Genomic DNA, 1153433 nt, shown 5'->3' on the forward strand with positions numbered 1-1153433 from the left:
ATACATGACTGAAGATAGTCCTCTGTGTCTTCAAGCTGTGCATGGACAACCTTGCCTATAACCTGGGCCAGGGGATTTGTAATAACAGGGACAAGAATCCTCTGCTACCTTGAGAAAGATTCAGAAGGACTGCTTCCTTTTTTCCTTTTTTTTTCTCCTCAGAAAAATGTATCTCCTTCAATAACCACCCTCTCCTTTCCTCACCAGGCATGGGAATTCAGTATCAGGCAGAGCCATCTCTAATCTCCCACGTACCTTTCAATTTTACTTGCTACCAGGGCACTAAGATTCCCCTCTCTCTGTGTGGCAGATAAAATGAGCTCAAAGTTACACTTTCAGGGATGGAGGTCAGTTCCCTGATATATCTAGACTGAAGCCTCTAATCACTTGAGATTTGTCCAAGTGAGAGCTGTGAATATGCTGCATTTCTAAAATCTGCTTATTAACATGATAACTAATCTAATGGATGCCTTCAGATGCTTGAAAGCTGAAGGCAGAAGCAAGCGTGCATACACATAAGGACAGCTTCTACATTTTTAAGCCAATTTGCTACTTGCCTAGAATTACAAAGAGGATGACAAGTTCAGATCTGCAAAGAGTTTAATGGGAGCTAACAAAGTCTAACTATGGCTGACAGGGCAGAGATGGATAATGTCTTCCCTACTGCAGATAGGATTTTACTTTGTGGTCTTAAATATTTTGAGTCTAAATTTTAAATGCTCTGTTATTCTTTACCATTTTGATGTTTGCGTACAGATTCCTGTAAGAGAGTTGCAAAAATCCATTCGGGATAATTTTTCAATCAACAGGTTAAAAGAAAGACAAAGTGCTCCCAGCTATCCTTCCAATGTATCTAGCATTTCTAACAGCAGAAAGTACATTCTAGAAAAAGCCCTGGTCTTGGTGTGGGCTCAACAAATATCTCACTCAAAACAAATTGGTGACAGGATTTTTCTGAATGAAGATCAGAACAGTCTCACCTGTTTTGGTGGAAGTACCCTTTCCAAATACAAGTCAGGACCTGCTTTTCCATTGTTCTCAGCACTGAATGGCAGTCATGCACTTGGCTTCCCAAAAGTCCTGGCCCAGGTTCGACACTGGACTGTTACCTGCATGACACATTCAATTCAGCTGGAAGGGAAGAGCAAAGATCCTTCCTAACACCAGTAACACACTCACACTTTGAAACAAACATGTGGGTTTGGTTAGTAACTCCACACCTGGAGTGGGAAGGAGGGTCCTCAGTTCCTAAGCTTTCCCAGTTTTAGATCAAATTGCTACTTCTGGGGTGGAAGTAGTGTCTTTTCTGCCCCAAGCACAGCTGTGCAGTGCCATATGAATAAACAATAGACCAAGGCAAGAGATCAGGGAAATATAACAGTGCTCTGACACCTCGAGTTTGGATTACTTACAAACTGCATCAATTCCTGGCAAGGCTGACCTAACTTGTGATCCTGAGAGCTCGATAAATTGAATTCCACAGAGTTCACCGTGTAGTGGTTTTTTGATGAAAACTTTAAAAAACAGTGTTGTTTGGTGTTTTTCCTCTCCACAGCAGTACGGTTCTGAGTGTTGCATAAGCGTCGTGACTTCTCTTTCTGCTTTGAGACAAGTTTCTTGCCGTGCTATGCACTGAGTTCTCCTTGGGTTTTTCTGTCCACCCCAGAGGATGCTGTGTTTCCATGATGTATTATTAAAGTCTGTATGTTGTTTATGAGCTACTCTGATATCCTTCAGTAGGGAGACACAATCTAAATGTAAAATAGCATTACTGTGATAAATAAGGAGAATTCAAAGCTCTGGCATCTTTATTGCGTGTATGAGATGTGCTTGAATGCTAAAGCTATCCTCTTTTGCATGTAAAACACTAATACTTTGTAGTTTCTTCCCTGAGATCTGTAAGTACAGAAACAAAGTCTGACTTCTAAATGACTAATGTTTGCAACTGCACTGCAGACCTGAGACGTTGCCTCCGCAGCCACCTGAAAATGACTGACTGCTTCATGCCAAGCAGGATGGAATGGCAAGAGGAAAGGCCTGAAGTGGAAAACTACCCTGCCCCATCAGTTGACAGGAAGCTTAAGAGGTGTTCTGTTGATTCACAGCACAAAAAATGTGAGAACTGGGGAAGACAGAGGCCCAAAACCTAGAATGCTTCACTGGCATTAGCAAGGCATCTCACGGAGCGATGGGTATAATTCCCTCCCCAAGAGAGATCTGTGGGGACTGTGTAGGAGAGCCACCAAAAGTGAGGCAGCAATGACCCCACTCTGCAGCACTCTTTTGACTTAATAGGAACAGCTGGTCAGTGAAGTGTTTGCTAGAAATTTAACAAGGCTCAAACAGTGAGAAACGCCTGCCAATAAATCAAAAGGGAGCACCGAGCTAAATGAGTTTTAATTTAAAGCCGTACCTAGGGCTGACAGATGAGAGCTCCGTGGCTCTTCTGCATTGCATTGGCACACACAGGTCTGTGGCACAGCAGCAGCTCAGGGAAGGTGTTTCTGGGGGCAGCCTGGGGTCCTGGGTTGGGTGTGTGGCCATCGTGCATCACACCAAGGGGGCTGTGGGGAGAGGCAACGGGGAAGTTCTCCCTAATGGCACAATTTCCAAGCCATTTGAACACCATGAAAGCCACCTTGGCCACAAAAGTTTTGGGCTCTGCTGTGCCCCATTGCTGCCACCAGCTTGATTCCACTGTGCCCTATCAGAGCAAGCAGCATTATCAGAAATAAGGCTGTGGCCATAGGGATAACGTTCCCCCAAATGGTAACGGGATAGCAAGGGGAGGGAAGTCAACTAAAATTTCTGTTCCCTTTCCTGAAGAAGCCCTCACAGCCCTCAGTGAAAGGCCAGCTTTCCCTGAATCCACAGAATACGCTGGGTGTGGGTGGAAGCCTCCAGAAGGTCACCTCACAGTGACCAAGGCCATCACAGGCACAGGGGGTCCATGAACCCCTCCTGCCTCACTGGGCAGTTTTCAGTCTGGCAGCAAGGGCTGGATTTCAGCCTGAGGCACTCACTGAGTGCCTTTGATCCCCCAGGGGATCAGGAGAGTCATGCCAAGGGAAACATGAGTGTTTGCTGGTTGTGCCTGCTCGTCACTCTGCCCTACCACGAGCAAAGCCGACTTATTTTCAGGAAAGTGCTCAGTCACACTCACTGTGACTTTGGAGAAAAACTTCGTGGCTGCTCATGGGCATCTTGAGCATTCACAACAGTGGCAATTCCACTGCAGACTTTGTGCCATAGCCGAGCCCATTTGACATCCATGCCTCCTCGCTTGTCTGAAGGAGGCTGGCATCTGATTTCCAGCTGTGCTGCACCATGTCACACAGTTTCTGTGACCTGGGGAAAGCTGAAACTGAAAAAAAAACAGCATTCCCTTTGCCAGGAAGCCCTGTGGTGCCATCAGTGGAAATAATCACTTTTCAGGCTGTTGGGGTAATGCAAGCAGCCAGTCAAAACAGCACGAACAAGACTGGCAAGTGGGATGTTGCTGCCTCACAGAAGGGAGAGCACAGCCAGGTGCCAAGGTGGCTGCCTGCGTGTCTCTTTGGTGCAGGGTCCTGGGGCACCCCCAGGGGCCTCTCCCTATTTAGAGAGCTTTCTAGCTCTGCAGAGGTACATGGACAGCAAGCTGTGCCTCAAAACGTCATTTGTGCTGCCCAAGGTCTTGCTTTGGACCTCACAGGGTTGCTGGATTGTTTGCTCACAGCAGATGATCCAAGGGCTGGTTGTCCCTTCATCTGGGATGTGGCATCACTGGAGAGGCACAGGAGAGAGGGAAGGTGGGAATGGCTGAAGGATGAGCTGCAAGGTGAATTTATGTGGGCTGGCCTGTCACTGAATTCTGCTTGGCTACTCTTTGCTTGAGTTGGGCATTCAGTTTGGCTGCTTTTTTTGTTTTTCCCCCAAATGAAATTAGAGATATCCAAAGCATGACATACAACAAAGGGTACCAGGGGGTATTTCTGGTCTATGAACAAACCTAAATAAATGCATCTGTATGGAAAGAATTGTGATCATTGCCTCTTATACTCATTGATGGTCTGACTGCAAGAAACTTCAACAAACTTCTTTTTTGTAACTTTTGTCAGAAGTTTCAAACAAAAGAGACTGAAAATAGTGCACAAAATTAAAAAAAACCCAAACAAAACAACAACAAACACAAAAACTCACAAACCCCACCCAAAAAAAAAAACCCAAAAAAAAAAACCCCAAACAAACAAACAAAAAAACAACAACAACAAAAACCCCAGATATACTGGTATATGTTAGCTTTTCATACACAAACTTCCATGCATGCACATGTGTGCACATATGTGCACATAAAATGGATCAGCTTAGTTCTGAAGCTTTCAAAAACAGCAGCTAAACTTTTTGAAAGCCAGAGGCAGCTGTATTCCCTTCAGAAATGATCTGGTAGGAAAATATCAAAAGCAGAATGTGCAGGCTTTTAAAGAAATGTGTAGGAGCAAAACGAGCTCATTTCTGTTTTAATCCAAATTGAATCATATGTCTTATGTCAAAGCTATAAAAAACAAGGAAGGTAAAAGAGGTAATTCATGTACTACAAACTTTTAAAAAATTTTGTGTTACATTATTTCCTTCTCTTTACACAAAAGAATGAAAAAAAAAGGTATCAATTCCTAGCAAGAAAATTTCACCTCCTTCCTACCATTAAGAAGAAACTAAGGAAACACATCCTCTTGTGGTATAGGCTGTTACAGCTCCTCAGGAATCAAAGGAAGTAGGACAGTTCCCAACAATGGAGGACACGATCCTCAGATCTTTAGTGAGTGAAAAAGCATCCTGTCTGGAACTATTCGGGAGAGGAAGGTTATCCAGAGCTAGCTAATGAAATGCTTTTGGTGCTCTGTAAAGGAGCTCGGTCGATCCCGAGCCGCGCTCTCGGGGAAGCGCGGTGTCCCCTGGCCCTTTGCCGCAGCCCTGGTGGAGCAGTGTGGGGCCAGAGGAGCTGCCCGGCTGGCAGAGCTGCCATCTGTCCCCTTGGACCCCGCTGCCATTACGTAATGGCCCAGACTCGGCCAACTGACCAGGAGGCCCTGCAGAAGGAGGGCTCCCAGATGGCAATCTGCTGCTGCCATGGATGCTGAGTGCCCTGCTCCCTCCCCAGCTCTGGGGAGCCCGGGGGAGGAACAGCATCCAGAACGGGGCTGCATGAGTGCCTGGGTACCAGGAACCTGCTGCTTCCCTCTGCTTGTTCACAGAATCCTCAGATCCTGCAGGAGCAAGAGCCGAGCCTGTTATGCAGCAAGGGCTGTGCAACAGACTCGGCTCTGAAAAATTACAGTGAGCCAGGTAGCTCTGGAAAGCACAACACAGTCTGCATGCCCATCCTGCCTGCAGGGCTCAACATGCCCAGCTGGGACAGTCAGACACCCCACAAATGAGCCTGAGACTGGGCTAGGACACAAGGAGGATAAAAGACCTAAAGGTCCCTGGGCAAGCTGAAAAGGTTCTAGTAGCCTTGGAGCCATATTCAGCTAAAAAACCTTAAGCACTGATGCAACAAAAGGATGATGTCTGGCCCAGAGAGTATCTAAAGTGTGTAAATTGGGTTCCTGTAGGACAGAGACCTCCCACTGATATTACAGACAGCTTCAGAGCACCCAAGAAGCTGAAGACTTCAGCAGGGAGCCACATCCATCCAAACAACACAGACTCCCTGCTGCCTGCTCAGTGCTTGCCTTGGTACATGGAGCAGGACCTGCCCTCTCTCCCTCCATTGCTGCAAGTCAGGGAGTGTGTGCTCATTTCTCTTGACACAGTGTGGTGGAAGGTGATGTTGTTTCAAATCACTGGTTTTTACCTCCTTCCCTTCTCAGAGCAGACTGGCATGGCTTCTGTCAGTGGGTCCCAGGCCATGATGGGGCTGCTGGACACAAGATCAGAAATTAATAAAAGAATAAAAACCCAGTAACAGTTCTTGCAACTACCTCCTCCAGCTTCTTGCTTTCTCATCCCCCTCACTCCTGGGTTCTGCAGCAATAACAGCAGCAGCAGAATTTCTGTGAACAGAATAATACTGCAGAATTCAGGTTATGTCTGGAAAATCTTTCCAGAACAGCCTGAAGTGGCCACATGATTTTAGAGAAAGTGGGAGGATGTCACTTTCACTCAAAGGCCAAGATTAATTGCTGAGCTGGATCCATTAATCCTGTCTGAGCTGCACAGGTCTAAGAATCACCTGCCTCTTCAGGGAACATTGAAATATTAGCAAACTAATACAAAAACTATCATCACCCCAAGACGTGTTCATACTATGCTAAGAAACTATTCCATGCCTTTGCACAAATTATGTTGGCCTCTTACACTACCAAAGTAGCCTTTATTTAAGAGATGTAACCAGGTTCAGAACAAACAAAAGATATTTTGGAAGATCAGAAAATCCAAAATATATTTTGGATTTTAAGATCTTTTGGATTTTATACAGAAAACTCTATAAAATCACTACCATAAAGAGAAAGATGTTTCTGTGCTGCTCTCTCTATTTATTTTCTGCATGTGAAATCAGTCAGTCATTTTGAATGCTTGATAAAATCAAGGACAATTAAACTAAATTGAGCTTTAATTTCAGACTGTGACATATGTCTATGGCTAAGTATTTCTTTCTGAAATGTCTGGAATTACTAACCAGCAGCACAAGCTAAGTTCAAATATCAGTCAAGGTGGGAAAAAGTTCTTCACTGATCAAAAAGCAGACAATAAAAGTGTTGGAATACTTTGCACTACTCTCAGAACAGGACAAGGTCAAGCAGCAATGACCCAGCTAACAAGGAGTCTCCCCTTTCTGTGCCAGAGGATAAATGAGCCCTATTGAGGACTGATCCCTCAGTATTCCTGAACAGCACCAGTGCCTGTGCTCCCAGCTTCCTGCACACCCAACATCACCTTCCTGAGCTGCATCACTGGAGATCTGTACAGAAATAATCCTTTATTGGCGAAGGCACAACTGCAACAATTGTTTTTTAATCCCAGTGTCAAATCCAACTTTCATATCTCATAATACCAAAACCATTTTTCTCTGCTTCTTGTGTCTATCGTTTCTGCCTGTTACAGGCTCTGGCTCTCCCTCTCTGAGCAACTGGTGCTTCCCTGTGAACTGACCACACAACTGGTCCTCCTGACAAAGTTTGCTCGTGTAGCAGACTTTATTGCCACCCCACATGAGCTCTGAGATCGACTCTGCTCCTGCATCTTTGATGGCAGGTCTAGGCTGGTTGTTGGCCTGGCATGAAGTGCTGTCCCTGCATGATTTTGATTATGTTCTTTCCTTTCAAATCCTCAGATGACCTCTGAGAAGAACAAAGCTTTTCCAGGCTGAGCAGATGGCTTGCAAAGGGATACTTTTTCAGGAAGGGCAGGCTGTTTTAATGACTTTTCCAAAGTTCCACCGTCCCATTGCCAACAATGTCATTTCCAGAAAGCGGATCCTGTGGCAAGACAACAAGGAAAGATGATTTTACCAGCACAGCACTATCCTCTGCCTATGTGAAGAAGTTGTAAAGACTCTTTGGACGCACAAGCAGTGATGCAGATTAGTTTTCTGTAGGCTCTAGATGGCTGAAGTCCTAGACAGGGGAGCTGAAGGGAGATGACTTGTACTTTCTGGAAAAGTCAAGTCAGTTGAGACCGAAGAGGCTAACTGAATCATTTCATTAGTGACCACATGGGTTTGGAAAAGGGTTTTGATTCCATCCAAACCTTCTCTTAATCACAGGAAGCTACAAAGTAGGATATTATACAGACTACGGAGAAAAAATTTATATCGAACTCCTTATGAAGTAGCTCATTTGTGAAAAATCCATCCAGCTCAGCCTCTAAGGCACAATGGCTGGCCTGTCAGCAAGGCACTATTCAAATCCCCTCTGTCCAGTGACAGCTCTATCACAGCAGAGGAGGTGTTAGATGTCTTACTAGAGGTTGGCAGAGCAACTTACAAAGGGAACTGTGGGTCTTACCATTTCCCTCTCAGCCCTAATGAACCCTCATGTCTAGAACAATAAAATCTCCTTTTCTCAGTGACAACTTTGAGAGAAAATTCACCTATGAAGCTGATTAAGATACAGCTTGGGTACAGTAATTCTGTAAAATTACTTTTAAAATTTACTTTATAAGGTAAAATCTATTTCCATCTACCTTTGATGCAGGCTGCTACACAGAGGCAAATGTCCTACTTTAACCTCTTACGGGGTTATCAAATCAAAAGGAAGAACAATGAGAAATTCAGCAAATCAAAGGCTTCACAAGAGGGTTCAGGGACTTCAAAAGAGCCTCTTCTCACATGCCACACTTGCATGGGAGAACAGGGGGAAGAAACAGTGTGTTCATCTCTCCGGTCAGTTTAGGACTTATTCCTGTCACTTTCTGACATAATTTTCTAATTTTATAACAAAACTTAATCTCCTTCACAGGCATGATTTATTACCAGTTCTGTTTACAGCACAGAGTGCCAAGCAAAAACCTTTGCAATAATGAAAATTAACACCTCAAACAAAACCTCTTGACAGCAGGACTCCCTTTTTTCTATTATTTATTTCTTGGAAAGATATAGAAATGCTATTTGAATTATTAGCTGCCCAAGTAAATCAGAGACCAGCATATAAATAGGATTCACTTGCAAAATGGAGGCAGAGCCAGACCCATGAAATGTGTCAAAAGGAGCTTAATTATGCCCTGTTTTTAATGAGTGACAAAACTGTGCCACGAAATCTATAACCAAGGTATCAGAGAAATTTGCGACTCAGTGAAGTTGAAACAAATATTTAATTCTGCACTATGCATAGACATGGCTGAGAAATTACCCAAAAATTTCTCTAAGAAACATCAAAGCAGTTAACTTCAATCACATTTTGCTGGGGTTGATATTCTTTTTCATTTTCAGAAAGTTTAGGGAATTAACAATGGTCTTGGCAAACATTTATTCTGACAAGTTAGTATGCAGTCCTTCTAGCTCTAACAAGTATGCTTATTCCCTGGATCTCAGTGTACACATCATTCTCTCTACCCACCAGCATTTTGGAACAGAGCCCTGTGTGTTGAGGAAGTTACAGCAATAGAAAACGCTACCCCCATATCCAGTCACATGGATGTCATGAAGCTGAATTCTTCTTTATCCAGAGGAATAGAGGAGGAACCAAGAAAAGCTGGACCAGCTCAACTGAATGTCTGTGAGCTACCTCTGATCCTGCTTGGATACCACATCCTGAACTTAGCTGATTCATCTTCCCTTCAACAGGAGCCATCACAGCCACCTTGGTTGTGACAGTCTTCCCTCCTCCAGGACATTGAAGCTCTAGTCCAAATCATGGCTACAGAAGGTCTCGCCTTTGCATCACTGTGTTTTGATTTTAGATGGTTTGCTACTCCTGGAGCAATTGATTTTTCCTCAATGCTGAGAAAAACAGAAACAGGCAGACTTTGCGAGCCACCAGAAGCTTTGGGTTCCCATTTAGGGAATGTCAGATGTGGCAGTGATTTAGGCATCACAGACATGAAGGAATGAGAGTGGGTTCCTATTTGGGGAATTACACTCTTTTAAATATAAGGTTGAGACTGGAGATTTTTTTGCAAAATCATCTTCTAATTACTCGAGGCTTTATGCACTTGCGGGTTGTTCTGGCCGTATGTCTTTGGGAAAATGCAGGGAAATAATCTGGGTTGCATGGAGGGTAGTTTTGTATTCTGTCACAGGATCATGGCTCAGCAGAGAGAAGCTGTAGGTTTTGGCATGGAAATGGCATTCCAGATAGCAACTCCTCTGACTTTTTATCCCCATTTGCAAAACAGGACAAGAACCATCTTGCAGGAGCATAATCCTATGTCAGTGAATTCCTTTGTGACCCCAGAAGGGAGGGCACTTCAGAAACACGGAATGTTATTTTAAGCATTTTTGCAAATGAATGCATTTGTGATACCAATTAAAAACCTCCAAAAGACCACCTGCTTGTAGAACTTTGAGGTGCAGTGGACATTGACAATGGGCTTCTATAGATGCCATATTTCAGATTTAATCTACATGTGCTGTATGTGCACATGAGACACTGCACAGCTGTTCACATGTTAGAAAGCAATTGTAGTATCCTGGATGATGATTTGTTGACTAGTTAATTGCTGCCACTGAACATGCTGTATGTACATTAGCTGTTCTGTTTTAATGAGAAACAGAACTCTTTAATGTTCCTCTTCTGACATTTTTTCTTTTCTAATATGCAATTAAAAATTACAAATGCAACCCTCAGAAGAGGTTGGACTAGACAGTCTCTGGAGGTGTCTTCCAATCTCAGCTATTCCGTGACTTTGTGAAAATATCTTGGAGTATTTAAACAGCATCAGGGGGAATATCATCACCTGTGTGTGAACAGATACTTGAGACACCAACATGCTGAGAGAACGAGAATGAAGTGAGTTGCTTTTATCTCACAGTGCAGCAGAAATGCCTTCATTGCAAAATGTGAACACTGAGTGCCATTTCAGATAGGCACTTGTCCCATGTAATTTGTAAATATTTCTCCTGAAAGGCAGGTATCAAAAGCCATTATCAGGCTACATTTTGGCTGGTCCCATCTTTCTGCACCTTACTCGACACCAGCACAATGAATGTGTCTCTCTGTAAAGGAATGAAAGAAAATTCCACCTTGCCATCAAAAAGAGCACAAGGCTGGGCCTTGGGCATGTGTATCCCTGGGGAAGGGTACACACACGTTGCTGCCTGACCTTGTCAGCCCGTGGACTAGTAAGACCTGTCACCACAATGGTGGTGGCACAATTTGGGGTCTGTATCTGTAAATCTAGGCTTGGTGTTCCATTTGGCATGGTTGATGCTGACATCCTGCTGCACAGAATCAAAAAACAATATCCCCCTCTCCCCTGCGGTTTCATGAGGACCACATCTACCTGAAAGTTACCTTGTTGTTGCTTACCCAGATTTTTGCTGTGCTGTAACTTTCTGTCAACACTATCACCTGTGTTTCATGGAGTTTGCTCTGGATAAACCTGAACAAAACCTTCCATTATATCTGCTAAACAAAATCTCTGGTTTGTGATACAAAAAGGCTTAGCTGGCATCCCATGGCCTAGCACAATACATGCAAGCTTGTGTTGTAGGTCACGTACAGGTCAGCCACCTGAATGTCAAAATGAATTCTGTCACTAAAGTACCTGCAGCTGGGCACAAGGGAGGTGATGTGACACTCTGATACCATTTATTTTAACGAACAACAGGCACTCTTTGAATGTGAAGTGAGTTCCATTGCCACTTAGAATCTGTCCAGGAACTTGAAAACAAGAACTTTAGCACTTCCAGTCTCTGGGCTGAAGCAATTTGCACAGAGAATTGCAAGCTATTTTCAAGGCTCATCTAACAAAGCTGAAAAAATCCTGTTTATGAAAAGTGCAGAAAAGATTTCCTGAATTCTGCCTGCTGACTGTTGTCCTGAAGAGCACATGGTGTGTGTGGATAATCTGGACATTGCATTGCCTTTGCTGATCACCATTTACCCCACAGACTAGCTGGCCAGCATCTAGCAAGCAAAGAATCCTCACATGCTTTTTGTAACACAACAAACCTGGACTTGGTAATCTGAGAGGCCCTAAAAAAAACCACTTTAATAGTTTTATGATTCTAAGGCACATCATAAGAGGTGACAACCCCTTCAGCTGTCAGTCCATTTGCTTTAGCACAGTGGAGAAGGGATAAAGGACTAGAACCACTTCACTTGGTAAATAAAGCCCTGCTGCTGTGAGGGGGGAGGAAGCCATGGTAAGAAATTACTTCTCAAGAAAAGAGCATAATTGTGAGACATTTTGTAGTTGCAATGCCTCACGGGTAGATTTGCATTTGCATACTACACACTAACCAGTCCCTTGTGCGTCATTTAAACTCTCTTCACACAGGCAATGCTCTGTCGGTTTTCATAACCCAGCTGCCTGTACAGGAATTGTTCTGTTTTCCCTCCTGAAGCTGTATGTGAAAGCAGAAACATTCTGTGCTCACAACTGGCTTTGTGGAATAGGCATTTTTGTCAAATCTCCACAAACTCAGAAAATATTTTGCCTATGGATTGAACAGGAGCTGCAGTAAATTCTGAATTTCATAATCAGTGAAAGCTGATCTTTTTCCTCCTTGAAGCTCTCATTAGCAGATGTTGCAGGCATTTGGTACCTGCCGCACACTGCTCCACAGAGACACAGGTACATGGGCTCAACTCTTTTCTCCATCAGTAGGGTGAGGAGTCCCAGTGTCACAAGCTGCTGTTCTCATTCCATTTCTGCAAGCCTCATGAGCACTCCCTGTTCCTTCACAGCTCTGGGCCAGCATGACCAAATCTTAATGAGTGTGTCTCTAATTTTCTGTGAAGCATCAAGAAACCTCAGTGGCACAAACAGATTTCAAAAGGACAACAGTTATTATATACAAGACCACAAGGCCTTAGTACTTGCACAGCCACTCTGTGTCAAGGGGTTTGTGGCTCCCATAAATTGAAGAGTTACAGGAGTTGGTAACTACAAAGCTGTAGCTGAAAGTGACCTCCTTTTGCTTCAGACCTGTGTGCCTGCACGCCTGCTACCGATGGCCTGTCAGCCCATTTCCACCAGGCAGGATGACCCAGCCATGCGCTTCAGCTCTCCCTGGAGCTAAACAGCCTCCCCTGCTCCCCTGGGACCAGCCTGCCTTCCCTGCTGATAAAATGGTGCCCTTGAGGGAAAGGAAGAGGGGTATTTTGCACCTCCTTCAGACACCTGTGCCTTTCTCCTCTAAAGCCTCCAGCCCAGGGGACTGAAGAGCATTACCAAGCTGTGCGGTCCAAAGCTGCGCAGTGGGGAAACACACACAAGCCTGTCAGTATCCACATGTCTCAGCTCACCTCCACGGGGCAATGCTCTTGCAAGGCCACGATGGAAAAAGCCAATTTGTACTTTTACAGCTACAAATGCTGGAGGAGATTGGGCTGGAAAGGAGGGTGCAACAGCAGCCTTTTCCCTAATGCAGCCACACTGCTCCCGGGGTGCCTGGGGGCTGCACCAGGCAGCTCGTCCCACACGAAGGGAGAGTCCAGCACCACTTCTAATGGGTGCAGCAGGCTCAGCAACAGGAATTCACCATCCTCATTTAGCTACATGCACTTTTGAAAAATGACTTGGCTGTGACACCAGAACCAAAGGAGGTTGTGTTTTTCTGCTTCATGTTTGTAAGAGGGAGTGAAAAGCCAGCTGTTGGTTACACCAGCTGGCACAGGCTCCTCTGAGTTTCAGGGATAAAACACACAGATTTGATGAAAGCAGCAAATGGTGAGATGCACAAAGCCAACCATGGCTGCTTCAAACTACAGCATTTGCTTGCTGTAGATTATTTTTGCAGAATAGCAGCAGGTCACTGACTCACACGGATAAGTATTACCTGGCAGCAGAATTATCATCGATTTCATACGATTGATTTCTCAGCCAAAGAGTAACATACTAAATCTTTTCTGTTAAAAGAACAAACTGCCATGGCAGGAGAAAGTAAATTATTCTGGAAGACCACAGCTTAAAGCCCAGAAAACCTTTCAGAGACGTTTTTCACCGCCTGATGGAGGAAAGAGTCTTGTTTTGCTCCTTAGTACTTTCCAAGCAGTTATTTTATGAGTCTCAAACCTCCATGTTGTCAAAACAGAATTCTTCATTAAAAAGATCCTGCATGCAAGAGTCGATCAACCGAACCAAAGGAGATTATAAGTACTAAAATATACAATGAAACAGGACTGACTGCCAAGCAAACTGACAGGGGGAAATCAAACTAAGATTGTTTTTCTATTCTTATCTTACCTCATTATAAGTCAGAGCTTTTGTTTACCCTAGAAAGAGACATGTTTTTGGTTTTGCACTCCTTCTGTGGCAGTCTGAATGCGTCCCCTTGTTCCTGCAAAGCCAGGCCTCTCAGCAGACTTGCTTTTCTCTTGGTCCACTTTATCAGAAATACTACATCACCATGTTTGTGGTCCATTTATGAGGATTCTGGAGTTCACCAGAACATTATTTGGCAAAGACAGCTCCTGGTATTTCTTCTTTTACTTCTCCAGTCCTGGAGCCTGCTCAGTTCTTCATCTGAAATTAATACATACACAGGAAAAATGTATTTTTATTGGCAGGATATGAGGTAAGAGGAAAGTGGAGCATGGCCTCACATGCCCCAACATGAGAGTCCAATTTGCCCTTGCCATGCAGTCAGGGTAGGCAGAAGGAAGCTCAAGGCCATACCCAGCTGCTGCAACAGTAAAATCTGTCACGAGGAGCTCTGTTGGCTCTGCATATGGGTTTATATAGCATGGATTTACCTAAAAAGGGCTCAGAAGTGTCTCCATGCTGCTGTGCTCTGATGCAGAGATGTGTCTCACATTCACTGTGCTACTCCCAGTAATCTGAGAGTGGGCTCATTCCCAAGGATGTAATTGTAACCCCAAGCTTTTGGAGCTCAGGAATGGCACAGCTGTTAGAAGAAAAATGTCTTAGCTGTAACTCTGCTCTTTTAGGATCTCATCACAAACACGCTGGCTCTTGGTGCTCCCTCCCTGCTGCCAGCCCTCTCTCTTGGCAGTGCACCTGAGTCTCCTGGCTCCAGGGTAGCTCCTCACCCCTCACACAAGCTCCTTCTCTTGTTCTGCTTCCCCTACTCATCAACTTCTTTTCATGTGTAAATGCCTCTTTTCTCATTGTCACTGACGTCTGCTCTGCTCTGCTCTCATCTTTCCACTGGAGTTCCCTACTCCTAGTGCCATTAATTATTCTACCTCTTCCCTTCCTCTTCTGTACACAAGATACAATCAGTCCTGGCTGCCTTTCACGCCCCTTCCTCCGCAAGACCAAACCTGTAGTGTCTGTGTGGTGTCCTCTGTATTGTCGCCTGGTCTCCAGCTGCTCCCACTGCAATGCACTGATTTTCTGGCCACAGAAACACCCAACATCCCCTTCTGCACCCACAGCAATCTATGGAAATTTGTATTCTTCCAAGCTTTTTCTGTTGAATCATCATACCTTTTTAAATGGAATTTTTTACCATTTGGATTAAAGTTTCCCATGCATTGATGATTAAATTAGTTCAGAAACTTTTGAAGTATGTTTTAATAACAAAATATCGTTCCTCCAGTGTTATGGACTTGGCATTTATACAGACCTATTTCATATGATAATGTTATCGTCTCCCCACATTAGAGAAAGTTCTGAGTAGAAGAGTTAATCAAAACTTAATTTTCTCACAGTATCATAGATGAATGCTCCTGAACCCAATTAGTATGCTTTCTGCTAGTCAAATAGACACAAAGATACTGAGGGTGGAGGAAGAAGAAAGGAGAGATGAACAGTATTTCTGATTAAATAAATTCCTATAATGGGAGTAGATTTGACTATAATTTGATTGAAAAATGTCTATTGTTTTTACATCCAATGCTAAGAGAATTGGAAATGGTTTGCACTTAAATTTGAGGTTAGGTTTCTTTGTAACGCTGAAAGAAAGTATTATTACTGTTCCCTCATCAAGTTCAGTCTTCTGTATTTTCACACTTCTGGAAAGGTTCATGCTCATGTGCTCCCCCCCACTGCTGACTCTGGATTGCAATAAACCAGATTAAAATGAGCCCTGACTGAGGGAAAACTGTTTTGTAAATGTCTCAATCAGCCTCCAACCTCAGCCCTACAGATCTCTGCAGAAGCTCAGCAGACTCTCACCAGGGAAGCAGAGAGAGTGCTAACCTATACTCCCACTGCAAACATTAACTAATTTATCCAGATGTCAGTGTAAGGAGCATGTCTTACCTTTATTTGTACATGAAATAGGGAGATGGGGTCATGGGGGAGGGAAGGGGAAAAGGGCTCCCTGCTCATACAATGAATTCTGACACAGCTGGTAGACGCTGCTTTGATTTCCCTGAGCAAGAGTGACTGACAGGGACAGTGCTGCCCTACCATCGATCCTCAAGGCTGGCATCACACAGGGATGAGCACACGGGCTCCAAGTGGAGCACTGCCCTCACAGAACACGAGTGGGGGGTCACTCACAGGGCACAGGTTTCTCTCAGCCTCACACCTGATCGCAGGACAACTGGAGAAGCAGGTAGGTGGGTGTAAGGAGGAACCCAAGCTTGGGGAACTGTGCTGGAAGCACAGAGCATAGAAACTTGACACTGAAAACAAAGGGGTACAGGTGAAATCCAGCCCCTGCAAGGTTTGTAAGCATTGGAAGCTGCAGCAGCCCCAAGGCAAAGTGAGAGCAAACCTCGTGCTGTAGCATAGACAGAAGTGGTCTGGCTGTTTAAAGCATTCAGCCAAATGTCACTCACATTCAAGTTAGCAGGACTGCTTGGATTTAGCAGCAGCTGTGTGGGGCTGGACTGCTGGCTGGGGTTAAACCATGACAGAGCACTAACGGAAAGCAATATAATCTTTTGAAAATAAATAGCTCTTGACCAACTAATTGGATATTTTTAATGACCTTATAAATTTAACTGACATTGCAAGGGTTTCAATGCTATGAAATAAAAATATTTAACACCTTGCTTACAAAATCCTAATAACACAGGGGAGTAACATAAAATGTGACACATCATACTGATTGAGAAACAATTGAGAGGAAGCACTGAAGAGACAAAAATCTGCATGAAAGATGCAAGAGGAACAAATCTGATTTCAGCTCCCTTTCTCTCTCTGCTGAGTATAGATGAATCCTAGGAAATTACCTTGCTGTGCCATCACCTTTGAGAATACTCTGAGATTGTAGGAGACAATTATGCCTTACACATTATGCAAATATAAAGTCACACCTCTTAGGCACAGAAGTGAAGAGCTGCCATGCAGAGGAGCAGGGATCCTGAAGGAGTGCTCCAGTGAAAAATCAAGGCAGCAAAAACTACACAGTGTGACGTGCTGGCTCAGGCACATCAATCCCCTTCCTTAATGCACACAGAGCCAGAGAACTGAGCAGGGGATAGAGAAGTTACCATACCTCTCCTGGTGTGCTCAAATGTCAGATCTGGTTTGGCATTCGCACTGAAGCACTGCAAAGTCAGAAATGGTTGAAAGAAGCATCACAAGAATTGTACACATAACAAGAACATAACAGCAGTGGAGGCAGGATCTTAATTAGAAAGAAATTATAAAAATCAAGATAGGCTTTTTAGCTCCTGAAAAGTGCCACCTAGACAGCTGCAGCTTGAAAATGGAAACTGCCTTATTACAATACAAGTCCAGGGGCTGATCCAAGAAGGTGGGCTACCAGCTGTAGGGTCATGCTGAATGAAAAATTGTCAGGGAAGACTACTACAGACCTCTTGCACAACTTTTCATGCAGCTCCACTTAACACTAAATAGATAAGCTACACAACATTAGCCTGTCATAGAATATGTACTTCAGGCACCAACTGGTTTCCTTCTGGTTCTATTTGCAGCAAAATCAAATTGCACTCAAAAAAGGCACAGCGGATCATGGGCACCACTGGGCTGGGGTACTCCTACCTCAGAGAAAAGCCACTGAAAAATGTGGGCCATTTTCTTGGAGGACTAAACAACAGTAGCACTGAGATGTCCTTGTACTTTGCACTGGTACCACAGTTCCACTGCAAAGGCATCAAAAGCAAATATGTCTTTAGGGAAAGTATTTTAAACCATTGACTTTATTAAAATACATAATACACGGTTTTTAGAGGAATGTACTTACATTTTCTGGAAACTCCACTGAACCCAAATTTTAATTATATATTTAACAAATGACAAAACAGTGGATGAAATCATGCTGTACACCAAAGAGTAGACAAGTTAGGGTATTGTTTTTCATCATCATCATTATTTTCCTGGCACAGACTCTTCTTTGCTTTTTAGCTTCCATCTCTTGAATATCTAGTAGCAGAGAAAGGAGGTTTATGTTTCTCACGGCATGAAACCCATCCTGTCCAAGTGGAAGTCCATTTGTTTTCACCACCTTCATTCAAACTTTTCCCCAGGAGCCTCACCTTCCAGAAAAGCAAAGGTGATTGACCTCTCTGAAAAGCTACAGGTCACAGTGCAAGATGAGTCTGACAGTCAAATGTGAACGTGGAGCTCTGTACCTTCTCAGAATCATTACTCTCAAAATATCCATTTCAAAATGAGAGTGGGGAAAAAGACACTGTCAAAATACAAGGGCCAAAACACATACATGGACTTAGTGGAATGCACATGGAAGACAGCTTGCAGTGCTGCACTCTGGAGTAAAAGGTAAATCAGAAGCCAGGTCTTGTTGAAGTACAAGACGCAAGAGCTGGGAAGGAGAAAGACAGAAATAACCTGGACACATTCTTAAAAAAATGAAACGTCCTAACCTCAAGGAGAAGGCTGTAATTATCATACACACTGCAATTGCCATGAACCGGGGAGATCAGTGACAAAGTGTATGTTACGACAATCTCACTGACAAGTATAATCTGGGGGAAATTATTCATACTGAGCAAAGAAATAATTAACTGTGTTTTTCAATGCAAGATGCACAGAGGATGCATAGGTTTTCACATCAAATTAATAAGGCTCTTTTTAAGATATCATTTTGCAACCTTGCATAGGTGATATTATATCTTTTGAATAGATAATGTGCAGAAACTATGTACAGTTGAAAAAAAGAACTTTGATGAAAGTATTTTTTCCCCTCAAGTTTTACCGTAGTATAAAAAGTAACTTATATAACTCCTTCAGTTCTCTAAAACACATATGGAATATCCCAGAAAGAGAAACCAGGAACGCCATCTAAATGATGCCGTGTGCATTTATACAACGGGTTGAAACAACCAGAGAAGCCACCACAAAGCAAAGTCGTAAAGTTTTCATATAGAAAAAAAAAGCAAGCCAGGAGTAAATTTTGTTTACAAACATGAAAACTCATTTAAACAGAAATGCATTTTAGTTATAACAAATTAATGACCTTCACTAATCAGACTACTGAATGCATGGATGACTCACACACTAAGTAAATGATAAAAAGAGCCAATTCAATCCCTGCTTGATAAATGGACAGTAAACTTTAAAATCTGCATTTGGTTTCCAATTAATCCCAGCTCAGAACAACTCCTCCCTTAGACAGCCAGACGGCAGCTTCTCAAAACTAATATTATGAACATCTGCCAGTCTGCTGCAACAAAAGCCATTAGGGCATTCATGTGCTTCTTCATTTGGTAAGAAAGAAAGTCAGCCAGAGGATGAGCACAGTGCCACAGGACAGCCAGCTCCATCTTTGAAAATGAGTGTCCTGTTCCCCGGGACACTCATCCACCGCCCCAAAATGACTTTCTGCAATTATGTAAATCAAGAGACTTCCTGTCTGATGTGGCTCTCTTCCACTGAAACTACCTTCTCCTTTACACAGGAGCTGCCTGGCATTTGTTTTGCCATTTTGTGCCTGGATGCAAGACTTCATTATCAGCACTGCTTATTACTCTTGCTTATCACAGTGATGTGTACTTTTTAGAAGTATTTACAGTGGTATCACTGTGGAGAACTAAGCCCTGTACTAGAAACAGTCTCTTTAACAGAGACCTTAATACTAAGGATTTGGTACATTTCTGATCTACAGATAACAAGGCAAAGCTAAAATCAGCCCACTATACATTTGGCATTAGGTTCAAACATGAGGAAAAAGCAAACATCCAGCACATTCCCTTGTTTCAAAGGGATGCTATTTACAAGAAGAATTCGCTTTTTTAATATTTCAACAACAAAAACCCAGCTAATTTTAAAATTAGAGTAACCTAAGGCGGCTTAGTTTTTAATCAACAGAGAACACAAACAACATTGCTGTTTGCTGTTAAACACAAATCTTAGAAATGCAGGGAAACTATGATCTGTTACACTATGGGTGACAAATCACAGCCAGTTTAATAACAACAGTAAAAAAAAACACTTCTGCTTTTTTTAAACACAGCGCCTAAAAAGTACGGCATCCCAGTATTTCCTCAGTTCCAGACTGTTGACATTATAAATTAAAGGTGAAAAGAGATCCATATATAAACAAGGCAGCTTTCCACTGATTTCATTGTACTTGGTTCTTGTCTAAACCTTTGGAAATTTAATCTTCAAATACCATAAGGTAAGGTTGAATTTATCAGTTACAAAACAACGTCCATTGTAAGTGGAATTCAGAAAAACAAAACAAAATGAAAACCAAACTCAAAAACACACACAAGTATTTAGAGCAATCCAGATCTCTGTTTTCCCAGCCTTGACACTTGCATGTCACCTTCTGGAGAACTGTACACACACGATGCTCTGAGACCAAGGCCCTATGTTATGGTACGAGGTCTTTTGGGCGGCGGGGGTGGCATGAGTTCAGTGTCAGGATCAAGGTGGTGCTTCCGAGTCTGTCCTTGGGAAGCTGCTGCACATCTGTCAATGAACTCAAACAGCATCTCCTTCGTCACTGGATTCTGGATGCTGTTGCAGACAGCTGGGAACAAAGAACACATTCTCACGTAACTAAACTGATTTGTTCTAGTCGGCACTTCAATAACTTCACCCCCTCCTGGCAAAATAACAACATACTCTGGCTCGAGTATTAAGCCTTAAACGCACGCTTTGACAAGGTGCTTGTGTCTGGAGTCACGAATCTCTGCTCTGCCCCCCAGAGAGCAAAGCAATGCCGTGGGCCTCTACTCTCATGGGAGTCTCTCTTTCTAAAACAAACTGAAGGCATACATGTGTGTAAGGCTTCCTGAAGCAACTACAAAACCAAGAACTGGCATGCTATTGAGGCAAGGAACAGCAACGAGGGCCTTGTGAGACACGGCTTTGAAACACACATCAAAGCCAAGAAGATGGAAACAAGACTGGCTTCTAATATTGAAAATGTCTGAATTATGGCAACTTATTTTTTTCACCAGTAAGTACTATAAATACCCTAAACCTGCAATGCATGGCCCTTTTTTTTTTTTTTTTTTTAACCCATATATATTCATGGGGCAGAAAGACTTGACACCAAGCAAATGGCGTGTCCAAAACACCAGACCAATATGATGGAGGAGCAGCCACGGTGCTGCGTGGTGGCCAAGGCACACATGTAGAGCCACTCTTGGGGTACTTAACACAACTCCCCAGACCACAGTTTGTAAGTCATGGTCCATGGGATTTTATGGAACAAATAAATAGGTTTATTTCACTTTAAACAAATGAAATATTTTTTTAATGCTTTCCTGTGTAATTTTGTATTTCCCTAATTAATCCTCCTGAGAGACTTAGAGGAGGAAAAAAAAGGGAAAAAAGGAGCATGAAATTAAGTGGGAATCCTACAACTATCTTGGAAGAAAGCACAAAATGATTAGAGGGTAATTGATAGCATGTAAGGGCTGGCCACAGTAAGGATGCAATTTCCATGCAAAACAATCTACTGAACCCCGAGAGTACTAAGTGTTAGGACTCCTTAAAATCTACTTGCAATGTGGCATTGTTATGAATAACAATGATTGTCAAAAACATTCCTTTCTTTCCTGCAAAACACCAGAACCAAAGGATTACTTACAATTAATAAAGCACCTTTCTAGAATTATTTTAATTATCTCACTATTTTTGGTGAAAAGATGCTTGAAGAATTGCACAGTATTTGAATTTAGCAGTTACAAAGCATTATGATTACCAGTAATTTAGGAACAGAATTCCAGTCTCTTGGCAACTGGTGTAACTCATGTAACTGGTGTATCAACTTCTGAGCACTGCCTTAACTTAATCACTCAAAAAGACCTCCTGTTTTCAATTTGAAAGGTAACAAAGTCCAAAAGCAAGATTTAGACAGATGCTTATTTTGTTGCTATTTCAACAACAGGGAAATAGCATTTTTCATCAAGAGAAAGCTAATAGAGGAGAGAGGATCTAGAGAAAGAAGTCTCAAATGATAAAAGTATGACTTTTGGAGATTTTGAAAAATTATCAAAAGTGAAAACTCAAAGCCAAAAGAAAACATTCTGTTCTGAAAGTTCCTATAGAAAATTTGAAATATATCTTAAAAATTCTTCCTGTAGCATTTAATTTTCTTTTAATTTTTAGGAAGTCTACTGTGTTTTGGAAGAAAAAAGGTCAAGAATAACAAAACTGGAGAAAATGAGAGGAGAAAAAGGACAAATACATATGCTCCTAAGAATGAAGGAAAGAAGAATATGCTATTCATATAAAAAAAAAACCCCAAAAACAAAAAGAGAGAGAGAGAGAGAAAGCTCCAGGGAAAACTAACTATTGAAACACTAAGGTGAACCAGAGAAGAAAAATTTAGGTTGTGGTCACAAAGAGATGTCATACTTGTATGACTTTTGTGGTCCATTCCTCTTTCCTGACAGGACTGCTCAGCAAGTATTTCAGCTACACTCTGTGCTGGTTCCCTAAATGTGCCAACAGATTTATCATCTCCTAGCAAAATAACCACATTGTGTTTGTTCAAGAAAATCTACTAACTGCTCAGGCAGAAATACAAGTAGAAGGGTCTAGAGAAAATCCTACATCAGCCCTAGTAATTAGCATGGTCTTAATTATGATTAAATTTAATTTTGGCACTTAACAAAAGTCAGTATCAATATATTTATTGCTACTCACCCTTGCACAGACTTCTACTCAAACTCTTACGCTTCATCTCAAAGTAAATATCATTCTTTAATTTATAATATTTGGCAAAATGTCTTTTGGTAGAGGAACATAAAAGTTTAGCAACTCTGCATATAAATACCCCCACCTTTCATTAGTTTCCCGGCTTCATTGTTTGTGTAACTATTGTTGAAACCCAAGATGACATTTTTCTCCTATTAATTTTCTAGCCCATCTGCCAAATAATGGTTTTGGCATTCTAATGGATTTTTTGTTTAACTAATTCCACTCATAATGTGCCATTTTGCATTACATCCCAGCAAGCCAACACAATGCTAGGCACTGATGTCAGCTGAAGTGATGCTATTGTAAATAAAAACTTTCTTGGCTCTGACTTGAAAGGCATGCCCTGCCATTTAAAGTCATCTTTGCACAAGTGTATGCAGTTCTGCAGAGACTTAGGCACTTGATGCTGTGTTACCTGTTAAATTCTGCAACAGAGTATTGATTTGACTGACTTTATCAAACAACCCTGCAGCTAGAGGATTCATGCTATCTAAAAACTAGTGATAAGCATTTGCAAGATGAGGCATTACTTTAATAAGTTAGGGGAGTCAGGACTCAGACCATAAATGGGAACACAGAGTGCCTTTCCTACTTGAAACAGAACAGAGGTAAAACATTAAAATTTTAGCCTGAGAAACTTCTAAAGCAAATTGTTCTACTCACCCATGGCAGTGCTGTAGGCATTTGGAAAGCTTTTGTCTATCCTCTGTCTCATGAAGACCCAGCTGTTGTTCTCAAACTTGCACTCTATAATTTTATTGTCGTACTGTTTGAGTTCTTTCGTCACCTGTATAAAAAAAATTGTTTAGGATAAACAGATTTTAATTCACAAATTTTTCTTTCTTTTAGGCATAAATAATAGAAGATCAAAAGCTGCCCTGCATTTTTCAGCAACATGCCTCCATCCTACACAAAAAATTTGCACAGAATACATCTCCATTTTACATATGCTCAGCTACTTAACATTTAAAAAATACTCTTAAAATTTGCTGTCAATATTCAGCAATTATATTATGCTAAAACATCAGCAGTGCTAACAGAGGGGGGAAAAAAGTCACTTCTGGCCCAAATGCAAATAGGTTTCCATGGGAATAAACTGCTTCCAGTTTAAGTGCTACTGCCAGCCTAAGTGCACGAAATGTATTATCCATGTTTCATCAACCTTCTTTGTTGAAGGTCTCACAGCAAAATGTCAGATTTCAATACTGGAAAAAGCTTACAAAAATAATTTCACTCTTTTCATGACTGAAGTTTTTTCTTCTTTTCTTTTTCTTCATTTATCTTTAAAAATTAAGATTGTAACTTCAAAATAATGCAGACTTTCAAATGGCATATATTCTAAATCTCCTTCAGGCCTCTCTTTATTGATTCATAGATTTGTCAGCAGCCAATATCCTGAGCTATTTGTCTTTCTATTTGGCAACGCTGTGTGGTTTGGAAATGTAGTTTATATGCATTGGACTTCGTAGTTGTTTTGGCTACTTCATCCTATGCATCCTAATCTACGATACAATGCAAAAATTTTCATGTAACCATGGTAACCTGAGAACCTAATCTAATGCTTTAACAATTTTACCCATATACTTCACTTTGTTCCAAAGAGCCTCTTCAGCAGTATGAATCTGTGTTTAACTGCTAGCTGCATTTAGTTGCTATAGTTTACCAATAAAAAGCTGTACAAGGTAATGTAACACTTTGGATTCAGGATCTTATGCATAAGCGCTCTCATAAAAGGAGGTGGTTATTGCAATTCATTAGCATAATTTTTCACCTCAGTTGTCTACTTGCTCCTGAGCAGTGACACAGGAATTTACTACTGACAGAGAGATGCAGATTTGAAAAAGGCCATAGCTGTCTCCAGACAGCTTAATAGCACATACAGTGGAAAAACCCATGACCCCCTTTTCCATTAACTCACAGATAAAGACAATTAATTAAGGAAATGGTTCTGAGCGTGGATCAAGTCCTCCTGCACTGCACAGTACAAGATTTGATAAGCAGAATCCTAACATTGTTGGTATTTGATCTGTATACTTGTGTTCACTCCTGGATAAGGAGCCCTAGGATTCTACTTGTCAAGTGAACATGGAACTTTAAGAAACTGTTGTAAAACTCACTTAAAATTAAGTCCTGTCCTGCTGCAGTACTGACAGAGTTAGAGTCAGGTTTTCATGTCACACACTATTCTTTATCCATTCTAGCACCTGCAAAGAGGTTTTTTGCCCTCAAATCATTTACTATTTAAGTGGAGTTTGCGTCTTCTGTTGACCATCAGATTGCTCAGATCAGCAATCTTTTCCTTTGCAGAATGCTCTACACAGCACTGCACTTCTTCCATCTGCACTGAAAAGCTACGACCAGTCCAGAGGTTTGACTGACACGTGTTTATGGATGCATTATGTTTCATTCAGGAAAACACAACATCCTTTTCCAGCCTACTATGGATGCATAAACCCAGGAAGAAACTCCTGGCTGTACAGTGCCTTGGGAAGGTATATTATTTTGAAAACAGCTGCCTAGTGGAAGTGGGGGCAGCAGGGGGTATGGCCACATGTCTGATTTTCTGCCAAAGCAGGGAAATATTAGAAAGATCACCTGATAGAAAAGGAAATGTATAAAATTGCAGGTAATGACTTCAACTAACCACCCACCTCATAAGGTTTTCTCATGGTTTATCATTCTTCTAGTGTTCAGATACTCAGAATAGCAATAAATTAGATGGCAGCTTTATCTGACTGTGGCAATTAAGCAATATTATTAACTATCGAGAGACTTGCTTGGCCATTCATTAGCAATCTGGAAGATGGATCTTTCCACAAAATATGAACACCTGCTAAAGCACTGACTTAAATGAATTTTCCCATTAGCAAACTGGTGATCAGAGCCTTTAATAGTTGCAAGTTGTAATAATTACTTTACAAAGGAAGAAATACAGCACCTACTATTCACAGTAATTTGTTAAGTTATCTTAATCTTACATAGGTACTTATTCTAACATAAAATAACCTTTTAGCAACTGCTGGACATTTGATTAAAAGTACACGTATTCTGAGCAAAACATACTTTCAGTATTAAAAACACTCTTCCACTATTGCATCTTAGTAGACTTCTAAAAGGGTATTGTTTATACAAAGGATTGAACAAGGCCACAGTGATTCTTGTATCTGTAATTCACACCTTACATCTACCTGTCATGCACATGCTACTTTCTGGTACTTTAGATTCAAAGTAGGACAGGGAAATCATCAGATTTAACTGTCTAGAAATTCCTTCCTTTTGGGAATTAATTCTGAGCTCCTCAGCAGAGTGTCTTCTCAATTCTCTTTTGCAGTGTGTTTATTCCTCCTTCTTCCCTTTAAATATTACAGTCCATAGCAGTATATGAATAATGCACCATCACTTCTCTTCCTGAGAGGTACTTCTAGCTTCTAGTGCTTCACAGAAGGTCAGTTAGGAATGATGGCAGTTCTCAGCCAAAATGCTTATCCTCAGTGCTGGTACAGTGCCAGTGCTTCTGCCACACTGTTGATAAAAGGCCTTGAACCAGCATTCAGCAATTTCAAGATGGAAACTCCCACCACACTAGGACTCCACGGAGCCTTCCTTAATTAAACATTTATTCCTTAGCCTATTTTCGGACAGCCAGTCAGAATTAGAATCCCAAAGGATCAAGTCTTGGACATGGGGCTGTCAGAGGTGGTGTGCACCAGAACAGTCACACTGGTCTGGGCAACAACTGTGTCCTGGGCAAGGACAAACACCAACTTATACACTTATTTCTTTCCAAGAGGAAGGAAATTTTCAGCAGCAGCAATGTTCAGCGGTCCTGCCTGTACTTGATCTAATTATCAGGAACTAACCTATTTGCCTGACAGAAGTAATTTCCAAAAACACAAAGGAGCATGCTTTGGGAAGCTGATTCACTACATTACTGCTAGTCTGCAAGGTGTGACTGGAAAAAACCGGGCTTTGAGCTACATCCCTATTTCAGCAATAGTTCATTACCAAATCAGACTGATGTAATACAAGACCACTGCCTAAGAATGTCAGATTACATGATTATATCTTCCCTATCATCATCATCTGGGCCATTCACTGGGAAGAACTTCAGTGGCATAAGTTTATTTCTTTTTCTAAGAATGAAGACCGATAAGGCTTGTGAAATCTCTCATTTTCCAGGCTCCTTCTATCCCCTATGTTCTGGAAGAAATTAAAAATATATAAAAAAACTTAAAATATCTAACCCATTTCAAATTTTCTTGCCTGGCTGAATAACAGAGTAATTTTGAGATGAGTAACATGCAGCCACAGCTTATGTTAAATTAGAGCAAAATGTGAATAAAACCCTAATATATCCAGCTGAGAAGAGAAGAACACATTTAAATTGAATGTAGTTACCTCCAGACCCATGAAGATGCCTTTACTACCTCTGCTGACTACCAGCAGCCAATGCTTTTCTGTGTCTCTCCACAAGGCACCTGACTGTCAGACTTGTCCATCATTCCACTCAAACATTAGTCTCATCACCCTTAACCCCAAAGGAGAATGAAATTCCTGTGCAAGCTCCTACTCTACATAAAAGGCACTAACAATGCCAATTTAGGTTTTAAGGTAATTAAGTTAGCATTTCAGAAAGCCTGTGTAAAATGGACAGCCTTAAACTTTACAAATGCATCTACTTTCCCCATTTTCAAGTTCTTTAGAAAGAAAAAAGGAGATAAGCCTTTAAATAAATTTTGAGACTTGGCTGAAAGAAGCCTTATGTTTCCATATGCATGTTTTTTCCAAAGCAATTGAAATTATTTCAGTTTAGTAAACAATCCCCTTTAAATAAAGTGATGCTTGTAAGCAAAATCTTAAAACATTCTATTTCAAATTCTTTTCTCTTTAAATGCTTGTTTTGCTGCACTTTCCCCCCCTATTACCAAACACAGATAGAAAAACATTCTTCAATTCACCCATTTCCATTCTTACTCCACACCCCTAGTCATCAGCCAATTTTTAATGTCCCAGAAGAAAATATCATAATAGTAGATGCAGAAAACCTTCACTTCCATGAGAGAAAAAATGAGTAAAAGCAGCTGTTGAAGTCTTACAAAATTAAAAACATCGTTATTTTCAAATAGAGAATTAAAAAGTAAAAGGAACCGTAACATAAAAGCAAGATGGATTTTAAATGCAATGGGTTTCTACTTTCTAAGAAGAATCTGCCTTTTTATAGGTAGCATGAGCAATGAAGGCATTTCCTTTTGATATGCTCAAATACACAAACTGTTTGTTTTCTTTTTTTAAACATAAGTTCCAATGCCTGGAGGCGAGAAAAGTTTAGAGCAGCTACATAAGGCCAAGAAAGTCATTCCTTCTCTTTCTGATATCATAACTACATTTTCTCCATTAGGATACACTCCTGCAGCCAAAGTGAACAAACAAGTGGAAGAGACACATCCCAAAATAAATTATCAACTGTGTGGTCATGAAGGAGAAACCTTTTGGTTGCTTCCTAGTCTCTTACTGCAGGAGAACTGCAGTCCCACACCTCCCCTAGGAGGTCACCCTGCAAAAATAAATCACATTCTTGTAAGAACTGTCCAAATCCACGACATGTGTGAGCTCCCTGTCCTGAGGGTATTGGGATATATTCAGCCACAAATAACAGTCTAGTAAATAAAACCTCTATAGCAAAACACCACATCTCAAATTCCAATTTCTGCATTAGGCTCCAATGCTGTGACTAGACACAACCGCAAAGTACGAGAGACTTTATTTCCAAACTTCTCCAGTGGTGTGCAATGTCCAAGACAAAGGGAGAATTAAGCTGCCCACTGGTATTATGACTCCACAGCAATCAGGCAGCATCTGAAGATCAGGGAGATGCAATCACAACAGTCAGGGAATAAAAAGAAGAATTGCATGGGAATTTGAGGAAACAAAGAGGGGTCAAGACTTCTGAAGGAATAGGATGGAGACAGAAAAAATAAAGCAGCACTAACAAAATAAAACAGCTTCTGATGATAGAAAGATAAACCAAACTCAAAGGAAGATCTTTTTGAAGACCCAACACTTAAAGGTGATAAACTCCAAGGACATTCATGTCAAACCAAGGCCATTGAGAGGAAATGAGGTGTGAGAAACAGGGATCCTTTGAAAGCACTTTTACATGTGATTGCTGGTGAAGTCATGAATATAAGAAATTCTAATAATTTGAGTAAGAACATCTGAGACAGTCAGTAGACATGAAGTTATTAGAGCCCCCAGCACTTACAGGGCACAGTCCAGCACCTAGCACAGATCCCAAGTTGTTCATTCAGTGCTTCTTCCTAACTCTTGGACTGTTTGTTCAGATGCTTTTGCAGAACTTTTTTTGCCCATTCACATAAAGTACCTCATGCTTTTCATAGTCAAACTTCACTAGAATAAAAAATTTACAAATTGTGTGGTTACTAAATGCTTGTTCACATAAGTTGTGTATACTGAACCACATGAATACTGTCTGCTGGAAAAAGTTAATCACTTAATCTGCTTTGCATTTTTACTCAAGTCCAAACAGATTTTGTAATGCAGCTTAATATCTATTTCTTCATACAATTCAAGAGATTATTTTATCAATCTATAGATTTCTTGCTAAACTAAACATACTGATTGTGTCTCCTTTTTAAGGAATGTTTACCCAACAAATGGTTATCAGCTTGGGTAAACACAATGCAGTTGAGATGGTTATTTAACATTAATAAAGCCTTCTAAGTGCAACTATGCTGCTTCTTTTGTACATAGGAAACAAAAATGCTCCAATTTTAAGATGTCATTCCTGAAAAAGAATATTAAGAAATATAAAATTTTAGCACTTTTGTTCACATTCATTAAACCACAATGTTAACACCAAGCACAGTAGAATCATGGGAAAAGCAAAGAAGAAAAATCATGTTTCCAAACTGCAAGAATGAGGCTTTTTAAAATTGTGGATTTCGTTTGTTTTTTTTTGTTTTTCACTTCCAGTGCCTAGCACTCTCAGTTCATTATTTAGTCTTTCTTTTTAGTATATAATATTTTCTCAAAGAATCTCTCATTCTTACATGTAGCAATTAAAAATATGGCTACTGTTTTCTGATACATATAATGGATCGGAGTCCTGGGGTTTTCCTGGCAAGTGACAGATGGAAACATCTGAAATAAAAAGTTTTCCTCTTATCAGTGATATTACAAGTTTAATGACTTTCAGTGCCAGGTGGAAATAGGTTTCTTAATGTATCCAGGAAGGTCTCCTGTACACCTGACCTTGTAACACCATTTGAACTATCTGTAAGAAAGCAATGTTTTCCTGAGCTTTGGTTTTGACTCTCAGAGGAACACCCTGGTATGTATGAGAAAGCTGGTAACTGGTAAATGCTTAGACCAAGATGTGGAAATAGACAAGTGTTTGCACAAATATTTCCTCAATGATGACTCTTCTAGACTTCTTTTTTATACTTTTATACATCTCATTTTACTCAATGGTAAAGCCACTTGCCACAGCAAACCAATAAACTCTTTGAACAATTTTGGGCATTACAGCTCAGGCATCTACATTACTCAAAGAGCAGCTGATCTTCCACCTAATTCCTGAGAAAACTCTAAAGCTTTAAGAAGTCCTATTTTCTTTTAATCATCATCAAGAATGGGACACAGAGATTAGGGTGTCCATACACATCTTGAACAGTTAAATGAAACAAAGTAATAAATGATCGTCCTCCTAGACTGACATCCCTTTCCCCTGCACTCTAATCATCACAGGTCTCTGGATTAAAGAAAAAAATCTGTACATCTCCTGTAAAAACTGAGAAACTGAAGAATTCTGTGCTGAGCTTTGTGAACTTGGCATAGTTCTGCTGTGATGAGTTCTTAAATAAAGTCTTATTGAAAAGCAGCTCATATAATTCTGACCCTCAGCACGCTGATGAAAGCACAAGAAACTCTCAAGGGAGCTGCAGAAACACCCAGGCATTAAGAGAGGCATTTGAGAGCAGCAACAGAGCTCTCAAAGCAAGTTGTCAGTGTGACCTTACTGCAGAGAGGATGTGCATTTGCTGCAAACAGAGCTTCACCTGCTCTACAGCTCATGAATTTGTAGGAAGAGGTAAAAACAATGCTCTGCAAGCACCTGGGGGTACTTTGCAGAGGCCAAAGATAGCTGATGTGCCAAAACCTTGGTTTTGGCACTTCATAAATAATTGTGCTAATAATAATAATCCCTGGAGACAGTGCTGAAACTTGAAAGTGTTTAAGTTCCAAAGAAAAACAGGGAGATGTTTTTGTAGTAGTAAAATGCCACAGCAAACTGCAGAACTGTTCAGCAGGTTATGCAAAAAACAAATAAACAACAACAACAAAAACCCACAAAAAAACCCCACAAAAAAAACAAACAAAAAAACCCCACCAAAAAAAAAAACCCAAACAAACAAACACGACCAAAAAATCCAAACCAAACCAAAACAAATCAAAAAAACAAAAAAAAACCCAAACCATCAAAAACTTTCAGTGAAGGACAAGGAATTCACAGGTTTCTGAAGAAAAACACCCCATCAGAAAGGTAAGCAACTGTACAAGGGGGAAGATAACAAGGATATACAGTGCAGTCTGATAAAAAAAGCTGAAATAATAATATAGAAATGATTCTGTGAGAAAATATTTCACTCACAGCCTGATACATTTTGAGGACTGTACCACTGTACCTCTGCTTGCCATGAGCTAGCTTGTGAAAAGCCAGTCCTAACCCTCATTCGTGCTTTGTTCACTCAGACTGCTTTTGCAAAAGGGAGCTTGCCCCAAACAGGGAGTGCTGCATAATGAGACACAAAGATCCAGGAGATGAGAGTTATACATTACTAGTAAAGAATATAGTTTGAAAACACCACTTAGCTCATTCATAAATTATTAATTCTTAAGGTTTATTATTCTCAGTTTGCAAATGGGGAAGAAAGAGATAGTTTGTGACCACACCACAGGGAAAGCATTTACCCCCCATTAGGTTCTCTAAACCCAGTCTTAATTACCCCTCAGGTACTTACACTCATGCTACCAAGAAATCTCATGACACAGGGTAGCTGAAATCTTGTTAATAATTTATCAGTAGAAACCCAAACAAGTCTTCCAGAGACAAAGCAATGCTATCACTATTTTATAATCACTTTGGCAACACTACTCCTACACCTCAAAATAAATGAGAGAACTTAGATGATTGTGTCAGAATAGGACAAGGAGTTTTTCTGACATTTGCTGCCTTTCACATGCTGGAATTCACCTCCAATAGGATGGATTTCCAGACAAATGTTTGTGCTTCTCACACATAGATTTTACAGGGTACTTTCTCATATTACTGTTTTTCATCTGTATGCAAGCTCTTGCTATTGTAGGAGCCAAAGTTAATCTTGTTTTACCTGTACTTCTTACACCATACAAGGGGTTCTGTCACTTGCTGTGACACAACCAGGGATGGGTTAGAGGGAGACTCCACAGGGATGGGCTATCAGGAGCTTCCCATTAGCCTTTCTATGGAAGGAAAAACTACTTTTACAAGCTCAGACACTATCTGATGGCTACTCATGTGGGATCCAGCTCTACAAGCTCTTAACCGTGTAAATTTTATGCCTTTGAGCAGCTTCAGAAGATCAATTAGCCTGCACTAGTGTCATCAGAATTGGGCCCTAAACATAATTCTCGTTATTTCTTATTTGGCTTCTGAAATGTTCTCTAGAAACCGTGGGTTTGTACTTTTCAGAAAGATGCCAAATCATATCAGAATACACCAAAAGAAATTTAAACTAAAATCCAAAGTATCAAGTAATTGCAAGTGAGTCTTTTAAACCCACTTTCACTCGCAACAGCACACAGCTTTCAAATTACAGCCATTAACAATCATATTCTTTTCTTCCATTTAGATCCCAAACAACCACTTGTTTTAAGTTTTTTCCCCATAAATCAAAATTCGCCACTGTGAACAACTGTGTCAACACTATAAGGAAATTTGTTTGCTGTGTTAAATTGAGCTTCAAAAGCATGAACTGAACACACGTTTGTGATCACAAGTAATGCCTCTTCTTATATCCATTCAAAGTGTTTACCTTATTACAGCTTATTATAAATGTACTGTCTAAAATGCAGCAGCATGACTGCTCCATTTCCAGGCCCTAATTTTATGATAATCATATGTAATATATTCATATGTCTACTTCACTGCCTGCCTAACAAAGCCCAAACTGGTTTCTTAGCAGATCTGCTTCCCCCATGGTTCAAATTTCTTTGCCTCAGAATGTTACTGAAAAACAACATTAAGAAAGATATAATCAAAATTTTACTTTGTATTTTGCACTATAGTAGCCAAACAAAGGAATATATCATTGGAGGCTGAATTTGGCATACTGACTTTATCAAATACTGGTATCTAAGTGGTATGTAAATTATTAAACATGCTATGCAAGCATTATTAGAAAAATGGAGGTAGAGAGCAAGATTATAAATTTATAAATGTTTTCAACATCTAGAAACCCTATTAATACTTGAAAACGTTGGGATTGTACAGAGAGAATGTGCAGATAAACTAAGACCAGAAATACCCAACTTGCCTTTAATCTCCCATATTGAATATGTTTTGGTTTTTGCAGAGAATATATTTACAAAAAATAGTAACTTTTTTCATCATAAATTTCGGAGGCAACTCCTAGTTACTCACAAATCTGACACTAGAACACAGAGAGATTTACAGAACTCATAGGAAATAGAAATTCTTTTGATCCCCATCTACTCCATTAGACTGAATGGTTTGTCATTAGCCAAGTCTCCTAAGAACCAAAGTGTAGAGCCAGAGAAGAGCGCTCAGTCTTGCTCATCATAGCTTTTACACAGTACATGTAATAGTTTTTTTGGATGAATGTCAGATCTTGAAATCAGAGAAGTCTCTTTCAGCAGAATAATGTCTTATCTTTTAATGTCATTTTCAGGTTTTGTATTTGTATTATATACTTGTGCTGGTTTTGGCTGGAGTAGCATTAACTTTCTTGACAGTGGCTGGTGTGGGACTGTGTTTTGGATTTTTGCTGAACACAATGATGATGACATGGAGACAAAGAGCCAAGGCCTCTTCTGATTTTTGTACTGCCAGGCTGGTGGGGAAGGTGGTGGGGGGAGCTTGGTTGGGAGGAGACACAGCCAGGACAAGTGACCCCAACTGACCAAGGACATTACAGATCATGGAACATCATGCTCGGTATATAAGGCAGGGGAAGAAGAAGGAAAGGGGGAAAATTTGGGATGATGACATTTGTCTTCCCAAGTCAACATGAGGTGTGATGGGCCCTGCTCTCCTGGGGATGGCTGAGCATCCACCTGCCCATGGGAAGCAGGGAATTCATTTCCTTGCTTTGCTTGTGTGCACAACTTTTGTTTCCCTATCTCATCTCATGAGTTTTCTACCTTTACCCTTCCTATTCTTTCCCAGGTTCTGATGCTGGGGGTATGAGTGAGTGAGTGAGTGAGTGAGTGAGTGAGTGAGTGAGTGAGTGAGTGAGTGGCTGAATGGGGCTTAGCTACTGGATGGACTTATACCATGACAATAATAGAGCACAAACTTTAATTTTTGTAATATATGACAAGAAAAGTAAAACCACAATGATTTTTAAAACCATGCCATTTTGAGGAGGCATTCTTACACCTAATTGTTGAGGTTGGACTTCACAACTCTACTGATTCCACCTTTATTTCTGTAAATAATGAGTTTTAATAGGATGAGTTTTAGGTGACTGTTAGAACCACTTGAGGAAGCTGATAAATGCCTTGATGGAACACTGCAATAATATACAACATAAAGCCAAGAGGAGCCAAACAACGATAACAACAACAACAACAAAAATAATCACAGCAGCGCTATGACATCAAAATAATAAAGCAAAGATGTGTTGAGAAAAAAGTTGCAAAAGTCATGTTAGGGATTTTTCTTCCTTCTAAGATTTCAATTAGAAGGAAAATAATCTTTTTTCTCCATTACAGATAATACCCCACAACAAAAAGATTAATAGCTGCTGACTTAACGCAGACTTTCAAAAATTAGCTTTGATCAAAGGAAGTGCTGTAGTGAAAGTCAACTGCCCTAACCCACTTCTCATCTCCCTTTATAGTATTGAGCTGGCATGAACTCCCTCCCCTTTCTTGAATGGTTTCCTTTAAACTTCAAAGCCTAACTGGCTTTGAGGCTTAAGACACAGAAAGCTTTTTCCTTCTTCTTCAAAAGCAATTAATGACATGATGTATAATCTGACCTACAATCTAGTATCTAAGCACACAGGTCTTCTTGATCACTGTGGGGCTACAGAATGTAGAGAAGTTAATCGTGGCTCAGTAACTGCAAGTGGTTTTAGGGTGCCTGCCAGCTGATGAGGTCAGTCTGTTGAAAGAAAGGTAAGCAAGGGCTAATCTATCAATGGCACAAATTTGTCGATAAATGAGGCTATAGAGGGATTCTCACTGCTTTACCTTTCATTGCAAGCTCCTCTTTCCTTTCCATGCTTTGTTATTAATGAGTATGTAGAGTTTGGAAGCCAGATTTCCCAGGACACCATGGTAATGGATATGGGGTGGGGCAACACAGACTGCAGTAATCACGAGGCAGAGGAATGGACAATATTCATCGACTGCCATGAGACACAACTGGCTTCAGAAGATATAATGGATTTTGCAACATCTGGTTGGAGAAATCTATAAACTTTTTGGTCTGTTTGGGCAGCAGTGTTTCCAGACAAAGACTGAATAAAGACTGTATCTGAGTTTTTGTTTTACTGTCAGCTAAAAGGGATTGCAACTTCAAATGGTGAATGCTGATAACAGGAAATAATCAATGGTTTAATAGCTGGTCCTGCCAAAGTCCTGAAAGGTAGGAAATCTGGGAAAGTCCGCTGTACATGAGCATACTTTTCACAGCTTTGTCCATACATTTTGTTATTATATGTGATATCAGTAACAAAGTAAGCGAGCAACAACATTTAGTCTTCATTCTTATTTCATGAAATGACTTCACCCACTTAGTCTGCAAAAGCTAAGGTAAGCAACGCCAAGGAAAGTCTCTTGAGTTTTCTCACCATATGATGTCTCCAAGAAAACCATTATCACAAAGATCTCTGCATGGGCCAATTCTTAAATTCCCCATAATTCTGAGCCTAATTTGAGTTCTCTACTCAAGTGCTACACTTGTGTTTGAGGTGCTGTCCTCCCCTACCTAAGGCCCAGGACAAAAACAGCTTTAGTTCCCTAACAAATACAGCTAAAAACATTTGTTTTGCTTTCCACCTGATGTAATAATATTTGAAGTAACATCATAAGCTTTCTAGAGACAGCCAGTGTCACTAAGATTGCCATCCAGGAAAAAAAAAATCCTTGAAAGCGCTTCCCTAGAAGAACAGAATTAAGAGAAAGAAAAACAAAGTAACAGCAATGGCAACTCTGTAAATCTCTTTTCCAATAATCTCAAAGGGTATTCTTACACACTTGTAATGTGTATAAGTAACTTGTATTGCTAAACTCATTTCATTAGCATGCTTTAGATAAAACAGCTGTATGTATGTAATTCTGCAGTTGAAAAGTCCAAGGTAAAAGGGAGTTGATTTGTCAGGCAAGAGTGCACACAATGGAGAAATTAATGAAAAAGCCTTGGTTTGTAGTTTCCTGCTGTAACTACTGGCACTAATTACTAATTAGTAATTAGTTAGTACAGACTTTTCCTTAAAGTTCTGAATGAAATATTAACAAGGTAGTAATTAAGTAATTCAAGGTCTGTTTGCTTTAGTGTTTGCATTAGCATTAACTTTAGTGTTGTAAATCCAAAACCTGACTCACTGATCTATAAACGTCCTTCTAAATTAATCAGAGGCACCCTTTGCTTTCCTTCCATTGAAGTTAAATTATTCTGGAACCCCTTTCTATGCATTAATGGTATCCAAAGTGTAACAGGTGGAAAGAGAAGGTAATGATGTAGTAAAATGCAGTGATTGTACCTTGCATTATTTTCTAAAAGAACAAAAACATTGTCTCTAATCCTGCTTTTGCATATTCCTTTACATTGCTTCTACTACAGACCAGCCTCCTCCCTCCATCCCAGCAAGGTTTAAAAGAAATGCTACAACATGTAGTTAATCTGCTCCTGCAACAATCACCAATCAAGCATGGCTAACCATGACCCACTAACCAAATGAAGCAGAAGCTGGGTTGCACTTGTGTGTATCACTGTTAAATACACCTGGGTAGGTTAATGTACGACTCTAATGGGGTGTTTTATTTCTTGTGTGGTGCAGCAGGAGCACGCAGGCAATGGGCAGCTCCTCAAGGCAGTGAGGACCACGGTCAGCATGAGCCACCTCTGCAAGGGGCAAGAGATTGTTTGCCTAGAGCCTCACTGCCTCCCACTTAAAGCTCCATCAGGGTCTTGGCTGACCCAGTCAGAGTCCATGGGTGACTTCTGCACAGTTGAGTGAGACAATTGGCTTCCAGTAGACACCAGGTCATTAATTCTGTTCTGAAACAATGCTGACTTCACTACTTCATGCATGAAAAATAGAGAAAAATCTCACATCATTGCCGGTACAGAATCCAGCATGGCATCTCATGAATCTTCCACTGAGAACATGCTCAAATATTTTTTATTACAACACATTAAGCTAAAATCAATAGATTCATTTACTGAAATGGATTTAGTACTTCAGTGAACCAAGGGAAAGTAACACTTTTTAAAAAGAAGTGACATTTCATTACAGCATTTGGTTGTAAACTCACTGGCAGAAATTTTTCCGTATACCAATTAAACAGTAACTCACTGAAGTTAGTAACATAAAAAGCAATATTGCATATTTACAGTTCCCTTCCCACTAAATGAAAACATCTACAGTTCTCAGCAATACAAATAAAGTCTCTGCACAACAGTTCTAACAATGCTGCCACATTTCTGATATTTTCAAATATTTCTGAACTATTTTCCCCAAAGATATAATATGCTATTGTCTCTACAATCAACCTTTTTTCGTTTTGAGAGAAGCAGAAGTGGCATTTTGAAAACTTCAATTTGCTGAAATGTAATAGCACTGAGTTCTGTTGCTCTTCACTTTCATTCTCACTTTATGCTAGAAAGATAAAACCACAGTGGCTTTACTACTGTCAAATAAAAAGTAAATGAATAATGGTTTACTGCATCACTATTAGTCAATTGAGTTTTAATATACATTTCTCTCTCAAATGTGAAACTTTACCAATACTATAATAATTCTGGAAAACTGCCAAGGAAAGGTATATGTAACCCTTGCAATAAGAACTGTAAAACCAAATTTGATTAAGAAAGAATTTAAATATCTTAGTGTAATTTACACAAGTAGAGAAACATATAAAGAATTCAAAAGGAAAGAATCTTACCTGATTTACTGTCCATGTACAGCTTCATTTTTCCCTAGGATTACTGCTTTGTAGATATCAAGGATATTTTTTGAATTGTACAGGTGCTATTTATCATTTCATTGAGTAGATCAGCATCCTTCTACTTTCACTAGTAGGAAATCTCATCTTTTTCCCTACAGGCCAGTCTTTCATGGGCATAATCTTTTTTAGTTACATCTTGTTCCTTATTTGCTAACCTTCTCTAAGAGCCACCAACTTTTTCATCAGAGCTCTAACAGACCCTAAGCTTGCAGGACTTACCTGGTTTAGAAGACTTCTATTATAGGATAGAAGTGGTGGAAAAAATGGATATCTGAAAATCAATTACCAGTAGCTCAAGTGATGGTTGAGCTACAGGACTTGTCTGTGGGAAATATTATATTGGAAATGCTAACTTCCAGTTAAAATTGCTGTACAATAAGAATGTGTTTTTACTCCAGCCTTTAATCTCATACTTAGAAAAGTCCAGAGAGAAAGGCAAGACAAGTATTTATGCCATTATATTAGTTATTTAAAATTCAGGAGCTAGTTTCTATATGTAATTCACAGAGAGAGACTGGCACCTCTACAAAGTGATTTGAAAGATTCAGTGAGGCAACCATCAGGCACTCTTCTTAGAGGATCCCAGACTCACTCTTGGATTCAACTGTTTTCCACCACCTATACAAGGAGCCTGCAGGGTCTATGGTGGCTGAAATTAGATCATGTGACCTTCTTTATAGGTATTCTAATTAGACAGGATATTATCTACAACCCCGTTTCCTTTCAAAGCTGATATCCTGCATAATTATCTCATTTGATATTTCTTCTACCTTCTGTGTTATTGTTTGCAATCCTATTCCTTTCCATTTATCTAAATTTAATCTGCATTTGCCTTTTACTAGCCCTAAACCAGCACAGTACCTCTCAATACAATAATTTTTGCCATCAACTGCTTTTTCTCCAATGTTATCAGTATCTGACATTTAAAATATTTCTCATTCATGTTATTCACTATTCATTTTACATATACTATAAAGAAAGGTCTCAGAAACAATTTCCTAGTCAAAGAATTTCCCTATTATACCATCTCTCACCCTTTGCAACTTCAACGTCTTGATTTATTCATGAGTAATTTATTTTAAAGACATTATCATCTGCATTTCACAAAGGTACTACAAGTTCAAGCTCATTTATCAAGTTCAACCTCATTTGTTCAGTTCAGATTCAAAATAATTCACCTCTAAAAAGCCTAATAAATTTAGATACTCTCTGCCTATAAACTGTACAGTAACAATTTGCTTTCTTTTCCCCCCTCAAGCCTGATCTTGGCTGATGTTCTCATTCTTTAAAACAATAAACGACTAAGAAATGGTAAAAAATGCCTAAAACATCTTTTGTTGCCCCTTTCAATTAGAATTAATTTCTAATAGGGTCTAATATTTATAATTTTACTTAGAATCTACTTTTTTATTTATTCTTTCTCTTTGACTGTTATCCATCACACTGCCTTTATTTCATTTGCCTCCACTATCAACAAAAGCCTCTAAGAGAAAATAAAAGATGAAGAACTTATTTCAAAAATCAGAACAGATTAATAAAGAACAATTATGATGACAAACATGGTATGAAATTAGTATTTTCTGATGAAAACAATAAAGAAATACAAATTTAGGACACTACTTTCTCTGAGAAGACAATTATCTACAATAAGTTTCCTAAATTGCCTAAAACTCCTAGAAACTTGAGCACACTGCCATACTGTCTGAGTATTATATTCTAGTCAAAAGAAAATGCAAATGCAATCACATTTATGGAAACTAAGCGTGGGGATGTCTACATCAAAGGAAAAAACAGTCCCTACTGCCACTCACTCAAGCATAGGAGCTGGCCCCATAAACAGCTGCTGTCATCAAGGTATCCTCAATTATTCAGAACAAATTACACTCTCTGTGTGCAGAGGCACACCCAAACCAGGTTTGACAATGCAGTTATAACAGAAGAACAGCTGCAGCAACAAATTACCATGTTCAAGAGCTTAAAATCATCATGGACAAATCATTCTCTCTGCCAGATGATTTCTGTAAAACATAAGAAAGCAAAACAAAAGATGCTGCCAACCCCAAATCACCCATGTACGGGAGCCAGAACACAAACACTGAAGCTTGTGAAATAACAATGTGACAAAGAGGACAAGGACAATAGCAAAGCACAACTTGCACTACAGCACAAGAAATCTGGCAGTTTTACAATGACCTGATCAGTTATTCCACTGTGGCAAGTATGAAGGCTCAACGCAAAACAGATGATAAATATCTGCAACATCCATGCTCATCTATTGCTAAAACAAACCTTTCACTTCCAGGATCCTTCTCAGCAGTTTTTAGTTGGTAGTGAGCAATAACTTTATGGTTCAGAAACAGAGCTTAAGCCTTTTGTTTTGCCATCTTTTCAAAGTGGAAAATAAACTGTCTATTAATATGTTATTATAATGAGACATAATCTGCATGTCCTAATGCTCACATTTATCACAGTATGTTTCCATACCACTGGGCACAGGAAAGCTACCATAAAAGCAGTCTGCTTACCACTTTGAAAATCTTGTTTTCTGTATGACTGTAACTCTCAGAGTGGTATCTGTAGGGGGTCAATGGTAAATACTTGGAAAATTACAGTAAGGTAAGAAAGCAAATGAATTCAAGAAGAACGCTGAGACCAAAAAAAAAAAAAAGAAAACTAAACTCTCATGGCACATACATTAGCTACAACTGGTTTCAAATCTCATTACTTATCAAACAAAAGGAAATGAGAAACTCCAAATCAAACATCTCTAACGTGATAAAAAACTGGTTTTTGCCTTAATCTTATGGGTAGTATGACAGAAGTACCCCAGCCAAAACAACTGAAGAAGAAAATACTAATTGCCTCAGGAATTAATTCTGGAGGCTTTTTCCAAGGGTCAGTGATGCTGCTGGAACAGGGGCTGCAGACAAGACTGTAGGGGAAGGAAGGTATGAATGTTAGACAACATGACTGTGCTGTCTATATATGCAAGTGTTGTTTCCTGAGGTATCCTGTATTGTAATGCTGTTACACACCCTCTTCCCTTACTAATGCACAACAAGCCATTTGACACATTTACAAAGTCTCTTTGCTCATTTACAGCCAACAGCTACTCACGGGCAGCTCTTCTTGCAGCCTGTTACTCCTGAGCTTTGCTACTAATCTAGCTACTGCTGCCATTTCCAATTTATTTTCTTCATTGCTATATTTCTTTTTAAATTAGCTATATGGCTCTGAACAATCTATAAACCTCTTGAGTTTTAGACACATTCCTGAGAACACCAGCTTCTCTCAGCTCCAGTTAGACTCACAAATTCTTAGATTAAGACAGAGATGCTTTATTTTCAACATATACCACATAATCCATTAAAAAAATCCATACTGTGTCATTACGGGAAAACAGCTGCAGAATGACTTCAAAGTAAAACACCCATCTTTCTTCTTCTAAATAAACATTTTAGTGAAGAAAACACAGCATGTTCTTTGAAAGAGTACCATAGGATCTCTGGAATATAATGCAATTCTACCTCTTAACGGAAAAAGGGTGCATCCTTTTGTATTTTTTGTATTATGAGAAAAACTGACACTTTCAAGGTAAATATATAACAAGAAAGATCCCAAGATACTAAGAATGGAAGTACTGAAAGCCTTGTATAATGCAAGTTGTGGTCACAGCCATCAGAAAAGATAAGAAGGAAGAACTGACAGGAATACAGTATGCTAAAATTAATTAAGGTACACTATTCAATCAGTAACAGCAGAGGTTCAGAAAGATCCAACTCTAAAATTTCCCAGTAATATATCCTTATGAATTAGTTAAATTTTACAGCAGTGACTGCTTATACTCCAAAATGTCACAGAAGCCTTCAGGTCAGAAAGGACACCCAGCCAACACCCAATCCAGCCTCCTGCTCTAGGCTGGTTAACTTCAAAGATGAGTCAGGTTACTCAGGGTCTCTTCCAGTGAAACCCTGAAAAGCTCCACAGAGGTCTTCAGAAAACCTGCTGCTGCGTCCCACCAACTTCCATGAAATTTTTTTCTTACATCCAACTGGAATTTTCCTGCTTGTCCTTCCCCAGGCACCTCTGAGAAGTCTTTTTATTCTGCCATCTCACATCAGATGATGGAGGATTGCAATGAGTGCCCCCTTAACCCCTCCCTTCTAAACAAACCCTCTTCCTTTAACCTCTCCACACAGGCCATATGCTTTTCCCTTCACCATGACCCCCACAGAGGTCACTCCAGAGGGGTGGCTCCTCATGCCCCAAGGAGCCCAGAACTGTGCACAGTTACCTCAGGTGTCTCTCAGAAGCACTTGAACGGAGAACAGGGACCTTCCTTGACCTGCTGGCAAAGTCCTGGCTAAGACAACCCAAGATGTGGTTGTCCTTTCCCAGTGCCACAGCACGTGGCTGGCTCAGCTCAGTTTGTGGCCCCTGGGACCTTGGGGGGCTGCTCTGCAGAGCTGCTGTGCAGCCACTTAAAGGCTGCAGCTCGCTCTGCTCCAATGCACAACTCCGAATTTGCTGCTACTGAACTTGTTGAGGTTCCTTTGTCAGCACTTGTTTTTCTAAGCTTTTTGAGAGATGAGGTATGATCATACTGATTTTGTATTGCTAAGATGCATTTGTAAGCCTAGGAAATGGAAGGCTTGAAAAGACTGCAATCTGTTCATTTTTACATTACTCATGAAATGCATTTGAAGGTTTTCTTTTTCTCTACACAATTAATATAGAGGTAAATAAAAACAACAAAAAATGCCCAATAATTAAGATCTACAATCAATTAACTATTATTTTAATCTTTCCAGAAGGCTTAATTCACCCCATGCTTGCCAAGAACAAACTTAAATTTATTTTCAAAAAAACACTACTAGGAGCTGAAATAACAAAAACCTGCCCACCACCCCCCAAAAAACACCCCAAAACCAAAAACTCAACAAAAAACCCCAACAAAAATCATATTCCCAAACAAAAAATCAATTATTCTATCTTTTCAGCAGCAACAAGAGAAAACTGCAGAGGTAATACTCTTAATTCTATGGACTTCTATGGAACACTGCATGCTTTACAGATAACCATTTTTTAAACTGCATTCATAGCTATAATCATGACAAAAAGCAAAATGGGGCCTGATCCATCAGAACAGAGTGAATTTATAAATTATAGCTCATTAACATTTTGCTCTTAGGGGCAGCAATTCTGACAGCATAGAAAATCACTTCTTCAGTTTTTGCAGTGCTAATGCAGATTTTATAGTTATTCTCTTTCTGTTTACATCACCAGTTCTAAGGCTGGATTTAAAAAAAAAATTTTTGCTCCTTAATGTATCTACAGAGAATAAATATGTCCACTGTATGCTGGCTTTTACAGTAATATAAATGCAAATATACAATATATTAATATTTATTTCTATTATTGGTGTCTAACATTCCCAGGCAGGACTGAGAGCTCTAATATTCCAGGATCTGTAGAACCACACAGGCAACCAGGACCTCTTGCCCTTAAGAGAAGCAAGTATGATTGAGAAAAACTGCAACAAACAATGTCAAAATGTAGAGAAAGGTAAGGAAGAAGCCAAGAGATAAAGAATTAAGCCATATGCTTTTTTTCTTTCCTAATTAATTCTCAAAATAGTGGTTCAGAAGTGCCTTTTTTCATTTCAAAATGAGCTAAATTCGCTACCTTTAACAAACATATACTTTAGGAATGAGCAGTTGGTGATTTTTTGCTAGCACCTTACATTTTCCAACTTGCAGTTTGTTCAGCAAATTCTCCCTAGCACCTCTCCCACCTTCTTTACAAGATATCAGCTGTGTGGGTACGGCAGAACCTCCCATGGATTCTGTTACCGCTCTCATGAATTCAGAATTTAGTTATTGAATATGTTCAGATTATTGTTTACGACACAAAGAAAGGCATCTTGAGCTTGGGACAGAAGATTCCAAGATGTCTAAATACTCTAGGTTCCACCAAATTCACTCCAAGTTCTACAGTGTCCTCCTGAAAACCACCTTGCTGCCAAGAATTATTAACTTTATGTTTGATGTAAAACCTTTCATCATTCCTGCCAAAGGAAAACACAGTCCACAACCCTATGCCAGGTAACTTTTCATGTATCTCAGAGAACTCTGAAGATTAAAAAAAGGATGCTGAATTTGACCCAGTACTGTGGAATGATGTGGAAACAGTGCAGAAGAAAGGAAGGAGTGGAAAAGGACAGGTTCAGACTCCAGAAGGCATTATCTCAGCATTGTGTGCACTTCCCAGTGATGGGAAGTGCACTGACCCATACAGACTTCCCATAAGACTGTACATTGTCATTGTATCAATAAACATTAGAACAAATCCTAAATTCCCACTATACTGAGAAATTTATTTTGAAATATTATCTCTCCATCAGCCCCATTTTTGTAAGTTTTGGTGCTAAAGCTGTTTCTTTGTGTTGACTTGTGCATGACACAGAACTACAGGTGGTTACCACAAAAGATAGAGCGAAAAAAACAAAGAGAAGGATTTCTTTACACAGTTTCTAGACAGCCCAATACTAGCAATTCCAATGATGCCCAGTACAGCTTCTACGAGTAGCAAGAGGATATGAAAATCCTGCTGTAACATCCCACAAGACTCTATAAAACATAAGAGCCACCCACCAGTTCTCTTGGAAGACTGTAAATAATAAGTATAGATAATTAATGTTGATTACTTTGTCCTAAAGATGCAGTTTGAACTTCAACAGAGGCAGATTATACAGTTTTATCCTCATCCTGTGTGTTTTAATTTAGAGTGACTGTGTTTAATGAAATGTAGGGACTCAGAGTACCTGGATTTATCTTCTTCTTTCACAATCACCAATTAATGTAATTATCACATTCCTTCTCAACACTGGCAAGTTATTTGTTCCTAGTGGAGGTTGGATTCAGATCTGTAGCTCTGAAAGCATTCTTCAGCTTTCAGAAAAAATTATTTCTGTCCAGGATAACCCATTTGCTATCCTATCATTACTTTCCTAGCTAAAAATAATTTTCTCCCATTTTTCTTCCCCTCACTGTCCATGTTAGCTCTGGTAATAAGAAGATGAAACAATCCTTCTCTGACACTATCTTGCTAAGCTAACGAAGGTTACAGCTATTTGTCTTTAATTTGACAGGCCCCTGTTCAACTCCGTGATGTCTCTTTCAGTTTGAAATTACTTGCCTTCAATGTGAACAACCAGAACCAAACACTTAGAAATAAATCAGCACTTCTGTTTTCTCAGGAACACCTCACTTCAAAGATTCTAGGGCTGTAGCATCTTCAAGCTGAAGACATGATTTCCCTAGGTCATATTCTATGGCATTTCACATCACATAAAACACAGTGACAGCACAAAACAGTAAGAAGGGGAGATAGAGACTACAAAACAAAATTCAGGGTATGACTTGACCATGATAAATAAGAAATTCTTTTGCTCTACTATTTGCTCTGGTAGTGAACACAAAAATCTCTGTGATTATGTATGAAAGTCCAGTAAGCAAAGCATCAAATAATTAAGACACCAACATACTCTTAGTGGCTGTCAACAGGCTCAAAGGCAAAACTTTTAAACATTTTTTGCTAAAAAGCTTTACAGACCACACTGCTACTGTGGAGATCTGTCTGAACAGCAACTGATTGTGTGGCGAAAGTTGGACTAATTCCCTCCCTACATTTGGAGTGGTCTGATGACCTGTACCCTAAACAAGGGCATCCCAAGCTTTGGGATCCCTCATTGGCACTAGAAGTCATTATCACTCAGGGAAGAAAAACATCCCTGTTTTCAGTTGAGAAATCAGCAGCTTATCCTACCTTAAAAAAATAACCTCTTAAGATCAGCAAGACCATAAATTCATTCCTGTTCCCTCTTCTTCAGGAAAGGATTGTTTGGTAAATTGTGGCCAATCATTTCAGTAATCAGCTACAGAGGTTTGACATTGCTGAAGGAGTCATGAATTATATGTCTGACCTGGTTCTCAGACACCAGTTCAGCCTGGGTGTTTGGACAAAGATAAGGCAGCTTTTTTCATGAGGTTTCAGCTCACAAGGTTTCAGCTCTTGGGAACATTACAGTAAATTATCTGAGGTGCTGAGTCATTGCCTGCAGATCTTAAAGTAAAGGTAGATGGATTTGTACCTGGAGAGTCTACAGGTTCTGATTTGATATGGTCAAAGAAATTATTTTGGGGTGATTACCTCCTGCAAAGCCTCTCTCTGGCAGAACTTTACAATGCTTTATCATGTTTTAAGTTAAAAGTGTATCTGCTGAGGGAAAATGAGGCAGTTGGACAAATAATAGCTTAGAACCAAACTACATTCCTGGAGTGTAGGTGGTCAGCTTAGCTGTCTCAGCAATCAGCAACACTGTTCTCAAGTTTAATAAAACCACAGATTAGGGCTACTGACATGCAGGTCAGAGCAGAGATCTTGATTCCTTGCTAGTCCTTGACAACAAGACTGTTGCAACTACAACAGCAAATTCTCCAGAAGCAAACTTAAAACTCAGAATCTTTCCACTGGGATCCTATCACAAAAACAAAATACTAACAACACATTATTATTTTCAAAATATTCTTTTCAATATAACTGTCCTCATATTCTATCAAATAGAACAATTCTATTTTGAACAAAGTAGCAGTTACTATGAAACTTCTAATAACTACTCTTAAAATACTAAAAATAAAACAGTAGTAATTAATCTTTATTTAAATGGTAATTTAATGTGCTAAGAAAGCCAAAAAATGAAACTAGTCATTAGCTCATAGTAAAGACTGCCAGAAGCTTCATTACTTATTAATAATGGAGAACACAATGTACTGAACCATTTCCCCTAACCCCAGAAGCTACTAGGAACTGAACTGCAAAAACTGACAATCCTAATAAATTGATTAAGCAGTATGATTTTCTTTATAGATATAATTACTGCATATAGTATAGCTAAATTTTCATTGTAATCTACATTGATCAAATCTCAAGTTTAAAAACAACGTGTCATAAAGCCCCAGTAAAATACCCTTCCATTGGGCAATTATTATGTATACTGGGACAACAGATTTAGTTACTTCTAATAAACACAAAATTTCTATGAAAAAGGTTTTGCTTTACTGGCATCCTTGTTAGCAAAAAAATACTAACAATATTTAGGGGGGAAAAAAAAGATAAAAGTAAGTTTGCCAGTTAATTCCAGCTGATGACAACACTTTATCTTCTTCATCAAGATTGTCACTTACAGAAACTTTTTCATTTCACCAAATTTCCAACAGGTGTTTAACAAATAAGAAAACCACTGGTTCTAAACCACTTAAGATCCAAAGAAAGCTGCAAATCATTGCATTGCTCCAGAGGTCTTTGAAAGAAAGCTGAAGTGACAGTAAATACTACCATTACTACTACTAACATAGCTTAAATGAGATAAGATACTGAAAGCAATCATCTATGGTGACACTGTTCTACAACACCATTGAATGGACATTAGAATTAAACAATCATTTAGAATAATTTTATTTAGAAACAAAATTATTTTTTTCAAAGTAACAAGCCTCTATTAAATTGACTCTTTCAATATAACCTTAAAGAACAATCCCCTGGGGAAAAAATGAGAAACCATTACCACAGCAGAATTTTGAAATAATTAATTGTCTCATAAACTAACTGAAACAGCCATCATTTATATATATCACTGAACTTACTCAAACTCACTAAATATTACCCTAAAACAAGAACAATCAAAAACACTGAGCAAAAGTTTAAGTGTTCTGTCATAAACTCTGTTCAAAATAGCAACATAAAAATCTTGCAAAAATCTTGCAATATGAACTAGCAGATTATTAGAAGATTTAAGTTCCAGGCAGATCCCTCTAGCCAGGGAAACTTTTTTCCCATTTCTTCTATCCATCTGCTACCAGATGCAAGATTCAAAAGCTTCAGGAGTGAATGATTCACATTTCTCTTGCAAAATGAAGTACAGATATCCAACAACCTATCAAGCACAACCACTGATACCACTGAAAGCAAGCTGAGGAGGAAGATCAGGTAATTTCAGTTAATCTTAGCAGTTCAGCTATGTCTCAGAAACATTATAAATATTAATATATATTAATGAATTATTGATATAAGTAAGAAAGACATAGAAAAATCATCCTAGAAGAGACATTACTATTTCAAACACTTTTCTCAGAATTGCCATCTACAGTCCTTCATCATCAAAGACATTGTTGCAATTATCTCTTGCACAGTTTTGGAAAGTCAAACGTGTTTGCTCTTGGAAGGGATACTTTGATAAGGAGTTTTTCTTTTTGCAAATACATATAAACTGAAACATGAATATATAAGCACTATATGACTACTATATATGAGTTTATATGTTACTATGAATGTTTCAAAGACCTGGTAACATTCCTACTTGTCCAACTGAAAGTGCACTAAAATGCACTGGAAGTACTGCTGTCTAATAATGGTCCACTTTGAGTAATAAATCTACACTGGCAGAAGACTGCAGTGGTTTGGGGCATTCCTTAATGCACACATTTGGCAAAAAATGCTGTATCTAAATAGAATACATAATACTTGGGATGTTTGCAAATGAACATGAGTGGGTAATTTATATAACAAGAGGGACCAATCTATCACACAATGTGTAAAAGCATACTTAAACTAAAAGGTTATAGATTCTGCCTTATATATATTCAAGGGCCATATGTAGTTCACTGATCTTTTAACTGATAGGATCATTAGCAACAGCATATTAAACACCTGAAGAGGTGCTGGGGGAAGAATGAAAGAAACCTGTATCAACATTTATGAAAGACCACTGTACATCTCTGGAGTACATAAACTTTTTTTTTTGCACCACCAACTCTCAGTGTGAATTATTACTCCCTTTTTCTTTTTTTGGTGTTGAAGATCTCTATAAACTTGTGGCACCATCACTCTACACCAGTTCCTCTTGTTGCCATGCAGCAAAAATCAATCTAGAATCTCAAGCAATCAGAGAGGAGCTACAATTTCAAAAGCTTTTTGTCTTTGTTAACTACATGCCATTTCCCAGTTGAAGGTAATAATAATGCACACCAATCAGCTCACCACTGCAGCATTGCTTTTAGCACCAGAAGCAAAGCAAAGCAACGGTGTGCAAGCATGCACCCATATATATATATGTATATATATCCCTATAGCTCCAAAAATAAGTTATATTTTACAGAGTAAATCTTGTGGAATTCACTTATTCAAACTTATCATTGTAATCTCCAGTAATTAAATGGAAAATAGGCTTTGTTTTTCGAATGCAGCAACTGAAATTTATTTTATTATTATGCCTATTCTGTGGCAAATGCAACATTTAGGATGAGACTACACCAGTGATATATTACCAGAAAGTCCAGTATTAACTTACTCAAATTAACTGTACATCAAGTACCATGCATGGTACCACGTATAAAGAACTACAGACTCAACAGAAAACCCTATTGTGCCTGTATCTTCAACACTATGCCATCACCTACTCTAAAAAAAAACAACAATAGAAATACAGAAGGGTAGGTAAAACAAAAAAATCAATTGGAGATACAGGTAGGATTTCGGGAGCAATTAAATAGAATAAGTTCCTGTGGTCTGGAGGACGCAAGATTGGGTAATGCGGAGGGGAAGATAAAGATCTGGAATAGAGAATGGCTGCTCATCACTTCTCTTGAGATAAGGGCTAGGTTGAACCAAAAAGAATAATTTGGCAATAGATTTAAAAGATGTAAAATAATACCTTAACTCACAATGACAATATGGCTTTGTATGTTGAAAATTTAGTGGAAAATCCCTCAAGCACACTGAGGGAGGGAAGTCCAAGTGAGTCTATTAAGCAACAGGATGCAGACACCACTTCCAGCAGAGAAGAGGCTGCATGCAAATTGCAGGAAGCTATCTGCATGCTTTGTCTTTATCCTGTTAGTGCCCTCTTTCCTCAGCATTTGCAAGTGGCCTGTCACTCAGTCCTGCAGCTGGATCCTGTACTGCATCTCTGCCTCGTGAGCAGAAGGGTCTCTCCCTGACCCAAAGTATTAGGAGGGGCAGCACTGCTGACTGCAAGCAGCAGAAAACAAATGGGGTATTCACCTCTTCTCTTTCACTTCTACCCAGGGGACTTAAACGCTTCCCAGTCATGGGGAAAACCTCCCATTTTGCTACTTCATATTCTTATAAGTGGATGGAGCAGGCAGAAACTGAGCCTCTTTTAGAACAGGAGAACAGTTAACTTCTGTAAAGCTTTTAAAGAAGCACTGGTCTGAAGAGGTATCAACAAAAGTATACAAGAAGAATTTGTTTTTGAGGAAACTTCTAGCAAGCTGTTTCATGCAAGTAACATTTTAATTGTTTGGTTATTAGCCAAACTGAATAATACACATGTAGGAACTGGGGAGATGAGTAAAAGGAAAATAGGAAGATGAAAAGCATGCATTTCTTATTTTAAAATAATTTTAATACAGTATGAAAGTTTAAGTTATAAAATGTATTTGCTAGATACAGCTTGGGAATACTGTTTAGTAACATAATTAGGGATGGCAGAGGAACACATCTGAGTTTTAGAAATTAGGTTTCATTTTGATGTAAAACAAAAACAAAGTTTTTAAAATTCTGAAGCACAAGCATATGCACATGATGGAGGGAACAATGCAGCCCAGAGTGCAGAATATGTAATAATTACAGGTATCATCGAGGACATGGGAACACTTCAGCATTCTAAAACAGATACCACATTTCCACATTGCAGTGTAATGGCTGACATGCTAATGCCTCCCTCTCTTTGTTCTAATGAAAATATCAATGACACTCATCAGAATCAGTCCATATATACTTGTAAAACATTTTTGTTTGCAAGTGACATGGCAATAACTAATTAGCAACTGGCAATTCAAAACATGAAGCTATTATAGTTCCACTGAAGAAAAAGAAACAATAAGTCATAAATGGCAAATTATTTTCCAGCAATTGTTTGAGTCTTTCATAATATATCTAATAATACTGGGAAAACAATCTGTGTTTTTTACTGCAGAGTCTTTCCTGTCAAGGATCACTTAAAGAACTACAGGGCTTCAAAAGTAGCTTTGCTTTGAAATGTCTCTGACAAGAAAACCTTCTGGTAATTAAACCGTAGTCAAAATTAATCAAAAGGTGATTGGAAATACTAAACTTCTTTGACAAGTTAAGAGTGCAGATGAAACCAAAAGCAAATCCAGAATATGGTAAACATAACCAAAGCAGCACTGTTTCCCATTTTTTTTTCCTGAAACTATATTGATAACTTGAAGTCCTGAAGTTCTCTAAATCATACAGAAGTGAAGTAATTTAAATAGCCCTCTCCCCACACCCCCTGCCCCCAGCTTATTAATCATACCTTAATTTGTGCAAAAGGTCTGTCAAAGTTTCCAACATAAAGAAGACCAACATTCTGGGTGAGTAGCCTAAAAAATGAAAAGAATCTTTTAAGATATCACTTTACATTCATAAGTTTTTTCTGCATCTGCAGTAATTGTCACCAAACCCTAGCAGGGCACCAATCTTCATCATGATAGAAGAGCTACCCTTGCAAATCTGGTTACACAATTCTGTGTGAGCTACTATAAAAAAGGAAAATGCACATTAAAGAGGGGTGCACACCAGTAATGCGTCTTTATGTTGCAAGCAGGTCTTCAACAAAATAATTTCATAGGCTTCTTTGTGATGAATGCCACTGAGTAACATGGAAGAATGGCAGGTATGTGCCTTTTCTATTTATTAGAGACCATTAGGGACAAAAAGATAGCAAGAGAAAAGAATCATAAATACACATTCAGAGAAGCAAGCCTAAGACTTAAAACAGGGCACATAAAAGTAGGCACAATAATACAAAATTATATCACTACAAGCAGAGAAACACTAGAGAATCTCTGTAATATTGCCTAATGGTTTGCTAAATAAACAGATACAGCTTGTGCATACTGTTCTTTCAAGTCTTAATAAAGTTGTTGCATACTTTACACCACCAAGGATCCAGACGGACAGTGGATAAGTTGTCTCAAATGCCTGTTCATACTTCTGGAAAAGAGTTTGATTTCTGCAGATACTATGCAAGTCAACGCGATCAGTACATAAATTCCACCTTCCAGAGGAGCATTAGGGCACTGCTGTTACAAACAGGCTGACAAGAACATCAGTGGCCAGCAAAAAGGGCAGGAAAGCAGTGTTCTGTACTGACTGCATAATTACAATGTTCCTCTTGCTAAGCAAGGGCCCAGCAATCATTCCCTCCATTTCAGAGCCTCATAAGCATTGCACTGAAATACAGGTTCTTCATAGTAATGAGAACTTTTTTGATTACAAAGCCTGGAAATAGTTTCTGTTTTGATTATAAGGGACATTGAAAACCCATCATACTCCTCAGTAGCTCCAAATTTTCATTGTTTGCCATTTTATTTTTTTTTCAATTTTACATTCCATTCCCTCTAGCAATAAGGTCTCATGCACGAATTAAATTAAATAGCCAGAAATAAGTGCAAATGTAGACCTCACTCAGCTTAAGCAATGACATTGAGGTGTCTCTTTCTTACATTATTAAGCATATATAAATATATATACATATATATACACACACACTTATAATTCATACTGAGATTTTTTTTTTAAGTAACTAAGGCCACCTGTCATTTTCAACTAATTTCTCACCATTGCCAGGCCTGTTTTTATAAACAAAAGAAAACAGAAACTTAGATAGCAGTGAATAATTTTGGGCCTACAGAATGTACATACCTTAGTAGGATCTTTATTCTTCCCAGTTCTGACAACAATATGATATATATGACCTTAAACTTGTTCACCAAGAGTGGGAATTGGTGGAACTCAGCAAAATTATAAAGTCAAAACATTCACACACATGAAACAGTTAGATAAGAAAAGGCATTGATCTATCACTCTTCAAATACCTAATTTCCATAATTAGATATGGTACATAAAAATTTCCAGTGCACTGACAGAAATACCCAAAAAAAGAAAAGATCAGTAAGGATAGGACCACATCAGCCACAGTACAGGCAGGCAAGTGGATTCCTCCCTGTCCCTATCAGTATGCCAGTCTCCATCAGGAAGACTTGTATTGTTAGGCAATGGTTTAGCAATGGTATATATAAGTCAGGATAAGCATATTGAGCTCATTTTCAGCCACAGTAAATCAAATTTATTCAAAATTCAGGTGTCTGGAACTGGAGAATCCAGTATATTGAGCTAACTTTCTCCTAGAGCGATATAGTGAAATCAGAAAATATTTAATGGTTTTCTAAATGGAAAGAAATATATGGGAAGTAATCAGCAAAGAAGGTTTTAAGAGGTTACAAAAAGAATTCAAGGTAGGACATCATATTGCAGAGAGAGGCACCTTAAAGCATCAAAGTATTCTTACAAAGAACTGCACATAACTATCATAAGACAGAAAAGATAGCCCACTAGCTGTTTTTCTAGTAAGGGACCATAAAAAAGAGAAGACATTCAGTGTGATAATTCCCATGTGGTTATTCACATTTTCTTTACCAGATAAAAATGTAGGACTATTAAAAATTGAAGTCTTTAGTATTGCTTTAGTTAGAAGTAACAAACATCCAGGAAACCTTAAGACTGGTCTTTCCAGGAGACTGCCCAGCTGTCTACACAGTTTTAAGATGCTGTCGCTGATGTATGCTCCAAATGAACTGCAAGACTTGGCTTCCTTAATAAGATTTATACTGACACAGTACAAGCTGATTACTATTCATTCATCTTTCACTGCCTCTGCTAAAAAGTAATTTACTTATAACTTTTTAGTTGTACTCACATGGCACTTCAAAAAACAATGTTAATGCAATGTTAGGAAAATGTTTAGGGAACAGAGTTATTTGTAGCTCTCCCTTCTTTAAATAAGAGGTTACATTCTGTATTTCTCTAGTTTACACATTCCTACTGAGTTCTGTAGTTCAAAATTGTATCACCAACATGTAATCAGTTTCCATTTAAGAACTCAAGAAGGTTGAAACAAGCACCCCAATATGATCATAATTTAATGTTCTGAAATATCCATGGTTTATGTCCCTAAATGGTCTGAGCAATTAAAAAAATACCAAATCTCATCACTAGTCTAAGCTCTTTGGGTCTTTCTTATAAGCATAATCTCTGTATTTCAGAGGCAGAGCTCACACACAAGAGCCTGGAGAGGCAAGCTGGCTGTGACAGGAGTCACCGCCGAGGCTCGGAGAAAGCCAAGCTAGTGCAAGAATGTTACTATCTCCTCAGCAGCCACCAGTGGCAGAACCAAAAAGCCATGTGCCATTGAGGAGAGGGGCGAGAGAGAGGAGTATGTGCCAAACTTCATCTCATCTGGAGAAACTCATCACAACCAACCTCTAAATAACACTTAGATGTACCTCCCACCAGTCAGAAAGTTCAAACTATGCATAGCTGGTTCTGGAGTTTTTCACCACAATACCAGGGTGTACTTTTAAGTATCTAAAATTAACTTTCTATTATAAACATCAGTGTATCTAAATCGATACAGATATTCTCTCCTAATACTCTCAGCTAACTACCCTTTGCTTCTATAGGCTTCTCAATGGTAATCAGGGTTGACATGTAAGCACTTATATGCCAAAGCTGTCTTTTAAATGTCACTCTATTTCTTATGTAGTTTAACAGCTGCACAGTTCTGCTCTTGAAACACTATCAGCAGTACTCAACACCAAACTCTGATAAAAGTTGGACATCACTTGTAATTTGCCAAAATCGATACCAGGCGATGAAACAGTGATGACAGTTCCACAGCACAATTATTAGCTTTGAATGTCACTTCAAATAACTACCTTAAAATTATGAGAAACAATCATCAAAAATATGAATGCTTACTGGCACTTCAACACATATTCATTTTTCTTTAAGAATATGTAGCAATATACAAAGTTGTCTAGCCTACAGACTGTCATATTTTATTTGGAGTCTCTTCCATTCAATACATTATCCATACAATTCCCATTTTTTTCTGTACACTGAAGGAACGAAACATGACTCCAAGAAACAGTAGTTCTTTAAGATGTGCTGCCCATATGTTACACAACACTCCATGCTTTCCTCTCCTATACACTCAAGTGAGCACACCTCTAACCCAATATGCCTGTTAGGGCTGCAGAATTATATTTCAATGCAAACTACATAAAAACCCCCAAACTGTCAGGACAAACCATTTCAGAGATTTGACAATATAAAATCAAGGTCTTAAAGGCCCTTCCAGTACACAGAAAATGCTGCTAAACAGTTATCACTAAATTTCCCTAGATTTGGTCTTTTCTGGGATATAAACGCACACAATGTTTTCAAAATCCAAGCTGCAGGAGCCAGGTACTGCTGTTTGTGGGGGAAGTTGACCACAAGAGTAGGCATGGTCAGGCCACGTGATCCAAAAAGTGTGGTGGCAACAGTGATGATGGCTAATGCAAATAAACACAGGACAGGACTAAGAACTTGGGTAAAAAAGAAACTTGGAGTAAGACACTGTTGGGACGGCAGGGGATGTAGAACACAAGGGATGAGAAAGGTATAAAGGAGTGAAAAATCAGCCCTGTGGGATGGAAAGCACTGGGGTAGAGCCCTGGGCTGGAGACCACAGGATTAGAGAATGGGAGCAGCATAAACTGATTTATCACAGAGTTCATCCTCCCTGAGCATAGCTGACCTTGTCTAGGGGCTGGGACATTCCCAGTACAATTGCCTCTTTCCTATTGCCTTTGGCCATGGGAAGCAGAGACACCTGTGGCTGTGGACTATATGAGGGCAGCATGTTTCAAAGAAGCCTGATCATTTCCTCTTCCCAAACACAGTCTGTTCCTGCTAACTTACTAATACATGATGACTTACATGATACTTAATACATGACACTTACTAATACAAGATGAAGGTGAATTACCCTTTCATAATTACCTAAAGGGGGAGGAAAATAACGAAACTGGAGAGGAACTTTTTACAAGGGTCTGTCGTGATAGGACATCAGGAAATGGCTTTAAACTGAAACAAGGCAGGTTTAGATTAGGTATTAGCAAGAAATTCTTTCCTACGGGAATGGTGAGACACTGGAATAGGTTGCTCAGAGAAGCAATCCATTCCTAGAAGTGTTCAAAACTAGGGTGGAAAGGGTTTTGAGCCACCTGGTCTAGTGGGTGGTGTCCCTACACATGGCAGGGGGTTAGAACTTGATGATCTTGAAGGTTCCTTTCAACCCAAACCATTCTGTGATTTCAAGATAATACTGACAAAAATTCAGGCACTGCTCACCAAGCCACCAATGCTCTAGCCACTAAGTAGTATTTTGTGAAGGCAGAAAAGCAGGTGCCAAAGAGTTCCTTCATATCTTTTTGGGAGATGTACCTTGAGGACACCACTACAGCTTGATTTGTACCCCAAATGCCCACCCCTTCAGACTCAAAATCTGCCTTGAAAATTCACTCAGGTTATCAAACAGGACCACCCAAACTAGAACCGAACACATTAACTTCTGAGGGGTTCATACACAAATCAGTTGTGAGCTTCCCTCTAGGCTACCAAGTGCTGCGGCGCAGATCATGGAAGAAGGCTTCCAGAAAGGAGGAGAGTATAAGGAGCACATGCTTCCATAAAGGAGCAGAGAAATAAAGGTGCAGGGAGGAGCCAGGAGCCGCTAGCTCTCACAGGAGCAAGTTACTGCAGATTAGCTGAACGCGGTAATTTGCTCCTGTGCGAGGCAGCAGCTCCTGCGCTTGCTCTGGTGGGTGCAAGACTGGTGACACACTGTGCAGGGACACAGACAGACCTGCAGCTCTAGCCAAGGGCACAGGGGTCAGATAGGCTTGGAAAGCAGGGAGTATGGAGTGAAAAACAGTGTGTGCAGCAAGAGAGCTGAAAAGAAGTAATTGGCACTGGAAAGGTGGAATGCATAGAAGGAAAGTGATGACCAGTGAACAAGCATATGGCTTGGTGTGCCTGGTTTCTCAGGAATAAAGCTGCCCTGCAGCAGGCAGTGGTAGGCACAGAGCTGCCCACAGCAATGCTTCAGTTACTCACTAGCCCTGGAAAACAAGAACATTCAACCTCTTCCTTACATTTCAACAAAAGCGCTCACAAAATCCCAGAACTGATAGCAATTTATCAAATAATGTCTTGCAGTATTTTATTAGGCAATCGTAAAATTTAACTTGACAAACATTATGTTTAAAGAGTAGTTCATTGCTCCACATAAGTCAAGTAGTTTGATACTTTATTTCTGTTTGTGCTTGATGGTTGCCTGTTTCACCAATCACTGGAGCACCTGACCCTGGATGAGTTTCATTCTAGGTAAGTTTGTGTTTGTTTTCAGGAGCATGGTAAATGCTATAGCGTGCCACCAAAGCTTCATTTGACATAATAATACTTCACTGTTGTTTTTTATAGCCACAAATGTATTTGAGGACATGCAAAACTAGAGAAACTTCCAAAATTCATCTTGATACTGTGCATCTTGATACTGTCTGTCTCTGCTTGTAATGGCAGCATGGGTGGAATTGACTGCTTTCTGCAAAGGAGAAGCTTCTGCTGTGGTCTGTTCTCTTATCTGAAAGAACTCTCTCCAGATCAGACAGGTTTTCTTCTGGTTTATATGAACAGTGGATTAATACCTGAAACATCCTTGGTGTCTGCCTGGAGGGATCTCGCTCTATCAGAAATTATTAAAGAGGATTTCCACTGATGAGATGATGAGATAAAGAGATTAAAATGCATTGATTACTTCCACTCTACAGTCAGCAGCAGCAAAAAGCAGCTACACTGGTGCTGGGAACTGATATAACAACTTCATCCTTCATATGCTGTGGGCAGATTTGCACTCAGCACAGAGGTTGGTAGTGAAAAGATTTCAATCCTGAGAAGATGTGTGCCAAGACCGGAATAGTTGTGAAGCAAAATGGAAAGAAAAAAATATCCTGACATTCAGATGGGTTATTGACCTTCCTGCACATCTGCATCTTTATTGCTGAGACCACCTCAGTGTACACAGCCATAGTTGATTAAGGAAAAAAATGCAATATACCCTGTTTTGAATATAAATTGGAAAGTCAGAATAAAATTTTAGAAAAAAACTCTGTGACCACATTCACAATCTAAACTCCCATATTTAAAATAGCTGTATAATGGGGATTAATATTAGTTACAAATGTTTTATGTTAAATTTTAAAATGCATCTTCTGTGTGATAAATATATACAAATACTATACTGATATGCTCTGTATGTGCTTTTAACTGTCTCTGAAAGTAACTGTGGATGCATTTGCACATTCTGGGCAGACATGACTGTTAGAAGTCCTGAACACAGATGAACAGCCCTGACAACAGAAGTGACAACTTTGTAAGTTAAGTAACTGTATTTTCAAACGCTGCTTGAATGTTCTTCATGGGTAGCTTTGAGGATAAAGGTACCTTTCACACATAATGTTATAAATTTTGTATTCAATTGTACAAAGAAATTATTCCACTATGTCATTATTGCACATGATGACCCGAGCACAAATACAGCAGAAAGGACACCATAATCATGTGATGAAGTTGATGTCTTTTACAAATACAATAAATATTTTGCCTTTATCCTGTGCTCACTTAAACTTGGAGGGGAAACTGCACTGTGCTGCAATATAATAACCATAGAAAGAGAAACAGCTTCCCAAATAGTTTCTTGAAGAATCACTTGAATTCTACTACAGTGACATTCCAATTATATTTGGCTTCTTCCTTATGATAATCATTTCCTATTGGTTTAAAGCTCTAATATGTATTATCTAGGAATATAAAAACAAGAAGAAAATCAGAAAATAATAATCAGAGAATTATGAAAAATGATGTTAGGGTCAAAAGCATTAACTTCTTATATTTAATTTTTTAAGATCATTATTTCATTAATGTAACTCACTGACTATTGTAAGAGTAACATAGTGAAAATACTGCACTAGGTATTTTAAATATATAAATATTTTTTAAAATATTGAAAACTAAATATTTAAGACCAGCAATATTTTAAAATATATCAAAGGATCCAATACAAGTTCTGAAAAAGGCTAATAACAGTGCTTGTAAATTTAAATTGGCATGCATATATGGTCTGCAAGGAACATGCATTTCATCTTTTTCTGGAGGTAGAGTCGAGAACTTGACAGTTCCACAGAAGCCTTGCATACAGAACAAGGACAATGGCAGCACACACAGGCTTCACAGGTGAGACAGAAGAGCTGTCTCCTGCTTTCCACAGTGCATTCACAAACCACCTGTCTGGGCTATGAAAATATTTTAACAGAAATTGTTACTCATCAGTCAAGCAAGAAAACTTTTTGTGGACAAATATAAGCTATTCTAGTATAATCATCATGCTAAGGAGTAGGCAAATAGACTGTATACCTGATTTAGGACATTCTTCTTCAAATAAGAGCACAAACTCAAGAAAGTTATGAGGGAACTGAAAGAGATATTATGCACTGCCACTTACAAAGTAGAAATGCAAAAATCTCTGGGTTAGAACATGAGGGGGTAAATGGTTGGGAAGGAATACATTAAAGTGCAAAAAAAGAAACCATAAAGAATTTTATGATGCTAAATTAATCTCTGCAAGAAACAACCCTGCAGAAATGTAAGTAAGCCTCTTTCATTCCATGAATTCTGAATTTGCAGAGCAGTCCAAGCCAAGTTAACAGTGACTGCAATTAACATAAAAGTGTATACCAAACAATATTCCCAGGGGAAAACGCAGTGGGTAGCACAAACTACAGACTGGAATTTAACACCCTGAGCCCTCCCACAACAGTACTACAATAGCATGTGCCATTTGTCATATTAATAAGCATGGTGCTTTCAAGCACATGCAACTCAGGCAACAATATCAATGCTATGTGCTAATTGCCCTCCGAGCTCTTATGTGTGGTACTTGAAAGGCTTCACTGCACTACCTCACTCCCCACAGTAAATCACTACCTGTCACTGACTGTTGATAATGGGAATCTTGGCAGTAACTGATCCCTGAAAGACATACTTCCATTGAACAATGTCGCCACTGTCATATACCAAATGAAATAAAAATTACATTTAAAGGGCTTGAGACTGCAAACTGACCTCATATCTGAGGTAATGGTGATTCTAGACCATCAAAAAGAATAAACTGATGAATATGAAGGTTTACCTTCAATTAGGAGGGTTGAATTTGCGCCAATTTTTGAAAAACTGTTTGGCTGTGGTGGGGGATATTTTGGTGGGGGGGGGGGGGGGATGGGAGTATTTGTACACAAATACTTTCCTAGAGTCAGGGAGATTTTTTTCAAGGCATATCTGTGCACTTATAAATAAAACCACAATATCAGATGTTTCCAAACAGCACTTCTTTTGTTTGCTGCATTTATGTCTAGTGCTGATAATATTTTAATCTTTGTCCAAAGCATGTTTGGCTTTGTTTTACAGGCAAATAACATAAAGAAGCATTTTGACTACATTTACATATAACCTATCCATAAAAAAACAGAAAGGAAAACTAAGTAGAAACAAAAAGTACCTATTAAATAATCATGCCCATTCCTCCACCAATGGAATATTACTCCCTGTAGTATAATGAGCAATTTGGCCAGGCTGGCCATAAATTATCTGGAAAATGAGGCTGCTTGCCTTTTCCTTTGGGAGGTTATTACGTAGTTCAAGAGATTTCACTATTAGAATCTATTTCTGATCATAAACATCAATTTTTCTTTCTGAATACCATCCCTTTCATCTCCCTGAAATATAGGACAGGAGTTAGGAACTATTCCCAATTTGCTGAAAGAGCTGCCTGACACTGGCTGTGATGCAACTCTGCCCAGATTTATCCATGTATCACAAAGCAAGAGCACTCACACAGCTCTGCAGTGGCCTCACTGGAACACCATAAATCCACATTCTAGTCTATGACCCCAGAGGGTCCTTTAACCTTGGCCATCTTTTAAAATATAATAGACACCACAATAAAGCAAATTCAACTACCAGAATTAAGCCAATTATTGATACCACAATGTAAAGCTTTGTATCACAAGACTTCAATAAAATACGAAGTCTCATTACAATTTTGAAGTCCAAACAAAGTAATTTTCACTGTTTCAAGAACTACTTAAGAAAAATCAATTTCTAACAACAGGTAAGATATAGAAGAAATAAATGTGGTAATGAAAAAAAATCTCAAGCATAGCCAAAGTAGAAAACTGGTAAAAAAAAAATCATGTGGAAATACAGGATCATGTGAAAACACAGGAAACAGCCAAGAAAGATAGGGAGACTGAAGAGGTTGAAAAGGTAGTGCATCTGTTTGTACCCACTAAAGAAAATAAAGGCATTTAGTCAGGAACATGGGGTTTTTTAGTCGCCAAAATAAAATCCCTGCAGAAAAGGGAGGTACTAAAAGGAAAGCTCTGGAGTTATATTGATAATCAAGATTAAATAATCACCAAATTCTGACATTTTTTAATATAGAGTGCCTGAATTTTAAAAAATCCAAGTCAATCCTACACACAGAAATAGGATATTTTCTGCAAACTTCCCAGAGCCCTACCCTCTAGCACAGCATTGTTCAGCACACCTACCTTGGCCACGCATGGCAGTGCTACTTAGGAGGTTGCACATCCCCTGCACTCACACTGTGGCTGCATCTGCCTCTCTTTTGATCATTTTAATGAAAGAGTGCTTGAAAAGTAGTGGGGGACGGAGAGGCAGCACACTGACATAATCGATTCAGACTGCCAAAAGGCATCTGTTACACTCTTATTCCATACTAATTTATTTTTAAAAGACCATAAAGCTAGGCAGTAAGTACTTTTATATGGAAGACACTTCTTACTGTTAAGGACCAAATCCTGATTGTGATTGGACAAGCAGAAAAAATGGTCAGTTTCCATCTTGGCAAATGTGACTACTCCATTTATATAACAGACTGATTAATATATTTATTAGTAATCACAAAAAGATATGGCTGCTGATGAAGCAAGTTATGAAGCAATAGCTAGCAACTTTAGCCAGATTACAAAGTCCATCACTTTGAAAGGAAGCTGATATTGTATTTAGTATCACTCATACCACCTCAGCATTACTTTCCTCTGAAGTGAACGATGTGTGCCCTTTTGTGTATGAACGAGGGAAAGGTACTTACACCATTTAACTAAGGGATGTATCATAATGTGAATGAGCCTGTCAACTAGAATTCTGTTATTTCATAACATGTAAAGGGTGACTTCAAAGCTCACTGAATTTTCTTTCGATGTGAAGTTTTGTCATTCCTTTGTTCTTGATCTTTCTAATGAAAAAAACAAAACAAAAACACCAAAAAAACCCAACAACAAAACCACACCAAAAAAACACCACAAAAAAACCCCTAACCCCCAGACTTTTGTCCTGCACAGCTATTCTTAATTGTAAGAACAGAGCTGGAAATTTGAACACTCCGCAATTGTAACAGGTTGTTACTATTGAAAAACCATGACAAAGAACTGGCAGGGAAGTTCTGATGGGGTGATCTCATCTGGCTATAATTTACCTCATTCTGCCCTTCATTTGGCAGCACAGATGCTCCAACAGTTTTCTGGTTTTCCCAGTGCCCTGCATGCCACACCAGTGGTAGCAAGATCTGGTACCCTGAGTAAAGCAGTATCCTTTCCAGAATGAAGGGCAAACCAAAGACTGACCAAGTGATCTGTATTTAATTCTCGTAATAAAAGAACAAGGAGTCATTGAATTAGTTCAATTGAGTGAGAATTCAAATATGATAAATATTTAAACACAAAGCACATAATTAAACTGGAACTCATAGATGCTGCTCTGGTGCACAGGAGAAACAGAGATTTGACAAGCATGTGCATAATAAAAACATGTAGAAGACTAAAACGTTTCCCTTAAAATAAAACCGAGAATACAAAATTTACCTGTTTATATTAACCAGAGATATATTCAGTATGAAAATTCCCATCTTCTTAAAGACCCTCCATGGGAAGAGCACCCTTAGCCATATGTATGCACACAGCCAGACCACTCCAACTGATTTCTTTTCCTTCCTGTTTTTCCACACCACTTTAATCATTTATTAAAAAGCAATATTTTATTAATTAATCATGCACAACCAGAAAAATGATTGAATTACAGTCTACAAACCATTCAGGTATGGGTTCATGGGGGACTATGCAGATTGCAATCCCAAGGTGACGCCTGTAATGAACAACGAATTGTCTGTTTGGAATATAGGATATGGACCCAGCTGCCACCCTATCCAGACCCAAGTGCCACCAGCAGAATGCTTGAACAGCCATCTGCTGCAAACAAACCTACCACCCAAAATAAGGTAGGAAGGCTGTCAGAGACCTCATGAACACTACTGAATGCTTCAAGCTCATTACTGAAACCTTTACGGATGGTGCAAGATCTAGTTCCTCTGTCAATTATAAAACTAAATCCCTCAGCATAGTCATACACAAACTTGTAAATGAAATTCCTTTACAGAAATTCTTCAGGTAGTAAGAGACATAAATGTAGTATTCCACATTCTGAAATATTAAGAAATGTAGCCTTCCTGGGTGTGACAAAATAAAGGACTATCTTGCAATATCAACTAACAACACTGTGATATTCATTATTGCATCAATAATCTACAAGACATGTGCAGGAAAGCTGCCCTGTGATTCTAGTGTGTTACCCTAAAAAAAAAAAAATTATAAATTTGTATGTTGACCCATAAGGCCCATAAGGCTCCTTTCTCTATAAGGGAAATCACTCCTCTGTATAAGAGTGTTCTGCTTCACCTCACAAGTGCCACATCCCCTTCCCCTTTATCCATTTCTCTATCTTTTCTTTATTTCTCACTCTAATGTTCAGCTGCCCCTTGGTTTTGATTTCTATAGACTTCTAAAGATGGCTATGTCCTCTCAATACATTCCACCCTTCTTTTACTTCTTACCCCAACTCCCATAATTAGAGGGGAAGTGTACTTTTATCAGAGCCACCAGGAGGGGAGTGGGAATGCACTGGGACGATGGAAGCTTGAACAATGATGCTAAGAGAAACTGAAGACAGATAGGATTAGGCACAGAACAACCCTTCTGAGATGCCTCTGCTCCACACACAGCTCCAAGGTTCACAGCTACTGTTCCAGTTTCTCCTGAGCAGCCTTGGTCTCCACTCCAGTTTAAACCTGAGGCAGCTACTAAACCCACACAGGCTCCCTCCTTCCCAGGCACTTGGCACATGGTCACATCTAAATTCATACCCTGAGAAGCCCTATGCAGCCAGACCCACCTCCCTGTGTGAGGAAGAGGACCAGGAAGCTCCATCTTAAGGAGCTGCTTCAATTTTTTGTCCAATACAACCATTTTGCAAACTCTTCATATGTATTCTTCTTTTCCAATGCCAGCTTTTTAGACTTTATTTAAAATTATTATTCAATTTTGTGACACACTCTCTAAAAACTCAAATAAGCTGAAGTCTGTGTGATAAGCAACTTGTAGAAATGTATCTTTTCTATAAACTGTGGGGAAAAAATTGAATTCTTTATTACAATTTCTGTGTTATTATTACAGAAAGAGAGCATCTTTTCATTTACTGTACCGAATGATTAATTTTTATTATGTAGGGCACAAGTGAAAGAGCAATTATGATTAAATGCAAACTGCAAAGGACAAAAAATTGATTACTTCCAGACCCTAGTTGATAACCACTGATTTAACTGGTATCAGGATGACCTGCTTTGTCTCTTCTTTCACATCTTTCTGAGAAGATTTATGTAATGTAAATTATTAAGTTATTAATTAACAAATGTACAGTAAAGCAGGGGCATTTTTTCCATTTTGCAGTCCGCCTCCAATACATAATTTTTTTACTCCAAGCAATTCTGCATGTCCTCTTGGACTATAATTTACCCTTGCTAAAAAAAGCTTGCCTAAAAAAATTAGTGCAACCTGGTTCAGTATATTTTGGTTTTCCAAGCAGAAAATCCTTATGGTGGTTTTTAAGGTACCTGCATGGATAATAAGCCTTTTAAAATAATATAGCTAACTGCAATTATCTACTGGTATTACAGAAAAAAAAATTCACAATGTTCATTATAAAAATTGTGAACTTAATAAAGGTTTGATTTAACGTAGGACAGTCTCTACGAAAAAGTAGTATGTTTTCTTAGGCTAAGCAATACAGCCAGAAAAAACAAGGATGGAGCATGCAAGTTAATCTCAAGTATGAAGAAAGACTTTGATGTATAGAAATTTGGCTATTTTTTAATATATCTATGATAAGCATAACAAAACATAAGCAACTGGCTTTCCCTATATATAGCTACATCTTCAAACCATCAAAGAGAAAAACTTATCAATTGGCATACAGGAATGAAATTTCAGCTATTTCATGGAAATTCTATGCATTTTAACCAGGGCTTTAATCACTTTGGAGTAGTTACTGCAAAAAAAAGATAATCACCTTTACTGGGAAACCAACCCTGAAGACTCACATGAAAATATGGGTGAGAGAAGTAAAGAAAAATGAATAAAACTTCAACAGGAACACAAAATTGAATCTATCTGGGAACAGTGACACAGTAATGAGAAGGCACAGAAGAGAGAAAAGGGCAGACTGGTAGAGCACATATTACTGTAATAGATGATGGGAAACCTACATTTTAACACACCCCTGCTGTCAAGTTTTCTATCAGCTAGGAAACACAAGAGCTGAGTCTCTCATATCTTCTTTTACAACCTTGTTTCTTAAAAGAAGTGCAATTTAGGAGTGGTCAAAGTTATTCTGTTTACTCAGCTACTAGACAGATCTGTGCTCTGGTTCTGTGCTCTGTCCCAGTACAGCCCCTGGGGTCAACTCTTTGTGGAAGAATTCCATTTCTTTTGGACATTCCTCTGCTACATTTTACATGCACAGATTAGTGACAATGGGACTACACTGACAGTTCCTGCAACTCTACTTTTTTTGGTCTAAATATTTAATTCCAAACTCAAAATATTGCTTTAATTTTTCACACCTGACATTTACACTGGAAGAAGTCTTATCCATGATCGATTTAAAAGGCGCAGAAAAATAATTACCTCTAAGTTGATGTGTATATGGAAACACATTCCTGAAGCAGTAAAAGAATATCAATCAGACAACATCTAATACAAATACTGCAAAAACAAGCTTCAATTGTTCCTTCAGAGAAATCTTTATCACTCTTTTTTCTGAAGTTACATTCAACACTACCTTGTTATTATGGCAGAGAAAATTTATTATCAGAGAGCAAACAGGCATTTAATTCAGATATAAATCACTCAATGCTAAGACAGAACATAATTACTGTATTTGACATTTGAAAACTAAGAGAAAGGGAAATTAAATTGTTTTCCTTAGGATTGGAATGTAAGAAGGGGTTTGGGAGAAGCTAGAGAATTCTTTTTCATTAAGTTGTTATGAAGATGACCAGGCTAAAATAGTCTGAGGGAGGCAAGACAGTGCTCACCCTTATATTTGAGACCTTGTGGAAGAAATAATCTTGCAACTCTCAACTTTCTCAAGCTTGCACGCATGGTACAAGGAGATTTTCTGCAACTGTCTCGATATCTCAGCCAGTTCTGTAAATCCAAGTTTGTCTGTACTGCAGTTGAAATGATGGTTATTCTCCTCACTATACCTTCACTTTCTCCACTTTCAAGAAACCCCACCTTTGTCTAAGTTTATCCGTGGTCTTGCCTTATATAAAAAACTGGTTAGTATCTACAGAAACTCAGAGTTATGGGGATTGGGATGTTCCTACTGTTAGTTTTGTTTACTTGTCTCAAACTTGAGTAAAAAGCTACCACAGGTACCAACAAATAAATAACAGATTACCTCAAATGAGGGTAGAGAAGGAAGCTCACTAGAATTAGGTTTCCTCCATCCTGCTTCTTCCGGCCTCTCACCTTCCCACTGCTAACATCATTCCATAACTTCTCTGTCTTTTCAGGTCCCCTTATTAATTAAACTTGAGGATAAGGCTTTGTCAAATGAAACCAAATAAAACTGCCACCAGCTTCTCTGTTGACAGAATTGCTGTTTTAGAGGTTCAGAAATCCATTAAATTTTTTAAAGTTAAAAAAAAAAGAACAATATGTGATTCTGGAGCTATTACATCATGGGAATTAACTTTAAATAATAACCAATTTTTTGTCCTTCTGTCAGAAACATCTATGTACTTTGTCTTGCAAGAAATTTATATGAAGTCAAACTCAGTGAATGAAAGTAATAATTCAATTTGAGCAATAACAGACATATGCCTTCTTAACAAGAAGACAGATCACTAAACAAGAGTACATAACTAGATAACACTGTTTAAATAATAACCTAGTAAAAAAACCACAAAAGACAAGCAACTGTGCAAGGTCTACATCTATAGCATCTTTATGCCATGCATTCCTAGACTGTTTAAAAATCTTTCTGCATTAAATTTTCATTTTAGAGGAGTCATCAGTTTCATAACTCAGCTTTCAGCAACAAATACTTTTGGACCAAATGCTGTACAAAATCCTTTGGGAAATGAATGACCCTCAGTCTATACAGGGGAAAGCAGCAGAGCAGACAGTGCCATATTATTTCAATATTAGTTCTTTTCTGCAGTCAATAGGGTTCATAGCTCTTCCTCAGGCTTGTCCAGTACACTTGTCAAGCTTTAAATAATTAGTACAGTTATACCATGCTTTAAATATGTGGGACCAATTTACTTTCACTCAAATGAAAGTGTTTTACAAGACTAAAACAACGGCCCCTCCTCTTGCCACAATCTGGACATAAGTATGCCTTTTGCCCATAGAGGCTCTCTCAAAACACAAAATTTGCCAGCCAAATAACATAAAAAAACCTTAACTTAACCTCTGAAAAAGGCAGGATATCATCTTCAGAAAACACATGGAAAATTTCTACATACTGCATGTATCTGTATATTACAAAAAAACAACTGGCATACAATACATGAAAAAAATAGTTGTGTAATAGTTTCCTCTTATTTTTAATATGAGAGCAAAACTAAAGTAAACAACAGAGAAATTATCACCATGCAGAAACCATTAATCATATCTTATTAAATGGATGAGCAAAAGAGAAAAATGACCAGCTTTCAACATTTTGTTTTGGTGACATAATTCAAATAACTGAAGCTTAATACTTCTGTTAAAGTAAGTTGTATTTATGGCCTAATTTTAGGTGGAAGAAAGCATTTCCATGCCATACCATTGCCTCTCCTAAAACCAAAAAATTATTCCACTTTATCATGATACAGAATTCACCTTTTGAAACACAATTTTCTTAACATACAAGTAATGTGTGAAGGTTTTTTAAAAAGTGAGCATTGTGCATAAACCAAGTGCAAACATCCTGCTCAGTGGGACTCCAGTAATTTCTGCTTCTCTTCTTGAATGAGACCAGAATGAACAACAATAAGTCCTGAGTCAGAACTCTGCTCAAATCATTTGAATTACAAATTAAGAAGTCAGAATGTTAATGATACTTAGTTAAGGAGAGTTAACCATGTCCATAGGAAATCTTCCCTTCTGACAGGGAGAAAATAGTTCAGATCCTTCATTAGGAGCTATCCAATTCACTTCTGAAACTGTCTTAATCTGTTCCACAAATCCAGAGATCTCCTGCAACTAAATATCCACTTTCAAGTAGAATTCTGTATTCCTGAGAAAAAAACCTAAAATCCTGAGAATTTGATATTTGATGCTTTAACATTCACCAAAAGAGTGAAGTGCTTTTACAAACATCCATGTGAAATGATGGTTTTGACATTTTCCCATTGAGAAGAAAAAAATAAAATAATCAAATTCACTATCCCATTTCACTCTTCTCAATCCAACCTTCTCTATCCTATACTTAAATTAAATATACACATTATATTTGATTTATAATCCACTGATAAATATTTGGTCACAGTCCAATTTTTAAATACTTTGTGAATAAAAGGCTTTAAATATGAAAATAGCCAAAGATTATAGCTTTGAAAATATTTACTTGTTATAAGGGGGAAAAATGCCATCTGCTGGGTACAGATGAGGACTGTCCTTTTCCTACCAACACATCATGCTGTCCTGAGAGAGTTTTCTCTCCACTTTAAATTCATTTTTCCCATCTTGAAAACTGATACAGATGCATGCATTGTTTTTGAGGGAATGTAATAGCAACTTGATTAAAATTCCATAACAAAAGCTTCTTACCATATACCTCTCAGAGGTTGGAGGGCTGACAACAGATAGGATGACTAGCAAAGGAATACTAATGTTATTAATCTTTCAAAAACATCAGAACTGTCTCTAACACCCCTCCCCACACCCCCAAATACTTTTGTATCTTCACTTATATAAACTCCACTCTTAGGTGATTTATAAGCCATGGAATACTGGTTGGTGGAGTTCAGGTGAAGAACCACTTAGTTACCTAGCTTAAAAGCATGAAACCAAGGCACTGACAACCTCCTTAATAAAGTATGAAAAATAAGTGAGAATATCCAGTTCAGAAATATATTTGTATGAAGAGGGCAAAAAATTAAAAAGATAAAAACCTGATTGAATAAAATGGATAAACTTTAAAATTAAGAAGTGTAATAAGAGGTCTAGAGTTTCCTTATGTAAACATGAAGAAGAAAACAAAAGAGTGGCTTTGATTCATAACAGACAATGGGATTCCTTTACATTTTTCCTTGTTGTTAATTTTACAATGTAAAATGTAACAGCTGTCACCTGTGTTTGCATATACACATATGCATATAGGTAAGTATATTTATAAATTAAAAATTCTGATTCATTTCCTATGAAGCTGAACCAGCTCACAATCTTGAAAATCTGGGTTTCAAAGCTAAAATAAAGGCTTATTTCTCATCTATACAATGATGCTAAAAAACATGCAGCTTCTGTCATGTATATATATCTTCTGTTTAAGATAAAAGCCTTGATTTCAGAACAGAATTCAGTAAAAAATCATGCTCGTACTTTGCACTCACTGTCATGACTGCTTTGTAAAAAGACAACAAGCATAAAAACTATGAAAATAGTTTGGCCTTTTTAAGATCCTTGGAACTTCGGCCTTTTTAAGATCCTCTAGCAAGATGACATGTTGTCAGATGGAACCAAAACTCTACTGAAAACTATTACATGCTTTTTACAAATCCCCACTGAAAGTGCAATACGTGCACATGTTCCATACACCGCAGTTCCCCTTCTGCTCCCTATTGCAGGGGGAAGTAACAACACGGATTCTCCACTACCACTGGCTCATCAGGCCCCGATTATGCAAACTGATCTCCCTCTGACAGATACATGCACCCATAACCTCACTGATTTCAATGTGCTTCTACAGCAGGACGAGCATCTTTTCCCAGGAAAAAAAAGCTATAAGCTGGGTGCTAGTTAAAAAGACAGCAAATGTGAATTACCAAATCTATGGCACATCCTAAGTCATTAAACAGATAGCAAAAATCCAATTTATTTCCTCAAAATGAAAATGTCCCTTAAAATGCTAATTTTTAAAAACTCACCCTACACATACATAGTTTTTTTAAGTCAATCATCACAACTGGAATCCCTGCAAAACCAGACATACTAGATAATTATCCTGAAAAAGGATTAAGTAGGTTTCTTTTCTAATGTCTCTGAAGTTGTAAGATAAGCACATGTACCAAGAGTTTCTCTTTGCTATCAACAAGAGAAGGTGAAACTGCTGATAATCTCCCTATATTTCAGAAGCCCACAGTTGCATGCATACCATATTGATAACACTGTTATGGCAGAAATGCAAACAATCTGCATCAGGGTCATTTATTTTGTTGACACATTTTGCTGATTCCAAACTACTTGTGAATTCAGTAAGACACAAAAAGCTGGGCTTCTAATTCCTAAACCAATTTCAAAACATTCTGATGGTATCAGAGCAAACTGAATGGTAGTCTTGGAGCTATGACTGTCATGAATTATTTTTATCTTTAATATAGTCATTATATAGTACTTATATCTGTTCTTTTATGATTTCTGAGTTTGGTGTTGTCAGAAAATTAAGTAATAAAATGCTCAGAGTAAGACCAATGAAGAGTAGAAACAGTATACAATACCTTTGTCTGTCCAGACTGTTTGCTCTACTCTACCATGGTGATAATTTCTTTTCCCTTTTAGTTTGCTTTATTCTTCTTTGAACTACACCACAGAGGGCAAGGAAGTCATCTGAGCTAAGCTTTTTTTTCCTTTTAAATGCATGTTTCATAGAATCACAGAATGGTTTGGGTTGGAAGAGACCTTCAAGATCATCAAGTTCCATTCCCTGCCACAGGCAGGGACACCTTCCACTAGACCAGGTGGCTCAAAGTCCCATCCAACCTGGTCTTGAACACCTTCAGGGATGGGGCATCCACAGCTTCTCTGGGCAACACATTCCAGTGCCTCACCACCCCCACTGCTAAGAATTTCTTCCCAATACTTAATCTAAATCTGCAATTTTTCAGTTTAAAGCCATTCCCCTTTGTCCTATCACTACCTTGTAAATGACCCCTCTCCAGGTACTGGAAGCTTTCATGTCTCTATGCTGAACAAGCCAAACTCTCAGCCTGTCTTTGTAGGAGAGGTACTCAGCCCTCTGATCATCTTCAGAGCCTCTTCTGGACTCATTCCCACAATTCTTTAATTTCAAACACCATAGAAAAACACTTATTTTTCAGATCTGTAACAATCCTGTACTAATGCTCCTTTCTGAACATAGTTTAAGATGTATAGCTCTGCAAACTCAAGAAAGACAGATAATATAATCTCATTAAGCAACAAATTAAAACCACAAACACATACCACAAAAAAAAAACAAACCCAAACCAAACAACTGAATATGAATTTGTACTGTAAACAATTAATGGAGATAAAAATATTCTGAGTTAAAGTACCATCCATGACATACTTTAAAAAATCTAGAAAATTCCCTTGTCTGAAAAAGACCAAATAGTCACTACATGCAAAAAATGCATTTCAAAGAAGCTCACACCAATTTCTAAAATTAATGTAAAGCACTTTGAACATGAAGTTCACAAATACTCGCTAATAAGTCCTATAATTTTAAAAATTTATATGCACTGGTGGAAAAAGAAACATGCTCACTACTGAGTTCCAGTAAGTTTGAGAACAGTATATCTATTTCAAGCTATAGCAAAAGGAAGATGAATATTTTTTTCAATGTAAATTAAATGGCTTTTAAATTATGTATCTTGCAAACCTTTACAGTATATAACAGAGAACAATATCAAATTCCTGTTTATAAAAACTGTATGTTATTTTACTTTGCAACTCACAGATCTTCTCCAAAAGGACAATCCCACAATTTGTAAATTAAGTATATGTACAATAAGTGCTCTTACTCTAAGTACTGTACTGAAAAATCTCTATTTACACTAAAGAAACCATAAAGAAAACAAAAAATGTTTTAAAATATGTATTAGTTTAAGTGTCTAACAGTTCCACGTTATTTGCAAAATATTTAACATCTGATCTGCAAATTATCTTAGAATAAGTCTGATTGGCAAGGACCATTGCATGTCATCTGCCTCATGCTCAGGACTGGGTCAGCTTCCAAGTTGTATCAGAGTGCTCACAGGCTCATCTAATTAACTTCTGAATGCTTCCAAAGATGGAGACTCCACAACTTGCCAGCCTACTACAGCGTTTGACTTTCATCACACTGTTTCTCCTCTTGACCTTCTACAATTTGTGTCCTTTGCCTGCCATTTTTTCAACATCAATCTCAGAGCAATGTAGCTTCATCTGATCTATCACCTGCCACTGGAGAGTAGTAAACAGCAGTAAAGTATTACACAGCCTTCTCTTATTTGGACAGAGGAAACAGTTCTCTCAGCCTTTCTTTGTATGTCATGTTCCCTAATCCCCCCACAGTCTTGGAGGCACTCCACTGAATTTGCTCCAGTGCATCAAAGTATTTCTCAATTTGGGGAGCCCAAAACAAGCCACAGTACTCCAGATGAAGTCTCACAAATGCCAAATAGAACTGAAGAATTATCTACTCCACTGCAGCCCAGCTATCACATTAATTGGCTGCCTTTACTCTAAGGGCTCACTCCTGCCCCAGTTTCAAAGTTTTGCCTTCCAGTACCCTGAGGTCCAGTTTGCCTAAGTAGTCCTTAACTTCAACTTCCCTGCACTCTGCCATGAGGTTCAGGGACCACAAAGGCCTGAGAACAGAGCTTGCCAAAGCAAAGGCTGCAGTGTGTACCCTCAGCCTTTTTGTATCTTTTCCCCTGTCCAGCGCTGCATCAGCATCACACTATTTCCTTAAGTCTTCCTCCCATTAACAAGGTACCTACAGACATCAGTGCATCAGACATTAGCTTCAACTCCAGTGTAGTTTTGGCTTTCCTGCATCTTTGTCTTTACACCCAAACACTGTTTTTATATTCTTCATGGAGGTCTGTCACTGTTTACAGATTCCATTGTTCGGGTGAGTTGACTTAGGAATTCCCCATTAAGCAAGCTGTACCTGCTTGCCATACCTGCTTGTCTTCCTGCACAGGGAAGAGTACATCCTTGTGCATTTGAGGAAGCTGTTCTGAGCCTCTCTGCAGTTCAAAGGGACCTGACGTGGGATACCACCTCTATGACACGAAAATGCCAAAGCCAACTATTCTGAAGTCCAACAGAGTTTCTTCACTGCCTGCTTCTCACTCCTCTCAGATTCCACCACCTTACAGTAGTTTAGTTGGTGGTGACATCAGCCCTCCATTTCCACATTCACAAGTAGCAAAGAATCTAAGGTACATCGACAAATAGGAATAAATATCTATCCAAATGTAAATTAGAAGATAGAAATACATGGGAGGCATGAAAATTTTGAAGATGTGGTATTTGGGAGCTTTTCTTCATCTCACTCAGGAGATAGAAATGGATCTTAACAGAGTGGATAATCATGATGATAACTGGCACAAGCAACTGGAAAGACTACTTTAAGGCAGCAGCTATTTCAAGAAAAGGGAACAGGGTACATAAAACATATGAGACTACATTTACATTCCAATTTGCTAGCATATAGATAATTTTAGGATGATATGAGGCAAAGCTTTTAAAATCTGGAGAAATGAGTAGCTGAAGTAGAATAATTATCTGACAGATGGAGATTGCCCAAGACTGCCACTTGAACATATAAAAAGATGAGACTGACTTCATTTTTGAAATACAACATTAGAAATTCCGAAAGCATCCTGAGTATTAGTTGTGGAAAGTACAAGATTTTGTTCAGTGTACCAGAGTATAAATAAAGGTTAGATTCAAAGCTTTACTTTGAAAATAGTTTTTTAAGCCTGAAGCTTTACAAGATTTTAAGTATCCTCATATAAGCAATACAGCATAGATATTTACAGCATAGCATTTTGCTAAAATGTCTGCCTACCAGTTTCCTTTGCAATGCCAATGTTGCAGCTGCACATGCACATTTCTACCATGGTGGCATTTGGGCTTCCCCTTCCTGTGCCACTGCATTGCTCTTTCTACACATTACATCCTCTTTGATCTGTTGGCACAACCATGCCCCTACATTTCCTCTTCAGAAGGTCAACTCTAGTAACAGCTGAATGCCTGAAGGTAACAGCTAATCAAATCATTCCTTTACTTTCACTTGAAACTCTCACATTTCCACAAAAAGTAAGCAATTCCAAAGCACGCATGCTTCCTTTAACAACAGTACAGCCATAAACACACTTAACACATTCAAACCAGCACTCAGACTGCTGCCATCCTCACATGGCACAGCTTTGGCTCTGTTTGCAACATCTTGTTCTTATTTGTTCCATTATCCATTTGCTGTACAACTTCATTTGCATTCTGCCTTGTAACTCCACTGTACCCAACAGCAATGCAGCCCCAACACTGACTGTGGTCATTGGAGTCATAGGGAACATGGGATTACTATTTTTATCACCAGGGTATTACTCATAAAAGTTCCTTTCTGTGATGCATGGCACATATGAGTCTGTGCTCTTTGACAATGGACATTCTGCAAACAGGTGAGAAGGCAAAGATTTCACAACCCAAACTAACAACTCCAGTATCATGTAAAAGTGGGAATGGGAAGAGAGGAAGGAGCACCAACACCCAGGCCACACAAACTATCCCATCAGTTCTGCTATCCTAGCTGATTCAATTAACTCATATGACTTTTCAGCCAATTTTTTTTTTAAGCAGAACAGTGAGAAAGACCAGCTTATAAAAAGGACAGAAACATAGCTATATGAGAGCAAATCAAGAATATCACAGCCATTTTGATCCACTTGCAGGTCTTCTTCTCCCCCAGTCCTTTTTAGTTTATAAAACAAAAAGGAAAACACCACTTCTAAAAAAAAAAAAAAAAAGAAAAAGAAAAAAAAAAGAAAAAAAAAGAAAAAAGAAGACATCCACTTGTCTGTACTCATGGTATCTATATCTGGTTGTTGATTTGTAATTTCCAGTGGATCCAAGGATATCCCCACTATCCTTGAATGTATTGTATTTTATCTTCCATTTCTTATTACTTGAAATTACGTTGTTATTATCTTGTCTAAGCTAAACAGAACTTTGCCTAAACACTGTTTGGGGTTTTCCCCAGATAGTCTACATAATAATGGATACAATAAAAAAAATTACAAACTTAGCACTAATAAATAGTTTAAATAGTTCATGTCTACTTCAAATTACTAATTTTTTTTAGAGGAGTACAACTTCAAAGATGACTAAAATCCTTGATGGTTTTTATCTAGTACTTCAGGGTACTACATAAAATTCATATTATATTGTGATTTGAAATGGTAACAAATTGACCCAGTAAGATATTAATTCAAAGCAAATAAAGCAAAAAATTTGCTTGCAATTTGATTTTAGCAGTCTGATACAGATAAAATTAAAGGGATTTTCACAGGCTAATTAAAAATCTGTAAAAGGAAGCATGGACATTTAAGAAATGCTGGTTATGGAAGCTACCAGAAATATGGTACTATGTGACATTTTCAGTTGATACTTGTGACATTTAAGTAAGACTCAGAGTTACTTTGGGGTTTTTTGGCTTTTTAAGTAATATTCATACAGCTAAACATTTTGAGAAAAAGCATCCCTACTATTTAAAAGCAGTCTTCCCTGCAATATAAGTGAGAATCTGCACACAGCAAATAAATATCCTTCACATTCTCTACTTTTAAGGTTATTTAAATTATAGATCATTGGGAAAAGCAGGTAATGTGCTTAAGACTCTTATTTTTTCATGACCATCATCATAATTTAGGAAAACACAAGGTATATGTCAGACCATTGTTCTAATAAACCTGAAATTAAAGAGAAGTGCTGGGAAGCAGGTCTGCCTTTTTAAAACACATAGTTTTAGGGCTTTTCAGTTCAACTGCTTGTTTCACAAGAGACAAACAACAAAGTACTCTCTTGTTTAGCTGATTTAATGAGTTGCAGGGGTTTTGTGTTAGAGGGTTTTGAGTTTTTTTTTTAAACTAACTACATTGATGTAATGAGAAGAGATTGAGGGAGAGCACAAGCTGAAATTCTTGCAAACACAACACAAAAAGAATTAATCTAACCATCATCCTAATGCTTGGGAAGGCTAGACTATGATAATACACAGGAGACAATTACCAAGGCTCAGCTGATAAGATGTAACTCACTAAGGTGCAATAATGCAATTTCTTTCAAATATGTGCACTGAACAGGAGTGTCAGTATTAGGTCACTGAGGTTACAGAAACCCTGCCTTTCTCTGGGATGCAATAGTATCTTCTTTCTTTATGTTTATTCTTTGTCATGCAGTCTTCATCTTTATCAGGCTTATTCTAAAAGTACTTCCCAGATTTTAAGACCAATTCTTTTTAATTCAATGACAAAACTCCCTCCAATATCAAGAGTGAAACAACTGAAGCCCAGATAAAAGCGATTGGTCATTCATCCGTAACAGGACTACATCTGGGTGAAACAGCAGCTATTTTGCAGTTAACACTTCTATTGCAAACTGATCTATGGATGGAAATGCTCAACTCAAAACACAGGGGAATTTACATAGATGGAAAATAATCACACTGACTAAAATCTGGCAAACTCCCCAGAGGTAACTCCCTTATTCAGATGAAAAATGCACAAGATTGTTTACAATTGTTCAGGATCTCAATTACATATGCTATCTAAAAGACATGTCCAACAGCTGACAGAACTCTAATCTCATGCTACTGAATAAATAATCCTCCTATATGGGTTTTTGTTCACTATTTGAGTGAGTAGGGAACTATAAATGCAAGGGCTGCGTGGTTGTAGCTTTGTGATTTGGTTCAGTTTTTAGCACTGCTGCCTGGGCTGTAAACTGTGATAAGATCACACACAACTGCAGCACAGGTTTAGTTATGTCCGTATTCAAGATTTAAAGACGAATCTATAAATGAGAACAGAGAACTTGGAAATTACAGACAATCCCTGTTCACATTTTTCAAGCTGTTATATATTTGAGATCAATATTTTAACTTGGGCTCCTTACTTGTCTGTAAGACATCAATACAAAGGCATACCTTCTATTTCTGTAAATGTTGTTTGCCTGTGTTAAAACAACATGCAACTTCTGTAAATTCTGTACCAGTACTTCAGCCACATCTGTAGTATTTTGCTGTCAAATGCTCAACAGATTCACTGGCTGAATGGCAGATCCCAGAGGGTTGTGATCAGTGCCACAGGCTCTAGTTGGAAGCCTGTCACTAGTGCTGTTCCCCAAGGTTCAGCAGTGGGCCCAGTATTGTTTAATTTACTCCTCCATGTCTTGGATGGAGGAGCAGAGGCCTCCTTACAAAGTTCTCTGATGACCCAAAGCTGGAGGAGTAGCTGATAGCCCAGAGGGCTCTGCAGCCCTTCAGAAGAACCCCAAGAGGCTGGAGAGAGGGGCAGAGAGGAACTTTCTAAAATTTGTCAAAGGGAATTGTGCACAGTACTGCATGTGGGAAGGAATAACCCCATGTGCCACTACAGGCTGAGGGCTGATCTGGAAACCACCTCTGCATAGAAGCAGACCTGGTGTTTCTGCTGGAGTACAAGCTGTCCATGAGCCAGCAGTGCCCTTGTGGCCAAGAAGGCCAATGGTATCCCAGGGTGCATTAGGAACAGCTTTGCCAGGAGGCCGGGGGAGGTGATCCTGCCCCTTTACTCTGCCCTGGTGAGGCCACATCAGGAGTGCTGTGCCCAGTTCTGGACTCCTCAGAACGAGAGAGACCTGGCACTGCTTGAGCGGGTCCAATGCAGGGCAACAAGCATGAGTGAGAGACTGGAAAGGAAAGGCTGAGGAAGCTGGGCCTGTTCAGTCTGGAGAAGAGAAGACTGAGAGGTGTCTTCAATGTCTGTAGGTATCTAAAGGGAGATATCAGAGGCTGGAGCCAGGCTTTTCCTGGTGATGCCAAGCAATAGGAAAAGAGACAATGGGCTGAAACTGATGCACAGGGAGTTCCATCTGAACAAGAGGAAGAACTTTACTGTGTGAGCGACTAAGCACTGGAATGGACTGCCCAGAGAGATTGTGGAGTCTCTTCACTGGACATATCCAGGAACCATCTGGATGCAATCCTGTGCCATGAGCTCTAGGATGACTGCTTGAGCAGGGAGGTTGGACCAGATAACCAACTCACTGTGGTCCCCTCCCAACCTTACCCATTCTGTAGTGCTGTAATTCCTTTTTGGATTACTGAAGAAGAAAATTTTCTTTACCTAAAAAGTTGAAACCAGCATCAATGCTTGCTTTTAATCTCAGTGTGGTGGGGGAAGCAGGAAGCCCTGTGTTGTCACATTAGAACTGCAGTAATGGTATGCTCAGTTCATCATATCAAACAGAATTTTAGTTAGTGCTGATAACTCAAGAACTGTCTTTATACAGTCTAAAGTTAAAGATTCTTCTTTTAAACCTCTGGGCAACAATTTCAAAACCTGTTTTATTCCAGAGTTTCTTCAAATTACTTTAGATTTTACCCAAAGTAACAACTGAAGCAGACAAACCATGAGTATTTCATTCACAGTTTGTGTTTCACTGAGCAGAAGCTACTGTTTCATAGGACAGTATTTAAGATAAATACCTCTCTCCCAAAAGTGCTAAGTTATTATTTTCTGCCCCATCCTTCATTAAATTTTATTTTTGTTGGATGAATGCATTTAGTAGCAGTCAATTGTCATGTGTGATGGAGTAAAACTTACCTGGAAGAACTGTACTTTATTTATCTGATATGAAATATCAGATTTCTAGGATTTTCTATATGCATGTGAGAGCAGCATAAACACTGATATATTTAAATATTACATTATTTACAGAGTAATTCAGGTAGTTATTTCCATAATACAAGAACTTCTCTCATTTTCACATAGCTGAAATATGATAGAACTTTTCTAAATGTTAGAAAGTTACTTCAATTCCACAATGGATCAGCCATTCTTTAATAATTTGCTGTTAACTACTATTAACTTTTTAGAAATAGATCCTTTGCTGGCTCATATTTTATAACCTTTTCATGTTCCAATCAAATAATCTAAGATGTAACATATTAAACATAACACAACAGCACTGACAGTTTGGTATCTGAAATCAGAGAAAACTAATCAACCAATACTCCTTTATTAATGGGAAATTAAAAATGTGTTGCATTTTGTTTCTGAATCACATGATGGTACTGTACATGTGTAAACTCCAGCAGAAGTCATAAGAATATTTGATAGGAAGGTTATTTTTATAAGAGTAATCAGCAGTTTTTAAAAGAACTTTTAGATAAATCTTTCATATTACATTATCCTGTGACTTAAATAAACTGCAAACAAACATAAAATGTTGTAATCAGCTGATTATCTGAAGTAAAATGAAGTATTTCTGTGTATTCTCTGAAATAGTTGTTGTCACTGAAGACACTGCATTTTCAAACACAAAAATTTGAACAGGTAATTCCAATCTCATGAAACACTGAGAACTTATCAGTTGAGTATATTTTGCATGAAAACCCCATATCCCTAAGATTCTCTCTATTCACCAAATGTTTACAGTAATGTGACATGCAGATGTCTAAAAGTTAAATGGGCCATTATTAGAACCCTGAAATATGCAAGCAATATCTGAATTAATTGTTTCATCATATTGAGTTGCCTGTGGCACCAAGAAAAAGAAAAGCTAAATGTCAGTATTTCACACTGTCAATTGAAACGAGCCCCAGATGTTAAAACACCAAGCAACCTAAAAATCATTAATTTCATTCTAACCAAAAACTTTTCTAAAGCAAGCTTAATCCCCTCCCCAGCACAACTAAACATGGAAATAACCCCTACTTAATATGTGCAGTGACTGAACTAGGCAAAGAGCAAGACCAATGTAAAGATTTTCATGTCTTCTGCCATTAAAACTCACTGGGTTTGATTAAGATTTTAATGGTTTTAAAGACAATACCAAAAAATCCAATACCAATTTTACTTGTTTACTAACAAGTAAAAATGTCAGGCTTTGTTTTTCTCTAAGAAAACAAGTACTGTTTGTCATTGTGCACAATTCTAAAGTAGAAGAAAGCTTCAGTTGTTATTGTTTTGTCTAAAATCAATGAAGAACTGTTTTAGGAATTTAAGCTAATACAGCCAGCCTACTCTCAAAAACATACTGCCAAATCCAAATGGGACTTTTTTCCAGAAATTTGAAGAAACTTAATTTAAGAATGAATAAATTCATAATATAAACATCTGCCATTGTTTTCAGTACAACACTAATTAGAACAGTTGCTTATATTTTGGATGAACAAGTTCTAGAGAATATAGAAAGGCTTAGCCCCAGGAAGTGTCAACAAATACCAGAGGACAGATTAACTGCTAAGGGACATTCACATGAGTGCTACAGATTTAAAAAGGGAAGAGATTACATACCCCTCTCCACCAATTCTTGTTATCTTTAGACGAAAATCAACTGAGTTCAGGCTGGGTGGCTTCCATTTCAAAATATCATCACATCGACCAGGCTTGTATTTCTGAAGTAAATTAAAATGCAGTTTAATTATGCTTATTGGCTTTCACTGGTTTTAAAAGTAACAATTCAGCCTTTCAGACTCTATTAGCTGTCTCTAATGAATAACAATAGTTAGTGACTGAAACAACGAATACCATTACCATGGAGGTAGTTGTGCTTCACTACTTTGCTTCTCCCTTTTAAAACTGCTTAGCACTGTAGCTCTGCCTTTGCATATAATAAAAAGCTGAGAATGGTAATAAAAATTAGCATATTTCATTATCTCTCTCTGGCTAATGGAAAATTTCAGGAAAGAAAATAAGACAGCACAGAAAGAGAAAAAAACACTCATAGGACATACAGAAAAGACAAATTTAAAGTAATCTCAACATTTTTGAACTATTTTATGAACGACATTTTTGTTATCTGTTGGCTGACAAAACATGAAAAAGGCAAAAGCCACCATACTGCCAGCTCTCAGAAAGACTCATCAGACACATGTTCTTTCATAGCAAAGCAATTTAAATTATGTAAAGATTAAAGAACATCATGATATACCAGAACATAAAAAAGAGAGCATCTCTTGCTAAAGAGAGAGAGGGTACACATTTGAACCACAAGTTGAAAGGAACAATTTCCTCTTAAATTAGAGCTTTAGTTTCTCACAGCCTCTGCTATTATTTGCTTTCATTTACTAAGATGCCATTTTGTTCATCCTCACCTATCAGTGAGAGTTAACTTGTTGACCCCTTCCTTATCAAATACCTTTCACAGCAATGGAGACAATATGAGTTAACATGAATAGGGCAAAAGTAAAAGAATAATTTGCAGATGCACAGAATGAGAAAAATTTACTTCTTTATTTATATACAGTGAGAAAATTTAAGCAATTTTATGTGAAAAATAAAACTAATCAAGAATGTCCACTATCTTTTGGTAACAGAAGAGTCATCAGCACCATACTGCACTCCTGCTGTGCAAAATATTTTCAAAATACAGACTTTAGTAATGATAAACCTAACAGTTCTAGATCTAAAATGACAAAAGCAAATTAATTTTCTGCTTTCTGATGGAAGAATGTAAAGTTACTCCTTCCAAAACAAATGCAGAGTACCTTACCTACCATTTCTTGATGAAAACATGGCCATTAATTCTTAATGATGCAAAAAGGATGGACCAACCTCTCTCAGTCACAGCACTGAAATTCTGAGGAAAAGCTACATCTGATCTATATAAAAACCTTCCTCACTAGAGCTTTTATATCCTGACTCTGACAACAGCCAACAGCACGTGCTCAGGGAAGATGAAAAGCAAGGCAATTATATATGATATTTTCTATTACTACTCCTTGAGAAACGATGCATTTTGAAGCTCAGAGACCTCCTGATGTGGACATGATTCAAATGTGATTCCTACATATTTAGTTATTTTCAGTTTCTCTGCATGAACTTAAATAGCCCCCCAGTAAGATCATGTAAACCCCCATCAGCTGTAAAAGCCCACAGCACAATCTTTCATGCACAGTCTGATTACCTTGCAGGAATAAAACCACTACCTTTTATGTTTTTTGAACAAGTTTTTGTTGTTTTTGAAGACTTGAACTTCCCAGGGATCACAGCAGAAGAGAAGCTTAACAATCAAACCCCATTGTTTCCATGCACATCATAATTTCATCTGCCTCCATATGCACAGAAATGCACTCAGCCCAGAGGCGATCATTTTATATGTACTGCTACAATTTTTTTCCACTTACATTACTCTGCATTTATCTACATAAAAGTTTATGCACTCTTTTATCACTCAGCCACCCAGTCTTGCAAGAGCTTAGTATAATTCTCCACATTTAGGACCAGCCTTGGCTGATCGATCAAGAAAACATCACTGAATGGTTCACCCAATTTTCATACTTGCTTACACGCAGTACAGGTGGCTTCCTTTCCTGGGGAGGACTGAACAATATCCCATCCCTTCAATCCTACTTTATAACCAATTAGATGTCTCTGCAAGAACCTTTTAAGTCTCACATTACTTTAGTTTCTTCAAGAAAATTTTGACAATAGGCTTTCTGAAAATCTTAAGAAAAGCCATGTGATCCTTACTTAAATGCATTTTGAACCCTTTGTTGGAGAGGCATAACCTTCCTTTCAAAAAGGTATGTAATTTTCACCAACTATATAAATCATGTTCACCCAGATGCCAACGGCTATATTCCTTATTGTTTTGATTCCAAGATACCAAGCTCACATGACTTATTTCTTCCCTGATCTTCCACAATACCTGTCCCCATCTCTGTTTTGTTGTTGTTTTTTTTTTTTTTAATTGGTATTATATTTTCTACCTTACAAGCTTAGGTACTAATGTAGATTTTTCACATAGGATCTACTATCCAATTTTTTTAAGTTCTTTTTCCTAGACTGACAAGTTACATGCTCCTAAAAGTTAGTAAGAAACCAAGTTCACAAGAGACAGGAACAATTATTCCAAGATCAGTAATGAAAAGCAATGTTTTGACACAATCTATCTGCATACCTGTAATTACACTGTGTGATCCACAATTTTGACTCAAGTTTAAAATTAACTGGCTGGCTTACTTGAAGGGAATGGGGGAGGATTTGCTCACTAAGATGGAGATATTTTCTTTACCTTGAGAACAAGCATAGTGTGAGACAAGACTCAAATAAACATTTTATTCTATTAACAAAAAAAAATCTCTAGCACACCTCAAGTTAGTCAAAGATATCTCACTTAGAAAGCAATAACAATAAATATACCCTTTTATATACTTTTGACTATTACATTTAGTTTTGACCACTGTCAAACAACAGTTTTCTCACTTCACAGCAATTTGTTGATACCAAACACCTGGTAAAGGTAACAGGTAAATTACAGCTATCTGTCAAAGCTACAAAGCCTAAGTTAAGCCATCAGAATTCAATTTACACAGCTCCTCCCTATCCTCCCCCAACTTCTGTTACTATGAAAAAGAGAAATTCACAGAAGTCTTGCTCAAAAGGAGAATTCATTCGAAGGCCATATTAATAATCCCTAAGAAAGAGATTAATTTTTAACAGGTGAGTTCCACATACATAAGACAGCACTAGTAAGTTATTGAGTTTGAATACTAAGGGCTAAATCAAATTCTTTAAATATGAGCTGAAGCCAAACAAGAATTTTGCTTGTTAAATATATGGAAACTTCACCTTAGATGAATCACTGCATACTGCAGACCTGTTCTGCATGAAGTTACTCTTTATTTTAATTCCAAACCAAAATGTGAAGCAATCTGTTTGAGATCGAACTACACCCTAGCATTTTAAATATAGCATTCATAGCAATGATATCCTCATCACCACTCCCCAACAAATATCTATGTACACGACTACTTCTAAAACATATCAGATCCCCTGTCATCTCAAATACAAGTTCATGCTTCAATCTGAAACCTGTCAACCTAGTCTAAGCACAAAAATTAGAACTCCAAAAAGGTACATTGACAAATCAGAAACTATCTCAAATAGCTTTAAAGGATTGGACGAGGTGGCCTCCTGAAGTCCCTTCCAATCTAAATGACTCTGCAAAACTGTGTCTCTCTTTGCTTGCTTATTCTTTTAGCAACCATATTGGATGCATTTTAGTTTCCAAAACCAACTAACATTCACAATAAATGCCCTGCTTGGTCCTGTTTACTATATTTCAGTTGTGATAGCGCAGCAGCTCTCCTGCATGCAAACTGGATTCCATCAATGTAACACCAAATTTGAAGTTTCCCTTCAGGACACACCTAATGTCCTTCACACCAAAGTACAGACACCAGAGGCCAAGGCAAAGCTATTCCATTGCATTGCTACCTTGCACCTATGGAGGACAAGCAAAACTGAGCTGTAAAGGTATCCTGCAGCATCCTGAACTGCTGCTTCAAAGAAATAATGGTATCAGTGCCTTCAGTTGGCTATGAACCCTGAGCTCTCCAATTTTTACATTTTTTTACACCTTTTTTACATCCACTCACCATGCACCCAACATTTCTTCTATCTTTTCAATAGTAGCAGTAGTCATTGTATGAATGCCCTATCTTCTGTGGCCATTCTCTCCTGGCAAAACCTCGTGCCCTTCTTGCTTTCATGAAGAGGATGAAGATCAGGGACAACAGACGTGTCAGAAGTAGCATCACAAATGTGACCCTACTATGAGAATCTTCAACTTCACGCAAGAAAACAATAATGACCCTAAAACTCGGGTGCACATCCAATGCCCTGGGATGAAGAATCATCACTGAAGACAGCTCAACAGAAAGCACATCCTCTGGCATCCCTCTTAGGCTGCTAAATCATTGATTTCTCACCTCAAACTCAATTCCAAAGGCTCAAGTGGGTCTAGTCAAACCACTATGAGGGTTTTGTTAGACCCTTGTTAGAACCATTTTAGCACTGCAGGGTACAGTTATGGGTTGCTGGTCATGTTGAACCTCAATCCCCTGTCCCGGCCCAGAGTACTAAGTCTGGTTCCCTGCTTCCTCCACAGATGCCCAAAGAGGGGTCCACTCTTTCCTCATCTCCCATCACATCAAGAGAAAGGCTTGCCCTGAAAGCCTCAGGTTCTGTTAGTTTAACTTTTGCTGACACATTTCTTGTCAGCTGCAGATAGCCTCACACACAGATTTGGGATTTGCCTAAAGCCATGTGTCAGCATTTGCATTCAGTGGATGGCACAGCAGAAAGCTGAAACTCTAGACAGTGGAGATACCAGAGGCCCATAAGGAGGATAAAGTTTAACTCCAAATAGCTGCTTCCACATGGGATAGATGTTTCTGCTTAGTATTTTGTAGGAGGAAGAGCGGGGTTAGTTTCTGGGACTGCATTCTGGGCAGACAGTCTGGGGTGTGGGGGGTGTTGACTCACCATGAAGACACCCACCTGGAAGGCTGAATGACTTCAGCCTGAAGTCTAGCAAAACAAATGGTTTCTCCTAGCGACTGAAAAGGAAGAGGTGGTGGGAAGATCAAGAGAGAAGTTCGTGTCTTATCAAGAAGAGGAAAAGAAGGTTTCCTTTACAAGGGTGGATTTCTCACTATCCTACGAAGTCTAACCAGCCAGCTCTACCTCCCATAACCCTTCTTAAATACCATCCTCCTGAAGTGCAAGCAGCAGCTAACACAGGCCACCTTACATTTCCCCTCCTCCGTATCTTCCCTCGCTCCTTCCAAACAACAGGAAGCCAGCAAATTACCCAGCTCTTCCTTTTCTCCTAAGTGGCACAGAGCTGCTGCTTGTCAGCTCTAATTTCTCCTCAGTAAACTGGTCAGACCTAGTCCTGCAAAGTATCTAAAGGCTGCAAAGCTGGCAGCTGCAGACAAACACTAAATTAGAAAGAAAGCTAAAATAAAGGGCATGGAAAGCTCAGGGAAGGTCTGTTTGCATTGTATGCTTGCCCAAGAGGTATGAAATGTTGAGTACCTTTGAGGAGTGACAGCAGAGCAGGTGCAAGGAGATGGGATTAACCAAGACTGGGAATCTACTGGAGTACTTTTAATCACTAAATGTAGTTGGCCACGTTAACTACGACAACTTATAATGACAACAAATCTGCTCCTCCTACAACACAAAACAGTGTTAAATGTTTTATCTGAAGAGCACTACTTAATTCTGAGGCCTCTTAATCCATAGAGCAGCTGCTAGCCTGCCCAATCTAATAGTTGGCATTCAGCTGGGTAAACATAAAGATGGAATCATTATCCAAAATGTGTTTTTATTTTCTTGCACTACAGACCCTGAATCATTTTAAAGAACCAAAAGGATTGATTACAATCAATCATTTCACGCTAGACTTTATAAAAGAAATGAGCTGAAGACACTGAAGTTGCTAGCATTGTTGACAGATTATGTGAATAAATCACAACAAAGGATCAAGAAACCACAAGATCAAAGGCAACCATTGAGTCAATTGTATATTCATAGATTTTTAAGACTGGAAACCATTACTGGGCTCATTGAGTTGGCTCTGTTGCATAAAGGACAGAAAACCTTGAACAATGTTTATATCAAGCTTCTAACTCCTATTCAAACTACAGTAGTGTCTATCTCAAGTTTATAATGCCTATTCAAAATACAAGACACCTTTATGAAAAATACCACATAACGAAGAAATCACAACATCTATCTTAGGGAAGTTACCACAGCCGTTTATTATAGCTGTGCTTAAAAATGCTTATTTCTACACTGAGTCTTGTCAATGCCTTGCTTGAGACTGAAGCCTGGCTCTCCATATAATTACTTCCCTTTTTAAGATAAAATGAGTAAGTCTGAGTCTCACTGCATGGATAATTTCCCCATTGGCTAACATACACATCATCATAGTGTAATTTCACAAAAGCCTTTAGAAGAGTAGGCAACAGAACTGAATCTACTATTCCAATATTCTTTTCATCACTTACACATACAGCAGAACACAAAGTGTATTTGTGTCCTTCTGCATTGCACTGAGAGGTATTGATAACTAGCTCAAATAATTCTTTTCAGATTCATGCCTTTAGCTGGGACTTAACACACTTACTCCTGGAAATACAGCCCACTTTTGCCTGTATTCAAGCACCATCACAAGATCAAATGATCCACCTTAGCCTACATGATTGACTTTCAGGAAAACAGGTAAGTTTGCTGAAAAGTTCAAAATATTAACGACATGACCACAAAAACATGCAAAATCCCAACACTATTATTAAAACCCTTAAAGTCTTCATGGTAATGTACTTCTTTAACTGTCACAAAAAAATAACCAAATCCAAATACAAACAAACAAACACCCAAACAAAATATAAAACAACAAAAAAAAACAAGCCAAAAGGAAAAAAAACCCCAAACACAACCAATCTAAAATCTACTAGTAAAATCTACTAGCAGTTAAACTGTGACCCTTAGCTCCTTCAAAAATTCTGCCTTCTGTCTGTTCCAGCTTCCCTTCTCAGTTCCAACTCCTTCTGTTCCTCAAAGTGCCCATACAAACAATCTACAGTCTCCCCACAATTCCCACAGACCACCACTGTAATTCCTCATGTATTCTGTTTTCTTTGCCAGGGAAAAATCTAAGCAAAAGGGAATGTGGCACCAAAAGTTTCTTGGTCATTGATGGATTAATGCTTGTTCTTGCTTTATATTGAGCAGAACACTGGGAACTGGAAGAAAGGAATGTACCAGTCTGATCATGGGCCCACTGTACTCCCTGGCTGAGGAGCAGAAAGTCCAGCTTTTCTTACTGATGCCAGAGCCAAACCGGTTATTTGAAAAAACTGCTTTGAGAGCAGCAGGATCACCCCTAACTCACATCCTCGGAGGTGAAGGCAACCAGTGCTGTACACTATGGCATTGATGGTGTTTGCTGGTGGTCACTGGTCATCAGCAAACCAGCTTCAGAGATTATTTATCCCACCCACAGAGAAAGCTACTTTGAATGTTGGTGGTCTAGGAGAGAAAGGAGAACAATGTCCAAGAGCAAATGCCTCCAGATTCAAACAACAGAGTGTGTGACTGACAGAGAAAAAGTGAATAAAATTAGTGCTTTGATCCGAAGTAGACATTGGAATAAACACCTAGAGAACACTTTCTACTTAGACTGAAGATCAGGCAGTAAGAGACAAATATTATTGTTCATTCTTGGACTAAACCATCATATTTACTTCTTATTTAAAATACATCAGAGCTGGCCAAACTGACAATCTGTCTTCACCAAATAAATTCCACATACCACAGAGGCAGAAAGAGAACTCTTAGAAAGTTGGAAGAATTCAGAGGCATCCAAGAAAATTCCATGAATGAATGCAATAGATGAAACTTTTGACAAATGCATTCCAGCAAGGGAAAGTCACATAACTTCCAATGAAAAAATGTGTTTTAAAAAAAAACTCTTCAGTGACACTAAGTGTCTCAAAGATTAACAGGATTCTTTTGTTCTTTAAAAACCAAATCAAATGTATCAAATACTGATCTTTTTCTTGCAGAAATTGACATGATTTCTGTATAAACTGTGGAAATAGTAAAGCAGGCATTTCTTTTAATAAATGTGAGTCAACTGTTCCTGTATTTGTAAAGGAAATACAGGGAGATGTGATTTGTAAGTACTCCTAAGAGTGATCAGGCTAAGAGAAACTCCTGGATAAACTGGTACTTTCCAGACATCTGTCAGTTCTGAAAGGCATTTTCATAGTTGAGACAAAACACAATAATCTAAACACAGAATGGAAAACATGTAAGAACACAAAATGGCTGCAAACTTCATACAGCTCCAAAACACAATTCAAATGCTTTCCAATTTCATGCAGTTTGCATATGTTCTACCAAACCCTCCACCAAGCACATCCTGTGTCCAACCATGGAGAGACTGCCATGATGCCCTAACTAAAAGATGACCAAAAAAAAAAAAAGCTAATTCATTTCCTTTATAAAACTCTTTTAATGAAAAGAAATTAATAAATGCTGCTTTTAATGCTTAGTGTTCTAAATTACTGATGCAAACCACCTGAACAATCAAAGAGCTGCAGTCCTACTAAACATCAGCTTTTTGCCTGCTTCAGTGATTTGACCAGAATAGACACACTGAAGTCCAACAAATATTTGATCAGCTTGAAAATAAGGCTGTTAATGAATTCCAGACATTATACAAAGTAATGTTGTCACATCATTGAAAGCAAATCTGCAACAGTAACTTTAGAGACTCAAAAAGATGGAGAAAAGACAAGCTCCTTGGCTCAACTCAAATAATATAGTGCCCATGTTTAAGCCAAAAGGATGATAGAGCCAACTCCAGAGAACAGTTTTAAATAACTCATTACTTGACAGTGAAGTCTCCATGCTGCTTTAATTCCATATAGTCAAACAAATTTGTGTTAATTCTCTCATTCCTCCACTTTAAAAATCAAAATAGGGAAAAACTAATGTCTTTTAAGATACAATCACATCTGTATTCCAGAAATTTTTCCTTTAGAAAGTTAAAGAATTAAGTAGGAATGATATTTTTTTAATGCACTAAGACTGGTTAGATGTGAATAACTGTTTTGGAACATCTGTTTGAGAAAATGTTATTGTACCACAATTTGTCTTTCCTGAAAATGTGACTTGAAGCTGTATGAAGTAGAACGAAAGCTATTATAATCAAAATTACCTATGAAGCTTAACTGTCATACCAGACCAAGAAGCAAAACATGCACCCATTTAAATACTGTTAGATTATGTTTTATACTAAGGATTTTAACGCTTGAATGCAAATCAGGTTTAGAAGGTTAACCTGTATTGAGAAATTATTTTGTTAATATGTTAATAGAAAACTGCTTTTTCCAAAAGTGCCTCTGATCCTCAAGCTAATGTAATATTTATATCGCACTTCTTTCATAATTAGTGGGCTAAACGTCTTCTCCTCTTGCACTTTAATTTAGCTTTATACCTCCAGCTTCATTAAACATCTTGTTTCATGGCTATACTAATAGCTTTTCTCAATATTCCATTAAGCAAGGAGAAAAATATGAGGACATTTTATTTATAACTAACATCATTTACATATTAATCATATTAATATCTGATAAATGTAGTTCAGATCACAGCCAAAACTCTATAGCAATCAAAACATAGCAGCCACAAAATTTTTTTCCTCCTCCCCCCAGCACATTACTAGGAGCAGAAGAAACCTATTTTTGATCATTTCTGTCCTTTCAGTAGATATAATGGTCTGCACCTAGAAACTCCAATACATGGGTTTGAAGCAAAACCAAAAAAATAAATGGCTTCAAATCATTGGCTAATGTATATGTGATCCACAATTGATCAAATGGTGTCTGATTGTAAACTCTACTTTGGCAAATTAAGGTAACTGTTGTAGAGCTACATACTTCTACCTTTATTACAAATACTCTCCTGACCACAGTGCCTACAGTCAAAAGAATTGGTGATGGTCCACGGTTGCTAGTTAAGACATTAGATTTATATTGCTATTGATTATTTTGTAATCTTATTTTTCACCATCACTAACTTCATTTATGTCTTCATTGCATATGTGCTATATAAGTCCTCTGAAAAAATAACGCAATAAAAACAACACTCAAGATACTTCAATTGATCTTTCATTGATGTATTTCATTCTATACTGCACTTTCCATCACTAAGTTAAACTGAGATGGCCTCAGCATGTAGCAACAGTGTAAACTGCCACCAGGAACTGTTTTATTTGCTTCTCCAGATGAAATTTTGTTTCAAATTCAGTTTCACAACCAATTAACAGCTTTAACCAGAAATTACTACAATGGAAAAGGCCATATCTATGTAAATTTTTCTCTGCCATACATGGTTAATTTCTACTTGTCTAGAAACACACATAAACAAGGCCAGAGCTAAGAAGCTAAATGGCTTAAAACAACTGTCCATAAACTGTTGGGAGAACCAAGATAAAACAGAACCACCTTTACTGGTTTTTCTTTGTCTCTCTTAAAGCTTATTATTCTTCTCTCTGCCCCAGCAACACCACAAATCTTTGAAAGACTCTTAGGGAGATCTTCCCTCTAACCTTCCTTTCACACGTTTACTGTGAAAAAAGCCTTGGTCACATGAAGCCAGTAATGTTGGAGAACACATCAATTTTCATTGTATAAAGTGATGTGTAGTTGCTTCACTGCATCATTTGTTTTATGAGCCTTACTGTTTATGTATCTTTACAAGTTTAAAGTGTTGTACATACCAGCCAAAACCTTCTCTCATTTCTCAAACCCTATGGTACCAATCTCTCTTCACCTTCTGTCCTTTCATTTTTACCACCTCTGTTGAAACTCAAGCTTAAGTGTAATCACCTTAAGTGTCATCACTTCAATTTACATCAGAGAAAGAAGGAAGTCAGTCTCTCAGAGGACTTCTTTCTTTTTGGCTAGTTAGTTTGTGATTAATAAGCCCCTAGAAGTCCCACAAAAACTCGGCTGGATCAGTGGAAAGTATTCAGTGCTCCAAGTCTGACAGCCATAGCATCCTGGTATAACAAAAGAATCTCCATGAACTGAGCAGCAGTGCTTTTGGCTGACTCACTACAATAACCCAATTTGGAAGCTGGGTAATTTATCAGTATTAGAGGCCACATTTGCAGAAGCTCCAACCTGTAAATTTAAGGCTTCATTAGAACATCAGTTTTGTTGACATTTTTAGTAAGCTACGATGATAATCAGTATACCAGGAATAACATTTCAGAAAATCCCCTTAGAGCCCAGGAAGATTAATGAAAACTATGAAACTTAAACAAAAAAAAGCGAAAATATATTTCAAAATACTTCTTGAGGAATGCAATCTTAAAAAAAAAAAAAAAACAAAAAAACCCCCCCTAAAAAAAAATGCAGCCTTACATCAAAAGGCAATCAGTAGGCTGGAACCTTTAGCTAGTCTGAACATAAGGAGAAATGTGCAAGTACTAAGAAACTGCAGCATGTTGGTCTCAGACACAGTCCAATTTCTCTTTATAATTCCAGTGATAAAAAGCCCCTCGAGCTGAACAGATACGACTGAAAGATGATGCGCAGGATTTTTTTCTGCATGTTGCTAAATGTATGCTACACAAAATTGTCATTAAGGGCTAGCTTATTACATCTTACAGGGCTACAAATCTCCTTGAATTAAATATTCATGAGTCTTGCTTGGAATACTGAATCCTGTGGTATTTTATAAGAAACAATAGAAACTAGCCTTTTCAACTCCATATTCTAGTATATAAATTTTAAAATTGTGAGTTTCAATCATATTAAATTCATCATTAGCCATTGACATGAAAATAGCAAATTTTCCACATATTTCACATCCTTATTTTCAAAAGGAAACATTCATACAACATGGGAGATAAGTCCCCCAAGTAGAACTCAGCATGTGCTCCACAGTGCTTTCACTTGGCAAGTAGCAAGCTGATGTGCTCAGAGATGAAAAGGAAAGTGGGGAAAAAATGTATATTGAAAAAAAAAATCAGTATGTACTTTCTCTTTCAAGTCTCCTACAAGACTAATACAACTTAAAACTGCATTTTCAGGAGACTAATTTGGATAATGAGCAGGGAAAAATCCTCATCTAAGAAGAAAAAACATACCACACCAAATGAGAGAATGAAGGGATCCTGCCCACTCTTTGTGTGAAACTAATCCTTGTAGCTCTGACTTAGGAACAAACAAGTCAGCGTCTCTGGGTAAGAACAGGTTAAGTTGAATAGGATAGCTATTTGCTGAGCACTCTAAGCAAAGGGAAAAGAAATATAGGTTGTATTTTAAGAACATTGCTCAAAAAATACAGTTACTGTGAAATTAGTTGCTATCCTTCTTGGGAAGGACATTCTTCCATTAAAAGTAGTGGTTCCAATGTAAGTTGCTAATATTGCCTTGTAATCAAACAATAGTTCCTGCCACATCAGATTTTTTGTCCCTTCTACAGAACATGACCACACAAACACCCATCAGACATGCAACGCACAATCTCTGGTTTGAATACTGGGATTGAGCAACTGCCATGAAGAACCTGTTCCAACTTCTCTGCTGCTGGCAGGGAGCATTCATTCTGTCACTGGCAGAAGGGTTAGAATCAGACTTTTTCCTCCATTCCCTTTTCTTAAATGTTTCTTCTTTAATTATACCAAACGTTTAAATGTTAATGTAGCTTTGCTTCGAGCAGGCAAGCAGCTGAAGGGCCAAAGAATTAGGGGAGGGGGTAAGTGACAATTACCATTTGCCAAAACAAATGTCATCAGCTTTAGCTGCTATTGAACAGTTTAACATTTTAACAAGGAGGAAGAGAAGGGGTAGTTAAGGACAACTTTTCTATAAACAAATATACAAGGTATTTAAAAAACAGAATTATATTTCTAAAGAAAGAGAACTGCAACTCATAGCGCCACATCACCAGCATCCATCAAGTGAATTGAATGTCTGATGTGCAGTCACTGGGAAATTCTGGGAGAAGAAAGCAGACAAACCTGAGCCAGTTCAGGAGAAGCTTCTCTCAAATCTGATTTCTCTCCCATGCATTCTTTTTCTTAATATCATAAAAAGACAACAGTCCTTTCCTTAACCTCTAGAACATAGCACACAACTGAGAATGACATAGGAAAAAAATACCATCACTGATTCAAGAAAGATTCTGTGATGATATTTGGAAGACAGTTTAAAAATCTCTTCCAACCTGCAAGATAAAGCGAGTTTATCACTTCAATATAAATGTTACTGAAATACTGAGATAATGAAGAGTATGCTAGTATGAATTCTGAGCTAATAAATTAGATCTCTGTGAAACTCAATCCTACTTGTGAAACAACTTCAATAGAATCCTTCAAAAACTTTACTAAAGCAGAATGAGTGGTACAGAGATGACAACAAAGTGAACAAGCTCACCAGTCATACTCCAGAAAGAATTAGACAGCCATGTGGAACATGGCTACATCTCTTTACACCAAGAACAGTAAGTACCATGCTCATTTTATGAGCTGTCTTGTAAAAACCTTTTCTCTTGTATAGTACATCCTCAACAGAAGGAGAACATGGCTTTCATAAAACAAAATCATTCAATAAGCTAATTGTTGAAATTAAATTCTAAAGGTGGGACAAAAAATATGAATCTTAGCAGATGGGGAGTCAGTGGTATCAGTTTTGGCAGAAAGATCTAGAAATTCAGTTCACGTGGAAATCAAAGACATTTTAGGTAAATTGAGCTATAACAATGATTGCAGTGTAAGTTGAGGGAGACTGTTGGGTGAAGCACCATTCTGCATTTACCAAAATACTAAAACAGGTGGATCAAAGTTTTACATAGACAACACTTAGGTAATAAGGCCTTTGAGCACATTTTCTCCTCAGTTGCACATGTGTATTTGTGCTTTCAAAATGTGTGAAACTGGGAAAAGCTCAGAAAAAAATGGGTTTCAAAAGTGGTAGCAGCTCAGGTCCTGACAACTCTTTATAACTGTTGCAAACAGACATATTACAGAATAATATGCTCCAAGAAGGTATTATAAAGGATCTAAAGCTTTAGACTCCCCTCGCAACTGGGGGTAAAAGAGAAAGACCATTAAAAAAACAAAACCACTCTAGGACACTAAAACCTAATTAGAGCAGAAGAGTGGTATACAAAGGGAACAACAGTCAGCTGTTCATTAGGAACAGAAGGAAAGCAATTTTGTCTAGTGGCATAAGAATACTTAATGGTGTTTAACTCCCTGCATCCCTCCTGCCCAGCACCCGTTGTACAGGAGGGAATAGGTCACACAGTGGTGTTCAACAACCAGTATTCTTCCCTAAGCCCTCCTATTCCACCACCTGGGGATCACAGCCATGTGCATTTAAGTAAGTGCAATCTTGCAGAAGAGAACTGTGAGCATGTGTGACTGCAGTCAGAAATGCAAGAGAGCAGTCAAAAGCTGCCTGCAGGTGACCACGACATTGTCCTAACAGTCACTAAAGAAACTCCCACTTCTTTCATCTCAAGAAAAAAAGGTTTTGTAATTTACCCCTAAGCCAATAACTGAATCTTAAATAGCGAGCAATATGATGACTTGAATTAAAAATTTTCTGTTATTCAAAATTCCCCTCCAGTACAAAGGAGATCTCACAGTATAAAGGCATTAGCTAGACAGATAAACATATTTTTTTTTCCTAAAACCAGCAAAGCTCTACTTTACTTCTTTAATAGTTGTAGAGTTTTTTTAGCAACCAAGATGTGTACAAGCAGAGTGGTATACCCAGTTAAAATCAAGATGGAATACCTATCCTAGGAAAAAAAGTATCATCAAAAAACCCTTGCTTACTGCATGATCAAAATTTTAGTAACTTTTTTTCCCCTCCATTTCTTTCCTGGCCAGTTACCAATAATATTCCTAAGAAATTAATTCATATATATTTGCAGTGAGATACTGCCATGTTTCAGAGGTAATGGAATAACACCCACCAAATTCAATAGAGGACAGAATCCTACTTCTTTTGAAGGCCTAGGACAACATGCAAGCAAATGTCATGGAAACAGAAGCTCTCTCCATAGTAACACCACTTGTGGCACGGCAGCTAACCACTCTAAGATGCTCCAAGACAAGGCATTAGCTTAAACCCAGTTTTCATTTAGTATTTGTTCCATTAACATTCCATATATCTATCAGCCGTAAAGATTTATTAAAAACATTAACAGTTCACAAGAATGCAGTATCAAAGTCAACCGTAAGTATAAGGGCAAATTAATTAACTGTGATAAAGCAAGTCTGAGTAACATTGTCTTTTGGGAAAAAAGCCAAGAGACTGATGGCACTGTAAAGAATAATTATATTACAGCTGGTTTCTACTACAGTCTCTGACCCTACGCAACAATTGTCAGATGTGCAATAGCATCTTACATGAAACACCCAGAAGGAGCTACAGAGTAAGACACATTAAAATAAATTTAAAATAAATTTTTAAAATATATAATTACACTTAAGCAACCCTCATTACCTGCTGTTATATAAAAAAATTAAATTTTTTATCAACCAACCCAACAACCGAAACTCTCAAAACCAGCTGAACAAAGACTCCAACCAGCATTGTAGTTGCTCTCCATGGAGATGGACCAGCTTAGTGCATAGCAATCAGAGCCATGGGAATGATTTTCAATGAAAATCTATTTGACAAATTCCGTCCAGTTTGTGAACTGTCTGTACGCAGTTCATGACTGACAAAAAAAAAAATCCTGATTAATTTTGTGGCGATGTTTGTTGGTCCATTTTCTGATCTGATGACCAGTGCAAAGTTTCACTTCCCTGCCTGTTACTAGATAGAAGGCCCATAGTACTATGTGTCCCTTCCATCCAGAAACTGAAAAGGGTCAGCAGTGCAAATGGGTACCAAAACACATTACCTCTGACATTTCTGCAAGTAAAATACCAGGACTTGCAAGCATAAAAAATAGAGTTCATCCTGCAGAATTTTTTTTTTAAATGTCACAAATAATCACAAAAATCATTCATCTGGTTGTTACTATGCAAATTATGAAAAGCTACGTGTGTTCTTTATTGGTTCAAGTACTTAATGAAATATAAAGTTTAAAATGAATCCTGTAACAATGAAAAGCATCATGACTGTACTGCTGTAATATATAAGCTGTCTGAAAATACATTAAAAATAACTTTATCAGTCTTTGTACATGGAAGTAGTCCCATGTTGTATATATATTTTAGAGAGTAGAGCTGGTTCTACTCAAAAATCAAACATATTCTTCCAAAAGCATGCTAGTGCTTAAAAAAAAAAAAGCTCTGAAGGTTTCCAAAATATAATATATCCAATATGGTTCACTACATACAAGTTTGTCTTACAGAAAAATCTGTATTACTTAAAACTGACACCTTTAAAAATATTCTGTAAATAGCAAACAAAGCAAAAATCCTTTTGGCTACTGGCCTTAGAGCCAGCTCTGTTAGAAGAGTAGGGGGAAGGAACTCCAAAAGCCGAATATTAATTTGCTTTGCTTGATGTTAGTTGATGGTAAGACTGCTCCAAAGGAATATGCTGCCTAAAAACTAGCAAACACTGACCTCTGCCAGTCTCTTCTTCAATTAAACTCACATTTTTCCTCACCATCATATGCATCAGACAACTTGCAGACAGATTTAAGTAGGAAAGTGGAATTTTATATTTTATACTTTAAGACAAAAGGAACAACCTTGAAGCTCCTATTTTGTTAACCACATAGCAAACTTCTTTTTTTACCTGTTTTGAGCTCTGAGCACTATGAGCACTAGATCCTGTGATCAACTTAGATTTGTTAAACAGCTGTTTCCAAAACTATTTAGAATTTTGCTTTATTCTTCTGGTTCCTTTTTCTAATTACAAGCAGAACAAGTCATATTATCCCTTAAAAATGGCAACATCAATTCACTGTCTGACAAGTCCCAGTGATACACATTTCAATTGCTCTCATAAGTTAAAAGTTCTCTAGAGAATCTCATGTTGCTTAAAACACGTTTTGTTTCAGTGGTTGGATGAATATACAGATGCAAGATCTCCCTGGGATGTCTAGTGATCACTGTTTGGAAACAAGCAACCTACTGTTTGTCAGTTCAAACTTGTCAAAACTTTCAGACAAGATGTAAAAAGGGTACTAACTGGTTTTTAAATAACAATTCAAAGCACACAGAACACCTGCATTTTGGAAATCTGAGAAAATTTCCAGCTAAGACTTCTAAGCATTTTTCCCTTTTGGAACCAGTAGACATGTCATAGTAGTACAGTCCCCTACTTCAATGGAAAGGGGGAATGTGGAAAAAAATGAATTTCATTTCAGAAACACAACTAGCAGCATAAAAAGAAAATAAGCTTTTGCTTTAGGAATATCTGCACTAATTTCATAGGAAACCTTCATCAGGTTTCTGATCTCTGACTTCTATAATCAAGGCATGAAGTCCAGCACTGCCCTTCTACCTCTGTACTTAATAGACCTGTATGATATAACCACATCTAAATTATTCACCATGCACCTCAGTGGAAGACAATGAAATTTTCGTAGAAGCAATTTATAACTTTCATATCAAGCTCAAGACTTTCATTTTTAATCATATTAATGGACTTGGTTCACTATTTTTGTAATATCAAAGGCTAGGCAAGCTGATGAAAGGAACAGAAAGCACAATTACAACTAAAACTATAGTTACTGTCAGTCCAAAGGAGACTGAATTATCACACAGTGTTCTGTTGTACTTCTTCAGTAGGGAACACTACTCCACAGGCACCTCTGAACCTTGCAGAGTACTGTTCTGTACAGTATCATGAACATGATTATTTTAAATGTGCAGTCACCGATATGCACAATGACCTTCAAAGATTTATCTGATAATACATGCTAGCACCTAAGAAAAATATTCTTACAATTTAAAAATTCAGTTACCCTTTGGTGATATTTATCATGTGTTTTCAAAATTGCTGTTTATAAGAACAGTGACCCAGTAAACACTCCAAATTACAAATAACAGGGTAATGTAGAATAAATCATTCTGCTTTTAAAGAAAGTGTCTTTAAATGTTTTAACTATCCAGATACCACAACACAAGTGCTGATACTCCTCTGAAAGTCATCCTGTTTCATCACATCTCGGGTACATATATAACTTTTCTGAAATGATAGGCTACTGCTTACACTAAACAGCAGGATGGAGGTCTAGACAAATATTCTGTTTATCCTGATACCACTATTTCTGTTTTACTGCTGTGCTCCTGCCTAATAAAGAATACAAATATTTTATGAAGAATTATCATGAAAACTTGAAAAGTTTGTCGGCTGTCTTGTTCTGCCACACACAAAAAATAGAACTGGGAGAAAACAATCACAACCTAGCTCTTCCAGATACTTTGCTAAATCTTTTCAGTTTGATAGAAAGAGTACAGAGGGATTATAAATTAAGTGCTCTGTTCATGGATATCTATTCTGGGATCTGAAGAAAAGAGGGTTGACAAAATACTTTCTACTGTATTGTCCAGTTTCCAAATCATTCCGATCTATCAACTTCTTCTTAGTCCTGGAGAGATTGCTGTAAATTTCAGGATGAGTCAGAACACCGCCATGAAGACAAGTGACCACTTCATTAATCTATTCAAGAGTTGAATGAAATGATTCAGTAAAGAGTTCTTACTGATTCAAATCAAAAACTCTCTTAGACTTCCTTATGCAGCTATAAAAGAGATTTTTTTTCAGAACTGATCCACAACACATATAAATCAATGTAATTTTTGGAATACAGACCTACTCATTTAAAAGGTATGTTTTGCAGAAGCTGAACCATTGTGTTGGTATTCTCACCTGAAATCTCATTTACAGTAGATATTCCTAATATTTACCTATTTACTTTAGTTAGAAAGTACATGCAACCATAGTTAGAAGCGTGACAACAAGTGTACTCCACAAGTTCCCTGACAGCTGGCTTTGAGACAAAGAAACTATGCAAAAACCATTTTTGGAATCCTTTATGATTGATGATCCTTTATTTTCCCAACCTTTAAAACAGCAGCAGGCAGAGAAAGTGGGGTATTTTCTTTTCCTAAACAACACATGCAGAGACACCACCATATTAATGTTAACTGACAATCCCAAGGATGACTAGTACACATAATGTAGGAACGATCTTTGCCACTGGCAGAATGATTAAACTGCACAACATAAGTTCAAGAACCCATTTAGATAGCACCCATAAATGCAGTTCACTGCCTGAGAAATCAGAGAATTCAGGCAGTACAGGTTATCAGCAAGCAAATGAGACAACATACCAATTAAGACCAACACTCTCCTTAGGTAATCAGACTCAAGGCACTGACATCTATTCAGGCTGACATAATAAGAAAGTCAGATTAAACAGTTCTGGCAAATAGCAAATACATTTGCATTTCAATCTGAATGTACTAGAGGACCAAGAGCAGAAAGTTAAAACAAGAAAAACTTTTGCTACACCCCAACCTTACTATATTCAGAGCTGAAAATTATTCATAAAGGGAAAGAGGGAAATGTAGATATTTTCTAAGGTGTGAGTTATCTCGGGTTTTTGGAAAGTAAGTGGAAACCATAAAAATCTGCTACATTCAAAAATCATGGTACTTGTATCTAGGAGTCTAACAATTTAATTAAATAAGGTGTAATCAATTTAATATGACCTTAATTACTGGTGTTGGGTTAGCTTTCCTTAATTTTCTAGTTTTCTGATTAAAAAAAAAATTAGAAAACAAGTCACCCCATGTGAGCAAAGACAAACCTGAATTGGTATAAAAGTTTTACTTGTATAGCCACAGAAAACTCTTCAAAGGAATATTGTGTATTGTTAATATATTCAGGTATGTTTGTAAAGCATATGAAAAAAGTGGTGTGTTTGAGATAGGAATAGCTACTTAAGAGATGAATTGCAAGGAACATTACCATGGAAATTGAATATAACAACTATTCATAGGGAGAAGACAGTTGCAAAGTTCAGTGGCATTTCAGGAGATTGACAGCAAGTTCTCTGTTAAAGGAAAACCTACAACTGCACAAAAAGTGTACACTGATGTGACAACAGCATCCCCTGACTAGCAACAGATTCAGTCAGGAACATTACTCTTACAGAAGAAATCACATTTACCAAAGAGATACTTTAAATACTTGAAAGCTTTAAGTAATGTGGATCAACACAAAAGACTGATGAAAACTATTCTCTCCAGATTCTTCTCCATTCTGCTGCAAATTCTAGAGGAAAAAAAAATCAGGTGGTCTTAGCATTTGTGTTAACAAACTGATGTCTTCTCCCAGTGACAGGATGCATAGGAACAGTTCAAATCTGTGCCAAGGAGTTTTAAAGTGGACATCAGGACATATTTCTGTACTTGAGAGGATGGTGAACCATTGAACAGGCTTCCTAGAGAGGTGGTCAATGCCCCAGAGCTGACACTGTTTAAGAGGCATTTGGTCAATGCACTTAATAACATGCTAAAATGTTTGGTCAGCCCAGGACTGGTCAGGCAGTTGGACTAGATGATCTCTGTAGGTCCCTTACAACTGAAATAGTCTGTTCCATTCTATTCCATTCCATTGCCTCCAAATCCTACATGAATCACTACAAAAATAGAAAACTAAATCCAGAAACATGTATTTGTTAGAAACAAAAATCTATGCTATTATATGAGTCTTCCTAAGCCTTTATATATCAGCTTTGGTATTGAGAGTATATTTGGTATATCTGAGTCTGCCTGAAGCCATTACTTGCTATTGCACCAGAAATACATGACAATAATTGTTACCCCATCATTGATAAACAGGATATCTGAGCTTCAGAAATGAGCCAGCAAGTGACTATGCCTATGATTAAAGATCTACACACCATTTGATAAAATATATACTGTGGAAGAAAAGGCTTTCCAATTATATAGAATTATTTATGACAAACTGGCACTGCTTAATGAAACAAATCATGGAGATATTTTATTTGGTGGTATCTTTTGGAGATATTTAATTCAGTTTTAACTTCAGTGATTTTGGAAGAACTTTCACAATGACAGAAAATAACACTGCCTATTATACAATAGGAATAGCACAAATAATTAACAGGCAACCAAGCATTTCAGATCACCACTAAGTCTGCCAAGGGAAGGGAAGGAAGATATAGTAATAACTCATGCAATGTTATTCAGTTATAAAAACCTATTCATTATTCTTTCATTTTAAAGGCTAAACTTTCCATTAGTATTCAGTATAGGGAGTTATGTGTTAAATAATTCAGCTGTTCTTTAAAATAACATTTATCTTAGAAGAACAGAGCTCAGCAGCTGCCCTTCGTCCTTCCCTCTAAAAATGCCAATTCCACACAACTGGACTTTATTCCTCATCCAAAATGAGAGCATAGAGGAGTACCAAACAGAAATCAGCCTGAGCCAACGCAAAAGTGTAACAAAGCTCAGGAGGCAAACACAAACCAGAAGATTTTAAATTGTGATACAAGTTTTCTACAAATGCTCAAAAGCTGTCCTTAAGCCTTCCTAACCGATGGCCAGTGAGTCTTCATTTAGCTGGCTAAAGTAAGAAAATAATTCCTATATCCTTTCCTGAAGCAAAGGAAAAGCAATAGTTTTAGTCAGAAAGAAAGCTGGTTATTAGGAGATTACTAGCATAAAAATTAGACAGTCTGAGATATTTAGCAAAAGTACAAATTACAAGGGAGACATGAAAAGTAATTTCACTGATGAGTGGGCAGAGGCCAAGAAGAGGCCATTTCTGAGATTTTCATTAAAAACTACAGGCTGGTAACCTGCAAGTGTTCTAAAACAAATGGAAGAAGTTTGTCGTTTTGAAGAAACATTTCAAAAAAATGGACTGAAAGCTTCCAATCTTTACACAAGCATTCTTGTGTAATCTGTAAATAAGGCATGTGGCCATCACCTTTAAACTAACTCACTCTTTGTCTGGGGCATGATCCCAGGGTGAGAACCCTGTCCATGAAGTTTCCTGCTGCTCTGTTTTATTCCTACTTAGTACTTAACTTCCAGCCCTGCTCTGCCAACCTGTTACAGGTAGAGGAAACACAAAGTTGATCAGATGGAATAGAGCTGATTTAGGCATATGGGAGTTATAGTGATAGGATCTTAAATGGATAGATAATGATGTAAGGAAAAGTGTCAGGGAGAAGCAACAGAGAAGGGAAATCAAAAGGAATGAGGAAATGGGCTGCTGGATAAAGAGAATGCATGAAAAGAAAAAGAGTGAAGGAAAGAGTACAAAGGGAAGAAGAGAAGCAATAGTAAGAAGATATTTGTCTCTTGCAATGGAGTTGCTTAGAGTAGGATATGTTAATGCAGGAATTACATAAGAACCACACATCACATCAAGCTACCTACAAAGCATTCTTAAATCATAAATGAGGAGAAAACATCCATCACGTCCCTAACTATGGTCTTCTCATGATCTGTGAAAGCTTTCACACTGAGAATGGAGGAAATCAGAAGGAGATGGGATGCCTCAGCCATAGCCTTTCAACTGTCACTGTGAAATGAAAGCCTTTGTACACCCCAAGCAATAACCAATATAAGTAATTCAAGTAACCAATTAATTAGGAATAGTAATGCTCAGTTCATTTGATCTTGCAAAATAAACTAACCTGCACAGGCAGAAAACAATCTCCTTACTCCTTAATGTTATTTCTACCATTATGAATCACAGTGCAAAATTTCTGCAATAATTTCTGCTTCAGTACAAGAACCTTGCTAGTCATAATAAGAATTTAGATAGGAATACTAAGAGAAGAAAACAAACCTTCTTACATCTAACTGAAACCCTAGATTCAGTAGTAAAACTTTTTCACAAATCCCTTTTCATTCAAGCATATCAATTTATCAAATCTGGACTAATAGAGGCACTTGATGCCAAATCTCTTCAAACCAAAGAGAAAAGTGAGAAAACCAAGAGCTCTTAGAGGCTAAAAGTATATTCACAGATCATTTTGGATATTTTGAGTTTTATTGCACATCAGAATTAAACCAAACTTCAAAACAACAAAATATCCTTTCTCCATCCATATTGACTCCCAGTATCAGTGCTGGCTGTAGCTAGTAAGGAATATATCCACACCACCTGAATAGGTCTGGATGCCTTTGTCTGAGACCAGACAACAAGAGGAGCACCGCTGAGTAAACGAGGGCAGAGGGGAAGGGAAACTTAGAAAAGGGAAACTCGGAAAGGGAAACTCAGAAAAGACTTTCAAACAGTATGAACTAATAAGCTCAACTCTCCTTGTATTATATAGTTAACTTCTGCATTCTCTTAATCTACCAAAAATACAGTAAGTGTGGGCAATTTTCCCCAAAGAATTTTCTGCCTGTACACGTTGGCATTCTGTTTATCCTCCTCTGCTGCCACTTCATTTTTCTTTGTGATTTTGCTTCAGTTCCTGTCTACATTTGTGTACATCTCAAAACACACACTGGATTTTAGGAGTTCCCAAAAGATGTTCTTGAATTTCTCTGATCTTCTAAAACTTAGCTTCATTTCTGTCTATCCTTTTTTTTTTCTGCAAGATCAATTTTGTCAACAAATATGGTTCTTAATTATCTTCTGGATATGTCGTGGTCTCTTCACTTGAGACAAACAGATTTTATAAAGGTCTCTAACCCTCACAAAAACCAAAGTTCAGGGTTTACACCCAAATCAGCAACAGGAGGTTGTTGTTTTCTTTCTGAAAAGACCTAATACATCATGCATTCAACTACAACACAAAAATTATTTCAGTTAGTATTCTCAAGGGGTCATTTATGCACTGTTACACTGTTATTCTTGTATTGTTGCCTATTTATTTATTCCCTCTGTATCACATAACAAAAAAAGCCATCTCTATCAGCTTCACCCTTTTCATTATTCAGCTTTATATGCTTCTTTTCCAAGTAACAGGTCTACAATAATATTTTTCACTCCAAATATATTACCATAGTGGAAAACCAGCACAATTACTTATACTTACTCAACTAAGAAGTCATTACACTGAGAAAACTGCATACTGCTTCATCCAGGAAAATCAGCTTAATAACAGAAGCAACAAACTTACATTCCATAAACTCAGAAACAATATTAAAATTTGAACATTAAATTAAATAAATACATTAAAGATGAATAACCTTTATAAGCCTTTACAAAAGAAAATTGGTTTAGTTGGGTTATAAATTTTTTAGTGTGCTAAGTCAGAAAACACAAGTTCTAGAAACAAAACACGTCAGATATTGATTTCCTGTAACAGTGACTAAGTGATACATTGTTCACCAAGTTCATTTCAACTAGAAAAGGTAATTTCAAATTTAGCTGCAGTAACTCTGCTTAACTTAACCTCCAATTTTCATGGAAGTGCTTCTGAGAAACTTTTACAATTGCTTTAGATTCTAACTGTATTCTAAGATATATCATCAGGATTTCTTATGAAAGTGTGAACTCTCTTTACCCTAGTAGTTCTGCTTTAAATTGGAAACAGCTATGTACTAAAAAAAAAAAAAAAAAAAAGAGAAAAAAAAAGTACATGGCCTAATTGCTTAGTTAGCTGATGTAGAACTTGAAACAGAGAGGTTTATCTTATTTCCAGATGGGAGTGTCATCACCCCTTGCTAAGATCTGAAGTATAGGAAGGGAGGAAGACCAGGAAAAATATGTTTCAACTGGAAAAGTACATACATGTACTTTTCACGAATAACTGGAATGGTAGAAATATCCATCAAATTTGAGTTAATTGAAAACAACTCCTTGCTTGATTCAGTCAACACACTGGAGGGAAGGGATGCCATCCACAAGGACCCTGACAGGCTTGACGTGGGCTTCTGCAAACATCCAAGTTCAACAAGGCCAAATGCAAGGTCCTGCACCTGGGTCAGGGCAATCTCAAGCACAAGCACAAACACAAACTGGGTGGAGAATGGGTCAAGACTTTCTCCCTGGGGAGAAAGATTTAGGGTGTTTGTGGACAAAAAAGTTCAAGAGAAGCTGGCAGTGTGCACTTGCAGCCTGGAAGGCCAATCACACCCTGGACTGCAGCACAGGAGGCAAGGGCAGCAGGGCAAGGGAGGTGATTCTGCCCCTCTGCTCTCATGAGACCCACCTGGTGTGCTGTGTCCAGCTCTGTGAGCCCCAGCATAAGAAAGACATGGACCTATTAGAACAGGCCCAGAGAAGGGCCACTGAGATGATCTCAGGGCTGGAGCACCTCTCGTACAAAGACAGGCTGATGGAGTTGGGGATGTTTAATCTGCAGAAGAGAAGGCTCCAGGGAGACCTTAGAGCAGCCTTCCAATGTCTAAGATGGGCCTACAGAAACAGATGGAGAGGGACTTTTGACAAGGGTATGTATTGACAGGATAAGAGAGAATGGCTTCAAATTGAAAGAGAATAGGTTTAGATTAGATATTTGGTAGAAATTCTTTATTATGAGGGTGGTCAGGCACTGAAACAGTTCATAGAAGCTGTGGATGCTCATCCCTGGAAGTGTTCCAGGCCAGGCTGAACAGGGTAAAATTCCCTACCCCCGACTGGAATTAGATGATCTCAACAGTCCCTTCCAATTTGAACCATCCTATGATTTACAAACTAAGAAACAAGTCAAGAAGGATGATGCCACAGCCATGATCTATGCCAATATACAGTACACACTGCAGTGTATCCACTGTATCTGATGCAACAGGAGGAGTAATAGCATGGATGAGGCCATGCTAGCTTGAGAACCACTTGCATTATTTTTTCTGGTTGTCTGCAGTACTGCTGGTAACTTCTCCCCAGGCCACTCATATGCCTTTACACTGGCAGACATGGCTCAAGAATTCATCATGCTTCATGTGCACTAAAACAACGTGAGTCACAAATTTTAATAACATTTTAATGTGTGAACATCCTTGAAAAAACAAAATAACATGAGAGCTCAAATCAGTGGTTGAAAGATTCAAGGAATGCAAGCAGTCATAGAAAATCCTTCATTATTTAACAACACACATGCATAGTACACACTCTAAAAAAGCATGAGATGATTCCTGAAGACTACCACCATTGATTAGTAAGAAATCACACATACTACAAATGAGATAGCAACTAGTCAGAAACAACACTGCAAAGTAATCCTGACCAAAACAAAGATTAGCTAGCTAGTAGATGGATGAGTGGGGAGGGAGAGCGAGAATTTTATCTGGAACTAAAGGCAGAAAAGATCCATTCTTTATGCTACTTACTCCTGTAGGCTGAAATATCAGTCCATCCACTTCATGGCTAACTTCTCTGGCAAAGTTTCCTTCCAGGAGCTGTAGAACAAACAAGAAAGAAAATCTTTTTCCATAGAGAAATGCACATCAAAGTGAGTAGTAGTGGATTATATGCTACTACTGCAATTGTTTGCCAGTAAACAGCTTATTTATGGTTTAACATTAGAGCTTGGGAAATGCCAACGTCAACAAAGTAGCAGTTTCCACAAAGAATACGCAAGGCTAGAAAATCCTTTGTCCAAAAAGAAATACTTAGAAACAAAGATGGCTCTATATACTACAAAACTAAGAAATATCAATTCTAATACAGGACACTATAGTCATATGTGGGCAAATTAAAAAATCCATTTGCCATTTTAACACACAAGTAGAACTTTAGATTGAACTTATTTCCTGAAAAATACTTCAGGGCATCATTTGAAATTCATGTTTGACAGACTTCTTAACTAGGGCATAAACCAGTAACACAGCTACATGTCTGTAAAACCAACTCTTTGAATTAATTTGTATCTTGAATACAAATATTTAATATTCTATTTAATGCTTTCAAAGCCTGTGAATTATGTATGGAGGTAAATATATCCATCTAGATGAATTTACCAGAGAAAAACCACCTAATTAAACAAACTACTGAAACCAGCCAGTCAACAGTTATGAGAATTGATTATATACTTCCATATTAAATTCTGACTTGCCTAAGGAAAAGCAAATTATCAAGGAGAACTACAACTGACAAGTAATAGCAAACATTAGGAGAATTACCAAAATATCTCTTTATTAATTTCAATTTGTTTTACTGTTGAGATGAAGAATCTGTCCTGAAGTTGTAGATACTTTTAGTAAGATTTGAAAAAACTTTGGCATAAAAGTAACCAAAAGTTGATAAAACATCGCAAATACAGAATCAGTAAATCAGTCAGTTTTAAAAGCATCATTTTGGCCTGATCTGCTAATATTGTACTATGTCCTTTCTAGAGCTCAACTTACTAACCTGCTGACCAAATTATTACTAAATTATTCTAATGATGTCAATAAAGTACAAAAGCAGCTGAGAACTAACATTTGTATCCTATTAAGGCTGCACAAGTAAAAGCAATGCAATTTTATGTCTTGTAGATCAAAAGTCTGTTGGTCAAATACTTTGAACAATAATGATTCTATATATTTTACTTAAACCTGTAACAGTTTGCACAGAATGACTGATCATTTTGCTATAAAAAGCTAGCTTTTTCTCTTACCTAGTCATTAGTCTATATTTGTGCCTACATCTCCAACAACAAAGAAAGCTTTGACTATTCAACTTTTAGATACAATTTAACTGGAAACAACACACGAAGAGAGTACTCTCAAGTAGAAAAGTATTTTAAGAGTATTTAATTCTGAGTAAGAAACTATCCAAGGAAACACAATTGCTCAGAAGAGAAAACCCATAACTGAAACTTGAAGCTGCACATTGCTGTTATAACCTGTTGCTATCTTGAAATTTACAGCTGAAGTTCACAATGTAATGTATCTGCTACCATATGACTACACAAAATAACAACAAAATAATCCCAAATTCTTTCATAAATCTATTGTTAGTATTTGTTTTTACTGGACCAATGAATGCATTGGAAAAATATTTAAACACATGTCAAAAAGTTTTTAAAATAGTGGGTTTTTTTTAATTTCTACATAAATTAAGTCTTCCACAGATCACTTGCAAGTTACTTAGCAGTTCCAAAACTGACTGGCCAGTCATCTGTAATAAGAGTATGCTTCAAACTTACAAAAATGCACAACACTGGTTTCGTTAAATTCAGGTACCAAAAAAACCTCTCACTGAATAATGTTAATATTAAGGAATAACAATATTTTAAAAACAAACAAACAAAAAACCAAGCAAACAAAAACAAAACAGAAACTTCAAACTAGTTAAGACTACTTTTTATAAACTTCTGACTAACTTACCAAAAGGCATTAACCAAACTGGCAAAGAGAGGAATCAATCACCTCTGTTTCTGCCTCTGTTTTTGAAGTTGTTAAGGAAAGTACAATTTGAGAAGACAGTTATTTCTGTGTTGGAGCTTACAGAACTGAATTATGTATTCCATCCCAAAAGAAAACTTAAGAATACAGAAATAATCTTCAAAGTTGGAATACGTGCAAAAGCAGAAAATAATTATCATGCTGTTTAGCCTGCAACACTCTCCACTCTGGTGAACATGTAGTTTTAGAAAACTACATTCAAGTACTATTACAACTTGATAAATTGAGAGGAAAATATAATTTTTTTTTTCCATTTTAGAAATACATTCTGATACTTTTCATTCATTACTTAGCCAGAATTACAAAATGTAAAGAAATCTGTCCCATCAAGCTCCCACCCAGTTTCAGAGTCAAACGTTCTGTTTGGAGGTCCACAGTGTTTTCACTAAGACAGCTCCTCCCATGTGTCAATTAGATATCAAAGACAAAAGGATTTTAAATCCAGAGCAAGTCTCAACAGATAACTACATTTCTTTGTGCTCCTAGTTATTCTGCTTTCATTCTCGTTAGATCAATTACATGTATTTGAATGATAACACTCTCTCTAGAAAGGAATTTTGACTAAAAAGGATTAGCAACTGGGGGAGGGAATGGAGGAAGCAATGTACATTTTCCCTGGCATTATTCCCATTAAATTTTTCTTGAGAATTAAACTATGTAAAAGTTGTCTGTGAACAGCAGAATACACAGACATTGAATATTGCAGAAGGTTTGGAATGACACGGAAATGAGCAGAAAAGCAATGTCTGACATACACGCAAGTATTTTTTACTCTAAAAAAGTTACATTTTTTCAGTTTATGAACTTCAAATGCAAATATCATGGTTCATCTTTTAAAAAACGTTGTTCAACATTCCACATGTTCAAATTTCTAATTAACTTGAACAGAATGGTCTTTTTTAATCGGCGCCATGATAAATGGCACACCTGCTTGACTGGGATGACTGCCATGGACCAGATAAAGTGCAATGCATCTCAATGACATTTTATAAAAGATGGGTAAATGATGCATGTGAACCAGCTCTTCTGGCATCCAATTCCACGTTGCCTCATGGCATCTATTGCCACCTGAGATCCCCTCTGTTCACTCCTTTCAGCTGCCTTCTTCCCTGTGAGCACTGCAATAAGCCATATACTCATATTACAGTTTATTATTTAAAACTTTTCCTTTCATAGTTTTCAACTAAATTTAAAATTATCCCTACATCTAATAACACTTCTCTAAGCAAAAGAACAGTATAATTGCATGGATTGAGTGGAGCTGTATGATGAGTAACAGGATTTCTCCCTGCTCCTTAACCACTGAGAAGAAGAGCAGCAAAAGAGCACTAATAACTTGCTGAAGCTGATTTTGTTAAAACACTGAACCAGTCAGCAGTTCTTCTGTGGATAATTGAAAATTCACGCTTTAGAGATCTCTCTGTACTTATGCTAACAAAGAAATCACTCTGCTCCTTCAGCAGGAAGGGGAGAAAATTTTGGTGCACACAGATTCCATGCAATGCTAGTAGGTTTTCATTAGTGTTTTGGTATTTCTGAGCCAAGACACATAATTCTGTAAGTTCACAGATATTACACTATTCATAAAATAAATAAGCCCAGCAGGTACTACTGTGCCTTTTCCTTCCCCTTACCAAAAAGAAAAAAATCTCATGCAAACACAACATAATGTGAATTATGAGGATTCTAAAACATAATGATGACTCTGAAAAGTCATACTGAGTTCCTACAAAATAATTTTACTACGGTCCTTGCACACACATCACAATTATTGATCTCCTGTGTCCAAATACAAAAATACTGCTAACCATTTTGTCTATAATTCTGATTCAAAGCTGACACTGCTGGCTATCCTCCTGAAATACTTAAGGATACAGAAAAAATCCCTTTCAACGTTATAATACAAGACAAATACACGTCCCTTTTCCTTGCTTTTTCAATTTCAGAACTGTTATATGCTTCACTTCAAGTCAAGACAGAGCAATTGTGCCTGCAGTCCCTATGGAGTTTTCCAGATCCACCTTCCACTACTGATCATCTGGACCTGCTCACTCTACAGAGAGCTGTAACAGCGAACATACTTCACTCTAAAGCATTAGTTACAAACAAACTATTAATTGAATTGCCAGTCAGCCAGAACATAAAACACCTTCATACATGGGTCTACTGTCATTCCTAACTTCACAGAGCCAGCATCTTCACCAGTTTAGGTTTCAGTCCAACTTAAAGGACCATCCCTTTCTCCAAGGATGACAGCCCTCACCATCAGCCTCAAAGAAATTCTCACAACCTGACAACTGTCGAGTTTTATAAACATGAGCTCATACATCTCTGTAGATAACCTACTACATAAATCTTCATAAATCCTGTTTTTGAATGACATCAGAAATCCCACAGAATGATTTTTATGCTAAGATCAGTTAAAATAATGCAAAAATAGTCTGGCTCAGATTCATGCCAACTATCACATTTCCCCAAAATACAGCAGTCTGTATCAGGCAATGATGGAGCTATCATCCAAGCTACTAACATTCTAAACTCCAGCTTGCCAACAGTATATTTTGAAAAGGAGGCCTCCTGGAAAAGAACTAAGCATGCACTTGGTGGGGTATAAGCTTCCTTTCAGATGATACACAGGCTGCTGTGCAATGCTTCAAAATATGATCAAATGCAGCTTAATGTCAAGTCAGGGAAGTGGTCCTCTAAGCTACAGCTGTAGCTCCTTCCTCCTCACCAGGATCTTTCCAGTTTCCCCTGTCCTGCAGCATCAAGTGTGTCTAAAAGCAGAGAAGGTATCAAGAATGGAACAGCTGCTTTCAGTCTCAAAGCAAAAAATCATCAAATAGCATGTAAGTAACTACATCATAGGGGAAAAAACTTTCATATACTATTTAAAAATTAAACCTAGACTCTCAAACTTTCCACAAATAGAAGTTGACTAGTTCACATTTTAACAGAAATAGAGCCCAACCCAAAGTGTTCACAGAAGTTTTGACTTTGTTTCACTGACTGTATTACTACAAATTCATGGTAAAACTTCAAAACAAACTTTAGTCACTCTAGGGAATTTATGGTTTTGGGAATTAAAGGGAGCGCACACCTTCTGAACTATAGATTTAAAACAGGGGGAAAAAAAACAACAACCCAAAAAAACCCCAAAAACAAACACATGAAACTCAATCCATGCAGACTTTTATCTTTTTCCCATTCAGGACACCAACAACTCATCTAACATTGTTAGTAAAGCAAGTAAAACAGCTGATCTAAACCAACCTAGTGTAAATTAACAATCTGGGGGTAGATGGGAGAGGATCAAAGCCACATCTCTGGCAGTTCCATTGCTTCCTACCCTCCCTGCTCCAAACCAGACACAATCTGCATCACCATTTCAGACTCACTTTCAGACAGCTATGAGGATGAAACCTTCTCCTCTCACGCATATTTAAGTTCCTCTTCAAGTGATATGCTCAAGTGCCAAGTAATTTATTTAGAAAGCTCTGCAATCTCAATTACAGCATGCTGTGATGGAGAACCACAATCTTCATTAAGCTGTCCAACAAAGTACTGCCTGTGCAATTAAAAAATTAATTCCTATTTCTCAGCAATTTTTTTTCTTCCTTCAACTTTTCTTCCTTGCTCCTCTTTTTAGACTCTGACGAAGACATCTCTTAGAGTTTTTGTTTTTTTTTTTTTAGAAACAAAGTTCACATTTCAAACATTTCACAAGGAAGCAAATGTAACTTTTCAGATATTTCAACGTGTCCTCAAAAGATACCCCACAGATACCATTTTTTAATCAAATGAAACCATGCCATTTAAACTAAACTGAATATTCCAGAAGAGCCACAGCAGCAAGAAAAAATGCACTCCCTGTTCTCTGTCACAGGAGTCTCTTTTCAAGGAGATCTCTGCATACTTGAGCACTTGCCAAAGTATTTGACCAGCCAATGGCTTATTACAACTGGCTGCTTGCCTCCAAGTGGCTCCTTCCAAGTAACTCTGAAGATCCTGAAATCACAGCCCATGGTCTCAGGAGTGTGACTTAACACATGGTCAAAGTAAAGATTTCTGCTTCATTGTTAACATTCGTTTCCCTCTCAAAACCACAAGTAATGTCTCATTTATATAATTTCAAGTTTTCCTCCAAATGACCTATAAAAATGTTGAAAAGCAGACTTTCAATAATTTAACATGACCCGGTTTCCCCTGCATCAGTCTCATTTCCTAATCAAAATATGATATGCTACCTTACATCAAATAAATGGGGTAAGAACAGCAACAGTTCTGCATCTGTGTATCTGCATCAGGGTAACGTCCAATTCTATGCATCCTCCTTCATTAGTCATTGTATTTAGCTATATTTATCTTACCAGCAATAAAAGGGAAGAAAGAAAATGCATCATAATAACTGAGGGTACAGTGAGAAAACCACAGCTTATACTAAATATTCTTAAGCTAATATGCTAAGAAAAAATCATGAAGTAACGAAGTATTTCCTGGCCCATGTCAATGATCTAAAATATGCATAAAGGAAAAGTAGGATCAAAAACTGTAGAAAATAAATTAAAAACTGAGCTCTGTAAGAAGTAATTGCTTAAAGAAGTTTCTTATGCTAATTAGGAACCAACACATATTGAAGATAGCTGCTACATTTTTAGTAAACCAGTGAAATTATCTACTTTGCCCTAACTGCATAAGGAACACAAAGTATAAACTTCTCACTTGCTCATTACTTAAAAAGAAATTTCATGCTTTTGGGCTGTAAAAATGTATGAAAATCCTTTAAAAAATTCATGCTCAAAACTCAAATCCTAGCTTTCACACAGCCATCCAACTCAAGATGCTAATTCTAGACAAAAACAGAGAAAAGCTGCAAACATTATTATGTCTGTATGAACACGTACATATTGAAAGCACTTGATATCAACCAGTAACCCCATAACTAAACAAAAAGAGTAAAGTAAACACCCAAGGTCCACCTGTTTAACAAAATCACCACTATTTTGAACTGTGTAATCTCTGGCAACAGCTGAATCATATGGTGATGAAAAATATACCAAATGACTGTAAAGACGCATGGGAATTTTTTCAGTTGATAAAATTTAAAAATATATACTTTTATAAAACATTATTTTATGGAAAGCCTTTCAGTTTGTTAATTTACTAGAAGCTCTGAAATCAATCATACTGAAAGACTAAAAATAACCTCTTTACCAAGTTAATCATACAGAACATTTTGGCTCAAAAGACATGAAAAACACCTAATTATGGCAATAGATTTGTTCCCTATAAGAATGAAAGCAGATAATGGCAGCATTGTGATACTGATGTTCACTAATATGATCAAGAGACTAATTATTATCCATGAATCATTTGTAGCATTCAAAACTTGATTAATGTCAGGTCAAGTTTAACATGTGATAGGTTTTATTAGTAATGCTCAGCTATCCCACAGCTTGTCAATGTACACGAGTGCCATCTGTTAGGTGTAGGAATAGCCAACAGCCACAACAAAAACACATTGGCAACAACTGGTCACTGAAGTATGTTTTAAGAATTCCATAAGGAATACCCTAATAATTTTAAACACATTAGAGCAGAATCCAGTACTAAAGACCTGCTAAAGATAGGAAACTTGTAGCCCAAAAAAAGTGACCATGCAAGACACGTTTCTCTCTTTTGAAAGGTCAATCAAAGGTGTGTTTAATAATACTGAATTCTTCACAGACTGACCAGTTTCTAGCAACAAACAAATTTTTGCTAGAGGAATATGCATAGCTTCCTCTCTACACTCCTCCATGGATGTCTAGTAAGCATTTCTGTGGAGAATACACTGCTTTACCCTTTTGAGCACCGCTCATGGCATTCAAATACATATGGTCCTAATGGCTCATCTAGCAAAACGCTGTTAAAGAATACTCAATCTGAAATTCATATTCCACAAAAAACCATTCACTGACAGCCTTTCATTTGTTTCAGTTAGCAGGAAGAAATCCTTTTGTGGAAGGGCCACTTTCTAGTATTTCCCACCACTTTGTGGAGGTCACATTTACCAGGGGTCACCTCTCCCATGTACAGCCCATTAGAGCAGGACAGGAAGTCACCTGGGCACTTCCACTGAACCTCCACAAGCTCTGCACTAGTAACAGTGAGGGCAGCAAGGCTGAAGTAACATGAAGTGGCAACAGACAGGTGCATGCACAGAGAGGAAGGAAGGTGACCTAATTCTGGGTTTGCTCTGGCAACTATGTGCTCTCCTCCATCTTCAACTAGTTAGAAACTCAGCAGGAGCATTGAAAGAAACATTTACATATCTCATCCTACAACAGCCCTCTCAGATTTATTACAGACATGTTCTCATTTGATTGCCCTCTTGCATTCCAAGTGGATGAAGCTAAAAGGCTGCAGATCTAGGCTGCCACTGGTACCTGCAGTCTGCACTTAAGCTCCAAGAATTCTGTTTCCTGCTGAAAAGTGTGATGTGCAGGGCTCCCAGACTCCTTTGTGTCAAAGTCAAACGCATAAAAGTCAAATATACTGAAGACTTAATGTTAGTCAGCAGAACACAGACCAAAAATAACATAATTCCAAGAACCAACCACAACTACTGCAGAGTGTCTTCCTTGACTATTTGCCCATATAATTTCATAGTCAGTCACTGACAAGGGCTAAACTACTCGTGACTGGTCATTAGCAGCCTAATGAATCACTCTTCATTACCTTTTAGAACAGCAATTCTGCAGAAAAGTCTTCCCTGGAGTCCATATATTTTTTCCAGGAGAGGAAGGCAATAGAAATTCCAGTTTATACTCATGTGATAGGGAATGAGCAACACCTCCAAACAATAAAGCCAAAGAGATTCAACCCTTCTCTCTGTAACTTGCTTTGTGCATGAGGCACCTCTTAGGAAAAAGCATGTTGGGATGCAGCCTTGGATGTGAAAGTCTAGGAACGACACTAGCTTGATTTCACCACCCAGCCACACAGGGAAAAAATGCTATTGTGAACAAGAGTAAAATACATGGTGAGGGTGGCAGGGAATCAAGTCTGATGGTTCCAATTTATTTTTTTTAATATCCTCTTGGTTTTGCAGCTAATTTAATTAACAGCACTCTTCAAATATGCTAATAAGACTAGTTGTATGCCATGTTTCTTAATTATTTGGAGACATCTTAGAAAAACCTAGAGCATGCTACAGTAAGAGCCCCACTGAGCCACCTCCCATGTGCTGGTTCTGAGTGAACAACTCCAAAGGTTACGCACCTAATATATTCAAAACAATACCCAAGAATAACATAAGCACTATGTGTGTTAATGCTTAATTTGACAGCACATCTGCATTCCTGAATTCAAAATAAGCATAAGGCATTTCTCACTGTCAATCTCTTCTCAAAGACACAATTGAGAAACTGACATCAATTAACTATGATGTTTTCAAATGCTTCTTTCAAATAAGAGAAATAAGTTCCTCCAAGAAACTTACAATTGACTTTTGTGATAGCTTCAAAATTAGAGAAATGTGGACTCCTTGAAGCTTTGCAGGAATGACCCTGCCAAACAGCAATATTTCATATTTATTTTTCCTGACAAAAAACCAGCAATATATTTAATGGCTTGGCCATTTCATGCACTGTGCTCTTCACAGTTCTCTGTTTCAAACTGCACGGTGAATTCATTTTCTTTCTTTTAGGCATGGGTTATGTTGCCCACATCACTCTCCCCACACTCCCACCTGGCAGAACACACCCATCTGAGATTACAGTGTCGCTGGAGCCAGAGGAGATTTAATAGGTTCCACTAGCAAATGCTTTGATCTATTTACATATAAGCTGCAATCTATGACATTCCTGAATGGATGAAAGATGCTTGGTAAAGCCTGTAATGTCTTCAACTGAGCAAGGCTCTCATTACACTGATGCTTGCAAGCTCGCTAATGCTCTGGGTTTGACCAAATACTAAATTCAATAGTTCTTCTGATGTCAGAGGAAAGAATGGCACTGGGTTGAGTACAATGGGGCTGAATGACCTTCCACTGTTATATACTTGATAAGGTGTAGCTGTTATCCAGCCCCTGTGCAAATCTGTTATCCAGCCCCTGCATAAACTGTTCCAACATAATCTGATCTCCAGTTGCTAAAATCATGGATAGGTCTGTTTTAAATAAGTCAGATAATTGAGGATTTTATTGTATTAAGCATTTCTAATAAGACTTGTCAAGAAAGATGAAACTGTATACACAACAACTGAGTCAGGTACAAAACTTATATACAAGAACATAATGTTTTCATACATTTACTGTTACAATTTCTGATTAAAACTGGGCTAATATTTTATACTGGGCCTGAAGCATTGATTTTAACACCAAAATTAAGGTTTAACTTTATATTCTGGATGTTTAAAAAAATCGGATTCTACTGCTATGCAATGGCACTCGAGGGCTTTATTTGCTACAAAGTTGAAATTAAAACTGTAAAGCCGTAATAGTAAAATGCTAAGATTTTGTAATTTATTTTAAAGATTAATTTTGTTCAAGACCTGGTTTTGGGGTTTTTCTCAATATTGAGCATATTACAAGAAAAGAAACAGCTAGCAGTGATGTCCTATAATCTTGCATAATAATAAATTGCTTTAAATTTCACCCCCATCTTTACAATTTTCTTTGTGCTTTTATTCATTTTATCCAAATTAAGTGCATGTCTCTTGAATATCATTCCAATAGGAGAAGGCTGATGGCTTCCCTGTGGAGCTGCATTGCCAGAAGGCAGTTTGGAAAGTGACAGCCTGTGAAGTGGCACAATGGACAATATTAAACAGTTGCCCCTCAATTAATGAGTGGAGTGACCCACTTAGTCACCACAGCTGAGTCTTCTAACTAATTCAGAAGATATAAAATATACAATTCAATTGTCCACACTGGCATACCAATTGATAGTTAGGTCCAAACAGATTTGCATTTCTCTGGTTTGGTAATACACCATAAAACTGAAAGAAGAAATCATTGTTAAAGACACTTTTCCCACTTCAAAAGGTATTTCCACTGTACAAAACACAGAAGAAATAATTTACAAAAATGTTAGAATGTTCAAATCTAATGTTAAAGTGTTAAAAGCTAAGCTGAATATGTACTGTCCTGATGTTTAAACTCACAGTGTACGCCAAGTAGAACATTTTATCCATACAGCTTTATTCTTCCACTAGTTTCAATGCTTTTTTTCTCTCACACGATAGTTTGACAAGTTCAGAATTTAATTACATGTTCCGTATGTGAATCATTCTACATTAATTTAATTTGAACCACTAGCATTATCTAACATGGGCCACAAGTTATGAAAATAATCGTTCACAGAAATATCCAAGACTGTTTGTTTTAACTTCAGTAGATCACTTTCTGAAAAATGTGAAATGTAACTAATGTGTGAATAATTTCTCAAACAAAAAGAAAAATACTTCTTTCCTAACCAAAACACTACTGTGCTGAAATATTATACTTGACTTTCAACATCATAAATAATAATAACCAAAAGCAAGTCACCTAATCCTCTTGTTTACTCCAGGAAACAAACAGATTCTTCTTCATGAATGGGTCTCCTTAAGTGACTCCAGCAAAGCCAGGAGGCTGAGAAGTTAGCCACAGCTGAGTCAGTGTTGCCCTAGCATGAGGGAACCCAAATCTAAGCAAGTAGCTGCTGCCTCCCTGTCCCACAGAAAGCCAAGGAACAGTCAGAGGCAGCTGGACACCCCACCAGCACTGGACCACAAAGCCTCTGCTACCCTCAACATCCCACTGACAGAAATTATGTGTATTCACACCACTGCAGTGCTGCAGCTGGCTGCAGGAAATAGCTGCAGTTCAAGCACTGAATTTCAAGTGGCAGTAACGTACATTCAGCTCAAGATCTGTAATTTAGTCACCTATTTCATCTTACCATTTACAAAGCTACCAGTTGGGCTGATTGGCTGTACTTACCTTTACAATTCATGTGGTAAAATAACTTTGAACAATCAGGCTGAAGTATTACATGCTGGGATATGAGCTGCCTAGTGAAGATTTCAAATTCCAGTATAAGGTAATGTGTCGGCAGCTTCTTATTCCCTATTTGTTTACCAAGTTCCTCAGGTCAATGATTATTTGTGTTTTCAGGAAAAAAAATGCCAAAAAGAAAATTTAAGTGAAGGTTACACCAGCAGAAAAGCATCTAAGGGTGGAATAAGGCAATACTGCTTTTACACCATTAAACTTTCCATTCTTGGGGAGATGGAACAGGACAAAGTGAGAAAGAAATGTAAGAAATAAAAACAAACAGAAACAAAATGGTAGAGGGGACATGGGTTAGAAGACAATTAAAAGGTGATTAGATGATAAATAGGCCAAAACCTTGGAATGGAACAGATGGAGTGAGGAATATGATGTAGGCCAGACATGAAGAATGGCTGCCAACTCTAGGTCTGTAAATGCAGGATTGAAAGGTGAGCTGATTAAACTACTCCTGAAGGCATAGAAAATCAAAACAAATATAAAAACAGAGGAAACAATTCTTCTTGGCAATAAAAAACCTCCAGATGGTAACATTCCCTCTCCATTGAGATGGGGAATTCAAGATCTTCAAAAAATAGAGTATTTGACACTTCTGCATCCGCCATTGTTGCCATGCAATTCTTCTGTCTTCGGTCCCATGACTGCAAAGCTTCTCCATGTGTTGTCTGTAGGCAACTTGGAGATGTAATACAGGGCCTTGTCATTTTCAGTCAGTTTTGGTTAACAGCTCTCTTGGCAGACACAGATGAGCAATGCCTGCATATTCTGCCCTTTATCAGGGCTCACTCTTTCAGGGCATGCAAATATAAGCTTACAGCTGCCTGCAAAATACATGAACATCAGCAATGTGTGCACTTAAACATTCTTCTGCATCACCAGAAGTCCACAGGCGCTTTATTTTCCAAAGCAAACCATCTCAACAGGAGCTATACCTTTATTGGTATACTCAAAACATTCCACCTCTCCTGACTACAACAAAAGCAGTTTTAAAAAGCAAAAAAAAAAAGAAATCCAAATGTCAAATAAACCAAGAGAACAAAGTAAGTCACCTGTCAGTTCACAGATTTGACTGAAAATTTTTAAAAGGATCCTAGACCATTTAATCTTCTAGCAGAGATTACCTTCCCTCTAATCCCTCTAGGACAAGCTGTCATTTTAAAACTAGATAATAGTCTAAGAACTGACAAGTCATTGACATACAGTGTGCTAACATTTGCAAAAGGTTGTTCGCTTGACCTGTACCATTGTTTAACCTTTAGCCCTTTTGTTCCATTGAGAGTGATGGGCAGAATTCTCTGTGGGATCACAGACTGCACAGAAAGGAACTTTTTTCCTACTCCTGCTAGACAGAATTTTCAAGAGACAATGGGCTTTAGTGATGGCATCCAGACTCAGACTGTCCACACAAAAAAACCTTGCAAGAGAACTGTGAATTGGTTTAAGCAAGGAAAGCCAAGAGCTGGACCATTTCCAAGAATATAATTATTTCTATGCACCTGTACTTCCTGCTGAATATAATGAAAATAAAGTCTTGCTGAAAAGCCTAAAATTCCTGTAAATACAAGGCCATGGTTCAAAGCCTAAGAGTATGAAGCATTTAAAACTCAGCTTCTTCCACTGGCTGCTGCAATCCCTACATAATGGGTGGGAGAATTTGACCATATCATCTCCTTGAATTCTGATGCAAACCAGTAAGTGCAAAGAAAGCATGATATGCAACAAAAGTGACCAGTCATGCAAGTGTAATAACAAACACCAAAAATTCAACTTTGCTCAAAAATATCTATGAGAACCTGAAAGTTACATTAAAAGGAAGTTCCCAGCTAACACTAAAATACTAATCTGTGTTTAATTGATTATAGAGGAAAAAAAAAACTTTAGTGATACTGCTTTCTTCATCAATATCAGAGTTCAACGAGGCAATATTTTAGAGACTCTGAGAATATACAACCTGCTCTCCAGTGACTGTTTGTTTCTTTTCTCTTACGACTAAAATTCAGTCTTACAAAAAATAAAATCCATCCAAACATCTTAAAATAACACTGAAGGCAATATTATAAAGACACAGCCCTTATTTCCAAAATCCAAAACTAAATCTCAAGACACAACTACAAACCCTGCCATACTTTATAACTGCACTTTAAAAGTGCATTTCATTTCACAGTAAATTGATTTCCAGATTTAAAAAAAAAAAATCAGTCAGTACCTAACTCTGGTATTAAAGTTGCAAATCCATAACTCAAAGACCATTTTCATTAGTGGATGTATTACATAACACAGCACAAAGTTTACTGCTGTTTCAAGTAATTACTTCCACTTTTTCACTGAAAATAACTAAGTCTACATGGAAAACATTCTCTTTTTTTCTGGTATAATTAAAAGTTTTAGCCACTTTTTCTGCTATTAAATATAGCAGTGAGGCTCCTGGCCTTTTGAGTAATCTTCCTATAGTCCACACAATCTAACACACATTTACTGATACATTAGTTTTAATAAAAAGAATGGAATGATGGAGGGAAGCTGTGAAAAAGAGGTCTAGAGCATTCTCTTGTGAAGTTCAAACTGCATCCCAAGAACATGTTTCAAAAATTAAAGCTTCTCAAAACAAAAATAAGATGTGATGAAGTACATTTGATTCTTTTCTTGATCCTGAGCAAACCCCAGCTACACTAAAAAAAAAAAAAAAAAAAAAAAAAAAAAAAAAAAAAAAAAGAAAAAACAACCCCAAGCAACTCCAAGACTCCAAATTATACTCTAAAAGTTTTGATGAAACCCATTCGGACAAGGTATGGGTTGTCCACTTTTTCAGTCCTGAATATGCTGCTGCAATCAGAGAGCCATCTTATCTGTGACCAAGGACTGCTACTTCCTTGATCTTTTAAAACAACAAGCCTTTGGAGGGGACTTAAGAAGCCACATCTTCTCTCAGTGAAATACACTGGGAGGAAAGTAGGGAAGAAACCCAGGCTTAAAAATATCACAGCTTTTCTGAGACCACTCAAGGGTGCAAATCTTTAAGGATCTTGTGGTGGTTTTACCCCAGCCAGCTACTAAGCACCACAAAGCTGCGCATTATAGTCAAGAAAGGAAGGATCCTGTTAGATCCTTTCTAGATATGAGAGGATCCAACTCTTCTTGGAAAAGAAAATAAGAACATCTAATTGAACATAAGGAGAAGATCTGCCTAAGCAGGTCTCACTTTTCATCCCCTTTAGGATCCATTCAGCAGCACCTCTCTCTGGAGAGGCATTGATGCATATGAAGAGATTTAGAGGATAGAAGGAATTCCTTGTCTTCCTGCAGACCTTGCTGTCATGCACATAGAGTTGGCAAACTCTCTCAAGACATTCACCACTGATGCAAGAGGAAGTCTGCTTGCTTTTTCAGCTATACTGATGAGGTATTCATCATTATGTTTGTTGCTATAGTAGCAGAGATGACTAAACAAAAATAGGATAAAGATCCTTTGGGCAAAACAATACTATTTTTAAATAGTCTTTTTTCAGAATAAGGCGATGCTTCAATAGACTGGACTACTGTTTATAGTCTATTCTGACCATACATAATGAAAAATTGACAAATTTATGATGAATATGAAAATGCAACGCTTTTTTCATTACACTAAGGAAGTGTTACAGGAATCATACTCATCAAGTTCACAGAAGTAATGAAGTGAAAAGGTATTTTGAGGTAAGTAAGAGCAACAATAATTCCTACTTTATATATTGATCTTTTGAGAAAATATTTTGTGAACAGTATTCTTTTAGCAGATATAGATTTAAAATCCATTTTGAACCAATAATTATTTCTCTTAAGTGTTTAGCAATATTGCCTTAGATAAAATTCCACATCAATACTGGTACTGCAACTTAAAACTCCTTACAGTTATCGTAAGGCATACAAACAATTCTCAAATATTGACATAAAACTTCTTGCTTATTGAGAACAATTATCAGACTTCAAGCCTCCTAAGAAGCTTTCTGTTGTAAGAGTAGTAAAAATAACATATTTCACTCCGTAAGGCTGATTTAAATGAGGACAAAAATACCCTATCATGTACATTGTACAAAAAGAAAAACGTGTAACCTTAACTCCAAAATGTAGAAGGCTTCAGAGCCTGTCATGATCGACACTTAAAACACCTACCTCAAACTAACCAAAAAAAAAATCCAAGGAAAAAATACCAAAGAAGCCATACACCAACCCCAAATATCCCAATAAATAAAAAGTGTATAGATACTCATATCTCAAAGATGCTTTTAAGGTGGTGTTAACACATTAGGGTAAAAAACTGTTGACTGAACTGCATTTGAAACACAATCATCTCACATGCAGATTGCAATGTCCTTAAAGTTTTATCTGGTACTTCAGATTTATTGATATCTTCAAAAACTGTCTTCTAAAATCCTGAGATTAAGTAACAAAAAAACCACCATTTTTCAGAACATCCCAACTGCCAGTCACTCCACAACAATTGCTGAGCATTTGGTTAGCAGAGGAACTCACTGGAAGACACAAGAACAATGCTGAGGGAAAACCTATACCTACCACTGTTGTACAGCCTCCAGTACCACAACATAAAACAACTGAAATCAAGCTTACCTTTCTGGAAGTGTAGATGTCAAAAAATGGTTTGTTTCGAACACTGAATGGTTCCTGAGCTTTGTCAATGAGACCACTTTTCATCTTTTCATGTCGTGGAAATATAATCTCTTTCTCTATACATGCAAGTCGAACATTAAAATCGCAGTCTCCAACAGGCTGTCCCTGCCAAGTTACAAAAGTCAGTATTAAAATCAAACACCAAATTATTTGAACCATGTAAGTTTTCCTAACACTATATTTAGAATACTACAGATACATAGAAGTATTATCAAGGTACTAAATTTTTCCCAAATGTGTGGTTTTTCAAGCATTTTTTCCTCAGGCTGTAAGAGGTTTAACCTAATCAAAGTTCACAGAAAGCTAGAAACCTGTAATATGCATTCAAGCATACATGAATTAAACACTTAAATACCTTTAAAGTTAAGTAAAATAATTTAAATACTCCCTAATTATGGCTTTTATATGGCAGCTATACTTCTCCACATAGCTTTCCTCTGAAATCATTTAGATCATTTTGTTCACAATACTTTTAATGACAAAGCATTTACACATTTAAGTGAACTCCTTGCTCGAATGCAGTATATTGATGCCTTGAAAGAAACATTAATTAACGTTCATTTTTCTGTCACAGAAAAAAGAAAAATAGGTGCAGTTGGAAAATGTGCCAATAAACAATGGCTACAAAAAACTGCAAGATATTTGATGGCTCAGTAACAAAAAGGCAGTAAAACCCTTCGCTAAGCCTCAGCAGCATGCCCTGACCTTTCAAGATCTGAAATAAACCAGCAGCTTTACATTGCTCTTTCTACATTTGGTGCATTGCACCAGATCAGTATGAGCATTGAAAATGCACATTTGTCAGATTAGTAACGGCTTGTAATGGAGGTCATTATATTTTGAGCATTTGATGGTGAGGAAAACACGCTATGGATATCACTAGAACAAAACAAGCAACTGTCAACTAATAAATTCTAAAGCTCATTTCAATTATAGATGTCACTTTCACAGCAATGAGACACAAAAGTCATAGATTTGCACTGCTACAAGTGTGATTAAGCACAGAAAGTTATCCACATGAGATCATCCCTCATTTTGCCACCCCTTTCACACAAGAAAATAATTTTCAAAACCCATTCCTTTCATGGCCTGCAGAGAATAAGCTCACAGAGCTTTCTCTTGCAAACAAGAATTCTTCAAAAATTGAAAGCATTGAGCAAAGGAAATTGGGAAGACATGGGACTCAAATCATCAGTGGCAGCAGTACAGCTGAGCAGAAGAACTGGCTAGCAGGTACCTCCTGTACTACAGGCAACTTGAAGGAAAAAAGCACTGCTCCAACATGCATCAGAAAAATCTGAACTAGTCAATTGGAAAGAAGGCCAAAGGAAAAATGGCAAAATTACATTCTGATGAGGCATACAAAGGTAAGAGAGCAAGTAGCATCTAAACAGGTATCTCAATTAGGAGAAAAACAGAGTGCCTGTTTTAAATAACATTAATTTAATCAGTTCTTTCCAAAGTCATATTGGCTTTCACCAAATCCTTTGACATTTCATACTCCCAAAGTGGCATTAAGCTTGTCTTATATTTTTTTGCTAGCATTAGAACCTACTAGACCTCTATCATAAGTCCTCAGCTGTTCATGGCAAGAGCTTTAAGAATTATGTATTGCTCCCATACCACATGTAACTCACAACCACTTTCTTTTAGGACTCTGCTTCAGTCTACACAAGAGCAGGCAGCACAGCCACCACCATTCTGTGGGGAACCACATCTTATACAAGGCCTGTGGCAGACACCACGGGTGAAATGTCTCCTAATCTCTGTTCACTCATCCATGCTCATGAAGAAGAAAGCTTAGCTGGCTTTTAATATTGCCTTCAGTGTTGTCCTCCGTTCAAACATGAAGGTGTTATCAGTAAAGAGCCATTCAAATGAATAGAAAATTAAGAGTATGGAAAAATCCAAGGGGCAGGAGAGTAGTTCACTCTTTATTCATTTCTCACAGAATACAGATGCACAATCTACAGATTTTAAGTGTCACAGACAAAATGTTGGAAAATCAATCTTTCCTTCCTTCTTTTTTTCCTTCCTTTCTTCCTGCCCCTATGTATAGCATACCTGGGTACTCATCTATACAGTGACTGAGCTTGCCCTGGTTTGTACATGTAATTAAAACACAGAAAACACATCTCAACCCCTGTAACAATGGACTGAAGAACTGATTGAAGAATTCTTTCCTAGGAGATGTGTATATATATATTTTTTATCACTTCAAAGAACCCCATAATTCTCTAGGTAGATTTCAGCAAGATCCAGTGCACATGCTCTCTTCCCTATAGTATCTTCTCCGCTCAGCCACATTTTATTAGTAGGTCTGAAAGAGCAAATTAACTAATTAATATTTCATACATTTGAGCTTCCAATAAGCCATTAAGCAGTTAGGTTATTTAGAAAGCTTTTTTACAATGACTCCTTCAAAAATGGTTTTGTGATTTATATTTCCATCCATAAACAGTTAAATTAAAAGCTGAAGCAACTTCATATGCACCATAAACCAGCTGAATCACTTTCTTTTCCTTAAAATATTCCTTTCACCTTTCTCGTTTACTTGGAACTAATTATTTCCTACAGTTCTGCCAATCATATATTTCTATTTTAAAGCTAGTTAAGTAGAAGGGTATATTACAACTAGGTTCCATCAAATAAAGGTCAAAGCTGGGCTGACATAAGATCACATGAGAAAGGAAAACACAGACAACGCTGCCAAGCTACTTCTTCATCAGACTAGTAAACTAAGAAGGCAAACAGTATTTCATTACGAAAGCACAGGACATTAGCAATAAGAGAACTAACACATAATTGAATTTAAATCAAGGACATACTGAATAAAAGTAATATTGTAGGAGAGTGGCTCTTCCTTTATTATTAGACATAATTACAAAAAAATGTTGCTAATATAGAACATGTTTACCCCAGACATAGCCAAAATCTTGAAGTGATAAAATCCTTAGCTTTTATCAAATAAGTAGGAGGGTAATGTAGGCTACAATAAATAATTCAGAGACCTTGACAAAATCAGGAAGAGATTATATAGTGTATAAAGCACACATTTAATAATTGTCAAAAACCAAGACATATATAGTCTAAACCCAGGCATTAAGAGCATGTTTTAGGCAATACAGATGTTTTACTAATTTAAGCGTTCAGATAATTAAGATCTTATTCCAATATGTTGGTTTTTACTTGTCTGAGAAGGATGAGGGTCACTATTGCTTGACAACATAATTACTGAAGTACATTAAATAATAATTCCTGTTCCAGATATTTTTAACCTAAAATAAGTGTGTTAGCAAAGGGTAAAACAAAATTAACAAGTAGCATGTATCTCCTACCTATGCTAGAAAGTTACACTTCCCTCTCACTGTAAATAAAATGTATCCTAAAGCAAAATATCATTTAGACAAGCCTTAAAAGAAGAGTCATCTGTTAAATCAACACCTCTTCCTCAAGCAGCTTTCTTCACCTGTTGAAACTCTGTGCATTGCACTAAGGTCACAACATGGAGTGGGCTTGCAAAATATAGTTTGGATGTTAAAACATCCCCCACACAACTTCAAAACATAAGATGAAATTTCTACTGAACTTTAAAATCCACCCAGGACTCAACATTTCTAAATTTAAACTCCAGTTATTTCAAATTAACTTCTCAACAGAAATCATATATAACAAGTCACATAAGAATCACAAAAAGAAATGGGTTTAAAAACACTGAAAAACAGGATCTGTAGCTCATTTAATATCCATTGTCTTGAGCAGATGGGGGAAGGTAATTTATTTGTTGGATGGAGATTACAAAAAAAAAAAAGAAAAAAATGCTACCACCAAAAGAAACCCACCTACCCAACAAGACCAGTCCCTCTAACAATGCTCCAAATGGGTGCCAGAAGACAGAATTTGGACAAGTGTCAGGCTGTGCTCCTGCCCTCTGCCCAGTTCACAGAGACATCAGTGTTGAAGTCAAAACCTCATGCTGCATCAGGTGAGGAACTCAAATCCCAGGTCTTTACATACAGCAGGATGGCAGGAGTGGCTGAGACAGGGATAAGAGGCTAACACAATTTCTGTTGCACACCCTGCCTCCCTCTCCACAAGGAGAAAGGTATCCCTGAGGATCTACCACCATCACCCTCCACATTTAAGTTTCCCTTCCCCTGTGCTTCTAAGGTTACTTTGTGGCCACAGCTCAGCAAATGCCATAAGCCTTACACAGAAAGTCCTTTACCTAGATGGATGCAGTGAACACACACAGGACCAAATTCCATAAAAGTACTTCATCTTTGATTTTGGTATTTATGTGGTTTTTTCCACAATGCAACTATAGTAAAAAGAAAAATAATGCCTGGGCCTCTGCACACAGCTGATAACCGGCATGGGCAGGATAAACTGAGAATATTTATTCTTTTCTTCCATGAGATATGGCTGAAGTGTATCCACCAGCAAAGCATGCTCCATTTGCTTCTCCAGAGCAGTACCTGAGACATGAATAATTCAGCACGCAGACACACATCCATGCACATCTTCACTTACTGCGCCAGAGCAGGACATATGTCACAACTGTCTTAGCTTTAATGATTTTGAGAGAAGAATAAAGAATAAGCTCAGCCTGATATTCTACCCGGTGTTTAACATTATTATTGACAATTCAAGGCACCCACAGCTGACATCTGTATTCCCAATGAAAGCCCATTATTAGTTTTCCCAACTTCTGAAGACCACAGAGTCTAATATTTTTAGTTTTATATTAATGATCTGGCACATGTTTCTTCTGACCATGGTTTTATAGAGCTGATTTTTTTGTACACATTCCTTTATACACAAACAATATAAAACTGCTGTTTGAGTTTCCAAACAAGATTATTACTACATTCAATGCCTGAAAGGCTTTTCTCATTTCCCATGAAGTTTTCTTTTTGAAGCAGAATTAAAAGTAAAGAATTAGAGAAAAGAAAAAATTTCTAGAAATACGACCCTTAAGTTCTTTATTTCTAAAAGGCAAAAGGCATTGCAATCAACAGAATCTAAAAATTCATTTTAAAATTTTGGCAGTTACCTAACTTTAAAATGTTGGGGGTTTTCTAACTTTTTTCACTCAAATATTCAAAACATGTATGACAAGGGCAAGCTATTCAGCAGTTTCAAAAGGTTTCTAAAGTTTAGCTTAGCATCAACAAGGTACAGCATGTGAAGTACTGTTTCAATTGTAATAATACAACCACTGTGCTGCAGGAAAATTATTACAATTTGTATGTTGTTGTTTTGTACAATGGAATATTGCTCTGATTTACCACAGAACAAAAATGGTTTGAAGAATCAGGCCTACTAAAAATATTGTTTGAGACATATATTAAATTATTGGTATTTCCTTAAAAAATAATCACTGAAAATAAATTTTTAAATGTGCAAAGGAAAGAAGTTAGTAGCCAACAGATAACACCACAGTCTAACAGAATATACAAATATAGCTCCATGGGGTTTTTTTATTAGTAAACATAATTTGAACAAAACAGCGAGACTGTCAAAACTGTGACTAAATAGATATGACCAAAACAGAAAAAGTAGATTGTACTACAAACCTTGCTCTCTCCTTTACTTTTCTTAGATTGCTCAAAATTTAAAATAAATTCACAATAAAAACCATAAAACTCTGTAATTGCAACTGGATGATAAATTTGCATCACCACTACAAAGATAACATATACAAAGCAGAATATTTACAATCAATTGAAATGACTGAATTATGATTGTCATCACCAACACTGGGCAATAAGAACACCGAATTATGGAAATAGGCATCTAGCACAGATTAACACATAAGCCCTCCCTTTTGAAAACAAAGCTCCAGTTAAGACACTGAAAGCTTAGTAGAGGCTATATTCAGAGAACAGACAACTCAGTCAAATTCACTGACTGCATGTACAGTGACTTCATTTAGAAATCCTTCTGAGCCCTCAAAACCAGAACTCAATAAGGGGATTTTACTGGGATGTAAATTATTTAACAAAAAGGAATCCTGTTCTGTCTAGACTGGCTGCCTTCCCTCAGGTAATTTGAGTGGATGAACTTCCTACTTCAATTACAGAAGGAAAAGTCATAGTTCTAAAAAACCCCTAATTATAAAATAGATGTGTCATTATCACCATGGGATATTTACACACAAAAAGATTGCATATGGGAATATAAGTTTTAATAATTTATTTTATACTGAATTTAGGCTATCTTCAAAGTCAAACACAGGATTTTACTGCTTCAGTTTTTTCTAATTATTTTTCCTAGTGCTTGTGTTACATGTAGTATGGAGGTATTCTTACCTTAATTGGACCACCTAGTATGTGTTGCAGTCAATATTTTCTCTTTCTACTTCTACTCTCCTCACTTTCTACCTTTCCATCTATTCACAATGACTCTTCATAGGAATAGCTGTTGCTGGGTTTTCAGACTGCTGTCTTTATGATAAGGAATTATCACTGCAGTAAATTAAAGAACTGTGGGAAAATTCCTTCATCTTAAAAACATTATTCAAGCTATTTCATACTTGAAAAGATTGTGACACTAGTGTTTTTAGAATATAAATCACTTCATGGTCTTTCAAATAAGACTGTCTAGTACAGTTAGTATGAAGTCTTGTAAAAACTAGAAATGAGGGGGGAAATAGTAGTAGCAATCAGCACTTATTCACAACGACTATCTTAGAAAAGGAACCACCTACATTGCCTAAACCATGATAGAACTAAAAATTAAGTATCAGCTTGTAACACCTGAAGACTTGCAAATATCTATCATTTCAGTACACAATCTGTCTTTAGATATCTAGTTCATTGTGTACATGGTTAGCTTATGAGTAAGAAACACTGAAAATGTAATACTTGTTACACTGAATAATACACTGAAATGTACTCTTGTTTCAAGAGAAAGTGGTATTCTATTTCTTTTAAACAAGAGAAATATTTTTAAAAGCACGGAAATACAGCATTCACATTCTCTCCTAGATCATAACAGTCAGTCAGGCTATTCAAACACGTTAGAATCATAGAATGGTGTGGGTTTGAAGGGACATTAGAGATCATCCAGTTCCATCCCTGGCCATGGGCTGGGACAGTTTTCACTAGACCAGGTGCCTCAAAGCTCCATCCAGCCTGGCCCTGAACACTTCTAGGGATGGGGTATCCACAACTTCTCTGGGCAACCTGCTCCAGTGCCTCACAAAGCTCACAGTGAAAAATTTCTTCCTGCTGTCTCATCTAAACCTGCCCACTTCCAGTTTAAATCCATTCCCCATTGTTCTGTCACTACAGGCCCTTGTGGAAAGTCCCTCTCCTCTGTTCTAGGCTCCCTTCAGGTAACTGGAAGGCTGCAATAATGCCTCCCCTAAGCCTTTTCGTTTCCAGACTGAATAATCCAAATTCTCTCCCAGTTAGGCATGAAAAAGAAAATCCTAGTGAGATCCTGCTTTCAACCTTCATAAAACCAATCCTGAAATATACAGTTATTATATTTGCTAGATCCTTCTGATTAACTTTGACTATTTCTTTTTCTTTACTTCTTTTCCCCTAGAAACAGGAAAAAGATGGGAAGAGACAGGGAGAAATCTGAAAAAAATTGAAATATTTTTACTAGATTAATTGTAAAAAAGGGGTAATTAAAACTAAGTTAGGGAAATAAAACATTACAACATTGGAACACTCTCACTGCTTCCATATGACATTTCCCCAATACTCTATTTTGCCTACAGATTTTTGTTTTGAAATATGTCAGACAAGAAAAGCCGTGTTTAAGACTTCATTCCCAGTACTTAGAAAACTGGACATGATAATGCAACTGGAAAATCTGCCCCACTGTAAAGTTTTTCACACCTTCCACTTCAGCTGTGATTACTGCCACATTTTTGAGAGATCTGAATATTTGCTTGAGACAGAAGCTGGATTTAAGTCCACTTGGCAGTACCTATGGGAATGACTGTCATAAACTGTGAACTGAATGAGACAGTTTTTCTATTTAATTGTAAGTTTCTGTAGTGTAAGAAGAAAAAAAAAATACTGCAGATAAAAAGTGGGGGGTTTTAAAGGTTTGAATCATGAGAAGCAGAAAATTGTTTAACAAAGATACTGAGAAAAGCTCTTTAAGGAAACTTCCTAAGAACAAAAATATTGGCTTTGGACTCTAAATTGTATTTCAGGTTTAAAATATCTCAGTTATTTTTATTTACAACCCAACTTAAACTTTCAGGTGTGACTTTGTATTTTTTTATAGCAAGTTTCATGGTTTGCTGAAAAAGTATCACATCAGGGTAAGCAAGTAAGAATACAGACACAAAGACACAAACACCTGAAAAAATATAAAGGATTTAGTACCATGGTAAAGCTACTCTTGGAGAGCTACTTGTCCTGTATCAATCTCCCAAGAGCAACACTGTGTCTCTTCCCCTGACAATTAGTGATAATCTGCCATTCAAAAAAGTTTCTGGTGAGACATGCTTCATGTTGAGGTATAAGAACACTTATACTCTGAGAATAAAACAGGCGTGATAAAATTTAATTAACTCCCGTTCACTTTTGTATAATACTTTATTAAGCCTTATTTTGGAAAATATGGAAAACAAACCACCTTCACTGTGATCCATAGTGCTCCCTGGGTTGGGAAAAGGAGGATAAAAATAATAGATGTAAGGGAAAAAAATAAATAAATGGGGTTTGTTGGTTTTTTTTTTCACACAATCTAACCAGCAAGTAAAACAGTCAAGCCTCAAGCTAATTACAACACTAGAGAATGCTCCTCAACAACAAGAAGCTTGTTAGATAAAAAATAAGAGCATGAAAACAGCAACTACATCCTGGTCAGCATGTACTAATTATCACTTTTCAACAACAATCTAAATTTCGCATGCATCACAGCAAAGGAGATTTTTTTTTTTAAAGGGATGCAAAAATGAAATAAAATGCTACTTTTCAGTTGCTGTGCACTTTACTGAAATACAAGGACTAACAGTGAAGCAAGCACAAGGCAGCTGTCTGAAAGTTTACCAAAGAAATAAAATTTTCAAATTGTGGTGTTCAGCTGTACAAGTCAGGTTTTTAATGACAGATGAAAGGTGATCAACAGGGAAGGGGAATAAGGCAAGAAAGACTAAAATGACAACTAGCTACAATACATCAATCCCACTTCACAGATCCAAAAGCTTCTGCAGCATCACTCCCTTACTCTATTGATTCTCCATCCTATAAGCCAACATTTGCTGCTCTTCCTATACTGTAATGCTGCCCTTTTGTAATTTCAGAATACTCAAATGCATTATCTGACCAGGCTGCCCTTGCTCTCAATAAACAGCACCATAAAAACTGGAGGAGGAAGAAAAAGCAAACTTAATGCACTTCTCCCAGACTGAATAGCAGAAAGCAAAGCAAGACAGAACTGAGTGGATGGTCTGTATTTCATTTACCTGACAGCCCTGAGCCATGAAGGAATGAGGTGATACATATTGAGAACATAACACAGCACGAGCACCAGTACAAGCATTTGGATGTTTCTTAGATAAGTATTCACAAGAAATAATCTAAAGGGTGCAAGAGCAAACATACCCATAGCACACTTACTCTCCAGAGTGCTATTAGTACTGTTAGAAACAAAAGCATTTCAAATCTGTATTTTCAGATTATACCATTTGAAAAGAATTCAGCATTGAAATTAAGGGCAGAAGGGTGACTGGCAGCCAGGTGCATTTGTAACAGAAGAGATGCAATTAAACACTTGCATCTATGAATTGTGCCCTCAAAGCTTTCACAGCACAACTTTAAGATAAGGTTAATAGGCTAATAAGTGAAAGACAGCCTGGACTGCGAGTCTTACATTGCTTTAAAATGAGATTTGCAACAGAAAAGCCAGACATGGTAATGTTTTACACGGATTGAAAACAAACACTTTTCATGCATTAATTCGATGAGCACATTAGCTGTGGGCAGGATTTAGGCCAGCATATCTGTTTACCATGACAAATTTTATCAATAGCAACAGCATTACTACACATAATGACAACCAAAGAAATCTTGATCTTGAGTCAATGCACAAAGTATTAGCAAATTTAATCAAAATTCTATCTCCTTTCTAAGCATTTAAATAATTATTCTTTTTCAAGCATTCAGTCTATTCTTACCATTGCAATCTGGTCTCACAAAAACTTGGCTGGAGTTTAAAAATTTAAAGGCCAGGGTTAGAAAAGAAAAGTTGTACTCATTTTCAGCATCTTTGCTAAGAATGCATTAATTAGATCCTACATCATGCCAGTGTTACCGTTTGTTACTTAACTAAGGAAAAAAATAGTTGCTTAAGTTTAGTGTCCATACATTTACAAGTAGCTACTGAATATTATCTAAGAAAAAGCTTCTCAAAACAAGGTTTTTCAGGAAGAGCTGTCTCCAAGATAACAGAAGAATGAAGACACATTCTTTTATGGACTGTTTCAGATGAAAAGGGATTTGGATTTGCCTGCATTTGCTTCTGGGGCTATTAATTATTCCACTGTCACCTTCCTCTGTTATATTAGAATTATCCACCAAATTATCTATCAAGTTTGAAATTGTAGCTATACAGCTGCAGTTACTATAATGATGAACTCAACCACATACAGACACAAATCAAGAAGCTGAAAAGCAACACGCACTGCAGGGATTTAGCTCTGTACTCATTAAGACTAAACACCATAAGGAGTGTTGGGTCCCATTAGCCTTTTATGTTCAGAGGAATATGAAAAATCCAGATTTCTTGTGTGTGGAGCTCACAAAGGTCGAAAGGCATGCTTATTTCACTAGGATACAGCTTTCTTTCTATGAATTTGATTTTAGCAGCTGAGATGAAAGGAGCAAGACAGCAATGTCACATTTTGAGGTGCTATTAATAACAATCAATGCCATGCTTCAGACAGAAGAAAATTACAATAAAAATCTTTTTAAATCTGAAGAATCATTTGTTTTTCTTGACATAAGCATCTCTTGCAACAAAATAGCATGTGTTACAAGCTTTTAGAAAGTAGATGTCACAGAAAGAGTAACGAAAAGAAATAGTCAAAGGGTTCCATCAGCATCCTTGAAGACAGAGTTTCGCAGCAGCTATATACAGTAAGCACCAGAATTCAATACAAAACTTATCATGGAAAGAGACAACCAAACCAACTGACATGTTTTGCTCAAGAGCTCAAGTATAGGTTTCTGCCAATCACTGAAACTCAATTTTTATGGTTTCCTTCCTCCTAAGACTTTCCTGTATAGACATCTAGAGCCAAATACACACTATGCATGTCAATCAGTCTATTCTCTTCCTTCCCTTTGTTTCTTTATAGAATGCTGCTATAGTTTATTTCTGACACACTACAGCAAAATCAGAAAGTAAATAACAATAAGCCTCACCGTTAACAACATGGATTGAAATCTGTAACAGGTGCTTATCCACTCACTTTCTCTGCATTATGAATGCAATATTTCAGAAGGAATATTCTGACAAAGCCAGAAAACTGCAATGCTTAGCTAGCAAAATAGGTGAAGCATTTGAGAACAAGCTCAGCTAAAAATATCTTAGTTTATGAGACCTGACTAAAAGATGAGGTTTGCCTGAGCAAAGGTGCTTATCAATGGGGTTTGAATGTGCATGTCCCCATCTGCAAAGCTGCATGTCCCAGAGCAGAGTAAGCGGAGTCCGGTGGAGGGTGAGCCAGGGGACATGCTGCAAATCTTGTAACTCATGATGGACAGCAATACTCCATCATTCACCTTCAAGACTCAACTGCTTTCCAGATCAAACCGCCAAATTCCAGAGCAATCTCTGTTTTGGGGAATTTTTGGAGTGAGGAGTTGTTTGTTTGGAAGGCAGGGGGGAATGTTCTGGTTTTGAACAGGACCAATCCTTCATGTAATTATTTTATTTGAAGATCTGCTAAAAGAATTAACAAGACCTAACTTACACAACTTAAATAGGAACAGACTGACTCTTTCTTGCCATTTACAAGTTATATTACGTTTACCTCTCTTGGTGATAAAATTCTGTTGATCGTTTCTTGCCAAGCCAAACATCCTTGGGTGCCCATTTTTATAATTACACTTCTAAAATTAACCTAAAAACAGCTGTGCTTTTTAATCTTTATAGTAGGGCCACTGTTAATGACTTCTTGCAGCTAAAGCCCTGCTTGTACTCATACTGATAACATTATCTTAATTCGCCCTTGACTTTAAAAAAGTATTACGTGGTAACCAGCTCCTCTTCTCATTCCCACAGCACTTAAAAAAACAAACAAAACCAAACACTGCTCAAAAGCAGACTTTTCCTAAACATCTACAATCCTCTGGAAAGCTACTGATCATTTTTTTCTGTTTGCCAAGTGGGATTCACCATGTGAAGTCTGGACACTTCACTACAAATGAGGGATTCCTCCCCTTCCACCACAAAACAAAGCTTAACCAAAATAATTATGAGTTTTGAAAAGTGTAATTTTGCTAATATATGCATATCCCAAACTGACTGACTGTACACTTCTAACATCACCTGTTTACTTCAAAGGAAATGTAACAGCAATGAAAGGCAGATTGGACTCAAAAGGAGAGCAGAGACAAGGCAAGGCATGAAGGTTAATAAACATGGAACCACAGGTGGAGCAGCATGTAAGAAAATGTAAAGAAAAAATGAGAACCCATGAGTGGGTATAGAAGACTGTTTTTCAGAAGAGTACATGGAAATCATGCTTAGGGAAAAGTCTTCATGGTAGGAGGGATCCAGGAAACTAACACCTACTTTTCAGAAAAGGCTAGAGAAAGGACATCCAGACACAGAATTAAAATGTGTTAACAAAAAACTTCTAGTCCTAATCTAACACATCTTCCCCACAAACTACTTCTTTTAAAAGCAGCTGTCCTAAGTCACAGTGTGACTATGCTTCCAAGAATACCTAAGTAATTTCTGGTGACTGGTACCATGCCTACACTTGCAATTCCCACTTACACTGAGTGACTGAGCTGAGTAGTACCTTACTCAAGACTGGAAGAGTCAGATGTAGTTTAGAAAGGCTGAAATGTCCTCTGGTTTACTAATACTGCTTTTGTCCTGTTAGGTGCACTGAAACAATAATTTTGTTTTTCCAGAAGCATTAACACCAGTGTTTTCTCCACGGGCTATTTTGACTAAATTTAACACATTGTTGTGGTTTAACTACAGTAGGTGCTAAGTCTTCCACAGCCACTCACTCCCCTGGAATAACATAGGGGGAAAGAATCAAAAGGGTGTAAGTGAGGAAACTCAGGGTTTGAGATTTAGAGAGTTTCAAAGCTATAGCAAAAGCTGCACATGCAAAAAAAAGGAAAACAAGGAAGCCATTCATCACTTCCATAAGCAGGCAGGTGTTCAGCCATCCTCAGGGCAGCAGGGCTCCATCACACGTAATGGTGACTTGGGAAGACAAACGCCACCATGACAAACACCCTTCTTCCCCAGCTTTATTGCACAGTACAACATCACACGACAAGGAATGTCCCTTTGGTCAGCTGTCCTGGCTGCGTCCCCATCCCTACTCACTGGTGCAGTAGGGTGAAACAGAAAAGGGCTTGAAGCTGTGCAAGGGCTTGAGTGCTGCTCAGCAGTAACAGAGAACATCCCTGTCTTATCAGCACTATTCCAAGCTGATTTACAAACTGATTCACAATACCATATGGACTACTGTTGCCATCTTGTTGCAAAGCTTTCATACCTTTTTGGTGATTTCTCATGGGCAGCTCCTCACAGCACTGACTCCTTCTTCTCCTCCTCCTCTGCACAGCCAACAAACTCCATCTTACATCTCCATCTCGACCAGCCAACCTACTCTTTTACAATACCCCTCCTAATTGGATCCAGCTATGGCCCATTAAGGGCAGGCTTGTTCTTCATTCTTGACAATTAGCACAGCTGTAACTCCTTAGGGGTGAGATTACCTTCACCACTACCTCTACTCTCCTACCTTCTATCTATCCACAGGCTACTATGAAGAAAACAACAACAACAAAAAAGTCTGTCAATTACTCCAGCAGGAGCCCCTTAGTGATATTCAAAACTTTAATGTATTTGAAATCTGGTCTTATAGAAAACAAGTTTCCTATTTCCAGTACTGTTTAACAGCTCTTTCTTGTGATCACAAAGATTTTATTCCTACACTCTATTCTCCTTTTCCACAACTTCTACAACATTTATTATTATTAATACATTATACATTTTCCCTATATAAAAATATATAACCCTTCTGTTGAGGACTTAGCAGAGGACCAGCTGCCCGGTTTCAAACAGAAATTTGAGAAGGAGATGACAGAGCAGCCTAACAAGTATACTGTGAAACTCTGCTAACAAACACACCTGGCTAACTCCTTCATCCCCTCTTGATTTCACTGCCTAAATAGCTCAAACATGCTCTAGAAATAGGAAATTTTCCAACAGCGTCTAGCAGACTATTTCAAATGGCCATTTTTTCTTGAGCAAGTAGAAATAAATCAACATGTATTGTAAGGCTGCTTTCAATCTAATTTCTGATGCATTGCTTGTTATCAAGATGCAAAATACTCAAATGATTTTGTATTTATTTGAAATAATTTGTATTATTTATTTATAAATTTATTATTTATTTGAAATAGTTTGTATTTATTCTGAAAATCTTACTTATATTAAAAAGATTAAAATTGAAGTAAGAATTAATAACTAATGGTAAGCAATAAAACTGAAAGTACTTACATTAAACTTAATAATGTCATATATCAAGTACCGAGGGACAACCTGTCCATTGACCTTGTCGATGATCATTTCCTTAAAAGAAAAGAGAAAGCATCGGCATTTTTTTCGTAAATACAGAAGAAGAATGTTGACACATTTATACTTAATGCTTATATATGCAAGCCGGCCACATCTTTATTACAAAAAAATTTTACAACAGGTCAAGATTATAAAAATATTATTGTTGTCTTAAAAGTCTCTCATGAAGCATTCAACAAAACACCAGGAAGCTGTGCTAGGGCTTCCCATTCTGATTTGTAACATTTATACATTAGTTTCCCCACAGCTTTCAAAACCTTGAGTGAATAACGAGTTTTTAGAAACCTCAGTAAGAACTGTGATCCTCAGCCAACCAAGCACTACTGGAAAACTTGCCCACAGTCAGAAGCACAACAGTGAGGATACAAAGAACAAGCATTCACATTCATTTTCTATGCTCAGGTTGGATCTTTTCATTTTAATTGGATCTTTTCATTTTAAAAGTGTCCTAGGCAGCAGTGAGAGCTGCAATTTGCTTGAACATTGACCATTGTTGCATTGTGACTAAACAGGATGGATCCTTCAGACAGAACCATCACAGACACTCTCTGCATCACAGGAAGTCAGCTAACACTCGATATGTACAAACAAATCAGATGAAAAATAGCCCAGGTAGGAAAAGAACATTATTGATCAACATCCAAACACAAAAGTGTTTCCTGAACTTAATGGCACATGCAAGAATACATACACCGTACATGGTGGTGTTACATCTGTAACTCAGGCTTCCTATGACAGGAATCAGGCATAGTATATAGAGTTTCATGAATCAACAAGGAAGATTGAAAATGGTAACCACCAACCCCTGGCAGATCTTGTCCAGAGACAACCATGAAATAACCACTTCTCTAAATGCAATCTATCTTCTCCCTACCTCCCTCCCCTACCTGACTCTTGGCTAATAAATTGTATCAGCTACAATTTTTTTTAATTAAAAAAAATACATTACAAGATAAAAGTAAAAATTCCAAATCTACACGAACAAGACAAAACAATTGAAAAACATGAAAACAGTTCACTGTGACATGATGAAAACAAAATCAGGAGCTCAAGAATTATTCCAAAAAAGAACATTACATCAACTCAAATTATTTTTATTTAGTTAATGTCTTGCTATTATTATGTCTTACAACCTTTTAATTTTTCTCAGAATCCATAGATTCTACAAAATAAACTCAAAAAAGTCTGATTGAATCATGTAAGATTAATTTTCAGTCTATACAACAATAACAAGATTCTTGAATCTAACCACAATTTGCTTTGAAAAATAAGCAAGCAGTTCAGTCGTAAAAACATAGATTTGGTTTAAAGCAAACATAAAGCTTGAAGCATTGAAAACCAAACTAGAACACATGAACATGTTGTTCCCAAAAACCACTGGGAAATCTAAGTTGCCTACTTAGTATTTTGGAATGTCATCCTCTGTGAACACAGCACTGAGATGGAGATTGGGATTTCAAACCATGTGCAGCATTAACATGTGTTGTGAATGACTCCCTGAGTTGACCTTACACATCATTCCACATAATTTCTTTTTTAAAATTAAAAATTAAAAAAAAACATTAATCCAATGAGTGAAAACTATTCCTCTATAATATTACAATATCTTCCCTCTAAAAATTTAGTCACAGGCACTGTCAAATAGCACATGCAACAAAGGTCTACATAGAAGTGATGTAACAAAATGCCATTCTGCTAGTGTCCAAGATTTAGGCAGGACCCTGATGAGCTCTCAAAGGAACAGCAGACAATGCTGCAATGCCTTCTTTGACAATAAATGTCATAACTAACTACAAGAACAGATGGGTACAACTCAAGAGACAGAAGGCATGATATGCAAACTTGGAAGAAGGTGTAAAGATATAATGCAAGGGGCAGGGAAAAACCCAGAATAAAAAGCCCCACCTGAAATTCCTGACAGTAATCAGGTGACACAAATAACAAAGTAACAGTGAAACAAAAGAATGACATTGTTTTTCATTAACTCTCAGCTGAACTGGCAGGTGAAACAATTTTTTGGAACACATTTAATTGAGCACATACTTAGGGTTTAAGGCCTCACTTTCTCAGTATACATATTCAGAACCTCAGCTTTGATGCAAAGCTAGCATTTGTATACAAACCCTGAAAACATTTCAATACCTGCTATTACAAGATTTTATGCCTAATTTTAAAAATCTGAATCTCTGCATATTCAGTTTAAGAAGGATTAAAAAATACAACAAAGAGGACCAAGAACTGTTTTTAAACATCCTTTGAAGTGTTTATTTTTAACTTTTTCTCTACTTCAGACATGCAAACATTTTTATTCTGTTACTGATCAAACAAGCCTTTTTCCTCATCTCCTCCCTTCTTCTATTCTTCCCCTGCCTCCTGTTCTCTTTGACATCCTGACTGAAATCCCAGCTACTAGAGCAAAAAACAATAGCACAATATGCCTTAGAAGATGAGATGACAAATTCCTGCACTGCTCATCTCCATCATGACAACAACATTCCCTGCTCCATTAGTTACGCCAATACAACTGTCATAAGGCAAAAGCTGTAAAGTGAGCATAGGAATGGTTCAGATTAGAAATGCTCTAACACATTATTTTACAGTCTGATTTCAGAATCTTCCCTGAAATTATCAGAATTGAAAAATGCACCAGGGAACAGATCCCAGAGACAACTTCAGAGAAGATGGGAAAATGTAGTATTTGAGAAATGACCACAGTTAAACTCACTCGCTCTGACCTGAGTAATAACCTGATACTACAGGACTATATTCAAGCCAATTTTTAGATAACTAAAATCTTAAACCCAAATCCACTCACATGACATGTTAATATAACGTAACATTAGCCCTAAGGCACACCTCCACCCATGCAGCTCCTTCTACAGACTCCATGCAGATTTACAGCCAGTATTGTGTTTTTCAAAACTACCTCTGCTACTGGCACTTGTCCATTAGCTGCTGGTTTAGGCATTCACTCAACCCATGGGCCTGAAGAACAAGGTCCAGTGTTCAATTAATGCAATGTAATCTGGCAACACTGTGCTGGTGTTATTCTCCTCAATCCTGTGGTGTTGCAGAGCACAGTTGTACAGTATATTAGACCTGCAACAGCGCTAAGAGCTTTTTGCTGGACAAGTACCAGAAGAACAATGCTGGACTGAGAGCTTACAGCTTTTTTTCTTGAATCACATCTCTAGAGAGTAACTTAGACTTAAAATAATCCAAAATTCAATCACAAAGCAAAGGATCCAATTTTACCAGTCACTTGCAGAATGTATTTTTTTTGTTGACATAGAGTATGGAATCAGATCTAATAATATATCTGTTTGTTTTTCCTTTTTCTCCTGTGCCTTTACTTAATCCTTTATCCATTTACCTTTAACGCAATTCTAGTCTGTTGTATTTCAGGAATGAAAACAGTTTTTGTTTCTTGCCTTTTTTCTTAAGTCTATTTTGCATAAATCTATTTTGCACCAGCTTTCACAAACTCAAAAAGTTTTAAGTTCCGCAATTTCTGAGACAGCTTACAAATAGAAAAAGTCTCTCCTGACAGAAAAACATAAATGCATCTTTATTTCATTCTCCATTTATGGAGTTCCTGGCCCTCTTAAGTCTTCAAGTGTAAACAGTATTTTGTATAAAAATAAAATAGTTTAAAAGATTGCATTAAAACTTTAAAAGTTACTCCAAGCCTAAGGATGACTCTGCATTTTCTACTAAACTGTTCCAAAGCTAAGGAGAATTCCAAGAAAGGTCCTGAAAATAGCTATTTAGCTTTTTTGCATGACAGCCAAAACATTTGAACAAAACTCTGTGCATTCCCTCAGCACTATGGATGCAAAACACTTGGCTTCTAAAGGAATAAGTCATACTAGTCACCTGGAGTTGAAATTTAAATAGCTTGAATGAGCTTTGCAGAAAACTTTCTTCCATGACAGGAGAACAATTGCAACTGAAAAGCTGGAGAGCAGCACACAGTGTTGCAGCTCTGTCATCACCCAAGATGTCACTGATCACATAAGACCTGTTTGCAAGTAATTTCAGACCAAAATGAACCACAAATGCATCTGAAATTCTCAAAGAGAACCACATGAAAGGCTTACACCAGAGGCCTTAAAGCAAGTTAATAGATCCCTGAATGCATGGAAATTGCCTTTATGAAAGTTTCATGTATACTGTCATTTTAAATAATGTTAGGGGGGTGTTCATCTTTTGTATTCTTAAAACCAGTAGTTGTTCACTACATGGCACTGATATTTCTGTTTTCTCTTTCCTTTTTTCTCATATTTTTAAGAATTGTCTAAAGCTATACCAATTGGACCACCTCAATCTATATTTTCATTTCCTGAAAGAGAGAAAGCTACTTCAAGGACAGGAAGTATGAACTACTTCAGCCTGTAATTAAAGAATTAATTTCAACAGCCCTTCAAGCACTAATTAGCAAAATATGTTAAGAGAAAAAGCCAACTTCTTCCCATGGAATTAAAAAATAAAATAAATCATGCATATATCTAGAGCAAAGGATCATTCATGGAAATTTTCATTTGGCATCAACATTAGACAAATATTCAATTACAAAGTTAAGTTCTTCTGATGCTTCAAATAATAAGCAAGTCTTATCCTCAAACCTGTTAAAGGAATTTCAATTGAGAAAAATATATTCCAGTAGCATCTTTTTATTTAACTGACCATACCAAAACAAATTTAGAAATCTGTACTATGAAAAGTATTTATCCATTGAAAGGTTTTAGTTCTGTCTCAGGGTACTTCATTCAATTAGTACATATAGCAAAATTACATGAAATGAAATTACATTTCATGTAATTTTGCTATTCACTTTATTAAAGAAATAATGTGGCAGGAAAAAAAATCACACTTAGACTGATTTTATGCCATTAAAGTGAAACACCAAAATGCACTATTAACAGTCAAACTTACAGAACAACAAATTAAGCAAAGTTATAGTTCATGCCCTGGGTACCTGAGAGAACTTCAGTCATTCTTAAGAGATTTAAACTATAAATCTGGGGAACACAACACACCAGATCAGAGACCCTCTTCCATGTCCCACAGCTACATTATGCACTTATCTCAATATCCCTGTCTTCCACCATATACATATCAGCCACCTTCACTAAAACACCTGTTTGAAATAAAGAGAATAATTAAATAAACAAATGAAAAAGCAGCCATTTCCCTCAAGAATACCTAGGACTGTACCATATGGACACTAGCAAGTCATTACTTTCTCAAGAGCCTTAGAAGTAGCAGGGGGAAAAAACAGCAATATCAGGTTTGTTATCTCAAAAGCATGGAACCTAATGCATGCCATGAAGAATAATATGTATATCATTCAGAAGCTGCCTGGCTGAAGAGGCTCCTACCAGACACGACAGCTTGTGCAACCACTTCTGAGCTGACAGCATGGCATTTCTTGCATTATGCTCTCAATTTTTCAGTGAAGCAGAGGTGGTGGAAAATATTCCATTATCTGCTTCTCTGTCCCTGAGACAGTACATCGCTCCTTGCAGTAATTATCCTCGCAGATTCAATTTATACACGCTTCACATGTAAATGTGTGCTCAGTAAGACACATCATTCACAAAAGTGACATTTCAAGTAGAATACTGACAACAACGGCCTGAGAAAGGAAAGGAAGTTAATAAAGACAATATGGCTGAAAAGTGCAATAGGCTTCAGAGGATCAATATGGAAGCTATCTCAGGTACAAAAATACTTCATCAAGCAGGAGTTACAGCAATGTAGAGTCTCCAATGCTACTGAAACATAAAATGAAACTGCATTGATCTATTAGTGTAAGAGATAGTGAAATTCTCTCCATCATGTGAAATGGGACAGTTAAGAAAGAAATAATTTCTTGTGGCTACAGTTGTGAAAAGTTTGCCGCCAATAGTCCAGCCCAGCCTCCAAATACACAAATCCATATGTTTTACAGCTTGTTTTACAACTGGCTCAAAAAGTTCATTAGCAAGTTTACATAATTTAAATTAGCATAGCAACTTATAAATGTTTTAGCCTTAAACAAATATAACTAAGCTGTTTCTAAATCATTCAAAAATTCCAATCAGCTGAAAATAAAGGCGACAGAAACAAAGACATCAATTCACAAAAGTGTATCAAAACATCATGAAAATTTTATCAAATTTTAGAGGTGTTTCCATAAGCTGTATAAAATTGACCATGTTTACTATTTCAAAATATAAAGCTGTAGCAAGAGATAAGGTCTGCAATAATTTTTTAGATTTTCATCAAGCCTTTTCTCATATTCAGAGAATGTCATCTAAATACCTTGATTTATTTCAAAGACAAACAGCTCCCCCCAGAGCAGTCACCAGTCCTATTCTGTAGGTGAGTGATTTCTTACAAAATGCAACTCCCACATTCAGCCAGTGACTGAACTTATATTCCTCCTGAAATCCTATGATTCACTGATGCAGACCTAAAAATTTGGCCCTGTTTAAGAACAAAAGCAAACAGCACTGAAACAGTTACAATAATTATACAGTATGCTCCTTACCCCATCTAGAAGAGTGTTCGTTAGATGTGTGCGAAGATCTTTACGAAACGGAAATTCCAGGTTGGATACGTGAAAAATGGAATTGTCTCTATCAATCATATAAACTTCATTCTTGCCATCAATCAGCATCATATAACTGCAAAGGCAGTGTTAAGATATTATAATTACAGGTATATCCTCAAAATCTCTATTATTTTGTTTTATATTAATTGATAAAAGCAAGAAATCATGACAGATACTATTTAAAAAACATTTTAAAAGTACTTTTTTACATTTAGAAGTTTAAACCTGTAAACTAACCAAAGGGATATCGCGGACCATATGATGCTGTTCTCAGCAATAAAAAATGGGAGAAGGAGAAGGAAGGAGGGGACATTTGGAGTTATGGTGTTTTTCTTCCCAAGTCCGCGTTGTGCATCATGAAGCCCAGCTTTCCTGGAAATGGCTAAACACATGCCTGCCAATGGGAAATAGTAAAAATTCCTTATTTTTCCTTATATTTATCTTAACCCCTGATCGTTCTCCCTTTCACCCTTCTGATTCTCTCCCCTATCCTGCTACAGGATGTGTGAGCTTAGTTGCTACAGGAGTTAAACCAGGCCACACTTTAGATATTCCTTTCACATGGACAAACACTGCAGAATTGGGCTACAATTCTTCCACTGAGTCCATGTAACAGACCTCTTAAAGCCTACAGAGAATTTTCACAGGCATTCTGTATGGAAACAAAGTTTTTGTTAAGCATACCGCTCTGCAAGCCATCTTCCTTCATAACTAGATGATCTGGGTGGTCCCTTCCAATCCAAACCATTCTATGATCCTATGATTTCTATGATTCTGTATCTTACTTCATAGAGATGCTGAGAAACAGCATGTGCTGACTTTGAAGACAGAAAAAAAATCTCATCTCAGGACAGTGAATTACTTTCATGTAGACCCATCTGTCTGGGTCTCATGGTAATATACCTGTCTTACTTAGAAACTGATCAAGTTCTGTGCTTGCAAAAGACATTAAACTGATCCAGATATGTCTCATTTTGAAAGGATTTTTTTGAGATTTTTTTAGCTGAATGGCTGAAAACTCTTCTAGTCTCCCAATTTAATAAACTATTGAAATAAAACTCTGAATGTGGTCTCCAAACAACAGAATTTATCAAAATTCTAATTACTACCAACATACGACAGAAAAAATTTGGTCAAGGATGGACTGAAAAACAGAAGTGTTCTATGAGCAGCTAATAATTGAAAACATGCAAGAAGAAAGAGATAAGCAAGGTTTTGGTGAAACTGAGTTTATAAATTAATGAGGGATTTGAGTTGGTTGGTTGGTTGAGGTTTTCTGTTTGCTTGTTTCACTCAAAAAGCTTAAGTTCATGTGCTTAATGTCAGGTTTAAAGTTTCATCCAGATGACACTACAAGCACTCATGGAGAAATCTTGTGGACTGCTGAACAGCACATTTCTGAATATTATTTCCATGTACCATGGCCATTTATATTTTAAGAAGTTAATTAAGGTATTAAGAGATAAGCACTTACACCAGAATAGAGACCACGCCTCTGGGCAACACCACAAAGGCAAAGAAAAAAGAGCAATGATTTCTCAAACACATTCTCTAGAGACACAACACAGGAACTCAACTGTCACGCACTGCACTGCCCACTGTGAACACTACTCGCTATTACAGCTGTACATTTATCACTAATTACCTCTATTGTGTGAGCATCCAAAAGATCCAATTAGTAACCAGGCCCCATTGTTTTAGATTCTGGGCAAGTACACAAGATGACATGATCCTACATCAGATGGCTCAATCCAAATGAAAACCAGACAAGTGAATAAAATAACAAAGGCAGGGCAGCAATAAGAGCAATAACATAACTGCTCATTCACCTCTGAAAACTATACATGAAGTAGAGAATCATACTTTAGCTACAAACATCACCTCTCAAAACTGTCAGTGCAATCTCTACAAACCAAGAAATTCTGACAAATAGAGGGTCATAGTGTCCATGCAGATTAATCTCACAAGCAGATAAAATATCTAGTCATAGAAATGGTAAAATCTAAAGTTTCATTAGAAGCTACTTTTCAGTCACTTCTGATCCTGAGGCAACTCCTGTTATTAATTCTAACCGGACAATATTATTAACACAATAATTCAGGAAATAGGATGAAAATTTCATTTGCAGAGTGACAGTTCTTGGCATTAGACAAACAGATCTCCAAATCACCTACCAGGGTATTAATAATTCTAATTTTTAAACTGTAAAAAACGTCAACCATCGAATAAAGTTTTCTCTTCAGAAAACAGTTATTTTTAGCATAACCAAATAAAGGCAACTGTATCAAAGGCTCATTTGCTTCCTCCTATATCCTGTATCATGCAGCCCACATCAGTTGGACCCCAAACACAAGCTGAAATAATTATTTTGTTAGGCTTCCATTTTCAGTTAAATTTGTTTTGGTGGTGGTAGGTTTTTGGGTTTTACATAATTTTTAAGCTGACATGAGCTACATTGAAAATCCAAAGTTAAAAACAGAAGTTTCTCCTTTATGTGGATGTTTAATATTTTTCGTCATTAAATTTGAAAGTGCATTTCAGGAAGATATTACTTAATGCATAAAATATGGCAAATTACTTGGTGTCCATCAATATATGGTCACTGAGATTAAGGAACAAGAGCAGAACTGCATTTCCCAGTCTCCAAATCCAACATTGTACCCACTGAAACATGTGGCTTCTGCCCTCTTTTCCCTATTATTATGATTCACAAAACTGGATTTGAAAATACTCCCCCAACACAGTACCTCACTACACATGGTGTAGTGCTTGCCAAAACATATTTACCACAAAATTGATTGCCTATGTATTCACAGAAGTTTTGCCTCAGACTTGAATTTTGTGATGTGCTTTATTTATGTTTAACTTTCTCTCAGCCAAAATGACAGCAACCATCTCAGCATTAAGCTTACATATGTTAATTTTGTGCTTTATAGGAATTTTAAAACCTTAAGAATAATATAAAAATACAACACAGCTTCCTCAAAGTTTCAGATCCTATCTTCTGAGCTTAAGTTCAACACACAAGTAATTTTCTGAAAAAAAATCTACAAGTAGCAAATGGATTAGAAATATTGTTTCAAAGGAAGCTTAAAAATTCAGCTCCTCTAGGAGCTTTCTTTGCCCTGCAGTATTTCTTTAGACAGGCTGCATCAAAGAAGATTATTCATTTCGACACAGTGCTGCCATCGCTGTTTTTTTTTAAATTTTCCTTTTTAAATATGCCTGTGTCTGTATTATCACATTAAAGAATGCAAAATATAAGAAATTCCATCATCAACTCTAAGCACGAAATACACAGCAGCTCTCCATTCCGAAGGGAGTTCATTATACAGCCTGGAATTCAGTCTTGTCCAAGTGCTGCCCTCCCACACAAATAAGCATTACCCAAATCTGAATAGCAATTAGCATCTCTAATATGCTCACTGACGCAGAGGTAACAACGAAATCCTGCTACAGATATGATTTTCAATTTCTCAATTTCCTTTTAAGATTGGCAACGTTTCAAAACCATGAGCATGTCACCACTCTGTAGATGGATCACTTAAGATGAGGCCAAGTCACACGAGTGCTTTGCATTGGACCCTGCCACTCCCTACTGGCAAGAAAGCACCAGCTTCTGGCCAGATGCATCAAACACTGAGGAAAAGGCCAGAAGAATGACTGCCCTTTATCCACTGATAGTAGGAGATCATCTATCAGTGTCACTAAGCTGCTGCAGTTCCATGCCCTGACCCGAATCCAGACTGTGCTGGATTTAGACTAAGTTTAAATTAGAAGAATTTGAAGCTGGCCTGTGGTACATGGAGCAAAAGACCCTAAATCCCAATAAATGGGGAACACTCAGCTTGCTTTCTTCCATGAATTGCTACTGGCAATGGTTGCTGCTTTACAAGATGTCTCTCCTCAAGGAGGACAAAGGCTGGATACAGGGACACTAACACAGGAACTTACAAGATGACTTAAAATATTATTTTCAATGTGTAAACAAAAGGAAACAATGTCTTTTTAATCAGTAAATTGACAGTTCTATCACAAACCACCTTCTCCAAAGATGTTGTCATTTGCATGAGTACATGGCACACCAGCCAGCAAGAGACACTGCTTTCTACATGCAACAGCTGCTGTAGAATTATGTATTCAACAGTCCAAATTCCAAATAATTTTTTTTAAAACACACACAGACCTTTGGAAGTTAGTCTGCTCTGAGTATACCAACACTTTGTATTTCTCTCACTTATTTCTAGATTAAAGCATGCCATCAACAGGCTCCACAGCATTTTAAACCAAAAAATCCCTTAGATTGTGACTGACAGTCATTTCCAATTAACAGTCTCCAGCTCCAATATTTCTCATTCATGACCTTGCATTTTCTACTGCTAAATATCCTTCCAGTTTTATTATTCTGCTCCTCAGTGAATTCAGTGGCTGATCTCCCTCATTTTTTTATCAGAACATACTTGGATTCTGTTTCAAATTACTTAATGATACAACAAAATTTATATTCAGGAGCTCTACTTGTAGTTTTTTTATGCATTTTCTTTCAAAACCATCCACTGCCATTTTCTTTCAATCTATTCTTTACCTATCTTAGAATTCTAGCAATCTTCTTAGCCTCATTTTCTGTAATAAACAGCAATTTTTCAAAGTCCAGAAGCATGAGATATGCCAGTCTTTCTAGGTCAAAACTGTAATTTTTCCCTTATATGAACTCCTACCAAAATGGCTGAACTCAGAGGAAATCCCATTCCTCATCTATACTGCAGACTGTGTTCCTCAGTCACAGTAATTCTGCATAATTATATTAACTACTGCCCTTAGGGCAATCAAATCTGTCATTTAATAAAGAGAAAACCTGCATTTTTGATCTATTTTTACCTCTCATTACAATCATAATTATTTAAATGTAAAGCAAAGCCTGAGCATGACTGATCCAAACTTAGCTTCTAAAATCAAGACTTTTTTTTCTGCTAAGTATTAAAATACTGTTACTAGGTTCTTGTTTAGTACATAAATGTACCTTGTATATCTCTTACTACACTCAGAAGCACCTGGATTTGTCACCTGTTGAAATGCTCCACCAATTCTCCACCCTCATAAGCGGGTAGAATTCAGCTTCTGGTTAACTTCCAAAATTGTAAGGTGTCTCCATGGGGTGAAATGACCAGTTCCCTGTGCCTCAAAACCGTCCTGGTTAAACTCCTGTTGTGGAGGTCAAAACACTCAGCTTGCATCAGATGTTCAAGTGTGCTCATCGTGACAACTCTGATTAGGCATCTGCAGCAGGTTCAGCAGTAACCCAGAAGTTTTCTTTAACAATCTTGTAGAGATTTTTTTTAAAATCTGAACTCTGTAACAATTTTTTTATCTTTCAGTTATTAGGAAAATAAAATGTTATTCCTCATATTTTGTCTTGCATCTTTCCTAAACAAAATAAATGCTTTCCTATATTTATGTTACAATCAAGAAAGTTGTCCTAGTTCATCTGCTACACCAATATCTAATTTCGTGAGAAGTCAGAAGGTTTCCAACAACCAGCCTCATGTTCTGAATCATTAGTTCAAGATACCACTGCCCTGACTCAATGCTAGTACAGAAAAAAAAAAACAAAACAACTTTCTTGTCTTATTGATCACCTCATATATCACAATGGAAGGGCTATGCTTTTGGTATTCATAGCATCATTTCAGGTGAAAAAGACTTTTAGGATAATTAAGTCCAAATGTAAGCTTAACACTGCCTATCTGTCCACCACCAAACCACATCCCGAAGTGTCGCATCTACATATCTTCTAAATAGCTGCAGGCATTGATGAATTGATTTTCACCAATCACGCTGCTTCTTTGAGAACAAAGAATTTCATTTCCACAAGGTTTGTTGAGGTGATATTCCAGATAATGAAGTAACCTTGTCAAGTCACCACTGTAAGTTAAGAGATACCACACAGCTTATACAGCTTTTCAGTCTCCATAATTTTTACTATTCATCAGTCTCCTCCACAGTTATCACACTCAGCATCAAAACCATATTCTTGCCTGCCACCACTCTCCTTTAAACTCTAAATGTAAGTTTCCCTTTCCATTTGTTTCCCTTGACAATGCAAGGTCCAGAGAAGTTATTCTGTGACTGTTATGGCCTTGAACGTCTTCAAAAGTGAGTGGATCTGCAGATGATATTTACTACAGAAATATTCAATATGCCCAAAACTACAGCAACAAACAAATCAAAAAAAGTTTTGATACCCAAAGGGTACCAGAGTCAGGAGAAGAGATGTGACCACACCTGTCCACCTTACAAGGTTCTAAATTAACTGTCAGCAGAAAAAGCTCATATAGCAGCTACATTTTAGGGTTCAGTGAGAGCACAGAACAGCAGCTGCGGCCAAACAAGCAAACAAACAAAACAAGACAAAACAGCAAACAAATAATTAGGTCAAATAATGAACAGGGTAGTAAAAAATACAGAAATAATGTTGCATCATTATACAACGTTATGGTATCCTCTCACCTGGGGAAGTCTATTAATAAAGGAGAAAAGGGCAACAGTAAGGACCATGGAAAAAATGTATAAGCATTGTGGAAACTACTATAATTTCTCTTAATAAAGTATTGCAGTTGAGACCAAGCTCGAACTTTAGCTTTTCCTGTTTTTATATAAATCAAAGATAAAGATGCCTTAATTAATTTAACAGATGGCAAATTCAAAAGCAGTGTAAAACTACATTTTCTATCTAAAGTATTATTAGACTGTGAAACTGCTGGTAAAATGAAGAATTTAGCTAGGTTAAAAAAGCCTATCCAGTTACAGTGTTTTTCTTGTCTGTCTTCCAGGGTTTTAATTAAGTTAGAGTGCAGTGGGGGTTTTGTTTCTTTATTTTTAGAAGGATATTAAACCTTATGGGTTAAATTTAAAGTTGTCTTGTAATCATTACTTGACTTACAGCGAAGGGTAAATTAAACTACAACTACTGCATATTGTGGAGCTCTTACAGCGCATTATGACGCGATTTGTCTGATGTAAAACAAAAGAATTGTTAACAAGCTAGAAAAGATATTACCCAGTTACCTGTAAACTAACAGATTAATTTTAAATATTAGATTATCTTTGTTTCACCCGAATTTTAAAAATGCTAAGTGCATTTCTTAATTACTGATAGGAGCACTGTTGAAAAACAACTGCATTGTATAATGTTCTGATTACTTTTTTTAAAAGGTGAAAGTTAATGGAACAAACTGTATCTCGAGTTTGACAGAACTCCTGAATTGTTTCATAATTTTTGCTGGTTTTGTTGTTGTTATTAATATTATTATCTTCATTATTTATTGCAGATATATTTTCAAGCTTGCTTGATCTTCTTTGGCTCCATACCTCTCCACAAACCTTTGTCTGAAAATGTCTTGGAGATTTAAGGAAAAATTCATGCCTGAAGCAACAGGCTACAAAAATATATATAAGAAAGAATAACTAATTAATTTAGCATTAGATGACAAGTAGTTACATTGCTTCTTTCCCAAGCAAGTGAACCATAATGTCTCTCATGGAGGGCAATAAAGGAGCAGTCATGAAAAGGGTAACACAGCTTTGAAAAAGGAGATTCCCTTAACTTGGAACTGATTTATGCCGGAGCATATTCTGGGTCAATTCCGCCTGCATCACCGGCACAAGCCACAGCAGGAACACAGCTGCCATTTGTGCTCACAGAATAGATCAGCTCCAAGAGAAAGGGATGCCCTAGATATTTATATAGTTCAACTTCACAAACCGAATGTCATTCTTCCCTGACTGAACATAAGCCGTTACGCTTCATGGACGTGTTTGTAATCCCCCCCAGGAGAACCAGCAGCACAGAATGTTCTGTTCCACTAAAAGTGGTCTGGGAGAAAGGAAAATAAATAAATAATCCAGTAATCACTGATACTTGAAACGTACTTCACTACTTGAAAAGCAGATATACATGCAGTCACACCCTTTATCTGGATCTCATTAGAACATTTTAGGACTCCAGTTGAATACTCTAAGATTAGTATTCATAGCACAAGCTACATAATAAGTTAATGCATTTTAATGGATTAACTATTTATAAATAAACAAAAGAGCTTGCTAATAAGACATTCTGCCCAAATACTCAAATAGTTACATATGAATAATCAGCTAGGTAGCATTTTTCAAAGAGCCCAGAATTGTGACCATAAAATTTTGTGTGTTGTCAAGAGGCTTCAGAACTGTGAAGTACCAGGCCTGCTTCTCCACAGAGTAGACTTCCTGCATAGTATCTCATCAGAACTGCTCCTTAAACACTCAAGGAAGGGACTCAAAACCCTTCTCTCAGAGTCATGACAGTGTTGTGAGCATATATAAATGAGAAAGCACAACCTAGAGTAAGATTGCTTTCTTTGGCCATTCAAGTCAATTTAGATCCACATGAGGGATAACGTGTTCTGTCATACCTATTTATTCATTCCTCTACATTGACTCAATGACTGTATAAGGAGTATTTCAGGAGATGAAGAAGCAACAAAGTGATACGGCTGTACCTTAGTCATAAATACACCATCATCAGACCCCCACACAAAAAACAAACACAAAATCAGTCATATTCTTATATCCAATGATTCCCTGTATTAGTCCAACAGTCTATGCTGCCTCATTTGACTTACAGTCTCCGAATGAAGAGAGACCTCTCCTGGTTCAAAATTAATAGTTAATCAAAATGAATGAGATATCTGATAATACCCCTAAGTCTGGCTATGAAAACCTGACAGCTCCTTTTCTGCTGTCAAAGTCTGCTAGCCAAAGCCTAAACATGCCCTCATTGCCTGTACAGCAGGGAAAACAAGGGAAAAGGACAACATGGCAAGAGGAGAGATAATGAGGACCTCTTGTACTAGACCTTCCTTGCTCTGAGCTAGAATATCTTTACCTAGAGACTGGGAACATGGTAAACAAACCAGAAGTGCCTTTAATCCAAACTCCATTTACAAAAGTTGTATTTTTACACTCTCAAATGAAAACTCAAGCAAACATACAATATTTATGGGTTCTAATGCTGTGAAGAACCGGCAAGTATTAGTCTTACAATCCTAAATTTACTGGCCAATACAGCTGCACAGGACAATTATTAAGGTGCAGAATGAGAAACAATTCATAGTTCCTGAATCTCCAACTCTCTAATGTCAAAACACTTCATTCCTGCCTCCCCATTCCATCTCCTCTTCCTCTCCTACCTAAATGCACAAAATAGAACCATGAATTGGGCATTTGCTTTTTAGAAAAATAAGAGGAATGCTGTAGAGTGCTTAACATCTATTAATTGTTCCTTTCAGTCATCATTAGAAAGACACTTTATACATTTTAATCCTGAACCATTTATGTGATCTTTATATACTTTTGCAGAAGCTTCTGACATTATGTTATCATTACACTCTTCAAAGTTAAACTGCAGGTTCCTAACAACTAGTAGTACTGCAGTTTATAACAGCTATTTATTTAGAGCTTTTAATCTTGACTGGAAGGGAGTAAAAGCTTTACTGCAACCATTTCAATAACTTTCACAACTTTAGTTTCCAGACAAATTATATGCTATCTCCACTTAGATATATTATTCCAAGTAAAGTCAGCGAAATAAATTCCACATGGATTGCAGCCTCATTCTCAACCAAAATTCTTCCATCTACTGAGGCAGATGTACAGAACTAGTTTAAAATGAGTGAACTTGTTTTCCCCTAAAGAATTGTTAAAATAATTATGAAGAAGGACCACAAAGGACAATGGCATGTAAACAAAAACTGCATTTTTTAACCCGATGACCTTAAAAACTTATAAAAACACGGTGTGGAGATTGTTAGACTGGACTAAGAACAGTCACTTTAATCTTTAAAGTAAGGTTCTTTAAAGGAAGGTTCCAAATCTCTTCTTTAAGTGTCACCCCATTTTGACAATTTCATAAAAATAATAATAGAAAAACCCTTACAACTACTTCTTTGAGACATTCAATGAAAATAATACAAATGTCTGAAGAATGACTGTCCTATACACACAACTGATGTGTAATTACCAGTTGAGGTTTTTGCCCATTCCTGATAGTTATATAAGCACAATTGAATCAAGCTCATTTAACTTGGAATCAAATAACTTGGGTTAAGCCCAGTCATTCACAAAACCTGTCACTCCTATAAAAAAATCCACTTGGTCCTGAAAAGTCTATTCAGCACATGCCCAACCGTGGAATATTTCTATCCTTTAAAATTTCCACCACTGAAACATGTCACAGCCACAGAGAAAGGAACACTAGCTATTGGTGCAAAACTGATTAATATTTAAGTCTATTTCTTAAGATAAGTGGGGAGAGGAAGAAGGAAAAAGAAAGGCATGGTTTAAAAGCATCCAGATGATTCTTGCGTGCATTCTTCACTCTATCCTGTGATTAGGAGGACAACATTCCTTCCTTACTCCAAGACCACAAACATGTATTAACCCTAAACATGACTCAATGACAAGACACTCAAAACACAATTTATAACAGTTCACTTTCACAGTAACTATCTGGATCAGAAGGCAAGATGCCCAGGGAGAGAGGATTCATACCTTTACTCACAAATGCTTTCTTGTGATTAACAGCCTTTAACTTCCCTGCTAACACCATTTCTGAAGATGGCTGAAAATCTCAACACCGTACATTTTTGTCCCCCTCTTCTAAATTAGGGAAGAATGCACTATCAACTTTGCAAACCTCTATTTCAGGAACTATCCAGTAATAGGAAGAAAATTTCACATCCATAAAAATCTGCTCATGTAATTTGTTCAATCTGAAAATTCATCTATGGCTTCTTTCTCATTTCCAATAGCCTCCTTCAAGTTCAGCTCCACATTAATATCTTTGCTCCCAGGAGCCAAGCTTTCCATTGCAAACCCAGGACACTCCACATCTGCTTTCATGACAATCTGGTCTCTTGTTTTTAATAATGAGTTCTCAAGTGTATAGATTTGGGATTTAATTGGATTAGTACTACTCTCCAATCTTCTCTGTCCTCCTTCATTCTCATTATTATCTCAACTTCTTCTCCTCTCTCTCAGTGATAACAGTTTTCCCATGAACCCATTCAAGTATCTTTTCTTTAAGCCTTTACAGACAGGCAACCATTTTGCCCCCTTGCTACCTAATTTTGGGCTAGTACCTTTTACCTCCTAATTTCTAAAACAAACAACCATTTGTTTCTCAATTTTATCCTATTTTTTTTAAGAGTTGTTCCTTAGCAGTGATTATTTTTTCATAATTTACTCTGGACCAAATGACTTTTGAATAATTTCTCATATTAGGAATTTGCAATTTCTCAGTTATGCATGCAAGCTTCATCGAGGAGGGAAAGAAAAATTATTAAGACATGAAAATCAGAGAGAAATTTCAACATTGTTTTGATGACATTTATAGAAAAGTTATCTTAAAATATATGGAGTAGATTTCCTTCAAGTAAGAGTCACAAATATGTTTCTGAAAGGCTGCAACTGCCAAAAAAAAAAAAAGACATTTTCTTCAATTTCTACAAAAAGATTAACTAAAAAAAACTAGGAAGCTATCACAAGCTTGATAAAATATCAACTCAATCACTATAATTATATTCTCGCTATATATATATTGATTTATTGATTGATACATTCAAGACAAATCAAACTTATTTGATCAATAAACAATCCAAAAATGCCCATCACTTTTATCATACAATTAAGTGTACATTTACTACTTTTATTTTGTATTAGGATAACAGCAAAAAAGTTAATTACTTAGGCAACAGGCCTTTCTTTTAATGTAAATGTAATTTGCCAATCAAGAAAGAAAAAACTTCACAGATGTACCTAACTATTTTGTTACAAACACAATAGACAATTAGCAGCAATTCTCAAAGAGCTGTTTTATTCTGCATCTATTTATTCACATTTAGATATCTGCAAGCTATCAAATTTGCATGAACATTTTTCAAATTTAATAGCCTTTGGCAAGAACTACCTGTTCTGCATTTTTTAAAATAGCTGCCTTAACATAATTGAACAGCCATAGTATTATGATCATATTTATTATTTTTCACTAAAACTTCATGTGTACAGATGTGAAAAATAAAAATGGTACTCACAGAAATGTAGGAAAATAACTTACTCCCCTTAATAGGTTCCATTTAGTGCAGGTCACATTTTACCACCACAAAACCTAGTCCTGTTTGATTGTATTGATTTGAATTATTCCACAGCCATTTTTAAGCTTTTTATTATTGTTAGTGGTGGCAGTCTTTCCTTCAGAACTGGTGTCTCATTACTTTACCCTGCCTGAACAGTCAGCTCCACTCATTAGAACAAGCATCTGCTACAAACAGTATTAATGAGATCCATAGGAAGGGACACAACAAGCCATTACCCACCTGGGCTAATCACTTTACAGTACAGAGCTGATAATGCAGAGTCATCCAGCAAAGCCTTGAACATGCTGTTACAATTACCTTACTCAGACAGTAACTACTATTTTAGAACAGGGCGCTGCAAAACTGGATACATTTGTAAAGATGTATTTACTTTGTAGCTATGTTAACATACAACACATATTTCATCTCAACAAAGCCAAAAGGCATTATTTTACTAGTGGGAAATTTGCCCTTTGGTTTATGAATAGATTAGCATTAAAATTATTTATAAGACACCAACAGTTTGACTACTGTTCCAATAAATATTGAGAATGTACACCAAACCAGTCAGAATAGCTGCAGAACTCAGTGACTTTTATTTAAATAATAATAATTTAAAGCAATATGATTTTAGAGGTGGTTTTCTTCAAAACAGCATGAGTTTGCATATAGCATTTACATACATCCAAGTAGCTGGTACAAAGGAAATATTTCACCAAAGAGCGTCGATGCTAAATGAACTTCACAGATCTTTTAATTTAAAGTTCATTTCTCTAAACCTAAGATACAAATACACACGTCTTTATACATTGGCATTTACAAACATGAGGGGAGAAGTATTTGTTCACACTGCGTTTTTCCCTTTGGGACAAACATACTCCAGAAGGAATGCTGGAGCAGAACCAGGAGGTGTGCCCTGCTAATACTTATGAAACAAGGGCTCTGGAAACCAGGCACAGAAAAAGCAAGACCACAGTGAAGGCTCAAACTCTACAAACCACAACAGACTAGGCTAAGCAAGGCTAAGTAAAAAGATTTTGAACTCAGAACTCCAAGAGAACGAAGGAGGATGAGTTTTACCCAAACCAAACTCACACATTTACAAAAATATGTAAGATACTACTCCAGTAAATCCCACAAGATATTTTATAGAATCACTACCAAATAATTTAACTAATCAATTTCACATTGTTAGACAACATTATTTGAGAAATAATGCCTTTTATTTAGGGAAATACTTTCTCTTTTCCTAAAATTATGGGTAGAAAAATACAACAATACCAACAAACCAAAAAAACATACACAGTTCTACCACTGGGAAAAAAAACCAAACAATGGGGAAAGGGGGAAAAAAATACCAACCACAAAAAACCAAAACCAACAGCTCTTAAAATAGAGGGCGAGAGGTTCAGCTCCAATTGGAATCTAGAATTAGCAAATGCTTTTGAAGAAAAATAAAAGTACTTAGGGAAGTCACTGGCACTGCATATCATCTAAAACTATGTATTAAAAATGCTTCAGTCATGAAACCTGTAGGAAAAACTACTGCTGAAGAAATCAAATACAGGCAGCTAACAAATAGTGACATTTAAGAAGTTTGGCTAAGTTGAGCAAATGTTATTTCAACTAAAATAAAACTGTTTTATTTCAGTGAGAAAGTATAACAGAAAGTTATTAGTTATGCATCTGTTTTTCTTTAAGTCCAACAGGGTCGACAAAAGTGCATTGCTTATAAGGAAAGAGCGAGAACAAAGCAACAAAAGGAAAAAGTATGCAAGCCTAATAATATTCTAACAGGCAAGGTCTAGACTGATGCATCTAAACCACTTTTAACAGAATAGCTTCAGAGATATTTGATGACAGGGGTTCCATCTCCAGATAATGGAAGCAGGGGATCCATAAATGGGTCTCCACTAACTGATGTCTTAATATTAAATTCAAGAAGGTCACGCCTGTCAACACAAGCATTCAGAATAACTAATGAAAATCTGTTTAATTGCATATGGAGTCTGGATCACTGGAGAACAACTAAATAATTAGAAGCATGTCCAATGTAAAAATTATCATAATTTTTCATTGTTGATTAGGATACCTATCATGCAAAGTGTCTAAATGTCCAAATAATAGTTCAGGTTTTCATCTTTAATCTCCCTTTCATATTATTTAAGGTGAATTTCATTAACATTGGATCTCTGTAGATCCATTTTCTTCTCTGAATATACCTATCAGTCTGTGTACCTTCATAATCTATTACCAGTTATTATGTTTTGAAAAAAACTAAAAGAGCTATTTAGTTCCTTCAGTTTTGTTTTTCCTCCATTCTGTTTTCCCACCAATCTAAAACTAAAAACAGAGGATAGATTGTTCAAAATACTGAAAATCTCAACAAGAAACTACATGTACACTTCCATTTCTTTCACAAAATGCAGTCTTCCAGGTACACTGCTATGCTCTGTATAATTGCTTTAGTACTCAGAACACAGGCATCCCATCCACACATTTGAGTAAGAAAATGAGATATTGCATTAAGACATCAGTTTTCCAAATTAATAACATAGGATATGACAAAGACTCTTCAGGTCAGTTTAAGCTGGCTGACTTCATTTGTTCAGGGTCAGCAGCTTTGGAATGCCCTATGCCCTGAACTGCTCTGAGAATATGCCTTGACCTCCCAATACCCCATTGCTCTAATTTCCCACCCTGAGAACACCTGCACTGCAATATCCAAGTGCTTGTGTACACAGCCAGTGTTAGTAAATCAATTATTCACACACATTTCTTAATGCTAGGACTCCATACTGACTGCAAGCTTACTTTGACTTTTCACACCATGCTCTGCCCAAGCTAATAAATCCTTGAAGCACAAACTCCACAGAAGAGAGACACTTGAAGGGTCTGGGGTTTTTTTATACAAGACAGCTTAGTTCTGGCTGAATTGTGCTGAATCCTGACTGACTCCATGTGGAGCCACTTGGCAATTCTCATAAGACATCCAATTCCCCATATTCTCCAGGATTTTCATTATCTAGGATATTCTATTATTAAAGATAACAAACCTAGCAAAATAAAGAACTCAGGAAAATCTTTCGAATATGTCCCATAAGTCCAAATAGGTTGTAGTTTGTTATTAAACAAACAATGCCTGCAATGAATGTAAGAGAACTGGTGAGGGAAGATAAAATTATTGAGTCTTTAGCTGACAAGAACTACATGTTCGAACAAAGGATCACAGGATAAATTTTAAAAAGACCCCTACAAAATTTCTGATACTACCCAGCTTCTGAAGGATCAATTAGAAGTTTTAATTTTGCTTATAAATAAAGTCCTCACCTTAGCAAACTCTCACTGTTATGTAAGATTATTCTAAGATCTCAGTGGCAAGTTGTGGCTGACAGACAGGTAAGGGTGATGGAGAATAAGGGTACCTGCCTTTAACAGTCAGTCTGTAAAACAGCTGCTAGAAAGAAACTTGGACACAAACTTCAGCAAATGTTGGGTACCAAGACAGAATAAAAATTAATCTCTGGAGCCAGTTTTGTTGCTGTGGTTTGTCCTTTGTACAAGCAAATTCACTTTCCTGAGAAAATACAAACTGTCTACTGAATTTACTGTGTTTTGCTTTTTCATTTAAAATGAACTTACCGGGTGCCGTCTGCTTTCCAGCTAACTTTGTATGGCTTCTGCTCCAAAAATTTAATATTTTGCTTGTCCATGGAAACAGGCTGTGCTCCAGGGAATCCAGTCCTAATAAAAAGAACCATGTTTATTAATGGTTCTGCAATAAATAGTCACACAAGTAAATACATTTTTCACATCAGACTCAAGTCACACCTCATGCCAGACTTGCTGCAAGGTTAACTCTGAGTTAGAACATCTTCTCCAATAAAGTATTTTGCAATAGAAGTCAAAAGCCTATCTCATAAGAAAAAAGTTATTTGCTTATGACAAAACACTAAATTATGTGGAACTTCAAAGTTTTAGCTTTGCAGAAAGAGATATTTAAATTAAAAATTACAGGCACGATAAGCACCAACATGTTAGGAAGCAGTGTGGATCACCAAATTTGGAATGGAAAAGTTCAGAATCATAGACACTAAAACCAACATTTTCATTAGCATTGGACAGAAATCCAAGTTGGCTATAAAAATGAGTATTATACCTCTATACTTAAGTGTAATACCAATGGTATAAATAAATCCACTCCTCGAGAAAGAACTAAGCTTTACACAAATAGCTGGACTAGGTTACATCTGGAATTTTAACAACAACATTTTGTTATCTCAATGGAAAAGTAATTCTAGAATCTTGTTTCTTAACATCAAAATCTGATCATTCCACTTCACACTTCAAGACTTTCACTGCCAAGTGTGTTTGAGGCTTTTTTTAAATAAACAATCCATGGTCACCTTTTTTTCTCATTTTCACAATGAGCAGTTTCATTCTGCAAAATACAACACTTATTTCTAGATAGTATAAATAAGTAGGTTCTAAATATTCTCATACCCTTCCCATCCACAGAACTGCTGACATTTTTGCTGTATTCCTCCTAATTTTGGTTGTGTTGTCACCTGGGTCACACATTTAACTGTTATTCCTTCCAAGAAAATTGCACCCTAAGTAAAAAAAAAAAATTAGCATTAAAGCCCTCATAAAATCAAATCAGTATATAGCAATACAAGATTAAGACTGTTTTCACAACACTCTAGAGCAATACTAGCTTAAACATTCCTTAAGGATTTACCCCAAATGTCAAGATACATTAGCTGAGCTTTGCCAGGAAACTCATAGGTGAGCCATATTATAAACCCAGGAACTCAATGAGTTACTTATGAGGAAAAAATATAATTAAAAAAAGGCAACAGGGATAAGGCAAAAGGAAGGGATAGCTAGTACTTAGATGCACTTAGCTAATACTCTCAAGAATGTTGGACAAACTTAACAAAAGAGAAAATATAAACAGCAGATTTGTAACAAAATATTTGTGAAAATATATATATTTTTCTTTATCAATCTAAACCAGGTTATTAGAGTGGAGCTGCTATCCTGAAAGCCCTAGAAAAGCCTATGCAGAGATCAAAAAAACCAATCTGAAAATAAAACTCTAAAATAACTTGTACATTCTAAGAAAGTTTGATGCCAATTTGAATAAAAACATATCTTGCATAACAGAACACATGAAAGCCACCAGGTCTACAAAACTACCAAATTAAAGATTTCTATGGAGATCTGAAATCAACCAGACTTAATTCAACAGAATCTCAAATAAATTTTCAATGCACACAAAGATCAACCCATGACTATTCAGCTGTTGAACCCTCCATGTGAAGACACAAGTATCTCATATCTGTTCTCTAAAACACTTGAAACCAGCTTTAACAAATCCAGCTGCATACCACTGATGAAAGGAGTAGTATTTTTCTCTTCTGCATTTCCACACATTGTGGCACTCCTGTGTTATACCCTTGAGCAAATCTAGGAACGAATTTGGCAAAAATAACATCATAAATTGGTAATAATTTTCTGCCAAAATAGTACCCTAAACTAACCCACCATAGGATAACTCAGTACTAGTGACAGCACAAGGGAAGCAAAAGGGAAAGCAGGGAAAAGCAGGACCACAGATTTCAGTACCACCTGCAGTCAGTTAAGATTGGCTCAGTCACATCACCAAATCACATTCTGGGAACAGAACATCCTAAAGAAATACACTGGTTCATAACCTTAACTACCTTGAGCTCCAGAGACTTTCTGTGTGTCACTCACCCCATACAATTTACATGGGCACCAGCCGGTGCAGCAGCACGCGGGGGAGTGGGCGAGAGAGGCAGACAGCTACTCGTGCCTGGCCAGCACATTGTCTGCATTCTGATAAGTGGTGAAGAGCACCAGGAAACAAAGGAAGATGGTTCTGCCTTGCTTCTGTGAAAAATGGCAGTGTGGAATGGCAGCAAGACTGCTAAGATTGAATTAACAAGCAGGGAACGGGAAAGATTTTCCAGAAAAGAAAAAGTAATAAACACAAAATTCATACTTGAAAGTGTTTCTTGCAGATTATCTGCTTCAAGTATAATCACTAAGGCACAGCACTATGAAAACAATGTGAATCACTTGGGTATTCGTGCTTGGCTAACTTAGCACTCCAGGTTTCATGAGGACATTCCTTGGATAAAGTGCTAAAACTGAGCCAGACGCGTGCAGTTTTCACCCTACTGTTCAGCTACCAATGCCTTTGGAAACAGGACACTGGAGACCATGGTGCAGATTCCAGAGAACTCAGATCACCAGGAGCACATTGACTCCTCAGCACTGATAATAAACCAAGAGTTTATAAGCTCTAAAGGATGCAAGGAAACTACGTGCACTGGTATCTACACTGTGCACAACCTTCACACCATCTGTACTAATCAACCTTGCCCCACTTGCCATGAATTTCTACACCCATCACTTCAGCTGAAGTGGCAATGTGGATCATCCTGTGTTGGTTCATATCCTAAACACCATCTGGAGGAGTGGGGGAGTGGGAGCAGCCCCAAACACACACCTTCCTGACCCTAGCAGCTATCACCAGGCCTCAGTGAGAGCTGTCTTCAGCTACGCAGACTTGACTGCATGCCAATATGCTCAAAGACTGCCTCCCAGAAGACAAGTAACATTCCAAAACATGTCAGGTAGAGATAACTTCTAAAGTGAAGGAAGTGAGAGACAGAGAGTTACACTTACCAGCTTAGATTTAATACCTAGAAACACAGGACCAATTCACAGTAACTGCCTCTTGGCATGTACAAGCAAAAAAGAAAACAAACTCATACTGACTGTCACTCAGTAGCAAAGGTGTTCCACTAAACATTTGGTTTTCAAAATGAAACAGGCTTCGTAGAACTGGTATTGCATGCATTTGCCTTGGTTTGTCTTTTATTTGCTTATCTTGTCCTCATCGAGGAACTCAAAACACGAGGTAGATGTAACTTCCATAAACCAGAAGTGTAACCTGTTTCAAAACCAGGTTCAAAGGAGTTAGTGTTTCACTAACAAAATGGAAGAATCTCCAGGGTCTGGTTTAGGAAAAACATAATAAATTTATTTCCACTAAACTTCCTATTAGCATTCTTATTTTTGTGACATCTCTGACTTTAGTAAGAGGGATATAGACTGGGATGGCAGTTTAAGATTCAGTGTTATCCTTCATTTTAAAAATGGGCTGGAAATAACACTGTGCACTTCAGCATAAATAAAGTTCTACACTTAATAATGGATAAGAAATTATACAAACACACACTGGTAGATAATTAGAGAAAAATACATGGAAACAGCAAGAGACCAAAAGCTGAATTAGTATTGTTCTGCCCTGTGAAAGGCAATTATGTTGAGATATATAAACAGAAGTATTAGCCTTAAGACATGTGAAATTAATTTTTCCCTATTAAGCCTTACTAGGATGGCCTCAACTAGAGGCTTGCATTCAATTACAGGCACCACAGCATCAGGAAAACATGAGTCAACATGACAGAATACAAAGAATAACAAGAAAGGTCAGTAGTAAAAAAAAAAAAAAATTACTATAAGGAAAAAGTGAGCTAATAAGCATTTAACATGGAGAAGGAAATGATACCCATATTCAAGCACATAAAATGGTGCTGCCAAACCAAAAAATAGTATTTTTCCCATACCCTTCAAGATGCCGAGAGGCAGAACAATAAGTGCAAGGGTTAAACTTTGCAAAGGAGAGTTGGTTAGGCAAAAAAACCCCATATCACTAATATTTAGAATAATTGTACTGTGATAGTTAACTAATAAATATTATCCTCATTACATCAAATCAGTTTAATTGCTTCCTTTTGTCTCACAGATGACCACAAGACACCTGCACTCAAAAGCATGAAGAAAATCATTAACAGCCACCATCTCTTCCAGATTGTTTAAGATGTCACTATTCATTTCAGAAGCACTGCATCTCACATCCCATGAAATGCAACTTAGACAGGACTAAAGAAAGAACATTCCTTAATAAACAGTAGAAGTTCCATTTGACTCATGAAAGGTTTGTAGGTTCTGGCTCAGAATTACAACTTTTTGATAATTTGCAAAATGAAATACTTTTTTCCTGAAGTGAGATTCTAAGTGTCAGGTAATAATGTTGTTTTGATGCTACAATCAATACTGCATGCACTGACAAAGTCAAAATTTGTTTGGATTTCCTGTGTGGCACCTCGGGCTGCAACAAGCAGATTTCCTGGTACCTGTCAACTTTCTTCAGATAATGACAAAGGAAACTGTAATGGCTTTATGTTCTAATGATTCTTAACACTTTCTGTAGTGTAGGAAAGAAAGGCTGTCAAGATTTTTTGACATCAAAATATGGAAGTTTTAATGAAAAATGCTGCAGTAAAGTTCTCACATCAGAGTTTCTGAAAGGGACAGCATATTAACTTCATTTCACAGGCTAGCTAGCAGCTGTTTCTGACTACTCACTGTCCTAGCAAGATGCCTGGGAGCTGTCTCCTCCTCTACTACTAAACTTTTATTCTGTCTCCACAAAGATTTGGGTCAAAATGAGAAAAATTCAGAACATTGCTATCACTACAGCTGCCTCTAGTTTTACACTGTCTACTCCAAGGCTTTTAGGAAAGAGATGAATTGTAAAGCTGGAAACATCTGCTGCAGGAAACCAACGTAATACTGAAAATGTAGCCCTTTAGACAGTAAAATAAGAACATCTGAGCAAGAGGTATTTACCTGATACTCCCCCTGTAGACCGCATATTTACAAGGAATCACAAATATCCATCTCTACTGAGTTAAGAAGCAGTCCCATCTGCCAGCCAAGAACCATGGTAAAGAATTCTGCCCGTTCCTCCTCTTCGTGTCAAAGAATGTTCCTTCAGAGCTGCAAAACTGAATTATACGAATATGCATATTAACTAGATGATTCTTTCTTTCACAAATTCTCTAACTCATAATTAACTTTTAGTTATTAATATGCTTATTCGTATAATTTAGCTTCCAGCTTTCAACAAAACTATGGTGGCAGAAAAGAAAAAGCCTGGGAAGCCAGTATCATTCCTGTTAAATAGACCAGTTGAGTTTTATACTTGATGAAAAGAGGCTGTCATTGTAATTCATCCTAACACCTCAGTTCCTAATGCATCAGAAGACACATCAAATAACTTTAAGGTTCCAGCCTCCCCAAAAATATTTCAACATCAATGTTTTACCACCAGGCTAATGGAGGAAGTTAATATACTTTTACTATGTCTTTACAGTGTGGGAAAATTTTTATTCCTGATGAGGGATAATTTGAAAGTTTTCAGAGTTCATGTTGCTTCTTCAGACTGGATTTTGCATTCCTGTCAGGCTAATATTTTCCATACTCCACCTGTAAACCTTGTTGATTGCAGTAACAACAAAATTCTTTTTTGCAACCTATTTCTATATGAGGATTTCCAAGTCTTTGCAAACAAACACACCTCAGCACACAAGTAAAATAATTCAGTGTAATGATAAAAAAATCTATTTTTGCACTCAGCAATGGCCTAGCCTACTTTATTTGCAAATAAAAAAGCAAGTCAGGAATCTGAAGAGAACTGAGTCATTAGTCTTCAGATGATATAAATATATTCTTTGTACTTGAGTATTACTGTTCCATATCATCGTAACTACAGTAACTCATTTCACCAGAATTACACAGATGTATGTCTGACCCCACAGTAAGTGATCAGCTGTATTTCTTACAAAGCCAAAACAGCTTTGAACACATTATGATCTCGAAGCTGCCTTGGGCTTTTCAAATTCATATTGCTTTTTGCTAATCCAATTTTCAATCCCACAAAATTTCCCAAAGACTATTTACCAAAATGAGCAATGAATTTTAAAATTCTGAATTTCATCCACATGACTACAAGAAACAAGAACTGTTTCCATCCAACTCTAACAACATTTCATTTCCAAAGACAGACTGATAATTAAAAAGCCTTTTACTATCTCAAAAAATTGTTATATTAGAAAATGTTTAAGTCATTTTTACAACTGGAATATTTGAGGTGTTGAATATTAAAGTTTGCAGTTCACATAGGAAATACAAAACGCTTACAATGTATCTACAACTTTTTCCACTTACAGACAATGCTTCCAGGCCCCATTTGCAAGAGCAGTGACAGATGTATAGCATGTACAATGAGGTAACTGATAGGTACGAGGTGATGAAATTATGTTTAGCAATTCGAATATTAAATTCCAAATCAAAATTACCAGTTTTAGGCGTTCTTTTCTCCTCTTGCCAAAGGAAGAGCTTGATGATCCGGCTTCTGATTCTGGGCCTCCAGTTTTACCATTATCATCATCCTCCTCTTCATCTTCATCAAAGCACCATTCTGGAAGCTCTGGTGGTGCTGGTGCATCATCTTCATCCCCATAACGACGAAATAATTCCTTCAAATAGTCACCTTTATAAATACCTGGAGGTCTGGCCTGAGCAAAAGTAGCCACCGCAGCCTCAATACTGCCAAAAAAAAAAGAAAATCACACTGGATGCTTAATTTACATGTCTTAGTCATGTCATTCTTTACCAAACATAAGAATTATTGGGACTGAGAATCAATACAAATTCTGAAGTGGTAATTGCAAAAACATTCCTTATATTTGAAAGTCCATGCTTAGATCAGTCTGGTAGCAGTTGCTCTTGCACAAGATTCTGCAAAACTTTGTAAGCACTGCACATGTTCTCAAGAAACTGCAGCTGCTTCGAGTCCTTTGCAGCTCCTAGTGGTCTGCTGATCACTGTTTTATCACTGATAAAACTTTTTTTATTGCTACAGAGAAGCAATGGGTGGCATGCAGGTAAATACCTGAGGACGCCATGAACACAAAAGAAGACCAAAGCAACACATCAACAAACTTAATGAAGAAAAATGTAAATGTTTAAATTCAAATATGGTTACATTTTTCTCCACTAAGAATTGTCTCTCCTCTCATTAGAGGTTTTGCCATCATACTGGGAAAAGTCACCCTAATCTTTTTAAATTACTTCTCTTTCCAGAAGTTTCTCATAAAAGGACTGTGGTTCAGTAGCCTTTTACTATGCACCTAATACTTAATCTTGCTCAAATAAATTGGAAGCTGGACCACAAAAAAATTAGAAATCAAAACTAACAGTCATGCATCTTTATCAGCCAAGGGGAAAACTCTCTAAAACATACAACAGTGAACACAAGGGTTTTATTGTCGCCATTTTCATAGATACGATGAAGAAATTTAACTAAAAACACAGGATATAATTCTGTCTTCATTTATCATGGCTATGAAGAGCAGTAAGGCTCCAAGAATCAACACCTTAAAATCTTACTACATAGGGGAAAGGAGAAACCACAAAAATAGAGAGATGACTCTCTTAGGCTTCTTGACAGGCACGTGTCTTAAAACTGGAACAAAAGCACATACTATACCCTGGGACTTTTTTTTTTTCAGATATTTAATTGAAAATACCTTTTTTTTTTTTTGTCTGCCTGTACAGTATGGAATGGAGCCTGAGAACTTTAAGAGGTAAATTTTCCAGAATAGACAGAAACAGTGTCTAAGAACCACTAAGGCTGATTCACTCCTCTGATCTTCATAAGAGGAGAAAACAAGTCGTTCTCCAGAGTGACACTATCACACGGTATCACTTCAGAAAATGACAGTTTACTTAAAATTAGTTACTTAGAAGGACCTTTCTTCTCCATTCAGTTTTTCTAAGACTCCTAATTTCTTTCTCACAAGACATTTTTTACTTTGCTATCTTTCTTAAATTGTTTCACATCTTCTGTAATGAATGCCACTGAAAGGACAAAACAAACCAAAAGTTATGGGGTCTGAAAAATGCTCCATTTTTTTCTGATGATATCAGAAGAACTCTATAATCTTCTGGAATAGATGGCAATGAAGGCCAAAAGAGGTAGCACAGATTTCAAATACAGAATCCTAGCTGTAAGAAACAATTTTCGAGGTTCTAGAAACACAGCAGTCTGAGAAAAATGAGTTGTTGAAAAGAGAATCAAGTAAGATTTCTGACCTCACTGGTCAAAAAGGTGAAGAGCTTTCAGGCCTTTCTCTAAACTAACTATAAAATATATAGTTTTATATCCCACTGTACACAATAAAGCAGCAACACTCCTACATCATATGCTTAAAGAATGAATATGGATGGATTTTTCCATCAGGAAGATCTTATTTCCTCATTAGCAAGAAACAGTGCCTTGTTTTAAAGAATGATGCAGCAAATTAGATTTATCTCAATACAATGCTCAGCATTAACCAGCAGCTTGCCAAAATTGTTTCTTTCACTGTGGACATTTTTTCCTACCAGGGGACATCTGGATGTTCTATGAAAATAATTTGACAGAGATGAACAAACTTGATATAATTAAATACCCATAGAAAAAAAAAAAAAAAAAAAAAAAAAAAAAAAAAGACACGGCTGTTGAGTTTTAAGGCTTTTCCCACCAAGGTCTGAAAACAGATAGGCAGCATAAAAGTAGGAGATCCAAAGAGATTCAAGTGCCTTTCCTCTTCAGAGCAAAGGATCAATTCTAAGTCTAATTATTGCATGCCACTTTAAAATTGTTTGATTAAAACTCATAGGAACAACAAGAATCAAAATATAAAGCCATTTGTGTCAGTGTCTACTTCCTAGACACAGCTAGGATCCTGCAAAGATTCAGCCACCCATAACTAAAGGTTTTTCAATCTCCATTACTCCAAAATCTTTATTCTGTTTACTAAAAGACAGAAACGACCCAGTTCTTTGCAAACAGCTTGCACATGTATGCTAAGTATAATAATTGTATGTCCAGTCATAAGAAAATCCTGCAACAGGAGCAGAATTTTCTTCACTTAAAGGACCACACATAAGAAATATCATCTGAATGTTTAATAGGCTTGTCAAAAAACATGACTTTCACAGGAAGAAGGAAATAGGGTTTTATAAATACTACAAAAAAAAAGTTATGCAAAAGTTATGTCCAACAGGATGGTACAGACATGGTTTGGGTTTGGGGTTTCTTTTAAAACTAATATTATGTAATGTATCTGTATGAAGGAGCCAACGTTCTTAAAAGATGGAAGAAATGGATGAGTCTGTACAGAAGCATGCTGTAGATTTTAGTCAAAAAAAAGCTGGAAACCAGGACTTTCTTTGCCCCCAATCCTTCAGAAGTATGTATGTTACTCTGTTGTTGCTCTAGTTAATCTCTTCAGATCTCAAAAAAGCCCAAAAACCTACACCCACACCTACATGCAAAAGATGAAAATGTATGGGAAATAATCTTTCAGGAATCTCTGAATTCTACATTCTTACTTAAAATGTGGGACATGTCATGGGAAAGAGACACAATATGATACATGCATGTGGCCTGCTAAAGGCCCACGAACAGCAGGTACAGCTGACTTTTGACCTACCAAACCTGGAATTCTTGACTGCAACAGGCTAAGCTAACAAGGGATGATACAAAAAATGTCAATATGGGCTGTTTACTCAAGATTATTAGGCAGCTATAAAACAAGCAATAGTGAATACATTAGCATAGCTGTCAGGACAATGAGTGAAATATACTGAAGAACCTTTTGGCTACATTCCAAAAATCCCCAGGAAGTACCATACAAGGTTACCTCCAGTCCATCTTCTCGACCAAAAAGGCACAGATCAAAAATCCAGTTCTATTGAAACCATGTGTACAATGGACACCTAAAAAAAGACAAGAAAAGGACATAATCACTTACAAGTGGTTTTAGCAAACATATTTAGTATCATAAGTGTGGGTTTAGATCCTTCCACCTTTATCTGTACCATTAAAAGGCTATCTCCCTTCCCATCACGGCAGTACAGACCACATAAGGCACGTAAGCCTGAAAGGCAATTTATTACATTCTTTCTGCAAATTAGCAGCAGCAAGGGTATAGGACACTTCACCACAATCAAGAGCACTAACTTAATGTGATTGAAATATGGCTAATACAGATAAGATTCACAGATCTGCTCAAATGCTTGTCAGAAGGCAATATAATCAAATTCGTTAGTTGAGCTTTCACTGGATTCAACAAGCATGACATTCATTTTATACTATCAGGCAAAATATCATATTCATATTACCTTACCTCAAAACTGAAAGGGGTGCCAATAGACTATAATTCTATCTCAAATTCATTATAACCATGCTAAGACCAGACTTCTTAATTTTGAAAATAAAAAGCACAAAAAGAAAACTACACAAGAGTATAATCATTTTGAATTACTTATCTTTTCAATGTGAAAAAAAGAATTAAGTCTTCAGCCTCTGTTTTACTGAAGTCACCCTCCAGTTAAAGGAGGAATACGCTGTCAAATGCATTGCATTTTTTTTTTCTCTCAAGGCAACAGCACCATCTAGTGATAAGCAGACCAGCCTCAAAACTTGTGCTATTAAAAATGTCATGAAGGACTCAGGCAAGATGTTGTCTCTTCCTCCTACTTATTTTAAAATCATAAATATCATTAAAGTTTCCACTAACATCAAGAGCAACTATTCTTAATATTTTTCAGTTGTAACCATAGAATCACAGAATTGTTTAGGTTGGAAAAGGCTCTTAAGTACATTGAATCCAACCATTAACCCAGCACTGCCAAGTCCACCACTAAGCCATGTCCCTAAGTGCCACATCTACATAACATGGGGACCCAACCACTTTCCTGTGCAGTTTGTTCTTCTGCTTGACAACTTCACCTTTTGGTGAAGAAATTTTTCCAAATGTCCTAAACCTCCCCATCTAACTTAAGATAATTTCCTCTTGTCCTGTCCTGGGGAAATACATCGATCCCCATCTGGTTACAAACTCCTTTCAAGCAGTTATAGAGAATGATAAGGTCACCCCCAAGTCTTCTTTTCCCCAGGCTAACCAATCCCAGATCCCTCAGCCACTCCTAATAAGACTTGTGCTCCAGACCCTTCACCAGCTCTGTTGACCTTCTCTGGACACACTCCAGAATGCCAATGCCTGAGCACCAGTGCCAAGTACCTGGGACAATCACTTCCTATTCCTACTGGACATTGGCCTTCTTGGCCACCCGGGCACACTGATGGCTCATGGTCAGTAGAAGAGCACACCCACCCAAGTCCTTCTCTTCCAGGCAGCTTTCCAGCTGCTCTTCCCCAAGCCTGCAACATTAGCTGGGGTTGTTGTGACCCAAAGTGCAACACCTGGAACACAACACCTTGAAGCAAGCCACTTAAGCTTTAATTAATTTGCTCATTTCTCTACCATAGCTGGTAAAACAAGGTTAGTAACAATTCACTTGATGCATATTCAAACAAAATGTGAATATCTATCTTATTTTACACTCCTCTACACTGAGAAGTAGAACTTGCTCAAGTGGAGAACCAAAGTACCTACAAAAAGTAGACTGATTAAAAAAAAAAAAAAAAACAACTTTAAGTGGGTAAAATAGTATGTATTAACTGTAATAGGATCAGGTTTTATGCCTGCCCCACCAAGGTTCCCTTCTTGATAAAACAAGGTAAAAATTATCATGAATTTTTTGGATTCATAATTTCTAACCATTTAAAAATACTAAAAACTGTGCAACTTGCATAGAATTAAATTAATTTTAGCTTCCTTATATAATTTATTCCTAACAATCATTTCTCCTTTGTTTTCTGCTGAAGCAAAATTTTTGTATGTCACATCCTTAAGGTTGGCAGGCACAATTCTGTCCTTCATGCTGCAAAAATAAAGTTTCCTTCCTATATTGTTCTAGATGAATTGAAAATTTTGATCACTTAGCACTCACATTTCAGTCTCTTTTCATATCTAATCGTGACACTGAGAACAAAATTGCACACAATTGCTACCACTAAGTCCTGCAGCTGTTACTGCTGCCAAGAAGGTTAAGTCAATAATTTTATACACATGACAAAGATAAGAAGCATCTCAGCATGAGACCAAATGGCTTGGAAGAGAAAGATCACACAGGGTACAGTACTATCACTGCTGTAGACCTCTTTCTCTTTTGATAAACATCCTCCACACTGGTCCCTCTGATGCTCTGTCAGAGGAAACAAGTGCCCAAAATGACAAATTTCAGTAATTAATGGAAAGGAAATGGAAAATTCCAACATTTCTCTTTTACTATGAAAGCCTAAACAACATGTTCTTCAAAAGTTTCGTCAACATACTATTTTCTCCTTGGCTCTTCCTAAATGACTTTTTTCCCCTAAAGAGATGAGACATCTAAATAATGAAAAAACATTCCACAATTCAGAGCCAAAAAGTTAGTGACTCAGCATTAAAAATGGCATTTTATAAGTTGAAATATCAACTAAATGGGTCTGCTGCTTATAGGATATCACCATGCTATCCATGCACTATTATAAATTGCTGATCATAACCACTATTTTGAGTTCTAAAATATTATTGGAGAACTAGTGGAAGAACTACAAAAGGAGATTGAAAACAAGGAACTGCTAAAAGAAAAGTAAGTGCTATCAGTCACCAACAATATCTTGCTTCTGGTGTAAGTTTTGAAATACTGTTGGTGACTGGTTCCACTCACTCCCATTTAGCAGTTCCTCATTTTTTAAACCATGTAGCTGTGTTACTGTTCAGAGAAGAACACACAGGTCTCTGTCCTGGTTTTAACTGAAACAGAGTTAATTTTCTTCACAGCGGCTGGTGTGGGGCTGTGTTTTGGATTTGTGCTGAACACAGGGTTGATAATAGAGAGATGTTTTTGTTATTGCTGGGCCAGGCTTACACTGAGCCAAGGCCTTTTCTGCTTTTCACGCTGCCATGTTGGTGAGGAAGTTAGGGGTGCCTGGGAAGCTGGGAGGAGACACAGCTGGAACAGTTGACCCAAACTGGCCAAAGGGATTCTCCACACCATAGAACATTCAGTGCATAGAGTGAGAGGAAGAAAGAGGAATGGGGGACATTCGTGATGGCATTTGTCTTCCCAAGTCACTGCTAGGTGGGATGGGAAGCAGTGAATTCATTCCTTGCTTTGCTTGTGTGCATGGCTTCTGCTTTCCCTGTGGAACTGTCTTTATCTCAATTCATGAGTTCTTTACCTTCCACTTCTCTCCTCAGCCCCACCAGTGGAGAAGTGAGGGACCAGCTGTGTGGGGCTTGGCTGCTGGCTGGAGTTAAACCACAACAGTCTCAAATTAAACTGCATTCTGTGTGCAATAAAGAAGTAAGCAAGTATCCAAAACAAAACTAGGTGAAAAAATGTGTGACCAAATGAAATCTTTCAAGCACTCAAAAAAAGAAAATTCTCAGTGGTATAGCATCCTGCAAGAAGAAGTGGTATAGCAGCAAGAACAAGAAGCAATGGCTACAAATTGAAATACAACAAATTCTATTTCAACATGAGAAAAAAAAAAGTCTGTGTAAGAACAAACACTGGAAGAGGCTACCAGAAAATGTTCTAGTCTCCAAGCTTAGAGGCTGGTCAAAAGCCAAATGGGCATAGTCCTAAGGAAGCTGCTTTAGCTGGCCCGGTTCTAAAGAAGGGCAACATGATTTCCACACGTCCCTTCCAGTAACTTCAGCTATCCTACCACTGATCTGGATGAATCCTAAACTGCATGAACACACCAGCTTCGTTTACTAAGCTCTTAGCAGCAACACCTGCACAAACAACTGTTCCAGGTACTCCTAAGTCACACACACGCTCAGACTCAAGGCTGCAAAATTATCATCCAAGAGGGTTGAGGACAACACCCATACTGACTCTAGAAACTCACCTGCAAAATAATTTCTTGTCTCTGATAGTTTGCAGATAGAGACAAACATTAATACAATTGGCAAAAATCAGAGTAAAATAGTTTTAACTAAAACTAGAAGGGATGCAAATTAAACTCAGAGCTTATTTCTCTCTGAATAAAAGAAAAGTATGCTTAGAACATTCAAACATTCACTGCAAGACAGTATACCACAGAAGAAAAGTGTAGCCTAGTATCTAGTACCAGTTTTGTGAGGCTTGCTAAAGAATCTCTGATAATCCAGTTAAAAAATATGACTTCAAGTAAACCAGACCACCAAATACATAACTTGCATTTGTATCAGCAGAAGTTACAAAACCACAGTGCAAGTATCATGTATTTCTAGACAGCTCTTGGGCCTGTGTAATTTTCTGCATTAAGTCAACAGCTGTTATCAAACTGATGGATGCAAAAACTTACTACTTTCTGTAAAAAAATAAAAGAAACATATTAGTTTTGCAGTAAAAGCAATCAAATTTATATATGCTTAAACACTGTATTGAGGAAATTCCTTTGCTTGGACTTCTAAGAATAAGAGACTGCAGTTACAAGCAAATATGAAACAAAGTAAGAATAAAAACTAATGAAGGGCATAAGATGGATATAAGATGTACCTATAAGCTCTGAAGGATTCTTATCACTGAAGTGTTCACATACACGGATAAATGTTTCTGTATTCTCAGGTGTAGGGCACTCACCATGCCTGAAAAACACAAGAACACATGGGGGAAAGGGAAAAAGAGGAAAAAAAATTAGTTTCCTCAGTGTGATCTTTTAAATTAAAAGCCAAAGAAATAATTAAAAAGTGTACACAACTTACCCTTTACATTGGAGCTTTATATATTTAATTCCCTCTTTCTCTATATCATTTCTGTCATAGAATCTAGTGGTGTTGGTCAAGTCTACCAGCAAACCCATTTTAACCTAAAAAAAAACAAAAAAAACACCCAAAAATAATTTTTTATATGTGATTCAAAGAGCCCTGCATAAATACTAAATGTCAAAAACCATAATAATTAAAAGCAACCAGAGGCTGCATTTTTAACTTTAAAAAGTTAAAAATCTACATTTCTTTGTGAAAGCTGATGTCTAAATTAGCACTAGTCATGAATTCAAAAACTTCAGTTTGCTCCAACCAATGATTCTATATAATAAAATTCTGCTAACAGCAGGAAAAACTGGTAAAGAATTACTTTAACATCCTAAAAAGACAAACATAATGGAATCAAGTGCTATTATGCAAAGCAGAACAACACTAAACACTGGCACAGCGAAAGTACCATAAGAAACATTAACTACTGAGACTTACATAGAAGTATGCTCCCACAAAAAAATAACTCGTTTTAATTTACCTATTAGAGTGCAAAACAATGCAAAACAATGAACATGTTTTCAAGTTTAAAAATTACTGAAATAAATTGAATTTTTAAAACCCTTTTATTTAAAGCTAAAATGCAAAACAACTTCAGACATTCAAACATGCTGTCAGCAGCTAAGGTGGCAGTGTCAACCACTCACACGTTAGGGTCTTCCTGAATCCAGGATGTCTTGCTCACTCTACCCTAATGTGTTACCTTGTGCATTAACTTATTTTTTTAGTGTTTGTTTTTACAGCTGGAAAACGGGTCTTTTAAAGAGCCTTGTGGAAGTTACTACATTTTGAACAAGGACAGAAAGCAGAAATTCCACTGGGTGGCACAAAACACAGTGTATCAAAGTATATTCTACTGATTCCTGTTCCAAATAAAATTTCTAACAACAAACTTACCAGTTTTATTGTGCAAAAACAGCCCACTAACACACCTGAGCAAAGAAAGTATTTCTGGTTTCCTGTCTTGTAAGTGCAAGCAATTGCTTTTGGACAAAAAACTCAATGTCATTCTTTCAGGTAGGACCAACAGACTGACAATCATTTAGTTGGGAGAATTACAAAGCAAAACACCATTTCCACACAATTCAGAAAAGGTAAAATCCAATTATAACTAGATTAGACTTCAGAAACAGCTATTTCACATGAATGTGTTGTTTAGTAGACCACTAAAGGAAAATTTCCAATTATCTACAGATAGCTCTCCAAGATATTCAAACTTCTGATGATATATGTTTGTAATACTTATATACTTTCATATTACTTTTATTTAATAAATGTTAAAGATTATCATGATGTTATGTCAACAGCATTAAAGCTTCTAAAGTAATATCCAGTTCTGAATTTCTCATTGTCAACTTTGCATATTGTATTCAGAATACTTAATTTATTCATATTACTGTGTTTTGGAGACATACAAACCACCTCACAAGGGGGTCCACCTGAAAACAATGTTACACCACCCGAAACTTCAAAGTGTCAATCGAGCTGCTAAGCATGGAGACTCACATCATCCTAGACAGTGATTAAAATTCTGTAGAAATTATACACAGGCAATTAATTCAATGATTACTTTCCCCCCTCTCCATTCCCTACAGCAATTTGCAAATGTCTCCAAGACGACTTAATTCAGGCCTGTAGGACTTTTCACTTGCTATTCTTTTCCAACTATTACAGATCATTTCAATCATATACAAATGAAGCTCATGTGAAGTGACACTGTTCCTCACACACTTCATGGAGCAGTGCAGGAAACAGGCATCGAGTGTAATTTATCCAAAGCTATAAAAGCATTTATGGCATAGACAGCATATAAGACCTGAAAGCAGCTTTCCTGCTTTACAGAAAGCCTAATCATTTGTATTCTCAATCCATAGGATTGACTGCACATAACACATTACAATTTAGAGAGTGCAAAGCACAAGAAAATTATAAAGAGAATTTTAAAGAACAGGGGGATTATACAATATATCAAAGTATACAGCTATGATTTTCAAAAAATCCATGCAAAAACCCCACCAATACCACTAGAACAAAATAAAAACCTTCCCCTCACTTCCTCACATTCCAGATATCTCCAGCTATTAATGCCTTATGCATGTGCTCTTCTGCTGCTGTGCAATAAAATGGGCTTTGCTGGTTTCCCCTGTATGACCTCAGAAATTTCTCCTTAGACACTGGAGACTGAAAACACCCTCCCCAAGGAGGGAGCATACCACAATACACTGACTTCACTCCAGTCGCAGGAATATTTTCTTGAATTTCTTATTTGAGAAAAATAATTTAGATCAGTGATTGAATGTATCTATGGAAACAATAATGTGGCTGAAAATTGGTAAGTAGTTTTCCTAACAGGAATTCTGTAACTTGAGCATACTGATTACCCAAACATTCTTTTGAGTTAACTAATGTCTTAGCTCTTTGTGACAGAAATAAATCTACCTATATAAAGCATAAACTGTACTAACCTACCTACTCAAGAAATTAAAAAATAATAATAATTCATGCTGTCACCAATTGCTCCTGCAATTCATTTCAGAGAACATTAAGATACTATGCCAATATTGGCAATCACAAGAAAAATGGGTCTGGCATGGCTAATGAAATCAGTTTCTAACATTCAGATTTTCAACAACCAGCTCAGTGAGAAAAGGAATCACACAGGAAGCTTGTTACAGATAGTTCCACCCAGACAGATGCTGTCTTAAATGCTAAACCAGTACCTTCAAAAATCTGAGGTTACATCAACATCTCTCCATTACAGAAATGCAGATGTAAAAGTTTCTGCTGAAGTCTTTTATTTGGGAGTTAAGTTATATGGACTCAAGTAATAACCAGTTATCAGAAGTAATTATTCTGCAAAATATTAGCAGTAAAAAATACACTGCAATAAAATTACAAGAACCATGCACAGTGAGCTAGTTTGACCTTGGGTGGGAAAATTCACTCTTACAGGGCTCCTCAATTTCACCTTTATTTCACTGCTGGCTTGTTGGTAAATTGCTAATCTACAAATGGAGCATCCCAGTAACCACTACACACCTTGGCAAATAAAAAGGAAATACATATTATCAAACAGCAAACACTCATCAACAACACCAGGTACCAATACAATGTAACAGATTTTACAAGAACAGAGAGTTTGAGAGAAATTCTATGTTCTGCTTGTTAATCAAAATTACCAAAATATAAGTGGGGATCCTCATGCTATTAATTTTACTATAAAATTCTAATAATCTGATGTCACTCAAGACATGAATTTGTAGCATTACAACAGAACTGACAGATGTGACTACTGGAAAGGCTACAGAGTCTCACTATGATTATTTCTTTTTGGTGGCAAATCACTAAGCAGGCAAGCATTTAGAAATTCTGAGTTAGGTTGTGAAATTCTCTGTAACTTCAAAATATACACAGAATTTTAAATTAATTAAAACATTCGTAAGATTGGTTTGGGAAAATTTCCATGGATGCCTATCAAATCCAGTCAGAGTCAAAAATAACATAATACATAAAAGAGGAACTCAAGCAGAATTTAGATGCACGTGTCAGACTGAAATATTACAGTTTATGGTTTAAACAATTTCATTAAGGATTTTTGTCCATTAAAACTATACCATGAATCTACACCAATAAAAGCTGCATCACCAAAGCCCACCCTGAATGGGCCCCCTGACTGAGGCCCTGGACTGTAAGCTGATCTGAGATAAGGTAAAAGTGACACTATTCTGGTGTGGGCTGGGGAGAAGAATACTTCCACAGGAGAATTAAGCCCAGCAGCTTTGGGGTAGGGCCATAGCCCAGGCTTATCTGCTGCCAGGTCTGCACAGACTCTCCTCCAACCAGGGAGGAGAAGGAGAGGTTTGAGTGTTTAGCCTTCGGGCAGAGGCAGTGAAAGCCCTGCACAGACTAGCTCAGCTGTGGGGACCCCCACCCCAGGAACACCACATCTACAGGACATTCACGTGAGGGACAGCAGAGGGGGTGTCAGGGCCCATCAAAGGCCCCCTGAATGGTTCCCCAGATCCTGCACCACAGCACTGCACGTGATGCAAAATGATGCAACCGACAAGGAGCCTTGCAAGGGACAGTGACAACCTTCCCCTGCCCCACCTGGGCATTCCCACCTGACCCAAACTTATATTAATCCATTGGATTCTACACTTTGTGGTGGGGGACCCTCCCCACCAAGAAGACCAGATGGAGGGGAGCAGAAAGATGTCATTGGGACCCATAGTTTCTATTTAATCTGCCCCACCCACCTCTTTTTTTCTATTTCTTTTTCTTTGTTTTTTTTTTTTTACTGTTAAATAAACCATATTCATTTTTTGGTATCAACATCTAACCTCGTTTGGTTTTAATCTTCTTTTAGGAAATATTTTGAACCTCAGGATTCTTACTGTTTTATTCACAGAGTTCTGTTTGATCCTCTGTGATTACAGTGGATCATAAAAGCACAGATGCAAGAACTCTAACAAGAAAAATCCTACCAGTTCAAGCACTGAGAACAGGCACATATGCTTCACTGATCATACTTTCTTATAGCATTACTGCACAGGCACTCCTACCACTGCTACACTGAGTGGTTCACTATCTACTTCATACCTATGCCTAAATAAGATGAATAAAATGAGGATTCCCATCTTTTAGTCACCTAATTCTTCTAATGTTTCAGGTCTGATACTGTTAAACAAATTCAGAATTAATTTAACCTCGATCAACAGCAAAAAATAATGAAAGAACCCACAGAAAAAAAAAACACCACTTGCATGATTCATCTCAGAGACACAATCAAAACAAATGGCACCAAGCTTCTTTACAAAGTTTAATAACCAATTCAACTAATTAGGTGGTAGACCTTTCTTTGCCTGGCAGGCTCAAAATCCCATTTCCCACATCTCCAGATACACCGGACTGGCCACAACACTACAGAGACCTACATGAAAGGCTGGAAAGGTCCTGTTCCCACTTTTATTGTCACAGTTGTGCTCAAGTGCAGAACATGCAAACTGAAGCACACAGATAGAAATGGGCAAAACAGAGGATGAAGAAGGGAGCCAGAACCACAAGTCTGTAGTGATGGATGCCACAAGGTTCAATAAGGCAACTGCAGAGTCCTACCACAGCAGCCCCAGCCAGTGCTACAGGCAGGGGGAGGAGTGGCTTGAGAGCTGCTGGGCAGAAAGGGCTGGTTTGACAGCTCAGTATCAGCTTATGCTCTGCTGCCCAGGTGGCCAAGAAGGCCAGTGGCACCTGGCCTGTGCCAGCAATAGTGTGGCCAGCAGGACCAGGGCAGTGACCATCTCCCTGCACTCAGCACTGGTGAGGCCACACCTCGAGTGCTGTGTCCAGTTCTGGGCCTCTCACTTTAGAAAGGACACTGAGGTGCTGGAAGGTGAACAGAGAAGAGCAACAAGGCTCATGAAGGAACAGCTAAGGGACCTGGGTTTGTTCAGTCTCAAGAATTCTAACCTGTAAGAAAACAGTTTTGGGAAATCTGTTAATTGCAGAGAAGACCTGGAAACGTAAACAAACAAAAAAAGGTTTCAGTACAGGTGTCCCAAACAAAGCTATCAACAACCTTTTCTTTAGATCTGAAAAGCAACACTTGAGTAAATATTAATAATGAGAGCAGTGTTTACAATTAGAAAATTTAACCTTACCTTCAGACTCTTTAAATAGTTGGATAACATACTCGGGTGAAATCGATTTTCTTCAGCAACCTGTTCATCATATCTTGGTCCTAACATTGTCTTCAAAGGTAAAAACTTCCCTATGAAAGATAACAAAATTTTGCAGTATTTTATATATATGTACAGTTACAACTTAGTATTTCAAACCAACCGCTTACAATGAGCAGTTTTAGACATTCACTTTCAATAATAAATAATTGCAGAAATAGTACTGTCAACAGTAAATTGGAATTTTTTTAGTTATGAGTTCTCAGAATTCATCAGTAAGTTTAAAAGTTTAAAGGAAATACAGGTCAGTTCATCTGAAACAGAGTAATCAAACATTTTAGCTAACTTTTAGTGTGATTTAAGTTGGGAGGTCAACAGCACAACAGAATCCAGAAGATTTAAACTCACTACAATGGAAAACATGAAAACAGCATTTTAAAATAACAGTTTGTCATCCAATCATGTAAACATCAGTTTTGATTACCTGCAAACATAACATACAGTAAGGATCCCTGAAAAAAAAAAATTTAGCAACACTGTATAGTCTCAAATAAGCATCTATCTTCCATGAAATAGACATTAGAAACCACAGAAGACAGACAGATGTGGAAACTATGAAGCTTTATGCAACTGGTTAGCTCAGGTTAGATATTAGTGAGCAACATGAGAAACAGCCTCACTTTTCCCCTGAGACCTTTCCAAAATTTACAGCTAAAAGGAGAGTTATTCTGTCATACAATCAACACTCACAGTAAATAAATTTTACTGTAAACAGTAATAAATTATAGTCACTTCAACTTGTTTGACATCTAGAAAAATTTCACTTTATTGCCCTTTGCCTTTTCATCCCAAGTTACACACCCTCCATTCACTCTGGTAAAGGCTGTGGAGTTGGATACCTCCCCTCCATTTTCTCAGCTCTTCAACTATCTAATTTTCTTGCTTCTTTGTGTTCCTTGTCACCTTCAACACTATCATACAGCCTCTCTCTCTCTATTAGCCCTTCCACTTTAACTTGCAATACTCCTCCGTACAGACTGGTTATGTGAATCCTTAATTTACATGATCTAAACACAAAAATCTATCATCACCCTGCTTTTTGCAAAACAATATTGTGCTTGACAGTTTTCTGACTTTCCCACTTGTCATACCCATACAACACATCTACTCATTCATTATGAAACATGAAGAATCTAACTAAGTTTACTTAACCATGGCACTCAAGAGTAGGAGCTGCACTGACAAAAGAGTCAACGGCTACAAAAGAAAAGCACCATCCTTTACAAGATGCTGGGGAAAAAGAGTGGGAAAACACAAAGTAGTCCAGTCAGCATCCCCTACAGCATTTGAATACCTACAGACAGCTGTGGAAGTGATGAATATTTCATATAGAGTTCATTTATTATGACTTTCAAAACTGAAACACAGATGTTTGGAAGTATTTAGGTGCTCAGCTTCTATAAATTCCAGTTTCTTCTTCTCTACCTGGAAAATTTGCAATTTGGTTTTTATACAGATGCTTAAAAAAAACACTTCCCCATGTGCAAACCAGCCTCTCATTCAGCATCATCAAGCTACCAAAAAATCTAAGCTTTAATTCTTTTAATTCTAAAAAGATTTCTAAACTTTTTGAGTAATATGGACAGGTATAATGGAGGCAGTAGCTACTGTCTCTTCTACAGTTTTGTCTTACATCTTGTGCTAAAGAAGTGATGCAGTAACAGCTGATTGCAACTCAACTTAAGCCTCCATGCATAAGCTTTTGAAGATTAAAAAATCATTTGCTGAATTAGGTGATCCAACAGTTACAAAGTGATACTTTACATGAACATCAAAGCATCCCAAGTCATTCAAGTACCTCGACCACATTATGACACTAATTGTAATTTCTCAATAGAATTTCCAAATTAACTTCAAAATGTTAATGGAACCCTAATGACAGATTATTACCACAGTTATGTTCTAATTTCTCAAATAGTTCTGGAAAGTGGCTACTAAAAACCATTTTCCAAATTAGTTGCCTGTCTAACAGATGGTATTTCTTTAGGCTGAAAAACAGGTAAAAATTCTAAAAATAAGAGGCCAGTATATCAGAGCACAGACATCAAGCTGATATATCTGAGAAATCAAAGAACAGTGTAAGACATCACGTTTTCTCCATATACAAGCTCTAACTTTGTCACATTTTTTATCTTCTAATCTAAGTTCTAGAACATACCAGTGCAAAAATACTCTTAATTTAGTGTGATTTTCTGTGACATGAAGCTATCAACTCAAAACATGACATACATGATTATGTATGACCGTGGTATGTTCAGATTCAGCACTGATTAAGAAGGCTAGACTGGGTAAAGTGTGAGGTTAAGGGAATAAAATTAAATGGTAAAATCCACAATTTGAAAAACAAACAAACAAACAAACAAAAACTCACAGTATCTCTACAAAGTAACAGTTTTCTGATTCAAGAGAACTATGCTGGATCAAAGCACCCACTTCACCTAGTATGTCATCACCAACACAGGCCAATAAAAGACAACTAGGAAAGAGAGTAAAACAATGACAATCCATCATCCAGACTATTCTCCCCAACTACAACAAGCCATAGCTCAGAAACTTCCTGAACCAGAAGCATTATTTTTATTTAAGGTTCTTTCTCATATGCAATATGGATGCTCTCCATAATATCCCACAGTTCTGCATGCTACATGTGTGTCCAGAACAGGATTTACTAATATGCATCAATTGAAGGAGGCTGGAAAACGCTGCTGAGACACTTCTCATGCCTTTTCTTCCATATCTTGCCAGCACTTTACACAGCAAAATTGCCAAGAGAATGGGTTTTCAGTGGTCATGAAAAGCAGATAGCTGCTGAGATGGTGCTGCCAAGGCAGCAAGGCTGAAGCAACCTGATCACTTCAGATTTAAGCATTCAGAGAAAGCTCTTTTCATCAAAATGACTGAAGTTCTACTGTGAAAATGTGCGATTCTGAGGACAAAACCAGAAAGCGGCACAAAACAACCAATATTTAAAGAAGTGAACAGGAAAATAATGGGAGACATAGGTGAATTCACGTTGTCCGGGATAAAGAGCCCTGTTAACCTGAATGAACCCAACCTCACCAACAGCAGAGCTTCAGGCCTCATTAGTACTTGTCTTGAGGTCATCTAGAAATTCCAGATGCCACAACCATGAGACAGGAGCATCACAATCAAACACTCAGTGAATGAGTCCACAGAATGTGGCTTCCACAGAAGCCACACAAAACTTGCTTAGCAACACTATTACTAATACACTATCAGATGGAAATAAAGTCGCAGACAGATGCTTAGAAATCTGATTTAAATACCAATTAAAATGAGAATGTAACATATCTGGGAGATAGTACCAACATCAATTAAACCCTAAAAATCATCTCCCATAAAACTGCTAGATGTCTTTGAATGTAGAACAGCAAAAAGGAAAGAAGACCGATGGCATACCATTACTTTTGGTAAGTTGTTCACACTAAAAAATTGAAAATCAGGTAGTGAACAAGAACACATCCTGATAAAGCACACAAAGAAATGAGCCAAGCACTTTCAGTTTTTTTACTGTGCATTAGCTTCCTGTGCATGGTTGCATGGAATGGAAAAGAATTACCTTGCAGTTCCTGAATAAACAAACACACAAGCAGTGATGGCACAGCAGATGACACACTGATGACCCTCATTGGTGCTTACTCTAGGTTGCTGTTTCTGAGAAACCATGGCTCAAAAGACAAACAAAAGCCACAACTAACAGAGATCAAGAACTTGCTGAGAAGAAAAACGCAGAATAAAGAATCATTAGTCTATTTTTGTCATGGTCAAAGGCTTAGGCTATCAAATCTCTATGATCAGATACAAAGTCATGCATGTGGCCGTGATCAGGAGAAAGAGATGATGGACATGAGCAATCCAACAACACTGTTATTTAACTGAGCTACTTATACTTCCAGAGAAGTATAAGGAACTTGACAGAAACCAGTAACCCACAAAGTGAACAACTGATGTTAAATACTGACGAATGCCAAATAATGCATATTGATGATTACTCAGGATTAAACCAACTGAGATGTCTCACCAGGTTCTAAATACAGTCATCAGTGTCTTCCATTCCATAACTAGCTGCCATCAAAAAATGTAAGATGATGTGGAAATGTGGGATAAAAAACACAGGAGTTGTAACTATGAAGCAAATCATGGCACAGTGCCAGTTTAAATAACACACTGAGTAGCACATGATGTGTTTTGAAAATGTACCTTTACATCATCACAGAGAGGGATATGAAAGGAGTGAAAACTAGAATATATTGGAGAAAAAAAAACAAAACTGGAGGCTGGAACTGCTTGCATTATAAAGAAAAGAAGAACTTCAGAAAACTGAAAAGACAGATGTTTGTTTACTTTATCTCATACCAGGCAGCAGAGGAAACATTCACCGGCAGTCAGTAGGATAGCTAACACACAATCAAAAATGTGTGTCTAGAGGGTACTGGATTCACTGCCACTACATGCCACAAGACTAGATACTGAGTAACACCCAAGACAGTGCGTTATGGGCAAGAATACCCACGCAGATAGCAACCACTGGCAAACCCTGAAATACAAGTGCAACACTGGAGTGTTACACTTTAACTCATTTTCCAGCTGAAGAACTCAGGAGCATATTGGTGACTGGAAGGCCACTGTCAGTCATCAGAGTAACAAATTGACAGAGATAAGACTTCAGAGCGTTCAGGAAAAAGAGAATCAGACATGGAAGAGGCTGCACAGAGGACTGATATCACAAAATTGGTCAGGATGGAGGGGACAGCAGAGGGTCATCTGGTCTAACCTCCCTGCTCAAAAGAGTCATTCTACAGCACATTGCACAGGACTGCATCCAGACAGCTCTTGAATATCTCCAGCAAGGGAGACTCAGCAATCTCTCAGGGCAATCTGCTCCTGTTCAGCCACTTGCACAGTAAAGAGGCTCTTTGTCATGTTCAGGTAGAACTTCCTATCCATCAGTTTCTGCCCATTGCCTCGTCCTACTGCTCGGCACCACTGAGAAGAGCCTGGTTCCATCTTCCTGACACCCCCTTTTAGATATTTATACAAATTAATGTAATCCCCTCTCCGTCACCTCTTCTCGAAGCTGAACAAGCTCAGTTCTCTTAGTTTTTCCTCCTAAGAAAAATGCTCCAAGCCTCTCATCGACTGAGTAGCTCCACTACGGCACCTCCTGCATGCCTGGCTGTCACATCTCTCACCAGATGTGACAGACAGGAGAAGTTTCAGCCCGAAACGGAACCAATGCGAAGCGAGAGCCCAGCGCTAAGGCTCCGGGGGGCAGGAGAGGGCCCGTCCCCCCGCAGCTCTGGGTAAGCCCGGGCCGAGTCCGTGTCACGGAGGGGCACCGGCTAAAGGCAGGGCGAGCCCGGCGCTGAAGGCAAAGCGCTGCTGCGGGCCGGGCTTTACGGAGAACAGCCGCCAGCGGAGTCAGGTCCGGGACTAACACCGGCCCGGAGCTCGGGCTGGAACACTGCACAGCCGCAGCCCCGGGACAAAGAGCTCCGGCCGGGACAGAGGGACAGTGCGAGAGGCCGCGGCGGCCCCCGGCGATGAGGAGCAGCGGGACGGGCGGGCAGCGAGCGCCGCAGGGGAGGGGGCCGCGCCCGCTGCCGCCCCACGGCCGGGCAGGGCCGGACTGGGCCGGGCGCTCACCTGCCACGGGCTGTCCCCTCCTGGGGCAGTGGAGCCAGCGCGGCGGGATCTTGTTGTAGGACATGGCGGGGCCCGGGCGGCCCCGGGGGGGAGGGAGGGAGGCGGGGAGGGGGCGCGGGGAGCGGGCGGCCCCGGGGCGCTCAGCGGCCCCTCGCCCGCGGCGCCTCCATTCAGACCCGGCTCCGCCTCGGCCGCCGCCGCACTCGGAGCGCCGGGAGCCGCTTCCGCTTCCGGGGCTCCGGGAGCGGGGGTGGTGCCCGGCCGGGAAGAGGGCAGCGTCAGCTGGGGCTGCTCAGCCGGGGAAGCGGGCTGGGCTGGGAGCGGAGGTGGTCACCAGGTCACAGGCTCCTCCTCTTTGTGCTGAGAGGGGCTACGGAGCTGGGCAAGGGGCTGGAGCGCAAGTTCTGTGAGAAGCGCCTGAGGGAGCTGGGGGGTTTAGCCTGGAAAAAGGAGCTTCGGGGGAACCTTATCGCTCTCTGCGACTGGCTGAGGGAGGGCTGCAGCCAGCTGGGGTTCGGCCTCCTCTCCGGCAGCCAGCAGCAGAACAAGAGAACATGACAAGAGTCATAAACTGTGCTAGGGGAGGATTAGGCTGGACACGAGAAGGAATTTCTTCACAAGGATGGTTAGGTATTGGAATGGGCTGCCCAGGGAGGTGGTGAAGTCACCCTGGAGGTGTTTGAGGAGAGACTGGACGTGGCACTTGGTGCCATGGTGTTTGGTCATAGGCTGGAGGGATCTCAGGGGGCTTTTACAGCCTAATTGATTCTGTGATTGTGAGCGAGCCCCTTTGACCGCCGCTGGACCTGAGCTGGAAGCAGCTGGGGGATCATTTGTTCAGCCACAGCAGCAGTCAGCAAAGGCTGCTGCAAATGCAGAGTTTACACAGGTCTCAGGGAGCCTGAGCAGGTGCTTCAAAGAGAATGTAATCCATGGCTACTGAAGTAGCAGGCTGCATCGGATTTGGGAAATGGTCTGAGCTGAAAATAGATGGAGGCTTGGACAGACATAATTCCTCAGCTTTTGTTTTTTGCCAGATGTTCCCTTATAGCCAGAAGCAGATGTGGAAGTAGGTGGATCCTTCTAGTGGTGCAGTTTATTCTAATCAGGATGTAACAGGCTTGCTAGTGTAGCGGAGATACCTCTGTCCTAGGCTTTCTGTTTCTTTTGTGAAAAAACACACCCAGAAAGATGGCATGCAGAGAGAAACAGAAACTTTGTTTCCATACAGAATGCCTGTGAAAATTCTCCGTGGGCTTTAAGAGGTCTGTGACTTGGACTCAGCTGAAGAATTGTAGCCCTGAAATGTGTGTCCATGTGAAAGGAATATTTAAGGGTTGGCCTGGTTTAACTCCTGTAGCAACTAAACCCACAGAGGCTGCCTATAGCAGGATGGGGGAGAGAATCAGAAGCGTGAAAGTGAGAAAGATCAGGGGTTGAAATAAATATAAGGAAAAAAAAAGAATTTATTTACTATTTCCCATTGGCAGGCAGGTGTTTAGCCATTTCCAGGAAAGATGGGCTTTGTCATTCACAACGGTGACTTGGGAAGAAAAACACCATAACTCCAAATGTCCCCTCCTTCTCCCATTTTTTATTGCTGAGAACAATGTCATCTGGTCTGGGATATCCCTTTGGTCAGTTGGGGTCAGCTGTTCGAGCTTTGTGCCCTGACAAATTCCTGTGCACCACCAGCTGCTCACTGTCAGGGCAGCATGAGAAGCAGAAAAGGTCTTGGTGCTGTGCGAGACCTATTCAGCATTAGCCAAAGCATGCCAATGTTTCCAATACTGTTTAGGTCACAAATGCAAAATGCAGCACCCTACAAGCTACCACTATGAAAATTAACTATCTCAGAGATGCCTGAAAGATAGGCTGGAAATAAATCCCCATAGACTGATGTTTATAGAGCAGGTATTTGTTTATTTCAGTGCTGGTGGTGAAGGGGATACCTCCTCCTAACTCACCCACCCTTGTCTGTGCTGTGGTATATTTATACAGTAAGGTTGTTTGGTATCACTATGTCACTACAACATCATCACATAGGTGCCAGAACTAATTTGCATAGTATGATCTCATGGTAATTAGATCATTCATTTGCACTATGCTTGCATCTCCCCAATTTGGGGGTTGTCAGGGGTCTTTGATGAAGGCTTCCAAGGTCTGCTTTGCATTTGAACTTTTCAACTTTGTCTTCGGAGAATGTGCAGTTACGCTGTTCCTTGGTCTGTCTGGTCTTAACTGGCCTAAACTCTTTGTTTTGTGGCTAATTGGCTTTCCACTTGCCAATTTTTCATTAGTACTATACTTATCCATCTCTAAAACTATCCACCTGGCAAGTTTTTTCTTCTTTTTTTTTGTCTATTCAGCATTAAGCAACTAGTTAACCATATACTAGCCATTATATTGTATAAAAGTTATGATTCAGGGTATATAAGTACCAGGTTATATGGATATATAAAAGTCGTGATTTAGGTTATATTAACATCAGGTTATATGGACATATAAAAAGTCATGATTTAGCTTATATTGATATCTTATAACTCAAGTTATATAAGCACCTTATAACTTTGATCTGTTACATAGGCATCATCAGCCAAAACCAGTTCAGATGGCTTCAGTGGAGCATTAGGAAACAACAGCAATAGATTATTTTTCTACCTAATTTTCCAGTTACTTACATTTCAGTACTTTTCTGTCTGCACTTTGTTTTGCCGTAAGCCAGGGTTGTTTCCTTTGCAAGTCAGTAGGTGCCACAGCTTGCAGAACTAACCAGAGCTGTGTGTGCAGATTTAAAAGGAAGCCCTTAGGTTCTGTGAATACATTGAAACAATGAAAATAATTTCATCCATCTAGAATTCATTGCAAACTTCACTGCACATTTTCCTCCTGCATTTTATAACTGGATTTTATTAGACATAGTTTCTTCCCTAGAATATCCTCTCATAGTAATTGAGGTATTCAGTTAGGTAGTTTGCATAGCTGAGTCATTAGGTTCTCATACTATGGCAGAAGTTTCTGAATTTTGTCTCCTAAGGCTTTTGTCACCATCAGATAGTAATCTTCTCATCCTAGCTAAAATTGAAGGTATTGCTACAGCAAAAGACTAATCATATTATTTTCCCTAACTGCTAAATGCACTTCCATTATAATGTTACCTTCTGCTGTTGAAATAATTTCCTTTACAGAACAAACAAGCAACAAGTCAGACACCAGGTGGTGCCGAAGACCAGCCAGAAAAGAAAGTGAACCAAGGGTTAGGCATGCTCAGAAAGAGTGAGAAGCAGAGAGCAACAGCAAGATACTCAGTGTCTGATTTCAGTAAATTGAGAGCAACCTGCAGTAAAGTCAGCAGTATGGCAAAATTAGGAACTAAACCATTTGGAGGGGGGAAGATTAGTACAAAAATATATCATGAATGAACAGTAATCTGTTCTCATCACCTATATTTAAGATTCTGATATGCTTTTAAACAAGTGTAAGAGCTGCAGATCAGAAATATCATGTTTTATATGTATAATATATGGTTAGAATGGGAGGGTATATTTTATTTAGCAATGCACAAGGCAAGTAATTGTTTACAGCTGATGTTATGTGCTATATGCATGTATATGGACTTTGCCACATTAGACACTTTGAACTATTTACGCAGTCATCTGGTGATGTTTGCATGTGACATCAAACACTCTTTGTGAACAGCCATGTCCTGCTTGCCTTTATACCAACAGTTAATCTGATTCTTCTGGTGTACTGGCAGAGGAATCCAAGTCCTTCGTGTCTTCCTGTGATGTTCCAAAGCTGACATGGCTGTGTCTGAACAAGGACTGTGAGGGCAGCCGTAGCAATCATTTCAAGGATTGCTTTGAGAAAACAACTGCAAGGTGTTGATAATCTATGATAATCTATTCCTCTTTACTGTATATCAATTTTATTTTATTTTAGAGGTACTTAGATGCTTGTACATTTAACTCTGGTTTCTTCTTACCAATTTTAATCTTTTTCCTGGCAGAGTAGACACTACAATAAAGTCATTTTTCCAGGATGCAGCTCATCCTCTGTGCCATGGGTATCACTGCTTTGGTTTCAGCTCAGCCATGTTTAGGGGAGCTGAGTTTTTGTTCTTTCTTGACTTTAAACCATTAAAAGAATACCACACAGGAACAAAACACATTTTAACTCTTTTTCCTAATAACATACTGAACATTTACCCAAATTGTTGCTGATGAATAACTTCACACTTTTAATGTCATAAATTATGTAACTACTTACAATATTAATGTAAGTTATCTGTTCTACAGAAATTAGTAAATTGGGTACTTTTCCTGACAGTAGAACACATGGTGTTGCCCTCTTCTATAGTGATACAGGTCAATGACCCTGTTACTCTTCTGCTTCAGTATAGCATTATTTTCCATGTGCTCATAAAGTCACAATGAATGTAACACGAAAAACATCCCTTGTGATGCTCTATGAAACAGACACTTCTGGCTCTATCTAGTAAATACATTTCTTGAAAAAAACTAAGCAAAACCCCCCAACAAACAGATTATTAGCCAAACTCAGATTGCAAAAGGATTTAATTAAGGGAAAGTAACTGTGAAAGAAGCTAACCATATTCAAACGTGATTCATATCATTTACTTTGTGGTGTAGGTGTTCGCTTGGAAAGAGACTCAATGCGATAAGCTCATAAGTACATGGAACATAGAAAAGTATGGTTTTTATTTACCTATTCAATTGATTTATTCCTTGCTTATTGGTTTTAATGTTCATGGCAAAATGACTTAGAGGTACAGTGTGCCTTTATGACTGATTTCAGCATGCATGAATCTTTTGTGGGAATGGGTGACTACTGGTGAATAAATATTTTAACTTTGTTATTGTAGATGTATTTTATTCCAATAGTACTTACATTCTAGTGGTATCATAAGGAAAAAAAACCCCTAAAAATGGTAAAATTAAAGCATAGTTTTAGATTTCAGTGGAAGTTAGTATTATGGTTGCTTGTGGTTATATTCTTTAATACATATGTAAGCTTCTAAATTTAAAAATGTATGAGTATGCACTGACTTAAAAATCAAAAGAAAATTCTAGGAACGCAACATTTTAAATTGATTCCTATTTGTTTGGTGTCAACAAATACTTAAGAACCTAACTTCTGAGACAAATTATGTTTTAAGGTTTTAAAATGAAAGTAAGACTTTAAAAAAAAAGTTATTTTATTCCTTATGTGTATACAATATGAAAAAGGGATGTTGAAACAAAGTTTCACAATATATTTGAGAAAATAAAGTGTCATTTACAGTGTTGTTTCTACAGAGAGCTTTGAGACAAAGCAACAAAATTACCAGTCTTTAGTCTTCATGACATTAGGGGGCATCACAACCTCACAGACTGAGAATTATCTAAGTTAAAGTAGTTACTTTTCCTGTCCAAAGTAAACAGGGAAAGCACAAAATAGCAAAATCAACTTCTGGAATCATTCCCTAGTGCAAGGTTATGATACAGTTCTTAATAAAATTTCAAACAGAAACAACCCAGACATTCAGTATGATATAGACTACACTCTCCTTCATCTAAGAGTACTAAAATTAACAGACTAATGGATGCTATATATGCAGCCTCCTGTCAAGTCTATTTAAATCTTGAAGCTTCCTTTCAGCTGAAGTCTCTAAGGTATCACAGTGTTAGTTCAATCAGTGGAGTGAATCTGTATATGGGCAGGGAGCACAGAGTGAGCTTGGGACTGAGCTGCTTTAAACCCAGGTCCCTGGACTGGGTATCATGCTTGGAGTAATCACCACAAGCTATCAGTCTACACCACCAAACACGTGTGTGCTGAACTGATGACATGTAAATCTCACACTGTGAGAGGGGACATTGCCAGCCTTAGACAAGACATGCAGACGTGGCAGATGATTTACTTAGTAGATTATTTACTCAGCAGATCCATCTGGGAAGAAGGTGTCTGTCCAGAGGCTCGGTGTGCTTGAAGAGGGACAACAGCTGTGACTTCATGCACTGATTTGCAGGCCTGAAAAACAAGATGCCTTGCTATTGATCCTCTGCAGCTGAAATGATGGTGTGCTTGATGTATCAGAGATAAGAAGCTGGACAACAAGCTTGTAAGCAGGATGCCTGTCATTCCTGGAAGACTAACACTGGTCTTACAGTTGACCTAGACAACTGAGCCCTTACTTGCATCAGCTCTGAAGGATGATTTTCAATGGAAATCCACACTGTAAAAAAATATCCATATGTAACATTGAGGAGTATGTGTTCTACAGCATAAAATGAATCATTATAGTAGGGTGCCTTGAGTATGGATGAAGTAATCAAACAATTAAAATGTCACGATGGAAGATGACTAGCAGTAGGGCAAAGTATGACATGATATATGAGAAACTCATCTAATTTAATTAAGTGGAAAGTATGACTCATAGCCTTTGGAGCTGGGCTGGGGAGTGACTGGATTCCACAAAGTAGAGCAATGTTCTGATGCTGCAGTTTCTAGTTTCTCTACTGCTTGAATATGGACATGTTAGTAAAAAGCTTGCCCTGACTGGAGGCTGTGGTTAAAACTAATGGAGTAACTGTGGTCCTGGTTAGTGCAGGAGGCAGACTGGGACAGAAATAGCTGTCAGAGAGTTATCACTTCTCTACAGCCTGAAATAGCAAAGAGAGTGGCAGTGTTTCAGCCTATAAACCTGCATGCACAATGATTAAGATCTGGGCTACTATACTGGCAGAAATCTTTCTCATGTGACCAGTCACACAAAGAAAAGGTTATTACCCATAGACACTCTCTCAGGCTTTCTGCATCATAATTTTGTACCTATAGATATATATGCTATGATTTTGTATGTGAATATGTAGCCTCTGAATAATAATACACGTAGGAGCTATAATAAAGTACCTGAGAAAATACATATAGACCTGATTTTATTTATAAGACCTCATTATACAAAAAATGTGTAACATACTGTACAAAAGTAAATGAAGGCCACAGTCTCTCGTTTGAGGTGCTTGAAGTCCTGAAAATACCTCAAGAAACTGGCCAAAGGCAAAAGAAAGGAATACAGACTAAAGCAAAGGGATCAGCCTGACAGTCTCAAAGGCTTTTTAAAAAGCAAATCTGAATATATATATATATATATTCAGTACAAATTAAGTTATGGTAATATATATGCATGGTTATATATATAATATATAATCAGATGCTCAAACGTTGCTCTTGTGAGGTTAGTTTCACTTTCTGTTGGTGTGCATTGTGGAACAAGCTGTACAAGAACACATGCTACTCCTTCCCAAAAAAGCCTCACTCCAAAGTAGAGAGAAGGAGGCGTATCCTACATCTGCAGCACCATTGATCTAGAGAACTTTAACAATAAACTGGCAATATCATTTTAAATACTGATGTTGAATAGGTTGTAAATTCTTGTCATCCAAGCATTTCATAGAGAAAGGGGGGAAAAAATCTTTGTTTGGAATATGTCCATGTCGTATGCTTCTTTCACATTCTTACCACTTTAGGCTTCACAGAACAATGATATTTTATGACGGACATGGTGGAATAGACTTGGCCTCAGAGAACATAGTGCCTGTGGTCCATTGCTGTTCATACAGATACAGCTACAGTCAATGCCATGTCTTTTCACTGCTAGTTTTACCTACTGCAACTAGATTAAGATTAATTTTTAAAAAACCATTTTCATCCTTATCCTCAAACTTTCACTCTATGTGGAAAATGTCCTTGTCCAAATTGGCTTTTAGGGAATTACTCAGAGAGATTAAGTTCCTCCAGAAAGAGAAGGAGGTAAGAAAATTACTCTGTACTGGTCTGAAACAAATTTCCAAGATCTCTGGGTAGTTTAAAATTTGGGGTTTGAAATCTGTACACTCTGAAGGAGTCCAGGCTGTTACTGGAAAATGTTAACTTCTTCAGAAAAGTCACTTTGTGAAGTCCTGTATCTAGCTCAGCCCTGAAGAAACAGCTTCTCAAAAATCCCCTATGGGAGAAAAATCTTCACATGTCCTTCTACTTTCTGGGAATTAGATCTGCTAAAATGATTTTAATTTTTTTTTTTTTAAATATAATTGGATGTTTTGTCAGAGATCCACTATGCCACACATTCTAGGCTTTCTAAACCTCAGTGAAAGACTCTGAATTTAGGCCTGACCTATGCATGTTCTCTAACACGAAGAATTAGAAAAACATGCCAGGATGTGTTGCTACACAACAGCAAGGAGTCATGAACAGAACTAAAAATTATTAATTAAATGTAAATTATTGAACAATGACACAGAAATGAAGATGCCCAAATGAGTATAAACAGCATGTACACAATGCTGGTCATACACAAGGTTGTGCTGTTTTCAAATAGGAAGCCTGTTTTGATTATTTGTCTCTGATTCAAAGTTTGATTACCACAGAGGGAACAGGGAGAATGAAAAGACAAGACATTTTGTCCTGAAAAACAGCCCACTTCATTATTTTCTATTCTTCTCTGTACTGCAGTTGTATCAGCTTTGAAACGGGTAGAGCTGTTGCTAGGTGATCTTCTTTATCCACTTTGTAGCTGAAATTTCAGCCCAGCTGAAAAGAGTTTTTATATCTCTAACAGCATAAAATTAAATTCTAAGGCATTAATAACTGTTTTCAACACAACCCTGCTTCTAACTATGGGCCTCTTTCCTCGGGCCAACCCAACAACCAGCACAAGCAACGCATTTTCGTAGGCTGCGGGTCAACATGATTTAAGTGGTAGCAGCTGCAAACCCTCCCTGAGCATTTCCCTTATCTCAGCTGTGTGCATCTGGCTTGGACACCCTTTCTTCTCCGCAAGGATTCCTCCCTTGTGCTGAGCAACTGTCTGTGCAGTGGGACAAGGCTGGGAATCAGTGCAGCCAAAAATAAAACAAGTCTTCCACCCTTTCTTGGCTCAGCTGGGTGGAGATCCTCGCTCTGGTTTGTTTTGTGGCTGCACAAGGAGTCTGGATAAACTCAGAGGGAAACGCAGTGGATGAAAAGGAGCTAGTGGGCATGGCTTGGGCAGGAGAGGAGCTGTTCAGGCTGCTTTAACACATGCCTGGCATCGCAGACAAATATCAAAACAGAGCCTCAGATTTTCTTAGGGTTGTGGTCTACCCAGGAAATCTGGGTCAGCTTTATGAGTTAAGCTGAATTAATTGAAGTTAGGACTGACATTATTAATCCAGATCTTGAAACAAACATGTCATTTATATTAACTGAAGAATGTGGGGGGAATTTTACTGCTGTGTGTCTTCAGATTTGTAATATAGAAAAGACAAAGTTAAACCCAGGACAGTTCCCACATAGCCAGTCAGCAAATGGGTTATATCCCCTGTTGTTCCTAATCTAGCTATGTTTTCTTCCATCTGCTACTGACACCCACTGTCACCATAAACAAGTTTGTTTTTTTTTTTTGTTTTGGGTGACAAAACCACACATACAAAAATTGGTAATTGGGGTTTTTTTGTTGTTGTTGTTTTGTTTTGTTTTTTTTTTTTTAATGGGGTGAGGGCTATAAAGGATGGTTCAATTACATTCATCGTCTGTTTAATGTCAAATATTTTCTTCTACATGACCCATAACATCCAAAACCCTGATAAGTAACTGTCTATCCAGTTTCGATAGCACTAGTCACCTTGGAGACACAGAAATTTCTGTATCAGGTGACCTGCTATGAGTAATTACCAGCCCCGCAGATCCACCCCAGCCAATCTGTGGTGGTACAAGCAACCTATCACCTGGCCTATTTATTCTTTATTCTGCCTTCTAGAGAAGAAACCTGGAGCCAAGCTTGCAGAGCTCCCTGTGGGATCGCTGATCTCTTTCTGCCCTAAGGGCATGCCACTTCTGCAGCAACTCGAAAAAACTCTTCTGCAGTGAGAACTCACTTTCAATCACACCTGCTATAGAATAGGTTGCCAAAATACAAGTATTTCAGTCTACTAGCACACTGGCTGAGCCAACACGATGTATACACAAAATACATTTGCAAATTTACTTTCTTAGAAGTTGTTCAGAACAACAGTGTAACCTAGAAAAAAGAATCCACTAACCAGGAAGGAAAGCTGGGGATGGAAAAAAGGGCTCAGTAATAGCATTCCCTGAGGGAACTGTAAAGAACTGAGAAGGGATTAAAAAAAAAAAAAAAACCTAACTCATAAAACAGTGTAACAGAGAAACCTTTTGATAGGACTCCCCAGTGTTGGCATCATCCAGCTGCCTTTTCATAGAAGTAATACATACTATTAAAGACAGGTTATCTAGCAGGCAGCAGTGACAAGTCATGCTGCTGTATGTGTATCATGCATGTGTAACACGGCGTTATGTTCAACCCAGAAAACTTTTGTTTCCCACGTATTGCGCAAATGGATATCAGCACGATACTTAATTCAAAGTCTCATTACAGATTGGCAGAGAAACAAATATAGTTCTGTCCCAGTCTTGTTTTGTCTGTTAGCCAAGCTGAACTATTTCTGAGACAAAGACTTGACCCTTATCTTGAAGCATAGCTTATAAAGTAATCGAGGACAAAGAGCAGGCACAAGTGATTTCACAACTGTAAGTGCTGATGAATGAATGCCGCAACCAAAAATTCCTACAGTGCTACGTAAATTCCAGTAGTCATCAACAAGTTACACAATTTTTCTGGTTTATATAAACACATACAGGAAACATGTTCCATGACTCCTACTTTGCTGAATGTCCCAATCAGTTGCCTCACTGTTCAGTTAAAGTGTAAGAAACAGACCCTAACATGAGGTTGGACTGAAGTCTTTGCAATCATTGCTGATGGGTATTTTACATACTAAGATTGTACATGCTTATTAAGATCTGTACAGCTGACCATTATTAAAAACTGAATTTTAACAACTTTTAAGCTTGACTTTTTACAGCTAATCTACCCAGTACAGTCCAACACTAATTTTTATTTTGAAAAAGATGTTTTATCACTTTTGTAGAATTAGTGTTTTGGTCATGACTTGCATTTTTTCAATTGTGTGTGCAGCACAGTATGAATAATCTTGTTGAAAAGGAATTGATTTGCCATTCTAAAGTATGTACATATGATTCTTGGTGAACAAAAGAAAGGAACTGCGCTGGCATATCCTGTACTCCAAACGTTCCATCCCATCCTTTTTTACCACAATTTCTTTCCAAGGTCTGTTGCGGGTAATAAACAAAACACATCCCATTGAGTTTCATAACTTCCACAAAAATCACAAAAATACATTCAGCTCTTTGTAAAGTCAGCAAAAGCCCTGTGTGAATGCATGCCAAAATGTAGGCAGGGAGACCAGAATTTCTTTTAGGAGTAGCCTTACTACAATATTTACTTAATCTTTCTATGATTAAAAAGAAAAACAATACAGTTTGCTTTGGGGACTTGCACATATTGCATCACCTCACCATGTCACGTCCTATTTGGTGTTCTACAAACCCAGCACTGGGAGCCTACGTAAGCAGCAGCTGATTGATTTGCACCTCTCTTACCAGACACATCACAGCACTCACAGTTATACTAGTCTTATTTTGCAAGTAGTTTGTAATTTTTATTTGCATTTCTTGGCCTATTGTTAAAAAAAATCAGAACCAAATAATAAGACCTAGCTCTCTCCAATTACAGATATTAATTTTTCCATAATGCCTCCTGTTTAGTATAATTATCTGCTATATACGTAGTTTCTCACTTGCCAGTGCCTGTGGTTTTGTTTTAAAGCAAGACAATTGGTGGTGGCTATTCTGGATGCAAGAAGCATTGCAGAAGACAGCAGCAAGGAATTATAGAAGAAAATGTAAGGTAATTTACTGTGACATTTTAAAGGAATGTATGACATCAAAAGAAAATAGATCAGGTAGGCAGCAGAAGCCTCGGCCAGGACCTGCAGACAGCCATTTGAAATTTGAGGCAAACAGGAATGAAAAACAACAAGGGCAGCCAGAAGAGGACCCAACTGAGCTAGTGAGGCTGGTGCCTTGCCAGTACGATAACACAGATGTAGTAAGTCATGCGGTTCCACACAAAAGATAAGTGGGATCAAAGAACAGCACCGAGAACTGATGAGGTCCAGCACAAGGTTTTTCCAGGGGAAATGGGTACAACTGGTGGCTGTCGAAAATGGTGAACAGAGCAGGGGAAGGAGGGGGTGGGGACACAGCTGTAACTTTCCAGTTCCTCTCAGCAGACAAAAGAAAGCTGATGGCAGCGGAGCAGGAGAGTTGAAAGGCTTGTAGTTGCACATCTCTTTCTTTAAAGAGGGAAACAAAACCAAACTAGATCGGTATCATCAACTATAAATGGCATGCAGGAAGAGTTCTGGAAAATGGAAAATCACAATGTTGCTCAGTGGTGAGAAACTCCCCATCCCTTCCAGCTGAGGACACGTCACTGGAAAAGTCCCAGCCTGGGAAAAAAAATCCACTGAGTAAACAAATTGCATAGGCAGTGAAAACAGAAAGTGGAGCAAAGTCAAATGATACTTTGGCTTTAAAGGAGTTTATTTTCGGGTTAGCATTTCCTTGAATGGCATCAGCTCAAGTTCAGACAAGAAAAATCTCATTAGAGTGAAAATGGTTGGTAAACTTCATTGCTGATATTAGGCCATTGAAAGAAAGCTTACTTATTAAAAATCTAGGATTTCAACCTGGGAGTTCTTGAATTTTCAGCTACTGAGTGTAGTAAAATGATCCCACTGACAAACCAGATACCCAGGATTGGGCAAGTTTGTGGATATTTTTTTCCTCTTAATTTACATGTATTTCTAGACAAAGAAGTCCTTAACTAAACCTTTCTGAACAACTCCCTGGGCATGGCTCTTTGTCTTGCAAACAAGTTCAGTGGTGAGAATTTTTCCAGCTTGTCTATAAAGAAAACAAGGGGAAAACTTCCTCGGTGGCAATCAGAAAAGAAATGCAGTATTGGATAAAATTCTAGGATCCTTACCTCTCTAACTAGCATTCATAAAAACAAAAATACAGACATGAATTATTACCCTTCTTTGATAAAAATCTACTTTCAGCAAAGGTGCTTCATAGTAATTAATCACAGCAGCGTTAACTCAAATTCTGGAAACAATTACAGTGGCAGCACTTTGTAGCTGTAATCAAGGAAAATAATCAAGTTAGTTTTCCCTTTGCTTTTCTACTCCCCCACTTAATGAGTGCTGCTGCATCCTGGCCTAAGCACATGATAGTCCAACCCTGCTAGCAAACCTATTCACATTCCCTCAGACTTGGGAAGAGGATCAATTAAGAGTTTTTCGGCAATGAGGTTGTGAATTTTTTGTTTGTTTATTGTATGGCTTCTAATGTGTATAAATAGTAGAAAGGAATCAGAACTTCAGGAAGTTTTCACATTTTGATTATCATTTTTCCTGTTTCAAGGTAAGGGTGATGTTACTGCTATCGCAACAGGGGGCACAAGGATCTTGACTGCTAAGGTGGAAGCTCAGGGCTCAAGTCTATTGATCACATCTCTCGTTTTGGAGCTTCAATAACAGAGAACAACAGTGACAAAAGCTTTCCCGAGGCACTAAGCTGAAGGGGCAAATGTGAAATTCAGTCGTGTTTCAATTCCTGCATCTGACGTAGTTACTACGTTAAGCTTTCTAAAAGAGAAGTGCCATCAGTTTTCTATGTGTGCTCTTACATGCACGGCAGGAGGTTCCAGGATGTGGCTAGGCTGGGGACAATGCCAGAAGTACAGACAATGCTCGGAAAAAAGTACTAATTGGACTAATTTATAATTTTTAAAGGAATGTTCTTTGCTCAAAGTAACTTTCAGGCAATAAAACCAGGTTGTGACAGTATTGTAAACATGATCTGCTGTTCTTTAAAAGTTGTTTTTTTCCTGAGAACACACTAGGGTTGATCAGGACAAGGTAGTGTGGCATCTGACAGCCAGAACCTGTCTTATGTTGGATGACACCTATTGCGAGAGATGTCTTTCTTAACATTATTTTCAGTTTTGGCTAACACAGTTTGCTAGAAGAGTTGATCTCACTCCTCTGGAGAGCTGTTACTAATTTGGAAGCTTTGCAACTTTTTGTCTTTTGGTAGTACAACCATGCTGTTTGGAACCATTTCAAAATAGTTGCATCTGTAGTGCTGAGAGGTTTGTTCTTGGATTCAACTCACATGCTGTTCCTCACACTGGTAACTCAGTCAAGACTTTACTCATAGGAGTAAGTACCACCTAAAAGCTGCACATTGCAGCCAAAAATTTTGTGCGTTTTAGATACAAGATACACACAAAGTTGATGTATTTACTTACTGAACATTTAATGCAGTTAAGCAACACTGGAAAAAAAGGTGAAGTTCATTCTTGCTTTGTGTGACCAGGTTTTTTCCCAGCTGTAGTAAGGTTTTATGTGGTAAGCCTTCTTTAAATAGCATGGCTATAGAAGTGGATCAGAGTCAGGAAATGGAAAACCTCATAAAGGAGAGAAGACTAAAAATGCACTGAATGAAGCAGAACCAACCATACCTTAATCAGAAAAAAAGATTCCAGTCAGACCTCACACTTGAAAAAAAAAATTATCAGACTAGGCCAATTTCTAATGGAGTGGTGGTTCTCAGAGTAGAGAAGTCATTCCCAGTCCACAAATAATTCTGCATCTGGCTTTGCTTAGTACTACGAACGTCATTATATTTTGTTAATTTTCTTCCCTGACCTTGCCCATCTTGTTACAATGAAACTTCACTTGGCAGCTGATAAGGAAAGTAACCAATTGTAACACTGAGTGACTAAGCAAGAAAATATATGCAAGCCATTTGAAGGTCCTGGAAAACCCAAACATGGTTTTACACTGCTCACCCACAGACTAAGCAAAAAGGGCTAAAAGAACTTGTAAGTTTTCACTCTCAATATCCAAAAGCTGGAAGGTGCTAGAATTAACACAGGATGTTCACAAGAAAGCCTGGACTAGGATCAAAAGGGCAGCACAGAGGGTATGGCTGCAGAAGGAGCAGCTTCACCAGAAGTGACAGAGCTGCTCACAGGGATTCCCACGGGATTTCAGGGGCAGGGCTGCCACCAGGGCTGCGCTGACACCGACGCTGGCAAGTGTCACCATTCCTGAGTAATGGAGGCTGGTATGGACAGGGGGCTGGAAACCACAGCAGCCACGGGCTTTCCAACCCATACCAACTGTGGGCCACAGAACAGGTTGACGCTGATTTGGCTGAGCCTGCCCCAGGGATGGCAAAGGCACAAGGCAGACACCAGGGAACAAAAGTCACTTCAACAAGTTCAGTTAAATCTGCCCCTCAAAAAAGCTGATGTGTTCAGAAAAATATTAAGAAAAACAAACCCAAACAGCGTAATTACTGCTTTCTTCATGCTTGCAATTCACGAGTCAGTCATTCCTTTTTCATCACATGAATGACATCACTGTCAGAAATGATTGCCTGAGGACCTAGACTGAAACCAGCTCTGCAATCACATTAAAAGGTCTCTGTGCAGATGCAGAGCTTAAATTAGCTTTCAAATTATTTTTCCAAATAAGAAATACAATAAGTGAAATACCTCAACAACAACGAATCACTAACAATTAAAAACATAAAAGTAATAACTTTATTCTACAGACTCAACAATTTTAGTAGGGAATTAGCATTGAATGAAGATGACTGCAAATGAAAGACTATCAAAACCCAAGAGTGTACTGAAACACTTTAAAGGCTTCACCTTGGCTTGTGTGAGTGAAGAGTAGCTGTACATATGTGGCTACACAAATAAGCTTGCAAGTCTTTCCTGTACATTTCAACAGTGCTCACAAATTGTGCAAGATCAACCTTTGGTGTTCGCTCTTGGCGTAAACCAAACACACTTAGCAAAACTACTGCATCTGCATAATAGACGAGTTCAAACTTTCCCAGGAATAACAAAACTATTAAAAGTGCAGCTGCTGCTGCTGCTGTGGTATTAAGCAATCTTTAGTCTTCTAGGCCCATGGGATGCAGCAGCAGTTCAGTTCTTTTTCTTCCCCCTAACTTCTGTTAGGTCTCTGGTCCCCTCCTGGAGCCACAGCTATTCCCCAGCACACAATGGCAGAGAGAGCCCTACCTGGGCACAGCCCAATTCCAGTCTCATCCCGTTGCTAGGGCTACAAGGCCACACATGAAACACTCCCCTGTGCCGGGGGAAAGACATGGCCACGCCGAGGGGCTCAAAACAGGCCAGAGACTGGCATCGTGCAAAGCAGGGTGGCACAAACATGAATGATTTTGTTATAATTCAGTATTGTCTGCATGCAGAAGCACAGGGTATCACAGTGTCCATCCCTCACCTGGCATTTCTGAGGAACTACGGTGGGGTAGCAGTTCTGCCCATCGTAAACCTGTCTGCTCCTCAACCACAGGCACAGGACTAGAGCAGTATTTCTGGCTACCTTCATTCCAGTGTTTTTATGAGCCCCTGGTCACCAAAAGCACTATTACACTTACATAAGACTATTGATCATTTTTCTGCTGAAATTTTGTTACAGGGACATCTGCGACCTAAACAGATTGCTAAGAGCATCACCGAAGAGGCTTTTTAATAAGAACATCAGCAAGCAGAGAATTCAGCTTTCAGGTCTCAGAGGAAACACTCCCTGATATAGCAAAACCACTTCTGCACACTGTGATGCATATACAAAAGCCTCAAGTTACACAAATTATTCCAAAGCAGTCATTTTATGTCAATCATACACCCACATAATGTCATCATGTACTTGTATTCCTCATGTAATTAAATATTTTCCCAACTGGAAAGAAAAAAAACCCCAAAAAAACAAAAAAGCAAACTACAAAATAACAGGATCATTTCACAGTGATGCCATTTAAACTTTTACACCGTGAAAACTGTAAAGATTAATAGAGGCAAAGCACATTTCATCTGAAAGCATTTATTTGGAACTTTGCTTATGATTAGTTCTTATCTGAATCTCAATTATCTTCCATGGACTTTATACTCTTCTCAGAAAACAAGTGTTTTTGCTATATGTATTAAACTTACTCTTATCTTAACACTGTGTCCTGTAAGAAACAGGGTGTTCAGTGAGTTTATTTGCTGTGAAAACATAGGTGAGAGAATTACTCTTCAGACTCCAAATCAACTACAAATAAGCACAGATGCCTGTAAGCATCAAGCAGGTACTCAAAAGAATTTTGACTTTGATTAAAAAAAAAAAATTAAGAGCTACTTTTAATCAAGACTCATTAGTTTCTCTTAGCCCTCAATAAATAGAAAGCGTAAGGCATGTGGAATCCAAATTCTTTAATGGAGCTGAAGCTAAAAAGCACCATCTGCCATGTACCCCGCGGTTTTCAACCGGGACTTTCTCCTTCGTCCGCCGCAAAAATCTCCCTTCGTCCGGACCAACACAGGCGATCTGGCCACTGCTGCCGGCAAGTCCCGCACGGGGAGAGCGAGCGAGGATGTGCAGGCGGGAGCCGCGGACACCGCGAGCCGCGGGGCCGCCGGAGCGGCAGCAGCGGCCCCAGGCCCCGCTGCCGGCACGGCAGCAGCGGCGGCGGGAGCAGCTACTTGCAGAGCCCCTCCAGCCGCTCCAGCGTGCCCTTCATGTCCCGGATGCGCTTGGCCAGGGCGGGCACGGGCTGCATGGCGCGGTCCAGCTCCTCGCAGCGCGCCACCAGCGCGTACATGGCGCGGATGCTGAGGTCGGCCGCCTCGCCCAGGCTCTCCACGCCGTCGCGGTAGGTCTGGATGCAGCCGACGCTGAGCGCCGTCAGCGCCTGCAGCCCGCAGTGCACGTTCCGCAGCAGCTCGTCCACCTGCGCCGCCACCTGCCCGGCCAGGGCCACCACGTCCTGCAGCGCCCCGGGGTCGATGGCGGGGATGGAGGACCCGCCGCCCCCCGCCGCAGGCTCGCCCCGCGGGGCGCCGCTCAGCCGGATCCGCCGCTCCAGGTTGTTGGCCACGAACTGGGTGAGGCGCCCCTCGCGCAGCACCGTCCCCTCCAGTTCCAGGGCGCTCGCCAGCGTCGCCCGCCGCCCCTCCGACAGCTGCCGGCCCGCCACCGCCGCCCCTCCGCCGCCGGCCAGGCTGAGCGCCTCCAGGCTCCGCTCGTCCCGCCCCCGCCCCTCCGGCGGCGCGGCGGCCGGGCCCGGCTCCTCCATGGCGAGCTACGCGTGCCCGCCCGCTGCCCCCGCCCTCCGGGGGCGCGCCGACGCCTGTTTACGTCTCCCGCGATTGGCTGAGGGGCCCGGGGAGGTGTGGCCTCGGCGGTTCGCGCGGATCCCGATTGGCCGGTGGAGCGCCGCCTGCCCGCCGCGCACTGCGAGCCCGTGACTCGGAGACCGGGGGCGGGCCTGCCCGGATTGGGCGGCCCCCAGGGGAGGCGTGGCCCCGAGTGTTTGTGTCGCTTTCGATTGGCTGGAGCGAGGGCAGAGAGGCCGCCGCTCCGCCGCGATTGGCGGGGCGCGGCGGAGAGGGGCGGTGCTGGCGCCGTCCGCGCGCGGCGGTTGGCGCGGGGGCGGAAGTGGGCGGGGCGCACCCGGGTAACAACACCGGGGAGCTGCTGGTGGCTCGCCTCACTCCCCCGCCATGTTCTCCTAGCGGCGGCTCTGGTTGCGCCACCACTTCCTCACCCCATCACAAAGCCCGGGCAGACCCTGCCCAGCAACCCGACCCGCTCGTCCCTGCTTGGGCTTGACCCCTCTCCCCGGCACAACTCTGGGTACCCACGTCCTACCATGGTTACCACCACGGCGCCGCCGCCCTTCCTGGCTCGGATCTCGGCGGGCACCGAAGACCCGCGGCGGCTGCCGCCCTCCGCCCTGCTCCAGCGCCTCCGGCGCGGGGACAGCAACTGCGAGAACCAGCCCAGCTGCTGCCTGGCGGGCCCGGGGGGCAGCGCCCGCCCCGCGCTGAAGAGGGTGCGGCGGAGGAAGGGAAAGATCCGGCCCGGCCCCGCGGGGCTCCTGCCCAGCCGCTACCAGCAGTACCAGCAGCACCGCGCCGGGCTGGGGAGACGGACGCCGCTGGGAACCGACTTGGTGACGGACGCCGCCCCGGAGGAGCCCCCTGCGCCTGCCCCCTCGAGACCCGCGCCCGGCAAACCCCTCAGGAAGGAGGTAAAGACAAGGCTGCGCAACTTGTCCTCGCTCCAGCCCGCTCCCGGTGCCGGCGAGCCGGCCGCCGGTGCTGCCTTTCCCCCGGGGCGGGGGGAGCGCCGAGCGGGGCGCCCCCTCAGAGCGGCGAGGGGGGCGCGCGCGGGGGGGCGGCAGAGTTTCCGTTACGCTCGGACGGGGCGGGGCGGGGCCGAAGGAGAGCCGCGGGCGGCGATTGGCTGCCCGGCGCCCACCAATGGGCGGCCGGCGCTGCGCCCCAGCAACAAGCCGGATTTAGCCCTGGCGCTGGCCGCGCGCCAGCCCCGCCCCGCGCTCGCGGAAGGCGGGACGTGCGCGGCGCGCAGCGCCCCATGGCGGCCGGCGGGGCTGCGCGCCCTCAGGCCGCCGCGGCGGGACGAGCTGTGGGATAAGCAAGAAGTGGCGGGGAGAAGGCTTCTCGGTGCCTTTCCCCCTGCCGAGGTGGCCCCCGGCGCTTCAGTAAGTGTCGGGGGCGGTGAGGGAGCGCGGAGGAGAGGCGTCGTGGTTGACTTGATTGTTCTTTGTCTCCGCAGTTCTTAAAAAACAAGATGGGAAAGACAGAGAAGGCGGCCGTCCCCTACGGCCAGCCCGTTCACAGCTTACACCTGTGTGAACAACCAAAGATGAACAGGCAGAAGAGTAAGTGTAACACGCCAGTGACGAAGATCGCCTCGGCGAAAAAGATAGAGAACTTTTGGCAGGATTCTGTGTCGCCAGAAATAGTTCAGAAGCAGGAAAAAAAGCCACTCAAAAACACAGAAAACTTCAGAAATGCCAAGTCCAAGAAACCTATCGCCCTAAATGAAGTGAGCCAAAAAGAAAATTACGCTGGGGCAAAGTTCAGTGACCCACCATCTCCCAGTGTCCTTCCAAAGCCTCCCAGCCACTGGGTGGGTGGCACAGCTGAACTGTCTGACCAAAACAGGGAGTTGATGGCAGTCCATTTGAAAACTCTCCTAAAAGTTCAAGCGTAGTTTCCAAGATCTCTTGAGCAATTGGCAAAGAAAACTCCATCCAGGAAACTTAAACATGCCTTGTTGCAACAAAAATTGCAAAAGACTGTCAAGTCTTATAATCACATAAAAAAAAATCCTTGTATTATATTTTTTATGGTTGTGTAAATAGTGTACATCTTGTATTATGTGTATATTCTTGTTCATACTTTGAGAGGTACATTTTAGTTTTGTTATGAAAGGATGTATTTTGCACTGCCTGATTGGTAGATGTCTTGTATATAAAATATGGACAATTTTACGTGTGTGCTTGACACATGAAGACTTGACTTGCTTTGCACAAGGTAATGAAAATTTTGGAAGGAGAGTACAGCTTTCTGATTAAGGTTCCAGATCAAATGTGAATGTTCTATTCGTGCACTACTGACAATAGTTTTACATTCTGTCTCCCAATCAAGTATAAACATGGAATTCTCATACAAATGTGAAGTTTTGCCCTCTGCTCTGGAAACTATCTGGAATTCCTGTTCATCTGCTCGTTTTTAAAATTAACTGGAATTTGACTAAAATTCCAACCCACCAATTTGAGCACTGCTGATTTCTTCAAAAATTAAAAAAACAGCCAAAAAAAACCAAGAAAAAAAAGAAGGAGCAGAGCTTTCTGCCAAAAATTCAATTGGTCACTAAAAAATTAAATAAAACAATTTGGCCTCCCCTTATACCTGTGTCTGTTTTTCTTTGAGTGTGTGTCTCTTAATTCAAGTATGTGAATTTAAATCACTTGATAGCCTTCTAGTGCATTGGTAGAAATACTTTGTCTTTCAGTTGTCTCAGGGAAAATAAGGAGATTAATCAAGCACCAAGAATTCCTTATGTTTTAAAAAAAGAGCCACCTTTGTGACAAGTCATTCTAGGATTGTTTTGTTTGTTGAAAATTGAGAGTTCAATCAAGTTGGGCAGTTAGCCAGTGAAATTCACACAGGAATGCTCCTTAAATGTTCTCATACTGTTAAATGGCTGTTAAATGAGTCAACGCGGAAAAGTAAGCAGTGACAGAAAATGAATGGAGCAAGTAGAATTTTGTATTTTTCTCCAGATTAGTCTCTTGCTCATAGCTGTGCTGGAAAACACATCCCCCTGACTTAAAATTCTTAAGGAATCGACTGTGGATTAGTCTGGCAGGCATGTGGAGGAGGTAACAGATTTGCAGTTATTTTCCTAATCTAGCGTTTAAATAAGATTAATACTAGGAAGTATGTGACATTTACATAAGACAGAAAAGCATTTTAAAGTTCTTGGATCCACCAAAAAAACCCCAAAATGCAGTCTCTGTACGCTGGTGTCCTTGGAGAGGAGCAGTAGGTAGGAAGAAAAGAGCTGCTTGTGTCCGGCTGAGGCGGCTCCGGTGCGAGCAGCATCCTCGGAGATGCAGACTGAGCAGTTAGGGGTTCATGCTGCACGTGCTGCAGCCTTGGTCCAGTGCAGCGCTGCATTCCACGTGCAGCAGTTGGCAGGACTCAGAACAGCCCTGACAGGAGCTTGGTCAGAAGCTTAGAAACAAAGGCTTTTTTGGCTTGCGTGTGGATGTTGGTTATGTAATTGTAAAATTAGGCTATTTAGCTATCGATGCTCTAAACTAAGGGTTGATGGAACATTTTTGGTTTGCCCCAAAGAATTAGAGGTTCCCTGTCTCACCAAAGAGACTGCTGGTGGTGTACTCGAGGTCAGTGTGTGGCTTCAACAACCCAGTTTCCTGCCTAATCTAAATACTCTAATTTAGTGTCCCCCATCTTCTGTTCTAAAAATGAACAAAACCCATCCTGGTCTTCTGTTTGTGGGATTTTTTTTAAACATAGACAGTATTAGGGCGAAGAAAAATACCACTGGAATCTCGCCGAGGATGACTCAAGGAGACTGTAAGTCCGAGTTTGCTATATTTGGTAAATGCTGTATTGATCTGCCGTTGTGCTTTTCTCTTTTCCCCCTTTTTTTCTTTTGCCTGAGTGTCACCCAAATGTAAAGCAAAACGCCTTAACAATTACCCATAGCTTTAGGCAGTGGTTAATTTTGTCTGGTCGCCGTGAATCTTGCTAACTAGTTTGACAAGAGGGCGTTTCCATCAGCCAGTGGGTTGGCCTTGTTTAGAAGGATGTGTCCTTTATCCCCCTGATTGTTACCTCATTGCCGACAGCCTCTTCCTTACCTTTCGGAACTTACAGAGTGAATGCTAGCTCTGATCCTGGATGAAATTTATCAAAGTCACATACCTCTTTGTTCCTGCCCTGATTTGCCAACACATCCCTTAGGGTTAAAGAATTCATTAAATGTTAATTTCCAATAGTTCTCAGCTCTTCAGTCAATTCTTTGAGAGCTGGTTGTTGAGACTTCTGAAGCGTTGGGAACTTAAAACTTCCCATAACTTGTTGGACCCTAAAGGATAAGACAACAATCTGGTCTTTCTGAACAGTAGCAAAAAGCCCGAAGCTTGTTTAGCACACGTCTGTGTCAATGATCCCGCAGAAGTGTTTGGGCACTTCATGTTTCTGTCTTCCTGGGATCTTTGGGCTGAGCCCCTTCCTGCACAATGGACAGGTTTGTCTGTTAGGCCGAAGGGCAGCACGCTCTTGAACATGACCAGCTGTAAATAAGAACGTGGCCATCATTTAGGACCCTATTCTGCACCTTACTTATTACTTTCCTGCTTTTTATCTTATGTTTCTACAATATCATAGGGTTTTTCACTCTCAAGATTTCCTTCACTTTTACAGATTCCTTATCCCAGTTTCCCGAAAAGGAGCCATTCTATTACATGAATGTACTCTTTTTTGAGTGCAGAGCCAGCAAAACATTAGTGTCATATTTGGAGGGCTTGTTTGCAGTGTAATATAAAATTACTGACACGTAAGGCGTGACCAGCCTTTAAGGAAGAAAATGAACAAAATTAGTGGATGTGTTATCAGCTAGTCATGTATTTGCTGTACAGGAATTAAATAAATAACTTATTAAATCTTCTGAGGTCATTAAGGAAACTGAACATTATCTCCTCAGATAATGGAAATCCTTTCTGTTTGAAAGTCTAGTGCAATGCTGTGCAGAACTGCAGGCAAATCTGCTGAGAATTAACTACCACCTTACTTTTAAACAGTTAAATGTTATGCATTGATGGTTCTGAAATTTAGCTCTCATGCAGGACAGAAGTATCTGTTGTTGGGTTCTCATGCGTGGCTAAGGCTCAGCCCATTAAGCAGCTTCATTAATAATGGCTGACTCAGTGCTCTAAGGCTGACATGTTTCTGCCTCCTAATGCAACAGGAGCTAGAAATTCTATGTGCATTTGAACTCTATTACACCAGGATCTCTTCAGAGATTTTGCTGAATTCTGCTGAATACTTAAGCAATTTGCATATGAGACTGTAAATTTAATTCCATCTGATTAATATTTTATCCAAGGCACGTAATTTTAAACTGTACTTTAATTATTTTCAGATTATTTTTTAAGCTTTTGCATTATAAAACATTTGACAACTGTCACACTTGAGGGTTTTTTTTCTTATTTATGCTGTTTTGAAATCAAGTACAAAGCTGTGTAGATTATATAAAGCCTGAAGATTATAGATTATGTTCCATTGTAATTTTGAAAATAAGTTTACCTTTATTTTCTACATAGAGTCATAGAATCGTAGAATGGCTTGGGTTGGAAGGAGCCTTAAAGATCACCTAGTTCCAACCCCCTTGCCATGGGCAGGGACACTCCTCTAGACCAGGTTGCTCAAGGTCCCATCCAAGCTGGCCTGAAGCACCTCCAGGGATGGGGCATCCTCAGCTTTCTCTGGATAATCTGTTCCAGTGCCTCACCACCTTTAGAGCAAAGAACTTCATCCTAATATCTAATCTAAACCTACTGTCTTTGAGTTTGAAGCCATAGCCCCTTGTCCTATATGGTCTTGTAAAAAGTCTTCTCTTCATCTTTCTTGTAGGCTCCCTTCAGGTTCTGGATGGAAAGTCTTGACACTTCCATTATGCAGTTAAAGACATTCCTTATTTTCTTCTACAACTTCTTGTGCTCTTTGAATTCTGATTTTACAATGTGTTCTTTAATTTATTTTTTTTTCATATTATATGCTTGACTGAACTTTTGAAGGGATTTTATTTTCTGTTGTAATTTCTAAGATGGTTTTCTGTTAGGAGTCTGCTCTGTGTTCTGGGTACAGTTCCCCCAAGACAGCGATTGTGCCATTCTTAAGCTCATAAAGCAAAAGGTTTTGAGGAGATTGCTGTTTGCATTAAAAATGCCATGTGCTTCTTTAATGAAGCACAGTTCTTTCATCAAGTAGGCCTTTGAACCCTTTAATTTGCCAATGTTCTTACAAGTGGTGATGGCAATGGCCATCAAAATAAAATTTACTTTGTTTTTCATTTCCTGAAACAAGACCTAGAGCTACATTTAATAAAGGGCTTAATATAGAGAGTCAGGCTTTCCTCTAGTTTCTCTCATCACCTGATTCTTGTGTCATTTACTGCCTAGACATAGCTGCACAACAAAGAATAAGGTGTGCCCTTACTTAAAATGATATATAATTTGAGATCTGTAATTTGCTTCTGTGTGTATACAGCATGAAGCTTTTGTAAATTTCATTCCTAGCATGAGGATATTCACAAATTATATGTTATCATATTTAGAATAGCAATAAGTCATTGTAGGAATTAATGAAGTCGTAAATTGATGGACCTTGTCCAAATTTTAGACATTCTTTGTCTAAAGTAATAAAAGTAATAAAAAAGGGATGATTTTTTTTTTTTTTGTGCCCCTTCTCCTGTGTACACAGAGTGAAAAGGGGAAAAAAATGGTGAGACAGGGAGAAAAAAATACCCTGAAAAACAAGGTCAGCTAAGAGATGAGAAAAGTGCTGTAGATGTCACCATTATTTAATGTTGGAAGGAAAGATACTGCAAGAAAAAATTCTCTCCTGAGGTAGCTGATGTTACTGGAAATTTAAGGAATTTTAATGGCTAGATGAAACTCAGTTTGTTTCTACTTCTTGACTGGGACCATCTGGAGAATGACCATGTGAGATGGCAGATAGTGTAACTGACTTTTTCTCTGACTGCTCAGTACCTACTGTTCATCACTAGAAATTACACCTTGGTGCAGCATTCTTAATGCGCTGCTTCAAGTGTCACCAAATGCTGCGAAAGTGCTTATTGCTCTCAGGTTTTCAGAATTTTTTAGAAGTAGCCAGGTAAAATATGTACATTACTGTATGTTAGAAGCCTACTGTGTGTTTTACAGCTGGGAATACAGGCATGCTAGAAGGGAACTAGCTGGCTTGAGGTCCCTCAGTAGGCTGTTCATTCACCCAGAAGGTGAACCACAGTGTCTGGAGGTCCAGCCAGGTTTTGCTTTTGCCAGTACATATGGTTTGTTGTGTGTGTGACCTGCAAGTCTTCCTTGTCTCACTGTATAGTATGTGAAATGCAGTTAATACAAGGTTCTGCTTAGAAATGTTTGTAGTTTGATAGGACTGGTGAGATAAATCAAGATGCACCTAGATTTCGTGTTGTACACAGTTTTATTACACCATAGTTTTAGTAATTTGCACAATAAAGATGACTATTACACTTTTCTCCACCCTTTTTTCGGTCCTTTAATACAGTGTATAATCTATACACACCACTGTCCTCTCCCCATGCCCAGCAGTGGGAGGCTGATGATAAGTCAGCAGTTTCTGTTCATTAGCTGCTGCTCTCCACTGCTGCACAAAGATGCTGCAGCCAGCAGCTGGCTGAGAGGGCCATGGACATGCACAGTAACCTCAGAGTTCCTTGAGTTTACATTTGCTTCATCTTTTGCCTCTTATTAGATCCTGGAAGAAAAAGAGAGGCCCAGTCTTTCCCAAGACAGAACATTTTCCACTAGGAGGACAGAACATGCAATTTGCAACTGATCCAGTTTTGTCTACCACCAGCCAGTCCTTCTTAACACCTCTAGTCTTCCCATCACTTTTTCCAACTGTTTTCTTTATTTTTCACTGCAGCTGTGTCTTTTTTCTTGTATTCCCTCCTAAATGCATTTAATTGTTCTCAGTTTCCCTCACTTCTAGGCAAATACATGTTCATACATGTAGTTTTTTTCACCTGAAAAATCAATTTGAGTGTGCCACATTTATTTTGCTGTGTTCTGGGTACAGTTCCTCCAAGACACTATGTGCTTTTTCCTAGAGGACAGTTAGATTTTTACAAGGGGCAATGATTCTCTTGAGATTTCTCCTGTCAACCTGATATGAATTGACTTGTCAAGCCTTGATAACCATAACATACCTCACTTGATATCCTGGAGGGCTAGAAACAGCTGATGTACTGGTCCACACAGATACCACAGAATTAATCTGTCAAACACAACTCAAACCCCCAAACAATTGGAGTTTAAGAAGACTTTCCTTAGAGATCAGAAAGTGTGAGAGGTCTGACATGGACTGGTCACTGGCAGGAGGACATACAGGAAGGTGCAAATGCAGTCTGCAGCTCTGACCTTCATGAACCAAGGCTTTTAATCTAATTTTCTAGGCTGGGTCTGCTGTTTGAGAGCCTGCCACATGTACAGCCTGCTTGTTGCATGTGTCCAAAACTCCTCAGCCTCCTGCTGTAGGACAGTGGCTGTCTGAGTGTTCAGTGGTAGTTCCATGGTTAGCCAAACATTTCTAACCCAGTTGTGTTGTAGGCAATTCAAGGAAAGAGTTTACACTGCTCCTTTGTGTTTTCTCTCATTTTGGTCAAGGGTAGTATTTCAAATTTATAACCATTGAGACTGAATTCAACAGCAGCCATGTGACTTCTTGCTGCATGTAAGTTAACTTTAATAAAGAGAAACTGGTAACACAGGTGCCATTACTTTGTCCACAGAGATAACTCTGATCAACTAACTGTGCCTGTGCACTGTTAGTTCAACTTAACTCCTATTTTCAACACTTTTAATTTTCCCTCTTTATTTTTCAGTTATGAATTTCTATTTCTTTTATTTTTCTGACTACAGTACTGTTGGGAACACATGCTGAAGCTCTGGAGAGCCATAGCTCGGCACACAAAAATGAACAAGCAATATACACCTTAAAATTTCTGTCTTTAGGAAGTGTTGGGGTAAAAAAAAGGGGTCAGGTTAGGACCCCAGTTCTGGTGAGCCCCCATCTGGATCACATATCCACCAGCCTCTGTAATGTTCTGAAACGTGCCAGCTTTGATGGCTGTATCAAAGTGTATTTCAGGGTGTTTAAAGAAGGCAGCCTTCCAAAAAACCCCAGATTTTCTGGTTTTCCCTTCACAGCCCCAGAAGCAGCACTCAGTGAGAGGGCAGCCCACGTCCCTAAATAGCCTTCAAATGAAACAGGAACTTCTACACAGGCAACACATCCTTATTTTATCCTCTCCCCGTGGCAACACTGAAGACTTAACCTGTATTGCTCTTACAATTCATTATTTCCAGTCTTCCAAACTGTTGTATGTTTATATGACTTTTAACACATATATGCCCTACTTTTCAAATACTATGGGAAAACAGTGTGAAGATGTGGCGGAAGAGTAAAAGTAATCTTGGTCAAGTCTTACAGCCTTGATCCAAATGCCATCTTAGTCACAATTTTCTTAGGAAGGGCTTTGCTCACTTTTAACACTGCTGAGATGGTGATGTGGGCAGTGCTCTTGGGACTGAGAAGGATGTGCTTTGCCTCTGGGCTTCACTGAGATACGGAAGAAGGTGAAGGAATGGGAAGCTGAGACCTGATGAGAAAGGAGCTCTGCTGACATAGAAACCAGCCTCCCTGACATTGCTTTGTAAGGAACTCTAGCACACCTCCACCTTCCTTAATTTCCGTGCCAGAAATGCAAGAGAATGCATTTTACACACAAAGTAACCACAGGCACATTCAGTAAGTTTTTGGTTCACATCCAGGGAGCATTGACACGGGGTGGACACAGAGGTGACAAGGAAAGAAAAGAATGGACAGAAATTAAAAACCCACATTACTGCTGAGAGAAAAGATGAAACTCGCCCTGTGCATACGGGATGGAAAAGAACACTGGTGTGTTTGTTCAGCAGATGGAGTTACTGCCGCAGGTGTCTTTAAAGCACAAGCATGTAGCTTTATGTGTGCTATGCTTAAGGGTCTAAGGAAGTGAGTAGTAGGGAAAACCCAGTGTCAAGGCCTCGTAGGGCATAGGCTGAGTTCCCTCTAGTGGCTTGCTTTGGCGTTCCACAGGGGTGGCCCCGAAAGGACCCATTTGGGGAGCAGTGGCTCATCCCTCATCATTACAGCCTTGCCCAGAACCCATGCTTGCATTGGGCAGCTGGAGGGTATAACCACTGAGTAATTCTTGGTGAGGGCCTAATTGCAAGTTAATTTAAAGTCAGTTATGTAAACAGATTAAATCAATCCTTCCCTGTATTTGTTTTTCATCACAGGCAGACTCAACCGCTCTATAAAATTCTCTATCTCCTTTACTCTGCTGCTTCATTGAGTTGATGTCCACTGCTAATATTTGCTGCTGCTAATACCTGCGTTAGGCAGAGGCTTTGTGAGATCACAGTGAGTCAGAATAATCTAAGTGATGTCGTCAGGCAGTTTGGAGAAAGGCTCTGCAGATGGAAAACGCAGCCAGCAGCAGCTCAGTCTGTAGTTGTGGCTCAGTGTAATGTATTTATTTGTAGAGAATAGCAGGCAGTAATTTATTAGGCAAAAATATTTTTGAATTACTGTGATACTGGTGTGTCAGAACAATGAAAGAATAGCAACCAAAAAGAATAGAAGAAAACCAACAAAAAAGTTAATGTTTTTGTTTTTGTTCAGCTTATGTTTTAACAAAAAGGCAGCTGGAGATTAGAACAAGAATTAGGCAGGAAACCTTAATTTCTAAAAGAAAACATCCGGTGCACTTTTGGCACCATGTACAAAATACACTAGAAATAGAGTCTTTTGTAAAACACAAGCTCATGATGTATTGATGACTGCATCCCTGGGGTTTTAACAATTTAGAAAAATCACATTTCCTTCTGCAAACTTATGAACTTTGGAGGAAATATCAATAAATAAAACTGTGTGATGTTGCTTTCTATCCTGTCCTTTTATCACAGGATAAACAGTGTAGAATATGTCATAATTCAAGGGCCTAAAAGTTAGATACATTTGTCTAACCCTGGCTTCAACTTAACAGTCAGCAAACAGGAAGGGACATGTATATTTCTGGCAACTATTTTTAAACCTATCAGGTTTAGAGGACATTATAAATAATTCTGTTTTTCAGAACTTCACTAGTTTATCTAGGCTGGTACACATTGTCAGTACTAACCTAGTCAGAGCATAGAAGAAATAGGTATCAAGTAATGTATTTCCAAAGAAATCTGTAAGCTATCAGAGAGTAGTGTAAAATACAACGTTTTTCCATTTTTCTTTCAAACTTCCCTTTTTAAAAAAAAATTTGTAATTATTTTGATTAATTATGGTATTTATAAATGTAAATCAGTTACAGTACTTTTCAGGCCTGATGGATTTTAACTTTAGCAGCATTTTTCAGCAGTATATTTTGTAGACTAGATGCCCATTAAGTAACAAATTAAAGATTCACTGCTACATGAATGTACAGGCAACTTCATGGCTAATGAGAGCTATTACTCAATTGGCAAAAATATTTAAGAAAAAAAGGAGGCCTTTTAAAGTTTCTTTTTTATTAAAAGCATCTTAATAGTTGAAAACAACTTATTTATGACATACCATCTCACTGAATTTAGAACCAATCAAATTGTATGCTTGGATTGTGCTCATATTTTAAAACTAACACTAGTTAAAACGTTTAACATTTCAGTTAAAAGCCTAAAAGCCATACATTTTCACAACTGAAAATTCTCCTCTACATATGATAAAACAAAAACAAACATTAGAGCTTATCAAAATGTCCCTAATACTTTTAACTGAACATACTTAATTTTGACTTTTAAAATAGAATTTCGATATGAGATACCAGATGATTGATTACTTGTCTAAATTACCTGTGCATCACCTTTCACTGTGATTAACCTAAGCCTTTTAACAATACCCCATGAAACCAACCTAACTGTTCATCTGACCCAAATGAACTCATTGCACTTCAGAGTATGGATCCTATTTCATACTCACTCAGCCTTTTTGTTGAGTTAGCTATTTTTTTTTTTTTGTTTTGATTAACAAAGCTTTTGACAGGTTTTGTAAGACTTGACAGTTTAGCCTCAGCTTTGTTCTGGAGGTTCTCATGACATCACTTTAATGTCACAGGCACCTGAACAGCATCTAGATGCAGAACATCAGAAACTGAAGTTCTCCTTCTACTCTGCTTCCTCACATGAACAGTCACTCTGATTTAATGGAAGTCTTGAAGTGTCACTGTACCAGGACAGATTTTCTCTTGATGGAAACACCAGTTCCTGAACCTGACAACCTTTCCTGGGAGTTTGACACTGATTTTTCCACATTCTTTGGCCTTTCATGTAATGACCCAGATTGTGACTTTGTCCTTGATTACCCCATTAATATACAGCATGAAAATGATCTGGAATGGAACTGAGACTGTCATCTCAGTTCTCAAGTCTCACCTGTGGAAGTGTCACCTACAATCTGACAGGCAAACCCAACAGATTATTATTACAGCACTTCTTCAGGAAAACTAAAGTATTTTTTAGCAGAAATTACATCTTAGTCATGCATCCTTGATCTGTCTTGTCAATTCTGTGAACAGTGTTCATATATATTGCTGGATCTTATATCTAGGTACCTCACAACACTGTTTTTTCATTTTTAAGAATAGTTTGTTTGCATTCAGATTTCTGACAACTCTGGATTTGTGCTACCAAATTAGTCATGTGAAGAATAAAAAATATTGCTGTGAATTATATAATCAGCAGAATAAATATAAGAAAACATTTAAAAGACAGCATTATCCATATCATCTCCTCAAAAGAAAATTATGCTGGCAAATTTTTGTGAATCTAGGCCTTTGTTCAAAGTAATTTCATAAGAACTTTTGTATATTCTACATGTAAACTGTCTACATGTCTACTGTCTACTACATTCCTGTCTAAGCACAGAATCTGGAGGAGATAAAAGCAAATGAGATATGTAACAGATGAAAATTTAAGGACATCTTGACCAGGAAGCTAAAAAAGCTTCATTAATGATTTAGTCCTTCATAATAATGGATAAAGTGCACCTCACACTGGAACATTTACCATGTGTCTGGACAGTTCTCATTCTTTAGCTTTTTAACTAAGTGTGGGTCTCCTGTCCAGAGAGCAGCACTTCTGCATTACTAAGGAGAGGACATTCAAAGTGCTAGGAGAGAATTCTGAGAAAAAGTAAGTACAAACATGCACACCAAACGAAATCAGTCACAGAAAATGTCACCATGGGTCTAAAACCTGACTCTACAGACACACTCATGCTTTTTTTTTCTATTAGTGAGTAGGCTTAGTGATGTGACTATTCAGAACAAAACTGAGCAGGTACTAAACCTGTGTTCCTGCTCAGGGCCTTACTAAAGGTCCATGTTTGCACACTAGCCATGAAGTTACTAATAATAATTTCCCCACAAACTCTACACATACCTTCATAATTTTCTTTCCCTTACATAATGTGTATCCCACTAGGGGCACTAAGGAAGCAAACATGATGGATGGTGATCACCCCATGGATAGGTGAGACCTGCCTTGTGAGAAGGATGTGTTGTTCCTATACCATCACCTCAATGATGTAATCATCCAAAGGCTTGTTTTTGCATCCCTTTGAGGCAGGAAGAAACACGTTGTGTGCTGTAGGCCATCGAATACATGGTCTCTAACCCTCCCCAGCCAAGGAGGTGGCATCAGATCTGCTGCCAGGGGAGGGCAGCAAGGATTTGTGCCTGCTTGATGGAAAGGTCTGTGCATAGCATGATGTGGTTGCAGTGCCCATGTGCCTTCCTGGCGCCTCCAGTGGCTGTGGCTCATGGTTTGTATTAAGTGAAGGAGCAGGAAGAGATGTCAAGCTGTTGTAGGAAGTGAGATGTATATTTTGAAGATATCAATGAGTTATAACAATTTCTTCTTCTCTTTCAAGGCAGGTGTGTGGCTCCAAGGTGGAGCACCTGAGGTGTTTCTCATATAAGCTGAATATCTACACCACAGGGAGAGCTGCAGGTCTATCTGCACGTTTGGAAAGTTTGGTTTGGAAAGTTCCTCTGGCACTCCAGAAAAATTGCTTTGCTAAGGCTTGCCATATTAAAGTCTAATGCAAACAGTAGCTCCCAATACCTGACCATAGGTAATGCAGGCTGGAAGGGACCTCAGGAGTCTTCTGGTCCTGCCTCCTGCTCACAGCAGGGGTGGCTGCTAGGTCAGGCCGGGTTACTCAGGGCCAGTTCTGATCATCTGAAATGGAGCCTGGCAGAGGGTTGGATGGCTGAATGCCTTCAGCCTTTCCCTGTCATACAGGATTCTCCCTGTCAGAGAGTATAAATATATCTCCACAATGCTAACAGGTTGGAAAAGCTTTAAAATCAACCTGTCCCTGTTACCTGTATATTGAGTTAAAAGGGCTGAAAGGTATAAAATGTTTAAGAATGAACAGGATTAAAAGAATAAGCAGATTAAAAAAATCACAATGGGTCTTGTGTAAAATGTTTTGATTCTTCAACTGTCATCTAAAATCAAATGGTTATTTAGTATAGTGTCCCTTGAGAGGATTTGTCCCAGATTGGTGGGAAAGCATATCCTTATGTTACAAGCAGGATGCCAAGAACACACACTGTATTCATAACTGAACTGAATGTTTATATGCATTTAAATTGCAAAAATTTGATCAGATTAAAAAAATTTAAATTGTCCATACTACATAATTAATTGGTTATATTGTTCTACAAACAGGGTGCTCAGCGGGCTTAGATAGCTCATTCTCTTTGCCAGGTAGCAAATAGCAGTTTTGCTTTAACTGTCCATAAAATCAAGTGAATACATGCTGGAACTGTGAGCTTCACATGCATGTTACCCCACAAGCAGAGCTCAGTAAAGCATCTGACCTGTCTGCACATTGTGTCTTACAATAGACAATGTTATCCAGTTTGTTTGGGATTTCTTTTCTTTATACTTTTAGAAGAATTTATATGCTCCTTTTTAAAGGGACATTCAGGAAAAGGGTGGATATAATAATGAAGATAGGTAAAATTTATAAAATAGCTGATGAGGAGAGTGAGGACACTGATGCTACAGAAATAACACAATTCAGAGATGTTCCCATTGAAATTAGCAGTAGTATACCTTAAAGAAAATATAAGAGGAGAGTTTAAAAATCTGACAATCACTTTTATGTGTGTGGTGCTGATTGAAAGTACTGGGCTGTATTATTTTCTTTGGAAAATGAAGTCTTTTATTGTAAGCATCCTTTAAAAGAAAAAGGTGATACTATAGAATCAGTACCCAGCCTGACTCCAGAAGAGACATTGCTAGGGCTGGAAATTTAATTTTGCTATTTTGAGTCACTCAAACCTTGGACTTTCTGCCAATCTGCAAAGTAATCAGGCTAGAAAATCTTATGATAGAGGCACCTGCTGCTAGGAAACCCAGATTAATATTACCAGCACATATTGAGTAGGCTACTGAACAGCCAACACATACTAATGATGCCCGGGCTGTGAAGTCAGCTGGCAGCCTCCAGACACCCCATTGTTGGTCCCCTGAGCTCTGCAGCTCCACAGCTTCCCAGTATCAGCACAGACACTTCTTGACAGAGCAACTTTACCCTTTCTTTTTACACTTACTTATTCCAAAGTAGGTCATGCCGTGCCATCTGCTGACACTTAAAACCCACAGAGGTTTTCAGATTCCCTGTGGTCTCCTGCCGTTTAACATGTATTTTTAATACCCTGTTGCTCTGCCTAGCTGCTGGATGTACTGAGACTACTAATCACAACAGCTTGTTCAATCACATAGTGCAAAGGAGTGCAGGTCTTGAGGTAATATACTAGAGGTGAGTATGGCTGACAGGGGAGGGAGCACAACAAGAAGGGCCTGGGTATTTTTGCTGATGGTGAATCCTGGGCAATAGGGCTTTCAACAAAGAGGTGCTCATGCCCACCTACTTTCTGCTTCTCCAGCAGCCTTGTTGAAAGCTTAGGAAAGCAGTCAGTCCCCAGATAGGTACATAGTGGGTTTTTTCAGGCTGCAGTTAAATTTGCTTCTCTTGTTCTCTAACTGTGGGTATGTGAATTGAAGAGTATTTCACATCCACAGTTGTCTTTAAGTTCCTTGCACAGCACTCTCAGGTCTTTGCCATGTGCCTGTTCCTTGTGAATTACCCACACGCTGTGAGGATGATTTTTTAAAAAACCCAAAAAACTAGTGCTCCTGATTTCAAGTAATGACATTCAAGTTATCCACTGGAAGATTTCTCGAAAGGCAGATGTCCACATGGGTGCAACACTGGCATGGCACACAACTCCTAACAAATATCCTTGGTATGTGGTACCGTAAGCAGCATTGGTAAGGAGAAGGGAGCTCACATACATGTAATACAAAACCTACATAAAACAGTGTACACAGACATTGGTACATGAACATTGTGCCTGAGAATGTAGGAGATGGGCTTTTGATTACAGGAACTAGCCCTGACCATCTTGCTCCTAACAGGATGTTAGTAAAGCACCCTAACAAACTGCAGCTCAGGGTCTCTGAAATGCACTTTAAAAACAAACAGCTTAATTCTAGGCAACAAGAAGCAGGCTGAGGTAGCTAAAGATCAATCTTTCTTGGGCTAGAAACAGCTAGAACACATTACCTAAGTTTGCCAGACGTCACTGGGCAATGTATGACTTCACCTCGAAATCATCTTAACCATTAGTGGAAACCAAAATGGATTGGACTAGCTTGTTCAGTAACACAGTTTGACCTCCACTATTTGCAATTGTCAGTTCTTGTTCACAGCTTTCTGGATATACTGGATGCCTTTTTTTCCTTGAATTTTAAAAATACAAAACTATATTTGTTTCATTTCACAGTGATGATTGCACAAGTTCAAAATGACCCTGAAACTCTGGCAAAGTTCTGCACATGCATTACATTGATTTGAAGAAATCCAGCTCTCATGAGTTATTTGTACAAAATTAGCAAAGTTCATAGTATTGTAAATTAGAAATATGATTATTTCAAGTAGCCTTGTAGAAAAATATATTCTTTCCTTTTTCACTTTTCTGCTTAATTTTTCCCAGAAAACTGATATCATTTCCAACAAATCTGCAAATTCATTATACCCATAAACCTCTTTTTGTCAGCAGTAAACCCAGAAGTATACATGGTGAGAGCAAACATACTCTGTGTTTTCTTATATTTGTGATACTACAAATTAAATTTTTAAAAATACTAAAAAAATCATTGTATGCTATAGTAGTTATAGCTACTGTGTTATTGCTTTGTATATTCCCACTGTGACTAGATAAAGTATGGGTTAGAATTTTTTTAAAATTAATTAGGCAAATAATTATTAATGAGCTCCCTTAAGGCTTGTTGTGTTTGTATTTGCATAATTGGTACAAATCAAGAACAAAATAATTACTCTTTTTAATGTAATTTCCCAGGGTATTGTGGAAAATGTCAACACTTATAAGTGTTTTTATTATTATGCAAAATCATACTTCTGATTTTTAAAAAATAATAACATAAAATCTTTGAGGGTAAAGGTATTTTCAATTAGACACAGTAAGCTGCTGGTTCTGTCTTAATAGCTCCTCAGTACCACTAAATCCACAACAAAGTATTTAAGAGTACTTTTTGATGTCTGACAGATGTAATTCATTTAAGATTCCTGTGGATTGCAAATATATAATAAATTTGCTGTCTATCTGCAAAATAGTGTGCTCATATGAAACAAACTAGAGGCTTTTACATACATTTTTTGAGAAGAAAATGTCCATCTATATTTAAATATAAATTTAAAATTAGAAAATTGTATATTGAATTGTTTGAGTTGAGTAGTCATCTTCTCTATGTTTAACCCAGAAATACATACTGTCTGTGAACAAACAGCTGTAATACTTCAAAGGCTTACTGTATTAAAAATAAAGAACTTAAAGAGCTGCAAAGTACATTCTTCCTCCAAGGGGAGAAAAAAGCTAGGACCTAACTGTGGTTCTGCTATTTAATTAATAGCAAAATTAAACTATTTCTAGCAGTATAGAATGTAAATAACTAGTGGCATAACTAAAGGGTCATTTTAACAACAGGAAAGATTTTTTCATTACTTTGAAAAGTTTAACACAGTCTGGATTTAATTTTTCACTCACATTTTCAAATACGAAAAATGTTATTAACCATTTTTAAACTGGGACCTGAGAGAAGTAATTAAATGCGTGGAGAATTGTGTAACAATTTTTGACTTTGTTTCAGCACCACCAGGATTTAACAGGGAAAACATTTGTTGTTGTGTGTACAGGGATGGATTAACTCTCCTTGAGAGGTAGTGGGGGGCAGTTAACACCGATGGACAAAGAGGCTGCAGTTTGTGGCCATAACACACCTACCTGTTTTCCCTGTTTGTTTTCTGTGCTGTGGTCTGTGAGCCAGCCAGCACCCACACAGTGGGAAAGCTGCAGTCCCTGCTCGTTGCAGTGCTCCTCTCCTCCCAAAGGTGAGCACCTCAGGCTTTCAAGAGGAGTTGGCAGCCCCAGAGACTTAAGGTTTCCACATCTCATCATCAGTTTTTCCTTCCACTCTGGGCTGTTAGTGTTTGTTGCCCAGTTAGTAAGTCATACTGATGCCAGAACAGTTTTGGCTTTTATATCTCTTATATATCTATTCATAGCTCTGTAGACTGTTGTTGTATATAGTTCCTAGATAGCTCCAGTACTTTTTCCTACTCTGACAGGCAGATAAGACAAAACACACTCCAGAGGCTCCAAGTCCTGAGGGGTCCAAGGCCCCTATCCTATCTTGATTCTTTATGGGAGCCAAGGTTGAAGATCTGAGCCAGATCTTTGACACATATTTTCATGTTCAAAGTTTAGTTCCTATCTAAAGGGGGGGCTACAGAAGAGGTGGAACCAAAAGGGAGCGATTATTTCATCACTTGTGCTTCTAATTGGGGATTCTTGTCAATTATGCTAATTTGTTAAACTTATAAAACTGTATTCACTCTGTGCAGAGTGTGCATTTTTCCATATCTGTCCCTCAGAGGCCTCCAATAAAGACCAGCCTTTATATTACCTCCTACACTAATATTGTCTCAAAAGTATATTGTTTTATTTATAGGTCTGTAAGGCATCAATGCTATGAAATGAAGCATTGAATTTATCTGACATTAAATAAGAAAAGCCTGCTCCTAGAGGAAGAAAGGAACTAAGCATCTAAGCTACAACCAAATATAATATAACAAATAATATAATACTTAAATAAATAAAATGAGAAAAGGCTTATATTGTCAGTAATGGACCTGATTTAGCATCAAGTGTCTTGAAGAAACACATATGTGATCAGGCTACTTTCATCACAAATCTTTTCAAACTGGGATAGCAATATGGCTGTAATGATGCTGCTACTACAGAAATTATACAAATATAACCATTGACCTATAGTATAATGTGAAATAATTACCATATCACAGATTAAAATGTATGAAAATTAATATGAATATTAATATGAAAATGTAACAGAGTAAGAAAAAAAAGAGTATAGTTGAGGCAGGATTTTTTATTGGAGGAGTGAGGATTCAAAGGCATTTTCTGCTGAGGTAAGATCTCTGATATTTGATATTTTTCTTGCTGTTACAAAAGTAAAATTTGAGTATGAAAGAGACAGCAAACAGTCAGTAAGTTTGTGTGTCAAGAGTCTTGGATATCAGTAATTTAATTCCCTGTTTACATTAGGCTGTGCATACTTCTAAGAGCCTGGTAGTAGCTGGTAAGTTTTATGTAAGTCTTCACAGAGACAAACCAAAGAAAGAAATCTAACTTTATCTAGCTCTACCTTTTTTACTAGAGCTATCTGCTCTAATTGGCAATGTTTAAGTCAGGCAATTTTTGAACTTTTCTTGGAGTTAACTAATGTTCCTTGTTGAAACAATCTCACCCCAGTTGGAAAAAAAAAAAAAAGAAAAAGGCAAAAATAGCTACAGCTAAGCCCTTGCTGCATTCTTGTGGCTTTCAGAGTGCAAATGAAAATCTGCATCAGATAGAAAAGTACTGTGTGTTAAACCAGTCTAAAACTGGCAAAGCTTATACCAGCCTCTGTGGCTAATGGTGCATGAAAGTCATTGTTTTGAAAATAACTGTGTCGGTTTAAAATATTATTGCCTGTCTCCCAGAGGATACCACCCACATAGTGGAGTCAGCAGACTGAGAACACAGATAACTCTTAAGCTGCTTCAGGATAAAATCCAGTGTTTAAAGCATAAAATGGCAAGGGGGGTGGGGGCAGCTTGAACCAAGCTTTCGGACTTTGCACTGAAACAGCTCGGAGGCAATTGTGCCTCATTGTGCCACCAGAGCTGGGGCAGGCATCTTTGGCAGGCACAAAGGGCTGGGGGCAGCAGCAAATGGCCACAGCTGCCTTCTCAGGGAGGGTGTCTGAGCTCCCAGCACATCTCTTACCCTTCTGCTACAGGCTCACAGCATTTGGGCAAATGGTGAGGCCTTACCCACTAAGTCAAATAGCTAATAAAACACACCATGTGAGGGGTTTCAGATTTAATTCTGAGTATTGTACGTGATGTAACCAGACATTAAGAGGGAACAATAAGCTCATGTTTTCTGTCTGCTCTGAATTTTTGACTTCACTGTGGTTGACTCTTAAGTGGTGGTAATGATATGTCTACAGAGAGAAGATTTCACTTTTCTGAACCCACCTACCCTGCATTTTTTCCCTTAATTAGAAATGTATAAGACGTGTAGCGGCATCCCTGATCCAGCAATGGTTAAAAGAGACAGTATGCCTCAGTGACTCAAGTTGTTTCTCTTCCTGAGTTCCTAAAAATTCTTCAGCTCTGTGTTGATATTGATACTGTGATCTAACCAAGGAAGCCCCTACCATGCTTTCTTTTTAAACACAGGATTCACTGTTGTAGCATCGTATGTCCTGATACGTACTGCCTAATAGAGGTATTTGTATTCCAGGCTGGAATGTTATCCTAGGCAGGTCAGTGTATAGCTCCTACACACAGCAGCAGCCCACTTTTGTTTTTAATACTCGCTGTGCTCTTGCTTTTAAAGCTTTGGAGTTTGGCTTGAAATCCAGGCCACCCGGAATTTAACAGCAAAACTTTCACCGAGTTCAGTGTGATCAGGATTTCAGCCTCAATGCCTAATGTTGCTAATGTGGGATGTGGTAAACTTGATCATCCAGTTTTTTATGGCCACAACAGATGTTCCTTCTTTTAGACCAATGGAAAGCTGCTGAACTTCATCCACCCTCCAAAACAAAAATACAAGCATTTGTTTACAGCCTGATTCCAGGAATATGAATTGAATTAGCAGCTGTGAGGTTTGTTCTTGTTTATTTATGAACAAATATATGCACAATTCTTGCTTTTCTCAAAGAAATGTTTTCCAGATTGCATTTTCTCTATATAGTAACAGTATTTTAAACAGTCTAATGGTCCATTATAATTTGTTTAGCACAATCAAAATATCATCATAGTATTTTTTACCTTGTTTTTAAAAAATGGACTAGTATTTTTCCTCTGTCTTAGAAAACAACATGTTATGGTTATATGTTTTTCATTTTGTAGACTTATAATTTAGATGGACTATAATACAACATTTATGTAATCATGACCCAAGGCACAACCTATAGAAAACAAAGGTACTGAATATAAATGTTTTTTTCCTCTTGAACATATTCAGTGAATTTTCAAATCAGTATAAAAGGTTAAAAGACTGATGCCTTCTCCTAAATGAGAAGAAAATACATGATAATGTAATAACTGAGACCTGAAATTTTCTAGTATAAGGAGCAAGAAAATTATGGCTAATTTGAAAGGTACCATCCCATCTCTGGGGTAAATATCCAGTGGTTCTTCCACACAAACAACAGGATAGGAACAAGAATAGGAGTGCAAAGGCTCTTTATTAAAGCAATGGAAGCCTCATTAACATGCATCTGTTTCTTATAAATAAAATAACTTTACACCTTTTCCTTTCTCCTTCCTGAACTGGACTGATTTCAGGAGTCACAGCACTATTTTTATTGTGCCAGATTAAAATTTCTTGTGGCCTTGCTTAGTCTTCAGCTTATGTGAAGATGTTTCTTTGCTTTGCTCACAACCAAGCCCCCTACTCTGCTTTAATACGTGCTGCAGCTGTGTTTATTTTTAGTTCTGTGGGCTGTCCTTGACAGTGATGCTCCCAGCAGCTCTCAGGGTAGGATTTATCAGAATGGCTGAGCTGGCTAAGCAGTTCATGCTTCCACGCATCCTTGTCCTGGCTCTTTGTGGACTTTTGCCCAATGTAACTCACTAAACCAACAGGAAATTACCTAATTTTTGGAACAAGCCCTTTTTGTGCCATTTTAGTGAATTGCATCAGCTTAGGTCCCACAAACACCCAAGGCAGCCTAGTGAGCGGCACAAATTCTTGGCTGGATGAGGGAAAATCATGATGGAGCTGTGAACTTTTGGAAGCAGAGATCTATTGTGTATCTTGCAAAACTGTTTCCAGATGAAAATTATCCATTTTTCTTTTCTAAGCATTTTTTTACTGACTGAACTACGTCATTGAAGACAACATGGTTGCTGGACCCACACAGGAGAAGTAGCAGCAGGAGCACATTCCAGGAGGTATGGAGGGAAACTCTCCACTCAACAAGTCCCTCTCAAGGAACCACATTTGCAGCTTGTACACAAAAAGTGTGCAAATTATCTGGAGTTGTGAAGTGGAACATAACAAAATAACATACCCATTATTATGTTAACTGATGTTAACGCTCATTATGATACATATTACCCCTTTTCAAACAAGCAAATTTGAACTCTTAAGCTGGTGTAAACTCTGTAATGCTTAAATTTATAAAATTATTTGCTATCTTAGTGCTGCATGCTTCACAAATCCTCACAGGAGACAAAGAACATTCCAACTGTATTCTAAAAGTTAATTTCAAGCAAATGAGACAGTGGTCACATTAGTATTCAACCCTCTGATTATCTGAGATCTCAGTTGGAAAGGAAAATCTCAAGCTGCGAGCAGATAACACAATCCCTAAAAGTAATTTAGCCGTTCCCCATGAGTGGTAAATTTTCCTGGAGGAGCCAGTGCTAACTTTGTCCCACTTTCAGATGCTGGCGTTCGTGTGCACACTCTACTCTTTCTTCAGCCCTCCAAGCAAGCAGCCAGCTTGTTTGGAGGCAGCTTCCACGGAGCAATTTGGTCTGTGGCCAAGCCTCACCACTCCTGTTAGCTGTGGCTCTGAGGCTCAGCATTCTCAGCTGTAATGCCACACACTGCTTGGGTATGTAAAGCTCTGGAGTGTCCTCAATGAATCTGTGCAGGTTCAAAAGGACCCTGGGTTTTTATTGAAGAAACACAAAACTATATAATGAACAGTAGTGCCTCAAGGAATCAGGTACTTGGGAAGAAAAAATACATGAGGGTGTTTTTTTCCCTCCTCACTAAAACTTCAAGTGGGAGCCAGCTTTTTCCATGAGTGCAAAAGAGACTGAGTTTGATGTATGCCTAGAGTGATTGTTCCTAAAGAATGCTGGTCTGGCACTATTCTCAGGAACATTCTGCCTGCTCCAAAGGGTTTCCAGCCCTAAAAATCCCTTGGCAAACAGATCTGAATTATGTGACCCTCTGCTGAGTCTGTGCCCCCTCAGCTGCTGACAAATACTTACTGCATGTATCCATAAGGATAGTTCAACATGCGTCCAGAGTTCAAACTAAGTTCAGCATGTCTTGGGGTTGATGGCTTTATTCCACTTGGAAGAATTTGGGGGTGGAAGAAAGAACCAACCATAACCATAACACTTGTCAACATACTTGTAGTATGTTTCAAGGGTAAAAATAGCTCATGACAAATGTAAGGCATGGGAGCCTGAGCTCTACTTGGAGTGACCGAGAGTCCTGTAGGGTTTGGGTGTCACTAGGAAAAGAACCTCCCCCATCTTCTGTGGAGAGGGGAATCCTGCAGTTCAGCACACCAAAGCACCTCTCCAGCTGACAGAAAAGTTGTGGAGAAAGAAGACACTGGAGAAACGAATAAAGGGAAAAAAAAAACAACCAGAATTTGTAATTTTGTTCCTGTTGACTTCAATGTTTGTCAGGTATGGGTTGGTTCAATAGGCAGGTTCCTTGCTACATAGCTTGTATCTAAAAACTCCCGACCAGCTGGCTCTCACAGGCCTGGCCTGCAGAAATCCCAGAGAAATGTAAAGATGTAACCTGAATCCAGACAGACAGGGCTCCTGGCTGGAAAAAAAATGAAGATGTTGAAGAAGACAGAGTGTTTCCAAGCCCAGAAGAGGCCCAGCACACCTGGCACTTGAATGCAATCTCTGGGTGTTGTGATGGTAACACATGTATGTAACAAGGCATGTGTTCCATCAGCATGTTGTGCCAAATAAGGTTCTTACACCCCGTGAGCAAGAGGCCAATCCACACTCAGAGTCAGATATTTGATTTATTTACAGTTCTGCAAAGAAACGCGTGCTGGGTGGCACATCCACTACCAAAACATTTCACTACTTACACATTTTAGCCAAGGCATGATTTTTCCTTGGCTACAAGTTACATAGCTCTCCCACTACTTACTGCTCTTTTTTACTGGTTAAGTGAGTCCCTCTCTTCTTGTGCTAATTAGTCCACATACTCAGTCTTTCCCTTCTTTTGAGTCAGGGGCCCATGAGTTGGTATTTACAATCTCCCTCTGCCAGAATTACATTTCACCCAGTTGGAGCTGATTTCAGCACAGTTGCTGAATTGGCTTTGTTAGTTTCTTCCTTATCGTGGAGCTCTGCCAAATGTCCTCGTGGTCTGTAAATTCTGCATTCTTTTTACCTGATATCAGTGGGACATCCTTCTTGCCAAACTTTTTTAACACCACCCTCTCCCCACCAGGTCTGAGATCACTGAAGCACACCAAGCCCTAAAGTTTAACAAGACTTTGTTAAACACTTCCAACACATAACTTATCTTTCTAATATTTTATGCTGGTTTTGGCTGGTGTGGAGTTAATTTTCTTCACAATGGCTGGCAGGGACTGTGTTTTGGATTTGTGCTGAACACAGGGTTGATAAGATAGAGATGTTTTTGTTATTGCTGGGCAGGGCTCACGCAGAGCCGAGGCCTTTTCTGATTTCTGTGCTGCCGGGCTGGTGGGGAGGCTGGGGGTGCCTGGGAGGAGACACAGCCCGGACAGGTGACCCCGAGTGACCAAGGGGACATTGCAGACCATGGAACATCCTGCTCGGTGTGTAAGGCAGGGGAAGAAGGAGGAAGGGGAGGATGTTTGCCCTGATGCCGTTTGTCTTCCCGAGTGACCGTGAGGTGTGATGGGCCCTGCTCTCCTGGGGATGGCCGAGCACCCACCTGCCCATGGGAAGCAGGGAATTCATTCCTCGCCTTGCTTGTGTGCGCGGCTTTTGCTCTCCCTGTGGAGCTGCCTTTACGTCAACCCGTGAGTCTCCTACCGCAACCTTTTCGATTCCCCCCGCGCTCCCGCGGGTGAGGGACGGAGCGAGCGCTGCGCGGCAGCACCGCCGGCACGGGCTGCGCGCGGGCCCCGAAACTCCGCGGGCTGCCCGGGGGGCCGCGCCAGGCACGCTGGGGCGGGGAGTTCCGGCTGGGCGCAGCCTGCAGGCCAGGCCGTGATTACGAACTACATTTCCCACCGAGCCTCGCGGCGAAGAGAGGCGATAAAAGGGGGCGGCAGCGCAGGTGCCGCGGTGGAGGGCAGGTGCGGGTGGCGGGTTTGGGTCAGCTGAGGAGCGGAGCTCCCGAGGCCTCATGAAGCCGCAAGAGCCGCCGCAGAGCGGCCCCGCCACGGCCGCGCTGGAGGCGCTGAAGCAGCGGGCGTGCGAGAGCGTGGATCTGAACGCTGCGCGTCTGGGCGCGCTGAGCCGCGACATCTGGAGCCGTCCCGAGCTGGCGTACGCGGAGCACCAGGCGCACGACGCCCTGACCCGCTTCTTCTGCGGCGGGGACCTGCCCGGCGCCGCCTGGGCCGTGCAGCCGCGCTACAAGCTGGGCACAGCTTTCCGCGCCGACTGGGGCTCGGCGGCCCCGCAGGACCCGCTGCGCCTCGCCTTCCTCTGCGAGTACGACGCGCTGCCCGGGCTCGGGCACGCGTGCGGCCACAACCTCATCGCCGAGGTGGGAGCCGCCGCCGCGCTGGCGCTGAAGGCCGCCCTGGAGAGCCTGGCGGAGCCCGTGGCCGTGCAGGTGGGAGCCCTGCCGGGGGAGCGGCGCTGGACGCTCCCTGACAGCCGCTGACTGTCTCTGTGCGTTTGTGCTGCAGATCACGGTGCTGGGGACGCCCGCGGAAGAGCAAGGAGGAGGCAAAATAGACCTCATCAAGGCGGGAGCCTTCGATGGCCTGGATGTGGTTTTCATGGCGCACCCCTCGCAAGAAAACGCTGCTTACCTGCCCGACGTGGCCGAGCATGAGTGAGTGCGTGGGTTCAGGTGGAAAGAGGTGGTTTGTTATTAGCTTTTTGTCCCCTTCTTGAGAGGGGAATCTGCTTTAGTAGTGGCTGAACCCGGAGCCTTGCAGATGCCCTTCAGACAAAGGTATTTGCTCTCAGCTAAGGAGCCAGGTTAGTGTTAGGGAGCGGCGCTCTGAGCCATTCTTCCAAAGTGCTGTGTTCAGCCTAGTGCTCAAATCCCTGACTGATCTGAGATAATCTTCCGTGTATCCCAAAAATCCATCTTTTGTTGTGATGTTTCTAGGTGTTTCATTAAAACATTCATGTGATTATGCCATCTGTTGAAGTAGAATTTAAAGGTACAACTGCAGGGTTTCAAGGGTCGTCATTCTGTGCTTTCCTGGATGTCAGTCATGTGGTCCTCTGTGCATTTTTAATCAGTTTGGAGGGTGTTTCATGTTTGGCTTCCTCCTTTTGAAAACAACTGGCCAGCTAAGCCTGACTGAAGTTTGAATCTGTAGTAACTTCCACACTAAATTTAGTCACGGCCATGTCGTGTGTATTAACTGTCACATCAACTTTTTGGTTTTGATCCAAAGTGGTACTTGTCTTTCCTTCATGTTTGCACCCAGTGTAAGGATGGACAACAGTCCTACCCTCACACTGCTGCCTTTTCTGCCAGCCATATAACTCTTTGAAAGGATACCTTGTCTTCTTCTGATTGTTCAGCCCTGATGTTCAGAGACAGCACTGGCTCACTTGTGCTTTGAGTCACTTGACTTGTCTTAAAGTTCACCTTGCTGGCTGTGCATCCCCAGAATTGTACACAGTACATGAGGTGCAATTGCCTTAGATCTTACTCAGCTGCTGCATGGACCATAGTGTTTCCATATCATTTTGGAGACAGCTGGCACATTTTAGACTGCCTCTTCAGTCGTTTTCAAGCAATCAACTTTTAGGCAAATGCTTGGTCTTTAAGTACATGATTTTTAAAAAAACTTTGGAGCTTCATTCTTTTCTTGCTCTGCCAGTCTGCAAGGTTATGCTGTTCTTCCTTTGGTGTTCTAAATGTCTGTTTCCACAGTGTTCCAGCAGTAGTCTGCCAGCAGGTTTTGTTCCTACGTTTTATGTCTCATCCTTCTATGTGTTGTTATGTGATTCCTGATCCCAGGGTCTTACCTTGCAGAGACTCCACTAGGAAACTCCCTCCAGTGCAAAAGCTTTTACAAGTATTACATTTGACTGCTTCAGACTAAATTCTGAATTATTTAAATAACTAATTTTCCAGTCACTTATGACTTGTACTGGGAACTGTGTTCAGATTGGTTGTGCTACTGTCCAGCTCTGATATGCTTGGTTTTACTGACCATTTTGCTTTTACCACGGCTGTTTGCAGTGGATAATTTGCTTCTGTTACTGCCAAGTTTCACGGTAAAACAGACAGGGTTAGTTTTCATCACCTGGCCAGTTCTCTGCTACATTCCTTCCTCACATTTCTAAAGAGTCTTAACTGGTTGTTGTAACCTCCTTCAAGACTTAGCCCAACTTGCCTTTCCTTTACTTTTAAGACTATATTTATAATCTTCAAGGTGTAGTTTTCAATGATAGCTTTGTCTTTTTGCTTACAATAACCTTTTGAGTTGGATACAGTAAGATTTGGAAATCTCTCTTCAGAGGTCAAGGTCTGCAATAAGATGCAAGTCCTAGATAGCCTTTAAACCTTTGAATGTGGAGGAAGCATGGAATTGAAGTGCTGAGTGAAACAACTCCAAAAGCTTGAAATACCGAGTTTGTCATATTTTATGCAATTATGAGGTTTCAAGGGTAGAAAGACAGTTTTTCTAATTTTAATTGGTCTTTGGTTGTTTGCAGGGAGTTTAAGGACTGGTGATCACTAAGTTACTAGTATTTCAGTGTCTGCAATTCTGAAAGCTGGCTTGTGCCTGAAATAAGATTAACATATTGGGATAACTGGTGGATACATGCCAAAGTTTGCTGATTCTTATTCACTTACCCTTCTCTTAATCAGCCTATTTATTGTTAGACAAAGAGGATCCACATCCTTCTGCTGGTATTCTTAAACTGGCTTAGGGTGTTATTATTCTGCAAAATCTGTTGGGTTTTTCTGAGTGTGACGTTTGTGTAGCAAAAGAAGTACAAGTAAAGGAATGCTGAAAGAACTTTTTTTTTTAATAAGAAACACATGTTCCTTCTGGAAGAGAATACTGAAGCATGACTTTTTGCTGTACTTTGCTTTCTTTCTATTATTTTGAGAATGTCCAGGGATCTTTGTGAGTTGATTTGAGGGGTTGCAGTCTAATACTTGGGATATTAATGGACAAGTTTCTTACGTTTCTTAATAACAATAAATTTTAAATAAAATTCCTAGTCTAGAGAATGAATTCTGTGATTGTCTTGGAAGATTAGTGGGGATAGAAAAAGGCAAGCTTAATTTGGATTGCAGCAGTAGTAAGAGATGTTTCCTGTTGCAACAGTACACTTCATTGTGTCCCTCTTTGCCTTCCAGAATTTAAGTGCTGGTGTTAACTTTCAGCTGTGGCACAGTTCTGAGCACAAGGGGTCACTTCAGGATAACTGGTTAAGTTGGCAAGACAGAGGGACAAGCAAATTAGGTTGGTCATGGCTGGATAAGAGACAGGTTTTGTGTCTTGGGGGTGGGAGGAACGCTTAAAGATTGTTTTTTCTATAAAGGAGTGGCTATGGAGTACAGATTGTTTTGTGTATTTTAGAAATAGTGAGACCTTATATGTAGATGTCAGTATTTAATGATTTCCTCTTTTGTAAACAGTTCTCATAAACAGTCTAAAATACTAAGTTATTTTGTCAGGCTAATATTAATGGCTGTCAGATGAAGCAAAGCCTGAATTTTTACTGGATATATTAAGGTGCAATATTTTATGACTTCTGTGAAGTTGGAGGATAGTCTTTGCACTACATTTCCTCTATGTTGCAAGCCTTTCTACCACTTTGTTAGAAGGGTGCAAGGAGAGAACATCCTTGCTGTAGCATAATAATGTGTATTTTACAATAGGCTGTGCTTTTCCATGCTTGTAAAACTTGACTTTTGTTATTTAGACATGGGTTATATATGTGACCTTACATGCTTTTGCTATCTTACATACTGTATGCAGTTTATTTGACAAGAATTAGGACACTTAATGTCCAATTTGGAATCAGAGAAAAGGAATTGTTATCATCTTAGAAGAGTCTCAGAAGAGTCAGGCAGTATAAAAAAAGTGGTGCAGAAATTTAGTTAATATGTGAAGCATGTACTCTTCAGGAAAAGGCTATATAATGATGTTACCAGTAACTCCCTTGCCTGACTGGCTCTTGGTGTCATTCAGTTCTACTGGTTTTCTAGAAATCTTTCAGTGTATTTTTGCAGTCAAAGATAGTTTATCTATGCAACAGTCTAGTGCCAGGTAAATTGTTTGGTGTTATGCTGCACAAAATTTAAATGACTTATATTTGTGGGAACAAAAGGACATTTTTCATTTCAAAGATTTTTTTTTTCAGTGAATGAGAAACAAATAAGCAATGCCTTTTATTTCCTAGTGTGACTGTGAAATACTATGGAAAAGCTTCTCATGCTGCTGCTTATCCTTGGGAAGGAGTTAATGCATTAGATGCTGCTGTTCTTGCGTACAACAATCTGTCTGTTTTAAGACAGCAGATGAAACCGACCTGGAGAGTTCATGGTGAGATCTTTCTTAAACCTAATGTCCAGCAAGTTAGAGTTTAGGCTGTTGAAGTACTAACATAGAATATCACACATTCCAAAGTATTGCACTAAAGCACTAAATTAGTATAGTCACTTCAAATATTATGAAACAGCACCACTTCATTTAAATGGTGTGTCAGCAATTTTTACAATCATGTCAGTGTCCAGAACTAACTGCTTAAAATAGGCTGGGAGATCAGATTTGAAAGGGGACTCTGATGCCCGGGTAAAGGCTAGACCAGTCTTGAAGTTGCCATTCAAAAAACAAAAAAAAAATTTGGTACATGGCCTTGAAGTCCTTAATATATGTGGATTTGCAAAGGTGTAAGATTAAATGCTTCCAAAAAGTGAAGTATTACTTATGGCATCACTTTTTGAGTAAACATTCCATTAATTAGATAGCATTTATTGGAGGGGTCTGGTGGTCTGGAATGAAATTTATTTGGTGAAATACAAAAAACAAGTGATGTCAGAAGAACATAGTTCTGGTTAGTAGCCCAATCAACTAGATGTTCACTGTATTCTAGTATTTGATATCTAGTAGGTTTTGGATTAGGAAGGCCATTTTGCAGTAAGACATGTTAACCATCAAGCTTGATTTGTCCTACTTCAACATCATGTATTTCTATCTGTACAGTGAGAAAGGTTCAAAAGGTGAGGTGAAGCTGCCCTGTAGCTCTAAACCCAGGGTTCCTTATTGCATCCAGCACAACATTTTCCAAGTTGAAATTAAGAAACTTTGCCAGTTCTACAGGACTTTTGAATGTAGAGCTGTTTATTTGGAATATTTGTTTGAGGTAAAAATCCTTCCAGAAGTTCTGAGCTGATCATCATGTGTCTTAGCTGCTTATGCACACACAAGTGTGCATTTTTGTCCAGGATATCTGGATGGAGTCCTAATCCTTTTGACTGTAGATGAAGCTGTTTGCAGTTGTGCTGTGCAGCATGCCCAAATGAATTTCAGACAGCAGGCGCAGCCTCTCTATCCTATTTCTCTGTAGAAAACAAGGCACATAATTAAGAGTTTTGGTGTCTGCACCCCATGCGTTGCAGGCTTAAGACTGAAGATGCCTAAGTTTTCTGTTGAATTTAAGCCTAAACCCCTGAATACTGCTTTCTTTGTAGTTTCTAGAGGTTACATGGGTAATGTTGGCAAAAAAATCTAAGCACCTAAACAGACCTTCTAGAGGTAATACTTCCTGAACAGCAGCAAAACTGAAATTACTGTGTTGATATAACTGCTGTCATAAACCTGGTTTTTCAAAGTGGAAATATTTAAATTACTTCTGGGAAAGAACAAGCATCCAGAGTGAGATTGAATTTTAGGAATGCTTTCTTTACAACATTGTGTAGGAGACCTTATATTGTGGACTTTCAGTATAATCAATGGCTGAATTAAGTGATCCTAAAAATAGTAGTGTTACCCCACTTACAGAAGCTGAAATAATTTCCATTGCTTGAAGTCTATAATTTCTAACCAATGTTTCATGTACTGAAACATTGTTGTCTTGAGTTCATCTGAGATTCTCATGTGATCTTTCTTCCCTAGTTATGAGTAGAGTATATGTTGCCCCCTTAAAAATGGGAATGTAGATTTTTTTTTTTCCTGCCCCAGAAGTTGCATTAAACAGGTTGTAAAAAGAATGTTTCCATCCAGAGGGGCAAATTGAGTGCTACTAATAGTGTGGAGGTGGCCTACTTGTAATTCAGGTCTGCTATCCAGCCCACATTGCAGTTGCATTGAAATATTACTGTGGACCTATTCAGACTCTCTCCAATTCCATTTACAATTGTGCTGGACAAGACAAGTGAAAACTGTTTACTCATGAAGCTACTTGTTCTGAAAAAGCTTGTTATGGGTATGTGTCATGCAAATTTGCATGAATACTTACTGCTTCCTTTCCTGTGATGTCTGTCCCTCTCATCTGAGCTGTTCCTATTGTTATGGACAAATACTGATACTGGATGAATTCAACACAGTTTTTTATTTTGACTGTATTTGAGACTAGAGATGAAGTTCATAATCTTAATGGGTTTTCTGCACCAAAAGAAATGCTTTGTTGTCTATTTGCAACAAATTAGTGCTGTCTCTTCAGGCCTCAGTGACACATACCAGTAACTTCTGCAATATTTCCATTTAAGGTAGAAGTTTCTCAGGTTTTACAAAAAACAAATCTAATTCCACATAAAAAAAAATGAGGGTAGGAGGCCAGAGAGACACCCTGTTGGAAGCAACTAGCTGTTAGTACAGTGACATCTAATGTGGAACTGGGATCTGTGATGTGTTCTTGTCGAAATATCTAAATATTTCTGTATTTTATGGAAATGCCTTTGATGCCATAATGATAAAAGCTGTAGTTAGTCACACATTTCCTCAAGGGAGCACTTTCAGCTTAAACTGCACTTGTGACTAAAGCTACATATATTATGCATTCCAACATTTCTGAAGAATTAATATGAGCAACCTAAATGAACTTTCTGTGCACTGCAATACATACATTACTCCAGTGTTGCTGAGAAACTTAATCAGTTTTCCTTCGAGCTCACAAAATAAGTTGGAAACATTCTAATTGAGAAACATTTAAAAGTTGGAATCCAAGTTATCCCTAATAGCAGTTTTTGGTTTTTTTTTTTCTTGTTGGCAAACAGATTGGTTTATGACTCCAATGCATTGAATTTTAGGGGATTAATTGGAAATTCTAGTTTGGCTTGACTCTGGAATGTAAAACAGATGTCTAAGCAAAGAATGTTGTGAAATTGTGCTGAAAGACATGTACATGTTCCACAGAATCTGACATGATGAAGAAGCTTTGTCCACATACTGCATTTTTAACATGCTTTGTATTTCAAGCTCAGCTGATATTTTGTTGTTTTTGTTTACATGCTTATAGTTCTTGACCCAGGAATTTCATGACAGGGCTGAAGATCAAACAATTGCATTTAACACTGACAACACAACTTTTCCCTTTCTGCAGGTGTAATAAAAAATGGTGGTGTGAAACCTAACATCATTCCTTCTTACACTGAGCTGGAGTTTTACTTGCGTGCTCCTTCAAGGAAAGAGCTTTCTGTTCTGACAGAGAAGGTTGAAAACTGCTTCAAATCTGCAGCAGTGGCCACAGGATGCAAGGTAAGAATATATTCATTGTCATGTGTTTGTTACACAAACCAGAACAGGAAATCAATGTTTACTTTGTCAGCATAGTGTTTAACTGAAGTAAATCTAAATTACTCTTATATTTTTTGCTGTTCTGTTGCTTTGTGTCCTGAAAGAAAGCTTTGGTTTATAAATAGAATGCCACAGAATCCTCGAGGAATCTGTGTTGGGAGAGACCTCTGGAGGTCATCTGGTCTAATTCTCCATTCAGAGCAGGACCAGTTAGAGCAGGTTGCTGAGTGCCATGTGAACTTGTGAGTACTTCCAAGGATGAAATTCTACCACCTCTCTCAAAAAGTGCTCTGCACACCTCGTGGTGAATGAGGGTGTTTCTAATGTTCATGCTGCAATGACTTGAGCAGTGACACAGGTTTCCTGCAGAGATTGCAGTGTTTCCATCTTTGGAGATACTCAAAAGCTGCCTCAATGTGGTTCTGGGAAACCAGCTCTAGGTGACCCCAATTGAGCAGGGGAACTGGACAAGATGACCTCTATAGGTACTTTCCCACATCAACCCTCTGTGATTCTGTTGTATCCAACGGGAATTTACTTTGTTGCTTCTTGTTGCATCACTTTGACATCTGAGAAGTCTGGTTCTGCCTTCTCGGTACCCTTCCCATGTGGTAACTCTAGACAGCAGAGATGCCCCGCTGACCTTCTGTTCTGCGAAGGCTCAGCAGATCGAGTTCTTTCAGCCTGTCCTTGTACATTGTGTTCTCCACCTCATCATCTTGGTGGCCTTCCCCTGGCCTAGCTCCAGTCTTGATTTGAGGAGAAACCAAATGAACACAGCAGCAGATGTGGTCTCACATGGGTTGTCTACGTCAGTAATAAAAATACTAAAACACTAATGCCACCAGTCTCAGTTGCAGATGAGTGCTACAAGTAACAGGCAGCAATGTAGTATTTTGTGCCACTGATTATAAAACACTTGGAGCTTGCATGTCTTGTGTCACCTGAGCCAGACATGTTTTCATGCAAAGCTAGGCTTGGTCATGCACTATCTGCTCTTAAATGAGTTCCATCTTGTGTGGTGGATGTTCACAATCACCTTGTGATTCGTGAGCCTGTGCATGAGTTCTAGGAGGATTTATTTGCTCTGTAATCCCTCTGGGAACTTGAGGCTAGGATGGTCTGAGGAGTGTGTAGTTTTCAAGGACCTCCTCTTGGCCCTTCAAGAGGATGTGACCTTTAGCTGTTGTTCAGTGAGCTGGAACATCCCTCAGTTTCAGTGACACTTAAAAAAATAATAGCTCCCAGACTGCATATCTGCTTCTCTTACTCTGCATCCTTGGATGCATCCTGCCTGATCCCATGTACATTAAATTTCTTTAAGTGTCCTGTAATTTCTTTTTGTTTTGCTGTGGGTGATGCTTCTGTCCTACAGATAGTGCTGCTAGCCTCAGAGACCTGGGAGGCTTGATGGCAAACCTCACCTGTAGAAACAAGCAAAACAGGTATTGGGTCTTCTGTCTGTTTTTTTCCCCATACTGTTGGTTGTTAGGTCCATTGTCTCATTATACAGCAGGCTCATGTAGCAACTGAGTGATTTTTCAATTAGCATTCTCATTTGTTTTGCTTTTAGTAAATGGAAGTGTGTCGTATCTAGGTGGTTCAAGCAATATGATTACCTTTTTGTGTGGCTAAGATAGATGGTTCTTCTTGGCTCTGTTAATTACAGGCTTATGATTAATTCAGTTGGAAAAAAGAATGTATGTGGTCATCAAAACAAAGAGGTATGGGTTATGTGAATCTTAACATGTCACTCTCATAGTCTTTTTGAGACATTTGGTGTTGTTTTCCTACTATGTCCCCTTCACTATATCTAGAAAAGAGTTTCAGAAAGTGAACTTTATGCAGAATGAAAGTTAAGACCTCTTTTGAAATTTGACATTGATAGATTTTTTCCATTTGTTTTCAAATTTCTTACCTGTATGAAGCCATTTCGTGAGTGGGGCTGTAGTTATTGGAAGCATTCTAAAGAAAGGTAACATACAGTTTGATAAAAGCCCATGTTTATTTCTATGTAGTTTAGTAGTATCTGCAGGCAAAATCATTAGACACTGTTACAGGAAATATTTATTTCCTATTTTTGGAGAAAATTTTGAAATCCTTCTTCTGGAATTTGGCTGTCTAGTGCAAACTGAACAGAACACCAGCTGTGTTTTGATGGAGGGTACTATTGGGCAGAATGTTGTATTTTTTTAAAGAAACAGCACTTACATCTGTTTTGCCTTGGGCTTGAAGTCTGGATTTGTAGGGGTTTTTTTTGGCCTTCGGATTGTTTACATTGAACTGGCTTACACTGGAGAAAAACTTAAAATAATTTGGGGTTTTTGTCTAGGTGGAAATAAAAGGTGGTGAAAATGATTACTACAATGTGCTTCCAAATAAGAGCCTGCAGAAAATTTACAAGGAGAATGGAAAGAAGCTTGGAATAGATTTTATATCAGAAGATGCTATCTTGAATGGTTTGTCAGGTAACTCCAGCTGCATTTTTCATTGTGTCTTAATCTTAGGTTGATCAATCTTCAAGTGTATAAAATAACAAATTAGAACTGTGTATAAAATAACAAATTAGAGCTAAGTTAAACACAGTTTGGTCAGAAGAAAAAGCCAAATTACAAAGCTAAAGCTCTGTAGAAGGTTTATATCTCTGGCCTGTGTTTTTGTGTTTGTTGTAGAAGCTAAGAACAGGTAAGAAAAGCCGTAAACACCTTCTTATAATAGTTCTGAAGATATTTCAAGTAATAAACAGTTTGCTTGGGGGAAGGGATGGAAAGCTAAGAGCAGTCTTTCTGAGAACATGAGGATGTGTAATGAATTGTTTCTCCTTCTGTGGCTTTAAAATACAGAATCCTGGTTTGCTATAAATAGGGATGAGACTTTGTTTTCAGGAACTTTTTTTAATAATATTGTCCAAGCTTACATATAAACAAATCTACTAGTATCTTAACAATTATTTTAGAGGGAGTTTTTTGAGAGATTTATAACTTGAAGTTTAAGTATCTCACTAACTCTAATTTAATCTTTTCATTAACAAGTAATTACATGCCTTTAATTTTAGTTCATGAGTTCAACAGATCAGTTTTCCAAAGGGTGCTCTTCAAGTAGGTGTTCACTTTTGGGTCTTGACTCAAGCAATTTAACTTTTTTGGTCTCTGAGCTATATCAGAAATGGAAATTCTTGAATGCTTTGGTGGGTTTCTTGTTATCCTTAACACTTTTTTTTTTCAGAATCTTCCTACAGGAGCTCTTTTCAAGTCTCAACTTCTGCTCATACTTTTAGCCTTCACTTCTGATCTGAACTGTATTTATGAACATTTTTACTCCATTCATGCTAAAGGTTTCACTCTTAGAAGGAAGATACTGTTCTCAGTAAAAAGTTAATTTTAATTAGTTTTGATTGTGGTATTTGTCTTCTCTATATTAAATGCAGATTATCTTTGGAGTTTGGACAAATTTGGTGTTTAGGAGCAGCTCTCCAACTTCTTTTTGTGGGTAGGGGAGACATTGTATCTAATGATATTCTTGATATCTAATGGTGATGGGATTTTTTCTGTTTCTTACTTCCCTTCCAAATTAAACAGTGGTTCATTGTCTTGTGTTTAAAAACAAATTATAACTTAAGGCAGATTTCTTCCTACTTTCTTCAGTGTAATACAAATAAGATTTACTGCTTTGCTTGTTTACCCAAAGAAGGGCGCTGAGGAACCTTAAAATGTTTACTGTAGTGCAGCTTTCTGGAGCTCTGCTAGTTGGTTCCTTCAAACCATTGCAGTAAGGAAGATCATGAATATCAGTGATTTTGCTTTTGTTCAGAGGTTTTGAAGTGAACTTTTTGCAGACACCCTGCACCAATAGGGCTTTCATATGTAAGTTATATTATATGCTCAATGTTAACCATTAACTTGCTTAAACCAAAACTCCCTGTATGGCTGTCCTGTGTCAAATGTCAAAATGTCCTTGAGCAATTGCTTTTTTATCTCATACTGCAGTAGGGTTTACTGAATTTTCTTTCCACAGCTTCTCCTCTGAATTTTTGCAGTGGGAATTCAGAAGAGATAACAAAGCACAGTCTGCAGTGCCATAGGGGTGGAACTTTGTATGCTACCCTTTTCGGGGGGGGGGTTGAGTATTTTTTGTCGTCTTTTTCAAGACCTCTATTTCTGTTTAGTTTTCATGTGGTTTTCAATGTTTTCTTTTAGGATGTCAGTTTCTTCTGTTGAAAGGGAAGGAAGATAGCTCAGTTGCTTCTCCATGTGTGTGCAGCAGAACAGTCGTTAAGAGCGGAGCGCACTCGCTGCCACCTCTGCAAGGGCATTAGTGTGGCTCTGCTCCCAGGTATCACTCTAGGCAAGGCCTCCCTGAGTACCTCAAATCACAGGCTCTGGGTATGCCCCGTGCAGCTCTGCTGCTGGGCACACAGCCAGGGGGATGTGACTTACTGTGAGACTCAGCTAGCTTGGACCAGGCGCCAGGACCCGTTTCTCCTTCTGCTGTTTGTGGAGTAGCTGTACTACAGGATATCCATAACCTCCTAAAGCAGATGGCTTAGTTACACATGTCTTAGTTGAGGCACCCACACCTGTGATAACTTAACTTAGTCAAAATACAATATTCATGGGGTTCATTGGCTTCCTGTGCACAAAACGGATAAAGAAAAATCTTAAGAAGGTCTAGTATATTTGAAAATTCCACTTTTGAATGTTGGGACTGTATATAAACGTTTCCTGGAATCTTTTGTGTTTCCCCTCTGTTCCTGTTTGTGGTAATACTGACTCCATTAAATATGCAGTGACTTGAAGAGGCTTCAGGATATATTTTTGAGAGGCTGGAACTCCAATATCTCTCTGTTGAAGATAGCATAGGATTATGTATATTGCATTGATAACTGCAATTACTTATGCTTCCAGAAAGAATCCCAATCTGGATGTGTGTAGCAAGCACACAGTTTCAGATGTTTTAGTGGAAACTGTTGGAACACCTGATGTCACAAACTTACAGCTGTTATTCCCATAAAGGGTGTAACATTTTGTCTGATAGAGGGAAGATTTAGCTGTCTCATTTTTAATAAAAGCTGCCTGGATTTTTCCTCTCCATGTTACTAGAAAATACCCAATTTAAATGTCTTCTACTCAGCAAAAATAACATGTCAACTGGTAGTACATTGAATATGGGCATAAATTTAGGAGGAATGACATGACTGAGAGCTACGATGCAGTGAAATTTCTAATGTTTCATTTGCTAAGTGGAAGTAGGGAAAAGGGCAGCACAGTCTTTGTGGCAGTTTGTGTATTGGGACATTCTAAGGCAGGTCTAGAACCCTTGGTTTAGTCTGGAGTATGCAGAACTTCTGGTTTGTCTGTCCAGATTGACCAAAGAAGGAATCAGTAGTGCGGACTACTGGAAATTAAAATAACTTATTGCTGTGCCAAGAGTTGGATTTTCTTCAAATGCATCCTGAATTTATGGGAAGAGATGTTTTTGAGCAAGCTTTGTTGTTTCCCTTATCTGTAAGCAGAATAAATAGCAAACTCTTGTCCTCATAATGTAGGCTCTGTGGACTCACTTTCAATAACTATAGGCTTCCAAGTAAAATCTGTATTTTTCCATCATTTAATTACTAAATCTTAAGGCACTAGCATTATCTTCTCTTCATAAAGTATCACAATATAGAGGCTACCTGATGTGTTAAAATTAAATTTTATACGCCATTGCTAAACAAACAAATTCTTGCGTCTCTGGCCCCAAAAAAGTTAATTGGGATCTTAGTGGGTCACCCTATTTTTCCCTGATAAAAAACAAGGCTTCCTCTGGTACCTGGATTTGACAATAACTGGTATGTTGGTTTCTCCAGCTTTGAAATGTCATGTTAACAAATAATGCTTGTTTGAGAAAAAAACAAAACCAAAACCACTTGGCATGTAGTTGTAGACTCTTGGAAGATTAATGTGAAGAATCTTCTACTTTGGGATGATATCATTCAGTAGATAAGGCTGTGAGATAGGTGCTAGATAACATACTGAAAGTGATAGGCATGAAAGAATCATCATTAAAATCTGCAGCATTGCTATCAGGTGTTTGTCTACAATGCCCTAGCATTTTGTCTGGAATTTAGTTCTGATTTTATTTCAGGAGTGCTTGTGCCATTGAGATTTCCATAACTGAGAATAATCAAAACACCTGGGGGTAAAACTAGTTACCCTCTATCTGTTTTTGTTTAAAGATAAATAGTTTCTACTTTAGAATGCTGAATATTTGCATATTGGTGAGAAGCAGAAATTGTTTGGTTTAGTTCTAAAGGGCTCTAACAGGGCAATAGCTGAAATGCTTGACACTCCCAAGGTTTGCAGCCTTCCTGTTTCTGAATTAACAGTTAACTGTCAGGAGATACTTGATTAAAATGAGCAGTAAAAGGAATAAGAACATGCTGATACATCTTCCTTGCAGTCCAGTTACTGGTCATTGATCAGAAGTGCCTGGAGAGCAGCACCTGAAGATGGCTAGTTAGGGAAAACACCTTGGTGACAGGAGATATTTGTATGGATAATGGCTCATTAGAAATGTTCTTATTTTAGTGTTTGGGGCAAAGGATACTCCATTTTAGATATGGGCTGGAGAGAATATCTACCATGCATTTTCTTACAGCATTCAAAACTGCCCAACACTTTTTCATTAAGAAAATCTCTCTGCTCCTTCTAGGTTCCACAGACTTTGGAAATGTTACATTTGTAGTCCCTGGGATTCATCCTTATTTTTATATTGGCTCTGATGCATTGAATCATACTGAGCAGTACACAGAAGCTGCAGGTGAGTGGAAGTGAAAACAGTGAACATGAATAGTAGAGCTGCAGAAAAAGCTGACAAATGTAGAATTTCTTGGTTTGTCTTTGAGGCTATATGTATGTGGGTAGGATATACTCCTCATACTAAAAGATGATAACATCCAGACAAAAGAAATTAGAAGGATTATCCATAACAGCATATTCAGAAGATTTGCTAAACATGAGCTGAAAGTAATTTTTTACTCCTAAAATACAGGAAACATAACAGTGCTAGCTTATAAAACTCCACAATTTCTGGAGAGCATAATGTGAACACTGAAATTTCCTGTTCTCAGTCTTAGTTGCTTTTATCAGTAGCAGAAAATTAAGTACTTGCAAAAGAAAAAAATGTTTTGAGGCATGGGAAAATAGATGCAAGTAGATTTTTAAGAAAAGGTTCTTGCAGCTGAAACTTAAAATCTTACTTTATAAAATATCCCTTGTTCAGTAAACAAGTGGTTTAGTATTGGTAATCTAACCTGAAATTCCTCTTTTTTTTCTGCAGGGTCACAGACTGCTCAGTTCTACGCCTTGCGCACAGCAAAAGCTTTGGCAATGACAGCACTGGATGTCATTTTCAAGCCAGGTCTGTTAGAAGAAGTCAGGGAAGACTTTAGAGAAGTGAAGCTGAAAGAAGAGGAACAAACACATCCAGTAGAATCTAAAAAAGAATCTGGTGTTGGTGAAGGAGCATGTGCATCACACTAAACTTCATTAAAACATTCTCAGTAGCATTGACTTAATGGAGATGCTGTATTTCAATCCCAATAGGGGCTGGATAAACATAGCTGAAGAAATTATGATTTTATTTAATTTGGACTTTAGGAGAAGTAAATAGTATAATTGCTTTCAAAAAATGTGAAATTTCATCTAGCTGTAATATTTGTCTTCACTATGGTGATGATTTTCATACAAAGATCTCAAATATGTTCTCTTTAATTTGCAGTGTTGAATAAATTATAGTGTTTAGATCCCTTGTCAGTGATTTTCTATGTAGAGCTATATTAAAATTCCTTATAGAGGAAGTGTGGCAGCTTTCTGTTCTAAAATAAGCACTTTTCATTTAGTGATCATATGCTGAATCTGATCTGTGAAGCTTTTATGAAATTTCTGGTCAGTTACTTTTCTTGGGACAAGAGGGAGACTTAAAAAATGAATGGAGAGAAGGGGCTATGTTTGGAAATGTACTTGGTTTTGATAATAGTAGCTTCCAGCAATGGGAGAGGATTATTTGTATAGGAATGCAATGTGTAAAGCTTGATTGTCCTGAAACACGTTGGTTTTCCTCCTAGTAAATTTTGGAGGTGTTGTGGAGAAGTCATGGATCACAAAATTAGAAAGCAGCTTAATGTTTATTTGATTAAATCAACACATTTAAACTACTTCAAGAAAAGTTCTGCTCTGAGGCAGTACAGGTGTCCACACAAGGTGTTGCATTAGCTTAACTGATCTGAAGGAGGTGTATGAATTTAGCCAAACCAGTGGAAATCTTTGTCACAAAGCTACAAGTGTGGTGCCATGAAGCAATAAATAGTTGTGTGCAAGTCCCTCTAGTAAGCTCAGAGGAGCTTGCAGTGAGCACTGCTGGCTTTTTTAACCTGTTTGTTCCTGTGTCCTAAGCAGCAGATCTGTGTTGTGTGGTTAGTCCGTTTAATCTTTGTTATTTTGCTTCCCAGGCACATTGATACTGCAGTTTTATCAAGGTTGTGTTTTGTGTGCCCAAACATGTTAGGATGTCTTTTGAGTCACTGGCTTAAGGATCTTGTGAGTACACAGAAAAGAAGTCAGTGGACAGATGGAGTGAGAAAGCAACTTATTGATTAATGTTCTCCTAAGCACAGGTTTTACTGTAAGCTTCAGAAAGGAAGGCAGGCTGTATTCCTCAGGAAGTCAGAATAACTTTCAGTAAACTTTTTCTTTTTTTACCAGTCTCTAAATGGTAAACTCTAAAACTCTGTTCAGCATTTATAGTTTATTGATTTCTATATTCACTTTAATATTACACCAGTATCCTTGCTTTCATTAGCAAACAGTTTTCACAAATGGATATGAGAAAAAGGTGAAGGTGGGAATCTGAGCTATAGATGTGTCCAGGATAGTAAGGAATACTAAATCTAACTGAAATTTGTTCTAAGGTTTGTCAGAGGAACTTTGTCCTTAACTTTTGATTTCCAGTCTGCCTTGCTGGTTCTCAGACACAATTGCAATTCATTAAGATCTACTGGGTTAACTTAGGCTAGTGCATTGATTTCCTTAGCACATGTGGCTTTTTATTTCCTCCTGCAAGAACTGCTTAACTCATTTTTTTGCTGATTTTAAGATGGAGTGTTTGGATCCCATGTAGATAGCACAGGCTGTGTTGTTATGTTTCCTACAAGCTGATGTGCATTAAAGTCTTCTCAGTTCTCTTTGTTCAGACTTCTTAGCTGCATCATATCCAAGATCAGTTAATTAAACTTCTCTGAACTAAAAGCGTGTCTTCATTTTGTTGTAATCATTGCTGGAATTAAAATGGAATTGAAGTACTGATTAAAGATGAGTTGATATTAATAAAGGAATATAATTGTGATTGTATTTTCTTGTCCTTTGCTTAATATTGGGATGCTGCATGATTTTGAGTAGCATGTTTGATTTTTTTCTTTCACTCCCCCTAGTTTGTTCTGATTATGTAAGATAGATTGAGGGTGGTTTAAGCTTTCCATTTTGGTCTGCATTTGTGAGGGTTAATGCTTTTCAAATACAGTATTTAATGTTAGTCTTTATAATCTTATGGCTGTTTTAACTGTTAAAACATGCTGGAACTGATAGAGTAAGTCAAAACGTGAGCTTGTGAGTGATCACAGAAGGATCTCTGTTAGGCTAAAGCTGGTCTAGCCTCCAGTTTGAGGTGGGAATTACCACCAACACTAGGCCAGGTGATCTTGGCTTCATTTGTTAAATCCTTGAATCCTCGTTCAGCCTCCTTTCTCAACTCCCCGTGTGAGCTAATTCCAGTTTGTCTCAGAATATTCATTCTTGAGATCCAGAACTAAAGCAATCTGGGATTTAACCTTGCAATTTTAATAGCACAGTGATACTATGTATGGGAGAATTTTAGTTCTTGTGGGAATAAAACTTTGATTTTCTGTCATTTATGCTCACAAATCACGGGTGTATGAAAATATCCAAAATGTTTTTCGAGTTACCCTAACTGCAGTCTTCCCTAAGCTGTTTGTAATTTAAGAATATTGGAATATTTGTCAGGAACAGTTTTCTCAGCAATGAATCAAAATGTGTGGGTAATGGACTGTAATGCCTGAAATTATTCTGAACTGCTGATGGCAAATGACAGCTGTGAAAGGATGAGGTGATGATGTCCAGATGTTGTGAAGAACTTAAAGCCTCTGCCAGCCTAACAAACTACTGTATTTCCTTATTTAGTATCTGTCTTAGAACCTGAGTAAAAGATACACCTCGTTTAAAGCAAAACAAAAAAAAATGAAGCATGGAATGTGATGGGTTTACTTTTTATGAAAAGATTTGAAGGAGAGAACTTGCAACCTGCTGTGTTCCTGGTGCAGAAGAGCCCAGCAGTCTTTCTTCAAACCATAAGTGGGATGCAGTTTTATGTTCTTGTGAATCTTATTTCTGTAATTGCTTCCCCCTACTGTGAGTGCTCTGTACCTGCTCCCATTGCAGTCACAAGGAGCAGGACCGTGTTCCTCTGAGGAAGAGTCATGACACATTAGCTGTTGAAGTCTCTCTAGAATCATTGAGTGATCTCATAACTTGCTAACAGCGTTCCTGAGAACAGACTTGTATTTAGAGCAAAACGTTTAAGAATAAATAATTTTGAAGTAACAAAAGAAAAAGTCATCCTACATTATTTCCTTTTTACCCCTGAGGTTTGCAATTTCCTTGTCCTGCAAGTAGCAGCCCTCCACAGAGCCTTTGTCCACCAGACTGTTTCATTGACTGCTGCTGCCACCCACATTTTGTTCTTACTAGGGAGCAAAAGTGCATTCTGCATAAGTGCTCATACCCAGACTACACTAAGCAAAAGTTGGATAAGTTTGCAGCTGGTTTAGATTCTTCTAGGCACTAATGGAAGCCAGAAGTATCTGACAAACTCACTGAGGGTTTTTCTTGAGCATTAGAACTGCATCTAATGTCATTATTTAAAATTAAAGTGAGAAGCCCAATGCTTCAGTCCTAATGAAGTCCACATGGTTGAGGACAGTGTAAGAATATGGAGCTCTTGTTTATGTTTCATAGAGGTAAAACCTTATAAAGGAAAGGCCTTATAAAATCAGGCCTTGCTCAGCTGAATTAACAGCTAGCCTCTTAAGTTCCCATGAGAAAGAATTCTAGGAATGAAAATCAGTTTGCATAACAATCTATTATTGTGAAAAAAAACGGGTTGCACCTGTGAGAAATAAAAAGCCTATCCCATGAGAATCCGTGAAGAAAATATGTAAACACCTGTGTAAAGAGAGAGTCAGCACATACACACACAAGCACCTTCTAACCAAAGAACTGAGTGGCAAGTAAGTTACTAACCAATTAGAATTAAACAGGATGACTTTGAAAACTGTGTAAAAATAGGCTGTAACATTCAAGTGGGCTTTTTGCCACTGAAACTTTGAAGTGCTGTGCCTGTTGTTATTCACTGGCTCTTGTTATAATAGCTCTAGAGTTTCAGAGAATCACAGAATGGTTTGGGTTGGAAGGGAGATTAAAAGACCATCTAGTTCTTCATGCTTCTCACTACTCCTAGAATAATACCATTTCTTGTCCTACTCTATCTTGGCCTTGAACACTCCCAGGGATGGGCTATCTGCAGCTTCTCAGTGGCAGACTGGTTTGCCTCTTTGCTGCTTTACCCAATCAGTAATCATCATCATCCTTAAAGACTACCAAAGGCTTCAGCCTCCAAAGCTAGAAGTGCTCACAGGCAGAACCTGTGTCCATCCACAACACACACAGACCTGCCTTCTGTACACAGCCTCATTCCCAGCTGGGCTTTGGGTTAATCTCAAAGAAATTGCAGAGTATCACCCAAAGCAAGGAGAGCGAGGACGGTAATGCTCACAGTTACTCTGTGAGATGGAAAGCTGGGTGTCATCACTGTGGTGATCTGGAGTTTGCATGCAGGCTTCTGATCAGAGCCCTGCTTGTGAAACTCTGGGACTCTGCAGCCCTACCAGCATAACCAGATTTAAGGATGCATTTGGTATTCATCTGGGTCAGGTCCTGCGCTCTCCGTGTATAAACTCATGGAGATCATGCTTTTGAGGGTAGAAAACACACGATGCTGTACAAATGTGAAATTTTATTGTGATTTTGAGTGTTTCTATAAATAAACAAAAGCAAACAAACTTCTCTGATTTATTGTAGAAGTGGAAAGGAGCAGAGTGTTAATGATTGGATACAAAACCTATACAGTGAAAGGTTAAAAGCCAAAAAAGTGCATATGTAAATACGTTTAATGAGGGCAGTTGCTGATAGCAAACACTGACTGTACATAACATATCCTGGAGTTATAGAATACATGTATATACACATTTATATAAGACTGAAAAGGCACTAGAGTTTCCCAAATAAAACACAAGTAAATCAATAGTGTAAATCAAAACACTGAGGTTGGGGAATCAGTTTAGAGGGTTGTGCTGGAAGGGAAATTTCGAAAAATCACATGGGAAGTTGGAAACTAGGTTCCCACTGAAAGCCAGGGAATTCAAAAGTCCAGCTCCCATTTGTATCTTCAAAATCTCCTTTAATATACTGATCAGATGCCAAATAATATATGTAGTATGAGATTAATGAGTCTATAAAGGAATGTACCACACTGCAGAAAACTACAGAACATTAAGCTTCTTATGGAGCTGAAGAGCTTACTATAAAATCTGGCACTCTTGTTCATGCTATTCTTAAATTGTAGAAATAAATGGGTTCTTGCAATACTGAGAATCTAAATACATTCCTGTGCAAGTTTGCCCAAGAAACCTATTTGTGGGGAAAATTGTCATCAGAACAAGGAATAAAGAATAGTGTAGGGTGGGCAAACCTGGTAGTCAACCTTTTATCTACTTTTTCCAGAGTGACCTTTCTACTTTCATTTGACTGAAATTTTTACAGGTTAAAAAAAAGGCATTTTTTTAATCTCTTATAAAAACTTACAGGAGAATAATAATCTATGAAGGGGATGTAGTAAAACAAAGGTACATGTGCATGTAAAAAAACTCTGTAGAAATAAGTAGTAGAACTCTTATGGGTGGGTATGTTTTTCAATGATTTTTAGCTTTCATGATTTTACTGCTTTACCTATGGAGTGTAGGCTGTGTAAGATAAGTGTAGGGAGTTTTTCAGGTCAGAATTTTAGCAGTTGTAAGAAATGCTGAGTATGTTTATGTAACATTTATTTACACAGGAAATAAAATAAACAACCAGCAGCGTTAAAGCAACTGCAATGACTGTGTCACACACCTGATGGTAGAGTGACAGAACAGGCAGGCCAGGGCAGGTGTCATGCAAGAAGATTCACTCTCCTTTTGGAGTCACAACTGCTTTGGTCTGATGCTCAGAGCAGATCCACCTGTAAAACACAAGAGTATCTGCTACTCTACTGTGCAGGCAGTAATGAATTCTGCAATTGTGTGCAAAAGCGTGTGGTATTTGAAGTCCTGTGAATGCAAACCCTCAGGTAGCTTTGTGAACACAGGTATATATAGTGTAGCAGCAGAAAAACTGAATGATCACAATTCTGAGACACCTTTGGTGCTGCTGGTGTTGTGAAGGCCCCTGATTCCATTCAACTGATTCTTGGTTTTCTGAACTATTTTATCACGTCTGTGTTACGGATTCTGCCTTTTCCATATGGAGTGTATTGACACTAATTGGCTGATCTGCAGACACTCTGTTGGAGAGTTGGGATTTAAGTCAGAGCCAAGTGCCCCCAGCTCCAGCTTGTCCCCTTGCTCTGCCTTGGAAGGCGCTGAGCCTTCTCTGAGGGCATGGTGGGCTGCAGGATGCTGGGGAACCATGCAGCATGAAAGCAGATTCCGTCAGTTGTACCTGTGTCTGCAGTGGAGCTGCTGTCTTATGGTGGAAGCTGTTTTCTTACTTCATTCCAAAGATTTTTACATGGTATGTCTTGTAAAGTCCTTGCTACTGCTTTGTCAGCTGTTGAGCACCTTTCTGTTATGCTTTTACTACAAACAGATGAACCTGGATTTTCCAGAAAGCAGTACAACTACTGCTGGCATTACAGGCTGCAACAGGTTTTCAGGTTTATACAGGCTGGCAATGCCCAGACCAAATCAGAGGAAAGAGGCTTCTCCTGAAGTAGTTTGGGGGTTTTCTTTCATAGACAACAGGTTGTCTTCATGAAATCATTTTGTAGAGAAACCCATTCCCAGGAAACTCAAGAGCAAAGCTACCAGTGACCCAAATAAGCACATCCAAGGAGAGTTCCTGTGTTTCCCAGAGGATTTGGCTGGCATTACAGGAAGTCTGGCTTTTGTTCATTCCTTGTTTAATGTACGTTTATGTACATTTAACAAAATGTATGTTTTGTTTATTCCTTGTTAAATTGCAACACATATTTTAATATCTTGGTCAAGACAGTTTGGAAATATGTCTGTGTTTTAAATACTATTAAGATAAAGCACAAGTCTGAAAGTATTGCTACACTGACCTGCCAGTGCAGTACTGCTCATTAGTCATGTATTAAGCTGTGAAAGTTGTAGCCGTCAATAACCTTGCCTAAGCATTTCCCAGTACTGGACATTTTGTGTTTGTAATTACCATTTATGACCTCATTCTGCAACCATGCAAGTATTTGCATATTCTTGTATTAATTGGTATTGAATGTGGTCAGTCTGCTGAGCTGAGAGATGCATGCACTCAGGTACTTAGAGAATTAGGATTTCAGGGACACAAAATGGATGATGCACCATATATAAGCAACTGGTAATTATAGTCACTTGTTAAAATAGTTTACAGTGGCCTGTGAGGCACAAGAAGGAACATAGCACATCTTTAAATAAGTATAAAATTTTAGATTGTATATCCTATATTTTGTTGACATGTGAAACTTCCACAATTATTTATGCCACGTGTGAGTTGCCTCTAATAAAAAAAGTTAAATTCTGGGAAAAAAAATCAATCTTCCTTCCAAATAAAACAATTCTCTATTTTCCTTCTCTTAGCCTATGAGACTGTACTTTCATTTCATGTCACAATGCTCTGTGACTACAGAAGTTAGGAATCTCTATGAAAAAATGGACCAGTATATCAAATTAAATAGAATGTATGCCCCAGGGAATATTATCCTGGAGTACTTGTCGATGGCATGGGTGTCGATGCGCATGCTGACGTATCTCTGGTTTTTCCTCCTGGCCGAGCCCCTCTCTGAGCCCAGTGCCAGCTGCACCATCATCCGGTCCTGCTTGTCCCCGTCCTCGGACATGAAGTGCCCCAGCTCGTTCACGTCCCCGTCGTTGTAGCTGCCATCCACCATCATGGGCCGGGGCTGAGGTAGGCTGCATGCACAGGCAGGCTGTGGGCACACACAAGGGCAGCAAGGGTTGGAGCTGTGTCCACACACCCACAGACACCCCTTTCCTCCTTCCGTCCCATAGAGGTGGGGAAAGGCCTGGGATTCAGGCTGCTGGGATGCAAAAGGGAGAACAAAACAGTGGAGCTGGGCAGGAGCTTTTTCCATCTCCACTTCCATGTCTGTGAGACACAGGTACAGTCAGGGCTGTCTGTGGAAAAGCTCCTTTGGTTTAGGCATGGGTACCACGGTACAAATAAAGGTTGGACCTGTGCCTTGTAGCTGAGAAAATCAGAGGAAGACATAGGGAAACCACAAGAAGGAATGAAGCCCACTCCATTTGGAGAGAAACCCCCTTAGGCTGAAATATTAGTTTAAATTTAATGTAACAAGGGCAGAGTGGAAAAACTGGGGCCACTGTATAAGTTTAGACTGTGCATAGACAAAAGTGGGGGATATCTGTCATGTCATCTGAAACCCCAAAACCACAGAATCCAACTGATTCTATCCACAGGTTTCAACCTACAGTATAAAAAATATTTCAAGGTAAAATCCTAAAACCCATCCTATCTATACAGGCAGTGGAGGAGGATGATACCTAAATTAGCCCAAAGAAAGAGCAGTGAGCTTGGGCATGGGTTGTGTGTGGCAAATCTTTATAACCCACAATGCCTCACTGCTGGTGTCTTTTTCACACATTGCATTTTCCCCAGGCAGCTGAGAGCTGCAGCTGCAAAGCTCTGAACATTTCCAGACTCCTGCCATACCTTTTCCCAGGGGCAATAAAATGACATTGGAGATAGAAGACCTCACCTTGTCGCGCAGTTTCCTCTCCTTCCGCTCTTGCACCGTTGTCAGGTAATTCACAGCCGCGTATTCCAACACCGAGAGGAAGACAAACACAAAACTGACCCACAGGTAAATGTCCACTGCTTTGATGTAGGAAACACGAGGCATGGAGGCATTCACCCCAGTGATGATCGTGGACATGGTCAGCACCGTGGTTATTCCTGGGAGTACACCAGCAGAAGAGACCATAAGATGCTTTCAAGCCAGACTCTTCATCACAAATACAGCGGTTGTTACAATTTCCTGACATCTGAATTTACCTTGTAATATTTTTTTTTCACTTTTGAGTAATGAGTTTCACTGCCTGAGGAGGGTTCAGGTAGCCCTGATTTGTAACTGGACAAATATATCTTGTTCAGTTTTCTTGTCTATTTGGTGAGCACAGCTCTAATTCTGGTCCCAGGCTGTTGCTAGTCTGGCTCCTCACCACACCACCAGCCTCCCATCCCATGGCCAGGCAGCAGCACTTTGACCCCATGCTGGCTGCACCCCATTCTAGGCTCAGGACAGCCCCTGGAGGGGTACAAGTACATAGATTTGAACTCAGTGATCCTTATGGGTCCCTTCCAACTCAAGATATTCCATGACTCTATGATTCTGAGTATCTCAGCTTCAAGTTCAACCCCTTCACATCATGGACACAAGTGAAGCTGCTGCTTTTACCTGTTTCCCCTGTGTTTTCTCTATGCTGGACTTCTCCTGGGAAGTCCTGCTTCATGAGAAGGCACAGAGTCCCCAGCTCTCACACTTGGTCTGTGCCTTCACTGGAGCAAAATCGGGGAATAATGGTGCCCCACAAGGCAGTGCTGTCCCATGTTACACCCTGGGCAAGCACAATGAGCACAAGAGCAAGGGCAGGAACCCCTGAAGTTCTGCATTACCCTGGTTCTGAGAGAGCCTCTCCATGGCCCTTTCATTTCAGGGGCTAATTATGTTACATTAGTGATTACTTTGGAAGTTGAAATTGTGTATATAAGCACAAAGGACTGAATTCACAGGAGTATCTGGGTGCTAAAAATACTGCTAAGGCAGTGCCTACATCTTCTGAAAAGCCATAGCCCACACCCTTATGCTTCCTTTAATGATGTCTTGAGGCAAAGGGTGCTGTTTCTAAATTCAGACTTGAAAAACTGCTCTATTGCCATCTATTTTGTCTCTCTGTATTCTCTCCACTGAGGAATATGATTTTAAGAATAAATAAAATCCTGAGGCGTGTTGCCTGGAATAAGAGGAAGAAAGCCTGAGCTCAGAATCTGCAAAAAAGCAAACAACACTTTGCTGAGAGCAAAGCATCCACTTTAGAAGAAGATTTATGTCCATATCACAGTTGTGCTCCTATGGTGAATCCTGTGACATATGGCTTCATCTCTCAAAAAGATGCTGCAAAAGGGGAAGCTGAATCCCTCACACTACAATGCAAACTCATTTAAAAAGTTAAACTGCATGGCACAGTTCAGCTGTGTTACCTCCACCCTCCCTCCTCTAGCAAAACTCAATAAACTGAAATTTTCTCAGGGCTGCTGATACTGATTTTCACTTTCTCACTCCCTGAAGTCTCTGAAGGATACTGACACCTTGGCTGTACATGTGCCCCGTCCCTGTTTAGAGCAATAAAAGCAGAGTGGAACGTTTGCTCTTTGATTCATTCCAGGTACATTTTGTGCAAACAGGGAAAGCAATTCTCTTGGCACGGGGAGACTCTGCACCATGTGGGGACACATTTTCTGTCCCTGGGGCACGTGTGTGTGGCATAGCTGATTTCTGTGCTTTGAGGCAGCACTGTGCATGGCACCGGGGCTTTCACCTTGATGGTCAAGGCTGTGGTAGCAGCCTTTGTCTCTTAGGACTGCTGACTACCAGATTGTTTTTACCTAACGGGACTCTGGCAGGAACTGCTCGTCGGTCGATCCAGAAGGACACCCAGGACAGCATGACCATGAGAGTGGCAGGGAAGTAGGTTTGGAGCAGGAAGAAGAAGATGTGTCGGCGTAACGTGAAGTTTATATAGAGGCGATTGTACCACCCTGTGAAACAGAGAGTGAAAAAGAGGAGTTACCCCAACGCCAGACTACCTTCAGATAGGGTGATGCAGCACCAGGGGAAAAGTGACTCATTTTCTCTTCTGAAAACACAGTTAATGGCTGCAGATCATTGCAATCTACAGAAAAAACTCCTTACTGAACCAACTATCAAAGTCAAACCATCTCTTGGGTTGATGAATTCCAGAAAATTTAACCTATGCAATCAGAGAGTTTAATTCAAGTGAAGACTTGGTGTGACTTTGAAGAAGGATTATCTTTCCAGACTACATGACCATTAAGACGGAAGTGTGTGGCAGGGACAGCCAACTTGATATAAAAGAGTGGCAGGTCTGATGGGAAACAGAGAGAACCCCCAGTGGACAATCCTCCATGGTCAAGGTCAAGAGAGACAGTTTTCACCCTTCTTCCCCCAGCTCTGGCAGGTGCTCTGGTTGCCCACCTGTGCTGCTGTAAAAGGCAAGCTTTGTGGTGGTGTGAAACTCCTGAATCAGGAACTGGGACAATGATATCCTCTCATCTGTTTTTAGGGAATCGTTCCCATTCTTCCAGTAGAGCATAAGGTCATCTTCAGTGTAGGCATCTAGGGAAGCACAGCAAATTCAGGATAGTGCACTAAGACAGTTGCTACCACCCCCATGGTACAGGGCTTACCCATAGAGCTCCCAGCTGAAAAGGTCAAATTCCCAAATGCCACCCACCTAGGTGGTGGGTATGGCTGTGGCAAGGAGTGGGCTAGCTCATGGTCATAGCCCTCAGGCCTGATTGCCTGGTACGTTTTGTTAACCCACTGTTTCTCTAATCATAGTTTCATACACATAATATGTGTGTCAAGTAACCCACTGCATCAAAACTTGAAAAATTCTTTTCTGTAAACCTAAAATCAGAAGGAAAGAAAGGCAGCCTTAGCAGAAAGAACCTGCTTGGGGTGATGAGAATAACAATCTGAGAGGAACAGTCTGAACAAACAATGGTCTGAGGCATACAGGAGAAAAAACTCTTGGAGAAAAAGATTTCTGCCTATGATATACACATGGGCATTACTTCATTTTTTTAATAAATGTGAAACATTTACTGTTAATCCTTTCAGATGTGTTTAGTAGCAGCTCTTTCCACACAGGAAGAAAAAAAATTGCATATAAACATATTAAAACAATTAAGATTGTCATTTCTTATTGCAAGCTTAAGAAAAAGAAGAAAATAACTCAAAAAAGCCAAAAGCTTAAAATGTTCCTATGTGAAACCTGGACAATTCATATGTTCATTATACTTGGAACAAAAGGCATAAGCTGGCTTTATCTCAAATAGGCAATTAATATCACTACCCCATCGTGGTTTCTACACCATGGATGAGCAGATGGTGCCCATGAAGGGCATACAGCCATTTATCCATGTGTTTGAGGGCACTTGGGCAAACAGGTGCTGCTGGAGACTGCTGACTGCAGGCAAGTGGCCCAGAGGCTTTGGGGGTGGGGTGGCAGTGGGGCAGCCTGGGCCCCACTTGGCATTCAGGGCCACTGGCAAGGCAGTGCTCACAGCTGGTTTGTAAAAACACTTGTTGCAAACACCATCTAATTCTAGTGAAAAAATACAGGCAGGGAGTTTTTCTTAGTGCTGAAGTCTGATGCCTTTGGTTAGAGCTCCCATGAATGTAGCAGCACTTCAATTATTGGTACAGTTAATTATTGATATAATTAATTATTGGTATAACACAGTTTGGGTGCCCATGGGGTGCCCTTGGCTCCCCCATACCTCCACTTTACTTACAGCTTTCAATCTCCAGGGAACATGTCTGCGTGTCCAGGGGAAAGCGACTAAAATCCATGTTGCACATTGCTGTTACTGTAACTCTAGGAGTAATAAAAATCACTCCATTAAAAACTTGTCTCTTTATGGGACTGTAAAATAGTAAAGCTGTGAGTTTGGTCTTTCATTAAACAACTACAGCCAGTACCACTCAACTGAAAATAAATTCTTTCCATTCAGCTAAAGCCATTCCACTTTAGTTAAAGCCACTTCTTCCTCTCAGCAAGCTACTGTTAAAAAAGGTGACTCGAAAGTTAGGCCATTACAAATTGCAACTAGGCGACAGAAGTATTGGAGGATAAAATGAGAAAGGGAAAAAAAAAGTGTCCTTTTTGCGGACACTTCCCCCTGACAATCAGCAAACACATCTCTGCAGACATCTGTCCTTTAAACAGATGCCTTGTACGATAAAATAATTTGCATTTATCAAAGCCATCGTAGTTGCAACTCATGAGGGGTGCAGACAATTTCCTTGCATACCGTGAATTTCCAGCTGCTCAGTGGAAACTCAGTCATCACATATGGGAATCAGCCACCAGAGGGCACAGGGCTGGAGCTGGAATGCAAGCAACCACTGAAATGCTCTGGTTCATCCATCAAAATCTCTGGCTTTGCTATAGTCTGATTATCACATTTTTAATAGCATAATTTGGTGTTTGAACCAGAAGCAACCATAAATCTCGACTCTACTGGTTTGGACTCCAGAGAAGTAAATGAAAATAAAACTATAAATTATATTGCGGAAATAATTAATAAGTTATAGAAGGGTTAGTGGTAGGGAGACATCGTACAGTGATAAAAACACAATGCAATCCCTTATATTAGTAGTCCTTCTACACGATTGGATTCTGTCATCATGGTCTTTCTTTCCTGTCTGGAATTAGCCTTTGAATGAAAGTGCTTGGCTCAGCTGGAAGTTTAGGTGCCAGTGAGGTCTATGGTGGTTTCCAAGATGGGAAAACAATGTCTGGCAGAGAACCCTAAAAAGGCAGACACCAAGGAAAAATACAATCTGCAGGCAAAGGCATTCAGCAAGGCAGTCAGGCAGTAACAACCTGTCAGGGAGCCTTTGTCCTTCCCCAGCATTCACCAAGCATTGCAACCTGCACTCGCTGCTGAATAAAACACTGAAACTCAGCCAATTTGCTATTGAAGTCTTTCACCACCACTTTGTACCGGGCAATTGTTTAAGCACAAGGCTGTGCAGGATCTGAGTTTGATGTCCTCCTGTTCCCATTTTCTTTAGATAACCATAAATGCTTGCATTGCAGGTGATTGGCAGCTAAATGAGCGTGTAGGCATGCATGCCATAGCTGAACAATATGTCATATACTTGTCCTTTTTTATTGTACTCAGGACCTGACCAAACTTTGCAAAGGCCTAAAGAATACCTGAACCTCATCTAATCTGCTGAGTGAAGAAAAAGCTCTGATAATGAGAAGGTAATGTTCAGGCTATGAATTCAAATGAACTGTAAGATAAAAATATCAAGGAACAATTCTTGTCAAACTGATGCCCCCTAGAGAATCAAGAATTTCTTTGCTTGACTTTTTTTCTAGAATCATAAAACACTTTGGCAGGCTGAGAAGTTACCCCCTCACCTTGTGGCAGGCTCAGCTTCACCTCTGCTGCTACTGACGTTCCCTAAAAGTCTCCAGAGCCTTCACAAGCAGTATATTCTGCAACTTTCTCACTAGTTAAATCTATGAGTCTTGCTGATACTGACCTCCTATTAGCCAGGTTTTCCTTCTTTTTGTCCTTCAGAATATATTATCTATCATCTGATGCTTTATTTATCTGGTATTTTGTTATTTCATTGCTGTGGAGGTGATGTTGACATTCTTGCATCAGAATATTGTAAGAAATTTCCTTTCAAATAGGTTTTTATGGGTCCTTTGGCAGTACTTGTTTTCTAACTGGATGGAGCTGCAGCCAAGTAAAACAGAAGAACATATTTTGTATTCCTTTGGATATTGACAAATTGATTGTCTGGGATAGAGTTAAATTTTTTTCACAGTAGCTATTGTGGGAATACCTCTTGGATTTGTCAAGAAAACAGTGTTAATAACACAGGGATATGTTCATCATGCTGAGCAGGGCTTCCACGGCATCAAGGCCTTTTCTGTTTCTTACACCACCCTAAAAGGGAAGAGGCTGAGGGTGCACAGGGAGTTTGGAGGGGACAGCTGACCCCAGCTGACCAAAAGGACATGCCACAGCATATGTCATCATGCTTAGCATATGAAGTGGGGGAAGAAGGAAGGGGTGGAAGTTTGGAATAAAGGCATTCATGTTCCCAAGTGACCATTACGTGTGATGCTTTTCTGGGGCTGGCTGAACACCTGCCTGCCCTTGGGAAGTGCTGAAGGAGTTTCTCCATTTGCTTTGCCTGTGCATGGGGCTTTTGCTTTACCTAATTATCTGCCTTTATCTCAGCCCACGAGATTTTTTTGTCTTTTACTGTTCCAATTCTCCCTCCCACCAGGACAGAGTGAGCCAGCAGCTACATGGGGCTTAGTTGCCAGCTGGGGTTAAATCACAACACAGATGTTCCTCACTTAGCATCTCCAAGCATGAAAGTTTTACTTACCAGAAATTTAAAAATCCCAGTTTAATAACATTCAGACTTATGTCAACTGATTAACTATTTGGAAAATAATGGAGAACGTGAGGGCTGGGACCACCCCTCAAGCCAGGGGACAAAGCAATGTTTACCAAAAATGTCTCCTGCGAGGAGCTTCCATGGACTTCACATGAAAAGGGAGCAAAAAGCAGGAAGAGCCAAACCAAGTGTTTGGCTTGCTCTAACAATACACAGGATTCACCAAGAGCTATATACCCTTGCTCTGAAGCTTGTCACTTCACGTGCTGAAGGATGTTCTGTTTTTTTGCTTATTATAAAGTGGCACTCAGTATAACTTATACTTCTTCATTATTGCTTTCAAGAATAGAAACTGCACATTTTGCTAAGCCCAGCGACTTGCTGTGTAGTGAAATGAATAACTATAGCTGCCCTGGACTTCTCTTTATTACCAGACACTGCCCTTTCATTTAGGATGCACCCTGCCTCTTCAGCAGTGCCCTGTGGGGATTGCAGCCTGCTAGCCTCTGCTGAGCCTGCTCCAAGGGACTGCCACGTCTGACTGCAGCTTCCCAACAGGGACAGGGGCTAGTCATGCTCACAAGGTGAAGAGGCAGTGGTGGAACCAACAATGCTGGCACAGAAACTGGCTTTCTGCAACAGACACTTAAATGTACAGGCACTCAGATGTCTGTGAATAGCCAGCACATTCATTCTTTTTTATGCTTTTTTTTGTATGAAGTCATGCAAAAACACAATACAGGAATCAATTAAACCACTTTCTCTTTCCACTAACAGCTTGCATTGACTGAATGCAGTTTTACCTGAGGCTATAAAGTACCTTCCCATCTGGCTGGACCCGCAGCATGACGTTGTCTGTGGTGGTGTCGTGGATGAAGGAACGCTTGGAGTGGACAAAGAACATGTCAGGGACCCAGATCTTCTTCACCAGTCTGCCATCAAACGTCATGCTTTGGTTGTTGGTGCTGGGGAAGGACAGCCTCTCATCTTTCCAGTAGTGCCTCAGGTAAAGCGTCATGGTGAAGTCCTGCAGCAAACAGGCTTCTGTCACAACTTACACCTTATCAGCACAGTAGGGATTGCTCCTCTCTGGGACAAACCATGAACTGTAAAGCACCTCTGTAAAGAGGTCACATCCACTCCCCGGGCTGCAAGGGACATCACCAGCTGCAGCTTGTTTATACATCAGGTCAGATACATTTACTGCGCTCAGCCACAACTCACTTCTCCAGCTTAAACTTAGTACACAATGAAAAACTCTGTCACTGATGTGTCTTCATTTAAAAAGCAAGTAATGATCTTGCCAAGCATCATGGCATTTTTCTATAAAGCTGCACGAGTTAAAAAGTATTGATTCTGAAAATGTAAAATCTTCTCCATTATTATTTTACTAACAGCCAAAATCGACCCTGAATTTTTTTCTTTTTTTAACCTGAGGCCATCTAGTGGTTTTCCCATGTTGATAGTATTGCAACATGACATTAGAGGAGGAACAGGGGCAGTATTCAAAAGCCATGGGAACTAATTCAAAATCATAATGTTTGATTGAAAAAAAAAAAGAAAAGGTTTGTTGTTTGGGTTTTGCATGGGAACTAATTCAAAATCATAATGTTTGATAAAAAAAAATAACAGGTTTGTTGTTTGGGTTTTGTTTGGTTTGGGGTTTGTTTTGGGGTCTGGGTTTTTTCTTTAGCTTCTAAGTCCTCAATGTTAGTTCTTCCACTTGGCTTTCAAGACCCAAAGCTTTTTAGGGGCTCTCTGGCCACCTTCACAAGCTTTCTCCTCAACCAGAACAGGTGAAATCTCAGGGTACCCATGGCTAGGCTATCAGGGTGCCAAAAGCACTGGAGTCAGGGAGTCAGCTGGAAGGGTCCACAGTTCTGGGGAAAATGCTCACCCCTGAGGTCAGATGACTGCAGATATCCCAACCCACACAAGAGCTGAAATAGCTGCAGTGAGAGAAGCCTGACATGCCACCAGTGTGTCTGCCATCCACCAGCTGTGCTGCCACATAGCCCTCTGCCTGGTTCAGGCATGGGAGGAGGTCTGGTGCAGGCTCTTTATCCCTCTCTCTGTTAATTAGGAGCACAGAGAATCTGGGGTTTCCTGCGAAACCTTCAGGGCTGTTTGATAATTTTGTTGAAAAGTCAAAACCTTTTGAAAAATATTCTGTATTGGCGAGTGATTCTTTTATCTTCTGATGCAAAACCTGAGTTACTGAGAGATTCTGTGGGTCATAGAATGTTTGGATTGGAAAAGTGCCCTTAAAGACCATCTTTAAGGGCACTTTCTTGTTACAGCCCCCCCCGACATTGGCAGGCTACCTTCCACTAAACCAAGTTGTTTAAAGCCCTCTCCAGCCTGATCTTGAATGGGATGGGGCATCCACAACTTCTCTGGGCAGTCTGTTCTAGGGCCTTGCCACACACCGAGTAAACAATTTCTTCCTTATATCTGATTAAAACCTACCCTCTTTCAGTTTAAAGCTATTTCCTCTTTTGGTCTCTGGTCCCTACCTCAGAACATGTCCAAAGTGACTACATCTGCAGCATGTAAGTGCCTTAAAACAAACACATTCATTGGTTTCCTCAGAGCTTTTAAGTGTGTTATCACTATTTAAGAAAATATAGAAACTCAAATCCTTTGAGACAGTCTTGGCAAGGTTTTATCATTTTGTCCTAGAGAAAAGAAAATTACAGATTTCTTCCTTCTGCTTCAAGGGCCATGAAATGGTAGCATGAGGTCAGTAGAAGTAATAGTTGGCAGATTCAGATTGAATGTGAATGTGCCTTTGGAGGCTGTGGAGTGTTTGTCCTTGGCAGTATTCAAACCCCAAGGACACAAACCCAGGTAGCCTGCAGAGTTTTGGTCTCCAGAGGTCCCATCTCTGACTCTTACCATGTCCACCTCAGAAATGCTGTCCAGACTTTCAACTTGGACATCCACTCCAACAGGAATTGCAGGGCCTAGGGAGTTGAAAAAATTAGGAGGTGAAAAAGCACAAACCTCGTGAGACAAAGCAGTCCTCTGACTTTACTATCTTATAGATAGAATAGATGCTCAGTCTTGAATAGAAACAACAGTAAGCCAATAGAAAGTATAAATTATTGGAATTCACAACAAAAATCTCCTTATAACAATTAAAGTCAGTAATAATACTGACCTACTAATAATTTTCTCTTTTTTGTGTGTCATCCTACATGTGTCCCTTCAAGATTTAAAAGCAGCTTTAATTGTTTTTAGCTCTAGTGCTTGGGCCCAGGACTGGAAGAGACAGATTACTGGAACAGGATCCATTCACAGAGAGACGAGTGGTGCCACAACTAAGGGATATATGGGAGATTTTCCCCCACTTTTGCTCCCCTTGCAGGCTAATAACATCCATGAAAGTTACTACTTGCATCTGATTTTCATGAGGCTCAGTGCTCAGCTGTGGAAAAGAAAGGGTGACAGGAGGGGATACATTGCAGGACACGTGCCATTGAGCCTGAGGCTCCTGTGGGGAAGGATCTAACTGTGACCCCCATGTAATAGGGATTCTGAACTTTTTTCCCTCCTCCAGGCTTTGATTAGTCTCTCATATACCTCTGGCAATTACTGTCCAGGGGAGCTGTCAAGTAAAATAATGCTCACATTTGTGAACTGCTGTGAAACTGAAATGTTTTTAAATTAATTGAACATGCTGGTATTTGGCATATTGAGCATTTAGCGATAAAATCTTCTTTCATCAGAGTATATAATGGTATCCTGGATTTGAATGACCATCTGTCAGCCAGAAAGGGTAGATAAATTACAACATTCTCTAATCCGATGGGCTGAAAGAAAGTGTGTTCTCCTTCATCCATTTCCCTGAAAGCTTCAGTTGCTATAGCACACAAAACTGTGAGCAAGCATTAACACAGTCAAAATATTTTATTTTGGGTTATAAATGAAGTAAATGTGATATGTCATTTGATTATGCACATGTATGGCCATACGAAGACAAAAACTTAGAATTTCCCACATCATCCAGGAATAAACATAAGGTGTATTTGCAGATTTCTATCAGAGGAAAGTATCACTGAGCACCAGGATTAATATATTGCCTGTTAATCACATTTCCATGCCTTTGACTATACTTTTTGCTCATCCAGAAGGCTATGTCACTGAACCTCTATTTCCCCGAGAGTGCCATGAATTCACAACACAAAAGAATAGAGATTAGAGACTGAGGAGCCAATCTGCTTCTCCACTGCTGTAAATGTTGCAGTATAAAGAAGTGACAGTGTGAAACAGTGACAAATGTGCACGTTTCATACCTCCAAAACCTGGTCTCATGCTGAAGTCATGGTCGTCTATTCGCAGCAGCTGCTCTGACTTCGTCAGGGGAGATTTGGTGATGTCAGGGCTTCGTTTCAAGATTGGGCTACCAGGAGGAGAGAAGCACAGCTGTGAGCCCTGGGCAGTGCCTGGGAGAAGTATGCGCTTGTTTCACTCCATTTACTCCTCAGAACATCCACCCCTCAGAGCATGAGCCTGTGATTGTGGCAGTGGTTGGCAGATTGTCATTAAAAACTCATTCCTGCACTCAGCACGCAGTTTGGGCACCTGTGATAATTTTAACACTGAGAAAACATTTGTTCAGTTCATTTTTGTCCCTGTAAAATTCCCTCTGCATACAGCAGTTTAGGGACAGTCATTAAAGTGTGGGCACTGGAGGAACAATATGTGTAGATAAAGTGGAGAGGGGGAGGCATTCCTGACATTGACTTATGATGGAGTGCGAGGTCAGGAATTAGGGAAACAATATATCAAATAAGCTACTGGCTGCTGCCCAGGAACAAAATGGAGACAGTCTGGGAAGCAGGCCAGGAGGCAGGCCATTCCCTAACTTGGGATAAAATTATTAGCTTCTGCCCCAGATTTCCATCAAGGATAAAAAGCAGCATTACAGGCCTGGGAGGTCTCTGAGCATTAAGGAGCCTGGGAGGGTAATTCCAGAAGCTGTTGGAGCTGCACCAAATGCTGGGCAGGGGAGGCTCTGATCCCCTTCCACATCCAAAGTGCAAGCTGCTGTTCAGTGCCCCGGTGCTGTGGCTGGGATGGTGATGGCAGCAGCTCCTTGTGCAGGGGAAGCCTTTGCTGCCCTCAGAGCCAGCTGCAGGCCAGCCACTTGGGTGGCAGGAGGGCTCAAAAAAAGGAGGAAAGGTTTTGCTGGCTCTTGATTTTCGAAAAGATGGCACACTCAGAGAGGCACTCATCTGAATATACACAAGACAAGTAAGAAGTAGATTAAAGGAAAACAGGCTGACAAAGAAACTTGATGTAGGAAAAGTTCCTGAGATAAAGTTTCTCATAAATGAGACTGTTTAGCCATGCCGGACTTCTCAAAGACTTGTTGAAAGTTGTACAAGAAGCCAACACATCAATCTCCTCACAGAGGCCAGTGGTGTTGTCAGCAACTCCTCTTTCAAATCCTTTATCTGGACTTCAAGGCATCTTAGAAAGATGCTTAGTCTAAGTTCAATATTTTCTAGGAGGCTTGGGTTGCCTACTTCCATCAGTGAGTTCTAGCTAATTATCCCTAATTATCCCTCAGGCACTTTAGAAGCTGGCCCCTGCTTTTGCTTGAGGTTTAGTTCAGCCTCTGAAAGACCTGTGGGTGTACATTAGGGAAGGTTTATGCCTGTCCAAGGCAGAGGCCAGTGGCAAAGCAAACATTGGAGAGCAGGTTTGACTGTGCCAGTGGCAATGGGAACAACAAGTGGCATGATGGAGAGCCCATGGAAAGGCTCTTGGAGGGAAGGAATCCAGAAGGGACTCTTGGAGGGAAGGCGCCCACTGACACAGCATGGCAGCACAAACTGCGCATCAGCACCACACAAAGCCTGAGGGGATGTGGCAAATGGCCGTGGCCTCACCCCTCAGCCCCATGAGGGTGTCAGGCAGGGGGGCTTCCTCTGGGGCCCGCTGGTGGCATGGCTAACACCTAAAGACAGCTGGCTTGTCCCCTTGTCCCCCGCCCCCTTCCCACGGGCCTGGGCCAGCAGGGCCTCCTGAGGGCTTTGCTTACCTGCCCTGCTTGTGCGCCTCGCCGTGGGCTTCCCGTCGCTGCCGCTGCGGCCGGCTGCGTGGAGACAATGGAAAGGGAGAGCTGAGACAGGTGGACACGGGCAGGCGGGAGAGGATGGCAGGAGGAGGCAGCGGATCCCTGCAGCTTTACCTTCTGTCACATGTGAGAAACGGTGCTTGCCTTTTTTGCACCCTTTCACCAAAGGCTGGTGTCAGGCTGGGCATGGCAGAGGGTGGGGAGGGTAAGGGATGTTCGGGCTCACGGCAGGCACAGGGCAAAAGGAGGGGAGCCATGACTTTTGAAAGGTGGGATGCCTCTGTTTTTGACTGTCTGGCAAAGTCCCCAGGCAGGCAGCTCAGATCCCACCATTCCAGCTTTGGCTGGCAACACCAGGGGATTCGGAGACAGGCATGCCATGGGGCCTCTGGTGATGGAGGCACAGCCATTACACCTGCAGAGCACAGTATGTTCACAAGAGGAAAAAATTTTCTAATTATTTTGGAGTGGGGGAAAAAACAAAAAAACAGTGAAAATTGTTTCTGGCTTCATACCATCTCCCATCTGGCTGTCAAGAAAGGTCTTCTCAGGTTTTCGGCCAATATTTTATTTAATCATTAAAGGCAAGAATATTGTTTTTGGCCACATAAGTCTAGCTTGAGCAAAAGTAACATTTTAAACATTTAACAGTTCTAAGTCATCTTTAACTAAAAGAAAAAAAAATAGCTTCTCTCTGTAATAAACACAAATTCAAATCAACTCCACGAATGAGGCTTTTTGCCCATTAGCATATATTTCCAATCCCTCTGTAGAGACTTACAGTGGCAAAGCTCTTTTTGCAGTAATGGTTGACAGCGCCTGAGTACCATTGTCCCTTTGGTGTGTGGTGGAGGAACCCTAGGCCTGCAGGACAGTTCCTTTCTGGGCTGGGAACTTTCCAAAAGTATGGGACGGAAATTCCTCCTGCTGCTGCCACAGAGAAGCTGACAACCAGGTCAGGAGTGGGGACATGGGGCTGTAGCATTGACTCACCCTGAAGTGAAGCACTGGATGAGTAGGATTTTTTTTCCCAGAATCCTCTGTCCTTCCCAGAGGAATTCTAGGAATAAGTGCACAGGTAGACAAGTGTTTGGGGGAGCCTTTGGGCCATGCAGCACCACTGCTTGGACCTGGGCATCACAAAGCAAAACACTTGCAAATGCAAAATGCACTTTCTGGAGCCTTCTGCCTTCTGAGACACTCTGATATGTCTCACTGCTGCCTGCTTCTCATCTGCTGGCTGTCAGGAAGTAATTTCTTGTGTTTTGGGGATAAGCAGATTCTGGCAACAAGCTGACCGATTTACATGACTTTAAGTGCCCTAGTAAACTCTTGGCTGTTCAGGAATAATGCTGGTATTTGAACAGGGATGAAGCAGGCCATATTCTTGCAATTTCTAATTTTCATTTCCCTTGTAGGTCTTATCTAATGCTTCAGTGGCACTGTCCCTGTTCTGCTTGTCAAGCGAGACTTCCAGGCATGGTCATCAAGGATTCATGGCCAACTCATCCCCATCCTCTGCACTCAGCAACCATGGGTGCTTCCTTTTATTTCCTCCAGGTATTCCTCTCTCTCCTCTAAAATTGCCTGTCACAGACAAGCATAAAATGTCCCCCATGGTCAGTCCACTGCAGAGTACTGTGTTCATTTGAGCTTTGAGGTTTGGGTGTTTTGTTTCTTTTTATCTGTTACACAGTTACTCCAATTTGAAGCCCCATTTCTTTCTACTCAATAAATATCTTTTCTGCTCTGGTTCCTGGGTAGTCCACTGCTGGCTCAGTGATCAATGGCAGCTCCATCATGGGACCCCATTACCCTGCCTGTCTGGGCTGTGAATCGATGGAAAGCTGCTGTGGCTTCTGCTGTTTCTGGGTGTTTGCAGTCGCCAGCCCCAGCCAGGAGATCCAGCATTGTGCACAGATTGCTCACTGGCTGTGAGTGTCCCTCCTGCTTTCACTGGGGTGACAGACTCCTTAAAAATAACAGACATTCCTGAAGTAAATATATTGAACAATGAACAACCCTTTTTCTCCCCCACACAATGTTAATATTTATCTCCTAGCAGCTACAATGCCAAAAGGCATTTCATGTCCCATGAAGCTCATAGAGATGCTTAGTGAAAAAGCAACAACTGGAGCAGAGTGGCATTTACTCACAGTGTTCCCTGTGCATTGCTAGAGTAGCTCTTGGGCCCTTGATGGCAGCTGGGGTGATGTAAGCTCTTCAAAGTCATTGTTATTGCCCCAGATCTACCTGCTGCTTCAAGGGATCTTGAGATGCCTCTGCCTCAAAGTCTGAGGCTTGCTGGGGCTCAGAGGCAATGATGTGGCTGAAGTGTAGGATAGCTGGGGAAGAAAATCAGCCAACCCAGATTTTCATCACTACTGCTACAGACACAAGGCAAAAGGCAGTTACCCTTCTTGTATTTAAAAGCATGATATTTCCTCTTTCTCTAATAGCCATTCCAACACAACAAGAAGTGTTGCAGGGTTAGGGCTAGCAGTGTCTGATTTTCAGAAGAAACAGTCCAACCCTGACATCTAAAGGTCCCAGCAGGCATTTCCAAATGCCCAACTTCATAGGACATGTGCCAGAGGAATGTCAGGTCCACTTTTACAATATGCATCAGAAATCCCACAGTGTTCTTTATCTTGGAAATAAGAACTTTTGGAAACAACCAAAACAAATGTGCAAGAGGTCATTACCCATCATAGCATTTTAGTTTGCAATTACTTCTGCAACATACATTTCCCACCTATAATCCCACAGATCAGCCAATCCACAGACTTCCTTACCACTGAAGCAAGGCAACGGGGGATACGTAGCTTGTTGAACCAGTTTCCAGCAGGAATTCTAATTAGAAAGTAAAGAAAGTGATGCAAGTGCCTGCCAGCCATGCAATGGCACTTGGCTCTGGGTCCCCATCCCTGTGTGAGCAGGGGTGGAGAGCTTGTGCTGTGCCTCCCATCCTGCACCTGCTGTGCTTCACAGACCTCATGCCATGGTGGGCAGGGGAGTGCCAGCACCCATATTCTGCTTGGTCTTCCCATGAAATTACGTCTGGACAAGGCAGGAGAGGGGAGCAGAGGCAGCACAAGTCCCTGAAGGGAACAAAGTCTTGGCAGGATGGACATGGGATTGACAAAGTAGTATTGGTACTATAGAGATCTGTGAGAAGTGTAAAAATCATATTAAATGCCTACATATTTGAGTAGGCTTTGATCTCCCTATTTTATGACCGGTTAGTGACTGGGGTTCATACAACATCAGCATCCTGCTAAAGGCCAAAACCAGACTGGAATGCTGGGTTAGGGAATGAGGGAGAAGGAAAAAGGAGCTGGGGATTGTAGGCACAAACATACATGAGGTTCCTGCGGGGAAAAAGTAGGGCAGAGACAAAGGGAGCTGGGATCTGCAACAGTGTCTATGCTTTGGGCGAGACTGGATGGGCAGTCTCACTGAGAAAAGAGGCTGGATGGACAGAGGTGGGGAGGGAAGGGAAACACTGGGTAATGCCAGAAGATATCAGAAGGAGCAGAGAAGAGGGGTGGCATCAGACTCAACAGTGCCTCATCATTTTGTGGGATGACTCCTGGGGCACAGAGAGCCTGGACAGTCCTTCATGAGTAGTGGTGTCCCCTCACCACAGAGTGCTGCTGGACAAAGATAATGTCCAGCTCCTGGAGTCATGTGAGCCTTGCTGGGCTAAAGAACTTCCCAGCATGTGTCCCAAAGGAAGAAAAGAGTGTTTGGAAGGGAGAGCTCACAGAAAGGTCCTCCAGAGAATGCCTTATGACTTGCAAATGAATTGGGAAAATTTCTCAGCAAGCAGGAGATGCTGGTGAATAGGTGGTGCAGCATGTCCAGGTGAAGACTGAGAGGTTGTCCAGAGCCCAGGGAAGAGCTTTGCAGGGGGAGGAAAAGTGAGGTAGCTGAACGGGAAGAAAACCCACCCAGCACCTGAGGGAGGACAGAGCAAACTTGAAATAGGAGGAAGCTGCTTTTACCTGGCGACATGCACTTCACCAGCTATATATGCTATTGTAATATATATTGTTAAATATATTAAAAGAAAGGTGAAAATAGCTCTATTTTTGATATTTACATTATGAAGTCTGAGAAACTGGGATTCAGAGATCTTCTACCATTTTTTTTTTTTTGAGTGATACAGAAAATTTAATGAGAGCCCCATTTTAATCCATTATTACTTGAATACTGGTCAGTCTCAGAATCCAAAATATGCAGGAGACATATACACACACCCTTTAAAAGCTGCACTTTTTTGCTCTTTGCCTAGACATAAACATTGACTAAAGAAAAAAAGGGAACATACATACACATATTGATAACTCCTCGAAATGTTGTGCCACCTGAGGTCTTGACACTGTACTTGATATTGCAAAAATGGAAGTGCCTCTATGCTGCAGCAATTGCATCCAGTGCATCGGTGTTTGTTGAGTTTTGTGTTACATATGTTGGAAGGAAGAGTTGGAGGAAGCAGAAGGAGGAGGCAGGCATGGTGCCAGGACTCAGCCAAGTAAAAACAAGAAACAGATGAAGGGAAGAGGAGAATTAACGGAGCAATGCAGAACGTGCTGAAAGGTTTCATGTCTGACCCAGTCTCAGAAGAAAAGTTGACTTGCAAGCACAGTGTAGATCAGGGAAGGGCATTTTAAGGAGTATTTAGCTAGTTGGAGGTATTTAAGTCAACAGAGGCTGATGGCATTTTCCCAGGAGCACTGGGAGAACCAGCTGCTACAGACTCTGAGCTGTAAGCCACCACCTCCAAGGACTCCTCAGAGATGGGTGATGCACCTGGGAGAGCATGAGGGTGAAAACAATACCCAGTTTTAAGAAGGGTACAAAAGAAGGAAGTTGGAACTTTGAGATCCAATAATAAATTGTGACAAACTCAAGGGATCCATTGGTTTGCCCCTCCCCCAGGGAATAATGAGATTATAAAGATCAGTCAATGTGAATCTTTGCAATAATTGACGTCAAACCAGTCTAATGTCCTGTCTGACGGTGTAACTGGCTGCCTTAGTGTAAGCAGGTGGAAAAGTAGATGTGAGTGAGGCTTTTAACATTTCATTACTAAACAAGGGAAATAGGGTCGAGATGAAACTGTGACTTTGAACATGTCTGAACTACTGTGGTTAATGTGACGCCATTAATTTGCTGCTGAGAGACACTAAACAACATTTCACAGATTTCATCCTGGAAATAGCTGGTCAATGTTTTCAATAATAGGACAGATGACAACTGTAAAACTCAGGCATGAGGGCATGCTTGAAAGAGAAACAGGCATTTGTGGATCTAGGGTCACAATTCAAAGCAGCCACAATCTGTTGGAGAAAAGGTCTGATGTCAATATGACGAAGTGCAATAAAAGATAATACTAAGAATGGCATGGAATATGAAGAAATAAATGTATAAATGATGAATGGGGAATAATTAGGCAAAAAAAAAAAAAAGAATTGTAATAGAATAGAACAGAAAAAGAGGAATTGTAACAACTCTGCTGTTGGGGCAAAGTTAAGAAATATTCATCTTGGCACAGGACCAGAGATAGATTTAAAGTAAATGGATTGAACAGTAACAAGTCAACAGGCTTTTACTCAGAAGAAAGCTAAGTAAGAAACTGTTGAATTAATTGTCATTGGTGACACAGGACTGGAAGGCAACAGCTTTCCAGTTCTTTGGAACTCTAAAAAGCTACTGACTGTTCCACTGGACTAATTAGCTACAAAGAAAGCAAAACCCACCAAAACTAGACACCAGATAAATACAGTATGTATTGAAGAAGAGTTTTCTTCAAGGATATTATGCTCTTTAGAATTATGGAGACATTAAATTCAGAAAAGACCTTTAAAATCATCAAGTCTAGCCTGGGACCACCACCATGTTCACCATTAAACCATGTCCTCAAATGCCATATCCATGTTTTTTGAAAATTTCCAGAGATGGTGACTCCACCACTTCCCTGGGAAACTTGTTTCAATGCTTCACAACCCTTTCCATGAAAATATCTTTCCTAATATATAATCTTAACCTCTCCTGGTGCAACTTGAGGCCATTTCTTCTTGTCCTGTCTCTCGTTACCTCAGAGAAGAGATTGGCGCTCACCTCACTACAACCTCCTTTCAGGCAGTTGTTGTAAAGAAATGGCCTTCTCTAAAAAGTTAGTGGCCTTGTATACAAGAGTAACCAAGATCACACATTGTACCTGAGATTCCAAAAGACTATTGACAGGTTCTTCACATAAAGAAATCAGAAGTCAGAAAGAAGTTCCCCATTTGAATGGTTACAAAACGAGAAACAGAGGAATTATGGAGAGTTTTTACCATGAAGAAAGTTTCCCAGTGTAGTTCCGTGATCCACCTCTGATAGGATCATTAGCTTTATAATTATTTTGGATAAAAGAGTAATTACTGGAAACAATATTTACAGAGGATATGTAACTATTCAAAGTAGGTGGGTGGAAAATTGCAGCAGATTCTCATGACTTCAGAAAAAATCAGTGCTAGCAAATTCAGAAAAGCGTACATTGATTTCTACTTTGTATTTTTTTTTTTCCATTTTGCTTTCAGAAATTATGTTAAAATAGTGATGGCCTCTGCTGTTACTGCTAAGGAAGTGTCATTGTGGTATTTCTTGGTAAACATCAGCTTAATGATGCACAGTGCCCAAGAGGACAAACAATAGGAATTACTGGGAACAGAGAAGCAAACCAGACAGAAGGCATTTCAATGCTGTTAGCAACACCAAGGCATGCCCACATGTTACATATCCAATGTCCATAGCTAGAAAAAATAGCAGAGTAAGAGGAGAGATCTTGGAGGTGGAGAAGCCTTCCAGGCAGCCTGAGCAGGGCACTCAGAGTGGGAAAGGAGAAGTTGGCCAAGTGATAATGGTGCAAGCATATGAATTCAGGAGTAGCTTGGTGCAGGTGGGCAGGAATCTGTCACTCAAGACTTTCCACAATGCATAGCAAGGACAAGAAATTTGAAAGAAAGTACATAAGCATGGCATCACACTGTGAAATTCACTCTGAAATCTGTGAGTGCTTTCACAGAAGTGAGTTTGGAAGGTGACTGAGCATATTCTAGAAGAAAAAACATCACTACTTCACTATATGTGAACTCAACCCTGCAATGAGAAAATCAATTTATATGCACTCAGGAGGGAAGAAATTACCTTGCAACATCTTCAGATTGGTTTGGGGTTGATTTTTTTTTTTTTTGGCTAAGCTTCACACAACCTGTTATATCTCCTCACAACAGCTTATAAAACACTTCTTCTGGTGGGCCAGAAGAAAACATGAAGCTGCTGATCCTGAGCAAGTTGCAATGTTACCTGGAGCTTCTGTCATTAAGGGCCAAGTAAGGCTGCAGAGTGCTTGGGTATATGATCATAGCTACAGAAGTGCCAGTAGAGGCTGTTCTGCCACAAATGAAACAAATAAAGTTAGGAAGCTGTGTGGCACATAGACTCGAGGTAAATTCTAGAAGGGATGAAAGGAGGCTGGTGATAATGATGAAAGTAGAGAATAGAGTTTTCAAAGCATCATCACTTGCTATGAGAAGCAGAGGGGGGACACTTCTGGCAGGTCCAAAAAAAGGTGCCATGCATGATTAAAATTTCTTGAAAGAACGACAGGGGTGAAAAGGCAAATGACAGAAATGGCAAAGCACTAACAAAAAATAAGCTAATGTATAACAAGACAAAGAAGAGGAGCATGGTTGGAGGGAAGAAAAGGGTTTGAAGTAAGCCACAAAGTAATATGAAATGAAAAGCAACAGGGTAAATCTTGGCAGATCTGCGTGACAGGGCAAGGGATGTGGCTAGGGAAAAAATGAGGTAGGTGAAACACAGGGCAGAGAAAGGGACAAAAAAAAAGAGAAACAGCTTATTGAAGAAGAGGAGAAACCTTGAATGAGGGAAAGAAAAGGAGTAAAGGAGATGAAGAGAAAAGGAGGAAAGGGGAAGGCAAGTTACTGGGGAGATGGAGAGATACCACTTGCACTGGCCTGAAGTCCACACTGGCCTCTTGCTCTCCTGAGACTCAGTACTGCTGGAGCAAGTGGTGTCCAGACACAGCTCAAACTGATCCCAGAAAGCAATGCCTTGGGAGCTGCAGGCTCACTGGCTCTGGCTCACCACTGATAATGTGGCAATGCCTTCAACAGGCATTTTACAGTCTTACCATGCACTCCACATGTCTGATCTAAAGACAGCTTGCACTAGCAAGATTTGTTTATGCAAATGGGTTACTATTTGGAGATAAGAATGAGGCAAAATTACTGGTTAGGGAATGGTAGGGACATGACTAACAACATGAAGTGAGTCCCTTAGGTAAGGTTAAACAAACATGATCTCTAGATCTTTTACAGTGGAATCTCTTCTGTTGAGAGCTGTTTGTCTGAAAGGTGGTTTTAATGCTGTTCAGGGAGATTTTAGTGTTAAAAGAGATTTTTTTCCCCCCAGCAGTTAGCTCTGGCAGAACAACATGGCTCAGCTCCAGGATAGTCCTTTTCCTATCGCTCATCCTCTCTAGTAGATTCTGCAAGTCTAATTAGCAACACAGGCTTTGGCCCTTTTGTTGGCACAACGATGTTTTGACTTTTAGTGAGCTTCTGCATCATTCTAGTGACCCCCCCAGAGCTTGGTGGCTTTCCAAGAGCCTGAGCAGTTGGGAAAACAGCAAACAGCTCTCTTGCCAGTGCTCCGGAACTCAGCTCCTTTCTGTAGGAGTTTTGGCACTCTGAACCCAACAGGCAGAAAAAGCCTTGCAATCTCTGCAGGTTTTGCAGATGGCTGACTGCAAACTGTGAACGGGTCTGCAAGGTGAGAAAGCTTTTATTTTTATATTGCTGCTCTTTGAAGTGAAATTCCTTTGAGGTGATTTGTCCTGGAGATTAGCAAAAATAAGTAGTTGAGTCTTTGACTGGCACACAGACATTTTTACAGTGAATTACAATATTTGAAGGCTCTGTAGTAAGTTCCATGCAATAAAGCTATCTACTATGTTGCTTTCACTGTGACTGTTTGCATACTTTGACCTAGACTGATTTGCCATTTTCTTGTCACACTATGTCCTAAACCCTCAGCAGCTTTATTTAAGGAATTATTTGGGATCTTTTCAAAATTCATGCAAACCCAGTCCTTATAAGACTGTGGTGTATGCATGAACTCTCATGGGCAAAACTTCTCCTGTCTGCTCACTCTGCTTCACAGTTCTCATGCCTCATGCTAGAATGGGGTACCTGCAGTGACAAAAATTGTGACAGAGAAGATGTCTGACCCTGCAGCTCCCCATACATTCCATTCACCATATCTCTAGAATGTGAAAGGTGTGGATGTGAGCTCAGCTGGATCTGAGCAGGTGGAAATACAAGTCCTGGAGCTGAAAACTGCAGATCCAGTGGTGAGTTTTAATTTGAAAGCAGAGTTCAGTGCAAGTGAGTCTCCTTGGGAAAAACTGACACACCATCCAAAGAAACAAGCTAAAAGCCTATGTATTCCTCCAGCAGCTGCACCATGACAATCAGGAGCAAAGCTGGACACGTCTGTCAGGGACAGCAGGAAGCTGGCAACCCACCCCATGTGGCAGGTCTTTACAGCAGGTGCCTCTGCCGTGTGCCAACACCGGTGGCTGGCACTGAGCCCTGGCACTAGGGCAAGAGGATGATCTTGTTGTTCTGTAGAGATTCTGGGGGTTAGGGAGGTCATGGGTGCAAATCAAGCCATCCTGAGCATCCTGTGATGGTGTGGAGACAGTCTTTTCCACATCAAATAGATTTTCCCATCAATCTCCACTGAGGTCTGTGTCTTTCTTCAGAAAGAAAAGGCTACAGTGGAGGGATGGATTTCCATCCTGGTTCTTACCACAAGCCTTATGGAGCAAGAGATAAGAGTGTTCAGAGGGGAGCAAAGAGGTCAATTACTCTAACTTCTCCTCCTGCATACAGGCTGTCCAGAGCTGGGTGTTGAAGGGAGGGGGAAACAGAGTCAAATCCAAAATGTTCAGGAACAATGTTCTCTGCAAGTTTTTCTGATGTGATATACCATCCTCTGTTACCCCAGAGGTTGTTACTATCCTCTGAATCCTTTTGGATCCAGGGTCTAACTCTGTGATGGAAAAAGGCATGGACCTTGATTGAAGTGCCAAGGAGCAATGCCTACTTCAAAACTATTTTATATAACCAGCATCTTAACTTCTAAGAGACCATCCCATGAGAGCGAAGAGGCTTGGCTGGACCTCTGAGATGAGGTGTTCTGCCATACACAGATGCCTGGTAGTGTTGGACAGGAATGATCTTCCACTGGGAGATCCTGACAGCAGTCCCAGAAGGTCAGGGGGATTACCTCTGCATACAGAAACTGCTGGAGGGCCGTACAAATACTGTACCTATTCCTGATGTCAATCCTGAAAAAGCAGTGAAGGGACAGAGGAAAACAGCAAAATGGCTGGGTCAAAACTTGGAAAACATTCCACATTGAGAAATGCAAGAAGCTATAATCTCCTAAATGTATGTAAGCGGAGATGAATGGAGGCTTGGTCCTCCTGCAAATATCTCGATGGAGAGATGACAAGATAGCACAGAACAGGAGCAAATAGATGGAAGCCAGAGTTAAAAAATACTCGCAATCCCATTCTGAATTAGATGTTGAAGGTTAGGGTTTTGGTACAGAAGGGTTTGTTGTTTGTGCTTAGGAGGAAATCCTAAGGTCCTATGGTCATCCTATGGATGGCCATAATAATGTTTTTTTTACTTTACATGGGTGTCTCACAGGCTGTGCCATCACAGGGCAAAGTGGGCACTGTGCTGGGCACCACACTGCTGGTGGACAGCCAACCCTACAGCCACAGGCCAGCTTTGTTCCCTTCTCCCCATCAGCTCTCCTCAACATCATTGTGCCATACTGAGGAAAAAATAGGCCAGAAATGTCCTCCCAGGCCAGTGTGGGCATGCTGGGAGGGCAGTGGAGCCAATCCTCCAGAGCTACACCACCTCAGGGCTTTCTGATGGGCTTACCCTGGAACAATTACACCTCATGTGCAAAGTATAGGTGAAGAGGCAGCTCCCACATTTACTGAATAGGTATTTCTTTTCCATTTTCACACATTTTTAACACTTTTCTGCTTTGATTTGTTATATTGTCACTTCATTGCACTGACACTCTTAAACATTTAGTGCATATAGAACTTTCCTTAAAGATGACAAGCAAGAAAATGGCTGTGTGTGCACATTCCTCTCGTCTGGATGCTTCCCAGCTCACACCGTGGTACCTTGCTTTTCACCCTCTTCATTTGCTACAGCCAACACATCACCTCTGCTGTCATTGTCATGAAGCCTCAACAAAAAAAAAAGGGATTTTGTGCTTGTCTTGTACCCACACCGCCTCTGGTAATGCATCCCGTGGGGACTGGTTGTGAAGAGAGCACTGCATCCATTTTGCCAGTTTTACCTCCAAGGAGGTGGTGTCACTGCTAAAGCCACGTCCTACATATAAAATGTTCATGGATGCCCAAGTACCAACCAGGACACTGCAGCCACTCTGTAAGGCACCCCTCACCTGCTGCAAGGGGCTGTAGGAAAAGAAGCACTTTCCATCCCTTCTACCTTTCTGCTGATTTTTCTGAAGGCTAATAAGAGTGGTTTGAATTCCTCAGGATTGTGACATTCCTGCATTTCCATCCCTATACACTTTACAGTACTGATGATGATATGGAGTCTTTACAGAACAGCACTATAGTAAAGCAGAGACAACATAGCTTCTGTCTGTCACAAGCAACAGTACACAGCATTTAAACAAAATTAAATGTGTCACCTATAGTCTTACATTAAAAGAAAAAAATTCCTCCAGGTGTAACTTGTTTTGTGCCTGAGCATAAAAATCCTCACTCAAAATTCCAAATATTTCCCAAATAGAACATAAATAATCAGAACTCAGTTGTAGCAAAAACACTTCCTCAATTCAAATCCTCCTAAAATGGCTGTCTACAAGATAGTGAGAGCAAAATATCACACTCTTTTTGTAAGAGAGAGATAGAGAGACAAAGAATAGACAATGTTTTAAATAATTTCAGCATATTAATACTATATACTGAATGCTCTTTCTGTTTCTTCTGATAACTGACCATTGCCTTGCTGAGACTTTATTTTTTTCCTTTTAAAAGGTCTATAAAACAAATTATATGGGAACAAAAAACCAAATTCTGAATGTTTTCATCTGAGATCTAAAGTCCATCTAATCTTTAGTGAATGAAACAATTCTCATGGACCTAAATTTAATTTTCACTTTCATGTAAATATTCTATCACATTTTAACTACAGTAAATATAAATGCCTCTTTTTTTTGTACCCTTTCAAACTTTGAGACACTTCAGAAACCTATTTTTTAAGGAAGCAGTGATTTTGACTGTAGAAAAATGCACTAAAACTTACTCATTGGCAAAAGAAATGACAGAAAATATTTTTGCCTGAGAGATCACAGTCTGCAAATGCAAGCTCAAATTATCTGTTAGTCATTTTATCATCACCCAAAACATTACATTTATCCAAACTGTGGCTACTTGAATAAAAAAACATGAGACTCACCTGCCTTTTTTGTATACTTCATGTATTTCTTTTCCTTGTCGGTGGGTTCTGCATTCAGTGGATAAAATCCATCCCCACAGCAGGAGGAAGATGCTAAAATGCATTTTATGGACTGTCAACATGTTACCTGAAGGTCCTGTATCCAGAAATAGTCCATACAAGAAAAAGAAAATCTAAATGTAGATCCTGTTTCTCTTTTTAAGACATTATCGGTCTGATCGTTATTGGAAGGATGTTTACTCATACAAAAAATCATCCTGCAGTATTTAATCTGGACAGTGGGGAAAGCAATTTCCACTAAACCTATAAATCCTTCTACGTCAGATGGCAGGGATTTTCTAGCACTGTTGAATTCACGTATTCTCAGACAACAATTATTTTTAGTCCAAACAGGCTATTTTATTAATTGGTTTAAATTGAACCCTGTTCAAATACCTGTGGCACATATCTATATTTCTACCTTGTTAAATGAAGTAGTGCATTTGTTCAGGTAGATATCATTGGTGATTCTTTAATCACAAACTTATCTACATGGCACTAATGTTTGTTACAAGCATTGCAATAAATTGAAAAGTATTAATAAACATATATGAATTTACAGGGAAAAAAAATTATTTGGATCTACAAGCAGCATTTGATCCTGTGTTTTCATATACATTACTTTAGTATCCAGTGGTGCTGTGGCCAGAGGGGTTGGTGCTTTCACAACTTGTGCTCTGCTGAGCACCATGTCTGGAAAATATCTAGTGCTCAGAGGAACAGGGAAGGACAGAATGGGAGAGATGGCTGTGCCCTCTGCACAGGGATGTTGGAGCTATCCTGCTGAAATTGAGCAGCAAAGACCCACCAGAGCTGCAGGAGAACATGGGGGCCTGGTATGTCAGGTCTCATGTGGCTGGCAAGATCCTCACCTGTGGTAAAGAAAATAAAATGGTGTGGGCAGAAATAGGACTGGTTGATCCAGCCCCACTGCCCATCACTTTGGAGCTCACCCCCTCTCTCACAACCCTGACCTCCGTGTTCACGCTCCTTCTCCTCTGTGCCTCTCCCCAAGGCCTCACAGCTCTGATTCCTGCTTGTGCCTTCTCATGGAGACCTCACCTTCGTCCTGCTGACACCACCAGCCTTGTCCCACTCCTTTGCTGACAAGGCTCTTCTTCCTCTGTTACCTGTTCCTTTCACCCATGGATTTCTATTTCAGAGCAGTTTGTCAGGTCGCCCATCTCTTTCTACAACCCCTGGGGAGCAGATCTCTACCTGGCCTAAGCTGCTGTGGTTTCACTGACTTTGGTGAGCATTTACACTGCCTTGGGATCCATGAAAGGCACTAACATTTCATTCAATCAACAAAGATTCAACTTCATGATTTGTGGGGATAAAACATTTTTTATACAAATTCACTCAGGCTTCAAGAGATGGGCAATCAGTCACCAGCAGTTTGTTGTGATGATTGATCCATGCTACTGTTCAACAAGTTGTGCTCATTTAACTTTGAAAATCGCCTGCATTCCATTTACATTGGTTCACGTATTCTTCTCAAGGAGAATAAAACGCACCTTAATAACTGTTATTTTCACTGGTGGGCGTGTTAGATATACTCTTCCCAGTCTCAATAACCCGTATAAATGTATTTTTGATTTATATGTATTTCAAACATACTAGTCCCTTTCTTAGGGGGACAATGGGGATTGACAAGCAATGGATAGCTATGACTTCAATTAGCTGGAGGTGTCTTGGTACACGTGAGAGGAGGGAAACAATTATTCTCTCACTAACAGACAGAATTTGCTAAAGGAATATATCAAGAAGGCCAAAAAACATGTTTAATTTCCCTATTTTGGATTGTTGTTCAAAGAAAAGTTAAAATATGAGCAATTCATGGAAAAATTCTGGAACAAATCATCAGACAACTTCTAAATTCCTTAAAGAAAATGTCTAGATGAAGAATAGATGTGGGGTCTTGAAGAATAAACATGTGGAAGAAACTTCTTTCCCAGACAGGCCAACAGGCTTCAGAGCAGGGGGAGAAGCAGCAGATTTAGATAAGCTTTCAACACCATCTCACACAGCACTCCCATAAGCAAGACAGAGAAGCATGGTCTGGCTGAAATGTCTGCAGGACTGATGCAAAACATTTGCAAGTTTTGGCTCAGTTTATCTTGCTGTACCTCAAGAGCAGCCATCCATGACTTGCTCCTGGCCTGCAAGATGTAACAAAATATGTTTTGCAAATTACCTGCAAGGAAGCTGCAAACCACCTGGGGGGCAACCCTGGAGGGCTGGAAAGGGTAGGAATGGCACAGTGTATGCCCCCAGGTGTGTAAAGTCACTTCAAACAGAAAAATACTCTGCTCCAAATGGCCATGAGATACAGAAGAAAAAGGTAACTGAAAGATTAGTAAGGGGAAAATGAGGTAAAAATGAGGTTAGATACTAGATTTGATACTAGGAATATTTTCTAACAATAGGGACAGGGAAGTAGATTACATGGAAAGAGTTTCCAACTGACATAATTAGAAACAATTAAGACAGCTGTACTGGTCTTGTCTTAGGACCAAAGGTTAGCCTACCTTACTTCCCAAGGTCCCCTCCAGGACTATTTCTTTCTGGTTTTCCCAGAGGAAAAATGATGGAAAGTTTCCATATCAGAATTAGAAAAAAAATGTGAAAATTCAAACATCCAGGAACAAGAAGAGAGATGGCCAGGTATTTGAAAAAGAAAACAAAAAAATTGAACAAAAGAACTTTCAAAAAGTTTGTCCTCCAGTTTTGCTTAATATTGATCTTGAGCAGATGGACAATTGATTTTGCCTGCTTTCTCCACGAGAATTTCTAAATATTAAAGATGCAGCACTATTTTCATTCCATAGGTAAAACCCTCTGGATACCAAATATGAAAAGATTGAATAATTTGCAGTGAACACTATTTTTAACAAGTTCATCTGTTTCTACATTTTGTGGGCTACCTGTGAGCTGATTGCAGTCTCCTCAAATGACTTTACTATTTATCTTATCAGCTGTTAGATTTGGTGGGAACATCCCAGAGATATGCATCAAAATATTTGCATTTTGATTTATTATTTAGTTTTATTTGATTTGGTAATCCCTTGGCTTTTTTTTTCTTGTTGACCCATCAAATGAGTGTTCAAAAATATAAAATCTAACACACACTCTGCTTTCCAGTACCCAATAAGTACTAACTTTTCACCTGCATTTGATGCTTACAAGATCTCAGAGCAAATTTTGAAATGGAAAACAAAAAAATGTTGACTTTCCTAACTTTAACACCAGTTCTATGGATAAGAGACAGCCATTTGAATGTGAAGTGATTGTGTCAAATCCCTCAAAGCCAGACAGCAGCTGATCCAAGAATAGACCAAGAAGTGGGGATGGACTGTAGCCATGAAGTCAACTGAGCAATGTTGAGTTTTGCAGTAGGAAAGGCCAGCTATTTCTTTTTTATAGCAGAAGCCATCTTTCCTGGAATGCTTTTGTGCTTGAAGCCAGACACCAGGCTTATTTGGGTTAGAGCAGGAGCTGAAGGCAACTGATAATTCACAACAAAAATAAAAAAGCATGTCAGACAGATTAAATAAATGATCCTGAACAAGAAAGGTGAAAGAAATCAGAGTTCTTGAGTAAGTAACAATGAATAAGGTTTGAAGTTGGAGGGCAGTCCCCAGCAGCTGCCCTCACTTAGAGCAGCTTGATCTCCCCTCAGGAATGCCACCCCCAGCTCCTGCTCAGCTCAGTCCTGCTCAGCTCCTGCCAGCTGGTGATGCTTTCCTGGCTCGAGGATTTTACCACTTTGATCACTATGTTCCTCAGAGGAGTTCAACAGGGTCTTGGGTTTCTGCTTAGTTACTGAGGCATAGAAATGCAGGTTTCCCAGACCCTTCAGGACTTTAATCCTGAATTTCCTGGATTTTCATTAACAAAACATGATAAGAAATGTCACAAAAACAAACTTTTCATTCAATTTGGTGCAAGAAAATTATTATAATTTGTTAAATATACACTTTTTCCATTTGATTCCAGAAGAATAAACTATTTATCCAGTTCTGTTTATAACCTATCCATCTCCAAAATGAGAACAGAAGAAGTCAGAAGAATAAATTGAGACACATTGTTTTGCCTTTGAGTCAACAATATACTGAGATGCTGAACTTGTCAGGAGCAGAAATCCTGTCTGGAGAACAGTCACATAAACCACCAGACACTACAGGAACCCAGGAATACTTTCAGAGCATTCGGGGCAAGGCACAATGCCATGAAAGTGTCTGGCACAACAATAACTCCAGTCAAATCATAACCCAGCCTTCTCTTATCTAACTAATTACCCAAAGCTTCAAAAAGTGCAGCAACACACAGCACACTCTGTGTAAATATTCTTGGAACTATAGTTAAGTTATAGCAGACACACATTAAAGAGCATTTAGATGTTCTAACCTCTTCCCAGCAGGCGTCTGCCTTTAAGAGCTATTGATGGACAACTGTGTCACTGTATCTCTGTTGTGATTTATGTTTGAGGGAGCTGGAGGAGCACAAGAGCTCCTGTGTAACAGATTGAGTGCTGTTTGGCTTTTGGAAAGTTATTTTCCTGCTGCAGCTCTGTTTCTTTCAGAAATGGTACTCTGTGCTTCAGGAGACAATGGTCAGAGAATAGTTTTTTACTTCTTTAGTGTCTTCTATCATGGGTGTTGTAAGACACTTAAAAAATCTGGCTCAATATGAAGTTAGTGGGGTTTCCGCATCCATTACTTGTGTCCTGTTTAAGAAGAATACTTCCATTCTTTGTCATATTCACAGGAGATCCATGTCATTTGTGTAAGCTGAAATGTCAGCTGGATCCCACACGTTTGTTGGGTTACAGAACCATATCCAAGGAGGATGCTGGTACAGACGAGGATGCAGAATTCGATCAACCTAGGGATAAGTGGCATTTCCACAGAGTTTCACTATGGTGGTGTCAGCAGAGCTGGTGGCTATTCCTAGCATTCCTAGCTCTCATAGCTCTGCTCTTTGTGTGTCTCGAAATCAAACTCCCCAGGAAGTTGAGAGGATGAGAGAAGTGTGGAAATATGTATTTACACTGGAATGGTTAAAACTAAAGAAGCCCACAGAGAAAGGGAAAGAAGACAGTGCTTCTTCTGCAGGCACGAGGCAAATACATCCTTTTCCAGGCTGTAGCTAGATGTGCTGTGATTGTGGAGAGCAGAGGTCAGGAGCTACTGGCCAGAACAGGGCAGAGAAAATGTTCAAACAGGAAGATTTTAGTGTGCAGTGTTAAAGATCATTATATGATTTGGCATAGGTGTGCACCAGGATGGGAATCACGTCACTTTATACTGGCCAAGGCTTTCACCGCAAATAGCCTTTGCACTTTGTTATCACATTTTTTTTCATGCCCCTGCTCCTCTCTGGTGTCTCTTGCACCCCTTGCTTAACATCACATCAGAGCAGATTCACATGCTTTCTGTGGCAAACCCTGGAACTTCTCCAAGCAGCGATGAAGACATCAGTGGACCTGAAGAAATCATAAACACTAATGAATAATTAGATTTCTGTGCAACTTGAATGTAAGGAGGAGCAAGTGCCAGTGAACCCATGACCCCAAGCCTTCTTATCGCAGAATAAAAATCAGATAGAGACAAGGCAGCGTACATGGGCCTCTAAGCCGCTATAAATCCCTAAATGGATTGTGCACTGCATGAAAGAAAAGGGAAATAGGCCAAGCCTGCACTGAGCAGAAACCTGAATGGCTACAGCAAACAATGTGCCTGAGTGAATTGCACTGCTCGGGGGCTAATGCACCGAGCTGCTGTTCCGAGCTGCTGAGATGAATAGCAATGCCACAACACCCCAGCGAGGCATGTCTTTAGTACCACTCTCCTTTCATTAGAGCTCTTCCCTCAGGGATGTCTTCCTCCACGAAATGTGTCTTTGCTCCCTATGGAAGCAAGGGCAACCCCGACATTGGTGAGAGAGAGAGAATGATGCATCGGACTCCAGCTTATCAGAAGGCTAATTAATTACTTTATTATACTATACTATATACACTGCATCTAAACTGAATCTGCCACGCACTCACTCTGCTCACAACAGCACAGCACTGCACTCATCTCCTGATTCTCCCTTGACTGTCCCGAGACAGTCCAACACACACACGCTCTCCTGGCCCTAACAGGCCAAGGAAACAAAACACCTCACTTCACAACAATCTCCATACTGCATTCCACTTTGGCACAACACAGGCACAGCAAGTGATAAGAATTGTGTTTTCCCTTTCTCTGATGTTCAGAGAATGTGAAACCCAGAAATATTCCTGGGAAGACTTGCGCCTTGCTTTTCTCTATGAAGAGAATGTGGCAACAGCTCCCCGCATGATGTGTCTCTGTGCCTGTGGAGACACATTTGAGTTTGCAAGTGCCTCTCCGTGGCCCTGCACTCTGAGAGATTATGCACGTTGCGTGCTGAGCTGTGTCCTTTTGTTTCTGCCCCTCCTGCAATTCCCCGGAGCTGCCTTAGCTGGATTAGGCGGCTTTGTGTTCTTGGCCATGGGGAACCTGACCTTTTGCATGGAGGTTCTGCTACTAAAACTGAAGAAAAAATACAAAAAGAGGAGTATAAGATAAATGAGAGATAAAAGACGCTTTTAGAAGTATACTTGGCTGTTAGCAGTTTAACAGGGTTGAATTAAAATATTGAAACTACATACATGCCTAGTGCAGCCTGGTGTAAAGGATTTTTGCCTGCTACTAGCAGAAATACTAGAGGGGGCAGACTTGGGATACTACAGACGTCAAAGTTTCCCCTGATGCTCCCCAATATGTCCTAATCCCCACAGGACACAGCGCTCATTTACTAGGAAGGACTGCTCCCTTAAAGGAAATTCTGTTGGAAGATTCAGAACTAAAAGATTTGAAAGCATGGATAGAAGACTGGGTCGAAGTTATACCCTGGACATTGTAGACAGAGACTAATTTCTCTCCAGCTACTAGATTCTGATCCTTAGTCCCTCTATCCAGCCCCTACCATTCTGCTTTTTCTGCAACAAGTACATTTCTTACAATACAATGCTAGTTTAAAAAGGGTTTCCCAGCTTCCTCTACTGTTCTCACAGCTCATCTGCAGCACCCCACAGGGAATTTCATCATCAACATGCTAAGGGCCTCTGCCTATCAACGAAGAAATTGTTCCAAATGTTTTTCAAAAAACAGCGACAAAATGGAAGAAGAGAGGTGATGAGTCTGAAATTCTTACAAACACTGAGATTTCAGCAGGGCCATCTCAAGGCAAAAGCTGACATGGGTATGAGTAACATCTACTGAGCTGTCAATAGCAATTCAGCAAAGGCAGCAGTGCTTAATAAGAGAGTTGTTCTGCCAATATTCAGAGGAGATTAAAGGAACAACTGGACTAATTACAGCCCTCAGCCTGACAAAATATTGGAAAGGCTGATATGGCACTCAATAAATGAAGAGTTAGTAATTTGATTAATGTCAATTAGCATGGCTTTAAAGAAAAATAGATCTTTCCAAGTTAATCCTTTTTTGATTAATTTAAAATGTGTTTGCCAGAGGAAATGGAGCTGTGTGATGTGCTTCTGTAAGGCGTTTAATATTGCACCACATGGCATTTTTATTAAGGAACTGCTACAATACAGTACCAAGAAAAAATAAGAAAAATATAAAAATATTTTCAAACTGGATAAACTCCCACATACTGAATATGACTGCAAATGGCAAGTCTTCACCAGGTAATACAATTATGTCCCCAAAGATGCTGGTTCTTTATCCTATGTTGTTCTTGACAAAAAGCAGGAATTAACCACAGACTGCTTCCTGAATAAGCATGCAATGGCATGAAGCAGACCAAAAATTAAGGATCACTGACAAGGAATAAATGGAATATTATAGGGAAAGGCCCAGGAGCTAGAGGCATTTGAACACAGCTTACTACAGAACTGTCCTCTTTGTAGATACTAGACTGTATAAAGTCAAGAATGTAGCTCATAATTTTAGGATAAGGAGGGCACCAAAAAATTCTGGGCACCAATGGAGAGTTAAAAAAGGATATTAAATAAATAGCATGGACAAAAATTGCTAGCTTTAGCACTTAAAAAAATGAATATTTTAAGAGTATGAAGCCTGAAGATTATATTTCCTCTTTATGTGTTGATGCAAACTGGGCAAGTCTCGAAAGTGAGTTCTCCTCTATCCATCAAGCTAAAGATTTATTAAAATAGCTTTATTAATTTTGTTACAAGATCCAGTGCTTGGAAGACCACAGAACAAAATCTGAAACAGATTTTTTCTTTTTACAATAGTAATGAAGTTTGTTTCACTCTGCATGTATTTATTGACTGAAGATAAAATAATTTTCTGAAGGATTTGGACTAGTTCTCAGACAGGGATCAATCTGGAGAAGTCCAATACTAGGACCATAACAAAGAGATTATTAGATCATCAAATATTGAGTGAGCCAGGCCGAGAACCATCAACTATTGGCACCAGAAAAGTGATAAATTTAAACAGGGCTTTTTAAACTCAAATATGTTTTTATGTGACAACCTTTGCTGAATTTGGCAGTGAAGTAACTTCAGAGGGCAGGATGTTGTAACAGTGAAGTTTTAAAAAATTGGCCAAAAAGACTTTCCTAAACAAATAATAGGCTATAACAGTTTGTATTTTTTTTAAATAAAGACAAAAAAGTCAATCAATCTGCCTTGATAGACGTAATCTGAGGCACAGATTGATTGTCTTTTAGCTCCTTCTTGGAGTCACCCCCTTTCATGGGTGTCCATCTGGTGGACCTACCTGCCAGTGCCAAATGGTGTCTGGCCATTGCACACAGGACTGACACCATTCATTTGTGGCTGCAGAGGCAATGATGTGGTCAATGTCAGCAGGTCTCACCTTTCTATCTTGTTTCATTCTGATGGAGCCTTGTATGTGGAATGCCCATGGGCAACCCATCCCAATGGCTTCCTACATATTTCCCCTTACTGGAGCCACTGCAACCTTTTAGTTTTGGCACAAAGAAACCCAATAACTTTTGTTTTCCTCTGTGAATATGCTGCAGAATCTCCAGCTCTGTCAATTCGGCAATATTTCAGTTTTTCACTAACACTGGATCATGACTGCAGATTGGGGCAACCCTAACAACAACATTCCTTGAATTTCTGTGTGGAAAAAACATTAGCTGGCATTTGGATATACTGAAGCTCTGTGAATTATACATGGTCATTTGGAAAATTACTGGTTGGGTCCTTTTCTTCTGCTACTCATCTTCATCACTGTAACAACGATGCCTCAAAGCAGCAATAAAAACCAACCTGAGGTCCACTGAAACACACCAGGAAGAGAACAACAAACAGGAACCATAAATCTGTCACATGAAATTCTGGCTTCAGTGGCAATCTCTAAAAGCTGCTAGGTGGTTATCACAAATAAACCTGCCTGACACAGCTTCACCAGCTTGGCTGGTGCTGTTCACTGCCTCTGGATCTCAAACTCCTGCAGTCCTTCCAGGTCTTCACATCTGTGGTGAAACAGGAATGCCTCCACAGACATTTCTTACAGTGTCTCCCTTTAGCCTGTTACCCACAAGCATAACCCCACTAATGCTCATATTAGCATATTTACAAAGATGAACTAGAGTTATTTCAGACCATTTTCCCAACCAGTGAATTCCCGTCAAAAATTTTAGTATGGGATACAGCTACTATTTGCACATTCAAAAATTTTTATTGTAATTGAAACAATTGACTTTTTTATTGTCTTCCAGGATCTCAATGTAGCAAAATACTGATTTGCTCAATTCGTCTTACTGTTGTTGTCAGTGTCTTTATAGAAATAGTGGGCTGAAATGCTTTGTGTTTCTTCACCAGATTAGCTTCTGCCTCTTGTCTGCAGATACCATATGGTGTAATATGGGAAGAGACAAGACTATAATTAGTAGACCATTAGTCTGATTGCAATATTTAACAGAAAGAAGATGCTATTAAGAGTTCTTGTTCTGCAGACATTGACTGCAAGTGTACAGGAATCCACAGAAGATTGTGTAGCATAGAAATCACTGCCACTGGCAAAGAACCAAGCTTCTATGTAAAGATTCTTTAGTGTCAGAGCATCCTGCTTATCCCTCTGCAGAATGAGGGAGTTCATGACTTTTAATCCTGTGATTTCTCAGGCTGCATGGTCAGTAACAACTGTTATTTGTCAAGTCTTAGTGACATAATAGATTTATGTTTCGAATAGAGCTTTTATTAATTTTGGTCTTCATATAATTTAAAATCTTTCATTGGAATACTTGCCATGTTCCTTTTGCAGCACAAATTATCATTGGTGTCTTGAGATGTAATTGAAAGTTTTGATAGGTTCTTTTCAGATAAAGTCATAAAACAATTTTGGTTCATTGGATGTGAAACCATCAGCCTTGGTTTCTGGTTTCTTGCTATAGCAAGAAATTGTCTGGGATCCAGATTTATTATTAGCGCAACCACTGTCTGGAGATGATGTATTTATTCCATGCCATGGGTTTTATTTTTCCTTTTAGTTTGCAAGAATATTTGAATTTAGTGTTTATTGTTCAGTATGAACTGAGCCTTAAGAAGAAGTCCTGATGTTAATGTTTCTTTTTGGATCACCATGCACTACTGAACAGGCCTATTTTCCTGTACAATCTGCTAAAAAGTTTTGCTGGTACTTCAACCTGAGAGATCCAACTAGACCAGCCTCCTCAGGATCCTGTACAGTTGAATTTTTCACACCTCCAAGGGTGAAGTTTCCATAGCCTCCCTAAACAGCTTTCTCCTTGTATCTTGCTGCAACTTGTCACTATTGCCACTTGCCTTCTGCCGAGCACCGCTGAGAACAGAAAGCACCTCACAGCATACCTCACAGAAAGCAGATCAGCCAGGTCAGCCCCCAGCCTGCACCCACGCACAGGGTTATCCTTCTCTATGTGCAGGACCCTGCATTTACCTTGGATGGATTTCAGAAGGTTCTTCTCTGCTCATCCCTCTAAACTGTTGGGGTCCTTCTGAAGGGCTGCACAGCCCTTTGGGGTTTCGGCCACTCCTCCAGCTTTGTGTCATCAGTGAACTTGCTGAGGGGGCCTCTGCACCTCCATCCAAGTCATTGATGAACAAGCTAACCCTAAGCAGGGTCAGAGATGTCTTGACCTGCTGTGAAGCAGAAGTTGCATGGGAAAAACAGAGTGCAAGATATTGAAAATAAGGTGTGCAGTGTTGGGCTTGTAACATGTTGGGTGAACTGTGCTACAGAAAAAAAACAACTCTTTTATTTTTTAACCTTTCCACATCATTTCACTATGGTTTCATCTTTCCCCCTTCCAAACCAGGTCAGTGACAATTGTATGAATCCATGCATGTACTACTAAAGCCATCACGTGTGGAGGCCATTGAAAAGAGTCACTGAAGTATATGAGCAAGCACAAGGCACATCACATGGGGGACTGAGGCACAAAAGGTCTATCAGAAAGGTCTCAGCAGCTCACTGAGGTGGAATAGATGGAAGAGGCAGTCTTTAACTTACATGGTTTTATTTCCAGATAAAATAGAGAAAACTGGATGTACACTTTGTTGCATGCACGCTAGCAGGTGGCAGAGTTTAAAAAGTATTAGATAGACCATAGAAGAGGAAAGCCTTGTAAAAAACACAAACATAATTAATACAGTTTTTGCTATGATCATTTTAGTTTCTCATATTATTGATTTCTGCACATATTTTTTCTTCCACACATTTATCCTCTTTAGCCTCTCACAGCCAGCACATTCCCTAGTTCAACCTTTTGCTCACATTCCGTGGCACATCCAAGCCAGAGTAAGCAGAATTGAGCAAGTTGCAGCAGTGGCAGGATGGCACGGCCCTGAGCAGCTGCCTGTCCCCAGGACTTTTGTCCACATCAGGACTGCCCCACTTCTGCCACTAGTGCCACTTGCTTGTGTCCCACCTGGGGACTGACCTGGGGGATGAGGCAGGATGGGGGTGGGCCTTTCACCCAGCTCTGCACAGACAGATCAAATCCTGGAATGGCAGCCAGGGGAACAGAATCACCTGCAATTTTTCTTTCTATTGGAGCACAGAGACATGAATGTTAAGGAAAAAAAAGGAGGAAATTTTGCTGTCATTCACTCTATTTTTTCATGTGTTTTTTCCATCTGGAATACCAAGTTGGTATTTTTTCTTTGCCAGAGCCTCAAACACTGCAATAGGCAGCTGCATTAGGAAGCTACACAAACCAAGACTAGGTCTCTGCCTCTTGGAGCGTAACGTGGGCAGTGGGGCTGGCAGGGACATGGGAAGCAGTGGGGACAGGGTGACAATCAGGTGGGCAGTGGCTGAGGCTGTGGTGCTGAGTGCTGGGGCACAAAAACATGCAGCAGCGGTGCAGGCAGCAGCAGTGCAGTGCAGGCAGCAGCAGTGCAGGCAGGCAGCATCGGTGCAGGCAGGCTTCCACCTGCTGGCCACAAGCAGTTCCACAGCCGCTTGTCCGAGTCTCTGTCCCACCCCAGCAGATGGGGACCTCGCAGGAGTGACCACACTGTGAAGCCCCGGAGCTAGGGTGGGTCAGCGAGGAGGTCTTTGTCCTGGAGTTTGGTGTATCAGGGAGTTTACCCCAGCGTGAAAGAGACTATAAACGGGTATTGTGTATTGTGTATGTGAAAGGAAATGCATCTTCCTGATTGCCTCTGGGGTGAGGCAGAGGATTGGAAAAGGATGCTCACTGCCCAGGGTGGGGGAAGTGTGAAATAAGACTCAGACTGCCACAGTCCACACTACCACTTTGGGTGGTAAAACTCACCGAAAGATGCAAAAAAAACCCCAAAATAAAATATATCAACCCCTTCTTCCTCACTCCCTCTTCAAAAGGCAGCTATGGAAAGCTGCCTAGCATTAATGGCTTTGGTTTAAATGGCAGTTTTTCTTTCCTTCATTGAACTCTCAGGCACCAGAAAATGGGCTCTGATTTCTTAGGCTAAATCCTTCCGACTCCCTCTCTGGCAACTGTGAATTTGTTGTCAGAGGTTTGATACTAATAGCATTTGAATGGTTTATGTTTAAAGGAAAATAATGTCATTACCTCAGAGAGAAATACAGAGCTAATAGAAGGGGAGATAGTGGTTTGAGATGCTCTGGGCAAGGACCCAAAAAGCAGACTATTAGCATGGGTAGTAGCAAGTTTATGGCTTTGCAACACAGCATGCTGGTGTCAGCCCAGAAACAGTCCAGGAAAATCAGGAATCTTCTCCAGAAATTCAGTCTGTGGTATGAAGGCGAACAATGGATGACGTTTGTGCTAAGCATGTAAAGCATAACATGTATGGGAACACAACCTGCCCTTTCCATGATTGTTATCAGTGGTCAGTGCTGGGTGTCCTCTGCTACCACCCAGAGTTGAGCTCTGAGAATGCTGTTTCTCCAACATAAAAAAAAAAAAACCCCACAAAAAACCCCCCAAAAAACAAAAACAAAACAACCAAAAAAAAACCAAAAAAAACCCCAACAAACAAACAAACACAAAAAAACCCCAAAAACAACAACAACAAAAAAGAAACAATCTTCCCCTCTACAATAAAATATTTCTTTTCAAGTTTTTTCCTTTAAGACTTCTTTCTTTTAAAATTGCAAAACTCAAGATTATGTTGAGATTTCTAAAAAAGGTTGTCTGGGGTTTTTTTGTCTTTTTCTAGTGCTGGGGGTTGTTATTAATCTGTACATGCTTTTTGCACATGGTTTCTGTAGCTCCTTATGAGAGCTTATCTCCCCATTTGACACTAAAGACATTGTCCAGTGTGCCAGAGCCAAAAAAGCCATTAAATATCTTCAGACTGGCATCCCTTTAACAGTAACTTCTTTCATAGCCCAGACAAAGTATTAGAAAACATTCAGCATTTTTGAGAGATGATTAAGATGATCTGATGGGGCTGTTTCATCTCTGATGTCAATAATTTGATGTTTTCATCTTGTTGCTCACTTTGTATTGGTGTCACAAATTTTCTCTTGGCTATAAATGTGGCCTGTAATTTCCACCATAGCATATGCAGAGTTGTCCATGAGTAAAACATAGCTGGATTTTGCTTTGTGCTGAGAAGCATAAAGGGACATTATTGGTAAAAAACAGCGTGTGAAAAAGGCTCAGAGAGGGGCTGTTGGCCACTTTATCTGCTCACAATTAGTACCCAAGGCAGGTTGCTGGGAATCCTCCTTTGCACACCCAGGTACCTTCAGCTGACAGACCTTTGGTTGTTAGGGACTCTGGCCATGTATTCCCTGGGCAGAAGCCCCATGGCATTTCTTTCACCCCTCTGATCTGCCACAGCGTGCAGTTTAAGCTGCAGAGCAGTTTGGGGGTGCTGCTGGCTGGGCTGTTGCACTGGAAGTACAGCTGGTGGTGCCCCTGTCCTCCCATCCTCAGGAGAAGGGGAGATGGCCTCAGGGGCAGCATCATCCTCCCAGACATGAGAACAGGGCTCCTCCAGGTCCCCTTAACACCAGTGTACATAAATGGCAAAATCTCTAAGGAGCTGTTTAAACAGAAACCTGCAGAGTTCAGCCTCGCTCACGCGCACCTCGCTCCGGCCGCACTGCTCGGCTGCAGATTCAATCACCTGCTGCGCCTCTTTTGAAGTGTCTGCCTGTGACGGTATCTCTGCCACCAGCCTTTCTCCCTGTTTGAAGTCCTTTGCCTGCACAGAGCTTACTTTGTTCTCTCACTTCTTACAGATTTAATCTGCTTTCCGCAGCTTGGCATCACTGCGGGAACGCAAGGTGAAACGGAAAAGAGATGAAAGAAAACCCCAGGATCTGAGAGATCCCATTTCACCTGCTGAGCATCCCTGCTGCTCAGGAGATATGGGTCTCCTTTGCCTTCTCCTGTTCATGTGTCATAAGCTGTGGAGCTTCTCCTGCTTTATGCACATTTATTTTGTGTAAATCAGTGTTCCATAAAAGATAAGATGCTCAAGTAAAATGGGATAATTCTTGCTTTAAGACATTATTGTAAAATACCTCAGAACATCAGTAAATTAGTAGGAAGATTCTTATCAGATAATGAATAAAACTAGATGTAGTAAAAAAACAGACCTCACAAATACAAATTACCTTCCTGCATGTGAAGCAGTTTTATTGCATCCATGTCCTTAGGTCACTTAGACAATAGGGATTTTGCTTTTTAACTGGTAATTATTGACACTATTTATTAGTATTCCAGGGGATTTAGCTTTTCAGTGAGTTTAGCTTTTGGTCCCATGACTTTGGCAGAATATCCCAGACCCTCTGCTGGGCTGGGTGCCAGCACCTCTGCAAGTTCCCTCTGCAAGGGTGACGCTGGTACAGCTTGGAGAGAAGGTGACACCTGTGGAGTAGCCTGGGAGCCAGCACCTAAGGAGTCATCTCAGGGAATATCTTAAGGGAGGGAGAGGAAAATCCATGAGGCAGTGGAGTGCCTTGCTTCCTTGCAAGTGGAAATAAAGGTCCCAGGAGCCTTGAGGGTGATGTCTCTGTGTGTGCATCCAGCACAGCGTGGGCTGCCTGCATCGGGGCAGCTGCACAGTCCCCTGCCAAAAGCCCTGCTGCCTGAGCTGCTTTTGACCTCCTGCTTTTCACAGCCCATCTCACAGCCCCGTGCAGCTGCACCCCTGCTCCTTGCACCTTCCCAGGGAGACTCCTCTGGCACAAACCCATCGGACACCCCAGACCCCCGTGGCTGAGGTCAGGGGGTTGGCACAATCCCTCCAGCTGTGAGAGCCTTGGTGTGCCCCCATACATCTTCTGCATCCCCGGGGCACAAGGTCCACACAGTGCCTTTCTCCTGCCTCACACCACCTCCCCTGCCACATCTGCATCACCAGGCCGTGGTGTAACATATTGTACTCTTTAGGAAACAAGCTCAGCTCTCCTGGAATTAGAATCTGAGTGATGCTGGCTGAATCATAACCTTTAAAAAATAGCAGGGTTTGGGTTTTGTTGTCTATTTTTCCCACAGAGGAACAAAGCCGGATTTAAAGGTCTGCTGTGGGTGGATGATTGCAACCCTTGATCCCCAGCCAGAAGCATTACATTACATAAAGAGTTCTTTTCTTCATTAAGAATTAATCTGTGCTAACCAACTGTCAGCTGCTGGTAACGACCCTTTATTAACATGCTGCCCTTTCTGGACTAGGGGCATTTAACTGACTTATTACATTAGATGTAATATGAAAATGCACTTATCCATATCCCAGGCATTCACGTGGTCCAGCTTTGCTCCTGTCTGCCCACGGGTGTGCTGGTGCAGGGGAGCGAGGGCAGCCGGGCAGGGCAGGGCAGGGCAGGGCCTCAGGCACCCTCCTGCCTCCCTGCTGCCTGGCTGCAGGGTGTAACCTCAGCTCACCAGCAGTCCAGCTGATAAAAGAGATCTGCCTGTAAAAAGTCCTGCTTTTGGATTATACTTGGGGGCACTATTTGCCTCCATGGCAGGAAACAAAGTTTGCAGCAATGCTGTAGGCATGGAAATGCCCTTCCATGCATTTATGGAATTAATGAGATCATTGATGGTCAGGTCATTGGTTTATTCTGCCTGGTGGGAGTTTTTAAGATGTGCAAAATAATTCCCTTCTGGGCTGACAGGTAATCTTAACAGGTGTTATGGAAATGTCGGGACGGCTGTTCATGAGAGTTACCACCTCTCTGCAGTATAATTAAACATTTAATGAAATAGATTAAAAACATATACACAAAAAAAAAACCCAAAACCCAAGCAAACAAAAAAAACCCAACCAATAAAAAAGCAGAATTCTAATCTCAAATCACGCTACTCTTCTGCAGAAGGAAATGGTGGATGCAAGCAGGGCTTGTACAGCTTGATGGTAATAGGACAAGGGGAAACAGCTTTAAATGGAGAGATGGTAGGTTTAGATTAGACATTAGGAAGAAATTCTTTGCTGTGATGCTGGTGAGATACTGGAGCAGGTTGCCCAGAGAAATTGTGGATGCCCCAGCCCTGTAGATGTTCAAGGCCAGGCTGGAGGGAACTTGAGTGACCTGGTCTAGTTGAAGGTGTCCCTGCCCATGGCAGAGCAGTTGGAACAAGATGGTCTTTAAGATCCCTTCCAACCAAACCATTCTGTGATTGAAGTAAGGCTGTTGTGAGGTTTTTCTGTAAACAAACTGGGGAACTCTGAGGATGATCTCAAAGACGAAGTGGAGGCCTCTTAGTCCTGGGAAGTGAAGACCAGATATGTATCTGCACAAATTTAGGTACATAAACTGTAAGTAAACTTTACTTCATACCCACAGGGCTTAACATACCCAACAAGGGAGATTCAGCTGGGTTACCAATGAGCACTTCCTAATTTTAAGGCTGGTTAACCACTGGTAGAAGCTCCCTGGGGAGGCTGTGGCATTGCAGGTTTTTAAGAGCAGTCTGCACAAGCATCTGCCAGAAATGGTTTAAATGTGGCCAATGATGCCTTCAGGCACAGGAGCCTCGGCTGCCTGGCTCCCCCCAGCCCTGTTTGGCCTGAGTGTGGTGGCAGCACTTGGCAAGGCAGCCTTGTCCTGGTGGGGACATGCCCCAGGACTATCATTCCTTGGCCAAAAAGCTGTTGGTGCTGGAGCTGTGTTGAGCCTCTCTGTGCTGTGCCTGAGACCTGGCACACACTGAGCTCTGGTGCCAAGGGTGTGTGCTCTACCCAATCACTCAAGGAACCCAGCTCAGCAGCCTCACCCTCCTTGTTCTTCCTGATCATTGACAAACATTTTTCAGCCTCTTTCTCTCTTCAGCTTGTTTCTGGGTGACTCCTGATCTCCTGTGCCTTAGGGGGAGCAGAAACAAGGATCAGAGTAGACACCAGGAGACAGATGTAGGAGTGTCTGCTTGGCAGCAAGTGCACATGAAGCCTTTGACTCCATGAGCTGCTCTACAGACAGCAGAAGGTGGGAGGCTAGGCTGGGAGATGGGTGAGGTGCTTGGGGTGTTGAGGGACCTCCAGGTTCATGGAGGCAGCTGGGAAGTAACACCAGGGCAGTTTAACACCACAGTGCTGAGTCTAGGCAGCCTGGAGGCTCATGAGATATTAACATTGAGGTATTCTGCTCCACACAGGCTGAGCCAGGGCCCAGACACATGCCTCGGACTGGCCAGGAAGCTTTGGGGCAGCCTCCATCCTGGAAAGCAACTGTGAGCATTTTATAGTTTAGGTGGCAGCTTAGCAGCGTGGGATAGAGTGATTGAAGAATGAAACTCTGGGTCTAAGGCTCATCCTGGATGGCTGCTCCAGTCCTGGGTGCACTGGTGGTCCTCCTGTGGGCTGCCTCCTGGACCTACACCCACCATCCAGCCAGGCCATGACTCCTCTCACCACTGTGTGTTGCGCATCCACACAGCTTTGATTGAGACCTGAAGTGAAAGTAAGACTAGGACTTCTTTCTGAGGCTGCTTCCTCCTCTGTGAAATAAAAAAATAAATAATTTTTGTAATTTTTCAAAGGCTGTTTTACCTCTTCCAGATTAAATTGCTTCAACTAATTGGATTCACATAGTAAGGAAACCTTACAGAGTTTGTATTTGTGAATCAGCCTCAATGGTTCCTTCCCTTGGCAGAGCACCAGCAAAAAGATTTTGCACTGGTGCTGTTAGTCACTTATTTTCGTGACTTTTGTCACCAGCTGAGAAGTGGGAAGAATACTGACATTCTGTAATATTTACGTCAGCTGCCAGAGAACTGAGGAGGAGAAAGGATAAACGTTACAGCTGTGACTAAAGAAAAGCTGGAGGACTGAGGAGCAGCTAATGGCTTGGCAAAATACTGCCTTTGACACAGTCACAAAAATAATTATTTTCATTTGCGGGGGGAGGACTTTTTTCCTCTTCTTGTGTCTTTCCCTACTTTTGCTTCTTTTTAAAGGAATCCATGTTCTGCTAAGCACTGCACAGCTGCATCTGCAGGAGGGTGGCTAAGAGAAGGGGAGAGCCTTTCCATGGGAGACTGAGCATGGGGAAGGGGATGCTGATGGGCAGCATTGTTCCTGGGCAGCATCACTGCTGGTACCATCACCACCAGACAGCTCCAGGCATTCCTGGACAGGTTAATGAGGTGCAGAACCACACACACAGAGCTCCTGCCCCAGCCTTACTCTGTGTGAGCAGTGGTGAAGGCTCATGGCAGCTCAGCAAGCACCATTTCCATTTAGCAGCTCAGCTCAAAATTGAATTGCATCTTCTCAGTCATTTAGGGCACACAGTGCCCAAGAGCCTGGGACAGATCATTTGACCCCAGATAATCAGCAGGCCTCCCATTTCAATCCTTTCATTTGATTTCTGTTCATACACCAGCACTTCTCCAAAACAAAGGAACCCTTCGAAGCAAGAGCTCCTCCTCCTCTTCCTCTCCTACGTCACCACTGGGATGAAAGGAAGGTCTGATGTGGCAGGAATCTGACAGGAAGGTCCTGCAAACAGACACCACCTTTTCAGACTGAGCACCAACCTCCCTCATGGATGGAACACAGAGAGAGCTCCCACCTCAGCCTCGGAGAGAAGAGGAGGAGAGGAGAGGAGAGGAGAGGAGAGGAGAGGAGAGGAGAGGAGAGGAGAGGAGAGGAGAGGAGAGGAGAGGAGAGGAGAGGAGAGGAGAGGAGAGGAGAGGAGAGGAGAGGAGAGGAGAGGAGAGGAGAGGAGAGGAGAGGAGAGGAGAGGAGAGGAGAGGAGAGGAGAGGAGAGGAGAGGAGAGGAGAGGAGAGGAGAGGAGAGGAGAGGAGAGGAGAGGAGAGGAGAGGAGAGGAGAGGAGAGGAGAGGAGAGGAGAGGAGAGGAGAGGAGAGGAGAGGAGAGGAGAGGAGAGGAGAGGAGAGGAGAGGAGAGGAGAGGAGAGGAGAGGAGAGGAGAGGAGAGGAGAGGAGAAGAGAAGAGAAGAGAAGAGAAGAGAAGAGAAGAGAAGAGAAGAGAAGAGAAGAGAAGAGAAGAGAAGAGAAGAGAAGAGAAGAGAAGAGAAGAGAAGAGAAGAGAAGAGAAGAGAAGAAAAAATTCTTTCAGTGTGCCACCTTGGGAGCACCTCAGAGACCTTTGGGGCAAGGGGACAGTGACCCCATAAAGAAAGTATCTCATAGAGGCACAGCACTTGGACCAAGCCCCGAGGAAACGACCTTTGTCACCTTCCCCAGGGTGGCAGTTTGCATCCATGGTGCCATCATGGATGGGGGCTGTGGTTAGGGTGATGACTGCCCAGGTGGTTAGTGCCTCCAGGTCTGGCCAAGCAGGAGTTTCCTTTTCTTTCTCTTCAGAGAGTCTTACAAAGTCCCCCCAGCACCACACCAGAGCACCCAGCAATATGTGTTAAATGTCAAGGCCTCTATCTGGTGCAAATGATCGGATCTTTCTCCTGGGCAGCTCCTTGCAGAACATCTTGTGTCCCTGCCCAGCAGGTGAAGAACTCTGCCTTTCCTGTTTTGTGGAACAGCAGCTCTCCTGAACCTCTAGATGCAAAATGAGCAGTATTTTCACTTGGAGGCTGCTGCAATTACAGTCTGTGCAGAGCACTGAAGGTCTCTTCCCATTTGTACCAATAACAAAGTGGTCATTATGCACCTTAATAAGAAAGGTTTAAAATTTCATGGGTGAAATTAATTTGGGCCCTATTAAAAATCCAGATAAAATGGAAAGAGCCAGGAGGCTAGAGAGTTTTACAGCTCTAATGTTCTGTCCCGTTCCCCAAAATATATTTGTTCAAGTAATTCAAACTGTCGTTACAATTAACTTGTCCTTTCATTTCCTGCTCTGAATTCCCTCTAAGCTAAACACACAATTTTCTTCTATAAATCTGCATGACAAGTAGAGCAGTAAAATCTTTCCTTCTCATTTATATGCATTTTGCATGGCTTCAGTTGCCAGGCATTTCTCCTAAGCTAATTTCTATGGTTGCTAGTGCACAAATACATACACAGGGACCCCTAAAAGACTTGTGGAAGAAGTCAAATTTGGACAACTGGCCAAAAAGAGTCTTCAGAATTTTCTCAAAGGGAGGAAATATTAAAAATCTGGTGTCAAATTATCTGTTAAGGGCTTTGCTTCTTGCTCTGGGGGAGTGGGCAGTGCAGGACTGTCTGATCCTTGGCTGCTTGCAAAGGGAGGGCTGGGGCACACATTCCATGCCATGCAGTCCCCATCTCTTCAGTGCTGCAGGAGGAGCCAAGAGGTGGGGGCACACCTGAGAGCTGGGCACATCCCTCTGTCTTGGTATGGAGGGGACTTTGCCTGTGGCTGCCACGGGCACGTGGCTCCTGTGTGAAACCCTGGCCAAGGACCAGCTGATAACACACATGGCCAGAACTGAGCACAATCTTCTAGCCAAAATGGCTACACCACCTGCAGCACACCACCTCTCATGACTGCCTATGGCTGCTGGGGTCCCACCCCTTCTGGCAGAGGATTGTTGCCACATTTCTCTTCACAGAGAAAAGCAAGGCGCAATTCTTCCCAAGGGTTTCTGAGATTCATTCTCTGAACTTCAGAGAAAGGGAAAACACAATGCTTATCACTTGCTGTGCCTGTGTTGTGCCGAAGTAGAATGCAATATGGAGATTGTTTATCCAAAGTGAGGATATTTTTTTCCCTTGGCCTATCAGGGCCAGGAGTGTGTGTTGGATTGTCAGCTGACAGTCACGAGAATCAGACATGAGTGCAGTCTGTGCAGTTGTGTGCAGAGTGAGTGCGTGGCAGAGTCAGTTTAGATGCAATGTATGTAGTATAATAAAGTAATTAATCAGCCTTCTGATAAGCTGGAGTCAGATGCATCATTCTCTTCCTTTGTCTGGGGCACCCTTGCTTTGATATAGGACAACATATTTTGCCCAAATCAAGGAGTGCCACATGATGATGTGTGATTCCCAGGCACTGAGTGCCTTGGGAAATTTGGTTCCCCTCACCCTTGCCTCCACAGCAGGTCCTGCTCACCCAGGTAGTCACTCCTGTCCTTCCACAAGAGCTGGATGCAGAGAGTGGCACCTTTTCCATGCTTGTGCGCATTTTCCCTTCTCTCTCATCTGAAATGATAATTCCTCTGACCAGGGAAGTAATGACCCTGATACATTATTTCAAATGTCATTTGTGCAAAGAAATTAATCAGCTTAACGTGAGACTGGATTACATTTTAATTTTAATAGTGCTAAATTCTTGCTGTTTTTTAAATAAATTTTCCTGCTCTTTTACATTTCAGTTAGGCTGTACCTAGCTGTAATCTCTCCACTGTGGAAATCTGACAGACAATAACCATTATTCAGTGGTTCAGGCATCAGCCTCAGCCATGCACATTTATTTTAGTTCCATAAGTCTGCATTAGGGATAATAGCTGAGATCTGGCAACTGGGACCTTGGAACAGTTTTATCTTCCATTGGGAAGTGTCGAGACAATGTTTTCAAAGGCACAAAGCGGGAATTAAATGACAAGTTCTCATTTGTAGTCAGATGGAGATTGAGATACATATCTGCCACTTGCTCTTTTAAAAATGCGCCATTAACTGTAAAGCAATTATTAAATTTTCTTCAGTTGTGGGTTGCAGTTTTCACAAAAGGTCTCCATAGCTTATAACTGTGATTAACAGCTCCATTTCTCAAAGAGCTTTGCATACTTCAAAGTACTCACATGCTTCCACTACAGTTCTTCCACTTTTTGAAATGTTTTTTTACTTGAAATCAATTACAAATGAGGTGTTTATTCAAATCCTTTGCCACTGGGTATCAGCTTATAGGTAACAGGTTTTCAAACAGAATTAAAATCACATTTTAAAGTTCACACCAAGAAATTGACTCTTTTCCACCCTTTCCATCTGTTATTTTATTACCAGGTCTGATTACAGCAATCAGCACAGTGGATAGGACCCACTGAACAAGTTTAGCATCAGCATTGCTTGTATCCTTCTCAACACCTCCTTTTTCAGAAAAATAATGTAAGAGAACCCGTATTTTTTCCAATATCTCATTTCTTGGCCCTTGACTGACAAAAACAACCTTTATTCCATTCAACACAGTAAGTTTTCTGGGCATAATAAATAGTAATTTACATACAATATATTACAATTTCACATATGGACACTATTTAACATGGGTATACATCCCAGTGTCTTCCTTTGTTATACATTACGCTTGCACACACATTATACATATGTGCACATGTCTATATAGTTACTTTTTCTCAAATACATGATTTGGTTAGAAATACAATGGAGCCAGACCTAGAATGAGCAGAGCTGACATTTTCTCTCTTTGCAATTGGACCAAGTTGTCCAGAGAAGGCATTTTCATCAGTGACCTCAATTTGCCCAAATCTCCTGTGCACTTCTGAAAATCCTCTCCTTCAGTAGGTTCATTGTCCATCTGCTCAGTGCTTCAGAGAATTGGGTTCTAGCCATCAAACAGCATTCAGAGCCCAGCTCCAGGCACTCTCTCTCAAAACACTGGTTTTGGGATCTGGCAACTGGAAGTTAGACAATGCTCATGGAGTCCCTTGTAATCCAGAGGAAATCAAAGGTGAAATACATTGTCAATTCCACACTTCAAATATCTGTTCTAACTTCATGCCTAGCCACTGCCCTCTGAATAAACAGAAAAATACAATTCATAATGCTGACTGAAGGAGAAGACTTGGCTTCATTTGCATCTATTCTTTTAATTTGCTGTTTCAATTAATAATGAGCTTAAGTAATGCCTAAGATAGAGGAGAGGTTTTTTTTTTTTATTTAGTAGAAAAATACCCTCCTGATGGTTTCATAGGCTGACAAAAGCAGACATCAATTTCCATCAGTTATGTACGCATACAAATAAAATAACAGTAAGGTATCCTCTCCAAAAGATGACTATTAGACATTAAAACTACTGGGAATGCTAGTACAAAGACAGGACCTAAAGGACATTTTGCCATCACATAACTTCTAAGGGAACAGGAGGTGTAGTAAAAAGAAATGGCAAAGTAAAGCACCAGGACTTCCTGGGTTTTGCATGCCAGGAGGCATTATTCATCGACAGTGCTCACTTTTGGGCTGTTTGTCTACACTTATCCCTGGTTTGATATCATTGTAATGCAGGGGAGTTGTAACAGCATCATAAGACAGGAGAGATAGCTGCTCCCTTCCAGCTGGACTGGTTCAGAGGATGCATTTGAAGAACTCACTGGTAACTAATACAAAATTGGATTGCCACTGGGTGACCTGCTCAGAAATCACAGGCATGCCCCACACACGTGCTACCCAAGCCTGCTGAGCCCCTCGGCACCTTGTGAGGTAGGTGAATCCTAGTGCTCCTCACTTTCTAGATGGAGGAGCTGAGGCACTGCGAGGTCAAATGGCACGTGCCATGGGTAATGCCAAAAGCCTGGCCAAACAGGGGGGCACAGGAACCAAGTTTCTCACTCCCTGAACTCTCTGGTGGCTTCATGGTGTAGCTGCGCTGCCTTTCCCCAGCAAAGCTCCCTGCTGCCAGCTGGGACATTGGCTCCTGTTTTACGCTCAAAACAACTAATGCAGAAGAATGCACTGTTATGGCCAGGCTTTAGCCTCTCAAAAGATGAGTGGTCTATTTCTTTAATACTTTTGTGTCTTTCTTGTAGTGATCTCCACCTGTCAACATGAGAAGTATCCAGGTTTCAGCTCCATGAGCAATGAGTGGTAAATGCACTTTCCTGGTGGCTCAGGAGACGAGTAGCAGGCTAGGCAATCCTGCCCCTCAGACACTGTCATTCCTCTTTTTGCCAGCAATTTCAGGGCTGTGGTTTCTTACTTTTATGACCATACAGAACTCCATTCATGTCAGTTATTAACATGGCTGATTAAAGGGCAACATAGCCGTTCATTTTAGCTTCTCTCATCAATTTTATTTCCACAAAATCGGTGCCGTCATCAGTTTTACTTAGGCAGTAATATTTATGAGGCACAAGGGAAAACCTGGATACTGTTGACAGCGAAGAGTTGACATTTCTCTGCTACTTTCTACATCCCCTGAAATTTAGGATTTAAGAATTCCTGCTATGTAAGCAGAAAATTTCATGTGCTGACAAATAATTATGGTTACATCAGTATTTTTGTTTGCTTTTTCTTTATTCTAACCTCAGTCCTGGCTCTTCACACTTCAAGCTCTGCCCCCACTGCTCAGCTTCAGCTTGGTAAACAAGTGTTTTGATGTACATAATCTCCATAACAGCCAAAAAGTCATGGTATTTTCTTAAAATAAGGAGCACACAAACCTGAGCATCACTGTCTTGTTGCTATCATGTTTCTACATTCGGGTTTTGCTGTCAGTGTTGTTAGCAGAGGAAAGGGAGATATCATAGGATAGGAAAAGGACTGCCAAGCACATAAGCATGTTACAATGCTGTGCAGCAGCTTCAAAGGACTTACATCGACCTTAGACCCACAGTATTATCCTTGGCCATTTAATCTCTGACATGCCTCTGTTTCTGCAGAGAGGTTCTGGCAGACATGTATCCCTTTTGATCCCAAATGCCTGAACACAAGGGCATCGTGTTGACTGGGAGAGGCACATTGGGATATGCAGTTTGTCTGTGGGCTGCACTTTGTAATCTAGAAAAAAACCCTGCTGACTCAAACATACCACCTGTGCTCTGTAACCAGCCCAGCTGATCCTGGCCAGCCAGCTGTCCTAATGCTACTGATGAAGGTCCTGTCCAGACAGAAAGCAGAATCTGTACCCTTAAAGGAGGTGTTCTTCACAAAACAATGGAAAAAGCTCATGTTTACATACCAAAGAAAAAACAAAATAATTTTCTCAAAAGTAAAGGGAGAAGCACTGTCCAGACCTCCCCACACAAGTTTCATTTATTTAATTCCTTACAGCTCACATGAGCATTGTCTTTGGTTGTCCATTGCACAGCAGGCACTACCAGTGTGGTCAGCCCCAAACGAGCATCCAGCACCTTTTGGCTGTATGCTGAACACGTATTTTCAAGTATGAGAAATGGCATGTGTCATAAAGCACACGGGAGCAGGGGTGTGGGCTGGAAACCAAGCAGCACAGCAAGCTCCTCCATGAGGCCTGCACATGGAATTGCCTCCTGGGGGATGTGTCCTCCCATTTACACTTCAAAGAAGCAATACAATAATCAGGTTTCTAGCTTTGCGTCCAGATTAGACAAAAAAAAGTACCAACAAAAGAGTAGACATCTTCTGATTCAGAAGTGCCAGCATGCTTAGCTAAAGACAGACCAATATATCAAATTAAAAAATATATAGGTGCCTGGGAATATTAACCTTGAATATTTATCAATTGCATGAGTGTTCTGGATGATGCGCAAGCCCACGTGGCCCTTCAGGCCTCTCTTCCTTGATGAATTAGATTCATTGCTCATAGCTAAATGCACAACCATCTTTTCTGGTTTTTCCTCTTCTGGTACCATCTGGTTTCTTGTATACCCTGCCAGGCTGTTGGCATCAGATTCACTGTAGTTTCCATCCAGCATCATAGTTTTCGAGTGAGGTATTCCACACGAACATGAAAACTAGAGACATAAACAAGAAATATAGCTGAATATTGGAAACACTTGTAAGCAACCAAAATTATGCCTTTCTCTTAACAGACAGCTTGTAAACAGTTGAGTTCAAAATTTTGATTGAGATATTTTAAGTTTCTCTTTGAACAAAAATATCTTATTTTCTTTTGCATGTTTTCAAAAGGAAGAAACAGGATTTATCTCCACTGCTTGGACAAACAGCTTCAGAAAATATTAGAAAAATGTTTTAGCAGACATATAGTCTAAGCAAAATGTTTTCTTAGGTAGCTGTTGTTCAGCCTTACTGTCTTGAGATTCCTTATTATTCATTCTTTCAGTTTATAAATATTCATGGACAAGATGCAGTTTAATCTGTGGAAATGGCTTATCCAGTACATGTTACAGGAAAAAAAAGGCCAAGTTCTGGTTTTACAGATACACATGCTTTCTTTATAAATCTGATTTTAAACCAAGCAGAGGGCCAGCTAAAAGCATAATGTCAAATCCCAGCTCAGTTGGAGCTAATAACAAAGCTTGTATTGACTTCAACACCACCAGCATGCATCCCACAAGTCTAAAAAAATCCAATGCATACAGATAGAATTTTGAATAGGAAATGCAGTCTTTGACCATTCAAAACCTTCAGTTTTCCTGTCCTAGCAATACGGATTATGTATTTACATGCAATGAAAATGGACTCAAAACATCCTTTCTGTTAAGTGTTCCTGTCTCTGATTTCTCACAGGCCAATTTCCTTACCCAATAATACTCCACCAACTTTGATGCATGGGTTTTCCAAGAACTTGTTTTCAAGGATATGTTCAGCTAAAACAAATGTATATATCTGAATAGATGTATATGTAAAAATTTATATACAATCAATATGTAATATTCAGGATGCCAATGGAAAACCCTGCAGTCAAAGTTTTCCTTCAAATTATTTAAACAAGAGATCACATTGCTTATTGAAAACCTTAAAAACAACCTAAGGATTGTTTTCTGTGTTCTTGGCATAACCAAAAGATTTGGTATCAGCAGGTTATGTTCAGAAAAACATGCCAAGTTAGTAGCCTTCTTACTTTACTTTTTTTGATCACTCCATGAGTACAACTGAATATCAATTGAGTTTTAAGACATATTTTATTCTAAGCAGGCATACTTTGAAAAACCCACAGCCCCAAACTAACAAAACCAAACCAAAACAGAACAAAACCAGAGTGCAGCTCCCGAAAAAGGACTGCTGTGATTTAACTGGAGCTGACAAATAAGCATCATACAGTTGCTCACTCAACCCACCTTCCCCACTGAACTCCGGAGGGTTGTGGAGAAGAATCAAATGTAAAACTTGTAGATTGAGATAAGAGTAGTTCAATAACTGAAATGTGTTCTATGGTGGGGAATATCCCTTTGGCTCATTTGGTCACCTGTCCTGGTCATGTTCCCTCCCAACTTTTTTATTTACCTCCTCACTGGCAGAGCATGAGACACAAATACATCCTTGACTCAGGATAAACACAATTTAGCAACAACATCAGTGTGTTACAATATTATTCTCACAATGAATTCAAAACACAGCACTGTACCAGCTACTGAAAAGAAACTAACTCTATGGCAGCCCAAACCAGAATAATGCCAAACAACAAAAAAAAACACAGGGGAGAATTACACATCAGGCTCTTTATCATGAACTGACAGGTCCAGGCGATGGTGGCTGCATGCGAGGGACAGCAGCTACAATAAAAGCTCATTGCTGCAGGACTCAGCAGAGAAAGCAATTCTGCAGATCTACTGTCAGCCCCCAGGTCCAATTAGAGTTCCCATGGCTTCATGCACATTTGATGACAAGAGAGCCTGACGTGTTAGAAACCCACCTCCACAGAGCCTAAAATTACTCTCAACCTCGCATGGACACGTACACACAGAGGTGCATACAGGTAATTTCATCCGGCAGGACTTTTAGCCTGTGTCTGCAATAATAATTCAAAGACTGTCAAAGAGCCTCCTTGGACATGGGAATGCAGCTGACAGTACCATTAAAGTGTCAGAAAGGTCTCTGGCCTCTCTCAGCCCAGCAAGCACTGAAAAGTTCCCAGGTATGGGCTGGGAATAAGCATGGGGCCACAGACCTTTTGCCACAGGCATTTCCCAGCAGCTCCTGTGATCTTCAGGGGGAGATGGTTTAGTTTTAGATGCTGCATGTCTTTGTCCCTGGCACATTTACTTTCTTACTGTAGACATAACATAGAGCTCTCTTCTGGCAGCCTTACATGTTCATACTAAAACTTTTGGGGTCTTTCATAGGAGAGCAGCATTGGCTGACAAGATCTACAGTTACTGTGAGAAATGTCTCAAATAATGCTTCTTCTTCAAATAATACTATTTATTATCTCTGTTCCCATTTCCCCTACTGAAGAATAATGTGGTCACATGTTGAAGACTGGGTACAATATTTTCCCTTGTGGAGTATAAAGGCATTTGCTGAATATAGAATTCAATGCACAAGACTCAATAAAGGTCAGATTTATGATATAAATAACAAGCTACACCATCACTGGATGTGGCAAAACATTCCAGAAAAATTAGCAGCAAATTAACAAACCCTCTTAAGTCCATTTCATCCATCCAGTAGAGTTAAAAATAAAGAAGATTTTTCATCTTAAAAAAAATATAAAAAGGTTTGTTCTAGGCAAGTCAAACTTAGCAAGGATATTTCTTGTTACTTCCCATGACCTGCCAAGACACCATATTCTTTGGATATGGGATGCCTGAGGAGGGCTGGCTAAAATGCCACAGACCACTGCTCACATGCAGCAAGTCAGACTCACTGGAGTCACTGTGCTTGCACAGAGCATCTCTGCCTTGGGTTGCAGAGAACTGCTGGGCCCCAGGGAGGGCCTAGGAGGGCCGTAGATAAATTAAGATACTCAGAAGCTGCTCAAGCAGCTTTCCAGAATCATAATGCTGTTGAGAAGGCCTTGAAGACGGGTAAAATTTCACCCCAGAAGTCTGGTAAATTTATCCAACTGTTTTTTTTAATTTATCTAATTACATTTTTTACAGTGTGCCAACTGAGAAAGGTGCTGGGCTGTTATGGGGCTTGTGCTGTTCTTCAAGAAAGTCATAGGGAGAAAAGGAAGGGAAAGAGAAGGACATGCAAAGCCAAAAGAGTTGTTCATAGAGGGAAATAGCTTAAATTGTATTAAAGATGACGTCTGCATTGGCATTTCCAACAAGGTTATACAAATTTCTCCAGGAGTCAAAGATAGTAGGTTACGTATTACCAGTAGACTACTGTGGTGAGTTCCCAGCAGGAAGAAAGAAACTGTAAAATATGGTGGTGTCCTGGGTGTATAGAAAAAACTGAGCACAAAGAAATGAAAAAAACTGAAAAACTGTGACCAAAAAAACCAGTGACTGAAAAAATTTAGTTCCAATCCTTAGTGCTCAAAAGGCAATGGTGTTTTGTTAAGCACAAAGAAGGGCTTAGAGGTCTGTAAGACACCTCAGGCAGGAAAGGACTTCAGGGCATCTCCAGTCCTATGTCCTGCTCATAGCAGGGCCAATATGGTCAGGAGGTATCAGGTCTTGAAACACTCCAGGGATGCAGGATAAGACCTTTTATAGCACATTAAGAAGTACAAACACAGACTGACTGTTGTTTGTGCTGGGTGATGGGGAACACCTCCACTATTACATCTGTTAAATCCAGTTTCCAGAATAATGCTGCCTATAGAGGAAGGAAACTAATTCGCACCAAATAAGACCTTTAGTTTATTAAACAAGAATTGTGGCAGCTGCAGTGAAGTATCAGATTTTATACTTTCCCCTCCTGCCATTCCCTCACATTTCCAGGTTGCACTCTTTCCCAGTTCAGATCACACTCTCTACTCTGATGTTTCTACGAAGATCCATAAGATCCAATCCTGTTTTTCTGTGTTAGCAATTCAGCCTGAGGTGAAGTGGTCTAAACAGACCCAATTACACACATGGTTGTCAATGTTTTCCCATTAACAGACAGTCAATAGAAAGACCAGATCAGCTGTAAGGGAAAAAAAAAATGAATAAGTGGATGACAAAAGTGTTTCTCACCCTCTCCCGCAGCTTCCTCTCCTTCCGCTCTTGCACCGTTGTCAGGTAATTCACAGCTGCGTATTCCAGCACCGAGAGGAAGACAAACACAAAACTGACCCACAGGTAAATGTCCACTGCTTTGATGTAGGAAACACGAGGCATGGAGGCATTCACCCCAGTGATGATCGTGGACATGGTCAGCACAGTGGTTATCCCTGGAAAGAACCAAGAGAAAGAAATGTTATTGATTGATACAGTCCATAAGGGATTTTGTCTCTACAAAAACAGAAATTATGGCCTACATGATGCTCTGAAAGATATTCAGTATGAGACAAATATGTGTAAAGTGTCTCTTCTGCTAATGCAGAATTGTTCCCCTGCCTACATTTTTGTGCTCACAATGGGTTGAATTTTGAGGAGCAATGAAGCAGTCAACATTTTGCATTTAAGAAACAGCATTTAACTCCCTTCTTAAACTGCAGGGTTTAAACACAATGCTATTAAAACATATTTTTACACACCTAATCCTAAGATCAGGTCTGCTAAGACTAGTGGTGACAAGGACTCTTGTTTTCTAGCTGTACCATTCTGTGTTGCAGCTTCATTTTTAAGACCACACCACTCTCTGTCCTGAGCTACATGTAAGTGAGGAAGATTGCTAAATGATGAAGGACTTAAAGTGCAAGTTATTCATTGTATTAATCACCAGATAAAACCATCATTTGCTTGCACAATGTCTTCAACCATCAAAAGGAACAGTTCCCTTTCCTGCCAAAGCCTTCACATTCAAAGCTTTTCACTCAGCCATGGCTTGTTGCAGTGGTTCTCACCCAAAGAAACCCTGGCAGGAACTGCTCGTCGGTCGATCCAGAAGGACACCCAGGACAGCATGACCATGAGAGTGGCAGGGAAGTAGGTTTGGAGCAGGAAGAAGAAGATGTGTCGGCGTAACGTGAAGTTTATATAGAGGCGATTGTACCAGCCTTTGAGAGAGGAGGAAAGCCAGAATCAGGGAGAACAGCCTGGACAGCAGGCACAGAGAGACAAGACCTTTCTTTGGTTCTTTTATTTCTAAGACTAGTAAAACAAGAAACTGAGTTTTCAAACAGACTGTGGAGACTATACTTCAATGACATCATCCCAAGACCCCCCTCAAAAGCAGTGAATACAGTATTAACTGTATTAACATACATTATTAACATGTATTAACATACATGTATGACATTAGAAAAGCTCAATACCTGTGCTACTGTAGAAAGCCAGTCTTGATGTGGTGTGGAATTTTTGTATCAAAAACTGAGACAAAGAAATTTTTTCATCAGTTTTCAGAGATTCATTTCCATTTTTCCAATACAGCATCAGGTCTTCATCAGTGTAAGCATCTTAGGGAAAGAAGAAATACAATGTGATGAGACTTTAGCTTAGCGGTTCAATAAAAGTTAATACATCCAGTCTTTGGCATGAACTAATGCCACAAATAAGTTTGCCAACAACAAAGGAGCTCAAAAGATCTTGTCATATAATATACCATGACAACAACAAAACTCTGGATTCAAGAAAACAAATCCTCTTTTTACTTTGCATTAATGACAGTTAGAATGGTACTCTTCTGAACATCACAGACTAAAAAGAGATAATAGCTCAGGAAATAATCATGGGTAAAACACCTTAATTTAGAGGAAGGAGGAAGTGTGGACACTTCAAACTATCTTAGAATGATAAAAGCAAAAGGGACAGATGAGAAGCAAAAGAAATATGTTAAAACTATAAATGAAAAACCTATTGTTCACTAAGTAACAGGGATGGGAAATGAGAAGAGGGTTATCAAGATCATCAGGGACAGGAGCACACGGCTTAGGGACAGGAGGTTGGGGAAACAGGGCTTGTTCAGCTGGGAGAAGAGCAGTCTGTGGTGGGGTCCAGCTGCTGCACTGCTGACCCTTGTGGAGAAGGTGGCAGAAGCCTTTTCGCAGATGGCCTGACAAAATGGAGAATGAAAAGACAAGAGGCAAAGGCTGCAAGTCTCAGCAAAGGATTGTTCTCAAGCAGATAAAAGGAAACATTTTCAGGATCAGAGCTGTCAAATATTTGAGCTGTTGCACGTTGTGGAACCTGAATTACCTTGCTCAAAACCCAAATGGACACAGCTCCAAGCAGCCCATCATTAAGAACTCCCTGCTCTCAAAGGGTATTGGAGCACCTGACCTCAAGGTCAGTGAAAATTATCCTCTGATTCTGTTTTTTGCAGAGGAAAATTCAGATAAATAACTGGGAGGACCTCAAAACAACCAGATATTAGTGTTGCCATACACTGGAGAAAATCTACAAAAAAATTCTACTGTTCACATTGCTTTCTCCACCAAAGAAGCTGAGCCCAGATCACAGTGTTTGTAGATCAGGATTATGTCATAGGATGTTTGTCTTGCAGCACAAGGACTAGATATGCAATAATGCTGAGTCAACAGGACTCTTAGTAACTCTGATAAATTATTATTTCAGGCTCTAAAATAGACAGTATTCTGCAACGTGTTCAGTGAAATGTTTGTGCAGCCAGCCATAGAGAACATCTAACTAGAAACACGGATCAAACGTACAGCTTTCCAGCTCCAGAGAACATGTCTGAGAGTCCAGGGGGAAGTGGCTGAAGTCCATGTTGCACATTGCTGTCACTGTGACCCTAGAAATCAAAAATGAGAAAAGCTGGTTTCTATGAGGAGCAATCGAGAGAATATTATCACAGATAATTCTGCAGCTTTTCAGCCAGAAATATTGCATCATGTCTGCAAAAAAATCCACAGGAAAATGCCTATTTATTCTACATGTTCAAGCTAGATGGATTATACACAGAAACTCCAAAAATGCAATTTCAATATCAAGGAACTAAAGCTCTATTTTGGATGTTACTGTTATACTAATGTCAGTAGAGATATTACCACTGTGTTTTATATCCAACTATTTGTCTACAAGACTGCAATGTAAAGCAACTTCAAGACTTACATTTGAATATTCCCTTAGGTGCAGTTTAATTAAAGTTTCCATATTTTCCTCACTGCTCAGTTTCCTCCAAAGTCACCCCCAAAATGACCCAAGCCTGAGGAATATGACCATCTTTATTGCAAGCAAAAAAATTCCTTCAGTGCATATATTATTAAGGCAAAAGCAGTTTCCTACATCTCGGTAAACCCTTTTAATGTGAGGGGTGTTTTTCTGTGGCAGGGGTTGTAAAATGGGTGCAGGGGTTGTAAAATGAGTGCAGCTGGTTTTCAGCAAGAGAGATTTGGTTAAGTTCTTATCTTAGCTAAAAAGCTGCAGCAATCACAGCTCCAGTTTTTAAACTAGTCCAGTTGTGCACAATGTTACATAAGAAATTTTCCAGTGGGTCAGTGAACTTTCTCTTGCAGACGGATTTGCAGTGGAGCTCCCGATTTAGGAGGGGCAAATCAGCTGTGACTCATCGTTTCAGAGACCAACATACGTTGGTTGTGACCATTTTCTAGATGCATTGCAGATGTTGATAAAGGACTTTTCCTCTGTTCCAGGGATTGTGATCCAAATCCTACCCTGACCTACACGCTCATCATCCCTGGAAGGTACATGCTGTTCATTTTGACTACAAACTACAGCAAAATCTCACCATATGAGCAAAATTTAAAGAAGGTTTTGGGGATGTGCTCCAGAAGGTATGGAGCACATCCCCAATGATGGCCTCCCCTAACTGTGTGTAGCATTTAAGCATTGTATAACTCAGTCTTATTAAATTGTGTTATTTTCTTTCTCCAGCATCACCTGTACTGTGGCACAACCTGTGGTCAATAACAGTTTGTTAGTCAGGGGCAGAGCAGAACCTTGGCTCATCAGTATGATATTCCTCAATTAGAGTGCAGGTGGTTTTGAAAGCCCAAGGCCAAAACAAGAATGAAATGTTCCCCAGTGCACTGCCAACCCCATGCAGACATCTCAAGATATCTGAGGACATTCCCAGCACCACTGGACACCCATGCTTTTTCAGCTGGATACTGTTCTGAGTGTTCTAAACACCACCAGGCCCAAATGCCATGGAGATTTTCTTTCTCCTTGGATTTTACGTATCAAATTATCAATTTAACAATTGTGCAATCGGCTGTGGTTAACTCACAGGCTTCTCTCTTGTGGGTAACATCAGAAAGTCACATCACCTCCTCAACAGACCACAGAAGCAAACTTAATAGAAAACCTTTCAAAGTTTTTGAAAATCATTTTACCATAGCTAAAGCAAATAAGTTCCAGAAAGATCCTAGAACAGAAATCCTTAGCTACAAAATATTTAAAGGTCACTGTAAACACAGAAAATGTTTTCTGTCCTGGGGAAATTTCCATTTTTTTGGGCTCTTGAGCTTTTCTCCTCTGGCAGTGTGTTTTTCTCTGCTTCTCTTTTTTTCATTTTTCTGAAGGAAATTAAATCTGCTGGGAAGCTGATGTGAGCAGTCATAAAGGTGGGCTGGTTAGAAGGGGAAACTACTGAGCAAAAAACTGTCAGATGAAAAATATGGACAGAGAAAGGCTTGCCATCTTGGGAACAAGACAAATCCTTGAGAAGCACAGCTGGTCTCTTTGACATGCAGATAGGGTACCTAGAAACTGGAGACATCCTGAAATACCATCAATAACTGCCAAAAAAAGGTGCTTTAACAAGCATTTTATTGTAAGAAAAGGTGGGAAATTATCTTGAAAATAAAAAAGGGTCTGAGAGAACAGAAAACATCATTATCTATTGGCCGTTACAGGTGAAAAATGAAAATTACCAGCATCTATTGCCTCTTCAAAGTGGTGGCATCCTGCACCCTCTTAACTCTCTGGGTATAAGGATGCCATAATTTGTATCCAAAATGAAGCCGTCCTCTGAGACCTTTCCATGCAGCACACACTTTTGTGCTCCTTATAAGGTTGAATTCAGCGCATGAACTTTCTACCAGCTCTTGGACTCCACCAAGGACTCCTGGCTGACTCCACACCCTGTGACTCAGAGCATCTCTGAAATGAGACACTGTTGTCTCACTGGTCCCCTCTGAGCCCACTTTGGAGGCTGTTTCAGTTTGTCCTTCCATCTGTTGGATGATCTGGATCACTTGATGGTGGTATCACTTGATACCACTTCTGTGCACCCACACAAGCAACCTGTCCCAAGTGTACCTGAGGGCATATTGTGGATGAGCTGCTCCACCAATATAAAGTAACCTGTAACAGGAAATACCCTAGTTCATAATTGGCTGTTGACACATGATTGGTAGATGCTAGATTACTGATTGCTGACAGCAATTTGCAATAGAGTGATATGGATATACAGTCACTTTATTAATCATGGGTGTAGTTGCCAGTGGTGATTTTGGGGTAGTTTGCTTGCTAGAGGTGATTTTTGTGGTATTTTTGATAATCTGTAAAAAGGTAGAGAAGTTTAGAGGATTAAGCCTCCATGTCCTTGTGCATTACAGAATCCTGGAAACCCACAGTCACGATCCGTGTACACCCGCAGGATGGATAACCCTCCAGGTCATGACAGGCATCCCTCAGGATTCTTCCAGCCAACAAATCTACTAGAAAACCAGGATGCCTTTAATATTGCCATTTCAGCTTCAAGAAACCTAAACATTTACATCAACAGGAAAGCAGAACAACTGAAAAAAATTCTAGACAAACAAGAAGGAAAATAGGATAATTATAGAGGTCACCATCTGGTATTTCAGCAGCTTCCAGTTTAATCACACACTGACCCTGGGATGAACATTGCTGCTTGACTAAGCCCTCCACTGACTGCAAAGAGTTGGGGGCATGCTTCCCCAGGAGGAGATTACCCTGTTACTGCCCACAGCATGGTTTCTCAGAGTTTCCTGCAAAGCATTTTGTACTGGACACACTTTTTTGTCCCTGTTAATCTGAAAACAGGGCTCTGCATCAGCAGTGAGAGTAGCAGGATTGGCAGTAGCAATCCTGATGATCACCAAAGTCAAGCCTAGAGCAAAACTGGGAGCAAAGCCCCGGGGATGCTCAGGGGAAGCAGGGCTGCTCTGTTACCTCATGCTGTAGAGGACATGCCCATCGGGGAACACTCGCAGCATGATGTTGTCCGTGGTGGTGTCATGAATGAAGGACCTCTTGGAATGCACAAAGAAGACATCAGGCACCCAGATCTTCTTCACCAGCCTGCCATCAAAGGTCATGCTCTTGTTGTTGGTGCTGGGAAACGAGAGACGCTCATCCTTCCAGTAGTGCCTTAAGTACAAGGTCATAGTGAAATCCTTCAAAATAGGGAAGAGAACAATAAAGGAAGAGAGTTCTGTCAGTGCTGCGCTCTACAACTAGGGCACACCAGAAAGAAAACTCACTCCCACCTGATAGATGAGATCTCTCCACTCTCAACTCCTGATTCTTTCCTAGGTCAATGTTCTCTGTCAGTAGATTTTCCCAACAAAATAATTTCAACCAAAACAAAGCATAGCCTAATAATGACTTTATTACAGTACCCAGTAATGTTCAGTCCCAAACAGGATATAAACATGCCCCAAGAGAAGCAACGCTATGCAGAAATGATTCTTCAATTCTGGCAAAATTATCTTAGAGGACTATGGTAGCAGTATGATGATCAAGAGGAAAACCTGAAAGTTAGTTCAATGGTCAGGCTAAACACTAAGCAATTTATCCCCAAAAGTACTAAACCAGGACACAGTGACAACCAGTTACCCTAACTCTCTGCTTCAAAGGGCTGTCTCACAACAGCCATGCATTTCCAGTAGGTTTTTCATTAATTTGTCAGAGAAGGCTCTGGTGCCAGACCTCACCTTGCTGCCCAGCACAGACCTCTCTGACCATGGCAGAGACTGGCCAGGGGGACACTTCTGCTCACCCACCTGCAAGTCCCCACCTTATCAGACTGGTCCCAGGCTCCCTCACTGCTTATCCCAGGGATGCTGCCAGCTCCTGTTCCCTACTGGACACTGGCCACCTTCCCCTTACATCTACAGTCCCAAAGAAACACTTCCAGCAACTACTGCCACTGGCAGAGCTTAGGTTGCATCCCAGCTAGAAGAATCAGCCTCGGGGGCTGGACATCAAGCTCATCAGTTTGACTAGAGCTGGGAAAAAGGGAACCAAGGAAGAGGCACAACTTCTGGTTTCTTAGGAGTCAGTGCAAGTTATGGTAGAAGTCAGAAAAGGAATAAAGAAGAACCTGGCAATTTAGGGTTTCCAGTTGCCTGGCCATGACATGAGATAGAGGGACATGGGGCTGCAGGAGAGGAGGACCATTCTCATGTTCAACTCCAGCCAGCACCTCAGTACAACACAGACACTTGCTCATTCCTCTCTCCCACCACCTCCAGCCAATCTTATGGGGAGTAGACTTAGAAGAAGCTGTGTTGAGATAAAAACAGTTTAGAAATTGAAATAAATAGTAATAAGAAGAATAATGAAAGGAAGATGAAAAGATATAGAGAGGCAAAACTCCAGAGAAACAAGCGATGCACAATGTAGTTGCTGACAGATGCCCAGCATGTCCTCCAGCAGTGATCCACCCCTCCCAGCCAACTCCCCACATTTATACACTGGGCAAGATGTTCTGTAGTGTGGAATATCCCTTTGGCCAGTTCAGGTCAGCTGTCCTGGCCGTGCTCCCTCCTGGCTTCTTGTGCCCCTCCTCAGGAGCAGAGCAGGAGACACTGGAAAGTCCTTGACTCAGGGTAAGCACTGCTGAGCCACAACAAAAGCACTGTGTTATCAGTATCATTCTCAGACTAAATCCAAAACATAGCACTGTACCAGCTACTAAGAAGAAAATTGGCTCTATCCAGGCAAAACCAGGACAGCCAGGCAGCCTGAGGCTGTGGCTGCAAAATGCCTCTGGGCAGCTCCATCATCAGAGCACAGGGGAACGGGGACCAGGCAGGCACCCTCAGCATTGCTTACAACCACTGTAGAGGAGGGAGAAGAGACTGTCTGAAGGCACAACACAAGAGGGAACTTACTGCTTTCCACCCCTCTCCCTGTCCTAAAAGACTGGAGCTTCTCATCTTTCACCTTCAGCCCCTTTCTGTCTCCAAAGAGCCAACACAGCGGCCCCTGCAATGGCCAACTCTTCTCTCTCTCCAGCGGCCAACACGGTGCACCAAATGCTGCCAACACAAAGTGGCAGCTGACAACACCTTCTAAGTATGAAATCCAGCTTAAGGAGGCTTTGCCATGACATGATTCAAAAGAGGCAGTGTGCTGACTGCTTGTTCCTTTCTAACCAGCACACACACTATTTACAAGCAAGAAAAGGGGTTTATTTCAGCACCAACAAATAGGAAAGTCCCTCGGAAAACAAGGTTTTACAGCAAATTGGGAGAATGATAGTACATGCCAGAGGCACAGCCAATGAGTCTACACAAGCACCTCAATTTTGGCAGCCTATTTCATGTTTGTTCCAAGCTCCAGGCAGCCTCAAGAGCATGTCCTGCTACTGCACACAGCAGCAGCCCATCCACACCAACCAGACAGGCACCAGTTTTAAACCCACATGCCTTTAAACAGCCCCTGGCTGCTCTCACTGTCATGCACAGCCTTGCAGATACAGTGGGTTGGGGCTGGTGATGCTTCAGTCTGGTCTTTCTTTGGGGCACCAGGTACCTCCTCAAGCAGTGACAGGTAAGGCCTGCCCAGCCCAGGGCACCTGATTTTCAAGGCCACTTCAGAGCAGCTTGAAACAAGCCCTGCCTGCAGCTCTGCCCTGCCTGCAATGAGGAGCCAAGGAGGGCACCCTGCTGCAGGCACAGCCAGCCCCAGTCTCCTGGCCATGCAGAGAGCTTGCTGCCCACTCTCCTCCCTGCAAACACCCAAGCTGGGACAGTCTGTTGGAAGAACACACCAACATAACTCAACTGGGAGAACATTGTTCCACCCCAAATATATGTCAGCAACTGCTGCAGAAAAGTACTTGTCATGAGCTGGGAAAATAGGAGCTATTGACAGCCAAGGGAGAGAACTGACCTCCAGGACTTCTGACAGGCAAGATTTTCATTGCATCCTGACAGAAAGCACTGTGAGTTATTTACTTGCACTAATTAGGCCTCTTTATGCTCTAACATTGTCTTGATATATTAGAGCCCCAGCTCTTCTCCTGGCAGCCATTCCCCTCCCACACACCTCACTGCATGCATAGCCCCAAACCCTCTCTTTCAATATCCAGGCAGGCAAGCTGCGTGGTTTTAATCACAGAACATAGAATATTTTGTGTTGGAAAAGACCTTTAAAGGTCATCTAAACCACCACCTCCAAAATGGCATGAAGATGTAATTGCACCATATTAAAAAACACTCAATCTAAAACTCTTCCTTTGTCTTTATGTTTTGTCTAGACCACAAAAGGTGCACAAGAACAGGGAGGAAAAGGCAGAAAGAGGAAGGACCTCAGAAGCTTCCTCTTTTCCTCTATGTTCCCCTTTCCACTTCTCTTTCAAGTGTTTTTATTCCATTTCCTACAATTAAAAATAAATAAAAAACCCATGAAACAACCCCAAACCAAACAGTAAAACGTGTGTGACACTCATGTGAATTGAATGGTTCCCTAAGGAAGAAAACTCCTGCAGCAAGCACAGCTATATTTTACCATATAGCTTCAAACCTTCATATGCAGCTGCTTATATTTTTAGTTGTGATAGATCTTTCACAGCACTGATTACTCTCCCATTCAAGGTCCCTTTTCTCTTCACGCTTTTCATCTTTATGTGGAGGTAGAGAGGTAAGACTTTGATCATCTGGTTTTATCAAGTCTTTGGTTCTGATTATCACCCTTTTTGAATTTCGGAGATGCTGCTATTTCTGTCATCTGACCAGTGATTACAAGCCCACAGGTTTCAAGTCAGAAGGTCCTTTTATGACTAGAATTAACTGAAGCTTAGAAGAGGATTACGTACCATGTCAACCTCAGAAATACTGTCCAAGCTTTCAACTTGCACATCCACCCCAACAGGAATCGCAGGGCCTGAAAGAGAATGAGATTTAGATATGTAAATAAATGTTCTTTCATATCATCTGCATTTAATTAGCACTCCTAAGGTGACATGCAAACATTTCTGAGCTTATGTTGTACATTTCTGTCAATGGTTCTTCAGGAAGGGGCTGGGGAATGAGTTAGTGAATAACCATGTAAGGGCCCTTTTGAAACACTGAATTATCTTCCCCTTGGCATATGCTGCAATGTTGACACTTTGCCAGGTAGTCCAGAGCTTGGATGAAACATTTGCCTATGTTTTTAAGAACTGAGCCATCCCATCTTAAATTGTAGGCCTTTATGAACAAATTTAGCCCCAAGGACAGGGGACTGAGATGAAGACATGGCAAGCAATGAGCTCTTCCTGGGAGGTTTCCCCTTTTTTATCAATCACATTAATCTCTCAAGAGCCCATCACCACCTTGATTCATATTACTCACCACTGATACTGCTAGTTTTCCACAGTAGTTTTAAAACCAGCAATCAGAGAGCTCACAAAGAGCAAATAAGCAGAAAACATCCCATAATAAATGCACACTCCTCTCTTACTAGAAACCCTGTATCAAAAATTCACTGCAGACTGCTGCTCATTAATGACCAGGACCTGCTCAAGATCCCCATAGCGTGCCTTCATGCAACTTTTCCCAAATTCTGCTGATAAGTGCCTACTGAGACAAGCACAGCAAGCATGACCCAGCAGGAACAGCTGGGGAGCAGCCCAGGTGGATCCAGTGTTGCCTGGTGCTCCCAGTGTGTGGCACTGGGACTCACAGGGCTCACACTGATGACCCTGTGCCTCCAGCCCGGGCACTGTCAGTGAGACACACCATGCCAAAGGAAGCAGAAGCTCTGCAGACATGCCTGAGACTTGTCCAGCAGAATTTAATTTTCTAAGGACCACAGTGGGCCTCCTGAAGATTTGCAAAGACTTTTAGCTCCTAGATTTTGAACCTGATTAGCAGTCAGATAATATGTGAGGTGCACCACAATCCCTTTGTGGACTCAGACCCATGTTTGCAGTGCCACAAACAGCAGGACCTGCTGTGTGCATGCATTTAGCTGGAGCAGCATCTTTCTTGAGACCACATCAAAGCTCTGAATACACCACAAGTCTAACCAGAGAGCAGAAATGTTGCTGAGAGAGCAGCAAGCTGCTGTCCATCGTGCTCCTGTACCTGCAGCAGCATGTACACACTCCCACACATCCTCAGGGCTTTTCAACACAGGTTATGTTTGCCTCTGCTGGAGGAGAAAGAGGCAGCACCTCAGCCTCAGCAGGGAAAGGCTGATGCCCATGCCCATGAGACAAGCTGTGACCAGCCCCAGTGCAGGTTTGCCAGGGCTTTGATAAGCCAGCCTCATCTGATTACAGCAGAGCACACTGATGGTGGCACTGTCCCCTTCCCACGTGCACAGCTCCAGCTTGTTTTGCCCATGGTGTTTGTCAGCAGCAGTGCTGGGAGCAGGCACCTTGAACAAGCCCTGTGGAGCAGGACCAGGCTCCTCAGAACCACCAATTCCAGTTTAAGTGGCTGTTGCTCCCAGCAGTGAAGCTCAAACATGGCTAAAACAGCACTTTGAGGCGACTCCCAGATCTTACAAACACCTACAGGTCACATTCAGACACACTGCATACTTAAAAAAAATTGCAAGCAATCATTTGCAATGGATAGAAAGAATTTTTCTGTGAATTTCTCTTGCTCAGTAAAACATGATTTGGTTTGTTGGTACCTAACAAGGTAGCAAAAAGCACTGTATCTGTGGTGACGAGAGACACTTTGATGTGCAGTACAATCAACAGAGGAGCAGCTCAAGCTGAGGGCTGTGTGCCCAGCACATGCCCCCCACAACTTCCAGACTGCAGAGACTGCATTCTCTGTGTATGAATCCTTAATTTAGCCTTGATTTAGGAAATCAACCCCCACACAAAGTCTGTTTACTGTGATTTCTATGCTTCACTGAGCACTAATCACAGATTTAAAAAAACCCAAAAAACAACAGCAAACAACTAAAACCCAAACCCATAAACATAAGAACACTGGCAAACTGATATCTGTCCCACTCTCCTATTCCTTCCCTCTCTGCCCTTGAAAATAAAATACCATGTTCTTTTCTTTGTTCATGTTCCTGCATCAAACACTCAATAACCAGCAGTTATCTCATTGCAAGGACAAAGCCTAAGGTTCAGTCTGGAGCTGACACAAGCTTTATTAAATCCAAAATAAAGGGTGTTCCACGTTAAACTGTATGGTCTGGAAAGTTCTTGAGAGAAGAGGTCCAAAGCTGGATAAGATGTCTTTTCTCCAGTTATTCACAAATTTCTGGGATGATAAAAGAGTTATTGTAATAGAAAGAGGGAGAAATTATTTGAACATTGGACTCAAATGTTTAGTGCTTAATACAAAAATGTAAATATGAGTCTGTAAAACCAATTTATCAGCAGAAATATTTACTCTTGGGCAAACTCCTACTACAATCAGCAGAAGTAATCACTGCTTTTTCCTTCTCCCTGCTCCTCACTCAGCACCTGAGGCTGAGGCAATGAGAGAGCACAGAAAAGCAAATGAGGATTCGCTGAGACACAAAGACACTTTGGAGGATGTTTAGACAAGAAATGGACTGAGCAGGGAAGGGTGTGTGAAAGGACAGTGCAAAAGTTGCTTGTGAGGTAGCAACAGGAACCAAACGACCACCAAGTCCTGCTCTTGGCAATGAGCATAAGTGATAATGATAATTGCATATTCACTCTGCCATCACTCTACAAAACATCAAGCAAGTTAAGATGCAGTTTTGTAGAGGTACCTGACGCAAACAACATTGAAGTGCCTGCAGCTTCTGAAGCAAAGCAGAAGCCCTGTCTAGAAATGACCTCTTTAAACCACAGAAACAAACCCTGGGTTTCCTTGAAGGTCATGTTGGCTGCAGCACATGCCATTGAATTAAATGGCTGTTGATCACCCAGAGAGAAATGTCAGGAGAGCTTTGATCTCACTAACCCATGGAGTCAATTAGGAACTGCTAGCCTTTTAATCCTGTCCCTCTGGCAACTGAACAGTTGAACGACAGAGAACTCAGGGTGTTTGACCAAATTCCTCATCAAATGCCACTAGGGATGAGCAAAAAGAAAAAAACCCTCTGTATTGAGAGGGAGCAGAGTATGGTGAGGGTGTGAATGTGAGAGAACAAGAACAGATCAGATGGTATATGACAAACTGAACTGGTAGACAGAACAATTAACTTTGGTTACAGCATTAGATGCAAAAAAGACCTCATCAACCAGGCTTTCTTTGTCATAAACAATATTTTATCAATATTCACATTTTCTTCAGAAAGAGGAAATAAAGAAGGATCATCCTAGAGAATTATAAGCAACAAAAGAATTGAACACGTTAACACTGGAGAGAACTCAAAGCTCAGGCTCCTCTCTAGGATGCTCACTGCTGGACAGAAAGAGAAATGGATCCATGTGAAAGCTGGGGATACAGCTGATAAAAGGAAGCAGTGCTGCTTTGCTCAGAGCCTGCAATCCAGCAGAGTTTTTCAGATCACACTTTAGAGTCTCTGAAAAGTATCTGCCAAATTAATGGAATTTTGGGTTGGTTCTGACACAAAGAAGACTCTGTGGCTTGTTTCATACTGCAAAAACTCCAGTTTGAGTACCAAACTCTGCCCCAGATTGAATGGGATGTCTGGCCTTGGATTAACCTCTCCAGGGAACCCAGGAGGCTTCCACAAGTCCCATGCAGGAATGACTTCAGAAGGAGTCCAACATTAAAGCCTGTTACATCCCAGTGTGTCTCCACACCAAAAACCACCACCCAGTGAGCAGCATGAAAGCTCAAAGTGTGAGTCAGTCCCCAGTCAGAACTGGGCACAAGCGTGGTTTTTATTTCTGAGCACTGGAGCAGACTTTGGAAGAGAGGGAAGAGTGTGCTGCCATGATGCCTGGAGTCAGTTTCCCACTCCACCTCTGAGACTAAAGCTTTGTGACATCTCTTTAATTTCTCTCTTTGGCAGTGCTTTCAAAGGCTTGTTGTTTCTCTCTGAGACAATGTCCACTCATCTTTGCAGGAGGGAGGCAGATGAAGGCCTCGAGATAAAAACATGTAGAAATGAGTGGGTTTGAGTTTTCTTCACTGACAGGTATCTCGTGCACACCCAGAGAGACTGCAAACCACTGTGGGACCTCTTAGGTGTGAGCAGCTCCCAGGCAGGCAGCACCAGGACATGCTCATCACCCTCCTCATGACTGCAGGGCTTCGTCCCTCTGCGTCTCACTCATCAGCAGAGAAGCAAGCTCTATTCCAGCCCTTGTCACTAACACTCAGTGCAGTGCTCGTGCTTTATTCACCCCACTCTTCATCCACCCTGGCAAAAGCACTGCCCAGAAAGGGCAGCAAGGACCAGCTGACGTTAGGCTACTCGGCTGTGAGCAAATATAATAAAAGTAAAGCATTAGGCTGGTCCTCAATAAAGAAGATACGGCTATTTTAAGTATCAACTAAAGCTGCTTATTCACAGGCTCGCTGTAAAATATGAGATGTCATAAATGAAATGCTCAAAATGGGTGTTTAAGGAAGGCAGCAAAACAAACATTTACATAATCTTTAAATATTAATAATAGTAAATAATACCTGAACATCTGCTACCTAGAACAAGGTCACTGACATGGAGATAACTCCCTAAGGGTCAAAAACCCTGCAGTCTCTTTTAGCTTATGGATGCTCTTTGACCATCATCAAAGCAAAAAACTTTGTCATTGCCTCTGTACCCTATTGCCTGTCTCTAATGGGCTGAGGGCAGGCAAGAGAGCCGTGCTTACTGGGCTGTGAATAACACAACTTACACAACATTTGTTTGCTCACTTGCTCTTTACAAAGATACTTTTTCTTGAAAAACCCTTCACCTTTCTCTAACATTGGGATTTTTTCCATTTCACCTTGCACCACCCCAGCCTGCTCTGCCCAGTGGTCACAGCTGTGTTGGGCTGGCAGCTTGCTGGCTGTCCTCTGCAGACCACCAAGTGTCACTGTGGCCACCATAAAACACCTCATACTCCGTCCCCTCTTTAGCTAAAGGTGGAATTGTAGGCTGGGCCACCAAACTTGGGAACCATCAACAGCACTGGGTTTCTTTTAGTCTTAGGGCCACTCACCATTTACTTATAGTATTGTTTTAATCCAGAAGTGAGGTGCCTTTCCCACCTGCAAGGTAATATCACAGGCCCGATGCAATGCCATAGAGCTGGAATCTCAATTAGACCAGAGAGGGTCTTAGGACAGTGACCAGTTACAGTCACGTGTATCCCACAGGCTCCTCTTCTCCACTTCAGCAGTACAAAAGCCTTTTTATCCTCCCCAGGTCAGACCACATCAGTTTGACTGGCACTGCCACAGCCAGAAGCTGGAAGGACTCATGGTGCATGGCAAATCACTGTGACTGCCTGACGAATAATATCACAGACAAAACTATGAGGATCACCTCTTGCCAGACTTTTGCTCCCTTTCCTTTATGTTTGCTAAAAATACACTGTGCAATTCTGCAGCTGAGCAAGAACCTGTAGCACCTGCTTTCTCTGTGCTTTATCTCAGGGCTTTCCAAGGCTGCAGCCTCAACAAAGCTGTGTCCATGCTTTGCTCCTCATCACATGCAATGTCACTACAACTTTGCTAATACCACACCTTTGTCCCAAGAATCTCTGCAAGTTAAGGAGGTCTTAAGCAAAAATTTTAAAAACGCATAATGTTTCTCCTTTATAAAAAAAGGAATCTTCTCAGCAAAGGCTCTTAGGGTATTTCTCAGTTTTATAAATGTTATTCCAAATTTTGGCTCTAGAATGATCTTGATGCCGTGATAGGAGGTAGCATGGGAAAACAAGGCAAAAGAGAGATTAAAATGCAGTTCCCATTAACACTAGAAGAGTGTCTGTGTAATTACATGTGTCTGTTTGGTGTGACCTGTGCTCAAATGTGTTCTTCGAGGACCCTGCAACACTGATGAAAATAGTTTAATTCAGATCTGTTTCCAGAAATATTCTGTATTCCAGAAATACTGTGCAGTGGGTCCACTGGGTGCCAAACCATCAGCACAACAGAACAAACCCTGCAGCTTTCCCCCAAAACAGGCATGATGCCCAGACATACATCCAGTTAGGGGGCAACAAGTTAAAAAATCACCATGGCTCCCCAGCTGTCTCCAACTCAGTCAAGGTAGGGAGTCCAAATGTCCTCCCAGAGAAGCTCTATCATCCCACCCATCAGAACAGCAGGTCTTTTGTCCAGAGGACAGATCAGATGCAGAGGACAGATCAGAATGTTCAGTTTGTCTGTATGAGGAACTCAAAAGTCAACAGCCAAGCTCCAAAAATTGAGGTTGGCTTAAAAAAAAAGAAAAAAAAGAAAAAAAAAAAGGATCAGAAAACCTAAGACAGCATCCTCTAATCTTATAGTAATCTTATAGCAGGGGAGGGCATACCTGGGATTTAAGGAGGCATGTGCACTTTGGTGAATTTACACTTTTACAGCTGATTCATAAAGAATCCCAGTGCCTCCAGAGCCAGCTCCCAGACCTCATCCCTGAGCCCCAGCTGCACCCAGGGCTCAGTGTGTTCCCACCAGCCCCAAGGAGATCTGCCTATGCTCCACCCAGAGGGCAATTTAAGGCAAACTCTTCAACCCTAGAAGTAGCAGACCAAGTTAACGCTGATTAGAAAAAGGTTACCTCCAATATTGAGGTTGGACTACAACTTGCTGGTAAATAACATTGCAGGAGCAGGAAACACTGGTTATGACAGGTTTTGAACTCTGGAGTTTGAAAATAGATCTATAAATTGTGAGCAGGGCTCAGCACTGTGCTCTCAGAACAGCATACCTGCACTGAGGGGCAAGAAACATCTTTTGAGCCACACCAGGAAAGGGCAGGTCTGAGAAGCTCTGTTCTATGGACCAGGTGCAAAGGGCACAACACTGTGTCCCACTGGGCAGGGTGAGGTAGCCCTTCACCCTAAATGGCATTAGTCACTCAGTGCAAACTACAGAAAACTCTGCCCTTAGCTCTGGAAGGATTTGATTATTGATGTAATCAGAAGAGGGATTGCCATACTGGTATTCCAGCAGGCTTTGTTCAGGTACCCTCTTATCTCTGCAGCAGTGAGTCTAGAAAGGTCAGGCAAGCACATTCCTGTAACTGGGTGTGACCAAAGGCAGAAGTGAAGTTGACAGAGGTCTCCCCTCCCACTCTTTTATTTGCTTATAAGAGTTTGAGACAAGATATTTTTCTGGGCAAAAGTATTCCCCTTTCTCCTAGTAATGGTGGGCTGCGATTCACCCAATGAGTTCTTTACTTTCAGTTTAATCACATCAGCTGAAAAGCTCATTGCAACTTCACAACCATAGGTGAATATTAAAACCTGCAACTTGTTCCTCTTCTCAACAGAGTGAAACACTTACTGGGAGGGTCCATCCTGAACTCTGGGCAGTGCCAGCCAAAAACAGAGCCAACTGCAGCAGCAGGAAGGAATGTAGGAAATGTACAGAACACAGAGGGCAAGGAGGATGAGCATGAGGCCTCTCTGAACTGGCACCAAGCCTTTTCCCTTCACACTGATGCATCTAGACAGAGGTTTGTTTGCTTGGTTTTTAATTACATTGTTAATTGGATAATTAGATTGATCTTAATTAGATTAGAACGGAATAAAGAGAAACATTTTATGCTCACCTCCAAAGGCCGGCCGCATGGTGAAGTCGTGTTCGTCGACTCTGAGAAGCTGCTCTGTCTTTCCTTTCCAGGCTTTGGTCAAGTCACGATTCCTCTTCAAGATGTGACTGCAAAAGACAGCAATAGCATTGCTCCAATGTCTCTGTGCCCAAGTGCCACAACTGCCAGCCCAGTTTCAGAGCCGCGGGAGCAGCAGCTTTGCAGGCACAGTCCCAGGGACTGTGGGGAGACTGCCAGCACCAAAACATAGACACAGAGCTGCCTTTCCACAGCATCAACTCAGACCTTTGTGCCCCACAGGCAGCCCTGCTTCCTCTGACCCCTCCAAGGACATGTTTCTCCCTCTGCCCCAGACACCCCGGCTCCCAGGGGGGCACAGAGCACAGCATCTCTCAGGAGAGCTGGATGCAGTGAATGCCGCAGCAGTGGAAGCAGCTGGGTGCCCCACGTTACCTGGCTGGGATTTGGCCAGGTACCAAGGCAACATTGTCATGAAAAAGCTCTTTTCAGTGCTGGTCACGCAATGTCATACACTACTTGGAAACTGCCCCGTTAACTTCACCAATTAATTGCCAGCCATTTGTGTGGACAGAGGGTCTTCTGGCTTTCAGCAACAACAAAACCACCCCCTCCTCCCCACAACAGCAGGAAGAGAGGAGTTTTATCTAATGAAGCCTTCAGTCCCTCACTTTTCTGAACATTAAGGTAGGAAAATTTCTAACTTTTTACTTGAGATATTGTATGATAACAGTGGAACAAGGATGACAACAAACCCCTGAGAAATGTGCAAGGTAGTCAGTAAAATCCCATAAGGGGATAACTAACCAGCAGACAAACAAATTGCATGCACTTCTGGAAGAAAATCCAGATCAGCATCCCTGATTGTTCTGCAGTGGTGTGAGTGGAAGATTTGGAACATTAAGGTTCCTCAATCCCTTTGCTCTGGACATAAGAGCTGACAATGTTGTAAGTACTGCTGCAATTAGTTTGTGGTTTCCAGTAACTTATTAAAAATAATTATGATAAATACAAAGAACTTTATATAAAAAGTTGAGGTTCCTTTTCCTGTATGGAAAAAATATGACTGAAAATAAAGAACAAAAATCTTGGAGGAAAAATAGAGACTACTTAGGCTTAAAGTCTTGGTCAAGAATTCAGAACCCACAAAACAATCACCCCATTCATAAATGTGGGTATAGAAAGGGATGTTCTTAGCCTCATTAAAATATTAAGCACAATAAGTATGAGCCAAAGTGAGCATAAATCACAAATCAGAAATCAGAAGTATAATTTCCCATCAGAGCACTCAGATCAAGAAAGAAATGATGAAACCTAAAGGGTGTTGGTAGCTGCTGCTAACATCAATAACCCAGTTCCTTACTACAAGGAGATGAAAAGGAAGCAACAGAATTTAAAAATACTTGTATCAAATAGCTGTTTTGAAGGAATATAACCCCTTGTACCCCAGGGGACATGGTACTTAGGAAGAGTTGGATCTCCCTCAGGTTATTTTGGGCTCCTGTTTCGCTTGGGATGCCAGAGCTTCTCTCCCTGCTGGCTCTGAGAAAGAGCCAGCTGGAGCAAGCGCCCTCCCGACAAGGCTGCACTATGGTTACCTAAAAGCAGGGGTGTAAAACCAAGCACAACCATTAATGGGAATGGTTGGAGGCAAAAGCTTGCCTTTTAACTGCTTGCTGCAGGGGGGAAGCTTTGTTTTGCTGCAAAGTTAGGGCTGCTGCCAAAGCACTCCACTTCACCATCCGCTGCACGGCCTCTGTGCCCGAATAGCTGGAGGTGTGGAAAAGGGATCTTCCTGTGTCTGCTTGACTTTAATTATTAGGGAAAAGCCAAAGTACCGGGGAATGTTCAATCAAGTATCTTTCCTCAATGAAGGGGGTAAAAAAATCTAATAAAAAATCCAATAAAACATTGGATTGTATTGTACAAGAATTAGTATGGAAAAACCTGGCAGTATTATCTTGTAAATCAATGGCTCAGCCTCACTGAAATGCTACATTTTGATCAATTATTTAAAAATCATCAAACAGTAAAGAGCACACAGGAGAGCTGCTGAAAGCAGTCTGTGGCTGCAGAGGTTTAGAGGGCTGGCTGGGGACACGGATACTGTCTTCGGAAGAAAAGAGATTTTTTAGGCACATTCTGAGCCAGGGGTTGCATGTAATAACCATCATTTAATCATCAGTTCGTGCCCAATCCTTCAGGTATTATGACGGCCAATTCAGATTTTACAGAAAGAGCTCTGACAGTTCCTTTTTAATCAATTTAATCCATTTACAGTGTTTTTGTATTGAAATATTTTTAATGACAGGAAGTCTACACAGCCTTTAAAATTTATTACTACTTTTGTCTGTTTAATCCAACTCTAGACCAAGTTTGTTAGAAAAAAAATTCTTTATAATAGCATTTGACATCAGCTGTCATCATTTGACATCTTCTGCCCCTCTCTGGCAGTACCCCATGCCAGCCCCACTGCTGTTTGGCATAGGGAGCATCTCATTACCTGCAGCAAAGGTGACACCAGCTGCCAGTGCTCATGTGGAGCTGCAGGGTGCTCTGAACGCTGCTGCCCACAGGGTGCCTTTACTGACAATCTGATCACCAGTATCTCATAAATCCTCCCTGATGTACTTATGGTCTTTAGCATTTCTGATTATAGATTTGTCAGGGTTTCTTTCAGCTTTATGCATTCTCTGCAATTCACCACTATTCATTTAAATCCATCCATCTCCCTTTGTCTTTTTTTGCCATGTTTTTCATATATAATTTTATTGCAGTTTATATTTCATTCAAGGGGCATAAATTTGAAAAATCTGACTTCTGTGAAGAATTGTTTCTGTTTAAAGAGGAGAGAAGGGGTGACAGATAGCTCATTGAGATTCTGTAAAGGCTTCTGTATTATTGCCCTAGTTTTTAAAATCTATTTTCCTTTTCAGTCACTTTTACTCAAAATTGTCTCAATTGCACAAAACAGATGCTTTTTCTATTGCCCAATATATCAAAGAGAATTAATTCTTGATGGCATGAGAAATTACAGATAACAGATCATCAGGATTCACAAAAGAGCAGGTGTCTATGCAGACATTCAGACCTTTCCAGAGCAAAAAGCAAAATGAAGAACTTTCAGATTGGAAACAGTCCTCGTGCTGTAGGGCACGAGGCAATGGCTAAGTGGTGAGCCTGAGAGAAACGTGGTCTCCATCCTGAGCATGGCACAGCTGTTGGCAGCCAGAGTCTGGCAAGTTTCTGCACCTTCCCCTGGAGAATTCAGGATGGATTTTCATCACAAGATGGTCCCATGATCATGGGGCCATGGTTCCAATTACATATTGGGATGCAGAGAAGTATTTCTACATTTTAAGTGAAAATCTTACAACTCTTCAACATATTCCCTGTGGGGGAAGAAATCCCAAAATGCATGAGGTGAAGGCATCATTCACTTTGTGTAGCAGCCACAGCAAGCTGGAGGAGATGCACACCCAGCACCAGCACCAAGGAAGGTACAAGGCCTCCTGTTTTTCTAACCAGCAAAGCAAGTGTCTGCTGCAACACAAAACCCTAGAAGCTAAACTGAAAAGAGAAGGTACAAGAACAGTTTATGACTGCCATAAGGATTAGCTCACTCCTAGATGAGAATCCCTTATTTATTATCACCACTGTGTTATGTACGTATCTTTAATCGTAATATGCATGGATCATATGGGATCAGATATGGTTAGAGAAATTTCTGACAAACTGGGAACATCAAGATCCTCGATTTTGGTGAAGTCTCTTTCCAATGCCTGTCAGGGCCACCAATTCAAGTGCTTCAGGAGCCCCAGCTGCCCAGGAAGGCCTGGCATCTCCACAAGACAGATCTGTCTTGGGTTGGGTGACCACACCAGTCTCTATTGCTTCCAGAGTCTCAGGGAAGAGGTACGCTGTTGCCCTACCTCTGGATGTAACATGCTTCACACTTACTCATCTGTGGGTTTATGCTGGGAGCAGGAAGGAAAGGAAAGTGGCTTTCCTTGCCAGATTTCTAGAAAAACTAAATCTGACTCTGGAAAAGGATGAACACAAACTCAAAGGGTATGCACAATCACTGCTGTCTTATTGTCTCCCTGGGTTTTTTTTCGCATTGTTCTTTGGCCCCGGCTGATGATGCAATGTTGGGAAAAGGATTTCAGTAGACATCAAACCCTGCATCAGCAGTGCCCTGGACTCAAGCCCCAGGCTAGCCATACACCTGTAAAAAAGACTATCACATTTCAATCACTGAATCACTAACAAACTCCAAATTTCTTGAGAAACCGCCCATAGAGCAAAGAGGATCTGTGAGGGCTGGGAGGTACCGCAGACTAGAGGATGTGTCTGTAGTATCCAGCTGAAAAATGGGGAAAAAATGCAGCTCCACAAGGCAACAGAGGGAAGTCGCTGCCAGCAGCAGCAGTTTCAGCAGGGATCACCAGACTGCTGGCTCCAGTGGAATTCTGTTTGGAAAAAGTTTGTGTGCTGAGCCTTGTGCTGCTGTGTCCTGGTGACTGCCTGCTGCTTCTGGGTCCCAACCTAAAGCTGGCATGTAGCATGCCCTGAAAATGGCATCTCTAATGAGATTCTCCAAAGGATTGACCACTTCCAAAAACCTTGGCAAGAAGTCTTTAGCTAAGAATAGGCCAAAACCACTTCTCTATCAAAGGCAGATTTTCTGCTGTTGAAGCATGAGGCTTCACATGGCTGGTAGGAGAGAGGAACAGGCAGACTCAGAGTAGGGTGGGCACAGGTCACTGGAAACATGGCATTCACTGGCCCAACAGAGATGGTAAATGTCTCCTGAGTTCTCAATTTATGCTGAGCAATAAACATTACCAGAAGCATTATCAGCAATTTTTATAGAGCAGTAAATATTTTAAAAATCACTAATTTTCAGAGTTTCTTTTTGCCTTTTGGAAATTCTGTCCAGCTGGATAATCTAGCAGGATTGCCAGCATTTGTTTACCATTTCTTAGAGGCAGCCACTGCTGAACTACTGAAAAGTACCTAAAACCATCTCAAAAACTCAGTGCTGGACATTCCAGCAGCACTTGCTTGGCACTTGGGATAAGGCTGATGCTCTGAGGAAGATGCAAGCACAGCTACATACACTGTACAGCCAGTACTACCCTCAGCAAGTCTGCCCTGCCCTGGCAGCACGAGCCCAAACTGTGTACACAGCTCTCTGGAAAATCCCAGCTATCAACATAGCAACACAGACCCTCTGACGCACACACCTTTCCACATTTACACTGCTTCCTTCAGCACCAGGCTGTTCTTCCTCTGTGCAAATTTATTCTCTGGTGTGCAGGTAAGGCTGGGGCAAACATGCCCTGCCCAGCAGTCACCCAGGTGACTCCAACAAAACATTTTGCTTCGCAATTCATTCATCACTTGAATTCTCCAAAGAAAATGAAGTGCAAAAATTTTTAACCAACAGTGCTGTTACAGTTCTAGAGCCCTTGGCTTCATGCAACATTTGTACGTCTTGCACATCAGCAAGAACACCCTCAAGTTCATAGAAACAAGTACTACTGATATCCTTCAGTTTCTCAGTCTAAGTGGCAGGGACTTGTACACCATGGAAAATGTGAAAAACTACTATCAAAGTATAAAGGCAGGAGCTGCTACTTGATGGGCACACACCAATTTCCTACGCAAAGCCTGGGCTCTCCAGAGCATACCATGAGGCAGTCTCGGGCAGCAGTCAGGGCAGTGATGCACACAGGCAGTTCTTTCTTTATCTTATACCTCAATCTGTAGGAGCAGAGATGTGTTACCAGTGAGGGGGAATGCAGGAGTAAGAGAAAATTAAATGCAAGGCAGTTTCTAATCAAGCAAGGATTATCCATTCAGCATGCTGAGCAAGGCAACTACTCATGGGAAAAAAAATAGTGTTACAATGTATTAACACAAACAACCAGGAGTAATTAAGGATGCACAGGCAATTTAACCTGGCAGTTCCTAATTTGGCTTCCTAACCTGACTTTCCCCATATTCCTTTCCCACGTAAGCATAGGCTCAACAGGTTCTCCACAGAATGGTGGCAGAGAGCTGTCCCAGAGTCTGCAGGATCAGCCACCCCAAGTGCCCAGAGCTCCCTGGGGAAGGACCTCTGCACCCTCTGTGCAATGTCCGAGTAAGAAACTGCAGCACTGAAGGAGTTCTGCACCTGCACAACCCTAGAGATATTCTTGAAGTCCATATAAAGATCTTTACATCAGGCTGATTTATCACCTTAGTGGACAAAAAACATCAAACTTACCAACTGTAGACTCCCCAATATAGGAATAAATTTTCTTTAATAAGAAAAGTTTACTGTAAAATTTACTCTGTTTCTTATGGTAAGTCAGCAAGAGAAATACTAAGCAGAAAATATGATGAAATAATTTAAAAGATCATTATTTTAATTTCTCTTACATGATTAGGAAACTCATTTGACAATCCCTAAACCCGATTTTATAAAATTTTTAATAACTACATTGCATAGGAATTGTACGTATGTGTGTGTATATATATATATGGCATATAGTTCCTCAGATCCTACCTCGATGGAAAATTGTTCATTTAAATCATTACTCCACAGAATATTAAATAGTATTGTTATTCTTTGTAGTGTATTTATAAAAATAATTTTAGCAGTGCTTTGACTTCGACTCTGTTACAACTCACAAAAATATCGGCACTGTAGAACTTTTCTCCAAGTTCAAATAAAGCACAAAACTTTTAAAGCAGGGAAATTTTTACTTCAGGGCAAATTGATATTTAAAGAAGGGTTTACACTATTTTATTACTTCAAAGTACGTGATCTTTACTACACAGAAAGGTTTGCAAGGAAGCGCTACTGTTCAATCCCCCACATTCCTCAGAATATAGACATTGGAGTATTTTCAGAGTTCAATGAAACATCTCGTTCAATAACTGAGATTCTGTCAACTTCAGTGGTAAAACTTCAGTTGACTATAAGATTTCAAGATGAGGCCCTGGCTGTTTCAGCTTTTTAACATTTACGTCACTAAAAACATATGCCACTGTATTTTTTCAATAAGTAGTGTAAATCTGATAGCATATTATGTTTTCTTTGCTTTCAATTTATCATGTTTCTTTTCAAAACATTCAAGTAACAACACTCCCTATAAGAGTGTTGAGTGATAAACCAAAAAGTCCACAGAAATAAATGAAAATTTGGAAGTTTACAGCCATAGTGAAACCATTTAATAAGATGGATTAACCCAATTTTATTTTTGAGCCCTTCAAACAATGAATAGTCTTGTAAGATATAACTGCCACTGGATGACATAACCACAAAAAAGGATAACATACTTTGGACTGTCTGGCAGGTTTGGAAGATTATCTTTTCTAATGTAAACCTCTAGACAAATCTCAGCAGCGGTAAATCTAATAAAGTTTTACTAAGACCTTTAACTCATTCTTGTGCTTTCACTTAAAATACTTTTTTTACGCTTCCATGTATTTATTAAAAAATACTTTAAATTTTACAATCTCTGGGTTTAATTTGTTATCAATTACCACAATGTGTGCTAACCAACATCCCCGTCTCAAATTGTCAGAGCATAATGGGCAATTCCAAGTGAACCTAAGTAACACGGACACTGCAGCAAGCAGGTGAATAACCTGCCCCGAAGCAGTGCTGAAACATTAAACAGTATGCACATCTGACCATCTCTGTTAACTGCAACTCCCTGAATTCCCTCAGAAATTTGCATGTATGGCTAAGAATAATTTTGCCAAAGCAGTGAACTTCTCTGCAAAACCTGCCTCCCTCACAGTTAATGAAGGTTAGCCATAGAATTGTCCACTTACCCATACAACTAATTATACTACCAGAGACTGTTATAAAAACATTATCTGTAAAGCTGTTTGCACACACAAGATACATGAAGACATTGACAGAGTAGGTTTTTATACCCCTGTAGTAATGTATTTATAGGAAAAGATACAGACAGGGTTTAGCAACCCTTACCTTGCCCTCTGCACATCCACGTGGGATGACCACCTCCTCCTCCTGTGCTTTCTGCTTTCCACGAGAAGAACTAAGCAGAAGATCAGTAAAAGCAGTTTTGTGAAATAAGGCATCTTGCTGGAAATGGGAGCCGGGCACGCTGCACTCCAGTGACCTCCTGCAGTACAAGTCCCCCCGGGCTTAAACATTGAATCAACTCTAATTCCGTCGCGTCGCCCTGGCCGGCGAGCAGCGGCAGGAACGCTGCGCTCCCGGCGCGATGCATTCGACAGGCTCCCGGCAGCTTCGCACTCAGCGCTTGTCCCTCATCACCGCTTCATGATTGGCCATTACCCTCCAAGTTTGCCTCGCTGCACATCGCCACTGGGTCCTAAAGGATACGTGCTAAAGCCATTATATAAAAACCCGCAGTTCTGCACGCCGGCTTTTTGCTCAATCCCCTAATCTCGGTGCTATCCTCCTGCCAGACTGTAAAGCCAGGCTGTCCCTTTTCATTAGGCTCTCTACATTTTTTGATCTGCTGTACGGCATCTTTTTCAACTGGTAACTGCTTGTGCCACGTTTCAGACATGTATCCCATTGTAAAATGTACGTCTTTTAATGGACTTAGGGCAGTTGAGGATTTGTCTGACTCTTTATGTTGTTGAAGACTGAATATGAGCTACTTCCTCTGGAAAAGCTGACTTTATTTACTGTTAATCAAAAGGAAAATTAAAGCAGTAACTCCAAATTCACACAGACAATTGTCTTTACATAAACCAAGTCACCATTAATTTTTTTCTCCAAAAGGTATTTGCATAGTCAGGCATTTTAACTTTTATCAAAGGAGATTGTAACTAAAATTAAAAGCAGCTATTTCTTTAACCCTAATGACAAGGCTGTTTCCAAAATCCATTCTAGGCTTGTTTCCTCACAGCCCAGCCACAGGTCAATGCTGATTTAGCCTCTCCGTGCAGCACCGGGCTGTGTAACAACAGCCAGTGAGTGGTACAGGGGCAGAAGCCTGCCTGGCACAGCAGGGACTCTGCAGGACAAGAAAAGCACATTCAGAGCAGAAACTCCAGAGGAGCAAGCGACTCAAAACCCAGCAGAACGTGTTGAGGGTCAGACCTCCTCCAGAACCCTCCTGTGTGAGCCCACGTTTGCAGTACTTGAACAGGGATTCAAGCACTACATTAACAAGGAGACACAAGGCTTCTATCTTAGAGGCTACAGGATCTGAACAGGTTTTTTAGCCTGTTGGTGTGGGTTTGGGGTGAGGGGGAGGCACTTATATATTGGTTTTTGCTTGGTTTTATTTAATTTCTAATGAAATAAGAAAAATGAGGTAAAATATGTTAATTAATATATTGACGTCAAATTGGTCTGCAGCAGAAAGTTTAACTGCTGAACAAATACATACTTTTTTTTGTCTGAACTTCTTACAAAAGTTATTTTTTCACCTTTTTTCCATTATACCTGCAAACAAGATTATCAACAATATAGAGAAATACTCAAGATTTTGGAGGTTTTCTAAATTTACACATCTCCCTTAGACACAAAATGGGTTTTCCTTATTTTAGAAGTTGTTAGAGCTACTTTAATGTTGCAATACAGTAATATACACTATAGTTGATAAAATTTAGGAAAGCTCTAGCTAGCTTGATAAATACTTGCTGAAAAACAGGATGAGATTCTCCTTAAGTCAGTGTATTATGTTTGACAGCAACAAAATGAAAGCTAGCTAAACTTCCTTCTCTTTGAAATAAACATGCTGAACAGTAATTTGAACAATAATACAAGAGGAAAATTATCCCACTTCTTCTACTTCAGTATTTACATAGTCAAAGACAAAATTTCTCAAAACCCTAACAACTGTAGGTCTACTGCTTGTATATGCCTTTTCACAGTATTTATGAATATTACCAGGGATGTATAATAAGTAGATCTCTGGGTACAAAATACTGATTTTAGGTTAAAAAAAAAAAAAAGAACACATTGAAAAAACTCCGGGGGAAAAAAAACAAAAACAACAACACAAAGGAAAAAAAATCAACCAACCAACCAACCAACCAACCAACCGAAACCCCCTTACCAAAACCCAACCAACCAAAAAACCCTCAGGCACACAAGAAACAAACTGCTATGTGGAACTTGAAACATATCCAAAGACTGGCTTGAAACTTTATTACTAGCAGGATTGTAATAAATACTTCTGTTAAGCATGTTCATATATATGAGGATTTAAGTATAATAAGGTTGGAATTTTCTTCAGTAAATAAAACCACATACAAAACATTCAGTTCAACACATTATGTATATTTCTGGTATAATTAAAAGACAACAGCTCTGGGTAAATAATTATATTACATATTTATAACTATTGCAAGAATAGACATGTTTTGCATAATTTTCAAATTTTAAAAACAAGATATACAGTTTAAGAAGAGGACATTCAAATCTTTCAAAAAGACTACCCAATCCTTCTTCCAAAAAATAAAAATCAAAATAATGCAAGTTGTTTTCTGGCACCTACTTTTCTCCCACAATTCTTTCCCCCTTCCACATACACAAAGCAGCATCACAACCAATTTGTATGTGTTTCTCCTCTGGAAATGTGTCATGGCAAATAAAAGTGGTCACAAAACTGTATTCCCTCTAAATTAGGAGTTCACCAGACACAAACACATAGCAGTGTTTCATTTCATAATTTCCTCTTCAATGTCAAATCTTATACTAACTTAGATGGGCTATTTATGTGAGCATTTATACCCCATAAAAAACTGAATCAACCATTTTTAAAAAATTGCCTTTTACTAGTTCATAAATTATTCAAATTTAGTTCCATCCCACATGCCTTAATGTTACTATTCCACTGCACTGTTTCTCCAAGTATCTAGTGGGCAGTCAATTAAAACTCATAGCTTACAGGTCCAGCTTTGCTTTTCCTACAAGTAATGTATCTGTAGGTACATTAACATTCATAAGGATTTAAGCGTAAATACAAAAAGTAACTTTTGTAAACAGTTCTCATGTCATAGCCAATACAGAATGTTCAGTGAAGCATTCCAGTCACTGCTGTTAGGACAAACAACCTTATAACTCAAACACGTACTCGTTAGCCAAACATATCCTACGGAATATGAGAGCTGCCAGCGCAAAGGTCAGCAGGACAATGAGCACGGTGGAGCCCGTGTGGTTGGTGTTGCCTCTGGGCTGCTGGGCCCGGTTGAAGTCGGCTGAAGCTGGGGCGCGTCGCTGGCTCTGCTGCTGCGCGCGGCGCTGCCGAGGACTCAGCGAGGTGCTGCTGCTGGACACAGCTGGAGCATGTTCCTGGCCAGCCGCTGCACTGCTAGGCTGAGCTTCAGACTGAAAGAGAAAGGTTGAGAGCTGTCAGACAATGCAGCACGTAAGGTTAGCAAGAGATAAAACCATAAGGACTCAAATGTGTTCTTCAGATAACTGTTAATGCATGTCACTAATAATTACAGGATTGTTATAGCTGGTTGTTTTTGTCCATACGCTATCCTGAGCAGAAGTATACTTCAAGCTGAAAATCAGCAGTTTTATAGATAAGAGAAGGCTGAAGGAAGTCTGCCAAACCGTGTTTGTGTTAGAGATTTCAAATATCTTCATCTAGGATTTGTTTTAACTCTTTGCTGCTCAAGGAATCTTTAACAATACTCTGGACAGTTATATCTCTGAGGATTTGCAATGTCACGTATACTGAAGGGGAAACAAGATGGGGAAGCCAAAAGAAGGATGGAGAGAAGTCCAAGAACTGTAATTAAGCAATTAAGCTGCAGTGCTTCCTGTGGACAGCTGGATCCAGAAGTCTGTTCTCATCACCACCACCACCACCACCGAAAAAACAAAAATCCTAGCCACAAACCATCTGATCCCAGCAGGAGTCCCGAGCACAGCACGTGTGCAGGCACTTACCTATTGCCCTCTACTGGTCAAACTCGGTCTGACATTACAAGTACTAAAAAACACACTTTGGCAAATGATGTTCTGCTCATAAGAATTTTATGCTGAAGAAAACAAGTTTCAATCTTATGAACTAGAAAATATGATACCTGATCTCCCACCAGACTAATCCTGCTTGCAATATTAAAAAGCTCAAACTTACAACATTTAATACTAAAAATAGTGATACAGCACAGTCATTAGAAATAAGTGTTTTGACGAGGTTCAGTTTAAAATGTTTAAAAAAAAGAAGCTCTGAGAAAAAATGCAGGTTTTAAAAAATTTTAAGTCTCATTTTCAGTCCTCAGAAAACAAGGTTTTCTGGTATTCCTACTTAAACAAATTTGTAGCTATCTTCCAGAGTTAGCTTCCTCCCCCTTTCCTTCTAAAAGATTATCATTACAGCAGGTAAAACTAGAATTTTGGACATTTTAGATTTGTTTCCAAAGCCTTGTAATGCACACAATATCCATAACCTTAAGCACCACTTCAGCCATCGACTATACCCATAAAAGATAACCTTTCCACGTGAACGAATAGGGAATGCTCTCAACCTCCTCTCAGATTTGACAATCCACAAGACAGTGAATAACACTTGGTGTTGTGACTCTTCTGTGTGTGGTCAAAGAATTCAAAATTTCCACCTACTTAGTGATTTGTCTCACCATGGGAAGAGGCTTTCCATTCCTACCTCCCCATCATGAGTATTTCCCACTATTTATCACTGGCAAGGAAGTACTGATGCAATTACTCACCACATTTGACAACTTGCCTGTTTACACAGCCATCTTGCCTAAATAAGCAAAGCAACTTGGGTAGCTTCAAAGAAAAATGTGTTTAAAAGATACATTTTATCAGCAGAGACAGCCAAGAACATCACAAGTAACCTGGCATGATTTCCAGTACACTGCAGAAGAAAGTAATTCTGCTTCTCACTTGAAAGCTCCTTGTGCCAAGGAAAATAAAGATTTGGGGAAGCCAAGTCTTTGAAAAGTGAAGTTCCTAGATTCATCTACATTCCCATCATCCAAAAGGTGAAGAGGGAGAGAAGTGAATTCAGGACAGAAGAACTACCAATTCAGTAAGCAATGGTTTTCTTCTTCAAACAGTTTTTAAAGATATAAAGAAGTCTAGAAATATTCCTAATCCTTCATCTTACTAACAAAAGTAACTAGCACTGGCTGTCATACATATCTTCTCAATACTGCAAAACTTAAATTTAAAAATAAATTTTTAAATTTTTTGCTTTTAGACTAACACAACACCTCACATAACACAATTTCTATTGTTTCTGCCAAATAATGGTTTCTGCCAAACCATACTGGAAATGTGGATGAGGGTGTCACAGACTAAAAATATAAATATTCAATAATAGTTACATTATAGCCGCCTTTAGCATCTGATCTTTACAGACACTTAATACACACATGTCAGATTATTACATACTACTTATATGTCACATTTTTTCTGAAGCTTCTGAAACTGTTCGCACTGACAGAAAACTTTGCTCCAAAAACATCTGAACAATTATTTGATGAATAAGCTATTTCAGTAAAATATACTTATATTAGAACTAACAAAAACTTGTACTGTCTAAAAAAATTCAAGTAAGGAAATTTATATCAGTTTAAAAAATGGTAGAATTCATTGCATCCTTTGTATCTCCAGGCCATTTTTTAAACATTTTTTTATCAGAATACTAGAAGGATATTAATCATCTTAGAAGGAATGTTTTACAAATACAGCAAACTCAGGAACTCAGAACCATACAAATCCTACGGGTTACTGAAGCCTCTCTCACTTATACTAATGGCCTGGGGAGAGATGCAGAAATCAGGATAGGTGAAATACTTGTTTGTCTGCACAACTTCCAACTGCAGAAACATCGAGGTTTAACACAGCATGGCTTAATGGCTAATATGAAATATGTCTGTTTTTTAATGAAAGTTGGGCCAAGTACTCTCAATTGTCAAGACATTTAAAATGGTTGCTATAGTATTGCAGAACTAAGACATCACTTAACAGAGATAAAGGGTAACATTTTTTATCAATGTATCATTCAGAACTTATGATTAAAGGTAAGGCTTTTATAAATCTCATGCATCAGAACACAGCCTCATTTTCTGACAGAAACCTCCTTGATCAGCTCAAGAGTAGCTGGCCTCAGTTACACTGTTTATTCTATCACTCCTCATAATGCTTCATCTAGTCACTACTACCAGTGCAGGTCACTACTACAGGATATTGCTAATAACAGAGGTACTGAGGCTTAATGTATTCCCATGTTATCAGAAAACAACTTAACTACAGTTTTTACCTTGTTACTTAATAAAGCTCACCAAGCATCAACTTTATTCGTTAGCTGTAAGCCCCAAGATGGGGCATCATTCCATATCAATATATCAACCGTATTTCTACAGATTTGGTAGAAATACAGAAATTCAGACACCCATAATCCACTCGGATTTAGTCTAATCAGGGGGAAGACAGAAATGCAGCCTACCAGCCTTTGCTGCTGAGTAAACTGCACTGCTCTCCAGCCTCCACTAATGAGTCCCACTGTGATCAGAGTTCTGGTACCAAAATGTAGGTGACCACTGGACCCAAGCCCCACCTAAGTATCTATAATATATTCCTTCAAAAACATTGTTTTGCTCAGATGTGGAAGGATCTCACCTTAATACTAAGGGCAATTATTTTTATCAAGCCAGCTTTCAGCAGCAGTACCTTGCTTGCACTTTGAATACTCAAGCAAGAATAACATACCATTACTTTGCCCTGAGTAGACATCAACAGCTACTACAAATAAAATAAAGAACTGTCAGACGTAGTCTGGTCAGAGATGTTCTCTGTACGGGGCTCAGACTCCTCACAAGTACTATGCTGCATAATGCCTTAGGTAGCCTATTGTTTTACTTTTATTAATGCTAAAGACTGTTCTCTGCAGCTCTGTATCCTTTTAGACAAGTTGCTGTGGCAGCATTTTCCACTGCATTATTCCTTTCCTTGTTCCCATGCTGTTATACTCATTGCCTTGCACTTGGCAAACCTCAAAAGTGCTGGGACAGGTTCTCTTGGGAAGCAGGTCTCACTGGCATGAGAATCAACCCCCTCCCCTCCTTCAAAAATCAGCTGTTTAAAGGCTGAATGAACGTTCTCTAATACAGGTACATAAAATTTAACAGCCACTGTGCAACATCTGCACCAGTGTTGCACACCCCAGTTGTTACTAACAGGATGGTGAATGGAAACAACCACTGCTGGTCTGGCAAAAAGACAAGAGAAACTGAAGAGGAAGGGAAGTGACCTGAAAGATGTGGTCAAGCAGGGAAAGCTCAGAAGTCAAAAGCCCAGGGTCAAGTCTGAGTGTACTTTCCCCACAGCACAAACACATCCATGCAGCAATTACACAGCAGGTATTTTCTAAGGGCAAGAATCTGTAACACTGAAGTACTGAGTAACACAATGACAGCCGAAACATAAACAAACGGTTTCAAACTGAGTTTTGAAACCTGAAAAACATACACTTAATAGAAATACTGTAAGACTTGGTTCTTCTTTAGTCAGTGAGGCTATAGCCCTTTCCCCAGGTGAAAGACAACAGAAGGGAGAGCTAATTAAAAATATCTCTTTTTCAGATGGAAGGAAAAATTCTCTCTTCAGGAATAAGGCCCTGCGTGAAACAAAGAAATGGACACAAAGTGATGCTATGCCAGAGACCCATTTCAGAGTGCTCTTCACACAAGAATTAAGTTAGCCCTGTCCCAGAAAGGACATTACTGTGTTCACAAATATTGTGCCATTAACACATTTCAAAAATCTCTGGTCTTTCTAGAAACTTAAAGGTAAAAAATTATGGAACAGACAACTGTAGCTGGAAAGAACAAACTCGACCATGAAGCAGTCCCATAGTAAAACACAGTCTACAGATTCCTTCACCTTCACCTAGAGGTGACCCTTTCCTTAGCACCTATTTATCTATTGTGTCTTTCATGAAGACTGGTTACAACTGCTCTAGGAGCAGAAGAAATGTAACACTCCATTGAAGGAGTGTAGGGGGATGCCCCCAATGAGAGAGGGGCAAACTAGCCTTTGTCCCCCAAAAAAGGAAGGAAGCCCAGAAGCTTTTCCCAATGATCAGGTGAAAAGCCACCTTATAGGGCCCCAGAGACTTCACTAAAACCATGGGGTCACCTAATTGGATGGAAGCCAAAAGGTCCCGCCTGGGCCATAAGGTAGAAAAAGAGAGAACAAAGAAACCACGAGGCTTTTGTGAACGTGTTTCTACCAGGCTCAGACCTCTGTACCTGGATTGGATTTTCTGTTTATTGTTTTTCCTTTTATTAAACCTTTCTGTTTCTAACACTGCAGCAGAAGCCATCCTGCTCATTATTTGCCTCCCAAGGTAATAGCTAAGCTATCCTTGGGGTATTAGGTTCCCTTTTAAGGGCTCATAAAACCCTGGCCCGACAAAACAGAACCTAATACTCCATTTTTTCTGCATGATTACTTTTAGTATTCACCTCTGTATTGTCTAGAAAGACAAAAGGTCCCATGGCTTCAGAGTGAGACATATTAATCTACTATATCAGAAGGCATTACACAAGTTAATATAAGAATTCGGCACTTGTCTGCAAAGAGTAAACCCAGCAAATTTTCTGGAATAGCTTTAATCAAGTACACATTTGTAGAGTAAGTGGCAAACATTTTATCCACAAAGAGAGAATAATATGTTTTGGTGTTGCCCACATGTAACACAACTTAATAAGGCAGAATGAGGTCTTTACACAACAAGAACTCAATAAACAGATTTTACACATGCAAGAAACCCAGCGGAGTAGAAAATATCTGAGGTTTGCACGAGTACTCTCTCACACCTCTAAGCAGATCAAGGCCCAGAGTGCCCTACTTTGAAACGATTTCTATTACCTTTCACATGAATAAGAACACAAAAATAGCAAGCTCAAATTCCTTAAAACAGTCTTTCCTGTTATACATTTCCTTCTTCCACTGTGTGGCTGTTTTACACTACTGAATGGCTCTAGATAATTCCTAACACTCAAAATGTGACAGCTCAGAAACACAGGTCTTGGTTCAAACAAAAACTAACAACCCTGAATATTAGTTCAATTTCCTAAAACATGAACCCACTTACCATTTACAGTTAATCACATATATGAAAATTTTTACATGTATTTATACACTTATATGTTTAAAGGTTTCATTTCCCATAGGGATGAACTTCTGAAAATTAAATTAATCATTAATGATTAAATCAGTATAATTGATAAAACTAGTTTTCTTTAAAATGTGACTCATTTTAAAAAAGTCTCTCTCCCTAAGAAAATGCCAGCAATGCCTTGGTGTGTCAGATCTTTCTACTATATTAGCCAGGATTTGTAATAAGAAGAATATAATAAAATGGTTTATTAAATCCTGAACAATCTGGAAGAATCCTTACTGTGAGGGGAAAAAGTTTGCTATTAGCATGTTTATATTTCTACATAGCTTGAAAACATGTTGCAAAAACACAACAGATGTTATTGGACATGTTGTAGGATTTTTAACCAATCTGCAGCCCCATCCTCTCTAAAAAAGGCAGCTTAGCTGGGATTTGCCTGCAATTTAGCAGTGAATTTAGATTGCATTTGCAACAGTTGTAACAGCAGCTGCCTTGGCCCACCACCAGACCTCAGTCACTTCTGAAACCTTTATGTAAGCCCTACACCTAGCAGTATTAAAATGTAAGTGTCATATTTCAAATGGTAAGAATATTTTAGACTTACTTAAGAGGTTATAAAACCCAAGAAGACAGTATTGATTAATATTTAAAAGCTACAGGTTAGCACTGAAACATTTTTTGCATCTGGCTAAGAATTCTGTAGAAAAAACATGCAGATGGTAAATTGCTTCAGACACCATAAAGTTTTAATGAACACTTAACGTAATTAAAGGAAACACTGGGAAGAAGAACTGCTAAAAGAACATTATTTCTTGTTTTAAGAGAAGAAAGCAAAAGCATAGGTTGCTATTTCTAAAAATTATTCAGCATACTATTTACTAACAGATTTTATATAAAAGTATGCAGGAGTTCCAGCATAAATATGTGAACTACATACTTAATCAGCGCTCCAATCAGCTTAAGAGGAGCAATTTCATATTCAGGTGATGCCCAATAAAGCTCAGAGATGGACCCTACCGTTGCACTTGCTGGATCTGGGAAGGCTCTAGCTGCACCATCCTGCTGGGGCTCACGTGAAGCAGCAGAGTGGGTCAGTCCTGACGTGTTTGAGGGTCCAGCATCAGATCTCCTGGATGAATTGACCTCTGCCTACAAGAAGCACACATGTACACTTCACAGACACGATCAAAATTGCTCCAAAATGATTTGGCTTATTTTGGAAGGTGTATTTCATTGTAGAGAATATGAGGCTTAACAAAATGTAATCACCAGGTGTGCCAGTAGCATTTCAGTGACACAGCAACAAGTTTAAGAAATTTTCATTCTTTAAAAATAAGACTGCAAATGTGCAAACAACGGTTTAAAAACCAATTTTGTTTGCACACAACAAATATAACGTTCAAAAAAAACACAGATGTAGAGAGCAAAAAATTAAATTCTTTAGAAGATGCAAGACATTATGCCAGAATAACACAATTTTTAAAACTTTTGTTTTGCATGTCCTTAAGAAAATGCTGGATTACTGTTGATACAAGTGAAACAGCACAGTCTGTTCCCCCACAGGACCAAGGAGCCTCTTGTGAGTGCCAGTGTAATCTGGCTATACTGGTTTCAGTACCAAAGCTGCCTCAGAGACAGAGTGGGCATATATGCATAACACTACACTGGGTAGCATATTCATACGAGTGTCCAGCATTTAAATTTCAGCACAGTAAAACAAAAAATTCAAGTCTTGCAATACTGCTTTCATACACATTTACAAAATGTGTACTACACATTATTTCCCAGAATTTAGGTTTCACGCTTAGGAAATCTGAGACAAGAGATCAGTAGGGACATGTAGAAGAACACAAACCCCAGTATATATGCCAGCAGTAATCTCTTGAGAATGGAAGGACACACCATCATAGTGCTGAACTGAAATACTTCTAAAATTTACACATGTCAAAAAAACCAGTTGTGACCAGATCAATTTTTATCAGTAAGCAAGTCACCTCCCAAGTCATATGTCTAGATCCCAACTTATTACAAAGACAACAACTTCAAATCTAGTGGCTATCTTCAAATGCAGACATAGGTAGTGGTGGTAGTAGTAGCAAAAAATACAAACAGTGTATTAGAAAACAACCAGTTACAGTGATAACAAACTGGTAAGATCACAGTATAATAGTCTTTAATGATACTATTTAGTGTGAGGAAATTAAGTTCTTTGGTTTTTTATATGTATTACCTCAAGAGAGTCCAAAAAATATGTCATCAAAACAACCTGGAGATGGATTTAACATTTAAACACTTAGAATCTGCTGAGAACACTGCTTTCTCTTTGCACTTAACTATTATGAACTGTAATATTAGACAGGAAAAGTTATGATTCAAATATGGATCACCAATAAAGCAACACAGAATTATGAAACATTTAGACTGGAATGGAACTCTAGATGTCCCTCGTCCAACTCTCTCTAGAGCCATGTCCAGACAAGTTTTGAGCATCTCCAAAGCTGGGGGTTCCAGAGTCTCTCTGGGCAGTCTGCTCCAGCATTTGAGAACATGTGGGGTGAATCTTTCTTTCCTGTATCCAATCCTAAGTCCCCCAGAACCTGTGAGTACAGATTTTCATACTCTTGCTTATTTCAAGATGAGCATATTTCATCTTTACTGTTCATCTCTACAAAGCGCTACCAAATGTGCATTTGATTTACTTCCGTTTATTAAAGTACTAAGTCTAGTATCTAGACTGAAGTCAGGCTAACTTTCAGAAGATGACCAACATATTTAAACATAATATGAGGCTGAGCAGAGAATGAATTTTACTGCAAAATATGCCTTGTGATGGCAACATGAAGGTAAACCATACTGTTTTACAGTGATAGATATGCTATTACTAATTTATTTTTCTTTTTCCTCTTTTAAGCAAAATGGAATTTCTGTTATATAACACCTGAAATGCAGAAAACTATTTGGAAGTCAATATAAAACTGATACAAAATATAATTTACTATTAAACTGACAGGAACAAAAGTGGATGCTCACAGAAGTAGGAAAACCGTAATGAAGAGTTGGGGTTTTTTCCCCCTCCTGAATTTCATATTCCTATCTCAATACCACTTTTTAAAAAGTTGCCATAGTGTTTAAAGCTGGTAAGAAACACAATAACTGCGGGATCATCTACACTTAGGTAGGACACCTCTTATTTAAGGATGAAGCTAATGGAGAGGTTGCTAGTATGTTTGCTATACAAACTATACAATCAACACTCAATCAGCAATCTGATGTTAAATCGTATCCCATAAATTGACATGAAATGTATCCATATGATTAAAAACTTCTTTATCTTCTGCTAGTAATTAATACTATTAGTTTATTACAAACACATCCATTGAAGACCTCCGCCTAACAACAAACAGACAAGAAAGTCAAGCAAAGCAGAGAAGCAGGAAACTTAATAAACCCCAACCCCTAAAATTTGATTTGAGAAGGGAAGAAAGGTGCAACCAGACGACAGAACTGATTTACCTTATTTAAAAAAAAAAACAAACAAAAAAACCCAAACAAAACAAAACAAAAATCACAATAGATTGTAAAAGGCTGTAGAAACCTAAGGCTTTTGTTCATTTCTTTTCCTGACAAGTGTTTCTTCTTTGGAGGTGGTGGCAAGCATATAGATACATGAAAAGCACTTGTATTCTTTAAAGACTGTTATCTCTAAGCCTTTAATTTTAAAACTGAAATGGTATGAAATATAAGTTATGTATTCTTTCTCACAAAAGAAAACACCAAACAAAAATTCTGGTATTTTTAGAATTTCTTTGAAGTTTAGCAGTTCTTTAGTAAAAATCAACCCTACAACTTTAAATCCTTATATACTGTCAGAAAGCAGGAAAAGGCAATCTACTGTTCCTCCAAGTAGCTCAGCTTTAAAACTCTGCCCCTGTTTTTCTCATCTTTGTAAAATATTTGGAGATGTTTTTATGGTAAGTGTTATGGCACAGGAATATGCACGTCCAGCAAAACTGGCAGGAATGCTCAGAAGACAATGTTTACTTTCCTGGCACACACAAAAAAGTAAGAAGTAGCCTTAAGGACACTATTATAAGAACATGGGTGATAAAAGGGGACATATTGGCAGCCCTGACCTTGGTGAGGATCTGTTCTGCACTAATGCCACATTGTCATAATATAACTGTAGTTCCCTGCTCTCATACACAGTAGTCTTCCTTAGTGGCTGATTTAAGAGTTTAGTGGAAAACCCAGTGAAAAACAACACTGTGCATGCAAGACATGCAATTCTCTAAGGAATGTATTTGTCTAAACAAACCTTGCTTTCACTGAAACACAAGCTAGAGAACACATTTTTCGGTCACAGCAACTTCCACACCAGAGTTCAACTTTCAGTATCTTCAGATAGTAGCAGAGTAGTTCAAAAGAATTTGCAACCATTTTTCAGTAGTAATATGTTTTATTCCTTCCATAAGCCAAAAGGAAAAAAAACTACAAAGGTAAAAAATTTAGGTTAGCTTTGCCCAAACTTTCATCACACTTTTATGATAAAACTAATTCTGGAGAATTTAATCAAGTTATTAGTGTCGGAAAATGTGGAACTAAAAGCAACATAGGCAGTTTTTACCACAGTGGTCACCACTAAAATTAAAACTAATAAATCAATGCTTGAGATGCACGACTTATTAACTGGCAAATTTCAAGAGATCCATTCTTATTTTCTCTTTCAGACTATACTGAGAAAACAGGCTTCCACATAGCAATTGATGAAGGTTTTCTGAAATGATGAATGTTTCCGTGATTTACAAGTTTTTCCTCATTCTTTTCTTTTCTAATTCTATACAAGAGAGATAAAAGTTTAAACAGTGACTTTACCTTAAAGCTAATTTGTCTGGCAAGTTCTTTAGCCTCCTTGTCTGCCTGGCTTGACACGCTTCCAGATGTCAGTGGTAAGAGGGCTGTCTTCATAGATGTGCCACACATTTCACAACAGAAGTCTTGTGACCTGCCCACAAAAGACATAGCTCAGAATAGCACGTTCTCAGTGTTCCTGTGTGCTTGTTTAATAAACTCTTAGCAGAACAATCCACAGAAAGACAAGTGGTGGCAAGGCCAGTAGCTTAGAAGTACTTCCCCCTGCTTCAAATCATACTATCTTGAAAAAATATGTAGAGAATTATCTATATTACTAACACAAATTCTCCCATGTCATTTAAGAAAGTATTATCAACTGACTTAAATATCACTATTATTTATACTTTATTAATAATTTCTTACAATTAAAATATTTATATCTGCAGGAAATAAAAACTATAAATTATAAAGATTTAACTATTATTACAAATGTTATACTGGACCCAGGAGCTTGCACCTCCAACCCAGGAATTTCAGCTTCTTGAAGAACATAACCCTCCCACATCATCTCTCTACAGGGCACACAGCAAGTGGCTCTCCAGGCCAGTGAGGAACCACAGAGACTTGACAGCACAGTATCAAGACCAACCTACCCCACTGACTCACTCCTGTTACTGAATGCTACTGAAAAGAGCCTGGCTGTACTTTTTTTACAACTTCTTTCAGATAATTGTACACATGGATACGATCACCTGAACCTTCTCTTCTCCAGGCTGAACACTCCCAGCTCTTTTTCTATCTCCATGGATAAAACATGTTCCAGCCCCTCAATCACCTTTGTGGCACTTCACTGAAGTCACTCCAGGACGTCCTTATCTTTCTTGTACTCTGACCTGGCCACAGCCCCGCCTGAACCCAGCACTGCTCATGTCCCACCAGTGCTGAGTACTGAAGTAGGATCACTCCCCTTGACCTGCTGGCAACGCTCCTCCTCGTGCAACCCAGGACACCATCAGCCTTCTTTGCTGCAAGGGCACCCTGCTGCCTCATGATCAGCATGGTGACCACCAGAATCTTCCCTTTGAGCTCCCTGCTGGTCAGCTGTTATTCCTCTCCAGGGGCAGAACTTTTCTCTGACATTCCTCCAGCCCATTGAGGCTCCTCTGGATGGCAGTACAACTTTCTGGTGTATCAGCCACTCCTCCCAGCTTTGTATCACCAGCAAACTTGCTGAGGGTGCACCTTGTCGCATTATCCAGGTCGTTAATGACACTGAATAGCACTGGCCCCAGTACTGGCACCAGGAATACACCAATAGTGACCAGCCTGCAGCTGGATTTTGTGTTGCTTATCACAATCCTTTGAGCCAGGCAGCTCAGCCAGTTCTTAATCTACCTTACGGTCGCCAACCACCTAGGCTGTACTTCATGACTGAGGATAAGGGAAAGGACGCCAAAAGCGTTGCTGAAGTCCCTATAAACAACACCCACTGCCTTCCCTTTATCCACTAAGCTAACAATTTCATCATAGTGACAAACCTGATCTTAAGTTAACTTCCTAAAGATCATTTAGAAGAAGTTGCCTCAGAACTCTGAACTAATTTCATTATTACTTAAAGACAATTATACATCATTATTTTGGTTGTTTTCTTACCCACTTACTATCAATTCCATCATATTCACTTTCTCTCCATGCTGCAATTTAGTACTGTATCACAATGTTAATTACATCTCCAAGTCTGAATTTCAGACAAACCTCTAATATGACCACACAATGCTGGAAGGAACGGAGTGCTCTCAAAATATTTTGTTTGACTGCAAATTCCAAGTTTGCACAATAGTCCGAGAAAGAAGTGCCTACACATACAAGGCATCAAACTTGTTTTATTTGGAATAGGTAAGATAAAGACTGAAGATAATAGACTGAAATAGCTTATTTTCTACTCAAAGCATTACCCTAAAAGTGAGTGAATGTAAATGTACTTACAACAACAAACTTAACACTTACTTCTTTGCAAGAGCTCTTCTTTCTTCTGGTGTGTAATCTAGAGATCCTATTGCTCCTTCGCCTTTGGTTGGCATAAATCCAATGATGGCTAGTAAAGCTGTTCTTACTGAAACAGGAAAACAGAGATATAAACAAGGCGGCAGAAACAACAGTTATGTAATCTCATTCCACGCTTGGAAAAGCTGCATTTCTGACTGCAAAATTTCATTCTGCCAAGTCTGAATTTCCTACAAGCAACACTGGTTTGGGTTTTTTTTTTTGTATACTGCAAGACTTTCTTAACTCTGTTTTAACATTAGGTTGTAAACAAAGAAAAGGCCAACAGCCAACAAAGAAAAAAATCAATTGTCACAAAAATGTTGCATTAAGGTGAGTGTTCCAGACTTCAAAAATTATGAAAAAAGGTAAAGCAGAACTAACATATAAAAAGGTGGTCAAGGGAAGAAGGGGAGAAGGGGGAGAGGAAATAGATAAGAAGGTTCACAGGGAATTATTTTTTTTGCATCTCTTTTCTATTAGACATGAACTCTGCAATTTAGTGCACACATGCTCAGAGTTTTTCTTTTTTGCAAAGTATTGAAGAATTTGTTCCTTTTATGTCATCATAATAGGGGAAGGAGCTCACTTTAAATATTAACAACTGCTTGTAACAGAATTGTCATCTGAAGCATCTCTTTTGACAGCACCTGGACAGTATCTGGACTTTGTTTTACAGAAGTAATGAAATTCAATAATTCACACCACTTTGCTAATAGATTTGGTAAATAAATATCACATCAAAATAAGTATCACAGAAAAGAGACAGCATATATACGACTACCTAGAAACACAGTAATTTCTACTCTTTAAAAAAACATTAGAGACTTAACAAAAGTTGAAGAGTGGTCTGCTAGAAAACTCCTAAAATTGTACTAACATATTTTAAAAGTGAAACTGATATAGAAATATTTGATACACTGTACTCAGCAAAACTAAAATTACTTGAACATAAGCATATTGCCTTGGATGAACTGTGCCAGCTGTAATAAAAGTATTTTTAAAAATAAAGGTAAAAGAAGATTCAGTTATTCTGAACTCAGACCACATTATCTTCCTCTTGAGTGCTCAGAACCACATCACTAGAATTGAAAACTCACTTCTATTATTATTCAAGCTGGCTTAGTGATCATGCAAGAACAGGGTAAAGTAACAGGATTTATTTTCATAAGAAAAATTTTAAACAAAACACACAAAGAATATTCTAAGTAGTCTGAGAATTCTTAACGCTTACGTATCCAAGTAAAGAAGAGCTTACCCTCACTGCTCAGCTTCTCAGCCCTGGCATTTACTTAGTATGATTTTTAAATCATTAAGTTTCACTCTTTTATGACCTTACATTTGACAAATTCTCCCATAATTTTACACCCTCAAAATCTGTCTCCTCTTCCACTATAAACGTTCTTCATAAAATTTTTTTTTAGTTTAAAGAACAAGTTGTTTGAGGGGGGGGTCACATTTATCAAGGAATTGTTACTTACTACTCCATGAAGGCTGCCATGTTTCAGGATGATGCCCTGAGATGCTTAAACAAATTTTCTTCCCCACTTCAAACCTGCCATTTGCCTTCAAAGGAAGAAGGAGGATACAATAAAGCATGCCACAAGTTAACTCTTGAGTTTTTGTAAAAGTCATAAAAATAATGAACAAAAGAATTCCATACACAAACAATATGTGGCAATTATACTACTGCCAGCATCACAGATGTGGCATTCAGCTTGCTGGAAACAGAACTGTGTCATCTGAGTCTATTAATGCACAAAGAAAAGGTTCTATGAAACTATGCACAAAGGAAGGCCTTTGCCTCGAACCACAGGTCTGCCTTCCTACATCTGAGCAATGTATTCAACAGAAACCAAGAGGGCCCAGTGCTCTCCAGTGGGGAGAACAGAAGGCTAGACAATCACATCAGCAATGTGACTGCTCCCAGAGGAAAGAACTTCCCAATTATTAGGCATAAAGCTTCATGCAATTAAGAGACTACCAAAATAATCTTGGAAGACTTTGGATCTTAAATTATACTACATGTGCCACCTTTCTTACAAAAATAACATTATGTTAAATGACAAGAATCTCTCTCTCTCTACCTGTGACAAAATTGGTAACAATAAAAGACAAAATTAGTAAGCATGCTTACTTACCGTCAGCAAAATAATGCTGGGTGGTTTCATGGGATATTCAGGTGGTAGCACTATTCGCCCATGATAAATCCCTCCATCAAAATCTGAATCTGGAGGGCCTCTAACAGTGAAGTGCCATTCAAAAAGATTATCCTAAAATGCCCCCATCGATGGAAGAAGGGGGGGTGGAGGGGAAAAAAAAGTGTTCATCACAGAAATAGACAACTTGATGTAATTTTCTTGAACAAGGACAGGCTGAAGAAACAGTACACAGGCAGAAGTTTTAAGAAGCCAAAATCAAGTAAAGAGTTAAGAAAATGCAGCACTAAGGACAAAGCAATGTAGGCTTCTGGTAATTTTCTTGTGCAGTAATTCAACAAAACCCTCAAATTCATTATCCAAATTCTTTATGCTAGCTGTATAAATTATTACAAGAGTTTTACTACCCAACAGATGGAAAACTGAGTCAATAAAGAGTAAGATACAAAATCTTTAGATCTTCGCCTCATTGAACAAAAATTTCTGGAGAACCAAGGGGAGACCTACACCAAGAAAGAACACTAATGACAGCCTTCCCAAAGCTCCTTCCATGCCCCAGTCAGCACAGGGATTTGACTCACACCCCAGAGAACTCCTGTTCTCCCTCCTCCACTAACAATTTTGAAGCAGGTACTGAGCCTTATTGCACAACTTTGAAATCCAGAGTTTTATCACCATTGGACATATAAATAACTTCTCTTTGAACATTATTTTTTGGGGTTTTGAGCTGGGATTTGTGTATCAGAACTTGTGCTGCCAAAACTTCCTATATATTTACAAGCAGAACAATTCCTACTGTTGGGACAGAAGCCCAAATGAGGCTTGCTGTCAGTGAATGAAATCCCTCAGCTAATGCTAAACACTGGTATTACAGCACTGGGACAGCCCACTTAGTAGCAATTTTTCAAATCTAGGAGGCAACTGTCAAGATTTCCAGCATTTCCTTTCATCTGCCACCATTCTCTTCCCAGAGAGACACTGTTCTAATCCAGAAATAAGATCTTCATGTAGGTTACAAATAACAGCAAGAATTAAACCTCTAGTTTTACCACAGGAAGGAGAAGCAAGCTACAGATAAAAACCAGCAGACAATAAGGAATATTTTATAGTACCTAGGAACATGCATTATTATTGTGAGCATGTTAAGTGTGTTACGCGTTTCTGCAAACAGTTAAAAATCAAACCTCCCAACTGAATACCACAGAACACTGCTTTTTTAAATTAACCCACTGAAGTCTGAAGAGATATCTGTTTAAGCTTCTAACCACTAGAACTTCATTGCCCTCTCCGCCCAAAAACTTAACCAGGTGTTTAAACAAGAAGTTACTCCTTAAGTGAAATCCTCTCTCCTACAATGCATCCAGAATTGTACACATTTGTGTTTTTCACAGGTTTTCTTAAATGCAAAACAGCAATCCTTAGAGATCACATTAGGTTGAGTGTTTCAACTCAAGAACTGAGCCAGATGTCAGGTTTGGGTACAAAAAGCTTGATTTAAATATTAAGTATTTCCATAGTCTTTGGAAACACACCCATGCTATAAAACCACTCAGGTGCCATGCAAAACTGTTATTAAGTACTTTCACCAATACCCTGAACTACAAGACCGTTGAAATTGAATTCTGCTGCTGATTTCCATCATAGGGGGAAAAAATTGGTTTGCTATAATTTAAATATTTATATTTTAAATATATATGCATTTTAGAGAAGTATATATTAATTAAGAGTATATATGAATAAAACTGCCTAATTACAAGCTCTTGCAAACATATAGAGAAACAAACCTCCAAAGGCTGTGCATGATAATGATCTGTAGGATCCTTCAGTTCTGCAGCCTCTTTCATCAAACGCTTGACAGCTGAAAAAAAAAGAAAGCATAGGACATGAAAATGAAGAAAATAACTTAATATGCATTGCATAGAAAAATACATAAAACATTTCTTGAAGAACTCTTTTCAGCTAACTAATCTTCTCCAGCAGATTCCAGCTTCATAATTCAAGACACTATAAAATTACTTATGATGAAAAAACCTTAAATGGGTTATACAAGCATAAAGTTATGAAAAATACATGCATGGTCACACAGTTTCTCAACACTGAACACTGGGACTAAAGTAGTTTTGTATTAGTAATTGCACCAGATGGGAGGAAAAACATACATATCATTGACGGGTTTCAGACTACAAGATTTACAAGGCTAACAACCCCAATATCTTACAATACAGAACATCATGTGCATCTCTTAACAGCTGCTGAAAAGCTTTATCCTGACACCTCCCATGACAATTAGACGACCACTGCTTTAATTAAGGGAGATCACAGTCATACTTGAGAGAAATCAACACATCAGCACCAGTAAGAGGAGATGAAGTTTGATATAAGATTTGAAAACACATATGCCCAGCCTGAAAAATTTACCCAGGGCCTCTGCAGTTGGAACCTGCAGTGTGAACACCCAGGTATTCTTCTGTCATAGCTTCAGGATACTCATTAGTAACCTTCTTCAACTTCCCACTTGAGAAATACCAGCATAATCTGTATTTTCTGCATCTGCATCTCCTTCTTGTGCCCTCTTTTGCAAGCTCTGTTACATCACTTATACTTCAGGTGCCCTCATGTGCACCATACATTAATAAAAACTCTGACCTCCCCACAGAGGAATTTCCATTCCAATCTACTGTGAAAAGTTCTTTTTCTCCTTCACACTTTTGGACAGCTATAAACAATGGCTCAAAGTTTGAGAATTTCACTTCTTACAACCCAAACACAAAACCAATTACATGGAAATCTGCTGCTGCCATTTACTTCAGTTATGCTGTTGCCACAGGGAGGTATCAATTAAACACCCTAGAGACCCCACCACGCCATGGCACAGCCAGCAGCATTCAGGCTCTGCTGAGTAACCGTTTGTCTCTTTCATCTTCATTAAGGTTTACCAGTTCATTAGAGAGGAATATAAAAAATTCTGTCTGGACCAGAAAAGGCTTTGGACCCAGCATTGCTTCACAGCCAACAAGGCTGGACACTTGCCTTTAGAAGAAGAGTGGCACACACCAGGATGAGCTAATTCAGGAGTGAACACTCCATGAAGCAAAAAGATGACCATGAGAAAACTGAGAATGTATGTAACAAAACCTAATAAAGACAGAGCAGTCATGGACAAGGCAGACAACTGTTACTGAGATTTCCCAGCTCAGAGACCTGACAGAAAAGAAATACATTCCCCCAGAACAGCAGCATGTGGTCACCCTGTTCACTGAAGGAAAGCTACTAGAGCATAATATTCCACTCTTGGGGCATGAAACATAGCATATTTTAATTCAGCTCTTGTATATCATAGAGATAATTTGCTTATAAGAAGTTTTCAGTATTAAGCAACCCAGGACATCTTAAAAATCTATCAGGTGACCTAACTTCAGCCTTCCAATACCTGAAGAGAGCCTACAAGAAAGATGGGAGAGGGACTTTTATAAGAGCATGTAGCAACAACACAAGGAATGGCTTCAAACTGAAAGAGAGTAGATTTCGATTGCATATTAGGAAGAATTTCTTTCCTGTGAGGATGGTAAGGTGTTGGAACAAGTTATCCACTGAAGTTGTGGATGCCCCATCCTTGGAGTGTTCCAGGCCAGGCTGGATGGAGCTCTGACCAACTTGGTCTAGTGAAAGGTGTACCTGCCCATAGCATGGGAGTTAGAAGTAGGTAATTTTTATGGTGCCTTCCAACCCAAGCCTTTCTATTATTCCATTTTTCTAAGCAGCACATGTGTATGCAGAAAGGCTGACGTCTGGGGTTGATCAGCCTGAAGAAAAGGCTCTGAGGAGACTTTACTGTGACCTTTCAATACCTAGAAGATGCTAATAAGAAAGAAGTAACTTTTTACCAAAGCCTGTAGTGACAAGACAAGAGGGAATGGCTTTAAACTCAAAGAGAGTAGGTTTAAATTGGACACATGGAAGGAATTCTCTGCAGTGAGGGCAATGAGACACCAGAACAAGTTGCTCAGAGAAGTTGTGAAGGCCCCTTCTCTGGAAGCATTGAAGGTCAAGTTGGACAGAGCTTTCAGCTGTGGTCTAGCAGAAGGTGTCCCTGCCTGAGAAAGGGAAGCTGAACTAGATGATCTTTAAAGATCCCTGCCAACCCAAACCATTTTGTGCTTCCCCTCCCACACTGCTGAAAAATACCAACTGAGAGGCTGCAACGAAAAGCCTGGAGAGGGAAAGGTTCATTCTGAGAATGTGTGATCCAGTGAAGAAAGCACAAAATTTGTCTCTTCTTTAAGCACTGCTGCAGTATCCATGAAACAGATTTTCCTTTTGCTACCAAAAACTGCAGTGGAAGAAACAAGCATAATTCACATAGTCTGCCTGCAGTAAGTCATGGTATTTCAACCCACTTAAGTCATACTGAGTCACTGAGTAAACATTTGGCAATGGCAATTCTGAAAAATCAGAAAGGTTTGGACCCATTTGAAATAAAGAATCACAGACTGTCAATAAAGCCAGAGTATTGTTAATACAGCCAAAAAAAAAAAAAAGTCAAGACACTGAATTTGTCTAAGACAGGTTTTAGAGACAAAGTAAGTTATTTTTTAATGTGACATAACCATCAGTGTGAAAAATAACCACACTTTCACAGACACACCCAATAAACACTCCATCAATATTCATCAAAATTAAATCCTGAGGAAATTAAGTTTCTGGACTAGAGATTACAGGAGAGTTCCCACCAAGCAGGAGGTATGGGAGCTCTCTACTGATCTATGGAGGAAAGACAGAATACCACAGGTCAGAGGTTCTGCCTGACAATCTGCCTCCTGTGTCACACTGAACAAAATTTTCTGAAAAGAAAAATAATATGGATATTAAAAGTCTAAGAATCAAGTTTAAAGCCACCAGCTTGCTTTAGGATTGAATGGTGGTGGAATAACAATAAATGAGCAAAATGTGTACAACAAATGCATACGTCATTCATAGATTCATTTCTGCCAAAAAACCATGTCCAGTCAAATTCCACTTTCATCATTCTTTACTTCAAGCTACCCTCAAACTTCAGTTCATACAACTGCTTCTTTTGAATATATCTGCAAGTCACATTCAAGTACTCCGGCTATGTGCCCAACCAGGCAAGTCTGTACCTAGTGGCTGCGGAAACCTTCTGGACACAGAAAATGCAAGTGATCAGTCTTTGTAAATGTCAGTGTAACTGCTTGAAGGGATAACAGGATTTGAACATTGGTCATGTTTTCTTAGTAAATCATTATGTCTTTTCTTAAAAAAAAAAAGTGGTTCTGCATGACAGTATCTTCCTCAAACGTACAGCAACCTTTTCATTTTGAAATTAATTCTCAAACTTCAGTTCGAAATTTCAGTTCCACTGTTTGAAAAAGAAAGTACATAATGAAGAGATAAATAATGGAATCCAGAATAGTTGGCATGAAGCTAGAGATTTCTCAATCTTTCAAGTTGACTTATCTAAGCTGGGAAAAGAAGAATAAAACAACCTGACAGCTTTTACTGCTTTGGCAAATGTTTCCTATCTTTTTATTTATGGCTGCTATTATTTTTTTCACTCTAAGCAAGATTTAGAGGTCTACTCAGAAGAAATACAAAAGAAGTAGTAACTTTTTCCCTATGGCTCTGCTAACCAAAACAGCACAAGTTAAGGATGCAATTTATTTACTGAATACAGGTTTTCCAATGAAAGTAAAACTCCCATAAAACACTTCATCTCAGAGAAACTTTTATAACTACTCAATCCACTTAAGTGATTAGTAAAACACAAGTCATCTTTGTTATGTGTTTTTCTATTAATGAGGCTACTACCTACAATTAGGAAAAATATTACACAACAATAATATAAAAAATTGCAAAAAAATTAAATCACATAAACGGTTTGAGACAAGCATCAAGGCCCTTCAATTACATGAATGTGTCATGGATGACATTTCGGGAGGATCTTCTTCAATCCAGCTGGCTTTGTTTTCTTCCCCCCTCCACTCTACACCTGACATTAATCCAAGAGTGCCTGACCCACAGCTGGTGTAACCACCAAGTGACTTCAGAGGTCACAGTGCAGAGCGTCACCTGCTGAATCACCAGTCCCCACAGCAGCCCAAAGCCCTGGGAACCTAAACTGCATTGGCATTTTAAAGAAAATCTCATTTACTAAAGGTAATGTTTAAATGTCTTGTAAGGGAAAAAATAACAGTGAATCACACTCTCACGCAGTTCCACTGCACATCATTAAAAAAACCCATCAGGATTAAGTTTATGTGTAAAGTACCCAGGATTTCTCAGAAAATGACAGCACTTGAGGAACTTTGACGTTTTAAGTAAAAAAAAAAATCCCATTTTAAGTGATGTGGTCCCTGACGCATGTAAGAACATATTTAAAACAAAGAGTCACAGTAGCTCATTGCTATGGAAAATGGTATTTTTTCAATGGTATTTTTCTGCTGTACTCTCTAGAGAATTAAATCTAAACATACAGCAACTCTAACAGGTTCACAGCAACCTGCACAGTGCCACTAGGACTTGTGTGTCACCTTGTGGATGTGATTCTCCTGGACAGCTTAGAACCTGTGAATGATGTGTGATCATTTGTGAACTAAAAATAATAGAAATAAATCCAAAACACAGCACTGAAACAGCTACTAGGAAAAAAATTAACTCCATCCCAGCCAAGGCCAGGACATTCCTCTGGCAGTTCCTTTGACTTCTGCTACAAAACAAACGTAAACACCATTTGCCAAGAAACAGGTCAGCTGTTTTCCATCCTTACAGTCTCAGATACATCCCTTCTCAATAAGCCTTCTGAATAGGAGCTTTACATCTTCACAGCCTCATGTACATTCTTTCACATGATCAACAAGCCTCCTGTACTCATATAAAGTATTAACAACTATTAAAAAAGCACAAAAACTTTTCATTAGTCTTGTCTTGCTTTCCTCTCACCCTCAGAAACAGCCAACCTTTAGTCTTCATTTCCCTCAGGGCAGCAGGAAGTACAGTACTCTTCTTGTAGTTGCAATTGAAAACAACTGCTCAGTCAACCCAAAGGGAGGTAAAACTTACAAAATCCAAAGTGCTTGTAGAACACGCTAAGATCAAACAATGAATAAATTTTAAACATCTGTTCAACACTTTATTTTTAAGCAATCTATCCTTATTTCATACATGGAAGGTACTAAGCAGCACAACAGCTACTGGCTATTTCCCATTAGCTCTGTTTAGTTAACAAAGAACTGACGCATGCTTCCTGGCATGGATCACTTACTTGTACAAAAAATGCAGTGGAGAAAGAAGTACCGTTTGTAGGAAAAACAGCAACCATATTGAAGATGACAGCTAAGAGGATCACAATCTCAGCATTGTTATGTTCCCTGTGCTTTCTAGATCCCAAAGCAGTGCCCCTGGGCAACAAATGCAGGACAGCATACCATGCCTCCCTCCACGTGCTGTACCTAGGCCTCCAGTGCCCTCACTAATCAAATTCTTGATGAGGCGGTCTGCTGAAAGCAAAACAAACTCTGCCACGCAAAAAACTAAAAAGCATGACTGTTTGTGGGCACTGTGTGAGGCACTGTAAGTAGTTGTTCATAATTCTTCAAGGGTCTGTGCTAATGCCCACTCAGACGCCTGGTCACAGCCTACACAAAAGCGAGACATTGTCACTACAAGAGCAGTGACTACAAGATTTGGTGTCTGATCTTACAGCAGGCTAAGAGCCACAGCTCTTGGGGGGGGAAAAAAGTAAAGAGATTATTCCAAATAGCTGTCTTAAAAATTTCAGAAAATAGGGATGGATGTTCCTGAGGCATGAAGAGGATGAAGCCTGTACTTTAGTCAGCTGAGCTTTAATATTGATGGGAGAGGTTTATCAGCCATGTGGTAGCATGCTGATATACATTGACTAATCCATTTTGAAATCCTAAGACAGAAAATAGCTTGCCCTTTTATAACTGCCAAAAATACACAGAAAAATATGAAGCAACAGCTTACAAAGCTTTTGCCTTATTGAAGTGATAAAAAGAAACCTAAAGCGTGGAGTGTGAAATTTCATCCCTTCCAAAATTAATGGTCTTTTTGGGAAGAAATAAAAAGGAAACTCAAGTTCACAGGCAGTGTGAGGAGAAAGCATGAGGTGAATGCCCCCATGGCTCCCTGCTCTCCCAGAGGTAAGTGACAGGAGCTGCCTGGCCATCCCAGACAGGCACTGGCCACAGGCTGTACCTCTGGCAAACCCAGACGGGCCAGAGCTGCGCTGCCTCTCATCCACAGAGACGTGGTGTGCAGGGGAACAAGCTGCTTTGTGTCGTGCAGAGTTACCACCTTTCAGATACCTTGGGATGAAGTAACTGGCTGTAGAAATATGGAAAAGGAAGAAGATTAACACGTTGCCCAGGAGCAATCAGCAGCAGGACAAAGATGTGTGGTAATATTGCTCTTTTGTGGTCTGCTTGAGAGCACACGAAGCACAGCAATGGAGAACCTAACTGATCCCCACTCATCAGTCTGGTCTAGCCCATTCACAGAAGAGGGATCCAGGGATTAACCACAGATGAACTTCAGCTCCATCACAACTCTATAGCAGAATTTGGCTTAAAAAAAACATCAGTAAAAGCAGATGTTTCTTTTAACGATATTTTCCTATTTAAAATGTATTTTCATCTACAACATTACATTAAAGCAAGTTATACTAAAAGGGTTAGTAGGATTTGCCCTTTTAAAAACTACTGAGCAGAAAAAGTCATTGTTTGCATTTTGCTCAAGTCTAAAAGCAGATTTCAACAGTAGAAGCCTCTTGTACAGGTACAAAACGATTACTTTTTCCACTCTGTCTCAAGATAGCATGTTCCAAATCCCTAAAGCTGACCTAAAGGTTAGCAGCTTGGTTCTTCTTCTATTAAAGGCAAAGCAACAACAGGAACAAGGACAGATACCTGCTCTAAAGCCCCAGAGGGCTCAGTTACCAAAGTAGTCCCTTCAGTCCACAGATGACACAACCCCTTGAAACAGAAAACATGGTGGACTTCTTTTTATGTATTTTAGTGCCTTTACGTTAATTGAAATTACTTTAATATTAGAATATTCTACAGTTCCATTGTTAGCCTTCAGTCGAATGGCAAGAGTGAGATACCACCACTAAAGTGCACAGGTAACTGGAACAAGATAGGAATTTGTAAAACATACACAGAAATATTAAGTAATTGCATATGTTCATCTACCTGGTTAGCAAATAAAGTGCCAGACTAAAGCAGTGGCTATGCATAATTATTGTCAACTCATTTTAATGTGCAACTGTTAAAGAAACTATTTATTGAAAATATTTGTTTATATTTATTCAACACCTTTTTGCCCATCTGTTCAGTGAATGATTTCACACATATTGACTATTGAACTCAATGTTTTAAATCATCACAGAAATCTTAAAAGTTATTTATATAATTTACAAACTTTTTCTACCTATTTGGAAAGAAGCATTTTAATAAATTAATATGTAACCAAACACGTTTAATTTGGAGAAAGAATATTAAGCCATTGTATGAATTATTTATCTTTGTCCCATGAAATTCATTTTGCTATGGAACAGCTGGTTCCAGCTGGTTTTCAACACCAACAGGTGCTGAAAATCAATTCCAGTAAAAAGTAATTTTCTCTTTAGTATAGGAGAAACAAGTAACAACAAAGGGGAAGAACATTTCAACAAACAAATTAAGCCACAAATATTTGTCTTCTCCACCCAGATCCCAGGTGCTCGTCATACAGCACACCACCACTGTTTCCCATGACGTGGCGAACCACAACCAGGGAGCATGTTTGTGTGGCCTTGTAAATTCACATATGCCACATATTTTTTTGTTTAGGGAGATATGCACACATCCTGCATATCTCCCTAAACAAAAAAAAAAATAATTCCTTGCTGATATTTTAAATGACAACAAGTACATAATTTGCTTCTTATCTTTCAGTTATGCAACTTGGGTGTGAGGCTAAGTGACATAATTTAACAATAGCCACATCATCCGCGTGAGGTATGTTTGTAAACAAGCGTGTCACTGACATTTGTAAGGTACAAATCATCATAACATTCAGTTTCTCCCCACCTCTCATGCTGGTAAGAGGACGGTATGATTAAAAAATAAAGCTGCTATTCATCGCAATAACACGAAGCTGAAAATGCGTATTTCTCACCACCTGGTTAGGGGAAAGCAGGGGCAGGACAGCAGCTCTCACACAAACCCTCCCGGCCCTTAGAAGCTGGGCAGAGGCTTTGCCCCTGCTGTGCCAGCAGCTCCCGGGAGGCGAAGCCCTGGCACAGCCGGTCACAGGCCGCTGCTCCAACACAGCCATGCGGGGACACACGGCCTGGCCACCGCCTGCTTCCCAGGAACCAAAACCTTCCCTTCCAGCGCTGCTTTCTCCGTATCTCTTGAGGCATCTCTCCCACTTCAAGGATTCAAAAGAAAGCCCAGGTATTATAGGCATGAATTTTAACATGCAGACATGCCAAACCAAACATGAGAACAAACACAGACACTCAAGTAAACAGAGCCTGCACAGCAACAGTTCTGCAAAACAAACTGACGCCACGCAGGCCAAGTTACCCCTGGCAAGCCGTCCCCTCACACGCACCCGTTCAGAGAGCAGGCGATGCCCAGGGGAGCAGGGCTCGGCCACCGGACTACACGTTCAAAGGTACGTTTGCACCAAAATGCGTGGTGGGCACACAGACACGTACACAGACCTGGCGGTCAGGGTCTTTTCAACCGAATTACAGCTCGCAGGGAGGTATCACCGCCATCGCACTGCGAAGGCGAACCGAACCCGGCCGGCCTCCGCCTGAACGCCGGCACCGCCCCGGCGCAGGGATCCCACCGCCGCGGCCCCGGCCCTCCTCCCCGCCGCAGCCCCGGCCCCCGAGCCCTCCGCGGCAGCCCCGAGGCGCGGAAAGGCGCGGCCGCCGCCTACCCGGGCTCTTGAGGTTGTACCGGGCCTCCATGGCAGCGGGCACCGCTCGCTCCCTCCGCGGCGGCTCCGGCGGCGGGGGCAGGGCGCGGAGGAGGAAGGCCGGCCCCGGCGCAGCCCGCCTCGCCTCGGGACACTCCCCTGACGTGGCAGCGGCGGCGACAGCCCCGCCGTGACCGCGGGGGAGGCACCTGCCGCGCCGGCACCGCCCCGGAACGGCGGCCGCGGGGGGACGCGCTGGCTGCGCCCCTGGGAGCGGCCCTTGCCCGCGCCGAGCGCTGTGGGGCGAGGCGCCTCCCGGCCCCGGGGGTGCGAAAACTGGGGGCTTGCAAAAGGGGCTTCCAGGAACCCACAGACCCAACACGCTCCTGCCCAACAGACTTCATTGTAAGACTCAGTAGCGTCATGTTTGTTGGCTTTCAGGATCATGAAAGACTGAGATGGCGTCATATGTCAGTGATTATTATTTTAGGCAAGCATTACCAGCAAGAGCTTGACTTGATTGCCACCTTTTCCATACCACAGTGACAGATACATCTCAACTCTTCCTCTTCCACCTGGTTATAGGTGTAATACACTTGGGATAGAACTTTTAAGAACATATAGCTAAGAGAATATCTAAATTAAAGGGATCAGAATCTCAGCAGTCTGTTTCCTTTTGTTTCAATACAAGCTGTAAATAAGAAGCAACCTCTTACATACTTGCCTTCAGCATAAATTTGAAGCTCATATCTAGCTCATATTGTCCTTAATTTAATCTGTGAAATGAGTTGTTCTTTATTTCATCTTACTTTTATATTCTTCATAATCCTCTTTTACAAATTAAATTTTTGTTGTTGGTCTTAGCTCTCTTTTCCCACAGCAATGGCAAACAGCTGTAAATAAAAACATTTGAGTAGGTACTTATTTTTCACCCATCTTATTCTCTCTCAGTATTACAAAACATCATGTTAGTGTTTCCTTTCCTGTTCTGTTGCACACTCGTGTGGTAACAGCAGTAAGTAAAGAAAACAACTTTACTCCTCCTGAACAGCTAACAAAATTTTCAGAGGGGCAAAGTGATTGTCCTTTTTACAGGACAAAGCACTATGGATAATATAAAGGTCATTAATGTGTAGAGATGGGAAAAGGTGACATCAGACCTTGGAGTTCCCTCTTACAACAAAAACACTCTAGATACATTAAATGGCCAACAACTCCTAGCATTTCTAGCTAGGAATGGTTGATCTGACCACTTCAGATAGTGAGCTGCAGGCACTGGCTGTCGAGTTCACAAACTATTTTGGTCATAAGTATCTTTCCTTGTCTTCCAGAGCCACCTTGCTGTGCAGATGGAGAAGGGCATTGGGACAATCTGTCACGAAACTGTGCCCTTCCCAAAGCAGGAGAGAGGTATTCTCCATTCAGAAATTTGGATTTCCATGTAAAAATTCTGGAATATATTTTGGTTGAAGATAATTTTTGAAGTTGTATTATACCATGAATAGTATAAAGTGGTGGTTATTATGAACTACTTAAGCACGATGTGGAGTTCAGCTCTGCCTTCTGGGCTCTGGCCTTTGACCCTTGGATGTGCTTACAGTGTCATTTTATATCGTTCAAGGAGGAAACACCTGCAGTTCATGTGAAACCTGGGCTTTCAGCTAAAAAAAGATATATAGTCACTCTAACTGCATGAGAGCTAAGCACTATTGAAAATGAGCTGAATAAACTCAAAGAAAGAGAAATACCCTGAAAGAAGCTGCACATTTTCCCCATTTAAGTAAGCTACAAAGTGGCCTGGCTGGGAGCTGGGGGAATTGCCATGAGGTGTTGTGCAGAGCTAGCAGTACAAAACTGCTTTAATTTTCAGATGTACTGTTAGTTAAATGTCAGGGCTGCAGGAGGTGAATGCTGCCAGATGAAATGAATGCTGCTGATTCCTGCAAGGTAGTCAGCATACAGTTAGAGACCTGGGGATTAATTCCCAACCCCACATCTCAGCAGCTGCTTGGGGCACATGAGCAGCTGGCACTGCGGACTCTTGCACAGTCAGTGTTGCCAGTCCAGAAGCAGCAGCCTCCCTCCTCTTCCTGCCTCTGGTTAAAAATACCCTTTGGATTTTTCATCTGCCTTTTGTTTAGACTTTTGCAGGAAGAAGCCATTTTGTACTAGAACTTGTGGGGTTTTAAAACCAAACACCAAATATAGTAGCAAAATTGCAGTCAAATCCTACATGCTGGCAGCACTTCATGTAGCTTGTGTATCCTGTCATATGATCTAACTTGGTGAAAAAATAAACATGCTCAGCTGAAGCACATAGAAACTGAAAGTTTGCCTGAACATTGCTGCAACAAAGATTTTGTTATTTAGTGCCACACTGAATCTGTGCTGAAGGTTTTTACTTATGTTTATGTGTACTTTTTTCTCTAGTTATCTTTGGATGGCAGCTCTAATAAATCCACCTAGCTTCAGAGCAAAGTAGCATATAGGCTCTTTTGGTGCAAAAAAAATTTTAGAAAATTAATGACAATCATAAGGTTTGATAAAATGAATAATTTTTCAATTGAAGGTGTTTCTACTGTGAAAGAAGGGCCAAATCAGAATAAACATATGGGCAAAATTCTGCTGAACACTTGCAAACTATGTATACAGATTTCTGAGCTGATTCCTGAGGCTCACTTTATAGCTTATTGAGAGAACTGGGGGCTCCTCTTGCCTGGAATAGATATTAGCTGTAACAAATAGATGTTAGCTGTAAAAAATCATTTGTTAAAAGTTCCTGTATTTTTCAGTTACCTGCAAAGGGAGATTAAGCTAAGTGCTCTGTGTTCTAGACTACCCTGGTTAGGTGTTTTTATACGTATGTATACATAGGTATTTTTATATGTATGCATGTATAGCTGCATCTGATATACATCGCTCTCTATTTCTCTGAGAGAAATGTATCCCGCATTTCCCCTCAGTTTAGAAGAATTACAAGCATTTCAGTCAATATAGCCTCTTATTTTTAATAGTAAGATTCTTGAAGAACTCACTTTAAAGGTCCAAGAAGGGAGCTTAACCAGTAGGAATGGGAATCCCAAAGGTCAGCATGCAGAGTTGGGGGGATGCACACTAGGAAGCATCCAGCAGGAGCCCACAAAGAAGGAGTTACTCCCAAAACCTCCTCTTTCTCTGGGAGGCAGAACACCTGACACAGAGGTTCAGTTTTTGCACAAAGGTCTGATGCATCAGTGTATGTTCTTACAAATCCCAGGGGATTATGCTAGGTAATGTGACACTGAACTACTGTTTATTTCTCTGTGCAGGTCATAGAATTGTATGAGATGAGTGTACAAATATGTTAGGTGATTATCTAAAGTCAGTTCAGAGTGGGGTTTGTGTGCTTTGTAGGCTGTCTCATAAATTCAGCTACGAGTTAGTTATTCTACAGAAGGTTTGAGATCACAGAAGCTTATGATAATACAATAGTTCTTTGTACAGAGCAATCACACCCTGCTTTTACGAATTCACAAAATGTAGAAGGGTTTGCCTCATTTATAATGCTAGCCTTTCAATACAGACAGTTGGCTGCAGAATTAAACTCTTAATGGAATTAAGGAATCTAATATTCATATGCCTAGATTGTCAGTGGGAACAGATATTACTTACTTGCAAAATAAATCATCATGGTATTCATTGTGACTAATACAGTCTCAGCTTTTAAAATCCTCTGTGTGAATTCAGACCCGGTAAATCTGGATTCAACAAGTGCACCTCCTCCTCATCAATAAAAACAAGCATGGCATTGTGTAACCAATGCCCTATAGCAATTGCACAGATGGATGGTGCCTCTCAAGAAAGCAATTACTGTCTGTTCTTCAAGCTTAGTTCTAAGGCAACCATCTCACAAAATGGGGGCTTTGCCAGCTTTTAATTAGCATTATTTCAGAAATGAAGAAAGATAGTAGGGAAAGAAGTTACCAGATTGCTTTAATTGATGAAGCAAGCGAGTGCCCAATCTGGACCATTGGTGCAGAGTTAGTGTGAACTAACAAGATGTTTCACAATGTGAAGTCAAAATAAAGGTACATATGTTTCACCTTTTCCTTACTCCCTGAAGAATGAGGAGAATCATGCCAACCAGTTGACTCACAGACTTCTGGCATCATTGCTGTAATAGTTCAGATGATTTCTTGGTTCACAAGACATGTGCAAAGACCCAAGTCAAAGCTGAATCTGTGTCCAAGTGACAGCTGTTCACGACTCTGAACCTCCCTGATTGAGTTACTCTATCCTTAGCAGATACAGATAATGGCAGAAATTTTCTCTGGTGCATTCTTCACCATGCAAATTTCAGAGCATACTAGATAGCTGGAGGCAGTTGCAAACTACCAAAATTTAAAAATATTTTGCTCCAATGCCACTATTACAGGAGAAAAGGCTGGGCATGGCCTTTGACCCATGCAACCGGTTTTTCATTATCTCTTTAGGGCTTCAGGCCCCAGATTTTCTTGTCACTTTTTCTATATGTGAGTTCCTCTGCATGCCCCTTCATTTTAACTTACTCCCATAAGCTTCCTTTTGGGAAGGGAGCACCTGTTCTCACAATTACATATCAGGCAGAGGCAAAGCAGTCAAGGTTATGTCTGTTGGACTGCCATCAAGTAGTCCTTCCACCCCATCCATTCCAAAACTGTTACTCACCACTTTACTGTGCACTTGCATGTTCCTGCTTGCATACAGCTCTGACTGACTCAGCAATAAAGGATTGATGAGCAGGCATTTTATTTAAAGCTCCTCATAAAGCGTTTACCGATTGGTGTAAGCTTACTGTGTCATTAACCAAGATATATTGAGTTACCAGCTGTCTTCACTGGCCCCTTGCAGATATCTGGGACACACAGGAGTGTCTCAGATGGTTAGTGGAAATCTGGGGCTTGATTCAGTTGCACACACAGAAGCATCTGATGCTGTCTGAGGTATCCTCAGGTATGCCAGCTATCCATACAGAGCAGAAAGGTGTGGGATACTGGTGCCATTCTGAACAAAGCAGCAGCATGAGGCCAGGTGAAGTTCCTAGAGTGCCTTCAATGACATAAGGCATCCATATGGACACTTAGACTAAAGCCCTAATCACAACAGTTGGGAGAGCCCAGAGAGTGGCTCTGCTGACCAAACATGCCTACCCTCTGGCAAATTGCGTTGCTGTCTGGGCTCCAGCTGACTGTACTGACCTGATCTCCACTGCCTGGTACCAGGTCACTCTCCTCTCCATTTTCTGCTGCTTGGGCCCCACAGCCCAGCCCTGGTAGGGCTCAATCCAAGAACCTTGCTTTGGCACTCTTAGAGAAAACTGCACAGCAGAGCCACAGAGGGTAAGACAGACCCAGAGACGGAGGTAGGGCTATTGACACATGCTCCAGAGAAAAGGCAGCACTGTTAAAAATGCTGGAAGGAAAAGGCAGAGAGTCAAAAGATGGCAGTGTGGTGACACTTGAGCCAGAGAATACTCATCTGTTGTCTCGCATGGGGACATGAGCATGTTAATGCCTAGTCTAGTAGCTTGCTAGTCATAGCTACCTATATTAACCAATAAATTATTACTTTACTCTGGTAAATTGTCTGTATCTGCTTGCAGGCTATTTTTTTGCCTTGCTGAGAGGTGTCTAGCAAGGTGACTCATGAGGATACAGACTCACAGGAGATGCAGGCTGCAGAGGCTACTGTTACTCTGAAGGAGAAATAACAAAAGCTAAAAGAATTGTGCAGTCTGGTGTTGTCATAACTATTCAAATTACAGATTTATAGCTTGGATTTTTAAGGGGACTATTAATGGTAGCAATATAAAAGGGGAGGTGTGGTATTCACATGCCCTCTGAACAGAGAGAAGCCGTGAGAGAAGCAGAGAAAAGAATGATCAAAACAATTCTTATCTCATTTGCTGCTCCTGTGTTTGTGCACATGTGGAATGTGTTGGGAAGGTTGTTTACCTGAAGGAATTTGGTAATTGGATTCTGGTGGAGATTGTTTATGTTAGTTAGACTGTCAGGTCCAAGGTGTGTGGACTATCAGTTGGCAGACAGTCACAAGTTTTAGTAGTTAGTAATAAGTATTCTTTAGTATTCCTTGTAGTATAGTTAGAGTATAGTATAATGTAATATAATGTAGTTTTAATAAAGCGAGTGTTCAGCATTCTGAAGCCTTGGAGTCAGATGCCAATCATTCCCAGATGTTGGGGTCACTTGGAATTACTACAGGGAGGGAAGAAGGAAAAAACTTCCATGCTAACGAACTTTTAGGAATGCATTTAGTTCATGGGAGCTGAAGTTTTTATGGAAGAGGGTGTACTGAGTAAAGCAGAAAGGCATTTATAATCTGTTAAGAGCATAATAAATTTAAAGCCAATAATCAAGTTTCTTCATAACTGACTTTATGAAGAATACAAAATTTAAATGACAACTGCTGCTTTATAGACAGAAAATGTGGAATTGAAATGTGAAATTACTGAAGGAACAGAGCTGGATACACTGCTGAGCAAGGGGAATGGGAATGGTGGTAGTGAGTTAATTTGTATGCTCTGCTGCAAAACTTGCATTCAGCACTTAGGATATGAGACCAAGACAGCATGATGGCATACTGACAATCCAAAGAAATTGAAGCAGCTGCAAAGGGAGTATTGAAAGAGAAGCAATTTGTGGATCAGACCATTTGGCTCACCAGAGGACAATTCAGTCATTGAAAAGGGCATTGCAGAGAAACAGCGTGTGGTTCCACTTCTCAGCACAGGTTTTGGAGACAGAGATGGTCCCAGGACCTTTAGGTCTGGCACTACTGGATTCCCAAAAGGCATACCTGTTCTCTTTGCATATGGCCTTGCAAAAGGAGTTGAAACAGGTTACACTTCCCACAGCCCAGATGGCTCTCATTATCAAAGTAGCCCCAAACCCAGATGTGGATGTGCATAAGCAAAGGGAGAATTCAATCCACAGCTGACTGAACCTCAGAACAAGTCAAAGTTAAATGATAGTGCTGGATGGTGGGGCTTCTACAAACCCCACAAGTGCTGCTGAAAGGTTTTAAGTTTATTTCTGGGGCATCCATCACTCCATCCAATTATGCAGTTTTATCAGCAGCATCAAAAGGAGCTCCAGCTACAGAAGAGAGCTTGCAGCACTAGTTTTGAAGGAGTCTGAAAGCAGTACTGGCTCCCAAATTGTTGGATGATTGTTTTATCTGGATAACAGAAAGCTGAGGAAGGACTAGGGCAGTATTTATCCAGGAAGCATGCACTAGGTATGTGACATGGGTTTTGTGTGGGAAAGAGTGAGGAGGCAGTTTTTTGAGGACCAAGAATTTGCAGTGACGCATGGATTGAACTGGCTGAGTGGGCACCTACCTGACACAGAAATGCCTAAATGCAAACACGAGTTCATCTGGGTCAGAAACTTGCAGTGCTGATGAGAGAGTTAAGTCTATAGCATTCCCTGATGCTAGCACACTCAAGGAATTGACACATCATGACTTACAAACATTTTCCCTGACAAGCAGAGGTTCCTCTTGGATGTAGTCAGGCTCTTTGCTCTCCCTGTGCTGCTCTTCTGCTTTAGAATTCTTTTTGATTTCCAGTGTCAATGCATTCATATGGTTTATACTTCTATTTGTACTCACACTATGCTTCAGTTTAGCACAGTTCAGAATGGCTTTTAGTTTGCACTGAATGGAGATAAAAACACACAGGGTAAATCCTGCTATAATAGGAAAGGCAGCTTTGATACTGTCCTGTTGCTTCCTGACAACTACTTGGACCTTTGAGGACCATGTGGTGTAACAGACCTCACCCACACTACCTCCCCTCTTGTGATAAACCCATTACCTTTCCTTGGTCTACATTTTCATGGAACCACAGAATCAATTCAGTTGGAAAAGACCTCTGGGATCATCAAGTCCAACTTTTGACTAAACACCACCAGGTCACTTAGACCATGGCGCTAAGTCTTTCCTTAAATACCTCCAGGGATGCCTATTCCAATGTTTGATCACTCCATTACCTCCCTGAACAGCCAATTTCAATATTTAATCACCCTTTCTGTGAAGAAATTCTTCCGAATAGCCATTCTGAACATTTTGTGTAAGGCAGCTTGAATACACTGAAATGTTCTGTACTTTTTTCTCGCCTCTTATGTTTGCACTCATCCATGTGTCTAATCCCAATGCTTCTCGATTTAGGCTAGTGCATATTAGTTGCTTGTTTGTTTTTGTGGTTTTGGTGTGGGTTGTTTTTTTTTGTTGTTGTTTTTGGTTGGTTTTTTTTTTTTTTTTAAGAAAGGACATCAATGGGCTTTTTTCTCTTTTTCTTCTGCTATTCAGCAATCCTGAAATAATAATCCCTCCTACTTGTAGCAGGTCCAGGTATTCATGGGAATATTCAGTAGAGTATCTTCTCTGACTAGTCTCATGAAAATCTTTTATCTTATCAAAGATACGTTAGTTTAGTCCAAGAGACATTGTGATAAACTGCTGCACTAGGGGTTTTTGTCCTGGATATATTTGTATCTTTTTTAAAATGTTAAAATAAGTTCTGGACATGATTAAGAAATGTTTAAAATCTGACTGCGAACATAAACTGTAACTTCAATATGAATACATATTTTATGGCATGCATACAAACCAGGATTACTTAAATATGTCAAGTCTTTTTAGGGATGTTAATAGCATGTAATGGATTTTTACAATTTAGATTTTTTTTATACTCAGTATTTTTTCAGTAGGTTTTAGCTCCAGACCTAGCCTGTGGCTCATAATGCCTACAAGCCAAAGGGAATAGGCTGGCAGGAATCAAGAAGACTGGGTGTCAGACCTGGTTACAGCAAAATGTGAAATTCAGAGATAGCAAACTGAGAAAGGTAACACAGATACCAGGGAGAAAACAAATTAAAAGCAGCAATCTGCTAGTGTAATTTTTAAATGTAGCTATTTGAAGATATGTGCATGAGCTAATATGCAAATATTAATACAGTGAGAAATCAAGTGGGATGTCAACCATATGCCACCATATAAGAGGAGCCCAAAAGAACTTCCCAACCAAGCTTATTTCTGATTTTCCACACAGCTGAAATTAGAGAATTTGATGTGTTTATCTGTAATTGAGTAAATTTATATGCAGCTATTGATAAACATTTAGAATCTGAGTAAGAAATTTTGGTGTTAATATATCTGTCCATCTAACAGGACAAATCTGCAGCATAAAAATCATGACACGATGTCATGTACACCATCAGTTCAAAAATAGGAAAACCTCAGTGTTCAGTTTAAGAAAAAAAAATCTACAATTACTATTGCAAATGACAACACAATAAATATGTCACTAAAGCAAACAGTTGCTACTGTATACAATTATGAGTTATTTTCCCCGATTTCTCCACTTATTCTGATGATGCATATAAAGATGGAAGGAGTTCATAGGTCAACATTTCTTTTAAAAATTGCTGCAGTACATTCACAGAATGAGCTCCCTTAGTATCAAACCATCAGGAGTGCAATTTCACATTCAAGAAACCACCGAAGTTTTGTTTTAGTGGGAAAAAAACCCAACCTGTTCTATCATGAAACATGAGAGGTCAAATGATCCATTTGAATTATGATTTATCAGAGTAGTTTGCTCCTGTCAATTACACTTCCATGCTAATGCACAGCATGTGGGTAATCACCAGATTTTAGAAACATATTCCAGCACTGTAACATTTTAAATAGCCATATACATAGCATGTATACATGCACCAATGCATGCTCAAAGGTGCATTTGAACTCTTCAGAGAACCCTTCACACACTCTGAGCTGCTGCCTGTTGAATTACTTACAGGGATTGCCTCAACTATAACAAGTTATTGGAACCAATATTTTATAGTTATCTAGCTCCTGACTTTAAAATGTCTGTGGGATACTAAATTGGTTTGGGTTTATTGTAAACCAGTGTTTTAAAAAGACATAGCTTGTTCATTAATGGTCCCTACCATTTCTAGTCAACTTCAATGATAAATGAGAAATGGAGACTCAGAGATCAGAGGTACTTTAGAAATACTGGACTATTTGGAAAAGTAATTACTTCTTCCACAATTTCTAATTTCAGAAAAGGTATATCAGCACTGCCTTAAGTGGCTCTTGTAGCACATGGGGTATTTAATTTCTTTAAAATAAAAACTAGAATCTCAATAAAAAATTAAAATAATTTTTTTAAAGTAAAAGCAAGTTTTAAAATGTATTTGTAAAAAGAACCTTGCATGCCTCACTCAGTGTTCAATCACTTCAGCGAGAACATTAGAAAATTATTATTCAAAAGTAAATGTGAAATACCAACCTGAAAATACCAAAGATAAACACTAAAACTAATGAATTTTAACATTCTTTAAATGTTATATTTGAAACATAAGTAATCTGATGAAAATTACATTTACTTTGATAATATCGAATCAGAAGTTTTATGTTGGCTAAAATCACCTGCACTAAATTATGCTAGACAGTCTGTTCCAAATTCCAGATGGGACTACAAGAGGCAACTTCACTGTCAAATAAGTTGATGGTCTCTAATACAAGGGCATGCATGGCTACATAGAACTCAGGCCAAATACATGGAAACTACATTTAGTTATGACTCATACCATAGCCACTATGATGAGATAATTTACACATAAAAACAACAACAAAAAATCTGGCCCAGCCTAGTAGGTGTTCTTAGTCTCACATACCCACCTACACCTGGTGGGGCGAAGGGAGGACAGAGGTTGTGACCCAATGGGGGATCTCAACAAAATGAAAGACAAACACATGGCCAGAAATTATGGCAGCCCTTCAATGAAAGTCCTGTGGACTGGAAAGCTGCCAAAAGGTGTCTCTTAGCTATCACTGCTTTGGTGAACTCTGAAAACAGCTTTGCATTACTTTAACTGAGGGGCTAGTCAGAATTGCCCTCAACTACGATGATGGGTGATGACAGGGTGATGACAGTACCAAAAGGAATCTGAACTCTGTGTTTTTGAAACACTGATTTTACTACAGCTGCTATCACTGTTCTTCACACCAGCACTAGGATCAGTGATTTTCACTATTTTCAGTATTTCTTACCTTCCCAAGCCTCTAGAACTGCATTATCACACAACTCCTGACAAAGCCATTGGTTCTATCTTCCTGCCCGCCCCCAGAGCTATTTTGACAAGGGGCAGATCAGCTGTGAATAAGGTACATTTCCCCTTACCTGTTTCTGGTGTACAGCAAGCTGCCTCCCATTCTGGTCAAGTTCTTCTCACTCCCAAAAGCTGCCAACAAAACCATTAGACAGCGCATGCATTTGGTAAAAATTAGAGTTTCCCTTCCATCTAGAAATTATAATTTTGTATCACTAATTAAACAAAAACACTGAATACAGAACATGGAAAGTAAGTGTTACTTCTTTTTAGGTTTGAGAGTCCTCTGCTGTCCTGGCTGATCCTGTGGTAAATCTGCCCATGTTCAATATTAAAATAAAAAGGTGATGTACGCTGATTATTACAGCAGGTAGACTGTCCAGTCCTCGTTTTAATGGTCTCATCTTGATTTCAACCACAGATGTACCCCTGATAGAGGGAATCAGAACCCAGTGCTCACACCTTTGTGACTTATCAGTACATCAGAATGCCAGGGTGGAAATACATACAGATTCTTCATTGCACCAAGTGTACACGTGCAGGCTCTCGACACAAACTTAGCAATGTAAATCCAGCTGTACAGATACAACATACTCTTCTGAAGCCTTATAAAAATACCAGTGCAACATAGAGCCATTTTACAAAACAATCATCTTTATAGAAAGATATTTTAGTGGTATATGCTGAGGTAAATAATAAAACCAGACCCAAGAGAGGGCATGACCAGTGTTAAGGAGAACTCTGGATGAAATTTGGCCAAAAGCCTGTTTTATAAAAGCTAATATTTACCTACCAGTTACGATCCCTGGTAAGGTGCTTATTGCTGTAATACTTCAATATTAATCTTCAGTTTACAAATTGAAAAATATATGAAATTAGATTTGTATGAATGTTAGGTATTAGCTGTCACAAATTTAAAAAGGCATTGTACCAAGTTTTCTTAATTGTTTACTAACCAATTTGATTGTAGCAGCTAAATAAACTACAGCATACATTTCACCTGACACCATGCATCAAAATCACCATAAAAACTAAGTTTATCAAAGTCCAAGTCCACAAGGAAAACATGAAAAAGTGCAAATTATGTACCCAGTATTTCTGTCACAGCTGTTTTTTCTTAATATGGCATGAAAAAGTTTTACAGCATATATTAAGAAAATTCTTACAAGTGCTCACCTCAATGTTTATATATACAACATTTTGCTCAAAGTGCTCACTATATGAAAAAAACTGATCGGATAAAAATATTTAAACAGTGCTTTCTGAACGTTCAGGGAAAATTCATATAATACATCAGTCCCATTTGTTTTCCTCTTCACTCAGTGCAATGAGATGCAGAAGTCACATCAACTTCATGAAAACTTTGCTTGCCACATTGCCAGAAAACCTCAGTTACAGTGGCATTCTTGGTGTCCCATTGGGAGTGGGTCTTTTATTTTTTTGCAGGTGGCTTTGATGTTTTCGAGATCTTACTACTTTCATTCTTACTTCAAATACTTCTTGTATGGCTTTTCGAAAACAATGGAAATTGTAGTCTATTAATCCTACAGAGACAGAAATGTTTTACATATTAATAAAGACATTCATATAAATAAGGTAATGAAAACATTGCTTATATTCTAGTTTAGTGAAATACCATACTCTCTGTCTGGAGGTCATACTCAGTGAACTGTCCAGGAATTTTTTCTGTGCTAAGCAAAAGGACATTTGAGAAGTACAAATAATTCAGTAAGCATTACAGCTTGATACAACATCTGCTCCTATATATACTTGTACATTTTAAGAGAAGTCAAAGTTCATTGGCAGATAACAGATCCTTAATTTAATAAAGAGCTGTGAAGAAGTGCTCAGTATACTAGAAGAAAAACTGAAATCTTTCATAAAATATGGTGCCACTTTGGAAATCTGCTTTACAGAATAACTGCAATAAAAATAAGTACCATCTGTTAATCAAGAAATGTTCATTTTTTGACAATACATAAACTTTGAAATGGATACTTGATAGAACTATTACCAAATCTCAGCCAGCTCTATTTCATCTTACACTGTAATTAAAAAGAAACACAATAAAAATGCTGTTAGATTAGATACTTACATAATAGGCAGATAACATTACCATGTTAGTGGGCTGAATGTAATCCCACAGAAAAGCTGTAAAGCCATATTGGTAGTCAATTGGAAAAATTACTGAGTACTACAATTCTGTAATACCACAATATAATTTTAAAATTTTGGTACTGAGCTCATGACCTCATTTAGTATTAATACTATAAGCTTTCTTAACTCATATACTGCAGCATTTTCCACTTCAGTTTCCCTGACAGGACATGCATATTTTTAAGTGGTTTAAATTCACCATGTTACACTTTGATTTTTTTCCCCAGATATTATTTTCTGTCTCCCTAGAGTTCAGACAAAATATTACTTGGAATTCATGAGGCACAAAAAGCTCATCTCCATTATAATACCAGAACCATACTGCAGAAGAGTGAAGGCTACCAAGTGTCCCAACTATGCAGAAACAATAACCTCACACAGTTACAGACAAACCCTAATGGATGTTTATTTAACATGGTGTCTTTCTGAAACAGTGCTGTTAGTAAGTATGCAGAATTAAGACTTTTTATGCTTTTCACAGAAAGCAACTGTATCCAACGTTCATAGGCAATAAAGGTGGTAGGAGTATAGAAGAGACATTTGACCAGTTTAAGTTCTATCAAAAGCTCACAAGGTTGTCAAACAGCCCAGCAGACATGGCACAAGTGCTGTGTTCACAAACACACCAACACTGACTGGTGAAATTACTATCACAACATGGGGCACACGAGCCCAGATGACAGCTTGCTCTTCCACTGCTGAGTTTTGGTCTCAAGGCATGCTACAAAGACCAGCAACTCAGTGAACATCACAGTAGTGGGCAGAGAGGTCATGAACTAAGGGTTCAGTATTGACTTTGACCACGGTCATAAAGATGACAGAAATTTTATGCATTTTAACTGCAAAATATTAAAGCACTCCTAAATAGGACTAAGTCCTAAATATGCAATTTTTCAAAAGCCTCCTTTCAGATTATAAGCAAGAAAATTCTATCAGTCACTTTCAAAATTTTTCCCTTGGTTATGGCAGGCAAGCAGTTCCAAATGTGCATGCTGGTGTCAACAGGTACAAATCTGTGCCAGTCAAGATAAACTAACAGTCTACAGTTGCAGGTGGAAATTTTACTGCATTGGATGTAAACTTTCAAATGTTTTCATATCAGAAATTTGTCAAATACATTTATGATTTCATCCCATCTTAATGCCTGCACAAGTACTTTCATCCCTTTAAAAATGTTATGTAAGCTTTATCAAGCTGTACTTACCTCAATATTTATGATACAGTTAGAAACTGTTATCAGCTAATGACAACCTCAGTTATTCATTAACTCACTAATATAAGGGAAAATTAATGCAGTACTAGAAAAGGGGAAAATACCTTTTCTCTCAAAGCTCTCTTCTCTGACAAAACAAACAAGAGCGAGGAATTTTGTCACCTCTTTTAAATACAGGACAGTTGTATTATTCAGTTTTATGATTGCCATTGATTCTTTGTCATAAGGAGTTCCAGTGCCATCATCTTTAAGCCTAAAGAGCAGTATTCAAACAAACAAACAAGAAAAGATAAGAAACCAGATTAGCTGATAAAAGTACTGCTACACTGGCTCTCAATCTCAAACTTTATGAAATCTTCATTTTCATCTTTCGGGGAGACTCTTCTTCAAACTACACACTAGTAAACTAAGAAGAAAAAGAGATTAAATTGTTTATCACATCACACACCAACCCTCAGATCTGGGGCTAGAAATCAGATTGTTTGATAGCCAAGTGCCTGAACTGGAAACTTATTTTTTCCTCAGTAATTCACCACCCATTTACTACAAGGCTGCTTTTCTTTTAATCAGTGCTTTATATAATGACTTATCATAAACATGTGAAACAGTAGGTCTGTACTGATAACTCCAAACCCAGTAACCTTGCTTGAGTGGTAGCAGCTGACTGATAGTATAAGACATCATGAGACTTTCCTCATGAGATGTTGGCTTTTGCAACATCATGTTATGAAAAGAGATTTCTCATTCACAGATGCTGTGTCATGATGATCTCTGTATTATGCTTTTGTACATTGTAATATTGTAATTTTATCCTCATTCTGGAATGCACACACAGATATTGTTAAATGGATAGTTATCACCAACCTCCCAGAACAATTAGTCTCAATAATATATTAAAGTGGCAAGTTCCACAGATGCTCCAGGAACAGAGGACAAAAAATTAATTGTAGTATCGTCTTTAGTCTGTAGCTAAAAAATGGCAAGCAGATTTCTGGTGATAAATGCTAAATGGCTACACAAGCACAGTGGCAGAATGATATTTTGTAAATAAAGAGCCCCACAAGTGGTGTTGTACAGATAATTATTAAATGCACACTCTTTTGAACTACACAGCAGAATCTTTCTCTTTTCAAAAATCAGCATCCTTTATTTTATACCTCTGTAAAACAAGTTCTTATACGGTTACTGAAGTGATGACTCCAAAATCTGAAACACATGGTAGAATATACAAACTTCAGAGATTTTAGGTTAAGAATTCAACGGTTTATTGTTCCAGTGCTTATTGCACATGTGCACCAGGACTCTCCCTTGTACCTCCTCCAAGAGTGCAAGAAGTCTGTCAGTGGGTACAAATGCAAAGCTAGCCCAGCCTCTAAGCATGTTGTGCATTGGCCTCCAAGTGCAAGCATCTTAGTGCACTAATTGTTAATGGGTGCCTGCCTTTCCCAGGAATGGCTAGCATTACATTTGGCCAAGGGCCAAGCCACTGAACACATAACTTGCAGGGAGATGTACATGCCAGCCCAGGAGATTTCCACTTGCTAATGTGCAAGAAGGGGAAATTGAAAAAAAAACTCAGATGGGTTTGAAAGGTCATGTAGGGAATAGAGGACAAACAGAAAACTGAACTGAGAGTGAAATAACTCGCTGAGGCTCTTAGAGGCCACTGGCTCTTAAATAAAAGTAAATATGGCCCCACTTCTTTGTAAAACAGGAGGCATCCTTCTGTTGATTTCATCCATAGGGAACAAAAAGGTGATGTTTCCTTTTATTTTAGGTTGGTTTCTTCTGACTTCTTCCTCCAAATAAAATTATTAGCATAGAAGGGGGAAGATGCTCACAAAAGAGACTGAACAGGGAACAATTCTTGTTGCTGGGAAGGATCAGTCCCTCAGAAGCCAGCCATTTTCTCCTCCCCTGTCCTGGCAAATTACCCATTCTCATTATTATTTATACCCACATCACTAGAATTTTGAGGCTATTCAGATTCTCAGTACACAGCTTTATGGAAAACATTCACAATTTACTTACCCATATATACAAGAAATGTCAATCACAACATCTATCATATCACAGCAGAGCTCGTAAGTTTGCATATCCACTGGAGTGCTGTCTGTTGCAATATAGATCTTACTGACTACATCAAATAAAAATGCTTTTTCAATCCCAGAATTCTATTCAAGAGAAGAAAAAAAGAAAAATAAAGTGGAATCCATGTTTTCAAATTAACCCCAAGCTTTTCTGTTCCCTTACTTTCCTCTTATACAAAAAGTCTAGGCTAAAGAAATTAAATTTCAATCAAGCTCATTTTGAAAGAATTATACATACAGCACTGTTGTATTTGTAGCAAACCATAATGCTCACAAACCTTCCAACATTTTCTGCCTCTGAGCAGATATAATGCCAAGTGACACTCCCAAACTGCTCCACCTGGAGAGATTTCTTTTCAGTGGAAAATGAGGGAGGGCAAGAGGGGAGCAGAAAAAATCTTCCAAGTTCAAGATTTTGGTATTTCAATGGTAGCAACAGACATAAAAGAAAGCTGTAATCTAAAGTTGTTCTAAGTGGGGATATGAGAAGATAGAAACAAGGGAAAGAATACGCTGACGGACAAAGAAGACAGTATTGCTCAGGAACTGAGCTCAGGAAATTAAGAAATTCTTTCATTGCACTCTGTAGCTGTTCTACTGTCTGGTTCTGTAGAACATCTTCTAGCATCACAGGAGAGAGACCAGCATTGTGATGGTGCCTTCAGGTTTCATGCAGCACTGGAAGTTAAAGCCATGTTTAAAGTGCTAAGGCATGCTAAAATGATGCCAGCTGTGTTCCTGTGATCCTGCCAAGCTGATTAAGACGCTCTCCATACTGGAGATGTCTCGTATTCACAGCCCTGAGAAGCTAGCCAGGAATGCTAGCTCTTACTCTTTGTGTAGATAAGGTAAACTGCCATAAACCTCTGCTTCCTGGAAAAAAAAAAAGTACTTTTTAACTGAAAACAGCAGCCTTGCTGGCTGATGTCAAAGGATTACACCTGCTCAGCTGTCCCAGCATGAAAAAAGGGCCATTTCCCAGTATTGCTAAAGCACAAGCTATAAAATACTCTTCAGTATCAATCTATACGGGAAGACAAGCAATTTTCTCCATCCAACTGAACTGTCTCCAGATATGGGATTCCCATTTTAACATGGTTTGGGACTGCTGTCACAGTAGTTCTGTAACCACCAAAAACCACACTGAAAATCCCTAACAAGTTTTAATAGTTTCAGCTTCTTTTGTACAGTTACAGAACTTTTCCATTTTTTCTTCCTTCCTTTCTAAGTCAACTATTTAACACATAGTTGAGTAACTAAAGTGACTCTGCTACTTTCCATATTTCCTGAAATAGGCAGAAAATTTCCAACACTAGATATGCTATTGAACAGTGGACAGCAGTATTTTGGGCATTTTCTTCTTAAAGAGGCATCATTCTTCCATCACTGCACACAGAGCTATGGCTGCAAACATCCATTAGTAATAACAGAGTATAGAGGTGAGTTTCTTGTGTTTCATAATAGAAAAGACTCTCTGAGTGGCCTATTTCAGTAAGTCAGTAATAAAAAAATATTAAAAACACAGTATACACTGGATACCTTAGGTGAACAGGCTGAAGCACAGAATGTACAAGGAGAGTCTCAGAAAAATGGCTTTGTTCAACCTGAAGAAGAGAAAACTCATTGCTATCTACAAATACCTAATGTAAGGGTTCAGAGAAGCCAGAGGCAGAGCCAAGCTCTTCTCAGAACTGCAATGTTGAAGGACAAAAGCCAAAAGGCACAGGCTGGAATTCTGACTTGATACAAGAAAAAAAAATTAACAGAAGAGTGGTGAAAGATTGGGAACATGCTGACCTGAGCGTTTGTAGCATTTCTACCCTTCCAAATGCTCAAAGCTGAAGTGGACCCAGCCATAACCAACTTGCTGTAACTGGCCTGACTCTGAACAGCAGCTGAATCTCTAAAGGTCCCTTTCAGCCTACAGGGTTCTATGAGTCTATGTTCTTTGAGCACAAAGAACAAAAATGTATGCATATTTAGCCTGGTTGTTCTGGCCACATATGGGAGTTCTGCAATTTTATTTTAAAAATAGTAATTCTGACTATTGAACTCACACAGTTCAACAGATGCTGTCAAATAAGATTAATTCCAAGGCCCTTTTGAAATATCATGTAAGTACATAGCTGTAGTTCATTGCCAAAATTGTATTTGAAAATACAAGTCATTTCAGAAAGAAGAAGCTGAAACTTGAGCCCTGCAGTGCCATTCATGAGAAGTCAATTACAAAGTTTTGTATTACAAAAAGAAAGACATAGCAACAATTTCATCTGTACAGGTAAGATGCACTTTAAATTATTAAGATGCCAGTGACAATATAATAACATTTAACAATGAGAAATTATTTTTTCATCTCAGAGCTCCAGGTGCTGCAGCCTGCCTGTACTTGCAGTGACAGTTCAGAAAGTTTTCTGGATGTTTGCCATGAACGTCTTGAGACATTTTGCCATGCCAGCAGTTACATCTGCTGGTTAAGGACAGAAATTGGTCTCTTAATATGCTTGTTTTCAATTGCAACTGACCTATTGTGGTAGGACCTGCTGAGAAACTACACGTATTTGCTTCTTTAGAACTTTGTATGGTGACAGAAATCTCTGTGAAAGAGTAGAATGGACTGCCAGGAGTAGTAATCACTAAATTTACCTCCATGCCTTCAAATATTTCATTTGTCAGGGTTTTTAGTACAACTGTAACCGAAAAGTCAAAGGATTTCCCAGAATTTTTGTGTGGAAACTACTCAACACTCCACCCTCCACCTGCTACCCCTAGCCCACAAAAGAACCCAAACAGAAATGGCAGAAACAATAATAAAAAGCCATAAAAAACCAGGAAAAGGTGGATTAAAAGTACTATTCAAAGAGACATTACATCATGAATGCTTGGGGAAAATTACAATAAGAAATCAACTGTTTCTGCTACTGGAGCTGGTGGGTTCCTTACTAAATGAAAGGCTGCCATTGATTAAATAAGAGCAGGGTATGAATAAACACAGTTCTCTCTGACACAACCCTACAGTCTGCAGAGAAGATGCAACATGTGCTAAAGGCACTCTGAATTGATGTAAGAATATTCCATGGTTAATCTGAACCAAGAGAGTCATTGTGAAAAATCTGCAATGAATATATGAGATTTTATTTTGGATAGGTAAAAACCATGAGGTACTTGAAATTCAAACCATGTCTCTCAACTATATGGGGTGTGATGATGTAGGAGACAGTTTCTATTCCTTAAATAGAATGGGTTCAGTAAAAGTGTAGTATTCCTCCAATTCCCAGGATAGGTAAGCAGGCCTATCTTTTTCTGTCTTTCATGTATGAAAATAAGCCAGAATTTGTCCCTAAAAAGCAACTCTCAAAAGAATTTAAGAGGATATTGCCAGTCACATCCAGTTAGTAATGAATTTTGGGCAATTATTTAAACAAGCCTTACATCACACAGCAGATTTCATGAATTAATTTTTATCACCACATTTGAATTTACAGATTACAAAATTTAAATCATTAAATAATCAAAACTGTACATAGTTTTGTTTTTACTATAATAATTGTTTGTCTTAATACATACTTTTTAATATCCCTCAAAAGAAACCAAACAACCCTCAAATGAAAACACACTTTCCCATGTCACACAACTTGATTGGTTAAGGCCACGGTAATTAAGAAACAGGCATCCTTCTACATGAAGCTGGTGTGTTAGTCAGATAAGATTAATGCGGATTTTTAGTGCCAGTTATTTAATGACTTACAAGCTGTTACATTAAAGAATGCTGAAGCAGTATTATCACACTGATGGTTCCTCAAACATGCTCACACACTGTGGCGTTATAAACTTGGGAAAAAACCTGCTGTGAACTTAAGAGTGATCGCAGATCTATTTCTGTAATCGTCAGCTTTTTGTGTTGGAAGTCTCCGTGGCATAAATGAAAGCACTTCCTCGTGAATGCTGCTGCAAACTCAAAAGTAGAACACGAATACACCCACGCCCTGATATGCAGCACATTGGCTTCCTGAGGTAAGGCGTGACCAAAATCCATGCCAAAATTTGTTGTTACTAAGCTGCCAAGGTAAAGAGGCACCCCCTAACTAATTATATGAGGGAGAACGATGTTTAATCTTCCTGTGGTTGCAAATAATCATTCTGAGTCTCTCTGTCTACAGACAGAAGATACTTGTAAAAACAGCAAGCATGCTGAGGACACGGTGATGCAGCTACACATGGCCTTAGGTCATTTAGAAATTGGAGCAAAGAAACAGTCTGAGACTTTTGCCATACTGAACAGAGGAAATAGCACACCTCCCTCACTTTTCTGGACATCCCAGAATGTATTGTATATTGTAGGTGTGACTGGAGATGGGTGTTCCAGACACACAAGCAATTGTCATCATTCATTCAGGAAGCTGCCTGTGCTCAATTCATGTGCAGATTCTGGACAAACCCTTCACCAACTCCAAACAGTGAGGAGACTCCATACAGATCTGATTCACAAAGAGTGACTGCAGTGACTCTGGCACAGGGAAGACTATTATTCAGCCAGCTTTCTCTGTAAGACTGTGTGCCAAAACCACTATCTAATTGCTCTAGAATTGTTGTCATCATTTCTTCATTACCTTTCTCTCGTGGAGTTTTGAGACTACATGATAATAGCTGGTATACAGTCCAGCTGTTTTGGAAGAAATGGATCTTTGTAGCAAACTATTCCTTATGAAACAGTATAAATGTGCTGTTTAATAGTAAGAGAATAAGTTTTGGAATGACCGTCCTCTATTCCTAGCTTTCCCTGTCACATCCAACTTTTATCTCTCTCCATTTTCACACTGAGAAGCCATGAAGTCTAATTTTACAAGCTGTTGAATGATATTAAATAATTTCTTATGTCAAAATCACAAGAAGACACAACAAAGTATCTTGCTTGGAAATTGAAGCTTCAGAAATTAGTACTAGATGCTAAGCACAGAATTAGAATATTGTGAGAAAGGGTACAGTTTTCAGAGGCACAATGACCTGATATAATGACCACTAAAATAGGGAGTTTCCCCTTTTCACAAACTACTCACTGTACTCCCCTTCACTCACTGCCCCATGTTTCCATCTCTTACCTTGTGTCAGAGCAAGAGCATCTTGGACTCCTCTGTCACCTGCTTTTAACTAAATTAAACAGTGCATAAGTGCATGGTATAGTAACCCCATGAGGAAACAAGTGAGTGTCAGAGCCAGTACAAAGGCAAGGAAGGGATCAGACATACAGGAAGAGTGGAGCAAGCAACCTCTTCCATAGTGGTAACAAACCACTAGACATACAAAACTCCATAACTGGCCTTCAGAGTAACTATGGAAGCAGTGAAAGTTGTGGTGGACTCTATGTCTAAAACTTTCATGACATAAGAAGATCTTAAGCTCAGTAAACTTTCTGATACAAAGTAAAATTAATTTTGGGAAGCACTACAGATACAGCTCCCCATGTGAGGTCAGACTAGATTATGTTCCTTTAAATATTTATTCATACAAGGTTTAAGTGCAACTTCAACACATACATGCAGCACAGACTTTTGCAACATTCAGACTGATGTTATGAGCAGAAAAGTGATGGCAGCTAACCCTTTTTATGTGACTCAGGAAATACTGGGAGTATCTCAGCAGCTCATCAATGCTGTATAATAGACACGAAGGTGATGCCAAGCTGCATGGAGGTGCATTTCAACTAAGTTCTGATAATTTCTCTGAGAGTTCATATTGCTCGTCATCTCTAAGAAGGCAGTGAACAGAGTGTCTGAACATGCATGTTGGACACAGCCAGATCTACAGACAAAGGACATAGTAAGTACTTACTGAAATAAAGATGTTAAGCAGGTTTTCCAGTGTTGGGAGCTGTGGAATCAGTTTCTGTACCACTTTGCTAAATGCTTCAAATATAGAATGATCATATATGCTTGTCAGATAAAAGCTGGAAAAAAATGTCACCACATTTTCCTTTTAGCCACATACTGTGAACATGATGTACCTTTCATAATATGAGTGAAATAAAATATTGTCAGACAGTAAGTGCCTACACTAATGCAATTACCTCCTGTGATCAAAAGTCATGATATGATTGAAACACAGGACTTATTCTCTATATTTAAAAAAACCCAGCCTAGACAGTGAAACCTAGAACTCAATGTACAACTTTTTAATGCATTCCCACGCTGGTATTCTTACAAAAATATTTATCACATTTCAGGAGAGGAGTATTGCTGAGTATGCCTATTGTGATCTACTTTTTGGACCCATTTATCAGTGCAGTGATGCAGTTGAGTAGTTAAGAGCTCTAAAGAGCTGGCATGTTCATGGAGCAGGCCTCTCTTTTTAATATATTTGTACTTGGCTTTAAAGTGCTAAGAAAGCCATGACAACTTGATGTCCTCTGGTTGCCAGCCCGCGAAGTCCACTACTTGTCAGCATTTGCTATAGTAACCCATTTTACCAGAAGACACAAGGCAAAGATACAGCACAGGTCTTCCCAAGCAGCTCCAAGCAGGCTGCAGCAGTGAGGATGAGTGACTGGGAGGGGACCATGTGGCAGAGCTTTCAAAGAAGGCAAAAGTGATGTGGTTGCATGTACACTCCGTGGCCTGGAACTCTACTGGTTGTTGTCACTGCCCAAGCCAACTTATTTCAAGACAGCAACTGCAGCAAAACCTGATCTGGCATGTTTGTCATCTGTTATTAAGCAGCTCTCCATCTTTCCCTTCAAGACAGCAATCAGAAATAGGATACTTTGGCTCAGGTCAAATGCAGTATCTCTGATTATCCCTTTCCTTCACATATCAAAAGCATGTTGCTTGCTACTTCAAGAGGACAGAAAATGGTAATTGTCCTCTTTAGCATTATCTGCACGGCAACTTTTCTCACCTGAGGTGAATCTTCTCCAAGCCAGCATCTGCAAGGTCATCATTTGCCCTCTGGTGAATATCCCTCTGTGTTTCAATCTTATGGTCATCAGATAAACCATCCACTTTATGGATAAAGATTTCAAAGTTGATATCTGGATTCACTTTATAGGCTCTGGTCACAGTAAGATGTAGCCGAGCTAATGCTTCCATATAATCATCCTAATAAAGGAAAAAGAAGAGCCACAACATAGGAAAGTATTAAAAAAAATAAAAATATATATATTATATTTTATGATACTTAGTTTTAAATAGTACTACAGCTCAAAGCAGCTTGATTTTTAAAATGTTTTATAAGTAGAAGCCTGAACCTACCAATCTCATGCTGTCAGCACGTAGGAATCTAAGCAAGAACCTTGAGATGTTAAAACAAATTAGTTAACTTCCAAACACACTGCAGAGAGAGATTAAAGATAGCCAAGCTGCTCTTCAAGTTTTAATGACTTCTTTTAATGTGTGTTTGTGATGTAGATAATTTATTTGCTTTAGAAAAGCCCGGTGCTTTCCAACCCATTTGGAATAGCTTAAAGCCCCTTTTTTTACCTGAGAATCAATAACAAATATCAGTGCTCCAGTGCCTCTGAAAATCATCTCATAATCAAACGTAGGGTCAAAGAAATCAATTTGCCCAGGAAAATCCCATATCTGAAAGTTGACAAAGGAGCTGTTGGAAACATCCTCTCTGCAGATCTTGTTTGTGCTCTCCAAGAAAAGAGTCTCATTCGGCGACATTTTGTGAAAGACAACTTTCTGAATGGAACTCTTTCCACTTCTTCTCAATCCCATGAGCAGGATTCTTGGCTTAACTTCAGTACTGAAGGGATCATTGAAATCCAAAACTGAATAAAATCACACAAGAAGAAAAGGAATATACTATGGCAATATAATTAGTAACTGCCAGATAACATGCATTTGATATTTATTTCAATGAATTTTTATATTAATTTATGCAAATGTTACCAATGTTTAAGCTTAGAGAGCAGTGCTACAGGCATTTTGACTTGAATTATTTGCCCCTTAGAAAATCAGAAAATCTATCAGAAAATCTACTTCTCACCTCCAAGACAGAAACTGCAGAAGGTTTGACTGCTCTGTTTGTATGTGAAAAATCTGTTATCTCACATAGACATCTTTAAATATTAATTTTACTCTAATTGACATTATGCCACATATATTCTCCTTTAAAAGAGTATCATCTGATAACAAACACCCTTTCCAGCAGACAGCTACATCACAATGATGGAAGAACAGAGTAAGACTCTGTTAAGTACCTCTGCATTATCTTTCTACCTGAGAGCTTCCTTTCTCTAAAATCAATTCACCAATAAATAAATTAATAAATGAAATCACACATGCAAGGACCTACAGGAAGAGTTCAACTCCGCAGGCACACAGTGCTTACAGTACTGAGCTCATGAGGAGTCCTTTCTAAGGTGCTTAGGATTTCACCTGCTGCTCAGCAATTTGTGTTACAATCTGTAAAGGTTTGTTATTCAATGAATAAGATTACAGCATATCATCTGCCTATTTGCAAAACAAAGGCCTGGGAACACACGGGTTTCATTGTGTTACCTATCCCAGTTTGAAAGTGGCACTACTTTTTCTGGTGCTGATGCAGTTATATCAGTATTAAGTAGTTCCAGCAGTAAACTATGCTGTTACATCTGTAAGGACACGAATGTATAGCTATCCATTCTGGTAGGCACAGCAACTCTAGCTTCAGGTTATCTCTAATTAAAACACCTAAACTGCTGCATCTAGTTGGCCTATAACTTTGAAATGTCCTTTGGTGCTGAGGTGAAATGGCACTGCCCTTGTATGTAAAAAGCTTCAAAACACCTCTGTGACTCTGCAGTGTCAAACACAAGCAGCACCAAAAAATGAGTTGCAGTGCTAAATCCACAGAGTACAACTCAGAGTACACAGAGGTCTGGTTTAAAATACTGATCACACAACAGGCTAAACATACTATGTAGTGATGTTTGGTAGACCTTCCCCTATCCACTGCACCACAAACTATTCAGATCATACTTAGCACATTCATAGCACAACATAATTGCATTTCTTTTTCTTTTTTTCTGCTGGGATAAGTTTTGAATTGCAAAACTTACCTGGTACACATTTATTTACATGCATCATTCTTGAATATGCCCTGCATATGTGGTCAGCTTTACTCCCAAAATATGAAAATCCAAAACAAGAAACCTCAGTAACAATTTGAACGTGCCAATTTATTACACAGTCTTATCAGCCAAAAAAAAAGACGGAAAGCTTAAAGGAATTATTTGCCTAGGAGCATGTTTTGCACCCAGGGGTGGTGACCCCATCTTGCATTTTCTTGTGTGCCTGAAGCCTCATTTACAGCTTTCTGAAACAAAGGAGCATGGTATGTCTGCCAGGAGGGTACAGAACTTTGTCCACGTCTGTTTATGCCTCCCAAATTTGAGTGACAGAGAAGCAGGTCTTCTCAAACTGAAGGGATTGCAGTGTTAGCATAAAGCATCTCCTGGCACCATCTACTGGCTTGTGAGAGGTTGTGCCACTCAGTGCAGGTCCGTGTCACCAGTGACTGACAGAAGTTTTCAACTCATTATCGGAGGGATCCTGTCCATTTCAAATACAACTGAAAGACCATGGCAGGCACTACCACTTACTGTGTTCTTGTCAATTATCACACATGAGCACTGCCAGGCAGGAGCAGGTGCACAAAGGAAACGTTTTCAGGCAGAACAGGGGTAGGTAACTCTGTAAGAATATCATCCAATAAACACAGCAGTGGCCACTGCTGCTGATCTACACACAACAAAGTTACGAAGTAAGAAACTGACTTCAACGTGCTCCTCTACTCTTCCCATCAACTTGAACAGAGGTACTACTTCCTGGGAGAAACGTGTCTACAATACTTCACACCTCCAAAAGAATAATAAACATCTGCTCTAAGATGATGTAAAGATATTTAATGTTTTGGGGATATAGTCTTGTCAATAAATGAAACCAAATAAGCAAGATTTAATGGTGTATCCTTCATCTCACTCTGTTTTTTGCCATCAGAAGAGAAAATAATTTATTCAAAGCTTTATGAAGACTTTATAAAAGAATGTAAAGAACATTCTTCAAGTTGAGGCTTTATTGCATGTTTCAAATAAATCCTCCTATTTGCTCTGTATGCAACTGAAATTACGAAGTCTCATCTACCATGGATTTGTACTTTGTGTCCCCTTCCTCTTCCCACCACAATAACACCAACTTCCTCCTGTATGTCTTATGACATCTCCTCCAAATAATAGATATGACATGCTGTGGCTGATCTGGAGCTCAGCACATTTCAGTTGGCTACAGTGTGTTCACCCGTCTGCCAGCTGCTGCCACAGTGAACACACAAAACTGCTCACTTGTCCCTCTGAGGTCACTTCATTTAGCTTTCTCCTGTCTTCTGAATGCCAGTTTTCCTCAAACTTGTGGGAACTTAATAACCATTGAGACATCTTTTGTTCAGAGTTTGTTGAAGGTGGACAGCAGTTTCCAAGATTGTGACCATTGATGAGACAACCAGAGGACAAGCTACATACCTAACTCCCTTTTCTTTGAGAAACAACCTAAAAAACCACATATACCTGAAGAAATAGTTTAAATAATTTGGGAGTCTTTACATTGCGGTATTAAATTATTCCAGGCTGTTAGATTTTTACTGATTGTAATGCTTAATAGCAGGAAATTGCTTTCTATTAAAGCCATACTAAAAAAAATACAGTTGCAACTGCAAATAGAATTAGCAATGAGAAGAATGGAGACCAGCTCTTCTGCTAGTAAGACTGTTACTTAGCTTTTGAAATCCTGCCAGTTCAAAGACAGGGAAATGTAAGAGTATCATCCAAACCTGATGAGATAGCAAGGCTTCTACAGCACTTCCCTCTCAGAGACAGTTAAGAGATTACCTTATATGTAAAGGAATTGGACGATGCATTGCCTGCCCACATTCCTCTGCAGGAGTACATGACAACTCCTTTTTTAATTTGCCACAGAAATGCCAGTAGATGTATCACTGCAACTTCCCAGACTAGGTTACTGAGTGAGATCATAATATGCCCAAGAGAAACACTAAACTCTTCTCTGTTCTATAACGGGAAAGATAATTTTCCCTATTGTGAGATGCCACACATTTCTTGCTTCATTCACTTTTGCAAAGAGTAAAATGCCAGTCTCTAATGCATATCAACAGCTCCCTTCATGTTTCAACTTTTCTAAACAGTCATGAAGAACAGGAGCCATCCTGGTTAGAAGCCATTTGAAGAATTCACAAATTTAACTCAACAAACCTAAAAGCACTTTCCCCCAGAAAAGCACTCAATTCCTTACAAAACTTCTGTTAACCGCAGCTGTGTCCTTGCCTATGGAGTGCATTTTGCATGCATTGCAACATGCAGAAGAGCACAGCTCCGAGGAGTTGAGAACCGCACGTAGCAGTCCCGACCTGTCTCACCAGTACACAATGAATACTTTAGTATCTCCTTTATGCTATTGGATATATAGAGATAACTAAAACAGTTTTTGAAGCCCATCCTGAATTCCACATCAGTTGCAATTAATTGCCAAAGAAGGTGACTACCCATGCTCTGCGGGCGTATGGGATGGGGATGCCACGTTCTGCACATCCCACCAGCTTTCAAACATCCAAATAAAACATCACAGCTCATCTGTTCAAGTAACATAAAGCCAAAAGGAATTCTTTTGACCATGTTACCATCTGCAACGTAACAAGCCTCTGAGTCTAGTTTTGAACTAATACAGCTAATGATGATTTTTTCCCCCCACTAATTCAGTTATATGAAGTTTTAACCATTTCTGTGTTAAGGAGAGGTAGCAGTCCCAAACTTTCTACTCTTACCTTCAAACCCATTATTCCTGTAGTATTTCCAATACTGCTGTGACTGTGGTATTTGCAACACTTTGGACTGCTGTCAAGACAATGCCCTTACAAAACACTAAACATCTTCAATGCTAACAGATGGCCTGAGACTAAAAAGTTAACAGAAAAAGCTTGTATGCAATGAAGAAGGGTGGTGTTCAGCTACTGTGGGTTCATAGACATTGCAGAAATGCCTGGTGGAAAGAAATTCTTGTGGCTACAGAAAAGACTCAGAAGTGTCTTCTCCAGAAGACCAGGTTCCACGCTGCCACAAGTGCAGCACTATGCAGGAGTATGTTGTAAAGCCACTTCCTTGGACACCCTGCAGAGGTCTTTCCTGCTTCTAAACACTTTTAAATTGCATCTATAAAAAATATGACTAGGCTTTATGTAAATTTAAGTGTTTTGAGGTCTCTGAATATGACCCTAAGTGTAAACAAAGGACAAGAGCCATGGTTTCAGCACTGAAGCTGGAGACACAAACGCAGTATAGGGTGAATGACCAATGTGAAGTTCTGAAATCATCTGCATACTTCCAAGAAGACATTATGCTTTTGCTTTTAAGTCTGGCTTCTCTCCTCAACAGCCATGCATTGAAGCTGTTCTTCTTATACTGCCCTTTTCATTCTTTCTTTGTAGAAAAGTGGAGGCAGTGACACTGAATTTTGGACTACTTGCTGTACAGAGCCAGGAAGAGAGGACAAAAAAAGGGGTAAGCCCCCTGCCCTGCAGCCCAGTGTAATACAAAACACAGACCCAAATCCCAGCCCCCTCCATTTCAGATGTTGTCTGCCTCTTCCTCTGGAGAATTCAAAATGAAACAGAAAACCAGGGAATCTGGACAGTTAAAATAGATTTTGTTTTAATCCTGTGTAAAATAGTCCCTGCATGGACTGTCCTCTTTTGCTATCCAGGATGTAAAGGCTCCTGTCTGTTAAGTACAATATTCTGTTACTGTAAAGAAGCAACTGCAATTTTTAGCAGCCTAACAAGTTCCTACTCAAAAATATCCAAATGAATTTGTCTGAAGACAGTATATGGGTTACTTCTCTACAGAAAATACTAAGTTAGTGCAGCACTAAAGAATCACATTAAAATGTATTCTCTTTGCATAAAAATGAAGGCAATTCTTTAGCAGGTTCAAGTAAAACTTTATTTAATCTCAGTTATAGCGCTTACAGTCAACATTCCTATAGCTTTTAACCATGAAGGCTTATACTCAAAGCACTGACCTTCCTCCATTCCCCAAAATTACATTAGTCAATGCAGCACCTCTCATGGCAGCCTGGAGGACTGGGCCTTTAAGGAGAAGGGTTCCACACACTAATATCGAAGCAGACTTAAAACATGTGGTCTTTTATTATCCTCTCATAAAAAAGCACTTCTTTTTTTATCCTGTGATACTGACAGTTCTCCAAGATCCTTTGTGAAATATGTCTCAGAAGAATGAATTCAGGCTCTGAATGAACGCAACAGGCTCTGAGCTGGCATTTCCTTTTTCTACTGAATGAGACTGCTTTTCCTGGTAAGCCCGTCCTTCTCAGCATCACCATCCATACTGACACGGACATGCAGTGAGTAAGGCGGCTCCTCACAAGCACAGACAGACGGACATTTAGCAGAGCCTGCCACTGTGGGACTGACACTCGCAGCTGCGGAGCAGCCCCGGACACAGAGCTGCGTGTGGCCGCTGCCTTTTATAGCGTGACACCCAACACCCCACCCCTGGCACACTCGGGTCACATCATCAAGCTGTGGCCTCTAATAACTAATAACTCTCACCCCAGATTTGGAGAATACTGATGAGAAATTTTACACACACACACACACACACACACTTTGCCTGCACTCCCTTTGCCTCCTCCCTCTTTCCCAACGCTTCCTGCTACCTGTCAGCCTTGCCCTGCTCCTTCCTCAGAGCTCCCTGCCCCTCTGACCCACCGAGCACGCTGTCCCCGTCCCGGCCCTTCCCATGGCCACCTCCGCAGCATCCTCGCTCCGCCCGGCCTCCCAGCGCCCACCCCGTCCCCAGCTGGGCCTGCCCTCCCTCTGGACGCCTCGTCTTTCCCCGCACCCCTGCCCCTGGCTCCCCTCGTGCCCCAAACCCCGCGGGGAGCCTCGCCTCCTCCCTGACCCACATCCGCGGGCCGCCAAACCTCACCTCCTGGCGGCGGCCCTGCGTCCCCCGCCACCGTCCCGGCCTCACCCCAGCCCCCGCCCCGCCTCACTCCACACCCGCACCCGCTGCCGGCCGCTGCTCCGCAGCCCTCTCCGAGCCCGGAGCTGCCCCTCGGCTCCCCGGGAGCAGCCCCAGCCCCCGCAGCCCCGCGGCCGCCGCCCCGCCGCTCCCCGCCGCCCCCGGTGCCGCTGCGGCCGCCGCGAGCGGCACTCACACGCCTCATCGCCGCCGCTCTCCGCGTCGCCGTCCGAGAAGGACTCGGCCCCGTCGGCGTAGCCCGCCAAGCCCACGATCTCCTCCTCCTCTTCCTCCTCCTCGTCCCCCTCTTCCTCCTCCGGCAGCTTCCTCGGCACCTGGCTCATGCCGGCCGCGCTCCTGGCGGGGCTCCGCGGCCCCTCTGCCTGCGGCAGGCTCGGGGCGCGGGGGGCGCAGGTCCCGCGCTGGCGCCGCGCCCGCCGCCGCTCCCCTCCTTCCCCCCGCACGGCGCTGGCGGAGCGCGGCGCAGCTGCCGGCGGGGCGGGCGGGGAGGCGGCGTGACCCGCGTCACCTGACGCGCCCGGTCACGGGCCGCCAGGGCCTCCGCGCTCGCCCGGGCCCGCTCCCAAGCCCGGCCGTGTCGCTGGCAGCCCGGCGCCGGAGGGCATAGCCGGGCGCCGCGGGCTCACCGGCGGGTCCGAGCGGCACCGCCGCTCGCCCCGGCCCTGCTGTCCCGAGAGACGCCCGTGGGAGCGGTGCACACGCGAGGCGCTGCCCCTGGCGTGCGGGGCGCCGCGGTGGGCGAGCGGGGTGGCCAGGTGTGCCCGGCAGCGGCACCGAGATGGCACCTGGCGTTTCTATTACGAGCATCCCTGCTCAGAATCCTTACAGTCACAGAATCAAATAGGTTGGAGACGACCTCTGGTATCATCGAGTCCAACCTGTGACTGAACACCACCACGTCAACTACACCGTGGCACTAAGTGCCACTCCAGTCTTTCCTTAAGCACCCCCGGTGACTCCACCACCTCCCTGGACGGCCCATTCTGAATCTAATCATCGTCTCTGTGAAGAATTTCTGCCTAATGTAGAACCTAAATTTCCCCTGAGGCAGGTGAAGTCTTATGTGCTCTCCTCCTGTAGCTGGTTGCCAGGGAGAAGAGCCTGACCCCTATCTGGCTACAACTCCAGTTTGAGGAGAGTGGTAAGGTTTCCTCAGCCTCCTCTTCTTGATCGTGTCCTGCAACTTCATCCTGCACAAACCCCGACGTGGGCAGGACCAGTGTGTGCTTGGTGCTGCTCAGCTCACCCATCTGCCAAGCACTGCCTGCTGCCCTGCCCCATGCTCCTTCCATGCCGACTGTCATCACATGGGCAAGCCCAAAAAGTTAAGCTCAGCATTGATGGTGGGAGGTAATGTATTTGCAGTATGGGTTAGAGAGATTATTTTAGAAATAATTAACTTGATTAATAAGGAACACTGAGAGACATAGTAGTGAAATCTCTGAAGAAGTTGAGATTTTATGCCCCTCACAGACCAAGGTGCCCTCATCTCCCTGCCATTGCTTCCACCAGGCCTGCTCTGCAAGTACAGAGCTCCTGCCTCTCACCCAGGCTCCTTCTCAGGAGTTTCCAGTGCTGCTCTTCTTATCTTGTACCAGTCTAAGCTGCAGAGTGTGTGTGTTAGTCCCCAGCTGTCATCCCATGCTGCCCACTGTGGTAACTGGCAGCTGAATTCCTGATTCTCCAGCACCAAATTTTCCTCTGCTTCTGTTTCTTCTTTTTTACTTCTTCCTATCCTGTTCTCCCTCCTTGCATTCAGTATATTGATTAGACTTCTGTTTGGAGTCTCTACTTTTTTCCTGCAGCTGATTATTTTTCTGACCTCTGTGCTGCGTAACAATCTTCTTATCACCAGGCACCCAGGTTGCACTAACCCACTGGAGATAAAGGAGGTACACATCTGTTCAGAGGTGGGAGAAATCCCCCTTGCCTATTAATATACAAATTTATTGAAAGGCCTGCCTTTATTCTCAACTTATCAACCTGCCTGCAAGTTTTGCTTGAACAGATTAACAATGTACTAGAAGATTATGGGAAACCTTTCAAGGTTAAATCCTGTAAAAGGAATTAGGACTTAGGTTTGGAGCAGGATTTTTTTACCACTCGTGTTTTCAGCATTGTGTCTTGGGACAGCTCTGACAGGCATTAGTCTGCTGAAAACTGATGGAAAGAGGAAGAGAGTTTCCAGGTGTGAAATGAAGGACCATCCGTCTCACACACCAGCTGATCACTTCTGTGCACAAAGGGCTGTTAGGTTTCAAGGCTAGCTTTGGATGGGGGGTCTTGCCTAGAAATGTCTGTATTAGGTTTCTTCTATACACAGAGTTATGAAACATGACCAATGAGAGAGTGAATAATTTGGATATATTAAAATACAAAATCAGGGTGTAGAAACTCAAAAAAGAGGACTGGTTGCAATGCAGCTCTTCCCACAGCCTTCCCACAACTGACATCAGTGACCTGATCACAGCTTCAGGTTCAAAGCCACATAGACTCCAGGCCCATTGCCAGATAGGTTTTTAGAGCAGGGCTGAAGCATTTCTGCCAATCCCTTGTCAATATAATCTGTTGTGGACTCTACGCAAGCCTCAGGACTTGCTCCTCCTCTGTCCCTTTGCCACCAGATTGTTTTCAGTTCCCTTTGCCTTTTTCTTCTTTTCCTTTTGTCGGGTCACTTGACTTTGAAGCTGGGTGCACATAATGAAACAGTGCCCAGCCTTCAGTCACAGGACTTGCAGTAAGGGCAGAGGTAAATATGAGGTTGTGTCTTTGCATATATGACAAGTACAGTGATAGATGTGACTGGACTTTGTCCATGGAGAGCTGCAGTTCATAGACATTATATCCCTTCTGTGTGATTCATTTCTCTCCACACTAGGGAAAAAAAATCCAAAAGAATACAAAACCAACTGTCTGCATCAGAAAAGGTTAATTTTACTTAAACACAGGGAATTGTCCCACTGACATCCACACAATCAGGGAACCTATCTGCACCTAGGTTTGCAGGATCACGATAGGGTCTCATCCTGTTTCTGCTACAGAGTGAAAATTTCCATGAAATTTCACGATGTCACATTGGTGACAGACCTGTGCTAAGAAAAGTTTTTTCTACAATGTGCTAGCATCTTGTTTCTCAGTTGTAATGATCAAATATAAAATAGTTCTGCCAACTTTTACATATATGGAACTTATTTAACATACAGGTTAACTGTTACTCACAAAACTACTTCTATTCCTACATTAGAATTTTGCACAGTATCAAATGAAATAAAATTCACATGAAGTAAGCCTATCCTGAATATGGAAATAAGCAAACAAAATCATAGTGTGAAGAATCACAGTGTGCTTTTATGTGTTTTAGCAACCACACTTTAACTTAAATAATGACACCAGGCTTCAGATTAATGCTGTAGTTTTGACAAAGCCTTGCTGAGATCAGGGACGCATCAGAATAAATCCAGTCAGTCAGTCAGTCAGTCAGTCAGTTAGTCTTTCCTGGGGAGCACCAAAGGTTTTGATGTGAACCTCTGGTATGACTTGTCACAGAATGATGACTTACCATAGTAATTGTTTAGTGGAAAAGGCATAAGTGGAATAATCTGAAAAACATTCAAAAGGATATATTAATGACATAACTAGGAAGTGCCTGTGATACTTCAGTGTTTAGTTTGTTTAGGGCATCAGTTCATTTAGGGCATTTTGAGAATGCCTTCAAGCTAGAGAAACAACCTTTGAAAACGATGTGCCTGTGAGATCAAGCATTGTATGAGGAACAGCTGCTCGTTTTCTGTTTTCTCCTTCTTCTCCCAATCCCACTTTTATCACTGTACTCAGCCTACTCATACAAACTCCTTTCTGCTCTGCCGGTGTCTACAGATGGTCCTGTCCAACTTGCTCCCTACCAGTTTGTGAATTACTGACATTCACCCATAATTGCCGACACAAACACATGACTTGGGTGAGCAGAAGGTCCCAGTGATATTGTGATAGCTGGAGGGGAGGGTGAGGCATTAAGCAGGCACAATCACCTTTCAAGGTGTTCCTCTCTGTCCTTTAGTTCAGACTTCAAAGCCTGCTGACGGAAAGGGCATCTGGACTCCCTGAAACTGGGGAAATTTTATTGTGTCCAATTCCAGGCTCCTCGATACAAGAGGGACATGTAGCTGCTGTGGGTCCAGTGGAGGGCAGCAAGGGTGATTGGGAGACTGAAGCATCTCTCTTATGAGGAAAGGCAGAGAGAGCTAAGCCTGGTTGCTGAAGATGTGGCTGAGGGGAGACCTCATTACTGTGTGTAAATATCCAAGGGGAGGTTACCAAGAATATGAAGACACACTCTTCTTGGTGGTCTCAACATGGACATGAGGCAACAGGCAGAAACTAATGCATGGGAAGCTCCACCTGAACATAAGGAAGAACTTATTTACTGTGTGGATGACCATGCACAGGAACAGATTTCCCAGAGAGATTGTGGAAGTTCCCTCACTGGAGGGACAAGAGCTGTGTGGACTCAATGTTGTTCCACGTGCTTTAGGACGACTCTGGTTAACCAGGGAGGCTGGACCAGGTGACCACTGTGGTCCCTTCCAACCTGGCCCACTCTGACTCTGTGGTTTTGTAGCGCTTCTGCTCCCACGCAAATTATTATCAGCTTCCATAACTAAGCTACAAAGGAGCTGCGGTCCAGGAGAGGGTCCAGCCCGCGTGGGGCCTTGCTCCGGCCGGAGCCCCGTGTCCCCGCCCGGGGCCCGGGGCTCGTCCCGCGGGGCGGAGGCGGCCCGGCTCTGTGGGCGCTGCCCGCCCGCCCTCTGCGGCCGCTCGGTGTCGCCCTCGCAGCGGCCACGGCGGCGGCGGCGCCTCCCCCGGGGCAGCCCCGGCCCGCGGGAGGGGCAGTGCCAGCCGGGCCCGGCCGGAGCGGCGCCGGGGGCAGCGCAGGTGAGCGCGGCGCCGGCCCGCGCCCCCGCCGCGGCTGCGTGTGGCGGCGGCGGGCCGGGCGAGCGCGGAGGGGCGGCGGGGCCCGGGCGGGGCGGGGGCGCACAGGTGATGGCGGAGGTGGCCGGGCTGTGGCGGGGCTGCAGCTCGGGACGAGCGCGGCCAAGGCAGTGCCCCGGACCGGAGTCGTGAAAGTGTTCCCGTGTTCCAGTCCGGGGAGGGACCCCCCCCGGGCAGACGCGGACCCTCCGGGATGTCGCGCAGGTACAGGAGCCTGTGTCGGCGTAGGGGTTCGATTGCAGGTTTGGGGGTGAAAATGAGGAGTCTTAACGCTCTTGTTCCAACTTTTAAGGCCGCGTCTGATGAGAAATGGAAATCTGGCTCAAAGTCATCCTTCCTGTTGTTGACATCACCTGAAAACTCCGCTGGAAATATTTCCACTAGTTTGCTGCAAACATCGCCCCCCCCGAGATCGCAACACCCTGTGAGTACACACACGGGGTAGAGCTCTGATTGTGGAAATCCGTGGCTACGGGATGTAATTGTTCTGCAGTGTTCTTTTTATTGCAAGCATTAATAAAGAGCTTATCGTGCCCTGGGGTGTTGTGTGTATTACAGCATAGGCTGTAGACAGTGCTCTGTTTTTTTAAAAAGGCATAACCAGTATCTTCATATTTTTATAATCATATGTGAAACGATTACTTGGGTTTGTGCTTGTTATTTCTGCAATGCACATGACCAAAAGGACATGTTGTCTGCTACTGAGCACATATTGTTCACAGGGAAAAAAACATTGGGAGAGTTAGAAAGTAGCTTGCTGGTGGGTGGATCACTGAATCTTTGCCCCATGAGTTGTTTAAATGAACTTAGTATGTCTTACCAATATTAAAGGAGTAATTGGGAAGATCAGTAAGTCTGCCTCTGTCCAAAGGCAGAAAAATTTCAGCATGTTTTAACTCTTATGCAGCATTAGCTATGGATCAGATCTCCTGGTAGGACTGCTTGAGTCTATGGTTTACTCTGAGGAGAATGTTATTTACTTTCTTTCAAGGTGATATGTCAAGCTGCAGTGCTAGTTTTATATGACTTATTTTGGCAGGCTCAAGTTTCAAGTATTGTGTAATCTTCATTCTCCAGATAGTTGGAAAACAAAGTGTTTCTGGAGATGTGTGGTTACATGTAAAATCTGCAGTTGCATTGCAGACCACAAGACATGGTGTAGTGACTCTCCTTTGGAACTTCATAACAATTTCTGAGCAGAAAATGCTCAAAAATGGTTAAACACACTGCATGTAGCAAAACCTGCAGTTGGATGACTACATAAAGTATTTACATACCTGGAATGTAGATGATGTATGCCTGTTTATCCATGAGGACCTATCTGCAAGGATAAGTAGCAGTAGTAATGTCACTGATGTTTTCCCTGTTTTTTTTTTTTTGTTTGGTTTTTGTGTGTGTGTGTTTGGTTTTGGTTTTTTGTTAAAATAAACTAATAAAATTAAAAAAGGGGTTTTGAGTATTCAGTATTCAGTTGGGAAGTTTTCACTTTTTTCCCTGCTCCTTAGTATTTACCCAGACAGTGCTGCCAACCTCATAGAGGAGACTGGCTTTGAACACGAGAAAAGAAATAGCCAGTAAATGATTGGTAAAAATAAAGTGAAAACCTCCTGATCATGCAGGTACTTTCCTTCAAGATTTTTTCACAGAGGTCTTTTCTTTTTTGAGGAACAGAAATAGTGAGAAGTTGTCTGCACTAATGGGGCTCCCATGTTGGCTGATGTGATGTAGTTGCAGCACCAGGCTTAGCATCCTGCCCTGTCACAGGTGGCACGTTCCAGAGTTCGGATTATCAAATTTACCATGTTCCTGGACTAGGTGAGATGAATGATACCTGAGTAAATGAGGTGCTTGTAGGGTGTGGTGATGAGCAATTGAGCCTCAAGCTGCATTTCTCCATATGTCTTTAGCTTCACCTCTGTTTGACTTTGCCAGTGAGTCGTTTTGTAATGTAAAAGAAAAAGACCTTACTGTCCCTTACTCACTAAATCTCTATAACAGGATGAACAGTGCTTATTGGTTTGGATAGGTGGTGTACCAAAGAACATTTTTAAAGCACTTTCAGGTCCTTAAATTAGTTATACTGACAACTATATTTATTCTCATTAGTTTCAGATGTGCACTTTCTCTTTTTCCCTCAACAGTTAGGACTTTGGATGAATGCAGAGAACTTACAGTTGTATCTTTTTTTAGAGATATATCAGTACAACACATCCCTGTGGAAATATTTTATTTAAAATCACAAATGAGGTGCCATATTTTATTGGCAAGATTGATCTAGGGAGATATTTGTCAAAGACATAAATTGATTGTAATTACTTTGGGAAAATAAAAAATTTGAAATAAGTATTTTTAGTTACTTTTATTTATTCAGTAATTAATTATGTGACTTCCTTAAAAATGATCCAGCCAAAAATAGAAGGTGCAGAACTGCACTTCAGAAAGACCTTAATTCATAACAGCAAGAAATTTTCTTCCCTGCCTCCTATCCAGCTATTTTGATCCCAAAAGTCTCCAGAATAGTTTCTGAAGTACTATACTAGAAATATTCTTGCATACCATTGCTAACTTGTCAACCCTTTAGGAAAAGCTTAGTTACTTCTCACTTGGCTACTCCACTCCCTGTTGGCAGGTGCTGGTGAAAAACAGTTCATGGACAGCAGTTTTGAGAATAATGAAATCCTGAAATACACCATGTCTTGCTGTGACCTGTCACTGAATTATGTGTACTGGTCTCTTTCTAAACTTTTCCCACTCCTTTTGTTTGTGTTTGGTTTATCTCATGCTGCCATTCAGAAGACTTGGATTTGTGAAGGCAGGTGTTCCAAATTTAGGAAGAGTCAGAATAAATGTGTGGAGTCCCTGCTTATTTGTTGTATAGCTTTCAAACACATGAATGCTGGGATGTTCCCTGTGCCTGGGATGTTCTTTGTGTATTGCTTCCTTTGGCAGGTTGTGCATGACACAGTGATGCTTTGTATTCAAAGTGCTGCCGGTTTGGCCAGACAGGTGTTTTTCTTGTTTTCTGGAAAATACTGAGGTTGAGTTGGAGATGTGAAGGTTTTGAGAGTGAAGCAGGAAGGGTACTGTTGGTATGCAGTAGTTTGATACCAAGGTCAAGAATGCTATCAAAAAAACCAACGATGAAATGAATGTCAATTTAGTTCACATTTTTAGAGGTGTGTGATAAATGAAGCATTAAGGCTGCACAGGACTTTGAGGCTAAAAGCAATCTAGTTTATTACCACTAATAGTTAGTTGGGCGTATCCTGTTGCTATAAATCAATCCCCATTGGATGGCCTAATGGATACAGTACAACAGCATTATCCAGATGTGGAGAGGTTGTCTTGGTAGCCTCAGTCATGCACTTCTGATGCAATATTGAATGCATAGGTGGCTCATGAAATATAAAGCAGGACTGTAGATTGCTGGCTTGCTCTCGCACTGTTTTACTTTTGATCCTTTGGCAGTGATCCTGCTATGTGTGAGATAAAATTAAAGGTGATTGGAATGAACAGGAAGATGCTTTCTTGCAGCCAGCACTGGTGTCTTCCTGCTGTCTCCTCTGTGTCTCTCTCCTTCCCAGTCCCCACAGCCAGTGCTGGTCCTCCAAACCCTAGGTGCATCTCAGCCAAGCTACAGCCATGAGGGGGTATCCGGCTGTGATTAGGGATGGGATTTGGGCACATCTGTGGCAAGTGGTGGATGGAAGTATCTGGTGTGGAAGCCAGCCAGATGGAGCATACTGGGGCTACAGCATAGCTGGGGTGTGATGTGCTGAGCGTAGGTACCCTAGTGGGACTGCCATAACCCTGAAGAAAAATTTATATTCTCCTGTGCCAAAAAAGCCTAGGCTTTTTAATTTTATGTCATGATCAAAACCATTTTTGGAGTACTCTTCAAATCATTAAATCACACCTCCTTCAAATCCTGGGTTTAAACAAGCTTCTTCTAACAGCCTGTCCCTTACACTCTCTCTCATGGTTTGCCACCTTCCCCACCTGAGCACCATCCACTTTGTCAAGTGAACCACTGAAGATAAGGTTTTGTGTGCGTGTCTTGGCATGCTGTTGGACAAAAGCATTTTCATTTGCATTATGGAAAATGCATTTGGAATTGATGGAAATGAGTTCCTTAAGGGCGTGCATCTATCTTCATTGTGCCTGCATTGCAGTGGGATAATTTCCTTTTCCAGTTTAAGATGCCAATTGCTTTAAGCCAGTCAGGAATATTTTCTATTGGTTTTAGCAGCATCTGCAATGTGACATCTTAGGAAGATCTGTTGCTAGGTCTATTTATATTGTGCCAATACACTTCTGAGTTAAAGTGCCCTAAATTGTCTTGGTTGGGTCAGTCACTGAGGAAAAGTGCCAGCCTTATAAAATAAGAAAGCACTGTGAATGTATGGCAATTATGTATGAGCTTAATAGTTGAGTAACTTTTTAATAGTGGTCACAGTGAATCATTTTAGGTATGATTTGCTTGTGTTCAGAGTTTGATATCTGTCTGTGCAACAGATGCAGAAATTGCAGCTGGTTCAGAGTCTTGGGCAGGATGTGATCTTTTCACTGTATCATTACTGTTGCAAATAATAATAATAACTGCCTGGCAGATCTGTTGCTTAACTCAGTGTTTTAGTATTTTGTAAAGCTTACATATGAGTAATTTTCCTTTATTTTCTGTCTGAGCACTTTCGGGATTTATCTATGTCTGGCTGAAGTCTTTCAAGAGGATTGTGGGATGGAGGGAAGGGGGCTGTCTTTCTTCTGGCTGTGGAATTATCTGCCTGACATCTATGGTTTTTCATTGATGTTGTTGTTCTAGTTTGAATCCAGATTTTAAAAGTGCAGCACTTTCTTATCAGTTTGTTTTTTCCAGACTTTGCAGCTGCTCCCGCATTCTTGCAAGTATGTGTTATTTTTTTTTTCACAGCTTCTGTGTAAAATCCAGCCATACTCCTTCCATGTGCTCTTTTTTATTATTATTTTTAAGTTTAATGGTAGGTTTTATTGTTTATTTTTAAGCTTATGGGGTAAATATTGTTATGAATGGCAGACTCAGGTGTGGAGTAAGCTTAAACATGAATTTGAAGTATAGTATTTTATTAATGAACAGTCAGCTACCAAGTTGGATTCTCTTCTTTCCCTGTAATACTTCACTTAACCAGTTTGGAGAAGCCAGGGTTTAAGAAATCCTGACCTGGCATTCACTGGGTGAGTCTGTCATCCATTTCACTTTCCCCGGTGTCTTGACAGACAAGTGCTGCTGTAAGTGAGCAGCTTCATTAGCAGCATGCCTCATAAAGCAGAACTGGATTTGGGGATGAATGAGGACATCTCAGTAAAGAGAGGGTGTTGACATTGACTGTTTTAGTTGCTGCTAGCCTCAAAATAAGCAGGATCAAAGTGAATTTATTTAAATTCTAATAATATAAAGAATTTTCAAAAACTCACCAAGTGGAATAGATGCTTTTGACATAGTTGGAAAAACAGTGCCTAACATTAGCAGCTTCTCTGAGTGACCATTTTTACAAATTATGCTTTGGTTGAAGGCAGTGAGAGGTGGGTATCTCTTGCTGACTAGGACAGGACTGTCTGTCTGGGGAGATTTCTTTCAGACCCTCCATCTCTGTGGCCATGAGCTGAGCAAGTCCCATGGCTGCAGGAATGATGAGCCTGGTTTGGAGGTGTGGGTGAATGGTGTCATGGCCAGTCTGGCCAGTCCTCATCTCTAAGGTGGCTATGTTTCATTTGCAGGGAGAGATGACATATATTCTCTTTAATGCCTTTCACTCTTGTAGGGTATCCATATCAGTGACTCTGTCAAGCTGAGGAGGGAACATGAGTGAACGGGAAACAGCCTGAAAAAATCAGAGAAGAAAGACAACAAATGAGAAACATAGCTTGAAAGTTGCTATTTGATAAAAAGACCTATTTCTTTTCACTTGCTTTGAGCTTGAAATGTGCTGGTTTAATCTGATCTCTTCTAGTATTTTTCCAACCTGATTTTCTTCTACTTAATTTTCCTACCTTTGATTGTCTTGTGTTCTCCTTTCTTGAAACTTTTCTAGTTTTGCTAGACCTTTCTAAAGAGGAGAAGGCCAGACTTAAAACTTCTAAGATGCATTTGAGTTTCTTAGATGATTGAATAAAGGTGGGTTTGGTTGTATTCTCTGCAGTAATAATTTCTTAGCATCCTTTCTGCTTTTTAACTGTGCTGATGCTGTCATAAGAACTGTCTGCTGGCAATCCAGGATTTCATTCCTGAATCATCCCAAGGATATGATGCATATGAAGTTGAGGTGTTTTTCCCCAGCACAAATACCAGACTGTGTTTAATGGTATTAAAATCTACCAGCCATTTTTGACAGTTGTAATCTTTCCCTGTCCCCTTGTGATTCATTAGTGGGTATAATGAACACAATATATGCTTAATGCAGATGGCTGTGGGCTGCAGGCTTAGTGTCCCTCTCTTGGGAAGACTGACCTTGTACTGTTTATTTCCTGTCTCACTGGGTCTCTATACAGATGAGGACTTTTCCTGTTATAAAAACTAGGCAGTCATGAGATAATATTGGGACTTTTTTTGGTTTGTTTTTTCTTTTGTTGGTGGGTTGGTTTTTTTTGTTGTTGTTGTTTTTTTCTTTTAAGCAGCCTTCTTTCCTTTGGAGGGAATCTTTGGGTATTGGACGTGAGTTATTGGGGAATAACTTCACATCAGTGTAAGTGTGGTAACAGGCTACATGTACACTCACCACAAATGTGAAGTAGCTTAATTTAAACATCTGTCTTGTGTCCAAACAATCAACATTCAGCTCCATCTAATCTACATTGCAATCACATTCCAGCTTGCTTAATAAAATTTTAAGTTTCAGTATTCAATATTGTCCAATATTTCAGTATTGGGATTTGGTTTTGGTTAAAGACAGCCCTGCGTGTATTGCAGTAACTCACTTTGCTTCTCACTCTTCCTACTTGTCAGAACAGGTTGACTATTTCTATATTTAGCTCTGCTTTGTTTATTCATCCTTTCTCAATAAGAATTTTGCACTTTGTTTACCTAGAAGCAAGATGTGTCCCAATGGGAAAGTGAATGGTAGAATTAAAAGAGTGGTATGAATACTTGCACTAAGTAGCATGCCATATCAATAAATCAAAGCAGAATTTGCAGGTATAAGCTCTGGTCCTTGGCTGAGTCTCTTAACTGAAAAAACCTAATATTTTAAGAAATTGTTCCCAGATTCATAGTCTCCATACAAGAGTATTTTAGGTCAAAAAAACCAAACCCAATTTTTTTTCCGCCTCCTTTTTGTTCCCCTTATCTTTGCCTAACCAACACATGGTTGAGAAGTTTAAAAGCAAACTTCTGGGTTCCATATTCTTTCAGAGAATTTAGCCTTTCATGTCTGTAACTGCAGACATACAAATGAGGAGGATGTTGCTGCTTCATTTACTAGAGCTGTGCCAGTTTTTCTTCTTTTTGTTTGTAATCCTGAAAGTAGGATACGTGGTATGGAAGACAGAAACATTCAAAACCAAGCATACAGAACTTGGATACGTGTATTTACAGCTTTTAAGACTGACTTTTTTGAAAAGTTGTAATAATATGAATTTGCTTACATATCATATGTGGGTTTGTACATGCAGCAAATGTCTGCATATACTCACATGGGGTGAACTAGTTTTGGAGAGCAGACACACCAAGAAAACAGGTAAGGGTGCATTCAGAAGAACTGAGCACAGCACTTGAAATAAAAAAGAACAAACCAACATTTTAAAGGTTTATTTGTTCTCCTCACAATTTGAATTTCAGACTCTCGCCTTGTCTAGGCTGAAATAAGTGTTGAGCTATTCAGGAGGCTGTGGTGTAAAACTAGTTTTGTCTGGGACCCATTCTCAGTCTTTCCCAGACATGGAATAAAGAGTGTCAGTGAAATTGAGAACTTGCTCTGTTTCAGTCCTGTGTAACTCTCATGGAACACACGGATACTCTGCCTTGGTAGAAAAAGCACTAAATGTGCTTTTCAAGTAAGCTAAGCCAGGAAAGGTTATCAGAGGAGAATGACACTATGATGGAATTTCTCAGGACATTAGTAAATATGTGCTACAGTGTTTCACACCAAGATGAAGGATTTTTCTGTCATTCTAGGGAACTGTATACTTGTCATCTTTCCCAAAGTACTGAGATTTGGAAGGCATTAACTATATAGGCAGTGTCTTAGTTTGATGGTTATTAATAAAGTCACATTGTAAATTTTAATATAGCAGCAAGTATCTGTTGTATGTCTGTCCTTTTTGCCTGTCAAAAGCAAATTGACCTTCAATTAATCAGTGGTCATTACTAAAATTTTGAGAATGAGTATCCACTCTTCTGCAAACAAAAGTTTTTCGTGGTTTGTATATGTTAAGCTTAGCTCAAAATAGATATGGTGTTTCAGGGAAAACGGAGTCAGGCAAAAGTGCAATGCAAAAGTTAGCAGATTTTAACAAGTACCATTTAAAAATCATTTCAGTTACACTCTGCAAGTGGGATTTTTACCCTTGCTTAATTAGGGATCAAGAATAAAGTGATACTGAAATAATGACTGTTTTAAAAATTCCTATGATTTGTACTCAAATGGCCCACAGAGAGGTAGTTATCAACAAATTGTGTATAGCAAAATTATAATTAATTTACTGTATTATATCTTGGAAGGGTAGAACTGAAAAACAAAACCTTCAACTAGTTTTTGCATTATTAGGTAGTTTAGAGATGGATGCTTATTATCCTGGTTTTTTAAAGTTGAATTTTATGTCATATTTTGTGTCAGTAATACTGGATCAAAACCTAATTTCCCTGCTTCTGTGGCTGATCTCATTCAGTTCGATGACTGTTTATGTGAATAAGACTCAAAGAATGTGGCTTTGTATGAAAAATATCCTCCCAGAGGGAGTTGTAGTAGGCTCACACTTAATATAAAGGGAAAAAATACAGAAATGGATGTTTATGTTTCCTTGTCTTGTTGTACAATGATTTTCAGTGAAGTTTCATATTCCTTGAAATTAAATCTGTAGCCAAGATAATATGATATTGGACAATTTTTGTAATTCAGCATGCAGGTCTGTGCTGTTGAAACAAAAGGCTGAGTGTTTTTAGGTGCAGATAGCCTGACTAAAATAACGTGTTGCCAAAGAAGTTGCAGTGCATTTTCGATAATGTTGAGCAGGGAGATAATTGTGAACTCTGCATGGTGTGTTACAGTCATGGGAGTAGTTAACAAGATAAAGAAAATCTCAGCTTTCTCTCTGTTTACAAAACTGGCCTTTCTGGAGGGACTGGAAAACAAGAATACAAATATATAATCTGCTTGTATTCTCTTTTTACCCCTCCTTTTTGCCTCCCTGTGTTGAGCCAAAAATAAATGGAAAGACTAACTGTAAGAAAACAGCACTAGAGTCAGTCCTCTTCCTTAGTTTTCTCTCTGTCCTCTATACCCCCTGGGAGCTGGAGGTTGTGGCAGCTGCAGCTCCCCTGGTTAGGTGTGATTCAGTCCTGTAGTGCCGAGAGCAGAACTCCTCTGTTAACTCCTCCTTGCTCTCACTGCAGTACCTGCAAATCCAGAGATGGAGCAGCACGGCTCAGGGGTGAAGTTTGATCCTGTCTGCTCTGAAACACCTATGTGTGTTTCTACCATATTAGGCCATTCCTGTGATTGTAAGGTAATGAAGATGTCCTTGACTTTTTTACCAATTCGATTTCCTGTTTTCTCTTCTTTTTGTGCCATTTCTAAAAGCTCTGCATTGTTCCCCATTGTTCCCCAATTTCATCTTCCCCCCTCTTTTGTCCTAGTACTTTCGTATCATTGATTAGAGAATAATCTGATTTTCCTTTATCTATTCCTCATCCCCTATAAATCTCCTGTTATTTTGCTAGTTGTGCTCTTAACAGTGGCTAATAAGTGCTCAGTCAACACTTTGAACCCAGAGGAGATATGAATAGAGCAAAAGGTTTTTAACAATCTTTTAAGAAAGAATTTGTGAGAGAATGAAAAAGGATGTGTCCCTCTTCCATACCCTTCCAGGCCATCTTTATAGATCAGATTGATGGTTGTCACACATCTTCTCAGGCTTTTTAAAAGCTTTATGTTCAGGATTTTCTTCCTCATCCTATCTTCTAGCCTTTACCTGTCTCAATTTGCAATCTTATTTTTTCTGCTTTCACTTCAACTGTAGTATTGTTTTGGATCTTGGGGCATGTTTTTCCATCTCTGACTGCTTTCAACTCGCTTTGTTCCAGCATCAGTAGCTTATGGGCTTTTCTGGTTGTGCTTCTAGCTTTGCTAGGCTTCCTGTCCTTATCAGTGTGCTGTTTTTTTGATAACAACGGCTAACTGTGTTCCTTGGTAGGAGTGATGGTTAAGGAATATCTATTTCTATCTTACTGGATGGGAACTGCCATCTCCTTGAGATTTTTATTGTGTTTTTCCTGTATGTTTTAAAAGTGAAAATGGAATCCCTTTCAAAAGGGTGTCCTCAAATATAAGAGGCAGAGGGGTGCTGAGCTTCATAAGGATAGGGAAGGAGATGGCCATGAGGAAAATCCTGCCTGTTTCTGGAAAGATGATCCAGGAATATGATGTCCCTCTAGCATGATCCTCCTCTTCTCTGTTTCTCTGTCATGAGGTTTAGGATTTTTTTGCTTCTTATTTCTCTTTAGGACCTGGGCAGCCTTTGTGGGCAGATAATATAAAATGTTCTCCATGTCTTAACACAATCTTGTATGACCTGGCCTCTTGTAAATTATGAAGGAGACTCAGATATGCTGAGATTTCAAAGTATTCATTAATTATAAAGCAGATACACTGACCTGCGTGATCCTTTTCAGTACTCAAAAGAGACCAAAGCATCTATTTTGACTGCAGACAAAAAACCTAAGGAGACTGAGATGGATGTAACAAATAGCATCATCCTCCATGGTTCCTATTAGTGGCTGACCAAGGAGGTGCTTGTACTAAGGGATCCTGACTTTACCAAGGTGCTGTGGGTAAGCCCATGTAGTAACACATTTCCAGGTTTTCCTTTCTTTCAGGCTGTGGGAAATATCCACAAGCATTAAGAGGTTGAGTGTCTTTAAAGCCAGTTTCAGTTCCCAGAGAGATGGCTTCCACTGCAGGACTGCTCCTTTGGGTTCCTGCAGTGCCTGTGAGCACAGAGGGGAAAGGAGAGGGGTCAGGGGGCAGTGGCGGAGGGGGAGTGGGGGTCATCTATGTTCACTTTGCACTCTCAGCTCTCCGTACCTGACACAAGTACAAATATTTCTGGATTATGAACCTGTGACTTCTTGTGTGCAGCCATGAGGGTAGAGTTTTCCCTGGGAGTTGAGGTTCTGTCCTACAGGAGGAGAAGCAAGGAAATGCAGTCTCTGTAGCATAGTTTCTTGAAACGCCTAAAATTATATTAGTGGTGATCATTTTAATCTGTACAAAGAGCCTGCTGGTGTGGGAGATTTTTATTTTACCTGGCTGGGTATTGTATTTCAGTGCAGTAGATGGCATGTATGACAAGTGCCCTTTGGTAAGAGAGCAAACAGCAAGAAATACACCCCAAACCCCTGGTGTTTTCTTCGGCCTTTTGTAACATCAAAGCACCCTTGTGCAATGTTCATTTCAGTCACCTGATGCAGGAGCCAAGGTTTTGTGATAGCTGCTTTCTTCTGTTGTTCCTGTGTTAGTACAGCTGGCAAGATTCTCAAGATACAGGGAAGAGCAATGTGATATTCAAGGTGAGATGTGTTAATTGAGCTATAGCCTGAGCTGAGAGAGATTAACTTCAGTTACTTGTCCTGGAAGTATTTTGTGTTGATGCATAGCTTTTTAAAATGAACTGAGATCCTAGTTTGCAATATAAGTAGGATAGGATGGAAACAGGGTTTTGTTTATTTTAGGTTTGATGAGGAGGCATTCCTCATGAGTCAAATGCTGAGTTGAGACTACTGCTCTGCATGGCTTGCACAGAACAAATGAAGGAGGACATTTTGGGAACTGGGCTGTTCAGTTGGGTTGGAACAAAAGAGCCCTGAGGTAGGGGAGTCACTTTTGTTTTGTGACTGAGATTTCCACCAGTGAATTTCTGCATGGAGTGGGGAAGAGTCTTCTGTAGAACTTCCAAAGAATTTAGCAAGTAATAAAGATAGCACAGAGGGTGCCCACAACCCACTGAGAGATCCTTCAACTCCATGCCTGCCAATGGTCTGGGCAGGAGGATCACAATGTCCATTGTTTTCTTTGCATGACCTGTTTAGAGATTACTCACAAACATCACCTATACAGATACAGCTGTGAAGGGCAACTTGACCTTGTTGTATTACAACTCTATGGGGGAATTTAGATTACTTTTTGCAGTTACTGTTACTTGCAGTTACTACTTCTTATAGTAGCCTTCCTTCCAGAATAACTTAGGGAAAGTCTGTGTGGTATCAAACTCTGTCTCCGACTATTGATAATGGTGAGTGCATTAAACATCAAAGTCTTATTTCAGTGGAGAATCAAGTCCCTAGTCTGGTCCCCCAAGTCCAGAGCCTGCTTTATCAGTATGGCATATCCCTTTGGCCAGTTCAGGTCAGGTGTCCTGGCCATGCTGCCTCCTGGCTTCTTGTGCCCCTTGTCACTGGCAGAGCAGGAGACACTACTGGAAAGTCCTTGACTCAGGGTAAGCACTGCTGAGCCACAAATAAAACATCAGTGTGTTATCAACATCGTTCTTATACTAAATCCAAAACACAGTACTGAACCAGCTACTAAGAAAATTGGCTCTATCCCAACTAAGAGCAGGACAAGGAGAAGGTGTAACTAGAGTGGGCAGGGTGTGAAATGGACTGGAGCAGCTGAAGGGTTTTTGCAGATACTTCTTCAAACCAATGTTATTCACATGTTGTCAGGACTGTCTTCAGACTGTGTTTGCATAAACTAAACTTATTCCTGGATTCTCATGTTGTAGTGTCTGAGTCAGCAAATGTGTCCTACTACTATATTCAGCCCAGTATGTTTTAATGAAACAAAGGTCTTGTACCAAAACTGCTGCTGTCATTATTGTGCAGTCTGTCCCAGCACATGGCTTTTCTCAAATGTAACTCTCTTTCTTCCCCCAAAATCTACAATTGTGAAAGTCTTACTGGCCTGCTACCACATGTCTTCAAAGAACCCAAGGGGCATTTTTAATGAGAATTGCTTTAGGATTCCTGGCTTGATTTATGAGGTAAAGAAAAAAATAATCACAGAAACATTGTCCTCTTACCTCTTGAAATTTTTTTTCTGCAACTTTATGGTGATAACAACTTAACTTTTTGCAAATGGAATAACCAAATGTTTACTTGTTTTTCCCTTGGAAATATAGACTGCTTAAATGCATGACAGTTTGAGAGAAAGGGAAGTGGAATGGTAAAGGACTAGAGGTCTTTGTTCTAAACTGTGGAATAGATAAACATTCAGGGCCTCAGCATTGGATGTTTGCTGAAAACTTTTCCTGTAACTTGTCTTTGAGAAATAAAGCTGAATTTTTTTTTAGCAGTTTGCTGTACTGTTCTAAGGAGGTTTTTGTAACTTGTACAAAGTGAGACAAACATGGCAGCAGGTCTTCGTTTTTAGTTTCCTTTCATCAGCCCACCAGTGTTAATGTATGCACTCCTCTCTTTCTTTTGAACAAGACTATGTGACAGCCACAGAAATAAAGCAAGTACAATCATTCTTCACTGTTTATATTTATGCATTCATAATCATAATTCATAAGCATGTTCACAGGTATAGAAATCCAGCCCATGCTGAGGTCACCAGCTACAACAGGTGCCCTAAGTCTTATCGGCATCTTCACTGCCTTTCAGAAAGTGCCAAACCTGTTCTCATTTATGCTGCACTCAGCCACTAGACGTAATTTCTCACTATTCAGTAACACCTCCCTCTCCTTTCCCCCAACTCTAAAAAAAAAAAAAAAAAAAAAAGGTTGACTCCCAGCATTCCTCTCATGTCTTACATATATGTGTGAAAGTCTGTGGCAAGAAGCTGACTCTGTTCCTCACCACTAGCCAATCCTCTTCTGCTGCTTTATGTTTGTGTCTTCTAGCACTCATTCCTGTAGTTCAGGTGCTGGAAGAGGTGTGTACCGTGGTTTTAAACACCCTTCGGTGTGTGTCCTGTGGATCATTAGCATAGGCAAGTGGTATGAGAGAACACAGAGGCAAGGGGTACTGCTGGATATTTGGTTTGGGATTTCCGTGGCTTTTATTTAAAAAGGAAATTAAACATGAAAAACCGTAAGAAGAGAAGAGGTGGTGTAAACCTTAAAGACATCATCGAGTATTTGCTGCTGTGTGGGAGACATGGACTGTGTGGTGCACGGGACAAGCAGTGACTGGGCAAGGCTCTGGAGAGGTAAGAGTGCACTTTTGTGTGGAAGCCATGACCTGGAACCCAAGAGCAGGCTCACATCATCGGGAGAAACGCTTGACTAATTCTGGCAGTTCCTGCTCTCTCCATGATTTGCTTTGCAGCTTTAGTGTTACATTAACTCCTCCTTGGTGTTACATTAATCCAGGGCAAACAAGTTCCTTAGGTTTCTTGTTGCACTCCCAAACAAACACATTCATCAAAACTAGGATAACTTTCTGCACATACCTTGCTTTTACTGCGTTCTTTTGCATGCATTGACTCTGCATACAAGTCTGAAAAAATATGTGTTTCATGATTTTTGTTTCCTTGTTTTAATACCTATCTCTGTAAGTACTATATTGAGGGGTTAAATCTCCAGGGAAGTTGTTTATTAAATCCAAGGAATGAAATAATAACATAAACAATGTTATTATTATTGTTATTATCATTATTACTACTATTTTGTCCATTGTATGGTCCAGAGCAGAACTGTGTCTGAAAATGCAGAGAAAGCATTCTTTGAGAGGAGACTGGCACTCTGTTGCAAAGGTTGCCCAGATGCCAGGTCCAGTACTCGAATAAGACATTTCTTGCCCATATTGGTTCTGCTGACTTTGTTTCAATCTCTTAATTGGTTTTTATAAGCTTTGAATCAGAGCAAGGAAGAGTAATGTTCTTCTCATAAAAATGGTAGTAAAACCTCCTGCCACTTCTGAAGTGAATTTCTGTGTGTCCTCATCCCAGCAGGTCTGTCAGCAAACTAACATGGAGTCTAGCAAGAAGGAAACTTCTCAAATAGAACTTTTCCCAACCAGATGAAAATACAAATCTGTTGTTCTCAATCTCCAAACCTGGTTGATATAAGAACTCAGATGCCTTGTAAGAGAACAGCTACGAGACTGTTGATGCAAAATTGCAAGTATTGTTCTTGTGTGTAAACAGTTTGTCAATATTACTGGAGGTACTAAAACAGAAAAAGTAAAGAGAAAACTGTACTCACCAAGGGAATAGTCCTGCTCTGCTTGATGCTTCTGACAGAAGTTGTGCTGTGTAGGACAGGAACAGGATCGATTTCAGATTCTCCATTTCTTTACCCTCTGCTGCTTCCTGCTGAACTACGTTTTTTCCCCCCAGTAGCCTGAAACACATTCCAGAAATGTCTGTGTGAGGTAGAAGAGTAAGAGTGCCAAGGCTACTGATGAATAAGAGACTTTGTGATCAATCTTGTAAAATTGGACCTTTTCATTCAGAGAATAGTTCTCAATTACTGAGTCTTTTGTTGCCTTCTTTTGAATTGCCAGGGAGAGGAGGAGATGTTAAGTGTTGTCCTGCAACACTTCCCTCTAGCGTACCTGAATTACCAGAGGGGTGAATTGCTTTGACGGGGAGGGGGATGGGTGGGGGAAAATGCGGAGGAAGTTGACTCAGTTTGTTAAATCTGAAGATGCAGCAGTCGTATTACCTCATTTCTGAAACTTCACAGTTTTGGGATATTTAAATTTACATTGGAAGTTTGATTTTTAACTTGCTGATCCAATCTGAGAGATGATGATGAAAACTTACAGTTTTAAAATCACCACTTTTTAAACAGATATTCAGGTTTTACTGACAGCCAGTTCCTTGGAACAAATTTTTTTCTATTCAAAACTGTTTTTCAACAATATTGTTATTCTAAGATTTGGTTTATTTGTTGATTCTTCAGCTTGGAGCTCCCTACAAGGAGAATGTGGTTTGCATGTATATTTTAACCAGGCTATGTCAGAATCCCATACACAGATTTTTTTCCTGCGTAGGGTTTTCCTGTAGTAAGAGCTGGAGAGCTATGGCAGTTTCTATCTTAACAGGGTGGCATGCAGTGTGTGGTTGGGGCTGCAGCAGCTGTGTCCCAGGAGTGCACCTTGGTGGAGTTAACCTTCATGGGTTAACTTCAATGGTAGTATCTGATTGCTAATAGGCAATAGTAATATGTAAACTTAGATGTGTGAGCTGTCTCTTCAAGAAGGGGCACTTGGTGCAATGGAGGAGCTGCCTTCTAGTTTGACAGGAGTCCTTGCTTGTGAAAGCTTGCAGTTAGCAGAATTGAGTCTCACAGACCTGTCTCCAAACCCTTAGTTCTTCATTAGGTCTGACAGGGTATCATACACATGTCTTTGAAATTAATCCATTCTTTGAAATTCCTGTGATGCTTTTTAACTTAAACACCTTGAGAGAGAGAGAAGTGTCTTTAAAACAGTTCCATATTTTTCCCTTTAATTATTGTAGGAGCTCCTGTTGTCTCCATTTGCAGTGTTTCCTTCTCTCCCATCAAGTTGAAGTGGGCAGCTCTGCTGCAGCAAACACTGTAGCATCCTTTCAGCATTGCTGCCAGAGCCAACAGTTTCCAGCTTCAAGGGAGCTGCTCTGTCTCCACAGATCCTTCCAGCTTTTTGTGTTGGCTGCTGCATTGGCTTGGCAGCAGCTCTTGTCTGGGAGAGCTTTTTAGAGACTTCAGTGCTTATTTTTGTATGGAAATCTTCTGGACAAAATGTCTAACTCAGGAGGTAGGCAGCTGCTTTCCACACTGCACCAAGTTCTGTGTTTCACTTCTTTATTGTGTACAAGGGGTTTGGCTGGCAAAACTGTGCTCCCTCTCTGTGCTGCTTGTTCTTCTGAACAGTTGCAGCAGCCGCCATCCCTTCAGATCTCAGGGGGAGACCTCGGAATGCTGTGGCAAACATCCAGATCTTTTCAATGCTGGGGGAATGCCCTGGCACGGTGCTTGTTGAGGAGCACTGCAAGATAGCCAGATGGGGCTACTTCCCTCCATCACCAGGCAAGAAAGGAGAGAAACCAGAAGTGGGTACAAGTTTCAAGAGCAAGGCAGCCTTTTCTCCCTGTGCCTGTGAGGGAGGCACCCTGACAGCCCATGCCACCAGCTGTGCCTGATGCAGAGCTGCACTGATGGCTCTTCCCTTCTCCCTGCAGTATGAAGATGTCAGATGGGCTCTCTGCTCTCTCCCTGAGGGTTTTGTTGTGGCAGGGCACCCCAAGAACACAGTCCTTCTGAAGAGCTTCCCACATTTGCAGGGATAGAGCAGGCCTGCCAGACTCACACACCACAGATGAGTGAGTAGTATATGATGAACTTGCTCTTGATTTCTAATGTGAAACCTTGCTCACTGATGTAGGGGGAAAAGACAAGCACGTGCCTCTTTTAAAAATGCTTTCTGTGACCAGTTTTGTCCTCCACCCTGCAAAAAACGGTATTAAGAGCATAATTAATTTTTAAGGGAATGAGTCCTGTCATAGACCAACATTGCTTTTGCCCACCTAAGAAAATTCACTGTGGAGTCTGTTCTTCTAGCTGGGTAGCTCAGCACTGGCCTCATGGGAAGCACATAGATAGACCCCTACAGAAAAGAGAGCTGTAGACATATGGTTCCCTGCAAGTGTGCTGAGATACTCTTTTCTCTTGGGCCAGCAGATGACAGTCTCCCCTCCCAGCAAAGGGACTTCATCATTCTTTAACATTTCTGTGAAAGTGAGGTTCTATTCTTCAGGCAAGATGGCAAAGCTGATATCCTCAGTTTTCCTTAGACATTTCCTAGGTTTTTTTATGGACTCTTATGACTTAAATCAGTAACTTCTATAATACTGAATATTGTGAAATTGTAGTGTGCACTTGTCCAAGAGGATTTGTGGCTGTATATTACACTTTCTCCAGAATGGTGTGGAGAGGAGGAATTCTCTGTCCATTCTGAAGATTTGGGTGTTTTGTTTTGTAAACCAAAAAACTAGGTTGTTGCCTAGTGTTGTTGCTGCAGATCTCTAAGATGTAGTGTCCAGGACTGAACATGTTTTGCAGGATGTTTGCTCTCTCATTGCTACCCTACTCTCTCTAACCCCAGCTTGCCACTTCCTCCTTCATTTAATGAAGACAGAGGGTTCTTTATTGTATGATAGCCAAAATGTAATGTGATAGTGTTGCAGGAGAGCTGGTGGAATGGTACCAGGTGTTTGGTGCTTTCTGTTTCAGGGAGATCTGCAGCTGTAAGAATGGCTTCTGTCTTACTCGGTCCTTATGCAGGAAGGGAAGGCAGGTTGGGAATACTTTGTGGTGTGGCACCATCTGTGCAGCCACAAGCCTTTTTTGGGGCTGCAAGTTGGTGTGGATGGTATTTCTCACAACATGTGAAAACCTCTGAGTTGGCAAACCAAATAGATGTGAAAACCCATACAGAATCTGCAAAAGATGCAATTTTAGATCACATTTTTTCCTGAGGGAACTTTGGGCAGTCTGTTCTTGTATAAAGGCATCAGGATTGTTTTGTCCCTGGACAAAGGAGAAGCAGCTGAGGTTTCCTTATAGAATGTGCATTTAGTTAGCTGGTTCTGAACATCTGTAGATATTCCTGCTGTATCTGTTTTACCTTCTGTTGTGCTTTAAGAGAACCAGCACATACTACAACATCGTTTTTCCTGATGAGCATATGAATAAAGCAGGACTGATAAATTGTTGTTTCAGAAATGCTTCTTGAAAGGCACATACAATATTTTGTGGACAAATTCAATAACTAGAACATGTTTTCTTCATTTTTCAACATATGTCTCAGGAAACATGTTATCCTGTGTGTTATCCCACGAACACATTGTTCTTTGGAAGTACTGTTGACTGTGCTTATTAATGCATAGTGAAAATCTCTTACAAAGAGAACTTGCATAGCCTGTATGGAAAAGTAGCTTAATTCTCCTGTCTTTAAAGATTACTTTCGCTTTGGAGCTTCTCTCCCAACAACAGGTTTAAAATAAGACACTTATTTATAAGTTGTCTTGCACAATTAAGTCTCAAAATTAGTTAATAGCCGAAGCAGCCTCCTGTTCTCTCACAGAAGGATGTGTAACTTTTTCTTCTAGCTAAATTGTATATAAAAATTTTAAAAAGGCTTCTTGTAAATATTCCTTTGCAGAAGGAGTGTTCAACCCGCCACTGGATCAAATTATATTCCCATATGAAAACATCCTTTGACCCACTAGTATCTTGTATTTTTTCTGGCAAGTAGAAAACATGCAACATAAGCCCTGAAACCGGATTCATACTACAGTCATTGTACAAATTAATTTATTTTAGAAGTGGCAAAGTCTTTCCATATTCTCCCAGTATATATGCTGATTAATATTTTCTAATCTCATTCATACCACATAATAGTTGGGTTTGGAATGGGATGCCTGGAGGTCTATGGAAGATGCACACTTCATATGCTGGAACAGTGCTTTAAAAACCTGAAGGAAACTAAATCAGGTCCTCATACAGCCTGCTTTCCTGATTGAAGATGAAACTACTTTTGGCTCAGTAGCTTTCAATTGTACTGCTGATCTCCCAACAGTAGTACACTGCTATTGATTTCATCTTGAGTAATCATTTCACAGCTGCCCTTACATCATTGCCATGTTTTTGTCCTTCGCCCTTGACAGAGCTTTTGAGCAATGAGCATCTGGTGAAGGTGATGACAATGATGAAAATGTAACCATTCAGAAAAAAAAGCAGCCAAGGACGTTTGCACCAAGAGGTTTGTGTTGGGTACTCAGCTTCATAGGTGAAGCAGTAAAATCTTGTCAGGAGGTCATTCATTTTGAGAGTAATTGGACAGGGCATTGCAAGTTTTTATGTTGTGTTATGAAGAGTGGTCATGCTGGTCAAAATTTCAAGCTAGTAAAAGGTCATCTCTTGATTTTTCTTTTAAAAAGAGATCAGCCAGGTCTGCAGCCTATCCTGTGTGTTTCTTTACCCACTGTATGCTGACATCATTTGGATCTAGCTGCTGCTGGAATAAAAGACCATTTTGCCACCTGTGTTCACCAGCTACTCTAAGCAGAGAAGAAAGAAATACTTTGAATCCATCTGTTAAGATGGACTAACTGCCAGGTTAGAAGGGCTGCTTGGACCCATGTAGGCATGTGAGAACTAAGTAATTGTAATAGTTTACTTTCTTTTACAGCCCCTCAAGGCAAGTGTTTGTGATTATTTGCTGTAAGATACAAATCAGAAGCAATATGTACATTAGGATTTGGGAACTATCACATTACCGTAGTGTAAGAGGAGAAAAAAGAACCTGGGTAAATTTCCTCATGCTAAGGAACACCTATTATCTGCAGAACAGATATCATGAACTATTTTTAAAAGATACCTCTTGAAAGCAAATTTCAAGAATTGTTGAATTTCTCTTTTTAGTTGGTGGATCAGAGAGCCATTACCCTCTTGTACAGCTTTTGTTCTAGTATCCTGCATAGTCATTTTGCTGAGCAGTGGAAGGCACAGAAGGAAGGAGGGTCACTGCATGCTATGAAACCTCTCCTGCAGCCCTGCATTAATAGATTCCTTTTTTCTGGCCTGTGTAATATCTGTCAGCTGCCCCTCGTGCCATGTTTGCACAAGAATCATTCCTGCAGTGTACTTGGCCCCAGTTTGTGCTGTGGCTGAATTAGATCAAGCCAAACCAATATATAACACTTTTTTCTCCTGGTTAGATTGACCCTGGGGGTAAACCTGTTCTCTGGGGCTATGTCTGGTTTTATATATGTGCTGGGTCAAGGTATTAACTGTTAGTCAAAGTTACTGGCTTGTTCACGGTTCATTAAAAATAAAGCAGACAAGCTACCACTGAATCGACTGCTCCAAAGCTGTGTTAATGTTTTCCTTCCTGACACAGGTGGGGACCTGACCTCTTTCCTCTTACCAGTGGTTTTGTATGCAAGAAGCTTGTCTTTAAAATCTCACTTGTCAGTAAAAACAGCTGTGTTATGAAATACATAAGCTCATCTCATCAGTAAAGGAAAATACTCTTTTGCCCTGTAACACAGTACAGAACAGGGCAATGTGGAAGTGCAGTCCCTCTGCCTGACAGAAATATGTAAGTCAACTCTGAAACTGTAACTGATGTAATTTACTGACCCTGAGTTGCCTTTCTCACCTTCGGAGCATGTCCCCTAGGCAGTTTGGGAACTGCCCAGTGCCTTAAAGGACACCTGGGATGCTTTGTGTTCCCAAGCAGTGCAGCTGCTTTTGTGGATGCAGTGAGAACTGTACTCCAGTTTCAGAACTCCTTTTACCCTGTGGGGTAACAGCAGTTTTTGGTGCTGAGCACCTATAGCTGTGAGATACTTCCAGCCTTGCCTCTTCACTCCTATTCAGAAGTGGTGGTAGCACTCTATAACTCAGCTGGTGGGTTGGGGGGATGCCTTATGGAGGTTGCATTTGCTCTGTAACTCCTCTGTCCAGAGCGTCACAGCTCCTTGTGACTGCTGTGCTCTGCTTTTGTCACAGTGGTCCTCGCTGTGCCAGAAAGCATCCAAATGAGACCTTCCACCCTTCTTTGGCTTCCTCAGGGTAGATGAATTGCACCCTTGAGAGCAGTAATAAATGTGAGTTTGAATATTGCTTTTTAACTTTTATCTTCCTTTCTCAGTGTTTTGATTAAGGCAAATTAAAAATTAATCACATAGCAGCCTGTATTCTAAGGTCATACAAGTTAGCAATTTGAATTCATTGAGTATGATGGCGACATAAAGATAAAATGAGAGGTCTCAGGGGGTCTTACAATACTAATTCTTTAGAGATGAGCAAAATAGCAGACTGAGATTTGCTAGATTCAGAGGGATGCTGGGATAATCAAACTATCCACAGGTCTGGAATCCTGTACAGTGAGATCCTAGATAAACATCCAGACATGTAGACTATTAGATATTCCATATTGCATTGTCATTTCCTTGTCACTGCAAAAAATATCCCTGTACCCAAATGGGAACAAAATGTCACATACACTTCCATGAGGACGACCATGTCTGCTCTAAGTATTCTGCGCTTATTTTAATTCTGGCTGGAGGTTTGTCTCTGGTTTCACCCTCCGTAAGGTGGGATATTGGCACCACCAAGTACCTTTTTGAACAGCTAAACTAAGTGTTACCTTTTAAAAAAAAAAAAAAAATTAGGCACTCAGTCATCTTCTTAATAATAATGATAATGTATTTTTATAAAGTATATCTTACGTAATTTTCTAAAATCAAAGCACTGGGGCCTAAATAGCTGAGCTTCATTAAGCAGATGAAATGAAAGAAGAGAAGCATCTGGCAGAAGAATGGAGGGCAGTATAAAAATAGAGGCATATGGTTGTTTGAGTAGCATTAGTAATTTCTGAAATTACATTGCCTATGAACCTCTGCTCCATTCAAAGTAGAAGACTGGGCCAACAAAGCCAATTTTCAGGACACTCACACAGTGTTCCTTTCTTCCTGAAAGTAAGTGGCAGAAGCTTGGGGAAATCAGAGATACCTTTTGTCCAGCAGAAAATTTTGCCACATGGACAATTTTATAATGTACCCTAAAAAAGTCTTCAGAAAGCAAATCAGTTTGCTTAAAAAAAAAAAAAAAAAGCTGTTTTCCTAAAACATATGCCCTGATTAATTGTGATTGGTCAGTATAAGGATTATTGAGAATATTCCTTGTATAAACACACCCCTTGTTTGTACATATTTATCTCTATAGACTGTATGAAGAGGCTGGCTTACTCGGTGCTGGGTTTTGGAGTTTTTGCCATAACATGGCTTAACAGAAACATGTATTTCAGAAACATTAATGATTTTTAAATTATAATCTGAAGTTAAAGAGTCAGTTTCAAACTTCTATTGTAAACTCCTTGTTTCAGTGGGTTTTTTTGTTTGTTTGTTTATTTGGGGATTTTGTTTGTTTATTTTTGCATTGCTTTGTTTTTTCTTTCTCCTCCCTTACATAATTTTCCCCTACTCTCTCCTGTCATCATTTACGTTCCTTCTAAGACATTTAGCCGGGTGTAGATGGTAGTGCATTCTTGCAGTACCACTGTATGTGTCAGTAAATCTGGAATCAGTGTCTCTAAAGCTTATAAAACACAAGTGTAGGAAAATCAAATGATTCTCTCAACAGCACAGAGAAAGCCTCTGTCAGACCTGGGACTGGAATATAGATAGGTATTCTGGTCACATCACTGGACTGTGCTACCTCTGTGTCTACTTGCTGTTTTGTCTGTCTGACCTTTTAATCTTTCTCATCTCATTGCTCTCCTAATTTGAGTCTTCTCAGACAGTCTGGGTTGCTTTAGGCCTGGCCACTCTGGAACTGCTTTGGTGTATGTGTTCATCTGGCTCTCCACAATGCTTTCCATCATGGGTGTAACATAGGCAGGACACTGCTCCTTCTGGGATCATAAATATGCTCACTAATAATATGGTGGGGTATGGGTATGCTGCTTATTAAGAAAGACTTCAGAATGTATAACTGCTGTTGTCTATGGAGAATAGGGTCTTCAGGATTATTTCTCATTTATGTAATTGTGGACACCATTATATTTAGAGACTGAATGTTTCCTGAAGTAGAGAAAGTCTTTTTGACAGTTTGTGGAAAATCCCCATGCATCTCTAACTGTACTGGACAAGTGATGTGGTGTAGTCAGTAGGGGATTATGTTAAATGGGAAATGCACATTTTGCTTTAATAGTCAAAGTACAAGAGCACCTTATTCCACTGTAAGAAGAATGGCAATTGGCAGCTTGCTAAAGGAGGTTTTAATATTTTTGAGATTTTAATAGTGATAAATACAATGATCCTGTATGCAGAATGCTTCTAGTCGTGAAATAAAAGGCACACTAAAATCAGTTTTCCCACATAAAGGTAAATAAAATTTATTTCTGAAATGGAAAAGCTGTTTAGCTCTGTAAAAAGTGGTGAGACCTGTACTGGTTTAGAGTTAACACTGGAGAAGTTCAGCACTGAGACTGTTTAATTTCACTCAGTTTTCCATTAACTGCAAGTGCTCAGCTTTTCATATACATTTTTAAAGCAATTTGGTTAGCAAAAATGGGGTGATGTAGAAGTTGCTTCTCTCAGAAAACTCACTGGTGAATTTTACTGTAATTTAATATGGTCTAGTGGTCACATTCAAAGTGATTAAAGTGAGAAATATACGTTATCAGTTTTCATACTTCACTTAGTCCCATTTTTGAGGTGAAGAGATCTGGGGGAACATGACTAACTCTGATAAGTAGTCTAAGATTTCTTTGTCAAGCTATGCTAAATTAATTAAACATGGATGACTTTACAACAACATCACTTTACTTTTATGCTAGTTTAATAAAGTTGGTTTTAAATCACAATCTAAGTCACAGTGGCACGTCTTATGCACACAAAAAAGCCTGTGCATTTTTCTTCCTTTGCCTACTAGAACCAGTAGTTCTCTAGCCACTACTAACATGTCCAGCCTGAGATGTATGTTTTGTCCTTCAGCACTGTATTCTTTATTTCCATTTAGGTTTTGGTTCACTCTGTCTAACAAGTGGTTTCCTCCAGTATTCCTGCTTAGTCAGTTCATTCCTATTTTGGCATTTTTAGAGTTGATTATTCCTATGTAAATGTGGAACTTTGTGCTTTATTGGTTGCATCCTCTTTATTCCAGACCATTTCTACAATTTGAAATGACTTTGAAAAGTGACCTCTCTCTAAAGAACTTGAAACTTTACCTGTTCTGATGTTAGAGAGAGATTTCACAAGTGTCATGTCTGTTTCCTTGATCCCAAATCGGACTGTTGAACAAAACTAGACCCAGAATATACATATATGGGAGCCTATCAGAAATTTTAGGACAGTTTGATAAAGAAACTTGCAGAGATAACTACTGAGCTATGGATTTTCTAAACCACTTGGGCACCTAGCTGGCATCCATAGGTTGTATTTTTTTAGTTCATGTGCGATTGTCAAAAGCCTTGCTGAATTCAAGATGCATACACTGCTCTTCTTTTTGCCTACTGAGAGGTTACCCCGGCAAAGAAGGGTAGTATGACTATTACATCAGCCACGATTTTTGATGATTTTTGTGCTGTAAGAGGTATTTTATCTTACTTTCATTCTTGTATTCTACTTGTGGTGCTTTAACCATTTATTTCTGGGTGGTAAGGGCAAGGGTGGCAGATTGTAATTCTCATAGTTTTTCTTCTTATCACCTTTTCAATGACAATCTTAAGCTTCCTTTGTAGAAATTGACAATTTTCTCTCTTCTCAGCAAGTTTATAAATATGAACCTAAACAGTTGTAGGGACATTAGTTGTGCATTTTAAATTATAATATTTTTCAGAATGTCCTGACCTCCCCCTTGTTTTCTCTCATGGGCTTTCTTTGGTATAACAAGACAAGGCAGGAAAATGAGCAGGTATATTGTCTTAGCTGGACCAAAAAGCTCCTCCTCCTGGCCTGACACAGTGGCCAGAAGTGGATGGCTAGGGAAGAGAAGGAAGGAAAACTGTCTCCCCCTTGACTCCATATGATCCTTCAATATCTACATCATCCTTTTTCTGGATAAGATGGGGTTGGATAATAATGACCTAAGCTTGATTTCCTAAATTCCATAAATGAATGTTTGTGTTGGTTTCTGTAAACAGTTCTTTTGCTACAACATAATTGTTGCTGGATATTTAAATAATGAATGCTTATATCTTCATCAGAACTTTCCTGTAATTTTTCCTGATGTTACCCTATGACTGCTGTAGCTGCAGTGTTCTTTTATTCTAAACTGGCTTAGAGAGTTAAGGCAACTGCTTGTATATTGTGTGAGAATTGAATGACTATAACATTATTTTGGGGATATGAACCTAGCTGATAAAAGGTTTATCTAAAATGCTTAAGCAGCATTTTTTGTATTTTAAATGAAAATGGTCAGCTGCTTTTAGGGAAGAGTGGTGAAAGGATGACAGACTTTGAGAAACAATAGGAGAGAAATATAAGGTGCAGGATATGTTTGGTACAGCTGAATGAACATACTGAAGTCATAGTGCTTTGAGCTGAAGAGCTGTAAATTTGTGTACATTTTAGAGATTAGTCCATGAGATGTGAGTGTCAGTGTTACTTGTGTGTTTTATGAAACTGATGATTGGGCAGATGAGGCTCTGCAAACACCTCACCAGGTCTAGGAATCCAACGTAATGCTTTATTTGCTTGGAGTTCATCTGTGAATGAAAGAAGAAAACTATATAATTTTATTTCAGTGTTGCTCACAGCAAGTCTGAAAGTCTGCTGTTTTCCTTGGTTGCTTTACTTTTCACTATAGCTGTGTTTCAAACACCACTGTCTTCTCTGAATGTGTTGGAGGTCTCCATGGAGAGCCAGCATGGTCAGGATGGGTAATATCCAGCTTTAGGCTGGAGGCTGGCATGATGCAGAAAACACTTTGGCAATTGTACTGAAGTGATGCATCTTCCTGAACTTAATCCAAACCAAAACAAAGTAACAGAAAGGGTTTTTTCTTTCCTTTGGCACTTTTGCTGTGGTGCTTACTCTGACGTCACCTTTCCAGTCATTCATGTGGCATCCCAGGAGAGGCAAGACATGAATTTCTAATATAAGTAATAAACAGGAGCTTTCCTTCTCCTCACCTTTTTGGCAAGTCATTTTTAAGGGTCGTCCACACAATTTTAATGCCAAAACACTTCACTTAAGTAATTCTGTTACAGAGGGACATTAACAAGCTCACGCAAGAAAGGCAAGACATCTTCTCCTTGGGTTTGAAACAAGTTGGAAAGTAGATGAGGGAAGGAGATTTACAAAGGCTCTTCCAGATTCCATGAGCAGGGAAATGTTTTGCACTAGCAGTGCATTTGGTGGGGCACAGAAGAGGCTGTGCTGCTTCAGCCAAGAGGCAGGAACATCCTCTAGGGAAGAGCTGAAAGCAGGCTCCCAGCTCAAGGGGTGGGAAGGCAAGGCTGTGCCATGGAGCTGTGCAGACTCATGTTTTCTGGTGCTCTGGCTCTGTCCTGCCTGGGCAGCACCAGTCATGTGGGGACCAGTGCCAGAACAAAATGTGGCTTCATCTGAGTTGCTTACAGATGAGGAACAAGTATGCTGGCCCATGATGTTGTTTAGTCTGTTTAAATTTGTTAATGTGTAATAATGTGAGAATTTAGCAAGGAACCCCCTTCCTCCCCACTTCCCTCTGCACTGAGGCTCTGCTTGTATTATTTCCTTTCTTCTTTTCTTTCTTTCTCTTTTAATGTTCACCAGAAATGTGGAATAATGGAGTTTTACACTGCTGCAGCAAGTGTAGCACCTGCCATGTGAAATCTCTCCCTTTCTCTTTGAGTGAAAGCCTTAAGCAACACTTCTCCCAGACAGAGATTAAGGCCTTGGAATTCCTGTCTGGGGTGGACATTTGATTAATACAGGGTTCTTTTATTGTCACCCTGCCTTTCTGCTCTTCCTCATTAGAAATCAGTGACTCTTCACCAATTCGTTCATGACACAGAGAAAAGAATGTCTAATGATACATATAAATACAGAAATATATAGCCTGCATTCAGCTAGTAAAATGAGCTATTTTCCCTCATGGGGAGGGGATTAGGCAGGAGGGCATTTGTCTCCTGCAGCTGCTGGTAGAAGCCTCTGACAGATGGCAGTGCAATATATATATATATATATATACATACACACACACACACACACACATATATATATACACATATGGGCATGCATGTACGTGCACACACAAGTAGGAGAAAGAAACACAGTTGCTGTTCATAGGTAATTTTGTTTTGTGTTTCTGCTTCAGTGAAGGGATGAGGTGTCCTGGAGTTGTTGGGGGTTTTGCATGTGAAGGTTGTATGTAAATAGTTTTGCTCCTGCAAGCTACTGTTTCTGTTAGCACTTGACAGCACTATTGGACGGGAGAGGATTTGTTTGCTGGGGAACTCCGGGGAGGGGTGTGGAGGTGTGTTTTGGCCACAACAGGGTGCTCTAGGGACATAATCCTTCCTGTAAGGAATTGCACAATTTACAGATATAGAAATAGGTGTGTTGATAGTTCACTGTAACCCTTTTAGCCTTTATCTCCAAGGTTTTCTCCACTTTTTAGTGATGCAGTCCTTCCAGACACAGACAGGGTGAATATGTGCATCAGTTCACCTGGGGTTAGAGTTCCACAAGTGCTTTTCTGCTGTCCTCTCCCTGCTGCCTCCCAGCTGAGCAGCTGCAGGTCATGCCAGGGCTGGTATTTGGGGCTTGCTGCAGTTCCCTTCAGCCTGGTTGAGAGCACGAGCACAAGATCTGTGGTGCGAAGCCAAACCAAAGCCAAGCTCTCTTGGACTCATGCTTATCCTGTGCCAGGGCAGTGTGGAGAGACTGCTGATGCAAAGAGAGGTGGGAGTTGCTTGGAGGAGACATTTCAGGTCCAGATGTTACTGGAGGGGGTTTGATGGGGAGCAGAAGCTTTCTTCTGAAATGGCAGGATGGTTATATGCAGCGCTGGTGGTGGGACCAGTGTGGCCAGGGCTTGCCTAACCCCTGGAGCTTGGGGCTGCAGGGTTTGGAGCTGGCTGGAGCCTAGCTGTAGGGATACATGCCACAGGTGCCCAGAGCAGGGTTACCAGCTTCAGTGTGATAGGTGGTGGTACAGAACAGAAGGAGGAGGGAGAAATCACCTTAGGTGTCTATAAACTATAATGCAGAGTGTAGAAAGTAATGTGAATAAAATAATATATATATAAAATATATAAAAATCAAACTGTAAGGAAAGTTTCACTTTGCTCACCTTGTTGGTCTCCATGCTCAACCCTGGTGGTCTTGTACTTTCGTCATTTCAGTTTCTGACAGAATTAAGGATCAAAAAAAAGCCCCCAGCCATTGTGGTTCAAGATGAGTTCAGGTGAAATGAACATGAATGAGGTAAATGTACTTGGACAGGTGCTTTGTGAGTGCTTTCTCAATGGAAGATGCTTGTCTGTCCATTGCTGTGGAGGTTCTGCCTTCAAAATGTACTGGTCTACTTCAAACCATAAGGTGGCAGTGGCCAGAATGTGCCTTCCTTTATCTTTCACTTGGTTTTACTTCTGTTTTTAATGTTTCAGTATAGTAAAGTTTTTATTATCCCAGCACCTCCCTGAGAAGCTTATTCTACTGCTGTATAAATTGACCTGGTTGATAACAGTTTCAGTATTAATTTTTTTCATGCATTGTTACATGGGTACCTGAAACTGTCAACTTTCTTTGGTAGTGGTACTACAAATCAAGAACCAAAAACTAAGAGCTCAAAAAGAGGGTATTTCCACAAGCACCTGTTCATTTTGTTTATGCAGGTATTGTCTCCAGCACAGAACGAGCTTCATTCTTGCAGCTCTGGCAAATGAGCTGTGACACACTCTTACTGGTGCTGCTGCTGCAAGTAATCAGCTAGAGGTTATTTTCCTGAATGAAATACATTTAAATGGCAGGGAAGGAGAAGACTTGGGTTTATTTTGATTGCTTTTCCCCATGATATTTGAATACTGCATTATGTAATATGGACAGTTATATACAAAGATATTTTCTCTATACGTTACCATAAATCAAGAGAGAGTTTTAAAAAAACCCAAATTGCTTTTCCTGACTTTGCCTTTTCCCTTGAAGAGCCCAGGAGCTTAGATCTGAATGCTTCAAATGAACATATTGTTCTATTTATGCTGAATAAAACTATAGATTTTTATGTTGGATAATGCAAATATCATCACCTGAATGTACTGAACATTTAGAGTCAGCACTCTTTGTTTATGTTTTCATTCCCAGATCAGTGCTAAAGGAATAGTTATAAAACTGCTCATCAGAGGTTTCAATAAACATTTTTGTATAGTTGCAGAGTGATTAAGATGTAATAACCTGTTTGAGATATGTTTGACGAATAAAGCACTTAATAACCTAATGCTATACTAGCTGTTACAGAACAGCAGTGGGTTTCTTCTCTTTACCAAAGAGGTGATAAATTAGGATGTTTCACTGTGCAAACTCCATCCTTTTTCTTAGGTTCAGCTTCTTTTAAATTGACAGGAATGGGAAAATAAACATGACAAAGATAGGTATAATCGCTCAAAATTCTTCATTCAGAGTGCATGAACATAAATTGGGGGTGCATGAATATAAATTGAGGGCACAGGGGTGAATTTGGAAAAACAGAACATAAGTTTACTCTGTAATCTGTAACAGGCTCAAATGATACCAGTTTAAAAAGTGTGGGAGCCTTTGAAGGAACTGAGGCAGCAATGGAAGCACTCACTCGCTTGCTGGCTTGTGCACGCAGGTGTGTGTGGCTGCTTATTTTTCAGACAATTGTGCCAGCACTGTAAGAGCTCTTGTTTGGCACAGGACCACTTGAGTGCACTGAGACTGGGCTGCTTGTTTCATCCCGGCATCTGGTGAGATTAAGTATTAGTGCTGCTGTTTAATGAACAGTGTGCGGATGTGCATGAGTATTTGGGGTTGTTTTTGTTTCCTCTGGTTTGTAGCCGACAAAGCTGTAGGGATGAACAAAGCCTTCCAGGCTGCCTACTACATAGATTAATTTACAGCTGCCAGTTTATATTAGTTGTTCTATTTATTCTGCTTCGGTGCTTTTTTGAGGAAAGGAGTATTTCTTAGTCAATTGTCTGGCAAAGAGAAAGGAATTCAAGAAATGTGAAGCAAACAAACTCGTGGTAATTAGACAAGCCTTTGGGAGATTAACTGTTTGCTCCCTTTTCTTATGATATTATGTTACACGGAAGGACTGAAGTTTGAAAACAGAATTTAAGTTGACGTCTGAACTTTGTCTTTACTCTGCTGTTCTCTGCGTTGGCGATGCTGAGGCTTGATGAATGGCAGCTATAACCACGTCTCTTGTCTGCCTATTTAGCCTAGCCCTACGGGAGCTTTTGACAGGCAGAGGAGCTTATGTCTCTTGTCTCTGCAGCTTTTATGATGCTGTAGATTTATCAGGAACTTCTAATGCTCTTTTTTTTTGTTTCCCTGTAACTCTCTTTGTCTCTGTTTGCACTGAGTCCTGTTGCTGTGTGCTGACCACCTGTTGCAGCCAGGACTGCTGGCTCTTTCTGCTGGAGATGTCCAAAGCTCTGCACAGCCCTGCACACCCTGAGAGGCAGCTCTGTGCATTAGGTGGTTATCAGTGAGGGCACGAAAGAAATAGCTGAGAGTTTATCCAAAAGCCTTATGCAAATGTCTGACTATTGATAAGGCAGACTGACTGATGTCTTGTCTGTTTTCTAAAATAATTGCTTTGGAGGACTCAAGTAGTTCAGAAGGGGATTAGCTGGTTTACTTAGAGCAGGATCAGGCACACTGGGGCATGTGCTCTTCTTCCCCACCCTCAGTGGAGCCAGTAATTTGTTGTCCAAATTATGGAGCATAAGATCAGACTGGGCTAAATATAATCTGGAATCATCTTGCACAGAGGGTTCCTTCTCCTGCTTCCCTCTGCTGGGTTGCAGGGAGGGGAATAATGCATTGTGAGCCTCTTTGGAAATGAAGTGGAAGCTAGGAAGACATGAGACAGCCCAGGTGCTAAGAAGAGACCTTTCAGGAGCAGGAGCCTCTGCTATCAGGACCCCACAGTGTCAGGGGAGCCCATTCTCCTCCGAGGTGTCCCTGATGAACTGCTGGCTCTGAGGGAAGGCAAGGAAGTGCAGTCTCTGTAATTCACTCGTAAATCTTGGCAGGTAGCAATTAGAGTATCTTGTGTACTTGGATGAAAGTGTCTAATGAGAGATCTGTCATGCAGAGATAGATACAGAAGCATGTGTACATATATATTTTGTTTATTCCTCCTGGTTTGTTTTGTTTTTTTTTTCCTCCGGAGAAGGTGGTTCTGCTCAACTGTTTTGCTCCATAGTAGGTGATTAGAAGCAGGCATGACACCGGTATTGTGGTCTTTACTTTATTCTGTCTTGATTGGACTTTGGAGCTTGCAGGTGTCTGTGACGACGGGGCAGGTGTTTGCTGTGCAACGTGCAGCTTCATTTGAGAAATTCTTTCTACTCCTCTTTTGATCTTTATCCTTTTGAAGGTCTTTGAATTGATTTGGAAATACCCTTTAATGGATGTTGTTCTTTTAACTGTTTCATATCAGATGTTTCAAGTATATGTGTGCTCCATTAATATGAATTTTATTTGCTTACTGTGTCAAAAGTTACTTGATATGCCCTATATGTAAACTTTGTTAGCTAATCATGTTGTTTTTAAGATTGTGTAGCAAAGTGGAGCTGGTACTGGATTTCTTCAAAGTATGCTTTGATGTACAGTGAGTACTTAGAGTTAAAAATAAATAAAAAAACCTTCTAAATGCACTAAACCCCAAAACAATCAGTGAATTATCAGAAAGAAAAATGTTACATGTGGGTTTTTTTCATTGTAACCAGTCTTTAAAGTGGTTCAGAATAATTAATAAAGCTATTTTGAACCCACTATTTTTCATCATTTTAATTGAAGTATCATTCCCTCTAAAAACGGCTCTGCACAATATTGAGAAGTAGCAGTCATATTGTATAAAAAATGCACCAAACAATTCACTGTTTTCTAATACTTTTCTTTGTCCTGAATAGACATTTGTGAAAATACAGTACTTTTTGGTTACAAAGTAGAACTGTCAATTTTTACTGTAAAGTTTATATTTTGTTGCAAGTGATTGTGTCATGCTAAGCTTTCACATTTTAAAAATTATATGTAAAATTAGTTCTTAAAATTAAATCAGTTCCTCCTAATGCCTCACTTATATACCAGTTAAATCTGCTGCTCAGAAAACACTCTTAAGGAATCTTTTTGGACATAAAATCTCAGGGTATGTTGGGTTGTTTTCAGAAAGTGTGAAGCTGAGTGAAATTTTTTTTTCTGTTGCACTTGTGGGAGGTTCTGTTCCTGGATTGAAATGGCAAAACATCAGCCCAGCCACGTGCCCATTTAGCTGCTGGTGGGGATTAGATGTTCAGATTTATTTGCTCTACGGCAGGGGTGGGTTTACAAGTGTGCTGCTTTCTTTGGTCACATCCAGTTCCTCTGCCATGGGCTGCAGCTGGTGACAGCCTCGGTAGCTGTTGGCTGCTGCACTTCTCCCTCTTAAATGAGATGAGAGCCCATATATAGGATACTCTTATGTAATACTTTCAGACAGTATTTTCCTTCTTGTTGTTGATACAAAAAAGATGACCAATCAAATGGTTTTTACCTTAATTTGTGAAAAATATATGGACAGTTAAGTTGCTTTGCTATTAAATGACTGGTTTTTGTTTATGGAGTTTCAGAAATTCCATACTATTCTCTTTTGTCAAGGAAATTTTATTTCTTGTTTTTTATCGTAGGCATTGTTTTATGTTACAGCTGAATAAAGAATCAAATGTCTTCATTACTACATGCCATACAGCAATCCTGAGTAGATGAGAGAGAATTAGAGTATATCTCAGTACCTGGCTACTTCATTCCATGTAGTTTGTGCTGCTTTGGTAGGCATCTAAAATCACCACACTTGTTTTGATTGTGATCAGAAGTCAAAAAGTCTGACAAAACTGCAGAGATACTTGGTTTTTTTTTCTTCCTCTTTCATTCTGCAAAGACATTTATCTGTTTTTTTTTCCTGTTACACCACCTAAGTCAACAGAGGCTTCATCCTTGTCTGTGTGTGAAAGGGAAATTGCCCTCCTGTGCAGATGAGCAGGGAACAGGAATCAGACAGTATCTCAGTTAAGCTTCTTTAAACATTTAGTAAGAGTTTTAGAGTAAAACCTTTGACAAATGTTGTGGCTGAAGACCTTCAAATGATGGCATGAGTTTCCTGGTTTTCTTTAATGTGTACAAATGATTTAACAAAAATAATGGCTGGTGACTGTATTACAGAAATATATATTCAGAGCGTACATATTTAATAAGACCTTGAAATTAATTGGTGTGTATAAAAACTCACAAAACCTCACAAAAACACTTTAAATTACATATATTATTTTCCTTTGAACATTTTCTTTTCAACTCTTGCCTTGCTTTTTTTTCCCCCTTCTTTAGTTCTGCTGTTTGTATTGGAGCTTACTCTTAAGAGCACAAATAGAGCAGAAGGTATTTGGGATATTTTTTGGGTTTTTTTTCAGATATCCAGGTTGTAACTATCCAGTTGTGTTAGCTGATTTTGAACCTTTTGCCCTTTTTATTTGTGCCACAGATGGGAGGCAGGCAGTGTGCTGAGCAGGTAGGCAGTCACCAGCACAGTGGGAGTGCCTTCTGACAGACCTGCCTTGTCTGTCCAGATGTATCTGTGCATCTGCTCAGAGTTGGATTCTTATGGAAAGGCTGGAAATGGTCAGGAGTGACAGTACAGTGGGAACCACCACTGAGGCTGAATCCCATATTTGAGATTTCAATATCCAAAACTGAAATGGGACTAATCTTGTGCCCTCACAAACATACACCAAAAGTATGCTTTTTGTTTAAATTAGGTGAGGAAAAGTAGTTCCTGTATTTGCTAATATATTTTAAACATGATGAGAGAGTGAACAGGTTATTTTAAACATGATGAGAAAGTGAACAGGTCATTTTGCCAAGTCCTTCAAGTGTTAGTTGAAACATCAGGCTATTCAAATTTAGACATTTGACTCTTAAACCAGCCTGTGTGCCTGGGACCCTTTTAGGGAATGGAAAAAGACATTTTTCCTCCGCAGGGATGTTTAGAGTCTCCAAATTAAGTGCCTAGTGTGGACTGCCTTCTGTTTCTTTCTCCATAAGCATGATCTGCAGTCATTGAAGAGCATGGGTCTGGGCTACCTGTGGATGTGTATCCCCAGTTCCTTGTCTTTCCTGAAGGGTGGTGGTGAGAGGGAGAGGTGGGGCAGTGTGGCCATCAGATTCTTCTAGAGGAAAAATTAACAGCCTGTTCATTTGTTTGAATTAGTTCCTACACATGGTGGTCCTAAAACTCCCCATCTTTAGAGAAAGCTGAGTAGGTGACATTTCATAGGCTGTCCATTCTGTTACCTAAAGAGCTCTTCTGTTTTCATGTGGAGGGCACCTCATTCCCATGGTCATAGTGCTCCAGAGCCCTTTGTTCATCTTTGCTTCTTGTTTTGCCCCCTTTGGATGGAGGGGCATAAATCTCTTTAAAACATCCAGCTAAAAAGTCAGGATACTTAACGAAACAGTGACCCAGCTGCTTGTGCTCATCATGAAACTTTTAAGCAGAGAGCAAATAAACAGTCAGTAAGTTCATAAATACAAGGTTTGTTTTCCTGCATGAACCATAATGATTCTCTGGTGCCTTGCAGTCTGTCACAGTATCTGGTTTTAATGTGTGTGCCCTACAGTGTCTTTGCAGGTAGCTGAATTGTCCTTCCTTTGGTATCCCTAACTTTAAATGGAGTAAGTTCTATCTGGTTAAAGTTCCCCTCTACTCTTTATTCCCTTTCCCATTTGATTTTCTTCTGAAAAGCAGTAAAGAAACTGGCAAAAGAGAAGGAAGTCAGATGTCATGGAGAAACGCCATAGTTCAGTTGAACCTATGCTTGAATTAAGAACTGTTCCTTTTACAGTTCATATTTTGGAGTTGTATTGCAGGGTGGAAATTCCTATTTGCCTCAAAGAGTCTACATAGATTTTAATAACAAACACTACACCTAGCAGAAAGAATTCTTCAGCATGCTGTGTTATAGATCGAGATCCACGAACTGAATATTCCAAGATCCAAAAAAAAGCCTAGATATTTAAAGCTGTTTGTAAATATGAACAATAGCAAGCCTTGTAGCTCTCGGGGTATCAGGAGTTGGAGTGAAATAATCCAAGTTGACAGCAAATTCCCTGTGATATAATAGGGTCAAGGATCATACTTATTTTCTACTTAAGCTTTTGCATATGTAAGGTTAGATATGGTGAAGGTGGTACCAGGAATGGCTTTGCTGCTTTAATGACACCAAAACGAATGATGATTAAAAGGTGCTGGGAAACCTGTAGCTTCAGATGGGAGCTAAGGGCTATAATGACAGTTCAGAAGACAGTCTAGAAATAATTTTTAGCTCTTTCTCTAAGAAGATGGATGCCTTGATGTAGCAAAATATTTTCTCTAAAGGATGGCCAGGTTGTTGTTGCATATGGGGTTTGCACAATCTGATTAGAGGTGTGTGAAAATTAGAGGTGATGTCCCTTTGTGGTCAGAGGAAGGGGCAAGAAAGTAGCTGGGGTGCTCCTGTGCCTGCATTACAGTTGTTTGCCTTTCTTCATCCACGGTAGGAGAAAATTTAACTAATCTAAATCAAAACTTTTTCAATATTTAAGTTATCCAGCAAAGTGTGTCCAGCATGGTGACTATTGCAAAGCTTTGTGAGGGACTTGTGTGTTCTGTCCTTAACCTCCTGTTAAGAGACAGAAGTGGAGGGAATGACTAATGTATTGCCTGTAAATTGTGTAAAATAATGAGTGGGAGGAGCGGGGAGTTGCGGAGAATTGGCTGAAGTCTCCAGGGTTTTGTCTTTCCCTTCCCCCTTGCACCTGGGTGGATCAATAGAAAGGGAGAGCAGTTGTGTAATGGCTTTTTTGCCCGTCGCTGTGTGCTGTTAGTTTGACACATGCAATTTACTTGGAAAAGCTTAAGTAGCCTTAATAACAGAAAGTCCCAGCAGAGCTGACACTAATGGTCTCCCCCGTTGTCAGTCTCAACAGAGAGATTAAGAACTGAATGAACAAAGAGACCCAATTACTATCTCCCCCCTCTGGATGTTGCTGCATGAAAGCAGGTACGAGCTGTGGCAGTGGCTCTTTGCACAGACTCTGCCATGCCCTGGTGTCACAGGGGTTTTTACTGGGCTCTCAGTTTACTGCCATTACTGAGGGCTGCTGCAGCGTCACCCAGTCCAGCTTTTTTTGCAGTAATAGTGAAGTCCAGCCATGCTCTGATAATGCACATTATTGAACGCTCTTCAGACACTCACCATCCAATACATTGTGCTAAACCCAGCCCAGCTAAGCCTACCATTTTTTCTACTAAGTTTTGCACAGGCAAATCGTCTTTTCTTGGCCCAAGCTCTCAGGGAGGTAGCAGAGTGCAGCTCTGCAGGGTGTGCAGCCACAGACAGACATGTCCCCACTGGACTGGACTTGCAGAACGGTCTCAAAGAAAACAGAACATCTGTTTCTGATTTCATCCAGAGCTTGGAGCGACTTGGTTAATAACAAAATACGAGCACCGTCTGTGAATGGCTGCACACTACCCTTTATGAGTGCTGTTCCTCAAATATATTACATAGCACAGTGCCAGCTCTCTTTTGCCTCCCTTCACTAGGACAGGTTTGTACAATCGATCAAATATTCAGTTAAAAAAATTGCTGCTGTGTGTGCTATAATTTTGTGGCTGTTTTTGGCTAGTGTGTGGAAGGCTTTAATTGCAACTCATTTCTCAGTAAGACTGGCCTTTTTTCAGGAATTTTTCTCTTCTTCTGTTTCTCTAGCTTGGCAGACCAAAGATTTCTTACCATTAGGAAATAAAACAAATGTGTTTCAAGAGGACTCTAGGTGGGCTTTACCAACATAGGGTTTGATCAATGATGATGATGGATTGATTTTGAAAAAATATATACCCCACCTTATTCAGTCTCAATATTGAGGAAAAACATCATCTTTCAGTGAACAGCTGATATTTCAAGATACTATTCTGTTGACAAACTGTTAAACCAAATCTGTCTCCCCTGGATTTAGAAGATTAAGACCTAAATAATACTTACAGCATCAGTATCAACATTGTCCAGCCTTGTCAATCTTTGCTTTATAGCTCATTGTATTTTCCAACATCACTTAAAATACTTTGCCAGGTACACCAGGTGAATGGTGGAGATCAACATATTTATTAAATATTTCAAAGGCAGTGAAATAGCTGCTTTGCATTTTATTAATTGAATATAAGTATATGAACATTTGACTGATGTATATGAACATATTTCATTGATGGTTCTAGAGAGGAACAATTGCTCTTGTACAATATAATAACTAATATTTATGCTGCTAAAATACACTTAATATGCATGAAAAATAATTCATTTGGCTAAACCGGGTTTGTACAGCTTTGTGTGTTTTTCTGTGTGCATACAGCATTAAAAAGGAGCAGTGCACATCAAATGAATGCAATATTTAATCTAAAGTGAAATGCTTAGCACTCATAGCAACAGTTCAAAGATGAGGACAGCTTTATTAGTGTTTTAGAGTCACGCTTTCTTAAACTTGAATTCTTGTCTTACTGTGATAATTGAAGTTTTGTTGTTGATCTCCAGCAATTAAATTGGCTCCCTTATATATCACAGTTACAGTGTTGGTTTTTTAAGTGATTTGTGCATACATCAAAAACTGCAGGGAGGGGGGAAAAAGTGTTAATAATCTTCATTAGCTAAGACTTGCATGACTGATGAAAATAGAGGAGTATATAAATTTTCCATTCCCACCAAAACAAAATTTGAAACACCTCCTCCATAATGGACTGGAGTGTGTTTTGGGAAATACCTGTGTATTTCTAAAATCATATGCACTAAGCAAATACAACAGTTTATAAAGAAGTAGTAATTTATTATAAATATTTACTCTACAGCCCCAGTGAGTTTTTTGATAACATGGGCTTGTCCCTGGGAGGTTCCCTTTTTTCTCCCTCCAGTACTCTCTCAGTGTAGGAACTCAGCAATTGTTTTGAAGAGAATACTGACGAAAGAAGCCTTTTCATTGCTTGTACTCTCTTCCCCTTTCTTAGAAGCCTTTCATTCTTCAGCAAAGGCAGAAGTTTTTTGCCTGCCCTCCTTTGCTAACCCTTCCACTTGCCCTGATGATCATGATGATCATGTACAATCTCAGCCCATTTCATTGCTTTTTCATCTCTTCCCTTAGTATCCACCCTCACATCTCATTCTTCTGGTTTTGCAAGCAGCATCTGAACCTCTTCCATCATGAAAAAAGACCAGACCATCACCAGTTACATTTGCTCTTCTAGACACCTTCTGCAATTCTCTTCTCCCCCTTATTGCTCAATGTGCTGTCAGCAGTTGGTGGTGGTACAGTGACTTTTCCAGCGCAGCTTTGTGCATTTCATTCTGGGCAGTCCTGACCTCTTCCTCCTCAGGATTTATAATGTGCGCTTCCTCCTCAGCCTCACATCAGCTGTCATCTCTCTGCAGTCCCTGATGTTCTTGAAATCCTGCCCATGCTTTTGTTCTCTGATCTCATACAAGATGTTGGGTACCATGCCTGGGCTCTTAAACTGCTCATGGCGTTGCTGCTGGATCCCTCCTACTCTGTCTGCCACGCTGTCTAATTGCTGCTGCTTGATTTTCCTCACAAATACAGAACAGATTTTCCTCACAAATACAGAATCTGTTTCACCTTTTGGACCCTTTTCTTTGAACTGAGTTTCAGATTGTGAGTAGTCTTTAACAAGTAATGTGTAAATTAGCAGCATGTTACATTAATTTCATACTGTAGATACTATTTCCCAGATAGACTGTTTGTAATGATGTGGGGTTACTTCTGTTAGTGTGCACTTTTCAAACAGTATAGAAAAGAGATAAGATACCTGAGTGAAACACACTGTGTTCCCAGTGAACCTGCTCAGGTAAATGGAATGACACAGCTAATCAAATTATCTTGAATTAGACTCAATTATGTTTGTGCATGAATGTTTCTGGTTTGTTTTGGGGGGTTTTTTTGTTTTTTTTTTTGGTTTTTTTTTAAGAACTTTCTATTTTTTCAGTTTGTATATGAAATTATAAGAGTACATAACCTATGTAACTTGTACCACCTCTGAAACATTTTAGGAACCTGATTTCAGAAGTACCTAAACAGAAGTAGCATATAAGTTCAAAGTAGCATATAAGTTCATCCAAGCTGTAAGAAGGGGTGAGCTCTGGAGATGTCTGTCCAAGTTCCATTTCTTGATTCTCACTTTAGGCTATGTCTTTTTGCACATTATCTTGAATGTGACTGTTGATAGTCTGCCTGTAGTTTAAATTTGATTCTTTGATTCAGTTTATTTATTTGATTCTTTTTATTTCAATTGGTATTTCCAATTAAAATGAAACAGCAAGGTGTATGCACAAGACAGTGACATTGTCATTGACAACCTAGTCAGCAAAACAGTACTAAAAGGTCAAGTCACAGACATAACTACTGCTTAGTTTTCCAATGCCTTTATGGTTTTGTGCTTAAACACATCTGCTGATCTGAATGTATTAGGAAAAAGGATAGCAAAAGCAGCTAAATTATGTGGTAATTTTAATTAGTAGGAAAGAGAGATGGTAAGGTCTTCCAACAGCATTTTCTAATTGAAGTCACTGAACTGGCATTTCAGCAATGATTTCTGCTTCAGAGATCAAGAGAGATTATTTATCCTTAGCAGTTTTCAGCTCTCAGAAGTTCATGCAGGCCAAGTGACTTCCATCATTCATGAACACTGTTGTGAACTTGTCCCTTTCCTGATTTTATTGATTTGTCACGTGATTTCTGGGAAGAAATTAAAGTCTCTGTTATATTTTCCTCATCCTTACAAAGCAGTGAGAGCTGCACAATTTTATTTTCAGAGGTCAGTTAGTGGGAACCAAACTGGAGAGCTGTGGCTGGAACTTGTTTATAATGGGAAGTGGGTGTATAAACCTCAGGAGGAAACGCCTGGGTTTGCCCAGGTGTATGCAGGCAGCTGAGTGCTGCAGAAAACACTGGTATTAAATGTCTGTGTTTCTCAGTCTGCTGTGATGCTCCATTTATGATGTGTTTCTCCTCACCCAGGAGCAGTGCACAGAGACTTGCTGTTGTTGTCAACACTGGAAAGACTGAAGCTGGCATCTCCATAGTCCTTTTCCAGAGGTTGCCTGGCAAGACACAGCTATAAAATGTTCATCAGAAAAAACTGAACCGTAGATCCTTACGAGTGAGTAAAAAACAAATGCGACCTTTCAGAATTTTTGTCTAAAATGTACAAAAATAATGCCATGGATTTTGCATTTTAGAAATGCATTCCAGTTCCTGGGATTGTGAAGAGCTTGGGCTGAACTTGTGGCACTGGGATATGGTATTTATGTTACACTGCCATGTTCATTGGGGGGGTGTAGTTCCTTGCCTCCTCTGCTGTCCTTGTACACCTCTTTGAGCTGCGTTTTTGAGGACCAGTGGCTTGAGGAGTGTCAAACATGCCACTGAAATGGGATTTCCCTGTGCAGGAGGCTAGCTTAGCTAGCTTGAATTCTTCAAGATAAAGTCACAGACTGTCCCCTTAGGAAGCCCCATCCTTTGCACAAGGAGGGGCTTTCCATGCACTACAGTGTTCCATTGTTTCTGGAAAACAAGGCACACTCAGTGCTGGAGGACTAGCTGATCTTGTGGGATCACTGACTAGGGCTTAGAAAATCAGACCTGAGAGTGTGATGTGATTTCTGAAATTCATGCTGAAGATAAGTCATTACTCAGATTTGCTGATACTTTCTGCACCACTTCATTTTTGCATTTATTTCCAATCCGAGTGTTTTCCCATGGTAAGTTAGAGTGTTTGCTTCAGATGGTTACTCCAGCTCATTGGTCCCACTGTCCTCAGCTTCCATGATGGACACCTCTGATTGAAGAGGTGAGTTATTTGAGAACTAATAACTGTCAGTGTCCAAGGAGAGTCTTTTCCCTCATAAAGCATCCCTCATTTTCATGCTATCACCAGTGCACCTTCTGGTCTCACCAGAGATTTTTCCATTGAGATAATCCCTGCACAGCTCTCTACTGTCACCTTTGCAAGCCAACATGAAAGCAAGATCAGCCATGCCATCAGCATGAAGATATTTTCAAGTTAATAGCACAATACAGTAAAGCAACAAAAAATGTAATCCAATGTGATGCATACAGCCCATAGAACACAAGTTTAGTTTTATTTTTAAAGTTATTTTTATCCCCCAGACTTGCTTTTCTCAAAGATTTTATTTATTTAGGTACTTTGTATTGTGGGATGCTGCTAATGAAAGTAATTGCTTTATTCCTGAGGGGACTGCAGCATGTTGTAAAATGGGATGTAACAATCCTTTAATACCATATAAAAGGGTTTCCAGGTAGATACATTCTCTGTTGCTGCCTGAAATGTTTGTGGGTTTTGGTTCTGCAAGTTATTACTGCTTCTGCCCCTCCTGCTTGTGTAACTACAGAGAAATGAGTGTTAAAACAGGACCATCGGGCTTGTCAATTGTGTTCTTCTTGGTGACTCCAGCTTATGAAAAATAGATGCAGCATTTAACCCTGAAATCACTAATGGGGTGGTGGGACAGAAAGGACCTCTAAGCAGTGTGGGAAGGTGGAATAGGGAGGAAATATAGGAACTTCAAAAGGAGAGGAAATCCACGGGGATTTAGCTCCACTAGATCAAAAATCAAGAGAAATAAACTTTGCTCAGAGTTGAGTACCAAGGATTGCACTGTAAGAATGAATCTTTGATTCCTACAAGGCAGAGAATTACTGTTTAAGCTGCAGAAATAAGTCTGAGAATTTGGAGTGTGCTGGGAAGTGAATTTGATCTGTCTGATGCAGTTGCAAGGAAAGACAAAGCCCAGCTCCAGGGCACTGAGATGCAGGAGTTGATCTGTAGAGGAGATCAGAAGGAATTATTTATCTGTGTGGTCATCATAACCTGAAGGGTTAACTGGCCTACAGGAATGAGAAGATTTTTCACCATGAGGGGTTTCAGGAATTCTGTAATACAGAAGTGGTCCCAGGGGAAGGCCAGTAAAGCAACAGGCAGAGCCTCACATCAATGATGAGCCTTGTCACAAAGCTGGTAGTCAGCTAATGAGGGTCCCTAATGAGGGTTGAAGAGTTTGTCTAGAAGATCTTGTGGAAAGTTTGCATGGGGAGCTCAACCTATGTAGGAAAACCGCAAGCAGTGCAGGAAATAACCAGAGGATAAAGCTCCAGTTTGGGTAAGAAGTCCTTTCTATTGCACAGAGACATTGGAGGTGTACAACACACCTCAGCAGCCAAGAGGTGCTGTTAATTTCTGTTTTTCGTCTGGGAGAATCAGTAGATGATGATGATGATGATTTCTCACATCTCAGGCCACTGTTTCCTGTTCTTGCAGTTGGAACAGCCAATGGCAGTTGTTGAACCTTATTTTCTCAGGATGATTTCCCCTTTTTCCACCTTTCCCACTTCTTTCACCTTTTCAGATGATAAGTTCCTTGGTTTTCTACTTCTTGATGGTATCTTAGGATGGCTGTGTTTTTTGGACACCCAGATGCCCTTCAAAGATGCTGACTGCTCTTCTCAAGGATGCTGCTGGCTCCCAGGCTCACAGCCCAGCAAGCATCTCCTCTTTCAGTGCACATATTCTGCAAGGAGAGTATGTTCTCCTTGCAACCAGGTTGCACTTTAGGGCTGTTCACATCAAGAGATCTCTGCAAATATTCTGCATAGTTTTGAGTACCAAGCCTCAAAAGAGCTATGTCAGGGGATGAATGAGCAGAGAGCTGTAATAAGTTACCTAGAGAGGAGTGGCAAAAAAACTCCAGTGTTTTTATCTAGACAAGAAAGCAGTGAAGGAAATGAAAGAAGGGAAGGGGACAGGGATCCTCTAGAGTGATCTTCCATACTTCATAATGTTTGTCAATATAGGAGATATATACTAGGTATCATTTTAGACCAGCTTATTTTGTGGGGAAGAGAGTATTTTAATTGTCTGGGGTACAGTACTGGCAGTATTGAAATCTCTATTCATTGCCCCAGTTTCTGTGCCTTTACATGCCTTCACATGGTAGTCCAGTCAGTTTACTGAGACTGCTGACAAATACATCCTTTGACATGTGTTGGAATCATTTATGAATATCTTTGCCCTAGAGTTGGAGTAGAGACTTTCTGTGGGTGTCATGTAGAATCCTGCACAGCCAGGAACCAGCAATTTTGGTAGCTGACTTGACCTGGCTACCAAAGCAGAATTGAGCTCGTGGTCTCAGGAGGAAAAGCTTTGTCACTTTCAGCTGCTGCTGTGTAACCCAAAACACTGAGCACCACAGGAGGTGTGCAGCATGGAGGCTTTGTGCACTGCATCAGAATCTTTGCTGTCTTTGCCCTAAACTCATGGATAGGATAGGATAAAGTCCCTGAATTTACACTTTTCTCTCTTTATTAGGATCCCCTCAGAGATGATTTAATGTTGTTCCCCAGTTCTTTCAGGTCTCTTGCAAAGTCTGCTGAGGTCAGAGAGAGCCCTTTGGCAGACTCAGCAGGTTTGGGATCTTTCTTAAAGTGATTCCCTGTGTGAATCAAATGCAGCTAATTTGGCTCATCAATAATGTTTTATTCTTGGGAGTTAGAGCCAGTTTCTCAATAGCAGCACTGGGAGATCAGTGCATGGGTTTAGGAAGTGAGAATTACTGTCCTAGCTGTGCTGACTGGTGGTGTGATTCTATGCAAAAAAATGTGACCTCCATGCCTATTTCCCTGCTGTGTTCAGTTTCTCTCACTTGCTCATTTTCCAGGGTGTGCCAAATCCCTGGGTATTTGTGCTTCCTCTTGCTTTTGCAGTACCCTGTGGTGGAGGCAAATGGAAAAATCGTGATCTCTTGATGATAATGGTGTGCACCATAACAGGAGCACACACACCTCTGTGGGGGTTGCAGTGGACATACTCAGCACTTCCATCCATGCTTGTCTGAATACACCTTTCTCCCACCCTGGCCTCTCCATCCCTAAGATTCCATCCACTGACTTTCAGCTTGAGCCTTGTTAAGCTTTTAATTGATGCACTGCCTGCCAGGCTCTTGCTCTCATGCCAGAAGCCCAGCAAAACTGAGGAATATTGTGCCAATATCCAAACATGTCATGTACTCACATTGTCTCCATGATTCAGTGCTGAGCTGGGTGGCACTGAGTTCACCTACCTCACCCCACCTCCCAGTGCTCTCCCAAAATATCAACTGCAAAGGTGCAGGAGGGGTTGTGTCATCGCTGCTGGCAGCTCCTAAGTCATGTTTTTCTTGAAGAGGAAGAACATCTCCAGTGCTCTTTTGCCAGCTGAAAAATATTTTGAAGCTGGTAAATGTGTTCTTTTCTTCTCTGCTGTGTCAGCCAGAGCATTTCTTGATCACTGCCTGGATGCACATCTTTAATAGTGTGTATAAAATATAGGATCTAGCTCAAATAGGAGTTTGTGCCTTGGTGCTGGTTGGCATTAGATTATTGTAGTGGTGTTTTCTGGCCTTGAAAAAAAAATCTGTAAGTGTAGGAATTATTTTTTTCTTGAAATTGTCTGGAGTGTCTTTTGCAGTATTAACCTGAGTTACTGTTACATGCTGTCTGGGAGGGTGTGGGGCTGCTTGTGCCAGCAGGGAAGAGGGTTCAGGTCATACATGGGCAGGAGGAGACCTCTGCACCAGCACCCTGACATGACAGCAGCAGAGTCCCCAAACTGAATGACAGATACTGTCCATGCTAAAGATAATCTGAACTCTTGCAGCAGAGGGCATGCTTTGGGATCAGAAAAGGAAAAGCAGCAGAGAAGGAGAGGGAGCTGGTTGTAGAAAGGGTTATGGCACATTCTGCTCACAGTGAGGTCCTGCAGTCATTTTAATTGGCTCTTGCACAGAAGGTGACAGTGAGGGACAGTACTCCCATCCAGAAGACCCACTGTGTGTGACAGTAACATAAAACCCCACTCTCCCATGAGCACAGCCGTGTGTCTGCTTCGTTCCCAAGGTTAGGCTCTGGCACTTCTGTTAAACAGCAGTCAGCTGGAAAGATCTCCTAACTGGTTTTATGCAAATGGGAGCAGATATGTCATGCATGTGTGTTTGCACACTGGCACTGTCCCCTGTCAAACAATAGATATTGTTTTGTCATGTAAATAGTGCCCAACTGACAGGGCTTTCTGGGAGTTTAGCTTGCTTGTACTGAGTGGTTTTGACGTGTGTGTATGCAGGTGTTGAAAGCGTGGGGAGTAACAAAGCTGTGGAACTTCAATGAGATAAGTCAAATAACCCCCCAAACCTTGTTATATGGAAAGTGGTAAGTATATAACTTGTGTGTTGCATAAGGGAGGTCAGGCCTACATGGCAGAGGGGTAAGTAAGAGAGGAAGAAAAACAATTGTTTTCGTACAAGATTAGTTATGTTCAAGCAATGACTTGAAAGTGCCTCTGATCTTCATTGCTGGTCTCCATGTGTCCATGCCTCTCTGCAAGAGCATTCTGCCTGGCAGGTGCAGCTCTGGAGGTTGGTTTTGATGGTACCAAGGCGTTGCCTGAGAGCTGCCAGGCAGCTGAGGATTTACATTGAGTGCAGCCAGCAGTGGAGGCCAGGCAACAGAGATGGACTGGACAAAGCACTTGGGGAAGCTGTTGCTGTCGGTCCGGCTGCAGGCGGCCACCTGCAGCGGAGCAGTGACATCAATCAGTCTGCTCTGGTTGTGGTGGGAAGCCTGATGAGCAACTGTCATGCAGATGCTCCCTGGGAGGCTGCTAAATAGTCATTGTTGAAGTAATTACTAGCAACAAGTGGGGGAAAAAAAAGCAGCTCAGAAAATGTTTTCAGATGTCCCAGACAGTGGTGATATTTAGGATGATGAATATGCAACTATCCATGTAAAAACCAAATGATTGTACTTGCCACAATAAAATATGTAATGAGAACAGTAAAATCTTTCCCCCCTTGCCCCCCCAGATGCAAAGTCTGTGTAGATGTCCAGTTCAAAATGTTGGTTGGTATAAAACCTAACTTCAAAAATAGTACTGATGGTGTTGTGAAGGAAAGAAGAAAAGTGTGTATCAAAAGCACATTGTTCTCAACCTAGTGGGGGGCTTTACTGTTTTCCAGATGAAGCTTCTGCTGGCTTTCACAATTACACCTTTGACTGATTTTTAACTGTCTTTTGGGGCGGGAGGGGTGAGAGGCCGTGTCCTCCCTTTAGCAAAATATATGTTTTTCCTGAATAGTTTGTGTTGGATCCATGACGAAACTAAAGAAAAATCACTGAAAGGGAAGCAGTGCTGCATGTCTTGGACAAACCCTTTTAAAGTCAGCTGAAAGAAATGGCAGATATATCAGCATCCTGCAGTAAATGATAAATGAGTTCCAGGAAACCCACTCTTTCTAATGCAATAATCCACTCTGCTGAATAATGCTGTTATTCTAAAGTGAATACGATCTTAGTGTTTACGTCATATTTTATGTATGACAAACTGCTTTGCAAAGAGGCTGGACGAGAAAAAGAGCATTTAATAGATTTTATACTGTTATGTACTAATAAAAAAAGAAACCCATTTTGCTGTGGGAGTCAAGCAAAGAAGAGATGAGCAGTATTTAGATGTAGGAAATTTTCTTAGAAAGACTATTATTATGAATTAGTAGCTTTTATCTACTCTCCCATAACAAAATGGTCTAGCTCCATATCTTAATATTTGGGTATTCCAAAATAATTTAGACTAATTTTATTCCATCGTTTATGTTGAATAAAGTAAAGCTACAAGATGCTGAAGTTTTTTTTTGGACTACAGGCTCCCCAGGATAGTGGTCACGGCCCTAAGCCTGCCAGAGTTCAAGAAGAATTTGGATGACACGCATGGTGGGATTTTTGGGGCCATCTTGTGCAGAGCCAGGAGTTGGACTCAGTGATCTTTGTGGATCTCTTCCAACTCAGGAAATTCTGTTATTCTATGACTCTGTCATTCTATTCAGCATAATTTCTGGTGATAAACTGAAAAAGAGAATTTGGGTCCCTTGCAGAAAACTGCGGTTCCCTTCTTTTTTTCCCCTTTCATCTTGTACCTCAGCACACACAGAAACTTTCTGTTAGCTATGTAAGCATTCTTTTATTCAAATACTAATTTAACTTAGTGATTGCATTGAGAATGACCTGTGCTCTGGCATTTCATCTTTTCCATTTAGCACAGGGAACTTCTTAAAATTGATTAGCTCATAGCTCCTAAATCTTTCATAGTTTTGGCTTTTTTCTCTTCTCTCAGCGAGGAAGCTGCTGGTTTTAACCCTTTGCATGAATTTAGGGGAGTCTGTCGCCTAGCCTTTCAGTATCTGTGATGTTTGATGTTTTCTGGACTGTCCTTTGGCTTTTGAAAATCATCATTCCTGTGCTTTTTTTGTTACTGACGTGTAAGCGCTACGGCCACTGAAGCAGCCTGGCAGCAGTTTGGAGGGGAGGGAGCTGGGGAGGGGAAAGGTGCAGAGAGTGTTTTTGCCAGCTCTGCCAGTTGCATGGGAGAGAGGACAGAGCTGGGAGCTTTACAACCCTGCCACTGAGCAGTCAGCTGCCCACCCACAGGCTGCTGTGCCACCCCAGACAGACAGACAGACAGACTCAGTGTCCGTGGGGCAGTGTGGCTCAGTGAGCTGAGAGCATAATCCGTGGGGATGCAGCTGGACCTCAGCGCCTGGGGACGGTGCCTCGCAGCTGCCGATTGGGAACACTAATCCACAGTCAGCCTGTCCTTTTCCACTCTCCACTGATGGGGTGAGCACGTTATCCTCGGAAGGGATTGACCCACAACAAAGCAGCTGAACCTGTGGGCATCACATCTGGCCAGTTTCCTTGGAGAGGCTTGGGAAGTAGGTGTTGCTTTCCCAGCCCGCCCCAGGTAAGTAATCTGATCTTAAACAAAGAAGCAGAGAGATGGCTGCTTTTCATTTAAAAATATGTTAAAGCAAAATATTTTTTCTGTTATTGTTTTGAAGGCATAAGGTTTGAATATTCTCGTGCTCTGTGCCTCCCTTGAGCTTCTGGATCTTGGGGGTGATAATGAGGGATTTAATTCTGGGCAGCAGGTGCTGGCAGCAGGGATGTGATGCAGTGCCTGTAATCGTGTTGTCGGGTTCATTTTGCACCATCTGGGTGTGAAAGGAGCAGTCAAGCCTTTAATTGCAGTCCTTGGGCATCTGGTACCTTCCTCCTGCTGCTGAGGGTGCAGTCGTGGTCAAGGGAAGACACTCTGTGTGTCTGAGGCATATAGAGAGTTAAAGCTGGGGGCAGCGATGCCACTGCCAGTGTAGCCACTGTGCTGGGGATGGGTCCCTGGGGAGGGGAATGAGAAGGCTGTTCCCACTTCCACTGTTCACCCATCACCTTTTTTGACCAGCTCAGGAGAAAAGGAAAGTTGGTCTTTCAGTTGTCTGGGCTTCCTGTTCTAAATGGACGTGCTTTTCTGAATTTCAGATAGTCCAAGTTGAGGAGATGTAAAGCAGATGTGGTCACAGGGAATGTGACCTGTTGTTTGAGCAGGAGCCAGGCTTGTGCTGTGACTGCCCTCTGGGAATAGGACCAGCACCTGCTGGACACCTGGGCAAAGTGGGAGATACCCCTAAAAGACCAATAGCTGAATCAGCTCCTTGCTGTGTTTTTATGTATGATCCAAGTGGTGGAAAAGACAAGAAGGCAAACTCCATGGTAGCAGTGACGTGGTCACAGTCCATCACTCCTGTGTGGCAGGGCATGGCAGGAGGAGGCTCATGGTCTCAGTGTGCTGCAGTGGTGGGAAAACAGTGTGAGAGAGGGAGAACTATTCAACTAGGGAGTATGATTTCCAGCATTTGTGTAGTTTATCCAGACTTTTCCAGCCCTGCATTGTTGAGGTATTAGTGTCTGTCCAGTGGTGTGCTAAGATGTGATGAGCACCTATGGTTTCTGCAAACTTGCTCAGAAATGTCAGTGTATCAGGAAAATGTCTCCATTGAGACTGAGATTTTTGTAGTGAATGTGCAAATCTGTCATTGACAATGATGTCACTGCTTTGTTTTGTTTTTGTCGGATTTTTTTTTTTAAATTTAAGAGGTAAGAAAACCAAGCGGGTTCTGACTAAGATGTTTTAAGATGTCAGTGTATTGTGCGTGCCTCCAGCCATGCCTCCAGCTGGCAGCAGGTAAGGCTGGGGACAAACAAGTGATGGCACAGTTCACCTGGGAACTGCCACTGCCCAGGCAGGGGCTGACACAGAAACACCATCCTCTTCCTGAAAAGCTCCCTGTTGTAAGGTGTGCCCCGCACTGTGTACTGGTCACAGAGGGGAGCTGTGGGGTGTGCTCCTGGCTTGTGCAAGCTTCACTTTGGGATGCAACAGGAGAGTCAGGGATGGCAGCAGGGTCCTGGGATTATGGGTGGGTGGTGGGAGGTATGGGGGGAGGGTGGGTGTTCCGCTTGATTTGGAAGCACAACTGGAAATCAAATACTTGAGGAGGTAAGACTGAAACTTACATTGTTTGTCACAGATCAAAATACTAAGTGTAGGCCATCGGTGTTTCTTGGCGCTTTTTAAATGGTTTGTATTATAATGTGTACAGTACTCTGCCAGAGGAGCAGGGTATGATGTGCTACTGAAGGACACGAGGGGTTCTTTCCATCTTCCCTATTTTCCATTTTACGAGGGTACAAACTGTGTCCATCACACTGAGGGTGTGGGTGAAACCAGTTCAGTGGCACTGGGTACAGCACCACCCCTCTGTTGTCCATTGTTCTGCTGACTTTGAGGTCCAGAAACTCTTTGTCTGGTTTCTCTAAATAAATGTGCAGCTATTTCCATGTTGCTACAAACATGTTTGCACTTAGAAAGGAAGAGAAAGGTAAGGAAAAGCTAATTTGAATATTTTACCTGGAAATTGTATTGTATAATGCTTATACTTAGAAATCACGAGTCAGTTACCTGGAGTTTTTACTGGCTTTGGCATAACTTTCTATCAACCTCAGAGAAAGCAGTAACTTTTCTATGCTTTCAAGGGCCTTTTTCCAAGATGCATGTAATATTCTTCTGCATGTAATTTACTTCGAAGGGTGTTAAAAGAATTAAAGCTCATAAAGCATTCTAAGATTTGTTAATATAAATCACCTTAGGAGTGCAAATTAAATTGTGTTGCCATCTACTACTACAAATTAACCTACAGTTTTAGTTAAAGCTGTTCTGAGATGGATTTAAAGGATAACATAAGGGTGAAAGACATTGTATTCCAGTATCGATCTCCATGATCATCTGGACCCTGTACCTATTACTCTTTGACTATGCAGAGTGTTTTGTATTGGTGGCTGTTGAGGAGCAGTGCAGTGATATTTCAAGAGAGGAAGACAAATAATTTGTAAATACACTGGATATCTTGAAGGTGTCTGAAACAATTAAATACTAAAGTGAGAAAAACACAAATAAACAGCTGAAATCTTCCCAAGCTGTGCAGGTTCTGGATCCCACAGCTCAAAGTGATCAGTGGATACATTTTCTGTAATTATATCAGAAAACTCTTTTCAGCTCTGATGGCTTGTTGGATGGGTCAGTGGAGCCTGGGCAGACAAATACACTCACAGTTTGCATGATGAGTGCTAAATCCAAACTGTTTCTGGGGTCGGTGGGGAATGATGTCAGCTTGGTGGGGAGAACATAATTTCTCAGTGACAGCAAAGATGAGTGTTTCCCAATAGCAGGTTGTGATCTTTCCCAGCGGTGTCCTTGGGATGGTTCAGGGAGGCTGTGAAGCATTTTATACTCATGAGGGAACAGTCAGCTGCCTTTAATTGCTGACTGCACTCAATCTTTCCAGGGCAGAGGTTTGTATATTTATATCAGCAGCCAGTAACTATAACCTATTCTTGTTCCTTTGGCCAACAGTAGTTAACTCATCCTTGGCTAATTAAAGACCGGGAAACCTGGCGGGGAGAGAGAGGATGAAAGGGGACCACACAAATAGAAGTTAGGCTGAAAGAGAGTTAAGCTCTCAGAAAGTTTAAGGATTTTTTGTCCCAACCAAGGGGAATGAAGGCACATTGAAAATGTGCTACTGTCTACATCCCTCCACCTTGCAACAGAAGTGCAGTGTCTTCAGGAGCTTTGGAGGAGTTTTTGTGATCCCCTCCCAAGCCAATCCAAAGATCAATGTTCAGGGAGGAGCTGCTGTAGTGCTCTGTTTCTGAAAGCTGGCTGACAGCAGTGTTGTTTTCTGATCCACAGGTCCAATGGATGGCATGGTAATAGCATCCCTGTCCAGGGAACTGGAATCCTTCCTCGCCTGCCTGCGTGCTGCTTGAACTCATCCCAGGCCTTTGTTTTTGGACTGAAGAAACCTGAAAACCTTTCTCTCCTAATTCATGAGCCAGCAGGATGTGGTCGCCGTGCTTTCAGAACGCCTGCTTGTAGCCGCCTACAAAGGCCAAGTGGAGAATGTGGTGCAGCTTATCAACAGGGGTGCCAAGGTAGCAGTTACCAAGGTAACGAGAGAAAAATGCTTTGCAAAACCCTGGGAACTAATGTAACTCTTCTAGACCATTGTCTGTGAAAATGCCCTCCTAGCTTTCCCAATCTGAATGTGACTGAAGTTAGTGATTTCCTTAAAGTTTGTACTTAATAGCTCACGCAGATTTGCAGTATAGTGCACGTCTTGTGTTTATAGTGGGTGCAGCTGTGATGAACACTTAGTCCTTGCAAGCACAGTGTGTCAACAGAGGGGAGCAACATTTTTAAAAGCATGCATTGACTTTTGAACGCTGTGTGACCTGATGAATGGAGCGATTCATCACTGTCAGGGGAAGGCAGTTCAGGGCACCCATCTCCCTGGGTGAGGGGATGGGGAAAAGCCACCTCTTGTGGCAGGGTAAAGGGATGCAGAAAGTGTTTCTTGCTGCTGAAGTCTCTTGGTGCAGCAGCCTCACTTAGACCCAACCTCTTCACTGATTTGTTTTGTGTAGTCCCTTAGCCAGTTCCAGACTTGGGGGTTGCAAATTGTGTTCCCTGTACCTTTGAGAAAAGTCAGTGTCAAAGGATTTCTGCTTAGATACAAGTAAGTTCAAACTGATATTCACCTATTCCTAATGCTCAACATGTTATAAATAATATTATCTTAGAAAAGATGAGATGTAATTGCAGAGAAGGTTTGATCAGCAAAAAAACCTTAAAATAACTAGGTAAGTAAAATCTTAAGAACTGTAACATAAAATTTGGGGCATACTGTTTTGATGAACTGTTTGTTTGCCATCCTACCTACTTATATTTGTGTTTCCATATTGATTTTGAATGTTACATGTGTATGGAAGCTAATATTTACAGATAGAAAGTACATTTGATAAAAAGAGGAAAAGACAGAATGCTTATCTGTCAGTGACAGTTGTTTTCAGTCCCTTCACAGTGTTTGAGTTGTAGATAATACTTGTTTTCAAAGTTGGAGTGACAACCTGTGCTTTTAAGTTTTGTTTGCCAAAATAAAACTTGCTGGTAGATACAAAGCACAGATGTACTAAGCATGAATAGTCCCATGCAGATGGCTGTTTGGTTCTGCTGTCCAAGCAGCTCTGTAGCTGATGAACAGCTATGAAAGGTAGTCAGTAATAGACCAGGAAATACTGACTTACACATACCTGAATGGTAGCTTACGGTTTTGTGGTTGTGTTTTCTTTTGTTTGTTTGTTTTTTGGGTTTGTTTTTTTTTAAGATGGTGAGGGATTTTGAGGCTCCCGAGCGACCTGTACTAGATACAATAAGAAACAAATAGTGTAGATTTGACTTTGAAACACGAAATCAGGTTCATTTGATATAATGCAGATTTCTTAGATTTGATAAGTTTTTCTTTCCTATATGACACAGGTGACTTCCTTGCTTTGTTGTTCTGTTCTGTGTGGAAAATAAAAACAAAGCTCATTTGGCAGCAAAATTGTGGCCAGGTGCAAAGTGCTGGTGTTTCTGTGGAGACATTTGCTGGAGAGCTGTGAGCTCTGAGGCCATGCTTGCAGCTCACCAGGCACTACAGCTTTGTAACTATTCTTTCCTAGAAGTCGTGGCTCATCCCCATGGAGTCCAGAGGGGGAAGGTGACAAAAGCTGTCCCTGTTGTCCTTGTGGATGCATCCCAACACTGACAGACAGTACAGATGAGCTGCTTGGGTAGCCTGGTGACAAGCCCTGCTCAGGAGAGATGAAGTCAGATCTGCAAGACTGTGGAGGAGTGCCACAGAGGAGCAGGGACTGTCTCAGAGCAGCAGCCAAGGCTGTGTGTATGGGGTGTTTTGGAGGCACACAGACTCTTACTCCTCCCATGCTGTCAGCCAGAGAGAGCTGAGCTCAGTGCAAGCCAAGAGGTGTGACATCAACCTCAGTGTCCATCCATTCAGCTCTGTGATGCCCTGTCCAGGTGTGCACAGTGTGGAGTTTGCATCTGGCTCTCACCCAGCCAGCCAGCTGCACAGGGAGAGCATGTGCAAATTTGCCTATAAAACACTGTATAAACACATCCTGGAATAGCTTGGCTTGCTAATCTGATGACACACAAAGGCTGGAAGGAGAAAGATCTGTTTAAAGTTAAGGACAGGGTTGTCACAAGAGCAAGGATGTATAAATTAGACTCAAGTATATTGAAACTGGAAATCTGGAGGGTTTTTTTAGCAACAGGTTCTTGTGCAGTTTTCTACTAAGCAGAAGAAGCACAAAATAAGAACAACTTTCAGGATAGAAGTTCTTAATTTTAGAGTGGAAATTAGATGGCAGAATTTTTGTAGTGCAGTAAAATAGACCAAGCTTTCAGATAAATTGAAACCCAGAACCCTCTCCTCCCCCAAGATAAAACTCATTGCACAATGAAGCATAAAAATAAATATATCTATGTACCTGCCTTCGATCTGGTTTACCTGTATGTCTTCTGCTTTCATTAGTAGTTTTCAATTTGTTCTGCCTAATTATAAATTACAGGGGTTCACTTCCAAAAAAGAAAAAAAATTGATTTGGTCCTTGTCAGCCAAACTTCCTGCTGAATTCTCTGGGTTTTGTTGGAGGAAGATACATGGAGACAAAGCTCTTTGGAGGGAAAGAAAAAGTTCCCCCATCACAGCAGGCTTTAACTATATTTCTGATCTGTATCTGTAATCACAGACCAATTGTGAATAACATTGTAGAGCCACAGATTAAAGTGTCCAGGATCTCGAGTTAAATGCTAGAGTTCTTTATTCAGAAAGGATTAATTGAGCATAGCTCAAGAAAAATGAAGGATATTTTCTGAAACAAACCAAGTGCTAGTAAATACCTTAGAGCTGACTTGTCCAGTTCTGGTTTTGTCCTGTATGTAAGGTCATATGATGTGGTTAATTGTTGCTTCAGTAAACAACAATTCATCTGCAAAATAGTATTTCATTTTTGTCACTTTTGAGTAGATGATTTCTAAAAAGAAAAAAGAGGAAGAATATGAAAGAAACAAAATCCAACGGAGGATATACATACACATGTCCAGGTGCTGACTTCAGCATTACAGCGAGGAGGCACTTGTTTCATTGTGGCAGCATTACTAGCAAGGCATCTCTGCAGGTGAAGTCAGTATGGAAATGTGCACCTCCTCTGACTCCAGTGAGGGACACTCAGGGCTTATTCCAGATTTGGGGCCTTTTAAAATATGTGAAGAGGAGCTGATGGCTGCTGGGTCACACAGGTGACAGCAGTCTGACATCAGGGAGCCCACAGTGGGAGAGGGGTGGTGGCACTGCGTGGCACATGCATTGAGCACTCCTTGTGGTGCTGGACCTCTGCCACCAGCCATGTAGGGTTGTGGCCCACGGCAGGTGTGGTGCTCAGCAGTGGCTTTGTGGCTCTGCTCTTCTCAAAGGGCACCTACTTGGTCAGGGTGCTCTGTCGCTGCTCTGCCTGATGTGACAAAGAGATCATTTCCATCTTTACACCTTTTTGTCTGACATTCTTCTCAGGTATGAAATGTGTAGCTCATTCCTTTATGAAAAGAACAAGAAATACCCTGAAGAACTGGCCATACGTACTGGCTGATCCAACAAGCAGGTGCCCTTACCAAGTACTTTGGTGAATAGGCTGCAAAAACTGGAAAACTAAGAACTTAAGCCATTTCTTCCAACCAAGAAAGCTGGTCCCTTCTTTCAGTCCTTTTTTAGAGCTCTCTTTTAGTGAAATTATTAACAGCTGCATCTTTGGCACAAAAGCCCTGGGACTTTTGCTAAGTTGATGTGCCTTGCTGTCCTCCCAGGATGTTGTTGTTCTTTTCCTGAGGATATTGGGTTTGCGTGGCCAGGTTTTGGTAGAGGGAAGGGCTCTGGGTGTGGTTTCTGTGAGAAGCTGCCAAAAGCTTCCCCAGGTCTGGCAGAGCCACTGCCAGGTGGCTCCAAGATGGATGTGCTGCTGGTCAAAGCTTGGCCAGTCAGGAATGGTGGTAACCCCTCTGGGATAGCATGTTTAAGAAGGAAGAAGAAAGTTGCAGAGAAGATGTAATTATAGCCAGGGAACAGCATTGAGAATATGTGAGAGGAACAATGCAGTGGAGGAGGGGGCAGAGGTGCCTCAGATGGTGGAGCTGGGATTCCCCTGCAGCCCATGGAGGCAGATCCATACCAGAGCAGGTGGATGCCTGAAAGAGCATGAGAAACTTGTGCTGGAGCAAGCTCCTGAATTGATCATAGCTATAAAATTGAATTCTGCAGAGAATGGATTATCATTCAGAAAAAAAAGCCCTAAAGAAATGCAAAAGGTAGTGCTTCTGTTTTGATTCAGTAATTGTTTGATTTAACTTTTGAAGTAGTCATGTTATGAACACACCATATGGCAACACTTGTACTGCTGGGGTACTTCAAGTCTCAATTTCAGAGCCTGTTGAGTTCTTTAAAGCAGTCTCTCTTTTTCTTCTTTTTTAAGCTAAGACAGAAACAAAAAAATAAATGTGTTTTGGTGCTTTCACATTTTTGCACTCCTTCAGTTTGAAAAGCTATTTGTGTCTGCTTTAAACAATAAATAAAGATAATTAAAAGGGATTAACTTAGGAACTTGCTGAATGCCTGTTGAAGTCAATGAGAAGCTTTCTGCTGACTTGAGTGAGCAGGTTATTCATGGAGAACAGTCCAACAAATTATCAGTGTGAACAATGTGACAGGACTTGGATTTTGTTTTCAGGCTTTTCCAATAAAATGTGGACAGGCATGTTTTTTATGAGTGCAGAACGGATGAATAAATAACAGTCCTTGTGCATCACAAGAGTAGGGTGAGATGGAGAACTGAATGTACCTGCAGAAAAGTGCCTACACATAGATAAACACAAGGAAGGATCATGGAGCTTACAGTGCTAAGGCCCCCTGTATGGGTTTGGTTGTGGAGTGCACCCACACTGGCAGCATTGCTGGGAGGATTCTGCTTTTAACCGGTGTGTATCGACAGCAGCCTGTCAATATGTGGAAGCTGGAGCACAGATTTACTGCAAACAAAAACCTATCCTTGCATTTTACTGCTGAAGCTTGTGTGGCTGTTTGCAGCGCTTGGCTGCGACCCAATACACCCCACAGCTGCAGCAGCGTGTCACCCACAGCTACAGCTGCAGCAGCGTGTCACCCACAGCTACAGCTGCAGCAGCGTGTCACCCACAGCTACAGCTGCAGCAGCGTGTCACCCACAGCTACAGCTGCAGCAGCGTGTCACCCCACAGCTACAGCAGCGTGTCACCCACAGCTACAGCAGCATGTCATGGTGGCTGGAAGTTGCAGCCTTGGTCCAATAGGTCCCATTTATTTTGTCAATAAGTCCGTGACACAGGGCCATTTGTATGATTTGTTGCCTGATGAAGCAATTGTTTACATTTGAATAGAAGTTCAAATTGCTGCTTTTTTTTTTACATGTGAATGACTGCTTTATTGGTTCATTAATCCCAAGCTGTAGCAGTGTCTCATTTGTATTTGTAATACCCCCCAAAACATTACAGTTTATATTTGGCAAGGCTCACAAGGTTCTAAGTCAGTAATCTGCATGTAGAACAGTCCCTGGGTTTGGTGTTGTGTCCTTGAAGTGAGCATCTAGGAGACACTCTGGTTTGTATGCTTTATTTCCCCTTAGGATCCTTGTGTGTATTCAGATAAACCCCCTCTTTGCTGCTGCATTCATTGCAGTATGTCTTTATGAAGGAGACATTGTCTGTCTGCCTTCATCTCTCTGCACCCTACATATTTTGGGTAGGATGAATTGCTGCGAGAGAAAAACTTGGTGGGCTGGTGGTTTGATTTAAAGACATGAAGGCAAGAGCAGCCCTGACTTGCTGCTGTGGCATGGACTTGCTCAGTGTTTGTCTCCAAAGCTTGCTCTGCTCCAAATTTGTCATCACAGCACGAGGGGCACCCAAATTGCCTTGTCTCTTCCTCACAGTTTGTTCTGGATTGGTGTGTGCATGTGTATGTGCATCCATACCTGTGTGTATTTGTGTAGGGATTTGATGTTTTTCCAAGTGTTTGCATTGCCTGCACTGGAACAGTGTGCGTCTGTACCACCCATCTCTGCTCTGATTTTGATGTTGCTGGGAAGAAAAAGAAAATCTGGCATTGCTGGTTCTTGCAGGGTTGTGATTAATCTTGAGATAATCAGTGCTCTTCCAAAAGCCTGAGCCTCTAATCAGTGTAATATGCTGGAATTGATCTTCCTTCCTGGTTAGTGTCATAGTTTTTGTTTACAGTGTCCCTCTAAAGTAGGACAAACTCAAGGACTGCATGTGTACAGAAACTCTGGTTCCTGAAGGAAGCTTCTCTTTAGGGTTTTCCCACAGGTGAGATGCCTCTCAACGTATATTTCTGGATAGAGAATCTGAAACACATGAACATTCTGGAATAAAAATGATCCTTTAGTCTTCCAGCTCAACCATGCCAGCAGGCATAGTTCATGTGGCAATTGCCCAGGAAGGTGTGTTTGGTGAGGAAAATATGTCCCTTGTATTCAAATAAACTCCTATTCTGCTTTCATAGCTTACTTTTAACACAGTACCTTTAACTGCATGTCAGCATTTTTGTAGTGGTTAGAGCTGGTTAGTTTACCAGAAAGTTTCCCTGCTGGAATATATATTCATGTTGTTGAAGCTTTCCTTTTAAAGCACATGAGCTGGCTTCAAGGTAGCTTTGTTTGGGATTTTTCCTTCTCCATGCACAGATTGCTATAAATTGTTTTCATGGTGTATTAATAACCTTCCAGGAAGTGAGATAGATGCCTGGATTAGGTGATTTAGTTATTGTCATTAAGGAATGTAGAAAACCTGAATGTGCTGATTCACAGCACATATTCATAATCCAAACATACTGTTCATTGTTGGGAATGATTTGTCAATTTGGTATTTAAATTTTTTTTTCCTTTCTGTATTTCTTTTTATCCCTCTGTTGCCTGGGGATTTTATACCTCCTGCTGTTAAGTGGAACAGCAACATCCCCCTGGCTCTCCTCCAGCCTTGATGGAGAAGGAAGTGTGATTGGTGCAGCTCAATGCCCTTCCATACAGGGACAGGATTTTAGGGACAGAGCCAGAGACACCCAGGAAGGAGGGTGGATGGTGCCAGGGGCAGTGGTGACAACCAAAATGAGCCCTTCCCACACCTATAGCAGAGCAAGAATGGAAGTTTCTCCCACGAGAATGAACTGCTGCTGCCAGCAGGGGACAACATTCAGGTTTTGAGAGATCCATGTGTCATAGTGTGAGTGAGGATTTTGTCCTCAGATCTGCCTCTTTAAATCAATAATGTAGGACAATTGATCAACACTTAGTGTTTCTGAAGCACAGCACAACTAATCAGAAATGGCACAAACATTTTGCCCTCAGCCATTCTGTTGATTCCAACAGTATTTTTCCTTTTTGCTCTGAAAAGGCCAAGTCAACCAGGCTTTACCAGGGATGTGGGTATGGGGTTTGCTGTATGAAAACAATCTTGTCTTGAGCTTGGTTTATTGCAGAAGTAGGTTTCTTAGTGAAGAAGTTGCTTAAAACTTCAGAGAGCCAATGGTTACCTTCTGTGTACTTCAAGCCACTAGTCAGACAGCTCTTGAAGTGTTTGCCACTTCTGTGTTGATGTGTTAGGGCTGTTTATGTTCCTTTGCAGGATAAATCATTGGGTGGAAAAATAGACAACAGCACCAGTAGTAAAAATTTATAATAAATACAGGTGAAGAGTCACATGACTTTTAATGTCACCCTCACAAAATGCCTAGTGGAGAAACCAGCATTCTTTGGGAAGATACTTTGTGAATTTAGCAATTGCTGGAATCCTGTTTTCTTTACTGCCATTAAATAATCTGCAGTGAACAGTTTTAGTGTTTTTGTTTCACAGATCTTAAGGTGTTTCACTCACTTTGAGATTTTACTGAGATAGAGATAAAAAATAAGTATTGTCTAAAAAAACCTGGCAGATCTTCAGCAAAATGAAGTTCATTGCCATACACATAAAGTCGCTTGGAGTGACTACATGCCTTCCATTCCTTTTCAGGGGAGCCTCTGTCATGCACAGCAGCTCAGTAATTCTTATCTCTGTTGCAAAGACAGTGCCCATTACAATATATGAATTAGCCAGTTATTGCAACTTGGATGTACAGAGGGAAGGTGAAAGCAGTTGATAGTTCAGTGCTCCAGAGGGACAGAAACAAAAGGGTCATGAATTCTGCTTAGGCCTGGACACAGAGCCAGATCTGAATTTGTAAGGAACAACCCTTATGTGAATATAATGTCCCTTTTGTAGAGTGTCATTGGTATAAACTGAAATATAGCAGAAGGTGGGGGAGAAGTTTTCAACTTTCACAAAACCAAAGTAAAGCCTTTGTCACACTAACATATGTCAGTTGCTACAATTGCAGATGAGGTACAGTGAGGTGCAAACAGAAGAATGATGAAAAGGAGATAAAACTCTATTCAACTACCATGCATAAAAATTAATCTTAATGTATTATTATTTTCTTCTCATTCCTAGCATGGACGGACCCCTCTGCATCTTGCTGCCTACAAGGGTCATCTCCACGTTGTCCAGGTTTTGTTGAAGGCAGGTTGTGATCTGGATATTCAGGATGATGTAAGTAGATACAACCTTCTAACTTGGGGTGGAGGGGAAAAGGTGATTTGCAAATAACAGTAGACATTCACTTCTTTGAAGTGGGATTAAATGGAAACAAAATCTGTCTCTGTTTTCCAATTCAGAGACATATGCAAAAGTGCATGGGAAACAATGTAAAATGTGGTGGTTTTCAGTGAATAGCTTAGTCCTCTTGTTCAAGCTGCAGAGCTTTATAAGAGCTCTGCTTGTGCCAGGCGGGTGTGAGAGTCATCATCTGCTGCTTCTGGTGGAAATGCACTAGGAGTTCATTGTGGGAAGCCACTGGAGGACATCAGGTAGGGGACACAACCCATATTTGGGTTTGCCTGAAGTGGGAGATGCTTTTTTGAGTAGGCACATTCCTCAGCATCCAGTACAGCTGCCCACAGCACAGTGCTGTGCCATGGGGAGATGATCCTGGTGGCACCGTGCTTCATGTGGGGGTGGTCACAGCTCTGAGGCTGTTGTGTGGTGAGGTATCGGCACAAAAGCCAGCCTTGAATTTAGCATGTGGTAGTTTGTGTTAATTTGGTAAAATATATAAGTTGCTGGAATTTCTTGGGTTTCTGTAAGAGTAGTTCTAATCTGGGACCGGGCTTTAAGGTGCTTTGGAGTGACAGGTAATGTGGTTTTAGTTCCCTCACTGGTGAAGAAAGGTGTATGCTGAAATGTGCAGTAGCAGTTGAATAACCATGATTTCTTCAAATTAATTACTAAATTTGATGGCATTCTGGAAGAAGTTGGAGGTAGGGTTGTTTTTGTTGTCCCTGTAATATATAAGGTGGAGAGTCTTCAAAGGCCATAGAAGTCCAAAGGTGTTAGTAGAGGCACCTGTATGACTGGCAGAAGGACACTGGAAATGTCCAGGTGCCTTTTAAAAATGCCTTTGGGCATTTGTTTGCATCTAGAGAGCTAAAAGTCTACAGCAACTGGAAAACTGGTTTCTGTCTCTGCAGATGAGTAGCTGATTCCCTGGGAGATGTGAGCAGTCTGCCTGACAAGCTTGGGACTGGGGTACTGGTGTGGCCAGCTTTCTGCAGGGAAACTTGTTTTTTCAGGAAGAAAATTTGTTCCTGTGCTCTTTATTCTTTCCCTCTGCCCATCTGTGGAATGGGGCAGATTTGCAAGTGCAATGGGAGAACCAGTTTATTCAGGTGTATCCTGGGTATGCTTTTTCACTTCTCCCAGCAGAAATGGTTCATTAGGTATTTAAGACAAAATTGCAGATACTTTACAAATACAGCCAATTTTCCTGAGAAAAGAAAACTGCTGCTTTAAGAAAGCAAGAGCTTCCACTGATTTGCTCAAATTGAGTTTCTGTGGAAACTGTTTTTTTTTAATAAGTCTGGTTCATTTGTTTTAATCATCTAGGAATAAAGTCTATGCTGTTTATATGTAAATGTGATAGACATGATAGAAAAACAGTAAATCAGTGTTTAGCATCATTCAGTTCAGTGAAGAGTCTTGCACTTGTAGAAATACTCAGCTCATAGAAGGCTTAATGTCTTCTCAGGGGCTTTGTTACAATTGGATACTGCTGCTACATGTGGTGATTAATATGGGCAAAGTAGATGCATACTGGATTCATAGATACTGTTTCTTTAAAATGTATTTTGATGTGTAGCTCTGTATTTAGTAGTAGTAGTAATTTGGTTGGGATTGAGGAGAGCCTCAGGAGTTTCTGAATTTCAAAGGGTATGTTTGAATTTGTCTTGTAGAAAGAGGAATTCTAAAACTCCAAGGAAGATTTTTGCTTGCAGTAGGTATTAACTAAAATATTTCTGCTTTCCTTTTACATAGGTCTTCAAAGAAGGTTCTCTGCTTATGGCCTCTCCTTGTATAACTCATTTTTACAGTTTATGCCCCACAGAATATGTAGTCTCTTTTAGCTGCAATCTGTTGATTATGCTTTCAGTCACTTTTACTGTGTGCAGTGAAGGCATCTTAGTTTCAAGAGTTGATTAACATCTGTATGTTTCACTGCTGTTTTCCAGGAATATGGATTTAGGTACAGATATGAAAACACCTGTGAGAGTGGGGAGTATTATATTTAATTGAAAAGCAAATTATTTTGTTGATTTTGGCATTATTGTGATAGCACACAAAAATTCAAAATAATGGCCTTCCTTTTATTTTTCAAAATAACAGGAGAAACGTAAACACTTCATTTTTGAGTTTTGATCAAATTCAAGAACAAGTTTTTTATTTGCCAGATGATAAGCAGAAACTTAAAAGCTTCTAACTGTTTCAGAGAGATTAAAATGCTCCCTTTCATGTTCTACAGATATATTCCCTAAACACAGTAAGAGCCTTAAGAATTAGTTGAAGAATGACCTCCAGTGGCCTGGAGTGGGATTATTATGAATTTCAGCCGGTGGAGTCCAGCTCAGTAGAATATGCCACTCCGGGAGCTGACTCCTTCCTTCTCCCTGCCAATACTGACAACTCTTACTGGGATCCCAGTGCCATCTCTGAGTGGTCAATGAGTGTCCATACAGCACACACCTCAGAACTAGTCCAGGAGAAAATTGTCCCGGTGAAGGAAATCAAGGATGAAAAAAATAAGAGAAACCAGAAGAGAAAGGCTAGGAAGGAACCTAGAAGATCAGAAAGAGAGAAGGAGGTTAGAACTCTCGTGCGTCACCCCTGCCCTGCGCCCGTCGCGGTGCATGCTGCGAGCCCCGCTGCGGTGCTGCGGCGTGGCCAGGCTCCCTGTGCTGCATGGCTGCATGGCCTGCTTGCTGCTCCGTGCCCTGCATCCAGCCTTCTGCCCTGCCTGCACCCTTGAGAATCCAGCTGGGAAAACACATGGGTTTAAAACAAAGGCCAAAGGCCCCGGAACTTCCTTTCTGGAAGCTCCAGTTTAAAAAGCAGAAAATTAGTTTCAAATGGAAAAATAGCCCAGGGTTCATAATAATTTCTAGCTGAATGGAAATGTGCAAAATGGCTTATTCCTGTGGTCCCATTTCATTTAGGCTGTAATTTGTTTTGTTCATGATTATTTTTCATGCCTTGATTGCTTCTGCTGGTCACGCATCATCATTTATTGTGCAAGAATGAAGTTGTTCTTGACTGCGTATTGTGTCTGCCTCTCTGTAGCAAAAGAGGAGAGCAGCACAGAGACACTGAGGAACGTGAGAGCATATTCAGTTCCCTTTGTGTACAGCTGCTTCAGGATATCCACATATGCTTGTATGCTCCTGCAAGTATTTAACACTTGGTTATATTTTGCCTTTAGAATATTTTGATACTTCTGCTGTGAGTTTAGTGGCTTGATTTTATATTATAGGTTGGACTCAATGATCTTAGAGATCTCTTCCAATCTCTTTATTCTGTAATTCTGTGATTTTTATATTGTATGACTTCACAAGTGCTGTTCAGAACTTTGTATCAGGGATTGAAGCCATGAGTTTTTTCTGGTTGTTTTAGTTATTTATTTTTTGATTGGCCAGAGTTGTGGATGCTGTATCACTGGAAGTGTGCCAGGCCAGGCTGGATGGGGCAACCTGGTTTAGAGGAAGGTATCCCTGCTTAGGGGAAGGGAGTTGAAACCACGTGATCTTTAGGGTCCCTTCCAACCCAAATCTATGAATCTATGATTTTGGTGCCATTCTTCTGCAGCAAGATGGGCTATTGATTTCTGGAAACATAGAAGTGAGGAGGCAAAGTGTCACACAGGGGAAGGGCTTTAAAGGAGATTGTGCAACCATTGGATGCTCTGGAGAATAGGAATGTGCAGAAAAAAAATGTGGTTCTAGTTTGGGGTTTTTTAAATCAGATAAAGGAAAAATTAACATGTATTACAAACTAGTGTAAACCAATCTCACTAATTTGAGTCTGTAGAATCTCTAAGAGAAACTCCAGTAACCCAGGAGAGCTGTCGGAAGTCTACCTGAGACTGTATTGGAAGTCACTTGTGTTGTTTCATTCCCTTGGGATGAACTTCAGATGTAAATAGAAATTTCCAAGTGCCTGGTCCCAGTGGTTGCATCCACTGTTTTAAGATAGCACATGAGGAAGCTCAGGGAAATAGTTGCAAACACCAGGACATTGAGCAAATGCCAACAGCCATGCCAACAGAGAAGTGCTAAAGAAAGGGTAATGCCAAAGTCCATGGGGGAAAATTAAGATTTAGGTGTCTGCCATTCTTCAGGACTCCCAGCCTGTAAGGCTCTCCTGAAAGCAGGTGTTTAAGTCCTCTGGAAAGAGCATGGTTCCCCCCTCTTGAAATGTACCTGTTGCTGTGCAGGAGTCCTGTTACAGGTAGAGCTCTCAGATGTGCAGTCCTGCATCCTCTGCATCAGTGCATGCAGATTTCTATCCCAGTCTCCAAGTATCAGCCTCTTACTATCCCAATGAATACCGAGTTTTTTTTCCTAAAAGTGGAGAACTTTCAACACTGTGGCGCTGCCATGGCAAGACAAAGTGAATGAGCCCCGCTATCTCTGGGCTACTGTGGAAAAACCAGTGGCCACTTCCTTCCTTGGCTTAATTTTGAAGGGTGGTGGCTGTACCTGCAACATGCATGGATCTTCTCCCATCAGGTGTGTGGCAGGAGCACTCACAAGGCCAGAGAGAGGAGGGGAGCTGCCTGCGCTAGGGCTGTGCAGGGCCAGGGTGTGCCATGCCCCCGTGATGCAGTGCCCTGTACCTGCCTTGCAAGCTGATATATCCAGGGCATGGACATCCTGGAGTGGAATTTCCTGAGTTTGAGCTGTCTTCAGAGCTAGGCAAAGTCTGAGGAAGGGGGTTACGATTCACCAGTGCAGACCTTAGTGCCTTAGTTCTGTTGAGCCTCACTTAAGTCTTTTTGGCTTTGGGCCCACATCTGCGTTTGGGCAGACTGCTGTTTCTGTCAAGGTCATGTTTCTGTGACACGGCGCTGGAATTGTCTCTCTTCATTGCTACTGATCTGCAGTCTGTTCCTAAGGCATAAATCTCTTGGAAACAGAATCATAAATTGTTCCCAACATAATAGTCTGGATGGTTAATGCGCATTTACTGATGTAATTGCTCTCTGAGCCTCTGGAACCGACCCCTAATGCTTTGCTAAAGACAGAATTGTAGTGAGTGCTTTCACAGACATTTATTTCAGTAATTAATAAAAGGTACACAAATAGGTGATTACACTGCCTGAAAATACATGCTGTGAAAAAAACCACAACTCATCTGTTTCCTTGGACTCCGTGAAAGGCAGGGCAGGGATTTGCTCCACTGCTGATGGGAAGGGAAGGCAGGTTAGAGTGCAGTGGTGCAGGCACCATTATTTATAGGATGGCTGTGCTCTCCGTGGCTGGGTTGCTCAGTGGCTGTCACACAGAAGCCATCACAACCTGGTGTGGTTCAGCTTCCACAGCACTTTAAGCAGTTTAAGGAAACTGTTTGTGCTGAGGTGTAAGGGAACAGTGGAGCAGGTGCTGCCCTGTCCTGCTTGCTGAGGGATCTGGTGCTGGTAGGGACAGACCCTCACCAGGACAATGATAGGTGCCCTCTCTTCACTGGGAGGTGCCTCAGTTGGTGAAACAAGGTCTGAGATATCCTTTGACATCTTGTTACATGGATGAGGTGCTTATTTTGTCCAGTCAGGGTGTGGGTTGGACCTTATTCTTGGATGCTCATGTAGGGAAGATGTCATAACCAAAGCCCATACCTTGGGCAGGAGGCACTTGAGCCTGCCATTTGCAGGACTTGGGTCCCTTCACCTAGATCTATTTCAGGGACCAGAAGGTATTTTGGGACAAAGCTTAGGCATGGCTGAAGCAGTCCCAGTGCTGCTCTGCATCTCCAGTGTACAGCCCCCCAGCATACAGGTTGGGATTACCAAGGGGCACTTGGTCTTGCAGCAGTGAGGTGTGCTGCCCACTTTCCAAACAGACAAATGTGTTTGTATAAAATTTAAATGAAATGCTGTTAGAAGTAGCTGTCATGTCAACAAAGCCACAAAAGCTGAATAGTCTTTAACCTCATTGCAGTTACTGATGATGTAATGATGGGGACAGGAACAGCCTTGATTTAAACTGTCCCAGTAAGAAGATTCTTAATTACAAACCAAATCCTGTACGATCCATTTCTGCCCCAAATTTCTCTTCTCCACAGTAATCTTCCCAACTGTAAAGCAGTAGGAACCAATCATTTATTGTTCAGATTCCATCCACTGCAATGGCAGTTGCCATTTTGTTTTAGTCTGTTTTATAATATCTTCTGTGGATTTGCTGGTGCATCAATACCACTTGGCAGGGGTAGGTTGGCAGATTACTTTCCACTTCATGATAATCAGATAAAATGATTTTTGCACTGTCCCACATGACTCACTACTGCAGTAACAGTAGCTGTACCATTATCAAAAATCAGATATAAAATTCTTCCTCAGTTTGTTGGAGAGCAGATTTCCATGTAGTCATAGTAACCAGTAACTATTTGACATTTGTACTTGTGAGATGGTATAATTTGGACATTTTCCATAACATTTTGGTTGTCTTTGAATTTGGAACAAATACATAAGTTCAGAGCACTTGCCATGCTGTCAATTTTCCAATACATTTTTTTTCCATTTCCTGGAATCTTTTCTGCCTTTGCTGAAATCCTTTAAAATACATTTCCAGTTGCAAGAACAGTAGTAAAAATATCTAACCTCTAGAAACAACAAAAAATAGCAGGCTTTTAAAAAGCACCTTCAACAAAATTTTTAAAAATCAACTTCATTATTATAAGCCAATTTAATGATTTACTGGTAGGGATTACTGAAAGGTTGTGGTTGGCAATGCTCATTTTTAATAGATTAATAACTATTTTCGTGTCATTAGCACAAAAGAACCCCACCAAGAGCAATTTTTAAGTCAGCTGCTAATTGCCTTTGAGAACAAATTGTTCAAATAAGCCAGTTATCTAAAGACTTGGACACTCTAGAATAAAAAATACAGAAATTTCTCTAATTTTAGTATTTAATGTAATATGCTATTATCTGATAAAGAATTTTACCTGAGAAATTTTGTGTATGTTTAGGACTTTGTTTCCTGCAAGCCTTTTTAGGACACATGGCATATCTCTGCCCTGTGTGTGTTTGTGGTGACCATCATCTAGATAAGCAGAAATGGATTGGCTTCCAAATCTGTTTATTAATCCCATACAAGTCTGTGTGCAGCTTTGAAACCTGTCTCTGTTCCTGGATTCAGGCTGTGCTTTGGCATTGCTGGTTCAAAGCAACTTCAAAGGAAAGTTGTTGTGGCAGCAGTGGAGCTACTGCAGCTCATTTTCCCATTGATCCCTGTCTTACATCCCTACACGCTGCTTCCTAAATCCTTCTCTTGCCTCTCTTTTATCAGGTTCTTACCAACAGTGCATAAAAACATACAGATAATCCCTGATGGGCAGGGACAATGGTTTAAGTTTCCCTAGTCTTCGGTTTCTGGAAGGATTCTGGAAACTAATCTTGGGCTCTCTAGCTCAGCAAATGAGTTCAGCGGTTGTTAGAGAGCAGATAGATGGGCAGTCAGACAAGATGACAACATCAGCATAGTTTCTTTTGGAAAGCTGGCCTTAAAGGAAATAAGCTGATGTAGGAGACTTGCTTGTTGCTGCTACATGGCGGGTCAAAGAGAAATGAAAGTCGTTGGGAGCTCAGTTGCTCGAGAGAAAGAAGTGGATGGTCCTGCAGTTGTGTTTCTCATCGTTAAGTTGCCTCCACTCTTAGCACTAATTGGTAAACTCATCAGAGGTGCTGAAGAGACCCATCTCATCTCATGCTCCTTATCCTAAGCAGGGCTGATGGAGCAATCGGAGCCAGAGCAGGAGAGCCTTATCCAGTTAGTGTAAGTCCTGGAGGATCATTATGATGAATTACGACAGCCTGTAATTCCCTTTAGTTCCCTACAGACACTGATGACTATTAGACACGTAGAGCCAAATGTATCCAATTCACTGCCTTCTAATACTGCCATGTTTTTGGAATGCTTCAGCGCTGTATATGGGATTGTGATGACTTGCAAACTTCTGTAAATGGTTTGTAGCTCGATACTTGCAATAACTTCATTAATCTTGGAAACTTTTATGGTAGGTGTTTAGGGGGACTGTTTTCAAAGGCAGCTTGGATTGAAACAGTATGTGTGTCGAAAATGCAGCCCATGTGTGTGTTGTCTGCATTTGCATTAAGTCAAAATGAGGTGGGAATTGTACCAATTACAAATTTGCTTCTTTTGCAGGGTGACCAGACAGCACTGCACCGGGCAGCTGTAGTAGGGAACACCGATGTAATAGCAACCCTGATTCAGGAGGGCTGTGCTTTGGACAGACAGGACAAGGTAACAAACAAAACAAAAGCCCTGTGGAATGGCAGCTTTGGCAGTCAGTAATGTTAAGGTCTCAGAGAGAAAGTTATAGTTTATACTCCTTACTAAGTGTCTGATGCTTCAGGAGTAATTGGAGCAATTACATTGATAAAAAGCTGTACCATCTCTTTAATACAAATTACTGGTTTAGTTATGCTTCTATATTAGGCTGATAGTTTTTGGTTTAAGATTCTGTTCTCAGCTCATTAAGGGATGAATTAAAGGAATGTACAACCTTACTACGCCCTATGAAAAAGACTGCACAGTTCCCATGATTATCCCAGAAACTTGAGAATCCCAGGCTGTAAGTTTAATTTAGGAGTAAATGTAACTAATTTCAAGTTCCAGACAAATAGCAGTGTTTTTACTCTCTTATAAAAATAAAATAGAAAATAAGCTAGTAGGAAATGAAAATACTTCTAAGACAGTAGGTTGGTTATACAGCCCCTAACATTCTCCTCTTATGTGTGTGCTCCTCAGGATGGGAACACTGCTCTTCATGAAGCTTGTTGGCATGGATTCAGTCAGTCTGCCAAAGTGCTTGTTAAAGCAGGAGCCAACGTTCTTGCCAAGAACAAGGTGAGACCCATGGAGGAGGAGCTTTTGGTTCTGGTCTAAGGTGTCTGATTCTCAGAACTGGAGATTTCTGGCCATGGCATTTTTCAGCAGGTAGGGGGCCAGCTCTTAGTGGGATTTTTTTCTTCTTTTCATTTATCACGCCTGGATGGTTCATCCACAGGCATTAGGAAATTCATATTTTGACAGCTGACGCAGGAGAAACTCAATAACGCGTTGAATGATACATTAATTACAGCTGAGGAACACTGCCATTCCTGTGGAAATCTCCATGGTGCTCTAATTTATACTGAGGAGATTCATTGTGATTGGTGTGATTTAAAATGGAAATGAATTGTACTAATAAGAAAAAGGTATTGAAAATCTCTTATTTTCCAGAAATTAAACAGCCAAAGGAATGTAGGCCACAGGGGGAAACAAAAAAAAAAAGTGTCTTTTGTTAATAAGTTTTTCCTAATATATTAGTATAGTCTCTTCCCAGAATCTTGTAATGAACCTGGATTATGTTCCTTTTGGTATTTATAATACCTTGAGAGCCATTTAGAGCAAAGAATAACAAAGTAAAGGGTTTTAGTTCCAGTCTAATTGTTATAGCTGAGGGGCACTTCAATTCAGTAATTCAGAAGTTAATGGAATAGTCCAGGAAATGGTGGTAGCAGCCCGTGGTGTGAGCAGAGTGAGGGTTTGGATAGCTGTGCTGCTGGGTTGGTCAGATCACATGGCTGGCAGAGTGCCCTGCATGACAGGGAGATGGCTTTGGGATTGCTTTAGGGGATCTCTGAGCATTTTTGGTAAATGTGTCTCTAAAACAACAACTGAAAGGGGGCTGGGAAAGAAAGGAGACAGCTGGTCAAAGACTAAGGTTTAGAGTAAAAAGGCATGTTGCTTGGGCATAGTGTTTCTGTATGTGCATGTATGTATAGGCACTATAGAATCATACATTTGTACAGTTGTGGTGACTTTGTGGTCTGCAATTTCATTGTATTCGATATTATTTTAGGTGTATTCCTTCCCTTGTATTATTTCAACTACCAATTTTTATTCACTGTAATTACTTTTGCTGTAATGTCCGCCTAGACTTGTGTCAAGGGTACTTCAGAAAAGTTCCCATGCTTGACTGTAAGTCTTGTGAGTAATTTTGCTCCTGTCCCTGGATATGCTTGTCTATGTATGCACATACACTTCTGTACAAAGGTGTGGGCCTACGATGCAGGTCTGGTTATCCTGCATGCTTGGGTGCCTCGGGGAATTAGAAGATTTAGCTTACAATCCAGTTTATGTCAGCTGGAGGCAACCTCTCTGGGAAAGTATGTGAACAAAATAGCTCAGCAGGGTTGATGGCTGAAATATGACTGGCAAACTTAAATACTGCCTGAGTAGCTCCTGTGCTAGTCTTTGATGTCTTGCCCTTTGCATTTTACTCTTTGGGTGGTTTTTAATGGACAAGATATATTCTCAGGAGCTGTTGAAAATTGTGGGAATCATGCATGCTTGCACGTGCTTTTTACCCCTTTTGTTTTCAAGAAAAATTAAGAGCTTAAGTCCACTTAATCCCAAAATGGTTTCTCTGTTCTCTCAGCTTTTTGTGTAACTGATGACAAGGCATTATCATTCAGACAGCTTTTCTGGCAGCCAGGGTTGAGTTCTGTGTGCAGGAGCATCCCACAGGCTGTTGACTTACACCTGGGTATTGTGTGATTTTGGATGGATGGGACAGATATGAGCTGCTAGATTTGCCAAAGCTGTGAAGCAGCAAAAGATGGGAAGGATTTGACACTGTGTTTTGGGTAGCTGTATTCCTCCTGCACAGTAGTCATCCTGGAGATGCAGTTTATTTTCATTTAAGTTGGCTTAATAAAATCTTTTCTGCTTTGATAGATCATCCTGTGAGATCAGTTGTAGCCTTATTTTTAGATTCTTCATCAATCTGTACATTTCAGTGAAGATTCCCAGACTGGTACAACTTGGAGCTTCTCTCCCTCTCAGAAGTTTGTGAGAGATTTGTCACCCCACAGGAGATGAGCCAGATGAGCCACTCTGTCAGCTCTGACCCTTGGCCCTGTCATTCTCTCAGAACTGAAGTCCTCACCTGCTGCACAGGACCTCTGCCTTCCCACCAGGGCCAGCGTGCCAAACAGTAAATGATAAAGGCATTGCAGAGGCTTTTCAGAGATAAACCTGTGAGCGAAAAAATTGACATTTAAACACAATTTAGCTGAGAAGAGAAATGTTCATGTCTGCCACAGCTTAGAGGCTGACATGCAGTCATATTCAGGTCTATAATATATGGTAGTGAAGACCTAAGACCACATCTAAGCTTGGCTTTTGTAATTCAAACCCTGCAGCTTTGGTCTGTGTCTTGAAAGCAAGGGGGGCAAATCAAAGGACAAAATCAAGGTGAACAGACAGTGTAGTAAGCCTGGTAAAGCCTTTTTACCTGAGGTGATTTAATTTCTAGCTCCAAGAGCCAAAAGCTCTGAATGTTTTCAGATCAACAAAAACCAAATGCTGCCAGAAAAAACTTGTCAGACCAATAAAATTGTTCATTGTGTTAGAAAGACAATACACAAGCCAACACTTCTTTGATTTCTGTCCACTTGTGCATATTTTCTTCTTTGAGGAACTATAACATGTGATTCTCTGTGGCTTGGATGGCTTTTTTCCCTCCCTTCCCATCTTGGCTGGAGTCTGGCGTTCCTCCTGAACATCAAAGCTTCTTGATAGCCTAAAATCTGTATCCTGCCCAGTGAGAGCACCTACAGACCCAGCCAGACTTCAAGCTGGTTTGTGTTACAGTTGTAAGGAGACAGGAGTTGTGACCCTGGTCTGCTCAATACCCTGCAGCAGTCGTGGCTGGGATCAAAGATCCCGTGCCATGGTGGTTTGGTTTTTTGTGTCTGTGCATGGGGGAAACCCGAAACACAAGAATTACAGTTCTTTAAATTACATGTTTAACACTGCTGTTTGAGACTAATGAATGAGACAGTATCTAGAGATCTTTCTTCCTGTAAACAGATTTGACCAATGCAGATATCGTTATGGTGCCCTATTTCTGCCTTTATTATATCCCAGGTAAGCCATTGCCAGAATGAAGCGGAGATTTCAGTCTCTGGGTTCATTAATCTCATATCTTTGGGAAAACAACAGTTTCCCACCCTTGGGTGGATCTTCTTGTGCAATGATCTGTGAGGTTTTATATTTTAATGCTTATGTCCAATATCTAAATATGGCTTTTATATTTTCCTGTATTTCTCTAAGGCAGGTAACACACCTCTTCACCTGGCTTGCCAGAATAGCCATTCCCAGAGTACTCGTGTTTTGTTACTTGGAGGATCTCGAGCAGACCTCAAAAATAATGTGAGTTTTGGAAATAACTGTTCATTTTTGTGTGACTTTGTTTTAGGTATATTGCTTTAACTTGTAGAAGTACTCAGAAAGGCTTTAAGCAATGATTTTTATTATAAATTATATTGAAAAAAAACCCCTACCCAACCTTGTATTCACCATGCACAGGAGTGGTTTTGGAAGGATTGAGTGATGCACTACTTGTACCCATCTCTTGAGCAAGGATAGAAGGAGCCAAATGGGGTTTTGCTGTTGCACAGACAATGGTGAAAGGCTTCAGATCTGCAGATCATATATTCTGTGTGTCCATCTCTCAAATGAGGTAGATTCAAGGTGGTTTCAGTTTCAGACATCTTTCCTCCTATTTTGTAATGATTCTGGCATGATAGATAAAGGAAAAAAAAAACAATCTACAAAAGGAAATCAGATATTTTTGCCCTGATAAGTAACAAAGTGGGCAGAGAAATGGAAACCTGTGGGGTTTTTGCAGCTCCCGGGCTCACCTGCATGTGTGCCACCCTTCATGGGAATGCTGCTCTGGCTGCCACTCTGTTTTCTACATTATGTGGAACACTAAGTGGAGATTCCAAATTGCATTGGGTTGTGGTTCAGAAGAACAGATTTAATAGGAAAATATAGCTAACTCAGGGTTTGTAGTGCCAGTAAAATAGCATTTTATTTTTCCAGTATTTCCCATCAGTGGTTAAAGTATTCATGCTCTCACCTTGCCTGACCCCAGCTCTTGCTAAACTTTCCCACCCATGATAGCAGATTTTGTACTGCAGAGAAGACAGCATTGCTGTTCTGTGGAGGTGTGTGGTGTTTACTGCTCTTTCTGATTTAATAGGATTATTTCATCCCTGAACATCATGACGAGTGCAGGCTTTCTCACAGTGATTACATGCTCAGAGCTTTGTTTCTGTTTGCAGGCAGGAGATACCTGTCTGCATGTGGCTGCTCGTTATAATCACTTGCCCATCATTAGGGTGCTGCTCAGTGCTTTCTGTTCTGTCCATGAAAAGAACCAGGTCAGTGCATGAACCTCATTGTGACTCTGTGCCCTTTGCATACGACCAGTTGTTGGGAAGAGGAATTCCTACCCAAGTAATCCTGCTTCACTCTGTGTGTTTCACTGTACCACCAAATGCCTAAGCTTTTAAGAATAGCCTTAAAGTAATGGCATGTCGGTGGTTTATTATTTTGCCATCGCATTTGCATTATTTCTTTAAAGCATTGCTTGTTTATGAGGTGATTTAATGATCTTATAGCCATTACAGAGACATTGTGAAGCACAACTCACTGATATTTAGATGCTACTAAAGTGCAAATTCCTCTGGAATACTTTGCTGCATTTTGCAGTAGGGGAAATTAAGAGGACATAAAAGTGAAGACAAAGCATGCTCTAAATTCAGTGTAATGATCAGTCCAGCCTAGGATTAATCATCCATAGTTGTTTTATAGGGAAGTAACTGATTGCTGTACCTATAGCATAGCCTAATTGGGTAGTAGAAGGGAATGAAATTAGTACATTAAAACGTTCTAAATCTGCTAAATAAACATATTATGTGGTGCTTAACCACATTTTCTCATGTTCCTGGGAAATCTTCCATGGGTAGTTGAGGATCATAAAGATGTTTTCTGAATTGTACATTTAATGTTCTTTCTTATGAGACTATGAGACACTATAGCAAACAAAATGGGTTTCAGCATGTGAAATTTACTGTGTAATTTTATTTGGAAATGAGTTTTTTTAACTTGGAAAATGAGCTACTGAATATTAAGATCGACTGGTGTGAACCTGGCCCAGAGAGACATCCCTTTCCCTCATTCCCCAGCACTACCCAGCACTACCATATTTGCCCATAGAATGGTTTGATTTAGGAGTACAACTCATCTAAGTTAGCAACAGGCAAAAGTCCTGAGGAAATCTAATTTTATGAAGGCAAAATGCAAGACCAGGGGGACAGGAAGGCATTATACACGTGTCCGGTCCCATTTGAACAGTTGCTGGCTCTGTTACCAGTGCCCCAATCTGATCACGGCTGTCTTCACCTCACTGCACCAGGACAAGGGCAGGGCACTGTGTTAGTGCTGGACCCAGACTGCATTCTGGCTCTGATCCAAAATCTGTTCTTCCTGAGGAAACCTGTGAAGAGCATGCCAACCATCTTGCTGCCAGTACTTACCTGAGTATTTCTGAGTAATGTGATACATGACCACCTGCAGACCAAATAATCAAACCTAGGGGAAAAAAAAGAAGAGAAAGTTGTAGTGGGAAAACTTGTTCTTTCCTCAGATGTCGTATCCATTTACTGGGGGTAGAGCTGGGCTGTCTCCAAGCTGCATCATGTGTCACTTGGTTTAGATAAATCAGATCACCAGCGCCCCAGCTGCATTTCTCAAACCCAGGCTGAAGTAGCTCTTTGCCCCCTCCTGTCATCTTCCTCCCCAGTCAGTATTTTTTTATTGACCAGGCCTTATTTAAGCTTAGTTATTGCATCAGTAAGTGCAGGTTTTTTCATGTCTGAGCATCTTTTAGGAAGGTGTGAGTTCTGTAGGGTGAGACCCAAGGACTAGTGTCACAAGATTGTTTTCTGCTTTCTGACTTGCAGGCAGGGGATACTGCGCTCCATGTAGCTGCTGCTCTAAATCACAAGAAGGTGGTGAAGCTCTTGCTGGAGGCAGGGGCTGATGCATCCGTTGTCAACAATGTAAGCGGGACAAAGAGTTTTTTTGGTATTTTATATTAATATAGTGTCCCTTCAACATTCCTCATAGGCTGGTAAAAAATACTTGGTTGTGAAGTGTTGAATTATATCTGGGTAAATTAATGCAATTAGTCACTTTACTCTTGTGCACAGAGTATATACTGAACTTGGTTGGAGAACTTTAATGTTTCTAGTAGATTGTGTTTTGAAGGAAATGCTGTTTTCTTTTTTCTCTCAGGCAGGCCAGACCCCTCTAGAGGTTGCCAGACAGCACAATAACCCCGAGGTTGCACTCCTGCTCACTAAAGCATCACAGGTACATTACACATCTCTCCCCAACACACACATACACATGGAGCTGAGGCCACTTAATCTTGGGAGGCTGCATCCCCTGCTCCTTGTCTTCTGCTGTGAAAGGTTCCTACATTTCTGCTGGCATTGTGGGCTGGGCTCAGATCTATTGACATAGAGCCCTTCAGCCCCCAAAGTGAGCAAGGTGTGCAGATTAAGCCTCAGCATGGAGTGCTGCCAGAGGTCCTTGTGTTTTGACTGGCAGAGGGTGGCACTTGTTCAGAGGCCCTCGTTCCCTGCAGTGGCCCTGCAGGGGTTAGAAAGTTGCCCTGTGCCCTGAAGCTCCTGAGTTTTTGTCACTCTGCTGCCTGCCTCAGGCATGTCCCATCCCCAGAAGTGTGGTTAGCACTGGAGGATACTTTGCAATGGGAACAAAATGTTTCTGTCCTGTTTATACTTTGCAGCTGTGTGTGAAATGCTGCAATGCTCTTCAGGCCAGAAGGCAGGAGGGCATGAGACCAGGCACAATCCTTGCTGTCCTCCTCCTTGTCACCTCTGCATGAAAAGGGCTGGGCTTGGCTTGGGAACCAGCCCAAGGACAGCAGAGGAGGTGCTCACCCTTTTAGGGGACAGCAGAGTGCCCCAACAGACTGAGCTCAGTGCTGGTGTGTTTTCACAGCCATAAACACCCACGTTTGCTTGGCTCATCAGTGTCCATCTGGCAGTGCACTCTCCTTTATCTGTTGCCTTTCAGAAAAGGAAAAGGTCTGCTCTATTTCTCGTCTTCTATGGTAGGAAGGAGCATGACATCACTGAGTAACAGTGCGGTCTGTCTCCAGGTCTCGCGTTTTAACCGTGGGAGAAGCCTGAGGAAGAAGAGAGAGAGACTGAAGGAGGAGAGGAGGGCTCAGTCGGTGCCACGGGATGAAGTGGTACAGAGCAAGGTACAGCCTGGCATTACCAGCTGGATCTGCTGTAAGGAGGGACTGTCATGAAAACCCATTAAGGATGCAGTCTGTTTGGAGCCATAACTGTGCATGGCCCCAGCAGCTGCCCGAGGCAGTTTGTCATGCTCTGCTGCTAAAGCATTTCCCACTCACATGTGCAGAGCAGCTTAAAGCTGGGCAATTGAGGAAGAGGCTCCTTTTGCCCATCTCTACAACTGCTCTGAACTCCCTGTCTTTGCTTCAAGCAGGGCAGTGTCTCAGCTGCTGATGACACACCAAGCAGCGACCAGCCCCCAGAGAGGAAGAGCAATCTGAAGGATAAACCCCGATCAGCCTCACCAGATCCCAAAGGGAAAAAGAGCAAAAAGAAAAAGCCAAAGGAAAAGGTATAAGTAGAGTTAAAGCAGCAGAGAAAAAGAAGGGATGTTCAGAAGGGGTGTGGGTCCCTTTGGTGTTTTTGGGCAGCAGCTCTACTATGCTCCTGGGGCAGAGATAGTCTTCAGATAAAAGTGATTTTTGCTGTAATTGTCACAATGAATTTGTCCCATTCCCACCAGGAATAGTTTACCAAGGTGCTCATATAGGCAAAACATTTTGTGTATGTTATGCAGGTTTCAGCACTGTCGGACCCCATCTCCCCAGCTGATCAGCAGACACTCCCTCAGGCCCAGAAGAGCGTGCCTAAGCGCAGAAGCAAACACCACTGCTCCTCTCCGCCCCCTCCGCACGAGGCGCGAGCCTACCAGCTCTACACGCTCTACCGAGGCAAGGACGGGAAGGTGATGCAGGTGAGCCACTGCCCTCACAGAGGGGGACACTGCGAGCAGCCTGGGGAGCTGGGACACAGGTAATAGACAGAAAAGATGCTCCACTAACTGCACTCTTAGGAACATGAAATCATGACTTGGGATTGGTTTTCCTTTCTTGGGCTTCAGATGCATTTTGGCCTGAAGTCTGGCAAACAATAAAGTGGTTTTGTAGCTGTTAAAGAAGACATACTTAAGTAGTTTTGCTCTGTAAAGATAAGGGGTGAACAGTGATTGGAAATGACATGAGAACTTTCATTACATATTTTGGAACGTTAGGAGTTCTGACAGGAGAAAGAAATTTTCCATGAATAGCAGTGTGTGAGCACCAAAAGCTTACTACCAAAACCAAGAGGTTGAGTAAGCTCAATAGATTTTGTTCCAGTTCTTTCTGGGTTTTGCAACATGTCTTTGGGTGTTCTGTTTACTGGGGGCAGGACTTCTATAGAAACTGGTAAAGAAATAAACCTGGAGCTACCAGGACCCATGCATTTATTCCAGTTTGGAGAATAATATTTTAGTCACTTTGTTACACAATTAATTACCAGTAGACATTTATTAGAAAGCATAAAAACAGTAATTAAATTTTCCTGTAGACACTGTAAACATCTGTATTGTTGTTTTCTTAATATTCCCCTCTTGTACTCCTTGGAAGGTCTATCCTTTCATTTCCTTAGCTTCTCCCATCCATCCATCCATCCATCCATCCATCCATCCATCCATCCATCCATCCATCCGCTTTTGTCAGTCCCTTCCTGTAGGTCAGAATTTCAGCAGATTCTGAAGATCATTCAAGTCAGACTTCTAAGGTTTTACTGGCTGTTTATTGCTTTCCAACCTCTCCATGTAATATTTGAGAAATTTCCAGACAGGGGCACTATGGAATTATCCTACAGCAGACATCAGGAAGGCTGGGGACCTTTCATACATTAAAGGCATAAAAGAGCAGAGAGGTGTGGAAGGACTTGGGGAGCAGAGAGGTGCAGAAAGCAGACAGGACTTGTATACAAATCTCATCTGTTCACAAAGATTAGGTTAATAGTGCTAGACTCCCATACAGTATTTCCTGAAATACATGCTACTCCTCTCTCCTTTTCTTTTTTGCTTGTCTGTCTTCTTTGATGCCCTGAGGCCATGAATAGCAAACATAATTTCTGAAGTACATGTACTTCTGAAGCTTTCTTTAGTACTCAGCAAACCACCCACCTTTCCCTGCCAAGGGAATAACCCCCAATTTATGAAACATTGCCATGGGGCTAAGGAAAAGAGGGAGGCTCCTCTGCAGACAGATTCAGAGCAGCTGCTTTGGGCTACTGGCACAGCCCCTGAGGGATCCACTTTGTGCCTTTGGGCTGCAGAGGAAGCTGATGAGGTTTAGCTGTCCTTGCTTAAGGGAGCCTTTTGTGGCCATCTCCCTGAGAGATTTAAATGTGGTCAGTGCAGCTGCCCTTGCAGAGTGGCCATGGGATGGTGACACATGAGTCAAAGGCAGGCTCAGGAGTGCCCAGCAGCTGAATGCCAGGAGGGTGAGGGCCAACAGAAGCAGCGAGGCCTTGCCATCCAGTACTGAAAAAGGACAGAACACATGATTGGCATTAGGGTAAAAAACAAATGCACACAACCCACACACATCCACAAATCAGATTTTTACAACTGAGAATTACAGCATTGAGACACGGGGTGAAGGCCTGTGATGTGGTATTCCCACAGCCAGCACACAGGGCCTGAGCTCAGTGCTGCTTGCAGCCCCAGTGAAATCAACACTGCTGTGTTAGGGTGTGTCCCTAGACATCAAACCAATCCCTGTGTAGCTGTGCTTTTTCAACTAACAGCCCATCAGCTGAGCTGCTGTAAGATACTGTCAGGAGGGTGACATACAGTACATGGGATAGGAGAACCCAAGACTGAAGGAGGCTTGATAATGTTCCAAGTGTGCTAAGAGGGTGGTGGGGTGTAGCAAGTCAATGTGTCATCATCACTCCTTTCAGGCACCCATAAATGGATGTCGTTGTGAGCCCCTGATAAATAAACTGGAGAATCAGCTGGAGGCAACAGTGGAAGAGATAAAAGCTGAGCTTGGGACAGTACAAGATAAAATGAATATTAAGCTGGGCCAGATGGAAAGCAAAACTCAACATCAGGTAAGAACATGACCTGAAGTTCTGCTTGCCTATATGATTTATAAACATATCTTAAATATTTTCACCATAATGATTTTTTGCTTCTTATTTTGTAAAGGCAAACCTTAACTCTAACACTTAAGTCCAGGGAACCATGACATTCCACTGGGAACTGATGTTGCAAACCAGGGTCTTGATAAAAATCACATTTAATATGTTAAGTGGCTTCTGATGCTTCTTTGGACAACAAATCTTAAAGGCTTGAGCCATTAAGAGGGAAAGAAGGCTGGTCTATGACTGGTCATTTAATAATTGTAAAAATCCCTCTTGCTGAATTAGTATGCATTGAGATTCAAGATCCTCTAAACTGCTTTTTAATTTAATAGTTATTCATTGGTAATTTTGTGATTGAGCCTTTTTGCAAGCTACATCTAACTGTAGTTGGCAGCATTTCCAGAAATGACTGTAGTTTGATTTACAGGGTTCACAGATGGGAGTTTGGTTTCTAACTCAATGATCTCAGCTGAACAGTGTTTTCCCCACAGCTCCGAGTTTTGGACAAGCTGATGGCCGAGCGCCTGTCGGCAGAGAGGACAGAGTGCCTTCACCGCCTGCAGCAGCACACGGAGCTGGAAAAGAGCCAGGGGGAGAAGCGGCAGGTAGGGCTTGAGACCCCCCTGATAGGTCAGCTCAGGAGTTTCATTCCAGCAGGCTGAAAATATCAGAGATGTGTCATATCTGTTAAAACAGGTAAAAGAGCTTCAAAGACCAAATTATTCCTACCCACCATCTTAGTCACTAAACCAAATTTATGATGTTTTTGCATTAGAAATGAGGAACGTGAAATCCAGTCCCACTGCTGTAATTTAATTTGGTGCATGCTTAGTGTGGGATCTACAACAAAGTACCATTTTTCTAACACAGTGATTTGCAAAAATTCCCAGCACTAAATTTTTCACAGTTGTGCTTTCAGCTTTTGCTTATTAGAGGACATATGCAGGAACATATCCAAATAGTTAAAAAGGCTAAGATCTGTGTTGTTCCTTTTCCTTCTCATCCATTTGGTTGTGGGCCCTGGGAATCTCTCCCTTCTTCTCTATCTGACCTGTTTCCCCCCCATGTATTAAAAGGCTGAAGTTCTTTCCTCTGATGTTAGCAACATGGCAGCATCTCCAAGCTGTGTATTACTGCCAATAGGGAAGTCCTTTTTTGTATGCTTGTTCAACCAGCTGTACAAGAACAACTCTTCCTGTAGAGATCCAGCTCTTGCCCTTTCAGCTTCTTCAAAAACTCACCATTTAAAACCTGATGAGAAATCTGTGTTTCTCCACTCACACAGGTGAATTTAAAATACAGTTTGTTTTCTCATTATTGGTATTCTTCCAAGAATTGAGAAATACACTTTGTGCTAGGAAAATGCCATGAGGGTTTGTAAGACCATTCCAAATCCCTGTAAAAAGACTGACAGCTGTGATAATCCTTGCATAGGACACTGATCAAGATACTTGGGTCTAACATTCACCAAACACTCTTCTCCCAAGAAGAGTACTTGCCAAACTAAGGCAGCTTTAATTTTTATTTTATAAGAGACGTAAGTATTGTATTGGCTTCTGAACATCTAGGCTTGTGCTCCGTCTCCTTGTAATCTCCATTTAAGACACAAGATGCTGGAGTGATACATCCCTGAACTGAATTAAGTGATGTCAGCTGTTCCTGCTCACTTGGGTCTAATTGAGACATCTGAAAAAACAGAATTGGGCTGTACTAACTAAGCATCCTTGTGCCTAGGAGGGCCTGACCTAAATTCGTGATGCCATATGAACAGGGTGAAAAGAGCTACTCCTATTTTAAATTATTTAAATGCATCTGTAGCTGACACTTACTAAGCATCTGTGTAATCTGAAAGTTGTTACTGATTTATCATTTAATGGGGGACTCACCTTTATGACTGAATGAACAAAGAAGCAGAGGTTGGTAATTGTTTATAGCTGTCCCCTAGAAGTGTTTAATTTGAATTTCATTCTTAAAAAATGACCATGTTGTGTTCCTTGCACTTAGAAAGTACCACTGACTGTATGATTAACCAAGTCATCCCTGACAGAGTACTCAGAGTTGAACTGGAAGTAGCATATTCATATCTAAGAGGTGGTAGCTTGGACTAAAGAGACTGCCTTTCATGAGCTAGTGCATAGTTCTCAACCTTTTTGGATCTGCAGTCCTTTAAATATTCCCAGTGGCAGCATGCACATCTGAACAGGGAGTCTAAGCCCACAGACACCCAGCTTGCTTGTCTTTGTCCCTGCCACATGTCCTCAGCAGCCCAGGAACCATAGAATCTCATCATAGGATTATGTAATTTACAGTCTCTTTCTGATAGATTTCCTTGGTTGATGAGCTGAAGACCTGGTGCTTGTTGAAGATTCAGAATCTGGAGCTCAAGCTTTCTGGAGATTCCAGGTCATCAAGACCAAAATCAACTTTGTCCACTTGTGAGTCTCTCACTGAGACCCTGGATACTGACAACAACCCCAACAGTGCCAAGGACTGTAAAGTCAACCAGCCTGTGCTGCAGTCAGAGGGCTCCCACCAGCATTCCTATATCACACTTCCAAATAGCCTCTTGGAAGACGGGGGAAGGAGCAGAGTCCAGATGCCAGAACAAAGCTTTGGGCAACACTTTTGCATTAAACAAGATGGAGCATTGGGTACAACCCCATCAGGTACTAAGCTGTCATATCCCTTCAAGGGTGAGCTCATTAACTGAGGGGCACTTGTATTATTAAAACTATATAATTCTGGTGGTGTGCTTCCCCCCTCCATATGCCTGATGTCTTGGGATTTGAATACACTTCAAGGCAGCCACTGGGAATATTTTAATAGGTGGCTGGGTGGAATTCCACTGACTGTTCCTGATGCTTCTATTATGTCTTTGAAGCACAAGTCCTTTGGTGCTTTGAATAACTCTTGGCCCTGGAAGCTTTTGAAGGAAAAAAAAAAAGAAATGTGCAGAATGGCCAGGTGTCCACAGCCAAGGAGAATGCTATCTGAGCCCTGGCTTCTGTAAAATACAGTTGTAACATACAATTCTATATGTCCCCTAAACACTAAGCATCAATAGGCATGGATGCCCCATCAAATAGAAAGTCATATGAGATCTTGTGGTGCTTGAGTGTGAGCTATTCTGCAGTTCAAAAGCATAGAAATGTGTGATCTTTCCAAAATTACTGGGACTTCAAGTTTTGTAGAAGCAGGGAATTCATAAATATCAGCAGACATAACCTACTTTGGAAATACAGACTGATAGTTGTTACATGTCCTTCTGATGAAGTCACAGGTTTGGATTGGAAGGGACCCTAAAGATCATCTTGTTCCAAGCCCCCTGCCATGGGTAGGGACACTTTCCACTGTACCAGGTTGCTCAGAGCCACATCCAGCCTGGCCTTGCACACTTCTGAGGATGGGGCAACCACAGCTTCTCTGGGTAACCTGTGCCAGTGCCTCACAGTGAAGAATTTTTGGCTGATATTTATGTCCTTTGCCTGCTGTACATCTCTAGCCCCACAGCTGCAGTGCAGCTCCTCTCTGCCTGGGCCAACTTTTCTCCTTTAATGACTTTCTATTACATCACCTGACTGTGAAGATGTGATAAGCTACTATAAGCCTGTACAAGGTACACACAAAACCCCATCTTTCATCAGACAATGAGGTCTTCTGAGTGCTAAAATAACTGGCCAAAGCTTTTCTTAATATATTGTCTATAATTTGTTCTGTAGGTACAGAGCAACAGGTAGTGGCTGGTGCACCAGTTTCTTCTTCTGCCCCTGCTCAAGATGTCAGGCCAAAGGACAAAGCTGTGAGTGCCAGCACATTCCACAGGTTCCAGCAGGAGCTGCCCTCCTCCGAGCTTTCGGGCTCCAAATTAAGACACGTTAAAGTTCAAGCTGCTTTGCAGCCAGTGACTGAACCTGCAAAGACTGAACCACAGAGCAGCTACTTCATCGACAAAGGAACTCAGACGAAAAAGTCCAGCAAAAGTGGGCAGTCGAGGCACAAAGCTCTGCACCACGCCGGGGCACAGCAGGGCCAGGAGCAGCAGCCCTCGGCCCCGCCTGCGCCTCCGCTCAGAGACACCTCCCAGGCCCTGGAGATAACCCAGTACTTCTTCGAGGCCGTTTCCACGCAGATGGAGAAGTGGTACGAGCGGAAGATAGAAGAAGCCCGGTGCCAAGCGAACCAGAGGGCGCAGCAGGACAAAGCTGCGCTCAAGGAGCACATCAAATGCTTAGAGGAGGAGCTGAGCAAATTAAGGACTAAGGTGCAGAAAGAGAGCTAGCACGTGCCAGGCAGCTAATCAAACAACAGGACTCATGTTGGAGCCTGCTGTATGGGAATTTGGAATATTGATAGGTATTTGTAGTGCCTGTTTCATCCAAACACAACACTCTATTTCAGGAGTAGAAATAGCTTTGGAAACTCCATAACTGAGGAGAGTTCATATGCAAACTATATTGATAACAAAGAGATGCTGCAGATTAGATCCTTTCTTTGTTATTTCCAAGAGTCTGTCAATATTGCACTCTCAAGTTTCCAGATGCTGCTTGAAACCAAACTGCATTAGTAACCAAAACTGCTTTCTGAAAAGGGAATTCCCTTACTTCCACACAGGACACAGACTAGAGGGTTGTACTATATGCCACATGTAAACCTGTTGTGTTACCAGTACTGAAATAAATGCAGGATGTCTGAAGGTTTTTGACAGAACTACTGTGATGAAGGACTATTGATCCTATTTTAGATAGTCCCAGGGCCTCTCTCTAAGCAGTGGAGAGAAGCTACAGAAGCCACTCCAGGTACAAGCCCAGGGAGCTGACAGATGCAGGCTTCCAGCTGGGAGAGGGCAGGCAGCTGTGGAGGGAGATGCTAAGGTGAATCATCCCTTAGGTACAGAAGCTTCAGCTACCACTTCGCTTTTCTCTTGGTTTTCCATTATTAAAACAAGTGCTAAATCTAATTTGTCCTTTTTTAATGGTGTTCTGCTTGCAGAGCTCCTTGTGATTACTCTGTTTTTGGGCTCTACTCCAGTAATCTGACTGAGAACTTTTGTTTAGGGCATGGATGACAAGTATTTTACTTGGTCTGTTTTTTAGGCTGAATGTTTATATAATTTTTTTTTCCTTCAAGCAGGAAATGGCTAAATTGCCTACTATTGAAGAAGCTTGAAAAACTCCTTTATCTAAGGAAGTGAAAACTTGGCTTCCTGTATTCAAATTTTATTTTTTGCAGTCAGAATTTTTTTCCAGGCACTTTGCCCAGACTGTCTACCTTTTTTCCTCTGAATGATTCCTCCTCTGTTTTTTCCCTTCTGTCTCTAAAAAGGAGACCAGGCCCTGATGAGTCTACAGGTTTTAGGACATACGGTCCCACAAAACAGCACTCAACATTTTAGAAGTTTTATCACTGTGTTTTGTTATAAAATCAGAACTTTCATTGACCAGTGTCGTCCATGTTGACAGACTCCAAGTAATCTCAGTGCACTTGTAACTATTGCATCTGCATCCCTTTAGGGTTGCCTCCTTACACATCTGAGAAGGCTTCATCAGATTCTGCTACAAATTAAGTTTACTTACCAGATCATGATAGAACAACTGTTCAAAATCAGTTTCAACACAGGATGGTACTGTTATGCCCAGGAGAAAAATACTTTTTTTTCAGTACTAAGGAGCTCTAAAATCAATACAAAATACTTTACAGTGTTGAAGTATGCCATTCACTAATTAGTTATTAAGCTTTTGTCTTTTAGCAGATGTATAAAGCAAAAAAAGTCATATAACAATATTTTTAAAGTTCCTATTAATGCACTATCACAACAAGAGAAGTCTATCTGTGGCTATGGAAATAGTAGTTTTCTTGCTCTGACTTCTGTAGTCTAATATAGATACTTTGGGATGTTTACAGTTTTGTTTAAGCTACAGTAGGAATGCAGAAGCATGCTATTGAAGTTTTGTATCACCTGGATGAAGTTCATGTTTTGCCAAGCAATTAAAAGTAAGTGTTGCTCAGAAATGTGTGGTGTAACATTTTCTAGCCACAGAAACCTGACACAGTCCCCTCACTTGACTCTTAAAGGGGAGCAGAAGATTGGACGCCAATGAGTGTATGGTAAAAGAAAGAGAAGCATTTGCTGCTAATTCCTTTCTATACTCCTCCCTTCTACAAAACTGTGAAGGACTTTATAAACAGGTGTGATCTACCTAGCTCTCTCCAGGTAAATTTACTTACCCTCAGAGGCTGTACTTGGACTCTTTAAGTCCAAGGCAGTCCAGTCTAGGCTGGCAATTTTATACTTGGCAAGCCCACAGAGCAGTGGAGATGAAGGGCAGCAGCACTCAGGGGGTCAGCATCTGTCCAGGGCCCTGCTGTCAGTCCTGGCTCTGGATTAAATGCCCACAACCTGGAATGTACAAACTGGGAGGCACAGGGGTAATGCAGGCTCCAGGCTCGAAAGGAAAGGCATGGTGAGGCAACAGGGTAAAGCCTCCTGATTAAGGAACGGAAATCCAAGCACAGGGTGAAGAGGAATGGAAGCCTGCTGTGGTAACAGCCAACACTGGTTATGGCTGCTCAGTCAAAATACCTCTGTAAGCAGCACTTTCTCTTAACATGAAAAGTAAATCCCCAACACAAAAATGTTCTGGCAGTCTATTCTACCAGAAAATGTAAATAAAATGTCAATTTTTAATGAAGCATTTTTAGATACATATTTTTCTCTGACTGATTGAAGCTCAGAGGCTTTATACAGATCTGAACCACAGCTCCTGCTCTCAACTGGGGTCATTCCTCCTGTAGCCTGGAATTCTGTCCTGTCCCTTCCCTGGTGCCAGTGGTGATACCCATTTACCAGATTTGCTGCCAGTTTCTGCAGCTCAGCAACTCTGCAGAAAACCACCTTGAAACAGGGGTGCTCTCCCCCAAGGGAACTACAGTAGCAGAGTCAGTGAGGAAAGAGATCCTGCTTGTCTTGGAATCACAAATTAAAATAGTCAAGCACTGATCTACTGCTGCCTGTCTAATTATGTGGAGAAAATCCCCAGCTCATCCAGGCATTTTTAAATTGTATAGAAAAAAAATATTTCTATATATAAATTATATAGAAAAAATTATATAGAAAAAATTGTATAGAAAAATATTTTCTATATAATTTAAATTACATAGAACAATTATATAGAAATATATGTATTTCTATATAATTTTTAAATTATATAGAAAAAAATTCTATATAATTTAAAAATACTCAAGGAAAGTGAGAACAGCTACAAGCTAACAACTAGAAGTGAAGCAGTGTAACATTTGAATAACCAAACCACAACTTTTGCAGTTAGTATTTTCTACCTGTAATTCTTCTTTATATATTGACTCTTAAATACTAGTTTGAAGGCACAACATCTCTGGGGCCAAAATCTCCCATTTTCATGAATAAAGACCTCCCCTTTTAAGTTTTATTCAGCTACTACTGAAAATCAACATCTGCACACAAAACATTTTTTTAATGTTTGTTTGTTCTGGGCCAATTTATCCCAAATTCTTTTATCAATCACAAATTTTGGTGAAAATCTTTGGTACAGTACGTGAACAGCTGTCACTGTGAATATTACCAATTACAGCTACCACAGTAAAAAGCAGACAAAATAATCTGGCATATATTTATTTTCCATTGCACTGGCATTAACACATCTGTTTAACTGTAATTTTTGCAGCTTTCTGCTTTTCCTGCAGCTCATGCTACATCATCCATGCAGTTCTTTAATGTCCTTTGTGTCCAAGTGATCTCCACTTCTTAGGGTAGCAAAACTGAGAAATAGATGGGGAAGGGGAAAAAACAAAACCCCACTGTGATAGATTCCTCCTTCAAACATTTCCAGGTTGTCAGCAAAGGCTGCCATTGTAACCACATTGTAGAAAAAACACTGTGCCTATTTGCAATAGATAAAAATTAAACTGTCAACAAAATGAAGATCAGGATTTTGCCAGCTTAAGTGTTCTCTGAAGTTCCTGAAGTTGCATGTTGCCTTGAGTAATCATCATCCTGATTGCATCCTGTAAGACAGAATGGAATGTAGTGAACTGTGCATCCGTACACAGCACGGGTTTTGCACAAGCATGCAGACTTTCAATGCATTAAAATATGTTCAGTAACATACAGCTCTTACTGGGCACTACTGTCATTTACTTCTTTATGTGACATAGCGCTGCTGTCTCTGAGACACTTAAAAACCAGGTAAATAAAAGGATTGATTTTCTCCAGTTCCTTAACAATGTACTTGGTTATGGCATTGCTTTAAAACTCAGTTTTTAAGAGGACTCAAACCCCTAATAATGTTTTTTTTGTGCCTTTGCAAGCCAGTAAAGAGACTGGCACCCAAGCATTATGGAGATGGGTTTTACACAGCAGGTATACGTTTCTCTCAACATTATCTAAGGGCTCTAAGGCTTTGGGCTTTGTCTGCACAATTCAGCCACCAATTCCTGGGGTGCTGCCTAGAACAGGGAATGAACTAGGAAGCAGAGGACAACAGATGTACAAGAAATGTGAAGGTTTCTGCATTTCACGTTTGCTTCACATCCTTAACCATCCCATTTGATTGTATTCTGCTTGAATATAGTTGAAATTAAATTAAGAAAAAAAAGCTATAAAAAGCTTAACCATTACTAAGTTTATGTTAGTTAACATATATATACAGTTTTCTTGATCTGTGGTTTGAGTACGCAGAGTATTTGTTGTTCAGGTTTTTAATTCCAGATTATTCTCTGGAAATTTGAGAAGCATTATTACTGCTAAGAGGAGGGCCAATATTTAGAGATGCAGGATTATTTCTTTGCATAAATGAGGAAATGGTAACAGGGGACTTTCACCACTCTGGAAGCGACACCTACAAAACAAAGGACACAGGACAGGCCATGCAGCGACCGTGCCCGAGAACAGGCCCTCAGAGTTGCGAGTTCCCAATCCTCACCTCTTCTGTAGCATCTTTATTTCTCTTGAATTCCTCCCTGGCCCAGTCCTTTAAGTAGCGGCGATCCTGCTCAGCAGGGACCTCCCGGATGGCCCGCAGGATCTTGCGGTACAACTGAAGGACCTGCTGCCGCCTCAGGAACTGGCAGGGAGAGAGGCAAGTCTGCCCGCCGCCCCAGGACACTGCTGCGAGCCGCGCCCTCGGCCCTTTGCCCCGAGGGACATTTAAACAACCCCACCGTTCGTGCAGCCCGCCCGAGCCCCCGTGCCCCGTACCTGCCTGAGGCTGAGCGCGCCCGGCGGGACCCGCCCGGCGGCCATGGCGCGGCTCCGCCCCCGCCCCGCCACGGGGCCGCCGCGCCCGCCCCGCGCGGGCGGGGCCGAGGCCGCCATGGCCGGCGCCATGTCCGGGGCCACGGGCGCTCGGGCTGCCCCGGCTCTCACCGATTCGAGGCGCAGACGTCGTAATTACAAAGAGTGGTACCTCTCTTTATTAATACAGACGATACAAGATGCATAGCCTTCGCAATGAAAAATCACGGCCGTGCTCCGAGACACCGGATTTATGACACATCCCCAACGCCTGCCGCGGACAGGGGCAAACTTCACAGTGTAAAGTGGAAAGGCAGGGGTCAGCACATGGCGTGGTTCAGAGAACTCCCTGCTGCTATCGTCAGGCAAAAGTCGGCAATAATTAAAAAGGATGTGTTAAAACCACAGAATAGTTTCAAGTATTCAAGCACTTTTTTTTTTTTGGTTGATTAAAACCATCTGCCTCCCTGCTCCCCACTCCTTCCTTCCCAGAGGCACCTCCACACGAGTGATGCTAAAAAGGCTTTATTTGCGAGACACCTCAACTTCTAATGCAGAAAAGCCTTCCCAGGAACAAGACTGGTTTTACTTACGGCAGGGAGGGAGCAGCAGGAATAGTATTACCTCTGTTAATATTACAGTTTTTTTTAAAGGTAATAAATTATTACAAGAGAATTTAAGACGAGTTTTACGTTTCTTGTGGGAATAGCAGGAGGCAGTCTCACCATTGCATAATTTCCTGTGAGCCAGGTGGGAGGATGCGCCCAAACCATTCTGTTCTTACACAGTCTCTGCCCCAGGGCAGCTCCCGCTGGATAATTAATCCCAGATAGGAAGAGCTTTGTGACCCCTCCCATGAAATGCAGCTTCTTCTATTTCAGCAGTTCAGCAGCAGCAGTCGGGTCCTGGCCTTGTCTACAAGGTCTAAAGAGTGTCGGAGGCAGTCACCAGCTCAAACCACTGTCTGAGGGCATCGCTCAGAGTTTCTGGGAGCGCGTTCACATCCCGAAGGATCATGTAGAACGGGAATGGGAATTCTTCCATGTAAGACCTGATTTCCGGCATTTCTCCAGGTGCTTTGAATATAGGTACTTTAATGTCCAAAATAGAATCCTGTAAAAAAAGTGCTGATGTTACTACTAAAGGACACACATATTCTATGATCACTGATAGAATTTACCCTATTTTCTAAGTACTTATAATTCTCCCCCTTAGATTAAAAGTTAATAAAATACTTTTAAGATTAAAAGCTCTAAGTGTTCAATGGTAAATCAGATCAGAAGCTGAACATAAATCAGTTAAATTCTTTTGCCCTTTTAGATAAAAGTGTACTAATCCATGAATTACAGGCTAGAAGGGACTAAGCTTAAGCTTCTGGAATACCAAATTCTGTAAATAAATTCTGGCTTTTCTTAGCATTTTATGAGTTGAGTTTACTGTTGGCACTTTAGCTTTATTAATCTGATGCCTTCCTGAGAGAGTCTGTAAGCTCTTTAGTGCTGAGTTCAACTCATATTTGTGCAGTGCTCTAACAGAAGATTCTTTAGCAACTTCATAGTATTTCAACAAATACTACAAAGACAAGAATCAGATTAAACTCCAGCTGTGCTTCTTGTAAAGTAACTTCTTAGTTGCTCAGTGTAGCAGCTCAGAAATTAATATAGGTTACAGAAAACACCCTTTTTTCCTCAGAAAAAAAAGCTTATGAAAGACACCCAGAATTTTCACTTGATACTACAGCCAGGTTTCATCAGAACCTTTCAGCTGTTTGTCAGCAGAACTGTTAGTGTTTCAACACTAAATATAGCAGATGAGTTTTGTATGCAAAAATAAAGATACAGGAAGAAAACACGAACCACAAAATTAGTCTTTACCACATAATTCTCTGTCAGGCTTGTGTGCTTACTTACTGCACTACAAAGCCTTCTGGAAACACACCCAAGTATTTCAGCTTCCCATCCAAGGATAGCTGAAGTTTTCTTCCCCCATTACCAGATGCAGGGCTCAGCTCTCCCAACTGAGGCACTAAATAACTCTCACATACTCCCTTCTGTCTGATGTTTAATCTCATACTGGCTCCAGCTGTCATGTCAATTGGGGACTGCTGTCAGAAATTATCAAGCTGAATCAGAGCTGAGATGGAACAAAGCATCTCTCAAACTCCAAATCTGTCAACCTGCCAGCTGCTTCCCTGGTGGCCAAGAGCTACAAGCATTCCATTTGAAGATGGGAGCTCTTAGCCTTTCTGTGGCATGGAAGCTGAGATTTTTTTTTTTTTTTTAAATACAAAAGATAAAAAGCACAGCAGGAAGAAATGGTAGATCTGACAGACATGGAAAACTGCACTTGGTTTCAATATCTCTGACCTCTACAAAAGATAAGGCAGCTGTATGGCACTATAAAAGACAAGAAAAAGATTTGTATCGGTTTCTCATTCACTGCAGTTGAATACTTCTCCCTTGTTCACTTACCCGGGAATTAGGGTTGTCCAACACTACGAAAATAACAAAGATATTGGCACTCCGAGCTGCTTGAACTGCTGCTGTCACCCGTTCCTTGCCTTCCAAGAAAAGGCCTCTTCCATCAGATACAATCAAAAGCAGCTGCGCTGTTTCTGAGCACAAAGAACATTTAAAATTCCAGTAAGTTCAGAGTAAAACGTTCAAAAGGCAAAAATCCCTAATGTGCTGTTTGGCCTGTGGTTATAATGGAAAAAGGAGTATTCCTAAGGAAATTAACTCTTAATCTAATAGAATTCTGTCAAGTCAGTCCAATGAGTCTGAAGTAAACCTCCTGAAACATCAGACATAGCACCCATGCTGGATTCCTCAGCACCAAACATTTCTGGAGACATGTTACCTGACCCAAGTTGCCCCTAGATTCAGATACATCCCTCTAGAGGTACTTTCTAAGTTATTTATTTAATTTCACTTAAAAGCACAGTAATTACAGTCAGGAATGCAAGCTCTGATTGTTACAGGGGGATGCAGAACACACTTCTGCAGACAGGCCCCAAATGTGACAAGGCTTTGTCCTTTTACAGAAAGAGGTGATGGATCCACAGCCTTTTCTCTTGCCAGCTCCCCAATCCTAAGGAGCTGATTGCTGCTGCATCCCCACCTAGTTTAACAGAACTGGATGCTGCTCCCCCTCAGAATATTGTGACACTCTGGCCACCTTGTGGCAAAGCAGCTGTGGATTATAAATCCCAGACTGTCCAGTTCTTGGAGTATTTCAACAACAAGAACTTATTAAAAATACAGCTGCCACAATGACAAGCTTTTAACTATCACAAAGCAATCTTTTAGACTAACTATGGGGCAGACACGAGGCAAGAGCTCTTTCAGCTATTCCTTGAAATTCAAGCAACTTGTAACCTAAAGTTGCAGGACAGTGAAAGGCAGGTAGGAGGCAGATTCCCTCCTCAGAGCAGTGTGCTTCTGGATACCTGGAGAACTCAAGCTTACAAGCAGGAGCAGAAGTGTCTAGAGAGTCAGGGTCCTTAGGAAGCTGGACAATGCTCCAAGCTGGCACTGTCTATGCCTTAACACAGTCTGCAATCAGGAGGTAAAGGATGAGGCGTGCCTTTTTAAGAAGCACTACACAAAACTTTAGTGAATTCTTGACAAATATAGGTGTTGCCTGGGTTTTGAGCTAAATTTCAACCAAACATTGCTTTTGACAAAGCACAACCCAAAGCCCTAATGCAAGTGATGTTTCAGTCCTAGGAGTCTTCCTGGCAGGATCCTACTTCAGTAGTGAGCATTCTGCAGCCATGGCAACAAGCACAGTAACACAAAAAACTCACCCGGATTAATATTTTGAGACAACTGCTGTGCTGCAGCAAACATATTTGCTGATGATTCTAGAAACTGCAGAGGAAATAAGAAAAATCAAGTTATCTCATAATAAAAATAATAAACTTAAAACTGAAAACATTTCTAAAGAACACCTTTCTCTATTTTAAATGCTAAGATAGTCTGACCACCTAACACCGATACAGTTCTTAGCATTTTCCTGTATTAACTCCTGCTTTAAATTTATTAAGTACTTTTGAACTAAAGAATCTTCAGAGCTTTCAAACAGAATTATTTTTTTTTCCCAATACTAGCAAAGCCATCAACACAGTGCACTGCTAATGAGATTAATGGCATAATTGAAAATATACATCATATTTCTAGGTTGAACTTCTTTGGCTTCAGTTTGAAACAGAAGTATCTAGTCTCATAATCCCCATTAAAATTAAGACCATCAGATGTACCCAAAATACTTTTTAAGACTCAAAACAGAGAAAAGTGAATGCCCAAAAGAGGTATACATCAGAACTAAATGTGAGAAAACACTGTTCCTGTTACAAAATTATGACCATTTCATTTGTTTGTTATCTAACCTGCTATCAGACTCTCAAATACAAAAAACTAGTGTTACAAAGTGATCATGAAACCATGAAGCTGCTGATATCTTGTCTGGAGAAAATTGGTAAACCAGTTGCCCTAGAGGCATTCTTGTGTACCTGGGCTATTTTTGTTTTCTTCTGCTGAAACTTGCAGAGACGCAATATCCGTGTCCCTGACTGGTCACTGAACTGCTCATGGAACGGGTGCAGCAGCTGAACAGTCTCTCCAAAGCTTCAGAAAAAGAGAGAAAATTACAACAATGAAACTGGTATTTACATTCTGCTCTGAAGTACTGAAGAAAAGTCAGGATTTCAAATAAACTCACCTACACACAGCAATTTGTCCCACTTCTAGAAGAGTCAGAGCATTTCCAATAACTGCCAGGGATTCATATGCAAGCTATTAAAGAAGAAAGTTGCATCAAAAATACTACAGTCAATGTTTTACTCAAAGCCCAGTATTAAATATGAAGAATTTTACTGAAATTATTTTTCATCATCCAGAAAGATAATTGAAGAGATTGCCTATCATATGGTAAGACAGTCAGTGCAATAAAGATACACTAGTTCTGCTTGAGGGCTTCAGCTGATTGATTTAGAGACACCACTTGAGGTAAGCTAATGAAATAAATAAGTAACTGTTCAGAAGGAAACACACCATTTTAATTAATAAAAACCCCACAAGTGGGCTATGATGAGTGGATATTTAGTGCTCCAATGAACTGCCAGATAAGGAAGTTTCAGCCTTTTGTAGGCCACAAAAAGTAGTTTTACTGTGGATATGTACACCTCTAACAAACTTAAGAGCTCATCCTTCCAGCTAGTTGTCACTGATCTTACGTTAATAATTCTCTTAGGCATGAAGTGACAAGAGTCCAGGCACATGGACTGGAAAAACAGGTGCTCTGGAATCATCAGACTTTCCAGCAGCCACCAGCCCTGTATGAAACAAGTCAGCAACTCCACATCAATGACAGGTGGTTTCTCCATACTGCTCCCAAAGTTTTATTTTACCTGCTTAGAGTGATTGTCAATCATACTAGAGGAATCATCAATAGCCAGGCAAATCTGGTACTGTCGTTTACTGGGCTTGGTCCTTCGCAGCCAGATCTTGTCCTTTCGGAACTGGCTGGCAATGTAGGGGATCACTTTGCGCATGTTCAGCCTCTTCCCAGTCCTGTAGTCTCCTCTGAAAGTTGAGGAAAGAGACATAGTGACAGGGGCTATCAGCAAATATCTCATTCTGGAAATCCATGGCCTATGCAGCATATACACCAAATAATTTTTTAAAAAATACAACAAATCCAATATTACTAGTTTTAATACTGAGATTTCATTATAGATAAAAATATCCTCCACATTTTTGATGTAAGATGGATATTCAGTGGTTTTGAAAGAAGTTTATATCTAGGTACCTAAAATGATAGGCAGACCTTGAATTTACAATCTACCAGTATGAAACAAGTCTATATTTCTTTAAAAAATAATCATTTAATGTTATAAACAACGTAAAACATTTTGACATTTAACATAATCTTTGATTTAACGTCAAATGGTGAAGTTCATTAATCATCTGTTGCACAGGAGAAAAAAAAAAGTAGGAGGCAATATCCTCAGGACGGGTGCCAACTACTGTATCATGTTTGCATTTAATAAAATAACCTAATGTTACTGTACAAGGAAATTGAAGGCATTTGCAAACAGGAGTAATTACTGTAATGCAAAAATGACATAAAGCTGCAATTTTACAGAGGTTAAAGCTCCCCAAACCCACAAGTTTAAAGAAATCAGAAGCCTCAGAAAGACCCAACATACTTCAGCTTGGCGGCCTGAGTGGGCTCCAGGATGAGTCGCAGCTGTTCACAAAGCTGCTGTGATAGAGGAGCTGTCAGTACTAAATACTTCTGCCACAGCTGTGCTGCTTCCTTCTCCTACATCACACAAAGAAATTAAAGTGAATTATGAAAAAACAAAACAAGATGGGGAGCCCTGTCTGAAGAAAGAAACCAAACCTCAGTGCACAAAGGGGAAGGCAGTAACCAGCTAAACCTGAGGGTGCCTCACATGACAATCTGCATTTATGTTCAAAACAAGATCTGAAGCAGCATCCTGCTTCTTAAAAGTAGTATGTTTATAATAATGTAGTAGAATAATGTAGTATGTTTTTCAAAGTAAGGTAAACGTAACAACAAAATAGTATCTATATCATGTGATTTTGATAATTTAAAATTCCAGCCTACTTGGATTCCTCAATGTTTGAGCAGTAAAAGAAGATGACATTATGCAATGAAGGATTCTTATGACAGTTTTATATTGAAATGAGGTCACGAACCTCCTCTGGAGTTCCAGGCTGTTGTGTCTGCCAAGCTTCCAATTGCCTTTCAAGTTCCTTTCTTAGCTCTTCAGGATCTCTAATGATGTGCTAGAAGTGAAGTTATGAATTTTATGAGACAGAAAAATCATTTTACACACCTGGTGATCCCCAAAGTATAGCAAACAATAAAGAAAGTAAAATGCATTGCATTCTTATAAACAAAAAAATACCCGAATACCTAAAAGAAGATTCTAAATCTCCATGTTTTTAATAGCTTCTATGTACATGAAGGATAAATACCTCCCCACAAATATCTCCATGTGTGATTTAATCAATACAGAAACAAAGCTAGGAACATCTGTGATAATGACAATGAATACAATAACATATAGAATTTCAATATAAATCAGTGAAATGATCTTGACAAACACCATATTTATTGACAGTATAATGGAGACCAAACTACTGAACACTACACCTAACTAGTATCTTTGAAAACATAGTATACTTCAATTAGTTATATTTTTATACAAGCTTCATTCCAACCACTTGAAGATTGAATGACATCATCCTCATCACCTGGCACCAAATATTTGATAAGCCATTCTGTTAAAGGACACCCAAGGTTTGTAACACTTTTAGTCTCACTGTGCTTTCAGTGATATCCTCTGTCCCTGACTTACAAACCCCCAGTTTGGCCAAACATGCTTTGCATAACCTGCAGGCTTACAGACTAAGGAAAATAAGCCCATGACTCCAGAGTCAATAGTCCCAGTAACTTCTCATTCCTCAAGAAGCAGCAGCTGTCCCACTGGTCACCTGCTGCATATTTAAGGAAGGGAAAAAGAACAGACATGGAGGGGATTTCTCTCTTCTTCCTTCTGCTGAAAGGTGAGAAGCTGCACTTTCCCCCCAACTGCCTCTCTCCCTTCCCCTTTAAATGGTGCTGCAAGAGCTCCCTCTCCTGTTCCACATTTTGTGGGCCAGTTGGAAAAAACCTACAAAGCTCAAAGCCACAACTATTCTGACAACAGGAGAACACTTGCATTCAGCAGCCTTTTTCCAAAAAACTGCAACACTTGGCATTAAGATAGAAATACCCAGTGCAGCTGGCACACAATCCTTTCTGTGTTATGCATAGAAACAGTAAAAAAGCACCCTGCAAGTATGCACTTAGGACACAATACTGTAAGAGTGAAGACACTGAAAATATTTTTATTTATGAACTGATTATCCACCACCAACTGCTTCTGTGCCATAGGTCTTTATAAAATGTGCTTTTGCACAGATGTTTGCACTGGAAAACCGTGTTACAGGAAACTCTACGATCTTCTAGGCCATGTATTTTTTTTTAATTGAGACATTAATAAAAGCTCAAAAAGGTTCTACAATACCTACAATCAGCTGTTATAAAGAAGTACTATATTAATGTATAATGACTAAATTGGCTGAAAAAAAGTAATTCTGAACACAGGTCAAGTAAACCCCCATCTCTTTCTCCTGCTGTAGCTGAAAGAAAATAAACTGGGTATCCTACCTGGGGAATGTCCATCAGAAACTGGTGGGCTGTGTGTATGGTCGAGTCCCTGCTTCTCTCTGGCTTCTCTTCAGCCACCTGTAGTAGTTTTTCTGGTGCAGAGTCATTGACATCCTCCGAGTCAAAAGTCTGGAGCTCTGGCTCCACATCACCTGGTCCTGCAACCACAAAACTAATTACTGACTTCATGGGTCACACATAATACAAGAGGCAATATGTATCTTGACTCTTTCACAGAGCACCTCTTTTGCTTTGTACTGCAGCAGACATTCCAAATTTTAAGACATTTAATTCTAGGAATGGGATGAACATATCTTGCAGCTCACTGGAACAGAAAACCATGCACTTCCTAGTCAAATTGTTTTTCTGTCTTGTAAACTTCTTGCCAAACAAAGTAATAGTTAACAGATATTTAACACCTGTCAGTTCGACTGGTGAAGTACATTTACTGACTCTCATAGCATCCATAACAGAATGATAGGAGGTATAAAGTCATGAGAAGTCAGAAAATCATCATGAAAAAATGACAATCTTTGCTTATCTTTTACTCTGATTTTTTAACAGGGCAGTTTTCTAGACATCAAAATTCAATTTACAAATAAAGGAATGGACTAGAGAGTTTGTTTTATTACTGTTTCTACTCTACTATGCTATTTAACAACTAATTTCTTAATAGTTATTCTAAAGGAGAAAAAGAATAACATTGTAGGACATCTTTCAAAGACTAGTTTTTCAGAACATACAGTTAGAGAATCATGTGGAAAAACAAGTAGACTGATTACATGCACACCTGTACCATAAATAAAGAGTCTAGCAAGAGATCTAAGTGATTAAAGCTCAAGGGAGTGGGAGGCAAGAATGTAAGCTTGTAAAACTCGTCTCTCCTCTCCAGCCATGCTTTGTGCTGTTCAAGAAGAAAACATTTCAAAATTCCAAGTTATGGTATCATTTACTTAGATTCATCAAAATTACAATTTCTATTGCAATTGGCAAGAGATCCTTCTACCTAGTTTATTTTTTCTTTGGAAGGAGGTGGGGGGGATGTGTGGCTGACATGTCAGACCTATCTTGTCTACCAACTAATTCTGTTAGCTGCTCAGTTTTGTTCCCACTTAAGAAAGAAGGTAGTGAGAGTTTGGTGCTACCTCATGAGATGTCGTTTAGACCAGCTCCTCTACTTCTTGCTGGGGTTTTTTGTTTTTTTTTTTGTTTGTTTTTTTTTTTTTCCCCAGAAGTTAAGCATAAAGCAGTCAAGTTATGTGGTGCTGATGGTGGTGACACTGGAATGCCTTGTTAAGTGCCAATTAATTAAGTGAATTGGCACTGTGTTGAACAGCAGGGAAGTGTTTGCTTTTTATTTCTTCAAAGTGGTGGATAAAGATTAGAGACCATTAACTTGAAAGAAAGCAGCAAACCCCTCTGTCACTAAATCAGTTTAGCAAAGGCTAATGCTGGTTACTGGGCAGAAGTAAGAGTACTGCTGCAGAGGAATCAATTTAGAGCAGGCATTTAGCCTTATGAAACACATCCACTACATGCAAATCTAAGTACCTACAGATACGTCTAAAGATCCATATCAGCATGCATTTAGAATGCTTTACAAGTTAATATACCAGAAGGTTTAGTGGCAGTAGACTTCTTTTTTTCTGGCTTCAGCTCTTCAGTGTCTACTGCTTTGAGATCCTCATCCTGCATTTCTGTTTCCATTGCTGCATCTTCGAAGTCTCCTTCTTCCTTTTCTTCAGGAGGCATAATAGGCTTCTCTTGCTCCTTGCTAGCTACATCTGCACAAAGACAATACTTGTGAAGAGCAAAGTGGAAGGAGAAGTAGTCAAGTTAAAAAAAAAAAAAAAAAGTGGCATTCTGGGGCAATTGTGTATCACTTTCAGTGAACTTACAAGAGATCTGAGGCTCAAACCCCTGATTTATCTTTCACTCTGCCGTGTCATGTCAGTAAGCTACTGCCTTTATTAGCTGAAGTACGATTTGAAGAGAATAGATTGTAAAAATATTAAGATAAACTCCATTTTTTAAAAGTCAAAATCAGTTATTTTCAGAAGTGTTATTGTTAATTTGAGCCTGACTGCCAAAGAGTAGCATTTATTGTAGTGAAATGGTGTGGGGCACCTTTAACCAAAGCAATGATTGTTAAACATAACTTTAAAAAGCAAACAGGGAAAACTACAGCAAACACCAGGATTTGCTGTTTCAGGATTTGATTCAGGATTTGATTCTGCAATGGCAACTCTTTACCCCCGGAAATACCACTGTACCATATGTCTGTGCATCATAGTGTTCAGAGCCTTGTTTAATATGTTCAAATGCATCAGCCTCCTCCACATTTTGTTTAGGCTGCGTTGCATCCTGCTTTGTTTCACTGCTGGATTCCATGGTTCTCAGGCGCTTGTGGACGCGCTCATTGTGATCTCCCATCGAGCGCTCGTTGTCTGCCTGGCCAGGTTTCCTCTTGAAACTCTGAAAAGGACCAAATTAACAACATGAACTTCAAGAGAGGTGTAACCCACAACTAATGAGAACTGTGCTCTGACAAGGAGAAACTGAGTCCTGCCTATTTGCTGGTTAATATTAAGACATTTAAACAAAAATTTAAAAGAATAAATGAACCTGTGTATTTTTTATGCTTTGTTTCTGAGAAGCCATCCGGGCCATGCGTGTGGATTCGTGGCCTTCTGACTGATTTGCACTTGAAGCTCCAGTTCCACTTTCCTGAAAGAAAAAAAAATAAATTTCTAGTGCAACCAAAATAGAAACTACTGTAAACAAACTCCAGATGTTAAACTGCAATGCATTCCTACATTCTGTTCTGAATGACCAATGGCTCACAACTGGAAGTATAATTCTTATGGAGAGCAGACTTCTACAGTCCAACAATTACCCTAAACTTACCTTTATAGCAGTGAAAATATAGGGTGTCTACATAGTCTTTAAGGTTTTTTTCAGTGAATTTATAACTGGTATAAACTAAGGTCTTATAGACCGTTCTTAAAAACTATGGCAGCAATTCCGATTTCAACTTGAAAACATATTCAGAAATTTAGCATTTATAACTCTTACACTTCCACATAATTTACCTCTTTAGACTGGTCTCTTTCTGAAGCCTCTCCAGCCAGCTCAACAGCACTGTCACTCTGCAGATTTTCTTGCCCAGTCTGCCCTTGTGTTTCATGCTCCTTTCTTTCTTCAGCCTCAGGGATCTCTTCATCCATCTCTGAATTATCTTTGTCCTCCTCTTCCTGAAATAACATCAAATTATTTTAACATTCTAAAAAACATTGAGAACTGTGTGTTATTGAAAGGCACTTAAAGACAAATACAATTAAAAGACACAGTCAGGATGGCTTAACAAAGGGAAAGGCCTGTTTCACTGGATACCCCTTCTGTGACAAGGTCACCAGCCTAGCAGATGAAGGGAAGGCAGTGGATGTTGTTTTTCTGGATTTTTAGTAAGGCTTTTGATAGTGTCCCTCACAGCATCCTTTTGGACAAGTTATTCAGCTGTGGGATGAGTGGATTCACAGTGTGCTGGGTGGATTCCAGGGCTAAAATAGTTGTAGTGAATGGGGCTTCATCTGGTGACAGGCACCAGTGCTGTTCCTCAGGGCTCAGCTCCAGGACTAGTCCTGTTCAATGTATTTATCAATAAGCTGGATTCAGGAGTTCAATGCACCATTAGCAAATTTGCTGATGATACCAAACTGGGAGGTGCTGTGGGCTCTCTTGGAGGATAAAAGGTCCCTTGCAAAGGGATTTAGATTGATTGGAGCACTGGACCATGATTAAGGGGATGAAACTTAACAGGTCCAAATGCTGGATTCTGCACCTAGGACAGAGTAACACTGGGCTCAAGAACAGACTGGGAAGAAGGGTGGTTGGAGAGCAGCCCTGCAAAGGGATCTGGGGATGCTGGCCCACATCAGGCTCAGTGTGAGTGAGCACTGAGCCCTGGCAGCCCTGAGGGCAATCCCCTTCCTGGGGTGCATCAAACACAGCAACACCAGCTGGTCAAGAGGTGGTGAATCCAATCCACTGTATTCAGCTTTGGTGCAGCCTCACCTGAGTGCTGTGTGCAGGTCTGGGCCCCACAAGTTAAGAAGGATGTGAAGGTCCTTAAATGTGGCCAGAGGGCAACAAAGGTGGCATGAGGGCTGGAAACAATGTCCTATAAAGAGTGGCTAAGGACTTTGGGCTTGTCTAGTTTGGACAGAAGGAGGCTGAAGGGTGGCTCTGCAACTTCCTGAGGAAGGGACATAGGGAGAGAGGTGCTGATCTCTTCTCCCTGGTACCCAGTGATAGGATTCATGCGAATGGTTGTTAGGACTTTAGTATCACTTCTTTACTGAGAGGGAGGTCAAACACTGACACTGGAACAGGCTTCCTAGAGAGGTGGTCAACGCCCCAGAGCTGTCAGTGCTTAAGAGGCATTTGGACAATGTGCTTAATAATAAGCTTAAAGTTTTGGTGAGCCCAGAAGTTGTCAGGCAGTTGGACTAGATGATCTCTGTAGGTCCCTTCCAACTGAAATAGTCTGTTCCATTCTAACACAAGGCCGAGGAGGCAGCAGGAACAGAGGCAGCAGAAACACATAATTAATAAGCATATCTTGGTATGCATATCTTGTTATCCTGATGAAGAATGTCACTAACATTATATCTATTCAATGTCAAATTTGTTTCAGAGTATCACATCAATTTCTTGAATCTTGTATAAGGCAATTTAAAAAGACAGAAAATCACACTTTTATTTATTACACCGTACCTGAGGTTGAAGGCCTTGGTCTTCATTAGGGATTCCCTTATCTTCAGCAGATTCACTTTTTTTCTCATCAGGTGGTTGTGACTCTTCCTCTTCTTCTGCATCCTCAGTGTTCTCTGCCTTTTCTTCTTGATCATGATTTTGATCTTCTTTATCTCCTTCATCTTCCTTCTCCTCTTTATCTTCAGAAATGCCTTCTTCAGCTGCTTTTGTGTCTTGATCATCTCTTTCTGTCTCACCACCATCCTCTGCATTCTGTTCTTCTGTCTTCTCTGCCTCATTTAAATCCATAGGTTTCTCATCTATTTCAAAATCATTCTCTTCTTCTGGATTAAAAAAAAAAATCAGAAGGGTATATAAAACTTTCAGTGAAGTACAGACACAGTGAATATTACAGGTATATGGAATAAAACTGCCCAGTCTATCAAAAACCCATCAATTTCTCAGTTCTATACAGAGAATCTGAATTTTCTATAGCCACGTAATTCCTTTAAGTCACAGATGATTTCTAGCTAGCAGTACAACAGAATGAATTCCCAGTAATTTCCTTTAACCTAATATTCCTGAGAGCAAATTGACTTTTAGGAGTACAAATACTTGAAGGCATAACAGAAATATAACGAAACTACAAAACCAACTGGACAATTAAACAAGGAGATTCCAGCCTAAGTCAGGCTTTACCACTTGGGTAACATGAGAAAGCATTCTCCACAGTGTGCATGAAAGGGAAGTAAAGGAAAGTGTTGTCATGCTGACTTCTTGTCTGGCCTGCATTTGGTATGTTGGTATTTCGATGCACAAATGAATTTGCAGCTTCTTGGTGGTTATACTGAATCCTACCACCATCTCTCTCCTTTCTACAGACAAAAATGGTTTATGATCCGCGATTGTCCCCCCAGCTTCCATGTGGCTTTCATCTAGGAATCTGTAGAGATTTTCAGCTGTACCTTCATCCTCCTCATCATCACTCTTCTCATTACTCTCCAGATTCAAATTATCAGGAAGGTCCAAAGGTTCAACTTCAGGCTCCTTTTCTTGCTGGCCATGATAAGGATCTACTTCATTCTCATCATACTCACGCTGTCAGCAAAAGAATGGGGGAAAAAAATAACAGGTATGGACTAAGTGGGAGGATAGGCAAAGACAGGAAACAAGATACTACTGTATTCTCTACAAGAAAGAAATACTGGATACAATATTACATTTTGATCAGTTAAAAGTGGATATCCAGTGGTACACATAATCATGCATTCAGCAAATGCATTTACATAAATTGGTGGTACTTACAACCAGCATGTTTTGTGTTCAAAGGCCAATTTTCCTAGCTGAAACTTTCTAAACAGAATATGTACTCTTGGAGATGCTAAGGTGTTTCTGTTGCTACACAACATACTAAGGTGTATGTATCTTGCATACTAAGGTGTTTCTGTTGCTACACAACAGAATTAAGAGTTTTGAAGCTTTGTCCACCAAAACATCAATTCAATGTAAAGCCTGTTTTGGCAGCTATTGCAAGTTCAGGGTTTGGCCAAAAAAAAAAAAAATCTTTCTTGAACACGAATCAGAAAATTAATGTATATTATAATGCATACAGTATGGTTTACTTTTAATTCTGAAATGAACTTTTTTTCAGGGCGCTTCACTATTATAAAAAGCAGTTCAAATTCTCAGAAACACATGGTATGAGCAACTGAGTGTGGTTTAATAGCAAAATATTATATGTAGTCAAAATAATTTTTACCTCATCAATTTGTTCATGGATTTTCTCTTTATTTCCACTGTCCTCTTCCTGTTGCTCTTTTTCCTCATTCTTGGGAGGCTGTTTTTTATTATCTTTGTTTCCTGTCCCCAGATTGTCATCTTTTGCAACAAGCTCTGAATCCTCCTATTAATAAATCCAAAAGAAACTGAATTACTTTACCCACTTTTCAAAGTCTCAGTGACATCATCTCCTAATAAAAAAAAGACAACACTCAACAGAACTTATTCCCTGAAATTATCCCCTTCTAAGGCAAAGAGCTAAAAGAGGCAATTCCCATTCTAGGTCACATTAAGTTAGCAGAGTTAATTCCTTTGGTACTTTTTTCTCCCATCCCGTTCCTTATTACCTCATCCATTCCTGGTCCAGTTTCTTCTGTTTTACTACCAGCATCATCTTCATCATCATCATCTTCATCATCCCCCCAGAGCCTTTCATCTAGTTTATCATCAGTTTCAGCATTATCAAGATTGCCCATCTGCTTATCCAGTTCCTCTTCTTCATCTGAATTTTCCTCATCTTCTGTGTACAGTTCAGAATGTGTTTCAGTACAGGAGAGAAAGTGCATGTTTTTATTAACTTTAGAAGCAAATAAGCAATCATACTTTGAACCTTAATTTTATCATGCTGAAAAAGACACACATGCACATGTTACAGGAAAGCATCAATCATTACTGGACTGATCTATAACTTTTCTTATAAGTTGGCCATAGTGGAAGAATCAAACCTTTTTTCTCCAATTCTCCATCATGCATCTTTCCTTCAAAGTCTTCAGACATTTCAATTGCATTGTCTTCTCCTTCAATGTCTGGTTTAGAATCTTGATCCTCTTTCTCCTTCTCTTCCCCTTTTCGAAAACTGTCTTCTATCTAAATCATTGGTAAAGCTCAAAATTACAAGGGATCTTGCCTATATATTAAAAGTTTCATAAGCATATTAAAACACACACAAACATATTGTGATATTAAAAGGATTACAACAAGATTTATAAGCTGATAAAGATAAAAGCCAACACAAACAGGAGACTGAAGATAACTTTGTGTTTCTTTTCACCTAAGACATCCACATAAGGGATCTCAAAGAGCTTTTTCAGTTTCACTTCAATTAAACTAGATCAATCTCAAACACTTGCCTGATCTTCACTTTCTATTTTGTCGCTCACATCCTTCTTGCCTTCCCCTTCTCCAATACCACCATCCTCATAGTCATGGAACTCTGTTGCTCCCTCTCCTGCTTCATCTTCAAGTAACTCTTTTGGCAGACAAAATCCCTGCAAAGGAGAACAGAAACTTAAAATCTTCTTCAGTAGCAAGTACATTTTTCAGCTTACTTTCTACTCAAGACTTTTACACATTAACTATGCTTGCCATAAAGCCACTGTTATCTCTAATAACTTACCTTCAGAGCAAGCTCTGTAAAAATGCTGGTTAGAACAGAAAGCAGTTTTCCAGTACTCCTGTGAGATGCTAGTGAAATGGTGAGGTAGAACAGGATGAGGTCTGAATATTTGCAGAGCATGGGCTTTAGACGTATCAGCAAATAGCAGGACTGGTTGAAGAACTACAGTTAAAACAAAAACCAGCTGTCAGTCATTACTTGTACTTACTGACATGCACCTCAGAGAGGCTCATGACAGTGACTGAAAACAGATGCTCAAAGCAGAAATATCAGTAGGTGAGTTTAAGTACAATTTCTAACATTTCTGGAGCTTTTGCTAGATTTTTCACCAAAGCTTGGTCTTCTTACTACAGGAACATCTGGCTTTTGCACTACAGAAGACCACTTTTATTTGTCCCCCGTTTCTCACATACTTCTAGTTCTAAGGCACTGGGGCAAGAAGAAGCAATGCACGTTTACCCACCAAAGTAGTTACAATTCCAAATCTCTCAAGACCCTAAGCCAAAAAAGTAATGAAAAAAAATTTTACCTTATGTTTATACGAAGTGCTGTCTTCCCTGTAAGATTTCAGGATTTCCAGGAGTTCTGAAACACCTAAAATTGCCTTCTGCACATGTAAAGCCTCCAAATCAGCAGACAGATCTTCATCCAAAAGTTTAGTTATATGTCCAGCTTTAATCACATCAAGTAAGGCTGCATCCTCTTTGTTTGAAACACATTAAAAATTGGAGATCAAGTCAGACATTCTAAAAATGTTATAGCAATCAATCTAGAAATATCCACCCTATCTGTTTAAATACACAATTTCTATTAAAATAGCAATTTCCATGGGTATTAGTACCACTGACTGACACTATTTAAGAAATTTTAAGGTATGCATAGTTTAAACTCTTCTACTCCCCACTCAAGTATATTGACAAACTTACCATTTTCCTCTGAAGAATTCTCTTCCTCTTTCCCACCTTCCTGTTTTCTCTCTACCAAACACTGAACAGCATACAGAACAGCACGGATAACAGTTTCCACTTTTGTTGAGAATTGCTCCACAAACTCTTCATCCGACTGCTCATTTCCTTTTGAACCATAACACAGGCAGTTTTACGTGCTTGTAAACATCAGATTACAGGTTCCTATGTTTTCTTTATGCAAGGACAATGACAGCACCATGCAACTTTTACCACACAGTTCTATAAAAATCTCCTTGCTAATCCTGACCTACAACTACGGTGAAGGATCCATCAGTAATAGAAATGGTAAAAAAAATTATACTGCACAAATAGTCTGGACTAAATTTTGCAAGTTTTCATTTCAGAAGTTTTTGAATATCAGAAGGAACACAGGGCCGCCTTCAGCAATAACCAAGCTAATAAATTCTTGTGTCTTTACCAACATTACAAATCAGGAGAAAAATTATCCTCACCAGTGTAATTTGACACAGAAGCAAGAAGCTGTGTTCTCCAGGCTGTGAAGTGTGAAGATGTGTTATTAACTTCCTCTTGTATATACTTTAGGCTCTTGATTAGGGCCATCTGATTTGCAGCTTCCATGTCTTCCCCATTTGGAAGAAACAGGGACTCTAAGCTTTGTAACTCGGCTGAGACTTCCAGCAAACAACTCACAGCTGATGTGCAAACTTCAAAGTCTCTCCTGCAACAGAAATACCACAATACTGAAAGAAGAACCAACAGTCCAACTTAAGATGAAACTTCTTCTTGGTCATGGATAAGGGAGAGGCAGCATATCTCCATTCTGAATTTATTAAATAAAAGATGTGACAGAAAGCTTATAGTCACAGTGTTTGAAGCAGAGAGAAAATTGGAAGATTGTTATTAAATAGGCTGCAAATGTATTTTAAAATGAAAATTTCTTCATTTAATTTATATTTGAAATTCACCTCATTAGCTAAGGAGCTATGGGGATAAAATCCTGAGAGACAAAAGACAAAGTGGGAAGCTGAGACAGAAATTTTTTATACTTGTCAAGGGAGTGGGAGAAGACATACATTTCTTAAAAGAGTCAGACACTGCATTTTGCAAAAAAAATGAACAGAAAAATGTTTGAAGAGCATCTGAACTCACTGTTTAATACATGCATAGGTGAAAATTTTCAAAATTACTTCACACATACTATGGGAACATAAAGAAGAGATGTTCATGTGTAGAACTCACCAAGAATAGAAGGAGGTCTCACGGGACTGTTGTCTTGCTCTGTCCACCTCTGCTTTCATGGCCTTCACATTTGCTATCATTGCAGTCAATTGTGCAGCTGTCTGCAGCCACAACTGATCCTTACTTCGCATCCTGCACCCAGGAGGCAACTGCTCAGCTGTCACTGGAGACAAGTGTTTCAGATCTGAGGGAACCAGGTCAGGTATTCCTGCAAGAACATCTCCCATTTCAGGGACTGAACTCTGAGCAATGCTGGGTTTGACATCGGTCCTTTCACTGTCACTGCACGTGGCTGTCTCCTCTTTTGGGCAGCACTGGATAAACCAGGACAGCTCCTCGAGAACCATCACACACTGCATGCAGAGCTGCTGCAGTCTGTCTGTCCAGCACTGAATACTGTCTTGAGGAGGAAATGCTGCATTGTAGTCTCCGTCAGCAGTCAACCGAGAATCTATCTCTTGTATACAGCTCAGGAGGTTCCTAGTTAAGAAGAAAGAAAGAGAAGTTATAATCACTGAGTTTTATGTTGTACTTCATTTTAAAAAGATCTATCTTTAACTAAATTAATTTTTTTTAATCTAGATAATAACTTCTCATGGAAAAACTAAAACAATAGCTGTTTGGTTTTTTTTAAAGTTAATCAGTGATTTTTTTTCCCTCCCTGAATTATGAAATACTACGAAGCCCTGGAAATCTGATTTGCTATGAAAGTCATAGTAATGCAGGTAAGTGTCCTGAAAGTTTTGCTATTTCTGTGACTGTAAAGCTGAAGAGTTTGTTTAATTGGGGTTTTCTGTTTACTGATTTTTTTCAAGTTTACTGGCATTAGAACAAATTTTGCACTAGTAATCGCCAGTCCAGAATTCCTTCTCTGTACAAAAGTACTAGCTCCTAACCTGACTTCTAGAAGTTTTATGGACTACAGAGTGCTAAGTACAAATATGCTCAACAAAGGTGGCAATTGCAATGACTCCAATGACTCAAGCAATGAAATGAGTAAGAATCTTTCTTACTCTTTCACACAGAGTAAGAAAGATTCTTACACACTTTTCTTTTACAACATCCAGGATGCCCCACCTTCCTAGAATTTTTCTTTGTAAGTTGTTGATGCTTTATTTGTTTTGGCTCAAAATACCATCCAGACCATTTATTTGCCCTAAGTTAAGCCAACAACTTGAATGTAAGTAAAATTAACTTAGGCCAAGACCAAATGAGAGAGATTTAACAATCTGTAAGTTTAATGGTTTAACTGTGTAATTAAGTTCAGGAATTAGTTCACATACATGCCTTACTTGTTCTAGAACATTATTTTGATTCTAAAATACTGGCTACAGTGATAGGATAAACTTAAATCCTTTCTATCTAGGCTTAAATTGAGGGGAAGATAAATACAGGGAAGCAAAGGAAAAAGTTATTTTCTTCTACTTTATTTTCCATCTTTCTTGAACTGATTGCTCACTGTCAAAACTTCTTTCCAACATTTCAACGGTGGAAATGTTGAAAGTTGGAAAGAAGAAAATACCTGAGCGAGATCCACTGTTCTGTCAGTGCAGTAAGAGAGCGCCTCTGTCTCACAAGCATCTGCATGAGGTGTGCAGTGAACCCTTTGCAGCGTTCAATGCTCCCTAGTCCAATATCCTGAACAAAACAGAGACAGAAAAAGTGGGAGGGAAGAGTTAGATGAACAACAAGACAATAGCAGTCTGTGTGCCTTCATTTCTCTGAGCAGACTGAAAGATTATGGTTTAATTGAACAAGCCTTACAAAATTTGCATACAAATTTGCCTTTCAAGTAACTTCTGCAACAGTCACTCACATTACATTTCACTCCACTGCAGCAATTCTTATCAGAAATTTGGTTTCAGTATTAAATCTACCTTATATAAATAATGACTAAAGTCTGAAGAGTTACCAGCCTAAATGCTTTACATTCATTACCAATGCTACAACCATTCATTTGACGAGATATACTGACAATTACTTTCACTCTTTTCATTAAAAGTGGTGACATCTTAAAGCTCAGAATAAATGGTCACAACACAGAGCAAAACTGATCACAGTCACATTCCACTGTTTGTATTCAGTATCAGATGTGACTTTGATAAGAACATGTTGTAGAACAAGGGGTAAAGCATAGTGAGAGGAAGAATATCTGGAAGAGATGCTTTTTTTCTGAAATTCTGGAAAAGTGGTTCTCGTATGGCAGAGATCATTTGTCTGTTCTAGTGATTTCAGACCAATCTTTAAATGAAGAAATATATTAGCACTTTTTGTGTTGGACACAGACTCCAATTATCACTATCAACTGATTTCTTCAAGAACACTGAGTAACACTGGGATTATTTTCCTTACAAGTTAGGATTCAGCATTTCATGAATTTCTTCATACACAAAAATTAGGCAATTAGGAATTTGCTGGGATGAAAAATACTGTATGCTGAACTGATCATTAACTTCTTTCCCTAAACCAATTCTGTCCCTTCATAAAACAGCAGGTTTCAACATGCTGCATTTAATGAGAGCTATGAAAGTGTCATAGTATCATATCACACAACAACAGCATTATCTCCCATTATTACTTTTTTACGACTGGAAATTTCAGTCCAAGCTGGTAAAATGAAGTTAACAGAACTAAGATTCTGGTTTTACTTTGCTGGTTTTACCTTGGCAGGTGCTAACAAGGCTGTCTGGAGCCGAGAGTGACGTGCAAGTGACCGATAGAAGTACTTCTGGCATCCCTCCCAGGCAGAAGAAATCTCTGTCAGCAACCTGGCAGAGCACAAAGAAGTATGGTACTAAAAATAACCACAGCATGCTGGAGCCACCAGGTCAGCTCTTCAACACAACCATTTTGCCTGAAATTTGTTGTTTTGAAAATGCATTGATCTTGCAATTCTTAATTTTCTCTAAAAATATTCTAGTTTTAAGAAAACGTGTAAATTTAAAAATAACTTCTAAGGAAACCCTAAGGCAATAGCAGCAAGATCTCTATTTTTGAATACCATTTAGTGCTTTAATTGTGATATTGTTTTTCTTTCCCCCCTCTGCAGCTAAATCCAGCCTTTCTTTTCATCTGATACATAAACTAAATGCTTACAACATCCCAGGACAATAACCAGCATGCCTCAATGACAAAAAAAGCACTTGACAGAAAAGCAATTTAAAAAAAAATCTGCAAAAACATCTTTCCTCTAAGAAAGCTTTTCCAGTAATGCCCACTTTGAAGTATATGTATTTTCTCCTGAAATATCCCATTAATTGAAAACAAAACAATGAAGAAATCCCTGAAAATCACAGCTCACCTTCAATAAAATCAAAAGCAGTTTATACTCTGATATACTGCTAGCAAATCATCCCAGGTAAGGCTGGACAGTGGAGGACTAACTGAAATCTAATTTAGGGAAAGAATGAAACTGAGGGTACAGTTGGTAAAGTGCAAATATAGAAAAAAAAATTAAATGAAAAAAACCCCCAATCCTTACTCAGTTGTACATACCAAACTGAGATGTAATGGGAGGAAGGGAATATGCAAAATCCTAAATCAATTACTGTCCAGAAATGGCAGTCTAAATCAACATGCCATAAATTCTCTATATTACAGCTGCAATTCACACAGTCTGAGGGTAAGAAGTCCTGGGTACATACGTGGCATCCAGTTCATGGGTACAGCCCACTGCAGCCAAGGCACTGCGCATGTCCAGGGGACGGAGGTACAGAACCTGCTGGCAGTCTTTTGAACGGGACCAAGAGAGACCTTTCCGGTACGACAAACCTAGAACGGCATTTCAGCACACATCCTTTGATGCCCTCGTTTTTCACATGAAAAATGTCACTCACACAGTTGGTAGTAAGACATCAAATGTTCTTATTTTGACAAGTCTTTGAACAGGCTACAAGTTTTGTAATGTAAGAACACATTGTAGCTGAGCAACACAGCTGAAGACTAACATAGACCTATGTACAGTAAGGACTTTTCACTGCCCCATGTCCTTTAAGAAAGCTGAGTTAGGGATCATTTTTAAGATATGAAAAGGCTGATAAATGAGAAGGGTAAAGGTGTTACCTTACCTCATATTATGGTGGGTTTAGATATATTGGCAAAGATAGTAAAATGCTCAAGAACTCTGTACTTTTAAACCGAGCCCATTTTTAGTGGAAACTCACCTGTTTTAGCAAGGCTTTTAAAGAGATCTGACAAAGCCCTTTGCTTTTGCATCTGAATATGCTTTGCCTCTGATTTCTGCTTCTCCTTAGTTGCTGTCTGATCAAATGTTAAATTTTGAAGTTCAGCTACAGAAACAATAATACCACCTGTACAGAAGACAGCAGAAAAAGGTATGAGATTGAAAATTTAATGTACACAAAGCAGCTGTGATTTGTTCTGTTTATGTTACAGAGGTCAATTGTGGTATGGAAATCACAAGAAAATCTAACCTGTGAACTGGTCGAGATTTTCCACCAGGTTTAAGAATGAATTATTTTCTGTAACTGCTGTACACATTTTCTTCATTTTCTTTGTCAGCTTTGACAAACGATGCTGAAGAGATTCTGTATGAAATGTAATGACACTCTGACATTCTGGGAGTGCCCTCTGAAAAAAAAATGGAAGAAAATTATACAAAAATACTCAAAGCTCTCATTTGATCCCTAGAAGTGAATCACTTTTAAAAAAGGGCTAAATTCTGCATTCATCTGAAAGCCCAAAACACGTTATGTGATTCTTTCATCAGTTCAGCACCAACACTTGAGAAAAATCATAACACCCGTATGTCAGGCAGACATTAGTTTTGAACATCAAGTGAATGAAAGGTGCTATGATCTTACTGTCTTAGGTGTTTGTCATTACCTCTATGAAAAAGGTAATTACTGCTTCAGGTCAGCTTCCTCTGCCTTCCAAGTTTAAAGGCATTAACCTAAATCACTAATGCCCCCAGGATGTCAGGTGAAGAACACCCTCACTCACTTTCCACTTGACACAAATTTTGTTTTTAAAGAACAACAAAACATTGTGCAAGTAGAAATTATTAAATGACTGAATTAATTCCTCAGCATATCCAAAGCTTTTCAATGTTTTTTTTGTTCAATTTCGATTTTTTGCATGCAAACAATCTTCTTTAAGGAATGAAGACAACATGGAACTGCAAGAAGTGAAATCAATAACCCTGTTAATTATCAGTAACAGGCTTACAAAACACCCACTAACGAACAAAACCCTCAATCAATCAAATACATTACATTTGCATTAAATTTCTGCCTCCTTGCTCTACTCCTCTGTACAGGACATGAGCAAGATCAGCCCTGCTCCTGGTCTGAAGAAATGGAACAAAGCTGAGGATAACTCAGCATTTCCCACTCACCACCAAATTCTGACAAGTTATGATTGTCTCCCTGCATCTTGTTAATAAAAACTAATGATATGAATAGGAATCTCTTTCAGGAAGAAAATTAGCTGACTTCCTCTCTGAGCTGGGCAAATTATTTTGAGACATACTAAACTGAGCCTCTCTGGGACAGGATTTACCATGCATCAGCTTGTCCAAGACAAATGTTCACAGTCCACAAACTGTCAGTCAACAGCAAACATATGACAATATAGTGCATTCCCTTACTAGTATTCAAGCCAAAAGTGATTTAATATTTAATCAGAGCTCATATACACACAAATCCTATAGCTACGTCATTATTTGTTTGGGTCCTTGTTTACAAAAAAAAAAAAGAGTAGTAATAATTTCAACTCCCAGGCTATTTTACCTCACTAATAGAGAAGTAACAAATTGCTGCAGACACTATGTAAGCAAATGGGAGATGAAATGTGCAACAGCCCCATCTCTGTGTATCAGACACAGACACAGTACCAGATCAGTCCAGACCATGCTTGTCATTCCATGCTGCATTCTCACCCATCTGCAGTGTTGCATAACACTGAACACAAGTAAGACCAAAAAAGTTTATGATATATTCAACAGATCTGACACTTACATAAGATTTTCCTACATAAATCAGTGAAAAGCAATGTATAGATGAGAATAGAGAAACTGTTCCTCCCACACTTAGAATAACTAATTCAGTCACCTTGGTAACATCTGTTCTAGCAGACAGAACCTTTCTCAATGTGTTGTTTAGCCTCTGAATTTTGGTTTCTTTGTTGTCAGACTCTTCTTGCTTTTGCATGCAGTTCAGCTGCTCTTCCTTACCAATTTCCACCAAGGCAGGCTGACATGGCTCATCCAGAACAACTTCAAACTTCTTCATGAATTTAAAGAGAGTTCTAATTATCAAATGAAAGCAAAAAATTACTGGGTTTTGTAATCCTGGAAATCTCTCAGCTGCTGGAAATAAATGTTTTCACTGTGTTATGAGCAGAAGAAACATTTCTGCATTCCAATGTAACATCGTAGAGAAATCATCTAGAAGGAAGGTTTCAAAAAGGGGAGCTTTATTTTAAGTTCTGGCTTACCTGCGTATTTTCTCCACTGATTGCTTTATAGCCCAGAAGCTGACATCATTCCACCTGGAAATCTTCACAAATTCCTATTAAGAAAATAAATAATCAATGGGATTAGTTATGTAAATAAAATTAACTATTTCCATCTTTTTAAAGATGATCTTTAAACCTTATCAGCTGTCATGATCTTGGTAGCCTTAAAATGCCAAACATTTTAGTAAGTGAGCAAATTATTGTACAGGCATCTCATTAACATAATATTTGCACTGCATAAAAACTGTTGCATAGCCAGATGTTGTGAAACGAACAGGGGCTTCACCCCTGGGTAGAAACCTTCATAGATAAATGGGACTGATCAAACATTAAAGCTTTCAGTCAACCCCCTCCCCGACCTCAATAATTAATTCTTGTTAAAGAAAATGTTAAGTTTAGTAGGAATTTCAGTGGCAAACAGAACTATTATAGACAAATTCAAATATCTGCTCCATTGTTCCTTTGGTTAGACCAATACATTGTCTGAGCCAAGTCTTCTTTTACCTTAAGTTCCTTTTCTATGGGCTGACGAAGTTCAGTGATTTTGGCCTCAACACACTCTGAAAACTGCTTATAGTAATTGTAGAGATTCCACAGGATGCTGCACAGAACATCTAGAAGGGAGAAGGGACAGATAATAACAATAATAACAATCATTACTGTCATCATCCTTCTTTTACAAGAGGGCATTTTTCAGTATCATTACAATAAATACACCCCAGTTCTTTTTGGAAGCTTAGCAACACTGAAAGATGGGGAAAATTGACCAACACGAAAACAGTGAAACAGCCCTTTTGGCTTGTGTTCTATTTATGAGCTCAGTGACCTGTTTGGAAAGTCTGCAAGATTGCTGTACAGATAACTGATCAGAGGTAATGCTAACAACTTACCCTTTTCTGCCACTTGAGGCATCAGCAAGACATGGCAATGGAAAACCAGCAGCAGTTGGAGCCGTGCATGGAACTCTCCCAGAGTAGAGCCTTCAATGAAAGCCTGTAATGTGCTGACCAGCGTTTTCAGATCCATTTGCTCAGTTCCTGAACATTGCACCAGAAATTCAGAAAGTGAGTGAAAAAAACCCCCCCAAAATATCTACTTGAAAATTGTTGTCTGGTCTTTATAACTTTCAATTAAATATTGAGTCTCAATTAGGAAAAATTCAAAACAAAATAGGAAAGGGGCAGAGAGGGGAAGAATTCTGATTTAATAAGAAGTTAAACTAACAAACACCACACTGCAAGAAAGGAAAGGGAACAAGAAGCAGCATTAAGATAGTGACTGAGAAGGTCAGTTTATGTTGAATTTCAGAATCCACTGAGTATTTACAGAATATTTGCTATTCTCTATGAATGAATGTCTTTTTTAGTTATGATAAGCAACAGAACAAATAAGTCACTGCCAGTTCCTTAACTCCTCAAAGTCATGAGGACAGAAATAGATCAGAAGAATCTAGTAGAGAATACAGTGTCTTTGGAGTATTATCTGTGGAAGAAGACATGCCCTCTTGGAGATGTAATATAACTGAAGGATCTGAAGCTCATCAAGTGCGTTAAGTAACCATGAGATTGGAAACTTGGCCTCAAGCGAGAGGATAATGCTTTCATCTTTACAATTCCATTAGATTTGGGGAGAGGCAGCCCCTCATTCCCCTATTTTATGTGACATGAACACATGCAGACAGATTTGCTAAGGACAGTATGTACCAAAACCTACATACTCAAAGAGTTCTTTAGACTTTATACAGAATGTTAAAAGCAGTTCAGGATATGAATTATTCTTTCTGCAGCTAAAAAAACAAGGTGCCTTTTCCAGTTGCAGATGGAGGCCTCCTACCCTCCAAATCTGTTTGAAATGTTTGTGTATGCATGATGTACAGCTATCACAATTCTACTTTCTTTTAGATGCTTTTTAAAGACATCTTCTCTTTACATCACAACACAGGCCCTATGAGCCACAAGTGGTTTCACAGATATATACAAATTCACTCCATATGGAAAACCCTACATGGTCATGGAATTTACTGCAGGGCAAAGAAATATACCTGAAAGGTCACTGTCAAATTCTGGCATTTAGGACCTTAATCATACATCCTTAGTAATTACTAGAACTGCATTACATTTTCTTAAGGCCAGCACTTACCTTCTGTGTTTGCCTCCGTCTGTTCTTGAACATACTTCTCAATCATCTGATAGACTGAGAACCAGTGTTTTGTGGATTTCTCCACATGCTGCTTCATAATATTGTCCAAACTTACTGACCAGCAACTAGAAACAATAAGGGAGAGATAAATCAAAAATATCATGGGTACTATGGGTTCAAAACAACCAAAAGTTGCTTCCTGTTTCTATTAAACTAATGGAAAATTTAGCAGGATGAAAGAATCTACACATAAGCTTAATACATACAATCAACTTCTGAGGATCATTGTTTTGCTACCATTATTAAATATGAGAGAAGAAAAGAAGAGAGGGTAAAGCAAAATCCATCAGAGGCAGATTCAAAAAGCTTATTTTCTCAGAAATTGAGGTAGAATTGTTTAATTCCTGATTGTGCATACTGTGGCTATAAAAATTTTACATGGTCTTAAACAGGAGACTGGTATTAGAGTGTGCCTCCATGTGGAGATGAAAGCTTACAGTATCTAAGGAAAAGCAGCATGGAAGGACAATTCTTACTTCAGCTCCAATCTACGCCACTGAATGATCAGCTGTGTGACCAGATCGAGATGCTTCCGCAGGGACAAGGCCCGACTAGCGTTTTCCTCCCAGTCCTAGGAAAGAGAAGTTCCCCTTTACACAAAGCCAGAAATTAGTCACTGCCTGGCAAAACTCATTGCATTACTCTGAATTACTGGGTTCTTGCCCTTTAAACTTTCAGCATGGAGCAAGTTAACTTCTCCAAATCCTGACAGACAGCTTTCATGTACCGTGCTTGTAACATGGTACCAAATAGAGGTAAGGAAACATAAAAAAGAAAATGAACTTGACCATAGATGACTTCTTACCTGTGCCTTTGCAAGAAGAATTTCCAAGCCATTCAGAAACTTTGAGAGGGGACTGGAAAGTGGAAAACTCCGGATTCTGTCCATCACAACTAACAGCTGCAGAACAAAACCAAAAACATTCAGTAACTGCACTTCAACAAAAGAAGCCATGAAACTGAGTTAATTTCTATGAGCATAACTCGCAAGAGATAAGAACTTTTTTCTTTTTTTCACATTTTTAATCTGCTTTCTCGATTTAGTATAAGATCACTAGGAGTTCAGTAAGGCAAACACACCTGGGGAAGGGAGCACAAATTACCTAAGGCAAAGAGCTCATATGGAATCTGAGTTTCTACATTACCCCAAGAAACGCAACCTGAAGAAAACAGATGCTGTAAGAGGGACTAAAAATAATTATTCTAAAGCATTATGAAAGAAAGAACTTCAGAAGAAAACTGAGTAGAAGCAGCAAGACCTCAGGGATCTTTAAGCTATGGCAGACTGAAGACTGCTTAAAACTGTAAGTTCAGACTTGGCAGAACTCCACTTAACATTTCATTATTAAAATATGACAGCTTAATACACACAGCAATACCTATACCTCTTAAGAATAAACAGGTATGACTTCAAAACATCTGCATAAGTAATACAACATCTATGCAAGCATATCAATGTGTATGCACACGTCTGTGCATGTCTATACACATATTCACACACAAATGCAATCCTGAAATGCTCCAAATATTTGTTTTTACCTGCACAAGTACAGGATGCTCTGGCCATTCCTGCAGTAGCCCATTTATTTCTTTAGCAAAATTTTCAAGTACAGGTTGGCACTGTCTGACTTGCTGAATATTGGGATGCTGATAGAAGTCATATGGGCCATCTTGCTGCAGCACAAGATCTGAAGTCACTTCCTCAAAAAAGGTATTGTGAAGAAGAGTGCTTAGCAGAAGTTGGCTTCCCAAAAGACTGTCATTCATTTCAGCACCTAGGAAGCAAGTAAGAAAGACACCACACATGCTCTTAGTTCTTTTTTCAGTTGAATAGATAAAGTTAGGGGGATTTTCCCCCCTGTATCCCAAGCCTTAGCATGTTATCTTTTACAAGGATATAAGACTGTAACACTGGAACAATGAGATGGAGTATGGAACATGAGACATACTTAGAGTTTATATTTTCTATTTAATCAGACTTTTCTATCAAAGTACAATGAGTGTCATAAAGGCAGGCTGTAATCCTGTCAGAAGAATAGATTGTCTGTATATAAATTTACATCACGGAGATACTACTATAAAGCAAGGCTCAGTGAAAAAGTAATCCAAAACACAAAAGTAATCCCACATACATTACGGCTCAGGTGCAAACAAAAAATAAAGTACTGTAGAAACAACAGTCCTTATCTCCTTCATCTTTATTGCACGCACGCCTTTATTAGATCAGAACTGAAATACCTAGCTGTGCTTTAACTCAGAAGTGATGATTCTGAGTTCTCACACATGGTTTAGGAAATTTACATATCAAGTTTTCCTAAATTCAGGGTGGAAAAAACCCCCACAATACCTTTTTTTCTTTTTACTTCATATACATATGCTAAATTTAAAACAATTCTTTAATGAACTTCATTGCAAAAATTTACTTCTGGGAAATTTCTTCAACTACTTTATCTTCCACAGGACTATGCAGATCCTATGATCAAAATTTCACTCAGTAGTCAATACACTTTTAAACTCTCTTGGTCATGTGTATTACCAAATGGAATTTTTAAAATGCATAGAAGAATAAAAGAATAAAAAAATCAAAGCATCCCACAAGACAATTCTGAACACAGGACAAATTCTCTGTGAATAGGATTCTGTCTTGTGCATTTCCCCATAACAGGTGTCTTTAATGAACTGTAATGTGATTATTTTGAAACAAATCTTTACAAATCTAAACCAGCAAATCTGAAATACTGCTAGCAGTCTTACCAATTAAAGGATAGAATTGTGACACCAGGCATGCACCAGTCTGATAGCAGGAAATAAAAGTACTGAAATAATGCTTGGCTTGATGAGAAGGCAGACTTTGTTGATACCACAGGGATCGAGCAAAGTTTAAGCACAGTTGCTGATGAACCTTCATTACTGTTTGCATGGAGCTCTTGGACAAAAGGGCTCTGTCAGCTTCTAGCTGGTCTTCCACTGGATCTTCAGTTTCCATTTTTTCTTCTAGGCTTGGCTCAGCTGTGATATCTTCAAAGTCCTGCAAATTACATGATCATTAAAAGTAAATTTCAGTTTCTTCCTTTAAAGCCTCCTCTCCCTATCTCCTGTTTTGCTTTTTTTTTTTTGGCATTGCAACGACATGCTAATGATTTGCAGCTGGTACCTAGACAGACTGCTGGTCTGAAACTGAACACAGGCATACAGAACATCTCAGGGTGTAACTACAGCAGGCAAGAGTGCAGTACAGTGATCCCTGGGCTGCTGCCAACTAAACCCCTTTGCAGAAAAAGCAGCAGCAGCTGTGTCTGCTGATAAACCACCTCAACACTGTGGGGTTGCTTGAGGACCTGAACAGCTCTGTCCCAGCTGCTTTATTTAATCAAGGAGATAAAGGAATTTAATCAAGCCTTCTCCAAACATAGTAGAACCTCAGGCTACCTTACTTGCTAAATAAGTAAATTTCCAGCTTTTTACAAGTAACTGTATTATCATTCAGTTATATAATTTAGGATTATTCACCCAAACCACAATACAGATCAAGCCTGGAAATTAATCCCAAAGACATTTTTCAACCAGAAGGTAAAATAAACCACAGGCCCATAACTGAATACCTACCAAAATCTATCCCAATTTGGCTTTTGGTTGCAGGAAAAACTGCTTCATTCCTCATGTCACTTATAGCATTTCTTTTCAGGAGTAACTCCAGATGTCATTTTTGTGTTTCTTAAGAGTTACAGCTATTACCTTTTCATGAAAAGGAAATCTCCTCCTGAATTCTTCCTCTTCCTCTTCTTCCTCGCTCTGTCCTTTCCCATGAGTTTTGCTCCTGTACCTGTACAGGCTGTGTTCCATTGCCTCCTGCTCCTGGGCCCGGCGCTCCTGCTCATCCCACTCATTCACAATCGCCTAAGGAAACACAAAGTGAGATGCTTCTACACAAGTTAACCTTAACATCATCTCCCATGCCATCCATGGGGCAGCATCTATTTTGCTTGGCTCTTCCCTCCTCTGTGGTCTACAACAGTAGAAATCAAAGCCATCTAACATTTGTGAATTGCCCTCTTAAAAAGCTAATGAGGAAAATGCAAAGGTTGCTCAAAACCTTATCCAATCACTCTCAAACACTTTCAGGGTTGCAGCATCCACCACTTCTATGGAAAACCAGTTCCTGTATCTCACCATACACATTTCCAAACAATTATTTTCATATCCGATCTAGATTTACCCTCTTTCAGTTTAAATCTCTTATACCTTGTCTTAAAAGCCTAGGTAAAAAGTCTCCTTCCCTCCTTTTAATAAACCCCTTTTATGTACTGAAAAGCCACAACAAGGTCTCCTCAGAGGCATCTCTTCCCCCAGCCAAACAACCCCAACTCTGTCAGCCTTTCTTCACAAGAGGGGTGTTCCAGCCCCCTGATGATTTCTGTGCCCTCCTCTAGAGCTGCTTTAGCAGACCCAGGTCTTCCACAGGGGACGAGTTCAGAGCAAGACTCCCAGTTATGGGCATCCAGCGCTTACCCGACACAGATGTCTGAAGAGCTGCAGAGATTTCTGGTCCATCTCTCCTCTGGATAGTACATGGCACCGAAGATGCAACAAAGCATTCACCAGGAGCTGCTCCAGAGTTGGGGAAGGCTGCTCAGCTCCCTCAGATCCTCCCTCAGAGTGCTTCAGAGAGAACTTTTTAAGCCCACTAAGTACCCCAACTGAATTCACTGAGCATATAATTTCTGCCCGAGCAAAGTAAGTGGGAAAGGCACGGCCAACAGAAGGAAATGCCAACAAAGAAGTGAGGAGGTTGCTGAGATCAGCTGGGCACACAGAGCTCTGCAGCACCGCATTTGCTTCAGAAGCTACTAATCGCATGCCATGCTGCAGCTGCAGGATGGCAGCTTGGAGGGGAATGATGGCATCAGGGAACACAGCATACTCCTCTGCCAGGCGTTTTCTGAACTGATGGTGGGATTGTTGCCACGAAGCCTCTTCATTTAACAGGTTCTGTATAGCCTGCAGTGATTTAGGTCTCTCTCCACGGAGGAACTGCAGGAGGCGGGCTAGAAGGTCTTGGACTGAAGAAATCTGTGCTATGCTGTTGATGTACTGGTGAGCCTCCTGGTACAAGCAATCATACAGTGGAGCTGCAGGCCTGAAAGCCTTCTTTCTAGAAAGACTGATTATTTGCTCCTTCAACCTTTGTATTCTTTCATGCAACTGCCTGTTAAGAAATAACATTGACCGGTTTAGACATGGAAATACTTTTCATATGAACTCATTTAAATAGATCTAACACATCAGTTAGATACAGGAACAGAATAATCAGAAAATACCCTGCTAGTTTGTGTGAAACATCAAATAAGGAAAAAACAAGGAACAGCCTTTTAGCCCACAGGTGTAGATTTCTTCTCTCCCTGCCACTTCAACAAACTTCAAGTACTTTTTTCTTGCTATCTGACAGCTCTGTGAGCATTAGGAAAAAAAACAAGATTATCACAAGCAATTGGTAAAGCTCAGTCTTTCAGAACCTGCTTGCAATTATTATCCTTCTCTTTAAGCAGTAGCATGGAACTAGCAGATCCTCTATGTGTACAATAATGAAATAAAAAATTCCTATTAAAAGTGAAAAATAATTAAAAATAGACAGTTTTTATCTTCATGAACACAGAACACACCTGGAAGGCTGCAGAAAGGAGAAAGCTCTCTTTGCTTAAAATTTCCTCCTCAAGTTCCTCTGACAAAAAAGAACTACAAAAAGCCCCAAACAAAATAACAGTGGCTACAGATTCTGAATATCAACAGTGTACTCTGTGTGGTAAGAAATTTAATTCACCCACAGCAACACAAGCAAAAGCTATTGCTAAAGTACATACATGTAGGTTTTTCTCCCCAGTAATATCAGCTGAAGAACTTTGCAAAATAGCACTGGCACATATGGCCTTGAGAAACTACAGTGACAGATAATTCACCTCACTTCAACTGACTGATAATATTGTCACATTTTAAGGAAAGTATCGTAACTTAAATGTATGGCATTGTTTTTACTTCTGGGCATGGTTTCAGCTTCAATATATGATGGCCACTGCTTTAACTGTTCTATTTTTAGCAGTACAAAGTGTACAGATAATTCCTTACTGCAAGTAAGGAGCACAGCTGCTTCTTCTCTACCACCTCAACACGTAGATTGATATTTTAAAACCAGCTACTCTAGTTTCTACAGAAAGAGAGAAAAATTGTAAAGCTTCAGAGCCTGAGCACACAAAGATGACATGTCCACTCTAAAAGAGATGGGTTTAGTGCCTGGGTGTTACCTGATATGGGGATGAATATAGTTGCTGACTGTTTCATCTTCAATACTTTTTCCTGTATGCAGCTGGGATGAAAAATCATGCGTTTTCCATTCACACTCCAGCTGGTATAACTAAAAAGGAAAGAATAAACCATTCACAGCAGTTCTTATTTTAGTAACCAAGGAGATAGAACTTCTTCTAATGTTCAAGAAGTTGATGTAACTGTATAGTTTAAAAATCATGACCAAGCCAAACTCCTCTGCATTGATTTTATATATAATAAAGGTAAAAGCCAACTTGGCTTCATACTCACCTCTTCTTTTGAGTACTTGAGCTTGTATTCTCTTTTAACAGCTGGATCAAACCTGGTCTGTGGAATCCACATCTGGATCTGCACCAAGCCAATGCTCACCCAGAGGCTTCCTCGCCAAGCTGTCTCTGGTAGCTCCTGAAGCCCTTCCCCATAGAACTGATGCAAGCAAGTGAGCAGAAGGCACAGGAATTCTTTAGGAAGTAATTCCTGATCAGTGATATTTTCAAGTATCTTGAGAAGGTACTCATAGGCAACAGGATCCTTGAGGTAGAGCTTCTCACAGCACTCCAAAAATTCTTCTTGAAGATCCACTGGAATCAGATCTACCAGGGCAGAGAGCAGCCTGCCTAGCATTATTCCCTGCAGTCTAGCATCTGTGTGTCTGGAGAAAAAGGAATGAGAAAACGTTTACACACAGTAAGCAACCTTCTGTAACATGCTTGATTTAAATAACATGTATGTGGAAGAGAGGTCTTAATACCTAAAATCTGCTATTGAAGAGACAGCCAGGTTGGTCCACAGCGCTGTGCTGACTCTGTGAAGCTGCTGTGCTCTCTCCATCCATTCTCCCAGTGTTACATGGGATGATGACAAGACAGGAAGCCCACTCACATCCCACTGGCTTGTCTTGCTGCTGCTAGTTAGAATTTCAAAGAAGCACTTTGAGAAAACAGCTCGGGTCAAAATGCCTGGGCCCTAAATCAAGAGAATAAGAGTTAGATAATTCGGATGCAACTTGCTCTGACTGTGCTAGAACTTAAAATGTTGCTTTAGAAAACTTGAATTAGTCAACAAGAGCATTCAGCCTAGAATTTGATTAGGTCAGAAGAGACAAACCTTCATAGAATGGGTCACAGGGGATTTAGAGAAGTTCTTTTCCTCTGTTGCAGGCAGTGGCCTCCAAGTCAACCAGTAATCTGGATCTGTGGTGAAAGTACTGCTCCAAAAGGATGCTAACACAGCATTAACTAGCTCAGATGACAGAAGAGACATTTCTTCAGGGGATATCTAAGGAGAAACAAAAACCTAGAGGTGAGAATAATGTACAGGGAGCAAAAGAGAATTAAGCACACACACGTACAAAGGAAGTATGAGTCTGTTTTTCAGGAGGGATAGCACAAGATACTCTCCAAGATCCTTTCAAATTCACATAGCATTTGCTTGCATCTCCTCAATGAAGAGTAAACTTCCTGAGGTCAGCACTGTCTCCTGTCTGTGAAATATGCAGCATGTTTACAGAGCAAGTTGTTACAATACAGCCTGGAGTCCATGACTGTATAAGCTTTTGTTACAACACACAAGGGTGCAGAGGCATGAAACAGGTAAAGCCATCCAATACTCTGCTCTGAAGCATTTAAGGTGAACTTGTGTTTTACTGTGCTTTGTGGGAAGACAACCACTGTATCATAAATATTAAGCAGAGTTATTAAATCTTCTACAGAAAATGTATCAAGTACTTTATCAGTCTGTTTGATCTGCAACAGAACTAAAAAAAAAATTAGAGGCATGGGAACAGAGGAAAGCATTTTTCAGCACAAAATTACTTTGAATACATAGATACAACCAGGCTGGCACCTGCTATCCAAACAATTTCCCATTAGGTCACAGATGGATGTACAGAACAATACTACCAAACAAAATTGTACAAAACTGTTCTGTTTAAGACTTTGTTGTATTTTGTCTTTCAACACTGTGTTTTAATTGCATTTTCTCAAGGCTCACAGTTAATAACCTCTCTTGTTAAAAGAAGGAACAGCTGTTGTCATGCAGAGGTAGAAAAACTGCATGTCAAAAATCTTAGTGGTATATATATTTTGAAGAAATTTTGAAAACTTCAGAGAGATTATTTAAACTAAAGATCTGATTTAATTAAATTAAAATAAAACTTGTTCTTACTTCATTAAGGTGCAACAAATGCCACAGTCCAGAGAGCTGGTGACAAGCAGCTGGTGTCAACTTCAGAGAAAAAGCTATGAACTGAGCTAGATCTGAGCAGATGCTTAAGTCTTCACTGCAGTTCTTTCTGTAGCAGGTAAAAAACAATATAGCCTAAGCAGGGCTTAAGCAGGGCACATGAAATAAATCACCTGGATGTTGGAATACCAACCATCAGAGTTCCAACACTTGGATAGTAAAACAAACTAAGAATGGCAAGCAAAGTCACCAAAAGGTTAAAATGACAGCATTTCAAATGTTGGGGAAGAACAAGCACTCAAATAATACCCAAAACACTTGAATCCTTCAAAGCTAACAAAATCTAAACACAAATCTAAAAATAAAAGGGGGAAAAGTGTAATGTCTTGTAGCCAGAAGCTCCATGTTGAGCAAAACATACAAAATATTTGGGGACAAACTATTTTCTAGGTTTACAGCTTTTGTGAAAAGTCAGAACTTTGCTGAATTTAAGAGTGGACCAGTGATTCTGTGAGTCTCATTACACAAAAAAATTACTTTCACCGAAATCCATAAATGAATAGCTTTCCTTTAAGGAATGGTAAACCAGACAAAAATAAATACACTTGGTCCTTTAAAACAACACTAACACTTCTTAAATTAATAATGTTAATTTAAACTGTGATTCTATATGTGTACAGTTTACACAAAAGGAAGCATGCATGGCAGTCTCCTCCCTTCATCTCCAGGTCTAATTCAGTTTTCCTGCAGAAGCCCCCAGCAATACAGCATAAACATCTTCTTTTGATTCCTGATAGACATATATTTGTGTGCTGCATAAATATATATGCACATACACACAGGTGTATATAAATCACAAATACATACATACACGTTTACATGCAGATGTAAAGCACCAAAGTTACAGCTTCTAGCTAGAGATTTGGAATATCATGAAAGGAATATAGGAGTTCTTTCTCCACACTTCTTACCTTCTTGCACAAGCTTTGGCCACGTAATCTGCTGTTAGTTTGTACTGCCAGAGCACCCCTATGTATTCCATTGCAGGCCATAGCTGAACCTGACTGCAGAGCTGGCTTAGCAGGGCAGGGTCTAACTGGTTGCAGATGGTGTCTTCAGGAAGCCTTTCTTCTGAATAACTGTATGTGACTCCTTCTGCTTTCAGCTGTGAATGTACAGCTTTCAAAAATATCTGTAGCTGACCTGTTTGACAAAATAAGAGAGGCACATAAATGTATGTACTACGTTTCTTATCAGTGAACATTTAACATCCTTTCCATCCATGTACAAAAGAATGGAGATGGCAGAAATCAGATTGCTGGGCTCTTCACAAGTGTCACCTACCCAGACTAACATCTTCTAAATGATTTGCTCTTATTATCAAGCCATCAGCTTGCAGCAATGCCTTCTTCATCTTCGTTCCTGTGGCAGCAATTTTCACACAGCACATTTTCTCCTGCCATCTACTTTCTCCACAGGCCAATTTTAGCTCCAAGATGTTCAGTGGTTTGCTGAGAGCTTTTAACTGAGAAAAACATTCCATGCCCAGTTTATCCTGGAAACACGAAAAGAACAATTTGTTTCAGCAGTGCTAACAAAACCACAAACAAGATTTGTGACTGCAGACAAAACTAAGATTCCAAATTCACATGTACACAACTGAAGTACAAGTATATATAACCAGCCTGAAACAACAGCCTAAAAATAATCTTTTAGTAGCTTGACTCAATACAGCAGGAAGACAGAAACTGAAACAGGTGGCTACAATTCCTCCTTGTCAAGTTAGGGTTTTCCCCTTCATCATGCAGAAAAATAGTACTTCAACTGGGCAACTTATCTAAATCAAGGGCAATAAATACACATAATAAAAAAAAAATACCAGGAGCTACTGTCACTTTCAAGAAATTACAGTTTACACCTACAATTTAAATACATTTGGAGGCTTAGATATCTTAGATACATTTGGATGTCTAAATACATTAGGATCTTTCCAAAATCTTAGTAAGCACTGAATGTCCTTCAGAGTCTCATAAAGTAACTACGTGCATTTTTTGATAGCTGAGTATCCTTGAGAGAGGTCATAAAAATCTAGGTCTAAGCACTAGTGACCAACACAACTGCACATGACTACTTGTACATGCATTTTAAACAGGAACTAGTATTCTTTAGAAAAATTACTAAATTTTTTCTTTTTAATTAATTACAACAAATTCTGAAATGTATTAACTCTAAAATTGTCAAATTTAAGAGGCCTTGTTTTGGGAAGTCATAAGGCAGCCCCATCCTGTGCTGTATAAAAGGAAGTGCACAGGCTGTTCTAAGTACACCTATGTTCACTGAATAAGCAAGTGGCATATTGATATTCACAAGCCTCCAACACACAGCAAGTAGTAATATTTTTATTCTCAGGTATCTCTATTAAGTAAATATTTTCTATACATAGCATAATTAATAGTAGAAATGATATACCTGGATAACTGACATATTTCTCAAAAGATATGTACATTAACACGTGCTGAAATTTTCTTTTTAATCAATCTTAAAAATAGACAAGAATTGTGTTTTCTCTGTCCTGAAAAGCAAGTGCTGAAATATATTAAAGCCTATCTGGACACTGCTGGAAATTCAAATCCTTTACAAACATAATATTGATACCTTAAAAGGAAGGGGTCTTCCTAGAGACTTCTGTAGTATCTTCATATTGGCTGAAATACCAGCAGGATTGACCAAGCAGCTCTGAATCTGCTGTGAAACGGATTGAATTTCCCTGGAAATCCTTGTAGAGGAAAAAAATTTAAAAGGGGAGGGACAGATGGGAGAAAAGAAGCCCACAGTTAACAGAAGTTTGAGGAACAAGGCAAAAGGATGCATAAAGAAGTTTTTTCTCTCATCCTTTCATTAAATGGGTAAAAATTCTAGATGATCGTTTGAGCAAGCAGAAGCACAGTGCTAGGAAACACAGATTTTAAAAATGAATGATGTTGTTATTTGCATCACTAATGGAACACAGCTTGGGACACTAACAAAGCTTAGCAGCTAGAACACTACAGAAAAGAGTAATTTATACAGCTATTTAACAGAAACAAATCAAAAGCCACCAAACAAAGCCACTCACTTGTTCTGGTCTGATCCAATAAGCATCTGAGGAATTCTATCAATTAGGTGCTTCATAACCCAGTGCCAGTGCAGAGCCAGGAGTGACAACCCTGGAGGATCCACTGTGACCAAGTCAGAGACAGCCCAGAACCGGTCCCGCCACAGCGAGCAGTACAACACCTAGAACCAGCCAAGGAGGTTACACAGCTAGCCCTGCCCCAGGTTACACAACACTGCTTACTTCAAGCAGGAGAAAAAGCAAAACCACCATCACTTGTGTTAACTTCAGAGTCCCACAGTGTTTTGTATTTAGTGCTACACAACCAGGACTCAACTACAGGTTCTCTAAAAGTACCACACCAGCAAGTGGAACTACAGCAGCCAAAACAAACCAATCCCTGCACCAAGTCTACAGTGTCAAGATTTCAGCAAAATTATATTCATGGTCTGAAAGGGGAAAGGGAGAAGTGAACCACCTCTGTGGCCTGCATGTCAGATGTCCGGGTTCAGACATTGTTATCAGAGATAGAAATGGATACTCTGTTTATCATCAGTGGAGACAAACAGGCACTCCTACAGCACAATTCATGCCATCCTAAACAAGTATTAGAGGGCACAAACACAGCCACCGAAACAAACATGATCGTTTGCCTATTGTTAGGCATATTCTGAATACAAACAGAAGCATTGCACTTTATTTCATGGCCCCTGAAACTAAAAATAGTTTTCTTCACACAGTCCAATTTCACTCGATTTCCATAAATGTACTGTGAAAAGTCTACTCACATCGTGCGTGTCATCGTCACTTAAGGCCACCTGAGTAGACTTCACCCAGTGAAGTGCAAATGCATCCCAAAGTTCAAAGAAAGCAGCAAGGTTGACCACAACTGCATGAGGAAGACAGTTGTAACTTCCTGGATCTGAAGTTTGGGGAAGAGGAAAAGAAAGGCAGAGACTGAATATTCCAGCCACATCACATGACACATATGGGTCAACTTCTGATCACTAGAACCTCTCTATGTTTGAGGAAAAAGCCACAACCTGAAAAGATCCAAGAAATTAAGTAATAAAAGTAGCCCTTCATTATTTTCACAATTCTCTGTTACCTCTATGCATTTTATACATTTATATATTAAAAAATCCATAATGAGAGATTCCTTGATCAATTGCTTCTATGCAGCACACTAACTTCATCACTAAATTTTACGCTTTGTTTTAAAAGCAAAAATTCCTACATACATAAAACAAAAACACAGCTGAAAATTTTGGTTATTCTTGTTAGCTAAAGACAGAATACTATTCCAGTTTCTCTCCACTGTTATTCTAAAGTTTGGTTAATTAAGAGAAAAATCTATTCACTGATTACCTCATAGAGGCAGGACACAAACAGTGCAGCCTAAGGTATATCTAATTTAAGAATAATGTGTTAGATATCACACTAGTCTTCACTTGACTGCTTTATATTCACTTTTTTTTTCTTTGCACACCATGTTTGAAGTATACATTTCATAACAATGCAAATGAACCATATTTCAAATTGACTACAGAACCAAAAGGAACAGCAAAAATCAACCCACCTTTGTGGAAATCTAGAGACATTCTTAAGACACTGTTTCTTGGCTTCTTGCTGGCCATCAAACTCTTCTCAATGTAACTTCTTTTTTCTCGGTCAAGAAATAACACTGCCCTGAAGTAAAAATAAAGTTGTTACCAATCCAGTACTGGTTTAAACTTTGGCCTTATAAGAATGGTGAACTACAACATGGCATTTGAACTGCAAAGTGACATAATATATTCAGTGTATAATGGAAGAAGTACGAGGTCCAACACAACTGATTGCTTGAATATGGTTTCTGTAGAAGCAAGTTTCACAAGGAGCAGATTCCTGACTTCACCAGGAAAGAAAAAGCATACTAAACAGATGCAATCCATGGCTTGTAGGATATGTGAGCAGGTGTTTTCTTATACCTTAACTTCAAAATCTGTGTACTTTTTAATCTTATTAGGAAAAATAGTCAAAATCCAAAAGCAGGACAACTATTTAAGTTTGTCAGAGATCTCACACTGCTGCTTCTGCCTCTTTAATGCTTTATCCCACAGTTCTGATTTATCTTTGAAGTACTGTATGCAGCCTGTATGGAATGCTGGCAGCTCTGCTCCTATAGTTTTTTAGTATGCATCTACAGAAAACAGAAGCAAAGAATTTAAACACCTGTACAAAAACCTCTGCCTTTTTAATATTTTAGACCACACCTATCAAAACCTAAAATCACACTTGGCAGACCTCTCAAGTGTTTACTCAGCACTGGTTACAGGCACTGGGCACTCTTTACAAGGGTTTTTTTGTAACCCACCGATTTGCTGCAGACTTCAAAAGCATAAGGAGCTGGTCTGTGTGCTCCATTTCTGTATCAAAGTTCATTGAATTTCTAATGATCTCCAAAAACTGCATATTCCATCTTGGGTCCAGAGGCATCACATGTTCATCTGGAAAGGCAGACAAGACATGACAGCAGTGAAACATTACTCAGTTCTCTTCTTGTCCCCCTGCCTATACAAGAACATGAGGGAAAGAAAGAAGCAACCTAGGAGGAAGGCAGCCAAACTCTCCCAACTCCAGATAGCCAAACAGAAAAGCATTAAAGCTGACTGCAGGTTCTGTAAAACAGAACACTGACAATAAATTAAACAGGGCTTAGTACACTCAAACAGAGCTTAGAAACTCAAGTGTGGCTTACAGTCCAGGCAAGACACCCAGGACCATCCATAAAAGGCCCAGTGTCACTGTGTGCAGCTTTCATGCACCTAACAAGCTTGGAAAAGAAGCCACAGGTTTGAGCTCCCCACAAAACACCAAGGGAAAATTACAGGCCAAGCCACGGGTTTCAGATGGACTAATACAAATCCTGAGGAAAAAAATATTATACACTATCAAGTCAGAAAGGCAGTGAATATTTGAATCACTGTTCAGAACATCACTCTGAGCTGTAGGAAGACATCTGAGTCCATACACAGCCAGGACTCATGGGCAGAGCTCTCATCTCTAACTTGAACAGCATAAATGCATTTATTTTCTATATTTGCTGTTCTAGACAGCAAGAATGTTTGTATTAGTTGTAATTTCTTTTTTGTTTTCTCTGTTGTACTTTATTTTATGACAAAGGCAATGTATATTTAGAATTTAGCCTTTGTTTTGCTACATACATTTCCTAAGAAGGGTTGCAGTGTGTTCAGAGAACAAATAAAGAAAGCAATGTCTTACATCCATCTTTTTCAGGTGTACCTGTCATAGTTGGCTGCAGCAACTTGATCATGTTACTGACTCCAGATGAGAGGGGACTGGCATAAAAACAACCAAGGGCTACAGCACCTGCTTCCAGCTGAATCCTCACTGAATCTGCAGGTGAAGAGGGGAGAACATGGGTATAAAAGTGTTTAGTACAAATCAAGAAAAATAACTTCAACTGAGCCAGCACAAACAGACTGAATCAAATCTGTGCATCCACTTTGGATATGCTGATTGGTCATATTTTGTATTGTCTCCAAAAGGTCTTAAAAGCACCAGAATGTCACAGCTGAAAACATAAATCTTATAAGGAGTTTTAGTTGAACTAGTGATAATACATGTATGCTAGTAAAATATGGTTTGTGAAAATCCATTAATTTATACCTTCAAATCTTCCTCTCAATTTTTTTTTTTTTTTGGGGGGGGGGGGGGAGGGGGTGGGCAGGGGTGGGGTGTGTGTGTATTTTCTTTACAATAAGAAAAAAAAGAGCATACTTTTCATTAATTTTTACATATTTTCTACTTTACAGACCTACCTGCCTGAAACAATGGCAAAATAAAGAGGAAGCAATTAATGTAAGGACAGCATATTTGAGATTTTAGACCATAAAAAAGAGCTAAATATGTGAATTATTAGGACTAATGGTTGCCTAAATGCTCCATGAGTTTAATGAGATTAATTCTGTAATTAAGTGAATAGCTCATCCCAGCTATTATCTTGAATGTTCAAAAAACACTGCTTCAGGAAATCTCAGTTCTGCAATTTCTTGGCTTTTTAAGCATTTGTATTTTAACACCAGATACAAAGAAGGCATTTGACTGCTTTCACTATCACTGAAAAAAATAGTGAAAAGGCATATTTGCTTACACAGATGAAAACCAGATCCAAAAATAACTAATTCAGAAGTGGCACAAGTTACACACATGGCTGAGCAATAAAGAATAATGTTTAGCCCAAATCTCCTTATTTCCCTAACATACACAACCTGTTTCTGTCTCTCCCTGGAGCCTCCATGCCCTTGAATTAGTGTGGACTGTTGAGACTCTTTATAACTCATAATTTGGAATGGCCTGGATGTTTCCATAGAAGACTTACAATTTGAGAAAACATAACAACCCAGCCCTTAGACAAAACAAAGTTAAATGATTACATACCAAGCACCTGTGGCAGATTTTTGGCTAAGGAGTTAAGCCATTTAACCCTTAATTTCCAGTCTTGATTGGTTGCCTTTTCTATGAACAGTTTCACTGAAGCCTGGAGAACTTCCATTTCATCCATCCAGTTTGCATCTATCTCAACAGCACTGAACTTGAGACTCTCAGGATTAGTGGACTGCAAAAACTTCTTAAGATCTTGCAGAGTCACTGGTAATGTCCTGAAACACAAAGAAGTCCAGCAATCAAGGGTTCAAACCGGCAGATCCAGGAAAAAATATATTTTGCAAGTCAAGCTATGCAACCATCTTTAGGCATCAGTGCAGCAATGCAATGATCTTTCCTCCATTATTTAGCTTTAAAACCAGTTTCCAATTTCAAATTAGTTGGCAGTGTCTACTATTAGTGCGAAAACCCAGGGCATCTGGAATATTTCTGTCTGCTCTGGGGTGTCCTGACCCAAAGGGGAGCACTGGCTTTGACCCTCATTCATGGAGAAAGTTTCCTAAACTTCAAGATAGACTGGAATCCACGAAAGTGTGAAATAGATTATAGAAAGTAGTGTATGTGTATCATTTGCTGAGAAATTTAGGTTTTGGAAGCAAGATGGAGGGCACAGGGTGTTGTCCTGGGTTTCTTCTTCATGTTTCTTCTTCCTTCTTCTTCATGGGTTTGGGTGATATTTTGTAATTGGACAGAAAAGTCCACATTGCGGGCTCTTTGGGATCAGTTATTGGGTTAAAAGGGAAAATTATCTAGGTGTCAGCTCTTAATTGGATAATTTAGTCTTAAACAAGAGACTGTTAGCCATTTTGTGCCTTGCTAATGAAAAGCTGCCAAACTCATGGTTGTGAGACTGTTTTACTGATAAGAAATAATAAACACCTGAGTCTGAACACAAAACTACTGTCTCAAGTGCCTTCACTCCAGACCCAGAGAAACTGATATATCAGGAGTTCACTGTTGCCAAAAATTCATGCACTATCTCAAGAGAATATGCACAGAATTTTACTGAGAAATTTTAATTGATTTGTGCACTGGAACGAGATGCAAAGTTAAATTTAAAAATACAAAGGTAGGAAAAGAAGTGTCATTGAGTAAAAAATAAACAACAAAACCAAACAAAAATAGCAAACAACACAGCATATCGCTAAGAGTTTACAATTTCAACTTTTGATCTTACTACAAACTTCCACAGCTTGTTGTTTCACTGGAAGCAACCTACAAGTATATATCTAAATACCTATAGTCCAGAGTAGGTTATTAAGCAAAGAAGGCAGGAACAAATTTTTTGCACCAATGTTGTAAAAATTAACAGCTATATTGCACAAGAAATCATTAGAAAATTCTTTCATATACCCCCTGCACAGGGGCCTCTGCTTCTTTTCAGACAGCTCTGTCTGAAGAAGGAAATTTGTGTTTTCACCTGAAGCTACTGGACTTAAAATTACTGATGAGTAATTGATTACATGAAAACTGGAAATCCAGAGAATCATTAGTATACTTTAAACTAGTTCAATGCTCAGGTTTTTTATAGCTTAGAAGGAAACCAAAGGAAGACATTTTGGGGCTCTTATTACCTACTAAACCCAGTGTTTGCATTCACATTTTCTGCTAAACAACTCTCAAAATGAGTCAAATGCACTTATTGAAGATTAAGAAGTCAAGTATTTTGAATATATATGGAAGACTTAAGAACAAAGCAGTAAATAATTGAACTTTCATTTGCAGTGGCTGTATGGAAAGGTAACAGGAACACAGAGTATGACAATCACAATCTCTACCTGCACAATTTGATGAAGACAGGATTTTGCAATAAACAATGACATGCCATGAATAGTTCACATATACTGTTTCTCATTAACTAGACAAAACAAAAAAACCAGTTTCCTGCCTACCTGCCATTTCTGAGGTTTAGCCTATGCAGACAATACATCAGGACCTGCCCATCACTCTGGACTGTGGAAAGGAGTGAGTCCTCAGCTGCAAACAGACCCGAAGGCAGGGAGTCTGGCCACAATCCCACTGCCAGCAAGGACTCACCCCAAGTGTCAGGGGAAGCCAGAGAGGAAGCATGCCTAGTAACCAATTCTAACACAACCTACAACAAACAACCAAAAAGCAGATTAGAGTAACATTCAAACACATGTCATGTATTCAAGCACCATAGCTCAGGAAACTCTTTAATTACATGTATTTATTATGAAATTACTAGACACCAAATCTTCTACAAACACTATATAACACACACAATAAAAGTACCAAAACATTCCTACCAGAAGTGAAATAACACATTGTGCAGTTTCAAAGAGGAAATCAATGTGTCTACAGAAGACAGTGTGCACAGTGTGACAGGCTACAGATGCATCAGGGTGAATATCCCAAAGTCTCAGCTGAAGCTGTTATAAACTACAAGCCTCAGAGTCTAAACAGGGTATTGCTTGGTTCATCTCTCCAAGAGCACCATCTCCATCAGTCTCTGTCTCAGGCACTTACAAAACAAAGGATCTCAAACACTAGCCTTATGAAGTTACATTTTTCGCTTATCCAGACGATCTAAAAAAAGCTTTCAAATATAGGATTTTTACCTTTTGGTTAATCTGCAGCTGTTGTGAGCGGCCATAAACTTCCCAACAGGCTCTGTAAAAAGACTTTGCTAATCCAAAGCCTCTTTGTATTTGCTGCACAATTAATACAGCAGCCTGAAGCAAAGGTGACAAAGATGACACAGAACCTGAAAGATACACAGCAATTAGAATGACACAAATGTTTAGCAACTGTCAGCCCTTTAATGTGACAACCACCACTTAATGTGTCATGATACAAAACAAATTTCTCCTATTGACCTAAAAGCTGAATGGATTCTTCCCAAGGCTGATAAGAAAACCTGACAAGACTGTAAATAACAAATGTCCAGCTCAAAATAAGACATCAGACAGCTAAGATGAATGAAACTCAGCTGCCAAGTACAACTTGTGCAAACCCTCTGTTTTGCTAATTTTCATTTTGAATACATTGGCTTCCCGATAGCAAGGGACAATGTGCCAGAGTCTGATGTCTCCTTACAAAGCACTGTAGTTACCACATTTCCAAAACTTGGGCCTACTCTCTGGGAATGCAAAAAAACCAATCCAAAGTACCTGCTTATAGTTTTATGTGTTTACTTATACCAGCACATAACAAAATAAAATAACCAGGGTTTAATACTAAAGACTTCATCCAGATGTATGTAATAAGCCCTTGTTGTTAAAGAATACTGAACAGACTTTTTTTACCTGCTATTGCTTCTTTGGTTTCTGAATGCACAGCCAGAAGTGCATCACAGACACTGTCTCCAACTAAACCCAAACCATGCAGGAGTAGCTTCACATCCAGAGTGTCCAATATATTTCCATCATTCTCCCCAGGAATGTAAATTTCAATCCCACGATTCCTCATGGCTCTGGATATTTCCCCATGAACTGGATCCATAGAAAGGAAGAGCCTGTTGGATATTAGAAAAGAGTAATTCAAATTGGAAGGGGCCTACTACAATCATTCCAACCGCCTTAAATTCTTAAAATGTAATTTAGGTCCTTAAACTATCACTCTGGAACTACCAAATCTGCTTCTCCATAAAGTAAATTCATCTTCGTAAAAATGGGGACACAATATCTAGAAATCAAGAGACAGCTACTGAATTTAAATGAGAAATCCGTATGAATAGTCATACTTTGCAATTAGACACAGATATTCTGTATGACTTCTAACTCATTATTATCTGAGTTATGTCTGTTTTATCATTTGCCCACTTACAAAGAAAAGTTAGACTATGCCTCTGAGCTATAAAGATTTTTAGAAGTCTTAGCAACAGCTTCAAATAAATCTGTGCTATTTAAAAACCGAAGTATCCAACATTCAAGTAGTTAATACTATCAATAGACACCTCTTAAAAGCAAGGAGGAAAAAGTACTTCTGAGATACAATGTAGTGGAAACAGGTTTCTGAAAAGTCAAGAATGTTTCCAATTCAGAGGAACCAGAGGGTATCAGTCCCAATACCCTTGTCATGAATTTGTAACATGAAATGATACAGAATCCTGTTACAGTCTCCTTCCATCTTCCCCAGAGACTACTTCAGGTCTGAGAGAACAGACTGTCTATTTGGGTGATTTGCTGGGGTTTTTTAAGTCCTGTCACTGCAGGAAACTCAAATTTATATATGGGATGGAAAAAGCTGGGAAGAAAATTATTATGCCCATATACCAGCTTATCTCATGACTTCACCATCCTCAATGCACACGTCCTCAATTTCAGCATAGTGAAACAGGGAAGTGCTGGAGTCCTAAACTAGAAATGCAAAATCAAGGCAGAGGCACACTGCTATGAATTTTCCTGTGTAATAGTTCATGTTGCAACAAGGATATAAAGCAAAGCCTCTTAAGCCTTCTTTTATATGCTCACCACACTGCAGTTTTCTTCCCTGCTAGAAAGTGCCACTACACTACATGGCCAACTGAACAGCATTCAAAATATCAGAAGACTGGCTCAACTGATGACATTTTTATGCTGAACCTGCTATTTGATAAAGGGGGAAAAAAAAAAGGAGGAACAAACAGCAGAAATAAGTACCTGAAGTTTGGATGAGGAGCTATTGTAGGAATTGTGCCGTCTATGACACCTCTCTCACTCATGGTCAGAACACCTCCTGGCTCAAGCAAAGCATTCAAGCGGTCCAGCACAGAAGGGCTGCATTCAAAACAAATTCATGTGGTCATAAAAAGGTACCAATTTGATCCCTTTCTGACCTGAAGTCAAAATGGTACCAAAAGTCAAAATTTTAAGCAAAACCCAAACAGGAGTTTAACTTATAATTACTCTATAAGGTAACAGGCAAAATGTCAAATGCTAAGCTGAGAAGGAAGACACTCTTCCATAAAATCTAAGTTATTGCTTCTGTGTATTATCAAATGCAACATATTGTGAATATTTAGTTGTGAATCACTCACTAAGAGGCAAAGTCAGTCAGGGAGGTCAAAGGGATCACTGAAACAAGGCCAGTAAAATCTCTTACTTGCAGAAATTAACATTGTCCATTAAGAGCCAGTCTCCAGACTGCAGGGCCTGAACCAACATCCCATCTACCCACTCAAAAGTGCCATGGCTGCTGCAGTCAGCAGCCTGGGCCTGCTGCAGCTTGAAACACCGGAACTCTTCTACCAGGTGAGCAAACTCTGAAAGGAAATAGATCTTACACTGAGACTTACATTAATGAAGTAGCTTCCAGCACCATTCAAGAAAAATAGCAGTTATTTTGTTAATAAATATATATGCTTCATAATTTTTAGGGGAACATAACAGCAGAGGCTCCAGCTCTTCAGAAGCCTCCCACAGGCAAAATCCATGTGAACAGAAAAGGTTTGCAAGCACAAAGAAATATAAAACAGATTGACACTTCACTCCCTAAACAGATTTTTTTTTGCTTAACTTCTCCCCTGTTAGATGAAATTTGATGAGTATTGATGCCTTATTTTAAACAATGATTAAAAAAAAAAAGAAGGAAAACCAACATACATACCTGCCTTTGTGTAAGAATTTATTTTGTTGTTTAGTCGCTGGATAAGTACAAGTATCCCCTCCAGTTTGCTCACTAATTCAGCTGTAACACTTCCACCTCCTTCCCCCAGAGATTTGGGTTTGTAATTCAGGATGAAACTGCTCCAAGCACGCAGCACGAGTTCAGCATCATCTGCACAAAGCTCTGCCAGGAGCAGACTGTCCCTTACGAGGGTGCTCACAGCACTCTCCACCTTTTCCAAGAGGCGCTGCCACGGCCTGTTGATATCAACCTGCAAACAGGCCATCAGGGAGTTAGCTCATGCACAACACCGTGGTGCCAAGGCTCCATTTACAAATACTAAACTCACAGCAGACTGGCCACTGTTAGGTAGGAAGGAGAAATTCTGCCATATTACCAAAACAGGATTTACCTGCTCAAATCCACCCAGGAGTTCAGTTGTATCCATCGCGCTGTTCATCGCCATGATCTTCAGCCGATGGCCGGTGAGATGGGCCAGCAGCTCCACCAGACTGGTTTTGCCAACAGATGCTGGGCCCACCAGGATCACCATCCAGCTCATGTGCACACACTTCATTATAGACTCCAGAGACTGCAGTGAATGATGCAGAAGTGAGAGAGTTCTGCCAGAATGAGGAATATAGTTGCCACGAGAAAGAACTGAATAACCGATCTGAAAGGGATGACACAGAGGCAAATGGAGTTTAGCTGTGCAAGTTGTTTCCTTCCCCATCCCATCACAAAATCCCTTATCAACAGTTTACCTGAACATTATATGGACTGATGTGAAACTCCCTGGTTCCTGTATACACATCAGCCTCCTGGCCAAAAATGTCTTTGTACACAGAAATAACCTAGAACAGTTAAACGGCAAAAAGAGACTTATGAGTTCAGGTTATCCACTGTTCCAAAGATTCACTTCTAAAGATTTACACCTGAAGTATCTTTTCCTCTCAGCTCCACAGCTGTATGACAGTAACTAACACTGTAAATCACAAGCTCATATAACTCAAAGTGCAGCAAGCAATGTGAGTGTGAGCTGCCCACAGCAACCCTTTCATTAATCACAGTTTCCTGAGACTTGAAATACTGTAAGCAATGTTTTTCTTTAACAAAGTAGTGGGATAGAATTTACTTCATAAATAAGTTCTTGGTAACACAGAAAAATATAACAATGTTACAGGGAGGGGCCAGTAAACCCATGAAGAAATAGCCAGTCACATACAGCCAGTAACTTCAGTTTGACAATCTGACTTTTCAGTTTCATACCACTTAAATGGTGTGAAATTAAACAAAAGCACAGGATTTCTAAGCAAGAGAGGGATAAGTAGGTAGCAAATATTATTATTTAATACAGAATCACAGAAGAGTATGATATGTTTTAATTTAAGTCCTTTGTTATTCTACTTGCCTTCATTTACATCAGGTGTCTGCTTTTATACAAATTGATATTTCAAATGGCAAGGGGAGCAGGTATCTACAGCCAACCACAAAACTCCAAACAAACCTATTTTTAATTTTTAAGAGATAAGTATTTATGAATTAATTGCAAGGAATCTTCAAAGTGGAGATCTATACTTGGATTTCAATAAATATGTCCTGACCATCTGAAGAGAAAGGAAGAAGAAAAATGGCCCACCTTTTCTTTGTCTTCTCTGGTTCTCATTCTCTCTCCATATACCAAAAACACATGCTGGCCTGGATCATAACATCCTGGTGACTGGTCAACAAGCATAAGCTGGCACCAGCGAAAAAGGTCACGTAAGTTGAACTCCCAGGGTCCTCCTTTCTGTCCCCACTTTTTTTCAGCCATTACTTCTTTTTCAATCTGAAAAAAGGGGTAGTAATTAAAAAAAAAAATCTTTTATTCCATCCATAAGCTGGTCTTCAAACATTTTTTTTTTAATGTCGATTGAACTTCTGCCTTTGGCACTGCTTACAAGACAAAGACAACTGAAAGACCAGGCTGAATTTACTTTGCTGAAGATATGTTAGGAACTAAAGCTTGATTTAGTTTGTCTCTACTGTTTCTCTTAACAGTCAGCTCAATTTTGCAGTTTACTCTTGCATCCTTATAAATGAATATGCAGTAAGATGCTGACACAAGAGATTTTACCTAAGGTCACAGAATACTACTTTCTCCTGTGTATGTATGTTTCCTCTTCTATGAAAAACAGTGCCTTGTCAAATGTCAACAAAGCATCTGATTGACATAGTACAAGAATTCAGGTTTAGTGGTGTTCTTTATTTCCTCTGCATATATTTCCATCCCTCTTTTTTTACCCACACACTTCTCTATAAAAATGCTTGGAAATAAAACATTATACTCTATTTTTTTTTCTAATCTTACTTCATTCTGCCTACTTCTACAGAAAATAAATTAAAATATGTTTACCTTGTTATTGAAAGCAACCATTTTAGCAATAATAGTTTTATCAATAGCAGGAAACAATGTATTCCCAATAAACTTCATATCTTCTGCTGACAGTGGATCAACATACACCTGTAAAAATCAAGAGAATTCAAGAGTGTCTACGAAGTCAGCAACCTGTAAGAAAGGATCATTATGTACTTGAAACCAAACAAACTTGCCTGTGTAAATCTATTAAGAAAGGACTTGGGGAGACCCTTCCTTCCACCTCCTTGTCTGTACGGATTCTGGCATCCAAAAATCTTAGTTGTCTTGTGCTGTACATGAAAATTCATTCCCAATTCTGGAACATAAATCTCAGCTCTGTGGTCAAAGCACGCATTAAGCCCCTCTAACACAGACTGAGAAGCCAGATTCAACTGAGGAAGGAAAGAAAGATACCATGTTAATGCTCCACAAAACATTTTTGCATAATCTCCAGTCTAATAGTCTGGGATATATAGAAGGTAAAATTCCATTTCAATGCTGTTCTTGAACCAACACAAGTTATTACCACCAGCTAGACTGTTACTATACTGGAGCAACTAACACTTCCTTATGTTCACTTGTTATTTGTACTTCGTTTTTTCACTGTGATAACAAAACAATTCTCCACTGCAAAATCTGCATTTTCAAGACTTTTCCTGAATGTACGTTCATATATTTCTGGCACTCAGAGCATTCTGTTTGTTTAAATTAAGGCAGTCTGAGCTATCTAATTCTAGTGGTTGTTTGAAGTGGCATTCTTCTCAATGGGGGGAAAAGCGAGGTGTACAAGGGGCTAAGGAACTGAAGATTCTGCACTCTGCAGTAATTAGAATGCATATTGCCAAGAAGGCAGATGTGTGCACACACATGCTTGAAAGCACTTGCTACGTGATACATGAACAAACCTGCAGTGGCAGGAAAGCTTATACTGGCAAGATGGAACTCTTCTCCATCTCAATTAAATCAGTAACCAATGCAGTATATATTAGTCCCCAGAAAAACACCTTCTAATTCAGTGAAATTGTACCCGTAAAGAACATTTGTACCGAAACTTCTGTTGATACTCTTGCCTAAAACCTTTCAAATGTAAATCAAACTCATCCTTGGTTTTCTGCAATAATTTAAGCTGGGATTCAATCCTTGTTCTCTTGTCTCAAGGAAGTCTAGACATCACCTGCCTCCAAGAAGGGAGGTCATCAGCACTCAAAGGTATTCCACAAGCCAAATCACCAAATTTGCTCTTCTAGAACATTGCATTTTATTTGCCCCCAAACCTGAATTTACCTCATCTAAGACAATCCAGTGTCCAGCCTTTAATGCTGCTAACAGTGGCCCATCACGCCAGGCAAATTCTCCTCCCTTCCCACCTTCAACAGGCAAATCTGTCCCAAATAAGTCTGTCACATCCTTTGGGAGTAAAGAACAGAATGGGGGAGTTGAGGAATTAAAAAATTTAACAGACATTCATAAACAGCATTTGTTAACTTTACGTAACATTTTCTCCCTTTCTTTTAATACCTACACTTGTAGGTGTAATTAAAAATTTTCAGCAACTGCAAAATGCTGAAAGCTTTTCCATTATAGGACTCCAGTGACCAGGTGTAATATTTAACAACAAAAAATTAAATTGCGACAGAAAAGCTAAAAAGCCTTAAAGCTGTTTTTGACTAACATTGAAGAAGCCAAGAGAAAGACAGCAGACAAGGATATGCATGGCTTCACCTGAAAAGAAGAGAAATATCTGGGAATTGGGATTCACTCACAGAAGCTTACTGCTCTGTATCCTTCCCCCTCCCATTTGGTTTTGAAACCACTCAGACCAAGAAAGAAAAACCGACATTTTAGACACAGTGCCAAAGTTCAAGAGAACTGCACTTTAAAAGTTATACAGAGCTTCTACCCTGCCATAAACACTGAGTAATGAAGATAATATTTTATTCTACCGTTTGCTCAGACAGGTTGATTCGAACAAGACAGTTCCCTGAGGCTTTTGCCAGGGCAGCAACTAGGCTGGTCTTGCCCACTCCTGGTGATCCCTCCAATAAAATAGGTTTGTTAAGCTGTAGGGCTCTTAACAGTCTCTGTGCATTCACTGCTGTAGTCCCAGCATTTAAAGCATAATCTGTCATGTTGTTCCTCTGGAGAACAGGGCCTAAAACAAAGGAAAGATAAACCAGAAAAACATTAAAGAATGTTTATGCTGGAGGTGCTGAAAGTGTGTCTCTGAATGAGTTCACTCTGTATGTAAATTGCTGATCTCAGTACAGCAAGCAATGGAGATCCAGCTTGTATGCCATTCTCAAAGATGTGGTACATACACTTTGTTGGACCCACAGCTGCATCTCAGCCCATCTCCACATATTTATACTGAATTGTGCAAAACAAGCATATGGACGTAGGATTTATTTTGCCATGAAACCTCAATACCTTCTGGTTCATGATTTAAACTAGAGATCTATCCCTGAAAAAACATAAATGTGTTCTTGCACTTCAGTCATGTGGATCTAAACCTCAGAAGCAGTTCTTGAAAAATTGACACTGAGGGATACAATCCAGTCATGCCCCAGAATAACACATTAATCTGTTCCATACACTGCCAGTTCTGTGAAGGAACATCCCCTTAATTAAAAGTCTGCTTCTCCTTTACTGTTATTATGGCATCCAGTGGGGAGAGAGCACAGAGCTTGTCTGTCAAATTCCAGCCAGTATAGCTCCTTGGACATCACTCCCCCAAATGCATAGCACAGCAATGCTCATGTATAAAAGACATTAATCACCAATGCATCCTACACAAACTGATACCAGTTTAGTAGGAAAGAGATCCAAAGAGATTCCTTTTGTGAACTAATCAGCAGAGGGGAGCTAAGCAATTTACAACAAAGCATTACTTTGTACAATTTTATGCATGATTAACACAATCTATGAATGCCAGAAAGTTCAAATATGAACAATTAATACAACATGAGGAACACACAGGTCCATGTGCTAAAAACTAACCAACAGAGCTAGAAAGCTCACAGTTATCAATTTTTAGTCCTGCTGCGGTATTTTAAGGATAAGAAGCAGTGTTTTACTAGTTTCATTTGCATTTTTTTTTTGTCCCATAAGGAACCGAAATGCAGAGATTTCATGATTTTGCCAAAATTACAGCAAATCTTTGAGAGCCTAGAACAAGGCACAGCATTAACCTCCATTCTGTTTAGCTTTGCACCCCTGCTTTCCATGCTTTGCACAAGGGCTAGGATGAACTGCAGCTTTAGTTAGTGAAAGTTAACAGGCATTTTGAGCATGCAAAAGCAACAGAAAATTGCAACTCAGAATTTAAAAAAACGTTTGTTACATAAAAAAAAAGTATACAAAAATTAAGCCATTAACCATTAAGAAGTAATGAAAAAAGATGTGTCTTAAACATGACTGAGTTGCAATCTAGACAATTGGAGGCAGAAAAGGGATTTTTCTAAAGCTTAAGAACCAATCAATTGTTCTATGATAGTTCAGGTACCCTACTTAGATTTAGTGAATAAAAAAACTACTACAAATGTAATCACAGAATAAATGTCCACCCACTCCCACAGTCTCTTGCCTCTTGGAATAAAAAATGGGTGAATTCCCATAAAGTCATCCATCCATACAAACTCTTTTTCCTTTGTTCTGTCATAAATCTTTAGTTCATTCTTCTGACAATCAGTCAGCTCAAAGAATTGACTCATTTTCTCATGTAAGAATGTCAGGCATTTCTTGCGAGCTAATAAAGCCATATCAGCTGAGCAGGATGTTGTACCTGTAATTAAGAAAGTTAAATGTGCTTCAAAACAGCACTAGGCACATTTATCTGATGACAAGAAACCCTACATGTTCACACAGGTTTATGTTTTATTTTACTGTTTTCAGTGCTCCCAGGACTCTTTACCATGGACAGATTGTTCTGTGAGCAACAGAACTAAGGACAACGTATTTCCAACCCCCTTTCTTCTACTGTTACAATCACCCTGATCCCTTGCCATAAGCACCCCCAGGCTTTCTCTTCTGGCATTTCTTGTGCCTTCCACTTCTCCTCCTCTCCCTAATCTACTATGTATCAGCTGGGCCAGCAGCCAAACACACAAAGATGCATTCTCAGCTATATGCATGGTACAGGCCAGCACAGACAGATGCTGACATGCGCAGTGGGGGATAGGGAGCATAGTATGTGCTGATGTGCTCAAGTACTGTATCAGCTCAGTAAAACCACAGGTTTTCTTTATTTGTGTGCTAGCCTTTGTAATATCATTATCCCTCTAATTTACCTCAGCTTACTTTATTACTCCAACTCTTGCTACTGAAATGCAGAAAAGGGACAATGATGTGCAAATGGAAGTGAAAACGTGTCCATGCTGCCCCAAAGCATTTTGCTTGCATTTGACTAAAAATATTAATACAAATACACAGTTTCATATTCTCTGCTACCAAATGAGCACTGAAGACTTACCTGATCCTATTCCATCAATATACACCAAACATGCAGCATGGATAAAAGACATCCCTGGAGAAATGCTGAGGTGGCTGCATCCCTTGGCAGAACTCGACTCATTCTCTGCCATGACATTCATAAAATTAACCCAGGCCAAGATGTCTCTCACACTGAGAATACACTGGCGACCAAACTCTTGATTAGTCAGCCATTCAACAAAGTCCATCATGAGTTCTGCTATGTCTGCCCCTAAAAAAAATAATTTAAAAAATCAAACAAAAAAAACCCAAACAAAACAAAAACCACCAAATAAATTTGAGTTACAATTTTTTTGGTCACATCTACTACACTGTTGTAAAAACATCTTCAAAGTAGGTACAGCTGTATGAGCAATGTGGATGGGTACTCTACATCCTAGAAACAGAGTAAGAGAAGAGAAAGCTCCTGCCTGAGCTGTTCTTACAGATCCTTTTCAATTCAGGTAACAAGACAGCATCAAGTGGCTAACACTAACAGTGAAGCTGCTGGCAGAAAGTGAAGTACCAGTTCTTTCAACACTCTATATTAAAACCAAGCTGGAACACTGAAGGGCTGGGGATAGTTCAGCTACCTGGATGGTGAAGTAAACACAGCCTTGAATTTACTTCTGGCTAGACATGTAAGATACACAATGAAGGAAGAATGAAGTCCAGAATATATCACACTGTCCTCAGGGAGAAATGTAGCAGAAATGGTGACAGTGGTGTACATTCTGAGGAAAGGTTGGCAGCCTCCAAAATTCCTTATATTCTTAGCAATAGTTGAGTATCAACACACAGAAATACCTACCCTTGTGGTTTACTGCACCCAGAGACAATCCTGGATGAAGATTGTGTTTTACAATCTGTATCAAATCATCACGGCCATTGCTCTGTGGACACCATATTTCTGTAAATCTGTTGCGCAGCGCAGGGGAAAGCTGCAAACAAGCAGGATGACAGAGCAATTAAAGATTCATTACAACATCTTCCCTAAAGGACAGTTAACAACAGCCTTGTAGTCACTGTACTTGTAAACAGTAAATAAAGTGAACAAGATAGATATTTCCTTCTAATTTTGACAGAGACACTTTGTAAGAAAATCTTTGAAAGAAGGATTCATAAGACTTCTAGTAGTGGCATCAATGCAGGAAATGGGTGGTAAAGAAAGCTCAAAAGAATAGGGGAAAAAGCTGAGCTGGCTTGCAAACACCAAAGCTCCATTTCATTTTAGGACACCATGTATCAAACAATGGCTCCATAATCTCCCTTTGCTTACAGAGGCAAACCAGCATATGGAAATTCGCCTTCAATTACAACTTCTTTCTCGAATTCCTCTTTTCCTTGGCTGAATTGGTCAAACAAAAATTAGTAGCACAAATGCAATCCAGAAATAAATCCTGTTTAAACACATGGCTTCAATGAGTGGTTCTCTACTTCAGAAACCACTTTAAATGGAGTACCCATCTTCTTTTGAGTAAAAGAGCTTCTGATTCTTTTTTATAAAACTAGCTTCCAACACTGCTTAAAAGTTGTAGGGTTTTGCTGTCTTATGGGTCTTTTAAAACATGTTTTAAATTACTTAATTCTCAACCTCAGAAACATTTTTTTTCATTTAATGAAAAAGCTTTTTTGGGATATGATGTTTATTATTCATTAAGAAACACAAGAAGACCATCACCTTCTGAATAGCATTAGGGAGAAAAATCTGCTACGTAACTTTGTACTACCCCAGAGAGCTAGATTTACTTGCTTCACAAGTCACAGTTCCTGTACTTGAATATTCTATGTATCAAGCCTAACTAGGGTATTTAGAGGCCTGAAGCTTCCTTTTGCTGAGTATTCATTTATAACGCCAAAGTGACAGCCCACAGAAGTGGCAGAAAAGAGATTCACCCCAATCCTCCTTTAGAGCGATGAAGCAAATGCCAGCTAGAAAGCACTGGATGCCAGAACTGGTGTGATGCATTTCTGCACTGCACCTTCAACCACTTAGTGGTCAGTATGACCAGAAGATGCACGCTGTATTCCCAGATGTTTTGGCATTTACCTCTTTTTTCCCAAAGTCGCCTCCTGGGTTCATGGTTGCAAGGATACGGAATTTCTTTCCTGCAACTAACAGTTCTACTTCATTCTCCTCATCATCTTGGCCACCTTTTTCAGCAAGTACCAATGTCTTTTCAGCTTCAAGAACACTAGAGAGAATGTAAAAAAAATATTACTTAAGTTTTGCTCCACACTTCAGAAGACTACTTAAAAATGAAAATAATACTAATTGGCCTGGATAAACTTTTCTTTACCCAATATAATGGGTAACAGAAAATACTAAAATGAAGGATACTGCTGCAAACAGATAATGAAGTTGAATTTATATTTTAGTTGTTCTGTGGGTTTTCTTTACACACACGCACAAAAGAGGGGAATAACTAGAATTTGTTCCTGGGATTTTACAAGGTACATAATTTCAAGAGCTCACTGGCAGGCTGAAAACCTCAATACTGCAGATGGTAAGCCAGAGACTTTACTTTCAAGTTTTATTTGTACCATTGTCCCTGTCAGCAAGAGAGCAGCTCACTTAAGCTAGGAAACAAGAGTGCCTAAAAGAAGTCAGATTTACCCCACTCATGTTTGGATAATGAACAGACACAGTGAAGATGCTTAGTACTACCACATTTCAGACATACCTGTTAAGCCGCTCTAGTACAGAATCATCAGCTAAAGAAATCTCATCAAGGAGGAAAAAACCCTCCTCCTTCATTGCTAAAACAAGAGGTCCATCACACCACTCAAAGAGTCTAGAACCATCAGATTCCTCCTAAGAAATGGAAGAGAAAGTGAGAAGTGGTAACTGCTACTTTTTTCTTCCATGGTCGCACCATCCAAGGTATTACGGGTGCAAGACAAACCTGCTCCTTGGGCCTCTGCCTGACTGGTCGCAGCCCTCCCAGGAAGTCTGATGTCTCCATGTGCAGGTGGCAATTCACTGAGTACAGCTTCTGATTTGCTAATGCTGCAAAGATCTGACAAATGGTGGTTTTACCACACCTGCAAACAAATAATTTAATTAAAAAGGATAGAATTAAAAAAAAAAAAAATCAGCAAAACCAAACAGCCAGTTCACTTTGGACAGGATTCATACTTTCACTGAAAAGCTATGAGGCAAAAGCCCAACATGCAAATTTTCTCCTGCTTCTTTCCTTGAAAGAAATGTATGCAAAATGAAGCCATTTTTGGCACAACTGCTGCTGACTTGCACAAGAGGCCTTTAATTAAATTTAAATCAATAGCTGCATTGATAGATTTCTGCATGTTCAAAGTCAAGTTATTGCCCTTGCAGATACTCAACCAGCCTAACATTTCACTGAACTGGAAATGCTACATGTCTAGACCAAGCCTAAGTCTGAGGGAATAAACTGCTGAGTATCTAGTTTTCATTTACTACCCAAGTAAATTTTCCTTCTCTCTTTTCTATCATTTTTCTTCCATTCTCTTCCATAAAAATTTACTCTACAAATTTATAACTAGCACAAGAGCAAACTTGCTCTTCCATGACCTCCACTACAGCACAAGAGGTGGAGAAGTGGTAGCAAGACTATATTCAAGCTCATAAAACCTGCAAATTGAATGTGCTCTCAAAGAGAAAAATGTCACAATACCCCAAAAGCAGCCCCTCCTGTGAGGCACAGTGAGATTCTACAGGGCACCTTGTAAGCTGGGGACAGAAGTCAGTTCACTTTCATTTTACTACCGTTATGTAACTTCTATGTAGTTACACAATGAAGATAAACCCATCAAAGACCCAGGCTAAATGAGATGAATCTGCTTCCCCTCAAAAGGGAACTGTGAAAAACAGCAGCTGCAAGTCTACCATGAGACAGACTCAAATCAAAAGGTCCAGGATCAAAGCAGCACAGAAGTCCACATAATCATTTTGTCTCAGCAGCTGGTACAGCACTACCAAGAGCATCATAAAAAGTAAGGTTACCCAGTGTCTCCCACCAGCAGTACTGGTTCACCAAACTCCAGGGCTCGTCCCACCAAAATGGCAAGTCTCCTCATCCCTTGAGTCCAGACAACATGGCCAAAATGTCTGTCCATCACTGACATCCACGTGGAAGACTTAGCTGCACAACACAAAGCAATCCATCAGCTTCAGTCACATCTAGAGCTCTACCAGTGGGGTCCCTCTAGGAAACTCACCCAGCAGCTTTTTGACACTTTCCCCTGAGAAGAGAGACTCAGGATAAATTTTTTTCTTGAAGTGTTTTTCAATGACATTTTGAATAACATCCACCTCCTCCTGTTTCCTGACTCTACCTGCCAGAAGCATAAAACCTACAAAACAGAGGAAGAGAGAAAGCAATTGCTACCCGGGTAATCAGCAACAAAAGTTTACACTTAAGAAGTGGGGACTGGAAAGCAACTCTACAGATACTCTGGGGCAGCAGAGCTCACCATCATTTGCTAGGTGCTGAAGCCAGTCATACTCCTTCTGCAGCTGCTCTGCCAACCTGTACCTCTCAGCCCAGCGGAACAGGTCCCGCAGGGTAATGAATCCGTGCTTCCCAGCAAACACCGTCGAACCTCTGCGGTAAGACTGCCACAAGAACAAAACGTCAGGTATTTTTTCATCAACCTGTCCGAATACTTCAGGCAAAGCTAATCATCCCTCTCTGCAGTGACATTGCAACAAGAAAATTTTGAATAACTAGAAAAAAAAGTCCAGTAGAGTCACTACTTCTAAACACTAACTCCTTTTAGGAAGGTATTTGATGAGCACCAGGAACTAAATAATTTAGATAATGGTAATTTTTAAAAAAAAAACAACTAGGAATAAAATAGGTACCTGGAATAAAACAAAATCCAGCTTGTGCTGCAGTAATTGCTTTTATATACAAGGTAGTTTTAGCTACATACTAAGTGTCAAATGTCTGTTGAATATGGGAGTATCCAAACATGTCCAAAATTGCTGCTGAAAAATAATACTAAATTTCACATGACCCAAAAACCTCTACAAATCCAATAGTGTGCTTTTGCTCCAGAGCACAGGGATAATTTTACACATTAAATCCCAAGGTGTCTAGTTTTTTGGTTTGTTTTTTGGGTTTTGGGTGTGTGGTTTTTTTTATGCTCCTAGCTTTCTCTCAAATCTGGCATCACCTTCCCTAGTCTTACTCTTAACCACTGAAAATTAGTATCTTGGTGGGTTCTCTCCATGGTTTAGGATTTTAAATATCCTTCAGCCAACAATACCTCCCCCTCAGAAAACATTTCTACTACTTTGCGCATGATACTTTGAAGTATGTTTGCATTTCTTATAGTAAAAGAAAAAATACTCTCATACTTGCAGGTCTAACATGACTTTGACAAGCTTGCTGCAGTAAGAAGGTGGCAAACTGCATCGCTTGTGCAGGATGGTTTCCAGTTCAGCACTTGGCAGTTCATCAAAATGCAGCTCCACAAAACGATTTCTGAAGGCTCTGGACAAAACCTAAAATATGAGACCACACTACTGTTTGAATTTTTCCTTTGATATTGCTCACACACGTTCCCCTACACATCCAAAGGAAATAAGGATAGTGTTCTAGCACACAAATAAACACAGACACACCAACACTGAAACAAAGCGTAAGAGACAATCTGGATGAGGACAAAAGCTTTAAAATGGACTGGGTGTTTTAAGGGCATAGGCAGCTAAGCATTACAAGGCCACATGCTCACTCTCCCTACAATGGGAGTATTGGAAGGGTAAAAGTGATAAAACTAGTAAGCTGAGACAGCTTCATAGGTAAAGCAAAAGGTGCATGTGCAAGCAAAGCAAAATTAGCAATTCATTCATCTCTTCACATCAACAGGCAGGTATTCAACCATCTCCAGGAAGTAAGGGCTTCATCACACACCAGTTACTTAGGGAAACAAACACTTAACTCCCCTTCTTCCTCCCTCTCCCCCCAGTTCTGACTGCTGAGCACAGTGTCATACGACATGGAACATCCCTTTGGGCAGCTGGGGTCAGCTGTCCCAGCTGTGTCCCCTCACAGCTTCTTGTGCACTCCCCACCTACTGCACAACTACATGGGGCAGTGTGAGAAGCACAGAAGGCCTTCAAACTGTGCAAGCTTTGTCCAGCAATAATTAAGACACCCCTGTGCTATCAACACTGTTTCGATCACAAATCCAAAGCACAGCCCATACCAGTCACTATAAAGAAAATTACCTATTCCAGACAAAAGCCAGTACAAAATGGACTTCTACAGACTAAGTAGAATCTCTTTCCCAGTGCTCTTGGATAAGAAATGCTGATTCAAGTATAATATATGTGCACTCCAATTAACTAAATCACTTAAATCTCAAGTACCTAAAATTAATTAGAAATTCTGTATCCATGACACAAGCAACTCACTAAACAGAGCCCAGCTGTACTGACAGTCCAGAGCCTCAACTCTCTTCCTCTTGAGAGATTCATGATGCTACACATCAAAACATTTTCACATCACACTTTATACATGAGAGAGATGAACTCCCTAAAGTCTTAGCTATCCAAAAGGAACAGATCATACAGACCTTTCTGCCACCGTAGAGACCTGGAGGGTTCTGTGTGGCAAACAGCATGAAGCGAGGGTGAGCTTTGACAACCTCCTGAGTCTCAGTAATGAACAGCTCTCTGTTATCATCCAACAAGCGGTTGAGAGCCTCCAGAACATCAGTGGGAGCCAAATTCAACTCATCTAGAACGATCCAGTAGCCCTTTCTCATTGCATCTATGAGAATGCCTTGGGGGGAACACAAAAATGCCTAGTTAAAAATCTTATAAAGCAAATCTAACAGAAGTTATCCACTCAGATACTTTCAGCAACCCATTTCATTCAGGATGAACACTGATCCAGAGAAGGAAGCAACAGCATTGTTTAAATTGTTGGCTTATCATCTTTAGGTCCCATGGGACAAGCATGATGAGACACTCATGAACTTTTCAGAATTCTTTGAAAAGTACACAATTATCATTAAAGTGCAACTACTAACTTTATGACAGGTCATCTCTGCATTGTAATAAACCAGACAAGATAATCAGAAACGGGAAAAAAAAACCAGGCACCAAAATGAGACAGGAATTTGGAGTATACAGAACATACTCACTTACCTTCCTTAAATACCAACTTTCCAGAGGCATCTGATGTGTAACAGCCAATATATTCTTGGATATCAGTATGTTCATGGTTGTTAATCCTTACACAGTGATTCCCAGTAGCAGCAGCCAACCAGCGAATTAAACTGGTTTTACCAACAGAGGTCTCTCCTTGAATCAGTATTGGATGAGTCCTAAAAGCCATGACCAAAATAGTGGGCTAGAAGCATGAGCCATGACTTTCCCACACACAAGATGTGAACATTGTTAAATCACACTATCAAAACACCACCACTTAACTCCATTGGGGTACCCAAGATCACACATAACAAGGAAATACAAATATCTTTATTCCTGGGTGCTAACAGCTACCCATGAAGCTTTTCATGGCAGTGTGAAATAAGCAGGTTATTCTAACTGCAAGTTTCTAAATCAATTTAAATAAAAATGGGTATGGCAGTAAGATGGTTTAAGGAAACAAGAAACACATGTATAAATTTCAAGTCACTCTATAATGAAAAGTTAACTGTAAAGTAGAAGGAAAATAGACATCATTCATTCAAACAATAAAGATTAGAGGGATATCAGCAACTCAAGGCCTAAACAAACATATTTACCTTATTTTTTTAAATTAAGAATTTAAAACACTTACCCTGCAGACACAACCCTGACAATGTCTTTCAGATTAAGCTTAACTGAAGGAGTGAGCACATAACTCTCATCTACTGCAGGTTCTTTGTCCCCAGCTGAAATCCAGTACCCTTCTATAAGTACAAAACTCCCTCCTTTAGGTTTTGGTATTTGCTAAGGAGACATGACAGAAATAACATATTATACAGATGGGTTTCCATTTGCTAATGAAACAGCTACTGCTACACCACTGCCACATATTCTCTAAAGTAATTTTAAATTAATCCCTGAGCACTCCTGCAGTAAACACTGTCCCTTGTTACAGAATTCAAATTACAGGAAAAACCTGACCAGATTATTTCAGGGTCATGAAACAGGAATATTTGCCAGTGGCATGAAGATGAAAGAGTCTCAAGAGTCTTAGCACTGAATTTTGAAGGGCACTTACAAGCAGGAACTTTGCTTTAATATTTTTATATATTTATACATATTTGCCAGCATAAAAGGGTTTATTTTGAAACAAATACCCATCTCTTTAACTGACTTCCCCATCCCCCATGCAAACTCCTGCTGGGTTCCCAGCACTAGTGACATTCTTCCTTTCCCATAAGAGACAAAGCACAGATGCCTCTTCATATCCATATGTTCTACATTCAGAGCCTAAAAATATAAAGCCTGAGAAAGCTCCTCCAAAGTCTGTAAAGCTTTACAGCTGGAGCCACTGCATTGAGCTGCCCACACTCCACAGTGCTTTAGTTATTCAGGCTTCCGTATTTTTTCAAATTAACAAATAAACCAGCTAACATATCAACATTCAAGCAAAGTAAAAAACTACAAAAGAATGGCATTAATTTTTTCCACTTCTTAACTTTGTAGAATGAAAAACAGAACTGCAAGAATGAAATGCAGAGTTAAAAACAAGGGAAGACAACTCAAAATAAATTCTACTTTAAATAAGACAGCTCTTCATAATCTTAGTTGCCTACCTGCTTGAGAAGGCTTTTGATGTTGCCAGAGATTATATGCTGGCATATTAGCTTTTGAACCAGTGGGTGGGAACTTCTGTCAAGCTGGGTCAGGAAACTCAAACAGAAGCCCTAAGAAGAAAAGTTATTTTCAATGAGAAACATGAAAAATAAGGAAAAAACATACAGATTAAAGAACCATTTCTGTTCAATACTGAACTTAGAGAAGATTATCCTTTACCCAAACAACCTCTGTAGTGAATACACACTGAAACAAATGGCAGCCCAGGTAATCACCTCATACAGGGAGCGTGCTATGCTGCCACATGGGTTAGATGCTGCGAATCTCAACGCCCTGCACAGGGTACGGAGACTGTAGTGAGGTCTGTGGCCAGTTCCATCCACCAACTTTGTTTCTGCTTCCTTTCTCACAGACAAATAAAAGCTGCAAAAATAAAGTCACATAGAGCTGTTACTGATCAGACCATTGCTTCAAGGAATCAAACCCCAAGTGCAAACACTTCAGTTTATTCCCAACTGTTACTTTTCTCAAAAGCTCCAGGTTATGAAAGCCATGCCAAGCTCTGCCATCTGTACAGTCACTGAAGCACAGCAACAGAGTATTTTTAGAGACATATTTTTGACAGAGCTCGATGTACAGAGTGTGATTATAAACTCCAACCATTCTAAACATGAGATAGTTCACCTTATGCTAGGGGAAAGACAGGTAACTCTAGACAAACACACAAGACTTTCTTCAGAATCATCTACAGAAGCAAACCATTGTAGTCTCTCAGACGTGAAAGAGGACTGAAACAACAATGCTATTTAACTGGTGCCACCAAGAAAACAATTCTGAATTTAAAAAAAAAAAAATCTCCTTCCCACAAATACAGAAACCTGCAGAATTAATAAGATAGATGTCTATACTCTTCTGTTTTCTACAGCTATGCCAACTGCTTCACGGGGATCATTGTAGTGTTTCCCAAAGCAGTCTAACCACAGACTACTGTCACATACTTTTTGTGACTTATTTCTTCAAGAATTTTAAAAGATTACAGTCAACTTACTTCACAATTCCTTGTAATGTATTTTTGTTTACATTCAAGCTTCTCAGATAATCCATTATAAGAATTTGCAAGTCTCCTTCATTTCTCAATTCTTCTACATAAAGTTCAGTAAACCTGCAAGAATCAAATCAATCCATAACACTTAAGGCATCTGACCATATTGAAAAATCATGTCCTATATAAATCTCATGGCATAACATTTTAAATTTTTAAGTAACAGAAAAGTAACATTGGTAAAGCTGCAGACCTACAGATTGCCAAACCTACAGACTGAGCAGTTGAAATGAAGGTATTACTAATACTTTCAAGTAATTTATTTGAATTAGTTTAACATCTTACACTGATAGTGAACTGTGTGACTTAAATTACAATTTTTAAAAATTTGCAATAGATACTCAATATTACAGCCTAAACAATGAAGTACTGACACAGCAGTAGGTATTTCTGACAAATAGAAATATAAATTCATTTAAACTTAGCACGTTATGCTGATGCTGAAGTCTCTTTTCTTCTGTATTACACTCATTTTCTTTCCTTTCCTTTCACTATTCTGCAAGAGAGCCAATAGCAATAAAACCTTGCTTTGCCACTAATAACTACAAATTACTAGTTACACATAGCTGGTGCATCTCTAGAGTCTTGCCCAGTGTTTATGAATCTGGGAAGGGACTACACATGCAACTTTTGGCACTCATGAGGGAAACTGCATCAAGGAGGAGATATATAATAGGTAATGGTACTGAAGTATGGATTTGCCACAATTCCAACTGCCTTGCCACAGCTTACATGCATTGAGACCACACATCAAATATTTTGAGTATCACACATCTGTGCCACCATGCAAACCACCTTGCTTTTGAGTGAACAAGACTGGACATGCAGCTTTTTGCAAGGATCATCAACTCTTCTAAGTCAACAGAAAGACTGCTAAACTGACACCAAGCACATACCTGTCTTTATTACTCTCACAAGGAACATAAGCTGCTGCAGTAGCATTCCCAGGTTCTGACGGCTTAAATGTGAGGAATAATCATTTCCTGCTCCCAATGACAACACTCTACACTACTGATAGACCATTTGCTCATGGCTCTGCTACTTCACCAAAGTATTTTGCTGACACTATTTCATGAAAAACCTTCACTATACATCTCTTACAGGCAGTAAATTTGAGTTCATACTTGCATCCTCAGGCTTCAGATAAAGCACTCTTGACCAGTGGGTCAACTCCTGAAACTAATTAAACTCTGAAAAAGACAGTGACTATTTTATCTCCGATTCATTATTTCCTACCTGTTTCTTATTCCTAGAGGAAGATTTCTCTTTCCAACATCTGTAGCTGGATTCATGCACGCAAACAAGCGAAAATCAGGGTGACGGACAAGAGGCTCTAAAGCAAAACAGAAATAAAAGACAAAGTCCATGATAAACACAGGATATTTATATGTTAAATACAGTGTATTTGATCTAACGCAACTTTCTATTGCTGCACTACTACATTTCCTTAAAAATGCCAGCATCAAGAATTTTCAGAGAATAGTCCTATGTGATTTTAAGTACCTGCATCTTCTCAACAGCCACAGGCAAGTAAATCCCTGAACTTTTTTGTGTGTAGTAATATGTTGAAACAACACAAAACATTTCAAAAATTATGTCAGCCCTAAACTTGGAACTCCTTTTGTCTCTTTCAGAATAGCCAGTGTTTCGCTCAGCCAGGTAGAAAATCCAGCCTGGGATGTGCACACAACATTTGCCTCTATCTGCAGCTCTTGAGAGCAGCATTCAGCAGCTGCATTTTTTTATCTTTACGTCTGTAAAAGCAGTTAACTTACACAGCAGTGCCCATAGTGCTGTTGAGAACACACCAGTGTTCTGGACCTCTTGCAAACAGGTATGAAATCTACTAAGAACACATTGCCCTCTTGTGCACACATTCATTTTAATGGTAAATGATCTCAACTTATTTTGAGCTACATAGGATAGGTAACTCAGTTGAATACCAAGATAAGCAAGCATAGAAATAGTACCTGTGTCTCCTCTGTCTAATAACACCAGTGATCCAGATGATCCTTCCAATAAACCACTCAGGCACTCCAAAGTCTCTGCTGCAGCCAAGTTAATCTCATCCAATAAAACCCATTCTCCTTTTTTTACTGCTTGTGCCAGAGTACCCTGAAAGCAAGATCAATTTGTTAATCATGTTGCCAGAAATGAAGTGTCAACTGAAGCACTGAGATACTGGAATTACTTGTGTGCAATCTACAGACTGATTAGACAAATGGCAACTCCAGACCTTTACAGCAGCAGCAGTTTTACTGCTCTCTCAATAACAGCAGTCATTTTGTCAGCCACAGAAGACAGACAGTTATACCATTGTATGAGTTACCAGTTAGATTGGCTCAAATCCAACAGATTGAAGATCCCTTACTGGTGCAATTTAGCACTGTGGTGCATATGCATCACTTACACCACATGAGAATAAAGTTAATCCAAAGAAATCCAAAAACACAAGCAGTATCATGCTCCTAAGGAATCTGTACCCTATTAATTAAAACTGTACTTAAGTCAGAAGTTCGCCAACTACTCACAAATACATTTTTTATAGAGGACTGGTCAACATCTCACCCACTTCACATGAAATTTGAGAGAATATATTTAAACAAACATGAATAAATCTCATGGTTTCTCATAATCACACTTAATGTCATCAAAACATATTACAAGTTTGAAACATTAAGAAAAATCACTTCTAGATAAACAGCACAGATTCTTAACATTAAATCCTTCACAGGAATCCCTAGAAGCAAGATCTACTGTAGACTGATCAGGACGTTTTTTCTCATTTCCTAGAGTCAAAAAGAAGATATGACATACTGATATTTTTATCATATCTGTCCTAATTCCTGTTATACAGCACAGAATTAATGTGCTACCACAAACCAGTCTCCACTGCCCATCTCACCACTGCTTCCTTGAATCTGCACACTTTGATTTCACAGTTATCATAGCACACGTTTTACTTCACAGCAAGGTTCTTGCCATGAAACAACTTATATAACACTGATTGCAAAGTCTTTTAAATGCTTCTCCTTATTCCTCCTAGCATCAAAATGCAAATATCTAAATACCTCAACAAATGCAAAGAGAAGGGCATTTTCTGTCATTTTCATCTGTTGATGAGCATGATTCAGTTTAAGACCAAATGCCTCCCACTTTTCCTTCAATGGTAAGCCTGCAAGAAAAAGAAATTTAAGTTTGCACCATCAGGACAATAGCACAAAAAATGTTTGACAACAGTAGTTTAATCAATTTGTTTCAAGCAGAGAGATACAAAAATAAGCTTGAGCCACAAAAAACCTCAAGTCCAGCAGAGGTTTGTGGTTTGACACACCACAAATTAAAAAAATAATTTAGTCTTGTTGTTTTGATTTTGTGAATGTGTGTTTCTTTGTTTTTTAAATGTAACTGTACTCTTATGTCAATAGTGCTCAGATAATTTGCTATTCATTCCCAGATGAGGAAAGAATACTTATATTGCACTTTGTTCCAGCATGACTGCTACCACTGTCTAACTTCCAGAGACAGAAAGAGACGTGTAAAAAAATAAAACTAAATTTCTAACCCTTATGACAAAACAGATTAACAATGAACACTTCAGTATCAATAATTAACACACTATTATTTATCAGATACAACAATACTTACTGCAGCACTGATTTCAGTTATTTGTTAAAATCACTACCTGAGCTACATAGAACATCAAAATTCCTTAGGAAACTTTGCAAGGTACAGATTTCAGCATTCTCTTTATTTTAGGATTGTCAATTCTTGCAATAAATGCAAGAACTCTTTAGACTCTCTCTTTTTTTTTTTTTTTTTTTTTACATTTGTGGGCATTTATTTTAGTCTCTGCATATTCAGAAGAGCCAATTAAAAAGAAGAGTGGAGATAAAGTTCATAATTACTTTCATTTAGCCCAAACAGAATGAAAGCTACAACTTCACTTGTTCTGCTGGTCTAGAACCATCAACAATTCCATGCAAGGCAAAGTATCAATATCGCCTCAGCCCCCAAATGGGTTGTGAAGTAAAAAACATGAAAGACTTACTTGGAGACAACACCACACGGGAACAAAATAAAGCACTAGGCAAGTCAGCATCACTAACAGAGGAACCAAGGCAAAAGCAAGATCTTAAAAATAACTCCTACCCTAAAATAGTTATTACTTTGGGTTTGGTTCTGTTATTGTTGTTTTTTCTGAAAAGGACATATTTGTGACACACAGACAGGTTCCAGGGCTGAAAGTATGAATGCAGTCACATAGAAGATTGACACACAAACAACCAGGACTGCTCACCTGCATAGCAAACAAGTACCGAGTGAAGACTAAATGTCAAGGGTACCACAGGACAGACAATCTCCACACTCTCAGACATAGCTAACAGCAGAGATGAGTTAGAAAAAGGAGAAGAAAAAATAAAACCCAACCACTGTTCTAACAGTGTTCTAACCCAACTAGTGTTCTGAATGTCCTGTTGCAATGTTGACATTGCATTTCTCAAAATCAGAAAAAAAAAAGATATACAGGGAGGAAAAAAACCCTAAACCTCAAACAAACCCAAATTAAAAGAAGTCACCAGTATTTAACTACCCTGTGCATGGTTTAGCACTAATGTGTGTTTGATCCATCTGAAGTCTTACCAGATGCATTTTCTTTTACTTCTTTATTAATAGCAGATTTATGAATATGCTGCATTAGTTTTAGCAGATCATGCCAACGTTTCTGCCTATAGCAAGTCTGAATGTGTCCCAAGAATGTTTGATTTTTCTTCCTAGAGAATGTCTGAGAGAAGAGTTCTTCAAAAGACTCTCGCAGAGGAAGCCAGATCAGCTTGTTATCCACAGGCTTGTAACTGAAGAGAAGAAAAAGAGTAATACTTATGTGAGACAGAGTCACCTGTGAACTTAAGAAAACAAGCCCAAAACCAGTTACTTGAAACAACAATAAGTTGCATGGATGAACCCTTGTTTCTGAAGTTTTTTAGTCAACTAACAAACTAAATAGAATTGCACATATTTTAATGCACCCTGAGGCAATTTTGTAAAGACAGAACACCCTGATAAGCAAAATATTTGTAATATTACCAATCTGTCCAGTGAATATTACATCAGATTTATATTGAACAGCTTAGCCATTTTTAAAGACATTGGGATGTGTTTTTGAATGACCTCATCACACACAGCTCTGCACACAATTCAGTGAAACTGCTCTGCTCTTCAGCAAGAACAATAAGGTTTCTGCATGCAAACATGTTTACTAAGACATTTATCTTATTAGGTAACAGATACTGCCCATTTGTTCTGCAGAACAGACAAGCAGTGGTCAGTGACTCACCCCCCTAAGAGATCTGCTGTGTCACTTTGTTGGTTCATGTTGACAACCCTCAAACGGTGTCCTTGAAACAGAGATGAAAAGCACCATCAACTTGTGGGTTTGTTCATTTGTTGGTTTTCAAATCATCTTCATGCAAGTTACAATTTTCACACATTATTTACCTGTAATATGAGCTAGGTACTGGACTGCTGAGGTTTTGCCAGTTCCTGTTTCACCAACCAAGAGCACAGGCTCCCCTTTGACAACACACACTGCAAGCTGTTCAATCAGTACTGCAGATGGCCGTGTGGCAGCAAAGGTATGTTTTGCCCTGGAGAAAAAAAACAAGTTACTCAAACTAAGATTTATCAAGGAGCTCATTCCAATTTTACCTTTATTTTTTTTTTTAGTGGAGTGGTTTGATTTAGGATTTTTTTTTAATATAGGTCTGAAAAGAAATAGCTCTAAGATACCTTTCTAAAATACTAATTTTTTTCAAGATACAACCTAAAAATTCAGGGTTTCCAAATAACTTCCTGGCCAATAAAGTTACCAACACATACAAATATCTCCCTCTACCAAGGTAGAGCCATCAAAATCTTTTTATAACAGCTGTGGATCTACACTTTTGAAGACACTAGTTCAAAGAAGCTGAAAATCTCCATGCTTTGGCTGCCAGAAGCATGACGCAGACACTCTTAAAAATACACAAGGTAAAACTTAGATAGCAAGGAAAAGAGCTCTCACATTCCTTTCATTAGAATGAGAATACCCAATCCGCATTTTCCTTAAACCCTCTGACCTGCAGTCCATTCTATTCCACCAAAAAATATTTCAATTCACATGGAAACTACAGGATATTCTACCTTTGTACAGTGAGAGCCTGGATCTGCTTCTTCACAAGCTTCACTCTTCCTACAGAGACTTCTTGTTCCCGTATTGAAATTTCCGGTTTGTAGAGTTCACAGAAGAACTCCACCTGTGAAAAAAGCATCAGCATTTCCAATACTAATGTTGCTTACATCATAGTAAGAACACCCACACCATGCTACCAGCATTATTTTGCAGCAAGTTAATTTTTTTCTGTATTTTGGAGGTTTTACATAATCACCACCTAAAATAGTGAAGGACCTCAAGTGTTTTTATCTGTACAAACAACTTTCAACTTAATATCTTGGTAATAGTCTTTGCCACTGTATTTCTACTTCATCTGCTTCCATAGTAGTTCAACTACAGAAACTTGAACAGTTATTTTAACAATAAACAATCTCCCTTAAAAAAACCCTCTGTGTGAGTAAGGATATTTTGCCCCTTGCAGGGAATAATACATTCCTGTAAGGAAATGGTGCAAAGAAGGACAAAGAGAAAAACCCACAGAAGTTTCAGGGATCCATTTGTCAACTTAAAGTAACAACAGCGGATATTTGCTGTGCAGACTTCTACATTCAGAAATATTTGACAAAGAAGTGATTTTAATTCTGTCATTTACAGAGCTCCAGAAAGGCAGCTGATTTTGCAATCAGTGAGTACAGAACAAGTACCACTAAAGATCATGTTTCTCTCTGATCTCTCTGTTAGAGTGATTAACATTCACTGTGATTCACCTAAGAAAAAACACATTCTTTGCTACCCTGTCCATCTAGTGGTATCATGTGCTTAGGCAGCTGTGCTGCTCCACCTGTGAAATCCTTCTTTTGCATCATGAGGTCATTTGCTCTAAAACAGGTTGCCTGGAACTTTCCAAGAAAAAAGAAATGCAGCTGAATATAAAATAGGAGAAAAGCAGATCCTGGGATGGAACAGAAAGCAAAAAAAAACTGTTTGGGAAAGAGAGGTGGGCATAATTTTAAATGAAAAAAAACAGCGTAACATGTTTCAATTAATCATAGAAAAATTGCAAGCTATAGAATACTACCAGTAAAGATCATGTTAACTACAGCTCACCATACCTTTTTTTTTGAAATGTTTAGGTAACTTCCAATAACTTTTGCCATTTTCTGTCTGCTCCCTTGGTTGGACAACATGGCTGTGAAACAGTCCAGTGCCTGTCAAGAGGAAAACCAACTTGAAAACTAATTTTGTATGATTTTATCTGACAAAGCACCATCTTAATCTAAAGGAACCCAAGTCCAATTCAACCATTGTAAATAAACCTATTTCACTGTCCTCTGATTGAGTCAAACAAGAGAGTTCAAACAGATGCAATAAGAACTTCTAAACTCTGTAATGTAGTGGGTTTACACCAAAATAAAAACTTTTCAATGCCCAGCCACAAGAGCTGTTTTTAGATGTATGGACCAAAATGGAGGCGGAAGTAACATTAAAAGATCTCACATCTCAAAACTGCCTGCGATGGATGCACACCCAAAAAGTCCTTAATCTGTACCGTAATCTGATGAAGAGTAAGAAGAAAAGCAGCCCCATATTACAAGAAAAAGAAAGGTCTCCACCACACGCAATCCCAACTTGTATCAGTTACAATTATTTTGCACCATGCAGTTTGTAAGATAGCAGGAAATTCTTTTAGCACATTACTGCAAAAAACGTTCCTAGTAGCAACAAAAGCTTCTGATCAGAGAGATCACAAACATTCCAACTACAGTCCAATTGCTTCAAAAAAACCCCAAACAAATTCCCATCTCACATTCCCAAAGAGAGCATTTTGTGAGACATGGCTGGAATTTGGGATCAATTGGAACAATTTCTGCATCAAGTCTTACCGCACCTCCTGAAAAATATTCACTGCTGTGGTTGAAGAATTACTGTCAAAGTTGCAAGCAATCCTGCTGCACCAATTCAGTAGGTCTCTAAAAAGAAAAACCAAAAAGATTTGGTACAAACATGCCAAAATGCACAGCACCTTCTTTCATGTTCAGCTTAGGTCACAACATCATCTTGTGGCACTTGAACATGTAGTTGTTGTGCAAGTTGTACATGGGAAGGCACAAAGGATGATAATCCTGAGGAGCAGCTGAGCACAGACCAACATTGCTTATAAATAAATACATACTCCCATTAAATCAGAACTGTAACTGTAAAACCCAAAGGTATTAAAGAATCCAGAAAGGTATAAACCACCCATTCTTTTCAAGATACCGATTCCTTAGCAACAACAAGATCTTCCAAAAGGCAAGAAAAGGAAATTTGGTTCCAGAAAAAACTGATGTTCTTATGCTCCACAAAAATATCAGGTACTACCCACACCTAGTATTTACTAATTAATTCACAAAGCACTACTGGTTACAGAAATTCCAGATGAGTAGAACTAACATTTGGTAGGAGAGGAAGAAATAATTCAGCACCAAACTACATTTCATCACAGAATTTCTGAAATTAACAGTGCATTACAGATACAGTTATCTTCAGTCACCTTAAGTTATAATGTTGAGTGCTCAGCATGAAATAATCTAGATAGTATAATCAGTTAGTGAAAATTTTATCTTCTAGCTACTGAGAGAACATTATACAGCGCCTTCCAGTTCTTAACTAGTACTGATATCTTGTGTTAACAATAATTAAGAATAAATTCATACGGCCTGATACCAACAAAGCGCTGCATATGACAGAACCCACACATTCCCCCACGCCTGGGGGAAAGTATGAAGTATAGCAAATAGGAAATTTAAATAATCCAGAATGACTTTCTTTAAACAATATATTAATCATTATTTTAAAACAAAAAATGTATTTCCCAGTTTTTCACATTTAATAATTCAAGCGATCACCATTATTTCTAAAAAATTAAGAAAAATAATGAAAATAAACCCTTCTATCTCTGTAGCTAGCTGACTTCCAATAAATATTTAAGAAAAGACAACCTTAGAGATAGTTCTCGTCCTTCCAGATTTGGTTTCTTATGTTCTGATCTCGATTCTGATGCTGCTTCTGGCATGTGACTGGAGCCAGCAGCACTGTTTTCTGGTGCCTGATACTTGTCTCCAGCAAGGTCAATGAAAATGTCCAGCAAGTGATCTGTCACAAGAGCAAGGTTGGGGTATCTCCTTTGGAGGACCTGAAACCAGAAACAAAAAAGAAAAAAATTAAACAAACCAACAAACCCATCTGCAAAGGAAAGAAACCAACAGCACCCCAGTTTTTACTGGGAGATGCTTCAATAGATATGTTAGCTAGCAAGCTACATAAAACTGCTCTCTTGCAATCTCTTACCTGAAGAAAATAGAAATTATGACTACTATGATACTGATTTCCATGCCAAAAAGGAACTTTTCCAGCTCAACTCTACTCCAATTCATTTAATACATTTGCACAAATACCAACAGGAAGAACAAAAAGGACATTCAATCCTATCTGAACCCAAACCATGACCAGTTTACAACTGGTAACAGAAGTCCTTACCTCCCACCCTTCTTTTTATGACTAAATTCATTTGAGCATGTTAAGGGGATAATTTTTCTTTTGTAATTTCCTTTCAGCTCAGTTCTCTCCACTAAAACTTGCCAACCAAAATATTGCTTCTCAAAATTATTTTTCACAGATACAGGCCAGGAAAACTGGTCCTACCCTGCCAAACAGACTTTTAAGATTAACAAGAAGATCATGAGACTTTTTCCAAGGCAAGCAAGTGTACTACTGTGGAATCTTAGTGCTTAATTTGTACATTTTTGTGACTTCAGCTACAAAGTTGAAGAAAAAGAATAAAAAGAACCTGGTGGTAAGAGACATAGCTAACATTCAAGTTTTGTTTTATCATAAGGTTTTGATAGTTGTTCTTGCCCCACTCCTAACAAGTGACTCCTAATAACACTCCTAACTCCTGACAAATGACAAGAAAGGAAAAAACCACACAGATATTTAAGGCCACCTATAATTGTGCCGGCTGCTGAATGAGTCCAAAGGAGTGAATGAATTCTACTGAAAAAGCGGTCTTCTCCATTCTAGAAAATTCCGAACTTTCTCCTCAACTCTGCTAGATACTATTCACTACCTTTTCCCTCAGTCAAGGTTCTTTTAGAATCAGATCCTGTTTTGAGCTCTGTATCACAAGGAGAATCGCCAGAGAACTGAATTTTCATATGAGCCCTAGGCTGTTTTAATCTTCTGAAGAACTACAGAGAGCAAACACCTCCCAGAGATGCTAACAAAAGAAAGATGTTAATAAAAGCAGTTATTTTTAACTGACAACTGACCAACTATTTTTCAGCTCAAAGCTTGGAACACCAAATTAAAGTAAACTCAATTTTCTTTTTTTCTATTTCTCTCTGTTTTCAAGTCCCTGTGGGCTAATAAGAAGCAAAGTAACTTGATTCTTAGACCCACACAAAGCACAATTATGTCTGTCAAGGCAAGTTCCAGGAACCTTTGTTCAATTCACTTCGAATTTTCCTGACAAACTGCCTGTTTACTTCAAAATTGGCAGCACAAAGCTGAAATTGTAAGAGTCTATTGTAGAATGTGAAGATAAAATAAGGATTCAATTAAGTACTGAAAAACATTTATTATCCTAAAATCAAACAATTATTGACATGCCACAATGGAGCAACACACCCCCATACCTCCTTGAGCTCTCCTTTGCTCATGTTATCCAGATGTATTTTGGTCCAGTATTTGTCCAGAAGAGCAGCATGGCTGCTTTGCTGCCTGTACCAACCTCCACCACAGCTGAATATCCTAAATCAAAACAACAATGAAGAAACAGAGCATGTTGAGTGTGGCTGAAGAATTCAGCATTTTCAGTGCATCAAAGAACATGTCACAACAGCTGCTACAGCATAATCCAACAGGCATAAATGACAGTTTATCATTGTACTGTCACGTACCCCACCTTGCCTATCCATGCTTTCCTAATTACTTGTTATCACAGTGTTTTTCTTCCTATATGCCAAAATCTCCATAGAGATACTTTCAGAAAGACTTAACTTACTGTCAGTTGTCTATCTGGACAAACAGAAGTGACACAGAGAATCTTTTGTAAAGGGAGAAACCTGACAGAAGTGGCCTGTGAAGTACCTTAAAGGATCTGTGATCTTATTGCAGAGATGCAGGAAAAGCATCTTCAGCCCTGTCCCCTCCACAGAATAACTGTGTTTCACAACTATTCTTTCTTGTCCTCCAGACTCCACTCTTTCCAGCATACATTCAATTCCCTTTGCTCTTTTACTACAGAAATAACTATTCAGCCATGTGTTTTTACCCACTGTAGAAGCAGCCTTGCACATGCAAAGCATTAGATTTGGAGTTGTGGTTTGGCTTTTGTTTTCTAGAGGGTTTTCATTAATTTTCTTCTTTGTTGTATTGTGTTCAGTTTCCATTGTTAAATACTATTTCCCATCTGTAAACTGCAACAGATTTACAGAATCTACTCTAATGAGCTTAATGAAAATGATAATTTGCTGCTATACAAACTGTGCACTGATGTGCTGGTTTTGGTGGGGATAGAGTTAAATTTCTTTACAGTAGCTGGTGTGGGGCTGTGTTTTGCATTTGTGACCCAAACAGTGCTGCTAATACAGGGATGTCTTAGCTATCCCTGAGCAGGGCTTCCACAGAGGCATGGCCTCTCCTGCTTCTCAGAAAAGCACCAGCACCACCCCAGCAGAGGTGGGTGAGGGAACACAGGGAGTTGGGATGGGACATGGCCATGAGAGCTGATCCCAACTGGATCAGTTATCCCACAAAGATATTCCATATCAGATGGGGTTGTGCCTAGCATATAAAGGGGATGCTCGGAGTGATAGGGTTTGTCTCTTTGTTTGTGTGGCAAGCTTTTGCTTTACCTAAACTCTATTTCAACCCATAATTTTTCCTGCTTTCTCTCTTCCAACTCTCTCCCTGCTGCAGGGGACTGAGCCAGTGCCTGTGTGGTGTTAATTGCTGACTGAGGTTAAACCATGACAACCATGCATAAAGAAATAAAAATTCTCATGAAATGAGGCGATCAAAGGAGTAGAATACAGAAGACTCAATTCAAGAAAAAACAGATCAGAAAAACAAATTTATAGAAGTAAGACAAAAGCAGGAAAATTTGTTGAAGGCTTTGAAATAAACTACAAAACATTTGAAAACCATGTAACTGGCATTCCCCACATAGACCTCCTAACCTTTAACCTTAATATAACATTACATTTTCTTATACAAAAAGTCATTTTGATATCCCAGGCAGGAGCCACTACTACAGTGAAAAAATCAGGCAGAGTATATTTTATCTTCTTCTGGTTAGAAGACATTACAAATACCTATATTGTTGCAAGACTTTCATAACTATCAATAATAAACCTTTTTCACACATTCCTAAGAGTGGTATTTTGTCTTGGTGATGGGTTGGTTTTGTAGGGTTCCTCCCACCAAGGTTCATTTCTTCAGCCTTTGTTGAAGCTATTTTTCCTGTACAAAGACTGGGACTCACCCCAAGGCTGCTTTCAAGTAAAAAAAAATTAATCTTTTAGTTTCTATTACTTATATTGCTTGTTAATTGGAAACTGCTATAATACTCCCACACAAGTACCTTGTACTAAAAAGTACCTTGGACTTAAAAATAGGATACCCATGTTCTCAATCTCATTTAAGTTTACAAACCTACCTCCTGGTTGCAAAAAATTGGAATCCTGGTGCTACTTTTAAGCAGTCACCACGACCAGGAATCAGTAACTCTTTTTTCTCCAAAAGAGGAATCAGCACAGAGATCTGGAGACAAAAAGAAAAATTATAAACTTTTTTTTTTTTGGTGACACTAACAGACAGCACAACCATCCACACTTATTTCACACTTGAGATGCTGGAGCAATGCCACTGAGCAGCATTACATTGCCAGCAACTGCTATTTCCAGAGATACACTTCCAAGTGATGCTAACAGGAACTGCAGAGTTCCCAGCAATTTTAATTAGCAGTGGAAGCCAAAGATGTAATGTTTATTTACCATTTTTTCTCCTGTATTCAAATTTAATTATTAGAGAATGGAAATGACAGCCTTCACACTGCAAGTCCAAATCAAAACTATTTATTTTAAAATTATCAAATGACTTATTAGACACATTCAGATCAGAAGCTTTATTTTGTTTATCTGCCTAAACAAAGATGACCTGTGTCTCAAAGATGTCATTCTCCAACATCAACCTTTTTTAGTGTATATACTGCTACCCCAGGAGAGTTTGGTATCTATTTATAAAATCTAGCTTTCCCTGGGGTAGGACAATAATGGTGGTAAAAAGAATATAAGCACAGAAGCAGGAACAAAGAAATTCTTTGATATGGAGAAAGCAGACAAGATGCCTGCAGGGAGGACATGAAGAAAGGGATTTGATGAATGCAGGATACTACTCAGGCTATGGTGATCATGAGTGCAGTCAGCTAAATCCACAGAAGCAAATAAGTGCACAACCTCCTAGCAGTGAATTGTCTGTACATACAAGCTCTATGCATTTGTTTTTTTATAAATCTTCTATTTCTATACCAGAAAGCCTAGAACCAAATAAACAGGTTATTCAGTCACACAAAGGATGCTTTATGGGACAGATATGAAAGGAAACAACCAGCAGAATGTCCAGCAGGCCTATGCAGCAAAACATCTCTATCACACCATACTTGTAAATGACTTGTTTTCAGTAGCCATTACTTCAAGAGGCAAGGACTGACTAACTAGCTGTTCTGGAGCCAAAAAAACCCCAGGAAATCTGTTAAAACTTACAATGCTTAGTGCAACAGCACATTTTTAATACCAAAGAAATGTGTAAGAAAAAATATATGGAAGGGAAAAAAGGGCACAAACACAAAAAAAAAATCTTATTAACAGCACCAGCCTCATATATTGACAATATTTTGTGGTGTTTAGGACCACAGTTGGTTTCAAACACCAAGATACTATTAAATAGACTCATTATAAGACACATGATCAGTGTCAACTCCAGTTTTCAGAGTGAAATCTGTGATCAGTGTCAGGGTCACGACTAATGAGGTGTGCAAACATGTGAACCAAGACAGGTGAATTCTGTCCAACACCTTCCAAAGCAGCAGCATTTTCAGTGTGCTGCTCCAGACCCCTGGTTATCAGACTCCAGAACTGCCATCATGGGCATTAAGCCAGTACCTTAAAGCAAACATAAAGCTACCTACCACATCCAGAGGAGCATAATCAATATCCTCCAGAAGTATCCAGTGACCTTTGGTAACAGCTTGTGTCAAGGTGCCAGGCTGCCACACAAACTCCCCTGGTACATCCGTGCATCGATACATCCCCAGCAGCGTCTGTGACAGAAACAACATCAGAGACCTGGCACCGCCTTCCCAGAGGAGGGGATGGCAAACACGACCAAAGTTGGGACAGAAGTGACACTTTACCTTCACCTTACTAAACACAGAAGTTACACTTTACCGTCACCTTACTAAACAATCTATCTGGCAATCTCTGCCCAGCACTGCACTTTTTTTAATTAAGAAGAGTTTCCCGCCTCCGGTGGCAATTTAACTGAAACTCAATAATGAAAACAAATCAGGTAATTGGAAGTGAATTAATGAGCTGTGTCACCCTAATTTACAAGCAATCTAAAGTAACAGATTGTCTAGGGTTACACCAAACTTTATGTTTTTGAAAACTCTGGGACTAAGGTAGTAAACAGAACTACAAAGCAAGTTATTCAAAGGTAAAATTCAGTCAAGACTTTGCTTTTCTCTCAAGTACTAACTTCAAAATAAGCATTGCTTTAAAAATTGAGTTTGTGATTTTACTGCTACATATTTTATACCTTGAACTTCACCCCTTTTTCTTAAATATGATGGCCTTACTCTTGGTATATGAGAAGACACAGTCTGTGAGATGGTGAAACTAGGTGTACCATGCAAACAAAGAAGGTTCTCATGGATGCTAATAGAAACCTTCTGATAACTTCTGGTAGATACTAAGCACCTTTGAAAACTAAAAATAAATTGGGCCAAACAACATAACTCAAGCTCCAAAATTCTATATACAAAACAAGAAGTACATAATTTTTTTTACAGATAGAGCTTAATCATTATTATATAACTGCAAGTCACCTCAACATCCCAGTATTTTACTTTATCTCACCTTTATCACATAAAAAGGCATCAGATTAAACTGACATTAGCTCACTTAAACTGAAATAAGAGTATTCATATAACCTTCAGCACCAGAATTCTGCTTTTTCAAATATAAATTAATATTTTTAAGTTTAAAAAAAAAATCAGTAGAGCTCTTCCACATTGAAAAACCCTGATAAAACATAATTTGAATTATAGAGGTTTAGCAAAATTATGCAAAGTATTTAAAACCTACTGGAAAATAACAGTTGTTTTTCTTGTTTATTTATTCATTTTCACCAATATTAAGACCAGTACTAAAGAGCTGGGCACTGCAGGGTCTTTGAGTGAAAACATTATATTATTAGAAAATGAAGTCCATGCTTTAAGTAAAAGTTATGTCTCATGATTCAAACATCAAACAAACCCATCAGTTACCTTACTATCAGTTTGATCTCCAAGCTGAACTTTCAAAATATGAGGAGGTTTTGCTCTTCCTGTAACAGCCGCTAAATATTCAATTAAAGAAGTTTTGCCACATCCTATGGGTCCTTCTAATAAAACAGGAGTCTGATATGCCACAGCAATAGCAAGGTTTTGAAGATTTGTGAAGGCAGATTCAACCAAAACAAAACTGCTGGTGTTATTTTCCTGTTCAAACATAAAATTTCGGTTACTGCACTTGAAATGACTTTTCTTAGCACTGTTGTACCACACAGAACAATTAGGAAAGTGAGTGTAACAACAAGAAAAATTTTAGCCTGCAGATCTGCTTATCAAATAAAATATAGAAGTCTATGGTTGTATTTATTTACATATATTAAAGCAGATTTCATCCAAAACCTACTATAGGTGAGACACTTAATGAAAAGTATACATACAACTTGATCCCAAGGGGAATTCACACTAAGTTGGCAGTACAGGCATAGTAACTATTCAGTCATAACTCATGTCAATCAAATATAATTTGCTAAATTGAGTCATCAGAATGGATCCAAATCACAGGACAAATCAAACAGAAGTTGCATTCAAATGATGCAAATATGAATATTAAATGAATAAATGTATTTACTTCTTTCTGTAGGAGCCAAAGTATAAGATCATTAAACTCAGTGAATGAAAAAAAAGGTATATTCAATAACATTTTCATTTTATTCAAAATTAAATGAATTCAGTTTATTGAATGGTAATTAATCAATGCTACAGATAGTCTCCAAATATTCTGGCTCTTACAGTCATATATCTATATATAGCACAAAAATGAGTCTTTTGTGCCAAAAGGCTCAGAGGAAAGGAAACAGAGCATAGAAACAAATGTCTTGTATTTAAGTCTGACCTTTTTTCAGATATAGCTTGATGTACTTCTCTGGAAACAAGAGAACCTGCTTCCCCTCACAGTTTGCTCCTACGTCTTCATCAGACCTCCTAAGCTGCCACTGGAACCTCCCTATTGTAACTGGAACTACACTGTAGACCAGATCAGTGGAATACCTGTGGCTATTAAAAAAAATAAAAGCATTCCTTTCAGGGAAGTTCTCACCTCCCTCAGAAATAAAGAGTATTTTTTCAGTAATCCAGTTTACAGCATGGCCTGGCTTCAGCAGAGCTGCAGCAGCAGTGATGCTGCCATAGGAGTAAGAATCTTCTTAAACAGCTCTAGTTTCCCCTGCTACAGTGCATTCCAAACCACTCTCTCACAATCCTATATAAAAAATCCCAAAAGGCTAGAAAACACTAAATTCAAAAACAGAGGCAGGGAGAAAAACAGCATGGGGGAAGAGGAATTTGGAGGGAAAAATCCTCTTTCCTGGCTTTGGCCACTGAAACAATTCTGGACACTGGTACTCTTCATTTTTTTTGTCCTGTTGTAGATCACTGTTACAAAGTTAAACAAAAGAACTCGGCTAAGAGCTAAAACTGGTACCTAAAGGAGAAAAAGTCAGGAATACTGACTGTAGCTACAAAAAGGGATCTGAACAGCTTAAATTAGATAGCAATTTAGAAGAAAAAAGATTTAATACTGTTTGTTTAAAATTGTTTATGACTTCGATGGGCTTCCCAAATCTATAAGGCACTATAGTCTACAGTTCACTTTCTCAAGTGGTGACAGTAAATTCTTGCTCACTTCCTTTCCCCTCTCTCTGCCTTCTGGAAAAGTTTAAACAGCAGCCTTGTTTTCTTCTTTTCATAGAAGAACTGAGCATATGTTTGGAGAAAAGCTGCATACAAGATGCCTGCATAGCACAAAAACCCCTAGGTCAGGCAGGTAAAAGCAACTGCCCCAGATCCTGGCTTTAGTCAGCTAAGGATTGTCACCCCAACTGAGACTGAAGTTACTATGTAAGGCTGAATATTCTTTTGTAGTATGTTTGTACAAACTGCTATATGAAGTTTGTAATGAACAGCACTATTGCTCCTTCACTCCACTGCAGAGCTCCTCTGTGGTGCTAGAATTATGCAACACTAGTTTACAGCACACTCTGAGAAAGATAAAGATACACACATTACCCACAGTATCTCAATATCATCCAATCAGGCAATAGTCAGTTCACTATACTTAGAAATTCCTGAAACAAAAATGTACTGGTTTCACTGTGGATTACATACCTGCCCTTCAGAAACATGCTGTAGTCTAGGCAGCACAATGCCACAGACAGCTACTACACGAGCAGAGAGGTCACCCGACACAACATGTCCTTGTGTGTAGTGCAGTTCTTTCTCCTTTTGCCAAAATGAGGAGTCTGGATTAGCCAAAACTAAGGCTCGTTCCACATTCTGCAGCTGAGATTCTTCTAGCAACCTGTGAAACCCATGTTTATTAACTCAGCTGAAAGTCATCAAGAAAAACAAGTAGTGTTCAAGATTTTAAAAGTCCTTACTTCAGTCTGAAATGTATCAGCTCCTCAGGATTGAATATCTTCTTCAGGAAAGATGATTTATGCTCATCGCTCATGCATGTAACCAGAGCAAGACAGTTTGAAGTATACCTAAAAATTACATTTAGAACAAAATATGTCAAAACAGTTTTAAGGAATGTAGTTCGACAACTGTCAGTTGCATAACAAAACACCAAGCTTGGGAAAATGTGCAGAAAACTTTATTCATAGAAATTATTTTAGCACTATGCCTAACATTCTTTCAGATTAGACAAATATCTCAGAGCTGAGGAAAGCAATTCTATCAGAGCACAGTTTTAATTTATACATCAATTAGCTAACATTTCTCTGAAGAACTGAATTATCAGCAGAAATATAATAACGGAATGCACTTTCCTAAATAAATGAAGGTTAACATATGAGACAAGGAAAATGAAGTCATCTCTGTCCATTTTTTTCCTCCTACCATTTTCCTTCTAAAATTGCATTTCATGCTATTTCTAAAGTAAACTTAATGCAATGAAATCAATTCTAAGTGCCTAAAAAAGCCAACAACTCCGAACTCGTGACTACATAAAGCTGTCTTGCAACAAAAGAACATTTAATATAAATCATAAACCAGTTCTCATTCATTATAATGCTGTTTTTAACTTCCAAGAACAAAGTTTTCAAGGAGCATGATGTGGGGAAGGAACAGATGGGGGAAAGAAGAGGGGGGAGAAGGCAGAAGATTGTTTCAGAATAAATGTTTAAGAGTCAGCTCATTCACTTACTTAAGACTATTGGTTGAACACCAGGTAAAGCAATTCTACTCAATGAATTTCAAGTTCTCTCTCTTTTTCTGACACTGTCATTTTGAAGACCTTCATAAACGACTGACAGATTTGACAATGCTCTTAGTTCTGCCCTTCCTAAATTATACACCTTACTGAAATTATGTGCTACTAACACAGTTCAGAATTTATTTTTTTAAAAAGTGAAGACTATTAAACATCTTTTTTAAAATAAAAGGCACTATCAATACTAAATAAGGTAGAGCACTGATTAAGCTGAAGCCCTGTGGTTAGACACCTAATATGAAAGATCTGACCAAAATCCCACATGAAACCTGTAACAAGGCCAATACAAGGTGCAGCTTAAATAAACAACATTTTATTGCTGCTGAGAAATCAACACACAAACAACTGAAAAAAGAACCAACTTGGGCAAACTGAAATAATTTGGAAAGATTCTCTAGACCATAGTTTTAAGCACTACTAAGTGCTAGTCTGAAATACACTTTGTGATGGATCACGATAGCTTTCAGAAGGTTAAGAAGTACACGTACAGATACCATTGGTACGGATTGCTGGTATTACTTGAAGACACTTTCTATTGCATGTGAACATTGTTAATTACAACTCAAGATACAGATACAGCTATTCAGCAAAGAAGATCTGGAGATTTAACTTACCAACGGACTAAAGTGTCATGACTCCTTAGGAGTGGAACACACACACTCCAGTCCCATAGTTCCCGGAAAACTGATGGCTCCTTCTGTAAAAATCTGTAGGCAGCCTCCATGAGGTCCCGTAGCTTCATTCGTCTGCGCCCATATCGGACTGTGCTTGCATCTGAGCTCTTCAGGAAAAGCCTCTGGAAAACTGGTGATGTAGTTTTAAAATATCTTAAAGCAAATCTTTAGAAAAGAGTGAGAGAAAAAGAGATGGAACACAAACATGTAAGTCAGAAGAAAGAAAGCCAGGCACTAATAAAGATGTCAGAGCACTGGTCCTCAGACAGTAATTGACTGTACTGAGAACTAAGGCCTAGAATTAACTTCATCCACACAAGGGAAAGACAACCACTTCAGCAATCAGCTGACAACAGACACTTCGCCTTATTAGAAATCATTACTTCATTATCAAGGGGAAACAGTACTGCCTTTGGTGAAAATGCTTTGATTGCTCTTGTTTACTGAAAAAGTAATACAGATTCCTACTTATGCAACTTTATCTTCTACCAGCCTAGAGGTCCAATATTAAACTCAGAGATTTTGGTTGTGAACTATTTTCAAGCTGTTTTGTTTTTCTGTAGACCACAGGTGAAAGACAAATTGCATCTTACAACATGATTTAATTAAACTGTGTTTGAGTCTTGTATTTACTTAATAATTATTTCTGCTCAAAATGCATTTGTGACTGTGGGAGACAATTCAAATCCTGACCCTACCTCTCTTCACCCGTGAACGCAAATAAGCACATACTGCTTGGATGAAATGCTAACTGCAATGTTAATGATGACTCAGACAATTGCCCATTTGCAAAAGCTGCAGTGCTTTGCTGAGGATGGGCAGGGTCACAGCCCAGGGGCAGAGGGGCTGAGCACCCATCACTCAGGGCTACAAACAGGGGTTTGGGCCACGTCCGTCCGGAAGCAAATCCCTTAAGGTGGGATAATGCTTTTTATCATGACAATGTCCTCCCTTACTCAAGTGGCTCAGGTGTGAAAACTCCCCTCGGGGGAAACACCGGGACATTCACACTGAAGGCTTTCATCCCTTCCGACTGGGCATAACTGGCTCAGCTATGTTAGAGGCAGTTGCCTTGTCTTGGGAGGAGTCACGAATCAAAATCCCCGAAGTGCCCCCAGATTCACTTTTAGGAACTTCCATCAGAGCATGACCCACAGTGTTGCAACACAGTGTAAAACTCTCCCCCACCAGGGGAGGTACCTGGCCATTCCCACCTGAACCTGAGTGTTTATTAACCCAACGAATTTTGTATTCCATGGGCTCCTCCCACCTCGTGATGGATAAACCCTTCGACCATCACTTGGACCAATGGACACCGAAACTGCGACAACCACGTCTTGCCACTGGAACCGCGGATATTGAGGTCTTTCTATTCTTATCCTCTCTCTTTTCCCCTACACATTTTCTTTGTGCTTATATATTGCTGTATTTCTACAGATAATAACCAAAACGGCTACATATCTCCTTTCCATTGCAATCAAACAGTCCTAAAATAAATAAAACACCAGTATAAACACCAGTTCTAAAATATAAAAATGCCAGTCAGTCAGTGTCCTTCTCTCTAATCATCCCAATCCATCTATTAACAAAAACCTGATTTACCCTGCCTCCAAGGGCAGGTTCTAACATTTCCTAAATTCAAACATTGACATCTCATTACTCACGGCAGAACATCAGGGTGGTCAGCAACCAGCTTGCTCATGGCTACACAGAGCCTTTCATGCCGATCGTGGTTGATTTGGCCACCAGCTTTGATAGCTTCTGCATTTCTTTCCAACAAATCCAGCAGGATGGGCCGAACTTGTCGGCCGATCAATACGGTACATTCTTTATCCAGCAGTAACAGCGCTAAAGTATTGAGGATGCACTGACGATCCTGCGGAGTCCAAACCTGAAGGGATGGGAAGTGAAAACAGGTTAAATGGGAAATTATTTTGACTTTTAGGTTCAGAACTATTCATGCAGGGGTCAGAGTGAATTTTACAGGAACAAATAGTTCAAAACCAGAAGGGAGTCCAAAATCCCAAAGCAAGTACTCAATTGACACAGCTCTCATTATTAAAAAAAAAAAAAAATTACAATACAGGAGTAAGATGCAGAACAATATACTAAACAGGAATTACAAAGTAGTCCCGAAATCCTAAATTATATTTTACAACTGAAAGATTAGGCAGTTTGTATTTTTTAAGAAAAAATTGGGGAAATGTTGAAACAATTAATATAATTAACACATCTTCCTAGAATTTCCATTGATCTTAACAGCTTGGTCTCATGAGAGCCACAAAACATTTAAGACATTAAATTAAAATTTAAACTTACTTCATGTTCACTATCTCTTAACAAAAAAAAGCATTCAATCAGTCATGAGCACAGAGTTATTTTCACAGTTCTGACAAGAATTACAGCAAGCAATGCTCTTAACAAGAAGCAGCTTGTATCTGCAGTTTTGAAGTTGAAATCCTTTTTCTTTTAATACTGTTACACAAAAACAGTCATTTAGTTCTTTAAAATACAAGGAAAACATATTCACATCTGCTGGAAGAAAGAAAAAACCCCAAACCAACACACCTTAACCTCACATCTCCCCTGCCTAACGCCCCCAGCCCTCCTTTGTTACTGATGAACAACCCATTTCTTGTGTCTTACCCTTAAATATCTTTCTCTTTTGAGTTCATGTTACTACCCAAGCATCTCTCCACTTCCATGATGTTTAACACATACTGCAGTACAAGTAATTTTGAAAATCAGGATTATGAATTTGCACTGTAGCGGTTTTGCTCTCAACTTTGGATGCTCCATGCTCCCCTCCCTTACTGAGTGAACCCTTATCCTGTTCAAGACATAAATATTCTGTAATTCAGGTAGTCTTTTGTTTCAGCACCGCATGCAGCCAATCCCTGCTTCTCCTAGGCTTTAGTAACTCTGGTAAGACCTGTTCCTGGTCTCACCATCTCAGGGATGGTTTCATTTTTACAAGAGTGCAGCTGTCCTTTGATTATACCACTGTCCACACCCCTCCAAAACACATGCAAACCTGTTCAAGTTCCTTGGTCTCCTGAATTTGAAAAGACATTCATCCCCACACAGCATAAAGAATACCAGTGAGGTATATACACTACAAATATCAAACTCATCACATTAATTGCAACCTGTTTCTTACAGGCTTCATGTTTGTTTTTACAATAGGTAAGTTTATCTGCCTCTCATCTATCACAGCAGCACCAGAAATATTTTTTAAAATGGACCAAAGCCTTGCTCATTACACAGAATCAGATTTTGATTGGCAAAATGACTAATAATCTGTTCAAAGGCAGAATGGCTCAAAAGAACCAGAAATAAACTCAACCGGAAAAAAACCAAAAAGTACCTCCAATTTTCAAATCAATTACATCTTTGGCTACCCAAACAAGGCACAACAGGGTGCCTGATTTATTAACCAGAGCTTTGAATATCAAATAAAGCCAGTTAACAACAAAATAATAAATAATGCGACTGATTCAGTAAAATTCTGTATTTACATGTCTACTGTCCAACAAATTCATGCCATTTAGCAATTTTGTGAGAGGAAGCAGTTTTTTAGTCATTGTGTGCAGTACCATAAAACTGTTCAAAAATCACAGTGGCAGCATTCTCATTCTACAAAGAGACTGTTTATCTGACCTCAAAGCCTAAATGAAAAATGTTATGGAAAAGAAGAATACTGTCAGAGGGGGGTGTTTTTTACCAAAAAGCTGGTATTTCATGGCTTTATGAAATACCAGCTTTTTCAACCTATAGCAATAGACAGCTGATCTGAAAGTGTTCAAGTCTGGAATAGTCAAATCTGCACATGGGGTTCCAAACAGCTGCTTTGAGAAAGCATCACAAGAGACTGTGCCTCCAAGCACAAAACACATACACACAACACACACAGCCTATTATTAAAGACATACATGAAGCAGACACAGCTAGGACTGAGACCTGGAGTCAAACATGACCCCAGCCACTGCTCCAGCAGCAGGATGCACATCTCCTTCCCAACTTGCAGAGTACTTGTGTTCAGAGCACACAAGGTACAGAAATCGTTAATAATACTTATCTTAATCCAAACTCTAAATTCATAAAAGGATCACAGCAACAAGCAAGCTGGTATATAAAATCTACATTTCTGCTCGCCATACAAAGGTTATACCACAGATTTAACACTGAGATACTCCTAAAGGGTTGGGAGGGCAGGAGGGTTACACATAGAAATCTTTCTTCCTCTTCACCACAGGAACTCGTGTTCTCATCTCTGTTCCCTCACACAACAGCTGTATGATTGTGCAGCAACCAACTCAGCAAGATGATCCAAATGAATCCTTACAAAATCTTACACTGGGTGGGAAAGTTGAATGGATTTTCCAAATGAGCACTCTTACTGGGTTGAAGACAAGAGAAGCAACACGAAGGTGTGGCTTGGCCTTGGGAAGAGGCTAAAACAAAACAGAGCAGCACCACTCTTTGGCAGCTGTTCAGTTCAGCAAGATAAACCAAAACATGAGCCCACACTCCTACAACCCACACAGTTCAAGGGAAACAAAAAGCAAAAAAAAAGGGGTGATATGCAGCCTCACAAGCTGGAATTTCCTAAACCTCCTCCAACACATCTTTGACAGAGTTGGAGAGATCTCTCCCTCACAAGAGAGGATGCAAGCAAGAAGTTTCTCATTGACTTTGTATCATTGACATAAGGTGTGCCAAAAATCACAGCTTTTCAAAACGTAGCAGAAGATGACAATACAGCCCAAGACGGAAGCCAAAGTGCAACATACCTTCCCTTATTTCTAATGCTACACGATGTAAAGTCTAACTAATCTTTCAAACAAAATGTTGAATTCACATTTTAGTATGAAAAAACCGCTGCCTTAGTTGCCAGACCATCAGGACATTTTTCTGACTGACAGTGGGTAACTGTGTGAATTTGAGACCACTAGGTCATCTCCTTTTCCCTACATTTATTAATATAAAGGAATAAAGGCATTTCTCAACATCAAATGCTAAGACTGAAGGCCTCTAAATAAGAGCTTGGAGTTATTATTAAAACAACTTTCACTGCTACACAGAAAAATGAAGGATGACAACATAAACCACCAAGAAATTTAAAAAGAAAAATCAAGAATGGTGTGCTCAAGAGCTCCTGTCCACTTAGGAAGGTTGCATAGACTAAACAGATGAAACATCCAAAGGGGTCAGGTTCTTTGATGCATATATTTCCATATAAGCACTGTGGTAGATGCAAAGGAGAGAAAACAGCGAGGGAGATTTTGCAATAAAGTTCCATTCCTAGGAGTGTTTTAACCTTCTCAGTGATTAACTTCTCTGCTGAAATTACATGATCACAGGCATCCAAAAAACATACATCTGCACAAAATTCACATTTGGAATTTTATGCAGGAAGACTTTCTGGCAGATCTTTGGTAACTCAGAGCCAAAAGCACATTCCAGCAGTTTGTGGAGACCTATTGCTTCTACAGTTTGCCTAAATTATTCAAAAATGGGAAATAAAGACGGTTCAGAAAGCTTTTCATCCCATCTTCCTCCTTAAGAGCACAGAAATTTGCTGTATATTTGCAGAGTTCATGATACATAAAAATGCTTTACAGAAAAGGCTCTAATTTTATTACATACCCAAGCACAGGGAACAGAACCTTCCATAACCACATGAACTATGCCATACTATGAACCTGAAAAGACTGCTCTTTACTTAGCACTTGTGGGCAAGTTTCATTCCTGTATGGAATAGTTTTGAAGAAGTATGTTGCCAGAAAGACATAACAAAGCTGTAGAGCAAAGAGAGCTCTAAATTTCCAGAATGCATTGCTTCCCAGGCTATATACAAAGCAGGAAATCAGGTACGACGTTTAGAGATGGAGTTTGTTTACTGGCAAGACAAGCTTAAAACAATCCTAGAGCTGTAGCTTCCAAGCCTGCAAACAGCAGTTCAGTTCTCAAAAGGATGTGCCAATGTTAAATAATGTGCTGTTCCAGGCTCCCTCTATACAATCACTCTTCAGGAATTTCCACTAGCAAGGCTTTTAAACCTGAAGCATATCCCCAAACAGTGACCGAAAGGGAAAGGGCACAGTGCCTTTCCCAATCTCGGATCTCGGTGACTCACTTCTGGTTCGCTGCTCCATCTGTCTGCGACAACTTGTATCCACATCATCCCCTTTTCTATTCCTCAGCAGCTTCTCTCCCTTGAAAAGCAACTCCTCATCACTGCTTCCCATCAACTAGCTTCCACTCGGGACTGTATATTCGTGTCAATTTTACTTTGATCCTGCTATTTGCAGCGACAGAAGAAAGAGCCATCTGTCTACCAACAAAGAACCTCGAGTACCAGTATGAAAGCCTTCCCCAAACACAACTGCGACAGCAACTCGGGCTGAAAGCCAATATTCTGAAACAATATGATACTTCAGACTTTTCACCTTCAAACAACTGGGACATTTCTTAGACACTCAAAGAGAAACAGAGACTTTGAGCCCCAAAATGTGTACTCATCTGAGGGGCTTCAAAAGCTCTATCATTTAAAGTATTAATAAAACAATATCTGATGTGCTGATATCCTGTTACTACACGTCCTCAAGCATTTCAGAGCACGAACGGAGATCGGTCTTAACTTTCCTAAAGGCAGGTATGCCTCTCAGAGCTGAGGCAGCCTAAACACGAAGCTGACTATAGGACCATGTTTTCAGCATCACCACAACCTGGAGACTGTGATTTAAAAAAAAAAAAAGCCTAGAAAATCCATGCCTTTTTTTTTATCCCACATGCTGTTTTAAGGTAATTAAAGAAGACACGCAAAATAGCAACAGAGCAGAGACTAGTTACGGTCTCGGTGCTCGATAACAAAACGCCACCTCTGAGGTGCCACGCTTCCTGAGTCACCCCAGGGGGCACGGAACGGACTGAAGACTTTAACTGCGGAGCGAGGCGCAATAGGAAGGGTCCCAGGATGCACAAGAGGATCTTCATGGTCCGCGCGTCCCCGAAAGGGGCGAGGAGGGCAAGAAGCAGCACCAGGGAGAGAGAAGGAGGGAGAGAGAGAGGGGGGATCAGCTCCCGCCGGCCGCCCGAGGGGGTCGGGCACGCACAGCTGCCGGGAGGGGAGGCAGAGGGGGGCGCTCCCTTCGCTCCACGGTGGTCCCTAGAGACCCTCCCTCACGGAGGGAGAACGGACGCGCGGGGGGCTGCCAGCGAGAGCCGCACCGCCCGCTCCTCACCTGCTTCGCCACGAATCGGCTCAGCTCCACGCCGCTCTTCTCGTTCCTGCGCGCCACCAGCTGCAGGCTCTCGGCCAGGCGGAGCCGCAGCTCGGCCGCCATGCTGCTGTGGCTGCTGCGCGCGCCCGCCCGTCCCGCGGCGGGGCACGGCGGCGCGAGGGGCGCGCGGCACGTGCGGCGCGCGGCGGACGCGGCAGCACCAACTTCCGCTCTGCCGCCGTCACGGGAAGCGCGGCCGCCGCCGCCCCGCCCCGCCGGACTACAGCTCCCGGCGTGCACCGCGCCGTCGTCTCGCCCCCGCCCCGCCGGACTACAGCTCCCGGCGTGCACCGCGCCGCCGCCCCGCCCCCGCCCCGCCGGACTACAGCTCCCGGCGTGCACCGCGCCGCCGCCCCGCCCCTGCCCCGCCGGACTACAGCTCCCGGCGTGCACCGCGCCGCCACCCCCCCTTTCTGGCCGCGGGCGCCGTCCGGGAGCGGAGCGAGGCTCTCCCGCTGGCTCGGAGCGCCGGGACCCCGCGCGTGTGGGGCTGCGTTTGCCGCGCCCTTGGCCTCCCCTGCTCTCTGCCCGCCGGAAAGCCATCTGCCGCTGCTGCCGCAGGACTCGCCCGCCCGCGAGCCCTTTAAATCTGGTTCGGGGAGGCGGCCGAGGGCGGGCGGTGACGGACGCGGCAGCGGGTGGCCCCGGCTCGGGCGGCAGGAGCGTTACGCCCCCGGCGGCAGCCGCTCGCGGAGGCCGAGCGCGGCTGTCGGGCGGTAACGATGTCCCTGCAGGGGTTTCGCAGCGCGACCGCCGACGGCAGCGGCCGCCGGCATTAAACCTCGGGCTTCCCGGGAGCAGCGCCGCAGCAGCGCGGAACGACACCAGGTAAGCGCGCGTGTCGTGCGGAGCAGCCCCGGGCAGCCTCCAACGGCCTCAGCCCGGGCCTACGGGACCAGCGATTGCCGTGAGCTCCGGGGCGGGGCAGGCGGGAGGCTCCCGGCCGGTCCCGGCGGGAGCAGCGCGCGGTTTCCCGCGCTCGGGCCGGGCCGGGATGGGGCCCGCGGCCGGGAAGGGGCGAGGGGGCGGGGCCACGGCCGAGGGGGTGGGGCGCGGCCGCCGCGCGCGCCTCACTTTGGCGCCAACTGCTCGGGGGCTGGGGGCGTGGCTCGCCGACGTCACGGCGGCGGATGCGCCGTGCGGCTGCGGCCGTTGGCTGGTCCAGCGCTGGCCCCGCCCCCCGCGCCCGGCCTGCGGCGGCGGCCGGGGAGCGCTGGCGGCCCTGCGCGCCCCGCCGCACCCACCGCACGGCACCGCACCGCACCGCACCCCGGGCACGGCACGGCACGGCACGGCCTGGCCTGGCCTGCCCTGCCAGCCCCGCCGGGCACGCTCCGGCTCTGATCCCCCAGGGCTGCCGCGCTTTCCGCCGCGGCAGGCATTGGGGCGGGCGGGAGCCCCTTCCCGCGTGTGCAGGGAGGGCGAGCGCTGCGGAGCGAGTGCGGAGCAGCCGCTGCCCCCGACGGGCTGGGGGCTGCTCGGTGCCCGTGCCTTCCCCCTGCCAGCCCAGGGCTGGTGTGCCATCAGACAACGGGAATTTGCTTTTAAATGGCCAGTAGGGAGGAAATCAGAATTATCGTATCAGGTTAACTGGGTAAGCTGCACGTTCGGATTGCCTGTTCATAGAATGCAGTGCTGATTTTCGTACCAAAATTTCTTTGTAGGATCAGTAAGTGACAGTTAAACATCTTCAGGATGCTTACTCCAGTAACAGATAGTTACGGTACTTCAAAGCTGATTTTGTTACCTCAGTCCAAGCATTTTCTTGTTCTAGTGCTGAATTCTGTTGAAGCACAAGGTAGCTCAGGTGTCATTTATGTACTTCGAGATGATGCTGCTTTATGTTGCTGTTCTGAAATTGTCAGTTAATCGTTTCCCTTTGCTCTGCTATTTCACTCATAGATGGGGAAGCCATAGGGAGTTTGTATCATGGCAGCGGATGAGGATGGACTGGGACTGTTTGATATCCGCTACAGTGGTAAGAAGTGTTAGATTCCTTGCTGGCTTGTGGGGAATTAATGAGAGCAGTCTTATGCAAATAAAGGTCCAGAAATAACTTGGAAAACAAATCTGAAGTTGTGACAAATAGTAATAGGCTGCAAATGTAATTAAATGGTTGTGGCACAATATCATGCAAGCCCTATCCCATTAGTAAGATTGTATTTAAAACCATACCTGTGTACTTTGGATTTCTGGAATGTTTTGAAGGGGTCTGGAACTGGTCTCCCCCTTCTCTTTCACAGTGTATAATTTAACCTTCAGCTGTATCTCAATGAAGCTTTGAACAGTTAGGGGCACTGCTCCTTTGTTTGCTGTTTGTAAGAGCCAATGTGCTGTCAACTGCCACAGTACCCATAATCAAGGTGCTCTTTATTTCGAGCTCCACAGTTGGTTGATTTAACAGGTATTTGGGAGATTCCCAGCCTCAGAAGGACTGTGGATATTGATGTTTTTCTTTATAGAAATAATATTTGTTGTAGAAATGGAGAAGTTCACATAAAGGAGACAAGAGTGATAAGAGGTATTGCAAAAAGACATGAAGAGAGACTGAGGAGATTAAGGTTAAAATACATTTACAGAACCAGTTAGTGTTTTAGTAGATGGCAATACTAAAGCAAATTGTTGGTATTATGATACAGACTGCTACAATACTTTGTCTTTAGCAAGAAATTTTTCTTTTAATAGTAGTGGTTTTATCATACCAAATCTTTTATTTTTGTTTTTGAGTTATATAAGCTTTGTATTTAGTGTATTCTAGAGGACAGTTTCAAAGTTAGATCAAGTTTATTTAATTTATAATTTTAAAATCTATTTGCTATATAGTTTGCTTTATGCACAGTTCTTGTAGTATTTACAAACTGCTCTTACAAGACTGTCTTTGCTCCCTGGTGGCTGATCTTTTCTCCAGAGTAGCAGTAAGTTTCCTGGACAAAATTCCCCTTTTACTGGTGTCTACTATTACTTCCACTATTTTCTGCTAGTATAGGATCACAGCTGCACTTACTTTATGGGAAAGGTACAGTTTGCAGTTTACTAAATGATTACTTTGGCCTTTTGTTTTCTTGTCATTGCTTTAGCTGAAGATTCCCCCTTCAGGGAAGGAGACGAGAGCTCCGTGGACATTTATGATGGCTTGGACAGCAGTTTGTCGGTTTCTGGTAGGTTTATTGGGTCTCACTGCTTGGCTTGGAACATTACAGAGTCTCTGCTTCCTAGGCTGATTTCAAGTAAAACAATATTTAGTTTTAAGTTTACATTTAGCTGGTGCAACTTATGCCTCAGCAAGCAACTTGTTTAAATTCAAGACATATTAGGCTGTATAAATGCAGCAGAGAATTCTTAAATCTATAAGCTGAATGAATGAAAGACAGTTTTCCTCTGATATTGGCTATTGGAAGATACTTAAGCATGTAAAGGGGTGCAGAAAATGCTAGCTATTTTACCTGTGTCTTGATAGTAGGACATTTTGCCTTGGAAAAAAACACCTTTATTTTGTGTTTCTGTAAGCTTCAGGATGAGATCTAACAGTCACTGATCACTCAGTCCCCAGTGAGAGAGCCAAAACATACTTTCAATGTGATACAGTAAAATCAGGATATCCTTTAAACCTTTTGTTACTGTCCAAATAATTTGACATGCTGTTGCAGCATATTCCACAGCACGTGCTGAAGTCCAGACAGCCAGGATACACAAAGTATCACCATTCAATTTCAGAAAGCCCTAAGCTTTTGCCAATACAGAGTAGCACCATACCTCAGCAGAAGGCTTCAGCCATCTGCCCGTACAGAGCAACATCGTGTCACTTCAGAAAGCTTCAAGCATCTGTCCTGCTTGTTCTTAGCCCAACCTTTTATACCCCTGCTTGTTCATGCACTGCACCTGTGTGCCCTCTGTTCCCTTTGGTGGTTGCTCAGTGCCTCTGGGCACTCCCTCCAGGTCAATGCTGCTCACCTGCTTTTCACAGCTGCACCCACTGGGGATGAGGCTCAGTCACAGCCCCATCCCAGTTACCACAAACTGTGCCTACAACATGCTAATGTACATTGATTTCCACTTTTAACTTCTTTGAAAGTGAGAAATAAATGGATCCAGCACATGTTCTTTTATGTGAGCCTTAGATTACCATGTAATGAAATGCTGTTTCTAGTATTTAAGCAGTTATTTCTCTCCTGATATTACTGCTGTAAGACCATTGAATTTTTGTGAAGAACTGTCCTATATCCTATGGACATAAAGCATCTATATATCTTTTTCTCATTTTTCATTCTGTATTTCTTAAGTTCATATTTCTTATGTGGAGATGCAGTGTTTAGTGAACATTGAAGACACAAGGAGTAATAACAATGCAGTGAAAACATTTTATATAGTCCAGTTTTGAGTGACATTGGTTTTTTTAAATTTGAAGAGAGAGCTGGTGAGATCTTTGCTCTGTGCAGATAAGATATTATTTCTACATCCTCTTGCATTGTGTTAATAATACTTTTTATGGTGTTGTCCACAGGATGGAAGCACATCTTTGATAGCTGACTTCATTTATTTGTCTGCAAATGCATCTGTATTTCAGGGGTGTCATAAGCCAGGTCCTGTCAGTTAAGTGTATTTGGTGAACAGGGCACCCGGGCTGATTTAAGGAAAAAGCACTGTAATGAAATATTTTGAGTGTTTGGGTGTTGGCTTTTTAGTTGGTTTTGATTGTTCGGGGGTTTTTTTCGTTTCACTTTCATTTCACTTACAGATGGCTATTTCAAGAATTCTCTATGCCTTATTGCAATGTGGTATGACATGAGCATGTAATAATTACTTTGTGTGTTGTTACCTTGTAAGTACAAGAAGTAAAAGCAAAATGCACAGACAGTATAGAACAGTGTACACAATGCAACACGGTTACAAAAATACCTTTTTCCTCATGCAATTGCTTTTCTTTATATAGACAATTTTGCTCCAAATACTACACCATCTAGAAGCAGCTTAAATTTATTTGATGAGATATTAATTGAAGAAGGGACTGCAAAGAAAGCGTCCTATGACGAGGTATGAATTAATATGAAAAAAAAAAACAACCTTCTGATGTTTTGGGGGGGGGTTTGTTCCTAATTTCCTTATGTGAAAAGTAGAGTACAGAAATGTTGTCATCATGCTCACATTGTAGGAAAAAATAGGCTCTTTTTAAATAAGTAAAACCAAGAGTGTGCTAATAAACTCTTAGAACAACAAGTTATCTGAACAAGTGAATCTGTCACTCTGTGATATGACCTGTCCCCATTTCTCATCATTTGCATGCAGTTCATTTATCAGCTGTGTTATGGGAAAATGTATTGTGGTTTCCCTGTAGTCAAGGATCTGGTCATACATCTGATACAAAGCCAGTCTTGACATTTCTCCCAACAGGTTTTACCAGAGTAAAGCAGATAAATCCATGACCTATCTTAGGTGTTACTAAATTCTGTCCTTGAGACTGAAGGTGGCCATGCAGTGGGTAACTGCTTCTAGCAAATCAAGACAACACTCACTTAAGTAGCATCACCAATCCTGGCCTGTAAGACACATTTAAATGGCATGAAAGGGACAGGCATCCACAGGTGTTACAGACTAAGTAAGCATGAAACCTCCAGGACTCTGCTGAGTGATGAAAATATCACTTTGCAAGTTTGAAAGTTGTTGACTGTTTGTTTGAATGGAACTTGTCCTCTTTCTTGTGAAAACTTTGTCACTGTCTACCTCTAAAGAAGAGCTCATGCCAAAGTTATTTTACTTAACTTTGTGGTCACAGCATGATCGTGTCCTTTGCAGTCTATTTTTGCAGTCCAGGTTTGTTGTAGTAACTTTTTGTTGTGTTTTTCCTTACCTGTTTTGTCTTACATGAGATCTGTCAAGAGAGTCCCCATCTATTTGGCTCTCAGAACTCCTGCTCCTTGGTGGTTGTGTCTTTAATTTCACAATAATAGGGCTTCCTGTTAACCTATTACTGTGAGGCAAGCACACAGAGATATCCTCTTATCTGAGTGTTTGTGGTGTTTTAGAGACCTGCATACCAATTGGAGCATATTGAAGCCTTTTGTTTCAATATGGCTTTCGTATGTTCCTTTGGGGGGAAAAAACAGAGGTTTGTAATATGCATTAGTGTGTTAACTAAGCATAGATCTAGAGAAGTAACTCTTCTGTATAATTAAGTCCACTTCTGTGCTATGAACTCTCCTCTCTTTGACAGTTGCAGGCAGAATATGGAAAATGTCAGCAGCAAATTAAAGAATTGATGAAGAAATTTAAAGAAATACAGGCCCAGGTACTGTAGTTCAAAGGGAAATACTGTCAAGATCATGCAAAGTAAATTGAATATTGCTTTGAGAAAGCAATTTCATATGCTTTCAAGACTTGGTCCATTGCATGGATGGTTTGTAAAGCATCCCTGTGGATGTTAGGAGCTTGGTCTGCCTAAGACGGTTGGTGGGGATAGCCTACTGACAAGATCAGTAGGTAAAATAATGTTCTACAATGTTGTGTCCACTAAGACTTTATTTGGTTAAAAGTTATCTTTGGTTATTTTGATTTGGTTAAAAGAAGGTTATCTTCTGTCTTCCTGATTAGAAAGTAAACGTCTCAGATGAATAGTTATCAGAAAGGTATCCAGTACTCTTGTTTTTTTAATGCAGTAGGGACAGGGCTGTAAAGACACCTGAGCTGTCCTTAGAACTGGAAGCAGATGTCTGTGTTGCTTTGAGCACAGTGCCATTCTGATAAGTCTGAACTGCTCTTCAGCTTCAGCTGTGTTCCCTGGCTGTGCCATTCTGTAGAGCTGGGTTACTTGTGGCAATTCTGCAGTGTGCTTCACTGCATATTGCACATAACTCCCAAAGGTTCCAAGGTGTGCAGTGGTGAGCAGCTGCTGCCCTGTGACACTTCTGTATTGTTTTCTGCAAAACTTCTCTGCCTTTCTTCTCAGCAGGCTTTGCTGAGGACAATTACCAAGAGAAGGGACTATTTCTAGAGTTGATAGGGTTCTAGAATATCATACCTAGAAATGTTAGAATGATAAAGTGCCCAGAGTTGGTTTTGATACCTTAAAAGAAATACAGTTATCCTCTTTCTCTGAAAGTGCTTGAGAGCTACATCTCTCATTTGATACAGTGACCCAGAAAGAAATAAATGAGTAAAAGAATGAAGCTAAGAGGTGGATTATCATTTTTTAGCTCACTTGTTTCATGGCATATTTCAGTTTTACTAAACTGTATGCTTGAAATGCCTGAAGCACGAACAGAAGCATAAATGTGAGTAATCTTAGCAGAAAGAAAAAAACCCAAACTTTTTTGGATCTCAATAATTCTGATTTCTTTGAAAGAGTTTATATAATGTTTTACTGTCACTTTACCAATGATGGGACATTTTCCTAGTGGTTGTCTTGCACTGTTTTTCATTACATGGTTGGATATCCAAGCTAATTCTTGTTTTTTTCTCTCCCTCTCTCTCTTGCTGTCTGTTTTATATATATTTAAAATAGAACATCATTCTACAGAATGAAAACCAGGCTCTCAAAAAGAATATTTCAGCCCTTATCAAAACAGCAAGAGTGGAAATTAACCGTAAGGATGAAGAAATCAGTCATCTGCATCAAAGGTACAACTAGGCAGTAAAACTGAGAACATGCTTGTAGTCTGATCATGATTATATGTTAGAAATTTTTGTGTGTATTTCAAGAAAAATTAATGAAAAAATCATTACTTAGTAAATATTGGGTAGTTTAGAACCAGTACAATCAGAGGAAATACAGATCTGCTTTGCCTGATGAGGTCTCAGGTTTCTACTTAAGAAACCAAGAAGGAGTCCAGGTGGTGACCATTTGCATGAATTTTTGTTTGTTTGTAACCCACTATTCCTTGTGGGTTTTCTAACCATCTTGCATGTTTGTAAGCATTATCTTACTAGTTTTGAAGCTGAATTGTGTCTGTTTTATGGCCTCAGACATGAATTGCATGGAACTTCTCAGACAGCAACTGAGAAGGAATAGATTATATAATGTTTTCCTGGCAAGATATGAAATCCCTGTTTGCAGTGCTGGGGGATAACAACTAGAGAATTCTTGGTTATTTCTGTGTAGCACTAATGTTACTGGAAGGAGTTGAAAAGAGTGAAGTATGGATGGGAGAGTAGCTGACAGTAAGGTTTCTGAGCCATGTGAAACCAGAGCAGGGGTTTGGGATTTAGGATGCCAACTTGTCAGAAGGTTACCTCCTTGTCATTTGGGTCACACATTGTTGGTTTGTTTCTCTTTTGTTTTGACCATTTGATATTTTCCTGCAACGAAACACGTTATAAAAAAGGTTCCTTTGAGGTTCCTGTGCTAAAGGCTGTGTGCATATAAGCTATGCAGGTTTCTTTGCTAAATACAGAGAATTATGAGGCACAATCTGATGGAGATCAAGAGGTTTGACATGTATAATTTTTCAGCTCATCAGGTTTCACACAACAGCTGTCATTTTCACACCTTTGAGTGCAGTATTCTGAATTTGAAGTTAAATTCTTTGAAAAACACTTTTTTTGTTTTAAATATTTTACTACTTTATATACTTTACAATCTCCTATATCGTCTGATGGTGGTAAAAGTTTGTGAACAAGGTATTTGATCTAGGTATTTTGGAGGCATCCATCGTGGAAAATTGTGGGGAATTTGGCACCTTGGGATCTTAGAAACATGCCTTGTCTGCTGTGTGATTTATAGTAAATTAGCTTTTCTTAAGCAATACATCCATGTGTAAAGATTATTTCAAAGTTAGTATCTCTCGAGGAATTGTTAGGAGGAATTGTTTGTTTATCTCAAAAAAACCCCTCAAATATAAAATCAAAAGTCAAAAAAAACACAGCTTGGATACAATTACATTAATCACACATGTATACCCTTTCTAATTTGTTTTTTTAAACTATTTTTAATATGATGACTTCTCAGCAGTAGCATGTGGCTTTGATGAGGCTGGGTTATCATGATGTACTTTTTGTTTTCTGGAGCTTGCAACAACACCTAAATTTAGTTTATTTGGTAGTTTATTATTGCTTATTGATGGTTTTTAAATTATTATTTTAAATCACTAGTGCTGGGGGTTTTTTGTGGTTTTGGGGTTTTTTTGGTTTGGGTTTTTTTTTTTTTTGTCCCTGGGGCAGAACTCTTTTTATTGTCAGACAATGAAATACTAATTTGAATTCTTGAAATTGCTAACTAGGTTCAATACAGTATTTTTTTCTTAAATCTTGATTTTTCTTTAGATTAATTTATTTTGTAAAATATGTATATCAGTTACATTCTTTTGTTCTGTGCTGATGGAAATTATTTAACGTCTTTTTATGTTACCCTTTTTTTGAGCTTGAAATCGAAAGTGTTAACAATTTTTTCAGAAACATGGATTCATTGTAGTTCAGCTATAGTTATGTTTAAATAAATTTTAAAATAACTCTTTTGTTGTTGTTTTTATAAACAGGCTGTCGGAATTTCCCAACCATCGAAGTGCTTTCACCAGAACATACCTTCCAGGATCAACTAAAGCAAAAGATTCCAAATTCAGACCTTCTGATTTTGGTGACACCACGAAGGTGGAGCATAGAATGAAGAATGACTGTTCAAAAGATGCATACCACAGTTACTCCTCTCACAGCACAGACAGTGGGAAGTGTGGCTCTGAGAAAAGGAACCCTCCACTTTTGCCAAGGTACCCTCCTGAAGAGCTCTGCAGTGATGGTACTCACACGTGTGCCCCGAGCTATGACCATACCTCCAACAAGGATAGCAGAAAGGAAAGAAAGGAAAGCAAAAGTAATGAACAGCACAGCAGGGGGAATGTCAGCAAATGCAAAAGAGAAGTACATCAGAGCACTGGAAATGATGGGGACTGTGAGGAGGGGAATTTGGATCCTCAGCAGAAGCTGAAAACCCCTTCAGAGAAGGCTAGTAAAAATGAATTGCAACAAAAAGGTCAGAGCATGAAACTCAAATGCAGTCCAAGTGTGGAAAGAAGAGTAGAAAGGGGTGTTTCTTCCTGGGAGAAACAAACAGCTGGCAAAGACAGATTTCAAACAAGAGGTGAATTGTATGCTGATGAGAGATTACAAAATGTTTTAAAAAAGGACATTAAAACACATGACAAAGGTGAAAAACATGCTGGCCAAAAAAATAAATCGAATGAGAAGCTGCAAGAACAAGCAAGGAGGCCTAGCAGGGGAAGCAGTCCACACTCCAAGAATGAACATTCAAAGAGTCTTCATGAATCACATAAATGTCGTGCAGAAGAGTCTAGAAAAGTAAAACACGTTGACTGCAAGAGAGACAGGGGAACAGATGATCATAGCTCTCGAGAAGGAAGGACTTCACCTTCTAATTCCAACAGCAGGGAGCATAAATATGCACGCTTGAAGGAAAGTAGCAGTAGACATGAATGGGAAACAGCACATTCCAAATCAGAAAGACACAGAACAGAAGAAAAAAGGAAAAGGGAAAGAGAGGATCAGGATGAAAATAGACATTTTAGAAATGAAAAAAAAGTTGCAAAAGAATTTTATCACCAATCTGTAAAAGACTCCAAGAAAGGTACACATGTTACGAAAAGTGAGAGAAACAAATCCTGCAAGCTGGAAGAAACATCCAGAGTAGCAGACACCTTAAAAGATAAGGTACCCAAAACTAAAGGTAATCACACTGGGCCAAAAAGCAAAGACCTAAAACTTAGCTTTATGGAAAAGCTAAATTTAACTCTTTCTCCTAATAAGAAGCAATGTCCCTCTGCAATGGATAGACTTAAAGCACCTTCCCAAAAGGCCCCTGAGGAGGGAGGTACAGAGCTCACACTGCAAGCAGAACTCTTAGATTCTGCCCACCCTGTAGACTGTGGTTCCACGGGGCACTGTCATTCAGCAGTGCAGGTTCTGGACACTGCAGCTCAGAGCAGCATGGAACCAGCCCTGCCTGTTTCTGTCAGTTCTGGAAATGGAGCCTTGAAAGTAGCAGCAGCAGATCCAGCACAGGCTGAAGCGTGGCCTGCAGTCACAGCTGATGAACCAAGCTCAGAAACCTTAGCAGAAGAAGAAGGGGGTCAGGTACAGCCCCAAGCCTTGCCAGAAGCAGCAAAGGTGCTGGTTCCTGATGAGATGGAGGCTGAAACGCCTTCAGAAGCAGCAGAGGCTTGTGATCCAGCTGAATTAAAAGCCTCAGTAAAAACAGCAGCAATGGCAGGTCTGAACCACCCTGAGTGTTTGCCCCTGCAGGTGACAGGGAGTGTGGCAGAGTGTGAGGAGCTGCCTGTGACAGAGGGTGAGATGCAGGATGATTATGTACCAGCAGCAGAAGTGACAGGACCTGAACCTGCAAGTGCAAGTAGGGGAGACCTTCTAGAGTCAGCAGCAGAGAAGAAAGAGGAAGAAAAAATATGGCTGGCTGCTGACACAGAAAGCTCTGCAGATCAAAGTGGTTCTCAAAATGGTGTCTTAGATGACTCAGAAGCCAGAAGTTCTGGTGACCTGGAGTCCTCTGATATTGCTGATGATAGCAGTGAAACAAAACCAGACTCTTTAATGGAAGTAGTTAGGGATGATGATCACCTGGCTGCAGAAAATGTTGGCTATTCCACTGAGGAAAAGAGTATCTGTGAAATTAATACGAGTTCATCTCATTCACTGGACAGAACTAGGATAAGTGATAAGGATGAACCACTAGTTGACCAGAATACTTGTGATCTGGGGCCAGACCTAACTGATAACAGTACTGCAACAGCATCATCTCTCAGTGGTGAGATGTGTCCTGTAACTAAAGAGAGAGAGACTAACCCGGTGCCTGTAGATGATGACAGCTCAATACTGAGCATTGATCTCAATCACCTGAGGTATATCCCAAAGGCTATCAGCCCACTGAACAGTCCAGTACGTCCCTTGGCTAAAGCACTGAAGATGGAAAGTCCCTGTAAAGGCCTTGTGAAGACTTACAACAAAGGTATTTATATGCATATATTCTTATTTATTTTCTACATAAAACTTAGAAGATCCTCTCAAAAAAGGGAAAGCAGAAATTACCTCTAACTGCTTTCTGAAAAATACAAATTGTGTTTTCTTAAGCTGTGTATGTCCCAGAGGTCCTTTTTGTTAGTGGTGGCAGTATTTAATGTTTCAGCCAGGATTCTAGCCATTTGAATATTAGTGCTCTAAAACTATTGGAGTTGGTCATTATTGACAGAAAATTGGTTGAAACAAGAGTTTTGTATTAACTTACTGAAAAAAATACGTACACGTTTCTTAATTGTGGCTAGGTTTGCATAGATCTCTGTAGGTTTTCTTTGAAACTGTGGAAGTTATGTAGGATCATATTCTTTCCAGTGTTTGTGAATTTAAGTCTTCCTTGTAATGTCCAGCTGCAGTAAAAAAAAAAAAATCTTGGAAGTTTAGATTTCGTACTAGAAAAGTGGCATTGAAATTTGGTTTGTAATGTTTCAGAGCATAACTGTACAGGATTATTAAAACATTGAGTCATTTGTTCTCAATTTGTTTTAGTTTTGAAGTTGTTAAAAGAAAAGCCAGCTGTTGTGTGTAAATGTTAGTTCATAATGATGTGAGAGTAATAATTTAGCTGGTACAATAATCAAAAAACTTGTTAAAGTAAATGGAAAGAAATCTGGAACTGATGAAAACTGCTATATTTTTGTCTTTCCAATTGATGTATTTGTGAGATAGTTCACATATGTTTGGTGAAATGTTGAGGCCCCTTAAAGTTCAAAATTTGCTCAAAATAAAGCTTGATTTCCCTTTAAAGCATAAAGAAGTATATTAAACCAGCAGCTGCTGAAGCAAACCACATAAACTCGTTATAGCTCAGGCTTCCTGAGTTCAAACAGTTCTAAATAATCAGTTTACAGAAAAGAATCTTGCACATTTTTCTGAAAATACCTGTTTAAAATTGCATTCCTTGTGGTGATTAGCAAACTGTTTTCTTTTTATAGATTTAATGCCTGAAAGTACTGTTGTCATCTCTCCCTCAAAGAACTTGTCAAAGGAAGTAAACAAAGAAAATCAAAAGCCAGTTAACATGTCTGATGAACACTTAGAGATGGAGTCTCGGCTGAGTATCTCTTCAGATGAAATAGAAGAAGGTGAAATCGTAAGTAGTGATGAAGATAAAGAAAGATCTAAACCAGAGAGAGGCTCTGAAAATACAAAAAAGTCAAGACCAAAAGCTTCTCCTGAGACACGAAGTTTGACCAGCAGCCCACAGAATCAAAATAGCAAAACTGTGCACTGCAATGAAGATAATGGAAAATTTGTTTCTGTGCAAGTAAGTGCACAAAAGAACAGAGAGAGGCATAAAAATCAAACCTTCAGATCTTCAAAGAATATGAAGAAAAACAAAACAGTGAGCATTGCTTGTCTTGAAAAAATAGTTCATGTTATTGTTGAACCTTCAAATATACAAGAAATCATGCAGATGCTCCGAGCTGTACGAAAGCAGATGAGGAAAAGTTATATGAAGTTCAAAGTACACTTCCCAGTTCAGCATTTTCACAGAATTATAGAATCTGGGATCATAAATTTTACAGCATTAATAAGATACTTGAACTTTTCCAAGATGTGTGCATTAGGTGATACGTTAAAATTGAATATCTGTGATATTATAGAGTCTAAACTTAAACAAGTTAAAAAGAACGCAATTGTGGACCGTCTTTTTGACCAGCAAGTGTCAGATATGAAAAAACAGTTGTGGAAATTTGTAGATGAACAGCTTGATTACTTATTTGAAAAGATAAGGAGAATCATAATAAAGCTATGTCATGTAGAAAATGAGGGTGAGGAAGGGAAGTTTGAAAGAGCTGGAAAGCAAAACCATGAGATCAGTCATAAAAATGATGTGGACAGATCTAGAAAGAAGTCCCTCAAAGAAGGTTCTCAAAAGCCTGAAGAATATATTTCAAAACAAACTGTGGATTATGAACAATCTAACTGTCACCATGAGAAAAATAAGACAAGTGCACCAAAAACTGCCTTTACCAAATGTCTTAATTCCATTGATAACACAAGAAATTCCCAAACAAAAGTTCACCTCTCTAAAGAAAACAATATACAAAACACTCTTACTCCACTGAAGAGTTTTAAATATGAGAAGGAAGGTCTCCAGCTGTCCAGAGATGCTAACAAGTCTGATCTTAGTTATGAGCTTCTCACGGAACAACAAGCATCCAGTCTTACATTTAATCTAGTAAGTGATGCTCAAATGGGTGAAATTTTCAAAAGCTTATTGCAAGGTTCTGATCTCTTGGAAAAAAATGGTGGCAATATCAACAGAAATGACTGTGAATTCAGGACCCCAGAAAAACAGTTTTTTGACAGTCATAAATTCAGGGATAATACTGCTGAACTGGAGCAAGACATCATTCCAAAGGAGGCATGCCTGGATTGTAAACTGGATGAGGATATTAGCTGGACTATTGTTTCACCTGTAAGAGCTCCCTCATTAGCATCTAGGCCTCAGATGCCTGTTGATCCAGATGTGCTGGATGAGAGCTGTATGTTTGAGGTTTCCACAAACTCAGCTTCGTGCAAAGAAGATGAATGCAATTTACAGAAGAATAAATCGTGTATTTCTTCTATCCTCCTTGAAGATTTGGCTGTTTCCTTAACAATTCCATCACCTTTGAAATCAGATGCTCACCTCAGCTTCCTAAAACCTGAGAATAATTCTAGCTCAGCTCCAGAGGGTGTTGTTAGTGCACATTACAGCGAAGATGCACTTCTTGGAGAGGAGGATGCCACTGAACAAGACATTCATTTGGCTTTAGAGTCTGATAACTCAAGCAGTAAATCGAGTTGTTCATCATCGTGGGCAAGTCGGCCTGTTGCTCCCGGCTTCCAGTGTCGCCCCAGCCTACCGATGCAAGCAGTAATCATGGAGAAGTCCAATGATCATTTCATTGTAAAAATTCGGAGGGCAATGCCATCTCCCTCACCAGCACCTGATCAGATGGCTCCAGTGAAGGAGGCACAGGTATCCTCAGCCAAGAGTGGAAAAGGAGAAATGAGAATTGGGGGAAAAGAAAAGGACAGCCAGAGTGCCACCATGAAAGAAACTGTCAAACCAGATCTGGTTAAGATGGATCACTTGCCTCATGTCAGCACTGAAGGAGACCAGAATCCTACCTTAGCTCAGCCTCTGCAGGAGTCACACACTAGTATTGGAAAGGAAGAAACTACTGGCTCACTTGTAACCTGTAGAAAATCTTCAGACAAAGAGAGCCATGACACTGAAAGCCCAGATAAAGGCTCTGAGAAATCTGAGGCACAGAAATTGCAAGTATCTGAAAACATAAATGAAACACTTGTTAGATCTCAAGATTCTTTTCCTGCTGGGTGTAGTATGAAGTCATGCATAACAGATGGTATTGTTGGTGGAACTTCATGTCATACAGTGGAATCCAGAGCAGATAGTGGGACTCGGGAGACTTCAACAGGAAACTCAGAAGTCAGTGATAAAAAGGAAGAACTGGAAGAGTGCTTTGATGCGTCTGTAGACCTAACAGAAGAGCTTTCTAATGAGTCTGTAGCAGGTGAATGTGATCTTGAAACAAAACCCAGTTCAAAGACTAGTGGAGGGTGTCAGATAAGTATAGATGATAAAACTAACAAAAAAAGGAAAAAAGAGACTGTCAAAGAGAGTTGTTCCAATTCCAAAAGGCAACGAAAAGGTACTGAATCAGCAGGTGAGGGGAGTGATGAAGGTAATGGCAGGACTGAAGATAGAAATTCATCACCCAAACAATGTTCCAGTAAGAAGAATGACCAGCAGAATAAAGACTCTTCTCCCTTGGCTTCATCTCCATCATCACCTAGCCTCTATGCCAAAAACATCATTAAAAAGAAGGGAGAAGTAGTAGTTTCCTGGACAAGGTAATTTCTGATTTTATCTTCTTGATTACTTTAGGGGTTTTTAAAACTATGTGAAACACTGAAAAGAGGGAAGAAAAGGATATTTAGCTAATGACCAAAGTTACTTGATAGCTCTACACCCTTCTCTAAAAAGGGGAATGGGAGCCTCCTTTTATCAATGCAGGATTGCCGTAGGAGATTGATGTCCATCTCTTATCCACATCTCCCAAAGCAGGACTCCTTTTGGCTTTTGTTTTGAAGGCTTATGTGCTGAGGTAGCAAGACTTACTGTAATCCACTCTATGTTCTTATTATTTCCCCTGCCCGGTTTGTTTTTTCTGTCCAAAAATTCCAGCCAGGCTTGGTAGGGGATGAAGGTCCTTGATGTTCCTACAAGGCATTGGTGACTGTGAAGAACAGCTGAAGATTTCCCCCTGTGAGGGAAGGCATGAGAGCGAGCAGTTTTCTGGTTTATACAGATTGAGCTGCTCAATATGTATAAATGTACCAGTCAGCCATTCAACTCAATATATTCTGATTTGCAGGATGTGGGTGACAAATGAGATGGCTGTATGTGTCAATAATACATGCAAAATTATTGTGGTGTATTCTTGTTTTTAGGAAACTGTAGTTGGGAGGTTTTGCTGTTCTTGCTATAACTTGATACAATGAACACTTTATAAAGGGGCTTCTAAAATTTTCAGGACAGACTTTTCTAAACTATAGTTTAGGTTATAGTAGGTTTCTAGGTAGCATTTTAAAAGAAAAAAGACAACAAAAGCTAATGTGATTTTTTTAACGTGCAAATCAATAGGGTAGAAAGAGACTCACAGTTTTCTGTATGAATATAACCAGGTTTTCAGTTTCGCAGTTTTTATTTATTTTTGAACTTTTGTTTATATATTTTTTTAAATTCATGTATTTAAATAACTAGTTATTACATTTTTCTTTGAAGCTGAAGAAAATAAATGTAATTTTTTGACGTATGATAGGTTTCAGCCAAATAAAATTGCTATCTATACACGTTTTGCTTAAATTCATTGATGGGACCAGCAGGAAATTGGTGATGCACTACAAAATAAGACTCCTTTTTTTTATTCTCATGTGAGCAGTAGATGTGCTCTGAGTGTGTTTGTTACATTAAGCCACTTAGAGAAGTCAAACATCAGTGGGCCTTAGGTGAAAGCTGCTGTTCAGCCATGCAGACTGAGGCTGGAACTGCTGACCTCTGTTGAGTTTGAGTTCCTCTCAATTCAAGTTTAAATGGAAGTTTAAAACATTTTGGCTTTGGTTTGGGGCTAGCTTTATTCTAACAATCCAAGTGTTCCTAGTAGGGGAACATAATCTCCACTACCACTTGTTCATACTGACTGTTACTCTGTGCTGGTACAGGAAAAGATCTTCCACGCATTTGTTGCTGCTGTTTGAACTCATGTTCTGTAGTTTGGAAATACTCTGAATTTTATATATACCTGTATGGATTATTTTGTTTGTGTACCTGTACACAACTATATGTATTAATGTTTTAAAAATGCATTTTTGCTGTAGGAATGATGACCGAGAAATTCTACTGGAATGTCAGAGAAAAGGACCATCAAGCAAAACCTTTGTTTCCTTGGCCACTAGGCTGAACAAAAGCCCAAATCAGGTAGGTGATGATCATTCTTGTATATACTACCAGCAGTATTCCTACATTTACAAGTACAGTTGAACAAAAATCTTCAGAGATCTTCTGCAAATCTGTAGTTTTCTTTCATGTCTTTTTTGAGAGATTCCTGAAAAAAAGAATTTTAGATTCTGCCAGTGGTTACTTCTTAAAAATACACATAGGGGTATTATGGGGATTCCTAAGTACCTGTTTGGGTGGTACATTGGAACTGCTCCACTCATAATCCAGGTACAACAGGATTGTTCTGTTGTTGTATTAGCACTTAGATAAAGAAAGACAGTTTTGAGAGGCCTGAAGCCTTTGGACACCTCTAATAAATGAGAAAAAGATTAAATTTAGAGCTGAGAAAAAGTATCATGATTGTGCAGAAAGGACATTTTTAACGAAGGCAATTCTATTTTTCCTTTCACCTTTTAATGTAGAAGTTTCAAAGGATGCAGATAAATTAATGTAGAATATTCCCAGGGGTTTGCATCTAACTTTATACTTGAGTTGAATTGCTCTCTTAGTATGTATCCTGCAAATCTAGAAAGGGAGAAACACATTTGACTCCATTAGGAAATCCTGCGTGATTGGAATTTGGCTTTTAGGATATTGTGTTGTATGGTTGTAGAGTTTTTGTGGGGTTTAGAAGCTGTTGGGATGGCTGGTTAGATAAAATAATGTTACCTGTGCATTCATGCCTCTCTTCCCAGTTAGTTTGGTGGATCGTCAATATACTATAGCAATATGTATACAGCAATAAAAAGTAGTAGCTTAGAGCTGAATGAGCTCACTACTTCAGCTGTAGCTATGTTCAGCAAAAAGGCCTTTTCTGATCTACAGACCAGTTATGTAAAATCCCTGTCAGGCAGATTATTCCATGATGAGCAAAAAAAAAAAAACCCACAATTGTACAAGAGGGTAGGAAATAACCAATAAATGGTGGTTTTTGTGGAGTACAAAGTAAGCTTTTCTCTTTACATTTGCATCTCACTCATGGTTATGTGTGGCAAATTGCAAGGCTAATTGGCTTTGAAGCCTTCATTTTTTCTTCCTTGTTGTAGGGAAACCTGTGTTAAACCTGTGTTGGCTCTAGCTGTCTTTGATTAACCTGGAAGCTATTTCAAATGTGAAAGGTATAGGAAGACTTCCTCAATCCAGTTAATTTGTTAATGATGCTACTAAAATTCTCCTAATAAAATTTCTTGGAAGCAAATAGTGATGGTCTTAAAAAAAAACTTGATGTCAGATCAATCTGTCTTGGTAGATAGGGAAGTCGTGGGCCTTAATGACATGTCTTTCTTTTTTTGTCCTCTCTTAGGTTTCAGAAAGATTCAAGCAGTTAGTGAAACTGTTCAAGAAATCCAAGTGCAAGTAGACTCAAACCAAGTTGCTTCATGGTTACAGGGCTCAGCTGTTACCTGCAGGGATGGACTGGAGCCACTGCATTCATATGGTGGGATTATGGGGAGGTATCCAAGTCAGAATACTGAGTTTGGTAAATCCAGAGCCCTGTTCATATTTACTTGTCTGAGTTTTACTTGTCATTACTCTGAACTCCTTTAACAGAGTAATGCAGAGGGAACTTCACAAACCAAGTGGTTAGGAAAGAAAGGGCTTTGACACTGCACATGGGGCAGTATCATTTCAAGGGGGTTATCTCCTGTTAGTTAAAGGTGTTCTGTGGGTGGAGACAGGGGCAAGAGTGGGAGTGATGGCTCTTGCTTCACTTGTTGGAAGTTCTGCGTGTGCTGTTTTCAAACTGTGATCTTAAAAAGTAAGAGTGCTTTGGAATCCAGTTGGTAGATAATCCTGGAAAATGACAGGTAGGTCATCTTGGTGACTGTGGAACATACTTTAAGAAGTGAGGTCTTCTTCTTTTAAAATAAGGCAGGGCAATGATAGCGATGGTTCCAAAAGTTGCTTATCTAGTAATTGAATTCTGTTGCTCAGGAAGAGGTGGATCTTGCAGCTTGTTCTTAACAACCATTTGTGACAATTGTTTACTTACTAGAGATGTAAATCTAACAGAATCTGTTTTCAGAACAGTCAGTGCAGGGTGGTGTAAATTTACTTTACATGAAAGCTCCTCTGCAAAGGCCATTATCCATTATCTTTTTCTCTTCCAAATTACATCTGGAAAAGGTATTTTGTTTAGGTCTTCAACATAATAAACGTTCTGTTTTGTTAAAAAAATTAAATGAGAAGTGATTTTCTTTTAAAAATAAATTTAGAAACAGACCTTAACAGTGTCATAAAATGTGACTTCGTAGTTTCTAACCAGAAGCAAAACTTTTCAATAAAAACAAGCAGTTTTTAAAAGCTTGTCAACTTGGCATGTTTTGACAGCAATTGCATCTATCTTTACAAATTGTTTAGTGCATTAGAAATTCATTATGTTCTATTTTAAAAAATCTGTTATAACTGTTTCCAGTTTTACTAGAACATAGCTGAAGAGTGTGTGTGTATATATTTATGCACACATCTCGTTCATACTGCTGTTTATCCCAAATTTCTAAACAGGTTTTGTTTTTTCTTCTCTCTGAGAAACATCCCTGGAAGTTGCAAGGGGTTTTGTTTAATCAATTCATTAATTTTTGAGGTCTTATTTACTACAGAGGATTGGAATTACTGTAGTCTTTATTCAGTCAGAGCATCTGCTAGTACAGTTAGACTTCATTTAATAGCTCTCACCTAAGTGCATTGCCTTTCAACTTGGATTGAATTGGCTCTTTTTCAGAGTCCAGTGACCATTTCTTCAATGTCAGCATGTTTTTTGTTCCTTCTCCAACTAATGGGACAGACTTCTCTTTCTAATAAACCATCGGATAATTTGTCAGTGATGTTGTCACTGACCCCTTTGGAGAATTGTACATGTGACCTATGGAATGGATTGTCATGCTGCCAAACAGTGCATTGTCCTTGTTTTAGGCAGTGCTCTGGAACTGTTACAAGGAACAACTTGAGTGGGTGATGATGTCAGTTCTGGCAGTCTTCCATCTTTTGTGCTTGTTTCTGAAATGTTTGCTTTCAATTATCAAATCCCACCTTCCATGCTTTGCTGTCAGTACCTGGTAATTTCAGTGGGGGATTGGTGCACCAACCTGTGCTTGTTCTTAACAAATGTTTGTGACAATTGTTAATTTGTTGGAGATTTAAATTGACTAAAACTGTTTTCAGAATAGTCAGTTTGCAGAGAAGTGTTCATGTGTGTGGAAAAATCAGACTCTTTTTTATCCATATGCTTATAGATTAACATGTGCACAGTTACTGAAGGCACTGAGGGAAGTCACTTTCCACTTAAGTGCTTCCTCTCTGTGTCAAAAAAGGCAGGCAGTATATTATTACAAAGTTGTTGATTCCTTATCTGTGTTTACTTATTTTCATGCCTGTATAGGTGAAGGGTTTGATTGTTTTGAATTTGATTTGGATTCCTTTTTTGTAAAGTGTGAAACTTGGTTCATGTTCTCTCTATTGTATCTATGTGTACAGGTTCCTATGTGGTCATGTAAAATATCTGATGTTTGTATATATATAAATATATGTATAAAAATAGAAAGAGCTTTGTTTAGCCAAAGATGATTTTTTTAAGTATATAAAACTACAGGTTTATTTTGTATAAACTGAATAGTTTGCTTACTGTAAGAGCAATACAAAAAAAAAATAAAACTCTGAAACTCACACACATGTTCTTGTTGAACAAAGGTTGGATTGGAGTGGTTTTGTACCATTGTTTGTAATTTATTTCTCCAGCAAGAATTTTGATACGTATATGCCAAATGTACTGTATGTAATTCTACAGTCTACTTTGTGAAACCTCAGGTAAATCAAAATGTTTCTAGAACTGTTGGTTAATGGCTTGACAGCTACACATGCTGTGAAGCAGCATTAAAATTTACTTCTCTTAGTTTGTATAAGTGAGTAGCTATGTTGATGTTCTGGCCAATAAACATGGAAGTTGTCAGCTGCTGCTGTGCTGTAATTACTGCTCTGAGTACATACTGCTTATTTCTTAGTGAATGTGACTGGAAATTGGAGAGTTTCACAAACCACATAAAACCCTTAAGCCACTTAAGAAACAGGACCTACAAGTTCAGTCTTTTTTCTGGAAACATGGGGTTATTCTTGAGTGGAATATTACAAAGGAGAAAGACCATTTCATGTCCAAGACCTTTTACTGGAAGAGTGTAGCCGGTGGCCCTTCAAGATTCTTACTCCAACTTGCTACTGAAGGATAGGTCTACTTCTATCCAACACATATTTCTACAGGATTCTATTTAATGGATGTGAGTATTCAAAAATTTTCCAGAGTTTAAATTCAGGGAGGGGGGTTCATGGAGATGTGCATGATAGTGAAATCGTGGGGTATTGGGCATTGAATTTTGAGGCAAAGTCTGTTGGCAGCTGAAGGTGTACATACAACAGTTGTCTTAACTCTGGACACTTGTCTTAGATGTCAATCCAGCAGCACATAGCTATTCCCATTAAGGCTTTCCTCTCATTGTATTCACTCTAAAACCAGATGCAGAATAATCTTTAGCAATTTGTCTTTATGAAGGGAAGCTGCAGTAATAAAGGATGCTGAGGAACAGTCTTAAGGATTTCTTAGAAGAATCTATGAAATCAGTTGAGGCATTTCAGGAGCCAAATTGGCTTTGCTAGGAAAGATGGATAAAGTTTCAGGGATGGCTGTTTGGTTCCTGTGAAAGGTAACCTGCTCTGGAAGGAGAGAGTACCAGTAATAACAGTAATGTTTGTCAGTGGCAAAATGTAAAAAAGTTCAAGTGAAGTGACTTTTTTAATGAGTCAAGGTCTTTCTAAACAGTGAGTACACCATACCAGGTTAGTGGTTTAGGCTAAAGCTAAAATTCTGGTGTCTCATCTTTGCATTTCGTTATGCCCATACCTGTATTGCTTTGGCTGCAGCCTGTTGTCCAGCTCACTGTTCACATCAAATTTGTGATGGGTTTGGTGAGACAGCAGAAAGCACGTGCACTTTGAAGTGGTTTTGACCCTATACTGTTAGCTTTGTTGTGATGTCAGAATTGTGAAGTATTTGTACAAGGAAATGCTACTGTGTGTTATAAGAAGATTACTATTAGTTCCCGCATATATCTTCTGTTTTTCAAATGTGTGAGTCCCTGACATGAATATCAAAACCTGCCATGCTATAAAATGTGTATTTTGATCTAATACTAGAAGAACTTACTTTGTACTAGCTGGCACTTCTAATTTAGAATCAAAAGATATCCTGAGTTGGAAGGGACCTACAAGGATCTGCTTTCCAGCCTCTCTTTCCTGAGTCTACACCTACATCCAGGGTCACCCCATCCCAGGTGCAGAATCCTGCTGTCACACACAAGACAGAATAAATGCCCCATACTGGATTTGGATACTGGGGTTTACTGAATAATCACCAGGACCAGACTTTTCACCCTCTTTGGTTATGTTCAGCTCCTGCCCCAGCACTGTGTTCCTTGGGTCTCTGCTTCCCAGGAGGGAGGGCACTCCTGGTCCAGGAAGCTCAGGCATGAAGATGTGCTGATCCCACAGTGCTGCTTCTCACAGCTGCCTATTCCAGTCACCACTGGCCAAGGTCCCATCTCTGATCTGCAGGATGTATTCCCTCCCACCACATCCACACACAGCCTGCTGTCAGTTCACTGTAAGCTGATTCTGTCTGTGGCAGGAGCTTATAGCAAGGGGTCCTGAGGCACCACAGATTCTTGCTTCTCTCCAAATGCAAGCACCACCATCCCTGTGCCCTCACCCTGCTTCCCCTTCATGCACAATTAATTACATGGTCCATTAACAATCTTGTATGAGCAGTCCTTTAACAACATTAATTATCCTGCTGCTAAAGCAGGAATGCAAAAAATTGTCCCTGAACAGCCCACTGTCACCTGCCCTGTCCCCTGAGAAAACCACAGCCTTAAACCAGGTTGCTCTGAGGGCAGAGTGAAGTAGGCAGCCTGTGGTTCTGAACCTGCCAAGGGGCAGGGGGGCTGGGACAGAAATGTGCTGGGCCCAGAATGAGCTGCTTCTGCAGTGAACAACTCTGACAGGATGGACACATCATAGGTGCTGCAGCTCTTGTTCTTTTCTCAAGTTTTCACAGCCAGCAGAGGTGAAGAGGGTGCTCCTGAGAAACACCTGGGCACTGTGGAAGCTGCTGGAGGTGTCAGGTCAACAGCATCTGATGAGGCAGCACAGAGTGTCGATGGTCTGAGCTGAAGCAGCAAGGAAAAGCTTTAGGGACTTGGTGACCAGATTTATAAAGAAGAGACATGAAAATAAAATGGCAATGGCAGGTATGTGAGAGTCTATGGATGAGAAAGGCCTGTGGAGGTCTGGGTGGTTTGGATGAATATAACGCATCTCTCGGGGGTGAGAATTGCAGTCCTACTGCCCCTAGGGCTTTTGTTTGTAATGTTGCATAAACCATACATCTGCTGCGTTAGGCTGAGGCTAGAGGAGAGCTGCTGCAGCCACCTCATCTGCTGCAGGGCAGGGCTCTGAAGGCACATTCAAACAGGACTTTCAGGGAGACATGTGCAGAGAGAAGAGAGAGAGAGAAGGATGCAATGGTACATAAATCAGAGATCATTGCAAAGAACAGGTGAGGCTACTGTCATTTGAGAGCTGGCCACTGGTTTGTAGGAGTATCTTCAGGGAGAGGAGTCTGAAATACAAATCATACGTGCACCTTACAAAATGGAAGAAAAGGGCCAGAAGTTCCACAACAAGGGAGGAAAAATATATGTATTTTGTACTTCCATAAAATTTAGGCCTGGGCATGGGCAGGATTAGGCAGTAGAAGATCTTAGAATCAGCAACTCAGTTCTGGTGGCTCCAATTTCTCACAAAATACCATTTTGACAACTTGCCTTCCTTTTTTAAAACTTGTCTCTCATGGATACCAGTTCTGAATGGGCTTGAGGGCAGCTATTCAACCCAGCTGATGAAGGGTTACTGTGCTGAACGCCTGTGTTTCTAACTTAAGACTCAAGTCTTAGTTCCTGTGGCCTCCATTTTCAAAGGCTCGGTCTAACACATCCCAAATTAACTCACCAGGCAACAGAGTATGAAATCGGACATGACCGATCGATCCTCGAGCATTGATTCAAAGCTAAACTAATGGAATGTAAAGAAAATGTAAGACTCTATTGTACTGTAAAGGCTGCCTATTTAGCCATTTTACAAAATAAAATTCCATTTGGGAGCTGGGTGGAGGTGTAAAGTTCAAAGAACTGACTAAAACAAGGCGTAAGGACTTCACAAACTGCTGCCATACAGATTAAGCCTTGGGGGAACGGCTTTATTAGACACCACTGACTAAAATAATTGCATGATAATTTTGGCTAGAGGCACCATCCTATCATCCATCCTATCATCCATCCTATCATCCATCCTATCATCTGATGATTTTTAAACTGTGCATGAATAGTTTCGACAGAGTGATCTTGGCATCCAGCTACATAGAAGTGAGAAGCCCGTTCAGTGTACCACGTCTATGCTTGGGCTCTTGGGGAAAAGAAAAAAAAGGAAAAAAAAGAAGATGTCCTAGGACTCTCAAAGAGAGGTGTCTGAGAAATAACAGCAAGCAGTTCTGCATGCTCCTTCTGCAATGCTCTAAGAGTCTAACCAAGGGCTTTCTCCTAAGGTAAGTGGCAGAAAAATAATTCTTCCTAGGGCAGTATGGAGCAGGCAGGTGCCTGTCAGGCTTGAAGCAATGCAAATTAAAACCATGAGTATTTGCATTTTAACATTTAGCATCTTAACATTTAACTTCTGACAAGAAAGTTTAATGCTGCTATTTCATACCTCAACTGATGTAAACATGAGATGAATGTAACATAGAAGTGATTTGAGTAGTGGCAAATGACAAGATGTTTTTTAAAGAAGTAGCAAAATCAAAAAATAAAGGAACTTTCTCCAAGAGAAATTATGGAATTCCTTCTGGTTCTAACTGATTACATGCATGAATTTTAATTGCTTGAAATAACCATACAAAAACACTTGGGCGTAGACACAAAGTTAGATGGTATAATGAGAAATGTCTCAGGTATGTAATTTCTATACTGAAAATGGTATATTTCTATTCTATAGTGCTAGTAGTATAGAATAGCCTGTACTACTAGAATTTCTAGTCTACTAGTAAACTGGAAATAATGATATAATTGATATTTAAGATTACTGTCTTATAGTAAACTGAAATTACTCTGTTAGAACTCAATTAAAACCAGGGAAGAGGACAGAAATAGAAAAATTAGAAACACATTGCTGTGACAAGGTTGTGAAGTAGTTTGGGCTGATTTCTTAGAAACAGTGGCTTTTGTGGCTCTAAACGAATTTCTTTATTTTATACACAGTATTCACTGTGTCATTATTCACACTGCAAGTTCTACCAGAGCAGAGCTGAGGGGAAGTGTCCCGGTATCAAGGGCTTGCTTAAAGGGTGAATTATACCATTCCTACAATTACATTTCCTCTGTTGGCTTTTCTAATGCAAAGGTGAGGATAGAGTTATTTAAACACTGGTGGAAACAACTCAAGAAACAAAACTCTGTCGAGCCAGAGTGATATGTTTAGACATCTCCCTTGCCCTGAATAGTTACCTCTGCTTTTTGTTCCAGACAGTTTCTACCTCTACAGAAATTCATCTTTAATCAGGGATTAAAACATATTTATCCCTGAATTTACATTGGAGCATCACACTTAGGGTTTTGTTGTTTGGTTGGGGTTTTTTGCTGACTCAATCTGTTTCAGTGAGGGATCAGCCATTTGCAAGGCAGCGAATATACCTAAAGCTCCATTGCTTAACTGTTGCATTGGACTGCAATAATTATTGCTGACTTTCTGTTTTCCTCCTGTGTCTCATTGCAATGATATGTGTGGGAGGAAAGGAATGGGGAAACAAGATATTCTGGGTGCATAACAACACCTAAGAGATTGCTTGAGTAGATATGTTTACTTAGCCAGTTCCGTGTGTGAAAATTCAAATTTGCAGACCAAAAACAGTCCCAGAAACATAATAATAAATTCTGTAGGATGCCTATGCTGAGAATGACTTCACTGCTGGTTACAACTAAAAATTTTTACTTGAAGTGTGGATAAATACAGCCTTGAAGCAAAACTGAACTTCCTGGGATCATGTCATGAGCCAAGCTGTATTAATAACGGTGATATCACCCAGCTATGCTATCATTTAAATATAGACAAGATTTTGGGCACACCAACCAGCCACTTCCAAAAAAAGATCTTAGAAATTGCACTTTACTAAAGGTTGTGGTTTAGTGGAATTTGGTATGCTTTGAAAGTATTGTAGCATAAAAGCAATTCAAGTGCAAACCCTAAGGTAGATATGATCCCAGTTGCTTCAATAATTTATTGCCATACTAGCAGAAAACTTCTAGGGATGCAACATCAAACATGCAGTTGATCCACAAATAAACAATCAAATATCTTACATTTCAATTCCCCACATTACCTAAAGCTCCAAAAGAAAACTTCAAAAGAAGCAGTTTGTAAATCAAGCAGAACATAGACCAATTTGCTTGTGAATCAGTTTCTGGGATAGAGGCAGTTAAAAAGATTTTCTCTCGCTGTTAAAAACCTCCACATCACTCTGATTCCATTATCTCATATGTTAAAATTTATAATTCAGATGCAGAAAAACTTGATGCATAAAAATAAAGGTATAAACCCTAGAAGCACTCAGGTTATTGATATTGTCCAAGAACTGGTACTGCAAATGTACAGCTATGTGTAAATCTGCTATGTTTTTGTAGTTTTAGGAGGGCAAGAGAGAAACTTGTGAATTGCTACCCGGGTAGATGGGAAAGCGTTGGATGGATGGCACTAAAATTGCTGCTACCTTGGGGTAAAAAATGAAACTGTTTTTAAGTCACAGTTATAGGACACTTCTCAAAACTTTATCCAAAAAATTAAAGCCAAGAACATTATTTATTGTGGCAAAACTATGGCAAATCCATAGTCAATGTGGAATGGAGTAATTGTAGAATTAAACTGTAGTTGGCAAATGATTTGCAAGGTGGGAAAAAAGTCATCTTCATTTCTATGGGAAGAAAAGAATATAAAGCTGTGGGCAGTTATGAAGTACTGTGGTTTACAGCTGAAATCATTATCTCTTAATCTTGAAATAATCTCACATTTGCATCTTTGACCGGTAATCATGAAGTTCCAATTAATTTAAAGGCTCAGGAAGTAGAAAGTAATCATGAACTTCTAAGAGCTCTCCAGCTACCAGAAGAATGTATCTGAAACACATATATTAAAACTAACAAAAAAACCCCCAAAACAAACAACAAAAGCAACAACAAAAGCTAAAAATGGCCATTTCCAAAAAAAAACCATCATTGCAGGAAAATAACTTTTTTTTTTTTTTTTTTTTTTTTTTTCCTCCAGAAATGAACTTCTGACCATGGGGGACTGGAACTTGTTGGGCAGCATCCTTGAAGAAGTGCACATCCACTCCACCATAGTTGGCAAGATCTGGCTCACCATCCTGTTCATATTCCGGATGCTGGTGCTGGGAGTGGCTGCTGAAGATGTCTGGGATGATGAGCAGTCCGAGTTCATCTGCAACACGGAGCAACCTGGCTGCAACAACATCTGTTACGACAAAGCCTTCCCCATTTCTTTGATCAGATACTGGGTGCTGCAGATCATATTTGTCTCCTCCCCATCCTTAGTGTACATGGGCCACGCGCTCTACAGGCTAAGGGCGCTGGAGAAAGAGCGCCAGAACAGGAAAGCCCACCTGCGGGCTCAGCTCGAGGACCTGGAGCCCATGCTCGAGGAGCACAGGAGAGTGGAGAGAGAACTGCGTAAGCTGGAGGAACAGAAGAAAGTGAATAAGGCACCCTTGAGAGGGTCCCTGCTGCGCACCTATGTCCTACATATCCTGACCCGCTCGGTGGTCGAAGTGGGCTTTATGATAGGTCAGTATCTTTTATACGGGTTTCACATGTCTCCCCTTTACAAATGCACTCGGCCCCCTTGCCCTAACACGGTGGATTGTTTTGTGTCCCGACCCACAGAGAAGACCATCTTTATGGTTTTCATGAACAGCATCGCCGCCGTCTCCCTCTTCCTCAACATCCTCGAAATCGCCCACCTGGGCGTCAAGAAGATCCAGAAGAGCCTGTGCGGGCAGCCGCCGTGGCCGGCGGGCCCGTCCGAGGAGGAGCCCAGCGTGTACAACTCCAAGAAGAGCTCGGTGGTGCCTGCGCCGCCCTGCCTGGCCAGCAACGCGTCCCCGCCGCGCCCCGCGCCCGCGCCGCTCCCGCCGCCGCCGCCCGCGCCCGGCGCCCCCGCCCCGCCGCCGGCCCGGCAGCACCGCGGGCAGCTCCGGGCGACGCCGCCGCCGCGCCGCCGGCACCACGGACAGCAGCCGCCGCCCTCCTCCAGCAGCGAGGAGGCGCCGCGGGCAGCCCCAGCGGGCGGCGGGGCGGGGGCGGCGGGGGCGGCCGCGGCCCGCCGGGCGCCCCGCAGGCAGAGCCGGGCGAGCGCCTGCCGCGATCTGGATGAGGAGCGCGGCGACTCCCCGGACAGCGGGCACTGCCCCGGCACCCGCAAGTCCAGCTTCCTCTCCCGCGTGCTGGCCGGGAGCCGGGCGGGCAGCGACAGCGAGAGCACCGCCTCCCGCGGCGGCTCCGGCCCCCGCCTCGGCCCCGGCCCCGGCTCCGGCTCCGGCTCCGGCTCGGAGGGGAAGCGCCACGAGGAGGGCGCGCCCAGCCCGCCGCCCGCCGCCTCGGGACGCCGCGTGTCCATGGCAAGTAGCGCCCGGGACAGCCCGCGGGAGGGGGGCGGCGGGGGGCACCGGCACCCGGGGCCGGCCCTGGGGAGGAGGGGGCGAGCCAGGGGGAAGAACGGCTCGGGCAGGACTTCCAACGCAGCCCCAGCGCCTCGCGGCCCCCCGGACAAAGCCAAGCTCCCAAACGCTCGGCATCCTTCTGCCGTGAAAGCAGGAATACCAGGGAATTACTGAGTCTCGAGGAGCTCTAAGTCACCGAATCCCAGCTTCTTTATACTCATTCCATCATCCCAATCAACTCGACGAGGATTGTCCCAGGGAAAACTTCTTCAGCTCCAGCCAGTGTAAGAAAGAGAAGCCAAGAATGCGTTGAGTTCAATGACACAACTTCTCTCAGTTTCAGGTTTGTCTCAGAGGTGACCTCCAAGTCGAATAATTGTTCAGTGAATAAATTAAAAGATCTACATGTAAAAAGCCCCACCAAATAATTGCAATGCCAGAGCCAACGACTACAGAATTGCTTCTTCAGCAGCTCCTCCTTTTCTTTGGCCACATGCTCTAGGCTTGCTTACAGTCACAATGTTGGCAAGATATAGTGCTTGCATTCAAGAGTCAACAAGGATTTCATGAAAGGGATTTGAATTCTGGTGGCCTCAGATCACAGGTTTGGTTCTTTGAGAGCATAGAGGCTCCTTTACAATCGCTTGCAGTAGCAAGCCCATAAATACCTTTTTATAGGGCATGTAATAAACAAGATTACTTCACATAATGCTCTAAGTCATAGATTCTGTTCAATTTTTTTCCTCGCTCTTCCTAGACACTGCCCCCCCATTTTTCCCTGTATACAAAACAAACAAAACCAACAAACTTCAAATCTTTTCTGGTAAAAAGCACAAGACCCCATTACGCTGCTCAAAAATTGTGAGTTCCAGTTTCCATGGGGTTACAGTTCCTACAGTAAGCCAGTCAGTGTAAGCCATGTTAAATTGTCACTTAGGTGCAATTTAACCACTTTCCACTTCAATCTTTCTAATACAGGGAGAGGGCCTAGAGCCTAATTTGTTGATCTGCTGGCTTTTGAAACTCAGATAGAAGGCTCTTTAAAAAGGTGAAGTGCAGAAAGTGATTCAAAGCGAGACAGAATTTCAGCAGCACTCTCTTGAGAACTCACAGAAGTTGCTTGGCAGCTTTTCCTATGTAATGACAATGATTCTACCTTCCAGGGGAGACCTTCAGAAAAATACAGTCAGTTTGCAAAACAATGTCATTACTTTTGAAAGTAACACTCTCCCAGCATGCTGTCTTTGGAGATCATTATGTGTAGGACATGTGCTAACATTTTAAAATGTGACTGACGTAGGTATGCTACCTGGTGCTTCCTGCTTACCGCATGCAATATTTAAAAGTACAGGTACTTCTTAATACAACTGAGGCAAGGTTTTGGCAAAAGCACTTTATTCTGGCACTGCTGCAGCATTTTTAGGAATACTGATTTCAATACACAAATATCCTGGTGCATCATAAGTATGTTGGACCTAGGCATTAAAACTTGAATACTCTTCCAGTCTGTATTCCTCAATTCCTGTATTAACTATTTAATTTGGTGAAAGGCACTCAGCGTTGGTTTGATTTGTTTTAATACTGATTTCCAGAAGACGATAATCATGTGTTAATGATAGAATCACAGAATGATTTGGGTTGGAAGGGATCTTAACGATCTTGTTCCAAACCTCACCCTGTTAAGGGACACCTTCCACTAGACCAGGTTGCCCCAAGTCCCCTCAAACCTGCTCAAACACTTCCAGGGATGGGGCATTCACAACTTCTCTGGGCAACCAGTTCCAGCACCTCACCACCCTCGCAGCAAAGAATTTCTTCCTATTAAACCTACTCTCTTCAGTTTGAAGCCATTCCCCCTTGTCCCATCACTATGTGCCCTTGCTAACAGTCCCTCTCCAGCTCTCCCTTTTACTTACTGGAAGGCCACTGTTAGGTCACCCTGGACCCTTCTCCAGACTGAACAACCCTAACTTTCTCAGCCCTTCCTCATAGGAGAGGTAATGTTTAGATAAAAGAAAAATGTCTACGATTAGATTCAAAATCTCCTGATCATATTAAATAAAAAAGTACTTAAAAGTAGCTATGTTTAAAAAAATCCAAATGAAGCATACAAAAGCACTGCCTATTGCCATCCCTGATTAACACTGACTTGCAACAGTAACGCAGAGAAAGTAGAGACACTTCTTAACATAACAGTGAATCCATATGCACAGACATACTCTAAACAGCCAAAATATAGTCTGTTCTAACCTGGGTTTTACTAACCTGAGCTGGGTAGCCTAAAATCAGAATTGACACTGTTCTTCAATTTTCTTTGATAAATTTCCCAAACTACCATCTTTAGTTCCACACTGGTTTAAGTTTTTTTTCTTTTTCCTCCTCCTCCACACCATTCTGCTGGAATCTGTCTGCAGCATTCTTTGTATTAGGTTCAATGAGAGAGTATCAACTCAACATTGAAAAGATCACTTTCTACAGCTCAATAACCATTCTAGCAGCCTCCAACCAAACACATACCCATGTTCTGTGCTAAGACAGCGGGACAGCTGGAGCTGCCCACAAACACCATAGTTTTCTTCCTACCTGAAGGAAACCCTCAAAGTTACACAAAATCCATCCATCTGATAGTGCAAGAGTCTTCAGATGAGTCAACTGCACTCTGTGAGTTGTGGCACTGGAAGCACTGAGGAAGTCTAAGGGTACAGTTTATGGATGCTTGACCTTCAACCAGTGATGAGCTTTTTTCTGACCAGAATTATCAATGCCATTTCCACACCAAAAGTGAATCTCTAACAAGCAAACAATAATTGTTAGGGGCAAATAAATGTGTTAAAAGTTACTTCTCATTATGTATTGGACCCTGTGAATCAAACTATGAAGAGCAGGTGTTGGATAGTAATTGGCTGGGTCATATAACAGGATTTTTTTCAAAAGTACAAGACTGTATGTCTCAAACAGAACAGGAAGTTTGCCTTAGGCCTTCCTCTTTGGAGGGATGGTTATTTTGGACCCTTAGGAGAGAATGCATTTAATTCTTCACTGAAAGCCCCTATGAAACAGCACAGTAGGACACTGATTACAAAATACATGTTTGGCTATCGGGATTCCTCAGCTTTTCCAGACTTCAGTTCAAATCAGACCGGCTCTAGATCTAAAAAAGAAGAAATGCCCTGTCCATTGGTAGAATTTATACAGACCAACCATGTCTGGCCACAAACTAGAAGGCTATTTAAAACTTCCTTACCTGGAATTGGTGGAGATGAAGAGTGATTTTGTTGTTTCACATCCAACGGAAGCATAAACCCCTGACAAAATATTTACATTGCAGCTGTTTAGTTTTACACCCAAACCACTCACTCTTCATGTTCTGTTCAATTTCTTTCATGTGGTATTATTCAAAGTTAATAATTATTCAGCCCAGGAAGCCAGAGTGAGAGAGACAGAAAACCTAAAAAAATTATTTGACTAAAGATTCATTGGGAAAAAAACCCACTTTTTTTTGAGCCACTGCTGGTCAAGCTTTAGGTTTATCAGATTCTGAAGACAGACCACCAAAGCTGGACCTTCAAGCACATAGCAAAGCAGAGGTGGAGAACCAATGCATGATGTGAGGGTTACTTCCAGCTGATTTCATTCCACCTGAACACAATGACGAGAACATTGCTGACTATAGGGATGAGCTAATCTCAATATAATGTTGCAAAACTCTACACTGACAGGGGAATCCAGCAACTGTGTACAGCTGAAGTCAGACTATCTACATGTCTCCAAAACCTTGGTCCTGTGGACCACAGTCAGCATGCTTTGAAGTGACAGAAAACAATTTGTTCACTGATAACTGTCTCCAAGCTAATAATTTTCAAGGCTCACTTAGAGGATGCATCTTAGAGAATAAACAGTATTTTATCTTATAAGAGATATTATGAGTACACACATAGTTGTGCCCTAAGGTTTGCATCTCTCAACCACATTTTAACTTTTATTTAAGGGGAGATACAGCTATAGAGCAAATGGGCATATTCTGCACGGTTCCGAGCTGCCAGACTCCATTAGGTGAAGCAGGCCTTAAATGGGAGCTTTTCATACACAACTGAGTGAAAAAAGCTTCACTGAATTTATTATATCCATAATCATAGCTCACAGCCAGGAGAGGGATCCACAAAGGTGTGTAGGAATTATGCTGCTGTCCACAGGACTCTGCACATGAATTATATTTTGAGAAAAGACCTCATAATTTGCACCAGTCAGGGTCTTGACTGGTGGATAATACATGCTTAAGCCTGATAAGATTAATAGACTGATGCAGTCAAAGATCAGTTTATAACAAGTACAGATACAACTTGTGCTCTGTTGAAAATAGGCAGGGCCAGGAATGAAGCACCTGGCTCTTGGAGCATTGCACTGAGGGATATTATCTCCCAGCATCCACATGCAAGACTGTGTCAAGCCATTAGAACCACCAAATAACTTTCTCTTATCTCTGTGGGCAAGAAAAACAGATCTGAGCACTCCAAATGAAAAATTAGAGAAGACAGCAGCTTTACTTCCAAAGGCACCATTTGCCAGAATCAAGCAGTTTTCCTCCTCACCCATTTTCTGCAAACCAGGGAACGATTGCAGAATGATCAGAAAGCTCAGCTGAGATGACCACAGCCTGACTTTCCATCAGAATGTCACAATGTCTTCCCAATTCAATAGCTGAATGCAGTGATTTCTACAAAAGCTGGGGGCTGTCTGCTATTTCATTGCTCGCTGCATTTGAAGTCTTTTCTAGCTGTGTTTCCTGCCTTTCTAAAGCACAGGATTCCAGTTCCATGCTACCTGAGCAGGATGTCCAGCATCTGTTCTTTTTGGTCTTTACCTATATGACAGTTTTCTAAAGAATTCTATGCTGTGCTCTAAAACCTAGGAGTTTTAATTTGGTTAACTGTGATTGTGAGTATTTACACTGGATTGGCAACTCTCTTCACAAAGGCACCAACTTTCAGATGACTTGGAACAAATTATATTTGCAACCAATGCTTAAACCTGCATTTAGAGAACTACTGTGCTCGTGCTCTTTCTAGAGTACCCAAGGGTATTCCAAGAAGATGGGGGTCTTGACATTGTCTAATGTTTGTGCTTCTTCATTGAGCCATGATAAGTTCCTAAATTAAAAAACAAAACTGGAAATCATTAGAGGATGTAGAATGATCTTAGCAACCAAAATTACTAGATCAAGACTTTTATAAAGAAATCTTAAGCATTTTAGGCATTCAAGACTTTTGTTTTTCAAGAAGTGCTGCATCTTCCCCATCCACTCCTCCGGAGTGTCCTGTGCTTTCACAGTGTCATTTAAATAAATCTGTATTTTGGCTACAAAGTAACCAATGTATCTTTAAAAGCAAGACTCCCTTCTTATGGTGAATGAAGGGAATAAAATTAACAATGAAAAAGATGGTGACACTGGTACTCTCAGATTGCAGAATTAGTGTGAGATAGGGGCGCTGATTTTATTCTTTTGCAGAGAAGAAAGTCTCTAGGGCTGAAATCCTGGTTCTGTCAAAGTTGTGAAAATTTTACAATTCACTAGGTTTGGTTTCCCTCATTGCACTGCTCTTTTATTCCTCCATGCTGTTCAATTTTTTCCTGCTTCTCAATTCTCCATTCAGCTTTGAGCCTCTTACCCACTGGGGAAACACTCCATAGTGAGCAAGATAGGTGAGAGAAAGCTGCTGTTCAGCATGAGTGCTTGCCATCTTCTTCAGAGCAGGGCGTGTTTACTCAACCTTTCAACATCGTGCAAGGAATAAATACCCACTCATTTAGCTAGCTGCTCACCTGCTCTTGCTTCTGGGGCTGCAACAGCTTGATAAGAGTGAATGTACATTGAAATAACAAACCTGATAACCACGGAGGAGTTATTTATACAGCTGAGCTCTACCAGGAAAATCTGCAGGTGGGGAAAGGGACTGGCAAAACCCTGTGTTCCTCCAGGATTTTTGAGAATCCTTAAAGGTATGCACATTTACACCTGCTGGTAACTACTGCTGGTTTTGTACAGTTTTTCAGTGTAAACACCTCTTAAAAAAATCCCACAGCACTTGTATTTTATTCTGCCCTGGAGCACTCAGAAGAAACTTGTGGTGATGACAGCAAGTACCAATTATCCTGCAAAAGGCCTTGGCCACCCAATGGTAACTGTTCACCACTTGCACAAACACAGATAAACTTTGGGTGTCAGCAGCAGTTGAATGCTAATTAACCCCTCTGAGGATCTATGCAGCAACAAACAAATAAGCTGCATTTTAGAAAGTGAATCTTGTTTAATTGAGTCCGTCTTTGTAAGGTTTTAAAGAATTCAAAAATATACAAACCCCTTTACTAGGTAGAGGAAGAACTACTACAGTGGGTGCACGGATTTCAAACAAATTGCTAAATCACAGAATTACAGAATCAGAATGATTTTGGTTTAAAAGGACCTTAAAGATCATCCAGTTCCAACTCCCACACCCAGGGGCAGGGATGGGTGCCCATCCCTTCCACTAAACCACGTTGCTGAAAGCCCCATCCAACCTGGCCTTGAACACTTGCAGGGATGGTGCATCCACAATAGCTCAGGGTAACCTTTTCCTTTACTTCCCTCATGGTAAAGAGTTTCTTTCTAATACCCAGTCTAAACCTATTTCAGTTTAAAGCCATTATCCTTTGTCCTATCACATGCCCTTGCTAACATCCCTCTACAGCTTTGCTGTAAGCCCTCTTTAGATACTGGAAGGTGCTATAAGGTCTCCCTGAAGCCTTCTCTTCTCCAGGCTGAACAACCCAAACTCAGCCTGTCTTCATAGGAGAGGTGTCCCAGCCCCTCTGACCATCCTCATGGCCCTCCTCTGGACTTGCTCCAGCAGGTCCATGACATTCTTCTATTGGGGTCCCAGAGCTGGATGCAACACTCCAGGTGAGGTCTCAGAGGAGCTGAGTGGAAAGAGAGAATCACCTCCCTCAACCTGCTGGTCACACCAATGCATTCATGTATTTATTTTGGTTTAAAATCAAGGTGTTTCCCCTCTTCTCACTCCCCCTGTTAGCATTGAACAAAGCCCTACAAGGTAAGTATGTTGTCAGCTAATCAAGCTAATCATCAGATTCCCTTAACGATGTATATGCTGGGGTTAATTACTATGATAGCATTTCTTTTTCTCCTTTAAGGCAATTCAGTTTAATGCTTTCTTTCTCTTATTATCTTTCAGAGCATGCTCCTAGAACTATCATCCATCATGAAAAAGTAAGGACATTCTAAGGAGAAGAAACAAACTAAGGGACTGAGTACAAACTGCCTTCAGCAGAGAGATGAAAAGCAGATTTTTTGTCGTTTTGTTCCCCTCTCCCACTGCTATAATGCTAAATTGATAATACAGTTTAAAAAAGCAAACACTTTATGCCTCCATTGCATGCCAATCCCAGCTGTGCTGTAGTCTGACTGCTGGTGTTACTGGGTAGCTCGCTCCACAACTCAAGATTTCTCTCACGTGGACTGAGCTGGATCTTGTCAGTGTGTGCTGCCACTGCAGAAACAGCCTTGTGTCTTTGGGGAGCGTTTTGGGATGTACAACTTGTTGTGCATGCTAGTGGTGTTCATATCAGAAACCAGCCTGATCCACAGAACTTCAAGGTAGCCTAAGACCCAAGGCATCAACAAGAAAGGAATAGTTTGATTTGAAAGTAACCTGGAAGGCTATGTGGCCTCAATCTCTCCAGACTTCAGCAGCTGATGAATAAAAAGACAGAGGAAACACTCATGGAATCTGAAAGGACAGAAAATTAAAGAGAGAAAAAACAGCTGAAGAATACCTGTGGCTTTTCTGCTTGTGCTAATGCAATCCTCAAACTCTGATAGAGCCTTTCCATGCTAATGTAGCCTCCTCATAGCTAATGCTTTTGGATTCAAAATTGAAACTAAGTGATATCAGACAATTTATTTTAAGTGCAAAACATCTATGCTTTCCAGTTTGCTGTTTGAGAAGATCACATTGGGGTCATGAAAATCTTATTTGCTTCACAGTCTCATTAATTCATACAGAACAACCAAAAGAACAAGCAGAGCCAAAAAGAGCTGATTTCAGTTTGCTAGTACAGCCTAGCACCAGAGCGTTGGCTTTCTGGGTTGTATGCAGCCCAAGGAAGCAGCTCTTCCACTGCTGTACCTGGAAAATAAAGCACTGACTGTCCCTGATCCTGTTTCTGGCCACATACTTAAAAAGCTCTTTTATTTGCCAAGCTTATCACAGTTCACATTTGCTATCATCTCAGCGGGGAGTGATGCTTGGAACAAGTTTGTTTGCTTTGCAGCTTTCCCTATGCATAAAAATTCTCCATGACTTGACAACTCTAAGGCAAGACTAGCAGAAAGCAGGACTGCAGGAAAATAACTCAAGCATAAAGATTGTAGTGTTTTGGTTTCTTTCAAGAGCACATGATATATATTCATATTCTGCCTCACTAGAAACTCACTGACAATTTGCCTGTGCATTTATTCAGTATTTTAAGGGAAAAAAAAAGAAAAAAGAAAATAAATACTTGAAATGGTGGCCATTAAACACTAGCAACAACTGAGGGATGGAGAAACAGATTTGCTAACACACTCTGCCTACTGCTAGGCTGTGTAGACGTGGTGATGCATCCTCTGGCAGATTTGATGGGATGGGAAGCCTTCTTCATATATGCTCAACAGGAAGATGCTAAGGTTGGTGGCCAAGGGAACATGATCAATGGTCTTCTGCCTGGTGATGAAAAAGCCTGGGGACCTCCCTCAGAGCCTGACCTCCTCCCCATGCCACAGAGTGTCATCCCAGCAAGTGTGTGGGCCAGGGCAGGATAACTGGTCGTGCCATTCCCCCCTCCCTGGGCTCCTCCTGCCGAGCTGCTGGGCAGGCTCCCAGCTTGCATCCGACACAAGGAGAGAGAGAGGTGGCAGATGTGGGACTCCCACAGCACAAACACCTCCCCGCTGGACCCCACGTCCTGCTTGTGGCAAATAGCATCTAAAGCTGTTGTAATTTCTTCTTTCCTTTCTTGCTTTCCTACTAATGGTCCATGGCACAAGTTTCCTCTTTCAGGAAGGAATACTATAGAGATTTTTAGGCTATGTTTTGTTTGTGCACAAACCTCTCTGTTCCCCTCAGGTTTTCCTTAAAGGGGAAACAACCCTCAGCCTCTTCCCTTACCTTCCAGCAAGTACACCGGTGCTTTAGAAGACCGAAACAAAGACTGAGCAGAACTGCCTTAAGTCATGCACTAGGGGAACAAGTATAGATACAGCTTATTTGATCTTCCAAAAAAACTTATTTCATGTTGGCAACGGAACACCCTGGGCTGTTCCTGCAGATCAAAGGTAACTTGGATCCCTGGATCAAAGACTGCTAGTGAATTAGCAGTGGGACCACGTGAGTAGAAGTCTCTTCATTAGTGCAGAGATTCACCGGGCAGTAGCAACTGCTTCTAACCCACCCTCCTGTATCTCACCTACAACCCGCGTGCTAACCGAGCCCTGCAACATCAATTTCAGAGTCATGATGAGACAATTTACAATACATAATGATATGTCTTTATTTCATCAACAGAAATGGTGTCTAGACAAAATTCAGTTAACACTAGCAATTCAAATGAATGAAAAGGGTTGGGTGGTTTTTTTTCATTTTTGTTTTTTTGCACAATACTGTATTTACAATGAGTAAATGACATTTTAAATTCATTAGTTCATAGCAATGCTTTCTTCCAAAAAGGTAAAAATTCTTAGTAACAGAGAGTAAGCATCAACAGCCACCTCATTTATTTATACAATAAAAATCACAAGAAACCACAGTCACCTAGAAAAAAAAAATAAAGACAAGCTTAAGAACTAGTACAATAAAATGATGCATTGAATTAAGTTACATTAATCGCATAGAATTTGTGTAAAAAGTATGTAGAAAAAACACCTGATGTAACCTGTTACAGTCATTGACCAGTTATGAGAGGTACAGAGGGTTATACAGGTAGATATGTGTGAAAACTGTCCATACTGTTTGACCTGGGGAGGAAGAGAAGAGGGGTTGCACCCCTTGCATACACTGATAAAACCCTGTTTTGAATATGGCCTCTGAAGTTTGTAAGGCATATATAAGAGGTGCACTTGTAACCAACTGGTTCTGGAACAAACTCTTAGGGCATCCTCACCTTGAAATCAAAGGTGATGCTTGCAACTTGGAGTAAACAACCACGCACCGAATATCACCAAAGTGTTTAGTATCATTCCTGCTGGTCTGAGGGATCCAGAGAGCTTCAGGCAGAGCAAACGCAGCAGTGAGAGCAGGACTGAAACCATGCACATTCCTTGTGGCTACATCCCAGCTGCAGGGGGCCGCCGGCCCGGGCAGGGGGTGCCAGCCACAACCCCCAGCACGGGGCAGCTGCTCCCTCCTCTGCCCACATCCCAGAGCATGGGCTCCTCTGGCTGCTGGGATCAGCCCACCATCCACTGCAGCCCCCGCCCGGCTCCCTCCAGAGCTGATGGGGTCGTTTGGGTTCGTAGCCTGGGACCATCTCTGCTTCTAAGCAATCAATGAAATCAAACACTGCCAGTTTCCATTTCTATTTTGGGATGTTAGTTTCTTTCTGCATGCCCTTAATTAGCCAAAAGGGACAACAGTGGCACTGCATGAACCACACAGTGACTGTCAGTTATGGCAAGGGCTCTGCCCACAGTCGTTTAAGTTTGCACAAGAACAGGAGTCATATAACTGGCTTTTTAGCAGTCGTTTGGTTGGGGTAATGAGCTTATAAAAAGATATTTTTAGCATTCCTTCCTGCCAAAAAGTGATTCTGTTTGCAAAAATGGCAATATTATTAATGTAATACCTTAAAATGCTCATCAATAATTGACTTCGATATAAATAATACCTATCTTGGTGGAGTGTAGGAAAATACTATACACTTAAACTTTGCAAGTAATGCCATTAAAATTTTGAGAGTAAAGGGAATAATTATTCTACAGACCACCAACAATAGATCTTTTAAATATACACACAGTATTTGAACATATGCATATACACATATATTGTATTCTACAGCATCAGACCTGATGCCTGAGTCATAAAATACTCCAGGGAGTATTATAAATATACATATATGTATTATAAACAGGAAAATACACAAACACACACTCTGACTAGAATTATAGATGTATGTATACATACATACATACATACATGTATTTTATATACGGATGCAAAATTAACTTGGACTGTGTTGGCAGAGACAAAACTGAAATGAAGTCAAAATCTGCTGTGAAAATTTTTAACAGGAAAGAGAGCAGAAATTCTTTATGTTAATAGTTTGCGTTTCACCTCACTTCTGATAAAAATAAAACTGCTCCATACTTAGCAGATCCCCTCCTTATGCAAAGCCGCTGCTCATACTGAGCTAAAACTTCTCAAGGAAGCCCTAAAATAGAGACTTTTAAAATGCTGTAGCCATGGGCTACAACATTCACCCAGAGGTACCTTCAAAAGCATCTCAGATCAGGGAAAAAAAAGGTGGAAGCAGCACTCCTTGTTGCAATAGTAGAGGATGTGAAGTGAAGCAAAATGTGAGCCTGTGGAAACCTGGCAAATGTCCACTTTGTCTCACTACAGAATTCACTATGGGTCTCCTATTCTGCGAACGCAGCCCTTGCTCTCTCTTCACCACCACAGCATGGATTACAAGACACAGATGAGGATGTGGTGTTCATTCTGGAATTGCAATGCTTCACCATGCTTTCTCCTAGTAGATCAGTTTTCATTTTATTACAGGATTATAGTGATTCCAGCATGCAGATTTGTTTTATTTACTAGGCAATCATGAAGTCACATATTAAAAAATTAACTATATATCTAGGCATTTTAACTTCTATTTAAGCACTCTTTAGGATACAGACATGATGAAGTGTCACACTCCAGATTAACAACCACAGTATCAGCATTAATCATTTCTCTGGCAGGAGTTAATCCACTTAGCAAAGTTACGTATCTCATTCCCACTCTGCTTTTTAAAGAGAAGTAGCAGTTAGCATACTAATCACTGTGGCTTGCTTTTGCAGCACATTTTACTTCCTTGGGAAAAAAAATAATACAGGGATTAGATCCAAAAATATAGTGCATCTTAAAAGCAGCATATACCCTTAGAAAGACATTTAATAAATTACTTATACAATATATAAAATAATAGTTTTATACTGCAGCATCAAACTCTTGACGCCTGAGTCATCACGTTAGGAAGTCAGTGATATAAATACTGGGATCTCCTGATAATACAGCCAACATTTTTGCTTTTGTTTTACTTGTTTTCTGTTTTGTTTTCACTCTTTTTTTCTTTTTTAATTTATTTTTTCACTACCTTTTTGTTCCAGAATCAGCTTGCAATGAGCTTTAATTGTGTTCAAGGCACCCCCAGAGAACGCAGAGAAACAAACACATTATATAGTGTAGTACTCACCTGACAAAGCATAACAAGCCTAAATGAAATGAGGTTTCCTGGCAATACAAGTACAGCAATGGCAGAGGAAAAGGAGGACTAGATACAGACTGGACAGAGCTCCAAGGACTCACATGCCCATGGGAGCAGAGCAGTGCTCAGCGGGGAGATGGGGTCTCACCATGCCATTCCCAAGCAACGCCCAGCAGGAGAGATGCTGCATGTATCCTCTTTGACAAATGCAAAGAGATTCTTAAGATCACAGTGACCACTGGCCAAGCTCTTAGAATTCTGCAGTCAGATTTTTTTTTTTTTCAAAAAAAAAAAAAAAAATCATCATCATCTTTCCAATGATGTTTTGTGGTCATTTGGTTTGACCTCGTGAGACAAGAACGGTTGGGTATGTAAACTGACGTCCAAGTCTGAAACTAATTCTCCCAGTATCTTCCTTTAAACGTTAGCCCAGTAACTGCTTTGAAAGCCACATGGTTCAAAATAGCAAAAAAACCTCAAAACAAAATAGAAACAAAAAACAACCACCACCACCACCAAAAAAACCCCACTGAAAAACCAGGATACATGTAAATATAGGAAGCAATGACACAAAATCAGCCACTTCTAATGGGAAAGAATGAAATCAAACATCCAGAAAAGCTTGCAGGGGAGGGAAAGAGAGAGACGAGAGAAAGGTTGAGGAAGAGACACTTATTTGAGCAGTGGTTTTAAATATCAGTTCCCAAGGTAGAGGAAATCAAGGGACCCAGCACCAGTATGAGGCCAGGTCAAACCTAAGAGCTGCAGCGCAATGGGTTGTGTGGGTGGGTTTTTTAAACCGTTGGAATGAGGTCAAGAGTACCAGTTGCACATGAGTTGTTAGTAGAGTAAATCTTCATGTCAGGAAGCAAGTTAAAACTTGGTTTTATACTCATAAAACATTCTATCTATTCATATATATATAGGAGGTCACTTAAAAATAAAAAAGGCAACAGAAAAACATCTTTAAAATACTGTGTCAGTTGACCCTTCCCTCCCACCCGCCCCCAACCCCCCCAAGTAGCTATGACTCTATAATGTGATTCACATTTAGTTTTAAATTCTAGCTTTCACCATGGTCTCATAGAAACAAAACTTCTCTGCGAAGCACAGAACTGCTTTGCAACGTCAACAAATTCAAAGGAAAATCAAATCCCACCCCCCCACCAAAGAGCTTCTTAGTGAAGTTACCTGCAAAGGATGGTTGGGAGGGGGTTCAGATATTTTTAGGTTAAGCTCTTTTAAAAAGAAAGGACAACTCCTCCCCCTTTTTCAACCGTGTGAACTAGGAGTTTATGGCATTTGTATATTTTTGAACATTTAAAGGTAAGGATTTTGTACAGTAATGATTAATACCTAAACATAAATATTCTCCTACATTATATACTAGTTTTTCTTTGTACATGCGGGGAAAAAAAGTATTTTCAACAAACATGGCACATGCTATATGCAGGTCCTCCTCAGTAGCTTGGCTACAATTACAATAGTTTGCATGAGGAGGATAAAAGCAAGACTTTGTGGCGAGTGGGCGACAGTCCATGAGCACAGTCTGAAGATGGAAGAAAGTGGAGAGAGGGAGCTGATTCCTCCTCCAGGGTTCAAGATGCTGATCTACTTGAGTGCCTCAAAAAACCACCAGCGCACACCTCTAGTGTAAACGTTAGCACAGAAGAACACATTATCACTTAGTGCTTCTGAGAAGCTGCTTCCCCACACTTTTTTTTTTTTTTAACAGGTGTGAACAGCTGGTCATTTTTTTCTCAGTGAGAACAAACAATATCAGCCAATAAAGCACATGACAGTTGTCGTCGATAAAGCCACACAACCTGGCACACGTAGGGCAAAGAACCACAAAATAAAAACTCAGTACACTTAGAATAGTAATAATTATTAAAAAAAGCATTAGGAGGTTGTTCTTCTGTCTACACTGTACATAGAGATGTTATGCTTGGAAAGCTGCTGTCTCACACAGTCATAACATGAGTCAACATTAAGATACAAGTCCAATACAGTTACAACTAAGCCAATTCACTGAGTAGTCTCCTTTGAGACAGCGCTCTTTTAGCTGCAGTTTGTGCTGAGGGCAATGCTGCAGGATGTGAGGATCCCGGAACACAACAATTTGATGGGTAAGTGACCAAATTGGGTGTTGGCAAACGTATGTTTTGCTCTTAGAGGATACAGTGCTAGCTGGACTTCCGTAAGGAAGCCAAAGTCAACAACTAGGGGTATGATCCTGCAACTCTGCCTACCTAGGCAGGGCCACTGACTTCACCAGACCCACCTCTGCAACTTGGGTCTGGTGGGGAGAACAGGTAACGTCTGAGGACAGCTGAGGTCAGGCTCTGGGGACTAGCCGGAGCAGCAGTTGCTTCCATGAGTAAAGGATGCAGAGTGGGGCTGGAGATAAAGCCCCCAGGTATATTGACGTGATCTCTGTTTGCTTTACTTCGTGGAACATTTGATGAATTGATCCAGTTGTCAAATACACTTTTCTCTACAGAGTGAAATATACTTTCCCCTATAAGACTCCAAAAGCATCATTAACAGCACTTAAACTTGGTTTGTGAAACAGAAAGAAGTCTAAATATAAAAATAATTCAAGCAGATTCTCTTTAAAAATTGTATAGTGAATTCAGTATTTGGCAAGACTGTTTTTACTACATAATGAGCTCCTGAGTGTTTGTCTATTAGATAAAAATTTTCTATTTCCTTTAAGCCATAAAGCAAAGAAAACCATATACTCAAGTTATTCTGAAGTCATGACTTCATTTATGAAAAGAGGTTTGACCAGAAACTCAGTGCAAGTGGCAAAGTTGACCATTACTGTACAGTATCTGCAAGAAAATAAAATAACTCCACATTGCTCAAGTGGCACGAAATGGCTGTGCCAAAAAAAATTGTCTATAATAAAATCTCAAATAAGTTTCCGACATTTTATAAATAAGTACAAATTGAATGCTATTGCTGAACTGCGAACTGAGGAAAAAATTATCGTGTAACAAGTTACCAAACTAGTTCTAGCATCAAAGACAAAAAGGAATGTTGGAACTTGTTTGTACAATAGAAATGAAAGCTTCCAGTTTGTAGGATGAGAAAATTGAGGCATGCAGGGACTCTTGCATATGGATATATATATTTTATATATATTATATATAATATGTACAGTTTAGCTATAAAACTTTGATGTGTAAAGAAGCTGTCTTCAATGAAAAATTGAACATTCAGAGGAAATTCCTGAGTTAGGGTTTTGTGACATGGGCCACTGAGAAAAAAGCTGCGGTTGGGTCCTCAGAGGTGTTATGTCCATCCCTGTTAAGATTGAAATCAACATACAAAAACAGACAGTGTTGCCACTGCTTCGTTCCCTGCCTGAGCAAGGGATAGCACCATTGTGAAGAGAACTCCTGCTTGTAGAGAGGAGGGAATACTTAAAAACAGTATTGCTGCTAAGACCACTGTAGTGTGCACCAAATACGTTCTTCTAGACAACAAATGAACACTGCCACTGGCTGACTGAAGAACACCTGACCAGGTGTAACGTTAAGGTTACGAGTCACTAGGTGTAATCTTTCCTAGGTTGCTCATCTGTTGTACATTTATCAGTCATTTCCTGACAGAAGTCTACCGTGACCGTTTGGCTGCTCTGCTCTGGTGGAAGCTCTCTCTCGGGGTAAGTACCTGCGTCGGCTCCATCCAATCCTGCACCTGCCGAACAATTTTCCGAGATGTTGTTGGGCAGCCAGGGTGCCCCCAGCTGCACTGAGCCTTGCTCCGAGCAGCACTGCATGCTCTCCCCGACGCACTGGGAGGTCACCAGGCTCTGCTCCACACCAGCTGGGGCGGGGCTGATGGTGGTGACCGGCTGTAGATCCATGGGTCTGAGAACGGGGCAGTATCGGTGGAGGGCTTGGATCTGTTCCGGGCTCTGCATATCTCTACACACTTCTTGGGAAAGACACGAGAAGTTGTCTAGCAATTCTCCCATGCTCGCTTTCAGCTGGTTCCTTTCTGAGAGCAATTTCTCTTTCTCACACACCTGAAAAAGAAAGAAGGCATCTTAGGCTGAGGAAGGGACATCCACTGCCTGCTCACTTTGGGCACATATGCAGCAGTAGCCAAGAACACCAATGTGTCACTCCTGTTTTCACATGGCCAGAGGAAAAGTCAAAGACATCAAGTATTTGACCACCACGGCCTGTGTGGACAGTAGTTTGGGAAACATCTGGAGAAAAACATTTGAACTGGAAGAGGATAGAATCCCAAGTTATTCCCACAGAACTGTTCCCTTTATAAACTAAGGTTGCCCGACAGATGATATAAAAGGACTCTGAACAAAACATTCTGAGGGAGAAGTGGCATTTCCCATCTAATCACCAAGAAAATGCGTTAATTCCTGAAGTGAGGATAAGCTGCTGATGTTTGGCTCACCCTTAAACTGTCAGGTTCACCCCCTGGAGCAGAGCTCAGCAGAACTCACTGAGAGAGGTGAGTTTATTCAGAAGAGAGAGGATCGAAGTGTGCTCTGTGGCCTGCACCATGGTCTGTTTTCTTCTGTTCTGGTGCTTAATGGTTTGGGCTTGGTCTAATACAGATATTTTTATGAACCCAGCCTAGGACTTCACCTCTTAAAAACAGTATTGACTCAGTGTAGACTGACTGGGATGCTGCGTCTCCTTCTGTCTCAGGCAAGTGGGCATACAGCTCGAGAGAGAAGATGAGAACTATTTCCAGAGCTGAGCTGGCCCCAAAAGCAGCGCAGCCACGTATATCTCACCTAGTAACACTGCTAAAACCAAGATGTCTCAGCATCTGAGGTGTGAAAGCTCCACAACTCAGATAATCCAGCTATGGGTGGTTGTTGACAGCTGATAGTAGTATTGCCCTGGGTCCAGAGCCCACACTGGAAGCATACAGCTGTGTGAATGCAAAAGAGAGCAGTGCACATGAAAAGAACTAACTGCTAAAATATTGATAAATCTATCAAGAAAGCATAAAAATAATAAAAAAATAAACAGATGCTCAAGTACATCTTGAGATGATGAATTATGGAGGAGAATATGCTGCGAGTTTGCAGGGAAAAAAGGGAATGTGAGTGGGTAGATGAATGAGTGAGAGAAAGCAGGCAAAAAAAATTACCTATCAAACTCTGAGGATACAACCATTTCACTCACTGTCTGCTGTGAAACCATCTGTGTCAAGAAGATGGGTGACTTACAGTAAGTAACTACAGGGGGAAAAGGGGTCTTTCATAAAAAAGACCCAGCCTAGTGAAAACCCCTTAAACCACAGCACCATTATGTAATTCACGAGACTGGAAACTGTTGATCACAAAGTGGACAGAAGATAACAAAGGAATTTCCAGTGGTCATGTGTTGTGTGTTTATTATTTTCCCTGTCCCTGTCTTCCAGCTCAGAGGGGAGAACAACCAGTCTTACTACTGAGTAAGACTGAGGCAAAGAAGGCATTAAGTACCTCAGCCTTTTCCTCCTTCTCTGTTGCTGTGTTTTTACTGCATTTAATAAAGAATGGAGATTCTCCTTGGCCTTCCTTTTGTTGCTTGTGTGTTTAAAAAAACGTTTTTTATTGTCATTTACAGCAGTAGCTTGATTAAGTTCTAGTTGGACTTTTACCCTTCTAATTTTCTCCCTGCATAACTTCACAACATGCTTGTAGTCCTCCCCAGTAGTTGCCCCTTCTTCCAAAGATAATAAACTCAATTTTTCACTTGAGTTCCAGCCGGAACTCTCTGTTCAGCCAGATGGGTCTTTTCCAGTGTCTCATATTTTGGCACATGGGATCAGCCTGCTCTTGTGCCTGCAAGATTTACTTCTTGAAGAACGTCCAACCTTCCTGGACTCCTCTGTCCTTCAGTACTGCCTCCTAAGGGATTTTCCCAACCAGTCTCCTAAACAGGCCAAAGTCTGCATTCTGGAAGTCCAAGGTTCTGCTGACACTCCTACTTAGTTCTCCAGCAACCAAAAACTCCATTATTTTGTCTTCACTGTGCCCAAGAAGGCACCCAGCCATCACTTCACCCACCAGTCCTTCACTGTTTGCAAACAGGTCCAGTGGGCTGCCTTCCCTACTTGGCTCACTCACTGCATATTGCCACATATTCAAGTCCCCTTTGCTAAATAGAAATGTCACCTTTTTTTGGGGAAGAATCCTGCACCTCAAATGGTTTTTAATTCCTCAAATTGAGCAGGGATCAAGGCCACAAGATCACTCATATGCCTTTCATTCATTCCCCTGAGATGAGTGTTTGTGCTGGGGGAAGGACTTAAAATTTTTATTTTGTCTGTCTACAGTTTACCGTATCAGACAATAATGGCAACATTAGAGGATTGCACGAAATCAATTCACTCAAACTAATTTTCAAGTGAAGGCTACAGGTATAAGGCTGAATCACCCCCTGCTGCTAGTCCAGCCCTCAGAGTGCTGCTCCTGAGGCTCTGGAGAGTGAGACAGGAACTCCTCCCCATCACCAGCTCAGTGCAGAGCGACAGGCATGTGCAGCTAAGACTGCACCAGCTTCTTCTGACAACCTGATGAGGATCCATCCACTCTTTCACTTGCAGAACCTCTGACTCACCCTGTACACACTGTGCATTATACTCAGGGCAGGAAGCAGTTGCTCACTATTTTGTTTATCATTGTTGTGTTGTTTGTTTTGCCTCAGTGGAGCACTACTCTAACAATGTTTTGATTTTTCTTTTTTTTTTTTCCCCCAGGGCTTCAGCAGCACAGCATCTGAAGGCTTCACAAGCCTTGATGATTTAAGCCTCCCAACCAGCTTGTGAGGTCAGTGTCACCTCCTTGTTACAGACGGGAAGCAGACAGGCACAGGCAGAAAGTGAGTAACCCAAAGCCACGTGGCTTTCTGCCATTTGTGAGGTGGTGGTAACTCAGCTTCTTCCAACAGTTCCCTGCCTCTTTCACATGATGTTTCCCACAGCTTGAGCAGAGAACAAAGCAAAATGAAGCACAACAAACCCCACCTGAGGTGTCCATACCATGAGGGACAGTGAGAGGAATTTTCTGAGCAGCCACTTGGCCTTGCTCTAGTCACCTCACCCCCTTACATTAAAATGTGGTGGCACTCTCTACCGTGTATTCTGCTCATCAATGTGCAAACTGACTGAACCCACTGAAGTCTGGACTGGAATTGCTGTTGGTGCCCTGCAGGCTCCAGTGAGGGTGGGCTGGGCTGTGGCGAGGGCACAGAACTCACCAACTTGCGGATTTCACATTCGAGGTTCTGAATGCAGTCCAGTTTCCTCTTGCGGCAGCGCTGAGCTGCAATGCGGTTCTTGCTGCGCCGGCGGACGTCGTGGATGAACTCGAGCTGCTCTGAGGTTAGCTTGTGCATCTTTATCATCATCTGGAAATCATTCCTTGGAAGATCTGTGATTTGATCAACAGGAAAAGGAAGTTTCACCTAAAACAAACACAAGACAAGAGCAAAGAGTCATATTTTGCTTGTTCAATGCAAGCTGAACAACAGTGAGCGGAAGGACGATTATCTTTGCTGCCACCCCCTCAATAAACAACAAACCAAGTTTTACACTGAGTAAGTTCTTCCCTTGTGGCACATTGTGGAGGTCCAGATGGTAAGGATAAGACGAGAATCGTACTTAAATCAGAAACACATATGAATCCCAGATAAAAATTTCATCTTTCTACAAAGCCTTAATAAATGATCTCATTGCATTAAAAGAAGGTTTTGTCCACTAAGAGACACAGCCTTTTGGAAAGAGTGAAGTACCTTGCTGCTATTATATTCAAACTAATTTCAAGGAATGGGCTATTACCACAGCAGGAAATGTATATCTGCTCAGACTTCGGGACTCAAAGTTTGATTAAGTATGAGGTTAAAAATACAACCTGACACCTCAAGTGGATGAAAAATAATGTATTGCAATTAGGAAAGGTCACCTAATCAGCATTTCAGCCAAGCAATACACTGTGTAAGAAGAAAGGGTCAGAGAGGTGTGATGCAACATATCCTATCTTGCTAAAATATATATATTTAAAAAGAAACCTATGTATGTTGACACTCTAATATTCTTGGAGACTAAAGAGCACTGAAATTGTATTTCTTGAAAAGGTCAGGGTTTGACTTCAAGAAGCCTAGCAATTATGCATTAAAGCAGAGCAAAACACAAAGCTCCCAGCAGTCTGAAGCAGTAAACACACACTGTGTCAAAAGCTGAAGAATGGTGGATGTGCCCAAAGCCTTTTAGGTTTTTTTGCCGAAATCCATCAGCTTGCTCAAATCAAGGTAAGCACCTCCCCATAGAAACCTTGCTTCACTTAGAGCCTCGGACTGATAACTATTAAAAAACTGATGTTCTTCAGCCAACTGTTGTATTTGGTGGTCAGATAAGAGCCAGCTGACAAAGCTGAAGGAGATGCAGAGTAACTCAGTCAACGCCTTCTTTTTTTGAGTCATACCCACACTGCCCAAAAGATGGCAGTAAATATTTATGTTTCTGTCCCTGTTTGGTACAATCTAACCTCTGGAACAAGGAGACTATTCTGCACACAGGTTATCAAAGAAGGTAAGTTGTTCCAGCCAAACAAAAGATATGGGCTGAAAACATTCCTTTGATATTTAAAACATCCATTGTCTCAAAATGGTGCACTTAATTATTTGGAAATAAAGAAAGTAACAACATGGATTGTAAGTTATCTTCTTCAGAGAGCTGAGTTGTTCAAGCAGAACAGTTTGCTGAGGACACACGTACACCAACACACAGCAGTGGCCTCAGACATTGCCAGCCATGGACCCTCACCAGGCACCTGAACCTGCAGTAACCAGCTCCTCACCTTGTTTAGGGGTGTTCTGGGTGTTTTTTTGTACCCTTCTAACACTGCTCTGTGCATTGCCAAGCCTGGGGTACGTGAAGTTCCATGCAAAGACCTACGACATTCTTTCAGACGGTTTCATGCCCTGAATGTTCATTCGAGCCCCTCTGCCCCACGTATCCAGGCACTGCTCCATAACACACTACTTGACAGGTCAATTTAAAGCAGCAAGGAATGCCAAACACTGCCCAAAGCATCCCAAATTCTTGCTTGTACACACAAAGGCTGACCTTAGGCACAGGGATGTGAACTACCTTGTTTACAGACTGCCAGTTAATGGCATGAAACCTGTTTGATTTCCCCTTCCAGCCTTTGGATAGTTAATATAAACTCAGTGTCACCTGCTTTTTTCTCAAGCTTCTACCAGGATCTGAAAATGAAAACAGCCAGTGCCTTCCTCTGAAAGACATCACAGTTTCACTGCAAAACCAGCCCTTTCATGTTCACAGTTTTTCCTTATTTTCTTAAGACCAAAATGGAAAGCAATGTTAACTTTATTTCTCCCTACCTCTCCCTTTCAAAACACATTTACTTGCAAGGAGGAGAAGTGCTTGCAGCTGGAATGGGAATGAAAGAGAAGTAATTTAAATATGTCAGGTAGAAGCTGCTGAAAGGAAATGGAAAAATAATTTAAAAAATATTCATTAAAAAAAGGGATTGAAAATAAAACCATCTACACAGCAGATCAGAGACTGCTATCAGTAATCCCAGCATAATCCCACTCCTGTCACAGGCAGCACTGCACAGGATTAAAAATGTGAAAGGGAAAGTGGAAGTGAGTCAGACTCATTTCCTTCACCATTCACAGCATTTTTATTGCCTGTCTCCCTCTTCGAAATCAGCTGTCAACTGAAAAAAAAAAATACCAACCCACCAAGCTTTTGGCACGGACACAGTGAATAACTGCACCGGGGTGTTGCTGCAGTGAGAGGCTAAAGTGTTTTACATCTGCACAGGGCAAGACTCTCAGCTGCTATTTATCATAACAGAGTGGTGAGTCATTCTGCTAGAGCCTGCAACTGTGCAGTGGGTGGGATTCATCTGACTCACCCAGAGCTGCCTGAAATGATGGGTTGGGATTACCTAGTGTCCTGCTCCCTTCAGATAGCAATGCTGCACGGCTTCTCCCTCCTTCTGGCTGCAGAAGGAGTGGATTTAAGACTCAGAAAAGATTCTGCATCTCACAGTATCTATGGGAGGTGAGAGAAACTTACCTGAGGTGCCTGAGAAAGACAGTCAATCTTTTCTAAAATATGAAAGAAAACCAAAACAAGTATGCTTTCTTGTAAAGGTTTCTTTCTAATTACTGTGATTTTTTGGTTCAAACTATTTCAAATTAAAAATATAAGTGGGGTCCCTGCTCCTTCCCAGAGTTACTCCAGCCAAAGCTAACCTCACAGAACTCCAAAATCGTCCCTTATCAGCACAATTACTCTTTCCCTGCATTTTTACACCAGCAGAACAAGCTTGTTTTCCACCACACAACAAATAAACTAGCACCTTCTACCACCACTGCAGACTCTACTGCCCCAACTCTGCCAATCCACTCTGGGGAAAAAGGAGACCTCATTAGGATTTTGTGGCATTTCCCCCCCTTATTAGCATTAGGATGCCAGTGGAAATGTCGGTGCTTTGAGAGGTTAAGCCAGAGCAGTGGTGCAGGCAGACAGGGACAGCGACTGACTCAGCACATGCAAGGCCCATATATAACCAATTAATTCCTTCAAGCTTCACTAGTTAGTGCCAGCTTGGATCATATGCCAGTTACTGCTGTTCTGCCCATCTATTGTACTAGTTACTGCTGCTGCTCTCCCCCCTCTCTTTTTTACCTGGAATAAAGGAAAGAACCGAGGATCTGTATTCACTCCCATTAAAATATAAAATGTTAACTCTTGGGAATTTCTTTACCCTATGAGTAACCTTAGCTTCTTCATTCTTTCTTTATAGCTTAATTAAGACATCATCTCATCCTAGCCAAGTGTTAGTAAAGGCAATGAACTTCCCAAGTGTCACTTTAACATTACAGTAACTTAAAGGACAAATATATTATCCGTAAGAAAAAGCAACCATTATGTAGTGGGCATGGGAAGGTGGAACTCATTGTACCAGCTGGTCAGTTGCTCCAGAGCTGTAAGAACAAAACCTGCTGCCTTAGTGCCCTCACATCCTGAAAGCCTCTGCTACTCAAACTTGCTGACTCCTTGGAAGTCTCCCAGGACCCAACCAAGCAATCCAGCCCGGGGGCTCAATCATATTAATACTTTTTTTTTAAAAGCAGAATGGTACTTGGCTTCACACAAAAGAGCCCAAGGCATTAATGTTGTGTTTTCAAGTATCTTCCTTAGCATGCAAGTCTGTCTTCACACTCAGGAAGAAATTCATTCCAGGACAGGAGCTGAGGAGTGTCCACTTGTGATAGGGGCTCAATTGTCTACAGGGTATTTCAGGTACCACTTGTGGTCCTACAGACTAAGGACCTATTCCTGTCCTGATCTCACCTGGACAGAGGCTATCTAAGGAGCACAGAGGTTTTGTGTAATCCCTTTGTATAAGGGATAGCCAAGATGCATTTTCTCATCCCGCTGTCTACTGGCACAGCTAATGCCTTCAAAACACCTCCTTTTTCCAGGTGTCAACTATACCAAGATGGCAGAGGACTGCAAAAGGGGAACTATGAGCCCAGGCAGTGAAGATCTACCATTGTGTCAACAAACCTGGGTCTAAACTGTCCCACTTCAGATGAGCAGGTTCCACTGCAGTGTGTTCTATGTGACACAAGACAACTGATGGCCCTGCAGCAGCGTGGGGTCAACTCCAGCCTCCCCTTGTGAGGGCCATGAGGTGTTTGGGTCAGCAAATGCTGCCTGAGAGGGCACTGCTGTGGAGGCAGCTTGGGTAACCTGTTGATTTGCTACCTGCCTCACAGAAGTGGGGACCAGGCTAATCCCACAGCTGAGTGCTTTAACATCTGGAGATGTGGATGGGATTCTCATCCTTTAGCCCAAGATTTGGATTTGTATTCAGACCACACACTGTTGGTACTAAGAATGCTGGGCTGACCTCTTCCCATTCACTGCTTGCAGTGTCGCCAGCTTCCAGCCCTTCAAAGGGCACAACAGTATGGTACTCCTGCCATTTAACAGGCTTCTCTGAGACCAGGGATAGCTGGTCAGAAACACTGACAGAAGCCACAGGTATACTTAAGAATGGAAGATTACGCAGTGAAATGACAGGGGATAGAGTACAGTATTTCTCTGAAAGAGTTGCTTCTGCAGCTCAAGAACCGGAGTCCTTCAAGAGCTCCTGCAAGATCTTCAGAGCAGAGTATAAAAGAATTGGTTGTAGGGCTCCACGAAATAACACAGGGTTTAAAAGGACCTCCTGAAATTTCAAACTCTCAGTGTTGTTGTAATCCAGCAATTCTTTGCTACCAGTATGGAGATCATTGCTACTGAAGAGAGGAAAGAAAACAAAACTTCCATGAAGTTTATCTTACAAGAGCAATGTTTGACAAGACACCATTTAAACAGACATTGAGAAATAATTCCCAGTGTGCTGCTGATGCCATCCTAGTCAAGAGAACATCTACCAGAAATCAATCTGGAGAATAATTTTTCTCATTTTCAAATTTGCAAGCCTAGCAAAATCAGGAAAGCTGGGGTGACTGACCATCAAATTCTGGGGAGGTATCGCATACCACAGCAAGTTAAAGCCTTCACATGTATTTTTCTTGGTTGCCCTTCTTTCCATGTAACATTCTTCACTGAGCAGGGATATTAAGCAGTGAAGCAGTCTCAGATGAGGTAACTGAGCATGGTTAGAGTAGATTTTGGTAGAGCAGCTTTGGTTTACTCCTCTTTTCTGGGGCTCTGACTTGCAGTATTTTGCTAAGCACCAGCAGATGAACAGAGAAAGGGTGGCTGCCTGTCACTTAACATGGAGGGGTTTGGACTCTTGCTGAAAGTTATTTACCTACAATATCCTCAAAGGTCTAATTGCATTAGCTTTCCCTTTATGAAAACTTCCTTTGAAAAGTAAGTCACTAATCTTTTTAGTGATTTTCTAAATCTTTTTGAAATTCTTTTGAATTCTTTTGAAATACAGATGAGGAGACATTGAATGCAACTCTCCAGATAGTAATAGTTCTTGGAAAACTCCACCTCTTACCTCCTCTTACCCTTGTTTATTTTTTTCCTCAGAAAACTCACTTATCATATTAGACTGAGCTGAGATTTCTTTTTAACTGGTTTAGTAGTACAATATCTTTTACAAATTTTCTAGCAGATAAAACCTCTGAAGTACTTGCTGAAGAAAAAGAATACCAAGGAAAGTAGGTAGTGCAGAAGTTTCTGTTCCTTAAGTAGGTTAACAGATTGACAGACTACTTCCTTCTCAACAATTCATTATTTCAGGGCTTATTGTTTTGTTGTTGCTATTTTTAGCAGGATTGTCAGAACCTGCCTGTAAGTACTGAGTTTAAGTCTTCTCTCTAATATTATATCTCAGATTGATTTTTTCACAACCTGTGGAGACCTGAGAGAACTGAGTGAAAAGAGCAACACAAACTGGTAAATATTTCTGTGAAGTCCCAATAGCTCAAGCTGCAGTCCTGTTCCTGCAGCTCTGTACATGGGTACACCCTACACTGCACTTGCTGCTTCTGTCAGGAAGCCTTAACAAAGGGAGATTGCAGAAGAGTCTTGGTGGCTCCAGGAAGGGAAGCAATAAGCAAGGACATCCTGGAGAAGATTTACCAGTGGTGTTCCAAGGACTGCCACCTCCTCTGACAGTTGTGACTGCCTTCTGCACCTCCAATAAGATGGAGGTCACAAGGTGGGGTCACCTTCACCCACATGGCATCATGCTGAACCCCAGCACCCCACTTCTGGCACCAAACAACTTTGGCCATGTGCTCTGGAATGGCATCTGTCTGTGGGAAAGCAGAATGCCTGAACAAAGCAGAGAGAAGCCTCTCACCTACTTCCCACACAATCAATACACCAGCAAATGATGTTTTGTGACATTAATTCTGGCAGTGACAGCACTCTGTGAGCCAAATTAAGACCAACTAGGTCCAAATTCCAGGGGAACTGAGCAGCCCTGTGAGATAACTGATGGTCAGAGTCCACCAGGCTTATTCCCATCAGGCCATCCCACCCCAATAAAAGCTGACCTGCAGCAGAACCTGCATGGCCACTCTCCAGAAGGTCAAGCATGTCACCCCCAGATATCTTATCAGGTGCTTTTTGAATAGAAGCCCAGAAAACACTGTGTGTTCTGATATGGAGGGGGAAAGGGCTCTGTCTGTGAAGTCATCAGGACAGGAAGGGCAAAGCAACAATTTCAGGAATGGAGAAGGATTCCCATGCAGCTTGCAGGGAGGTGAAGAACAGAAAGCTGTCCATTTCAGACAGTTGTGAGTCTCTCCTGCTGTTTTAATCACAGCCAAACTGCTAAAAGCAGGTAGAGCAACTCATACAAGAACTTCCTGCTGCTGTTACTTATTTTACTACTGTCTGGTTTAAGATACCCTTTACTGAGGTTTCCACAGCAGCAGATCTTGCAGAATACACACCCTAAGTCACTGTATTAATACAGTATTGTTTAATGAGGCTGCAAAGTCTGCTCTTGTATTGGTAACAACCTTCAACAGATCAATTTTAAAACAGAATCTCTACCAAAGCACTGGTGTGATCTGTTTACCCTTGGCTTGTTCAGGATAGTGCAGTGCAACCTCATGGAGCATTAATTTCCTCACCACATTTTTAATGCCTAGCAGTCCTAATCAAAATACCCTGGGAAAAAAAAAAATAAATCCTTATCAGCAGTCCCAGGGAGAAAACTTGCTCAGCAGAAGTTCAGAAAATCTTCCCCAGAGGAAATCAGCAGCAAAACCAGGAGTGGAGCACACCTTTCCTAGCACAGTCTCAGAGCCAGATGTCTGCCTGCCTGCAGCACACCCAGCCAGCCTCCTGTAGCTGCCTGTTTGCTCCTTGCGTGTCCCTCCTCTCATCCATGCTCTCCTGCACATATGGCACATACCTTTTTTCTAGGAAACCACCACCAGCCCCCTGTAAGCTTCTAATTTCACTCTTCCAGGCTCATTTTTGCTGCAGCATATTTCCACACAATTAGGTAATTATGACAGCTGATTAATTATCAAATCTCAAAAGGCTAACTCCTGCCCTCTGTGCTGCCTCATGCTGAGCAAGCAGCGCACATGGGTGGAAATGGATGGTCCCTGGTCCCTGCTGCCTTCTGCCCCTTGTAAAGGCAGGACTTCACTGAGTAACCCTGGGCTGCTGTAGGGCTTCCCAAATGAGATCTCCTGCACACTATCCCAGACAGCCTCCCAAAGAGACTCCTCTCCCTACTGCATTGTCCCCTGCTTACGATATGAGGACGAAGAACTGTTCTCTCAGAATCACTGGTCCAGTGTGACCAGGGATTAGGACACCAGAGGCTCCCCTGGCTCTTCACCCCTTTCTGAAAGCTAAGCAGCCAACTAAAGGAAGCACTCACATCTGTCTGAAAAATAAAGCCTGGGATATAGCTGGAATAAAGACTGAGGGATAGAATAAAGTTCACTCTTTTCATCCCCACTCCATAACTAAGCCCACATGGTTCTGAACTGGGAGCTCTTCACATATGAACCCTCCTCTCAGCATATAAGCACTTATTGCTCCCCACACTGAAGCAAAAGCTTTCAGTGGAGTTTTTCAGCATTACTAGAGGAACCTGATATGTGATTTCACCCAGATGTTCTCTAGGTCATGCAGATTCCTAATGAAACTCTGTGAATAAACATCCAGTCTTTTCCACTTTCTGGGCTCCACAACACATCTCCTTGATTGAAGTCTGCCCTCAAAGTAGTGACTTCACCCAGACAGTTTATTTGGTCATGGTTAGCCAATTACCACTGCAGCATCTTCATCTCTAGTTTTAGAGAGGACCCCTCTTTCTCCTCCCCCTCTTGGGAGAGCTACATGGAAATTGATGGCTTGGTCTTCAGCCCCACATCATTTCCTTAACAATCCTGGAAATTAAAGGATAACTTCTCTCTGAAACCATTCGTGCCATGGCTGCTAGTGCTCTGAACAAAATGTCACAGGCAGGGAACATCATCTCAGGTTGTCACATAATAGAGGCAAAACCTGAATGTGCAACACACACACGCATGTGCAAAGATTACTTTGGGAATTAATGCCATTCCCACAGCACAGGGTGGCCAGCTATACAATTATTTGAGTAATTTCACACCTCTGCTGGCAACAGGCAGCCTGGCTCTTCAAGCAAGGCTGCCCAACCCTTGGTGTCAGGAAAGGAACAGCTTGAGGTTGCTCAGACACACCTACAGCAGTAACAAATGCATCTGGAACCACCTCAGCAAATTAAGAATAAGGAGCAGTGTTTTGTGCCACAGAAGTGGATGAGGGAGGAAGACAGGAACTGCTGGCAAATCCTAAGCACATCAATGCACTCTCATCTTTCAGCAGTTTGCTGTTTTCCTATACCAGAATTTTTAGAAGTGCCGAACACCTTGGAGATCAAGCAGACCTATTAATGTGAAGTCAACCATGTGCACTCAGCTGATGAGGGAATAACCAGAAGTTACTCTTTGCCCCTATAAACAAAGAAAGTGCAGGGGAAATGCAAAGTCATTTGAAAGAATCAAGGAGAGATTAATTGGGTCATAACAACTGTGATATAGGTACTTATATTAAATCCCTACCTCATGCCCTCTGTCTTGCACAGGACATGATTCACTGTCTGCTTCTGAGAATGACCCAGACTCATCGCTGGAGTTTGTTCCATAGGATGGCTCACATTTAATCTGGGCTCGGACCGGGTTGTACAATCCATCCCCCACCACGCCGGGCTCCTGGTGCTCGGGCGCCAGGAATCGGGGGCCTTGGGAGCAAGGGGAAGAGGAGAGCTCGCAAAGCCGCAGGCTGCAGGGAGAGCCGCCGCTGCCGTCCTCTGCGTACGAGTAGGAAGAGCACGAGCTGGAGGTCCTGGTTCTGGTTTCCAGAGGAGGAGAGCGAGGGCAAACTTTAATTGGCACCGGACAGCTGGTGTTCGGGCGCATCCGTCCCGGCAGGTGATCAGCTGTCAGTCCGCTGTGCGAATAGGTCTGGGAGCTGGGGAGAGACTGGCTACCGCCAGCCCACAGACCCTTTGGCACAGTCTCAGTGAGGTCTTTGTCCAAGCTGCTCACACCAGAATATGAATGCACCGAAGTGTTTACTTGGTCACAAGCATTTGAAGAGAATATAACACTCCTCCTGTCCAGTTCCCCTTCTTGCTTACAGAGAGTTTCAAAGCCGGGCCCCCTGAGTGGTGATCCCACTGTGAAGTTGGAAGCATCCTTCTGCATGGCATGGGACTGTCCATAGTTCCCTGTGAAAGGGACATAATCAGTTTTGTGGTCACCCTGAGTTGTCCCTTTTTCAAAAGGGCATGCTGGACTCCTGCCAAAGTGCTGTTGGGAAGTGCTGGGGAAGCCAACCAAATCTATGCTTTTTGTTCTGTTGAAGAAAGACCGCAAGCAAGAAGGAGAAGACCCACTTTTTGGCCTGTCGACACAAGTGAGGCTTGGCTGTTTCCTGTCCATTTCAACATCCCCTTCTTTATCCCTGATGTCAGGTTCATCTCCAGACAGGCAAAGTGTGATGCTTTCTTCATCGTTCTCTTCATTCTGAGGCTCACTTTTTATCTGCCCCATAGCAAGTCCTGATTTGAGGCCATTTCCAGAGCTCTCTTCACTGAATGTGCTTGCAAAACCTGAGGTACTGATGTGTGATGTGTTGTAGACATTCTTGGTACAAGCAAGCTGGTATTTCTTGTATCTGGGGTACCGTGTTACTGCATCTTTATCCAAATTGTCCTTGCTATCTCTCAGCATGTCAGAGTCAGGCAGCATCCCTTCGCCTTTGTCTGCTCCAGCAACAGTGGTTTCAAAACTGAAGGGTTCTTGGTGCATCCTCTCCCTTGGGCAAGATATTTTTGACGTCTCCGATTCCATCGTCTCCTCCTCATCTCCATCGGAGTTCTCCTCATCGTGCATGCGCTGACAGGTGGTATCTTTTTTGCACAGGAACAGGCCATCTTCGTTGTTCAGCAGCTGTGTCTGAAGGAAGCTGAAGCAGGAATCCTCCAGGTTATGCATGCGCAGGAACTCAGCGCAGTGGATGACCTCCTGGATGTTTTCTCTGCTGAGTAACAGCTTAGCAGTGTAGGCGAACTGTAACAATGGACCAAATCCCCTGACAGTGACCTGCAAAAATAGAGAGGGAAATTGCCAGCGTTACCATCAGCTCTTGCTGCCATCCCAAGTCCTTCATCAGGTGCTTAGATAAACTAACAGATCTGGCATTCAGAAATAAATACTGCTCAGCACCAGCTGTTCTTCTGTCACATCTGCAATGATGTTACACCCAGGAACTAGCACTGCTCCCTTTGTGTTGCTCCTGTACATCACTGCACAGGTTGAACTGAGACTGTTTTTCCCAAGTATCTTGAAGACTTATGAACTAACTCTGTGCCCTAATAAAAGACTGACAAAACTAGCCTGGACACTGCTAAGTCTTACATGGATTTAATTTTAACTGTGCTACAGCACCCAACCATGAAAGCACCAATTCAATTTCGATTCTTCCGCTCTGACGGAAGGTCCAATGAACAATGGTTTCAAGCTGAAGATACCACTTATCCAAAAAGTGTTTTGGGAAGGAAACACTTAGTATTACAGCAAAATTCAACAGAAAGCATCTTTCTGCCTCTTTCAAAAGCAAACAATTTCCTTTTTTTCTTCTCAATTTTTTTGCAAGCCATTGCTGAATACATGATAGGTAAGTACAGACTGTATAACTTTCCTCTATCCCATGGAGATTATTCCCCTCATACTGTTCCAAATTTTAGTGAGCCTGAGGTACAGCTAACAGAAAAAAAAATTAATATTTATAGTTCAAATGGCAGAAATTATTCTGAGTTCCACCTCAGTACTTAATTTCCCACAATTTTCTTTGTAGAAAGAGTAAAAACTGTTTCCAGGAGAGTGATCTCCAGACAACTGTTCCAGGTCTGACTTATGCACTGCTACTCATCTTTTCTTTCCATACCATCTGTGTTTAACATTAACATACCATATATTAAAAAATACACACTTCTCCCCCCTCCCCATTTTTTACAGTTGTATCTTTACATACAGCTATCTAATAAGTTGCTAAGCCACATAGTAAACTATAGATATTGTCTATTTTTGACAAAAATACTTTGATTGCCACTAACTTCTCTTACATTTTTTTCTCCCAATGGGTATGAAACAAAGGGATTGGAAAAATTATTCCTCATGAAGCAGCAAGAGGCTGCTTCAGAACCACAACTCATCATCAAGGATTAAGGTTTCTGCACAAGAAAATTCAGTGCTTTGGCCACAAGTTTGAGATTTGGAAGACCACAACTCAATTTCCCATTGCACCAACCACCTACTGCATGACCCAGTAAGTCCATTCAGTCTCAATTCATTGAGAAACCTTCTTGCCTTTCTTGCAAGTAGCACTCATTTATCTGAGTTCCCTGTGCTCTGCATATCAGGCAAAGGCCTTTGGATGGGATTCAGCACAGCCAACAACTGCATGCCTGTGTGAGGTTTGGATGCACCTCCTTCTGGATGCAGATGTCTCTGGTAGGTATCCCCAGCTCAGTTCCTTCGTTTAAAACAAACAAGAAGAGGAAGCACTTCTGTCTCCTTTTTTTTGCAAAATGACCTAAAGACAGAAGGGGAACCTAGAAAGTAGGAGACCCGTTTCATTCCCCAGGCTGTGAGGATTGAAACTCCCATTTGTCAGCTCCTCAGAAGTGTATATTTGGGACAGTGTGGGATACCCTGAATGTGAGTTGCTTTTTACTATTCTTCCAATTGAATTAATGCCACCGAGCAAAGAAGCTGCTCAAAAGGCTGGTAAGCCATCAGGCCATGAATTTGCAAAGGTCTAATTTGTGATCAGAGTGTATCTGAGTGAATAATTTGGTTCATCTCAATGAAAAGCCTATAAAGCCCTATACTGCCTCAGGACCAGTGGTAGAGTTCGCAGATTTTTATAGAAAATCCTGACTTCCACAAACAAGCCTTTGTTATTCATAGATCTGTACTTACGATGGCAGTTTATGAAGACACCACAAGTGGTGCAGATTTTGATGGGGAGAAAAATATTTTAAAACACCTCTAAAATTGCTTCCAATAGCTATTCCATCCATAGTATTACTGCTCTATCTGCTATTTTAAGAAGCAGTGCATTTTCATGCACATACTTACACACTTGCACATTCCTGTTTAACAATACGCCTCTGGTACAGAATTGCCAAGATTTACAGCTGGCTATTAAACCAATCTCTGCTTTATCAGTGTTACACTTTCTGCCTATTTGTTAGATTATCAGCTCACTAAAGGCCTATCTGCATTTTATCTATGCAGCATGATTAACAAAATTGCTCGGGAACTTAATGAGCTACTCGCAGGCTGATGGTAAGATCTTCAGTGTGGGGGCTTACATATTGCTGCATATCTTGTAAGCTCGGCAGCAGCGTAGGTCTGCAGGGACTGTGGAGCACAAACACAGCTCTCCTGGCAGTGGTGTCACTTGGCCACTAGGTGGAATGGCTGGAAAGCAAATTAGAATAATTTTCTGTGCTGGGCCAGGGTTTCACCTGCCTGCCTGCCTGCCGCCCCAGCACAGGCACTCTGCACAGCCTCGGGCTGACTCATACAACCCCACAGCAAGGCTGTCTCCCACGCTGACACAGGCTTTTGCTCCAGGTAAATCAGCACGATAACAAACAGCAGCAAGCAGCTGTTAGAGCTGGAGTATCGGAAGCAGAGCACGAGACTGTGCCGTGGGCTCCCCACGGTGCCCAGCAGATGCCTCATGTGAAGGAGGATGAAAACTCCGAGCAAATGTGTGCCTTGACTTCCTTTGGAGATATTACCCAGTGACACAACCTTCACTCTCACAATCTTCAGATCCAGAGGGGGAAAGTTTCTTTTCAAGCACCCGGCACTTGTCACTGCCCTCAGGCGGAAATCTCTCTAGTGCCAATTCTCGAAACTGCACAAACAATAACTTTGGAAACAAACGGGTGCAAAGCTTGCTGCCAAGTGTGAAAGCCAGCGCAAGCTCTGCCGCCTGAAGCTGTCTAAATATTGATTCGGCTCCCGTGGCAGGTTCCCTGCCTCGGCCCCACCAGTTTTGGGACTGCTTGCATCTGATGCATTCTGGCAGGAAGGCTGGAACCGAGCCACTGGAGCGTGACTATGAACACCGCACATTGGGAAAGAAAAGGCTTTGAAGCTGCATGTACTACCACCACACAGGCATTTCTCTAGGAAGAGATAAGGACAGTATTTTAAAATTATTTGATCTGACTGATATATCCCAGTGAAAAAAGTTAGTTGAAATAAGTTGATCTACGTTTGCAGAAGGAAAGAGATAATTTCTTTGCTATAACAGTCTTCATCTACACGTGAGAGAGGCCTTTGTTAGATGGGTAAAACCCATGCCAGCAACAATCCCAGGGTTTTTTTTTCCTCTATTGAAAATAAGATGTCCAAGAGTTGTTTGCTTTTAAACCTTATTTTCTATATAAATTAATGTTTACCCAGCAGGTCAGTTTGTGGGAACCTCCACCAGGCACCCTGTCCAAGCTCATATGCCAAGTCACTACTTCTGTGCCTTTCAATCCATTGCCTTATTCCAATTTCTTCCCATTTCTGTTGTTTAAATTGAATTGACTGGCTACTAGAAAACCAGCCAGAGAAAAGGTAAAGCATACATATAAAACAACAATACTCACACAGAGAGAAAGGCAAAGATCCTCGCTTCTTGGAGGCTTGATTTCTTTCTCTTATGTTTACTCGTTTGTTTCCCTTACGTGTACTTGGAGCATGCCAAACAGCCCACCAAGACTAAGGATGAAGCACTTTATTTGCCTTGCTTCTGTCCCCAGTTGGCCTCGTATGCATTAGAACTGCCTAGTGCACAGAGGACACAGGCACTGCAGCCCTCCCTAAGGCACCTGGCACACCTCCTTGCTCTACAGCAATCCAAGAGACCAGGTCCACGTGCAGCTCCTGCCTCTGCTGTGCTGTCACAGGTACACTGTGCTCACTGTGCAGTAGGGAGGCCTCTGTCAATTCAGCGTTGCGGCAATAACAAGCCTGACCACTGTTAACGTGAGAGAAAACAACTTCTCCTGCCCTTTACCTCCCTCTTGTCTTTCAGAGTGAGCTAGCTGAGCTGGGGGATGTGTTTTGTATGGCCATGCCCTTGTGAGTGTGTGCTATTGAGGAACGGGCTGGAAACAATGCAATGATATGATCACCATCAAGAGATGTTAATCAGCATTAGCCATATTGAATTTACCAGCAAAACACAGACAGCAGCCCTGCAGAAAACAAGCACGCAAAGTCTATTTTAGTTCAGTTTGACATTGCTTTTCTCCTTACAGAGTCCTGGAGAGTGTGATGCTCTGGTTAGTCCTAATTGATTTAAGTGACCAGACTTCCACTACTTCCTTTGGGAGATCATTGCCAGACTCTACTTAAAACCTCCTTGTGAGGAAATATTTCCCTTATTTTCCTCCATCATCTCTCATTACATTTCCTTGATGCATTCCGGGTAATGCTTTTTCCTTTTGGAGAAATAGTTGCATTGTTGTTAGACTGTCTGCCTTCCTTTTTTCACTGGTCATTAACAAAAAACTGGCTAATTCAAAGAAAAGAATATTGATCACTGTCGGATGGGAGAACAAGAAGCTGAGAAGACAGTCAGCAATAAATGCTAGTAAAGAAGGCAGCATTAGAGATGCAAATAGAGCAGTTTTAGCAAAGCATTCTTCTAATTCTGGGCCCATACCATTCTAAAATTAGGAGGAGGGTTAGCTCACTTCCACATTGGGAACACCATCTTTTTGTAAGGGACTTCTAGGTCAGAAATTCTATTTTAAACCTACACACACAGGCACCGTGGGACACGCAGCACTGTGGGTGAACTGGCTCTGGCTCCCTGCTGTGTCCGTGTCCTCCGTGAGGGTTGATCAGGCATGCCATGGAGGCCCCTGTGCTGCTCTGAACACACGGGACGTGGCCTGGGAGCACACACAGAGGGCTGATGTTTCTGCCGACGGGCCGGACTCACTGCGCGCCGCAGAGTTCATCAGTGCATGCTCATTAGCGAGCTGCCCAGACTTCCAGATGTCTCAAAATCCCAGACAAATAGACAAAATCCTCCAATTCTGCACAGACAGTATTTCTTATGGGGGGTGGGAAGGAAGGTTATTTCCAAAGGAAACATGGATATCTGGTAACCCCGCTCGGAATGGCATCTGTATGAAAAGCTGCATCTGGAGCAGGGAAGGTCAACCCCTGCGAAATGCCAGCAAAGTCTGACTTCAATTTAAAGAGGGGAAAAGTGATTAAGGGCAAGAAAAGATCACTGTAAACATGTAGGAATGTAAAACTTGGCAAGGCAGTATCTAAAATGGAGCAAGGGAATGTTTACAGTAATCTGATGCAAACTAACATCAAGAACAGAGAAGAACTGTCTGGTTTGCTATGGGGCGCTATTGGCATTTGCAGCAAAAATAAATTAAAATGTAGGGATTTTTTCCCTGACTCTTAACCTAACAGTCAATTCAGAGCAGTCTTGGAAGGCTTTCCAGAGAAGATGATGGATACTTTATGTCTGAGTACTGCAAAGGAAAACTAACAAAGCACAACCTTGTTCTGGAGAGCTGGGCTTCAATTTAGTAGACTTTTCCAGGGCTAATTTCTGTGTTAATGAGGGCACAGTGCCAATGATCTGCTAGGAAAGAGCAATAAAGTTCAACAGCAAATGCACATGCAATTGTTCCTTTCCAAATAAAGCATACCTGGGGCACATGCAAAGAATAAGCTCATTGGTGGTGGCGTGAGAGGGCAGAGCCTTCTCCTCCCCTCTGGGGATACAATGAAATCTGCAGCACATTAGTTGCTAAATCCTGCTGAACTGGGGGTAATTTGGGTGGTGAGACCTTCAGACCCACTGAGAATGCACAAGTCCCGACAGCAGCGCAGGCACATGTTATTATCTTTACACATTGGAGTAGACTTGTTAAAACTCAATAGGAGCACTCATAGGTTTGCGGTAAAGCATGCAAGCTGCTTGTAGGTTAATGGTTTATATTTTTAGTATTTTGATTTTCAGGTTAGATTCATCAGCAGGCACCTCAGAACATTTAGAAACCCCTCATCTCTAATTCCCAATCATCAATTCAATTAAGCAATTTTGTGGGGAAGGAAGAAAGGAAGATTGAATCAAACCTCACATGCTGAATATCAAATCTCAAACTAAGTATTACTTAAAACAACTGGATAGAAAAATAGCAGAAATGTAACTCTTTCTTGCAGAACTCCAAATGAACCAGTTATTCACATATTGTTCCATATGAGGTCTACAGTGGTACCTGCTTTACTGGCCTTTCAGCATTGCTGCTGCAGTCCAAAGGCATGTGTAGAGCTTTTTAATCCATCTCAGCCCTGATGTTGTCTAATATGCCCAAGCATGCAGCCAACAAACCACCAACTTCTCACTCAGCCAGCGGGTTCCCAGCACTACAAGTTATATAATCAAACACATGCGAGAAAAATAGGAGATAAGATTAGTGACAGTTAACTGCTGCTATTTTTTTCCACAGCCTGAAGAAGGTCTCTGGGATTAAATATTAACTCTAATCTTATTTGCTAAAATTAGCACACAGTGTATTCTTTTTCTTCTACAGCCAATTGCAAGTATAGCACAGAAGTTATTTTCAGAGGGTAATCTGATAACCAAAATCAGTCACCAAAGCTGTTATTCCATTAAGAATTAAGAGACTTCCTGGTTATTTACTTGGTTATTTTTACCCAGGATGGTGAAGCCTGGCTTTTTCTTATCTTGAGCCTATTTGGTTTTGGAAAACTCTCTGCAAGATTTAAGTACATTACTAGGCTCAAACAGCTCAGTCCCATGTGCAAAACCAGCAGTGTTAAGGCATCATGGTTTGTTCCTATACATGCACACAGACAGGAATTGTTTTGAAGCCATGATCCTTTTACATAAGGTGGGAACATGCAGGAGGCAGGAAAAAATCAAAGGAGATGATAAACAGCAGAGTACTTTTGTAAGGCAATGCCACAGCAGTATTTTACTGCATTTCCTCTCTTTAATTTAAAAGCATTTAAATGTTCTCTCACTAGCAGGTTGGAGATGTGTTTCCCTTATTTATTTGCTCATAAGGCTGTGGAGCTCCCAAAACGAGTGATCACTCTTTAAAAATTCCACTTGGGTGAGAAGCATCAGCTGGTTTTTGCCTTATGTAAGCTTTTAAACAACAAAGGAATGTACAAGGTGCTGATGGAGAAGACCAACAAAAAGAGACTTTTGTTTTCACATTTAAAAGCATTTTTAAAATTAAGTAGATACCATGCCAGCCTCAGTTTAACATTCTGCCTCTTCTGGTAGTGCATACAAATTTTGTGCAGAAGAGTAACCTGCAGACCAAGTGACAGTGTGGCATCTCCCACACTGCATCACACTGCAGGGGTGGGAAGGCACCACACCATCACCATGCATTCTTTGGGCATGAACGCACACCAGGGGAGCAGAGAAACTGGACACACATCTCCTTTCTTTTGGAGGCCCATTACCCAACTATTAATTTCAATAAGTCCTCCTGGAAAAGCTGTCATCTGCTAAGCCACACCCTGAGTGGTCTATGGAGTATCCTGGTGTCTTTCCAGTGCATCCTCCACAACAACCTCTTAAGGCTGTCAGACTGAGAGCTTTAAGAAGATGCTTAACTGCCCTTAGTGGTACTTTTAGAAGATGCCACACTGGAAGTGCTTGTCCAACTTTCAATTTTGTGCTTTCAAAAGAAAAAGCCCTACAAGTGCCCCCTTCAGCCTTCCCCCCTGAAATCCCAGCTATTGGCCAGACAACAAATTTACACTAGAAGCCCTGACTGTCTGTGTGAGAGTAGAGGGAAACCAAGTGACTCTCTGGCATAATGAATGCATGCAGGGGCAGCACCAGCACTCCAAAGAGCCTCCTCCCTCTGCACCCGAAAGGGAAGGAGAGACCAATATCCCTCAGTGCCCACAGAGCATTCCAATGCGGCAAGTGAGACTGCAGGAGGGAGGAAGGAGAAGCCACTCGCGCCGGGCTCGCCTGGAGGATGGGAAGCAATAATGGCAAACTGTGCCACTGCCCCGTGAGCAGCGCGTCAGCGCCGACGGCGGCACAAGCAGCTTGGATTGATTGCCAAGAGCAGAGATGGCGTAAGCAGCCATGGATCGATTTACACCGCGTTACTGGCAGGTCAGCACGCGGCCACACGCGGCTCACGGGTGGAGTGGAAGAGTTGAGGCACACACATGCTTAAGTTTGTCTGAATCAAATTCAGTGCGGCAATAGCCCAACTTTGAAGCACTCTCAAAAACCCCAGGCCTTAAGTCTGAGGCCAGTAATGTCAGAGGAACCAAGGGGGAAGAGAGAATCAGAAGATGTGTAGGAAATGAAAAAAAATAACCTAGAGTGTAGTAAAAGTAAAAATAATCTCTGATCCAACTGCCATGCTTATTTTAATCCACAACTTCTAGTTTTATTTTCTCTCAGAGTTACTGAAGCCAAATTGAAATTCCTTCAACCTTTCAAAAGCGAAGCTGCTTTCAAATCAATGCAAATAATTTACTTTTGGAAATTGTGGCAGTATCCCTGCACATTTTCTGCATCTCTGAAAATTCTGAGGAAAAGGCAATTTGTTGAATTTGCCACAACTTTTGGAATAGACACCATTTATTGAGAAGGAAGCTAGAAATCATAGACATAAGTTGCAGACATTTCAGTGCAGGAAGCAGCAAGCATCTTACCAAAGATCAATAAACACACTTGGAAAACTGAAATGCTATAGGACAGGAAGATGCAGTGCTCTTCCATAGCAGGGATGCACTGCCTGCATCACATCTACTCCAAACACTGGTCACTGCCAGATGCACCCACTGGGCAGCCCTAGGTTTTACCATTATTCACAGCAGTCTTCTGAGCAAAAAGGGACATTTGCCTGCATGATTGCTCCTCTGGGCCACAGAGAAACTCAGTCATGAGAAGATGAGCAGCTCAGGAAGGCAGCTCTGTGCTGCACCTCTCTCTGTCACCTCACAGCAGCACACCACCTTTGGCAAAACAGCTCTTGGACTGGAGGGGAAACTTCTTAAACCCCTGCAAGCAAACCCGCCACATGACACCTGCCAGAGCCCTTATTTTAAAATCTCACTCAGTAACCTGTTTTGAAGTAAAATACCATTTTATTATTTTTTTCCTAACTAATTCTGTGGCTTGGGGTATGTTGATGTCAGAGGTTGTCCACAGCATAACAAGAACACAGAAAACCCCAAGTTATGGCCAAGAGAATACCTGCAGGCAAGCCTAGGTGAAACGGCTTTGGGAGGAGAAGTTTGGGGCTGCTAAGGTGAAACTCTGAGTGAAGGTGTTATAAAGAAAATTAGACATGAAGTTGTTTCAAAGGACAGTCTCTCTAAAGGCACAACGTGGCCACAATGTTACTCAATCAACAAAGCACACATAAAAAACAGTGGCACTAAGTAGGAGTTTAAACACCCAGGCATCAACTGGAAGAGAAAGCAAAGGGAAACATGGCTGTGACACCTGGCTGTTTCAAATACTTTTGTGTTTTCCAGTGCAAGGAGCATCTTAAGAAACCTGGAACACAGTAACAAAGGATGACACAAGAAGGTGGCTCAGCAGAAATGCTGCCTTGGCTCCCTGGGTGCCTGTGCAAGCCATACTGAAACCAGTGGGGAAGAAACAAGCAGAAATGAACAGATTTTAACCGAAAAGCAACATCAGAATTAAAGTGCAACTGCAATTTAAAATTAAAATTAGTCCCACATTTTTGCAAAAGGAAAATTAAACTGACCCCAAGATTAAAAAAGAAAGAAAAACAAGAGGAAGTGTTAGCAGTAAGGGGGGTGAGGAAAGAGTGGGAAAGCTTTCACAGAATATAAATTGTGAGAGGAGTCTGTGAAAGATCTGTTTAAGTGCATAACATGAGCCAAAGTGGGTAGAAAAAGGGAAAACAAAAGCAGTTTCAGAACTTTTAGAATAAAGAAAGAATCCTATAAGCCTCCAAATTACATTAGGAAATATCAAAATAGGCAGAAAATAAAGATGGTGTAGAATTTTGCTAATTCAGAGGGGTGCTTAGAGGAGTGGTTCAGAGTTTCTGAAGCTGTAATTGATATACAAGCAAGCACAACAACACTGAAAAATTACCAAGACTTGTAAATCCACCAGTACTCCTCTTTCCCAGGCATGGCAGAATGTATTCATGCACATGAACTATGTAATAGCGTATTAAATACACAGTGCATTAAATACACTGTAATTACTTCATAAAAACAAGGAGTACTTCACAGCAAGCCACCTCACTACAAGCTCTACTATTATACTCCATGCAGCGCAGGAGAGGAAGAAGCAGGCTCTGTCAGACATGATTTAAAATCCACAAGGTTGCACTCTGAGGAAGAGCACTAAGTGGGAAGACAAAGGAGCTGGAGGAGAAGCGAGATCAGGAGACGGGGCTGGGTGACACCCGAAGCAGCTCAGGGATGCTCTGTCGTGGTTTGCACGGGGCTGATGACACCCCTGCTTCAGGCACTGCCTGTCACCCTGTGCTGGCACAGCACAGCAGACAAAATCACTGGCATCCTTACACTGGGGCAGCAGACAGTGCTGCCCAGCAAACACCGTAACATTTTAAATCCAGAGACGCTCTTGCTGGGCTGTGGATGGAAATTAATGTAAAAGGCTTTACTACGCACTTCATGAGGTAACCAAGCAATTACAGCTATTAACTGGTAGGCTGAAACCCTGTAAAACTGACCCAGCTTCCTATTTTTAAAAGAAAACCTGCCAAATGCTGCATTTGTTCCAGTTTTCCTTCTCCTCCCCTGCCTTGCTGTTTAATTTCTAGTATTTGGACATGCAATTCTTCTGCCATCACCTTGTTTTTGTTCTTGCATGGCTACAACAGATCTGAGGATTACGGTGGCTTTTGTTCCACTGCTTGGAACATTTCATCAATGACCTGCAATGCTGCTCAGCTCAGCAATGCAGATTTGCAAGGAGAACCAGCCACTGCTGAGCTGGCAAAGTTGGTTCCCTCCCATCCTCCACGAGGAGCACTTAACTCTTCTCTCTGTGGCCCAAAAGGTTAACTAGGCTCTGTAAATCCCACCAGAAAAAAAAATTGTAGGCATTTGCCTTCTTGCTGAGATTTCATGTCTGCTATGAGTAAAAGGTAAATGGCTCTTTCAGTCCCTAAAGGAGTGCAGGCTTAGCAGGAGTGACCCATAGTAAAGAGGTCAAAGGCAGGGAAAGAGGGGAAGGTTGGGCAACAGCATCCCAGTGCAGCCACGACCTTGTGCCCAGCTCTGGGCTGTCTCCAAGGAATTGGCTTTCCCATTTCTGCTTCATACATGATATTTTTAAGATCTACATAGAAATTAAGGAGTAGAAAATGCCACGTACCCTAGAAGCCCCAGAAAGACTTCACACAGAAAAATGATGGCATTTCCAGCTTGACTTCCTCAGAGGGTAGAAGGTGGGACTTTACAGCTATTTGTGTGTGTGTGTGTGTGTGACTACATATGCTCACGTGCACCCACGCATGCTAGTGTGAGAAAGAAACGAGATAATGTGAACGTGTGTGAAAGGGATTGAATTAGCCCCATCTGCTCTGAAAAGATCGTTTTTTCCTTGGATTTCTATTACCATCCTATCATTGCCACACTGGAGTGATTCTAAAAGGCTACAGCTCTGGCAGCCACCATCATTACAGCTGCTCAGATTATTAACAGCATAAATAAACTCTCAGAGACACTACTAAGAAAATATTAGCTACAATTATCACCGTCTGATAAAATAACGAACAGCTAAGTGTTACTCTGCTGCCTCAGTCACCAGTGAGTATTTATGTGTGCTGTGAGCAATGAAAACCAGTTTATGTGAATACTGAAGCACTCTAAAATTGGTTCTTGTTACTTTTTGTTTTACTTATATTTTTCTAAAGATCAAGCAGCACAAACTGAAGCTCTGTATTTGCAGAATTCATTGTACCCTGCCTCCTCTCCCGCTGTACATAATCCCATTAATTCCAAGTGAACAGAGAGCCATGCCTGTAACCATGCACATGTCTGTGGGAGGAGGGAGATGGGCAGTGTGCAAGCTACCAGCAGCAACTCTAAAATCTCTTGATGGATTTTTACTCTTGGGCCTTGCTGGTTTTTCCCTAGATGAGGAGCAAGGGCCCACACAACATCAATGCCATGTTGGCATTGATGCTCCTTGCCTTCACCTTTTCCACTGGCCTGCACTACTTTGGCTTTGTGAGCTTGTTTTTCCTCCCATTTCTCAGTGACACTCTTGAGACCTGTTGTTTCTTGAGTGCACTGGGGAGATTTGTCTTGCTTTCTAATTAATAGAAATTATTAATTCCCTGCAAGCACTGGGAAAAAAAAGTTCTTAATCGCATAGAGAGCAGGATGTGGGAGCAGGAGCCTCTTGTGCCATGTCCCCAGGCTGGGCTCCAGCCCAAGCAACACCCTCCTTAGCAGCCATCTCACCTTCACTGTCTGCTGGAGTTCACCACCAAGAGGAGAAAGGAGCTGCCTGCTCCTGAAACCCCTCACTGCAGGGCAGACATGGTGCTGAAGCTCCAGCCCAGGCAGATTGTTCTCAGCCCAGGGCAGGAGAGGCTGCTCTCCCCCAAGGGGGACCCTGAGGGTCGGTGCCCACCCTGTCCTTCCACACCTTCCATGTCTTCCCAGGAAAGAAGGGTGATGGTGGCAAGGTGACACAGGCACATTTTTACTGAGCTGAACACACACACTGGCACCTTTCTGCCTGAGCATGGGAGGCTGGTCCAGGGGGAGAGCATCTGTCAGACTCCTGGGGAAGGGGCTACATCCCTGCCAGCTATGAAGGAGAATTAGAAAGATGCTGGAGAGGGCAGCTGCAACTAAATACAGCTAGAAAGGAAGGCAAAACCACAATGAGAGAAAAGAGAAGGGGGCATTTTCTAAAGCAGCTTCCCTCAATCTAAGCCAAAAAAATCATGCACCGTACCTTTAGTGTTTTTATCCCACTGCCTTTTTTGATCGTTTCTGCAGCATCTCACCCTCCCTGCCTGGTCTCTTTTTTTCCTCTGCAAGCCCTTTGTTCCACCAACCCCCACTCCAGTGCTTACTGCCAGCTTCCAGCAGCCACGGCAGGACCACCTTCCCATTTGTGCACCCTGGGGCTCTGCTTGCCTGCACTGGTACGACAGTGACAGACAAAGAAAGGTGGGGTGCAGCGGCAGGAGGAAGCATCATCTTCGAGTGTCCCCCTCTGCCAGCTGTAAGGGAGGGAAGGACAGCAAGGAGGAGGTGACCTTATCGCTCCACAGAAATCACTGTGAGAATGAACCTCCACTCCTGGGAGGGGAAGAGTCAAGCCACAACCCTCCTCACTATTTTCTCTCCAGCATCCTCCCTCTCTTCATTCTCAGCAATTGGCCTCTTCTGGCCACCGAAGCAGGTTAGCTGTGGCTTGGCCTGAATAAGTGACCTACATTAATTTTTCCTCTGTAATTAAAGTTGTCTTCTGTGAAACAATTTGCAAGAACTTTGGGAAAGAAAACAATGTATTGTTCCACACACGTTTTCAAATAAAAAAATTGTTCTCTTAAAATGAACTTTGTCCCCCAAAAAGCCTCTATGGAAGGTAAAACACAGAGAATGGTAAAGGAGTCGTTGAAGAAGAACTGAAGTTCATTTTAAATCAGTGTACCATGTACAAATGCTGTCTTACAAATAGGATTATTTAATTTAAACCTTAGATCTGTCAAGTTCCATTACTTCAAATGGAGCCTGTCATTTCTTGACTTCATTATAAATCAGGATTATATTACAATTTATGTTAGGTAAAGTCACTGGTTCCACAGGAGATGGTGAAAAAAAAAAATTACGCAGCAGTCAGTAAATAGAGCAAAGTCACCGCACTGCTCTTGAAAGGCAAAAAGTCATCTTGCTAAATGAGGGTCCGAGCTGTCCTGTACCAAGACTGCTCCTAATAAATAAAAGACCTCTGGGAACAGTGCTGAGCATACGCTGGATCTATTTTCAGCTTGCATCAGCAGCTGCTGCCCCTGGGATCGCATCTTTGCTCATACCCTACACCATATGTAATCACTCCAGTGCTGCAACCAGTAAGATAATGAAAGAGCATGGCATAAATCTATACTTGAGTGGAATGCTAAATGAGAAAAATAATACAAAAAAGGGGGAAATAAACCACATTTTCAAGTCATTAGGAAGAAAGACTTTGACATATGAAGTGTTGCAACCATTAATAGCACTTATCATATAGAGTGGAGACAAAGAGACAAATTAATCAAACTGACAGAACTGGGACATTTTATGCTAATGCAGGCTCCTGGGTTTTCGTTTGTATTCCTCTGTGTCTGGAAAACTGATACCATTACAGGGCAGGAAATTGCATGAATAACATGCAACAGATCATAAAAATTCGCACACCAAGTGCAGAAACACTGCCAAAAGCACTGTAAAAACAAGGCTAGAGACCTCAACAGAGGAGCTCCCAACAGCTAATGAATGCAAATAAGTACAGGAATATTTCCCATCCATGCATAACAATGAGACATAGGCTGTGACTCCAGAGTCTCCAGTAGTGTAGGTAAAATAAAGCCTGGAGAGCAAACATGCAGATAGCTGGGGGGAACTGCTGGCCAAGCCAGGGTCTGAATGTGTTTGCAGTATTGCAGCCAGCAGTTTAAAGCCACCGGGGAACTGGCACAGCCAAGTGTCGCCTCTGTCTGAAAGTACTGCTATGTTAGATTTAATTTAATGTTTCAGGTACAAGAGACAGGGAAGGAGGATGTGAGAGGAAACAGAATAGTCACAAAACAGCACATAATCACACAAACCAAAAAGCCCCCTGCCCCTGTGCAAATTCACTGCACACTGTAAAACCCCCACAGATAAAGACATTTAAAACACAGAATGTGCTTGCTGTCCAAAGTCATAGCCATGTTGTAAGGGGCAGGAAATGGGAAGAACTACAGGAATGCTGGGCAGGGCATGGTGTAATGCAGGATCTTGCCAAGGCTCCCTCATTTGCTGTAGAGGCTTCTCAAGGACCTTTAAAAGCCCCTGGCAAAACACAGCACTGCTGAAGTGCAGAGAACTCATCAGCCACATAAACTCCAAAGGACAAATGCTTTCACTTGATAGGCAGCCATTTCTCATTGTTGTTTTCTAAAAAAATGATGTTTCCCCCTGTACGATAGCTACTGCACAAACCTAAAGCAAGGAACAATCTGGGGGGCTAAAAGCAGTAAAGCTGATACCTTTTGGAGCTGAGTCATTTCCAGCACTACTCTCACCTTCCCCAGAATAGAATGATATGCAGCTGATAGGATTGAGCAAGAGCATTTATGTGCCAATACTATGTGCATAAAGAGGGTGTGGAAATGCCAGCCTGCCCAGGGGCTGCTACTTTCCCAAGTCCTTCCCACATTTGGTGCTGAAGAACCCCATATTCAGAGATAGCAGGGCAGCAGCTGGTTCACCTCAGCAGGAATGGGCATGGGGAGCACACAAGACAGAGCCCAGCTCTCCATCACTCTCCAGCAGATCAACTTGGTGGTTTTACAGAGTTTTAGCCACGTGAACAGGGTTTATCCCCAAAACTCCTTCAGTCTCTCTGGTCACTGCTAGAGTCCTAACAGGGTACACAGCATTGCACCAAAAAAGGGCATGCACACACCAAAGCAAGCTAGTCCAAAAGCCTTCTGAGGACAATGACAGAGTAACCTTCGTTCTAATGGGAGAAATCAGAAACAGGCATTCATCTTGTAAATACACACCCATCTGACAGAGGACAAGAGTTGCAATCTGTAAATGGAATTACTTTCTCCCTTATAGGTAAAAAAATGATAGCACAGACAACTAATTACAGAAAGGCCTCATGAAAACCTTGGCTTTAAGAAAATAGTAGAGTTGGAGCGAATTGGTCAAATAGGTTATAACCACTTCCATTTCTTCTGATTTTTACAATAGAAAAGACCCCTTTGGAGTCTCTTGAGAACACATATGACACCTGACCTTTTCTTTTCCTTTACCCAAATCAGAGCAGTTTGGGAAAAGAAAAGCCTAGATATGAGTAAAATATCAATTCCTGAAAGAGAATAGAGAGGTCTTTACTACCACCTTATCATTCAACCAAGAGGTTGAAAGCACAAGTGACAAGAAATGACCATAAATTCTCACAGCCTTTTAGCTAAGCAATTCCTCTGCAGAAAAACAGTCATAAAACCAAAATGTAACTTGGGCAAACAATTCAGATTAAAACTATATCTGAGAATTAAGATGAGAATGCAAGAGCAGATGATACAAACAGTCTGGTTCTCCAAGGCTGCTGCAAAGCAGTGTATGCGTTCAGTGCCTGTCTGCCCTACAGAGCTGCTTGCAGAGGTCCAGAGCAGCCCCTGCTAGGATCACCGTGGCTGTGTACCACCAGCTGAAGACAAAGGCCAGAAATGTAATCAAATGCTTGTCTTTAACAATTTACTTGTGTAGGCCTTCTCAACTGAGTTTTCCAATTGGAGAGTTCATGCATAATAGTGAAACAGAACCTGTAAGAGAAGGATTAGGCTCATCTTTGAAAAGGGAGCAAAGCTAAACCAAGCCTGAGGCAGCCCTTACTGGGTGTTCTTCTCAGTCCTCCAACTGCAAGATACACTGAAGACAGGGAAAAAAGTAAAGGAAGTTAGTGATCTAAAGGCTTCTGCCACTACTGAAAGCAAAGCTTTCTGCTTTTTGAATGCAGTGATGACTTTGTAAATGTGAACAAGTGTCTTTATAGAATGCCCCAGTGCTTATATATCTCAGGGACATCTCTTCATTCTTCACTTCCTTGGACAATGGTACAGATATTATGTGACCTCAATGGCTACTGCTTACATAAACTGGATAAAAATGACAAGGAGAGATGGCTCTTAAAAAAGACAGGCAACCTTCCATTTTTTGTGCCTTGCACTTGACAAATCAATTCCAACATTTAAAACATACCCATTAAAATGTGGTTTGATGTGTTCAGTCTCCTGAAAACTAGCAAATTCAAGGAACAGAGAGAAACTTCTTGATTTGTTTTTAAGTCCAAACAAAAGTGCCATATGCAGAAAACCATACATGGTACAACAAGAAAATCTGCAGTCAGACAAAAATAAGATTAAAAAATAGTTGAATTCAATAGGCAGATTGAATGGCTGCAGACCTATCCATCTCAAGTCCAGCTTCCCATTCCAGCAACAGAAATGAGCACTAGTCCCCTATGGAGATCAGAAGGGAAGTTGTCAGGTTTTGTCTCTCCACAGCTTTTTCCTGTCTTGAAAGTTTACTGGCTCCAACATTGTCCTTTGAAGGAAACAGGAAACAACTCAAACTTACTCTGTTTTTACTTGACCAGGAATCCTCTGACAGGCAAATTTTCTCTGAAGACTGCCTGTGTATCTGAGGAGAGAAGTGGCTAGGCATGTTGTACTACTGCTGTGTGGTCAGAGATGGAAAGATATTTTGCTTTCAGAGTTGTTTAAGACTTCTTATTAGCTGCAGGCCCTTGAAACAGAGAACCACAGGTCTGAATTTCAAAGGTAAGTGAAAACCCAAGACATTTCTCAGAAGCAAAAGTTTTCTTTACACAGTCAGAAATGTAGTTTCAGCCTCCTAGATGACAGTCTCAAAAATCCAGGACCACTTGATCAAAAGCATTTTTTCCAGAAACTAAGAACTGTACTGGTAAAGTCTGAATAGACAATTCTGTTTTCTTTTGATCTACTTTCTAAACCTTGAAACATTAACAGAGACTGCACTCCCATCCATTCTGGGAACCTAAAGTAAGAGCTATTTGCAGAGATGTGGGAATTTGGTCCTATCACTCAAGGCAACTCAAAGCAAGCAAATTTCAAGCAGAGCATTACCATGTGTTTCAAGTACAATACACTGAATGCCCATACGTCTTTGAACTATTAGCCCTGTTCAGGGCCAATTAATTTCTTTAGATGGTCTCCTTTTTCTTTCACTACCCCCATAAACCCACCTCAGCCCTGTCTTTGGGAAGTACATCTGACACTGCAGGAACAGAAGGAAACACTGAGAACACAACAGCACCCATGAATCCATCCTGGCTCACACTTGCCAAATCTCTCTGCTATCCTTACAGTAAGTCTGTGCACTTCCATTTTTCTGAAGTGTTGCTCTGAAATGATGAGCAGCTGATGCAGGGAATGATGTGGACCAGGTGCAATATATACCCAACTAAATATGGTTCCTTCAACACTAAAAGAAAGATGGCCTGTTTCTGGTGGCCTGAAAACCTACAGCTCCCACATGCCAAGAATGATCAGCTCTCTTTGGAAGAGATAAAATCTTGCTAGAAACCTGCTTGCCTATTGTTTGGGATATATGGGATGGTCTGCAACTGCTGTCACTACAGCAAAATTTTCTAATTAAGCATCCTCAAAGTGCTCCTGATCTCTTAATGAGGGACAGGAGCAATTCACAGGCTCATCCTCATCTGCCCCATGCCTCCAATCCTACTTTCCTCTTGGATGTGGTACTTTCAGCAGTTGTTGTCAATGGCAGTGCACAGCACCTCAGGAGTGGTGCAAGAAGAACAGGCAGAGGACACAGAGCAGACCCCATCTGTCACTCAGGACCAGTAGTCCAGGTAAGGTGAGCAGCTCCATCCTATCCTGATCATCCTGAGAAACACTGCAGCTAGTCCAACAAGCTCCAGGGCCTTATACAGAGGGAAGAAAATGAGACTGAAACTGGCTGAGCACTGATAAGCTGGAAGCTCTGGGTCAGGTATGTGGGCTGCTCTGGGATCAGAAGCTGTGCCAGCTGGGGGTCAGTCTGTTCACCTCCTCGTGAGGTAATGTGAACCAGAGCATTTAGAGAGAGGTAAACATTGCTGAGTGGTTCACACAAGGTGATTTAATCATCACTGACCTGATGCACAGACCTGTGCTGTAATTCCCATCTGATGCATCAGTTTCCACTCCAGCATGTGCAGAGAGATGATGACAGTATTTTATCTGGTCACAAGAGACCTCAGAAATCTACTGCTGAAGATTTTATATAGCCATTATTTAACTTCAGAGCTGATACCTCTCAATTCCAGCTGTTTGGTGACACCTTGTTTATATCTTGGTGTTACTGAAAGTTTTATTGCAGTTTTCTGCCATTCTCAGTTCAACTATAGTTATTTTGACTGTGGACCCCCAGCAAGGAGCAGGGCACCATTTAAGTTCCAAGTCAACTTTTTCCACAATGTCTTAAAGAGAGAGAGAGAGAGAGATAAATATTTCAACTACTTTTGTGTGCAGGTAAACAGACAGTTAAATGATGGCATCAACTTTTAGAAGGTCAGATTAAGCAAAGAGAGAGACAAAAAGGTTGATTAGCAAATCTGATCTATCTACACCAGTACTGAGCACCAAATTTCTTAAAGAGATGTCCAAATTTTGTTGCTCTCAAAGTCCATTTGCCTTACAGCTATGTGCAGTCATACATATATCATTGAAGAGTTTGTTGGTAAAAACCCATGCCAGATTTTTCAGTTGATTTTTAATCTGGCTTCAAAACAATTGCCAGTGGCTTCTCTTGATATCTTTTCCCAGTAATTTACAACATACTTCCTAGAGAGATGCCTGATACTTTCTCTTATTTTAAGTCTTTAAACAACCACACAAGCCTCCTCTCAAGTGATTTCAGAGAGGTTAAAACTCACTTTTTTAAACAAACCAAGCCTGGGCTAGAGCTGTAGTTTGACCAGCTACAGCTGCTCCTATTTATTTATTTCCTTATAGTAAATAAAGTACCCAAGGACAAAGCTTTTAGTAGTGTTAGACTGCACTGGGACTCAGAGGTGTTTGCTGGCTGTCTCTTGTCAAAATGGGACAGATGAAAATTCATTACAGCACAAAAATCCTGGAATAAACCAGCCATTTTACTCTTCAGAGCTTGCATCAAATTTACCAGAATGTTTATGTCTGCTTCTCCCTCTAAAAAAGCCCAACCCTGTAAAACTCCCAAAAAGCATTTCATTCCCAAATCCTAGTACAATCCAATTGCCTTCTGCTCACCTAAAACCCATACTTCATTCCAAATTGAACCATACTTCCTAGGCTTAATGTTTGTTGACTGCTGCAATGCATCATTGGAATATATAGCATATTCCACTCATGCTCAATTTCATTAGTAGCTGAGAAAAACAGTCAATCTGACAATATTCACCAGGGAATCCTTGTCAGAAAGTGCTGTATGAAGATTCAAATCTTATTTTTGGGGGTCTTAGGAACAAAACTTGGTACTGTAATCAGAAAGTACCTTACAGGTTGTGGTGTGTGATGTTGTGAAGCTGACAGGTGTCTTCACTGGACCTTATCTATTTGTTTAGACAAATGCCCAGCCTGTATTTCTGGACTCCAAAAGGGCAGATACCTGATTTGAAGTCTTTAAAGAAATTGAAAGGGGTTTTTAGATAAGAGATAAAGCAAAGGTAAGAGAATTGTAAGTGGATGGGGAGGAGAGGAAGAAATCTCTTAGTCTGCAGGGCCGAGTGCTCAGAGCTGAGGCACAGTCATGGCTCAACCATCTCATTTTCATTCATATATATTTGAACACAGCAAATAAAACCAAAAAACCCAAACAAACAAACAGAACCAAATCACCTCCTGTTACGCATTTTTATTGTTTCTTCTCATGCCCTTACCATAGGACTTATTATTAAAGCTATCTTTTACATTTTAGATCATTTTTGTTATATTTGATCAAGAAAGCTTCCACACTGCAAACTGCCTTTTCACTAGCAAGTGCAATCACAGTCAATCAGCCCAAATGAACAGTAATGGCAGGCAGGAGTCTAACAGGGGCAAAAAAATTGAGTCCAGTTATTGCAGTGGTGAATTTTGTTCTGTACATTCATCTCCCAATCCCCATCCACAGTACACTTTTATATGCCTACTCGAATATATAAATAATTTGTACAGCTACTGCCGAAGGGAGGGAAAGGAGTTATTGCAAGATTTTCTCTACTTAACATGCATGTATACATGACTTCTGTTTTGCTTTTTGAAGCCTAAGCTCTCTCCACAACATAGATGTATTTTGCTTTTCTCCACCTGAAAAGATCAGAGAATGTTATGAACAGCAAGACAGCCCTGATCAGAAAATAATGGAAGTTACACTATGCAGAATGAAAAGTATGTGGCTAGTTTCTTTATCACACTTGAGGCATGAAAAATCAAGCAGTGCTGGAAGCTTTTGCAGTGATACATGGATGGAATTTCATATCACATCTTGAAGATCTCATTTCTGTTTTATTGCTCACCTGTTAGAAACAAAGTACATCGTTTGCACCTTGTACTGTGCTACATAAGCACATAAAACATCAGCCAATTCTGTCTCATAGAATTGGCTCTCCTGAATTAGTCCTGTCATGTCAGACTTCAAAGAGTACCCAACTGCTCAGTTTTACTCTCAGTACAGAGCTGCAGCCTCCAGTCATCCCTCAGTGCGGTCAGTGTCGGCACTGTGGGGCGGCACGAAAAATAACACATTCCCTGGGAGGAATTCAACAAAACAAAGACCCAACCTTCTATCCATATGAACTGATTAAGGTGGCATTACTGAGTAAGGTTGAATCATAAGTGAGTTTGAAGCCTGATGGAGAAAACCCTTTTCCACTACAAAAAGCTCTGCAGATGAAGGGAATAATGGCTTTCAGGTTCTTGCCACCTCCTGAGCCAAAGCAGAAATAATTTTTGCCAGTGCTGCAATCTGTGAGGAACATCAATGGCCAATACAGTCATGTAAAGAGAAAACCACATTACTGCTTTCCATTCTCTAAGAGCTAACCTAGCTACTCCTAATATATCTCCAGGGTGCCAATGAAAAAGGGTCTTTTGTTGTTCCCTACTGTGTTAAACTTCCCTCCAGCTGGGAAATAAACTTCTTGCCCTCTTGCTCCTCTTTTCCACATTTATCACCTCTTTCACTCTGTGCTCCTGTGCAGAGCACTCCCAGCTCAGTCCCTACACTCTTCAAAGATATTATATTTATACATACAAAGAATACAAAGAAAGGAAAAAGACAAAGTAAGAGAACACTGTTTATTTCTAGAGAGATAAAAAGGAATAGTAAGTGCCTTTAGCCAGCAGGGTATATAATAGTTGACCTCCTGCATCCTGCCTTTGATTTTCTCCTCATCACAATCATCTCTTGTTGGCTAATTCCCAGCATTTTTCCCTCAGGCTGGCAGGTTGGCATGGATGGTTAGCAGCTGCCAGTATTTCTCCTCCCTGTCAGCTACGAGCCATGCTAATGTTAGATGCCTGGCTCAGTCCCACCCAGAGTGCTGCTGCATGCCTTCTCCTTCCAACATACTCAGCTTTTGCCAGCCTTGAATCCCAAACCCGAGGTCCTGTCCTGCCTTTCTCCCTGCAAAGCTTAACCAACCGTGTGAGGGAGTTAACCCACGCCAACCGAAGAAGCAGATGACAAATTTCACAGGACTAGACCCTGTGGGGAAAAGGCAGGGTTTGCAGCAGTGAAGGAGAGAGAATGTGGAGGAATTCAGCCTTTACATCTACTTTGAACATCATTCTCTTAACAGCAAAGGAAAGAGCTGTGTGGATAAATCCCACAACCTCCTCCTAAAAGAGATGCTTGCTTCCTTTTGTGCCTTGGAAGACTTGGACACCACAGATAGCTCAGTTTAATCCTTTTGGAAGAAAACATTCCCAGCAGACAGCTCATTGCACTAAAAAAGGTTATTACTCTGAAACAGATTCAAGAAATTCAAGGGCTACAGGTAAAACTAACCAACCTACTGGGGAAGCAAATTTCTAAAAGAACACAAAGGCTGGTATCAGACCAGTGCTAAAGAAAACGGTCTGTTGTTTCAGAAAACTTTTATTTAGCTTCATCTGAGAGGAAGGCATTTGGTGCTCTCATGGGTGGTAAAAATTTTTTTCAAGTGTAATTTCCCAAATCAAAAAAATGCAAAAACATTGAGAATCTCTGTTTCTAACCTGTAGGAATCAACTGCCACTGGGAAGTTTTACTTGTTGCTGCTTCTATTCCTGTCTTTTCACCATTTAACTGCACCTGCAGCTTGCCAAAGCGAGTAAGGTGTTTGCACAGACGATGCTCCCTTATCCAGTGCCCAGCTTTCACCTTGCCCATGCAGACTTGCTGTGCACTTCCATTAGCAGAGCTAGGCAGGTAATAATAGCAAATAAAAAGCCCATTTGATGAAGCACTGGCTCCTTCTCAAGTAAAGTTGAGTACCACTACAGCATGAATGACTCAATCATCTACTCGAGAGCTATTACTTGCAGTGATGAAGCAATGTTAATTGGATAACAGCCTGCTGCCAGCTAATATTGGCATGACCTACAATACCCCTGGCTGACAGCCGTGTCTCTCTCCATCACACCTTTTTTTGTAATCTGGATGGGAAGTGGAAACCATTAAAAAAACCTCATAAGTGCCATTTAACTTCTTATCATAAATTAAAAACTTAATTAAGTGCCTTGTTAGAGGAAGGAAGACCAGTTTTTTGTGATTAAATAAAACAAAACAACAGTTAGGGGTATGGAGTGAATAACGAACTTTACGGCTTCAAACTCAGTTCTTTGAAAGTACTAATTCTCGGTTGCATTTAACAGCACCTGCTAGAGGAAAACTGCATTAATTGCTGAAAAACACCCCGGGTAAAAGCAGGCAAGGTTCCAGTTGTTTGGCAAAACGGAAAATGGAGAGAAAAGCACAGAAGTTAAGAGCTAATGGGGCCAGCTCTTTTCTTAGCTGTAGGCAGCTGAAACACTCCATTTCTCTAACTTGCTCTGAGGGCTGATAGTTCACACACCACAGCCACATCTGAGCCCTTGCTATTATGCAGCTGTTCTGGGCAGCTTGTCTACACACTGAAATATGTTGCCTTAACAAAAGGTGTGGTACAAAATCAAATTACCAAGGCCAGCACAAAAGGGTTTATGGAAACTCTTCAATCAGTGCAGAATTAGCTCCATATTGACTTTGTTTAAATTGATTAAGGAAAGGTTTGAACTGAGGGCTGTTAAGACATGCTTGAACTAACCTGAAATGTCTAACACAAGGTTTTGCAGTGGTTTAAAACCCTCTAAATTCAACTAGTCCCAATTCTGTGTGTGCACAATGTCTCCCTACTGAAATGACTGGTGTATTGTAAAGACTTTTCTTGCTTGTAACTAGATATAAACAAGAAATAATGTGAAAAACATCTGTTCCCTGTTTAGCTAGACAACAGTTAACAATGTCTGGATGGCAGATTAACAAAATGACCCCAACATGCTATGAAGTAAAAAAAAGCCTGCAGTTTAGACTTCAGAGGCAGATTTACTGCTTTGAATAATCAGAAGTAAGTTCTTTTCTTTGATGTTAAGCTTCCTCACACCAACATAACATGAATGTAAAAGCTTTATATATAAAGCTTTATCCAGCTCCAACATCAAACCTTTGACAAATAATAGTAACAACAATGCCCTTTCTCCACAACGTACTTCAGCAGTTTTCAAACTATGCTCAGATTTAAAATACAGTGTTTGTGTGGCTGACTTAAAAATAGCTCTGTAAATTTATGAGCAATTGTTACCTTTGGGTAAGTTTTGAACAGTGAAGACTACATTTAAATTTTTTTTTCAGTATCTCTTTTTCTATATTATACACCAACATAAATTGTCTCTAAGCATGAAAAAAGTAGTTGTTCAGGATATTCACATTCAGCTTTTGTTTGAAATTTTTCCACTGGAGGAATAACCCCCTACATGACAGAATAAGTCAGTTTTCACAGATACCTTAAGAAATAATTCACTGCTGCTAGAGTTCTGCAGACCACAGACTGAAAACAGCAGTCTTGGGAAGCATCCTTTATGAACCAAAGATGACCCTGCTAACTTCTTTAAATGCCATATAACTAAGATGGTGTTTCCGCTGCCTTATCAGCTTTTAAAAAGCAGGAGTGTTTCAGTTCCTCTTGCAGGGAGCTCAGACGCTGTTGGAGGCACTTCCCGGATCTCTGCACAGGCACCACCAAAGCGCCCAGCGCTGTGAAGCTGAGCAACACCAGAAGCAGGGATGTGCATCTTAACCAAGGAGTAACTGAGAAACAGTGAGGTGCATCAGGCAACTCTCCTTAGCCCAAGTGACTAGCTTTTGTGAGGAAATTATTTAGCTGACCACCCCACACACAGCTATTCCAGAAAACTAGAAAACTAAAACACACAGCCACCAAGAAAACTAAGATTCAATGCGTTTAGTAGCAATTAATTTGCACGTGGAAAATAAAGTATCTGTACAAGTAAACATAGGTAAATGTCATTCTCTCTTTAATAGGCCAAGAGAGTTTTTTTCCAGGATGAGAAAGTCAAAGCCCTGGTGCTCTGCTGCTAATAGAAGCATGTAGCACGTAGCAGTGGTGGTCTTGGGTAAGGCATGACAATTTCAAAGTTCTTGGAGTAACCTTAAGAACAAGGTTCACTACTTCTGCAACTCCATGAGCTTCACTGGAGCCATAAGAGCAGCCACTGTAACCCTAAGTCACAAAAATTGTTTGATCTTTCATTGAGATACATTCTAAAATACTTCATTCATTCTAATACTTCATATATTTGAAGATGATTCACATAAATAGAAATTATTTATGTTTGAATTGGAGGATTTTTTTCCTAGACAGCATCTCATATAAAACACATAGAAAGACAAACCTTTTTATTTTAAATCTTCAGTGTCATATTAACACAGGACTGGGTGACCAAGTGCAAGCACATCATGACCCCTCCACTGGCCTGCAGCTCAGCACCTCACTGCTGCTGGAGTTAGAAATCTTCTAATTTCCAATCTATTTTTACTGAAAGCTGCTTGAAACCAATCAATGCTTAAGCCAACAGTGTCTTTTGGCATTAAGGAGAAATTCCTTCTCTTGGCTGTTTCAGCTCCCCTGCCTAACTAGAGCTGCAGCACATCTCAGTTGTCACACCAGCAGTATGAGCCTGCCATGGTCCTTTCTTCTCCTCCTTTAGGCCAGGCTCATTCTTCTGAACATCTCAGTCACTCTTCTACATGCTTATTTGAATGTCAATTACTTTTCTTTATGTAACAGGATCTGAATTATACACAGAGGTTTCACTAAGACTTCATAGAAGAGCACTGCAATTTCACACCTCTGCACCCCTGGGCATGTTTTGCCACTTCTCTGCTCCTACCCTTGCTTTGTGGCAAGAAAGCCATGCAACTGACTAAGACTTGATTCTTCCACTGGAAATTCTTAGTGGACACTGCAGAATCAAAGTGTGCATCCTAGCGGGTCCTCTGCATAGTCTAAACTCCTATGCAAAATGTCTGGGTTGAATGTCTTCATGAGTAATACTCAGTGTCAGGACTCATGAAGTCACAGCCAGTGACCTACTTCTAATGCTCTCCAACTTGTGCTGTGACAACATTAAAATGCTGCTGAAGTCTCTGGAGAACTAAACCAGAGGGGGAAAAATGATGTGTGACATTTTGGGACCTGTCATCATTTAAGAACACACCATGCCTCCTCAAGGGCATTAAACAAATGATGGTGAAAAACTTTCTGTATGCCAGAGCACCTTCCCACTGAGCGACTGCTGTGCTGTGCCCTGGGTACATTGTCACCCTCCTCATGCCACCCTTTCCAGCTGGAGACACAGTGCCAATGCAGCCCTGGCCATCAGGCATGCACCTCCCCTCTGTGGGCAGCAAAGCCACCAGCATGCCCTGTGGTAGGTGTGCTGCCACGGCTCTATGGCTGTGAGGAAATTACAGTGGGGGTGGAAGCCAGCCAGTGAGATTCTGTGATAAAATAAAGTAAACTTTCCAGTGAGGTATGTGTTTTCTACGTCCCTGGGCTTTCTGCTGTGGGAGCCATGCTGCATGACAAAACCTCTGCCTTCTGATGGTTTCTCAGTGGAAAACACGGTTAAATCCCAAACTCTTTATGAGGGGAGCTCTGAAGAAGCCAGACTGAATGAGGAGCAGGGGTGGGGAAAGAAGCGGAATAAATATATGAGCTGCCAGAGAGGGGTGGACAGCAATGAAACTCCCAACAACATGACAGCTCAAATGATTTTTCAACAATAACCTGCCATGTAGCTGTCACATCACTCCTTTCAAATTTCCTGTCTAGAAGAGCAGAGGAATATAAGGGTCCTAATACCACCCTGAATGAGGCTACGGTAATGCAATGTCTGGGTACAATTCCTTCAGCAGCAGTGACAAAGGCGAGCTGAAGCATCTTAAAGCTTTGCCTCCATCATAAGGCTGGCATGGTGTGACCATGCCCATCCTTCAAACACAAAAATCACATCCTGAGCCATGCTGGGGCAGCCACTGACACCTGTGCCACCCTCCCTTTGGCCACCCCAGCAGACCACAGAGGTTTTCCTCCCCAGGAGGGAGGAAGGGGCGCGTTGTTTCGGTGGGGGCATGGTGGGTGACATACTGTACCTCTTCCGGCAGGCTGACCACCAGGTCATTTTCCGTCTGCCCAACCAAGGCCTGCAAGAAGTACTCGCTGCAGGCAGCCAGCACAGCCCGGTGGGCGCGGAACTCCTTCCCCTCCACGATCAGCGTCACGTCACAGAGAATGTCCTGCTTCCGCTGGTCATTTAAGCAGAGGAGAATATTGGTACAGTGCACCGTTGACTCATACACATACATGGGGGAGTCAGTCTTCTCATCCACAGACATGCCGTTCACACCCTGCAGGGACAAGGGAGAAGAAAGCACAAACAAGGTGGTGAGGAGCAGCACGGTCCCTGGGTGAACACGCTATGGGGAGATTCAGCCCAATATCCGGATACCTCAAGACCACAGCCAAGGAGCCCAGTAATGCTTAAATCCAAGAAAGTTCCTAGGGAAAGATACCATGGTAGATACTGGTTTGATGCCACTGGATTTCACCCTGTCATGCTTGGATTACCTACTTGCCCCACTAACTTCCCCCCTCAAAACCAAAATAGGGTTTAGACAGACTGAAAAGTGGTTTTCTTCAACCACCTACTATGCATCTCCAATTTCCAATTTAGTAATGGCAATAACATGGGGACATTGGAAATTTTAGAAGATTTTAGAAAAAAGAAGCTAGAGTGACTGTTGGGTTTTCTAAGGGTGAAAAAAGGGCTTTGTGCTTGCTTCTGATATTTTCAGATCAAAGGGAAAAACCCCTCAAACCCCCAAGTCTACTCTCCAGTAGACAGACAGCACTACACAGTCACAGAGAAGACCTCAGCTCAAGTAAAAGTCAAGGTGGAACTGCACCTGACAAAGACAAATCACTAACTAAAGCAACTTAATTTCTCAATCAGAATTTTAAGCCTTAAGAGGGAGAGAAAGATATTTAGCAGCTCCAGAAGAAATCCATGTATGGCTAAAGCAACATGCCTTCATCAGTGGCTTAATGCCATTTACAGAAGAGTAGATCTTCCCCAATTCCACATCTGCAGACCCAAAAAATCCCTTCACCTGAACGGATGTGCAGACCCAGGGAGCCCATGGGTGCTGAGGCTATCCTGCCTGCAGGTCTCCCCCTTCTGAGTGAGGAGCAGAGGTTGGAATGATGTCAGACACCCATTACACACCCATTGCTACTGTCTGAGTCAGGGAAATTCTCTGCCTGATGATCTGAAGTTTCTGACACGTGTAGAACTGGCAAAGCCTCTGAACACGGCCACTGGATTTGCAGTGGTGATGGTGGAAGGAAACAGCTTCCCCCAATACCCCATGCTGCATGAACCCCCTCTGCACTTGAACACACTGAAGAAATTAATTTACCAAAAACATCTTCCCCAGCATTAGACCAAATCCTCCTTGCATTATTTTCCCATTTCAACTTATCTGAGTAGGAAGGTGTAACAGCCTCTGATTGAACAGACTACACATCCCAAACCAAACCTGCTTCTTTTCAGGCTTACATGGGGAAAAGGATTACTTGTACGTATTACTCTATCTGCTGCTGAAGGGAAGGTTGTGCAAATGCATAAACCTGCAGCATTTTACAGGAATTATTTTTCCTTACTGAGAACAACAACTGCTTTCTGAGAGGTAAAATTCAGTGGCATCAAGGGTTACGGGTAAGATGATGATATTTTGGTACAGTACTGCTGCACTGTAAATACCTGACTACTATATCAAGTAAAAGCAAAATTCCTCCTCTGCTACTTTTTAATGTGGATCATTGCAGCATTTTCCTCTGCTAGTGCAATATACAGGCACATCACTGGACACAACATTGCTTCTAACTATTTCTCTTGCTGTGAGTTCAAACTAGGTTACCATTTTCCTACAGTGCCATTTCAAAGACACTAATCATCTAGACAAGAATGGACTTAAGAGGATACACTTGTTATTTATATTGACTAAACTCCTCAATGGTAACTTCATTGTCCCTCCTTTATACCAGTATTTTTAAGCCAGTGGCTATGATGACTCTGTACAGAATAGGCATTTTTGCCAACTGTGCAAAACTGTAATATTACTGGAAGTCTTAATGGAATGCTTACAGATTCTCTTTTACTGGTATTTTCAATCTTTATGCTGACTCATGCTACACTTTTGAGCACTCAGCCAAAATGCTTACATGAACAGAAAAAAACCCACAACCAAGCAACACAGATTAGCCCTTCAAGAACTTAACATGTAGAGAGAAGAGACAAAACTGCTAATTGATCTGCGTGCAGGCAGGGGAGGGAAACACTTCGGGGGGTGAGTTATACCAGCTGGATTTCTTAACCAGAAATTTAAAAAAAAAAAAATCTCTGTATAAATTGAGACTAATGAGAAGAATTGACAGCAATCATGTTATTAGCACTCCACTAAGGTAAAAGAGAAAATGACACTTAGCTCATCTCACTCACAGCTTTCTGTATAACTAAACTCTGATGCTAACGATAGCACTATAATGATGTTCTAAGTGGTCACTCTTGCGTGCTATGAAATTAAAGAGTTTACAAGAACAATCTAGTGGGAAAACCTGAGAGTTGCAAATGACAATGCAAAGGGGAAAGCAGTAAGCTTTTTTCCCCCCTTTATTTTCCAGGCATGTCTTATGCCTGTAATATCTCAGATGATGAAAAAAAGGACAAGAAACCCGACACCTGGCAGATAATGAACAGAACATCAATTATATTTTCAGTGCCTTAGAAAAAACCCACCAAACCCCAGTTAGCCTGAAATTGCAATCCTCTCTTACAGTAATAGTGCAATTTGTGTGAATCAAACCCCGAATTACTTAGTTACTAATTAGTAATTTCTCACTTTTTAACTACAGCTCTCATCAACTGTATTTTTTTTAAAAAATTGCTGCATGTGCTGTGAAGTGCTGAAAATATCATGGTGTATTTCCCCACTGGTAAGCAAGCCTGTCTTCTCTGCTAGGAAGCCTGAGTGGTGCAGTCCTGAGATGCTGGGGCTGGAAACTTCACCCGTGCTCCCAGGAAGGACCTCCACCCCACTGCTTATAGCATCATGCTTTCCCAAGGCTACTGTTGTGACTCCAGGGGCTTCCTGAAGGTGGATCCATGCCATTCACCTTCCCACAGCCACTGAGAATCCACATGGATGCCCTGTCTGGCAGCTGTGATCTCAGCCTTCCACAGACTTCCCCCTGACCGTGCCCCTGACTGCTCTAGGAAGCACCCCGAGCCCTGCATTGCGCACAGGGAAACGGGCTGGGCTATGGCTCAGGACCACCTATTTATCACCTTTTAATGTTTCAACACGAGTGATTTACAGTCTTTCCTTTTCCATGATCTGCCATCGACCACATGACCTCCAGACCTGAGGTGTTTCCTCTCCAAGAGGGCTTTATCCTGCAGGAAAGGTGTAAGATGGTGAAATCCTTCACTGGGAAGTATATTGTTCATTTTCACAGGGAAAGGCTTTAGAGGGCAAAGAGAAAAGGTCACTGTAGGACTTTGGCATGTAGTAGCATGAAAATTAGAAGAATTCAACTCTTTTTTTTCTCTCTCCTTGGAATAAAAAGACCCAGGGATCTGGTATTATCTCTGAACTCTGAGGCAAGCTGGGCTGCAAGCCTTTTACACAGTGTTAATTCAAACTGCATCATTTTTTGCTGAATTCAGTATTATGCTGAGTCTGCAGAACCTTATTCATGGAAATCATTGCTACACACTTCGTATTTCTTCAAACTGAAAAGGGAATGTCTTAGCAAGCCTTTCTCTGGCTCAAAAGAACATGCTGTGCATTTGTTTGCATATAGGTCACCATGCTGCCAGAAAAAGCCTCTGTGAAACAAAAGTTTCCAGAAACTGGCACAAACTATTGTGGGCAAGGAAAGCACCATTGAAACTGAGCCAAAAAAGTTGCTGGTAAAGGCCAGCCACTGCAGTGAAGTGAAATGAAAGGTTGCTTACACGTTCCTTCCATGGTGATGGGTGGAAGATCCTACCAAACCCTTCTGCATGGGCAGCATGGAGGCAGGATACAAAACCTCAGGAGACCAAAAATATTGCTCATGGAACATCCAAATCACTCTGGTTTGCAGCATGTTGTCTGCACTGGCTGGCAATCATCCAAAACTCTCCAGGAACTCATAAACACTTTGACTGAGCTGCTACCAAAAATACATTACCTATCACAAAAAACCAGCTCCTGCCTCACAAGACTGGAGCACTGGCAATGTGATGTCTGTTTTTAAAGAGAAAGACGAGGGGAGAGAAAATCTTATCAAGACACACCAGAAAGTCCTGCATCAGAACTGGGCTAATTATGTGAAAAGATAAATCTCTACCATGGCAGAGCTACAGAGCACTTAACCAGGCAAATTATCATCGTGACAAAGCAGCATGGCTTCTGCAAGGGGAAGTCATGTCTCTGATGGGCTCTATTAGAATTCCTGAAGTGTGTCAAATTAGCAGTGAGGAACACTGGTACATGTAATTAATGTTGACTTTCAGAAATTCTTTGACAAAACCTTTAAAAATGGCTGTTAGAGAAACTTAGTTGCCATAAGCTGAGAAGTTTCATCAGACTGGAAATCACTTAGGATAAACTGTACTCAACAGAGGAGGAATGCAGGACCAATTTTCAGCATGTTAGCAGTGAAATTTCTTCAGAAACTGGCTTACATCTGGCTGTGCTCATGCTGTTCAACGTGCCCAAGCTTCTGTGCTCTCTGGAGCTACAGCAAGGTTGGGCACACCTTAATTCTAGGATGGCAGCCTGCCTGGATGTACATACAGGGTCCTCTCAGCAGCCTGACAATCCCCCTGCAAGGTCAATGACATGATCAAGCCAGACACTGGGAACAATTTGAAACAACAAAGGATTAGACTGAACATAAGGAAAAACTGAGGAACAAGTTGCCTGGAGAGGCTGTGATACATGACCATTGAAAGAAACCAAAATAGTACACCATCCTCATAGCAGGATGGTTGTTTAGCTTTTCCTTGGGAGATTTCACAGTCACTGAATAAGCCATATGTACAACTGACCACTGCTGAACGTTACTGGGCAAAGAATTCACTCCATATGTAAAGGATTAGTTAGCCACATTACTGAGAGTACAAGTTTACATGGGATGAATATTTACATGCTGCAGCATGTATATTCCACTGTCCAACAACAAATGTGCTTGTATTGTCCATCCTTCCTGACCTACTAACCACTGCAAAACCCCAAATCTGCTGCTTCCAGACCTCTGCATCCCATGTCCCCAGCTGTGGGAGACAGCAATGGACATGCTGCCTGGTGCTCCCCTTTCTCAAACAAGAATTGAAATTGTGTGGTACCAAATTGTTGAAGGCAAGCAGTAGAGAAAATCTGTCCAAAGATTACATGTGATGGGTATCACTGACACCAGGAACTCCCACTCCCAATGGCTCCAGCAGAGCTGCTGGTTTAGGACATGACAAGCCGTACAATGCTAAATTCAATTCATAAAAGGTGTAAAAACTGCAGCAGAAGCTTCTTTGTAGTCTGTCCATGGCAAACCACCAGCAAGGATGGGGAAAAGAGGGACCTAAAGCCATCATCTCCTTGTACCCTAGGTGATGTAAACAGGACATCACATCTATAACAGTGCACAGAGGACTCCCAACAACTTCACTGCAAAGGTCTAGAAAGGTTTATCATTTTCTCCTCATTTATGCCTGTAATGCTACATTTTAATACAGAAGCCAACATATAACACTAATTCCTCATTTAGGAATTGCAGTACCTGACCTGGTGTAAAATGAACCACAGGTTTTTCTTAGAAGCATAAGCTGGAGTTCACATTTTATGTCCTGCTACGCAAGGTGACTCCCAACTTTCTCCTTATTGTGTTAAGAGAGGATCAATACTGAACTGAGAGTATTTTTAGTTCCAGTCCACATTCTTTCAATCAGCTCCACCAACAGCAGAAGAATCTTAGGAACAGTTTCATGTGGCTGGCTTGAACACATCTAATGCTCTTTGGTCAGCAGTAGCTGGAGATTGCATTATAGATTTGCACAAAAATGTCTCACAGTATTTCTGTTCAATAAGATTCAGGCAGAGAATGTGAAAAAATGCTCCTTTGTTCTGGCATTTTCTATTGTTTTTTTTTTCCCTCCTAACAATTTAGCAAAAGGTAGTCAGAAAAAAATGGGGAGAATGATGATAAAATAATGAAAAAAAGTTGAGAGCAGCTTGTACTTCTGACAATTGGCAGCAGAAGCACATCAGACTTGACAGTTTTTAGGGATAAACATGTACTGTTTTTAAGTGGCAAGTGGGAGGAAAATAATTTTCCAGGCTTCCTTCCCCATCTCCTAATATTTTTTCTATGAAAAGACTCGTTCTGTGTAATCAACACTTTGTTTTTAAAGAAAGTTATCAATAACTGACACTTCAGAGCTCCTAAAATGACCATGCTTATAATTGGTTATTACGATCTCTCAATTATAGCTATAACAACAAAGGATATGATTATATTGTCACTGCTTTCCTTTAAAAAGAAACTATTGAAAGGCCTAATGATTAATTCACCATTTTTGAGAGCTCATTGTAATGACAGCAGACTATATACAAAGGTCTCTTCAGTGAGCCCATTATTCAATTAATAAATGCTGAATACTGAGCAGTCATAGTCATATGAAACTCCCAAGAATTGTGTGAATTTTTAACCAATTAATTATCAATTACAACATCATAAAACACCAGCACAAAAATAGAAACAATGAAATTTAATTATAGATTATTCTTCTTAGTTGCCGCAAATACTATACAAGACTGATTTTGATTAATAATTCATACAGCAATAAAGTATCAGGAAAGATAATTATACTGTGCCACAATTCTCACACTGATTTCTGTAATTACAGATTACAACAGTGTTAGCAATTTAAAAAGGTTAGGGAGCAGTAGTAATTTGCTATGTCATCCTTAGCAATATTAATGTCTTCTTCTCTGAGCACCCCAGATAATTGAAAATAGACTTGTGGGCTGCCAGGCTACATGGACTTCCTCCTGCCGAACATACTGTGGGTGCCAGAGCCATTAGCAAGATTGTCTTAAGAGATGAACTTTTCACATTGATCAAGTAGCTTCTGCAGTAAGGCAGAATGTACATGGCCAACTGGAAGGGACACTGCAGAGCATTCCCGGCCAGCAGCTGCAGACGTGCTGCTCCAGATAGTGATGGCTGGTGCTCCTGACCATAGTGCCTTGAAGAAGGACCTTCACTACTGGAGTGTCAGTGGGAAGGGAGACAGTTAAGACAAACCCAGGGAGAATTTAACCATGGGCCTTCTAGACAGGCAGGTCTGGCTGGGCTCACAGCAGGGCCCTGCAGACATTTGCTAATGTCTCCTAAAGGCAAGAATTCCATGTTGCCAAGGAGGCCACATGGCTCCAACACATTGAGTGTCCACAGCCCAGGGAGCACCCTTGGAATTGCTGAACAGCTGTAAGTGGTTCAAGGAACACAAACTGGTCCCCATGAGTTACACCAAAGGCAGTGAACAGAAGCATCAGTGCCTGAGCTGGCTGCAGGGCTGGGCCATGAGCCCCATATCTGTATGGCAAGTTTCACATGGATTCCAAACGGAGATGAGAATACTGGATACTCCTTCCTTAGCTAAACTGACAGGAACAGGGATGTGTCCTGCAGACTGTGGAATGGCTGTTTTTGAACAGCTAATTTGTCATCACAGTGCAGAGGCTTTGATGTTGGAATTAAGTCCCCCTGCAAAGTCACTCACTGCTTTTCTTATACTGGACTTAGACCCTACAGCACAACTGGATAGATACTGTGCAAAACATAAAACCAAAAAGACAAAAAAAAAAGGCCAAATAAACCCCAAAAGAGAGACTCTGATCCTGCAGACCTTTAAATAGAATTGCCGAATATGACTTTAATCTGTAGCATTTTTATTCACAGTGGTTTTGCTATTGGTGCAATGCACACATGAGAAAAAGTGTACCACAGATTCGTGTCTACACTGAATCTTTTTTTTTTTAAAGTACTGTCAGGACGCCTGTGGTCTCCATGATGAATGCTGATTTAAACCCCAGGCGTCTACTCTAAAGAAATTGTGCTTCAGGTTGTTCAGAGGCTGGTACCATAAGGAGTCAGGGATTCCCAGCGGAGGTTGCTTTGACGAGTCCAAACAGATTTATGTTCCATATAGAGATAAAACCTATTCCTCGACTTCAGAGGGCTGTGTTGCTATTGTTTCTTGAGAGAGTAACCCAGATGAACAAGGTAATGAGAGCTCACGTTCTTCAGGGACTTTATTTAACATGCAAAAAATGTTTATACACACTATATGCATTGACTTATACATTCTATACAGGCCTACTAGGCAAAGTATACACATGAATATTTTTATGACTCAGTAAAAATTATATAATTATACTACTAATTTTCATATACTGAGTGAGTCAGGCTTAGTTTAACATGAATTTTCAATGTTCTGTAAATAAACTGATGATGCCCTCAGGAAAGAGGCATGGTAGATGCGTGGGGGAATACAGATTCATGGAATGGTTTGGGTTGGAAGGCACCTTAAAAATCATCTAGTTCCAACTCCCCTGCCATTGGCTGGGACATCTTCCACATAGACCAGGCAGGAAAACAGGAGGAACAACACAAAAACTGTCCACTATCCTTATTTCTCAGAAGCTACTTCACTGACATATATAAACATGGAAGGTAAAAAACCACAGAACTCTTTCCTGATAAAATCTCCTCTCGCAGCTTGCACACTGCTCTTTACAGTAGTTGGCCACAGTGAAGGGGACTGGAACTAAGTCTGCTACTCAAAATAGCTTATTCAAAGCAGAATGGGGAATGCCCAACACTGAAACACTGCCAGGAAACCACCAAGCACAACAAACAACACATTATGCTCTTCTGAAGTAGTCAATGGTTTCAGGACCTTGGTAAAAGACATAACCTTTTGGATTGTTCTTGGGTGAGCTGGATTGCCAGATTAAAGAATCTGAGAGGGAAAAATGAAACAGTTGTTTGTTTTTATTTTGCCTTCCAGCTTGGTAAGCTCTCTGAAAAAGTTTAAGGTCTCTGCACAAACAGGGACTGGAAATTCTGGCAAAGGCCCGCTGCTTTTCTTGCTTTAAATGAGTATTTGGGGATTTTGCTTGAGGAGTGATACAGTGTTATGGCTTCCCCCTTTTTCCTAAACCTTTAAGTAATTTATGCGTACTGGTGTGGGCAATGTGTTCGTGTGTACAACTCACATTGCAGAAATGCCCTCTGAAATGATGGAATTGCTGAAGTACAAATGGTTTGTCAAATATCCAGATCACTTGCCAGTATGACAAAATCTCAGGATAGTAAAGAAGGTGCCTCTGTATTTGACATCTCTTTTGCTAATATGACTAACCTGACTACGAGAACAAAGGCACAGCTGATATTGCCCTAATGCCACCAAAGTTTGGAAACTAGAAATTATGAACCACAGCACTGTGCAGCTCCTTTCAGCAGCCTTTGAATGTCAAAGATTATGCTAACAAGTTATTTGAATAAAAGTTATTAATTTTCTTTATGTTCTATTATAAAGTTTAAAGCTCCAGTGTAATTCAGTGCTGAGGATCTGTACTTTAAATTTTGGTTGCTATAAAATGAGCATTGTTTTCACTTAAAAAAAAAAGAAAAAAACAAAAACAACTGCAAAAAACAAAACAAAACAAAACAAAACCCATAAATAAGCAAACAGGAAAGTTCTCTCTCAAATTTTTTTTTCTTCTTCATTAATCTGTACTAATTACTGCTTTTCCAGCCTATGTGCAGAAATGGTGGAAGCAGTTCTATCTGCTTGAGAGGCTATAGCCAAAACCACTGCGAACACCTTTGAAGACACAAATTGCAGAGGCTGTGAAAGCAACCCAATCCCATTTTCTCCCATCGTACTGCATAGCTGTTATGGGAAAAATCTGCTCTCTTTGTTTTACCCCCTAAAATGCAAGCTTTTCATCTTTGCTGCAAGGGAGCAGGTGGCCAAAACATCCTTCATCCTTCCTTGGGACACAAACTGGCATGTCCTTTGGAACGTGTCTGTAGTGATTAATGTGTGGAGAGCAGGGATGCATGCAGTAGGTCACTGGGTTAAATCTGGGACAGACTCGTGCAGGGTGTAAACTTTGCACCTTCTGCTCTCAGGAAAGAATACAGGTGTTGCCTTCTCCTAAGAGTGGGCCACTCTCTGTCTCTGCAGTGTTTTCAGAGGGATACTAACTATACTGTTCTCTCTTGAATACTGAATGAAACAATGTTTCCTTACAGCTAGATCACAGATTTTGACTAACTTATAATGAAGTAATTAAACAAATATATATATTCCAATGACTACTGCATTAGGATCAACAGATTTAGACATCTGAATCTTAGAAGTACTATCAATATATGCAAAAAACCTATTTTCATATGTTTTTATTATGGTCAGATGATCAGAAGATGACTGAAATTACTACTTAGAAACTCAGAGCAAGTGCCAAGGGGGTACCTGGATTACACAAAGGGATTGTGACTGTGGTTTTGATCCTACAAAGATCTGAGTATTGCTGTTTTGTTATCAGAAGGTTTAAGCAAGAGCTGCAAGCTTTCCCACTGTTCTCAGAGTCTGACATATACCTAGGTGCCTACTTAAAGTCCCTTTATCCATGGACTGGCCCTGATGCTGGAACTTGACTGACTTTCCTGTTGTAGACAATAAATCATCTCATGGAGAAAGGTGCATGGAAAACAATCAATTCTGCTGCCAATATCTACCACACTACAGCCAAAGTAAGGAAAGGAGGTGTGACAAAAATGGACACTTGGACTCAGTGCAACTGCAGTCTGAAAGAGCCCAGAGAAAAAGAAAAGAATTGATGCATTTGGGTACTCGTTCTGAGGGTATGTAAAGCCAACATAGCATCTGGATCTGTGGTTTCTCACAGGACTGCAAAGCCAGCAGAAGGCAAACACAAGCTTTCCTTCTGTAAGATCCAGAGGAGCTTATGAAATCTTCTTTGCCATGGTAAAGAGTGAGGGATTAAAGCTACAAAGACTGCTGTAAGAAGAACTTGGATTTTATCTTTGTTTGAGAATACTTGCATTATTTGTTGAGCTTTTCATGAAGCTTTTTGAAGTTCATTTTTTTCTTTAGCCCCACAGAACTATAAGGTACTCAAACACACTTAAAGCTGCAAAAGCCATCAAATCAAATCAAATCAAATATGAGATTAACACCCCAAACCCAAAACTAAGCCACGCTTTATCCCAGGGAAACAGAGTGTCTTGATTATTTCTGTTTGAAACTCTGTCATGGGAGTTTTAATCTCTGGGCATTCCTTATATGGTTCACAAACCTGAAAGGCAGAAAGGACCACCTACTCTGGCCTCCTAAAGGCAAATCAACAGCTGCTTTTATCACACAGACGTGCAATCCTGACAGAGCAAAGAAATCCAGCGTGTTTTTTTTGACAGGCTCTCTCTTCAAGTGTTACTGGAATTATCTGTACCTTTAACCTCCAAGTTCTCTCTTGACAGATTCTGAAATAGCTGTTCCACTATTTTACCCTGGACTGACGTCAAGCTAAACCAGCCATCAGTTCCCCGGGACATCCCTTTTATCTTTGTGAAATATCGGAAATACAGTTGGCAGCCCTCCAATTTTCTGGAATTTCCCATTTCCCAAGATTTATTATAAATTATCAGCCACTTAACAGAGCTTTTCAGCTACTTCCTTTAAAATTCCTGGATGTAAAAGTTAGTAGGCTATGAGAATGTTTAATTTCAACCACTCTTGCCTCCCAGATCCTCTTTTGTTATAAGCAGCAAACTTTCTCTTCTTTCCATATTACTGCACAGGATGGACACATCCTCTTCCACAGTTTCAAATACAAAAAACACCTGGGGAACACTTCTGCCTTTTCTATTTTCCCTTTTTGGGTATTAAACTAATAAATGTTTTATCACTACTTGTATTTCTTCATTTAACCAAAATGGCTTCTCATTAGAGTAACTTTTTTGTTATTGATGGCAGTGTAAAATCCTAATTTTGAAAGCTGGCAGAATATTCTTCAACAATTCCCAGTGCGTTCAACGCTTTTTACTTTAAATGCAATGTTATGCCAACACAACAGATTCTAACTTTGGAAAACATCTTTTCCAATTCTGACTACAGCACATGCATAAATTCATAGTCTCCTAGTAGATTATGTACTCTGATTGCACAAGGTCACTGTATGGGATTTGAGACCCCATGATTCATGTTTTTTAAGACTGTCCACAAATAGTACTGTCTGAAAAATTGCTTCCCTTCTTGCTTCATTTTCTCATGCAACAAGTCACAAACATGTATTTTCCAGTCAATTTCTAAGAGAACCACTCCAACTGAAAATCTTTTGGATTCCTGCTCATGTACCACTCTCTCCAGTGCCTCTCCCATACTGCTAGAAACCTGGCTAATAAAATGTCAAACAAAGTGATTCTTGTGCAATCCTCATGGTTTAGACTTACATATACTGGTTTAGAGTTACACCGGGCTTACGTAAGGCTGGTTTATGTGGTTGGGTATTCACTGCTGTCACTCTCTCCCTCTATGGTTATTTACAGCCCTCATCTGCTCAGTTGTCTTCAAGGGGAATGTAATGCTGGGAGAGGAAGAGGCCACCAAAACCAGACATTCCCCATGGTCTCTGCAGACCTTAGCTCAGAAACCCACAAAATCCCAAGCCTCGTCCACCCTCAGCATGGCGAGTGCCACCTGCTGCTAATTCTCCCTCCCCTCTCCATTCACCAGGAGACAAACACTCTAGGACACCTTGGCTGTACCATATCTGGGGAAAACACAAAAGGAATTAGTGAGGTCATTGTCTGCACAGCAGCAATCACCAACGCCACACTACCTTCAGGACCATGGCAAGTTTGCTTAGGGCTTTGTTTTGGGCAGCTGTGACCTATGGAAGCTTTGCCTGGCTGATGAAATGTACACCCATACCTACAGTCTGGGCAATCTATAAGAGAGAATGGGGTTTTTTTCAGAGAAGAAAAAAGTCTGCATGATTTTTCTGATGTGAATTGAGAAGCTATATTCTCCACAGATCTTGGAGACATGCAATTAAAGACTGTCAAATTTGCATGCACGCAGGATTCAATTGAAGGCTGAGCAGGCGATGTTATAACATTTCTCACTTGACTTGACAACCTTATATTCTTTTAACAGCTTTTGTGCATAATTTCCTTGCTTTAAACAAACTGAAGGTGCCATTGTGTAACCTGACCCCTGAGCTCACGAGGGTGAGGATGAGGGCAGGAGCCAGGAGATTCCTGCTTCCCAAGCAGAACTGGCTGACCATCACTGGTCTGCAAAATCCCACCCGAGCAGTCTGCAACACCACACCAAACACAGATGATGGAGCAAGCAGAGCACAGGTCCCCCTGCTTTGTCAGAAATCCGACTTTTGAGGAAGAATTGAGCAGAAGCCACTAGCTGCCCTGGGCTTCCTTTAGCAAAATTTCCTGTTGGCCAGAGGTACTCCTAGCAATGGCTGCAGTGTCCCCCCAGTCCACTCTCCAGCTGAGATCTCATGATTTTGCTCTGCAGCATGAGGGCACCAGAGCTTTAGAAAAGCTCAAAAAATGCTGAACATTGGGAAATCAACACATAATTTCAAGCTTTATTTTTCTTTTTCTTTCTCCCTCAGCTGAAACACTTTGGTGGTGGTTTTCCAGCAACAGTCTGAGAGAACATTACAGCAAGAAAACTGTGACTGTGCACCTCAAGTCTGGAAAACCTACTGTGGTTCAAAATAAGACTTCATAGAGTGAAATTCATAGACTGAAATTACAAGACACAAGGCAGCCAGTCCTGTTTCTGCTGCACATGTAGAGTAGGAGGCATCAGGAGGTCTTCAAGCAATAGGAAGTAGTTGGCACATTCCAGCACTTACTTTTGAAGGTGTTGAGTGCCATTAATCTATGCCCTTTAATTAGATTTGAGATCCCTTGCAACAAGTGGGATCAAGTCATAAAAGCATGAGGACAAGGAGATTAAACTACAGATTAATAATTATATAGTATAAACAATCCAGGATAAAATAAAGCTCTCATGCTCCACTGGAGATTGGCATGTTTATGTATAAAGCGGGAGATCTATAAAGCTCATTGATTAGTATTTCAAATGAAACTAATCTAAAAGCATTACAAATTATTAACTGAAATATGTAATACAAACAGTGTGCTAGGAAACAATCAATCCTTCTCTGTGCTTGCAAACCCCTACAGCAATTTTTGTGCTAAAAAGGGGAGCAGCCTACATGGCAAACTCTAGTGCTCGCCAGGGAGTTTGTCTCATGTAAAAGAGAACAGTCCACAATGTAAAAACAAGCATGCTTTTTTCTTACTTCTTCCCCCTCAACTTCTGCCTATCCTAAATGTACCTAACCTATATTGCAGACTGCAATAAAAAAATAAATTAATTAGAAAATCGCTCCACAAGTCTTTCTAACTACATCAATGAACTTTGTTTCTTGGACTGTCATAAGAATGCAAACATTGTTATGCAGGACCCAACCCAATCTTTTCAGACAAACTTGACCACATAGAGACATACCTTCAGGAAAGGAAGAGACAATTTTGAACTATCAGACTAAATGAAGATTTTGCCATTAAGCCGATTGGAGTCTTGTAGGCTCAGTTAATTCATATTTATCAGAGGTCAAGATCAGGTAAGTCTATCCACAGATTCATGCCATTACCTCAAGAATTTAAAGTGCGAGCAAGACACAGTTTGCCCAAGGGAAAGTTAAAATGCTTTAAATAAATACCTGTTGCTTGATGAAATACAGGACAGCCACCAGTGGATTATGAATGTCATGATGCTATTCCATCACAGCATACTCTTCTCACATATAGGGTCTTAAAAGCAGACACATATGTGCATGGCCCTACAATTATATATGTATGTGTATATATATATAACCATACATATATATGCGCATATATATATCCACACATATATACATATATCCATATACATGCACACACATATGCACAATGTTTAATTACTATCTCTTAAAAATATGCATTACTGTCTTTGTGTGTTTCATGTCACCTGGCATGAGCTTTTCAAACATTAAAAAAATGACATGTCTCTTAAATAAGAGTCCTATCAACAGAGCAACCCATCTTTATATGAAGGAAGAAATTCTCCTTTTACTCTACAAGTTAGACATCTCAGTATTGTTTGTAGCCATCATTCCACATATTTCTCACCTGAAGTACATATGCACACATGCATTCTTCTCTGCTACATGTGGCAAGTATTTTTCATGAAAGAGCAAAAGAAAGAGGTGAAATTAAAATACTGAAACAGACGTTTATGCAAATGTTTTTAGTAATAATAGAAGAGAGATGTGAAAAAAACCTCTGAAATGGGAAAATCCAGAGGCAATGGTGAAAAGTTGAAAGGATGGGGAAGAGCCAGGAGCAACATCCATAAGGACACTAAGAATCGTGTTATTATGGATGTGTGGAAGGGTTCAAGAAAAAAGGAGGGAAAGGACCAGGGTTACCTTGGAGACAGAGACTGCTGAAGAGGCTTGGGGCTCATGGATCAAGAGCTGCTCAGAAGGAAAGGTGGATGAGGGATGGCTGGAGAAGTTTCCAGGGAGAAAGGACTGTAGTCCTAGCTCCATTGCTTCCAGGGAGACAGAGGGGCTGGAGTAAGAACAGGGAAATGAATTGTGAGAAAGAGTGGCTATTGTCCAGTGTTTTCAGTGAGCAAAAAGAAACTGAAGAATTTGAAGATAAAGCATTGCATACTACAGTGAGTATGTAAGGCTGTTGGGAGGGAGCAGAAAAGAGGGCACAGGCAGCAGAGAGAGATGTTTCACTGCCCAGAACAGAGAGGGGAACGACTGCCAAGGAGCCTGAAAGAGCAGTGGGAATTAAGGCAACGCCGAGAAAGAAGATTCGCAGAAATTGTCTGCTCTCCCTCTGGGAGGTGGGATGATGCTGGGAGGTGAGGAGAGAGAAAAGTCACAGGCACTCAGAGAAGCAAACAGGGAGAAGTGTCAGAGTGGAGAAGAGATGAGAGGGGAGAGGTAATCACTGGTGAGAGGCTAGAGAGTGGGTGAGGATACGGTGCCAAGAGATGATAATCCAGCTGATTAGAGAATTAGGCACAAGAGATGTCAAGCAAAAAGGCAGAGAACAGAAGAGGCTATGGATGTGGCAAGAAGACCCTGAGCTTAAAATAAAACTGTCAAGCAGTCCAAATACACCAGCCATGCTCTTCCCCTCTGCCTGTCCCCTCTCTCCATTGCACTATCAGGGATGAACTACCTTATTACTACAGGGAACAAACAAAAATACAACTGCCCTCAGGCTGATCCTGAAGGAACAACAGAATAGGAATGAAGAGAAATAAAAGCAGGCTGACAGTAGTAGCTGCCCGTAGATAAAAAGGAGACCTTTAGCACAACTGTGTGGCTGTATTTGATTTACGAGGGCTTCTTCATGCAAAACAAGGCTGAGCAGTGTAAATGGTTTTTTAAAGAAAGCCTGGTGAACAGCAAATCCCACACGTTAGAAAGAAAGGAAATGAAGATGTCCTGGGCTAGCCCGGGGTGGCTTGGGAGCTGGGGCTCCTGGCTCAGGCACTCAGCACAAAGGCACTGGCACCAAGGTGTGCCCATGCAGGAACAGCTGTGCCCAGCGGTGCCAGGACTCCACTACCGAGCCCCCAGCCCTTTCTTAGGCAGCTCTCACACTTCTGATTTGAGAATTACATCCCTTTGTAATGAAAAGGCTTGGCTCTTCTGGAAAAGGACTACCAAGCACTGTAAAAATCCTGCTCTTTCCGACAAAGATGTTCCACTTCCAATTTAATGAACAAAACACAGTAGTCTGGATTGCACACTACACGTTTTTGTAAATGTTCTTCTGTAGTAGCAAGTAATTAATCTTGTGTTAGAGCCCAAGAAAGTGCCTATGAGTCTCTGAACTTGCAAACAGCTGGAAAATGCCTACTTAGGCTAGTGCGCACATCTTTGAGTAATTCCTATTTGCTAATTACCCTTTCAGAAGCTGCCAACAGCTATTCTAACATTTTGCTAACCAGGGAGGGATATCACATCGCATAATCATGTGAATTAACAACAGGATGGCGGTGAAGAAATGGGGATAAAAATCAGGTAGTTGAGAAAGAAATTAAAGCTAATTGATTTGCATCAAAAAAACCCTATGGTATGTAAACACCATTTCAGAAACAAAGAACATGGCTGGGAAACAAATAAACAAAAGTGAAACTGGCATTTGCAGAAGTTGTCAGAGTAGACTCCTTCTCTTGGTGACAGATGAGATGAGACTTAAGCCCAAGACCCCTCACAAATGAGACTTGCTAGTACTCCAGTAACCCACTGCAACCAAAGCAATATTTCCTTCTGCAACACAACAGATGTGATTCAAACTGGCAAGCCATGGCACATAAAAGCACAATGCCCTCCCCTGCTCAGCACAGTTTTTTGCAATATTCATTGCAGGGGCCCAGAGGGAATTCCAGCTCACGGTGTGCAGAAAGCTCACTGATGCTCCTGCACAGCAGAGCAGACACCCCCATGGCGGAAGGGGCACCAAAGGACAACAAGCAGTGCTGCTGGAGGAACCACCTCGAGATGGAGCTGTCGATGATGAGCCAGTGGGGCTCCCTTGGGCCTGTGTGGGACGTGGGGGGAGGCAGAGGAGGAAAATCAAAGAGGTACCTTTAGACATGTGTGTGCACATTTAACTGCAGCAAGCTAATGTAGGATTTGCAATAGGAATGCCTGCTCTGAAAATGGCAAAGGCAAGTTATTACCAGGATGAACATCCTTATTCAGCATCTCAGGGGAAGTTCTGGCCACTTTCAGTCAAACGTCTTTTTCTTGGAATGCTGTTAAGCTGTGGTCCTATTTAATCAATCCTATTTAAGGAACAGGAGGAATGGCTTCATATCACTATTTTCCCTCCTGACTTGATGTGACATAAAATACCAGCACATTAGCACAGGCCAAAGAAATGGAGCTTGGCTGATAATGGCCGCACTCATGTGTTTATTAAGCAGCCCAGGGAAGGAGGCACCAGGTGAAGAAGGCGCAGCTCCTTCATCGAATGAGCTGCCTAGAGCAGCGGCTTCCTGCTACAAAGAGGTTTCCTTGAAATCCCTCCAGAATCACTCTGTAACCAAAGTGCAAAAGCAGCCACTTGCTGTGCTCTGATTGCCCACTTGAACTTTTCGAGAAGGTTGTGCGTATTTACCGTCGATCTTCAGCGCTGTGCTGCCAACTGGATCACAGAGGAAAGAAAACAAAACCTGATGGTGGCACTTGCACCACCCACACACCATCCTGCCTCTAGGCCTCAGAAGGGCATAAAGGAACATGCAGCAGCCTCATGTGCTGGTGGGCCACAGGCTAACACCCTGATTTAGGAGCTTGTGCTGCCACTGCCGGGGCAGTAAGAAGAAATGGTTCTCCTGACTTGGCTGCTCAATCAGACTGGTAAAATCTGTTAAAGGACAAGGTGATTTTCCTGATTATTACAGCCTAGACAGGAGCTGGAATTTGGCTCACATTGGCTGTTCAAATGCTTCACTACTGGGCACTGCTAGAGGGTTTAGCATCACTGCCTCCATTATCTCTCCCTGGCTTCATCTTGTCTGTGCTGTGTATACATAAGGACACATGGACCATGAGACTCCCAATGAACTCTTGTAATACCAGCTGTCAGCAGCCGCCTTGGAGTCAAAAAAAACATGCTCGTGTCTATAAACATGGCAAAACTAATTATCCCAAGGGTTCCCCTTCCTCTTAAAATTAGCAGTGTATACAGTCAGATAGCTTAATGTAAACACATCACTCTGAATTTCACCAGCTTCACTATCAAGCAAAGAAAAGTATGAATCCTGTAGGAAGTCTCTGCTGTAACAGATACTAAATCTGACATGTGAAGAGTTTTACTGTAGTGTTTCTAAAAGGGTGAAAAGGGAGAGAAAACATGTGAAGCCTAAAAACAGCAACACACCAAAGGTTACAAGAGCACTGTTAAATAAGTGTCCCTGTGAGAAATGGAGAGGATAGCTAAAGCCCCTAAAGACCAAGGCAGTGGACAAGCTCCAGGAGTCCAGGAGAGAAAAGAGAGAGGTAGTCATTAGATAGGACATCCTGAGTTCCAGAATAGGAAGATGTTCCAGAAAAACTGCTCTAGGTAGTTTAAGCAATCATTTGTAAAATACAGGATATGGAAAAGACCCAAGGACAAGCCATGGTCTGAGGACTATGTAAGCCATATATCTCAAGCCCGAAGAGCTCAGAGGGTTTGAAGTAAGGATTTCAATTCTTATGGGTATTTATAAATCTTATCTAGTTGTCCCTTTTTCCAGAGACAAAAGTAAAGTACTACATTCATTTAAGTAAGGCTGTTCCTCAGACCAGTGACCAGGACATCTCTGGCAGTACCCAGTGGTGCTGCACAGCTCAGCAGTAACACTGGGATAATGGGATGCATACACCCTTGTATTTAATGAAGGAGTCTGTACAAAAGAGATGTCTTCCAGTGACCAGTGCAAGACTGGAGAGCCCTCTAGCATGAAACAGGAGGGTGGAAAGAAGGGCTGAATGAATCATGAGCAAGGAAAAAAGGGTTGTGGCACACCCCCACGCTTTTCCATCTCAGGTCTGTAAAATTCAGCTTTGCTGAGGTGATCCTACTGGCACCACTACTCAGAGAGACAGAAGCAAGCGAGTCTGAATCAATCAGAATCTGCCCAAGAACTGAGCAAAACTCAGCAGCACATCATAGCACAGAGAAGTTGTAATCATTTTCAGAGGAATAACAAAGAAAGGTGAGTCCAGCAACCTTACCCTGAGCAAAGGAATCATCAGGAAAGCCTTGCCCAGTGCAGCTCCTGGGAGAAAAGGTCAAGACAAACACAGCCAGATTTATGAGCAGAAAATCCACTCATCTTGCAAACCCTTTCCATGTCCTTGGGTGTAAAGGCACTGCAAGCTTCTGCAGAGGCAGCCTGCCCTGGAGCCTCACTGGAGCAGGGGGGGACATGACAATCTCCACAGGCCAGTCTTTCGAGCAAAGGAGCAACAACCACTTAACCAATGCAAAGCGACAGCCTCAAATGCTCGCGCAACAGCGAAGCATCAGCAAAAGCCAAATGGAGATGAACAGAAACATGCTCTCATATCCACAGCCATCTGTCCCTCTTCGCTCGTTGTTTTACAAATTGACCTACTGTTCCAAATCCCAGATTTTCAGAAATAGCTCTAGCTGAAGGTATTACCAGGAAAAACGATCAGTGTCAGCTAACCAGTGTAACTGAGGAATTCTTTCCAGGAGGCTGAGGCAGTGATGACAGAAGCTGGAAAACCAAAATCGCAAAGAGGGGGAAGCACTGGCCACTCAGATACATAGGCAAGGAGCAGCAGGAGCAATGTTTGGCGGTTCAAGTGATGCTCTCTTCTGCCAAAAGCTGGTGAGAAGCTTAACAAAGACCTTTTCTGTTTTCTGGTGCAAATTATGCATTCCTGAGAACAATCAACCACACTGGCCTTGGAGTAAAGGAGACCACAAAACCAAGGAGATTCCTAAAATCTATTACTGTACCAAATAAACAGCTAGTATTCTCCCATGAACTGAAAATCCCTTCAACTATTCCCAAACAATTATTGCCTCCCCCCTCTGAAAAAAGATAAATTTATTCTCCAGTATAATTTTTAATATCCTAAGTAGGCTTGGTAATGGCAATCCTGTTAATTTAATATCCTCAGAGATCTTTACCATCTCTCCCTATAAGGGTTTTCTGCAAAGCACCCTCCTCATAATTTTTCGGTCTTTTGAGCCCTTAATTTCCTATTAACTTGGGATGTCTGTACTGGCCTGACCAGTTTTATTATGTGCTTTCACCAGTAGCAAGTGAATAACCCCCTCACACGGCTTTTGGGGGGGATTTCCCCCCAGCACCGCCAAAGGAGCCACGACTTGCCACGTGTCCTCCCCCACTTCAGCACTCCCTCTCCCTTTGGTATGGGGAAAGATGAAAACTCAAAAACGCAACAGATGGTCTGAAATCCTCTTCCTGCGAAACCCATCACTACGGCAGCAAGCTTAGGCAATATTTCAAATATTTCCGCATGTGCCAACAGCGGTATCCATGACTAGGGATGATGAGGAGACTGCCTGTGAAACTCCCCCATAGACACTGTTTGCAACAGCCTAGTCCTCTTGTTGAAGGCTCTCTTCCCTACTCTAAATCCAATGAGAAAACTAATCTTCTCCAGATTTAAAGCTGACAGGTGGTACATGCATAATTAAAGATGACCTAACAGAGAATGCTCTCATTTCTGGCATATTATCAGACACTTAAGCAAAGCAATTATCAGTAGGCAATCTTTTCTGTCAACAGAGATTGGATGAAACATTTTGCCAGTCAGGAAGATACTGTAACGATGATACATATGTATTTGCAGATACTCCAGCAATATAATATAGTCTTAAATCTCTCCTGTCTCAGACAAATGTCTTCATCACCTATGGAGGACCACAGTAACTTCGCACATTTTCATGTTCCGCTTTGCTATTTCCCACAGACTCACCAGACAAAATACATAGACTCCACCTTGCTCCTACTCATGTCAACCTTTTCCTTGAATCCATCTGCAATACAAGTCCTGCCATTCCTCTCCACCTAGGGAAGGACAACCTTACTGTGCTCTCGAGCTCCTTCACTTTTTCCACCTGCACTACTTGGCAGATGGCTGATCAGTGGGCCAGAAAACCTTATATTTCTGCCTTTTTCCCCCCTCAAAAAGCAAGCAAACCCCAGAAAATGTGTCCTCCCCCTTTTTTACTCAAACACAAACAAAAACTCAGCTCCTCCAACAGAACCCAATCAAGTCTCCCACGAACACCTTCTTCTTCATCCACAGGTAGCAGTCACCTGTGGTACATCAGGGGCTGAGCACTATATTGCTCTTTTACTCCTTGTCACAGCCTTTGTGACATGAACACCTGCAGGGAAGAATTAGGGACCTCACAGATTTCAGTGGATTGTTCCTGTTGGGAACAAACAAGTCTTACTCAGGACCACAAGCTGAGCATCTTCACCTTGGGAGCTGTGACGGTGGAAGAAATGAGTGGCCTTGTTCTCCTTAGCTTATAGAGGGGGCAAGCACAAGCGGAGATCAGTTGGGAATTTTATGTGGAATCAACCCAAAAACCTATACTAGAACTAGGAATATCTTCCCTGCTTTTTGGTTAACAAGCAGATGGTATGGTCTCCCAAAATAGCAGTGTCACCCATGTAGTTTGAAAGAAGCAGAAACTTTTTAACCTAAACTCTTAAAATGCTTCCTTCAAGCAGTGTTTTGCAATGAATCCAGAGAGTGTTCTGTGTCTTTTTTTTCTTTCTCCTGAGCAGGGATTAAAAAAAAAAAAAAAAAAAAGAATATTTTGTGGAAGAAAGACAGGGAGAACAAAAAACAATTAGGGAAAGGAAAGCCTAAAAAGGTTAGTGGTTTTCTTAATTTTGGGAAAATTAGGGCTGTGAGAAGTATTATAAACCGCAATTACATACACACATGGGATTGCATTTTACCTTACGAAAGAGCTGCTCTTAGGGTATAAAATTGCTTTAATATTGCACTACGACAAACGTTTTTTTAGAAAAGGCTTATGATAATGGATTTTCAAAGCAAAAGTAAAGCTGCTTTTCCCTGAGAACAGGGCTTTAGAGAAGGGAAACTTCACAATGCCAGTGGTGTGTGTTTTGCTGCATTTCACAAGATCTCTCATAATTTAAATTCCAATGTATTTATGTCATACATGGATAAACGATCTTATTGTTCAGAACATGTCTTTATATGAACATCTCTGCTGTTAGAACTAGCATTATTTAGCTGCTTTTTTTTTTCTCTTTCCTTACCAAGTCAGAACAAAAGTGTCTTTTATTGCAGTTTTGTGAACTTCATGCAAATGGCAGTTTTTACACATCAATCGTCAGTTTAATAACACTAATGATAAGAGGGGAATTGAAAATAATAGGCTGATTTTTTGGCAAGCAAATCAGAATTTACAGAGAAGATTCTACAATGTCAAACATTATAGCCCTGTGTTATCAAAAGCACAAGGAGTGAGAATTAAGATTAAACCACTGACTTGTTAGCAAGCTACACTTACTAAACCGCAGCTTTCCTGCACCAAGAGTGATTATTTAGAAATCCACTGTACAAGATAAGAAGAGATAGTGATAGTCTTCTGGGACCACAGGGAGCCATTTACACAACAAAATACATTTGCCAGGGGATACCAATCTGAGTGAGAAGGCTCAATATCTCTCTCAGTAAAAGCAATACTGGTTAGTCTCCCAGTCTTCCCTAAGGCACAGTTTGGTCATTCCTTCTCCTGCTTTATCCCACTCTTGCAATCACACAACTTTGCAGCATTTAAATTTCAGTTTTGCACCTATCACTCCCATGAGTGGCCCTGGTGACTTCACAGGTGCTGGTTATATGCATTCATTCTGCAGGACCAAGCATGGGAAGAGCAAAATGGCCTCACATGAGTAGCTAGGACTGTGAGAATTAATGGGCTTTCCACGGATTAATGGATAACTACAGAGAACCACATTTTGAAAACACAGCTTGATCATGACCAGAGAAATAACACTAAATAGAAGAAAAAAACAATTGATTTCCCAACATGCAAAAAACCACATGTGTCAAAATGCCAACTTTTGACACAAAATACCACAGAAAAAGTGTGACAGCAGATTTTTAATCCTACTACGAACAGGTGCTCAAGCAGGCATAGTAGTTTCCCATGACAGTGATGGTCTAAGGACAAACTTTACATCTCTAATGTCTGAAATACCTTTTTTATCCAGACAGACAGAGTCCTACACTCTGGACTACTCCAACCCAGTTCTAATGCGGGAGGTATAGATAGAAATTGCACTTTGCTTCCTCCCACTCACCTCTGGCTATGATCAGGACCCATCAGTAGAGTAAATTGCTCTACTATTGAATCCCATCCCACACAGGGCAACTTCTTTTCCACAGATGCCTGACTGCTTTTCCACACAGCCTGTGGGTTTGATGCTTTGGTTTCCAGCCACAAGCTGTAGAGACTGAAGCCTTTCCATGGGAGCACTTTAACTGCTATCTTCCTAGAGTCAGCACCCTTCAGTTTGGCCACATTTCCTGGTTAATGCTCCTACAACTTGAATCATCATTCCCATGTGGGAATGGACTGCTAAAACTGTGCTGCATGTCTATCTTACTGCCTTGTGTGAGCTTTGCCAAAAATCAAGTTTTGGAAAGGAGGAACGGAGCCCACTCCCTTATCATTACTTATAGCATGTACTTTCAGTGTTGTTTTTTATGAGTAGACAAGTGGGAAAATATGTTTTTAAGAAGGACAAAGACTGCTGAAGTTTTACAAGAAGCCCCAAGATAAGCAGAGCTTATTATGTACCACAGGATGAAATGCAGCGTCTTCGGGGAACAGATGTTTTATCATCAAGCAGCCATTTGGAAGAACTGTGGGAGCTGGACTGTCTCACCCATGAGCAAACGAGGAAATTACAGAGCTTGTAGGTGTTGTCTGTGTGTGAGGTCAGAGACACAGAAGCAGTTAAACCCATCTCTAAGGTACTATCCCTGTGCGGGTGGATGTAGTAGGTTGCTACAGAGAATAAAACTGTGAGAAATAACTATTCTACTCAACACCATCCCTGTGGCTGGGACTGGCATTAGCAGTGGGGTTTGGTGGGCAAAAAGCAGAAAAGTGTGAGGAGCACACTGTGTTACATTAGCGCATACATGTGCATACATGCTGAAAGGGTAAATCTGGATTTTTGCTGCATTGTCACCATGATATCATGCTCCTACCTGCCCACATCATGGACCTCACCACACCTCTAAAGGACACCTTAAAGTTTGCGTTCCGTGATCTGCTGCTCCTCACCACAGTCCAGCCCCTCACTAGTACTGAGAACCGTAACAACCCATCTCTCTCTACAAATCTACGCTAGAATTACCCCACAAGCAAAATCCAGGCCAAAAAGGAAGTCCTCAATGAAATGAAGCAATGCATTAAAAAACACTGCTGGAGCTGGGAACACAAGACTAGATTTTTCTCCAGTCCGAAAAAGTCCCAATTCGTAATGAAAAAATGGGAGCTGTGCATGCTCACGCCTTTTGCTGCAGGCTGGTGTCCACTCCAAGCACCACCTCAAAAACACGTTTGCTTCATCAATACATTTGTAATCCAACCAAAAAAGAAATTTAAATAGCATCTGAAAAGCTTTGCATGGTAAACATCGGAAAAAAACTGCTTTCCAAGCCTGCAGCCAGTTGTTCTGTAATATCTTCTGCTTTGTGCTGACAACCTTTTTTCCCTCCAATCATTCAGACACAATGCCTTCAGGTCTGTCTAAGTAATGTAATTTACTGGAGTGGAATTCCCTTGATACCTTCTGCAGCACTCAGTGACAGTATCATTTATACTCTACACTGTCATGCCATGACACTGATACATTGGCTTTCATCCCTCATTCAGCACAGAGGGTGCAATTTCACCTTCCATTGTGCCCTTCTGCAGACTGTGCGTACAAATTCCCTCCATTCATCCCTAATTACAAACCTCTGCTGAAATACTCTCATTAGATTTATATTTCTCACTCCAAAGTGTCAATCTTATTTCAAAATTCCAATTTTCTGAGAGATCCATCCATTAGCAGCAACCTCCAAAGCATTCCTTAACCGAGTGCATTAAAAGTGAAGCTGGCAGAGCAGAGACGCACTTAAAATACACCATTACAGCAAATCTCCATTGCTAATGTTTTTGCATTATTTGAGCACTGTGATAAGGAGCCTGTGACTGGCCAGCCCTGCTGCTCCAGCAGCAATGGACGGAAGCCACCAGTAAACTTCTGTGTCCAGCTCTGTTCCCACTGTGAGGCCGCACCACATCCCAAAGCATCTGCTGCTCTCACCATCTCACAGTACAGCATGAGGTGACTGTTCAAAAAACTCCAGAGGATGAGAGCCACAGAAAGAGTTTATGACAACTGTAAAAATGCCTGACTACAGCTTGTTTTCTGTGGTAAAGTTAACCAAAAAAAAAAAAAAAAACAACAAGCTGGGGGTTTCCCAAGGTAGCAGTTCTGCTCTGCAACCCAAAAGGGTGTTAGAGCTCTTCAGCTGAAAATCACAACCACATTGTTTGTGTCACTTGCACTAATCTTAATTTAGTGGCCACATGTAGGACTGTTCCCTTCAAACTATGTACAGAAAAGACAGCATCACAGATTCCCCCGAGCAGCTCTACAAGCAGTTAAAAGAATCAAGAAGAGATCCTTCTACCTCTTCAAGAGAAAGGCAAACACCTTAAAAACCTCATCACCATACAAGGGAAAAAAATGAAGAGCACAGCAGTGGGTACTGATAGTTGCACAATGCACCCAATGTGCCATCTCTAAAAATAGCCTGTGTGGTGATACCCCTGGAAGAGTCCAGCATGTCTCATGCCGCTGGAAAGCGCAGCACCAGCAATCGGCGCAGGAGTGCCGCTGCCACATGATGCACACATTGCACTCTCTCCCGTCATTATCTTCAAAGCCATCAGGTTTGAACTTACCTGCAGCAGGCACAGCAGTAGAAAAAGAAGGGTGGGTGGGGAGAAAAAAACCACCTCTACAACTGTACTGAAAAAGGGAAAATTCCACAGTAGAATATTACAGCGAATGATTACACCCCTTGCCAGCACCTGGGCACCTACAGGACAGAGACGTGCAGGTGATTATAAAAGAGGTAATATAATTCCCTGCAGCAACCACTGTGGGGGAAAATAATAATTGCTGAAGTTTTGCCCATTCCCATCTTAAATATTCGAAGTCTTGATTACTGCATCAACTCTCTTGCCATTTGTACTTTGTATCAAGGCAAGAGCCGGTCCAACGAGCAGGCACAGATGTAAAAGCAGAAAGGAGCCATTTCAGCAAAAAAGACAAAAGTAAGGTAGCAATGACAGGCACTGAGCTCTCCTAGGAGGAGAGGGAGGACTACACCAAGCTAATTTAAAGGGATTTCACATTGCCTAATGAAAGACTCACCATTGACAGAGTGACTAGTCCATGGAACAAGCGCGTGTACATAAGTGTCCCCAGCACCCCACATCCTCCGCACCACGTGGTGTTAGTCAGAGTGAAAACCTATTGTCTTATAAAGCCCAGTTCTCAAGACCAACTCCTCTGCTGCCCTGCAAAGCCTGGCAAAGCTGGGAAGGTCATGAAGCGACAAGAAAGCAGTGATGCTTAAGCTGCCACACAGCAGAGAGCAAGTTTTTAGCCTCTACCTTGGGTCCTGCAGCTCTTGGATAGATGCTCTCTCCTCTCATCCATCACAAGAATGACATCAGACCGAGAAGCCTGACACGCACAGGCACACTCATTCTCTGGAAATGCCACAGCTACTTAATGAGTGAAGCTGGGACAGCACCAAAGCTGACACCATGAAGCTACGAATTTCCCTGCATATACTGACATCTCTCTTTAGTATTTCTCTTGGCCACGAGCTGACATATCAATTAATGTGGTCAGAACACATTTAGTAGTTCAAGATACCGCAACTGGTTTAGTGGATTCGTAATCAGTGCAACTACCTGGAAAAGCATCACATAGTGTATTTCAACAGTCACCCTGAAAAGCAAACCAAAAGCATTTTATCTGCCAAAAGTTAACCCTGAGAATTTGTTTCTCAAGCTCAGCAGATTTACATAGATTTCCTTTTTTTTTCCTGCTTCACTTTTTCTTTGCCAGAAGATGAAGTTCTGGATCAACAATTCAAGGTACACTACTGAAGTTTTGAAAGTTATGACTTTAAAGATCTTTCATTCCTCTCCAAAGCTGCTTTTTCCAGACAGCAGAACAATTCTGCTTCCAAAATTCTTTCATCACCACCTTTAACTTATGTACTAAGCCTATCTACTTTTTTTTTTCCAGTAAGAAGTTGATGAATTAACACAGCCAGACCACACCACAAGCAAGCTCTGACTCTCCTTCCAACACAGACCCATTCACAAGCATTAAAACCTAAGACTCACCCACCAGACAGAGCTGAAGCTGCAGGCAAGCCAGTCATCAGAGCTCAGAGAAATATTATGCTTGCTCCACAAATGCTGAAGCATTTGAATCTTATTTTTAGTCGTATACAAAGGGCAATAAATGGAAAATCTTATTGTAACCACTGCTTTTTCGTGGCCACCCACACTTCCAACACCTACAGCAAAAGTATATAAATGTAAAAGCCCCAAAACTCATGGCTCATCTGAACAAGGAATGCAAACTAGCTGGTTGCTGTTACTTTTTTTTCCATTTTATATCTAGAGTGCCATTATATTATGTGAAACATTGAAGATAACTTTTCACATGCTGTGCCTATTTACTGTCCAGGATTCTGCTGGATTTTCATACATTTTTCCCAGTACCAGTGTCCCTGGTAAAGTCCTTCTCTAAGTTAGCTGACCACTGACAGATTTTCAAATGATGAAGTAGAGAAGGTGCTTCCCCCTAACTCTCAGTTTCTTCCCCCACTGCCCAAACTACTGAGGTACAAGGAGTTAATGCTTCACTTACCTGTGAGAAATTATGCTGAATACTGTACCCAGAAACTGGCAATTTAAAAAAAAAAATCCCTTTACACTCATAACAGTAGAAGAACTTCAAACAAATTGCTGTCAAGGATGATTTCATTGTGTTTAAATCCACTTTACTTCAAGTCACTTTGCAAATTGCTCTTTAATTTTATACCTAAAACTCTCCTATGTGAGAGTGTCCTATGTGTCCTATGCCTGATTCTTTCCATTTACAGAAAGTAACACAAGCATAAACCTAATGATCATCTGATAACCTACAGAAAACTAATTCAACTAACTGAGTAAAAAAGAAATAAAGGAAAAAAGACCAGACCCAACAAGAGAGTGATGCCATGTCTGGAGATGTTGAGAGTGAACAATCTCGTGCCATTAATCATCTTGCTGTCGCGGAAAGTGCAGGTTATTATAGCGAGAAAACGATCCAATACAACGCTTTTAAGTCTCAACTCTTTGTACATCGTAACAGGAAACATGTCCCACCAGCTAGCAATCAATACTTAACTAAATGATCGAAGACAAAGCGCTAGCTCCAGAAAAATATACCTTTACCTGCCCTCGCTCATCAGTTGCCTGCTAGACCCAAAAGCACACCACCTTCCTGCAGCTCCTGACAGGGCGAGGGCAGGGCGGGCTGCTCTCCACGCACGCCGCGGGGATCAGGTGTGCGCTTTTCTGCCGAGGATTTAGGTCGCAGTACCTGTGCGCCGAACGCCGCAGAAGCGCGGGTATCTAAGCATTATGAAAATAAATGGGTCATACACCACTGAGCTAACAACCACACCACCCCCAAGCCGGGCACTGAATGACTGTGCAGGGCTCTGCCGGAGGGAGAGGAGAGGTTGAGCCAGCAGTGAAAACAAAACTGATGCGGTGAGATGGATTTTACTTTTCACTGGTTTGGGTTACAGAGAAAGTTGGTCTTGCTGTCACCGTCTCTCAGGCTTTTCTGTAAAAAACCAAAAAAATGCAATGTACAGGCTGCTAAGATGACCTGTGGAGATGGGCTGGCATCTCACCCCACCGGGAAAGGGGAAGTGCCGCTGGCCCTGGGTGGAGGAAGGGCTGTGACTCAGTCCCTTGGGCTGACACACACACACACACACCCGCGCTGTCACCTGCCACAGCAAAAAATAAAAGTCCTCGCCACAACACGGCGGCCGCACGGGGAACGCCGAGTAAACAGATCAATGATGCTGCGCGCCCACGCAGCCCGTGGCACCGCTGGGGTGACGAACAAACAAACCTGTGGTCAATGGCAGCGAGGCGAGAGGTGTCAGAGCACTTCGGGTTCAGATGGCACACTAGGCTGCAACAAACTCTGCTGTCCTCTGCTGCTGTTAACAGCTGAACACGAGCAGAGCGCTCCGCGCAGCCACACAGCCCGCGGTCACCGCGTGTGCCGGGCTGGGGATACCTCCAACACCGGGGTCTTGGGCAGAAACCTCCAGGAAGGGACACTGGCTCACCACCCACGCGTGTGCACGTGCAGGCGCCCTCCCTGAAGCCACACCAGCTCTCTTCAGGACATATATTTGTCCAGATACAAATTTTATTTAAAAAATTGTATACTTACATATATATATACGTATACAACTTTTATAAATATATTTCATTTTTATATATACAGACACATCTGTACATATAAATAAAGTCATAGTCAGTCAACAGATGTGTTCGTATCAAAAGCTGTCCCTGACCACCAGCCTGGCTGAGGCACGGAGGCACTGACAGTGCTGAGAAGCACCTGATCACTTTGAGGGACTGACACAGAGCTGCTAGCAGTGGGCAGTGGACAGGATGCCATGGGAACTTGTGAAGGTCCCCGAGGCAGGAGACACTCCACACACTGGTGGCATGAGGTACAGAGTCCTGATATGCCAGTACCATAAAATGGATAAGAAAGTGCCTTCACCACTAAGAAAACAGCACTCCAACAGGAAAATGTACCAGAAAAATCATGAAACGCAGACATGGCCACATCTCTCATCCAGTAAGATAAACCTAACAACATCCTCAGGAATGATCTTGGCTCTTGAGAAGAGGGCTTGCTACTGATGGTTAGGAGTGTTTGGAAAGTCAACGTACAAAGTGATACAATTTTTCCTTCAGAAATCTGCTTTTCTTCTGAATTCTGTCAAGGTATCTGACCTTTAAGCGCAGATTTAAAAAAACTTACATTTTTCCCGGGCTGTGTTGGTAGGCGGGTGACAGACATTTACCACCAACATCTGCATATTTTAAATTTTACATTATTTACATCTGCCTAGAGCATAGGCATAGCACAGATTTCAAGAAATCTTTCTGAATTTTTTTAAGTACTCTGAAGAGCTCATACCTAGCAAATATGAAATTTCTGGACAGAACTTTCTGAGTTTTGGCTTGCCTTATTTTTTTATCCTGTTTAAGCCACTTATAGGCCCTTGCTGAATTCACAATATTGGATAAACAGTACCAATCTGGTATTTTTCTGAGATGCAGAAGGACATTGGTTGAGATGTTATTTTTGCTGCTTTTAAAGGAAAACACACGGGGCTAAAATAAAATGAGACATGTGAGAATATGGACACTGCTAGGAATAGTCACCTGCCTCCACTCGGATGCCAGCAGCTCTGCCCCAGCAGCTGCTCCAAGACACTGCTCTGTACATTCTCTGTCATTTGTGACTGTTTGGGATAACAAATGGAGAGGGCCTCTCAGCAAAGAGCACAGCTTCTCCCCAACTGCTCTACTCCCACATTACAATACACTCAGTCTAACCTACCCAGGATTAATTCCCAGAGAACCTGGAGAAATGGGTTTTTCTTTACTACCTTGGCACATGCAGCATAACAGGGTTTTGCAATATGCTCTGTCAGAACAAGCAAGGGACATTCTGCTTTGAATTCACACATCAGTAAGTACTATTTTTATGGAGATTTTATCGATCAGCATCCTAGTAGTATTACAGAAACAAAATAATAAATGGAAGGGGGCAAAGGCATACTTATTTATCCCACTGCACCGTGGGAAAAGCAACAAGAACACAGTTGTTACAGCTGGGTCAACCTTGTGCAACTGCTCTTTCCAGCAGGGCTAATTAACAAGTGAAAGTCCACTTCTTTCTATGGAAATTGCTATAATGAGGTAATTGTTACAAGCAGAGTCTGTCATCAAAAACAGCCAGACAATGGGAAACAGAGAAATCAAATAAGCAAGGGCAGCTTGCCCTCATGTCTACCTGTGCCGGCGTGGATCTGCACACACGACGGGTGCAGCCCCAGCCAACGGGCTGTGAGCTGATGCATGGGTTTTCTAGGAGCTGGAGTACACACCATGTTTTAAAAATGATGCACAGCTCAAACACATAATGACAGTTAAAAGGGAAAGAAGAAAGAAAAAAAAGGAAAGGCACATATTTGATGATGACTCCTATATCCTCATAAAGGTTTTCAAGTTCATTTGGTCCTCAGACCCGATTTTTTTCCTTGAAAAGGAGACATCTGATTATTTGCAGCACAATAAAAAGCAAGACAAAACCTCCCATGCACTTATTGGAATGAGTGAGGTTTTTTCTTTCCCATTTCTGTCTGCTTTTTCAAGTCCCCCAACAAGGATGATATTTTTGAAGTTAGTTCCTCTGGAAGTGTTTTAAATAGTGAATTTGCAAGATGCCTAATGATAAGCTTTTCAAACATCATGAGAAAAGCCTGCAAAAATTTGTGAATAAGGCTTCCAAACCTCACGGGAATAGTGCTAAGTAGGACTAATGAAAAACAAGTTTTTTCTGCCTGCCTAGCTGTTACAACTCATATTTTCAAGCCTTCTTCCGTTAAGACAAGCACTAAAAACAAATTTCAAGCCAGATCCAAAATTTTCCTATAGTCAGGCGATTCCTGCTAAGGGGGATTTGATTAATAACTGCACCAGAGAATGCCAGACCCTCAAGGAAATGGCAACACTCTCCCTTTTTTGGAAAATGAAATCAAACTCACACCTTGTAAGGCCTCTTTGACAGTGAATGCTGTTACTACCCAGAGCTTCTCCACTGCCTATGACCTCACAATTGTTTTTGCTGATATTCATCACACCAGAAAAAAAAAATTCCTCTCTTTAAAAACTGAATTTCCATATGCATTAAAGAACACAATCCTCCTTTTGCAGTAGATTTTCCTTTTTTTTAGTAAATCTTTTAGAGTCACATAAGCAAATAAAGTACTTCAAATAAAGGTATATTTCTAATGTAAATGCTTTGGTTCCAAAACACTCATATTTTGTTAGAAGTAGTATTACATACAGATCAGTTCCAAATATTAAAAGTGGTATTAGTAAGCATTCAAGAAAAACTGACCAGTAAGGAGTGGTCTGCTTCACTGACCTGTTCTGACTAAACTGCATCATATGTATTTGTTACTGCAGTGAACAAACAAGGGTGGTAATGTGCACAGTGCCACACTGTGAAGCACAATTTTGTATTACCTCCTTTTGCCACACTGCTCTATAACACCATCCCAAAGATAAAAACCTCTTAACCACAAATTTGCTTTTGTTTTAAAAATTTGATTGGCTTTTGTTTTAAAAATTGATGAAATTAAGTTGTGCTGAAGCCTTTCCCCAAACTTGTCAGCTCTGGGGTGTCCCACCCTCCATAGAGCACAGACCAACACATCCATGCCATCCTTGTAGTGGTCCAGAAACCAGAATCAGGGTTAGAACTGCTGACAAACTGCAAAGGGTCAAATCAGTTTCTCCCCACTAATTCTATGCCAGGCTGTGCTGTGGAATGTTTCAGAGGAAGACTCAGTCATTGTGGGCTCAGGGATGAAATACGTGCACAGGATCATAAGCTGCTCCCCATCTTGGGTGAAATATCAAAGCACAACAAACACAGGGAACTACTACTCCTGCTCAGAAGTTAGGAAGGGATCTGCAGTCCCCTCAATCTGTCCCTCATAGATCTATGCACAACTTTCTTTACCCTCCTACTGTCAGGTGGAGCACTGATTCCACCTGGAAGAAGCTGGAGGTAGCAATGAAGATACTTCTGATGCTTACAGAGCCTTTTGGGGCAGAAGGCATGGGGATGAAGCAGCTCCTCTAAGGGAAATACTCCAGAAACCCGAAAGGAGAAGCACATGGATTTTATCATGGGAGAAACAGAAGGGGGCCTGCAGTCCTGTTGGGCAGATGATGGCCTCCCAGCCGACGTGGAGCACGTGCAGCTTTGGCAGAGTACACCACGGTAAGTGTACACACACGCAGCCCGTCGCAGAGAAAAACAAAGCGCAGTTAGAGCAGGGGGTGAACAGAGCTATTTTAAGCACTTCTCACTATGGTTTACCCTCCTAGCAGAACACTTAGAAAAGCCGTCAAAATGACAATCACTATTTAGGTTAAAAAAGCAAGTAACTACTTCAATAACAATTTATTCACCACCTAATGTTTGCAGTTGAATTACAGCTCTTACAGTGTTTTTCTAAAGTGTGATATTTACTGCCTCTACCTTGCCTTCCCAAGACCTTTTTTCTTTCCTTTTGCTTTTGTTTTTTCTTTAAATAGAAAGGAATTGGAATAATGACTTACATGTAACTTTTCTAGGTTCTGTGCTGGCTAAAATGTTCTCACGATGCAGGGAACAGGATCAATGGAGAAATTAGGAGGCTGCAGCAATCCATTAAGAAGTGACCCTCCAAAGTTCTGTAGGGCAGTCTTCCGGCAACTCAGTTGGAGCAACCTAAAATAAAATAAAGGCACAAATTAAAAAAAATTAAGCACTGAATATTTACCAACACCTCTTTGTTTTTTCTTCCCAAAGAACACATTGGGGCATCTTTTTTCTTAAATATAGGTCTTTATGCCAAACATGACAATTACTTTATGTCCATTTCACACTTTGTCAAAGCTTTAACCTGTAAATACCTTCCTACAAAGACCATGTTTTCCTTTCATTTGCATAGTATGAGGCCCCTGAAAAGAATTACTGAACAGAGAAACTAATATTTCTGTGATTATTCCACCAGATCACACCACAGATATGTGCATTGTTACGCATACATACTAAGGAATTCTTTACTGTGATGGTGGCAAGGCACTGGAGCAGGCTGCACAGAGAAGCTGTGGATGCTCCATTCCTGGAAGTGTTCTAGGTCAAGGCTGGATTGGGCTTTGAGTGACCTGGTCTAGTGATAGCTGTCCCTGCCCATGGCAGATGGGTTGGAACGAGATAAGCTTTAAAGCTCAACCTAAATCACCCTGTGGTTCTATGAAACTGCACATCACATCAGAAAGGAGTTATAACAAAACCAGCAAATTTATCTAGTAGGCTTTAAATAACAATTACTACTGGATTTTGCCAAAGCTTTGCATTGGTTTTATTAAGGAATTTAGGTTAGGAACGCAAAATTTGTTCCTTTGTTTCTCCTTTACTCTGGCGAACTTCAGAGAAGAAACACCATCAGCATAATTTGTTGTCCCTGGGTTGATGCGATGTGTGTCATAATGCTGCAGCCACCCTAAAGCAAAGCTACCTGTCACGCTAGTCCATGTCAAAAGAAAACTGGAGAGAGAATGAAATGTTCATCTGCCCACGGAAAATTCGCTGTGCTGTCACCTCTGTGCAAGGGAATCAGGGCTCAGTCCCTGGAGGGGAGGCACTCAGGGATGGGGAAGGCTGGTGAGAGCAGGGCTGGGGCCAGGGGGCCGGAGCAGGAGTGGGTGAAACCCCCAGCAGCCAAGTCCCAGCATCACCACACAGCCCAGATCCCACAGTGAGCACAATCCCAATCCCAGACTCTGGAAAAGGCTTCCCCCATCTATCAAGGAAGCAGTCACACTCTGAAGTGGTTGGGGAGGAAATACTTGTGGAAGGAGAACTAATTAGCTTTAAGCTACAGGGGTTCTCAAGTTGAGGTTTTCAAGTTGCCAGTGCCCAACACTTTACTGTTTTCCTGGAAAAAACATTGGAATGCTTAACTAGTATTTCCTTGAGTGAAGTTGGCAACTGGGAGTGGAAAGGAAGATGGTTTTCTTTTGAACAGAAGGGGACAGCAGCAGTACAAGCAGTGGCATGTATCTGTCTTCACAGGATCACTGCAAGGTTCTGCCTGCAGGATTACCACAAACTAAAGCTAGATAAAGGGGGAGGTGAGGAAGAGAAAAATAAACCGTTACAATTTAGATTTTTTAAAAAATTACTCTTATTTTTTTAAAACATGCAAAAGTAACTTCAGTAAAAAGTTCTGGTTTCTCAAGAGATTTGTGCTATGTCTGTTTATTATGACTAATGCCTGTTTATGAAGCCATAAAAAAGTGGGGAAAAAAACCAAAATAAAGCAAAACACAGTGCAAATAAGAGAGATTTGGTGGTTATTTTTCTAAGTAAAACTCTAAGCTTCCCCCTGGTAAAAAAAGTTCAATATTTTCTAAGCGGTGATCCTACTGCATTTTACTCCAAGTCTTGTTGAGAATTGGTTTGCTTATGGAAAGCAGGTTATTTCCTCTGGATGGCACCCTTCTAGATGGTTTACCAACAGATGCTCAAACTCTTGTTACCTTTAAGGATTACCTAATTAGATACTTGAAAAGAATCATGAGGCTGTGCTAGGAACACAGTGCTTGTGTCTCTTTAGTTTATACAGTTTTTTCCAACTGGGCATAACATTCATTTACAGACTGTAAGAGTACCAAATATTTATGGTCACCAATATACATTATTTAAACTGCCTATAAACCTAAATATATAAACTCTAAATCTGTTCAGTCATAAATCACTGGTAGAACAAAAATAACTGTTGCTTACTCAATGGCCAAAGGACTAAAAGCAGGGAAGTCTCTGTGTTTTCAAGGATAACTTAGTTTCCTGAGCAAAACTTGCACATGCCATGGTGTATCAGAAGAAAAAGAGAATAAACAGAAGTTGGGAATAGGGAATCAAGAGAACAAAAAAATCAGGTATGGGGGTGAGGGAGGGGGGAAAAGAAGACTTTCAGTACCCCTGAAGCTTTTCTGAGAAGGCCTGATTGATGTTCACTGCTGTAGAAAGCATGAGGCTGCATCCCAAACATTTCATTCCCTTCTGCGAATGTCTCACTCCATACCTCTCCCCATGTTCCCCAGATATTCTTGCCCTATGCGGGATGATCCAGCCAGCATCAGGTTTTACACATGATCTAAAAGACTAAAGCAGGAATCTCTCTGCCCAGGGGTCAGCTTAGGGTAGAATGAAACTTAACCCCTGCCTATGCTCAGCATGAGGGCTTCTTCATGCTTTCCACTCGACAAAAGACTTTTCCTGAAACAGGCAAAGCATTAAAGGCAAAGCTGCTACTACAGCTGCAAACTTACAGGAATACATAAAAACTGAGTTCATATGAAGAGCCAGTGGTGCACCTACTGAAGAGGAATTTCAGCAGTTTAACAGGCTGATCAGCCAGGTTTACAGCATTGGGAAGAGCTGGATCTTAGGCAGGGTAAGATGTACTCTCTGCTCCAAGGCTTGCTCACATCAAGGTCTCAGCTCTCAGCACAGACCTGCACATGTGGGCCATCAGTTAACAGGGTCATGAGAGGCCACAAAATCACTGTCCTACACCAGCTTGAAGAACCAGCTCCTGCAGTCTTGGACGTTGCAAGAAAACCTTATAGTTATTCTAAAAAGAAGCATCTGCCTTAAGAGCTTGCAAAGAAATCTAGAAAAATAACAATACTTCCAACTGGACCGTGTAAATCTGCTTGATTTTTTAAAAAACTTATATTATTTAACAACCTCTTGTACATTTTTTGAACCAGGTTACCTTCTTTCTCCCCCTTTCTGATGGCTCCCAATACCACCTGCCAGCTAAAATTGGCACTGAGGAATGCAAATGTAAAGGAAGACAAACCCGCCACTAACTGGAAGAAGAACGCACGAAGCTGAAAAACCATTTGCTTCAATAAAACACCTTCCAGTTTGGATTTCTGTTATACAGAGAGAGTGTCCAAAGGAAAGGTTTTGTTTTTAACAAGGCTTTAATGCTTAAAAGGGGGAAAACTGGCAAGTTCTTCTGTTTGCAACAAACAAACCAAGAAAGGTGAATTGAGAAGGGCATGATGAATGTACCTGGGTATTACTCCACTTACCAAGAAAGATGTTTCAAACACAGAAAATTGTGTAGTCGTGCTCAAGAAAACTGGAGATGCTGGGTGGGCCATGAGGGAAGTGAGCAACAAATACATAAATGCAACAAATACATAGTGGGTTGTTTATCCTGATGTTCAGCACAGGTTGGTTAAACTGAGGGCTAACTAAAATGACCCACACAAGGAGACCACTTGGTGAGCTTCCCTCAGATGTGGACAGGAAGAAAAAAATATTCAAGGAACGCTGAGCACCTGCGAGCTGGGAGCCGTGAGCACAGGCGTGCAAACAGAGCTGGTGTTTTCTGAAGAAGTGCCTCACCTGGTGGAGTGCAATGATGCTACTTACACAAATATGTACAGAAATTGATCCCAGTGAAGTCAAGGGATCATTTGTTACATGTGATACCCTCACAGATCAGCAATTGTGTTTTCCTTACGTTTTGCGTGTAATTTCTTTCTGGTTGAAGTAGCTTCATTGGAACATTTGTAGCTTGAAGGGTTGCCTGAGGCTGAGAAGGCATTTGCAGAGCTCCTTATATCTAATGCATGATCTCCCTGAAATTTGTAAATTAAACCCAAGATGATATTGATACCTATGTCACAAAAGAGACATGGTCTGCTTCACCCTCAGTGTGCCTAATTTCCTCAAAATAACCCATGTAGTTCTTCCAAGGGGAAAGAACATGCTCATCTATCACTCCTGCTTGTTTCCATGTGCATTGTTTAACCAGGGGCAGCCAAAACAGGAGTCAGAAGGGCACAGCAGCTTCTTTCCCAGTGTCCAGAGGTGGTATGAAGAAAATCAACACAACCAAGGAGGTGTGGGCCACAAACAGGGAGGTACCCACCCATCCCAGGGCTGCAAGGACCAGCTCTGCAGTGCGTCCCAATCTGGCTGAGCTCTGTCAGCAGTCAGAGGAGATGAGATTGAGTTATTCCCTCAAATAATAGCAAAATGATGTCAGGAACCACCCTAGCCAAAAACTGTGACTGAAGTCACCAGGAGAACCTTCAATACAACCACTGCTGGCTGACTGGCTGCAGGGGAAGGCAGCTGCTGCTGCCCTGGAGCACTCCAGAGGCTGAAAACTGGATTCTCACCACCTACACCTAACAAAAGCAACGAAGCTTAAACAGAAAACTTTCAGAGAAGCTGGGGAATGTGCATAGGGAGAAATTTCCACCCTTCCTTGTCCTCTGGTTGCAGTGTCCTCTGTGACACATCAACCAGGCAGGGCTAGAAGGCATAAGGCTGCAGTTCAAGAGTACTGCCGCAGGAACTTGTAAATCTTTTTATGTAAAACCGGAGTTATTTTCTCATTGGAATATACTTGACTTAAAGCCACCATCAAAAATATTTTATCTTGGGGTTATGACTCATGAAAGAATGGCTAGGTGTGAAAGGAAAGTTAATATATTCTGTGAGAAAAACCCCCTCCCCAGCAACCTTATCAGATGACATGAGTTGAATATTTATGCCCTATGCAGTAAAACCAATAGACAGCAAAAGCCACAGTCTAATACTTTGTGTCAGATCTGATGAAAATTCAGATACCTAGCTTATTTCCCCTTAAGGGCTGGAAATTATGGTTAACAGACATGCAAACAGGAGAAAATGAGATGGTTCAGTGATGAGGATGAAACTGCTGTTCCTTAGTCTGGCATGTTGCAAGATGATACCAGACGAGCCAGTGCTGGTTCTCTTGGATGAGAATGCTTCCCAGGTCATCATGAAATGACACAGCTCACTGGGTTAATGCTCCAAGGCTCTTGAGCCAACACATGTGACCCACAAAAACACACCCCTGCCATGCCAAAAAGATGTTCCCATGTTGAATGATTATCACAGTCAGACTTTTACTGCTGATTTCTTTTAAAAATTGCAAATTGAGAAAACAGTTAATATACAGAATGAAAGAACAGGCCACAGTCAACCACAAAAACTTCCCATAAGGTTCAGCATGTGGGAAACAGATAAGTAAATGCTGTGAAAGATGAACAATATTTAAGTATTAACACAAATGTTTGTTTTGGGGAGGTTTATCTGGCATCTCTACCGGTTTTCCTCCAAGCTGTAATACAAAAATAACTATGTCTAACTGCAACTGGGAAGAGATGGCAGCAGCTCAACATTGCTCCCTTTTTTCCCTCTGTACTCCAGAAAAAAAACCCAACTGCCTTACAGTGTCACACAAACTAATTTTAAGGTGATTTAGGATGAAGTCAGCCATACATTTACAAGTCCAGAAAGTTCAGTCAGTGGTCTCATTTTCATCATCCTGTCAAATGGGGACATATATATATGCAACATAAGGGCAGGAGAAACAGGTTTTTCTCCAGCTGTAATGCTGGTCCCCCATGTTACAGCATGAAGAGAGGAAATTATGCTTTAGCTCATACAAATCCTGGACAAAATAGTTGCTCACCAAACTATGAAGAGGGAGCCCATGTTGATGGATGCACACACTTGCCTATGCAAGCTGTGGTAGGGCTGAAAGTGAGTAAATGCTGCATCTCCCATGAAGGAGCTGCCTCTTATCTTCTCTGTCTCAATCCTCACTCCAAGCAGGGGAAAGTCAAAAGACATGAAATTGTTTTGTAGGTGATCTTCAGTTGTTGTTAAAAATACAAAAAAGAGGGAGAATGTTGGTGGGAAAGAGGTTCAAAAATATGTTTCCTCATGGGTGAACTCAGGTCTTTTTAACAAGAAAAGCCAGAGAGGCCATGCACAGTAATGCTGAGAAAAAGGAAATGGTACTTCATTTTAGCCAGTCATAAATCTTACCAGTGAGCCTCTAACGGCGAAACAGCGAGCAGGGGAATTTTTATACAGAGATAATTAGTTGCGAGCTGATATCAGGTTTACTGTGCTGTGCACTCTGTGCGTGCAACATGTTCTCAACCTGCAAAACCCCACACGAGGCTCTGGCAGCCTTGCTGCTGCTGGCTTTGCCAGAAGGCATGCAGCTGGAACTCCCAGAAACCTTAGGGGAAAAAAAAAAGGTGAAGATGGAAATGGGTACTTTTGCTCCAGAGAAATCTTGTCTGTAGCCGAGAATGATTCTTGCAATGGGGAAAATGATCCATGTTTATAAAACCACACCCCTCTGCTACAGGACCAACAGGACACCTTGAGCGACCATTAACACCCTTGTCTTCTGGGACGCAGGCACCACTCACAGATCCTGCAGAGCGGGCAGATGGGTCAGGGAAAAGGTTTATCCATTGAAGTGAGAAGCAAAATGTGGTTGAGGGAAACTTATCAGCCAGAAAAAACTGGCCGTGAAGATGCCTCACAAGCACCAAATTCAGTGGGACATTCTCTCCACCTGTGCTGGCAACAAGACAGCCCATCCGCCAGTGCTTGTTCCTCGATGTCTTGCTCTGTTTCAGAGAACAGCCAGGGACTTGCACTAGTGATTGACATAAGCAAGGACTCCACCACAGCCAGCAGTCAGACCGCACTTCCAGCCAAAGAGAAGCCGCTTTTCGGTTTCTAGATGATGGGGAGATTGGGAGACATGCCAGCAGCACGCCGGGTGTGCTAGGTGCCAGCGAGCGTCCTAGCACTTGTGAAGCTACTCTAGAGGGGACCAATTTGGTCTAGATGAGGGGGTCTGGAAGCCTTCATCCTCGAAAGATGCTCAAGTTAGGAAACAGCTGAGAAAGGACAGCAGCTTGCAAAGAGACAGCTCAATGAGAAAAGAGCCCACCCCAGCTGCACAAGGACATTTGAGGCTAATGATCCCCACAGGTCACCTTAGTGCTCCCTACCTACTTTCTGCCCATCCCCTATTTTCTTTTTCATCCCAACCTAGTGCAACAGGACAGATACCCATTGCTCAATCACACTCCTCTGCTGACCAAAACAGCTGGAGGCAGGTGGGGCTGGGGGCAAACCAGCTTTGTCTGCATGGAGTTAAAGCAGCAGGTCTTTTGTCAAAGGCACAGTTTGCCCGCAACCTTATGTTAAACTGAAAGACCAATCTGTATTTACTGTGCTAAACTACAATTATGGGGTTTTTTTAATCATTCAGCCTAATGATACACAGCTGTCACAAGAATCTTTGAACACATCACTGGCTCTCTTTGATCTGATTAACCAGATAAGGAACCACAGCCAAAAGATATGAAAGGATGAGTCCAAATTTCAAACTCTCAGCTGAGCAAAGAATTTCGTTCAAAGGAATGTGCAAAATAAGGAGGGAGGAGGTTCACAATGCAAATGAAGGTTTTATTTGTTACTGATACAAGCAGGTAAAATACTCTCCATTGCATGGTTAAAGAATAAATGGACCCTAGCCTCAAAGTCGTGCTGACAGGTGTTACATCTGCCACACTAATCTGGGTGGATGCCAATATTTGTATAATCTTTTTTCCAGACTCAAAATGAGGGGCTTGCTTCCACAGGGATGCTTTTTAGACTGAAGAAGCCGCCCTGGGATATTAAAGACTTCCAAGGGCATGGCCCCTTCACCCAAACTGCTTCTGCTCAGCATGTTTCTTCAGATAGCATAGTATTTCTTTTTTTTAAATTCAAGACAGCTTTGTTTATTTGCTTTTATTTCTAGCATAATGTTTACTATTCCAATCAGAACATTCTGTAATCTCATCTAAATGTTTTATTATTAATTGCTGCACCCCACACCCCACCCTTAATAACTATCCTCGGGAGAGGTAAACATTTCAACACAACTTACTCTAGTTAAAGCCATGAATATGCATTATTTATTTATTTAGGTAAACAGTAATTAAGAAAAATCACCAAACCGCCTTCTCTTTGAAATGAGCTCTACTTTACCAGCCTTGCCGTGGGAATTGCAAGTCCCTTAAACACATCTATTACTTTGTCCTCCTCCACCATGATTTACATTGATGGGCCTCAGACCACACTACAGATGCTAGAAAAGCAGTCAGTCCTTACGCTGCCTGAGGCTGAGTGACAAGTCCAAAGCTTCCAGCAAGGATAAGCAAGAGGTACCAAGATGTCAGCAGAGAAGAAAGGTGCAGGATGAGGAAAATAACATTGCTATCTATCACTCAACATGCTGATTTTTAAGATTTTTGAAGCAAGACAACCACTACTAACATGAAAATGCTCATGACCCCCTTCTGCCCTCTCCCTACAGATAGAGGGCTGTGTCCTGACAGAGGGGCTTGTGACCACTGAAGCCTCTCCATGCTAAGCTGTATAGCAGCCAGCCCCAAACCGAGGAGTTTTTTGTGCCAGAACAGTCAGATAGCCCTGTGTGCTATATATATACATACATAAATACATATATATCATTCATATACATATATATACACACACACACACACACACAACTTATGCATTGGATAATAAGCAGCTGAGTGACTCCACTCAATTCCCCTGGTTTTCTTCCTCAGTGTTACATTAACTTAAATATTAAAACATCCCATCCTGACTTACATTTCCACCAAATTGCACCACAAGCCATGACAGAATATGGCAACACCAGAGGCAATGAAGCCACTAACAGGACACTTAATGTTTTAAACCAAAAAACCAGACACACCAAGATAGTCCTCACATGGGTGATTATCCAGCTTAAGGATCGCACCAGCACTACAAGAGAGGAATCAAAATGTATCCCAAAGACAAAGGGATTTTCACAGATCTAAAATTGTTAGGTAAATAGATAAAACTGTGGTTGGGGCTTTGTTTCAGTTTTCAAAACTAATTTCCGGCCACCGTTCAGAGAAATTCTTTGCATTTCCATTTCTGACTCACCCGCTTTAACAAGTGCACTCGCTGGAATTACTAAGCATAGGATCTCATCAAAACATTTCACTTTCTGAATCAAAGTGCTTTTCAATTTTACTGATGTGAACTTATCTATAAAATTTACCATGGTAACAACACTGGCGATGTGCAGGTACGAGTGCACAATGAGATGTGTCAGAGGACCCTTCTCCCACCGGGCATCCCACCTAGGTACAGCAATGCATCCCAAATTCTGCCCAGCCACTTGGAGCACACTGACACCAGTCTCTCACATCCCCATCACAAAGTGATAACGCTCCCAGAGACACATTTAAACATCAGGTATGAATGAAAAGCATTCCTGAAAAGAATCTGTTATGAAACCGAAAATCGGAGATCGCCGCAATGCTGTGCCTAAGTTGAGTCATCAGTTCCCTTTACAGCCTAATAATTGACACTGCCTTGATCAGAATGACTGATCCAAATGTTGCTTTGTGTTTGTGTGTTTTTGTGGTTGGTTTTTTTTTTAATTAAAAAAAAAGATTTCTTATGTAAACAAGCCGTCTGTCATCTTGCAGGAGTGTTTGTATTCTTCAGATCATGGGAAACATCTGTCAAAACCAGATTTTGCTCTCCTCAATCAACTCGATACAGTCTTAATCAGACTGTACTACAAAGAACCGGTCTTGTTACAGAAAAAATGCGCTGCCAACTCTCAGTGGAAGCGCTGATTTTATTACACTTTCTTGGGATTAAATGCTGCAAAGATTATTAAAAGAGTTCCCTCCTTCCCCTGCGGGATCTCTCCCCCAAAGGAAATCCTGAGAATTTACATGCTGCTTTTCTCCTCTTTGTGCGTGTTTCCAAAATTAAGTACCTTCCAGGAAGAGACAGACAGAAGAATCAAGGTATAGTGAAACTTCGGAGCATGCTGATTTCCCACCTTTTGACATGGGTACTCGGATAACGGAGTGATTCCCCTTCTGATGCTTGCAACAAATAAACACTCCCACTCGTCTGCATCCCGCAGGTCACACCTCCCCAGAATGATTCATTAGGTATTTTCACATCTTCTACATAGGGAAAGATCAAGTGGGGTTGCAACTGCCTCTAGCGGTGTTTTCTGAAGACAAGGTGACACAAAACAGAGTGTTTGCTACTACCAGGATAAGGGTGATGTTAGACAGACATACCCTGAGTACCCATACTCTGCCAGGGAATCTGCCCGGGAATAGCAAAATCATTACGACAAAAGAAAAAAGAAGCCAATTAGAGAAACAATGTGAGACTGTAACAGAAAGAGCAGGCTACTCCATTAGCAAGTAAATGAACAGGAGATGACTGCAGCAGGAGGACCAGGATCAATGGGTACCAGCCAGGTGTCTTAGCTGGGGCTGTATGCAGAGCCCTATTAAATGGACCAATAATTTATAGATTAAGGGGACAGTACTGGAAACATTCAATAGTGTATACATGGTCTTAATTAGAAGTATGCCCTTGAAGGGGTGAGAAATTAATGGTCATGTCTATATTAGCTTTTACCCCTAGACCTAAACTACTCTACTGGAACAATGTTGCTGATATGATGCCAAATTTTTGTATTTTATCTGGCAGTAACTCCAGCCCAGTGCTGCAGACTGAGCACCTACCAGCAGCTGGAGTATATCACCAGCACTGCTGGAGGCACAGCTCTCAGCGTGTATCAGTAACTCATGGATTACACATCATGTCACTAATTCTTAAATACAAAGCATGAGATAGGAGAACCCTGGTATGCTTTGGAGAAGATGGAGGAGGACCCATCTAAACACTGGCTATTGAGAGTAATATAAGAGCAGATTTTAAAACAAGAAGACAGACAAAATCCAAAGCTGTGGATGAGAAGAAATGATAAAACAAATGGCATAAAAAGGGAAAAGGAAACAATTTGCTGGCTGAAGATGACGTTAGATTTTATTTCCCTAACTGTGGTAAATAGTTGGACATGAAACTAGTATCAGACATATCTGCAAAAATCTTACTCTTTTGAATGGAGTGGAACGGGATTTAAATGAAAGTCTTGCTTTAAAAAAATCTTCAGGAAAGCAATTTCTTTGAAGTAAAAAATAACTGCACAACTAGTTACGAAACAAACCTATGACAATACTGAACAAGATGAAATTCCAACCATGTTTGAGAAATAATGTCCAGAAGCATACAGATTCAGCTCTGCTCAGCACAGAATCCAATGACTATCATCAACCTTGCAACATCTTGGGGAATCTTGTATTTCTCTGAACAGCAATTTTATCAACTTCAGCTATTTTAGAGAGTCACGCTCCCCAAATGCAGGTGAAACATTGTTTTGGCCAGATTTGAGAAGAGACTGGACTCAGCACTGGTTTCATCTGCTTGACCTAAGATAACACATTTTTAACTGTAACTTTCATAAACTCTTTGAAGTTTCATTTTACTGCACTAAGGTCCAAGGGTGGCAATATGAAGACAAAGGGAGCAGAAAAAAAATGGATAGGAATGAAAAGCACTTTGGACTGTCAAGCCAGCAAATGTAAGAATTGCATTTGGTTTTGTGAGAGCATTGCCAACACTAACAAACCATTTGCCATCTGCTGCTGCATACCAGCAGGTTGTGCGCAAGCTTACATTAATACCTTGATGCATGCAAAGTGGACACATTTTGAAGTGCCCCTGTATTTGCTTTTAAGTTAATTTTGCACCAACTCTTGAATGTCCCGATTAAAAAATAAAGACGTGGGAAACAAAGCGAAATAGGGTTTATCACCTCATAATGTTAACCAAAACAGCAAAGACTGTGTTAAAATGTCTATCTAGTTCTGCCTGACAGCTCAACTCAAACTGAAACCTTAGGCATGACATGAATTTCTTCTTTAGTTTCATGTCACCTGAAAACAGAAGTTTAACATCGGTGTTTTCACCATCCCAGTTAACGATCACCCAAAGCGGTAGTAAGAACCAGCAATCATTAGGCCACAAGCAAAGTCAACTCCACAACCAGAAAAAAAAAAATTATTTTCTTTCCAATCTCTCTTCTCTGCTCTTAAAATGTGACTGCAGCAGCTTCAGGGACATCCTGCATGATCCATTCTCACTGCTTGTTCCTGTAAGAAAGATGTCCTCTGCACTCAGTAATTACTGGTTAACTCTGGCAGGCAAAACCAGCCTCTTTCTACAGTTTTCATGGCTTTTGGAGAGTGAGGTCTTTTTTGTTTTGTTTTTAACTTGTACAACAAAACCTACCTGTTCTGCCATTATTATCTTGTTTTATTACTCCTCATAGTCCTGGCATTTGCTTAAAATGATGTAAAAGTAGGCAGTTGCACAGAGAGTGATTAGTACAGCATGTGCTGTAGCAAGCAATATTATGTATTTTATTGCCCATGAAGGCAGAGTGCTGGAACCAGCCAAATCTGTTACTTTGGTCTGAAAGCACATTCTTCCTTTACTGCTTGCAACAGGATAATTAATAACTGAGAGAAATAATGGAGAAAATAAGCATGGCGTTAGGTAAGCACTCCTAATTACACAACCTTATGTTTGGGCCAAGGATTGATGTTGGGATGTCTCTCTATAATAGAATAACAAAGTTTGCACCTCATTTGTGTCACAAGGACACTTGCCACACTGTCTTCTCCACCATCATCCCAAATTACCCACTACCTGTGCCAGTGCCCTCATCCCACTACAAAGTCTGTACTTTTCCCTGAAGCTCTGCAAGTGAAAAATTAAATCTAATGCTTTCCCATTTATTCAGAGTGGCTGATGAACAGTTCATTAATACTTGGGCAAAAAGGCTCTCTACAACTGCAGCACACAGTCATAAAGCCAATGCACGATGGCCAGCGAATGTTTCCAGGTAGCAATTGGCTTTACAGAGGATCCTACTTGGTAAATAGTGAGAGGAGATACTGAATAAATACTTGTTTTTCCTTATTTATTTCTACACTGGGTGAGGCAAGTCAAAAGGATGTTTAGGCCTCGTCCTCTGTGGATGACTTTGACTGCAATGTTATAGGGCTTTTAATCTCACATACCTCATGGATCCTATTATCATCACCATCATAATGAAACCAGACATTGCTTACTTCCCACTCCCCCAGCCTGACTCTGGCTGGGCACACAGAAATGCGAGCTCACTGAAGAAGGCCACCCATCATTTCACCTGCTTGGCTTCACCTCCCCACACCAAATGGTGTCACCTTAAGCTGTTCCCACCAATGGGCAGGTCAAGCAGCAGTATAACCGAAACCATAAGGAACAGAAGACATTCAGCACACCTTGTTCACAGAAAAGGCATAAAACAATCCCCAGGTGTTTCTGTAATTCCTGTTGCTCTCAGCACAATTAGATTTTATTGAACTGTAATCCTAGATAAGTGCATTGAATCTTACAGCTGAAGTCAATTACACTGCGTTAAAGAGCCTTCCTGATTTGCAAGATGAAGATCACTTCTGTATAAAACTAAATTAGCTCAATAACTCATTATTTGTAGCTTGGGTGAGGGCTTGAAACAGCAATGGACAACAAAGCAGTTGCTGCATTTTCAGGCACTAGTTCTTTAGAGCTGCAAGGAGACTGAATTTCCAGTTTCAGCAGTTGGGAAAAGGGATGAGCACTGCAGGCAGAGAGAGGATGTCTAGTATCGACAACACTACATCTTAAACCATCTGTGTTTTCTCATGGCAAGGGACTTGAGCTGACCAGCCTTGGAAAAAGCAAGACATCGGTTTTCATGTACTGAGAAGTCCTCACACTTAAAAGTTTAACAACCAACCCAAAGGAGATAAAAGGGCACATCAAAAGGTATGTGACTTGTCATTTCTGATTCCTTACTCACATTTAGCATCAGCACTGAGTGAGAGTATATAAAAACCCCTTAAACTAATATTTTTGCTTATCAGGGACTGAGTGGAGGAGCAGAGGGGCTGAAGGCCAGTCGTGATGATGGGCTATGTGGGCATCCTTGGCAGTCACACTGTGCCAGTGCACACCTTGGCAGGAGTCTGTGAGTGTGACATTCCACTGGCTCACACCACCTTCCTCAGCTGCTAGGCTCACTTTTGGTACCCCTCCAACCAGCCTCAAGCACTCTTCGGTTTCCTTCTTACAAACAACCATCTTTACATGTTAGGAGACCTCCACGTAAACTGGGAGATGACAGAAGCTGTGTTTGTGATCCCATTGGGTTGTGCCGGGTGCGTGCATTGAGCAGACAGGAGTGATTCAAAGCCATAAGCAGACAGACTGAGAGGAGAAAGGTGAGAGACAGGGAATATTCCAAATGCCTGCTGCTGCACTGGGGCAGCCAAACTCCACAAAAAAAGTAGGCCTGAAAGACTTGGAAAGAAGAAAATCAACCCTTTTGAGATCTGGAAATAATTTCCTTTACTCTTTAACACAGAAATGCAAGCAGCATGGGTGACTGTCCCCTGTGAGGAAGCACACCCCTTTTGCTCTGGTCTCCAGGGTGGCTCTTCCCATCACAACATTCACGTCTTTCAGCAACATCAGTAGGCTTTGTTCTCACAATGAACGTGAGGAAGATGATCTCCACTGCAAAATGAGGAAGTCAGTCATGGGGCAGATGAAGGAGGCTGCCTGAGAACACACAGGAAACCTGTGACTGAGGCAGGGAACTGAACCCAGACCATGAGTTCCAGTTGGGTGCCCAGTCCAAGCTGGGTGGCTGACAGATCACCTCTTCTTCTGGGGCTTTGAAATTTAAGTTTGGTGGGTTTTACAATGAACTTCTTTTTTTATTTTTTTTATTTTGTCTAGTCACTACGTTTCATTACACTCACACTTCTGCTTTGTGAAGGCTTTTGATCCTGCTTCTTTTCTGTTCTGGCTTAAAAAACCAACATAACTGAACATCAAACAGAATTTACCCTTCACACTTTGGTCTCTTCCCCTGTCAACATCATCCTCTCCCTAGCGCTCAGTGTTGTGTCCTCTGTGCACCCTGTGCTAATGATTGTGGCTTCATCAAAACCCACCAGTGATATTTAGAAGGTGATTCTTCTTTGTAGCTTCACAGAGTTACAGCAACTGCTTATGTGAACAGCAGTGCTGTGAGGCAGCAGAGCAGATCTGGTGGGAAAACCAGAGAAAAGAGATGCACAAAAAAGGTAAGTTCCAAAGTGAATCTTCTGACACTGCTATGCATCATGTCGACATGAGCAATCATCTGAAGAACAGCTACCAGTAAGCCACAGCGTCAGACTGCCTAGGATGCTTTACTGGCTTGGCTAATGAATCACTGGGAAAATGTGAGCCATGTGCTCACTGCCAGGGTAGTCGTCATGGTGGTTGAAAACAATGCCTCTCCCACTATCACCATGACTTGTGGTTTAATTGATATTTTAAAATTTTAAATTTTCATTTAATTTAATTTTAAAATTTGTTAAGATCTGTCTGTGTAAAGCACATAATATGCAATTCTAAGACAAAATCCTTTGGTATTACACTATTTGCAAGGAGGTGCAACGAGTCAAACCACTATTTCATGAAATAATTCACACTGGCTGAGTCCCTCACAGAATGTCTCAAGATCTTGAAAAGGAAAAAATAACTAATTTCCACATGTGTAATAACTCACACGGTGAGAAAGAAAAAGACTTCACATTTTTGTGAGAAAATGTTGCAAAACCACAAACTTTTGAAAGTGCCCAATATGCTATTTTCAGCTTATCTGGATGCAGCACAAACTATCCACAGCTAACCAAGGTGCATCAGAAGACTGTAATCATTCCACTCCCACCACAGGCTTTTTGTGCCCACTGTGCATCCAAGGCTGTCAAGACCTACAAAATAGCATAGGACTTTTATGCTTAAAGCAGCCAAGCAGCTGCAAAAATAACTCTGTAAAAATATTGAATACTTCGTCCCACTCAGCAGCTGGAAAAACAATTACTGACTGAAAAATTCAGTGTTTGATATTACTTAATAGTTGGAGAAAACTATTTGTGAATCATAATTAACGTTTATTTAACTATTTAAAAGCATGCATCTACTGTTTGAGGCTTCAGAGAGCAAATATGTGGCCTTCTGGTACCATTAAACAGACTAATACAGTTAAATTATGGAAGGACATGAGGCAGAAAACCACACTGGAATAGTCAATCCTTCAAGGAACTGGTCTAACTGAGACTGCCTCAGCATGCAGGCGGCAACACCAGGTTTGAACCAAATCAGTAGCAACTACCCTGGGATAAATTACCTGAATGCACAGCTCCAGTTCCTGGTGCCAGAGCAATGCAAACATCAAGACATAAACTGGACGAAAATCCATCACTAACAGTGACAGAGAAACTGTTCCCCTTGAAACAGCCTCAGGGGTTTATGGTGGCATCAGCCAGGGCCCAAGTGACAGCGGGGCTTCCTGCAAACAAGTGCAGCAGAGCCCATGAGAAAGAACGAAAAGCGCTCATCTTCAGTGAGCAATGAAACTGGTGAGAGGTCTGGAGCACAAGTCTGATGAGGAGCAGCTGAGGGAGCTGGGTTCATTTAGCCTGGAGAAAAGAAGGCTCAGGGAGGACCTTAGTGCTTTCTACACCTGCCTGAAAGGAGGCTGTAGCCAGGTGGGGGGTGGTCTCTTCTCCCAAGTGACAAGATCAGAGGAAGTGGCCTCAAGTTGCTCCAGGAGAGATTTACATTATATATGAGGAAAAAATTTCTTCACAGACAGGAACTGTCAAGCATTGAACAGGCTGCCCAAGGAAGTGGTGGGGTCCCCACTCCTGGAGGTATTTAAAAGCCATGTAGATGTGGCACTTAGGGATATGGCTTAGTCCTAGACTTGCCAGTGCTGGGTTAGCAGTTGGACTTGATGATCTTGAAGGTACTTTTCAACCTAAACAACTCTGCTTGTATGATTCTTAATGATTTTATGGTTCCATGAAACCAATGGTGGCTTAGATCAGGATTTAAAATCCAGAAGCAGATGAACCATTAACAGGTTGCTGAAAACAAACATTAGGCTTTGTTTTAAATTTCTAATTGGGAAACTGTTTGACTTTGGACTTTTCAAAGCCCTAATTTTCCCCAAACAATTCCCCCACTTGTTCTCTGCACATCTGCCATAGCTGAAATGTCCCATCACTGACAGTAAGCAGTCCTTCTTTCATCTCATTCAACTTCACCCATGCAGAACTGGGCTGAGCGCCTCACGGGTCGAGCAATCACGGAACAAGAACAAAACAGCAGTTACTGCATCTGGCAGATAACTGCAGGCAGAGCCGAGCCAAAGATTCCTGTCCAGCATGACCTCACCTAGAGAGTGACCCAGGTGTGTCAGTTAACGGTACAGAGTAAAGAGTCACAAAAAAGAAACCTACAGCAAAAACTGACTCAACTGATGTGATTGAAGGACTTGGCGACAGGATTAACATTAAAAAATATGTATTTTATACCTCGTATATGTGCAGCAAATTTCACCTGTGGGGAATATTCTGCAAGGTGCTGAGGAATGTGAGTAGCCTGTATAATAAATATGCGTAACTAAGTGATTTGAACTCTAAGTCACCAACTCTCCCACCACTGCTCTCTCAAGTAACCATGTTATCAGAGGTCATTTCAAGGGCAATGCACTTCTGTCAGAAATACTTCTCATATCATACTTCTCATAACCTGCAGCACCAGAAAAATGAAGACAATATAAAAAGAAATAAAAATTATAAAATTTTAGGTCACAAACATCCCTGAATGAATTATGCTTTCAAAATGAACAGTATAAATTGCATAATAAGGTTTTTTTGGTGTACATCTCAAAGTTTTCTAGGATGATGTTATTAATTCTAAATGCAAACACATTCTCAGTGCCATATACAATGTAATTGGCTTGTGACCTGAAATAGGGCCATTTTCATTGAGACTCACTCATCACTAGGATGATCTCAAAAATTGTTGTGGCTCCCTTTCAACTCAGGATATTCTATGATTCCATGATCACAGAAAGAAGATGCAGCTGACTAAATTCACCTCAATTCACAGCCTGTGAGGTTCCCTAGCAATACCCCCTGCATGGCCAAAGGGACAAAGCACTCCTCTTTTTGGACCAGACAGGGCATATATTCATGAATCATTTCAAACTGAGTTAGGCAGATCACAGTTAATGAAAACCTCCACGAAGAATTCACTCTAGCAGGGCTATATGAGCACAGCTAAAAGGCTGAAGCACAGGCTGGAATGAACACTCGAAAAACATGTATGTCACAGAGTTAATGACTACGTATTTGGCCAAATATCTTTCTAGGCTTCTACGTAGCTGCCTGTTCTCAGAAGCGTTTAGGTACTTTGCTGGGGAGTTCTAGAGCAAGCGAGCAAAAAGCCTTGAAAGGGCTTTAGCTTTATGCTATGCACAGATATGGGGGTGCTCCAGTTCCCACATTGTTAGTGTCTTACTAGATATTAGAATAAAACTGTGAAATTATAAGAAACAACCAGAACATCTCAAAATCATCCCGAAACTGAAGAAACCATTTGATGACGCTTTTGTAAAAAAACTTACTTACAACGCAGTCCTGGAAGTGATTCCAAGCAAGCCAACTGCTGCTCTAGACAGCTTACTGGATGGTGTGGCTGGGCTCTTTCATACAGGCAGCACTTACAGTTGTATCTAGGAAAGGAAATATAACCAAAATTCTTTAGGAGCAAACACACAAATAAAGTCATCTTTCTCTTTAAAACCTAGACCAGGTTAAAACCAGCTTTAGCAGGTCTCAGTAGTTCTCGTGCCAAGCTTCACATGTGCTGCCTGCTCACAGGAACAAGCCCCAAGGTGCAGCCAAAGCCACCCTATGGTGTATAAGCCAGGAGTGACTGTGCCTGAGAAAAAAAACCCGCACTGAGTGCATCAAAGTGGCAAACAAATGCACCCAGCTGCTTTTCTCATCTAGTTCTACTTAAAACACTCGCAGGAAATCAAGATGAATTAGTACCAAAAAAATGTAGGTGATTTCAGTAAGGCCAGGAATTCCAGGCACCAACTTCTATTTTCTCTCTCTTGAGTGGGTGTTCACTTGTAAATTGTAGACATGTTAGCAATTCAACGACTGAGCGAATTAACATTCAACTTAACAGTCACTGTTAGGTTGGGAGGTTATTACTGCTTGTTCTGCTAAAGTGACAGGTTAAAATACATTTGTATCTGAAAAGTTGTTTTCTACAATCCATATTCCCTGTCTTTTTGCACCAAATAATTTTCTTCCATCATGTCAACTCCTATTGTATGAACCATCACTGCCAGCTCCACCAAGAAGCTGGGATAGGCAAGGAGAAACAGCAAGGGGACAGGTAAGAAGGAGAGAGCACTCAACCCCCATCATTTCTCTTTGGGCTGCCATATTAATTTTTTTCCAGGCATTTTACATGGTTGATTTGAGACTTCTCAGCAAAAGAGCATACTTGCATTTGTAGGATTACTTTTAAAGCAAGTAAGCAAAGGCAAAACCCAAGAGCAAAGAGAGGGATCTACTTCACCAAGTCATGCGCCTGAGCAAACTGCTTGCTATCAGGCTCTGCGTGGGGCACAGAATGGAAAGTTGTGATTTCCCAGCCTTGCAGGTGATTATTATTAATGGAAAATACAAGTTTTCAAGGTTGAATTGACATACCACCACATGTTGAATTTTTGCAGACTCAGATCCATTTTGTACTAGTAAATGAGCTTACGTCCTTCCCTCTGTGCTTTTTTTTTTTTTTTTTTTAGGGTAGCTCACAAGCTGCTGACAACTCACACTGTACTAGGAACTGTTCACACTGCACAAAGTGTTTACCACTCTCAAGTGATGCTAAAAATTAATTTACAGTACCGCTACAGCAAGCTTTGACAAATTGTCATGTGTTGACACAGTCATAAGCTGTTGGTTAAAAAAAGTAACACTTCCCTCTTCTGCCACTTCATGTTTGAGACCAGGGATGGGCACATTATGCAAAGTTTGAGGGTTTGTAAGCTTCACAAATGTTTGGGCTTCACAAAACAAGCCTGGTTGTGAAAGTTTTTTCTCTTACAGTTAGGCATGTGTTTATTGCCAAAAAGACTCTAGTAAGAAAAAAAATCCTTTCCCATCTCCCAAGATCTGTGTGTTGTGCAAAACTACAAGAAAAGTCTGTAAAATAAATAACCTTGCAGGATACTTGTTCTAGATAAGATCACAGCAGTGACAAATAGCCTGTATCAACTCCCTAGAGCTGCAGACACCACCCTCCTGCTGTAGAAAGGAAGGAAAAAAAATATAGCTACAAGTAAGAGTTTTAATTGTTCTCAGCTGTCACATGATGTTATCTTAAGAAAACGCATTTATTTCTCGATTCTCATACGTAGCTCTATGCGGAAAAGAAAGAATTCCAGCAGTGGCATTCATCAGACAAGGTCCAAATTGATTTCCATGTACTCAAGATAGGTGTTAGCCAGCACTCATGCCCACTGCAGACAGCTCTTAAATTTTAACTCCTTCTTTTCTTCCTCAGGGCAGGACAAATAACCTATCTAGTTTACACTCTGGAATCAGTAATGGACAGAGTTGTAGTCAGCTGAGGTGAGCAGTGTTTCAGTGGTGATGCAAACTTGAAACATTAACCACAAACTAGCCTAAATCCAGGGAAAGAAACGAAGCCAAGCAAAATGAGCCCTCACAGCACCTACCAAATGGGCTTTATGAGGAGCCCTTAAAAGTCACTGCTTCACGTGGTGCACCTGCACATCCAGTGCTCCAGTAGTTCTCCCCGAGATCACCAAATCTTAGAGCATGGACCACACAAGAATGCAGAGTAAATTCATTCAGGATATTAGCTGGTCAATACAAGGAATTAATTTTCTCTTTTTCCCCTGCTTAACACTTGTACAAAATAGAGACGCTTTGAGTGGTTCAAAAGTCCTGAGGAGGAGCAACATTTTACCTTTGTAGAACCTGCCCTATGCCTGCATCAGTGCAAGAATGACCCACCTAATTCCTCTACAAATTCACAACATGTTACCAAAAAGAGCTTCTGCAGAACATTAAGGAGGGATGGAATTTCATACAGACTCTTCACTTGCTCCCATTTCACACACCCAGTACAGAATTTCTTCACCATCTGAGATGTTACTCTGATAGATTACATACTCTTAGACAGATTTAGGGAAAGCAAAGGACATTTGCATCATTATAGTCAGGATGGACGTTGCCTTGTGCTGTTGACTGAAATGAAATCATCCATGCTTCATCAGCGTAGATCGCTGTACATTCAGAAAAGCACTGAAGTGGCAACTCCTACCTTCCTCCCCTAAGTAACAAAAATTTATAAATATTTTTAGTGCATCACATTAAATGCATTATTTCCCTAAATTTAGTCCAAGAGTCAACAGGGTTGAAATAAAGGCGATTCAACTGTTATGTCAAAAACTTCAGCTGACGAGTTACCTAGGAGGTAAAAACAATTCTCTTCCACCTTGGAACAAAAGTAATAAAATCTTAAGTTTTAATGTAAGTTATCTCGTGCCAAAATATGATTTCTCCTGTACATTTTTACTTTGCTGTATAGAAGGGAACAAACAACTTAAATTCCCTGAGTTCTTAGTTTGGTGTGGAAAAAGCCCAGGATATCCAAGCCACTAATCTAATTAAGAATACTATGAAGGAAAAGGTGGGACCTGGGTTTTTCTGAAGCATTTTTTGTTTGGTTTTTTTTGTTTGTTTTGGGGATGCGACTTGTGCGTCTGAAGAAAACCCCCCCCCAAGCAGAAGAGCCATTCTCACAAAGTCCCTTGTGTGAGTTTGAGCTTGCTCTACCCAACTCAGGGCCAGTGCAGGAAGGGTAAGCTTTGGGGAAATGCAGACCCAGGATCTCCCATGGCCTCTCTGCATCACACCTCGCTGCTCTGCCCTCCAGTTTCATCACAGGGAGCATAGCAGTCTTGGCTGATCCTGCAGCCACAATCCCTCAAAACTGATGTAGGGCATCAGAAGAAAGCCATAAAGATGACATCCGTCCCAGCAAGCCATCACCAAGGTTTCAAAAGCAAAAGGGAACATATGAAAGTGTCCTGCTCCTTGATGATGCATTCACACAGCTGAAGGGGTAAATTCATATATTGAATATGTTTACAAAATATTCACTGGTAGTCACTGCTTGTATGGGATACAGACTCCCCTGGCTAGAAATTAAAAAGAAAATGAGGATTTCAGCTTTTGTATTCCATGGGAACTGCTTTTCCAGTAAGTAAGACAGAACACTACCCCAAAGGCAAGTGACACCAGTGACTGCCTACACCATGGAATAGCAGTGGGCAATTTTTCTGTCTGTGCCCTGTGCCTGTCTTCACTTCACTGACTGCAAAGGTCACCATGTCACTTGTTACACAGAGCTCTGCCACCAATGAGCACCAGGGAAGCAGCTTAACTGGCCAACCTCCTATGAGCATTGGGGGTGGGAGGAAACCTCCCAGATCTCTACTTAGTGCTTCCAGTTCTTAAACCTTAAGAGATGCTCAAATTGCCTTGAACTAAAAGGATTTCAGTATTGGAATACTGGAGGTCCTTAAAATGGCACTTAGGGACATGGTTTTGGGCTGGAATTGGCAGTCCTGGGTTGAAGATTGGATCTTTGTAGTCAAAAGATGCTGTTTCCTTCTTGACTCTCTATCCCCAGTGCAGGAGGGAGGCAAGGGAAGCAGCATCTCTGTAAGCATGAAACAGTGGGAAAAAGCATTACATCTTTGCCTTCACCTGGAGCACACCTTGCACTTCCAGCCCTTTCAAGCAGAGGAAACTTGGTGGTCCTGTGGAGAGTGTAATGACTTGAAAGCCAACATCGGTGTCATGCAAAGATCCCTCAGGAGGCAGACTGGGAACTGCCTGCCCCCTCCCCACCACAAGTGTACTCACACACATGTACATGGGCACTCCCCTCCTTTGCCTTTTTTTAACTATATACATTAGTGTATTTTTCACTACTTTCTTAGCATGAGATCCATTGCATGGTATGTAACAATCAATGCCAACATTATCTATAGCACAGAAACATGTAATTCACTGAAACAGGACTTTCTTCTTCTCCAGCTTCTCATAACCAGTTTTGTTATACAAATCCATCTGACTTCCTGCTTGATTTGGATCTATTCAGATCAAAGCCAGAAGCATTTTGTTTTTAACAAATATATTCCCATCCTCCCAAATCAAATCTCTACTCTAGGAGACAATGTCATCCAACTTTTATTGTAGTGTATTTCTTCTAAGCAAATGAACTTCAAAATTCAGTTAAATGGTAGTATACAGCTAAAGGACTATTTTATCCACCACATGGCAAAAATCATTCTTTGTACAGAATCTGTATAAATATCCATAGGATTCTCTCAATATTTTTGAGCCACCTCAGGCTAGAAAGGTAACTACGTAATGAAGAAAATCATGTCAAGTTTTATGAGATCTTTAGTAAAATGCCTTAAATTGAACCATGTTGGCTAATACAGTCTGAAATCCTCCTCTATATATTCCACACAGCAGTATCTTGTCTGTGCAACCTAGTTAAAAGTCAGGAGAAGGAGACAGCTGAAAACCTTGCGTGACCTTCTGATCCACAATCATTTCCACAGGAGAAATCACTGCAGGAAAGGTACAAGTCAAAGCAGTTAACTAGTAGTGTACACTCCACCTTCAATACCTGCTGATAGTGACAACTCAATGAAAAGATTAACATTTTCCTGTGTCTTCTGAGGCAATTCTTCTTTATGGGGTATTCAAGGATCCAAATCCCATTCATATACACTCTGACACTTCACCCAAAATTACAAAAGCATCCCAGTTTCAGGAGTTGCTGGGCTGAATTGAAGACATGTTCAAGGTTCTGTCTGTAGCAATGTGGACACCAACACTGGCAACGTAAACACTGAAGAGGCACGTGGGTATATGCAAAAATTTCATTCAGCACAAAGAAAAGCAAAACTAGGACAGAAGGATCCTAAATTAATCCAGTTCCCGTCTTCCCACTGACTTCCCTCACCATTGGAAAGACTTTGGTTTGGATTTTAGTCAAGTCTGGTTTACAGTGCTCAACTTTGTGTGTCATAAAAAAACACCAACCCTTGCTGGAACGTCTTACTCATTACACAGCCCTGCAAAAATTATTAGCTATGATACAAGGCATTTCCCTTTGGGGACCAGAAAGGGTGAAGAAAGGGGATGTAGAGTGACAGCTTGTGGTTTCTAATGCAGCAGCAAAAAAAAACAACAAAAAAAAAGGCAAGAGGAATACAGGATATAATGTGTTTACATTTGTCAAAACAAGTTTCCTGGAGACATGGAGGGTCCATGCTGCTGAGCTGTCACTTCTGCTTGAAACTGCTGCCTCATGCTATCGGGAGGTCAGTCACTGACCTACTTTCTGATAGGACTGAATTAATTTGCTACTTCTGTACACAAACCTTTTTTATTTTTTTTAAAGGAATGCTTAACAAACCCAGAAAAAGCTGCCTTTTATCTAACTTGGGGCTTCAACTGGTGCTGTGCAAGGCTATTACATACCCTGGCATGGGGCCCAGTGTGCTTGGGCTGCTTATTCTTTTGGAAAAATCTGTACAGAGTGTTTTAATGAGTTGACGCTGCAAATAACGTCTTTCCTTTTTGAACTCCTACACCACACTAATACCAGCGATTTAACCCACTACACACAATAAGGGAGGCCAGCACTCAAATAGGCTGTGCTTTGTCTAGGCTGCTCCTGAAATAGATGCCTACCACTACAGGATTAGCTCCCCAAATAGACAGATGCATGGCACAATACACTTACAGGATTAAAACATAAAGTCATTAATAGAAAACAAGATGAGTAGGTGAAACTTATGAACTAAACACCTACCAACCCAATGACGCCCTGCACCTGCACAGAGCCAGCTAACCAGTGCTCACTAGGAGATGGTGGTATGCTAGGAGCCCTTAAACTAAAAAGCATTCTTCTCAGAAAGTGAAGAGGCAGAAGTAGTAGCAAAAGACATGCCACCTACTTCCCCTCTTTGCTTAATGGCTACCTACACGCACATAATGTCACTACCCAAACTCTTTCATTAAAATAAATCCATGGTGAAGGGTTTTTCACAGATCTTTCAAATACCTGGACCACTGAAATACTAGAAGTCAGCTCTTGAAATCATCCTTAACAATGCCATCCATTGAAAGCTTCATTGCTTGGGTGGACTCCTCTTCCCAGGTCTCTTGTGGGTAGCAGCACTGCAGTTTGGAAACAGGCCAGCCGCGTACCAACCCGTGAGAGCAGGGCCATTCCGCGTTAAGGCTCTGGACTGACATTTGGAAGATGAGACCTCTTCAGCAACTTGGTCTCATACGCTCACCTCACCCTCCATCTGCTAAGCAAAGATAAGGATCTTCTCCAAACGCTTGGCTTGCTTAGTACCAAAACATCGTGGGTGAGACTCACACTTTCCTTTGCATTTCCCCAGGGTCCAATCTAATAATAGAGCAGGTAGTACTGACTAGCATAATACAAGACGACTATCAGTCTCACAACAGATTTATGATCACTCGAGTTCCTGGACTTGATTAGGTTCATGTTGCCAAAGATAACTATGCCAAACCTAGCACTTGCAACTGCAAATGCATTCTTGTCAACCTTTTTAGCTTTCATCTGTGCATATTTACAAGCCCTGAATCTGAAGTTCAAATAAATCCAGCAATTCACTCAAACCCACCAGGATTTGAAAACATTAGGGAAGTGTCAAGATGTCATTGAGCTTGTTCTGCAGAAAAGAGTGCTTTATAGTTTCAGAAAGAAATAGACAAGGGAGCTATTTAACGAGATGGTGGCATATTGAAACATGGATAGATAAGTAATTAATAGCTACCTTCTCTAAGTGAAAACTTTTCTGAGTGAAAAATCAGCTCATATGAAAAACTACAAGTCAACTGCTGCCATTTTTGGATGGATAAGAACTGTCATGCATGTTAGCATCTCCATTACCATGAAGGATTTTACTCCTTTAAGCAATTCACAAAGACTTTCACACAGAACAGCATGTGGGAAGCAAGGAACTAACAGAAGGAGACACCAAAGAAATGTTGATATTTGCAACTAGAATTCTAATGAAAAATGTTATCAGGAATACATGAACGCAGGAGAGAACTTCTACCATGAGAAGCTGAAGCTTTAGTTCCTTACAATCAAGAATAACTACACAATTGCATAGGTGCTATTATTACTGTACAAAATATTGGCCAAATAATCTCTTCATGTTGGTAGCTCAAAATATTTAATTAATTCAAAAGTCCAATATTCAAGCAGCAGATTAGCTAGGTAAGAATTCTCTTAACCCTGATGGACAGGTTTCTTTACCAAATTTCTATATAGCTTCAAGTGCAACATATGGCACCTTAAAATAAACAAACAGGAGAGGGAAAAATAGTCATTCTTCAAGAAACAGCAAGTATAAACCTATTAATTAAGCATTTAATTTCTTTTATCCCTCATGTCTGTCTTCACAGGCTCTCTCAGCAATCAACCAATTTCGGGATTCACTGCTGTCATGCCAATCGTGGCAGTACTTCAGCTCAAAAGGCACTGTCAAAGACAATGAAGTCTCCCTTCAGCTTGTTCCCACACTGGCGCTGTGTAACACACACACGCTGCCTGGCGAGGGGAGCTGGGGGTGAGGCTTCACCTGCCCGACTTCCAAGAACTGCAGACCTGCCCTAGCTGGCAATGGCACAACTGAATCACACCAATGGTCGAGACTTTGTGCTATAGAAACCACCTCACACCCTCCTATACAACACATAAATAGAACCCAGAGATGCATTTTTGTCCAGTTTAGTGGTGGATTTGGCAGTGTTGGGTTAAAAGTTGGACTCAATGATCTTAAAGGCCTTTTCCAACCTAAACAGTTCTATGACTCTTTTCCAACCTGCACATGCCTTGGACTGAGGCATACTATAAACATGAAAAAATTTCCCAGCATTTCACTGTTACAGCTCAATCTCTCACTTGAATCCATGGACATCATCCCCTGTAGTTCACCCAGTGATGCTGTACACAGAGCACAAGGAAGGATATGGCAGACAGATTCCCTGTTGTGAAGGAGAATATACATCTTTCTGATTCTAACAGTTTGTTTTCACAGTGGCCTGTGTTCCTGTGGGAACTGGTGTTGGCAGAGATCAAATTGTAGGTCAGGGCTTATAAGGCTTTGAAATATATAAGGATAGTTACTGACAATGAGCTGTGCATTTGTTTCTGCTGATTTGGGCAAAGAAGGCACCACTGATGTCCTGACTATAAATTGCATTTAAAATGCACGTTTGGCTGCCTCACCTGAACTATCCCTGCTTTCTGTCCCTAGTATGCTCTGGCCTGGCAGATACTCCCAAGCAGCTTGTGGCAGTGGCCACCTGAAGCCAGCGACCCTGGGGCAGGGACTGTCACCCTACTGTCACCCAGCACACAGCGCAGCAGGGCTCAGATTCATTCAGCCTCTGGGCATCACTGCAGCACAAATGAGGAAAACCTAAATGCCAATGAAGGGCAGATACTCAGCCCTGCAACGAGAGCACACTTTACTGCAAACACCTTGTATCCCAGAGCTTGAAATAGAAATTTCTGTGACAAAAACCTCACAATGTGAAACTCTGTATTAAAAACCAGCAAGCTGCACTGTTTGGCATCTTGTATTCCAACCCTTGTGAGAAGTCCAAATAGCTCAAATACAAATCTGTAATATTGCTCTCTGAGTAACAGCTATTTTAAGCCAATTTTGGCAGACACTAAGAGTTGTAAGCAGGATGCCAGCTGTATGGTTCCTTGAGTCCTTCTCCTGGATCTATCCAGCCAGCAGTGGTGACAGAATACCCTCCTGCTCTGCTAAGGAAGCTCTGATGCTTTCATCTTCCTTCCAGCCCAAATGTGCTGGGTTCCTGCAGCAAGGAGAGCTTGCCTTTGCTGCCCCAAGGATAGTATCACCAATAAAAATCAGACTCTTCCAAGTTTTAAAAGTTCCCTTTCCAAAAAACAAGCCTTAAAAAGAGAATAGACAATGAGCTGCACAACGTTTTTTACAGGCACTCATTTGAGATGACCCACATAATTAATTCACTTGACCATTTCACATTTCCTAAGTTATAGCAACAAGCAGTATAAAAGCTTTTACAATCATGAACCATTTTTGCTTTATGATAAAAGTGTCTTGTGCAGTTTGTCGTTTATCAGCAAAAAATTAACAGCCCCACACAACACATGGACTGTGATATTAATTTACAGATACCTGAGCATCAAACACTTGCTGATCCTGGTCATTTCCCTGTGCCTCTTTACCCTTAACAGCAGCCACCTCTGAAATCTCTGTGTTCATCAACTTTCCAAGCACCAGCCAACCCAGAAGTGTGGCTGGTACACAACTTGCCATTTAGCAGTTTCCTTTCCCTGGATCTCCAGGCTACACAAAGCTCTCATCACAGGCTCCTATCTGGGACTTCATGATGGGAGGGTAAGATTATGCTTTGTGAACCCACAGCACAAGCAACACTGCATGAAACTAAATATAACAAAATATAAGTAAAAATAAGGAAAGGTCTACAATAAGCAAATCCCGCTTTTTCAATGCACACCACAGGAACACACATATCCACAAAAGGGATTAGGTAGTATGTCCTTGTTGGATGGAGGAAGGTGGAGAGGTCAAGCCAGGAAACCTGAGAATAAAAGAATTATTCAACATAGTGATGGCACTGCAGAAAGAAGGAAAATTTTTTGCACAACTGCAGCAAGGCCAGCAGGGACAGGGGGAAGCAGAGCGGGTGGGAAGGGATGATGTTCACACAGCAGTGCTGGCAGAGCGTGAGGTCACTCAAAGGAGGTCATGTCATTCCAGCAGAAAAGCCTGCTGGAATTATCCTACTGGGCAAGAATGATCATACTCACAGAAAGACTGCAATGTGCAGTCTCGGTCAAACTAAGTAACCCAGGACTCCAGCTATGGAAAAACAAATCCCAGGAAGCAAGGCCATTCCCAACAAACTGGACACAAACAGACTGCAGCTGCTGAAACACATAGCTGGAGTGACATAATATTAGAACACATTTTTATGCTTACTAAGACAACAACAAACCCAAGCCTGAAGTTGTATTTTGGGCACACTAGCTCAAACTATCTTTAGAGAGGAAAAGTGTTTGTGTGTACAGATGTTCCAGCAGGCACGGAGACCAGAGAGCTGGAAAAAGCACTCGCTCACTTCCGAACCTTATAAAAATTGTCTGTTGCAAATAAGGGTGGGGATAAATACACCAGGCAATGTGAAACAAAACAAAAACAAAAAGCAGGCAAGAAGCCAGTAGTTAGTCAGGGATTGGTGAAATACAGTGGCTCCATGCCTTCTCCAGCTTTACTTCTCCCAACAGATGTTTCCAGGTGTCATCCCCTCCTGCAGTCCCCCTGCTATGTTTTACTCTTCCTGCCAGCTCTTTCATCCAGCTTTCTATCTCACTTTCACAGCTGCTCTTTTGGAAGCACGATTGAAGCTATAAATTCATGTCTACACATCAGTAATAAAAATAGTTTTTGTAAAAGCTATTCTTCTTCCCTATCTTTGGTGACACAAATGATACAGACTCGCTGGCAATTCAGGGGTCTCACTGCAGCTTTAATCACTGATCAAGACATACAGCAACACTGTCTCACAAGGAAACAGTAATAATGAAACTTTATATATACATATATCTTGGAATGATTTCTATTTCTGAAGAACTGAAAGACACAAAAAATGGCCTCAAAACACTTTTTCTATGAAACAGCTATTATTTTTAAAGTAAAACGTAATTATCACCTTGTTCCTTAATTTTCAGCCTGTGGCAAAGCAGAAATCCCAAAGCTTGTGCTTTGGGCTGGATACAGAAGTGACCATTCCTGCAAGCAGTGTTTGTAGAAGAAAACTGATTTGCATGGAGGCACATCTCCTTTGGGTTCAATTTACCTTTATGGCATACAAATCAGCCATGGGCAAGCATTGGGTTAATATTGGCAGGGCAAATTCCAGGCATGAAGCCCTAGGAGAAAAAGCACAGCTTTGGGTGATGGAGATTGGCCACCAGCCTGCTGTTGGTAGGGTAATGGAGGAACCAAATAAAAAACCCACAAAATTGCACCGACAGGAGCAAAAAGAGATTACAAAGAGACTGATTTAAAAAACCAAGAAAGAGCTAAAGCAGGGAAGTTTGACAAACAGGGACAGTGCTTGTGGAAGAAGCTGATATGGCATTTTTATAACAAAGGCAGGGGAGTAGGAGCAGAGTTCAGCACTGGACCTGGAAAGGACTGGTCTACCCTGGTGACTGCCTCTGCCTCCAGGAGAGGCTGGGAGCTCTCTTAAGCTCCTTGGATCTCTGTGTGACCAGCAAGAGAGGGCTCTGCTTGCAATGGGTGTGCCATGCCACTGCTGCTACAGCATGACAGCAGCTTCCCAAGATGTGAGGGGATGCCTGTGATTCCAGTGCTGCAGTGGTACTTGCTGCAATTTTTCTTAAGGTTTTCATAGTCAGCTAAGCCACTATTGTTTTTATTGAAATTCATACATGCACACAGTACTTAAGAGAGAGAAGGGGGGTGAAAACAGAAGCTGAATTGAAAGTTCAGCTTCTTTTAACTTAATTTGTTAGCGGGTTCATCATCTTTTTTGACAGAATAATCTTTCCACAGTGAATTATTTTCACTGGAAAAAAAGAGGAGACCAACAAATTGCTGGATAAAATTTGTGCTTTAAATAATAAAGCAATTAATGGCATTTTAGCAAGGACACATTCTTCTCTCCAGAAATAAAATCCCTATTTCATCTCATCTAAATTGCTTGGTCAGCTTCAAATAAGTGCAATATAAATCTCCTTCCCATACTGCTGCTGTTATCTATGATAAAGGGAAGAGACAGAAGGTAATCCTGTGTTCTGTATTCACTGACACATCATTTTCATGCTACACTACACTGTAATTTATTTCTAATGGGATAAACCTCTTGTAGTCTTCCTGCATTATTCAGCCACACACACATCCCCAACTGGTACCAAGATTGTAGGACTGGCAGGTGCAACACACAGGGACCCTGCTTGGTGGATTTAGGATGTCTGCTGCACATTTCAGCAAAGCTACAGCTGTGAAAATAAACAGAGAGACTGTATAATTAAGGTACGCTTTTATTCCTTCCCACCCACTGCCTCCTGCAAGCAAGGCAGTCAAAGAGTATGACACTTTTCAGTACTTGTAATTTCCAACTAAACTTCTCATTTTTTATCTAATCAGTTTGAGATGATGCAAAAAGACATGTGGAGCTGTGAGAGATTAAAGGACACGGAAACCAGATGAAAGTGAGAAGTCCTTATGGTCTTAGCCACAGCCTTTGTTTAATACAAAGGAAAATATCTTTGATGCTCTTTCTCCTGTCCTCATCAAGAGGAATACTAGAAGTAAGTAAATCAATGTATGAAAATCAAGCTGGGGCCATGAAGAGCTACAGTTTTGTTTACAATATTTTCATATCATTTTGCAGAAGGAGATAAAACCTGTGGCTCAAGGCTTATAAAAACTTTCTTCAAATTAAAAATTTGAACTGAATATCCAGTTATTCCTGATGCAATCCTGAAATGGATAGGTGCAAACAGAAGGCTACCTATGATATTCCTGCAGAAATTAATATATTTCAGAGAACATCCCTATTAATTTATACAACACCTTTCTCTGTCAAAATGTGCAAGACCACCACAGACACTTAAGTTTCTGCCAGTTAATAAACACTATTATCAAGCACCATGACTTAAAGAGACAAGAATCTCAGTTTTACCATGCCTTTCACACCCACCTCTCCAGCTCTGCTGATAGCTACACTCACATACAGAGGACATCTTACAAAGTAAAATATTGTCTAATTCACTGTCTACTGTCTGGCTACTTTACAGGTCTATCACTCCAGCCGTTTACAAAAGGATTCATTTTGTCTGATTCAGATGCAAGGTAGAAACTTGCACTGTGACAGTCAGCTCTCCAGATTCCCTTTACTGTCAATGCAAAGTGACAGTTCCTTCCAGAGCACATGTCACACCACTGCAGGTACCCATCTTTGAGGTGGTGAATGAACCCCCTGCTGCCCAGGGAAGGGACTAAGAGCTCCAGTCCAGCTCAATGGGGCCTGGCAGCAGGAGAGCTGGGGCTGGTCTCCTGGGCAAAGGTCACTCACAGAAGTGTTTCAGCTGCTTTGCCATCTCCAGCTGGACTGGGGTCCTCAGTGCACCCCAAGCCTCTGGGAAGGATGGTGACAGCAACAGCCAGTCTGCAGAGAATGGGAGGGAGAAATACAACACCATGCACCAGCAGCAGGGCTGCAGCTGCTTTATATTGCTTCTTGCTGCAGATTATGAATGTTAGCTCTGGTTTACCAACAATTCATACTTCAAAAATTTGATAAAATACCCCAAAGGCTAATTCCTCCTGAACTCCATCCCTGCTGCCACAATCCATTTGTATTATGACTTTGTTCTGGGGATGTATCTGCAACCACTTACGCGAGGGGCCCAAATGACTTGATCCAGCCCAGCCTGGGCAGGCAGTGCTGCCCACACCCACACTGGGACACACTGGGTGAGGTCCCAGTGAGGCTGGCTACTACTTTAGCAGGGATTCCAGCTGAGATCCTGCAAGTGAAGCTCCCTGCAGAAACCACCAAGCGACCTTGCCAGATGCTCCTGGGGCTCCAAAGAGCACTGGCCAAGGAAGCCTTTGGGCAATCCAATCTGGTCCCACAGCAAGGCCCAAGCTCTAGCAACAGACCTCTGCTGCATCCCAACCCACCTACAGGGTTTGCTGTCAGTCTGTATTCTGATGTCTGCTGATGTCAACATTGCAAATACAGCAGATCCTGTGCTCATTTAGGTTTTACTCATCTGAAACTCCCTCTTAAACGCAATCCAGATGAGCTCCTTGGTGTGGACAGCAGCTGCCCTTACTGTCTGCAGCCTCACTTAGCAGACTCTTTTCAAAGGGGAGCAGAATAATTTTAAATAGACTGCCTTTCACTGTGGTTGGAAAGGGGATCCCTGATCATGCTTCCACGGTCATACCCTGCTTTCTGAGCATCTCTGGGGAGAGATGGCAGCATAACTCACCACCAGTTCAGGAAAGCACTGCGGGTGTCTTTACTGAGCTGCTTATGTTGCCTACCAGTTCTCAAAGGCAGAATGCATGGCTTAGCTCCCCCCTGCAAATAGGTGACTTTGTACTTTGTCACCTGGCTACGGACACAGAAAGATGGCATCATGTGAGGTGTGCAGGTGTGTCTGCATCTACTGCCACAGCTCACCCTGCTGCTGCAGAGGGGGCCAGCTGCATGAAACAGTGCAGGCTAAAAGCAAACCCTCAAAAGAGATGGTCCCAGGTGCATAGTGCCCAGGAGCCACAGCTACCCTTGAAGCCTGCAGGGGGAGAACCAAAAGGGCTGAATCTGGCTAGATACCCCCTGGTCATGGTAAATGGTAATAAATGCCTTTGAGGCATGTGCAATTAAAAAAGCAAGGTTAAAACTGGGAGAAAGACATTGGGATTCTCACTCCAAACACAGCAGAAAGCTTTGGTTTGGGTACTAGAACAGCCTCCCTAGGCACGGGGCTGGGATCTTCTCACCTCAACCTCTCAAAGCTAGGCTGAATGAGAAATAGTAAGAGCTTGGCTGGAAAAGCAAGAGCAGATGACAGAATCAGTCTTTACTGCCTTGAATTTTAAACTCTCTGAAAAACCAGCTTCTTATCCAATAGGCAGGTGACAACACCATTAGGAATTTGACGGCTGTGCCCCAGCATAGAAGTCAAAAGAGAAGCAGCAGAAGGGAGGTAGCACAACTGGCCTAGCAAGAGAGGTGCAAACTGCTTCAGCCCTGACACACAAGGTGCTAAGATGCAGTGATAAAAGCAAGAGGAACGAACAGGGTCTGGTAATTTTTCTAAGAAAGCAGGGTTTGCATACAGGAACCAGAATTATAAAGAACAAATAACTGAAGAATCTATTTGCACTAGTGATTAAAAAAACAGAATGGGATATTATTTTTGTCCCTATGTTCTACAAACTGGACTAAAATTGTGGAACCTAAACATTTTTTTTACTCTAGCAACAGCCATCATCTAAAACACCAGCTGAAATAACTCACAAAACTGTATTAAGTATAACATACAAGCACTTTGTATGCACAGTACAAAGCTAAGGGCTACCCTTCACCTCTGAAGACAATCGGTAGCTACACTTACACCATGTAAATATTTATTCATAAATAAAGCTAAAAGGAACTTCCTTATTCTCAATGCAGTGTGTGAAACGTGGGGTTTTTTTCCATTTCCACAGAAACTTACTTCAGTTACTAGCCCCTCAGGACAGCTTGTGAAACTAGAAAAAGCAGTGTACTGTCCACTGCTTCTAATTAAAATCTTACAGTATTGCGGTCAGAGAGCTCTGGAGAACTGGTGAGGTCGCGTGATTTCCTTGAGGTCAGACAGCAAAAGCACACTAGACCAGGGATGACAGATTTCTTGGCTTGTCCATGCAATGCAGCCCTCTGCAGCCTGAGCCAGAAATGCCGTCACTGGAAAGCTCTGGTTCCTCTCAGTAACCTAACTTTAAATAGTCTAGATCTTTAAAGGAGAAAATCCCATGTAAGCACAGCCTCCCCCCACCACTCCCCCGAGGGTACCAAGAGTAACTTTTTCCCCTAAAGCCTTCTTGCACCTGCAGATGTTGCTCTGGGAGCCAATGTGGCTCCAAAGTCTGTGCCAATCCTTAGCCAGTCTCTGCAGTTTTTCTGTATCACTGAGTGCCAGTAAGTGTTCACACTCCAAGCAATATCTGGTCTGACCATTTGTATGTTCCTCCAGCTGCTTGAGAGCCCATCTGTTCAGACAGGATTGCTGGCTCCACTCACTGCACACGACCCAGTGTTTCCATTGCTTACCCTGGAGAACTTGGGGGACACACTGGTGAGGAAGTGGCAGATCTTTGCATTTGTGACACATTCACTCCATCTGTTACATAGTATTTTCCCCAGGTATTTACCTCTGGAGGCATGAGACGTCTTTGCCTCTGCTGAGTTTCCAATATTCACATCCACATGTTAAGATGGAAATAACATCTGAGTGGAAGACTCCTAGTTTGGTCTTTACATTTGTATTTTCAATGACTAATTTTGTTTAAGTTGGTAAACGCAGCTGTTGCCTTGCCAGTTGGTGACATTTCCTTTTGGACTTCCCCCTGGTTGGTGTGTCTCTGCCAAGACATGTAAATTGACTCATTCCTTGTATTCCTTTGCCTTTTTATACAATGCTTCAGTAGGAATTTGCAAAAGGTCTCTTGAAATTTGTTTCCTTAAATAATTACTAGCCCTGCAATGCCAGACAGTCTTTTCTTACATGTTTTTTGAACTGCCACTTAAGCATCCCATGCTCAGGATGCTGGATCTAACTGATGTAACAGCTCACTATACTACATCCAGCTGTACTTTTTCTTATGGTGACTTGGCCATGTCACCGTCCACTCAACAGCAACCTTAAAGTGGTGACAGAATGCACGCTGGTTTTATACCAGCATTATCCATGATGAACCACTCACACAGCTCCCTCCCTACTTGCTTCAATGGCTTGAGCTTGTCAGTGACTTCACTGCCATTATAAATACATACTTGAAAATAATAGATCAGTCTCCTGGAAAAGGTAATAAACATATTCCCACCAAGAGCTCCAGACAAACAACCGCATCAAACTGGCGGGTGATCAGCCTCAAGCCAGGGAGGAGGAGGCTATCCAAAATCTAGATAGCAGAGGCCATCCAAAAACCTGGCCATTGATTTATCTTCCTAATTGAAATGTCTGAACTGAAGCTGTAAGATAAATAAATCAGAATCTCCGTTCTTCATTTTGGTTTGGGTTTTTCTCATTTTTGATGCTTCTACCAGTGAAAGGAACAGAAGTTCTCTTCAACTTTTGCAATTGCTTGTGTCACCATTCTGAAATACTTTATCTGAAAAGCAATTTCTTTGCATTAGTTGGATTATGTTAATTTTTTCATATTCCTGTATTTCTTAAAGAACTCAGCAACTACTCATTCAACCATTTTTCAGCAATGATCTCTACCTTCAGCTGCTCCAAACTGCGGTTTTAGATCGCTTTTCACATCTGCCTTTGTGCTGTGAGACAGCATCTCTACTTTGGGATTTTCAGTTCCTTTGGCAAAGTCACAGTGCTCCTCCCACTATCATCATCCTTCTCCAGTCACTAAATAGCTTTCACTTGGTACCCTCAGACAGGCCTATTGGCTGGTAGAAACTGGCCTGTTGAGAAAAGGGAATAACTTTTTCAGGAGTTACATCAGTTTCTTGGGCAAGGCCATCTTATTTCTCTTGGGGCCTCTATTCTTGTTCTGAAACTGATTTTGCTGATAATTTTGCTGGATGCATTCAAATGTCCAATGTTGATTTTGGTATTTGCATCCTTGGAAAGTCCACTATCTGGGATAGCTCAGCTGCAAACCAGTTAAATTCTTAGCAACATATGGTGTGTTCGCTTAAGTAGTAATACTAATTTACTAATTCTCCTGCCATTTTTTCTTTTTAATTTCTTTTTTGTATCATCACAAAAAAAAAAAATCACTTCTATTGCACACTAAGATGTGCTGAAGATAAACACTGAGTTTGTCTCCAACATACTCAGACCACAACAATTCCACCAGTTGCTGTGGGGACACTTTTACACTACGTCCAAGTATCACCAAGAGCACAGAGAGCAGGCAGACTTCTGCCAGGCCCCACATTATTGCTTTGGAGACAGAAGATGACACTTGGCCATTGATTCCTCTGTTCTGTCACTGGCCATAACCCCAAGAAAGTCTCCCTTTTAGTAAGCAGATGTCAGCTAAGGAATTTGGTCCAAATCTGCTGACAGCTCTTATCTCATTGCAGTAGTTGTCTGTTGGAAATACTGTGTAATTGCCATTTCATGTACTGCGTTTGAAATCTAGTTCAGAGCAATCGACCACTAATTGGTTCCCAGTCTACAAGCTATTTTTCTCCTGTGGAAGTCATAATTAATGCTACACCCTCCGAGTTATCATCATCGTGCTTCATGAATATATTATAGCTTTGTTTTCATTCTTAAGATTGCTCTTCATCAATTCCTGGTCACAGACAGTTTGCTTACTCAAAGGATTTTACTTACTCTATTCCTCCATTTCCTTCACCTGCATCTCTTTTGTTGTTGTAGCCTTTATTTCACTGTTCCAGAAACCTACTTTCTGTGATTAGTTTTTTTTCCAAACCTTTCCCTAAAGAACTCTTCAGAGGCTTGCCTGGCTCATGGCTTTCACCAAAGCAGGTTGCGTCATTTCAACCAAGACAGAATCTGCTATTTACCCGACAAGTACTTTGCTGGAACAGCTACCTTGCCATCTTCCTCTAATTTGCCTCTTTTCCAAGGACAGATTCTTTGCCTGTAGCTGAAGCCCAAACACAGAGTGTTGTATCACTGCTTTTCATCATAACCATAACATTTGACCCATTCAGTTTGGGTCATGAGACTCTAAAACCTTGCCCACAGCAAGATCAGTTGAAGCCTTGGCCTCTGGGTTCAAGTGGCAGCCATGCACTGCCAGCAGCTAAGGGAGCACAGCAGTTTTCCTGTCACCTACATTCTACTTGGTAAGAATGCTGCAAGATGAAAAGATTCCGGGTACTCACATTTTACAGTAACAGCAGCCATCTCAGTACCTGGCTTAAAAAAGAAACCACATCTTACATCTCAGAAATGGCTGTGTTCTGTCTCAGCTGGTGTAAACTGTTTATACCTTCTTCTGCAAGACATTTTGCATTACCTCCCTCCCTTACTAAGGGACACCCACTACACTAATAGGTTAGTAGCTATCACCACGTGAATCTTATGCAGGTTCACATTAGGACTCCCTAAATATGGTGAAACACAGAAACTTCACACCTACCAGAGCCCAAGAAAAAAATTCGTAAAATTTTTTTTTGCTACTGAACTAGCTCATAATCTTCTACACTTACGGTGCTATTTGGTTCAGCAGATGGAGAATTGTAAGAATTTTGCCAACAATTTTTACTGCCTCACATGAGAGATGTTAGCTACACTTGAGCCCCATGTGACACAGTAATTTTGGACCTATGGGTTTGGGTACCCTAAACTGTTAAGGGAAGAGCAGACTTTGCACTTGAAGGGTCAGGCCACAGACCAGAAATAGTAACATTCAAAAGTCAGGTTTGAGGGAGAGCCAAAATGGGCCAGCAGTGTTGAAAAGAACAGCTGCTCATCCTTGCAAAAAGCCCAGTCTTTCAGGGAGACACACTCTACAGAGAGGAAGGAGATTTAACCCAGGGGCCAGTACCTGGGACCTGCTAAATCACTTTTCCACAGCAAAACTGTAGTGGGTAACAGTAGACGAAACAAGAGATGAAGAAGCGAAATCAAATCAGGATGTTAAAGACTGCTCTGAAAATCTACAGGATGGAGAATGGATTAGGTTGGTGCATGGAGGTTGTCTGCACTGAGGGTGTCATCTTTGGGACCAGCCAAATGGGGTAGGAGATGGGGTGGGGAGAGGGAAGAACAAAAAGTCATGGTTTGGGGTAAAAGAGAGTTTTCTAGTTAAAAAATGAGACCAAAAAAAATGTTATTTCTGAGATACTGGGAAATGAGTGGCAGTCTTTTCATCATAACAGAAGACAGAAACAGGGAAGACAAAGAAGGTATGTTCAGAAGAACATAAAAACTAAAGGTGTATTTGCAGATAACAAGCTCTCAAGTAGTATAAATACAGTCTGAGTAAGTGCAACTAATATATAGCTTGCTTTAAAAAAGACAAAGCATCTGCATTTTACCTCTTCATGTTAACACACTGTAATAAACAGCTATGGAAAGCAAACAACAAGGGACCTGGGCTGTGTTAAAAACTGTCTTGTATAACCCCAAGCCACTACTTTATGCCTCAGCTTATATACACATAAAAGCTGTATATACTACAATTAGTGTTTGTAAGGTGAGTTTAATTAAAATTTGGTGGTGGAAGTACTGTTTTAGTGTATAACTTTGAGAAAAGTTATACATTTTTTGCCATTTATGGTTATTATCTGGTGCATGATTTCTCCCTAGAAAACACACTTTTTTTGAAAGAAAAGAGCATAAAAAAACTGTGTTTCTGAAAGAGAAAGAGGCTGGAATCCACTTGTTGAAATCTAGACTTTCAAGTCACATAAGTGACACCCCTAGACAGTTTGGGCCATCACATTGTGGAGTTACGTCCCACTGAGAAAGAGTGACCAGCAGGAGGATACAGGACATGGCCAGTACCTGTCTGCACTAACTCTCTACACCAAGTGTCCAGGAAAGAACTTCCAGTGTAGTTTTTTACAAGTCAAAGGCAGGTGTCTGAGTATATACAGGTGTCTGAAAAATCTGTGGCTATTAGGTTTCAGAGGAAGCAAAGAGAAATTTGAAGGAAGACTAAAATGACTATTTCAGATTCCCAAGAGGACAGCTAGCTTCTGTTGCCCCAAGTAATAACAATATTGCTTCATTTGCTTTGATTATGAATTTCAATTTTGTGATACCTGATTTTCTTTGCTTAGCCTCCTAATGGCTAGACAACAATTCTGTGCATGACTGCTGCAATTTTGTTTCTATATCTTGATAATTACACCTCTTTGATGGAGCGTGTTTTAATAATATTTATAGATAAGCTGAGCTGCCGTCAAACCCATCGAGACTGGGTTTGTTCTCAGCTTTTGATTTTATTAAGTGCAGGCATGGAAAGGAAAGAACTGAAGCATCAGCTCAAACAGGAATGAGCTCCAATCCCTGTTCCCAAAAGCAAGAACTTTGAGATACGTGGCAACCCCAGGAAGCATATAGGGCCACCTTTGCCTTAGTTAAACTCTTACACTTCTGTAACTCTCTTGTCTTCCATTTTAGCACCTGTTGAGCAGACAGAAGAAGAAATACTTGGGGGAAGAACACCAAGGGAAAATTTCCTTGCAATGAATATTTTTTTTTGTTGTTCATTAGCAGGTAGGCGACAGCCATACATATCAATGTGGGTGAGCACATGGGGCTTTCATGGAAGACAGAGAGCCAACGTTAATTCCCAGGAGACTCATCTCACTTACGAGACGCCCACGTCCACACCGCAATCACAGCTGCACCAGCTACAGTCATCTTGGAGCCTCTGCTCTCAAGATGCTGGTTAAAGATATCCTAAATTGCTATGCCATCTCCTATTATCCCAAGTCCTCTGTCAGCAGACTCAAAATCAGGATCCTTTATAACAATGGAGAGATTTACCAACACCTTTACCACTAATATAATCTGCCAAGAAAGCACTTTTCATCATCTGTTTGAAAACATATATTAGTCTGATCACTTATTCCTAATCAACTTCATAAAACAACAGCACTGAAGACCAGCTATACAGGAGCTCCTCATGTTTGCAATTTGCTTACAGGACCTAAATTTAAGAGACAGCATCACTGCATCTAGAAATGTCACATCAAGGTTTCCAGTAGCTTCAACATTTCCCATTTCATTAAATGAAAGAAGAGGTGGAGAAAGGAGGAAACTGTATTTCTGCTCCACTTACTTGACAAATGCAAGAAACTGCATATAGATCAACTGACACAACCTCTCTGAATCTTGCTGAAACACACAAACAAAGCAAGATGCACCTAGGCAACTAGAATTTGCTGCCGTGGTTTAGGGAAATGGTTTAAAACTGAGAAGGTGTTGGATATTTTGGTTAAATGCTTCCAGATGATGAACTGCACACAAATATACAGTGAATAGCAGATTTCAGAATTCAGTGCCTATCCATCTACACCACTTCAGTAGTAATCAACAGATTATCTTGGTATGACAATTTAGCTACAAGTCTCAGCCTGGAAGCACTTCCCTACCCCCTACACCTAAATCACAGTCAGAAATGCTCTGAAGGAGATTAGGGAGACAACTTTGCCAAGCACAAAACGCTGACCTAAATGTGTTCCTGTTTAAGTAGGTGGAGGTTCTGAATTTGACTGAAATGGCAATGTTCAGTCCAGCCCTTTTGTATCTTTCAAGATTTGTATAAGCTTTTAAAGCCTCTCATTTCTTTTAAAGCAGGTTTTACTATCCCTAGAAATATTTTCTGCTCTTAGCCTTTTTGCTATAAACATACTGACAAACTGCACATACACATATTCTGCTGAATCTAGAGAAATGACAGGGTTTGCACTTCACCTGCTGCATCTGAAAAAAGCAACAGCTGCAGGTGATGCTCTGGCTTGTGCCAGCACTTGGTAGTGCTGTTCTAGTGTACAAGAGGGAGGGCTGCTTCATCAATGTGCTCTGTAAGCTTTTACACTGTAAGCAAGGAGATCCCAAAATATACGCTGCAGCATTTCTTGTTTTCATCCATACAACACTGTTAAATCAAAGGGATTTACATGGATTAGCAAAGGACAAAATTGGCCTATTTTAGTAATTGTAAAATGACATTAAGATTATAACCCATCTCACACTCCCAAGATTACTTCCCAACTCAATATATCGAAAGGTTCTTTCCGCCTAACAGAGTCATGCCAAATGAAAATAAAATAGTGGGTTTTTTCTTTCCTTTTTTATTTTCTGTTCTAGACACGATGTATTTCAAAACTGCAAGAATTAATTGGTTAATTTTCTTTAAAGAATTAAAAAGGAGCACAGGCTGCTATGATGCTTGGTTAGAAACATCAGACGGTGGCTGCTGAAAACTCACTGAACCCTGAACTGTGACATCACAGTGGGCCACAATGTAATTCTTTCTGTAAATGGAGCTCTCTTATACACCTGTGAGGTTGCTGCTCCCCGCCACCCAGCTGCTCCTGAGATTCTCACACGTGAATAACTGCGCCTGTATGGGAACACTCAGAGAAAATGTCACAGAGGTTTTGAAATGATAACCAGAAAACACACTGTGGTATTAGTTCTGCTTAACTTCATAAGAGCTTGAATTTTAGTTTTTATTAGCTTCTGCAAGGCTGAATTTCCCAGAATGATGTAACTGCTGTCTCAAAATAATCTGAAAATGTTTTTTTCTGTCCTCACACTACAGCTCTACATCTCCCCTCTGCTGAGCTATGTCTAGAATAGCTAATCTGAGATCAACTCACACATCGGTTTCTAAGGGACACAAATATAAAACAGGCTGAAGGATACCTAGGATGACACAGAGAAACGTGTTTTGCACACACAGGGACACAACCACTTTGGCATCACGTAAGGAATCCTCAGCCCCCAAAGGACACGTGGCAGCCGCCTGCCCGCACGCTGCTCCCCGTGCACGGCCTCCGCGAGCCAGCCGCGCCCAGCCCGGCCCACAGCTGCTGCACAAAGGAGTTACTCGCTGTTCGTCCAGTGAAGAGTGCTCAAGGCAACACGTTCTTAACACAGAGCCCGTGAGGACACTTGCTCAAACATCCAGCCTCAAGTGCTGTACCTGAGGCTGTGACAAAACCCACGGCAACTCAGGCTAAGGGTGTCCCGTTCCACACACAGCATCATGATCCCAGGCTGGGCAACTCTGACAGCACCCCGAGCTGAGCTCCTGGGAGTTGTACACCTAGACGTGGCATTTTCCTCCAGAAGGCAGTTTATTCTGGCTGCTTTGCTTGAAGCTGTTTGCATCCATCCCTCCATCAGCAAATGCAGGGGCTGGTTTACAGCTCCTGTCCTGAGAACTGCATCTCTACAGGGCTGCATGTGTGCACTAGAGTTTAAGCACTTTGGGACTGCTCAGAGTGAAATGCATAAAATGCTAATGTATTACTAGACTCCTACAATATTTTTAAATAGCATCTCTGGTATATAGAACTATTTTACAAGCAAGTCAGTGTTCTATGACACCAAAGATTTTTATTTTATCTTTTAAAGTTTAAATATCAGTGAAAAGTGGGTGTTGATAGGATCTGCCAGCAGCACAAACAAAATGTACGAATCCAGACTAGAAATGAAATGATCTCTCCACAACAGAGAAAGTAAGGCAGCACAACAGAAAAATATTCCACAATACACAGCACCTTGAAAGTATTGAACAAGCAAGTAGAACAAAGATTTCAAAGCACATTTGGACATGTGCTTCTTCAAGAAACATGTCAAAACCGCTACCTTCTCCTCCCCTTCTTCTTGACAGATGGTCTGACTGGGCCCGAAGCCACACCACCAAGCTGTGATCTTGGCAAAACCCACAAGGTAAATAAGGCTGGGCACAAAGTACAACTGGATGGGAGGCATGTGAGTGCTGAAGGATGAGATCCTGGCGATTCAGACAGCAGCGCAAGCTCATCTGAAACAATGTTCCGGCACAGTGCCAAGAGTGCTCTAGAGGTAAACACTACATAGCGAGGGCTGTATCCATCTCCAGTTGAGGAGATGTTTAAGAGGCTAAACACTCCAAGTTTCCTGGGCAAATCCCATTTTATTTCAAGCTACTGCTACAAAAAACCAAAAAAACAAAAAAAAAAAAAACCAAAAAAAACCAAAAAAAACCACAAAAAAAAAAAAAAAAAAAAAAAACAACCACCAGCAAAATCTCAACATTTATTGATTTTGTTTTCCTCTGTGCTGCTAAAGTGGTGTGGAGATGCAAGAAAACACTACCATGCTGCTTTGCAAGAAAGGATGTGCTCCATGGGTTCCAAATCACCTCTACATGGGCTTTGTAAGATCAGCTGATTCCCTCCGAGCTAAAAAACACCGAGGAGATGCCAAGTCACATTGTTTGGGCAATTTTTTTTTGTTTAGTGTTGTGTAATGGAACCATCTGCATGAGTACCAATCAATAATCAAGGCAACCACGGCCAGATGACAAATCCCTCTGCTTCTGCAGGTTTGAATGTCAAATTACCAGTACCATTCCAATTCTGATTAGTTTTTAACTTCTGATCAAAGCTAACATAGCTGGGAAGACAATGCTTTCCACGCCCTGCCTTCCCCCCTCCTCACTGCTCTGAAATCATCTGTCTCAAAGCCAGAAGTCTAAATGGAGTGTAGGGCAAGTTCAAAACAGGGAGGGTTTCTGGGAGTCTACTGCCAATTCCACTCTGCAGCACAGCTTGCTCCCACAGCTCCATTAGCTGCCTGCAATCAAGGGCGGACAACTCAGTCCTGCTTGCTGTCCAGGTTTAATAGGTTCAGCTAGTTAATGAGCAATAGCTAGATTGCATTCCAAGACTTCACATCATTTGTAAAGCAATTAAGTGTACACTTTTTGGGCTCCTCCAAGAGAAGTGCCTTGTTCTGCTGAGAGGATAACTGGAAGGCACAAAACCAAAATTTTGTATTTTCAAAACAGAATAGCATGACATAATGGGAAACTATCAGAATATTCACCTCCTCCAAGCATCATGCTGAATGCATTGCTCCTTTTCCACAAACCTCTCAAGAGCTCACTTACCTGTACACCCCTGGATTATAGATTGCTCTTGCTAGACAAAACCAAGAGCTGTAAGCTACTGGGAAGCATCTCAGTGCATGTTCAGTGCTGACAAAGCAGGCTAAGGAGCCGTGAGTTAATAAAGCAGATTTTCATCTGAAAGCCACTGCAAAGGTAGGGGTACTTTTTACATGTATACTTTTTACACATTCCCACTGAAGAACTGCAAGGCTCCTTGCAAACAACAGAACACTTATACCTAGATTTACAAAGCTCAGAAGCTAAGTGACTTGAGCCCTCAGGCATTCCTCACAAAACCAGGACCATGTCCTTGGAGAACGAAGCTCCTCCGAAGGCAGAACTGGGGGAAAAGCAAACATTTCTATTTGACTTGCACATGCTCATTCACCCCCCACACTCTTGCACTGCTGCTTTAACATATGTACTGCTGCAGTGCCCCTTCTGCATGATTGTGTATTTTTAAACTCTCACTTCCAAGGCAAAGATCCTTTTGTTTGTTACAGGGACAAGACAACTTCTCTGCCAGTACAGAGGATCCTCAGCCTTAAATGGCTGATTCACAGTTGGGCCAAAGCTGGATCTTCCAGAGACTCTGAAAGGACAACTTCTGCCTCTGTGGGCTGTCTTTTCCATGCTCTTCAGCTGAACCTCAGGGAGAAAGGAGTCCTGCTGGCAAGGACCTGTCTAAAGGATATGCTACTTCTTTTAGTGCTATTGCACCAAATGTTGAGAGCCATGAGCATTAAGCTAGTTAGTAGATGGCAGCCACACTGAGAGAGCATCCTCCTCATGTATGAGACTTAAAAAAGTCTGGGTACTTACTGGTTTATAACATCTTTACTAAAAAGAAGAAAACCAAGAAAATCTCCAAACACTCAAGATCCCTTCACAACCTATTTTTGCAAAATCCAGAATCAGATTCCATTTCTCTGAGCACATCCACTATCTAAGCTGGAGATAAGTTTCAGGAAGAAGAAATCTTTACTCATTTACCAAAAGAACTCTTCACTGAACTTTCAAAAATGACTTCTGCAACAGCACAAAACTGGTCTTTTTACTTTAAATGCAAAACCTTGGTATGGAAGCACAGCTGAGTGTTATATAATTTTTTTCTTCTATTATTCTCCATTTCCTTTGCACATGCCAGTCAAAACTATAAAATACTTGTGGGAGAAATGCAGAAGGCACGGTTTCACATTCCAAAAGATCTATTTCCATGTGCTGCATACGAGCCAGTCGACCACCCAGGAAAGGCAGGCAAACACACTTTGGCCCACCAGTGCTGCAGTTGCTGACGAGCAGCCCTTCTCTAGCAGAGCTTTACCCTGTATTTCCTATGAGAAATAAGCATCAAGCCTCACAAGCAGCCGAGCCTGTGGCTGCATCACCTCTAAGTCTGCCCTGAAACAGTACTGACAAAGTACTCTCTCCTCTTGAGAAGTGGTGCCAAGTGCTAAAATATTTTTAATAAACTGGCCACAAAAAAGGAAATAAAAAGGAGTAGATAACCTTAATACAGAATATCACCTGCTTATTTGTCAAATCCTTCCATCCTATTCCTTTGCCCTCCATCACAACACTTTCAGCCCAGTTTTATTAGAGAAATGAGAGTGAAGCTGGGTCATCTGTAGTCTTGAGAAAGGGTATGACCAGCTATTTTCTCTCCCTAAGAACCCTGGACAATGTTACTTTCTTTTCATACATCAGTCACAGAAAGGATTGGTAACTGTTTCAGAGTCACTAAAAATTAATCAGTCCCTGAGAGGCCAAGCTGGTTGAGAAACTGCTGGCTCGAGCAAGAGAAGTAGGCATGACTTGCCTTCAACAAAGCAGAAGGCATTTGGTTTTAGTTAAAGGGGTGAAGGGTAGTAAAACTCGGCCAAGTATTTATTTATTGGACCGAAGTGCCTGCAGCAAGAGAGGAGGGTGAGATGGTGTAAAGTTTTTGTAATCCCAACCTTGGAAGAGAAGCAATTGAACTCTGGTTTCACTGTTGGAATAAGACAGCACAGAAAATCTTTGGTATGTGCTGTAGAAATGATGATTTATAGAAGCAATGGAGTGTCTGTGTGTGTGTAAAACCAAAAAATATCTAAAAGCCCTAAAGCTTTCCCACGACAATACCTTTTCTTTAACCTGTTGGCCATTACTTTCTACCAGTTCAAGACAGTCAGGAGCACGAGGAAGGAACAAGACACTAGTGAGATTGCTGATTTGCAGAATGATGCTTTCAGTTCAGCAGTGGGGAATGCTAACTGGGCATCACTGAACCATACCCTTGGATCTCTCCAGCATTAAATAAATAAATAAAGTATTAATGGAGCTTTACATAGTCTTGACCCAAACCTCCACTCAGTGGTGTGGCTACTTGATACTTCAGTACGGGCTAGTATGCACCTACCAGCTGTGAATTTTTTGGCTCTCAGTCATGTCCTCCCATTTGGTGTGAGGGTAACATAACAGGGGTGGGCAGTGAGAGACCCCCAACTCTGGATTCATTTCAACTCTGGTGAACAACTTATTTCAGCTCATGGCAGAGCACAAAAAACATGGAGGTCCATCTGAGGATTCTTCAGAGACTCATTGGGTGTGTGGCAGAGATCAAGAAAAAACAATGAAGAGGAAAAATGGGATAACCTTGCAGTGTTCAGCTGGGACTGTCAGGCAACAGTTAATGCTGAGGAATCATGCAATTCTGTTTATGTTCTTTCAACACAAGCAGGTGTTGGGAAGCCCAGGATGGGAGGGGCATGCAGACAAAAAAAAGAAAGAGGAACCACTTTTTTTTCTTGTGTGCGTGATCTATTCAGATGAATCTTTTTTACCGACAGGCTCTCTTCCTGGAATCAAATGACGGATGCCCAAGTGACACTCTGTGGCTCTCTGATAAACACACAGCATACCTCAAATGTCTAGGTTATGTTGCCTGTTTGTAGTGGAGGTTTTGATGGGAGTTCTGGGGTTATTAAGTAATTTTTAACAGAGATATTATTAAAACCTCCTAGCTTTTTAAAATTTAGATTTATTTGTTTGAAGTTTTGTTATTTTCACACTATTATAGTTGTGTGCTGTAATGCTTACCATCTGAAAAGTGAGACATAAAGGACAGATATCCATTGACACACATCTCATTTCTTCCCTTGGACACTTTGAATACAACTGTGCACACGACTTTTACAGTGACAAATTTTGTACAGAGGAATGCTCTAACCTGTAGATTTCCCTCCAACTGCTGCTGCTCCTTGTCCAGTGACAGAGCCTTTTTCTGCAGCTCTTTGTTACTGAACGTCAGGGTCAGTGGCAGACATGATTAGTGTGGCTGACATGCCACTGCTCTCAAGGAAACAGGCAGAGGGCAAAGGAAAAAAAAAACAACCCAACAACACCCAACCCAAAACCTCTACCCATCTCAGACAACAGAAATCAGGCTCAAAGACCTATGACCAACCTCCCTCTCCCAGTTATAGAGAAGTCCTTGAGTTGCAATAGACATTGCATTTCAATCAACTCCTGTGTTTGGAAAACAGTTACACTTCTGCCTGCTCCAATACATATCCTGGAGTGCTTCAGTTCCCAGACATTAAAGGCAAAGATGGACTTGCGGGGGGGGGGGGGGGGGGAAGGGAAGAAGAAATAAAATGGTTAAAACCAAACAAACAAACCAACACAAACAAAATAAAAACAAACCACCAAAAAATGCAACCCAGCATCAGACAGGTGATAAAGCTGACCTGTGATTCAGCAGATTCAAACGCTCAGAAGTACAGCAGCCTGTGTACACTACTAAAAGACAGCAGCAGTCCATTACATGTATGGATTTGCAGCACTTTGTCAGCCCTAATGATGTTACCTCATTAAAAGAGATAAATGCCTTACTGTACTACCAAAAGCATCTGCTCCCTCCTTCTCACCTGTTCTCCATCAGGGCGATCAGCAGCAGTGCAGTGAAAAGAAATCAAAATACAACACTAAATTCACTTGGAGCCACTTGCTAAGGTTGCTTTGTGTTGTTTTAATGTCAACGTTTTTATGTCATTTTTTTAATGGGGTTATGCTATGCTTCCTACCAGGTACCTCTTCTCTTGACACTTAATCAGCATATCAAAGAAAACAAAGCCCTGTGAACCACCATGGCCCACCAGCTTTCAAAGGACTTCTCAGAAAATAAATTCATTCATTGTTGAGTAAAATGATGCAATCTCAACCTCAGCAGGTGAATTAGGTAAGAGGGTGACAATGACTTCTATCTGCTAACACCCTCCGACACGTTGCCACGCTCAACACAACAGTTTTCTTCCAACAGATTCCTCTCTACATGCAAAGGTAGCAGTTTACAATAATGAATGTTTTATGCATTATTCCTTTGTGTATAGGGTCTCCCAAGTACACATTATTGAAGTCTATTAAACTCTCTATTTAGCAGAATTACCAATGTGCCTTTGGGGAAATTATTACAATGAAGCTGTACTGGTATTTAAACTCCAGTTTAACAATCTTTTCCTAATCACCAATCCAGGTATCAACATTAAAGTGCAGTCACACTTCTTCCAGTGCAGCATAAACCTGTCCATGAGCTGCTTATGGAAATTCATTTAAAAGAATGAGTATTTCAGCTTGGCATGTTTTTCATAATTAGCCTTAGACAGCTTGTGCTTTAAAATAATAGGAACTCCTTCCTGATCCTCTTCACCAAGCAGAGCCCTCTACAGTTAAACCTGGTTACAGAACCAATTAACTATTTACAGCCACAGCATTTCTGTCAGCATACCAATATCTGCAAGATACCACCCCATTCAAGGAAAATTTGGCCAACAAGGTCCCATTCTTTACAAATGGCTTTTCTATGAGAAGAAACCCCGTCCTGGAGGTGAGGGATGGAGCAGTCCAAAAGCCGCCTAAACCCAGTGCATGCCCAGGTCCCTCCTCTGGTCCAGATATAATTCAGAGCGTTGAGTAAAGCCACAACAGAGCAGTTACTGACTGTTTTTTGTGCCACTCAGACCATTTCCCTTGTTCATTCTGCACAATGCAGCTATAGCTAGCTACTCTCTAAATGTGCCTGGTTTTGTGGCAATGAGTCAAACTTGGTTCCAAATTTGTAATGTGTGTCTGTACCTGCCGTGAGAAGAACAAATATTTTTCCAATGGGAAGAGTCTCACATTCTCAGGGGAAGAGGAAGTAAACTTCACCATACTAGAAATCACAGGATTCAGCTTCCTGGGGTGGGGTAGAAGAGACCTAGGTCTCAACCTTTCAGGTTTCCTCCATGACCTTCAATAAATCACCGTGTTCCTGCCTTCATTTTTCATCAGTGTGAAGTGCCCAGGTTCTATCTATAGGGCAGTCAGGCTATCCAGCAAAGACAAAAGAGGTCTTGTTCTTGCTACTATGTTATACTAACAGTTTTACAACTTCAACACCAGTTCAATTTTCAGTCAACCTTCAATGAAAAAAACAGCATTAATTTATTGAAAAAACACTGACAACAATCTTACAAAACCAATGGTCACAGAAACAGAATATAAGTAATGGAGCCGAGCAAAAGTGCTTGACATCTTATAAAGATGCAAAATTTAGGCCATGATACATGCATGCTTTGATATGCCAGAATTCAAATTTTATGTCCAAATACAGATAAAGGGAGGACTAAAGTCATCACTGGAAGCTTGTATGTATACTAAAAATTCTTCTGACAAGTATGAGTCATACACTAGCTGCTCTTCTTGGCTCTAAGGCAGGCCTGCACAACAAAGTTGTTTCCACCAGGACCAGAAGTCCTTCAGGGAACAATCCTCAGGAAAAAAGCACAGCAAACAGGTGGGCATATTTTAGCCATGCACTAATTTCCCTATAAATCACTGGACAAAAGCTCTTCCTTTCTCCAGTTACAAACCCAGAGCCAAGTCACCTTCTCTGTTTTACAATCTCATTGACATTGCTCAAGTTACACACACACCGCAGCAGATTTTGTCCTTGGGGGCAGTGGGAGACCAAACCTCCCATAAATAAGAAAGGAAGCAATCTGTTCACCTTCACTGAAGTGGGATGAGGAATACCCCTTTCACCTAAAAAAGGAGACATATGTCTAAGAGACAAAGGGAAAATGCCACTAATTTCACTATTCAGTTTGCCTCTTCATTAGGAAAGACTCTTATGTACTTAAATAGTTTTTCAGGCTTTTAAGGCTATTTTATGCACATCAGAAGCCCTGAAGTCTATCAGTTCTTGGCTTAGAGAAGTTGCTGTGTCTACTTCACTGTCATCCATCCTGTTTGATAGGGGTGATCAAGGGTGTACTCTATTGCCTGAATTTGTCACTTACTTCTTTACCTCAACACTGTTTTCACAACCACGAGGTGAGATGCTTCTGCTGAGTTGTACAAAGTCCAACCCCATCTTTAGCTTATTCATTGTTGACTGACATTACCCCATCAAGCAGATTGTGGTCAGCTTCATAAGCACCAACACTGGTACAAGAGGGAACAGGGCAAGTCCTGGCCAAGGACAAGGTAGGCAGAGAAAGACAATGAGTGGTCATAACTGGGACTGGCACAGGCTGCCACAAAACCTCTAGTCCCTGACGGGTACCAGAAGATATCGTACAAAAACACAACAAGTGCACGTTGTGGCATTTAACATGGGGACATTGGATTATGTGTATCTAATATTCCCCTCTTGTTATGGCACTGGATCGCAGCAGAGGACAGATCTCACAAAAGCACCTGGCCATGCAATGTCACATTTATTCCACAGTACTGGGCATAGACCATCATTTGTTACCATGGCAGGTGGACCAGGAGCCACCCCAGCCAAGCTGTCACTTTGTCTCTCCTGCCACCTACTGTACTGAAAACCAAAATATATGTCACCAACTCACGTGCATTTCCACTTGTTTGGAAATACCAACCTTTAGTTCTTGCAGATATGCCACTGCATGCATATGGGAACTCCCTGCTATCATCACTCCTTCAGCAATGCTACCCAGTGGTTCCTCTTGAATGCTAACTGCAGCACTTGGAGCTCTACTCAATTCACTGATGCTTCAGGGTTAAAATTAGGATTAAATACTAAAAATTCTCCAGAGTTTAGAGTGCAAACCCCTCTCTCCCTTTGCCCTATGGAGAATTAATCACAGAAGGTTTATTTTAAATGGTGAACAGGCTATGATACCCCACACCTCTGCTCCTTAATTTTCTGCTGCATCCAATGACAACGCTCACCGGGGGCAAAACCCAGCAGAAAAGCAACTTCCCATTGAGCGTGTGATTGTCAGCCTGTGGGCAGGGGTGAAACTCCTGCTGCACTTGAGCTGCACAACCAAATGAGTGCCACCCAAAAACAGACTGCCCCATGCAAGAGTCTTTTTCTCTTGAAGAGTAAGCCTGTGGTTTACCCTTGTCCTTTTAACCTCTTGCTCTCAAGATGCCATCTGAGCAGGTCTGGCTGTGCCACCCATACCCTCAGCAGCGCAGTGCTACCCTCGGTGTCCTGCCCATGCAGTCCTGCTGCCTACGAACGACATCACGGGCTGCAAAAAGGGCTTCACTGACGCTTGTGTCCCAGCAGTGCATCCCAGGAGAAGAATTCTTTAATCATAGCTATCTGGGTTCTGCCATCCTTCCAGACACCATTAACTACAGTGAACAGCATGGAGAAGGGCAGCAACGAGTCTGAGCTGGTCCAGACTAGTCCAAGCCCACCACAGGGGCTTCAAACCCATTCACAGTACTATGTGGAGACCAATTAGCAATCAACTCAAAGCCAAATAGACATATATCCCATGCCATTCTCCCAGAATGTACAAGTTTATTTTTCAGTATTTTATTATTAATTTTGAAAAGTATTCAAATAGAAAACAACAAGCTGAATTTTGTAATAGAAATCTCATTACTTTCTAGTAAGAAGCTACCTTGTGGGTGCTGGTTTATTTTCCCATGTATGGTATTCCCTTTTACCTAATCAACAGCTTGGGGCTTTATGACAGCAGCTATCTTTGATAAAAGGAGTATTGTGATGAGGGAGGAAGGCATCCAACACTTGCATGATCCAGTAAGCAATCAAATGTATTTATTTATGCTGTGACCACAGTAATCAAGGGTATTAAAATGTGGAGCAGAGCATCAGTTAAGTGCATTTTAAATCTGATTTTTCCCTGGTTGCGGTAAGGAAATTGTTGACTAGCAGGACTCTTAAGGGTCTTTACAGGCTGCAATTAGTGAAGCAGATTCAGAAGATAAATTGCTCCACTCCTGCAAAAGCAAGTCTTATTTTTGCAAGTAATAGTGAGCCTTTCATCTTAGCACTTAAAATCTGATCAAGTGAGAAAAAACCATTAATATAATTCCACTCACTCCCAGATAAACTTCTCTGAAAAATGAGGACACTTCTTCTCCTTAAACAAATCCGACAAGGCTATAACTAAAAATATTTTTGTAACACACAGAGTTCAGTATGAACACCGGAAAACAATTGGCAAGAGCAATTGGAGTGTCTAATCCCAGCTATTTAGCCAGCAAAATGCTTCAAGAGCTGTGATACATCCACTTAAAAGCCAAATATGGCTCACAAACAGCTATTAAACATGAATGAACTTATCAAGAAGCAACAGTATGTTCCCATTAATTGTACAAAGGCTGCAAAGAGGTTAAAAAAAGCCATTTCTATAGCATCTGATCAGAAGTGACTTTCACTGACACCAATTTAATTTATAACAAAATCAAGGCAGTAACTAAAGGATCACATTAGCAGTTAGTAATGCTACAGGAGCTATCAGTGAAAAGCTAATGAAATGAGCAGAGCCTTAAAACAACTTGGTATTTTTTAACACAGACTTGAAAACCTGCTACTGCAAAGGCACTGTCAGAGGGTGCTTGGGCATACTTGCTAGCAACTTTCAGACAACTTTTAAGGCTCCCTAAGGATGTTCCAAGGAAATTCAAGAAGGCAATTTTGTACACAAATGCTGTCCAGATTGATTAACAAACCTGCAAAGTTTAATCTCTGGAAGAACTTTTACCTCCGCTGTGCTTGACCACATGGAAGGCAAAGAGATTTAAGCTTGTTTTGTCTATGGCCGATGGAGACTTTCAAACAGAAATGGAAACTGGATGATAAGCAGGTAATAAGCTGCTCCCAGAGTTTCCCTTGCTTTGAGAAGAGTGAAGCCACTGGGAGATTTCAGAGCAGATTCTGCAACCAAGCTGTTAAGAAAAGCCGCTATCCAGAAGGCTCAACAGGAGGAAAAAGGAAGCAGGGAAATCGCGGTTAATGGGATTTGGCCGCATCCAGAAAACAGCTAGGTTTTGAATACATTACAAACAGTCCTGCACTTCACTGCTGCATCAATTCATTGCTGGATGAGAAAAATTCACAGAGACTTAAAGCTCCACAGAAACTTAGATTGATCTGTCTAGAATAAGTCTTGTCTCTGCCCTGAAATGCCCTCTGGATGAACACATGACAAAGAGGAAATTGCCACCACTACACTATAACCTCTATAATTTTCTGTTAGGGGAAAGTCAGGCTAGGGATTTATTTCTTTTGACTTTTTTTCCTACGTCTCATAAATGGACGCTTGCCCCATTCACCTTAGATAACACTGCAGAGTACTGTAAAGTTTGCCTAAGGTTTCCAAGGGAGAGAATCACTATCCTGTCCAATTAAAAGGATAATGTGACATCAAACAGAGAGGGTTCCCTCTCTCCTAGCGCATCTCTCCTTGTCACAACATAAGGATGTTGAGCAACCTCATCAGGAGGTTCTCAGTGCCTCCCTTCCCAAGCCATGGTAGGGACATCCTGCTCATCCTCTAACCTAGGAGGGAGAAAATTAGTAGTTTAAAGCTACTAACTGAAAGAAAAATTGCCATAGACAATGTCCTCTACCTTTGCAAACTGATGCCAATCACAGGACATGATTCAACATGCATGAACTCCATACTCATCCCTCCTCAGATCCCAAAGGAGGCAGCGCCACAGTATGTGCCAGGAGGGAAGAGGCCAGCAGCAGCAGAGAAATTTCTAGTCTAATCATGAGACAGACAGAAGAATGGAAACGATAGGAGAAGTGAGATAAAAGAATTAGGGGGCTGATAGCATCACCATACTTTAAGAAGAAGGAGAGGAAGTTGAGCGGCTGTGAAAGAGGGGGAAGGAAGAGTAAGGCTGATTTTCCCGATAGACAGGTCATAAACAGTTCCCGAAACCTGCCTAGTCGGGCTGGTTGTCTGACGTACAGATGCAAAAATCAACACATGTGGCATCTTTGAAGCGGAAAAAGGAGACGTTGAGGACTGGGGCACTCCGTAGGGGAATGAAAGACCTACAAGTCTTCTAAGTGCCATAAATAGAGACGAAGCTAGAGCTTTCAACCAATAATGAATGTGAATAGTTAGAAAAGGAGTTTTGCAGAATTGTCCGCCAAGACAAAAATCTTAAAAACTGGCTCTTCACAAATGCTTTTTCTTTTGGAAATCCCACACCCACTGCCGAGAGATTAGCTTTACAAAGTGAGAATTTAACTGGAATTGCAGCTCTGGGTAACAACAGGAAATGTTGCTCGCAGCAACAGAAAATGTAGGATGATTAGATTTTTGGGGGAAAAGGGAAAGAAAGTTACAGTAACTATGCAAACAGAATAAGTAACAGTGCTGTCCTTCTCCAGAACCTTTCCAAGGATCTCAGAGCAATCTACAGCCATTCCCCATTAAAGTCTGCTGTGTTACAGCCACAGCTTATTGCACCATCTAGGTCCCAAACCTGGCTGTACTCCTCATCTTCGTAGTTCTATCCCTCTGCTGATCCTCACACCAGACACCAGCTGATGGTCAGGGACCCCATGGGGGCTTTGTGCACTGCAGGACCGCAGCTGGGACTTGGCATGTTGCCAAGGGCTCCTTGTACATAAGTAACAAGGTGGCCTCATCAAGAGGCAGAGAAGACAAAAGGTTTCCACCAAGTGGGAAAACTCCAAGCACAGAAGGGAAGGCCCTTCCCACACTGAGCGTGCTGTGCTCAGCAGCTCAGCCCAGCAGAGCAAGCAGGCTGGGAAAGCCAGCCGTCTTTCAGACTAAAGTGTAAAAAAGCAGCAGGAGGAGAAAAAGGGAAAGACAAGGTCATGTTAGAGGGAGGCAAGCTCCAGACAAGCTTCCTCCCCTCCCCAGAGGAAAGCACCTCAACAGACACTGCAGTGGAGTCAGCAATGCAGAAGATACTACTCAGCAGGGGAAAGCGTCATGTGAAAATACAAACGCTTGTTTACATGCTCCCCCAAGTTCCTTAACTGTTGCTGAGAATTTTAGGAAATACTTTGCATTGGACTTGTTTTATTGCACATTTCCCACCAATTTCCAGTTCCAGTTTCTACTTCTATTCTTAATTTTTAATCACCGCTGGGACAAAACAGTAACATTTAGATACTGCCTTGCTAAGAAAACTGGAGTAACTGGGAGTTACATTAACAATACTTAAATACAGTCTATTTAAAGGTTTGAACGCATCTTGTTAGAACACTGCATAAATTAACCCAACCTAATTCTCTAGGATGTAACAAGATCTGAAAAGCTCCAAGTTTCATGTTCTCTCTTACCACCCACTTGAAAAACCAAAACCCAACATGCTGGGGTTAGCTTAGGTTGCAAACGAAAACAAAATTCACATTCAACTGAATAAATGCAATTTACTCCTTGATGCAACAAAGATGATGCCACAACCAGCTCAAAACCAAAGCAAGAAGAGGTTCTGTCCCGCCCCCCCCATGCATATCCCCCCTCATTTTTGCTGTTAATGATGCCCCCCCAGCCTGTCTGCTCAGGATTCTTAACTGCTCGCTCCATCCCTTCCCACTGTCTGAAACCATCCCTGGATGGAGCAAAGCGTGCCCTGCTGCTGCTGGACTCGCAGTCTCCCCTGCAACGCTTGCACTGGCGGCCAGACAAAGCAAACTCCAGTTGCATCACGGAGCAAACTCATTTTCCAGCAACCTCCCAGCCCGGAGTTTACCGCTACTGTAATCCGGTGCTGTCAACAACGCCGCCTTTGTTGCGCGCCCGTGTGCGCCGCTTGCTTGCTGGTCGGGTTGTTGTTTTGGGTGCTTTATTATTCTTTTTTTTATTATTATTTATTTTAAGGAGAATTTTTGTTTCAAATGAGTAATCTGTTTTTGAAAGATTTCTCCTCTGTGCTGGCTCCACCCTGTACTGTAAACGAGACATTACCTTATACAAGAATGAATCTGCTGCATTCCTCTGTCTAGCTGCCTCGCAGCACATTTCCTACGCTCACAGCAGCCCCGGCAGTGCATGCTCTCCCACCCCTTCCCCCCCACCTTTTTCTCTTTTTTCTTTCCCTTTTTTTTTTTTTCCTTTTCACTGCCTCGCTGTGTTTTTGTGTAAATGATCTCACATGACTCAACAAATCCATCTGCCTGGAGCAGGCCAAGTTTGGAGCCTTCCCAGGAGGGAGGAGAAGAATTGCTTTGTGGAAAGGACCTGGAGCTTTGCCCTTTCTCTGGCTCAAATTACCCGCCTGTCAGGCCTGACGGATTTGGCTAAAAATAAAAGGAAGCGGGCCGTGAAAAGGAGATGAATGAGCTCAGCAGTTCCTTAGATAACATGGGGTCTGGTGTCGCCCAAAGATCCCAGAGCAGGAACTTCAGATGCCGGACATGTAAGTGTGGTGCTGCAGCCTCAGTGAACTCGGCTGCTTGAGGACCAAAAAAAAAAAAAAAAAGGCACAAAAAAAGGCAAAACCAACTGTACGCTGTTAGAAATAAATGCATTAACAACAGAGCAGGAAAACTGCCTGCTGCAGATCTGGGCTTGCAAATGGGGAGATTTATGGGGTTTCCAGAGGGGAAAGGGGGTGTGAGGGGGTGTGGCAGGGGGCCGTACATGATGTCAGCCTCCCGCCCTGACCAGGGAGCCTCTGCATCCTTCCTGCAAATGCCTGCCCAGTGCCCGCAGCGGGTATTAAGCACTTAGTTTGGCAATGTAATGACACACTGCAACAATCTGTAATGCGAGGCAGTCAGCAAAGCCCTGGCTCGAAAAGCTCTTTCTCCTAACCATTAACCATATGTTTGGCTCCGCCGCCGCCCAAGCGAGCGGGTGTTCCAGCACACCATCTGGTTTCTATCCACACAAGCAACTGCAAAGCACAGAGTATTTCCCTCTGGAGCTGTGTCTTCCTCCCTGGCCCCCGATCTCCACCCGACTCCCCACTCCTCTGCTCCCCATCTTCCTCCTTCCACTGCTTTCCAGCAGCAACTTCACCTCTCTGTCCCACTAGCAGCTTGAAGCAGTGGAGACCATGACCACCCCACCAAAGGTGCACCAGAAGAGCAGTCCCATGCTGCCTTCCGTGAGCTCACACGCCTACACATGTGTGTGTACACACACGCACAGAGGGACTGCACCCCTCATCACCGATGTCTGAGGTGTTGCATTAAAACATAAATGTGTTCTTGAGTGGTCCAGGAGCCTCTGCAGTGTCCATCACATCCTGCTCACACACACATGCGCACAGCGAGTGTTCAGTTTGGATTACATCAACTCTGGGCCAACACTGCAAAAGAATGTACCTAACATTCAAGAATGTACCTAACATTCAAGAATGTACCTAACAACAGGAGGACCAATAGCAGTTTTATCTCCTGCTCTCGAGCAGGGCTTTCTATGGACATCAGATGTTGGTACCCCATCCCACCAAAACAAGAATGCTCTGGGGGGACAAAAGTACAAAAGGAAAAGGAGAAAGATAAATGGAATGAGAGCACGCTGAAGAAAAAGGAATGAAAATATTTACTTTCCCATGATAACTAAACAAGCTCTTTCTGAAACGATAAAAAAAACTTTCAAGTGTTACATTTTAGAAGGCCTTGTACCATATGTTTGCTTTACGATTTTATGAATCCTAACTACTATTTATGTTTTTAAAGCACTTCCATCATTCTGTTTGTTTCTGAAGTACCTATGGGACATCAGCAGTAATTCTTCCCTCAGGTTGGCCAATTTAAGATTAATCATGACCTATTGCAAGAAAATATTCAGGGATGCAAGCAACAGGATATTCAGCAAATCCAACACTTGCTCCTTTAAAGTAAGTTTATATTCTGCAATGAGTCACACATACAGTGTTTATCCAGGTAACCAGTGCTACAAGGGAAAAAAAAAAGCCCATTACATTTGCAAATACATACAAATCACAGCTGTAAGCACCCAACAGCTTATACCAGGACTTGTTTCTATGACTGGATATTGATTTTTTTAAATAATGCGTCATTATATCAATGTTGATACAGCAACTAGCTTCCTGGAGTATGCCACTTAACACTAAAAAGAAGCTGGCTTTAGGAAATATCAAATCCACACCCATTCATACCCTTTTCAAACGTCCTTCTTGGTCATGACTATAGGCAAAGCCACAACTGCTTTTTTCCTCACCTTGCACCTAATGAAGAAAATGCACTTGCCAGTTAGAAACAGCTCAGTCTAAAGCAATGAGCTTTGCTGATCTCAATAAAATACTGCAGAACTTCTTCAACTGTTGCTAGAAACCAAGAATCTGCATTGGAAAAGATGATGCATATTTTTCAAACTTCCTCTGTATGAGAAATCAGTGAAAAAAAGCACACCGTAGGCCCTTATCCCAGAATCAAACAGGCGTGGGGAAAACCATATGCTTGTGAAAAGCCTGATGACTTCACTAGGATTGCCTAAGAAGATTGAGGAGAGGATCTGCTCCCAATTACAAATGTGGAGTGCAATTAGCACTGTAAACTCCCCCTGCCTTCATTCTGCACTCCCCTTCAGTGAGGGAAATAATTAAAATGATTAAAACCATAAGAGATGCATTTTAGCTAGGAGTTTACTTTTCCTATAAAATAGGATCTAAATATGCTTAAGTCCATTGCTTCAAGATAATATGTTGCAAACATTAGTATGCTTAAATATCACACATTAAGTTTCCTACAACCATGCAATGAGAAATTGTCTTCAGATACAGAAAACAACCAGCAGTCATTCTCTAAAGCAGTAAAGGTCTAGGTCTGGGTCTTTCAGCAGATAATGATCTGCTCTGATCCAGAAATCGTTTTAAAGGGGGAATTCAAGGGAAATATTAGTAGATTCAAGGTTCTGCAGTCTGAAGGGACTGCTGATCATTTGACCTTCTTCCATGAAACAGGCATGGAGCTTCCCCACCTACATTGACGAAGCTGTAAGAGGTCAAAGGAGAGAATCTCCTAGGGTTAAAAAAAACCCCACTAAAAACCCCCAACAAAACAAAAAAACCCAGCCTCAGATACAACAGCCTGACATAAAGAAGGAAGCTACTGCAGCCCCAGCATCTCTCCCCAGCACTGTGGGATTACCCACACCCTCTCATCTGATCTGACTGAATTAACAGCCAGCTACTGGGTCTTGTTATACCTTGTCACCTTCCTCAACTCCTCAGCCCCTGACAAAGGGCCACTGTCAGCCTGAAACCCAGCCAGTTTTTAAAGCACAATGAAAAGTGGTGTCACATTATTACCTGAATCCACCGAGTCCTCCTGCCAACAATGATGTTTATGCAATCACATTTTTCTGTTTTTAAAAACTTCTCTCTTGCCTCATTGCTCTGTGTGGAAAACAAAACAAAAGAGAAAATTGATCAACTGCAAGCAATTATCTATTATTTGCATTACAGCAGTTTTGCAGTAGATATTCAGGTCTTTTGTTTTCTGCCTCATCTCATAAAAACATTAAACAAGAAAAAGTCTTTTCCTCAAAATCATTGACCAAACAGAAGCAACAGATACCTGTTTGGAGAGGCAGATGAGAGCCCACCACTTGTAGAGCTACACAGAAGAACACAGCTCTCCTATGCCCAAATCCTCTGCCCTCTTCCCAGGCCATCCTGCCTGGCAGCACTGGAACCAATGCCAAGCAGACAGTGCCACCAAAAGCAGAAATACAGAGGGAGAGAAAGCTAATTAAATTTCTTTCAGTATCAACAGCAAATACATGCCACTAATAACCACAGCAGTGATGTAAAAATAATACTTGTAAAATTGCATTGATAGTAGATTACTTAATCATAAAGTTTCTCCATTCTCTGTACCTACAACATTATTTAAGTAGTGACTCCACTTAACATTCTCAAAAGGGTCTTTCAGTGTCTTTGTTTACTCCTCGTTTCCCATATTAGTAGCTTTAAGCTTTAATGTCAAATTCTCTTGCCAATACACTTCATAGAAGACATTAAAATAAGGAAGAAAAAAGCCCATATGGGTAGAAATCCAGCTGAAGACACAACCTCAACCCCCCACCCCCAATCCCTCTGAATGCACAGAAGACACATGCTAAGTAAAGGAAACTGGATTTTCAGTACTGGAAATGCCATTAGTATTTCATTCCTTCCTCTGAAAGCAAATAAAAAAACCCCTTCACTTAAAGGGATGCAACTCAACCATGTGTACATGGTCTCTTGCCTACCTTGACAAGGCCATACACAGTTAAACCCAGACAGAGCACAGGTTGGGGTATATGGCTGCCATACCCTTCCTGCACTTCAGGGCTCAAGCTTTTGGCATACTCTGTCCACTGTAGACAAGGATGAGTGAACAAAAAGTTTTGCTGCAAGATTTTGGTCACAGCAGTCTGACTGAGACATTCCCAAAAAAGCAGCTGAAAAGACCAAATTCTCGCAATCTCTGGAACAGAGTTTAAACCTGGGTTTAGCCCAATGCCACATGACACAATGAACACAGTCTAGTCCATGGCAGAGCAGAACAGAAGTGCCATTGCCTCTGGCATCTGCTGCCAGCGAGGGTAGGGCCACCTCCCAAGCAAGGAGGTGATCCAGGTGACCTCCCTACTGCTGCCTGGAGTCATCTATGCTCAAAACAAAGTAGCCAAGATCTGGGCCGGGGGATGGCAGGGAAAAACATGTCAGAACAAGAAAATTCATTTAATAGGGACAGAAGATTGAAGGGTTGGATGGGGAGAGAGCAAGAATTGGGGTTAGGCATGGAGAATTGCCTGCTGGCTGTGCAGCTGCAGCACCGCTGAAGAACCATGTCCAAGACTCTATGGTGCCAGCACAAAATGCCATTTGTTTGCTTCCTGCAAAGTCTTTGGTGTACCACAGGTATGTTGAAGAGAGAATGCTGATGAGTTCAAGCACTCACCCCTGAGAAGGGAGGGAAATGTGGCAGGTGAACGCTGCCTGCTGCAGCTGCCTTCACTCTGGCACATGGGATGTACCTGAGCTGTGCATCAGGGCTTCAGGGCAAGAGTGCATGACAACTCTAACAGCTGTTGGCAGCAAGGATGGCAGCCACCCTGACACTCCCTGCCACCCTCTCAGCATCCAGGCAGATGAGCTGTGCCTTGGAGAGCTGCCATGCAGCCCCAATGAAGCACTACACCAGTCATTTAAACTCAGTATTCCTCAAGTGGCCATTAACAGTGAATTCCCAACCAACCTGAAAACCTGGCTTCTCTCAACTAAAAGTAATGAACAGTCACAGCAGAAGGGAACTGTATTTCCAGTACACGAAACACTGTGGAGTATAGAGACATCTCAGCAGCAAGGCTGTAACATCCCCAGCATCCTTTGTCCTCTTAAGCCTCTTCCTGCAAAGAGAAGTGGGGCTTCCCAAATCATCTGTCAAACCCTGAAGCCTGACACTGGTAAACAGAGTAAGATCATGAGGAAATGACAACTTCTTCAGTAGGATTTGAGTACCATGCCATAAATAAAAATTTGGGCCAAATATGGGACAGCAGGGAAAAAACAAGATGCTGAATAGGGAGTTTGCCCAGGGTTTGCAGCTACAGCTGGCAGCTTGCAGAAAGAGAAAAGTGTGATGACATACACAAAAACTGTCCACGCATTTACAAGATCTGCACAAATCCATCTTATATCAGTGTCACTCTGAACTTATAGAATCATAGAATGCTTTGGGTTGGAAGGGACCTTAAGGACCAGCTGTAATGTTGCAATGTATTTGTGTATGAAAATAAAATTACCAGTAAATAGCTGAAATTTCCTTGGATATTATGCTACCTTAGACATTAATAGCTTATAACAGAGCACAGGTCTACAGTCAACCAAATGCACAACACAGGAAGACAGACCTTAAAGGTAAATAATTCAGGACTTGAATTCTTTAAGGTAAATAATTCAGGGCGCTAATGAATTCACTGACTGTAAATAGGGAGTTTGACTGCAAGGAACCCTCCAAACTGCCCTACATCCAATCCTCAGGAGTGCAGAGCAGAAAACTGTCAGCAGAAACATGTCTCAAACACTCCTGGCTACAGCAAGACGCTAACACAGAAGTCTTGGACAGGAAGAGATAGCTTCATAGACTGGTTCAAGTGCGCCATACTGTGACCATGGGCTGCTGAAAACGACGTGCACTTTCAGAAACACCACTTGGGCACACAGTGAGGTGGCTGTGATGCAAGGAAGCTGAGCCATGTTGCATCCAACAGAAGCACTGGGAAAACCCTTCAAGGGGGGCCAACATAGCAGTTTGGTCTAGCAGTGCTAAAAACACACAAAACTATGGGTGACGCTGTAAGCCCTTTGTTAAATATAACACCCTGAAAATAAAAAGAAGCCAGACAACCCCCTATGTCCTCCTCACTTCACAATCTTCCTTCTCTATCCTCTTTGATTATCACCAAGTCCTTTTATCCACACCTGGGAATTACTGTGCATCCATCAAAAAGCATTTCAGCCAACCAAGTCCCATAACAAACCACAGGATAAATCCTCATAAATTCTTAAACTATCAGCAAGTGCCAGTCTTCCCAGCCTGCACCCTCTAGTACCAAGGAGCTGTTTTCCAAGCGGCAACTATTCCTGACCAAAGTCAAAGAAACTCTACCAAAGTCAAATTGCAGCCAACTGTCAGTTATACAATGTTGTTGCTGCAAAAAAACCCCAAACAAACCTACCAGGATTTTTATGCTGTCTCATACTCTAAAAGTAGTATTTAAAACGACCCTAAAGTTGCCTCACACCCTCTTACGAGACCTACATGAAACCAGACTGTGGAATAAAATCCCGCCTTTTGCTGGCAGACAAGGGCACATCAGCAATAGCCAAGGCACTGCAAGGTTGCTGACAAGCCTGGAAAAACTGTATGGGAACATGCCTGTGGATCTGCAGTCCAAAACACAACTGCTGCTCTTGCTCCATGCCCAGTGGAGATAGAGATCTCACTGCCAGCAGAGATCTGGGTCACCACAAGGAAGCTGGAGTTATCCAGCACCATCATCTTTTAGGTAATGCTCCCGAAAGGGGAAACAAGTATGTGGCAAGGTTTCATCTGACGAGGTGCTGGTTGTAAACAAAAACAGTAACTGGGGGTTTCCTTGCTCCTTGGTGATATTATCTAAATGGAAAAAAACCCAGTGAACTTCACCTGATGTCTTGTATCCAAAGTGCTTTGCAGAATGAGTTTGCTCCAAATGCAAGGTTCAGATTGCAGTTTCTCAAGAGCTTGCATCTTGACTGCCAAAGTCTTCCTCCTAAACACTAGCCTAAAAAGTATTTGTTTGCTTATCTTGTACTTCAAAACTGAAAGCCCAAACCGGGGGAAGGAAAACACTAGAAAGACAACACTAAAAAGATATTGTTTAAATTGAAGTATAGACTTTAAACGTAGGATGTTTGTGAAAAACAAACATTCTGAATCTCCATACAATCAAGTAGCAGACACTTATCCAAGCACAGGACTGAAAATCGGATCAGCTTTCCAATCTCTGCTAACCAAAACTTTTGCAACCTCCCCATATGCCATTTCCTTGTTTACATCTCATGGTACAGGAGTTCAACTTTTGGAGAAATATGAATGGTAAACCTAGAAAGTGAAATGTGATATTATTTACAGAATAGGAGAGCATGACGTTCACAAGAATTTGTAGGCGCACACATCCCAACCCTGTTCCTCAGTTCAACACCCACTCCTGAAATCCTGTACCAACCAGATTAGCCGACATACACATGCCTGCACTCTTGGAGAAACAATAGTCTCTTTCAGTCCATACAGTCTTCTGAAGAACCAGGCAAAAACGTCATGGGAGAAGTTAGGAAATATCTGCAGAAAACAGCACACAAGATGAAAGGCAGAACAAGCCTTTTAACTTGCACAAAGCACATAACATGGAGGATAAGCACAGAACTTAGTTACCTAGCCCCTCTTCCAAAGGGATTTTTTTTTTCCCCAGGATGGAAAAGGGGCTTGTTGAAACAACTTAAAAAACCCTCAAAAACAACCACTGGGATAGTGGAACAGCTCCCTTACAGATAGACCATTGCAGGCAAAATTCAGGAGCTGCCAGGAGCTGTGGCAGACCTAGGAGAAAATACAGGCTGCCAGGAGTGCCAGGATCTCCAGCAGACAGTAGGGATCCTGGCTGGCATGATGAGCCCTCCTGTCCCCAGTGCACAGCACTCCTTCCTCCATTCCCCTCCCAAACACTGTTGCTACAGAAGGCAGAACTATTTTTTAATTAATCCAGCACAAAGTTTGAGCTGCCTCAGGGTTAAGCTAAACATTTTCTGTCTTTAACCACTACAGCAGAACGAGCTACAGTGAAAAACACTTCACCATAAGGCTAGGGAATTGAGGACAGAAGAGAAGCTGCAACAGAGTCACCCCTGACCTATCAAAATTTTGCCTCCAGAACACGCAAAAATAAGAAACTGAATTTTTAATCAGCTGAGAAACTAGGCAGGGAGACCCTCTTGGTAAAATTATTGTTGTGAATATCACAGAAAAAGCCTTATGGAGTTTTACCATCCACCTTCTGTTCCAAACTGTAGGTCTCCAAATAACCTATCAGAAAAAATCCAACTACGCACACTTTCAGGAAAGCACTCAGCACTGAGAGACATTTAAAAGGCATGCAGTTCTACAAATCCTTGTTTCTCCTCCCACAAGGGGTTGTAACTCCTGCAGGAAACACATGCTCCCATAACAAAGCAGGTATTCTCTGCATGTACTCACACTACCTATTATTTTTTTAATCATCTGGTATGCATCTTCCTAGGCATGCTTATGTTAGAGGAAATACTAGCATTAGGTCTGCAAAAGAACACTACCTGTTCTGCATGAACACCGTGAAGGTTAATAGTGGAAATCGTGGCTTGAACTCTGCCTCTGCCTCGTGCTGAGCAGTCCATACAACCACTGGCATTTTACCACATGTGTGCTTCCCCACTCAGCTCATGCTCACTCTCTGCAGGATTTCACTACACAGTTCATCAGTACACTATTTTTCAGACTGTAGGAGCAAGTCAAAGCATATTTTGATGTGTCTGATTGCACAGAGAGGATATGAAAACGTGAAAGTTGATCACAAAAGAATACAAGCTGCTTTATCATTTCATGGCTCCAAGAGTCAGAAAGGGTGAGTAGAACCCTGATACATAGCAGATGTTTTAAAGTAAGGTGGAAGATGTGGTGTCATGGAAGCTTCCTGACAGCTACCAACTGGCCTTGATAGAGTGAGCAGGCTTCGTCTGCCTGTGGAAGATGACAGGCCTAATGGAATGGGAACATTCACAGCCATCCTGCACATGCATAATCCTACTCTCTTTTCCTGAAAATAAATTTGACAAGTCCATCACTACAATGTGAAAAAGCCTCAAAACTGAATAATTTTTTATGTATACAAAAAAGTTAGGTCTGGAGCATATCCATGGTTTTGGAAAACACCACACTTAACCCAAGAAATGAAAGGGCAATTTTTTTCCTTTGTTTCTGTTTCTAGCAAGTCTTGACTCAGTTTCCTCCATTTTCTTCTGAATTTGTGTTTGGGTATTAAAAGAAGCAAATAAAAAAGGCTTGCACTTCAGCCACAACCCTCACTGCACTGGGTACTCTACAAATACACATGGAGAGTTTACATCCTGAAAAGACAAGTTTCACCTTCTTGTTATAAGATTGGAGGCAATTTTCTATTTCAATAAAAGGGAAATTTTGTCATTAAAAAGAAGAAAAGAGAAAGAAGAAAAAAAATCAGCCCTGCAGAAAAGCATCATTTCAGAGTAACAGGAATACGCATCTATCACTTAAATTGGCCCCTTGGGTGAAGCCTATTGCAGAGATCAAAAGTCATTCCACGGCCATGGGATAAAGCCTGGAGAGTTCAAAATACTGATGGCAGTGGACATCACTGTTCTTGACTGCTTGGTGTAGGGGTGCATGAAGGCAAAACTCCCACAACAGCAATAATGCCTCCCAGTATGAGAAACCCCAGGGACTTCGGGTACCGCAAAAGAGTATTGCAGACAGTGATGCAACTCACTGATGACACAGGCAGACTGGTAACATTTTTTGTTGGTGACTCTGCAGCTCCTATTTCCACAGCCCACACTAGTTCAGAAAACAACACAGGACATGCACGACGAAAAAAGGAGTATCTCAGGCCAGGGTCAGATAAATACACACCAAGGTGAGGCAAGATGACAGCTGGCATTGTGAAGGAGTACATTCAGGGCAGGTAGGTCAGTCTGAAAGCTGCAGGTTGTGCCCTGGGAAAACCTGCTGCTGAGCTGATAAGGAAACCCTGTTGGACTGTGTGAGTGTGGTGTGTGTAGGGAGGCGTGCAGGGCACTGGTCAGGTCACCAGAGCTGCCTGCTGCCACTGTGCTTCGGTGCCAGCACTGGAAGTCTCTGGTGGTGGGACTGTGCTGCCAACAGTGCACCCTGAATGATCCCACAGGAATGTCTCTCAAGCCTCCCATATCCAACCCAAAGCAACTTCTTCACTTCACTTTCTTCACTGAACACCACCTGAATTCTTTTTCTACATATTGTTTATGGTAATAAAAAGAGGTTTTGGAGATTTATCTAGGGCTTGTGAGGTGAAGGGATATTTTTCTCACAATGCAGTTGAATAGCATCGATATCTATTGCTTTCTTCTCATGTTCCCTTGTGCACAGACACTGGCCCCTTCTTGCAGCCTGGCTTTGCCTGGGGTGTAAGCAAGAATTGTCAGCTCCTCTAGTACTAGGAGGAAATCACTGCCTCAGGCTCACACTGAAATGACTCTTTTTCACACAGGACTGTGGACATAATCCTTTGCCCAATAAATAGCCCACCTTCTTCCTTATTGCTCCAGATGGATATGAATGAATGAACTGTACTTTTTCTGAACACCATCTTCTGCTTTTATTGAGTACTTCAGTCACTGCCAGCTGCACCTCCTTGCCCTATGAGGCATCAGTTAAGGTTGCTGGGTCTGATTTCCAAATCCCCTGCCATAAGTCTCTTTAAGAGGAAAAAAGGTTGGATGCTATTAGCCCTCTGAGAAACCATGCATTTAGTCCATAACCACGGGCTCCTGAAACACAGCTGTTAAGTGCAAATCTCAGTTTCTGAAATTTTCTTTCTGCTGCCCCATTATCTTTACTACATGCCAGCAGAAACCAGAGTCCCCCCGCAGGCTGAGGGAGGAAGTCTTTATGTTTCCAGCTGCATCTAACTCTGGCTAGTAAAACAGATGCAAAATATTGCATCAACCTGATGCTTACTTCAAAGCTTCAAAATTTTCCTCTTACAGCTGGGACTAGGTGCTTGTGGTTTCAGTTACCACAAGGGAAATGGAATCTCACAGCCAATACTTCAGATTACTTCCCAACACTGCCGGGCTGCCCTCAAAAGAAAAACAACCAAAATATGTCAAACACAAAATGGCTTAAATTAGACACTTAGAAAATGCTCTCTAATACACAAAAAGTGCAACTAATTGAAATAAATATTGAAGCCCCCTGTAAATAATCATTTTAATCTTAAGAGTAAGACAGGATCCCTTAAAAGTAGCTCTGGCCACAAAGTTCTGACCACTAAACTAAAGCCTGCAGGTGCTGACCTCATAACATTGTTGTCCTCCAGCCAGACTGCTCCAGTTAAGCAGCCTTCCATATTTTCACCAGCATCTATAGACTGAAACTCCATTTTTTCAGTAGTCATGCACAGGAAAAAAAAATTTTCAACATGCCAATGAAGAACAAAAATACCAGATCAACTCACATCTACTCTTAGAATAAAACTCTAATCCCTCACTTGCTAAGAAATCTCTTTCAAATAAATGTTTATGTTAAAATTTAGAGTTGTGTTCAACATTAATCTTAGGGAATTTTACAACAGAGTGTACCCATTTTAAAAGGTTTCTACAGCCTTAATGAATTCCTAGAACCCATAGACAGAAACTAAATAGGGGGAACCTACAGTGTTGGCTAGACATATTTCAATATTTGTTACCATAGAAACAAGCCAGTAGATTTAGGGTTTGGAGTTATCCTTGCTATAAAATATTAAACTTCTTACAGTTTTTGCATATGTATATTGTGGCAAGAACACTGTCAATCCTGATAGAGCCCAAAGCATCTTAATTATTTAACAGGATTTCAGCTTTTTTCCCCCCTTTTTCTTAACAGAGTATCTTTTAATTTATTTTTTCCTTGATAGACTTATTTTAACATCTTCCAGTAGGAAACACTTCTGGCTGACAGAATAATATACAGGTAATGAAGATGTGTTTTTCCTCAATGTTGTGGAGAAGTGGTAAATAAAAGGAATGCACATTTAGTCTAATAAATAAGATTCAATGGTAACTATCAAAATTACACTAGTTAGCACTTCTGATGACTTTACCAGCTAAAAGTACATTAAATGTTATACTTAATTTGAAAGACAGTTCAACTTCAAATTTGGTGGTTTTGTTTTCAATCGTAGCAACGGAGAAATGCTCAAGAACGAAAGTGATTGAGATAACATCTCGATACTTCAACAGTATCAAATGCTTCTGGCAGATACCTGAGAAATGAAACAAATGCATTGTCCTTTCATGGTTCAGAGGAGCATCAACAGCTGCATCCAAGTCCAGCGCAACTGGCGAGCAAAAGGATCGGCAATTCCAACAAAGAGGAAGGACAGATGCTTCCTCCAGCAACACTCCTCCAAAAAGTAAGGAGAACATGCTTGTTTAGACAATTTCAGTGGTGGAGGGGGCCCACAGCTCAAGATATCATGCAGGCAAGAGCTCAGCTGGGAGCAGTGGGGAAGATCAACACTTGGGCAAGCCCAAGCCCACTGTCTCTGGGACTGGACATATGCAAGGGATTTTGACCCTGATGATTTCACAGCCAAAACTGGCCCCAGACTGTAGCCCTTATTTTGAATTTGGATTCAAGAAAATCTGTTTACAGAAGGCTCAACACAATGAAAAAATTAAAAACTTTGGAGTAAAAGCCATAAACCACACAGTTGTTTCAATATGATATTCCAGCACCGAAGTGGACAAGGAAAAACACCAAAAAAAGCAAAGCAAACGAGAACAAAGACAAAAACTGAGCATGACTGAAACACCCTCTTCTTCCAAGAATTAAACAATACTTTTTATGAATTGTAAAGATAAGCAGTGGAACTGCCATTTCCTAATGTTTCTGAGGTCAGTCTTCTAGCACAGCTTCTCAAATAGCCAATTAAATGTACACAATTCTCACACTCACATGCATTCTATCATTTTTAAAAAGCCCTACAGCTCAAGCCTGTAAAAAATAATGGAAAAACTTATTCTTGAAGGCCTGCAAGACAACCCTTTAACTAATGGAAAATCTTCAACACTTCAGAAGAGGAAAATGGTAAGATGGCTTAATTTTAAATGAGTAAGAATTTAAATGTCACTTCCTGCATGTGACCTCGATCTGAATAACCTTGCATTTTTGTTTTCTTTGGTGTGGTTAACAGTGGAATCTTTGTGGAGTACATTTCTATGGCATTTACAGTTGCATGTTTATGATCAGCAACTCCTTTGCATAACTCTGAACACAAAAAAAATCAGAAAGTGATTTCTCCTCTGTAAAGAGAGAGAGAGAGCTAAAAAGTAGCATGCTACTAGGTCTTTCAAAGAAAGAAAGGCTGGAGAAAAAGTAAAACTTGAGGGAAAAATGCACAACTTCCTTTAACTGACAGCTGCAGTGAAGTACTCTGAGTTTATTTTATCTGAGCAGTTATGTACAAGCATTAAAGGCAAAGCAACACTAGGTACTCTAAATGAGTTCACACAAGTCCACAAAGGGCACCACTATCAACCTGCAGTCGAGAAGCGGGAAGTTATTCACATGTCTGAGTAAGTCATGGAATGGCAAGAGCTGCTGGCAGCACATGTTGCCAAAAATAAGGCATTGCATGCATGTATTCAAATCCAGGGCTATAAACCCCCTCGTCACTCTCTTGTAGGCTCCACAGGCCAGGTTTGTTCCAGAGGAAGCCCTACTGCACTGGACACAAGAGCCTCAGGTCTCTCCAACTGATGCTGCAGGTGTCAACACCTCAGCACAACCCCTCATCCTTTTCATGAAGTGTCTTTAAGCCAGGGGCTGGTTGGGGGAATGGCTTAAGAGACATGATGTGGCTTTTATAAAGTTTTCTGTAGAATTCATAGATACAAGTTAAATAAAGCAGACTACATATGTGTTGCAGGTACATCTTGGAACAAAAGAGCTTTTATTCATAGATCATAGAATGGTTTGGGTTGGAAGAGACCTTAAAGATCACCTACTTCCCAGTTCCCTTCCATGGACACTTTTCACTAGATGAGGTTGCTCAAAGCCCTGTCCAACCCGGCCTTGAACACTCCCAGGGATGGGTCACCCACAGATTATCTGGACAACCTGTGCCAGTGCTTCACCAAACTCACAGTGAAGAATTTTTCCCCAATATCTAATCTAAACCCATTCTCTTTCAGTTTAAAGCCATTACCCTTTGTCCTACCTACTTTCAAGGCCACTCAGCTGCTATCTCCACCTTGTTTTGTCAAAAAACAAACAACAATAACAAAAACAAACAAAAAACACCAACCAACCAAACAACAACAACAAAAAAAAACAAACGAGAAATGCATCCATACAGTGGTGGCCTTTAAGTCACTTGACAAACACCTCTCCAGTTTAAGTGGTGCCACCAGGGATGGCTTGGGTTGCCCTCCTGTGGTGGGAGGACAGCACAGGACCGTGCCTGCCCAGCCCGTAACTGGGCTCTGAACACGGGCACTCTAGCAATGGGTGACCCAAAAAAAAAAAAGAGACAGAAAAACTTTTGTCCTAGTGATGCTGAGAGGAAAGAAGGTGTGCTCCAGTTCTGGATAACATGCTCCATTTGGTTTGCTTAAAATACCTGTTTCAGAAAATAAACAGGGATGATAAAACAGGAGATGGTGTTTCTTGTAACTCAAGAAGAAAATAAATTTCACCCAAATAAAAATTCACTATGTGTAAAAAAATACTCTATACAACACGCAATTTACCCAAAAATAATTAACTTCTCTTTATACCAGGCAGCCCAAGAGTCCATTTGGAATAAAAAGTGAATGGATATGAGTTTCCCATCTCAGCAAGACATTGGAAAAAAACATAAACATCTTATGTCTCTCTAGTCTTGACCCAATAACTAAGGGGTGAAGATACCACTGGCTGTCAGGATGTTGTATTTGCCATTGGAGGTGGGGCAGGAGTACTGCTCCTTCCTCTGGAGCATCTTGTTCCTGGTCACCCAAACAAAGAGAGGAAATTGGGGTATACAGACAGGGATCTGAACTGGCACAGAAATGTATGCAACTCTTCCAATATTAGAAGATTAATGCGTGAGAGAGTTGATGAATGGGAAGGATTAAATATAGAACCAAAAAATAAGCGAAATGATTAATTGCTAGAAAAGGAAACTCATGATTTATAGAAGAAAAAAATCCGTAAGGCTTGGGAAACTGAAGGGAATAAGCAGCAAGTGAGCTGCAGGGTGGGACCATCTGGTGCATAGTGCCACGCTGCACAGAGCACATACCCACAGCTTCAGCGCCCCTCTCGCCTTCTCCCAGCCTCAGTGCATGCAGGGCAGACAAAGCAGAAATAGATAGTGTTTGGAGGTTACTGGATGAAAGTAACTGATTTTAAAAACAAGCTGAAGTTGGTTTTAAGTCATATCCTATAATCTGAAAAGAAAACGGTCTCTTAATAAATGTTTCCATGTGGTCTTGTAGAGGGCTGGTAGCTGTCACACTCATGTCCTTGCATTCTAAGCTTTCTAGAAATTTCTAAAAATAACTGGATACTTGTTTAACACTGTTTTCATTTATTTGATGAAGAAATGGAAGGCATTTTTAGCGTATTTATTTTTCATCCTGAGTTATAACATCTCAATGGTAACCCATTCTTTTGGTCCTGCACTTCTTTGTTTTGCTACTATTAAGATAAACAAACTCTTATGCAATTGGCATGCAACCAACAGGCATCCCAAAGCAGCATAAACCTGAGGAATAATCCAGCACTTTAAAGGTTATTATGATCAGTCATTTGCTTGGTGTCTTGAATTCTCTTGTTTTTGTGGGGAACAATAATACAGAGGAAGAAAACAGAGATATGCCGTGAAACTGTAAATGCACTACATGTTTTAGCATGGCACCTGCTTCATTTTTTTTTAACTTAATGCCATTTTAAAATAACTTACAAAAATACTTTTTTCAGTTAAAAAAAAAAAGGTACAACCAACTACATCCTCTTTGGGTTATGCCCATGAATGAGCTACTGTCTGCATTAGAAACAAGCACCTGGACCAACTCATGGGCATCCAGCAAAGTCCACTGGTTTCCTTTAAAAACACTAATTTACAAAAGACAATGTCAAATCCCAGCCTGCGAGTGGCCTTGTTATTAAGTTCAACATCTCAACAGTGGAAGGGATGAGGTGCAGGATTCAGAGGGGCTGCTCACCACAATGGAGCCCAGAACAGCTGTGCATGGGCAGGAGACCACCCCCTGCTCTGGAGAGAGTATTCAGACACTGAGGCAAATAACTCCTCATACTTTTCTGATGGTCCATTATGACATACTGTACTACAACTCAAATTAAGAAACAACTCTGTGCTATCTTTGGGAGATCTTGCATTTCCTCACACAAGTCTTTATGTGCACATCCCCTTTATGCCAAATACTTTCTGAATGGAGTAAACGGCAGGACCTGGAATATGCACAGGCAGCCAGGAAAGAAGTGGTCTGAGACTGTGGGGAAGCATCAGCACCTCTCAAACCTAGCACAGTTGTCTTATTAAACAAAATACCCCAACACTGCAGCAGGAACTCTTCCTGTCACCCTTTGTTTCATCTGGTCTAGGTCCCACATATCCTGGGAAAAAGTTTCTCATCCTTCACTACCCAAAGGGAAAGGACATGCTTGGAAGAGCTGTGACTCTGTCACCAACAGATCCAAGGGGAATTCAAGCTTTTGCAAGAGGGCTGAGATAAACATCACTCCCTTCTCAGTCCCCTGCAACTTCTGAACTTTGTACTATCCTCTTTCCCCTACATCCTCCAAGAGTTGTCTTTGGGATGAGGACACTCAGCAGTGTTTCAGAAGGACTCCAGCAGCTCCCCCTTCCACCCAAGAAAGAACCACAAGAACTTCAGAGTCAGAGACACATTACCTTGAGGCATTTTTCTTGCTGAGGTGAGTTCCCCTCATTAGCCTTTTGGAAGAGCACCTTTTCATACAACATGAAGACGATTCTGTACCCTTTTCCCTACACAAAGGCTAAGATCTAGGGGAATAGCACATGTCATTTCTTGTAGAGAAATTCTGCATGAAGAGTGGTAATAAATTTTTTTGGGAACCTGATACACACACACATACACACATATATATATATGTAAAAGAATCAACATACAAACTTCTATTTTCAAAAACCACACTATTCTCAGTTTAATGCTGCAGGCTATAACAGTCTGTTTTACAGTCAGTAATGCAACACAGTCTCCCTATTAACTAAATAAATTCCCGTATTTGATTCAGTGGGAATCTGTTGTTCTAAACAAAATATATAAGGCAAGGAGGTTTACTTAAAATGCCAAGTATTTAAATGAAACTGACAAGAAAAATAGGAACAGGCATCACACATTTCACAAAAGGGCCTATATAACAATAACTTACGCTGAAGTGGCCAAAAGATGAAACAATAGAAAATTGGAAGCAATTAACATGTAACATTCAAGAAATATTAAATACATACTAAAGACTCAACACAGCATTCACACAAAAAAATGTAGTGATGAAAAGCAGATACTTTACATAATAAGCAACAAGATATTTCAAATGTGGCCATAAAAAACAGAGGAGACTTGTACTGCCACACAGAGAAGAGCTGGCTGCAGAACTGCAGTGCTCATAATTTACGTAGGGAGGGATGGGGTGCATCACCCTCACCATCAAAAGAGGAGGTAAAAGCCCTACAGCCCTACTCAAGCTTCAATAGCTTCTACTTGCTGCTAGCCCAGAGGGTACTTAGGGCTTTGGTAAGTCCTATTCCTCTCAAGAAACAGCTCTGGGTAAAACCAGGAGAACTACAACCTGTGCAACCAGGAGAATCCCAGCACCTGATCCAGGCCCACTCTTGTTGCTCTGGGAAGGCAACTTCACCCTCGAGGTCTGTCTTGACCCAAGTAGGTATCAACACTGGTGTCTCTTCTGGCACCTCCTGAGGTGACGCTCTCCAATGGCTTCCCTCAAAACACAATGCAGTTTCTTTCCCTCCACAGATCAGCACCATCCTCTCAGGCTGCCAGCAGGTTTAAGCATACAAAAGCTTAACTAGAGTTCAGACCTAACTCCATGTCCACAAGTTTAGTTCACACAAGGCACAGAAAAGGGACTCGGGCATATGAGTGGATTTCATGTAGGCTCTAGAAATCAACTCACACTGCAATGAGTACGAGACTTGCATGTAGCCAGGCAAGCCAGCAGTTCTCTACATGCTCTATCCTTTCTTTCAGCTCATGCAGAAGAGGACACAGTAAGCACCCTAAGGGCATTATTTGTCCAGAATCACAGTGCTCATTCTCTATATCAGGAACAAACACCATCTACCCTCCAAGCCATGCTTCTTGCTGCAACAATCCCCCAGGTCTAAGTGAGCCCATTTATAAGAGAATCACACCTCACAGCTCCTCTCTGCCCTTATGCAACTCCTTGTGCATTCTCCCAGGGCTTCTGAGAGCTGGAGGTTCCCTGTTCATGCTCCATGAGCAAAGTCAGGAGCCTGCCAACCGCTTCAAAAAGAGACAGCAAGAAGCCTAATGATAATGAACTGCCAGGTTTTCTGTCGCAAGTTTAGGTAGAACTTCAAAATGACAAAGGAATTATCCACCCATCGCAGATGCAGATGCCAAGAGAGACTTTTCCTTTGTTTTTCTCCTATGCTAATATTTCAAGAGGATGACACATTATTTAATTTTTTTTTTAACTGAACTGTCATGGTCTTTGAAGTACCACCACACTTACAATGTGGGGCCTGGCAAACTCAGATGAAAACAGATAATGAATTTCAGATTTTTTGTTTTGTTGCTCTTGTGTTTGATGTTGAAACCTAAAAATGTTGGAATGTGATTGTTATTCTTGCATGATAAAGGCTGTTTCTATCACAGCCCTGAAATACTGCAGGGGTTACACACAAAATGCAGAATTTCATTACTTTATCATATCAAGACCATGAAGTTGTTACCTGCAGAAAATCAATTCCTACACAGTAGTTATTACAGACCATTAATTTGTACAACGAAAAGTGTGTTCTCCCTGGATTTATAAAATTTTCTTCTAATATTACAGCTTTTTGTCTGCTTGGAAAGGATGAGGGGCATTAAAAAAACAACACAAAGTTGAGTTAATGTGAGAAGCCAGCTGATTTTTAACATACAGATCTGAAGTCCTCTGGAAGGCAGTGATGCACTTGGGCATCCCTTTGTTCTGCACATTGTGGGAGCTCATTGCACCCCAGTTTCAGACACTGCTTTATCTGTTGGGGATTATCTAGCCCAATCACATGGAGTTAAATCCCCAAGGATACTGAAGGGAATGGGCAGGAAGGAAAACCAGTCATGACAGGGGGATAAAAGCCACCAGGACCTTTAAGCAGATTATGGGGAAGCTGCTGATGGGGAGAGCAAGTGCCATGGGGCTGCATCCCCTCAACAGAGTTCCCCTGTGCTTGGCACTGGTGAGACCACACCTTGAGTGCCATTTCTGGGCCCCTCATGACAAGACAGACATTGAGGAGCAGAAGCAGGTCCAGAGAAGGGCAACAAAGCTGGTGAAGAATCTGGAGTGCAAGTCATATGAGGAGTGGCTGAGAGAGTTCATATTGTTTAGCTTGGAGAAAAAGAGGCTGAGGGGTGACCTTATCACTCTCTACAACAGCCTGAAAGGAGATTGCAGCTGTGTGGGGGTCAGTCTCTTCTCCCAGGCAACCAGCGACAGGATGAGAGGACATAATTTTAAGCTGCGCCAGGGGAGGCCTGGGCTAGACATTGTGAAGAAATTCTTCACAGAAAGGATAATTAGATATTGGAATGGCCTGCCCAGGGATTTGGTGAAGTCACCATTCCTGAAGTATTTAAGGAACGACTTGGATGTAGCACTTAGTACCATGGCTGGCATGACTAGGTGGTGCTTGGTCACAGGTTGGACTCAGTCTCGGAGCTCTTTCCAAACCTAATTGATTCTGTGAACACAGAGACAACAGGGACTAGCAGGAATAGCACAGAGCTCACGAGGAAAGAAACACGCTCAAGTGGGTGAGAAGAGCCAGGTGAACATTTGCTCTCCTAATTCTGCTACGTAAGGTTAACTTGTCATGAACCAGGTTTTGACTTAGTCAAGCAGAACCCAAGCACGGTTTTCCAGGTAAACACCAGATTTGTGCTGGATCATGACAAGTGATGTGGCTTTCCTTTCCTGGTATGCTTCCTGGGGGAGGCCTGGGGCAGGGTGATGGAGCCTAAAGGCAGCAACCCTCAGCCCAGGGAAGGTGCAGGGACCTGTGCACACCCATGCCAGAACCTGAGCTCACCCAGCCAGCCCAGCACGTGCAGGTCCCAGGTACGGTTCATTTTGCATAAGCTGATTAAATCCAACAGGTTTGTGCTCGTAAGTGCCCAAACATTGTGGGTATTTTGCCTCTGCCTGTCCCACTCAGCTTGCTTTAAAGAGCAGGCAGCGTATGTCCCAGCAGGGCCAGCCAGCCCCAAGCAGCTGCAGTGTCCCTGTGGCCACCGGTGGCCTTCCCTTCACCCCCGTGTGCCCACGCAGGGACTCTCCTGACCTTGTCCTCACCGGCTGATGCTCCTCCCTCTCCAGGAGCACCCTGGTGCCTTTCTGTCCCCATCTCCATCAGAGCAGTCATACATCACCCTGCTTAGTGCTTCTCCCCTCCAAAGCCGGCCGTAAGGAGTAAATAATCCTCTCTAAGCCCGGGGAAGGCAGGCAGTCTCCATTTTACACATATAGAAACGGAAGAAGGGGTGAAGAGGTTCAGCCTGTTTCCATCAGTAGATCCCTGAAGATCAAGCACACCACTGGTAAGCGTTTTAACTTAAGCTCTTAGGCAACACAGGGTAACCTAACAAACAAACCTAACAAGCAGGCGCTGAATGTTTATGATCTGTTTGTTTACGCGACACACAAAAAATTTACTCTGGGCAATTTCTCTGGGTATGTTCATTGTTCTGTGAGCTTGTGTGTGCACGTTTGTGGCTGTATCCTCTCCTCTAATCTTCAAGCTAATTTCAGCCAAAGAATTGACTGGAGGCAACAGAGCAATCCATAAGCTTCCTCCAGAAACATTTGCATGGACTGCACAAGCCACATTTCCCATTCTCCCAGCCTAACTGCTATACAAGAAAGGCAGAAGGACAAACGAAAACTGAAGAAACCCCAAGGTAGTCAGCTGCAAACCTCTCCAGCACAAAAAGTTGCCAGCCCACTGCCAGCATCACACTGGACATCCCAGGGATTACCCACCCTTTGGGTTTCTCACGTGTGTGGTTATTATGTAAGGTCATATGGTCTGACACATGCGTTCCTCGAAATGATGGGCTTCCTGGACTCCATCCAGAGGATCAATGAGGATTCTATGATTAACAAGAGCTTTGAGAGAACACTGCTATTCAGTCAGTTGTACCCTGCTTGGACAGTTAAAGGGGATGACTCTACTTTTCTAGGAGGTTCAAGACCTCAGTGGAATTAATTAATTAATGTGCTGGAACTCCACACCCGCACTACATGTTACAGATTGATCTCCAGTACCAACGCTGATAGACATTGCCCACATGGAATATAAAAGTTGCTTTAAAAAGACAAGAGCCTCTTAAAACCACTTCATAATGTTAAGATTTAAAAGTCACTGAAATAAATGCTATCCGCTAACAAAAACATTTAAAGTGGGCGGCAATCCTGGTTCCAGCATACTTAAGCTTTGCATCAGAACAAAACTATCGTAAATTGGTTAAAAACCACAGTGATATGCAGTTGACACCCACGTATGTTATACTGGTTCCCAAGAACAAATGAAATGTGTATAATATCTCAGTATGTTCCATGTGTTATTGCTGTTAAGAATAATGCAAAGTACTTAAAATCTAAAAAAAAAAGGTATAATGCAGTTGGAAAAAATATGTAAACTTCTCCTGTACACATAATACATATTTCTCTACATTCTCTATCACATCAATATTGTTTACTAAAGCATTCTTTGTACAGCTAGCAAAAGATCAACAAGAGATCAAAATGTGGTATATAAATAAAATAATAGTTTTAACTATGATGTCTCCAGTGCTTTTTTCTGTATATTCCTATTGTAATACATATGCTAAAAAAATCACAAGAATCATTATTTATAATTATTGTAAAAGTATATATAAATGCCACCTGAAACACAAAGTATTAAGCTGACAGATGTAGTCTCTGGATAACAGTGATTCCCCTGGCTATTCCAAGTACTTGTAGTAACAGGAAATCAGCTAACAAAACCACCTTGGTCAGGAGCTACTGTCCTAAATGGCATTAAATACTACTAATGTGGAAGAGTGGTACATCATAGCAAATCTTTCCTCTATTTTTACAAAGAATGAAGTGCCCTCTGACTACTCACCCGGAGCTCCACAATACAGTAATTCTGACTGACAAACTCATCTGATTTCCAATCCAAAGTTTGTTTTATCTCAATCTGAGGAACTGAACAGATGCTTCTCCCATGAAAAATGACATCCAGCCTGCTGCTGACACTTCACTAGTAATCCCAAAAACAAGAACTATGGACTTGCTGCATTTTTTTTAAAATGGTGCTTTTCTCCTAAATCCCAAGTATCCTTTCTGACAAAGTCCTACATGCAATCATCCACCCTGCTAAAGGAAGAGAAGTTCTGCAGGCTTTACCCAGCCCACACCTCAGAGAGCAGCTGAGCAGCTGCTTACCTGCTGGTGCAGGGAATCTGCTCAGGGAAGGGTTCCCTGCTCTTACCTGCCTGCCAAGAGTTGGCAGAACATCACTTGCTTCCTTCAGTACTGGAGAACAGCCTCTCAGCAGAAGGTGCAAATAAAGCCTAAACCCCCTTCATTATTTGTTTCTCTTTTGTAAAACACACTCCAGCAGGTGATGCTGCCGCTAAATTTCTCAGGATTTGAATTATCTGAAAACACATTAGCAAAATAAATGAAGGTGAAACGGCACTTCAAATACCGGTTTCCCTGGGTTTTATTCCGCCTCAGAGGAAAAATTCACTAGAGAAAAAAAGTCTGCATCAGGTTTGGAACTAAAAATTTGGACTAAAGCTTGGAAATAAACTTGGACATGAAAAAACAGATCTTTTCATTTATGAAGGGAATGGATTATTAACTTTCATAATCTCAAATTCTCTTCTGGGTAAACAAGACATTCAAGACAGAGCATAGACAAAAACCAGATACCTACATGGATAAATAAAAAAACACAGGCAAGAAAAATAACCTTTTAGGAAGACCATATTAAATGCATACAAACCCCTTTCTCTCAAAACCTAGCACTTATTTTCCCTGCATTTATTTTCCCACACTTAGCAGATAATTTCCCTAACATCCCTGAAAATACCAACACTGATTCTAGGCATTATTAATGAGCACAGGCTCCATCTCCTAACTGCAATAATTGTAGGCTGAACTTCATGTAGTAAACATCACATTCCACAGACTGATGAGCCAGCTCTCAGATAAACATGCTTGCTTAAGTATCAAGTATTAACACCCTATGGCAATCTGAGTCCATGCACAGTGACTCAGTGCAATTATTCTGAGTGTAACAATAAGTGGGCAGTCATGCAGATTTGTAACTTATTGGTTTAAACACAAAATTAAACAAGCAAGAGAAATTAATGAAAACTATTCAATTTTAGACCAGACTGAAGACAAAATATGAGTAAGTATTATAAACATGACATAATCTCATTTAAGGAGACTGTGTAACACATAGGTTTTACAAATAGTTACAGACATTAATCTTGTTACATTTATTTCCAGAGTTTTATTCAGTAACAGGATTGATTGGCTGGAGAAACACAGGCTCAGACAAAAAACTAGCTGAAAGCTCTATTTTTGTCAGTGACAGATTCTTTTCTTAAGTAACTTGTTTTGTTGTCTTTTGTTCCAGGACTACAAACATTATTAGCAATTCTCCAACTGGCAAGAGATGCTGAGATGTTTTGTCTTCACCATTCTGGATAGCTTTTTGTTCTCTCACACAATCTAAGCACTGGGAAGAGGCAGCAATTTTGATTTCCCTTCCCTGTAAGATCACCTTTCTTTTGCTCACAACTGGGTTTTTCTGCTGAAGCAGTGAGGGGAGAACTGCTCCATGGCTCACCCTTGCTCAGGGAAGAGATGGGTTGCAGATCCTGATAAGTGGAACTACTGCAACCTATGAGCTTACATATCTGACAACCAACATTACCATCCAGTTCCCTGTCGTTAATTTGCTTCCTATCATCACTGACTTCCCACAGCCAACCTTCTGCATGGCTTTCATGTGGCTGCAGTTATTTCTCTTTGCACCAAGAGGTCATTTCATATGTTGCTAGCAGAAGGGATACTGCTTTCTTCTGTGACTTCAGGCAGCTTTTAGGAAACAAAGATTTCCTGCCCCCTTTCCAACTAGAGGCAAAGGTCAGAGAGTCTAACAATGAAGCACAGTGTTGCAGCTTGATATTTTAGTGCTAAAAAATTTACCCACAAAAGCAAAGAGGACAATTGCTGTATAAAACTCCATGCACAAACACATCCCATCCAAAACACGTTTGTAGCCCAAGCAAGGAATTGTGCCCACTCAAACAATGCTATTATGGATACATTTCCCAAGAAAGATGGTATGTTACTATGCAAAGGGCCAACACTTTAAAAGTGGTACATCTGGAGTTTTGTAACAAATGAAAAGTACAATCCATGAGTACAAAGCAGGATACCTTCCTTGCTGGACTCAATTGCTAATGGTCACATTCACACTTCACTTCCATGCTGTGACCTGTTCCAGAGTCTCTGCCATTCCCTCGACCTACCAAAAGCATTTACAACCAAGGGGTGATTTCTTTAAATCAACATTCTCTTCCACTTTTCACTAACAAGGCTACATCTGATCTACCATTCTCCCTCTGTGATATTCCTCATATTCAGGATCCAAGAGGAAACATATTGGAACAGCTTTGCCATACATTTTCAGAGCAATATAATAGTGCTTGGAGCACCAAGGCCTCACTACATATTTATGAGCTCCGATTTTCAAGCAAGACCCTTCCCAGGCAAAGGAAATAATCACCAAAAACCCAGAGTGTGTTGTTATTTGGACCACAGTTTGTAAGCATGGTCTTTGCTGTCTCATACAGGGAATGGGTGCTTTGTGTTAATGTTCACTATAGCTCTTCTACTCCATTTGGAGGAGATGGGACCCTAAATCAGCACAGGTCAATGCAGTGTCTCCCATCCCTTTATCTATTTCACTGGATGCTGGATAGTGGTCTGCTGGATGTAATACACTGCATTTCATTTTACTCATTTTCATTTCTGCAGAAGATAAGTGTTCCCCACAGAGTAATACTTTTTGTTTACATTTTTTTACAAGATTCCCAAATGCATAATTCAGAGGAAATACTGTCAATATAATAGTTTATACTGTACACAAGAAAATGCCTTCTCCGATCACACTCATGATCCAGCCCACCATCACCTTCAGGAAGTAAATCTACAGAAGCTTCAAGACAAGGTGCAAAAAGACTAACACTAGTCAATCACAGAAGAAACTACCCTATCCTGTCTCTTCTGTTTCCCTTACTGTGCTGGAAACCAAGCTCTGAGGAGGATGCCTTTGCCCCAAAGCACTAGGCTGTCAGCTAGCAACTTTTTCCAATAGCTTCTACCCTGGAAAGCCTTACTCTTTTGGGTTACTCACCAGAATGGAGAAAAAGCTCATTCAAACCTCTAAGGCTTCCTCCATAAAAAATGAAGCTGAGCCACTTTCTCTGCCCCAGACATTCAGGCACACCTTCTTCTGCAGCCTCTGCAACAACCATCCAGCCACTCATGCAGGTGACAGAACTCACCATGTAAGGTGCTCATCACAGCACTTCCCAAACTAGTCAAGCATGGGTTGGAATAAGGACGTATGCAGAACAGAAATCCAGCTGCTCTTCCTGAATGGCTTCAAAGAAATTAAAATCCTCCATCTACTTGCTGACTTCCTCCATTTAAGACAATTAGTTAAATCAGCACACATCTATCACTGTAAAATCCAGGTGTGTTGTATCCAAGGTTTGGAGAAAGACAAAAATATTTACTATGTAGATCGACTAGCTGTATATGAGCAAAACAAACTGAACTCCCTCATGCATCAACAGCCAAGAAAAAAAAGAAAACTTATGGTTGCCTCTTCAGCTGGGCAGAAGCAACAAGCAGGGCTTCTGGCAGGTTGATTAGATGACTTCTTTTTTAACTGCTCTCCAAGTAGGAGAGAGGCAGGAAAGGAGGTCTAAGGCTGACAGAGAAGCAAAAGCATGCTCTTCTCATGCTCCAGTTCCTGAAGACCTATTGCCTGACCTGCAGTACACCCATATTTTTCAGTAGTCCTCCATCTCCCTGCTCTTGCTCTACAGAGACCCTAGCTCATACTCCAGCCTTCTGTCCCCACATTTCCTGCCTGTGCCCTCCATACCTTGGTCAAAGTGGCAGAGGAAATGACATGGACAGTTGAGAGTGGCTGTAAAGCATGCAGGACTTATTCAGTGGGACCTGACACCAGGAGTCCCTTCTCCAGCCCAGGTGAACCACCACAGAGTAGTGGCATGGGTTTCCTGAACCACTGGAGGGCCTGCCAAACTCAGCCTCTGCTCCAGCACAACATTCCTCTGCCCAAGGGAAATCATTTCCCCTACTGACTTACAGCTGGCTAGCTACTACCCCCACCTCGCTGGTGAATGCAACATACACAAGCACATGGTCTGCAGCTGCAGAGACAAACCCCAGGGGAGGCAGAGTGATTGATGTGCCATATACAGCCTGCCACCAGTTGAGAAAGTTCCCATCTGAAAGGATAAATTGCTTACCTTCAGCATCAGGAGTTCCTCACACTGTCTTAGATGAAGGATCAGTCCCATGTCTAAGCCAAACCCTCCCCTATCGATAAAATTCACACAGATCCATAGAGGAAAAACTTGTTTCTCATGTGACTACCAGGAACCATGTGCTTTTACCTGGTGTTCCTCCTTTTCTGAGGACAGAGAAAGGTGGGTGAAAGGTACTTTTTCCTACGGCCAGTGTTTCAGTGTGGGACAGGTCTCTGCTGCCATCACAGCAGCTGCAGTGACTGGGAGTACCAGCCTGCTGTGCACGGGGGCCAGCCTCGGGTGCAAACCTCACTCCCTCTGAGCAGTAAGTATTGTGGCCAGACTCCTGGTACCCAAATTAACCTCTTCTCAATTAGGCCAAAAAATCCAGTATAATTCTGCTCCCCATCTTAAGCAGATCCTGTTGTCAAGGTGAGGATGACGGCTTTATGTGTTACAGGAATTGTTTTGTACCAAAGCAGGGAACAAAATGATGGTGGGAATGGGACAGAAAAGCTATATGAGTGGTGGAGTGCATCCTCACAGCCAAGGAGAGACAGGCTGGTTGATGGTAGATTCTTGCATCTCACGAGAGACTACTGATGACAATGCCAACAAGACAGAAATGAAGCAAAAAGCTAGATCACTGAGACTACTAAATGCCAAGAGGCACAAAAAAACATATGCAGAAAAGCTCATTAATCATAAAATACCCTCCTGTGCCTTGCATTGGGGATCCAAAATAAACACTGGGAGTTTTAAACTCTTTTCAAGAAATTACACCAAGCGACGTGAATTCTGGATGTGTCCATGTTTGGGTTTCTAGGCAATAAGGCTTCAGTATAACTCTATTCCATGCCAGGTACTAGTTTTAAAATGGAAGTCAGACCTCCTTGACATGCGATGGTGGGAGGTCTAAGATACTGCACATGACCAAATAAGTCTACATCTCTGAAGACAGTGTGGGATTCCCCCCCACACACACTTATATGAGAAGCAGCTGCTTCTTTTTGGTGGTAGTGTTCGTGTGTTTTTAATGTAAACGCATTTCCCCTTCTCCAGAAAATGTTCCCAGGGTATTGTGGCACCCTGAGGATAAGTCTTGCGTGGCATTTTGCTTGAAAGGAAAGCTGAAGTTTTCTCCTGCAGAGAACTGAGGAGACTCCACAGCCAGGGTCCTCCCAGAAAAGAGGAACACCACATTGCCAGAGGAAAACAGAGACCAGGAGCTCAGAACTGACCTCAAGATTTCCAATCTTCTTACGTAGTAACAATGCTAGCCTAGCACAATATATGTCTGCAGGTTTGAGATGTTAAAACAAGGCCCCTACAACTAAACACTAAAGTAAGCTATAGGTAAGTAATCTGAAAATGAGGACCCAATTACATCAGACTTTGGGAAAACTGCTCAACAAGGACAGTTTATTACATAAGATCCAATTTTAGGATCATATAAGGGTGTAAGAAGTTTTCTCTTTCACTTTTGCCCTTAATGGGGAAGGTAATTTTTGCTGAGGACCAAATGACATTGCTGCAGACTAAGAAGAATAAACAAAACTGGAGGGTGGAGACCCTACTGTGTGTATCTGCAGCAACTCCACCCCAACACATGTCCATCTTCTTGCTGCCTCCTTGATCTTCTCTACTGCAATACATTGATTCCATCCTTTTGCCACTTATGAGAAAAGCAGCTAAATGACTGAGTTTGAAATGTCATCGAAGAAAGTGGTCTCTTTATTTTTCTCTAACATGAGCATTTCATTTACAGGGGTTTTACTAGAATCACAGAATTGCTTAGGTTGGAAAAGACCTCTAAGATCATTAAGTCCAAACATTAACCCAGCACTGACAAGACCAACAGTAAATAATCATGTCCCCAAATGCTACACATGCATGGCTTTTAAATACGTCAAGGGACAGAGCCCACCACTGCCCTGGGCAGCTGGTTCCAATGCTTTACAGCCCCTTCCATAAAGAAATTTTTCCTAATATCCAATTTACACCTTATCTGATGCAATTTGAGGCCATTTCCTCTTGTCCTACTGCTTTTTACTTGGGAGAAGAGACTGACCCCCCCCCCACCTATCTACAATTTCCTTTCAACTAGATGTAGATAGCAATAAGGTCCCTCCTGAGCCTCCAGGCTGAACAACCTCAGCTGCTCCTCCTAAAACGTGTATTTCAGACCAGCTTTGTTGCCCTTCTGTGAACACACTTCGGTACCTCAGACAAGTCCTTCTTGTCGTGAGGGTCCCAAAATAAAACACAATATTCAAAGTGTGGCCTCACCAGTCCCAAACACAGGGAGACAATCACTTCCCCAGACATGCCTTTAACAGCTGTTCTGATCCAAGTGGATATATGGTTGAAGAGAGGAGAGGGTAAGCCAGGAGCCTTGCAGTGAAAACTTGGCAGTCCTCTGGAGAAGCCCCACATGAATCCATACTTTCAGCTCAAGTTGCCAGACATACATGACTGCAGAGCCATGAGATTTTGGCTCAGCCAAACAGGAATATGGCTGCCCTATCTACTGCTTTACAGCAGCAAGACTGATGGTGACACAGTCTAACACAAGGTGTGCCACAAAGCCAGCAGAAGAGCGTGTGTAAGGCATGACAGATGCTTTGTAAGGCATGTCCTCAGCGTCCTCCGACCAAAGAAGCACAGTGCATAAAGGTGGAAGGGCTTTTCTTTTCTTGATGGAAACTCATCAGAGCAATACCCACCACAGAACTTAGCATGCTCATTGCTGATGTCTGCAGTGCCACAATTCTGGCTCCTAGCGCCTTGTCTATGCCTATTTCAGAGTGGCAAGGGGAATAGCCTTATTTTAGTGTCTAATTCAGTTATCTTAACAGGCATGTTCTCTGTTCACCATAAACCTTCTTTGTATCTGCTAAGTGCATCTGGGAGGAGAGGGAGTAAAGGGAGGAAGGTATTCTGCATTTATGTTTCCATTAATTCAGCATGAGAAACTGATCAAATGTTCATTTATTCAGTGTTCCAGGACACTTCTTCCAGACACTATAGTTTCTCAGATACCAGCATCTTCCTCACCTACATATTCACACTAATCCATATAAAACTATGAGTCATTACACAAAGTTCCATCCAGAAGAGTAAGCCATTCATCCTTTGGGGGAGGAGGAGGAGAGGGAAAATTAAGAGCTCTTTCCAATTTAATTGGCAGACTTTACATTTTTGTTCTGCTTCCATTGGAAAGTGTGGTGCTAATTTTTCTGCCACAGCTTGCAACCACGGTGAGATCTCAATCTGCTTCATTTACGTCCACCAGCAGGACTGCTAAAAAAATAAAATAAATCAGAACTGTATTTGCCGTGCCTCTGGTCAGTGTGCAAGCTCTATGTGCTGAACTAACACTTGCGTTATTTCAGGGAGTCAAGCGTTTTAAAGCTCCCTGCAACTGCTAAGTGCCTTTTGCAACTGCTCAAGCCTTGGTGTGGTATTCTTGAGAGCACAATACCTTTTGAACTCTTTTTGAAAAAGAAAAGTAGCATGGATTCACTCACAGTGCTCTGCAGCACACCCTTGACTTTGACTTTTATACCATAGAGCACAATTATGCCCCACCCTGTCTTTTACTGTACCTTCTAGTCACAAACATGATTTCCTGTAAGCAAGCAGCTTTTTTGGGGGCTAATTGTGAAGATACTTAGGAAGCAGCTAATTAGAACAGGTATGTGGTTATAGTTCCTATATTATCTACTTTAACACAAGAGTTTTAATTATGTGATTCCCTTTCCAGTGTGGAAAGAGTACTGAACTTTGACTGTCTTCTCATTTTTACTCTTCATATAATTCCTGATTTTTTCTTCCTCAGATGCTTCTCGGCTTTGCATTTTCTAATCCAACCATTTTCTCCCTCATTTTCTAATCTAACAATTCCAGCCTGGCAGCTGCACATAACATTTATGACTATTTCAACTCAACCCCCCTCATCTTGTTCCTTTTTTCACACAGCTCTTAAATCATGACCTTTCCCTCACGAGCAATTCAGGGGCCATTCCCACTGACTGTATTACCCAAGAGGCATGAATGGTCCATTGGTGCAGGGACCATCCATCAGCCTGCAGCGCTGAGTTGGTTAATTCCACAGGCGTTGCTGAGCTCCCAGGGCCACCAGCAGGTAGCACTCAGCAGCAAATCCTCTGGTGGAGGACTGGAACCATCTACTTGAGCTGCTCCTGGAGCTCCCGCAGAGCTCACGGAGGGACATTTGGGACACCTGAGCTATACGTGGATTTTGGTAAGTGGATTGCAGGGTTACAGAGAACAGCAACCCGAAGTCCAAAGCAAATATACACAAAAGACACCAAATCAGCACTCTTTCTGCAGGAGATAAACTAAAGCCAAGCTGCCATGAGACTTTCAGCACCTTTTCCCAAATTAAATCAGTTTCATTCTGTGTAACTTTGCTAGTGATTCATGGATCTTTTAATGATGCATGGATTCATTGATCTTTGACGAACATCAGATTTCCCTGCACTTACTCCCTTTCCAAAAATGTATCAAGCCTTAAGGCTTCCACAATGGCTGTGTATCAACACTTTCTAAAGTGTCAAACATGCATAGAACTACTGTTGGGTCCTTCAGTAGCCATCTCAGTTGACAAGGAGAGAGAAGGTGGCACAAACATCAGAAAGACTGCTCTGCACCTCTGATATCTAATAGCTACAACTGACAGTTCAACTTGCTCAAGCTCCCCTGGAGCAGAGCATCTGGAGCTACTGTCAATCAAGCTGATGCCAAATATTCCAGGTACCTTCATGCAAAAACCACACTTTCCTTCATTAAAAAAAAGAGGAGCATGTAAACTATATCCTGCTCCACAGCAGTGCGGGACATGAAGAAAAAATAAAAAAGAAAAAAAGGAATCACAGGCACAAAAGCAGCATAGCCTGCTAAGAAAGAAGTGTTACATCAAGCAAGGTGTGCATGTGTAGGTCTGCTCCCTTCCATTTCCACCTCCTTCCTAACCTAGAACATGTAATTTTAAACAGTGTAGCTTGGTGGATGATAGCATTTCATCTGAAATGTCAGGGAATACAAACCACATGCAATACATTCAACAAATATTCAAGGCATTAAGAGGCACCTGAACAGTTCAGGAAAATTATAAGCCCTCAAGTAAAGACTTCGAATCACAAGGAACAAATCTGTACTTGCAAATGTCAACACCAAGCTTTGTGGGGTACGGCTGCAGAAGGAAGGCATCTAAAGAGAGAGTGTTTCCTCACAAAATCCAGGTATTTAAGCTTTCTTTTTAATTTCTTTTAAGGTTCTCCAACAGTTTGTATTAGGTATTTAAAACTCACAAGCCAATTATTTAGTCTCAAAAAGCTATCCTTGAAATCAGCTAAAAGTATGCATTTTTGCCTGAGCAATCAGGGAAAACTCCCTTTTCTCTTTTAAAAATGAACTTATGCTTCTTGCCCTCCAAAAATTACGGAAACTTTTAAAGGCAGAAAATGCCATGGGGGGGGGGGAAAAAATTAAAAAGAAGAAACGCAACACTAGATAATTTTAAACCCTTCACATACCTAAAAAGGGCATATTAAACCACAACCTTAGTCATAAACCTCCAGTAAGCGTGAAGACGAAGTACCGCGGGCGCGACATGCAGCCGCTCGGCTGCCGGCGAGGCAGCGGCTTGGAGCGCACCACACACGCCAAAGGAAATGGGTGTCGTACCTCGCCTGCCTCCAGCATCTCCTCCTCCACCCCCCACCCTCCCAACCACCTGTAGCAGCCTCGGAGGAAGCAGACATGCTCCCACATACTTTCCAGCTATGCCGTGCCAGCCGCAAAGTACGCACGCAGCCAGCAACACATGTGTGAAAATACATACGTGGGGAACCAGCATCGGGTCTCTCTGCAACGATTAACCTCGTCTGCGAGCAAGCCAGAATTACCTTCTGATTTTTTAATTTAAAAAACAAACCAGGAAAGCAGCCCAAGGAGGAAAAGAGAACCTCTCCATCGCATTCGTGCCCTTTCCCTTTCTCCCCCGCACGCACACCTACCCACACCTACACTGTGCTGGAAAAAGGCTGTAAGCATGGCATTACCACTATTGTGTCCTGGGTACAGGGAGCTGTGGTTTTGAGATTAAACACCCAGTAAATAAATTTTACCCTTTTGACCAGAATTTTCCATAAGCAATTGAACATTGGTTAGGAAAATAAAATAGAGAAATGTCTAAATTTCCTCTCATGCTCAGATGAGGCTGTATGGTTGAGATCACTTCCCCGTGATAACCTAAAATTAGGGCAAAAAGGACACACACCAAGTGCCACAGAGAAGATGCCTGGCTATAGGGACTGTGGTATTGGGGACACTAGGAATTGGTGCCAGGGCAGCACGACCTGATTTGGGAGCTCTCCTTGCAGGTGCCAGAAGTGCACCCTGCCTCTACCACCTTCAAATACACTGCTATAGATATCTTTTTGTCAGTGGTCAGTCTTGAAGAAAAAAAAAAAAAACAACCTAAACCGAGGGGGGAAAAAAATCATATGACACCCTCCACTCCCCTGAAAAACCCAACAGCCACAGAGAAAGAAATTTTAACCCTGTTAACCCCAAAGAAGAAAGGAGCAGAAAAAAACTCAGAGAAAGTAACTTGTCTTCCAAAGGTCCTCTGGAAACTCTTGGGGTGCTTTGCCTATTCTGCAACAACGATCTCTCTGAGCCATTTCACGTTCACCAATGCGCTGGGGGAGGGACCCATGGGTGGGGAGGGAGTTAAAAATAAAAACAAACACTGAAAAGCTATTTGTAAACTGTTTCACCCCAGCAAACCCTTCAACTTGCGGTTTCTCTAACCAACTGCACAGCACACCTGCAGAGTGAGCTGGGGTAGGAGACACCCCTCCATAAATACCCGGGAGATCCCTCGCTGGGCTGCACCTCCTCGCGTGCTGCTCTGTGCAGGATGATGGCAACAGGTGCCCATGCTCCTGGGTATAGCCTAAACTTTACAGTCAAGTAATAAATGGAAGGTGGGCAGGGGACAAAACCACATAAATATATATATATACATATATATATATATATATATTTCCTCAGATAAAAATGCCCCAAATACAATTTCAGCTTTGCAACAGTCAACACTGCCCTTACCTGGGCTTCAACACATTCAAGGTCTCAGGCACCTGCTCATCCCTCCTTCACTCCACAATCTCTGACTAGCTAAAGAAAGCAGGTGTTACCAAGTACAGCTATAAATCCTACAGCCTTCTCTGCCCCATCCAGGTGACCGGCAACCTGAAGTGCCAAACAGGGCAATTAATTGTCCCTCAAACCCTGCAAAGTCCCAGGAATGCCTGATGCCCATCTCTTCCAACATCAGTTCAGCACTCCGCGTCTGTTGCCCAGCACTTGGAGCAATAGGGTGGGAGAAAAAACATTTCTCACAGTTCTGGTTTACTCATACTCCAACAAAAGGGCACTAATTCTCACCTCTGGGCAGAATACTACTTTACAAACAAAAAACCACCAAGCAAATCCCAAACCACCTTCAGGCAGTGAATCAGCCATTGCTTGAGTCACACATGCACAGAGTGCACCAAACTCAACTGAGAGCTGCACCACCGACCTCAGCCTTTGCTCTTCTCTGCCTGCCCACCCTCACCCCAAAACTGGCAAGGAACTTCTTCACAATGCTCTGAAGATTTACATCAGAAATATGCAAGCAATGCTGGTGTGGGCATAGACATCCCGGAAGGTGGGGGGAGGAGGGTGGATTGCATTAACTAACACTGCTGATGCTGGAAAATGTGCAGGTAACCATGAGGGGCAAATCCCAAAGGCTGGTGATCAAATAAGCATCCCCGGTACTGCTCTTTGTCCAAAGCTTCACTAAACTATTGAAACTTCCTGAGATGCAAAGTATGACTGGAAGGGAAAACCTTTCAGAAGCCCTAATTCTTCACACTGGAACATGATAAATGGGATATTTTCGGTATTTCCATGGAATGGAACTGGATTCTAGGAATCCAGTATGGGAAAATGGAAGTTCTTCTACCTTTTCCTCAAGACCAAATCATGTTTTTATTCTGACAACAGCTGAGCACAACAGAACTCTATGTCCCCATCATACTGCAGACTACAGACCCTAAAACCAAAGGTCATTCTTTCCTCTATCAGCTTTTGCATTGCTTGTTTACAGAGCTGTGGCACCAGGAAACCCTAAAACCACATGTACCAAAGGACAATCATAGAGAAGACAACTTCACTGCAAGAAACAGACTGCAAGTCGTGGGGGAAGGACAACAGGCACTTGGGGAAGGAACAAGGAAATGTGTGGGGCCAAGCAAACCACTTCTGGCATTCATGTTTACCACTGCCACCTTGCCCTACCCTTCTGCACATGCACACCCTCTCCAGAGCGCTCAAGTCTCATCTGCACTTTGAATTCCTTTGCTACTCAGTGTAGTAGTCAGCTCTTTCATGTTATTTCAGAGCAGACTGTAAAGACTTCAGTCCTGTAAAGTTCTTCTATGACATTACTGACCTTGTTGCTCTTTATGCTACTCCACTTTTCATAAGAAAGAAAAAAGTAGTAACATTCTCAAGTAATTCAATCAATTACTGTGTTCATCTTCAGAAATAACTGGCATCATTTTGAGATCAAAATATCTACCCCACTGCTATAGAAAGACTTCATACCTATAAGTTCTATACAGATAACACTTAACAGCACAGTGTTTTTTTTCTCTACCAAAACTCATCATGAAAAGCACCAGAAATATTTGTAGCAGGCAGCTAATAACAATTACTGCTTTCCTTGAAAGCTATTTTCACTAAATTAGTCTTGATAGCATCACAATTTGTTGAGGTAGGAAACAACAGAAATTAACTAGCCGTGGCAATCTGGGGAGGGAAAAAGAACTAAGGAGGCAGTATTTACCCCTTGGAAATAGTACTTGGGAAGAAAAACAAGAAGCATTACACTGGCTAAATAACATGCGGGTTGCTTGTACTTGTGCACTGCATTTGCAACCCTGTGTTTTGCTTTAGTAACTGGGGCTAGACAAAACAACTGGACTGTAGCTGTACAACACTGCATGTCAGACCTTTACTTTGATCTTACAAAATGGTAAACAAAATGGTAAAATTTTTTTAGAGAAAGTTTTAGAGATGATCTGAATGATACTCGCAGCTTTTTAAGCATGGAATTTGCTGGTTGGTGCATTAAGCATTACTCACTTTCTGAACAAAGTGGAAAGTTAACACAAATTGGCAGATGACTAACTGTCCAAGAAAGAGATTACTGAATGAATCACTGACTCTACTTTTAGTCTAATAATAAGACAAATGAAGAGGACCAAGAAGGGGAAAAAGACAAACAAAAAAATTTCCTTGCGAAGTGTTTAAATTTGCATTGCCCATGAATTTCCAGCTATGACAAACTATGCGTACATTTCATAATTTACCATGAGTTTTACATTGGGGTTAGCTTACTGACATGCCCCATGATTACTTCACAGCCTCACTTAATTTGGATTTCTGTAAGAACTCTGCTCCACACTTTCCCTTGGTACACATTTAATAAGTTACAGGAACAAATTAAGGGATTGGAAATTAAGTTAAATTGCTGAGTTGAGTCACAAGCACTTGGCAGGGTACAGAACACACAAAAGTACCTCAGGCACAGCAGATACCTGAAGCTGACCTGAAGCAGAATTTAGGTTTCCCAGCTCAAGAAGAGGACCTAACCAAAAGGTTCCATTTTCATTTTTGCTACCCAAGGTCTGGTAAAAAGTTTGCCTAATGCACAACCAGCATTCAGTTTTGCAGAAAATCATCCCAGGGTGCTGCTCAAGAACACAGGAAAGGGGCAGCAGTGCCATCCCCCTCCCAAACAACAGCCACCCAGCCCCAGCAGCCTGGTGGGGTGAAGCTACAGCCAGCAAATCTAGGGGATCTGGGTTTGCCCCTCAGCAACCTGCACAACCACTGCTCCTCCCTGACTTTACCACATTAGCCCTGCTGCTCCTTGGACCTGTGGTCTTACTCATCAAATTGCCTAGGAAAATTAGCCAGGGTTAAGAAAATGGTAAATTGACGTGTATGAGGTCAAAAAGCTGAATCAGCTCAGCAAAGCACAACAAGCAGATGGCTGAGCGGGACCTCAGGTTCCTACCCAGTGGCACAAAGCACTACCAGCTCTCAATTTCACCCTCTCGTGTTGAAGGATGATGTTAGACTCCCTCCCTCACCTCAGTAAATTCAAGTCACTCGGGTCATCTGCTGAACCTGTTACTCAACATTGCTTGCCATCATCCCCAGAGTGATAAAAGGTTGTGAGAAGACCCAAGGGTTTAGGAATGCAGCCACATGGTTCAAAAAATTCTCCATAGTCACCAAGTCTGCTCATCTCTTTGAGTGTAAAATTCTCAAGAGCTCATGACATCTGGGAGATCAGTGACATGACCTAGTTGCATGAGGCCAGAAACCAGAATCAGGTAGGAATTAGAACAGTTGTTACAGAATCACAGCATAGTTTGGGTTGGAAGGACCTTCTGGATCATCTAATTCCAAACCCCCTGTCATGGGTAGGGATGCCTTCCAGCAGACCAGGTTGGTCTAAATTCCATTAAACTTGACCTTGAACACTTCCAGGTTTGGGCCATCCACAACTTCTCTGGGCAACCTGTTCCACTGCCTCACCATCCTCACAGTAAAAAATTTCTAATATCTAATTTAAACTTACCCTCTTTCAGTTATTTGAATATTTGCAGGAGATAGTACTTCTGCATTTTGTTAACACTGCAGACTCATTTGATTGAGTTCTGCTTTCCTCTATTTTTTCAATTGTTTGTTGCACATCCAAGCTGGAAATAAATATCCCTAACCTCTCATGGCCTGGGAAGCAAGTTCCTATCGCCAAGCTACAGGTTAGGCTAGGCACAGGCTGCTACTGGTTTTCTGCAGAGCCACCACATTGCCAGAGCAAGACAAGAACCACCTTCAGGAGATGGGGCATGATGCAGTGACAGTCAGTGCACTTTGGGGACCAGATGCCCCATGGCCAGCTCTAAGCCTTTTAACAAGGTTTGGTTTAATTTGATGCATTATCCAGGTTCTTGACAGAACACCACAGCAGATGTAACACGCACAAAACTAACCCTACACGCAGACTGAGTAATTTCCTGCCAATTTAGCTCTCAGGGCTGGCCCTCTGCGGGATGAGACAGGTGCCAGGGCAAGCAAAGGTAAGGAGAGGAGAAGCTGAGCAGAATCACAGCCCCAAATTTGGCAGCAACATTGTCAGCTGCCATTCACAGGTCCAGCCCTCAGTGATTTTGGACACAAATCCCATTTCAGAGTCAAGAGCTCAAAACATCAGTGAGACCTAGACCCATTACACATTTGCCACGATCCAACCTTCTTGGCACATCTGATGGCAGGATTTTCTAAAGACATGCCGAACTCAGAGTGCTGAACCTGTGTCCTCTCGAACCCTGAATGACCACTGCCACCTTATTTTACAGTCTTTACTGATTATTCTTCTGTGAACTTCAGTAAAAATTGTCCCTAAATAAATACCTTAAGTTGGATTTTGGCCTTTTATGCTATATCCATCTGAAAACAATAAAAACTGCCTTATTGCTGCCATGTAATGAACAACTGGATTTCCACATGTTGCAAAGTTTTATTTCCACAGGCTTCTGTACCTCTATTTTTAGTGTACTTCTCCCAGTAAGAGGCTACAAGACAAAGATTCTCCATCAGAGTCTGGTTACACAAGAAACTGACAAACACATCCAAGGTATTTCAGCATAACCAAAACCAACGACATTAATATATATGAATATTTAGTGGTAAAAGATGCCCACTGACAATGAGAGAGCTGGGATAAGTCTAGATTTTCTGAGTGGATTTTGTTAAAAACACACTCTGCTTTTAAAATAGAATAAGAAGAAACAAAGAATCATCATATCCTTATAAGGAATAACTTACTAGTATAATTATTGCAACAACAGAGAAAGTAAACATGGAGGCTTCACAAATGTGGGAATTTTCTCTCTGACAGGGAAGGAAATACTAGCTCTGCTTCATGTATAGCCTTTAAACCTTGTAACAACACAGGCAACTTGAAAACAGATAGCAACACTAAATATTAATGCAGCAGATCAGGACACACAGATTGGACTACCATTCAAAGTACAACACCTTGAAAAAAATAATTAAAATTTTATATACTGTAACACCATGAAGGGCATGCTCTGCTTACATGAAAACAAAATAACCTCGCAACCTACAAGTAACACTTTCAAACAAAAAGCAGAATGTGCTAGAGGTTACTTCACTGTATTGAACACAGTGCAGAATCTTTACAAAAAGATAAACAGCTAAAAGGATTTGAAAACTATTACTTTTTAAGAGACAGAGGAAAATAAAATAATTTAACTGATTACTTTCGGATTTGCACTTTTTTCAGTATCGCTTTGAGTACTGGAAGATGCACGCTTCCTTCCAGGTAGTGACAGACACATCCTACAGTTGTCATTTATGTTTCAACTCCTATTTTCTGTTTATCTTCCTCTCCGCATCCTCTGACCCCCAGCTGAAACAGCAGTACAAGTCACTCAGCAGTCATACTGTCCCTCTCCTCACCAGACTGGAAACGAGGTAGAGAACAGCAGCTCAGCAAGATGAGGTAGTGTGCCAAGTCTTCCCCCAGCCGACATAAATACGTTATATTTTCCAGATGCGCATCTCTGACATCGAGGCTAAGGATCGGCAATACTCTAAGGTGAAATGCAAATCACCAAGAAGACAGGAGAGGGGAAGACTTTTGCACTGCAAGCAGTGGTATAAGCAGGTTTTCTTTGGAGGGTACAAGATCTTTCACTTCTGCATAGCAAATCACTAAGTCTCCCATAAGTTTCAAAAAAAAAAAATCTCAAAGTAATATTTTCCAACCTTTCACTAAGAGTAGGGGTGAAAACCACACGTTCTAAAGGTCTTCCACAGTTTTATTATTAGAAGTAGAAACCCTACTGATACTGATGAGTCATTTGTATTGGCAGAAACCAAGAACACCCATTTTCTTCATGTGTTATAAAGCTCTCAGTGTGGTTTTCTATTAATTATTGGTCAAAGTAGTTGACTAAAAACAAAACAAGTGATGTGAACTCACCTTGTTTTTAAACCCTGCTCAATAGCAGCCGATTTTCTTTATCACACTTTCAAAGACCGCTTATTTTTCACCCCATTCCACAAGAAGAAGAAAAATACACAAAAGACAACTACAAATCTAAACTCCCTCACAGTAAATCCAGAACTGCAGATGGCTAATTCACTCCACTTCTGCAAAGGCTTTTGTGATCAGCTAAGAAAGAAAGAAGAAAGAAGGGAAGAAAAAAACCCAAAAACCACAACAAGATCAGTTAAAAATCATCAGTCAGCAGCAGCTATCATTTTAGAATCCTTATGAGTAATCAGAATAGAGTCTGTAAATAAAGAAGCAGTTGTACAAGAGCATGAGCAGATGAAGGAATCCTTTCATGCTAGCAGCCAGTGATATTGCCACACAGGAGGCAAAAACAAGACTAAGAAATAGCAAAATTTAGAAAATTAAAGACAGCTAAAACCAGGTTTTTAAAAGTTTAATCATAATTCCTTGCTGCATTTAAAGAAGGTTTATGCCATAAAAAGGGGTGGAGGGTAGGAGACTCCACAGCACAGCTTGCATTTGGAAGGGGAAAACACAATTCATAGGCTAGACTTGCCATACGCAAATTCAGAATGATGCTCAGGGGGATTTTTCGGTAACACCCCAGTCACAAAAAAAAAAACAAAAAACAAAACAACCAAACCCTATGTAAGCAAAAAAAAAAAACCCAAAAAACAAACAAACAAAAAAACCCAACACCAACAACTAAACCCCAGAGGTTTAGCTTGCTGATCAGCAGCACCAGAATGCACTTGGAGCACAACCTCTGCAGCGGCACAATGAACTTCCACTTTACCCTCCGCACCTAGAGGAATGGCAGCCCGGCGAAATGACAGTGTGTTTTGATGTTGCTGGGGAAGAAAACCACAGCAAAGCAGTGACCAGAGAACCGAAAATAACCTTTGAACAGCGGCTCGGCACTGCCCGCGCCTCCTATTGTGGATAGTTTATAGCCAGGGTAGCTCCAAGCTGCACCAGACACGTGAGTCAGCAAGAGCGGCTCGTAGGAAACTGCTGACATGTTCAATTGCACTCGCACACACCGAACACACCTACCCGCTAAATAAAAAACAGCCCGCATGCAAATCGGGGTGAAGGAACACCTCCACACCTACAGTTCCTGTTTTCCTAGTACAGGTTTAAATTTTAAAGAGATTGCTCAAGAAAGAAGAAAAAAAAAAAAAAAGAAAAAAAAAAAAGCCCTCAGTGAATGTCAGCTATAATAAGTAGCTGTGATTAAGTCTCAAGGGTCATTTTGTTTATTTAAGCTGCTTTTCCTCTTTTCAAAAAACAAAATTGCTGCTCCACAGCCCAGAAGCCCTGCGTGGTGACAGGCAGCAAACAGTTCCTGTTTTTCTTAGTGGGGAGACTCCTTTTGAACCTGTGCACCAAACCCCATCTACCCATCACAGCCCAGCTGATTTGTTTTCAACACTCAGGAGGAGAAAAAAAAAGCTTCAGGCTTCTGTTTCAACTCTTACCAGGGATAAACTGGAAATTCCCTTAATTTTTTGTTCCTAATACCTTTTTAAACATCTTGTTCAGCTGAGATAGCAGAGACAGTTGCATGCAAACGATATGTCTCAGGAATAAATCTGGGAGGATCTGACAATTTTAGGTTACCTTTCAAACTAAAAAGCAGAAAAAAGCATAGCTCAGGTCCCCGTGTGTCTTGCCCCTACAACCACCACCTGCACCACACCTCCTCCTTCTCCATCTCCTCTGAGGCACTGAATCCGAAATGTCCCAGCTGGCTCAGAGGGCAGGTTTGCACCAGCAGGTGTAAACGGCAAAGGGGGAGCAGGCACAGAAGTCACAAGGGCTGAGGGCTTACACACAGGAGCTGCAGATCAGCCCCCACTGTATCAGGAGCTTTTGCAGACAGTCTTTTTCAAGCTAAACAGGGACACATCTATTGATCTGCTGAGACGCCAGTGCAGCACAGGTGGTGTTCTTCAGACTGTTGCTGCGGCTCCTTCTGCATGAAGATCAATACAACCGAGCAGAGGAGTCTTCTGAGCCCAATTTTTGACAGATCAAAGTTCTGCCACACATGTAAACTTTTAGCATAAGGGCTTTCCCGAACTTATTCCCTTGTTCCTTTTTTTTGCTTTCTCTGAACATGTGGTTGCTCTTTGATCACTAGTTCTAGTAACTCAGAAGATGCAAGTCCATCACTGGTCATAAAGGCAGCATTTGTATACATTCCTCTGCTTGCCTGCTTTAAAATTGTAATTCATAGTCTAAGAGTGGCATAGTATGCAGTGCTCTTTTCAATTCACTACAAAGATGTTTCTGCCTATCTAAAAAGCAAGATGAGCACATTGCAACTCAGCTGGCTATATTCATACATCCTACATCTTCTTGATGCCAGCTTCAAATAAATGTGTAATATTCAGACAGCTGCCAAGGTTAGTATCTTTTGGCTGAATTTAAAGGAATGATGACCGTTTTTTGTTACAACCTGAATGAGTACTTTGAGCACTATTCCGGAAATCCTGCAGGAGTTACTGGGAGTGGAACTCTACTGCCCATTCATCTATGACAACAAAATCATTTGGGCACCTGCTCAAATATCAGTAAGGAACTGCAGTATCAGAACAACACTCTACACATTTTCTTAAAGCATCTGTAGTCTGCAGGAACACTGAAAGCTGCAGGAGTAACTCAGAGAAAGCATGAAGTTTAAATCTCAATTTTCTTCAGCACATCAATGGAATAATGAGTGTGTTTTCCCTAACAGCTCAACTCAGAAAACCCTTATATACAACCATCACACCCCAAATGAACTGAGCTGGAAATTCAGACCCAGAGGTGAAAGAAGCATGCGTGCCTTCAAATCTAAGTCAGACCTGCTCAACACTGCAGGTACATTCTTAGTGTAAACTAAGAAGCCATTCACAAAGTATTCCTTTGAGTAAAAAGACATTTTGATTTGAATACATAAACCATGTTCATACCACCTAAATTAAAACCACAAGAGACACTGTTCTTGTCACACAATAAATACTATTCAATTTTACCAAGTTTATTTCATAAAAACACCATTACTACTGAAAAGATTACTTTGCATATATTAATGTTACACATCTCATTTTTCAGCTTAGTGCCATAAACCTCTCTTTGCTATGGTCTGAGAAGTCTCTTTATCTGTGCATATGTAAAGCCCTACCCAAAAAGAATGTCACAGGCACACAATGACAAAACATTTATTTCTATTCTTTGAAGGAAAAAAAAAAAACCAAAAAAAACAACACTGATTTTTTTTACACTACATCTTCAGAGAAAACCTAAAAGAAAATAATTGGCAATCACACTGCAGCCTCATTAAGAAAAAATGGCACTTCAGACTGAAAAATCAAGCAACAAAAGTTTTAAAATAAGCAAAGGCAAGCAACTTCTGTCACATATTCCACACTACACATCATCTCTACAGGGTTTTATTTTCAGCTCTCTTTGTCTTTTACTGTGCACTTGCAGAAAGAGATATGTAAGATTGCTATATATTATGGAGACTTTATTATTTCAATGAGTATCTGAAGACTTCTCCAATATCAAAGATTTACCAAAATCTCCTCACAAACTCAGGTTTTATGCCTAACTTCCCTTTCTGCCCAACACAAAAGAGCAAGCAGCCAATGTTTTCTTGCTGCAAAATTTAGGACTGAAAGCCAAGAGGAAAAGAGAGGAAGGCATCCCACCTACATCACCAGAGCAATCTGCCAGCATGCACATTACCCCAAGAGATGCTCCAGATGTGCCTCTGGGTCAGAAAAAGACCAGGAGTACCTGTCCTAGAACTGTTTCCCAGTGTGAGATACCTGAGCACAAACAACTGCTGTTGATGAACAGATCTGTCAGCATGTGCATTAGTCATCTATTCACTGCGTGCATCTCCCCCATCTACTCTCCACAATGGTAAAAGTTTAAAAAAAATGCAGCTGCTCAACCTCAAGTTTCACAGCAGAGTTGCCAGAAATGCACACTCTGCTTCTCTGGAGCATTTCTGCAAAAGGTCCCTAAATATCTTGAGAACCACCCTATCTCCAAAATCCCGGGGGACCTTCCTTGCCCACTCGGCAGCTGTGCACTGGCGTGCATCTGCTAGAGTGGCTCGCCCGGCGTTACAGAGGAAACTAACAAGAAAACTAGACCTATGATCCTGATTTTTCAGTTCTCTACTTTTCCAATTAGTCACGGCTTCCTTCCATTCCTTGTAGAGCACCTTCAGAGCAGCCTTTGAAGCTGCAGGGTCAAATGTGAAAAGCAATGCTGAAAACTCAGGTTCAGTACGCGGCAGGGAAGCACAACGCCGATCCATTTTGCTGCACAGCTGCCCAGATCCCAGTGACAGGGGGCAGGCGGGAGGACACAAAAGGCAACGAGGCTTTTAAAAGAGCAAACCCACATGTGAGGTGGAATTTTATTTCTATTTGTCAGATGTAAAGCTCCTAGAACAGAGGTTTAAAGCTGTTGTCTATGGGGCTGTTGCAGCCTAACAAACAACCTTATCGTTTTATTCTACCCATCTCATCTCAGCAATTATCTCAAATTTCAGTATTTACATACCCGAAAAAGTCCATTTACCCAAGCATCACCACCCTCCCCAAACTGCAGAGCATTCCACCAGCTACGGCAGAATCTCAGGCAATTCCCAGCTCAAAAAAAAAAAAAAACCCAAACAACCCAACCAAACAAAAACCCAACTTGTTTTCAGCTCGAGCCTCAGAAGAAAAAAAAAATTAAAATATGCACAAGTTTAGCGACAGTTCCAAAGTCTCTGAAAACGGGCTTTCATCACGAAAACACTGACACGGCTTCAACAAGAGAAAACAGGAACGCTGTAATTTCCCAATCTTTCCAACATCTTGAGGAGTATTTCGAATCAGATGTCGTCCCTGCCTCACGTTTATTAGTAGAGACTGAAGCCCGGGGTTTACTCCGGAGCTTCAACAACAAGGGCACAATGATCTCACGGCAACTGAAGCGATTTAACAAGACACCCGCTGCACGACCGAAATAGCCCTCTCCACAAAAGGAGAGGCACGGTTTCACACTCAGCCTCTTTCATGACAGCCAGCGTCTCCGCACGCCGCGCCTTAGCGATCCTGGAAACTGTTACCGGAGTTCGCATCCCTCCCGAACCCGCGGGACCGGGGGCAGCGGGGGCGCGGCGGGACGCGCTGCCCGCCGGCCCCGAGGCTGCAGGTGGCGGCGGGGCCGGGCTCGGGGCTGCGCGGAGCGGGCGGGCGCGCACGGACACACGCGCGCCCGCCGCGCACTCCCCGTTACGCAACGCGCGTATTTCCCACTTTAAGGAATGAGCGCTAAGCGCGCCTGCACAGCCCGCGGAGCGCCGCGGGCGGGGGTGCAGCCCCCCGCCTGACCCCGCGCAACAGCTGCCGTGCTTGCGAGGAGGAGGAGGAGGAGGAGGAGGGGAGAAGCCACGCTGCCCCCCCGCACGGCCAGCCTCCCCCCAAAGTTCGCCCCCCTGCCGCCCGCTCCCCTTCCCCGGCGGGGCTGCCGAGCCGCGGAACAGGCGCACTCACCTCGCCTCCGCGCAACTTTCGGGGGTCGCCCCTGTCGCTGCAGCCTGGGCGGGAGGTGGGGGAGGCAGTGGGGCGGGGTGGAGTGGGCCCGGGGGTGGGGGGCTGTTACGGCTGAGGAGGTTTGGGGAAGGGGGAGGTTGCTCTTGTTGTTGCTGCTGCTGTTGTTTCGGAAATTCTTATTAGTATTTCTCTGCGGTCAGAAACCTGCACCCTCCCCCCCCCAAATGAAAAAAAAAAAACCCGACCCAGACGATCATCACATGGCGATTGCTTTGAACCAGCTGTTTCCAGAGCCAAAGTCTTGCGGAGAAAAATAAAGGGGGAAGGGAGGGAAGGAGGGGAGGGCTGGCAGGGGGGCCGGAGGAGGAGAGAAAGCCGCAGCGGAGGGAGGGCGGGTGGAGAGAGGGCGGGCGGCGGGAGCGGGGGGGGAGGGGGAGCAGCACCGCGGCGGCTCTGTCGCTGCCGGAGCGGCACCCGGGGCCGGCGGCGGAGGCAGCCCGGCCGGTGGAGGCGGAGGAGAGAAGGCGGCGCTGCTGTGCTGCTGCTGCCGCGGCCGCTGCTGCCGCCCGGCTCTGCCGCCCGCCGCCGCCTCCCGCGCCCCGGCCCAGCGCCGCCCCCGCCCCTCAATCGCTACATTGTTGACATTCGCAGGCTGACGTCACCCTCCCCGCCCCGCCGCGCGCTCCATTCACAACAACGCTACGCCAACGGCGCAGCGCCCGCCGCCGCGCCTACGCCCGCCGCGGGCCCCTACGCACGGGGAGCGGCGTACGGCCGCTCCGCGAATAGCGGCGCCGCCGCCGGCGCTCCGCCCGCCCCGCCCCTCCGCGAGCGGCCAGCGCATGCGCGGCACGGGATGGCTCGCTCCCTCCCGCGGCACAGTGCGTGTGTGTGTGTGCGCGCGCGAGAGGGGGTGCGTGCGTGCGTGCGCGCGTGCCGCCAGACCCCGCGCCGGGGCTCGCGCCGGCGGCCGCGGGGGGCTCTGGGAGCCGTAGTCCGCCGCGAGGGGCCGCCATGGCGGCGGGGCGGCCTGAGGGGGGACCCGGCACGACGGCGGTGGCGGCGGGGAGGCGCTGGGCAGGGTGCGACGCGCAGGGCAAAGAACACCCACCCCGGTCAGCCCTGGCTGCCAGCGGGGCCGCCTCGGTGTTGATGCCTGCGTTATTTTGCGCGCTCCGCCCCCCGGAGGAACCTCATCCTATAGTGCCGACCGCAAGCGCCCGGCAGTCATGAGTCAGCCGGGCACCGCGCGGGGAGGTGAGCGCTCCCGGCGCTCAAAACAAAACAAAACCAAACCAAACAAAACCCCGAGAAGTGTTCCCGAGGCGGGAGCGCTGATTGTTCTTCGCCTCCTCTCGTGTGTGTATGTGTGTGTGTGAAGCTCCCAAATCCGAGCCCCTTTCCCAGCCCGAGGCTTGGCGCCATGGTTCCTCTTGCCCAGTGGAAAGCTGTGATTCCTGCCAATTATCCTGGTGCCGGCAGGCAGTGCTTCTGAGCGAGACCCCAAATGTCAGTGGACGTGAAATGCAGCGGGGAGAACCCGTAAATGAATAAGCCGCGTTCTGCAAGCCCGAGTTACTCAGCCGGGCTCGGACAGAAAAACATAAAGATGAAAGACAGCTGATAAAAAGGAAAGTTGGAGAATAAATGATTCACAATAGGGGCCGTGAGTGAGATTATCTCTGGAGACATCTCTAATTAAAGGGCGTTGGATAACTAGAGGGTTACATTTTCCTGGGTCAGTGATCTTGAAAAAGAAATTGCAGTTGCAGTAAATGTCAATAAAGAATGATGGTGACCTACTGCTAACAAAAGCACGTTCAGTAATTAACATGTGCATGTTTGTTATTTTTTCTGCGTTTGTCAGTTTTCATTGTACGTTTTCATCCTCTGTTTCCCCCTTTCACTACAGCCAGATGATATACTGCATTTTCTGTGTCTTTTAGAGGGGAGCCATTCCTGTGAAGTTTTCTCAGTGATGTCTTCTGAAATTGCATCAGCTACCTGCATTTTCAAAGTCTGCTAAACTATGGAAAACTATGTTGTCAACCTAGATTCAACTCTTTGTATGTCAGGGCAAGCACATAGTCACTTTTCAAAAATGTGATTCTCCCCAGTTTGCATTTTGCACTCTTGTCCACTTGTGTGAAGTTCCTTACAGCATTTTGCCCCTACTTTTCCTAGCTGCGTGTAGCTGCAGAATAGCACCCCACTGGAGATTTTGACTCATAAACTTCACTTTCCCTTTCCAAGTAATGTTCATATGAAGCCTTGCTCATCAGTGCCATTTAGGTTCTGCAGACATACATGGTGTTATGCACGCAAAAAGTCCCACAGGGTGTAAGGAGACTCATCGTGTTTATACACTAGCAGGGCTGAGTCTTCGTGTTGCCTTGTTTTTCCCTGAGACACAAAAATAATTTTGTATTGGCATGAGAGATAAAAATACTATAATGGGAAGGACAGAGAGATAAAAATAAGCCATGCAGCGTTTGTAATGCTTTAGTTAGCATGCTACGTGCCCGTTGTGCTGCTGCATTCAGAGTGCCCGTGTTCTGTTGTTTACAGCACACTACAGGGGATACAGCTCCAGGTAGTCAGAGCCATCCAAACTGGAAACAAAGCATGCCATGTATGCACCATGATTGCCATTTATCTTACTGGCTGATGTTCTAGAATGAATGCTACTATTTGGCTAGAAGGAGGAGTAATGTGACAATGTCCATTTTGGGTTTTATTGCTCAATCTGTGCTGTGATAAAATTTGCAGTGGCTTCAGTGTGAATCAGGTCATGCTTGTGCAGGACAGAGATATCAGCACAGAATGAAGGAAGGTAGAGCTAAGCAGGGGCTCTGCACAGAGGCTGTTTGAAAACTCACCAAGCAGCTCCATGCAGCTTTTGGTACCCAAATGCTATTAATTATTTGTGACCAACTCATCATCCAAGGCAGGGTTCACACTCCCATAAGTCACTCAGATCATGATTTTGTTATGGCTGTTGTATCTGCATATAACAGTAGAAAACTGAGGAAAAGCTGACGGTTGTTTTCCAAATCCAGAAGGAATATTATGCTAACCAAAAGGAATATTATACTAACCAAATTAAGCCTACTGTTTAAAAATGCTATTTTTATATCACATATTTTACATTTTAATGCCTTGGCTTCCCAATTCATTCCCAAACTGCTTATATTCCAGCAACAAATCTGGTCTGATACTGTTTCCGTTGCAATCAACTATCTTCATGCCTAAATTTTTGTATATGTAACTATTTCTGGACCATTTTTCTTGCAGTGCAGCCAAACATATATTCCAGACAAATATGAGATATTTGAAGAGGTGCCACGTATGGTGTCTCAAAACAATACCCAATTTGTCAAGCAATAACAACAAAATAAGGTAAGAACGAATTAATGTGAAGAGGTGCAATTTAGAAGTTGACCCAAGAATACTTTAAGGGGTAACTTGCCATGGATGCTGCAACTCATCCTCCAGAAAGGGCTGCATCCACACATTTTACAACATGCGTTGGCTCAGAGCTATGGACAAATTTCCTGGTTGCATGTTACCTTTACTAACATATTAATTAGGTGGTTTCTCCACATTGGCATGACCTCATCTCTTTGAGGAGGACTGCCTGGTTGAGCTTATGGCACTTGACCTACTTTTCAGTGGTTCCTTTTTGGATAACACAAAACTTTCCAAAGTAGCTGAATTGTGAATATATATTTCAATCATATTTCATATGTAAATTTAAAAGATTTTAAAGTGAATCCAATATTGTAAAACATGTCCCAACATCCCTTTCTGAGATCTCATTTGCATATCAATCTTGTAGCTTGAATAGTCTTAATAGTGCCACTTGTTGGAGAGCTCTGTGTATTGCAAGGTATTTCAGTCACGTATTTATAAAAACAAATGGCTTTTTCCTAGTGAGAGGCAATTCCTAATTTAAAGTGCTATGGAAAGACAAGTACTGCAGTCTTGGCTTCAACCACGCTGACTCAAAGACTATGAATGAGCAACACGTTAGTGGATCTTATGCAATTTGATCTTTACAATGGTAATGAAGGAGTGAAAAGGGAAAAATAAGGACAAATTTTGCAAGTTTTAATTCAGGAAGTTGTCATTTCCTTCTGAAACACATTTTGCCCTGCAGCATTTGGGTTGAAAAATACCAGTTTTCCTGGGTAAGCCTTGGTCCTGTGCTGAGGTCTAAGTCATTACTGGTAATTATGCACATATTCTCCTGGGTTATGCAGGTAGGCTTAATGACATTGCATCATTTTCTTTGCAGTGATTAAGAAATTCACAATTGATTATTGATTATACTACAGGCACCGCATGTCTTTTCACAAGCAGGTCCTAACACACCCCAAGTACATCACATTTCCTGGAACACTGACAATACTAACAGCACGCCCTGAGTCAGTGGCAGTGACAGCTACGAAGGAGACACTGTCATGGTGTGCCATATCAAAGATCCACAGTGTAGTGTCTCCGGAGCGTGCCTTGACATCACATCAAAAGCTCCACAAAGGAGCATTTGTCATGCACAGAGCTGCAGATCCCTGGTGTTGTGTTGCACTAAATAGTTTATTTAGTTGTTTTGCACACCCTGGCACGGTATTTTGAGGATCTGGTGAGATATAATATTGGAAATATATTGAAGTAGCAATGTTCTTGCTGGGACTAAATTTACAGTGTCAGGAAGCAAGGTAGGAAAAAATTAATGCAGGTAACATAATAAAAAGGGAATATAAGGAACTCTTTGTATGTCAAGAAACAGAGGGGCAGGAATCATTAAAGTTTACACATTATTTCCAAAAAGTATTTTGTGGTCACTAAGTGAATTTGCTGTTTTTTATCCTTTTCAAAAAAAAAAAAAAAAAAAAAAAGAGATGTAAACTGTTCACATTACCTGCTTGCTGGGGTCACCTAACTAAGGTCTGACATAGTTTGATTTGGCAAAAGTAGTTGCAACACCTATGCTAGACAGGTAGGATGAATGAGCTAAAGATTATTCTTTCCAGTGGTTTTGCAGGAGATGAGAATTTGTTAGCCCCAAAGCAAACACAGCCCTAGCAGCCTGCTGGTACTTTGAAGTTCAGTTCTGTGAAAAGCAGTGCAAATTCAGCCCCTGGTAAGTCCTGGAGATGGCTGGCTGGGTTTAGGCTTTGTCCTTCCTCATTTTGTTTTAAGTCAGTGCCGTCTTCTGAGAATTTCCTCAACTCTATTACTGCATTCAGCTTTTTTTTACTTAGTGTGCTCATTATTATTTACAAATTGTGAGTTACATTTTAGAATTTGCATTTAGAATGGTATTTTAAAATATAATATAAAACTTCTTTTTGTAAAGTTCTGAAGGTCAACTCTCACAAATTCCATGATTTCACAGGTCAGGATGATCCCAGAGTCTGTTTCTAACAGCAAGGACATCTGAAATAACTTATTTAAATCTTGGTTCACATGTTCTCCTATCATTGAGAATCAGCACAGTCAAATGGTTTGAGGGCAGTTGTGGGCAAAACCTTGTTTTAGCTCAGCTTGTAATCCATCTTTTCAAAAACACTTGGCCTTTAGAGTTTGCCTTTTGCCTTTAAGAGTATAGAAATCTGGCAGAAATTAAGCCCCCTTGCTTTCCAGCTAGCCCTGAGATCAGAGAGGCCGGGTGGGGCTGAGTTTAATTTCTGTTTACAGCCAATTTGACACTGTAAGTCCACTTGCATTCATTAAGATCCCAGATGCACAAATAGTTTGGGTTACACTGTAGGTCTGGGCTCCTTCACAGTCACAGACTCACAGATAATGCAGTGTGCAATTCAGCACCATAGGCCTGGTCATGTTCAGTAGTAACAGATTTACAAATAGTGCTGTTTATTGGAGCAACATCTTATAGATTCTCCCTAGATTGCTGGTGATAAGTTCACTAGACCTGCAAAATACTAGCATGTAGCACTATGTACGAGTGTTCCTGGGTATACTCTGATGCAGTCAGAGGCCTAAATCTTACCAAAAATGTGTCACTGGCTTTGGGGAAGAAGAGGGGCAAGCCCATTGTCTGCAGTGTGAGGGATTTACAATGCTGGCTTCCACTTTGGGGGAGAAGTGGAGGCAGTCAAATATTCTATTACTGCTGTCATCAGTGGGGAAAGGGGCAACCACTTCATGCGTAAATGGACAGTTACAAAGAGAGAGAGTACAAAGGCTGTGGCTCTTGTGCAAGGCCAGCACACAGCCATGACACCTTCTACCACTCCCTCTTCCATTTGGCCAGTTGGTAAGGGTCATCCATCCTCCTGACAACTTATCGTCCCATCAGCAGACCATTGTGTCTGTGGTCATTCCTTCACCACTGTCTCATGGAAATCCCTTTACCCTGTCAGTTATGGCGTAGGTCATGGCTGTAGGCCTCATTCCTAACCTAACTATCCAGAAAAGTGAAAATATCTGCAGCAGACTGTGAGAAGAGATAAAACATCTGCTTTGTCCAGGCTGTCCTGAAAATCAAGGGATTCAGAAGAGGATTAGAAAAATGTTTTTTTCTCTTGAACAGTGCTGAGGGAGGGAAAACATCTGTGACTGGAGAACAAAGAGGGCACACAGAGGTTAATCTAGATATGACAGAGTGGTGTTTGTGTTCTAGATATTAAATGTCAGGCTGGAGACTTTTTTCCATTCAAGAGCTCTGAGGTATTTCTGAGCAGTCTAGGTTGCAGTTCTGACATGTCACAGGACACCAGTTATTTGGCAAGATTTAATTCAAAGCCATTATTTTGGGAAGGGACAGAGGATAAGTAAGAACAGCACTATTCTGTGGAGAGAAATTGCTGTTTCTAAGGACCCTTCTACTCCACGTAGTCTTCAACATCAGTGAGAGCTTATACACATGTGACAATGGCTGAATAGACTTAAATCCACTTATTAAGGGTAAAAGCCTAGATGTAATTATTACTCACAGAGGTACTCAGTTGCTAACAGTTGTGAACTTCTAGCACTCATGATTCTGCTTTCAGTGCATACTGTAATAGGGGCTTTTTCTTTCTTTCCTGGATGGGCTGTGCAGCCACAGCAGAGGACATCTGGCTGTTGTCTTATGGGACTCAGAGGGAGTTTCTTCATAACTGGCAGTTCTTGGGGGATGTCTGACTGGATGCCTGGCTGCCTCTTGTGCCTCTGGCACTGTCTCTCTCAGTGCTGTCTGGGGTGGTGTCATGGTGGCTGTGTGCTCCCTTTGCCTCTGCAGGAGGAAGAATACTGAGCAGGCTGCTGCTTAAGCCTTACCTGGAGAGGTATTTCAGGTGATGAGTCATGCAGGATGTAGCAGATGGAGCCATGGAGACCACAGTGCTGGTGTGACTGGGAGAGAAGCCTGGAGCACTGGGGTTGGGCAGTGGAGATGGAGGGGAGGACAAAGCAGAATGCAAAGCCACCAGCTTTGTCAGAGCCCAGCAGCAGTACACACCACTGTTATGGGGGATGTCCAGGGTGTCCAGTGTGCCTTCAGAGGGAGGGGTGGGAAGTGATGCACGGCAACACTTGGGAAGGTAAAAGTTAAAAGGCAAGTCTGATTGTCATGTAGTTTAATAATAACATGTGTTTCATGAAGCTGAAACATGACTGGAGCATAAGAAGGGTTGTGTTGGCTTCTGGCTGAGCAGAGACTGGAGAAGGACTGGTGGGAGTGCTTGGGGGGAACACGGAGGGTGCAGGTGTACTGGCACTTAGTGGGCACACACTGGCCCAGCTGGCATCCTGGCTCCCCCTGCCTCTGATGGCCTTAGGAAAGAAGTTGGAGTATTTTGGACTTGTTATTAAAGGCTAAATGCCTGACATGCTGCGGTTCTGAGAGGGTGTGGGGGGATGCAGTGCTTCAGTGCTACACTGAAGGCTTTGGCTTTTGCAGGGGTCGTTCATTTTGCTTTTAGCTCTAATACTAACCAAAGACTTAGGACCCAGTGAAACTGGCTTTCCACTGATATATTTAATTATCTGTTTGATTAATTTACTTCTCACATCCATTTCTTTTGCTTTTCTCAAGAAGACACCTTAAGCAAGGACCAGGGCAGAAAACATATTTCTGTAAGGATGAAGATGGCTCTTTCCATGCCAAGGGATTTATAAGCTGCCTTCAACTATTTTTTGATTAATAGATAGTGTTACTGAAGTGTTAACACATACGGCAGAAGTCAAGCCTCTGTTATTTTTCTCTCTTAGAGGTGAAAGCAGAGTGCATTGGCTTGCAGCGTGTAGTGTTTTTGTGGGGTTTATTTGGGAGCTGCAGCAAATAATTGTGACCTCTGATTAGAGGAGTGATTTAAAACTGCTCTTTGCTATGTTAACTTGAAGTTATGAACTACAAAGGTTTGCAGTGAATAGCTTATGAATAGAAAAGGGACTCTGTTGGAACTCGCTATTATGTTTGAAGTTGGTAGAAACTAGAGATTGAAAAGACCCGCTGGTTCACTGAATTAATTCATTGCACATGCAAGACAGAAACTCCTGGCACACTGATATCCTTCCTATGTTTCTCAGGAAAAAGAAAATATGTTGAGATGTTTCTGGACAAAATGCTTTGACACAAGGCAATCCATTAGGATGTCTACATTTTGACCCAGTCTGCCATCTAGTTAATTTTTGCATTAAATTTTCAGTGTCAGTTGCAGAATGACTAAAAAATTAAAGCTTCATGTAGAAGAAAGATGATTTATTATGTATTTCTCTTTCTAGCAGTGACAGGAAATATTATTCTGTAGCTGTTTCTGTTCTGGTTTTCTCTGAAGAATAGTCAGTTTAGTCTAAATGTAGATATTGTGAAAACATACATGAAACACAAGGCTGATAATGTTTTTATTTTTGTTTGTTGTTTTTTTTTTTTAATACAAGTCAGAAAATAATTTTTGAACAACTAGCAACCCACGGCTTTTGAAATCCCGTAATGATACAGTGAAATCTTGTAAGCAGTAAGGAAACAAAATATTGGTGATATTTGGTGATTATGCTAAGTGAAAAGAAGAAAATAAACAGAGTCTGTTAAGAGTGATGAGTATATTCCATGTGAAGAAATTTCACTTGTCTAATAATTGAACTTAATTTAATTTAACTAGATATGTAGGCTAAGAAATCTTTTCCTTGTTCCTTTTATTTTTTTAATGGACTTTCATAGGAAGTTGATAGAGTTCCTCAAAGGAATAGACTTGCTAGCTTCAATTTGTGAATGGTACAGCCTACTTTTGTCTTCAGCTTATGAAATTTGGTCTATTTTGTCATGACTGCTTTCTTTGTTAAAAGGTAAAATGCACATTGGGCAAGTGCTCTATGGCAATTTGCATAAAAAGTGATGACAAAGAACAATTAATTCCTCATTATTATGCAGTGAAATGCTACTTCGCTCCTAAGTGACTGTAGAGGAAGGTTTTCTCCCTGCGTGTAAATCTGTTGCGGCATTGTTCTAAAAATAGTACTTAAGAGCCCTCTGCACTCTTTATAAATCAGGGTCTTTGACACTCCAGTCGGTTCTCAACAGAGAGATTTTTGTCACACATGCTGAACACTACAAGTATCACCCGAAATATTCATCACAATAATAAGCATCAGAATTTTGTGAGATAAGGCAAGATAGAGTAATTTAGTATTTTGTCAAATTAGATCTCTATCTGTTTTATCTGGAGATCAGTATTCAAAGTACACTCAGATCACACACAAATAGAAACATATTCCTGCCACACACAGCTAGTCTGTACAGAACAAAGAGTCAAGATATCATTGTCTATGAAGGCTTGATTCTGAGTACAGATTTCATTACCAGCTCACCATAGGATAATGAAATTCCTTCGGGGCAAAGATGAGGTACATCAAAGAGGCAGCATGGAGAGGCAGACTTTGTTAGTGCATGCTCTGTCACCTGCATTACTGGTCCTTGCCTGCCTTTAATTTGTAAGGAAATGCTAGTAATTCAAACCCTTTTATTGGACCAACATATTTATATATATATATCTATGTGCATAAATGTATGCGTATATACAGAGAAATATGTATTTTTTAACATACAAAACCTTCTGGAAGTTATTTGGCTTTGCAGCTGAAATGGAATACAGAAAATAATTAATTTCTTGCAAGCAAAAAATTGCCCATACAGGTCCTAAAAGCATCTTTGTATTTACTAAATAAATGCTGTCTGCACCATGTAGATAAATAACCTTTCCTGCAACTTTGCCTTTTTATTTCTGTAGCAATTCAGAGTGACTTTAGTGCCTATGGAAATGAGAGGACAATGTTCAGCAAGACCAGGAGCTGCTGAAGACATGAATCACTAAAGCTTTCCCACAAAGCTTTGCCAATACGGGAACAAAAGGGTTGCCCTACAGAAACACATCACGGGTCTATCTAGTCCAGCATCCCGCCTCTGGCAGCGGCCAGTAACTGATGCTTCAGAGCAAATCAAAACCACAGCAAGCACCTAGCTAATTATGAGATGTGATGCGTAGAGGAAAAAAAAAAAAAGGTTGGTCCTGACTCACAAGAGAGCAGTTTATGCCCTGAAGCGTGAGGTTTGATTTCCCTTGTATCCGTTTGCTTAACTCACACAGTTGCAAATACTATTTATGCTTAAAAGAGTTTCTAATCCTCTCTTGGATTCTAATCAACAATCTGCCTCAATAACCCGAGAGTTACCAGGAAGTTCTCGGGGCTGAGCACACACTGCATGAAAGCTTTGTGCTTTGCTAGTTTAGGGAAAGTTTTCCAGCCTTGGCCTAACACCCACTGCCCTGAGGATCATGCCTAATTGTCTAGATGAAAAATACCCAAGCTACCACTCCCTATCCCCTGAGCCCTGCCTAACTGAAGCAGTTAATTCTTTCCCAGCCCCCACTTGCGAAACTATTGCTTTGGAGAGATTTCTTTTGCTGGCACTGGGCAGTGGCTCCCCCTTTCTATCCTTCTAGGAGGTTTGGACAGGTTCCTTTGTGTATCTCACATCTCTGTGTGAGAGGTCTGCCAGCAGTCAGCGGATGCTGCCTGGCCACGCTGCCTCCCTCCCATTGTTGCAAAGGAGAGAGCAGTGGCAGGCAGAGGGACAGGGCATGGGGAAGGTTCACAGAGGGCAGCAGTGGTGTCAGTTTCTTTCTGCCATTTCAGTATTTCCTCATGTAATAGCTGGGGTTCCACTTGGACTGCTCTGTGAAAACATGCAATGCCTGTGAGGCCCCCTCTTCTTCCCAGCTTAGTCCAGATTTTCTTCTCTCCTGGGCAAGAATGCAAGCAACATTCAAATCATCTTTTGATGACCTTGCATGGCCTTGAGCATCGTTGCAGAGTGATTCTGACTCCATTACAGCAGAGTGATAATCCTCTCTGCACTCTCTCCATTGCATGTGGTTTTCTACTATGTACATCTCTAAATGGTTATTTAAATCCAGCACATGGACCTTAACAGCAATATCAGAAGGTAAAGGAGATCAAAAAACGCTAAACTACTCCCCATGGGGCCTAAGTGCTCCAGCCTAAAGGTGTAAGCCTGAGCTTCTGAACAGAGAAGTGGCTTCTAAACAAGGAGGTGCCCAAACTCTGCAGATTTTCATCCCAAAGTTTTACCTTCACAGCCTGAGGCTGCCATTGCTGCACAGGTGAAGGAAGACAAGCCTCAGTTTTGAGGTGGCCAGCAGACTGACCCCAGCTTCTGAGAAAGCTCCAAACAGCTCTCATGGCGCCGCTGCCATGGTATCCTCACCTCTGGCTGTGTTTTCGCATTCCTTCCCTGCTCCTTGCCCCTAAGGCAGGCACTGGTGTTGCAGCACGCCAGTTTGGGGCCTCAAGTGGCTGCACACTTCTTTGCAGAATTAGTTTTCTGCCAGCATAACTTCCTGAACCAGCTGACCAGAGCAAATATGACCAGGACATGTGCAAAGGGAGGAGTGGAAATGGGAGTCTGGGGATAGGGCAGAGCACCCCATCTTGATGTGGCTCCTCTGCCTCGAGAGTCCAGCAAAGAGGCACCCCTGCCTCAGCCTGGCACCCCACAAGAGGCTGATCTGCCTGCTTGGTGCTTCCCTATGAGGAGGCTCCCCAACATCTGGCCAAAGGCAGCACCTCTGTGTTTGAGTGAGGGGCAGTACTGTGAGTCCAAGAAGAAAGGCAGGTTGGTGCAGTGGGGAAGGGAGGAAGGGAGAGGACATGAGGGTCAGGTAGTGAGCTCAGACAGTGAAGAAAAAGTGATGAGTCTGCTGGCTTATTGCAGGCTTAGAATGGGGAACTCTTGAACCTTGTGTGCCCTTCTGTGTGAGGCAGAGACACTGGGCAAGTTGGGAGTACAGTGAGGGCTGGGAGCAAGCTGCCTGCATGAGCAGTGAGGGTGGACATATTTGTGTTTTTCTGCCTGATGTCCTTTTCCCTTCATGCTTTCTCCATACCTAAAGTCAGCCATGCTTCTCTTTCTACCAGCTTTCCCAGGATCTCTTCAGCTGCTGCTTCAGCTATGGCAAACAACAGAACAAAACCCAAATCAGAGCCTTTGTTCAGCAAAGATCTCCACACAGAAGAAAGAGCCTGCCAAATACAGAGGTCTGAAACTGCCTGCAGTGTGTTGGTCTGTTTACCTAGCATGGCTCATGCTATTTTATTTGCTTAAGTGTCATTACATGCGTCCTGGGAGAGGTGGGAGGAATGCCTTCTGCAACCTATACTGATTTTTTCTGAAACCATGATGTGAAAAGAATGCCATTTCATGTCAAGAAACTGTTATTTCACCTAGCAGCATGTTATATTGTATTCCTCAGTCTACATTTTACCTGCCTGGGGTGTATATGTGTGATCTACTGAAATCACTTGCCATCTTCCATAATTTATGCTGTTCTTCAGTCTTAGCAGCGTGCATAAACTTCAGTGACACTTTGTCATTCCTCTCTAAATCATTTTGAAAAATTATTTGAGGAACAGCACCAGATCCATGGTGATCTGTGTTTCTCCTGCTTCACTTTCCAGACCAGGTTCTGAGGTGGCAGGATGACACAGCAGAAGAAAAATCACAGCCAGGAAGGTGCGTATTGTCCCAGTAGTAAGAAATTGGAATGTATAATGTGGTAGCATGAACCTTGGCATACCTATTCAGCCTAGCAGTGTCATCCCGTGGTGGTGGAGGCAAGGAGAACCCAGCTGAAAGAAAACGTTCCCCTTTTTCTTCAGGCAATCTCTTTATAAAACCTCACAATGAGCAAATAAACATAGTGGAAGAGGGGAGATGTGAGGGCTAACCTTTAAGACACTAGGGGCTTAGCATTTACTATTGTCACACAGGACTGTACCCAGATTATTTGTTTCCTATTGCTTAATCCATTTATAACGCAGTGTACTAATCCACAGTTTGTCATTTGACCTACTGCTCTGCTATGTGGAGCTCTGTCAAGGGATTTTGAAAACCTGCTGATGCTTTCTGCTTCCTTAATTCAATGGGACTCTTTTGTGGGTTTGAGGGAGAGAGCTGCAGCTCAGCTGGCCTGATCCTGCATCCCAAATTAACAATGTCTGTGGTTGCACATAGTGAGCATCCTCAGTGCTGGGGTTGACCCTGCCTACCTCCCTTTCTGTCTCATATTTTAGAAGAGACAAATTCTTTAGTCTTGGAAAGCACCCTTGTTTTTCCATATTGCATGCTCTTGCCAGTCTCTCTGTTCTGAAGTTTAGCTTCTGAACACTCCTGAATTCTTTTAACTTCATTAGCTTAGGTTTTCTTAACTTGCTGCAGTGCCTCCTCTTCAGAAATGTTTATCTTCATAGTAGCACAATCAGCATTTCAATATATTTCAGAATCCCCCCACTACAGTGAGAACAAACGTAAATAATAAATTCAGCTTCTTGAAAATGTCTTAATCCTTGTTAATTGTGTCCTTAATTCCGTAATGACCCGGAGGGCTTACAGAGACACACATGCAGCTTTATATATGTTTAGTCTATTTGAATAATTATATATTGTTTATCTTATTATCTTTGGCTGTTCACTCCCTCTTCTCCCTCTGAATTACTGTCTATTTACAGTTTACTTGTGCTGAGCTGGTTTGGTCAGAATTTCTAACATGTCTGTGTGAAAGCTCCTTCAGTGCTATCCTGGAGGCAATGTCTCTGAAGTTCACAGCACTACATTCTACTACACCAGCTCCTGCCTTGAAAGAGCCTTCAAGGTTCTGAAATTTTTTATAAAGGTTTGTTTGCCTCAGTTCAGTGTGATAAAGAAGTACAATGTGATATTTCAGTAAGGCGTTTGATTTTTTAAATACAGTTATCATTAACAATGATATTAGCCAGAACAGCAACTTTAACTTAAGGTTGTCAGATACTTTCCTCCTGTCAGCTGCTTATAATTCCCTCATTTTAACCATTGCAGGTGGTTTCTTCTAGGCTCTGTGCCAATCTCATCTATTAAAACTGTCTTTTTTTGAGAGGAAGAGTGGGCATTTTTGAAAGCAAGGTGAGAGGCAGTGAGAGTGGAGCTGGATGAGAAGCTGGTAGGAAACACTGAGACTACCTGACCCAAGGACCAGTGCTGAAACACAGCATCTGCACCCATCCACCTCCCTTGGCTGCCTGTGGGGGTGATTTACAGCACTGCCCTTTTGGAGTTTGTGATTTGTATAAATGGGGCCCAGGATGGGACCGCAAACTTAATTTGTATGTCTGATGTAAACTGGCAGCGAGGCAAACCTGTAAAGATGCACAGCTAGTTCACTACCTTAGCCAACCTTTAATTCCAAGTCATTTCCATTTCCACTCATCACTGAGAAGGTCACAACAGAAAAACTTTTGACTAAGTAATCTTTGCCTTCTTTTTACAGCTTGGTACAAAACAGATTAATTAAAAAGGAGAGGAAAATAATCTCTTCCTTTCTCTTGTCATGAGAATCACATGTGCTGTGTAAAGTAGAGAGTGAAAAGAAGCAAGTGCTCTAAGTATAGGATTATTTTATATATTTCATGGGAAAAAGTTGTTCAGTTCTTTTCAAAGCAAACTATGCCTACAGTTCTTTCAAGGAAAGTAGGAGGAAATGATAATAATTATATCTGAACTGGCTTAGGGCTAAATTCTGCAGATGAACATGGGTGTGACTGGGCAAAATGTTGTCTTGATGTTAACCCGAAGGGAAAATGAACCTATCAAACCCAGATTCATTTGCAAAAGTGTTACATATGTTTTTGTCTATTCACACAAGTATATTTGATTTTTTTTTATTTTTCTTATCTGAATGTGCAAATTAGCCTATTCTTTATTTGCCTTTGCAGGAGTACATTCATATGCAAAAGTATGGCAATTTAGTTTCAGTATTCAGCCTTAAAGATCCCAACCAATGTAAATATTAGTGGAGAATACAAAATTAAAAAAAAAATTAATGACAACTTGAGTATTTGTCGATTTTGCTCAGAAGTAGATGGGAAAGTGAGTAAAGACCAAGGAAGCTAAAGACCCATAAACTTATCTTTATCTGTGGAATTTGGGATATCTGTAGGGCAGATGGGATTATGTTATTGGTCAAGGCCAATAGCCATGTTCATAAAGAGTAAGAAATAAGAAAATTATTAAAGGGAGCTTATGAATGTAAAACTTTAATAAGTGGGACATTATAGACAAATCAAAGAAGCACTAAAGGATAAAAGAGTCCAGTCCCATGTGGTAGAAAAGAGAGCTCTGCTGCAGCTCTTAAGTGCAGCAGTCTTGGTGTTAATGAATAGTAAGGTTTTTTTCAACATCCAGAATTGTATGGGTTAAAAATTCTTTCTCAACTGACAAGAGCTCAGCTAAACAGATCAAAAAGAGAAAGAAAACCAAAACACAAGCTCAGAAGTTGCCTTTGCCTTGTACCAGGAGTCAGAAAGTGTCAAAAGATGTGTCATATCTTAAAAGGCTAAATGAAAAGTTAGAGTTCCTCAGTACATGAAGAAAAAAAGCTTTATTGAAATAGTTTCTTTGTCACATCCTATAAAAATATTATGAGGACAGCATGTGTAAAAGAGTAAGAAAAACAGAGGTTACTGGAAATTCATGTAAAGACAAGTTTCTCTATCTTATAGCATAACAAGAGCAAGCCATCACTCCCAATACAAGTGTTTCTAATTATATGGGGGTTTGGGGCTTTTTAAAGTTTCTGGACGTTTCTGCTAAAAAACAATGGCACTTCCTGAAAACTGACTGTTACAGATGTTACCAGAGTAGCTGGAAAACCCATCCATCTTTCTGAACTCTGATTAACAAACAAGGTATTTATGTTCTCCAGAAAAGTGTTTTTTGAAGTGAATGGCCAAAGTTTTCACTGATGAATTTTGCCATAGCATCCACAAGTAGTGCCATAGCAGGGGCTGTTCCTTCAGCAGTGCTGTGCAAAGCACCCTCCCCTCCCATGGAATGTGGCTGTGGCTGCAGAGCTGTGTGGATGTGCATCCTTAGAGGGGCTGCCACTGCTAATTCTGGGCCAGGTTTCTGTACTCAGACCTTGAAAAAGGCTGGAGAAAACAGGTTGCCTCTGGCACTGACTGAAGTTTCAATAGTTCCAGCACTTTGTCTTTCAGTCCTACTCATTGTGCTGATTCCTCCTGCCAGGTCTGGATTAAAGTAGTTGAGAGAGTTGACCTTGTCCTAGTTTAGGGCAAATCTGGGAGGAAACCTCTGAATGGGGTCCTCTAGAAAGCAAATTCAAGCAGCCCCTCCCCACCCCCACTGGTTTGGGAAAGGTTTCCTTTTAGAAAAGCGGAAAAAAAAGTTTATTTAACAAGCAAAGTATTCACAAGTGTAAAAAACATGAATAATATTATACAATAAAACCTCTCGCTGTTCTGAAGAGATGGCAAAATCAGAAAGTCCTGTAGTTCAGAGAGTCCTCTGTGGGTGTTTCTCAGCTCACTGAGTGTCTCTCAACCCCTCCAGTGCTAGAATGCGGCATCGTGGGCCCCGGTGGGGAAGAGATCCCGGAGTTTTTCTGGGTCCAGAGCAGGTTTGAACAGTTTCAGAGAAAGAAAAAACCACAGTCCAGGGAACTTCTCTGCCTCAGCTGGCTAAAAAACTAACTAAAAGCAAAGGAGAGTTCTGCCCCGCTCTCTGTCTGTGCTGAAGACAACATGCACCAGGAGAGAGAAAGCCAAAGCTCTTATCACTAGGTTTTTGAATACATCTTTACAGCTGTGAGAAAATTCTACCCCTTTTTCTTCTCCCCCACTTTGCTCTCAGATCTAGGTTTAAAGGCACAAACTTATTTCTGGGCTAAACAGATGAATGGGGATACAATTCAGCATCATAAAGTCACCCCAGGAGAGACCTGTACACCATTTCTGTAAATCTGAGAGGTTTCTACTCCCTGTTCCACTGGAAATACATGAGTGGGACTGAGAAAGCTGAATGAAACTACTACTTTTCTCAGGGGCCAGCACTGAAATATTTCACCCTAAAACACAAGTTGTAGGTGTGAGCTAGAGCATTTACCTGCAGCTGATTTGAAACTTAGTGGAACTTTGAATGCGTGCTAAACAAAGTAAGTGGGAACCATTTAATTCTAAATATCCCAGCTGAGTCTAGACCTTCCTTCAAGACAATTTTGGATGCTACTTAAGGCCTAAGTTGCTGAAGAACCCTGATATTCACCCTGAAAATTGTGGTGAGATGAAGACTAGGTAACGCGAGGGAATACTCAGGTGGGTTTCTGAGCCTCTTTAGGGCTGCACTAATGATGGTGAGGAGAATGACCATTGTCTTTGTGCCTGGTGTGACAGACTCTCCCCTGCCAGCAGCCTCCACAGTCAGAGGCGCAGTCAGAGCTGGCTGAATTAGATTTACAGTGTTTCTAGCCCAAGATTCCTACTAGAAGGACTTGCAGAATTTGTAAGCTGGAGCAGCCTAAATTCAGATTGAATGCAAACATAGTAAAGATTTTGGGGAGTTAGGATGTGGCTATCCTCAAGAATCCCAGATCAGATACAAAATAGACCCTTTCCTTGACCTATAATCATGCTGAAAATTAAACAGGGAGAAATTCCACCTTCAATTAGATAAATTCTGCCTTCAAATTTTTCATGGCTTTTTGCATGCTTACTCACTGATAGTAGCATTGCTAGGTCACTTTTGAAGCAGGAATGATTTCTATCATCCATGCACTGGAGAAATGGCTTTGCAGCCCTCTGGACACCCTGTCCCACTGTCTTCACCAGGAGATACATGACTGTAAGTGGGACTGTTGCTGACTCCAGAGACCTTGATGAACACCATCCATTTCCTCATCAACTATGCTTTTTTGCAGTGAGACTAGAAAAGAGCATAGGCACCTGTAAAGATGTATTCAAAATGCTGTGGTTTTCCTTTTTTTCTAAATGCTTCAAGCTCTCCTCCTCATCTTCTTCCCAGCCAAGGAAATGCTGTTACAGTGCATAACTGAAACCAGGTAATTCTGACATTTTTAGGCTGCTGACATGTGCTCTGGGAGGAATCACTACATGTCCTCCCAGCTGAAAACCAAGTAAAAGCAAACAATAACCACAATACTGATTAATAACTAGCTGTGGTTTCTGTTAACAAAGCTTTTTTACACACACATTGGAGAAGCAGCAGACTGTGTGTTGTTAGCAATATATTGTCTTCTCACTATTGTTAGAATGGCATTTCATCACCTCATTTTATTTGTTCCATCTGTTTCATACTGACTTTGCTATAATGCTACTTTGAGAATACTGTGATCGTTTGTTTGTCCTGATATCAAAAATAAATATAAAATGTTTTTGAAAGCACCATAAGGATGGAGGGTTTGATGGGATTACTGTAAAAGCAAGCAAGCTGTGAACAGAGACACAGACTGCTGCAAGAATCCCTGGAAGAAATGAGTTAGAGGTTATTAAGGGAGAAAGGAGAAGAAAGATGTTCTTGTGACTAAGGCACTGGACTGATATTAAAGAGGTCTGGTCTCTGTTCCTGGATACATTATTGGATTCCTTTGTGACCTGTGACAAGTCACTTAGTCTCTCATTGCCTCAGTTCTTCACCACTAAAATGGAAGTAAATAAAATTTCTTTACCTCACCAATCTATTTCAGAGACAAATCCATTCAAAAGTTATGAAATGCCCAGCTGTTAAAGTGATGAGCACAGGGGAAAATGAGTAAATCAATGAATTCTAACTCTGCTTATGATGAGTTTAGTGAGACATTTCTCCAGCCAGTGAACCTGCTATGAAGACAAACACTGGCTTTTTCCTAGTCAGAGAAATATCAATGACCAAGTTTTTTTGTGAAGTCATAACAAAGTCTGAGATATTTTTAATGATAATGTATCAGTAAAGGAAAAAAAAAGTGAAACCCTCGTTTTTCTTATTATATCAAGGAAGAAAAACCCAAGAGAGGGAATGATAGATGTCCTAACTATATAAAATGAAAGCTTGAATAGAGAAAATGTACAAGTTTTATATCACTGGGAATCTTTTAAAGATTAAAACATACATGAGCTTGACTTTTCACTGCCAGGTACCTTACACAGTCAATTACACCCACTAATGGTGTGAATAAAGTGCTTCACATATAACTGGTTGCATTTTATATTTCCCTTGTACCACAAATGACCACACAAGGCTATAGGCATGGAGAATCCTTTTCCCATAGATTTCCAGCATATCACAACCTGAGGATGTTGCTTTATTCTTCAGTACCATGTTTGTCACCAAAGCTAGAGAGATATGAGGGAAATTCTATCTGCAACTCACACCCAGAAAGCTTCCTAATCCGAGATAACTACTACCTGATGTCATATGTGTTTGGAAGTGATAAGGAAATCTTTTAAATTTCCTATTATCTTTGATTAGATATGGGTTTCGGTTTTGATTTAGTGTTAGGCACCTACTGTGAGGAACAAAGGAGGTGTCACAGATAACAGAGAGGTAATTGTTTTTGAAAGTGAGATCCCTAAGAGAATAAAAAGCAGGTTGTTGAATTTCTTCTCATTTTATTGATTATTCTTTCACTATGATTATCCAGCTGCGGAAACATATGCTTTCAAAGGAGATAATCTTATCTGTGAGATTACTAACATGCATCTAAATTTTCCATTGTTACATACCACTGACATGTCTTTAATCTAGATCCTTCTCCTGAATGTGTCCAACACCAGTGACTGGTTTTCCTTTAGGATGAGGGCAAGCAATTTTCTTTGAATCACTGTGTTCTTCTTGCATGGCTCACGTGTTTGAAAATTATTTGCAGGCAGATGCTGACAATTTCCCAAAGAAACTTCATGGTTCATTACCTCCCTTTATGATAGCAGCAAAATAAATTGCTGTAAAGTCAGTTAATGTGATAGAAAATGTTCACATTTCCAATAATAATGATAATAAAATCTCAATTCTGCTTTCTAAACTCTCCCAAAATACTTTCCAAATCACCTCCCCTTCTGCTTTTGCGCGCACATACTGAGTACTACTTTGTGCTAAGTAGAACAAAGGTTGTCTCAGCGATGCAAATACTGCTGGTTTATGATGCTGCTTAAACAGATTCTTCAGGACAAACAATGTGCATAATTTAGTGCAGCTGCTGGATGAGCAGAGGAGGAACAAGGAATGGGGCTTGTTGCTTCTGCTGTGTGCTGCTTACTAAGTCCCTAACATGAACTGGAATTACAGCAGGCAATAGAATATTGGTTAAATACATACTCACATTTTCCCTAGAGAGGGATGGATGTAATATAATAAGCATATAACTACTGTGTGTATTCTGGTGATCATAAAATGAGGACTGGAGGTACAGTAAGTAAGAAAGAACAGACAGTCAGGCTTTGCCAAATGCCAGTGTCTTTGCTATACTTGATACTAGCGCTATTTGGAAGTAATTGTGCTGGTTTCTATTTTCCTGAATGGTCTGATGGCCAGGGTTTTAGACAGGCTTTAACAGAGCTGACTCTCATGTTAAGAGGGAAATAACCTTGGGGTACTTTGGAGTTTGCTCCTGCCAGTCAGGAGAGGGATTTTCTCCAGGATAAGCCTGGATTCCGGACTGTGTTGGCCCAGCCTTTGTGTATTATCATGGCTCATGACTCTCAAAGGGGCAAAATGCAAGGAGGTGGATATTTGCTGCAAGTGGGGGTGGGTGAGTGGGGGTGTGGGGAACATTAACTAGAGTGGATTCTCTTGATCAGCAAAGAAGATGCTGCCCAAACAAAAGGACAAAAGTGGTGTAGCCAAATGTGACCTGACCCAGTAAAGGAAAACTATTTTGAAAAATCAGTGCTGAAGAGCTTGCATGGGAGTCAAAGAGATGATATCCCTCTGTTTTAAATAGTAAAGCAACAGATTCTGTAACGGTGGCCACACCCAGGGTGGGCAGGTAGTTATGACCTTGGCAATGTATTTATGTGTGGGCAAAGCATGCAGGTAGCAAATCTTAATCTCATAGTGAGCAAATCATTCTAAAGGGGAGATTTGCATCCTAAAAGCATGCCCTAAGACAGAAGATAAGTCTTCCAAAGCTTGTATTTATCACACGTAGCACATGTTTAACTCTGGGTGGTGTGACTTTACTTAGTAATTGAGGCTACTAGCACAGCTCAGACTCCAGGGGTACGCAGAGATGAGCAGTGTTTCAAAGTGTGGATCGCTGGACTGGCTGACCATCTCAGATGTAAGAAAGAAATAGGGTTTCTGGGGATTGGATGAAGCCAGGGCTTGTGTCCTGTTTCCTATTTTTTTCCATTAAGCCTGATCAGCGCATAAAGGAATAGAATTGAAATGCAGACCTGTAAGTTCATCGCTGAGATGAAAGAAGACACTCAGCATGAAGGCACAAAGGCACAAGAAAGAAAGACAGGGAAGTAAAAGAGGAAGCAAAAGGCAAAACTTCAGTAGAAAAATCCAAAGCATCAGAATGGCTGATTTCAGCTTCATAGAGTCGCCCTGAGCATACATTAAACTGGGTTCAGCTGCTGTATGTACCATCAAATATTTCATATTAATAATTAACTAGTCACCGGCTGTCAGAGCAAGATTCAAATGGATGGAAGGGGAGTTTGGGTCACCTTCCCTAGGACTGAGAGTTTTAATGAAGGGATAGCTTTACTGCACTGTTGAGGAATGATGAAATACTAGGCAGAAGGATTAAGGGATGTACATCTTGAAGGATTCTTCCATGCTTGCTCCCCCATAGGACAGTATTTAATTTTCTCTTTTTATTCTTCTCCTTGATACACTGCCAGTGTGTACACATAAAGCACTTGGTCTCGACAGCCAAAGTGTGATGTACCCCAATGTACATGTCTGGAAAATCAGCTTACATATATGCAAAGTCAACAGCAAAGGCACTGTGTATCAGGAACATGACTGCATGCAATGACTGTTATAAATCAGAGTGCTTGGTGTGTCTTTGCTGGACACATTCTCATTTATCAAGGTGATTTTTAAACCTGTGCCTAATTCCCATGCGTGAGAAATTGGAATTCGCTGAAATCTCTTGCAATGCCTTGTTCTGGCTTTAGATTTTCTCCCCAACACCCCTGTTCACCTTCAAACCTACTTGAACATGAACATAAATGATAGACTACAGGGCACTGGGTTTATTGCCTTCCCATCGATCACTGACGGGCGGTTACAACTCATGCCATCACATGAACAGCTCGAAATGGCACAGTCAAACCTCAGGCTTTCCTTGTTCCTCTCATGAAGGGGAGAATGAGTCCAGAGAGACACCAAAAGCCCTTTGCAGCCTCGGCTGCAGGACTCAAAGTGACCACTGGTTCAGAGAATTGCTCCAGGGGAAGTAGCAAGTGGGACATAAGAGAAAAACTGAGGAAACAACAGTTTCTTAGTAATCAACTGGAAATGTTTATGAAGTCAGGCTGCCATTTGCGTGTCTGGCTTAGGGTGAAAAATGAGCATAAAAGCTATGCAGAATTACCTTTCTTCTAGTCCTAAAGAAGGACAGACAGACACAATGACAAACTCTGAAAGCCCAGAAGAAAAAGTGGCACATTTCAAAGAGCTAATTACAATTTCTTTTCCTTAGAGATTAATCCACTGACTGTAATTAAGCTCCCTCTATTTTTGAGATCTTGGCAAGATCTAAGAAAAGCGTGAGCAAACGAGAGAGTGCCCTTGCTAGCCAAGCAGATTTTTTTACTAAGCTCTATCAGCCCTAATTAATAGACCTTTGTGTAAAACCAACGAGAAATCAGATTTCCAATAGAGCTGAATCAAATGGCCTTGGCTACCTCTGCAAACACAGTTTGTTAGGAGCTTGGCCACAGCCAGGATTTACACATTCAGAGGATGAAAAGGAGGCATGGGGGGGAGGCAGGATGAACGAGCTCTCTCTGCCCCTACTCCTTCTTCTCTTTTGCTGCTGCTTTGTTCTGTTTGTAATCTTACCAGATAGCTAAGGCAACCTAGAGAAGAGATTGCCTGAATCAGGCAGGTGATGAGGCCAGCAGCAGGGACTCCATCAGCAATTGAAGAAACTGATACAGCTCTCTAACCCTTGCTGCTAACAAAAACCTTTGTTACTCTTTTGCTCACTGCTATGTTGCATTTTGCGCCTTTATGACAGACAAGAAGGATGCCAGAAGCCAGATCCTCAGCTGGCACAGACAAGGTAGCATCACTAACATCCCTAGAGCGGGGGTGATCTGTGCTAGCTGCAGCTTTAGCCCTTAATTGCTGCAGAGCCCAGCTCTACTCTTCTCCTTATGGCCTCTCCTATAAGTATGCAGGCATGCTCCTCTCAGAGCAGGGAGGGCCTGGCCCTTTCCAACAGCTGTACCTGGCAGACAACATGTTTTTCTTTCCACCCACACCAGGGTAATGCTATGGGCAAACAGCGGCGCAACAGAAACTGAACTGGGTCACAGAGAGCACTCAGAGATCCCCAGAAATCTCTAGAGACAATATTGACTGTGCCAACACCACCCTCAAGAGCAGACTTGACTGTTTTCCATACTGGCAGTCTGTAAGCACAGTGTCTGCCTGGGCTTAAGGTGTGCTCTCTACAGCAGCTGCAGGGATTGTGCTTGCCTGAGCCTGCTCTGTGGGCTAGGATGCTCCCAGGTGCATCCAAACAGTCCAAGAGTAAACTGTTTGTGAGGCAGCTGTATGGACTGAAAGTGGGTGGGATGTGGGGCAAAATATGTTCACAGCCACTCTGGGGCTGGTTTTCAAAGCCACCAGGCCTCTTCATGTTCAGTGATCCTTTGTAATACAGATCAAAACCATGGCACTGCCAGTAAAGGTGAAGCAACTCATTCTCCATTTTCACTGTAGCTCCCAGCAATTCAAGGAAGAATTAGCCCTTTAAGAAAAAAAAAAAATTTAAAAAAGAGAGAGAAAACGCCCGACCTGTCAGGTATTTAATTCCACGCAATATATTTTCTGACCTTACTCTCATAAAAGTTAACAGTGAAAATCCAGTTGACTTGAATGACAGCAGAATTAGGTCCTATTACTGCACTGATTAAGCTGCAAGGGCAGAACAGGGCCTACAATGCTTTCCAGTTATTGTACAGTCAAAGACCCCGCTTTGTCAGTTCTTTGGTTTGTGGATCATAACGACATAAAGTACATTTATGTGCATTAACAACAATAGAAAGCTTGTCTTTGTAGTTAAAAAAACAAACTGAAACCTCCAGAACAAAAGCTGAAATACCATTAAAATAAGGTAGGCATATTTTTCCTAGCTAAGCTTATATACAGTATAAATGTCTTTTGTCTGTATTTTTTATTCTTTATGGAGAATTAAGCATTGAATTTAAAAAAAGAAGGAAAAAATACTCTTTTTTTTCTTAATCCTCATTGTAATTATCTTTTAATCCCTTCCAAAACTTTTTTCTAATAAAACCTTAAGAGTATCAGTTTCTCACTCTATATTATTGCCAAACACTGCTAAGACTTCTTGTATATCTTTTAGAAATAGAAGCACTTGAACTCAAAATGTGGAAGTGTCTATTTGAACCAACAACTCTTGATAAAAAATAAAGTTTGGACAGACACATCTCATATAGGAGGTTTTTCTCTGGTAGTTTGAGAGCTTTCTTCTATAAATGCAGTGATCAGGACGGAAAGAGCATTACCAGCACTTTTTACCTCTACCACATCATATTTGTTTCTTACCTGTGGTCATCTTGAAGTGGGAGTGACAAGATCTACAGAGAGAAGTTAAAGACAAAGCTGATGATCTCACAAAAGATCAGAAATATGAACGCTGTTTTGAAGTTTCCTTGATCTGGCCAGTATTATGGCAAATCTTTCAAGCTTTGGTAATGGAGATAGGTTGCCCAGGGAACACAAGAAACAAAGAAAGAGGCTGGCAATTTGTCATGATCAGAAGCAGGAGAACCGGAATGCTATCGTCACATCTGGAGGTATCGAGTCACCACCAGGTGCTGAATGAGACATTTGAACTAAGAACCTGCAAGAACCAACTGGAAGAGGGGACACACAGAGGGCAGAGTGGGAAACTGAGAAATCCTGCTTGTCTAAAGCCAGAGAAACCTCAGAAAAGCCCATAAGAGCCTCCCAGCTGGTCCCAGTCAAGACAGAAGATGCAGAGAGTCATCAATCCAAAGGGGCTGGCAGTGCATATGGGTCTTGGAGGAACAGGTGTATCCCACAGGAGTTTTCTGCTTTCCAGAAGTGAAGGACAACATCAGAATAATAAAGAACATTGATGTCAGGCATCCCAGGTTAATATATGTGGTGGGGATCTGCACCAGTGACATCAGCTTCACTCACAGCACTGTCCATTAAGAGCATTGGTACTTTTTAAACCATTACAGATCCTATCCAGCCTCTCTGAGAGGTTATAGGCTACACTTTCAAGCAATGAATTAAAGACATGTTGGTGTTAGTGAGCATTTATTAAAGTGCATCTTATCTTTCATGCTCTTAATCTTTCTTTATAATGTGCAGTAAAACTGCATTATCACACACCCCTTTCTCTTGGTGCACACTGACTAGACTCCCTTGGCCAGCAGCAGCATTTCCTGAGTTTCCAGAAATGACGAATGATTTCTTAATGCAGAAGTGCTGTGGCTTCACTGCAGTCACAAAAGCAGATTAAATTAGTATTGACCTTGGTGCTGCAGTAGCCGTGCGGGTATCAGGAGAACATATGACAACTCTGCATACTGGTTCTCATTCTGCTTGAAGAAGATGAGATCATCACTGACCTAAAAATTGGCAGCTGTGCCTGCACCAGTGAAATCAGTCTGGTTTCATTGACCTTGTAAAGAAAGTACCAACATCTATCACACATATTGAAAGGGAGAGTTTTCCAGAAACTCAAGCTTCTTGGTGACATGACCAATTTGTAATGTGGGAACCATTACCTCAAACTGAGAATTGTTTTGTGCTGTCCTACTGGCATCCCTCAGCCTTGGTTCTGCAGTCACATGGGGAGGATGTACTGCTGGAAAGATTTCCAGGCTGAAAGGGTGGATGGACAGTGAGGCTAAAAACTGTAAATAATGCCCAGTGATGGGGGGATCTGAAGGAATCACTTGAATAGCTTGGGACTAAATGGCTAAAGGCAATAAGAAGGTGTCTTTGTCATATTAAGGAAAAAAGTTATGGGTCAGCTAAAGCTCCACTGCTGCTTGCAGGTGTGTGAATTTGATCTCAAAAAGGCAGACATTTTCAAAGAGATTTTTGTGTTGTAGGTGGGGTGGAGCAAGAGGCTATATCCAGCTCAGATGAAGTTAGAACTGGGAGTAGAAACCTCTGAAGTACAGAAAAAGGTGCATGAAACAGCATCTGCTAAAGATCAAAATTTTAAATGAGCCTATTCAGATTACACACAGCCAAGAGGATGAAAGGAGTGAGTCAAGGTGCTCAGAGCTTGAAAAAGCTGGATATGTAGGCAGGGGGCAAGCAGTGTCATTCAAGGAAGTATGACACCCTGGTCAAAATAGTAAGAGGACTGAATTCAGGATTCTACAAACAACAAACCAAGTTACATCCAAAATGATAGGAAATGCAAGTCAATGTAGTTTAAGGTGTGGCATGTCTCATCACACAAACCTTCTTGCCCTTTTTTGATAGGATTACTGGTCCACAGAGCTGCATCAATATCTATTCTTATACTTCTCAAAACCATTTGACTTCATATCACATTATCTTCTGATTGAAAAACTTGCATGAAATGAAGAGCTCTTTCTTGGGAAGTGGTACTGAACAGAAGGACATGGGGGTCATTGCAAATAATTACCAAACCACAAGCACGTGAGGCAGTGTAGTGGGAAAGATTGGCCAATGCAACCCATAGATGTATAATAAAGGAATATGAAATAAAAGAAGAAAAGTGATTTTGAATTAATGACAGCTATTATTATACTTTGTCCACTTCTCATTTTCATGCTCCAAGGAAGATGTGAAATACTGCAGGAAATTCAAAGGACAGCTACAGAGATGGCCCAAGGGCTGGAGGGCAAGCCCCAAAGACAAGGCTTATGCCGGCAGAGAGGTGACATGATCTGTATTTATAGATATTTACACAGAGAAATGAGACATGGGGTGATATTTTAATGCCATATATAAAAACATAACAAGATCCAATATCTGTAAGCTGAAGTTAAATGAATTCAACCTTGAAATAGAAGCACTTTCCTAGCAGTGGTGGTAAATAGATATTGAAACAGCTTACCACAATGGTGATGGCTTTGACACTGCTTCATGTCATTAGAATGAGATCAGTTGCTTTTCTGAATGATGCATCTTTAGCAAACTGCTGTCAGATTTTCTGTGATGATGCAATTGTTTCTGGCTTTGGGAGGGAGGAGACTGAGTCCCACATCTGAGATCAACCAAAGCTGTGATGGAGGCAAGGTTAGAAGGGATGCAGCTCTTGGGTGACATGAAGGGTTGAGAGCCAGGTTGGTAACTCAGGGCTCTGCGTCAGGAGCAGAAGTTTGCTGTTGGGAACCTTGGAATATCACCACCTGATTGCTTTCTGTCTGCAGTGGTGGCCACAGACACTGCAGGAAATTGTATTTCTCCTGCACTGGGCCTATGCCTGGGAGTCTTAAATTAAGATTAAATTAAGTTTTTAGACCTGGTTTTCCTCACATTATTGAGGCTACATAAGGTTTATATACAGGAAGAAATTGTTCTTGTTACAAGGAATGCTAAGGAGCAAAACTAACATAACTTTTAAGCAGTGATAAACTTTATGCATGGAAGTTTAAGTAAATTTAAGAAAAGGTTTGACAATTATCTGTAAATCATGAACCTCTCTGATTCAGACTGGGAAGCACAGTGGTTTTCAGAGGTTGGCCTGAGGGACATCCATGCAAGCCAAAGCTCAGTTTTATGATAACCAAACTTGAATTAATGTGTTTTCTGCTGGACTGTTGGGGTCCACTCTGGCTAGCTATGGACCCTTGCCCTCACAATAATCCATAGACAAAAGTAAAATATTGAGAGGTGCTCTTCTCCATGTGGGAAACATTCTCTCTTTAGAGAGACACCAGGTGGACAAACACACGGGAGAAAGAGAGTATTCCCTGGTGGCAGGGGATGTTTATACCCTGGGGAATGGGAACAGAGGAAGAGGTCCACAGCCAATGGGATACCAGTGAGGAGTGGCAAGGGGAGGGGTAACCCAGGGGAGAGACCACCAGGGGGTACTGGGATAGGTGAGGGAAAGGCCATGTGATGGGGGAAAGGGATAACAAACCACGTGATATAACATAAGCTATTCAGTGTAATATGAAGACTACTCTGTGCAAATTTCTAATCACCCAGTGCAAAGCAGCAACTAAATAAAATATTCAGTGCAACATGGCACAAACTGATACAGCCAATGTCTTCGAAATGCCCTGTTGTCTCTGTTGTTCCACAGCTTCCTGCACTGCTACCATCTGTGTTTGGTTGGCCTGACCCTACTGTAAGCGGCCAGGGCAGAAAACCATGGGAAAAATAACCCCAGAAGAAAAGGTGTGCTGCTCCCTGCTTGTTCAGCTATTGTACTGAAGAATCATAAGAATGCCAGCACCCTGGAGGAAAGGGAACATGAGTAATGCATGGGGATGATGATGATGAGGTGAAGGACTGCTCATTTTTGCCTTAGATATGATGTCAAGTTATGCTCAAAAGCCACATGGGTTCACCCATACCACCTCCTAGCCTCAGAAGAAGACCTTGCCAACACGGGAAACATTTAAAGACCCACAATTCAAGGAATTACAGAATGGATAAGGTTGGAAGAGACCACAGTGGGACATCTAGTTTAACCTCGCTTCTCATTCAAGGTCATCGTAGAGCACATGGCATAGGATTTCATCCAGATGATTCTTAAATGTCTCCAGTGAGGGAGCCTCCACAATTTATCTGGCCAATCTGTTCCAGTATGTGATCTTCTTGTTCCAGTGTGAAGTTCTTCCCCATGTCCAGATGGAACTTCCTGCCCATCAGTTTCTGCCTGTTGCCTCTTGTCCTATTGCTAGACATCACCATGAAAAGCCTGGCTCCAGCCTCTGACACCCTCCCTTCAGATACCTACAGACATTGGTGAGGTCCTGTGTTAGTTGTCTCATCTCGTGTACTGAGATGAGGCTGAACAGGCCCAGCTGTCTCAGCCTTTCCTCGTACAAAAGATGCTTCAGTCTCTCAATCACATTTGTAACCTCCACTGGACCCGCTTCAGGAGCTCCAGGGGACCTGCTTCAGGAGCTCCAGGGCTTGTACTGAGGAGTTCAGAAGTGGACACAGCACTCCAGATGTGGCCTCACCAGGACTGAGTAGAGGGGCAAGATCACCTCCCTCAACCTGCTGGCATTGCTCTTCCTAATGTTCCCAAGACTGAGAAGAATTGGAGTAGGTGATATCATCCTGTCCTTTCCAGTCCAATTTGGTGTACTTCTACAGTAATGATGGGAAAACATCAGCTGACAGGAGGACAATGGGAGCAGAGACAACAACATGTCATGTTGGTCTCACATCAAACATGGGAATGCCTAGCCCCAACTCTAGGAAAAGGTACAAAATAGGTTTTTGCTTGTGCTTCATTGACTGGCATGTTGTGGAGAGTGCTGGCACAGCCAGGGTTCTTCAGTGGTGTCTCAACAGCTCTGTTTTCTTCTAGTAATTCTGTGTTCATATAAATCAGGTCAGGAGAGAATCTAATGGTTCTAGCACACAGGCTATCAGACATAGCCACAGTTGGATCTGCTCTGTTTGTCAGCAGTGCTTATATGTACATAAATGCACAAAGACATCTTACTCTCAGATTTTTCTACCGGGATCATAAATTTATATTAGTGTACTTTTATTATAGTCTGCTTTTCTTGTCATGAAAATATCAGAGTATAATTCAATCCTCCCTTCTTGCTGCCTCTCTTTTCTTTTTCTCCCCTGAAGAGAAAAAGCTTTCAGTAAATAGTGGCCAGAAGATGCCCTGAGGAAAGCATGGGCCCCCATAAATAGGAAATGAAACAGAAAACTGCAAACATGAAAGAAAGGGCTAGAAAAGATTTTATTAACATTCTTCAAAAGGTGTCTTGTGAACACACAACAATGTAATCCTTGAGCATTTAAGTTCTCCTGAAACATTGTATTTTCTAAAGGTGAAAAGAAATATTTTTCTCCTGTAGTGTTTCTAAACCCGTGTGATTTTTTAAGAATATATTTACTTATAAAGGTAGTGCATGAGAAAAGGAAAACATGTCAAAAGCCTTGCAAAAGCTTGTACCAACACCAGCTGCTGTGGTTTGCACCAAAACCATCCCATGCAGTGGTTATTCACATTCCCTTCCTAAAGTCAGTGAGATCAGCCCTCAGGCACTGACTGCTCTGTCTGAGGGGCTGGCTGGGACACTGGCACAAGGCAAATCTTGCAGGTTTGGCTGTTTTACAATTTGCTGGTAAAGCTGCATAGAACCGTACGATACCTCCAGCTATGTCCGGAATTGCTGAGTAAAGGCCCTCTGTCTTAAAAATTACCTTCTAACCCTGAGGTTGCCACTCTCCCAAGGACAGCACAGGCTGGATTTGAAGTGGGGGAGGCCAGAAGGCCACAGTGCCTTTCTCAGCCCTGAGGCAACCAGGGATCTGCAGCAGGAATTGCCCTGGAAGCTGAACTCTGAGCTCCTCTGCACCCCTCTGGTCTCCCAAACCTGCAATGCTGGCCACTGCAGGAAGGAAAATCCCTGAACAAAAGGCACGCGTTAAAATATCCTAGTGAAGAAAGATATTCTGCAGCACAGGAAGCAAGCATGTACTGGTCAAAGAATTAGATTACTCAAGGCAGTGACTCACCCAATAACTATTCAGTATTTGTGGTTGAAAGGGAAACCTTTGCCAGAAAATGACTAAAATCCACTGGCACGGGCTCTAAAGGAATCATGACTGGGCCTAAATGACTGTGTACGCAAGTGAGTTATTTTTCCACCCCTTTCCACTGAAGCAAGGCGGAGGATGAAAAAAAAGAAAAAAACCACCATCCCTGTTTACGTAGGTTATTACAGTGCTGGAGTTGCCTCCAGGGGCCTTTCCAGCAGCCGCTGTCGCTGGGGCCAGGTTCAGGCTTACATTTCCCTGTTCAGGCTGGGCTGTGATTTTGTGTTCATTTTAAAGGCTTGAGTTGGCAGTGTACAGCTAGCTCCGGGGCATTAATTCTTGCTTCACTGAATGGTATAGAGGAGGAGAAAGAACAAATTCCAGGATCTTGCAGTTTTGCCACAGAAATGAAAAACAGAATGACTGGCTTTTGCAGGCTGCACCGAGATAATCTGGGACTAATCTCAGCTCCATCTCTGCAAACTGCTGAGTGTGGCTGTGGCTTGTTGCTCAGCATCTGGCAGGATCAAACCAAAGTCATCTCAAGTAACTTGGAGAAAGTACCGCAAATATATGCAAAAAAACAAGGACATGGTGTGATCAAGAGATGAACGAGATGCCTATTTTTCTTCCTACTGATCTCCAAAGTTGTTTTCATGTTACCCTTTCCTTTGTTTAACTCTGAGATCCCCAATGCCCTGATTTTTTTTTCCTCCCTACAGCCTAGCAAACCTTATTTACTGTCTTTGTCAAAGGTCAGTGAAATATTTCAGTGGCAAGGACTGTCAGCAAACATGCTTAGAAAAACTTGAGTGTGTTTGGTTGCTTTTGTCAGATTTTCATAACTGTAAGGGAGCTATGCAATAAGGCAATAGCCTGGCATGCACAGATGTGTGTTTGCCTCCAGTAAAGGTTAAAGTACAGCCCTGGCATCATTTAGAGAAGCCTTCCCACACCTGCTTTTGATTTCCTTTTGCTATTTCTGGTAATGAAAATTGGAAGTGTTGGGATCTAGAAGGCCTGCTACATGTTTTCTTGTTCCTTAAAGGCAAGCCTGGAATTCAATCATGTTTAAGACTCAAAAAGATGAAACCAGGGAATTTCTGGAATGAGAAGAAAAGGGAAAAAAGCTTGGTCTCTGCTATTATTTTTTTTACTACAGCTGGGAAACTCAAATTGTCTTTTATTCTTTTCAAACCTGCACTGGTTTCGCACCAGACAAACCCCTGTGTGCTGGAGCTGCCCCTTTCTAGGGTTTAACACGGAAACAACAGAACTGCAGTCTGTTTTACGACAAACCCTTGAGCTTCCTGTAGCAACACATTCCTTTCCAGCACTTTCTTCCCCTGCTCACCAGTCTGCCTTTTGTTCTCTGTCTTTCAAAGCTTGGCCGTGCCGCTTGAAGGAAAGGGGCTGGCCCAGCCAGATGCACTTTTTTGCTGCTTCCACACTTCCCCCACCCCAACTGCTACTGAGACATCCCCGCAGATTCTGGCTGCAATTTGGGTGCTCAAATTCCTCAGGGAGATCCTTGATCATGTCTTCCCCTCCACTATCATCACTTGGCTTGGCAGGATCTTTGGGTGTGTTCTGTTTCCCTGGGTGGGATTTCTCAACCCCCTAAGGGCGAGAAGTACCAGATTCCCACCAGCCCTGACAAAAGAAACTGCTGCTTTAATGTCTCTGTAAACAGATCAGAGACAAAACCCTCAGAGCAACACTGCATGTAAGTTAAGTTCCTATCTCACCTGGGTGTTTGGAGTATTTCCCCAGCACACACAAAGCCCAAGCTTAACTCTTGTGCTGCCTGGTGTGGAGAAACCACCTGGAAAGCTTGCATTCCCTGGGATCCTGACTCTCCCAGCAGGGTATGAACCATTACAGCTGGGATGTCTTCAAAAGAGGAAGGAAGACTCATTCAAGCTGTTGATAGCTGGGCAGCCTGTGTAGATCGTGAATGTCCTGCACTCACAACCTGCTCATGTCAAATGCATGGGGCTGTCAGCACAGGTGCTTTCCCAGCCGGTGCTGTGGACTGATGGGCAGACCGAGCTGGGACAGAGCAGGAAAGCTTTTTGCATCCTATACAAAATGACTCAGCAAGTTTTGGCAGCAAGTGCCCGGTGAGAATTCCAAAAGGAGCAAAGAACATAGCTGTCTTTGAGGGGCTTTGCCCAGTCTGCTCTGGGTGCTAATGGCCACCTACTTTCACTCCCTGCTCACCCTGCCAGTGTTTCAAGAGCTCACTGTTTGTTTCCATGCCCTGCACTCAGCCTGTGGGGAATGTGGGTTCCTGCCCTGGGACTATGATTCCTATAGATCTGAACCAGAAAGTCAGGCAGCACTGAGTCTGGAGTGGATTTAGCCTCGGGTATGTCAGCACTCTCAGACATGTCTGCAGATCTCATCCTATGATTCCAACCTCCTCTTTCCCTGACAGTGCTTTTGGTCCTCCACAGTGTTTGGTCAAATGCTAGTGAGGTGATGCCTGTGTCCCATTTTGAGTACATGTGAATGTGGAGATCGGAGTGTTTCATTTTAAGATACAGATGAGACAATCTCCAGAGGTTTCTGCCTACCTCAGCACCTCTGTTATTTGGGGTGTGAGATTTTATACACGAAGTGACATTACTGCTCTTCCCGCTCTCTCTGCTTTTAAATCCCTTTTGGTGCCTCTCTATGCTATTGCACTCCATTAAGGTTATTAGCAGACACTTAGGAAGAGCGTAGTTTGGCTTATCCACTCTGAGAGCATCTCATCTAAATGAGAACTTTATAGGCAGGTTTCAAACCCCGCAGGTCAGTGTAGTGTTTTCCAGACACTGCACGCTGTCTTTTAGCATTCATAAAACAGACTCCATCACTATCTCAGAGCTCGGGAAGGGATTCTCTCTGCTAGCTAATATCCTTATTTTAACGTGTAGGATAGAATCCCAATTGCTGTATACAAAGAGCGAAACTGAAGATGACAGGCCTTGAAAAAATGAGCAGGATCTGGTCCCCAGTTAAGTGCAGCACTGTGCTTAGCTCCAGGGAAAGCTGGAATGATGCAGAAAAGTGATCTCCACTGAGGCATTCCTTTACTATGGGTTTTGTAGCTCATCTTTATTCTCTGTCAGGGTTTCCTCCACCTTCCTTAAACCACAGTGGATTGTGTGTGCTCCTTTGAAAGAAACACGCAATTGTTAATAAGTATTTCTGATTCATAAAGGAATGTAACAGCAGAAGGTTTTGACTTCAGCAGTATCAAATTGTCCTGATTTACTCGTGGTCTTATTTTGTTTTTTTTATAATATGTGCTGAAAGTGCTCTAATATCCCCCATCACTGTAAGGATTCAGACTTAAAACAACAACCCCATCCTTTCTGCCTTTGGCACTTTTTGCTGCTTAACCATCTACTGTCACCAAAGTCGTGGTGGGAATTGTATGCTCTGCAGTGCTGGCTGAGCAGGTGACATTTGGCATTACCAAGCCGACAGAAATACCCAAAGCAGCACCCGTGCAAAGCCCAGGTCCCAGACAGCCTATCTATTGCAGGCTGGGCAGAAAGCTGAGGGAAGTGCCAGGAACCCCAGGTGCTGTGCAGGGCTCTGGTGGTGGGTAGTGCCACTCTCCACCTTGTCTGTGCTTCCCAGATGAAACATTTTCCTCATGAGGTGCCCCATGTGATTAGTCTTGCTTTGGTTCAAACGTCCTCAAGTATTACTGGAATATGACATCATCTTCTGTATGCAGCCTTTCAAACAAATGACATTCTCAGGAAATAATAGCTGTGAATATAAGTGATGTGGTTTTTCTTACCAAATTTTTTTAGGAGGAAAGATTACAGAGTAAATGGCACTTGATCAAGAACACTCATTTGTGCTGATCAAGAAGCAAAAGTTTGAAAAAGCTGTGTTTGTAAGAGAGCTGACCTTCTGCAGCAGAGTGTTGCTGCTCCTTTGCTTCAGGCACTTGTTGATTTTCATTTGCTGTGGTGCTCTTAACTCCTAATTTTCTAGTAGAAAATAATTGCCATTGACCTAATGGTGCTACTCTAGACAGACTAATAATAATAATAATAATAAAAGTAATAATATCATACACAGAAGACCATGATGATAGATTAGATAAAGACATTCCATCAAAAAAGACCCTAAATGAGAACATCTACTTGCTGCTTTTGTTTTTTTCTGATTAAATACCATGTACAATTTTGAAGAGTGCATCCGAGGTTGAGATATATGGATGTTTCACTTGGACACATGCACTGGATCATAGATAAGGAGGAGAGGAATCTGGTCTGTGCTTCTCTGGCAGAGTGCAGAGGATGCCAGCACCTCCTGACTCTGGGCAGGAAAAGATTTTTTCCAATCCCAAATACGTGGAAAGAACATGGACCACACCTAGGTTGGGCTCCATTTCATCCATCCCCTCTGATGCCAATGGTCTCTCCTGCTGCAGGAGAGCTTACTAGGACAGCTTAGTTAAACACCCATACTTCAAGACTAAAGGCCCCTGACCACTTTCTGCATGAGGCTGACTCAGGATGCAACCGGCTTTGGATGGAACCGTGGCAGACGTGTAATTACATGCAGAAAAACAATGCAACAAACTGGGTCAGGAAGAGAACACTTTTCCCACACTTGAAATTACCACAAGAACTTCAAGACAACGGTATCACCTTGTCTTTGGAAATCTGACTCAACTCAGCCTTTAAGTCCCCCACTGAAAGTGTATCTGATGGCCCTTTGTCACTTTCTTTTCAGCTCTTAACAAGATGCCTGTTGCGCTCAGGTCTCTACCTAAGTGATTGAGATCTTATCCCAAAACCAAGAAAACAGAAAGAAAAGAAACCAGCAATGCAATTCCAATAGCTGGAGAGCATAAACAAATCTCTATGGATTGTTAGTTGGAGACAGAGCCCCAGAACACATGATGGAATGAGCAAATGCACGATAAAAGCACATTCCCTGAAGCTAAAGAAACAGACTAACAAACTTTCAACAATCCTCCAGTACCTCCAGTGCTCCTGTTTAGAATCAGTCCATTCTTTTGCATTCTGGTTAAAAACCAGGCATGGCTGAGTAACTGCAAGGCATCCAAGCAGCAGAGACAGCTCTTGTGTTACTGCACAAAGTAGTTATTGCCATTAGGAGATAAAGAAACACAGCAATTGCCCTTAATTTAGGAACAAAGAGCAGAGGGATGACTAGCAGCTGAGGGAGTCCACATGCACGTGCACTAACACAGAATCTATAGCATGGGAACAAGAGGATGCATTTTCAAGATGACATGGAAAGAACCCACTTTGAAGTTTCCAGACTGAGTAAAATCAATATCTAAATGTTTCCGTGAAATGTGTTTGATGTTGTCTACATGTAGAAACCCAGTGGAGGCCACTTATTATTGAATAGTACTAGACTGAGCAAAGTAGGTCATATTACAGCTTTGTTGGAGAGGCAGCATTGTACCTGCCAGAACAGCACACTTAATGCATTGTATCTGGCACTGGAGAATTGGTAGGATACGCACCCAAACCACCTGCAAGAATGACTACAAAGATGAACAGATCTCATCTGTGATTGTTTTCTGAAATAATCATCGGTCAAATTGCCAGAGTCTGTCAAGTGGCTACTTGAACCCATCTCACATTCCAAGCATTTGCAGTCTATTTATAGAGGGACTGTGAGTGCGATGATGCTGAAGGTCTGTCAGCATTTCCATTACAGGCTCTTATAATTTGGCAGTATGATACCCACTCCAGGCTACAGCCTGATGTGAAGGATGGGCTCATGTTTTAAACAAACAGTACTTCTCCTTACCTTTGGGTTTGCTTCCCTAAATGCATTAAAAATTGTTGGTGCCTGTTAGACTTTTTTGTTCCTGTTCCTTAAAAAAAAAAAGAAATTTAAAAAGAAAAAAAAGAATATAAATATATATAAATATAAATATATATATATATATATATATATATATATACACACACACACACATATATATAAAATCCTGATTTTTTAAACAGGATGGCCAGAGACCAAACTATGTTTTCCTGTAGGGAAACAGAGTTGTCTAGAGAATTGGAAATGGCAAGTGGCTGCCCCTGTACATTATTAACATGGTTTCTGGCTGATGGCTGAATGTGACAGAGAGATGTTGTGTTCCTGCAGAATGCGTGTGACACTCTCCTCTAGCAGTGCAGAGGACTGCCAGGTGTTCCTCACAAGCTATAGAAAACTGCTTCACTGCTCTGCTTGACACCCTCTAACACCATCACATGTTTTGGGGCATAGTTTTTCAAGCACACGTGAGTCTGCCGACACCTGAGTCTGGGCATAGCCCCTGCCTGTATGGACACATCTGAGTTGAAGAAAAAGGCTTACCATTGCTTCTCTCATTCCTCAAGGCCCCTTGGATCTCACCTCAGGAAGAGCCTGGGACAAAGACAATCCAGCCAGCTGGCACTGGGTACCTCCACCCATGTGTGCTGCCTGAATTGTGGGTGACCCCAGCTGTGGCAAGAGTGCTGTGCTCACAGCCACGCTGCACGTGTGTCAGTACATCAAGTGTGTCTGGACAGCCCTTCTTTGCAAACAGGAGGTAGAATGTGCAGGATGCCCAGGGCACTGCTCGTTGCCACAGGAGGTGTTTTTCCGGTGTGCCTTTCCTCTCTCACTGCCTTGCTCTTGTTGTCTGGCCCAAGAGGGATTGCAGTGCCTGGCAGCCCCAGCTCCTTGCCTCTCTCGTGTGGAGTCTGGATGTGTATTGATTTTTTTGCTTTTCTCAGACTGCACTCATCCGTCATTTTATATTACTGGAGATACCATTAACAATAAAATAAAGGATGAAAGGTACAGAACCCATTAGAGTGTGTTTACTTCATGTGTATGAGAGAGTGAGTGAAACAATTAAAAGCATATCATCTCTTAAACATGCTGATACAGTTATTAGCACAGTGAATAACACTCAGATCCTGATACCAGGGGATTGAGATGAAATCTCCCCTTTTCTTTCTCTTTCCTTTCTTGGGAAGAAGAGACACAGATCTGATATTTCATAACCGTGCTGAAAGTATGCAGCCATGGATATTGTACAGGAGCAAGATGAAAAGAAGATAAAATAATAAAATAAAGGGACATTACACAACCACCAGTCCTCAGTTGACTTCCACGTGAATGAATTTCAGACCCACAGTGGTAAAACTAGAGTGACAGGAAGGTTAAATGCAAAAAGAATACATAGCAATACTATCCTGGAACTAGTTTCTAGTGAGGAGGGAAAAGCTTTAGCAAAAAATTAACAAGCTTGATTATTCCCATTCATGGAATGATTCAACCAAAATCCTTGAGCTTGATACCCTGAAAGGATGATACAAGTGAAAATAAAATGTGTGAAAATATTAAATAATAAGCAGACACTCTGTTTTCCTGACCACTCCAGCATCATTTAAAAGGAAAAACATCTGCTCTCTGTGTGTTGTGGCTTTTGGTTTAATTGTCTGCCCTTTTCTCTTAGCAACCTCAGGTGACATGTGTGGCATCTGGAGCCCCAGGTGACATCACTCCAATCACTAGGAGTGAGCACACTTGGTGTGTGTTGGTGGTGTCAGGTCCCACACCCTGGGGTTTAGACCCTCTTACTCCAAAGGGTTGGTGTATGCTTGGTGTCTCTGCAGATAGTCTGGTAGTCCTGGATATTGTCACAGATGGTTGGGCCAGGTTAAGGCCAAGCCATTTTCCAGGCTGACAGTGCTTGAGAACTTGTGTGGAACAGAAAGTTATCAAAGAGTTTCACTGCTATTTGAGATGGGAGTTTTTTTAATGCCTTTTTTTATTAGGTCAGTGTTGAAAAAGCATGGACTTTCTGTGTTTTTTGTCTTCTCTTTTTAGTCTGTGACACTGTGTGGAAAAGAGCTCCTGCTGTGATGATGTCCTGGATGATAATGTATGGATGTGGGGTGGGTGAGTCAGGCACGACAGGAGTGCAGAGGTGACATGGTTAGCCCAGCTGACTGCACCACGTGATGGGTGAACTTGTCCACAGCCACTGATGCACCCTCACCTTTCACACTTTCCCTGCCCTGGGGCACACTCTCCATGGTCAGAGCCTACAGCTCTTGGTCTTGTTGATCTCTATTTCTAGGTTCTTGTGGTTCAGAGCTCATAAGTGCTGGCAAGCCAGCTGAACTCAGTAAAACATGTGATTGCATGTTATGTGGGCAGACATTGGTGTCACTAAGTGCTCTCTGGGGCAGCCACCTTCAGTCTCTCTAGAAAAGGATACATATGAATATAATATGGATCTCAACTCTGCAGAAGTTGGTTGCTAGCAATTAAGGAGTTTGTGCACACCCAAACCTTCATGAGTTCAGTTGCATCAGCGCAGATCTCTCTGGACTGATTTGGGATGTGGTTATACCCATTTACCTTGCTGTTTGTGGAGAAGCCTGAGTGAAGACCTGTAAAGGATATCCATGTACAAAAATCTACCCCAGGTTCAGTGAGAAGATGTATTCATAATGACCAAAACCGGCTCAGTATTTCACCTATAAGCTAAATGGAAACAACAGTGTGTTTCTATCAGGCTTAATAACTCCTTGTGGAATAAAGCCATGGTGGCCCAGTGCATGAGCTTCTGCTTGACAAGGGTATGCATGGCAGAAGTTAAAGGGGAAATATAAGAACAAAAATGCCCTCAAAGTTTAAAAGTTTGGTAAAGGGGGATCTGCTGTGAAGAAAAAAAAAAACAACCCATCAATAAAACTCAAACTCGTGTAGTACTTTAATTCTTATTTGAACAACAAACACTGCAATCTTTTAGCCTCTGATTCAACAACATTTGGAGCAGAGCAAGGGAAAACAATATAGATCCTGCAAGCCTGAGCGTGTTTTGAGAAGACGCCCAGTGTCAGGACATTTCCATGGCCCTGGGGCAGATGGCAGGGTTGCAGCACAAGAGGAGTGGCAGGAAGGCTCTCACCTTCCCTGGTGAGCAGGAGAGAAGTATGCACAGGGAAGGCAAATCTCAGCCCTGGTACACATACCTCTGTTGAGGGATCAGGAAGGAAATGCTGACTAACAGAGGAGCTCTTGACAGTGTGGTTTTTGTCACTGATCCCCCAGCATTAAGCAACAGTGACTTTTTGATGACTGACTCATTTCAGATATCCCAAGAATGGAAAAGTAAATGAAAGATCCTAAATCTGTCAGAAACCTCCTTTTGATTCAGACATTTGCCTACCCAAATATTTTTAAAGATCACATCAGAACAGCTTCATGCCTCGGTTTTTGTTCTAAGGGAAACTGCCAAATGCAGCTATAACTTCCCTTTCTTGTGTGAAGAAACGGCACCCAAGTTTTTGGGTCATTAGGCCATGTGGTTTACCATTGTGTGAGACAAAGATGTGCTGTGCAATGCCTCCAGTCGTGTATGGCTCTGCCAAGGTCCTGGAGGTGCTGAGTGTGTGTCCCGGGGGAAGGGGCTTTGGGAGCCAGCAGGGCTTGCCCAGAGAACTTGTACAGCCAGATCTGAGACAGCTGCTTCACTGGGTGAGCAGCTGGGTACTGGGGTGAGTCAGGTAATTTGGGATGACAGGAATCTTTCATGTCTCCTTGAGATGTTGGGTCCCTCTCTGCTCCAATGCCCTGCAGTGTTACCCCATGACTGTGCAAGGGCTGTGCGCTCATGGGAAAGGGGATGGTAGCAGCTGGATGCTCTTGTTGACAGTGGATTTTGCCTGCTCCTTCAGATATCTGGGAAAAGGTGACTAGGCCATGGGATGCATGGTGATGCTGCGGTCAGTCCCCAGGGTGCTGCTGATAAATGGGCTGTGCAGTAAGTAACACACTGTTAAAATGGTCAGCGCAGACTCTCAGGGGGGATTTCTGTGATGCCTAACTCCCAAGGGCTGAAATATCTTGTTTAACTGGAAAGATCCTTTATTTACATCATTTTATTTTTCTTAAGAACAAGTAAGATGATTGGAAATAGAAAACTGCCGAAAAGAAAACCTTGTGAGTGAGAAAATATAGAATAAGAAACAATGAGAAGTACAAGAATAAGCCAAAGTCACTCAGCTCTTTGCTTTGTCACAATTATTTCCTGACCTGTTTACTGCAGTAAGTGCCTATTAATGGACTGACTCCAACTCTCAGATGTGTGAGCTCCGACCCCAATAGTTATGTTGAGGTAAAACCAAAGTGTGAACAACAACCCCAAACCCTCCACAACCAGTTCTTGGCACTCAAAGAGTTAGCAAGTGCTAATGTAGTAATTAAATGTACCCAATGCTTTCTGACTTCACAGATGACATTCTGTGGTTTGCCTGCCCACCCAAAATGCGTGGGAGGGCAAACCCAAGTCTTAGAGCTCTAGCTGCACTAAGTGTCTCATCACTTTCCTTATCAAGATTTTCACAGTCACTGGGAAAGGGTTGCACCCATCAGCAGGAGACATTCCAGTGCAGGAGACAAAATGACTTTCCTACCATTCAAGTTGCACAGGATTCCTGCATAATCATACTCCCTATCTCATCTTTTTCTGCTGTGCACCTTTTCCCTCCTATGAAATTTTGCATCACTTCTGCATCTGAATATAAAGGAACTCACAAGAGAAAGCAAAAATGTTTAAAGCAAAAATAAAACTCCACAGCTCCATGGACTCCTTAGAGGCATGGCTGGGGTTGTTCTACAGTGATCCTGAGTACTGGCACTTTCAGGAAGCCTTTGACAAAATCCCTGTCAAAAATTTCACAGAGGAAGTAGTTACAGGACCAGGGGTCTGTATTTGATGGCTGGGAGGTGCAGGGCAGAAGCAGGCTGGCAATTCTCAGTGTGGCTAAGCGCTAGCAAGGAGAAGCTCCCAACACCTTATCTAGAGCAAGTGTTTGAAATACGTCACTCTGGAAAGGAGGGGAAACCACTGCAGCCACAGACGTACACAACCTCCACGGGTTGGTGACTCAAGAGAGGGCAGCGAGAACAGCAAAGAGGGCTGAGATGGTAGAGCGAGATGGCTGCTGGCAGCAGTGGTGTAACACTTTTGGAGGCTTGGCACTGCTGGGATGTTTGCCTGGCAGCTGTATGGAAAGGTGAACTTTTCTTCTGCATGCCCTTAGCTTTTAGCAGTCACGTAGTTTAAACAGTATTTCCTTCTTTGGATACGTGAATTTTGAAGCAGATGCATCACAACATCCTCCTGTCTTTTTTCTGGAGGTGCTCTGCTGGCTTGGTGCTGCTGATAGAGACCATCTCACTCCCCTTCTGTCTCCTTCCTCCTCCTCTTGCTGCTGCTGCCACCCAGGACTCTCACCCTCTTTCTGACATTGTTTTTCAGGCTGACTGCAGAGCTGATCCAGCTATCTCATCCATCAGAATATGACCTTTATTTCTGATATTCATTTCCCTCTCATTTCAGGAGCGGGTTCAGCTCGGTGAGAGTTCCAAGAAACACTGAAACACTGGTGCTGCAGGGTGGGAATAAGGGCATCTGCAGGGTGGGAATGTAGAGGTGTTGTGAGGGTGAATTGGAGCATCACCTCCTGGCAGCAGTGATCCTGCCTGACTACAGCACAGTCAGGGTGCCCCACCAGAGCTCAACCTCCTTGTGGCCCATCCATCACCAGGGAAAGACTGGGTTGAGTGTTCAGGTCACTGAGTGTACTGCTCTAACCAAACTGGACTTTAAAAAAGGAAAACCACAAACCACCAACCAAACTACAAGGATCTGGGAGTATTTTTGTAAAAAGGAACATCAACACACTGCATGCTATACCATAGCTATCAGAAAACAAGCAATGTGCCTCAGACAATTAAAAAATGAGTGAGGTGATAACATTTACACCTGCAAAATCATTATAAATCTGTAAAGTAAGGTATGCTTATTGGGAGGTGGGCCAGTCTTTCTAGAGAGGACACAGAAATCTGGTGATAAAACAACTGAAGTGATGGGAGACTTCTTGATGAATGGTTGACTAAAAGACCTTGCTCTTGTTAGACAGAAAGTGAATAGAAAAGGACAGAGGATCCTACGGCACACAAACAATGGATAAAACATCACCTGAGATAAAACTAAAAAGAAACTGAAAGATAACCATTTCCAGTAAAAGATAAATACTTTTTCAGCAATATATCATGTTCATTGCTATAAGATATGAGGAAAGTAAAGGGACTATTAGGCATTTAGACATTTACATCAATAAAGGAACATGTATTGTTAGTCTGTGTAAGATATCTGGAAAAATTAAGGAGATAAATGCTCACATTGCAGATGACAAACTATTTTCTCTCCCTAGTGCAGGTAAATTGGAAACTGTTTTGAATATCACACTACTCCATAACTGCTTAATAAGGTTCTGATATCACACTACTCCACAACTGCTTAATAAGATCCTGGCACCTTTATCTGAAACATCTGGAATTGGCCAGTTTCACGCAGGACACAAAATGCTTTAAACTTCTGTGGAAATCCTCCTATTCCTAGCACAATAATAAAATCCCATGTGAACACAAGTGCAGAGGATGTTGAGCTCATTTTTTTGACACTGGGAACCAGGAATGTTTGAAGGAATGGGTAATGGTGTGACCCCAGATGCTCATCTCTGTCTCCAAAACAGTGATTATGAGGTGCCTCTGAGCAGCCATATAAGGGCATTCAAGGCAGAGTGCAAGACCCATTCCCTCTTTTTCTTAGCTTTAACTCAAGAAATATTCAGTAAATGGTGTAAAACCAGAATTATAACAGATTTTCTCAACAAATGGTTCTGTAGGCCTGTGTGATGTGAGGGTCTTCTTGCCACTGAGGCTAAGAGAAGAACAGCACCCACCCTTGAACAGCATGTGCCAGGAAACTCAAATTAAAAAGCTTGTTCCATGTTAGATTAACAGCTCTTAATGGCTTTCTGATCTGCCAGTCCATATGAATTTATAGTAAAAAAATAACTTGGTTTGGATCCATAAATAATCATAAACAAATGTTGGACCAGATAATCTTGCTCTTCTGTACAGAGGAGGATTTTGCAAACCTTTCAAAAACATTGTGTCTTGTTGAATTTGGGTAGAGAAGTTAAAGTTGCCTTAAGGCAGCTTTAACTTGTGTGACCGACACTTCCAAAGCGAATCACAGTAGGTTTTGCTGACCTTGGCAAAATCAGAGGTCATATTTTCACAGATATGCCCTTTTAGACATATTCCCCTGCCGTAGTCCCTGAGAAAAGGTTTCTTTTTGTACATCTACAGAATGTAATACATGTCCTCACTTTCATTCTTTTCTCTTCAAAGTATTACTGAGGCTATCAAGAAGGAAATTAAGTCCCTTTTAGAATATTTCAGTACAATTATTCAGGGCAGGATTCTCGGCCACGTTCTTGGGTATTTTTATATTTATGAGTTCTCTTTAAGGTTTTAATGGGACAGCAGCCACAGTAAGATGAACCAAATAGGACTCTTAAAGAGGGACTTGGTACATTAGGGGCAGATTCTCATTCTTATTAGCCTTGTAATTTTTAATCCTCTAAGCAGCAACAGTGATCACGATGTGACTTGTATTTGAGTGATGTACAACTTAGGGTGAACCCAGTCTTCAGAGTCTGGCTCTTCCTTATTCCATAAGAAAAGCTCAGACCAAATGACAGTAATTTCCTGCTGAAAAGGAGGTGATGGATGAGGGAGGTTTTCGGATCAAGAGATCTTCATTTTCTCTGACATTTCAGGTAAAATAGGGATGAAAACAAAGCATGGAAAAAGAATAAGGTCCAGAGGGCTTGAAGAAACCTAATACAAAATATTCTACTTCACTTTCTGTGAGTTGCCCCTTTTAGTTTGAAGTAAGAGAGCACACAATGCCAAGGCAGGACAGAGTAGTACCATAACTGTGTGTACTCTTGTAAATTTATGATAAATCTGAAGCAGCTGCAAGCTGGGTCATGTTTAGCATAGCCTGAGATCGGTTCCTACAGCTCAGATGATGCAGTATGAGGGGAGTGTGACCACCCAGACCAAAGCCCCAGTATCCTGTCTCTGACATTGACTGATAGTGTATAGGAAAATGGTTTTGGGTGCCAGTGATACAGGTGTATTCCCATGTTCTGACAATCTCTAACCCAGAATCTTCCTTGGCTGGAGGGGGCACCTTTATGCACAGTGGCTCAGGATGGTCTTTTTCTACAACTGTGTCCAGCTGCATTTTGGAACCCATGCAAACTTTTGGCAGCTACAGCATCCTGTGGAAATTAATTCCTCAGTGTATCCTTATTGCTGTGAAAAATTGCCACCTTTTCTTCAGAACTACCACCACAAGGCTCAAGATGTGATGTTGTGTACTTCCCACTGTATAGAAAGTGTGAATAATGATCCCCCATCCAACCAGACCATGCCATTCAAGGTTACCTTTCATTTCCCTACAGACCTCTCTAGGTGCAAGACTCCTAGGCTGTTTACTTGCTTCTTGAATATTTTCTTTCATACTTTTAATCACTGGTGGTGTGTGTTTATCCTCTTTGTATTATATCCTTTATTTCCCCCCCCCACCCCACCCCCCCCCACAAGATTGATGAAGGACTGTAACTCCTTGAACTAGATGCTTCAAAATAGAGGAATAACAAGGATTTTGGGTTCTGTTCCTTTCCTAATAGTTCCAGATAGATATAACAGTTGCCCCTTTAGTGCTGCTGAACCCCGACCTAAAGTATTTGTAGAAAAAGTTGTTGTAAGAGCAGGATTAATCTCCAAAGGGTTAATAGGCACCTTCAAACTCATCACTTATCTCTGAATTTAGGGTTGCTTTTCCTTATATGCATAGATGTTGTGTTCATAGACACCAAATTTTGCGTGGCCTCTTGTTGCCCTGTTGCTTTGTATCATAGCACTTGATTGTGATTCTGCACAGTCATCATTCAATTTTACAGCTTCAGTGGCTTGCTATCATCAATAAACCTCATTAGCTTACTCTCCATTGCCTTTTTTTTTTTGGTGGTTAGTGAACATGCTTAATGACTAGCAGAACAGATCTCCACAGGACTTTCAGGTTTATTTCTCCTCTTTGTTTCTTTTAACTTTAATTCATGAGAGAATTTTCCCCCTAGTTTAGCATCTTTATGAGCCCATAGCAAGGGATACTGTGAAAGCTTGTTTAAATCTGGTCCTACTTTATCAGTCAAATGAGCTACCCCTACATTTTTATGAACTCCTTTAGAAAACATTACTAAATTGTTAAGACACAGCTTCCTTGCGCACATCCTTTATTATTCTTCTCTATCACATTTTTCTATGTATCTACTTGTTTTATGCTTTTTTTAGACTTTCCTACTGTTTGTTTTGTTTTCAATGCAGCTGACTTTGATACTGATTAGGCAGCTCCCATTTTGCCCTGTCTTTACTTTGTGAAGCCACATGCCAACCAGTGATGCCAGAAACATCATGAAGAGCAGCCTGGAGGACAGAGTCACTCTGAAATGTCCAAGGGATGCAATTATTGCTACAAAGACATTTTCAGGCCTCCTTCCTGGAACTGCCATCTGCTAGAAGATATGTGAGCATCAGTTGCTATGGTAGCACACAAAATACCATGTCCAAACCCTGGAAACATGGAGTATAGGTCTAGAGCTGGGCTGTGGACCAAGAATCTCTGCAAGGTCTGGTGAATGAGCATTTTATCCCTTTCCTGGCCTATGCAAAGAAATGTTTTTACTGTTGTAGAGTCTCACAGCTGCCATGAATTCAGTGGCAGACTTTGTCATCCTGGTTGGGAATGACAATATGTGGAGCTTCTTGTTAAACAAGCCTTACTTTTGTTTTGCAAATCTCCCAGTGAAGAGGCCTATAAGGAGAAGCACTGGGCTGCAGTGAGACATTTTGGTGACTGTTTCCCACTAAACTTATGCAATATCCATTGTGCTTGTGCAGCCTGTTGCAAAAAAAAAAAATGGATGCCATCTCCAGAATGTTGGCTGAATATTGATTTAGCAAATGGTGAGAAAAAGGGAATGAAATAAAGGGCTATTGTAGCTGGTACTGCACATAAATAGCTGAGAGTTTAATTTATGTTATTTATGGAAATCTGGAATAGTGGGAATGCTCTAATGCTTATCCAGCTCGACTATTAGTGCTGTTCTTATATGCATGCATCACCATGTTATCTAAATGTCGCTAAGCCTTCTTTAAAAGCAGTCAGGCAAGGCTTTAAGCAGACTAGAAAAGGGACTGTGAAAAAAGTATCATTCTGTGTAACTATTTATAAACCTGAAGGGATACATGTAATACACATTACGCAGAAATGCTTTTATTTACCAAACAGTAGATAAAAGCTGCAATAAAAGAGGAAGAAAAGAGTCTACCTCTCCCAAAACAACGACAGCTCAGGGTGATTTTTTAAAAATATCTATTTGGCTTGCTTTAAAAAAAAATTCTCTGAAAGGGTGCACATATGACTCGCGGAATCTCTCTGAACAAAGAAAATCCTTCTGACCAAACTGTGTTCAATGTGAATTTGCCTTGTGCAAAACACAGACTCCTCACTCCCTTGGCCCTGCAAATAACACTAATTAAGGAAAATGCAAATGGAATATGTATCTCCTCTCTTACTGGAATGATAACCACAGCACTTCTATGATAGGCACTTTGTTTTGCTCTGAAGCCTTCTCTTTCAAAGGCTTGTGGAAGAGGTGTGACAAGGAGATCCAATGGTGAAATCACTGTTCTACATCAGCTAAAAATACTTGCTGGTCAAAGCAAAGAGCGGCTGGGAATATGCCAGAGGTGGGGAGGGAGGCGAGCCTGCAATGTGTATAAACAAATGCCCCAGCGAGGACTGGAATGTATACAAAGCCATTGTTGGAGATTTCCTACACCTTCAGGGGCTCATTCTTCTGCTGAGATGCACAAACACAGATGCTTTTCTGACAGGTATCTCAAAGAGTGTAAAAGCAAAAGCCACCTCTAAATATAGAAGGCTGTCACATGCTGCCTTTAGTCACATTTCAATTTATTGTAAACTGCAGCATGCCTCACACCATGGTTCTTTTAACCTTGGTGAGGTGTTTGAAGGCATTTTTCGTTTGGGCACATCTTTTTCTCCCCTCTAATTTGGAAATGCAAATGTAGATGTGCAGTCGATAATCAGGCGATTTGGATGGCCCCGTAGAGCTTTAAAATGTACAGGCATGTTTGAAACAACATGGGAAGTGGTGGTGAAAGGGGGAGCGAGTGGATGAGTCACTTTTAAAGCAAAGCAGGCAAACTCGGGAAAAAATAAAATAAAAGAAAAAGATCTGTGTCTTGACTCAGTGCCCAGACTCTTAAGATGATGCTTCACTGCAGACTCTGAAGTTCAGCTTATTTTTCCTCTCATTTGTTCTTTTATTTTTATGTCTTACATAATGGAGCTTTGATTCATAGAAATATATTTATACAGTCTAGGATTTGGGCCAAACTCTGAAGTCCTAGCTCTGTCTTTCCTCAGGCAAAATGGCCATTGTGGTTAGTGATATGAATGAGGTTTGCTAGGACTGTGTGTTCAGGGCTGGACTCCTGGGGGGTTATTCTTGTTCACCCTGTAATTTCTTATATCCTCACTGGAAGAGTGATTTCATGTAAGGAACTCTAGGCTGTATTGCAGCTGGAGGACAAATTTCCTGAAACAGATAAAATATCCCAGCTCTGACTGGTGAGGCCAGTGTGAGCCTATGCTCCCTCTGCATGCCCAAAGGCTGCCAGTCAGCACTTCAGGTCCCAGCTTTTTGCCTTCTTCCCCTCTCTTCACATCAGTCCTGTGAGAACACAGATGTAGAAGCCACATGCCAGCTGTTTGCTGGGAAAGCCCTGACAGGATGGGGGTGCTCTCCCCCTTCTTGGGGCTCCAGCATAGGATATTTGCTGTGGAGGAGGAACGGCTGGACCAGGAGGCACTGGCACGGCCCTGCTGCAGTGTGTGCTTTCGAGGACTGAGTACTTGGCTGGTGAAATTGAGGACAGGAAGCTGAATGGGATCTTGGAAGCAGAAAGCTGGCTTCCTTCAGGGTGGCTTTGCTGGGGGCAGTTGGGTGTGAGCAGAGGACCCCACACGGCGGGTCTGTCCAAGGAGCTGGCAGAGCCATGACCTTTTATCTGACAAGCTGGCAGCAAGGAGACGGCTGCCAGAGAGAGAGCTTCCCACTGACATCAGAGTTATTCTTGGGGCTAGATGGAAAACAGCGAGAGATAATGCTCTTTGCTGTAATGATGAGGCTGATTTCAAATACTTTGCATGAAAATAGCAGCCCAAGCCCAACTAAGTAGGTCAGAGGAGCAGAACTGAGGGAGATTGCTTCATTGTGGCACCATGACCAGGGGCTGGATGTTTTCTCTAACAAAGTACAAACCCTAAAAGAAGCTCCTTCAGGGGCAGAAATGTCCAGGAATATTTTTAGCAGTCTGCTAATACCTTAGCTCATCATCCAGGATTTCTTGTAGTGTAAATGCTCTTATACTTTTGTGGTTTTTTTTATTGAGGTTTCCTGGTTTGTTTTTTGGTCTGTTTGTTTGCTTACAGCTGCTGGTAAGAATGCAATATCTATGACAGTGCTATCTCTTGGCCATATTTGATGACACAATGTTCATATTTTTAGCCAAACTAAAAGAGATAGCTGCAATGATTCAGGGAGAATCAGGGAAAATGTTTTCAGTGTACGTTGGAATACACACACACACACACACACACACACACACACACACACACACACACATTTATATATAACTCTCTCTATATACGAAGATTTTTGTCTTTTGACGGATTTGTCACAGTCCAGAATGCAAGAGCCGTAGAGATAAGTATGCCAGTTTTTGACAATACCAGAGTAATGAAATAGCCAAACAAGCACTCCTTAGTCCTTCTCTTCCTCAGCTATTATTCTTTAAATGCTGGAGATAAATGTCATTTATAAATCCCACTCCTTGCTAACATTATTACTATGCATATGCGCTTCCTTTGACAAGTAACCCTGCCAGTGAAATCTGTAAGACAGCAAATTTAAAGTTTTCTTTTAAGCATGGATAATTACTGATTGGGGGCATCTGTTTCTGCTGAACACCCACACTCACTCTTCTTTAAGTGTTCCAGCTTGGTGACTTACAGTCAAAGAGCCTTGAAACGTTTGACGTCCTTTCTCCTAATTATGAACTTTGTTATCAACTTTCTCTACTGGAGTGGCTTTTCCCTCCTTTCCTTTTCTCTTTCTTTTTTGGAGCACTAGCTAAGGCTATGGCCCTTGGCTGTGCTCCTTTTCACATACAACCCAGCTAACTGAGCTGACCCACAGGGTACAGGACAATTCTGAAAGACCCGAGCCTGTTGGCTCAGCCACTGCTTGGGCTCCTGCCAGCTCTCCAGCAGCACCATGCAGCAGAGAGCAGAGCCACTCTGGTACAGTGCTGTCTCATGTCAGGAAACCTGAGGACCTCACTTGTGTATGGGAAATCATCCCTTCTTCACAAGGATTTCTGTTCCTCACAAACCTGTTTTCTCCAGGTAGAAATCTGTGTCTGGCTTTTTTGCCACAGCAGGCACCCTGAGGGGTACAGCCCATGGAGATAAATCATTAAGTGCAGTAGGCAGACCTACTCTGTCCCTCAGCCCAGAGACAAGAGCTGCATTTTCTCCCTGTGGTCCTCTCCCTGGCTTTATCATACCAAGAGGGGGCCTGATAAGTTGCCTCAAGCCAGTGTCACTTTGCTGCTGTGCTGGAGTGAAAGGGCTCTGAGGACATTCCAGGTATGGAGTCTCTTAAGGTCCCATGAATTGTCTTCTGGAGTTGCCTGCCTTTCTCCACTGGCTCCGGACAGGTCCTTGGGAAACTGGCCTTTGAAGTCAGCCCTGGAGGGGAGGCAAACCCTGGTATTTGGGGTGACCTCTGTCCCTTGTCCTTCCCAGCTATCCTGCCTTGAAGCCACTGATATTGAGGAAAGGATGGAGCCAGAGATTTTTGTGAAGATGTGAATGTTTTCTTACTCTATGTGCTTCCTCTCTATCTTCCACTGCTGTTGCATTTTTGGTTTACCCTGTTGTTTTTGCTTCAAGCTCATCTGTGTTCCCAGTAATTTTTTCCTAGCTAGAAGTTGTTGGTGCTACTAGGAGGAGGGAAAGTTCTAAGTTGCTTTTGGGCTAGATAGAGAAATCCCTGCTGGGTATTTAACCTAAATTTGTTTTCAATTTACAGGAGTATTCAGGTTCCAAGTCTACTGTTAAAGATGAAATGAAGTAGTTCAAGTAGTTCAATAGGATTTAGCTGAATTCCTGTAAAAGCTATACTAACAATATTTGTAGTATCTTTTCATGGAGGTCATGAAGTCCTGAAATAGGGAGGAGATTACTGGACAAGTTAAATTTCCTTGGAGCTGACAGCCTTACCTTTCCCCAGAGAACAGCTCATTTTAATTGTAAAGGAAGATACTCTCTGCTCAAAACTCAGCATTTGACTGATGTATCCAACACCACACTGGCAACATTAGTCCCTGGCAGCCCTAGGCAGGTTGATGAGAGAGACAAATTCTGCAAAACAGGGAAACAAAGGCAAGTGGGAAGCCACACAATGCATTTATTGTGTGCATGTATGTGAAGTTCATTGTCAGAAGCCATCCTTTCCTCCAACAGTAGGAGAAGGCTGCAATTGTGGAAATTCCCAACAATTGTTTTGAAGTAACAGAGGCTCTAGGGCATCGAGGCAGAAGTACTGCATGTTCACAGGGACAAAAGGGAAGGGCCATTAAAGCCCAAGAAACTATAGCAAGGAAGGATATACACATAGTTCTCTATATAAAGCCGGTGATTGAACAGCTTCCCTTGTAATTCCCAGCACTCTTCTGGCAGATCCACTACATCTTAGATTCAATGCTGTATCTCATAACACAGAATTAGTTAAAGGCAGGGCAATCTTTTCAAGTTCTGCTAAAGGATTTTGATTAGAATTTGTCTGGTTAGGAAATATTTTCCTGATACAGTGCTGTTTGTGCTTTCAGTGTGAGCCTGTAGTTTCACATCTAGACTGCAAGTAGAGAATGTCTGTAGGGCCATGTATAGACAGTCACAGTCTATAAATAGCTGGAAGTGGACAAAGGAATCACTTTGTTGAAGCAGGGAATTGATGAGCAAGGTACCCAAAGGAAAAGTTGACTTTTTTTTCCTGAGAAAGGTATAACAGGCCTTCTGGCATAAAGATTTTTAGATATTAGTGGAAGCATTTTTTTCTTCCAACCTAAGTAATTAGTATTTTCTCTTAAAAAAACATGCCAAGTTTATGCCTCAAAGATTTCTTGTTCATACTTCATCTACATATAATGTTTCCTGGCTGGCTGGCTTCATAGCCTCTCAGCATCTAGCATCTTAACATTTTTATTGCAGCAAGAACTTTGCTGCAGTGGTCATTTCCTTTGCCCATTGCTTAGACTACCCAATCATCACTTTTTCTTTGCTGGCTCCTTTCTCTCTGTGGTGATCACATCCCCGTGCTGGCTCTCATCTCTTTGTGACATCAGGCAGAAATAATTTCTCTTTGCTTGCAAGCTCTAATAGAGGCTGTCCCCACCCTGCCCATAAACCTTCATTCACTGTCAGGAGGCTGACTTCCACCTTCATCAGCCACAAGCAAGCACCTCTGCTATTTTCTCTTCAGGCTTGGGTGGAGCTCCTGATTAAAAATGTGTAATGCTCTCTCCCTTTCTTCCAGCTCCTGCTTTAGAGAGACTCTCATTTAAACACTGCAGGCCAAAATCCTGTCTGTAGTTTGCTGGACCTGCAGAATGGCTGAAATTGTCCTATGGTTTGTGGTGTCTCTGGATCTAGTTTTTCATGTTTGTGTTGTAAGAAAGAACTGTGTTCATGTGTACTGAATAGTGCAGTGGGGATCCCAAGCCTGTGACAACCACCAGTGACTCATTGCATGGGAGCGTGCTTGGGCAGAGAGGAAGGGAGGGGAAGGTACACAGAGGTTTTAAGAAGCTCCTTTCCCTCCCTTTAAACCCTCTCTTTGATACACCTCAGCACCGTCCCTTGGGGGGAATGATGTGCAAACCTCACAGAGCTTTACTCCAGCCTCCAGCTCCGGCCTGGCTTTCTCCAGGAGCGCAGGGAGCTACACAGAATGCTTTCAGATATTGCATTACAGTCTGAAACCAAGGCAGTGCTTTCGAGTGGAAAGCCCAAGTCAGCCTCAAAGAATTGGGAATTTGGTCAGTAGCCAACTCCTTCTATGTAACTCTGCTTTTCACATCACCCTGCCCTCCCTTTTATTTTAGCTTAGTCCTGGGGAGAGTTAGGCTCTCGCTTTCTCCAGGAGTTTTGCTATTCTGAACAATGCAGAATTTCACTGTCAGGTGCATCCTCCCTCTGTAGCTATCCCTGTGAGGGGAAGCAGCACACGCTAGAGAGAAAAGAGTGTTGTGAAGGACTGTTTATAAATTACTTCAGTGAGGCAGAGTGATGTGTCATTCTGGCAGAGAGCCCATTAAAGAGGAAGCACTACTCTTGAATGCATTCAGCTGGGGTTTCTGAGAACTCCTTTATACCCACTCATTATTCATTTCACATTCTGGAAGTGGATGGTCATGTTTGCCTATGTGACGCAGATCTTAATAGTTTTCTGCAGTACTACATCATTTAGCTCTCAGCTAATACAAACCCAAGCTAGTAATTAACATTAAATACTGAGAAATGGATCTGATGTGATGAACACTCAGCACAAAATGAGAATGCTGTGATTTCTTACTTGGAAGCCATCGTGGTCTTACAACATAACCAGTTGTTACAGATGCCCAAACAGAATTGGGATTAACAATAGGATCTGGTTACACTAGCAAACCTAATTGCTGCCAGTCTGGTAGAAGTTGCACTCTCGGGCTCCACTTTGACAGATAACAGCTCTGGCATCTGTTGTCATTTCATAATGGTGTAATGCTATTTGTGCCACAGAAATCCCAGCTGAGCCATGAATTACACGTAGATCAGGCACACCACAGAAAATGCAGCTGTGTTAGGGGATGAGACTTGCAAGCAAGTGCTCTGAATGGCCAAAGTGTACACCATGGAGTGGGACAATGTAAATTCACCATAATAATTATCAATAAAATTATTAAAGCGCCAGCAAAACTGTAATCTGAGCATGCCAGACACTGCAAAAACAGCAGCTGGTTTCTGCTGGACAGATAGACAACCAGAAAAAAAAAAAAAAGCCTTAACAATGGGTAGTCTGGAGACTTTTTCCTTGATTACCCCTAAGACAGCTGCCAGGCGGAGGTAAATATGCTGCAGCCCTTCTGTCTTCTGATGCTGTTGGGATGCTGGTGGTGGTAGTGACTATGGGGGCTCCTGTGGGACTGTAGTCTCCTCAGGGTTCAGGATGAGGGTATCAAATATTCTGGGATGAGCCCTGAATACAAGGGCATGTTCCCAGCATCCCTGTTTTACAGTTTAAGCTGTAGAGAGGAGAGACCCAGTCTCTTGCCCCGTGCAACATGGCTGCAGAGCTCCATGCTCTCCACACTCCGGGGTCCAGGCCCTGAAAAGCCACCCAGGGTGGAAGGGGAAGACTTGTGATAGAGAAGTGCAGAGAAAAGCTGTCCCTCACTGCAAGAGGGTGACCTTACACAGAGCCCTCACCTTCCCTGATTTAGCTACTGCTGCTGCAAGAGAGAAATTCACTAGAGCAGAGGCAATGAGGGAGGACATGGCTCCCAGCCCATGGATTTCCCCATTGCCCTCTGTTTCTCCAGCCTGGATGCTCAGTGCTTACGGCAGGGGAAGAGAAGGGATGCAAAGACGTGCTTAAAAAGGAGAGTAGGGTGCCCTCAGCTGCCAAAGTGTCTTCATCGAGTTCTCAGTCCAGGAAGAAATAGGATGCTATGTTTAAGCACAGCAAATATTGTGATGGCAGCCAATACAAGACTAACTGCATGCTTCTTGTGGGATTTGTGTCTTGGTTTAGGTTTTGATCCAGCTCTGTAGGGCTGGATCTCCAGTTGGAAAGCTGCAATGCAAGTGGAAGTAAAAGACAAGTACGAGAAGAGGTAAGGAAGGAGAATATGGGAGAAACAAGATGAAAGCAGAGGGTGAACCCAAAGTGAACAGGTCACAAACAGTTTGCAAAGACTTGAAACAAAGGTTTGATCAACCCATGCCAGAGAAAAGCCAGACTGTGCTGTGGAAAATTTTGAGTGCACTGTAACAGACTTTAGCCTCACCCTGACCAAAATATTCCACATTCATATCAGGCAGATAACAAAGAAGGTTCTCATGAAAGTTCACACACTGTAGCAGCTTGGAAAATAGAGTGATGTGAATCCTAATGGTGTAAATACACATAGAACTCTGACAGATATTCACTGAGTTTAGCCTGGAAAAATTAAACATTGAATGGATTCTACTAAAATTGGAGCTTGTCTCAAGCCCAAAGGCTGGATCACAAAAATGCTTTCCTGGTGAATGCAAAGCAATTCCTTGCATGTGGTCATTAACCATGTGGCTTACCATGAAATATGTTATTTTTCTTTTCCTTTCCTGTTAAAAAACCATTGTTTAAACATTGTTGTAAACTGAGCTGAATAGATACTTTTGTACCAGATACAGGGTGATCGAAAATACTACTTCAAAGCCATCTCTCTTGGGCTTATGGCTTTGCTTTGTGTATTTTAAAGATTTTGTGTATTTTTAAGATTTTGTTTGCTTGGAATAGCTATCATTTGAAACAGCAGCCATTACAATGTATCCACAGTCCCCTCCTTGACTAAATTAATCCCCAAAGATGCAGAAACAGGTTCTCAAGGGGAAATTCTTCATGTACCCTTTCAGTCAGTCCTTCTTTTCTCTGTGCTTTTATTTTTCAGTTTTCAGTGTAAAAATGTCACACTCATGATCTGTCTTGTTTTTAGGCTGGTAATTCCATTTCTCAGCTTTGTTCAGTTTTCCTTGAGCTGTTGGATCCAAAATGCACAAAGGAAAAAATAAAAATATTTGAGTCCAGTGGGGAAGCAAAGGTCAGCTTCGGGCCCGCAGTATGAATGGGGAAAGGATAATCTCTTGCAATGTTCCTTTATGCACATTCTACAATGGCATATATTAATTTTTAATCGATTAATTTTCTAAATTATTCATGTCAGAGAAATAGAAAAAAAGGAGGAAAAGAAATGGCAGACAGTAAGTAAAACCAGCATTTCTGTGCAGCCAATGATATCTTTTCTCTCTTGGTGTGCTCTGATTCTTCTTCTCTCCCCCCAATCTTGTGGGCACAGCTGTGAATGGAAAATGGACATATGCTACCTGGCAGCAGTGGGGGTACCCAGACCTGATACTCCTGAGGCTGAGCTTTGCAGACACTCTAGTGCTGGTGTCAGTGCCAAATCAGGGACCTCCACCTCATCCTCAGCCACTCTTTTCCCCACCTGCAGGGAATCTTCCCCATAGCTGTGCTGACAATTTTCCTTGTGTGTCCCCACTGTAAATTAGGTCAGGCATCTCTTCTGTGTGAAAAAAGATGGAAATGCATATTTTTGAAATTACTAGGCCAAAATCCATTTAAAATCACTCTCAGAATGGATACAGTGCATGGGCAGGTCTACGATTTGATGAATCAGGCAGCTTTTCTTTGACACCACCTTGTTTAATAGTGTCAGTGCAAGTGCCTGCGGATGACACTGTACAGACCTGACCTCTGGCTCCTTCAGCCTCTGCTCATCTGTCTAGTGAGAGTTGCTGTTGCCTCACCGTGCTATACAGATCAAAAGCAGCTACTTAAATATGCCTACAGATTTTCAGACCCGCATCTACATCTCTCTGTGTATCTGGGTGACACACAGCACGGCTGGTGCTGATCTCAATTGCACCTTTTCTGCATTACCGTCAAACAAACAATGAAAGAGCCACGAGTGGAATCCTCTAAGGTATTGCTGTCTGCATGCCATCTCCCCGCTTGAGTTCCTCAGGTCGGGAAGACTGTGAGAGCAATCCTCTGCAGGAGCTTTTATTTTAAATTAAAGATGCTACAAGACTATTATGTCATGAGGCATCATGAAAAATACCCTTCCAGGAGATCAGATTGACACTTCCACCCTGCAAGTGCTCAGAGCAGCAGCTACACACATTGCTAATGTTTGTGTAGGCACCGTGCAAGGTCCTTGAGGGCAGGCAGGGAGGCATGTCTTTGTTCTCTCACCTGCGCTGAGTAAAGATGTTGTTGGTGCGCTGGCAAATCCTGCCACAGACCTTTGTTGTGCTTGGAAGAAAGACAATGCCATGTGGTACAAAGCCCCGTAGGTGATAAGAAAAAGTTTGCGTTGTTTTGTTTTAAATGGGGGTTGCTTTGTGCATAGGCATCTGCATAAGGGTCTACACAGTGATGAGGACAGCCAGATGAGACTGACAGCTGTGTATAGAGACCTGAATTTCAGCGTCTTACTCTGTGCTCTTCTCCTGAGCCATTGTCAGCATCTATCTAGCAAAATCTAACAAAAGTGGCCCTGCTGGAAAATTCAAGGCTGATTTTTTTCATTGCCCAGGTGCCCAGCTGCCAAAGCAGTGGGCACTTAGTTAACATCTCTAGGTATGAAATCTGCAAGAAACTTGGCCTTCTGTTTACCCTCCACAGCGTCCACTTTTGGAAAGATAGATAGTGGCCAGCAATACCCTCTCTGGAGTTTGCTCTGAGTCCTGCAAGGAGCCCTGGAGTTGTGAGGAAACTGGCAAGATTGCACCTTCTTTCATTTGGCCTCCACAGAACCACTGGGACATGGACACAAGAAGTATCCCTGTGTATGGCCTGTCTGGAATCCTGGCACTCCATTTCATGCTGAAAGAGTAAGCACAGGATTACTGCTTTGGAAAATACACCACTGAAAGGAGAAGGGAAGACCCTGAGGAGTGGCAATGCAAGTAATTCTGAGTCTGCTTGGTAGGAGGAATGTGACTGCCAGGTCTTGACTCTGGTGCAAGACCGTGCATGCACAAGCCAGTTATCCCTGATCTCCTCTGTGCATCAGGATGGATGTTAGCAGCTGATGTTGCCACTGTGAGCCCAAGGGCTCCTACCAGGCAGCCCCATCTGTGGGACTTCAGCTCCTGAGCCAGGCAAGTGAGCTGGCAGTGCTTCTCCAGGTTGGTAAAGGACAGCATGAAAACTATGAGCAGGACCCAGAGGAAGATCACCAGGGTATTTGATTTTTTTCTTTTTTTTTTTTCTTTTTTTTGGTTTGGTAGAGTAGGATAAACTGTCTTACCTGTGTTCTTTCATGGGTGATGGAAATGAATCCACTTTACCAAGAAGATGGATGGATTGCTCATAATCTGGATTTGATACCTGACATAGTAAGTCAGAAAGGGTTAGTGGCTCTCATTCTTTATTTATTGAACTTCTTCATACCCCAAGAAAGTGCTGAAAGAGCAAACTACATTTCTTACTTATTTTTAAGCTTTAGGCCACATTACAATTTCATGCTTTCTGTTCTTCTGCAGTGGCCTATTCCAGCCATAAACCAGTGATGGCCTGGGCACATTTAGTTTGAGAGGATTCCAGATGGCTGTTGCAATGGAGAGTGACCAGTCTTTTAGTGTGTAGTCTGTGCTTTACCTGAGCTGGCCCAAATTGAAATAAAAGTGATATGAAAATACCTCTATTATCTGTGCATTCCTCAGTGAGGAAGTCTGGAACTTTTGTAAAAGTTTAGCGATGCTTTTAGTCATTAATGGTGTAAAGCTATTAAATGTGGACTGGTTTTGGGTTTACCCCTTGGCAGCAACCTGTCTGCATGGCATCATTATAATTTTCTTGCATTAGAGAACAGAGGTTTTTGCTTTTGACAATTGCGGAACAGTTTTGCACTCTATATTTGCTTATTAGTTTGATTTAGAGCCTTGGGCAAACTCTGAGTTCATGCACTGTCTTCTGTCTCCTCTGTGCAAAAAGAAGTGAGGGCCATGGTCATGCCTGGAGCTTGTCAAGTCTGAACGTGGTGGGAAAAGCCTCTAGAAATTTTCAGAGCTCCTGGTGTAGGGGAGAGCAGTCTGCCTGGGGCTCTCTGTGTTTGATCCCAGTGTGGGTGATGATATTATACCCTTTTCCAAAAGGTTCCTTTCTGCTCGCCCATATCAGTTCATCACAGCACCATGGTCAGTGGGAAGCTGGAGGCCTGCAGGGATTTGGATACCTCATGCATCTATACTTACAGGGATTGGGATCAGAGGATGTAAACATGTCAGCTGAGGGGGTAGTGTGAGAATGACCCTTTCAGCTGAGTTGGTCAACCATATCCCTGATCTGATGGCACATAGGGTGCACTAACAGCTTGGACCATGGTGGTGGCCTTCAAGAGAAACCTCAACAAACCATGTGGGTCTTGCCTTAATGTTCTGGGCCTCTCTTGTGAGCAAAATGGAAGATAACAGCTCTTCCCTATCTCACAGAGACATTGCATTTTTTTTTTTTAAGGTTTTCTACAATGACAGATAAGTAATTATCTAAGTAAGGGAAACTAAGTTCCTAACATAAAGGCATGAATCTTCTCATTTGCTTTGACTCATCTCTAGCTGGACCGACTCCAATCACCAATTGTAATTCCCCCTCTCCTTATAAAATCAATATTCCACTAAATCATTTTCTTTTTCAACTCCAAACATGAACATTTTATTGCACAATGACAATCTATCTCAAATCCAGGCAATCTGTCACCCTGAATGCCCATAAATTTCAGGGACCAATATTCGATGATGTTGAGCATAAAGTAAATGAGTTACATTAGATACTTTGGTCTACAGGTTCCGAAAAACACTGATAAACTTGGGAGAAATATTTTGTTAGATGTAGCACAGAGTGTGCCCTAGTACGGCATGAGCACACCATCTACTCTCCCTGGAAATATTATGTGATAATTTACTAGTCAAGTATGAGGTCTCTGCACACAACTGGTCAGCCTGCACTATATGGGAGTCACCTGCCCATGTCTTAATTACATCTTATAGTCTGGCACCAGAGCTGCCCTCACCAGGCACCAGCATGCAGCCCACACTCTAGCACTGTCAGACCTTACCTGCAGAAAGGGGAGAAAGCCTTGGGAAATGAATGTTATGTTCTGGCAGAAAGGCTATGAAGCAGTGATGGGTGCTTGTGGGTTTATGGCTGGCAGGTTTCCAGCATTCAGAGTGGATGTACCTAAGTGTACCTAAGTGTACCTAAGATGTACCACACCATGAGATGGGGCAGGGCAGGAGACTGCAGTGTTGATGTGAGCACCAGAAATGCATCAGAGCTTGCAGGCTTGGCTTGGTTGTCACCTGCTCCTGCGTGGCCACTGCAGCCGCTTATGGCAGAGTGATCTGAGAGTCACTGCAGGACTGCCACAAGTCAAGGTTTAAGCTCAGCAGCACTGATCAGTGCCAGCCTTGATCTGGTGGCCTGCCTAGAGGCTGAACAAAGCATCCTGCCTAAAAGCTACGTGACATGTCAGGACAATGGCTTGTTTGCATCTTTATCCATTTCTTTATGTGAAGATGACAAGTTTATTGAGTCAAACTGTGAAGCTTTTGTCCGGGGTGGTGGTGTCTCTGCTTGACTTGAGGGGAGCTGTGCCAGAACAAATTCTAAATGAGAAAGGAGGCAGGGCTTCAGGTTTTGTGAAGCTCTTTAACTGATGTTTTAAGTTGAAACACATTTGCATGGGGACTCTGACTGAAACAAAGTTTCTGTGGTAAATACAGCAATTTGGGAATCAAAAGAATTTGCACAATTGTTGCCATGTGTGCTGAATCTTGTTCCATGCAGGAATCCTTCAGATAGGCTTTGACTAGTAGAATGGGTGAGACTAATAAAGATTTGAATAATTTGTATCACAGAAATATTTTTTGTGGGGGTTTTCCTCTTCCTGAAGATGTCTCAGTTGGACTTTTAGCCACAATGTCTAACAATTTTGAATACATGATTACAAATACTTAAACTTATAAAAAGTATGCAAGGCTTTTGCAAGCTATTCTCCCATTTCTAGACACCCAGAATAATAAAATCTGACACAAGGCCTCCTTTCATGAGATCTCCCATGCCAGTATCTTCTGAAAACAAAGGTATAATGATGGTACAATTGCTTTCGCATCACTTGCACAGAGATAGAAAGAAGGAAATTTTACCAAGTAAGGAGGAAAGGAAAGATTTTAAGTGGGTCCTGAGTGGGATTCTTTTCTAAATGGAACTTATTTGTCAAGGCCTTAACACAGAAGGAGAGCAAAGACAGGATCTTGGGGCAGCCCTGCTTCTAGGCATGTCACAAATCAGAACTTCCACACTACAGCTTTGTGACTATGTGTACAGTGACAGGGGTGAGCAATGTGGCACCTGCAAGACATGGCCTGGGAAGGCGAGGAGGAAGCCTGAGTCAGCTGCTGACACTGTGCGATGTCCGCTGATAACCCACTGGGCAGCACCCCCTCGGTGCTGTGGGTCACACCCTCTTTCCTCTGGCCTTCTGCGCACAGAACACTGCCACTGTCTGCATCCTCACGTGCCTGCTGTGTTCATGTTATTGCCCATCAGATCTTTGAAAGAAGGATTTTTTTTTTTTTTTTTTTTTTTGCTGCTGCAGGGGTGTAGTGTCTCATCATGTTATGCCGTGGTTCTCATTGACGCTTATAAATTTAGCTGCAATATGAGTAAATCTTCCTGCTGCTGTCGATAAGAACACAACCCCTGAATCTGGACTTGAAAAGGAAAAGGTGCATAAGTGATGTTTCAGACATCAGAGAGGACCTAGATGAGAAGCCTCCCGCACCCTTGTGAGAGAGCCCTTGTTCCTTGCCATCATCGCTGTGTCTTGGCAAGACCACAAGAAAGAGCTGAGTGAAAATGAGCAGACATTATTAAAATTATCCAGTGGACCTCAGTAAAAATGTACTGAGTGGTCTTGACTGAGAGAAACATTTTTCACACTGTAATGGCCACATGGCTCCCTAAGTGGGAGAAGGAAGGTCATTTACTTCACAGAAGAAAAAAATAAAAAAAATCTATGAGATCATTTATAACATTACTCACAACCATTATCTATCCCAGATCATTCTTATGCCTTGTCTGTGATATTGGCTGCCTTGCAGTGCTCTGAGCTGCTCTTTACATAAAACCCTTTCTTATTCCTTAATGGCATACCAGCTGAAATATTTAAAGCATTTGCAGACAAATGGATCTAATTGTATCCTAGATGCAGGAAGGCCCCGGGGAATGCTAACTGCTGCCACAGTCACATTTACCTGCCCTGGGGGAGGCTGTTGTTTCAGTAAAAACCCTGTCAAAAACTGGTTAGTTAATAAGAAGACACTTTTCCACAAATAGAGCATCTTTAGGCTCATATCCCGCACTGACACCCTCCTCTGAGTGACAAAATCTTCCTGACCTGTCCCACAGTCTGCTGGTCCGTGGCAGCCTGGTGAAAGGGCTTCACTGGGTGGAGGGCTGTCAGCACCTGCCTCACCTCCCACCCACACCAAGGTCCCCTGTCACCTGAAGGAAAGGGGGGTTGTGCACTGGGCTGTCCTCCTGGAGGCTTATGCATTCAAAACTGGCTGTGAGAGTGGGAATAAATACAGGTGCAGAAAGAAAGAACAAGAAACTCATTCAGGGAAATGAAAGTTTCTTGCTTGATTTGTGTTCCAGTCCTGTTTCCCATCCCCTTGTGGGATTCTGGTCTGTGTGACAATGGTTCTTCTGCATGACCCTAGCAGGTACCTCCAAACTGCAGCTCACTGTGATGGCTGATCTGGTGATTATCTTGAATAGTTTATTGTATGGTTTTTAGTGTCTTGTTTGCTTAACAGCAATTACAGGATGACGTATTATACTCTGTGTGAAGGACTGGTAAAGACAATTCGCAATCTCCCAAATTTTTTTCTCACTGTCTTTATTTGTCTGTGAGTCCCACCATGCACTTTTCAAAAACAGGTTTTGACTCTCCATGCTGCAGAGCTGCATTGTTGCATTGCAGGACCCTGGGGGAGTGTCTGGAGCCTCCCTCCAAATTATCATCATGTTTTCTTTAAGGATACAGTGCAGTTTTTTCCTCTGCCTGGAGCTAGTGAATTGGTCCCATTTACTGTTGCCAAAAAGGTTAGAAATGGTGATGTGCCTTTGTGAGGCAGGCAGGTAGGTCATCCAAAAATAAAGGAATCTTTGATTACCCCAATGCTGAAGAAATCACAGCCATTGCTAAAGACGTCTGCAAACAACCCAGTAACCCTGCCTGTTCCCTAACACAATGAAAATTACCACCCCTCTAGTATGAAACTATTTGAACAGCAGACAACTGTGGAAACATTTGGCAAGAAAGTGTGTGGGAAATAACAAAGCAGTTGTAAACTTGGACTGTCGTGGAGTGTTTGAAAATCCTGCCCAGAATGTCCTGAAGGGAAAATGTTACACGTGGTGCCCCAGATTATTTCGTATGAGACATTAATATTTGTGCTGGTAATGACTATCACTTTTCCCATGCTACTGGTGGTGCCCTAAGCCAAATCAAGGGCAAAAATAAATTGCCCTGCCCAGATCTTATAACTGCAAAAAAGCATGCTCTATTTCCCAGAGTAAAAGTGGTTGAATGATCTGCCCTGAGAAACATGACTCCAGCCATTTAGTGGCTTCTATCTCAGGTCTCTGTCTGAAGTTCCAGTGAAAAAAAGAAAAGTTGAGAGGTGGGTGGAGAGCAGCTGAGAACACCATGAATGAGCATGGATTAGTCCTAAACCTGGGTTAAGACTTTTAGCCGAAGAATAAAAGAGCTGGTGAGACAGGGAACATGCTGTTCTCATTATCTGCCAGTGGTTGCACATCTGCACTAAAAGTCAACAAAAGGGCATTTCTTTGTACAATTGTACATTGTGTAATAAGATAAGAATAAAACTAATTCACATTTATCTAGAATTTCTCAGAATGGCTGTAGTCCCGGTAGACATAACTGACTTTATAAAATGTGAAGGTCTGAGTCACACCAGCAGATTGTACATGGCAGGGAAACTAATCTGATGTAATAGAAATGTTTACAAGCCCAGTAACCCTTCTCCCTCCACCCTCCTCCGCTTTAAAAAGCCACGTAAGGCCACGGATCAAAGTGGTGCAGCAGCAGCGGCAGCGTGCTGAACACTGAAACAATAACAGCCCTGACTTCCTCAGACGTCAATAGTACCAGTTACCAGTGGATTTTTGCATTCACTGAAGAAGGAGGTAATATAATCATATGCATCAAAGGCTGGAAGTGGAGCTATCACTTATCACTAAAATATTGCTAAACATGATTAAACACGGTTCAGTGGAAATATCAGAAGCCGACTACCCAGTGGGATCAAAAAAGCAGCAAAAAGTTCAGAAATGTGTGCTCAGTTAATGCTTACCAGATGCAATCAATTTAGATAGTCAGTTCCAGTACTTAATTCATATCTTTACGAAATGAGTACAGATACACTCATCCCATGTCTAATAGTTTTCCTGCCTTTACATTTCTCTTTCTTTCCCGAGCAACACACCAGCTTTTGTTTCTCAAACTCTCTGCCACTCCCTAGGAAAGCTGTAGGCTCTTCCAGATAGCAGGTTTGCTATTGCTTCCTGAGCAGATCTCAGGTTTGGTAAGGGTAAATGCGATGACACAACACATTTAGGGTTTTGTAAGACGTGATTTCACTGAGCAAGGTGCTGTGAAAATAAATGAGATCTGCAAAGTCAAAAGAGCCCATCCTGAATAGATTAAATGTTGCACGTAAACGAGAGTTTGTTTTCCTGGGGGCTGTTCCTTGCAGGGTCCCACAGGTTTTCTTTCTGGTCCTGGTTGAAGGTCTGGAGATAAAAAAAAAACGGTGAAGAATCATTAGGGGTAGGTCAGCTAGAAAAATTGATCTGGATTACTTGTTAAAGGAAGGTCAGTTAAACAGTACACGTTTTGACAGCCAAATGAAAGAGCATGAAGCTAGGGATAAATAAAGGCAGCTTACCTACAGGAATAGGGGCTTTATGCTAGAAAGTGGTGGTTTAGCAAAGGATTTAGGTGAATAGGCTGCTAACCAAGCCTATGGGAGCTCTGGGGATAATTCATAGCATAAAGACCGATTTGAATCTCAAAGAAGAGCAGTGATATATTTAGCTGCCCTACTAACATGCTGGAGAAAGCTCAGACAAAAGCAACAAGAGTGATTAGAGGTCTAGTAAATGTGAACTCGGGGGAAATATTGAAAAATGAGACTGTATCCACTCTGGAAAAGAGAAGGAAACACTCTTCAAATATGTAAAACATAGCTGTGATGGAGACTCTGATAAAATGTTGTCCATATCTAGTGGCAATAGCACAACATGTAACAAGCTTAATGTGCAGTGAGGGGGATTTATTTTAGCTATCAGAAACATTTTCTAATGATAAGGACCATGGGGCACTGGAACATATTGCAGACTACCACAGGACTAAGAATTGGTTATGCTGGTTTCCAATGTTTATTTTGCACGAAACTTCAGCTGAGAAAACTGACATGGTTCTGCCTCCCTTTGTTAAATGGCAAAACTCTTTTGGCATAAAGCAGAGAGCCTTAAAGGCTTTTGAATACTGGGAGGAATAATGGCAATGATGATGACCCACGCAGAAGTTACCACACAGGAAACTCACCATCTCTACTGAAAAAAAAGGGAAAAGTTGCTTTGGGGGTTACTCGTGTTTGTAATGGTCTCTAGGAATGGGAGAGTGCTGGAGAACTGACTGGGGTATGAGTGGGGTGTGAAGAAAATGGCACAGTGGTAGAACTTGGGGGACTGTGAAAGAGGAGAACTTACAGACAACTGTGATGAGTCCATCTTCAAGCAAGCAATAAATAAATGGGTTTGGAATGAGTAGTGATGAAAGGACACTAAGGATTCTTGTGGGTGGCCATGGGGTTACTGGCATGCCACAGGGCTGGGAGCAGAGAGGACCATTTTGAGAGACGTGATGTGATAATAAGGCAAAGGGCACAGCTGGGGGGCATTTGTGGCTGGGTTGCAGCAGGTTTTCCACAGCTGCTGTGACCCCATGGTGCACACCTCACTGGAGAGATTCCCAGCAGAAGCAGCTGTGCATCTCTGAGGGAGGCTCAGACCCAGTCTTGAGGTGACGTTATTCAAGCAGACCTTGTTATGATTGCAAGTACCGTCTGAACAGACTTTGTCAGATATGTTGCCCTTGCCAAGCACACAGCCTTGACAGCAGAGCTGCTGTCAAAGGAAAGGGGGGCATCTTTCTGCTTTTCTGTGCTTCTTGTGCTGTTTAAAGTGCATCTTTCTGAAGCCTACGGAAATATATACTGATGTAAATGTGCACTGGAAAATGCAGAGGTCCTGCTCTGCTGGCCACTGAGGATCTGAGCAGATGGTGCCCTCAGTTATCCCTTTCCTGATGTGTTCTTGCACTGCTTCACTCCTACCTCCCCAGCTGAAATCCCATATTGCTCATGTTTGGGAACTGGAGTCACGATCTCAAATGTCGTCACTGTAGCTGAGTAGAGAAATGCCAAGCCTCCCACTATGTTCGTGTGGGTAGAACCTTTTCTTTGATTAGCTCAGAATACTTTCTAATAGGAGTTAACCTTCATGACATCCTTGAGGGACTGGCCCACTGTGATTAATCTTAAGATCTCTATCTTACAAATAGGAAAATTAGTACCAAAACTTGTCTAACAGCATCTTCTAAACCATTGCTTAAGCCTGGGAAAGACTCTGCTATCTCTCCTTTATTTATTTATTTATTTGTTTTTCTTCTCCATTAGTTGCTTTAGCAATTAAAATGCAGTACGGAATATAGGGAAGAAGCCAATCTGGAAATGCAACTCCTTTACAACATCTGTACATTAAAGAAAGCCTTACTGCTACTGTAAGCCCTGTCTGGATGGATCTCTACATCCCCTCTGTTCCTGACGAACAAGGACTTGAAATGAGTCTGGCTGAAGCCACAAGCCCCCAGTGATGTCCCAGCATTGTATATAGTGTGATTCTTCTTGCATGGAGTCCCAGCCCATGCTCAGCATCCTGGGAATAAGAAACACTCAGAACTGCAAAAACACAAATCACAAAACAAGTTTGGTGAAGTTTGAAGAGCAGTTTTTGAATACCCCAGCATGGACGGTAAACCACAACAACAGTAACAGGAAAAGCAGCACCACAAACGAAAACCCAGCACTCCATTTGAAACTAAATTAATTTAATAAACTAAAAGAAATTGCTCAGAAATGAAAATCTCCAGCACCACCACCCTGACCACATAAGATACATGAGAATAAACAGACTTGTGGGCACACCTCAAGAAAGCTTAAAACAGCAACCTCCTCCAAAACAGTCTCCACACCCGCAAGGTGATCTCACTGTCTGGTAGAAATAATTCTTGTTGGCTAACTGTAATCAATCTATTTCACAGGAGTGCTTGCTATATATAAAAATTGTGGTTGGTAACATGGGCAGGACGTTTGTACCAGACCACTATTTTCAGTCCTCAGTGAAGAACCAAACTGAAAGTATTTCTCACGGAAACCAGTTTTAGGTTACAGATCAGGTAATAATTTGGGAGCTTCAGCAAAGGAGAAGTCGTAACTCAGCTAAGTCTTCAGAAAATATTTGTGGTTATTTTAGATTTGGTACCAGAACACCACATAGGTCTGCTTTTGCAGAGGTTTCAAAAAAATTAGTTTTGTTCTTGTACTGACCCAAAAACTCCCAGCTTTGAAGAGTGGGTGACTCATCTCCAGAGCCAGGTTATAAAGGGCATGAATGTTTACTTGTTGTAGTGGATGGCTGGTCACCAGGAGACTCTCTGTGATGCTCAGGCACAGGACCAGATGATTGAGCAGGGTGAACATCAAATTTCTCTGATCATGAGCAAGACTGTACATGTAGACACGCAAGTGTTGTATGGGGAAAAGGTAAAAGACAACATTTCTTAGAACTAATAGTTCCATTATTAGTGTCAAGGAGTTGATGGGTAGAAGTGGAAAATCAATAAAAAGTATGCAAATCAGATATTTAACCAACATTTTCTATTAATAAACAAAACCCCAACTGCTTCAAATATGCCTGGTGTTTTGTGGGGAAGGTTGGATAGACAAAGCATCAAAACATGTTTTGTGCTTACATCTAATGAATGTATTAAATAAGGGAATTATTAACTGTGGTTAGTGAATGGAAAGGTTGTTACTGGTCACTGTGAACTAGATATTTAAAGACACACAAGTCCTTAAATATAGAGGTGAGCCCTCTATGGCATTTTCCAAAGCATCTCACTGGAAATTAGTGGCAGTTGTGTGAAGTGGGAACCATACCTGCTTGAGCTGCAGTTTGGAAAGTCTCAACCACATCCTTTATGTTTCTAAAATGAGCAGGTCTTGACCTTGCCCACCTGCTTCTAGTCACAGGCTAGAAGAGGAAATGAGCTTTACTGCTTCTTCCACTTCCAACTGATTTCTTAACTGTGAATGAATGAGTCCAAATGAAGAAAGTGGTCTTTTTCACACCCATTAGCTAAACTGAAACCAAAAGTCACTCCACTAAACATGTTTCTGCATAACAGAAAACTAAAGTGTTTGCATTTAAAAAGGGCAAATACAAACAAACAAACAAAACAAACATACATGATGGTTCAAAACACTCTTAAGAATTTTATCGTGTGCCTTTGCATTTTGACTTGAAACTGGCAAATCAAGGGCAACAACTGGCAGAGCTGAAGAGAATGGTTTGTCTGGAACATCTTCTCTCATGACCTCTTCCACTGGGTAGCCTGGACCATCTCCACAAAAGAACAGGTCTGATCTCCCAGTATGCAGGATGTGATGGAGATGCAGATGGAAAGGACAAAAAGGAATGGAGAAAAGGAACGTGGTGGGAGCCTGGGTGCACTGTCTGAGGCCACACAAGAAATTTGTGGTGTTCAGGTGAGCCAGCCATGGGCACCTGTGGAAGGGCTGTGCTGATTTCAGTGACTCTTCCCCAAGAAGCCAACTCAATGATATGTGAATTATCAGTTGTCACTCCAGTTTCCCCTCACAGTGACATTAGCATCCATCAGCTCCTGGTAGAGTGTGTCCACAGTGACTTTGCAGAGGAAAAAAACTATGTTTTGTGCTAAATGACATTCTGTTGTATTTTGCACAAAGCAGGAGCTATCAGACCATCTAGCAAAAAAGGGAAGTAATGGAAAACCACTTAGTAATATTGTTAGGATACATTTGATACCTAGGAAACCCCATTTCTCTCAGGTTATTGACTAATTCAGCCCAACCCAAGCACATGCCAGCTGCTGGGCTGCATCAGCATGATTTGGGTTGGCACTTCACATATACTCCACAGCATCGAGGCTGGGGACTGGATGGATCCTACAGGTAAACTTGGCAAATAGTGAACATCAGGTATTGCTTACTTAAATTCTAACAGGTTGGAGAAGGAGAAACAGGGGATGGAAGAAAAACACTACATACTTTCCTCAAGAGCGGTAGGGCAGTGGCTACAAATGGAAAATGGTGAATTTTCCTTTGCAACATCCATAAATCTGGACTCCCTTTACTCCCCACACCCTCCTGGGAGTGTCTGCTGAATTGTAGCTCCCTTGACATGGCCTTCAGAGCAGTGTGTGGCTTTCAGCCACAGTGTTTCTAGCTCTCTTTGGGATACAAACTTTGGGCTTCATTCAAGAAAGCACTTAGGCATGTGTAATTCTTTAAATTTCAATGTGACTATTCATGAGCATAGAGTTAGCACATATTTAATTGCCTTCCTGAATATGAGCCAAAATAGAGAGAATCCCAGGAGTGCAGGGGAAAAAACCTAAGTTTTCATTGCTTTAATAGACATAGTTGCTCCACTTAGAAACATTTGCAAATGGTTTGGGAAGGTTTGGGACTTCCGGCAGGCACATCTCTAGAGTGTAAAGCTGGCAACCAATTCTACCAGACATGTGATGAGGATTGCTGGTGTCTGCAACTGCCCCAAAGGGGATGACTCACATGAGAATTGATATTTTTTCTCATTTTTTGCATGTCTGCCCAACAAGTGCTCATGTCCAATGCTCTCCCTAGCCATTTTTGAATTTGTCAGTTTTTATTAATGGCCTTTTGGAAAAAGCTCTGGATTTAAAGTATTCAATTGTGCAAGTAAAAATAGAAGAGAAAACTTTTTAAGTGCCTCATTTTTAAGACTCTGCTTTCCATTCTAAAAATAACTAGAAAATGATCAGAAGAAAACCATTCTTTTTATGCTAACTGAAACATGATAACAAAACAGAGGTACAAAACCAGTAAGGATTTCTTCCTAAGTCCCACAGACCTCCTCTGCATTCAAATGAAATAGTTATTGAGCAGGAAAACCCATCAAAATCTTTAGTGTTTAGCACCAGTTCGTGGCCAAATACCCTTTCTGTTTTTCAAAAACTGCTCTAAAACCTGATGTGAGTTGTCAGTGAGCAGCAGGAGTTTCCATTTGGCTTTTCAGTTTTAAATAGTGAACATCTGAAACGGTGATGAAATTTAAAAGATTAAGCATTTTTCCCAAGATCTGCATTTATTTATTCACCTATTGTGGTGGATAACTCCCCATCTATGATGAGGATTTTCTGGTCTTAGAATAGGTGTCTCTTAGCTGACTAATTGAGGCTGAGAGATCGTTGCTTAATTTTCAGACTCCAATTTGCAGCAAGGCAAGAAAAACCTCCTTTCCCCAGGACCACTTTGAGTGGTAGCTTGGCCCAGGCCAGCCGTGACCCACATAGGCACAGAGATTAGCACAGTGACTGCTCCCGCAGGCTCACGGGTTTGCGGTGGAGGCACGTGTGGCAAGGCTTCCCCCTCACCACCAGTGCTGTTTTCACTGGCTCCCAGGGCAAGGAGGTGGAGGAAGGAGGTTAACCAGGACACAGATCATGCGTGTCCTGCTTGTGGCAGCATCAGATGTGCCTGCTCAGCACTCTGGCCTCTGCAGTGGGCTGGAGAGGGCATGTGTTGATGCCTTGATAGCATGAGACTCCCAGGGGGCAAAGTCCTCCTTCTGTGGAGAGAGGCACAGCCTGGAATAGGGCTCTTCCCCTCCTGTGGTGCTGGAGAATACTGGAGGGGACATGTGGAATGGCTGGGATGTGATGGAGTCTTGGCACAGTGCCTGTGCATCCCCCCTCTCCTGCCCTCTCTGCAGATGTGCAGCTCTTCATAATGTAAAGGCTCCTTCACTAGAGGCTCCTGGGCCATTCCCCGTTTTGCAGTGGGCAGAGCTCTTTGGGACAAAAGGGTGGAAGCCGATTAAACCACGGTCCTTCTGTGTCCTGCAGGAAATGGGGTCAGTGTGCACAGGAGCGTGGGGCTGATGATGCTATGTAGCAAAGCACATTGCTGATTTTGCAATGCACTTCTCTGCCTGAGGTGACATGGGAATGTCTCCCTGATGGAGGCCAGAGGAGTGCTTTTGAAAGACGCATGAGAGAATGCCAAAGGTAATTTCTACTTTAGCTGTTTCTGAGGAGGATGGCCCAGAAAGGGCAAAACACAAAGGACTACTCACATTTACACACAAGAACATTTTTTTATTTTGTATGGGAGGATGGTGACTGTGACGGAGAGAGGTAACAGAAAGTTTGCCCAGGAAAATGGCAATTCTAAAGCAAAGCTGTCCTGTACAAAGGAAATGCACTACAACTGAAAGGACTATTTTCCAATTAGAAAACCTTGATGGTTCACTTTGGTTTGTTTTTTAAAATCTTATTTCTAAATATAAAGCCGTGCTTATAGTGGCACCTAGTGGCATAATTGCTTATGGAGTTCTCTCCAGGATGGCTGCAAGGGTAGGGCCTTTGTGTCCAAGGCTGATTTTCCAGCATTTTTCTTGTGCTGACACTTTTTATTAGAATATTGTCTGATGAACCAATGCAAAGATCAACACTGAAATCGGAGAAGTCCCAGACTTCAGGGTGAATATTGGGTTAGAATGCCTTTAAAAAATAGGTGAAGTTCCTGACTCAGATTTTCACTTTATTTCAGAATTACAGAGGACAACTCTGAAAAGACAAAACTTTCGGGTGGTTCATATTGATGAAAGCTGGTGGCAGCTCAGATCCAAGTTCCTATTTCATGTGAACTTTTAACATGTCAGGAAAAGGAAATCCACATGGACAGGTTTACTAAAGGGCATGTGAGCCAGGTTCTGGCTGTGCCCCTCCTCACAATCCCTAGGGTCCACACAGTGGGACAGAGTCAGGGCATTTGGTGAGAGATGGGTTGTGCCTTCTCCTGCTAGTGAACACCCTTAGCAGGACACTGACAGCCAGGCTGCTCATAAAATGACCCAGTAAATGCTCTCAATAGATTAATCTTGTAGGAGAAATCTTCCAAGACAGAAGGAAGGAAGAGAGAGGTCAGTGTGACCCTATGCCTGTAGCCCAGCTGCTTGTCTCCTGCTCCTGTCCCCCATCTGCAGCCAGCTGACATGGATGGGACACTCTCCTGCCTCTCCTCTTGGCTGTCTGCTGGCTCTGCCTCCAGGGCAGCCTTCTCCTGACCCAGCTTCCCTGCTTCTGTCACCCCAGCTCTCCTCAGACCTCCAGCCTGCCAGCTCCTCACTGCCCACAGCTCCTGGCACTTCTTTACCCCCTCTCCACCCACTCCCCAGCCGTTCATCTCTTTCCAGTTCTGAGGACATCACCAATAGAAATATTAGGGTTATGCTGAGTTTTCCCAGTTTCCCCAGTGCAGGTGCCTCTTCTGGTTTGTCTGTCTTTGCACTAGCAGGTCTCTCCACCTGCACTGAGACCTACACCAGGAATGTCAGCTCCTCCTTTGACCCAAGCTTATCTCTTCCCCGGTGGCACTTCCTGCTGTCCCTTTCTGCAGGGCTCAGCAGGTTTTGCTAAGAAAACCAGTGAGCTCTGCTGTGAGCTACCACCTTTCCTGTTTGACCCACTCTTCCTTTTACACGAGCACAGCTTTGACTAACACAGATATTCTGGGGATTACAACCCCTCCTTCTGTGAAGGTCAGACACAACAGCCAGGCCTCTGCTACAAAGCTCCAGAGGCCAGGGAACAGGGCCTTGAGCAGGGACATGTCATGCTCTGCATGGTTAATTAGCAAGGTCTTGACACACTAGAACTCCTCAGAGCTGGGACATACTCCAGGAGTATTCCTAGCTGACAGCAACAATTGGACAAGGTTCCCAGGTGCTGTGAGAGGGTGGGTGTTGGACTCTGAAAGCAGTCTCAGGCACATTTAATTTACTAAGGTAGCTGTAATTAGCCTGATCAATGCTGTTATAATAAATGACTCACCCATCAGCCAGCAGATGAAACAATTCCTCACTGAATAGCTCTCTGCTCCTTTCCTCTCAGCAAACAAGGGCTGTACTGGCATGGCTGTGCACCTCCCATGAGACCTGCCCTTCCCTGACATGCCTATCAAAAGGGTGTCACACATTTGGGGAAGCATTGGGATAAACTCACACCAGAAACACCCACCAAGGAGCTTTCGACCCTTCATTCTTTCTTCAGAGATTGCCAGGTGGCTGTGAGGTGAGAGGAGGATCGCCTCACACCTGCTCTGTTTCTGGCATGGTTCCCCAAGCATCCCCCACTGGCCAAACCCCGAGTGTGGATGTGCCCTTGATGGCTGCTCCACTTTTTTGCCCTGAATGCAGCCGCAAAAACAAGTCCAAGAACAAGAACACTAAGGGGGATGTTTTCTTTAGTGTGAGGACAGATAGAATTACACACAGTAAATGTTAATGTTAAAACAAGTCAGGCAACAGCATTGGGGAAGACTCAGAGAGCTCATGTGCTGCAAAAGCCCAAGGGAGTTTTTTCTTATGTGCATACCTTGTATTGTAAAGTATGAAATATTGTAGCTAATGAGTCCCATTTACCTGAGATGTTAATACATCCACATCCTGTGCCACTTTATCTTTTGACACTTTAGAGCTTCCTTTTTTTTAATGGAAGACATAATTTTCTTGAGTATATTATCATGAATTCATTTCAACACCTAAAAGCTCAGCTATACTTTAATTGTGACATAGATATTGGCAGTATGAAATCTGATTTTGCAATGCAAATGCCTGTCTATTAGCAGAATATGGTAAATTTGATTTGGACTCTGGAACAGCAGCTGTTTATTCAGTTCGCAGGTTTCTTGTGGTTTGTGGTTTCTTGTGGTTTAAACATTTGCAGGGTGTAGACACTAACAAGAGCACTGAATTGTTTATGGTGATCTTTGAAGCAGAATTGCAGATTTGTTATGAATTTTTGCCAGGCCTGCAGAAACCTATTAACCTCTCCTTATGCAAAGTCCCACATGCAGAGTAACCTCCCTAATCCAGCACTTTGGGACCATGACATCACACAGGTCAGTGGGAGTTTATGCTGCTACTGTATGGCAGCTGGTCATGTCCTTTCTTCTGGTCTCTTATCTGGAGGATGAGCTTTTCCCCAAAATACACCATTCTGTCATTCAGCGAAAAAACCCAACAAACCAACAACTCCCCAGAATTTCTGTAGTGCTCACAGCAGAAGTAAGAGCACTGGATAAGGCAGCAGGTTAGTTGTCATCTCAGCAACTCATGACCTAGCTTTGTGAAGCTAGCTCTGCACTGGGAGTGAATGAAGGGGTCCTCCTCATAGGAAACATGTAATTGTCAAAACAATATTGCCCTACAGAGGAACAGGAACATTATTCTCACAAGACCTTTCTACCTAATTCTTGATAACATGCTTTCCTCCTTTAGATACATAGCAAGAGGGAGCTCTCTAGGGTGTCATATGGAAAGACCTTGGTTTCCAGATGCTTTGCAGCTGGTTTCATTTTGTACTTCAGCAGCTGTGAAGGTTCATGGAACATGGTGATTTACATTGCAACCTCCAGCTCAAGGGAAGCACAAGCTGCTCACATGGGCCTGGGACATCCTGCCAGAAGAAACATCTCATTATCTGTGCCCTGTTTCTCTAATCATCTATTAAAGACTTCATCCATCAAAGGCTGGAAGGGTTGGGAAACCATTGTACTGGCTCAGACTGGCCATTCTCATTCTCCCTAAAATGAACAGGTGGATGAATGCTAGGGAGCAGACACCCCTCTCACCATGCTAGCTTTCACTTTTTTTGCACTTCTGTGAATCTTTCACAGCTGCTGAAGTCCCACATAAGTGTAATGCTTCTCCTTTTCCCATTGTTATCCATCATAGTGCATTGCTCCCAGTCCCACTTACCTATGTGTTGCCAGTACTGCAGCACTGTAGGTGACATGACACAGTAAGTGTCATGTCCTGTTTATTTCCTTTTTCTGTAATGACCATGCCCTCCCCCTGCTCTCAGACTCCTCCAATAAACCAGCAAACCCAAGCTGCCCAGCTTGTGTTAGCTGCAGTGGGGGGAAGGAACAGAAGGCAGGAAGAGAAGAGTCATTGTGGTATCAGTGGTGGGCCAAGGAGAGAGATAAAGGAGGATAAAGGGGCAGCTAGAAGGAGTGGGGTGAAAATTGAAAGTAGAACTTTGGCCCTAGCAAATCAAGTGGCTTCTGGTTTATGTGTGGTCTCTTCCTTGCGGGTGACTGAATGCCAGACTCAGACCTGCTCTGTGCCTGTGGCAGCAGCCCCAAGGAGAGGAGGGTGCAACAAGACCCTCAGTACCCAGTAGAATGGACATCCTTCAAAGGGGACATGGCAGATCTTGGTCAGCTGCAGCCCCCTTGAGCTGCCTCACCATCCTACCCATCCCAGAGGCACCACATCAGATGGGCCCCACAGCCTCCTCATGTCGCCTCAGCACAGAATGACTGCTGTGCCAAGGCTAACAATACTCCCTCCATTCCCCATGCCATTTTGGCTAAGGCACAGAGCAGTAGCTCAGGTAAATTACAGGCCCGCACCAAAAATTACTGGGTGTAACTCCCTGGCCTGAGTTGAAAGGATGATAGACCTGAGGATTGCAGATCTTCCTTGTGAGCCTGGGAAACCATGAATTGCCTTGTGGAGCCCGTGGCTTTACACAGTATTGCAAAGTTGTCTTTTTTCCAGCCCCTTTTGTTTACAACCCCAGTGGCCGTGCTTTCATCATCTTGGGCAGCTGCATAGCTAAAGGGTTACACATCTGTGTATTCTCTGGTCTTTCTTTCTAACCCAGAAACACCATGGAGAGTAAGAAATTCTTGCTCAGAAATTACTGTCAGGGAGGCAATGTAATGCATTTTGATTTTAATGGGATTTCCCATTTCTTCTTTTTCAACTCCCACATCAAAGTAACAGAAACAATTTTTCCTTGGGTGCTACCCTGTGGTGGCTTCTCCATCACGTGTGGCAGCTTGGCCTTAGGCTTCCACTAGGACTGAGTTCTCTGCACAGTGCCTGACTGCAGGCAATAAAATATGTGAGAGAGTGAAGTTGTTTGGGTGAGAAAGACACAGCTTTTGTTATTGCTGTCATTTTTAATATTGGACTAAAACAAGGATAGCAACAGCAAAATTAATTTCCATTTCTTTCCTAATCAGGTGCCATAGCAGCATCAGAGATAGTTATGTGAAAGCTCCCTCTCAGATTTCACTGCTGCCTGGGAGTGGGCTTTAGATTTCAATGTTTTAATTTTTCAAAAATTTTTTTCCAGTTTTTTACTGGCTTAACTTGGGAGACATCCCTGTGCCAACATGTCCCTCTGCTCTCTGCTGGGGTGCCTGGTGGGTGCCGTGGGCTAATCCCACCGTGCTTCTCCCTCTGCAGGGATGCATCTTCTGTCACTCCTCACTCTCCCATCTGACTGAATTTCTGAGCTGCATCCTGGTTAACACACAAACACAGAGGGACTCCAGGCATGGGAACATGGCTCACAGGAGCTGGAAGTTCTCCACTGGTACAGCTTATAATGAGATCCATCTGGAAGAGAAGGCAAAGGGAGCACTGGCTGGCGGGGCAAAACATTTTCAGGAGTTGTCATCTGGCACAGTGCCCTTACCTTCCCCTGATGGGAACAGCCTGTCTTCATCAGAGAGGCATGAAGGCTTCATCTTGAGTCACCAATGGCATCAGTCTCCAAAAATACCTTCCTGCTTCTGGCACAGCCCTGGTTATTAGGTCAAGCACATTCAATACCCAGTAACTAATGCAGAAGTTTGGCTGTGACACATGCTGATTGCAAAAGGCTTCACTTGATGAAAAATTGCTCAATTAGTTAATGAGTTGCTCTGAAGGAACAGAGAGTGGCAAAAGACCAGATTTTGAGGTATTGGCTGCCACTTCTGGAGTGAAAAAAATCAGAGTGTAAAATGGGTGTACACAGAAAAGTCAGACTGTTTCCTACCAGTATAACTTGTCTCTGAACCAGATTGGGGGGGATCTGGTATGACTATCTTTTCTTCCAAGAAAGTCTTTCCATCCCAGCAAGATCCAAGTTCCCAACATTTATGCTCCTTTTTATCCAAATACTCCTTCTCTGGAGGAAAATACTTTAAAAACGACTTGGCAAAAACCCTTCTAAGAACAACACACCAGCAAGCAGAAACGTTGGGACCTCCCTCAGGACAACATTTCTACTGCTTCTTGAATTTGTGAGGCTTGCTTCCCATGGCAGTGGGGCAGCATCATAATAGCTAGCTGGTTGGGGATGATGCCACTTGCAAATTAGCATCAACCACTGTATTACAAAAATTGGTTTGTCAGATGCTCATACAGATGTTGTAGCTCCAGAGCATTTAAAGGGCAAAGAGTAACTCAACAGCTCCAAATTGGCTTTTAAAGGAGGAAGCGCTGTGCTTAAGGCTCACCAAGAGAAGCAGCATAAGCAACACTTCTGAACAAGCAATGCTGCTACACCTCGTGATGCTTTAGCCTCCTGCGGTGCCAGATGTAGCTAGTGTTTTACTATTTCTTTCTTCAAATAGCAGTGCTCAGGGGGGATAAACTTTACTTAACCTAATTAATTTTAATCACAGCTTTCAAATCTCATACTGTGCAAAGAATTACAAATTGGAATACATTAATAGAAGCCGTGGTTTATGCTGCAAGCTAATCGCGAAGTATGCATTTACATTTTCTGCATGAGTTTGCAATTACCATTAAAATAAAATTCAGTTATGTCCTTTTAAATTACTAAAATGTGAAGAACAGATTGAGCTGGTCCCATTTGTTGTAGAAAATTACTTGAAAATGGACTAGATTTCGAGGAATTAAATGATTCTTAGTGAATAAGAGGCTTTAGAAAATGATTTCCAGTCATCTAGAGTTAAGGTGCTTCCAGGCATTCTGGTTTAAACAATCTTTCTTTAAAAAGAATAGATTGCCTACCTACCTGCTTCAGTATAGGTTCATGGAAGGAACAAAGAGAGTTCTCCCACAAAGCCTTGACTATATCTTCCTTTAGGAGTAAATCAAAGAAACATCTCAGCTGACCACATGCAAAATCTAACTCCAAAATACCACAGTACTGAGCACTAAGTTAGGAAATTTTATTCCCTCTGGGGAGGTTCCTTTTCATGTTATGAAAGAGGGGTGGGTTGGGAATAAAAATACCCCCAAATACTAAAATGAAGCAGCTCTAGATCATCAATACAACTCCTCCATGCGTCCTTGAAATTGTAATTCTGGTAGGACCAGGCAAAAAATTTTACATACACCCAAAGATTTAAGAGCCTTTGTCCCATTTAAAAAGAATAAATGAATGCACTTGGAAGACTGATGGTGATGGGGGCCCATTCCCCAGTGCCTGGCTGTGAGGTCACTGGGCTGCTTTTCAGCAATGCCCACTCTTGTATCTGGAAAGTTGGGTGTCACATTCCTGTGGTCTGTGTCACCCCAAGGTGGAGGGCAACAATGACCACAGAAGAAGTGATAATAATGAGGCCCTGGCTCTGCTGATACATTTGCCAAAAGACCCGAATTTTTTAAATGGGATTGTTACTCCAGATAAAAATGGTTTGGCCAACTGGCACTCATCTTCAAAAGCAACTTGATCCTTTAGGAATGCAAGTCCCATCCACTTCAGTGAAATGTAGTTGCCAAAAGCTCTGCTGAGCATGGAACTCAGATCCTTAAGTCATTCAGTTCTTTGAGAAAGTGTTATCTCGTTAGAAATGGTCTCATTTGCTAGAAAAGTTGAATTACTCTGACAGGAACATGGTCCTGAGGAAAGTATAGGGGTACAGTCTGACAGTGTGCAAAATTGGTTTTAATATAAAGCTTTACATCATAGTGACAATGTTCAAGACAGTACAGCAGTGTTTATATTTATTTTCTGGCATAAATATGCTGCTGCAATTTTCTTTTTCTTTAAATTCAAAATCATGTAAAACAAGCAGTGCAAACTCTAGAGGGAAAACCACAGTGTCATCATAGTTTGTACAGACACGGAAACAGTTCATTCTTTTGTATAGCAGAAAGGTCAAAATGCACGGCTTTGAGGAAAACACAAGCAGATGTATCTATTATAGATGATAACCTTTAGCTAAGTTGTAAGCTCCATGCTTATTAAATTATTGATATTACATCAGAACTTCAGGAAAGCCTTGTCTAACATGCTGAGTTTAAATAAAATGGTTTCTCATAATACTTTTTTCTAAAACATAATATAAAGAACAAACACTGACACAGTGGCCAAGAGGATGGAACATTTCCATGTTATTAAACAGATCACTCTATGTAAAATAGCACTAAACCTCACTAAGATCTCTGGAAGAGGGAAATTAACCATGTTTTCATGGTGAAATATCACTTCAAACTTGTATTTACAAGAGGAAGCTTGCCGAAGGTTTATACTCTTTAAAAATGCAGCCTAAATGTTCTGTAGAGTGCTCATAACCACAGAATGATATAAGTAGCTTTAAAGGAAATGATGAGCTGATTCTTAACTGATGTAAATCACCAGAGCTCTGCTAGAGTAAATGGAAATTTATTCAATGGACAATTTTAATTTTAAATAAGACACAGATTGCAGATCCACCAAACTAGTTTCCATATACTTTCTTTAAATTGCAATGAGAAAAGGAAAATTCACTTTTCCACCCTTCCCGTTTCCGTAGGTGACTGTGAGACTGTGTGCTCATTTGGCAGAAGGAAATGTAAAAACACACCTCATTTTCCTCTCTGTCATGCTCCAGTAAATCACTGGTAAGTTTAAAAAGGTTGCAGTACTGCAAAAAGGTAGTCAGAGGCAGCATGTAGTTAAATCCAAAGATGCTTCACCTCCAAGTGATTCATCTGCATCTTTTATGCCAGGTAGGAGGATGAGAGTGGTGCAAAAGTCCCACTTCTTCCCTCTAAAGAGCCCTCCCCACTGCTGAAACAGAAGCTGGACTTCAGCAAGTGCTTTTTGAATGTCTCAGGGTTAAAGGTAAGCAGTCACTATGGATATGGAGGCCTACACCAGGGCTTATGATTGGAGCAGGAGAGTCCTGCACTTGTCCTGCTGGTCTTTGGCAGCTGCTGCAAATACTGCAAGCATCCTCTGGTCATTTCAAAGGCTGCTTTAGTGATTCATCTTTGGGCCTTAGGTACCGTGCTGTGGTTTGGTTGGGTTTGTTTAAATGTGGAATTTTCTGAACCAAAAGAAACACAAAAGGTATTTATGAAAATAAATACAGGTTAATTTCAGATACCTCTGAGATTAATGCTTCTTAATGGCTATAATCCAACTCTTTTTTTGAGTTCAAGCCTGTCCAGCTACCATCAAGATCAGCCCAGATTAAGTAGGCTCTTGGTAGTACCTGCAAAGCCCAGCCTCTCCCCAAGAGCACATTTTCCTTGTTCTTACATTATTAACAATGTCTGATTTTAGACACAAGAAACCCCCAAACCATTTTGCACCCATGAGAGATGCTTTGTGCATTGACTAGGTTCTCCATGTGATGTTCCTTCACAACAATTCCGGACCATAAGGAGGAAACCATTGCAATTCCCATTTCCAAGTGGTAAAACAGCTCTCAGCACCACCAGCTGACTACTCACTGCATTTTAATTAGCTCGAGAATGTTCCCAGGCCACTGCATCAAAATGAAATGTGCACACAACTGAAGACTTGCTCATTGGCAATCAAATTTTTAAGCTATCAAGCCTGCTGGGTTCTCTTTGCAGAGCAAAGCTGCTCCTTCAGAAGCAGTGATATTCCTCCAGGGACAAGGGGGAGAAAAAAAGGCCCTATTTTTGCCTAATCACAGTTTTCAGTAGTACAAAATTCACTGCTCTTTGGGAAATTGCAAGACAAAAAGTCTTAGTAAATATGAAGTCCTCAGTGCTCTGGCATGTTAATGCAAGGGAAAAATTGCCTTGCACAAAAGAGATTATGAGGCTATTTGGCACAATTTCTCTGTCCCCAGGCCATTACTCAGGGTCTCATTGCTCTAACAGAGCAGAATGCCATGTGAGCAGTATAGCTCAGAAGAGGGGCTTTGTCCTGCTGCTCAGCTCTCCTTCTGCAAAAGTCTCTCACCTCCGGGAAATCCAGGTTATAGCATGATGTAATTTAGCCCCTGCTGGCAGTCTCAATATTGTTTAATTTTTTTTTTCCAAATTTATTGCAGTTTCTTGCAGATCCAGCGTAAATGCTGTGTCTTGGCTACTGCAAAGCTGACACTGAGGAATTTTGCAGAAAAACCACTTGCACTTATGATCATTTACATAGTAAAAAAATACTGCTTTTGTGCACTAGTGTGCTCAGTTAAAAAGGAATAGCACATTTTTCTTTTCCACTTTGCCTGAATTGAAAGGCTAACGTATGTCTATCATATATTTATCTCTATATTGACAAATAGGGTTAATGATTAGGTTAAAACTCATGCGTGCCCATATCCAGTCTCACAACATGGATTACAGGTAGAGGGTGACCTAAGGCCTCTGTACTCAGCTAAGTTTCAATGACAGAAGAACATGGGAGAAAGAAACCAGATCTGGCCAGGAAGAAGACGTTGATCACAAAATTGGTTGATCCTTTCAATCACAGTGGAGGGTATAGGTGGCACAGGCTGTGGGCACGTTCCTCTGGACAGACATCAGCCTTGGCTGGCTCTCTGGCCAGGAGGCCCAAGGATGGGTAAGAGAGCCCCAAACTGAGCACACACAGAAGTTTCTGCAGGACTCGAAGCAGGTCTCCAGAAGAGGTCAACTCTCCTGGCAAGAGATGATAAATCAGATCTTCACTAACACAGCAATGATACACGGAGAGTAAGCTCAGAACAGTGCCATTCTGTAGTGTGTGCTTTGGATTATTGCAAGAAAAGCTGGCATTAATATTTTATTTTTACTTTTTTCCAAGTAAAGGGAGTTTGACCTGGTTTCTCAAGCCAAGAAGGCCACAGTTCTTTCAAAATGATGGGCCTCCATGGAACCAAGTGTAACTAAGCTAAGTCAAGAGACTCCCACAATTTATTCTTCCATAGAGCCCTAAAGGTTTTCTGCCAATGTAAGGGGAACTTTTATTTATTTAATTCTGATTTGCTCACCCAGAGGCATCACAAGAAATAATTGTATTTTTATTTACAGCTTTGCAATCACTGCTAGATTCATGAAAGAAAGATGATCTTATGTTTCCTGTGTTCTAAATAGCAGAGAAGATAGAATTTGAGCTTGGTGAGAAATTCTTTCTTCTTATGAGTACTGCATGTGGAGATACAGCTTTAGGCACATTCTTTCCTAACTGCACAGCATTTAAATGTAATTAAGCACAGTCACTTGTACCAACCACCATCATGAAGTGTATAACATAAATAGATCTCTGTTAACCTCTTCCATCAACAAAAAATGATACCTTAATTTTAAAATTATTTTGCAGATTTTTTAACAAGTAATAATGTGTTTGGTTTAGAATATTTTACTCTCTCCTTGAATTATAAAGTTATTTGAGGCATTACCAAAAAGTTCTCTCTTAGTTTTTTTATTTCATTAACAGTTATGATCCTGAACAAGATTAGGCACAGTCAGCTAGTTTGTAGCAAGCCCAAAATTCTCCTTTTATATGTAGGAGACACCTTATCTCATACTAAGATGTAATTTCAACAGCCACCCTGCTATGCATACCCAAAAGATGTACCCATTCATTCACTGCCATCCCACTTTCACAACGACAGCTGACCTGGTATGTAATTGGTTTATTTCCATTCGCATCAGCTTAATCAACTCAGACAGTGGAGAAATTAAAAATGTACCAAATCCTCACTAGCTAAAAGGATGTTTCCTGGATCTAGCTACACTAGATCGAGGAAACTTCTCCTGAACTCTGCTGTTTAACTCATAATTATTCAGTGACAGAATCACTGGGGCCCACCACATACATTAATAGGCAGAAAACATGAATCTTATTTCAAAATTCTTACTCCTTCCTGGAAGGTCAGTTGTGCTCCCTTGGGCCTCTATTTTCCTGTAATCACACATTTTGGAAAGTGATTTGAAGCCTTCAGGTGAGAAATGCTCTGCAAGTGTTATATATTAGTAATAAAATAGGCCTAAAGACCACATCTTTTTCCTTAAAGGCTTCCCATGGAGCCAGCATCAGCCACGGAGAGGGTTCTGCAGGATTTTGCAGGTGTTTTTACCCTAGGAGTCATTGCAAGATAGACTCCAGTTTCTAGTTTATTGTCATGAGCCTGTGCTGAGACTTGTACATCTAAATACTGGTGACAGTTCAATCACCAGTGTAAATTTCCTTATTACTTATGCTCCATGCATTGCCAAACAAGCTTTTGCCTCCTTGTTGCTGCAATAACATTTTTTTAGAAGGCACTACTGCCTCTGAGACCAGATGACAGTGCTAATGACCCATGTCCTCGTTCTCCGCTTCCCTTGCTTACGCCCCTTGTTTCTCCACACTCAATTAAGGAAAAGGAATTGAGGTTAATATTCCTGTCCTTGAAATTAAATCTACCCTTGCCCCACAGTGCAATTAATGAAAACAACTTGGATACAGAGCCTTTCATCTTTAGTTCACTGGTTTATTTAGTAGGAGTTGACAATGACTCACACCATTAATTTGTCTGCTGAGTGGCAACCCCAGAGTGAATTAGTGACGTTAGCCAGGATTGTAGGCATAAACCTTGCAAAATCAGTGCCACGAGTTAACAACCCTGCTGCTCTTTGAGGTGAGGAGTTGTGGTGACTCTCAGACTTCCCCCTGTGTCACAGGTCCTCCTGCAGCCTGCCTGCAGACGCACAAAGGATATGCATGGCCTGTGCTGCTCTTGATAATACTAATTCTAGGGGTAATTCGATAAAAATGGCTATTATACATCAAACATTAGCCTTGGTCCAAATAACAGGGCAAGTTATGCTATGCACTCATACTATGAGAAGTGTTATTCAATTACATATTTGGCTATTAAAGATTTTAAAGTCCAAAAAAACGTTCAGCAGCAGAAACACAAAAGATGGGTCAAAATGAGTGTAGGTATGTATCTTCACTGATTTTCCTCACTGGCAGATGCTGATGACTGGGGAGTTCTTGAGGTTTTCACAAATGCTAAAGGCATCTGAAAGTAATCTCTCCTGCATCCACTTGTGTAGCCTCACTTGTAAAGCAGAGAGAGTTATTTTCTGCACCATCCATTTCAGGACTCTGAATTAGGCTCACAGCTTGATTTACCATGGAGGAATACGTGTCTCCCTTGTCTGAAGCAAGTGGGAGGAAGCATCTTTGTGAATACTTCTACTAGCCCTCCAGCTACCTGTTCCAAGGCTGAGCTCTGGGAAAATGGTTGGTATGGGAAGACTGGCCACATACTGAGTAGAGACAGCACCATCCTTCTGTGACAGTGAAATGCTCTTGTGAAAGCAATCAGCCCTGGTTCTCTGTGAGAGTAACAATATCTCAGACCAACTGACAGAGCAGAACAAAAGCAAATTTTTAAGAACACTATCTCTCTGTACAGATGTGAGGGTAATACATAATTTACTTCCTTGCCAGCCAGTTTTAGACATCTGGATTAACATGCCAAAATGACTGCAAACTCATTTTCCTCATTGGCATTTTCTTCCGTTTTTCTTGTCAGTTTTTGAGATTTCAGCATTTTGTTTGATTTCAGAAACAAACTAACTAGGTTTACTCTCTGTGATCCCAAAGCTCTGCTTTTCCCCAGCAGATAATTTCAATATCCAGACTAGAAGTAACTGTTCAGGCCAGGAAAGCCACAGTGTTGGTTAAAACTTGCAATATCAACACCAGCCATGAGACTGGTGTTCTACCTGATAAAGATATTCTGAAAATCACTCACTTCTTGTGAAATCTGCCTCCAAATAAATCAAGTAAGGGTTAAACTTCAGTAAAATCTTCTTCTTTAAAATTATATTTTGCTACTTTCTTTAGCAACAATCTAAACTCTGTACATAGGATCACAGAATCATAGAATAATTTAAATTGGAAAAGACCTCAAATATCAAGACCAACCACTAACCCAGCACAGCGAAGTCCAACATTAAACCATGTCCCTAAGTGCCACATCTACACAGATTTTAGATACCTCCGGGGATGGGGACACAGCCACTTTTCTGGGCAGCCTGTTCAACACTTGACAGCTTTTTTGGTGAAGAAATTTCCAATCTGAACCTCCCCTGGCAAAACTGGAGGGCATTTCCTCTCATTACTTGTGAGAAGAGGCTGAACCCCACCTGGCAACACCTTCCTTTTCAGGGAGCTGCAGAGAGCGACAAGGCTCCCCATGAGCCTCCTTTCTCCATGCTAAACACCCGCAGCTCCCTCAGCTGCTCCTCACAGGAGTTGTGCTCCAGACCCCTCACTGAACCTCACTGACAGAAACTAAACTTGTAGGAACTGGATAGAATACAGAAAAGCTGTGTGCAATTGGTTATATTTGCATCTTTTCTCACTCTGGGACTGGGCAGCAGGGAAGAAAAAAAAAAAATCACCAAAGTCTGAGTTTCCAGATGATAAAAACCAAGTTAGATTCTTAATGTTCATCACTTTTTTCACCTTTTGTGATTTACCACAATAGGATTTTATTAAAAAGATATCTTTACCTGAGGTCCTGTTCCAGGAATATTAGATAAAAACTTCCGCTTTACTGAGGGGCAAATTCAGCTATGAAGGTCAGGTGAAGGCTGAGGTTTATCCAGGAGGTGCAGATTACATGGTCCTAAAACCACAGAATTAAAGCAGCTGAGATTGAAAACTCAGTTTCACCTCTAGCATTTTCTGGGGAGATCATGGCATAATATACAACATTATTAATATACTAGCCACACTCATCTCCCTGTGTTGTTATGGCTTTTCCTTTTTTTCCCACTTCTTCCTTTCAAGTCTGAGGACTCAGAGCCCTCAGGGAAGCCTTTACCATGAAAGCCTTTACCACTTGTTTCACCACACAGTTCTTTTGGTAGCACACTCAGAGAAGGTCTTGTGCTAAGGCTACAGGTGTACTTCCCTGATCCAGAGATGTGGGATACAGTGCTCTCAATGACCCTCACGCCAATTTTTTTTTTTCTATCCCAAAACAAATAAACAAAATCCCTCCTTAGCCAACTCTTTGAAGCTAGGGTTTTTGATAAGCATACAGCTGTCACCCTAAATCTCACACTTCACAGCAGCTTTGGTGTCTGCCAGTACTCCAGGACACCCAGAGGGGTGGCTAGAGGCTGCTGATGAAAAGCAGCAGCCCTGCTCTCACCACCAGCCCTGTAACCTCAGCTATGGCACTATGCTCTGGTGCAAAGCACAGCAGCACTGACCAAAGGGGCTCCTGGTGCTGACTCTTCTTGTGAGGTCCCATCTGAGCCCTTCCCTGACAGAAGGGGAAGGCTCCCTGTTCCCAGCAGCCCCGCAGGCCCCAAACAGCCCTCAGAGGATGAACTGAATTATCTACACCTCCTACCTCATGAACAATTCCTAGCTGTCCCAGGAATTTGCTAATGATGAAGGTGATGTAAGGAACGTGAATAAGAATCTGATTCACATGTGGTGGCTTTGCAAATATGGATATCCCCACAGGATAGGGTGATTTACTTCCTCTTTTAGCCTAATCTTTGTAACTTTGCCTGTTTTTGGAAGGGAGTCTGAATTGTTTAAAGCATCTACTTTATAGATACAGTAGCAAAGCTGCATGAGGTGTTCTCCATTTCTTAAGCATCTTTTTGGCCACCCCTCTTTCCACACTGCAGGAACTACAAAAATGTGGCTTTGCACATCACTCAAAGGTGGCCACAGCTTGACATCCACACTCTTAATGAGAAAGAAGGGGAATAAACCCAGACAGAGCTCTTCATATATCCACCTCATCATAGAATGGTTTGGGTTGGACAGGGCTTTAAAGATTATGAAGTTGCAACCCCCTTGCCATAGGCAGTGACACCTTTCACTAGACTAGGTTGCTAGAGCTCCACCCAGCCTGGCCTTAAACAGTGGCAGGAATGGGACATCCACAACTTCTCTGGGCAACCTGCTCCAGTGCCTCACCACCCTCTGAGCAGAGAACATGTAAAGATTATATAATCTCCAAGCTGCCTACAGACAGGAATTTTTTTCTAATTTTCCGGTATAAACTAAGATGCTGTTCCACAGGCAATGCTAAGTCCATAGATTATATAAAGGCAAGTCACCACTTGGTCTTTTGCCTAATTACCACAGGAGAGCAGTCTGTGTGTAGTTGCTCCATCACTTTTCCTGTTAGTATCAGTGGGAGGGAAAAGCATGACCAGGCAAAGGAAAGACCATTGCATTTCCACCAGGCTGCACATCAGTGTTAACAGATTCACAGAATGGGTAAGGCTGGAAGGGATGACGGTAGATCACCTGGTCCAGGCTCCAAAGGTCTCCTAGACCATGCTACTTGTGATTGTATTCAAACATCTTTTGAATATCTCCAGTGAAGGAGACCCCACACTCTCTCTGGGCAGGCTGTTCCAGTGCTCAGTCGGTCACACAGTAAAGCTCTTCCTCATGTGCAGGTGGGACTTCCTGTGCATCAGTTTCTGTCCATTGTCTCTTGTCCTATTGCTCGGCATCACCAAGATGGAAACACCCTCTTGTCACCCTCCTTCAGACACCAATACACACTGATGAGATCCATTCTGTCACCTTTTCTCCAGGCTAAATAGGCCCAGCTACCTCAGCCTTCCCTCATGAGAGAGAGGCTCCAATCCCATCATCATCTTCATTGCCCTCCACTGGACCTGCTCCAGTAGCTCTATGTTTCTTCTGTACTAGGAGCCCAGAACTGGACACAGCACCTCACCAGGACTGAGCACCGAGGAAGAATCACTTCCATAAACCTGCAATGCTTTTCCTGTCACCCCAGGACAACATGTGCCTTCTTGGCCACAAGGGCATTGCTGGATCACAGACAGCTTGTTGTCCACCACGTCTTTTCCAACCTTAATGATTCTGTGATTCAATGACGTACTCCTCTCCATCCATCTGTAAACAAAAATGGTTCCCAAGTGCATGGCTGCCTTTATTCAAGTCAGAAGGAGAATACTGATAAACTATGTGGAATTATGCAGACACAAGCCTGTTGTATCCTTTGGAGTACCTCAAATTTTTAGCTACTCAGTGTAAAGCACACAGCTATAAAAAAATATTTTCTTCATTAATGCTTGTTTAGGCTAAAGCCCTAGGATTAGCAGTGCTCTAAGTACTTTAAGACAGTATTTTATTAATAATTAAAAATTAAAACTACTTAGTCTAAATTCCATTTTGCCCTTTCATTAAGTACTGCTCCATGACCTGACAAATATAGGTTCAAAGTTAAACATGTGCAGCAAACCTCTCCAAGTTCAGTGGAGGATGTGAATTATCCCTGCAAGAAGCAGGAAACTGCTACATGGGCACAGAAAACAATTGATGCACTCTCACACCTCTACTTATCTGCCTCTAAAGAATTATCTTCACAGGCATAGAATATCACCCATCTAGTGACATTACTGAAGTAAATAAAAACTAAAGAAAGCTCTGATTTTGGAGAAAGAAAAAGATATCTATCAATTCTGATTTGATATATGCACCTCTCTACAGAATCAATGAGGTTGGAAAAAACCTCTGAGATCATCAAGTCCAACCTATGACTGAAACCACCACATCAACCAGACCATAGCACCAAGTGCCACCTTCAGTCTTTCCTTAGGCATCTTCAGGGACAGTGACTCTGCCATGTTCCAAAGCCTAATCACCCCTTCTGTGAAAAAATTCCTCCTAATGTCCAACCTAAATCTCCCCTGGCATATCTTAAGGCTGTGTCCCGTGTCCTGTTGCTGGTTGCCTGTGAGCAGAGGCTGACCCCAACCTGGCTGCATCCTCCTTTCAGGCAGGTAAGAACCCGTGAGTACGTGACACCGTGTTTCTGTTTGCATACACATCTACACAGGTTTGATTTTCTAGCATCCTCCTTGTCAATCAGCTCAGCAGGGATATCTCTATCCTGAGGGGTTGGGTGTGCCACACAGTTTTTCTTTCCCCTTGTTTTTTCAAATTTTCCCAGCAAGCTACAGCAGGGCACCTGACAGGATCCAGCTGTTCAGAACACTTCAGAATAGATCTGAAGCACAGTTTTGTGATCTTTACAGGCAATGAGACACTTTCGGGGGTCACCTCTGTCTCTGGTATGGCAACGGAACCTCTCAAGTTGTAACATACATTATGAACAAAACAGACAAGTTACAGGGAATGGAATTTTTCTGACCTTAACAACAGAAGACAAGCATTTATCTCTTTGCACTACATCCACAAGGTAGATGTGGCATTCTTAAAATAACTTTATACTCAGTTATGAGTAAGACTATTCATCCTACACCCCAGTTCTGCATACAGGAAGGAACAAGCTCATAGCAGAAGAATTTTTTTCGGCAGCGGGAACAACTGCACGATGATTATCTTCCACCCAGTGTGGGATTCCATGAGAGATCACGGATGCTCTGGCAAGTGTTGGGGCATTACTACATGTTTGTGGAAGTCTCCCAGCTTTTATTAATTAGACTCCTGACAAAGCAGTAAAACCCTGTAACAGAAAGCCACACTGCTCATTCCTGAATCATATGAAATCATTCACCATTTTATGTACAAGTTATGAATTACAATCTTCAACTCCTCATCAGAAAAAATAAACCAAAAAGCCTAAAAAAGCATTTTTGGAAGAACTGCATAGTATACAGAAGCATACTTCAATTACAAAATATCTTACAGAACACAGACTGTAACAAAAAGCAGAGCCTGTTACCTTTTCTGAGAAGGCAGTGCCCAGCCCAAACTAGATGTTTCACCTCCATTATTAGAGGAACAGCTTTAACTGAACAGAAGAGTACATGAAAAAAGTTCCTGAACAGTCCAAACAGTTTAACAGAAAAATAAAAGTACATTTGTAAACAACTTTAAAACACGAGCCTTATGAAAACAATAAAGGTCACTGAAAGTTAAGCTGCTAAACTCTTCTTAGCCCAAGCTGCCGTGTTTTACCCTTATAGTTTTTTTCATGATGACAAATTTTTTCATATGGAAAACCTCTGTGAGAAATCTGGGCAAGTATTTTTAAAATTTTTGGTAAAATTAAGAAAAGGACAAGTTGAAGGCAAAAAGTCAAACTCCAAATTCCCTTTGAAAACTAAAAGAGTGATAAAACCAAACTATTGATTGAAGCCAACAGTGCATGGTAGCACAGCACTTATTTATAAACTGAGACCCTTTTTTAATGTAAACCCTGGAAAATCATAAACAACTGCCAGAAATGACTTTTGTATTATGTACCATTAAATTATCACTGCATTCACTTTCATTATTCAAACCTTGCCATAAAGTGACTTTTCACATACAACAGATTGACCTTAAGCATATCTCTTTTACTACACAGCAAAAATGTAAAAACTGTCCTGAGAAATGATTTTGTGTATGTAACTATCAATGCCTCTGAAGTTGAGCATCAGTATTTATGCTGCTCTACTTAATGCTTCAGCATATGTTAAATAAGCTGCTGATCACTGAGTGTCTCCATTTTGGTAGATAGACAGATGTATGTGAACAGCAATGCTTTGGATAACTTGTGCTATTCCTAATACTAGAGTTATTTTCTCCCTCAATTACATTTTGCTATAAATATGTGTGCCCTTAAGTTGATCCCAATATCAGTTTCAGCTAACTAATCAAATTATCTCTTAAGGTTTTGGGAATGAGAACCCTTCCTTTATTTAAATAAAACGAGGGAAAGGTTTCTAACTCCCAAAGCTTTGCCAACAATGGATTTATTTTCAAGACAGATTGTTCAGTAAGTTGTTCGTCCTCTTTGCTGTTCACAGATAAGCACAACTGTAGTAATGGTTTTTATCAAGTAGGCAGGAAGAGAAAGAGAAAATAGTATGTTTTTCCTCTTAAGGTTTTTCCAAGTTCTGCTCATGGGTATGAGTAACCATTTATTTGAAATAAGTGTACTTCAAAATTCAGATCACTTCTCTTTTATTTATAGGGCTCAGCAGCTAAACTTCAAAATTTCCTATTTTAATTTTGCAAACAAGTGATATTAAAACCCTGCCTGTAACGGAGAACATCAAGAACTTATGTATGTATGTAAGGAGTAATTTATCATTGTATATAGAAGTGTCTCATTTTTGTACCAGTTAAAGTTAATTCATAATCCAGATAATCAACCTGCAATGTAAACAAGTAATTATTTTCTCCTATGTAATAATGGTAAATATCAACACTGAGCATTACATATTCCACTCAAGTTCATTAAATGCAATTCTTCAGTCACAAAGGCAGCAGGCATTCTGTGATGAACTTCCTTTAAGCTATGTTCAAATGAGTGGAATAACTGAGATTCCTGACAGAGATCTAAGCTATTTCCCTCATTTTCTTAATAGTTTCCACTATTTGCATACTCAACTCCATTTTATAATTTGCTATTTAAAATAAAGTTATTTCCCCAAACTCTTCTCTATCTAAAACAAACTTATTTACATTTATGGTAAATGCTTTTCATCAAATAAGTTTTAAGAAAAAAAAACTGAAACAAAATCAATAATGGAGCAAAAACATAAAGGGTGCAAGTATTTCAAGTACTGTATTAATTTTCTTTCTGAATTTTCTTCCAAAGATCCTACAGGGACAAAAGTTTTAAAGGTTTGGAACACACTTTTACATATTTTTGATGATATCTTTTATACAAGGAACCAATTCTGTCCAGTGATCACCTTCCTAAATTTTGGCCAGTATTTAAATGAAACTGGATGTCATTCACCCCAAGAAAGTAAACAAAATACAGTCTTTTACTTCAAATATTTTATGAATGCAAGATTACAAGAAATATATTAGTCAAAATGCAGGGCTATCAAGCACTGAACCAAGAATGCTGGCATCAGCTTGCCTACCATTTTGCGTGTGGAAAAATACACAATGTCTACAGGTAAAAGGCATCACTAATGCATCATGAATTACTCTGGTCAACCAACATCACCTCTGCAGCTTGGTGCATGTTTCAGTTTATTATGAAAATAATCATCATAACAATAGTTTGAGATGAGACACTGGAACAAAACCATTCTTAAACAGGAAAGTCTTTTTTTTTTTTTTTGCTCTTACTGAGGCAACACCAAAAACTAAAAATAAGTTCTCACAATTTAGCAGCCTCCTCAACACTTGTTAGGCTAGCCTTCACACAAGGAGCATGCAAACAGCCACTCTTCTTGCTTTAACTTGAGGGCTATTGGTTAATTCAAGTCACTGTTTCTTCACCCTATTCAATTAACCTGTTGAACTGGATTTCACGTCGGAAAAAGAAAATTAAATGATGTTAAGTGTAGCAGACACGTACAGATCACACCAAGAAGCTAACACTCATGAGCTGTCATAATAAGGGATAATAATAACAATAAAAAAAAATCAGTCTTTTCTGTGCATATTTTTCATTTAAAAGGTCCCAGGAAATCATGATGTGCCTGGCCGCTTCTGTTGCTGATTTCTGATGACCTCTAATTGTTTTTTGCATTGCTGATAGTATGTTGAGAGACTTTTATTTTCATCTAACAGCTTTTTATGTTCTTGTACTAGACGGGATGTGTTTTGCTGGTCTTTTTCATCCTGGTCCAGTTCTGCTATTAGCTCTTGTCTGAAATGAAAAAAAAAAAGTCATTGTCATTTATATTCTATTTTCATTTGTGTGTAGCTGACTTCATATGTTTCAAATCAGTATTTGATTATCAATCTGAACTCACAGCTGGTGACATTCTGTGCAAAAGAAGTTGACAAAAGAATGTTATTCTTTAATGTAGTCTGGGGAAAAATTCCCTTCCAAATCAAATCCACATTTAAACTTTAAAACAGCTGAGGACTGAGCCTCAGTCTCTACAACTGTCCTTTAGATAATGTCTTTCAGATGTAGTTTTACAGGTCACAGTAAAATACTTAAGGAGCAGCACAAAATTTCATAAATATATTCAATTCCAATTTTAGATATCTATATGTACATTTTAAATCTCTAAAAGGCAACTTCAAATACAAAATTGCAGTAATTTTTGTAACTTTTTAGTGAAATGCTATTTTCTATCTGGACTTGAACTTATTGAAGCAGTGGAAAAGTAGAATCAGGGAAATTACTTCTGTAACTGGCATTTCCCATTATTTATGCTGTAAGTGTTCAACATGTTTTTTTAGCAAAGATTTTAGAGACCCAAACACACTGATAATCTTGCTATAATTTATTCTGCAAAACTGATGTGGCAGTTTGTTTTACTATTCTGTTATGAGGTGACAAGAAGGCAAGCTGCCAGCAATATTTTTGCAACAAAATAGCAATGGAGAAAGTTAATTAATTGCTGCCATATGTTTTTTAATTACAGTGAAAGAAAATTTAGTATTTATATAACTACCTTAACCAGCATTAAATTCATCCATCACAACATATTTTTTAGTTTTAATGCCTATGGACAATTACAGTCTGACTAAGAAAAAACAGTTTGGAAGAAATATGAACACAAACTTCCTAGGGAAAAAAACCAGTAGGAATCTAAAAGTAGAGAATAACAGTTTTGAAACAAGTATATTTTAAATAATTTATTGACCATTGGGGACAACATCAATAGAATCAAAATTAAGATACTAACTCTAGCATCATTATCTCCTCATCAAATCTAAAAATCCTAGTTACGTGTGAAAAAACCGAATTGGTCATAGAATACTAAGCTCAAAGTGAATATGAGATAGGAGTTCAATCTTACAGTAACATTTCCCCCCCATTCTGCATGTTATTTCTACTGTACAAAAGGTTTACACACACATTTTTCTCATTAGCTAATCCACAAATACCAAGGCAAGATCCCTATTGACAGCTGCCAGTGGCTCAGACACTGGTGGGTCACAAGCTGATTATTTGGTCTAGTGTGCGACTATGACCTCTGGATTGGTCCCCAGCATCAGGAAACAGAACACAACAGAACTTGTTATGAACTCAAATTCTGAATCAGCAATCATTTTTACCTAATACAACAATATGTGCAGCTGCTTTATTTATACATGTAAAGAGGAAAGAGTTTATTTCCAACACACAAGGAGAAGGCACATAACAGCTTTTAAGCATCAGGTCCTCAAGCCATGACAGAAGAATCTAAGATGAGTGTTGATAATATTGTTGTAAATGCAGTGCTTGACAAAAGTCAGAGATACGATTAAAACTAACAGCAAAACGACTAACACTGACCTATTACCCAAAATTCTATAATTCGTTAACTAAACAATTATCTATAAATTACAACTGAAAATACTTTAATGCACAATGTAGCAAATTAAATTCCAAGGTTCTTTAACAGTTCAGGTGTTCCATTTGAGATGATAAAATCAAACATTACCAGTTTGTTACATAGAGATTCATTACCAGTTTGTTACAGAGATTCGCCATGACCTTATGTAGGACTTGTCCAGAATAAGAGTCTTGCTATTGATTAGAACTTTCAATTACCTGCTCTAAATATTTCATCTGTACTGGCAGCTCAGTATTCCTGAGTTTAAGGCTGGAAAATAATGATGCCCTAAGAAATGTTACTTCAAAAAGCCAGAAATAATAGTCACAGTGACTATTATTTACTTTTTATTATGTATTTTTATTATTATACGCACACTTTGCATATAGAAAAGACATAGAAGGACAGAAAAGTTTAAACGCATTTCACTTACTTCCTCTGCAACAGCAATGCGATTTCTGTCTGAACTTTCATATATTCTTGTGCCATTTTGCAGTGCTGTTCAAACACAGCCATAGATTCTTTGGAGTTTGGGCATGGTGCTAGAGGCTGAAAATAAATCAGACATGTAAAAGACTAATGAACTGATATCTTAGTAAATAGTGTGTTAGAATGTCTCTGCAGTGTATTTATAACAGTCTTTTAAAAACCAGTAAGCCTTTAAAAATAAGTGTTAAACCATCCCCTGGAAAATATTACTGCACCAATGTCAAAGTTTACTCAAACTTGAAGTTTTTAATCTGGCACTTGTCACAAAAATCAAAGCAATGTTTAATCCCACACACAAAAAATAAAATGTATACAACAATTTGAGTTAGTAACACTCAAGCAAATAATTTCTTATTTTGACAGTCAAACTCAGCTTACATTTGGTTTTAGGGATCATGTTTCCCAGGGCTTGTTTTTAATAGCTTCATCAAACCTGAGTCAACCAAGCTCAGATTACATAATATATTTTTTTAGCCTTGGTTAAAAATTAGATAGAACATAAACCCAGGTAAATATGTGGCACTATATTTTGCAGCCCCAAAGTCACGTGTTAGAATGAAATGCAAACTTGAGAATCTAATAAACTGTATATTTATTACCTGTAACTGATGATCTAATGTGAGATATGCCATTGGGATGGAGTTATCTGACCCATTGGTCTCTGTAAAAATACCAAGAAAACTTGAATGTATTTAAAAGGAGTTAATTCTATTATTACAGGACAAAAACAAGAAGTCTAAGTAATTACACAATACACAATCTGAATGTGGATAAGCAGATGGAAATAGCAGTGTTCCAATCCCAAGGCAGATGAATCATTTTGTTTTTCTGATAGTTAAGAACATCAAAAGTATGGTCTATCACATCAAGAAAAAAAAAATTATGGTTATCAACCTACATTTCTAGAAGCCATGTAACAGCACACAGATTTTAAAAATACCATTTTTGTACAGTTTGCAATCATTTCTGTTTATGAAAAATTTGCCATTTCATTCTTGTTTATGAAGGATCAGCCAGCCAGCCCATGCATCTAATGACTTTAAAATTAGAAGCTGTGCAAATCAGCTCTGCCAAAATAAAATAAGCACAACCTCCTGCTCAGTTTTTAAACCTGCTCCCAGTGAGGTCTCTAAGTATCTTCCTCACTACATGCTCTAGGGCATCTTCTCTGCTCCATATAGATATTTTGTGGGTAGCAAGGAACCCAGTAATCTGTCTCCTGGGCATGGCTGCTCTCTTCTTACACTGCAGTTGCTCTGGATTTCTCTAGAGCTTTCATTCCAGATTTAGTATATTTCTGCATTCTTATCTTTCAGTAGCCCACAATCTGGGGGATCACAAGGTTACTGTTAAGCTTTAAGAGACACAGGAGTAAAGACACATGGAGAAACTACTGGTTTTACAGCTGCATAATTGCTACTAGAGGATTATATGGAGGAGGGTAGGTGGGAAAAAAAAGGGGCTGCTTACCCATACCCCAAAAGCACCTGCCACAGAGTAGTCGTGGTAGAGAAACTAAGGTGTTGCCCTCAAAGACTATGCTATTTCCAAGAGCAGCTTCAAAAGGAAACAGAAATAAGAGGGTGGGAATGGAGAAAAAGTGGTTAAGGGTATGCTTGTAAGGAAACTGGAAGGTGGTAAAAACAAGAAGAAAAAAGAAAAAGAAAACAACCCTAAAACCAGAGACTTAATCACCATGGTATCTTAAATGCAATCAACATGAGAAGTCCTTCCCTACATTAGGCTATTGCCATATACAGATATTGTGACAATGAGTTGCAATGCTTCAAAAATACATCAATACATGTAAATGCTTCAGGTGACATTCCCAAGTGTTTCAGCACCGCGTCACAGAACTGCAAATTCTCCTTGATTGACCAGATACAGCTGCATCCTTGTTTTATCACTTTGCTTCATTAAATTAAAACCATAGCATCTTTTACAGAAACACAGAATTATTTCTGTCCTCAGAAATTTGAACAGTTCTTTGTGCATGGTCTACATAAACCTAGCAAGAAAAAATATACATATGGCACATTCTGTATTTACCCGAGTATAAGGTGACCAATTTCTGTGGGCCAGAAAACAAACTTGACTTTTAGCTCCAGTGCTGTGCTGCATTTAAGACCAAAAACTCAGCACAAACTTTTGTTGCACTGGCTTATGATTTCCCAGTGAGCTCTTGACTGGGTAAGAGCGTGCTTCCAGTGTGAGGCAGTAATTCCCATTAGTGCTCACAGCCTAAAGCAACTCGGGGTCCATGCTGCACAAGAGGGCCAAGGGTGGGCTGCAGCAGTGGGAAAGGGCTTGGGAAAGTTATGAGTGACAAGGCCCTGACTTGTGGTCAGGCAAAGCAACAAAGGAAAGAAAGAAGAAAATAGGGAAGCAAAACACAAGAATGTGTTGTCCTCCCACTAAAACAGGAAAAAAAAGTGCATCTTACATAATCACCTTATATTTGGTAAAATGCAAGTGAGCAAATATACATACAAATTTATGTATATATACATATGCTTGTGCAAGAGTCAGTCACCACATGAGTTTCATTTTGCAGTTGGTTACAGGAAGAGTCTGATCATCCAGATGAAAAGATCACAAGAAAAAGATTACAGCATTTGAGGCACTCTGAAGTACCATCTTGAGACTAAATTTAAGATTCAACCTGTACATTTTGGCAACAAAAATGTAATTTTTATTTATACTCTAAAACTGAATTTGTGGGGATCCATTTTTTCCTGCATTCCAGTACTGGTTCTTTTCATAACAGAATGCATTTTGACTTTTAAAATAAAACTGAACTATTCAATTATCTTCATTCTTAATCCTATTTCATAACAAAAGAACAGTGATGCTACAGTAGAAGTATTTACAATGTTTCTAGAAACACATGTTAGTGCATTTAAAACCAGCACTTTTGTGTGCACATCTACATTCTGCACAAGCAAAATTACAACTGAGATGGTAAACAGGAGTAACCTACTCCAGATGATACTCACCTACATAACATTTAATTCCCGATGTGAGATCAATGAAATCTTTAAATGTGCATTCAAAATACAAATGGACAAGACTAAAATGTTCTAAGATGTCTATTCACCTAATTCTCCAAAACCACACTATAGTAAAAAAGACTGCTAACAAGATGCTCGTTAAATATTATTATCACTGCAATTTACAGTACCTTCTTACAAGCAAAATGTTTACAAGTTTATGTAATTTAGCAATCTATAAATAAGTATTCTTAAAGTGAATGTGAAAAACAAGGCAGTAATGTAATGACTAGATTTAAGCAGAACTTAAAAAAATCATGATCTTCACTGCTTACTTTTTTTAATGTCTGAGCACACACCCCATACCACTAACAAATAAATATTTACATTTTTTACAGACAAAAAAATTACACAATAAACAAAGGATTACCTGCATCATCTGGTGTCCATGGATTACGTGTTGGCTTTTCAGAGGTTGGTCCCGAGGTAGTGATCATTCTCACACTAGGACTAGATGATCTACTGCTGTTTCTACTCTCCTGAAGTGACAAAACAAAACAACAAGTTAACAGAAGATTCTTTGAGAAGTTCATTAAAAATAAAAAAAAAATTGAAGAAATATTAGCCTATAGTCCTCCTTAAAAATACTTTCCCTCCCCAAGCTTTTACCCTGAATGCTCTCCTGATAGTTTGGTCTATTTTACAAGCATTGCAGGGATAATTTCATCCCCATTTCTTCTTTACTGTGTAAAAGAAATTGATACAATTTTGCTATTCAGCATAACAATAAGCAATGCTGAACAGTGTGTTCAAGATCTTTACAGAAAATCATGACAATATGTTTGGTGATTTTTGCACCATCGTTCAATGAAATCTAGCACCTCTGTAACACAAAGAGGAAATAAAGTTTCTTTCCAACGTTTAATCAATGAACAGAACTACATTCAATAAAAGGAATACAGCTAAGTAGCTGCACTAGACTACCATGTATTAATCTACAGTTTTCTTCTGGTTCTTTTGTTAACTCAGAGGTTATGTGATTATTCTTCAGAAAATATGAAAAAGAGCCTAATCAAAAAGGATCACTCAACTGAAGAACAGCAATCAGAAAATGAGTACATTCTCCCTCATGAAGCAAATTAAGAACTGAACCAAGATTCCGAAGGTTGTTTTTTCATGTACTCTTTGACTCCTCCAATCTTTTGTTTACCAAAGCATAAAAACATAATACAGATTTCATTATTCTGCTAAGCTGCTTTTTCAGAAATGTTATTTACAATATATATGTTTCTATTTCACATACTCCTTCAGTGACATTAAATTAACACAGTAAAGGATTTAAGACTATAAGCCCCAGCAAGTTTCTCAGAAAAAAATGAAAAGGAAGATGCTATCAAAACAGAGCTATTTTCAAGATGGTGTATTTATCACAAAATGATTCATTAAATGACTCAATTTTTCAAAATAAGCACTCAAATATACATTAACTAGAAACTATATTTCTTTATGACTTTATTTCCAAATATCCTACTTTAAGTTTTAAAATTCAGGATTCTGGCCCAGTAATGATCCAAAGAATAACAAGATTATACACACTGAAACATCCATTATTTCAAATGCATAGTCCTTCTGTGATGTTTATTAAGCATTTTGTGTTTTATATTAATATCTAGCAACAAGACAATAAACTGTAGAAGTAATCTGATGGATATTATCAAGATGATGGCATCAGACATTTTAAAAAACCTTTTGTGTTGGAGTCTTTGATATTAAGTAAGGTTTAGTTGCTGAGCTTACTGTTAGTGTTCTCAGATATGAATGATAAACACCCTGTTTATGTAAAAGATCAGAAGATAGAGAAAGCACTTGTAACAGCATAAAAGTTCTTTAAGCAAAGAGATTTGTTGACTATCTATAGAGGATAGTGAAGGGCATCTGAGAAATACTCTAGTTACAGTAACTTCTCAGTGCTTTACCAGTTTGTTTTGGTCCACCAAACAAAACCACATTTCTTTGATATCTTTATTTACATGAAATTCAGCAGATATAGAAATGAAGGAATCACATCTGAAGCATAACTAAAAAGCACTACGAAGCTGAAGGGAAGTTTCCAAAAGTGAACACTGGTTAGATTACAGTGTTTGAGCGTGTGTTGAGTGAGATGCTTTAGGCCACCTGGATGGCAGCCCCTCTGACAGGTAAAGTCCATTGTCTGGACTTTAGCAATCAGTTTCTGCTTCCTCCAGACTTGCTAGCAGGTTACTCTCAAATCATCTTTGCCAGGTGGTCAAATCCACATGGCATTCTTAGCTTCCATTTCTCAAAGACTTACAGTCTTGAAAAAAGCTGGCACGCTCTGAGTAATAATATTCCCTCAAGCTTAAATTAAACAGGCAACATGATTTAAAGAAATCATCATTACTAGTTCTGTTTCCTCATCTCATCTGTGAATTTTATCTTGCTGTGAAAGGGGAGAATAAACCCCAAATGTGCATGTGTGACAAATTTCACAATCTCATGGACAGAATGATTCATCTGTGTAATATCAGATCCCCAAATTATCCCACTTAGCTTGCATGCATATGGGCATGTACATTCTGACCTTGCTTCTCAACTGTTCATATCAGTATATGACTTTCTTTAACACAGTAATTTTTTTCACTTCAAAGTAACCTGTAAAAGCTATGAAGGCCCAGCAACAATTATGACACTCCCTCTCCCCCAAAAACCAACAACCCCAAAACAAAACAAAAAAACCAAAAGTTTAAATGAGGAAGTAGGTATTTTCTGTATTTATGGTAGTACTGTAAAAGGTGAGTACAAAACAACCAAACCAATAAAAGATACACAGGCAAGGAGATGGATACCACACAGCATCAGATCACAGCCTGCATATCTTGGGTCATTATGCCAGATATGTTTCTCAGTATCCATATAAAACATGGAATTTTATTAAGATTGCATGCAGTATAAACAGCAATTTGCTGTGTTCCTTCAAATCCCCCAAAATATTAGTAGTTGCACATGTTTCTATGTTGAAAAGGTGTTTAGGCAAGAGCAATAGCAACAGACAGATTACACACTAAAATGTTTTGAAGTGCACGTACAGGGAAATAGGCAGAAGAAAAAAAAAAGGAGAAATTAACAGAGCATCACAGTATATAGACAGAAACAAACAAAAATGTAGCATTTGATTTTAGAAGGGACAATTGCATAAGTGCTGCTTACGTCACTTGGAGTAAGGACCAGTCTAAGGTCACCAAGTGTTAAAATCTGTGAAAATTCAGACCTGAACACATGTTCTCAACGCCCAATCACTCTAACAGCTGATCCAAAGACGGAAAACCCTTGACCTAGCAAATTTCCTATCTAAACTGTTGATGCTGAGTAGTAAAATTCTCTGCAAAGTACTATTATTGTCTGCTGTTGAGAACACCAGTAAAGAGCAATACTGCTAAGCACCTTAAGTGTCTCAACAACATAAACATAGTAATTGTCAGCCATACAAGACAGGCAATAAAAACTTCCAAGAGCACACCGACATAAAATAGACATACAATCATAAAACATAAAGGGTGGTCAAATGAAAACAGACAAACAGGTACAAAGGACCAAGAGTTCTGGACTGCCCCTTTCAGGTAAGCACCCAAACTTTGGTAGATGTATTATTAAATATTTATTGAACATATACACATATATTAATTAATATTATATATACATATATTTGATTATTTACATACAAGCCAGGTATTTTCCTTCACCTTAAGAAAAATACCATTCTGAATTGGAAAAACCTTTCTAATTAAAAACCAGTAGTAGTAACAGAATGATTTTCTATAGACACAATAGCAGCAATTTCCACAAAAATACATTCAATAAAAATATTTCTGATCAGCTTTACTGTGTCAAATAGCTAAAAGCCAGGGAAGAGGCACCATGGCAATCCTGCAGTTTTGAGTGGGAGAGGACCTTCCATGGCCTGTGTGAGGAAACAGAGGGGCCATGGCTGCTTGGTGAAGAGGGCTGTGCCACAGAGTGGGTGTAAGGGAGAATGGAAAGCATGGAAGAAGGATGTTTGCAATGAAGGGAGCAAGGGGGAAGGGGATTTTCACTTTAGAAAGGATACCCTAGATATGGTGTGGTACATACGGGGAGATTGGATAAACTCACCAGAGCTATGCCACTCAGATGTTTTTTCTGCTTTGGCTTATAGGTTGCTTATATGGACAGCACCTCAAAATTTCTAATAAAAAATCAAGGCACTGAGGTCCAGATGTATAAAAACCCATAAAGATTAATCTTAAGTCTTTAGCCATAATTACATTGTGCTCTGTTTCTTCATAGTTTTCCAATTTTTTTAAATATACATAAGCATGTGTACATCAAAAGTTAGCATCAGTTTTAGCAGACTCCTTTATCTCTTCTCACATCAAAAAGGGGATAAAAATTTATTATTTGTTTATATGGACAGTGCAAAAATATCTTTGAAACTGCATTTTTCATGTGTGTTAAAATATTGTTTTCCAGATGTTACCATGTTTCCAAAGAAACTGCAGGATAGCAACAGACAATTGTAATTCTTCCACTTACATTTCCAATATGTACACTATTAGAAGCAAGAAAGTAAAATATGACTCTGGTACTTCTCTAGACCCACAGGAGATATTGGTGAGGTAAACATAAAACAAAATTTCTTTATCCTTCTGTTCACAAGGACGATTTAGCTAGAAAACCCATACAAGCAGTAGAACAGCTTTTAAAGAAAGATTATTATAATAGTTATTAAGATATAAAGCAAATTATGAAAATTTGAAATATCAACCAGTCATTAAAATGAACAGAATGAAAACTTTTAAATAAAAAAGCTATAATTAAATATATTCGTACATCAATCAGCACAATTTGGTATAACTGATGTATTGTCACTTAATTTTTTCCCTCAAGTCTTGCATAATTTTAATTCTGCAATTAAATGAATAGGGTAAATTAGTTCCTAAATTTTGCAGATTGATTTCTTTCTAACAAACCTGTCTTCTCTGAAGATATTAAAATATATTATGCAGACTTGTTATTTTCTGGTAGATGTGCACAGTATATTTACTAGTACCTACAGGATTGATGAGGTTTCTATAGGTGGCTATCATACTCCATGGAATTAAAGAAAAATTAAAGGTTATCTTCCTGATAATTTCACCCCCCAAGAATTACCACCTATTTTAGATTATTGCAGTAGGCTGTTTAATAGGAAACCTTATTTACCTGATCAATATGCTAAGCACCAGTATCCCACACTCAAATAATAACAGGGATCTCAAAATTGCTAGTTCACACTAAGGATCAAACAGTCTCTGTGAATCGTTGAAGCAATTAAAAACACAAAATAACCACATCTGAATGAAGCATTAGCTATACTTTTCTCATTTAAAACTGAAATGAAACTAGGAGCATGTTATGTAGCATACCACTGTCTCTGTTACCATGGCAGTTACAATACCAGACAAATAGCGATGTTATTATAAAATACCTTTTTGAAATAGTGGGTTTTTTAAACAAAACTTTTTGACAACACCCTGCTGTAAATCTTTTACAAGAAATAAGAGAGATATCTCTGTAATTTACTATTCAGGATTCAGAGACTGATAATAAATAACATTTATTATACTGATGCTCATGCTTTTTATTTTCATGCAGAAAGTGAGTCTATATATAACTGCTTTATACAATAAGTAGTAATTATAATTGTTTCCTACATACAGAATGATGAAAACGCTTTCCTGTGTAACGTGCCCTCAGCCAAATTAAGCAGTGCACAAAAAAACATGTGTACATAAAGTGATAAATACTGTATAAGCTATAGAGAAAATGCTTCTCATCTAGAGCTCATTCATAATTATCCTCATGGAATCTCATTTCAATGCAATACAAACAACACTACAGTCTGCCAAGCTTCCACATCATTTCTATGAAAGCATCAAAGGTGAAGATTTCCAGATCGGTTCCCCAGTACAGATTTGGTGCTGACTTTACTGAAAGGCAAAGAAGAGATAAGAAGGACGTTACCTGACTGGACTCTGTTCCAGCAACACTAAGATCTTGAATGGATCTGCGCCTCTGCTGTCCGTTTCCTGCTGGGAAAAAAACAAAACAAAAACAAACCAGTGAAATATATTCAGAACAAAATAAGAAGGGTGCGACTGTTGCAGAGGAGCTTGGAATTTGTACAAATCCACAGAGACAAAGTGAGAGAGGGGGAGAGACAGCTGCAGAATTTTAACTCAAAACATGCTGGCCTGTCAACAAAAAGTATACCCTAATACAATAACCACTCCTACCACATGAATAGCTGCTGCACTCTACTCCACCATCTTCTGTCACATGTATTTGGTCAGGCTTAGTACTTGGGGCAGGAGCTGATGACGACATCTATTTCAAGTGCGTTACGTTATGGGGATTTCTAAAAGCTAAACCACAAAGATAACAGGCTGCCAGCTTTAACCTGTTGCTCTTTGGCTTGCTCAAGGAACACAGCAAGGACTTCTGCCTGCGTGACACTCCCCTCAAGAAAAGTAAGAAGCGAAAGCGCTTCCTTCTGGTCTCCTGTCTCCTGCAGGGGAATGAAACTACGTCCTGTTCTCATGCTCTGAGTAGTGTGAAAAGGGGACCGTTCAGCTAAATCACATCTCACCATCAACCTACGAAGCACAATGCTGTAATCTTTTCCTCTTCTCCTTCCACCTGTTCGCAATTATCCACCAGTGACAGCTACATAAAACAGTTTAAATTTTAGCACTGACAAGCAATCAAAGGCATTTTCAGGAAACAAAATCTCCTTAAAAATAAAAGGAGATTATGCAACAGAATCTCCCTGACTACTTTGATTTTTATTACAGTGATTGTTTATATTATCTCTTGAGAGCAGGTCAGCTGTCCAAAAGGAAACACCAAAATGTCCCGAGTAACAGCTGACAATGCCCAAAATTCTTGCTCTTAGCTCTGCATTACGTAACTCTGCTACTGGAGGGGAGCATCTGAAACATGTACTGCAGCCATGGCAGCCCCTCGCCCAGCAGCCCCACACTCAGCCACCAACACAGCTCACTCAAAGCCCTGCAACAGGCATCACATTGCTGACCTTTTAGATACTTCTCATTCAGCATAATTCCCACGACTCCAAGCCTATCTTGACACGTGTTTTGAATTGCAACAGTTACTACAAAAATGTAAGACTATTTATTATTGACTAATATATTTAATAAGCCTTTAAGTTTTTAAATATATGCATTATTACACATAGGAACACACTACCACGAAACAGCAATACAAAATGCTTAGTGCCACTTTATCAATTTGTCATGATGATTTAAAATTTATAGAAAGTACTTTGAGAAATGAGCATATAAGAAAGTCAAGCAGGATTCTAAAACAGGAATAGACTTTTTGCTCTGACTACAAATGGATTTGAATTGCAACTGTTCTGTGGTCTTGGTATTTTGCTTCTGAAATTCAGGGAAAGTATATACTTACCTAAGCAACAATGGCTAAGTTTGTTTAGTACTTTCATATGGGGATCTTGTGAATTACAAATCTATGTCAAAATGTCTGAACTTGTTCATTTGCAGTGAACTTTTTCTCTATGCAATTGTTTAAGAAACAAGATTATATATTTAATAGAATTCTGTGCTGTGGATACTTCATCTGGCTGCCACAGCTCATCTCAATATGCAACATATGTGCAATCCACCCACGACCGATACAAAATTATGTGCACATTTCATTCAACAACATTGTTATAAAATTAGCTCAGCTGAAATAGGCTTGCAAAAATATCTGAAATTCTCATTTCAGATTAGCAACATTTGTGAATTTAAAGAACCCAGCGCATGTGTTGCTGAAATATTAGAACATGGCTGCCAAAATGTTAAAATAATCAGGGTGGGGTGCAAGAAAGAAAAGAAAATGCCTTGCGGGAAGTGAAGGGGTGGGGGGGAAAGAAGGGCCAAAACTACTGTTGTAAAAAATGAACACCTTTAACTGAAATATCTTCAAGTTAGTAGCATGAGGGAAGAGCAAGCTCCACTAGGCAATGCCATTTTAATTAGTATAATACTGCAGACATCTGGCAAATAGCTTCAACAAGGCAGAAACAGACTACGAATCAACAAATACTTATTGCTCCAGATTCAAGACAAATTTCAATTGAAAAATATGCTATACAACACAACAAAAAATATTTATTTGAAAAGATCATGGGTACTTCTTTATGTTTTTCACTCCCAGTTTTGATCTTGTTCTTACCTCTATGTCCATTCAAAAATATTTTTTCCTCATTATAAAACTAAGAGATTCGTACACAGACAGAAGTTAATCCACAGTAACTTAATGCACAGTGTCAGGCTTTTGGTGGTTTACAGGATTTTAAGATTAAAAAGCAAATGTCAGAAATATACTTCATGGCCTCAGAACAACCCATTTCACATAGTGTTGTTTATTTTCTAAAATTAAATTCTAAAGGAACAGGAAACTTCCATCACGTCCTGCCCCACATACTGTAGGCAAAAATAAATTGTACAACTTATTAAGCTTTTGATCACCACCCCCACCCAGCCGCCAAATATCCAGACCAGCTATAACCTCTCCTCCCTGCCCTTTAGCAGATATTTGCATCTCCTTTTACACTTTCTTATTTACTCACAGTCCTCTCTCTTCCTTACACACCTACAGGGCTCAAGCCTCTCTCACAGTGCAGGATGATTAGTGACTGCAACACTGCTATAAGACATTCTGAAGAAGTTAAAACATTGATCTGATTTCCAGAAGAATTAAGTGATCTGAGAAGACAAGGGTGGGATTTCTGGCATACATTGATTTTAACTGTACAGACCTACAGCTTCCATAATTCCTATCCACCTTCTAAAGACTCTCTACAAAAATGTGTCTATCTTGAGTAATCATTTATGCAGTGTCAATGCTATAAAAATTGTAACGCTGTGGCACAGTTTCAGATGACAAAATTACAAAGCCAAATGCACACATGCTAAATGCACGAGATGTCTAACATTGCCAGTGAAGAGAAGGTTGTACTTGTAGGTATATTTGCTAGATGCTCCTTGAATGGTTCCTACCAGAAAAGTATACAAACTAGAATTCAGATTTTGTTTCTTTAAACATAAAGATACCTAAACCTTTTGTACTTATTAGGGTTTTCATTTTTTATATATAAATATGTATATAAAAATAAAGTTGATGCTTATAACCTGTGCTATACATACTGTAAATGAAAAAAAAAAGAACTGATGTATCACTAGGCTATCTGGTTACAGGATACCACCACTGCAAACTCATTTGCTAAGCTGTTATACAAAGGAGGAATTTTTGGACCCATTTTTCAGTTTTTAAGTTTTGTAGGCTAGTAACACAAAATACCACCTTAAATGAACAAATAGCTCTCTTCGCTCTTATAGTACTTACTTAGAAAGAAGAGCAAATATATTCTAAAAACTTCCCCTTCTGACAATATTTTACCTTTAATTGATAAAGTATGTATTTTACGACCTTGGAAGCATAATCAGTTCATGGACGAAATGCAGTTGAGGCAACGCATTACGAAAACCCCCAATGATAGCAGATGTAGCACTCATACTTCCAAAATAGCCCTGCCCAAAGCAGCTGACTCACGGTAACATGCCTGCCTGGTGCTTCCCCTCTCCGGGCAGCAGCTGCTCTACCATGTGCTCAGCACAACTCCAGGCAGCAGCACAGACCGGCACTTGTGCAGCCCCAAGGACAGGGATGAGCTGCTCGCCCCGCCGAGGGACGCGCCCAGGGAAGTCCGGAGGAGCAGGTCTGTGGCACAAGTAGTATAGAAAATAACTGGGTGGGACTGAGATGGTGGTGACAGTTTGGGGGTCTTGGAAGCTTAGGGGTCTAGAAAGTGAAAAGTGTGTTCAGAGACCAGAACTGAGAGCCTTGTGCTGAAAGAGTAAAGAAAGGAAAGAAGTGAGAAATATACAGATGACTATAATTAGTTTACTGGGCAGATGATCATGTTCTGTCATGTAATGATTAATCTCATTTTTTTCTGGCTTTGGGATTATTACTGAAAAGCTGTTCTGACAACCGGAAAACTTTCAATATAAAGCCCAGATTTATTTGCAGACAATTTACATATTTTTTTCTGTAGTGCCAATACTGTCTTTTAGCCTGGTTTTTAGCAGCAGATTCATCTATAATAAATAATTATTCATTCTCAGCTTTCACTTAGTGAGCTAAAAAAAGCCATGCTTTCAGATTTGTTTTCATACTCTCTATACTCCTCATATCCTAGTAACTCTTCTTCACATTATTTGAGTGCATGTATGTTTCTATTATATGGCTGACCAGAACAGTATGTTCAATTCCTGATTCAAACTCAACAAGGGCCAGCAACAGTGCCAGTGCTTCTTTACCTTTCCTGGAAATGAACCCTAAGATTTCAGTTTTTCACAACTACATTAGATTCATAGCTCATACTACTTGGTATTAATCTGCATGCATGTGCTATGATTCCATGTCATCTTATTAATAGAAATTGTTGTTAGTGCATGACCCTGGATTTTACCCTATTCAGTCACAGCAAAATTCTCCCTATGAGACACTCTAATCCTCCTCTTAATGAATAGCTGTTTCTGATAAAACATTAACTCAAACACTTTTCACTTAAATACTTTAGGAATAAATTTTGAGAAAACACCTTAATATGCTTGCACCAACCCTATACCTTTTTTTATTTCTACAGGTTTCTATTCTTTCATATGTATTCCAAATTCTTGAAATTCCCATCCTGTCAAGTTCAATTAAGATAGACCAGGTGAAGAATTTTTAATGACTGCCTCTGCCTAACTAAGAAACCAATAGACTGGCACAATACAATCTGTTTTGTGAAAACAACATTGCATTTTATTTCATTGACTTCTTTGTTGAATATTGTCCGAAAGTTTCATGGTTTCTGGAAGCCTCAATGTTTTTATGGACAGACAGGCTATAGAGACAAGATGCACCCACTAGCTTCTAGAGCTTATTCACCAGGCTCTGATCCTGAGTTAACACTGAACTGGACAGATGTCTCACTTTCGTTTTCCTTGCTTTCTCAGGATTTCATTCATGTCAGTGTAGGGCAGGACCACTTGAAACTTACAGTGGAAAGCTACTCTAGTAAACTTTTTTGCCAATTTGTTAGCTTCAGTGCCAAAGAGGTTTGCTTTTTTATGGGTGCTATTGCTCTTTGGAATCTACTTTCTCATATTTTGTATCTTTACTGTAACCTTCAATAAAGTTATTTGAAAGAAACGTTTGTACAAAATTATCTTTTGCACTCAACTTTTTAATACCTAACAATATCAAGATGTACAAGGAAACTTCCTCAGATGACAGAAATTTAGGAAAGGAGGCCACAGTTTTTAGTGGATTCCTAGATACTTTCACTCACATTTCCTCATTTTCTGCTCCTGACATATCACTCTGAAGTGACTTGCATACTGTTAATGGTATGCCTATCACAATTTGGGATTGATTATACTTATTTTTAGGCTTTGAGAAGTATGAAATGAAAGAAAGAAAAATGTCATTCTACTAACTAAAAAAAGACTTGGGATACATGAGAATTATTCATTAAATTCCCAAATGATATTCCCATCCATGGTGCCTATTATATGAATTTTTTTTCCTATCAAAAGCCTTTCCTAGTAATTTTAGTTTGCATTAACTTAAACACAACAGCAATACCTCATGCACACACATTTTAGCCCTAGAAAAGTGTACTCAAATATAAGAATTACACAGACTAAGTGTTAATGTTTTAATCACAAATATCACACAGATTTAAAGTTCTGTAAATAATTTATCTTTGTCTTTTTTCTACCACGATCTGATTAAAAATGGGAGCCTAAACACAACAAATATCAGGGCAAAACAATTACCTAGACAGGAATTTTTCAACTTAGTTCCATTTTCACTAAATGAGGTACTGTAATACAAGACTGCCTACAGTTTTCCTCTGTAAGAAGACTCTGAACATCAAGATCTTAGGGAAAAAGTTCTTTATCAGTAGAAGTAAATTTGATTAGAAGATTGAACAATTTACTGATAAAAGTAAGTTTGTAATGAAATATCATGCTCCTCTTTACTGAAGCACTATGAAAAATTTAGTGGGATAATTTCTGGGCCTGTCCTAAAGCAACTGGAGCAAGAAGTATTTTAGCAGTCTGATCATTATTCCGGCATCTTAACCAATTGACCCGTTCACCTGGTCTGCGATACCTGGTATGATGATCTCAGGGACATCCAGAATGTTGCCAAATGAAGCAGTTTTACGATGGCCTCGTTTAGGCTTGGAATAGGCTGAAAAAATACACATATACAATACACATGCAAAACACTAAAATGGCAAGAGCAAAATTATTAAATTCCTAATACTGCATTTTTCATATATTTGGTTAAACTAGAGTTCATGCAAAAATGTGTCATGCAGAATAAACTGCATTGCTTTCCACTCATGCTTACACATAGTAAAGCAACTGTTAAAAAGCAAAAAATGCAGAACTAGCCATCATTACAACACAGTGTAATTAGTTATAGTTAGCAACACAAAAGTCAAACACAGAAAGCAGCATGGCAACACAGAAGGGAAAACCAAATGTAATTATCCAAACAGAAAACAAATTAAATTATTTCAATTCATCTATTCATTCAAAAAAAAAAAAAACAACTTGATTGCCTGAACTTAACTAACATTTTCTCTTTAGTGTTAGGTACAAACTATTTTATTAAAAAGTCTAATAGCTAAGTACTTCTGCTTCTTTAAATCACCTCCTTTCAAAGCAAATCTCATCTTATCTCTGAAAAAATATTTACTTTTACTACATTTGACAATCATTCCTGCCAGTTACTCTTTTGCCCTACCAGTGAAGATTTTTTGTTTCGGAAGTTGGATATAACTACCAGCTTTTTAATTTCTGAATAATGCTCAAGAAACATTATACACCTTGAAATACAATCTAGTAATACATTTTTTTTTATTTTACCACTTCTGTAGTTTAAGATAAATAGTTCCTATTTAGAGAAAAATCTGAATGCATCTCCTAAAAGTAGAACATTGTAGCATACTCATCTCAGTAAGTAAAGTGACCTGCATTACATGATTTACTCTTACAATTAATCCAGAGGACGATGGAACAAGATTAAATAATTTTCAACTTGATTTAACAACAGCCCAATCCTCACCCAGCCATGCAATTTTTTTTCAGGTTCACAGAATATTATTTCTGTCACACAGTTAACGAGATTAAAAAAATAAAACAATACAGTGCTGTTTCACCTCTTTTTGAAAAATTTGTGGTCAGGTGTGCTTGACCTCATTTCTCATAGTCCACTACTGCATGAAGTGATTTCACCAAAAAATATCCAAAGTACCCCAAACCAAAAACAGTATGTTCAATATGTACTTCTATTTCAAGAAAAAGAAACCCTACAGTCATAACACAAAACCACCAAAAAGCCCTTAGATTATTCCAAATAGTAATTATTATTTCAGAGCAATGTACTTAAAGAAGACAAACTAGGAAAATTAAAACTCATACAAAGGAGGGCCAGGCTATCTCTGATAATGTCAAAAAGTTACATTAAGAATGTCAGTGACCAAAGTGAGTCCTGACATGTTTTAAAATAAAACCAGCAGAGTGTTATTACCATGTAAGTACACAGTTGCCTTCTGTGTTAAGAAACCTTTATAGATATTCAGGGTGAGAATTGCTACACAGTCATCCAATCAAAGACTGACAATACAAAAGACAGATTTTGGAATAAGGCTTTAAAAGAAAAACACTAAAGTAAAAATAATTTAGGGACAGATAAATATTATTTCAGTACCTCAGCATTAAATAAAACAAGATCCTGGAGTAATCATAACACAATGAAGAACAAAAATGAAATAGCCATGGTGCACAAGAAAGCCAGAATTTGGATATGTAATTCCTTATTAATTGCAGCTACTTGACAACCCTAATTTTAATATTGGTATAAGAGTAGTCAAAGAGCTAAATGACCCTGAACTAACCAAAGTAATTTTGGTTAATTAAATCTGTTGTTATATACCATAACACAAAAAGCTTTCACATATGGAACTTAAAATCTGAAGTTTACATATATTAACAAACAGTATCTTTGATGAAGAAAAGAGACAAGAAAGTGTTTGCCAAGTATACACATTTTTATTAATTCACTCTTCTGCGATGAATCAAGATAGCTTTCATTATAAAATTATGTATTTATACTTACAGATAAATTCTAATTCTCCTAAAGATTAAGGTTTAGAGATGACAATTTATATCTGAAGGAAACCTGGCAAAACACCTGTAGCTTTTTTTTTAACAAAAGACAATGCTTTCTTAACCTGGTGGATGAAATCTAATTACATTTCTCATTCTGAAATCTGTCACAGTGGATTTTTAAACTTATTTGGGAACATGAACTTTAAACCTACCTCTTAATTTCAAAAGTATCATACAGATAACCCTGAAGAAAATGTTATCATGTAAATAATTATGCTAGCAGAGATGTAATAACACTATTTCAGATAAAAAGGAGAAAGTTGTGCATCTAGAATAAATCTGTTATTTAGAAGTCCCATAACGCATTTTTTAAAAAGGTAAAAATCTAATCCAACAAAATCTCTAAAACCCTTAAAATATTCAATTAAAATACTCAGTCTTGCTGAGTGGATAACCATAAATAAAGGCATTTACCACCCACAATTCATAAAGGACAATCAAGACTACAGGAAAAGCTTAAGAATTTTCATATGGCTACTCTTGTCAACTTTCTGTAAGACTGTGCATGTTTTACATTTTCCTTCCTCCTTTATTTCTTTCCCGTTCTTTAGTCTACTCCCCAAACATCATTAAATTTTACCTGTGATGGAAGCTATTCTTGCTTCTATTTCAGACATGTCAGCGCTCATCCTTTTGGCTTCTCCGGAAACAAGGGCTGACGGCGGTCGTGCGCGAACATCTGACAAGCTCTCAACACTGCTCCCACGAGATGGGGGCAAACTCAAGCGGCCAGGGTCACCCTGTTTAACAGTCACATTTGTGAAAAGAAAATTCTGCACAAGCTCCTCCATATTACACACCAGTATTCCTCTACAATATGCATTTTCAAGATTTAAAATTCATAACACAATAAATGGCAATAGTTTAGCTATTGTTGGTATATACAAATGAAATATCTGCAGCTTTGAAAATAATCAATCTAACTTCACACCAATAAAAAATCAGCAGAACTAGGCCAATATTGTCATAAGAGAATCTTAGCATTTTTGCATTCTACTAGAATTCTGCTTCAAAATTCACCTAAAATGCTTAATCCCTTCATGTCATACTAATATTTTGGTTATAAATTAAGGCAGCAATTTTCAAACATACTTTTTTAAATCTAATAAATCCCTTTAAATACATTGGAGATGTATTTAAAGGGATTTATTAGATTAAAATTAGAGCCTTCTAGTTTACCTTTTTGGCATCACACAACATTTTTCTGTCCCTTTTCTTCTATATTCTTCTCCTATTACTAACTGCATCCAATTTTGCACTATTTTGAATGAGGACAGATGTTTCAGAGCAGACACAACACTTATGTCTACCCATGTCCATTTTGTTACTATGTTTCAAAATTGCACCCGTTGGCTTACCGGCTGCTTGGCTGTATTTTTGATTTGCTGTGCCAATTTTGATTCTAAACGTTTAATAGTGTCATTGGTAGAAGCTCCTTGGAAGTCACTTGGCTCCATGTTAGCATCACTCTTGTTACTTGTGTTTGTAGAAGTGATGTCCATGAATGAACCTAGAAACCAGTAACAAGGAAAAACATTTGAAAATATCCACTAAAAATACTGAAGTGCATCTCTTGACAACAAAGCTCTCAGATGTCTTACTTGCCTTTAAAGCAACACTCTTGAAAACTTTTAATGAAAGACAAGTAGCAAGACTGCTACAGATCAATCAGTATAAGAACCAAGAGGAGTGAAAAAAAAAATCTAAATACTATGATAATATTCTGAAGTCAATCTTTACCTCTCTCTGAAATTTTTAGGGTAGGTGTTACATTAGCAACACAACAATTAATGACAAAGACCATCATTAATCACAGAGCAGCACAAATAGCTGAAAAATATCAGCCAATATCTATTTACAGTTTGCTGTGATAAATTCACTTAAAATCATGTGCTGAGAGGTGGAGAAAAACTAGTAAAGTCAGTGAAATGCTAAAGCTGCAAAGATTTTTTTTAATATAAAGATGAATAAGCTGCAAAGTAGTCAGTGAAGCTTTATCCAAAATAGCAGCAATTTCTTTGGTGATAGAAAATAATTCAACCAAGCAGAGGAAGCTGAAGACATGTAAAATCAAAAACTACTTAAGTGGAAAAAAATGTACTCTAAACAATGAGGAAATTTTTTTTTTGTTATTATTAAAAGGATTTCTTTGAGGGCAAAACTATCTGAAAGTCTAGCCCACATTTTGTTCCATCTACAGAAATTTCTAGTGATTTTTCTTGCACTTATTTTAAATTACTGTATTTACTGCAACTTATCATAAAACAAATGCAAGTTTAAATTGTGGAGATTGCAACTTAAACCAGGTACAGCTTTCAAGAATAGTGAAACATTTTAAATTGATAAGTCATAAACATTACTTATGAGTAGAAGAGTGTCAATTGCTAGCAATATCAATGGGGATAAAATGGAGACATTAAACTTGGGCATTTGGAGACAGCTTTTACTATAAACTTTTTCTTCATTACCAGTACACTTCAGCAAAACCATTTGACTGAGAACACTAAATATGATGTGGTATGAGGCATTAACAAAATAAATGGGGTCTGCTGATGCTTAAGATTTTGGAAGTATTTTCCATTTTGAGTTCAGAATCAATCTAAGAATGCGCTTTATAATCTATCTGCATCATTTCATGTTGCTGTTCTTTTTCTCTAACTTATACAAATGTACCTGTGCTAGTGGCAGAGTTGCTTTGGCCTTCATCTGAATACTGGCAAGGATACTGCAGAGGTTCATCAGCTCCTGGAAAGTACTGTGAAAAAACAGTAATTACTTAATAAAAAAGTAATTACAATTGTTTCAAAATTATTATTAAGTAGTACCTAATAATTCATAAGTGTAAATTATATATTACATTTATAATAATTTATTTAGAAGATAAATGAATGGAATTATTTTTAATAATGTAATACATTAGATACACCTATGACTTTGTTTATTTTCTCAAATCTATAATGAGTTATTACACCCCTTCAAAGAGGGAATATATGTATATATATATATATGACAAATTATTTTCCTTCAATAATTTGATAATTTTTATCAAAAAGAGAGAGGCAAAAGAAAACACATAAACCCCACCTTTGGAGTGGGATGAAAGGCATATATTTTGTACATTAATTTTCCAGTTTAATAGTTTAAGAAATTATTAAAATACTTAAATAAATTTTTATACCCGCATCAAGTGTGTCATTATTTTAACAATTTCCTCCATGGATGGCCGTTGTGAGGGATCCTTGGACCAACAACGGGTCATTAAACTTTCAATTGGTTTAGGTAAATTTTTGATCAGTGGTGGCCGAGTACCTGCAATTGAAATTAGAAAACACCTTTAAACTGACTCTAAAACAGCTGAAAGTGTCTGATCTCTCTCCAGTATTATGCTAAATAAATAAAGAAAAACGCAGAATTAATTGTAATCTGGGTTAACTGGCATGTACTTAATTTTCTGTCTTACAAACAAAAACTGACAAGAAAAGTTCCTTTGCACTACACAACAGCAGCAGAAAAAAAATAAACTTTTCCTTTAGTACAGGTTTGAATACATTCACTGTATGACCAAATACAGCATATTACAAAGGCTAATTAAATGTTACTTCTTTCTGAAGAATAAAGTTCTAGGCCAAACTAGGAAGCAAGTAATAACAGTCTTTGTTTCCTAATGCTGTATTCACAAGAAAAAAAAAGTCAAAACAAAAAGTCCCCCAAGCAAACAAAAAAACAAAACAAAAAACACGAACAAAACAAAACAAAACAAACAAAGAAACAAACAGAAAAACCCAAAAGACTTAAAGTATTTTTGAAAACTGATTTTGCTCCTAAGAACACCCTGAAAAATTATCAGGCCCTGGAACTACCAATTTTGTGTGACTTTTTCATGGTCTATACTAATTTGAATAACATTTAATTTCAACTATTGTATAACTATTCAGCTTGTTTTGGCTTCAAGTTCCTCCTCTTATTACAATTTCAATGAGAGCAATTAATGGACAACCAGTTGTGCTGGATATATGAGACACAGTGATGGTTTGCAAAGAAAGCAGTAGTATTTAAGAATATATTAAACAGAACAAGTAATACATGAAGTAAGAATGCTACAATAGTTTTAAGTGAGATGAAGTGCACTAACACTTTGTTCTTAAGAAAAAGGAAAAAGAAACTGGAAAAAGATGAAGAAGATAAAATTTTAAAGCAAAAGTAGGTACAGATAGTGAATTTTAAAGTATACACACCTTACTGAGACTTCCTAATTTAGTACTAGATTTACACTCAGTTTTACAGTAAATGCTTTTATGCAAGGCATATATCACTCCTAATCTCAACGTCCAGTGTGCTTGAAAAACCGCAGAATCTCATTCTTCATTCAAAAATGGAATTTGCAAACATCTCTCTGTATGTATTATTAAGACTATAATATTAATTGATTCTATTTCTGTCTGCCCCATTCTCTTCTTTGAATAGGATATGCCTGTGCTCACCTTATGCTTCTATAATTTACTACTGAAGCAATGACACTTGGGCAGAGTACCAGCCTTCATTGCTTGTTTGTTAATTTTTTTCTTCCAAAAAGTTTGTGCTTGCCTTGATGTCTCTCACAAATTGCAGAAACTCTTTGCAGACATTCACTGAACTACTTCACTATCATTACTTTACTACTCAAAAAACTGTTTTCTCATGGTACCTAAAAACACAGCAATAAAAAAGTTACACCTCAAGCATGAAGATACTACAGCCTACTCTGCTACACTGACCAATGTTACACTACTGCTTTAAAGAAAGCAGTGCATTTGAACAACACCACTGTGTCCTTTCATAGTCTAAGCTCCTGAAAATCTGTTCTGCATAGCACCTAGCAGAGTAGAGTGCTGCTCCATGAGTGCGGGTACCTAGGCATAAAGGTAAAACCATTCAAACAGTAGAATAAAAAAATAACCAAACCCCAAAACACAACAGACGAAAAACAAAAGTAACATTTTTAACACCTAATGGTCCTGGAGGAGGTTTCATAGTTTCTAAGATTTCTAAACATAGCTTAAGTTACTTATAGTTACACATTTCTTCTAGATGTCCAATTAAAAAAAAAAGGTAAAAGAAAGACAAGGTAGCTAATAAAACCATCATTCAGGTAAGAGGTTTTTCTCAGACCACTTTTAAAGTGGAGTGTTGTAATAATGATGACATTACTCTATCCTTCTTTGTTCATGCAGCAGTTACAGGTAGTAAATGCTGTAGCAGCCAAGTAAATCAAAACCCACACTGACACAAACTGGCAGTGTCTAACTGTTTAGTCTTCATGACAAAAATGCATATTCAATGAAGCACAAAATGGAAACACTAGCAATTTAAAGCTGTACAGTTAAGAGTTTTTAGCAAATTTATAGGTCATATACACAACTTCAAATGCAATAAAGTATTTTCAACTCACCATTGTGAACAGCCCACATTATTCGGAAAGCTGGACCACCAATCTCATCAAAAGGTTTCCTACGGGTGATTACCTCCCAGAGAATAATACCCCAACTGAAAACGTCACATTTTTCACTGTAATTGCTACCTGGAAGAAAGCCATCAATATAATTTGACTCTTTTCTATGTAACACGTCAAAAAGAAATAGGATTTGAGCAGATCATAGAATCAGGTTGCAAAAGAGCTCCAAGATCACTGAATCCAACCTTTCCCTAAACAACATAATGTCGACTCAACCACGGCACTAAGTGTCATGCTGAATCACTTCTTCAATGCTTCCAGGGATGGTGACTCCACCACTCTCCTGTGCAGCTTGCTCCAATAAATAAATAGCTTTACATACTTACTTTCAATTCACATTTATTTTGCTGAGAAAAACCAGTTTTCTAAAGCTGGCTGATTCATTTTAACTTAAGCCTGAAATCACTTGACAGTATGACTGTTAAGAATGCCCCTCTCTGGGAATCAATCCTTTTCATTTGGAGTCATCTCGAAAAGATAAAATGCATCACTTTTCTTATATAATAGAAACTGCAATTTATTAGGTTTTAAAAATCTCTTGCATTCAGGATTCAATTGATTATGTTTGCTTCCTCTAAATATTCTTCAATTCATTTCTTCCAATCTTATCACAATATGCCAGCCAATAACACCTGTTATATCCATTACTCGTAATTAATTACAGGTCTTCAGAAAAACTACTAAGTTATCACATGAACAAAACAGGAGAGTCCTCAATTCTTCACCATCTTATTTCCTCCTTGCTTATTATTCTTATTATTTTTGTAGTGTCATTACTTAATTAAAATTCTTGGACCATAAGTTCAGTATTTCTAAGACTCCTAAAGTGCTGAAGACAGGTTGGAGATATAGAATAATAAATAAAAATATTCAGAGGCTACAAAGAAAGAATGTATGCTTTGTAACCATAACTCGTGTAAATGCTAACAAGAAATGTGAATGGTTAATGACATGAGAATAAATGTGCAAATATGAATTATAGGAGATTTGCTCACCTATCTTCAAACAAGGATTAAAATTGGCATATAGTGGTCAAGAGATTTTTTTTTGTTTATACTTAATCAGACATTATTTAGATAAATCATTTCAGTAACAGCGGAATTAAAGAAGTCTAGTTCCAGGTGAATACCCACCATGTAGCAATAGTTGCAACAGGCTCCATCCATTATCTATGAGCCAACTTCCTCTGCCCCCATACCTCTGACAAACTGCAAGGCAGACAGCCTGTTCTCTGGTCAGTTCTTCCAGTCCAGCCAGTTTGCAAGGCAAACACAAGAAACAGGCTGCAGCATGAACCCTCTTTAAGTGACGGCACTAATTTGGATTTTACAAAACTCTCTGAGAATGTGGATCTCAAAAACTCTTTACACCTGCATCAAAGTAGCTGAATGTGGCTAATGAGTTCAAAAGGTACGAAGAAGAAAAAGTCAGCTTTATCAATCAGCTTATTTTCAAAGATGCTGGGGAAAAAAAGTCATGTAAACGAAGGCAGATCACTAAGGAAAGCAAAACAGTCTCATCTATGCAGTCACAGAACTTCTGGAACACACAGCCTATAAGACTAAATGGTACCATTCCCCTATTTGAGCAATGGAATTCTACTTTATTGCTGAGAAGTCTTGGACTAATTCTGAAAAGTGAGAGTCCAAAAGAAGTGAAAAAGTATTCTGTATTATTTCCTTATTATCCCAAAGCAATTTATTTTTCTTTAATAGTTTCTTCAAATGGGAGTTCTTATATTGGAATTGGTCTCTTTTACTTCATCCTGATCTATATAATGTTATTTTAGTTTCTATTATTTGATCTGTACAAAGGAAGGGGGTTAGGTTTAAAATGGGGGAAAAATTCCTAATATTACAATAACTAGTTCACTAAACACCACGTTTTGCAACAGATGCTTTTCATGCCTTTATTGTTCTCACCAAGAAACCTTAGTACTAGAACAGCACCAAATTAATATTAGCCTTTATTTCATTGTTGAATTCCGATTCAGTAACAGAAGCAAAGAAATTTTTAGCAATTTTGACATTTATAGTGGTTATTTTTAGTAGTTTAATGACTTTTTCAAGAGTAATTTGATATGCTGCATTGTAGAAGATGCATCATACTAGATTCTTTCCTCTCTTTGGTACTTGTGTTTTTGTAATGATTTGTCTATTTATCAGTAAATGCTTTAAGTTAAAAGCACATAAAAACAACTGTACACTGAAGGCTTCTTGTGCTGCCCAACAATAACTGCAATACACGGTTTCTTTCTACCTTGCTGGATTCATATACTAGAGGAACTAGGATATGAACTGATAATCCCTACTACAATACACTTATTTATATCCATTTTATATTAAGATTTTTCACAAAAAAAAAAAATCTGTCTTTAACACTGATTGTTCACTTGCTCATTTCTAAAAGAAAAAAATCTCTTATTTGTACAATTTAATTTAATAGCACGTGTTAAGAAAAGAAGCAGTCTTGGCTAAAAAAATAGAGGAAGTGCCTGAATATAAAATGACATAATAGAAAATTTTCAGGAATCAGAGTGAAACAAATAATCCTTCAGTGGGTACTTCCACAATATGTGGAAGAAAATGGTACCTTCAGAACAAAAGTTCCAAAGGTGATGTTTGGGTGGATCCTAAAACTGTATATGGACATTCTCTGGAATAAGGATAGTAAAAAGAAAAGAGGCCACCTGGATCCAGAATCTGGGAAATCACTGCTGCACATAGGCACTTGCCAAATATATCAAATCAAGGACACCTGCTTCCTAAAGCAGGAGGGTGACTTTTCCAGACCATTGCTAAATTGCATTGATAATTAAGGTACAGACAGATTAAAAGGTGTTTAATCTGCAATTTAATATCTACATGTTTATTTCTTTGATAATCATGCAGCAATTATAGGTATCTAATTATCAAGTATCATCAGTCTTCCCCAATTACACTCCAAGAAATAGCTTGTTTTTCTACTTAACCAAATTAACTGATATTAAAAAGTTCCTCACTATGTAGGAAAGAGGAAGTACATCAAATCTCTAGATTACACAAAAAGCAGATGAAGATGGGAGTTACAAGAAAGTGGGGGATGAAAAAAGAAAGCAATTATGTTCAATTTAGAATCTCTAACAGGGAAATTCTAAAGTTAAAAGCTAATCAGAGTAGGGAGTGAAAGTAGTGACAGTGTATTTAAATGACAGAAGAGTTTGAAATTATTTAAGAATCTTAGAAACAGCAAAACTGTGGGGAAAGAGCCCTCTGGCTGTATTTTACTGACTTACAAAATAAGGAAATGCAGCTGTCTAAAGGTACTCCTTATGTAAATCTCAGCAATGACAAATAAAGGTTCGACATCTTCACGTAATTAAATATCTAATAATAACATGAGAGAATTAATTCAGTGCTGTGCTTCAAACCTCTGCACAATTATTTGACAATAGAGATTTAAAAAAAAATGTTAGACTTCTGCCAAAACTCTTTCAGTTGTTACCGCAACTTTAGTAAACTTTATTTTGAAGACTACATGATGCTCTTATTCTTACACTACATTAATTCACAGTTGCATCCCTATAAAAAAATGTAATATTAACACTTAATTTTTATTACCTTCAAAAACTTCAGGTGCCATCCAAGCAGCACTTCCTTTGTTGTTGGTCATGTGTGTTTGAATATCACAGGCTGTACCAAAGTCACAGATTTTTAGAACTGTCCCCCCAGCTACCAAGAGCAAACTGTCAAAGAAAAAAAAGGAGTTAAACCACTCTTTTTTTTTTTTTAATCCCAACAACTATCATTCTAATATAGGTGAGTATCTTAGGCTTTGTATTTCAGGGCTTTGTTTTATAATCTAGGAAATACAGAAGGTAATTTGTGTCTAATGTGAACATATTACATATTTTAAAGTAACCCAATATATGATGTAATTTATTAATTTCTACATGCTAGATCTTAAATAAATATCTTTAGCTATAGTAAACCACTAAGCATATACTGACAAAAGTAGACTTTCAGATGGCAGGGGCTGAAAACCAGCAAGTGCTGTGATAATTTTATCAAAAGAAAAACAATCAAGACTCCCACCAACGTCAGTAAATGTATTTAATAAATGGAAGCCCTTGAAGTTACATGTGAACTCTAAATCAAAACCGGGGAATACAAGAAAGTACTAAAGATTTAAATTGTGGATTCATGTTATGTTCAGGTAATTTTACCTGGTAATAACTGCAGATTACCACCAAAAAGGGATGATTCTGCTGATCCTCAAATATCTGTTTCTATCTAATCTGTGGAGCCAGATCTGAAGCTGTAAAATGAGCTGGATAACAAACTGACTGGTAGGAAATGATTAGATTTTGTTTTGGCGGAAAGTGATGGGAGCTTCTGGCAGGGGTAGTGGAACAGGCAGAAGGAGAGGATATAGGAGGATGGCCATGTGGCTAAAGAGCTCTAATGCAACAGATTAAATATGACATTAGAACCAATCAACCCCCCTACAATGTTCTCTTATTGAACACAACCATTCCAAAACTGGAAGATTTTAAATGCCTATGATTACAAGCCCTATTCCTAATAAAATCCTTCTCCATGATGCAGGGCACGAGCAGGGTATTTTTCTAGCTGAACAGAAATTAACTGAATACAGTTAATTTTCTGTATCATAAACCATCATTTTGTAACTGAAGTTTCAAATGCACAGCTTTTATTTGGAATAGAGTACATCTAAAAGTTAGTACCAATTAAAGGTATTTATTTTAAATGCAATAAAATTATTGTAAATGATCTTAAATACCATTTGTAATAAAATATGAAAAATGAACTCTAAACCTACTTTGGTGGTTTCAGGTCTCTGTGAATTAGAGCCTTTGGTTTCATACTGTGGAGATATGCCACTCCTTGGGAGCACTGTAAACACCAACTCATGGCATGTGCAGCAGTATAATGAGGCAGAGGTTCAGCACCATGCAGCACTGCAAAACAAAGGCACAAACTAAAAAGAACTTTATTGCATATTACAACAGATACAACGGAGTTAACAAAATACCAGTCAGAAAGCTCTATGGAAACTAAGTAATCACCAACACCTCATTACTGCAACTAAAAATACCTTTCTGCAGACTGTTAAAATAACAGATATGTCAAAATATTTCCCATTTTTTAAAGTACATTTTCCATAATCATTTATGTTAAAATTCAATATGAAAAGTGTTGCTTGTTCTCAGCTATCCCTGGTAAAGTCTGTACTAAACAAGTGCCCAGGGAATTTACAAATTAAGGAAGAATGTTTTCAGATGTTTCACTGGAAAACCTTACATTACTCATATAAAATACAAGAAACTGCTATCAAGAACAAACCAGTGAACTGAAAAGAGGTTTTAAAAGGCACACTCCCTTCTCCTTAAAATTTTTTAAGAATTTCAAAGAACCACATAATAGTTGGAAGAGACTTCTGCAAATCCACCAAGCAGGTCAAGCAGGTCACCTCCAGCCGTTTGCCCTGGACTGTATTCAAGTGGCTTCTGAATAGCTCCAAAAATGGAGACATATTTATGAAACAACTTGTAGTTTACATGTTTGCCCTAATACTAGCACTTTAACTCCAGGAAGTTGAAATGATACTCACCATTGTATAGAGAACCTCCTTCAGCATACTCCATAACAAGACACACCTTTGGGGGGAAGGGGACAAAAAACAGGCATATTTTCAATGCAGAGACAGAAAACAGCTTTTGTAAACTGAAAGGGAAGTTCTTTGAGAGCAACAGCAAAGCCTCCATACCTAAGCTAATGAAAAATACATCATCAGTTTGAAGTGTATGTATTTACACGTAAGAAAAATCAGTTTTATACCTAGTTCTCACGGGAAGTTAGAAAATAAAAGAATGACCTCCCTCCTCCTCAGACTTAAAAAGCAAATACTGTCTTCCAACTGCAATTCATTGTCCTTTACTTAATTTCTTTAGTGGCTTACATAAAAATTTTTGTTAAATACTATATCAGAAGAATTTCTCTAATACAAAGAAAGAAAAGGGGTGCAGCATTATTTTAAACAATTAGACAGTCCATACAAGAATTAGCTAAGGATACATCTGTCCTGTCACAGTATCCTCTTTTCTGCTTAGAGAATTTGTGAGGCTGTTTGCAGCTGTGGCAGAAAGCAAGCAAATCCTGAAAATTACATGTATGAAAATAGGAACTGATTTACAAGACACAATCATGTCATGACACTGCATTTCTTTTTGTACTGATTTGCAATTAACAGGACTGTAGATATGAATGTAATTACATTATGTAATACACTAGATGCCATTTTGACAAACTGAAGTATAACTGGCATTGAGAAACAGATTTGGAGTGTTCTTGAAAGAATTAACTTTTTATAGCAGTAGAAAGGAAAAACAAATACCTGAAAATATCAACCAACCTACATATCTGTATATTTCCTTATTATGGTTAAAACATAAAAAAGATATAAAATATACATTTTTAATATAAAATACATGTTCTGTGCATTGATGCTTGCATATGTTAAGCTAGTTACCTTTTGTCATACTGACATAAGCTATAACTTACTGGGTTTAAGCAGGCTCCATACAACTTGACAATATTGGGATGGTTTACCCGTGACAGTTGTCGAAGCTGCAATACAAATCACACAGTTTCAAACCACAGGGAAAAAAGGCTAATGCATTATTTTCATACTTATAAATAATACACCACAACAGCAAGTACAGTCTTCTATGTCTGCATAACTCCAGATGGTGATTTTACGAATTACAAGATTCATGTCACTCTTTGCATTTTAATTTATGTAATCAGGTTTGTGTCAAACTGGACATGTATTTTAGAAGAAAGTTTGATGAAATTATCTTTAAAGAAAGTATTTTTGTCAGGCTATAGTAAAGTCACTCAAGACAGAAGCACTGTGCAACTATGATTTCTATAGATTTGGTGCTCTTCCTCAACCCTTCAATTTTGGGATTACATAAAAATTGTCTGATTAAATTAAAAGAATCAGAATCATTCTGTCTGTTTTGACAATACAAAGGACAAAAGTTCTAAAGTCCCCAAGCCCACAACCCCAAAATAATTTAATATTAGAATGACATAGTTCCAAGAACATATTACTATTTGTACTGACAATTGCATCATTTTGCATTGGGATTTTTTTTACTAGTACACAGTAGAAGCAAGCAAAAAGGAATTTTGTTCCCTGTACACAGACTGCTGAAGTACTTTGTGCTGTCTTCGGAACAAATGCTATTTTTTCTATACACTTCAGAAGATCTAAAAAATCAGAATGAAGTATTTGAACTGATGCTTACACCGAGCAGGGTTTCCCAAATAGCAGTAATTACTGAAGCATTTCTGGGATTATCCACTCAGATCTCTTTCGAACACAAAAATCCCAGGAGACTGATTAGATTTACTCAGTGTTAAACTAGACTCAGATTAATAACCTTAAAAACTTTCCATCACAATGAACAACATATAAATATTTACAGAAAGGTTTTTTTCAGCCCTTTAGTGTGTCACATTTTATTAGAGTTAGTTCTACATTTAAGAGTTTTATTTTTAACATATTTTGTGTATCCTGAACATTCTAAGCTATAACTGAATAAATACTAAGTAACATATCACAATATATGTAATTTAAATTTAGCTTTTGATTCTAGAAAATATTATGTATCTTGGGAAGTTTATCAATATATCTGAACTACTCAAGACATTTTTAAATAAGCAGACATTGAATGAAAACAGTGATTGCCTTCAAGGTAGCAATGTACTTGCATAGAAGAAAAAAAATTAATCAAATTATTAGAACTGCTGAAAAAACTCAGAAGCAGTTTCAAATATCAACCTGATTGTACTGGAGAACCTATGCTGTGGCCCCTGGAAGTGTTAATCTGCTTCAAGGCTTTGGTGGGTATTCCAGCTGCACCCTGACTTCACACTGGGACAGAATCTAAGAACTGCTATTTCCCTACTTGTGTGCCCTTGTCTCTCCCACTTGCTTTTCAGCTTTTATGAGAAGCAAACTAAAGGAGCTGCAGTGTGCTTTGACAGGTCTCCTGTTCTGCAAGACAAGGGTCCAGGCCTGAACTGGGTACCGCAGGCAGCATTTATCTTGTGATGAAGACATAGCTTTTAGTACAGTGAGTGCACCCATGAATTTCAGGAAACAAGCTCCACCAAACTCCATATTTTCTGTCAAAAGTACTGTACCTCTACAATGAAGGCTTTTCTTTCAGATTCACTTTCTATCTGTTTAATGGCTACATCTTTAGCTCGCCATTTTGCCTTGCAGACCACACCAAAGGCTCCTCTTCCAACAACCTAGAACAAAATATAAAACACTGGAGTTAAAATCTGAAACAGTTTCATTCAATGTGCAGAACTTCACAAACAGAAAAGAAATTTAATTTAGAAAACTGAAGATACACAGGCTCGAGTTTTGCAATAGGAATTGAATACTATGCCACCAAAGCATAACTGGTCTTAGCTAAGCTTGCTCAAGAGATCATTAAGACAAGAATGGGAAAACACATACAAAAAAATATTATTACTAATGTGCAGTGACAGTATCTCAGAAAAGTATCATCTCAATTATTTAGAACAAGATTTGCTCAGAAGAAAATTATAGGAATAAGACCAATTTTTCGTTTTATTTTTAGGTTTCACCCCTGAAATTACATCTATCTGCTGTATTTGTTTATTCTTGCTAAAAAACAGGAATTAAGACTTCTGAAATTTAAATGCATACACAACTGCATAGGACCATGATAAAATCGGGATGAGATGTTCCGTGTGCTCAAAGTTATCAGTTCATTTTCTTACAGCTGACTCAAGAATGTGATAGGAGTAAATTATCCTGCAAGTCCTCGAAAAAAGCATCTACGAATGTTTTCCCTATTTCTGTTGAAGTTTGCTTTCTAGCTTATTTGGAATTAACATTGCCTAAAACTATGGAAAAAAACAACCCCAGACAAGAGTCATAACTCTTCATTGTAACTTTGCAAAAGTAGCAGTAGCTGCTTCTGCATACTATATTGTTCAAGTAATCCTTAACCTTTTCTGTGAAGAAGCTCTAACACCACCATTATTTAGAGCAGCTCTTTGAAACCAAGCATAGGAATGAAAGCAGGATAGAAAAAAAGGTCACTTGCAGCAACTGGTGAATTATACATGATGTTTAATTGAAAATCCACTTCTTTTAATTGTTCTTCAGAGGAAAAATGGCAACATACAGGAATAATGACAAAACATGTATGTGAGATGTAAAACTGAGATGAAGGTGTTGCCAAAACAGTGACTGCAGCCACTACAGGAAAGCACAGACAAGTGTGTTGTTACTCATATGCTCAAAAGAAAATGAGGAGGAGGAGGAAACCTAAGGCACACACAGGCACAGAAGGAAAAGGAGCTCCTCCAAATCCAAAAAATGCAAGGCAGGCAAGATGAGAAGTAGGAGAGAGGTGGAGAAACAAGGGGCTGACTACCATTTAGGTAATCCTTAGCTTAGGTTCTTACTATGTGCTTTCCAAATAAATAAATAGTGAAACAGATTTCCCCTGCGAATGGGATGGAAAGGGCTATAGATGCATAACTCAAGATCTGCTAAACTGCCATGATGGATGTGAGAAAGTCTGCAATCAAGGCCTCAATTTGAAGAGATGAAAAATATAAATTAAAAAAATCCCATCAAGATCTTGCATTAAGGAAGATCAAAAAAGGGAAATTATGCTTAGTATTTCTTAGAAGTTTCATGCGGATGTAAGAGACAGCTGCCCCTGACAGCCATGGTGATCAATGGCACTTTCTTCTTCTGGTTTCCTTATTATGTAAGAAATATTTTTCTCTTTTACATTACAGCATGCACTTAGCCTTCCAGGAGCTCCTGCTATCTCATGTTTACTTTCCACAACAGTGGTTCACAGACTGAGTCTGCAGTAAGACATGCACAGAACATGCCCAATTCTGCTCCATTAAAGAACAGAACCTGTTGATTGCAACCTCATCCCCCAGCCAAAGTGCCTTGTGTTGCCTTGTTACATCTCATCCTGATGTAACACACTCTATTTTCTTGCATTCCACACGTGAGGTTGGAAACACCAAGCCATGAATGATAGATGAGCAGCCTACAAAAATAGTACATATAAACAAATTGGAAACAATGAGTCACTGGAAGACAAAAAAGTCCCTAACAGTCTTCCTTGTTATTTCCTTTTCTCTCAGACCATGTTTTGAATAAAACTGCTCATTTTCTAAGGGTTGGCAGGCCCCCCACCCTCTACTGCCGCAAAAGCTGTCCATTACAAAGCCCCTACCCACCTTGTATGGCACATGACCAGACCTACAGAATAAAGAAAATCTCATCAGTCGGTGTGCGTGCTCTAAGCCTGCATTTTGCAGAAATGGTGATTAATGATCACATAAAAATCCACCATTCAAGCACCTGGGAAATACTAAGGACAGTTAATGAGAGGATACCACAGAGCAGCTTGTGAAGGATGAAGAGTATTAGCAGCAGCAATACAGTTCCACATCTGCTGCTCCCCTACACTGTGAAGGAATCCAAACAGGGTTACCCAAGTGAGTGGGAAGAACACTCCCTTTTCTTAGGAAAAAGGAGATGGGAATATAATGAATTCTCCTAGGTGGATACAATTGGCCTTATGGTTCAAGCCTCTGTGAGACACCTTTTAGAAGGTTTCTTTTCTTAATATACATTTTCTCACATGCTTTCAGAGTTTTCAACTACAACTTTGTTACATTTAATCCAGTGACAAGAACAAAAAGTGATTTGAAAACAAGTGCATATATGTAAGTTAAAAGATGGATCTCAAAATTTAATGAAGTAATTTGACTTTTTTTTCCACTTCGTCTGAATCACTTACAACAGTTTGTGATGGGTCAGGCTTACTTTTTTTCTGGCTAGTCATATCTTTCCCTGCTGAAAAGACTTGTGTATGTCCATATGTACAAATACACTATATGTACTATGTATATGTTTTTAGTATTATAAATATGCAATATATACTACGTATCTTTTTATACATTACATATTTTTATTTTTGAGATGTATAACAAAAAAAAGAAAGCCCATGTATCTCTTCCACTTGATTCCATATGGTTAAGTTCATCTCATAAGTCAATATAACCGCATTCTGTTCCCCTGCAGATAAATTCATGACTATTTGCTGAGAACTGGTACGTGTACTTTTAATTAATATACTAAAGAAATCACTATTTTTAATGCTGTTGTATTTTTTAACAATGTTTCTACTGAATGAAGAAACTCACAGGAAAAAGTATACTGCCCCATGTAGTGTTTTACATTGAGCCATGAATATCACAATATTTGGGTTTTAGCTGAAAAGTGGAATAAATTCCAAGAATTAGATGTACTTTAAGAAGTCCCACTGATGACTGAGAAAAAAAAAATCAGTGTTGTGCACCAAGAGGAAAAGTTCACCAGGCAATCTAAATCCTAATTACATAATGGAAAGCTGTGAGACCATCAGGTATGTATATTTTATTATTAGTGAAAATAGTTTGATAAATGGTTATGCAGTCAAGGTTTCATAACAATTTATCAGTGACTTGGTGCCTGCTTAGGCAGAAGGCTGAACTTGAGAAGAGGACATGAATGCAGTGAATATTTACCTAGGATACAGGGAAAACAGAAGAGCTGACCCTCCATTAAAGCAGCTCAGGCTCTTGGATGGCACATGAAAGGAGCAACCATCAGAAACAATGACGGATCCAATACAAATTGAAGTTTCCCATATGTGAAAACTCAGTGTGTTTTTCCTACTTAATCTGGAAAAAGTACCTTACTCATAGCAAAAACCCCTTTAGAAGCAACAGAATGCAGCTTGTGGTGGAGTCCATTTACATATAATTTTCTTCCCTTCAATTTATTCTTTAAGGGAGTAAGTCTTAGATATTGTCAGAACTGTTTAAACACTATGTAGTTTCCTTCAGCACCTCGTGCTGGAACTAAGTAACTTAATATCACAGGAGGGAGGCACTGTCTGAACTTTAATTTCTTCATGCTCATTCCTTCTTGTCCCCTGCTGCTGGTGCCACACCATATGTTTGGGCAATAGCACATATTCAGAATTATATGAAGCACAGTTAATGGAATTATTGACACAACAAATCAATAAACAGCAGTTGAACCGTAGCACTGTGTTTATTTGGAAAATGATCTAAAAATAAACACATTCTTTTGGTAAAAGATTCTGTTCCTTTAAATATCTTCTAGGAGAAAAAAGGAAGATATAGGGTAGATGAAACATTTAGTAATAGAGTAAGAACAAGTCTGCTTCTACCTTTATCACAGAAGAGAATTAAGTTTGTCAAAAACCACTTCGTACATGACACAAAACCATTTTAAACTGGAAGTAATACTTAAAGAGGTTCAAAGATGTAAAAGTGTATTAGAATTTATTATTCTACCTGCAAAATATATACCAGTAAAAAGTTACATTTTGTGACATACATGTGACAAAGTGACATGGTGAAGGACAGTGCCACTTGCATGTTTTCCAGATAATGTATTTAGAGTCTTATTTAAAGAATATGAACCATACAAGAACCCTGGAACAAGCACTACCTCTGTCTCTGTGTACAAATAGTATCAAATGCTGTACATAAACAAAGATACATGATACTGACTTGTAAGTATGTAGACTATACTGACTGGTAAGTTATGTAGACTAGAAATCATGCAGGAAATAGAGACTGCAGATATGTTAAGAGCTTAAAGGATGTATTTTGTCCTAAGGGATGTGACCAAAAATTTCCCCTCCCCCAGTAAAACAAGAAAAATGCATCTCTATTTATTCAGATGTACCACAATTCCCTAACAAATGTCAAAACTTTGGAAGAATTAATTTCAAGTTTGCATTAACTCCACAAGTTTTCTATTAACTCAAAACCATAAAAATGCAAAGTTTTTCTCTTTACCCATAAAGTTTCCATGTAAGGTAGTTCTGCATGCTGGATACCTAGTGCTTTTCTTTCTAAAAAAAAACTTGCTGGATATATAAGACAGCAATAAAATATAATAGCTCCCTGGTTAGTAGAGGTAGTATTCTTTAGAGAACTGACTTTATAATTTGCAGTATCTACTTCATGAAATCCTCATTTACGATTTTGGGAAGTGAGACAAGCAGTTACAAAAATCCAACAACAGAAACCCAACAAAACCCATGCTTCCAAAATGACAACAGGCTTTAAGTTATCTTTAATATCTATATTGCTTTGTTTACTGGTATATTTGCTAATGAAAGGGGATGTACAAAACTGAATGTTTGGATCTCTCAAGCTCCAGACACTACACGAGACAGAGTGGAAAAAAATGTTCTATAATGTGTTCTAAAAAACACAAAAAAGATAGACTGACATTTTAAAATTCAGTTTTTATTCTTTAAAATTCAGCTTCTATTCTCTCTGCCAGAGCTCCAGCATTACCAATAAAGTATACTAATATTTTCCATTTTTTACATATGTGAAATGTATGGCACATGCAGCATAAATTAAAAAAAAAAGTGCCAAAAGAAGCCATGAACAATAGTTTAGAGCTTCTAAAATTATATTCCTACACTTTCTATCATTCATTCAACCAGCGTCAAATTCCAGCTTTGGTTCCTCTGTGTGTGCTATGCTTTATTAAGTAGGTTGAAGCAAATCGGCCCCGTGCCACGAATGACTGTGGCCAATACCCTGGCAGCACTTTTAGGAAGGAGTTCAGATCTATCTGCCAATTCTTACAGCTATGTTCTTTGACTGGTTAAGTTTATTTGTACTAGTGTCAGCACAACTCTAAATGTTGCTTTTCCTTTCTGGGATCCCTACAGCAATGAAGAAACCTCCAAATCCTCTCCACTCCCCCACCCCAAAAATGCCTGTAAGCAATCCTACTAATTTGAAGTAAACTAAGTAATTTAGTTTAGATTTAGTTTCCAAGTTTGAACTTAGAAGTTATGCAAAACACTGCAGGAAAAAAAAATTTCTTCCTGAAAGAAACTGGTTATTAAAACCAACTTAGATTCTTAATATAGGCAAGTTCTGCTTGACAAACTCATACACTTGGTCCCTATCTAGGGTTTCATATGTTGGAGCTGTATAACATTGTACAGTTTTCATTCAGTGGCTTGTCCACCTGAATTTAGTTCTGTTTTAAGAACTAATTATCTTTTCAGCTTCTTTAGAACACATTTATGAAGAATCAAAGTATCATCATACATGTTCCTGAAATTATAGAATCATAAAATGGTTTGGGTTGGAAGGGATCTCAAACAAAATCTAGTTCCAGCCCCTCATCATGGGTAGGGACATCTTCCACTAGACCAGGTTACTCAGAACCCCATCCAGCCTGCTCTTGAAAACTATGTTTCCAGAAATTCTTCCTTTGCTCTGAACGTGCAACCAACCTTTCCCGCATTTTGACAGCTCAAGCCATTCCAAGAAATGCATGCATCTCAAAGATAACAGTTTATCAAGTTATACATTAATTCTGGCTTATCACATATTGAAAAGGTTTTATGCACTGATAGTATTTTATACATCTGTCTTGAGAACTGAACTAATTTTAATTAATGGCAATTAAAAAAACATTAACAAAACAACTGTCTGATGCTCTAGTATGAATCAATTTGTTCTGTTAGAGCAGCCCAGAGAGTGGATTATTGTTTTAGAAACAAGATGTTGGATAATGAGGCACTCAGGGTACAGGACTCTAACATGAGCTCTCTGGGCTGGCACTGTCTAAAATGACTGGTCTTTGGAAAAAAAAAAACAAACCTGAAAACAAACAAGTATTCTGCAACTAGTAAAATATTGGTAACAATCCACTGGGTGGAACAAATAAGGGACATGTGAAACTTAGTCTGTTGTTTTAGTTTTTTTCTTAGTGAAAAGTATTAGACATAGAACTCTATTATTATCTCATAAATATGGATCTTGCTTTCATCACTGGAACAAGATGATCTGTGAGATTTCTTTCCCATGTATTCTCTATGAAGTATGAGTCTCTTTCACAGGACACAAACTGATTCACTGAATGTATCTGCATGTGTAGAAATGAGTGTAAAGGGCCACATTAAGAGTTTAACTAGCTTATTAGCTATCTTCTAACTCACTGCACAGTACATTTCATCCACATGGAATAGGTGTTGCATAATTTCTGCTATAAATTCACACCCCAGCTGACATTTCAGCTATTTTCTTATAAAAACGAATGAAGAGAATCTTGTATTGCTGTAACTAAACTACATTTAAGTAGTTATTTGAATTAATCCAGAAATGTATTTAGAGTAAAATCAGAGAAAATAATGGCATATGTTTTCACCATGTACTCATTTTTTGCTTTTGTTTTTGAATATCCAGCTTTGCACCTTGAAGTCTTACTGAAAAAGGCTGAGAAGTTTGACTGAGTTCAAACGGATTTCTAACTACCACCCTTGGTTCTTGAGAATCAATCCTTCTGTACTCATGTCAGACAGCCAATAATGCTGTTCAGATCTCAAATCACACCTGGTTCTTCTCCAAATTTCTTCCAATTTTCAGGGTGGTACTCTACAAGTGGGGATGATCCCCAGGTCACAGAAACAACGGAGGTAGTAACAGCTCCATGTTCAACAGCAGCTCACAAAAATCTGCTTTACCTTGTAATGGACATAATCAGACACTGCGTCTCACTAACTTTTTAAAAGTTAACTATATAAAGGGGAGCAAAACCCAGTTGACCTTGCTGTATTGCTCATTCTCTTGCCTCTGAACTGCTTTGCTCCAGAATTGAAGGAACACATGTAGTTCTCAGCACACTACTCAGTCAATGAAATTGACCAACTATTTCAAAAATATCTAAGATAGGTGTATATACTATAAACTGCATCTCCTTAGTTGCTGGGACCTTAAGTAAATTTTCTAAAATAAATATTCGTAAAGCTTACCTCTTTACCTCAAAGAAAAATTACCCTAATTCTCTTAAAATTAACTACTGCCCAAATAGATTGTTGAAAAGAAACTTTATTGTAAACTACAATATACCAGTAGAGCATTAAACAACAGATTTCAAATAATTTACATTTCACACCATCCAAAAGTAACTTGCAACTATGCAAATATGGCATTAGTTTTTTAACTTGTCTACATCAGGCAGTGACTGGGCAGGGTTGCGGTATACATGACCAGACATGTACCTTTGGCTGTGCAATCCAGGCATACACACAGCATGTGATGAAGAGGTCTATGTTTTGGTCATGTATGGGACTGTTACCCAGTTACCTGGTGGAGGAAAGCCTGTGGAATTTTCAGGAAAGAGTGGCAGGGACTAGGCTGCCAGAACAATTAAAAACCAAAGTCTGTCTGTAGCTTAGATGTGGAAACTCCCCTGGGAAGAAACAACCAGAGTGTTGTTCTACATTTAAATATGAAATTTTAAAACAAGACTATTAGGCTTTTTATTGTTGACTTGATTTCAATTATATTAGCTTTTATTTTTCCAGTTTCTAATGATTTTTCTATACAACACTAAAAACTGAAAATGGCCATTTTCACAAGCGAAAACTTGCATAGTGAAATAGAGAGCTTTTTGTTCAACTTCTGTTGAACTAAAGTTTTGTGTTGTTTTTCCCCTTCTAGTTTTGAAGATGCTCCTGCTGTGTCACATCAATTCTGATTTGACTCCAACTCTTTCATAATAATTGTCTCTATGTTTTACTTCATTTTAAGCACCTGAAATAACAAAAAGGCATTCTGAAGCTGAAGATGTGTTTGACTGGTGAAAAGTAACACTACAGTTAGTCATGTGCATGGCAGCTAAAGCAAAATATGGTATATTCTTGTTTTTATCTTAGTAGAATTCAGACAAACCTAAATGAAAGTGTACTTACAGATTTCATGTTTATTAGCAAGGTCTCTTGGCCTGCAAGTATTCCAGAACTTCAATATCTATTAATAAACCAGTGGCAGAGTGGGACTGCTATCTGCTGACAAGACAGCCTTGATAATACAACAGCAAAGCTATGATTATAAAAGCAGTTGAGTTTCCAGTGTAGATCTCTTAACACTCCATTTTGAAACATTTGAAGTTTGCCAAGCATAAATATGACCATTTTGAGATATTACAGCCACTTAAAATCCTTGAAAACCTCTGAGTCTAAAGTGAGAGCACAGAAAATCCTCAGTAAGGATGTGCTTTTTGTTATGACTACAAAGTTGACTATTTGTGCTGAAACTGCATCATGAGTAAGAGGTCAACACCCACAGCTCAGAAAAGCAAGGCCTAAGTATGATCTCCAATCCATCTGTCTTCTTGTAAAGTAGGTCTTATTTCTTCCTCTGTGCAATGAAATTTAGACTGTGTTCAACACTAGAGTATTCCCTTTGCCTATAAGAACTTCTGGGAGGACAGGTACACTCAAAATGCTATGCCACCTGTGACCAGATTTTTTCCTGGAGACAACACTATCAGAGTTCTCTTCCTTACATCACATGAGTTTGGTATCTCTATGAAGATACTGTGTTGAGAATAATGCAACAAGTGCATTAAACAAACTTCTACTTCAGCATTGTCTCTAGATACACTTTTGTACTGACAGTCCTGTTTCTGCCAGCAGCAGGCACATGTGTGGGATACAGTCAAGCTGTATGAGCACTGAACCTTAGAATGCTAAACTCTAGTTATACCAATTATGCACTATGCAGCTCCACATTTCCTATATGTAAAACAGCAATACAATCCTTGCTAACACCTCCCCAAGGGTGTTGTGAGGATTAAAGATTTAGCACAGCACAGCACAGTTTAATAAACAGCACTTTATTAATTCAAAGGGCTATGTCTAACACAGCAGATGTGGTACTCACATCTGTGAGCCATCACTGGGCACCTTTTTACAGTGGATAAGCTGCTTACACTTTCTTCATTGGGTGAGAAGCACTATTTCTCCCAAAACATGATTTGATCCCCAGCTATTACTAAGTGTTTCAAAAACAACAAAAAGTACCTTCATTTCAGAACAGTTAACTGCATAAAGGGAGGCAGAACAACTAGATTTACAGAAACAAAAATCTTTATGGTTGCCAAATTCACAGAAAAACAGAAAGGCAATCTTTTCAAATATACTGTCTTCTGAAAATCTCCAGTGCCCAGTGCCTGCTATGGTGAAAGCCAAAGTTCCCACAATACTACCTGAAAACAGCAGAAGGTGCCCTGGTGCTCCATGGTAAATTTTAAGGTCCCTGAGCTAGGAGATGTAAGCCCAGTAGGATAATTATGAACAAACCAGTATCTAGCAAACTACTCTAAGAACCTGACATGCAGGTTGTCATACCTACAAAAGCTACTACACAAAACTCCATCTCCACACAAACTTTTTTAAGGAAAGGGTAATTATTACTTTAAGAGAAAGATGTTAATCTACAAATCTACAAATAAAAGCAAGGGGACCATTTCAGCAGTGTTGGATGCCTGTTAGGTGCAGACTCTACAAGCTGGCCTCATCAAATTTGTTATGGATCTACATGAAGAAACTTCATTCCCATAGAGAATTTAGCAGGCGACAAAGGAAAAAACAGCAGCAATATTTTTGTGTAATTCTGGAAGTCAAACAACACTATAGTATATAGAGACGACTGAGCCCATTATTAAAGCACACAAGCTCCCCTAGATCACACCTAGATACTTTCACAGGAACCCCAGACAGATGAAAGGTACACCTGAAATAATTTCACTACGTGAATTTCACAGAAGAAAAACTTTCTTCCCATTTTGTTATACAATAACTGAATGTCACTTCCTGTGTAATAGGCACAGGTCACAAAAGAAATGTTAAATATCCATGAGTGCGACATCACTAGCCTATGTTAAGAAAAAAACCCTATTTATCCTTACAGCTCACAGAGCAGTAAATTTAGCAAATCATTAAGAGTGGTAGGATCCTTATATATACAATGGATCAGTTTGGTGGCAGAAGGTGAAAGCAGGGACATAGAGAAATAGAGATCTAAAAGAAATATTAGAATTAACAGTTCCCTCTTGACAACTATGCTTGCCACCCATACTAAAGAGGGTGGCAAAATGGGCGGCGAAACTTTTAAAGTCTTGAATAAATCCATCCCTTTTAAATAAAACTCCATAGTAAGACATCCAGCAGCAGGGCCGGCAGAAGCAAGCTGGCACCTCCGCTCCCGGCCAGGCCGCCTTTGTTCGCTGGTGCCAGCCGCTGCAGCATCCACGGGAGCGCGGAACCCCCGGGCAGGTACACCGGGGGGTCGCGGCACGCCGGCGCACCCGCGCAGCCCCCGCGGAGCCCTCCGCAGCGGAGGGCCGGCGCCGGGAGGAGAGCCCCGGCGGCGCTCGGGGTCTGCGGGCGGGGGCCAGGCTGGCCGCGCCCGGGCAGCGAGGGGGACGGCGGGACCCTCACTCACCTCTTCCACCTCGATCTCTTTGTAGTCGATTTCTTCGAAGTTGAGGACCGGGGGGGTTTCAATCATTTCAGCGGAGGCGGCAGCGGACATGCCTCCTCTTTCACCGCAGGGAGGACAGGGGGCTACGCGAGGGTCCGGCACCGGGCAGCCGAGGGCCGGAGCCGGGGCTACGCGGGGCTCGGCGGCGGTTCCTGGCGCAGGTCGGGGCGGGCCTGGCCGAGGCGCCGCCGGGGCCGCATCCGCGGCGGCCTCGGGCCTCACTGGCGGCGGGCACAGGCCCCGGCGCCGCCGCTGCGCATCCCGCCCCCTCCCGCACCCCCGCGGGGCGCCGCGCCGACTCCCCTAGGCCGCGGCCTCTGCGCAGCTCGGGACCGCCTCGGCCGCGCGTCCCCGGGCGAGAGAAGGCGGCGCCCCCGGGGCCGCAGCCGGGCTCCTCCGCCAGCCCCAGCGGCGGCAGCGGGAGAGGGGGCCGCGGCGGGGGTGGGGGAGCCGCTCAGAGCCGCGCCGCGGCCGCCGCCGCTGACATCAGAGCCGCTTCCTGCTGCCCCAGCCGAGGAGGGAGGGACGGAGTCAAAGAGTAAGGAAGGGAGGGAGGCAGCGCCAGGCGGGGGCGGGCGGGGAAGCGCCAGCAGCAGCGGCCTCTCGGGCGGCCGCGGTGGGGCCACGGCCTGGCGCCGGCACCGCCCCCGCCCCGCCCCGCCCGGCCGCCCGCTGCCGCCAGGGGGAGCAGCCGTGGCCCCAGCCCGGCCCCGCTTCCTGTTCCTGCGCCCGCCCGGAGCCGCCGGCGGGGCGCGCAGCGGCGGCCCGGGCCCTGCCCCGTCTCTCTGCTGCGGCTGCAGGGCAGAGCCCGGCGGGGCTCCCCGGGCACGGCCCCATCCCGGGCTGCGTGTTACCGCCGTGCGAGTGCGGAGCGCAGGCCTTTTCCCTGCACATGTGTCTATATGCACGTGCCTTTTCCCTGCGTATGTGTTTGTATTTCTCCAGGGCAGGAGGTTTTGCGGGGTCTTGGGACTAGGGCAGGCCTTGTGCTCTTCAGCGGTGCTTTCTCAGGGGAAACCTGTGTGTAGGAAGGTGTCTGTGGAGTGGAGGGTAATGGAGCGGTTGATGTAAACACATAGTAATAAGGCATAGGAAATGAAAGTCTACCCTAACTGTTCCCTCTCCAAGGGAATCTTGACCCACACTTTGCCAGGGCTGTCTTCTGCTTTTGGCTGGAGCATCCATCCCATTAATGTTTCAGTGGTAAATGTCTCAGACTGACGCTTCAGGGCAGTCCATGGTGTGAAATCAGTGCTGAGATGAGTGAATAGAGCTGCTGTGTTCCCCTGAAACAGCTGTGCTTCATTTTGATATGTTTAGCCTTCGGGCTATATATAAAAAGTTATGTTATTGTACAATACTATTAATAGTATGTAATTTTAGTAGATCTAGTAAGCTTTCCTAGATCTTCCTCCGCTAGCATGCATGTATCTCACAAGGAAGTCTCATAAATGTAGAGAGAGCTGGTTTACAAAGCTACCCTGAGAAAGCCACTTAAACAGTTAGCTAGGAAAAAAAACCAAGGATGAATATGGGATGTGACCTAATCTTATAGTGGCTCAGCTGTTGTTAAAAAAGCCAAGGTGAAAGTACCTCTATCAGAGCTGCTGCACTTTGTGACAGGTTGCCATTAAGGGTTGTTTTCTCCCCTCTTGTATTTTCCTGTCAGCTTTTGTAAGTTGTCCAGGATTTTCAGATGTACACCAATCCAGAAATTCCAGGCAAGCAGTCGCAGTACATGTTGACTGTTGCATGCAGGATGAAACTCGTATGCAGGGCTGGTTGGGTTGGTGCAATGACATTGCCCAAGGAACCTGTGTGTGCGTGGGGAGCAGACTCATATGCTGAATGTGCTGAGTTTCTGCTGTTGCTTTTTGATTTTCTGATAAGGTTTGGTGTAGAAAGATCTAAAGAATCTTCTGTTAGTCCAAGTACCACAAAATCTGGCTAGTATCGGCTTCATCCAGCAGTGGGGTTATTCAGAGCCCCTATTTTCTCAGGTTTTTTATAGGTTTGGATGCTCATACTGGCCCTGGCACCCCCTTATACCCAGTGAAGCATTTGATTTTCATTTCATTTCATTCTCAAAAGCCACTATTAATGCTCATTTGGTCATGCTGTGGCACAGTCATAAAGAACCGTGTTTATACCTGGACCTCACAACTTCTTACAGGAAAGTGTATAGCTTTGTGTAAGCAGCTGCTGCTGTCTCAGCCGCTAGAGTGTGAAATATATTGATTATTGGAAGATGAAGAATATGGATTTCTGAGGTATTAAGAAAAACTGCAAGTCCAATGAAAACCAGACTCCTTTCAGTCTGGTTAATACTGGCTTCATACTGCTGGATGAATTGCTTCAGTTCTCTACACACTTGTAGATCAAGACAAGGAACCCCTAAAGTCAACTGAAGCCAAGGAAAAAGTGTGAATGAAAAGAAAGGGAGGTGTGAAAATCCATCACTGGATACTTGAAAGCCATCATCTTGATACTTAGTTGCAATCATGAGCATGATCTCAGGCCAAAAGCTTAACATTTTATTTCATTTTTGGGCACATATGCATCAGGAAAGGTGAACTACATCAGTACTTCTTAGAAAGATGGCCAAGTGGGTGGTTGTGCTTTAGGGGGTGGCAGTTGGTGATCTCTGGTAAATGTAACTGAATATTTGGCTTTTTCTTATGTTTCACAGACCTCTATTGAGGGTATGTATCAAGCAAATGGCAGTTGCAGTCTTCTATTATTCAGTGGAGAGATTTTTCTGTTACCTTTGTTATATTTTGTTGATGGGTATTAAGACAGCAGAAGAGAGCATTCCAATTATAGTTGCTTGTAAGGTTCATTTCCTTTCAGAAATTGATGTGGAAATATGTATCTTAAAAATAATGAGCTCTTTCTTTGTGAAGGCAGAGTCATCATCATTATCAAAATGTCACTGCTGTGAAGATCAGGAGGGGTTTTAAGGATGTGGTAATTTTGATATTACTTTTTTTTTTCCTTTCCTGACTGATACAGTCTTAATTGGTTATGATTAGCTATTTTGTGGACTGGGTATTGTTTGTACAGCCCCAAAATATTTATTCAACAGATACAGGAGAAAAAGGAAAATAAAAGCTGCACCTGCTGTGGTTATCTTGGAGAAAAACTACTCTTGTGTTTGGAAGAAAAATCTAAAACCTGGGAAGTCCACATTCTGGGTCTCAGTAGCCTCTCTCTAACATTGGAAAGTGGTTGCATTGCCTGGAAGGTTGCTTAAAGATTGTTGGAAATGTCTTGATACCATGGCCAGATTGTGCACAAATACTCCAACCTGAGACAGCTGCTGTGGAGCTTTTTGTCACACCTGTCCTTGAGTGTAGGGTTGTGTTTTTTCAAAAGAGACAACAGTAAGTCTGATACAAGATATAAACAAAATCCACCTGGACAGCTTAACAGACCTGAGGTTTAGCCCTAATATCTGCATATCCTAATGAAAATTTATCCAATGTAATATGGAATTGTACAGCTTAGAATTTGGACACATTTTCATGAATACAGACAAAAGCATAGATACATTGTCCTGGCTACCCTTTGTCCATCTCCCTTAAAATTGCTCTAACAATTTTTAAAAAGGGGTGAACAAGCATTATTTTCCACTAAATTTAGAAAAAAGCTAAGTGATTTCTTCTTCCAAAAGACTTTAACTTGTGTTGTTTTTTCAGTGTGTGCATTTTTTTAAAAAATGGATTAAAATGTTTCACTTGAGGTGATGATTGAAACTAGAAAACAGTGGTGGTACTTATTGGGTGGTATCTGCAAATATAATGCCTACAATAAAAAAGGTTCCCTTCTAGATTAAGCACAGGAATATGTTTCTGCCAAGTCTGACTCTATTTCATCCCTGTTAAATATTGTCCTGTAAATATGAAGTTATGTTATTTCAGTTCGTGGGAACCCTCTGTGATGAAAGAGCAGGTTCCTGGTGACAGTAGTATGGAGAACACTATGAAACACACCTGCCCCACAAATTCATGTCCCAGCTGGGAGGCACCCCAGAGGAGCCTGCTGCTTGTTCCAGTGCAGGTACAGTGGAAATATCTCATGAGGACAAATCATTGTGATGACATTGAGAGATTCCTGTTTCTCTGCATGGCCGAGTTGTTGCCTAATCTACTCTTCTCATGCAACTCCTTTGGCTTGTACATTAATACTTCCCTAGAGCAGGTTGCAATATTGTGTGTGTGTATGAGATTCCACTTTGAATTTCAATGATTTCTTCAATTATGTCCTGCATTAATGGTTTACAAACTCTTGGGAAACAGCACAAGGGTGTCTTCTGTCACATACACTGAGATAGCACCCCCAGCATGCTTCAGGTATTTTTATTGCTTCTTTTGCATTCTGGGAAGAAGACTAAATAGCTATTAATTCTGTCAGTGGTGGTGTTCCCTATTATTTGTGATAAAATGCATATATTAAAAAAAACCCTAACAAGGCCTTGCAAAATAAATGGATGAGCTGCGTTGCTAAATAGCAAACCCAGTTCTATGCAAGGAATTGTATTCACTTTAGTAAAAGGAAAAGTTCTATTGTATGAGTATTACAGAAACTCAAATGATCACATTTGTTTCTGAACCTTATTTTGCCTCCTAGTCTGGGGCATGTTAGATCTCCCAGAGTTTTCCAGCAGTCTAAACCACCAAGAGAGCCTGGAAAATCAAGTAATGCAACCACTGTGCAGTAAGGGCAAGGTAAAGGTGAGAGACTATCTAGATTCAGTCCTGTAACCAAACAAACCCATTTTCTCTGGTGCAGCTATCAGCAGCTGGGCTTGGCTAAGTGGCCAGGGGGAGAAAGATAGTAAATTTAGCACAGAGAAGAAGGAGACAAATGGCTGTAGACTAGCTGATCTTGAACTGAGAGGTCTGAAAGATATGGTACATGAAATTGCTGATAGAAGATGTGTTAGACAGAGGCATAAATGTAGGTAGCAAAGGTATTTTAGAAAGATGCAAAAACAGATCCAGACATCTAAGTATCTTTTGCTGTGCTCTCAGTAGGCTTTAAAAGAAAATGTAATGGAGAGAGTAATAAAGAGCATGGAGGTAAATGGAATGAAATGTCACACCTTTTTAATCAAAGGTCAATTATCTCGGATTAACAAAAGACCATTTTTGATATATTCAGTGATATTTTTGGGCAAGGAGAATGGGTAGAACTATTCTATCTTAAAGGTATTTGATATATTGTCTTGTGGGAAATCGTTAATTAAGCTGGACATGATAAGAATCATTAGAAGAACTGAAAGTGGGTAAAGAAAGTAGGAGAGTTGTTAGGAGACAGTAGAGACTATCAAAAGGGAAGTATTGAAGTGAAGTTACTAGTAAGACCTTTTTTTCAGGATTGAATTTTGAGAGAAAGCTTCTTAGTAATTTCATTAACAGTGTTGATAAGAGAATTAGGAGTATGACAGTGATTCTGAAGACACAAGTTTAGACAGCATAGTTAATGGAGAGAAGGATAAGAAAATCAAATGGGAGAAATTAGATGACTCCAAGGATAAGAGAAATAAAGTGGCTAGTATTTAAAATATTAGAGTACATGTTCATTAATTAATTTGAGAACTCATGACATCTTGTTATCCTGTGAAAGACTTACGAAGAAGAGGTGAAGAAGATTACAACTTGAATGTTTTAACTGCTTTTAGGAGGACTGTGAATCTTGTAGGTAATGCACCTAGAAAATGTGCAAGCTTATATATCCCATCTGATACATTCCAATAAAGCTATAAAAGTTTATGCAGACCTCATCTGAAAGGCTCTACTGTGTTGGTACCTGCTTTCCAAGAAAAATTAATTGAGACCTAACTAGTTGCAGAGAAAAGCTACAAAGGTGGTCAAGATAAGAGAGGATGTACCACAGAAGGGAATATAAAACAACTTGGCATGTTTAATCTTGTGAAACAAAGACAGAGAGGATATATGTTGCCTCTGTTTAAAGAGATTGGAAAGATAAAGATATTCTGGAGGTAAACAGTACTGATGGAAAGTGATATTAAAGTAAAAGGAAACTCCTTTTTGCACAAGAACCCTGTTAATGCAAGCAGATTGGAGAATTGTAAATATTCCTTGCAGCTGGGGCAAGTCACTTCACTGGATGGTTACTGATAAATGAAATCATGTATTTGTCATAACTATCTGTGAAAGCAAAGTATTGTATTAATTTCCTAAGGCGGTATCTTCAAATCATATGTTGAATAAAAATGTACTGTTAAAAGTGTAAATAATGTAATAAATTCTTATAGTGGTATTTTTTTACTTGAGTATAGATTGAAATGAACTGCATGTTCTTAAGATTAAGTAAGTATTACATTGAATTGTGTGATTAAGGCGGTATTCTAAAGAAGGAAGTGAAATTGGAAGTAGGAGAAATTTTTTGGTATTTTATTTCTTGGGGTAGTAATATCATTATCTTTCATATTTTAAAGCTTCTAATTAATGATTCAGAGCATGTGAAAGGAATTGTTCCAGGTGTGATTTTTAAACAATATTGGGAAAGGGAGTTTATAGCCTTATGTGTTTTGTACAAGACACAAAAGTGGATGGAGTATCACAAAGCATGGGAGCAGTGAACTGGAAATAAGAGGGGAAACTGTTCATAATCTTCATCACATAATGGGGATAAGACATATAGTCTGAGAGTGCGTCCACTGAGGCTCCTGGGTATGAGGAAATTATGTTCAAAGTTTTTCTTCTAGAAGATCTGTTCTGCTATTTAAATGAGAAACAGGAATAGATGCTCTTACTATCTGGTTTCACAAAAGCTAGAGCTGACGGAAACGAGGAACATATGGAGATCTTGGTCAAATGGAGAACTTGCCTATGAGGAAAGTCTGAAACAGTTAGTCGTTTTCTCCCTGAGAAGGCTCAAGAGAATCTCATCACAAGTATTCTAGTACTTAAAGGGCTTCTCCAGAAAGGCTGGAGTCCCTCTCTTCATAAGGAAGAAAAGGTGCTGGTTTTGCCAGGTTTCATCTTGACGTAAGAGAGAATTTTTTTACAATGAGAATAACCATTGCCTAGAACAACATCCAGGTTCATAGTGAAGTTGCCTTCACTGGATGTTTTGAAGACACAACTGGACAGGGTGCTAGATAATTTCATCTAGCCTCCCTTTCCTGCACAAGTCTGGACCAGATAATCTTTCAAGGTTCCTTCCAACCTTGGCTGTACTATGTTCCTAAGGATATGCTAACAAGCTGGAAACATCACACAGAAGGTGCCCTGATTCTTGTGTGGTTTGCAATAACCAATGGAACAAGTGTGGGACATGGACCTGCAGCTCCAGCCTGGTTGGGTGCACAGGCATGTCCTCTGTGTGGCTCTGCTTTCTTGTTGCTTGTAGATGTGTTTGGAAATGAATGGACATGGAAGATCCAAAGATGCCACCAGATAATCATATTTCTAATTGATATGTGAGTCAGATGTTATGTGTGCTATAAGTCAATGTTCTGTAGTGTAAAATAAAAATCAAAAAGATCTGGTTCTTTTAAAGAGGTACTTGTTAACATGCTTTGCCATGCATCGTTAGAACAGTATTTCTTTCTAGAAGGTATCTTTAAAAATGATCAAAAAAAAAAATCTGTAATCAAGACAACACATTTCTATCAGTGGAAGAATAAAGCAAATAAAATTATAGGAGAAGGAAGGAAACAGTTTATATCACTGTATCACTTGTTTGGTAATGAAATACAGTCATTGTCTTCTGTTTTATATGTGATGTTCCCAGTTAAATAAGACTATAGTCAAAAGTCACAGTAAATATGGAAGTGATAAATCACCAAAATTTTTTGTGTTTCCTCAAGAAAGGAAATAACTTCTTGTTCTAGACTAGAAGGCTCTAGTCCTGTTTCATAAAGGCAGCCTTCTTCAGGCCATTATTGTAGCTGTTGCTTCAACAGATCAATGTAATAGATGTGATGAGCCAGTTAACTTGCTAAAACCTAATTTTTGGCATAATCTCAGCATTTCACTGTCTAATTAATTTACCTTGATGAGACCTGGCGGCATGTGCCCTCTTGGGAATCTTAATCTGTGTTCATTGGTCTCTTCCCATGAAGAGGAAGAAAAATGAACTTTAGTAAAAAAATATATATACATAGATCTCATGGTTTCGTGGTGGAAAACTCAAAACTTCAAAGCTACTCTGAAATGTTAACTTCAGGACTTGCATGCTTTTTATCTGAGAGTATGGGTGAGTCTCCCAGACTGTGGGGAGTCTGGGATACATGGCTAGTGGCGTGGCAGGCCCTCCAAGTTTCGTGTGCCTGGTGGTGGCATCTTCTAGAAAATCATCTGCTTCTGGGATGTGTGCCAGATCCACTGTGATGGAAACTGGGAATGTGGAGATTGAACTTGGGGAATTTTTGTGATGCCATGATTTTAGGGTATTGGTTTATGGAGAGCATATTGAGAGGGAAGCATAATTTTTTTTCCGTCTTTCTGGCAAATTAAATGCATATTTGAATAAGAGGGGTACTGCCTTCACTGGGAAGAGACCATGTGATTGTAAAAGAGCATTTGGGGCAGAGGCACTGTTCATGCATGTGAATTGTCCCTGACAATCAGACCTCAGTTTCTGGTACTGCCACAACTAATGGCATCTGAGCTGACTGGTATCCTGGAATAATGTATGTATTATAGGCCAGATCACATTGTACAAATCATATGTACGACATGCAACCCAAACAACAACCAACAATGCTAATATTGTCAGCATGCAAAAATAGAGAGAAAGTCTATAAACTGTAATACATTAACTTTCAGTTTAATCTCATCAAAATGTGATTCCCTGAAAGTCAGATGGTTTCAAAGTGCCTTCTTTGATCAGTAAGGAGAGACAGGTGTCTTCAGAGGGCATTTCTTCCTAAATTACTCTCTGGAGATGTCTTTTTCTCTACTTCAAGCCCCTGTAACAAACTTCAGTTAGACTTCTAGGGCTTGGTTCAGCTTCCTGCTAATAGCCATTTAGTGGCTTTAAAGACCTCCAAGGATTCTGTGACTTCTTCATGAGGCTGGTAAATGTGATGCTCAGGTCAGAGTATCACATTTACCTGAGCTGAAGGTCCAGGAAGCATATTCTGAGGAATCTGAGATGATGTTAGATGGGAATGTATGGGCAGTTGGGCTGCTCACCCAATTTGTTATTGAAAGTAAGGTGAAGGGAATCCCACTATTGGAATCTGACCCCAGCCCAGCTAAAGCCAGTATCAATAGCTGTACATGGATGAGTCCTCAAACTCTAGAGGTCTAAATGTCACAACCTAGCTCTGTGTGAAGAGAAAACCTGAAGACAATTTTGTCAATTTCTTGTGAATTTGTTTCTGTACTGTTCCCATCAATGGCATGTTCTCCACAGCAAGAAGACAATCAAGTTTAAACTTTGTTTATATATTGGAGGAAAATATGAAATAGCCCAACAAAATACCCAAAAGAATGCTCCATTCCCCATCTGCCCCCCGCCCCATTGGTCAACATCCGAACAACTTGGGAAAGAAAGAACTAGTTGTTCTGCTATATTAGGGACATTAAATTCAGAGATGCCTATGAGAAGTTATATTTGAAAGGGTGAAAATTGCATTTAATACAGCTCTTAAAATATGATGGCTGGGCAACTACTTCTTCTGACAACCAGCAATTACTTAATCATACAAATTTCTTTCACTATGTGAAAGAAATGGAGAAAAGCAGATGAAAATTCCCTTTGGGGATCTGAGGATTTGATAACCTTATTTCTTCAGATGTAGTCAGGAATATTACTGTCTCTAATATCTACATCAGTTGCAGAAAAGCAATAAAAAAGTCATTGCAAAGATCCTGGCATTAGTTTATTTGTGTCATAGCCTTTAACTTTATGAAGTATTTTGTGTGGGTGGAATTTGACATGCCTGATGCAATTGTTCTCTTGATTCAGTGTAACTAGAGAAATAAATTTGAAGCAAATGGAAGTCAAGTAAAGAATGCAAGCAAATGTAAAAGGAGACATTTTTCTTCCAGGAAGTTTTACAGTAGACTTCTGAAAGATTTCATCTGGAACATGGATTCTTCAAAAAGAGTAATTTGACACTGGAAGAAATCATGCATCACATACATTGCTGATGTCTGGGTCTGTTTCATTTGTCTTAGTTATAATTTTATGTTTATATGATGAGTATTTCCTGAAACTGTGCAGTGGAAGAAGGCAATACTGAAGCCGTTTTTATTTCCCCACAAGGTGGTACTGTGGTACTGATTATACAGCTCTTGTTTTGGCTGTGGCTGATTTGTATCTGTACCCCCTTCTGCACATGTTTTAAAGAAGGATTTTTGTTTGCAAAGAAGAAAGCTTCAGTGTTAAAATCAAATGTCATTGCACAATGTTAAAACTTTTTAATGTCCTTTTTTCCAACTTTTGTCCTCATTAAAAGTAAATTTTACTGCAAATTGTGATTGCCAGAAAAACCTCCATTATTGTTGTTTAGATTTTTTCACCTTTTACTGCATTTAAAAAAATATTCTATTTCAGACTACTGTTTTCTAACTAAAACAATAGCTGTTGTAAGTTTGTTCAGAAATTAATCTCTTTTTGTCCCCCTTTAGTTACTCATAAGTAAAGAGGTACCTACAATTAATTACAGATGTAAAAAAATTATAAACATTAAGTATTTAGGAGAATGCAGGTTTTTTTCTCTCCTGAAAACAGAACTAACCACTGTGAAGTACAGGAACAAAACATAATTAATAGTTTTAATCCATCTCTGTGGCAGTACATGGGGTAATTCCAGTTCCTTGCAGAGGTCTGTAGGATCTACGGTGCACAGCTCTATGTATTTGCACCCCACTATGGCAATTGATAACTTTTCTATGGTCATGCCTATGACTATACTACTGTAGTTTGTAGTTTGTAGTTTATTTTAGAAAGTGGAATAAGGCTAGGGGAGACCTGAGCCCTGGCCCAGGTTTGGGGGTCTGCATGCTGCTAAATGGTCAGCACAGTCCTTGTCGGGGCTAAGGGTTCTCCAGACAGAGTTTATCAGGGTTTGGCTGTGGCCTGTACTTTACATGGAAGAGAGTTCAGCTGTATTGATATGTGCTGTGCAGGGATTATTGTTCTCAGGAGCAGAGGACAGGCCTTGGTCCATTGCATTCATCAGTATCAATGTAGCCACTGGGACACAGTGAATAATCCTTATGCTCAAAGCTAAAGATGGACTCAGGTAGGTTTTTGCTCAATTTTAGAAACACAAACTGCTGTTTTTATGGCCCAGCCTTTCATCCATTGTGTTTCTCTGTGTGGCTGTTTCTATTCACCCCCTGTGCATGGAAATACCACAGGCAGCTTGATAAAGCAGTTACCCTACAGATGCTGGTTGTACAAGTTATCAAGTGTCATGAACAGTCTATACTTAAAAGCAGGAAGGAACATAAAAATGGGCTCCAGTTATATAAAAAGTCATAAAAAATTAATACATATGGAGACTCACATTTAACCATTATGAAGAAAATGTTCAATGGTCTATGCCTTATTTAGTGATATCTAAGAGTTTTCTAAGAATAAGTTATTTCATTTTCTCTGGATTTTCTATATATTCTTCATGAAATAAATTGGAGAGCTGAGTGTTGCTATTCCTTTCAAACCTTCTCTTCAAACAGCATCCCACTCCAAGTTCTTGTGCTCCATGGCAGGCCAGAGACAACAACGTGGTTTAGGAGAGTGAGAGACCCCAAGCAAATCCCAAATTAAGGGGGTGCAACCATGTGGCACCATACAACCTGTCTGGAGGCAGAGTAAATGCCTTGAATCCACAAACAGGACTTGTCAGTGTTAACAGCTTGCCCTTCATGGCCTCTAGGTCAGAGGATAGAACTGATCCTGCTAGGGTGGAAACACGGCAGGAGATATCCCTCTTTTTGGAATATGTGGCTTTCTAACACTGAGATGAGGATGTGGGAGACATGGATAAGGGGAGACAAGATAGGGGCTAAAAGAACTCAAAGGACCTTGGTCTCCTGGCAAGTAGTGCTTGCAAAACAGATCTGTGGCATCTGTTACCAGTATTAAGGTAATGTTATGGTGCCAGAGGTAACATGAGAGCAGGATAGGAAGAGGTACACAAAACACATCTGCTCAGACATTCTGCACAAATGGGTACCCTTCTTTAGGCATCAGATCCCAAGCAAAGAATTTCTCTATGATTGTATCTTCTAAAGGCGTGACGTTATGGTCTATTAAATGTCTGCACACACTACTTGGAAAATGACCTATCAGTATTTTCAGCTTTTGCGTCTGCTTGTGAACAATCTCCATGTATTATTGTTCATAAAGGCTTCTTTTTCCTACTATTTTCCCTTATCACAAAGAAATTCCCTGACTTCTGGGACTTTCCTCCAAATGTGAATGCAGGATAACACTTTCTATGAGCTTTTTTTAGATTTTCATTTTTTTTTCTTGATGGAGATAATAATATTAGTTCTTCATGAGAGAAAAATATATCCAGTGTCCTAACAAAAGTGTTCTGGACCTGGTAGCAATGTCTCAAATGTGCTTGAATGAGATCTAACAAGAATAAGCATGTGTCTTAGCCAGGCTCTTGAGACTACAGGATGGGAAAAATACGCTCAAAGGAATCGCACTGAAGTGGTTCGCCAGTAGTACATAGATAGGATTGCTGGTAGGGATATTAAATAACATGGGTATGGTTCTTGTTTCCAGGACTTAGAGTTCATAAAGAACAGGTGAAAAGAGATTAAATGCTTCTCCAACATCATTTTTCTATGTCAGAATTTACTGTCAGTGCCACAAGTCATCTTTGCAGGGGGAAAAGTGAGCTACATAGCTACAAGCAGGGAAGGGAGGCGTGCCTATGCCCTATAATCTGAGAATCTTGTTTCCCATGACACTAGATCCCAGTAACAGTATTTCTTTGTTACAGAAATGCACTTCAGAGGTTGAATCAAAGCCATACAAAACAATTCTAAGAATCCTACTTCTGAAAGCAGAGGAATATCACACAATGTGTAGCAGATGTTGAAAATATTTGCCCTCTGGCTTCCAGTTTTGGTTTCTGTTCCTAAATGGTCCTTTTCTGAAGCCTAAGAAAACTATTAAGCTGGACTCACACCTGCACAAGCCAGACTCAACTCAAATGCACTCTGTAACATCTGCAGACTCTGATGTAAAGCAGCCAGAAACCCCATGTTTTATGAGTAATTTTGGGCTTTAGAGAACCTCTACTAAAGCATAGCTTACCTATTAAGGAAAGAAATTGAAGGGTTGCCAATTGGAGATGACCACTGAAGGGGACAGCAGGATCCAGATGAAATATTTTAATAATATACTTAAGAGGGAATAGAACCAATTAAATGACCTTTGGAAAGTCTCTTGTAATTTGTCATTGCTTTAACCAAGTCTATAGGATGCTCCGGGGTGAAGTAGCTGACCTTCAAAGCTTGGTAGTCCTTGTACTTTTCTCTTCTGCTTTTATCATTTTTTGGAAGAATTCAAACATTTATCTAGTCACCCATTGAAGAATGGATTCTGGTTTATCTAATAAATGATAGAAATTGCTGGTCTGTTCTATCTGGAAATGGAAAAGACCTCAGATAAAAGCCTTTCTTTATTAAGGAGCCAAAGACATTTTAGATCTCATTTGGCCTTCATGCCCTACTCATTCCTCGTTGTTTTATCTAGTGGTGCTTTGCTGATACAGTTATTATCCTTCTCAGCTACTCTAAACATATAATATTAATTCTGTGCTGTCTTTCTACCTCCAGCCCTTTTAACAGTTGGCTCTTTAAAACCCTATAAGGCTAATTACCCTATGGTCACTCTGTGTGTTTCTCACCTGAGCAGACATACTCTGGTTCCCTCTAAATCCACTTGCTCTATTTATTCCGTTGCCTTCTTTTTTTGTTCTTGTTACTCTTTAGAATTTGGATCCTTTTTCCAACATCAGGAAAACATTTTCGTCCTCATCTTCTGAGTATTTTTTTTCTATTCTTCAGGAAGCACAATAATCCCAGAAAGAGGTGAATATACATGGAGTTGAATTGCTCCTGTGAGGTGGGCTCAAGACCTAGGTTGAAATATTTCAGTGAATGTCCATTTTGACATAACAGACTGTTTTCAGCATCATGTAAAATGGTTGTCCTAGATTATTTTAATGATAATAATCACTGGTTTTAAAATCTGTGGGTTCTTCTTTAAACACTCAACTCACCACTTCAAACAGTTCTCTCTCTTCATTAGTAATCCCCTCACATGCTCTTTGTTACAGTGTTGTTTCATCTTGTGTTTGTTTGTCCTAACTAATTTAGATATTAAGTCCTTGGCGACTGACAATGTGTCTATCTATGCAAAGCACACTTAAATAAATAAATTTAATAATAATTAATAATAAATATGCCAGCTGAAAGCTGTGCATCTGAGCTAGCAAGGACGACACTGACATTGATGAATTTGTTTTCAGGAACAATGCTTGCTGTTCCCCTGCCTTGGCTGTTGGGGAAGAGCTGTTAATGGCTATTGTGCTCTGATGGCTGCCAGGTCCCTCTCTTACAGTCCTCCCCACCAGAGAGTCACTCTGCCTTGCCCCTCATCACTGGACAATTTGAAATCCAGCCTTTGGAGCTAACACTCTCTTAAAGGTAATTGAAAAATAAGAGGAAAGCATGGAATCTGTTTTGGGGGAGATGATCCTTGAAAATTTCCCAAAATCCCTGTGCACAACTAGTTCCAGTATTTCCCTTACTGACAGTAAAATTTTTGCACCTTGTTCTCTATGTGGAAAATTGTTTTTTCTCTTTCTCTCTCTTTCCTCCCTTCTCCAGTTTCTTATGTGCAAAAGGTTTGCAAAGCAAGTTAGCACTTTTGTGAAACAGGCTCTGTAAACTCTTGGACAGAATCATTAAAACTGGCAGGAACGAATTCTTGTGGTGTATGCTAACAGTTGTCTAAGCTTGAACACGATTTAATCTGTTATTCCTGGTAGGCACTACCTTGTAGGAAAATAATATTATTACAGATACAATCTTTCAGCTAGTAATAAACCTCAGGAGTGGTCTGGTGGAGAAGGGGGACAAGTGAGTCTTTCCTAAGCACAAGTAAACTGGGGAAAAACTGTCCTTCGTGTGTCTGCTTGAGAAATTGTGACTTCTGATAGAAACAAGTTATTCACAGTATATATTGCCATTTTATTTCACTGTAAATACAAAAGATTATTTGCATGTACTTTCTCTGGTCCGTTCCAGAACTCTAACTGCAATAAGCCAGGAAAAGAGTAGCTGAATAATAAGTAGTGAAGGAAGAAGAATTACTGTAGTTTCTATGATTATTAATCCATCTGAAATGATAATTTTTGTCAGAGATGGCAACATCTAGAATGTGTTCACTGTGGTAGCAGTTTTACTGTCATCAAAATCTTGAAGTATTTACTGTCACAAACAACATTTGTTCTCCCCTGGGAAAGAGGGATGAATGTTCATGAGCTTTGTTTTTTGTTGAATCTTTATATTTTTAAGTATGTATAAAATACACTTTGGAGGAAGTTGTGGGATGCTTGGTGGAATTCAGAAGCTGCAAATTGGACCACAAAACAGTTCTTTTTCAGGCAAATAACTTTTCTTCTTACTCCATAAGGCTTCATTGTGACAGAACTTTGTGAGGTCCCGGGAGTACTTTGAATATAAACACTGCAATCTTGAGCTTAATTCAATATTTTGTGGAGTCAGTGGAGAAAGTAATATAATTTGTTCACTGTAATCAGCTAGTAGGTATCTCTGAAGGTCTGATTACTTCATGTTCAAATAAAATGCACTGGTACAATTCAGATGGGAGTTGATGATGGCATATATAACTAATCTGGACTTGCTTAGGATGGAGTTTTTAAACCAATCAGAGATAAAAGAAAGCATTATTGATGGATATGGCTCCTTGGGAGCTTGGTGTGAGTGAGAAATCCAAGCCTAAATGAAATACTGTGGGCATGCAGTGTCAAAGAAAGGTTATTGCATTATAACTAAAACTTTTTGAAGTCTGCTGCAGAGCCTCCAATATAATCCTCCATGTCTCACAAGCTTCAGGTTGTCCAGTCACTTTTCAAATACAAATTGTCTTTGGCTTCTGGGGGTGAGAGGCCAGTATATTTGCCTTCCCCCATTCCCCAGCATTTCCCATAACAATAACAGAGGTATGGCCACTTGTGGCATCTTTCCCACTTTACAGTGGTGTGTGATCCATTAGCAGTTTGGGCTTGCTGTCAGTGGGCTCAGCCACCACAAGGTGCAGCCATGATTTGTGCAAGAGTGGTGGATAGCAAAGGCTGCACTGTGCTGTGTATCGCTGCTGGTGTGTATTGTCTGGTCCAACCATTTTGTGGCTGCACATAGATGCTAACAAAGTCTTGAGAGTTATTTCCTGCAAAGCCCTGGCTTTTAAGAATTCTGTTGCAGGATAAGCATTTTCCTCATTGGTACTTTTTAGGTCCTTCTAACCCTGAATAAGCAACATTTTAGCCTGTTCCTCATGACTTTTTATTCTAGGCAGGACAGCAATACCTGTCAGACCTTTTAACAGGTTAAATTTGGAGTTTATCCCAGGTTCTCATATGCACTGTATTGCACCTGAGCTTTATGTGAAGCAGAGAAATACTATGTAATGGTCTTCTAATTTTGTTCCTTTTGACAGCTAAATACAGAGTCATTGTGAATAAGACTCATCTGCCCAAGCACAGCTGTCTGTAACTGAGCTAATTGTCTTTCTTCATTAATTAATGAAGAAAACTAGGCACTTCTGGGATGCAATTTGTTTCATACCAGAGGAGACACTACAAAAAATACAAGAGGTCTTATGACTTGCTAGTTTCAAAAATTGTGACCTAATTAGATCACTATAATTAGTTCAGGCCACGGGAAAGACTGTTAAGGCTTAGGGGACAACAGATAATTTATAGCTTTACTTGTTAAGAGGAATCCTGGTAATCAATATATCCATGTTTTCAAATGCTTTAAAGGAATTGTATTTCTCGTAATTTCTGTCCTTTTTTTTTTCCTAGAAAAAAAAAATCAGTGACAGGATTCCTTTCTTTCCAATTCAAATGTAACTTTCATCCATACTTTGAAAAGGCAATTCTACCCAGGGATCCCTCTGAATGAACGAGCTGAAACTTAAAGGTGTGTGTGACTCAGGCAAATGCAATGGGCTCAAGACAGGACTGACTGGATGCTATTTTATGAGTATATACAGAAGGTCAGAATAAATGATTCCGTAGTCCCTTCTAGCCTTAAAATCTATTAAAAAACCTGAACAAGGTCAATAAAAATATAATAGTGTTTTACAGAAATTAATTTAAAACCCTGAATAATTAATAGTCATTAATGGCCTTTTTACGGTGTTTTCACTATATATTTCTAGTGCAACAAATCCTATAGAGAGGATTTTTTTCTTTTTAAATTGATGATGTGATGGGAAAAAAAAGTCCTCATTTGAATGGTGAGCCCTGGCATAGCAAAAAAGCTTGTTTCCTAGTGTGGATGCCTCTTGCGCATTTGCAAGTAGGAAGAACAGTAATTTAGAAATGAGAGGGGGATCTCATTTTGTCGTGAATTTTCAAAGCATCACTCTGTGTATCATTTAGACAACCTTTGGCTCTGACTGCTGAGTACAAATGCATCAGCCAGTGTGTGTGGGCAGTGTGAGTCTTTCAATTTTCCTACTATATAATAATAAAAAAACCCAAATTTTTTTATTATTATATAGCCAGCATTTAGGTCTAGAGAAAGAAGCTGTGATAATGCCATGAATCCTTGCACTCAGGGATCAACAGTGATGGCATACAAAGCAGGCATAATGACAGGCAGATTTTTGCTTATTGGGTGTTGATCTGAGCCACAGGCACATTTATCCAATCTTATTTTTATCTTGCAGCTCCTCTACCCTGACTAATACCTTTAAGAAAAAGAGTGGTGCTTCAAAACATGGTAACTCAAGACTATAGGGATTAAACACATTTGAAAACAAGTTAATTCTTTTGGGTTAATATCACAGATTTCTGGCCTTTCTTCCTCCCTCTTATTCCCCTCAGCTATACCTGTTTTATGTTTTAATGTAATATATTGTACAGTAGAGGCTGTAGTTTCAATTCATGCTAGTGAGAAAGAATAGAAATCCAGAGCTGCTGCACTTCTGTGTGCCTTCTGGGGATCCCTGTAGCAAATGTGTCTGGAGAACTTCCCTTCATAGAATACAGCTTCTTCATTATTGCTGGTAAGAGACATGAATAAACATCCCATAATATAAATACCTACTCTGCACACACAAACAAGTTTTTAATGACAAAAACGATGTTTTTACTGCTTTTATTAGCACTACTGCACAAAAACAGGACTAAGAATTGCTCTTACAAATTTTATTTGTGATGAGACATGGGTATTTAAAGAAGATCAAGTGTGGAAAGAGAAGATGATTTCAGTAATTTTTAGTAATCAGACCATTGCATTCAGGTTTACAGGCTAGTTGTAGATAATATGATGGTCAAATTAAGAGAATTAGGAATGAGACCTGTCAGAAACACAGTAATAAATAGGAAAAGAGTCAAGCTTCTAATCCCATTACTGTATTCACAGATAAAAGATAGTCAATACAGTGATACATAAACGTGGACATGTTGACTCTAGAGAAACTTGGCAAGGCCACTCACATGAGTAGAATAATAATTCTGATGGCATAAACCCTGCATGGTAAATTGGCTGAAGGAAGATTTTCTGAACGGCTCAAGACTCAGAAAAATTTTTCTGTCCAAAGTGCTTGAAGGGTAAGGCATTATTTGTAGGTCTATATAACATACTTGAACTATGGAAGCACTATGGAAGATTTTTTTGAAAATATGCCAACGGTGATGCTTAGTGATGTGAAGAGAAATGTGATAATGCTGATAATGATACTGTTGTATAATCTTTTCCTCTGTGTTAAACGGCACAGAATTGACTCAAAAGTGTGGGAATGCCATAGCAATGCCCACAGTACCTTCCCAGCCTTGCTAGGCTTGGAATTCTATCAATATTCCTGTGACATTTTGATCCAAAATGGAGCCCAAATTATGTGAGGGCTGAAGACTGTTTATTGTTGCTGGAGTAGTAAGATACAAATTAATAAAGAAAGCAGCAGCAACAAAATGCTGCCGGTCACAATTTGTGATATAAAATTAAAGTAGACAGCCCGGAGGAACTAGTGACAATAAGTAAATAACATTTACAAATATGCTGGAGGAGAAAAAAAAGAAAAAAAACCCAAAAGCAAGAGAAGCAGTCTCTTGATAGATGACAAGTGTAATAAAAAGCAGAGGGATGAGGCTTTGCACAATTCTCTTATCTTTCTGTCCTTGTTCTCACTCATGCATCCTAAACTGGAAATGTGATCCTCTCATGTCTAATGAGAAGGGACATATAGTATAAGGGAAGTAAGAAAAGCAGACATATTCCAGTGCCTTCACTGCTGCTTGTGTGAGCTTATCACCAAATGGGAAACACAGAATCTGCAACCCTCTAGCAAAGCTCAGCCCAAATGCCTGGCAAGGCTCACAATTCTGCAAGAAAATCCTGCCTTTTCTGCTGGGTTTTCACATCTGGCCTCACCACCTTGACACAGCACCTGCATCCTGGTGTAAATTAACACATCACAGCCCTGTGTGGTTACTCCATGCTGGACAGGTTAAAAGACAGCAGCTCTCAAGCTAATTTCTGCCTCTGTTCAAATTCCTCACCAAAGGCTTCATCTGCCTTTCTCCTACCACGTGCCCCTCCATTACCAGTTGTCTAAAACTCTTCCACATTTGCTGGAGATATGCATCACACAAAAAAGATATTATACACTTGAGTGATTTTTTCAACTTCCCAGATTCCCTCTGAATGTAGGTAAGACTTTCAGAGTCTACTACCGAAAGAGTGCTCCAGTCTTTGTGTTTCCCTCCTGAGGTTTCTCTGGGTGCCATCAGCCACCTACTCCATCAGGCTCTTCCAGGATTCCCATCACAATATTGTCACAAAGCCTCCTTGACCAGCCTGTCTTTGCCTCTTACTTTCCCAGCAGCTCTCTGTTACTGCTTTTCCAGGACTCATGTATTTCTCAGTGACATTCCGCTTTCCTCCCTCCCCCTTTCCTCCTAAACATCCTTTTCCCCCCTGATTTTCCCAGCAGCAGCCTCTGTCTCCATGTCAGCTTGGTGCCTCTGCCTGAATTCCGTTGTTAACAGAAGTTACTGGCGTAACATACAATTACATGGCTATGGATTATGGAGCTCTATTTAGTATTCAAATCCTTGCTTTTCTCAAGTGGCAGAATATATTAAACTCAAAGTTTTGCCTTCAGTGGAAGTTTAACAGTGGAGGCAGGCCCAGTTTAAGTTTCCACTGTGTGTGGAAAGGAAACTGGAAAGATTTATGGGAGGAAGGTAGTGAGAGCTTGACAAATAGGGGAATTATCCCATAGAGGATGGCTGTGCTCCTCAGACTGCCTTTCCTTTGAGCTGGAGCAGCACTGGCCTCCGGGGTTGTTCAAAAGGGGTCTGTCTGCAGACCCACAGTGCTGCAGGAGTGTGACAAATGCAGCCAGAAATGTGCTGGCAGCTGGAACCGCCCTGGGCCTGTAAGCTTCTAGACAGAGAAGAGTGAGATTGAAGGACAAAGGAAATATTGTGGGGGGAACTTCAGGTGAAGAAGGTGCCGAGGCTGTCTGGATGCTGGGAACAGATGAAGCCCAAGGAGGCTGTCTCATCTCTAGGAAAGGGGCCAGTCAGTGTCTAGGCTTGTTGGGCTGACTCAGGTGGGATTTGGTGCCCTGAGGGGTCAGGAGGGAGCAGATTTGGTGTCCTGCTGCCTTCAGGGAGAGCCCCCCGGGAGCCTTGGAAGGGAAGGTGTGTGCAGCTGCCCACAGCTCAGTCAGCAGACACATTGTGTGTCCCTCACCAGGTGGCATCGGCCCAACAGGGCTCTGCTGCTCTTGCTAATGCAGCAAATGTGTTCAGTGCAGGTTGCCAGTGTTGTGGCCTGGGTTAGCCCTAGGACCCAGCTCAGGCAGAAATTTATGGGGACAGTGGGTGACCCTGGCAGCTGGCTATTTATGCCTCTGTGGGCTGGTGCTCCATAGCCTCCATCACCTTCACTCAGTGCAAAGCTTGGAATGATCAGCAAGAGTAACATACCAAGGTAGATTAACTAACAAAAAGTGATTTTTCACCCTGATGCAATTATGAGCTATGCCTCATTCTTCATTCAAATAAGTACATTAAATTTTATTGCATAACATACAATACTTACAACAGAGTGTATGAAAGCTCTGGTTTGACCTTGTATTCATGTTCCTTAATCATGTGTTCAGGACATGTATCATATATGCACTGCTTCTGTCTAGAGAAAAGAATAAATGTAGAGAAGGAATTGTTGTGAAATGCAGTGAAGAATTTAAAAAAAGGAAATTCCCAAAGCAACACTGCTGAGCTGAACTGAGAGCACACAGTATACATAAAAACCATTCCAGAAGAAAAGCATGTCACTTGCGCTATGTGACATGATAAAGCTAATACCTCTCTTGGAATCATAAAAGTTTGATCTCATGATTTTTGTGTGTATAACATTTTCAGAATTTGTGCTGTGAAAGCAATCTTTTCCATTAATTTACCATCTAGTTGCAAAACCAAAGCACTTCTTTTGTTTTATTAGTTTACCTTTTATTTACTGCATTCCTGCTTTACCAGAGGTGTGTTAAATTATTAACAGGTTATGTCCATGTTCACAGAAAAGCTAAATTGAATCCAGTACAATGTGGACTTATTAAAAGACTGGCTAACATATTTGCTTTGCCCACAAAACTGCACTGTGCTTTCAAATATTCTTTTTCCAATTGAAAGTATTTATTTATTTTGATTTCGAGCAGTCATGGTGAATTCTTGACAGAGGTATTTTTTCCACAGAAATGCTCTGTATTTTTGCAGGAGTAAAACTGCATGTTTAATTGGTTATTTTAACACCTTTAGTGCAATATCTCGGTGCTTTAATAGGCCTATAATTTTTAAATGTAAGTTCACTATTTTCTATGGCATGAACATTGGCAGACTTCTCAAGTGTCTTGCTTCTCATTGCTGTCTCTGATTTCACATTAAAAACCCTCTTTGTCCCTCTTTAGTCCCTGCTGATGACCCTTATTAACCAAAAGGATTTCCAGAGCTGAAAAACGTAGCAGGTTAGAAAGGGGCATGTTACAAAAATTTGTTTCTGTTAAAACTTAAAGTAACTATCAGGATAAAAAAACCCCCACACCCTGTCATTGTGCACTGGGGTGCACAAATATAAGTATGACATAAGTTTAGATTTTTTTTCTTAGCATTTTTTTCTTCATGATGAATGAAGTGCTAGGCAGAATCAATAAGTTTTGCTCCACTAATCTACAGAAATCTGCAGTATCCTTCTTTCCTAGCAATTAACTGAGCCTCCATTTCAGCAGGTCAAGTCTCCATGATTGTCACCATGACAAGCAGGTCATCTACCTACATTCCAGATGTGTTTGGGGGGAAACCAGTGGAACTCTTGCCCTATTTCTTTCCTATCTAATAGAAAAGGATGTGAAGGATTGTGGAAGAAATGACTTTAAGAATGTCTTGTGTTGAATGCAGGAGGCCAGATTTTTCATTTGTGTCAGCTGATGTCACACCACGAGCTGGCAAGGAGCTCTGTACACTGATGCTGGTTGGGATCCAGCTCTTTGAGTTGTGCCTCTTTAATAGCAGAGTTTCATCAGAACAACTCATGTGTTAGCAAAATTGGACCAATTGTGGTAAAAAAGATAAAAATCAAGTGTTACATCCTAAAATATGTGTGGCTGAACAAAGGGTAATGGTATGCTTAAGCACTGAATGAAGAGCTCACTGGGAAGTGCTAAGGACAGAGGGCAAACACAATGTTTAGGTGTGAAAGGAAGAAATATCAAGCACAAACAGGAAACTGGTGTCCCATATTGTTCAGTGTTGGGGAGATATTTATGGGACTACTAATAAATCAGGCTGGAATACCTTCAAGAAGGTTACTGAAAACCAGGGAAATCTTAGGGCCCTTGTCACAAATCTCTCATGAAGATTTAACAAAAAAAAAGTTTCAAGTCATAAATTTAGAAATGCAAGAAACTGTGTGTATCTTGATTCTCCAAAGAGGATATTAAGAATGAATTTATTATTATTTACACTTACATAAGGAAGGTATTTGTGGTGATAGGTCTTTAATACAGAGGAAAGACATAGTGGGATCCAACAGTCAGAATATAAGACTAACAAACAAGATGTGTGGTTTAAGTGTTGAGGGTGATTAATCCATGAATCTACTTAACTTGGAATATGATCTTTTCAACTGCCTGATGCTTTGAATCAATAGTGAATTTTTGTCTTAGATATGGGCTATAGGTCATTGAGACATTATAGACTTGGTGTAGGAATCTGCTGTTAAAGTTCTGTGGGGCAAATTATGAGATTAACTCATCGTATCATATAAAATATACTCTATGATTTATTAATAATCTTGTAATTTATGAATAAATTATGTAATCTTGGCCAGTCCTATATTTTGATTCCTGTTTTTATCTGTGTTTGGTTATGGAATCTTCTTGCAGAATAGTCTATTGGATCAGGCAGAGAATCAGCAACACTCCTTAGGAAAATTTGTGAGCTACTAATTTTTCTGCTTTTCTGAAACAGTCAGCATCAACTGTAAAGCAAATGGGTGTAGAAGCCCGTAGCAATCCTTCCTTCTGACCTGACCAAGAGGTCAGCTGACATATGGTATCTTGTGACCGAGTTCAGGGTTGACTGTCTCAGTCTACATTGAGATATAAAGAAGATATTTTTCTAGCCTAGACCCCTATGAGAGAAGTTCACGCTGACCAGAGTATACAACAGGATTTTAATTTCTTCTCTGTTTAAGACTTCATTCCTTCTAAAGTGTGTCCTCTTTCCAACAATGCTATAGGGAGAAGTGGAAATAGAAAAGACCAGTCCTAGGAGGGTTTTTTCTTTCTATCCACTTAAGCTAAGAACATAAGTGAGGATTAAGCTATCTGAACAAATGGAAGGTGGATTCTCTATAAGTTGTAACATGAATCAAAGCAAAATGAAAATTTCTCTTTTACAAAATTATGTGATTATTTTACTGGTGCTATTGAAAACGCTTGTTTTATTCAAAAGCCTTGTTATAAAACCTTCACAAGACCAAAGAGATGGGTAAGAAGCAGTCTCTCTAAGTAATAATTGGAGAATCATAAATGTAACAATTATTTTTGTGCTCCTGGAGTCTGTACAATTTCTTTCTCTCATCAAGGATTAAAATAAAAAAATTACAATAATGTTGTTCATACTTTAATTCAAAATTTGGCTAATCCTGGCAGTGGTATAACTACAGTGAAGTTTATTGTAGTTGCTTAACAGAGGGATTAGATGCTGCTTTTTCTCCCTATGCCTCTACTTCCACTCTGATAATATACCTTTATGTCATCAGATTTTTTAACCATGGCTGGAATATTGACTGCATCATTTTTATCATTTTAAGCTACAACTTAATTTTTGTTTTGTTTCAGTAACATCTTTGTCAATTGACAACAAACAATTGGTGAGTACGCTAAGCTTCTATTTAGGTTCCAAATGGGTGATGAATGTATCAGAGCAATCAGAAGCAGAACTATAGTAATTATGATTGATACTATTTGGAAATAAATTCTGTTAATTTTAAGCTTAATGAAATTCCAATAGTCAATTTTACACTAAAAACTATTTCTTCAAGTTCTTGAACTAGTCCCTATCTGTGATGAACTCATTCAGATCACAGTGCTCTTATTTGTGAGGAAATCTCAATCTTCATTTGCTTTGAAATGCAATTTGTGGCATGAAAATGCTATGTCCCAGAACGGTGCACTCCCCCTGTCCACATGATCAATACATCGTTTTTGTTTTGCAAGTAAGCCATTGCCTAAAATAAGAAGGAAAAGAAAAAAAAGTGGGCATTTATTTCTAATTCTAAAGATTGTGATGTATTACCAGTGAAGAGAAGCAATATATTCTTAGACCCTGAGCACAGCAATATCTTTTGTGTCATCATGTTCTGGAGGGATTACCTGTATTTAGATATCCTTTATGGGATTTAAGAAGAAATGGGAGGCTTATGTCATACTGCTCTTAACCCTAAGAGCAGAGGCACTTAGAGAAGCTAAACTGATATCTGTACATTGATATAAGTTTCCTGTTGCTTGGTCAGCTACACAGAAGCACAACACTGAGAGCATTTCCTGGAAAACTTAACTCTCCTGAGCTGTTCCAGTGGAAATATGGAGTGTTTCTGCATCCTCTGGGGATTGTCCATAGGAAGTGAAATGGCCTTTCCTGAGGTAGACCTAGACCTCTAGACCTAGCAAGTATTTGCTTAGCTCTAGAGGCAAGTGCATGGTAACCCACTAGGGTGGGAACAAGGAGAGGAATGAACTGTTTACAGCCACCACAGAGGCCATTTATGTTTTACCTTCTCTTACAGGCCAGGCTGTGGGATGTCATAGCCCATCTTCTTCTAGCAGCTCGAGAGAACCCACATCAGTCAGAAAGAAATGCTGTCTTACCACGGAGGGATAGCAGGGGGTGGTCCCTCCATCCTTTACAGGAAAATAGGATTTTTTGGAAGACCTTGGAAATCCAATAATTAATGGACAGAGAGTGAGATTTCCAGATGTTTGAGACTGCATATTTTCTTGACCATATAAGTCTTCCAGTATTGACCTAGGCAGGATCTAGTTCCATGTTTTAACACTTTTCATGTGGCAATTAAAGTAGCTATTCAGTATTTAATAGTATAAAGCTCACCTCAATGAACAACAAAACTCCTAAGGGCCTCTGCAGGATGAGATTGTTGCCTCCTGGGCTTTGGGTACTCTCAGTTGATTGTGGATCTCCTTTTCCTGTGAGGAAGCTTCCAGGCTCTCATGGTTACTCTAATGTCTATTGAACTTCCTTTACTCCCAGTAGTGTTATTTACCCATCCTGCACCTGTATCCTGTCTGTCTCAGGCTCTTGACAAAGCTGTCAGTGGGTGTGGATGTTGTGTTTACTTTCTTCTATGTTTCACTTTGAAAAGATGAGAAGGACTTTGAATTTAAGTCATCAAAACCATGAATCTGACAATTTGAAAAACTTAATCTGATAAACTATATGTAGAAAAACAATAAATTCAGTGCAGTAAGCGAATGAGTGAAGTATTTTTGTCACTGGGGAAGCGTTCTGTAAAAGCTGTGGCAGGGATGAGCAGTGTTTATTTTGTTGTCATGTTTCACAGTTTTTCAGACTGCAATGCCAAAAAGGCCTATTAGGATCATCTAATTTGGATCCCTCCTGCATAAACAGAATTTCACCTAGTAATTTCTGTGCCGAGCCTGATAATTTCTTTCTCCAAAGATATATTCTTTTAGCAGCTTTGTGCTTCTTAATGGTTATTGATTTAAATGTCCTCTATCCTTCTCTTAAAAATGCTTTGTTTAGGGAAAGAAAAAGTGCACTTTGTTTCTTGTCTGAACAAAATGAGCTTCTTTACTCAGCTTGGTGTTTCTCTTCTTTCTCTATAGTAAGAAATTTCTGCATAGGAGCTCAGGACATTTCAGGGAGTATTTTCAATTGTCAGTGGAAAAATCCTATTGATTTCAGGTAAAAATTGCATGAGAAAAACCCCCATGAAAACAAGAGAAGAGAAAATGTGAATACTTAGCATATGATTAGCAGATTCAGCAGCTTCATTCACTACTCTAATTGTTTATAGACTGAAGGACAGATTGATAGCAATCATTCAGTTCTTCCACAATAATTATATACTGTCCACATCAGCTTTGCTACAGTTTGAAGAGGAGACTCCCTAAAATATTTGTTCATCAGTCAAAAAGATGGGAAAAAGTAGTAATGCTGTCATGACATGAATTTTTAGAAGTGCAATTGAGGAACAGGGAGGATGATCTGGAAGCATTTGTCAGCTATCTGAGCTATGATACCACTGGTGTTAGTGATATCACTTGGTGGAATTAGTCCTGTGACTGGAATGCTGGGGTGGAGTGCTACGGGTTGTTGCAGGACAAGCAAGTTTTGCACTACATGTGAGAGATTTGACTGCACAAGTCCTTACAGTTAGTGATGATAGGGGCTCTGTGTGAGGACTACAGAGGTGGAAAACAAAGGAAATGTTGTAGTGGGTGCCTACTACTGATCTCCCAGTCAGAACGAAATCATTGATGGTTCTGGACAGTCTAGCTAGACAATTAGGAAAATCTGAATCAGTAGCCCTTGTCCTTATAGGAGATATCAACTTCCCAGACATCATCTGGAAATATACTGCAGTGATGAAAAAGTCTTGGAAATCCTTGAAGTTTACTGGAGGTAACTTCTAGTCATAGGTGCTCAGTGAGCCAATACATTTCTTTGTGGCATAATGTTGCAACCTAATCCTCCCTAGAGCCAGACCAGACACCCCCCAAAAACCAAAGGAACAGAAAAGCATGTAGACAGCTGTACTGTTTTTGTTGACTTTTGGTTTCAATCTTTCAATTACAAGTGGGAAGAGAAGAGACCATAAGCAGTTGGCATAAGCCATATTGTTATCCATTCTTCATTCTTTATTTCACATCTGCTGGGAAGGATGTAACAGGGTTGTCTGGACCTGATAAGGAGTACTGTACAGCTTAGAGGTCACCACTGCATTTGTGCTTGAACATTGGTACGTGTGCTATTGTATTATGAGGTGAATGCTGTTTTACAGGTTCACAGCTAACAAACCACATGGTGGAGAACAAATAGTTTCTAGTAACTACATCTTAAATTTCAAAAAATAAATTTACAAATATTTTTTACTATTAGAATTTGATAAAATTTATGTAAAGAATTTGGTACAAATGATGACTACATAGTGAATACAAGTATTCAAGAATTACTTCTCTGGAAGGTGTCTCTTAAGTCACAAACAACAAACTCCTTGTGTTTTCATTTTTTTTTTTTTTTTCATTCTGGGGTCATCAGTTGTTATTTCTAATATGTACTTCTTAACATGTACACCTTTGATCTTTGCAATTCCTATGATTTAAAAATTTTGTAGTTAATTATTGCATGATTTAGTGATGCTGGTGAAAGAATATTATCATTTTCAGTGGCCTCATGAGAGCTTATTAGTTTACTACCTTGAGAATTGCAAATAAATAACCCAGTAAGTAAATATTATGAAGGGATGCTTGTGTATCCATAGTTAGAGGTTGTGATTAACTCTGTGTTCCAGAGTTGATGATAATGTGCTCCCTCACAGGAAAGTTCACTAAAACCAATGCAAGGTGCCTAATAAATCACACATGAAGTGTCTTGCTGGAGGTTAATCACTGTTCAAGTTTAAGGATACTTAAACAAGGCTGGACTGGAGTGTAGTGGTAGTTTTTTACCTTTTCATATACTAATTGTTTCTTCTTTTTCTTTTTAAACTGAGGCCTCAAAATTACTTTCTTGAGTAGTGCTAAATTTATGTAAACTAAAGCAGGAAGAGTCAATCTTGCAGTAGTGAATGGAACTTAAAATAATAGGTGGTATAGCAGTTAGCCCTCAACCTTTTCTTCTCTCTGGCACTTCCTACACTTTATTATAAACTAGTTGTATTCCTGAAACCAAAAACATGCTCTCCAGAAAAGGGCAAAGCAAAATAAAATGTTATTTATCTGTCTTTTCCCCTTTCATTTTTCTTAGTAGCAGCCTTCATTAGAGGATATTTCAGTATTCCTTTATCACTAGTTTATATTCTCATTCACATCACTCTGCAAACTTAATGCTTCAAATATGGGGCTTTGTTTGTTTGTTTGCTTGTTTGATTGTTTGTTTTCCAAAACCCCTGCCTTTTAACCAAGCCTGACCCAGAAAACCTGTAGCCTCCATGAACATCCCCCATTTTTCTCTGACACCTGCCTGGGTCAAAGCCAGTTTTATTTAACTGCAGGATGCTTCAGGACTCCATCCCTTAGATTGCTTCTCCCCATATCACAGTGCAAGGAGGCAGGGAGTGGCTGTGGAAACCAGAAGCACACCAGAAGAGATCTTATAGTCAACAGAACACAGCCATAGCCCAGGCATACATAACTCCCTTATCTGTGTAGTCCACTTTTACAGGCAGCAGAAAGGAGCAGACACCTAGATGGTACTGTTTATTTAATCTTAAAACTGATGAAAATTTAAATCAGATAACTCATGCCAGAAGGGACCTACTTCCTGAAAGGAGGTTGAGGTGACTGGCTTGGATGTATATGGCTGCTGCAGGTCACTGGCTTATAAACATGAAGCTTTGCAGGTCAGATACTTCATCACTCAGAATAAGCAGAAGGCACCATTTTGCCTTTATACCTTTTGTGTGCCCCATTTTTGACCACTGTAAGCACTTTTGACCCAGTTTCAAGACATAGCAGGGCCGGGGGCAATGTAGACAAGGGTGAGTAGAATAATTAATAGTCAGGAGCAGCTGCCTGATGAGGAGGGGTTAGAAGATGTGGAATACTTCAGCTGGGGACGAAAAGGCTGGTGGGTAAGACTGAGGCTTCTGAAGTCACCAGGGTACTAGATAAAGACAGAACTGCTGCTATTCACCAAACCCTCCCCTGCTGGATCTCGAGGACAGTATCAGAGGTAGGAACATTCCTTCTGACACACCTACAGCAACAGCCATCACTGTTGGGGCTATGTAAAGAAAAGGCAGCAGAAACAGCCTGGCTTGTGTGTTTTCCTTAGTAGTATCTCTCTTCTTGTTCAAGTCACCAGCATGATAGTGGGGTAAATGGATTACTGGTGAGACCCAGTGGGGCACTTAACATGTCCCTCCACTGACTGCATAAGGAATGGAGAGGAGCTGTGCTCCTAATTTCTATTTCCTGACAATTAAGGTTGTTTGGCATCAGTTCCAAGTGGGGTGCTCTGAAAGCAGCTACCTCTGATGTGGTCTGACTTTCTGGAACAGCAGGAGTCCACCATAAGCTCTGTCTTTACGAGTGAGGTAAGCCTAAATGACCTGGGAGAGGCCAAGTTCTCTCTCCTCCTAATGAAATCAATGAGAATTACGGGCACTGAGTGTATTCCAGCAGGTGTTCAGCATCCCACAAGGTCAGACACTTGGTTAATAGACTGAGGCTGTATAAAATGCTGTATGCTATTAGCAGCCAGGGAAAAATCAAGAGGTAGAGAAGGACATTGGGCTGAGCTGTCAATTACGTACTGGAACAAGAAGAGAGAAACTGTCTGTAGCACTTAGAGCAGAAAGGTTTAGACAAAATAGAAAAAGTTGCTAATGTTTGTTGCTATCAAATTTATTCTGCCTTTCAGAATACTAAGTATTTTTAGTAATGAAAAAAAATTCTGCATCATCAAATGTATTAAAGAGTCACCAACATGCAATCACATTGCTCAGTGATACTGAGTACTAACCTGCCTCCAAGTCTGAACATATTCAGGCTTTGATTACCTTTACATATTTAGGTAAAGTTGACTTGATTTTGAATGCATACCTGCATAAAATAAGCAAGTTCAAAATGTCTGGTAAATGCAGGTCAAAACAGCAGTCCACAAAGTTTTTGAAATGACTGAGAAACTTCAAGGATCTGGTACCTCCATTTAACCATTCACCACACCAATCATACTTGCTAAACTTAATTTATAGCATCTATACAAGACTGTGTCTCACAGTAGTGTAATTAAATTCACAGAAGATTTTCATAGTTTTAACTTTGTAGCTGGGTCTAGCATTCAACAAATAATAGCAATCTCATACTACAAATTGACTCTAATGCAAACAGATACAAGAATCAAACCTGTTCAGAAGATACTATTAGCCATATAATAGAAACAAAAACTGAGTTAGTGTTGCTTAGCTAATCAGCACAGGTTTTATTATCTCGTTCATTTTTTTTTCTTCAAGTTGTAAGAGACCAAATCAGAGGTTAAGTTACCGTTACCATGTTCAGTTTAATTTTTCTTCAAAAACAAAAGCTTCAGCTCTGAAGGACTCTTGGGACCCATTCCATGCCTCAGAGTCTGGTGGAGGCTGATCATCCTCTGTAGGTGGCAGGAACTCAGGCAGTTGGCAGTGCCCAGGTGCTCAGCATCTCACAGCAGTGGTGGAATGCTGCCGGCAATATTGCTCTCAGAGAATCAATTAGACAAGAAATATTGGCAATTAGTAACATAAACCCTGTGATATTGCTGTAATTGGTTTGGCAAGATATTAACATTGGTTCATTCATAGTTCCTTCATTAAAAGTGGCTGTGAAGTGCATCTACCTTTCATCAGAACTGTAGTGGTGTCATCTGCATTCACATTCTTCTCCAGCATGGGGGGAAACGTTTTCACCCATCTCAAACTCTCTAAGCTGAGAAGGATATCCCTCAAATTTTCTTCCTTTTAACTCTTCACAGTACTCCTTGCATTGTGCTGGGATAATGTTAGCTTTTTTAGTTTCTCAAGATCTGACAGGTATTCCTTTAGGCTCATATTTGATTACTGGGCCTGTGAACACTTCAGGGCATGCAATATCCATTGCTATAGCACAACGGCTTTCTCACTTGTGCTGAGACTGCTGGATGTGTCTGCAATAGGGAAAAGATGATATTTTTCTCGTTTTCTAATCATCTGATATTGCATTCTGGTATCAAAAGTCCCCTGAAGTAATTGTTCATCCTTCTGATCCCTAATTGCATTTATCAACTCAGTATGAAATCTATTGCTACCTGGAGCTTTGTCTTCCTTTATCCAAATATTTCCTCACTACTATTTTCATAATCTGCAAAAGAACCTACAAAATATATCCTCACATGAGGCACTGTTAGTATTTTTCTTAACATAAAAAATGAGAAAAAAAGTCATTGAGTTTTTATGTTGCATTCAAAATTACTGTTAATATGAAGGAATGTTTTTTTTTCAGCATAGAAATACCATGCACCGCTATAGGCTGTGAGATAGAAGTTGTTTGTGTATTATTAGGTTCATGCTGTTTTGAACTACAGAATCACTTCAGTAATACTTTTCTTGGATAATCAATTATATATGAAATTGTGTAGCAATTTAGTAACATAAACCCAGGTAATAATATAATTAAAAAGAAAATATTTACTTGCTGCACGGGGTATTTTGGATGCATCTTAATTAGGTACCTTTGCTTGCTGACTTATGTTATGTTTATAACCTTTGTGTAAACTATCAGGTGGATAGGAAAATAAAAATTGATACCATCGTTAGACTTAAGATGTAATTTGAAAAGTTGTTATTTAGATATTTGCTGCCAGTGGCACTGTGAATTAGGAAAAGACTTAGAAAAAATATTCCTCAGGATGTAAATCTTACATTATAATGTGAGGCATCAGACTGCAAGCATCCAACTAACCATGTTTTAAGTATTTTAGGCCTGATTGGTATAAGTGGTGTAAATAGTTTGACTCTAGCAGAGTCCAATTTTTGATAACATTTCTCTGTTGTAAGTCAGCTCTGAATTGGATAATTTGTTTTATTGTTCATTTTAATGAAAAGGATTTTGGGAAATATTCTTCCCAGATACCTAGCAACAGTAGGCATGAACTGTGAGTGATTCTATTTTTTCTTGTTTATCAAAGTAATTTCTTTAGTTTTTATATCAGAAAGATCCTCTTCATACATGTTGGAGTAGCTGTTTTATTAGGAGTTTCAGATGATGAGATCATCACAGTCATTTGCAGCATCACTGAAGTAAATGAGGCAGGACTTGGCCAACTAGCCAAGTGAGCATTGCAGGCTTATATATCAATATCTGTCAAAGTATTTACAGACTTTTGGGGTCTTTAATTAGCTGTTGTATGTTGAGGATTCAGTTCAGTGAAGACAGACTGTATTCCCTTCAAAAGCTGGATGAGGTCTACTGCAGTTCTAACTTGAAGATTTGTTCTGTCTTGCAAAACAAATCAAGCTTCTCATTAATCAATTTCTGCATTGTTTCCTTACCAGTCCAAACAAGTTTTTTTCTCTAGGACTCCTAAATTAAGTCTAAAATCCCTTAAGAGGACATGTCTCTCCTACTTGGTGAGCTTCATTTCAGAGAAACTTTATTTCAGAGAACTGCTTGACTAATTTGTCTGATTTTAGGTGGGAATGTCCACCACTGAGTAGGTGTCAAGTTTGCTGCTGTGGTCACTGATGGTCTAATTAAGATCATCAGTGGAGTTCATTCATCTGACCAAAAGCAGGCCAAAAAATTTGCTTTCTGAACTCCTCAGATGTACCCATGTCTGCTATGCAGACCTGTGTATGACATGAATGCCCTTTTGGTGCGGAAAATATAGGTGAAAGTCAGATACACAAGTTAGGTAGAATTGCTCTTTAAACTTCACCATTATAAAGAGGAGCCTGTCCTTCCGGGATATCTGTAACTGCCTCTTGTGTCTTAAGTATTGGTAGAATTTGCTGCTCTTTTCACCCACCCTTTTATTCATTTTGAACCTGCTGCCTCTTTTAGTTCTGTAAAGTTGATACTTTACGGCTTCCTTCCACCCCTTGGGCTGACAAACCCTGCTGGTATCTTCATATTTGTGTTTTCTTGACTACATTTCTCCAGTCTACCATCTTTACATACACCTCCAAGACAGGAAAAAACACAGGTTTGCTTGATGGTGCCATCTTTTGGGAAAAGAGAACGAAGGAAGAAAAATTTTTTGTGCTACACAGTCTCCCTTAGAACTTGTTTTTTGTATAACTAAATTCAACTCCGAGTCTCCTTGTGTGAGAGGCCAAAGTCCTTTATACACTATTCTGTATTTATACTCGGCCAAAGTTGGTGTAAAATGCCATACTGGGCAACGGCCAGGGCTAGCAAGTCCTTGTTTTCTGTGGAGACTTCCATGCATGGTTGACATTTATCAGTATTACAAAAGGCCTGCTCTGCAAGTAATAACGGATTCCATAGATTCTCAAAAGGACAGCTACTCCTGTGATAATTCAGTTTCATCCAGAACATCTCACTAACTGTTCTCTGGCAGTCAACATGTTCTGTAACAAAATTACTGCTACATCTGGCAATATAAAATTCAAGGAAGAAAGTCAGTGCTTACTTTTAAAATAAGTAGGGCTTTGAAGACTTTTTGAGGGCACTCACCCCAGCCCCAGGTCCTGCTGGGAAATGACTCCCTGTCTTTTGACAAAAGCCTGGGCCACACCCACAGAGAACTATGGCAGGAGTGAATAGACCAGAAAAGTGGGAGGTCATCTAATATCCATCCCATTGTCATCTCTATTCAGGGGTTTGCTTTACCATACAGCCTGAGGTCTCTGGGGGTGTCTTGCCAAAAGGGAGCTTTTTGTCTGTGGAATGAAGTTCCATGATGTGGTCCTGTCCAAAACCTGCCCTGAATGCACCCCTTTTTGCCTATTGCTGATTTTCAGGCTCTGCTTTTTTCACTAGTAATGTTTCTTTTACCTACGATTACTACAATCATTGTGTCCTGAGATCTTTCATTGGAATCTCACCTGAGACATTTCTCCTAGTTTGTTCAAATTCTTCCTACCAGTATCTTTCTGAAGGGTGTTATCTTGAGCAATGGTCTGTGTTTTTCTTCAGGCTTTAATATTTGAAAGGACTAAATAAAGCCCAGATGTCCTAGATCCTTTTTCTGATGTAGATGTTGCAAGATAGCTTCTTCTTTTCCTACTCATCTCAGTCTTTTATTTGGTATATTCTTTCTTTACGAAGTATAGTGTATCAACTATAATAACCACCTCCAGCAGTATTATTTAACACCATTTCAATTGGATATTATTGAATTTTCTTCCTTTATCTTCAGTGCATACTTGTGTACTTTCTTCTAGGCATCTTTCTTCTTTTTTGAAGTCACACAGCTGCTGGGTTACTTCTTTTTTTACCCCTTGGGCCTTTTGATTCAGCATTAAGATGCTCTCTTAGATCCATAACGGATCTTAAAATGAGTCAGAAGGGAAAAAGACTGGGACAAAAAAAAATCACTACTGCAAGATTTTGGGTGGGTCACCTTTCTTCCTGATGAGCACCTACAATACAGCATCTGTACTTTTGTAAGCCTTTCTAGTACATGATAAAAACAGTTCAGTATTCATTAACAAACTGCACATGCTTGATGAAAAAAAGAATGACTATCATGTTGTAAAAAGCAGGGGTACTAAATTTGGAAAAAAATGTACTTCTCTTTAAATCTCTGCTTGGTTACACAGCCTATGAGAAAACACAGTTAGAAACTGATTTTTGGTTAAGATACCCAAGTACATGAAAGTATTCTTAATCTCTTTGTATCCACAATCAAAAATCCACATTTTCAGATAATAGAAAAGCTCCACACAACAATCTGAAACAGCATAAATTTGCTTTTTGGCCAGTAGAAAAGTAATGCATTTTTCTGATCTAGAGGAAAGAATTAGTGCAATCAAGGCAGATATCAAGACATAATCTAAAGTTCCAGGACATCATTTTAGACCCTGATAAGTTGTAGATCAGATGCCACTGCATATGATGAGTATGATGCTAACCTCTCTCTCTGACCTAAACTAGAATGGCAACAATGGTAAATGCACCCGTGTGCCCCCGTTTTCTCTCTGCAGCACTGAATAGGCATTGAATAGGTTTCAAGTGGTTCTCCAGTCAGGCAGTTGGGCAGCCCAGTGAGAAATAACAAAATTAGGTAAACACGATAGATTGATGCTGAGGACATTTTGGGTGAATGAGATCTGGTTTATATATGAGGCACTGAGGTAAATGAATAAGGAAAATTGACAATCATTTTTACATGCCAGCAACAGGAGGCATCTCAGTAAAGCTGCTGGCAAGAGCTCACAGCTTGTCTGGCCACTGGGACAGCCAGCAGTCAAACTAAAAATTATTCATTTTCAGACACTATTGAGGTACTTGGTTCACCATGGAGGCAAAGGACCTTCTTTTTTTTTTTCCTTCTTCTTATTTTTAATTTTATCTTTTTTTTTTTTTTTTTTAGCAGGCAGAAGCAATAAATCACCTAGTTTAAGAAGACCCAGCTAGCCCAACACAGATCGATTTCACAGGGCAGTCAATGGGCTGCTAATAGAATTACAACTACATGTCAAAATAGGGAAAACATATCTGTGACAGTGACAAAGGGCAAATCAATTGAAGAAGGGTTGTGGGCTCTTTTTTGTTTTTGGTTTTTGGGTTTTTTTTTTGTGACATAAATGAGAAGTACAAGTGAGTCTTTAAAGTCTGCAACTGTGACAAACAGCAATGTTTATCCCTTTACAGGAGCCATCAATCCTGCAATACTGAATTCTATGGTCACTTTATTTCTACTGCAATTACTAGGCTCCCATAAAACAAAACTAAAGAGCCGTATCCAGAGCTATATAAGAAGTTTCTCATGTATTAGGAAAGCTATTTAAATAGGTTTTATTAACACCTGTAATAATTTGCTCCAGGTGAAAAACCTTGGCACGTTTTGTTTACCAGAAACGTTTTTTTTTTTCAATTACACACATGAGCTTGCCAGTTTCAGGTGTTTTTTAGTGTTTGTACAGCTCAAGCAGAAAATCAGTTACAACAAAATTGTTGGCTCACAAATTGTGTTATAATTTGCAATAATTAGATAAAAATTGAGTTATTGAACAGTGAATAGTTGCCCTTGTGCTTTAAAACTACTCTGCTGCCTGTATAGCATAAATATAATCTGTTCCCTTAGTACTTTACATATCTATGTCAGAGATTAAAAAAATTGTATGTTATTCAAAATGTATGTCCTCATACATGTTGATGCAACAGTTTGTGATGGCTCTGCAGATGCTGTGGTGGAATACTGAAGCTGGGAGATATTTACCAAATCATGCCAGCACAGGCTTCTGCTCTGCTGGTACAGCTTCTAAGCAATGAAGAAATACTAAAGGAAAGCAAGTAGGGTGGTAATCCCTATTCTCCTTTCACTGCAGTCATTCTTAGGTATGAAGCTACCTCTGATTTTCTGTAGAGAAGACCATGTATTTTTATGCATTAAATATACATGTATGAAGGACAACTTGGAATAAAACTGTAATCAAATTTAATTATCTGTGAATCTTCCTCCTATGTTGTTGCTTGGGTATATAAACCAAAGAGGTATAAGTTGTGTAATTTCTTAGTGCATACCAGTTTGGACAAAGATTGGGTGCAGGAAAACTGTACTGCCAAAATCAAAAAAGTAAACACTTCTGTTTTCCAAAATTGCTCATGTTTTTTGTTTAAAATATGTGCATATATATATAAATATATATATATATATGCACACGCAAACTAAACAGGGGAAACCTCCTTGAAGTCAATTGAATTTGCATTTAAATAGATGATAAAACATATTGACTCCCAGTGAAAGCAGAATTTCATACAGTGCCATTAGACCAGATTATAAGAAGAGTTGGGATCGAAATTCTCAGATCTGAATATCTTGCTTTTCTTGCATTGTTTTCTTGTTTTGCCTATATTAAATCAATGCCCAGCCATGCTCTTTATCATAGGCTGCAACTTCTGTTGACTTTGTTGGGTCCTTCAGGCTTCTGTGAGTATGGCAACAATGTCTCCAGAGGCAAAACTGTGTTTTAAATTCTTTGGAGCAAGGAATAAACCATAACATTAATCTTTTTGTGGAGCATTCTATGCATTTTTAACACTGCGATTTTTAATAGATAGTAATAATAGCAATTTTGAAGTACCCTGCCGATTCTAGTAAAGGACTTTTCTTCAGAAACACTATCCCCTGCTGCTAGTTTGCAAATCTTCTAATTCATTACCACATGGAGGGTCCTATGTGTACAACATTTTTTTTGCTTCAAAACAGATAAATCTGTATATTTTACCAACAAAGGTTTCCCAACAGCATGTCACCATTTCTCCCATGTGGGACTACAGCTACTTTAAATCATTTCCAAATAACAGTATTTGATAATTTAAAGATCATGAATAAGTCATCTATTTAAATAAAGCATTTAGATTAACCATCTGTATTTCAAAGCTTATAGATCCATACTAAACTAGTATATTTTCCCTGAATAGTGTTTTCATGATGTGGGTTATTCAGTGAGTCACAGTATTCCTCAGCAAGCTGCATCATCCTTAAGTTATATATATCTGTGAGAAGTGTGTTTCCGTGCCCAGCACGACGTGACTGTGGATCTTTGTGCTGTACAGAGCTCAGGAGCCCAGCAGGGAGTGGCTAGGCTAGAAGTTCACAGCTCCTACAGCAGGGCAAACAACGGGGAAGCTATTGCTGGAGCTCTCGGAACAAAAGGGATGAGTGAGATCCAAGCACCAAGTGATGACAGAGGAAGTGTCTGTCTGCCATCCACCATGGCTCGTTCTGGAGCCTTACTCACTTCAAAAGTAGTTGGAAGACTCTGGGAGAGAGGGCAGATTCTCTGTTAGTTTCAAACAGAAATATAAAAACTGGGTATCTAAAAGGGTTTAAAACCAGCTTTATATTGAAACTCGGAAAGGAGCAAGTGCCTAGGGCTTTGTCATCATGGCTTCAGAGTGCATCTGGTTTATGCAGCCCAATTTGCATTGCATATGTCATTACACCTTTGATCTATGTTTTATAAAATAAGGCTTAAAACTCAAAGCTTTATGTGGGAGAGTTGCCATGAACTTCTAGTGTCTCACAAATAAAAAAGATTGAAGGAGAGTTTGTCTCTCCAGAAGGCCAGAAAACTTAGCTGCATATGTCTTAGAAAAATGCATGTGAAGGGAAATGGGTTATGGAAATACTGAATCCTGGAGTACAAGCACAACAAATATCCTGCCAGCACAGGTCCTGGCCTTAAAAACTTGGCATCTTTGTCCCAAATTGTACCTGGGAGAGAAAGTTACCAGGGAGAGAATGAATAAGCAGTGCTTTCGGCTCAGTGTTCAATCACTTTTGCTGTTGTGTTTAGCCCACTTTTATAAACTATGTGTTTTAATAAGCATTTTGAACACTTGACTAACAAAGCTATTCACTTTTATTTAAATAGAATTTCAGTGAAATATGTTTTGAGAGGACATATGATCTTTTTAAGGCAGGAAAAACTATTAGTTACTATAGAAGCCTAGAAAATATTTGTTCAGTGCTCTCTTAAGCATGTAGACTGAATGCCTCACAAACACCATGTCACCATTATAAATTAATCTGAGACAAAGTGCCTGACTGTCTTCTATTGTTCTGGTGTGATACACAAAGTCTTGTGAAAAAGTCCCAGCACTCTTCAGTGGCATCAAGTCATGGGCAGCTGTGGAAAATTAGATTGGAGCGGGTTATTCCTGGTGGGTTTATTAGCACTTTTGAGAAGAGGTCATGCTTCTACCCCTTCTGAGAATTGTGCTTAGTAGATAAAGTTTTAAAAGGGCTAATATTTTAACATTGTGATTTAGCATGTATAACATATACTGAAAGTGTTCTAAAATGCCAAGGGTAAAAAGCCTGGAACCAGCTTTTAAAAGGCATCTTTGGAGGCTATTGCACCATTCAGGCTGCAGAAAGACTAAAGGGGTATCTTACTTTATGAGGTACCCTGCACTTGCAGTGTAGTGCTACCAGAACTGCAGATTTCATTTTGTTTTAAAGTAGCTGAAAATCTCTGTATCTCCTCTGGGTTGGCATTTGACAGGTGATCTAAAATGACCCTAAGCATTAAATAATAGCAAGTGTATCTGAAGGGTTTTAGTCATCTTATATGCACACTCAATTTTTTTAGTAATTTCATTGCAGTTTTCAGATGGCACTTAAAGAAGATGAAAGAAAATGAGGAAAACATTAACTTTTTTACTGTATGGTTCAGTTTTAGTGCTACTTACTATGAAAAAACCCAGCTCATTCCACTAAATAAAAAATAAAATTTTAAAGAGGCAAAAATGTATCAAAATTTAAACAAAAAATAAAGTCCCTCCAAAAAAAGCCCAAGTCCCAAACAAGGCAAAGTCATTCCAATTAATGTCATTTCAGGTCTACCCACAGTATGGAGAATTTGTTTTCTACCAAACTTTAATTCATTAATTTCTTTATAGAGTTATAAACTGCCTCTGTCTCTCTTGTGCAGTAATCAACACTGTTAAGGAGCTCATGAGCAGATGTGATACAAGAGAGTCTTTTTATTTTATTTTTTTTTAACTCAAAGAGTAATGACACCACAATATCATGTGGCGAAGAAGCAATAATTTGATAAACATTGTCTTTCCATTAGATTAGAGCAATTAATCTGATTCTAATTTAGCTGAAACATTACCATACTGGAATCCCTAGAGCCCGATGAATAATCTCTAAACACATTGACACACTCAGCAGACAAACATTATCTCCACTCATACTGTTGTTCCATATGGTCTCCTCCCATTCTGATGGAGGGCACCCTGCTGTTTCAATCAAATAAATGTCAATTATCTGAGATAGATTTTTTAGTTCACAGGCGCAGGCTTACAATTCTGCTGTGGAACAATTGTCTGCAGTTCCCCCCTGATTGCCTCTGCCTCCTTTTTCAGCTGCCCACCTTGCTGGGTTGCTGTCAAGCTTTGCTGCATCATACACAGTTTCCAACGCTCTCTCTTGAAAATTGTAGGCACAGAAAATCATTTGTACCTGGGGAGAAAGCAGCAAAACACAGAAGAAATGGCAGAAGTGTTTGCCATGTAGGCTTCTTTACTCTATTAGTTGGGATGATCTTTATTGCCTTTTCTATTTGTTGATCTAGCAGGGTGCCAGAACTCAATGTAACTAAAGGCTGCCGAGATGGTCTCATAGAGTCCTACGCCTCCAAGGCAATGCCCTAGAAGCCTTTTGCTTCAGTGGGTTATGGGCACACTCTCCGCATCCCACAGACTGGCTGACACTTTTGTTTGAAAAAAATATAAAAGATGACAAGATGAAAACTTCAAACCCTTGCAAGCCACAGTTTTGACCATTGCTGCAAGGTTCAAAGCTCATCTAAAATATCTCTTTGGAGTGATAGAGTAAATGTAGATTAGAAAGAGATTCTTTATTGTGAGGGTAGTGAGACACTGGTACCAGTTGCCCAGATTTGTGGATGCCCCATTCCCAAAGTGTTCAAGACCAGACTGGATGGGGCTTTGAGCAACCTGATCAACTGGAAAGTGTCCCATGGCAAGGAGATTGGACATAGATGAAGTTCAAGATTACCTTCCAACTCAAGCCCAATACTATGATTCTGTGGTAATCAGACTGCTTGGTGTGTTTGCCTCTAATACAACTTGTGACTACTGTGGGGTCTAACACTGAGGGAGTGATGTGCAATTCAGGTTGCTTTCAGTAGAGATAAACAAATGCCATTGGCAAAGAAAAACAAACACAGCACCTTAGGTAGAACCCTCTGAGTGCTGGTCTGACATAGCACTTTGCAGGAAGAATTCATTATTTTATTATATCATACATGACCTTAGTTTTCTTCCCTGGATGTATCACAGTAGGTGAATACACCTAATGCTGAGGGCAGGTGGAGATGAAAAATTTTGTTGAACTGTACTGTCTTCTGCTTTCTGTTGTTTGGGTTATTAAAGTAATGTCACAAAGATGCTCTCTCATTGTCAGTACACCTTTAACGGTGCCAGACAACCTTATTGCACCTGCTGCAAATTATATGGCATTAGTTGATTGACCATAGCTGTTTATGATGATATGCAGCCTGTATATATGAGTTGGAAACACAGGTTGGATCACTTGGCAGTCTGACATGGACAAAATGTTAAAATTGAGAATTCTGCAATTTTACAATTATACTTGGCATTCAACTTGACCTAAATGATGTGGCCATTGTGAGAAGAAAAGTTTGGTTTTGAATTTGGGCTATGACCTATGTGAGAAACTGATCCTTTGATATGCATGAGGGCCAGTGCAGCATTCCTCTAGCTGAGAAAACCTTTGGCTTGAATAAGTCCTTTTAGGTCCAGAGACTGAAATAGTAAGTAAGGTGCGAGTTGCTTTTCAACAGCTGTAAATTATGACTGTGAAACTGGCCTATTTTGACTCTCTCAAGTAGAGTATACCTGCTCTTCTCAGTTCCCTTCCCTCTTACCTTCCTCACCAGGTGTTCTTCAACACTCATCACATGGACTTGAAATGCTCTAATATCACTTCTTTGAAAAACTTTTATTTTTCAAGATGCTGGCTACCTTCCCCTCTTCCTAATATCAAATGGGATCCCAGATACTTCAGTACCTCAGAAGCAAATTAATTAATCCATTTCCACCAGATATTCTTCTTCTCTAGCACAGACAGATGGAAACAGAGAATCTGTCATTACAATGGGGTGATTTGCATGCAGCAGTTACCCATACATTCCCATAGAAGACAGGGCTTTCAAGTGGAGTGGGATGGTTCTGTTTCTAATTTTAGAAATTTAATTTTAGGCTACCCATAATTGTATTTTATAGAAATAAAATGTGTCTCTTACTATGGATTTGGGCATTATGTCACCATTAATGTGCCAATAAAGGCTTTGCTTGGGGACACTATGAAACAACACACTTCTGTTAATATTGCTCAATAAAACTATTAATACAATCAGTTTCATTTGAAATGTCTCATCTTGTAAAGTATCAGATCATTAACTTTAGCAATGACAGAGGGTTGTAACTATCCTATTCAACTAAATTAGTGTCCAAGGATTAGCTAAGACCTCATATTGCACAGTGGAAAGTATTAATGTACTACTGGATGTAAATAAACTGAGCAACCTTCAAATGCTTCAAGGATGTAAGTTTGCATGGATACACGCTGTAAAAAAGAGGCAATGAAAGATGTGAGACAGAGAAGGAAACAATAGTGGTTCATCAACTGAAGGCATGAGGTAAAGAAAAATGATATTGAACATCTGAAATTTTCTTGTAATAACAGTGATTTTCAGGACCTCAGAGTAAGTGATTTCATATAATATTTAATATTCTTATCTGTTTTGTTTCTGTTTAAATGATGCAAAATTACTAATTGAGCTCAAAAAAGCTCAAGTCAGGAAAAGTAAAATGAAACACACATTGATAGACATGAGATATTATTTTCAGTCAGAATGCCTGTGTTCTACCACAAGTATTTTTCACGCAATACCTGCCTTTCTCCTTTCCCTTAACAGGCTGCCCTGAGGTGGAGTAACCATCCCAGGAAGTATTTAAAAGATGTGTAGATGTGGCACTTCGGGACATGGTTTAGTGGTGGACTTGGTAGTGATAGGTTAAAGGTTAAAGTGATAGGTTAAGGTGCTTTCCAATATAAATGATTGTATTTCTCTTGCTATTGAGACACAAGGAGTAGGGTCAGGAAGTGCACAAAGAAGAAACTCATGTATCTCTGCATTAGCATTTTAGTTGAAATCAGGAGAGTACCTCTGGAACACAAATCATAATCTTTACAGTTTACAATAAAGGTTCACATTGTAGAGACATCTTGGAGTAAATGAAAGTAAAATGAAAGATGTGCTCTCACTTTATACCTAATTCACTTTGTTCATGGCTGATCAAATCCATAGGAATAGACTGTAGCTAGTCACAAATAAAATGCCCTGAAATTCTGGTAAAGTGTCAGCTGAGTCTTCAGCACTGTTTCACTCAAAAAATCCCTCTTTATTGGGCTGCGCTTCTTGCTGGTGTGGACATAGCAGAGAAATATACTGAGGAATCTTTTCCCTGCCCTGCCTACATACACTCTGGCCATATGAACATGTATAAATAATGATCAAACCAATAGTAGTTGTTCCATTTACATTTGGAACATCATGATTTTAAGCCTGTTTTTAAAAGTGTCTGTGAATGCTTTGGTACTGGCAGTTCCGACAGCTGAATTTAATAATAACATGGGGCAGAGCCTAGTGTGGGCAGTGTGAATACAGAAGGGAGAACAAGTGGGTAATGGGAACTGAACACGTTATTTTTGAACTTGTATGGATGTGTTTTGCATATTTTTATTCCTGATCTGCTCCTCTGCTTAAAATAAGCTTACCAATAATACTGAGAGCTGACTGGCCAAGTGGTAATTGCTGAAAAGGACTGGGTGGATAGCAAAATGAATAGGAGGTGACAATGCAGCCTCATTGAAAGGGAGGCACATCATGCAGAGTATGTTGGAAGGAGTGTGGTGGGTAGACTAAGGAAAATAACTCCTCCCCAGTCCACGCTGGTGATGTTGCACCTAGACCAAGGTAGATTGGAGGCCAGTCACAAGGATGATACAACTGCAGTGCTTGACAATGGTAGATCATACAACCAGGGGCAGCAGGGAGAGACTGCATTAAGGTTTGTCATTAGGAAAAAACTTGTGCCATAAGTACCACACTGGAACAGGTTGCTTAGAAAGATTGTGTGATCTCTGCTGTTGGATATTTGCTCTCAGTGGGCAAACCTGGACTAGTGCTTGTGGTGGCCCTGCTTCACCTTGTTGAACAAGGTGACCTTGGGAGACCACTTCCAGTCTGCACTGTTCTGACTGTAGAAGGCTGTGAACTCTGGTGCATATTAGGGGACTGACACAATGAGTAGATCTGTTAACTAGAACATTTGGCCTGGCCTGGCTTTGCAGAAGGTCACAGGTGGCATAAGCTGAATCACTCACTGGGACATCAAAATCTGTAGCAGTTACCTGGGGAGAGTCTGTTTCTTTGTATTTAAGATTTCATAGCATTGAGAGAAGTAAAACTAAGGTGGAGAAAATAGAGGGAGACCCTTGAGGAGCCTGATTTATCGTTGCTGAGAGGAAGAGGGGAATGGTAGCTGTTTCTTGAATAAGTCTCCTCATTCCACCCAGAAGCAGCTACTGCCCTTCATGTTTCCAGCTGTAGTCACAGCAAAGGCTGATTTCCACCTGGCAGCCTGCTGCCTGAGGCAGCTGCCTACATCACCTCACCTTGATGACTGGCACTACTCAGGACTTTCAAACTTGCTCTGGGGAACAGAGCAGCTGTACTCAAAATACTGAGCAGACGTCTTCATCTCCACCTCAGTACTGAAGGTTTTCCTCTTTCTCCCCATGGGGTGGCTCAGTGGTACAGGTTAGGAGCAGAGACAGGTGTCAACATGGCCTTAGTGAGACATCTAAATTTCCTCAGCTTTACTGAGGTACTGGGAGATGAAGCTGCAATCTGGCCTCAGAAATGTCACACATATGGACTGGCAACTAGATGTGACCCACAGAGGCATAGCTGAGCAGGTGTCTGCTTCAAAAACAGCTGCATTGATGATGGATTTTCTTCACTGCCTATGTTAATTTTCTCATCCAAACTTAGTGGGAGCAGTGGCAGTGAAAATACTTGGTACAATGTTTCAGCTCTGAATTTAAAATTAACAAAAATTTATAATTAAAACACCTTCTTTCAAAATACATTTTTTCTCAAAGGTTGACTTTTACTGAGGGTATTTTTCTGTTTAACATCACAATCTATATTCTTTTCCTAAGAAATCAGTGACTTTTTTTAGTTTCGAGTTTCTTTCTGAAAGTTTTAGTGAGACAAAAGAAACTTTCTGTGATGGGACTGGAGCAGCAGTTTCCTCTCACAACACAATAGCCTGTTAGCAAATGGTAAATATGACTTATGGCTGTAAGACTCTAATGGATTTTTATCTCTGCTCTATTTTCAAGATGTGACAAAATTACTGGGTAGCCTATGTATCCAAAGTCAGAAATATACTGGGAGCTGAATACTGCCAGCAATAGCAGAGAAGCCTGATTTTAACTCCATTGCAACACAGCAGAGTTCTGCTTTCATGGTGCATTAATTCAACACCTGCAGGCGCTCTCTTCCCTTGCTGAAATTACAGGCTGTCTACTGAGTAGTTGAGGCTTGGAACTGAAGTGTAGAGTAAAGTCGTGAGGTCTTTATTGATCAACACAGGGACAGATCCTAATAGCTGGATGCAAGGTACAGATGCTCCCTCATATTGCCTAGAATGGAGACAAAGGATGAAACATAGCTGAGATGTTTTACTGCCATGTGCAATTTTTAGAGTTCTTCACCTTTAAAATAGAAGGTTCTTTAAATTCAAAATTATAGTGATGGAAAAGGAGCAGCATCCAAATATGTTAGCTAACTGAGCCGTTGAAATTGTAATTTAAATGCCACTTCAGCATCTCAAAAAAGATTTTGAAACACAGGACTACACAAATCAGACAAAAGCCAACCTAAAATCTTTGCTTTTATCATGTGCATTAATACATTAAATTAGAAACATTAGAGAAGCTTAATTTAATTTGAAAGTAGGCAGTTGTCAGCATTGTTTGGCTGTTGGGCTGTTGAACCACTCTGGTTCTTGTGCTGGTAGGAAGAGCTGGAAGTAACACATTCTAGAGAGGAGGTCATAAATAAAAAAGGCTTTTAATTCAGTATCTTAGGTAAAAGTTTAACAGTCATAATGAGACTACTGTGGGGCATGTTAATATGCTCCAATAAGCAATATGTTATTGCTGTTTCTTTGGTTTCCCTAATGTGGCAGTTGTGTTGTAAGGTCTCTGTCTGGCAGGGTGGAAAATGGGGATGTTTCTGAACTCAACAGAGAGCAAAAGCTGTTGCCTCATTCCTGAAAATCCCAGTCCTCTCCTGTGTGTGGAGCAGTGGTGCTGTGGGTTTCCTAAAGTGTCCCATACTGCACCGACTTCTGTGTCTTGGCTGATTTTCCACCTGCAGCCAGGCAGTATCTCTCAAGGCTTGGTACCTCACCAGAGCTTTGACACGGGAGATGCTGCATCACTGGCAGAGAGATTTGGTGGCACCAGGTCTCTGCAGTAGAAGACCATGCTGAATTCCTGCCAGTGTTTGCAGTGAGGCAGTTACCTGAGTTCTGATGCTGTTCAGTGGATCAGTGGAGGCGTGCATGCAGCTGCAGACACTGCTCCGGTCTGAACATCGAACAACTTGCACAGATTTAAGGAGGACTCACTGTATGCTGTAACTTTAGGACATAAACCACCAGGCTATAAGAGCACTGAATGAGGTTGTACCACATGGCTCTCTAGCTCTTTGCCCAGTCCCTGATGGCCATCATAAGAAGGTATTTAGAAAAGAAGATAAAAACAGGGTGAACAGTACGTGATACTTCCTTAGGCACTCCCTCTGCTTCCAATAATTTGCAACTCAGAGACTTCCTGACCTGGAGATATTTATTTGAATTTACAGCCTGAAAAAATTTCTGATCCATGAACTTGTCCTGACTCTCCTTGGATACATGTAAACTTTCAGCTTCTGCAACATCCTGTGGTATGGAGTCTATCAAATGCATGTGCTTTTCTAAGATCACAGTCTCAGAGGTCAGGCTGACTCCTCGTGTCAACAAGATTCAATCCCCCATTGCCATCACAGCAGGATTGTGCTCCAAAACTGGCTCTTCTTCAGTACCCTCTCTTTGTACCTGTTAATACACGTTAATATTGATTAATGCACTCACCACATATGGTGTAGGCACTTATCTTACTCCCCATCCACCTGGGATACACATTAATCAACAGTACAGCATGGTATAGTATGTCATGTCTCATTGCTTAAAGATTTTCCTACTCCCTTATGTTGTTTTTAAATTGAAGAAAACTAAGTGCTCAGACAGAAGTAATAGATCAGTATAACTAGATTTGTCTTAATACACCCCAGATGGATTTGCCCAGAAAAGTTTAACAGAAAATCTTTTTCAGAATACAAAAAATTTCTGAGGAGTTATATCACTGAGGATTGCTTTCCATAGAAAAAGGCAAAAAGGCTCTTTGTTCTGTTCCCATGACTCCCACAAGATAAAGACATTTTTTCTCCAAATCCTCCATTAAAAACAAGATAAAAATTTTTCACTGTGAGGTGTGTTCAGACACTGGAACAGGTCTAAACCTCTCTGAACCCAGGGAGATTGCAGATGCCCCAACACTGGTGGTATTCAAAGCCAGGCTGGATAAAGCCTTGAGCAACTTGGTCAAGTGGGAAATGTCCCTGCGCATGGCAGCGAGGTTGGGACCAGGTGATCTTTAAAACCATAGCAACTCCTAAACATTCTATGATTTTATGATTAATTTACTGGCTTCAGAAAGACAGCATTTCACATTCCCAAAATTTTAGTTTCTGAAACGGTAATAGGTTATGGGCTAAGTACTGCGCTAGCTTAGTTCAGCTGAGCCCAGAGATGGTGGCACTCAGTTTCCCTGATGCTGGACACCAGAAGTCAGTGCCTGGTCTGAGTGGCCAGCTCTGCAGTGAACACAGAGGAATGGGTGCCACCTGAGATACCCATTTAGATTTATTTTACGTGTTTAAAATCAACCCCTAGAGATGCAGAAGTTACTGATTCATTGAAAAGTATCTTAGACAGCACATTACCTCTGGGAAAAGTTTGACTCTGGGACCTGGAGCTTAGAGGAAAAAGAAACATGATGGAGAATTATTTCAGTTGTGTTTGGTGTAACAGTCTTCAAATATATAAAAATTCATATTCAGTAGACATAAAGGAATTAAATAAGTCAAATTTTCACAGAAGCCTCATTCACAGAACACAAGACAAAAGGGCTCATGGACCAAACAGCAGCTCCTTCCAGTGTGAGTGGTTTCTGGTTTGAATTATTGTGTTACAGGTCATATGAATAGTTCACACATCTACCTGATCACTAAATCATTATTGTTGGTGGTCTTGGTGTAAAGTGAGAACAGAAGTGGTGGAAACTATCCTTTGATCAATGTATTTTCTTGGGGTACTAGTGACAAGAATGGAAGAGTAAGAGCTGAAGGTGATAACCAGAGGTTTTGCACTGTGTTCAGTATTGTCTGACCTCTTGGGTGCAGAAAATTTCTTTTTACATTTGTTTTGGAAATGATGAACAAAAATATGTCTTTCATTACTTAAGATATTTCTGAGCTTAGGCACAACCTAATAATAACATTTTAATGTGCTTACACGAAATGGGAAGGTTTTTGTTGCTCATGTAGTCCTTATCATACCATTTTATCACTTCTGAATGCAAGTTCTATGGCCCATTAATGTATTTTTTGAAACTTTCTTTTTCAAACAAGCCCACAGTTTCCTTGTTTTTTCAAAAGATGTCAATATGCCTTGCATATTATTGGCACTACATGAATATCAGATAGAAACTATGATTTTCTTACATTGACTGCATATTAGATGCTGTGTGATAAAGGATACAGCCAGGCCTTCTGAGCATTGCAAATGTGGCTTGTGATGCAAAGAGTGAGTCCAGAATAACTTTAATGCAGGAAGTATTTTGATGCATTACGAAAAGCTTTTTTCATGGAATTATACTTTCCAGAGTATTTATGCAGAGCCTTCATCTTTAAGCAACTGTATAAACAATAAATAATCCTTCTCATCAGTGTCACTACATCCTATTGAATAAGTCCCCAAGGCACTATAAATAAAGGTTATCTTGCAATCATTAATAGTAAACAGAAGAAAGATTTCTTCACTGACTTTTATGAAGTTTTCAGTAGTGTTTAAATTTGATTCGGCATTTTTGATAGTGGCATCGTGTTTGCCTGCCTGCCTGATATGTTCAAAGACAAGGAAGTTTGTTAGGTCCACACATCCCCCAGGTTTCTATAAGATTTCAGAGCTTGGTGGGCTGTTTGTTAATATCACTGCAATTTAGTGCTCTCTAGGGTACATTTGAAACTGCAATTGCCTTGAAATGTGTCAGAACTGTCCCTAGATATGCCTATAGGACATAAACAGGGCAACCTGCTCTTGCTCTAACCAAAGAGGGCTTATTCAGGTTCAGGACATCTTAGGTGGCTTTTAGCCAGCTCAAAGTAATACAAAATCATAGAGTATTTTGACTTGAAAAGGACCTTAAAGATCATCTTGTTCCAATCCCCCTGCCATGGGCAGGGACACGTTCCACTAGACCCAGGTGCTCAGGTCCCCATCCTGGCTTCCTCACTTATTCCTCTCTGTGGTTCACTCACTTACTGGTGAAAAAGACCCTCACTTCTTTGGATGTAAAATCTGTTTTGTCTTTTTCGGATCATGCCTGCTGGTAGCCTGTGTGGAAGGCTTTCCCCAGTCCTACCTGAGCAGTGGCTTTGAGGCACCATGGTTGAATCTCCAGTCCCTGCTCAGCATCATCCTTTGAGTAAATCTTTGCCACTGCTGTCACTGGAACATTATACTTGTTGCATTTTCTAGTTGCATGTTTCTCATGATAGAATATTTTTGTTTCCCAGCAGTGATACATGCAAGAGAAACTAAGCTCAAACAAAGGAGGAAACTGAAAAACACCCGAGAAGGATATTAATCAGACAAGACATGAGTAACCTGAAGAGGTGAGTTATAAATTTCCACGTTCAGAGGACACTGCTTGCCTTGTACCTTTCCGACTTGTTAGTGCCACTGCTGATCCAAGCAGTATTTCTGGCAATTCTCATTAGGATTCTCCTGCCCAAAGTCAATGGACTGCCTGTATCACAGAGCACAAGGACTAAACTTAGCTTTGCACTGCATATACTAAAAATATGTCTGAAATGCTATCCATTCGTAAAGGAATCAACAAAATAGCCTTTGCAGGACCTATTCTGATATGAACTCTTCCCATGACCTGTATATCATGAAAATCTGATACCTCTGGGAGAAGTAACCTGAAATGCTTCATAAATATTTTTAGGAATTAATATAAGGCATAACTTTTCAAGGGCTCCAAACATCAATCAGTCCCGTTGTCTTTTATTAGCTTTGGAGAAGAATTTTATAGTAGTATTTTACTTCTAAATTGAGAATATTTTTTTAAAGTGAAAACAAAGCAAAACATGAACAGAAAGTTGAAGTCTAGATATATTCTGATTTGTTGCAGCAGCAAAAATTTGTGTGTTAGCAGAGGCTCATGTTGGGTTGTTATGCCCTATGCTTTTGTCATGCTTTTTCTCTCTCTGTTTAAATTAAATCCCAAAGCTACTGTTGGGTCGATTTTGGATAGAGCAGAAGTGGCATAAAGCCAGTTTTTCTCAGTTGGGACAATACATTCCATGCGTGATAATGTCTTTTTAAAAAAGACACTATCAATAAAGTAATCAGTAAACTAAAAAACATCAAGGTAGATTCGATAGTCGCACCAGAGAGTTTACTAATGCATAGCAAACCTGTCTGCTCCTCATGAGATCATCACAATAGACCTGATGTTTTTTGGTTCTAATTTTATGTCAGCATGAGCTCTGTTCTCTCTGTTCAATACAGCACTCTTCATACTGACAAAGTGGAAATGGCATCTATCCAAACACACTGGCTCAATGAGCCTTGGTTTTGATGACCTTATGCCTTGTTGACCTTCTGGTTTAACTGTGGTAAGTTTATTGTTGGCTTCAAAGCAGTTAAATGTAGTCTGAAAGCCTTTTCTTGTTTACTGCTTCTTTTTTTCCCCTTCCTCTTTTTTCCCTTCTCATTGTAAAAAAAAAAAAAAACAAACAAAAAAGAAAAAAACGACCCAAAAAACTATGTCAAGGACAAACACTTACGTTATAGATTTTTTCTTTTCTATTACTGTTTTTATTACAAGGTAACCCTGAAGACCTTTTCATTTTTTTGATTGTTTAAAGAGGCTTCATGAAAACATGACATCTCAGATGTAGAGATAAGTATCTTTCAACTGAGTGAAAGATTCCATTTGCCAAGGGTCTACTACAGTAAGATCCTAAGGAATTAAAAAAAATTGAAAGAGTCAGTAAGGTTTTAGTGGAATTTGATAGGAGGCCCCATACAAATATCCAGATGAAACTCTAGCAAATTATTCTGTGCTGAATATTATGCCCTGATGAAAATAAAATACCTGAGTTTAATCTTTCATTCAGAGTAAAGATTTGTAGTATAATGACCTGATTTAGCTGAAAAAAGAAAAAAATAAGTAAGTCTGACAGCTGAGAACAGAAGGGGGATTAATCTCAAAAGCTCCTAGTCTTTGTTTCCCATCCTTTCATTATTATTCAATCAGAGCAAAGAAAGGACTAGTTGCTCTGACACAGCTCCAATTGCATTGCTCAGAGAAGGGGAGAGGCATGTTGGAGAGAGATATTTTGTTATTTACAGAATGAGGAACTGAGAAGAAACTGGAGAGCAAAGGAGCCATTTGGTCCACCTTTAGGTCTGCCTGGGGCTTTGGGCAAAGGCAGGCTGACAGCCATCAGCAGGTGCAGCAAGGGCAGCTGTAGGTAGGCACAACAGGGTGGGATGTCTCACAAGGTGCAGGATGCAGTAACTCACCAAATGCATCATTACCCCACTTTTCAGTCTACATTTGACCTCCAATGTGCACATGAAGAGAAGAAGGGAGGTGCTGTGACATACATTGGAGTGCTGTCTGCTTTTCTGATGTCTTTGATGGTGGCTCTTCTTGGCAAGTAACATGATCCCAACTCTCATTCCACTTGTGAATATTTACCATCATGAGCTCCAGTACAAACCCTAAATGCCAGTGGCTGCTGCAAGTCAGACTGCTGTGCACCTACTCACTCCAGCTGACCAGAATTGCACTCAAAAGTACCATGATGTACCTTGTACTTACACCAGCTGTTTGAATCAATGCTTTAGTCTGCTAGGCTTTAGTTTCTGCAGTAATACTGGAACAAATATTCAAAGTATCGTTAAAGATCTAGAGGATGATGAGGAGATGAATTGACAGCCATTACAGATTTTCTGAAATCAGGTTATGTCAGTTGTCTAATTTCCTTCTGGAACCAAATAATAACTACCCTTATAGATAAGAAAGAAACAGGCTATGACATGCTGCTTTCTCCTGACAAATTCTGATTTTATCTCTCATGACATTTCATAAACTAGCTAAGAAAGCACTCTACAGATTATAATAAGACTAGTTGCACTCTCTTTGGAAAACTGCATTTAAAAAAGTTTTTAAAGCTCACTCTCACTTTTCAGTGTTTTTTGTGAACTTTCATAAGATATCAACATTTAAGGAGCATACTGTAGGACAGGATTAGTCTTGAGAAAGAGTTTTACACATTAAAGATGCAGTCTAAGGCAGCAGTTCGACAAGAAGAATTTCAAGATATTATGCTTGGACAGGAATAATCTTCTTACACCCACAGAGAGAGAGAATAAGAGGCTGGATAATTGAGTATCCTCCTCACTGGAGAATAAGAGGTTAGGCTGAATCTCCCGTCACAGTGAATCACCTACTGAACAGGATAAGAAAAAAGTAATTTTATTGTGAGTTAATAGGTTGGTTACACAGGAGTATTACCTGTAGGGTATTTGAAATCATCTTCTGGTCTATAAAGTCTTGGTAAAGGTTTATTTAGAATATTATTTCCAGTTTTGAGTACTAACTTTTAACAAATACCTGGCTCAACTGGAGAGATTGCTGAAAACAACAATTGTAGGAGCAGAAAATGTGATTTATAAAGAAAGGCTTAAGAAATTGGGATGGTTAAGTAAAGAATGAAAAACACTAGCAGGAAACATAACAGTCTTTGCACAACTCAAAGGAGGGAGGAAAACTGTTCCTTTCACATTCTACTGATAGAATGAGAAATTACAGGCTTTAACTGGTGTAATGAGGATTCCTGCTGAAAGTTAGGAATAATATAATGGGAGTAAAGACAGGAAAGCTTTAGCACAATCTGTGAAAGATTGTGGAATCTCCACATGAAGAACTTGTCTGTCAGGCATGGCTTGAGTACAGTTCAGTGAGGAGAAGGATTAGATGTACTCGAGGTATGGTTTTCTATAACTTTTTTCTGAGTCTGTTCTTGTTTTCCTTTCAAGATGAGATTTCTTCTCAAAAGCAACTGTGAGGTGAAAGATGTTATTTAGCAGAAAAAAGAGAGTAAGTTGACTTGATTTCCACTTACATGCTCATGATCACCTCTCACGTGCTCAAAATGGATTTTTTACATCCTGTGTGAGCCTGTGGTGTTGGCTGAGAATAGTAGGTAGACTTCAAAATACCCCTGCCCTGCTTGAAAATGCTTATGAAATTTGATGAGTTTTATTGTATACACAGCACAATTTCCAGTGAGATAGAAATCAACATGGTATTTTCAAAAAATGTTACTGCTTTGGAAAACCTCAGGCTTTGGTTCATCTTGAGACACTCATTTGCCTTAAACTATGCTCTACAGCAAAACAGTACATAAAATTGTTTGCACTTAGGTGAGTGTTGCCTTTGCTGACTGTAATTCAACTTCCAAAAGAAAGTTTCAACTGTCCTCACTGTAATCTTCTTACTCTCAAGGTTCTAGGCTAGGAATACATTGGCATACAACTTATGATCCAAAAAGTTTTCTTGTTAATAAGTTTTCCTGTTAAATTGCAGGTTTGTAAGGTCTAGGTGCAAACACTTGGGCGTTTAACCATTTCATCAGAAAACTCTGAGCTCTATTGCTAGGATTGTTGATTTTGGCTGGTAATTGCAATCAAAGTGGAATAATAAAAAAAAGCAGCAGTGGTTCAAAATGATTGCCAGTTGTAATTACAAACCAAAATCAGAATCCTACAGCCTACTGGCACCATCTGTTTTTTTCCGCTCACTGTGACTACAGTTCCCCCATTTTCTCTTTTCACTCAGCGCTGGATACCTTCTACTTCCTGCTTGATCCATTTGCAGGGCGTCAGGGCTGGGATCTTCCAGGGGCTGTTGCTAGCAGGATTTCTCCCATTACAGGCGTTCTACTCGTGTATATGGCGTTTGTCATGCCTCCTCCCAATAACCTGTCATGGGAAGAATGCTTCTTGTTGAAAGAAATGTCAGGTAGCCAACTGAGTTGATGAAAAACTTTCATTGTTGTTTGTTAAACTGACAGCTGGAAAATTGATTCTCAGTTAACAGTTCTAATTTCCATTACTGGGTATCTAACTCCTGTTTGGAAATAATTCAGGTTTTTCATTTAATAACTTGAATATATATATTTTTTTTGGCTTGTGTGTCACATACTAGATTTGCATAATGAGATTTGAAAGCAAGTCCAGAGGTAAAGAACCCCTAAAATATCCTAGATTGTGTTGAAGGAGACAAGGAGACATTTACATATAGAAGCCAGAAGAGGGTGAAGAAAATCTTCTTTATGGCTGTTAAATTTTCTGCCAGTTTACAGTATCATCTACTTTGACATTTCATCATGTGCTATGGAGGCAAAACATAATTATATCATAGAATATTGCAAACAAATGAGCCCAAAGCATAACTTCAGAAGAAGCAAAAGTAAAATATTTTTGAATGTAATTAGTCACACTGGTCAGGGGCTGTAGTGTAATCTCCTTCAGCTTCCCAAGTATTCCATTCCTAGGCTTGTACCTAATTTGAAGTTCAACCTTATGCTGTCTGGAAAAGTAAACAGCTGTGTTGGTGAACTAGTTTGGTCAGGATAGGGTTAATAATTTAGTAGTAGCCAGGAGGGGCATAATATTATACGACACTATCTTGCACTTGCCAGGGGCAGAAGTAAGAGACCGGCATTTTTGGGGGGAAGGTTGGTATTTTGTTGCAATTTTTCTGTCTAAATTGTTTCTTTGTCTTATACCTTTTGCTATCAATGTTGTTGGTTACTGTTGTTACTGTTCATTATCTTATCTCATTGCTGTTTCCTGTAAATTGTTCCTATCTCAGCCTGTAAATGTCACCCTTTTGTTCCTCCAGTTCTGAACTCTGAACTCCATCCCCTGAGTGGGAAGGGGGAGGGCATGGGGAAGGCAGCAAGCAGGTGGTGTCTGCATTGAGAAAGTCTTGTCTGGAGGATGAAAGTACTAAATTGGGGAATGCTGTTCCTAAGACACAACAATTGCTTTCCAGTGATTTTTCACTAACTTTGGTGATGTAAGAGAAAGTATATACTTCTTATCATGTTTAAATTATTTCATAAATTTTCAGGAGAATGAAGTAACTGGAAAATCACTTAGATTTTCTGACTGCTTATGACTCAGTACACTTATGACGAAGGTGCTCACTAGTCAAGACATCCTCTCAGATAAAATATTTGTTGATCAATATAATCTGCAGAGATATAAGACCTTACCTGTAACCTCTTCAGTTTGAAAGTGAAGAAGCAGATTACCACACCCAAGCTGCAAGTCTGTAGATGGTACTGAAAATCACATTTTTCAAGATGGAAATGAACTACAGAACTGTGATACTGTCTGGGAAAAAGAACATAATCTTCTGTGGTATAAAGAATTTGGTTGGCATATTTTGTAATCTTTTGTGGAATATCTAACATTACAATACAATGTCAAGAAGTGGTAGAACAGCTGTCAGGGCAAGAATATATCTGTAAACAAACAAAAAAATTGGTGGATATCTAGTGAACAGAGTTATGTGTATTGCAGCTGTACCATCTTCCTGTTATGAAAAACAATCTCAATAAACAGTATTTTGTTAGAATTAAACATTCTTATTATCTTTACCTACTATTTTATGTTAGGAATTGGAACTTTATTTTTAAAATCCCAATATAGGGAAGAAATAACAGTAATGAGGTTAGATTTGTTAATTTCTTATAAATGATGAACAGGATCCCGTATGCATTTGAAATAGAACTGATTGAAATTCATTCTGGTTTTCTCCCATTAATCTTAATTGTAATTCTGTATTTCACTTTAATAGGTTGCTAGATTTTAGGAAGCTGTGTTATTGTTCTTACGTACTTGATTGGTTTTTAATTGATGAAATTTTTCTGAGTTCTGCATGTGGAAAGGAATGTGAACACTGCCATTTTCTATATGGGTCTTTATAGGTCAAGCAGGATTGCTATGATTCAAAGTAAGCAGGGACAATGCAGAAAGTTCTGCTAAAGACCAGACTTCTGTACCTGGGATAAATTTGATGGAAGGCTTTCTTTTTTTTTTTTGTAGTAAAAATTTTAAAACAAAAATAGATTTTCTTTCCACAATGAACAGGGTACTTGTAAAACAAACTGACCATATGGCACATGCATTGCTTCAGAAAACTGTGCTCATGTTTTTAATGTCCAGAAAGAAGACTGGCTTTTGTAATGCAGAACTGGAAGGACAAAAATCTCACCCTTTCTGCTTTCACTGACTTCAAGGAGAATCAAGTGTTCTCCACACCTTTCAGGATTGAATCCTTTGTAAACTTGCTCATGATTAATATATGTTATGAATATCTATTAAATGTTACAGTAGGTTGATAACACCCAGCCATATCACTCATTTATTAAAAGAAACTGTTCAGTCAAAGTCTGGATAGGGAGGTGAGAGAGCAACTCAGCTGTACTTAGATTGATGATACTTCTAAAAATTGTCCAAGCATGTGTGGAAGAACCTGTCAAAGTAAGAGTTTAATAAATGAGAAAGTGAAGGACAGGTAACTTTCCCAATATACAAAAGTTGTGCACATGCATGTGCATGCTTCATTTATTCCCTGCTCCCTAGCAGGTAAACAACACAGAAAGAAAGTCTGTTTGCCATTTTTGAGCTAGATTGTCTGGAAAAGAATTTTGCCAAGTCAGTTATTACTGGGGCTACAGCAGCATGCTGCATGGCATCACTGAAGGCTGCTTTTGCATCAGCAGATTTCCACCAAACTCAGCGTAGTGGTTCTTGCCTGTTGCTCCAAGAAACTGCTCTGGTCTTCTGGGCATCATCAGCCACAGCAGGATTTGCCCCTGGGAGGGGAGGGCAAGAAAGCAGGGAGAGATACAGACCAGAGCCTGGGGAGCAACTGAGCCTGTGGAGTTGCTTGCTCCAGGCAGCCTCACTCTTCCTCCACAGTGACAATAGCAGTCCTAATGTTATAGGAAATTTACACTTTTCAGGATCTGTTGCCCAAGTTAATTGATAATTTTGCCCTTTTTTTTTGGGTGCTGTCCCTGTATACACCAGAACTGGTAAGGTACCATAGCACTATAAAATTCTCAAAGGCAACAAGATATGCTATCTGTCAAAAGATTTTCCTCCCTACTGATAGTTTGGAGTTGTTTGTAGTGAATATCTGGTAAACTAGAAGCGTAATACATTTTGAAAAAGAATGTGCCTAATAGAGGGATTGAAAACTGCTTTTAGCTACTTGCCTGATGTGGAACCATCATCTTAACTCCAGGTTTCGATTGTGTAAGTCTCTGAGAACAAAGTATAAAGGACTTGAAAATAGCACTCCAGCTGAAAAAGACTGTTGGCTGAGAAGCTCTTAGTGCCTGAGTACTCCATAAAGAGTCTTTCCTGTTCAGTCATCTGCTTTCATTTCTCCCTCATAGCTATAGAAGCCATTCCCTTTGTAATTACGAAAAAAGGGCTTGACGCAGCCCACATTTCTAATAAACTGCTACAATGCTTCTTTATCAGCTGTTTGTTTCACCATCAACCTCTTGTTTCACCACCAACCTCTTGTTTCACAGCATAATTCTTATGTAACACTCCTGGTAGGTTACTGAGTAAACACCTGGGAGTACTACCCGTTCTGTATTCCTCATTGCCATTTTGACATTATCAGTACTTACATGGCTGCAGCTCGGGCATCTTTGCTTAGTAAGTGAGCTATATATTTTCTGTGGTAAAATGTTGTATTGGTAGATCTGGAGATCCAAGATTTTTTGGGAATGAAATTGCAAAGGCTGAGTGCTTTTTGTGCTTTAATGTCTGTTTTTGACACTGTGGTTGATACCTGGTATCTGACTTAGTATGAAATGTTAGGTGGCTGACTGGAGCTGCGACTCTCCAGATGGTTGTGATTATCTGTGTTCTGGTGTGTGTACAATAAGGAAGCATTGTGGAAGCTGGCTGTGGTTAACCTTGGTACTTACTGCCCTTTAAAAGGGGAAGGATGCTCTCAGGGCCATAAGAGCACCCAGGGCCTCTGTTGCCATTATCACCCATGCATGCCCTGCCTATGGATAAGGAGTTCCATTTCAGAACAGGTCCTCACTTCTGACTCAGAAATGTTGAAGGTTGCTCAGAGTCATTCTGTCTTGACTTCCTGATGGGATTTTCTGGAGGGATCTCAGATCTGTGCTGCAGTCAGATCTCTGCCTGCTCCCAAAAAGGTCTTCCTGCACAGACTCCTGGTCTGACTCATTCACTTTGCCCAGTGTCCCTGTCTGGTTGATAGCTGCCACAGTCACTGGGCTCCCTCCTCTCAGATGTGGTGGGTCAGCACCCTGGTAGAAGAGGACACTGGCTGTTCTGTGTCCCCTTGGCTCCTGGGGGCTCCTCTTCCCTCAGGAAGAGCCCCAACCCCCTGTTGGCAGTATTTTCTGCCTCACTTGGCTCAGGCAGCTGGTCATTATATAATGACCTCTTTGAGTCTCCTGTCCCAAGTCTTATTGGCAGGAGCAGGAGTCTTTGATGATTTGATAAATCCAAAATAGATGAGGGTCACTTCACGGTCATGGTCAGGTTGCCTAGAAACATCTGCTTCATCTAATGGCATTTGGTGCCTTCTATGGGAAGGTGGATTTGTCAGAGCATGTGACGTATTTAAAGAGTGTGAGTCATCAACATCTGAAAGGACTTCAGTGCCCTCATGTTGTGTGCTTGGCATTGGCAGTAAATGTAAGTGAAGACAGTATGCTGAGCCAGACTGGAAACATTCACCCCATTGTGCCTGCAAAAGCACTGGGATATCTCAGCAATCACTTCTCATGGCTCAGTTTGTCCCTTTGAGGGTGAGGAATAATAACTTATTATCAAATTCTGTGGGACATGAATAATGTGCAATTTTTGCCATTAACTCCTCCTGAAATTGTACTGTGATTTCTGCTGCACACTGCTGCAAGGTGACTTAAATGTGTTTCTGGGAAAGGGAAAACAACCCCAAACCAAACCAACAGCCCTCAAGAAAACGAAATGAATTAATAATTTACCTTGATGGAAGAGGAAAAGTTAACATGGATGGGAAAAGTTAACCAGTCAGGGAAAATATCAGCAGTAAAGAACAGTGATCAGTGTGAAATGATCACCACAGCTTGTTCCAAGTCCAAAATTCTGCATCAAGTCTCAGCCTCCTCCTGTCAGGATAGAGGTCACAGTGTGCCACTTCCTGTCATCTTGGCATTAACTGCTTAAGTCAAAATATGTAATGGATAAAAAAAGTCCAATTCTGGGATATTTGCCATTTGTAAAGGTTGTATCATATTCAGAAAAATTATTCCTATTCATGAAAGATGTAAGCCAATGTAGTGTAGGTTGCATAGGGGGCTGCATAATATAGTTTTCTCTGATAAGCCAAAAAGTTTGCATTCATCAGTATGGGTTTCTTGGCATGCAAGTGGTGTTCAGGAGCACACAAGGGAGGGGAAAGGGAGGCCAGGACACAGGTGAAGAATGAGAGGAAGTTGGCACTGACACAAATGATACCAAAAATGCTGATTTAGTAAGGAAAATGTAAATCATTTTTAGTGTCTTTTGAAGAAATGTTCCCAAGTTAAAGTTGCCTTGAAGGCATATGACCCAGGCTGACATTGCTTTGGCAGCAGAATGTGAAGGATTTGGATGCAGACGTGAAATGTCCTTTGATGAAGTGTGCTCACCAACAGCCTTTCTAACAGTAGCAGCAACACCAGTACTTTTGAAGACCCAGTTATTTTTTCTGTGTCTGGACAAAGACAATCAGGTATATTTTGTTAATTCTGAAAAAAAATGGATGCAATTTTCCATATATGGGCATATTTATCCCCTCATTTCTTCACAGTCAGCTAAACCTAAGACTAATTCTAACCACATAACTGGTACAAATCTTGGGTTTTTTTTCCTGAGAGAGACACAAAACTTTAAAATCATTGTAGTCAGTTTGGGAATGAACCAGGAAACTGTTTCCACTTCAAAATGCTGAGTTAACCATAAAGGAACATCTCTGCTGGGGTGCTACTGAGCACAGGAGCTGTCTAAACTTTCTAGGAGTATATAAAGCCACATCATGTAGAGCCTCTCCTACTCCTAACCCTCCTCTGCCTCTGCCCAGCCCTGGTGTGGGCAGGAAAAGCCCTCATTTCCGCACTGTGTTTCAAGGCTGTAATGCTTGGTAGTTGGGTACTTATCAATTCAGGTACTTCTTGTGCCCACTTGGCTCTGTTCTTTTGGTCTTCTTTGCTTTACAACAGGTAACAACATATTTTTACACAGCAGAGCCCTTTATATATCTTTTGAACCTTGGAAGTCCTGTGGGGTTCATCACTGTAGAAATATATATGAGTTTCTGTACATCTGGAGTGTGTCTATAAGTATCAGAGAGCTTATATTTTTTTCTCATGCTTCTTGATTTCTACAGCACAGCATCACCCACACAGCGCTGCAGCACCTCTCCATCCTCTCAAGTCAGATGTGAGTAGTAAGAGGACCCTGTGGCATTGTGCTACAAGTGTGAAGAGTGCGTGTGCTGCTGGGGGAGCAGGGGTTATCCCTCTGGCTGAGCTGGGCCTGGATGCTTTACCTTTGCCACATGCCTTTGTCACATTCCTATTTTTTTAAAATGCAGCATTTAAATAAATAAAATAAAATAAAATAAAATAAAATAAAATAAAATAAAATAAAATAAATGCACTGTTAAATGTTCTGAGAGATTGTTGGGCCCAATCATGTTAATTATGGGCTTGAACTTGGATCCAAGCTGGAAGGATTTTAGTCCCAGTTTAAACTGAGCTAAGACTGGATTGAGAATGTGCTGGTTCAGCTCGTACCTGCAGTCTGCTTCAATTTCTGAAATCCCTGTCCCACTACACATGCTGAAATCTCCAAAGGCTGGAAAGCAGCAGCCAGTGTTGGATGGGTCAGTTATATTCTGCAACAGCAGCTCCAGCCTGAACAGCTTTAATTTCTCCTGGTGTTCTTTTGTGCAGCTTGAATGCTTTATGGGCTATCATCACTATCCAGAGCCGTGGGAGCAGGGAATTAGAAATGGGCTCTTTACAGAGGCTACCTGTGTCCTTCTGGGAGAACTGCTAAATTTCAAGGTGCCAAGTTTGCTTGTGAGCAAAGAGCTCCCAAGAGAGGCTTAAGCCTGCTACTTGCTGATGTAATGTTTTGCCTTTTTGGATCCACCCTTTGCAGATTCTTCGTGTGCCCTGTTTGGACTAAAACTGACCCTTAAAGAGGGAGCCTGAAGTCCACACATAACTTACCTCCTTATTTAACCTTGTGCTGACCAGTTTACTCTGGAATAAATTGAATCCCTCCTGAATTCTGCTTTCCAATATGTATAATTTAAAAACCCAAATGAATTGAGACCTTTTCAGTTTTGCAGAAACCTTAATAACTTTTCATAGGCTCTAAATTATTGGCTCAGAAATTTATTTTCTTTCTGAAGACTTCTGACTTTCAGTAATAAAGGAGCTGCCTGCCCCAAGCAGAGAAATACAAGAACAATTTCTTTTTTGGTTATTCTTTAAAAAAGGGTATCTTTAAAAAAAGGTTAATAGATTGTGACCTGGGCATATCAACAAGGAAGCTTGCTGGTATCATTTGTTTAGTCTTAGGTGGAAAAAAGTTCTTTATTTATCTTTATCCTTCAAAAGGGAAATTTGTAGAACCTGCTTGGAGATTTAGGGAGATGTGCATTGCTTCATTGCCAATTTAAGATTACCATTTAATGTACACAGTATGTGGGCTTCTCTTCCATGTTTTGCAATAGATGTAGAGTAAGAGTCATAATATATCACTTTCACAAGCAATTTAGCACAGTATAAGGGAGGAAATGTAGCTGTACTGTCTTGCTACTTATTTTCTAATAAAATTCTAATAGATTTTAGGTTAATGACACAGAAGATGACATTTATATCCTTTTTTTTTAAAATCTGCAGCACAATGAAGCAGGAAGTTATAAAACCAGATGATAAGATAATGCTTGTGCACAATAAAGTACCCTTATAAAGTGCTGGTTTGCCTTTGATGCTTCACTGAAGTCTCTCTTTAAGACAATACCTGGCAGGCCAGAGTCAGAAAGGCTGGTTAGGCTTTCCTTCAACGAGATTGATTTGCTCCTTACTTGAAAGATGATCTGCTTTAACTCTCCCTTGCCACACCAAGAATTATCTGACTTTTTTATAAAAGAAGGCAGGAAAACCAGCAATATTTTTTTGTTTCTATGGTTAATAAAGGAAGATTAAAAAGACTCCCCTGTTGATAAGATCTAACCATTTGTGTTCTTGTGTGATGAAAGGTGAATACTTATTTAAGATTTATTTAGTATTTTGTCATCTATAATGAATCTAAAGGGCACAACAATTTGTCTTAACATTCTATAATGCAATGAAGCTCATTTTAACAAATAACTATATAAATAACACATTTACCAAGCCTCTTGGTTGACTGATCTTGTGTTTGAGCTGTAAAACATTTTTAATTGATAACAGACTGAATCTGAAATAGCAGAATACATTCTTTCTGTAGAGAAAAAAAACGAGTGTAAGGCACTTGTGGCTGTGTGCATATGTTTCTGTAAATCTTGCTGTACATCTGTGTAAGGTCTCATTTATTGTTTCTCAAAGTAACTATGAATATTACGTCTGATTACTTTGAACATGGCAGTGGACAATATCTACTTTCAAGTTCTTTAGAATTTAAATGAAGCAAACATCACAATATTTTTTAAAATATCACAATGTTCTTTGATTTCCAGGGACAGAAAGGAGAGTCAATAGTTTTTGATAATTTTTTTACTACTAGCCAATCCTACTAGCCAATACTTGATAGAAAAGATTGTAATTTCTGTACGATAGAGGAAAAAAAATTTGTGGCTGGATTTGATGTTTACAGAATCATGCAACCTATCAAAAAATTGTGAGACCTTAGTGATACTCATGACTTTTTTTTAGGTCTCAGTGGATGTGTTTCTTTCAATGTATTTGATCCTTAAGCAGGCTTTTGCCTGGTATTGTGAGTAGGCTCATTTTTGAACAAGCAACAAATTAATAAGAAAATAAGAATACAGCAAATACAGCATAGGAATATGCCCAGCAGAAGGACTACTCAAGCTTCCCATATAATTGTATCAAATCATCTCTGTTCTGTGCTGTGCCTACCCATGAATAGAAGATCTAAGATTTAGTTTCTGTTGTGGAGGATATGCTTTCTGCAGCAGCTCAGTTGGACTGCCCTATAGTCTAGAAGGACAAAGCACAGGTGCCAGGCTATCATTTGTACCTTTTCCCTTCCAAGGCAAGCCCTGAACAACTGAAAAAGGCACTGTTCATATGCCAGTGAGTTAACTCAAGTAAAATAAATTAATGTGATTGTAGTGGGCAGAGTGGGAGCTTCAAGCAAATTTGTTAGAGAAGTTCCTCCCATTGAGTCTCAAGGTACAGAAAGGACCTCTTTGCTTTTGTAACTTCTCTCAGAGAGGAGACTTGGTGACACTGGATCTTCCCAGGCTCAGTCAACTGTTCATGTCTAAGTGATTATACAGGTATAATTGAACTTTTATAAAACTTTGTCCCGCAGGATTAAAGATGGCCACTCAGATATATTTATATAAATAAAATGAATTATTTATTTGAGTTAATTAATATTATAATAATTAGACAAAAAAAGAGCTTAACCAGAATTATTTACTATGCAGTATGGTACAACTACTAGTATGGTGCTATTTTTGAAGCAATATTGAAGCAATTGTATTAATGCAATTATATTGAAGCAATTATATTAAAGCTAGAAAAACCAATTATTAATGACTGTGAGCAAATCTCTTTCTCTCAGCCTCAAGAAATGACCTTGAGGGGCATCCCCACTCAAAGGAAGGACCATCACACACCTTAGGGATGTCTGCTCAAGGGTCTCACCATGCAATGTGGGACTGGCCTTCTACAGTATAAAGGACAGTATAAATGGACTGTCAGCCATTCATATTTTTAAGATTAAGTTTTGTCAGATTTGCTCAGCAAAAAATGCTTTGTGCTGAAAGAAGGTACTAGCAGCTCTGCCAAATACTTCTGACTCTCACTTTTGTATCAGTGCTTATAGTTCCTCTCTGGTCCCAAGCTCAGGGAGCACATCTTGCACATTCTTGTGGTGGGTCGAATGGTTTGGTAAAACTGATGTCAGCATTCACCAAATCAGCAGACCCTCCTTGCTCCAACCAAGGGCAAACTCTCCTTGCTCAAGCCATCAACTTGTAAAAAGATACAAGTTTTGAGTTGCTGTACCCCTGCTTAGGCAGAGCATCCTGCTACAATATTCTAACTTAGCTTGAGATGTCTGAACAAAATCCAGTACTTTTACTTAACTGTGTCTGGCTTTGGGCAAGGCTTGAGTATTTTTTATGAGTGTAATACTGAAATAATTCAGCAACATTCCTGTTGGCCCCTAAGCACGGTACTTTTGCAGTATTATCTGATCTCTTTTATTACCTCTTTCTGAGAATGAAAGGAGTTATTTCCATACCTATTGGTAGCAACAGTCTACAAGAGGTCCAGGCAAGTAGCTTTCAACCTCTAGTGTCTCAGACTTAATATTAGGTGTCTATATTATAGACTGTACCTAGCAAGTCTGTTTTGCTGTGGCTCACTCTGAAGTTGAACTCATTTAACATTTCATTTTCAATGAAGCGTTCTCAGGGGTAAAATACATGAGGAGGAGCTGGAGCTACAGTGCTGGAGCAGAAGGACTGAGTCTTCTTCTATGGAGGGACTCCAGGGAGTCCTCTAGGAGTCTTCTGCTCTGCTTCTCTGTGTGGTCTCTCAGATGTTCATACAACTGTTAGAAACAACAGATTGAATGCATTAGCCGTGACCTTTAACTCACCTTGTGTAAAATTCTTTGTTCTTTATGCTCACAGTTCTTTGTCTGCATCTGAGCAGCATTTTTTAAAAGGAAAAGAGCACAGTCAATGTTCAGCTGAATAAGTACTACAATCTTGTCATATGTGGAAAGCTCTTCAGATGTTTTAAGAAAATAATCAGAATTCAGAGTGTATATTAAATTATCAACTATCTAATAAGCGTGCTACTTCCCAGCTGGGATCCTTCTGGTACATTCATTCATCTTCAACTGGTGTAATTAAAGATGAAAGGTGTAACACTGATGATCCTTCTCTAGAGATCTCATCAGTTTAATTCTAGAACTATCAATGGAAAGGGAATATCATATAAATTTTTCAGACTTAATTGGACACCTGCTGGAGGTCAAGCAAAACAACCAAGGTCTACTGAAACAGGGATTACCTTCAGTAATTCAGTAATTTGGTAGGAGGGAATTTGGCAAGGCAATGCAATCTTTGTTTCATATTTGCTAAAACCAAGTTAGTGTCTAGCAAAATAGACACTAGGAAAGAAGTGGAAAACAAGAAAAGCATACAGGAATGTGCTGAAAATCTCATAATATAAACTGGTGACCTCATGCACGGAGCAACTGAAGCAAAGAATCCCATGTCAGAGTTGCATTTAATAGCTTCCTACTGGTCCAACAAGGGTGTGCAGAACTATTTCTGGTGTAACAAGTTTTTTATAAACTTCTATTTAGAAAGTGTGCTACAGATGAGTGAAAGAACAGCCATTGTTTCCTTCAAGAGTCATTTAAAATCACATCAGTGTGTTTTGATGTAGAGAAAAAAAAGACGCACTTTAAAAATAATTTTTCATATGGTGGTGTCAAGAATACTTTTTCATTGTGATGATGTCATCAGATCCACTTGATCCATTTATAGCTGCTATTTAAATTGCTGTTTCCATAAATGTATATGACTGCCTTGAGGGTGTCTATATTTGTTACAGAAGTTGTCTCAGGAATCTTGGAGCAATCTCCCAATCTAATTAAGAGTGCTGTAATTACAGCATAAAGGGCTGGGCTGCTAATATTAAACTTTCAAAAATCATGAGTCAGGCCCCATAATTTGAGAATGGTCCCCAAATATGAATATTTGCTTTTTAAAAGAGTATATTATGTTTTGGGTTTGTTGTTAATTTTTGAACTCTCCCTGCCCATGCCAGTGTGGTTTGTGTGTGTGTGTGTGAATGTATGCGCATGCATGTGTGCTGTAATTCTACAAATAATGTTATTTCTTCACCATAGGTTTAGGGAAATGCAGTTCTGGTTCCTAGTCTCATTTCTGTCTATCTGCCTTCCTTTAAGTACCCAAGAATTGTTACTCCACAGGTCCTTCTGTGGTACCTTATATTACCCACTCTTTGAGGAGAGGACAAATTGTAGTTTCTTGTGCTCTTCTTCTCTGGCCTGGAAGGGAAAGAGATGGGAAAGAAGAACTTAGGGAGCTTTCCCAGATAGGAGGAAGAGGCAGGTATCTTGACTTTCCAGTCACTTTGCTACTTATCTCCTTGGACTTCATCTCCTTGTCTTTCACTTTTCCCAGAGCTGGGGAACTACATGATGAATGGGCCAAGTCGTGACACAGGACTGAAATATTTGGATTTACCTAAAGTGTAAGCCAGGATCTTCCTTATCCTGGCTATAAGACAAAGCTAACATTTTGTGATAATGGTTTGAGTCCTGTGCTGCAGGAAACAGAACTTGTTATGTAGTGTTTTTCTTCTGTCAACATTGTATTCGTTGTATTCAAATTTTGTATGGTAAAAGATGCTCAGCTACAACACTGGTAGATACAATATATATCAGTCTTCCATACAAAAGAGAAAGAAGGAACTTCTTCTTGGGTAGACTAATACAAGACTCAATCTTTGCTTCTTTTCTTTTTTTTTTTTTTTTTTTTTTCTTTTTTTTTTTAACTAATCCCTGGAATAATTGATTTCAGTTGTTCCTAGAATTTCAATTAGTGAGTTACCATAAGGCATCACCATGTCTTATGAGGCAGTTTGAATGCTTTGTCTCGGAAAAGGCTGTGTTGCACCTTAATGTAGGATGTGTTGCCTGTGAATGGAAATATTTTTGATCTCCCTCTTATGGCCCTAACATAAATAAAGAAGTCATTCAACAGCCACCCCAGACAGCAGCAGCAATCTGCCTCACCACAAAATATTTTTTGCTGTGGCACTTCAAAGAGGTAGTATACTAACTGAGATAGATTTTTTAAAAGGATAAGAAGCTTTCATACTTTATTTCACATTCCTGTAAATGTTTTCTCATACTTCAGCCTTTGCCTCATTCTCTGAATTTCTTGGCATCATTGCATATGCTCTTCTACTTCCAACCCTCCTTCAATAACTTACCTTTTTCATCTCAGCTGACTCAAGGTCCCTGGGTAGTTTTCTCCCTTTCATGATATTTGTAACTTTCGAACATTATGTAGGAATGAGTAATGACATGTGCCAAGTTTGACCAGACATTCTAATAAGCACATCTGTCACTTCATTTTCATTCCTCAGTTTTTACTCCGCTGTTTCTGAATTATGCATCCTTGTTGACTGGGTCAGCAACAAAGACTACATATCCCCATTCTTGGCTCTTGTTTGCACATCATCCACATTGCACTTGGGCAGTGAGGTTCTCAAGCACCCTTCTCTGATTATTAAGAACTGTATTTTTAATGTGGAGAGATTGGGTGTTGCTCCAGTGAATCTTGCATAGCCTTTTGGGAAATTGCAAAACTTAGTTCAGAATGAGGTCTCCTTCAGTTTTTTCTAAACGCAGGCAGATCACCTTTTCTCCTCATCCAAGCTTCACCTGTAGTCAACAGACAGAGAACCAAGCCCCATAGAAAGTGGCATATTTTTGTAAAAGAGAATACTAAGCAGGAGAAATTGTCCTATGCAGATACCCATAGTCCTTCCCTTGATTCTTGGTGAGCTGTGACATTCTGATTTGCACACTCTAACTTCAGAGACACATCAGGCCTATGCTTTCAGTATCCCCTTGTCTTGCACTGAGCAAATTCCCATTGGATGAACTGGAGCACCCATAAGGGATCTCCAGGGCCAGCTCCTCCTCCTGTCTCATGGCATGCACCTCCTGGCATGCACCAGGTACCAGGCTTCTGAGAGATGTTTAGAGTGCTTTATCACCTGCCTAGACACCTCTCTGGAGTCTGGAACTTCAACTCAATAAAAGAAAAAAAATCTTTTACCTAGAAAGACTGCTACTTATGTTTTGTTGTTTGTTCAGGGTGCAGGTGTCAATTGTTAGCAGTATGACTTCATTGTATGGACCAAACACCCTTCCCGTTTCATAAGCCTCCTGTGGAATGGCATAGGGATACTGCACAATTCCCCCAGGTTCAGCCAACCACAGTGCCTCAAAACACAAACTATGTTTTGCTGCAATTTTTTTCTTAATGAAAATAGCCAGACCCTGAGAACTAATATATTAGCACAACCAGGACAATTGTATTGCTACCCCTTAAACCTGCATGATGTATGATTAAAATTCTTTTGTTAAAATGTCTCAGTTCCAGAAATTTCCTTTTTACTGGTAGCTTAAGAAGGTGAATTTGTCTTTGGCAGGTTGCAATTCATCCCTTTGGAACTCATACTTTTTTTCTACACTCCCCTACATTATGCTTGCGTGTTACAGTTGCAATGTAGGGCATCAGCTCAGTTCAGCAAAGCTATTGAGTTATTGTACTGGTTAATATAGTGAAATTTATACAAGTTTAATCACATTTATTATCCCTGACAACAATGCAGGTGTTCTGAATGCTAAGTGAATTTTTTAGAAAGAATATAATTAATATTTCTTGCCCTGTCCAAAAATGCTTAGTGGTCAGTTCTGCCATGGAAATGTATTTGATAACATGTAAATCTGGCATTTTGGAAACTAATTAAAAATAAAGTTGCTGTAATTTTAAATTCAGCTAATATCTGTCTTGCTACATTCTAAAGTGGTACTAGGCTAAGTGCTTGAACTAATCGATTTTTAAAAGGGTTTGGTTAGTAATCTCAGGGGAAATAAGGTAGGTTGTATGAAAACATATTAATTATAAAGTCTTCTTTTTTAATGATGCATGCCCTTTTTAGAGTACAAAATATTGATGTGGTAACTCCCTCAACTTAAATCATCCAACAAACCTTTCTAGTTTTGTCTCATCTATCTCGATTGTTAGCTATATTTTTTACATGATGAAAATAAGATTTTAGATTTTTAATTATTAGCTATAAAGGATTCCAGAGCAGCTCAGTGATTTAATTTCTTTGTGAAAAGTATACAACTTCAGCAAATTTTTGCTGACTAGGAAATTTGTCTTTCTCAAAGATTTATATTACTTTTGGGTTCAGTATGTCATATTTTGCTCTCAAGTGTGCAGAAAGCTTATTCATGAAAAAGTTTTTAGTCTTTGAATAATATTTTATATTAGACTTAGAATGTCTGTTGCAGTTTTGCTTGATGTGAATCAATATTTTAGAGATTTTAATTAAAAAATAATAAAGGCATCTTTAATGCAGAGATAAAGGCTATGCCTAGCCCCTGGGTTGGAGCAAAAGAACAGATTGTCTGGCTCAGAGAGGCTGGGGTTTTAACTGCAGAGCACAGGGCAGGGCTGGAACTGTTTCTAGGGAATGTGGTGGAGCTGTTCCTGATGGGTGGGTTGCTTGCAGTCACAGTGAGACAGGGCAGAAGCAGCCCTGCAGAAGGAAGCTTGGCCTGTCAGGATTCAGTGTGGACATGGCAGGGGTGGTTAGCAGTGGGCACAGCCTGCTGATCAAAGTGAGAGGATGCACAATAAGCCAAAGCATTGAGGAACTTCCTGCACCTCACCTTTCTCCTCCAGTGAGTGCGAAAGGGCACTGAGCATCAAAAACCTTGTTTACTGGACCAGCTTTGAATACATTAGGTTTGAAACTGAGATAATTGAAGTCTGCTACAGAAGAAAAGAAATGAAAAGCTTTGAAAACAACCATTTCTCTTAACCATTGCTCCTTGAAGGACAGGTCCTTTGCTCCAGCTCTGCTTTCAGTTTTAGTGTCTTCCCAGGTTACAGCAGACACTATATAAAATTTTGGTCTTTGATCTTAACCCCAGTTGTTTGTCCTGATCCCCAGAGTCTCCACTTTTTCCACCCTAGAACCTAAAAGGTAAGTGTGGTTGGGGGCAGACCCCCACTCCCTACAGAGAGTCTTCTTTGACCCAAGGAGCACCTCATCCCACAAATCTAATGGACAGCTTTCCCCTCCAGCTTCTTAATAAAAAAAGCATGAGATACAACAGTCAGTGAGCTGTGGATCAACAGATAAAACAGAATCATGGGATCATTTAGGTAGGAAAAGACCTCTCAGATCATTGTGTCCAGCTGTTAACCCAGCCCTGCCAAGTCTACAGATATATCATGTCCCTAAGTGCAACATCTACACCTTTTAAAAACCTTTTAAAAGCACTTCCCTGGACAGCCTGTTCTCATGTTTAACAATACTTTGCATGAGGAAATATTTGTTCCTATCCAGCCTAAACCTCTCTGGGGTAACTTAAGGCTGTTCCCTCTTTTTCCTGTCCCTTGTTGCCTGGGAGAAGAGACCAGCTCCTGTTGTATGTATGTCTCTCAGGTAGTTGTGGAGAGAAATAAGGTCCCCTTTGGACCTGCTTTTCTCCAGGCTAAACAACCCCAGCTCCCTCAGGCTCTCCTCACAGGACTTGTGCTCCTGACCCTTCACCAGCTTTGTTGCCCTTTTCTGGACATGCCCCAGCACCTAAATGGCCCAAAACTGAACACACAACTCACAGCCTCAGGAATAGGGATCTCATGTATAGTTTTTATGTTTTGTGTGATAGATGCAATAAGGAAAAAAGGATGTATTTTCTTATTACTGTTTCATTAACTCACTAAAGTAAGATTCCCTGACTTTTTAGTGGTTTGTTTGGTTATATATATTTTTTTTTTGAGTGTGTGTGTAGGGCACACATTTCAAAAAAGATGTTTATTTATGAATGCGAATACCTCCACTGCTATGCTAAATGTGATCCTGTGCTGTCTCTGTGACAAATGAGCCACTACTACCAGAGCTAACACTACTTACAATGTCTAATCAATGTCTAATATTAAGCAGATATTTTAAGTATTTCTAATGAAATTTGCAGATAAGATACAGGATCTTATGTCATGGGATTGGTTTAATTCTTCACATACCATCAGAGAATGTAGCTTCCAGCTAGAAGAAAATTATTAAGTGAATATTTATATCTGATTATCCTGCTGGAAAGAAAGATATGAACATTGTACTGATTAAACAGTAGAGTTTTGTTTATGTTCAGATAAACTCTTGAGGTGTCTGCCCGAATTTAACAAGATGGCGTATGGAGAGTAGAGTACATGGAATAAACAATACACATTATCAGTCCAGTTTTCAGTGCTGAGGTGTGGATGACAAAAAATACATTTTTCAGAAGATGGTTGTGCTAATTTACCAGCACAGGAGAGCCTGTGCCTTCCTTTCCCATTGCACTCTGGCTGTGTGATCCCGTACATTTTCTTTTGCTGTCTCTGAAGCCAGTCTGACCTCTTGATGAGACATGTCAGCTTATTCAACAGGCAGAAAATTATCTCCCTTTTTTTGCTTGCTGAGTGAGCTGAATTGAATCATCAAACTGTTGGAGCTAGCACAAAGGAAGTGGTAAGTACACACAGCTGAGATTGAGAAAAAGGGGAAAGCTGAACCATATTTTTAGTGGTAGGAAGCTGTTAGACCAGCTCAGCACTCTTGTGAAAACTCATTCTCAGTGAAGAACTCCTGTGTCACATTCACTCTGCCTCTGGACTGGTAAAACCTGGATATGTTGGCTGCTATGGCTGGTGGTTCTGCAGAAGTGTTTGCCAGAAGAAAGATTGTTTGATTTAAGTGGGTACCTTGACGTAGATGTCACTGGCAATGGATATTGACGGATTGAGGCTAATTACTAAGACTTAGAGCATAAACTTTTAGTTCTTTTATATATTTTTGCAAATGTAAATTTACATGTGAGCTATATTTTGTTGACTCTTGCAAAAGATTTTGCCATTTGCACGTCAAGAACTTTCATGGAACCCCAGAAATTTTTGTTAAAACTACGATGTATCCACTTACTATATCTGTTAGTCACAGGAATAGGGTGGGAATGCCTCAGAATCTGCAATGCTAAATAACGTGAGACTTACTGAAGAGAATGCTTGCTGGAAAAATATAAAGCTACACAAAAGTGAGAATATTGAAGAGGTTTATTTTTGTCATTATAGACAAATGCCAGTGATTAAGTCAGTATTTTAAATTTTTGTGGTGTTCAGCAATCACCATAAATAAACCCCCACAAGCAAAGCAAAACCCAACAACAAAAAACCCCAGCACCTGTCTAGGCATTAAAGAAAGAGAAAAATTTTAAAAACTGTATTTATTACCCTCACACATTGGTCTTCTGTGCACTCTTCAAACATGGTTAATGCTAAGATTTCAAGCTCTTAAGAAAGCTGGCTTAAGCTCTCTATGCCATGCTGAACAGTCTCCACACAATAGGGCAAAAATTACTGCCTGTTTTCCACTACAGCACAAATGATATATCCAGATTCAGCTAGACATATCCAGGAGTGGATCAAAACAATCAAAACCAGAAGACTTGAGTGACTTTCAATGAAATGTTGTACCAAACAGAAGGACAAGGAACATAGGGCAGAAGATAACGCACTGCGAGCTCCACCTGAATGAGGAAGAACTTTAATGTGTGTGTGACATGGATTTCCCAGAGGTGTTGTGGTGTCTCCCTCACAATCCCAGGAATTGTGCTCTAGGATGATTCTGCTTGAGTAGGGAGGTTAAACAAAATGACCCAGTGTTGTCCCTTACAACTTTACTTATTTGTGATTCTGTCTGTTCAATATCCCTGACAGATGCTCAAAGAGTGACAGAGATCAAATCATGGATCAAAGAAAGGCAGGTATTTTCAGAACACATTCAAAGAAAAATTTTTTTTTGCAGATGGATTTCATTTGAACAACTAGGATACTTGTATTCTCATTTACAACAATGAAAAAAAGGATTTTTAAACTGTTAAATGACAGGAGATGATAACTCTGAGATACCTGTAAAATCTTTATATGAGAATTGTTATTGCTACAATAATTACAAGTTTATTACATGAATATCAGGAAGTGCGAAAAACAAAAAAATGTTACTCTAAGTAGGTAGGTACTGGGTTGAGGCCACAATGGAATACATGAAATATCAATGCAAGGCTTGTGGGCCAAAAAATGGAGGCATTAGAACTGTTAATGTACAGAATAAAGTCAAATATCACAGATGAAAGAGAGGTGGCCATAGTTAGATCAGGGATATATTCAGAGTCTAAATGATGCAGTGGATAATACTATCTTGAAGTCAAAATGACTTTTAGAATGGTGATAAAAACTGTGATATTGGCAATGGACCATCAGACCTTGATTTGGCTCTATCTGTGGATCTGATATTGATTTCAGAATGATAAATAGCACTGGAAATGTATTAATTTAACTAAATCCTAACTTATCCAGGATAAATTAGAAAAAAAATGCTGTGAAGAAGTCCATCAGCACCTTATTTACAAAAGCAGTCTTTCAATTTTTTTCCCCGATAGTCACTGAACTAGCAAATGCTGATGCTATTTTAAACTTTATTTTGTATGAAGATGGTTGACAAAAGACTATAATACAAAATTACTTTGAATTGAATGGTCCTGCTGTCTTTCAGTCTGAGTGAAAGAACAGACAAAGGAGAGCCTGCAGAGTTCTTAGTCTGAATGGGAGAGAAATGCTCCAAAGAAGGGGATTTGGCCAAGGAGAGCAGCAGAGTGAGATATTCATAGACTTGTCTGTGAAGGAAACTCGTAAATAAGTCAAACATGGAAAATGAGTTTAGAATTTCAGTCCCAGGAAAGGGAGGGAAATATGTTGGAAATGCAGCTGTGTTAGTGTTCACTTTAATGGGTACCCTAGGAATGTCCAAAGTGAAAGAAAAGGATAATTTCAAGGCAGCAGATGACTGTTATTGAAGAATTGTGAAAAACAAACCCACAGAACCACAGATCCAGTATCAATTTTTTCAGTGGTTTTCTTGGTTTCCAAGTGGTTCTATATTGGGTATAGAATCTGTTTGTAGGAAAAAGTAATCAGAGAAACCTATATCATTTCGCTGAGTACTATAAAGTTAAAAACGTATGTCGAGAAAAATAATAATTAAGAATATCAAAACAATTGAGGGAGGGATTGGATAAAATGTAAAAAAAATACTGGAGTAGAAATCTGCAAGCATATCCTCTCACCTTCTTTAGTATAATGAATTATTTTTAAGGCAAATACAGTATTCTTAACTAATCAGAGTTGCCATAAATAGTATATTAATTTCCTATTAGATAAACGTGATAATGAGGATGATAAAACAAAACAAAACAAAACAAAACAAAAAACCCAACCAAATTGTCAGAAGACGAATTGTCTAAAAAAAGGAGATAGCCATATTTTTGATATGGGAGTTTATTGTCAGACTTCCTCTGGAGAAACTATTAGAATATATCTCCTACAATCTTTTAATTTATGTCTGTGTAAAGGCTCAATGTTTAGAGCCCAAATGAATTTTGCTGATGATTTAAATTGAGGAGGCATCATTATTGCAGAAGAGGATCATAATATGACAGAGGCAAAATTGGATGACCTTGAGAACTGTGATCACAGAAAGAGGATGGATTTTAAAATCTGAAATACAAGCATAATATAAAGGTTTTCTGCTATGATTTGGGATCTTCCCATTAGAACAGAGAAAAGAGAAAGCTTGATCAAAGAATGACACAAGGAGAAGAAATGTCGTGCTATGGAAAGAAAATTCAATTCTAGGATGTGTCTGCTAACAGAAGGAGGGAAAAATGGATGTGACTGGATGTGATCTTCACTATTACTGTACAACCCCAGTGACCTCTGTTTGTAAAAGATAGTTGAAGCCAGAAAAGCCACAGAGAAAGGCTGCGAAGTATGTGAGGGGAGTGGAGAGAAAACAAAAAGACCTATTTTTTAGCCAAATTGCAGACTCAGGAAGCATTTAGCATAAGCCTGTATCGCTTGAATATATTCTTGTCTGAGACTTCTGGGAATTAAACTCTTCCAGTCAGATATTCCTGTATCTGCTGATTTTGCTTCCTTTACTACTCACCGTGGAATTCCTCTTAAAATCCAGCAGCTCTTTAGAGACATTGCATGGGGAATTAAAAGAATTTAAGTAAAATAGCATATGTGTAGATGCTTTCATCCTGTCTTGAACTGCCATTAGATGCATCTAAGGGGAAAAAAACTCTGGAAAATGTGCAGAGTGAAATCCTGGCTCCAGCAAAGACAATGGTGAAAGGTAATTGTTATGATGTCCCCCAGCAGTATAGTTAGTTTGAAATAAAGTAGCTTGAAGTAGTTCATTTTTATGGTCATCTGATCTTTCCACTGTTCACATTCTTTGTTCAAATTTAAAAGTGTTAACATAACTGTTTTTAAAGAATAAAACTCTGAGATTTTAAAAGACAAATATTCCTGGAATGAAAAAAACAGGACAAGTCCTGTTTTTAAATCTGAACAAATAATTATCAGGAATTAAAAAACCCTCACAAATCTTTAAGCATACTTTTTTGGAATGAAACATTCTTAGATTATGGGAGAGGGGAGAGTTGTAATTTTACTATGTCTTTCACTGTCACTCAATAAATTTCAAAGATTATTGGAAAGAGGTTCACACAAGACTCTGTTATTTGTCTTTCGAAATATGCACAAACTCTTAGGACAGTTCATCTAAATCACTTTGAAGCACCCAGCAGCCTGGTACTGTAATGCAAACAGAACTATTTTATAAATCAGTCAGGAGAACTCATTATTTAAAAGATATGCTACATTACTGGAGGCAAAAAGCTCTGTTTCATTATATAACAATGACAATAACTCAATTTAAGTGTATAATGACCCAAGTCAGCAGTCCACAGCAACAAAAATTTAATAGGAACCTTATCTAGTTTGCTGACATGTTCTTCTCTAGAAGCCATTCTAGAAGCTCTTCAGTATACAAAACAATTGGCTCTAATCTTTAATATTGCTAAGCAGCAGGGGGCAAATAGGCATTTTAGCACAGCTTTGCTTCTTATAAACAGCATTTAAAATATTCACGTGCTCCTAGGCACAGAGCAGTATGTCAAATGTTTCTGAAGTTTGGTCATTAGAACAGGCTCTCTCGAAGTAGAGAAGCGTTTCTGCACTCCCGTGATGCGCTTTAGAACGGATCGAATGTCACCTTGCTGCGAAGGCGAAAGATTCCAGAGAGGGCTTCCTTCAGGAACAGTGTGATTTCCGACTATCTTCTGATGTAAATTACACCCATGATAAAATGAATGGGCTCCAGAGAACCATTATAAAGAAAATCACTCTATTAAATACAAAACCAAATGTAATTCCCTCCCTATTTCTTCCACTAGTTTTCTATATGCTGCACATAAAGACCACATAGTAATGCCTATATTGAGTGGGTTGTAATGGCCACTTAGCTTATGATATGGAATATTTATTGGGGTAGTAGTGCTGAGACTAGGACAGCAACAGAGTAAGAAGCTGTCAGAAAACAATACTTGTATTTACATCTTAGTCATGTCTGTTCAAAATTCATTCATTGTGTTCATTTAAATGCCATTTTATTACTTTTACAGTTACAAGGCAATCAGAGGACATTAGGCATAAATATATTTTTTATGGTTTTGGTAATACTGCAATGCTTTAGCAGTGCATACTGGCCTTCCATAACAGAAAGGTTAAAACTGGCATGTAAAAAACCTGCTCTCCGCCTGAAACAAAAGATTTTATAAAGAAGGCACTGCCTGAGTCACTGAGTCTAGTCACTTCTCATCACAGATTAGTGATTTTTAGTTTAGAAGGCTTTGCAGCAGATTATGTGTCACATCTCCTTTCACACTGGACAACAAAACCAACCCAAATAGACTTTAATACAATGAGAGCCAATGGTAAAGGAGAAGGCATCCCTAGAAGAGAAATGGGAAAGAAGAGTGTATGGGGTAAAAGGAACTGTGGTGAAGGACACATCAGAGGGATATGAATGAGAAAGGGAAACCTAGAGCTAAGGAAGTGAAGGTATTTGGGTTTGCTTATGGAGCTCCAACCTAGATTAAGTCACACCATGTTAACATTAGGATAATGTCACAACCTCTGACAACTCTTGCACCTTGGTTCTCATGTGTTTGGGAGAGAAACCACTACACCTAAACTAGCCAGGATAATCTCTCTTTATCGTAATGGAGAAAATGTGGTAAATTCAGGACAAGAACAGTTTCCAACATGTATTTTAGATGGGATGTATTGGGTCATAAGAGTACCTAAATATCTCTATTAAGCTCTGTGGTTTCTTTGGTTTTCATTCTGTGCATAAGAAATATATCCTGGTTGTATGGGCACTTTCTGCCAGAAATATTATTACAGGAAACATCCTCTATGTCCAACTTGTGGAGGCATGGAGCCATCCTCCCATGCATATTGATACGGTTGTATATGATATGTATTTTCTGTTCTCTGTTGTGAGGGCTCTGATAACCTCCTCCCTTTCTCTTTATTGCTCAGCTAGCAGAATGAGTTCAAAAGGTTAGTGTTTTTTCAGCCAGTGGTGTAGGAAACAGAAAACCAGGAACTCTGTGAAAAATCATCCTGTGAAAGGAGAATTTTTGGAGCTTGGATCCATTATGTTATGTTATACTTTTCAGTGGCTGCTGACAACTTCCTATTTAGTATTGTCAATCTTTTCTAGTGTTTCTTGTCTACAGAGCTTGTGGGGCCTTCTTTTTATTTTAACTTCTAACTACCAAATAGTTATCTGACACCTTGTGAATGGAACCTGAGGAAGAATGAAGTTGAAAGGGTGTGTCATACAAGGATGTTATTTGACAAGATAACTGTTCTGCTCCAACAGCTTCCAGATGCCAGAAGGGGTAGTTTGGCTCTTGCATTCCCTGTTTACCACTGCTATCAGTTTTCCCCTGCTTCAGCACAATGAATAGCCAAAGATGGCTTAGCAAAAGCATAAGAAAAAAAAAAAGAAGGAAAAAAAAAAGGAGAGGGCAAGAGTTCAAGAGTTCACAGTGCATCAGGACTGCTGAAATTAAGAAGACAGGACTGTGTTGCTGAGTGAATGTACCTGCAGAAAGGAGGAAGGAGAAACTCCTTTTCGCAACAGCAGGTTGCTCCCAGTCTTACCTGATGAAAAATGTGATAACTATAGCCAAGCACCAGAGGAAATTAAAAACAAGCTGCAATGACCTATGAATGATGACATTTGCTCAGCAGCTGGGTCAGGCAGGTGATTTTCACTGTGTAGAGACCTGAGTTTGCAGCACTCTGCTGATGCTGGGAGCTTACAGGGCTTGAAGGGCTGCTCAGGAGGCTTTGCAGTTTTAGTTGTGTGAGCAGAAGGAGGCTAAGAGGCTCAACCAAATGTTTTCCATTAGATTTAACAAAAAAAGGTAAATGTGGGAAAGAAAGACAAGAGTTTGGAGGGTATGTTCATGTTTTTATTAAAGCAGTCCTGCTGAGTTTCCTTTGGCTATTTTTCTGATTCCTCAATTGAGGACCCTTAGGTAAAGACCATGGTAAAGCGTTTCCACTTTTAAAATATAGTGTTGGGCTGTCATTAGACCTTTGAAATGGCCTTAGGTCTTACTGCCTGTGGTTAGGAAGGAAACTTGTTTTACATGCACTAAAATGCCTAAAGAAAAGACACCCTACCCTGAAGCTGTTTTTATTCCAATTAAAATGTCTTTGGGTTTTTGGAAACATTTAACACTTTTTACTTGCTTTTCCTTTTCCCTGTGAAAAGTAGAAGAGTCCAATACCCCTGAAGAGAAGGTGAGCCTGTGTTTCATGGAGAGCTATTTGTTATCAGGTGGTGAAGTGTGAACTCGCCTTGTCTCACTAAGGAAGTTGACAGAGGCAACATCTCATTTTCCTCCCTGTAGTAATTGCTGTAAGGCAAAATAATTTTCAAAGTCTTGGGAAAAAAAAATTCCTGCTAGAGTAAGTCTTACTGATTTTATCATTACTGACCTTGTAAGTGGCTGCTGACTGGCTTTTTCCAGCCAATAAGAAGATTCTGGGTTCCTTTAGGAGGAAGTGGGCTTAAGACAATGTCTGTCATGAAGGAAAACCATAGGCTCAGAGGATTTGACATTGTTTATTTCTCTAAGAACTCATTCATTATGTTTCCCATTCTTTTTGGATTTCAGAGGCTTATTTCAGAAAATGAGCAGTTCAATACTGATCTGTGCTAAAGCAAACACATGGTCCATTTGGTGAATTGCACATCTGTCTTCAGACAATGGAGGGCGATTGGACATTCTCCAAGATGGTATTATGCCCTAGGCTGCGCTTTGTCTTGTGCCTTACTAGTGATTTCAGACTCTCTCATTTCGTACGAGAGTCTTCATATAAAGACATTTCAGTTTTGAACTTTTCTCTTAGAATCCTTTAGGGAGTTTTATCTGTATTATTGTATGGACACACATTATACAAGGAAAATATGGTATGAAGCAAGAATTGCGTAGTTGATTCAAATAGCTGATCATGGGTTTCCTCCTTCATAGAACCATTTGAAGCATCAGGGCCCAAGTTTACAATATCTATAAAGGCAGAGATTGGAAAAGACTAAATGATTATGTAATGATGATTAAACACCAAAGCCTTTCTCTAATAAAGAAATGAGGTATGACCTAATTACCACTGTTTGCTAGTAAAGATTGATCCATTTATCATTTTACTCTCTGTAATGGTTAAAGTATTTTTTCTCAATTTTCAATAAAGTGGAACTTTTGAAGTGTTTTCAAACTTTTGAGTTATCACTGCTTGGGGGTCAAGTAGTCACAATTCAATTATGATGACCTGAGAAGTTATTCTGCCATAACTACCTTTGTGCTTTTAGCCCACCTCAGTTTAATGTAAAATGCTAAAGGTTTAATGCCAAATTTTGAGCTTGTCGAACTTCAATATATTTTTTGCTGAGAAGTATGTCAGCAGTTGTGACTGAAGTGCACCAAAAGCACTCACATTATGGACTAGGCTGGCTCACTTGACAGAGCAACCTATGAAGCCATAGAAATTTGGTCATGCTTCATCAAGAGCCAGAGTTCCAGCATTTTTCTCTGGTGTCCTGGTGTAAGGCCCCAGGAAACTTGCTCAACGAGCCTCTGACAGCAGCTTAGGGTATTTTATGTACTCTGAGTTACAGGAGTAATACAGACAAGATATTCTCAAGAGGTCAAAACAACAAAAAGAACTTTACTAGCAACTTTAGAAAATCAGAGGGCTTTGGCAGAAGTTTAGAGTAGCATTCAGTCAATATAAAACATTTCAGAAGGCATTAACTTAGCCCATTCAACTTAGCAAACTCCAAGCCCATTTGATTTTACCTATCTCAAAGCTTCAAGGAGAGGGACTTAGAAGAGAAAGAGAAAAAGAGACAGACAGAAAAAGAACAAGTATCAGTACCACTCCTGGTTCCAGTGGTGTTCAGCTGATAGAAATTCCAAGAGGTGTTAGGGCACGTATGGTTGCCACACTGGGTTAAATACCCTTTGACTTTGTGGGCCCTTCCCCCTTCCTCCAGGTGGGACTTCCAGTTGTTTGACCATCCTGGGCCTGGACTGGGGTTCCAGGAGGGGAATATGGAGTATTGACTCCAGCATGTCAGGGACTGGTGGCCACGCTGGGGTGGGATACAGGCCCAGAGGGAGGAATGGTGTACGTGCATCACCTCAGTAAAGGCAAAGCCCAACCAGCTGCTTTACTCCTGCCCTGAAATGTTTTGAGCTAGCAATCCTTCGAGCTTTTCACACCTGGGAAGAGGGATGGAAAACTGTATTTAACTCCTTGGGAGGTCCCATGTGAAATATTTACATATAGATGTTCATCTGCCTTCCACACCTGACTTTGAAGGTGTTTTTCAGCAAGAGAAAAGCAACAGCATTGTAATGATATGGGTAGAGGTTGAATTAGCTAGCACTCTTCCCTTTCTGTGTAAGACAGGACATTTGTTTTAAACCATGGTACAGAATAAATAACAAGGCCTTTGACAGTCTTGCTAGAATACAGAATTTTCTTTATTGGGCCAAAGGTCTTATGACGCTGGTGTTTGAGATTCAGATAGAATCAGAGTTCACATAGAATTTTTTTGTGATTCTGGGCTCAGTCCCACATCTGGCTGTGGAACCTTTCCTCTGCTACTTTGGGCTTTGTACAGTAGAGTTTCCACCTATGTGAGATTTCTGCGCTCCAACTTTACTGTTGCCCTGAAGAGGAAAGTGAATATCAGCTGGCAGGCTGACATAAACCTTGGTCAGCTTTAGACTGTTAATGAACAATGAGGCATCTTTACTCTCAAACCCATGTGAGCCTCTGTAGGTGGAAAGGTAAAGGCATCAGGTGTTTTAAACTTGTAATGTTCAGTACTTTCCAGAAGAAGGACAAGTCCTTATAGTGTTACTTAAGTACAGACACTTTCAGGGGACCTATTTTGATTTATCCAGCCAGTTGTGGGGGAAGGGGATTGCAAAGGAATAGATCAGATGATTTAGCTGAAGAGTTTGCTTTCAAGATGGCAAGCAGCACATGTGCTTATTATTAAGCACATATGCTTATTGCAATTCCACCAGCATACTCAGAACTTCATCAATGAGACAAACGTTGAAGCTAATTTCCACTGCTCCCATGGAGCTGTAGTCTATATCATGTCTGCTGAAGTGACCTTTGGAAAAAATTTAACAGGGTAAATGACAAACTTATCAAAGCTTTATTAGGACATTTTGCCTCATTGCATAGCTGTTGAAACCTTCAATAAAAATGTTTACTGCTACCACTGCTTGTGAAGGAATATATGTAAAAAATTGTTTAGAATTTTTCTGTAGTACTTCTCATTTCTTTTTTAAATTTTGAATTTAATTGAATTCAAATGTATGTAAATGTATTCCATGTATGGATTTTTCCATAGACAAAGTATATTGTGCTGTGTAGCTACTGTTCCTAGATGATCTGAGATTTTGCTAATAATTGTAGTGAACATGTTACCTTCATCTTTCTGGAATGAAAAATGAATGGACTGATAAAGCAAAAAAGCTTAGGTAGGATGGGAGTAGAATGTATTCAGTTCCTTGAAGAGTTGTTTTTCTTGCTAGGCTTGGTATTGTTAGAGCAGAAAAATGAAGAACATAGGCTAATGATCTGCTTCTCTACTGGTAGCCTGGTAGGTATGTGTCTTTACTTCACCGGCAAGCCAGGAAGTTTCTCTCTCTTGCCACTGTTTTTGTCCTCTATAATTTCTACTCCCTTGACCTTTACCTCTGCTGATGTTGGAGTAGATCAGATGGTGCTCTTGACACTTAGAATTTTAGAAAACATTTGGCTTAACTTTAGGCCTAAATCTTTCAACTTAAACTTTAAATAAAAGATGCTCACTGTTAGGTCTTTGGTCCTCTGGAGAGCTGAAATTCATTGCTCCATAAACCTGTACAATTGCAGCCACAATATTGTGCTTCCTACTCCTCTTCTCATGCTATAGATTTTATGATTTTCCAATGTGCTCTTTGTACTGCAACTGTAGAAAACCCCTTTTATTTTCCTTGATTTTGCCAAGAGAGCTTTACACTCAGATACTTTACACTCTCAGATACTTTACACTCTCAGAGAAGAACTCTAGTTATAGCAGTTGTTGGCTGTGTTTCTGGCTCTTACCCTGGGTTCTGGAGTTCCCAAGTCCCACTGTGCTTCAGGGGACATCCCTGTGTTGTTGTTGGTCCCCAGACAGATAATAATTAGTATTGACCCTATGATTCTAGAAGGCCGATCAATTATTTTATTGTATTTTATTTTATTTTATTTTATTTTATTTTATTTTATTTTATTTTATTTTATTTTATTTTATTTTACTATACTATTCTTATTAAGAAACTCATCACTCTTATAGAGAGTCCAATAGAGACAGATCTAATTGGTCCACGATCTAAACAAGATCGACCAGTGTCCAATTAAGAAATCACCCTTTGGTAAACAAATCTTTATAACACATTCCACATGTGCACAACAACAGGTACAGCAAGTAGAGATAAGAATTGTTTCTCATTCTTTTTTTCTGATCTTCTCACAGCTTTCCCCAAAAGAATGCCTGAGAAAGTTTGTGTGGTGTTCTCTATGGAGAGAGCTGCAAATACATCCCAGTCTCTCCTGTGTCTCTCCATTTAAAGGAAACCCAAGAAGGTGGATGTGGCCTCTGTCTCCTGAGGTGGACAGTCAGAACACTGGGATTGCAGGGCACATTAAGAAGGTACTTTTGCCTTCAGTCTAGAAATAACCTCTACATTGATTCCGAGTGTTACTGACATGGGTGAACTGTTCTTGTGTTCTCCAAAGAAGAGGAGAGAAGAAGGAACGAGGAAAATAGCAGTTAGTTCCAGCACTGCAATAGATCAGTTGGGCTACTGTTTGTAAAGGTCTGTTTCATTCATCACCTGCAAGATAATTATGTGAAAACCTCGATTTCTATTAAATTGTACCATCTGTTTGTTAAAGCAATTATTTATAGTGTTTACCCAACTGTAGCTACAGTTGCTTACCTCTGACGTGAGAGTTGACTTTCTGAGGCCTCCCACAGACTATTTCTCCTTGCAAATATATTCTTCTTACCATTTTTCATTTAGGCTAAACACGAGGGAAAAGGCCAAACTTTTGTAGGTCTCTGTGTCTGTCAGACATGCACGAGGGGAGAGAGAGGCTCTATATTTTAGAATACATAGTGAAAAAGAAAAAAAAAAGACATCTCTTTTCATGCATTGATTTTCATACATTTTAAATGTATAGTATATAAAGAGCTGACTTAGCATTTTATAGAATACTAACCATTTTTCTCCCAATTCCGTTCTCTAGTTCAAACTTATTTTGCATGTAAATTTGAATATTCAGTTAGGTACCAAGCTATGGAAGAAAATTTTCCTGATTCTAATTGCACTGCTTGCTTCAATTCCCCCTGTAATAGTATTTAGAGTCAGTTGAACACGCAGTTTATCCTCTATGTACTTAAAGTACCTGAAAATTTAGCTCCATGTATGTATATATATATATACACACACACACATATACACTCATTAATTATCAGATCTTTGACTTTAAAAATGCTGGCCAGTATGAAAGAAGAAATTATGAAATTTATACTTACTAACATCTTTATATTTATTTTGTTTTGTAAGAAATCCAAGGCAACAGGCAATTCTAGGGAAAAAAAACCACATTGCAATAATAGAGAACAGGAAGTCACTGATGAAACTTTGAAATTCAAAATATAGTAGAGAAAAAAACAAATTTCAAATATAGTGGACAATAAAATGTGTTTGGTTACTTTCAAAAACTTTTGACTTTTTCTGAGGGTCATGTCAAAGAAGCTTCACATTCAGAAAAAGTCAGAGGGTATTAATGTATTTTATCCTCCTGCATAGGATCTAGAAGTAGCTGTTGCTTACCAAAAACAGTTTTCACACTGTACAAAAAAAAAATCATTCTAGGAAAAAAAATGGTGCTATTTAATAGTGCTATTATTTCATTGTTATTACCCTCAGCTTCAGGATAAAATCTGATGGCTACTGTAAAACTGCCTGAAAGGAAGTAGTACTAACTCCCAGTACATGTGTAAATTTTCTTGTAATTACTGAGGAATGCTGCCTTCTGCACTTTCCTCGTGGGCAGGGCTGTGGGGAGGGCAGACACAGCTGCTGGCAGCGACTTGGAGCTTCAGGATGCTGCCACAGCCCTGGCTTCTAGCTCCCTGTTCTCCTCCCTGGGGAGAGGTGGCTGCCACAGCAGAGATGTGAGTTTACAGTGCTTGTTGTGACCAGGGTGATGTGGGGCAGGCAGATCATTCCTGTGAATCTGGCCAATGCCCTTTTTATAGGGTGAAATTCTATCCTTGTGAAATCAATGGGATATTTGCTGTCACAGGGCCAGGGTTTCTCCCAGAAGTTCCTCATTGTAATCTGAGATAGACAGGCAGACATCATTGGGAGTGTTGAAAAAAAATCCTCAACTTGCTCTAGTTTGCTCCTGCTAGGTCCAGTTTTCCACTGTTTTGTACATGAAGTTTAATTTTTCACTGTGCCCATGGCCTGGCAGCCAGGGAATTCCTTAGGATTACCTGACTTCTTTATGCCACCAGGTACCAGCTGAAATTTCAGGAGGGAGCTTTTAGCTCAGGCTGCTCCAGAAGGGTGCGCAATGGGATGCATGAACTGTAACCCCCAGATCCTTTCTTCCTTTCCTGACAGGGTGATTGTGATACAGGAGGTCTTTTTCTTCCCTTCTCTCCTCCTTGGTGCACGCGAGATGGCTGCAGGAGACGCAGGCAATGGAAAAGGACAGGATTTTGAAACACAGGGAAGAACATCTGTTGTTTCTCAGATTAGAATTGAGCCTATAACAGTTGTCTGATAATTTGCAAGTTGAATTTATAAATCTGCCATTGTAAGAGGCAGAGTTATAAATGCACTGTGCAGTTTATAGAACCTGCCAGCAAATCTTAACTGCAAACCCTTGATTTATAAACCATCTTTTAAACCAGTAATTTTTAGTTTGGTTTTTACTGAAGCATTTCAGTACGTGGTAAGTCAGAGAAAAAATTTCCATATCCTAAATGGGATTAACAAATCTTAAATCAGATCTGTAAGTCCTAGAACAGATTTACAAATCATACCAATAAATCCAAAATAAAACTACATCTTCTTTTTTTCCCCTTGGCTTACAAATCCTGATTTTGCAGATGCCTGGTAAGGAAGTGATTTATAAAGTAAGAATTCAAAGCTCACCTGTCAGTATGATCAACTCTGAGAGGTCTGGCTCTCACATCTTATCTGAGTGCTTTGATTTACAAGCTGTAGTCAGGCTCTCTCTATCAGAGATTTTCTCCTGAAACTTGGAGTTGTTTATTATGAGATCTACAAAAGGTTAGGCTCTCTCTATACCAGAGTTTGACTGGCTTGGCAGTGTTATGGAAAAGGTGATACCTAATCAGATTGCAGCTGGCAAAAGTGCTCTGCATAACATTTGGTTGTCAGAGAAAACAAACAGCAGCTGAGCAACAAATTCTTGAAATGTTAATAAGATGAGATCCCTGAGTCTTCTTGCATGCCTTGGTAGAGCACAGTGCACACCTTCAACTTCAGCTCCAAAGACAGAGGTGTAGGTTCACATGCTGCTTTGCACTTGTTTCTGTCCCATTAGGGCAAGATGAAACATAGGTTACACACTTTATTGAGTATATATGGGCTTAAGCACATGCTTCAGCTTGTGTTTTAGAACACTGCCTAACAGGATTGCAGCTGATTCTTCTTCAGATTTGAGATTTGATTTTCTTTCTAACTCATGTCAATACCTTTGAAATTCATACAAATAAAATGCCAGACAATTAAAATTACATAATTAGAGAATGCATTCTGGAGGTTGAAATCAATGCAGTAATCTGTCTCCTTCTGATAAAAAAAAAATCTCCACCTACAATCGAAAGCAGCTTCAATGACAAGAGAGTATTTAATTTATGGAATATTTATGTGAATTTGTTTCTACTTGACAGATTAGCTCCTACTAATCAGAGAAGTAATTTAAAAATCGCTTTCTGTGCTCTAGAGTGATCACTTTAAGTGCCTATTTTTTCTTTGTTGATAGTCAGGATTTTCTTTATCTCATCTAATTTGTTTTTCTTCTACCTACTCTTCACCTCCTCTTTATAGATTAAATACTAAGCATCCTTTCATATTAAAGAACTTGGTGAATAGCCTGTGTCCATCTATTGTTTGGACTCACTCACTGATATGTGCATACACCTTGTAGTTCAGAGGTTCCTTTCATTGCTGTTTGAGCTCCTTGAGAGCTTGTGGGCATCTCTGTATCAAATAAGCTGCCAAACCCAAAAGATACTGACTGCAGCTGCTGGAAAGGTGTTTAATTTGGGCTGAATTTTGTTGGACTGTTACTTGATTATTCATTCTAATATTCCCTCCTAGGCACAAAACAGACTGGGGGATAGCCAGTCAGTACTGCTCAGTACTCTGGTCTTGTTACTCCTTGTGCTGCTTGGAACTTTCATGGTAAGTTCAAGACTGTCACAACTTTGCAACAAAATCCATGCAAACCCAGGAAGCCCATTACTCTTTTCTGGTGACTTCACTGAAACTTCTTAGGAAGTGAGTCGAAGGTTTCAGATGTAGCTAAGCATCTAACTTTTAGCGTGATAAACATGATTTGACAGACAGCTACCTGGATTTGAAGAGATGAGATCCAATGTGCTGGTGCCTACTGATTACACAGTGATTATTTAAATCCCTGTTTGTTGTTGGGAGATGTTTACTGAACACAGCAGCTCATCAAGAAGAGACTTCCCAATCTGAACAAATAAATCACATAATCCTAATAGCAAACAAAGTGTTACAGAAATAATGAAAGAATTCCAGGAGGGAGTGTGGGGGCTGGAGCATGGATGAGTAACTTTGTTGGTGCATACATCCTTCACTAGTGCCTGTCAGTAAATTTTCAGGGACCAAGGAACTTAATGGCAGGGCAGCAGTTGTACTGATAACAAGATATTACATAAAGATAAACATAATTACAAGCATGGGTCTGTGTGGTTTATTTTTCTTTTTTTAACCTAATTATGGTAGTAGTATGGTTTTAATAATGTATGGAGTTGTTCCAGAATAAGCAAGTATCTATTATGCTCAGGAAAACTGTGTTTTACTATACTTGTGTTTGGTTTTATCCAAGCATACCAAAACTGCTTCAAAAAGAGCTATGGGATTTGAAGAGACATTCGACCCATGATGAAAAGGAGAACAGGAATCCAAAAATTTGCTTTGTGGCTTCTGTGGCTTTAACAAACCAGAGGAAAACTCACATATAAAATAGCATGAATATATTATGAATATATTTACTCTACTGCCTCGGAGGAATGGGTATGTAAAAGTATGCAGACAAAGCTTATGCAGATCTGGGAAACTGTGAAGTAGAAGTCATCCTTATTCTTATTACTATAGTTGGCATACATACATACATACTTAAAGGGGTGTTTGGATTTTCTCCACTGCATATCAAAATGTCTTGAAAATCCTTCCCCAGATAAACTGGAAACCCTGCAATTTTGTATGAGCAAGGGCATAGTAAAGAGTTTGAAGGTCTTTTCTGCATTGCCCTGCACTGAGCTGAAGGAGGAGTAGGGTATCCCAGGGACCTTACGTGATGTGCCAGTGTATGACATCCTGTACTGGCATTTCTGGCCATAGTATTAAACTTGAGAATGGAGTTTATGACCTGAGTATATGGTGTCACTTGGCCCAGAATTTGATTTCACAATTGTATGCTAGGTTTAAACCCAGTTTGTACCAGACTGGACCACTACATTAATAGTAGAGATTATTAAAATATGTCCCTACTCTTCTTGGAAGACTGTTTTTCCTTTAAAACATGAAAAATCCTTGATTGAAAATAAAATGCAAAATAATTATTTCCAATAAAGTTGTTCCAATATGATTTACAATGTCTTGGTTTATTTAACCAAACCAAGAGCTATCATCTTGGGACAGCTCAATGTTAAAAACTGTAGTTTTAAATTTTTGAGTTTTTTCTAAGCTGTATTTTTCTAAGGCACAACTGTGATTTTCCCACCATTTGAAGTGCAAATAGCTCATACTTTGTTCACCTCAATGGGTCAGCATTCCCTGTCTGTACTGCAGCACAGATTACTTCAGGGACTTCTTGCAGTACAAAATGGGAACTGTGGTTGGAAAGTAGTTCAGAGGAAGTGTGTTGCTTTGTGAAAATGGGGGTGTTTGGCTCCTAAAATACAGTTCTTATGAAGTGTTGTGACAGCTTACAAGGATTGTATTGAACAGTGAACCAAAGTGAAGCATTTGCTTCTGGGACTGCTGAGATATTTTACCTCAGTTAAAAGACGTATGTTTGTATTTCCCTGCAAAATCTTCAGACTTTGGCTAAAATAATTTTGTATGTGTGTGTTTTTTTTAAAAAAACCTTTTTGTTTTCACATGTTTATGGTTCCCCACTCACAAAAAAAAAAAAGGTAAGTAAAAATTATACTTAAAATAAGACATTACTATTGGAAAACTGTATTTTGAGAACCTTTTCACCTTTCCACACATACAACTATATTTGATGAAAAAAATTGTTTTGATCTTTCCACCGTTGTGATGGACAGTTTTGCACTGGTATTCACACACAAGCATGTACAAACACATACAGCCCTAGCTGGCTGATACACTCAAAGGGAGTCTAAGTATTAAAGACAAGCCATTACATTTTACTCTGTGTTGTAAAAGACTACAACCATTTCTCAGCACAATAAAAGGAGAGATGGATAAATGTGTTTTGTATTTAACTTTAGAGGCTTTCAGCTTGTTCTGGACAAAAAGTGCTCAACAATAAGCTGTTACTGTTCTTAGCTCTACCCAAACTTACCTCCACGCTCCCAAAAGTGAGGCGAAAAGAAGAAAGCTCTTTCTGGGTAGCTGGAAGAAGGAAAGGCTCCTTAGTGAGAAAAGAGAATAGCAACCCTCCATACTATCTTCTCTGTATGAGAGAACAAAGACTGTTTTCCTGGCCCTTTGCCTTGCCTCCCCCTCTTCTCCCTTGGTGGTGGAAATCATCCAGCTCTCACGTCCCAGCAGCCTCTGGCAGTGGGGAGGAGCTGCTCTGGCTTCTCTCTGTGTTAAGTCCCTTTAGAATTAGTCTCAGATTTGACAGGGATTTTCTGTCTTTCAGGAAAAAAATGCATGTTATTTTAGTAAGTTTGAAAATGTGCTGGTTTACAAAGTTTAAAATTATTGTTGACCTTTCATGGAGTGTCACAAAGAAGGAAGGAAGGCAACCTTTTACGAATTGATACAGCGCTTAACATCTCCTTCAATGAGTCCTCATATCAGAGGAGATTTAAAGTAAAGAAGAGAGAGACTCCTGATGGGATAAACTTTTTCTTATGTCTTTGAATTACAGGTCAGGCTTTGCTTTATAACAATGAAAAAAGAAGTCGGAGCAGGTATTGACTTCACAATGATGTAGATCAGGTTTGTGTACTCATGCAGACATAAATGAGAATTCAAAGCCAGACACCATCTCACAGAGGGAAGAAATAGAAAATTAAACCTCTCATTATTGCATTGGAAATTATAGGATTATATCTATCACCCATAGCATATAACAAATGTTGTAGCCAGCTTTGCTGAGTGGATTTGCAAGGCTCTGGAAACATGACATTTAGAAATAGTAGTTAAATAAGGAAAAAGTGCAAGCTGTTTTTTATCTTTGTGACTGCAAGCTGTTTTTTGTCTTTGTGACATATACACAACTTACATCTTGCTTAAAAGGAGATGAATTATCTCGTGAGCCTCATCTGTGTTATAAGTTAGATTTCATTGCAGACTAAAGGAGCAGCTTAATAAGGACCATATCCAATCTGCATCCATTTGATCAGTGGATCAAATAATTTCTTCCCTTAGGTGTATTTGACCTAACCCTATTCTTACTGGCTTCACTTGCAGCAGGGATTTAATTCATAATGTTTAATTTTCAATTATTAATACTCATCTATACTGTCAATTTATTTAATAAATATATAATATTAATTTAATTCAACAGGGTGCTGTTTAAAACTGAAGAAATTCTGCTTTTCTTTTTTTTAAGTGTTATCATCAGTTACCCTGAACAAAGCAGACTATATAGGAAAGAAAAAAATCCAATAGTGACATTTAGAGTTCAACAGTGAGCAGCACACAAGCTGTCAAGTGTTTTCCTTTGACTTCTTGACCCAAAAAAAAAGACTACGATTTTTTTTTTTCCACTGGCACGTACAAATATTCTGGAGTTATTGTGTGTGTCTAAGCAAGAAAAGAATTTAATCTAAGTGCTTACTTTTACCATTTTGGATTCTTATCTGTTCTAAATGTGCTTCCAAACATGATGGGCTATGGAGTATAGCCATGCCCTGGCATAGTGGGTATTCCAGGTTTCTCAGGCATCCATGTTCAGTGAATGGAAGGAATTGTTAAACTGTACTAAATAAGAACAAAAGCCCCAGTGAAGTATTCACTTACTTAGAAATAGCTTTCTGTTTCAATCTCTTTGTTCAGTTACATCATGGGATACTATGCAGGAGACATTGAGCCAGAAACGCTTTAATCAAATAAAGAAACTGAAAAGCACTTCTCCTCTCAGTATCACTTTATTGAGACTAATATTGTTGTTGTCTACAGTGTCCATATCAAAGAATCTGTGTTGATTTAATAATTTCAGGCAAGGTAACAGGGGGAATCCTCAATACACATCCATCAGCATATGTTTATGGAGATCAGTGCCCTCATACCAATGTACAACAGCCCAGGGTTTAACGGGTATCTTCAGGCCCCAGCGGTCCTGGTAAGTTTCTGGATGAACTCTGGCTGGCTCACCAGGAAATAATCATGAAAGGGAGCACCTCCACCTGAGAAGATGTGGTGTATATACTGTTCCAATGTGAGAGCTGGCTGCTTTTTACTGCTTGAAAGGTGGCAAGAGACTCTGTCATTGCCCTTGCCCTCCACAGCGGTGTTGGTGCCTCTACTGCCAGCACAAGACTTCTGTCAACCACAATCTGGACTGAGTACAATGTTTGAATTAAGCCAGATGCAATAACCCTTAAATCAGCCTGTGACAAAGCGAGAGACAAAGAAGGATATGATTGCTCCAGTTTGGCAGTGCTGGCTTGATGTTTCCACAAAAGGTGCTGCATTTTTTAAAACATGAATGGACTGGTTTAAGCCTTTGCTGTAATTAGGCCTTTGGTGATCCTAATTAGGGGTTTGTTAACTAACACAGAATCGCATTTGAGAGCGTGTGTAGGGTCTAAATGCCAAAATGTAGGGGCTGGGTTTGCATATCTGTAAACAAGTTGCCCAAGGGGAGTTTCATCTTCAACATGCCTTCTAGGTAAGCCGTGTGCTTAGTGACAATGATAAGGTTGGTGGCACAAGCAGGGGTGTCTCACTCTCAGTGCTGAGTCTTCCTTTGTTGAAAAGATTTCTGTTGCCACATCAGGGGAGAAATGATAACACACACTTATCAAGCCACTGTGACATATCAACAGCAAAGGTAAGATTGAATCAGAGCATTATCTGACCGGAACATCATCAGAAAAGAGAGCCAATGTGCCTCCATGTGTCAATTATCTGTCAAAGTGTCTGGCTGACAGCTGCAAGTGGCAAATACAGCCTCTGAAATACACATCAGTTCTGGAACAATTTGCTAAGGGGAATAGGTCACGAATGACTTATCTATCACTAACAGTAATCTGTAATTATTGCCTCGTTAGGCTGGGTTCTGTTAAAGCCACCTCCAGGGAGAAGGAACGAAGTCAAGGGCACACCTTGGACAGATCTCCCCCTACAGATCTCTCCGTGGGACTACCCTTGTGTTTAGCCTTGATGTTGAAATAATCAATTACGTTCATCTCCTAATTAATGAACTAGTATCCGTTTCACAGGACCGCTCATGCCGTAATTGCCGCAGTTGCGTTAGCGGTGAAGAGCTCAGGAGTGAACGTGTGTGGAGGGATGCAGAGCTTGAACTGCAGGCTGTGGGGAGGCAAGGGGGGTATTCCCTCTGCTCTGGAATGGACACTTTTTTTAAAGTGAGAAAATAGAGAAGAATATTATCAAAATGCCACTAATGAGACAATTGTTTTTCTATGGTTTGTGGTGTATGAACCATACCTTTCTCTTTTATGATCGGAATTAAAATTTTAGTTTAAGCATTTGTTTTATCTGAACTGCAGGAGGAAGCCTATTCTGTACAGGAGGAAAAGTCTGCAAGTCAACGTGTGTGGAAGGAAAAAAACCATTTTGCATCTTTCTATTTTTTTTGTGTTACGCTGTCAAACATTTTTGGACAAGATCTCAAAAATTCGTGGTATCTTGAAAATCTTTAATAAAAAGGGTAACATCAATATTAAACATGTCTGAATAAAGGCTTTATGGGGAGTCAACTAGATGGACAGTCTGATCGCTGAGAAAGTGATACTTCCATTTGAAATGAGTTTACCTATTAATTTTTTATTTCTCCTATCAATTAAATTCTATATTGAAAATCAGAAGAAAAAAAACATATGTTAATTTTCATTAAAACCGACTAGAAATGTCAACTTACTGGGGCAGTTTTTTAAATGGTGTGAATTAACATGGCTTCACTGAATTACAAAAGACTGAGATTTTTAAGTTCTAGTTATAAAAAACAACTTCTACACTCCTTCTGGAATCTGAGAATAATGTACAGCTTTATTTCAGTGAATCAGGACTTAGAGCAATGAAAAGCAGCTGAGATGATCAGCAAGGGTCTCTTTGTACATAAAACCAAATCACTAGACTCTTACTACACATTTGCAAACTGGAATTTTAAAAAAAAAGCAAAGGATTTGTTTTGCAGGAGTTTTTTTTTTTTATTTTGGCTTTGTCACTTTCCCCCGTTTGTTTCCTTGTTATCTATTGAAAACCTTAGTTTGACATTTGCATTTCATTGGTTTTACAATTCATATTTTTTTTGTATAACACCTCTTTGCTACTGATTGTCTGGTGAAGTAATGTTGCTGTATGCTTAACAAATTATTGCTCTGTTATGTAGATGACAAAATATCTGCTTTATATAATTACAACTTTAGACCAAACAAGAAGAATTATTCTGTTAAAAATTTGTGCATATGATACTCAAAGCCATTCTTATATCATATACTCCAGAAGAGAGGCAGTATGTAATAATTTTCTAAGAAATTAAAGTAAGTATTTCTTACTTTAGCTTCCTTATGCTTTTGTGTGCCAAGTTTCAGACTGAATCAGACTTTAATGGTTGCATATGGAACTCTCAAAGTGGCTGCAATGAAGACACTGACAAACTGAACAATGCTGAAATTATATAAGTGGTTATGCAGCAGATGTATGCCAGCTGCCAAATGATGGAATTTTTAAAGAAAATTTTGTGTATGCAGCTTATTTCAGACTCTTCTTCGAAATTTCTTTTACCTGTCAGTAAAATCTCTCACTTGTCTTGTTGTATGCATATGAATACTGAATTAATGGTCTTCTGTCCCAATCTAGACAGTTTTCTGACAGAAAGTCCTGTGTTTTGGAGTGGCCAGCTGTACCAGTACTTTGTGCTAGGTGTACATGTGGGTGTATGTTTGCATTAGCATCAGCATGAACAGAGATGCTAAAAACCTATGCTGGCTTGAACTCTCCCTCTTCCCTCTGGATCTAACAGGAGAAATCTTTCTCATGAAGTTGCATGTGAACACTGGACAGAGTTGTGATAAATTACAGATGTGTAGTAAATTAAATTTATGATAGCTACCTTTGACCTCCTCCTATATGTTTCATTTATTAATCATATTTCTTCTGGGATCACTTCTGCTGAACATCTTCCAGGATTTCCACATTTCTAAACTGGTCTGCTACAACTGTGTATGAATATAGGATGCTACTGAGGGAGGGAGGAGGCGTGAGTCAGAGACCTCATCAAGGAGAAATATTTCACTGCTTTGGAAAACTATTTGAATGGAGAAAGAGTGAGCTCACAGCAGTGAGCAGTACTAGATTTATGTCAGACCATTTCAGTGGCACTTCTAATTGACTGTATTGTGATAGCTGTATGCCCATACATAGAAAAATATCTTATCAAAATGAGGATATAATAGCTAAACCTCTCCTCCATTTTGATCTAATTCTGGATTCAGATCTTAGATGACAAATCAGTGAAGTTAACCTCTGTGCTACTCTCTCTCCTATGTCCCCATAACAACACTTTCACCCTCAACACAGTTATGAAAAGGTGACCATATAAACTTGCTCAAAGTGTCAGCTCCAGGAAATTGTGCTCCTTCCTTTCATGAGTTTGAAGATAAAAATACTACCCCACCACCATCCATTAAACGCATTCTCTATATATAGAGAATATATTAGAATGATACTACGGATATTGAATTTATCTTCATGAGATGGGGATGGTCTCATCAGTCATGGGTGTCACAACTAAGCAAAGACACAAGTGAATAATGAAGCCACCCTTATCGAGTACAGATGAATTCAATTTCCTCTGCACTATAATGTCATATTTGATTCAGTGAACTATAACATCTACTTTTTAAGTTGCCCATGGGTTCTATCTTTTTCTCATTCTCCCTCTCTAAAACTGTTCTTGGGACACATTTTTCTGCCTTTATGCATCCTGCATGTCTTTTTCCTCTGTCTGACATAACAACTAAGTCGAGTTCATAAATGGCATACACAGAAAGAGAACACTTACAATGTCAGGTGCCTAAATTCCCTGCCCCTAGTAGCTTTTCTGAAGGACCAGTCCCTGGGAGTTATGCTGACAGAACTTTATGCACAGAAGTACAGACCAATGGTAAATGAGCTCATTCTGGGATATTTCTAAGGCTATATTCTCTTATGATTTTTTAAAAAAAGTGTGTATGAGTCTGTCCATTTGACAGATAGAGCAGCAGGAATGAATGAATCGTAGGAGTGGACTTGGGGTTAAACAACCCTGTTGTGAACTCAGGCTGAGAATAATAAACCAAATGTGTACAATATTATGCAGCAGCAGGTCATACACAAAAGAGTACAAGGAGCAAAATTTGCTATGGTCTTCTTCTTACCAGGAGAGTTTTTAACATGAGAAGAACAAATCAGAAAGCCTGCTCCTCTCTACACCACAAGCCCCTTGAACTTTTTTCCAGAAAATGTGCTCTCTGTGAGCGGCATATCAACCTGCTGCTAAGCTGCTGTTTCAGGATGCTTTGGATGCACTGGGAACAAATGCCACTTGCACAGCACTGCTACAGCCAGGCACTAGACACTGCAGGAAGTGCAGAGGGACAGAGCATCTTTGAAGCCTCTCCCACTGTTGAAGTTGTGCCAGCATGCTGGCTGCAGACAATACCCGATTTGTTTTCAGGCAACTTAACCATTCACACAATCCCATGAAACTGATGTCTATCTCCTTAGACAGGAGAAAGTGCCACTTAAGCTACCAAGGGCAAAGCACACTGCTGCCCCTGGGAAGAGCTTCTCCTGGTTACTGCATTTCTTGGCACAGTGGCCTCTGGCTCAAATCCCCACAGCTTGCTCTAATTTTTCCTCTTCGCAATAAAGAGAATAAACACAAACCTGTTGTGTGAGCAATGCAGCTGCTGCATCAGCTCTGGGCTTGGTGTTATTATGCACCTAGGTTGTATATTCTGTATTGCTTAATAGAGAAAAAGGCACAATAGCTCAATTTCAAGCTAATTATAGCAGTAGAAGATTCTATGGGAATGCCTCTCCAGGTTTTACCAATAAACTCCTTAGAGAAACAAGGAAACGTATTCACATTATATTTACCTAATAGATGAGATTCAGTCTATTAGATGAGATATGAAGTAAATTAAATTCCATGGCAGGTGAACACCCTGAGGGTACTGTAGTTTATAGCACTACATTAATATTCTGTAAGACCACTGCATGAGCTTAGTATAGCTAACTTCAAAATTAGCTTTACAGGCCACCTGCAGAATTTTTTCTGGTTGCTTTCATAGTCAGTGCTGCAATCATAGATAATTTAACATAAATATTAAGTAAATAATTGGTTCAGAATATTTCAAGGTTAGGGACATAAATCTCATTCCCATTACATGCATACAAACCATAAAAATACAAGGTGGTGCTTAACCTGGCAATTTTAGTTTCCAATGAGCCATATTCAATTTTTTGAAATAGAAAAGACCTAAACAAATTCTACAGAATGCAGTTATTGAAGGTGCAGAAGAATTATAGTGGAAAGCAGATATTAATTCAGAACTCTACATAAAAAATGCTCAGGCTGGTAAAATGATTGTAATGAGCACTACTAACATTTTAGAGTGCATTTGCATAGATTTAGTGATATGAATATAGACTAAATGATTTTGCTATCCTTTTATGAAAGAATGATTTCTGAAGCTGAGTACTGTTTGAGGTAATGAGAAAGAGGTAGTAGGTGTGCCTCATTATGACAGCTGTGGTTATGACATGCTCTCTTATTAGCCTCCAGAAGCTTGCTACTTGCAGGTTAGCTGGAGGCAATCATCACAATAACTAGGTGGTCTTTTAGTCAGAAAAACTTACATAAAATTTACATTTTGAAGGAGGTAGATTTATTTCCTAAGGCAGTTCTCTAGTACCAGAGCTTGGGAATGAGATCAAGAACTTCTCTTAGATGTCAGACTTTTGGCTGCTTCCAAAAAAATTTTAGCAGTTCATCATGGTGATACTTGGGAATAAGTTAGTAAGGTACTATGTCTGTTATGTGCATTTTCCAAACACCAGCAGGCCCTTAATTTAATGTTTTTTTTATATATACCACTTGCATTTTTATCAGACTGTAGCATGTCTGTGTAGAGTCTATTTTGATGCCTTTTTCCCCAATTTGTCCATAAGAATACAAGGAAACTTCTATTTTAATCTTCGCTTTAGACTGTAAATTGGATTAATTAGCCTTCTGTTATTTTCTAGATTCTTTTCCAAACATTTGCTCTTTGACATTTATTGTCAGATTGTAAGAAGTGGCTAAGGAAGGAGAGCTGTAGGTGTTTCTCATGGACCAGACAATGCCTGTTAATGCAAATTTGATCTGAAATAATTTTAACACCAAACGCCACAGAAAAAAATTGCAATCAGAGAACCTGCTGTCAGAATTTGGATTTGTTGACTTTTATCAATTGCTTCCTTATTACATATAGCAATTGTTTTAGGTTTATTAAGGTTTTTATGAGTTCTTTTTATTTCATACCATTCAATGTTGAATCTGAACAAGCTAATTCTCCTTTAAGTGATTCCTTTACAAAACATTTGCAGAAGATACCTGCTGGCTGTTCCCCTACTGCAGCAGGGGAATTTTATACAGATATAAATTTCAGATAGCAGGTCTTAAAGGCAAATATGCAGAGGCATTGGCTTTGGAAGGGAAGGCCATGATTTGAATCTTCCAGTCATGACAGCAAAGTCCACCAGGGATGGTTCTTAAGACAACATCTGAATATTTAGAAACTTAAGCAACTGTAGGGAATGTTGCTTAAGTGTAACAGAAATGGATTTACAAGGAGTCAAAATCCATTGAAATTCTGAGAATTTTTAGGAAGGAAAGACAGTGAAACTTTTCTCATACATGTAATATGTTTTTCTTTTATGCCTACAAGTGAGAACATGTTAGTGTGAACTCGCAATTATTAAGAGATGTATTGATTTGTATATAATTTCTTAAAATTAAAGGTATACCTGTATGAGGATAGTGCTAAAAAACCCACTTGCAGATGAAAGTGAGAACATAAAAGAAACTTAGAGGAGGAAAGCAGGGGATGTTTTTGAAGGCAGAAGAATATAAAAAGAAGGCAGGGATTGTCTTGCTTATTTTTTCCTCATATTTTTTGAGGTACAGCAATGTGTTTTGTTTACATTTGTCTGTATCTGCTAACAATCCTGATTGTGCACTTTGATGCTATGTGGACTCACACCAACTATTAAAGTTTAATGATTGAATAATTTCAGTAGGGAAAGGTCTGCTCTGTTAAAGTGCATAGAAGTTCAATAGCTAAAGTCTAAAGCAGACATATGAGGTAATATACAGTGTAACTTTTCATATATTTGAATCTTCTTACTACACCCTAGAGATACCAGGAGACAATAGAGACAATGTGTAATGAATGACAGAAAATATTTTTAAAAGTTCTCTGGTGAATAAATTAAAGCCTTTAGTCATAGGGCTAATAATAGGAGAAGTAAGGAATTAAGGAAGTATAAGTAAGGACAAAATATCTAGCAGAAGAAATAGCTGCAATAATTTTCAAACATGTCAGCTAAAATCAACTAAGGTAAACATTTGGAGCCTCAGTGCATGCCTAGACTAGGCAAACTTTGCCACTGAGTACTGTAAAATGGAAAGGGGTCATAAACTGTTTGAGAACAAAACAGGAGTGTGTGTCTGACCATTTATAATCTTTTAATCAAACATGGAGCTCATGTTTTGGAGTCTGGTAGCTTTGGAGAGTACTTTGTCTGTGTATTCATAGACCATTCATAATGCAGTGAGCCATAAAATGCTCTCTCACTTTCTTGCTTCAGCAGTTTCAACACCTTCCTCTGGGACAAATTTCTCTAATAACAGGAAGTAATTCAATTTTGTTCTTGCTTCATTCTAAACAAACAGTTCTGACTGTTGTGACTTACCAGATTTGTGGAGGTTGCACAGGGAAGACAGCAAAGCAATTCGGAGTTTACCAGGTGCCCTGTCAGATTGTAAATTGAGTGTTGTAGGGATTGGCACGGATATTGATGCTTTAAAGATCTAAAAGTATTGCTGTGCTTCATGGCATGCTGCAAGTGGTGCATGCTTTGGTTTTGCATCACAGTGACAGAGCAAGGAAAGGGCTCTGAGGGGCAACACCACTTCCCTGTGTTCCTCTCCCGCCGGCAACCCTGCTGCTATGGTTCTATCACTAAGTGTGTGCTTTGCTGATTTTAGGATCTAACAGAGAGATAAGATGAGTAAAACTCGCTCTTCATTCCAACAGCTGCATTTCTGCCACAGGTATAAGGCTGCAGCCAGTAGTAGCGCAGTTCAGGGGACAATTTGGCTGGCTGCAGGTTCACACACTGTCCTAGTGTGGATTTCGTTCATCTCTTAAGATTTTCAAGGCGGGAAGTTAATTTCTGAAGGTGTTGAGTTTTTGAAGAATACCTTGAAAGGTTTTCCTCATCCATTTATTTAACAATTTTTCTTAAAGATGTTTCAAAATGAAATTATATTTATCTTTGTTTTTATTAATAAGTGCTTACAGGCTTGAATTTATTTGCTGCAGAGAAAATACAAATATATTAAGGGCATGAAAATTGATTGACAAATGGAATATTCTTTTATTATATTTGGTGAAACCCAAACTGATTTATTTGTGTTAGTTTAAAAAACAAACAGCAAAACCCACAGTGGATGGGTCTCCTTTGCAAAACTTCTTGGGAAGTACCTTGTACTTTTAGAAAGGTCACTAGTGAGATTTGTCTTGTCAAATCAAGCATTTTCTTCCTGGAGCTCTTTTTCTCTCTTACCTAGCAATTTGAGACTCCTCTGCAGGTCTTGCTGTGGCGGGGAGTTCCCCTTCATGTGAGGTTTTGACAAAAAGCATCCTTACTACTTCTGAGGATTTCCTGGTTGAAGAAGTTCTGAACAGTTCTCTGTTTTAACTGGATTTTTTTAACATTTGAAAGCAGCTGTGTTCATATAATATTTTCCTACATTTTCCTTTTTTCTGCTCTAGATGGCAATGTAGCACTTTTTCTTCCACTGGGAGCCTCATGTTTCTGTAATATTTGTATAAATCCAGCAAGCTAGCAATAGGTATATCTTATTATGTGTATACAGTGCTAGCTGTAATGGTTCCCCAAACTGTGACTCTCGTCCCATTGCTTATATCCACCCTCCTTCCTTGTCTTTCTTCTGTCCCCACCTCACAGGCTCCATCTCTTGCTCCTGCCATTCTAATTCCACCATCTTAATTTTTTGCCAGTGTTAGATAAGGATAACTGTGCAGGGGACAGACTTGACTTTCACCGTTTTGGAGCCACTTGCCCAAATCTTTGCTTTTACAGTCTTACATTTCTACCAGTTCCTTCATATCCCATCTTCTTTTTTTTTATTTTCCTTCCTTTTTTTTTTTTTTTCCTGGAAGAACTTAATTTCTATGAAAACCCACTCATGGTGCAGTAATAAAAGAGAACTCTTCCAGCTGAGTAGACCCCCCTATTTTGCTTGTGAAGTAGAATGGGCTACACTGCCAGTCTCTAGTACTGAAATTAGTAACAGGTTAATAGCATATATTTCCGGTTATTTAAAGGCAGTTGCACTGCAACAGATAACATCTACCTATTATTCTACCTTTATAGTGGGAATGGTGAGGAAAAGAATGTTACACAAATCATGTATAAATTCCCTTCAGGTGGCACTTGAGAATTTAAAGGTTTCTTGAGTCAAAGGTGGCTTTGTATTGTTGCAATCATCTTGATGGAGACTTCTGTGAATGGTGCAGCTTGTTCCATAACAAATCTCTAATTCCATTATGAAATCTATGCAGACATTCTTAATTTTCAGATGCTCTAAACCTTCTTTTTGGTATTAAGGTGTCCCTAGTTACTGGGTTATAAGACATTGTGAACAATTCTTGTCCTTCTTTTGGAGGGGATGAGGTACAGTAGAGTGTACACCATGTAACAAAATTACATAATTATGTTGCCTGTTTTGTTCATTTTTATTTTTCCTCTCCTATTGAAGCCCAGTGGTCCTTTTTATTTTTAAGTGTGCTGCTGAACATGAAATTTTTTTGAGATAAGAGCAAGATTTTTTTGTAATTGATAAATAGTTAATTTGGAATGCATTGGTGTGTCTACATTGTGTGGTTATTTCCCTCTCTTGTTCTTTGCTTTGATTTTACTGACAGGGGACTTCATTTGGTGTGTTATTACCTCTTCACTTTGAAGCAGGTATCTCCTGCAGCTCTTCATAGTCAGTTCACAAGTGAGTGATTTTGAATAATCAGAAAACTTAAGTAACACATTCATGAATGTGCTAAGGAGCATTAGCTTTAACACAGTAAACCATCTTTGGCTACCTTATTGAAATACTAAAATTGAAAATTTATTCATATTATTAATTTTATAGTCCTTTACTAGTAATTAATTTTTGATATCATGAGGGGGCCTTCCTCTGTATCCCCAGAGAGGTGTTTGAGGTGCGTGTGGTGAATTGTGTAAAGGGGCAGGGGAGAAGATGTTTTCTGGAGTATACTTTTTCATATGCTTTTTAACACTTTAGGAACATTCAAATATATTTCTGGGCCATGACCTCCTGGAAATTGTGTTTACCATCCCATTAAATTTGCCCATGTGCCTGAGTTGACTCCTAATTTTAAGCAATGGCTGATCAAAATTTTGTCACATGTAGAAGTGACAAACTTTTGATTCAGAAAAATGGTAAGCGTAATGGAAGAAGTGATTAACAGATACAAAACTACTGTTTGAGACACCGGAAACGGGAGAGTGGCTTAAACCACCACAAAAATGGTATCATTAATATGGGAAGGGAAGGAAGGAGATGAACAAGAAAACATACTTTTAAAAAAAAACCTTAAATGCAGAGAACTATGTTTCAAGAGATGGTACTAAAGACATGGACAGAAAAACCAGCTGTGACACAGCACAACAGGAAGTGTTTCAGAAGCCATCTCTGTTAGATGGTGAGGTCGCTGTTGACCTCTAACATGTGTACACACCCCCAAAATTTCTGAGTCAGATTCAACATTGAAGGATGACTGTAATAGAGTACAATGGGACAAAAAATGGGCCATGTCTCAGAATGGGATACACCTGGCAGAAGACATTAGGAGTAATAGGAAATCATTCCAAGTATATGCAATTAGTAAGGGAAATACCAATGTAATAAGTTTCTTTTTGTCCTGTGCAGTAAAACTGCTACAAGAAGAGGGCAAGAAGACTTAGCGGGTTGTGATGTCCTTTTTGCATCAGTCTTTGTAAAGTACTTGAAGGAAAATACAACATAACTTGTATCAATTGACAAAGAGGTATAAAATGGGAAAGAAATTTAAGTCTTGGAAATTTTAGGTGTCTTCAGGTGTAATGGAACTGACTAACATCACCAAGGGATATTTAAAGAACTGAAAATACCAGTGCTTATGTTTATTACATGGTTGATAAACATAGCGCTGAAAAGAACCACAACAAAGAATCACTGAAAAACTAGAAAATGTTTATAAAAGGAAAAATAAGCCTTCATTTAAGTTCAGAAAAATACTGGAACAACTTATGAACAAACTTGTACTGCATTAACCTTGCAAATAAAAAGGAGTTTAACAACAAAAAAGTCTTGGGAGGAAAAAGTTAGTAAAGAAATTCAATATCTTTGTGTGATAACAATCCACATGGATAGGATAGAAGCAGGAAATACATCTCTTCTTTAGATAAACATGGTCTTCACAAAAGTTCAGAAGGGAGGTAATGAAATTGGTTGATAGCCACATCTATACACTAACTCTTTGTGGTTATTGTCTAAGTAGAGACAGAGCTCTAGCCAGAATTCTTTGGGCCCTTTCTGGTCAGAGTTTCTGAACTTTACCAATGTTCTGAACTTGGCATTATCATGAAGCTGGGAGGCACTGCAAATCCTCTGGAGGACAAAGTTGGAATTCAAAATTATCTCAGTGAAATGATGAAATAGTTTCTAATAAAAACCTGTAAATCAATGGGGATATTCAGTTAGGCAGTGATAATCGCCTACACAAATACGGGATGGGAAACAACTGATTAAGCAACAGTCCTTCAGGAAAGAGTCTGTGAATATAGCGATAACAACCTGAACAAGAGTCAACAATGTCTTGCTGTTACACAAGGACAAACTTTACAGTGAGAACTATAAGCTGAAGGAAGTTTGCAAGTTGTGTGATGTAATCTTTTTGCTCTGGTTGGACACACTGGAGAACTATGAGTATGAACTGTTCTAGAGTACCTCATTGCATGATAAATGTGAGATTATGACAATAAACCTGTAAGATGTGAGAGCCTTCTGTAACTGTTCTCTGCATTCATGGTATGGTTCAATAGGTATGAACTGCAGCAACGAAGGTTTACGTCAGGTTCAAGTTCCTGACAGAAGGGAGTCTGAATCAGCTGAACCATGTGTTTCCTAATGCTGTAGAAGCTATGCCCTTGGAGGCTTTCCCACCACATCTGTTAAGGATGATCTAACATATTAGAAACAACCCATTCTTGAGACAGGGGATGGACTGGTAACACTTCCAGTCCTGTTCACTCTTTTCTCTTGCTTTGCTTCTTCCCACTACCTCTGTTTTCATTACTTATAAGTGGCTTGCCATCTGCTTCAAGACCCTCTACTTCCTGTCCCGGGTTTATTATTCTTGAATTTGCTGTGGAGAGCCAAAAAGGCCGATGTCAGAGTTGGTCAGACCTCACTATTCTTTTACTTTCATTCATTAGTTTATTAAACCACATTGGTCGCAGCATTGATTTTTGAGGTTCTTGTGCTGGCAAATTCTCCACCTTCTGAGAAGGAATCATTTGTTCCAACCTGTTGTTTCCTGTCTTCCAAACTATTATTAATCCCTGAAAGGTCTTCTCTCTTACATTGTGCCACCTTAATTTATCTTTGTAACTGTTGCTGAAGGACCTAATTTAAAGTCTGTGTTTGGGTTTTCTTCTATTTTGAATGCATACTGCATTATACCTACTGAAACACTATTTTCTCACTATGTCCTTTAAATCTCTTTCTCTTGAATTATATAAATGATGTTGATTCTGCCCCAGCATGTTGCAGTTATTCATACGCTCACCTGTTCTAGCTTCTATTATATTTTATGCTAATTAGGAGGCAAATGAATTTTCTGGTGTGTTAATCAGACTCATTAGTCTGTAATTTCCAAAATTGCCTCTGTGGCCCCTTACAAAGCTTGGTCTGATATTTGTCTTTTGTCACTCTGCTGGAAAGTAATAAAACTTTCAGTAAGCAGAAGGGAACATACTTGTATACTTTATTTTCCAGTTTCACAACTGAAATTCATTAAAATGTTATGTGAGTATGACCTGGCCCTGGATGATATATTGTTAATATCTTGGGGAGTATGATTTAAAACTTCTATTGTTGATTATCCTTCTCCTTAATCAAGTTCAAAGCCACCACAAAATGCCACCTTAAAACCTCTCAGATTTTGATTTCTGTTGATGCCAGTGAAAATAATTAATTTCTTGTAACTACGTTACCCTTCTTAAGTATACCTCTTTCACTTTGAGTGTCATTTTGCCCAACTGCCTAGTTAATTTTTAAAGGAAAGGTGTATGTCATACCCTTATGGTTTGTTGTCCCTCCGGTTTGACCCCTGATGACAGCATTTGGAGAATAATTTTCAAAAATTAAAAAATAAGGTACCTAGAGAGAAGAACATGGATGCCTTTAATGGCATCCTCTGAGTACCTATGCCATGAACTATTTTCTCTTTAAATGTATTCTTTGCTAAATTATTAAAGCAGACCCAGATGAGGGCTATGAAAATGATCAGAGGGTTGGAACCTCTGGTCTGAAGACAGTCTGTGTCCATTTGGATTGTCCAGCATGGAGAAGAGAAGGCTCTGGAGAGACCTTGCTGGGAAGACCTTTCAGGACTTAATGGGACTTACGAGAAAGACAGAGAGAAACTTTTTTATGAGGGCCAGTAGTGACATGACAAGGGATAATGGTTTGAAACTGAAAGAGGGCAGATTTAAACTGGACATAAGGAAGAAAATTTTAGTGGACCTGTTTCATTGAAGCAGATTTCCCAGAGTAGTTGAGGATGTCCCCTCCCTGAAAGGCTTCAAGGTGATCTTGGACAAAGCTTTGAGCAACCTGAACCACTAAAAGGTGCCGTTGCCCATGTCAGGGAGTTTGGACTGAATGATCTTTTAAGGTCTCTACTAATCCAAACCATTCTGCAATTCTGTGACTTCAGCTGGAGCTTTTTCACCTCATTAACATTGCTCACTTGAAAATGCACATTTATAAAATGACCAAATATGAGTTCATAAGTCATGACATAGGAAAATGGGGACATGTATAGTTCTGGATATCAATTTCCTGTAATGAGTTTAGATATCTTGATCAGAGTCTCACAAAGACAATGAGTCCATCAGAAACTGATGCTATAGTATGAGAAGTTCTTCAATGAAAGATCTTCTTGATAGAGTTTAACTCTCTAAAGTCATCAGTGATTTGGTCTCCGACCTGCTTTGCTCTTTCTGTTCCCCCTATATGACAGATGCCAGCAGGAAAAATAGCCATAATATATAAAAACATTTAGCCTGATTTTTTTTTCTCTAATTAAGGATAATTCTAAGTGGTGCAGTGCAAATCTAAAAATTTTGTAGAGAAGTAGGAGTACCTTAGCTTATAGTAATATGAACAAATGAGATTCAGGAAGATGTATAGCTCCATATATATGGAGTGGCTTTCAGTCAATGCTCAGCTACTATACAGTGGAAATACCAGAAGGGAAAATTCTGCATGTTAGATCTTCTCTAAAATTAAAGTGAAGCACAAAAAGTATTTGTGAAGCAAGTACTCAAAAAAAAAAAAAAAATTGAATTGAGGATTAATTCTGCAGTTCTACGTCTAATTAATTCTACAGAGTAATTGAAAATTAAAAATCCTACAGAGCAATTGAAAAGATGACTGTCCTGTGACTGCTGACCTAGCTATAGCTGAGAGTGTCATGGATTTAACATGAAAGAACTAATGTGAAATTTCCATTCTTTACTGGGGACAGGTTGTGACTCTGCTGATTGTCTTGAATTGCAGATACTGATATCATCCTACTGATTTTTATTGCTTCATCAAAGCAAATTTAAACTCATAATAACTACCCAACTGAGCTAGTTTTCTGACTGTTTCATGTCAAGGGAGTGGAAAAGCAGCTAGACCATACTATTTTATTTATCCTACCTAACTAGACTGGTTGGTCAAAAGGAGGACCAGTTTTTTAGGGCTAGAAAAATCTGAGGGATATTTTTCATTGTTTTGCTCAAAAGGGAATGTTGTGATGCTTCAGTGCTCTACTGTACAAGTAGACAGTAGAGGATGAACAACTTTTAAGTTGTGACAGCAATTTTTTTCCAAAAATTGAACCTATGAATGTCCTGTATCAAGTCTCATCTGGTGGAGTTGCTTCTGAACTGGTTTTTTCCCTTTTCTTTATCCTCTTTTTTTCCAATTCTCCGTTGCTAGATATTATACATCCTTAAAAGTAATTTCTTCAACAGATTTAAGCTGATACATTATTAAAGATAAATATTTCAAATGATGCAAAGGTCCCGCAACTTCTTTTGAACTATATTTTTAATACCTAGGAAAGTTGGTGTTTCAAATCATCCCTGATCTTAGTACCCTAGGGCTTGAAAAACATCCCCAGTATTAATGAATGTGATCTGTGTACAACATTTGTCAGAGAGAGCTGGGAAAGGGACCATGAAAAACGTATTACGTAGAGTGGAGCAAATGGTTAGCCTTCTGATTATAAATCTAAAATATTAAAATAATGAATTCACAGAACCCTATTAGACATCAAAGCTTGTGTCTTATTGGGGTATGCTTTTAATTTATATGTCCTCTTTCAGGCCAAAAGCAAACCTGGTAAATTGAACACTGAATTCCTAACCTGATTGAAAAAACCTGACTCTGGATCATTGCTGTCAATAGAAGGGAGAGTGTGCAAGCTGAACTCTACCCAAGTAGATGCCTGTGGTATATTTTAATGGCACATTTTCAAACCTTACAACCTTTGAATACAGAGCTAAACTTTAAAGCAGCAACTTGGTAGCCGTTATGCTCTTTGCTCTTTTATTTCAGTTTTCTTTGTTTCAGAAGTCTGCAGCAGGGGCAGCTGTAGGAAGGGAATTTAAGTGCTTTCAGTTGGCAAGAGCAACAGTGTTAGAGCTAGTAAACATTATGTCTTTTTTCCCCTTTTTCCAAAGTAGTGAGGAATGCAGTGAAATGAATATGCAGGCAGCTCATAATCTCTACATTCCTCTAACCCAAATCTCAGTTTAGGAATATTTAAGCACTCTTCATTACATAGCCTTTTGGTTTGAAAAGTGTAAAAGTTTTATTATATTCTGCCTAGAAACACATAAGGTTTTCAGAGATGACAGATAAATACAATGGGTAAAAATGTTAAATGTCAGTAACGGGCACACAGGATGAGAGAGGGTGAGTGATTATGGTGCTAATGTGAGATATGGGAGACCTGCTTTCAATTCCCTTATCCACCACACGCTGCCTCTCTGACCTCGAGCAAATTTGTCTCTCAGGTTTAAATTTACCAATGTCTTTAGGCATGTAACTCTCTCTGTTTAAACAAATACATTGCTGATGAAATGAGTGGTAAGTTATTGATTGGTACGTTTGGTTCACCAGGCTTCCATTTTTGTCAGCAGAATTGGGGGTCATGTTGCTCCATTATCTTGGAGTTGTGTTGGGAACATAAATAGCTTACTAGGCTCTCAGGATGCTGATTTTCCAACTCTAGGAAGCTTCAGAATATCTCATATGATTATGCCCCTGTGTGAATTCATGTTGAGTTCCTTTCTGCTATTGTATTTAGTTCTGATCAACCCATCTCAAAAAAGCCTGTAGCAGACCCAAAGAAGGGCTGTGGAAATGATCAAAGGTATGTAATACTTTCTGTACATGGAGAGGTTGAATAGACTAACACTCTTCATCCTGAACCAGAGGTGTCTGAATGGGGATGTGATGGCAAGCAATGCAGTTGTGAAAAGGGAGCAATTACTGAGTTTTTCACTATATAATTGCCATAGACTTCGTTTTTTACCTAACATACAATTAAACTGCAGGACCCTTTTCCAAGGGGATTATGGGTGAGAAAAGTTAGATGGTTGTAAAATACATAATAGAAAAATTTCTGGATGAAATATCCATTCTGGATTGTGGAACACAAAGAAATGACCTTGAGTTTAAGAAATTCTGTTGGCTCTGGCTGCAGAAAGCTGTGGAGAACTGCTGCCTCCTGTTTATCCTAATATATTTTGGACACTTTTGATACTGACCACATCAGAGAGCATTCCAAGATGGATGGACCTTTCATCTTTCCTGACACAGATATTCTTACGTTCTTACTTTCCAAAAGGAAACAAATACAGACAAATATATTCTTCTTTGTGCTTTTTTGGGTTTCATTGATTCAATGACAGATGCTAGGTGTGCGGTTTGCTGAGACAGCTGAAGGGATAGAGATGAAAATATATTTTTGCATTTACATTTCATCTTCTTTGCTGGAATGAGGAGGAAGGGAGCCCCTTTGAAGAGCAGGTTCTCCTTGTGACTGAATGTTTAGTATATTAAGAGAAGGTCAAACATGCTGACAACCAATGGACCAGAGAATCAGCTCTGACAACCTTCCACCCCATACCATCTTTGCTTTAGTGAGAGACTAAACTACTACTTTCACATGATGGCCTTCATCCTTCTCCTACCCTTGCCCAGTTATTTCTGGTTGATAAGAGAAAGAAAACCCTATTCATCTGTGGTTCTTTGTCATGGGTAAAACCTGAGAAGTCACCAAAACCTCCCTAATTTTCCTACACAAGCCAGCTGGTATCACAATCAGAGTGGAGAAGAAAGGAAGTTACTAATTATGGAGACACTCAGTAGTAAAGGGAGGGATGATTTAACCTAGCCTTGAGTGTTTGAGTGTTTTGCTCCTGAGGCAGACTGTGGAATTCGGGGGAAAGGCGGGACACAACTTGAATGTATACATGTCCACGGCAATGAGCAGCAGCATCTGGTAGTTACCAGGCTTCTATGTCCTTCCAAGAGAGAAAAATGTTTTCTGATTTCCCCTCACCCCCAGCACTCTTCCTTGCCAAACCCTCTTTGTAGCAAAGCATCCTTCTAGGTGCACCGATGGACAAACATCTCTGCCTCTGAGGTTTGAGAACCTTACTTACCAAGTGGTAATAGGGCATGCCCAGCACCAAAGCCTGTCACTTTCCTCCAGTATGACTGCAATACAGCTTCCAGGCTTGCCACAGCCCCAACAATCCTGGGAGAGAGGAACTGACGTGAGACAGTTTATTTGCAAAACAGAAAGCTGTATCACTAGCAATGAACTGAAGAATAAACAGAAGACTTTACACAAATGTGGCACTTGCTCTTTTCAAATTGCAGCCATTGTAATTTTACAACAGATGAAAAACAAACAAGCTGCTCTGGCTTGTCTCTCCCAGCTTGCTTAGAGACTCAGCTTAGCTTGGCTGCATGTAGATAAATTTTTTTCTAGAGATCAGCATTTCCTTTTTAACCTTTTGAACTGTAAGTCTCCATAGGATCCTGATGTTTTCATTAATTATATATTTTCATTTTGTACTGGTAATCAATAGCACTTTAGAACATTAATGTCATACTTTAGCTTTGTCTTAGGCTAGTAAATTAATAATAACTAAATTTCAACAAATAACGCATTTCAAACAAGAGAGAAATGAATATTCTCCCTCCAGCTCACAAAGAAACATGTAAAAAGAAGTCTCTGAACAATAGGACATTGATTTTTGTGTCTCCAAACTTTCCAGCTGCAGGCAGAAAAGACAAGAATAGAGTTTTAGTGCTATATCTTACTCCTGAAGATGCATTTGGGCATGAAACTTCAAGATGTATCTCATTTTATGAGCTTTACAACTGGGTAAAGGTTTGATGCAGACCATGGCAATACTGAGAAGTCATTGAGTAATAGGAACCTTTGGAAAGCCAAAGGAAATACTTGCAGTCCAGCTTTGTTGGCAGGGGCCTTAAAACTCCATGTGTTCTCAACAGACAAAGCCCCAAAACAATTTGATATCTGGAAAACAAGACTTCATCTGTATGAGCAGGCCAGAGATGGTCAGGGAATAGCCTCAGACTCTGATTTGGAATTGTATATGCTGTTACATAGTTAGCACAGGTTTTGTCAGAATTTTGGCCGGTGCTAAGGAGTGTTCTCTCATGAAACACTGTAGTGTATGTAGGTTGGGAGTTAGTGTTCTTGGCAAAGAGCTTGAACATGAATTCCCTGTTTTGGGTACAAGAACTTGGCTGTGCAGATCAGAACTGTGCCGTGTCAGCCGGCCTTGAAGCCAAGGAGCAGTCTACCTCTCATTTAATTTGTTAATGGAGACATGGCCAATGAGTATTAGCAGTGTTTGATAACCCTGCTACCAGCTGACGAAAGAGCATCTCATGTCTAAAGGGTTTGACTGGGACTGGAGAGGTTCAGTTCCTACACATTGCACAGATTTTCAGCTTAACCTGAGGTCTTAGATCTAACTTAGACCCTCTGTGTTTCTTGTTTCACCTATAAAATTGAGATAACAGAACCCTTTAAGTACTGTGACAATGTTATGTGGAAAGATAGATGGATTGTAATATATTTAATAGAGCAACTGTCTCTTATTAGAAGTGCCTAGGATAATGGGGAATTCATTTGGCTGAGAAAAGTTTCCAGTTCTCTCTCTTTTCTCCACTGTTTATTTCTCCATATCACACGGTTTAGCTCAAACACTGAAGACGCTGGAGGCTGTGGAATCTGTCTGGGTTCTTTTTGTCTTTTGTGAATTTGGCTCACCAGTGTGCTTGTGAGGGCTGAACCCCTGCTTGGAGTTCGTCAAAGTATATTTTAAACCTGAGATCTTTTGAAGGCAACAGGCATATGGCATGTTCTAAGTAAAGTTTGTGTCACTGGAACACAGATGTTAGTGATATTAGGTGATCCAGTACTACAAAATTATAATGAAAATAATAACAACAGAAGAGAATAGTGAAGAACTGTTAAAGATACAGAAAAGGGGATGCAGGTTATTTTTCACCCAGATTCAGGACAGTGCTTAAATTTACCTTAGTGTTAAGCGCACTTAAGCACCTTTCTCAGATAAATTCTCTTATAATCTGATTTTGGCAAGAGTAGTGCATGATGCTAGACAGCTGTTATGTCCAGAATGAGATCTAAACCAAAATTATTCACTCAGACAAGTTTCTCTCATGAAATTGATTGTCTACTTAATGATAGCGCTGCTGGAGTTTCCCTTCCTTGAATTAAACATACTGCTCCATATGGATTCTGTTGTTCCTTTTCTTCTGTTTGTCTTCTCAAGAGGCAAGCCCCAAGGTTTTCTTGAGTGTTCCCAAATATATACAAGTATATTTATGTATGTACTGATAAATTATGCTGGCAAATCAGTGTAAGCTTGCAGGGGCAAGTTTAAGCATGTTGCATTTTCTCATTTAGGCACGTTGTGTTTCTCATTGAGGCAGTGAGGCATTTGAATAAAATGCCCCTGTCTTATTCTAAACACACTCTTACACCATGACTGACTGCATTTGTTAGTATATGAGTCATCTATGCTAAACATGGACACTTTATTACACAACAATGTTTTAACTTATTGCAGTGGCCTGTCCTGTGTTCCTGCTCTCAGCCAAGTTACACTTTCCTGTAATAATGGAATGAACAAAGAACCTGCACTTGGGATGCACTTACAAACATTAATATACATCTGAGATCTTTTGGCTTGATTCTTCTTGATAGGACAAGAGGTCTCCATGTTATTCTTGCTTTAACTGAATATGCTTTTTCTGATGATTTTGTGGGATTTCATTAGTCTTTTACATTTCACATTCTTTTTTATTTTAATTTTGCAAAATTATCTAATTCTGAAAATGCAAATGAAGAAACTTCTGTCTCTCTCAAGGTATACTAAAAGTGAACAGTTAAAATGATTTTTGCAAATCTGTTTATTTTTTTTTTTTAATCCAGAAGGTTAAATGTAATTTTGACATTTGAACAGCAACAAATGGCTGAAGCTTTAGAAATGGAGGATATCTTCTCTTTTACATGCACCAAAATTTCTAAGAAGATCTAAACAAACCCTTCTTTTTTTTTTATGCTCAAACAGTTAGGACATGGAGTAACATATTTTATTAGCCTCAAATCTCTCAGTGTAAAGGACATAATACTGTAATGAGTCTTTCTCAAGGCTGCCCTTTAGCTTAAGACTCCTTGGCTGCTGGAGAGCTTTCTGCCCCAAAAGATTGATCTGTTCCTTCTATCACCTCAGACCTGCATGCCAGCACAGGTGGGAATTGAAGAAGTTTTCAGACTTTCCTGTTAAACTTTCTGTACAAAACCCATTAAGATTTCTGTGCAGATGAGGGTACAGAGGGGACCTGTTGAAGTGGGTATGCTTCTTTTAATCTTGCCTGCAATACAATCACATTTTTCTATTGATCTTTGATCTGAAGTACAAAATGTCCCTTAAGCCACAGGCATTCAATGTATCTATTGAATTATCTGTCTATCTAGCAACAGTAGAGTCAATTTTTAGAAATACATATTCGCTTACTGTATAATTTAAATTATATTATATGAGTATCTGACATATATCTTTGGTATTCAGAAGTTTGCAGAAAATTTTGTCTTCACAGGTGTATGCACAGTGCAGTTACTTTTTTACTCTGGAGTTAAATTTTATCCTCAACACTTATATGATCTCAGCTCATCCTACTGATGTTACTGAGAGACTTTAACTTCAGTGGGAGTTTGATCAGGCCCTAAAGAAAGTTAGCATCAGTCACAAAAGCCAACAAAGGACCTTCTAAGGAGAAATTCAATCAAAATATCCTTCTTCATGCATCATAAAAGGCACATTGGAAATACCTGAAGAAACTAGCTAAAATTATGTAATTAAATATATAATATCTCAGGCAACAGAAATTTATACACTTCTAGATTATTTTATTTCTTTTATTTATTCTTTGTACAATGGAACTTAGCAAAGGTGGTGCCCCCTGTAATTCTAAGTGAATAACATTTTAATTTTAGGTTATAACAGAAATTTTTCCAATGGTAAAATACTCATGAGTCACAAAGCCAGAATAAGTAGAACCTTCTAAAATTTATTCTCCCCCATTTGATTTCAAAGTTCTTAGAAGACTAAAAGATAACTCTTCAGGATGCTCCAGGGCCCAGATTTCCTGGTTCTTCACAGACATTTCCACCTAGAGTACTCTCTGCAGAATGTTCAAACAATTGTTTGTGGCCATATTCCCCTGGATGTTTAAGAATATTTTGCCTTGTGGGAAACATGGGTGCGACAAAAGAGTCTGGATTTCACCACTGTGTAGACATCCAGCACCATCCCAGAGGGTCTGTTGTGCTCAGACCTCTTTGTTCTCCCTCATGACACACTCTGACATGTGTAGCATATTCACCATTCTATGAAACCTCTCTTGTGGCAAACCATAATGTAACCACCCTACCACTTTGACCAGAAGAAGGGAATCCCAAAACCATAGTATACTATTGGCATGCACCCTCTGGGGCTCATGGGGGAGCTGTGAGGAGACCAAGGAAAAGTACTTAATTTGAGTGTTAAAAGTGCAGTCAACCTGCTCCAGCAGCAGCTGGGTGTGGAAAGCATAGATGATAACTAATAGGCTGCACTTCACTTAGAGGCCAGAGGTCATTGTCTGGACTGGACTTCAAGTCTTCCAGATGTTGATCAACAGGCACAACTGACTGATTGCATGAATTTTTGATTTTTTTTATTGTGATAATAAGGCAGTTCAATTTTTAGAGCTTGCTGAAGTGTATGCTTCCTTGGCAAATTGATGGTTGATGTAAATGATGACTAGGAAGCTGTTCTTTTCTTCTTGGTGGTTTTCAAATTATTTTCTGTGTAAACAGGAGCTGATTTTCCCCATATTTATGAGCAGAAAGTAACAGTGAAGTCATTGTTTAAGAGGTGCAAATGTACAACAGCAACAGTGCAAAAGCTGTATGACATTCTGCATGCTGAAATGTAGAGGCTTCTTTCGACCACCAAGGTGTCTCCCATTGGTGCTTGATTTATTATTTATATCAATTTGGGGAATGAGCCCTTGAGAGGTTGAAATATAATTATCCAGTTACTTGTTCATGGTGGGGGGGAGGGGGTAGGGTGTGAAGAAAAGCCAAAGAAGTCCCACAGGAAACAGAACAATATTCTAATCAAATAATTTGAAAAAAACATTTCTTTAATTTTCAGTGAACATTGACATTCACAGAATCACTCAGTAAGGGCAAAGGAACTGTTTGAGAAGGAAATATAGATAAATAGCTGACTTGATGTTTCAGCATGTGTCCTTGCCTGTTGTTGGTTTTGAGAAGAAGGGGATTAAATGGAGAAACAGAATATCGTTCTGGGAGGGGCAGAGAGTAAAAAATGGTAGAACATTGTAATGTCTCAGCAGTAATTTCTTGAGATCAGTTATAGCAGCAGTAATGTGGAATAGTTTGCATCCTGTTATTGCTTATGTAAGAAAGAAGAGCTATTCTTCAAAGATATGAGAGCACCATCTGTGGCAATAATGTGGGAACGAAACTTGTGAGAAGACATCATGTTTCCATCTGTTTTCAGAGAGCCTTCAACAATGGCTCCACCAGATAGCTTCTGCTGTGTGAACTTGTGAAGTGGTTGAGAAAGTTTTACGGCTTCTGCCTCTGAACTTATGCATGCAAGTCCAGAATGGCTGTCTGTCAAGAGCAGCTGCCTCTGCACACGGATGTGTCTGCACTGGAGGGCACAGGCAGCATCAAAGGTCTGCTGCGGCAGCCCGCTTTCATGTTGGCCATGTACAAGATCCTGTATGCGCTGAAGCAGGGAGCAAACTCAATTCTTTGTCAAACTCTTCCATTTCCAAATGTCGGCTTCAGGGTGTTTTAGATATTTTAGGGTGTTCAGAGATTGTAAAGAATAAAATGTGATAGTGCCAAGTTATCTTCTTGTGGTACCTTTATCTATTTTTGTGTCAGTAAGTTGTCTTGCGGCATTTGTGAATTTTTTTCCCAAAAAGTCATACTTTCTCTGGTCTGTCTAACTGGGTAATTCAACACCAACCTGTACAGTTATTTTTTATGCTCACTTTGCTGTCTCACTCACTGTGTGTTGGCTTTCAGGGAATCTCAGGAAGGCATACCTTTTGTAGGGACCAAGTTTGGCTAAAGAGCAGCAGAGACTAACTGTTGAATGGCAAGGCCATTTATCCCTGATGTTCATTAGTCTGGCAATTATACATTCTTTTGGTATTATGGTGACAAGTCATTGCTTGATAAATGAGTGAAAATGATTTTTTTTTTTCCTCATGGAAATGAACTCAGAATTTCAACAGACCCCAAACTCCAACACTTTTGCCCAGCTCTGGGATTTACCTGCAGCCTGGCTGAACATCTGACAAGCATAACAGGACTTTGGAGCAGATTGTGGATAATTTCTGGAATATGTCTTCTTTTAAAAGCCCATTATTTTTTCAGTAGCCTTTGCTGATACATCATACTGTAGCTAGGCACTCCTTTAAATTAGTGCCTGTGAGCCAGTGAGTGAAATCCTCCTTGGAGATGCCAGTTTATCATCTTGGAGACCACCACCCCAGCCCAGTACCCAGGAGGGGTACAGTGTGAGTTCCAGCACAGTAGTTCAGCAACAGCAGGAGATTTCTCTCATGAAAGGGAAATCCTCAGGAGAGAGATGGATAAAAGGATTTGAATCCTAAATCACCTGTGCATCCCTAGGAGACGGGTGTGAGAAGCTTGCTGTGTTCTCCTGTGTGGCAGAGAAGCTATCCCAGCCATCACTTAGTGCATTTTCAGCAGTGAGCTTTGACCAGGCATCAGAGCAGAGCTTCTCTGGTTTGCTGAAGTGGGAGTGCGAAATAAAATTTCACTTTTGATTTATTAAAAACTATATATCTGTGGTTTTCACCTATAAAACTCATTGACAATAAACAGTTCTGACAGGAAGGTATGCATGTTTTATCTAGTAAATCCAAAGAGAAGTTTTAAAAAATGTAGTTTCAAGTGAATGAGAAGAAGAATAAATGGTAACATTGTGATCTTGTAAAGGTAAGAGTGAAAAAGAAAGAAAGGGTGAAACATTATACAGTGCTTATGGTATTTTCTTTTCCTTTTTCAGGATATATGAGGGGAAAAAAACCTGGGCAAAAGAATACTTAGAAACAAAGAAAAACTTGCATGAAATAACCTTCCAGACTAATGGGAGTGAATCTCTTGTGATTTTAAATGTATTCCAGTACTATGCTAACACATGCAAAGGATGAGGGAAACAACTTAAAAATGGAGAGAGTGTCAAATTCGCAAATCAAGACAGAATAATTCATCCTAAGAGATAATTTATACCGACTAAGCTGTCTGAGGCTTTGGAGATCAGATTTTGGCATGTGTTTCTCTACAGCTTGCATGATGGACCACAACATGCTATATAGATGATTCATGGGCTGGAGACTTTCTGCACACGCAGGGTCCAAGGTGGGTTGGCTCAGCTACAGAACAATTTTTAAAATTCCTTTGCACCTTATGTCTTTGGCTTCTTTTCTGTGGTTTCTAACTCCTACTTCTCAATAGCTGAACAAGATATTAACAGGATAAATTACTCACTCACGGCATGTAAACAAATTGCAGGAGAGATGTGACTTATGAAAACAGTTGTGTCTCTTAGATGCTTAGGCTCCAGCTATAATGCTGTTAAGATGACAGTAACAATATTAATAATGAGAATATGTTGCCATTAAATAGACTGCAACCGTGTCTTTATTTACTTTCAAAGCCTGTTCCCTCTCTTCCCTGTAAAAAAATCTGAGGGGGAAAAGAGGGGAAAGGGGGAAAGAAAAAAAGTGAAAACTAGGAAATGCAGAGAGGATTCTGGCCAAGATGAACATAGAGAGGCAAGTAGTGTGTGACTCCTGTTGTCAAGGGTAAAAGTGTACACTAGGAAACTTTCAAAAATAATATTTTAAATTAAAAAATATTTTAAATTAATGAAAAATAATTTAAATAGTTCATATTACTGCAGAAAGACTTTGGTAACTCTTTGGATTAGTGGTATTAAAAATCAGATGGAAAAAATAACAGTATCCCTTTATACCAGTAAAAGCAGTGGCTGAACTTTTAAAAGCTTGCTGCCATTAAAGCGTGCAGTGTTTGAAATATATAATAAGCTTATGATGATAATTCTCCATCCACTGCAGCTCTTTCTTTTTTTAATCCTTTTTTGCTTTCCCTGACTGTTTGACCTTCCGAATGATGCTAAAATTTATGGGAAGGTCAAAAAGTTACAGGGGCCCATATGAAACAAAACAAGATGAATATAGGCTATCTAGGCAAAATGAATGATTTCTAAAGGCTACTTCATACTGAGCAAAACACAACAGGGCTGTTTATAAGAAGGGTAGATGGAAGTTTGCTTTTTACATATTAAAGGTGCTTTTTATACCCTTATGGGGAAAAACTTTGTTTGCAATCTTTGCATTCCAGGACTTGTAACCAAATGCCAAGACTTTTCAGATCTGCCAAGTTCAAAATCTAAGATTTCAGGTCCACTTGCCAGATCACATTTTCCATTTGGCAACAGCATTCTCTCCAGTCCTGCCAGTAGCTGGCCCCTGAGATGCCTTCTTATGAGGTGTGGGATTTAATTTAAATTTTTGGTTTTTTCAAACATTATTGTTCTGTGAACATGAAAGTCCAGAATTTAAAGATAAACCCAGGCTGAGCAGAACCCATTCTTTCCTGCTGAAATGTCTCCAAGAGAGAGCCTGCTTTGAGAAAACCTTGGAAATGATATCTGACTTAGCCAAGGGAGTTTTTTACCTGCAGTGATATTTCTTAGTGAATACACATTTGTCAGGGGAATCCCGTTTCTTTACTCAGTGCAGAATTTTTTTATTAGTTTTCTAACTGTGCATGCTTAATTCTCCTTTCTGTTAATGAGAGTTTAATGTGCTCTTTGAAATGAAGAAAAGAAATTCTATGCAACTGATAAAACAGAGATTAAAGAGGTAGGGTGACAGCACTTGAGAAGGGGGAATACAGCTTCCTGGCTGTGAGTTTAATGCTTTTCTGCAACAGGAGTCAAACTGTAGAAAATTGGTGATGGTGTGGGTTGTATTTTTTTTTGGCTTTTTTTTTCTATGAAAACAGTACTTGAAAGGGAGAGAAAATAGGGGTGGAGTGGTAAAAGAACCATGTATTTTAACTACTTGCAGTATGTGAGCCACGGAGTGATTCCCTAAAATAAATAAACTATTCAAAACAGGATAATGGAAAAAGTGGGCTGCATAAATTCTACAGACACTTTGTCAGAGCTCATCCCATTTCTGTCTTATGTTTTCATTCTGATGAAAAATCAAATCTGACCTTTCAGGCCAGACCTGGATAATTTAAATGTTTTTCCTTGTTGTGACGCCCTCTAGAAGTCCGTTTATTCAAACTTCACGGAAATTTAGTGGCAACAAATCACGATGACATACTTATTCTTGCAATTCCCCTTGTCCACCCTTAGAGAAGATCCATGACTTAGCATATGAAGTGGATTACCTTTCACCCCAATTAATGTTTTTATAATGAGTACCAAAGGAAGTAATAATGTTTTTCCACTTATTATCGAGTGTTACTGGGGCAATCTCTGAAACTCCAGATTCAGGTCATTGACAGCACTGACATGATGGCAATCACGTTGCTGAGGTTTAAGCCCTGCTACAGTGATGAATAAATTGGTCAATTTAATTTCCAGTACTATCAGTTTGAAGCTTTGAGTAACAGGAGGAGATAGATATAAATGTCCAGGGGTTTTGAAGACTTGGCAGAGGTTAGACTTGTAATTCCATCCACTTCTGAACCTATTCAAATGTTAATTAAAAGAGAAACAATGAGTAATAAAACAAGGAATTATAGTTGTGTTTTGTCTGGGAATTAGAACTACATAATTTTTAACTACAGTGATACATATTTTTATACTAAATATGACAAGACATGATATTGTGCAATAAATTATATTTTGCAACTTGTCAGTAAGTTGATTGTATTGCACAGCTTTTTAACTGGTAAAATTCAGTTGCATTGGTTTTAAAGAATGAGAACCATCTGAGATGTTATTGAACAGCCTGATCCTACCCCACTTTCACTATGTTTTAGAACAGCGTAGTAATGCTTAAATGCACTCTAGAATGCCAGACAAAGAAGGAAAGGCAGTTGATAGCTACCTGACAGAAACCTAATGTTTCTAGGTAGTTCCTTGGATTTTTCACATCGGGAAAATTAGGCTGTTTCTATGTTTTCACCAAGAGAAGAAATTACTTGCATAGAACTTTAGCAAGGGGTCACACTGCCTTACCAATAAACATTTTTCATTTGAGTTATAGTGGCTGATAGCACCGGATGACCATGCACATGCCATTTATATGAAGAATTCCCTTCTTACAATGCATTTTTCTTTCTATATTCTTATTGAAATTATAAAAAGTTGTTTATACCAACAGCCAGTTCTACCCTACCTCAGGATAGTTTTCTACGAGACCTAAATAAAGGCAAAGAGCAGATGGACAACTGTCTATGAATGTGTGTGTTTTATGACTTTTCTCCCATTACCTTGGGTAATAATGCCATTTAATACTGTCCATTCATTTCTCAACCCTGCCTTTACATTACAGAAGTAATTTACCCCTTCTCCATTGAAAAAGCTTCATGAATCTCATTTTCTCAATATGATTGAGCAAATATCCCTTGAATGTCCTCCCATAGGGAAAACCTATGGGAGGGTTAGATAAACAGGAAAACCTGTGGGGGGTGGGGGGTGTGGATATTGTGTCACATTAACTGATAAAAAGGTGTCTTTGGGAGAGGAAAGACTTCCCACCAGTCCCTGTGCTACAGACTATTCTTAATTATTAGCTGGGAAGTGCTTGCCTGGCATTTGGGATCCTGGTGAGCACTGCAGCTGCCTTTGACTGTCCTCTGGTATGGGTGAGACCCAGGCTGCAGCAAAAGGCTTTCCTGCAGAGCAGAGATTCCCTGGCATGTGGACAAGGCTGGAGCTGCAGTGTTCCTCAAATGGTTGGTAGACCTGTAATATGCCAGAACTGAGCCCTTATTTGTCTCAACCAGCTGGGTAAGAATGGATACAGATTTTAGTCTCCATGTTTCAGTTTCCTTCCCTATAAAAAGTAACATTTACTTTGTCTCTCAAATTTTTTTTTTCAGTTTTAATTATTGGACTTCAGAAATATTTTTGCATTGATAGAGTTAGACAGAAAGATTGTGTAAAGGCAAAACACTGTTGTTAAAAAACGCCTCATCTTGAAGAGGTTATTTCAAGGATGATAGTTGTAAAATTTCAATATCTGTTAAAAACCAGTTATTTATTTACACTAATGTGCTGTCCTATTGCAAAACAATCACAAGGAGAAGAGTGGTTTTCTCCATGACTGCATGTGAAAATGTGACACACCACCTCTTTAGTGTGTGTCTTTGTGTGTGTGTCTTTGTGTGTGTCTGTTTGTGTCACAGCTAGGCTTTGAGGTGTTGGCCACCTTTGTGCCCAGACTTCTGGAAGCTCACATACATTCCAGAGTAGGGAATGTGGCTGCATGTTCCTGTGAGCAAAACCAGAGGAAACTGAGTCAGGATGATTTTAGGAAACACTAGTTTTGACACTATCATTTTAAAGCCTCATCTTTCACAGATACACAGTACATCTGAAGCCCTGTGGGCAAATTTCTGTTCCTTTCTGTCCTGCATTTTTAGCAACTCGGGCTCGGTTCTTTGTTTCACTAACAGTTTTTCAGGTCTCTGAAATCCATCCAGCTTCACAGACCTGCTTCCTACCTGTGCTCATATCAGAAAAGTTGCCGAAACAGCTGGGGGATGAATTATCTATTTATTTATTCATTACAAATGCTTCTTTGACCTGGTGAAATCTGGTGAGCTGGAAAAGCCTTTCTTGTCACTCATGTTACCTCTTATCCTCCGCAGGAGTCGCAGCGGATTTAAAGGTCATTTGAAATGCAGCCTTTTGCTCTTTGACAGCCCTTTCAATATTAGCCTCCAGTTCTGTTTTACAAAGTCATCATTATTAACTGCGTTTGTGGCTACTGCTATTTTCCTGGGATTGCAGAGAAACCTGAGATACTAATTGCAATGAGCTAATTTGGCAATACCATGCAAACTTCCTTAAGGCATTAGTTAAGAATATACTTTCCTTTACACAAAGAGAATTTGAAAGTGGGAACAGACTGCAAATGCAGCAGAAGGTATGCTTTTGTACTCCTATACTTAAGAGTAGATGGTATAATTAGCTTACAATGGTAGTTGAATGTATCTCTCAGAATGAGAACATACAGAATTAAACAGTAGCTTTAGCCTAATGATAATCGGTGATAATGATGATAATAATAACAGTACTTAGAACTTTAATGCAGAGATTTGCATCTTGAAAGTGCTATGCTAAACATTGACTTAATTACTGTCACCTCTTCAGGGAAGGTAGGTATTATTGCCCTGACTTAATAGACAGGGAAATAGAGATATAAGAGAATGAAATGACTTGCCAAGGGCTCTGCAAGAGCCTGTAAAGGGATTCAAACTTTACGGGTCCCTTTACTGTATGCTCCCTTATACCAGGATAATTATGCACGTCGTAGGGTTGCTCTGTGCTTTTGAAACTTGAGCCAAAACCTTTTGAAATTAGAACTGTGTGTAACATGTTTTGAAGGTTGTACCTTTCAATCATATTTTAATATTTTCTGATTTTCCTTTTTAGGTCAACCTGAAACATACAGTTGGAGGGAAAAAAATTCAGTTTTGGTTTAAAATATATATATTTATTAATCTTTTTAGTAAAAATCTTGTAAAAGAAAGGTCAAAATTTTGTGCAGGGTCATTCAAGAAACAAAAGAAAATTTTCTGAAATTGCTTCATTATTAATTGTGGAGGGGTGCATTTGTGTGGCCTGAAGATTTTTGCTAAACTCCAAATTTACTAAAGTTGTCTCTGACATGCAAATTGCATATTTTTTTGAGTTTGTTGCTTGTAGAAATATTTTGCCTGGTTCTTATTAAAATCACTGTGAATCTTCCTGCCTCAATTATTTGTCCTCACAGAAGGACTGGAGATCAGCTCTGTGATTTGATTACTTGCAGAATATATGGGGAGTAAAATGGTATGATGTTAACATAAACAGTTCTCTGACCACAGCCACAAGTTAAGATGATGATGAGATTCTGTAAGAGGAATTCCATAAATATGACTTGAAAACATCAGCTTTTAGCTATAATTATTTCCCTGTGTAAAAAGCATTAACACCAGACTACAGGAATGAATTTTGCTTTGACTGCACTCACTATGCTTTTAGCATAGATCTTGTAGGCACTGCAGTTCTGGTTAATTAAGTCTGAGTTGTAGTTCACTTTGATAAGAAATGTAGTTCTATATCTGTAAAGCATAAGGCAATAAAAGATGTCAACATCTGCATTTGTAGGATTTAGAAGGAGCTTTTGATAATTGTTTTCTCTGCCTCCTACCTTCTGTCACCTTTGCTGAACAGTGGATCAGCACACACAAGCTCACAGGCATTTAAAAACTGGATGTACTGAGTGCCTTTCTGTGAACAGGGTGAAGTGTCCCTCTACACTGGCAGCTGGTGTCACATTTAAGTGTTTCAGTACCTACGATGCACATGGGCACTTGCTGGTGTTCAGAAGAGAGATGACATCCGCAGGTAACAGCTTCATGTAGCATTATTGATTTTTGCATTGTACCAGCCACCGTTCCTGGGTCTGTGAATCCCTTGCGGAGCCTCTCTTGGTAGTCTGAACTAAAGCTTCAGACAGTTTTTTAGATGAACTTGAGGAATGCTTTGGCTGTTTCCAGAACAAGATATTTGAATTCATTCAGCTAATCAAAACAAAGACTTTTATCCTACAGGCTTTAACTGGGGTATTCATTAAAGGTTTTTCCTTTTTAAAAAAAATCTTTTTCTTTGTAATGTCACGACTGAACGCAGCAGCAAAAATTAGAAACATTGAAAAAACAGTGGGCACACTTTCTGAAAGACTACCTTTGTATTTGCTTTCAACAGACATTTTACACTGACAGCCAAATGTTTTTCTAACATTCATGGTTTTCCAGTCGGGTTAAATGTAAAGAAACTATTTCTATAAAGGTGAAATAATAGGCCATTAGAGAAGGAGTGTCTAGTCACACAGCTCAAGGTGGGTTTTTTTGAAAAACTGAATTTTTGTTTTCAACAAATTGCTCTGAATGAATAATACCAGCTAAAAATATTCATAGGCATTATTTAGCAAATAATTTCAATTAAGTTCAAGAGAACCACAGTCTAACAATAAGCTAACAGAATGTGCATTCTTTCATATAATTAATAAGAATTATTCACTTCTCTAATAAAACTAAGTGGCTTTTAGGGAGGTGGAGTAAGAATGGAACATTAAATTTGCTTCGTCCTGGCAGTCTGTATTAGAATATCAGAGATGAGTGGTTATCTGCACGTAGTTTAACAGACTCCCGGCTTTGAGGAGTACTAAATAAGAGGCGAGACCTAATGGAGTGGAATAAGAAATATGGACCTGAAAATGAGGCTGTGCTGTGTTATATGTTGATCACACAAGGTGGCAGAATGAGCTAAGGGCTATCCCAGAAATAAGAGGCAGTGAAGCCATTGCTTTCAGTCAAGAGTATATCCTTGCTTGCCCTAGGAATATGCCAAGTTGCTTCTGCACATGGAGAGGGATGGAAGAGAGTATTTTATTACAGTATATTTTGATTATTATCCAAGTGCTTTAATTTAATTTGGAGATTTAGTGGAAACTGTTAAAAGCTTGTGTCTAACTTTGGAAATTGACAATAATACAATGCTGAATCTGCGCACATCTTCAGTTTTATTGAAAACACAGTTTACCCTCTATTGATACATTGATTCTCTAAGTGGGGCTGAACTCTTCAGATGAAGGACAGCAGCAAGAACAGGCACGTAGGGAACATTTTGCTTTTCTTTATTGATTTATGGCTAAATTCACTTCTATTGTGAGTGAATGAAACTCTATTGACTTTCCTTGTGTTGCATTTACGTATATGCTCTGCCTGAGCATGGCAGGCAGGTGTATGTGGCTGTACTGAGGGCAGCGCAAAGAGGAGAAATGGAAGTGCAGGACAAAGAGAGGGGTGCATTCATCAGCAACCTCCATGCTACTGCTTTGGCTAATAAGTAGGGGAAGAGTAGCAACACTTCTTTCTACACCTGTTCAGCTACCTTGACTTCTGCGCCTGTTCTAATGCTCACTTTGAGGGGTAGCACTGACCTGCATCACCAAAGGAACCTTTGGATGCAGGTTGCAAGTGGGCTCCTATGTGTGATTACTCAGTTTGCCTCTGTGGAGCTCCGAGACAGAGAAGTGGTGCACCAAAATGATGGAGAGCTTCAGCTCTGATAAGGGACTCTTTCCCATCTTCCTGATCTGAGTTGCACCAGTAAAGTATAAAAGCAGGAGTGGTGTTAAGCACAGTTAATGGTTGCTTGAAGAAAGAGGTATGTCCTTGTAGGGTGCATTTTAAATGTATCTGGCAACATATTCTGCATCTGAGTTTGCTCCTGCCTGTGAATGAAGTGAGCAGGATGCTTTTACAAGTAAGGGTTTAAGAACTAGTATCTGTGCACTGCTCCTTATGCAGTATATTTCTGGAAGCTCATTAGAAGGTATTAAAGATTATTCACCCTTCCAACCTTTTCAGCAGATGTTCAGCTGTTTGTTTTTCCTTCACTGCCTTAAGATATTTGGCTAAGCATTAGTACAAGACTGGAACAGGTCAGGAAAGTATTTATTTCCCAGAAAAATAAATTAACTAGTAAAATATATGTCAATTAATAAGTCATCTGTAACATATTAATGAGAACTGGAAAATAAAAATTGAAAGTTTGAAATTTAAAGCTAAAGCAGACACTGGAATGACAACATTTCTCTTTGCAAAGAGAGAAGATTACAAAAGGATAAAGAAGAGAAGGAAGAACCAAGGAAAAAAGGCAAAGAAAAAATTAATTCAGTGTTCTGGAAAACTCCTTTTGCCTCTGCTGCATTTGTCTTCGACCTGTTGGTCATCAGGGGAGCTGCAGTCGGTGATGATCATGAGACTTCTTAAATGACTTATGTCTAAGAGAGTTTTATTTTGGCTCACACCTTAATGCTGAGCTTCAGGCCTGAAAACTCCCCGATCCCTTTTTATTATGTCCAGCTCATTCCAGAGCCAGGCCAGACTTTTAGTTCTTAGGTTCTGTTTCTTAGCTGAGCTTCATCATTTGTGTGACATTTTTTCCACTGCCCAGTGCAAAACTAGGGAGGTTATTTTAATTGTCAGTGGTTTTAACTAACCTGCTCGAATGTACTCTGCACAGGCTTGAGTCACTCACAGACTTGTCAGCCTAGATGAGGTGACTGAGTGGAGACAGCTTCTCAAAATGCCTCTCTGCCGTGACTGCCTGCAAGTCCTCCCTCTTTTCAGTACAGTCAGGCTTTAACAACCTAAACCACTGCAGGGGACGCTTTGAGTTAAACTTCTAGCCTTGCACAGAAATGGGCAAAAATCCCTTATACCAGCTCTTTACCACCTCAGTCACTAATTACTGCCTTTCAGTCTGATCTGCCTTGAGGCAGCCTGCTGCCATTGACGGAGTGTGTCTAAGCGAGCCAGAGTTCCTCAGAACATGCAAGCTGGGCACTGTGGGGTGGCAAAGGGTACTGGTGGGGATGGCTATTGAGCTGGAGTACAGGGCTGGGCTCACACAGGCATTTTGGGTGCCACCTCTCACAGCATTCCATTCACTTGGTCCAAAGCTGCAGTGCAGTGTGAGAGATAGGACAGCAAGCTGAATATACACAAGTAATAGGCATCAACCTTTATATATATATAAAACAAGTAATTATTTCATGTCTGAAAAGGCATAGGAAGCTGTCTGCACTCTGAGAGTAGCTTGGCAGTGAGACAGCCATAACTGAACCAGAGCAGAAATGCAGAGCTCTTCCCTTAAGAGCTGATGATATAGGGCAGCTCCCTTTGTCACTTTCTAAAATAATTTCACAAAGTAATATCTGCATATTTAAATAAGTAGCAACTGGTTGAGTTTCAATCAATGTCTAACAGTCTCAGCAGCCTCAGCCTGTGCTCCTGGAAAGCAGAAAGCAAGCCGAGGCTGAAAGAAAAATACTGGAAGAGCTGGCACTGACAGCAGTGTGGTGTGTCAAAGCAATAATGGCAGTGACACAGATGCTCACATAGATGCCATCCTATTAAATGCAGGTGTCAGTCACACCTGCACAGCATACATGGAAGCAGAACATAGTCTCTGGACACATATGCACATATGTATCCACAGGTACATTTATATGCTATCACAGTGTAGTGGTGGGTGGTTAAACAAAGCAGATGGGGGGAGAACATGCTGCAGGGTTCATGTGGTCACTGAAAATGTTCTCATTTGAGTGTGCTGCTGAAAAGCTTTCAGGCCAAATGCATATGGATGATTCCAGTGTCTGGAAAAACATGCTGTGGAACTGCTGTATTGTACTTGAAGCTACAGACAGTCCCTGACAGCCTTTGTGAAGTGATATGAAGCTAAATGCCTGTGAGAGTGAGGAGGTAATTCTGTTGATTAATGCCAGTCTTGTTGGTATTGATGATTTAGCTGCCTGTATGAAACAAATGTGGGCAATCAGTTCATCTTGAAAAAACTTGTACAACTGAATAAAGGAAGTTGTTGCCTAATCTATTTTATACTAATTGCTTCATGCCACAAATTCAAGGCCTGATCCAATATGAATTGACATGGAGGAGAGATAGTCCATTCACTGCAGTAGTCTTTGGATCAAGGCTTCATTTTAAAGCAAGCAAATACTGCGTGCTAAATTAACATTCATCTGAGTTGTCACTATCTGTTTCTTGAGAAGCAGACAGGCTTGAAATTCTCTGTGTAGCCAAATGAGTCTTAGCACTTACATGCTGGACTGCAAGGCAGTAGAGCCAACCTGAGCACAACAAAGTTTTGGTGAGAGCCGGGGCACCGTGGGCTGCTGCCTGCGACAGACTGCCTCGGCTGGGTGTCTGACATGGGGCTCTCACTGCTGTGCTGCCTTACAGAGTCATTTACCACCAACAAACACTTAGTGCTTATGAGGCATTTTTCAAAAATCTCACTGGGGCCATACCTGGGGCTTTAGCTATTTAAACATCTTAAAAAATCTGTCCCTTGAGAGGATTTAACTCGGCAGGATTTAGGCTGCTAAGGCTCGCATCATCAAAGAGACCAAAGTGTCAATCCATCTCTTTTCACGCCTAAGGACATAATAGTATCATGCCCTCTCTCATGAGGGGGTACTGCAGAGAAATTTCCAAGCTCTCAGCACCCAAACTAGCTAGCTCTGGAAGCAGATGGAGTATAATTATAGCAACGTTGAGCTGCACCTGAACTAATTAGCTCTGCTGAGAAACAGGGATTGAATTTAATAATGCATGTTCTGCCATACCAAAAAGGCTAGGCTGCCTTTGAGACCTGTGTGACTGTCTCTGCATGGTGCTGTGCTGAACTCTGTGGATGTACTGTGAAAGTCAGCTCAGAGCTTTTATGTCACCATAATCCGCTGCAGAATGTAGGCATCACATTGTCCCAGCATTCATGTACCATTGGAATAATTACTCCTCAGCTGTCACTTATCTCCTGACTATTAGTTTAGCATGTTATGTTTTGCATATGCTCAAGATTTTGCTGTCCAAACTCACCTAAATATTGAGATTTACTTCAAGGACTGCTGTGGCTAAAACCTTGAAGTCTTCAAAATGGGACTATCTCTGCTATGGACCTAATGTTGCCAGCATGGTCTCAACATGCTCAAAGTAAATGTAGCTGTGGGAGAAAGGTAGAAGAGCCAGGTTCAGATTCCTGCTCTGGAGCAGTGATACCTATCAGATGTGGAGTTGAACACTGTCTTAGATAAATTTGCTAGTTGCCGGGGCAAAGACATTCTTTCTCATCTCAGTCCTTTGCATATCAAATGATTTCTACGAGGAGGAGAAACTCTTGTCTTGGCATCTGAGAGAATTTTCCTACTCCAGAGAAAGCTGACTGTTGGGATTCTGTCTTGGGGTGCTGGTTTGAACCCAAGCTCAGGCTGTGGTTTGGTCAGAAGGAGCAGTTGGACCCTGTTCTCCACACTCTCACAAGGTGATCTAACTCCAAAGCTCTCAGTTCTCCTGGACTTTTGCATTTTTAAAAATGTAGATCTGGTGTTTTGTATCATACAAGTGGCCAAGATTATTTAGGAGCTTAATGGCTCTAAACAGAGACTTTGTCTCTCTAGACATGTATGAGAACTATTACCTGAAGTCTATTTCTCACTAGTTTGGTCCATACTGTCCTCAGAAGGTTTCTTTTGCCTCCATACTTAAGTCCCTATCCATCAAAAAATTCTGTGAATATTGTAGGAGGTAGGATCAGGACTATGAGGAAGATGTTGCTCAATTCTGTTAAGTCTCTTTACTACCTAGGGAGTACAAATGGAAAGTGGACCCTTGGATTATTTGAAGTCTTTTGATAATTTAAGACATGTTCATAGCATTTGATGATTTTTTAATGTAGTTAGTACCTTTAGACAAAGTTAATGAATCTGTGTGGTGCAGACAAAAACTTTTGACTTTGTATCAAAACCATTCTTTTTCCTGCCATTCTGCTGATAGGGTCTGAAATAAAATCCCTTAACTAGTAAATGATTTTATTTAGGAGATTTGTAATACCTGTATTGAAACCAGGTTCCTGTGCAGGAAACACACTTCTCCTCTTCCTCTATATGCTCTTCAACATATTTGGCATGAATAACTTGTTTCTGAAAATATCAGTGGCAAGTGGATGAGCAGAGGCAGTAGAAGCAATACTGCATCTGTTATAAGGGGAAAGGGAGAGATGCAGGAAGGAGAGAGACAGGAAGGAAAACTCAAAATCTGAGCTCCTCTTATCCCTTCTTCTGGCATGGCACCAAGGCAGTCTGTCTCTTTTACATGGAGAGGAGTAGAAGTGCAACCTCTCCCTAAGTAATTAAATGAATACTTAACCTGCAGGTTCAAAACTTACAGCATATTATAAAACAATTATGTTTCCTTTGCATGAAAAAGCTGAATTGCTGTTCAGCTTCTTTTGTCATCTGTATGCATGAGTTTGGAGCAATTAGCATGAATATATTACAGGTGCAGTGTCTCAGGAAATTGCAAGAAACTGTGCTGTATTTTTGGTCTATAGAGAAGTTTCAGAACTATAACTCTTGGAAGAGTGGAAAACGGGGGAGATGTGAGCATCTGAAGTGTGATTTTATAATCATAACAAGCACTGATAGCCATCAATTTAATAGTCATGAAATGAAATGCTGTATTTTCTTAGATTGTTCCACTACTCACTCAATTTAACTGGACACTGCAGACTATTTAATTTTAGATTTTGAATTACCTTTCTTATGTGCCCAGTTTATAATTTTAACTGCAGATAAAGTTTTTTTTGGAAGGGTAGCAGCAGTGGTATTGTGTTAGCTTTGACATTATCTCCAGACAACTTCTTATGCCAGTGAAACACCATTTTGCGTGTTCTTTAAGATAAATTACCTAGAAATTCAAAAGCCCTGAATTTTGTTTGGTATACTTTTGTCACATTTAATTGTTCATGTAAAGCTAATTCTTTTTCCTGACTCTCAGATGCAATTTAGTCTTTAAGTGCAGGTTCCTCATAAATTCAGATGAGCACAGTAAGATAAATGCTTCCTAAATCCAAATCTCAAAGTGGCATTAATGATGACCTTTTTTTTTTATTAGAGTGATAGTGATTCACATCTGCTGAGGATCTCACCCTTAGAGTTACCTGACCTGATAATAATTTTTGCTGATGCTCCATTTATATGAGTAGAACAGGGGGACCTCAAAGACCACAGCAATTATTCATATATGGTTTGATGCCCTCTTTTTCTACCACAGAGGCTCAAGGGAACAACTGTGGTAATAAGATTCATATCCACCATTTTACCATCATGAAATCACAGATTTGATGAATGATACTGATGTGGAACTTTGCCTTCTTTGCAGGTATGAAGGGAAAAATTAATCCTGGGATCTTCAAAACAAAACCCAGTGACCTCAGTCAAATTCTTTGTACATAGAAAAAAATTCCAAAAACCAGTGTTACACACAGAGAATGACACATGGACATGTCCACTTACTTTGACTTTTGGGAAGTGGCAAAGGAGGAGGAAATGTGAGTACCAGAACAAAAAAACAGTCTTCAGGTTGTCAGCATGGTGGGTCATCTGCACAGTGTTTCCACAAATATGACAGCTCTCTTACTTTCAGCTGCAGCGACACACCAGCATTTCAGTGGAGTGGGAGGAGAAGGTAAAAGAGCTTATTCTGAAATGGAAATGGCAGGAGAAGGATATCACATGAAACAAACTCTAAGAGCAAGAAGACTTGAGACAGGTTAAAGATTCTATGTTCTGTAGAGAGCAATCCTAGAAGCACAGTGGCTTGGTGGCTTTTTATATGAAAATAAGATCTTCAATAAAGCTCAGTGTTGTCCTGCATGATGCACCAACATTTTTGTGCTAGTTTGGATGCTGGAAACTTTCAACTCCCCTCTAAAGTAACAATGCCAGTACCAAACCTATTTCTTTCATATAATCTTCACATGAGAGTCCCCCAACCCACCCCCCCCCCCCACCCTTTTTTTTTTTGGTATGGTTTATAAAGTAAGAGTAGTTGTGGACCCAAAAGCACCATCTCATTCCTCTGTCCCTGGGTTCTCTGTGGGAGTTGATAGCTAAAGTGGTAACACCTGTCCTATATTCCAGGTGTAACAGGAGGCCTTTTGAGCAAACTGTCATTTACAAAAGAGCTAGAGATTGCACAGCCCCTGTGGCTCTGGGAAAATTTAATGGAGTTGTAGACTAATCTCCTCACTGTTGCTCCACAGAGCATAGAGAGCAAATTCCTGCACTTCCAAGGAAGAAGTAAATGTTCTCAGAGGGAAACCTCAGACAATTTTTCTCTTTCCCTCCCTCTTGGGTAGAATTTTCTATGGGAATGACTGAGGATTGACCCTATGGAAACAAGAATTTGAGAAGACTTATTATAAAATTGATTTTGTTTCCTTGTCATTGTGAAGTTGTTCCCCATAGCATGTTCTCTAATTATTTATCCAGAAGTTTCAAGAGTTGTAAGTACCAGTGGTTCTGTATTTCCCAGACCTGTCTCACTGACAGATGGCACAGAGATGGGGATTGCAAGGCACAGCAGGGACAAAAAGAGAGATAGCCAAATAAGATAAAGATGATTTTTTTTTAATTTTTTTTTTTTAACTGTAGGAGTAAACTGCTTGGGAGGATCAGGAGTGAGACCAGCAGCATTTGCTGTGTATATTCTGAGCGAAATAGTAGTTGAGATCTAGGCTATGTTTAAACACAATGAAATTTGCTGCAGACGCAAGTCCCAACACTTTTAAAATTTTCTCCCTTTAAATCTATTTCACTCCATTCTTGTAGTATGTTTGCACAAATGAAAGAAGAGCTTCTTGTCCCTCCTCTCTTCCCCTTGTTCTCTTGTTAATGCCTCCCTCCAGGCAACCCTCTGCACACTTCCTGGGGGGTGGATGCAAAGTTCTGAAGCAACACAAGGTGTGATGTTCTTGAGGAGTCTCTGGTCTGCTGAGCAACTTCTTGTGAGATTTATAACTCCAAAGGATTGACCATAAATAAATAAAATCTTTCAACACCTTGTAGCTCCTGGGAAACAAAATCCAAAAGATTGTGAATTTTGCTTACCACTTCCTACTGCCGGGGTTACCAGAGGGTTTGCTGTCTATTCAGTCCTGCCATGCCACCTGCCTCTTGCACTCTTTCTCCAGCAATCACAGCAATATCCTGTCTCTTCTGCTACTCATCCATCCAATATAGCAGTGCATGGTAATGTAAGGCTTGAGGATAATACCCTCGTATATCTTCTGACTTCTACATATGAAATTTGGTGTTTGCTACTTCTTTTTCTATTTGGTATTGACTCTAGAAGTTCTTACACAGACAGCACATGCAGTCGTGAATCCAATCTCCAGATTTCTTTTCTTCTTAGGGCACGTCTTTTCCTTAATTGCTTTTGCTTTGTTTGTTCAAATTAAATATTTATTGCATTTTAAAGAAGGATGAACTTTTGGTACAAGATAATAAAGGTTTTATCAGATGATAAAACATGTAAATCTTTCCAGAAACTTCAGGAGGATTTTAATATTAATGCAGATCAAGTATGGAAATATATGCAACTTGTGAATAGTTTTATAGAAAACAGGAAGAGCTGTGGTGTCAGTGTAGGAGTAATCCTTATTAGGATGAGTTTCTGATATTGATAAGACAGGAATATAAGATTTCATTTTCTTCTCTTGCTTAAATCTCTTCATCCTTTTGTGAAAGTTCAGGAAAGAATGACAAGTCCTTTTCTTTTTTATGTTTTAATAAACTGCTGAATAAGTTATTACTGAAGAAACTATAGGGAACAAGTTTGTAGTGACAAGGAAAGAAAATCAGTTGTCTAACAAGTCCTCTCAGTTTCTAATATCCAGGGGGTCAATCAGCAGTCCCACTCTATAGAAAAAAATTATAAATTATAGATAATTAGTATTTTGCTGTTTTACTATTTTAAAAAGCATAGCTGTCCCCCATGATAAGGTGCCCTTAAGGTAACTCTTCCCTTCTCTTTGTATGAAGTTTGAAGGACTAGTACTCAGTATTCCCAACTTAATAAAACCTAGTTATGAGATTAATGTTTAAACTACTTAATTTTTTAAATTTCTCATTTACTCTTTCCAAAGCATTGAAACCACAGAATGTATTTAACAGCAAAAACCACCAGAATTTTTAAGTTTGGAGAAAAGTGAGAGGAGGAAATCAAGAGGTAAGATATGGGTTAATTTTCTGCACAGCAATGTTCTGAGTATCCTTTAAAATTTTTAGAATTCTTTTCAAGGGTGAATCATGATAGGAGTAGTGAAATCTCATAACCTTTAAGGAGGATCACAGAACTGGGGAATATTGACGTCCCTGCTTTGTGCCTAAATGGATTATTCCCTTTTGTCGTTTTCTGATCATCATGTTTATCATAGTGAAATCCCAGTTTGATTTGGTTTTCACATGTGCTCACAGTTTGTACCAATAAATTTAATGAGTGGAGAGGTTTGTGGTTGTAAAATTCACAAGATCAAGGACTTTATAAAATAAGGTAGGATTTTCAGAAGGTCCTCAAAGACCTAAGTCCTTTGCTCTGTGAAGTTCAGGGTTCCAATAACCAGAAATATGCTTAGTACCGAGAATTGCAGGGAAGTCACAGAATGCTCTGAGTTGAAAGGAACTTTAAGGATCATACTTCCAACTCCCATGCCATGAGCAGGGACACCTTTCACTAGATCAGGTTGCCCAAAGCCCCATCCAATCTGGCCTTGACCACTTCCAGGCATGGGGCATCCACAACTCCTCTGGGCAACAAGTTCCAGTTCCTCACCACCCTCACAGTAAAGAATTTCTTCCTAATATCTAAAGTAAGCCTGCCCTCTTTTAGTGTAAAGCCTTTTTCCCCTTGTCCTATCACTACATGTCCTTGTGATTGGTCCCTCTGCTGCTTTCTTGTAGTCCCCTTTATGGACTGGAAGGCTGCTACAAGGTCTTCTTGGAGCCTTCTTTTTTCCAGGCTGAACAACCCCAACTCTTTCAGTCTGACTTCACAGGAGGGATGTTGCAGCCCTCTGATCACCATAGTAGCCCTCCTCTGAAGCTGTCTACAGGTCGGTGTCCTTGTTAATTTGGATGCCCCAGAGTTGGATGCAGTAATCCAGGTGGAGTCTCAGGAGAGTGCAGTAAAGGACAGGGTCACTGTACAGAAAATCTACTTTTCAGTGTTATGTCTCTTTGCAGACTGTGTTTCCCAGCACGAAATCTTCCAAGAATCATGGTTGTGTTTAGAAGCATGGAATAGGTGGTACATAGGCCAGAGATCCAGAGACCACCTTATTCTTTTAACACCCTCAGTGTTAGAATGCTAACATTGCATTCTAAACAGGCTATTCTCAGGCTTAACAATACCATATTGAATAAGTTTTCAAATTTGCCCAACATGATGATTTTGCAAGGCTACATGTGAAATTCATTTGTGCTGCCCTCTGAAGTAATTCTGAAAACACTCTGCTCCCATTCATCATTCAACATGCAGGTTTCTTTTGCTTACTGTGTTCTAGGATGTGCTCTCAGCTAGCTAGTGAAAAACCTCTGTAGGATGTTTTGCTCATTAGAGAAGCAATTTAATGTTAAAGAAATATTTTGCTTTCTATTTTAAAAAATGTCTTTTTGAATAAATAGTATACAGATTTTCCCGAGATGTGCTTTGTGCTGCTTGGAAAATGAAGAACAGAGTTATTCACTGAAATTAATGAGAAAGTTCAGTGAAATTTGGATTAGACTCCAACGATAAAGCAATCTGAAACAGAAACATCATTAAAAGATACTGGTAATGGAACTGTGAGTTTATTTGTCTGAAAAACAGCTTGCAAGGTAATAAGTAATGAATTACTGTTAAGAAGTGCATCTGTCTATGAAGAGAAAAATGTCTTGTGGAATGCATTGTACATCTGTACTGATGAAATTATTAAAATGAGTACCTTTGAGATAGGAGTATATGTTATAAAGATGACCAAGCAAACATTGGATTAGGGGGCTTTTATGCTAATTAAATGATGGACACACAGTAAAGAGACAAATTGTTAATGTATGCTAAACACAGAAAATCTAGAAGACAATCTGATTCATTCTATCAGAGAAAAAACATATCTGCTTAATTAAGGGCTGTAATATTGTATGCAGGCTTGCAGGCAGTGATAAGGTAGCTAATCTAGCTTTTTCTGAGGTGCACTCTGTCTTTTAGTGCTTAAATTTTAGCCTTAAGATTCCCCTAATGTTGCTGTTTGTATGGAATTGTTTCTCTGTTGCTGGCACATAACCGATTCCCTGAGAGATAGATGCACCTCCAAATAGCAACTGCTTGTCAGGAAGACAGTTTTTCATACCTGGCTTTAATGCAGGCCTTTATTTTACAGACAGGTTTCTCAGAGGCTTGTGCAGTCTTAGTTTTAATGAATAAAAAAAAACTGGGTGAGTGGGAAATGCTGTCATGCAGGCGTTCCAGATGAGACTGGGACAACATCACATTTGAATAACCACCCGACAGATCTGTCAAGCTGAGCTGAGACATGCCTCAGCTGCCTTGACTCAAAATCGAGCCCTCGGATGGAGGGCGAGACGCAGCAGTGCCCGCAGCCTGTGTGTGCCTTGGCTCCCCTCTCTGCAGTGCTCCTGCCTGGGAGAGCACTGGCATTGGCAGAGCGCCGTCCTACAGAGGAGCTTAATTGTGCCTTTGCTGTATTGCGCAGAAACATATGGCTCGGCGCCTACAGGAAAGTATCGGAAACAGAATTTTGCAGCAGTAGCATAAACATTATTTTGCATGAAGTAAAATCAATATTTGTTGTCTGAGTGTCTTCCCAGGTTTTCAAAGCCAAGTGTTGTTAGATTTCACTAAGTTTGGGGTATTTGTTTCCATTTGCTTCCTAGTCAACAGTTGTTTTTGTGGGGAAGCTGCAATTTTCAGGGTTGTGCTTGTGGACCGCCCCTGGACATATATACAGACTGGGGAATGCAGTCCCATGAGAGGGACATGGGGGTCCTGGCAAGTTGAACGTGAGCCAGCAGTGCCCTGGCAGCCAGGAGGGCCAAGCATGTTCTTGGAGGCATCAGGCACAGCATCATCAGCCAGGCAAGGGAGGGGATTGTTCTGCTCTGCTCTGCTCTGCTCTGGGGTGGCCTCACCTCAAGTGCTGGGGACAGTTCAGGGTGCCACAAAACATCTATTGGGGAGCTTAATGGCCTCCTCCAAACGTGGGCCATGAGGATGGTGAAAGGTTGGAGGTGAAGCCATATGAGGAGCTGCCGAGGTCACTTGGTCTGTTTAGCCTGGAGGAGACTGAGGGGAGACCTCACTGCTGTCACTACTTCCTTGTGAGGGAAAGAGGAGGGACAGGCACTGATCTCTTCTCTGTGATCACTAGAGACAGGACCCAAAGGAATGGTCGGAAATTGCATCAAGGGAGGTTTAGGCTGGATCTTAGAAAAAGGTTCTTCACCCAGAATAGTGGTTGGGCACTGGAATAGGCTCATCAGAGAAGTGGTCATTGTACCAAGCCTGACAGAACTCAAGAAGTGTTTGGATGACACCCTTTGGCACATGGTGTGACTCATGGGCACAGTGCTATGCAAGGCCATGAGTAGGACTCGATGATCTTTGTGTGCTCCTTTTAACTCAACATGTTCCGTGATTCTGTGATACGAATTTTGCTCCTAATTGTTGCCCATATAAAATGTTGGGCAGATGGATATCTGCCCCATAGAAATTCAAGTACCAACAATTCAAAGCAAAGCTGGCATGATGTGTACCTTCCTTACAAAGTTCTCTCATTTTTTTTTTTTTTTTTTATTTTGAGTACATCTCAGTAGGACCAAGCCAGGCTCCCACAAGCTTTGCAGCATTAAACTTGTATTAGTAGTGACTACTGGTGTCAGAGTTGTGAATAGTGAAATTGGTGCACATTGCACCAGAATTCGTTGTTACTTTCATTTTAAATGTCCATATCTCAAAAAAGACAATCTTCTTGGTGTGGAACAACTTGCATGAGTAAGTGAACCTCGATGTGGGTCGCATGGAAGAGGTCAGAGAGCTGCTCTTGGTGGTGAACTGTCACCAACAAAGCAGCCAAACTGATCTGATTCTCTGTGCTTGAGCCATACATGTTTTCCCAAACAGATTAGCACTGATTAGCAATGAATTACCAAGCGTGAAATGAGTTTCTTGGCTTCTAGCCACTGGACACATAAAAAGAATGTATCTGCAGGAGAAGGAAAATGAGTATCCATGGATGAATAAAACACTTGGATGTATTTGTTGTTGCAGGCTATTGCCAGCTCAGAGTAAGAGTGGTCATTGCCAGTTAAATAAAACACCTCTCTCCTTACAGTAAGCATATTGCTTTCTAGAAACAGGGCCTCTTAAATAGTCTTTCTGCTTACCTGTGGTCTTTGAATATATTTTTTGCTGAATAGCAGCACAGTATTTGAGCATTTCTGTCATGCAGAAGCAATCTGCTCTTTAGACAGTGATACTTGCTTAAAATGCTGATGTTGATGATGCTGAAAACATGGGGTGAGGGAAAACTCAGGTCCCATCTTGAAGAGGCTTGCTTCTTTAAGAGAAGGTAAAAGATGTATTAATCACATAGCAGCAGTTTAGAGCACAAGTAAGGAGCTGGAGTACTTTAAAGAGAGATATTAATAAAAAACTCCTTGTTTCTGGCAGGTGAAAAAGAGGCAAATTGGTCCACCTGATTATGAAGAAGAAAATTATCAGTAAGATGGTTGGCCTGTTAGGCTGCGGCCTCTGCTCTGAAACAGAAGGACTCTTGCCTTATTTTACTGATAACAGGAAAAGGGTGTGAGGCAAACTGCATCCTAAACCCTTCAGCCAGTTTGCGTTAGTAATTCTAAGCAGTCTGATACTAGGCACAATATCTCCGCAGTTAACAGGTGTATTATTACTTTAATTATCTTTAACTGCGAGGCATGCTGTGATACTAGGCATTGAGAAATTCAAATATACAGTAGGTCTGATAAAAACTGTTTGTCTTGAATAGATTCAAATGCTTAGTTTTTTTGCATAGAAGAGCTAATGTTTGTTACTAGTTTGCTACTCATAGTCTTGGCTATTCAGGCTAATTAATTTGCCAGCAGTCTTATGGTTGACATCTGAAAAAAAAGTAAAAATATAGATGATGTCCTACATTTGCTTACCAAAAGGAGACTGATATTTTTAAAAGAGAAAAAACCCCAATATTTTTAACTATTGTATGAAATTAGATAAAAAATGGATAAAAACCTAATTGTGTTTTCCTATGTGATGAACAGAAAAGTGAATATTTCTAATTTCTGTGTCTGTCTCAAAGAGAGTACTTGCATGCTAATGAGGAAAAGGAGGAGAAAATGGTTATTCAATACTTTAGTTTTTAAAAAAGAATGTTGCTTTTCCTGTTGTCTTTTGGAAGCAGACATTATAACAGAAATCTCACTGAATAGCCCAAATTTCTATACAACCAGATTTCAGACCAAAATTTTCTTGTAAACTAATGAATATAATCTAGCACACATTGACTCATCTCTGTTTCTTCTCTTTATACATTCATTTTCCATGGCTGCCTCCTTTTCCACTTCCAAAATATTTTCCTTTCTTTTTTTTTTTTTTTTTTTTTTTACCTTTTGGTTTGAAGCTGCTCAGAAGTGTGTGTCAGTAGTATTAATTCACATCTTAAAATTCCAGCCTCCTGATATCTAGTTTTTAAAAGCCATGGACTAATGAGAAAAAGATGCATGGATTCAGGTTTTATTTATTCCTAGGCTCACTGTGAATCCTCAGCCATGTGATGCACCTGTGTATGCTGTCTTTACTGTAAGATTCTCAGACACTTACTGTACTGGTATGATATTTCCAGACAAATACATATCTTGCAGGTGTAGCACTGTTTTCTCAGAGGCTTCCTGAAGGGTTATAAAGAGCATCCATGTTGGGCAATGCACCAATGTTCAGATATTTTTGAGGCATTCAGACATCAGTGGTTAGCCCTCACTTGCCTTTAAGTGAATTTTCCAAGGAATTTGTCATCTCTCTGTTTTCAGCAATATTATAAACACAGCCTTGCATGGTTCTCTTGGCATAGAAAAATGTACTTGGAACAGCGTGTTCATTGAAGATTTTTTTCATTCTTCAGCCTTGTGTGGATCTTCACCGACCTGCTATATGCTTCCTCTTTCTCTAATCTTCTGAGAGAGTCAGCAGGCACAAACTGTACTGAGAAAATGATACTATACCACATTCTGAAACTGTAGGTTTGATTCCAGCCTGTCTGATGGGATTGCTGCTAAAAGTCAGCATCTAAAGGAGCAGCTCATTTGAATTCTGGATGTACACACAAGTTAATACGAATGTGCTCAGAGACTGAAGGCTGATATATCAAAGCCACAGTTCAACACCACCTCAGGAATGTTCCTAATAGTGCAACCATTTTTTCCTTTCACTTCTGTCAAATTTATCAATGTCTGATGTCACTCTTTCACAAAGAGGCAGCCTATTAATATGTATAAAGCAAAAATAAAAGTTCATCCCTATGCATTAACATTTATTCATGGCAATTATGCCTGAGCTTATTAAATTCGTATGTCCCCCTCTTTTTCTTTCTTTCCATTCCAACCCTACAGAAAGTAGTAGCAGATCTATCTCTTTTTATTAAGCTTTATATGTGTGCATACCTGTATATGTATTTCTATGTACATTATCTACACATCTCTCTCTATATATACTTCAGCACTGAGGACTGAATACATTTATCCACTTTTTGTATCTTACTGCTGGAGCATTTCCCAAGAAAACTAATGACTGCTTTCCTGGAGCTAGACTGAGTTATTAGGCAGGCACATAACTGTATTGCCCCAGGAAGTACACATGAAAGGAATTGGACCTGAGAGCAGCATAGTTTGTCCTGCCTTTCCCTCCTCGTTTGTGAAATGAAAAGACAATTTGCACTTCTCCTTTTTTCACGTGCCTTTCTGGTGCAAGTTAATTTTCCTGTGCATTGGGGCAGCATGTAAGAGAAGTAACCAAGCAGCTTTCAACTCTTACCCCCTCTCTTGGGGCCACAGTCCTTCTCTCCTGAGCCCAGATCATCCCTGTAGCCTGGGGATGTCCCTGTGCTAGGCTCTGCCAGAGAAGGTGCAATTTGATCTCTGCATAGAGACAGCCATAAGGTTAAATGCTGCATGCTTCCTTGCATGAAATATTTGCCTAGATTCTCCCCAAGAGGATCATCTCACTGTCCCAGACCTTTGCTGCTTTGTGCAGGGTGGGATGGAGCTGCATGCCCTCAGTGCCAGGCATTTGGCTGTCCCTCTGTGGGTTTAGGACACAAGGGTGGATGAAGGGAGAGGGTGCAGGACCTCACAGGGTGTGTGTCAGCACTCTCCCCACCTGCACCTGGAGGATGCTATGCCACAAGCTGGGGTTTGCACTAGTTTTGGTGGAAACCAACAGTTTAAGTCACTGAATGAGGAACTTCGTGGAGGAGGACATGTATTGGGTGAAATTTTGCTGCAAATTCAGGGAGGACCTTTCCACAAAGGGGTTGTAAATCCAGTTCACATTCTTGGATTGATGCAGCCTACAAACACCCTCGTTCAGCTGGACTGGCCACTTTCTGAGGGACTGGAGCAGGTGAAGTGAGAAGATGGGGGTCAAAAGATAGAGAGGAGATTATATCTTAATGCTATGTAATTTTCCAGACTCCTCCTCTGGCAGGGATAACACAATTAAATCCCCCTTCATCCCATTCCAGCTCCACATTGGGACCTGAAACCTGCAAATAAATGAGTCTTTGTGAGGACTTTAATTTCAGGGATGCAACTGCTTTCCACTCTCTGACAGGGTGAGATGGAAGAGGAAAGACCAAAGAAGCTAGACTCCTATTCCAAGGAGTAAGTTTATAGCTATTGGCTCAGCCAGATCAAAAAAACTGCTATTGCAGTAATCACTACAAGTACCTAGAGGCTATGGTCAGGGTTGGAAGGATGCTCCTTTGATGTTTTCCTAAAATAAATACAAACATTTTTTACTCTTTTAAGCTGAATCGACAAAAGAGCAGCTAACTGCTCTGTTAGCCAAAAGATCTCCAGCACTACTTTGATCACTTGTTCTTCTGCCATGGCTTAAATTTCAGGTTAAATATTATCTTCATTTATTCTCTTAGAGATTGACTAGAAATTAGAGGCCAGAGGAGAGAAGAGAATCAAACCCCATGGCTTTAAAAAGGACAAGAATTTGGCTCCTGTTGTCTTGTCTTCAGTCCTCTCCTGGCAGCATCCTCAAAACTTGCATTTTTGGTTGCTCGAAGCGCAATAAACAAACAACCCTTCCTGGCAGGAGGCTTCTCAGAGTGGACTGCTATATCCTAGACAGCACCCCATCACCTGGTGACAGCCACACTTGTCTGACACCTTCGTGCTGGTGACTCCTGTGCTATGTTGCCAAGTCCTCTTGGTTTTCCTGAACTCTGACTGAGCACCCTGAGATGCTTCAATCCAGCAGCCAGCTGCTATCAATAATAACTACATTTACCATGATTAAGATTAGCTTGTTTTATTCAAAGTAACACTTGTCTATGTTCTTCTGTTCATGTGACTAACTAACAACACAATTAACTTTTATTTTGTCCACATCTGTACATTTACATGGCTGGTGAAGCCCCTGTGAGCTGGGTGATTTATAAGCCCTTTGTGCCACTTGCCTGTCCCACTCAGTAGGAATCTATAACCTAACCCTTTCCCTAATGGCATTAAAAGGTCCAATTAATCAAAAAAAGGGGTCAGTTAATATTCTCCACACGTAAATGCTGAACATCAGAATAATATGCTCTCTTGTGGTTGGCATTCCATCATTTTGTGGTTTAGTTAAAGAGGAAATTGGCAGGACAACCACAAGTGTACACCATGGGATTGCTCCACAGATTTGGGGCAGCTGTTATATCTGCTGCAGAGAAATATTTTCTGTGCTGAAAGAGTTTTTAAAAAATAAATAGACAGTTTAGTAGGGAGTAAAATTTTCTTTTTGTGGTTTGAGAAACTTTCTTTCTTTTTACTTCAAAGACTTAAGTGGCACGAGGGAATCCCCTAGCAGCCATAGGCCCTGGGAATTAAATTTTCTCCATCTGTTCCCTATTCCCTGAGCAACATAGCACAAATCCTACTACCATATATCTCTTTAAGCAGCCTCCTGTGGAAAGAGAGAAGCTTGATTAGTGCATGTGCATATGATTGCCTGCCCACATTTAGAAAACTGGCCACTAAGAGAAATGTTGGCTTGATATTCATTACCATCCTGAAGATCTCTGCACTGTATACATGACAAGGTAATATTTCCACTGCAGGAGGCAATGTGGGAAATAAGGGATGAGATAGTCTTACCTGAAACCAAATCAATTAATTTGCTCTACAATTCTCAAAAAGGTCCTTCTCTTGATAAAAGGCTGACCAAGCTTCAGCAAGTTTGTGGCTCTTGTGTTTGACCAGTGCTCTACAGATGACCTGGAATAGTTTACTGGCAAATGCAATCTTCCCAGGAATACTTCTGAATCCACCATTTACATGCTGTTTATAAAGTAGTAACTGTGATTTTTCTAACTGAAGTTGTCTTGAAATTTTTTCTTCAGCTGTTCTTTAAATTGGGAATATTCTTTCCCCCCCCCCCCCCCCGAAAATGCTATTATAAAGTGAGTTACTTTGTTCTTTCAGCTTTCTGGTGAGTAATTAAAACAGGCTCTTCATCCATTTGTGTGTTTTCTGTCTGAAGCTGCCACGAACTTAGGGCAGGTTTACATCCCAGGCTGTTTTGTCTATGTCTAAATGCTAGTGTTTAATTTTGTTTAACAAGCCACTGTTGTTTTTCTGGAGCTGAGACCTTTCTGTAACACTCAGTTTCAAGAGTTGCTTATGGCTGAATAAAGGTAATTTTGTATCTGACTGACACCATTTGGTACAGTGGTGATTTAATTTTAAGATGTTTGGTACTTGTTTAGAAAAAGCTTTCGGGATATGGCTGCATCCTCTGTTCCTTATTCACTCAGCTTCTCTTTCTCATTCACCTTTGAATTCCCTATAATGTGATCCATGTGTGTAGACTATGTTTTATGGATGAAACGGATTGGCAAATTAAGGTACCTGGCTATGGAATTCAATTCCTTGCAGTGCAGTTCTGTATCTTTCATTCCAGTGCAGAAAGGGGAAATTTATAACAGACATTAAATAGATTTGAGATATTGCAGGGCAGATATTTTTTTTTATTAGAGATGCCCTAAAAATGAAGAGTTTCAAAAAGACCATTTTTGCTGAACTTCATAGTTGCTGTCTGTTCACAGGTCGGCCTAACATTTGTTTAATAGTTTGAAGTTCTTTTAGGGATATGGCCAAAAAATAAAAAATGAACCATTAGAAATTGGGGATCTGAAATTATTTTTACAAGTTTTCAAAGGGCCTAGTTTCTGAATTTTTAAATTAGTAAATGTCATTACGCTAATTTTGATCAAGAATGAGATTGTCAAATGGTGTAAATTGGCTATAAGTAATGTGCAACTCTCTGTACACCAACATAAAAAAATACTTCTTATATTTTGTTACAGCAGTTTTTATTTTAAAAGTTAATTTAAAATTAAAACATTGTCAATGTAAAATATGTATGGCTATTTTCAGGTAAATCCTGTGCTTAAAAATAACAAAAATGCCAGTGGCTCTAGTTATACACTACTTTTATCTACAAGCTGTTTAGCAGATATATGGCTGGACAACTTTCTGTCAGAGGGATATTCAGAGTGGAGAAGGTGGAGACCTTATTGCAGTTTCCAGCTTCCTCAGGAGGGGAAGCAGAGGGACAGGCACTGATGCCTCCTCTGGTGACCAATGACAGGACCCGAGGGAATGTCCTGAAGCTGTGTCAGGGAGGTTTAGGCTGGATATTAGGAAAAAAAGTTCTTCATCCAGAGGGAGGATGGGTACTGGAACAGGGTCCTGAGGGATATGGTCACAGCCCCAAGCCTGACAGAGATCAAGAAGCATTTAAACAATGCTCTGAGGCACGCAGTGTGTTTCTTGGGCTGTCTTGTGCAGAGTCAGGAGTTGGACATTAATTATCTTTGTGTGTTCCTTCCAACTCAGCATATTCCATATTTTATGATTCCATTCAATTTTTCTGTCTTTTTTTTCGGTCTGTTACTTCTCTTAATGACAATCTAGCAACCTTTTCCTGAGTGAAAACCATCATATCCATGCTCATCATAATTAGTAGCAGAACTGTGGTGTCTTTGATCTCTAAGAGCTGAAAGCAGCCTGCTGTGCTAAACACTATACAAACACGGGTGCAAATGTAGCTCTAGAAGGAGCATCCTCACTTGCTCCAAGCAAGTTAAGATCTGGACACTGGCAACAATAAAATGGTTAAACCATCATCAGACTCTCTCTCCTTTTCTGATAAAGTGAATGTCAGTGTCACAAAGATTCATTGTGACTCAGCTGTCCGGTTCTACAGTGCTTGAGGGGCAACACTGGACCTCACCCAGATCATTGGTAGCAGCTCTACTGGCCTTGAAATCATCAGTAAAAGTATGTTAATTCCTTATGAAACTCACTGTTTCTTGATTTTCTGTCTTCTCCCTCAAAATTTTCAATGAATTTGTAAACGAAGATGGCAATAAAAAATACTTGGATGAATTGTTCTAGTAATAGCTTGTAATATATTTAATGATTCTTTTCATTTACTGAATAACATTTAAGGTAAAATCTCATTCCAGACATACAGAGTTCAGCTCTTAGTGCTGTTTCTATTTTACAGCAACTTCTTCTTGCAACAAGGTCTATTTTATTAGGATAGCTTCATAAAAGAAGTTACTTTTTCATTTGCAGTTTGTTAAATTATGGAAATTTCTGTATCTAACTGCTAAGGAACGGGAGCATTTTACTTGGCTACAGTTTTAGATAAATATATTATTTATGAAAATAAGCATTTCTTCATATAATGTGTCAGGAAATAGTTTGCATAATCCCCAACTTCTTGCAGAAATCCAAACATGATTCATTTCCTTTTCACAGGTTTTGATGGAGTAAGAACATAAGAAAGCTGATTCAAAATACACCCTCTGAGGCCAAACTTGACCTCTTCTCAAACACTTCTGCTAGGCTCAAAGAGGCTGATCCACAGGGATCAGTGTCAAAGGAAGGTGCTCAGGGTCCAGGGTCTGGGATGCTGAATATGGCACTTTTTCAAGGTGAAACAGCAACACAGAAGGAAGATATTTTTAAAGTAAAAGTACTTGCCTGATTCTCTTGTCACTGCTCAATGACATGCATTTATGTATACTATTTAAAGCTGCGTTAAATGCAAAAATATGTGTAGTCTGTGACACTCAGCTCAACAGATATTAAAAGATCCCAGTCTGTGGTAGTCATTTGACTCGGTTTTTAAGACTTTTGCAACTGTTTCACATTTTCTGTGCCTTTTTAGTGTGCGAGATGAAAGCTGGATTCTGGTGATAGCTCAGAGAGCTATCCTTTTTTTTCCCCTTCCCCTTCTTCCTCCCTCCTCACCTTTCTCTGCCCCCTAACTCTTCCCTCCACTTCCCTTCTCTTTCCACTTTTTAAAAGAAAGGACAACTGGTTATTTCCATTATTATTTTATACCAACATTGAGTTGAAAACATTTGTAGTTGTTTAAGTACTTAAGGAGGATCTGCTTCTTACCTCCGGGTAAGACAGTAAATTCTTCCATGTGTTGACTTCATCTGTTATCCCTACCCATTTTCCACATGCCTGAGGGATATTTACTCAGACAGACTCTCTCTGTACTAGAGAAATCTCCAGTGGAGGTCAGCCAGACAAGCAGCACTTACTCAGGAACGATGTGATGGGTGTGTATGTGTGAACGGCAGGTCAGCGACGCGCGCCGAGGAAAGAAAGTGGGAGCAGCCCTTTCCTTTTCAGCCCCCTCATGAGAGTAACCCTGGCTTCAGAACTGAAGAGCCTTCCTTGCTCTGCCATCTGCACTCCAAGCAGCACTGAGAGTGAGGTGCTCCTCAAAACCTGATTCAAGGTCTTCATTCTCCAAACCACTGAAACCTTAGTTTTTGCTAATTTAAGGAGAAAAAGCTGGGCCAAATCATGCAATGGGGGATGAGCTAGCTGGTGTGTTGACTCAAATGCTATGGTGCAGACCAGAGTTTGGCATCCAGTGAAGAGTCTACAGACTGAGGACCCCTGAGGCTTGCATCTGCATTTCAATTCTCTCCTGATGTTTTTTCTTTTCCCTCCCCGAACCAGGCGTCAAATTCAGCTGGCAGGTGAACATGAGCCCCTACAGAATTGCATGCGATATGTACAGTCACAAGGTGGGGGACAGCTGCAAAGGTGAACATATGAGTTTGTTTTTATGGGGAGGAGGGAACCTGACATAGGAAGAAATCGTGCAAATTGCATAAGTCACATTGAGCAAATGAGATTTGCCTTTCCCCGTGACCTCTGAGTGCTAGAAAAGCTCTCCCTAACCACAAAGCTCAATATTCAAATGTCAGTTCTTCCCTTACAACTAATTCCCCTTAACAGGGTTATATATGTGAATAGCCTCACTGGGATCAAAGGAGTTACTTACTCACCTGCATGCAGTGTCAGGCACACACATTTGCAGGATCAGGCCCTCCAGGCACACAGCAGCTTTCATCGCCCTGCGTGTTGCTCAGTCCCAATCTGATGTCAATTAAGGAAAGTGAAGAGAAGCATATGCTTGCATGGCAAGAGTGCTGCAGAATGTTTTAAAGTGTTAAAGGTTTAAATCACACCAAGGCTATAAAAATCAGCTTTGTTTATGGACTGGTGCAGAGACCTATTGTACTTTGTATCGATCAATCCATTGAACACCTGGTTCAAAATGTTCAATTGAAAGCTGGGGAAAAGTGCTAAATTGAACAATCTAAGTAACCTGTGAACCTGACAGTCATAAATCAATGGAGATGTTACACACAGTTAACCCTAACCAGTTAGCAAGTTGTACCAATTATTCACTGTGTTACCTGGTTAGGAGCTAGTTCACCGTTTCAGAATTGTACTAATACAGAAAACATCTTTCTGCTCAGTGACCCTCAGTAAACAGTACCGGGTTCACTGCAGACTTTCTCCCCTGCATCTGGGCCAGAAAAATCTTGCCTGAATATGTTTGGAAAAGACGATATTTGAAATTAAGAGACAGGTTCACAAAAACTGCTAAATTTGGGGAGCTTAAAAAGTGTGGCTACAAAAGATGAGGGATCCACTTTTCAAATGTGCTTTATTCTATGGGGAAGGTTTTTCACACCTGTATGGGCTCTGACAGACACCGACTTTTCTGATGCCACTGTCTGTTACTTTTGTTCACAGGTTCTTTGCAGACTTTGAAGGACTTTGATTTGCTGGCCCACCTTGTTTTTTTTTTGCCTGGCAACATTTGCCTTTTTTTTGCTTCCTAAGGCCAGTTTTTCAGGAAGGCTTATGAGAACTTTTTGTTTCTGCTAAACCATTTTGCTTAGGGTTGATTGCATATATACCCTTAGCCCTTTATTAGATTTTACATTATTTTATCCTTTCAGCTCAGACTGAAAGGGCTTCAATCACCTGGGTTACACATGTAACTTAAAAAAATAAAACTGGTGCTATATTTGAACTTTTTTTTTCCTGTTCTTCTTGGAACATCTCCAGTGTTCTCAGACTTAACAAAAAGCAATCTCCATGGTTTGGAATTTTCCTCAGCCAGCTTTTTTAAACCTCTTGGTTGTAAATCATGCAGATCTACTGATTTAAATTGCTATTTAACATTCTCCTGATTTACTGGAATGAACAGCATTGCATTGTCCTCTTATGGCAGAGCTGATTTTGTCTGTTTTTTTTTTCTTCCAAGAGAGATCAGATTTGTTTACAGAATATACAAATTTTTGCATATATTATTAGGGTGGCTACAGTGGTGTGTAGTCAAGACCACAAATCTTTCTTGTTATGCTTAACTCTGACGAAAAACCTTACTTCTTTCTTCCATCCTTATCAATTTTCCATAGTTCTTATCTTCTGTCTAATTCATATTCTAATAAATCCCCTTTTTTTGGGTGTAATTATTTTGATTTACATAGCTGTTTCACTTTTATGCAAGTCAACATTTAGTCCAGCTTTGACTCTTATTTTCAAACCTCTGATAAAATGTTTTTAAACACTTTCCAGTTATTATCCACATTTCCTGTCTAATCTCTTTCTCCCAAATGATTTAGCTCATAATTGTTTTCAGCTTTGCAGAATTGGCTCTTGCAATCCATCAAATATACATATTACTGGTCTGGACTTAATTCTGATTATAGGTAACAAACAGAAGCAAATCATGATCACTTTTATCTAAACTGCTGCTGATTCCTTAAATCCGCGTCTATGATATTTTATTTTCATCTATAGGGATAAAATAATGTGGTACAGCATTCCAAAAGTGTTGGATGCAGCACTTTTTAAGGTACTTATAATTTATGGCTTATTCCAGGGATATATTAATTTGGTGGCATGAAAACTCCAAGCCATGCTATTCATATTGAAGTGCTGACACTGCATGGTTTATTTTTCTTCTTGTTTTATGGATACTTACTTAAGGAGATAGTTTTCCCTCTTCTTCTGATAATTACTTGTAGAAGGAATTAATAACACACACACAAAACCCATACTTTTTTGTACTGCTTTTGTAACACACCAATCTACAGATTAAGATTTACTTATGTCTTTGAGCCTATTTCTTAGTTTTATCATATTTCTTCTGCCCTATTTTCATGACTAAATGGAATTTAGAAGGAAAGAACTAGCTCCACATAGAATCTTTCCCAAGGAAAAGGAATGGATAACAACTGGAATGTGTTTAACAGTTCCACCCCAACTGATATTTTAAAAAGGGCACAGTGCCTGTCTCATCTTTTCATGCTTTCTTTTTGCTCTCACCAATAGATTGCCAGATGGTAAGGTGGATTAGGGAGTCAGGCTTCAGTATCACTTGCACCCTAGAAACCAGGAAACTGGTTCTTGAGTGGGAGACACTGCTAATTTTGGTGGTTCTGGAAACTGATGCTGTATTGTTACTGTTAACAGACAAAGTTAGAAATGACAGCCAGCTTTCTGCCCCGAGATAGGCAAGATGATCTCATTTGGAGTGTGTTCTTTGTTTCCTGCTAGGGCTTTTTTAGAACACTTTGAAGATACCTCACTTATGATTCTGTTCATCTTCGGTTTGTTTATGTTAAACATTTAAAATACACTTGTATATTTTTAAATTTGAAACCCTATTATATATTTTTTTGCAGTTGTGATTTCAACTTTCAAGTTACATCAGTGTTCAACAGAATTAGTCATTTTACATAGTCAAAAATGTGTTTCTCTTCAAAATCCTCTGTTTCTCATAAAATGACCTTTTTCCTTCAGGACTGTCACTATAATTAATAACAATAAAAATCTATTTTTCTGTGGCCTCTATATGCTCAGGTAAATGCATCTCCTGGAGAATGGAGATTTGTGAAATTACTTTTTTGTTGAAAAGTGCAGGCTCTCTAGTGCAAATGTTTCATGAATACGTGTCAGTCTTTGCAACATTTTTTATGTCTTTCAAAAAGCTGAACATAAACTGTCCTGCTCCTTCCAAAATAACAAAATATCAATCTGTTTGAAGAAAACTCTTTCCCCTGAAAACTTTTAGTACCTTCTCTTCCATTAGAAGACTAGTGTGTTTAGCATTGCCAACTGAATTAACTAATGAGATAGTAATGTGACACTCTCCTGCTTTCACAAGCATCTGGCCAAATGAGAACTGGGCAGACTAGTAATGCTTTCTGTGGTGGCAATATTGTTGTGTCAGTAGGCACAGAGTGATGGACCAGTGGTAGGTGAAAAGATAAAACAGAGAGTGTCAGGTGACAGCCACATGTAACTTGTAGGCAACTGGGCCTGGAAAGCTTTGATGACTCTCACTGTTCTCAGTGAGGTGTGCTCCAAAGGGAGGGTGAGAATTTCATACACACTGCCTTCCTCATATCAAAGGACTGTAAAAGGTTTTAAAAGGTAAGGTGACAGCACTATTAAGTGCGTCACTCTGAGGGGCTGCCCTCTGTGCTCAAAGAGGTTTGCAGGAAGTCCTGGGTTGTAACTGTTTGAGCAAGGAACTGTATTTATTCATGGCAAAATGATGATGATTCAACTGCAGTTTTAGATGTAGGGCTTCCTCTGTTGATGCAAGTAATCACACAAAGTGGATGACAGAGATTGGCCGGTGGATCAGGAAGGTTCATAGTAATGGTCTTTCTGTGGGACAGATCACTGAACACAGCCTTTTCCAGCATCCACACTTTTGTAGGATTAAAAACCTATGGCTCAAATTTTAACAGAGCAGTCAAAACGATTTTCTAAGGGTTATTTCCAGTTCAAACTTTGCATGATCCTTTTCCTATGAATGTTTGCCTATCCCCCTGCAGCAGTACAACCTATGGAAAGATATGAAGCTCTGGCAGATCAAACCGGAATAATGGCAGAGTGTATGAGGACAGGGCCACAAGCTCACTCTTCCTGCACTCATTCATCCCCTAGTATTGCTAGTTTGCTAGTTATGCTGCTCATATACCAAATCAAAACATGTTAATCCTCAGAAAATATGTTAATGCAGTGGGAGACTATCAGGTGTATTGGGTCTGGGTGAGATGGAGTTAACTTCCCCAACAGCAACCCTCACAATTCTGTGCTTTCTATTGGTAGCTAGAAAGGTGTTGAAAATAGACACCAGTGTTTTAGCTCACACAGCATCAAGTCTGTCCAACAGACAGAATCAAGTCTATCCAACTTTTTTTATAGAAAGGCTGATACAGTACTGGAATGGTCTGCCTTTGGAGGCAGTGGAGTCACCACCCCTGGTGTTTAAAAAGATTGGATGTAGCACTCAGTGCCGTTGTTTAGTTGAGGTGTTAGGTCATGGTTTGGCCTCAATGATCTTAAAGGTCTCTTCCAGCCCAGTGATTCTGTGATTCTGTGATTCTGCGATTCTGTGAACATTCTTCCCTGACCAGTAGGTTGGGGGTGGGAAAGATTTTAGGAAGGGACACAGCCAGGACATCTGAGTCAAAATGACCTGAGGGGTATAACGTACTACATGATGCCTGATCAGCAATAAAAGCTAACAAAAAGAGGAGAGGGACCATTTGTTATTTCCCTGGTCTTCCAAAGCAAACACTATGTATACTGAAGTCCTGTTTCCCAGGAAGTGGCTGGTCATTGCCTGTTTATGGGAAATGGAAAATAAATATTATGTTTTCCTTTGCTTCTACATATGGTACTTGCTTTATTAAACTGGCTTTGTCTTGATCCATGAGGTTATTTTTCATCTTATTTTCTTCCCCTCATTCTGTTGACAAGGGAAGTGATGGAGTGGCTTGGTGGGCCCCTGACATCTAACCAGGGTCAGACCACCACATCAGATCTCTTTGAAACCTGCTAAAATACAGTCATGAGGTATTGTTTGGGTCAGTGCAACTAAGCATTTAACCAAATCACCTTCCAATGACTAATCCTGCTGGCTGATATCTAATTTCCTTTCCCTTGTCTCACTTGCCATTAGATTTAGAACAAGAAGCGATAGAGAGAACTGTAAAATCAGAGAATAATGTGATTTGAAAATGCAAAAGTTATTACATAAATAATCTGACTTGTGTAAGAGTCACTCCTGCTATGGGAATTAATTAACAATCAAGTCATGTCTGTGCTCCTTCCTGGTGGCTGCAGTAATCTTCTTGCTTGGTCCAAAGACCTGAGCACAAGTAAGATTTTGACTAAGTGTATGACATGAAGGAGAATTTGGCATTTGGGAAAACAAATTTAAAGCAGTCCCAGAGTATCACTGTGAAGTTTTCCCTTTGCAAATGCTGTCACAGTTGGCAAAAAGAAATCAAGAAACATGTTTACAATTTAAATGCAAGTTTGGTAAATTTTTTTCAGATTGATGTGGATCAAATGTGTCCACTGGGTTACAATGCTGAGACCACCCAAGCTTTTGCTAATGCTGGTGTTTACATAAAGAATTAGAAACAAGCTTTTCTCCAATTAGAAAGCCAATATCTAACAAGACACTAACTTCTTATATACCCTGTAGTCTAAATGTTAATAGCTTTGACCTTCTTCAGTTTAATCTTAATCTCTTTGACAGAGCAAGTGGACTTGGGGTTATATTTTACCAAATTGTTCCTTTTGTTTTCTTTCCCCCCCTTATATTTCCAACAGTGATTATGTCACATATTGCAGACCCAAATGAAAGCCTGTCTTCTTTTTCCATCAGTCATATCACTAAGTATATGAGCAGGAAAACCCTTGTGATTGACACTGCTTCAACAAAAGCAGACTCAGTTTGCAGACGATAAGAGGCAAAGTCATACATGCAGTGTTTACAAAGCAGTGAAGGAGAGAAAAAAAATTAATGATAAAAGGACTAATCTTATTGTTTTACTAGATGAGAGAATGGTTCTTTGTGTTTACTCTAGCAGAAACCGACAGATTGTCTCTCACCTCCCTTGTACACTTTTGGCAGCAAAATAATTTCCAGATTCTGTATCAAATGCTGGCTGGTAGATTAAAAAAAAGGGCTCTGGAATGCCTGGGAAGCCCCAGAAAGCAGAGGAGTGCCTGCAAATGACAGCATGGGCATGTACTATCTACAGCAATGCTGTATGATTGAATATTACCTCCCTTAGTAAGGTGGAATGAGGTGTAACACCAATGGAAGCAAGAGCCTTTAAAGGAAAAAGAAACAAAACTATCTGAAAACAGTGAACTGGCTGATCTGATGTGTTTTCTGTAGCATGGCAATCTCACTGCTATCAAGAACATTCTTTGTGATTTCTTTCCTCTAAGGGAGACCAGACCCATGTCAGCTCTAATCAAAAGGAGTTCCAGCTTTCAACCCACGTTCCTGATGCTGGAGTACTTTTATGGTAATATGGTCAGCACAGATCAATGCAGCACCATTGCCATTTCTTGATGCCAAGTACTGGAGGGGGATGACTGGAACAGATTCACAGTTTATGTTGGAAGGGACCTCTGGACATGACATGGCTTAAGCACTGCCCAAAGAAAAGCTGACTTCAAATCTAGATCGCCCAGAGCACTTCTGATATTCACTACTGGAAGGCAGCAGGTTGGCCCACTGTGTCTTTTCTCAGGACAGCACATCTGCACAGGAATCTGTTTTAACCACGTGTAATGGCTGCTATTGACTGCACAGGAGGCAGGACAGAGAATTAAAATCCAGGATGATCTCAACAGGAGAAGGACAGGGTAACCTTGCTTTCCAGCTCCTCTGCTGCTCATTAGTTTCATGGCTTAATTCCTATCTCTTGCTAGCAGGGCCTGGCAGCTTTGTCCTTTCAGCAGCTGAAGTCACGCTGCCTCACCACTGTTCACCAAAGGTTGCTGAACAAGTGTTGCCAATTTCTTTCTCTTCAAGATGAAGCCTGCCAGCTCAGTCATGTCCTTCAGTGAGCGTGAATGTCTAGCTGTGAAATAATCAGTGGTTGCAGTCTCTATTGAGATGTGATACGCTGCTCAGAGAGGAGGTGAAGCAATACAAGGCAAGACAAAACTGTTTTGATGATTATGCCCTAAAAGTCTCTACGGAGTATGTTCAGTGTCTAATCTAGCTGTCCCATAGGCAATATGAGAAGCAGAACCAGCACTGAGGGAATAGCACACACCTCAGGTTTCTTTGAAAGATTTAATTTCATCCCATTCTGCCTCACTCAAAAGACATTGACACTTTTAAAGAACATTACTTGAGTTAAAGAAGGGACTCTGTTGGGAGAAAAAGATTGACTTACCAGCTGATGAAACACATGTAATTTTAATGTTATCCAGAACAATTGCAAATGATGGCAAATAATATAGAGTTTCAAAATGAGGAAATCCAAAGATGGCATTCTTCCATATATTTCTGAGTTGTGCTCAAATTACTGGTGTTTAGCAAGATACCAAACATCAACAGAGACACAGGAACTGCATTTACATATGCTTGTAGCTTATGGAAAATGTGGATATATTTGGTTTATAGTGGAAGTATCTTTTGCTGTGTGCTAAGGTAAGTTAAAATTTTTAAATATATATTTATTCGTTGCTAGTAAATGCTTGCATATTGGATGCATTTAACATACCCACCACCATACAGGATGTACAGTAATTTGTTAATTTGTGGTAAGGTGATCAGGTGGCTGAGCTCTCTCTGACCTTTGTGCTGCTTGAAACTCATGACTTATTCTTGCAAACCTCCATGAATTAATAAATAAGGATCCTGGCAAACTAGCCCTCAATGATTTTTCCATGGCATCTGCATTGACAAATAAAACTGTGAAACATTTTGCTTTGTCGATTGCTAACAGCTACGGTGCTCCTCTGGTACATTAGTTAGAGTAATTTGGGTTTTAGAACAAAAATGAGTTTCTATAACACAGACACACAAAATGAATATCAGGGAAATCAATCAAAGTGTAATAAACTTTTATTAAAAAAAGACATCACTCTCTGGCAATTCATAAAACAATTCTCCAAATCTGTACAGACAGTACAAATAAACATAAAATGATTCTTTAAGGGCATAATGAAGGATTCTGTCAACAACAATAAGAAAACAAAGCATAGATCTCTGTTTGTGAAAGAAGTTGCTAGTTTTCTGTTTTTCAGAAAGCCTTTGGCATTCCTTTTTTATAAAAAAAAAGTACAAAATGCAAGAAATGAGTTCCCCACTGAAGCAATGTCTTTTCACTTTCTTCTTTCTATTCTGTCAAATTTACCATTGATGATCTGGGTGGGTCTGGGTACTCCATGAGGGTTTTTGAACTTGCCAGAGTACTTTAAGCTAATCCTAAAAGTCTGGGACTTGGCCATATACCTAAGTACAGAAGAGTTCTGCTCTATTCCTAGAGTACAATTTATGTAAGACAGAAGCCTCCTTTTTGCTTAAACAATATATTTCAAACTAACCCTTTTCCAAAAATTACAATTTTTAATTCTATGAAATGTTGCTCGTATAATGTATGTTATTAAAATCACCGTTCTTCATTTTGTTTTCGTTTTGAATTCATTTTAAGTATAAAGTTACCAAAGCCCTACATCATATTTGGGTCAAAAGATAATCAGTTGAAAAGGGAAGTTTATTTAATAATTATCCTTAGAAAATGAATATGAGGGCAGAAGGGTGAATTAGAGGTCACTTAATTAGAATTTGAGCCTTATACTAATTGAACACTTGGATTTAACTCCCAACTTGCAAAAGACTTCAACTTTTGAACTGGCAGTACCTAAAATGAAATGGAGTCTATGTCTAAGAAAATATTTATTTTAGAACAGGTTTAAAGAGTAGGGAAAAAATACTCTCCACAATGAAAGAAAAATGAGTAATACCTTAGTGTTTTCTAAAAAAAAAATAGGAAAAAACAAGGCTGAGAGCTGAGCAATACAAAGCCCTTCAGAGATCTTCCATCTGGACCACACTGAACTCTGCACTGTTGAAAAGACCTACCTGGTCATCACCTCAGTCCCTCTTAGATAAATGCTATTTTCTTATACTCCCTCTCATCCTCCTTCAAATCTTCTTTCTTTCTTTCATTATCCTGAATACCTTAATTTGCTTGTCAGGATTCAGAAAAGATGGCAATTAAAAGACATTTCCAATAAAAAAAAGAATTTTTCTGCAAAGTTGTCTCAGTTGCCTACTCAACTTTTTGTTCTCATCTGTTGTTTCTTGTAACAGCTCTCTGGGTGACTTCAGGCAATTTATTTTCCTTCCCTGTGCTGAACCCCTTGAGAATTTCCCCCTACTAGCTACATAAGTGTTCCACTAGCTCCCAAATGGTTTCAAATTTTTGTCCACATCCTTATGTTGAGGTACTTATCATCCATATGATGAATCCCTCTCTGCATCAGACACCTGAAAGTGCAATCTTACTGCTTCAATGCTTCTTGTAAAGCCATGACATCAGTAGTTTATTCTGTTTGTGTGCAACAAAAGAATAAAATCATTATGAACATAAAAATTGTGGTCTGCATTTTTAAATCTGAGTCTGAAAACATTAAGTGCAAAGTAACTGTTGAATATGTAAACATTAATGTGATTGACAAATTTTGAAGTGCAAAAGATAAAGTACATAAATACACACCTGTCTCTCTGCATGTTTGTATTGCAAATCAGCTGTTAATAAACCTGGCTTTTTTCAACAGGAAATTTTGTATTTCCTGTGAACCTAAATGCTGGTAACTTTTTAATAGCTAGTTGGGCCATTGTCCTCCTGGTTTATTTGTTTGTTTGCTTTTCATTTAAAGCACCATACCCCTGCCTCTTTTTAATGCTGTTATTATTGATATTATTATAAGGGTAAAAGTAGTGTTATTATGGAGCACAATGCAGACATATACACAAACATATATAAAAGGTTGCCTTTCCTTCAAGGACAGACCCAGAGACCTGAAAAAAAAAATAGAAATTCATGCAATCTTATAAATCTGAATGTTATTTGACATTCATCAGAGCCAAGAGGTACTCAGTGCATTTAAAGTCAAGGTGCCTAAATAAAGTATTAATAGCTCTGTATGAGGCACCTCTTTTGAACACCTGAAGGTTATGAGAAATGAGGACATGGATCTAGAATGCAAATTGTTATGTGGCTGTTGCTGCTGCTGTAATAAGGTAACTTTGTTATTATGTTTACCAGGCAACTGCAATCTTTATAGAGACCAAATATATCAAAGGTTTATTTTGTTGCATTTATAGTATTAAGAATTGATGGAACATGAGTTAAGATAAAGCACTTGGAGCATTTGGTAGGGCTGTATGTGGGAGACTTTGGAAGCTGATGACTCAGAACTCCTACACTAAAACTTGCAGAGTTCATCTGTGATTTTGGGGCTTAAATTTGCCTTTGTTCATTAAAAGGAGAGCAGAAGGTCAGGTCTCCAGCTGTTTTCTGGAAGATGCACAAGTTCTCCTGCAAGCCAAGAGCCCAAGAGGACTCAAATACTGTGTGACCCTCTGCACTGCTACCCTTGTGAGTTCTGTTCTTGGTTTGATTTGGGGCCGCATGATTGTCTTGCACCCAGTGCTGGGACAAACCCTCAGCTCTGCTCCAGCCCCACCTCATGCTGCTCAGACCTGGGGACCTCTACTCATGACACAGCAATGGACAGAACTTTGCAAATTGTGAGATCCTTCTGGACAAAAAGGGGGAACTGATTTCCTTTTGTCTTTACGCATTCCTTTGTGCCAAAACGGGCTTTGGTGTCAGCAGCAGAAGTTTATTCAGAAAAAACATTTACTTTATCAGTACCGAGTTTTCACATGCAAATGATACTGTTTGGACACTACAGATTCAGCAGTGTGCTTTAAAAAGTAGAATAAGCACCTCAAAGGATTACATTGAGGGACCTGAGGGGAGAGGTATCAAACACCTCAGAAGCAGAGCTGGTGACACGTGGTTCTTTCCTTGTGGCTCTGGACTGTTGGGTAGGTTACTTAAGCTTCAGATATGTCTGGAGAAACCATGTATTATTTTGCACTGTGACACCTTGACAGCAACAAATTCTTGCTGTTTATTACAAATTGATATTCAGACTGCCTTCTCAGGGGTGACTTTAGAAAACAATGAAGTCAGATGCTGATAAATGAACATGGGAGCCAGGAAAAAAAGGTTTAAATCTCTCTTGGGATGTGCTGCATCATGTGAAAGGTGAAAAAAACATATTCCATCTGTGAGGTGAGAAAATAAACATGGCACTGAGCTGCTACTGTGATTCTGTGCATGTGAGAAGTATATTAAAATCTTGTCAAGCAAGGGACCTGGAATGTGTAAAGATGTTCTATTTTGTTTCCTTGCATAAAATATCTGTAATCATAGCCCTTATTTGAGACACGCTGATCCATTTGTCAGTGTTTGAAATCTACAATGAGGATGTGAGAAAATCAGAGATAAGTCCCAAGATTTTATTGTTAGTTTATATTAATTTTTTTATAGTTTTAATTTTATTAAGTGGTAAACCTATACATGTTTAGGTACTATCATGTAATGCATTTCATTGCTCTCAATCACTTCTATTCTCAAGCCTACGCATCCTTTGAAAAGTCTATAAAACTTTGGGTGGATATATGGCCTAAATTATAGCACTATTTACTTATAACTTGGTTTGTAGTTCACTAGAAGGTCCAGTAAAATGAGCTTAAAAAGCACCCCATCTCATTTAGAAATGGTGTTAGAGGATAGCACAAAGTAGTGCATTTAATTGTATCTTTAGAAGTTTAAGCCCTCTTAGAAGGAGGAATTGATTAGAACTCACATAAAGCAGTAGCAAAATATGGAATGACATTCCATATTTTTGGACTCTGAGGCACACCCTACAAAAGGGAATGCTTTGAAATGTCCCTGAAAATACATTAGACCCTCATTTAGTGTGAAAGTTTTTCGAAAATTTTTGATCTAGATCACATTTGTTTGTATTTGCAGTGTCACATGATGTGTGTAGGCACATTTCTGCATTTGTGTTCTTGTCCGCTGTTGTATTTTTTTTAAAATTATTTTTTTATTAAGGCTTGTAACCTGTAGAAGAGAGACACATCTTGGGGGCTGCTGAATTCCTTTCTTTATTCCTACAATGCATTTTATAAGGTGTAAGCAGCGCTTTGCTGTTCCTTATAGTCATTTATCCACAGCTGTGTTTTCTGGGACAGAAGGAGTAAAAAAATGGTACCAGGAATATTTTCTGCATAGCAGAGAGAAACCTGGCGGCACGTCTGCCTTCCATAGCAGTGAGCTGCTCTCCTGCTCGCTTGTGGCAAAGCCATTACTGAGCCCTAAGCCAGCCACAGCCATCAGCTTCTTAAAGCCAAGATCTGAATCAAAAGAAATATCAAAATCCCCTCAGAGAGTGCTTCAGTGTGAATATCAGATGGTCAGTCTAAAATCCTTTGAAGAGCTCTTGCACATTCCAAGGTAGTGGTGCAGCCTAATAACAGTGCCAGAGATGAAAGGTTTGGGAGGTTTGATCCGGCAGCTGGAAAACAAGTTATGCTACGTGAGGCTTAAAGAGTTCAGTCTCTTCAGCTTATCTGAGAGGAGACAGAGAGGTGGATTGATCATGTCTAGGTGCTTACACATGGGAAAGAGATCCAATAGCAGGGTCTTTTTGAGCTTGTTGACAAAGACCTGACAATATCTATTGCAAAGACTTAGACAAATTAGGCCTTGAAGTTAGTCATATCTTGCTAGCAGAGAGGATAATTAAACTAAGTAACAGTCTCCTAAAAGGGCTGGAGGAGGGACAAGACAGGGACGACTAAACATGGATTTAGATCTTTAAAGATATACATAATTAAATCCTTCTATGAGATATAATTTGTTCTGGCTCTGGACCAAATTCTGTGTCCAGTAGGTCCAGGGACTTAGGTGGAATTGTTGTTTTGGTATTTTCTGATCTTAATGCTTATAAATGTATGAATCCTTTATTCATGTCCGCATTTTGTGAACCAGAGAAAGGATAATAAATTATGCACATCCACAAGAGTGCCCATAACATCTGGAACTCTGTGTTACGACAACCACTGCAAACAAAATTTATCAAGACTTCAGGGGATTAGTGAAGAGAAAAGATTTCCTTTATGCACTGGGGAGATGTATTCTCAGGGCTCATGTCTTTGTTTGCCTTTATTTTATTTTTTCCATGTCATTCAGAAACATCAGAGGTGTCTGCAGCTGGAGACACGGCAACAGATGGATAGACTGCAGATGCAGGATTCTATTTTTCATTTATTTACTCAACAGATTTCCAATTTTTATTTTATAAGTTAAATCAGAAAACACCTTGATTTATATTGCTTTTATTTTTGGAGTTAATCTGAAATACTTTAAAGATTCTCTTTCACCTGCTTCCTGTCCAAAAGTCCTTGCTTATTTGAAGTCCTTTTCATTGTTTTCATTGTTTTCATTTCCTCAAACTTAGAGACAGAACTCAGTTAACTAACAAGCCCTTTCACTCTGTGTAGAGAAAATTTATGAAAGTCTGCATACCTGTAAGAATAGATTACTTGATAAGGTGAGAAAATACTGCCAGCACAGCAGTCTACTAAAAAAAAAAAAAAAAAAAAAAAAAAAAAAAAAAAAAAAAAAGGCAGCAGAACCACTCCTTAGTATCCTATTTCCATTTCCAGATAGCTGAACCAGTACATAGCTGAAAGGAAAAAAAAAAAATCCCAAACCTCTGAATCCAATATTACATTACCTTCTGAGAAATAATTTTCAGAAATGCAAATTGAATCTTAATTTTAACTTCTACTTTTTCATTCTGAAAGAGGTAAATGTGGTACCTGTAAGTGTGTTGGCTTTGGGAAGTGACCTCTTATCTGTGCCTGGTTTAGAGTGGATGACTATAGTGGGTGACAGAGCTACAGTTTGTTCAGCTGGCAGGAGTCAAGGGACCCCAAAGGGAATCACACTTTGAAGCAAATCAAAGCAAATAAGCAAAGAAACACACAACTGAAATCACTGAACCCAAATCCACAAATTAAGGAAATAGAAGACCCAGTGCTGTCCCACTCAGTGAACAAATCCAAAATTCATACAAGTGGAATTTCAGGGTCAGTGGCTGCCTGAAAAAAATAAATTATGTACAAAAATTGAGTAATTTCTGCTGCTAGAATTCAATACTCTACTAATGCTTTAATAAGCAGTGAGCTGCTGCTTGGTTCTGGCTTGCTATGAGTTGCTACTCAGGAGCCCTATTCCTGCATTAAGATTTCAGGATGTCCCAGATTCCCATCACAATTTCCTTTCTCATCAAGGGGAATACATTCCAGTCTGTGAGGAAAAGACCATCCATTTTTCATTTAACAAACTTTTATCTACCTTGCCTCTTAAGTGTCTAAAGTCACACACTCAGGTAAGGTCTCTAACCTTGCCTCCTCTTTTGAAAGTCACCCTAAGATGAGAGTCACTTCTGTCATCACGCTCCTCTGGGAAATCAAATTATGATGTTAGGCGGCAATAGTTAATACTGTCTTATTTATTATGTATGAAGAACAAAATTTTTAAGAGAAATCACTAGCATGAAGTGCAAACATTTTTCTTAATTTAATTGACATTTTGACAGCAAAATCTTTTAGGCTCCTTAAGGAAATTCAGCCTATAATAATAAATAATGAGCAAAAATATTGCTGGAAGATGAAACTTAATAGCCTATTTCTTAAAGACTCAGATTTTATTATAGGAAAGCAGATGCAGATTGCCACACACAGCAGACTAATTTTTCTCTTCGATTCTTTTCCTAATCCCTGCAGACTAAGAATAAAGTGGTAAAATTGGAAAAAAATATGCCACAGATTTGGAATGCTACAGCAGATATGCCTGTATGTGTACATGGTAGGAATCCATGTGTACTTTCCCAGCCAATATTTAAAAGGATTAGCTGGTCTGTTTGCTGATTACTTTTTGAAAATTAAAATTCCTTATAAAAGATTTAGTCAAAGTAGAGGGAATGGAAGATCTGGGATTCCTGTGATCCTGGAATCATTGGAGAATTAGGGAGTTGTATTTCTGCCAATAAAAAAAAGACTGAAGACTCCTGTCAAAGACACAATATTAGATTAAGTACTGCTAAGGAAGGCTAGCTGATAACTCCCCTAAAAAGCACTCTTAAATCCTTCCTAGTCAGCTTAGTGGGCATTTGGTGTCTGTGAGACATTTGATTTGGCTCCATTTGCAGAGAGTTCAGCCTGAGAACCAGGAACAGGATCTAGTGAACGAGATTAGCTTCACTTGATTTCTTGCACAATAAACACCCAAAGACAAAGAAAACCAACATATATGTGCAAACATGCATGCACTCTTTAAAAAATAAAAGTGTAAGAGTATATCTGGTGTTATAAAAGCATAACTTTAAATCAGGTTTTTCAAGCAAATCTTGTCACTCTCCAGTAGCAGTGCAATTTCCACAGAAGAGGAGGCCTCTGTGATGACATATCTTGGAAAGCAAGGGAGGAAAGAACCTGTGGCAGACATTGCATCCCAGAGGGCTGCAGTGCCCTTCACACAAAATGGCTAGGTTGGGATAACCATGTCTTTTCAATGCAAGGAAAGAAAGGGTCACAATTAATTTGACATAGGTGCAAAAACCTTGGCAATTATATTTTATCACAGAATAATTTTGTAAAAAGCCAGCATCTCATGACTCTATAACGAGGCTCAATGTTGCTGACAAACATGTGAATTGAATTAGGGAAAAGATTGAGTGATAAAATGGAAGTCACTAATTTCCACTCCCAAGGCACTTAGATAAAATAAATGCTAATATAAGACTATTATTTTATTCAAGCATTCATTAGAGTTTTAAAGATGATGAAAATGCCAGAATGAATCAGTTATTTGGCTTCAAGGGCTCTGAGAATGTTTAAACCACAGCTTTTTGAACTTGTGTTCAAAAAAAAGTGCATTTCTTGAGGATAATCATTATTCCATCTCCAAAAGGGGAAATTCACTGATTAGGAAAATCAACGCAGAAGAAATAGGTCAAAAGTCTTAGACCCAATTCTCATGACAATTAGATTTTGTGTACATATCTATGACAAACATAGATAACACATAATATGCCTGTTATTCATACGCTCTAATTCTTCTGTAACATTGCATTGAAATCTCTTTTTCTCACTTAGAAGAATAATGACGATTATTTGCTATCTGACTGGAACTACATAAAATATGAAAACGTGTTATATCACTCTTTTTTGCAGCTGTGTTTACAAATTGCATAAGACACAGCTACACTTATTCAGTGGAGTTAGTGTTGATCCCACAGAGCAGAGCAGCGGTACTGGCTCAAAGGCATAGGTCAGCTAAGTCTCTGATAACTCTGCGACTTGGACTGTCCTGCTTTTTTTTCAGCTTTCTGAGCACTCTTAACTTCAGTGCCTCAGCAGCATGCACTGTGATCCACTGCATCCCAAAGGCAAGGATCAGCTATCTCATGCTGAGGGACCAAAGCCTTGCTGAAAGCAGATGTCAAACGGCATTCCGCAAGACTGAGAGCTGAGAGCTACTTTATCTTGAGGGTGTTCTCTGTAAATGTTATCCAGCTCTTGGCTCCTGCTGTGTTTTACACGCAGACACAAGAACCTTTTTCTTACCTACTGCTTCTCTTCCAGTCCTACCACGGGCTACTCAGCAGTTCCCTGACCAAGAGATGGTGACTGTAGTGGTGGGAATGAGGGGACCTCTCTGCCAACTCTTTGGGCCTCTGAAAACACCTGGATCTACCTCATGTATACTATGAGAGCACATGTTCTGTAGGGGTATCCTCTGCTTGGCCATCTGCCCTAGGCAGCCAATCACTTTGAGGTCATTTGCGAATCTGTGAGGTGTTCTGCAGGCAGGACATTCCAATTTCCCCATCTCCAAATGGCAGTTCTGAACAAGGTAGACCAGCACTTTACGGAGAGCTTTAAAAATTCCTAGAAATATGAAGATTTCAGCTGAAATCAGCAGTGTGCTCTGGGTTTTGTGAGCCAGCATGACCAACGAAAATGTATGGGCGTGTGACCACAGGTGTGCTGCCAGCACATATTGATCAGGCCACTGCTCTGGCTGTGATGGCATCACCTCTCCATGTCCACACCAGTGGAAACAGTGGTGCTGCTGGTGATTGCTACTGATGGATGCTAAATGCTCAGAGTGCTTGTAAGGGGCGTCTTAATAGATACCACCAAAGACAGGATTTTTTGACTTTGGCAGATTGTGCCTGGAATTTTATTTCATGCAGGAAAGTGAAATGTGAACTGATGGTTTTCAGTATAGTTGGCTAGAGGAAAAAATCCAAAGGGAAATGGAAAACATACAAATGGATGTATCTGCACCCAAATCCATCAAGTGCCTGATTGAAGTCCTTTAATGACTGTCATACTTAACTTCTTACCTGAAGGGATGAAGAGAAAAAATATGTCACCTCATCATTTTGTCAGATTTAACTGTGTGCATGGGGTAGGATAATTTAAAAAAAATAATTAGGATACCTTATTCTTCCTAGGTGCAATTGATTCCATTCAAATAATGTAGAAAGTATTTTATGATCATTTTGAATCCAAATACCACCAAATTCAGTAAAATTTTTTTTAAATGGGCTTTGCTTTGAAGCAGTAAAGTACCTGAAAGGTGATCATATATTTTAGTCTAGATTACACCTTTTCACCTTATTATGCTTTGTTTTATTCCTGAGGGTGCAATTATGTATAAAGAGCCTAGCTTTTACCTCTTATAAATCAGTTTTGGATTTGACCTAGAATTGCAATTGTCTCAAATTATGTGTGTTGTGTTAAATGTCAGAATGTGATTATAGTATAACCCTCTAAAACTGTTCGTAGTGGGATGTTGTGTCTTCAGCCTGGGTTATTTATATTAGTAATAATTCAAAAGATAAGAAAAAATACAGAATTTGACCTGCAAAAAAAGCAAGTTTGTAATAGTGTCACAAATCATCTAATGTGTAAGAGAGATGCAAAATCTATTTTCAATATCCACCTTGAAATCAGAATTTTTTTTATTTTCTAGGTTTTGGAAGCAGTATTTCCTATCAGTGATGTCCAGAGTGTTACATTTGTCATGTATCAGAGACATAAATACCACCAAATAGTGGCCACACTGTTCAGAGTGCTGTATTTGTATGTAGGTAGGGTCTCCACTCTGACAGAACTTTTGTTCAGTGAAGACAAGTAGCACATTAAGAGCAGTGAGGAAAGATTCACAGCAATGTGCACATATGTGTGTTTATACTTTTCTTCTTATTTCTATAAATAAATACATGTAAATGTTACCTTTTTTATATCTTCATTTCTCTTAGCTAAAAAGTCCTTGAACATGTCTCCCATTTCTTCAAATGAGATACTTCACAGTTTTACGCAGGCATCTATGCCTGTGTTGTATGAGATTTGAGACAGTAAGAATGTTTCCATTTATTGTTATTTTTTTTTTTTGTTTATATGCATTTGAGCATAAGAATCATGGCTTATTTAAAAAAAAAAACAAACCTTTGAAAGCTATTGTTCAACTACAGACTATTCTTCTTTAGCCCTAAAACTTCAGCATTCTCTATTACTGTCACACCATATCGTCAGCATTTTTACAAAAAGAAGAAAAAAAGACAAAGCAGTTACAGCTTTAACTCCAGGTTCTGACAGTAAATGCAGGTGATAATGAAGGCACTAAATTAAGCAGTCATAGCCAGACTTAGGGGAGTGTGAGGCCATGGTTTGCAGTATCACTCTCAGCAGGTGACGCTTGCTGGGCAGGCAGTTCTTCCTATGGAGTTCTGATTTGCCAGATGTACAGACTGAAGCTTCATGTTCCCTTAGCTCACATTTCATCCTGTGCAATGTCATCAGCCATCCCTATAAAGCCATGCCAATTGTACAACTGGAGAAAAATTCTAATTGAGATGTGGGCTTGAGTTAATTCTGGGGAAGCACCATGTTGAGCCCTTTTGGATAAAGGGGCAGAAAATGTTGCCAGGCTTCTTTTCTCTGTGTTTTGCTCTGCAACTCAACCTTGATTTGAAGAGTCTGTGTTCAATGGTCACTTACTCCCTAATACTTTGGAAGCAGGCAGAACGTTGTAAGTGAAATTGAATGGAATAAAGCACTGAAAGGGAAAGGCTGTCAGGAGCAATTTCTTAAAACTGGAAGAATAGACTACTTAAAATAAGATCTTGAAGCTAGAACATAAGGTAGTTATTTAATTTTTGGCTTACAGTATCAAACTTGTCATTACCCTTTTAGGAAAAGTCTAAGAAAATTGTTGAGTACATGAAGGTAGCAAAAGTAATTTTATTTGATAGAAGAGGTTGGCATTGGTAAACAGATACATTCATTCAATGCATCATTAGCCCCAGAAAAGAATGATTGGATTCTGGCCAAAAGAGAAGAAAATTCTACTAAGAAAAAGAATTGATCACAGCCAGATGAATTAGACCTATTATCTAAAAAATGGGAACTTGTCAATTGTGATAAATTATCTTTTAAGATATTGGTGAGCTTTTCAGGAGACATTTGTGTATAAGGCAATGCAAACATAACCACACTAGCCACTGGATACATCAATGGATATCTGTGTCACAAGTGACAGCTCATGCAGGTGATGAGATTCATTCTGCCCTGTGGTGCATCCAAAAGAAATGAAAGAAAATGAGAAAGGAAGTAAAGCCAGTGACTTGCTCAGGTTTAGAGGGAGGACCTACCAATTCTCCCACAGGAGGGCTGTTCTCCAGAGAGCAAGTCTGTTGAGTACAGAGACTTGTGGTGGGTAGAAATTGCACCCTACCACAAAGTTTGGATTAAAAAGGGGATCCTGGGCAATGTGTCAGCCTGCCTTTGAGGCACTGAGCAATAGTGGTGCAGAATGTAAGGAAGGGAAGCCAGGCATGCAAAGAGAGATGGAGACAATTCCTGAGAGGTTATAAGCCAGTATAGAGCCAGATACTTGAGACAATAACAAATTCAACCTAATTTTCCAAAGAAGCAACAAAGGATTGGATCAGCTTTTGATAAAGCACAGCAAGGAAAGCATATAAGTCATCTGCGATCGATAATTTTGCCATAAGGCTAAGCTACTTCCGTGATAAAGAGCTGGCTTTGATGTCAAAAGGAGCAGGTGCCTGTGGGAGGTCAAAGTTTGAAATGAGATTACTCACAAGGATCAGAAAGATAATCAAATCTGCCCACTTCTGTGGCAGTGACATATCAGTACAAAAGACTCAAGTTCTAAATAGCCACAGTTAGGGCTGAAAAAGGATAACTGCAAAATCCTGATGAGAGGACAAAAGGGAAGAATGGTTTCTGAGGGCAACTCATTTCCGACTGACTTGAAAGGACCAAGCTCACTGGTCTGTTAAATGGCTTTTGCTGTTCAATTGAGAGGTAACTGGAAGCTAGGACAGTCAGACCCAATTGCACAAAGAAGCACTGGCCTTGCAGGGTTAGCAAGTCTTGCAGTTTTAGGGGTGGAGTACACAGAACCCAAAAGCACCCATAGCCCTGTACAATGAATGGAGAAAGTGGCCACAGTGACTGGGAGGAAGACAAAGCTAGTCCAAAGTGAATGTTCAGAAAGGAAAATGGTGTCTTAAATCCCACTTTTCTTATAAAATTACCCATATCCCAGAATTTAGCACTTAATGTAACACAAAAGCATCCTTCTACTCTATGGTAATAATTCATCCCTTTGTGGTGGTTCATGAGCTCCTTTCCTCTCTTCAGAGACCCAAATGGAGAAAGAAGTGTACATCTTCTGCATAGCACCTGCCTAGCAAGTGTGACACCTGGGTCTGAGTTTAAAACTGTATATTCTGCACTCTTAAGAGTGTCCTGGTCTTTCACATGGATGAAATCAATGTAGGGTTACTGGAGCCAGAAAAGCGGGCAAAGAAAGAAGTACTCTGATTTCACGCTGATTTTGTGTTCCTGGGGAGCACAATCCTGATGTCTCTGAAACAACAGGCCAATCATCTTCACCAAAAAGCATGGCTCACTTTCACCACACTGAAGTCCTTTATAGATCTTGATATTTGGATACCTGTCTTCAGAGGTACTCCTTCACTATGCAGCCAGCTTAGTACAGTGCTGAATTCCGAGTTCCAAAACAATCATTCTTTGTTCAAATCTTCTGGCAGTGGTGACCAAAGGAACTTAAGGGCTTACAGCAGGGTCCTGAGGAGTGGTTGTCTCAGCCTTTGGTGGGCAGCCAGCATGTAGCACCCAGCCTGTAACTCTCCAGATCAGATCTCTCAACCAGTCTCTCTGTTTTTTGCCTGTTGTAGTAAGCCGAACCAGGCCAGGTACAGACGGGGTGCTGCTGGCACATCAGCAGCAGTGGTGTGTCAGGACTCTGTCTGGCCAGGTTCAGCTAGTTCTGTTACTGGTAATATCTGGACATAGCTGAAAGGATAACACAGACCTGGGACTGTCCCTAAAAAGCAGTACAGGGGTGCTCACCTCATTTTGTGGGGCAGGGAAAGGAATGTGTACTTGCACTGCATCTTGCCATTTGTCAGTAACCTGTTTAATCTACTGGTGTAAAAGCAGCACCTGTGTTCAAGAAACTCTTGGCCTCATCACTGGATCTGTAGCTTAGCATAAGCCCATGCACAGAGGGGTGATTTCAGAGGAGGTTTAGAGCGGGTGCTGAATGTGCCACAGCATTGGAAGGGAATGGAAGCAGGGTTTGCCCATGCTTATGCTGAGATGCCTGTAAGACGTCCAATATCCCTTCCACCATTTCATAGCATCCCAAAGACAAGAAAAAGTGGTCTGGGAGAGTCTGGTTGGGCAAGTACCCTGATCAGCCTACTTAGATAATAACAGCAAGATAAAGTTCAGGGTAAGAGCATACCAGCTGCCTTTGGCAGCCCAGAATGGTCTGTTTGTAACTTGACAGTTGCCATGAAGCCTGAGAACATCAATAAAAGCTGTACTTCCTTCACCTTTGTGTATCCTTTTTCCCTTTTGTAACCATGTCTGCCTGTTTTTTTCAAAGACAGGAAAAGAAACTATCATTCAGAGCTCATACCTGAACAACAGAACTAACTCTTTCATCCTGATGAAGAAAGATTACTAGACAGAATCAGAGAGTGTATCTAAAATCCCGTCTCTGAAAAAAAGCATTTTGATATAGTTGGATTATTCTTTTTCTTTCGCCCAGAAACTCTATTTTAGTTTCAGAAGACTCTTTATTTTGTTTTGATTCTTTTCCCTTTGTGTATCTGAGTCAATAAATGTCCAGACTTGGGCACAGATTTCTCATTTTGTCATGGCAACTGAGTAGTCCTTATTCTTCAGACCCTGAACCTTGTTTTATTATTTGATGCCATCTAGTAATGTAGATACCTTAATTTGGGCTTAGTTATTATGTGGAAATTAATACAACATAGTTTTAGTAACAACTGTACATAACCAATTGTCAACAACATTTATATAACTCCAGACTGTAGATTTGATATCCCTTGTTTCAGCAGGGCTGACCTCCAATGAAAAAAAAAAGAAAGCATATATTTATCATCTTCATTTTTATATTTATGTATAAGGAATATGTCTAACAAAATATTGGTTTGAATTTCAAAAATTCAGTTGATTTCAGGTCTTTGCTTTGAACGTCTCATCTATATTCTGAAATTTTAATGAGAAATGTATATGTTGCAGCATATGTTTGCCACATGTTCTACAGGGAGTAAGTAGCTCTTGTATTATCCCAGTCTTCTGAAGGAGGTTAGACCAGTAAGCCAGGCTTGAGAATCAGCTATAAATTCAGCAGCTATAGCCATGCCTTTTCCTGTCCCATTACTAAGTGTCTTTGTGGAGTTTCCTAGGCAGCAAGTCAAGGCTGTGTACTCCTGTGTGGTCCTGTTGCAGCCTGCCCCCATTCTCCTCATGTCTCCTGCATAAGCACAGCTGGTCCCCTGCCTTTGAAGATATCTGTTCCCAGCTAGTGCACATGTTGTTCTCTAAAATCTTATCCAATTTGTAAGAAAACTACTTCCAGTAAATGATCTCATATTAAAATTTTGCCCCAGTTTCACAAGTCCTTCTGTAACCTTTCTAGATGCCTTCAGTGCCTTCAGTGTTTGGATCTTCCTCACCGAGATTTTCTGCTACCTTGATTTTTGTGCTTGGCACACATGCAGATATCTATTTAAAACTTCATTTTTAGCACAGGGATGTAGCCATCTGATTCCTATTAACAGTAATGGGAACTGCATGGCTAAGTTAATTACCATGTACTGTGCTGAACAATTAGCACTTAGTATCTTCCCTTTGTTTTCCCTTAAAGGTGTTCTCTGGCCTTTCTGAAATTAATGCACTGATCTGGAGTAGTGGAGCTGGATTTGGGTCACTAAAAATCCTGATTATATTGATGTGTATTTGTTGTTGTGTCCAGTGACAACAGTGCATGGCTTCAGCAATTGGCATTTTGATGCTGTTTCAGATTCACTCACAAAGAAACAGAAGAACAGATAGAATTGAATCAAGGGTATCACCACAGGACTCCCACTGAGAGAACCACGACACCTCAAGTTCAAGAGCCCATTAAGTACCTAACTGAGAATACAAATGAGCTTGAGCTCAATTCTGATATAGATGACACAAACAATTTCCTTCTGTCAGCTACTATTTCTCTCACTGACAAATGCAAATAAAGGTGGGAAGGAGTGAACTCAAGAGGGTAAAGCCAAGTTTAGCAGGGATAGAAATAGCTGGCACAGGCCACAGACATTTGGGAAGATCAATAGCACAGCACTAGTTAAGCTGTGTGTGGTCTTGACATCTCAACACAGGCATTTTTGCTTGGGGAGGTGGTACTTTTTTGCCAAAAGTGGTTTTGTCTTTTTTGTATCACAGAGACATTGTCCTTTCCATTTAGATAAGGACCTATTTAGTATGACCTATATTTTCATTTTGTCAGTGTAAAGAGAGAACACAATTTCTGTCAGAACAGATAAAGGAGACAAAGAAAAAATATGACACAACCTTTGTTTTATTTTAATTTCAAAGCTGAGAAAATTTTATGTTTTTCTTTGGAAACTATTTTTACCAAGTAAAAAATGGACAAAAAAGTAAAGATGTTTATCGTCTTTTACAGAAATTATTTTATTTTATTAGCTCTGGTTCAAACCTTCCCAGACATGTAGGCAAAAATGTATGATGGTAAGATAACCTAATTAAAGTGAAGAGCTGTGAGTAAAATACTATGTGGATGAAGAGAGGGTGTAAAAACTCCTGTCTCAGCTGACACCTTTCTCAGCTGGAGCAGCAGCAATGAGAAGAGAGGTCTGTATGGATCAAACATAAGTATTATCTTTTCTTTACATGCAGTTTGAGCTGCTTGCCCTTGGATTTTATATGCAAAACAGGGGATCTCTTAGTACAGCTTCTTTTACATGTTCTGTTGTCCACACCTAAATGTGGACTGTCAGAAATTCAGCACCAAAAAGAGTATCTAGCAGCACAGTCATCCACCTCCCCTAGATACATTTGTCTCCCAAACAAAATTTGCTTATCTACCCACCAGGAAATATGGAAATAACATAAAACAACTGGCCTCTTGCTGAGATTAATATTCTGTGGTTAGCTTCAAACTAGCATGTAACAGCATTACAATGTATCTGGTTCTGTTGAACTTCAGATTTCTCTAAACAAGATACACACATAAAAGGTTGTAAAGGCCCTAATAATAATTGCATTTAAAATAGTTACAGTCAGCACAACTGATAATTTTACACAGGAGAGCTTTCCAGTGCTGCAGTTTAAAAGCATTATGAATAGTGAGAAGCAGTAAATTGGTTCAATGAAAGATTTTGGGTTTGGAAAACATATTTCACACTGAGAAATTTAAGGAGATTCATCTACTTATTTTGCTGAAAGAAGGCTAAGAAATGGTTTGATTTTGGTCTGTGAGTACCTACCTGAGGAACAGATTTCTCATAGCCAGTTCTTTAATCTATCAGTAAAAAAAAACATAATGAGATTTAGCAGTTGCAAGCTGAGTCAAGACAAATTTAGATTTGAAGCACGGAACTGATTTTTAACACTGATGGTAGTTAAACATAGACATAACTTACCTAGGAATGTGATTGATTCTCCACCATGTGGACCCTTTATTTTAGGACTGAGTGTCCCTCTGAAACATATACCACAGTTCAAACAGAAATTTCTGAGAGGTTTCTGTGGAGATGTCCTGCTGAAAGTAAAGCCTAATAATCTTCTGGCTTTCTGGTGGCTTTCCAACTTAAAATTTATGTTAAAACTTTTTTTAATGAGTGTAAAAATATGAACTGAGTATTAACTGTTCTTAAGTACCTGAGACCTCAGAATATATAAAACTTTAGATCTGAAATGGAAACAGCATATTTTTAAAGGAGTGATGATTCACATGTTCATAAGTGGGGAAATGTCGGCTCTTCTCTCCCTATACAAACAAGAAAAAAATAACAAGAACATTCATATTACAGGTCTTTAAAATCAGGCTCCAGCAGAGTGCCATTAAGGTCCCATCCAAGTACAGGTTTGGGACATCAGTGCCAACCCTATGCAAATGGGGTTAAAAATACTGTCAATATTGCTTATAGACATAACTCCTGAAATCCTAGTTCTAATACCTAGATCACACCAGTCTGGGGGATTTTGGCCTTTTGCTTGTTTGGTTAGTTGGTTTTCTTTCTTCCAGTCACCTGGCCTGTTGGTTTCGTCTTTCCTATTGAATCCCTGTGTCTTTGACAGCCAGGCCAGATGTTCATTTACACTGAAACAGATGTGAGGATGAAAAGCTCTTTGACAGAAATCTGTACCAGTGCTTGGCATTGTCAAAAAAACCAATGCCAAAAAATTTTGTGTAATCATAGAGTCATAAGATGACTTGAGTTGAAAAGGATCTTAAAGATCATCTAGCTCCAACCCCTATGCCATAGGCGGAGACATTTTCCACTAGGTCAGGTTGCTGGATGCTCAGCAATGCATCCAGTCTGACCTTGCACTGTCCCAGGGATGAGGCATCCACAACTTCACTGGAAAAACCTGTTCCAGAGTCTCATCACCTTCTGAGTAAGATATTTCTTGGCATTTACCTGAATCACCTCTTTCAGTCCAAAACCATTTTCTCTTATTCTATATGCCCAAGTAAATTGTTGCTCTTCTTCCTTTCTAAAACCCTCTGTAGGCACTGGAAGGTGCTGTAAGATCAACCATGGGTCTTCTCTTCTCCAAGGTGAACAATCCTTACACTCAGCCTGTTTTTATGGGAGAGGTGCTCCAGCTTGCTGACCAACTTCGCGGTCCTCCTCTGGACTCACTGCAACAAGTCCGTGATCTTCCTACATTGGGATCCCAGAGCTGGATGCAACACTCCAGGTGGAGACTCACAAGAGCAAAGGAGAGGGGAAGAATCACCTTTCTCAACCTGATGGCTACATTTGTTAAGGTACAACCCAGAACGGGGTTGGCTTTTTGGGCTGCAAGTACACATTTTTGGCTCATGTCCACGAGAACCCCCAAGTCCTTCTCTGCAGGGCTGCTCTCTGTGAGTTCTCCCAGTCTGCACTCATGTCTGGGATTGCCCTGACCCACTTCAGCACTGTGCACTTGGACCTGCTGCTTCTCACATTTGCACAGGTCCCCTTGGATGGCATCCCTTCCTTGGGTTGCATCTACTGCACCACTCTGTTGTGTCATCTGCAAACTTGCTGAGGGTGCTGCTGATCTCATTGTCTGTGTCATTGAATAAGATGTTGAAGAACACCCATCCCAAGACAGGGATCTGATCAACACCAGCCATCACTGGACTCACCTGAACGTAGAGCTGTTAAAATAAAACTCTCTGGCCATGATCCTTATTCCTTATGCACAGAATAGTCCACCCTTTAAATACATGTCTTTTAAATCATCACACCCATCTATGCCTAATGTCTTAAAAAAGTTACCTTGTCCCTGATTTTTCTGGACTAATGCAAGTTAGTTGTGAACAACCTTCATTTTTATTCGGCAGTTTTAGATCTCCCAGAGGGTTGTCTCTTCCTAGGGGACCCTATGTAAATAGCTTAAAGAAACTTGGGAAGTCTGCTTGCTTTGAAATTAAACAAAATAGTCATGTGAATCTCTCTAAAGGACTTGCCTTCTTTGGGGTAAGAAAATGACAGGGGTTATATCTTTAAAACAGAATCAATGATATTGTTAGTGGCCATAGCTTTGAATGGAAGTGTCATACTGTGCAAGTTGGTTGTAGATGTTAAATGATTGTGTTCATCATTGGTCCATTTTTTGGCAAATCACTTCTTATTCACCTTGCCATTGCTTTCTGCAACCAATAATGGAACTCCCATAAGATATAATAGGATCATTTGGCATGCAATTTAATCAGTGACATGTTAAATGTGGAGGGAAAAGGCAGTTACACCTGAAGGCAGATTCTTCTTTAGTTTAACTTTTACACAGTGTGCCAACATTAGGATAAATAAAGCAAAGAAAGAAAGGAAATGGAGAAGAGCTGGTAAAGAGAGGTGACAGAAGGTAAAGGTAATTTGCAATTTGTGTTTTATGGATGTAGTTAAGAGAAAATATTGTGGAAACACAAAGAGTGTTTAGTATGAACTGAGCCTGTGTTTGGGCGATAGCTGAGAGATAAATATAATGTGGAATTTGGCACAGATACACAGACGCCTGAGCAGCTTCTGGAATCACTTCTCTTTCAGTATCCATCACATACATCACAACAGAGCTGTTTTTGGGGCATAAATAAATGTGACTCATAAATTTTTCTGTGTTAGCCTAAAAAGTTAAACTAAACTAAATAAAATAAGGACAGAAGCCTGTTAAACACAGAGTGCAGAAGTGTTACACAAGAAATGAAATATGATTCATGTCCCCAGCTGGAAGAGCAGTTCTGACTTATCTTCACAGGTTATTTGGGAGCAAGCATGAGAGCTTAAAGTAGGCATCTGCTAAGCAGATATAAATCACTGCAAAACTGACTACTATAGCTGTATTTCTGAAACAAATATCCAAGACACATTTCCATTATATTTTCCTTTGTCTCCCTTATCTGGTTTAGTTTCTCTATTTTTTAAAGGAGGCAGAACCTAAAGCATTGACCAGGGTTGTGGGAAAATTCAGCTGCAGGCTCAGTGTCCAGAGACTTGAGCACATTGTTTTCTTTCTCTTTTCCTCTATTGCCACTTATCCCCTGTTTTTACACATTTTATTCTTACAAGTCGTCGGATAAAGTGTACCATCTGGAAGTGGGATCAAAACTTAGGGATCACACAGTCTTGTTGTTGGGTGATGGGAGAACTGTAATGCATAAGTAGGCTGATTTATGTGGGTATGATCCAGTACAAGAAGAGGCCAAGGCCTCTGGTTGTGCTCCTTCTCAGAAGTTACATCACAGCTTAGAGAGCAGGTTGTGAACTGCTTTACATCGCAGAGATGGTCACTCATAGAAGATGAAGGCCACCACAGGTCACTGTGGTGGTCATCCAGATGTGGTGGTCTTCACAGAAGCTCACACAGTGGCCAGGACTGTGGGCTGCTGGAGGAGGTAGAATGTTCTTCTTTGCTTCCACCCACTGTGCCCACTCCCACAAGTGAGGACCGCTCCTATCTCTTGCTTGCATGAGATAATTGAAGGACTTTCCCTGAGAATTCCCTGACCTGCTCTGTTGTGCTCTGCATTGAATTTGAGCTTCAGCAAGATATGCTCAATCTAACAGTATGTGCTGAACTGTGTGTGGGAAACTGCTTAGACAATTGTCCAGGGAATTTTTTTGATTTTTTTTTTTTGGTGTGTGTGTGTGTGTCTAGACATTTCTACTTAAACACATTTTAGGTACCTAGGGTCACTGTTTCTCCAACAGAAATCTACTCTTGGATTTCTTCGAAATTTAATTCCTTGATCTTTGAGAAGATTCCCTTCATTTACTGGGACTTTACAAATGTCTTATTCTTTAGCTCAAACCAGCATTTGAGATGTGCAGAAACTTAAAATGATTTGTACATCCAGCCATGCACCCTGTCTTCATGGAAAAATTACATTAAGTTCTGCTTTGTAACTTTTGCATCAGCCCTTTAAGTCCTCTGCTTCTACCTCTGCCCAACTGTGAAAAAGAAAGTATGTCTGAAAGCCTCTATTGGTTCTAGTGAAAATTTGGCTTGAACAACAGCTGTGAACTTTGGCTCAGGAGGAAGAAAAAAAGAACTCACCCTTCAATATTTTAAAATTTGCAGGGAAAAATATTTTCTATTTCTTTGAAATAGCACCAAAGCATACTTAATTTTTTTATTGATCTGACACTCGGAGTATATAATTTTGTCTTTTTACCTTTAACCCTTACTATGATGATATTTATTATTACTGTTTTGCCTGGTTATTATTTTCACTATTTACTATTATTTTGTCCATTCCACTCAGAATCCTTTCTAACAGCAGTGTTTTTATAATGCATAAACTGATGTACCCAGCTGCATATTTCAGGATGTTCTGCACTATGCCTTATTTAGATTACTTGCATGTCTTTTGCAGGTATTTCAGTCAAAAAGCCCTGGTCATCAGATGAGGGAGAGTAGCAATAACACTCGTCATTTTCTGACCATCTTCTCTTGGTAAATTGTGATGATGAGGGATTGAAAATGAAATTAAAATTCTTTTGTAATGTCATTATCTTGGAAGTGATTTTATAGCCTACTGAGAATTAAATGTTGAAGTACAGCACAGTGTACAAAATAATTCCTCTTTTAATACATTTTTATAGCACTCAGATGAGCAGAAGCACAGCTCAGGTCAGAATTAGCCTGTGTATTACTCAGCTTTCTAGGTCTTTAATTCAAAATGAAAATTAAACAATACTGTTTTTACCAGAGTAGTTCATCCAAAATCAGCTAAGACAATAATTTTTCATTTTGAAGGGCTCTTACTCAAACCATTTCAAGGTGGTTTTTAAAATTGTTTAAACCCAAAATTGAAACCCCAGAATCCTCTGTAATAAAAGATGAGGAGCCCCTTTGCATTAATTGCATTGCTTGCCTATTACAGCTAATATGCACTTGTTAAAAAGCTATGATGCTGCATTTAAAAGCATAATGCCTGAAATAAAATTCACATGGTATCCAAACCTAATGAATTTTTCAGGAGGTTCTGCTAGACTCTCAGGTATCTCTATAAATAAAACATTAGCATTTTAGGATTATTTTGATAATTCCACTGGTAAATCCTAATGAATAGTAGAGATTGCATGTTTTTTTAACCAAGTTTGTGACCTCTGTGGCAGATGTTAGATCACACAGCAGCAGGGTCTGATGCTGGGGTCTCTACAGATGGCAAGAAAACAGTTAGAAAGGGACAGTTTAGCTGACACAGGAAAGGCAAAGGGCTTCCTAACTTGTTTCACAGGATTTTCTCCCAGGGTCTGTAATGAATCCAGAACAGAAATAAGAGGGGTTCTTTCCCTGGTAACCTGTGAACTTGCTTATGACTTCATCCTCAGCAGCTCACCTCACCTCCGTGTAGCCCCTTGCCAGTGGCACAGCAGAGATTCCTGTGCCTGTGATGGCTTTGCCTCTGATTCCTCCAGCATCATGACCCTCCAGTGCCCTCTGGGACACTCTGTTGGCTTCTCTGCCCTTGAGTTGCAGCCTGTGGCAGTTACAGGGCCAAGGTTTGGGAGCCAGCCTGAATATGATGCACATGGGCAGAGGCATCTAAGAAATAGTTGCTGACTGATTATGCTCTGCCTTCTCAGCTTGAGGAAACCACAGAGAGAGCCATACCTAATGTCTTGTCTCCTTAGTGTGTATTGGATACAGCAGAAAATGTAACTTGTTTGCTGCACACTAATTCCTTCATCCTGTGATTTTTCCCTCTTCTTTGTTTGTTTGCCTGGTTTGGATATTCCTTCTAATTCATTTGAAATGAATAAAATACACCATTCTTTTGAAACAAATTAAGATTTTCTATAACATTTGCATTCTCTGCTGAATCCAGCATTTTCAGTGTCAGCCCCAGCAGCAGTATCAGCTGTCTTTGAAGCCTTTGAAGTCTCCATAGCTCAGGCTAAAGGCATTCAAAAGGGAAAAAGTATTAGGTTGGCAGAGGTAAGGGGGAGAAGAAGGCTTTTTCTTTACCTACAGTCACTCTTTACACTGTGAATGATAGAATTAGAACACTTTAAAAATAAAGCAACCCATTGATTTTTCCTTCAAAAGAAGCTTCAGCCTAAGCCAGGGTTATTTGAAAGCCTTCTTAGTGTGACCTGATGAGTTGGAACCACAAGTGTCCATTTTAGGGGGTAAAGAGGAAAGGGAAGGGATTTTCTATAGACCTTTTTTCCAGTGTTTTAAAATATCCTGGATAGCAGTCAGAGTGAATCTATATTTTAGGGGAAAACCATGAGCAGAAAGCTGCTATTAAAACAGATTGAGATTTGACCATCATGATACTGCAATTTTGTCTTGCTATTCAATTCTTCAAGAAAAAGAGGGGCGTTAGCTCAAAGAGCCCCAGCTGCACAAGAGGCTACTCAGCAGCCTTGCCAGGAAAATGGACTTTTTTCAGAACCATGGTTGAAGTGAGAGGTTTGATAGAGCAGGCTTGTGAAAGGCAATGAGTGGAAGCTATGAGGAGTTCAGCTAATGCCACATATATTGCAACCAAAGGGTAGACACAGTGTAAGAGGAAGATAGGGGGGCAAACTGTCAGTGTCACTGGCCATGTTTTCTCTGAGATCAGAGGCAGGGTGCATATGACATGGAACCTCTTCAACTAATAAACCTAGCAGAGAAGATTATCTCCTCAGATGTGACACTGTACTAATGTGGTCACACTACTTCTGGACCCTTCATACTCCAGGAGATGTGCATAACATACCAAGTTCATGAACAGTTCCCAACTTGTCAATGCCAAAAGCTTGACAGTTGTTAAAAAATAGTTGGGGCAATACTTTTGAAATAAATTCTGACAGACTGGAGTCCTACTGTTTTATTTAAAATATCAGCTTGACAGCTTGAGTAAGAGAAGAACTAGAAAGATTTTTAATATTGTCACAGTCTCATTTGGAACTGAAAAACTGATATTTTGCAACAGTGAACTGAAAATCCAGTGGGGAGGAACATCAGATTGGGTCTGTCAAAATGTTTCATTTAGCTCAGTTCAGGAGCTTTTGTGTGAAGCTTCTAATTTGGAAACATAATTGTCTTTTAGTTCTGTTATCCCCTAAAAGACATTTTGACCAAGAAAAGACACCTTCATGATTTTGAAAATCTCTAAATGGGATTCAGTGAAAATTCCAAAACTTTAAAAAATGGTAATTTCTGAGGAATTATGTCAGGAAATTCTGGGGTTAGCTTTACTGGTGCTTTCTAAGAATTCCTTTGTTTCTGGAAAAATTGCAATGTGCTGTAGGCAGAGTAAAATTGAAAGCAAGCTGTCAGCTAGAATGAAGACTGGAACCTTAAGTCCTTAAGGTCCTTAAGTCAGTGAAGGAGCATGCCTTAAAATTAGAGTGTAGGCTGTGTTATTTATCACCATGAGTAATTGCATTCATCAGGTCATAGGTAATATGATCCAAAGAAATCTGTTGGATAGATCCTCAGGCACAAGGAGGTTTTTGTTACTGGGAGCAAAAATAAGAACAGATTAACTGTCTTTACTATAAACAATGATGTCTAAAGGAGAGCTCAGAAAATTTACCTAACAAGTATATGGGAGTTTGCTCAAATATGCTCAATCATATTTTTTTCCAGTGTTAGTGACATATAACAGGAACCAGAGAAACCTTTATACACATTATCTCTGGACCAGTAGCCTATTAATAAGAAAAGGCCAAAGGATCTCAGAAAATAATTTTTCTCTACCTTGTGTTACAGTGTGTGATAACATATGCAGTATTGCTGGATGTGTGTTACTTCTTTGGAAGAAAATACAGCAATGAATATTAAAAGTTATGCTAGGTCTGTGCAATAAAACTGTTTTTCACCAAGGTTAAGAGTGCTGAACCTCACGCTTATAAAATGGAGTATCTCAGTTTTTAAAACTAGAAATATAATGAGTATAGGGGATGATGCCTAACACTGCAGGTATGAAACCACACCCTTTTCTTTACCAAGGAAAATTAATCCTCCTATGTGTATTTGCCAGTGCTTTTCTTGCATGATGGTTGAGCACTGGATGTAATGGACCTTTTATCTCTTCGAGAACTGCTTTGAAGCTGAATAAGTCTCCTTGGAAGCCTCTTGTACACATTTATCCTCTTAATCTTACCCAATCCTTTACATCTTTAATCCCTTAAATAAACAAGTAATTAATTTCACACAGTAAGTTATTTACTCCTGCCTATATGCTATATATATATATATATATATATATATATGATGACAATGCTGCAGATTTAACTGTTTCAAAGACACAGTGAGAAAATGGGGACGAACTTCACAGACCCATGGGTGGATGATGCCATTTTCAGCTTTCTGCAGTGGCACACAGCTTCCAATCTTTATAATTTTTTCACTTGAAATTTGTTTAGGACATCATGACTTTAAAAAAAATTAGTCCATTGGCTGTGAGCAACCTGCTTAATGAGTTTGAACGTGTTACACACTAGCTGCAGCATGTGTTTTAATTTCCAAGTCTTTGATTCATCCTCATCATTAGTTGATGGCTCAGCTTGAAGGACAAAAATTTCATGAGTGCAAGGCAATCCATGTCTGCAGAATGAGTGAGGAGAATTTCTTCCCTCAGGAAGGAGGTTCTTTTGTAACTTTACAGAGCCACTCTTATTGCCAGAACTGACATTGCTACACCGTCTTTGTAACACGAGTTCATACTGGTTTTAACAGGGATCTACCTTGGCATGTTTACATGTAATGTCTACATGACACACTCCAGTATAGTTGCCAGAGGCTAACAGAGGTACCAGAAACATTGTGGGAGAGGACTCCAGGAATTAAAAGGTAGTGACATGAATATTTTCAGTTTAAAATCACAAGTAAATAGAGGGAACTGGCTTCCTTTTAACAATCTTGTTAAAAATATATATCCTGCTATTGCAACAGAGGACAATGTTTCAGATACTGTTTGTGCATGAAACAATAGGTTTTTTAGCAACTCACCAACATGACATCTTTCTTTGTTTTCTTGCAGGGTTGTTTTTTGAAGTAATGAATCATCCATTATACTCTCAAACAGAAACTAGCCTTTTGGCTAAATGAAACATGTGTAGCCTTTGTTCAGCCTGTCAATTGCAAAAGGATTTAGTGTCATGTAGAAAAATAATAATTACTTTCTTTCCTGCTCACATGATATTAGGAGGAATAAAATTTGGCAGGCCTGTTGGGCAAACTGAATTTTTCTTGTTCCTCAAATTTTTACGTTTTACATTCTGCATGCTGCTGTGGTCTAAAGGAGCTGAGATTTTTGATATCCACAGCATTTATATTTGCCATGCCATTTAAAGGAGCTTGTGGGCACTATGAAATGAGTTCTTTTTCACAGACAGGCCTTGATTTGAAGGCCTGCTTGTTGAGGGTCACCATCAGTTTTGAAGTTACAACCTCTTAGTGTTGGGTTTATATCTTAGTGAGCCTAACTTAGCCTAACAGATGGTATAAGGACAGTCATGCCAAAGACATTGTATGTGCATCTGTTTTGATTATTAGGATCCACATGACTGCTCAGGAGTTGCACAAGCAACAGGGGTTTTCAGGTTTTCAACACCCAAGGTGACCAAAATGAAGCTGTCTTTCTTCAAAAGTCCTTTAAATTTAAAATGAACAAACAATCATTTGTTACCACATAGAATTAATGTCCGTTTCCAGTGGTGCTCCAAGTGGAAGCGAGATTTTTTTAGAATAAAACCCTTGTTCCCAGGCAGTGCCCTCTAGGAGTCAACTATTGATGTCATTCTAACTTATGAAATCCACCAACATTTTCAATCTGAGTTTTGATCTAATTGTTGTAAAAACGTCCTATACACTAAAAGCTACTGATGACCTTCAAAAGTAGCTAACAAAGGCTTGTTCTCTGCTTTAGCAGATTCAGTATTTCAACTACTTTTCAAAAAGGTACATTGGATTCTTCATATGATTGTGGTTGATGAAGCGACTCTGAGGGATAGCTCTAGTCTCATTTGTCCATTTGTTAATACAATATTTTTCTTCAATAGCTAGACAATTTTTTAAAACCCCCAACCCCTATACATTTTCAGATTCCCTAGGGGTTTCTATTGCAATTTATGACCTTTTGTCCTCTTACATTTCAGTTTTGAGTGATTTTTCTCTTATAACTATTTTTATTGTACAGGAAGAATTGATTGTTATTATCTTAAAAATACAGCAGCTCTTGCCAACTGTTCATGAAATCGCACTTCTAAGACTTTAACTTTAATTGAAAGATTTCATATTTATTTAATTGTATAAGCTTATTCCCCCTATCCATATTGCTGGAGATACAATTGCTTCTGTGGTACACATTTGGAAAGCCCAGTCTTTGTTCTGATTCTATGGAGTTCCATTATAAATGTTACCAAGTTGTAGCTCATCCTTGTAGAAATATCTTTGAAGTTAGATAATGTTGGTCCAAGTTCTTCTGAACTGAATTAAGGTACATTATAGTAGGCATTAATTTTGCCTGCTATATGTAGCCTTACTCTATTTTGGGAATGTCTGTCCTACAGAAGATTTTTAACCAATATGGTGTTGACTATGACTTCCTTGCCTCCAGATTTGCAGAGAATGTGAGTTATGGTTAGCTGAATATTTTGCCTTGTTTTTCCTTTTCTACAATAACCTCCTCTTTTCTCATAGCAGTTTGATGTGGTGGGATGGGGAACAGCACAACAAAATCCATTGCCTTCTTTGTGCAACAGTTTTAATCTAATACACCATATGCAGCTCCATGGTGAAGTTAAACAATAAGATGGAAAGCAGGGATGGAAAGTAGATGTACAGCAAAGAAGGAAATGTGTTTTAGATCATATCAGAAATAGATGGAGAGTCATTATTCACTATAGGATCCTTTTCAAAGCTGTACAGTAAAGTTAGGGCACCCTTCTCATGAGTTCATGATGGATGATGAACAGCATGGTCTTTACAGACTGGCGCTGTGAAATCTGAGGCTTGGCACAGCCACAGAGGAAGCAGGAGGGCTGCAGACATGTGTAGGAACAAGTCTGGAGAAGCAGTAGATTGATTAAAGTTGTCAGAGTTCCCATCACAGCCCTTTCTTTAATGCATGCTGAGCCTGATGCAGGTTGACTGATAACACACATCACTTCTTCCCATGTCTTATCAGACCTGGAGTTAATGCTGGGCAGAGGGGTAGTTGGCACAGTGAATGTGTAGGTTCACTGTACACAAAATCATCCCACCACTCTGCAATTTTCACCTATCAGCAGTCCAGACTTGTTTTTGATGTGAGAAATTCCAGCTGCATTTTGAGATGACAAGACTTTTCAGAAGAGGAAAGGCAGGATTCTCACAGTGAGCTGGCTAGAAATGTAAATTCCTGCCTCCCATCTGGTGCCCTTTGTTACAGATTTACTCTGCTGCCTGGAGAGAGACCAGAGCTTTCCACAGTGTGAGGAAGGCCAACAGAAGAGGCATCTCTGATTTCATCTGACGAAAGTTTTGCATTCTCCATTTTGGAATGTCTGACGATCCTATCAAGTGTTCCTCTTTTTCCTACAACACAGATGCACATACACTTCTCCTGAAGCTAAATGTCTGTGGGGAGAATTGCAGTAGTCCCAAGGTATGAATTGCCAGTGGGGAAGAGAAAACAGCAAGGGAAAAGGATGGTGTTCAGGAAAAAAAAACAGAAGCTGGCTAGTTAATGGCAGGAGTTTAAAATTAAGGATATATCATCATGGTCCAAATAGTCAACTGCTAAGCAAAGAAGTAAATATTGCAATTCTAACTTGCAAAGCAATTAATATTTTAGACATAACGTGAAGGATTATTTTTATTTTCTGGTGCCATCATCAGATCTTCATGTTCCTTCCAGCCAGGCACACTCCACTTGTGTAGTTCTAGAAAGTACTTTTATTGCTTTTGCACTACAGAAAAAAGTAAACACTTTGACTGATCTGCAATCAGATGTTCTTCTTACACAGCTCAGCACAGAGACAACTATGAATGCAGCTCTGATGTTGATGCCAGATAAGAAGGCTTATCAAAAGGGGAGTGCCAAAGTGACAGAAGTGTAAACCCTCCATCTTTCTTTGTGGGATACACAAGGGTAAAACCTCCCTTTTTCTTTGTAAGATGTTCCCTAGTGGTGAATAAAGCTTAAATCTGATGCAAATCAGAGTGTGCTTAATCAAAGAGCTTAAATGACTTACAGAATTTGAACATTTTCTGCTTTAAACTCAAGTATGCATCTATATTTTAATTTTCTTGTGTAAAAATTTGTAGCATAAGTAGTCCCTCAAGTTTCATTGTACTGTTAGATAATCATATAAGAACTTTTTAATGTTAGCATTATGAGTTTGGATGTTGCTATATTTACTTTGTGCCTATTTATTGTGTCTAAAGGGTTCAGAGACTCTTCTGTCTACTGGTGGATTTCCCTGGTTACACAAGGTGGGGCTGCTTTATTGGTTACAAGTCGTTCTCTGTGTGCTGAAATCTTACAGAAAGAGTTGAAATGTCACTTAGAGCCAGAGCAAGAGCAGGGCTTCCTGGATACAGAGTTTGTTGGACTTGTACACTGGGGAATTCTTGAAATGCCTGCTTTTAATTGCTTTTTTTGAGTTAGGCTTGGCTTTCTGTTCCCTCTTTGTAAGTAAACAAAACAGATCCTGGTGCAGGGCTGATCTGTGCTTCTAATTTCTCAAACAAAATTGGAAACCACAATCCTGCCCACCTTCACCAACACAAGTAACTTAACAAATATGTTCTTTTAAATATAAAACCTTAATGTTTCCCTTGGTGCTGAACATCCTGTGTGCTGACAAGTGACAGCAACAGGGCTGAAAAAAACACCTGGCTTCCAAGTCTCCCTTTCCCTGGACACAATTTTGCATCCCCAAACATTTCAAGCATCTTCAAGTTCCAGTTTCAGCCGGTTACACCCAGGTCTGAGTTCAGCGTTTGAGTGAAATTAACCTTCTGCGAAACCTCCTTGAAAGGTTAGATCTGTGTTCATCAGAAATTGGATTTCACAACCTGTCACAGAAGTGATCATTCTTTGCTGAGGCTTGTGTTGATTGAAAACCTTCCACCCTTTTCTCAGCAATACAGCATGGTAAATTTTGCATTATTGTCATCCCATCCTTTTCCTCACCCTCATAGTAGCAGCCAGCTAACTGAGGACTTTTTCATTTCAGACTCCTATTTATTTCTGAAAGAAATGGATGTTATTTAAAATTCCATTCCACCCACGATGTGAAACTAATAGACCTGCTTAATTATGGGAAAACTATATGTATGGGTATTAAGGAAAAAACCCTGAGAAAATGTTTTTTAAATGTTGATTGCTAATGAGATTTAATGATACCAAATAGAGTGTGCTACTCTAAGAATTTCAGCATGATAAATGCCTCTAAATTCTACTGAAAGAAACACCAAAATAAGTTACAGTGCCACTTAGTAAGACACCCTTGAGTGAAAGTAATAGGCACAAGGGAGCATGACTTCAGAAAGTAGGCCCAATTACACACATTACATATATATTTCCTTCTGAACATATTTCCCTCCTTTCTTCTTTAATAGTCTGAATTTCCATCTGGTTTCTTTGGGAGTTCTGGCTAAGTAGGAGTAAGCTTCACATTACAGTTATTGTCAGCTTCCTGTGGCCTAAGAAAAAGACACGTAAGGTTAAAATAAAAATGTGCTACCTCCTGTTGTTCCAAACACTTGACTGATCAGAATAAAATGTGGTGGATTGGGAGTGTCGAATTTAGGGATGAAGAATCTTAAATGTCTTACAAATGCTTCAAACAAAGTTATGTGACTGGGAACCTTGGAGTGCCATGGCATCCCTGGAGCCAGACATTTAATAAGGCTTCTGGAGGGATATTTCCAGGCAATGGATAATGCCTACAGATAAAGAGGTAAGATCAACCCATATGTTTCAGCAGAGCTTCTTCCAAGCTTCACAGTGGTACAAATAAAATCCAAATATTTGTGCTAAAGGATGGAAGACGAGACCTTGTTGGAGTAATGTTTTTTGCCATTGTGGGAAGGGAAAGAAGAGAAGTAAGCCTGGAGATCTGGGATAATAGAACTAATTACTATGCCTTTCAGAAAACAGTAGCAGTCCTGAGTTTCCCCAGTGGGTTCCCAAATAACGCTCAGAGGCCAGGGAATTCTGCTGCTGACACCCCAGAGCCCTTTCTTTCCTGGAGTTCTGGTATGGTCAAAACAGGCAGTGAGTTAATTTTGCTGCCATTTAGAAACTTTTTTCTCTTCAAATGGTTTTGTAATTTGGGTACAAAGACAAACACAAGAGGAAAGAAGAGTGATTTGTACCAAATACATCTCATTTTGTTTTAGAGAAACACTTACCTGGAATCAGTCATTGCTGCTCTTCTCTGGTGGCAGATTTCTATTTTGAGTTTAGAGAAGATCTATAATTCACTAAGTTAAGTGTTTGTGTATTCTGCATTACTTTGGGGATACAAAACATGAATAAATCTCTGACACTTGCATTTCTTAGCACAACTGTTATTTATGTATATGTAGAAGCATTCTAATAGTGTGAGACTTAACAGGATTTGAGTTATGCTTGATGAAAACTCTAGCAGAACTTAAATTCCTGCATATGTCCAGAAAAAGTACTTCTTCTCTGCTTTATTACTATCCAGTCTCATACTTCAAGTCAGATTTTAGACTTAGAGAAGACCTCCAAATCTACAGTATGTGAAAGATTAATGTAATGAAAAATCTTCGAAATGCATAGGAAACAAAAGAGATTTCTATGATACAGTGAGTATTAATATAGTGTGAATCAAAGATCTCTCAATGTCTGGGAAAGATTCTCAGTTACTTCAACAGACTTGGAATAGAATCATGCTTTATATTGAAAAACTCTGAAGTGACTATTTCCTTTGTATGGTTTTCTTCTTCCTTTCTTATTATTGTAGCCTCTATCTCTTACAAATTATAGCTTTTGTGGATGCATTCCTGAATACTCCATCCTTAAAATATCAGTGGCATTTGAAAATATAAATTTATATTTAAAAAGTTAATAGAAAAATATGTTTTAATGACTTGGTGTGCTGTAATATTCCTCAAAAAAGAAATTAAAAGTCCATTTTTGTTTTGGTTGGCAGCAACAGCCTCTGCCTACCTGAGCTGCCATAGTGTCTCATGGGAGTTTAAAGACCATGTGTATCAAACACTGGTTTTCATATAAACTGAAGCTTCTCGAGATTATTCATTGCTTTCTCGCATATCCTTGTAGTGTGAGTAAATTTTTATTCTTTGTTCTACTTCAGGATGACAAAAAACCACTGAGATTTTCCATGGGATGAATCCCACTTTTGGATGAATGTGTCCTTCTGTGTGGAATCTGAGACACTTTGGGCTTTAATATCTGATCTTGCAAAGCATTGAAATAATAGTATTCTTTCAAAACAGAATACACCAAGAAAGAAGAAAGAAAGAAATTAAACTCCCGAGTAAAATAGGGAATTTGTTGGTGTTTCTCAAGTTAGTGGAAAATAAGAATAATCAATATTTTGTGAAAGTGTATAAAAAGCAACAAGAAACTCACACAAAAACCTCCTGTGAAATAATCAGATCAATGAAGTAAAGTGGAGGCAAAGTACAGTGGATAATAGAAATATAGAAATCCACACAAGCAATTCTAGCAAAAAGTACAGCACACTCCTGGACACTTTATAAAAAAGGACACTTCTACCCATGATACAATTAATGTTTAGTATAAGTCTGTGTACAGTAGTTCTGAAAATGTAAGTATATTACCTAACTGCTAACAGTCAAGGCAAAAAAGCCCAAACAACAACCTTTCATTTGCTCCATTTGGTTGCATTACATATCCTGCAATGCACCTTTATGGATAGATAGATAGATAGATAGATAGATAGATAGATAGATAGATAGATAGATAGATAGATAGGCTGTTGGTGGTTTCAAAACATCAGCTAGGAAGTGAAGGTCCTCCTTTGTTTCCTATTCCCAGCTTTGGAATGCCAGACAGGTAGGTTTACTTGTATTTCTGTTTATCACTACATAGAAATAATTATTTCATCTGTTTTCTACATCTAAGAGCATGAGCTTTAAATTTTATTTAAGCTATCAGGACAATCTCCTCTACCCTATTGTTGCCTCTAATACATTGTTATGATATTTTGTATCTCTCATACCTTCTAAGAGTATTTTGCAAAAAAAAAAAAAAAAAGAAACCCACAATTTTTTTCTGTCAATATTTTCTTCCTAAAACACAAGCCATAGTGCTAACAGTAGTTTGCAATACATGCTTCTAATTCCCTAGAGAGTTTTGCTATGTCCTCCCTTTTTTCTTTGATGATCATGCCTACCTTGAAAGAAAAAAAAAGAAAAGCCCTCCCCAATGGCTAATGCACATAGGAAATATAGTAGACAAAAGATAATTCAAATCCTTTATGCAAGAGAAAAATATGTATCTTCTGTCTTAGAGATTGAAAAATTTGGGATTCCTGTCTGGTCTATTCAGCAGTGCTACCAGTCCTGTCATTCAATCTGTACTTTATTCTGCAGTGCTGAGTTCAAGCAGGGTCCAGGTCTCACCTTGGCTTCCTGTAATTATAATGGAAACAGCAACAATAAGAAAAAATATCAGTGGTCTCAATATGCCTGGAACAATTTTCCTGGGCTACTGAAATAGGCAGAACTTTAGTTAGTATACAGAAGCTAGTTGTCCTCTTTTTGCACAAGGAACTGAGCATGAAACCTTTTTATTGAAAAAAATTATTTTATAAATTTGAGACGGAAAAGAAATAACTAAATAAAAAGCAGGCTACCTGAAATATCTGTGTAGCTGCTGTTCTTGTAAGGATTTTTCAAATACAGAATAAAAAAGTAAAGCCGAGGTAAAAATTATTTGAAGTGTCCTCTGACATGAAACCAAGAGCAGAGCAAAACTGTTCATGCTGGTTAGTGGAAAGAAACAGGCATTCCTAGGGCTTGATCTATGGCATTGCAAAGTGAGTAAACACATAAATTGAGTTAAACAGATTGTGCATCATAGCTGCTCCTTCTGTTTGCAAAAAGGACAACATCTAGAATAGCTCACATGTAGGTGCCCTATTTGGTATGCTAAATTTGCACACATATATCTCATGCAACCTAGCAAGCCAGGAGGAGTGCACAGTAAACAAATATTGTGCATCACATTCTGCCCTGCCTTGAATGATGTATAACAACTTACTGCAATTGGTATGGGATGAAAAAATGAGTAACCAAATGGATGCAGTCCACCTGGTATTTAATTCTAAAAATAGACATTTTTATTTCATTTTCAGTGAAGAAAAATTTTGAAATAGTGAAAGATCTGGAAAAATAGAAAAGCTGAATTTTTGCTGCACTAATACCAGCTGACTACTATTTAGCTGACTAATAATAGCAGTCATATAGTAATAGAGTTGATAATATTGTCCCAGGTTGAGGACTTCCATTCATCAAAATCCTTCTCTATGGAGTTAAATAGAGGCTAAAGTTTCCCTTTAAATTTTCCAGGATTTTTTCTTTGTTCCAGGGTCAAGATCAACAATATTTTTGGAGTAGAATATAATATGTGTGCAAATTGTGATACAAAATATAAAAATTGAGGGCACCAAAAGTGTTTCTACATTGTTTTGAGGTTGTTATATAAAGAAAGTGAGTCAGAGAAGTAAAACAAAATGTGTGCTTAAGCTGCAATGTAAATACACAAAGAAAATAAAATCAGATTATCACTATTGTCAGATATAGTAATGTACTTAAAGAAGACATTTTACCACTGGAAAATAAGTTGCCAGTTTGAACTAGATTTTTTGAAGACATATTAGAGATAGTTAGAGGAAGTTTTGAGTGAAGTGTATGCTTACATTGTCTCATCTTTCCTTTAAAGTTTTTGATCTGATTTTATGTATGATAGGGTGGAGGAGGGAAGAAAATCAAACTTGAATATTTGCTTATTTTTTGCTTAAGAAAAGACATGGCACATGAATAAATAGCTTTCTCTCTTTATGTTGTGCATTTTTTCTGTCAATAGCATAGAATTTCCACTTCTGAGCTTGATGGCCCATAATCAGTTTTCATCAGGTGACAGATTCATGTTTTCCAGCTGTATGAAAGTGTCTGACAGAAATACTTGTTGCTTCCATAATCATATTCTTTCAAAAAAGGGTCTGTCACAAGAAAACCTCAGGCATCAGAACTTCTTTTTTCCCTTCTTCTTTTCTGCTATTCTGCACCACTGCTCTGATGTCTCATTATACCTGCACAAGAAAGGCTATTATCCTTCACACGTTTAGCTGCTGATCTAAATGAAAGTACATTACCTAAATAGTTGAATCAAGAAGCATACAACTAAAACTCATTTCAGTTTGATCTGTATTTCTTGGTGCTTTAACAGGTTAACAGCTTCCTGTTAAATTACTTTATTCAAGGGTTTTCACCATAATTTGGCCATAATGTGGTCTAGACCTAATGGTAATAAGAACTTGCAGAAAATCTGCAGTTCATTTTATGTCTCAGTAGAAAAACGTGTCTTTTCTAAATAATTCAGAAATTGCATTCAGAAACAATATGCACATTATCAAGGCTGGGTCTAATAGGGAATTTATCTAATACCACAGAGTGAGTATTTCAAATACTTATCATAGCATGTGAATATTAAATATCATCTTATTAGCACTAAATGGTCAGTTAGTTAAGTCCCTGAATATTTACCTCAGTAATACTGGAAATAAAACACAAATTAAATTCTTTTATTTATGCTGTGCATTTATTTCACTCTCTCAGAGGCTCTCAGTGATACTGTAGCAGTATTCTGTCTATGCCAGCATATGTTATTATCATTGTGAAAGTTTATATGGGAGATCATTTTGTCATTAATCCAGACTTCTGGAAAACTTCAGAGCAGGAAGAGCATGTCATGGTAGAAATCAAACAAATATATCATCTTAAAGCAACAAAAGTGGATTCCAAGTATGTGTGCTGTATTTCCGTTCTACACCCTGTTTTCTGGTTGTGATATTAACATTTGTACGTGATGTAAGCTGAAAACACTTAAGAGGCTTTTGAGGAAATTAATCATATTTTCCACAGTGTTGGAGTATTTTTTTCTTTCACATTTAAGAAATCATAAATAATTTAAACCTGCAACAGCTTCAGTGTTGCAAACAGTTTAAAACCAAAAAAGTCCATTGTAATGCTTTTACACATATCCAAGGTACATTCTCATTTTCACCATAAGGATTCAGGAAATTTATCCAAATCTGATATATACAGATTGGCCAGGCATTTTATCTTCTCAGGAGTCAATAAAGGGGTTTACTCTTCTTTTGAACCTCTGTTGTTACTCACTTTATTTCTAGTATTCCTAACTGTTTGACTCTGTGGTATATTAAGGAAAGATGGGTTGTTGTTAATAGCCTCCTCAACAAGCAGGCACCCCCTACTTCAGCATGGCAGAAGAGATATTTCTGAACACAGATCCTTACCCTCACATAGACCTGATCCACAGAGAAATCTGAAGCACAAGGGGGAAGAGAAACAAGCCCATGAGCAACTCAGCCAGCAGACCTGACATGGTAATGAATTCTGGTTATATTCCATTAGCTCCTGAATGACAGCTTTCTTTGCTGGCAGAACTGCACCCAGAAGAATGGCCATCATGTGCTTAAGCCTAGACAAAGGATAATGACTGTAGCTGGTGGTTACAAAATCCTTTGTGTCCACAATGTAGCAAGCATGTGCTGGTCCTAGGGAGCACCTGTCTGCTAGATGAATGCTTTGGAATAAAAATTGTTCAGCCAGCACGTATACACGCTCCTGCTCTCAATGCAACCATTTATGTGCCAGCTTCAACACCAAATTTTGTTTGAATTATGGACGGCAACTTCTCTGGTTGTGTGACTGGCTTTGAGGAATCTGGTCTGTGTGGAAGGTGCCCCTGTCTCAGGTAGGGGGATTGAACTAGATGATCTTTAAGGTCTCCTCCAATCCAAATCATTCTATGATTTTATGATTCTATTACTCTGCCTTACCAAGTGGGTGCACAGAGAGTAAGGGGAGAATAATGGTGTTATTTTGTCTTTATAGACACAGGTGAGGAATTTAAACTGGGGAATTAACTTTTCTTACTCTCTGAAGTATGTCTTTTGTTGGAGACACCTGAACTTGCACTGAACAAGCTGGTGCGGCTCTCTAGCATAGCTCAGGCATGAGCTCAGGTCTGGGAAGCAGTGAAGCTGTGCGATCTCAGCATGCCACTCTGGGGAGAGCGTGTCTGGCTTTCTTGCTTCCAGTTTTGGAACGGGCTTGGTTGCTGTGAGCTTGGGAATCTCTGTGCCACAGATGTTTGCATGCCATGAAAAGAAAATCCGGCCTATTATACTGCATACATCAAATATGACATACAGTTGCTGCTCTTTTTTGTCATCCTAGTTAAAACTATAAGAAATTGAAATTTACTTACTTCATGTCTTTATTCTTTCTTACTTGCCAGACTCACTGGTCTCATCTTTGAACTGTAGCATAATGCTCATGTCTGTGCTGCAGAGCTACTTTCAGGATTTTGAGCTCTTTCTTCACTCGGGATATCTGCGTCTCACTTTTAAGCTGGGTGCTAGTTCATGTTGCTGTGCAGGAAAGTACTTTCAAGTAAAAAACTTAAGTTTTCTGCTTTTCCAACAATCATTTTCAATCTTATAGGCTGAAAGTGTTCACTCATCTGGTACAGTCAAAGTTCTTTCTTTTCTTTTTCTTTCCTTTTTTTCTCCCTACCTCTTGGTCCAGACTTGTCTCTTTCTCACTGGTCCTTTACCTCACACTTTCATCTGTCTTCTTTTCATTGGTCTGTTCTTAATTTTTTTTTTTTTTCTACAGATCTTCAGTTTAAAAAACACACCTCTGACTCATTTCCCTCAAAATGTATTCAAAGAAATATCTTCATTCCTCATATTTCTTCAAGACCCATACAAATGGGTTTTGTTTCTCAGATTTTGGATGGATATTTCACTTCCATGACAGTTATAGATATTTCAGGGTTCATATCACCGCATCAGAAATACAGCCAGTCCAGACTCATAAATCAGTATTACTAAGGTGTATCTGAAGAACTGAAACACTTTTATTGCAAACATCAGTGATAATATGGGTCTCAGAATTGCCCTGGAATATGGATGAGTACAAACCATTTAGGAACAAATATTCTGGCTGATAACTGACAGCCAGCCGAAAGCAGCCCCTGATAAAGATAAATAACCTGTACTCAGGGAAATTTTTTGCATCATTAAACATGGTGAGCATATTAGCTAGCAGGGGGTGGAGCTGAGTCCCTAAAGAGATAAATCTAAATTATATGCGCTGCAGTGATCATAACAGTAATGCACCATCTTGGCTAACTAGCTGACATCAACAGGGAAGGGAATTTCAGATTTAAATGAACCAAACTAAAGAGCTTTGCATGTGCATACAGATTAATTGGAGCACATTCATGAACTTTTTAGCCTTTTTCTCTGGTCAGTTTTCAGTGGTGCCAAAGCAGAAGGAGTTTAGACTATTCTTGTCAATTTTGCATCATTTTTTATTCTTACTTTCTTATGTGGTTTGATTAATTACTCCTTTACTTGCCTTCCATTAATCACCTTATACCACAGTTGTATCAACTCTTGCCAAAAGCTTATAGATGGACAGGAAAAATTTAGTGGCATTCTTCTGTAAATAGGAAAGTACACTTAGCAATTATATACCTAATATTTCAAAATGAGATAACTCTGAAAGCAAAGAAAGCATTTAGTTACCCAGACACATATAAACAACCAAATTAAGCTTTGCTAGAAGATCATAATTTGGATGAAATATTTCCCTTAGAATTAATGTGTTTCCTTAAATTAATTTATTTTTAAAACCATATCAAGTGCATTTTTGTAAGATAAGGATGTCTTACTAAAAGATAATTGCCTGCTTTCAAATATTTGTTATTTTTGTTTTCCAAGAAAAGTTTGGGTTTAAGCTGCTAGAAGGTGCATGAAGTAAAAAGATGAATGTTAATTGGTTGAAACTGGTTTGGTATAACTTGCAGTTTTGTATTATTAATTGGGTCCATTTATTACTTGTTGACTTGGCAAGTAAGAAAGTAAACTGGATTTGACAACCGCAATTTTTAATCAAAACCACATATGTATTTTCATGAATAATTGGTCTCAGGTATGTTATTGTCCTGATAGTAATCAAATCTGTTCAAGAGACTCTCAGATAAATCAGTGGTTATCCTAGTTCTATTTAAAAATCCACTTGCAAATGTCTAAGTGTATTTGATAAAGTGGCCTGAAAGAAGCAGGAGGGTACAGAAATGTGACATGCAAAGGGCGCTGCTTTTGCTCCATTCCTCATCTGCTCTCTGCTCTGGGTCTATGATTGCAGCAAAGAACTCTTGTGTGTGCTCCTGGGCATCAGGCCTGTGCTACCTAAACATCCATCAGATTGTCCAGGTTGCCTTTTCCCCTGGGGAAATGGTGATGAAAGGCAGGAATTGCTTACACTGATGGTAGCAAGGAGTTTTTCACCTGGCTCCCTGGGAGGCTTGTGTTCTACCTAGGAGGGCTGCATCTGACTCTAGTAACTCTCTGCCCTGGGTACACAGTTTAAATGGGCTGCAGCGAATCAAGGAATTTCAAAAGCTTTACTAGTGGCCAAAAGGGGCTTGTCCCTTAGAGGAACAAATAAAAAATGGCAGCTGGCATTTTACAATGCTGTTGCACCCTGGGGAGATACAAGTTCTCAGAGCAGCTGCTCGGTAGCTCACGGTGTTCAGGAAATGGGAGATATATCAAGAGAGATGACTGAGTATGCTTGCTAGACAAGCTCCCCCTGTAAAGTAACAAACAGAGAAATTACAGCTTGACTGTGTGATGAAATCAGCTAAGCTGATTTGCAGTACTGGGCATTCAACAACATGGATTGAGGGCAGGAAATCTCTTGACTCCATGAAAAGCTCCAGCTTCAAGTCCTGATTCTGAAGAGCACCTCAGCATATATTTTAGACCTCTTGGTATTGTTTAAAGGTGAACTTCAATGTTTTGCTATCCTAGGACTCTAATAAGCAGGTAGGCAGCAGGGACTTTCTTAAGAGCTTACCAGAGCTTTTATATGCAGGAGATTAAACAGGGAATGATAGAGAATAACTCCTACTCTGACTATCCTCAGCTGTAAATAAAATGTAAGCCTTAGGATGGTGGGATTGCTCCAGGTCTTCTGTCACTTCTGGACGGTATGATCCTGAGATCCTGCATGCAAAATATCATGCTTGTGGAGCAGCTGCAAAACAGGGATTTTATATCCAATTTTTCTGTCAGGAACCATTTTGACGGGGTTCAGTAAATCAGCTGATTTTATTTCTGAATCATGAAGTCCCAAGTGAAGGACCTTGTTTAGGTGGTTGTGGCAGAAAAAAAAAAGCTCAGTAAAATTATGTTTTCATAGAGTTCTCAGTTCTATCACAATTCAGATGAAAATTTGTGACCACTTATGTATTACTTACTTGAATGATTCAGCCTAATCTCTAAAAATAATGACTATTGCCACTGTTCTTGAGAAACTTCTGGATTTAGGAAAAGAAATGTTGACCATGTTCCCTAAGCACAGCTTTGCCATAACCGGGCACTAATATATTTTGAAAAGCTGCAACTTCTTATTTTAAAAATTTTATCTCCAGGTTTGATGCTGCAACCAGATTTGGTCAAAAGTTGCAAGCTGGAAAAATGTTTTCTCAGATCTGTCCTTCCCATTCTCTGTTGCTCTCAGAGGAACTGGTTCAGTAAGATGCTCCATTTGGGGTATAGTTAGTTCAAAGTTTTGAATGGGACTTTGATTTCTGCTCCTCTACTCATGCGTTTAAAATTAGAGACTTGCTTATGGGTTATATTGAATTGAAGACTTGTTGTCTTCCTCCTACTTTTGTTTGCTGCTTTTGGTCTTTTTCTTTTCTGTGTGTTTTTTTTTTTTTTCTTCATGCCTTCTGTTATGACTTCTTTTTTCTACTTTTCATTTCTTTTCTTATTTTAATTTCATATGGAAATTCCTAGTGGAATAAAATACTAAGACAGATTAGTAAAGTAGAATCAACTTTGAATTTGAAAGCTGAGGAATTTCACTCTGATTGAATGTTAGGTTTTGTGGCTTGGAAATCTTTTCGGTGTACAGAGAAAACCAAAATGAAGTGAAGTGAATTATTCTTGAAGTGAATAAGGAATTTTTTTGCTTCAATGGGTTGATGTTTAGGGAGTACTCTGATATTCCTCCTCAGTTTTGGTAAGAGCCCAATAATTTTAACAATGTAATTTAAATTCCCAGGAAAAATCCCCAAACCAAAGTCAAAACCAGGACAGTGCAAAATATTGTATTCCTTATGTTCTCTATTCCCATAATTTTATAATAGTCATGATCATGTAAGATCCAGGGAGGAAAGATTAGTCCTGCCACCCATTTACTGAAGGCAAAAAAATGCTTTGATATATTTCTCTCAAGCTGTGAGCTATAAAGCTTTGTGAAAATAGAGTAGAAAAAGCCCCAAACACCCTTGTGATAAAACTGTGAGTAAGCAATTCCATGCAGACTGTCATTTTCTTTCCTAATTGCAAATGCCTTCTAACACCTTTCCATCACTTTATTCAGCATTTTTAATAACCAACAGTAAATGTGAGTAAATCACATTGACCTTTAAGGTCCATATATAGATCAAAATAAACACACAGAGATTAAACACGTTGTTGCTTTTACTGCAATGATATGCAAACAATTATAGATGGGGTCAATCTAGGGCACCATTGATATTGCTTACCAACCAATTTATTTGTGCAACCTCTGACCCCCTTTAATGTATTTCTTCAAAGAGGAAGACCTAAGAGGCTCTTAGGTATGACTGATGGAAAATTGACTGGTGTTTTTTTTTAAATGAGTAGAAGATTTTGCATAATTTTTTATGATTTATTTCTTACTTAAATGAAAGATAAATGTATGGTAATTTAAAATCTTCTTGGTGGTGATTTTCTGAAATATTTTAAAGGATAAATATTTAATGTTTTGAAATATTTCAGAAAAAACATTCAGACAAAATAATAACATGCCACAAAGTTTAAGAGAGTTTCATAATTTTTATCCACTTTTCTATTGGTCACAGAAGAATATGTCTGTCTATTATTTCAGGATATTCTTTAGGATATTGTCTTTCTTGAAAATGTTGCAATTTTAACCAGAAGATTGTTCAGGCATGTGATAAAGTGATTATTTAAAAAAAAGACATTAATGTGGTAATTAACTTATATTGCTTTCATTATTATAACAGTTAGAACCTTACATTTGAATTATCAATACGTGATTCAGAGAGGGAAAACAACTTTAGAGCCGAATACAAAACAGACAGTGTAAATCATGACAAAACATTAATCTATCAGGGTTTAAAGCCAATTATTTTTTTAATGCTCTCTATCCTCAGTAGATCCTCAAGAGAAATACACACACAGTACTAAATTAAAAAATGTACTCATTAGGATTCAAAAAATTAATTTAAATCTTTTAATGTCAAGTATTTCTAATAATTTCTAAATTTAATTAGTGAGCAGCATGCTTCTATCAATATACTTTTGTGTATGATTGCATTTTCAAGGAATGATAAAAACCAGCCAGCTAAGGTGAATATATTGCTTGACAGCCTGAAGAAGGCAAAAAGTACAAAGATATATTTTCTTGGTACCCAACCATTTTCAGTTCTAGTTCTTGACCTTTGAATATTAGTCACATGAAAGCAGAATCAGAAACAAAACCCCGTTTTTCATTTTTCTTCTCTCCTCTAATATCTTATTATGTAATTGACTTTAATTTTACAACATCTTGAACAGGATGCTTTTGCTGAGATAAGCATGATTGTCCTGTTGGGGTGGTCTTTTTATGTTTTTTTTTTTAATGTGCATTTTCCTTTAGGAGTCCATTTATCATTGCAGATCATGATGTAATTGTGGCTGATCCCTTTCACATGTTGGCATTAGTGCCAAACCTTGAACTGGTCCACAGAAGCAGGCTGGGTGTGTGAGATGATAAAGGAGTGGGAAAAAGCACTTGCAGTTAGGAGAAGGAAACCATGATCCTGCACTGCCAACCACACATTAATAACTGGCAATTACTAATAAATTCATCAGGCTATGAAGGCTTCACAGAAGCTGAATGACACAATATAAAATAGACTGCATTTATTCTGTCTGGGAGATGAGTTCATTTGTCCAAGCAGCTCTTTGTAGCCTGTCTGAATGGCACCAGCACCTTAGTTTTGCATATATTAAACTGAAATGGCTGTTTGTCATCAAGGTGCTTTTCCCTAGGCATGCACAACATTAATCGCTGTACACACTAAGAAAATAGGGAAGGTAGCAGGTTGCCCTGAAGGAATTTTTGACCATGGAGCTCATGGCAGCTTCTTCTGTCTGCAGCAGTTTGTGGATGGTGCCAGTGTTAACTAGAGCTGCCTACTTGGCATGGCCCGAGGGCTCGGGCATTTTTACTGCAGAGGTTTGCAAACAGACAGTGGTGTGTTTGTGTATGCATGCACACACACATATGTGTCCCTTCAGCCCTGAGGCTTGCTCCAGGTATATCAGACTGCAACTCAGGTCAGACAGTGATGGGACTGGCCTGGGAAGGGTAGAGTAGTTCCACTGTTTTGAAATGGACTTCTGAGGGTGTCTTCAGTGAACCTGAAACTCTGATGAGGTGACAGATGTCACATGATATTTGATTTAGGCTGTCCAGTGTTTTCTATTTATTGCCTTAGACATAAGAGCTGATGGTGAGGTAGTTGTTGGAGACATTTTCTGCAGCAGAAGAAGGTTCCATGTCACTTTACTGATCTTAGAAGCTCAGATTTAGTAAAAATTCATTTTTGCCAACTCTTCTTGGTAGTCCAGGTTGGGGAAAAAAGCAGCTCCTTCCTTTTTTTAAACTTTACACTTGTGTGAGATAAATGATTATTTGATCTCCTACCTCTTTTTGTGGACTACAGGGGGAGTTAGAAAGACTACCTTAAAATATATATCTGTCTTTCAGATGGCTAAAATTATGTGACAGGAAGCCTCAAGGACTAAATGGGTTATTTAATCTTTCCTTGAAATAACCAGATTTGTTTCTATGAAGCAGATACTTGTTGTAGCAGTCAATATTTACAATTTTTTGCACATCTACCACATGAGTCATGGATGTTCTTCCCAGACCTCTCTCATAGTTCATACCATAAATATTCCTAGCAGCTCTAGGTTTCTGCCTATATGATAGATTAAACTGGGGTGAAGATGCAATTAGTGTCAGGAGATCTGAGTTCAGAATTTTATGCCATAGTGAGCTCAACTGTGGATTCAATTGTGGAAAACAGGCTAAGTGTTTTGAGTGGTATTATTACCTAATTACACTTATCTAATTACATTATAATTAGGATGAGTAGCCAAGGGTTCAGTATTCCCAATAAGAAGAGGCTTCTGTCTGAAGGCTTTGACAGTTCTTTGGAAGGTGCACAAGAAAATTATCAAATTCAGTCTGTTTTGTCTTTAATAGCCCATTCCTGTCATTTTGTGTATAGATGGACTAAAGAATTAGTCAATTTTAAGTGTACTGTAAATTCTGTAAATATGGTTTGAATTTTTCCTTTCCTTTTTTCACAAAGTGATTTTGCTGTGTGAATCTGTTCACAGACTGACATTTCACAGAATTTTTACAATGATTAGCACAGAAATGAAACATGGACTGCTCTGCCTCTGCATATATTCCAGAAAGTATTACAGCAAAGTCTGTGACTTTGACCTATTCAATGTTTTCAGTTTGGTGTGTTAGCTGTTTTCAATCTCCTCCATTTCTAATTTTGGTACTTTGTGAGGAGGATGTAAAATAGTCATTCTATCAATATATGTAGTAGTGAGAAGGTCAAAAATGCGGATGTTAGTGAACAGAAAAATTACATTGCTGGAAATTTGGTCACCTGCAAGTTTGTTCGCAATCTAAAAGATGGTATTGCAAATTTTTATGCTTATTGTCTTCCTCTTCAGATTTATTCAGTTTATTTTTTAAGAAGTTGTCTCTTTTCTAATTGCAGTATAAGTGTTTCTCATGTTAGACTGTTGTTTTAACTGTGTTGCATTCCAAAGCTATTACTTTATCTACTTCAGCAGAGATCAGTATCCTCTTTTATGATATTTGAATATTTTCCTGGTCACTGCTTAATGTATACTTACACAAAAATTTCCCTGTGACTGCTTACATGCTTAGAACGTAGTATGTGTATGTACTGAATATTTCAGAGTTTTCCCTCAGTTAAAAATTATTTTAATCATATGCAAGTCAGGATTAACTTAATTCTAACTTTGTGTGTATACTGCAAATTGGTCTGTTCCATGGGAATAAAATATAATAAATCATATTCTTTAGATAAGTAGATATAATGGCTCAAAAGACAAAGTTTACACATCTGTTCGATAAAGAACTTCCATGTTTATACAATAACTTTCCAAAGAGGAAATGTGCTTTAATCACTCATGTTTTTTATTTCTCTGCCTGATGTTCCCAGAAGTAAGTTCTTCTGGGCATCACATTAAAGCATTCAGAGATCCTAGTCAGTGCTGCTGCAGCATCATTCCCAGTGATACTTTGCCTTCTTTTGCACAAACAGAGAACAAATCAAACTGTGATGTCTGAATTCTCGTGAGAAAGAGTGTAGTGAGAGACAAATGTGAGTCCAATAAGAGACCAAATAAAAGTTACACATATAATCTGGTTCTCACCCCACAACTGTGACTTTTTCAGACTTTCTCAGATACTCTGTTTTGAATTGTTCTCTCAGCATGAAGAGATGTTTAATCCAGAATCCTGCTATTTAAAACAAAACCAACCAACCAACCAAAGTTCATGAGATTATATTAGAGATGTATTGGTAAAGCATAATGACAAAGTATGGTACAAAGTGTGATTCAGTCAATTGTACTGGATGGGTTATGTAAACATAAATGCTAAAGAAAAAATTAAAAACTTTCTATTTGTTACAGAGGGACAGAAGGAATTGTTCATGTTGTTCTCCAGAAAACTTAATTGAAGGATCCTTAACATTCTTAATATCATGGGATTTTAAGGATGGAAGGTCTTTGCACATTTGTTCATTCTAGTTTGTTTCATCTTGTTCAGCTGTTCTCTCACTGTTACACATTAAACATATATTTTGAAAGGATTCGTGCCAGAACATGTTTGTGATGATGTAAAAGCCATAACCTTTTCAGTACTTCTCCACAGGATATTTTCCTTTAATTATTTCCATCCTCAGTATCTGATATTTAATTTTGCATTTTTAAGAGGAGTAATTTCTGTAAATGCACTCTGATATCTTCCTTTGTATCCTGGGCCCGTTGTAATAAAGCTTTGGAACCACTGTTTTTGACAATCTGGCTTCCTAACAGAACCTCAATGAAAGCTTAAAATGATTACAGGAAAGGTAAGGTCAACAATTTTATATTGACTGCCACTCTATAATATTCCAAAGGATCTCATGCAAGTTCTTATGCAGAAACTTGCACACCAGAAGAACACAAAATTTTCTTATATTATTTCTTGGTCTTCATACTTTCTAAATTCAATTTCTGCAAGATTTTTTTTTTTTCTGATGGCTATTGTTTGTGCATCTTTACAATGACTCTTCAAAGGATCCATTTTAACTTTGTTTGGCACATACATTCACTTCTGTGATTCAATTGAAGTATATATATGAAATCTGCATTCTGTACATACAGATTTTTCTCCTCCAGACCTCAAGGCTGTCTTGAGTAGCTGCCTCATTTCCTGAGAGTCCTCCTAGCCCAATATTACTGAACCTTTCATATTACTCAATACATCTCTTCTCACAGATGTGTTTAATTATATCACAAGAGCTTTAACTTTTTTTTTTGGCTGAACTGTTGTTCCTTCCAGATGCAAGTCAAACCAGATGTCCTACTTAAATCTCCTATCTCAATTTGTAGTTTTTTCTATTCTGCTAAAAACTGGTGTAAGGCAAGACCTGAGTGCAGAAATTTGGGGTCTTGGTTAGAGGCGGTGCCCTCTGCACAGTCTCTGGCATAAGCTAGGAAGCAGGAGCTGTAGAAGGGCAGTTGCTTCAATAGGGGGAAGGATAAAATAAGTCACTGAAAGGAATCCCAGAATATTCTGAAGTGGAAGGAACCAACATGGGTCATTGAGTCCAGCTCTTAAGTGAATGAACCATGTGGGAATCAAACTCTCAAACCTGGGGTTAATAGCACCATGCTCCAACCAACTGAGCTAATCTCACTGCTGAGCTTTGTCACTACTCCTTTACTTTCCTTAAAAAGAAAGCTTTCTATGGACTGAATGCTGGCTAATTTCCAGCTAGGATTCATGCCCATAAAAATAAGCCGGTCTCAAATTAGGAAAAGTATTTTAAAGAACAGGCATAAAAATTCTAGACATCTATGTGCCAACCATATTCCTATGAATAGGAATTTTGAGATGCTTTCTCAAAATTCATTTTCTAGAATTTGATTCTCATGGAAAGTTTTATGGAGTGTGCTGTAAGTGATGCTTCTAAATCCCCACAATGAAGACTTGTTAAATGGAGGTGTGGAAAAGAGGAACAAGTTGTGGAGAAGCTGCAGGGTATTGGATATCAAAAGATTTATTGCAATCTAAGACATTTCTGGGAAAAAAAATCTGTGGACTCTTATCTTGATAATTTTTATTATGTGAACAATTCAACAAGGAAAAAATTGTTCTTCAATTTAAAAGAATTTGATGACAGCTAGTGACATGGTACTCTGACATTCAACACGTGAATTAGAAATTGCTTAATAAAAATGTGGGGGAACTGTTTATTACAAATGTACTGAGTTCAGCTTGCAACATGGTTAAAAACCTTAGGAATGGTAGGAGAAGGGTGACCTATGTGTGATTCCCAGTTTAAGGGACCTAGTTTAAGTGGTCTGGTGGTCAACCTTAAGTTAGCCATCAGACAGCCTTTCTATTTAGTATGTGAATTGATGACCTTAGGTTCAGTGAATTAAAAGGAGTGCAATGCTCACCTGCTGTTTCCACAAAGGAAGAAAATTTGGTAGCTTTCTTTGCTTCTGAATTTGGATCAGTAATTTTTACTGTGGCAGAGTGGATTTTAGACAACGATGGTCAAATTACAAACAGCACAGTTGCTAACACCTAAGGGTTTGTCAGGTTGTACTCTGGATTGCTTGCACATTTATGAGAGTTTCCTGGGCTCAGAACTAATAATGGTGCTTTAGCAGTTTTCAAAGCCACAATCTAACTCAGCATGTTTTACCTTGTTACTGCTTCTGTTTCCAAGGTACTCATTCTCACCTGTAACCCCCTCCTTGACAAGAGTGGGCATTTTAGGCTACACACTGGTCACTACCTGCCACATTGGTACTCTAAAGGAATAAACAATTTTCCAGAGAAGAAGGTGCAAAGGAATCACAGTTTCCTTGGAAACATTTTGCATAAACAAGTCTGGATTTTCATGTGAGTATTTCCCAAGCCTTTCTCAAATCACTGAAGGAGTGAAAAAAGATTGGTTGTACCTAGGCATAGGTACAACCTATGTACCTAGGTACAACCTCTGTGAAACAGAGGGCATGAAAACAGACTTACCACCTCTAGTTAAAGATGAGGTTAACTAGAGCACAGGGAGAATCTCAGCATCTTAGGAGTGTCTTCAGTACTCTGAGATATGTCTGACAGAGAGATGTTACAAACCCATCAAACATTTCCTTAAAGAGAAGCAATTCTAAGATTTTATGCAGATTCATGCCAAAACTAAGTGTTGGCACTACCCCATGAAATGAGATCACATGTGTCTTCTACATGGGCTTGTGCTGCTTCTGGTTGCGAGGTTGTCTTTTCTCCAACTGTCTTCTACTTTGGGATATTTCCAACAGATATGTTAATAGTCATAATAAACTATGAAGTAATGTCATTATATTTAGCTTTGGGAAAATGTGAAGACAGTACTGGTGTAATTTCCATTTGTGACCTAAGACAAGACTTACATGTGTCCAATTTGAGCAAAGAGCAGCCCGCACAGAACCCAACAGGAGAGTATGTTTCAGAGGCAACATATCTGCAAAAGGTTAAGCTAGGATTTTTAAGAAATGAATGGCTGACAGAGACCACTGTGATCTTACAAAGTCTTAAGAAGCAGATGCTGTGTAATTTGATTTTTTAGATGGAAAAATTTTAAGATAACAAGAGAAAAGAACTAAAGTAAATGAGAAAGATATAATGGAAAAAAAGAAAAAAAAGCCAAGACTGACAAAAGCTTTGAGAAATATACTGATGAATGGAAAAAGAGAAAAGACTGAGATCTTGTCTGTTAAACATCTCTTTGTAGAAGGAGCAATATCATAGGGAAATAAAGGTTGTTTGAAATCTCTGATTTAACTTCAGGTGATATTCACAAACAGTCTATTTCATATCCTTTAAAACCATATCAATTAGATACAACAGAACTGTTTGCAGTACAGAAACTTGTTGAAAATCAATGGGAAAATCTTTGTTGTATTTATTAACAGGATCAAAAGCAGAACTTAAATCTGAGCTTTCTGATCATGAGGTTTTTCTTAAGATTTCACAAATAAAGAACTGGTCTTTATTAAATAATAAATATTAAAATGACATCACATACAGATGTGTCACTGTACTGATAGAGAATGATTTTCATCTTGTTTTTAGCAGAAATGACTTTTTAAAACAACAAGTGTTTTTGATGAGAAGTTTGCCTTTGATATGCTGGGTTGTGCCAAATGAGATATATATTTTTTTTCCAGTGCAGTCCTATGAAATTTAATTACCAGAGAAGACAGGCAAATCTCTGCTATTTATAGATTTTGTCAATGCAACTGTTGTACTTTTAAGTTCACATAGCACCATCACAGACAAGGAACTTGGGAAACCCATGGCTTTCCCCAGAAACTGCATCATGGTGCAAATTTTTATTGTTGGTTTGTTAGGATGCATACATCCAAAGGAAATTTTGACCTACTTCAGAACTATATGTAGAATCCCCTACTAAACCCAACACTTATTAGTAAATCATACTTGATCAGACAGTGCTGAAAAAATAACTTGAAGTGTGTAGCTCTCTTTTTGAATGTAATATTGTATGGGGGTTTTTTTCCATTTTATTTTGTTGCAGCAGACATGTCTGTTGTAAAGGTCCAGGAATTATAACACTGGAAGAGTTAAATACATAAAAATTTGGAGCATTAATCACAGTAAGAGAAAAGAGGCAGGCTTCCTTTTCAATACAAGAATAATGTATTTCCCTCTTTAATACAAGACTAATGTATTGCTCTCATGATAAATATTCTTCAATTATGATTTTGATTATCATAGGACTGACTTCACTTATAACTGGCAGTAACTTCAATGCTTGCAGTTCATGCTGAAATAAATATTGCATTCATCCTCTCTGCACTGAACCTAACCCAAAGTCAACACAGTTATGCTTCTGTATTTACAGAACTGAGGGTCAGTTTATATTTCTATTATACCCTTTATTTTTAAAGGTCTTTACTTGGATTTTGATTTTTGTTGTGTTTATTTTAGGCTTTCTAAACTTAAAATATTAACTGCATGAAAACCACATGTGTTTGCAAAATAAAATATGCATGCCAAAGAAAAATTGTGATTCAGCTTTGAAATATATGGGTTTTCAGTGCCTGGAAGGTAAAAAAAAAAAGCCCAAGCAAAAACCTCCCATGAGGAATAGCCCAAAATGGATTTGGTCCAGAGGTAACAGTCTATAGTCTCAGACCTGATTCATGAGAACCAGGTAATTTTGACAGGACTTCAAGAAGAAATAGAGATTGGAGGGTTGACAGTAAAATTCAAGCATGTTCTTGTATGGAGTCCTGCATACAGATACATAAACTCAGCTCCACACATGATATCAGTCTGAGTTACAAGTTTGCCAAACCAGAGCACCCAAACTCAATTTTTTATGCACAGAACCGAAAGCACTGGAGTTATCCAAGTAATAATCTCCACTCATTTCTCCCATACTAGCTCATTCCTTAACTCATGCCCTGGTGCATCAGCACAAAGACAGATATTTGCAGTTGAAGCTGGTGCATAACTAGCAATCCAAATATTATAAGGCAAGATCTTATTGCAAAGTTTTGCAGTATATTTCACTGGATATAATTTGAACATAAGAATTGCCTTGCCATTCTTGCTGCAGAACCAATGCAGAACTGCTGAATACCAGGAGTACCTGAGGAGACTTAGATAAATCAAAACACTCCAGGTGCATCCTGGTAAAATATCACTAAATTTGTATTGGATACCGTTCTATACCATGACTATCAAATTGGATAATATCTAAGATAATGATATAACCTGTATTTTGAATTCAGTTAATCCAAATGATATGATTAGAGAGAATATTTCCATATTATGTTAGAAGACAGATGGTGTGTGTAATCAGGCTGAGCTCTAAAAACATTACCTGTGAGATAATAATTGCAAAATAAATGTTTATTTGGTTACATCAATGTTCCAGTCTTCTGAATCCATGCCTATATTGTCTTAGGACAAATTTTTAAATGATTTTAAAAAGACGGAAATCAGCTTTTCATTTTTTTTCATCTGCTCCTTAACAATATTTTTTTATTTTCCTTAGTAATTTTTCCTGAAAACATGCCCACAAGTGCTGCTCT

At 40.3% G+C, this 1153433-nt stretch overlaps 15 protein-coding genes and 10 long non-coding RNA genes across 78 annotated transcripts; 14 read left to right on the forward strand and 11 right to left on the reverse strand.

Annotated features, from left to right (window-relative positions):
* Positions 1 to 7153: 7153 nt before the first annotated feature.
* Positions 7154 to 14567, reverse strand: LOC135298013 (uncharacterized). The gene is made up of 3 exons (XR_010359973.1): positions 14343 to 14567; positions 13834 to 14112; positions 7154 to 7460 (listed from the first exon to the last, which is right to left on the reverse strand). It is a non-coding gene; the product is annotated as an uncharacterized LOC135298013 (long non-coding RNA).
* A 3084-nt stretch (positions 14568 to 17651) lies between these two features.
* Positions 17652 to 187895, reverse strand: RNGTT (RNA guanylyltransferase and 5'-phosphatase). Of its 2 annotated transcripts, none has more exons than XM_064412633.1 (16): positions 187739 to 187895; positions 181994 to 182103; positions 176283 to 176386; positions 176077 to 176165; positions 171336 to 171411; positions 167943 to 168192; positions 162202 to 162311; positions 161341 to 161442; positions 145469 to 145604; positions 138856 to 138927; positions 124063 to 124227; positions 107367 to 107435; positions 81089 to 81189; positions 51527 to 51593; positions 23311 to 23434; positions 17652 to 20464 (listed from the first exon to the last, which is right to left on the reverse strand). In XM_064412633.1, the coding sequence occupies exons 1-16, from the start codon at positions 187800 to 187802 to the stop codon at positions 20301 to 20303; spliced, it is 1803 nt and encodes a 600-aa protein (XP_064268703.1). In that variant the 5' UTR covers positions 187803 to 187895; the 3' UTR covers positions 17652 to 20300. The 2 variants fall into 2 exon arrangements, with proteins under 2 accessions (XP_064268703.1, XP_064268704.1); XM_064412634.1 differs by lacking the exon at positions 187739 to 187895 and adding an exon at positions 185132 to 185160.
* On the forward strand, positions 139470 to 143451 carry LOC135296383 (uncharacterized). Its single transcript, XR_010358449.1, has 2 exons — positions 139470 to 139545; positions 143225 to 143451. It is a non-coding gene; the product is annotated as an uncharacterized LOC135296383 (long non-coding RNA).
* Positions 187896 to 188152: 257 nt separating the features above from the next.
* Positions 188153 to 194670, forward strand: LOC135296382 (uncharacterized). The gene is made up of 2 exons (XR_010358448.1): positions 188153 to 191619; positions 193685 to 194670. It is a non-coding gene; the product is annotated as an uncharacterized LOC135296382 (long non-coding RNA).
* Positions 194671 to 203319: 8649 nt separating this feature from the next.
* BORCS6 (BLOC-1 related complex subunit 6) lies at positions 203320 to 206466 on the reverse strand. The gene is given in 5 exon segments (XM_064415769.1): positions 203320 to 206024; positions 206026 to 206107; positions 206110 to 206281; positions 206283 to 206354; positions 206401 to 206466. Coding segments are annotated over 5 exon segments (1125 nt in total). The 3' UTR covers positions 203320 to 205291.
* Positions 206281 to 208532, forward strand: PNRC1 (proline rich nuclear receptor coactivator 1). The gene is made up of 2 exons (XM_064412635.1): positions 206281 to 206845; positions 207394 to 208532. The coding sequence occupies exons 1-2, from the start codon at positions 206465 to 206467 to the stop codon at positions 207832 to 207834; spliced, it is 822 nt and encodes a 273-aa protein (XP_064268705.1). The 5' UTR covers positions 206281 to 206464; the 3' UTR covers positions 207835 to 208532.
* A 23129-nt stretch (positions 208533 to 231661) lies between these two features.
* On the forward strand, positions 231662 to 248721 carry PM20D2 (peptidase M20 domain containing 2). Of its 3 annotated transcripts, XR_010358452.1 has the most exons (8): positions 231662 to 232218; positions 232295 to 232443; positions 235998 to 236140; positions 239139 to 239293; positions 241665 to 241800; positions 243529 to 243664; positions 246026 to 246133; positions 246653 to 246682. XR_010358452.1 is itself a non-coding variant. In XM_064412636.1 (7 exons), the coding sequence occupies exons 1-7, from the start codon at positions 231784 to 231786 to the stop codon at positions 246853 to 246855; spliced, it is 1329 nt and encodes a 442-aa protein (XP_064268706.1). In that variant the 5' UTR covers positions 231662 to 231783; the 3' UTR covers positions 246856 to 248721. The 3 variants fall into 3 exon arrangements, 1 of the variants encoding a protein (XP_064268706.1); XR_010358451.1 differs by having other exon boundaries at positions 243529 to 246133; positions 246653 to 246694; XM_064412636.1 differs by lacking the exon at positions 243529 to 243664 and having other exon boundaries at positions 246653 to 248721.
* Positions 248722 to 251441: 2720 nt separating this feature from the next.
* Positions 251442 to 280901, reverse strand: GABRR1 (gamma-aminobutyric acid type A receptor subunit rho1). 2 transcript variants are annotated; one of them, XM_064412639.1, is made up of 10 exons: positions 280673 to 280901; positions 268032 to 268085; positions 266278 to 266384; positions 264878 to 264945; positions 262783 to 263006; positions 259339 to 259421; positions 258014 to 258154; positions 257404 to 257556; positions 255497 to 255693; positions 251442 to 254686 (listed from the first exon to the last, which is right to left on the reverse strand). In XM_064412639.1, exons 1-10 carry the CDS (start codon positions 280792 to 280794, stop codon positions 254399 to 254401), a joined length of 1437 nt encoding a protein of 478 aa, XP_064268709.1. In that variant the 5' UTR covers positions 280795 to 280901; the 3' UTR covers positions 251442 to 254398. The 2 variants fall into 2 exon arrangements, with proteins under 2 accessions (XP_064268709.1, XP_064268710.1); XM_064412640.1 differs by lacking the exons at positions 268032 to 268085; positions 280673 to 280901 and adding an exon at positions 267397 to 267817.
* On the forward strand, positions 268046 to 269822 carry LOC135296388 (uncharacterized). The gene is made up of 2 exons (XR_010358453.1): positions 268046 to 268203; positions 269486 to 269822. It is a non-coding gene; the product is annotated as an uncharacterized LOC135296388 (long non-coding RNA).
* Positions 275324 to 319980, forward strand: LOC135296389 (uncharacterized). Its single transcript, XR_010358454.1, has 3 exons — positions 275324 to 276914; positions 314784 to 314834; positions 316713 to 319980. It is a non-coding gene; the product is annotated as an uncharacterized LOC135296389 (long non-coding RNA).
* Positions 303100 to 337397, reverse strand: LOC135296385 (gamma-aminobutyric acid receptor subunit rho-2). Of its 2 annotated transcripts, XM_064412637.1 has the most exons (9): positions 336974 to 337396; positions 328960 to 329066; positions 321167 to 321234; positions 317293 to 317516; positions 313839 to 313921; positions 312486 to 312626; positions 312075 to 312227; positions 311263 to 311459; positions 303101 to 307182 (listed from the first exon to the last, which is right to left on the reverse strand). In XM_064412637.1, the coding sequence occupies exons 1-9, from the start codon at positions 337159 to 337161 to the stop codon at positions 306874 to 306876; spliced, it is 1470 nt and encodes a 489-aa protein (XP_064268707.1). In that variant the 5' UTR covers positions 337162 to 337396; the 3' UTR covers positions 303101 to 306873. The 2 variants fall into 2 exon arrangements, with proteins under 2 accessions (XP_064268708.1, XP_064268707.1); XM_064412638.1 differs by lacking the exon at positions 312075 to 312227 and having other exon boundaries at positions 303100 to 307182; positions 336974 to 337397.
* A 1705-nt stretch (positions 337398 to 339102) lies between these two features.
* UBE2J1 (ubiquitin conjugating enzyme E2 J1) lies at positions 339103 to 366327 on the reverse strand. 3 transcript variants are annotated; one of them, XM_064412661.1, is made up of 8 exons: positions 366131 to 366327; positions 356941 to 357014; positions 355139 to 355270; positions 354479 to 354563; positions 352962 to 353067; positions 350976 to 351105; positions 347121 to 347252; positions 339103 to 340321 (listed from the first exon to the last, which is right to left on the reverse strand). In XM_064412661.1, the coding sequence occupies exons 1-8, from the start codon at positions 366159 to 366161 to the stop codon at positions 340049 to 340051; spliced, it is 963 nt and encodes a 320-aa protein (XP_064268731.1). In that variant the 5' UTR covers positions 366162 to 366327; the 3' UTR covers positions 339103 to 340048. The 3 variants fall into 3 exon arrangements, with proteins under 3 accessions (XP_064268731.1, XP_064268732.1, XP_064268733.1); XM_064412662.1 differs by lacking the exon at positions 366131 to 366327 and adding an exon at positions 365907 to 366052; XM_064412663.1 differs by lacking the exon at positions 366131 to 366327 and adding an exon at positions 365795 to 365818.
* On the forward strand, positions 365257 to 367585 carry LOC135296397 (uncharacterized). Its single transcript, XR_010358457.1, has 2 exons — positions 365257 to 365857; positions 367441 to 367585. It is a non-coding gene; the product is annotated as an uncharacterized LOC135296397 (long non-coding RNA).
* An 8131-nt stretch (positions 367586 to 375716) lies between these two features.
* On the reverse strand, positions 375717 to 397267 carry RRAGD (Ras related GTP binding D). Its single transcript, XM_064412664.1, has 7 exons — positions 396954 to 397267; positions 390198 to 390493; positions 389617 to 389816; positions 388555 to 388669; positions 382670 to 382812; positions 380743 to 380891; positions 375717 to 378812 (listed from the first exon to the last, which is right to left on the reverse strand). Exons 1-7 carry the CDS (start codon positions 397099 to 397101, stop codon positions 378661 to 378663), a joined length of 1203 nt encoding a protein of 400 aa, XP_064268734.1. The 5' UTR covers positions 397102 to 397267; the 3' UTR covers positions 375717 to 378660.
* ANKRD6 (ankyrin repeat domain 6) lies at positions 395206 to 487928 on the forward strand. Of its 17 annotated transcripts, none has more exons than XM_064412652.1 (19): positions 395206 to 395272; positions 395971 to 396085; positions 402060 to 402191; positions 442726 to 442867; positions 453893 to 454149; positions 462629 to 462727; positions 470947 to 471045; positions 471553 to 471651; positions 474907 to 475005; positions 475923 to 476021; positions 477606 to 477704; positions 477940 to 478017; positions 478832 to 478936; positions 479185 to 479325; positions 479551 to 479727; positions 481734 to 481886; positions 482411 to 482524; positions 484243 to 484585; positions 485639 to 487928. In XM_064412652.1, exons 5-19 carry the CDS (start codon positions 454030 to 454032, stop codon positions 486196 to 486198), a joined length of 2385 nt encoding a protein of 794 aa, XP_064268722.1. In that variant the 5' UTR covers positions 395206 to 395272; positions 395971 to 396085; positions 402060 to 402191; positions 442726 to 442867; positions 453893 to 454029; the 3' UTR covers positions 486199 to 487928. The 17 variants fall into 17 exon arrangements, with proteins under 17 accessions (XP_064268722.1, XP_064268723.1, XP_064268719.1 ...); XM_064412653.1 differs by lacking the exons at positions 395206 to 395272; positions 395971 to 396085 and adding exons at positions 401561 to 401710; positions 403439 to 403582; XM_064412649.1 differs by lacking the exons at positions 395206 to 395272; positions 395971 to 396085 and adding an exon at positions 401561 to 401710.
* Positions 487929 to 489551: 1623 nt separating this feature from the next.
* Positions 489552 to 491308, reverse strand: LYRM2 (LYR motif containing 2). The gene is made up of 3 exons (XM_064412665.1): positions 491152 to 491308; positions 490877 to 491017; positions 489552 to 489959 (listed from the first exon to the last, which is right to left on the reverse strand). Exons 1-3 carry the CDS (start codon positions 491278 to 491280, stop codon positions 489879 to 489881), a joined length of 351 nt encoding a protein of 116 aa, XP_064268735.1. The 5' UTR covers positions 491281 to 491308; the 3' UTR covers positions 489552 to 489878.
* Positions 491309 to 491340: 32 nt separating this feature from the next.
* Positions 491341 to 583691, reverse strand: MDN1 (midasin AAA ATPase 1). Of its 2 annotated transcripts, none has more exons than XM_064412642.1 (102): positions 583455 to 583691; positions 577872 to 578098; positions 576148 to 576372; positions 574698 to 574805; positions 574426 to 574618; positions 572257 to 572469; positions 570898 to 571029; positions 569368 to 569471; positions 567344 to 567458; positions 565649 to 565842; positions 564556 to 564637; positions 563780 to 563875; positions 562697 to 562809; positions 562013 to 562161; positions 561852 to 561912; positions 561158 to 561369; positions 559585 to 559688; positions 558484 to 558628; positions 557750 to 557846; positions 556460 to 556573; positions 555687 to 555834; positions 555411 to 555521; positions 554447 to 554598; positions 553810 to 553988; positions 553233 to 553441; positions 552013 to 552159; positions 551124 to 551265; positions 550869 to 551003; positions 550654 to 550792; positions 549575 to 549713; positions 549353 to 549483; positions 548719 to 548863; positions 547480 to 547609; positions 546670 to 546900; positions 545785 to 545982; positions 544145 to 544353; positions 543486 to 543608; positions 542396 to 542593; positions 542199 to 542306; positions 541443 to 541631; positions 540568 to 540657; positions 540216 to 540476; positions 539804 to 540074; positions 539300 to 539459; positions 538858 to 538974; positions 537523 to 537731; positions 536836 to 536981; positions 536146 to 536348; positions 534248 to 534468; positions 533090 to 533203; positions 532161 to 532293; positions 531384 to 531493; positions 530593 to 530726; positions 529826 to 529986; positions 529366 to 529486; positions 528055 to 528265; positions 527682 to 527913; positions 526693 to 526819; positions 525634 to 525804; positions 525278 to 525492; positions 524797 to 525178; positions 524505 to 524614; positions 522718 to 523414; positions 521944 to 522105; positions 520963 to 521236; positions 519748 to 519983; positions 519014 to 519109; positions 518685 to 518779; positions 518149 to 518273; positions 516900 to 517046; positions 516514 to 516623; positions 515989 to 516062; positions 515604 to 515799; positions 513966 to 514122; positions 513696 to 513842; positions 513177 to 513303; positions 512195 to 512300; positions 511055 to 511170; positions 509533 to 510012; positions 508785 to 509011; positions 508291 to 508437; positions 507894 to 508066; positions 507365 to 507526; positions 507099 to 507236; positions 506694 to 506835; positions 506316 to 506485; positions 505949 to 506092; positions 505155 to 505287; positions 504211 to 504533; positions 502527 to 502688; positions 502060 to 502161; positions 501708 to 501909; positions 501048 to 501218; positions 499435 to 499592; positions 497916 to 498005; positions 497399 to 497514; positions 496598 to 496772; positions 495910 to 495983; positions 495701 to 495815; positions 494996 to 495059; positions 493659 to 493801; positions 491341 to 492300 (listed from the first exon to the last, which is right to left on the reverse strand). In XM_064412642.1, the coding sequence occupies exons 1-102, from the start codon at positions 583554 to 583556 to the stop codon at positions 492112 to 492114; spliced, it is 16713 nt and encodes a 5570-aa protein (XP_064268712.1). In that variant the 5' UTR covers positions 583557 to 583691; the 3' UTR covers positions 491341 to 492111. The 2 variants fall into 2 exon arrangements, with proteins under 2 accessions (XP_064268712.1, XP_064268711.1); XM_064412641.1 differs by having other exon boundaries at positions 506316 to 506488; positions 583455 to 583653.
* A 212-nt stretch (positions 583692 to 583903) lies between these two features.
* On the forward strand, positions 583904 to 604984 carry CASP8AP2 (caspase 8 associated protein 2). 3 transcript variants are annotated; one of them, XM_064412666.1, is made up of 11 exons: positions 583904 to 584321; positions 585396 to 585471; positions 586571 to 586651; positions 587995 to 588073; positions 588424 to 588524; positions 589702 to 589776; positions 590989 to 591104; positions 592958 to 595455; positions 596456 to 599390; positions 600918 to 601017; positions 602342 to 604984. In XM_064412666.1, exons 2-11 carry the CDS (start codon positions 585433 to 585435, stop codon positions 602396 to 602398), a joined length of 6081 nt encoding a protein of 2026 aa, XP_064268736.1. In that variant the 5' UTR covers positions 583904 to 584321; positions 585396 to 585432; the 3' UTR covers positions 602399 to 604984. The 3 variants fall into 3 exon arrangements, with proteins under 3 accessions (XP_064268736.1, XP_064268737.1, XP_064268738.1); XM_064412667.1 differs by lacking the exon at positions 587995 to 588073 and having other exon boundaries at positions 583926 to 584321; XM_064412668.1 differs by lacking the exons at positions 583904 to 584321; positions 587995 to 588073 and adding an exon at positions 584948 to 585087.
* Positions 604985 to 605139: 155 nt separating this feature from the next.
* On the forward strand, positions 605140 to 623677 carry GJA10 (gap junction protein alpha 10). The gene is made up of 6 exons (XM_064415770.1): positions 605140 to 607331; positions 607482 to 607639; positions 608468 to 608683; positions 611449 to 611984; positions 612084 to 612817; positions 620089 to 623677. Exons 1-6 carry the CDS (start codon positions 607308 to 607310, stop codon positions 620125 to 620127), a joined length of 1707 nt encoding a protein of 568 aa, XP_064271840.1. The 5' UTR covers positions 605140 to 607307; the 3' UTR covers positions 620128 to 623677.
* Positions 622420 to 808783, reverse strand: BACH2 (BTB domain and CNC homolog 2). Of its 17 annotated transcripts, none has more exons than XM_064412674.1 (8): positions 808392 to 808783; positions 765481 to 765567; positions 724001 to 724104; positions 705212 to 705362; positions 670966 to 671220; positions 641968 to 643512; positions 632599 to 632805; positions 622420 to 629402 (listed from the first exon to the last, which is right to left on the reverse strand). In XM_064412674.1, the coding sequence occupies exons 5-8, from the start codon at positions 671206 to 671208 to the stop codon at positions 628923 to 628925; spliced, it is 2475 nt and encodes an 824-aa protein (XP_064268744.1). In that variant the 5' UTR covers positions 671209 to 671220; positions 705212 to 705362; positions 724001 to 724104; positions 765481 to 765567; positions 808392 to 808783; the 3' UTR covers positions 622420 to 628922. The 17 variants fall into 17 exon arrangements, with proteins under 17 accessions (XP_064268744.1, XP_064268739.1, XP_064268740.1 ...); XM_064412669.1 differs by having other exon boundaries at positions 808147 to 808783; XM_064412670.1 differs by having other exon boundaries at positions 723997 to 724104; positions 808147 to 808783.
* Positions 747335 to 752098, forward strand: LOC135296398 (uncharacterized). Of its 3 annotated transcripts, XR_010358460.1 has the most exons (5): positions 747335 to 747474; positions 748687 to 748880; positions 749127 to 749214; positions 749298 to 749382; positions 750453 to 752098. It is a non-coding gene; the product is annotated as an uncharacterized LOC135296398 (long non-coding RNA). The 3 variants fall into 3 exon arrangements; XR_010358458.1 differs by having other exon boundaries at positions 749127 to 749382; XR_010358459.1 differs by lacking the exons at positions 749127 to 749214; positions 749298 to 749382 and having other exon boundaries at positions 750453 to 752097.
* A 5541-nt stretch (positions 808784 to 814324) lies between the features above and the next one.
* Positions 814325 to 820701, forward strand: LOC135298014 (uncharacterized). Its single transcript, XR_010359974.1, has 3 exons — positions 814325 to 814426; positions 818379 to 818650; positions 820588 to 820701. It is a non-coding gene; the product is annotated as an uncharacterized LOC135298014 (long non-coding RNA).
* A 77527-nt stretch (positions 820702 to 898228) lies between these two features.
* On the reverse strand, positions 898229 to 946341 carry MAP3K7 (mitogen-activated protein kinase kinase kinase 7). Of its 9 annotated transcripts, none has more exons than XM_064412689.1 (18): positions 945773 to 946341; positions 934556 to 934666; positions 932903 to 932968; positions 931953 to 931998; positions 931161 to 931299; positions 929939 to 930063; positions 926277 to 926405; positions 924027 to 924157; positions 923522 to 923603; positions 922207 to 922358; positions 921429 to 921588; positions 918780 to 918860; positions 912546 to 912610; positions 906916 to 907024; positions 904966 to 905052; positions 904095 to 904156; positions 903440 to 903555; positions 898229 to 901379 (listed from the first exon to the last, which is right to left on the reverse strand). In XM_064412689.1, the coding sequence occupies exons 1-18, from the start codon at positions 945860 to 945862 to the stop codon at positions 901199 to 901201; spliced, it is 1932 nt and encodes a 643-aa protein (XP_064268759.1). In that variant the 5' UTR covers positions 945863 to 946341; the 3' UTR covers positions 898229 to 901198. The 9 variants fall into 9 exon arrangements, with proteins under 9 accessions (XP_064268759.1, XP_064268758.1, XP_064268765.1 ...); XM_064412688.1 differs by having other exon boundaries at positions 912546 to 912613; XM_064412695.1 differs by lacking the exon at positions 945773 to 946341 and adding an exon at positions 936201 to 936331 and having other exon boundaries at positions 912546 to 912613.
* Positions 945361 to 1004107, forward strand: LOC135296403 (uncharacterized). Of its 2 annotated transcripts, none has more exons than XR_010358464.1 (4): positions 945361 to 945603; positions 996040 to 996138; positions 997043 to 997149; positions 1001685 to 1004107. It is a non-coding gene; the product is annotated as an uncharacterized LOC135296403 (long non-coding RNA). The 2 variants fall into 2 exon arrangements; XR_010358465.1 differs by having other exon boundaries at positions 996043 to 996138.
* An 87349-nt stretch (positions 1004108 to 1091456) lies between these two features.
* Positions 1091457 to 1094598, forward strand: LOC135298015 (uncharacterized). Its single transcript, XR_010359975.1, has 5 exons — positions 1091457 to 1091516; positions 1092003 to 1092178; positions 1092759 to 1092838; positions 1093227 to 1093313; positions 1094316 to 1094598. It is a non-coding gene; the product is annotated as an uncharacterized LOC135298015 (long non-coding RNA).
* The last annotated feature ends 58835 nt before the right edge of the window (positions 1094599 to 1153433 follow it).

Source organism: Passer domesticus, chromosome 3 (assembly GCF_036417665.1).
Source record: "Passer domesticus isolate bPasDom1 chromosome 3, bPasDom1.hap1, whole genome shotgun sequence".
Taxonomy (NCBI): Eukaryota; Metazoa; Chordata; class Aves; order Passeriformes; family Passeridae; genus Passer; species Passer domesticus.

Bases quoted from the DNA above. Each gene is read 5' to 3' on its own strand.
- GABRR1 (XM_064412639.1), bottom strand. From the start codon at position 280,794: ATGTTGACAGTCCATAAAATGCATTTTAGCATCTTCCTCCTGCTGTGG. The intron at 263,007-264,877 runs GTAAGAGTCAGA...TGTTTGCTGCAG, and splicing joins GCATTTCTGAGGTGGACATG to GACTTCACCATGACGCTTTA. The intron at 257,557-258,013 runs GTGGGCAACCAG...TCTGTTTCACAG, and splicing joins TGCCTTTTACAGCAGCACAG to GGTGGTACAATCGCCTCTAT.
- MAP3K7 (XM_064412688.1), bottom strand. From the start codon at position 945,862: ATGTCCGCTGCCGCCTCCGCTGAAATGATTGAAACCCCCCCGGTCCTC. The intron at 907,025-912,545 runs GTAACGTCCTTC...TTGTCACTTCAG, and splicing joins CTGGAACAGAGTCCAGTCAG to GAGAGTAGAAACAGCAGTAG. The intron at 905,053-906,915 runs GTAATCCTTTGT...TTCCTTTTGAAG, and splicing joins ATGGACACCAGATGATGCAG to CTGCTCTTGGAAATAGCATA.
- BACH2 (XM_064412674.1), bottom strand. From the start codon at position 671,208: ATGTCTGTGGATGAGAAGACTGACTCCCCCATGTATGTGTATGAGTCA. The intron at 643,513-670,965 runs GTACAGTATGTC...CTATTTTTGCAG, and splicing joins TGGTCAGCCTGCCGGAAGAG to GTCACTGTCAGGGGATTTGG. The intron at 632,806-641,967 runs GTAGGGATTTAA...TGTTTGTTTTAG, and splicing joins TGCAAGACAGAGGGCATGAG to GTGAAACTTCCTTTTCCTGT.
- LOC135296385 (XM_064412637.1), bottom strand. From the start codon at position 337,161: ATGTTTAAGCCCGGGGGGACTTGTACTGCAGGAGGTCACTGGAGTGCA. The intron at 329,067-336,973 runs GTAAGGGTTGCT...TGTCTTTTGCAG, and splicing joins GTGGATGTGCAGAGGGCAAG to TCACATCTTGAAGAGGAATC. The intron at 307,183-311,262 runs GTGAGAAACACT...TTATGTCTCTAG, and splicing joins AGAGGAAGCTGCGGGAGAGG to TTTTCATGTTCGTGTGGAAT.
- RNGTT (XM_064412633.1), bottom strand. From the start codon at position 187,802: ATGTCCTACAACAAGATCCCGCCGCGCTGGCTCCACTGCCCCAGGAGG. The intron at 162,312-167,942 runs GTAATTTTGATT...TTTTTTACTTAG, and splicing joins GAAAAGAACGCCTAAAACTG to GGTGCAATTTTCTTGGAAGG. The intron at 20,465-23,310 runs GTGAGTAGAACA...CTTTGTTCCCAG, and splicing joins TGCCTACAGCACTGCCATGG to CTGTCTGCAACAGCATCCAG.
- PNRC1 (XM_064412635.1), top strand. From the start codon at position 206,465: ATGGTTACCACCACGGCGCCGCCGCCCTTCCTGGCTCGGATCTCGGCG. The intron at 206,846-207,393 runs GTAAAGACAAGG...TTGTCTCCGCAG, and splicing joins GCAAACCCCTCAGGAAGGAG to TTCTTAAAAAACAAGATGGG.
- GJA10 (XM_064415770.1), top strand. From the start codon at position 607,308: ATGAAAATAAAATGGCAATGGCAG. The intron at 608,684-611,448 runs GTAAGTGGCAGA...TTTTTCCTCCAG, and splicing joins ACCAAGGGCTTTCTCCTAAG to AAATGAACTTCTGACCATGG. The intron at 612,818-620,088 runs GCAAGTAGCGCC...ATTATCTTTCAG, and splicing joins CGGGACGCCGCGTGTCCATG to AGCATGCTCCTAGAACTATC.
- UBE2J1 (XM_064412661.1), bottom strand. From the start codon at position 366,161: ATGGAGGCCCGGTACAACCTCAAGAGCCCGG. The intron at 354,564-355,138 runs GTAAGTAAGCAT...CTTCCTTTGAAG, and splicing joins CCAGCATTATTTTGCTGACG to GCAAATGGCAGGTTTGAAGT. The intron at 351,106-352,961 runs GTAAGTGTTAAG...TTTTGTGGGCAG, and splicing joins AGAAGAGCTCTTGCAAAGAA to GTCACAAGACTTCTGTTGTG.
- ANKRD6 (XM_064412643.1), top strand. From the start codon at position 465,078: ATGACCTCCAGTGGCCTGGAGTGGGATTATTATGAATTTCAGCCGGTG. The intron at 478,018-478,831 runs GTACATTACACA...GTCTGTCTCCAG, and splicing joins TGCTCACTAAAGCATCACAG to GTCTCGCGTTTTAACCGTGG. The intron at 482,525-484,242 runs GTAGGGCTTGAG...TCTTTCTGATAG, and splicing joins GCCAGGGGGAGAAGCGGCAG to ATTTCCTTGGTTGATGAGCT.
- RRAGD (XM_064412664.1), bottom strand. From the start codon at position 397,101: ATGAGCCAGGTGCCGAGGAAGCTGCCGGAGGAGGAAGAGGGGGACGAG. The intron at 390,494-396,953 runs GTGAGTGCCGCT...GATTTTATTCAG, and splicing joins GAGCGGCGGCGATGAGGCGT to TTTTGGATTTCAATGATCCC. The intron at 382,813-388,554 runs GTAAGTACTTAC...TCTCTTGAATAG, and splicing joins TGCTTAACATCTTTATTTCA to AATTCTGGGATTGAAAAAGC.
- PM20D2 (XM_064412636.1), top strand. From the start codon at position 231,784: ATGAAGCCGCAAGAGCCGCCGCAGAGCGGCCCCGCCACGGCCGCGCTG. The intron at 239,294-241,664 runs GTAAGAATATAT...GTTTTTGTCTAG, and splicing joins CAGTGGCCACAGGATGCAAG to GTGGAAATAAAAGGTGGTGA. The intron at 241,801-246,025 runs GTAACTCCAGCT...TGCTCCTTCTAG, and splicing joins TATCTTGAATGGTTTGTCAG to GTTCCACAGACTTTGGAAAT.
- LYRM2 (XM_064412665.1), bottom strand. From the start codon at position 491,280: ATGGCGCCGGCCATGGCGGCCTCGGCCCCGCCCGCGCGGGGCGGGCGC. The intron at 491,018-491,151 runs GTACGGGGCACG...TCTCCCTGCCAG, and splicing joins GCGCGCTCAGCCTCAGGCAG to TTCCTGAGGCGGCAGCAGGT. The intron at 489,960-490,876 runs GTGAGGATTGGG...TCTGTCTTACAG, and splicing joins ATAAAGATGCTACAGAAGAG to GATGCAATCAGGATGATGAT.
- CASP8AP2 (XM_064412666.1), top strand. From the start codon at position 585,433: ATGAGGATGGACTGGGACTGTTTGATATCCGCTACAGTG. The intron at 591,105-592,957 runs GTACAACTAGGC...TTTTATAAACAG, and splicing joins ATCAGTCATCTGCATCAAAG to GCTGTCGGAATTTCCCAACC. The intron at 595,456-596,455 runs GTATTTATATGC...TTCTTTTTATAG, and splicing joins TGTGAAGACTTACAACAAAG to ATTTAATGCCTGAAAGTACT.
- MDN1 (XM_064412641.1), bottom strand. From the start codon at position 583,556: ATGGCGGCCGAGCTGCGGCTCCGCCTGGCCGAGAGCCTGCAGCTGGTG. The intron at 551,266-552,012 runs GTATGAGAGTAT...TTCTTGTGGCAG, and splicing joins AAGTCATGTTAGACCTGCAA to TCTTACCGCAGAGGTTCGAC. The intron at 546,901-547,479 runs GTAGGTATTTCT...TATTTTTTTTAG, and splicing joins GGGTGCAGTAAACCACAAGG to GGGCAGACATAGCAGAACTC.